Source organism: Lepidochelys olivacea (genome assembly GCF_965140295.1).
Source record: "Lepidochelys olivacea isolate rLepOli2 genome assembly, chromosome: 2".
NCBI lineage: Eukaryota > Metazoa > Chordata > Testudines > Cheloniidae > Lepidochelys > Lepidochelys olivacea.
In genome coordinates this window covers 72,748,766-73,902,198 of record NC_140412.1, presented here as the reverse complement: position 1 = coordinate 73,902,198, position 1,153,433 = coordinate 72,748,766, and the positions used below count along the sequence as shown (strand labels likewise).

General features: G+C 40.8%; 2 protein-coding genes and 1 long non-coding RNA gene across 3 annotated transcripts in view; 2 read left to right on the top strand and 1 right to left on the bottom strand.

Moving 5' to 3' along the window:
* The window catches only part of PPDPFL (pancreatic progenitor cell differentiation and proliferation factor like), a 5,194-nt gene extending 2,020 nt beyond the window's left edge, over positions 1–3,174 (top strand). Inside the window, exons 3-5 of the mRNA XM_084621382.1 lie at positions 437–529; positions 619–721; positions 1,627–3,174. Of these exons, the coding sequence (XP_084477508.1) occupies positions 437–529; positions 619–721; positions 1,627–1,639 (209 nt within the window). The 3' untranslated portion in view covers positions 1,640–3,174. The remainder of the gene's footprint in view (positions 1–436; positions 530–618; positions 722–1,626) is intronic.
* A 546,619-nt stretch (positions 3,175–549,793) lies between these two features.
* Positions 549,794–1,066,687, top strand: SNTG1 (syntrophin gamma 1). Its single transcript, XM_084622009.1, has 18 exons — positions 549,794–550,255; positions 824,656–824,710; positions 837,383–837,517; positions 855,597–855,653; positions 864,365–864,422; positions 868,634–868,677; positions 868,785–868,826; positions 901,781–901,883; positions 903,328–903,410; positions 912,815–912,945; positions 918,380–918,509; positions 961,838–961,876; positions 991,947–992,063; positions 997,846–997,917; positions 1,016,669–1,016,821; positions 1,023,949–1,024,041; positions 1,047,188–1,047,298; positions 1,065,935–1,066,687. The coding sequence occupies exons 2-18, from the start codon at positions 824,684–824,686 to the stop codon at positions 1,066,091–1,066,093; spliced, it is 1,554 nt and encodes a 517-aa protein (XP_084478135.1). The 5' UTR covers positions 549,794–550,255; positions 824,656–824,683; the 3' UTR covers positions 1,066,094–1,066,687.
* Positions 689,379–723,774, bottom strand: LOC311517284. Its single transcript, XR_014710653.1, has 5 exons — positions 723,641–723,774; positions 720,485–720,703; positions 695,642–696,464; positions 693,716–694,139; positions 689,379–689,948 (listed from the first exon to the last, which is right to left on the bottom strand). It is a non-coding gene; the product is annotated as an uncharacterized lncRNA (long non-coding RNA).
* Positions 1,066,688–1,153,433: the final 86,746 nt, after the last annotated feature.

Here is a 1,153,433-nt window from a genome sequence, read left to right as displayed (position 1 = left end):
GTTGGTCCAATAAAAGATCCACCTTTTCTCTCCTATTAGTTATATCAAAGGTCAGTATTCTAGAACTGAATCTCTTGTATTAATAGCAATATATATGCCTGATCCTAAAATACATCTTGTGGCCTTAACTTTCATTTAGCTTCAGTGAAAGTTACACCAGCAGATTACGTGTCAGCATGCCTCTCTGGTGAGGAATAAGTGGTAGCAGTAGGTGAACTCGTAAAATATTTATCCTGCTGTCATGCAATGTCCATAGCGAAATGGGGATATAAAAATACTGGAAAATTAGGTTTACTTACATTTTTTTTTTTTAATCTTTAGCTATACAGTGTCGTCTTTGAGGCATCGGGGGTCTGTAAAGTCTTGAAAAAATCTTTAGTGTGGAATTAATGTGTATTCTGTAATTTGAGACCATTGCTTTGTTTTCTACACTCAGCTCGATTGAATTCTGAATCCAGTGTTTCATCAGGCAGTTCATCATTCTGTTCTGATCCTGTGAACTTCTCAGACCAGGAAAAAGCCCATCATGGTATTGCCTCTTTCTTTCAAACATACGTTTTTCTCATTTTTGGCACTTTGATTAAATGCCAATCACTGCCATTATGTCTCCTTTTGTAGGGTTACCTGAATTATTTGATAAATGCTGGTGGATAAAAAACTTTTTCCACTCTGAAACATCTGCTTCTCCAAATATGAGTGGAAAAACATTATCGACCAGCAGGTAAGTCTTGCTTTTTGAATGATTGAGATAATTTACTTGTTTTATTTTTCTTCTTTACTTTTACTGATTGGAATACCCCTCTCTTTGCGCTGCCCTCCACATCAACTTTAGGAATACAATATCTTGGTATTGATTTAAGTGAAATATAGTGGAAATGCAAGGTCACAGCTGAATGCCTGTGGAAATTTCCAGTTGTTTCTTGTTAGTGAAGTTAGTCAAGTCCATACAAAAGTTTACAGTAAGGAGAGAATAGTGACCTTAACTTTTCTTTACTTAACTTTTCTGATTGCTTGAAGTGATAAAGCAGTGGTTCTCAAACTTTTGTACTGGTGACCCCTTTCACACAGCAAGCCTTTGAGCCCTTATAAATTAAAACCACTTTTTTATATATTTAACACCATTATAAATGCTGGAGGCACAGTGGGGTTTGGGGTGGAGGCTGACAGCACACAAGGCCCCATGTAATAACCTAGCAACCCCCTGAGGAGTCCTGACTCCCAGTTTGAGCCAACTCCCAGTTTGAGAACCCCTGTGATAAAGCAATATTTTGTTTGTTGGTATGTTTGTAAGATAATGCTTGGCTACCTAGCAAGGCTTAGAAAATGTACTGATATAGTGTCTTAGCTAGAGGCCATAGAGTACAGTACAATACATACAAATGTTAAAATCTATTCAGTTCAGTAAAATTAATACAATTTTTAAAAATACAAAAGATAAAAACTTAAGGTCAGCCATTCCCCTGGATCAGTTACACTTTAAAATCACAACCTCTAAAACAGTATACGCTTGGGTACCTAGATATCCATTTCCTCTTCACCCTAACTTAGTTGACTTAAATACATATTTCATAATTTTGTTTACACTGGATATTATCCTGTTAATAACTTGTCTTTATCTGTTTACAGTGTTGCAAGTTGACTTTACCTGCAGTAGTGATACGTATACAGACTACTCCTTTCTCTAAAGCTCAGGGTCTTTCAGATGGCTGCATTCAGCTGTGTGAAGAAAATACGCTGCTTGGAACTTCATTTCCACGCGAGAAATTAGAATTTCACAAAGATTTGTCAGTAGCTTAAAAGGAAATTAAATGGATTTAATATCCTAATGACTAACGCGCATCACTAGAAGAAATGACGGTAAAAAGTAAGATCAGCATAAAGTGGCCAGTGACTATCTAGGTTTTATTTCTGTAAGTTGAAAAGCTTCTGTGGACTGTCCGTGTTAAAATTTTTCAAGGGTGCTGTGACTTAAAACAGACAAGTTTGTGTTTTGAAATGTCTATTCAGTAAGTAGTATTTTTCCATAAGTTTACATTTTACTATATCAACTATGCTGACATCAAATGGATATAAACTAGTTTCAGGCGAACAGATTCCTGTTATATAATGGATCTGGCACATCTTTCCCAAATGCCCAGTATAGCCGTTACATACTGTTAAGAAGGAAGTTTACAGAACAGTTAATAGCTTTAATTGTGGAAAATCCTATTAAACAACAATCATAAGCTCTGTCCCCTTGTTATGGCTGAATATGGATTCTGACCTTAAATACAGGTGTGTAATTCTCATTCACATGCATGCACCTAAGTATTTGAGGGCAGAACATGAGGACTTGGTAAATAGTCTGACTTTCATGGATTTTGACCTTTTGATTTGCAGCCATACTTCACTTTTTTTATGCTACTCTTACTTGTTCTAGTGTTGGTTAAAGAGCCTCTTGTTTTGTATTAAGTGCTCTCTATAAACTAACCTTATTGGTTGTGAACTCTTTGACAGTTCCAACTCCTTAAATAATCACAATTCTGGTATTCACAATCATTTCTGTCCATTAAATATATTTTTACACTAATTATGGTTTCCCTTCTTAACATATCCCAAGCTGCTTAAATGAATTATTAATATAATCACTTAACTCAGTGATGAATTGAAGCCCTCTCTGGTGTGAAGTATGGTAGTTTAACAGTGCACAGTTCTACAACAGCAGTTATGTTTTGTGAGCAAAATTGCTTAGGTGCAGGGGGTATTGCAAATATTTGTCTTGAGCATTTCATATCCATAAGTTTCAGGACTATTTCTCTATGCAACTTTATGATGCATCAGGTCTGTTCAGGTCACTTACTGAATTTATCTGGTACATTTTTAAGCTCTTCAGGTATTAAGTAACAATGTGTTCTTTTAAAGTAAACATGTAAACTTTATCATGACATACAGATAGTGCTATAGATGTCCATGGCACTTGAGAAAATAATGAAGTAGTCCCATCCCCAGAACATTTATAATCTAGCTTGAGACAGTATACACAGGGTAGGTGAGAATAAGGATGAAGACAACTGTTAAAAGAAATAGTGTGTTGGAACTCTATTACATGAAATATAAGAAAAGCAATTTATCAATTTACTTGTTTAAAATGATTGCATGGTTTGATCTTAGGATTATTTTTAAATGTATGTTATAAGCTACTCTATTTTTATACTAAAATTTTATATTAATAAAGTTTAATTATTATGAGGTCTGAAATGTTTCTTCTCTAATACAAAATGGTAGTCACTGTTGCATGTGAATTTGTGGCAAAAATCTACAAAATGACCATGAACAGAAATTAAAGAAGTCATCTTTCAAAGTAATTTTTGAAACAATCATAACAGGAATGTGAGAGGAAAGGAGGAGTTTAAATAAAGAAAGCAAAACCAGGAGGGGAAAATTGCTTTAATGTCTTAGTGAAAACAAAGTAAAAGAATATGGACTTGTAACTACAAGTTTTGAAGATGATCTTCTCCTAATTTGTCTTTTTCTTTTCACAAAATGTGTGCAGGAGTTGGAAGAGGAAGTTTGCCTACAACTGCTAGTAGCAAATATCCCCAATGGCCAGAGATGGGACACTAGGTGGGGAGGGCTCTGGAGTTATTACAGTGAATTCTTTCCCAGGTATCTGGCTGGTGGATCTTGCAGAGATGCTCAGGGCTAGCTGGTCATCATATGTGGGAGTAGGAAGGAATTTTTCCCCAGTTCAGATGAGCCGAGACCACACAGGGGAGAGGGGGTACACCTTCCTCTGCACTATGGGTCACTTGGTCAACATAAGAACGGCGATACTGGGTCAGACCAATGGTCCATCTAGCCCAGTATCCTGTCTTCCAACAGTGGCCCCTGCCAGATGCTTCAGAGGGAATGCACAGAACAGGGTAATTATCAAGTGATCCATCCCCTATTGTCCAGTCCCAGCTTCTGGCAGTCTGAGGCTAGGGACTCCTAGGGCATGGGGTTGCATCCCTGACCATCTTGGTTAGTAGCTATTCATGGAGGATGGGTCCATCTATTTATTTCTTTTTTTGAACCCAGCTATAGTTTTGGCCTTCACAACATCACTGGCTACAAGTTCCACAAGTTGACTGCATTGTGTGAAGAAGTGCTTCCTTTTGTTTCTTTTAAACTAAAGCCTGTTGATTTCATTGGGTGACCCTTGGTGCTTGAGCTAGGTGAAGGTGTAAATAACACTTCCTTATTCAATTACTCCACATCACTCATGATTTTGTTAGACCTCTATCCTATGCGCCCCTGCCTCTCCCCCGAGTCGTCTCTTTTTCCAAGCTGAAAAGTCTCAATTGTCTTAATCTTTTCTCATATGGAAGCTGTTCCATACCCTTAATCATTTTTGTTGGCCTTCTCTGTACCTTTACCATTTCTAATATATTTTTTTTGAGATGGGGAGAACCAGAACTGCACACAGTATTCCAGGTGTTGGCGTACCATGGTTTTATAGAGTGGGATTATATTTTCTGCTTTATTATCTATCCCTTAATGATTCCTAGCACGATTAGCTTTTTTTGACTGCTACTGCACGTGGAATGGATGCTTTAAGAGAACTGTCAACAATGACTCCAAGATCTTTCTTGAGTGGTAACAGCTAATTTAGATCCCATCATTGTGTATGTATAGAGAGGATTATATTTTCCAAGGTGCATTAGTTTGTATTTATCAACATTGAATTTCATCTGCCATTTTGTTGCCCAGTTTTGTGAGATCCCTTTGTAACTCTTCACAGTCTGCTTTGGACATAACTATCTACAGTAATTTTGTATCATCTGCAAACTTTGCCACCTGATTGTTGATCCTTTTTTTCCAAATAATTTATGAATATATTGAACAGCACTGGTCCAAGTACAAATACCAGGGGGACACTGCTCTTTACCTCTCTTTTCTGAAAACTGACCATTAATTCTTACCTGTTGTTTCCTGTCTTTTAAGCAGGTACTGATCCGTGAGAGGACCTTCCCTCTTATCCCATGACTGCTTTGCGTAAGAGCTTTTGGTGGAGGACCTTGTCAAAGCTTTCCAAGTCCAAGTATAATATTTCTGGTTTAAATTAGAGTAAATCGTGGATTCTCTGTAATTTGAGGACTTCAGTACTCAGCCAGAGGTTATTGGTCTATTACAGGCATGGGTAGGTGAGGTTCTGTGGCCTGCAAGGTACAGGAGGTCAGACTACATGATTATGATGCTGTCTTCTGGCCTTAAAATCTGAGTCTAAAGCTGCTTTATGCCACTGGTAAAGCTTCCTACCTTAAGATGAGCCAACTGGGGACAGCTACTTCAGCTTTAGGCCCACTTTATGATGCAATGCAGTGCAGCCCAGGATCAAGTCGAGCATATCTAACTGATGATAATTTGAAGTAATTTGTATACTTTCCCCAAGTATTGATGGAACAGAACACATACCCTTGATCAAATCTGCAAAACACATTTATTGCCACCCACCTAGAAACAGTTAACAAATAGCGGAGAAATTCAATAGGAAATGCAAGTTAAGTCAGCATATTGCTATTAATTTAGATCTTATTCAGAGGACAGGCAGCTTGGCAACTGAAATTAAGATCTTGATTTTCCTCCAGCATTCCAGTATCAATGGTATATAATAATTCCTCCCAAAAGCAATAGCCAAAGCATAGCTGGTTGATCCTTGTAAGGTCCCTTTTTGGCACTGATACTTACAAACATGCTGCTATCACAAAAGTCAGCGGAAAAATACTATTCACTTCAACAGGAGAAGGATCAGGCCCTATTAATGCATTTTAGCTATGGTAGCTCTGAGCAGCTAAATTCATAACCCTGATACGGTTTCCCAGATCGTATATCAACTCCATGCCATTCTCAGCATCGCCCAGGTTAATATTAGGTTACATGACTGACTCCTGCATAATATAAGGGTCTTTCTGCTTGCCTACATTTGAGGGGTTTTTCCCCATCAAAACAAGGGTTGAGGTGCTGTGCATATTAGACCTGGAAATCTGCAGAGATATTAAGTTCTTGTGTGTGAAATATATTACTGGCTGAGTTTTAGCAATTCTACATTATTCTTGGATAAGTAGTGAGTACATTGTTTTAATGCATTTAACTTGAGAAGTGTTAACTCCAGTACTACAGATTGTGGAACATCGTGTAATAATATTGACAGTCACCAGATAGCCCTAAACAAGTTCTAATTAACAGAATGTGTAGACAGCTAGAACTTGGAAGAAACACTGTACTGCTAACAGCATTTTCCCTACAAGATCTAAATGCCTGTTAAACAGAAATTGTAAGAGTATTTGTAATAGCATTGTTGCATATTATGTATAAGAGAATGAGTTTAAAGGGGGGCAGGGAACTACTGCCGTGATATAAGTTTGTGTTTCCTTCTTTGTACAGTTCTCTGCATAAGAGTCTTAAATAAAAAAGATTCTAAAATAGTTTTTATGAAAATGCAATAGAAAACTGCAAAGGGAGCTAGTGTAAGGTGTTTGAAATAAGCATATCCTTTTCTGCACATGTGCAGTCATAAAGACTGTCACAAATAACATTTTACATCAGGACTTATTTGTAGCTTTCCCAGAAGGGCCATGCCACCTATGCCTTCTGGTTAAGGTATAAAGCATCATATACATCAGTATGAATTCTGCATTGTTAATGAGTTACTGTGTCAGTAAACTGCTGAGAATGCACTAACCCCAAAAGAAAAGGAACTATAAAAGCTAGCTAGTTTTGTGGCTCCTTGACACTAAACAAAGAAAGGCTTCAACAAATCTGAAGCCTAGGATAGATTAGCTTTAGGGTGTTGTAATTTATGCAACAGACACTTATGTGGCATCTTACTTTAGTGTTCACTAGCACTGGCAGTTTTATATGGGTGGTGTTTTTTTGAGGATCAATAGTTATTACACTACTGTTCCCATGTATGGATTATTTTTGTACAAGTTACATGAACATATTGCCTATGTCTCCCTCACACCCTTGATGCAAAGCTTCAACAAAATCTTTCTGAATAATGAATTTGCATGACAAAAAGGTGAACATGAGAGAGCAAGTATGTATTTTCTACCATCTGCAGAAAGAATTTCACACTCTCCGTACTGATGTTCATTTTATTGGTCTTTCATACCTTCTTCCAACAACATGGAAAACTCTAATGGATTTTACTAGACCAATATTTTTAATGAGAAACTTTTATTTTTCTATTTGTGATGACACTGCAAAATTATGTTACAAAATAGAAGAATTCCTGCCTTAATTTATGAGATTCCCCCTGTTCAGGGGGAGGGATAGCACAGTGGTTTGAGCATTGGCCTGCTAAACCCAGGGTTGTTAGTTCAATCCTTGAGGGGGCCATTTAGGGATCTGGGGCAAAAATTGGGGATTGGTCCTGCCTTTGAGCAGGGGGTTGGACTAGATGACTTCCTGAGGTCCTTCCAGCCCTTATATATTTTATAACCTTTATAAAAGGACATTCAGGACATAGCTAATTGGGTATTTTCTTTCTGGAGAAGCAAGATGTGTCTAGCATTCTCATAGCTCTGCAAATGAAAATCTGGTTCACTGCTCTTCAGTTTGCAACAGGATTAACATTGTTTGGAAAATGTTTCTCAGATTGTGTTTGGCAGCTGGCCACTGAAAATTCTGACCATGTTAATGCCAAGTGCCCTGCCTTGTCTTTGAGTGTTAGAGGATATCCAATTTCATGTGCTCTGTCATCTTGCCATTTTAGACTGCTCCTGCAGTAGCAGATCTGAAATATGCTGTTCAATAATCACAGGAAGATATGTCTGTGCAATAGGAGGAGGAAGCTATTCACAACAGGGGAGGGAATCCAGTCAGAATATTGGGAAAGGTGGAGGAACAAACTTTTTTATACACCCTTTGTCTCTGACAGTTATTAGGTAAAATACATTTGTTCTCCACCTATTCTGAACGTATGGGTTACATTCTGATCCCAAATGCTGTACATGAATGTAAATCCAGAGTAACTCAAATGGCTTGGACAGCATTACTCCATTTCTACACTTGTATAACTCAGATCAGAATCTCCCCCACCGGCTATGCCTGGGCTGGTCGTGTCAGGTGCGAGGGGATATTCTTTGTCTGCTAGTGTGTAGCACGAGCTGCAGACTCCACAAGGACAGCCTGAAGATTTATAGTCTGTGTGGTAGCAAAAGGAGTGGGTCAGGGCATCCAAGATAGATGTGCAGTAGTTGGAAATATTTTGTGTGGTTACTAAAATTTCCTTTTGTCCTTTGCAGCAACTGAAATCACTAGCATATTAGAATGTATCTGATCCATTTTGCAGTGTGTATGTGGATGATAATTTTTGAACAGTAGTCAAGAGATTAATCAAGAACTTGTGACACAAATAAGAGATTTTTAGAGCCTGATCCAATGGGAGTCTATATTGATTTTTCAATGGGAGCTGTGTTATCCCACTGATTTTCTGACAACAGTAACAGCTATACAGTTAATTGTTGAGCTTACAGATGACAGTGAGGATGCTGCGCTTAGATATGGCATTTATTATTGAGCACATTTTTAAAGCATGTAGGTGTTCTATACAAATCTGTTCTTTACTAACCCTTTTTGCTACTATGTGCTAAAATGAAGAACCAGTTTTTCCAGCGTCTAATCTCTATATTTAACCCGCAGTTTAGATCACTTGGACAGCTGAATGACAAATCAGATATGTACATGGCCAGTGACCTAAGCTGCTGGCAAAAATAATTGCAGGTTGTAATATTGCAACCACAGCCACAAAAATGGAGGACAGACTGAAAGTTGGGCCTTAAAACTATAAATTGTTGCCTGCAGCCTGCTTCACTTAAAGGTAGGATTTAAAAATCTTGCGGCTTCAACTGCACAATAAAATAGTGCTAAGGGCATGTTTGTATGACCATAAAAAAGATGCATCTAAATACATAAATTGTTTTACACCATTGAACCCATTTCATCCCACTTGCCCTTACAACACGAAGGATTCTATGCAGCTCCTTCCAGAGACCTTTCAGTGCTGCTCCCAAAACAATAAGAGCCTCTTCCAAGTGCAATGTTCACTCTGTTCACAAGGGTACATCTACACTGAGGGGGGTGAAGAGTCAGGGTCAAGCCGGAAAGTGTATTAATTCAGGTTAGTGAACCCAAGCTCCCCTCTAGGCTTTAACTTGAATTGCTAACCCAAGTTAAAAACTGAGTTGCTGTGTCTTCACTGCTATTTTTAACCAAAGTTAGCCAAACTCACTGTTCCCACAGGTCTCTTGGCTGGGCTGTTGAGCTGGTTGCCTGATGTAATCAATCTTGTTGAAAACTTTTAAATTATATTACTGTAATTGCAAATGATTCAGTGTTTCATAAAAGCAGAGAAATTAAAGAATATTTTTAATGGCAGAATATCCAATGAAGTAGGTTCCTTTAAAGAGGTATAGTTCCATTACATTTGAATCAGGTTAATTTAATGCTAGCTTGACTCCAGTTCAGATCTGCAGTACGTTTTAAGTGTAGGTGAAATCTAGAATTACTATTTGAATTACAACCACCTGGATTTGTTTGTGAAGGTCTAGTACTTAGCTATGCAATCATAGCAATACAACTGAAGTTTTGAACATACAAAGCAGACTAAATATAAATTATACTTGGCAACTCCTTTGTATTCTATCAAAATAAAATGCCTGCCCACAAAATGTATGATCTATCTTTTAAAAACTCTTTTCTCATTATGTTCTTTTTTTATAAATATTCCTTTTTCCAGGTGAAGCATTGGTTGCTTCATATTTCACACTGAATTTACCTAGTAAAGACCAAGATGAATGGATAAGGTAATATCTTTTATTGGACCAAATTCTGTTGGTGAGAGAGACAAGCTTTTGAGCTTATATAGTAGATTATTGCTTTCTGTCCTTATTTGTTTCAGTTGTCATAATTTTTGTTCATATTCTGTCATTTAATGTATTTGGTGAGGGAGCTATTTGTTCTGTTTATTGCTATATAGTTCATGTAGCATCAGTGGTATTGGAAGGAGACAGCTCTGTGCTTTCTACATCAGGTTTTAAATACCTAGACACCTTGGAATTACAGCTTCAAATCCTAGGAGGGTCAGATCAGACCTTCAGGCTTCTGAGATAAATGTAATTAGACTGTAACTCTGGTGCAGGGACTGTCATTAATTCTGTGTTCTTACAGCACCTACATATAATGGGGATCCTGAGTGCTACGATAACACATAATAATATTGTCATGTATCATACTACTGTGTCGATTTTTTTCTAATTAAACCTTTAAATGGTAGCCCTCTATGTAGGCATTAAAGACTCCATGGCACTTTTAATAAGAGAAGGGTTTTGCCCTAGTGTCCTTGACCAAAATTTCTGTCACCGTGCACAAAATCGTGGGCAATTTGTAATATGGCTATACCCTTACAGTATCTCATAACCTAAATGTATTTATTGTTGTCACTGATTTCTACCATTTATCTTAGTCAGTAAATTAACTTTTAGTTTTCAGTGTTTAAGACTGAGTGCTAATTCAGTTGCTAAATCTCAAGGTCCACTGGAGTAAAGGCTGCTGTTCATAATAGATTGATGAAAATTCTTTGTTTCAGTATAGAAAATGAACATAGCTTATCATGGGCTCAGTGGTTGCTACCCACTCCCTATTACTTAAGGTCTTGAGCCCACAAAAATTAATGGCTTCAACAGAAGACAGTCACAGAAGCTAAATGTGCAGGGTAACTGCACATTTGACTCACTCTGCGGTCTGCTCTAGGAATGCCTGTAATGCTTCTAGCCATCACCTTTCTGTGGGTAGAGACCTGCATCCCTTCTCTCTCCAGACCAGAGTTTCAGACAATATGGTCCCTAAAGGTACTGCATGTGGTTGCAATATCTGCCACAATATCCTCTACCCTTAGACAGCTAATTTATTTTGGATAGGGCTTCCAAGCATATTAAGATGTGGATTCAGTTGGGAGGCAGAGATTGCACCAATGAACTCTTTCTTCCCTGTACATAGTTTTTTGTTTTTTAATTAACCCAAGCACATTCTGGTTGCCGACAGAATATAAATTGGAGTCACTTCAGATCTGCATTAGGGTATCTCCTTAGCTCCTCCATATATAGGTGATACAGAACTACTATTTTTACCTTGCCACATCCTGTCCTCCTCTGCACAGCAAAACTACACAGATTCCTTTGCTTCCTGGGCCTTCTCCACCCATGGAAAGGATCAAGGACTGGAAGTATTCCTCAGAGCTGCAGGATAGGATTAGCACATCTAGAGGACATACATTTCTTCCTGGCTTGTGTTAGAAATAGACCCGACAGTTTCCCAAGGAAGAGTCCAGGCCTACATTTAGAACGCCACATACACTTCACTGAGCACGTCCTAGGTAACCTTTATATTCAGCCAGTTGTCATGGATAAAAATCAGATTCAAAAGACCTATAGTCTGTTTAAAATAATAGTGGGTAGAACTGGATGGAAGATATTCCTCCCCCCCCCCCCAAAGTCCCAAGGCTACAGTATCTCCTAGGAAATGAGATCCAGTTGAGGGTTCATAGACCAGTTGGGGAGTCTGAAGCAAATGAACTACAACTCCCATGGGACAATATCCAAATCAAAATAATTTGGATTTTGGCAGAAATATTTCAGGGTTAGAAAAAACTTTTTTCAGCAAAAGTCAGTTTTCCATGGAAAGTTGACAACTTAATTTTCCATTGAAAAATAGCTTTGATGGGCTTTTTGTTTTGATTATGTCAAACAGTGTGGGCTAATGATGTTGGAGAGAAATGCAGTGTGATGAGTAAGCCTAATATCCTGTTCAATTGCCATGTCAAAGAGGGGAAAAATTTTAATTAGGAGAGTAACGCTAACTTCCGTGGCTATCTGCATATGTGGTTATGTCTACACTGCACGTGGGTAGTGTAGATGGACTCATGCTAGTGGGACGTTAAAAATAGTAGTGTGAATGTTGAGGCTTGGGTGGCAGTTCAGACTTTTCAAGCCCACCAAACCTACTAGGTCTAAGCTTGGGTGTCAACACTGTTGTTTTCAGTGGATTAGCTCAAGCCCCAGTAGCGTGAGTCTTTCTACCTTGGCTGGAAGGCTCGCTTCTATCTGTCATGTAGACATACCCCTGAGCCTGATTCTCCCATTTTTTTTTTTATATGCAGAATTGGTAGCTATGCCTATAATTAAGGTTGCCCCCACACTTTCCATTAAAAGACCCTGTTTTCAGTTCCTTATAACTTTATCATACATTAACAGTTTGGGCTGAAATTTTCCATGCCCATCGTCTCTCTTAGGCTGAATTTATTTTTGGAAAAGCTGTTGCACAGGCAACCCTAAGCCTGGCATTTCCTAACTTTGGATTGCTTTACTTTTCCACCCAAATCCCAGCCCACCAGTCATCCTCATTTCCATTTCGCTTTTGTGTAGAGGAGTGGTCTATAGAGAACATTGCTTATTTTTAGCTTTCTCGGATACAGTCTTTCCAGTTTAGGAGGAGGAGTTAATCACATGTAGTCTTCTATTTCTAAGAAATGAAAGAGCTGTGTAAATATTACATAAGCTAGCCAACATACCTTGGTTAAAATCTCTGCTGTGTAGCTTGCATAACTATATTCTATAATTAGCTGACAGGTAAGTAGAACATTTATTACAAGAACATGAAGGAAAAGCAGATTCATAAATAGATCATGGGGATGCATACATTGTCCAAACCCATTTGTTTATATAGTGGTTTTAAAATATATATTTTTCACTGAAAGCATGGACTTGCACGTTTCTGCTTGCAAGCCAACATATTGCAAGTATTAATTTTTTATTTCAACTACTATGTTTGCAGTTAAAATCTCACATGATCCCTCGTTCTTCATATTTATAGTACTGTACTGTACAGTAATGTTTAAAAGTGCACATTGGAGGGAGGGAGAGAGCCTTGTGTACCTTGATAGAATTATCCACAATCTAGCCTTTGAGATTTGTTGGGGGAAGGCAGGTGGATGGAATTTTAATAACAAAAAGTTATAAGCTGCTGAAACATTGATTCTGAGTACACAATATTTCTTTTAGCAGAAGCTGATTAGGCCCTGTTCTCTTTGTGCCATCATCCGGGGGCTGCTACTGTCAGGCTGCTCCTGGCATAGTTTGTGAGAGGGAGATTGGAAATGTTGCATTGGATCATTCATGCAGAAATTAAAAGGAATAAAAGAAAAACCCTAACCTTCCTTGGTATCTAAACCAAGAGAAAATCATAGGTGGGGCAGGAGGGAATGCAGATCCTATGACTTTTAGTTTTAGTTTTCCAGTTTTTGCTTCATCCTGAAATATTCTGCACATTCTAAAATTGTCAATTAAAAGTAAAGTCTGTCTTTTTCCATTGTTAAGTTATAGCCATTATAATAATTCTGCTGTTTTGCTAACCAGTCTTTGCTGCCACCAGCTAAACAGCACCAGCACACTCCCCCCACCCTTAACCTCAGTGATTTGTGAAATACAAAATCTTAGATCATTTAAATGCTAACATTATTAAGCCCAAACATTTTCTCTAAAATAAAAATAAGATAAATGCAAAAACTACATTCACAAAAGGATAAAGTTACGCAGTTAAACTTTAACAAAATGAAAAAAATAGCACTGCTCCCCGTATACTAGCTTATGCATTTTACACAATCCTCTGTATTTTATGGTGCATATTAAACACAGATATGTATTGAAGTTTGTGTGTGTATGTAATACACACACACACACAAGAAAAAATAGTATTGAAATATTACTTATATACAACATAGTCAGGACATCATCATTGTAGGAATTTGCATTTACTGATAAAATGTTTACTGTTCAATTTTAAAATTGTATTAAGATTTTTTTATTTAAAATGGATACTAATGTGTGTATTTCATAATGCAATCTGTTTAGTCTTCTATATCATGTCAAGTTGCCAAAACCACCACCAATGATACTTTTTCCTAATTAGAGGACTTCAATTAGAACAAGTTTATGTCCAAAAATTGCATTGCAATGGTGTCTGCATTTCTGCAGGGAGAATAGTTTCTGAATACTGTAAGTCATTATAATACACTATTACTATGAAAGATTTTCTTTTTTTCCACAGAGAATTGTCTCAATTTGTGTACCATGTATGTAAAATTTATTTCAGAGGAGACCATTGAGACATTTTTTTTTACATTTTTCATTTTATTATAACTATTTATTTGGAAATAGTTTCTCCTTTTTCTTCTCAGGTATTTGCCTTTCCCTTGGCAAATATCCCTCCCCCCTCCCTCCAGTGTTTCTACTGAACTGTTTAATTTAAATAAAACTTTGGTTTTCATGTGATTGTCCATGTCATATCATCTCTGTCCATACAACAGCATGGTTAATGATGTCACCACAGCTCTGGGAATGGTATTTGTGAGTTAATAACCACTGCAAAGCCAGCAGAGGGAGCACAATAAAAATTTTCATGTTTTCGGTGATGGTGGTAGATTTAAAAATGTATATATTCACAACTGTTGTCTGAGGTTCTAATGATGGGGTGAAGTACTTTGGCCTGTCTTAGGCAAGAGGTCATAATGGTCCCTTCTGGCCTTAGTCTATGAATTTACAAACCTACGAACTAACATATTACACGGCAGGGGCACTGTTTTTTAGTTTTTACAGATGTTTATCCCACTGATTCAGCATGGCTGCACATTCTGAAAGGGATCCTAGCTTCAAAAATGAGGGGATCTCTAAATAAATATGTGGCTATGGGATCCGTCATCAAGTGAAGAGATTTCTGCAGCATGTTAGGTGCAGTGATCAAGTCCAAGCAATGGTGTTCCAATATTCACATCATGGCACTATGCCAAGCCATTGCACAACAAATACTATATTTAAAATCAGCAACCACCATGGCATCATAGGGGGAGTTATTTCAGACACTGCAACAATGCTGTGATTAAATTAGCATCAATGCCAGAAATCTTCTGGCCTAAGTTTTATTCCCTGTCTCTGCTAGTTGGATTTGCAACCTGTTGTTCAGTACCATAAGCATCAATCATTATAGTCAATGCATGTGGCCTGTGTGCATTCCTTTCTAAGGGTCTCATCCTACTTCCATTAAAATCAGCAGCAGGACCATGCGCAGGAATTTAAACTTAACCACGTTTGGAGGAGTATGTTCTGGGTTTCTGCCACAGCCCTGGGGCCAGAGGAGCTTGCTCTCTCCTCCCCAGCCCTGGGGGTGGAGGAGTTCTGCACCCCTGATTATTGCGGGAGCCCATGTCCCTATTCCCCTCCCCCTCACCCACAGTGCATGCCCCGATCAATAGTAAAACTCCAACTAACTTCAGTGGGGCAATCCTATAATAACGGCTATGCAGGAAGGCAAAATCTTTGTAGAGTGAGAATTCATCTCAGCAGATTTTTAACTGGCCTTTCTGTGACTTAATGCAATACACTGATTTAATCTTGAATATATGATTTGCCCTTACATTCGTCATGGGAAAACATTCTTTTTTACATAAGAAGCCATATGTGTATTTAGGGCAATTTGCTAAACATGGCAACTTCATGAGGCTGGAAAGGCTGATGTTCCAGGCACTGAATACAGCTGTAGATCAGTTACTTTGTCTTCTTTTCTGAGCAGGCATAGCACTCAATGGTTGTATCATCAATCATCATCAATAATAATAAATACTGAATATTTATATGGGACCAGATTCTGCTGGGTCTTTATGCTGCTGCTCAGAGGAGAGAAGCATAGCTTGTACAATGACCAGGCAGAACTGCAGTCCCAGCTATATAGTATTTAATAGAATATGCTGTTGTGTAACTATTTTTACTGTAATGGTGCTTCACTACTTTTTAATTTCCTTAGATGTGGACCTTGTCTTTTTCCCAATGGAGTCAATGGGAGCAGGAAGCAGGGCTTTTGCTTATAGAGTCCATGTAATGTTTTTATGTATGGTTTTTTTTTTCCTACAAATGCTTCAGTTGATTTGTCTTTTGGAAAATATGTCACTGAGGACTCCCATGTCCGTTTCAAGCATTCAAGGTGTTCTAAATGGCAGTGGGGAAAGGAGTGAATTTAAATAGAAATAACTTCACGTTTCTATGTCATCTCCAGCCTGAGGGATTCTAAACCACATTCCATACAGGAAAATCTGCAACAGGTTTCTTTTGGGAAGTGTAGTAAAGAATAACTTCTCTAGTTTAAACCAGAGGGGAAATTATAGGTAAGTAGAATATCAATACCCAAATTGGATTTTTTTCCAGTATGTCAGGGTCAGTGCTGCTATTATTACATTCTGTACTATTTATTAAGTGCTGACATTGTCCTCAGAACTGTGCAAAATGCAAGAGACAGCATTTACCGATCCCAAAGTCTTAAAATCAAAACAAGACAGATACAGAGAAGATTGAATGCCCAGGAAAGCCCCAAGCAGAAAATAATTTGAAGTTTTATCTTATTCACCCACTTATTACTCTTATGAAAAATACCCCAGGATCTTTTAATGATGATAATTGTTCTGGGTCTTGATTTTACTTCTTATCTGAAAGATGGCACCTCCTGGAGCACACTGCCCTCTAGTGTCTATGTTAACTCTAGTGTCCAGAGTTTCAAAGTAAGATATGTACAATTTCCCACATACATGCCTAAATTATGCATGAAGCTACCGAATATAAGTGAATTGCACACTCTGCCAGCTACAACCTCGTGCTCTATGTACCTGCACAGATACCTGATTTATACACACACACAGTGTTGGTACTTAGAAGTGAGGCACATACAAATGTATGATGGGAAGTTGCACCTTAGCTTTGAAAATCGGACCCAATGGGTATTACCAAAAGGTAGCTGCAGATGGTAGCACTGGGAGCCATCAAAAAAGGGAAACCCAACAAAAGGGAAAGAAAATATACCTTTAGATTTTGAGCATCTTTGCTCTGGTCAGTTTTAGAGCTGTGGTTCAGCTCAAAGAATTCACTGTCAGACTGAGGAAGGCCTGCTTCAGCCAAAGGAAATAAACAGCTTTATCTCAGGGTACGTCTACAATGCAATAAAACACCCGTGGCTGGCCTGTGTCAGCTGCCTCAGGCTTGTGGGGCTATAACATTTCAGTGTAGATGTTTGGCCTCAGGCTGGAGCCCAGGATCTGGGACCCTGCGAGGGAAAAGGTTCCTAAAGTCCAGGCTCCAGCCTGAGCCTGGATATCTACAATGCAATTTTATAGCCCTGGAGCCTGTGTCAGCTGACATGGGCCAGCCATGGGTTTTTTATTGCAATGTAGAAATACCCTCAGTGTCTCTCGTGCAAGATGTACAGGCTCTGGTGGCAATGATATAGTCAGCATCCCAGGTTCTCCATGCTCTTAGACCAAAGCATTGTCTGGAAATCTCTTGGGTTTCTTTACTTTCCTGAAATTGGAGGCAAAGAAGAATACCCCTTTCGAGTGACTAAGCAATCAGTTTCCCACAAGTTTCATGCCAGCGTATCAGGGCCTGCTCTAGGTTTCTTTTGTGAGTATTGCCTTCCTAGACTGGATGAAAACAGAGGGTGAAATTTTGTCAATAGCAAAATTCCCATTGGCTTCAGAGAGGCCAGGATTTCACCTAGAAATAATTCCTGTCTTCCAAGAACTCTTGGAAGGGAATTAACTTCTTCCCAACCTGATTTAGTGTAGAATATGCACACACAATCCCTTATCCCTTAATTGGAACAAGAGTATAGTTGGAACAACAAATATATGAAATGACTGAACACTGTACCAATCCCATGACTGAAAGATATCACATGAGAAAGGCATAATACGATCCAATGACTGGAAGTTGAAACCAGACAAATTCAGACTGTAAATGAGGTGTACATTTTTAGCAGTGATGGTAATTAACCATTGGAGCAATTTACCAAGGGTTATGCTGGATTCTCCATCACTGGCAGTTTTTAAATTGAGATTGGATGTTTTTCTAAAAGCTATGCTCTGGGAATTATTTTGGGGAGGTTCTGTGGCCTGTGTAATACAGGAGGTGAGACTTGAGATCATCCCTTCTTCCCTTGGAATCCATGACTCTATGACTGAGAGAAAGTTGTAAGTCCATTTCTACAAAATTAACATCTAAAGGGTGATCTGTCATTAAGAATTTAATAACCAATTTTGCAAAAGCCACTAATTAAGGGATAAGCTGTGAAAGTCAAACAGCAATAAAATCACACATCTAAAAAATGTGAAGAATAAAACACCAGATTAGTCAAGGGACATCTGGAGGGGAGAGCTGTGATCATGAATTATTAGTGCTAGCAAAGCAAGAGGTTCAACTTATTAACAACAACAAAAACCATCCCACTGATGCTTGTTCAAGATCATAAGGTAACTCCTGCATTAATTATCATTCAACGCTTCCAAATCAGGTGCAAAGGAATTGAAAGAAGGGCAACTCAGAATGATAGTTTGTTTGCATTTTAACTTTTCAATTATATATATCTTTACTAAGTAATAAATAATGACATTATTAAAACTCCCACCAGGGAACTTAGTTCTTTTGAAGATTGCTCATTATGAGCTATTTTACATTTCTGGTAAATGTGATGAACAAGATTTTCTTGTCATACCAGTTAGTTGTTAGTGTAACTCCATTGATTTAAGTAGAGCTACTCCTGCTTTGCCCCAACATGAGAGACCATACATGTGTTTTTCACTCGGGCTGTGTTTGTATCAAACAGATGAACTTCATAATAAAGGGAGTGGAGGGCAATCAAACCTGGGAAGGGCAGGAAGGGAGGGGGAAATTAGTCTATTTGTTTTATCAACAACTAAAAAAATTAAGGAATTTTTGAATAAAATGAATTGTTTTAAAATGGAAAATACAATTTTTTTGACTAGACCCTAAACATGAGGGGTTTAGCTCATAGGAAAGGCTGTTCTCTACAGTATTATACTCACAAAGGATTTCCCAGCTCAAAATAACACTGACCCCATCATCATTATCTTTCACAGTGATCCCTCTCTGTGAGCCCCTTGAAATAGCACTAAAAGGCAGCTGCTAGCAGCCCCTGAATGGGAGCCTAGCCCTGTGGGTGTTCCAAGGTCTATATACCTCTCCGGACTCTGTGGGTTTATGGGACCAAGCCCCCGGCTGCTCCTAAGGAGATGCAATCTCTACCCACCAGTGGGGTGATTCAGAAGAAACTTTGCAAGGCAGGCCTAGCAGATTTTCCACCAAAATGCACCCCTTTCACAGGTTTTTCCTTAGAAAAGGCTGATAATAGACCTAGCTCATGGGATAAAACTGAATGTTTACACTGTGGATTTCTTTCCAGAATTGGAAAGCTATTCAGCTGTGTACTGTCCTTCCAGTGGAAGTTCCCTCTTCCAAACTTTTGCACACATTTTTGTCAATAACATGGTCTGATGGTCAAACATACTTGTGAAGGGGTGTATGTCCCACAATGACAGTAGAACAGGGAAGATGAGCTGAAAAGCTCAATTAGGGCACCTGCTAGGAAATACAGGGCATGACAGGACCAATTAAGAATAAGACCCAGCTGGGGAGGTAGTGGGTGACTATTTTAAAGGAAGGACCTCATCAAAGGAGGTAGAAAGTCTAGGGGGAAAGTTGGGGAAGTACTGTCTTTATGCTTTCTTGTATGGGGGACCATGCTAAAAAGTCAGGAGAGCTATGGAAAAGCCACTGGAGTGTGGTAAGCCTTGGTTAAAGGGCAATATTTGGATCTTTTGGGAGCTGTTCAGCTGAGGAACAGAACACAGGGGAAATTTAAGAGGGCCTGAAGTTATTGCCTGAGGAGGGCAGAAATGGTTTGTCTATATTTTCATTTGGGATTTTTGGGGGGACTTCAGGTTGGAGCCCCATGTTGGAAGGAAAAGTGTGCCTTGAGGTTGTGGTGCCTGAGAAGAATACAGGTGCACAATAGACCCAGGATGGTGTGTGTGAAAATCTTTCAGGTAGGGTGAGCTGTGATGAGAGATGGTGAGAGTCTGAATAGGCTTCCTTTGCCTGCTTATTACAGGGTTCCTGTGCTGGAACCCAGAGGAGAGGACCGGACTGGATTCTTCTCCAACCTCACTGGGAAAGTTATGTGAAAGTCCTGAGACTAGGTATGGAAGGACTACTGAGTTTGGACTTTGATCAACAATTCAGCATGAGGCTTTTAGACTCTTGTTTGTTGCACTCCATGTTACCCTAAAAAGGGTGGGACAGAATATGATCTAGCCAGAGAGCTGAGCCTTCTGCACAGGCAGACCACAGAGCTGCAGGGAGTGGGTGCCAGAGGAGGAGAATATGTCCCAGCCACAAGGGGTTAAAACAAACAAACCTGTTTTAAAAGCTTCTATTTATTCTTCTACCACTAAATGCTGGGAAACTGATATATGATGATTGAATTCACCTTGAACTGTTAGGAAGAAATTCAGGTCCAGTTGAAATCGATTGGTAATGCTAACTTCAGTGGGGCTGCAATTTCACTCTGGATGCTTGATACTTTAACCACCCCTTTAAAACAGTGTAACTCCGTGGACTTACACCAAGGTGTACAAGAAGAAGATCAGGCTCATGAACATCACCTCCACTTACTGTAGACAGGGAACCAAAACTAAGCAGAATTTATATTTCTGGAGCCTTCCGCCGCATAATAATCCTGAAGCCTAAATGAATAGATTTGTCTTTCGGGGTTATTAAACAGGACTCTTCTTGCTTGTTTGCAGTATTGTTGTAACGGTTGGTCCAAGGATATTGGCACTAAGGTGTATGAAGTAATATATATTTTTTTTTATTGGACCAACTTCTGTTGGTGAAAGATGCTTTTGAGCTACACAGCTCTTCAGGTCTGAGAAAGATACTCTGTATCACAGCTAAATACAAATTGGAACAGATTAAGTATAAAATCTTAACATGTGTTGCAAGAAACCATTCAAGATTAAGTGGGTGATTAACAACTTTGTAATCACAGGACAAAGGAGGGTCTGATGGGTTACAGATTCAGTAGAAATGCTGGTTTTATACCAATCTGATTTTTAGTGCCCAAACAAAGTTAGGAATTTAAGCTCACGGGCTTGTCTTTTGGAGCTGATGTGAATGAGGACTCGGAGGTCAAATGCAAAGAGATTGCTTTGTCAAAAGTGTTCAACCATTGGTGATAGACTGTGTGTGTGTGTGGGGGGGGGGGGGTTCTGTTATTTACTTACTGTATTGCTTTACAGGACTCTATTTCAACCATGTACCCATCTTACGATTTAACTAAATAGCCACAGGACATAAAGACAAGTTCAATGCCACATTGGTCCACAGTATTTATGGAAAGGTGGCATTTTCAGGAGTGAAAATGTGCCGGTAACATTTGGACATGAGTTCCTTACTGCTGCTGGAGTGGAAAAAGCTATTGTGTTGGAAAGTCCACAACAGGTAGAACATGTACTGTGCTCACTTCTTGAGAAATACAGTGAAGGCAACAGAGCTGGTCAATGTAGAGACAGCAGGACCTTGCCATTGAAGAAAGTCTGTCGTGAACTAGCACTTAGTTGTTTCCTCCTATTATACCTGGCAGTTTGAAGGTGATTGTTTTATGGTATGAGGATAGAAGAATACACTGTCCCATCCACCAAAGAATTTACAATCTAAAAAAAGATGGATAGGAGGGGGTAGAAATACAAAAATAAATAGCAATTGTTTTTATTTTTTTTCTACCAATAAAGGCTGCACTTCTTATCCTGGCAACTCAGCTTTACCCATCTCTTCCTGCTAATGTTCATTAATTCACCACTGCTTGCCTTCCCTGCCTTCTTGTCCCTACTGATATTGACTGAAGGCTGAACGACCAGAGAAATTACAGCTAATTCACAACTGTTAAAGGCCCAATTGTCCAAAGGTGCTGCAAGTCTGAGTCCCACAGACTTCTGCCATTCCTCACACCAAACTGGAAGGTGGGGGAAGCTTAGCTTAAGGGTGAGGGAATCCTCCACCTTCCAGCTGCCTTATGCTGGGTGAAAGGGAATGTACAGACTAATGGTGCCGTATCTAGCTGGGGGAGTCTCTACAGTTCCTGTACCAGGGGAACAGCTATAGGGCTCCTCACAGAGACACGCAAGCCCTGGCATAGGAGCCAAGGACAAGACTGGGAGGGGTGTTTTGGAGGGTGAGGCCACAGTGCACAGAATTGTGGAGGTTCAGAGGGCAGCCTGGCAAGGCTGCTGTCACTGGGCTGTCTGTCTGCCTCTTGGGCCCTTGGAGCACCCCAGAATTGGCATGTTTAAAGTCACTCTAGTGCTAGCCTCCCCTCCCCTGGGCTGTGAGTGCTGTGCTTCTTAAGGTACATCTACTCTGCAGTGGGGTGGTGTAATTCCCAGCTTGGGTAGATGTATGTGAGCTAGCTCGGAACGGCTGCCCTAAGATTGGCAGTGTGGCCTCAGTGGCCTGGGTGTCTGTACTTGGGCTGCTAGCCTCAGTAAACCTGTCTGAGGTGCTAGATGCACACTCCAGGCATCGCTATTTTTCACATGTTAGCTCAATCAGAGTCTGATTGTGATTATGAGTCTGTCCGAGCTGTGAATTACACCTCTCAGCTACAATGTAGATGTACCCCCAAAAGTACAGCATAGGCTCTTACAGTGGCTCTCAATATATGGTTTGGGTAGGAGCCTCTATACTGCCTCTCCTGCCCGACAGATCTTAAAAGCAACACTTCCTGCTGCTGTTCCTGAACAGCTGAGACCTAATGTACAGTGGTTACAGGATGGAAATCCCACCTAGGATTTTTATGTGCTGCTCTGCTTTGTCCTTGTCTGAGAAATTAGCAGTTAACTTCCTTTTTCTGTGTGTGTCAAACACAATGTGTCAATCATTTATGATGACAGTTGTGCTTGTCACAACAGCAATAGTTAGAGGGCTAGATTCACTGTATGTAGCACACCAGCCTGTTGTGCTGCATCAGAGATTCACACAGAGGAGCAAGTGGTCCTACCTGCCCTCTCTGAGGATGTCCTCAGTGGGGAGGTGGTGTTTTCTGTCTTCTGAAGTCTCCATGAGAGCTCTACTGGTGGAGGCTGCACTGAATCAGTGCATCTTCAGCCAGAACAGTGACAGCACCCCTTGCTGCCCCATCATCTTTACCCAGAGATTAGATTGTGGTCACTTTGTGCTGCGGTCACCCTTCATTGTGACTTATTAACCACCAGGGGTTTGATGATTGAAGTTATTCTAGGCAGGAATCCTTCATAAAACTCTCAGTGTTAGCAAAATGATTTCCATACTAACTCCATGGTTTCAAATGCTTAACAGTCTGAAAATACTAGTTTTGTCTTGAAATTTTCATGCTTGGTGTCTGCCCAAAGATGAATCACTTTAGAGAGTTTAAGCAATAGATCTCCAGCTGTTCTGGCATAGGCTGAACATGAAAACCACAGTCTAGATGTGTAAATAGGAGTTTGAGGAATACATCTTTTCATACCTGTTTTCTTCCCAAAAGTCAAGTATTATGAATGTGCACCATGAAATTCACTTAAGCTATGAGCTCATCTATTTACCTAGGCATATTTAACACCCAGCATCTGACCTGTCTCCATAGGAGCCAAAAGAAGAATCCTCCTTCCATGACAACAAAGCAGCTGTAGAATAACTCTGCAGAGGTTCCTACAGTCAAACTAGCCTTGCCTTGCCTCCCCTAACGGTGGCAGGATCTGTACATCGGCTGTTTCTGGTCCTCCCTTGGGCATCACATGTCCTGCACCTGCTCCCTCTTGCAGTGAGCTCATGGAGAGCCAGGCTCCACTGCACTGCATGCTCTCTGCATACCCCAATCCCTCTCCTGTTCATCAGCCTCCTGCCACAAAGGAACCACATGGGTTTTTCTGCCATGTGGTCACCTGTGGCTGCAAATTAGAGGGGGCTTCATTTGTCCCTTAAACACTGCTTAATTTGTGCCAGGGCTTGCCAGTTCATAGCCCGGGCACCTCTGGGCTTGCTGCATCAGTTACAAATGTAAAAAATATTGCTTGAGCCCCAGCACCTCTTTTGTTACAAATTAAGCACTGACCTAAAAGATGGATGTAGTGTGGTTAGCTAGGTAACTGCAGCTATTTGTAACTTGTAACCTTCTTTAAAAAAAATTGTAGTAACTCAGAGATGGAGTCTTAAAATCAGATGGCAGAACTGTTTTGGGATTTAGTCCTCTGTTTGCAGTCCCCAGCTCCCTTCCCTCTCCCTTGTATCACAAGAATATATGCCTTTAAAATATTTGCATACAAAACAAGAATGTGGTGATTTATCTGCACAGTTTATTAGTTGTGTGAGATTATGACCTCTGTCTGTGTCTCCATCAAACTGGAAACTCCATTTTGAATGTGCAGCCCTGTGCCTCCTCTCTCCTTTTACTTGTTGGACTGAAACTCCAACAAATAGTGCGACAGGGCTGATAACTGAAAGTTGTTAAAATAGTGTGGTCCGCAATTCAAATACAAACATCCTAGAACAGGGGTTCCCAAACTGGTATGTTTACTCCTGGGGTATGCGGGGCATCACTGGGAATGAGAGAAATTGTGTAATAGTGGATTTTATTTATTGGATTTTCATAATAGGCTACTCAGACAAAGCTTTAAACCTCTGGGAATTTGTTATATTAAAATACAGTAGTTAATTCACTTCAAGCTATATCAGTGAGAACACAGACACGGAGCCCTCACCTCCAATCACCATACAACATGGGGTCAGTTGTCTAGCAACTGTCCTGTCTGAGCTCAGAATTTAGGGTTTTTTCAGTTGTATACATCTCACTATAACTAAATCTGTACATGACAGATGGCTAAAACATTGTGTTCTTAACACTACCTGTCATCGGGGTACGTGGACAACTGGTAGATCTGGAAGTGGGTACACAATAAGAAAAGCTTGGGAACCTTGTCCTAGACTTAGGCTGGCTTCCACCAGAGAACTGGTTTGTCAAAGGAGAGGTCACTTAACAATGAAGTCACCTAGAACAGTGGTTCTCAAAGCTGGTCCTCCGCTTGTTCAGGGAAAGCCTAGCTTGCTGGACTGGTTTGTTTACCTGCTGTGTCCGCGGGTTCGGCCCATCGCGGCTCCCACTGGCCGCAGTTCGCCGCTTCAGGCCAATGGGGGCTGCAGGAAGGGTGGCCAGCATGTCCCTTGGCCCGCACCACTTCCCACAGCTGCCATTGGCCTGGAGCGGTGAACCACAGTCAGTGGAGTTGTGATCGGCCGAACCTGCGGACGCGGCAGGTAAACAAACCGGTCTGGCGTGCCAGGTGCTTTCCCTGAACAAGCGGTGGACTGGCTTTGAGAACCACTGACCTAGAAGGTGGCTAATCTGGGAGGTACCTGACAGAGGGACTAGAATATTATAAAAGGACAGGAACTGGTTTATTCAAGTTCTTTGGCCACTTTCACCAGCTCAAGCAGAAGGAATCTGCTGCAAGAGTCTGATGAGGCAGGGGAACCTTGCCTATGTGAACTGAGATGGTCTCCTAAGAGAAGAGTGAGCTAGAGTGAGGGGCTTTGTTTTCAGTATGATTTGTGCTCCCTATAAAACTATCATGCCACTAAGTAAGGAGCAATGGTTTATAATTCAGTGCAAAGCATGCCTCTGTGTTGGGTATGTACGTGCCCCTTGAAGAGGTACACTTTCGGCCCAGAACACCATCTTGGCTGGAATAGTGGGAGACTGTGGTTAAGCTATGGGGAGATCCTGAGGGGTCCGCACTGGTTGTAGGGGCTAGGCAGTGGGCCACATAGTTGTAGCTCTCAGGAGCGGGTGCTAGGACGGGTCTGTACCTTGAGCCTAGGGACCCCAAGACCCCTGGACTCCATTCAGACTCAGGGGACTTAAAACACACAGGATCTAGCGACTGTGTCCCTCACATTAGTCTGGTGAGCAGCCAAGAGGGGGCACTTGACTGGAGCTGTGGCAGTGCAGTTTTTTCTCTGAATGTTGCCTTTCATTACTCAGCAGTCCTACTGGGTCTTGAGCAGGAAGAACTTTGCCTTTCTCATGAGCTTTGTGGCCCAATTTGCAGTCCTTTTGTTAGGATTTGTTCTTTTTCAAAGTGCCTAATGGATACACATGTACTTGTCATGTAGAGTGAAAAACTAGGCCCATGGCCATCCAGTGATGTCTCAAAGCCTGAAGAGATTACTGTTCAGTAGAATTAACTGTTGGCCTCTTGATCAACTTGCTTCATCTCTTGCTTTGAATCAAACCAGAAGCCTTATTCTTTCCTCCATCTGTAAACTATCTTTTTCTTTTGCCTTTCAAAGTCATAATGAGAGAAGGGACCTGGATGAGCAGAATGGACTCTGAAATTCCCTATTTATCCACTCACTCAATTGTTGCCATCTTGTCTAGAGCTGGCCAGAGGCTGACAATTCCATTCTGCAACAACTTGCAAGGTTTCAAAACTTATCTTTGTTCCACACTGGAATGAAAACAAAACCTTTCAGTGGGTTTTGTGAAATTGAACTGTGTTGAAATATCTACCTGATCTCTTTGATATTGGTCTCTCTCAGAAGTGGCTAGAGAGTCAGTCCACCCTGGACTTCTGAAACATTTCTATTGGAAACTTGATCAAAACTGATACATCTTCAGGAAATTTTTGACTTTGATAAAAACAGATTAAAAAGTACACCCAGTTTGTAACAGCTCATGTTTATAGGGATGTTCTGAAGTGGTCATTTTGTTTGACCCTTTTGATGGTGGTGGTTTCCTTCTGAACATATTCTCTACCACCTTTTTTCATTCAGTGTTTCTGAATGAAGGATTAGCTAATATATTCCACCTTTCAGCTAAACTCAGTTAAGTAGAACCTTTTTAATTGTTTTAAATGGAGTGCTTCAATACACCTATCAATGGGGCAGAAGCTTGGTCCCCCTAAAGCAGTGCATGCATGTACCTCCTACCTCACATATGTCCGGCCTTGGTAACTTCCACAGCAATGTACTGCTCTTGGCCACTTCTACAGCACTGTTCTGCCCTCCCCATGGAGGGCACTCAGCAGGTTCAGGGTCCACAAACAGGAGAGGAGGTGGAGGCTTGGTAGCACAGTAGGAAGAGGAATGGGTGGGGCTAAGGGAAATGCACATCTCTTCCCTTTTATCCCTGTAGAAAAAGTTAGCCAAAGGAGACTCTGTGGTAGGGCAGCTTTAAGATACCTGTTCTGCCAGGTAATAAGTGGAACAGCTGGGCAAGACACAGCTAGCGAGGAGGTAACTGTCCATTTTGGGTTGCCTGGTCTCCCTCAGATCCCTGAGGATCTGCCAGCTTTGGGTGCCAGGCATTGTCCTTTTGTCCTTTTCCACAGGGGAGCATACACCACCTCTGATGAGATGGATCAGATTTCCCCCCCCCCCCCCCCCCGCCATTTTATGGCTTTACCTCTGAGAGAGGAAAAGATAAAGGCATGGATTAAATTCTGCTCTCAAACAGGTGTAGAACTGAAGTAACTATTAAAGTCAATAGTCACTCCAGATTTACACTGGTGTAACTGAACTTAATTCAGACCTACAATTTATAAACTAGAGGATCAGTTAGTGACAGTTTCTGGTGGTAGATTTAATGATATGAGCACTTGTCTGCAAAGAAATCAAGAGAACCATATTTAATTTCCCACTGGACCACAAACAGCTTGCCGATGCTAGTATATATGTTGAAGATGAAGAACAAGTCATCCAAAATAGATTAATCTTATCACTTTAACTGTGACACAACGGCCACAGAACAAGAGATTTGCAACTTGTTGGAATAGTTTCATATTTACTCAAATGACAACTGTGTGTGTGTGTTTTAAACTGGATGAGCACAGGGCAGACTTACCTGAAAATACTTTCTTGCACTGAGCACTCAGCTAGTCTAGATTCAACCACACATCTACTTATTAAAATCATTAATCCCAGGGTTTTTTTCTATTGCCACCTTATTCCTGAAAACATTACTATCACCAGATTAGATTTAGGTGTTTGGCAGCATTGATTTATGTGGGTATCCCACTGAAATAAATGTTTGAAAGCAGAGTAGCAGCAGCTTGAATAAGAGGTTTCTGAAGCAGATTTTTTTGTTTTGAGAAAATGAAAATTTCAGCTTCATAAATATTTATTGTGGAATGCTCTTCTGTTTCACCTAACACAACCATGGTTGATGCAGTGTTCTGAAGTTACACCTTGTTTAGAAGTCTGCATTGCTCAGATTGACTACACCCAGTCACCTGTTAGCTTGACAGACAGCGGTAGCACTGATGAGACACTTATTCTGCAGTGCATTGAGGTTGGCTTTTCTAAAGAACAGACAGCAAGTTATTTAACCTCATCTTTTTGGTCTTGTACACATCATATCTATGGGCATTTCTTAACTCTAATTGTCAGTATCTGCCCAGAGAAGTAGAAGAGTGAAATGTTAATCTGTTTCTTGAATTCAGGTGCAGAGATCCTTCCAAACACTCTCAAATCACAACTTGCCTACTAGCTGATGCAAAATAGTCTGTGGGAAATATTCTGCTAAATGATCTTCTGATGCAGATCCTGTCAGAATGCCTAGGAGAAAAGAAAATCAACATTACACAGAGGTGTCTGCGAAGAGTTAAATGGGTCAGGGTGGTTTGAGACCAGCTGTGATATTAACCGAAGACAGGAATTACATTAGAGCGCTCGGGGACTGTGAACAGACACTACCAGTGCAGAGGTGGTGTGAAGTGCCTCACTAATACCCCCTTTAGGGTTACAGTAGCTGAAGCTATCAAAAGCCAATCAGCCAGAAGTAGTAATTATGATTAATTGAGAACACCCTATCATTGTCACATTACAGTCTGGGAATAACTGGGAGAAAATGGCTTTGCATTTATACTTTAGGCTTCATTAATAAGGGCACCAATCAATTATGGTGAGTTTGAGGATTAGGTTCACATTGGAATGGTTTCTCCAAATATAAAACCAGGATTCACAGAAGTGTTGCCTCCAAAACACTCTTGCAGAATCTTATAACACAATTGTTGTCCTAGGCTCTGATTCAGCAAAGAACTTAAGGACTTGCTTAAACTTAATCATGTCCTTAAATCCTATTGACTTCAATAAGCATGCTGAAAGTTAGGCACATACTGACATACCTTACTGAACTGGAAACTCACTGCTCGCATACTCTTTGAAAGAGAGTTTGGGTACATGTACACAGCCCGAGTAGCAAGCCTCCCAGCCCCGGTCACCAGGCCTTGTACCCGTACTCTAAAAATAGCTGTGCAGATCACACTTTGAGGTTGCGGCTTGGGTTTGGAAACCTAGGGAGGAGGCCGCAACCTGAGTGCAACTTCAAAATGCAATCTACATAGCTATGATTAGATTGTTAGTATGAGCCCTGCCAGCCCAGGTCTGTCCACCAAGCTGGAAAGCTTGGTGCCACAGGCTGTGTGTGGACAAACCCTTAAAGCATCATGACAACACTTGTATCTGAGGGGACGGGGAAACCTTCACATTTTCCTTTTTTCTCTTTATGAAATATTTTGCTTGAATTTCAGAATGGTTTTGGAAAATAGGCACTCTTACTTGAAACATGAGGTATGCTTTATCTTTACCCTCCCAGTAAAAGTGTTGTGGTGTTAGAAACAAACCCCAGGGCCTTAATCTCCACTGCCTTTTACCCTCTGGAGTGTTACACCCATGTAAACTGAACATGCCACTCAGAATGGGGGTGTCTTACACCCGCTAGTCAGGTTTAAATCACCACACAAGTGGTAGAGCACTGAAGGAGTAGGCATATGCTCTTTTTGATTGGAGCATCTGCAAGGAGTTGCCTTGCTGATGATTTGCAGTGTGGACCATATCTTGACATGACAAGAATGATGGTGGCTTTTTGGTAGGTGACCATATTTCCCAAAGGGAAAATGAGACCCTGTGTGGGGCTGGCCTGAGCTGCTCATCCAAGCTCTGCCCGTCCCTGCATGTGGGGCTGGCCCGTTCCTTGCCTCCCCACACGTGCAGGGTTCTTGTCTGAGCCCAGCCTGCTCCTCCCCCACAGCACAAACCCTCCCCCCAACTATGTTACCAGGGTCCCTGCTCATCCCCCTCACATTTCTCCACATCCAGCTAGGTGTGCATGTCCCACTTTTTTTGGCAAAAGTGGACATTTGTCTCATTGGCTCTTGCCAACTGATCAATGCCCACTTATGCCAAAAACGTCAGGATGGCTGGGACAGGCCTTAAAAAAGGGACTGTCCTGGCCAAAATGGGAGGTACAGTCCCCCTAGTTTTTTGTAATTTAAAAGTTGCAGGTTTGAAAAAATGCTAAATATTAACATGTTTTTTCCTTGTTCATGTAAAATTTGTTCTGCTTTGCACTTCTTTGGCACCTTCAGTCCAGCAGTCAGAAAGCCCTTTACAAACATTAATCTGACAGCACTCTTGTTGATCAAGTTGTTTACCACTGAAGTGTATCCATGGCATAGGGGCAAGACTATGACCTGTTTTAACAGTGTACAGCCACATTAAATAACAGGAAGTGAAGAAGAATCCTTTCCCCAATAAAACAGCAGGGCTTGTGACACACAACTTTCAGATCATTAATCCTTAGCAAGCTGGCTAAACCTTAAGCTTCCAACCCTTTAAAGACTAGTCAACTGGGTCACTGCTTGCTGTCCAGCCCTATTCCATTTCTTAGCCTTCCTTTTTCCCTGCATTTAGTTTCTCCTGAAGTCCTTCCATCAATTAGGAAAAATTAAAGTACATCAGCACTAGAAATCAAGGAGAGAACTGGGTCCAATCTTTTTTATTTAGGATTTATAAAAAGACAAACTTAGGAAACCTGGTCACCTTTCACATGATATTAAGTTTTAGTCAGATATGCTAGAAAGACTTCTCTGAGTGTGTTTTACTATGTACCACATAGCCCTAGAGAAGCAAAGTCATTTAATCTACTGGAGATAGGCATTAATGTTTTCCCTGTAGAAGAAAATGATAGTTCTTGAAGTTAAAATTATGAAAGAGGAAAAAATTAACTTGTCAGTTAAATCAAATAATTACAGTAGGAAGTAAAGTGATATAATTCAGCTTTACAGAATGAGAATCCAGGAATTTGGAAATAATAGGAAAGCTATCAGTGGCTTATTAGTTGTTATAGCATCAGGGAGCCCCAGTTATGGGGGTCAGCCCGAGGACCCTGTTGTGCTAGATGAGTAAAAAAACATAGAACAAAACGAACAAGGTGGTGGTGAAAGCAGGCATCTCTACATAAATGTCAGGTGTATCTCTGGACACTTGGAGGCTTATGACAACTTCAGAAGTGCTGTCAGAGAAACAGCAGGGTCTATCATAGAAGATTCTGGTTGGAAGAAACATCAATAAGTCATCTAGTTCAACCCCCTGCTCAAACAGGACCAACCCCAACTAAATCATCCCAGCCAGGGCTTTCTCAAGCTGGGCCTTAAAAATCTCTAAGGGTGGAGATTCCACCACTTCCCTAGGTAACCCATTCCAGTGCTTCACCAACCCCCTAGTAAAATAGTTTTTCCTAATATCCAACCTAGACCTCCCCCCACTGCAACTTGAGACCATTGCTCCTTGTTCTGTCATCTGCCACCACTGAAGACAGTCTAGCTCCATCCTCTTTGGATCCCTCCTTCAGGTAATTGAAAGCTGCTATCAGATCCCCCCTCACTCTTCTCTTCTGCAGACTAAAGAAGCCCAGTTCCCTCAGTTTCTCCTCATAAATCATGTGCCCCAGCCCCTTGACAATTTTTGTTGCCCTCCACTGGACTCTCTCTCCAATTTTTCCACATCCTTTCTGTAGTGGGCCCCCCAAAACTGGACACAAAAAAATACTCCAGATGTGGCCTCACTAGTGCCAAATAAAGGGGAATAATTACTTCCCTCGATCTGCTGGCAGTGCTCCTACTAATGCAGCCCAATATGCTGTTAGCCTTCTTGGCAACAAGGGCACACTGCTGACTCATCCAGTTTCTCATCCACTGTAATCCCCAGGTCCTTTTCTGCGGAACTGCCACTTAGCCAGTCAGTCCCCAGCCTGTAGCAGTGCATGGGATTCTTCCTTCCTAAGCGTAGGACTCTGCACTTGTCTTTGTTGAACCTCATCAGATTTCTTTTGGCCCAGTCCTCCAATTTGTCTAGGTCACTCTGGACTCTATCCCTACCCTCCAGCATAGTGTCATCTGCAAACTGCTGAGGGTGCAATCCATCCCATCATCCAGATCAGGGGTGGCTAACCTGAGCCTGAGAAGGAGCCAGAATTTACCAATGTATGTTACCAAAGAGCCACAGGAATTCATCAGCAGCCCCCGCATCAGTGCCTTCCACCCACCGGCAGCCCCACTGATCAGCTCTTACCCCTCCCTCCCTCCCTCCCCACACCTCCCAATGAGCTGTTTTGTGGCATGCAGGAGGCTCGGGGGGAGGAGTGAGGGCATGGCAGGTTCAGGGAAGGGGTGGGGTGGGGGCAGAGCCAGGGGTTGAGCAGTGAGCACCCCGTGGTACATTGGAAAGTTGGCGTCTGTAGCTCCAGCCCCGGAGTCGGTCCCTGTACAAGGAGCCGCGTATTAACCTCTGAAGAGCCGCATGTGGCTCCGGAGCTACAGGTTGGTCACCCCGATCCAGATCATTAATGAAGATGTTGAACAAAACCGGCCACAGGACAGACCCCTGGTGCACTCCACTTGATACCGGTTGCCATCTAGACATCAAGCCGTTGATCACTACCCACTGAGCCTGATGATCTAGCCAACTTTCTATCCACCTGCTCCATGATTTTTTCCAGGGACTGAGGTGAGGCTGACCAGTCTAGTTCCCTGGATTCTCCTTCTTCCCTTTTTTAAAGATGGGCACTATATTTGCCTTTTTCCAATTGTTCAGGACCTCCCACAATTGCCACAAGTTTCCAAAGATAATGGCCAATGGCTCTGCAATCACATCAGCTAACTCCCTCAGTGCCCTTGGATGCACTAGATCCAGCCCCATGGACTTGTATATGTTCAGTTTTTCTAAATAGTCCTTAACCTGTTCTTTTACCATTGAGGGCTGCTCATCTCCTCCCCATACTGTGCTGCCCAGTGCAGCAGTCTGGGAGCTGACCTTGTCTGTGAAGACAGAGGCAAAAAAAAGCATTGAGTATTTCAGCTTTTTCCACATCATCTGTCACTAGGTTGTCTTCCCCCATTCAGTAAGGGTGCTACAGTATCCCTGACCACTTTTTTTTTTTTTTTTGCCAACATATCCATAGAAACTCTTCTTGTTACCCTTCACATCCCTTGCTAGCTGCAACTCCAATTGTGCTTTGGCCTTCCTGATTGCCCCCGGCATGCCCGAGCAATATTTTTAAACTCCTCCCTAGTCATCTGTCCAAATTTCCACTTCTTGTAAGCTTTCATTTTGTGTTTCAGCTCACTGAAGATTTATCTATTAAGCCAAACTGGTCACCTGTCATATTTGCTATTTTTTTCTACACATCAGGATGTTTTTTTTTCCCCCTGCATGCTCAATAAGGCTTCTTTAAAATACAGCCAGCTCTTCTGGACTCCTTTTCCCCCTCATATTAGCTTCCCAGGGGACCCTGCCCATCAGTTCCCTGAGGGAGTCAGTCTGCTTTTCTGAAGTCTAGGGTCTGTAATTTGCTGCTCTCCTTTCTTCCTTTTGTCTGGATCCTGAACTCTACCATCTCATGGTCACTGCTGCCCAGGTTGCCACCCACTTCTACTTCCCCTACCAATTCTTCCCTTTTTGAGCAGCAGATCAAAAGGAGCATGGCCTCTAGCTGGTTCCTCCAGCACTTGCACCAGGAAGTTGTCCCCAACACTCTCCAAAAATTTCCTGGATTGTCTGTGCACTGCTGTATTGCTCTCCCAGCTGATGTCAGGGTGATGGGAGTCCCCCATGAGAACCAGGGCCTGTGACCTGGAAACTTCTGTTAGTTGTCTGAAGAAAGCCTGGTCATCCTCCTGGTCTATAGCAGACACCCACCATGACATCACCCTTGTTGCTCTCACCTCTAAACTTAATGCAGAGACTCTCAACAGGCTTTTCTCCAGTTTCATACTGAGCGCTGAGCAGTCATACTGCTCTCTTACATATAGTGCAACTCCTCCACCTTTTCTCCCCCTATCCTTCCTGAACAGCTTATACCCATCCATCACAGTGCTCCAGTCAATCATTAAAGACCATTAGAAGACTAACTTCCAGATGCTTTTGAACCACATAAGACCTTATTCTGTTAAGTTTCTTTAAAACAAAATTTAGTTTGAAATTTACTGACTGCTCTGGTGATTAAACTTTCCAGGCAGTGTTATCATTTAATTAGCTATGTTGAGCAGCTTTTCTCCCAGCCCAGGATGCAATCATGAAGAATTCATTTTGTGAAAATTCTCATGATGTACAATTAAAACTGTTTAAGAACTGTCCCCTCAAACTTATGGCAGAATGACACAGCTCAACTGTATTCCATTACAAAAATTATATAAAATAATTGGAATTTATATGCAGTAAGCTTTTAGACCTTTAGGTATCCAGTTTGATAAATTGTTTAATCATAAAAATGTCAGGAACCTAAAATTTGATACAGAAGAGTGATATGACCATCTTGTACACAACAAATTTCAGGTTTCCCATACATTATTTTCTTAGCATGAAAATACAGCTCCAAGAACTGACAAGTCTCTTTATTGAAAGAGGAACATTTTGATTAGCTTTCTTCCATCCTCCTATATTATTTCAAGTGTGTGTTTGAACACAGCAGCATGTTTTGATGTCAATGTATTTAATAACCTATTTGAGGGTACCATCTTGATTTTATTTTGCTGTGTCATCTTAAAGGTGAACCACTTTGTTTTTGGTTTTATTTTTTTACTCAAAGGCCCCAATCAAAACCTGGCTTCAGAGTTAAAATAACTTTGTAATGGCATTTAAGAGTAAACGTAAGCATTGCAAATAAACACATTTTTCAAAGAAAATGTCTCAAATTCAGCTCCTCACCCACCTTCTCAAGGATATCCCAACTGCTGCTGATGTCATGTGATGATCCTAGTGGATGTCGCATGCAGCTGCATGTCCTGCATGGAACCAAGGACTGGCTTTGCTGTCACATGGTGGGCAGTGCTCTGGCCTTATGCTGAACAAGGCCAGTATGGGATCTGTATGCCTTTCAAGTAGGCACCTCCAGTTTCAGGGGAGCTATCCGCAGTGTCTGTATGTTCACACATTAGTGTTTTTGGTTACTCTGCCATAACAATATTTGGGAGTGTGCACCCAGCCATTATGTATGACTATGTAATGGGGTCAAATTTCATAACACATAACTACCCACCTGCACATGTATTTGATCCTTTGCCAAAGAGTCCTGTGGATGCTCTACCAATGGAAGCATGAAGGTATATAGTCAGCTATCCACCATAACATCTCTGCTGTCACATATCTATGTATGTGCATGTCACTGAGGACAACTTAGCATATTGCATTAACAGGTGGCATCTGGGGTAGGAGTTGAGATTGGCTTCCTCACAAGCTGCTTTGTGAGGAGATCAGTTCTTTGTGGTTGCCTGTAATCATCTCCCACCACAAATATCTAAGTTTTTAGCTTCTGTTTTAGCACAGATTCCCGCAAGCACCCTGGCAGGTGTGTCCAGGATACTATCTGAATACAGTGTGCTTTCCTGTGAAAGTAATAGGAACATCTTCTTCCTTTCTGTCTTGCAGCTCCTGATTGTGGATAGACTCTTAAACCAAGATGTGATGATCCATGGGCTCATTTTTAGCTTCTAACTTTGCCAATGACTTCCTCCTTGAACCAGGAAAGCAACTCTGGCATACATTGGCATATTATGACTGTATCTACATATTATTTTAAATACAACTGCCAAATCATAGATGTCTTCCAGTTTACTTCATACTCAATGTAGCTGCATTTTTCTTTGAAATGTCATCTGCAGGGGCTGCCTGTCTACTTTCTCTGTGATACACTGATCTTACTGGATTCTTTAAAAAAATCAAGGCCCTGACCCTGCACTATGTCCAAGCAGAGCTGAGTTTCCATGCTCTGATACAGAGCCACCCAACCCCAGCAAAAGTGAGGCTGCATAAGGGCAACCCTAATTTACACCAGAAAAGGATTTGGAATAGCCAAGCTCCTCTCCACTCTGTCCCCTCTCCTCCCCATCTTGCCCATTCCCTACCCCTGGAATGCTTCCAACATGCTCCCTCCTTCCTCTTACACTGAGACTGGTGAAGGGTGACTGGCTTAGAAGCCGAAAGCTGCCTCTGACAACTTATGCCAGCAGAGGGTTCCAATTCACATGTGGAATTTTCCACTAGTCAACCCTGGCTGTATTAATGCTGCTTTACCCTGGCTGCATTAATGCTGCTTTACCCTGCTTATGTGGTACAAAGTAGCATTAGTGGATTGGAGAATATGGACCTCACTGAGGGCCCACTGTGCAGGCTTTAACTGAAATCAGTGGGAGTTTTGCCTAGTACTGAAAAGCCGTATCCATGCAACAGTTATAGGAAATTCCTTTCCTTTCTTCACACTAATGGATTCTGGCTGCTGCCTAGGTAGAGAGAATATAGAAGCTGATGTGCACATTTACCAAATATAAACAACTTTAAGTGTGCAATTTGTTGATCCTACTGAAGTATAAATCAAATACCATTTGCTTTCTGAGAGTAGTTTAGATAAGGATCAATAAGTCTGGAAGTTCACATTACAGTTAATGTTTTTCTTTTCTTTTTATCTCATCTGCTTCTCATATATTCATATTTTTTTCTTCAGCTGCTGATGGTGAATATTGATTACTTAAAGAAACAATATTAAGGAAAAATTCTTCCTACCAGCCCACACTTTCAAGGTATCCAAGATAAGAGTGTGACACATCACTCTTCTGACATCTGCACTACTTAGAATCACATGGGCCAAATTCTTTCCCTGAGTAGCATGGCATTAAAGTCAGTGGCGTTACATCAGCAATGAATTTGGTCCTTTGTCCCTAGTCTTGTCTTTTGCTTTCCTTCCTTTATCTTACTGAATGTCTCATTTGCATCTGCTATAAGTAACATCTGTGTCCAGACTCTGTTGATGTAATTTATTTCATGCTGTTATACACAGTATTTTGTATATAATGATATATGCATCTTACCATCCTTAATTTTATTCTATTCTAATCTGTGAGCTTCCCAATACTGATAGATATGAATGATAGTTTTAATTTGATTTATGCCATTCAAGCTCTTTCTTCCAAAGAATCCTATCTCTAATGAGGTGAGTTCATCACTATCTCTTTCTTTTCTGATGCTAACACTATTCCATTTTCTTCTATAAGGAAACCTATTTAACTGGAAGCATTTACATGCTTGACAAATGAATAGCTGCTTGTAGTTGAAATAAGAGCTGTGAATTTTCATGTCTCCTTGGATGGGCAATGGAGACCTTGCATCTCATCAGCTAATTCTAACAAAGACCTTTTAAAATACACACTTGAATTTGGTTATTCTGAAAATGAAGGACTAATACTGTAGCATTAAGACCCCAATCCTGCATCAATTAAATTAGTGGAGATATGCCATTCACTTTGATGGATGACTAATCAGGCCCTAGAGGCACAGTGATCTAAATTCTGCTTACATTTTACACCCTCCCAATTTCATTGCCTTCACTGGGGTTGCATCAGTATACATGAGCGCAGACTGTGGTACAGAAAGGATAAGTGCTTTGGAAAAGGAAGCATCGTCTAGTGTAAGCACTGGACAAGGAGTCTGCAGAATTGCATTCTATTCCTTGCTCTGTGACTTTGGGTCAGTCACTTCAGCTCTGAGTGTCTTGGTTTCCCTTCCCATCCTTTTGTCCAGTGTATAGATCTTCTTCTATTCTAAATAGATGGGGAAGGGATGCTTCCTCTGTGTCTTTTACAGTATTTCACACAACAGGGCTCCAATCTAGGTTAAAGCTGTCCTACAGTGACTCTAGAGCACGAATACCAACCTCAGCGCAGACTGTTAAGAAGCAGGGCACAAACCTCAAATTGGTTGTGAATTCTATATTTAGATTTCACCAACCAGTTATAATGTATGAACTCCTCAGGTATAGTAATAGCCTTAACACACTGTCCCCTTGGGTACACAAGCCTATCTTTGTGACAGATGGTCCCTTACACCAAGAATCACAGCAATTTTCAGGTTACCCCCAATTCCAAAGGACCAGTCACTTATTCCAGGTCAATTGCACCTTAGATCTCACATCAAAGACAATGTTTGTAGTTTATTATAGGAATGGCTATCTAAAAATTTAAATAACTCATTTCCTTTCTGATTTACAAGGCTAAAGCAGGTTAACACTTTTTTGTGTATATATATGTTTCAATTTTAAGTTTCAAAAGGTAATATATTAAGCAAGCTCTAGGGCTAACCTAGGCTAAGTAGCTGGCAATCCCTTGCTTATGCCTAAAAACCTTGCCCTCTAGAATTAAAGTGACATAAAGATACAGATCCTTCTTATGAGGGGAATAAAACCCCCTAACCCCAGTTACTCTAAGCTGTGAACTCAGCTGATGGGAGGAATCCACTTGCATGATCCATCTTCATGGAGAGGTAGAAGGAGAACAGACCGAAAGTCTTTTTTCCTCTTTAATGTTCCACAATAGTCAATCTGATATTAATGTGCCTTCCCTGTTGGCCAGGATGTAACCTCTTTAGTTGGAGACCAGCACTTCACACTATTTAGGACAGGTCTAAGCTACAAATGCTGCATGGGTACAGCTGCACTACTGTAGTGCTTTGATGAAGATGCTGTAAGCCAACAGGACAGAGCTCTGTCAGCTTAGTTACTCCACCTCCATGAGAGGTAGTAGCAATGCCAGAGGTAGAAACTCTTCCACCAACATAGCTCTGTCTACACCAGCATTTAGGTCTTTTGCCTGTCTGGTGATCTACACAGTCAGGGGCTTACAATACAAATGTTTAAATATTACATTACAATATGGATACAGATGCTGTAAGTGAGACTATTGAATACTTATGAGTTGCTGCATGCATTATAGTCTAAACACATTCTTATAACCTAATAGGGAGGAGGGTGAGCTTCAGAGCTTGAGCTCCAGTCTCAGCTGCAACTTCAGCTATTTTAGCAAGGTAGTGCAAGCCAAACTTTGTTGACTCCCAGCCCAGGTCTTACTGCTGCAGAGTGTGTAGACATACTGTGGCCTGATCTATAGATTATATATTAACTATATTGATTAGTTAAGAATCCCCAGATATCGCTCTGAGGTTTGACAGGTTTTTGTCGCAAGATCAGGCCCAGTATTATCAAAATTACTGTTTAGTTGGGAGCCCTGATGTGCACAGCTACAACACTCACACTATAGGAATCCTTCTGTATTTACAATAGTTTGCTAATACATTTAGCAAAGCCAAACACTCTAACCTGATAAGATACCTAGAGATACTACAGAAAGTACATCTGAACATCCATATATTCAACCATCCCTTGCAGAGCAACCTGAAATGTTAGCTGTTATCTTTCTCATCACCATCGCCTTCCTCCTCGTCACCAGTGGCCATCATTCTGGCACCTCCCAAGGGCTACTAAATCTCTCCTTCTGTATTCAGGCTGGGGCACAACTTTTATAATATGGTATGCTGATGCCACTATATCTAATGCATATTCAGTAGGGGGTTCTCCCTTCTGACTTATTTCTATTTTCTCAGCCTACTAATGTTAGTGTCCTTCTCTTGTCAGGTTAGTAATATTAATGATCTCAACCTATTATCCTATCTGTCAATTCATTGCTGGCACTCTTCTGGTTAGATATCTGTAGATGTTCTGTCCAGAAGCTGGTGTTAGCTCATGTTCCTGTGGTTGGCTGGTGTCATCATAGGAAAAAAAAATCCCCCTATGCACTCTATTTTCAGTTCCCCAAATGTTATGGGTGACCACTAAGCCATTTATTTGTGCCAAAGTTCACAATCCTCAAGCCTTATGCTAATTGCTGAAGTTAATATTTTGGGTCTCTAGGTTCCTTGCATTACTGCTGAATAAAATAAATACTAAAGCTAGCTCTAAGGACTACAATACCTGAATATCCACTGTAATACAAATAACAAGATCACATCATGTATAAGCTAGGACAGAAGTTGGCCCTTATACAGTATCTCCTTACGAGAGCACCTGAGCTTCTGTGTAATACTTCATTTAAAAATGCATAAGACACAATAAAAATAAGGGCATAGTACAACCACACTTACAAAACTGCAAACAAAGGAGATGTATTTAAAGGAGTCATTCAGATGAAGGGGAAAGGTTCTAGATATTAGGGCAATGACGTGGAAAAAATACAACTGCTCAAAACATTTCTGAATTTTCCTGATGCGGAAAACAGGGACAGCATTTTGGCTAAAATGTTTATGGAAAAAGTCTGTCCCCCCCCACCCTTTTTTTTTTGGGTCATTAAAGACTTAAACTTATTTTAATGTTTTGGAAACAAACCCCAGATCTCTTCTGGTGAAAAATTGTGGCCATGGTTCTCAACACCTGCCCAGGGTACCTTCTGCATTTACTTAAACTGTAAGATGTTTGGAGGCAAGGCTGTTGTCATAAATATAAAGGGAAGGGTAAACCCCTTTGAAATCCCTCCTGGCCAGGGGAAAGCTCCTCTCACCTGTAAAGGGTTAAGAAGCTAAAGGTAACCTCGCTGGCACCTGACCAAAATGACCAATGAGGAGACAAGATACTTTCAAAAGCTGGGAGGAGGGAGAGAAACAAAGGGTCTGTGTTGGTCTGTATGCTGGGTCTTTGCCGGGGATAGACCAGGAATGGAGTCTTGAACTTTTAGTAAGTAATCTAGCTAGGTATGTGTTAGATTATGATTTCTGTAAATGGCTGAGAAAAGAATTGTGCTGAATAGAATAACTATTTCTGTCTGTGTATCTTTTTTGTAACTTAAGGTTTTGCCTAGAGGGGTTCTCTATGTTTTTGAATCTAATTACCCTGTAAGATATCTACCATCCTGATTTTACAGGGGGGATTTCTTTATTTCTATTTACTTCTATTTTTTATTAAGTCTTCTTGTAAAAAACTGAATGAAATGAATGAATGCTTTTTCATTGTTCTCAGATCCAAGGGTTTGGGTCTGTGGTCACCTATGCAAATTGGTGAGGCTTTTTACCAAACCTTGTCCAGGAAGTGGGGTGCAAGGTTTTGGGAAGTATTTTGCGGGGAAGGACGCGTCCAAACAGCTCTTCCCCAGTAACCAGTATTAGTTTGGTGGTGGTAGCGGCCAGTCCAAGGACAACGGGTGGAATATTTTGTACCTTGGGGAAGTTTTGACCTAAGCTGGTAAAGATAAGCTTAGGAGGTTTTTCATGCAGGTCCCCACATCTGTACCCTAGAGTTCAGAGTGGGGGAGGAACCTTGACAGCTGTCTTTCTGTTTTGTGCTTGTAAAGTGCCTAGTGTGGTGGGATCTGTGACTGGGGCTTGTAGGCTGTACTGCAGTACAATAATAAATACTAATAGGAAAATTATTGTGCAGAGCCTCTGTAATAGATCCTCGTTACCCACTTTCTGGCTGTCATTGTACGGGATGTGGCTGGGAAAACAGGAGTGTAAGCAGGCCTTTCTTGCACCCAAAGGACAGAGAACACCCAGCTGATGGAATAAACTTTGGGACCTCTGACAGCTGTCATAAATTAAATCAGCCCTTAGGCTGCTCTATTTTAGGTCAGGGACACAAACTTGCACCAGATAGCCCCAAAATTGGGGCTAGCAAAAAAGTGGGTTAAAGCCACCTTTGTATCCCCCATCTCAAACTGTGCTGAGTGCTCCTTGGTCATACTCCTGCATCTGATCCTGTTAATATTAACCAATAAAGATAGTAGATCTTCAGATTATGTTTTTTGGCAATGCTTGCTGTGCCACAGTGGAATGGTGCCATATTTCATGCTGTTATATAGACTCTTTTGAATGTATATTAGAAAAAAATGTAAGTACATCAGAACCAAGAAGCCCACTAAACAATCAGTGGGGCCACTGGATAATCAAGGTCCTAAAGATGCATTCAAGGAAGATAAGGTAAGTGTGGAGAAACTAAACTATTTTTTTGCAATGGTCTTTACTATGGAACTTTCCCAGATTGAGGTGTCAATTGAGAAGGTTTTGGAACAAATTAAATAATAGTCACTAGGACCAGAGGATATTCACCAGAGTTCTGAAATAACTCAAATATGAAATTACAGAACTATAACCGTGGTATATAACCTATCGCTTAAATCTGCTCTGTACCTGATGACTGGAGGATAGCTAATGTGACAACAATTTTATAAAAAGGCTCCAGAGGCGATCCTGGCAATTGCAGACCAGTAAGTCTAACTTCAGAGCCAGGCAAATTTTTTTGAAACTATAGTAAAGAACAGAATCATCAGACATGTAGATGACTACTATTTGTTGAACAGACAACATGACTTTTGTAAAGGGAAATCATGCCTCCTCAATGTACTAGAATTCTTTGAGGGGGCCAACAAACGTGGACAAGGGTGATCCCATGGATACAGTGTACTTAGACTTTCAGAAAGCCATTGACAAGGTCCCTCCCCGAAGGCTCTAAAGCAAAGGAAGCAGTCATGGGATAAGAGGGAAGGTCTTCTCATGGATCAATAAGTGCTTAAAAGATGGTCAATTCTCAGAAAAGAGTGGTAAATGGCAATGTCCCTAAGGGATTTGTACTGGGACCAGTGCTGTTCAACATGTTCATAAATGATTTGGAAAAAAGGAGTACACAGTGAGGTGGCAAAATTTGCAACTGATACGAAACTACCCAAGATAGTTAAGTCCAAAGCAGACTCTAAGTTAAAAGGAACCTCACAAAACTGGGCGACTGGGCAAGAAAATGGCAGATGAAATTCAGTGTTGATAAATTCAAAGTAATGCACATTGAAAAACATAATACCAACTGTACATATACAATGATGGGGTCTAATTTAGCTGTCACCACTCAGGAAAGTTCATGGAGTCATTGTGGATAGTTCTCTGAAAACATCTGCTGAGGCTGCAACAGTAGTCAAAGTTAACAATGTTAGGAACCAGTAGGAAAGAGATAATAAGACAGTAACTAGAATGACACTATATAAATCCATGGTACACCCACATCTTGAATACAAAAGCAGTTCTTGTCTCCCCATCTAAAAAATGTATATTAGAATTGGAAAAGGCACAGAGAAGGGAACAGAAGACTTAACAGTGTGGAACTGCTTATATATGAGGTGAGATTAAAAAGACTGGGACTTTTCAGCTTGGAAAAGGTACAATTAAGGGGGGGATATGATACAGGTCTATAAAATCATGAATGGTGTGGCAAAAGTGAATAAGGAAGAGTTATTTACCCCTTTACAGAACACACAAAGCAGGGGTCACTCACTGAGATTAATAGGCAGCAGGTTTAAAACTTTTTAAAAAGGAAGTATGTCTTCACACAATGTACAGTCAATCTGTGGAACTCATTGCCAGGAAATGTTGTGAAGGCCAAAAGTTAAACTGGGTTCAAATAAGAATTAGATATGTTCTTAGAGGATAAGTCCATCAACTGCTTTTAGCCAAGATGCTCAGGGTCAGCAACCATGTTCTCTGGGTGTCCTAGCCTCTGATTGCCAGAAGCTGGGACTGGATGTCAAGGGCTGGTTCATTGGATAATTGCCCAGCTCTGTTCATTCCTTCTGAAGCACCTGCCGTTGTATCCTGTCTAACAGTGAGTTTGGCCATTCTAATAGAATAACCAGCTTGAAGGGCATGGTGATGTGTTAGAGATGACTAAATCCTTTACAGACAGACAGAGCATGAAGGATGCAGAGGGATTGTAATGTAGATTTAGTTATAGGAGTAACACGTTCAACTGAAGTTTCCCATAATAGCTTAGTCACCATTCACTGTAATTTTGAGAATTCAGATAGGGAAGGTATTAATTGTTTGAAATACCTCTTTCCACCAAATCCCCCTCTGCTAGAGTTGCCATCAGGGGTTTTCAACCATTGCCTTCAAAATTTTCCTTGATCTACTGTGTGGAAAATAGAAAGCCAAAGATGCATCTCAGAACTGGGGAAATAAACTTCTTCAGGCTTTTGGGCATCCCAGACCATCAACCATTTCAACAATCCCAACAACTCATAGAAAGAATCTTCATCTTATCTTCCACAAGCACTCTGTCAGTGGAGTATCATGAGGTTTAAAAACACAATTATCTATTTTGCAAAGAAAATATAGAATTTAGGGTTCATCTAGGTATGTTAACCTGGACACATTCACACATCAGGGGTTCTAATGCTACAGTATTAGTTGTTACTTATTAATATTTAGCTTAATACATTAATAGGAAAAACAAAAATCTCAACTATTACGTATGTGCCTCTTGCTCATTTTAAGGTACAGTTGGAATCTTTTTGCATTTCCAGATGTTTTAATTTAAATTTGCACGCAACATTGCACTGACATAGCATTTTTATTTTAACTGAATATCCTACTAGCCAAAGGATGCTGTTGTACAGAGGATAGTGAGTTTAATTGCAGAGCTATGCAGACAACAAGGTATTCTGGTAATGGCAAAGTAACCACAAAAACAAGATCGCCATATCACATACTGTCACAATTTTTCTATACTTCTCCTTTGGTTTCATAGGTGAGTATTGTATTCTTAATTCATTCTTTTATTTAGCATGTGCATAATCATCTAGCCAAGTTATAGCATCTTCAGTGGTGTGAAGCAGTTCTGCTAGGCCACCACTGAACCTAGTCAGCAGGCATTCATTGACAATGTGCATTATTGTCTATATTGAACCACAGCTGCACAAAGGGCTGTCACGAAGGCCCCAGCAATATTGGTTGGCTGCACAGAGACCTTGCCCAGTCTGGAAGCTGTTCAACAGGGACCACTGGCAACAGGGCAGGTCAAAACCAGGTGGGCAAATTGTGGGGTCAGCGACAAGGGACTGGTTGGGGATTATAACTGATATCTATTCCTCTCGCCAGAGCGTTTCCGCCCTCTCATCCTGGCATGGCAGATGAGACCATAATGGGCAACGTGACTGCAAACGTGCAGCTGGTGGTTTAAAAAGGTAATTGTGCAGTGGCAGGCTTGGGCTGGAGTGTATTTTCTCTAATAACTTGCCAGTGGCAACCTCTTGTCTGATATGAGGAGGAGCAATATTGCTCTCAACTGGAAGTCATGGGAGTGGAGTTGGACGCAGGGTGCCGGATATGATGCGCATGTGGCATGGGGGCAATGGATCAGCATCCTCCTCACGCCACCCGCCAGTACCTGACAGCAGTCAGGGAAGCTAATGATCCAACAAGCTAGACGAATTCCACAAGCACCAGCTCAACGAATCCTAGCACTGTCATCACCAACAACCCCAATGTGCAGCCTGGTGACTTTTATGTCATTGGTCCAGCTCTGTGCGTGTTACAACTTAACATGGAGGGTTTGTCAGTTGCCAAGCATGATTTACTCGGTGTTCTTAATTCATTGAATCAATGTTATGTTGAATTATGTGCTTTTATAATTAAGGTGAGCAGTAGTTACTGTAAACTTCAAAAGAAACCTCCTTCTGGAAATCTACTGATTACACAGCCATTTCTGAGCAGTAAGAGCTTTTTTCTTTATTTTACACAGTGACGGTATTATATTTAGTTCACATGTCGCATCAAATACCACAGGTGTCTTAGTAAAGTAGTTGACTTGAGTTTATAATACAATTAAGGTGATGTACAAAGGCTTATGGGACTGTCACCCAGTTGTTTCAGAATGTCTGTGGAGGACTTGCGGGGAGGGGAGACAGAGGAAGCAATACAAAACCGATGAGGAAAATCTGCTAAAGTACAGGACCATTCTCTTCAGACCTATGAAACTGGGATTAGTGTGTCATTTTAATTGACTGCTTGGATGTAGCCTTTCACACATTAAAGGGAGTGTGTCACAATGACACTGGCCCTTTAAAAGGGAAGAAGCCATTGCATCTGTGACTGGTCAGCTGACCCCAAATGGGCTTAAAGGGCACCTGGGCCCCATAAAGAATAGAATATGGGAGTTCTCCAGCAGATGGCCTGGAAAGTGGAGCCCTGGAACAAGGGCATAAAGAGTCTAGTTTTCCCTCAGTCCAGCCATAAAAGGAATAGAAAGGCAGATGAGCTTGTTGCGCCATATACTGCTGATGGAAGGCGCTGCAGGAAGGGGTTGCCTTATGACAGTGTTTATGAACAATATTCATGGGGAGGTATTCACAGTTTAAGATGCATGTAGAGAAAGTAAGAGGTTGGCTGCCAAGGAATCTGCTTTCTGGATATTCGATAAAAGGGAGTCACTACAGAGATAATCTCCGATAGTATCTTTGTGTGATCTTTTGGAGAAACAGGACCAGATGCTCTGGTGCCATGTAGCTGCTTTGCACCTCAGCACTAAGATTTTAATCTATATTGGCATAACTAGTCGCTGTGTAAGGGGAATATTCTGATAGCATAGAACTGGCAGAGAAGACCCTAAGCTACTCCCTTCTCTGTCAGGAAGGGAGTGTGGGAAGAAAAAAAGGGTGGGGGATGATTTCCACTGACCATTTTGGCCATTTACAGCTGACCTTGAAGGCACCCACTATACTGCCCTGGCTTATGCCCAGGGAATAGCACTGCACACTGTGGTGAGTTTTTGAGCCATCTTTTTACACCCAAATAGTGCTATGTGCATTGTCGGTATAGCTGAAGGTCTTGGCCTCAGTTTGCAAGTAATGTATGGTACATGCAAGGGTGGCTCTTCTGTTTTACAGAGAGAGACAGCTAGTCATCTAGATATGACATGAAATCCTGGGTATTCCATCCAGTGGAATTTGGGCTTCCTGTGGTTAGCCCTACTTAGCAAAACTCCATATTTCTATAAGAATTTTCCAATTAAAAAAGTACTTAAAGCTTCAGAACAGTCATGGAAGACTTCGACCTCAGTGAGGAGAATCCAGGATGGTTGCTGTCCAAGAGATGCCATAGCTGGCTTAAAAGTTGTAAAAGTGTGTGTTTTTAAGTTTCACTTTCCCTGGAAAACTTTTCAGTTGAGCATTAGTACTCAACTAGGATTGCAACAGTGAAAGTTAAAGGTTTTAAGCTTCAAAAACAGGCATGTGGCTGTTCTCCAGTTCAGAAGCCAATCCAACATGTCCCCTCAGAGTGCAGTGGAGCGCTCTGGGAGACAGTCAAACTATTAAACTGACAACATGCAGGAACAAAATGTTCCTGTATTTGCTTCACACTTCAAAAATGCCTAATAGCGGTGTCCATGGAGAGCGTATATGAGAGCTAGTGAATTATATTTCTCCAAAGGCATTGCAGATCTAAAGTATAGTTTTTCTTTTGCTGGCAAGCTGTGGGGTTTGGGCCTTTTTAATTAAATTTGGAATAATGTGCACTCAGCTGTATGTAGCAAGGCTGTAATTCCATCAAGGAGTTATGCATCAAGTGAAACATGAGAGAAAACACTGTTAATATTAACCCTACTCTAAGGTGGAATAACAATCTTTACACACATTCTTGTTGTATGTAATTACTTTTACATCACATTTCTGTTCTATTTCGATCTCTATAGCACACTCATCACCATAGTATGAGCGCCTTCTAGTTGGACATTAAGTAATATGACTACATATCTGTGAAGTGTGTGTTTGTACTCTCATCCTCTCTCCAGAGGGAGAAGCTTGTGCAGTGGAGTGTCTTGTTTTGGAAGGGTTTTTACTTATTTAAAGAGATACCTCTTGCTATGTCTTTGTATTAGAGAAAGCAAAGTCAAAGAAATGTGCCTTGCACTTGGAGCAGAAAGTGGTGAGGTTTGTGATGGTCTTCAGTTCCTGGGGGTGGGGGAAGTTTATTGTATAGTTTTGGACTACCTCCAGAGAAAGTTCCATCTCCCATACAGACGAGCTTTACTCTTATTGCGGAACATTCTATTGTGCCAGAGGAGCGAAGCTGTCAACAATACTTCATCTCAGAACTTTAGATGTCTTTGAGGTATCCTTGGACCAGGATATGGAGTGCTTTGAAAATAAAGACCAAGGCATTGAACTTGATTAAAAATTCTAAGGCAGTGTAGAGAGTAGCGGATAGGTGTGATGCTCTCATGATAGCCTGTGTTGCTGAGGAGATGCACTTCAGCGGTTTGCACAAGCTCGAGTTGCCTCATGTCGAAGGTTTCATGTCCAGGTATAGTGCATTGCTGTAGTCCCAGTCAAGAGGTGATGAAGGCATGAACAACTGAGGCCAGCTCTTTGTCCACCAGGATGGGATGGAGTCTCCTAGTCAACTGGAGAGGATAGGAAACAGTACCTGTGGCTGCTGTGATGTGAAAGCACAGCATCAGCAAAGGATCGGAGTGTGCACTACACCACCACAACCTGATCTGCCCAGTTGGTTTCTGCTGCCAGGGTTGTCCTCCACCATTTACGTCTGTGTAAGCTGAGGTGACCCACTGGGCAGTTTGGCCTATTGTTTCTAGTATATAACCATTATTTAAGAATTTACAATTGAGACCTTACAGATGGCTATTAACAGCAGTTAGTCATTATTTTCCAGAACATAATTTGCAATGAGATTATTTTTACTTTTATGGTCTGTAAATAACTAAAAAGGACCAGCAAGTAGAGCTGGGCAAAATTTTTTGGCTGAAACTCTCACCAAAAAAATGCAGACTTAGGTTGACTGAAACATTTGCAAATTTGTGTTGGATTTCCCAAATTGTTTCAGTCGGGGAAAACCTCTTAAAAATGTCAAAACATTCAATTTTTGACATTTTTTGAAACAAAACATTTTGCTATGTGATTCAAAATGTATTTTAACTTTTCCATTCAAAATGACTTTTCATTTTGAAACTTCAATTTTATTTTAACTTTCCTTAAAAGGGTCATAGATCAAATGAAATTAACTTGTTTTGGGTTGAAAAAAATATTTTTTTCAACCCAAAAACATTTTTTTAGTTCACCAAACGAATTTAAAAAAAAAACAAAAAAAAAAAACCCACCTTCTTTCAGGTTCATCTAAAACAGTGAAAGTGTCCTATAATTCTCTTTAAATACAGAGGTTTCTGTCTGAGGATTTATTAGTCTCTTCCAGTCCTGCGGAATATCTTACTCATTTCCCTTCAGAAAGAGCAATAACTACTAAAGCTAAGATTGTATGATCTAATTTTTCTTAATCATTAATACAATAAGTTCTCGTTTTATATTTGCATAAAGTTTGAACTGGTGAGGGCCAAATCCATCTCTCATTTATACTAAATATTTCCAATGGCTTGTGATGGATGCTAGATGGGCACAGCTCTGCATTACTTCAGAGAATTCTTGCCCACATGCTCAGGGTCTACCTGATCGCCATATACACAGTTGGGAAGCAATTTTCCCCTGGGTCAGATTGGCAGAGACCCTTAGGGTTTTTTGCCTTCCTCTGAAACATGGGCTGCAGGTTTAAACTAGTATAAATTGGTGGATTCTCTGTAACTTGAAGTCTTTAAATCATGATTTGAGGACTTCAATAACTCAGCCAGAGGTTAGGGATCTATAACAGGAGCAGGTGGGCGAGATTCTACGGCATGCAATGTGCAGGAGGTCAGACTAGATGGTCCCTTTTGGCCTTAAAGTCTATGAGCATAACATAACTCCATTGACTTCATTGGCTGTACTCCTGATTTGCTCCTGTTTAAAAGAAAATGGAATTTGGCTCTAAATATTTAACATGAGGAATCTCTGCTTCCCAGTTATCTATCTAGATTTATTAAATTGTTTTTAAAATAATTTAACAAGAACTCTTATTCCCTGTCCCTTCCCACATCTATTTCCCCATCTATTGGATCACAATGTTGACCAACCCATATCTGATTGCTTATGCACACAGTTCTCCTGGTGCAACTTCAAAACATATGTGGTGGTGCAGAAAACATATAAGAGCTTGTATACCAGATGCTGGTCAGGTCTGTTTATATGCATGAATAAAATCCTGAGCACCTGCAAAATGTCCACAACTCCCACGGAAGTCAATGACTCAAATCCTGAGGTCCTTGCTCAGTTTTCATTCCTTACTCAGGCAAACTTCCCATTTTCAGAAAAACAAAACAGAAATTGGCCAAAATCTGAAGTCATTACTCAATGTATGTTGCAGATGTTCAACACTTCTTGGGATCTGGTGCTGTAATCTTTCAGTTTACATTAATACTATCTCTAATGTAATGCTATGAGCTGTGTCCGCAAGGCCTAGTCCAGTAAGCCTTCATCTTCAAGACCACCCTGAACTATAATTGCTAAATTGAGGGTATCAAAGATCGTAGAAAACACCCCTTCCTGGATACCCATTAGGACTGCAGTGAGGGGAATCCAAGCCCCTGTCTCTCAATTCCCAGGGGTGTGTTAAGCTCCTGGAGCCTGAACGGAGCCCAGATACTGCCCTATCTCAGGGTCTGTAAGCACAATCCCAGGGTGCAGATCTTCTATCTGGCACACACTGCCCCCCGCTCCCCAAACATGGGGTGGAACTTGCTGTCCAGCTGCCTACTCCCTCTGGAAACAGCTTTTGATAAGAATTTTATGAATTTCTGTGTTTTTTCCACAGGTTGCTTTAAGAATTCTTTAAATAGGTGTGCATGACTCAATTTTTTAAGTGTGTGTATTGTCCTGTTAATGTAGTCTAGACTGGCTAGTGTTGAGTTTATCCTTTGGCTGTTTAAAAGGAAACTCTTTTATAGTTGTGTGTAGTGCATGTACATTTTCCCAGTTCCCCATGCGGCTCCTAGGATGTAGTCACTGCTGTCCTATACACAGTGCACAGAAGTGGCCCCCATTTCTCTATTAAATCCTTCCTATCTCAAATTCTTCATAACCATTCCTTCTTTTACAGTCCATTGCCTTGGACACCTCACACATCTAGAAAGCCATTCAATAGATATTAGTACTGGGTTACATCTCAGTCTCAACCTCTGGCTACCTTGCCCATATTAGTTTTGTAGCATTTTCTTAAATTGAATAGATAGATCTGTGTTAAACCACAGTGTTCCTAATCAATAATTCTGGCTCCTGTGTTCTTACAGTTTTAAGATCAACAGGTTCACAGTCGCTCTTAGCAATTATCCTAGAGTCAGTCAACCTAGGAGTATATGAAGAATGAATACAGTGACCACAAACACATTTACAAGTAAAGAATCTTGTTTGCATTATAAATTACTCAATACATACATACAAAACCTGAGAGAGCCCATATGATGGTCAATGTTGTATTCATACTGTGATACAGCATGGCCAGAAGGTGGCAGAAGAGTGATATAGGAGAGATATGCAAGTCCCAGGATGAGGAGAAGCCTTATTCCCTGTAGAGGGAAGAAAGGTTTCTATAGATTAATGAAAAGCACAGAAGCCAATTAGAGCACCTGAAGCTAGTCACCTGATAAAACCCCCTTGCTTCAATCAGCCAGGGGAAGGAGTTGGAGCAGAGTGCAGTTTGAAGGAGTTGAAGTAGAGGAGAATTTGGAGAAGTGCCATGGCTGGCTAGAAGACCAAGACCCTAAGTAAAGAGACACCTAGCTTGTGCAGGGGGGCAGGAAGCCCCACAAGCTGAAGAGCAGGAGAGGGAAGTAGCCCGGAGGAAGGAAGCACTAGTTCAAATGGCTTACCACTATTCCTAGGGCCCCTGGGCTGGGACCTCAAGTAGAGGGCAGGCCCAGGTCTCTCCCTCTCCACTACCCTTCTCTGGGTTACTAGTGGGACAGTAGATACCCTAGTTCAGGGGCAGGAAGAGGAAGCGTGGGACCCATCACAATTGTACCGGCAATTTGCCACAATACTCAAATACCCAAAGATATCAAAGAGTTGGGTGAATCTCTCAACAGGGAGTCAACTATAGAGGGGTCTTCCCTGATGGAGTTTTTTCCTTGGTGGTCTTACCTTATCTATACCAGAGAACCCTTTTTATCCTCTGTTATGACCATGCCTATCGCCTTATGCATATGCCTTATGCATATCTCCTTTTCCTTATCTGTACTTCCACACCCCATAAATGTCAGGGTGCCTTGCTTTTCATAGGCTGCTTTTAATTCTTTGTTCTCATTAGCCTCTTGTTTACATGTTTATTCTCATGGTAACCTTCAGTCAGAGCAAAACTTTCCATGATTTAACAATCAAGTGTCTTGCAGTCAAGATGGGTAAATTGTGGCATATTTTCCTGGACATCACATATTGGCACTTTCTTTACAGTAATTTTGTAACTTTTACTGCACCAGGGCTATTCCTGGGTCACCTACTAACGACAACCCTCCTGATGCCTAAGCAGAAATCTTACAGACTTTAGCTTGTAGGCCTCACATTAGAGCCTTACCTTGCATACATACCTAATACACACTCACCATGCATAATACTTGTCAATCTGGTATTCCTATAATCCTATCTACTTGTATCTATATCAAGCTGTCTGGAGTGGCTCTAGAGTGTGAGTACCAACCTCAGAGCAGACTGTTTAAAAAAAAAAAAAAAGGCACAAACCCCAAGTTGTGAGGCTGATTATGAGTTCTATACTTGGTTTTCTCTAGCCAATCATCAAGCATGAACTCCTCAAGCACTGTAGCACTATAACCGTGAAGTCCCAGACAGTGCCCTTGTGTAGTTGAGTACCCATCTTACCACCTATGCAAACTTGCCTTTGTGCTATATGGTCCCTTACACCAACACAACAATATTCAGGTTAATCCGAGTACCAAAGGACCAGTCATTTACTCCACGTCAATTGCACTTTAGATCTTACATCAAAGACAAGGCTGGTAGCCAATCCTGTAATAAACTAACTGAAGATTTCTTAACTAAGAGAAAGAAGTAAGTTATTTATAAGGTTAAAGCAAGTAAACACACACACACACGAGTCTTGGGTTCCAAAAGGTAATAGAAGATTCTATAATAAGTAAGCTCTATATGTCCTTTAGGGCTAACTCAGACAAAGTATTGTGGATCCTTTTCCTTATGCTTAGTAATTCTTGCCCCTCAGAGTCCAAGCAGCATAAAGATATAATTCCTTCTTGTCATAGATTTTTATTCCCTTCCCCCAGAATTCAAGCTTATGGGAGGAGTCCACATGCATGTCAACTCTTCATGAGTGTCGGGGGAGCAACTAACAAAGTCTTTGTTCTTTGATGTTTCACAATGACTCGCTTGGTTTCAAAGGCCTTCTTGGTGGGCAGGATCAAACATCTTCTGTAGGAAGCCAGCATTTTACATTAGTTAATGCCTCTTTCCTATTTGATGACTTACACAGTTAGAGGTTTACAATGCAAACACTTTAGTACCTTATAACATGAGATACAGATATTATATGAGATTAATGCATGTAGCAATTTAAAAGCATTTCATAACATCTAAGCACATTTTTATAAATCTAATACCTATTTTACCAATACTAACACACAGGTGAGCTAGATGGGCTTCCAGCTATACATTTCAGTGTTCAGTTGAGGCTTGGGGGCCTTGGCATGAATTGGCACCTGGTCTGCCAGCATCACAATCTATACCTTAAACTTTAATGTATTCATCACACATTGATCGCAAAAGAACATGAGTTAGCTATAACAATAGATAACACAATGAAATGATATAAACAACTAATTAGCTACAGTTTCCACCACTGAGATTATGAACTTCAACAATGTATGGCATCTCTGTAATGTCATTTTAATTAATAATTCTGTAAATAAGGTCTTGGTACACTGCTAGGTGCATGCTAGCCATTGTGTGCACAGATTATCCAACAAGTTCTTGGAGTGTATTGGAGGCAATTTTTTATTTCAGAAGATGGAGAAAGCCACTAGGGGAGAGGCTGTTCTAGATTTTATTTTGACAAATAGGGAAGAACTGGTTGAGAATTTCAAAGCAGAAGGCAGTTTGAAAGTGATCATGAAATGATGAGTTCATTATTCTAAGGAATAATAGGTGGGAAAACAGCACAATAAAGAAAATGGATTTCAAGAAGTCAGTCTCTAGCAAACTCAGGGAGTTGGTAGGTAACGTTCCTTAGAAGGCAAGTCTAAGAGGAAAAACAGTTCAAGAGATTTGGCAGTTTTTTCAAAGAGACATTATTAAGGGCACAGGAGCAAACTATCCCACTGCATAGGAAGACAGGAAGTATGGCAAGAGACCACCCTGGCTTAACCAGGGCATTATCAATTATCTGAAACTCAAAAAAGAATCCTACAAAACGTGGTACCTAGGTCAAATTACAAAGGATGAATAGAAACAAATAACAAGTATGTAGGGACAAAATGAGTATAAACTAGTTAGAGACATAAAGGGTAACAAGAAAATTATTCTACAAATACATTAGAAGCAAGAGGAAGACTAAGAACAGGTAGTCCTGTTACTCAAGGGGCGGGGGGGGGGGGGGAGGACAATAACAGAAAATGTGGAAATGGCACAAGTGCTAAATGACTTTTTTGTTTCCGTTTTCACCAAAAAGTTTTAGTAGCAACTGGACACTAACTTAATGAATTACAGTGCAAATGAGGTAGGATCAAAGACTAAAATAGGGAAAGAACAAGTTAGTTAGATGTCTTCAAGTCACCAGGGTCTGATGAAATACATTCTAGAATACTCAAGGAGTTGACTAAGGAGATATCTGAGCCATTAGCAATTATCCTTGAAAAGTCATGGAAGACAGGTGAGATTCCAGAGGACTGGAAAAGGGCAAATATAGTGCCAATCTATAAAAAGGGGAGTAAGGACAGCCAGGGGAATTAGGGACCAGTCAACTTAACTTCAGTACTGGGAAAGATAATGGAGCAAATAATTAAGGAATCAATTTGCAAACATTTAGAAGATAAGAACAAATAAAGTCAAACCAACCTAATATCTTTCTTTGAAAGGGTAACCAGCTTTGTGGATGGTGGGAAAATGGTAGATGCAGTATATCTTAAATTTAGTAAGGCTTTTTGATACTGTCTCACATGACCGTCTCATAAACAAACTAGGGAAATACAACCTAGATGGAGCTACTATAAGGTGGGTGTATAACTGGTTGGAAAATCATTCCCAGAGAGTAGTTATCAGTGGTTCACAGTCGTGCTGGAAGGGCATGTTGAGGTGGGTCCCGCAGGGATCAGTTCTGGTTCCGGTTCTGTTCAATATCTTCATCAATGATTTAGATAATGGCATAGAGAATATATTTATAAAGTTTGTGGATGATCCCAATCTGGGCAGGGTTGCAAGTGCTTTGGAGCATAGGATTAAAATTCAAAATGATCTGGACAAACTGGAGAAATGGTCTGAAGTAAATAGGATGAAATTCAATAAGGACAAATGCAAAGTACTCCACTTAGGAAGGGACAATCAGTTGCACACATAACAAATGAGAAATGACTGCCTAGGAAGGAGTACTGCAGAAAGGGATCTGGGGGTCATAGTGGACCACAAGCTAAATAAGTCAACCATTTAACACTGTTACCAAAAAAAGCAAACATTATACTGGGATGTATTAGCCAGGAGTGTGTTGTAAGGAAGACATAAAAAGTAATTGTTCTACTCTACTCCACATTGATTAGGCCTCACCTGGCATGTGGTGTTCAGTTCTGGGTGCCACATTTAAGGAAAGATGTGGACAAATTGGAGAAAGTCCAAAGAAGAGCAACAAAAATTATTAAAGGTCTAGAAAACATGACCTTTGAGGGAAGATTGAAAAAATTGAGTTTGTTTAGTCTGGAGAAGAAAAGACTGACGGGGGGGACATAACAGTTTTCAAGTATGTAAAAGATTATTACAAGGAGGAGGGAGGAAAATTGTTCTCCTTAACCTCTGAGGATAGGTCAAGAAGCAATGGGCTTAAATTGCAGCAAGAGTGTTTTAGGTTGGACATTAGGAAAAACTTCCTAACTGTCAGGGTGGTTAAGCACTGGAATAAATTGCCTAGGGAGGTTATGGAATCTCCATCATTGGAAATTAAGAACAGGTTATATAAAAACCTGTCAGGGATGATTTAGATAATACTTAGTCCTGCCTTGAGTGAAGGGGAGTTGTACGAGCCTATGATTCTCAAGGAAATGAACAAATGCAGGTGATATTGCTTGGGTTTTGTGCATTGTCATTGTAGTCTCAGCTCCTGCGTGTTTTTTGTGCACATAAAGGTGCAATTAGGCCTACAATAATGGAAGTAATCTAATGAGAACAATTTAATCAACTTTCTTTTTCTCATCTTATTTAAAAGCAAATGGGCTTGCAAATTTAATTTCCAAGTGGTTTCATCTGGGCGGAAACAATCTTTTGATAACAAAGTTGGAGTGATGTTTTAATTAGTGGATCCACTAGGGACTCTGAAGTAAGTACCGGGTCTACAAATGCACCTTCAGTTAATCAGTATAATGTACTGTCATTTTTTTAAAATGAATTTTTTTCTCTAAAACAGTAAGATTTACAAAGGAAGAGTAAGATGAGGGTTTTAATTATACACTTTGTGGAATTTGTTCTTAGACTGTCCCAAGAATGATTGAGGATGCTAAAGTTTGACCCTGAGTTGCCAGGCTCCTTCTTCCAGTGTTGTCTATGGGATTTAAAAGTGCTCATTACCTTGACTGATTTGGCCTTCAATCAATGTCTGTCTAAATCTACTAAAATTACTGGATGATGTAATGTTGGATGATGTGAGTGTATATATATATATATGCTGCATCTTCTAGGACTGCATATATATGTATCTATTTCTTAGTATGGATCTGAGACAGATATGTAGCTATGTGGCTAATTATATGGTTTGATCATACCCAGACTGGTATAACACTCAAGTATTGGGTTAATCATGGAGAAAGTGTGAGGAAACAGGCATACTTGAAGATCCTGAGATGATGGAGATGATACATAATGAGTTCATTTGATACACAATAGTGGAGAAAGTGACTAGTAAAATGGTCTGTGAAGCCGCTAAGTCTGCATTAAAGGGGAAATTTATTAATGTTGTTTACATAAAAAGAAAAGGAGAAATACTAAATCAATAGATGGAGGAGTTAACAGCTTTGGAAACTGAACATAAAAATAAGTCAAAAGAAGGCCGTATATAAAATTGTAAAGGTGAGGTGCAAATTCAATTCTTTTATTATGTAAGACTGAGAATTTCCATGAATGCTTGCCATGGATGCTTTATAAGGGAGAGAATAAAGCAAATAGGATCCTAACTTGAAAACTTAAGGCCAAACAGAAGCATTGGACAAAGATCATAAACGATTTTAACACATGCTTCTACACTAGAAATTAGCAGAGTGTCTGTAGAATTTTATTAAGATTTCTAATCCTCTCCCCTGTAAGGCTTCTGTTGGAAACTAGAAGTCTATTTGTGAGAGTCTAGTTTGAAAACTTTGGCTGAAAAGCAGGCTGGCTGTCAAATCAACTACTGAAATTGAAGTCGTAAATGCAAATGTTGGGGACATCTGGTGCTTATAGATACACTAGTGATGACTTGGATGTGGAAACACACACTTTAAAGCATTTGGCTATATATAATATCTATTTATATTTTAGGCAGGGTATAGTGCAGATAAAGACTCCAAAAACCTTCTCAGAGTCGGGAATCACATTTTCATGAAAATATGGAAAAATGTATCAAATTTCTCTTTCACCTTGTGTTCCTTTTTAGTATTTGGATACTAATATTTTAATCAAAGTTAATGTGGGGATTAAGGATCATCTCCCTAGTCTGATAAATAAAAATAAAAAATAACCCATCCAAATCTTTTCTCCATCTCTGAAATGGAACTAAATTTATTTGCATACTTGATTAACGTGTGTGTTTGCATTTTAATTCTTCACTGGTTGTGTAAGTAGAAGGGATGAATAACTAACTGTAGAGGAAAACACTGTTCCCATGGTATTTATGTCCCAATCAAATTGTAATTCTTTATAAGCCTATCTTTATAATCATTGCCATTTAGGGGCAAATCTTGGGCCAGTTCTGACTATTTGGCATGGGTTGAAGTAGAACGTAGTCTCCACCCTGAGCCGGAGAGAGTATGAAGCCACTCGGGGCCATAATTACTGCCTTTGCTTTGTAGCCTGTTCCCTCTCCATGCCATCTTATCAAACACCTTCTGGAGAGGAACTACACCACAGCTGGATTTGTTCCATGTTACACAATAATGCAAAAAGTTGCCCATATTTTTCATCAAACCACGTTTTTTCCCCCAAGAGAAATATAACAATCCATGGATTATTTTTTCATGGGTTGATTTCTTTTTAGTGCATCCAGTATCAATTTTTTCTGTCTAAAATTATTTTAAGTGTTTTACTTGTTAGAACTGTATTCACTACAATGATGATGCCAATGTTATCATCCCAAAATGGAGAAAACATTTTCTATCAAATCTAGGATTACATACAATTGCACCAGTCAAGAATAGCCCTTAAACCAACTTGCATACTGCTGTTAATAGTGTTTCTTAAAAATACTACTTGTGTATAGAAGAAGGAAAATGTAACAATCTAGGCAAAATTTTGGATTCCATTGCATTTTAGGGCCTAGTTCTCCTTGCTTTTCAGCTGTTGTAAATCAGGAGTAACTCCAGTGGGGAAAAAACAGCGTTACATCAGAACAAAGGATAGAAAACACCTATGAAATCACTAGGCTTATTTTGGATCTGACCTACCCCAGTAGTTCATTATTTTAATTGATTTGAAGTGCTAACAATTTGTGTGGTGCTATTCTGAATATTAGTTTTTGTTTTTTATCTGACCTGTTTCCTAGAAATTTCATATATTTCTATATTTATCTTTCAGCAGAGAAATATTATGGCTCATCCCCAATGAAGTTATTGAACATTTTGTGCCATATTCACAAGAACTGATTAACAACTACTTTAAACCTTCATTGGTACAAATCAATCTTAAACCGCAAGGGTCATGGGTTCCAAAACTCTGTGAATTGAGAGAGGCTGGGGACAAGTATTAATACTTGGTGGCATGGGCGCCTTGGTGAGGGCCTTACATGCTAATTGCACTTCCTCCTCTCTCCACTGTGGAATATCAGAGCTAGTTTTGATTCCATTAGGAGCCTAGTCACAGGCTGCTGAGCTCACTTTGGGGCTAATGGTGCACCAGCACTGAGGCTCCCCTAGTACAAGCTGAATTCACCAAAGAGCTGAACAAATAAATGAGGCTGACTTTTGAAGTGTATATTTCACTGGGGGAAAAACAAAACAAGAAACAAAGAAAAAATATGCAGTCCCATGTCTATCTCAGAAGTAATTTAGTCTCATTGATTCCCAATTTACCATTAATGTTGTACAACAACATTCATGCAGTACATCAACAAACACTTTGAAAAAGCAATGTACAGATGTTAGTAATCCACTACTACAATTTCACTATCTCACTAGACTAAAATTCCTAAACCAGAGTGCCTAAAGTTAGGCACTTAAATATATATTTTGGCACCTAAATAAGTGTCCTGATTTTCAAAGGTGCTGTACAACTCCCATTTAAGTCACATCTGAAAATTAGGCCACGAAATTAGGTGCCTAAATATAGATTTACATGCTTGCCTTGAGGCACCTGGGTGAGATCCTCAAGCCCCTTTATGCCAGGTAAAAGAGCCGGAGCTCTGTAAAAAGTCTCTCCAAGCCCCAGATCTGGCTAGTAGAGGATTCTCTTGGCTCAGAAACTGAGGAAGACAGCCATAAGGATGCCTTCTGTGGACTCTTGAAAGCCATGGTGTGGAGGGCGAACCAGGGGCATGGTGAGGCTGAAACTGCAGCATATGATACTGCAAAGATTCCAGAAGGTGCTGGAGTCCATAGGTAGAAGGGGACAGGCTTTATAACTTAGACAATCTTGTATACCTAAATTCTGCTGTGGACTGTGGAGAAGCCCAAGATCAGGTGAGAACAGAGGTGGCTGAAAACCCCAGGTCAGTACAGTGTCACCCCAACATTTGAAAATATTCACCATTATATCTAATCTGCATGGGAGATTTTTCAAAGGTACAAACAGGAGTTAGGCACCCTTGACTTCCAAAAGGAGCTGGGGTCCTAGCTGTCCATTGTGTCTTTGGTAATTTTCCCCTATGTCCTTTTAGCATTAAGGCAAAATTGTGTATTTAAGCTTGTCAACGTTCCTTCCCCACTCTGAACTCTACAGATGTGGGGACCTGCATGAAAGACCCCCTAAGCTTATTCTTACGAGCTTAGGTTTAAAACTTCCCCAAAGTACAAACTTTGCCTTTTCCTTGAACTGTATGCTGCTACCACCAAGAGTTTTAAACCAAGAACAGGGAAAGAGCCCACTTAGAGATGTCTTCCCCCAAGCCCTACACCCCCTTTCCTGGGGAAGGCTTGATAAGAATCCACCAATTTGTACAGGTGAACACAGACCCAAACCCTTGGATCTTAAGAACAATGAAAAATCAATCAGGTTCTTAAAAGAAGAATCTTAGTTAAAGAAAAGGTAAAAGAATTAATTAAAGTAAATACCTTACTGGGTATTCAGATTCAAAACATAAAGAATCCCTCTAGGCAAAACCTTAAGTTACAAAAGACACACAAACAGGAATATACATTCCATTTAGCACAGCTTATTTTACCAGCCCTTACACAAAAGAAAATCTAACACATTTTCTAGTTAGATTACTTATAGATTACTTACTAACTTTACAGGAGTTGTAAGGCTGCATTCCTGATCTGTTCCCGGCAAAAGCATCACACAGACAGACCAAACCCTTTGTGTCCCCGCCCCTCCAGATTTGAAAGTGGGGGCAAAAGATCTATCTGGCTTTAAGATTAAACTCTATAAGTTTATGGAGGAGATGGTATGATGGGATAAGATGGTTTTGGTAATTTAAATATTCATGGTAAATAGGCCCAATGGCCTGTGATGGGATATCAGATGGGGTGGGATCTGAGTTACCCAGGAAAGAATTTTCTGTAGTATCTGGCTGATGAATCTTGCCCATATGCTCAGGGTTTAGCTGATCGCCATATTTGGGGTAGGAAGGAATTTTCCTCCAGGGCAGATTGGAAGAGGCCCTGGAGGTTTTTCACCTTCCTTTGTAGCATGGGGCACGGGTCACTTGCTGGAGGATTCTCTGCTCCTTGAAGTCTTTAAACCATGATTTGAGGACTTCAATAGCACAGATATAGGTGTGAGGTTTTTTGCAGAAGTGGTGGGTGAAATTCTGTGGCCTGCGTTGTGCAGGAGGTCAGACTAGATGATCATAATGGTCCCTTCTGACCTAAATATCTATGAAAGAATCTTGTCCCCTCATTGGCCATTTTGGGTCAGGTGCCAGTGGGGTTACCTTAGCTTCTTAACCCTTTACAGGTGAAACGGTTTTGCTTCTGGCCAGGAGGAGATTTTATAGCACTGTATACAGAAAGGTGGTTAACCTTTCCTTTATATTTATGACAAAGCTACTGCCTGAATTGGGGAAGAAGGCTGGCAGAAACTATTCCTTAATGTCTTCTCCACCCTTCCCCACCTCCCGTCTAATGCTACCTTCCAAAAATAATGGTGAGGGGACTGTTTAATCTTTTCCTGAAAGATTCATTCTGTGTTGTGTCCACCTTCTTGCTGACTTAACTTTTTTCTCTTTCCTAAATTTGCTATTTTTGTCCCTAGTCACTTAATTGTCCAATTCCCTAACATTCCATTTCTTTCCCTGAGGCCAATTAAAACATTCAGATATATTTTATCTATCACTTTTCGAGGCAATTCACAAATCAGACTATTAGCTAATACCTCATTAACTTGAGATGTCTCTCTTCACTTTGCCATACACCACTTTTTCATATATAATACCCCCAAAATATCAGTTCACCAGAGCACAACACAAGCTAATCCTTACTGATCTGTAAGGATTCCCCGGCTCCACTGCCCGATGTGGAGAGCACTATCAGGTGGAGAGCACATGGAGCCATGCTGTAATGAGGACCGGGAGAGACCTCCTCAAAGATTGTTGTGGCCTCTAATGGATTTCCAAGATTCACAGATTTCAATCCAAAATTTGTTCTTTGGGGATGGGTAAATACTGTCCAGTTGATAGCAAAATTGCAAGGAAATTCTGAAAACAACCTATCCCTTATCATTGTAGACAATGATGATGGCATATGTTTTTATAATTAGTTGTGTAAAGTTTGCTTTAACACACATTTAGTAGGCAGCACGCACTTATTGATGGGTTCTGAATAAACTGTCATGCACTCTTAAATTTACAAGAGGTAACACTGAGAGACACAAAAAGGTAAGGTAACCTCTCTTATTGAAAGAGGTAACATTGGAGTTTGCAATATTGTGTGCAATTTTTCTTTGTATTTGTAATTATTCAGTGGGAGCAAATTAATTCTAAATTATGTTGGGCTTTTTTGCTATGGACTGGGTGTTCTAATCCTGTGTTGAATATTGTAAAATATATGTGCTACCAAACAAACATTGCCTCATTAAAACATTATCTCCATAATCATTCTTGCTAATCTAAATTCAAATGATCACGAACTAGCATTACTTAAGTATCCTACTATAATTGCATACATCTTTTAATTTTAAAATATTAACGTCAAAGCACTTAAGCCCCAATCCTGCCATTTTTGCACATGGCTGGACTGCTGTATCTCACACAGATTCCCATTGACTTCAGTGGCCTGCACACTCAGAATTTCAGGAATAGGACAATATGCAGATACTTTGGGTGAAATTCTGGCCACATTGAAGTCAATGGCAAAACTTCCATTCACTTCATTGGGGTCAGGATTTCACCCTGTATGATTTCCATTGTGAGGTTAGCTCTTGTCATACCCTCAGTAAAATCATTCTTAAATTCCCAGTGCCTTATTAAAAACATTCATTGACTTCTCCTTTTTATTATTAAAGAGAAATGGAGATGATTGTACTTGTTTGGCGTTAATAGGCTAAATTTTGTTACATCAAGGCAGAACTTACCTTTCTTAATCCTATATTCTCTTGTTTTGAGCTCCGTTCTGCAGGACATCGAAAGCTGTTAGATCCATCAGGATAAATAGGAACTGAAGGTTCTCAGTACCTTAACAGGAGGTATTCAGGCTAGGAATACAGGTCTTTTCAGTAAATCATTAGTAATGCTGTTTGCTATGATTTTTTTTTTTCTTGTCAGTGAGGTGCAATTCATCTGGCTTTTGGGTACAATCTGTCTTTAATTTAGTTTAGATTATTTTTGCCTTTTTAAATGTTTCTTTTCTGTCTTTAATTTAAATACTAATTCTTCACCCCAAAAGAATAATAGAAAACATTTATTTTTTTTCCTTTTTCTTTAAAGGAAAATTGCTTAATGCAATTGTCTCAAACTCTGATGAGAACACAATCATTAAAATCTGCTCCCAAATAGTCCAGGGTATTTTTTTGTAAAATCAGTACATAATTTCTGGAGAAGAGTTACAATTGCGTTTTCCTAATAAGTTAAAAGAGAACATTATCTAAGCCAGTATATATTTGATGCTAAACTTCAGATTTAATATCCCATTTTAGGCTGTAAAATTCTTGACTAGAGCATTTAGCTATCTAAATTGTGCTTGGATTTCTAAATTTAGTTAACAATTTCAATCTTTTGTTACAGCAACGACATCCTTCAGTGTCTGCTTTCTATATTTTGATTTATGCAGCTCTAATCAAACTCGGCATGATTGTTGCGGGTTTTTAAATATAAGATCTAATGGTTTTTTACGTTCCTCTTTGCTACAAACATGGTACCAGGTTCATTGTCTCAAATATATGCATTGCTGTTCTACCATGTCAATCTTAATTCTATATCTTCATATCTGGGATCAGCCTACTGGCATATCTACTGGGCCAACACTGAATCTTTTGGTGCTTTCTGAAACCCTCTGGCAAAGTCTGCATTTAAAAAAAAATTCCTAATTTTGCTGTATATTTTTGAACTTTTGTTGCTAGAGAGAATCACAAGCCAAACCCTGGGTCAGAGCATGCCAGACTCTATACATGTTTAGATAAGATAAGGAGAACATAGCCCCCACTATCCAATTTCATTGGTCAAGTCTTTCTCTACCTTATACTCTGCATGGTGCTGTTTTGGCAGTGCTATTTTTTGTGGAGTTTTTTTTGTTTGGGGTTTTTTGGTCTGCAATATACTTCAGCTCCATTGAATGACTAATATATTAATGTATGTATCAGATGTCATCCTGTATATGCAACATCACCCATGGTGCTGAATGGACACCCACCTTCACTGTCCTGTAGAAAAAGTGCCAAATCTTGGCCGTAGTTGATATGGTGGTAAACGGCATGTAAGTTCCATGTGTATCAACTCAGCAATGGGCTGAACAATTCTGAGGATGATTGAGCCTGTTTTGCAAGTGGAAAGAAGGAGACCGCCTGCAGGGCAGTGCAAAGGTACACGAGGAGCCAGGGAATTTATGCTCCCTAACCCAGCTATTCCCTTCGGAGCAGACCCATTCCTGATTGGCTCTCTTCCCTGCTGGGGTTGTGGAGGGGTAATGTGGTATTACTGTAATTAGCTATGGAATAAATCTTTCCACAGTCCTACCAGCCTGCAGAGAAACTGCCTTTCAACATGGCAGAAGGGTTTGTAAGAATCTGTACTTATGCCAGCATCCTGCTAGCATGTGTCTGAATACAGGAAATTGGTAAGTGGCTTACACATTATTTTACAAGTTTTTAATACATGTATATTGGTCAATACAACTAGTGCTCGGCACAATTTTTGTATATAGAAAGCTATGGGATATGTATAAGGGGAGTCTTTGAGACTACATTGGACGTAGACAGGATCCTATAGTTCTGCTTGGCTTTTTAGCTCCCAGACTTTAAAACAAAACAAAAAAACCCTTGTGGTTCCTGGCTTCGACTTAATAGTCAGCCAGCACTGTTGATTACATTATGGTTTTTGTTAAGCCCAGTGCTTAATATTACTTCCTGTGAATAAGAGTTAGAATCATAGTTATGAAGAGAGACTGATACACTCCATAAAGAAATGGAATAGGTCAAGTAAAATTAAATGGATTGTAAATGTCAATATTACGCTCATCAGGTCCTGGAGCCTTCCCCATCCTCAATCTTATTACTACCTTGTAAAATTTGGTTTATGCAATAGCTGTCGTTCATCACTTACCACGAATATTCTTCACACTGTCCTTCTAGGATAAGAATGGAGAATGCATTGCTTACCTTACAATTCCATAGGAAGGTTCTCAGATTTGTTTGCTATTCTCATTAATGTGATGTATACTGAGGTTGTGGCCACATCCCTACAGTCTGGTAGGCATGCTCCCAACACAAATGAAGCCCTTGCTCTGAAGAACTTACAATCAGAATTGCAATCTATTGCTGTGGAAATAGTTCCAAACCCATTACTTTGTTACTGCTGGGTTTTGGTGTGTGTATGATTGGGGTGGGGGTTGGTTAGCACTGGAATATTTGCCATAGTGAGCTGATTAATAATAACTCTGTGTAATTGTTCAACTGGGTTAAAAGAAAAGGAGTACTTGTGGCACCTTAGAGACTAACCAATTTATTTGAGCATGAGCTACAGCTCACTTCATCGGATGCAGTGTTCCAGTTTTCTCAGGGCTAGACTGACTCTAGGCACAGTCCTGGGTATACACCTCTGATAGATGGTTTCAGCAGCAACATGGGCCAGGTTCAAATAGCTAGGGGTCCCTCTTAAAAGTAACAAACACTGCCGGCTCAAGCCCCCAGCCAGAATTTCTGGGATTACTAAGTGTTCTTAATGGGCAATACTTCCCCCATTTGCAAGCACAGAGTCTGTCAGTTTATGAAACAAAAAAACAACTTCATTGGGGGGAAAAGGAAACACAGATCAACTTGGTTGAATGCAGCAACAATCTATATGAATGATAAATAAAACAGTGGTACATTTGTCAGTAGTTTAATTCAGTTCCCCACCTGCTGGTTGGAATCCACTTAGGCAAGTATTCTTTACCACGTCACTTCCCTTACCCATCTGCTAAACCCCACTTGTGGTTTGGTGTCAGTGGCTAACACAGTCCCAGAGTCCTGAGGTCCACAAGGGCAGGCCTGAATCCAGTCCCTTCTCTGGCCCCCTGGGGAAGGCTGCTTGGTCCTGTCTTAAGGCTCAACCACCTAACTCAGTGATAGAGATTTGAGCTTTATTTAGGGGCTGCTGCTGTCCTTGGCAACTTCAGCAAAGAGATTACCCCAACTGTAACCTCAAATGTATAAATTATATAAAAGGTAATAGGTAAATGAAATTAATAGGTAGCTAGTTTAAAACAAACAAAGTATTTCTTCACACAACACACAGTCAACCTGTAGAACTCTTTGCCAGAGGATGTTGTGAAGGCAAAGACTATAAACAGGGTTCAAAAAAGAACTAGGTAAGTTCCTGGAGGATAGGTCCATCAATGGCTATTAGCCAGGAAGGGTGGGAATGCAAAACCATGCTTGGAAGTGTCCCTATGCTCTCTTTGCCACAAGCTGGGTATGGGCATTAGGGGACTGATCACTTGATAATTATGTGTTCTGTTCATTCCCTCTGAAGCACCTGGCATTGGCCACAGTCAGATGATAGGACACTGGACTAGATGGACCATTGACTTGCCCAAGTATGGCGACTCTTATGTCTTTTGCTGGCCTGTTTTGGCTGGGAATGTTCTGACTTGCTGGGAATATCACAGTACATGCAGGGAACTGTGCAGCCTGCAAAAAATTCAGTCAGCATGGAGAGAGATGCAGGTCTGTGCCTAAGAGAGGTGCTGGCTGAGGAGCCAGAAGCCTAGAAAGGGTTGCCTTAAACCCTTTCAGTTCTCACTCTATGAAATCTGTTTGCCACAGTGATGAATTCATGTCCCCCAAATTGATAACCCATGTTCTGGTTTAATGCTACTCAACAAGAGGTTCTTTATAGCCATAAATGTAGCTCTCTTCTTGGACTTAAGAGAAGAACTATGTGAAGTCTTACTCCTAATGAAGGTGATGGCACTAAGGAAAATGGCAACACAAACAAGAATACAGACCAAGCTAGATGCATGCACACACAGTATTCCAATCTATACTTGTGTTGATAGAAAACCAAGTGAAAACTTAGACTTTTTAATGTTTTACCATAAAGAAAATTGCTCTAATGGAGGATGATTATTTTAAATGAAATTAGTATGAAACCATAAGCACAGAAAACTGCTGTGATTGGATATTTTTCAGACCTTGTCATTCTGGAATAGCTCACCACTGGTACTACAGCTGGGAAGAGAAAAATAATTTTTTTTTGTAAAGGATTTTGATATTGCAAAATTTGGTTTTGTTTCAATTGGGGATGAAACCCTCAAAATTTAAAATTATCTGTGAAAGGAAATAGATCCTGTCTTTCTGGTCCGGAGTTAACAACTGGTGCCAAGAGCACAATATCCAGGAATTCCAACCACTCTGGACTCTCTCCAGGCAGGCATAGACAGAGGCTTTCAGCCCAGTACCATTGTACTGCTCTTAGTAGGGTGCTATTCTTAGGATCCTCAGGCTCCCTGAGAGACAATCCACAGGTAGCCAGATTCCTTCCAACAATCTGATTAGGAAGACTGGTGATCAGGCCACTCTTTCCAAAATGGGGCCTTCAACTAACTTTGAGGGTCCTGACAAGTCTTCCCTTGAAGACTTTGACTTCATTCTCAACCTTTTGTCCATTCATTAAGACTTGTTTCTTGAGTAGCTATTGTGTCCAGCAGACACATGTTGGAGCAGATAGCCTTATCTACACAGGATTCTTAATGCATGTTGGACAAGATGGTGTTCATGACACCAGAATATTTTATTCCTAAAGTAAATTCCTCCTGCCATAATTCCCAAGAGGTTATGCTTCCTTTGTTCAGGAAACAAAACATCCAAATGAAAAGGTATGGCACATCTTTGTGTCAAAAGAGCATTGAAAATCTATCTCAAGCATACAGAATTCATTAAAAGATCAGATTCCCTATTCATGTTCTTCCACCTGAAATGCCAGGGACTCAGAACTTCCACATTCTCCTAGGTGAATTAGACTATGTTGTGGAAGCCTACAAATAATCAGAGGTTCCTGTTCCAGAAGGGATCAAGGCACATTCCACAAGATCCTTAGCAATTTCATGAGTGAAACAAGAAAACACATCCACTTTGGAAATTTGTGCAGCAGCCACTTGGAACACCTTTAATAAGGACTACAAGGTGGACCTTTTATCTTCCACAGAGGCCTCCTTTGGCAGGAAGATGCTGCAGGTGAAGATAAGTCACTCCAATAGAACTTTTGTTCACTGGTCATTACTTCCCAGATGTCCAGGTCTGTGGGAGATGCTGGGCTGCAGAACAGAAAATGTCTTACTGATTTTCTTTCTGCTAGCAGTGTGTTCCACAATTCTATCCAACCCCAGATGGCTCATGAGTCGAAGATCAGTTGCTAGGTGGAATCATTATCACATGACTGTCTTCCTTGGTCTAATGCACATAGTTATTTAGTTATCTCTGGAATATTTGTTAATGATGTTTTACATCTTGGGAACCACTCATCCAGCAGCAAGCAGGAGCAGAGCGGGTGTGGCCAGACAATGGCACCAAAACGCTGATCTGCTTCTATGAGCTGTAGAGAGGAAAGCAGCAAGGCATCCAGAACTGTGGGAGGCACTGGCAGCAGAGAGGAAAATATCAGTAAGAAGTCGTCCATTTCTCTGTCAAGGGGGTGGGGGGGAATTGTGTTTTGGATTTTCTCTTTATGATTTGCTATGTTCTGGTAGAATAGTGGCCAAAAAATAGAGACTTTGCACTTGGTACAAAGCAAAGTTTTGAGGTGTTTCTTATTCCCTGTGGGAGTAGATTAGTCCTTGAGAAACTAGTGGGAGCCAGTGTGTGGAGAATAGGTTTGGTATACTTTGCAGTAGCTCTTGTTGCTAAGGAGCCAGGCAGATGCATTCTTTGCCAGTTGCAGTTTTCTTAGGGTTGTAGCTTGCATGCACATCTAGAGTATATCTACATTGCACAAATCTTGTGGCAGCATGCATACACTTCAAGCCCCCCTTATCACAAGTGAGGCACTGCTGAGGTGAGCAGAGTTCAGGCACACTACAACCTTAGAGTACGTACTTTCACAGCTCTCTATGCATCTTCCCTGTCTACATGGCTATTTTTAGCAGTGTAGGGCCCTGTTGCCTCCCCTTTGCAAGAGCCTTTCACTACCATGTATACCTACACACCAAAGCTGGCTTGTCACTTTTTTGTGTTGCTACAAGTATAGTGCCTGTAGCCTACATGCTACCACAGTGTAGTACATTGCTATAGTCCAGCCAGGAGGTAACAAAGGTGTGTATGTGGAGACCAGATCATCATCTTCCAAGTTAGCATGCAGCTTCCTCGCTGATTATAGACTGGAGAACATGTTTCTTGTGGATACTGTGATGTGAAATCTTTGTCAGTGAGGAGTCCAGAAATTTTGAACTGTGGACTGATGTCTTCAGTTGTGAAGATGTGTCTTCAAGTAGGAAATCCCTCACCATGGCTGCAAACTCTTTAGTGTTTTCTTTCTACCAACCATTATAAATTCTTGCTACTTAACCAGCTCTTCAGATCTCTTCATTTTCTTATCCCTGTTCAGAACAAAATCCCAGGAAAATGGACCAGAGAAAGTATCTGTCCCACCTTTATTGGTGATTGCACAGTATAAGGATGGCAATGTAATGTGTTTTTGAAGAATTTTGTCATGATTTCTTTCTCTATTATGTGGTCTGAAATGGAAATTTGAACCAGATTTTAAAATTGAAATAAAATGGGCATGGGCATGTGTAAATATCTATCTGGTAACTTTTTGCCCTCGTAAATCAAATTAAGAGCAGTGGACTGGAGTCGCCTCTCTGAGCGGTGGTAGTTAATATATGTAGAAATCAATGCAGGTTTAGACAAAATCTTTATTCAGCTAATGCAAAATGTTAAAGCAACAAATTAAAATCATGCCTGCTGTTGCTAGCAGCAGCAACATCAGAGGAAAAACAAGGCTTAACAAGCCTTCACTTCTAAACAAGATCTAAAAAGCATCCAGGAGAACACATGAACGTAAAATTCTCTTATAAAACTTATAAAAGTAATAGACTCAGTATAAATCAAATTGCAAGTAAAAACACAGGTACAGTAACTTTATAAGTGCCAGAAAACAATATTAGAGTTAATGTAATAGGAAAAAACAAATTAAAATTATGCCTTTTTGTAGTAGCATATGCTCACCACAAGAGAAGCAACAAACAGGCTTAATTGGGGTTCAGATAGGGAATACATGAACAATCTGATGGACAGGAATGTAACACAGCTGGAGAACCTGCAGTCATGTATTGGGCTACAATTAAATTATGGTCTCTCTTACAAACATTCTGCTTGTGTGTGTTTTACCATTAAATCAAAATTACATCAAAACATACATCAAAATTCATTTCTTCCCTTTCTCCATCCCTAAAAAAGAAACTCTAAAAAATCAGGGGCAAAAAGTACTCTGAAATAAAATAGCTTAATAATAATAATAATAAATCTTGTAACTTACTATCTTTTTTCTTTTTAAAGCTACATTAACATCTTCATATTTCTGTAACATCTCATAATTTAACAAAATAAATACAGAGTTAGTATCTAACTGCAGGCACAGTCCTGAGCAATGGCCGGCATATAACTTATTTTTCTTACGCACAGTTCCTCCCTGAGCTGCCAAGGGGCTGGGTAACATTTCACCAGGCCAATGGCTAACTTAGACTCTTGAGTTTGACTGTAAAATGCTTTGTTTGTTCAGAATTATTTTGCTCAATTTATTACAATAACAGCATTTTTATTGCACCAGGTTTTTCTGTAGCAAGAATTTCACTACAAGCTCTGTTTCTTTTATGATCGTATCCATCTTTCCAAATCTCATATGAGAATAAAGTAAGTAATCTTGTCTGCTTTCTGTGATAGATTTAAGAAGGTGGCTGCTGCCATAGAAAGCAGTGGAAAACAAAGCAATAATTTAAACACTGGTATTCTGAACAAGAGGTACCATGGAATATGAATATATCAACACATGAAAATACTAAATAAGACAGAAGTTCCTTTACCTTGCAGCATCCTAAATGATCCCCTCAGTTCATGACACTTTCTTATCAAATACCAAAATGATGTTAATGCAATATTTATGATTATAATTTTAATCACTTAGAGGTCAATACAAATAAAAGCTAAGGTTCTAAGCAACATTAACTCATCCATATTGCACATATTTGAGGCCCAATTTTGCCCTTAGATACAGGCATACAGCTCCTGCCAAAGTCAGCTGGAGTTCTGCAGATATATCAGAGTACAGGACCAGGCACCTTAAGTATTAAGATATGACTAGTGATAAATTGTGCCTGTTCCTGCATAGGTATAACAGAAGAAGAGGGCACAAGGAGCACTTTTCCCTGTAGTGCACTTGCACAGGACAGTTTAGTTTCTAGTGCTATGGGTGGCCAACAGCAAACCGCTACTGGGTGGGAAAGCACTGTGGCCTTAGGGTATTGGTATGTGACTGCATCACACATAGACTTACCTGAGCAAGCTTTGATCTAGGTAGCATGATTAACTGTAGCACTGAAGCCACAGCAGAGCACACACTAGGTGCTCGGGGTCCCAGGCTGGGCTGCCTCAGTTTCACTGCTGTCATGGCTTGAACGAGCCACATCAAATCTAATTCAGAAATGTCCATGTGTGCTGCAGTCAAACGTCTAATCGCAGTGGCTACACCCTAAGTCCCACCAAACGTTAGACAGTGCGAGGATGGCTGCTCTGGAGAAACCATATACTACATCTTTTTAAAAGTACGTGGTAGCAGGGGCTGTCTCTCACCAGACACCCCTCAGCACCTCTATCCGTGTTGACTCAGATAAATCTTATGATAGAGAAATGTTCTGACTGCTATTTGGAGCCTGCACCATGCAGAACCAAATTCCTTCTTGGCTGCCTAGGTATTCTGAGCCTTCATGTTATGGACTTAAAAACTAGTCAGCACCCATTTATGTAAGACTGACACATGAGATATTATTGCTATTGCTACATGCAAAGTGTGCTTTCCAGTCACACTCAGTCCCTTTTCCAACCGTGTCATCTATCCACAGCCGCCGCCTTTTTCCACTGCCACCAGCATTTTCAATATTGGCAACTTAAACTGCCTCCAAATCCTAGGTCAGCACCTCAGTATCTAATATGGACTTAAGTCCCTAGCTTTAGGCATCCAAGTTTGAAAATTTTGGCCTTAGATTTATACCTCTGATCCATATTCACTGGATATAGCTGAGGCTTGGTTAAATAAATCCAAGAGAGGTCATAATATAGAGATATAGATAAATGATGTTGCCATCTTTTCTATAGCTAATTCTTTCACCTCTAGAGGACTAATAATTTATATAAGCCCCCATAAAATGACTGTTTTTTGAGAGATGAAGCAATCTCTAAAACTGTTAATTGTGAACACCCATTCATCCAAAACCTGTTTCTTTATGAAGCCATACTCCGGCATTTCATTAACTGAGAGTTGTTCTGTGAATTTATTACTCCCTATCCTAATCATAGTTCATCTGCTTGGAGTCCTGGATAAGGACATGAATAAATCTAAGAATTTAGTTAAACTTTCCTTTGATCCTATATATTTCTTAGTTCAGTAATGACTAACTAGTCTTAATTTAAACACTTCCATGAGTTCATCTTTAACTGATTTAATCCTTACAAACTCCTCTACATGTATGTCTGGATGTTTTTTGTCAGAACACAATGTTCACTTAAATACCCTATCTATGTAAAAATCTGACAGAAGTGTCAATAAATTGTTGTTTTAGTTATTTAGGTGTTTCTAAAAGTCCCTGGGAGAATTATGTGGCACTAAATTTTAAATTCCATCAGCTGAAGACTCTTTGAAATGTGTCTTTTCTATGCTGTTGTTTAAAAACATTTTTTAAAGATTGTTGGATGTTTTTGCATTTATGAGTTTTGCAAAGGAGATGACCTACAAAATTAGAAGAGATTTGCTTAATTTCTAAGTATAGCAGAAATAACTGGAAATAATAATTAGAGAAACTGATCTTGTAGTGCTGTGAGTAATTTACAATTTTCTAATCTATTTGCTATTCAAACTGATTTATTTACAAAAATCTAACAAAATTATGAACAGAACTGAGGTCAAGATTGTGTGAAGATTTATTTCTTTACAAGTAAATACCTACCAGGATTCAGGATACTCCTAGTGCACTTTAGAATATTACATCCAGTGAAAATAAACCCACTTCATTTCTTTTGCCTATAATTACTTGCAGCTTGAACTGATGTTGGTTGTCCCTAAGAAGCAACAGATGGTAGAGACTTTTTTAGTATCATGCCAGTCATAGTTGCGTATGAAGATGACGCTTGGAATTCTGATTTGTCTGAAACTAGCTATAAAGGATAACTGTCATCCCTAGAAATACTTTAAAAAAATTATTTGGTACTTGATAGCCCCACCTACAACATGCAAAGCCTCTCCCTTCAAACTGGATCTGAAGGTGGGACAAAAAATTATTCTAATTAAAGGAGCGGTCCAATTTCCTTTGAAGTCAAAGGAATCTTTCCATTGCCTTCAGCGAGCACTGGATCAGGCCCTAAATATTTAATATTAACAAACTCCAAATAAAAAAACTCAATAAGGTTTAGGGCTTGATCCCACAACTCCTATTCATGTGAGTAGCCAGTCTGAGGTCAGTTACTCACCTGAGGAAGGGTCATAGGCCAGGCCTTTAAATATGATGGATTTACCATTTAAAAAAATATTCCCAGTGACAAAAAGCATAATCTCAAACAAAGAGGGTTGAATGGAATGAATAGCAATTTTTAGGGCTGTTCATTAATTGCAGTTACCTCACGTGATTAACTCAAAAACATTAATCGGATTAAAAAATTAATCAAGATTAATCACACTTATAACAGTAGAATACCAATTGAAATGTATTAAATATTTGTGGATGTTTTTCTACATTTTCAATATTGATTTCAATTACAACACAGAATACAAAGTGCACAATGTTCACTTTATATTACTATTTTTGTTTACAAAAATGTGCACTATAAAAATGGTAAAAGAAACAGTATTTTTCAATTCACCTCATACAGTACTCATACAAATACTGTAGTGCAATCTCTTCATCGTGGAAGTGCAATTTACAAATATAGATTCTTTTGTTACATAACTGCACTCAAAACCAAAACAATGTAAACTTTAGAGCCTACAAGTCCACTTAGTCCTACTTCTTGTTCAGCCAATCGCTAAGATAAACAACTTTGTTTACATTTATGGGAAATAATGCCGCCTGTTTCTTATTTGCAATGTCACCTGAAAGTGAGAACAGGCATTCACATGGCACTTTTGAAGCTGGCATTGCAAGGTATTTACATGCCAAATATGCTAAATACTCTTATGTCCCTTCATGCTTCAGCCACCATTCCAGAAGGCATGCTTCCATGCTGATGACGCTTGTTAAAAAATGCATTAATTACATTTGTGACTCAACTCCTTGGGGAGAATTGTATGTCTCCTGTTATGTTTTGCCCGCACCCTGCCATATATTTCATGTAATAGCAGTCTTGGATGATGACCCAGCACATGTTTGTTTTAAGAACATTTTCACTGCAGATCTGACAAAAAGCAAAGAAGGTACCAATGTGAGATTTCTAAAGACAACTAGAGCACGCAACCCAAGGTTTAAGAATCTGCAGTGCCTTCCAAAATCTGAGAAGGACGAGGTTTGGAGCATGCTTTCAGAAGCCTTAAAAGAGCAATGCACCAATGCAGAAACTACAGAACCCAAACCACCGAAAAAGAAAATCAACCTTCTGCTGGTGGCATCTGAATCAGATGATGAAAATGAACATGCATCAGTCCGCACTGCTTTGAATCATTATTGAGCAGAACCCGTCATCAGCATGGCTGTATGTCCTCTGTAATGGAGGTTGAAATATGAAGAGACGTATGAATCTTTAGTGCATCTGGCACATAAATATCTTGAGACGCTGGCTACAACAGTGCCATGTGAACACCCTGTTCTCACTTTCAGGTGACATTGTAAAGAAGAAGCAGGCAGTGTTATCTCCTGCAAATGTATACAAACTTATCTGTCTGAGCAATTGGCTGAACAAGAATTGAGTGGACTTGTAGGTTCTAAAGTTTTACATTTGTTTTATTTTTGAATGCAGGTTTTTTGGTACATAATTCTACATTTGTACATTCAACTTTCATGATAGAGACTGCATAAAGTACTGGTATTAGGTGAACTAAAAAATACTAATCTTTTGTTTTTACAGTGCAAATATTTGTAATAAAAATATAAATTGAGCACTGTACGCTTTGTATTCTGTGTTGTAACTGAAGTCAATATATTTGAAAATGTAGGAAACATCCAAAATATTTAAATAAATGGTATTCTATTAATGTTTAACATTAATTGCATGATTAATCATGATTAATATTTTTAATTGCTTGACAGCCCTAGTAATTTTAAATTTTTTATGCAGCCTATGTTCTTTCTGAGCTTCATAACTCTGTCTCAAGAAAATCACCAGGCTCTGACAAATTTGATGCCGTATTCTTTATTTGCACATACTGTATTTGAAAAAAAAATGTAAATGTCACTTCCATTTGTGAAGCCTTTTAAAGGAAAACTCACTTGTAATATCCAAGAGATTTTAAACACTGCACCTATTAACAAAGTAGAGTAACATTCTGCCATCTGTAAGTAGAGAACTGGTCAGTTCAGCAGTTGGTATCACAGATCCTGGCTTAACCCAAAGAAAGAAAGAATTGGATCCAAAGAATTTGCCACACAGCAGCTTTGAAATGTTCTGATTTCATCTGGCAGCAGCTGTAGGGGAAAGTACACATGGGAAGTAAGGGCCATGGCTGAGTGTGCCACCCTCAGGAGCTCACAGAGCCATTTTGTCTGCACAGGCACAATGGGTTGGGGAATTTCCACTCAGGTGCTACAGTTCCAAATTCTCTTCTCTTCTTGTCATGGGGAAAAGCCAGAATCGGGCAGGACCTCAGACATAGCAAATTACTGTAGACCTAGAACAGTCACATCCAAAATTATGGAAAGCTTAGTTTAATAGAGACTGAATTATTAAAAAGCAATAATCTTTTGAGATAATCAGAGTTTAGAGTTAATGTGGAACTATAGCACCAGTACATTAAATTAACAATATTAATGCTTTTAATAAAACGCTAGCCAGTACAGCCATCTTCTTACATAGCTAAAGAATTAGATACAGGAGCCAATTCTAGTGTACTATATTGACTTAGGCTACGTCTACACTACACACCACTTTCAGTGGCATGTAGTGAACGTGTAGCTATGTGTCTCAGTGAAAAGCACACTGAGTCCACATCATAGTGTGTAGCTGTACATGTCAGTGAAAAGCAGAAGCAAAGGAGAGGCAGGGAGGAAAGGCTTCAGGTGCTCCCCACTGCCAAAGTCTTTCCATGCAGCGGTGAAGGGCTCCAGCAGCAGGGAGCCCTTGCCCCAGTGGAACAATGCCCCACTGCCTCCCTGCTGCCAGAGCCTTTCCATGTGGTGGGGAAAGGCTCCAGCAGTGGGACACTACACTGTTAAAAATGGTAGTGTAGGATTCATACAAGGTTTATGTGCTTGGCAACATTCAGGGCACACCCGGAGTGTTATGCTGGACCTGTGCACACACAGCTCCTTTCAAGGGCATCAACCTTGGAATCTCGCCCAGATGTTGTGAATCGTGGGAAGCCTCCCAGGACTGGGCTCAAGGCCCGAGAGCAAGGAATGCGGTTGATAGAAACTGGTAAATAAGAATGTTAAACAAAGCCAGTGTATTCCTTTTATCTGTTGGAGAATGTAATGCACGGGGGGAGAGAAAGAATAAAGGGGAAGGTGGAAAGCTGACAGGCAGAAGCCTGTTAGCAGACCAGCCGCTTGCTTGCTAAAAGCTCTGTGCTGTCTTGTCATTGAACCGCCACATGGTAGTGTAGATTGGGAAGCATGGCTTGGGCCAGTAGAAAATATGTAGGGTACGTACCTTGAGAACACCCTTCAGGGATGTCTTTGCTCTACATGGCCATTTATACTTGTGTTGGGGGGAAAGAGGGCATGCGTGTATGTATACGACATGCTGACAAAAAGAATCCTGCAGTGTAGACTCACCTTTAAGGAGGCATGGCCCATGTATTCTGGAGATGGCTCACAGGCTATTTGAATCCATATTAACATTAAACTGGATCCTGGAGACTAACTCTTCTGTACTTTGGCACTGTGAGACATGTGTGCTACCCACCTAATCCTCAGCAGTAGGATGTTGGTCCAGCCCTGAGAAGTTTACAATAGCTGAAGAGCAGCAGATCTGCAGTTCTCAAAGCCTGAAATACTTGATCCTCCTTGATCCCACCATTTCTGTAAATAGAAATCTGAATAAATAAAAGTCAAAAATGTCAGCAGTAATTCTTTGCCCAGAGACAGCTGGTTTATGGATCCATTAGCCCATGTGATTGATCACACTGCCAGTGCAGAATCATTTCCTATTTACTAGCATTACTTGCAGTCTAGCTTTATATCTTCAAGCAATTGGCCTGCCACTACTCCTTTGAGTGTTCAATAGGCTAATAGATCATGTCAGGAAGTTTTTCCTGATATTCACTGTGCCAAAGCCAGGCCAGACAGATATCAGAGAGTGGTGGAAGGCAGGTATATCAGCCCTAGAATTATCGAGTCTCTTTTCCCTGTGAGCTGAAAAGAGTGTACCTCAGGTCAGCTAGGGATACCTGATTCCAGTTAAGTGCTGCCTATGACCTTTAAATTCCCTTCTTCTAGTGGGAAAAAAAGGGAGGAGAGATGAGCAACAAGCTGCAACAAGGGTAATGGCAACAGGGAGAAAAGGTATTACTGTTGCCGGCACCCAGTGCCGAGAGGCTGAACAACAGCTTGAGTTGGTTCGTTACCCGGTGTGCTGCACCCAATAATCACAACGGGGTGGAGAAGCAGAAAAGTTTATTTGAAGCTTCAAAAAGGTACAGGGAGATTTGAATCTCAAATCCTGTACAACAGAGCAGGAAGTTACACAGGCTTTTATACATCCCTTTTCCCAGCATACTTATCCAATAGCAAGCTGCTCCAAGTATCCATATAGCCAGCCAATCCAGTTCCCAGCTAGTTCCCTGATTCTCTGTATCATTTGTTAAACTATACATAAAGCTGCTTTATTCAGCATTGTTCTTCCATATCTCCCCTGTTTGGCCTTGCTTAGTTTCAGGCAGTCTGACTCTGCAACATACTGTTGCAGATTCTTAGCATAACTGCTGTGTGTGCCTCCAGGCGGGGGGGCCAAGGACACTTGGGCCTAGCACGCAGAGCTGCTGCGCGTGCCTCCAGGCAGGAGGGGGGGGGCAAGGACACCGGGGCCTAGTGCGAGGGGGCTTCATCGACACTCGTGGTCTTCCATCCCCTCGAGTTACCTAGTGGCCATGCCCCAGTGTTCCCAACATTACCTTTGTGGAAAGTTTCTCTCCTCCCTACAGCAGAAGCAACTAAGCTAGCTGACTGTTTGGGGAAGGACTGGCAATGAGAAGCCAGCATAATAAGGCAATACCCTACAGACTGGGCAGGAAAAGGTATTCCCTTTTTTGTTATGAATGTTTTTCTTTGGCTGAAGAGTATTGCTTGGGCCTTCCCTGAGACCCACCTTGTAAATATTGGAAAATAAACCCAAATGAGGAATAAAAACTCTCCAGACTGATTTACTCCAGGCCCTCCTCCCCCCCCCACTGCCAGAGGGGCAAACGCTGAGCCTGATGAGGTGAAAGAAGTGCCTTGCAACATCACTCATATTTTTCCTTTCTTAATTTCATCTCCACGTTTTGACCCATTTTATCATGCTAAATAATTCATTTCCTTCACAGGTCTTTACTAAAGATTGACAAAATATTTTTTACACACATTTTTTCAGAGAAAAATGTAGATTTGGGTTGACCAAACTATTTTGAGAGTTTGTGCAAGAATTCACAGAATTGTTTTAGCTGGGCGGGAAAAAAAACCTTTAAAGAATCAGAAAAAATCCAAAACATTTCAATCGGACATCTTTGAAACCACAAGTTTTGACTTTTCATTTGAAACAATTTTACATTTAGAAATGTTGCTCAATTTTATTTCCGTTAAAAATATATAAAAATGAGTGGAAATTGAATCTGTTTCAGGTTGACATAAATGTTTTAGTTGATCCACAATGAAATCTTTCAACTTTTTGATTCACCTAAAATTATGAAAAATATTTTTGGGTTCACTGGAAGTTTTTTGTATTTTTAGAATTGCCAGTGAACTGAAAAATCAGCTGTAGCCTTTACAGCCTTCAAAGTGTGTGTGTGTGTGTGTGTGTATGTGTATATATATATATATGTGTGTGTGTGTATATATATAAATAAATTTGCTTATCAGTAAGCCAAGCCATCCATACCAGCATTTAATTATAAAACATTTCCCTCATAAATCAATCTTTTCAACTCACTAATTGTTTTTATTACTTTTCTCTAAACTCTCTCCTGTTTGTCAGTATCTCACTGGTAGTGAGGTACCCAGAGCCAAACTTTGTTTCTAGTCATATCAGTATTAAACTGCACTTTCCTTGTGGCACATTCCCTCACCAGAGCTGTAGCTCAGGACCCGGATGTCTCCATTCTGCCTTATGCACCAGCTGAAAAGGTTCCCTGGCAGGATTACATCTCTAATGATCTAGACTCTCTCTTGATGCACCATGCAAACAAAACATTTCCGATCAGTTCAACAAAACAAACTATTTTGATGAGAGTCTGGCTGACCCAAAACCAAATATTTCAATTTGATTTTTTCCCAATGGAAAATTGAAAACTTCTGTCAAAATTGAAATTTCCCCTTGCACAATTTCCCTGTTGTAGAAACTACATTTTCTGACAGAAAACCATTCAGATGGAAAATTTCCCAACCACCCGAGGCATTGTTTCCTCTTTGATATTTTGCTAGAGACAGAAGTTCGATTTATTGTGGTGGTAGCTTTCAGGTTAACTCTTCCTTCCTATTTTGAAGATTGATGTTATCTTTCTTCTTCTCAGATCTTCCATGTCTTGTCCAGTTTCCATGGTGTTTCAAAAATAATTCTGAGGTTCAGAAAGATCACTTGCTAATTCTCTTAATCCCTAGGATATCTACTAACTGGAATGCCTGATTTTCATATTTTAAAGGAGTCCTCCATATGCATTTTATAAACGGCTATTTTTGAATGGCGTTTCTTATTTCCTAATATCTAAACTCTTTTTTTTCTTGGTGAAGCCAGATTTTAAAAAGTAGTTCAGTAACTTACTATCAACATGAGCTCCCTGCTGGAATATTCTTGTATCTTCCTCGGGCTTAATTAGCAGAAAAAAGAAGAGCCAGTTAGGCATTAATAACAGAATAGAGTTGAATAGCTCACAAGTGACAAATTAGAGGATTGGGCCAAAAGAAATCTGATGAGGTTCAACAAGGAAAAGTGCAGAGTCCTGCACTTAGGACAGAAGAATCCCATGCAGCGCTACAGACTAGGGACCGAATGGCTCGGCAGCAGTTCGGCAGAAAAGGACCTAGGGGTTACAGTGGATGAGAAGCTGAATATGAGTCAACAGTGTGCTCTTGTTGCCAAGAAGGCCAATGGCATTTTGGGATGTATATGTAGGGGCATTGCCAGCAGATCGAGGGACGTGATTGTTCCCCTCTATTTGACATTGTTGAGGCCTCATCTGGAGTACTGTGTCCAGTTTTGGGCCCCACACTACAAGAAGGATGTGGAAAAATTGGAAAGAGTCCAGTGGAGGGCAACAAAAATGATTAGGGGACTGGAACACATGACTTATGAGGAGAGGCTGAGGGAATGGTAGTCTTCAGAAGAGAAGAATGAGGGGGGATTTGATAGCTGCTTTCAACTACCTGAAAGGGGGTTCCAAAGAGGATGGATCTAGACTGTTCTTGGTGGTAGCAGATGACAGAACAAGGAGTAATGGTCTCAAGTTGCAGTGGGGGAGGTTTAGGTTGGATTAGGAAAAACTTTTTCACTAGGAGGGTGGTGAAACACTGGAATGCGTTACCTAGGGAGGTGGTGGAATCTCCTTCCTTAGATGTTTTTAAGGTCAGGCTTGACAAAGCTCTGGCTGGGATGATTTAGTTGGGGATTGGTCCTGCTTTGAGCAGGGGTTGGACTAGATGACCTCCTGAGGTCCCTTCCAACCCTGATATTCTATGATTCTAAGTGAAATGGGAAGAAGACTAAAATATAACATTTTCAACAAAGATATAGGGTCTTATATTAAGATCTGCCTATGAGTTTGCTAGAGAGGCTAAATTAAAACTAAAGCAGTGCAAAATTCTTCCCCATCTTCACTGATTAACAAAAAGATTTAAGCAGCTTAACAGCTATGTTCTACTTGGTGCTGAGCATCTCTTGGTACTGAGTGCCCTCAATCCCAACAAATTGCAGTGTGAACTGAGGGCATTCCCCAGCTCAGAAATACAATGCTGTAGGGATTAAATGTAACTAAGATTACTCTAAAAATATATAGGGCGAAATACCCAGCTGTGATAGGACAGCTTTGTTCTGTTTCCTAAATTTGAGAAGAAACATATTGCATGTTGCCATAGAAGGCCGCCTCTCACTCTCCTCCTCTGCCACAGGTTATGGCAATAGACTGTGGACAAAATACAAGGGAGGTTGTATGTGAACCCTGTTGCCCATTGTGAATGGGTAAACCAGTTAGAAAAAAGGTTAAGGGCTATCTACCTGTCACATGACCCAGCAGAGGATTGAAAGAAAGGTGGTGTCATCCTTCCCTTGGCTGAAAGGCAAGGGCAAAGCCTATGTGGATGGCAGCTCATATTTGGCAAGAATTGCTTTGTTTTGGTGTTACCCATGAGTTTTCTGTTTAACAAACAGAATTTTTGCCCTGAAGCAAGGGTTTGAAACAGACTAGGGTATGGCATTGGTTCTCTACTGGTTTGGTGAGATCTCCCACCTGCTTTTACCCCGTATAACTTGCTTCATTCATTGCCTCCACCTAGTGGTGAAGGCATCTGTGAATGGTGTGAAAGCAAACAGTGTTCTTGGATCTCTGCCTGTTTCAACCAGTCACATACACTGTATGCCATGTTCTCCAAGAGCTTCCTTACCATCAGATGAAACAGGAAATGATAGCATGATGCAATTATGTTGTCCACACCTTCATGAGCAGTATACTGTTATCCAAGACTTCATGCATGTGGTTTCACTTAAGCCCAGGAAGACAGAGGATTGCAGTCTGCACTGTCAGAATGGCCACTAATGATTCAGTAAGCCATCCTTGAAGATTGGGGTTTGTCATTGGAAGGGACAATGACGTTAGGTCATTCTATTGATTTGCCTACTGGAAAAACCCTCCAGGTGAAATCCTGGCCGCATTGAAAACTCCCATTGATTTTAATGGGGTCAGGATTTCACCCACTTTCTCTATGACAAAGCAGTGAAACAAAGAAAACAGACAACACAGGTCTAGTACTAGTGGAAAAAATACTGGATATGTTTGACAAGTAACCACAATCCCAGAGAAATATATGAATGGGGTGTTTTATTGTGGCTATATGTGTTCACTCTGGTTCTAAAAATACCATGTGTTCCTTCCTCTTTTCCGAGGAAGAGAAACAGACAGATGAACAAAATTCTGGAAGGAAAGACTAATTTATCTGGCAGTTGAGTGCATTCATTCAGGCCTTACTGCAAACCCTAGGCAGTCTCATCATTCTTGAAGAGAAGCATAGCAGCAATTCAGAGGGGAGAAGTTCCCTGTAGGATAGATTTGGAGGACTTTGGCTTTGTCAGCCAAAGGAGGATTCAGCTGATGCTAGGACCAGGCTGATGTTAACAGATCTCTTCAAGATACTGTTGTGGTATTGGTGTTTATTATGTGTATTACATAGTGCTTAGGATCCCTTAGTCAGAGACGAGGCTCCTATTGTGCTAGGTGCTGTACAAACACAGAACAAAAAGATGGTCCCTGTCCTAATGAGCTTACATTGTGCTAATACAGACCTTCCATCGTAACGGCAACTCAAGAGGGATCTACAGTTGGCCCTATGTCTTTTTTAGCTCTTCAGTATCTAAAACTCTCCCCCCTCAAGCTTTTATCCTGTGAGTGGCATTTTAGCACAGCAGGTGAGATAATCCCCAATAGATAGAACTGTGTCTCCACTGATAATGTGGAGAGACTGGCCTTCATGAAATGGATAAACAGGTGCTTCCACCCAATTACTGAATGCCACACTATAAGGCTATTAGTAGTTGTTGAGAATAGTGGGACCTAGAGGAAGAAGGTTACATAAGGGACTCTTGAAGCACCAGATGTGGGTAAATATCTTGTGCACATTAAATCTGATATGTTTGCAACCCTTTTCAACTGACTCTTCATGAACATTCATGGGAGCAAAATTTTGTTCATACAAATGTCTGCCTAAATGATTTTCAGGTCCATGGTTGAGATTAATTTCATGATGAAACTTGCATAAATTACCAATGCACTTACGGTGCAGATCCAGTGAACTTGCACTTGACACAGCTTCTTTTTTGGTTCCATGTAATGTTTAATGAGCACTTAGTGCTCCAATCAATGTGATGCCTATTATTAGCTGCATGAGCACTCCACTATCGCTGAGTCTGCCAAGACTTCTGGAAATGTTTATATCCTATTGGTCATGAGTTCCCAATTAATGGTATATTATCTTATGTAGCCACCCCAATATTAGAAACTCGAATACCTCTCTTTATGCTGCCAGTATGCCTCAGCCATGATCAGTAGATGGCAAGTTACAATTCAATAGGAACATAACTATGATGACTCCTCCAGTGTGCACTCACCAGTTTACATTCATTATAACAGTAGGAAGCTGTTGAGAGCTTGCCAGAAGACAGATATTTGGAGGCATCTGTGCAAGACAATTTTTATTTTTAACAGAAATAGCTGTCTAGGAGGTGGACCAGCATTGTAGTAGCTTGCCACTATTTTTTGTTTTCCTAAGAGAAGTTCTCTCTAAGGGCAAACTACTCTATACTGCCCTCATTTTTCATAAATATATGGACCATAATTGAGCACAGTGACTGTATAGCTTACAGGGGGTATTTTAAGGTGAATGTACTACTCCCTGGTTGGCTTCAGAAATAGTACTGTATTCTGTCTGGGTGAAGGAACAGTAAATCTATACAAATAAGATCGTTTTCTCCATAATCCGATTTTGAGGCTCAGAGCCAAGAATAAGGATCATTATTATTTAGCTATGACTTTACAACCTCTAGGACTGTTTACTACAGAACTCTGACATTTATGAAGCCTTTATACTTTTTCTAAGGCTGCTGCAATAGTAAAAAGATAAAAGTATCATTGCTAAATACATCATTTTTTGCTGAAGCCACAGTGCTTGCTTCACTCTGGTAAGTATCTACAGTTCCCCACTCCGGGTTTTTTCATCTAAAAGAAGCAGAGTTTTTGAGGAATGACTTGTGCTGAGATATGACACAATGATGTACTCTTTAGAAAGAAAAAAAGAGAGATTATGGTCCTGAAATGTATATCCGTTCACCTACAGTATTATTTAGAGGTCTTCTTAAATGCGGGAAAGTGCACTTGATGACAATTCAAAGATTTGCCAGTGTAGGAAGCAATTCTTTTATAAAATTGCAAATAAGGTCTGCTGTAACTTCATTGTTAACTTCTATGCACTAGAGAGTTTTCTAAAAATAAAAGCACCATGATCTATATTCTATAGACATTCCTACGGATGTGTTGCTTTCCTGTACCATAAACACAAGGTGAATTACTAGCAACCTGCTCCTACCCATTTGTATGTTGTTTTATTTACATTTCATATTTAACTGTAGGATTGTTAAAAATTATAGACAAAAACTAGAAATGATCATTCTGGGTCTAAAGTGACAATGACACTATTACTCAATAACTCAGTAATCAGTGCAGTTGAGCAAATAATTAGTTTTGTTCCATTTGTTGTGTGTTTGATCCAAAACGAAGGGATTTTCTTTTGTTTTTGTTAAATTTTCCCTTTTCAAAAAGTAAATATAGTTGAATTTTCAAATGACATGTTTCAAAACAAATAATTTGACACATCATTTTGTCTTTTAAAAAAAATCACAGTTTTCAACTAAGCTTATTTACTGAATTCAGACTGAATTTGTCATTAGTTTTGGTGGCCTCAAAAATGCATTTTTTTTTTTTTGGCAAACTTACTATTCACTGAAAAAACGTGCCCAGCTTTCATTACAGGACTCTGGACTTCTGAAACTAAAATAAACGTATTTTAAATCACTAGAGACAAAGTGCTGACATATACAGCAAGGAAATCTGTTCTCTTGATATTTTCTGCAAAGTCAGAGTTAGAAAGTTCTGGGAAATCTTATGACAGGGCTTGTTCTTCTCAGATTTTTCAGTTCAGTTGTGCAGATTCAATAGGTTTAGATAGTTTCTTAAGCTAAGAACATTTGAAAAAATGATCAAATAAATATTAAATTAACATTGACTTCAGTGGGAACAAGCAGGCCTATACTGAATGCTTTTGATAATCCCATCCTTAGGTGCATATCTGAATGGAACCCAAATTTTCAATTTTAGGTTCACCAATATCATTTAGAAGTTTAAAAGCAGGTAAACTGAGATTGTATTAATCTTCCTAGGCAAATTTTCTCTCATATTGTTTCTTTATTGTCTTTAATCTCTTTGCCCTGTAAAACCCATGTCACTGTGTGAGAGAGGATTGGCGTATGCACCATCATCAGAATGGTTGACTAGACTCCAAATACTGAATCATTTTAGCTGGTGGTGATGTATGAGCGAGAAAGAACATAGCTTGATTGTCTTTCAGATCCCAAGTTGAGTCTGCAGTTCTGGCAGTTAAAAAGAACATCCATTCATTTGTAAATTAAATATGTTTGATCTGGAAGTTACCTAAAAGCCACAGAAATGGAATCCCAGATTACCATGTTTTAGAGAGTGAGATTTAGAGAGTCACAAATTGTTCTTTTTTTCTGTCATTTGTATTAAATATTTATCATATCATGATGTTATATAATATATCCTCTTGTCTGCTTTGGGAAAACTTGCCAAAAAATTTCCAGTACTAATATTTATCACACAAATTTATACCCCAGACCTTTTTTAGCCTTCCATTCTTCACATCTTCATTTTGTTGTTTTTTAAAAGCTATTTTTATAGTAATTCTTTTTTCAATACATATGTCTTTAAAGACTGCTCTGGCTAAAAGTCTCTTTTAAGCTATTACCAGCAGGAGAGTGGGGTGGGGGGAGGTATTTTTTCATGCTTTGTGTGTATAAAAAATCTTCTACACTTTCCACAGTATGCATCCGATGAAGTGAGCTGTAGCTCACGAAAGCTTATGCTCAAATAAATTGGTTAGTCTCTAAGGTGCCACAAGTACTCCTTTTCTTTTGAACTAGTCTAGCTGCCTCTGGTGTTCGAAACTGAAACCGCTAAGGATTCACTAAGCTCTTTTTGAAAAGTAAGTTATGCATGGGATCAAGTTCCTGTTTGTTTTGGAGAGAGAGATTCCCCATTTAAATATTTTAGAGTAAGAAATATCACACATCCCCAGAGAGGTCAGCCGTGCTGCATTATGTTTGCCTTAATGGTGATATCAGTAATGTCACAATTCATCATATCACTTCAGTAATTACATTACTATATACAGTACCTGGGAGCCTGTATGATTTGATTTAGCTACCTGCAGTAGCTGTACGGAGTTACCATCCGTGACCCCAAAACTCCTCAGTGCCAACCAGTGAGTGGGTTGCAAGAATAAGCTGATTATCTGGTGTGTGCTTTATGGTTCACCAAAGAATGTCATGTGAGATCCTTAATGAAAGTCAGATCATTTAATATCATTGTGACATGTATGTACAGATAGTATGCAAGGAGTTATGTATGTGTACTGAAAATTTGTTCATAGATTCTGTGTCACAAAAGAGATGCAGAAACAGGTTTGCTGTCAGAGAAAGGATGCTTATTCACTTGTGTCTCTGTCAACATGTAAATTAAGCATTGTAAGCTAATACAATGGAGGCACATTTACATACAAAGTCAACAGAAATATGAGATTAGGAAGAAAGAGCACACAATAGGGGAAGAGAACCTTATCTGAGATTCACTTCAAGGTTTGCTGTAATATATTTGGGGAACAAAGAAGACACCCCAACATCCTGTGTCTAGGAAGTGAATGGGCAGTGTATTCCCATTCATGAAAATGGGATCACAGCTAGCCTTGGGTGATGCTGCTGCAAAAGACTTTGAGAGAGGTAAACTTCATTAGACAGGGGATTAACCTAATAATTAAGATTTGTCTCTAGAAAGCATGTTACAATTTTGCTTTTATATGTAACCCTTTTGTTTCCATTCTTCTTAGTCCCTATTTTTGGAATCTTGAATCTTTGATGATAATCTTATTCTTACTACAAAGATATCTCAGTTCTGTCATATTAAACAAGGGGCTGATCCTGAGTTGAATCATACAAGCTGGGGTGGACACTGTTCCCTTGGAGACCGCACATCTGATGTGTCTGTGAGAGTTCAGTGGAGAAGGTGCTGGACACTATTGGGGAATGCTGCATGGAGACTCTGTGTCTGGGGTACATTAATTGATAACCTGCATGGTAAAGTAAGGGCTGGCATAGCCCAAAGAGTACTTGTGTGGCTGACAGGCAGGCGGTGTCAGGGAGCTGACACCCCGATAAGCACAAGCAAGTCTTCCTCATGCTGGAGGTGGGGGTGGGATGAAGGTGTAACAAGGGGACTCAAAGAGTTGGGTGCCTTGAGAACCATCACACCATCTTCTTCTGGCTTATATACAATTTTTGATGTATGGATCTTTCTGTCAGGTGAAAACCTGAAATTAATTTTATATGCATAGTCTACAAAATTCATCCAACATTCAGGCTTTGTAGTGTGTTTTGTTTTTCATTTACTTCTGACTCTAAATAAGTATTCTCTGAACTGATTTCTTTTAAATGAATATACTTAAATGTATTTTTAAGTTTTTCAGTTAGAGATGCTGTATGCTTCCTTAAAGTAGGTAGTGAAAATCTTGGAAATCATTGCCAAGGCCATAACAAAGAATATGTTCCTCATCTAAGCGCAGTAAAAGACTGACAAATGTTGCCTCCTCCTGAAATGTTTCCCCTCTGTTTGTACTGTGGGAGTGGATTCTTTGTGCATCTAATGGGTAATACCATATGGCACATGCCACTATTCTGGTATATACAACACCACAATTGAACATAGGATCATGATACAATTAATCAATGGCTTAATGTAAATGTTTCTAAACTAAATGAGAAAAACATATCTGTTATCTGTTAAACTGAAGTGCATCCTAAATACATAGGCCAGAACCTTAGCTGATGTAAATGGCCACAGCTGCATTGGATTGATGGTGAAATCCTGGACCCATTGGCTTCAAAGGATTTCACTCGTTTGTGTTACTGTAGCAACAAAGGGCCCCAGCGATGGACCAGGATCCAATTGTGCTAGGTGCAATAGAAACAGAACAAAAAGCTAGAAAACTAAATATAAGATGAGACAACAGATGAATGCAGACTGACCGAATGTGGAGTACAAGAGATTGGGAAAGATTTTAGTTTGGACCTTAATTCTGGTTCTCAAGTTTGACTCTCATCCAGGGTACATAACTGGTTTTGGTAGGATATAAGTGGAAAGATTTAACCCTTGATATGGGATAGGGAACACTTGAGAAGCAGATAAATGAACAAAGTAATGATGACAAAGAACGACAGTAAAGAAAAGGCACAAAGGAAAAAAATCAAACAAGCAGAGAAGAAAGACAGTAGGTTAGAAAATGAAACTTGCAGAGGAATACAATAGGAGGAATATGGAAAAATGGCAAATGATTGATTCTATGGGACTTTTCAAGGGTTGGTTAGTATCATTGTCCTCATTCTGCAAATGGAGAAACTGAGGCATAAATAGGCTGAGAAATTTGACCAAGGTCATATAGCCTATAAGTGGCAGAGCTGGGAATTGAACTCAAGTCTTCTGCCTCCCAGTGTTGTGCCCTGTACACTGGATCATAAATGGATGCCAAGGAGTACAATGAGGATGAAAATGATCAAAAGAACATAACATTGAGTATAATGGGGTATACTGGTCCTTTAAGTTGAGACTACCCTATTTCAGGAATTCCGGTGTAGATGAGGGCCTTAGAAATGGCAGAGACAGGTGCTGGGAGAGATGAAGTGGTTTCAGGATGGGATAGTTAGTGCCTAGGAGAAAAGCAGGTTACTATTTCTTTAAGGGCCCAGGATAGGAGCCTTGTGGTTTAAGGTAGGAAAAGGGTTTCCTTTCTATTTCTCAATCCCTCACTCACCAAACCAACCAAGATATACCACAGAGAGGGAAGAACAGCACAAAGGGCCTCCCTGCTTTCACTAGGTGTGGTAGGGAGAGGAGAGAGAGACCTAGCCCTGGTCTACACTAGGACTTTAGGTCGAATTTAGCAGCGTTAAATCGATGTAAACCTGCACCCGTCCACACAATGAAGCCCTTTATTTCGACTTAAAGGGCTCTTAAAATCAATTTCCTTACTCCACCCCTGACAAGTGGATTAGCGCTTAAATCGGCCTTGCCGGCTCGAATTTGGGGTACTGTAGACACAATTCGATGGTATTGGCCTCCGGGAGCTATCCCAGAGTGCTCCATTATGACCGCTCTGGACAGCACTCTCAACTCAGATGCACTGGCCAGGTAGACAGGAAAAGAACCGCGAACTTTTGCATCTCATTTCCTGTTTGGCCAGCGTGGCAAGATGCAGGTGACCATGCAGAGCTCATCAGCACAGGTGACCATGATGGAGTCCCAGAATTGCAAAAGAGCTCCAGCATGGACCGAACGGGAGGTATGGGATCTGATCGCTGTTCGGGGAGAGGAATCCGTGCTATCAGAACTCCGTTCCAGTTTTCGAAATGCCAAAACCTTTGTGAAAATCTCCCAGGGCATGAAGGACAGAGGCCATAACAGGGACCCGAAGCAGTGCCGCGTGAAACTGAAGGAGCTGAGGCAAGCCTACCAGAAAACCAGAGAGGCGAACAGCCGCTCTGGGTCAGAGCCCCAAACATGCCGCTTCTATGATGAGCTGCATGCCATTTTAGGGGGTTCAGCCACCACTACCCCAGCCGTGTTGTTTGACTCCTTCAATGGAGATGGAGGCAATACGGAAGCAGGTTTTGGGGATGAAGAAGATGATGAGGAGGAGGAGGTTGTAGATAGCTCACAGCAAGCAAGCGGAGAAACTGGTTTTCCCGACAGCCAGGAACTGTTTCTCACCCTAGACCTGGAGCCAGTACCCCCCGAACCCACCCAAGGCTGCCTCCTGGACCCAGCAGGCGGAGAAGGGACCTCTGGTGAGTGTACCTTTTTAAAATACTATACATGGTTTAAAAGCAAGCATGTGAAAGGATTACTTTGCCCTGGCATTCGCGGTTCTCCTAGATGTAGTCCTAAAGCCTCTGCAAAAGGTTTCCGGGGAGGGCAGCCTTATTGCGTCCTTCATGGAAGGACACTTTACCACTCCAGGCCAGTAACACGTACTCGGGAATCATTGTAGGACAAAGCATTGCAGTGTATGTTTGCTGGCATTCAAACAACATCCGTTCTTTATCTCTCTGTGTTATCCTCAGGAGAGTGAGATATAATTCATGGTCACCTGGTTGAAATAGAGTGCTTTTCTTCAGGGGACACTCAGAGGAGCCCATTCCTGCTGGGCTGTTTGCCTGTGGCTAAACAGAAATGTTCCCCGCTGTTAGCCACAGGGAGGGGGGAAGGTTGAGGGGGTAGTCACGCGGTGGGAGGAGGCAAAATGCGACCTTGTAACGAAAGCACATGTGCTATGTATGTAATGTTAACAGCAAGGTTTACCCTGAAAGAGTGTAGCCACTGTTTTATAAAATGTGTCTTTTTAAATACCGCTGTCCCTTTTTTTTTCTCCACCAGCTGCATGTGTTTCAATGATCACAGGATCTTCTCCTTCCCAGAGGCTAGCGAAGATTAGAAAGAAAAAAAGTTCTCCGAGCTCATGCTGTCCTCCCACACTGACAGAGCACAGACGAATGCGTGGAGGCAAATAATGTCAGAGTGCAGGAAAGCACAAAATGACCAGGAGGAGAGATGGCGGGCTGAAGAGAGTAAGTGGCGGGCTGAAGAGAGTAAGTGGCGGGCTGAAGACAGGGCTGAAGCTCAAATGTGGCGGCAGCGTGATGAGAGGAGGCAGGATTCAATGCTGAGGCTGCTGCAGGACCAAACCAGAATGCTCCAGTGTATGGTTGAGCTGCAGCAAAGGCAGCTGGAGCACAGACTGCCACTGCAGCCCCTCTGTAACCAACCGCCCTCCTCCCCAAGTTCCATAGCCTCCACACCCAGATGCCCAAGAACGCGGTGGGGGGGCCTCCAGCCAACCAGCCACTCCACCACAGAGGATTGCCCAAAAAAAAGAAGGCTGTCATTCAATAAATTTTAAAGTTGTAAACTTTTAAAGTGCTGTGCTTAAAGTGCTGTGTGGCATTTTCCTTCCCTCCTCCACCACCCCTCCTGGGCTACCTTGGTAGTCATCCCCCTATTTGTGTGATGAATGAATAAAGAATGCATGAATGTGAAGCAACAATGACTTTATTGCCTCTGCAAGCGGTGATTGAAGGGAGGAGGGAAGGGTGGTTAGCTTACAGGGAAGTAGAGTGAACCAAGGGGCGGGGGGTTTCATCAAGGAGAAACAAACAGAACTTTCACACCGTAGCCTGGCCAGTCATGAAACTGGTTTTCAAAGCTTCTCTGATGTGTACCGCACCCTCCTGTGCTCTTCTAACCGCCCTGGTGTCTGGCTGCGCGTAACCAGCAGCCAGGCGATTTGCCTCAACCTCCCACCCCGCCATAAATGTCTCCCCCTTACTCTCACAGATATTGTGGAGCACACAGCAAGCAGTAATAACAGTGGGAATATTGGTTTCGCTGAGGTCTAAGCGAGTCAGTAAACTGCGCCAGCGCGCCTTTAAATGTCCAAATGCACATTCTACCACCATTCTGCGCTTGCTCAGCCTGTAGTTGAACAGCTCCTGACTACTGTCCAGGCTGCCTGTGTACGGCTTCATGAGCCATGGCATTAAGGGGTAGGCTGGGTCCCCAAGGATACATATAGGCATTTCAACATCCCCAACAGTTATTTTCTGGTCTGGGAATAAAGTCCCTTCCTGCAGCTTTTGAAACAGACCAGAGTTCCTGAAGATGCGAGCATCATGCACCTTTCCCGGCCATCCCACGTTGATGTTGGTGAAACGTCCCTTGTGATCCACCAGAGCTTGCAGCACTATCGAAAAGTACCCCTTGCGGTTTATGTACTCGGCAGCTTGGTGCTCCGGTGCCAAGATAGGGATATGGGTTCCGTCTATAGCCCCACCACAGTTACGGAATCCCATTGCAGCAAAGCCATCCACTATGACCTGCACATTTCCCAGGGTCACTACCCTTGATATCAGCAGATCTTTGATTGCGTGGGCTACTTGCATCACAGCAGCCCCCACAGTAGATTTGCCCACTCCAAATTGATTCCCAACTGACCGGTAGCTGTCTGGCATTGCAAGCTTCCACAGGGCTATCGCCTCGCCACTCGCTTCTCAACTGTGAGGGCTGCTCTCATCTTGGTATTCATGCACCTCAGGGCAGGGGAAAGCAAGTCACAAAGTTCCATGAAAGTGCCCTTACGCATGCGAAAGTTTCGCAGCCACTGGGAATCGTCCCAGACCTGCAACACTATGCGGTCCCACCAGTCTGTGCTTGTTTCCCGAGCCCAGAATCGGCGTTCCACAGCATGAACCTGCCCCATTAGCACCATGATGCATGCATTGGCAGGGCCCATGCTTTCAGAGAAATCTGTGTCCATGTCCTGATCACTCACGTGACCGCGCTGACGTCGCCTCCTCGCCCGGTATCGCTTTGCCAGGTTCTGGTGCTGCATATACTGCTGGATAATGCGTGTGGTGTTTAATGTGCTCCTAATTGCCAAAGTGAGCTGAGCGGCCTCCATGCTTGCCTTGGTATGGCGTCCGCACAGAAAAAAGGCGCGGAACGATTGTCTGCCGTTGCTCTGACGGAGGGAGGGGCGACTGATGACACGGCTTACAGGGTTGGCTTCAGGGAGCTAAAATCAACGAAGGGGGTGCCTGTACATCAAGGAGTATTTCAGGCAGGACTTCACGGAGGGTTCCAATAAGAAATGGTGCACCTAAGTTATCGTTCTTATGGAACAAGGAGGTTAGCCTGGCCTCTGATTGATACATGTCTAGATTTACCTCGCTGCACCTTCTCTGTCAGTGACTGCAGTGTGACCTAGAGGAATGAGTCCCCTAGACAGGGGAGGAGGCAAATGAGTACAAAACAAATCTGGTCTATTTCTTGTTTTGACCCACTCCATCTATCTTTTACATCTTTGGCTGGCAGCAGACGGTGCAGAAGGACTGCATGCCATCCACATCTCATGGCTGCTCGGCAGAAGATGGTACAGTACGACTGCTAGCCATCCTCCTCTCTTGCCTGCCTGGCAGAAGATGGTACAGTACGACTGCTAGCAGTCCGTATCGCCTGCCCGCTCACCATAAGATGGTTCAATAGGACTGACTGCAGGACTAAAGAGAATGACCTGGTCAAGTCACTCCAAATTTAGTCCCTGCGCCCATGTCTGCCCAGGCGCTCCCAGCCGACGTGGCCAGGAGCACCTCAGACACGACGAGGACGACTACCAGTCGTATTGCACCGTCTGCTGCCAGAAGGCAATGGGTTGCTGCTACTGTGCAGCAAAGCCGTACCGCGTCTGCCAGCACCCAGGAGACATAGGGTGACGGTTACCTGAGCGGGCTCCATGCTTGCCGTGGTATGGTGTCTGCACAGGTAACTCAGGAAAAAAGGCGCGAAATGATTGTCTGCCCTTGCTTTCACGGAGGGAGGGAGGGAACGGGGGTCTGACGATATGTACCCAGAACCACCCGCGACAATGTTTTAGCCCCATCAGGCATTGGGATCTCAACCCAGAATTCTAATGGGCAGCGGAGACTGCGGGAACTGTGGGATAGCCACCCACAGTGCAATGCTCCAGAAGTCGACTCTAGCCTCGGTACTGTGGAAGCACTCCACCGAGTTAATGCACTTAATGCACTTAGAGCATTTTCTGTGGAGACACACACATTCGAATATATAAAACCGATTTCTAAAAAAACGATTTCTATAAATTCGACCTTATTCCGTAGTGTAGACATACCCTTAGAGAGTCTGTTGTTTTTTTGCCAGGGGATCTTCATACCCCCAGGAGGAAAAGGGGTGACCCTGATTCTCCTTTCTAGGCTGTGGATGAGGGATGGAACTCCCTCCACCCCAAAAATTACAGGGAGGGACGACTTTGGCGATTAGGTTTTCATGTTTGAGAACTTTATTTTGGAAGATTTTTGTGGTCAGCCCAGGTGGAGCTGGACCTGGGAAACTTAAAGGGCTTGCTGAGAAAGAAAAGTGGCTTGGCATAGTAAGCCTGTAACATCAAGAAATAAGGGGAGAGGGAAGAGAAATACAACTGTATCAATAGAAATGTACTTGTGTGGGCATGTATCAAACACCAACATTTTTTACCTGGGATTCATGTGGATCTTCCAGCAAATCATGAAGCTGGAAGATCCAGGATTTGGGGAAAGACCATGATGTAGATGCCAGGAGAAGAAAAGGGCAGGCCTTCAGGCAACATACAAATATGGTCTTTGGACCCATCCATTTCATATACTGGACCAATAAAAGCTCCTGTTGGATGTAAGCATGAGAAAAGGGAAAAATATGGTGTGGTGGCTGACAGAGAGAAGTGTGTAAAAGGGGAAGTGTTGGTCCTCAAGGGACAGAACATGTAGGGAGAGACAGAAAGGAGGAAGAGAGAGAATAATAAAATGAGGGGGTAAATTACAGAGGTGATGAGTTGGATCACAGAAACACCCTTGGGAACTGCCCACTGATGTGACGAGACTACTTCTGCCCCTGCTTTCCTTGCCTGGCAGCTTGGGACTTCAGTGCCCTGCCTAGTTTGAGGCAGACCCGCTAGCCTGCTGCAAACCCAGACCCAGGTCTGAACCATGTCCCACAAGCTGCAAGCTTAATTAAAGCAGCGTAAGAAGTGTTTCTGTCTTTAACACTCAGGTGCCCAACTCCCAATGGGGTCCAAACCCCAAATAAATTCATTTTACCCTGTAAAAAGGTTATACAGGGTAAACTAATAAATTATTCGCTCTCTATAACACTGATAGAGAGAGATGCACAACTGTTTGCCCTCCCCTCCCCCGGTATTAATACATACTCTGGGTTAATTAATAAGTAAAATGTGATTTTATTAAATACAGAAAGTAGGATTTAAGTGGTTCCAAGTAGTAACAGACAGAACAAAGTGAATTACCAAGTAAAATAAAACAAAACACGCAAGTCTAAGACTAATACAGTAATTGTCATAAATATAAAGGGAAGGGTAACCACCTTTCTGTCCCCAGTGTGATAAAATCTCTCCTGGCCAGAGGCAAAACCCTTTCACCTGTAAAGAAGCTAAGATAACCTCGCTGGCACCTGAACAAAATGACCAGTGAGGAGACAAGATACTTTCCAAGCTGGGGGCGGGGGAGGAGAACAAAGGGTCTGTCTGTCTGTGTGATGCTTTTGCCAGGAACAGATCAGGAATGCAGGTCAGAACTCCTGTAAAAAGTTAGTAAGTAATCTAGCTAGAAATGCGTTAGATTTTGTTTAATGGCTGGTAAAATAGCTGTGCTGAATGGAATGTATATTTCTGTTTTTGTGTCTTTTTGTAACTTAAGGTTTTGCCTAGAAGGAGTCTCTGTTTTGAATCTGATTACCCTGTAAGGTATTTACCATCCTGATTTTACAGAGGTGATTCTTTTACTTTTTCTTTAATTAAAATTCTTCTTTTAAGAACCTGATTGCTTTTTCATTGTTCTTAAGATCCAAGGGTTTGGGTCTGTGTTCACCTGTACAAATTTAGGTGAGGATTTTTATCAAGCCTTCCCCAGGAAAGGGGGTGTAGGGTTTGGGGGGATATTTTGGGGGGAAGACGTCTGTAAGTGGGCTCTTTCCCTGTTCTTTGTTTAAAATTTTTACCTTGAGGAAGTTTTTAACCTAAGCTGGTAAGAATAAGCTTGGGGGTCTTTCATGTAGGTCCCCACATCTGCATCCTAGAGTTCAGACTGGGGAGGGAACCTTGACAGTAATAAAACTGAATACAGATAAAATCTCACCCTCAGAGATGTTTCAATAAGTTTCTTTCACAGACTGGACACCTTTCTAGACTGGGCACAATCCTTTCCCCTGGTACAGCCCTTGTTCCAGCTCAGGTGGTACCTAGGGGATTTCGCATGACTGCAGTCCCCTTTGTTCTGTTCCACCCCCTTATATGGCTTTGGCACAAGGCAGGAATCTTTTGTCTCGCTGGGTTCCCCCCCCACCCCCTTTCTAAATGGAAAAACACCAGGTTTTAAAATGGATTTCAGTACCAGGTGACATGGTCACATTTCCTGTGAGACTCCAAGCCTTCATTCCTCCCAGTCTGACTCAGAGGAAGGCCTGCCTGCAAACAGACCCATCTACAGTCAATTGTCATGGCTGTTGGGAGCCATCAAGATTCCAAACCACCATTAATGGCCCACACTTTGCATAATTACAATAGGCGTTCAGAGTTATATTTCATATTTCTAGTTTCAGATACAAGAGTGATACATTTATGCAAATAGGATGACCACACTCAGTAGATTATAAGCTTTGCAATGATACCTTACAAGAGACTTTTGCATGAAGCACATTCCAGTTACATTATATTCATACTCATTAGCATATTTTCATAAAATCATATAGAGTGCAACATCACAACAGAAAAGTAGTAAATGAATAAAGAAGATAAAGACATGGGAAAGGCAAAACATTCAGCAAGCAACAAAGGGGATTTTTAAAACTATATCAAGGAGAATGCAGGGGAAAGGATAGGTGCTCCTTTTAACTGAACGAGTGTATAAATCAAAATGTGTAAATAAGAATTTTACCAAAATCATATTAAAATTGATTGATTTCATTTGTAGTTTATAAATTGTTTTCCTGGGAAAGTGCACCTCAAATATCTCTAAATAAAACAATCCTCATGCATTGGTTCTCATGACAACCTAGATTTTAAACTCATATGGAAACACCAATAAACTCTGCAAGTAACTCTGCAAAGTAATTTCCAAATGAAAACCTCTTGAATGTAACTTGTAGGGTGGTTTGCTGGTGGAGATACCATAGCTAGTAGTAATGGATGGAAGACACTTTAGGCAGGCCCCTCTTCCAGTATCCTATGCTGAAGACTAACTTTTCATACCTCTTTGTAATGTTTACTGCTGTTTGTATCAAAGCCACTACATCTTTGTACCACTGAAATGTTGCATAGTGTGATATACACTTATCACACAAGCACAGTTTTCACCACCTTAAAAATACCCCAGTTTTGAATCTCATTGTGTGCTCTTTTTTTTTCCTTGGCCACACTAACTCTTATTGAAGAATTAAAAGATTAAGGATCTTTACCCCACACTTTATACAAAAATGAGTTTTACTCATTTTGAGTTTTATTTTTTATTGGTGAATTAGCCACAGGGGAGAGATCAAATTAAACTGATTAAAGGACTGCATCTGCTACATTTTTAACTAACTTTTCTATAGGTCTTTCTTGTTGCCTCTCTGATGATCCTCCACTCTTGTGCATCTTTCCAATGTCAGGGAATTGAGTAATACTCGAGGAGAAAAAGCTTCATAAATCTAGGAGGTTATTGCTAAAAATCTGAGAGAGTGAGCTTAAAACTGGAGACTTAAGTGTAGGGTGTTAGCAGAAGAAGCAGTCATGGAGTACGGTCCTGAGCAACAGAAATAAAGGCACCTGAATCTGGCTCTAAGGGAGTATCTTTAAGGAAGAGGGGAAAGCCTGTCTTTCTGTGAGGCAGGGACAGCTCAGGTTTTCAAAGACTTAGCCCCATGTGCTTAAAATCCTTATGTCAATTTATTTTCCATTGATATTAAGACTCTAAACTAAAAATCTAGATGCTTTTGGGGCATCTGTGGCATCATGACCTTAAAGTTCACCAGCACAGAATCACAATCTTAGAAAATTCTAGAATCCAATTGTATGTTTTCTGTTTGTGATGATCTCTTGAGATCCTGTTCTGAAGCTTTTGTATGTATAACTTTACTGAGCAGTGGTTACAGAGTTCCTGGACCTCCACAAGTTACCAGAGAGGATCAGCCAGTGCTGCAGTTGCACTGGGGAGCATAATAAACTTAGGAACTTCCCAGTCAGGAGTTCTCTAGTTTCTGCTCAAAGCATGGCTCTTTGTGTTTGTCCTCACACTAGATTGACACTTGCTGGGGAATGGTGGTGGGTAAAGTTTATGTGGAACCTACAGAATTGAAATTTTCCCTTCTTCAGAAATCTAATGATTTGTATATTCATCTCATGCTGTTATAAACGTGTTAGATATCTATCTCTTTAGAATCTTAAGTATTCATCCAAAACACAATAAGATACAATAAGAAACACAAGACATAGGTATTTTTTAGGCTCTATGCACATGAACCCCTCATAGGCTATCATTCTCCCTCCCCACCAGTCTTCCATTTCCCCACAACAGGGTTACTCAGACAGGGCCTCTCATTGACTTCAATGAGCATTGACTGAAGCCCCTGTTCTCCAAATATCTCAAAGGCTCCTAGCATTACACAGCTCTCCCATCCTCCTTGGTAGGCTCTGGTACCTCACAATGATCCTTTCCCTTTCTCTGACACACAACCAACAGGCTTCTGGGGATGTCACTCGAGCATTTCCCTACCAGACATTCTGCAGCAACTTCTTAGGATTCAATATTTGTTTTCATTCTGAATGAATGAAACCAAAACCTTTAAAACATTCTTACCAAAACTGATTCATGTTTGAAATGTCAGTTTTAGCTCAAAACATAAGCTTTTCGATTCGGGATTGTTTTTTGAGTCCAGGGCTATCTGATCAGATACAGACACTCTCAGTGACCAGAGAGTGCTAGGCCAAAAACATTGTAAAAACGGAAACATTTCAGCTTCGGAAAATGAAACTTTCTCAACTCTACTCCCTACATTTGAATTTTGTAGCTCCATTTTGACTCTAAATCTTCTTCAGAGAGGCAGCTGAGGAAATCAGGCTAGGAAAGAACAGTTCAGCTAAATAAAGACATTGGGCCAAGTTATCAGCTGGTGTAAATTGGTGCACCTCTATCAAAGACAATGCAGCGACTATAAATTACTTCACCATGGTTAGACCCATAATATCTTTATATGAGAGAGGGGAAAGGAGCACTATCTAGTATTCATTGCACTGGACTGAGTTAAAGTTCTATTCTGATCTCTGTGAACAGGTGTACCTTAGCTTCCCCATATGTAAAATGAAGGTAATGATAATCATCCACCTCACAAGGGGGTTGTTGTTAATGCTCAGAGAGCTTTAATTACCCTTAGATGACAGATGCAATATTAGGGTACTGTTATGTATAAAACAGCCATGTTCAGAAAGGGTTAACTCTTGAACTGGTCAGAAATTTTTTTGTGGAACATTTTCTTTCAGAAAGTGCCATTTTGTTTAAATAGAAATGTTTTGCAGAAATGTGTCCATTTTCAACACAATTTTGTTTTGTTGATAGAAAAACATCAATGTGAGGTATTTAAATAATGAGATTATCAACATTATTAGAATGGAATATTTAGGTTTTTCATTCTGTAGCAACTTTTCAATTCAGTTTTTTATTACTTTCTATTTTTTTAATAAAACTTGAAACAGTGTTTCACATGACCTGAAATTAGATGTGTTACATTTTTATTTTGTGGGAAATTTCTAAAATGTTTTTGGTTTTGTTCTGATTTGGAAGGAAAACCAATTCCAAAGTATTGGAATTTCCTGTGGAATGGAAATTCCAACTTTTGACCAGCTTTAGCTAGCTGTTTAAACTTAAGAATGGACTTTCTTGGATAATTTGGTTTTGCACATAAACCAAACATAAAAGCCCTCAATTAAGGAAGCAGATCAAGTTATCGCTAACTGAGTTTGGTTTAAATGAATAATATGCCTATTTAATAATATGCCTATTCACAGATATGACTGTAACCTAATTTGATTTTTGAAATATTTTGATGTAGACACAAATACATTTTTTTGCTTTAGATAAGTGGCGAGAATTAATCCATAATCTGAGGGGATATTTATAAAAGTGATAAAAGGTATAATAGCTTTGGAATATGAAGATACTTTTCCCACTAAGGTACATAATCGTGTACCTAAATCTGTAAAAATACCTGTATGATATTACACTGGATTATCTAAGAAATGGTATATGATCACTTAATAATATACTTTATCAAATGTGTCTGGCCTATTATTATCTGTATTGCATTAAACTTAAAATGTGAATGTTAGTTTTCCCCCACACAAACAAGACAGGACAATCCAGACTCCAAAGAAATTCCAATGCAAATAGAATAGACAATCAAACAACAAAGTAGCAAAATGGATCAGGTGATGTACATGTCTTGTTAGGGGTACTTTTTGGAGGGGTGAGGGGAAAGTAAGTGGATAATGGGTGAGGTGAGAAGAGACTAAGAATGATGGAATAAGGAAGGAGGGAAAGGATCAAGAAAGAGGTGGGAGGCAGGACAATGTCGAGGGAGGGAAGAGATAGTGGAAAGAGACCATGGAAAGATCAGAGTTTACAGACTTAAAAAAAGTCCAAGAAAAGATTTGTGGCCTAAAGCTGGGAGGCAGGATTGTCTGAAGGTTACTTTTTAATTCAGCTGCTTTAATCATGAATATGAGGTTCTGGGCCTTCTTATAGGCCTGTTGGAAAGCTCCATCCCCTTCAGACTCTGTGGATGGGGTCAAGGTGGCCTGTTGCCCTGCAGCTGTGTCCAGTGTAGGGGATGCGTTGGTTACCCATGACCTCACATTGCCACCCCCCACTGCTTCTGTGGTTGCTGTTGCTGTAGGGCACAGTTAAGGTTGCTCATGCAAACGTAACTTTGGCATTTACTGAATTCTGAGTACTTAAGCATTTACTTAATGTAGCTTTTGTAAGGAATTATAATTCAAACAGACTATTACAATATGTATTTGTTTTTTATAATATTACCAATGTAATGAGATTGAAAAATAACATACAAAGGTCTTGTGCCAGAAGACAACTGAATATGTCCATGAGAAAGACGAGGTTGCAGTAATGGGCACGGTTATATATTCAAATCTTGAATGAGCTCTTGGAGCCTTTCACATAATGCATAAGATTTTAGCAGTAAGAGCAAGCCAACATTTGTTAGGGAAGAAGCTTGTAATGAAACTTTTACCTATTAAATAATGTATTTGCACTCCTCCCAAGAGTGGTGTTTGCATAAACTTGTGGCCTTGCGTCTCACTTTAAATTGCTTTTGATTTTACTAGCTTGATGATCACGAAGGATGATGAGTAATGCAACGATCTTACATTTGTAAATCCCTCAACCTTGAAGTATACAGTTCTGCAGCCTCATGAATGTTGTATCAGCCTGTTTTCAAGTCATGTTTAGCCACTCTAAGATGATCCTTCTAATAGTTTCACTTGCTGAAAACAATTTATCTGCATCCCCTCAGCCCCTAGAGACCAGCATCAATACATAGTTGCTTATTTGGTACCAAATGGGATTTATACAAATGCTTCAGCTGTATTGAAATCTAATGATTTTAGATCTTCAGTATTCCTAATTCTCTTCTTGTGTTCATTATATTACTTACTGAGAAAATAACTGTCTAACCAAGCATGCTTTTCTGCAGGATTGACTCTTTGTCCTTAAATAACAATAATGCCAAAGAGCATGATATTGCAATGTTGCCCATTTCTAAAGTACATTATGAAAGTGTCACTCACCTGAATCACATTGACAAGCAGCTTATTTTGGGAGCTTGTAGCTAGTGTATACTTTTAAAACCTACTTTTTGCACTATTTTTACCACTGACCGTGTCTTCAGGTAGGTAGTGGCTCCCTGACTTCCACCGCTGTTTTTCAGTGCAAGAATCGTTCTTTCTGAAAGCTTTTCTTAATATGGGAGCAGATCCTGAAGTGGTGTAAATCAGTATTTCAGCAGTGCTTAGGAGCCCCAGGCATAGACCAGGACCCCCTTGTGCTAGGCACTGTACATACACAGAGCAAAAAAGATGTCCCCACCCACCCAAAGAGCTTACAATCTAAATAAATGGAGCGGCACTGAAATCAATGGAGCTGTGCTGACTTACAGCAGCCTGGGATCTGGCCTCTGGGATGCTTTTGTTAGCAGTGTATTCTGTGTCTGTATGCGGTACTCATACATACCCTACACAGTACAATGCAGCTTTAATGTGTACAACTTCGGTATCCCAAAAGACTTTACTGTGAAATAATACAGTGAGGGTAATTGCTTTTTAAAATCTGAGAGAGAATTTAAGAGCTATGGAGGATGAAAAGGAAACATTTACAGATGAGATTTGAATACAGAGAGAGCGAGACAAGGAGGCTGCTCCAGATGGAATGTTCTGCACTAATGGCAATGAGACTGTAGGTGGTCTAGAAGTCTATGCCAGGGGAGGCACAATGGACCCATAGCCTGCCTGGAATACGCTTCCTCCCTGCTAACAGAGAGCAGTCAATGCTTCCCTATGGAAGTATTCTCATACCCACCCTGAAACATGCCCCTATTATTAAAAAAAACCAAACCACATGATGTGACATTAACTCCTTGTCAGTAAGGCTTCCACAGCTGCACCTGCTCAGTACTCCTGACACCCTAGCGAGCTAGGTGGGCTGCTGATGGACTGCCCTGCCTGATGGCTCAGGAAGCTAGCAGGCTAGGTCTTAAGCTCAGCAGCAGCAGGTCACTGGCTGCTCAACACACATGGCCCCAGACTCTCTGCCTTCCTGTGCTCATCTCTTGCCAAGCCCTGCTCCTGCTCTGCTCCTTCACAGCTACAGCCCAGATTCTGCCCTGTACCCAGCCACGATCCCAGCCTTGCTCCTGTCTCAGAGCCCTGCTCTTGCGCTCCCTGATGCCTGGTAATCCAGTTCTGACCCTCAGCTCTGAGTTCTGACTCTTCTGACGCTGTCTAGATCCTAGGCTCTGGTGTTCAGACTCTGATTCCAGTTCTGACCTTTGGCCCTGATTCTTGGTTCTGGCCCTGTTTCAACCCCTGGCTCTGGGATTTGGACTCCAACCACTAGGCTTGTCTCCTGCTCCTATGACCTGGTCTCCTGACACTCCCTCACTTATTACCACCCAGTTTCTAATCTCCCAATTCCTCAGCAAAAAGGCAGCAATGAGAGATCCAGCCGACATCTGCTGCTATCTTAGGTTTTTCCTAATAGGCTGTAAATCAGGATATAGCATGGGAAAAGATCTGGTTGTTCCCATGGATGACCTCTGATGGCTCAGTGCAGAGGTACAGCATCTCTGATAAAAATACTTAATGCATTTGCTGCTCTTGACACCTTCGGTTGCTGCTGACTGGCCCGTGAAACCTGGTGAGGGTGGATGGGGCTGTTTTTGTTTGACAGAACCTGGAGAGCACATCAGTGCTGATCAGCTACTTCTGCATCCTGAAGGGCATCTGTGAAGTCCCACCGGGCCCAATTTCATCTCTGCTCTTAATCAACATCCTGGTGAAACCACCATCGAAGACAGTGAGACAAGAACTGTGCAGTGCTAGCAACACGATGATGTTACACAACTGATTCTTTCTCAGCCTGTGCAGACAGGACTATTTCTTAGCTACTCAGTACATGAAGACACGGGAAAGTGAATGAAAGACAAGTGGCTCTTCCTAATCCCAGGAAAGACTAGGAAACTGATTATTCATGGCCTTGAACGTTATACAGCCTTAATGTCTGTGCAAATAGTGCAGGGTGGTTGCGAAATGCTACTATTCTGATTTGCAAAGGGACTAGAGAGGAGCCAATATGTCATGCACATGATTTGATTCATGCAAGTTGAAATTCAGGAAGCTAGTATAGTTGTAATAAATGAACTTTATGTTGGTGACCTGTGTTGTGGTTGTTTGGGTGGGAGGAGTGGCACAAATCCACTTCTCCAGTCTGGGGAATGTGGCTGACCTGAACTAACTAACTTTCTTTTCTTTTCTTTGATGGCTTTATAGTGTCCCTTCTCCTTCTGTGCATTCCACTTCAGGGGTTGTGGTCATTGGATTTACATGACTGTAGATGGAATGGTCTTTCCCCTTCATCCTCCTAGTTTATTTGGAGCTAGCATGAAGCCTACATCCCTGATGTGTAGAAAGCATCATGTCTAGATGTGCTGCCTGCAGCCTGTGTGCTAACAGACAAGCAATACATTGTAAGGCCAGAATGGCTCATTATGTTAATCTCATCTGACTTCCTGTATAACATAAGCCATGGATCTTCTATGGCACATAGAGCCTGACACAGGCTCTCCACAATGCTGTAGATTTCCCCCTCCTCTATTGCCTCATACAATGTTCACTGCGTTCTGTGACTGTATCTATTTCATGTGCATATTTCAAATGTCAGTGCACTTACCGTTTTGTTGAATGGAAAGAGTTGATTAACTTCTAGGTCAAATTGGTCTGTAGATGAACAAACATCTTCCAGGTATCCTTTTGAAACACAGGTTCAAACCGCCACCCCACCCCACCCTGGACTTGCAGTGGTATTGCCTAAACTATTTGATAGGTATACATTTGGAAGACACTCAAGGAGAGGGAGGATGTTCTTATGACTAAAACACAGAACTGGGAATTAGGAAAGATGCGTTATTCGCAGTCCAGTCACCAGCTTCCTGTGTGACCTTGGGCAAGTCACTTTAAATATGGTTCTACTCTGAAAAGTATCTGTCTAAAAACAGCACCTCTGGCAATAGACCAGCTGCCTGTGTATATTCAGACAAATAACTGCTGACTTCAGTGACAAAAATAAGCTTTTCCTGTGTTTTTAAAATTTTATTAGCTCTGAACAGGAATTATGGTATGGGAAGAGGGAGCATGAGTGTATTCCTTCTTGTGCATCATGAATTACTGGCTAGATGGCAGCACTGCTGAAAAGGATCTGAGGCCTATAATGGATCATAAATTGAATATGAGTTAACAATGTAATACAGCTGAGAAGAAGGCTATTGTATGTAAGAAATGTTGTAATCTACAAGAGTGTTGTATGTAAGACATGGGAGGTAATTGTTCTGCTCTACTTGGCGCTGGTGAGGCCTCAGCTGGAGTGCTGGGTCCATTTCTGGCTGCCACTCTTTAGGAAAGATATGGACAAATTGGAGAGAGTCCAGAAGAGAGCAACAAAAGGGATTAAAGTTTAGAAAATCTGAACTATGAGGAAAGGTTAAAAAAAACTGGGCATGTTTAGTCTTGAGAAAAGAAGACTGAGCGGGGATGGGAGGGGGGGAACCTGATAAGTCTTCATATATATTCAGGGTTGTTATAAAGAATTGTTCTCTGTGTCCACTGAAGGTAGGACAAGAAGTAATGGGTTTAACCCGCAGGAAGGGAGATTCAGGTTAGATGTTGGGAAAGATTTTCTAACTATAAGGGTAGTTAAGCAGGTTTCCAAGGGAGACTGTGGAATCCTTGTTACTAGAGGTTTTTAAGAGATTAAGCAAATAACCTGTCTGTCCTGCCTCAGTGCAGGACTAGATGATCTCTCCAGGTCCCTTCCAGCCATACATTTCTATGATTCTATCTATTGAATGTTCGCTACATACCAACTGCAGGGCTGATGTATCTTGAGTTAATCTTAAATTACACCTGTTCCATGTTTCAGGTACACTCACATTCACACCTTACCCCGCCTATAGTGGCATTTTGAGATGGGGCCAAACCAAATGCTCTGGAACTGAATACACTCAAAATCTGGATTTGGTAACCCAGTTTGAATTAGACTGGCAAAAGGGAAGAGTCTCCCAATCAACTTTGGTATTTTCCTTTGTGATTAAACCACCAATATTGCCACTATAGTGATTACAAGCCATTCTGTTTGTGTACAGTATATGTACTCTATATTGTCCCATATTTTATTGTGTCACATTGCTTTGTATTATATTGTAGCTGCTCATGTCCCACTCATTTTAAACATTTCAGGGGCCAGGGTTTTGTTCAGTACATTCTGTATTAAAACATAGTACATTGGCTGGCACTGTATAAATAAAGTTAATGCTTTTCATGGCTATAACCAGGTTGGATCATAACAGACAGTATCTATGAAAGGCAACGAAATGTTACCTTGTTCTAAGCAGATGCTGTACTGTTTCATGCCACTGGACTAACCAGCAGCTAGTCAAAATCAGAAGAGCTCTCCCCACTAACAAAAATGAAAAAAAAAATAAAAACCTGCCTTTAAAACATGACTCCCAGCATATTTATTCCAAGTAGAAATATATAGAGAGCAAGGGGACGAACAAAATATGCAAACTTCAGTACTAAACTTGAGGAAAAGTCTAGAACAATGGAACAAACAGCCAGTCATGCCTTGTACGCAAAGCAGGTATGACATTGATTGATTGATTGATCGATTGATACACCTTTTACAGAATATGCACTCTACCACATAACATGCTTTACAAAGCTTACTGCTTTAAACAGTCCCTTAGAGACAGGGGCACCTGAAAAATCAAATGACTGGAACTGATGGAAGTTTTTCAAGAGAAAAGTTCTCCTGATGAAAATTAACATTTTTCATGGGAAAATCACTGATTTTGATGAAATTGTCTTACAATTTTCTCACTGAAAAATTAACATCTTGTTTTGAAATGATATTTCAAAAGAAAACGTTCTGTTTTGATTGAAAATCTAAAAATAATAGTCTTGATATTTCCAAATAGAATTTTTTTGGAACTCCTTATTCTGTGGGAAAAAAAAATCTATTTCTATTTATCCTGTTTGGGGATCAATTTTTTTCCATAATATCAGAATTTTCCAGAGGATGGAGACTGTATTTTCTGAACAGTTCTAGAAGTGACTATGCAAATTCTAGAAGTGAATCTATAGATTCATTTTGACAGGTTTCAGAGTAGCAGCCGTGTTAGTCTGTATTTGCAATAAATTGGTTAGTCTCTAAGGTGCCACAAGTACTCCTTTTCTTTTTATAGATTCATTATTAGTTTTGACTTTTTAGAATTGATGTTAAGTCATCTAATATTTTACACTGAAGAGTGAGACTTACATAGAGAGCCTATGTTTTTTTTTCTTTATATATACAGAATGGGCTTTTCATTGCTAAATGAGCTTGTCAAGTTATACTGTGAGTTACAGAATGTGAAGTAATTTGGTCGAATGAATTTTTTGTTGTCATTTTTTTCCTTGTGTACTGTGCCCTGTATTTTGATAGTTATTTTTAAATAAATGTTACAATTATTACTAATTCAAATGGTAATCATGAAGATATGGAAAGAGTGATCAGGAAAAAAATACTTGACCATCCAGGCAATGTTTCCAGTTTTGATTACATTTTGGTTTTGGGGAGACATCCAGATGTGGCAGGTGCAGAAAGAAACAATGCCTCAAGGAAAGGAATTCTACTAATTGCATGTTCTATCAGGAAAACTTCAAAGTTGTTTCAAGGAAAAAACTATTGCTCTAAAGCTGAAACCATTGCTCAGGAAAGTCCACAAATAGAGCATGAAATAAAACTTACTTCAAGAAATGGACACAGATTTTCTAGGAGAAAGAAAAAACTCATTTGATGATTAGGACTTAAGGCTCAGCTTTAGCTTTGATATATCCTCCTTTAAATAGATGAGATGTGTGATGGTGCTAAGGGCTTTCAATGTATGGGTACCAATAGGTCCAAATTATGTAAATTTGTGAGGGTGTTAGAGAAAGTGGGGCCAAATTGACTAATATATTGATGTTAATATGCTGTTCCAGAGTTTCAGCACCGATTTTGATGAAAGTTTCTGAGCATTATTAAAAGTTGAATCCTAATTGGCTTGAGCTTTTATTGAATGTCCGGTGTAAAGGCATATGTTACTCATATATTGCCTTTATTTTGTCTACTAAGGAATGAGGGAGACAACTTGTATGTTCCTTCTTGGATGGATAGTTAGTTAAAAAGGACAAGAATACTGCATTTTCAGGATAGAGAACTTTTTCATTTTTCTGCTCTGAGTAGACACTGTTCAGGTGTGAATTTAGTCAGTGTTAAAGAACTAAGAGGAAGATGTTATATAATATATATGGAGTTTGTTGTGTGAGGGGGCTAGAAACATTTGCTGAAGTGAGTACATGTTGCTGTAGTGTTGGAAGTCACCAGATGGATAGGACCCTGGATTTCTGTAAAACATTTTTGGAGGCTGATCAGTAAAGACAAATACAGTTTGGTGAAACACTACAAGTATTTTGAACTTGATATGCAGTTCTACAAGAGGGACATGGTTGAAGTGACAGACGAGATTATTTTGGCAGCAGGCTTTAGAAAGGACTAGAGTGGGACGAGGTTAGAATTTAGTATGTCAGAGCCTTAGGCTCATGGGACCGCAGTAACGAGCAAGTGCTGAGAGAATGAGGAATCGGTCAACGCTACACTCGACTGATGCAGCAACTCATGGTGTTGGATGCCATCAGGTGGTCGAGGGACACGTACATAGAACACATCACTGAACATCGGCAATACCAACAGGGATGGGCTGGAGTGCTGATGAGAAGCGCAGAAAGTAACAAATACTTTTCTCATGGATTGTATTTTCTAAATGGATAACCAATCTAATTCTCAGTTACTGAGGGACAATCTACACTCATTGATATATTTTGCTTTCTATAACCAACTCTTGTATAACTTTTCATGAGTGATGTACCCGAGTATTCGGATTCTAAACTGTATTGTTAAATCTATTCACCTAAATTTGGGTTATTGCTGATTATGTACTGTGATAACCCAAATTTAGATACATTTAACAATACAGTTTAGATATTAGAATCCGAATACTCAGGTACATCACTCATGAAAAGTTATACAAGAGTTGGTTGTAGAAAGCAAATATAGGAATGAGTGTAGATTGTCCCTCAGTAATTGAGAATATAGGATGGGTTGTCCCTTAGTAGATATAAACCATCAGAGAAGTATTTCAGTTACTTTCAGATTTTGCTTCTCATCAGCACTCCAACGCATCTCTTCTGGTATTGCCGATGTCAGGTGATATGTTCTAGATAGATGTCCCTCGACCACCTGATGGCATCCAACACCTTGAGTTGCCGCATCAGCTGAGGATAGTGTTGACCGATTCCGCATTCCTGCAACACTTGCTCATTACTGAGGTCCCATGCACCCAGGGCTCCAACGATCAGCACATGTGTCTGAACCTGGTAACCCTTAGCTCTAAAGGTTTTGGCCAGAGTGGTGTTTTCTCCACCTTTTGAGCTCGGGTGTCATGGAAAGCCAGGATCCTGTTCTCAAAGGGCACTGTGATGTCCACCATTATGATCTTCTTCTGGTCCTCGTTGGTGATGCCTATGGCCCATCGCAGTTGGCTGTCAGTTCTGGGGATGGCAAAGTTCATGGCCACCTTCCCTACAGGTGGCAGGATGGCTCTGACTAGGTGACCTTGGATGGCGTTATGTCACAGCTGCCAGGCTCTGGAATGGGGCTTGCAGCTACACAGGATGTTAGCATAGCTGCACTTCCTGCATCGCCTGTCCCAATTTTCATGATGGATGGCTCTGTTCAGTGGAACGCAGTTGAGCTGGGCCCTGTGGATGAACCTCCAGTAGGCAAATTGGGTGAAGCTGCCCCTGGGGAGGAAGTGGATCTTAATTCTGGAACCTTAATTCAATCTCTGTGGTGTATGAATTAGATACAATTTTTAATTACATGATCACTTACTAGTTATTCCTGGACCCATCTCATTCAGTGCACAGGATGCACAGTGCTCACCTTTTGAGCAGCTGTTCAATAATTTATTTTCTCCTTGTTCAGTGTTTGTCCCTGGGCCCTATTTATTTCACGCTATTCAAACCCTGCTCTGAAGACACAATTATTAATTTCCTCATGGATTTTTCTATCATGCTTATCAATATAGTGATGTCATCCAAGTGCTTCACAATTAATTTATTTTCACAACACTCCTGTGAGATGAAGGGCGGATGGGGAGGGATATTAACCTCATTTTACAATGGGGAACTGAGGCACAGAGAGACTATGGTCAAAAGTATACACCATAAAGCTCATTGCCACAGGAGGTCACTGAGGTCAAGAGCTGCTGTCAGTGAGAAAGGGTTGGTGGGGGGAAGGCAGAGAGGCAGGGAGAGCAGGGACAGTTTATGATGAACCCTGTACTTATCAGCTCAACCTCTACAAATATTGACTCTGGAAAGAGAAAGGTCCTGTGGTGTGTATGTGGAGGGAAGAGGGAGCAACTGCCAGCCAGGGAGGAGGGGGATTCTAGTAGGGTAGGGCAGTGAACTTTTGGGACAAATTAACAAGTGAATAGAGGGTAGGTAAAAGATAAAGCACACGCATTATATATATAAAAGTTGGTCTTAGTTGTTAAGCTAACCAGCTCGGCTTGCTACAATTAATCTAACTGTGAATATAGCATGGATGAATGATATGCAGTAAAATGATCATTCTTTCTATAAAATCAGTTTAGATCATTGCAGTTTGATGCAGCTTGGAAACACAGACTGCACTATCTGACTGGAGCAATTGATAAGAGTGTCTGGGTCTCAGCCTGAGAACAAGCAACAAATTGATGAGCAACAAGCGCAGTAAGGAAGGGAAGAATGAGTACTGAACAAAAGATGTGCCTCAAATGAGCTAGTAAGCCAAAATGGGAACAGGGTCCATCAACATATATTGGAACCAGGTCTTTGCTCATATACCTCTGGTAAACTTTTGATCATTTGTAAACTACAGTACTATTAGCAGACAGTAACAGAGTAGGCGAAGAATGTCATTTAAACATTGAACTTGTATAAATACAAAGCAGCCAAAATGATTTAAGCTTTTAGAATGTGGTTGTTTTTTTAAAAGAGTGTACATGCTGGCTTAGACCTTGTTTGTTTGTTTCAAGTTATTGTAACAGAAGATTATAATGGACAAAGGTGCATTCCATAGCCTGCATTCACTACAGTGGTAATAGGGAATTCTGAGCATTGTTTTCTAGGTCCTAATTTTGCAAATTGATACCTGTGTATGGTCCCGCTCACTTCAGATTACAAGACTGGGATCTGAGATTGTGGCAGTAAAAGGCATAGAGGCAGGGAAAGGCTTAAAAGACCAGTCCCCATACATTAGTAGTTTACCACAGAATTTTTTTGCTTAGTTATACTTTGAAGACTGCTGTGATCAGAGGCAGATTAAGGTTTCCTGGGGCCCTGGGCCAGAGCAAGTGGCCCCCTACCATCTGCAGCCCCACCCCCATTCCACCCCTTCTGCCTATGGCCCTGCCACAGCCCCACCCCTGTCTGCCCCTTCCCCGGGACCTGCCCCTGTTCCACCCAGCTTCCCCCATTCTGCCCACCCCCCCACACTGCAGCCTCCTAACTCTATTTGCTCCTTTCTGCCTCCCCACACTGTGGCCCCAAGACTGGAGAAGCTCGGTCCCCACACCACGGCCCGGGGAGCAGCAGGGAATGAGAGCTGCACCAGTCCCAGGGCTGCAGTGGGGGTCCAGGTGCAGGGGCTTCCCCTGCCACCCCCGCGCTTCTGTGGGAATCCAGGGTCTGGGCGCTGGAGCTTCTCCCGCCTCACCTGCCTGCTGCATCTACTGGAGAGCGGGTCGGGTGCAAGGGCTTGCCCAGCCACTCTGCAGCTTGGGACGGGGATGGTGTCTGCTGGGGTAAGGAGGCTTCCCAGTCCCACGGGGTCGGGTCCCCGGTCTGTTGCAGTCAGGGAATTGCTCATGTCCCTCTGTGATTGCAGGGTTGACGCACTGCTCTGTGCACCCTGGTTTGTTATTGTAGGGCTGATGACTGGTGCAGGGATACTGCAGGCTGGTTGCAATAGCATTGGGCGGTTGTTGCTTATGGGTGCAGGGTTGCTTATGGGGGCCACTGGGGGGGATTCCCCGTTCCACAGCTTCTGCCGAGGATGGGGTCATGGGGCCGCTGGGGAGGGCTTCCCCCGTCCTGCGGCTGCTGCCGGGTATGGTGTTGGGGGGCCGCTGGGGAGGCAGGGCTTCTTCCCCAGTCTCACAGCTTCTACCAGGGATTTTTTCTGCCCCTCCCCCCCCCGGGTTCCTCAAATGCTGTTTTGACTTTCTACTATCCTTTTTGTTGTATTTTTATCTCTGGCGAAGATATGAATAAGATCCTTTGCGTAGCACTGAGAACAAACCAAACCAAGCACTAACCTTAGTTTAAAGTGTAGCCTAAGGTTTTCATTTTATTAATTGTACAGTAGGTGATACTTAGACTGAGGCTTGGGGGTGGTAAGTAGCTCTGTGCTGTGTCTTCTGCGGCTCTTTGCAGAGCATAATATAAAAACACTGTTTTAATTATTAGCCAATCAGGATGCTTTTATTATGTTATTAACCAATTCTAGCTGATAAAATAAGGATACTTGGTCAGTCATTTTGCTGTGAGAATAATATATAATATAAATATGTCCCCATCATACTGTTTAAATATGAATATATACTACTATAGTAAATCATAGAATCATTGGACTGGAGGGGACCTCAAGAGGTCATCTAGTCCAGTCCCCTGCACTCAAGGCAGGACTAAGTATTATCTAGACCATCCCTGACAAGTGTTTGTCCAGCCTGCTCTTAAAAATTCCCAATGATGGAGATTCCACAGCCTCCCTAGGCAATTTATTCCAGTGCTTAACCACTCTGACAGGAAATTTTACCTAATGTCCAACCTAAACCGCCCTTGCTGCAATTTAAGCCCATTGCTTCTTGTCTTGTCCTCCGAGGTTAAGGAGAACAATTTTTCTGCCTCCTCCTTGTAACAACCTTTTATGTACTTGAAAACTGTTATCATGTCCCCACTCAGTCTTCTTTTCTCCAGACTAAACAAACCCAATTTGTTCAATCTTCCCTCATAGGTCATGTTTTCTAGACCTTTAATCATTTTTGTTGCTCTTCTTTGGACTTTCTCCAATTGGTCCACATCTTTCCTGAAATGTGGCACCCAGAACTGGACACAATACTCCAGTTGAGGCCTAATCAGTGTGGAGAAGAGAGGAAGAATTACTTCTCATGTCTTTTTAACCTTTTTACAATACTCCTGCTAATACATCCCAGAATGATGTTTGCTTTTTTTTTTTTTGCAACAGTGTTATACTGTTGACTCATATTTAGCTTGAGATCCACTATGACCCCCAGATCCCTTTCTGCAATACTCCTTCCTAGGCAGTCATTTCCCATTTTGTATGTGTGCAACTAATTGTTCCTTCCTAAGTGGAGTGCTTTGCATTTGTCCTCATTTAATTTCATTCTATTTACTTCAGACCATTTCTCCAGTTTGTCCAGATCATTTTGAATTTTAATCCTATCCTCCAAAGCACTTGCAACCCCTCACAGCTTGGTATCACTCACAAACTTTATAAGTGTACTCTCTATGTCATTATCTAAATCATTTATGAAGATATTGAACAGAAACGGACACAGAACTGATCCCTGCGGGACCCCACTTGTTTTGCCCTTCCAGCATGATTGTGAACCACTGATAACTACTCTCTGGGAACGATTTTCCAACCAGTTATGCACCCACCTTATAGTAGCTCCATTTAGGTTGTATTTCCCTAGTTTGTTTATGAGAAGGTCATGCGAGACTATATCGGAAGCCTTACTAAAGTCAAGATATACCACATCTACTACTTCCCCCATCCACAAGGCTTTTTACCCTGTCAAAGAAAGCTATCAGGTTGGTTTGACACATTTGTTCTTGACAAATCCATGCTGACTGTTGCTTAACACATCATTATCTTCTAGGTGTTTGCAAATTGATTTCTTAATTATTTGCTCCATTATCTTTCCAGGAACAGAAGTAAAGCTGACTGGTCTGTAATTCCCCAAGTTGTCTTTATTTCCCTTTTTATAGATGGGCACTATATTTGCCCTTTTCCAGTCTTCTGGAATGTCTCCCATATTCCATAACTTTTCCATAACAAAGATAATTGTTAATGGCTCAGATATCTCCTCAATCATCTCCTTGTTAATGGCTCAGATATCTCCTCAGTCAGCTCCTTGAGTATTCTAGGTTGCATTTCATCAGGGCCTGGTGATTTGAAGACATCTAGCTTGTCTAAGTAATTTTTGACTTGTTCTTTCCCTATTTTAGACTCTGATCCTACCTCATTTTCACTGGCATTCACTATGTTAGACATCCAATCACCACCAACCTTCTTGGTGAAAACTGAAACAAAGAGGTAATTAAGCACCTCTGCCATTTCCACATTTTCTGTTATTGTCTTTCCCTGCTCATTGACTAATGGGTCTACTCTGTCCTTGATCTTCCTCTTGCTTCTAATATATTTGTAGAATGTTTTCTTGTTACCATTTATGTCCCTAGCTAGTTTGATCTCGTTTTGTGCCTTGGCCTTTCTAATTTTGTCCCTACATACTTGTGTTATTTGTTTATATTCATCCTTTGTAGTTTGACCGAGTTTCCACTTTTTGTAGGACTCTTTTTTTGAGTTTTAGATCATTGAAGATCTCCTGGTTAAGCCAGAGTGGTCTCTTGCCATACTGCACCTGGAGCTGCAGCTAGCAAGAGATGTCAAGAGTAACAAGAAGGGTTTCTTCAGGTATGTTGGCAACAAGAAGAAAGCCAAGGAAAGTGTGGGCCCCTTACTGAATGAGGGAGGCAACCTAGTGACAGAGGATGTGGAAAAAGCTAATGTACTCAATGCTTTTTTTGCCTCTGTTTTCACTAACAAGGTCAGCTCCCAGACTGCTGCGCTGGGCATCACAAAATGGGGAAGAGATGGCCAGCCCTCTGTGGAGATAGAGGTGGTTAGGGACTATTTAGAAAAGCTGGACGTGCACAAGTCCATGGGGCCGGACGAGTTGCATCCGAGAGTGCTAAAGGAATTGGCGGCTGTGATTGCAGAGCCATTGGCCATTATCTTTGAAAACTCGTGGCGAACGGGGAAGTCCCAGATGACTGGAAAAAGGCTAATGCAGTGCCAATCTTAAAAAAGGGAAGAAGGAGGATCCTGGGAACTACAGGCCAGTCAGCCTCACCTCAGTCCCTGGAAAAATCATGGAGCAGGTCCTCAAAGAATCAATCCTGAAGCACTTGCATGAGAGGAAAGTGATCAGGAACAGCCAGCATGGATTCACCAAGGGAAGGTCATGCCTGACTAATCTAATCGCCTTTTATAATGAGATTACTGGTTCTGTGGATGAAGGGAAAGCAGTGAATGTATTGTTTCTTGACTTTAGCAAAGCTTTTGACACGGTCTCCCACAGTATTCTTGTCAGCAAGTTAAGGAAGTATGGGCTGGATGAATGCACTATAAGGTGGGTAGAAAGCTGGCTAGCTTGTCGGGCTCAACGGGTAGTGATCAATGGCTCCATGTCTAGTTGGCAGCCGGTATCAAGTGGAGTGCCCCAAGGGTCGGTCCTGGGGCCGGTTTTGTTCAATATCTTCATAAATGATCTGGAGGATGGTGTGGATTGCACTCTCAGCAAATTTGCGGATGATACTAAACTGGGAGGAGTGGTAGATATGCTGGAGGGGAGGGATAGGATACAGAAGGACCTAGACAAATTGGAGGATTGGGCCAAAAGAAATCTGATGAGGTTCAATAAGGATAAGTGCAGGGTCCTGCACTTAGGATGGAAGAATCCAATGCACCGCTACAGACTAGGGACCGAATGACTAGGCAGCAGTTCTGCGGAAAAGGACCTAGGGGTGACAGTGGACGAGAAGCTGGATGTGAGTCAGCAGTGTGCCCTTGTTGCCAAGAAGGCCAATGGCATTTTGGGATGTATAAGTAGGGGCATAGCGAGCAGTTCGAGGGACGTGATCGTTCCCCTCTATTCGACATTGGTGAGGCCTCATCTGGAGTACTGTGTCCAGTTTTGGGCCCCACACTACAAGAAGGCTGTGGATAAATTGGAGAGAGTCCAGCGAAGGGCAACAAAAATGATTAGGGGTCTAGAACACATGACTTATGAGGAGAGGCTGAGGGAGCTGGGATTGTTTAGCCTGCAGAAGAGAAGAATGAGGGGGGATTTGATAGCTGCTTTCAACTACCTGAAAGGGGGTTCCAAAGAGGATGGCTCTAGACTGTTCTCAATGGTAGCAGATGACAGAACGAGGAGTAATGGTCTCAAGTTGCAGTGGGGGAGGTTTAGATTGGATATTAGGAAAAACTTTTTCACTAAGAGGGTGGTGAAACACTGGAATGCGTTACCTAGGGAGGTGGTAGAATCTCCTTCCTTAGAGGTTTTTAAGGTCAGGCTTGACAAAGCCCTGGCTGGGATGATTTAACCGGGAATTGGTCCTGCTTCGAGCAGGGGGTTGGACTAGATGACCTTCTGGGGTCCCTTCCAACCCTGATATTCTATGATTCTATGATTCCTATCTTTCCTACACAGTGGGATAGTTTGCTCTTGCGCCCTTAATAATGTCTCTTTGAAAAACTGCCAACTGTCTTCAGCTGGTTTTCCCCTTAGACTTGCTTCCCATGGGATTTTACCTACCAACTCCCTGAGTTTGCTAAAGTCTGCCTTTTTGAAATCCATTGTCTTTATTGTGCTGTTCTCCCTCCTACCATTTCTTAGCATCGCGAACTTTACCATTTCATGATCACTTTCACCCAAGTTGCCTTCCACTTTCAAATTCTCAACCAGTTCCTCCCTATTTGTCAAAATCAAAACTAGAACAACCTCCCCACTAGTAGCTTTCTCCACCTTCTGAAATAAAACATTGTCTCCAATACATTCCAAAAATTTGTTGGATAATCTGTGCCCTGCTGTGTTATTTTCCCAACAGATGGCTGGTTAGTTGAAGTACCCCATCACCACCAAGTCCTATGCTTTGGATGATGTTGTTAGTTGTTTAAAAAAAGCCTTGTCCACTTCTTCTTCCCGGTTTGGTGGTCCATAGAAGACCCCTACCATGACATCACCCCTGTTTTTTACCCCTTTTTCCCTTACCCAGAGACTTTCTTATTTCTATCTCAACCTCAATGAAATAATGAATTAATGAATAATAAACCTCAATGAAATAATGAATTCACACAACTGTGGCTCTTTTGGATAATGTTATCGCTAATTTGGCTCCTGAACCACTGAGGTCTGAGTAACGGCTTGTGTAAAGTAAGGATGAAATAAAAAGGATGAAATAAACTGTTGTATGTTAAATACCAATTTATTTGTAAAAATATATTTACTAAGATTTAACCATGCAGGTAATTATCTACCATATTGTTGTTTTCAAAAGCATTAATTTGACAGCCCGGGAAACTTAAACCCTTTATTTAAGTTTATTGGGTAGTGATACTGGTATGCTCAGTTTCATTTATCATGTGAATATTTGCCATGTTTTTTATGCTATTTTGTAAAGCAATCCTTGAGCTATGTGACAGTTATAGTACACATCATGAAAACAGATGTCCGTTACATGTCATATTTTCTTGTACTGAACTGAGCCTACATGAGTTCTGTTCTGGCCTTTATTTCCATGATCCATCCCCATTTGGGATCTGATTAGTACTAGGGTTAGAGGTGCAATGGGAGAATTGGAACCTTTTTCATTATATTTCATGAAAATAAGAACACATGTGGGACCAGATGTTAGGCTCCGCTCCACCCACTTGGTAACACTCCAACCCTACGAAGGAAGATGAGGATTCCCCTGATGTAGCAGTGGTATATAAGTAGCATAGTTGCCCACCCCTTGGTAGCCCTCAACATAAGGCGAGTATGATCCGGAAGAAGGCAAGGTTGGAGTGCTGTTTCATTAGCATGATCTTTGACTTTGTAAGAGCCCCTTGTCACCCATTATGAGCTGGTTTAAATTACAGCTATCAGTAAATTGCTCTAACTTCTGCTGGGGGGCTAAACTGGCTTGCCTCAAGGCCAGGAGTGCATAAAGGTGGTGTAGAGCCACCTTTACTACTGCCTTAGGACCTGTGACAAGTACAGCTTGGCCAGATCTAAGGAGCTGGACTATAATTTCATTATGTCTTCCCTCTTAGTTATCCACAATGTATATATATAATATGGGTCCTGATTCAGCAAGCATACTTAATTTTGAGCTTCAATGGGACAACACATATGCTTAAAGTTAAGCATTCACTTAAGTCCTTTGCTGAATCATGATCATATACAGCAAGCAACTATAAAACATGTGGCTACTATGGAGGTTCAGTGTCAAACTAAGAGCATGAAGCTCAAGTGATCTGCATTTCCCCCCAAATCTAATGTTGAAGTTGCAGCTCCAACTCAGAATTATAGATATTTAATACACACTACAACATAACTGTTCCTGGGGCTTACAAACTCGCATATGGGAGCTCTTGACTGTGAAGAGTGAACAAATTAACCATAAACAGACGTGACATCTACGGGGAAAGAAGAATGCTAGGCAAAGGTTGTCTAATTAAGATAAACCAAACATAACTGGGATTTAACTCAGGTGGTACCCCGATGCAATGGAGATTGGGGCAATGCAAGTGGATGGATTAGAAACTGATTAGAAATTGCTACTTAGAAATTAGAAATTGCTACTTTTAATGTCATTTTTATATGTGAAAAGGTTTTGGATTGCATTTTTATGTGATCCAAAACCAACTCTAGTTATCAAGAAAACATATTTTATGGCTTGATGTCATCAGAATTTATGCCTTTATTTTTGCATTTTCCTGCAAAATTTTGATGCTGATAATTTATAACGATCAGACAGCACTATATGAAGAATTAGGAAAGCCTCTCTGAACTGGCAGGATACTTTCCACATCAAAGAACTTCAGCAAGAAATAGGATTCTTTTAAGTAGTATTGAAATATGAGGGATGGAAGTAGTTTATTATCTAGGATGGGCAGCATCTGTTTGTCTCTGTCGTATTTGAAAGATTACTTTTGTGATGGAATAAGTGCACTGCTTCTTCTCTTGTATGGTGATAGTGAAATAGTGAATGCAACGGCGTGACTATAGTTGGATCTCAAGGTCTCTTATCCAGTCCAAAGCAGAGGGGGTAGCCATGCGAATGGCTGTGACACCTCCAGGAAGAAAAATAGATTGCACAATCATCCGTAATGTGTCTGGCAGGTTGCACGACACACAGTTGCAGTTCGGTGATTCCCTCACTTTCCATCTATGGAGTAAGTATGCCCACCTTCCATGTCAGGTGCGGATGTGGTGTACAGCTGTCCATATGCACTGTGGGGAGGAGAAGCCTGGTACTTGCACAGTTGGGTTGTTGATTAGATTTTTGTTTGGAAAGTCGGCAGTCACTCAGGCTTCAGACCATCTTCTGTGAACATCCTTACCTTCTGCAAGGAGAGCTGTGGTCTGAGGCCAGAAGAGTTTTTTTCTTAATTTTGTTGGTGATAAGGGGTGGGGGGTGCTCTAGGTCATGGTGGAGCAGTAGTGTGGTGTTTGCCATGATCTTTACGTACTCGCTAACTGTTGTGTACCGACATCTAAATACTTGAAATAACTTTGTACATAGGAGTTGCCTTGCTGGATCAGAGCAGCAGTCCAGCTAGTCCACTGTCCTATTTTTGACAGTGGTGAGTACAAGCTGCCTCAGAAGAAGGTGCAAGAAACTCTAAAGCAGGAGTTTATGGGCTAATTGGACCCTCAAAAAAGTTTCTTCCTAATCTCCATAGAGATTGGCTTATGCTCTGAAGCCTGATGGTTTTTATTTTTAATCTTTGCTATTACCATTTTATATATGCTTGATATCCATATAAACATCCTGTGCTTTTATGAATTCTGCTAAGCTGTTGTCCTCAATGATTTCTTGGGGCAATGTGTTTGAATTTCTGTGACCATATCAAAATTTTGGTTTTGGTTTATAAACAGGAAGTTCAGTGTGGAAATAAATATATAGCCACACAAAGACACCTGGAAAAAACACACATGAAATGACCCATTTTAGCCCTGGAAGGATACTAAACAAGCCCAGGTTCTCCATTTGTCACACATTTAAAACTCTTGTTGACATCAATGAAAGATCTGAACACACAGTAAAGTCAATATCCAAAATACTCAAAATAGTCAAACATTGTTATTTTATAGTATGTGTTCTCTCTTCCTCTGATGCCTCAATATGATGGGCATTTCATGTTTGCCAAGCTCCAGTAAGGTAACTACAAGAAAATGGTTTTCTACTAGTAGTATGAGACTCTATAATAGCTCTTGGAACTGTGGGATCCCCTATGTATATTTGTTCCATAGTTCCTAACTTAGTGACACTCATGTTGACCATTATAGGAAATTGGTCATAGTGTTCTCTGAATTTGTCAAGCAAACGGAAATGAGCATTGGAAATTATGACCATACTTCCCCTAAATCCCTGAACACTGACTTCTGCCTAAATTGAAGTACTTTAGAATCACTGGCCACATCTCTAGCACTTTATGATAGAATGGTTATTTGCACTAAAATAACATTCATAGTTGCTTTTTATAGCACAGAAAGCTGGTCACTTTCTACAGTGCAGGCAATGAAGGGGGTGGTGTTTTGTTTTGCTTTTTTTGGTAAGGGATTCATGGTTAAGCTAGATAAATAACTGTAAAAATAGAGCCCTAGAAATCATGCATTTTTAAGAAGTTAACTTAATCAAACCAATAAAATCAAATTAATAACAAAAACCCAAAAAATCCTCCCTCCCCTCAAAAAGCCATAGGCTTATACCCTTCTCAGATACAGCAATTAGCCACAGCATGCATGTGTATGAGCCTGATTGCTCACTTGCACCAGTTTTACACTGGTCTAATTTTATTGACAATGGTTCCCAATTTAAAGAGGTGTAATTGAGAGCAAAACCTGGTCCATATTTCTCGATTGGCATTGTCAGGGCGTGATCTTATGAAATTCCAAGAGCTCTAAATCCCTCCACTCTCACTGACTTTTCACAATCCTTTGGCCTATTCTTCAGAAATGCTTAACATCCCCATCTCCCAGTGTTGGGAGCTGTTGCTGTTCTGGCACCATAAAAAAATTGGCCAAACAGTTACATCACTGGGGATAAAGTTGTCCAGAACCTTTCAAGAGGCTGTGACAGCACCCTCAAGATCAGGCCTGTAGGATCCATATAGTTTTATCTGATAGAATTACTTAGTAAAGTTTGGCCTATTGTATGCCTGAACAACAGAGTGAGAAAAAATGATCTATGGTGTTTTGTAACAGCTAATAGCAATAACCATTTAACCTCTTCTGCTTATGCACTTACACCAATAATGCCAGCATTGTGATGTCTATATGTATAAAACCAGTCCTCAATAAATATGGTACTACTATTAGTAATAATTTTATTCATAAAGCACTCTTCCCTCATTAAGGCACTGTACAATGTAATCAATTAAATTCCTTAAAATTAGAACAGATAAATTCAAACTGGGGTGTGACGGGTTTGGTCACAGAGACCCCCTTGGGACTGTCACCTGATGTGCTGAGACTACCTCTGAGCCTGTTTTCCCTGCCAGTTTGGGCCTCCAGAACCCTGTCTTGTTGAGCTAGAGATGCTAATCTGCTGCAACACAGACGCAGAGTCTGTCTCACGCCCCCAAAGCTGCAGACTTAACTTAAGTGCTTAAGAAGTGCTGCTGTCTCCAGCGCCCAGACACTCAGCTCCCAATGGGATCCAAACCCCAAATAAATCCGTTTTACTCTGTATAAAGCTTATACAAGGTAAACTCATAAATTGTCCACCCTATAACACTGATAGATATGCACAGCTGTTTGTTCCCCCAGGTATTAATTGCGTGCTCTGGGTTAATTAATAAGCAACAGTGATTTTATTAAGTATAAAAAGTAGGATTTAAGTGGTTCCAAGTAATAACAGGCAGAACAAAGTAAGCTACCAAGCGAAATAAAATAAAACACGCAAGTCTAAGCCTAATACAGTAGGAAACTGAACACAGGTAAATCTTACCATCAGAGATGTCCCAATAAGCTTCTTTCACAGACTAAACTACTTCCTAGTCTTGGCCCAATCCTCTTTAGACCAACGTTATGGTTTATGGCCTGGGTCCAGCAATCACTCACACCCCTGTAGTTACAGTCCTTTGTCCCAGTTTCTTTCAGGCATCTCTTTGGCGGGGAGAGGCCATCTCTTGAGCCAGCTGAAGATAAAATGGAGGGGCTTCCATGGCCTTTTATATTCCCTCTCTTGTGGGTGGAAACTCCTTTGTTCTTCTGTGCAAAATCACAGTAACAAGGTGGAGTTTGTAGCCCCCTGGGCAAGTCACATGTTCATGAATGATTCATTGTTTACATGTTAGTTTGAACATTCCCAGGAAAGCTCAGGTGTGGATTGGCATCTCCCAAATCCATATCCCAATATTCCTTTCTCAAGAAGCTGACCAAATGCTTTACTGAGGCTACTTAGAATCAAACAGATTGAGATACAAGTACATAGCCATTATTCATAACTTCAAATACAAAAATGATACACACATACAGGCAGCATAATCATGACCAGCAAATTACAACCTTTCTATAGACACCTAACTTGACCTCTTTTGTACAAGATTTGGTGCAACTATAGGACCCTGGTTGCAACAATAATCTATACAGTCACAGTTCATGTCAATAACGTTACATGGGGGATCCAATTAAAAAAAGAGCTGGAGAGTGATGTGGGAGGTGATATAGTAGATGTACGGCCAAACTGAACATAATTAAAATCACCTTCATGTAGTTTTTCTAAAGTAGGGAGAGCTGGAGAAATATGGATATTAAAAGGGAATATATTTCAAATATAATAGAGACAACAAAATGCAGATAATCAGAATACATTTCAGAATCATCATTTTAACAATGATAATATGGAGAAGTTATCAAACTAAGACAAACTCTATCCTGAGACAATTATGTGTTCTAGTCTCTTGTGTCTTAATCAATACACAAGTTAGTGCATGAAATATCATATTCAAACTGAATATAGCACAAATTGTAATGCATTTAGATCTACAATTAGTTTTTTTCCTCTGGAACTTGACTCAGAGCTTATCTGAATTCAAAACTACTGCTTTGTCAACCTACATCTTAAAATGAATAAATAAAGTTTACATGGTGGGGCAAATCCTGTTCCAATTGACCTCACTGGGTATAGCTGGGCTTTCTCTTGTCTCTTGGTCTGGATGACTCCAGGAAAATAATAACAATAACAACAATAATATAATACAACAACAATAATTAATAATAAATAATTATTAATAAAACAACAATAATGTTTAATAAAAAATAACTTCTTCCTTTGGTCACAGCTAAGAATGATTCGGTAAATGTGTAATGACAATAATTCTTCAAGCAATTATATCCTTCAGGCCTTTCCCTTAAGGTAGCCAGCAGTGGAATAACAATACACAGTAAGCAGGATATTCAGAATGATAAAGAAGAGGATTTACTTCAAAACTACTTCCTCATTAACTCCACAAATCTTGTTTTGTATGATTTGATTCACCCATAGTATGATGTGTTTATACCAAGGCTTATTTTCCTTACTTTGCCTACTAAATAAAGTCCTTACATTTGATTAACTGTCAGAAATTATTATCTAAGGCTGTGACAAATAGTCGAACTCATTCAGGTTTATGATTAATTTCTTTTAACAAGCACAGAAAAGACTTCTGTGGTAAACAGGGATCAGTGTCATCTATTTATGTGTTGCTATGCTAATCTGATTGTTTTGGGTACAATCCTGGTTGCTGATTTTAAGTTTCTGTAATAAATTGATTTAGGGCCAAATCCTGACTTCACTTACACTTTATTCAGGCCTATTGATTTCAATGTGTTTGCATGGTATAAGAGAGCAAAATGTGACCTTTGACATGACCAAACTATAATTTTGTAACCATATGCACCCTGTAAAAATACCAGCATTAATGCAACATTTAGAATGAGAACCCAAACACATGCAAGAGTTGGGAAAGAAACATCTGAAATTCCTAAACAGTCATCCTCAACATCATCCCCTTCTGTATATACTTTAAAACATGACAAAATCATTCTAAATTTATCAATTAATACAGTACATAATAGAAATGGGACTTTCTTATAAAGCCTTATGCAGTCAGAGACCATTGCAGAAAATACATTGTTTTGTAGACATTGTTTGACATTTAAGTCTCAATGAGATCTATAAAACAAGCCAAGTTTGAAGAAAAATAGTTCAGTAGATTTAAAGCAATGAAATATGAACATTGAACACAGTGATTGAACATAATTGTCTGAGAATTGGATGCTTAGCTAAATTTCACTTTAATGATTGGAATTTTGATGAGTGTACAAAACTGCTGGATATAAACTGTTACTGTTGTTTACACTGTTGTATAATGGTATGGATGAATCCAGCACAACCACATTGTAGGGAAGTTTTCCCTATATATATGCCTATTCATGTTTGTGTCTTGGCTTACACTGAATTTACTGTGTTTCATAGTGTTGTGTTTGTAATAATGTAGTTGGTTGTAATATGTTGTGGTTAATGGATTCCATTTTCCAAGATGGTGTCAGGCCTGAAGGAGTGAACAACAACATAGACTCCATCTTTGCTACCCTCCTTCACAGACTTTCACACCCTTTTTCCTTTGGCGGGAAGCAGAAACTGCCTCTGAGGAAACTGGGTCAAACTCGTTGGAATTGGAATTTTCGGGCCACAGAGGCTACAAAAGGACTGTGCACCCTGTCAGTTGGCCTGTCTATCAGAGAGGCAGCCAGTAACTGTCACTTTGCACAGGTGTCGGAGGATTCCTTCACCTGCCACCTGATCCATATTATCAATTGAGACATTTAAACACCTGAGTCTAGGTACTGGTTCCTGGTTCCAGTGACTTGCCTATATCATTGGTTCCAGGTTCCAGCTGTGAAGGTCCTGTGTTCCTCCTGTCCCCAGCAGCCACTGGAAGACAGTTGCAGGTTGAGGATCCAACGCACCCTAGCAGCAAAAGAAAAGACAGTTACTTACCATCAGCAGCTGTGTTCATATCCAGTTAATCCGTTCATCTCGCAAGGGTCCAGAGGAGACTTACAAGTACAGTTTTAGAGTTTTACTTTGTATTTGCCATGGGTCATTCGGGGACCAGGTTTCAGGCCCATTTTGGGACAACCACAAAGTTGTTTTACTGTTTATCTGCTTTTTCACACCCTCCCTTATATTGTTAACATTCCCTCAATAAGCCCCAGTTTTGTTTTCAAAGTACATCATTCTGTCTAGTCTTCTGTTACTTACCTGGTGGGTTGTGGGAGGATTATTGGTTACTTACTCCCTAGGTGATCAAGATACTGGTTTGCCGGTCCAAGAACCTGGCCCTGTTACTGAAGAACATGTAACAGTTGTGGCAACCACGGCAGGACTGGCAGAGGAGTAAGTTCCGGCATTAGCCGAGTATCTGCCAGTCGGCTTGTTTTGATTTTGTCTTTTCTGTACCTTGTTGTCTGCTTTGTGGTTATGTTTGGTCCAACGACTCAGGGAGGGAAACCCGCAGGGTTTGGGATCGGCGGTTGCGGTGAACCGCCAGGTAGTTACCATTCTCCTACTGGATGGGCAATTGGATCTGGTCACCCTTTGAGGTTGCCGGGGGACAGTCCCATCAGCCTTGTTGGCTGACAGGCTTGAATCAGTAGTGGCCGGTGGGCATTGGCCCATTTGGATTTGGAAAGGCTTGGGTCCTAGGGAGCAGGCTTGGCCAGCCTGACTGCCCGTAGGGGCTTGGTGAGCCATGACGCAGGTTGGGTGAGACTCCCACTACAGTGCTGTTGTGAAGTGTTTCAGCCCAGGGCGTCTGAGAGATGCAGACTGCAACCAGGATTCTCAACAGAGCCCGGGGGTTGGCAGTTTATGCCCCAGCTGTAAGCGGCTGGTGGGCTAAGGTAGGCCCACACGTCTGGGAGTTACCTGTTAGTACCTTGTAATGGCTGGTGGTAAGGCGACATCCACATGGAGAAGGTGTTCAGGATCTCGGGATGGACACAGCAGCTTAATAAAACTTCCCTGGAGTATTGTCTCCTTATTTGGGAAAGGACATAACGCATGGGAGGAGGAGTTATTCTCAGTGGAGGATGCCCTCCAAAAGCTTGGACATACCTGGGAGTGGTGTATGATGTACAAGCCACTGCCCAAGAGAAAGGCACAAAAGACAGCATTGTTGTACAGGCTGGCTGTGGTGGGGAAAGAACTTGATAGGCAGTTAAGTTGCAAAAGGAGGCAGCTACCCAAGGAAAATGCCAAGGGCAAGACCAAGCCCAAATAAAGGAAAAAGATCTTGAGCTAGAAAAGCTATCACTTAAGCACAGTGCAGCTGCTGCCCAGGTCACTAACCAGACTCTGCAGCTGACTCAGCTTGAAGAACAGCTGAGGGATTTAAACAAAAGACTGGTAACATCAGAAAGGGAAGGATTTAGCCTCAGTAAAAAACTGGAGGAATCATAGGCCACTGTGCGTCAGCTGGTTAAAGAAGCCAAGCGGTCTGGGGAAGGTATTGTAAATCTTGATGCCTGTTTTAAAAGGCTACAGGAGCTCAAAGATCAGCTTCAAAGGTCACAAGGAGTCATTCATGCAATCGAAGCTAGTCCTCTAGCTAGGTGTACTACTCATGGGTCAGAGTCAGAAGGGGAAGGCTCCGAGGGTGAAAAACTACACTCACCACCTGGCTATTCTCCACACAGCAGTGGTATTGGCTCTATACCATCAGCCCCTGTTAGCCACGAGGAGAGCCAGGAGGGGAGGCAATGCCCCCCATATGCCCCCATCACTACCACTGCAGTGCAATATGGCCCAAATTCGCTGCCTGAGACCACGTAGGAGATCAAAATATTACACCTGAGCAGGCAAGAGCTGTTGGAAAGCAGATGGGCCTCTCAATAGAGAGAACACACTTGACTAGCAGCACTCCTGCGCTTAGCAAGGAAGATATCATTAAAATGGTTAAAGAGGGTACTGGTACAGATGATTTCAATGCATTACCAAATGAAATCCCCATGGGTAATGTGGCAAAAATGGTGGATATCTACATGGGTATCATTAAGCTGTGATGATGTAATGAAAATCTAATGGGGAAGTTGTATTCAGAGCGGCAGAAGCCTTCTGAATGACCAGAAAGATACTTAAGTAGGAAAATACTCCTATATTGGTTAATAGGACTTTCCCCTCTGGTAAACGGGTTTGCCATGCCTGACACACCAGAGTTCAGGGAAATCTATATGCAAGGGCTTTTACCAATCTTAAGACTGTCCATGGGTCCAGTAAACCACTGGTAGTGGGTATTAAAAAACTGGAGGTTATGGCCTGTGCAGCTTATAAACTAAACAAGGAGGCTCATCCTGGGCAAAGTAATAAAAAGAAAATAGCATCCCTTAGTACCCCTGCTGCTAAAATGCCTGACTTCCAGAACAGAAATCTGAATAGCAGCAGCTATAATCTGAACTGCAAAGGGAAAAATCCCTTTGATCAAGGAGGGTTTGCAAATCCAAAAGACATGAAAGTGGATGGTCCTTACCAAGCCACTGCTGATAAGCTAAAGATATTTAGAACTATGCTTTGGAAAAGACTGCTAAAATATAAGTGAAAAGCTCAAATTGATGGCCTACCAAATGAGGAGCTGTTTAAAAGGCTTTCTATACATGAAGGGAATGGAAAGTCAGGGATTGGTGCCCACTTTGATCCAGGGGCACCACCTCAACATGCATTTTGAAATGGCCAAGCTCTCCCTCCCCCTTGATTTGTTGTCCATTAAAGAATGACAATTGGGAAAGGCCAGTAACAACCATCACACTGGCAGAAGGGTTTGGAAAATTACAGCAGGAAATGCTGGTGGATACTGGGGCCTCCATATCCTTGATTTGTACCCGAGCTGCTCCACAAGCAGGAAAGATCCCAGTAAAAGAGATGATAACTCTGGAGAGCTATAACAAAAAGGAGAGCATTATTCCATTTACCATACCATTACAATGTACTGTGGGCTCTCTTATAACACAAGCCTCACTGGGACTGCAGGCTTTAGATGGCTATGGAATTCTTGGAGTTAACATCCTGAAGGATTTAAAAGTAATTGTGCACCTACCCAACAAGATGCTTTGCATAAATCCTAATGAGGAGCATGGACTGAGGGACACAGAGTGAGTGCTCTGAAAGTGCCAACCAAATTGGACATACCTATCTGGGATAATGATGTGATGCTGGTTATCAACAGACACTGGGAAGTGTTTGCAAAGGATAAGATGGACTGCAGGAGAATTGATGCTGCTATTAGAGTGGAAGGTCCAGACCCTAAGCCCTAGCATCAGTACAAATATCTGCTGGAGGCCAAAGAAGGCATCAGATCCACAATAGATAAAGTGAATAAACTGGCCAAAGAGGCAGCTCTATTGGGACCAGGAAGACTTTGGAAAGATGCTGAGAGTGCTATCAGCCAGATCAACCTGGTTGATATCCAAGTACAACTGGACATCAAACAATTACAAATGAAAGACTGAGTTACAAGAGCTTCTGCAGAAGCAGCATTGCAGAACATATGTCATCTTTCAGCACGAAAGAAGCTTGGTAATGGCTAGTAAAAAGGACAGAGAAAATAAGGTACTAGTGTTGGTGATGCCATCCTGTTTGAGGAAAGAGCTGCTAACTTTGGCCCACCAGCAAGGACACTTTGAACCAGAGAAGACGGTCCAACGAGTGCTGACCATTGGATGGTGGCCTAACATTATGAAGGATACTGAGGAGTTCGTAGAAAACTACCTTAGATGTGCAGAGAACAATCTGGACCACCAGGTAAGAAAGGGTCCTGTCCTGCACCAACCACTGGATGGACCCTAGCAGAGGAAACAGGTCGATTATATAGGACCATTGCCCAGAACAGGAAGAGGTCATGTATACTCCCTTGTCATCGTCAACCCCTTTACGAAATGGGTAGAGGCATATCCAACCAAAAATAATACTGCCACAACAACTGCATGTGTGCTCCTTGAGCAATCTTTCACCAGGTTCGGACTGCCACTTGTTATTGACTCGGACTAAGGGCCCCATTTTATTGGTGAATTGATGAAAAACGTATGTGTAGTGCTGGGTATCCGTCAGTATTTTCAAGTTGTAGGTCACCCAGAGTCATCTGGGTTGGTCAAACGGACCAACAGGACCATTAAGACTGCACTACATTAAGTTATTGAGGCATCAGGAAAAGATTGGGATAGAAGGTTACCCTTCGTACTGATGGTTATAAGGTCGCTGTGGGGGCATGAAGTGTTCACCAGAAGACCAGTGAGGACCCCAAAGCTTTGGTGGATCCAAGGAGGGGTGCCACTGGATCAATACAGGTCCAGAGTTAATATGGACCAATATATCAGGAACATGTTGGAAACCATCAGTGAGGTCCAAAGACAAGTTACAGTAAACCTTAAGTGCGATATACGGCAGGTCGACTGTCATCTGAATAACAATCTGCACTTTATTGAATGGGATGTGGGGGACAATCTGCACTTTATTGAATGTTAATGTTACTGTTTTGTCTAATGATTCTGGAACCTGGTATATCACTGGACCATATGGTGTCAGAAAAACCTTTGAGGTCCTGGTAGTTCCTAAGCCATATACCAGTAAAACGGGCCCATTTTGGGGCAACCACAGTTATTTCACTGTTTATCTGCTTTTCCACACCCTCCTTTATATTGTTAACATTCCCTCAATAAATCCTAGTTTTGTTTTCGAAATACATCATTCTGTCTAGTCTTCTGTTACTTACCTGGCAGGCTGTGGGAGGATTACTGGTTACTTACTCCCCTGGTGATAGAGATACTGGTTTGCCAGTCCAAGAATTTGGCCCTGTTACCGAAGATCACATAACAACATAGGGCTGTATGGCTCAACCTGATCAAGGTGACCCTGTACTGGAGCGAGTTTCAGGAAGAACTACACAAGAACCAGTCTGAAAGGAAATGGGAAACCGCAGTCAATTATCTCAAAATAAATAACATAGACTTATTCTACCATACGGTTTTCTATCCATTTCCCATTACTATATAGATATAGTCCCACCCTTGTCTAGATTTGGGCATGTTATTGAAGACAAAAGGAAAGCATTTATGTATAGGCATAGTCTTGTAATATTTACAATAAAAAAAGTTAAAAACAAAGAAGAGTCTTTCTCATGAGAGATCTGGCACTTATGCTTCCTATCCAGCTGGAAATACCATAAGAGCAGCTTTTCTTATGGTAATTCATAAAAGCTAAAGTGTAAGAAAATGGAAAAATGAAGGGAAAAGCATCTGACTGCTTCAGAACCTCCAGTTTGAGTTCAGTTATATTCCCTGGTGAAGGTCTGGGGTGAGGAGTTATTCTCCTTGGAAGCATTTCACCTATCCATACAAGAGCAAGCTTCTTACAAACAAAACCCACAAAAGACAACACAGTGACAGCCATATCTAATGATGCTAAAAACAGAGGGACCAGATCCCCAGCTAGTGTAATGTGACATAACTGCACTGGTTTCAGTGAAGCTGTGCTAACTTACAACAAGCTAAGGATCTGTCTAGAATCTTTAATCATGGGAATTCAGTTATAATTTTAAAGCTGTCCCTGTTCTGTTGCTCCAAAGCACCACTTTCTCACATACCTGTCTGATAATGTTCACTATATTTCATAATGTTGTGAGCCATAACAAAGTGCTTAGTATTGCCCTGGTCTGCAATTGCAATCTCTGTAATTCACTTCCCCTGCAGTTTCAGAATCAGAAAATCTTAAAAGATTATATCTACCAGGATCTATAACTGCCAACTTTTAAAACAGACTGATCTCAGTGCTCAAGGCAACAATTAACCTCTGTCCATTCAACATTCTGGTTAAGCCTTTTCCAAGAAGGATTATCCACAGTTATTTATTTTTCTTTTTTTCAACATTAAAGTCAAATAACTAAAGGGCTGCAAAGGACTTTTCTGAACATTTTAGAAATCACACCAAATCTTTGACTGTCAAAATTGGAGCTGGGCTAGTTATTAAAATTGACTGAGAGGTGAAAGTTACCATTTGCCACACCACAGTGCGTATGGTAGTCATCTTCTCAACATAGGAAGAGCTGGTTATTGCTAGTATTTGGGATGGTGAATGTTGACATTTTAAGGGACTCACTATGAATAGCTATTTCATCCATTCAATTACCTGTTTGTGCAGGTTATAAATTATTGATCTCTGTCACGGTTCCTCCCCCACTCTGAACTCTAGGGTACAGATGTGGGGACCTGCATGAAAAACCTCCTAAGCTTATCTTTACCAGCTTAGGTCAAAACTTCCCCAAGGTACAAAATATTACCCCCGTTATCCTTGGAATGGCCGCTACCACCACCAAACTAATACTGGTTACTGGGGAAGAGCTGTTTGGACGCGTCCTTCCCCCCAAAATACTTCCCAAAACCTTGCACCCCACTTCCTGGACAAGGTTTGGTAAAAAGCCTCACCAATTTGCCTAGGTGACTACAGACCCAGACCCTTGGATCTTAAGAACAATGAACAATCCTCCCAACACTTGCACCCCTCTTTCCTGGGAAATGTTGGATAAAAAGCCTCACCAATTTGCATAGGTGACCACAGACCCAAACCCTTGGATCTGAGAACAATGAAAAAGCATTCAGTGTTTTACAAGAAGACTTTTAATAAAAAATAGAAGTAAATAGAAATAAAGAAATCCCCCCTGTAAAATCAGGATGGTATATATCTTACAGGGTAATTAGATTCAAAAACATAGAGAACCCCTCTAGGCAAAACCTTAAGTTACAAAAAAGATACACAGACAGAAATAGTTATTCTATTCAGCACAATTCTTTTCTCAGCCATTTAAAGAAATCATAATCTAACACATACCTAGCTAGATTACTTACTAAAAGTTCTAAGACTCCATTCCTGTTCTGTCCCCGGCCAAAACGACTACAGACAGACCCTTTGTTCCTCTCCCTCCTCCCAGCTTTTGAAAGTATCTTGTCTCCTCATTGGTCATTTTGGTCAGGTGCCAGCGAGGTTACCTTTAGCTTCTTAACCCTTTACAGGTGAGAGGAGCTTTCCCCTGGCCAGGAGGGATTTCAAAGGGGTTTACCCTTCCCTTTATATTTATGACACGCCCCCCAAATCTCAGCTAGGGTGAAACACTGGCTGGGATTTCTTCCTGGAGCTCTAGGAAAACAGAGTTAATAAGACACATGCATCTCTAAATATACTACCAAGTACATAAAGACTAACAATATTTTCCACATCTCAAGGACGATTTTAACCAGTTGATTCTGGGAAACTTTCACGGGAGAGTGCATCAGCCACTTTGTTAGAAGTTCCTGAGATGTGTTGGATGTCGAAATCAAAATCTTGGAGAGCTAAACTCCACCGAAGAAGTTTTTTGTTAGTTTCTTTGACAGTGTGAAGCCACTTTAGTGCAGCATGGTCAGTTTGCAGGTGGAAACGCCGTCCCCAAACATATGGGCGTAGCTTTTCCAGAGCGTAGACAATGGCATAACATTCTTTTTCAGTGACTGACCAGTTGCTTTCCCTCTCAGACAGTTTTTTGCTGAGAAACACTACAGGGTGGAATTCTTGATCAGGTCCTTTCTGCATTAAAACTGCTCCCACACCACGCTCGGATGCATCTGTGGTTACTAGGAACGGTTTGTCAAAGTCTGGGGCCCTTAGTACAGGGTCAGACATGAGTGTCGCTTTAAGCTTGTTAAAGGCCTTCTGACACTTTCCGGTCCACTGAACAGCATTTGGCTGTTTCTTTTTGGTTAGGTCTGTCAGTGGGGCAGCGATTTGGCTGTAGTGCGGTACAAATCGTCTGTAATAACCGGCCAAGCCTAAGAAGGATTGAACCTGTTTCTTTGACTTTGGGACAGGCCACTTTTGGATAGCATCCACTTTGGCCTGTAGGGGGCTGATAGTTCCTTGACCCACCTGGTGTCCAAGGTAAGTCACTCTGTTTAGGCCTATTTGACACTTCTTAGCCTTAACAGTTAGTCCTGCCTCCCTTATGCGCTCAAGGACTTTTTGTAGATGTTCCAGGTGGTCTGCCCAGGAATCCGAAAATATGGCCACATCGTCAAGGTAGGCGACTGCATATTCTCCTAATCCCGCTAGGAGACCATCTACAAGTCTTTGGAAAGTGGCGGGTGCATTTCGCAGCCCGAAAGGGAGTACATTAAATTCATACAGCCCGAGATGTGTGATGAAGGCTGACCTTTCCTTGGCAGATTCATCTAGCGGTACCTGCCAGTACCCCTTGGTTAAGTCCAAGGTAGAGATGAACTGGGCCCTTCCCAGTTTCTCTAATAGTTCATCTGTGCGTGGCATGGGATAGTTGTCTGGGCGAGTTACAGCATTTAGCTTACGGTAGTCCACGCAAAAACGTATTTCCCCATCTGGTTTGGGAACTAGAACCACTGGAGATGCCCATGCACTTTCAGAGGGGCGGATTACACCCATCTGTAACATATCCTGGATCTCCCGTTCTATAGCAGTTTTAGCTTGAGGAGACACCCGGTAAGGTTGGACCCTAATTGGGTGAGCATTACCTGTGTCAATGGAGTGGTATGCCCGTTCAGTCAGTCCTGGGGTGGCTGAGAACGTTGGCGCGTAGCTAGTGCACAGCTCCTGGATCTGCTGTCGCTGCATACGCCCAAGGGTCATGGAGAGGTTCACCTCTTCCACACCACCAGCACATTTCCCTTCGTAGTAGACACCTTCAGGCCACTCAGCGTCGTCTCCTCCCTGGGCTGTAAACTGACAAACCTTTAATTCTCTGGAATAAAAGGGCTTTAGAGAATTAATATGATACACCTTAGGCTTTCGGTTGGAGGTGGGGAATGCTATGAGATAATTAACAGCTCCCAGGCGCTCCTGGACCACGAATGGCCCTTCCCACGATGCTTCCATTTTATGGGCCTGGAGCGCCTTTAAGACCATGACCTGGTCTCCTACTTTGAAGGAACGCTCTCTGGCATGTTTATCATACCAGGCTTTTTGCTCTTTTTGAGCATCCTGTAAGTTTTCTCTAGCAAGGGCTAAAGAGGTTCGGAGGGTGTTTTGTAGGTTGGTTACAAAGTCCAGAATGTTAGTTCCTGGAGAAGGTGTAAATCCCTCCCATTGCTGCTTCACCAACTGCAATGGCCCCTTAACCTCACGGCCATATACAAGTTCAAATGGGGAAAACCCTAAACTGGGATGTGGTACAGCTCTGTAGGCAAAGAGCAACTGCTGCAATACTAGGTCCCAATCATTGGAGTGCTCATTTACGAATTTACGTATCATGGCCCCCAAAGTTCCATTAAACTTCTCCACCATGCCATTTGTTTGATGATGGTAAGGAGTGGCAACCAAGTGATTTACCCCATGAGCTTCCCAAAGGTTTTTCATAGTTCCTGCCAGGAAATTAGTCCCTGCATCTGTGAGGATGTCGGAGGGCCAACCTACCCTGGCAAAAATGTCTGCTAGTGCCTGGCACACACTTTTAGCCCTGGTGTTGCTTAGAGCTACTGCTTCCGGCCATCGGGTGGCAAAATCCATGAAAGTCAGTATGTACTGCTTTCCTCTGGGTGTCTTTTTCGGAAAAGGACCCAGAATATCCACAGCTACTCGCTGAAATGGAACTTCAATGATGGGGAGTGGCTGGAGAGGAGCTTTGACCTGGTCTTGGGGTTTTCCCACTCTTTGGCACACCTCACAAGACTGGACATAGGTAGAAACATCCTTGCCCATTCCCTCCCAGTGGAATGACCCCCCCAAACGGTCTTTGGTCCTGTTCACCCCAGCATGGCCACTAGGGTGATCATGGGCTAAGCTCAAGAGCTTGGCCCGGTATTTAGTTGGAACTACCAACTGTCTCTGAGGATGCCAGTCTTCCTGGTGTCTCCTAGAAAGAGTTTCCTTGTATAAAAGTCCTCTTTCTACAACAAACCTGGATCGATTAGAAGAGCTGAGAGGCGGTGGGTTGCTCCGTGCCGCCGTCCAAGCTCTCTGGAGGCTTTCATCTGTTTCCTGTTCGGTCTGGAACTGTTCCCTTGATGCTGGAGACATCAGTTCCTCATGGGATTGTGGACCTAGGCTTGGTCCCTCTGGAAGCGATATAGGGGATGGAGCTGTTTCTGTTGACTGTGAACCGCTCTCCGCTGGTGCACTATGTTGGGATTCAGGCTCCGGCTGAGCCTCTTGTGTAGGGTTATCGGCTGCTGCCAGTTCAGGTTCGGTGGGGCCCTCTGGTGTTGAGGTTGCAAGTACTGGATTCAGTGCTGACACGGGGTCTGGTGTTGGTTGTTCGGCTGGTTCCGGTTCTGGGACTGGTTCCGTCTGGGTCTCTGGGACTGGATCCACTACTGCTGTTGCAGACATTGGCCTGGGGTCCAGGTCCATCACCTCTGACTGGGTCCTGATAGAAGTTTCCGGAACAGAGCTAGGCCTCACGGCTTGTTTAGCCTGGTTGCGGGTGACCATTCCCACCCTCTTGGCCTGCTTCACATGATTGGCCAAGTCTTCCCCCAACAGCATGGGGATGGGATAATCATCATAGACTGCAAAAGTCCACATTCCTGACCAGCCCTTGTACTGGACAGGCAACTTGGCTGTAGGCAAATTGAAAGAGTTGGACTTGAAGGGTTGAATCGTCACTTGGATCTCTGGGTTGATTAAATTGGGGTCCACTAAGGAAGCATGGATAGCTGACACTTGTGCTCCGGTGTCCCTCCACGCGGTGACCTTCTTCCCACCCACACTCACAGTTTCCCTCCGCTCCAAGGGTATCTGGGAGGTATCTGGGCCTGTGGACCTCTGGTGTGATTCCGGTGCAATGAACTGTAATCTGTTGGGGTTCTTGGGGCAGTTGGCCTTTACATGCCCCAGCTCGTTACACTTAAAACATCGTCCAGCTGACGGGTCACTGGGGCGAGGAGGGTTGCTGGAGAACGGGGTGGTGGGACGATAAGGGGTCTGGAGGGTTCTTTGGGAGGTAGGTGGGGCTTTGGGCGGCCCCCGGTAATAGGGTGTGGTCTGGGGTGGTCCCTTCTGGTCTCCGCTCCAACTGCGACCAGTTTTCTTCTTCTCTGCCACCTCCACCCATCTGGCTCCAATCTCTCCTGCCTCAATTACAGTTTTGGGTTTCCCATCTACGATGTATCTTTCTATTTCCTCAGGAACACCCTCTAAGAATTGTTCCATTTGCATTAGGAAGGGCAAATTTACTGGAGATTCAACACTTGCTCCTGATATCCAGGCATCCCAATGTTTTACAATGTGGTAGGCATGTCGGGTAAATGACATGTCTGGTTTCCACCTTAGGGCTCTGAACCTCCGACGAGACTGCTCGGGTGTTATCCCCATTCTGACTCTCGCCTTGGATTTAAACAGTTCATACTTGTTCATGTGTTCTTTAGGCATTTCAGCTGCCACCTCAGCTAAGGGTCCACTGAGCTGCGGCCTCAGCTCTACCATGTATTGGTCAGTAGAGATGTTGTACCCAAGGCAGGCCCTTTCGAAGTTTTCTAAGAAGGCCTCAGTATCATCACCTGCCTTGTAGGTGGGGAACTTTCTGGGATGGGAAGTGGTACCTGGAGAAGGATTGCTAGGGTTTGTTGGTATATTCTGCTGGGCCTTTATCCTCTCCATCTCCTCCACATGCTTCCTCTCTTTTTCCTTCTCCTCCTCCTTCAGCCGCATGAGTTCTATCTGTCTTTCATGTTCCCTTTGTTTTTCCTCAGCCTGAAATTTGGCTAATTCCAGCTGTAGTCGAGCTGAGGATTTGCCCATTCTAACCTCTCTGTTTTTAACTAACTTTACACCCGAGGTTCAGAAATAAACAAACAAAACTTGGCTGTAAAATTTTGCTGTGCTGGAATAGAATACCTATTCTCTGATAGTGATTGTCAGCCTACAGAAAAAGACAATTCCCTTGTCTCTGCTCTGGGCCCAAATTAAAGCAAAAAACCTCCAACTACTTGGAAAACTGCTTACCCAGCCCAAAGAAAAAAAAAATTTCTTTTCAACCCTGTGCTCCTTGTAAAACAAAAAAAAAATCAAAATCCTAAAAAAACCCTGCCACTTTTGTCTCCAGGCAAATGGGTAGAGCACACACCCCCTATTTACTTTTAGGAAGAAAAGAAAAAAAAACCTCTGGGTTGGAGGACTGTGAATTTCCCTGCAGGAGTTAAGTACCCTGCCTCTAGGCAAAGAAAACCTGCAATTCACAAGATAATCCCCTTTTGTCTCTGCTTGGCCACAAAGCAGAGAGAAACCAAGCTGCTTTCAGTTTCAAAGCTGCCTTCTGGACTTCCTAAAAATTCCTTTTTAAAATCTGTATTTCTAGTTCAAAAAATCTCAACTGGATCTCAAAATGATTTCAGGTTAATCCCACCACTGTGCCACCATGTCAAGGTTCCTCCCCCACTCTGAACTCTAGGGTACAGATGTGGGGACCTGCATGAAAAACCTCCTAAGCTTATCTTTACCAGCTTAGGTCAAAACTTCCCCAAGGTACAAAATATTACCCCCGTTATCCTTGGAATGGCCGCTACCACCACCAAACTAATACTGGTTACTGGGGAAGAGCTGTTTGGACGCGTCCTTCCCCCCAAAATACTTCCCAAAACCTTGCACCCCACTTCCTGGACAAGGTTTGGTAAAAAGCCTCACCAATTTGCCTAGGTGACTACAGACCCAGACCCTTGGATCTTAAGAACAATGAACAATCCTCCCAACACTTGCACCCCCCTTTCCTGGGAAATGTTGGATAAAAAGCCTCACCAATTTGCATAGGTGACCACAGACCCAAACCCTTGGATCTGAGAACAATGAAAAAGCATTCAGTGTTTTACAAGAAGACTTTTAATAAAAAATAGAAGTAAATAGAAATAAAGAAATCCCCCCTGTAAAATCAGGATGGTATATATCTTACAGGGTAATTAGATTCAAAAACATAGAGAACCCCTCTAGGCAAAACCTTAAGTTACAAAAAAGATACACAGACAGAAATAGTTATTCTATTCAGCACAATTCTTTTCTCAGCCATTTAAAGAAATCATAATCTAACACATACCTAGCTAGATTACTTACTAAAAGTTCTAAGACTCCATTCCTGTTCTGTCCCCGGCCAAAACGACTACAGACAGACCCTTTGTTCCTCTCCCTCCTCCCAGCTTTTGAAAGTATCTTGTCTCCTCATTGGTCATTTTGGTCAGGTGCCAGGGAGGTTACCTTTAGCTTCTTAACCCTTTACAGGTGAGAGGAGCTTTCCCCTGGCCAGGAGGGATTTCAAAGGGGTTTACCCTTCCCTTTATATTTATGACAATCTCTGTGTCCAGAAATATTATTTATGACCAGATTTGGATTTTGTATTGAAGCCGGTTGCAACATGACTTCAGTGAGGTCAGGATTTCACACCTTAGGTTCCCCCCAGGGTTCACCTAAGAGATCCCAAATACCTGTTTGCTGCCTACAGGGAAATAATTGTAATCTAGGAAGAGCTTACTGTCAGAATCTCAGTCCTGGCACAATACTTCCATAGAATTTTATTTTATTTAAAGTGTGTGCTTTTCACAGAGAAGAACCCATATAAAAACTAACCTTGAAATTTCTTATTTTTATCACAATGTATTTGAATTTCTCAATTTTTTATATTGATTCCAAACTCTGCACAGTTTATCTTTCTCCTCACCTTGGATAGCAACACATAGCTACTTGTTATTTTCACTTGAGTTAGAGCCAGCCCAGGACAGATGCTTGGCATTAACTCTGCACTCTGGTATCCATGGAAATCACAAATTCTATTAAACTGAGAATAGTCTACAACTAAGATTAGATATCATCTATTCAGTTGTCTTCTCCGGTTATTTATAACTCGTCAGAGAATGAGCTACTGTACTTACTTGCTGATAGTAGGACTCTTATTTAAACTAAGACCCTGAAGTGGCATAAAGGCTTACTCATCATGTCTTTTTTAACTGCAGTCACTATTTATAGGATCTTTCCTCTTACACTGTTATTACCTATCAATGCCACAGCTTTCCTGATTTTCAGGGCTTTTCTTGTTTTTTCTGTCTCTAGCCATGTCAAGGTTCCTCCCCCACTCTGAACTCTAGGGTACAGATGTGGGGACCTGCATGAAAAACCTCCTAAGCTTATCTTTACCAGCTTAGGTCAAAACTTCCCCAAGGTACAAAATATTCCACCCGTTGTCCTTGGACTGGCCGCTACCACCACCAAACTAATACTGGTTACTGGGGAAGAGCTGTTTGGACGCGTCCTTCCCCCCAAAATACTTCCCAAAACCTTGCACCCCACTTCCTGGACAAGGTTTGGTAAAAAGCCTCACCAATTTGCCTAGGTGACTACAGACCCAGACCCTTGGAACTTAAGAACAATGAACAATCCTCCCAACACTTGCACCCCCCCTTTCCTGGGAAATGTTGGATAAAAAGCCTCACCAATTTGCATAGGTGACCACAGACCCAGACCCTTGGATCTGAGAACAATGAAAAAAGCATTCAGTTTTTTACAAGAAGACTTTTAATAAAAAAATAGAAGTAAATAGAAATAAAGAAATCCCCCCTGTAAAATCAGGATGGTAGATATCTTACAGGGTAATTAGATTAAAAAACATAGAGAACCCCTCTAGGCAAAACCTTAAGTTACAAAAAAGATACACAGACAGAAATAGTTATTCTATTCAGCACAATTCTTTTCTCAGCCATTTAAAGAAATCATAATCTAACACATACCTAGCTAGATTACTTACTAAAAGTTCTAAGACTCCATTCCTGTTCTGTCCCCAGCCAAGACAACTACAGACAGACCCAGACCCTTTGTTTCTCTCCCTCCTCCCAGCTTTTGAAAGTATCTTGTCTCCTCATTGGTCATTTTGGTCAGGTGCCAGCGAGGTTACCTTTAGCTTCTTAACCCTTTACAGGTGAGAGGAGCTTTCCCCTGGCCAGGAGGTATTTCAAAGGGTTTTACCCTTCCCTTTATATTTATGACAAGCCAGCATTATTTTCTATGTGGAGACTTAATAATTCCTTGTGTAGAATTTTATTTTAAGATCTTCCCTTCTATAGCTGCCTGGCTTAGTTTGACTTATTTCCCATAATCTCCATGACCTTCTTCAAATATGATGATGATTCCTTTCAGATTTCCAGTTATTATTGACCTCAATGTGTCATTCATCTTCTGATATGCCTATCCATGAATCAACTTGGCCAATATACATTACCAATGATCTCTACTGTCTTCAGTGTCTGCTTTTTCATTTTATGGGAAAGTATATCTTTTTGATATCATCTGGCTATGATTTTTCTATCCTATGTATTTTTTCTGATCTCACTCAAGCATGTCCTGACAATAAATCACTCCAAATAAAAAGTTATTTTGCAACTAGAAAGTGAAGCAAAAAAGTTCAGTGTAGAGAAAACAAACAAACAAGAACCCTCAAATGCTCTTGAAGTTTGAGAACCTTGAGTTTTAGCCAATAAATCACTCAATAGCTTAGATTTCATGCTGATGTTGAAAGTACACTAAATAGCCTCCAGTCTATTTATTTTATAGCCTTCTTTGCCCATACTACACCTTGTAGATAGAGCAAAAAGCTGGGAATCAGGAAACATGGATGCTCCTCCTGACTTAGCCACTGACCTTGGATAAGTCACTTAAACCTCTCGGTTATCCCATCTGCAAAAAAACAGAAATACTAATGATTACCCGTCTTTGTAAATCACTGTGAGATCTATGTGAGTAGAGTTCTAATTAGGTGCAAAGTAACAATATTATTATGTAGTTGTTTTTGCTGAAGATGCAGGAGAAGATGGATGAAAATAGATATAAGCTATACATAGAGACCTTTGTTTTCTGTTTTTATTTTATTTTTCCTGGGAACTTATTGGTGTTTATTACTACAACAACAAAACAGGCGAAAATTGGTGCAAAATATTAATAATTTTAATTATTTTGGGTCTATTTTGGTGGACAGAAGGATGGAGAGGAAAATTAATTAGATTAATTCTTTGATGAACAGAATTCAATGTAGTTTGCTGCAGAACTAAAACAGAACTCAAAACATAATGCCGACTCTGAGTTTAAGAAAACAATATATCTCTAATCCCCAAATAAAACTTTGATTTCAGATGCACATGAATTTCAGAGCTCGCGTGCGTGCCTGTTTGTTTATTGGGTGTCTTCTAGACTAATACTAATACATAGCCTTACGTCAACAGGCAGCTTTGCATATACACACAGACTAATGTAACATCAAATACATATATCTCATCCAATGTATTTTATTTTCCTAATAAAACAAGTTTTCTTTACATATTTGAATGATAAAAAAAGTAGAGTGAAAATCAGAAAAAAAACCTTTTTGTAAAACCCGCGACTTTTTTTTATAAAAATCAGTTTAAACTGAAAATGAAGGGGCTTACCTGTACAGTAATAATAATAGTATCTATAGTAAAGTGCTTTCTAGCTGTAGATTTCAAGGGAGGTAAGTATCATTATCTGCATTTTACAAATGGGAAAATGGATGCTCATCACTGCTGTATGAGAAGATTGAGTAAAGGGCCAGGATGTTAAAATGCCGAACAAAAGAATTATATTTTTCCAATGGTACAGATCAACCTACTTCCATTTTTGGCACTTATAATGTATAGAAGAACCAGTCATTCTTATTTATTTTTCTACCATTGTCTCCTTGTGTATGCCAGATCCCATCTAGCTAGGATCTAGGCAGGACCACCTATTAGCAATACTGAAATGGCAGGATGGCCATAACACCCAGGTAGATAATCCCTGATCTATCTATCTATCTATCTATCTATCTATCTTAAAAAATGGGTTAATTTCATAAAACTGAAATTATATTTAAATTTTTTAAATATATTTGAATTGTTGACTCTTGGCTAATTAAGAGAGTCCACTCCTATATTTTATAGTTACAGAACTACTCAATTTTGTTTTGAGGTCCTCTTACCCTAAATTTCTGAGAGAGCACAACTATTGCTGGGAGAATTTTTTTTCAGCAAAAACTGTATTTGTTATACCTCTTTTGTCTGTTGATGACACAACATGATTCTTACAGGTATTTTTTCCATGTTCAAAGTGATCTCAGAACTGTATTGTACAAATTTAATTAAGGTGATAGACTGCTCAGAAATTAACAATGAGTATTACATATTCATAGTTCAGAATTTGAGCTATTTCATTGGGCATATAGGTCACACAGGGTGTTTTTGTTACCTGATTAGCAGTATGTAATTCTTAGAATCAGGTTTCCAGTGCAGATACTCATAAAAATGAATTTGAAACCTGTTTCTCCAATATTTGTTTATCCTATCCTATTTCCAAGCACATCTTGCGCCAGAAAATTCCCTGTGCTAGGTCATTTAGAGACACAAAGACTAGAAATCAAATGTATATTTCTCCCATGGGTCAGATTCACATATATTGTATTTTTAAAACAATCACAGTAGTTGTCTTTAACATTAAATGTTTACCATACTGTAGCATATTGTGCTATATATCGCAGTATACCATAGTGTGGTATCCATTCTAATATAAATATAATAAATACCATGGCAAAGTCATTATGTGTGAATAATAAAGGAAAAGGTGTGTGGCTTTTTAAAAATTATTAGAATTACATTAAATACCTGTGTATGTATGTGATGAATGGACTTGGGGACTAAGGCTTCAATGGGAATTACAGAGATGTTTAAAGTAAGGTACATGCTTAAATAATTTATGGAATCAGGATTCAGATGCCTCAGCATTTTTATCCTTATACAGTATAACAGTTGTTTCATATAATTTCCATGAAAAAGCTTTGCAAATTTGTGGATTCACTACTGGTACATCATAATCAAAGGCCTGTTCATTCTATGTGCTGAGGGCCTTCTGCTAGAGTATGCGTACCCTCAACTTCTACTGAATCATCATACCATAAGTTAATGGGAGTTGAGATCACTCAGGACCTTGAGGGCTTTTCATTATGCAGTCCCAGTTAGGGTATCCATAAATTTACATGGCTTTTGTAATGGAAGTTATAGGAAACAACCTTCATGCTTCAAGGATTTTAAAAAATGAGACATCTCGTTCTAAAGTGCCCAGTTCTATTCAACACATTCAACATGCCGTATGTATGATAGCTATACTAATTACAGTATAACATTTTTCTTTAATAAGACATTCAGTTGAACATGTGGTTGCTGAAATGATTCTTCTGGAGCGTAGTTAACAATATCTAACTGAAAATGCTTAAAATGGGGTTACATGTTGCCACTTCCATCTATTTCTATTAATACGGTCTCTTTTTTAAATCTAAGTTATGTGTTGACATTTATGTGCTGTGTAACCTAAATATTTGTTGGTTGTCTTTTGAGATTCAATTTTGTACCAACACTTTTGAAGTATCCATACTTTATCTTTTCATTTGCTACAGGATGTCAAACAAAGCCATTTATGCCATGGTTTACAGTTTTGCCACAAACTAGAAAAGCCAGACCACAACCTTAGTGACATATGATGGGATATTGTTCTTAAAATGTGTAATAACTTAAGATGAAGTGTCACAGTTCAGGGCAACTTCCCGTTTGTGGTCCAGCAAGGGCACATACTCTTTTAAGGGCTTTTGGGTCCCCAGCCATCACCTAAGCAGGCCTGCTCTGCTTCTACTCAGTCTACAAAGGCTATAAACAGTGTAATTGCCACAATTATAACTTAGCACACAGCTCTTTCTAAGCAAGTACTTTTACTTAAGGTAAAAGCATTACAGAGACAACATATATAAACAATATGAGAACCTGCATGTATAAGCTTACCAGAAATGAACCCATCTTCAACAAGGGCTCTGGACTGTAAACAGACCTGTAAACCCTAGCAAGGGGTTTTCTTGTGGTCACAAGTTTATTACTGTTTTGGCTCAGAACAGCTACACCCAGGAATCTGAGAGTCATTCTTTAATTCAGTTAAGGCCTTTTTGATCTTTCCGCATGTAACAGATGATCAGCAGACAAAAAGTCCCCTCCTTCTCACAAATCTTCAAAGGCTGAGTTCTTGCATACCAAGAGGAGTTTATAACTGTATACACCTCCCCCTATAGTCTTCCTGGGAAACTCACTTAACTTTAAAAAACTCATTTTTGTTTCAAATAGTCCTTTGGAGCTCATAACACTTCCCAGGGTTTTACATTATTCAGGTCTCCTCCTTAGAGATGTTACACACATTTGCATTTTTAATATAATGAACTACTAAGATACTTAATTCAATAAAGTTTGTCCAGGATGTTGTAGGAAATTGTCATATCACTAATAGTAATTGCCATGTTTCGTAGAAATAGTTAGCTAATCTAATTAATTGCTTCCATAGGAAAAAAATGATGCATGACACCACCATTGCCACTGCTGTTTGCTGAATGAGTTCCAGAATTCTCATCTCAAAGGAATTATCAGGTTCTTAATTTAGCTGTGTTCAAGAGCCAGCTTGACACAGAAGTATTTAGATAGATAAACTGTTCCTGTGATGAGCTCTTTTAGGCTTCTTAAACTGAGGCAAAGTGTGTTTTTTGTAATGCATGATTTTCTAATATGTAGTGTACAGGACATTCACTTTTTGGGAGGAAATTTTTAGACTTTTTCTTAATACTTTAATACTGAACTATCATGTTGGCAGCTACAAAGTGGTAAAAGCTGCATATATAAATGTTACAAATATTTAATTTTAATTAAAAGTACACTCATGAGATTTTCTCCCTTCAGAGGTACCATTTATGCACATGAATAAACCCAACACCCTCTCCTCCCCCAAAGCCACTATTTTACTGGTCTTTAAATTCCTCCTTAAAGATTCATCTCTGCCATGATACATATAAAACACTTCCAGCTGAAAAGGGCTAGACAACAGGTGAACTAAGACTTCATCTTATTGTACAATAATTTGCCTACTTTAGTGCTTCCTCATTCCCTCCTCAGGCCCTGTTTGTTTCATCCACATATTACATTTTATCATAACTTAGATGGTGAGTATTCTACGAAAGAAACTTGTCTGTACAGCACTTACATTTGGAGGGTCCTAAACCTTTACAGTGCTGTTGTAATACAAATAATAATGATAGATGTGTCATGTATGGGTAGAGAGCAATAGAGTCTTTATCTGTAGGTTGCCAAGTCAATGCCATTTTAGGTTGTTGCTAACCAAAAGTTGCCATGGGACGGCAGTTTAATGTCGCAATTTGGGGACTTTGGTCTGGTTAGCAGTGGCCAAAAACGGCAGACACAGTTTACCAAATTAGATAGTTCATTTTCCATGGTCCAGTTTGCCCTATCGCCTCATGTTTTCAGGTAAAAATTGAAGAAAATAATATGAGTAACCTTGTAACCTCACTGAGAATGCTCCCACCTGTTCTGGGGTTAAATACTGGGTTTTAATCTCTAAGGTTGTCAAGGGGATGCTTCTCATCAGCGTGAGATTCACACACAATCAAAATACCATGCTGCCTTCCTCCATCAGCAGTACCAACAGAAAAAAACATACTCTGGCATTACTCCACTTACTTTTCTTGAGGCTTTGAACTCGCAAAATATCAGTGGTACAAGTTTGTAATTACCTGGTGTGACAAGACTATAAAGTACAGTGTTCTACTTTTAGACCAGCACAGAACTTGTTAGAAAATCTTGATTGTTTTTTTCCCCCCAGAACAACTTTTAATTCTTCTCCTAAGGGGAAAACAGGATGGCATACAGAAGAGTCATTGCAAATCTGAGCTTCCAGTTGCTGCCAGTAAGTACTTTTTCTGCTGTAACAGAGCTACTTTGGAACTGTTTCAAAGAACAGACCTTTATCTCTGCTGTTCCCAGGTAAAACAAACTTGGATTTTAAAGAACCTCTCATTCTTCTGTTATAAATAATTGAACATGTTGGATTATTAATGCACTTTTATGTCACAATGCGCTGACATGCATGACATGACATTGGCTATAGTTTTGCATAACACATAATGTAAATATAATGAAAATTTGCCTAATCTGGGCAGGTATCCTCATGGCAGCAAAGAGCCTTATCCTGAAGACATCCTAGAAACACACAGCTACAGTAAAATATATTATTTAAAAATATAGAGATTTAAGAAGCACTGTTAAAAACTAGGTTTTTACTGTGTAGTACTCCTCATACCTAGATAAAACACCTTTTAATATTATGCCTATTATGAGTGAGAACCAAATAGCCCTGATACTCCCAGAGCTTCAGACCTCAAAATCCAATAGTACTCATGCTACATGATCCACTCTTCTTTCTACCCTAGATAAGGGTTGTCCCACTGAGGTCACCATTATTCTCTGTTTATGTTTTGAGGGTGGTCATCTGGGCCCAGATCCACAAGGAGACTTAGGTGCTGTCTCTGGCCTAATTAATATTTAACAATTTAGTTAAATTGGAATGGATTCAACAAAATAGAATGAGAGAGAAATCCACATCAGAATATCCCATGGTCCAGTGACTAGGGCACTCACCTAAGAGGTGGAGTATCCCTATTCAAATCCTTTCTCTTCATCAGGCAGATGAGGGGGAAGCAAACTGAGGTCTCCCTTGTCCTGGGTGAATACCCAAACCATTGGGCTAAAGTTTATAAGGGAGGCCAACTCTTCTCTCCTCCCCCCCTCATCTCCTTTTGTGTAGAGTTAGGTCTACTCAGATCAGGCCCTGGGTGGGAAGGTAGTCATCGCTCTGCCTATCTTGTGGCCCATGATCAGACTTAGGCATGCAGTAAGTGTCTGGGCACCTGCCTGAGACAGCAATGCATATGCTCAGTACCAGAAACTTAGATGTCTTGGGAGCTGTCACAGCAAAAGCATAGGCACCGAGAGAGTTTAGGTGCCTACAGGGTTTAGTGGCAGCCAAACAGAGGTTTTGTGGATCTCAGTGATTTCTAAAACTGGGCTTTCTGTGCTTCAGCCCCTTTGTGCACCTGGCATCTGAGGCCCCATCACTGGGGACCATGTGAGAGAAAGCTGCTACCAGTTAACATAACTGAGGTGGACACCTTGGAAGAGGAGGTTTCCCCCTTTAAATTGTAATCATAACATAAAAGTATGTAGTTCAAACAACTGAATGGAAAGAAATAGTTGTGACTAGATTGGAGTGAAACAAGGTGAATGAGGAAATTTGATGGAGGGTATGGAATGAGAGTTGCAGTTGCAAGTCTCTGAGGCAAAGGGATAAACTGGAGAGTGTGAAGAAGCATAGAGGGTACGGAATGTTTTAAAACTATTTGGAGAGAACAAATACGGGCTAATATTTTGAAAAAGTGTGAGCTTTACACATAAGGGTTTGGCAACTTGATGAAGTTTGTGGAATAATTAGTGTCATAGGAAACAAGTGTAACGAGTGCTTGGCTCAGAATACTTTCACTGAAGCAAGTAATAATGCTAATTAGCAATTTACCAATCAGAGCCATTAGCCCTATGAAGGGTGAGCATGAATGCGAGCTGAACACCACGCTAGCCCTGGAAATTTACTGTTAATATTTATATCTGTATTATAGCCAGATCTCAGAACCACCCAGCAACCTGAGCACTATTGAAAAATCTGGCCAGTTTAAGTTGGTGCCCAAATAGGAACTGAGCTTTTTTGAAGATCTAACCTCAACTGAGCACTCTGGAAATCTTGCCATTTCATTTACATTATGGGACAGGTTCCAACAGCACAAACTCCTCAGTAGAGAGGTGTCGGTTTTGTTGAAAACCTGTCCCATAATGTCAGTCCTGATCATTATTGTTATGGGCTGAAATATAGCCTGTTAAAAACCAGAAGTAGACAATTTCTACCAAAATCTTAATGATCACATACTGTATCATTGCATCCACTTAAAACTTCAGATCCTGTCTATCGGTATTAAGGAAGTCTTCTCACTTCACTTTGTGCACCTGGTTACATAGCTCTTCCTTTATATACCTGCCCTGGGTTCAGGCATCTATGAATCTCACATTTAAATAAAAGAAAAAAAATAAAAATGTACTTGAAATTAAACTCAAAAACATAAACAAACTGGAAGTAATCTAATTAAAACTTTATTAGGATGAAAGTGCAAAAAACTAACTTGTTGCATTCTTTCTTGTATTCTTAACTCGCTTAATTTAAAACAAAACAAAAACCAACCCTGCAATTTCGCAGATCATTTGTTTAACAGGAGTTAGTATTTTGCTTTGTTTTTATTCTGTATGGTTCGAGATCAGTGTTATAAATACAAGAAGTGCTATTCTGAACAGGTTACTTCCCCTTCCCACACCCCCGCAGTCAAAAATTCAGATGGTTTTCAGTTCTTGAGCTACATGTAAGTAATAGCCAAAGAATTTGCAAGGTCTTAGAAGCCACACAAGCGGTGGCATGATAATGTTTAATAGTGCTAAAGAAGTTGTTACAGGCTTTTGGATCATATCTGATTTGAAACCATCTCTAAACATTAGCAGCACAGTCTCAGCCTGCAAGTTGCTCTATATTCGTACACTTTGTACCCAAGAAGAGCCCACCTGAAGTCACTGGGTTCTAGGGTAGGCAGGTGTCTGCTGATTGGAATAGTTTGCATGATTGGGGCTATGGACGATAGTAGCTGAAAATAAAACTCACATTAAAGTACTAAACTCTTAAAAAAAGAAAGAGAATGAAGACATCAGAGTACTTCAGAGACATGACAGAGCTTTGAATCAAGTTTTAAATGCTAGGAAAAAAATAAATAAAGCTGGCTAAAAATAGCAACTGTTTTTTTCAGAAAATTTAGATTTTTTTCATGAAAAACAACTTTTTGGTTTTCAGGATTTTTTTTTTAACTAAAAAACCTGAAACTTTTAACAAAAAAGTTTCCCAAGACAAATTTCAGTTGAGAAAAAAGCCATTTTTGATATTAAAAAAAAGGTTTGAGAAAAATGTTTTGACCAGGTCTACAAATGAACTTCTGCTTTAGCATGTTGTTCCTTCTAGTTCCCAGGATCCTCCTTCTTCCCTTTTTTAAAGATGGGCACTACATTAGGGTTTTCCAGTCGTCTCCCCCGATCGCCATGAGTTTTCAAAGACAATGGCTCTGCAATCATATCCGCCAACTCCTTTTGCACTCTCGGGTGCAGCGCATCTGGCCCCATGGACTTGTGCTCGTCCAGCTATTCTAAATAGTCCCGAACCACTTCTTTCTCCACAGAGGGCTGGTCACCTCCTCCCCATGCTGTGCTGCTCAGTGCAGTAGTCTGGGAGCTGACCTTGTTCGTGAAGACAGAGGCAAAAAAAGCATTGAGTCATTAGCTTTTTCCACATCCTCTGTCACTAGGTTGCCTCCCTCGTTTAGTAAGGGGCCCACACTTTCCTTGACTTTCTTCTTGTTGCTAACATACCTGAAGAAACCCTTGTTGTTATTCTTAACATCTCTTGCTAGCTGCAACTCCAAGTGTGATTTGGCCTTCCTGATTTCACTCCTGCATGCCTGAGCAATATTTTTATACTCCTCCCTGGTCATTTGTCCAATCTTCCACTTCTTGTAAGCTTCTTTTTTGTGTTTAAGATCAGCAAGGATTTCACTGTTAAGCCAGGCTGGTCGCCTGCCATATTTCCTATTCTTTCTACACATCGGGATGGTTTGTTCCTGTAACCTCAATAAGGATTCTTTAAAATACAGCCAGCTCTCCTGGACTCCTTTCCCCCTCATGAAGTGATTATCTCCTCTCCTGTCCTCATAACAGCTGTGTGATTTCCTATTTTCTTGTTTCTAGCCTAGAGACGGTGCTTTAGAAGTCATTAAAGTTCCAATTTTCAAAGCAGTGCAGGGGATTTAGCCCCACATCTTCCATTAATTCCCATTTCTGCAGATCACATGATGAAAAACAGTGCATGTAAATTATAAGACATATAATGGGGAATTTAAAATATAATTACCAGTGAAATGTTTTTGCCAGATAATAGTTGGCATCACTAAAAGCACATTTCCAATTCTCTCATTAGTAATATTGTTATGGAAACCAAAATCAACTCATCTTCTTTTAAGATTATTTTTTGCAGTCATGAAGTTTGGGTTAAACAGTATTTGCTTATGTGGTAGGAAGAATAATTTACTCCACTGTCGAAACAGCTGGGTAAAAGTCTATGGCCTGTGTTATGGAGGAGGTCAGACTAGATGATTATGATGGTCACTTATGGCCTACAAATCATGTAGTAATTCTGTAGATAGGTAACAGAATCAATGAAAAATAAAATAAAGAATAACATAATCACCATGTTTTCTGTTTTGTGCAGTTCCTCCTCTTTTATTTAAGTCTTATAACTAACGAGTTAGAAAGATACTTTGTCATATAGATAATATGGCAAAGCCCTGACTTTTTTGCCCAGTCCTGCCTTTGCACATGCAGTCTTGCTACCTCTTATGCACAGAGTAGCCTCACAATGTATATTTGTGTAACCCTTCTGCCTGTCAGAGTTGGTAGCAACAAGGGCTGGGTTCAGTATCTAGGGGTTCCATTCCAATAACAGAATGCAAAACCGGCTCGAGCCCCCACCCAGTGACCTGAGACAAATATATACCGCCCCCACTGGGCGCCTCCAAGAGACAATAGTTCCCCTCTCGCAAGCACATAGTCTGAGTGTAGCAAAAAGCCTTTTAATAACAGAGAAAAACAATGTGGCATTATGTTGGGGAAACACCAACAGGATTCATAACACAAGCCATGAGCAAAAAAAAAAAATACCCACCCCAAGCAAATTGGGGCATGTCCTTTCCCTTTGGTTCTTGAGTCCAGCAACCCAAAATCACCCAAAGTCCCAAAAGTCCAACAACCCAAAAGTCTCTATCCCTGGTCAGGGCAGCCCCAGAGTTCAAAAGTTTATCTGCAGAGTCTTACCTCCCAACCTGGGTGGAGATTGGGGCGGGGGGGTGTTAAGGGGCACCTTACATGGTCCAAAACTGATGGCTCCACCTCTCCATGGGGCTCTGCTCTGCTAGCCACCCCCATGAGCTGCTCTGGGCATCCAACAAAACCGCTCTGCTCTACCAGCTGCTCCACTCTGCTCGCCATCCCGCAAACTGCTCCGCTCCAGCAGCCCCTCTGCTTGTCATCCCGCAAACTGCTCCACCATATATCTTCAGGCTCCCCCACTACTTAACAAAACACTCAGTGATTTCAGCTCTTAGTAAGTTTAGCTCTTTTGTGATTTCAGCTTGTAGTAGGGGATCCTCAGTGCTAGTGTACCATTAGCCCAAAATGAATTCAGCTCAGCAGCCTGTAACTAGACTCCTTAATGGAATCAAAATTAGCTCTGATATTCCATAGTGGAGAGAGGAGGAAGTGCAATTAACATGCAAAGCCCTTACCAAGGGGCCCATACTACTAAATATTAACACCTATCCCTAGCCTCTCTCAATTCACAGAGTTTTGGAACCCATGTCCCTTGCCTAGCGAGTGCTACTTCGTTGATGGCGAGTCCCTCCATCATAACAAAAGGCCAAATACAGTTCCACTGTCCTTGATTCCCATAATCAGGGTAATAACAATTTATTTTTCCTGTCCCAATAACAGAGATACTGGGGATCCCACAGCAGCCAAAGTGACCATTTGGGCAGCTATGGCCTCATTCTAGGCGGGGTGGGTGTGCCTATGCAAATGAGATCAGCCCCTGAAGTTCTTTTCCACAACTTGCCACACCTCACCACCAGATGTCAGAGTGGAGCTCATCCTGACTCTGCTTACATTTGACAAGCACCCTCCAAGTACTCCTTCCAAAAAAAAAAATTAAGTTTATCCATTCCATGAAATATTCCAGCTATGACACTCACACACCACATTGTTTATTCTGTTTTCTATTTCACTCCCTCATGCTTTTTGTCTGTATAGTCTTTGGGTCATGGTCTTTGACTCCCCCGCTCCTCCATTTTGGGCACAACTAACCATTGTGTAATGTGTTGTACAGCATGGTGCATTATACATCTCTCTCTACATATTCCCTCTTACAGTGTTCATCAGGATAATTCTGACAGAATGGTGTTCTACTTAGGCTCCTGTCCTGTCACAGTCTACTATAAACTCCTTCTTTATGGTATATATTAATGTGCAACAATCACCTTCCATCTTCCCTGCCCAAAAATACAACAAAAAATTGCAAATGGATAGCTTTGTCTCTTGGGGAAGTGTGGGCTTGAGTTTAAGTATAAGAGAAACATTCCAAGATCTTAATGTCTCCTAAAAATAGCATCTAGAAATGTCATTTTACTGAGCTGTTGTTTTAGACCAAAAGGCAAACTTTTTATTTTAAAAGAAAGTTAACAATCTGGGCACTTGTGATTATAAATAACGTTCCATGTTCTGCTGGCCCTAAAACCTGAATAAACAGGGGCTTTTAAATTTTCAGGGCTGTGATTGAGTATGAATTGCCTGCAGGACTGAAAATGGAATAGTATCGACCCTCTGCATCTTTATTTCAATTTATAAAGACCAAAAATTAAACACACATAGAGCAAGGTATTGTAGATCCTTTGGCTTGTAATTATAATCTCATTCTTTAGACCTCACATAAATTATTGCAATTTCCTAATTTGTTAAGAAGTAGGAGCTAAATTGATTTGTACAGAACTTTTGGGGGGAGCATTTTCAGAAGTTTTAAATGTTTTCTTTTATATAGGCTGCAGAACCTAAGCAAAAGTGTTGGGAGGAGGAAAGTATATGATTGGCTAAATACTAGAGCAGTGATACTCAGACTGAGGCTCATGAGTCACAAGTGGTTCTTTAATGTGTCTCCTGTGGTTCTTTTCAGTACATGATATTAAAACATGGTGTGATTTAATTATTAACCAATCAGGATGCTTTTACCATGATAAAATAATAATATTTGGTCAGTCATTTTGCTGTGAGAATACTATATATAAACTAAATATTTCCCCATCAGACTGTTTAAAGAAGACTATATAGTACTATGGTAAATGAAACAATGAATTGACACAACTGTAGCTCTCTTGGGTAATGTTGATTGCTAATTTGGCTTCTGAACCACTGAGACCTGAGGGCTTGTCTACACTTACATTTTATAGTGCTTTAACTTGCTGGCTCAGGGGAGTGAAAAATCACCCCCCTGAGCGCAGCAAGTCTGAGCGCTTTAAAGCCGGGCTCCCAGCGCTTTGAGCTAATCCCCTCATGGAGGTGGATTACTAGGCGCACTGGGAGAGCTCTCTCCCAGTGCTCGCACGCAACCACATTCACACTTCAAAGCGCAACTGCGGGAGCGCTCCCGGGGCAGTGCTTTGAAGTTTCTAGTGTAGCCATGCCCTTACTATCACTGCACTAGAGCTAAGATGATCAGGCAGATTGGCTCATTCTGTGCATTTACTTTAACGTTGCCCAATCCACTTCATGCTTTATTGAAAGCCAGAGAAATACGCACCTGCCTATTTATGGGGCCCAGTCTTCCTCCTAACTTCAATGGCACTATGATTTCAGTTCCTTCTTCATTTCTATTTTGTTTTTATCTATCAATTTTCCTAATGCCACCTTTCAATCTTATATCTTGCAGTTCCTCATGGGGTATAAGTAGCTGAAAGGAAATGTTACCTCACTGTTTTCCCTGTTTTGTGTGCAGGATTCCTTGGCTGCTGAAGGGGCAGCTGCCATTTTGTGTTTCAATTCAGTTGCAGAATGTTACAGAGTGAGGTACTCTGTACATATTCTCTCCTATCTCATGGTGACTTTGAGTAAGATCCTCACTCCTGCCCCATCCTCTTTATGCTGTGTAAAAATGGCAGAGTGGCATAAAGGGGTCGTGGAAGCCTTGTATCTAACCAGAGGCGGATTCCTCTGGCACAGACACTGTAGAAGACAACTATGCCCTACAAGAAGTCCCTCATAAACCCAGGCATAGTATAGCCCATGATGCTAGTCTGCTAGCTTGCTATATTGCATATCGTGTTTTTTTCATTGGTTTGATTGATTATATTGTTATTTTCTCAGGGTTTAGTTTATATTGAATTCCAGTATATATTACTCATAATAGTTGACTGTAATGCAAGGAACCTACAGGCCTGTATTCTGTATGATTAAGCTAGAGCAAGTTATCATTAAGTGTTTATAACCTTTGGCACAGATAAATGGCCTACCGGTTACCCCCTTGTCTTTGGGGAACTGAATGGCGAACCAAACAGGGAACTGAATGTGTTTACCATGAGTCTGGAACAGACCAGTAACCACAGGGTACACCACAGAACATGGAAGTCATGATTTAGGCCAAAGGTAATGGTTTCGGGGATGAGATAATTGATATTAACACATATGAATATATGTCATAAAACTATTTCACTAGGAGGTTGGTGAAGCACTGGAATGGGTTACCTACAGAGGTGGTGGAATCTCCATCGTTAGAGGTTTTTAAGGCCTGGCTTGACAAAGCCCTGACTGCAATGATTTAGTTGGGGTTGGTCCTGCTTTGAGCAGGGGGTTGGACTAGATGATATCCTTAGTTCACTTCCAACCCTAATCTTCTATGATTTTGTGTTAGCCTGTAGGATAGGTGTATCTGAAAATTTATCTGAGTGAGGAAATAAGATTTGGGCATGGTAGGTTGGGCACTGATATGAATATTCAGGGCATTGCCAGGACCCTATAAAAAGGAAAACCACCATGTAGAGGGGTCGCTCTTTCTATCTTCTGCTAAGCTATCAGCTCAGCTTTGGCAATATAGCTTAGCTATTCAACACTCAAACCTCATCTCTACCAACCAGGTCTCCAGGGAAGGGTGTGAGTAGGATAGCTTAAATAGTCATTTAGAATAGAAATGTTACCACCAGGGACCATAGAATTGTATTACTTCTTTGTGACTCTGTGTTTTATATCTTTGATTATCCTTTCATTCATTTTAAGAAAGATATTGAAATTTTGGTATTGTCCTCAGTATGTGTCCTTGTTACACACCCTGAAAGTCCATCCATGACATAGAACTCTCTGTTTTCCCTAATCCTGTAGCCTAAATTGGGACAAGAACCTAAATATCTTCCGTTCAGATCATTGGCAATCTGTAATGAACTAGCCCCATAAATTCATGGCACAGTATGGGGGCGAGACTGAGGTCAGGACTGAGGCGGAGATTCCAGGCAGTGCTGTGGGTTGGCCATAGGGCACTTTGGAGGGACTGCCCAGGGGGCTCTTCAGCTTCTGAGGCAGCCCAGGGTCAGGGAGTGCAAATTTGGCTTCAGGTCACATTAGCCTTCACTTCCCCTGTGCTGGGAGTTCTATGTTGCACTTTTCAGAGGTACAGAACAGAATCTCATCCTTTTATATTGGTTTGTTCTTTGTTTGGTTGATTTTCTGTGTCTCCCTTCACTGGAAATAAGTCAGGTAGGCTGCGATACCTGTTTTGTTCTTTGTACCAGAGATGGGGAAACATTAGTGCCTTGTGAAATCCCTCTTCAGATTAGTTCCTCTTTTCTTCCAGCTTTCCAAATGACTTAGTCCTCCAGCATCTCTCCTCAATGCGATTAACGTCAAAATTGGATTCTAATTATTCTAAATTCATTAGAACTTTGTACTAACAAAGTTTGCACCCTTGCCACCATATATTCTCCCTTCTGCCTAGGAATTGCTTAGGTGACCAGGCTGGGTAGCACCCTCTATCAACAGCAATAACTTGCTCTTTCTGCCAGAGCACCCCTCCTAACATAGCCACACACACACTGGATGATGCTTCTAAATGTAGCAGTCTGATTTTTAAGCATCTTGAATCTTTGGCTTTAACTTTGTTTTAATGAGACCTAATCTATTCAGGTCTTGACAGAATCAGCAGGAAGAGAGGCAGAGTGGCGGCAGGGGAGCAATCGAACCAGTAATATGCTTTTCTATTTGCTACCTTTTCTCCTTCATTCCGACAGTGTTTTATAGCTCACTCCTCCCTCCCCTCCTCTCAGACATTTGGAGAAAAAAAAAAGTGCACACATTAGCATATCAATTTAGTAAATGCTTTAAAATGAAATGTTGGAACAAATATATTTAATGAAGAAAAGAGTGCGTATATATGCAGCTGATGGTATCCTAAAATGAGCCATCTTCTAAGTGAAGTGCATATGCTACTTGCTGAGCCAGAAAGGGTTTATAGTTCTGTTTTCAGTCCTTCAGGGATAGAGAATGGCTTTGGCAGCAGCCTATGTTAGAGCAGCACTGGGAGTTTAGCTGGCTAAAATTTTCCTGCCCCCCAAAAATTGCATTTTTTTGAAGGAAAATGTCATTTTTAACAAATTATTCGGAATTTTTTCCAATGGAAAATTTCAAAACAAATATACATTTTGGACATTTATTTTGAACTTCATTTTGTTTTTGAAAACCAGATTTAAACACTTGGACTAAAATGAAAACAAAATGAAAATGTTTACTTCATTGTGAAATTTTGCACAAAAAAATCAAAACATCTGAATGCAAATTTTTTATTCTAAGTTTTTTTGACAGCCTGTCTCAGAGATCAATGTGTGACACCTTTTTAAGCATACTCTATTGTCTCCACTACATGTCACGTAGGAGGCAGAGACATGACTCTCCCTACTTCTCCTTGCAATAAGGTGCACATGCAGAGAATATTTCAGTAGCACTCCCCAGCATTCCCTCAAGTCAAAATGAAACTGGCCTTTTCAATAGTCAAACAGGAGAAGGAGGTTTCTTAGTTCCTCCTCATCCCATCCAACTATATAGTCATATAAGGGAGGCCCACAATATAGCCCTGAATGACTGTAGAACCAAAATGCCCCCCCCCACCCCGTACTCATGCTGAGTGGTATCTCATTACATAATCCCATTGAAATGACTGGGACTGTCTGCTTGAATGGTAAGGTTCTATTCAACATGATTATGGGTAGCAGAATCAAGCCTGGTAATTCCTTACATGATCAATAATGTCTTCTAACCATTCCATTCTTCCAAACTAGCTGATCACTAATCAGAAGACAGGAGGAGGTACCTGTTGCCATGTTATGGCTTTTTACCCCTCTTCATCAATCATGAATATGTCCTGAAGAAAGAAAACAATAGTATAAGTTAAATTGTGAGGCATTCAAGTGTAGCTCAGATATAATCAATAGCAAATTCTGAATACTTCTGAAATTTGCTATAAAAGTTCCCAGGTCCTATACACTGCAGAAATCCAGGAAAGTGTACAGTCATACTCATGAATGAGCTGTCTAGGTGAAAAGATGCTCAATAAATAAATTAAAAAGTAAAACTAAACATGTCCTGAGGTTTAAATACATTTGCGGCCTATTTCTAGGTTACTTTGTAATTATTATTTTTGTTCTCCTTTTATATTCAAATTGCAGTTTTGAAATATGGTCCCAGATGTAATTTGTGCTTAGCCTAATGTAGATTATCTCACGTCAGCAATTTTATCAAAGCAACACACAAACATCAAAAAGTGATTTTATTTGACTTTTATAACATATCCCTTCCTTCAGCTTCTCACTGAATGGTGAAATTTTTTTCTGCCATTGCAAAATTCTGTGATTTTACCATGTAATTGAGCGTATTCTAGTTGAGGTTTTTCCATTCTGGGGACCACTTCCTAAGTGAGATCATGTCATAGACTGCTTTCCCCCAGTCACAATCTCACTCCATCCCTGTCCCAAGTATAACACATACTGAATTTCTAGAAGTACAGGTAACGTTAAAATCCAAGCATTTGATCTCATGAATATGGAAAGATACAGGTAATAAACTTTTAAAATCAAATTAGTTCTCTTTCTAAAAATATATTGTGCTCTTTGTTAGAATCATAGAATCATAGAATATCAGGGTTGGAAGGGACCTCAGGAGGTCATCTAGTCCAACCCCCTGCTCAAAGCAAGACCAATCCCCAATTAAATCATCCCAGCCAGGGCTTTCTCAAGCCTGACCTTAAAAACTTCTAAGGAAGGAGATTCTACCACCTCCCTAGGTAACGCATTCCAGTGTTTCACCACCCTCCTAGTGAAAAAGTTTTTCCTAATATCCAACCTAAACCTCCCCCACTGCAACTTGAGACCATTACTCCTTGTCCTGTCATCTCCTACCACTGAGAATAGTCTAGAACTATCCTCTTTGGAACCACCTCTCAGATAGTTGAAAGCAGCTATCAAATCCCCCCTCATTCTTCTCTTCTGCAGACTAAACAATCCCAGTTCCCTCAGCCTCTCCTCATAAGTCATGTGTTCCAGACCCCTAATCATTTTTGTTGCCCTTCGCTGAACTCTCCCCAATTTATCCACATCCTTCTTGTAGTGTGGGGCCCCAAACTGGATACAGTACTCCAGATGAGGCCTCACCAATGTCGAATAGAGGGGAACGATCACGTCCCTCGATCTGCTCGCTATGCCCCTACTTATACATCCCAAAATGCCATTGGCCTTCTTGGCAACAAGGGCATACTGTTGACTCATATCCAGCTTCTCGTCCACTGGGTCACCCCTAGGTCCTTTTCCGCAGAACTGCTGCCTAGCCATTCGGTCCCTAGTCTGTAGTGGTGCATTGGATTCTTCCGTCCTAAGTGCAGGACTCTGCACTTGTCCTTGTTGAACCTCATCAGATTTCTTTTGGCCCAATCCTCCAATTTGTCTAGGTCCCTCTGTATCCTATCCCTACCTGCTACCGTATCTACCACTCCTCCTAGTTTAGTATCATCCGCAAATTTGCTGAGAGTGCAATCCACACCATCCTCTAGATCGTTTATGAAGATATTGAACAAAACCGGCCCCAGGACCGACCCTTGGGGCACTCCACTTGATACCGGCTGCCAACTAGACATGGAGCCATTGATCACTACCCGTTGAGCCCGACAATCTAGGCAACTTTCTACCCACCTTATAGTGCATTCATCCAGCCCATACTTCTTTAACCTGCTGACAAGAATACTGTGGGAGACCGTGTCAAAAGCTTTGCTAAAGTCAAGAAACAATACATCCACTGCTTTCCCTTCATCCACAGAACCAGTAATCTCATCATAGAAGGCGATTGTTCTCTTCATTCAGTGTACCTTGCTTACAGCAATTTTCTGACAAAATAGAGTTTGGTTGGAGAATGCCGATTCATCAAATCTGAGATAATTTCACAGAATCATCACAAGTGTGATGAGATTTTGTCAGATCACAGCCAGGATTCCTGGCAGGTTGCTGGGAAGCCTGGGTTCCAAGGTCTGCAGCTCCAATTTGAAATGAAACTAAATTTCAAAAGATCAGAATTTCCCACAAATCCCAAGTTTTTTGGCCAGCTCTGTCCTCACTTTTTTGTTCTGTTGGTTCCAATTTCCCCTACCCAGCATCTCCTCCTTGTTACAGTCGTGCCTTCCCTGTTCTGCTTTGCAGTGCCTTATTGGGGGTCCATTTGTGCAATCCTTACACAGGGTAAGCATTTATTCATGAAGTTAACATTGAAGTCAATGGAGCTATGTGTACAAGCAAGTGCTCACTGATGCATGTCAGGGTTGCATATCTGGGCCCTGTGGAAGCTCCTGGTTCTGGCCTTATTGATGATTTTTTGGCAGTTTTTCTAATAGTGGCTTTTCATTGCTTCTCCTCTAATGGTTGCAGTAATCCCTAGTGGTGGCTGATAGGCTTTCAGCTCTTTCTTTAAATCTGTTTCTATAGCTAGGTGTGCAAGGATGCCTGCAGGAGTAGCTGTAAAGAAACAAACCCCAACAGCATGTGACCAGCAGACCCCAGACTGAAAGCCATCTGTCTAGTTGTTAGGTCAGAAGGCTGGGAGTCATGAATTCTGTTCCCAGTTCTGAACAATGGCTTGTGTGGCCTGGAATAATGGGTATGATTCTCTGAGCCTAGGTGTAAAATGTGAATAATAATACTTTATCTAACATGGGTGCTGTGAGGCTTTGTATTTATAAATACATTGCACTTCCATCACACTTTCCATTTCAGGCTCTCTCTCACTCTCTCTTTCTCAGAGTTTTGGTTTCCCATAATAATGTCTACAGTCCCACGTTCAACAGTTTCTGTACATCACTGGAATGTCAGTACTCTGATGCATTAGTATGGTATATCATGACAATGAGGCACTCTCAGCCAGTGCCACTTAAAAGATGATCCCGTTCAGCAAGGATACCCAGTAAGTTTGAATATATTTTGGTTATTAAGTGAAGTGGGAAACATAAAATGTGTGAGGATCATTCAAATCGTTTAAACAATACACTTTAATTCTGCAGAGTTAAATCTGCCCATTATTTAAATGTTTTGCATTTTTAAATTTAAATTTAATATTTATCTCTATGTAACGTGCATACACACATGTGCGTATATATGTGTGTATGAATGCATATAAATATAACACAAACAGTAGCAGCTGCAACCACAGTAAAGTTGCGGATGTACTAACTGTTCTGCTAATATGTTTTTTTATTTAACTAAATTATGGCCTACTAAAGTACATTTTCTCTTAATGCACAGTAAATTTTTCAGTTTTCTTCCTAGGCTTTTAAAAGATTCTAGCTCAGTAGGATCACCTCACGCATGCAAAGCTAATTTAGCTACGTAGTAAAAAATGCAGTGAAGCAGCACGGTGATTGAGGTTGGTGCACAGGAGAGAGGCTCCTTATTTCAGACTTCATAGGGTTTGTGGGATAGGGGGGTCTGGTAGTATCTAGCCAAATAGCTTAATATTATAGAATTGATTTGTCTCTTTCAAGAAAACCTAGCAAATAAACAGACTCAAATTTCTGAATGAGATAAAAGCAAGGCCAAAGAATTAGTATAATACTGAGCGATACGGGGCCAGATATACAAAGGTATTTAGAGGTCTCAATATGCAGATGGGTACATAGTGAGATTTACAAAAATAGCTAAGAAGGTTAGGCGCTAACTCCCATTGATTTTCAGTGAAACACCATCATCTCTTTATTATTATTATTTTATTATTATTTTTTCAGAAGTGAAAAACTGAAACGTTTCTGCAGTCGGAATGTTTTGGTGTTTCCAAAATGAAATATGTTTCCTGGGAACTCTGGCTGTGCAGCCGCCTGTCAGGTTAGCTGCTGAGAAGCCAGAAGCTTGAGAACTGGTGTGCTGCAGCGACCTGCCAAGCAAACTGCTAAGGAGCTCAGAAGTTAGGAACTCAGAAGCCCTGGGAGCCCTGGAGTTTGGGAAAAGGCAGGTGAGCTGGCAGGAAACACGAGTTGATTCCACTGGAAGTTTTGTCAAAATTGACAAGTTCCCATGGATCATTTTCATTTGACAAATAGGCATTTTCCAACAGAAAAATGTTCCCTTGGAAAATTTCCCACTAGCTTTACATAAGTATAATAAGATCCACTTCTTCAATCAAATTCCAAAGTACTAAAGTTGTGAGAACTATTTCCAGCAAATACTCTGTTCAACCAACATAACCCCTTTTACTGTTTGCCACTATCCATTCACTTTTTTTCTAGATTTGCTTGGAAATGAAAAAGACTTAAGAAGTAGTTTATGTAACAAGAGCACTAGTTGCAACCTATATTTACCATTTTATTTGAGCATAAGCTTTCGTGAGCTACAGCTCACTGAATGCATCCGATGAAGTGAGCTGTAGCTCACGAAAGCTTATGCTCAAATAATTTGTTAGTCTCTAAGGTGCCACAAGTACTCCTTTTCTTTTTGCGAATACAGACTAACACGGCTGCTACTCTGAAACTTATATTTACCATTGTAATCCACTCTTTGTGTTTGTGCGATTGGTCACCAAAGTTATCTGTTATCGTTTCAGCTTCCTGACTGGATTATTCCAAAGCTCAAAAAGAGCTCCCAAAATGACCATATGAATATTTCCATCACATATTCCCATAAGTAGTTACAATATATTCCTTTTTTCATTAATATCATTCAAAAAAGTGACTAAAAGTGGTTATGAATATTGTTGTCCTAAATTCATGGGTTTTTTTAAAAAACTTGAATGAAATATTTGTGAATACTTACAATATTTGCCAACTTCTAGAAGGCAATGTACAGTGTGTCTTATAATTTGTCAACAATAATTTATGTTCTAATTTATCACATCTATCACCATTGCTAAACGCAGATGCACCCCCCCCCCACACACACACACGTAAAATGATTAAATCATAACTGAACAACATCAACTCAAAGCAAGCTCCCCAGACCACAACAGCATCTCAGCAGAAACACATGTATGCTTCAGACCATGAACCCAGTTGAAATCTGGAATAAATAGATAGGTCTTGCAGTGTTCCTAAAGATCAATTTACTTGGTCTCTGTCATACCAATGCGTAAACTGAATTCCAGAGTCAAGGTGATCTTGGAATGCTTATCTTCCACCAACTTTAGCATCAGTCGGTGGAGAGGGAGGCGGCCAGATTCTTTACTGCATTATGGTCTATGTGCATTGCTCATGCTATCCAAAATTATTGGAATATGGCTACAGATTCCCAGCAGAGAATTCCTCTGTGGAAAGGAAAATCCCTGCTAGCACAAATGTTCCACAGGTAACCCTATGCTTATGTTTCACCTCCCAGGCTATGCCAGTCATCTACTGGTGTAGGGTCACTCTATTATGTACCTTATAACAGTGACACAACTCAGAGTAGCCTAGCTGCTGCTCTAAATTGTGTGAGTCCCTGAAAATTAGGGTGCTATAACTGGTTTCCTGACATTTCACACACACAAAACTGCTCCAGGGCCAAGCAGAGCTCTAGTGCAGGAGAAAAATCAAGACTTTTGAGTGCTGTGAACAGTAAAATACTCTTCAGTGCTGTGAACTTAATTCGCAGCTCAATGTGATCAATCCTGAAAATAGGGTTTATAATGGAAACAGAAAAGTAGCCCTTAATTGTAGATGCAATGCTTCAATACATCTGGATACAAAACGTTATTTGAAGTCGATGGATGCTGAATTGTAATTTACAGTATCAAGAAGTATTATTTTTTCAAATAGCCAAAATATGCATTACCCTAATAAACTGAAGCAATTGTTGATGAATACTAAGATTATGGAGGATCACATATTATTATCTAGGAAAGATATTAACAAACTGTGCAGTACAGTTGAGCTCTGGCTCACTGCATATTTGCTACTGCTTCTATTCTTCAAGAGTAATGAAAATCCTTCTATTGGTGTCAGCTCCTTACTGGCGGTGTTCTCACCACAACAATGCCTCAAAGCCTTTTGATATGCTGAGTGCATTTTCCTTCTGAATAATAATGCCATCTAAGTAGTCCACTCAGTTTTGCGTTTTATTCAATATTTCACAAACTGGAAAGGGCTGTGTGTTCCAGAATAAATTATATTAGGCTCATACCACAGAACCCAAAGGATGTCTGAAATGATTTTATTCTTAAATATGTATTCTGTTCAGTGGTAAATCTAACAGGGAAGCTCACTTAAGGGTATACCTGTTAGCAGAATAAAGAAGTTAAAAGGAAGTACTGTATATCTGTGTTTTTTAAACCCCAAGTTATCTAAAACAATATAGAAACCTCTTGAACATAATATGGTACCAGTTAAAAGACTAAAATATCTGTCTAGCCAAGTTACTTACATTTTGTGTGTGTATGTATGTACATATAGATTCAAGCAAAGATTAATGGTATGATGGAACAGATATTAACTGATTTATATTGTTGCTGACGTGCCCAGTGACACTCAAAACAAGCATACATACCCCCTCTGTACACACCACTGATATGAAATAAGATACCTATTCAAACTGGTAAATCTACTGTCTTTAACAGCTATACAAGGCCTATCGGTTATTCTACCCTGCCTACTTCCCAGAAGTGGAATCCTGGATTGAACCGGTTAGTTATTCAGAAATTGCATTGGGGGATTCTCACACCAGTGCTGAGACTTCCAATGCAGGGGAGGACAGATCCTTCCCCAGATGATCACATATCATTTAGCCTAGGAAAATGCTTAAAGGGACAGCATTGTATAGGCATGAAAACAACAGAGTATTTGTAATACAATACAGAGCCTTTCACTGCCAGCTCATCAGTTCAAATCCATCCCTAGTCAGTAGTTTACTCTTGTGAACTATGAAAAATAAGTTTGTGGTTTTAGTCTATTCCTCATTACATAGGTGTCCATGTCACAAAACCCATAACTAACTACTTTTGTGAATAAAGTCTTGGTCTGTAATTTGTTCACAAGCAACTGATTGGAAGTAATGATAGCCAAAATGTTTTGGTTAGCTTACACTGGACTCATTAGTCAAGTGCTTAGACTCATGTTTCTGGTGCACATACTCACATTCAAGTTTAAATTAATTTCCTGTGAATATTTTCTATTATTCAAATTAAAAGTGCTATTGTCATAAATATTCCTGCCAATAAAAACTCTGTCTCTGGAATTTTCACACTGGTAAACAGAATGCTATTTGTTTTTACTAATGCTAATGGTGTTTGGTTGGTTGATCATACCACAGCACCGCACTAGAAAAATCTGAATTTCAGGTTGATGCTACTCTGTCATCAGAAGTATACATATTCTTCAAGACTGGAGCACTGACATTCTCCCTTGGAAATATTCCTTTTGATTCATTGTATGTAGTTATCAAATTCTATAATAACAGTGAAACATTCTTTTTTCATTAATAGAGCAAAGGCACCAAAAATCCCTTCATACCTATCCACAGAGAAATTTAATAAATTCCTAAGTTTATTGTGTCTCCACAGAGAGCTTTGGTCTGTTACTTGGATTTCTGACAATAAAAATTGTGAGCTCTTAAAAGACATCATATATTTTACTTCAATATAATAAGGTCGGAAATTCACATTGACAAAAGTAGCTTATTTTTCTATAAAACATATGAAGAAGGTATAGAACAATAGCTTGGTCAGAAGCAGCATCAGCAGTAAAGTTGGGTGAAATTTTTTTGACAGAATTTTTCTTCAACTGAAAAATGCAGATGCAGGTTGACCGAAATCTTTTGCAAATTTGTGACGAATTTGCCAAATTCTTTCACTTAGAACAAAAATTCCAAAAAAATTGAAACATTTTTTTCAAGGTTTTCAAAATGAAATGTTTTGATTTTTGATTAAAAATGACATTTTATTTTGAATTTTACTTCAGCTTTTGTTTATTTTTGTTTTCTTAAAAGTAAAAAAAATTCAAACAAAATGACATTTTATTTTGAATTTTACTTCAGCTTTTGTTTATTTTTGTTTTCTTAAAAGTAAAAAAAATTCAAACAAAATGTTTCATTTTGGGTCTAAACAAAATGATTTTTTAAAATCTTTTTGGTTTACCAAAATGTGTGATTTTTTTTTTTTTATTTTGAGTCAGCCGGAAATTATTTCTTTTTCGCTTGGCCACCGAACTGAAAAATTGTTTTTCAGCTATCAAAAAATTTGGCTTGGCAACAGTGGCAAAGAGAGGTCTATTTTTAAAGTAGTTGCTTCATTATCAAGGCTAGTTAAAATACATCACCTTTCCTTCTGTAAATTTAATTTTGTAATATAGTAATATGCATCAAGTTCCATTTTGGGGGTAGAGGGGATGAGTGTAGATAAGAGACACCTCAAAAGACAGAAAGCAGCATATAACCACATTCCTTCTTTAAGCTTAAATGAAATAGGCCCCAATCCTACAAAGAATTACTTCTGAGACTGTAAGTCAGTACACTCATATTGTACTTATCAGTAGTGGCTTCAAGGAAAACAAAGAGCTAACATTGCCACAGATAAACCAGGGTCCCACAGAGTCAGTGGATTATGGTGTGTATATGTGTGTGCATGTTAGGGGGTCTCATATATACAAATGCCAACCATGGACTATGTGAATTTACGCTGGAAAGAATGTAGAATTTCAGGACCATTGGCTTCTGTCAATCTAGAGATTGATTTTTGGAAAAAGTACAAATCCAAATGAAAGAAATTACTTATCTGTTAATTCTACTCTCATCAAAAACTTTAAGAGAATGTTGAGAAAAAATCCTCAAACTGTAGAGGTTTATGTTTTAACTCTGGAAGTCTGGTTCAGTCTCTGTGCATAACCAAAATGGTGGTCATTACAATAGCACTGCTGCAAAGTGTAAAGGATTATTCCTGATTATTTAAAAAACAAAATATCTGATTTACGCTGTATATAACTTCTGTCATCACTCAGGTGGTGGTATACAATCCCCTGGTAGAGCCCTTTCACAGGGATGATTTCCGCATGGCTGCTCCCCTCTTCCATTCTTATCCTTGTGCTTAGAAGAGATGGCCTTCTACCTCTTTTCCCTCTGGTATCTTCCGGGAGATGCTAGCCCCTACTCAGTCTGTCTAGATCAGGGGTGGGCAAACTTTTTGGCCCAAGGGCCACATTTGGGAATAGAAATTGTATGGCAGGCCATGAATACTCACAAAATTGGGGTTTCGGTGTGGGAGAGAGGGAGGGCTCTGGTTGGGGGTGTGGGATCCGGGGTGGGGTCAGAAAGGAGGAGCTCAGGGTGCAGGAGGGGGGCTCCGGGCTGGGGCGTGGGAGTGGGGTGGGGGCTTCAGCTGGGGGTGTGGGCTCTGAGGTGCGGCTGAGGATAAGGAGTTTGGCGGGTATGAGGTGCTCCAAGCTGGGACTGAGGGATTCGGAGGGTACGAGAAGGATCAAGGCCGGGGCAGGAGGTTGGGGTGAAGGAAGGGGTGCAGGTTCTGGCTGGGGGTGCAGGCTCTGGGGTGGGGCTGCAGATGAGGGGTTTGGGGTGCAGAAGAGTGCTCCGGTCTGGGATCAAGGGGTTTGGAGGGTGGGAGGGGGATCAGGGCTGGGGCAGGGGATTGGGGCATGTGGGGAGGCTCAGGGCGGCACTTACCTCAAACGGCTCCCAGCAGCAGTGGCATATCTGTTTTCCGGCTCCTCTGTGGAGGTGCTGCCAGGAGGCTCTGCACACTGCTCCATCTGCAGGACCATCCCTGCAGCTCCTATTGGCCATGGTTCCTGGCCAATGGGAGCTGCAGGGGTGGCCTTTGGGGCAGGGGCAGGGGCAGCATGCAGAACGGAGCCCTCTGGCTGTCCGTACCTGTTGGAGCCAGAGAGGGGCCATGCTGCTGCTTCTGGGAGCTGCATGGAGTGGCCCCCGACCCTACTCCCTGCTGGAGCACTGGAGGGGGGTCATGCCACTACTTCTGGGAGCCACGTGGAGCAGCACCCAAGCCTGCTCCCCGGCTGAAGCTCTGGACTGGGGCAAGCCCCAGACCCTGCTCCTCAGCGGGAGCTCAAGGGCCAGATTAAAATGACTGGTGGGCCAGATTCGGCCCCCGGGCCATAGTTTGTTTACCTCTGGTCTAGATTCATATTTGGCCTCCCTCACCATTGTATGCAAGTACCTGCCATGTTTTAGAAAAGAGTAATGGAATACTTCTCTTTCTTTCCCACTTGTAGGAATAAATGTTATAGTTAGGAGAGGGTTGTTTGTGTGCATGAGAGAGATTGAAATTTCTGCAACTCAAGACTTTGTCTGGACTGGTAGGAAAAAAGAGTAGTGGCTTCTTTAAAGATAGTCCCTCCTTTGGGGATTTGGAGGGGGCTGGCCAGGAAGTGTGGGGAAGGGATCACTTGAGCTCGTGGGCCTGCTAGTAGGGCTTAGGTAAATGTGTGTGTAGGACGGAGGGTATACAAACCCTATCCCCTCTCATTCCTGGATTAGCAGCTCTCACCATCCCACCCCTGGGCTTAGCATATGACTATGTTTTTATCTTGCTGTGGGGGGTTAGGAAGGAATTTTTTCCTCACTGCCAGCCTGGTTTGAGTCATGTTTTTTTTAACTTTCTCCACAGCAGCTCACAGATCCATCAGGCTAGTCCAGTTGGTTAGAATCCAGTTGTCACAATTTAGCAGGTGGCAGGTGTCCAGTTCAGGTACTCGTTCCTGGTTCTCTGATAAACTGGAATTGGAAGTAGACATAAGGGAAGGCATCCCCTAAAGAAGTTGCGGAACAGGGTTTGTGCTCCTAACCTGTATCTGTCTGAAGATCTGGTACAGTGAGGAGACAACCAGCTTTCCTCAGCTCTTAACCCTCATATGCGGGGAAGGTGGTGGGGTCCTGGTGAGGGGCTGGAGACCAGCTGTTGGGGGGTGAGTGACTGCTGGCAGCCCTCCACCAGCTAAAACAATTAAGGAAGGAATCATGACCTGACCTGTATAAGTTATTGGAGAATAGTTGCCAGATGAATTAAAGTTTAATCTTGTCTTTCTTCCCCAGGAAACAATGGGTGTATCTGTCTGAAGATCTTATTAAGGACAAACTTAGTCAAAAAGATGAGTTTTGCTTTATTTCTGAACACACTCAGGGCATGTCTATACTTCAAGCTGGGGGTGCACGAAAGTTAGAATGTAGGCATGTTGCAAGCGGCAGGAAGGGCTAGCTGCCCCAAACATGTGCTTTTCAGAGACAGAAGGTACGTACTTGGTGTGGTAACTTCTCAGACCACAATGGCTACAGCCTAATTTTCTTCTTTGACAGTGTTACTGGCCTAGTGCACAGAAGGGAAGAGGTAGACATGATTTTAGAAAGGCTTTTGACAGTCCCACATGACATTCTCACAAGCAAACTAGGGAAATGTGATCTAGATGAAATTACTATGAAGTGGGTGCAAAACTGGTTTAATGACCATACTCAAAGAGTAGGTATCAATAGTTCACGGTTAAACTGGAAGGATGTATCTAGTGGGGTTCCACAATTGTCAGTCCTGGGTCTGGAACTATTCAGTATTTTTATTAATGACTTGGATAATGGCGTGGAGTAAATATTTATAAAATTTGTGGATGACACCAAGATGGGAGGGATTACAAACATTTTGGAGGACAGGATTAAAATTCAAAATAACCTTAGCAAATTAGAGAATTGGTCTGACATCAACAAAACGAGATTTAATGAAGACAAATGCAAAGTACTACACACAGGAAGGAAAAATCAATGCACAAATACAAAATGGTGAATAACTGACTAGGAAGAAGTATTGCTGAAAAGGATATGGGGGTTATAGTGGATCACAAATTGAACACCAGCCAACAATGTGATGCAGTTCCAAAGGAGGCTAATATAATTTGTGGCTTTATTACAGGACTATTGTATGTAAGACACAGGAGGTAATTGTCCCACTCTACTCGGTTCTGATGGGTCCTCAGCTGGAGTATTGTGTCCAGTTCTGGGTGCCACATTTTAGAAAAGATGGACAAATTGGAGATAGTCAAAAGGAGAGCAACAAAAATAATAAAAGGTTTAGAAAACCTGGCCTATGAGGAAAGTTTAAAAACCTGGGCATGTTTAGTCTTGAGAAAAGAAGAGTGAGGGGGGAACCTAATAAAAGTTTTCAAATATGCTAAAGACTGTTACAAAGAGAATGTTGATCAATTGTTCTCCATGTCCACTGAAGGTAGGGCAAGAAGTAATGGGCTTAGTCTACTGTGAGGGAGATTTAGGTTAGATATTAGGAGGGCAAACTTTCCAACTGTAAGAGTAATTAAACACTGGAATAGTCTTCCAAGGGATACTGTGGAGTCCCCATCATTGAGGTTTTTAAGAGCAGGATGGACAAACACCAGTCAAGGGTGGTCCAGGCTTATTTGGTCCTGCTCCAGTATCCGTGGCTGGACTTGATGATTTCTCAACGTCCTTTCCAGCCCTACATTCCTATGATTCTATAAATTTAGTGAATTAGAGAAATGAAAGCTACAGCGGGTATGTCTTGAGCTGGGAATCACACCCGTAGCTCAAAGAATAAACATACCATCACTCTAGTCGTCATTCTCATCTCTTTTGGGAGTGAGTTCCTCGTGTTGTGAGGTGTTTGTTTTAGCCAGCAGACTGGCTGCTGTATCTCCATCCCTGGGGAATTATCTTCAGGGAGGCAGAAGGCCTCCTCAGCCCCCTGTTCTAAAGTGGAGCTGGCAAACACTACTTCAGGTCCCTCTGCGACAGGCACTTTAAACTGCCTAGGACTATAATCTCCCAGAGAACTCTGCACTAATGGAAAATCTAGCCTAGCCTAAGGGGAAAATATTTGAAACATATCTGAACAATTACTGGTGAGGTAAGACAGTTTACAACTTTCCTTGGAACAGGAGATGGAAGAGATGTCTACAATAATAATCTATCTGAAAGAATGTAAACCAACAAGATGATATAAAGGTAGTAGCTCTGGCTCTAAATTTAAAGGGCACTGTTCCAAACTGTTGATAAAAAGTATGTTGCTGTGGAAAAACATTGAGAGCTGCTAAAAGTCCAATACACTCCTGATAATCTAAATCCTGCCTGGGAATGAGTTGCCTAAAGGGTGATATTTACCACCTTTTGCTCACCCTATTGAATATAAACATTAAAGGTAATATGCTTTGTGCAGGGAAGAACTGTCGAATTCCAAAGAGGAAGCAGGATGTGAAAAACTCGAGGACCATTATTGTTTCATTCTTAGATGCACCAGACTGTGAATGACTTGCTGTCAGGGCCTAACGGCAAAAACAAATTAATCTATGAGAGAGCAAAAGAGTTTTTTCCCCTTGTTCTTAATCCTGCAACACAGGCCTAAAGGAATGACTTTAAAGAAGCTAAGCAAAGTTTCACTGTAGAAGACATGGAGACAGTGCCATTATTCCCTAACTGTAACCTTCCAGTTGTTTGGAACAACAGTCCTTTCCTCAAAAATCCTGAATCCTCTCTTGAGTGGAATCCGGGTGGAAAACACAGAAAGTGAGCATTGGCTGGTGGGGACACCTCAAATGGGGTGGATGACATTTCTTAGAGACTGAGCTTTTTTGATATGTTCATGTTTCAAAATGCTTCTGAGAGCAGTATTTCATATTCAACAATTATAATCAACACTTTAAAATTTGCTTGGCCTAAAAGTTGGGTAGAAAATGAATGGAGTATGTTAGGTTAATACGACTGCAGGAGCAACAGCAGCATGAAGATGAAGAAAACTGGTATGTTGCCATCTTAAAATTATGCTTGATTAACTAATTTCTGTAAAGTGCTTTGGGAATGGAAAATGCTGCGTAAGTGCTCAGTATTTTCTACGATGAAGATTGCTAACTCTTTGATTGATCTGCTTATAAGGAAGAAACATTGTTGAGATTCAGGAGATTATGATGATGTTCCAAAGCAGGACATAACATGTGACGATTTGTCACTCTCCTAACAACACAGACATCCATTTATAGAAAGAGTTGATTGATTTGTTCATTTCAGATTAACCTGTGTTGCTCTGGACATAAAATATGACTGTTGATCTGAAAGATCAATGCTAAAATTGATGCTGTACAAGTGTTACATAATAAGAATGGGAAGGATAATTTAATGGGGAAGCGCCTATATACTGTGACACAAGATCCCTTGATGCCCCAGTGAGGAAAACAGGTATTTGCTTTTTTGTTTTTTTAACAGCACTCCTTTGAATGCACCCAATCTGAGGGGAACCCTCTGGTGCTACGTTAAAGCACTGTTTAAGTGCAGACCAAAGGGGATTGTGATGGGGTGGACTAGGCCCAGAGGCTCCCTGCTGGAGGCCTCAGGGTCCTGCCACAACCATCCCAGGAAAGAAGCAGAGAAGCTAAGTCCTCCAACTGTCCTAGAAAGACTGCAAGAAAGCAGCCAGTCAGGGGGGAGGCTTCAAGGGGCTAACCAATCAGAGAGTTGCAGGCTAGGATAAAAGGAATTGCAGTGCAGACCACGGTTCCTTGTTGGGGGCCAGAGGAGCGCACATGGTGCTTCTGGCTGGTCAAAGGGAATTGAAGCACCATGGACAGCTTAGTGTTGGCAGGGACCTGGGGAGCAAGGACCAGCGGCTTTCTAGCTTCTGGGCCTGAACTTAAAAGAGCCCTGAAGTCAGAGTGAAGCTTTTGTGAAGGCTGGGGCTGTGGGGAAGTGGCCCAGGGAACTGAAAGCAGTTTTGTTAAAGGGACATGGTGGTGTGAGGCTGCTATTCTGAGTGTCCCTGGGCTGGGGCTCGGAGTAGTGGATAGTAGTGAGGATCTAAACTGCTTAGTGGTCCAGCTGGGGCCAGAAGGGCCCAGAGAGGGCAAAAGCATTGCCTCTAGGGGTTCTGGCTGGATACCAGGGCTGGAACTATTTAAAGACTGTAGATGCACTTGACCAGAAGAGAGCACATGCAAGAAGTGGGCGCCATGCTGTTATATGGATGTAGGAGGGACCTTTCCATCTCTTTTATCTGTGTACAGGTCATTAAAACATCCTGATTTTTAGAAGCAGCAAGTGCACACAACAGCCACTGAAGCTAATAAAATCTGCAAGCACTCAGCACCTCTGAAAATCAGGCCACAAGCTTTATTTATTGTAACTTTAAAAATGTGACTGTAATGGGGTGTACTGGCCTATTAAGCTTAAGGGTGTGGGGGGGGAGGGGGGAAAGATCCTGTTTCAAGGATACTGCTGTGAGCACAGATTCAAAAATTGGCTGAAACCAGAAGAGAGGAGGTAGGACCAAGGAGTTGTCAGTGGGATGGAAAGATCTGAATATAGTTGTTTTATGGGCTGAAGATCAGAAGCCCTGTAGTGTAGGGTAGGGCAGAGTGCCCCTCTCTCCAGAAACTGGGAGAAACTTTCAGAAGAAATGTATTATATATCCTTCCTTGCCTTGCAGAGCAGAGAGTGTGTGTGTGCTAGATGGTAAGGTTTTTGCTGAGCAATCTAGGGTCTCTGTGGATGACAGGAGCATTGGAGATGGCATGAACTATGGGATTATTATGATGAACTTTTTGAATTACTTTGGACTACTGACCCAGTTTTGTGGAGAGATGGTGATAGCCCTGAAAACAACTACGTGGTGCTCCCAAGGGATCCTGGAAAGGAGAAGTGGATAGGGAGGGTCCTGAAGAAACACCTCTGGGCACAAGTAAGAGTCTGGTAAATGGTGACTCAGCTACAGTGAGATTTGTTAAATATAGCTTAAATAACACAAGTTTATGCCATGGAAAAACAGTATTAGATCCTACCCAGAAGCAATTTGAATGCTGGAGGATTAATCGCTTGGTAAATGGTTCTTAGCAACTTTCAAACTTGCTTTCCTCCTGAGTCTAATAGATGAATGGCAGTGAGTTTGTGGGCTTTTCCAATAATAGATCTTGGAGGACCTCATTTGCAAGAGTATCAATCTCCATTGAGCAGTTGGCTGCAGATTGACTTCGGTTCATATTCTGGGATCTCAGGAGAGTGAAGAGTGATCGAAAATGCACTGTACCTTTTATCCCATGGCAGAATTTCTGTAGAATAAAATTTGCACAAGGGAATCGCAACCCTCAAGTTAAAATGAGGCTCTTTCCATTCATAGTCTTCCCTCAACCGTAGTTTCATTTTGTGCATGCTGTACGTTGCCTATCATTCCTTTACAGTTATCTACACTCTTCTCAATTTCTTCGCCATTTATGACTTGCTGTAATGATGTAAAGAGTAGACTTTTTATCGTCTCTCTACAACACTGCAATTTGGGATCATGATTTCACCTATGGTTTAGAGACTTATTTGTATCTTTTCCTTTCACAAAATTACTTTTTCTGTCTTTCATTAAAACAAATGTAGTGCTTCTGATAATGAAAGCCCTGGTAAATGAAGTTCTTTGTCCAAAAAAAAAAGATATCATGAGCAGTGGTGATGTAGGCTTCCCATCTCTGGCCTATTATGGGCTTTAACTCTGTCAAAAGGGGCCACCTCTAAGGAACCTCTAAAGATAGTTCAGTGAGACAGTGGAGTGATGCCAATTATAGTGGCATGTTTTGTGATACTGACACCTACATGCTAAGGTATGGCTTGAGATCACCAATGCATTTCATGTAGGAAAATGAACAGACAGCACATGATAATGACTTTTGCTAACAGGCTCGTTTCAAATAATAATCCATCACCCCTCTTGCCTGTTATAATATTTTCTCCCTATTGCTGTCCTGTATGCCAAAGAGTCAGTGGACAAAATAACTGGATCTGTGCCAGCTTATTCAGGCTTGAATTTGGCCCACACCGCATAGTCGAACATGGCGTGGGTCTTACATGGTGTGACTTTTCTCACAAGCTTTGTTGGATAAAGATAAAACTAAGATATAACTCTTTTCAGACAAAAATGTTGTTACATGAGGTTAGTTTGCCCTGTGAATCCTCTTCACTTCCCCTGTTTTCCTCTTTCACAAATGTCTCCACACCCTCTCCTGTGCTGCCCATTATCCCGGAACGTCTTACCTTTTCATATGCACCATACAGCTTCCTCCTCCACTGACTAATATCCTCAAAACCCACCTTTCCTCTGTAATATCTTCAACAAGGATTCTCCCTTCTGTGCTAAACTTCTGAGCAGTTGCTGATTATATAAAGAATTGCTGTGCAAACATAGCAACTTCAAACTTTTTTTTGTTTTCCTTCCCCTTTCTAGATGTCTTTGTGTGTGTGTGTGAAGCCATATCATACCTAACCTAAACCAGTGGTTCCCAACCTTTCATATGCTCCCTGTTACAACAGAGTCTAGACAAAGTTTCAGGAACAAACTCCTATTTAGCCATAAAGAAGTGGAGGGTGGGTGCAGCCCCTCCCACCAGATGTGTTTGCAACACTGCCCTGAGGATCACAACCCCCATGATGACCTTGACTGGAAGCTCCAGCCTGTCTGCATTATATGTGTAAAGCACAATTCACATGATTGGCCCGATATACAAATGTTAAATAATTCATGTATTGACAAACTAGCTGTCCCAGTCAGGCTAACATAAATAGGCTTTGCCAGTGTGGTTTGAAGATGCACATTTTCATTAGTTATCCTCTGCCCTCCCTTGGGAAGTCATGTTTGGAAAATTTTCTCTTTTAAGCCTTTATCTTCTAATTGAATCCATGGTCAGGAGTCCTGCTTGAGCCAATAACAAAAGCTTTTCCATTAACGTTGGTGCAAGTAATGAGCAAAACTTAGCGGGGCATGTGTATATCTCCATTTTCCTGCACCACGTTATCATGGTAACTATACAGGTCTCTTTTTACTTTCACTTTTGGGGCTTGATTCATCTCCAGTGGAAAGGGTGTATAGTTTGCACTCCTCTGCCAGCAAATACAATTGTGCTCCTTGGAGGATTAACCGCAGGAGAGGACAGTTTGCATTTCCATCCTCTGGAGTGTACTGCTAGGGAAAGCATCCTTCTTTATCTTTGTATATGGGGTTCAAAAGGAGGCTTGCTTGTGGAAGCCATCTGGATGTGATGAATCAGCTGTGCAAGGGATACTGTGAAGCTGCCCGCAGTAGCTCTCTGGTATAATGAGGGAGGCAGGTGGATCTATCATTGCTTATGCCCACTGCCATTCTCCTCTCCCCTGGACCTGAGTGCAGTAGGCACAAAATCTGCCAAAGCTACTTCAGCCCAAAGGCTGGAGTAGCAACAACAGAGTGGTGTGTAAGAAAGATGGGGGTATAAAACAAACCTTAGTTAAACAGCCTTTCTTAGGGATCTTTTTATTTTGATTGCTTAACTAAAGAAAAGGACTCAATTTAATTTTAGTTTTATAGAGCTTTATTAAATATCCTTAACAAAAGTAACTAATAGTATAGGATATTAGAAGACAAGTAATATTATTGGACTATGATTTGGCTAACAAATAGAATACTGGCCAATACAGTCATTTGGGTTTTCAGTGACAAATCACAGTAGAAAATAGCATTTATACTCAATCACTGTGTTGGGAAGATTACTTTGTTTAGATTTGTGCCAACTGGTTATCAACTCCAGTGTTGCTAAAACAGAGGAAAAACAATACAAAGATAGATCATAAGACAACTTGGTCAATTACTTACAAGATTCACCAAGGTCTCCTTCACAATGGATCTACAGTAGTCTACCCTTGTTACTTTTGCCAGTGATTGATATTAGCCCCAAGATCTGATTAACACTCCTAACTACCAAAGATAAACTCCTATATTTATGAAACACTATATAGAATGAGTTCAGTTCAAAAGGCTTTGTCTGTTGTATGGGTGCAGACACCTACAACTCGAAAGGCAATGTAAAATCATTAACTATAACAGACCTATGTACAGTGTTCTACAAACTTAGTTAACAGTAACTAGTTCATTATCAAAGCTGCTTTACAACAAATTTGATTGGAACCTGTTACAAAACACGAACACAAATGTAAATCTATGACAATCTTTAAAGCACATACACTTGGTTAGGTACCCAGTTTCAGGAAGTGGTTGGTTGACTTTCTCTTGGGTGATGACCCAAAACAGTCTATGTGATATTTATCACCAGATCTTTCAGCCATCAGCTTTCAGCTTAGTTATCCTTCACAAAAGAAATTGACACTAGAAACGCAGGTGGAGCAAAGGACAGGCATGACTATAGTCTTTTTCCTAGTGTGCTAGTGGGCAACTTGATTTGCTGGAAAATAGACAGTCAACAGTGCCCATCCAAGACAGGTACTAAATGTCGCCATGAAGACTCTCAGGTAATGAGAAACTCCTTTTGAGGTTTATATCATCTTTAGCCTACAACACATTAACTTTAAATCAATTAATTTTTAAGAAAATGTAGCCTTTGTATGTCCTAATTATACATTTTACTGACTGTGTGGTTATCATTTCTCTCCATCAGGAGTGAGATTGATCTCAGTTTCTGAGTATCCCACTTCCATATTATTGTCCTGTTCAGTTAATTTTGAAAGTTATTAGACTTGTCATGTAAGTGAGCAGTGAAGTTGAACAAAGATGCAAGAAGTCTCTGGTAAGTAATTAAGTTTCAAAGATGAAATGCATCCCTTGAAAACTACCAGTATATAAATGCTATAAATACCTTTTATTTTTTTCTTTCCTTTACTGCCATTTAGTGTGGTGTAATGTAGAAAGAGATGCTTTTGAATTTTCTTGGAAGCTATGCAGCATGTACATGTACATTCCATTAAGCTCTTTTGGTTAGGAAGCCTGACAGGTTTCATTAACTATGGCCCTGTTAAAGTACTTTCCAGTAGTTTCAATACAAATTTTGCTTTTCACCTCCAATCTAGTGAAGAGAGGTACTTTTAAGTATTGATTAATAAAATTCACCTAGCTACAGAAGTTTGGTTAGAATGACACCCCAAAATATGTCTGCTTATCAAAAGAATATGAACCTCTTGGAGCTGCAAAATTAGGTTGTAGATCTGTCAAGAAAGGGAATTCTTCCCTACCTGGAAAATGTGTTTCCATGAGAACTAAGTCCAATAATTCATAATAACGGGCTTTCCTCACTACACAGGCATTTGACAGATAGATACTTTAGAAGAAATCAATCTCCCACCACAAGGATTAATTGCTGCCTGTGCACACAGAAACCAGGACACAATTAACACAAACATCAGCACAGAGGTGCTGAGATATTACAATAGCAGCTCTATAAGCAGGGCTCCTACTCTTAATTCTTGATTTTGGGGATAAACTACCACTATAGCTTTGACTGAATGAATTAGGACTAGATATTATAATATTTGAGGCTTGAAATGCAGAAGTACCAAATGAAATGTTTATGATCAGTCTATTGACATGAAGGTGTTTCTCACTTCTTGATCACTGGCTCTTCAAAGATATCTGGTTCATGCGGGTGTTCCATTTGAATAGTCCTACGTCTGTCATTTCAATAGTCCATCTGGCATCTGACTGAACTGTCTGAAGCTGAGCAGATATGATTCAGCAGACCATGGTGTCCTTACGCCACAGAGAGAAGAGCTGGCTGGGAATTGTGGACAATTTTCTGTGTTGTAAAATGCTGATTCGTCAAAAGCGCAGAAATGTATTGCTGTCAGGTTTCACAGAAGGTTTCTGAGGTCCAGAATTTTTGATGTGGGAGATCCAGGTCCAAGTTCCTATTCTGCCTGATTTGGAGCAGGGACTGGAATCTAAAATAGCCTGAGTGCTTCCTGGAGGAACTAGTGATGTGGGGTGTAGTATAAAAACCTATACAGAATGGAACCTGGATCTTCCCCATCCCAGGTAAGTTCCCTAACCACCAAGCTATTGGCTATTCTGGGAAGGGGCTCTCTCTCCCCCTGTAAAATTTTGAAAGGTCTAGGTTTCGTTCTGTTGCAAAAGAATAACAAATGTTAAAACCTCAAATTTTTTGCAAAAGGAGAATTCTTGTTTTCTGGCCAGCCCTAATGGAGAACTTCTCCAAAAAGTGAATGTATTTGTCACACTGCGAAAATAGAGAGTTAAGTAAGGATCTTCTCTGCAGGCAGGATCAAGGCACTAAATCAAATCAGGAAGTTATTTGGCTTAAAATGCCATCCCAGTCACTCGTGAAAAAATGTTCTGAAGATTTTTCTGATTAAAATATTAATAGCTCAGAGCATTGAAGCAAACTCCATCTACTGTACCCTGAGATGATTGCAAAGAACACACTTTTGAAGATTTACAATGAACCCCAGTGACGGAAGACCAGAAATCTCACAAAGAATCAGTAGCTCCAATAAGTCATATTAAAGAGCCCACTTATGAGTGATTGACAAAGCATATGAACAAGTCTAAAGAAAGAAGAGTCTTCCACCATTATGGGGTCACTGCAGTTAGTGCGTAATTCCTGCTCAGCCTCAGAGAGGAGCCTATGGCCATATACAGCTGTCCTTGGAAAAGACTTTTTTCTTCAGAAGATTAAAAAAAATAGTACTTCTGTTCAAAATGGTAGCAATTTTGCAAAAATCTCTTGATATGAATTTTGCTTCACAGGTTTCCAAAAGGAATGTTTTTTTTTCATTTATTCAGAAATGTAATTGAAAATTCTCAGTTTCAAGAGTGTTTATTTCTATTTTTCCATTGTTACTCTTCTCAACTAACCCCCCCCCCCCAGTCTTGAATCCAAAAGGGGCAGATTCCTTGATTGGTCATTCCTTTTTCAGGTTGATCAGAAATAGGGAGTGCAGAGGTGGGTAAAAAAGAAAGAGTTATTTCTCAGATCTGAACACATTTTTTCCAGCCTTCGCAGCGTGCAAAGTGTCCCAAAAGTTATTTTGCACAATTTCTATTTTAAAAACTGTGTTTATTTCACATCAAAAGATGGGTGAATGTTAGAACCAGTTTGTCCATTCCTGTGTTGTTGGGCTGTGATAATAATGCAAATAGGCTGGCAATGACGGTTGGAATATAGTCAAAGTGACAGTACGGTACAGCCAATTGAGAAGGGGGCTGAACATGTGTCCATTTCTGAGGGAGCTGAGAAATCCTCACGGCCATCTTGAAAGCTCAGCCAGAGAAAGGGAAACTTCTCCCTCCGCTTTAAAACCTTGATTTTTCTGTTACAAACATGTCTCCTTGAATGGGCCTTGTAACAAAACTGAAACTTTAAAGCAGCTGGGCTATTCTTTGTTGTTCAGTTATTTAAGTGGTATAAGCAGGACTGATTTAGTGTTGAAATTTGCTAAGAACTGCCAAGGCTGAGTGCTAGGCTCTCTTGTGATGGAAGGTCAGATTAAATGAAAGATGTTTTCTTTCACATCCTCTCCCATTGTTCTGATAACTGAGTTCCAAAGCCTGGTAAATTGTGCCAGAAAACAGCTTGTCCAAGGATTAAGGATTTGGAGAAAACAATGAATATTTGCTGCCACTCTCACACACGTGTTACAAGTCGTTAATCAAATCAAATTCTATGTGAGCCTCAAAGAACTTAGTGATTAGCAGTGTTGGCTTTAGGTTGTACAATTTTACTGATTTGTATTTTTTAAAATTATTTTACTGAAGAGAAAAATGAAGAGACTGTGAGTGCCAGTCAGGACTAGAATAGAAAAGGGGGGAGGGACTAGGGATCCAGAAAGGGACCACAGGTCATAGTGGCTGCCTTATGCTTTTGTGTGTGGCAGCAATATGCATCAAGAGAGAAGAATATAAACATAGGCAGGAGAGAATGAGACCTAAATTGGCAAAAGCTTATTTGTGTGATTTGTTCTAGGGACCCATGGCATTACTAATGCCCATTTTGTCATGAATCAGATGGCCATGACATCTTCAAACAGTGCCTCCCCCTCTTCTACAGCAACAGCAAGGGTTGCAGTAGTCACTGCACCAACACTACATTATCCGGGACCATAGCTATTATATCTATACTACGCACCACCCAATGGCGTGTAGTGTACATGTAGCTACACACCACAATAAAAAGCAGGCTGTATTCACATGGCAATGTGTAGTTATGTGTGTCAGTGAAAGGCTCTGGCAGAGGTGAAGCAGTGGGGAAAGGCTTCAGCAGCAACCCCGTATGAGACCCTTTCCTCACTGTTGGAGCCTTCCTTGTTGTCTCCCCACTGCCAGAGCCTTTCTCTGTGGCGGCAAAAGGCTCCAGAGTGGGGAGCTTCCCAAGCCTCTCTCCCCCGCCTCCCCCATGCCAGAGCCTTTCCCCACTAGGGGAGTCTTTCCTGCAGAGGGTAAAGGCTCCAGCAGTGGGGAGGCAGCAGGACACTACACTGCAAAAAATAGTGTAAATGGGGAGGCAGGCTTGGCCAACCACAGAGTATGTTCTTGAATACATACACACATGCTTCTGGCATGTCTTACTGTTCTTGCCTATGCTGTGCCTCACCAGCTACACTGTTGTTTATACCCATGCTAGGGGGGCTATATGGCTGTGTATTCTACCCACTCCTGAAAAAAGCATGTGTTATAGATGTACCCATAGACAAGAGTGAGAATAGAAAACTAAGGGAAGGACTGCTTTTTGACATTTATCACAGCACGCTCATTTAGTATCAGTGATGATGCATAGAGCTATTTGAAATATAAGCTGCCCTCATGGGCACCACCATGGTGGCATATGTTGCAAGCTATCCTGACTGTCATTCTGTTCAAACAAGTCATCTCATTGTGTGAATGGTACAGCTGATGACAACCACCTGGGCCCAGTAGAAAATTGAGTCTGGCCTGGGAAATGAAAATATTTAAAAGGCTAAATTATGAGAATATACTGGTTTTGACCAATGGTCCTTTAATACAAAGAGGGCTTCTAGGGCTCTGTTGCCAGTATCTGATATTTCAGTATCTGGTAAGAAGGCAAACTACTATTAGTGCACCCAGGCAAATTGTGCAGTGCAAGTGAAGGTCCACTCAGTGATGGATAAGGTATTAACTTACATGGGTTGATTAGAAAGACAATTTCTTTTCAGGTTTCAGAGTAGCAGCCGTGTTAGTCTGTATTCGCAAAAAGAAAAGGAGGACTTGTGGCACCTTAGAGACTAACCAATTTATTTGAGCATAAGCTTTCGTGAGCTACAGCTCACTTCATCGGATGCATAAAGTGGAAAATACAGTGAGGAGATTTATATACACACAGACCATGAAAAATTTCTTTTCAGAAGCTAAAAGGTGGACATTGTCAGCAAGGCCATCTACAAGGCATCTTGTAATACGTCTTTACAATGTTCCAAAGTAGGGGGGGGGGGTTAAATCTCTTCCAGAATCAGACTGACCTTAGTCCCATCTTTAGTTTTAGGTACCAACCACCTCATTTATGGATTTGTTCAGGTGGCAGGGGCAAGTGAAAATATCTTCCGGCTTCTCTTTAATTTGCATAAATACGGGTCTGTAATAGAAGCAGATAACTGTATTTCAACCACGATGACTACATTAATGTGCAAACAGAATGCCAGAGATACATTGTAATACTCGTTTATAGAATCATAAAACTTTATGGGGACACTGCAAGTACCATCGTCAGTACACACAGTTAGGACTGAACTTCATGCTAACTCCCCAAGTCAGATTAACAAGACAACATAAAAGACCACAACTTAACACTAATATAAGGATAGAGCACCATCTACTGGCGGAGGTGCTGTCTACACTAAACATTACAACTCCCCCAACCCCCTCCTGCCCCCTTCCACTTAAATAAGAATTTAAACAGTAACTTCTAGAAATCCAGGTAGTTTGCCATCCATTCAGGTTTTCATGTTTGTCTGCCCACTTGTGTCCTATTTTCAGTCATGGACGTTTTACTTGTAGTTGGATTTAGATTACCAGCAAATGCAAGGTTCATGTCCTCTAAATCAGGCTTATCTGTTGTGAACAGACTGTTGAAGGCTGCAGTGTGTTGAAATCCTGAGACTACCCCAGTAATTCCTCCTCCACAGCTAGTCTCCCATTATGAGCCTCAGGAACCTGCTGGAGTACCTCCAAATCCTCTTCTGCATCCCTCTGGGATAGCTGTTGAGCATCCTCGCTGTTTGCCCTTTCCCTTCTTTCAATAGATCTGTGCATTAATTCTCAATGCACTGCAAAGGGGTGAGTTCTTGCTTTTTGTATTAGCAAGGATATGGTTTTTTTAATCAGTGTGTAAACGCCACTCCAAAAAAAAGGAGCAAGTTTGGGATTTTCCCAGGGTGCTTTTTCCAGTTGCATAGCCACATCTCTCCTTCCTGGGCGGGCACATACGTTTTCTTTTTCCTGGCATCTTGTGGCTGGCATGCTTTTTTCCAGCTCATTTGTCTTCCACATTCAAAAATGCTGTCCTCAGGTCACTCATATCAGACTGCCACATTACCCTCCTGTGTGGATACTGAGGGCCTTGCCAGTTCTTCCTGCCTGACCATCAAGTCACAGGGAAGCATGGGTTTGTGGCTTACAAAAATAATCTCATATGTAAAGTAAAAGATACCTGAGTGATGGCTGGTGATATTTGCAAAGATGAGAAGGTGTCTTCATATCCCAGTCTTGTTGGTTTTCAGTGACTAAGGCTTTAAACATAGAGCCAACTGAACTCCTCCATTAGCCCCAGGGTGAGCAACACTGGTCCTCACCTTTGTTAACCGGAGTTGTCAGCAAACCTCATGTGATAACCATGATTCATTTTTTTCCCTTGATCACTGCATGTGCAGCTTGATGGACTGAACTGCAAACACCATGTGCTCCATCAGTGCATCCATAACTGTCTCCATCCTTCTAGCCTTTAGTGGCTGCACCACCGCATACTTTGAGACAGTGTCAGACACTACCAGCAAACTGGTTTCCATCTGGTGTTTCTGACAGCCAGCCTTTCAAATCAACAAGAATGGCCATACTAGGTCAGACCAGTGGTCCTCTAACCAAATATCCTGTCTTCCAACAGTGGCCAGTGGCAGATGCTTCAGAGGGAATGAACAAAACAGGATAGTTATCGAGTGATCGATCTCCTGTTGTCCAGTCCCAGCTTCTAACGGTCAGAGGCTTAGGGACACTCAGAGCATGGGCTTGTGACCTTGACCATCTTGGCTAATAGCCATTGATGGACCTATCCTCCAGAAACTTATCTAATTCTTTTTTGAACCCATTTATACTTTTGGCCTTTAGCACATTCCCTGGACAGGAGATCCTCAGGCTGACTGTGTGAAGAAGTACTTCCTTATGTTTGTTTTAAACCTACTTCCTATTAATTTCCCTGTTTCTTGTGTTATGCTAAGGGGTAAATAACACTTCCTTATTGACTTTCTCCACACCATTCATGATTTTATAGACCTCTATCATATCCACTCTTAGTCATCTCTTTCTCAAGCTGGACAATCCCAGTCTTTTTAATCTCTCCTTATATAGAAGTTGATCCACTCCGCTAATCATTTTGGTTGCCCTTTTCTGTACATTTTTACAATTCTAATGTGTATATCTAATCTAGTCTAATCTAATCTATCTATCTGTCTATATATATTTTGGATGGGGCAACCAGAACTGCATGCAGTATTCACGCATACCATGGATTTATATAGTGGCATAAAGCCCTTTCCTAATGGAGCCCAGCATTCTGTTTTAGCTTTTTTGAGTGCCACAGCACGCTAAGCAGATGTTTTCAGAAAACAATCTGTATGACCTGCCAGGACTCGCCATGCTGGGGCATTCCCCGAAAGGAGTTCCTGCCTCTTCTTGCCAGTGCTTTTCTCTCTTGACTGGTAAGACAGGAAATTACCCAGTTTTTAGCATCTGTACCCATGCGGAGCTTAAACAAATCTGTTGGATACCTGGCTCAATGTCTTTTCATACCCCAGATGGCCTGCCACTTCATGTTCCATTCTCTGTAAGCTTGCTGGCAAGACAATGCTGTTACCTTCACACAGCAGCAAGCTGGTAGCTGGATCACTGGATAATCATTCTGAATTGCACTGAACCTCACCCATCTGGATCTCATTTGGTATATCTGTTGATGCACTGAACATAACTCAGGGTCTTTAGATTGTTCTTGCCAGATGTCCTCAAAAGACCATGCTGAGTCTATTCTCAGTGCCCTTATCTGGCTGAGATCATTTGCAACCACATTTTGCTTTCCAGGTTTATAGTGTAGTGTGAATATATATTCAGACAGTTTGTGAATGAATCCATCTCCATAGGTGTCCTTGTTGGTTGTGCTTCATAAGGAGCCACACTGCAGGGCACTGTGGTCTGTCTACACTGTGAATTTTGTACCTAGTATAATATGGATGATAGGCCTTGAGGGCCTCCACAATAGTTAGACACTCCAGTTCTGTAGCTGAATACTTTGTTTCCCTCTTATTTAACTTGTGACCTCCAAATGCCACCATTTTGCATCTACTGAGCTGGTCATAGAATCATAGAATATCAGGGTTAGAAGGGGCCTCAGAAGGTCATCTAGTCCAACCCCCTGCTCAAAGCAGGACCAATCCCCAACTAAATCATCCCAGCCAGGGCTTTGTCAAGCCTGACCTTAAAAACCTCAAAGGAAGGAGATTCCATCATCGCCCCAGGTAACCCATTCCAGTGCTTTACCACCCTCCTAGTGAAAATGTTTTTCCGAATATCCAACCTAAACCTCTCCCACTGCGACTTGAGACCATTACCCCTTGTTCTGTCTTCTGCTACCACTGAGAACGGTCTAGATCCATCCTCTTTGGCACCCCCTTTCAGGTACTTGAAAGCAGCTATCATATCCCCCTCATTCTTCTCTTCTGCAGATTAAATAATCCCAGTTCCTTCAGCGTCTCCTCATAAATTATGTGCTCCAGCCCCCTAATCATTTTTGTTGCCCTCTGCTGGACACTTTCCAATTTTTCCACATCCTTCTTGTAATGTGGGGCCCAAAACTGGACACAGTACTCCAGATGAGGCCTCACCAATGCTGAATAGAGGGGAATGATCACGTCCCCCAATCTGCTGGCAATGCTCCTACTTATACAGCCCAAAATACTGTTAGCCTTCTTGGCAACAAGGGCACACTGCTGACTCATATCCAGCTTCTCGTCCACTGTAACCCCTAGGTCCTTTTCTGCAGAACTGCTGCCGAGCCGCTCAGTTCCTAGTCTGTAGCAGTGCATGGGATTCTTCCGTCCTAAGTGCAGGGCTCTGCACTTGTCCTTGCTGAACCTCATCAGATTTCTTTTGGCCCAATCCTCTAATTTGCCTAGGTCCCTCTGTATCCTATCCTTACCCTCCAGCATATCTACCACTCCTCCCACTTTAGTGTCATCTGCAGACTTTCTGAGGGTGCAATCCACACCATCCTCCAGATCATTAATGAAAATATTGAACAAAACCGACCCCAGGACTGACCCTTGGGGCACTCTGCTTGATACTGGCTGGTCAATTAGTTCAAGTGCAAATCTGACAGTAACCTTTGAGGCATCTGTGATGGGTTCTCCCAGGGTGCCACCTGAAACTGGGGTACCACCGAGCTCTCTAACCCACCAGCCTGGGCTCCCTTTTGACTGTACTCCTGTGACAGACCCTCAAGCCTCCACCAGCTCACATACAGGTAGGACACACCCAGCTGCAGCAACACACACAGATGATGAGATCAAAGCTCTGCATGGGCAGCTCAGTTGAGGCACCTCCCAGTTGCTAAGACATGCACCCCACCCTCCCTCTGGAGTGCAAAACCAAAAGTATACCATCTTGCACTGTACAGCGTAAGCTCATAAAATTCATCCCGCCATCAATGTGGAGAGTGATATGCAACAGCTTTCTGCCCCAAGTTATAATTTCCACACAATGGTTTTGACAAAACAAAACCAAGTTTATTAACTACAAAGTACAGATTTTAAGTGATTATAAGTGATAGCAAACAGATCAAAGCAGATTACCTTTGTAAATAAACAAAACCGCAAACTGATCTTAACGCACTAGATAGGTAGGATATGAATTAGCAAATTCTTACCTGAGTGGTAAACAGGCTGGCAGATTCTTAAGGCACAAGCTACGTTGGCTTTGCAGCTTGAGTTTACCAGGTTTTCATACACAGGCTAAAAATCCCTCTAGCCTGGGACCATCACTTCCCACAGTTCAGTCCTTATTGTTCAGGTGTTTCCAGGTGTGTTGTTGTAGGGAGAGTGAGGTACCATCATGATGTCATTGTCCCCCTTTTGTATCTTCTTTCCACTTGCTGAAAAGCCTTTTTGCTGTGATCTGGGTCAAACTGTTCCCATTATGTAGTTCTATCTCTGAGAGGTTTCTATTATTCACAGTTCCTGGGGTAATCCTTGTGCGCATTTCCTCAATACGCCATGAACATTGTTTGGCCTTATTATGGTTGTAGCTGAAAGGCTGCTTGAGGGTGTTTTCAACCTGACAACACATTTTAGTAACACACACATAGCCAAACTTCATTACTTCACAGACAACGGTAGCTCATACAATCCAACGAGATATTAATGTCTAGCAGATCAAGACTTTTAGATTGATACCTCACAATGTATAATTTGTACAAAATATATTCTAATTAAATGATAGTGGTGAATATTGCGGTGCCAGAGTATCACAGCATCACAGCTTACCACGAATGGATTTGATGCATCCAGGAATTTAAGCATAGCATGGCTTAGAAATCCTTCCTTCAGTGACTCAAATGCTTTTGGTGTTCCTCCATCCAAAGTCTCTCTTAGATAGTTGGTATAATGGCAGTACCTGCTCTGCAAATTTTTTAACAAATCTCCTGCAGAGGTCTACACACTATTGTGCCTCCTCCAGGTCTGTAGGAATCTTCCAACCCTTTATAACATTCAGTTTCTGGGGATGGGACTCCAACCAATTCTTGCTGACTATGTGTCCTAGGAAGGTGATGCAATTCCTCACAAACTTACAATTTGTTTCCAGCAAGTTTAAACCCTGAGTCCTTTAAAACACTTTAGAATCCTTTCCACTCCTACCAGATGTTCCTCCCTTCTTTTTTGGAAACAAATGAAGTAATCTAAATACATGAGGATGTCTTCAGTTCTCAAAACTTGGGTTAGATCATTTACTACCCTCTGAAACTTACCTGGTAGATTTGTGAGTCTGAAAGGTGTTCTGTGGAATTGAAACAGTCCATTGGAAGTCACCAGGGCTTTTTTTTTCTTGATCCTCCATTGTCACTTTAATCTGATGGTATTTACATACCAAATCAAAACCAATAAAATATTTTTCTCTTGACATTTTATCCAGTATGTCTGCTATGTGAGAAAGTGGGTGGCTATCTTGAACTATCTGTGAGTTAAGTCTCCTGTAGTCAATGCATATCCTCAAGTTTCTGTTGGGATTTTTCACAATTAGTATTGGGGATGCGAAAGGAGATATCAGTTGCTTAGTCAGGCCATCCTCCAGCATGTGATTCAGCTTCTTTCACTGTGACCTGATACAGTGGGGATTCTGACAAGGAGGCTTCCTCACAGGAACTCCTCTTGGCCTAAGCACAAACTGATGTTGCACCCAATCATATATCTTCCAGACTTTTCATTATTCCAGCCTGGAGAAGACACTATGATATCTTAATCGCACCTGTTCTAATTGCTTCCTTTCATTGCTTGCTATGGCTGCTTCTGTCAAGTCAATCCCTAGCTTTTTTACTGACTGAGCTGCTTCACAGCTCTTGATCACTGCCCCTGAGAGAGGCTTTGGGACACCAGCTACATTGGACACTGTCCCCATAGTCTGGATTTTTTTTTTAACTAGCTGCACTTCCTGGTCTCAGTCACATTAATTGCTCTTACCCAGAACCCTGCCTTTGGCCCAGCTTGCTGGTTCTAAACACCAATCCTGACTAGATCTTGATATCTTCAAACACTCCTACAGGTTCACTGCAGCAGTCTTTTATCCTGAGGGATTTTACTGCATAATGACCAGTCTTCGCCACAACTTTACTCTGAGCCACCACAGGGAGCAGTTTCTCTCTATCACCCTTTAGGCATGGTAGAGCCATCTCTAAGGCCCCTAGAATTGGTCCCCAGGGTCCACATTTCCTCCTACCTACAGCGAGCAGGGATTTCTGGATATTATCTAGGGCAGTGGTTCTCAAACTAGGGCCGCCGCTTGTTCAGGGAAAGCCTCTGGTGGGCCAGGCCAGTTTGTTTACCAGCCGCAGGTTCGGCTGATCACGGCTCCCACTGGCCGCGGTTCGCTGCTCCAAGCCAATGGGGGCTGCGGGAAGCAGCGCAGGCTGAGGGATGTGCTGGCTGCCCTTCCTGCAGTCCCCATTGGCCTGGAGCGGTGAACTGCGGCCAGTGGGAGCCACAATCGGCCCAACCTGTGGACGTGACAGGTAAACAAACCGGCTTGGCCTGCCAGGGGCTTTCCCTGAACAAGCAGCGGCCCTAGTTTGAGAACCACTGATCTAGGGACAAGTGTGTTCTGTTAGCACCCCAGGAGTTCTCATGATGCCCTTTAAGGAAATCCACACTCTGTACAACAACACTAGAAATGCTGGTCACCACAGCAACAGTCCATTTAGTAGGCAAAAATCCCAAGTTCAGAGGGAGGTGGATTTCTGCTGTGGCTGATGATTAATAGCCACCAATTTAACTCCTTTCACACAAATTTTCTTCCTTTTCAGCACAGAGTGTTCACCATGGATCAGACTTATTTCAGATCCTCAGTCCAATAGTATTATGGTTTTCCAGCCGTTGATGTCTTTAGGCACATAGTAACAGTTATCTAGGCAGCTCTGCACACAGGTCATTCTAATAGGTGCTGACTGGTGGGCCAACTGCATCAGCAACTTCCAGTTTCCCTGGTGTCTTCCCTCTGCTTGGGCAATTCATCTCCAATTGACTTTGTCTCCAGGCCACCTGTACGTGTGATCTAGTCTGGGACCCAGTCAGGAACTAGTCTCTCTCTTCTAACCCATGGAATACCTGCAAATAGCTTACACTTGGGCCACCTCCAATTTTATAGCTACTTCACTAGCAATCATTTCTTGAAATGCTGCATCTGGTATAAAGAAGTCACCCTAAGGCTGGGAATTAACAGCTGCTACCTTTAAAAACCCCAGTTTCTGCTTCCACATTTTGAATTCTGCCTATAATCTGGTCCATAAATTTATTCATTATATTATTATTCTTTACCAGCAGAAGATCTGAAGATCCCCTGCTAAACCATTTATAAACGGACTTTTCAAATAGGATTCTCTCATGGCTTGCCACTGGGCACATGCCCCTTTCTGCATTGCCAATTCCAGATTTGGCACAGTGGGTTCTGCTTCAGTTGAGGCATCTCTCAGACAGAGTGGTGCAGGGACAGCCCTATCAAACAATCTCCTTAATGTACACAAATAACCATGCAGGAATTCCCCTTCCTGCCTATGCCTGGCTTGGCATTCCCTCTGGTATTTCAAAAAGGCCAATCTCCCCCCATAGCGATCATGTAAGTGTTTGCATAATGGTCTATAAAACCCACGATTCACAGTGGGAAGCTGCTGGTAAAATGCTTTGGCATCACCATCCAAAATCATTACTAGGTATTATGCCTCTTGTCACTGTGCCTCAGTGGGTCACTGCTGAGGATGCCAAATTTAGGACAGACTGCTGACAAATAGGGCACACTCACCGCAAACTATTATTCGATTATACCAAATCAGTAACCAAACTAAACGTCTGTCTCACCACACTGGCTAACAAAAAGCCAAAAATGCAGTCTCCTTAGGCGTGTCAGTCCTTGGCTCACCATCCAGGCAAATGCCTCTCTGGAATTACCCAAACAAATTGGGAGTCATCAGTCCTTGTTAGAAATCCAGTCCAAAGAAATGAAGCAGGAAATGTAGACAAAATGGAGATCTCTCAGGGGTCCTTTTATATCCTCTGCCATATACATGTAATTTTATTGTCCCAAACAAAGCCCACAGTCCAGCTGCATGGAAAATTACTGGCCCAAGATGAAGTCCAGGGTCACATGAGCATACCACATGTCCATATATACTTTGATGACTCACAGAGGCAGCCATTGCCATATTGTTTCTGAGGCTGCAGCGGGGAGTGAGACCTCCCCCAGTCCTGAGGCCACAGCAGGGTCTGGGCACTGAGACTTCCCCCGCCACCACACGCAATTCTGTAGCGGACGAGGATCAGGATGCTGGGGCTTCTCCTGGCCTGCTACACCCAGCACTTCTGCTGGGGACCAGGGTCGGGGACTGGGGGATGCCCCCGTCCCACCCGGCACTTTTGCGGAGGACTGGGGTCAGGGTGCTTGGGCTTCTCCCAGCCCCACCTGCCCGGCACTTCTGCCAGGGACCAGGGTCAGGGACCGGGGCTTCCCCTGCCATGCTCTGCCCCACCCGGCATTTCTGCAGGGCCTGGGATTGGAGACTGGGAGCTTCCCCCATGCCACCTGGCAGTTCTGCCGGGGACCAGGGTCGGGGGCTCTGCCACCCTGCCCTGCCCAGCGCTTCTGTTGCCCTGTGGTGGATTTCTGCTGGGGGGGAGTACCCATTTTTACAGCCCCCCCCAATTGGCCAGGGCCCCTGGGCACAGAACCTGTTGGCGCATTAGATAATCTCACTGTCTGCGTGGCCAGTAAATTTCTTCTCAGGCAAAAGTGCTTTTTGCCATCTTGGAGCTGCTGCCACCAGTTGTAATACTCACTTACAGAATAATAGAGATTTTGGGGGGCACTGCAAGTATCAACTCCAGTACACACAGGCAGGACTGAACTTCCTGCTAACTCCCCCCCATCAGATCAACAATGTAACATACAAGAAAAAACTGAACACTGAAGATAAAATGAAGATAGAGCACCATCTACTGGTGGAGGCTCTGTCTATGCAAAACATAATGATATCTCTTTTTCTCTAGTATGATAATGGCAGTTCAAATATTTACTTATTATATTTACTGTTCAAGTTAACATAAAGTATTCTGTCCAACATGTTAAGGCACAAATCACCACAAACATCCACATCCCCCCATGCCTCCCCACTAAACACTATTAAGGAATATAGAGCTATATTCTACCCACTGTCTTTACACACACATACTTCCATTGGCAACAGTGGAAGCCACAGGCATAGAAAAAGGAGTGAATGTGTTTATTTTCTTTCTGGCTTATACAGTACTTGCTGAATCAATTTTTAATCAAAATTAAATGCTTTTGGGATTATAAATGCAATAAAATCCACTTATCTAATTACAGAATTATACCAGCACTAAAAATCTTGAAGAAACGGGTAAGAAGACCCGAAAGATAATGCTGAATGACCAAGTGGTTATTTGAGGCAAATCATGCTTGTCTCCTCTTTTATAGCAAGTTAAGTAATATCTCATCAAACGTTATGTTCTTCATAATTTCAGAAACTCTTTTGTAGGGTACTTTGGTGGCAAAAAGACAGAGCTATGTCTTTATATTCAGTTTTACTTTCTTCCCCTCAATGCAGTAACATGAGTCAGTTTGAAATATTTCCAGCAGTATAACTAATGTACTCAGCCATTGCTGAGTACATTAGATTGGATATAGCTGCAGGTCTCTAAAAATCTGACACTAGCTTCCCAAGGCTCTGATTATCAGCCATTTATCTGGTGAAGACTGAATTACCATAACTGCAGTTTTAAAGGTGAAAAGGATAGGTGATCAACTGACTAATGGTGATGAGAGGATGCTATGGGTGCTACTGCTGTAAGTAGCTGCATATTAGCACAAAGCATTTAAATTAATGGATTTAATACATAGATGGAAATTACTTTCTAGGGGAGGAAGAGATTTTGCTTAAGAAATACTTATTTGAAATTGTTCAGGATTATCACAGAGTCCATGATACAAGCAATTGGAAGTGGAATGTTTATTATTATACTAGAAGAGTGACTGTGGGCTTTATTAGGTTAGATAACTCTGTAATCTCTAAAAGGTTTGAGGAAAATATCTCATTTTTCCACAGATGACAAAAAATTGATTATTCATAAGGGGAAAGTGTTAAAAAAAGTTCTGTTAAAACTCTTTTCTCACCTGTAGATTAATTTGATTAACATGATTAACCTGTGGTTAATGACAGAGCTGTGTGAAATGTCTGGGTTTCAATTTAGGAAAATGTCACAAATTATTTATTTATTCAAATTTCTAAAATGCAACTGTAGGTGCCCGCCCAGTACTCTGGGGGCCCATCTCAAAAAACATGCTGTTTTAAAAAAAAATAAAATAAAACTGTTCATAAAATATATCCAGGTCATCTCCCACCTCCCTCAACAGACTGAGAACATAAGAATGGCCATACTCTGGGTCAGACCAAAAGTCCATCCAGCCCGGTATCCTGTCTTTCAACAGTGGCCAATGCCAGGTGCCCCAGAGGGAATGAACAGAAGAGGCAATTATTAAGTGATCCATCCTCTGTCACCCATTCCCAACTTCTGGCAAATAGAGGCTAGGGACACCATCCCTGCCCATCCTGGCTAATAGCCATTGATGGACCTATCCTCCACGAAGTTATCTAGTTCTTTTTTGAACCCTGTTATAGTCTTGTCCTTCACAACATCCTCTGACAAGAAGTAGCACAGGTTGACTGTGCATTGTGTGAAAAAATACTAGCTTTTGTTTGTTTTAAACTTGCTGCCTCTTAATTTTATTTGGTGACCCCTAGTTCTTGTGTTATGAGAAGGAGTACATAACACTTCCTTATTTACTTTCTTCACACCAGTCATGATTTTATAGACCTCTATCATATGCCCCCCCCCATTAGTTGTCTCTTTTCCAAGCTGAAAAGTCCCAGTCTTATTAATCGCTCCTCGTATGGAAGCCGTTCCATACCCCTAATTATTTTTGTTGCCCTTTTTTGAAACTTTTCCAATTCCAATAAGACAGAAGAAAGAACAAAGAAGACAGAACAAAGATGATCCTTGGAGCCTGCTTGGAAGCTTTAATAAATCTGGTCTCTGGTGCAATAAGGTGAGGACCTGGATTCCGAAAACCAAGGGCCCCAGAACACCCTGCCAGCAGCTCCCTCTCAAGTGCCTCTTACTTATGGATTTAACTCACAGGGAGAGTCCTAATCTCTCAAATAGCCAGGTACCAAACAATTTAGAACTGCATAAATTAAAAACAACAGCTTGAGGTCCACCCAGAAGCTTATTGGAAGAAAGTCCAGATCTTGGAAGGCTGATATAATTATGCACCGAAAAAAATTGCCAAAGCTAAAATCTACTGAGTATTGATCTAATTAAATACCCGTGATTTCACTCCAATAAAGTTCAAACTTTCTGTGATCTTCTCATAATTTTGTGCAAACTTTTTTACCAGCAATTTTTTACACATTTTTTTCCATTTAGGGATATTGTCATGGACATTCAGTAGAGCCAGAAATAGGGCAGGAACCAACCCTTTTATAAACATAAGCCATAACATTTGAGAGATGATTCAAAGCCTATTGAAGTTAATGGGAGTCTTTCCACTGACATCACTGTCTTTGAATCAGGTCATTCGGATGTCTTCCCTTTCAACTGTTTTTGAATGATATTCTGTCAGTAAAGGAAAGAGAGAAAATAATGTAATAGGCAGTAGCCAAAAAGAAAACAGAGTAGTTAGACAAAGAAAAGGAAACCCTGGGCCTCCTGCAGAAGCAAAGGACTCACACACCTCCACCAGAATTAGTTTTCAATACTAAAAGCAGAATTATTATTTTTTAAAGGTCATTTTCCCTGTTCAGCTACAGATATCTGAATAATCCAACAAATGCAACTAGTGCACTCGGGTTAGGGTTGCCACCTTTCTAATTGCTGGCAACTGCTCCTCCAAGGCCCTGCCCCCTTCTCCTCAAGGCCCCGCCTCGATCACTCAGTCCTCTCCCTTCCTCCCCCTATTGCTCTCTGGATCATCTCCACTTCTGTCCCCCACCCACAGCTGAGCTCTCTCTGCTCTCAGATTGGGACAAGAGCTGCTGTAGCCTGCCTACAGGTAGGAGGTGGTCCTGACTGAACAGGGACCAGTGCAGGTTAATGACCTGGCAGCTCCTCCCGCCCTGCGCTAACAGACTTTTGGTGTCATGTTGATACATCTGACCGGACACTGCCAGGTATAATTTTTGACCGGACTTCAGTCAAAAACCAGGCATCAGGTAACCCTAACTAGGATGGTGTTTGTATGATAGTTATGTGACCCTTATTCTCATTCTCGTTTTAAAAAAACCTAGAAAATAATGTTAACTTGGTGGTAAACTTTTAAAGTAAATGCAACTTCAGTTACTTACTACTGCAAGATGCACAAAAAATGATGTTAAACAAATAGCTTAATAACTTCAGGCTTACAAAACCAGCAAAACAATGGTTTCTATAGTTGCTGCCATTCCTCATGTATAATCAAAGCAGGAAGTTGGAAGGCTGCACCTGCCATATAATCATAGTGAAAGGAGACAGGAAAATGCTCACCATACCCCTGCTCTATAATCATAGCAGGAGGGGGAGAGAAGTTGCTCTTATTGTAAGTCAGCTGCTGCCATGTTCTCTGCAGAACTGTCTCTGCCCCTTCTGATCCTTCTCCTTTTTTATATAAAGGAGAAAACAACTTGAGCTCTATTTCCTTTACTCCTGTGTAACCCTTGACAGTGTTCTCTGCTGAATCCTGATGCAAATACTTCATTGACATCACAGGCACCTTAGAAGGGAAGCAATGCTGCCTTTTGTTCTATCACTAAGTTCTCAATCACGTATTATGATTAATTGACTGAGTGCTGACAGTGTGATTGCATTGTACAAACAAAAGGAGACAGGATCCCTCCCCCCATGAAGCTTACAATCTACTCTACAGACATAGACTAAACTGTTTGGACACATTATACGGGGTAGTGGTATGATGCCTAACGCTCCCCATGATAGGCCTTTGTTCTAATTGCTAAAGACTTTGCCATAATTGTAAGCATTCACGCTAAAATGTTCCATGCTTTGTCTATTGCCTAAGGTGGCATTTTTGGTAGGTTTAAAAAAATCCCCAAACCCAAAAAACCCCGAAACCAAACCCCAAATCAAATCAAACAAAAACAAATAAAAAACACAGTGCTGGTTAAGGCAGGGGTCCTGTTTATTTTTTTTGATAGAGTATCATTAAAAATCTATATTGTGATGCCTGTGCACAAGGGGGAAGAATTAAGGTTGCACAGAACCATTAATTCTGGGATTTCCCAATTTTCAAAGGCATGGCTTTACTACTTTGAAAATATTCCTTTAACATGTTTTTGGCAGGTAATATAATAAATCAAGATGGAGGAGGCATCTTTCACAGATCACCTTTGAAATGGTGGGAGAAGAACTGTGTTTTGAAGAGGGTTTGGAGGAGAAGAGGAGGGTTTTGGTGTATGAGATGAAAACTGTTGCAAGTGGCACATGCCAAGGGACTTAATGAGCAAAGGATATAAAGATGACGAGCGAGGGAATCTGGAGAAAAGCAGAGGGTGTAGGACAAAATGTGAGCTCTAGCATGTAAGCAAGAGGGGAGCTGTGCAACACCTTGAACAGATGGTATAGATGCGTGAACCTCAGGCAAAGGGAAGCCAATGAAGGGTTTCAAAGAGGGTGGTTGCTTGATTAGAGTGGCAAGATGCAGCAATCACTTTAGCAGCAGAAAATTGGGTGTGGGAGTCTGAGGTGAGATGTCTCAATTTTACAGGAGCAGTACAGATATTCAGGGCTTTATCTTATATAGGCACCTATTATACCCTCCCCCCATCCCAATGCTTTCACACTTGCTATCTGGTCACCCAAGTAGCAGAGGAAGAGGTTGCAGTAATCTAGGTGAGATGTCACCAAGGGTGTTGTCACTGGTGTTCTAGAAATAGGATTGGGGATGAAATGTCACATTTTAAAAATATTGTATATGAAGGACTGAGAGAATGTGGTGAGAATCCTGAGATTCTCAGGGTCTGGTGAGAGGATTGTACAGTTGTCAAAAGAGATGGAGAAGGACAGAACAAGGGGCAGAGGGAGCTGAAAAGAAAGATAGAAACGTATTATTTCTCACTAATCTTCTTGAAGGAGATAGTCTAGTCCATAGTTTTAATTCCAGATGTTTACTGTGATTCCTTTGCTATTCTTCTTCTGTGATGAAAGCATTGTCATGACTCCTAGCCTCTTGTATAACTGCAGAATAAATGGGATGCTAAAATCAGATGGTACAGAAGGTACTTCTGCCCTTGGGCTACAGTGAATTAAGCATCATTCTTTCTGACACATTTTTAAAGTTTTGAGGTTTGAAATATTAAATATGAATATTTTACATGTTAAATTAGGAATGTACTATTTGTGCTTGGCTCCCTGCCCTTTTGCATTCTGTAGCTTTATAACTGAGAAGTCTCATTGCTCAATCATAAAACTGGAAAGTTTATTTGGTTGAAGCGAATACATTTTCCTGCATACAAAACCAGTGTTTGTTAGCATTTAAATGCCATTTTGTAATGAATTCAGCTGTCAGTCTTTGTAATTTTAATAAATATTTTAATGTCTAGGCTCATCCCTTTTGCACTTCACTTTCTAATTTGCTGAAAAACAGAGCCCTGGTCCTCGCACAGTTTGTTAGTGTATTCAGAAAGGGTGGCTGACAGCACCAATGAAATAAGCCAAAACAAGATTTGAAGCCTTTGAATTATAACCTTGTTGACATTCCGAAGTTGATTCAAATGTCAAACAATTGATGAAGGGATTCAGTGACTGTGGAGGAAAAATTATTTCTGTGAGGAACAGATCTCTAAAGCTTAATTTCATGAGCATGTTGCAGGAGTGTGATGGGGTGAACCTGGCCCTTTGAGACTCCCTGCTTGAGGCCCTGAGGTCCTACTACACCCTGCCCGAGGAAGGAACAGCAAAGGTGGGTATTTTTGTGGTAATAGGTAGAAGTTCGAGTCAGGGAGCAGATATTCATTGTACTAGGCACTTGATAATCATAACAAAAAGATGGTCCTCACCTTAAGAACTTAATCTGAGGTCAGGTCTATGCTAGAAACTTTTGAAGATACAATAATACAAGTTAGGCAGTGAGATTTTTTTTAATGACATTTCTGTACCACCAAAAAGTACTTTTGCTGGAGTAGTTTATTTCGTTGGGGGGGGGTGGGTATAAAAGTTATAATGGGGAAAGCACTTTTTTGCCAGAATAAAACAGCTTATTGTCTACGTTATGAAGGTGTCTACACTATGGAAACTTCACTATATCTGCACTAGGAGGGTTGCTGGTACAGTTATATCCAACTTTTCTAGTGTAGGCTAGGCCTGAGTATCCTACTGATCAGATTTAAAATCACCCATCTCACTCCCTACTTTTGATGAGACATTTTTTTCTCACATTAATGTATTGGGTTTTTTTCAATAATTATAAGGTATGCAGTACTTTGTTTCTATTTTGTGTATTTAGGCATTCATTAGAGATGGTCAGGAATTTTATATCAAATGTTTTCTGACAGAAAATGCAGTTTCTGTAGAACAGACATTTTCCACAGGAAAATTTCAATTTTGCTGATAACTTTTTTGACTGAAAATCAAAAGATATCTGATTTATGACTTGTGATACTAAATGAAACTCTTGTGAGTAATCTCAACATTCATCTCTGTTTGCTTGAGCTGCTCCTTTGCCTCACACAGGAGTTGTTGTTTGGGTGCATCATGCATCCATTCTTCTCTATGGGCTGGGCTCCTTGGTGGAACTAAATTTCCTATGATGCACTGCAGCCCCCCTTCGGCTGAACTGCAGTGCATCATGGGAGTACCATGGTCATGATGAATTTTGGGAGATCCTACTTTGTTTCTCACAAAAAAATTGATATTTTGACTGTCTTCCCAACTGAGGACAAAAACAAATGTCAAAAATTGGAATTTTCCCTGGCATGGAAAATTCTGATATTTGATGGCTCTAATGTTCAACTTATTTCAGAGGGTTTGCTTATTCTCCCTGAAATGTTTGAGGGATTTTTTTCTATATCAAGACATGCCTTTTTTTATTTTATATATGCTATATCTCCTGATCTTGGCATTATAATTTGTTTTTTGGAATAATATTTAATTAAAAACAAAACAAAGTAAAATATAATCCTGCTGTCACCTCTAGTGCAAACTCCTCTACTGTATTTCACTCTCTTGGATCTTTAGCAAGTCCTAAGCAAATCTCCGGTTTTAGAAAGGGATACTAAGTGATGAATAACTAATGTACCACTGTGGAGAATCTCCCTTTCGTCAGTCCATAACCACATGCTGTTAAATCTCATGCTAAATGCTCCTATGGCGTTTGTTGTTCTACTGTTGAACCTCATCACCATATGTCTGCGAAGTGAGACCAGACATTCTGCTGCATAGTACATTCTATATTAATTGACCTTCCTTGGGCCAGTCTTTTGTTCCAGAAATTCTAATATACATTAGTTACAAGTGTGCTGTAAAAATGAAACCCATGAACTGCTACTTCATTTTAAAATGGAAGCATATACATACATGTAAAACTGTTAAATGTCATATATAATACTTGTGCAAATAATAGACAACTATATAAGCAGTTTATACAGAACAACACTGAGCGATTTTTAGGTAACAAGGGTTTATTTAAAAATATTCCTGGAGAAATCTTCTCTGATATATTTTTTAAAAATGTAATTACAAGACCAGTTAGAAAAGGGGATTGGACTAGAGCAATCACTGATGTAACCTTTGTCTTCACAAAGTTACACTGAGATGATTTTTTCCTAAATCAGCTAGGTGGGAATCAAAGTTTTTGATATGGTTCCACATATGAACTTAATTGAAGAAACAAGCATTTGTTTGGAAAAGAAAATTGTGGAATCAGTATGTAACCAAATTCCCCAGTATAGTGTTAGGACATGTCTGGGCTCTGCTGGAAGTATTATCTAACAGACATTGTGCAAAAGAGAGATTCTAGCTGCTATGGTGTAGGGGCAACGTTGGGGAAGATTGGCGAGGAGCTAAGTGGAGGACTGAGTACATGACTGGATGTAAGCGGAGGATGCAGGCAATTTCAATGAAATTTGTCCTACAGACCCTGCCAAAAGGTATTGTAGCATAGCTCAGCATATTTTTGCCTATAAACAAGTTAGTTTATGTAATAAGCATAAATCATACATATAAGAATGTAACCAGTTTGACCCCATGTAACCCCGATATAAGCGTGGAGAATATAGCGCCGCAGAGGACTCCCGCCCGGCGGAGTCCTGCCTGGTCAGCTGTCCCGAACAGCCAGAGTCCCCTGCAGCCCCTCCGTGCATCCTAGGGGCTCCCCACGCAGATTGGAGGGTAAGTTCTTCCTTCCTTCCTTCCTTCCTTCCTTCCTTCAATAAAGCATAGTTTACTATTCTTAGGCCTGAGTGTCCTCCCCCCACCCCTTGCAGGCACATATGGTTATTAAAGTCGCATAGCAGTTTTCAAAATTGCAGGAAGGCTGGCCCTACTGCCCTGGTGAAATTTCTCTTTGAGTAATCATATTATGACTGTCTAAAATAAATTTCAATTATATATTTGCTTCCTCTTCTAATCTATAGCATTGTGTTATTGGGTTCTGTTTAATGACTTCATTGTTTCATCCCAGATGTGTTTGCATTTCAGTGGTGAGGGTGAGTGGATGAACTCTTTTATATATGCATATACCTATGCTGATAGTAACTTATTTAGAAAGAGTGGGATTGTGGAGGAAGCTTTTAAAGCACTTTAGGTTCCTCAGGGATGAAAACTGTTACGTAAATGTAAGGTAGTTTAGGGCACTGTAGTGTCTCACAGCGAGTTTGCCTAAGAAGAGCTCTGCATGTGATTTCTATTTAGTAATGTACTTTGGTTGGTTGAAAAAAAAAATTTTTTTGAAACATTTGTGTAGCTTGGAAAATCATGATGGCAAAATATTTCCTCCCTAACTACAAGTTCAGGTCAGATTATGACCTTGAGGAAAAGTCAGGGAGGGCAAAGACTCTGCACCACACTGCTTTCTTCATCACCACTTCCCTAAAATGTTGAAGGAGCAATGCTCCCGCCATCCTTTGTTTTTGCCAATACCACATGGCTCACTTTCCCCATCTTAATTTCCTCTCTCAAACAAGGCGCCAGATCCTCCGCTAGTGTAACTTCTTGTAGCTCATTTGTGACGATGACATGTGTGTTCAGAGGTATCTCCCCCTTCCATAGCTTTAGTCCCCTGTTTTATATTTAAAGTCAAATATGTCTTTTCAGAGTAGAAATCTGGGGTAAATTGAAATCAATAGGCGTTTTGCCCTGACTCCAATGGAGCCAGGATTTCATTACTGATCTTCTCAGGGGGCTGATATTTACTTATGTAAGTGAAATTATAACAACAAATGTTATCAGTTGGGAAAAAATACTACAAACTTTGATGTACAAAGATTTTTAAATGAGTAATCATTTTGTAATCTGTCTATGATTAAAACATTCTGGCTGAGTGGAAAGAACAGACAGAGCGAAGGAAATGGTTATATTAAACTGATATTCAATTATGGAAAATTTAATTCTAACCTGAAGATGTAATATTCACACAGGGGCAAAAATAGTAATTGTTTCTAATTCATAGACATTAATTTCCCTGCTGCCATTAGGAGATGTGAATTGGCACATCAAAGAGAATATGATTTATCTGGGTTGGAATTATCAGTACATAAAGGAGCTTTAAAAATTCTTTTCTTATATTATTAGGTAAATAATCATCTCCTGTTATGTGACCTGTATGTCAGTTATATAAGTAAACAAACTTCAGAGTGCACTCTTTTCAGTCTAGAAGAAAGTACATAGTGGAAAGGTAGGAGTTCTGTATACTTTTCAGACAGTTACTATGGCTTACACATGAATGAATTCTTTAAATTTCGGGAAAGATTCATTTAGAATTCATGACAATAGAAAAATATAGTAAATGAGGAACAGTTTATTGTAAAGTTGAATCTAATAATCAAACTAGAAATGATTAACATAGAACTGATTTTTTCCCTGTAATGTACACAGAGAGTTTTTCATAAACGGTAAACAACTATAGACATTTGTATTTTTTTTTTTACTTCCAGAATGTGTGCTGCAGTGAAATATCTTAGGAGACTGAAAAAAGTTCAGTGCTGGCTGAAAAACAAACATATTTTCAGGAATGATTGTTTCAAACTTGATGTTTCTTCTTCATGTTTCATTAAAATGAATATGCCATATCTGTATCCATTGCTTTTTAAACTTTCATTTGATTACAGTATCAAAGTTAGAGATGGACCTGAAGTAAACCATCCACTCCAAACACCCTCAAAGTTAGAAGGGAAGGGTTGGAACCCAAGCTACGATCTGGTCCCAGATTTTTCTAGTTGTCCTTATCTCTAAAATGGGCTCCACCAAAACCCCAAATCCAAACAATCCGGGGGCGAGCGGGGGGAAGAGAGGGTGTTTTGCAATGTGGATATTAACTTTTGTTACTCAGGCCCCTCTCTAATCAGAACACTGACCTATTAAAACCATGCCATGTGTCATGGTTACAGAATTAGCTGGACCTTTGATTCCAGTCCCATTTCTTTCACGGGGCAGGCATTACACCTTCACACCTCTCATGGTGGAATCTGCACTTCTCCCACTTAGACTGGGTCCCTGGGCTACAGCATCCCTGTTTGCTAACAGTGATAACAGATGCAGCTGGGTGTGGCCCTGCAAGACACTCTTGTTTTCAAGCTGGGACCATTTCGTAAGTGCAGTGACTCAGCTTCTGCAAAAGCAAGTGTTTATTTATTTATTTATCCATAGAAACATGACAATCAGAGAAAGGGTTTAAATAGAAAAGGCCTACATGCATATGACTTATCTAAAGTTCTGTCAAACCCAGTTGCTTATGACAAATCTCATAGAGTCTCTCCCTCTACATCAGTCTGCTGTCCATGACCAATTCCCTCACTGAGGTTCTTCGGTAACCATTTGAAGTGAGTCTTTTTGAATATTGTTCATGTTATGGTAATATTCCCCAGCATACCTCAGTTTTCTAACTTGTTCAGTCTCCATAAATCCGAGCAGTAGAATGGAAATCCTTTGGTTCCCAAACTTGGTCTGCTGCTTGTGCAAGGAAAGCCCCTGTTGGGCCGGTTTGTTTACCTGCTGCGTCCACAGGTTCGGCTGATTGCGGCTCCCAATGGCTGTGGTTCACTGCTCCAGGCCAATGGGAGCAGCTGGAAGCGGCGCAGACTGAGGGAAGTACTGGCCACCGCTTCCAGCAGCTCCCATTGGCCTGGAGTAGCAAACAGCGGCCACTGGGAACCGCAATCGGCCAAACCTGCGGACACGGCAGGTAAACAAACTGGCCTGGCCCGGCAGGGGCTTTCCCTGCACAAGCGGTGGAACAAGTTTGGGAACCACTGGATGATGCCTGGCAAGTAGGGAATTCAACTCTTCTTGCCTAGTCAAGTTCTTATGTTTGATCATCTTAGTTTCCAGAGCACTTCTGACTGTCCTCCATAGGCCTGCTCATCAGGGTACCTGATAAAGTACATGATCAGGATTATTATTATCCTAATTCACATTGTATTCTCTTTTCTTGATTCTGGGCACATGCACAAGTGCTATTTCAGATGTATGCATGTTTCTACAACCAAGATGGAGTGGAGAGTAATACCATGAGAGAGAAGAGAGGATTGCTGATAAGTGCCTGTTTTGCATTAACTGAAAATTACCTGGGTAAAGGCAAGATCTAGGGCTGGTGAAGTGTGGCCACTTCAATCCTATATGCACGAAGGAAAATATCTGCAGGTATTTCAAACTTGATGTTTCTAACTCACATTCCTTTAAAACTATAGCTTCAAATTCTCTCAAACTTTGAGCTAATCAATTAATAGAACTATACTACTTTAATAACGTCTGCTGAACAACCAACAGAAGGATTTTATTGCAAAAAGATAGATACCTATTTAAAATCTACATAATTAGTTACAAAAGAGGCAAATTAAAACAAACTGCTTCATAAAAATTCTGAAAATAATCTAATTAGAAAGAAAATCTGTACAGACAGGGAAAGCAAAAAAGGAAAGGGAAATTATAGACGTAAAGATGCAAATCTAAATGTATTGGGGTGTGAAACATTTTAATTTGCATGCAAATTAAATATAGAATTAAGAAACTTTAAGAAAATTAATGTGTGAGCTACAATAGAAATACGAAGACCAAATCAAGAAAGCTGAGAAATTTTTATGTTTCTTTTCAATTCCCCTTGGCATATATGTTTTGATGGTGATTATTCCCATTTCTGTTAAGGAAGAATAAAAGAGAACAGATTTGACTTGATAATGTCAACCCACTGGCAATGCAAGTATAATCATTAATACTTAGTGACTAATACAGTCTCCTAGATTCAAAACCCAGGAAGATTAAAAAAAAAGAAAAGATTAAGTTTGAAGAGCCTGGTCAGTTAGGGTAAAATCTGTATTTTGAATAAAACATTGAAAGGTTCACTGTATGAAAATATTTATTTTATTTATTTTTGTTTTAAACACACTTGAAAATGGCAATAAATAAATGTTATTGCCATTGGAAATTACGTAATGATAGTTGCTATGGAAAGGAATGTCTGTTAAAGCAATATGACTGATATTACACTTTGCCTGCTTTTACCTGTCTATAATATAAATTTATATCTATTGGCCAAGCCATTATACTTTATGAATTGCTCCTTTATGCAAAAATAAGACAATCTATTACTATAAACTGCAGCATTTTCAGTGCATGTACAAGAATATCTCTGTTAAGTCTATTAGAAGCCTTTGCTTTTGACTATAGAAAAATGATATAGATTGAATATGAAAATTAATAAAACATTTTCAGGGAAGAAAATAATGCACTGTTTAAAATATCCACACAATGGTCTATTCCTCCCCGAGCGTAAGTATGTTAATCCCATTAGTGTCAAGAGGAGACATATTTGTCAAGGAGAAAACAGCCCTGCAATATCATTCATTAGATTAGATTAGATTTTAGGCTTTATTTATTGGGCTTTCAGACTGTGAATGATTTACTATAGATGAATAATATTGCATGTTTTGTTGAAGAAACAAATCAGGATGATTAAATACAGTGATTATTATTTTATTTTCTACCAGATCCAACTACCATTGAGGTTTTCCGTTGGCTTCAGTGGGAATTGGACTGAGCCTTTGTGTTGTATCTATGACTAGAATAGACAGGAACTTATTTTCAATGCATAGAAAAAATACAGGTTGGCATTTATGAATCACCACAGTGGGTTCCGAAATATGAGCAACTGTTATGAATAAAAATAAACACAAACAGCAAAACAGACTGCAGCTGCAAGCCAAATTAATATGTCTTTCACTCTGGGTTGAACGAACAAAGACTATGAAACAAGACTCCAATGATGCAATTAGGTCAGTTTGCCCATTTGACCCCACCACAGCCTCAATGGGTTTATGAGTTTGTAAGATAGGGGCTTAAAGCTCTGGTAGAATGCCCTGCTGTTATTCCTTGAAAAGTTTGATACAAGGAACTGACAGCAAGACCCCAGTCTGAGGAGAAAACTGCTTAATGGTTGACTAGATGTTTAAAAATGCCTTGTATAAAATCATGGATTCATAGTTTCCTAGGTGATCAACTAGTCTCACCTCCTGTATAACACAGGCCATAGAACTTCCCAAAAATAATCACAAGAACAGATCTTTTAGAACAAACATCGACACTTGATTTTAAAATGGTCAGTGATGGAGAATCCAGGATGACCTGTGGTAAGTTGCTCCAAAGGTTAATTACTCTCACCGTTGAATATTTATATCTTATTTCCAGTCTGAATTTGTTTCGCTTCAAATTCCAGCTATTGGATCTGGTTATACCTTTCTCTGCAAGGCTGAAGAAATCATTATTAAATAATTATTAATAATTAAATATTAAATAATATCATTATTAAATATTTCCTATGAGGTACTTATAAACAGTGATCATGTTACCCCTAAACTTTCTCTTTGTTAAAGCTAAATAGACTCAAGGAACTCCATCTATCACTATAAGGCATGTTTTCTAGTCCTTTTATTGTTGCCTTGGCTCTTCTCTGAACCCTCTCCAGTTTATCAACATTCTTCTTCAATTGTGGGCACCAGAATTAGATACAGTATCACACCAGTGTGAAATATAGAGATAAAATAACCTCTCTATTCCTACTTGAGATTTGCCTTTTTATATATCCAAAGACTACATGAGCCCTTTTGGCCACAGTGTTGCACTGGGAACTCATGTTCAGCTGATTATCCACCACAAGAGCCAAATGTTTTTCAGAGCCACTGCTTCCCATACAGTCTCCCATTCTTTAAGCATGGCATACATTCTTTGTTTCTAGATGTATATATTTACAATAAGATGTATTAAAACACAATTTGTTTGTTTGCACCCAGTTTATCAAGAGATTCAGATTCCTCTGAATCAGTGACTTGTCCTCTTCATTATTTACCACTTCCCCAATTTTTGTGATAGCTGCAAACTTTATCACTGATATGTTTTCTTACATGTTAAGTAGCATAGGGCCAGGAACCAATCCTTCAGGAACCCACTAGAAATACACCTGCTTATTGATGATTCCACATTTACAATTACATTTTGAGATCTATCAGTTAGTCAGATTTTAATCCACTGAACGTGTGCCATGTTAATTTTATATCTTTCTCATTTTTTAATTAAAATGTCATGTCAAGTCAAATGCCTTAGAGAAATCTAAATATATTACCTCAACATATTACCATTATCAACCAAACTTGTAATATCATAAAAAAATAACAAGTTAATTTGGCAGGATATATTTTCTATAAACCTATATTGATTGACATTAATTATATTACCCTCCTTCAATTCTTTATTAAACAAGTCTTGTATCATCTGTTCTATTATCTTGCCTGGATCAAGTCAGACTGACAGGCCTATAATTACCCAATTCATTCCAGTTATCCTTTTTAAATATTGGCACAACAGCAGCTTTCCTCCAATCTTCTGGAATTCCCCACTGTGATAAGACTTATTGATAATCAACATTAACGGTTCAGCAAGTTCCTCAGCCAGCTCTTTGAAAACTCTTGAGTGCAGGTTATCCCTTGCTGATCATTTGAGAATGTCTAACTTTTGTAGCTTCTGTTTAGCATCCTCCTGAGATAACATAAGTATGGCCAAATTGGGTCAGACCAAAGGTCCATCTCCAGTATCCTGTCTTCAGACAGTAGCCAATGCCACGTGCTTCAGAGGGAATGAACAGAACAGGTAATCATCAAGAACTCTTTCTATTCCACTGTTATCGTATGATATGACTATAACATCTGTTTTTCCCAAATACAGAACAAATATTAATTGAACACTTCTGCCTTTTCTGCATTATTGCTAATAATTCTGTCATTTCCACCAAGTAATGTACTAATACCATTGTTAGGATTCTTTTTGATCCTAAGTATCAGAAAGACAGACATGTTAGTCTGTATCCACAAAAACAACAACAAGTTTGGCGGCACCTTAAAGACTAACAAGATTTATTTGGGCATAAGCTTTTGTGGGTAAAAAGCCCACTTCTTCGGATGTAAAGAAGTGGGCTTTTTACCCATGAAAGCTTATGCCCAAATAAATCTGTTAGTCTTTAAGGTACCACCCGACTCCTTGTTGTTGTTTTTTATCCTAATATACTTTAAAAGCTCCTTTGTATTGTCCTTAACTCTGTTGGCCTTAAATTTCACCTTGTGTCCCTTTGCTTCCCTTATCAATTTTCCACAAATCCCAACTTCCGATTTATAGTCATTTCTATCAAATTCCCCTTTCTTCCATTTGTGTTATATGTTTATACCTGCCTTCACTTCCCATCTATACCAGGTCAGTTTTTTTAACCAATATGGCCTTCTTTCTCAATTGTGGCCTTTTGGGCATCTAGTAAAATTTTCTTAAATAATTCTCAATTATCATTCACCTCTTTCTGATTAAATTCTTCCTCCTAACTGAGCTGGCTCAATTGTTTTCAGCTTTGTGAAACTGAGCCTTTTAAAGCACTAAATATATATGTAAACTGGTGCGTACTTTATTCTGTTTGCGTGTTATAAATGTGATCGAGTCATGATCATTTGTATGTAAGCTTCCATTAATTTTTAGTTCCGTGATCAGTTCCTCTTTATCTGTCAAGATGGGCTCTAATATAGAATTTCCGGTTGTTGGATGCAACACTTTTTGAATTAGGAATTTGTCATCTATAATGTTTAGAAATTCCAAGGATGTTTTAATTCTGGCAGCATGAAACCTCAAACTCAGATTGAAGTCCCCTATGATAAAACAGGGTGTTTTTTTTTTCCTTTTCTTTCCCTATTATAGATAGGTGCCTAAGAACCTGGTCATTCTGTTCCCTAGTGTGAACTGAAACAGACACCAACTAATGCCCCATCTTGTGCTTTATCTGTTAGGGCATTGATCCATAAGCATTTATGATCACTGAATCACTTGGATTGCTGAAAGCCTAAATTTCTCTCTCTGTACTAGATTTCTAGAATAGTAAATTCAGTAATAATTCTTGTTAATAAGCATGGCATACTATACATAGTTGGATGGGTTATTAGACAATTCCTCATGAGTACTGCACTTTAAACTGTTACTCTAACTTGAAGAACCTGTTTCCCCATGCAGATAATAAAGCTAGCTATTAATATAAATGCATACATAAACAATAAAATATATTATAAATAAAATATTCACATATTGAAAAATATTTCAACAGGGTAGTAGGAATTATGAGGCATATACTATATTGTTTTATGGCCCTAGAGGAAAAAGGTCTCTCATTTTTAAGCATATGGACACTCAGACCTTAGAGCTGTATTTGCTAATAGAATTTTTTCTCCAGTGCCATCCTACAAACACCTATTATCCTTTATAGACGTTAAAATGGAATCTTATAAATAAAATCAGGAGATTCTTTAAAAAACTGCAATTGATCACTCTCTAGCTAATATGGGAAATGTGCCTCGATCTCTACATTTATTTAATTATAATCTGCCTATGGTGGATTATTTAAAATATAATTTTAAATTCATAATAATAAATTCATAAATTTTATATTCATAATCTTTCAGAACAGCATAGATTTGGATTATTTTAGTTTAATTCTTTTTCTTTACAAGAAAATATTTTTTTGTTTTTTTTACAGAAAAGCACCAACTATGATATTATACCACAAACTGAAGATTGTTTTTGGCTGTGTGAAATCATACCCAAAATGTATGCTGTTCTGAAAGATTATGAATATAAAATTATATTTTAAATAATCCTTTAAAATGAAGTTAAATGGAAGAACAGGCCAGTTCACCTGTGACCAACAAATTGGTCAATTCCTTCTCTCTTCAGTTTACTCATTTTGAAATTGTTAAAGCTTTTGGAGTTGCCACAATTTGGTTGGTTGAACAAATTGTAACTTACTTGGTTGCAGATATGCATCAGTTGTCAGTTTGGCACTGAATTACTTGCCACCTCAACGTAATATCACTCCACCAGCTCAACTCAATCAGGATTATTAACTAGCATGTCCCTTTAGCACCATCAGCAAGGTATAACCATCCTGCAATGTCCCACACCTAATACCCAAACTACACTGACCTATGAAAAAGTTTGGGAGTCCAAGATGTCTACTTAACTTAATCCGTTACAAAAATACCAAAACATCATAGACTTAAGCACAGAATGTACTGAATTACCGTCTCATGCTGCTTGTATTTTCCATTGGTGCTCACAAAATGTGTATTATACCACTTCAGTTCCTCTGGTATTTTGGGCCACTCCTTTGAAAGCAATTTTTTTGATACTACCATTGGACTCTTCGTCTCCTTCCACCAAACTTCATCCACTTCATTATCCCTAGAGAAAATGTCAGCTGGAGAGAAAGTTAAAAATCCCTGCTCACTGCCACTGCTTCCACTGGGCATACCTCCACTAATCCCTTCCTTACTAGAGACAATATATCAGAAGGAAAGGGGAATTAAAAAAAAATCCTTTTCTTCTCCTGAAATCTGGTCATCACAGGCCCTGCCCTCTCATTAATGCCAATCATTATGTCAGTGAGTGAGGAGTTGAAGCCCCTTGTCATGGGATGACACTGGCCCTTTAAGAGGAAGCAGGGCCAGGGCACCTGTGATTCATCAGCTTACTCCAACTAGCCTGGAGAGAGTTAGGGACCAAGGAACTCAGCTGTGTCAATCAGGAAAAGGTAGGTGAAAGCACCCAGAGATTGGGGAAGGTCCCAAAAGGAACTGAAGGAAGAAGCCTACCTGGGGGAAGGCTAAAGGCAAGCAGACGGCAAGAGGAGGTTGCTGGGTGACTTCCCCAAGCCAGGGTCACAGGGCTAAAGGCAGGAGAGCGGCGGAGGGGCTTATCTGCTGACATTTCCATGGCAGAGATCAGGTGAGAGGGCTGGAGGGCGGAGTGATGGGTGCTTCTTGCCCAGTTAGAATGTTCTCCCAACAAGGAGGCTTAGAAGGGAGGTGGTTCTCATTGGGAAGAGCAGGGTTGAAACACAGCTGGAAGAGCTGGGGTGGCTGTCCTGGTAGAGGAACAATGAAGAGTGCAGGCATGGTGGAAGACACAGGAGTGTGGTATGTAGTACACTGTGGGATTAGATGTCCTAAGATTTAAAGGACTATATACACTGGAGATGAGAAATGAATTGCATTGGGGCTCATGTTTTAGATTATTTGCGCAATGTTTTGTAAAAACAAACAAAAAAACAGCTCCAAGGAGGCATATTACTGAGGCAAGAGATCCCGATACGAAATTACTGGGGTATTTGAAGCAGGGAAACTGATGCAGGCACACTTTTCATGCCAGGGCCTGTGCAAGGAAGATGTTCTAGGCAGGGTATCCTATCACACGCCTGCTCAGTTCCTGTGTTGCTGTTACATATTTTACTTAGATTGAAATTATGGCATTGTTTGTTCATTTTATTGTAGGAATTATCATTATCTGTGTTTCATTTTATTATTTGTGTGTATTTATAGGAATAAATTCATCAGCCAAGGCTAGCCTATTTAGTTTTTAATCTCCTTCGCGACTATCTGTTTGTTATGTTTGTATATCACTCAATGGGGCTTGGGCTTCTAGGTGCTACCACAATACAGCTAATAACAATTCATAATGTTTTGTGCCTAGGCATTGTAAAATTTCTCTTTTTGTATCATTGCACTCTCACAAGGTTCCTTTCACCTCCTTCTTTTTCCTAAAGAGAACCCCAGAATAAGCTACTGGAATTAAGAAGCGAGGTGTGACTGGCAAATGTTTATCTACATACAGAAATAACTGTGGGAACTGCTGAGATTATTTCTGCCATCATTGCTACAATTTCTGCTCTTTGTAACTACTAAAGAATCTATTCAGTCAGCAGAGAGGATCTTCTTCTGAACAGCCAACTAGAAGAACTATTTTATACGAAATTCAATAATAGCTAGGTACTATAAGTCTCTGATTCTTTTAGATATAAAATAGGTTTTGTTTCCCCTAAAATAATCTTCAACACAGTGAACTGAACAAAAAAAAAAGGCAGATTTTTGATTAAGGATTAAATTTTAGGATACAGGAAATATGAGGTATGGGCAATTTCTGAGCAGGTTTTAATCACAGTGTAGAAATCACAGTGTAGAAAACCCTGACTATGGTTCGTCTAAGACTACTTTTGCAGGAAAGCTACACCCAGTGCCAGTCCCACTGCACCTGTTGCAGATGCCTGTTTTCAGCAGGCAATTTTCTTAGTATAGGCAAAACTTGGATATTTTTAAAAGACTCTGCGTCTGGGTCTGAATGATCTTTCCCTTCTGTCCTCTTTTTCTTAGAGATAGTTAAATAATGGAAACTTTATTTGGAAAAAAAGCTAAAATTTTCAGTGAGTTATTCAACCAGCTCTACTCCCTACAATGTATGAATTGAACTAAATTCATTCATTTTCATCAAATGGAATTATATTTCCTCAAGCTTTGCTGATGCTTCTTTTTTAAAATCATCATAACAAGATTCCAGTTTTTTCTGAATTTCCCAGTCAAAATGACACCCTTTGCTATTCAAGAATCTGCATTTAATTCTTCATTCAAATTTTAGACTCAGACATCTAACTTTCAGTCTACTTTATTGTTTCAGCCATTATATCTCCTATTTGATTTGCGTCCTTCTATTCTCTTATGACCTCCAGAGCCCCATATTTCTCAACTACTGAAATAGACCTTGTTCTGGTCAAGGGAGTCCATTAACTTCAGGGTTCACAGATTCGGACTGCCCAAGTCTTCAACAGCACCTATGATTCCAGATACTGCAATTTCCTTTGGCATTTCAGTCAATGCTTTTATATCAACTTAAGATGGAAGCTTATATTTTTCCTCACTTCTCTTCTTTATCACTTTTTAATGAGGTTCAAATGATTTGGTCTTGATCTTCATTCTCCTCTTTACAATCTTTTAGACCTTATATTTTTGTATCCTGCTGCATCCATTACTGGCATCTCTTTCTCTCTCCATAAATGACTTGTTTTCTAACTCGCAGTGTTTGTTTTCATCATCCAATCCCACAAGGTGCCAATATTAACCTTTAACTTGGTAATCCCTCTTGTGAAGCAACTTGCAGATGGCACCAAAGGGGAAGGATATCTCTGTAAGTTTCTCCTCCTGGAGGTGTCTCCCCAACTGCCCCTTCGGTGTGGGTCCCTTGGGATCTGTATGTTTTCCTCCACAGCAGCAGCAGGAGACAAGGCTATGTCTCATACATCTATGCAGGCTCTGTTTTCCTGACACCTTCCACCCTCACTTCCAGTTCTGGAGATAGTCTAACATTTAAAGTGTGTACTGTGGTTGAGGAGTATGTATGTATACATGGGGGAATCTCAGTTACAGAGAGGGCATCAGAAAGATAATACAGCCTGGGGTCTGTATTATCCTTGGGGTAGAATTTCTTCAGGGCCAATGTTGGAATAATATGCTCCCTGCAACCTTACCTATTCCTTCCCATCCTGTCTTCTCTCCCCATGTGGCTCCCTGGACTCATGAAGAGTACCCTGCAAAATCCAAACAAAGATCAAATGCTGCCTTAAAGCTGGCCACTTTCTTTCATTGGAAGGAGGTGATTTTTCCATGGAGAAGCCCCTCCACACACAGATCTTGGTGGTTTGATCTGGTCCTTCTGTGTTTAATTTGTTTGGTATTGGACTAGCACAGTGGTTTCCAAACTTGTTCCACCATTTGTGCAGGAAGAGCCCCTGCCGGGCCAGGCCGGTTTGTTTACCTGCCGCGTCCATAGGTTCGACCAATCACTGCTCCAGGCCAATGGGAGCTGCTGGAAGCGGTGGCCAATATGTCCCTTGGCCCGCACCGCTTCCAGCAGCTCCCATTGGCCTGGAGCAGCGAACCGTGGCCACTGGGAGCTGCGATTCCCCAAACCTGCGGACGTGGCAGGTAAACAAATTGGCCCAGCCCAGCAGGGACTTTCACTGCACAAGCGGCGGAACAAGTTTGGGAATCACTGACTAGCAAATATTTTGACTTTTTCATGGCTGCCCCACATTCTCAGATTCCCCGTGTTTCAAAAAATTGAGCACTTCCAGGATTTTTCCTTGCTTGGCTACTTATGATGGAAAAATAATAACATGAAATGGTAGAGCATGGAAGTAAATATAGACCGATAATAGTGTCCACTCATAAATGAGCATTCTGTACATGTGTGTGCTGCTTATGCTGTGCAGACAAGTTACATGCATACTGGGGTATGGGGAGCTCCCTCACCAGCCAAAGACATGAGATTTACCTCCCCTATTCTCCAGACGAGAGTGGCTGTTGTATTCATTTAGATGAAATATAAGGGTCAAAGAATCAAACATCTTAATATGACTAAGAAACTGTCCAACATTAGGTTTCAGAGTAGCAGCCACGTTAGTCTGTATCCGTAAAAGGAAAAGGAGTACTTGTGGCACTTTAGAGACTAACACATTTATTAGAGCATAAACTTTTGTGAGCTACAGCTAACTTCATCGGATGCCTATAGTGGAAAATATAGTGGGGAGATTTTATATACACAGAGAACATGAAACAATGGGTGTTACCATACAGACTGTAACAAGAGTGATCAGGAAAGGTGAGCTATTACCAGGAGGAGAACAGGGGTGGGGAGAGACTTTTGTAGTGATAGTCAAGGTGGGCCATTTCTAGCACTTTACAAGAACAGTAGGAGGGGAAATAAACAAAGGGAAATAGTTTTACTTGGTGTAATGACCCATCCACTCCCAGTCTTTATTCAAGCCTAAGTTAATTGTATCCAGTTTGCAAATTAATTCCAATTCAGCAATCTCTCGTTGGAGTCTGTTTTTGAAGTTCTTTTGTTGAAGAATTGCCACTTTTAGGTCTGTAATTGAGTGACCAAAGAGACTGAAGTGTTCTCCGACTGGTTTTTGAATGTTATCATTCTTGATGTCTGATTTGTGTCCATTTATTCTTTTACATAGAGACTGTCCAGTTTGGCCAATGTACATGGCAGTGGGGCATTGCTGGCACATGATAGCATATATCACATTGGTAGATGCGCAGGTGAACGAGCCTCTGATAGTGTGGCTGATCTGATTAGGCCCTATGATGGTGTCCCCTGAATAGATATGTGGACACAGTTGGCAACAGGCTTTTTTGCAAGGATAGGTTCCTGAGTTAGTGGTTTTTTTGTGTGATGTGTGGTTGCTGGTGCGTATTTGCATCAGGTTGGGGGGCTGTCTGTAAGCAAGGACTGGCCTGTCTCCCAAGATCTGTGAGAGAGATGGGTCGTCCTTCAGGATAGGTTGTATATCCTTGATGATTCATTGGGGAGGTTTTAGTTGTGGGCTGAAGGTGATGGCTAGTGGCGTTCTGTTATTTTCTTTGTTGGGCCTGTCCTGTAGTAGGTGACTTCTGGGTACTCTTCTGGCTCTGTCAATCTGTTTCTTCACTTCAGCAGGTGGGTATTGTAGTTGTAAGAATGCTTGATAGAGATCTTGTAGGTGTTTGTCTCTGTCTGAGGGGTTGGAGCAAATGCGGTTGTATTGTAGAGCTTGGCTATAGACAATGGATTGTGTGGTGTGGTCTGGAGATTGTCTGGCTATGTAGACTCCCTCCTCAGGCCCTACGCTACCAGCACTCCCAGCTATCTTCAAGACACCACTACTTCCTGAGGAAACTACAATCCATCGGTGATCTTCCTGGAAACACCATCCTAGCCACTATGGATGTAGAAGCCCTCTACACCAACATTCCACACAAAGATGGACTACAAGCTGTCAGGAACAGTATCCCCGATAATGTCACAGCAAACCTGGTGGCTGAGCTTTCTGACTTTGTCCTCACCCATAACTATTTCACATTTGGGGACAATGTATACCTTCAAATCAGTGGCACTGCTATGGGTACTCGCATGGCCCCACAGTATGCCAACATTTTTATGGCTGACTTAGAACAACTCTTCCTCAGCTCTCATCCCCTAATGCCCCTCCTCTACTTGTGCTACATTGATGACATCTTCATCATCTGGACCCATGGAAAAGAAGCCCTTGAGGCTTTCCATCCCACCATCAACCTCAGCCTGGACCAGTCCACACAAGAGATCCACTTCCTGGACACTACAGTGCTAATAAGTGATGGTCACATAAACACCACCCTATACCAGAAACCTACTGACCGCTATACTTACCTACATGCTTCCAGCTTTCATCCACGATCGATTGTCTACAGCCAACCTCTACGATACAACCGCATTTGCTCCAACCCCTCAGACAGAGACAAACACCTACAAGATCTCTGTCAAGCATTCTTACAACTACAGTACCCACCTACTGAAGTGAAGAAACAGATTAACAGAGCCAGAAGAGTACCCAGAAGTTACATATTACAGGACAGGCCCAACAAAGAACCCCCTAAAGGGAGTGATGGGTGGATAACCCATCCATTCATTATTTTGTTCATCAGTTAGGTTCAATTTTCACTGATTTTAGTTCACTGATTTCTGGTCTCACAAAGTTCTTGTTTAACATTGCCTAGCAATATAATTCAAAGACTATCTTTGTCTCTTTTTTGCTTTTCTCATTAACATCTGTTGTTATAGGTTGTTACATTTTGTGAACTTTCACTCACTTTTAACGGTTGAATTCACAGGGTAAATTTGTAGGCCCAGTTACCACTACATGGCCCAATATTTTAAGTTTAAATAAAGTAACTATTGAGAAAAATTATTAATTGAGTGCTGTCATTAATATTAAATATTACCCATTTTTTGCACACAAGTATATTTTCTTTAAACTATTTGCAGATTATTAAAAATTGAGGTAATAAACATGATAATTGTAATTCATTGTAAACAAATCAAATAACGTTTGAGTTTTGTGATGCTCTTACCCACAGTCAGTTTAAAATCCCACTTTCCTTGTCTCCGGCTTCCCGCAGTCTTATAATCACATTTTTTTTCAGTGTAGCTGCCCACAGCCTCAGTCTCAATCACTCCTTTCCCCCTGCTGGTTGCAATTCCCGTATAGACATTGAAGTTTAAGAATCTGCACCACTCTTATTATTCTCTTTTCTGCTGCCTCACAACAGTCTGCTCCAAATGACCATCTCATCACTCTTGGAATCCTCAGGCCCTCAAGAAAGAGTATCATCAACATTTAAAGAAAACTAAAAGATGTTTCCTTTGTCATTATCAGTAGCCCATGAAGAGTTCCTGAGAAAAGAGAGCAAGAATGAAGAGGACATTACTAAAATAAGAATAGGTTCTTCCCTTGTTTCTTTCTTTTTAATGTACTCCTTCATTGCTGATCCTCCACTTACAAACACTGTGCTTCGGACATTCTATTAATTCAACTGAAATAGGTCCAAGAGCACAGAGGATGCTTTCTACCGGTGTCTAGAATCTTTGGCAGCAGTCAAGTATCTAAGTAATTCTGATGAAGGAAGTGCATGATTTTGCATCTGGAAGGCAGGGTGAAATCTGAAATAAAAATAAGCAGTTTGACAGTTATAGTAACTTTGTAGCCTAACAAATGAGGACACTCCATTCTTTATTTCCACAGTAATCTCACAGAATGCTTTTATATTCCAGTTTGATGCTCAAGCAACTTATCTTTTCAGTTAGTCCTTTTCAGCCTAATTCTCCCTCCTTTTAATGTTTCTATCAGCTAGAAGTTCTTTAGCCTAGTAAATGGCAACCTGTAACTTTTTATATCTTTACATGTTCCACAGGTAGTGATCAACAGCTTGAAGTCTAGTTGGTATCAAGCAGAATGCCCCAGGGGTCGGTTCTGGGGCTGGTTTTCTTCAACATCTTTATTAAGGATCTGGATGATGGGATGGATTGCACCCTCAGCAAGTTCACAGATAACACTAAACTGGGGGCAGGGGGAGAGGTCGATACACTGGAGGGTACGGATAGGGTCCAGAGTGACCTAGACAAATTGGAGGATTGGGCCAAAAGAAATCTGATGAGGTTCAACAAGGACACGTGCAGAATCCTGCACTTAGGATGGAAGAATCCCAGGTACTGCTACAGGCTAGGAACTGACTCGCTAAGCAGCAGTTCTGCAGAAAAGGACCTGGGGATTACAGTGGATGAGAAGTTGGGTGTGAGTCAGCAGTGTGCCCTTGTTGCCAGGAAAGCTAGCAGCATATTGGGCTGCCTTAGTAGGAGCATTGCCAGCAGATCAAGGGAAGTGATTATTCTCCTCTGTTCAGCATTGGTAAGGCCACATCTGGAGTATTCTGTCCAGTTTTGGGCCTCCCACTGCAGAAAGGATGTGGACAAATTGGAGAGAATCCAGCGGAGGGCAACGCAAATGATCCGGGGGCTGGGGCACATGACTTACGAGGAGAGGCTGAGGGAACTCGGCTTGTTTAGTCTGCAGAAGAGAAGATTGAGGGGGGGGAATTGATAGCAGCCTTCAACTACCTGAAGGGGGGTTCCAAAGAGGAGGGAGCTTGGCAGTTCTCAGTGGTGGCAGATGACAGAACAAGGAGCAATGGTCTCAAATTGCAGTGGGGGAGGTGTAGGTTGGATATTAGGAAACACTATTTCACTAGGAGGGTGGTGAAGGATTGAAATGGGTTACCTAGAGAGGTGGTGGAACCTCCATCCTTAGAGGTTTTTACGGCCCAGCTTGACAAAGCCCTGGCTGGGATGATTTAGTTGGTGTTGGTCCTGCTTTGAGCAGGGGGTTGGACTAGATGACCTCCTGAGGTCTCTTCCAACCCTAATCTTCAATGATTCCCTGTTTTATTAATATTCTCTTGTCTATTTATTATTCCACTCCTATTTGTAGAACCCTTGAAGGCATTTCTTTTCATATTTTATGGTTTGCTTTAGTTGCTATTGAGAAATACTAAAGTGAATACTAAAGAGAATACTTTATATTCTGCTCTATATATTTGTGTAGTTGAATCCCTGGTTCATTTCTCAACCTCCAGGATGGCTGTGACTGTGCTGCTTCTGCTGTTTTCCTCCAAAGATACTCGTGAAATTGCACTTTTCAGGCAGAACATTTCACTAGATTTTAATAAAGGCATAGAAATCAGGGATTGTAGAAGCACATTAAATAATTCAAGGAATGTAGTAGATTCTCCATCACTTGAAGTCTTTAAAATCAAGATAAGCTCTAGCTCAACCAGAAGTTAATGTGCTTGCTGACAGAATTACTGGATGAAGCTCTATCTATCTATCTAGTCCCTGTTCTTATACAGAAGGTCTGACTAGATCATAATGGTCCCTTCTGGCCTTAAAATCTTGAAGCTGTTAATTTATTCATCTTCCTAGCAGTGCCAGATTTAGTTTCTTGCAGATCATTTTTAGGGTCAGTATCATTTTCACAGCATCTTGTAATGAATATCTTGACCATCTGTCAACCAGCCAACGTTTGGATTTATCACATCATATAACAGCTATCCGAATCCAGAACTATCTTGATTTAGCCATGGTTTGCGCTGATATTTTGCAAGGTTGTGGGCAGCCTTTGACTGAATGGGCAGCATCCCCAGCCTACTGTTGAAATAGTACAAACATTGAGTTAAAGTTCAGTCTTACCCAGGGGTTTGCCTTTATTGTTAACTTGACAACCAGCCAACGTTTGGATTTATCACATCATATAACAGCTATCCGAATCCAGAACTATCTTGATTTAGCCATGGTTTGCGCTGATATTTTGCAAGGTTGTGGGCAGCCTTTGACTGAATGGGCAGCATCCCCAGCCTACTGTTGAAATAGTACAAACATTGAGTTAAAGGTCAGTCTTACCCAGGGGTTTGCTTTTATTGTTAACTTGACTGACAATAAAATATAAAACCTCAACTTACGCTTTCTTCAGAGATATGCTGTTCCTTGGGTTTCAGCCTTCCGGTCCTGCTGTCCTTGACTTAATTCCTTTCCTTCAGAAAGAATCTCAAAAGCTTTTGTATATCCTCTAAGTTGGAGTTAATATGACTTGTCTGGTCTGCTGAGTCAGCAGAAATAACTCTTCTTTCTAGCCAGGATCTGAGAACCATACAACCTGTCAAACTTTGCTATGCGTGGACAGCCGCTGTCACAGAGCTCTAGAGAAGGCTTTGGAAGCTGGATCAAAATAATAGGTATCTGTCACTAGATGGCACTGTAGAGGAGTTTTATTGTATTTGTGTTAATGGTTTTCATTGCTTGTGTTCTATTCAAACCAAATAATTCAAAGGGTATGTCCACACTACCCGCCGGATCAGCGGGCAGCGATCGATCCAGCAGGGGTTGATTTATTGCGTCTAGTCTAGATGCGATAAATCAAACCCCCGAACACTCTCCCATCGACTCCTGTACTTCAGTGCTGTGAGAAGCGCAGGCAGAGTCAACAGGGGAGTGGCAGCAGTCGACTCAACGCAGTGAAGACACCGTGGTGAGTAGGTCTAAGTACATCTACTTCAGGTACGTTATTCATGTAGCTGAAGTTGCGTAACTTAGATCGACCCCCTCATCCCCCATTGTAGACCAGGCCAAAGTTTTTTTCTCTTAGCAGAATCAAAATAATAGATCTACTAAATGGCATGAATATTGGTGTTATCAATTGAACTGTACAAATGAAGTCCCTCCTGCACTGCATGCCTCTGTGATGGGGTATACGAGACCCTCTGAGGCCCCCGCTGCAGGCCTCATGATCCTGCCTCACCCCATCCCAGAAAAGGACAGTGAAGAGGGTCCTCCAAGCTGCCTGGAATGGCTGTGTGGGACACAGCCAATCAGGGCTCAGCAGGTCAGTATAAGAAGAGCTGCAGGGCCAGTGTAAGTTCAGTTCCTTGCTAGAGCTGGAGGATAGTGTGCCTAGCTGGCTGAGGGAGCTGCAGGACCTTGGACAGGGCAGTACTGCCAGAAGCTGGGGAGAGCAAGAAAGAGCCTTGAGCTGGTTGCTGGGACTCCATCAGGAGAAGGCCCAGAGGTAAGGGTGAAGATGGTGTGGGGCTGTGGGGAAGTGACCCAGGGAATTGTAGCAGTGACACAGTTTATTTAAAGAGACATGGTGGATGGCTGCTATATTTAGGGTCCCTAGACTGGGACCTGACATAGATGGAGGGCCTGGATCCCCACTATGAGCCATGGGGAAAGTGGCCTGGACTTTGATATACACCAGAAGGGGAACTGAACTCCTTTAGTGGCTCAGCTGAAGAGTTGGGGCCAGAAAGGTCAAGAGTCTCCAGCAAGGGAGCCCTGGGGCACATGGCCCCACACCAGGGCCAGGACTGCTTGAAGAGCAGGGACAAATTGAAGGAGCCCAGAAGTGGCTGAGAGATGGTTTGAAGCAGGATACTGTGAGAGGCCCAGCTGGACTGATTGAGGAGTGAGCCCAGAGATAAGGCTGCAGATTGAATGACCTTAGAGAGGGTCCTGCAATAGGCCCCCCTTTTAGACCCCTATGCTGGAAGGGGTTTGATTTTTATCTCCTACAAGCTATGTGACTCAACTGGAGGACTGAGTTGCTGAAGACTTACCACAAACAGAGAGTGTAGGCATGCACATTGAGACAGGGGCATTCACAAGAGCTGAATGCACCCCATTACAGCTGCCTTCCCCTAATTCAGCTAGCCTACATCCTAGAAGCCCTGATATATATTATTACTTACTCCTGCCCATCTGTGTGGAAGAATACCCACCAATGGCTTCTGTCCCTCCAGAAGATGTTGTATTAGGCTTGTATTAGCTAAGAACTCTCTTCAAATTGTGGCCTCTTCTAGCAGACTTAAGACCTCTATTTGGACAATGTATCCTGAAGTCTGTCTTTACCTGGAGCTGTCTTCTGGACAGACAGATCATTGGTTTCCTGGGATTGCCTGCTGCCTCAACAAATCCATGTTGTTAAGGATTCAGACACTCTGGCCTCCCTGCCAGCATGTTAGAAACACTCTTTCAGGTTGTGCTGAAAATAGTCCTATGGTTTTGTTGTAATTATCAATCTCTGGTGTCTAAGTATTGTTCCTCTAATATTGTCTTGATATAAATCACATTATCTTTACAAGGAAATAAGTTTAGCTTTAAAATACCTCTATTGTGTTGTATCCTGATTTGGCTGCTCAGAATTATAAAATAGTCCAAATTAGAGCATAATGGACCAACAGTCTGATCCAGTTTAGCAAACTGGTCTTAAAACTTTTTCTTCTTCTTATGCATCCTGTGTCTCCCACCCCCCTTAATCACTTCTTCTCTAAGAAGAGAGGAGAAATCAGGACTCCTTATTCTGAGGCTGGTTATCTTGCCATCCTGCCCCAGCCAAACATATTGAAAGCCAAACTGATTTAACTGTTCCATTATACATTCCATTGTTCAAACAGAGTGACTTTTGCCCCACATTCCTAAAGTATAACGGACTCTAGTCTCTTAAATTAAAAGAATATAGCTATATTAAGAACTTACACAGTGTATCATGATCTGACTACTGATAACTGGAAATACACTGTAGTGGCTACTTAAAGATGCAAATACAGTATAGTTCTGTGATAGATGGTCAGAACAGCCTGCTGAATTTAAGAAGCCAAGCCTGTGTATTCAGTTCAGCTCTGAGCCAAATACATCTGATGTAGGCCCACTGAAATCAATGGAGTTTCATAAGAGATTAGTTTATACCAATACCTTTTTCATCATTCAAAGGCAGCTAAAAAAAGTATGTAGAGAATAAAGATTTGAAGGATTACCTTTACTGCTCAGAATAAAATCCTTATATATTGGATATATTTGCCAATTCAATTTGTTCCTAGCATCTGTTCTAAAAATCCTTGTTTTGCAGTGTCAAGACTGAGGGCCTGCAGCTATACTTGCCCAGTTGCCAGACAGCCAATGAGTGCAGTTGAGCCACAGCAGAATGACCTGGTGGGCTAAGGTAGTTCAGGTGGCTTGCTCTTAAGTCCAGCAGCAACAGAGGATCAGTGGCTGCTCAAAGTACACACCTGTAGAGCCTCTGCTTCACTCCAAGCCCTGCTCCGGCATAGACCCTGCCCTGCATCTGTCCTTGTTCCAATCCAATCCTGTCCCAGCCTTGCTTCTGTTTCCGCCTTCACTGGCTCCCAGCAATCTGGTTCTGATCTTTGGCTCCAATCCCTGGTTCTGCCTTAACCTTGGACTTTGGCATTTGGACAACAACTAGACCTGACTCCTGACATGTGGTCTGGCTAGCTCTTTAAGGAGAGTTGGGCCCAGCCTGTGACAGATCAACTATTGTCCTAGCTGATCCTGATCAGCTAGAGATCAAATGGCTCTGGTCAGTTATTAGACCAAGCTGGCCAAGGGGTCATGGGAGATGTACAAAAGGGTCTTCTGCCGCTCTTGGGCTGAGCTCTCTCAGCTGGGTCTCTTGCCTTGAGGTCCTCAACTACCTCTTTCTCAGCATTGGTGGATACCGGTCCTTTCCTTCTGCATGATCTCAAAGATCAAGCTGCTCAAGATCCCAGATCTAGCAGCCTGCAGAAGGGATCAAACTGGGATGGTATCACAACCACAGTTGCAGGTTGTCTGGGATCTTTGTGCTCCCTCTGATTAAGAAAGGATGATGGAGCCAAAACGCACTGAAGCCTTTCTTGGCTGTGCAATCTCCACCTTCCCAAGTCAGAGTTTACAGGGATTGCAAGAGTTCCAGCTCCTATTTCTGGAGGTGGCCAAACAGCAAAAGCAGACCCATGCAGCCCATGTGCAACTCCTAGCAGCCCAGCAGATGCAGCAGAAGGCACAGTTAGATCTGTGGAGGTGATTGACAGTGCTTGAGGCGCAGCAGTGTTACCTTCTGGAGATCTTGTAGAAGGGTCAGTGTCAAGAGAGGGATTTGAGGACCAGAAGGCCAGAGCCCCAGCCAAGAGAGTTGAGCCCAGAAGGGGTGGAAGACCCTTTTGTAGACATCCCAGATGTCCCCACTGATTAGGGCTATCTGATCCCTAGCTGATCAGGATCAGCTGGGAGGATAGCCAATTAGTCACAGATGAGGCTGGGTCTGACTGCCCTGAAACAGCCAGCCTGCCTATCATAGTTGGATATTTTATGACCAAAGACAAATTCTCATTCTTCCCATTTCCCTTTCCATCTATTCCTGTTAACACAACTCTGATTACAAAAAACATAAATGTTCCTGTAGGATTGAAAGGGGTGGCTTTTACATTTTTGGATCCAAAGTAATTTCCTTTCAAAATTACTAAACATTTTAGTTTAGAGAAACAAATTGTAGGATAGCTCTTACTAATTTGTCTTCCTGCCAATTCAGAAGCATGACTCCCATTATTTAGTCACAAGAGTTCTTCTACATACCTTAGGGGACTCTATACTCAAGAAAAAAGCAAAATAATCACAATGATTTTTTTCAATAATAAAATAAATCCACAAATAACAGTAAAAATGATAAAACTGGTTACTTTTGTCACAATGTCTTTTGCATGCATTTCTGTGGAGAGCTTTTAAGAGAGATCCTTGAGCGAACCTGCCTTTGATGGGTCACTCTGCCCTTGGTAAGTTAAGACCAAAGTATACTGTCATAAAATTATTGTGAATTCGATTTTAGTATTACATTATTTTGCCACATATAAACAATTTTTTAAGTGCTAGTGATGCCTGTCAAGTTACTAATAACATGAAGAGTTCATAGTTGGCAAAAGTAAACAGTCATCTAAATCCTATGAAATTGAAGACTATATTTAAATTAGTTCTCTTGAAGAAGCCATTTGAGGAGCTGTTTTAAGATAGGCCAGTTAAGAATATTAAGAATCCTAAATCCAATTAAATGCCACTATTTCTCTGTTTACCTAATGTATAGCCCGCATCTCCTCTCCAGGATTACATGATCTAACTTTTTGGTGTTTAACAGGAGCAACTGGAAATTAAGTTACAACAACATTTCAATATTCTAGTAATATCATTGCAAGAGATTTTTAATGCTAATCCCTTGGCAGTGTCTTGTCTTTATCTGACCAATCCATGTTGAAGTCTTGAGGAGGCTTCCTTGGATTGGTTTCTTCTTGGGTCTTATCAATTTTTTTCTTGCTACCCGCTACTGCCTTGAAGGGCTTGAAATCAGCCCTGGGAGAGGGCTGAGGCTGCGAGAGGGCTGCTGCTAGGAAAAGCAGCAAGCCTTGGCTGATTGGGGAACCAGCCACCAGATAAGAGGGCAGTGGGCCAGGAGCAAATAGTAAGTATGCATTTTACAGAAGAGTTTGCCAGTACAACATTTAAGGAAAAAATAAAAGTTTAAAACCTCTCTAGCTACACAGGCTTTTTTTTTTTCTAAAGCTTTTAAGAACATAAACAGGTTTTCTTGCTGGGGTGGGGGTGGGATGTCAGAAGAGCCCACTTCACCTAGTTTTATTACTCTGATAACACAACAGTGCCTTCCTTTCACAATCGGATTTCTCCCTAAAGGTGTTTACATGATTTGACCAAGTGATGTTTGCTTGACCTTGGGAGGTAGAAGCAGAATCTTCTAGAATGTCTGATTAGTTTTAACACTTTGTAGCATAATTAGCTAAATATGCACTGTTATCTCTAAGCATCCTGGCTATAACCTTCTTGCAGCTCTACTTTGATGTTCAGTAAGGTACAAACAAGTTTGTAACAACTTAAATGTTACAATCATTTTATTATTTTTGCATCAGTATTGAGGCCTCTTCCCCAAATTCCCATATAAGAAATTGATAGTAAACCAAGCTTTATTACCTTTTTGTGTTCTCTTGGAAGAAGAGGCAAGGAAAAATAGAGCAGTGATCTTTTGTTTCTAATGCTTTTCTTTAGTTCACAAAGGGGGGGAACCCAGCTACATATTGGAACACTTATTCCTACTATTGGCTCCCCTCTATAGGGTAAGCATAACATTTAGACAGTAGTTTTATATAGATTAGGCAAATACAATACTTACATCATGCACCTTTTACATGATGCAATCCAACTTTGTTGATATGCAATTGTTCACATGCACTGTATTGCAAGTCCTCAATCTTGCAATGTATCGTGTGCTGCAGCTGCATGGAGCCATGGAAATCATTGCATTTTATTCTTTTGCTTCTCAATTTCTCTTTCCCTCTGCTGTTTACCTCTGAAACTCAGAATTGGGTCAGCACCCAATCCTGCAATTTGCATCTAACCGTCAGACTGCTGTGTCTCCACAGAGCCCTATTGAAGCCATGCTGCACATTGCAGAAACAAGGCCGAAAACACTTGAGTTTACTCTGCAAATTAAGAGCAAGTAACTTGGAATGGGAGGTACTTGGTAAGACGTGGCTGATTCCAGCACCTGAAACAAATCTGCTGGTGGAGATTCTGCAGGAACTGTGGTGACCATTTCCTTGCCTCTCTCACAGTAATTGGACAGGACTTCAAATCTTGTTCTCAGTTGGCCCAGTTCAAGCCCCACCATGAGCTCTCTAGTTGTCTTCCCTTTCACTTCAGTTGTCTGTAAACTGTAGTGACCAGTGAGGCCAAAGCCATGAAGAGGATGCCTAGGGGCAGCTCCCTCAAAGGTTGAGGACAAGTGTTTTAACCCATCAGTCTGTTGCAGCCTACGTGGACCATCTTCTCCCACAAAACACTCAAGAACTACTCTGGTTCCATTGGGTTTCTGAGTGGGGACCACCAATACAGGGCCTTTGTCCGGACAGGAAAGTTGAGCCCCAATCTGAAATCAAAGCAGGCAATGATTGCTCCATAACAAGTGAATAATTTCAGCACTTTCCCAACTCCATTCCCATCCCAAGCACTAGACCAAGAGTGTACCTGCTGTATGTTTAAGTTAAAATTGTTGGGAATTTCACAATGGTGCTCTCAGGTGATGGGAGGCACAGAGGGGTAGGCTATTGCCCCAGCAGTGGCATGATTTGCTTAGAGGGACAGACAGCTCAGTGTTAGATGAGCAGAACAAGCAGGAAGGATGATAAATGATCATAAGATAAAGTGGAGTTAGTCTAGGGAGGATATTTTATTTCTAATCAGTGGATACTCAGATTTTCTTACATGATCAGCTGAAGTGATCTGCACCTTTGTGACATTCAGCTTGATAAGCTATAGTTCCAAATAGTTTTAGTGTCATTATAGTAGCATTTGGGGCTTGAAACTCTTGTTCTATTTCTATTCCCAGTTATAAGTAACAAACAACCCTCACCCCCAGACTACCACACAACTTGGTTAAATGTCATATCAACATTTTATCCCAGGGCCAGCTGCTATGGAGTTTCTATCAAACTCTTCTCTGTGACTTCATTTAAAGCAGACTAGCAGATGGTGTGGGAACCATCTCCTAAAGTACACTTAGTCTTCCTTTGTCTATAGGAATTGTTAAAGATTAAGCCTATAGATCACTATGAGCTATCTACTCTGTAAGAACAGAGATGTATGCTGAGTAGAATGATCAATTAATGGTAAAAATCCTGAAGACCTTGCTCACTTTATTGTACTTGATTCCTTACTTGAACAAAATTCTTATTGAAGTAACAAGCATTGCTGGAGTAAGGACTGCCTAAAAAATGGTGTCTAGAGTTCAGAATTTGCCCTAATGAAGATACAATTTTATCAAATCTACCTGCAGCTTGAGCATGGCTTATATGGTAGACTCCTTAAACACTTATTTTCAGAAGTGCCTTTTACCCTGAGAGCCAAGTCCTGGAGTCTTTACTGAAGCAAATCTCCCACTGATTTCAAGGTGAGTTGAAACATTATGCAGTTTGTAAAGGAGTCAAATTCCTAAAATACTTAGGGCTGCTCTATGCTAAGAATTTACATCAGTATAGCTATATCCCTCAGCGGTGTGACCCCCTGCTCTAGACAGTCCTAGGTGGATGGAAGAATTTTTCCTTTGACCTTGCTAATGCCTCCTGGGGGGGAGAGATTACCTAGGCCCTTGACATAAACCACTACAGCTGAACCACTGCAGCTGTGCTGCACTAATGTTTTTTAATTGTAGCCATATCCTTAGTCATTTTAAAAATTGTTACCACTGTCTATTAAGTTCTCACATGCATGTAGTCTGTAAAATGCTGGAATTCTACTGTTTCATAGTTAAACTTGGGCAAATGACTGTTTTCTGTGAATATTTGCTCAAATAAAAATGAATTCGTCATCTGTGTTCACACCTCTTTTCTGTTTACTTTTTGTAAATAGTCTGATGAATGAGGTTAGTTGTAGCAATATTTGCAGAAATAATTAAAATTAAGTGATTATTACAGAATAGTTAGAGTAAGTAAATTCTGACTATTCAGATCCAAGTGTGTTCATTAGGAAAACTGATTCCAAACATTATGTTCACCCAGTCAGGGAACAGTGACAATTTCGTGTCTCTTGTCCAACCAAATCTTAAACAACCCAAATTTTGAATTTGGGATATTGAATAATCAGTTTAAAAGTTGATGAATAATATACAGATAAAGAATTATTTGCAGAGATTATTTTGCCAATTTTGAATAATGAACAAATCCAAGGGAAAGCTGGAAAATGCTAATATACAGTTTGAAAATCAAGAGGCTAAATTTATCAAGTTCTTTGCTATGGATTATTCCATCAGTTTTAATAGGGAACACAGCAAATGAATTTGATTACAATCAGAAGAGTACAGTGCTGGTTCATGACTGGGCCTCTAGGGAACTATGATATAAAAATTAATAAACCTGCTCCAAGCTCAAAATGAAACTTTTTATTTGGGTTTTAAACTTTAACTCTTTTTTAAATTCATTTTTTGCATTTGTTTATTAAGACAAGGATTTAGGAACAGTTCTAGTACAGAGAATCATGTGGCTTTCATATATAGCTGTGATCAGGAAGTCACTCCATAAGTAAGTTATGTAAGCAAGGACATAAAACACTGGCAGAAAAATATTCCAGCACTCTGCAATAGTCTAAATGAGGTTGTGGTACAAGTCTAACATGACCTGTTTTGAGCACTCTATTTAAAAAAGAGAGAAGACCTGGAAGAGTTAGGTGTGGTATTCATGGCACAAATGCAGATAGGTTAGATCTAACCTTCCAGCAAAATTAGTTTTATGTTTTAACAACTCTACTTGATTGCTTAGAATTCAAACGCTAACACACACGAACCCCACACAGACACAAAGCAGGCTGCTCCCTCAGGCAGACAGGAATAACTTACCCACCGTTTTCTAGGCTGGCTCTTTCCTTTCTGACTTTGATCACACACATCACTACACAGTCCCCTAGCCTGCAAGCAGGACAAGGGAAAGTGATAACTTGAAGTCCAATACAGTTCTCAATAAATCACATTAGGAAACATCTTTGAGAGGACATGGAATTAAGTGATGGGGCTTTGATAGTTAATTGTGCGTCAAGGCTAGCTATTTTGGAACTGTGTTTGCTGGAACATGGACAATTGAATCCAGACAAAACTGGAGTGTTCAAAATGTGAGAATAAGATGGTGTATAAATAAAAAAACAAGCACTGGAGAATTTAGGTCCACATTATAAAGTTTGTGGCCATTACTTGAAAATGCAAAACATAAATGATCTGATTCCCTTTGACGTCAATGGCAAAAATCCTATTGACTTCGACAGTGTGAGCCCAGACCCCAAATTAATACATGTAAGACAGGCATTTGAACATGTGCAACCCCTTGTATACTTCATTGGGTGTTTTGCTCAAGCAAACACTCTTCAGACTTTGGGGTTTAGTAGCTAGTGAGATAATGGTTGGATTGAAAAACCTTCTGATCTTCCTTTCATCATAAACAAAATGAAATTCTCTCCCCACTGAAGTTAATGGGAGTTTTGACTTCAATGGGGCCAGGATTTCACTCCCTGGTCCAATTTGTAGCTTAAAATAGAGAAAAATCAAACACTGTGTTCTAAATGGCCATAGGGATGGGTTAGTTTAACTTAAACCATCTTAGATCTTCCTATTAGTAGCTTTTCTTGCTATATCCCTCTCTTCTGAATCCCTCAGTGCCTTAGACTAGTTCAGACTACTTTACACTCCAATTGGGGACTAGATTCAGAGGTGTTATTTAAAGGAGCAGGGCTTTAAACCAGAAGTGGGCGGGGGTGGGGGAGCGGGATGTCTAAGTAATTTATTTGGTCAGTCAAAGGAATCTAAAGGGCTGGTGAGTCAGAAGGTGTAAGTTACACTAACTTGAACTCACTCTAGACTTAAACTAACTTCATAATTTGTCCCTCTTGCATATAGGAAAGAAATTTGCACATGTGAAGACAAATCCCCTTAAAAGGAAAGGTTTTTTTTGATAGCCGAATCCTGTCACTTTACCTCAACAAAACTGATATTGACATGTCACAACTGAGTCAAATGAATGAATACTTTTTCCAAGGTACAGTTTTACTTGTATGTGTTTCCTAGAAACAGTTGTAGCCAATTAGTTCAGGTTATCAATCCTTTATTGTGTGTGGTATGAGTCACTCATACACTGTCATATAATTGTATGCTAAATAGATTTAAGTTGTAGGATCACAGAAGTATAAGAATGGCAAGTATTTAGAAGTGATGAGTGTATTAGGTATCTAAGCAAAGCTGGGCTAAAATGCAAGGCCTAGAGGCAGAGGCTTGTAAGATTTTTAGCTTAGCAATACTAGGCCATAGGATTAAGAAATGCTTGACATAAGTGACAAAAGACTGACCTTATGCCATAGGATCACAAGAACGATGTGCCAGTGGGTGGTGGTATGAAACATAGACTGCAACGCCCTGTTGTAACTGCTCTTTCAACATCTGTCCTGACAGCAGGGTACATGTTGTGCATAGATGCCAATGAGAATAAATATGAAAAACAGGTTCCCCAATATTCTGGGAGGGGGGCACAATACAGATAAGAAAAGAGGGTTGACACCTTTATGCACATGTGATAAGTGTGGTCAGAAACTTATGATAAAAGAGGGCTCCTGGATGGGGTAAAATGGGTTACCTTTGAGGAAAAGTCCAGCAGGAACTATCCCTCTACTAATGATCAATTGGTGAGGCCTCCATCAGGCCCTAAGGATATCTTTGAGGATGTGAGTATGACCATACTTGTAACTTGTGCATGGGTATTTGTAGGATTTATATATTCTTGGATAATTATAACCTTGCTTGTGACCTTAATAAAACATATAAGGCAGACTAGACTTGTAACTGTGGATGTATGTGTATCTTTCCATCGTCTTGTGTTCCTAGATGCTCTAAATTTGAAACAAGTGGCAGAGGTGACTTTCACTCTGAAAACTGTTGAAACTGTAGCAACCAGAGTTGAATCCGTGGTAGTATAACACACTTACAAAATTCACTTTTAAAGGCAAACAATGATATTTCCTCATGCTTAAAATATATCTATTTAAAAGGGCTTTTCCCTTTCTCATGTCAGGCTAGTTTTTCTTACCTTACCCGCTATGTGATTTGTTTTGCCCTTATTTTTGACTTGCCACTCTGCTGCTTGTGCACATTAACTCTCTTCTTGCAATACCAACATCCAACACCAAGGTTCAGAGACCAGAACTTACTGAAGCAAACATTCCCATTATCAACCCTCTATCTTCCAGTGGAAATGGGGGAATGGCTAGGAACTACAGTTTGTGGATATTAGTGTGTGGCTATCAGTATAGTTTCAGAGTAGCAGCCGTGTTAGTCTGTATCTGCAAAAAAGAAAAGGAGTACTTGTGGCACTTTAGAGACTAACACATTTATTTGAGCATAAGCTTTCGTGAGCTACAGCTCACTTCATCGGATGCATACAGTGGAAAATACATGGGGGAGACTTATATACACAGAGAACATTAAACAATGGGTGTTACCATACACACTGTAATGAGAGAGATCAGGTAAGGTGAGCTATTACCAGGAACAGTGTCCCCGATAACACTATCCCCAACAGCAAACCTGGTGGCTGAACTTTGTGACTTTGTCCTCACCCCTAACTATTTCACATTTGGGGACAATGTATACCTTCAAATCAGCAGCACTGCTATGGGTACTCGCATGGCCCCACAGTATGCCAACATTTTTATGGCTGACTTAGAACAACGCTTCCTCAGCTCTCATCCCCTAATGCCCCTCCTCTACTTGCGCTACATTGATGACCTCTCCATTATTTGGACCCATGGAAAAGAAGCCCTTGAGGAATTCCACCATGATTTCAACAATTTCTATCCCACCATCAACCTCAGCCTGGACCAGTCCACAGAAGAGATCCACTTCCTGGACACCACGATGCTAATAAGCGATGGTCACATAAACACCACCCTATACCAGAAACCTACTGACCGCTATTCCTACCTACATACCTCCAGCTTTCACCCTGACCACACGACACGATCCATCGTCTACAGCCAAGCTCTGCGATACAACCGCATTTGCTCCAACCCCTCAGACAGAGACAAACACCTACAAGATCTCTATCAAGCATTCTTACAACTACAATACCCACCTGCTGAAGTGAAGAAACAGATTGACAGAGCCAGAAGAGTACCCAGAAGTCACCTACTACAGGACAGGCCCAACAAAGGAAATAACAGAACGCCACTAGCCATCTCCTTCAGCCCCCCAACTGAAACCTCTTCAACTCATCATCAAGGATATATAACCTATCCTGAAGGATGACCTATTACTCTCACAGATCTTGGGAGACAGGCCAGTCCTTGCTTACAGACAGCTCCTCCCCCCCCCCCAACCTGAAGCAAATACTCACCAGTAACCACACACCAGAACCACTAACCCAGGAACCTATCCTTGCAACAAAGCCCGTTGCCAACTGTGCCTACATATCTAAGGGCTTAATCACATCAGCCACACTATCAGAGTCTTGTTCACTGCACATCTACCACTGTGAGATGCCATCATGTGCCAGCAATGCCCCTCTGCCATGTACATTGGCCAAACTGGACAGTCTCTACGTAAAAGCGTAAATGGACACAAATCAGACGTCAAGAATTATAACCTTCAAAAACCAGTCAGAGAACACTTCAATCTCTCTGGTCACTCGATTACAGACCTAAAAGTGGCAATTCTTCAACAAAAAAACTTCAAAAACAGACCCCAAGAGAGTACCAAATTGGAATTAATTTGCAAACTGGATACAATTAACTTTAGGCTTGAATAAAGACTGGGAGTGGATGGGTCATTACACAAAGTAAAACTATTTCCCCATGTTTATTTCTCTCTCCCCCCCCCCCTTATCCTCAGACGTTCTTGTCAACTGCTGGAAATGGCCCACCTTGATTATCACTACAAAAGGTCAACAACTCCTCCCCCGCTCTTCTGCTGGTAATAGCTCACCTTACCTGATCAATCTCATTACAGTGTGTATAGTAACACCCATTGTTTCATGTTCTCTGTGTATATAAATCTCCACACTGAATGCATCCGATGAAGTGAGCTGTAGCTCATGAAAGCTTATGCTCAAATAAATTTGTTAGTCTCTAAAGTGCCACAAGTACTCTTCTTTTTGAGTATAATTTCGGCATTCTGGAAAGCACTCAGATACCACAGTGATGGGTAAAGTGTAAAACTGAACTGACTCATATAATTATTATTAATTACTTCTATTATTAGAGTGCCTAGGATTCCCAGACACAGACCTCCCTGTGCTAGCTGCTGTACAAACACAGAACAAAGAGTCCCTGCCCCCAAGAGCTTACAGTTGAAGTGTAGAATAGGGACAGATCCCTATAACAGAACTAAGATTTCAGTAGGTAAATTCCATCATGTTTCAAAGGCATTCTGCTGTACTCTCAAATACCCTATTTAGCACGAATTAAAACATTGACCCTCTAAGGTAAAAGTCGTGTGTCTATTTCCTATTTGCCAGAGTGTTAACAATTTTATTAGGAGTAAGGTTCTTGCCCACATTACCATCCTCCAGTATTTCAGGAGGTGCTTATTAATTGGGATTTATACAGATGTTTAAAACTACAGAATATAAATGATGCCTCTACTCCACTAAAACATTGGGTGCTACCCAGGTTTTTATCACCACGCAAATTTACTTTTTTGTAATCATGTGACAGTCAAAATATTCTCTTCACAAGCAGTCGAACAGGCTACACCTGTCAGCCTATGTCAAAGTGGGCAGATTAACCAGATTACACTGCTTGTATTGGGATAGCAAGGTCTCTATCATATCATCATCCGCTAATATAAATAGGCTACTAGAATTAATGAGAAATAAGACATACACAGAATTAATGCTATGGATCTATTCTGAAACATCTCTCTGCCATGTTCAAAAAATAGTAAATACAGTCCCTGGGTTTCATAAGGACTTTTAGAAAAGGTATGAGAATAATTTTAAGGGGAGGCAGTTTTCCTGAGTCCCTCACCCTTCCCTTAGTCTCCTAAATTTCACCCCGTTTCCACCATTCTCTGTCATATAGGAAAATGTACTTTTTTGCTACTGCTGCTAGCCTCAGACACTGAGAGGGTACTAGGGGTCACATAGCACCATCTGACAGCTATCCCTAAAAGTAACTGCTGCTAGGGGCTTAGATTTTGTTTTGTGCTAGTTTTCAGCATGTAAAGGATTCAGAGTGTGGAAGTGGCATCATTACTGCATTTATTCCAGGAAGCGTATTGAAGGGCTGCCTGGCACAAATGAAAGTTACCAACTACCTCAGATAAGGTTCTTTCAGCAAGAGTGATAAATTTCTTCCCAAGGGTATGGTCCTTCTCAGAATTTCTTTGAGCCTTGGCCTTTGATGAATTCCATCCCCATCTTTAGAGCTTAATATATAGGAATTGATGTAATATGTATATACATTTGCCACAGATTCAGGTTGAACTGCACCTTTGACCCTTCCTGCCCTTGGCCTCCTTCAAAGCCACTTAGGGTTTCAGGCTCCCAGCTGTCTCCTCTGAGTGGACACCTGCATATCTCTTCCTTCAGACCATGGTCTAGGCTTGCCATACCTCTGGGGTTGCTTGGCTGAGAAGCCCCTCTGCAGAAGCATCAGCAATGCCAGCATAGGGCTCATGCCGCACAGGACTGGCAGCCACTGAACCTGACTGCTCCTGCTGTGGATGTGCTCTGGAACTGTTCCTATTGCATGGAATTTGCTGATGCTATCCTCTGGCAGAGGTAGCTGCAAGGTGGTGTCATCAGAGCTGCAGGCAAAATTTCTTGTTCCTCTAGCAGAGCAAACTCTCACTTCTCAGCAGGGTGGCTGACATTGGAAACTGCCCCCGCCACAGACCTGCCTCTGCCGCTCTCCCTTTCGGTTTAAAAGCTACAGGAGGCTAAACCCCACTGTGTGAGCCTGGCCAGTGAGGAGCTGTTGGAAAAACCTGGCAATCCTGCTTCCATCTCTGGCTGCAATACTGCAGACTTGCTTGCAGCCAGGCTTTCATGTGGAGTGGGGTTACGAGGGGCCTGCCAGACTGCATGTGCACACATACACACACTGCAAAGTTGTCAATAAATGGCAAACCTGTTGCCAAGAATCTGGAGAGAGTCTTAACCTCCAACTTTATCAGCTATGTCATCTTGTGGAAACAAACTGCATGTGTGTGATTTCTACATTCCCATACCGTTGGATGCTTCTGTTGCAGTAGTGAGCCTCTTTATCAAAGTTTCCTCCCCCCTAAAAACCCAGTGGGCTCTTACACATTGAAAAGCACTTTTTTTTTTCTAGAAAGGGAGGTGCAATTTGAACATGCATTTTCATGCCTACAGTAAAATTGTGGGACCAAATCAGATGTTGTATGTGTATTTTCCAAACTAATTGGAGATTGAGGGGTTCATAAAATTGAACATCTCAATTACAGTTGGTAGATTTCATAAAATGCAGAAATATGCACTTCATTGCTGCTTTCATGTCTTGCAAGAAATTTCCAGTGGAATGCAAAGGCATGCCGATTTGTTCTTCACTGACAACTCTTTCAGGTTTCTTTTCTTTATATATATATTTTGCTGGAGAAAAATGGTTTGGTTTGTATAACTGGTCATTCATCAGTTTGGTGCTCATAAAACTGAGGTGCTACTGTAGTTAAAGTGCATGTTCTCAGATTTACTCCTGCAATACATTTTGTAAGCCCAGAAATAGGGGCACACATTTTGTGGGTGCAATTTGCACCCATAAACAAAGGAACATGAAACAACTGTCACAGATGAAAATAGACACTGATGTCTCCTGTCTCAAACATGGGGCCCCTCTAGCACATAAGGGGAAGAGCTCAAACTTAATTAACATGTAAAAAGTGCTCTGACATACTATTGTGGAGGTTTGCCATAAAAGTTAAAATTATACTAAATAAATTAAGAGAAATTTTACAATATGGACTTCTATACGTTACTTTCAGACCCCTGCTTTTCCTGCACAATAAATAAAAACACACAATTGTTGTTCCCAGAAAAATCTATAGCAATCTTTACAAAATAAAGTATTTTTACATAAATACCTTTGCAAAATATGGGCAAGATAATGGAGTGGCTGATGCAGGACTCATTTAATAAAGAACTATAGGATGATATGGTGATCAATGCAACTCAACACTGGCTTGTGGAAAATAAATCCTATCAAACTAAATCTTTTTTTTTCCTGATAATATTACTAGTTTGGGTGATAAAGCTAATAGTGTTGTGGTATACTTAGACTTCTGTAAAACATTTGACTTGATACTGCAAAACATTTAGATTACAAAATCTAGAATGATATAAAATTAACTTAGCCAGTTTTTAATACATTTAATGCGTGCCAGTTGATAGGTCTCAAAACGTAACTGTAAACAGGGAATCCTTATTTAAAGCAGGTCTATTTCCAGTGGGTTTCCCGAGGGCTCAGTTCTTAGCCCTATATGCTATTTAACATTTTTATCTATGAGCTGTAAGATAATATGAATCAGTGACCTGTCCTCTTCATTATTTACCACTCCCAATTTTTGGGTCATCATCTGCAAACTTTATCACTGATTTTAGAGTGATCTAGAGTTCTTAGTAAGCTGGATGCAAGAAAACAATGTATTTTAATAGGTTTAAATGGATATATCTAGGAATAAAGAAGGTGGACCATACTTACAGGATGAAGGACTCTATCCTGGGAAACAATGACTGAAAAAAATTTAGGTGTCATGGTGGAACTAATGCAATTCTGGGATGCAAAATTAATCTTGAGTTGGAATAGGCTATTTTTATCTCTGTATTTGACATTGGTGCAGCCATTCCTGGAATACTGTGTCCAGTTCTGGTACCCACAATTCAAGAAGGATGTTGATCAATTGGAGAGGGCTCAGAGAAGAGCCAGGAGAATGACTAAATGGTTAGAAAACATGCCTTATAGTGATAGGCTCAAGGAGCTCAATCTATTTAGTTTTAACAAAGAACATTAAGGGGTGACTTTGTTACAGTCTGTAAGTATCTACATAGGTAACAAATATTTAATAATGGTCTCTTCAGCCTAACAGAGAAAGGTATAACATGATTCAGTGACTAGAAGTTGAAGCTAGACAAATCCACACTGTAAATTTTTAACAGTGAGAGTCATTAACCACTGGAACAATTTACCAAGGGTCATGATAAATTCTCCATCACTGACTATTTTAAAATCAGGATTGGATGTTTTCTAAAAGCTATGTTCTAGTAATTATTTTGGGGAAGTTCTATGGCCTTTGTTATACAGGAGGCCAGATTAGATTACAATGGTTCCTTCTGGTTTTAGAATCTCTGAATTTGTCATTTGAACAAATCAACCCTCCTAAAAGAGTTACATTTAGAATTTAATTCTAAGATTAATTTCATCTGTTTATGTTGTAAATTAGATAATTTTCCTTAGTGGAAAATGATCAGTTCAGCAGAAGTCTCTTGAGGGCAAGATGAGGGAATTGCTTTTATGTACTAAATTGTGCTGAAACAATTTTTTATCTAATCCTTCCTTTTACTCCACCATGGAAGAAAGGTGAAAGTATGTCAATTCCAAATACTGGTAAACTTTTTTAACTCTGTCAAAGATTTGCAGAAAGCTAGACAAGTTTGTGAAAATGCAGCATCTTAATCTTGCCTAACAATATTTTTGTCAAGAGTTTAGCATGTAAAACAGTACTTATCTAAGCCAATAAAAACATTACTATATGTTGTCAGAAGGTGATCAGAAGTAAGGGAGGGTCATTTTAGGAGAACTAAATCTGTCAAGTGTTGGCATACTGCAGCGTTATTTTTGCTGATTTATTCACATGTCCAGCCAGATGGGTTCTATTATTCAACTCTGAAATATACTAAGGGATGGGATTATCTCTAAAGCAGTGAGAACTAAGCATCTCCTCAAAGAAAATTCTAGTGATAGCTAGTAGTAAACTGCCTGCTGGGTTTGGCTTTATTTTGTTTTTGTTTTGTCTACCTTGGTAATAAAGGGAAGCCCCAGGAAGCTGGTACATTTGGCCTGTTGTATTAATTTGGATGAAATATATGGGCCCAAATATTCAAAGAAGTTAACATGACCCTGTCACTGCCCAGTATTAAACATTTTTAAATGAGGTCTGACAAACAGAGACTTCACTCTGCTTAGTACCATGGCAAACACCATTCTTTTAAAGCTTTTATTGAAGATACAGAAAAAAGGAAAAACTTTTACAGCATTAGAAATATGAAGTATTAAATAAACCTGTTGCAGTTCAATCCTGTTTCCTAGAAGAGTAACACACAAAGTCGATAGACAAGAACAGCAAAGATAGAAAATGCACTCTGTCTCTGGTGTTGACTGTCACTTGCAGCTTTACTGCTGGAAAAACACAGGCAGGCCACATAGTCTTATTAGCCACTCTGAAACATGACAAACTTGTAGCAGGATCAGACTTTGTCAGCCATTGCTTTTAGTGGCCTTTTTCTGGTCAGAGGCTCAAAGCAATGTTGCAAAATATACAGTCTCAGCCAGGTAAGCCAAACTCATATTTGACCAAAGGCAAAAGAAGAGGAATAGGAAGAAATAAGTGGCGGAGGAAAAGAAAAACAAGGTGTAGGTGTGTGTGTGTGTTCAGAATTTTGCCAAAACAGGTGGAGGTGACCATATCATCTGGGTCCTCTTTTTGGCTTGGTCTGATCTGGATATCTCCAAGATCAGGAGGACAAAGGTCTAACAGTGGTATAATAGATGATGTGTGGGCAGCCATGATGGTAAGGCTTGCTCCTTTCTTGTTCATCTGTCTCCAGCCATCAGTTGTTGTCAGGCAGATGCTTCTTGCACTAGTTTTCCCCAAAAAAGTATTTGCTTTTGAAGAATCCTTAAAAGGAGTTATGGGTTTAATAGCCCATCCCATCGTTATTTTGTTCATCAGTTATGCCTATGCCATATCAATTTAGGTCATTGATATATTTTTATATTCCCTTCCCCCCAGCCCCAGTCCCAGGCTTTTCTTGTGTACCAGGCATGATTTGAACAAGTTATATCAATAGGCCTTTTTGTTTGCACTAATTCAGACTCCCTTTTGCGCTTTTTCTCACCAACATTTGTTAGAAGTTATTGTAACATTTTATGAATTTTAATTCACTTTGTAGTTGAGCTCACAATTGGGGTAAATTTGTAGGCCCAATTATCACATGAGACCTAATAAGGATCTGACTAGTAGAAGTACATTCTGCACAAGCTAGAGTTTCTGCAGTATCTGCCTGGGACAGGCCACTGAACACATCCCCCTTGTGCTCCAGACTTCTTCTGTTGTCAGTTTACTGTCTTCGTCCTGATCTTCAAAGCCATCATCAGCTCCAGACCAGTTGTATCAATGACCATGTCAAGATCCGTGAGTTGAATAGACCATTTTGCTTTCCTTGAATAATGTAAAATATAAAGCTCAGGCTGAAGCACGTTGGAGATAACATATTCTCAGTTGTGGGATTCTGACCATGAAATGATCTTCCAGAGGAGGTCAAACTAATATATAGTCTTTATTGCTTAAAATGGATTAATGTGGTCATAGGTCTGGTGCTAGCCTTCTGCATGAAGTTGAATTTCACCAATAGGGACTAATTCACCAGTCATTTTGAATTTATTTGGGAAGGGCCTATATACAGTGGCAGTGGACTCTACAGAAAACTCTAGGACAGAGGATGAAGTCTATGGAACATACTGTGGTGTCAGTGAGGAGTTCTGCCAAAAAATCAATCGCATGTTGATTGTGGTCCTTAAATTAACGGTGGTGGTAGTATTACGAATAAATTGATGTAGGTGTACATTGCAGATTAAAAACATATAGAAAGACAAGCTCCCTGCTTTGGAGAGCTGTCAGTCTATTTCAGGCAATAAAAGTACATGAGAGAACAGTTCAAATGCAATAACGTATAGAGAAATTGCTATTGAGGAGATAACATTCGTTGAATAATCCATGTAAGACTGTAATATCCACAAAGCTTCCACATACCAGAGTATTGCAATACAGAAGGGCGAAGTTAAAATCTAGTTATCTAATATACATAGTAACTAAGCTAATGAAAATTAAGTCATTTAATTGAGAGTTTCCAAACATTTGACATTCTTTTCACTGATATTTTAAGTAGGGAATAATTTAAAAGCTTTTAACATTAACAAAACTTTTTGTCTATGGATCACAAAATCTTCAGATTGCAAAAACTACTTTATAGACCCTCCCCAAATGGGAACTTGATTCCATTCTTCAATAAACATAGCATATGTAAATAAAATATTAACTCAGCAATACAGCAGGTAGCACTTCAAGGTGAACAGAGGATTAATGAATCAGTAGCCATAACAGGCACAGCATTATTACTGTCTCACAAACGTTTTTACTGAAAAATTGCTTGCTTTTTCCTTTTGTCGGTATGAAATTTTAGTTGTACTTCCTTTGCTAGTGCTTTTTATGTAGCCTGTTGTAAATAGGTAAATATCTAGTTGAGCTGATGTACCCCCTGGAAGAGCTCTGCATACCCCTGGTTGAGAACCACTGCTGTAGATAAACAGGGCAGCAGAATCAGACTTGTGTAGTCCTTAATCCAAAAACTACATGGATTGTGATTGCGTTCAGATCATGCAGAGGTGGAAAAGGAGGGCAGAGGTTTCTTTTTTTATCTGTTTAAATCTAATCTGTACAGAAGCTCTAGACATCTTGATGACTAATTACAGCCACAATCCACCTAGGAATACACAAAACACTCAGCAGCATAACACTTCACCCCAGAAAAATAGTCATTTGATGTGCCAATAAATCGAAATAGCAAAATATACATCATCCCACCTCACCAAAACCCCATTATGTTCTCTTCTCTATCTTGCTTTGTGCACACATGCAGGGCCCCTAGTTTCTGTACAGAGCTATTAAATGCTCAGATTTATAATCCCTTTTTTCAGGAGGTATATGTGAGATACAGGGAGTGATGTACCATGAACCACAGGCAAAGTGTAGAGGATCTTTAGGGTCACTGTAAGTTATGTTTCATACTATAAATAAATAGTGCTCAATGTTCTGCAGTGGAATACTGTATGCCAAGTATTATTCATCAATATCTCTTTTTCTAGCATTCCTGCTATGGTGATTTATAGACTATATTTGTCGATCACATATGGGTTATTCCTTTGGGGCCCATAAGACCGCTCTTGCTGCCGGCCTGATTCATACTTAAAATTTACCTCATTTTTGGAAAACAGTGGGGCAGCACTGAGTAGAATAAGAGGTAGGGGGTTATATCACACCTCTTGGCATCCCACTTCCATAACAAGAACTGCATAGGAAAGCCATGTTGGCGTAATCCCTTTGCAGCATGCTATTTTTAAAAGCAAAAAGCTTGTTCAGTATCAGGTAGAAATCAGGCAAATATGATTGTTTTCTTAGATTAAAGCATACATTTTGTGTGTTGGGAAGATTTATCTTTTGGTAACCAGTGCAAACTTGCATTTAATAGGACTATCCTGCCACAGATGGGAGTTTCACTAGTGGAGTAAATTAAGGTAAAGGGAGAACTGCATATTAAACTATAATTAATAGCTTTATGTAATCTTGAATTGTTTCAGAGAGATGGAGACCACCACAATTCAAGCGCAGCATTAAAAATCCAGCATGCTCTGTGAACAATTTTTTCTAACACATATAAAATATTAAATAGCAGTACATAAGTTGTCAACCAAAAACCTGGCTATTCATATTGACTTTGTTTATATTACCTCTCCAAAAATTCTAACTGTATATCCTTCTGATTTGTGTATGACTAGTTAAAATTGTTAACACAGTGTCTTCTCTCAGTACTGATGATGGAGTCTCTCATTCAGGAAAGCACCCCCTACTCAGGGTAGCATTTGAGCAAATCCAACTAAATGGGATTTAAGTATGCGCTTAAATGCTGTCCGGAATGAGTATGGAATTACACATGTACTTGGGTGCTTTTCTGCCCCAATGCTGGAATTATGAAGCCAGTATTGGTCTACTGAAGAACATAAAGGAGTTTTAAGTGGTTTTTAGTCACAGGACTCGGAGAAGACAGCACACTTAGAATGATGTAGGGAAATGATAATACAGAAATGGCTGCCCTCTGAAGCTGGAGCATATTTAGAATATCTAAAACTGTTTGTTCAGAGAGATGCTATTTCCTCTTACTAACAAAACTTCACCTAGTAGCTCAGTTTCAAAGTGCTCTGATTTATCATGTTTAGACTTGTAAATGGAAACAACTAGCTGCAGTGCAGAGGAAAAAAATCTATGAGAATGGAGAGTCATGTCATAGTATGTGTTTCAGTAGATGTCAGTTGCAACTGTGGACTGCATAATAATTACTAGCATGTTCATCTTGGCCCTGAGTCTTCATGGCTTTTAAACCTTGTGCAGAGTGTATTTAAAATGCTAGAAGATCAGAAGATTAGCATTTTGCGCCCACTTTGCAGAAGTACAACTGAGTACACAGGATACAAGGAAGAGGAGAATCAAACCCTCAGGTCAGCTTTTGTAGTCTGGTCCAGCTATACTCCATTCAGGGCCATAGATGGGAAGGGGTAAAGGTGGCTTAAAGCCTGGGGCAGGTCATGGGCCAGCTTGACCCCTGCATAAATTAGGACACCTTGGAGGCTGCTCTAATTTTACATCAAGCTGCTTATGGCTCCCAGGAATTATTCTGGCAATGGGGAGTAGAATCACTTAGATCTACTCCTTTGCCTCGGTAGATCGGAAAAGGATGATATAGAATGATCCACTATGGCAGCTTTGCCACTCAGGATTCATTTGCACGATCAGTGGACAGATCTGCCAGGTTAATGACTACTTCTTGTCACCAGAGCTAGATCTCAATGGAGAATCTGCAGCCCAATGTCTAGAAGTCCTTAATGCCTGCTTGTCAGGGTGTTTTTCTTTCAATTCTTTAATGTAATGAAGTAGCAGAATGTACTGAAATAATATACATCGATCAAAGGCCGCAGAAGGGGGAAGCAGACATTTTTGCTGCATGTATTGATTTTTCATGTGAAAACTGAAATAAATAGGATTTGTTACACTTGTTTTGAACACTGATTCTTCTAGTTCAGCAGTAGCTAAAATTTGCTTACAGGTGGATTGCAAAAGAAAAGGATGTAGCTATGTGACCTCTTTTGGTGCTTGGAGATGTATACAAATGGTCAGAAAGGTAATAGAGAGGGGGAAGGGTTGTTCGTTTATATTGAGCTTGGATTTTTACTTCAAAAATATCTGGAATGACAATTGTTGTCTCCCTTGTTTTTATTACACAACCCTTAGGGAAATAGATAACAGGAATGGGTGTTTTCTTAGAAGTTGATTCTTCAATAAAGAGAGCCTTTTCCCCAGCTACCTGCAAGGCATTCAAATTAAATAGCAAAAACAAACAAAATCCAGTGTTTTAAAAATAGTCTGTCTACTAATCCTTTCCTCCTCCTATTGTTTCAAATCCTGAATGGTTGAGTTCATATTCCTTCTACTTCCCGTGTGTGTGTGTGTGTGTGTGTGTGTGTGTTTTGGGTTAAGGGTTAAGAATCTGAATTTCTAATATAAAAATAAGTTAACCTCCCCCCCCCCAAAAAAAACAACCCTCAAAACAACCCCTCATTCAGGCATTCCTTATACATCAGAAAGAAACAAAGTCCAACTCCTTTTCCCGCTTTGCTGGTTGGCTACAGCTCAACAGCCTTTACCTTCTGTCTCCCACTGCTATACCTTTGTTTTTCCTGTGCCATACATGGCAACAGGACTCTTTGCCTGTGTCAGGAAGGCAGAATCAGATGTATTATTAGGAATGAAACTTTTTTAAGTGAAAAAAGAGCTGGTATCCAGAACATCTCTAAATTCCTCTCTCTCTTGCTGGTTATTTTAAAACCTGATTCTCTCCCTTCCCCCTCTCCCCCCATGTGTTTCTTGTATGTAGCAGGAAATAACTCAATATTAAGGCCCCAGACTAGCCTAGGACCCTGCACCGATACAGAATTCCATTGAAGACAATGGATGGAGTGTGTCACCTCAATATCAAAGACTTAGATTGAGCATTTAGGGTCAGCCCTGAGCAGCGTGCAACATGTGCTGGCAGCTGCACTGAGCTCGGAGAAACTCCTGGAAGGGATTGTGACTCAGCCACACTTCCTTCCTGATCCCCACTTGCTACAAGTGAGGAAGAGGTTACTTACTGCAGGTCTGAAAAGGCTGCTGCTTGCTTCCCACCTCAAGCCCAGCCAGCAGGAAAGTGCAGAGCCATGGCTCCAGCCACTCTCCATCTCCACCCTGCTTGCTTGATGATGCAGGGAACCCAAGGCCACAATCCCTGTAGCCCTAATACAGCTGCACTGAAGAATTGAGTCTTTACTCCCTTCAACTCTCCTGCATAGCCATGTTAGAGCAAGGCTTTTACACCCATGTAACTCCATTGCCTTCAGCGTGGTTAGTTCTGATGTGACTGAGATCAGGGTGTAGACCATTAATTATTTCTTTAAATCAGCAAAGTGAGCTGCTTGCTGCTATCCACTAATGTTGGATATTGCACATTTCTAGAGGCACCAGTACTTTACCTCCTAATGGCCTATTACAACAGCAGTGGATATCAATGAACATGGATGCTGTGCTATGAGACAATACTATGGGTGACTTGGCATAGAAAAAGGTAGAGCTGTTTAGAAAATGGCCCTTTTTTTTCTGAAGAAAATTTTTGACTTTTTGGTGAGAAGTTTAAATCTTAAGTCTTCAAAAGCAAGACAAAAGAATTGTTTGAGGAATGCCCCTAGAGTACTTCATGGGGTTTGTGGCTCATGTGCCATTCTCCTCCGTGAGCTGGGATACCTGGATGGAATCTATCACTCATGATGCACCACATTCTTTGGTCTTATTGAGACGCCAAGGATACATAAGAGACAAAGTCTGTCTGGGGAACCAGCTTGTAACACTGTGTGCTGACTCAGGAGCTAACTCAGTGCTCTCACTTAAATCCCCACCTGTTTACACTAGTTGAGCTCTGACTGAAAGATAGGCAATTGACTGAGGGTGTCAATTAACAGAGTAGAACTACAACTGAACAACTAATTGAGGGGGAAGCAAGCCCAACAGCTGGGATTATATAAGCAGACAAGAAGGAAGTGTTGTAGGAGGGCAGGCAGCCTGAAGGAAGGTAGAGTGGGCAGGACTGGCTGCTGTTAGTACTGTTCCCTTCACCAGAGGCAAGTGGGGAAGCTAAATACATGTAGATACCAATATAGACCAGTGGTGGGCAACCTGTGGCCCATGAGTGTAATCTGCTGGCAGGCCGCCAGACCGTGTATTTACATTTGCACGGCTGCCTGCAGCTCCTAGGGGCTGTACTTCGCCGTTCCTGGCTAATGGAAGCCGCAGGAAGCAGCAGGCAGCATGTCCCTGAGGCCCGCGCCACTTCCCACAGCTTCCATTGGTCGGGAATAGTGAACTGTGGCCACTGGGAGCTGCAGGCGGTCGTGCAAATGTAAACACTCTGTCTGGTGGCCTGCCAGCAGACTTCCCTGATGGGCCGCAGGTTGCCCACTACTGCTGTAGGCTGTGGGCTGCTGAAAGAGTATACTAAAGCATGGTGGTTGTCAGGAGTGCTAGAACAATTTGCATAGTGGGGGTGCTGAGAGCCATTGAACCAAACCATAAATCCTGTATATGATGCCAAATCCCCTAGTTGAAGGAGTTTTCAGCTCCCCAGCACCTGTGGTGATGGTGAAAGGAAAGCGGGAGTGGTCGTGGTCTGTGATTAAAGCATGAAACGATTCTCAGGGGAACACCCTATGACACCACCCCATTAAGGAGAATGGAGGACTGAGGCTCCTGAACAACATCTCCCATGAGGTACCATGACAATATTTCTAATTGAAATGTTTTGGGTTTTCACTAGATACTTTTGGTTTCTGTTCGAAAACCAAAATCTCTTTGTTTTTCAGCTATGCAGTTTTTTGAGGGAAATGTCAAAATTTTCCATGGTAGGCAGAGATTTCCCCCCCCCCCCCCATGGAAAAATTTTCTTTAATCAAAACCAATTTTCTAGTCAAAACAGTTTTTGACAGAAATTTTTTGACCAACCCTAACATTAGGCCATTATAATACCCTATATTGATATTCCTTTTTCTTGGTAAGCACTACAGACCATTATTTGTGTAATCTTGTGCATTTAATTCAATAGTAAGCAGAAAATGCTGAGTTTTTACTTCGGTTTTATTCAGGGAAACTCATTGTTTTATTGTGAGTCTTGCAATATTTGTAGTTTATTCTTAAAGCCACACCTCCTGTTGTCAGGTGGTTACATGAGAAACTATCTATTTAAAAAAAATAGTTGAGATTCTCATCTTCATGATTACAGAGAAGCTTAAAAACATGATATCTAAAGGCTCAGAGAAAAGCAAATAAAGAACTCCAAACTAATTTTTAATATCTCATGGATTTTGGGAGGTCAGACCTCTGATTTTTGAATACATGGGGCTGGTAACACTGCATTAAAATGTGCAGGACTTTGAATGAATACTAAGTAGTAGGACCAGCAGATTCAGCTCAATATAAGGAGGATATTATTCTACTTAAAACAAATAAAAACACAGCTATCTCTCTGTTATACATTTCTGAAACAGCCTTTTTAAATCAAAATGTCTTACACAAAGTTTTTAAACACCTGACACTTCATTCTGCCTTTTCCTCAGTGGTGACAAAAGGGCAGAACCAATCTTGTTGTTAAGAAGCAGAGAATACATTCAGTGTTAGCAAGTGGAAAGGCATGACATGAATAAGGACTCTGTGTACAAATAATCCCCACATATCCATTCAGCCAACTAAGCTTTAACATTTAACTGTACATGAAGCTGAAAAATAGAATTCTGTTCTTTTAAACTCAATGTTTAGAATAATTCCTTTGAATTTGCCTTCCATTAATAATACACTGAATCACAGCTCCCTTCATGAGCTTCAGACCTTAGTTTACTCAACTCCGAAGTCCATCATGAAAATACATTCATAGTTTTACTTGAAATAGAACTATTATCTAATTATTTTCATTTAGAAATGTTCCCTTATGCTTCATGCAAAATGTTTGCATCTGCTAGTGGGATATAAATGACATTTTATTTAAATATAAATTATACCTGAGACGCTGAGGGAAGCTGGAGCTTGGATAGTAATTATAGTGGTTCTGCAAGTATAAGGATTCACCAGTATATGTTCTGGAGCAAAGGCAAGGGAGGAATGGCAAGGATAGGGTGTAAATGAAAGGTGCACAAACATTTTCATAGTGAGGACCACTTATTAATGGATTGGCTTATGGACCACTTCTTCTGCCATACATTAATGTACCAACCACCTTGTCTCTCATTTCAGATCATATAGCACCCCTCTGACTACTACAGCAAGTGCTTACATGGAAAATTAATATTAGGAAAGAATTAGTGATCACATAGCATTTAGAACATCTACATGTAGAATATATTGGTGGCAGGTTGGAAGACATTTGCTCCCTAGAGCCCTGTGAACTGGAGTTGGAGACTCTCAGCCCCTCACAGGGGGTCAGACTGGACTGGTGCCCTTCCCATTTCCCCAGCAGCCCGCACAAATACTCATCTGGTCATCACCAAGGTACTGGCAATCAGCATCCAACACAATCCAACTCCCCCACCCCTCTCTCAGGCATCCTGCAAATCCTGACACCAGTGCCTCTAGGTTGGTGGGCTTGAGTGCCTGAACCAATCTCATGTATCTGGACTTTGCCCAAGCACACAAGAACCCCACCAAGTGTAAGGACTTCCACAAGTTACTGGAGTTCATAGATGGGTCACTCATTTTCTTGGGACTGGTCACTCACCAGATGGCTCCCATAGATGATATTGGCATTCAAGGCCATCAAGAAATCCTCCTGTTTGGGGTAATTTGTACATTCCATAATCACTACTTCTTAGTATCCCACTGTTCATTGCCTATGACCTGCTCACCTTCTGGCAGTCAGACCTGGTATGTTTTGAGTGCCTGTTTTGCTGGCAATCCTGTTTCCTGGGACCTGACTGGGACCAACAACCAGCACTGACCTGGGACCAGCAACACTTTGGTTTACTCGATCATCCAAAGAATTCAGAAACACAAAGACAGGATCCAAAGTCTACCTTGGCAACCACCAGTCTCCGATGGCTCCAGGGATTCCTGTTAAATATTAACACTATGCCTACATCTTTGACAAAAAAAAAAGCTTACACCCTACCATTCCATTGCAGTTATGACTGCTCCCTCAACTTCCAGCCAGGAACAGATGTTCCCTTTGGGTGCACTTGCTTCCTCACTGAGTCCAAACTACAGGCATTCCAGAGCTACCTGCGGAAGGGGTGTGCTCCTCCACATTACCAGCAGGAAGCACTGCTCTTCTTAATTGCTCCTTCTAGCCTTTGTGTGCGCTACTGAGATCTGAACAAGATGATAATCCAGAACTGGTACCCTTAATGATCTGTTTGAAAAACTCTACTCTGCCAAGCTCTTCAAAGTTAGACCTCTGTGGCGTTTATAAACTAGTAAGGATCTGGGAAGGAGATAAGTGGAAGACTACCTGCTGTGCCATGTATGGCCACTTTGAGTATTTGGTTATGCCATTTGGGTTGTGCAAGGTCCCAGAAACCTTTCAGAATTTTATAAATTACATCTTTAGGGATACTCTGGAAAAATTTATCATTTACCTGGACGACATCCTCATTTTCTCCAAAACTCAAGCTCTACACTCTCATCAAGCGTACATTGTCTTGGAGAGACTGCTGAAACCACCTGTATGCAAGACTCAAAAAATGTGAGTTTGCTATGTTGTCTTGCCCAGGGAACTCACCATTTGACCTGCATCAAGTGGTGTCAATATCTGACTGGCTGCTCCAAGGATGCATGTGAGGTTCAGAGATTCCTGGGGTTTGCCAATTTCTACTGGTAATGTATTAAACTATTCTCTAGTCTAGTTGCACGCATAGTGGTGCTCCTTCAAAAGGGGGGCCCAGTTCAGATGGTCCACAGAGGCTCAGTCAGCCTTTGATTGACTGAAGAGGGCATTCATCTCAGCCCGATGTTCCCTCTAATTTTTTCCATCCATGTGCAAAATAAATTTTGTTATGTGCACTGAGGTAATGTGTGGATGGTGCCACCAGTAGAAACAAAAAAACTGGATATGATATAAAACTTTGAAATGGGAGCTGTGGCTTTAAAGCCCAACATCAGACCAACACATAATCCCAGCAACAGTTTGATGATTGCTCAAAGAATTTGCCCACAGCTGTGATAGCTCCTGTGCCTTCTTATTCCCAATTTTGTTCCGGCCCTGCTCCTGCCTTGTCTAACTCCAGGTTACCTAGCTCTGACCTGTGGCACAGGCAACGTCTATACTAATGGGGTAAATTGACCTAAATTACTCTACTCCAGCTATGTGAATGTAGCTGGAGTTGATGTAGCTTAGGTCGACTTATTGTGATGGCTTCACAGCGCTGCATCAATGAGAGATGATCTCCCATCAATTTACCTTCCTCCTCTTGTGGCAGCGGAGTACCAGAGTGGACTGGAGAGCGTTCTGCGGTTGATTTAGCGGGTGAATTATGGCATCGGTAATGAGTGTTAAAAAATGCCTTTCAAATTACAAATTAAGTACTGGTTACATATTTAATCTGGACAGAGGAAATTTACCACAGCTGTTCAAATCCAAGGCAAGCCCCCAGTTAGGCGAGTACCACCATCTTAGCCAGAAATGGAAATTGAACTAGAAAGTGCTAGAGCTGAAAGCATAAGTCTCTTCTGCTCGAATTAAGGATCCCAGTCTGTAGCTGGGGGCTAAAACAGACTCCTCCTCTACAGATTGAGCACAGAGGGGAGCATAGAACACTGGCAAAGTAGGTTACATTTGTAGTACACTTTAAAATATAATTTCTCCATGTCACATCAGCTAATTATATATGTGCAGAGCTTGTTAAAGCTGCATGTAGCTCCCTGTCTAGAGCTCTGGTCATTGGTTTTGCATAGCTCTAGCTATGAAAGGGTTATTCATATCCCATTCTCTGTATTGTTTAATTATGTGAATGTCGGACCTGTGACCTGAGGTTTCTGGAACAGCACAGAACCTGCTGAGCTGAGAAGTACTGGGTCTCATCCCTTTTACAACAATATTTCATATCTACTTAGTGCTGAGCCTCTTACAACTGGACTGGCATGGTGGAACACCTAGATATCGCAGACCAGAGGCCAACACGAATGCAGGAGCCTGACTCTGGGTAAAGCAAGTGCCCTGGGGAAGGAACCCAGTGTTAGGAATGGAATTTTTTCTGACAATTTTCATAGGATGTAAAAACTGTTTCCTGCCAAGTTCTAAAATGAGTCTAATTACAGTTGAATGAGCCTGATGGCAAAAATAACAATTTTTAGAAGAGAGGGTTAAAGAAGAGAACTGAACTGAGCGCAGACTTTTCTGATTAAAAAGTAGAGCTTCTAAAACCAACTTAGAAATTGAAAAGACACTACTATAAAGAAAACAGAGGAAAAATGAAAGAGGTCAGACTCTGCACATATTCTCAAAGTTTCAGTAAATTTGAGCAAAAACAGATTAAGGTATTTGGGCTGCTGTCGAAATGCTGTTCATCAGCATATCTAAGAACTATTTTTGAATTGCTAACAGGTACATTAACATCCATTATTTTACAGTTTATGATTGAAGTAAATAGATATACTACATTATCTGAAAGTGAATGCATTGATTATAGAGATTTAGGATGAGTACATTTACAAGGTTGTATAAAACATTAAAAGCACAATATTGAATCATTTGTTATTTAGACTAGAACAAAAGATATGTCAGCTTGTGGTTAAAAAATTTGCTTTTTCATGCAAGCTAAGTTCAAATAGATTCTATTTTGAAAGAGAAAAGCCTGAGGAGAAAAGCAATTTTTATTTGTTATTTTTCAGTACATGCTGGGAATTCAGAAGGTCCTCCAGACCTGGAGCTGATGAAATAGCTTTGCATCTGTCTAAAGCAAATTCATGAGTAAAACCCAGATTATTTTTTTCAGATAATTTGTTGGCAACATTGATCACGTTTCATGCATCATGCACATTTCATACAAGAATTGTACAGTTATTTTCCGGAGAGATACACTGAACAGTGCAGGGAAAGTTGAGGAAAGGGGTGCACAGGTCATTGGCAGTGCAAAGTATTGTATTACATTGAAGACATTTTTATTTGTATGAAATATGCAGGCTGGATTATGCCATCTAAATAAATACTGTGTGGCAGATCTGATGATGAAAGTATGTTTCATTGGTTTCCATTTCATTGAGTTATGCATGAGATCACACTGTTATAGGTAAGAAAATTTCAATAGCACTCAAAACCTTTCTTTCTCACAGTTTAATAGCAAAATTTTAGTCCAAGATACAGAGCACAAAGCTCACACCTGACGAGAGTGGCCTATCCTGGAGACTGTGTCAAGCGTGGGGTGGAATAGGAATGGAACTCTCTAACTGTGACTCAGAGAACTGCTCATTAGGACAGAGCATTTATGCAAATAAGGTTCCTTCCAGTTATCCCTCTTCAGGTTTTGGTCTCATTGTTTCCAAAAATGAGACTGCAATAGATCCCATGGAGCAGAACCAAGGAGGATGGGAGGGAGAGGGACCATGACTGATACCTTAATGGGGAGAGCTGGATTTGAATGGATTGTAAGGGAAAAAGGAAGAATGTTCTCACCCTCTTTCCTCATTTCCATATTGTGTGTGTGTTTTTTCTTTTTTTTTGTTTACCCTGATGGGGTCCACGCTTCACTCTCCCGGTTGACAGTCCTCTTCTGGCACTGTCAGCCCAGAGATCACTGTCTTGAGTTGTCACTCATTCAGTCTTTCTTATTATCAATGTGGAGGAAATCTCTCCTGTTAGGAAATGGGAAGATTCTGCATGCACAAACAAGGTGCCTCCTCAACATCATCTCCTCACTGTCAGAGGGAAGAGTTATGAATTCTACTCCACTGCAAGGGATGCGGATAATCATTTACAGCGATTCTACGGCATAGGCAGAAGGGTTTTGTTCTACAGGATGTGTGGGAAGCTCCAGGCAGATATGCTACTTGGAAGAGCCATGGGCTATATTTAGCCCTAAGATAATACCCTAAGGTGATGTGATGTATTTGGCAATCTTTTGCAGAAATTAGTAGGGTACTTTTTCTCCACAAGACATATTGCATATTCAGTATATGGAGTCTTCACTCTAGGTCAGAGACTGCATTAGCAAAAACATCTTCCACTCAAAATATCAGAAGAAATGAGTAAGAAGAAAACTATATTGACAAAATACACATGGAGAGAGATACTAGACACTCATTCTAAACACAAACTAATGAGCCTTTAATTCCATATGACACTACATCCCACCGCGGTGCTGAAAAAAACCAAGCGACACTTTCAAATGACTTACAGTCAATGTTTGGAATTACAACTACTGTATTTTTGATTGTTTAAATAGTAAAGTCTGAAACAAGTGAGTTGCAAACATTTTATTTTATGGTATAAAAAGTATCATGGTCTTATTTGGATTCCGCAGTTTAGGAGAAACTCAGTGAGTGACATGATACATCATTTTGGAATAATAATTCCATCTGTGTCATGAAGATACTCCTGTCCTTTCTGTCTGCTGAAGGAGCCCATTGTATTTTAGCATAAAATTTGACAAGGACATATTGCACAAGTTAATTCAATCACATTTAAATATTCTTCAGTATTGTCAAATTTTGGTTAAATAACTGAACTACCAAAACTCACAATGGTCACAATTTTCTTTCCTAAAGATCCTTTTCACTAATAGTTCTTTCAGGAAGAACAAGTATTTCATTAGGACATCAAAAGCTCAAAAGACTGACAACCTTTCATTGAGGTAAAAGCTTGTCCTGCAGTTCAGGAAAGTTCTTCTGCACTTCTTTACCCATGCTAGTGCATATTATGCATGGCAAACTCATTCGATTTGCTTCATAACATTGCTGTAAATATTCAGATTGTGTCACCACTCCTGTTGTTATAGCAAATGAAAAGTCGCCTGGATCTGTCTTGAATTTGTTGGAAGGTTTATGTCTTGGGAGAGCAGAAAATAGACTCTATTAAGAAGAGAGAGGAAATGTGGATTTTACTAGAGTGGTAGAAGAAAGTGTTATAGGAAACTCAGGAGAATGCTTGCTATTGACAAAGAGGAGAAGACTGTGTGTGTTTTGTTTTCAAAGCTGCAGAGGCAGGCTTCTGAGAAGAAAAAAGTTGAAGAAAGAAGCTATAAAATGGGTGGCAGATATTTGCAAAGAAAGAAGCCTGTGATAAACAAGTATTAAAGGTCTTTGAAAAGATTTTTTTTTGTTAATGTAACCATACAGAGAGCTTGCATAATGAAAAAATGTATTAAATATGCCTACAGGAGAAAAGAACTTGTGTCAAAAAGATGCCAATTTGCAATAAACATCTTCAGTCTTTGCATTGACGTTTACTTTTTCAACTTCCGTAAGATCTTGGAAATATCATACTGACATATGAAGGGACAAATTGCCTTTTAATTTTCTGGCATACAAACAGGATGTTGTAATTTTTGAGTGACTTTCCACTGTGTAGCACTTCAGAAGAGTTGCAGTAGCACAAATAATCTTTTCAGGGTTTTCATTGTGTCATCTTTCAGAGGCACATCCAGGGACAACACCCCTACCCCGGCCTCACCAAAATCTGCTTTAATAACATAATGTGATGAAATGTTGGATACACATGAGAAAGATACATGTGAATAAAAAGGGTAACTTCTCCCTTGCCTTTTAATTTCTCTTCTCTATAAAGAAGAGAGGAAGGATGGTTGTGGTCCAGGCACAGGACTGGGCTCCGATCTTGATTCAATTGGTGGGTCTGTCACAGGCCCTCTCTGACTTTCAGCAAGTGATTTAACTTCTGTGCATTCTGCTGCTCTAAAATTGGGATAATAGCTCTTCTTTTGTTATCTTAAGGTATGTTTACGCTGCAATCAGGTGGTATGATTGCAGCATGTGTAGACATACCCATTAGATCAAAGCTAGCTATTAACAATAGCAACAATAGCAACTTAGCCATGGCAGCAATATGAGTTAGTCTCCCAAGTACATACCTAGGGTCTTGGGAGGGGTTCTACTCAGGAGTTTATCCCATGCCACTCATAGGCATGGGAACTAGGGGTGCAAGGGGTGCTGCAGCACCCCCAGGTTTTACGCAGGGCTCCACTGCCAGCCCCACACTGCTGGCTGCCAGCACCGCACCCGGAGTCCCACACTGAAGCTGGGAGATATGATTCCTAGATCAGCCTGATCTAGCATGCTAAAAAAAAACAGGGAGGATCTTGCGGCACTCAGGTTAGCTGCCCAAGTGCAAGCCCACCCAACTGCCTGGGGCTGCCCAAGCTGGGGCTTCCACCTGCGCCAAAATGCCCACTGTCGTTATTTTGAGTTAGTGTAAGTCTGTCTACCTGTGTGGGAGTCACACCTCATATCCCCAGGGACTTGCCCAATGTCATGCTGACCCCTATCTAGAATCCAGATCTCTTGACTCACAGTCCTGTGCTGTAATTCCCAGAAGAACCAGACACTGATATCCTAGGATTTCCCTTTCGAATTGGTAATATAAGAGGCTAACAAGGTTCTGAGATAAAGGTCTGATGTACTGTTAGAACTATTCCTTCTCTGAGAAACTTTTAGATGAGGACACACTTATTTTGTGAGTTTGTGTTTGGCTTCCCCCTTGCTTGGATCCTCTACAGGGAGATAAAAACATACACGTGGAGAAGTGTTTTGTACTAAGTTCAGGATGTACCTTATGTTGATCACTTCTGTTATCCATTTTGCTATATTTCCCCTCTATTCCCCTAGGAAGAAAAGATCCTCTTCTCTCTTCCCTATTTGAATTTGACAGAAGGGAGCTGGAGGCTATAATTTGTTATTTGATAACACTTCCTCTCCATTGTTAGAGAGAAAAAGAAAAGCTCTCCACAGTATTACCTCCCACGAACTTGCTGATGAGCAATTGCTTAGTGTAATTGCTCTGCTTTTTATGTTAATACTGGTAGCTGAAATTGTCTACACTACATTTGAAGCAATGGCTCTTGCAGAGAACTTGATGGTGTCACGGCATGTATCTGACAAAGACTGCAGCAAGCAAAATCTTCCTTAACACTCATATTACCTTTTTGTTCTTAGTTGACTGGGAGCCTTTAGAATGGGTAAAGGCTGCCTCCACAAAAGATGTAGCAGTGATTGATGGTTGTGTGGCGGCTACTGAGGCTACAAAGATTTTCCTCAATTAACATTTTACTCAATTAACATTTCTATCTGGTCTCCAGCTGAAAAGCAAATGCCTTTGGCAAGTAATGCTAGTGGCTTATCTACCAGGGCTATATGTACTGATGTTTCTCTCCTCTTTTGCAGCTTGTAAAACTGTACTTGCCTGTTGGAGCTTTCAGAACTCACAGGTGTCTCTGTCATTTCAAATGGCCCTTTGTACGGAATTATCAATGGGAAAGAAATGACTGGTGCCAGCAACTTTGTATCTGATGGAGGTGGGACTTCTGAGGCTTCAACAAGAGGTTGATCCTTCCCATGATGGGAGTGCTGAGTGGTAGCTTGTCAGCTGTCCCATGTTAGACTTGGTGATTTTAACTCTACCTGAAGGAAAGCATGGAAAGGTAAGTAAATGTAGTTTTTATAAATTGAGGTGGTTCTGCAATTAAGAGAAAATCATACAAGTTGGTGTTTTAGGCCAATTGTATTATTGGGAGATGTAATATTCCAAAGTAACTTCATTTCTTTTCTTTTTATTAGTTATTGGCCTTTTCCCTTGTACTATAATAAAAACAACAACCTAGTCATCACAGGGGGAAAAGTGCTTCTGTCACAGTGCAAATTTTCAAAACAGAAAAAAACCGCAGCATTGCAATTTGCTACTTAAATGTACAGTCATCAGTAATAAGAGGGGGAATGTGATAAACCTGTAGAGATCGCACTAATTATTCAGAAATAGGGGCTGGGGAAGGTGAACTAGACTAATAGATTTGCAAGAACAAAGGAATGAGGGGGAAATATGAGCGTTATAAATACATAATAACGCAATATTCCTATCATAGCCCAACCAGGATTATTACATTAAATATCTTTGATGTTAGAATATGCTGCAGGTCATGACAGCCTGTGAAATATAGCATCTGTAAGATGAGATCCATGTATAAAAATTGGTTGAGTCATTTGTATTCTTCGTGGAGAAGTAGTCACAACACAAAATCCACCACGGCACTAACTGACTTCCTTGCAGGCAGTGTCAGCAGTGAGGCAAAGGATAGAATGGATGCAGAGACATTACTATCTTGTCATCCCTAAAAAGATCTCTCAAAATCAGGATTATGAAGTCATTCCTCAAAGTCATGTCTGACATTGCCATGTCAAGGTAGGAAAGCTTACAGTGCTGCTGGCCAGTCCCATAATTATTATGTGGAATTCATTTCCAGGACAGCTATTGCTATATCTTCTACAGAAACCAAATTCTCTTCATTTAATGGGAAAGAACTCCTGCAGAACTTAACATGTGAAGCACTGTGAAGGAAGTTCAGATAATTAGAATTACATGAAAGCAGAGGAAAACATTAACACACTAAAGAATAGGCTACATGATGTGAAAAATGAGAAGGAAAAAGCTTTGAATAGATCTGGAAACTCAAACTTTTGCAGTTGCAATTTGAGATCAAGGTCAATAAGATTAACTGTAAAGGCTAAAAAGAAAAGGAGGACTTGTGGCACCTTAGAGACTAACAAATGCATTCAGTGAATGCATCCGATGAAGCGAGCTGTAGCTCACGAAAGCTTATGCGCAAATAAATTTGTTAGTCTCTAAGGTGCCACAAGTCCTCCTTTTCTTTTTGCGAATACAGACTAACACAGCTGCTACTGTGAAACCTGTAAAGGCTAAGCTTTACTGAATGAACACAGCATGGGAAGTGTCTGCACCAGTCATGGTGAAGCAGTAGAACGCCATCTTGGAAATTGTGAAGTGCACTTACAGTTCCACGTAAGGAAAAAGCATGGATATCAGAACAGCTACACTGATGCCTATGGGGTCAAGGGTTTATAAACCTACATGGATTATCAGAGACAAAATAAATCTGAAGACATGAAAAAGTGAAGGTATTTTTTTTTAAAGAAAGAGCAAGAAAAACATGGCTTTATATCATAACAGAGAAATTGCCACAAGGAGGCAAAGCACTTTGGATACAGAAGACCCTGAAAGCTTTGGAGATAATCAGTATCTAGTACTCCTTAATAAACATATCAAAGTTAAAAAACCAAGAGAATATATAACATTGTGCATAGAAATGAGTAATTATTTTATCCTGCTTAGCCAGTTCAAATAAAAATTTCTGAAGTGCAGCGTAAAGGACTAACATATGCTGGCTCCCCAAATGTATGTCATTTGAAATATCCTAGCTAAAAAAACACATGAGCCATGTGCTGCTTCATACAGTGTCTTATTCAGATTTTACACTGGATTCATAATTGGTGCCACAGAAAAACCCATGCTGTAGAAAAGATCAGGGTATAGAACACTGTGAACTAAAAACCAATTTTAAAAAAAAGCATTGATTTGTAGTTGTTGTTAATACCTCATCCTATGAGGGAAGAGGAATTTCTGTTTCATGAGAAATTCCATGATTGCAACATTCATTAAATTCTGAATTGCAACAAAACCAAATAATTTTGAAACTTCGTGAATGAAATGAAATAAAATAAAAAAATGCAATACGTAATTTTAATAAAATATTTCAATTTTGATAACATTTCAATTTTGACATTTGCATATTTTTACATTTTTAATATCAAATTTAAAAATAAATTTTGAAACAAAAAATCATTTCCAAACAAATCAAAATGTTCTGTTCCAAAAAAGTAAGAGTGGAATGTTTTGACCTTGTCAAAAGCCATTTTCATTTTTTTCCTAAATGAACTGTCAACAAAATGAACATTTTCCCACTGCAAGCTATGTTTCAGTGAAACATTTTCTAGTGGAAAAACATTCCCATCAGAAAATTTCTGATCAGCTCTACTATTAACACCAGGTTATCTAAAAGGGACATTGCATTAAATTTCTGTCTTCAAATTGGCAAGATCATGATTGCTTTTCCCTTTGTGAAAAGAATTATTCCATAGTTAGAAATGAGCGCTGCCTGTAGGGTTATGTATGTTCCCACAAAGTTTTTCAGAAATATGGAGTGAAGTCCCAGAAATGACCATTGGCTTCAATGGAAACAGGATTTCACCCAGGATCCATACCCATCAGATCGTGAAGCTATGTGTGTTCTAAAGAGATTTAATGTCCTCTAGTTGAGAACGAGCTAGGCGCTGCTTGGAGTAACATAACGATGATGGGGGATTTTATGTTCTTGAATTTCTAGTTGAAGTGCTTTAAAGATGAGAAAGAAGCCAATCCCTGGTATAAAATAGAGAATTAAGTAGGCTCCCTGGTTCTGGCTCTGGTCTCTCATCAGATGCCTGTCAGGTCTAGTTCTTTCATTATGTTAAATGTGTTTGATCCTCTGCCTTCTGACTACCCAGTGAATAATCTGTCTAAAGAGGAGTATGGCACAGAATTAAAGTCCCAACCCCAAACGAGATTAAAGTTGCATTGGGCAGTGATGAATTTAGACTTCTCATTTTTTAAAAATGCAGGATTTTTATTCACTATGTATTTCAGCCCACAATGAGGAAGAACTCAGTTTTATTACATAGCTATAATATTAAAATAGCTTTCTTTACCATAGACTTTACAAAAGTAGAAGAAAGAAAATAAAGAACTTAAGCCAACAGGGCTTTTGTAGCCATAGTTTCCCTAAAGGAGACTGGTAATAATAAGGCCTACTGTCTAATTTGTGGTGTGCTTTTAAATACTATCCCCAAAAGCTAAAACACAAATTTACCTAAGTAATGGTTCATAATCACCAACTCTCTTTTGGAGATATGCACGTATTTCCTAGCAGTCCTTTTCTAGTGTTGAATTTGCAGATAAGTTTATTCAGTATTTAGAGCTGGATTCAGAACTCATTGAAATCTGTAGAAAGACTGGCATTAGAGCAGGCTTGTTGTTCCAGAAGCAATCACTTATTGGTACATTCAATGTAATATATGTTTAGTAGGAAGAGCTGTCCATGCTCACTTTCTCCTGGTACTCTGTCTAAAAGATCTGACTGAAACCTGGTTGTCTGGAAGGTATATATTCTTATTCATAAAACTATAACTATTGTTGAGTCAGCATGAGAGGAGTAGAACAAGTGTCCTATACAGCAACTTTTAATGGTGGGTTTTTTCCTGTGATTTCTGTGGTGATTTGCAATTTTGCTATGAATGCAATAGAAAATATAGCACTTTCAGATTATTTAACATTTTCCTTTACACTAGGTTATTCAGTTTCCTAACATTTAGAGTGATAAGTTTAGTCTGTCCAATTATCTATTTGAAGTGTGCCCAACAGGGCACTTTTTGACACTCAATATCACTCTCTTCTCTTGCTACTTGAAAGATGGGTCAGTGGGAGTGTGTCTGTCTCTCTAGCTCTTTTCTTCTCAGTTTCTCCCCTTTATTTGCCTTTGCCACTTGCAATGCATGGTGTTACACAAGCTGTTGGAACTCAGAACTTGTCTTGACTACTGGGGTAAGTCAACTTAAGTTACACTACTCCAGCTACATGAATAATGTAGCTGGAGTTGGTGTAGCTTAGGTCGACTTACACTGGTGTCTTCACTGCACTGCGTCGACGGGAGACGCTCTCCGGTCGACTTACCTTACTAAGGGAGCTGGAGTACCGGAGTCGACCGGAGAGTGCTCTGCTGTTGATTTAGCAGGTCTTCACTAGACCCACTAAATCAACACCTGCTGCATCGATTGCAGCAGTGTAGATCTTCCCAGTAGTGAGGACCAGCCCTCCGTGATTTCCACTGAGAGCCTTGATTGTGGAGCTCTCATTATGTTGGGTGCTTTTAACTCTCAGTTGTCAGGGAGCTGACTGTAGGAAGAATATTTACTCTCCGCTCTTGCTCCACTGTGACCAGCTGCCTAAGGTCATCCTATTGCAGAATGAGTTCTTTTTTCCCTGTAGAGGAAAGAAAAGTGCCTGGATTTGTTATGCCTCTATCCTCATACTGCTTGACTTCCTCTGTTCTGGTCTGGAGGGATTTCATTGTGTTTTATTCCATAGGCAATATTTCTTAATCCTTTGTGCTCCCCAGTCACTCCTTGTCTGAAGGAATGAATCTCCACTCGATGCACTTCACCTCTTCGATCATCTCTGTGAGTGCAGTCAGAAAGGCCATACATGTAACTAGAGAGCCTTGCTGTCACCATCACCCCGCTACTCTTGTGTCAGGAGATGTCACCCTTTTCAGAAACTGTTATCGATTTTTTTCCAGCTAGTCACAACTTCAAACAAGAGGGATCACTTCTTGCATGGGAGTGGCTTTATTTTTAGCAAGCTAGAAGGGGGTGATTTTAGACCAACAGTGGCAGGAGTGATTCCCTCGACCAGCTATCTTTTTCAGCTACACACAGCTAAATCTAAAGTAACCTTTTCGAAAGCACCTAAGTGATGTGAACTTCTAAGGGCATCAAGTCATTTTTGAAATTTTACTCTAAGACTATTGAGTCACTTAGCTGCTTTGGAAAATTTTACCCACAGTCATTTAAGAACAGACTCACTCCCTAACTTCCTGATCCTATGTAAAAATGTGCTTGGACATAACGAATTTAATTATTTATTGACCAGTTCATTTTTCTGTATGATATATTAATTTATTATTGGCATGTTCATATTCCTTATGTAAAATTAATTACTTAAATCTTTCTGGAGCTTTTCAGAGGTTAATGATTTGGGGGGGCAGGAAATCATCTTTTTTGCAGGGGAAACAAAACCAATTTTGTCTCATGCTCTACTGTGCTAGCAAGTGCCAAGTTCGCCAGACCTTTCTGGTTCTGGTCCATTTGTTGGAATGTTTTTTGCCCTACGATAGTCAGGTTGCTAGTTACCTCTTTAAAATGTTTTGCCATTCTGGGTGGGGCAGTTTATAGCTGGGCTTCCACATCTATCTGTCAATGTTGTAGCTGCTGATCAGCAAAGTTTGCACTGTTTAGCTGCCTAGATCTGATCTGTGCCATCAGGCAATCTCTCAGTCCTTTCTGAGAAACCTCCAGATCTTGTTTAAGTCCTTCTGAGACGATACCTGATTTCATTGTAGATCCTACTTTAATTCCATCTGGCCCATTTTGATTTATTCCAGTGACTCGATGATTTGTTTCATCACACTTGAACAGGGCAATGACAGCTCACAATTTCTCTCCTTGAAAACCCTATCACATAGATGACAACAGTGTTGCCTCTGCTGAACTTCAGCAAATTTTCAGGGGCTTATAAGTCAGTTTCCCATGTTGGAGCAGAAATTAGTGATCTAGATCCTGGTTAACCTCTCTGCAAAATTTGATTTTCGCATGTATGGAAGGCTTTTTTTTTTTTAAGCCAGGACAGTCGCATATAGTCTACCCCCTTTGGCAGAAACATCAGGCCAGACTCCTCTGCCCAGCCCCAAAAAGCCAGATCGCCTCCTCTGCCTCTTTCCAAGGATCTATACAGCCCATATTGACTCTTAACATACATCATATTTGAAAAAACTGCTTACTGGTAGCTAACCATGTCTTCACTGGAAAAATAATTGTGTACATAAGTAGTTAGGTACTTGGGGTAAATATTTAATGAAGACAAGGCAGTTTGTAGTTTTCACAAAAGTTAATAGGTTGAGTTAAAGACTAGGAGGGTTGCCTAGGTTTCACCTTGTCCTGCTAAATCATGTAAAAACTACAAACCGTCTCAGTTTCACTAGGATTTTATCTCAAGTTAGTTAACTTGAATTTAAAAAAAACTCCTCCCCCTCCCCATGAACACAAGGCCTCAGTCTCCATAATTAGTGTTTGGATGCAGTGATTACATTAACGACCCCTAATGATAACCCACTCCTATGCCCCTTTCTCATCTCTATCCATCATCTGATGGTACCTAGGGCAAATTCACTATAATTTTCATTGGCATCCCCAAGAATGCATGTCACAAACAGAAGAGAATCAAATTAACAAATACAAATGCTAAAAGTTTAACTGTTTTTATATGTACACAGTGGTTTTTGCCTGCCCATGTTGGTCATTCCCCTAATCAATTTACTCCCATCCCAAATCTCTTTGGAGCCTTTCTTTCCCAGATTTTAATCTCAACATATGAGAGAGCAAGACTGTTGTGCTGTATACCCACTCTTTGCCACAATACTGGCCTGATCCGTCTTTAAATCCACTGTAACCAGTTCATCCAGGTAATCCTTCAGTGACATAGAGCCAATCCTGCAGTGACATAGAGGGACGCAGATACCTCTGAAACACACTGCTGCTCATGTATAGGGAAGTGTTGTGGCTGTGCTTCCTCTATGACAGGTACATTTTCAACTCTCTGTGCCCATTAGAGTCTGGCACGAGTTTGAGAAGCCTAAGGGCTGATTTAGCACAGTGCAAGGGATACGGCCATATGCAAAGTATCCTTTCACCGTGGATAGGTCAGTTCAGACTACAATACTGATTGCTATAACTGCACCTCGATTTGACAAATGTAGGGCCTGATTCTCCTCTCATGTATAGTATGCTGACAACACAAAGACTCCATTGCTATAGTGGAGTTACTCCTGAATTACACCAGTCTAAGGAAGAAGAGATTCAGGCTAGAACTGGAATTTTAGGACAAAACTTTTTTTTTTCTTTTGTGGAAACTGAAATGTTGTGTAAACACATATTGGTTTCAATGACACGTTCATTGGGAAGGTTTCTCAGGTCCAGGATGAGATTTCTGGAGAAAGACACCCCAGAATAGGTTAGGGACTGGCCTGGGATATGGGCGACCCCACTTCAAATCCCTACTCTGCCTGATTCAGAGCAGGGACTTGACCCTGTCTCTCCCATGAAAGTATCTTAACCACCAGGCTAAAAGTTGTTCCTCTTGGTATAAATAATTAAATATTCTCTGGACTAGAAAGAGGGAGACTGACTCTACCTTGTAGTTCGGGCACTCACCTGGAATGTAGAAGACACAGGGCCATTCCCTACTTTGCCTTGCCTACTGGGCTATTGGCTATTTGGGAGTGCATGTCTCACTCTCATTTTGTCACCAAAAATTCAAAATATTGTGGTTTTGTTCTCCTAGCTGCGTTGGGTACTCACCCCTACCTGAGGGCTGGAGTCCTAGACTGGTGGTACCCTGGCGTGCTTCAGGGTCAGGATCCCCGGATTATTCACTGCTCTGCCCTGGGGTTGCCAAGTTTCTAATCACACAAAACTGAACACCCTAGTCCTGCCCCTTTGCAAGGTTCCCACTCTGCTCACTCCATCCCTCTTCCTCTGTTGCTCCTTATCCCTTACCCTCGCTCATTTGCACTGGCCTGGGGAGAGTTCCTTTTCGACCAGGTGTTCCTGCCTGAGGGTTTGGGCCCTAGACTGTGCTTGGTACCCTGCCCTGTCTGAGAGCCTGGGTTCCCAGACTATACCTGGCTCTACCCTGCCTGAGGGTTGGGCTTTAGACTGTTGGTGCCCTGCCCTGTCTGAGGGCTTGGGTCCTTGGGCCACTCATTGCTTAACCCTACTGGAGGGATTTAGCCCTGAAACTGCTAACTTTCCCCTTGTTGAAGACAGTTATTCCTGGGGCATGACAGCCAAAAGGCATGGCCTCCCTTGGAGATTGATGATAAGGGAGGGTCACACGCCTATGTGTTTACATCCACTAATGTAACTTTAGTGTTTGTTACATAAAGAACATAGGTACCATCATCACTGGTATCTGTGATATCACAAATGTTCAATCTCTTTTTATATAGAAAAATTACATTTTTTTGGTCTTGAAAGATGTTATAAATCAAAAGAGACAACAGAATAGAACACGCAGCTTTTAGAAAGCAGGGTCTTTGCAGATTCACATCATCTCTGAAATTTATTGCTTGCTAGTTGAATAACAACTAGACATGCACATATCTTGTTAGCAGAGATGAACTGCCATAGAAGGATTTGTGATATGCTGGTGTTACACTGTGGGTAGTTTGTACCTACCTGCAGCATAGCAGATCTTACAAAGAGGTTTTGCACTTAGACCTTGAACCAAAATCCAAAAAAGGAAATGTCTGAAAGTGTGATAATCCTGCTTTATTAGCGTACGCAACATTATGCAATGGGTGAGGGTGGTGATTGCTGAAGGTGAGTAGTGTCAAACCTTTTGACAAAATGTTTCAGAAATTTCGAGTCTTGTGGGGCCCATCATAGCTCCTGGATCTGTAGCCTATACTGAGTTCATAATCTCCAGCTGGCCAGGAAGCTGTGACCATTGCCTTGTAATGTGCATGTTCAGTGGTCATCCACACCTCCATAGGAAATCCCTTGAAACCTCCCTTGGAGGCTTCAGCATTCAACTGCCCCCCTCCTGAGTGGGAGGTGCTACTGTGAATTTATAACACTTGTGCTCAGATCTTTTCACTGGCTCTCTGTTAATTTCCTGGTAATTCAAGGGGCTGAGGTGGTCTTTAAAACTCAGAATGATTTAAGACACAATTATTGTGCCTGAGAGTGTCTCTTGCCCTCATGGAGATTAAAATCAGTGAGGAGGCTCTTGCTGTGTGTTCCTGTGGTTAAAATTCCCTGTCACCGGTCCTGGGGTTTTATCATATGAGGGCACCAGCCTGTGGAACTTGCTCCCTTTTACAATCTACCAGGCCCCAGAGCCAGAGCATGTTACAAGACACTATTCTTTGGTGCATCATCTCTTACTTAGAATTTGTTTGAGTTTTATTGGGTTTTGGTTCTACTTGGATTTATTGCTAAAAAAACGACTTTCATTTTTTAACTCTTTTTAGGTGGTTTATTTTTATTTTTTTTAAAATGTGGAAAGGGATTTAGCTTCTATGGTGAATGGTGTTCTAAAATTTAACACAATGAGCTTGTGGGGAAAATCTGCCCAGTAGTTGTGCTAGTTCAGGAAAAGGACAGACAGTGTCTCCTCCTCCCCAGCCCTGTACCAGACAACAGCACTAGTGCATCCAGATTGTGCTAGGTTGGAGGTCTGAGTAACACCCAATTTACTGCATTGTACCTCCAAGTGAGCATGCCCTGCTGGTCGGACTTAGATCTCCTTGTGTGCCCCCATCTGCTGCAGTTTGCAGCAAGCTCTAGAAAGTTCCTTTTGGTGCTTCTTTAAAAAGTAGCAGCACAGCATACCATGCTACGCCCATTTACTTTCTTTCTTCACTCCCACTACCTTGAGCCAATCTGTCCATCTCCTTTGTGGCCAGATTCCTCTGCTCTGCTGCCCTCCTTCCCTGGTGAGCTACTATAAGCAAGGGTATACTTTAACCCTACATTTAAATCTGCTTTGAAGGGCACTGACAATAGGAAGGTGATAAGGAAATGAAGTCAGAAGTTTTTCATTTTGGGGCAATGATTTTGGTGCTTGGTACTAATATGAGCTATGTTGGGGGCGGGGGGGGGGGGTTTACTATCTGTTTAAGTTGCCTGAATCTGCTATCTCTGTACTGTAGGGATTGATCTGTGGTAGGAGAAAGAAAGAGACTGAAAGCCATTTCTTTGCCCAGAGCAAAGGCCCATGTTTTCCCAGACAGCCCTCAGACCCTGGCCACCACTAGATGGCTCACCCAGAATTACTGGAAGTGAGAGAGTAACAAAACTGACCCCTCCCAGAAGCACTGTCCATATGGATACTGACTGGGGACGATGATGGGCCCTATCAATTGGCCAGACCATTTTTGGCCAGACCACTATTTAAGCCAGAAGGAGGCACAGTAAGTTGTCCTAGCAACTGGGAGACTTCATGACTGGTTGTTGAACTGTACCTAGTTCTTGTCTGATTCCTGGTTTCTGATTTCACAGGGAAGAAAGGTAAGCAACAGGATATGGACCCTGGACTTCAGGAAAGCAGACTTCGACTCCCTCAGGGAACAGATGGGTAGGATCCCCTCGGGGACTAACATGAAGGGGAAAGGAGTCCAGGAGAACTGGCTGTATTTCAAGGAATCCCTGTTGAGGTTACAGGGACAAACCATCCTGATGAGTCGAAAGAACAGTAAATATGGCAGGCGACCAGCTTGGCTTAACGGTGAAATCCTAGTGGATCTTAAATATAAAAAAGAAGCTTACAAGAAGTGGAAGGTTGGACATATGACCAGGGAAGAGTATAAAAATATTGCTCGGGCATGTAGGAATGAAATCAGGAGGGCCAAATCGCACCTGGAGCTGCAGCTAGCAAGAGATGTCAAGATTAACAAGAAGGGTTTCTTCAGGTATGTTGGCAGCAAGAAGAAAGCCAAGGAAAGTGTGGGCACCTTACTGAATGAGGGAGGCAACCTAGTGACAGAGGATGTGGAAAAAGCTAATGTACTCAATGCTTTTTTTGCCTCTGTCTTCACTAACAAGGTCAGCTCCCAGACTGCTGCGCTGGGCATCACAGCATGGGGAGTAGATGGCCAGCCCTCTGTGGAGAAAGAGGTGGTTAGGGATTATTTAGAAAAGCTGGACGTGCACAAGTCCATGGGGCTGGACGAGTTGCATCCGAGAGTGCTAAAGGAATTGGCGGCTGTGATTGCAGACCCATTGGCCATTATCTTTGAAAACTCGTGGTGAATGGGGGAAGTCCCAGATGACTGGAAAAAGGCTAATGTAGTGCCAATCTTTAAAAAAGTGAAGAAGGAGGATCCTGGGAACTACAGGCCAGTCAGCCTCACCTCAGTCCCCGGAAAAATCATGGAGCAGGTCCTCAAAGAATCAATCCTGAAGCACTTACATGAGAGGAAAGTGATCAGGAACAGTCAGCATGGATTCACCAAGGGAAGGTCATGCCTGACTAATCTAATCGCCTTTTATGATGAGATTACTGGTTCTGTGGATGAAGGGAAAGCAGTGGATGTATTGTTTCTTGACTTTAGCAAAGCTTTTGACACGGTCTCCCACAGTATTCTTGTCAGCAAGTTAAAGAAGTATGGGCTGGATGAATGCACTATAAGGTGGGTAGAAAGTTGGCTAGATTGTCGGGCTCAACGGGTAGTGATCAATGGCTCCATGTCTAGTTGGCAGCCGGTGTCAAGTGGAGTGCCCCAGGGGTCAGTCCTGGGGCTGGTTTTGTTCACTATCTTCATAAATGATCTGGAGGATGGTGTGGATTGCACTCTCAGCAAATTTGCGGATGATACTAAACTAGGAGGAGTGGTAGATACGCTGGAGGGCAGGGATAGGATACAGAGGGACCTAGACAAATTGGAGGATTGGGCCAAAAGAAATCTGATGAGGTTCAATAAGGACAAGTGCAGGGTCCTGCACTTAGGACAGAAGAACCCAATGCACCGCTACAGACTAGGGACCGAATGGCTAGGCAGCAGTTCTGCGGAAAAGGACCTAGGGGTGACAGTGGACGAGAAGCTGGATATGAGTCAGCAGTGTGTCCTGGTTGCCAAGAAGGCCAATGACATTTTGGGATGTATAAGTAGGGGCATAGCGAGCAGATAGAGGGACGTGATCGTTCCCCTCTATTCAACATTGGTGAGGCCTCATCTGGAGTACTGTGTCCAGTTTTGGGCCCCACACTACAAGAAGGGTGTCGATAAATTGGAGAGAGTCCAGCGAAGGGGAACAAAAATGATTAGGGGTCTGGAACACATGACTTATGAGGAGAGGCTGAGGGAACTGGGATTGTTTAGTCTGCAGAAGAGAAGAATGAGGGGGGATTTGATAGCTGCTTTCAACTACTTGAGAGGTGGTTCCAGAGAGGATGGTTCTAGACTATTCTCAGTGGTAGACGAGGACAGGACAAGGAGTAATGATCTCAAGTTGCAGTGAAGGAGGTTTAGGTTGGATATTAGGAAAAACTTTTTCACTAGGAGGGTGGTGAAACACTGGAATGCGTTACCTAGGGAGGTGGTAGAATCTCCTTCCTTAGAAGTTTTTAAGGTCAGGCTTGACAAAGCCCTGGTTGGGATGATTTAATTGGGGATTGGTCCTGCTTTGAGCAGGGGGTTGGACTAGATGACCTCCTGAGGTCCCTTCCAACCCTGATATTCTATCATTCTATGATTTCTGGCTCTGACCTCTGGTTCAACTACTATGCCTCACCACCCCTCCTCTGACCACTAGATCAGCTCTCAAATGTCCCAGTTCTGACATCCACTGCCACATCTCCAGTCTGTTTGTGTGAGCATCATCGAAATAGAAAAGGGCATCAGTCACAAGAATAGAACACAGAATGATCTGGAAGCTCCAAAGGGATGTATTAAATTTGTGTGTCACAAATATAACTGTCTAGCATACAGCTGATTGAGGTACCTCTTTATATCGTGCCTATATAAATAAATGCTCTACTCCTGTGGGAATTCTGCACCACTGTGAATGTGCAGAATTCATGCCTCAACAGATTTCTTTGCTTCCCCAAAGAAAAATTACCCCAGAAATCTCCCCTGGCTGCAGGAAGCTCTGCATTATCTCCCCCCCCTCCCTTCCCCCATCGCTCCTCAGCTGGGGGCAGGGGAGGAGGAGTGACTGTATGGGGAGCTGCCCTCCATCTGCCCAACCTCCTTGCATCTGGCCTCTCCACACCCAGAACTCCTGCCAAACCTCACCCCTCCACACCCAGAACCCCCTGCTGAGCCCCAACACCGCTGCACCTTGACCACCCTGATGAACTCTCCACACCTGGACCCTCATCCCACTGAGCCCAACCAGCTGCACACAGACCTCTACCCAACCAAGCCTCACTCCCAGCACCCGGATGTCCCCACTGAGCCCTTCTCCCCTGCATCCAGACTCCCATTCCTGTGTCCAGACCACCCCTTGCTGAGCCTCCCACACTTGAAATCCCCACTTCCCCAGCACCAGCCCCCCTGCCCAGCTCTATCTCCCCTGCACTCAGACCCCCCTGCTGAGCCCCAACCAGCTTCACCTGGACCCCCTGTAGGGTCCCATTCTTCCTATATTCAGAACCCTCTAATGAGCCCCATGCATCCAGATCCCACACAGACCCTCCCCCCCACACACACATGAAGCCTCTCCACACTTGGATCCTGCTGGGCTGAGCCTGCCTGACCCACACCTGGATTGGGGGGCCAGGGGTTAGCATGCGTATGAGACTCTGTCCTGCTTGCTTGCTTGCTATCTTGGCGCACCTGGTGCGGAGGGCAGGGCCCCAGGTTGTTTCTGGGGCAGGCCTGGCCCTTGCTCTGTGTCAGGGTAGGGTGCAGCCTCACTGAGTCCATGTCCTGGGGGTGGAGTGGGGACTGCAAAATGATCTCCCACCTCTGTGCAGCCAGAGGCCTGTGCTCCTGTCAAGGTTCCTACCCCACTCTGAACTCTAGGGTACAGATGTGGGGACCTCCATGAAAAACCTCCTAAGCTTATCTTTACCAGCTTAGGTCAAAACTTCCCCAAGGTACAAAATATTCCACCCGTTGTCCTTGGACTGGCCGCTACCACCACCAAACTAATACTGGTTACTGGGGAAGAGCTGTTTGGACGCATCCTTCCCCCCAAAATACTTCCCAAAACCTTGCACCCCACTTCCTGGACAAGGTTTGGTAAAAAGCCTCACCAATTTGCCTAGGTGACTACAGACCCAGACCCTTGGATCTGAGAACAATGAAAAAGCATTCAGTTTTTTACAAGAAGACTTTTAATAAAAAATAGAAGTAAATAGAAATAAAGAAATCCCCCCTGTAAAATCAGGATGGTAGATATCTTACAGGGTAATTAGATTCAAAACCATAGAGAACCCCTCTAGGCAAAACCTTAAGTTACAAAAAAGATACACAGACAGAAATAGTTATTCTATTCAGCACAATTCTTTTCTCAGCCATTTAAAGAAATCATAATCTAACACATACCTAGCTAGATTACTTACTAAAAGTTCTAAGACTCCATTCCTGGTCTATCCCCAGCCAAGACCCAGTATATAGACAGACACACAGACCCTTTGTTTCTCTCCCTCCTCCCAGCTTTTGAAAGTATCTTGTCTCCTCATTGGTCATTTTGGTCAGGTGCCAGCGAGGTTACCTTTAGCTTCTTAACCCTTTACAGGTGAGAGGAGCTTTCCCCTGGCCAGGAGGGATTTCAAAGGGGTTTACCCTTCCCTTTATATTTATGACAGCTCCCCACTGCCATGTTGGAGCCTTGACATTTGACGTTTTAAAATTTTGCAAAATTCTGAATATTTTATAATATTGTGCACAAAATTTTATACTTTTTTGGTGCAGAGTTCCCTTAGGAGTAATGCTCAATCAGTGTAATCATAACTACATTATAACTTCATGAAATGCTTACAGACATTCTGTGGATTTACAAACTCTGAGCTTGTCTGTGTCAGCATACCATCTCTCACAGCCATACTCTTGTTGACATGACATTTTCTCTTTTCAAATTGAGGTTTGCACTTTTAAATTATTTTTTTTATAATCTCTAGGATAAAAATGACAAGGTTTTAAATCAATAAAATGTTAATCATATACACCTTGGGGAAATGGTTTTTCACTACATTTTCACACAAAGAACAGAAGTGTGAACCTCCTCTTTCCCCGCTCCCTTGCTATTCTTTACTTAGTTCACTCAGGATTTGAAAAGCTTTCTACCATATTTTCTCTCACTTTGGAAACAAGTCTGACTCTACAGAGAGGTTTCTTCTCTACTTGCTAGCACAATGATAGATCCAGAAACAACAACATCAACATATTAGACTAAAAACATATACTAGAAAAAAGGTAACTTTTCTGGGAGAAAATTCCAAGTTTTAAGGGAATGTTGCTGAAAATAACATGATATACTATAAGTAATTCTCTGCAAAAAGCTTTTATGAGGTCCAATGCTTACTGAGAAACTTTGAATGTGAAACATATTTCTGGAGCCCTGATGCTCTTTTGCATTCATTATTCTAAGCTTTCAGAAAGGAAAGATGGCTTTTGATTTACGGGCTGTGACACCTTCTTGTTTCTTCAAGCTTCTATTTACAACTGAAATGCATTGAAAACTAAAAGGGAGGGAGAGAGGATGTTGACAAAAAAATCCCCTTATTTTCCTCAGCAAACACATTTTTCCCCAGGAGCACTTCACTTAGCAGCATTTTGCGCAGTTTGTTTTATCTGTTTGATTGTTGATATAGTACTCCTTGGTAACAGTTTGAAAAATAGAGAACAGTGATGCTAAGGGGCTTATTCTCTGCATTCATTTCACCCCTTTTCTTGAGAATTAAGTATTTTGAATATTATTTGTATTGCCAGAGCGCCTAGGCACTCTAGTCATGGACCAAGACTCCATTGTACTAGAAGCTGTGCAAACACAGAACAAAAAGACAGGTTTCAGAAGTAGCAGCCGTGTTAGTCTGTATCCGCAAAAAGAACAGGAGTACTTGTGGCACCGTACAGACTAGCCAATAAGTAAATTTGTTAGTCTCTGTAGAACAAAAAGAGACAACATAGGGATGTAGCCAGATAAGGGAGTACAATGAAATGAGACCATATTAGTCAGCATAACAGGCAGTGGTCTGAGCACACCAGCAGCCTAATCATTGTCAATATCTTTTGAAGGCATATTGGAAAATGAGAGTTTCAAGGAGAGTTTTGAAGGCGAATAATGTGTTTGTTTTGCAGATGTTTATGGGGGGCTCCTCCCAAGGTGTGAGAGAGAACATGGGAAAAGGCATGGAAATGTAACCCATGGGTGATTGAGGCTGGCATCATTGGCCAATTGGAGGGAGAAGTCTACTTCTCAAAAGTGAAAGAGAGATATTAGGTAGGGTGAGGATAGGCCATGAAGGGCCTTGAGAGAGAAGACTAGTAGATTATGCTTGATCTGATAGAGAAAAGGGAGCCAGTAGTGGGATGCAAAGAGAGGATTATCTGTAGGGTGACCAGACAGCAAGTGTGAAAAATCGGGATGGGGGTGGGGGGTAATAGGCACCTATATAAAACAAAGCCCCAAATATAGGGATTGTCCCTATAAAATTGGGACATCTGGTCACTCTAGTTATCTGTGACCCTAAGAGCATCCCAGTGCCAGAGGGAAAGTGGCTCACTTGTCTCAGATTTCAGCTGGCCTGACCAATTCAGTGTACCCCAAATCACTGTGGTTATAATCTGTATCTAAAATGTAATATGTCATTGGAAAACTAATAACTCACTGATCATTAATATTCTGGGGTTATGTATGTACGGGATATGTATTAAGAGCTATGATAATATGTTAGAATTATGACTACATGTGTTTAAGATTGACACGTTAGGGAGAGTTGGTTAAAAAAAAAAAAGTCTGTGAAACATGGATCCTTCAACCAAGGGGGTTTGGGGTGGAAATCTCTGGGAACTAAATTATATATAGGTAAGCAACCTTCTTAGGCAAAGATCTTTCACCTAGGAAGACAAGGGAAGCCAGCACCTTGTATTTCTATGTAAGGTCTGACTGAGGGAAAGCCAAACATAGTTGGAAAGATGAATGATTTGTGACAGAAATCATCTTGAATAAAGCCTGTGCTTTCCTAGATTAATTTTTAAAATTACATATATATGTTTTCACTTTTATTTGCTTGTAACAATCTCCACTTTTATTTCTTTTATTTGACGTCTTATTTTTACTATAAATCAACTTAAAGCTTTGTTTGAAGGGAAAGGTTTATTTACCCCAGTGAAGTTACGAAGTGGTAATGTGCTTTTTGTCTCTTATTATTTCTCTGAGTGGGCTAGGAGAGGGCTGGACACTTCAGGCCACATGGTCTTGGGACAGTTTGGGACTGGGAGTATGTTGGAGTCACCCTACAAGTATAACACAGGCTGGTGGATGCCAGAGTGGGGCCGTTGTGCTGATGAAGGCAGGCTGGCTATAGGCAGGCTGATGAAGTCAAAATTGCTCATAGATTCATAGACTTTAAGACCAGAAGGGATCATCTCATCTGACTCCTGCACGTTGCAGGCAACAGAACCTCACCCAACTCCTCCTGTAACAGACCCATTACCTCTGTTTGAGTTACTGAAGTCCTCAATTCATGATTTAAAGACTTCAAGTTACAGAAAATCCACCATTTATTCTACGTGAAACCAGCCAAGTGATCCATGCCCCATGCTACAGAGGAAGATGAAAACCCCCAGGGCCTCTGCTGACCAGAGATGTAACCTACACACACACACAGAGCAATGGGCTGGGAAATTTATCTTTGCATCAGCCTTCTTAAGGGATGTGAGAGGAACAAGGTAGAGGAATTGTTTCTTGTAGCAAGGGTACTGGAATCAGAAGAAGTCCGAGCCAAGCTCAGAACAATGTAATGCTTTTAGAGCATTTCAATGGGGATACGTCTCACTAAAGAGAGAAGATATATATTGGCATAGTTCATTTTAACCACTGTATACAGCTGCTGTAATTAGCAAAACTCAATGGCTTAAAACTAGCAGCACATATCTTCAATCACAGTCTTGTAGCTTGAGAGGAAAGTGTGCACATTTTATCAGACACCATATTTAAAACCCTCAAAACAATAATCAGCTAGGTAAAAGTTGTAGTATTTCTGGTCATGTTTAATTGGAAGGGGACAACTCTCAAAAGTCAGCACCTAATTAAGCACATTGGGGTGGTGGTGGTTTAAATATTTAGCACAATAAAATAAAGCTCAGTATTTTGCATTAGAAAAACTACTTATTGTTTTGAAACTTCATGATTCTTCACATCAAACTCCATATGAAAAGAAATCTGAAGTCTTTCTCAAAAGAGAAATCACTCATGTTGTTTACATTAGCAGTATGCAATTGGTCCAGGCTGAGATGCCTGACCGTCATCACTCCACAGCTGAGTGGAAATGCTTATAATCCCAGGAACTTGATCTAGATGATAAAGGCTTGAAGTAACGTTCTTGTTGGGAAAACAGAAATGCATGAATAACAAACCTTGAATGGATGATGGGCTTTTGGATTACTGCCATGGAAAGAAGCAGCAACAAAAGGTCCAGTCCTTTAAAAATTATGAGCAAATTTCTTATAATGGGAAGCTGCTGATGACATATTTAGTGGCTCATATGAATTTTTTTCATATCAAAAGTCTAATGATAGATCTTTCGTATGTGTTCTTAAAACCTTGACTTATGACAGACTCTGAAAACTGAATGAGGGAACCATAGAAATCCCTAAAATGAAGACCACTTACAAATACACATACTTACTCTGGCTATCTTAGAACAACAACATAATGAACACAGTAAATAGTACATCTTGTCTTGACTACAAGGCCCTGATGATTCTTCCTACCAGGGAAGTTTAACTTTACTGTATGAGGTTCATCAAACGCACTTGGTAATTATCCACTCTGGGTATTTCTTTCCATTTTCTTTGTGCACCCAATTCACAGTTTCAGATATTCGGTGTGTGGCTTGATATGTAGTTAGAGGCTGGCAAGCTTTATTGTTAAGGAAAAAGCTCCCTTTCGTGGTATTTTGATGGCTAAATATGTGTATGAATAAGTTCACGAGTTTACATGAGTGCTATAGGACAATGATCCTGAATGGAAGATTATGCTTTCTAAAAGCCCTGTAGATAGTAGTCTTTCTAGACTTTTCACTTCTTGAATCCCAGCTAGGACCTTATTTTTAGCTTTAAATATAGTTGTCTAAATACATAATGCTGAAAACCAGGAAACAAAACTTTTGCAGGATTTCAGGCATTGGACACACATTTAACAGTGTTACGCACCATCCACTTTGGCACCAAGAACTAATCTGCTCTTTGTGCTGCAGTGTTGACAGTAGTCCAGAAAACCAGTGTATTGCCACAGTAAGAGATTTCCTCCATTTGTGGAAGATTCTCCAGCTAGTTTTGGCTTCTATACACTGATCTCCTGAAACGCCCAACATAAGAGATATATATGGAATGCTACTATCCTCCAGCAGTCCTCAGGTGACACCATTCCCTTGGAGGCCACAGTCAGTGGCATGGCTCTGAGGTATTCTGGGGCTCAGACTGGGAAGGATCAACTCTAGAATCAGGGTTTGCAAATAGCTTCTTTGTAATTCACTTCAGCTGCCTCCTGATTGATTAACTGAGAATTGTCAGACCTGGTGCAGAAAGAGGGCAGAAGGGATCTACATCTTCCTGGGAGCTAAGTGTGGGATTGTTCAGTGAGCACTGAGGACTGAGTGAGGTTCTCAGCAACAGCAGAGCATGGGAAAGTCTCAAAAGGCACAGCTGTTTCCAGGAAATAGTCTACATTTGGAGCCTGATGAGAGGGCTGGAGGATTGCCTTTATATGGCCAGAAAATGTACTAAGAGCAACTGAGCAGGAAGTTGGTGACCTGGAGAACACAGTACAGATGAAAGAAGTGTTCTCAGTGATTGGAGAAAAAGCAGGAGGGAATTCAGAGAGCAGTGAGGGATCTGGGGATTACTGGAGTCAGTAGTGGAGAAAGAGACTGGAGCTGGAGAAAGAAAGTGACTTGCTAAGGGAAAGAAATAGTATGCAGAGCATGAGGGGCAGCACCACAAGAAACATTGCCAGCATCAACTGGAAACAGATTACATAGCCAGCATCCAAATAGTTTGATAAGTAGAGGTATAAACTGACATCTAATGTACAGTCTAGATAAATTGTTCCCTGATATAGTGACAGACAGTTGAGATGTTTACTGAAGATATTCAAAAGGAGGTGCACACAAAATGGTGGCGGGGAGGGGAGAGAGACTGAACTGGATATATTGAAATTCTCTTACTGAGCAATAAGATATTTACAGCATAGGTATACATGCACAGATGTCTAATGAGGATTGCCTGGATTATGGTAAATTTTAAACTGCCTTGAACTGCCCCCTGAGGATTATAGAAAGAAATTTCAGGTATCAGAAAATGAGTGATGAGATTTATGTTACATTTGCAAATCCATTAAAAAATACATAAAAGAGGTAGATGGGAGTGCAGTTTCCACAATACAGGGAACTTTAGAATCAGTGCTTATGGGACAATTTTCCAAACAGACTTCATATTTGAGAGCACGAACCAGTGATAACGCCGCCCCCCCCCCCAAAAAAAAAACCGTGGCTCTAAAGTCTTAGATCCTGCAGTGCTTACTCTGACTGCAAGACCAGGGCTCATACTATTAATGCTGGAGATTGCCACCAGAAGCATCTGGAGGACATGTACAAAAGTGTGAATAAACCCTGCTTAAAATTGTCTACCCAAAAATGAATGGTGATGAGAAGAACTCTGAAGCAATATTACAGTTGTAAAGGTATTTTAAAACTTCACATTTTCGTAGCACATATCTACTCCCTGTGTGTATTTTCCTCCCTTTTTTTCCTGAGTCATCATCTTAATGTATTAATGTATACTGCAGCCAGCAATTTCGCAAAGCTATTATAAGAATCTTCTGCTGTTTCAGTCTCTATTCTGCTTCTTGCAGGATCAGCACAATTACCAGCAAAGTCCAGCACCTTTTGTTATTAGTGAAGATAAGAGAATGTTTTTCTCAGCTTGACTTTCAGAGCTCATGATGAATTTGCAATGGAGGTGGTTAAAAATATTTGTTGACTTCCAAATAGAGCACATTTAGGATCGAAGTCATTTGTGAAGAATAAATATGGAACACCAATGTCACTTTCTTACAGTTTCTCATCTGCTTATGACTAGACTTTAAGATAAATTAATACCTTTTTTGGAAATTATGAAATGAAGGTTTTGAACATGACTGATCTAATAAAGAGGCAGCTTCCACAGCACCAAAGGACTTGGAAACGTAGAGATAACCATTGTTTGCCAATGTACTTCTTTATTAACAGTCTTTTAGACATTAAATGGGAATGGTCTTTTGGACATCAGTATACATGGCACACTTTAGGAAGATAATTCTCAAACTACAGCCTAGATAGGGGCAAAGGGGCACAAACCTCCCAATAAAGGAACAGAGAGGGGGCCAATGATTCCCTACATTTGTGCTGCTTTTCTTTGGTGATTGCTCTGCCACATCAACCCCATTGAGAGACCAGTATGGAGCAGAACCACCATTGACAGAGATCAACCTTTCTCATAGAAGGCTAAGCCCTGGTCTACACTAGGACTTTAGGTCGAATTTAGCAACTTTAAATCGATTTAAACCTGCACCCGTCCACACAGTGAAGCCCTTTATTTCGACTTAAAGGGCTCTTAAAATCGATTTCCTTACTCCACCCCTGACAAGTGGATTAGCGCTTAAATCGACGTTCCCAGCTCGAATTTGGGGTACTGTGGACACAATTCGATGGTATTGGCCTCCGGGAGCTATCCCAGAGTGCTCCATTCTGACCGCTCTGGACAGCACTCTCAACTCAGATGCACTGGCCAGGTAGACAGGAAAAGAACCGCAAACTTTTGAATCTCATTTCCTGTTTGGCCAGCGTGGCAAGCTGCAGGTGACCATGCAGAGCTCATCAGCACAGGTGACCATGATGGAGTCCCAGAATCGCAAAAGAGCTCCAGCATGGACCGAACGGGAGGTATGGGATCTGATCGCTGTTTGGGGAGAGGAATCCGTGCTATCAGAACTCCGTTCCAGTTTTCGAAATGCCAAAACCTTTGTCAAAATCTCCCAGGGCATGAAGGACAGAGGCCATAACAGGGACCCGAAGCAGTGCCGCATGAAACTGAAGGAGCTGAGGCAAGCCTACCAGAAAACCAGAGAGGCGAACAGCCGCTCTGGGTCAGAGCCCCAAACATGCCGCTTCTATGATGAGCTGCATGCCATTTTAGGGGGTTCAGCCACCACTACCCCAGCCGTGTTGTTTGACTCCTTCAATGGAGATGGAGGCAATACGGAAGCAGGTTTTGGGGACGAAGAAGATTATGAGGAGGAGGAGGTTGTAGATAGCTCACAGCAAGCAAGCGGAGAAACCGGTTTTCCCGACAGCCAGGAACTGTTTCTCACCCTAGACCTGGAGCCAGTACCCCCCGAACCCACCCAAGGCTGCCTCCTGGACCCAGCAGGCGGAGAAGGGACCTCTGGTGAGTGTACCTTTTAAAATGCTATACATGGTTTAAAAGCAAGCATGTGAAAGGATTACTTTGCCCTGGCATTTGCGGTTCTCCTAGATGTAGTCCTAAAGCCTTTGCAAAAGGTTTCTGGGGAGGGCAGCCTTATTTCGTCCTTCATGGTAGGACACTTTATCACTCCAGGCCAGTAACACATACTCGGGAATCACTGTAGAACAAAGCATTGCAGTGTATGTTTGCTGGCATTCAAACAACATCCGTTCTTTATCTCTGTGTTATCCTCAGGAGAGTGAGATATAATTCATGGTCACCTGGTTGAAATAGAGTGCTTTTCTTCAGGGACACTCAGTATAGCCCATTCCTGCTGGGCTGTTTGCCTGTGGCTGAATAGAAATGTTCGCCGCTGTTACCCACAGGGAGGGGGGAAGGTTGAGGGGGTAGTCACGCGGTGGGAGGAGGCAAAATGCGACCTTGTAACGAAAGCACATGTGCTATGTATGTAATGTTAACAGCAAGGTTTACCCTGAAAGAGTGTAGCGACTGTTTTATAAAATGTGTCTTTTTAAATACCGCTGTCCCTTTTTTTTTCTCCACCAGCTGCATGTGTTTCAATGATCACAGGATCTTCTCCTTCCCAGAGGCTAGTGAAGCTTAGAAAGAAAAAAAAACGCACTCGCGATGAAATGTTCTCCGAGCTCATGCTGTCCTCCCACACTGACAGAGCACAGACGAATGTGTGGAGGCAAATAATGTCAGAGTGCAGGAAAGCACAAAATGACCGGGAGGAGAGGTGGCGGGCTGAAGAGAGTAAGTGGCGGGCTGAAGAGAGTAAGTGGCGGGCTGAAGACAGGGCTGAAGCTCAAATGTGGCGGCAGCGTGATGAGAGGAGGCAGGATTCAATGCTGAGGCTGCTGCAGGACCAAACCAGAATGCTCCAGTGTATGGTTGAGCTGCAGCAAAGGCAGCTGGAGCACAGACTGCCACTGCTGCCCCTCTGTAACCAACCGCCCTCCTCCCCAAGTTCCATAGCCTCCACACCCAGACGCCCAAGAACGCGGTGGGGGGGCCTCCGGCCAACCAGCCACTCCACCACAGAGGATTGCCCAAAAAAAAGAAGGCTGTCATTCAATAAATTTTAAAGTTGTAAACTTTTAAAGTGCTGTGCTTAAAGTGCTGTGTGGCATTTTCCTTCCCTCCTCCACCACCCCTCCTGGGATACCTTGGTAGTCATCTCCCTATTTGTGTGATGAATGAATAACGAATGCATGACTGTGAAGCAGCAATGACTTTATTGCCTCTGCAAGCGGTGATTAAAGGGAGGAGGGGAGGGTGGTTAGCTTACAGGGAAGTAGAGTGAACCAAGGGGCGGGGGGTTTCATCAAGGAGAAACAAACAGAACTTTCACACCGTAGCCTGGCCAGTCATGAAACTGGTTTTCAAAGCTTCTCTGATGCGTACCGCGCCCTCCTGTGCTCTTCTAACCGCCCTGGTGTCTGGCTGCGCGTAACCAGCAGCTAGGCGATTTGCCTCAGCCTCCCACCCCGCCATAAACGTCTCCCCCTTACTCTCACAGATATTGTGGAGCACACAGCAAGCAGTAATAACAGTGGGAATATTGGTTTCACTGAGGTCTAACCAAGTCAGTAAACTGCGCCAGCGCGCCTTTAAACGTCCAAATGCACATTCTACCACCATTCTGCACTTGCTCAGCCTGTAGTTGAACAGCTCCTGACCACTGTCCAGGCTGCCTGTGTACGGCTTCATGAGCCATGGCATTAAGGGGTAGGCTGGGTCCCCAAGGATACATATAGGCATTTCAACATCCCCAACAGTTATTTTCTGGTCTGGGAATAAAGTCCCTTCCTGCAGCTTTTGAAACAGACCAGAGTTCCTGAAGATGCGAGCGTCATGCACCTTTCCCGGCCATCCCACATTGATGTTGGTGAAACGTCCCTTGTGATCCACCAGAGCTTGCAGCACTATCGAAAAGTACCCCTTGCGGTTTATGTACTCGCCGGCTTGGTGCTCTGGTGCCAAGATAGGGATATGGGTTCCGTCTATAGCCCCACCACAGTTAGGGAATCCCATTGCAGCAAAGCCATCCACTATGACCTGCACATTTCCCAGGGTCACTACCCTTGATATCAGCAGATCTTTGATTGCGTGAGCTACTTGCATCACAGCAGCCCCCACAGTAGATTTGCCCACTCCAAATTGATTCCCAATTGACCGGTAGCTGTCTGGCGTTGCAAGCTTCCACAGGGCTATCGCCACTCGCTTCTCAACTGTGAGGGCTGCTCTCATCCTGGTATTCATGCGCTTCAGGGCAGGGGAAAGCAAGTCACAAAGTTCCATGAAAGTGCCCTTACGCATGCGAAAGTTTCGCAGCCACTGGGAATCGTCCCAGACCTGCAACACTATGCGGTCCCACCAGTCTGTGCTTGTTTCCCGAGCCCAGAATCGGCGTTCCACAGCATGAACCTGCCCCATTAGCACCATGATGCATGCATTGGCAGGGCCCATGCTTTCAGAGAAATCTGTGTCCATGTCCTGATCACTCACGGGACCGCGCTGACGTTGCCTCCTCGCCCGGTATCGCGTTGCCATGTTCTGGTGCTGCATATACTGCTGGATAATGCATGTGGTGGTTGATGTGCTCCTAATTGCCAAAATGAGCTCAGCGGCCTCCATGCTTGCCTTGGTATGGTGTCCGCACAGAAAAAAGGCGCGGAACGATTGTCTGCCGTTGCTCTGACGGAGGGAGGGGCGACTGACGACACGGCTTACAGGGTTGGCTTCAGGGAGCTAAAATCAACAAAGGGTGTGCCTGTACATCAAGGAGTATTTCAGGCAGGACTGCACGGAGGGTTCCAATAAGAAATGGTGCACCAAAGTTATCGTTGTTATTGGAACAAGGAGGTTAGCCTGGCCTCTGATTGATACATGGCTAGATTAACCTCGCTGCGCCTTCTCTGTGACTGACTGCAGTGTGATCTAGACAGGGGAGGAGGAAAATGAGTACAAAACAAATCTGGTCTATTTCTTGTTCTGACCCACTCCATCTATCCTTTACATCTTTGGCTGGCAGCAGACGGTGCAGAAGGACTGCATGCCATCCACATCTCATGGCTGCTTGGCAGAAGATGGTACAGTACGACTGCTAGCCATCTTCATCTCTTGCCTGCCTGGCATAAGATGGTACAATACGACTGCTAGCAATCCTCATCTCTTGCCTGCCTGGCAGAAGATGGTACAGTACGACTGCTAGCAGTCCGTATCGCCTGCCCGCTCACCATAAGACGGTTCAATAGGACTGCAGGACTAAAGAGAATGACCTGGTCAAGTCACTCCAAATTTAGTCCCTGCGCCCATGTCTGCCCAGGCGCTCCCAGCCGACGTAGCCAGGAGCACCTCGGACACGACGAGGACGACTACCAGTCGTACTGCACCGTCTGCTGCCAGAAGGCAATGGGTTGCTGCTACTGTGCAGCAAAGCCGTACCGCGTCTGCCAGCACCCAGGAGACATAGGGTGACGGTTACCTGAGCGGGCTCCATGCTTGCCGTGGTATGGCGTCTGCACAGGTAACTCAGGAAAAAAGGCGCGAAATGATTGTCTGCCCTTGCTTTCACGGGGGGAGGGAGGGTGGGAACGGGGTCCTGACGATATGTACCCAGAACCACCCGCGACAATGTTTTAGCCCCATCAGGCATTGGGATATCAACCCAGAATTCCAATGGGCAGCGGAGACTGCGGGAACTGTGGGATAGCTACCCACAGTGCAACGCTCTGGAAGTCGACGCTTGCCTCGGTACTGTGGAAGCGCTCCGCCGAGTTAATGCACTTAATGCACTTAGAGCATTTTCTGTGGGGACACACACACTCGAATATATAAAACCGATTTCAAAAAAACCGACTTCTATAAATTCGACCTAATTTCGTAGTGTAGACATACCCTTAGATCTGTGGGAATGGGATAATTTCCTATGGAAATTGGTCTAGTCACATCCCCATATTCCCTTTCCATCCCCAGTTCTTTTAGAGGTCCAGTGGAGCAGTGCTTTGCCTCCTCTCATGTCGTTGACTGGGCTTCCACTAGTCACCTGACTAGACCCCTTCCATGTGTGTGAAAACCCTAGCAGTGGTGTTACTGCTGCTCAGGTAACGTTTTTTTTAATGAAACTTTTCTTACATGGGATTTACAGTGCACTAGAGAAATTTGACAGAGAATGGCTGTTCAGACTCCCAACTCCTGTCTACTCTTGTCCAACTCTAGGTATGTGGAACTGAGCTCTTGGGCTGCAGTAGCTCAGTGGCCATGCAGTCTGGTGGATGTATGTTTCCATCCACATAACTCCCTTGCTCACAACCCCTTTCCATTATCCTTGATTCTCTTCTTCATTGTGCAGTGGAGAGGGGAGAGGTCCACCAGAGAGCTTATAGAAATTTCTGCTCTTTTTATATAAAGCTGGTGAGTTTTTTGCATGTTCCCTATTTGACACCCCCCTCACGTTCCCCCCCTTGGAATTTGCCAGCTCCTGGAACGGAGTCTTTAGGGGTCCTACCCAATGGAGTGCAACAATAATGACTAGTAGAGTCCTTTGACACCATTTCCCAGCATGCTTGTGTAACCTACATTGAGGGGAGAAAGTCAGTTTCTTTTGTCTGACCTAAATTATTTGCACGGACCATGAGTTCATATACTTGAGAGGGACTACAGCTTGATTTTTCTATAGGTACCCAGTAACCGTCTTTATCATAAGATGCTTGCACACACACACAAGATTACTTTTACTGAATAACACTCCAAAAACAAACTGTTCCAGCACAGCAGTTGCAGTGCACCCTACCTAGACTAACATCACTAACAAGAGATTTGATATTTTCCTTTAAAATGAAAAATAAATATAACACAGGGCCTAAACCTTAATATATATAAACCTCATGAAATAAATACAGGGCCTGGGGCATCTGACAATCAGAGATCTTCTGCTTTCACATAGGATCACCCTTGGTATTATATTGATAATTAGATAAAACATTTGGTTGTAAAACATAACCAGTTGTTTCAGCATCCACAATATTGAGCAAATACACAATTTTAAATAAGAAAAAGCTGACAATTACTGTAGCTGTTAGGCACAGATGGCATCTTTGGTTCAATGATGTAATAACTCATGAAGACATCTGGCCACCAACCTGAGTCCTCCTTTATGGTGTTTTCCTAGTCTCAACCCCACTGACTTCTGTAAAATTACAGGAAAACGTACTGAGATCCAGCCCATAGATTTCCCCCTGCAAGTCCTATCTTCTCCCTGAAGGGCTGGGCTGGTTCTGATCAGTTTTGCAACCCTGATAGAACTCACTATTGATTGGCAAGAGCTTCCAGCTTCTAAGTAAGGGTGTGGGACGTGTGTACATGCAGTCATGTCTGCCCTTAATGAAGCCTTGCACACGAGCTTCAAAACAGCTGCAGAGCATGGTTAACAACCTCCTGCATTCCCTCTAGTGTGCTGAAATAGCAACTGCTTGTGAGCAGTGACTCAAGCCTCTATACTGCCATCTTGTCTGGGAATGTTTCCATATCAATTCAGAGCAAGTAGAAACAGCAGCTGTAATTACAGCAATAAGGTTTTTGGCTGAACACCAGAAAAAAAAAAGACAAGGGGGTTCGATCAGGGTGGGGACAGAATAGACTAGAAACTCCTGCTGAGGAGAATAAGGAGGCTTTTGCATGGGGTGATAGGGACAAGTAATTTGTTGGGCCAATGATGAGCCAGGGCTGCTTAGCTTCTCAATGGGAGGAGACAGACTGACTCAGAATCAGAGATTAATTTTAGTTTCAGTGTTGAGCTTTGAATTTGGGAACTGAATGAGAAGCAGAACAGTCTTTGAATGCATAGGATCTGGTGTGTTGCTCAGGCAGTTCCAGGTCTGAGGAGACCAGTGTCCTGAGTTGCAGAGATTTGACCTGGTGCTGGCTACTGAAAGCCAACTGAGACCGCCCCAGGATTCCAGACCAGGAAGCAAGGAGAGAATGCTTTCCCAACCTGTGGCAAAGACACTGTAAGGGGAGGCCTTTTTTCGTTTAAGCCAGCCAACATTCACACTTCTGCAGTACTCCTCTCCAGACTATCCTCAGTGTTCCACCTGTCTGGGGTGGTTCCAGGAAGGGAGTTAGGAAGAGTTGGGAGTCTTGGGAACTGGGAAATTCTTAATATTTTAGTGCTTATTAGTTAACCTTAACTATTTCCTTCCTCAGACCCTATTTTCTGCTTTCAATAAGGTCTCCATTTGTCTTATTGTTTTGGGGTGAGTCATTTCTTTACCAGGATTTCATGTTGATGTACTTTGTTTCTTGTGTTGTATTCTATACTCCTTGCCAGTAGAGAAATCATTATTCATTTTCCAAAGGGGCAGCACCTGTGTATCTGAGGCACAGTGAGGTGTTACCTTGGGTGGAGACACGAGCCGTCATTAAAAAAAACCCAGACCAAACCCATGCGAGAAGGGAGAAGTTGCTTTAAGTAGGAAGCACTAAAGAGTAGGCTTCAGCCACACCTCAGGGGATGGGCTGCACCTATTCTTAGTCAGCTTCACAAGTCTACACTCTTTAAAACCATGGGCACACAACTATGGGCACCCAAAACCACATTAAGTGGAGGTAAAAAAGCTTTGAATGTACTGTAAATGTATTCAGCCACTCCATCACCACATTCTATTGTTGAACAGGCAGAAGGAGATTCTATGCTGATGGGGTTTTTTTCTGCTTCAAGGACTCTGCGAATCCTCTTACCTCTGGTCTTATTTAGAGCAGTGAACTAGAGAAAGCTGTTATTTTTCATGTGTTTGTACATTCTTCCAAAAGCTTGTCCGAGGTTGCGAGGCATGTCAAAGCAAGCTGACATCCCAGAGTAGTAAGAACACTGATGAAGTTCACTTTAGCTTGGAGACCAGCCCTTGTATGGCCAGCATGAAGGAATCAGGTGGCTGAGAAATCTGAAGCTTGTTCTTCATTTTTCTTTGATGTACTCATCTACAGCAACTACACTGAGGGAAACTGTGAAACCTGCATCATGAGTGAAGTGGAGAGTACCTGAACTATACAGAAAAATCTATCAAACCCCAGGGTTAGCTAAAAGCTTCCTGAACAATTCAGACAACAATAGGTCAGACAGATTTCTGCAGCAAAGCAGGTTTGACTAATGTGAGGTGCTGCTTTTTGTCTTCTACAAAAAGGAAATTGATGTTTTTTGACATGTGAAATAATAGGACAGAGGATGACCTAAGTGAGTTAGAGCATTCAGTACGTGTCTAGGCAAAAAAAGGGAAGAATGCAATCATAAAGGTTCAGCAAGGGAGCATAAGGCATTTTGTCTGATAAAATTTGATGTAGTAGAAATTTGACTTGCTGCCCTGCAAACAAAGAAACAAGTAAATAGATAGTGGCTTGTGTTTAAGTATAGGCAGTGTCTATCAAACTAGCTCAAATACTAATTATAGTATGTCAAAGGCTTTTGATTGATCAGAACCACAAAGGTGATAATACTAATGCCACTATCAAATGCATGGCACCTGGGTGAAATAGGACAGGCTTTCCACAGCAAAGCTAATGGAACTGACTGCAGACAGCAGTGATAATGGCAGTGCAGAGACTGCTATTATTACTGATTTAGCCATTGCTAGCAGGCAGTTGCTGTTTAGGATACAGCTGTTATTTTCTCCAATATAAGAAGTACCAGTGTATGTAATTGTTGCAGAGGAGTACAGTTAATAGTAGCTCATTATTAATATAACAAGTGGTGGAATTTTTGAATGACTGAGCAATCACCCAGTGGCCAAATTATTTTCTAGATGCAAAGGACCTCTTAAAACGTTTGGTAGGAGAGAAGCACAAGAATGGTTGTTTGACTTTATTTTTTGAAAGCTAATAAATATTCCAGATAAATCAAGTGAATGGGATCTGGAATTGAACATAAAGGATAAGATCATACATTTTGTTTGCTCTATCAGGCAAATCTTTGATAGGTAGAAATTCTTATTTTGGAGAGTAAACTGTCATAAAGCAGCAGACTGGCCACCCTTGGGTACAAAATACGCCGTGTAATAATTCAGGCAGGCTTTTAGAGTATTGTTCCAATACTGACATTTATTTAAGTATGCTAATTTAAGTGTGAAGACTGTAACCTCCCCCATCTTACTGCTTAAGAAACGCCACCTGTCACACCTGACAGGATTCTTTTCTGCCACTCTGGACACCTTATGCTTGAAGGAGCAGCATGTGCATGAACACTGTATACAGTGTGAAAAGCTCTTGTTCAAAATCTCTTGGATGATACCTTCCTGTTAACATTGACCATTGCTTAGCATCTGAAATGTACTGCTTTGTTTTTTCTAAAACCTGACAATATTCTTTAAATTGTGGGGATGGTAACATTTTACCAGAGTAGAATGTGACTGAAGGAAAATATACCATCTAAGTAGAGAACCATTTTTGCATACTTCTGAATATAAAAGAGTGACTTGTCCAAATAATCTATGGAGTATTCCCATCTTATAGTACATTTATAGTAAATGTATCATTAAAAAGAGTGCAATAAAGTCAGGATGCTAAAATCTGTTTGGTTATAGAAAGTATGGGTGACTAGGTACCATAGCTAGGCATCAACTTGATATGATCTAACCAGTGTTTCTAAGATATGAAATTATTGTTGGAGACAAATGAATTACAGCCTTCCAAAACCACAAACTACACCCATTCCCTATCTGTCTCAGACCATTCGCTCCCTTGGGGGAGCTTCAGATTTCAGTCCCTACACCCTGCATGGGATCCAAAGCCAAATTTTATGTGACCTTTACATGCCTGTACAAGGGTGGAATTGGGATTTTACCCCTCTTCCTTCCTGGTGTGGCTCTATTGGGGTTAGTTACAATGTAAGCCTAAGAGTCCCAACCCCTTAACTCCAGCTCCCCATTTGAAACTATCGCAAAGCAGCCAGTGTCCTAGCTTCGTCATCCCTATTAGCAGAGATGCAGAAAAACCTTGGACTGTATAAATGTGTTATGGCTATGAAAATGTGCAAGACTTATCACACTGACAAATCTCACAGTGCAGGAAGCACGTGGACAGCAATTTCCTTCTTTTTGTGCAGAATTCAGCTGAATGCAACGGAGTTCTTTAACACTGCATTTGTATTTATTGTCTTGGAGCAAAACTAATTATTACACAATTCTGTATATGACCGTATAGAACTAAAAGAAGGGCAGATATAAAGAGTGTGTGTGTGTGAGAGAGAGAGAGATGCAGTGCAGATTCCTACTGCTCCAGAGGGAGAACTGGAAGGCAGACTGCCTTGTGGAAGAGCAATGCATCTCATTGCTCCCCAGTGCAGAAGGGAGTGTGCACACTGACCCGCTCTTCTGTTGAATCCAGTATACACCCCATATGTCACTCAACTTTTGTGTCGCCTTTAGAATGCGGTGTCCCCCCAGGAGAAAAGTCAGGGAGCAGTCATTGTGCTCAGGGTAGAGCAGGGACTGCAATTCTTCCATTACACAAGCTGAATACAAACCCACACCACAAATGCAGATATGATATTCATGTGATAAGTTGGTGTGTGTTGAACCTTTGACCTCTTCATCTGCCCTGTAAGCCCTACAACATTTCCCTGAGACTTTAAACCCCTTTGAGTGGCTACGGACCATTTTCTTCCTATTCATTTTTCCCACAAATATTGAATTCACCTATGATCCAGACCAGGTAATATTCAGTGTACTACTGATAAGTTTCTATGCGTGTAAATGTCACAGCTTTAAAGCCTGTGTCTCGTAACCCTGTAGAATGTTATACAATTTGAAAAGGGAGTTTCTCAATGATTCTAGTCCAAGCTATTGGACTTTAAATTCATGGCATTCTTAGATATGGAATACAAATTTTAGGCCAGTTTCACAGATTTTTATAGTTTCTGCTAAGCTCTCTAGAGTTGGACTCCTAATAATTATTTGGCTTTACAGATTTAAAAATGAGAGATTGTCCCAATAACTTTTTTTTTAAAATCTCTACACTATTCTTAGTGGGTTTTATTCTGTAATGTATGTGGAATGTATAGAATACATGATGGTAAGGTGTGTAAGGTTTCATCAGCTGTCATTTAAAATGCATGTACAGTTCACGAAGGCACCCTCTGAGTGTGACACAAAAAGGGTCTCTACACTGGCCCTCATAGTGCTATTGCAGAAATACATGGTGGGACAGGCCTGTGTCACAGGATCTGCACTTATATACCTCTGAAACCTAAAGAATGCCATTCTGTGCTGTTCCAGTGATTTAAATGATCCCTCTCAAACAAAATTTTCCCGGGGCTAAAATATTCAAGGAGAGATTTTTTTTTAAAAGAACATTCTCTGAAGAAATCACAAGTTCAGACCTAGCAGCCACCATAATGTTAGCTATTTTTTATTTTATATCCTACCTTATTATTGTATGCCCTGTTGCTTATAGCTTTATACCCCCAAACCCTTCAAGTGTAAATTAGAAAAGGAAGATCTCAGATAACAGTTATGGAGGATACTTTGCGGCAAGTTTCTGAACGTAGAACATGAGAACGACCATACTGGGTCAGACCAATGGTCAATCTAGCACAGTATCCTCTCTTCTGACAGTGGTCAATGCCAGATGCTTCAGCGGAAATGAACAGAACAGGTAATCATCAAGTGATCCATCCCCTGTTGCCCATTCCCAGCTTTTGGCAGAGGCGAGGGACACCATCCTTCCAATCCTGGCTAATAGCCATTGATGGACCTATCCTCCATGAACTTATCTAGTTCTTTTTTGAACCCTGTTTGTTTCTTGGTTTTCATGACATCCTCTGGCAAGGAGTTGCACAGGTTGATTATGTGTTGTGTGAAGAAATACTTCCTTTTGTTTTAAACCTACTACCTATTCATTTCATTGGTGACCCCTAGTTCTTGTGTTAGGAGGAGGAGTAAATAACACTTCCTTATTTACTTTCTCCACACCAGTCATCATTGTATAGACATCATCATATTCCCCTTTAGATATCTCTTTTCGAAGCTGAAAAGTCCCAGTCTTATTAATCTCTCCTCATATGGAAACTGTTCCATAACCCTAATCATTTTTGTTGACCTTTTCTGTACCCCCCTTTTTTTTTTTGAGTTGGGGCAACCACATCTGCAGGCAGTATTCAAGATGTGGGCATACCATGGATTTTATAGAGAGGCAATACAATATTTTCTGTCTTATTATCTATCTCTTTCCTAATGATTCCCAACATTGTTAGCTTTTTTGACTGCTGCTGCCAATTGAGCTGGGCAAAGATAAAAACAAAAAATCTTTGAGTATTGAAATGAATTTGTTTCTGCCATGTTCTGGCTCCTTTAGACAGAAAGTGAATTTTGGTATTCACATTAGAAGTTCTTTTGTATTCATCCAAGTCATATGATTTTATTTACTATCTGACCAATCACAATTAATTAACACAGAATTTAGAATATTGATGACCATACATGTAAAGTTGAAAAATTATTTTAATCAATTGAAATAAATACATCCAAGGAAGTAATACTCACTCGTATTTTCACAAAGAAATTATATTTTGTTATCTTTCACTTCTTCAAGGAATAGTAAAAGTTCCTACATATTCAGCACAAAAGGACAAAATGTATTTATTCTAACAATGTCATTGGGAAGTTGAATCAACAGATGTCATACTTAGAACATTGTACTGACAGTATGCAATTACCAAGGAAACTTGGCATGCGGATTCTAGAAACTCTGGGAGAGAATGGAAAGACTGTCTTGGCTCAGTCTTTGCAGGGATTAGAAACAGAAGTCCTAAATCCCATTAGTGAATAGATGGAAAAGCTCTGTATTGTACCCAGCCTAAAAAAAGCGCAGTTGTCTTACCCAATGTGAAAATCAGGTCAAGCTGGCTGTGAGAGTATATAGGCTACCATGTGGAGGTATCTTCAAACCTGTAGACTAAGAATGGGGATAAAGTAAGGTAAATAATACCCAAATGTAGGTAATTTTATTATTCCTGTATTTTCCCTCAAATATTGGATTTTTAAAATAAGTTATTGCTGCTTGCTCTTGCCAACCCATTCCAAGTTTCCTTGTTCACTTACTTATATGTATCTCATTGTGCCCCTTCTCCTAGCATTAGTGTTCTGTTGTAACAATAGTGTTACTCCTCTGCTGAGCGCAGTACCAGGTGTCCAGGGCATTGGAGGTTAAAATTCCAGTGGAGGAGAAATCAGTGGTGTGGAGTCTGGGTATATTCTTTGTGTAACTTGCTTTAATTTACAAATATACATCAGACCTGAAATAAGATGGTCAAACAGCATGCAGGATAATCTTTTTCCAGTAATAATAACCCAACACCACTGCTCAGCTCCATGGGAGCAACTCCTTGACAAGAATTGATTCTAATCAGAGTCTAAGGCAGAGAGAGAACTATCTTGCTGCTTGCACAGATCCTCTCTTCCAATGCTGCCTCTACACACAGCCCTGCATAACGCAAAACAAGTTAGCATGGCTTCCTAAAAGTCAAAAATTGCATGCACACTAAGAAAAAGACTGCATGTAACATGTAAAAAGACTGCATGTAAAAAGACTCACCATGCAGTTAATAATGTTACAGTCAATAAATGTATCTGTCTGCCATGCACCTCATTTTAAAAACCTATTATTATATGGCACAGAAAGAAAGAGAGAGAGTCTAATATGATTGCCTTTACAGTGGTTTACTTGATAGTCAAAGAGGGACCACGGGAGACTTTTGTTAGTTTTAGAGAATTTAGAACACGTAAAATAAGGGTCAATTTGATGAAAGTGAAAACTTAAATTATTTTAGTTATTAACAAAAAGTTCCATTACACTGTACTGCATGGCCAGCTGATTGTGTAGGGATCAGTAGTCATCAGTTATGGGTGGAACTAATCTTTGATTTCTTGTCTACTAGAAAGCCAGAAGGTCAGGAAGGACACAAGTATGTATCTACTCTAAAACAAAACAAACAAAAAAAAGATTTTATAATGGAAACACCAGGGGACCTTCAACTGTATGTACACTCAAATCATAAGTAACCTCAGACTGGGAACAAGAAGACAATCAACTGTGCCATGAAAGAAATAGAATAATATGAAATACATCTTACCTACAGTATCATTTATTCCTAAAAGCTCTGCTCACCTTTTCAAATAAATGGCCTGCTGTTTAGAGGTAGAATAAGCAGTAACTCGGATTTATAGCTGAAAATGGTTATTGCTTTTGAAAGTTAAACAGTAGTTCCATTTTTCTTCAAAGTTATCTTTATGGCTTCAAAATGAACCACACCATGTTCTGTATATATTTCTGTTAAAATCAGTTATGAGAGATTTTACTTTTAATTAATCAACCACTATCAGATAACAATTTGCAGCAAAACAAACAAAAAACAAACAAACCAGCAATCAGTTTAAGCTAATGGATGCTTTAGTAATCCTTAGTAAGCTTTTTTTCTGTTTCTGGATTTCACTTTCTGTAAGTACAGTCTTTTCAGTAGTTAAAAATAAGTTGCACTGATTTTAACACCTTCTTCCTTGCAGCAGACCCAAGGTGTGCTAGCTACATGTAAACATGCTAGTGACATGTAAACTTTATGGGTAAACCTCCACCTTTTGATGATACTGGTCTTAAATTCTCTCTCTTCCTATGACATTTGTGAGAGCTTTTGTACTAATTATGAACAAGTTGGAACTCAGATAACCCTATGTGAATAGAATTTTGGATTTCACCTTAGTTTGTTTGTCTGTTTTAATAAATATTCCTTGAGTTATATGATTGAATACATGGGCATATTTTTGTGCTTCAATAGTATATTGGTCTGTTGAGGAGCATAGTAGTTTAGAAATAATTTTATAGTTAAGGTGGAGTTATTTCCTTTCCATCTGACATAAATATCACACATATTTCAGTTTACACTGTATTAGAACAGGTCATCCAGCATATAGGTGGCAATATTTTAAAGTTATAATCTGTTGTCAAACTTAATTTTGGAATCAGTCTCTCTGTAAAGATTTTTAATCTTCTGAAAAAATAACTTTTGAAAAAAACAAAAGAATTTTAAAGCAATCTGAATCTGTGATGGTTTTGGTGGTTTGTTTTTTACATAGCGCTGAAAGATCACAAAAAGAGAAGCATTTTTCATCAGGTCTATACTCTCCATTGTACTTGGAAAATAAAAAGGCCCAATCTATTCCCACTTCATTTTTTTGAGCTCATACATCTCATGGTAACACTCATATGGAGTATCAAAATAATTCCTATTAATGGATCGAAGGTCCCCCCCAATTTTTTTTTAAATTTAATTTTAGAGGCAAATCACTCTCATTAAAATGTAGCCAAGGATGAAAATGTATGCAGTATTTTACAGTAATGGCTTGTTGTTTATACATTTAAACATCTTCTCTTGCTTGCTGCCTGTTCCTATACTATAGCTCTCTTGGGGTATGTCTACACTATGAAATTAGGTGGATTTTATAGAAGTCGATTTTTAGAAACTGATTTTATACAGTCGATTTCATATGTCCACACTAACAGCATTAAGTTGGCAGAGTGCGTCCTCACTATCGTGGCTAGCACCAACTTAGAGTGGTGCACTGTGGGTAGCAATCCTACAGTTTCCTCAGTCTCCGCTGCCCATTAGAATTCTGGGTTAAGCTCCCAATGCCTGATGGGACAAAAACATTGTCACGGGCAGTTTTGGGTACGTCTCAGGCCCGTCTCCCTCCCTCCGTGACAGCAATGGCAGACAATTTTTTCACGCCTTTTTTCCTGGGTTACCCATGCAGATGCCATACCATGGAAAGCATGGAGCCCATTCAGCTCACCATCACTGTACGTCTCCTGGGTGCTGCTGGCAGACGCGGTACTGCATTGCTACACAGCAGCAGCTCCTTGCCTTTGCTGCAGATGGTGTAGACATACCCCAAGAGAGCTATAGTATAGGAACAAAACAAAAACCCCACACGCCCTAAAGCCCCTAGGCCAATTGGCAGTGAGGGAAAAAATTCCTTTCAATCCCAAAAGATGTCTAGCATGATGCCCACAGCAAGGCTTAAAATACAGTCATACCCTAAGCCTGAGAGGAGGAGCTTTTCTTCCTAGCACAAAATGGAACCCGGGGAAGTGCTATAGCGATAGAATCTCCATTCCCAACCCACAAAGAGGGGAGGAGAGGAGAGGAGAGGAGACTGGTGAGGGATTGCAAAAAAAATAAAAAAAAGAAAAAAAAGGTCCCCACTGAGGTCATGTGCAGCACCTGAGGTCAATAAAGAAAGAGACAGAAATCAAGGTGGACATAATGGATGTATCGGTGTCTAAACATGAGTTAAACAAAGTAAGTTTTCCTGCCAGTTAACTGCATGAGCCAGTTGCAGTTAGGAAGCAAGGTATAAGTTGAATCCCTTGAGGCATCCATTAAGCAAATGTTTGGAGTGACTCTGGTTTTTTTTGATACTGTAAGTTTGGACTGCTACCAAAACAAAGGAGGTTTAGGCGGATATAAGTCTCTCTCTCTCACACACACATATATGCATGAACCCATAGAATAGTGCTTAAGAAATAATCCTTTTTCTAAAAGAATGAAAATTGAGTGCCCCAGCCATTCATGTCTGACCTCAAATTAGATGAACATTACTGGCTAAATTTCCATAAAGTTAAGCCTGAGTTTCATAGTCAAATTGTCCAACTGTATGTGTGATTGGGCTAACTAATGCACATCTGCACACTTGAATATTTTTAATTTATGAGCACAGAGCTCAGTCCTCAGGGTGTGCAACTGAGCTATCGGGGGATGAAACAGTCCCCAAAGTAATTTTGGCTGCTCTAAATTACACCTATGAGATCACCGTGCTGGTGGAGGATCAAGAGGAATGTCATGCAGTCCACCATGCACTCCCCCACACTGTTTCATCTTCTGCAAAGGGAATCCTCAGCTGTGCCTGTAGGGCAACTTGCTGATCCTTTACAGTGCTGAGGAAGTGAAAAAACAGCTGATGGGGTTAGGGGATTGTACCTACAATGCCTATTTTGTGATTAAATGTATGACTAAATAAGTGGGCCTGGTACCACAGCCTTCCGTTAAGCATGCAGTACATTTTCAAACCCTTTGCTTAGGTTGATGAGGTAAGATGAAGAGTAAAATGTTTTCTACCAAACAAACCTGAGAACCAAATTCAGACTTGTCTTCCTTTTTATTCAAAATGCGTGTGAATAGGTATACTGGTTCTTTGGATTTCAGGGGAGGGATACTTCTGGACCCACACCCCACGATGGCCCTAGGAAAGAAATCTTGCTTTGCCAAACTCTACATCAGCATTTTATCTAGGGTCAGCAGGAGTTAAACAACTGGATTTATTTGGCAGGTGGGCCTTGTTAGCCTTTCATGGAGGAGGTATTTAACCTCCTGATGTTGAGTAGGTAGGCAACTCAGAGAGCTCACAGCAATTTTTTTTAAGCTGTGAGTCTGCTATACCTTAACTTACTGCTGTTATTGTTTGTTAAAGAACCACTGCACCTGGGAGCTCAGGTAAAAGAAGTCAGTAGTGGCCCTTATGTTTTTTGGCTTGTTCTTTTAACAGCCTAAATAAAACCTAGTACCTCAGGAAGTGGGACTATATATCTTTATTAATACGGAGATTCTGGTATCTTTCTTCTGAGGGGGAACCTTGATTCCATTAAGATGCTGTTTTCAGTTGCTTTTAATATTGCTAACCTTAAAACCATTCAGGCTGACGTTTTCCAGGCTGGGTCTCTGCTTCCAGTGGAATCTTCTTGGGAAGACTCAGCAAAACTAGTCCCAGATATTTCTGAGAACTACATTGTGGGAGGTGGGGGAGAATATTGTCTTGGCCAGCCATTTCACTGAGAAGCTGTACAGCTCCATTGTCTAGATCAGGGACTTGATATTTGGCAGCAGGGGTTGTCCTAGTACCAGAAATGTGCCTTAACTGTTCTCACGAAAGACTACACACTTGGCCAAGTAAGACCCTTTTATTTTTTTAAAGTGGACAAGCTCAGAGTTGTTAGTTTGACGGCTAAAATCTCTGAAGATTCCCTCAGTCTGAGTGTGCTCCAGTCTAGGGAAGCAGTGGTTGAGCAGGACTCTCTTGCAATTGCAGTGATGGGCACAAGATCTGGGAACAAGGCCACTCTCTCGTGGGCAAACAGTTCAGCTTTTGCTGGTTCCCAGGCAGATTGGAAGAGAAGGAGGCAGCCTAACTACAACGTGGAGACAGGGGAAAGAGCTGGATGTGGGATGATAAGGTGGGGGTGGGAGGAGAGAGAGTACAGTGTCTTGGTTAAGGCAGTTGGATGCTACTCTGAATAATTGGATTCATCCCTCCGTCTGCCACAGAAATTTTATGTGAGGATAGGCAAGTTTCTTATACCAAAACTTTTCACATGTGGCCACAAATTGTGTGTTCCTCTCTTTCTGGATGCCTTTTTTTAGAGGCATTTACATCCTCTTTTAGAGGTTTACATCCATGGGTCTGATTTTCAGAAGTTCTGGGCACTCGTTACTGCAGCTACAGTCAATAGAAACTGTACTTTTAACATAAGTGCTATATAATGGTACGTATTCTGAAGAATGGGTCATGAAAATCCTCAAATTGGGCACCCAAAACTAGTGGATACTGTGACCTTACTCTTTATTCCTTGTCTATGAAATGGAGATACCACTCCTTCATCTCACAGGATGTCTGAAGAATTCAAATACTCCAGTGATGAGCGACATAGAAAAGTCCATAAGGAAATCACCGATTCTGCCTCCAGAGACAAGTTTGAATAGTCTGCAGTAAATAAGGTATCTGACCACAAGTTGAAGAATAGGGGGGAGGAGGGGAGATGGGGACAGAGGGCTGACAGAATTAGAATAGCAGTTTATTAACGGAGCATTGTCCACTCAGTGCACTGAAAGAGGTAGGGAGCCTGTGGAAAAAGTAGTGTGTGATCATGTAATTAAAACTGTATCAATGTGTATGCTTATAAGAGGGGCAAATTACAGTTGCAGAAGCAACCTTAATTTTGGCATTTCTTAACTCTTGAGTTCTCAGCCTTAATGATCTTTTAATATAGCTTTTGTCTGTAATTGTAGAAATAACCTGAGATGAGGAGCAGCAAATGTGATTTAATGTGTACTTGGATCAAGCTGCTCCCTCACTCATCTATAATTTGTTTCTTCCTCCTGTCTAAATGTGTGAGACAATAGAACATTGTAGTCTACAGCAGGCAACCCTTCTATTGTAATTCTAGCTGTCCAGAGAACTGTGGATTTAAAATCCTATAAATCCTGGATGTAAATGAGATCAGAATCTGGCCTACTGTTTTAGTCCACACAGTGTCATGAATAGTAAATCATCCACAAAATTCTTGAAAACTATAAAAGTCAGTATTCATGTAATGGTTATTTAAAGATATAGCTTTTCAAACAAGGAAACCTTACTTGGTGATAAAACTCAGCTACAGTTTACATTTAGTTACTTGATTTCTAATACCTTATTTAGCATCTTTGGAAAACACTGAATCTATGAATTTCTACATAAGCTAAAATTATCTCCCAAATTCTATTGGGGACAACTATACATCCGTACTGACCATGACTGAAGTATTGTATTTAATCTATCAAAATAATTGGATTGAAAGAATATCACTTTTGTTATAGAACAACAATCTTAAATAAGCATTGTGGTGGTTTCCTCAGTGAACCTCAGATGAGGGTAAATATTCCCAAAGATCAGACTCCTAAAGGCCACATTTTTGAAAGAGCTTTGCTCCTGTTTATTCTTCTAAATGAAATGGCCTGATCGTCAAGTGTGGTGAGCACCCAGCAGCTCCCATTGAGATTCAGCTGTTTTCAGAATCAGGCCACTTATTTGGGTGCGTAAATATGGGTTTGGGATCCAAGTTTTTGACACCTGCTTTTGAAAGTATGAGCTGAACTTTTCATAGGCTAAGGCTTCCTGGATTGGGAGAGAGAGAATGAACTCTGTCTCCCTCCCCCCACCACTAAACCTGGTCATTATGCCAGCAGATAATATCTAATCAGATGCATTTCTTGGGTTAGAAACAACTTGAATTCGTCTCTCCTTTGAGGTAGGAGAAGGGAATGCTGACTCATTACAATATACTGCTTTTTCTAACTGAATTCTAGTAGAGTTTAAATGCCAGACATGACAACTATTAAAATATATAAAACTTCGTACTATCACCAACACGCAAACATGATCACATAACCTTAATTAAGAAAATCACATTGACTTGTGTTTCCTCAAACAGTCAGAGAAGCTTATCCTTGTGTTAGGTATTTCATGTATCTTGCCTGTCTTAGAGGGAGCACTAGTAGATCTTAAACTCAAATTGATCAGCTTATCTTGCTCTTGTGAAGGAGACAACTTCTAATCTTCTGTCTAGTAAACATGCTCACAAGAAGCATTTGGTGTAGCAAGAGCAACACACTCAAATATATTTTTTTCAGAGTAGCAGCCGTGTTAGTCTGTATTCGCAAAAAGAAAAGGAGTAATATATTTTTCGCTCCTTTTAGCTTATAAGACTCAGAGTAGAATCTTGTAGAAGGGGGAATAGCTTGTTAAAGGCATTGCTGATTCATATATCAAACAAATTAATTATGCATTATCTAATTGGGCAAAAAAATGTTAGATTTTTATCTTCATGATATAATCAACATTGTAAAATTAAAACACTTCAAATAAAATTGATTCTGAAAGTGCAGGATTTGTAAGGCCTGCATCCACAAAGGGACAAAAAGAAATTGTGATGTTGAGTGTCACAACACCCAACTTCTAGGCACCTAAACTAAAACTTCCTGTAACACTGTAATCTACAAAACTCCAGTTAGGTGCTTAGGCTCCCTACCCAATGCATTGGAGAGGTAGGCACCATAGAATACAATTAACAAAAGCCAGCATGCTAGGCAGGGATCTGTCAATGAGCAAGCAGGGCTTAGGATACAATATCCCAAGTCCAGGCTGCAGGGAGGCACATGTCTGCTAGTAACCCACAACTGGAATCAGGTGGCTTACTCATCTAAACTGTTTGTTGCAGAACAAACTAGGTGCCTTCTTTACTCTGTGTAAAATAGCAAGAGGAATTGGTGATGGAAGCTGGATACTAACTTGGGATGTGAGAGACACCAGTTCAATTCCCCACCTCTGCCTGAGTGTGACAGGCTTTGAACAGGGGTCTCCTACAATGCCGGGTGCTCTGACCACTGAGCTATGGCATTCTGATAGGGGACTTCCTCATTTACCCCTGTTAAACTTTTTCCCACTGTGCATAACTACTTAATCATCAGACGAGAGAGTGACTCTATTGCCTAGTAGTTAGGGCACCCACCTCACCTACTGTAATTACTCTAATATTACTCCATATTGGAACAGCTTCAACAGACTCAGGAAGACCCACATCAAAATATCTTGTAACTTAGCAGTTAGAGCACATTCCTGGGACAATATGAACAAGGGTCTCCGCCCGCTGCCTGAAGAGAAGAAAGGTATGGGACTTGAACCTGGGTCTCTCACAGTTGAGTGTTCACCTTACAGCTCAGTATCTCCTCCTCCGGCAGTCAGATTCTGAAGAGGATCTGACCTAGCAGGCAACCTCTGAGCATGCCTACCAGACCGGGGCCCCACAGATAATGTAAGTGCTCCTCTGCCTATCTTCCACAGTTCATGGATTGAATGGGGGCTTAGGCAGGAGTTAGATACCTGGGTGGTTTGAGTGAGGCAGTAGCGCACATGCCAGGAAGCAGAAAGTTAGGGACCTTTACTAGCAGAAGCCTAAGCATGGGATGAATTTAGGTGCCTACAGTGAAAGGCCCAACTAAGTGGGGGGGTTGTGGTTTGCAGTGGAGCCTAAAACTGGGACTTGGGTGGATCTGGGCCTAAATCATTCTATTAACATGGGTTTGCTTGCGCTGCAAGGTACAGCTTTGTGTCACTACAGGAGGAGGATGCCTGCTGCTACACCCCTTCATGATGTGTACCCCCCCCCTCACAGGACACCCAGCAAGTTTTGTTGCCTGGTGAATTGAAGGCTGCACCCTTCTGCCTGGTCCCGCTAGGTGTCTTATGCCCTCAGAGTTGTAGAGAGAGCAATAGCGGGGCTTGTATTTGCATTCCTCTGCTGTACAGGCTTGTCATGCTCTCCCAACTACTTGCGTATCTACAGAGCACCAGGGTGCAAACTCTTCATAAAATTAGAAGACTGCCACCTGCTCGAGCAGGTTCTAACGTCATCCAGTGGGGAACAGTTGTACCATTGTAATGTGAATTATTTAAACTATAACTTCCCAAGAACAGGACATTGTTTTATTGTTCCTTGTGAATTACAAGTTACCTCTGTTTTGAGAGGCATCAAATTGCTGTGAGAACCAAGAATCCTCCTTGGGTAGCTAAGTGCTGTCTACCATGTTAAAAGGGAGCAGTAATGGTGAGGACACAAGGAGAAGATAGAACAAGGAGTGGGGGGAGTCTCCCCGCATCTTTCCTGTTCCTGGCTCACTCTGCAGAACTTACAGCCTGTCCTCTGGAAGTAATCTTAGCCATAGTGCGTGGTGCGTTACATCCCACCATCAGCTGAAACAGTTGTAATTTTGTAATACTTTATATTAAACAACTTTTTTCTATCCATTGAGTCTTTTGGAAACCCTTATCCATTCATCTAACTCAACATTCAGTAGTTTCCAATATCCAATTAAAATTATGGCTAATTTAAGACTTAATTCCTATTTATTATCTCTTTATTCAACAGCCCTGGACCTGCAAAAACAAGTAGCTGTTCTTGAATAATTATCTTGTTAACTCTTGACAGATATTCATAAAAGGACATTGAGTCAGTCTCACATCACTTCCATAAATCCTCCACTGCCTTATTGGACTCCCTCTTCGAAGAAAATTTAGGGTTGGTCAGGAATAGAGAGGTTATTTTACCTTTGTTCTTGGCACTGGTGTAACTGCTGCTGGAATGCTGTGTTCAGTTCTGGTGTCCACAATTCAAGAAGCATGTTGACAAATTGGAGAGGGTTCAGAGAAGATCAGCCAAGCAAAAGGCCCTGCCGCTACACCTGCTCAGTCTGACAGCCTAATAAGTACAGCTGAGCTGCATCAACTAGACAGCCTGATGGAATGCTTTGCCTGATTTGGCTAAAGAAGTGATCAGGCTTGCTCTTATACACAACAGTGGTAGTTCACTAGCTGCTCAGAGTATTCACCTGTTGCTGTGTTAGCATCTTATTTCTGCCTTGTTCCAGTCCTTCTCTTGTCTCTGACCTGAGCCAGCTCAGCCTTTCCTCGCCTCACTCCAGGCTACCTGGTTCTGACCCCAAGCTTCAATTCATTGCTGTTGAATCCTGGTTTAAGCATTAGGCATGACTACCCACATCCCAGTTGCCTGACAAGAGCATTGAGAATGATTAAAGGATTAGAAAACATGCCTTATAATGATTGATTGAGCTTCTTGAGTCTATTTAGCTTAAAAAAACAAAGGTTTAGTCTAGAAGTACCTAACTGGGAATAATATTTAATAAGGGGCTCTTCAGTCTAGCAGGGAAAGGTGTAACAAAATCCAATGTCTGAAAGTTGAACCCAGACGCATTCAGACTAGAAATGAGGTGTACATTTTTAACAGTGGGAGTAATTAACACCTGGAACAATTTATCAAGAGTCATGGTGGATTCTACATCAGTGGCAATCTTTAAATCCAGATTGTATTTTTTTGCTTGGAGTTATTACAGTGAAATTCTGTGTCATACAGAAGGCCAGACTCGATGAGTGCAATGGTTCCTTCTGGCCTTGGAATCTGTGAAGTCTGCCTTCTTGACTTCCAGCAGTGTGTGGTTGGTTTATTTGTGTGCCTCCTCCCCCTTACTCCCTGTAGACTCCTAAACATTTGCTGTTGCAATGCTAAGCATCACACCTCCTACGCCCTTTATGAATATGGTTGGCAGGGCTGGGGGAAGGACCCATACCATGTGAGGCATGGGGTGTGGCTGTTCTAAATATTGGCGATACCAAGCACCTGAGAGAGAGAAAAGGGAGGAGGCTTAAGCCACCTTGTGGGGAAGGGGGGAAATACATTTCACATAAGAGCTTAATGTTAACTTCATTTAGGTCTCTGCAGGAGATTCTATTGTGCAGCAGTGATCTCCATACCTCTTTCTGATCTGATAGATACATGAGAGCAAACATTTATATGCAAACTCTAGCATTTCTCAATCAAAGAAGATCCTGGGTTTACATTCTACTGTATGTTAAATAAAAAAAAAACATGTTTACTTTCAGATGCAAATTGATTTTTAGAATCATCTGGTTGTCAATTTATTAAAGACATGATGTAACTCCATAAAATACATGTCCAAGTACCTTTACCCTAACCCCAATACCTTTGGTAAATGGAAGAGAAGGGGTGTATTTCTTCCAACTTTATGTGCCCTAGCTGATTTGTGTGTGTGTGTCAGGAGCTCTTTCTTACAGAAGCAGGCCAAAATTCTGTCTCATACAAAAATGGATACTTAAATTTTTGTGGCATTAAAAAAAACAACCTGAATGGGACACAACTCTACAGATACTACTTAAGGTAAAATTAAAAATGGGCCCCTCTGAATAACAAACTAACTACCTCCAGGAAATATAGCACACTGGGACTAACCTGAGTTAGGGAGGAGTCAGTTACTGTTCTTTACACTTACAGGGGCTGTGAGAAATAGCAGTGAAGCCTTCATCACTTCCGTTGTCTTAGATCTAGCTCCCCCGCTCTCAAATTTTAATGCTGTAGAAAATTTCACTGAGAGATTTTCAGTTTCTTAAATCTTTGTCAGCCCTGAAGAAGAACATCTGTGTTATTGTAACTTATGTTGAATGCTGGTAGCTTTTTAACGAGACTGGCTTTCACAGTGTGTTATGCAAGCAATCAATCCATTGGTTAGCTGAAATCATAAATCCTGTTCAGGCAGTGATGTTCTCCATATGGGACTGCTGGCATGACGAAAGTATGTGTTCTGGCTTCCCTTTCTGCCATGTATCTGAAGAATTGACACTCACTTCTCTCATGGTCTGTCTCTAATCAGGCTCATAATATCAATTGTTGAGCTACTGTATATGAAGTTGGTGCTGTAAAAACAGCACAACTCCTTTTCCATTGTTAGTTAATATGTATCAGAAGCTGCAGGAAAAAATAGTGCTGCGTACAAAATCTTCAAAGAGATGACGGTCAACTTTGCTACTCTGACCATAATTTAAGTAATCAAATAATTCAATACATGGTAACTCTTAGTAGTCGTTGCTCCTATATTGTAGTATTAAAAAGACCTGGGTTGGGGGAGGGTACAAAACAACAGTGTTTAATTTTTGCCACAGTGCCCAAAGGCCAGAAATACATCTCTCTTTTTTTTTTCATTTCTCTGTAGGTTTGAATCTGATCTTGTTTCTCTAGAAAATCTGGATTAAAACGGGCCCCTTCTTGAGGAGACAGATCAGTCTTTTTAGCCAAATTGCTTTCATTGTAAAATCATGTGGTATATGCAGCTTAATATGTCTCAATAAAAATTTGCAAAAGATGAAATTCTAGAGACACACAGGTGAATTGACAGTGAAGAGAACTTCATGGAAAAATTGTGTTTAAATTGTAGAAAGCTTTTATCAAATCCTTAAACAATATTGGTAGGGATCAACTTTGTTTTTTAATAGTCTGATGGGGTACCTAGGATGGCCCACACTCAGAATGCCACACTTTGGGAGACAGCAAGAATTTTGATAGGAGCAAACCACCAGTTTGGGGGGATTATCTATGATTAGATTCACCAAGCCAGTAACAAGTGCTTCTGCAGTAACACACTGGTTAACCAGAAGCCAAACACAATCCCCTGTAGGCCATCCAGCCCTTGGTTCCCATCTAGACAAAGAGGTCTGTTATAGAGAGGGGTGATTGAAAATTGAATTCACCATATGTGTGGAGTTTTTTCCTAATCCCAAAGGATCAGACACTTACTCCAGGTCCATATGCATTACCCAAATATCACACTGTCACCATCCCTTAGTAAACTAACTAAAGATTTATTAATAAATCATAGACATACAAATAATTGCGAAGTCGTTATTTCACTTGTAGCAGTGATGGAATAGACTGCTGGCTTGCAAAAGTCTCTCTGGTAACTTTCAAAAGATTGGAAGGTCCTCAGTTCATAATTCAAGATGCTCCTTTTAGTTGTACATCCACAGTCCAGAAAATTAGAGCAGAAAAGAGGCAAAATGGAGTTGTCTGCTGTATCTCTCTCATAGCCTTTGCCATGTGCATGGAAACTTTCTGTCCCAAACACAGCCCACAGCCGCTGTGTATGGCAAGTTACTGGCCCAAGATGGAGTCCAGTATCACATGGATTCAACAAGGGCAAGTCATGCCTGACCAACCTGATTGCCTTCTATGATATAACTGGTTCTGTGGGTATGGTGAAAGCGGTGGATGTGATATTTCTTGACTTTAGCAAAGCTTTTGACATGGTCTCCCACAGTATTCTTGCCAGCAAGTTAAAGTATGGATTGGATGAATGGACTACATGGTGGATAGAAAACTGGCTAGATCATTGGGATCAACAGGTAGTGATCAATGGCTAGATGTCTAGTTGGCAGCCAGTATCAAGTAGAGTGCCCAGGGGTCAGTCCTGGGGCCAGTTTTGTTCAACATCTTTATTAATGATCTAGATGATGGGATGGATTGCATCCTCAGCAAGTTCGCAGATGACACTAAGATGGGGGGAGAGGTAGATATGCTGGAGGGTAGGGATAGGGTTCAGAGTGACTAGACAAATTGGAGGATTGGGCCAAAAGAAATCTGATGAGGTTCAACAAGGACAAGTGCAGAGTCCTTCACTTAGGACGGAAGAATCCCATGCAGTGCTACAGGCTGGGGACCGACTGGCTAAGCGGCAGTTCTGTAGAAAAGGACGTGGGGATTACAATGGATGAGAAGCTGGATATGAGTCAACAGTGTGCCCTTGTTGCCAAGAAGGCTAATGGCATATTGGGCTGCCTTAGTAGGAGCACTGCCAGCAGATCGAGGGAAGTGATTATTCCCCTCTATTCGTCAATGCTGAGGCTACATTTGGAGTATTGCATCCAGTTTTGGGCCCCCTACTACAGAAAGGATATGGACAAACTTACAAATGTACAATTATGTACAAAAATAACTGCATTCCATAACAAAACAACTTAAAACTTTACAGCCTACAAGTTAACTGAGTCCTACTTCTTGTTCAGCCAATCTCTCAGACAAACAAGTTTACTTACATTTGCAGGAGATAATGCTGCCCACTTCTGGTTTACAGTGTCACCAGAAAGTGACAATAGGTGTTTTGCATGACATTGTTGTAGCTGGCGTCTCACGATATTTACATGCCAGATGCGCTAAAGATTCACATGTTCCTTGATGCTTCAACCACCATGCCAGATGACATGTGTCCACACTGATGATGGGTTCTGCTTGATAACTATCCAAAGCAGTGTGGGCTGGCGTATGTTCATTTTCGTCATCTGAGTCAGATGCCACCAACAGAAGGTTGATTTTCTTTTTCGGTGGTTCGGGTTCTGTAGTTTCCGCATCAGAGTGTTGCTCTTTTAAGACTTCTGAAAGCATGCTCCACACCTCGTCCCTCTCAGATTTTGGATGGCACTTCAGATTCTTAAAGCTTGGGTCAAATGCTTTAGCTATCTTTAGGAATCTCACATTGGTACCTTCTTTGTGTTTTGTCAGATCGGCAGTGAAAGTGTTCTTAAATCAAACAACATGTCATCATCCGAGACTACCATAACACCAAATATATGGCAGAATGTGGGTAAAACCATGGAGCAGGAGACATACAATTCTCCCCCAAGGAGTTCAGTCACAAATTTAATTAACACATTTTTTTTTTAAACAAGCATCATCAGCATGGAATCATTTCCTCTAGAATGGTGGTTGAAGAATGAAGAGGCATACGAATGTTTAGCATATCTGGCACATAAATACCTTGCAATGCTGGCTACAAAAGTGCCATGTGAACACATTCTCACTTTCAGGTGACTCTGTAAATGAGAAGTGGGCAGCATTATCTCCCGTAAATGTAAACAAACTTGTTTATCTGAGCAATTAGCTGAACAAGAACTAGGACTGAATGGACTTGAAGGCTCTAAAGATTTACATTTGTTTTTGTGGGGTTTTCTTGGAGTGCAGTTATGTAACAAAAAAAATTCTAAGTTGCACTTTCACAATAAAGAGATTGCACTAAAATACTTGTATGAAGTGAACTGAAAAATACTATTTCTTTTGTCATTTTTACAGTGCAAATATTTGCAATCAAAAGTAATATAAAGTGAGCATTGTACAGTTTGTATTCTGTGTCGTAATTGAAATCAATATATTTGAAAATGTAGAAAAACATCCAAAAATATTTAATTTCAATTGGTATTCTTTAATTGTGATTTTTTTATCGCGATTAATTTTGAGTTAATTGCATGAGTTAACTGCGATTAATCGACAGCCCTACTAAAGGATATAAGATATATATGATATTTTAAAGGTAGAACTATTGGCTTAACTCAGCTTCCCATTGACTTCAAAGGAAGCAAAGTGATTCTGAAAATCCTACATTCCTTGTTAAATACAAGCAACACTTCTTATGTGGGTGTGGTATAAAATATTCTGAGTGAAACCATCCTGCTGCCTATTGACTTCAATTTCCTTTATTTATTATATATAATACATAGACAAAACACTGTCGGCCAAAGTTTAATACCACTGTGTTAGTTGCTGGTACTCTCCTCCCCAAGGATTGTTTGAACGTAGTAGTTCCCTCGATTTAATTAAGGGTCATATTTGCAGTTACTATTTGAAACACCTGTTTTAATTACCTGTAAAATGAGGGTAGGAGCTCCATTTGTAACCTAGCGATACATCTTTCATAGCAGATGTCTCCCTACACTTGCAGCCAGAGCTATAGCATCCAGTCCCATAGCAAGCTGCCAAGGGTGACCCAGACAGAATTTATTCCTGGTACTCTCAGTATACACAAAAAGAAAAGGAGGACTTGCGGCACCTCATAGACTAACCAGTTTATTTGAGCATAAGCTTTCGTGAGCTACAGCTCACTTCTCACGAAAGCTTATGCTCAAATAAATTGGTTAGTCTCTAAGGTGCCACAAGTACTCCTTTTCTTTTTGCGAATACGGACTAACATGGCTGCTACTCTGAAACCTGCCAGTATACACAGTTACTGCAGAGTGGAGAAGGTAGTAACCACATGGTAATAATAAAGCATGTAGCCAAACATTCTTTGCCCTCTGTGAAACAGGGCAAAAAATAAAAGGCTTAAGTTAGAAGTTATAAATTTTTCTGCATAATTAAATAGATAACACTAAAGAGATGAAACAGATCATCAAGAGAGGGCGACACCAGACTTGACTTCAACTCAGACAGTGAACCGGGGCTGTTCATAGGGGAATATTCCTCCTGTTCTAGAAGAAGAAAGTATTCACTTGTGTGCTTTTCTTTATAATCCTGCCCCCACACCCCCCAAATAAATTATAAATGAATTTCTACTCCTAAAATCTCTCAACAGGCTTACTGGAAGAAATAAAACTCAAAATTGAATCTGAAATCGATATTGAAGGGGTGAGACTTTCTGTGTAGGGCTGGTTGAAAACGTTTCAAACATTTTTTTTTCCAATGGAAAATTAGATTTGTTGACTAAATAAAGTCTTACCTAGAAAGTGTCTGTTTTCTGTGGAAAACTTTAATTGAACTGAAAATAAAACAAAACCAGTCTTCAGCACAATTTTTTGCCTAACAAGTCAATGGAAAAATCTGACCATTTTTCTTTATTATTAAAATGGGGGGGACTTAACTTCTACCCACTGCTATTGGAAAGAAATAACTCAATAAATGCTAAGTCATTATGCAAGGTAACCTATTTCTCCTTGTTTTTTCCTACCCCCCCCCCCCAGACATTCTTGTTAAACCCTGGATTTGTGCTGGAAATGGCCCACCTTGATTATCATACACATTGTAAGGAGAGTGGTCACTTTAGATAAGCTATTACCAGCAGGAGAGTGGGTTTGTGTGGGGGGGAGGGTCGAGGGGGTGAGAAAACCTGGATTTGTGCTGGAAATGGCCCAACTTGATTATCATACACATTGTAAGGAGAGTGATCACTTTAGATAAGCTATTACCAGCAGGAGAGTGGGGTGGGAGGAGGTATTTTTTCATGCTTTATATGTATAAAAAGATCTTCTACACTTTCCATAGTATGCATCTGATGAAGTAAGCTGTAGCTCACGAAAGCGTATACTCAAATAAATTGGTTAGTCTCTAAGGTGCCACAAGTACTCCTTTTCTTTTTGAGAATACAGACTAACAGGGCTGTTACTCTGAAACCTGTCAATAAATGGTGTCATTCTTGTTGCACTTGGTGCTGTAGAAAAATGTGATTCCTATCCCCCTGGGTCAAGCTGTGAGAATAAAGATTTTTCAGTTTGCTGGCAATTCCAGGCGTGGGGTGGGGAATGACCCAGAACAAACCAGTTTGTTTTGATTTTGAGCATACTTTATTTCTATATAAATTAAAAATAAAGGAAACTTCAAAACAGGCATCTTGAATTGAAAAATCAAAATGGCAAACACACACACAAAAAATCTTGACCTCTTTGTGATTTTTAGGGTTGTTTTTTTTTTTAACCAAAACAATCCAGTGTTGGTTTCACTAAGTTGCAAAATATTGTGTTGCCAAATCTGCATTTTTTCCCTCTTTGAACATAATTTTGATAGAAAACCTTCATCCAGCTTACAATCAACTCTGAAATAACTCACTTATGTGAGTAATGGATAATGGGGAAAAATTGGGAAAATGAGGATCACAATATCAAGCTGTTACATAGGTTAGTTATTGTATAATAGCATCTAGACAAGCTTGGTGGCTGTTAATTCTGTTTTTATTGTATCCTAAATAACTTAGGGTCACTTTTTTAAATGTCAACAACAAAAAACTTACCTTACAGGACTAATAATGACTCAGTTGTAAGAACATGCATGATGCAACATTGGACTAAGCAAGCTATCTCAGTGTCTGCTTGGATTCAGGGTATGAATCTGGGTATGCCATTAAGGCCATATCACCAGTTCAGATGTTATCCAAGGCCGTTAAAAAAGGATAAGACCCATATGATATTTAACTTGTAAACATAGTGTTGAGAGAGCACTTTCTTGAACACTTTTATTAAATTCAGCTAATTGTAGATATCTTAAATGTATAAAAGTTTATTAAATAAGTTTATAAAAGTTTGTTATATTTCATAAGATATTTAAATATAACTTATTAAAATAATTACTACAAATGGATAACCCTTATAAATATGTACACTGACTACATCCTTCTGCATGTAAAACTTATTAGAGCCTCTCACAAACTTCTGTGGAAAAACTGTTTTTTGGGGGTGGTGTGGGGTGGGGAGGGTATCAACTCTAAAAACTTAGTGTTCCATCCTCCAAGGCTGGATCCTACACTTCTTGAAATCAGTGGGAGTCAAATCAGGCCCTGGGAGGGCAAATGAACAGAATATTATAATGGGGAGAGGGGGGAACGGGGATGGATGTCACATAATAGCTAAACCCCTAGCACAACTTTCATGTTTTAAAGTTAAGCATGTTCATAAATGTCTGCAGATTTGGGGATTGTGACAGTTTAACAAACAGCTCAATATTAGTCAGAGCTTTTCAATTTCTTGGGTGGGATTCTGATCCCTCTGAAGTCTGCTGGAGTATTGCCATTGTCTTCAGTGAAGTCAGGATTTCACTCTTGTCTCTTCTTGGTTGTCATCGAAAACATCCTGTTAACTGCACAAGATACCAAACTGATAGAAACCTATATTATACAGTTTTATTCATTCTTAATTACATTCAGGTTGACTTGATTATAATATATATAGCACGGCTTTCTCTCATCTCAAACTCACAAATGTGAGTTATAAGCCCTTTTTGACCTCTGGGTTTATTTAATATATCTCCTCTCCTCTCAGTACTCCGGTATCTTTTCACTTGCCAAACCTCTTGAAGGACAGAGGACAAACTATGAAACTAGCAAAGTTTATCTTCTAGCTGTTTTTTAAAGACTCTCTAATGAGAATGGGTAGACATAAGAGCTGGGAAATCTATTCTACCTTAGATGCATGCATATAACTCCCATTAACTTTAATGGGAGTTATGTGCATTTTGAGGGAAGATTACATCCCTGGGGTCCTGTAAGTGAGAGTACTAGTTCAGTGGATGTGGGAAGTTTCAATCTTTTTCACTTGAAGGCATTTGTCTGAATTGCCTGTAATAAAAACAGTCTGTCACTTCTTAAACCTTTCTGTGCACTGTTGCATTATTTAACAATTCCCCCCCCCCCCCGCAATAAATTCTTCATACCTCTTTCATTGAAGCTACAGATTAAAGACAGTAACTTCTATTTTGACTTCACATCTAAATTCCAGTATCAAGCTGTAAGTTGTTCAGTGGCATTAATCTTATTCATATGGTACATGAATGGGGTCCTGAGGTACTTTTTTTAGAGGTCATTCCCCATAATAGTAGTCATAGCACCTGGTTTTGACTGGAAATTCAACTTTTTCACCCCCAGCTTAGTTTTCTAAAGGCAGGCCAATTTGATTTTGACTACTTTGTTTTTAGTGAGCTGTTTCACAATGTGCCGTAACTGAAGATTGCATGTAGTTTGCAAGGAAGCCTAGGAAAAAAAATATTTTATTGGCTCTCTGTGCTTGTCTATGGAAACATATCACGGTTTTATTTTACCTTATGCTTTTTTGGGGTGGAGGGATGACCCACTTACCAGATAGTGTTTATATAGAAAGCATATGAGAAGCATTGCCTTGCAAGTAAACAAGTATTGCTTGCCTTATATACTAGATGGCTACTGGCTCTCATAAATGTTAGTCATAACATTTTAGTGTGTAACACTGCAGTCTGGCAATTCATGCTTCCTATGTAAATGAGATAGGTCATCCAAAGATCTGAACAACCCTCAGGAAGGCAATTGTGGAGAGATGTTCTACAGAATATAGGCTAAAGGAAATTAAAGACCATGATCTGTTCTTCACCTCTCAGGAGATGAAGGAGCACAAAGGTGACTTTAAGATATCCTGTCTCCTCCTGGATTCTAGACTGCTGAAGAGTTTGATGCAGCTCCCAGCATCAATGAGAAGCCCCAGAGCTGCTTTAATTAAAGCAACTTCCTCACAACTGCCCCCGTGCTGCTCCACAAGTCAGAATAGCAGAAGAACAGAACATTTGGCCTGCTCCCTCTTGCGCTGCCCTCTACTGTTCCGGAATGCTGCTCTGCCTGGGGCTGTGAGGTGGCTGGTCTAGGGGTGTTGCTACCTACACCACCGCTGTGCGGGGAGGTAGTCTCTGGAGGCGACTTCCTCTACTGTTTGTCTCTCCACAGCTCTGTAAAGCTTTAATGCGGGGGAGAGCATTTGACCTCAGATCTTCTTTTAGTTGTGATGCCTGGTGCAGAAAGTTGTTCTTGAAAGATTTCAGCCCAGTTTTGCAGCCAGGAGAAGTTTGAATAAACATACAAAATTTTAGTTTCTTAGCCACATTTAATCAAAACCCTGAATCTACCAATGGCCACCAATCGCTGCTTTCTCTTGTGTATTTCATCAAGTGCACTTTTTCTTAAAGTTCGCAGACACCTCTCTCCTACCCCTACAGAGTAATTGGCTTTCCCAGCTGTTGTATGATTACTGCAAGGGACAGAGAATCCAAATTCAGCTGCCAGTATCTTGTGAGGCTCTTCTGTATGAAACAATGCACAGTGAATTATGACAGCAATAGTCCCTTTGGCAATATTTGTTAACAGCTCTTACAGCAGTTTACCTTGGCTTTTTCCCTCCTGGGAGTCAGGCAACAGTAACTAAAAGTAACTAATGCTTTGAGGTCCATATCCATGGAAGCTTAGGGTCAGACCTTCTTAAAATGGATCCATAGTAACTTTATCATGGTATAAACAACAATCACAGGAGCATACTAAAAATAGCACTTCATTTGATAAATTGTATATCTTCCTAACACTGAAGGAATTAACATGTAACACAAGTAGTAACCACTTACACTTCTGTTTCCTGTCGCAAAAGTTCCTCAAAGACTTCCACTCACATTTTGTCCCCAATGTAAAACATCCCTCTAAGGTCATGCATCATAGTGACTTTTTATTTTTCAACTAAGAAGGGCTAGGTAATTTCTCTGGAGCCCAACAAGGCTGCTTAGAGATGAGATGGAGGTGTCAATGAAGTTGCACAAAATTACCTCAGTCCCTTGCAGCTCAGATTGTTTTAATTTTGACCATATGGATTTGACGACATTACTGTACATGTCCAAATGGTGAGACAAAATAGAACTCCCTCTAGTCATAATCTTAAACTTACAGTTCTTTAGAGTCTCTATTGTATTGGCTCACAAGGTCTTAAATGGTCACAATGCCTCAGTCAGCAAAACTCCAAAATGCAGGGAAATGCCATATCTAACCTGATCTTCCTGGGATAAGCAGGCTACTGAAAATACACTAAAAAGCTCTTTTCACTTAAGCCTAGCTGTAGGCAGGCATATGCTATAAAGCATGGAATGTAACTGGAGTCTTGGAGGAGGGGGGGCAGACTCTTTTGTTTCTGAATCAGGACCCTTAGTAACATGCTGTTGCTATAGATTTGGATAGCTAATTGTGCATACACTGAGAGTTGTGGTGTCTTTCCTCCGATAGATTGGATGGATGCTGCGGATGGGCTGAGAGAGGAAACAACCTGATCAACTAATTCGTGAGTTTTAAAGATTCTAAATTGCTAGCTATATCCCTGAACTCAGACAAAATTATATTCCCATGAACTGCTTGAAATGATAGACTAGTGCAGTTTCTCTCTGGGCTCTGTTGAATAAAGCATTTTTTTTATTTTTTTAAGTAGGTGTTCACTGGTCACTGAAAGAACTCTATTGCAATTTATTATCTCAATTTTCTGTGCTCTATAAAATGTCCTATCATTAAAAGGACTTTCCCTTGTATTTTATAAAATGACTTTTCTCCCTAGTGGGATGTGTCAGTTGAACTTCAGGCAATTAACCTCCACACATCATCATCAGAATCCCGGTAAGAACTCATGGCAAACAGCTGTAAGTCTCATCATTCTAATCACAATCTATTGATGGACAAAATGCTGTGACCTAAATATTAAGTGCAGAAGATATGTAGCAATAAAAGGTAGTCTGCCTAAAGAGAAACACTGATATAGGATCAGGCTTTCGAAGAAGGCTGCTCAAAGCTTTTAAAGTGCTCTGTTTTTTCAGTTTCTCCACAAATTGCAGGAGGCAGCTCCATAGATCACCCAGAAATACTGGGTGAGAGTCTCAGATGGGGTAAATGTGCTCCAATCGACACCCAACTAAACCATATGAGAATCTAGCCTATTATTTAAAGGTTGTAGTACAGACTCTACCGCTGTTACAACTCAGTTGTGCCACCTGGATGGCATGAAGTGGTTGTGATCTAGTTACTAACTGCCAGCAGAGAAGTTCCCTGGAATAGAGGGAACTCCCCGTTGATGCATCTATACTTCTGGTAGGCCTTAGTCTGTTGCTAACTGCCTCTGCCCTCCCACTTCTGGCCTAGGGGCTTGGTGGCACTTTGTTTTGCCAAACCTTCACTCATGTAGAGGTAGTTATATGCTGCTACTGGTATAGTATCCTCAGAGATGGCCAGCAGTAGTTCTATGGGGTGCTAAGGCCAGGCCTCTGAACCAGGGAAGCAGAACCAGTACCAGTTCTCTGACTTTTTTTTCCCCATCCAGTCTCTTGTGCTGAGCACAGCTGTGGTACAGGGAGGAATCTGTCCCTACATTATATTTTAACAACAAACTATTAACCTTTCTCTCTAATTTGCCCCTTTTAATTTTAAAGTGGCGTCTCAGACCAGGAGTCTGAAGCAAGCAGCTGTCCCAGAGGAGAAGCTCTGTGCCTGAGGGCCCAAAGACTAAACTGCCCTTGAATTGACAGACTGTTCTCTCCCCCCCCCCCCACCTGTGCTCACAACTTTTCCAATTTAATAAGAAGAGTTTTTTCTGTTGGCAGTAGAATCTCCTACACCAGGCACCAAAGCCACCTTGCATTTCTCTGTCATCCTGCATCAGGAGACAATATGTCAAAAGGATGAACTTGCATCTGATGCTTGGAAATAGCTTAACCGTCTTAAACTTTTGGGGCGGGCGGGGGAGGAGGAATCTCTCTGACATGCCAGATTTCCACAGAAAGGCAAAACTTGGAGAGAGCTTTATATAATCGTCAGTTTGATTTCTTAGGACTTGTCTATACAGCACGTTACTGCATGGCAAGCCAGGTTGTGAATGCACAGTACCATTCTTGCTGCTACAGTGCAATGAAAGTCTGAGTGTTGAGCAAGTTACTGGGCTATAGATTTACACCCTGGATTGCTGTACAGTAACTTGCTGAACAGACAAGCCCATAAATATTCCATTGTAACCAACCTTAACTCTAGGTATTGCTATGTGCACCACCTCTTCTACAGAAATAAACCCCTCTCGCACCCCAAAAAGCCAGTCTTGCCAATGACTTTAGTGGAGCGAGGATTTCACCCAGGGAGGTCAATACAAAAAATACACTAAGGGTACAACGTGAAACACACAGACTACATGTGGTGGTGGTGGTGGTGGTGGTAGGGTTGTGTGGAAGTTGCTGAAACTTGTAATACATTTTATTACGAAATTCTGACCATCTCACCTGCCTTCTGCTCTCTCATGTCTCTCCCGGGGCCTGTTCTAAACTTCTAAATCAGCTGAAGTTTCATTTTATTGCTGCTGTTGCTTTATTGTTTCTGATTCTTAAGTCTGCTTTACTTGTATTTGCCACAAACGGTAGGGGAGGCATCGGCTTCAGAGTTTTCAGAAAGACATTAGCAAAAACTGATGAAAGTTCTACTAGGCTAACAGAGTACAGGAAAGTCCAATATTTAATATGTGTAACTCGCTAATCAATGGGAAAAACTCCCACAGCTGGGCAGAGGAAGGTATTTCATTTCACAGAGTTTAATTATTTTGAAATTTTGGTATCAATCCAATTCAGAAGGAAAAGCAAAAATTTCCAAATGGTCCATGAAAAGTGCAGCCCCAGGGCAACCACATGGTGGGTTATCCTGGAGCTGCAAACCCAGGAAGCCCAGACTCCTCACAACCCACCAGGTAGCTTCTGGGAGAACTTCATCAAAATAGAACCATTTCTGTCAAATGCTTTAATGTTGACCAATTGGAAAACCCTGAAAACACGTTTGTTAGAATTTTTCCAACCAGCTGTACTCATAGGCCATTCAGTCAATCCCTGGCACTGCTAGATTCTCTCCTACTTTAATTTCTAGTTCCTGGTACAGTCTAGTCTGAAACATCCTCACTACTGTGACTTCTATTATGCTATACAGCCCTGGTTGGAAGCTACTCCACAATCAAATGCCTTTCTGTCATGGAGCTTTTCTTGACATTCAGCATTTCTTCCTTTTTAGTTTTACTCCTAGTTATACTTGCATATCTTTAATTCCTTTCCATGGTGTTTTACACACTTCAAATATAAGGATGGCCATTATGTCACAACTTGGTCAATTATGTATAGTGTTACCTCTCAATTATGTATAGTGTTACCACCCAAGCAGTCAGTCAATATTTGGGGCCTTGTGGGCCTCTTTTCATTAAGAGGAAAAACTGATGATGTAGGAGAAAGAGAGAGCCTGAAGTACTGGGCCTGGTGCAAGATCTGAGGCCTGAACCAGAAGCTGTGACCCAAAGTTAAGCCGTATATTAAAGCAGATCTTTACAAGTTCACTATTTGATCTTGGCAAAAGTATTGCTAGCGTGGCTAAAACACAGGCACCCCTAAGAAGCAACAGTTCTTGGGTATGTGTGAGAAGACACTCCAGAAGTTTAGCCCAGGGACATCCTAGCCTAATACCAGATAAGAGGGTCTGCTAGAAGTAATGAATAAGGATTTGTGCCCAAGACACCAAGAGCATGATACAAAGGGAGGTAACAAGCAGATGTCATGAAACATGTAAGATGGTATGAGAGTTGTTTGTCTCAGTCTATAAATATTGGGGTGCCTTCCTTTAAGCCTTTGTGAGGCCCTGGGTACAGCAGAAATTCCCTCTGCTGACTGAGCCATTCCTTGCCACTGGACACTCATGTTAGTGTACCTGTAACCATAGAGCCAGGGTGCTAGTACTGTGTCTTGAGGGCAATAAACCTGGCCGAGTGTCTTTGTCATTGAACCATGCCTCCAAAATCTGTGTCCTCAGGACAAAATTTTAGTTTCTTAGCCACATTTAATCAAAACCCTGAATCTACCAATGGCCACCAATCGCTGCTTTCTCTTGTGTATTTCATCAAGTGCACTTTTTCTTAAAGTTCGCAGACACCTCTCTCCTACCCAGGAACCAGTGGTCCTTCTTTCTGAATAATATTATTGAGGTCTGCTGAACCAACTATCTGCGCAGGGCTTGGACGGCATCTGGAGAGAGCACAGACACACTTAACTGACAACAGATAATAGTCCAGTATTTCTTTGCTGCGATCCTGTTTAATTATAAAGTAGGTGCACAAAGTCTAGTTTCCCTGAATACAGTAAGAAGGTTCCTCATTCATAATTCCAAGCCTGCCTTTCCAGTCAGTAAAAAACCTTCTAGCTTTCTCTCCAGGCTATGCTACTAGTCTTCCTTTTGCTGCATCATATGGACACACATATTTCTACCAATCAGTACTCAGCCACTGCATTTGCTTTCAATCCTCCAGGGAAAAACCACAGATATGGCTCACCTTCTAATTAAGCTTTGCTGTGCAGGTCTGTGACTTGGGTGGTGGCTTCTATAGGTTTCATCTCTTGCTAAACAAAGCAGCATTTAACTGCTTCCTAACTTAGTCTGAGTGAAAGGACTCTATCCTGCCTATTGGCTTCAACAGAACTGTCTCTGCTCATGGATCAAAAGCATAGCTGCTGAGAGCCACCCGACTTCTAGCATAGCATTAATTAGCTTATTTTTTTCTCACATAATTCTATGTGGCCCCTTAATCCTATAGTGCTTCAGTACCTCCTAGTCAATGCATAGTTTACTATGACAAAATACTGTCTACATAGGCATGGATGCATCAATGTGACAGATATAGTATAGGCATGTTGGCCATTTTAGAGCTTTAGCCAATGCTTATTTAAGTCAGTGGAAATACTTCAGATGGCATTGGATCAGGCCCTTTCTGTAGGACCCATTGTTTTTAGAACAGCTAGCAATGGCCAACACTTTTGGCTGGCTAACTCAGGCAATACAGATTAGACTGCTAGCAGTAGCCAACCAATTTTGCCCTCCTTTTTTTTTTTTGGGTGGGGGGTGGGGGGGCTCTTCTGGCAGGTGGCTAGTAGTTCCACTAGCAGCTTTCTCTGAGCTCAGCTGTGCAGGAGATGGTATACGGTATATTGTACCACATAAAAGAATGCCACTAGAACTCACTAAAATGGATCTCTTAACATGGAAAACTGCCTACTACAGTATTCTCTCTTGCTTGAAAAATCACATCATTCAGAGTCTTTCAGCATATGCAAACTCCAGGTTTCAATCTTAATGAGTGACTGTATTTTGGGAACAAGCAGTAGCTTGAATTAAGATTCATATCCCGAATGAAAGCTAGAGACAGAGCTGTGAAACAAAGCTGAACAGGGCTGACATTTGTACTGTGAGCTAAATGTGTTTATAAGAAAAGCAGTGCTGCTAGCACTTTACTATGCATTAATTAATGATTTACAATATTAACAGGGATTTTCCCCCCAATGGAAACAATTAATAGAAAATGACACTTTCGTTAGGCTCTTTTAAAGTGTTCTGCAGGATTAAATAGAAAACAGTATGTTTATGTAATACAGAAATCTGTAGCTAGCTAAATATTCACAGAAAGTATTTTATTTTCTAATTATGATGGGACTGCTCTTCTGAAGTATTCCACCAAGGAATAAACAATTTTATACTTATATATTGCTATGCAACTTCAAAATGTCTACCAACATTGCCGAGTCATCAGCCAAAACAATGGGGTCCTAACTTTAATTGAAAGCCTGGGGGCTGTACTACAATCTATGAAGTCTGAGGGGGTGGGAAGGGAAAGAGATGCAGTCACCACTTTAAAAAACTCTGGGGACCAAATTCCACCAGTGAAAACAATGAGGTTGCATTAGTGTACCGAAAGGAAGAATACAGGTCTGCAAATAGATCTTTCTTAACAACTTGTATTAAGATATCTCCATTTGAAAAGTGGGGACTCCACACAATTGTGGGCAGCAGAATACTGTTTATTTGTTGCTGAGTGAAAGGGACAAAACGGAAAAATAGCTCTAATTGTCAGGTAAGATGGCCAAGTCGTGAAATATTGGCCTCCTTATGCACATACATTATGATAGCCTTCAATTACATGAATACACAGTATCTTTTTCTACCTGCTTCATTGAGTCCACTGCCTCATTCAGTGCTCAGGCTAGCTGGTGCTCATAGAATAGATCACTGTTCAATATTTTTTCATCCTTCAGTGTGTGGCCCTGTGCATTATTTACCACACACCTTCAAACTTTGTATTAGACACAGAACTATTCATTTCCTCTTGGGCTTTTTTATGATGGACTCACCATAGGATCTTTTTGATTTCCTGACCACTCACTAATCTCTCTATTCACAGCACCCCTTTAAGATAAAATGTTATCTCCATTTCTCGGATGAGAAACTGAGGCATAGAGAATATGGCCAAAAATTGAGCACCCAGTGTTAATGGATACAACAATTAAAGATGTTAAGACTTTTAAAGGGTGCTTAGAGTTATATAATATATCAGATGTTCAGAGGTCAATGGGATCTGCGCACAGTAGCTGCTGGGAGTGCTCAGCACTTCTGCAAATCAGACTCCAGCTTCCTCAAATTGGGCACACAAGTGTGGCTCACTTGACTTGCCCAACATCACAGAGGAACTCTGTAGCAGAGGCAGGCATATAATCCAGTTCTTCAGAGAACCCTTCAACTGCCTTAACCAGGAGACTATCCTCTCCCTAATTCATTGACCCCACACCTTTCAACTTCCTCAACAAATGAGGCTGAGCTCCTACAAACAAGTCTACTTCACAGAGCACAGTCTGTCCTGCACATTGACTGAGGCAGGGGTCCTGTGGGGAAAAAATGGATATGGTCATATAATTAAAGATTGTCATACAGCATAAGATTAAGGATGCTGAATTAAGTTTGCACAGACAGCCTCAATTCTGGAACTTCCTAACTTCTAGAGTGGCTTGTCTCTGCAAGCTGAACATTCCTGTAAAAGAGATGGCTTTGGCTTTTCTATGGCTGCTTTAAAAAAACAACTAGGAAAACAAATTCTCTTATGTAGAACCATAATAACCCTTGTCTCTGTCATCTCAAAATCTGGGAGTGTTAGATCCACAAAAGAGCCCAAGAGATAGAGGACTGAAGGAATAACAGGCAGCAGTAGAGGCAGTTGAACTCTATCCACTAGAGGAGAATAAGATGCACGCTTTGCTAGTGGGTTTTGCAGCTATTTGCTAGACTCTGGAGGAGTGTAAATACTCAAGAATCCTGCAGTAAATTCCAAGTTCCAGAAGGGAGTGTATCCAATTAGTTTGGTACCCTTAGGCAACCTTAACTGTAAGCATCGCAACCAGCTCTGTCTCCTCTGATTTTTCTGATAAATGTATGGCTAGTATGGTCATAGCCTTCCAACTCATTTAGTTAAAATAAGGCCTCAGTAACTTAGGGTTTTATGCTGGTGCCCAAGTCCCAAATTCGTGCCCATGAGCTTGGCTTCTCTAACAAACTCAAAAGAACTCCGTGATTGCATAAGAATGCTGATTCTGGACCCTGTGCCTGATGCTTCCCCACCCCTCCTTTCCCTTCCACCTCAGTGTTGGGGGAAGACTGACTGGAGCTTATGCTCAAATAAATTTGTTAGTCTCTAAGGTGCCACAAGTATGCCTTTTCTTTTTGGAGAGGTAGTGTGTGGCAGGCCCACTCCATTTATCCTCCACTGTCTTTATTCCATTAAAGATCCTGTTTCAGTGACAGAAGCAGCTCTAACTCTCACTGGCACTCAGGCTGGCTCGGAGAATCAGGGCAGCAGAATCCACTCTGGTTTCCTCCTCCCATCCTATGCACCAAGCCTAGGAAAATATAGGAATAGGAGCATCAAGGCCAATATATTCTGCGAAGCAACAGAGAACTTGAAGCATCTGTCTTGTTCAGGATCAACAACAAAAATGTCATGTTACCAGGTAACTTGCCCCTTGCCTCTGTTAGCAAACTTAACTGGTGTATTGCCGGAGCTGTATTAACATCATTACTGATGCTGGTGAACTGAATAAAACAAAACTGCCATGTTAAACCCAAACCCAGTTACCTCATTTCTCTAGACTCTTCCTTTTCTTCTTTCAATATTTGTTTTGGAAGTGTTTACCAGTAATATAGTCCAATTGCCCCATGCCACGGAATTTAGAATCATCTAATAGGGAAAACACAGGAGTTCAGCAATGTTGCTTGCAAGCATAGAAATCACTTGAGCTATTCAGAGGGAGCTCTGGTACTCTGGGTGAGATCCTTGCCACTTCAAGCCCTGAGAGAGGGAGATGAGGGAGAGGTGCTGAGGAGTTTCAGGATAGGGTTGCAGCATGCAGTGCTGTACAAATTCCAGGCAGTACTGCAGCTTATGTGGCTTGCAGGGTTCAGCCCCTGGAACAGTGGAGGATCAACAGGGTACAAAGGTGGCTATAAGCAACTTTCCCCAAACCTCTCACTGCCGCAGGTTATGCTTTTTATGCTGTGCCTCGATCAGGTGCAGCACAGAATCTCATCATTCCTGATGGGGGATAAAGGGAGGGAGCTACTATGTATACGAAAAATGAGTGATCTTTGCAGAGAACTTTAGAGTAATACACCTTCCAGGCTGAAGATAACCACATGGAATCTTTAGGCTGGTAATATGGGACTTGGACCACCTCAGGCCTTGATTCAGCAAAGCATTTAAGCATATGCTTTGGTGAAGGGGTGCTTTGAAAATTTCACACTAAGTCTGACTCAACAGAGAATCTCATCATAGACTCTAAAATTGCAGGTGCACATTTTTTCACAAAGACTATCTCTAAGTTTTATAAGCAAATTGCATTTCTACTTACAAAAGAGAGATGCCTAACTACCCACTCTGAATCTACAAAGCCATTTTCTCACTATTCTGAGGTTCTGCACTTTGATTTTTAGAGCCTGCTATTGCAAACTTGGCCAGAAGTGCTCTCTAATTTCAGATTTAACCAGCTAAAATACTTTACATTAATACTGTAGTTGGAAGGCTTTAATGATATATTGTTAGTGCATTTTTAAATCTTTCTCTAGAATAATATAGACTTCAAATGAATCAGTAAAAACAATTCAGCCCCAAACAAATAAACTGTTTATTTCTGTTAAAGCAGTACCTAGAGACAACAACTGATGTCAGGATGGGCCTCATTATGTGAAACATTCTGGGAGACACAACCTGCCTGTAATGAGATATACTGGTCATTTAAGGAGGGGGGTAGAAACACTGTTACAGGAAGCTGAAACAAAGTCCCAGGAAATACCCCTGTAGCTGAAGAGAGAGAACAGTCTCAGGGAATTCACAGTAGGAGAAGGAAACTGTCCCTTTAAAGGCCTGGGGCCAAGAGCCCAGTAGTGTGGGGTGGGGCATGGCTTCCTCTCTTCCAGCCAATCAGGAAGCTCTCTGGAGGGGACTACATATGCTCCATGTGGGGTGGCAGAAGAGCCAAAGATAAGTGAGTTCCTTTGGTTTGCAGTAATGGTGAGGACTACTTGGAACTGTGGGCAATTATCAAACAAGCCCCGATGGAGAGTGGTGATACTCCTCTATTTTAAAAAACAAACAAACCCAAAACTATGGTGTTTATAAGCGCCCTGAAGAGGTAAAACAGAGAGGATGCTGCGGAGAGTATCTGGCCATGAGGGAATGTTCAATAAGCGGCCACCCTGTTACACTGCCCCAAAGAGATTGCAATTTAAATAGACAACACATCTATAGTAGTATCCCTATTTTACAAGTGGGGAACTAGGCCACTGGACCATTGTATATAGTCCTGTCCCTTTAAATGGTTGAATGCAACCCCTACCCCATGCAAAGCTTCATTTTCATCATAGGTGGTGGGTGAAATTCCCCCTGGGGGAGGCTAGCTCCTTACCCTGCCTCTTCTGCCCACGGCCCCATCCACACTCCACCCCTGGTCTTCCTCAGGCCCCACCCCCACTCCCACCTGCTGATGACTTGCAGCTCACCTCTTCACCCCCCGCAAGCTTCCCCCCTCTGCTCACCTCCACACACCCCCGCCTGCCATGCTGCTGGCTTGCCACTCGCCCCCTCACCCTGCCGCTGCCCCCTCCTGCCCCAAGACCCTCCCCACTTCTCACCTTAAAACACTAATAACATTCCCCTAGGGGAACTGAACAGCTATATAACAATTGCCAGATGGATTTTCCTCTGCATATCATGGAGTTTGGTATACATTGTATACAGAGACACGTGGCTTTTCAGGCTACCTGTGCCAAACTGAAGCCTAATCTCTCCTTTTTCAAGTGTTTGTCATTGACAGCCTGCATTAAGGCAGTGGTTTAATAACCTTTCTTACATAGAATTCCCTGCCAGACTCGTTTACTTAAACTGGGTTTGAATAAAACCACTAGATCAGAAATAAACTCGCTGGCTATGTCAGCTCCTCTTTCAGTGAGGTTAGTCAAAATTACTGCTGGGTACAGAGAATAACTCACATAGCATGGAAATTACTGATGGATTGTTTGGAAATTGTTTATAACCCAAATAACACATTTTTCTACAATATAAAAGCCAGCTGAATGTGGCCAAAGGGATCCTGCACATTGGCAACTGCCTGTTAAATTATTGCATTACCACTTTAATGGCTCCTTTAACAGTTTCAGTGATCTGCTGCTAGGTCTCTGGAAGGCTTTTTCACTTGTGTAAAGTTCCTCAGGGATCCCCTTTGCTTGCTTTTTCACACATACATCCTGGCTCCCGGATGGAGAGGGAATGAGGAGAAGGGATGCAGCCAGCTGCAGGGACCTCTGAAGGGAGGAGGTAGAGAGGAGGAAGACTCACCAGGCAGCCGCAGGAGGCAGTGAAGAACCTTGGGGAAGGGTCAGAGCAGGGAGGGGAAGAGGCTGGGCGGGTGGGGAAAGAGCACCACAGCACATGTGTCATGCAACAGGGATGGCTGTGCTAGAGGACGCACAGCCTAGGGTTGCCAACTTTGACTGAAGCTATTCCAGGAGGAGTTGTTCCCCTCCTCCCCCCCACAACATGATATAACGTCATTTTCTTAAAATATCCTATTAAAATCTCCCAGATTGCTTACAATAGTCACTGGGAGATCGATACCGATTTTGGGAGGCTCCAGGCCAATCCTGGAGGGTTGGTAACCCTAGCACAGCTTCCCCTTGCCTATTATACTCGCTGCCCATGATTTTCATGTTTGGTTTCAGTTTTGCAGTCAGAACAGTCGGCTAGCTGCTGTGGAAACCTAAATGAGCTCCCTGTGTTTGTATCACTTCCCCTGCTGCATCCAGATATAACATTTAGCAACAAAGGATTTATGCTAGGGTTGCCAATTTTGGTTGGACATATTTCTGGAAGTTTCATCACATGACAAAGAAAGCTGCAGTGTTGGTGTACAGCCAGAAGAGGCGGATGGAGTACAAATGGTGCACAGTTTTAAAAAAAAAATCCCTGTGGCAGAAAACGGGTCCTGGAGGGTATGAAGTCCAACAGGAGAGCTGAGAAATGGCAACTTTTGTGGGCAATGTTGGTGAATTTGATGACAACGGCAAGTCGTGGGGGGTGTACCTTGAATGTTTTGAGCAACTTGTAACCTTCAATACCATTCCAGATGGCCAATGAATTTCAACCTTGATGACAAATATCAGGGGGTAGCTATGTTAGTCTGTATCCACAAAAACAGCAAGGAGTCCAGTGGCACCTTAAAGACTAACAGATTTATTTGGGCATAAGCTTTCTTGGGTAAAAAAAACAAAACACTTCTTCAGATGCATGGAGTGAAAATTACAGATGTAGGCTTTACATAATGACACATGAAGAGAAGGGAGTTACCGCATAAGTGGAGAACCAGTGTTGACAGGGCCAATTTGATCAGGGTGGCTGTAGTCCACTCCCAATAATAGATGAGGAGGGGTCAATTCAAGGAGAGGCAAAGCTGCTTTTGTAATGAGCCATCCACTCCGAGTCCCTATTCAAGCCCAAATTAATGGTGTTAAATTTGCAAATGAATTTTACTTCTCCACTAAAGTCATTTTGGCATTGAATAGATGAAAGCTATAGTCTGGAGTCAAGTCTGGTGGTCAGGGATTGTGACGGGGTTGGGACTCACCACCACAGCACCTCCCGCTGGCACATCTGGGAATTAGCTCTCTCCTTTGCCGGGCGCCTTTTGCCCCATTTGTTGTCTGCTCCCCCGTTGGTATCCGGACCCACGTTGCTCCCTGCTCAGTGACATCTGCTCTTGTCACTGCCCTCTTACTGTGCTCCTTAGTCCGTCCTCTGACAGTGCCCCTTAGTCTGGGGTTGGTGGGGGGGTTTAACAGCAGTCTTTCCAGTTTGCTCCTGCCGCAGTGACCAACCACAACCCCCAAAGGTCTAGCCCCTCTGCTCAAGGGCCAGCTGTGGTCTATCACTGCCACTCTTCCACGGCCAGGTGCAGTACAAGGGGGAAAGGGGGGAACCCAAGCCTGCCCACCACTCTGGATCCCGACCCAGGGACCCTCTAGTGACAGCCTCTCTGCCCTCCTCCTCTCCCCTCGTCTATCCGTCCTCCCTGGGTCACTTCCCCTCTAGCCCCTTGCACCCTCTAGGCCCTTCTGGTCAGGTCCCAGAGTCTGACAGGTATAGAGCTGCTCTCCCCTGCTCTCCAGAGCCTGCCCAGCACTGTGCTGTCCAAGGTGCTGGTCTCCTTAGCTCAGGAGACTCACTGCTCCTCCCCTGGGCAGCCTTTTTATAGGGCCTAGCCTGTCCCTGATTGGCTTCCCTCGGCTTGGCACTGATTGGCTCCCCCACAGGCCCTCTCTGATTTGACTGCCGTTCCACACAGCCGCTCTGGCCTGTTGTAGCCCAATCTTTCCCGGGGGTGGAGCACCGCCCCACCACAGGGATCAACAAAGATACTGAGAGAAGGTGAGGTGCTGTTCTACTTGTCAGTCAATTCAGCATGATCCTAGCCCAGCTTGTCTACACACTTGAGCATAGCCTGAGTCTCCATGAGTGTGTATTCACATGGACTTTGCCAGATCACTAGAAGGGTATATGTTTTTGGTCAGTCAATGGCCGCTCAAAATGGCCAATGTTCAGAATGACTTCTACTACAGTGACCGAGACCATTGGACATCTTCACACCTGATTTAGCCAATTTTGGTTTACTGTTACAGTTCGAGTGACAATGGACCTCAATTCTGTTTTAAAGAATTTTGGAGATTTCTAGTTTCAAATGGAATTCAGCACATACAATCTGCTCCATAGCATCCTGCTACAAACGGACAAGCTGAATGCTTCATACAGATACCTAGGCAAGCCTTAAAAGCTAACAAGTCTATTTTGAGTCATCTGCAGAAATTGGATAACTTCTTGATTGTCCACTGACACGCACCATATGTTGCTATCCAGGAATCACTTGCAACTCTTTTTCTGAAGCAGTCTTTACATACCTGTTGGGACTTGCTACATCCTGATATTGCCTCATATGTAGCCAAATCCCAAACTATACAAATGGATTATGAGACTTGTCATTGTTCTTTTCAAGTAGGAGACTTAGTCGGGACTCACAACTATGGTTGTGGAATGAAATGCATACCTGAAGAACATGTAAAATACCACAAACTAAACAGGTCCGGTGCAAAACTAGCCGCTGGTATTATGGACACAACATATGGACCAGCTGAAGCCTTGATCAGGACCAGAGTGCCAGGATGTTACCATAGGACTTTCTATTCCTCCTATTGAACTCTCTGTTACAAGTCAGAACTTTGATGACATGTTGGGAGAATCTTTTTATTCCTTACCACAGACTATTCCTGTTGTTGAAGACGCTACAATGCCACTATCACCACATTATCCCAGGAGAGCATTAAAACCAGTTGTGCAGCTGAACTTAGAAATTTAGTTAGTGAGTTGCTATTTCAGGTCAGAATAATCCCTTGCAAGTTGAGTCTGTGGTAGTCCACCTGCAAGTTTTAGGAGTGTGTGTGTGTGTGTGTGTGTGTAGGAATGTGATGTCCTGTCCCTTTATTAATGTTTTGAGGTTCCCCCACCTCCATTCCAAAGCATCACTTTTCGTATGTTCAGCCAGAACAATAAAAGTTTCCCCAGCAGCTAGTTGTGTTTAAATGAGCTCCTCTGTGTCTGTATCTCTTTCTCTGCTGGGTCCAGATATAACACACAGGTTAGTGACTTGCCCAAGGTCACATAGGAAATGTATTGCAGAGACAAGATTTAAATCCATATCCCTTGAAGCCTAAGACAGAGCTTTAACTACAAAACCATCCTTATCCAGTACACAAAAAGAGGCAGTTATAAGTCCATGAACCCTCCAATCTAAAAGTATTGTTCTAATTAAACTTGGCCAAGAGAGTTGGTTCTAAATAATCTATTCCCCAATGTATCTAGGTTCAGTGCTAACCCCCCCTGAACTTCACTATATTGGGCATTCCTTCAGAATTCTGATGCCTTTTGAGCTGCACTCCATTGCACATATCTTTCATTTTTTATTTCCATTTCACTCATTTAACATGATACTGTATAATGTACTGTAAGCAATATGGGTCTGATCCTGCATTATTAACTTGAATGAGAGTTTTGCCACTGTCCTCAATGGGTGGAGGATCAGGCTTTGAATGTGAGCAAAGACTATCTTTTTTTTTCCCCTTCCCCAAAATATTATTTTCACTTTGGTCATAGACATGTATTCACTTTGCCTGCCTTCTCTCATCTCTACTCTTAGCCCTGGAGCTCACTTCAATACCTCCTGCAGCCAAGCCTTCCTCCCTGAAAAAACAGCAGCAATCTCAAAAGGAAACAGAGTGTGGTGTGTAATGGTCTTTATCTAATCTTATCATTGGAGGGTAGAGACAGGGTGAGGCTTTCCAACCCTGGGGAAGTGCCAAAAATAACAGCTTCATTCCCATGGAAGGCCAGCCATTCTGCTGGCTCTCACTCCCTCTTGGAAGAATTGCTTCTGACCCTGATGATTCAGTCTGTTCCTCCCCGCTCAAAAGGGGTGCAGATGATGAGCCTAAATCTTGATGCTATGTAAAGTAGCATTATCTTTGGGGTGGGTATCTCTTCTTCTCTTGAGAGAAGCATAGGGTGGAGCCCCTCATGTGAGATAAATGTTGTGTGAAATCTTAGGGGCAGGAACAAACATGTTTTCAAGGAAGGAGGTGGCTGTAATGTTGAAAACTAGCTAACATCAATCTTAACGGTAAAGAGGTTATCATTGCTCCATAATGATTTTTTCTGTCAGACTAGCTGACACCAAAAATACCTGAGTTGGAGTTTATTATTGGTATTAATAACATCCCAAGGGCTTTACTTTAAAGTAATGACTTCATAAACCATTTATAACAAAGAAACTGTTGTAGAATGGTCATTTACTGTCCTGTTCATAGCTAGTATCACATCATTTAATTTGAGCCATAGACCATTTAAAGTCCATTAGATTTATTGTGGTTGTCTGTAATCTTGTTTACTTTATAAATTAGAGTCAAGTTATAGGTTAAAAGAGTAACTTGGTGTACTTGTGCAATATATATCTACTATATAAAACTACTTTTTAAAAAAAAAAAAAAGCATCTAAAAATCAGACTCTTAAGAGCCATACAGTTCCACCTTGGGACATGATCTTACCACATCCTACGAGGTAAGAGCTAAGCAGCATTAAACCTGACCACTGCTTAGATGGGAAACCTGCTAATAATACCAATCCTGGTAGAGAATCAATGTCACAGCATAAAGGCAAGGGATATTGTTTCCAGGAATGCCTCTCTTCAGATAATATCCAGGCCATTACTGATATTCATGTTTGTTACCCCCTAGCCACTTGTGATAATTGAAGATAAATCTGCACTTTGCAAGAGTTGGGGGTGGAGGGTGTGTGACAGGTTGGATCACAGAACCCCCCTTGGGAACTGCCCACTGATGTGCCAAGACTACTTCTGCCTCTGCTTTCCCTGCCCTCCCAGCTTGGGACTTCAGTGCCCTGCCTGGTTTGAGCCAGACCCGCTAGCCTGCTGCAAACCCAGACCCAGGTCTGAACCACATCCCTTAACAGCTGTAGGCTTAAACTTAAAGCAGCTTAAGAAGTGTTCCTGTCTTTAACACTCAGATGCCCAACTCCCAATGGGGTCCAAACCCCAAATAAATCCGTTTTTACCCTGTATAAACTTATACAGGGTAAACTCATAAATTGTTCACCCTCTATAAGACTGATAAAGAGGCATGTACAGCTGTCCCCCCCAGGTATTAATACGTACTCTGGGTTAATTAATAAGTAAAAAGTGATTTTATTAAATACAGAAAGCAGGATTTAAGTGGTTCCAAGTAGTAACAGACAGAACAAAGTGAATTACCAAGCAAAATAAAATAGAACACGCTAGTCTATGTCTAAGAAAACTGAATACAGATAAAAACCTCACCCTCAGAAGAATTCCAGTAAGCTTCCTTTTAAAGACTAATCTCCTTCTAGTCTGGCTCCAGCAATCACTCACACCCCCTGTACTTACTCTCCTTTTTCCAGTTTCCTCCTTTGTTCCCTTGAGGGTGGAGAGGCTATCTCTTCAGCCAGCTGAAGACAAAATGGAGTGGTCTCCCACAGGCTTAAATAAACTTTCTCTTGTGGGTGGAGACCCCCTCCTCTCTCCTATGCAAAGTCTAGCTCCGAGATGGAGTTTTGGAGTCACCTGGGCAAGTCACATGTCCATGCATGACTCAGTTTTTACAGGCAGCAACCATTGCTCACCTGCTACCTTGAACGTCCTCATGTAGACTTCTTATGTGGATTGGAACCTTCCAAGATCCATTGTGCATTAAGTGCTTCTTGATCGGGCACTTAACTTGCAAATTCCTTTCTAAAGAAGCTGACCAAATGCCTTACTAAGGTTATTTAAAATCAAACAAGTATACAGCCAATATTCACAACTTCAAATATAATAATGACACATGCATACAAATAGGATGAATAGATTCAGTAAATCTTAACCTTTACAGAGATATGTTACATGGCATATGTAGCATAAAACATATTCCAGTTATGTCATATATATCTTCATAAGCATATCTCCATAAAGCCTTATGGGGGGGGGGCACCATCACAGGGTGTTAATCCAACTGTTCTGACCAAGTTCAAATTTAGGAAGCTATAGGGGGCCTACCAAACACTCTCCTGCAGGGATGTACAGGCAGCAGCTGCAACTCACATCCACAGATCAATAATAATTATAGGTGTGGTTAAACAACATACTGCTTACCTAAGAGAAGAAAAAGAGACCAATAAAGAGAACCACTAACTTAATTTTGCAGATACACAACTATGTGAAACTGTTCTGCTGGGGGTTGGCAAACAAAGTACAAAGTTTATGGGTTTTGCCCTTTTGCTGCTAAGCAATCTGTTAGATTTCAGAAATGTAATGCTGTACTGTAAGTGCTGTATCTTTGGAGAACTATCTCAAATCATATACACCATTACATGCTGTCACAATGCTAAATCACCATTTTAGTCTGAGCAAATAACAGGCCTGCAGCACATGGTTCAGGTTATGTGCCCATGTCATGGCACAGATCTGCAGCACATGACTCAATGGGAGTCACATGGCCCAGCCAGACTCAGACACTATCATATGACCTGCCTAAGTAAGTTGCTGAACACCTCACTATTCTAGAAGTCTTATATGCCCCCCTCCCCCCACCTTGCAAATGACTACAAATTCCTGTTCTGGTTAGGTGTGAAGTCTTTGTGCTTTTGTCCCACTTGGTGACTTAGGTTCCATCCAGGCTGAAGAACACTTTCCATTTCCTATCCACCTCTCTGGAAAATCCAACAAAAGATGACAAACTCTGCCAGTCATATCTTTCACTTCCCTTGGCAGCTCTATGGAACTTCCAGAAGTAACTTCTATGGGTCCAGTGTTGGGAAAAGAGAGGGTCAATATAAAAAGGTGACTTACGAAAGTTTCCAACTTGATCCCTAAGCATGATGCATTCCAAATACAGGGAGCTGACCTCTTCCAGCACTACCATCATCTTTTCAAGCCTTCAGGATATGTTAGGTCAATGTCCTGCTGCAGTATATGGCAGGGGAGAGAGCGTGTCCCTTACAGCTTTGTAACCAATGGTCAGGATTTGTTCCTGTCTAACCTAGATTACTATGGCCTCTCCCAGTGTTTTTCAAATGAATTAGCTTACATAATTTTTCTTGCAACAGAACCTTCACTGCCTGTGATTTTTGTCCAACAAAAATCACATTTGAGTTTGTTTTATGGTTGCACTGTTCCTCTCTTGTTTGTATTAAAGAATTTGTTATATTATCAACACTGTCAGCTTATTATGTAGTATTGCTGTTCTGTCAATGTATAGTAAGTTAAATAACCCTTGTCACTATTTAAAACTTCCGGATTCATTCCAAAAGCTTTTCATTGAACAGGATGAAATGAAAGGATATCTTTATTTGTGATACCACAATAAACTCAGTACATGATAAAAAAAAAAGAATACTAAGAAATCCAACTCAGAAACACATTTACAGTTTTGTTTTATTCTTCAAGTCTTAAATCACCCTTCAATTGAATTCAATCGTACTCATACTTCTTAAGCATTTATCATGGCAATCATAATATTGTTATTTTCTGCACAGCATTTTTTCTCATGAATAGGAAATGTCCATATCTACTTCCTATACTGGACGAGACTGTCAGGACTGATTTAAAATTGTAATTGTAACTCTGGTATTATACAGTACAAAACTGAGTTGAAGAAATAGAAATCATTGCTAAAGGGGGAAATGGGAACAGGGAATGGGGGTGGGGAATTTGGAATCATGTTTGGCTAAGGGCAGGAATGGGAACAGGGACACAGGTGTAAGGCTCTGTGGTGTCAGAGCTGGGAAGGGGGACACTAAGGAGGGAAACTGGAATCATGCTTGCTGGAAGTTCACCCCAATAAACATCGAATTGTTTGCACCTTTGGACTTCGGGTATTGTTGCTCTCTGTTCATGCGAGAAGGACCAGGGAAGTAAGTGGATGAAGGAATAAGCCCCCTAACAGCAGGCAAAGCATGTCTATTCACCTATCCTTGTCTCTGATGTAAATTAAGCATTGTAAGCCAAACCCAATGGGAGCTACATTTGCATTCCAAGGCAACATGGGGGGCCATCACAACGGAGAAGAAACAAGAGGGCAATTCAAAGGTTTACTGTACTGTAACTGGGGGACAAGTAAAATATTTTGTTATCCATTCATGGAGGAAACTCCTTGAAGGTCATGGGGTGTTCATGAAAGTTTGGATCCTGGTTATAACTGAAAACGAGCAGCTCTGTCAAAGATTGAATCCTTGGGAGAAAATCTACTTTATTAAATAGGAAAGGTCACTATTAAGTGTAGACCTAGGATTACATTTTATGGTTTGTTTTATATGTGTAACTTCCCCCCCCACACACACACACTTACTTGCCTTACTCACTCTCTAAGTTTCTTATCAAAGATTACATTTTATGATTTTCACCATTTATAAATTCCAGTGCTGTAATATTATGACGGGCTTGGTCATGAGTAGCACCAATCAAGCTATAGGTTCACTGTTCCTTCAGAGAAAGGTAACCTGGCAATTTCTGTGGTTGTCCGATGGTGGGCTGGACTCTACTTGGGGGAACTATAGTGGAACACGGGTAGTGGAGCACATCAAGGATTAACCATCCAGGGAAAGTTAAGGGCTGGTAAAGCCTTCAGGAGATTGTTTGGGTGGCTAGCAGAGTGGTGGTGGTGTGAGGGAGCTGACACCCAGCCTAGCACCAACAAGTCTCTATATTGCTGAGGCAGGGGGATAACACAATGACTCACTGTCGTGGGCACCCTGAGGAAGTGTCACAGGATCACTCTTGTGCTTTCTAAAAACTGTGGGAGATCCCTCTGAGTTACTGACCTCAGAACGATAACAATCAAACCTTTTTGTGTGCCTTCCTTGTAAAGCTATCTGTGAGTAGCTACGAGTCCAAGTGTTGTATGCATGAGAGGCTATTTGCTTGGCTTAAAGTGAGATGAGAGAAGAGGAAATTTAAAAGTTGCCTCTCTTTTTCACCTCATATCTATGGGTGCTAGGGCAGTAGAGGTACTACTGCCATTGCTGTGGCAATGGTGCTGATGAGAGACTAATAAAAACCTGACGAATTAGTTTTGGAATTAACCCTTAACTCACCATATTTTATTTTTTAATATACAGGATGGATCAAGTCATGTTATGTGGGTAGCAGTGAGTGTTTTGGTGTTGGCCGCGGGTATCAAGGCAGCTCAAATCTTTTTTCCCCCTAGCATTTTCTCTTTATTATTTATTTATACTACCATAATGCATAGGAGCTCTAATCAAGGATCAGGACCCTATGGTGCTAGGGATTGTACAAAAAGACTGTCTCTGCCCTAAGGAGCTTATAATTGAAGTATAAGACAAGAGACAACAGATGGAGGCAGATAAGCAGATGGAGTATTGTTTTATTAGCAGCCTTGCTTCTGCAGAGAAGATGGAAGAGGTAGGAGACAGCAAATCAGCTGCCAGACTTTTAAGAAATAAATATTCACAGCTCTTAATTTGTATTCTTTTTCATCCAAAAGAGGTTTTTTGTTTTTTTTTTTTTTTTAAGTTGAGAGAGCTAGAGGCATCTCATTAGTAACCACTGTATTGGAAACATTTCGCAATGCTGAAGTGTCACAGATTTCTAGTCCTGTGCTTTAATACAAAAGTTGAAAGTAGTAGTCCATTCAGGGCTTCTATGTAATGACCTATACTGATAAACCACTTATATTATTACAAATGCTTATTCTTATAGTACAGAATAGAGAAAACGTGCATCATCTTGAAAAATATATGCTGCCAAAGGAAAGGGCCTTGTGTTTTCTCTCTGCCTACCCCATCCACTGTTTACTATATACAAAACCTCATTTGCAAAGACACAGTATATCTGTTACACATACACACATGCACAAAATATGCAGTCTTGTGTAAATAGAATGTCCCCTAGTATTTTTACTGAGTGTGCAATCCTCAAAAGTACTTGCAAGTCAGGGATTTGTCCCACTGTAGTGCAGAAATTTTACTACATACACAGTACCCCGGCTGACCTGCCCACATTGCCTTTTCCTCATGACCCTATGTGAACAGGGCTCACGTCACACAGGGAGGAATGAGCTCAGAGGTTCCTGGGTGTTTACCTCAATCTCTCCATGGGCAACTCTGGGAAGAGACAAGGGTCCCCATATCCCATGATATTCTTGACTTATTACCCTTTCAACCTGTAATCACTCCAGTTCACTTCATAGATTCATAGATATTAAAGTCAGAAGGGACCATTATGATCATCTAGTCTGATCTCCTGCAAAATGCAGGCCACAGAATCTCTCTCACCCACCCATAATTTATTTACACGAAAACTGTTTTTTGGGGGGATTAAAGAACATTTTACAGGGTAAGCATTGTGAGGAAATGGCTAGGGTGAGGTTCAATGCAGCAGTATCTAAAGTGCAATAAACTTTACAGTTACAATCAATGTAGGAGTGTGGTGTTGTCTTCCTGGACCTGGATGTGCTGCAGTGATGCTGCTGCTGCAGCCCTACCCCAGGATAGGTTTGGACTTTATGCAATGGAACCCATTCTCCACCTTTTGGTTCTGGCTGCTGATGTTCCCCTCTGTGTCTGGCTCTTAACGTCCTCTGGAGCTGCTTTGGGAAAGGGACCCATCTCTCCCTAGATCGGTGCACATGACCCTGTGCAAGAGCAGGAGACTCACCCCACCACTATGACTCCAGTACTTTTTGATTCCCACACTGGCCTGCCTGCCCGTCAATCTGGCTGACTTGAAGTGCTAGCCTCTCCTCGTTGGCTCTAGGGTTAGAGCTCTTCTGATTCAGCTTCTCTTTGGCTCTTCCCCTTTCTTCTGATACAAGGACAGGGCCAGCCAAAAAAACCCCAAGTTTCATAAGGGGTCAACAGCTCCCTCACATACCGTGACACACAAAATCAGAGAGACAACATGGTTTAAACCCCATATTTGTTTTTAAAATACAAGCTTGGGTTAAAAAGGGGTGGTATGCCTTTCTCACTGGATGGGGGACTTTGGAGAAAACATTTGCCCAGTCTGTCTCCAGTTGATTTGCTTTTTTTGTTTTTCAAAATTGTTTGGCACATCATAAGGGAAATCCAGAGGAAAAGGCCTTTAAAGACTGTAGTTTGGGGCATTATTTCCATTTCCAGGCTGGTAAAACTGCTTCCTGGCTTGCAGGACCAGTTAACTTAAATTCCATGTAAACAGCATTTTGAAGAGTGGAGGGGGTGTAGAGTTTAAGGAGAGATTATATTCCTCTGTAGCATTGTAACCCCAACTACAGTGGTGCTAGCTAGTATAGGAAACCTACAAAATGAAAGTGATCATACACAAAAGTTAACCGTAATCAGTCTATTTCTTTTAGCCAAACTGGTAGGCATGGCCTACAGAAAGTATACTGCTTAGTCAACGACTAATTATGGTAGAAATTAACTTTTTCAGTTTAAGTATTTTCAGGTTTGAATAACATTTTTTAAATGTATTTTCTTTACAGTGTCCTTTTGAAGGCATATTTGAACACTCATTTTATTACTATAATAAGTTATATAAAAGCAATATAAATTGCCAGGAGAAGATAAACAAGATTTTTGCCAATTAGATGGGCATATAACAGTGCTTGTAATGTTTCAATCACTTTTCTAAATTTCCCATGTGCAAATTGTTGACATTTGTGAAATAATCCATTAAATCTTTCTTTATAGAGCTATTTCTTGGCTACCAACATATAGTTCTACTGCATACTGTCACTCGTTTCTAATGACTTTTTTCCCCAGCACTCTTTATTAGCCCAAATGGGAGTCTTTGTAGACTGCTCCCATTATACTTCAAATTCATAGCCTAGCTATTGTGACACCCAAATTTCAGCATTGTTGGGATGATCTAGCGTCTGTTCAACGAGTTGAGTGCCTTCTAAGGAAAAACAAAGGAAGAAGTAAAAGTGACTTACAATCTTTGAATTTATGACTAAGAAAAATTATACCGTGTCCTGAGATCTCATCTTTCATAAACTATCATCTCTGCTCAGTGCTGTCAGTGTTTTATAAGATGCTTCAGTGTACCATGAGAGCAAGTTTAAAGGCTGCCACAAAACTATATATATTTGTGCATGTGCTGTGTTTTTGCACTGCCAAGATTTAAAGCACGGTATTACAGCTAAATAATAGCTGCTGAAGACAAAATCAGGGGGTGGGATGGGTAGAGACTGAGACAGTCTACCTGACAACTACCTAGCTCAATGCACTTTTTCACATAGGCTATACTGGGTTCAATCCAGATGAGAGGAAGGGTGATCCAATAATTAGGGCACTAGCATAGGTCCTGGGATATGTGGGTTCAAGTCCATGCTCTACCACAGACTTCCTGTGTGACTATTGGAAAATCTTTTAGATTCTCTGGGCCTCAGTTCCTCATCTGTAAAATGGGGTTAATTGCACTTCCCTACCTCACAGGGGGATTGTGAGAATAAATACAGGAAAGGGTGTGAGGCACTCAGATACTATAGGACCCCCATTTCCATAAGTACCATGGATAGGTAACCTCACTTGAGAGCTGACCATCAATTTAACTGTCTACCACCTACTTTAACTTATAATTATGAAGGCTTAAGAGAAGAGGGCAAACACGTATGTTGCCTAGGCTTTAGGAAGTTTAGAAGGACCCTCCTCTTTAAAATTTAAGTGTGGTCTGTCCTGCTGTATGGAACTCTGTAAACACACTGAATGAAAACTTTTTAACCATGTACGTTTTAGTCAGAGATTGTAAGACATAGAATCATAGAAGATTAGAGTTGGAAGAGACCTCAAGAGGTCATCTAGTTCCACTCCCTGATCCAAGCAGGACCAATCACCAACTAAATCATCCCAGCCAGGGCTTTGTCAAGCCAGGCCTTAAAAACCTCTAAGGATGGAGATTTCACACCTCCCTAGGTAACCCACTCCAGTGCTTCACCACCCTCCTAGTGAAACAGTTTTTCCTAATATCCAACCTAGACCTCCCCCACTGCAACTTGAGACCATTGCTTCTTGTTCTGTCATCTGCCACCACTGCGAACAGCCTAGCTCCATCCTCTTTGGAAACCACCTTCAGGTAGTTGAAGACTGCTCTCAAATTCCCCCTCACTTTTCTCTTCTGCAGACTAAATAAGCCCAGTTCCCTCAGCCTCTCCTCGTAAGTCATGTGCCCCAGCCCCCTAATAATTTTTGTTGCCCTCTGCTGGACTTTCTCCAATTTGTCCACATCCTTTTTGTAGTGGGGGGCCCAAAACTGGATGCAATACGCCAGATGTGGCCACACCAGTGTCGAATAGAGGGGAATAATCACTTCCCTCGATCTGTTGTCAATGCTCCTACTAATGCAGCCCAATATGCTGTTAGCCTTCTTGGCAACAAGGTCACACTGTTGACTCATATCTATCTTCTCATCCGTTGTAATCCCCAGGTCCTTTTCTGCAAAACTGTCACTTAGCCAGTCGGTCCCCAGCCTGTAGCAGTGCATGGGATTCTTCCGTCCTAAGTGCAGGACTCTGTATTTGTTCTTGTTGAACCTCCATCCGATTTCTTTTGGCCCAATCCTCCAATTTGTCTAGGTCACTCTGGACCCTATCCCTACCCTCCATCTTATATACCTCTCCACCCAGCTTAGTGTCATCCGCAAACTTGCTGAGGGTGGAATCCATCCCATCATTCAGATCATTAATGAAGATGTTGAACAAAACCAGCCCCACGACCAACCCCTTGGGCACTCCACTTGATACCGGCTACCAACTAGACATGGAGCCATTGATCACAGCCCGTTAAGTCCAACGATCTAGCCAGCTTTCTGTCCACTTTATAATCTATTTATCCAATCCATACTTTTTTTAACTTGCTGGCAAGTTAAAAAACCCATCTCTGAAGACAGGTGAGTGACCTTCTTATTGAGATCAGAGTAGTAACTTAAAAATGCTTTAATTTAAAAAAAACCTTAAATCTGTACTTTGACACAAGTATACAGATTTGGCTCCACTCTAACTTTTTTTCATGGGGTCAGAGGAGCTCCTGGGGAAATAAGGATTCATCCAGTTAAATCTTAATTTGGACCAGAAAGAGGAGCTGGTGCTGGGGAATTTCTGGGTGTCCTGTTCCTCCCCTTTGGAGGAGGAGCAGCACCAGCTCTTGATAAAAAAAGAATTAGCAAAGTTGAGAGTGCCCTATCTACCTCCTATGTCCTCCAACTGCCAATCCTTCCCAGTGCTGAAAGGTGGAGAGCCCACAGCCTCTAGCAATCCTTCCCTTCCAGGGAAATGGGGATACCCTGCCACCAGCTTCTTCCCCCACTTGATAGAATGAGAATCGTCCTGTTAGTTCCCTTTAACACTCAGGAGTGGAGTGGAGTGGAGTGGAGTAGAGTGGAGTGGAGTGGAGTGTGTGTGTGTGGGGGAGGAGAGGTTGGGTACACAAGACACGTTCCCCTATACAACTCCACTCACTGGCTGCCATCCTTCTCCTGCCTCTACTGAATTTTTTCCCAGCACCAAATTTAACACAAATGTATATTTGACGTTTTTGGAAGACTACCCCCCGCACCCCCAAATCCAAACTGATTGAAAAACAAAACCATCAATTTCAATGGAGCATTTTTTAACTCAAGATGTTCCTTATTATTTGTACAGTTTCTCACTTGGAGTTAGTACTGCAGCAATACTTGGTGTTTCAGCAAATTCTGGATCCACCATGTTCCTACAGTAGTTACAAACCCATTGTAGGGAGCGGGGGCAGGAATCTCCTGTAATTAAAATGTGCCAATGAGTCTTAGGAACACACGCATGCAAAAGGAGCTAGCATAGCATATCAGTCAGTTTAGTACCTGATATACATCCCCTTTCTGGGCACTACAGCATGCCCTGAGGAAAGTGGATGCAAACCTGGTGATTTACTATTGGTTCCACCTCTTACTTCTGTGAACCCTGTGATAACGCATGCAAACCCCACTCTGGCCAGGAAAGGATTAATGATCGATGGTGGGCTCAATCAGCCCAGCCCGGCTACACCTGCAGTGGGTGTCAAGCTTAGAGGGAAAGGTTAAAAGGGAGAGCACAGGTTAGTAAGGGAATGACTGGGAAGGGGAGCAAATCTTCAGTTCTTATCTATGGGGGAGGCCTGGCTGGGGCTGCTTAAGAAATGGCTGCCTGTCAGAGCCTCCTGGGGGGAAGGTAGGCCTGATGCGTGATTATCATTCTTCTGATTTGCTACCAGTGACGTGCCTGCAATTACAGAAGCAGGTGATTGCAGAGGGTGCTCCATCTGAAAGTGGCAAGAGCCAAATAATACCACTTTTGTTTCTTTACCCCACCCAAGGACTTAGTAGTAGTGTAGCCCAAGCTCAGGTCACAATTTGCCTTCAAATGCTAAACTTGCTTGAACAGTGCCCAGAACCCTTACCTTTTTAAGGGTTAGAGTGCAACAAGTACTCCCTTGTATTTGTAAATAACCAGAGAACTACACTGAGGTCTCAACAGATCCATCAGTCACTGCTGGACACTGTACTGTCTCCAGATATTGGGCCCCAGGGTTTTCTCATCTGGGGACAGAGGTTTCATGTGGTTCTGTGGGAGTGTCTCCTTCTCCCATTTATTCTTGGGTGGTGCTGATTGGGGAATTTTATGTCACTTCCTTCCCTTCCCCATTCTTTTCTTGCCCCTTACCACCCTCCCTACCCACCCCACCCCCCAAAAGATCCTTAACATCTTCAAGGGAAAAATTCAGTTTTTACCAGAAAAGCTCTAAATCTTTCCCTCAGGGAAAAATAAAGTGAAATATCTCACTTTGTGTTAATTAGAAACAAAACACGCTTTCAGGTCCGTTTGACATTATAGCAAAAGGCCTATGTGGGGATGGGTGTTACGTAGTTGGCTATTTTGGAAAAAGTTTAAGGGTATGTGTACACTGCAGCTGGAAGAATGCTTCCCAGCTGCTGTGGTAACTCATGGACCTTGCACTTGAGGTGCTGCATGCCTCCATTTTTTTCCTCAGAGTCAGGCTTCTGGGCTGGACTACATCAATCTTCCATGATGCACCACAGTGTCCCCTCTTGCTGAGCCACTGTGGTGCATTGTGAGAGATATAGGCCATCTTGGAGCCAAATTGCTGTCGGAGGCAATTTAAACTAGTGGACAGGATTAGGGCTGAAATCCAGCCTGTACTCAAGTGCAAGGCAAAACTTCAGCTGAATTCAGTGGGTTTAGGATTCAGAAAATCTGTGCTAACTTGAATTAGCTTTTCTGTGCTTCAGTTTCGCCATTCTAAAATGTGGATAATAGCATTACCCCATCCCCATGGGAAAGTGCTATGAGATTTATAGATGAAAAGTGCTGTCAGTATACTAAATTACAGCTGGAGTAAATAATTGTTTGAAGTTTTGTCTGCTCTCAGTCTGTAAATTTTGTCTTGCCCTCGATCAAATAAGTCCAGAGTTAACATTCATGTTCTGTGCGTGTTTCTTAGCATAAACCTATTCAATTGAAATTATGACAAATTATAAACAAACTTGGGCATATACATGTTAGGGAAATATATTTGCAGTTCTGTATAAAATACAGTTTTTCACTACACTTATTTACTTAGTGTTGGCAGCTATAATTTAACATGATTCATCTTTGAATAGAGACATTATTTAAAAAATAAGTCACTTTTTTTTTGCTTAATGGTGAAGCACTGACTTAATTTGTTTTTATATAACTTCACTGAATGAAATAAAGTTTGCTGGACATTAATAATGTACCAACTAAAATTAGACAGTAGTCTGGCAACCTTTTATTTGATAGAGGCTAGAGGAGTAAAGACCTAAGTTGTGTGCATGTGTACTGCGCCTGGGAGTGTGCTTCCCAGCACTGGGTAGACAGACATGCTCCAGCTCTGTTTGAACTAGTACACTAAAAACAGCAGTGTAGCTAAGGTTGCACAGGAAGCTGCTCAAGCTAATCACCTGAGTATAAACACACCCAGACCCTGTGCTCTGGTGGGCTAGCCTGAGCTGTTGTGCTACCCCCAGCTACACTGCTGTTTTTAGTGTGCTAACTCAGGAGAGCTAGCACCTACCTACATGGGCTGGGAAGCTCTCTCCCAGCTACAGCAGCATCCACATACCCTTAAGCTTTTTCCAAAATAAGTGATGCTGTAAAATGTAATAACCTTCTCCCCCGCTCCCCAAGACCTTTCGCTGTGGGGTTATTTATTAGCCTTCCTAAATGATAATAGGTGGATTTTAGATCACACCACTCAGTGTATATTTTTCCTGTATAACAGGAACTAAATCTCTAATAACTGACAACATACTTTATATCAGACAAAATGGCATGTCTTCCCCAAACCCATTTTTAGCTGCTAACATAAATATGATTGTTTCCTTTTAAAAAAGAAAATTATTTTTAATAAATTTACAATAAATGACTTAACACCAAGTGAGTCACTTGCCATTTCTGAGGTGACATATTTCCAAAGAGAAAAGTTGTCTGTAAAATGTGATCCTGTGGTTTAAAAACAAACAAACAAACAAACAAAAAACCAGTTGAACCATTTTCTCCTAACTTTCCCCCATTCATCCCCAGACATACCCTCAATCTTTAAGAGCAGCCAATATCATTTTTACAATATATTTTGTAAAGAAAGTAGAATGACTAAGGATTTTGTTACACGCCTATTAAACGGACTTTTTGTTTTGTTAGCAACCTTCCCTAAATTTAGCCTCTTTGAAAACTGTGATCAGATTTTCTAATATGTAACATGGACTCAGCAAGAGTAGCTTGGTTTTCCATTATCCTTTGGGTGCTATACTCTTGTGAAAATTTTAGACCAAATATGTTAGAAAAATAAACCAAATATGGTAAGGTCAGCTTTACTACATGTCCAGTCATCAATCAGATTTAGCATTCTGATTTATTAATATATTTAATATTTCTTGAAAAAAGTATAAAACATGAAAATAAAAGGAACATGGAAAACAATGTATTGTGATTCTTGTTTAAATATTAAATTAATCCTAAATTTGGGAAATACCAAAGTTTCTCTTTTGGTCTCTTAATTTTTGCTTAACTGCACACCTTTCTGGCATTCTTCTGTCTTTTGCCTGCCACCTTTCCTGGTATCTTTTTTAAGACAGAGCCTTACACTGTGTCTGCAAAACCTTTGTGAGCATATATGGATGCATAAATGTATGGTGCATACATGTGCAAAACTCAGACTTGCATTCATAGACTGGGTAACTTTGCATGTCTGTAACCACCTTTTAAAGACTTAAGTCTTACTGAGCAGCATATCTTTTCTAACTTTGGGTAAAATTGTTTGGTTTCGTTTGGATAGCACTGAGCTATAACCTACAGTAGAGACAAAATAATAATATGATGGGACAAACCAGGGAATGTTAACTGCTTAAGTGTTACCCATTCCCACTCCCTGAGGGCACCTGAGGCTATAGCCTAGCAGACATTCATGTCCTTCTCATCTGGTGAGGGCCCATGGTAAATACAGCATCTGGTGGTGGTTGAAGTTAATTTCCCCTATATGGGAGCAGGGTGCCAGCTATAATTAAAGAAGCTATTATAAAATCTCTGCTAAGAATTCAATTCTTGACATTGATGGTCTTGGCAACTATCTCTAATTTGGTATTCTTAGGCTGGTCCTTGAGTGAGTTGAAGCAAGATAATGAGTTGCAGCAAGATGCTTCTGGCATCTCTGCTTTCCTTGACATCTTCCTCTTTCCTCCTCTCAACCCTGAAAATTGTAGATTTGGATGTGGGATAGAAACTGTACTGCTTGCATTGTTGACGATCTCCTAGAAATAGTTGTGGTGGTTTGTTCTTTCAGCTGCCTTCGATACCCTTGATGGCTAAGTTTTATTCATGTCTGTGATTCTTAACAGGTGTGGCTAGAGCAGTCCTTTAGTGACTTTTCTTTCTGAGTGGTCTTGGAGCATAGTTTTAAGTAATTACTGTGCTCCAGTGGGAGAGGTCCCTTGGGTCAGAAGAGAGAGAGAGAGAAAAAAGACCTGGTCCCTCTATGCCACAATAATTTGGTGCTGCCTTCTGGATAAGACTCAAATAATAGGTTGGGGAAATACAGCCAAATGCACAGTTAGAGAAAGAGAGACCACCATAGGACCAGACCAGGGGGTGCCAAATGGGGAAGAGTCTGCTACATTACACACATCCATGAGGGTGTGTTCTATAGTGGTGCATGAATTCTTCTCTGCATACACAAAAGCAAAGCAACCTTTCATAGTTGCATACTTTATAAAATTGGCTCGCTCATAATTAAAAATGTACTTCCTGTGAAGATGCAATGATGAATGGGTCCTCTGCCAAGTGATGCTTACTATTGACTGGAACACTGACTGGCACATTTTTCGAGTGAAGACTATTTCTCTGCAAAAGCTAAACTTTCTGGGTTAGTCTCAGTTTGTCTAAAATTACATAAGGCATCAAAAGAATTACACCAATTGCCTCACTTGTGATTCTGACCCTCTCTCCAGTTATTTTACTACTTGATTTTTGGGGGAAAATCACAAATGTCTGTTCATGCCTGGCACACACTTTTACCCCTTGTGTTGCTTAGAGCAAATGCTTCCGGCCATCGGGTGGCAAAATCCATGAAAGTCAGTATGTACTGCTTTCCTCTGGGTGTCTTTTTCAGAAAAGGACCCAGAATATCCACAGCTACGCGTTGAAATGGAACCTTAATTATGGGGAGTGGCTGGAGAGGGGCTTTGACCTGGTCTTGGGGTTTTCCCACTCTTTGGCATACCTCACAAGACTGATATAGGTAAAAAAGTCCTTGCCCATTCCCTTCCAGTGGAAGGACTTCCCCAAACGGTCTTTGGTCCTGTTCACCCCAGCATGGCCACTAGGATGATTGTGGGCTAAGCTAAAGAGCTTTATCCAGTACTTATTTGGAACTACCAACTGCCTTTGAGGATGCCAATCTTCCTGGTGCCCACCAGAAAGAGTTTCCTTGTATAAAAATCCTCTTTCTACAACAAACCTGGATTGATTAGAAGAGCTCAGGTGGGTTGTTCTGTGCTGCCATCCAAGTTCCCTGGAGGCTTTCATCTGCTTCCTGCTCGGCCTGGAACTGTTCCCTTGATGCTGGAGACATCAGTTCCTCACTGGATTGTGGACTTGGGCTTGGTCCGTCTGAAAGTGATGTAGGTGATGGGGCTGTTTCTGTTGACTGTGAACCACGCTCCGCTGGTGCATGATGTTGTGTTTCAGGCTTCAGTTGAGCCTCTTGCGCAGGTTTAGCTGCTGCTGCCAGTGTGGGCTTGGTGGTGCCCTCTGGTGTTGGAGTTGCCGATGGAGTTGCAAGCGCTGGATTCAGTGCTGGCAATGGTTCTGGTGCTGGTTGCTCCGCCAGTTCCGGTTCTGGGACTGGCTCTGGTTGGGTCTCTGTGACTGGATCCACTACTGCTGTCACAGACGTTGGCATGGGGTCTGGTTCCACCACATCAGTCTGGGTCTCTGGTAACACAGACTTGGCCCTTGTAGAAGGCTCAGGAACAGAGCTAGGTGTGAAAGCTTGCTTAGCCTGGCTGCGGGTGACCATTCCCACCATCTTGGCTAGCTTCACATGGTTGGCCAAGTCTTCCCCCAGCAGCATAGGAATGGGATAATCATCATATACTGCAAAAGTCCACATTTCTGACCAGCCCTTGTACTGCACAGGCAACTTGGCTGTAGGCAAGTCAAAAGAGGTTGACTTAAAGGGTTGAATCATCACTTGGGCCTCTGGGTTGATGAATTTGGGGTCTATGAGGGATTGGTGGATAGCTGACATCTGTGCTCCAGTGTCCCTCCATGTGATAACCTTCTTCCTGCCCACACTCGCAGTTTCCCTTCGCTCTGAGGGTATCTGGGAGGCATCTGGGCCTGAGGACCTTTGGTGTGACCCGGGTGCAATGAAAGTAATCTGTTGGGGTTCTTGGGGCAGTTGGCCTTTACATGCCCCAGCTTGTTACATTTAAAACATTGCCCAGCTGACTGCTCACTGAGGTGAGGTGGGTTGCTGGAGAATGATGTGGTGGGATGATAAGGTGTCTGGGATTTTCCTTGGGGTGTCGGGGGGGCCTTGGGCTGCCCCCGGTGGTATGGGGAGGTCTTGGGGTGCCCCTTCTGGTATCCCCCCCCGCAAACTGCAACCAGGGTTGTTCCTCTCTGCTATCTCCATCCATTTTATTCTGATTTGCCCCATCTCTCTGACGGTCTGGGACTGCTCCTATTGATCAGCATAAGAAGCAAGGCTTTCTGCTGAATCCATTTTCTTTTCCCATAAACACTGTTTTACATCATCATTGGTCATAGTCAGGAACTGCTTCTGGACAACCAAATCACACATTCATTCAAAGCTAGTTACACCCTGGCCTTTGACCCATTTATCTAACAGATTCTTCATCTGGTTTACATAAGTCACATTACTTAGTGACTTAAGGGCTAGGATGACAGAAAGTTCTTCTCGTAGGGGCTCTAAATTTCACTCTGTAAGTTTCAGGTATAATTTCAAATTGCTGCAAAACCAAATCCTTAAATTTACCATAGTCAGAAGCATCCTCAATAGCCATCTTGTTGAATATGTCTAGAGCTCTTCCAGTCAATTTTACTACCAATGTGGTCATCTTGTGATCTTCAGGAATGGCATGGAGGATGCACAGTCTCTCAAAGGTGATGAAATTTTCAGCAATATCACTTGATTCATCATACTGTGGACATAGTTGCTCCCATTTGTGGATTTTTGGGAAGGTGGAGCCAGCTGCTGAAGGGTTCTGTTGTTTCCACTCTATCACCTCCAGTTCATGCTTCCTCTCTTTTTTCTCTCTCCTTTTCAGCATGCTGCCTCTCTTTCCCTCTTCTCCCCAGCAGCTTTTTCTCTGGCCACTTGTGCATCAATCTCCATCTGTTTTAATTCCAGTTGTCTTTTGTGTTCCTTCTTTCTTTCTTCAGCTTCCAGTCTAGCTAAATCTAATTTCTTTTTGACATAACTTTCCATCATCCTAGCCTCCCTGCGCTTAGCCTAGCCTAACCCAAGAGCTAGAAAGAAAAAAAAAAAACCAACAGCCTGTGAATTCCCTTGCTGTAGCTTAACTACTCTGCCCTGAGGCAGAGTAGAAAGGGAAGAAGAAAAAAACGTTCCAGATGCTCTCAGCTTAAAAAAAGTGTCCTTTTAAAAACAACCAACCAAACAAAGAAACAAAAAACAACCCTCCCTGACTTCAAGCAGCCAAAAGAAAAAAATATTTTCTTTTTAAAATCCTAAGGTTTGTGCTTTTGATTCAAAATGATCCCACCACGCTGCCACCATGTCAGGGTTCCCTCCCCACTCTGAACTCTAGGGTAAAGATGTGGGGACCCTCATGAAAGACCCCCTAAGCTTATTTCTACCAGCTTAGGTTAAAAACTTCCCCAAGGAACAAATTCTTCCTGGTTCTTGCACGGTATCGTTGCCACCACCAAGTGAGTTAGACAAAGATTTAGGAAAAGGACCGCTTGGAGTCCTGTTTCCCCAAAATATCCCCCCAAGCTCCTTCACCCACTTTCCTGGGGAGGCTTGAGAGTAAACAAGGTAGGCACAGACCAGATCCTTGGATTTTTAGGACACTAAAAACCCCAATCATATTCTTAAAAACAGAACTTTATTGTAAAGAAAAAAAGTAAAAGAAGCACCTCTGTAAAATCAGGATGGAAGGTAATTTTACAGGGTAATAAGATTTAAAACACAGAGGATTTACTTCTAGGCAAAACTTTAAAGTTACAAAAAACAGGAATACACCTTCCTCTTAGCATAGGGAAAATTCACAAGCTAAAACAAAAGATACTCTAACGCATTTCCTTGCTATTACTTACTATTTCTGTAATTTTAGATTTATCATTCAGTAAGAGCTGGATTACTTGCTTGGTCTCTCTCTTTATCTTGGAAAGAACAACAAAGAGCACAAAACAAAACCTTTCGAAATTTGAAAGTATCTTCTTTCCCCATTGGTCCTTCTGGTCAGGTGTCAACTAGTTCAATGGAACTGATTAACCCCTTACAGGTAAGTGATTCTGTACCTCTGGCCAGGAGGGATTTGATGTTACTGCATACATAAAGGTTTTTATCCTTCCCTTATTTTTATTTTTATGACAGCTTTCTAGTCCGTAACGTGGCAGACATGGCTAAGGGCAGAACAGCATGGAGACACATAATGTGTTCAGTGGTATCTGTGCTAGCAACTGGTAGCATGAGAGCTAACCTAGTGTAGAGAAACATCAATAAATATTCATGAGAATGCTGCATATTTTCTCAAATTACTTGTAGGTCATTTGCATTGGGTTCTTCACATCAGACTTGTGTCTAGAAAAAAAGCAGGCCCTCAAAATCCTAAGAACAACTTGACATGGCTTATGATACTAAACTGTATTGTCTGGGTACAAGACAAAATATTCCAGATTAGACTTGCTGTTATTGGGGTTTGTCATAAATATAAAGGGAAGGGTAAACCCCTTTAAAATCCCTCCTGGCCAGGGGAAAGCTCCTCTCACCTGTAAAGGGTTAAGAAGCTAAAGGTAACCTCGCTGGCACCTGACCAAAATGACCAATGAGGAGACAAGATACTTTCAAAAGCTGGGAGGAGGGAGAGAAACAAAGGGTCTGTGTCTGTCTGTATGCTGGGTCTTTGCCGGGGATAGACCAGGAATGGAGTCTTAGAACTTTTAGTAAGTAATCTAGCTAGGTATGTGTTAGATTATGATTTCTTTAAATGGCTGAGAAAAGAATTGTGCTGAATAGAATAACTATTTCTGTCTGTGTATCTTTTTTGTAACTTAAGGTTTTGCCTCGAGGGGTTCTCTATGTTTTTGAATCTAATTACCCTGTAAGATATCTACCATCCTGATTTTACAGGGGGGATTTCTTTACTTCTATTTACTTCTATTTTTTATTAAAAGACTTCTTGTAAAAAACTGAATGCTTTTTCATTGTTCTCAGATCCAAGGGTTTGGGTCTGTGGTCACCTATGCAAATTGGTGAGGCTTTTTATCCAACATTTCCCAGGAAAGGGGGGGTGCAAGTGTTGGGAGGATTGTTCATTGTTCTTAAGATCCAAGGGTCTGGGTCTGTAGTCACCTAGGCAAATTGGTGAGGCTTTTTACCAAACCTTGTCCAGGAAGTGGGGTGCAAGGTTTTGGGAAGTATTTTGTGGGGAAGGACGCATCCAAACAGCTCTTCCCCAGTAACCAGTATTAGTTTGGTGGTGGTAGCGGCCAGTCCAAGGACAACGGGTGGAATATTTTGTACCTTGGGGAAGTTTTGACCTAAGCTGGTAAAGATAAGCTTAGGAGGTTTTTCATGCAGGTCCCCACATCTGTACCCTAGAGTTCAGAGTGGGGGAGGAACCTTGACAGGGTTGTTTTGTCACTCATCTGTGTAGGGTTGCCACTTGTTGTGATGCTGCAGTCATCCCTTCTCCTAAAGGATGATAGCTTATTTAAGAACATCACAGGCAACATCTAGGGCATTACTGAAGAATGTACCAATATCCAAAATATGTAGGGCTGCTTCATGGGCTTCAATACATACGTTTTTAAAACCATTACACCCGGATCCATGTTGTCGCATCTCAGAGGGGCAGCCGCGTTCATCTGTATCAACAAAAACAACGAGGAGTCCGGTGGCACCTTAAAGACTAACAGATTTATTTGAGCATAAGCTTTTGTGGGTAAAAAACCCACTACTTCAGATGCAAGGAGTCATCTTCAGTCTTCATGCATCTGAAGAAGTGGGTTTTTACCCACAAAAGCTTATGCCCAAATAAATCTGTTAGTCTTTAAGGTGCCACCGGACCACTCGTTGTTTTTGTTGTCACATCTGACATTTGGTTCTGCAGTACTATCTTCAGTTCTGGAGTCTAATCTGAAGCTCACTCCATCTGGGGATACTGCTTTGAAGTCACCTGAAGAGGAGCACCCATAGGACACTATTTAAAGAAGAAGGTTACTCAGTTTGTGCTGTAACTGCATTTCTTTGAGATGTGTGTTCCTCTGGGTGCTCCACTACCCACCCTCCTTCTCTGCTTTGGACTGCTCTTTAGGGAATGTTTGGGTGGAGAAGGAACTGAGGGCAGTTCACCCACATGCCCCTATATAGCCTTGTTATCCAGCCTGAGGAGGCATAGGGCACATGTGGGAGCTGAACAGATGCTGCTAACTGAATTTCCAATCAAGGGCTCGCAGCACATGCACATGTGAGGTGGAGCACCTTCAGGGGACACATCTTAAAGAACTGCAGTTCTTTTTCTATGAAAACTCCCATTCAGACGGGAAAAGGCAGTGTGGTTTAGAGCAGTGATTCTCCACTGGGGGTACGCATACCCCTGGGAGTACACAGAGGTCTTCCAGGGCCTACATCAACTCATCTAGATATTTGCCTAGTTTTACAATAGGCTACATCAGTGCTCTTCACTATTTTTGAAGTGGGGGCAACTTTGGCAAAAATCTTTCAATGTGAGAGCCACATCAACTATGTTGCTTACTAATTATTAATGATGTAATGTTACAGAGCTACTCGTGTAACTAAAACAGTCTACTTGTACAATAAAATGATACTACTTTTATAAAATAATAACAAGTAAAATATATGGAATTAAGAAGGCACTTATGCAAGTAAACTTTTTAAGAGCAGAATAATACAAAACTTACTTTAAAAACTGGATGAGCGAAAGTGTGCTTTCAGTTTTCATCTTCTGAAGCACGTATGGTTTTTTTTGTTTGTTTTGGGTTTTTTTGGCTGGCTTTGGGAGGGGGTTCAGTGCTGGGGCAGGCATTTTGGGTGGAGAAGAGGGTATGGAGGGCTGGCCCCGGGAGGCTGCAGATTGGCTGGTGGAAAAAAAAATGCTGGTCCAGCATAGCTGGGCCTGCTGTTCTCATGCTACTCCTGGTCTTAATGCTGCAGAGCCATTCAGAACCTGCCCATTGAAGAGGGTGGCACTTACTTTGGGCGGCTCCAGCCCCATGCCGCTCCTGGAAGAGGCCAACACTCTAGGGGGCACATGGCTCTGAGTGCTACCCCTCTCTGCAGGCTTTGCCTCCACAACTCCCATTGGCCACAGTTCCCTGTTCCCGGCCAATGGGAACTGCAGGGGTGGTGCTTGCAGGCAGGAGTAATGCGCAGAGTCCTCTGCTCCCCCCATCTGGGGCCACAGGGGCGTACTGGCCACTTCCGGGAATGGCATGGGGCTGGGGCAGGCAAGGAGCCTTAGTAGCAGCCCCGCTTCACCGCTGGGTATCACAATCGACAGGGAGCTGCACGTAGAGTTGATGGGAGCCGCCACTGGCTCGTGGCCTTGCAGTGAAGAACACTGAGTACGTAAAAAGCACTAGTGAAGTAAGTACAAACTAAAATTTCATACAGGCAATGACTTGTTTATACTGATATTGTATTTACATTTCAGTGTGTGTGTGTGTGTGTGTGTGTATACAGTAGTCTGTAAAGGTTGAGAGACACTGGTTTAGAGATGAGGGCCCTGCTTTGGGAATCAGGAGACCTGGATTTGATTCCCGGCACTCTCATTTAACCTGCTGCCTGACCTTGAATTAAGGTCACTTTTAAATTCTCTGTGCCCTTACTTCTCATCCCCAGATCCCTTTGTCTTGTCTATTTACACTACTTTTGTTTGGGATAGGGCACATGTAAACTGCATGACCCATTGGGTTCTGATCTTGGTGAAGACCTTGAAGCACTACCGTAATACTACTGGTAATAATTAGGAGTAAAAGCAACACGGACTTTCCTCTCTTGTGCGGCTTCTGTCACAAGATGAGATACCAAAGATTGTTCTGAACTTGGATAAACAGAATGGCCTACAGGAGATCAGACGAGAGGATCACAACGGTCCCTTTGGGACTTAGAATCTATGAACAATACTCTTACTACTAAAATAAAAAAAAAATCAAAATATTCTTTAAATCCTTGTTTCAGACCATACTAGAATGGTTACCGGCTGCAGTTACCAGAAGGTCCATCTTTGTAATAATTTGTAGTAAAAATGCATTATGCAGATTTCACACCTTTTATATGTGGATCATTGTCAACTGGGTTACAATCAAGATGAACTACATTTCTTCAATTTACCGCTTCATTCTCATTTCCTCTCAGTTACACAGTCCAAACTGAAGCAAATGCATGTAGGCCCAAATCCTGTGCGTGCTTCCATGTGTATATTAGTGCCAAAAGAAACAGGCCCAGCACTTCCACCTCTGAAGCCTCCACTGGGGACTTCCCCCAATGCCCCACTGTATGCTGTGCAACTGAGCTCACAGAGGCTTTCTATGTCAGAACTAAAAAGAAAAGGAGGACTTGTGGCACCTTAGAGACTAACCAATTTATTAGAGCATAAGCTTTCGTGAGCTACAGCTCACTTCCTCAGATGCATATCGTGGAAACTGCAGCAGGCTTTATATATACACAGAGAATATGAAACAATACCTATTCCCACCCCACTGTCCTGATGGGGTGGGAATAGGTATTGTTTCATATTCTCTGTGTATATATAAAGCCTGCTGCAGTTTCCACGATATGCATCTGAGGAAGTGAGCTGTAGCTCACGAAAGCTTATGCTCTAATAAATTGGTTAGTCTCTAAGGTGCCACAAGTCCTCCTTTTCTTTTTGCGAATACAGACTAACATGGCTGTTACTCTGAAATATGTCAGAACTAGTACTTCCTGTACCATCCATTTGTAGTTGCTGCCCCACTGTGTGCTCGCTACTGTAGTCTGGCTCTGCTGATTCAGTTGCTCAGAGCTGTGGTGTTAGACCTGCAATAGAGGTCTCCCTATGGGATGGGGAGCAGGCAGATACTGGACACAGTGTTGATACTTGTGTTTTAATACTTTAAACGCTCTTTATTGATTACAAAACAAACCTTACTTACTCCACATTCACACCCCAAACATATTATACCAGAGTCCAAAAAGAAGTTTTTCTATACCTTTTTTAATTACCATATTTTAATTACCGAATTTTAAATTTTACCTTGAAAGGTGGTGTTTTTTTTTTTAACATCGGTTTTGTTTGGTCCTGTTTTTCCCATTTTGTCCCATGAATAGTTGAATGTATTATTCCCTTTAATTCATATGTTCATTCTAGAGGTGCTTTTATATGTATACTTATGTACTCATAATTTTTAAAAAAATATTAAAACGTAAAAGTCCAAACCCATATTTTACCCTTTTTGAATTATGAGGATTCTTATTATTGAAGCCATTACATAGGAATAATGTCCAATGCTTCTGGCCATATTATTTTAAATACCTACACTATCCTCTTTTATCTTTGCTAAAGGTCCGGTATTATTATTTTTTTTAAAATATAACGCGCACACAAAACAATATTTTTACTAAGCACAAAATGCAAAGCAAAGCATAAGCAATAAACCAAGTGCAAAAATTGTAGCACCATACCCACACTTCAAATCCAAGATCCATACAGGATAATTTCTGGTGTAATTGGGCATTTCTTTTCCTCTGTAAGATAAATTAAAAGAAAAAGAAAGGAACATTATTTAATTTATAGGCCATAACTTCAATTGTGATGTGTGAACCCATTTCCCCCTTCTTTTTCTTGTTAATTTGCACTAAAGTAGGTGAAATTTTATTCATGATGGAAAATGGTCCAACCCATTTTGACTCCAGGACATGATTTTTTTATATTAATTTTAAATACATTACTTGATCTTTGATTTTTTTTTATAATTTACTGTCCTGAGCCACATGAGACTTCACCCTTTTTTAATGGCATTAGTTAGTTTAAATTTCTTTTTTTTTTTAAGTTTTATTAGTAACTCCCTTATCCATTGAGTAACTGATACCTCCTCTTCTTTTTCTTCTTCTTCTGAGTACAAGAGAGGGCTTCACAATCTTATAGGCCTTCCAAAGAGAATTTGGTAAGGCTGCTAGCCAGTACCGAATGGATTACTACTTTGGTTGGCCGCCAACACCACTGGCAATTTATCGTTGCAATTTTTATCAGCTTTTTGCACTGCTTTGCTTAGAGCTTGTTTAAGAGTTGATTTATTTTTGTTACTGTTTCTGATGGTTGAGGAGGATAGGGGATGTGTAGTTGTTGCTTTCTTTTTAAAGCTTTTAGTAAACTTTTACTTTTTAAAAAAAAAATACTGCACATTATCTGAATCAATTACTTTTGGAGTTTTATATTTACTAAACACTACTTGTTACAACTTTTTGGCAGTGGTTTTTGCAGTATGATTTCTGTTGGGAATTGTCTTTACCCATTCAGAAAAGGAATTTACTATTACTAGTAAAAAGAAAAGGAGTACTTGTGGCACCTTAGAGACTAACCAATTTATTTGAGCATAAGCTTTCGTGAGCTACAGCTCACTTCATCCGATGTGAAGCTGTACAGACTAACACGGCTGTTGCTCTGAAACTATTACTAGTAAATACTGATTTTCCCTTTGGATCTCAGGCAATTTATTAATATAATTAATCTGTATTTTAGTTCATGGCCCCACAATTTTTTGGTGTGACAAAGGTTCCAAATTTGGTGGTCTATTTCCATCTGCTGCACACCTTATGCAGTTTTTAACAAAGTCTTTTACGTCCTTTTGCACCTGAGGCCATATTCCAATTAGTTTTACCGTAAAGAGAGTAGTTTTTATTTCTTAGTGGGTCATAAAGTGACACGGGTTAATAATTTTTTCTCTTTGAAGTTTGTCAGGTACCCACTTTCCCTTTCCTGTTTTTTCTTTTTTTGCTTGTTTGTTTTTTAATTTACAGCATAGCCACCTTGTATAGTTTAGTTTCCTCATCTTTCCTTAGGTTTAGCCTCCTGTTTTATGGCTTGAGCTTTAGTAACTACCATAACTTCCAAAGGTTTCTTTGCTGCTAATTTAGCTAAAGGATTTGCTTTATTATTTTAATATTTTTTATTTTCTTTTGGTTACCTTCAATATGTCTTACTCTTAGTTTTCCTGGGTGTTTTTTTTTTTAAACCAATTACAGATTTTCAGTTTTTCTTTTGGATCAAATTTTTCCCCTCAACTATTTCTCAATGATTCTTTTTCAAATCCAATTTCAGTATAACAGTCCTTGTATCACAAAGTCTGAATTCATATAGACATAAAGACAGTCTGCAACATTATTTTTCTGTTTCAGCAGATCACTAAGAGCTCTGACCTCTGCTTCCTGAGCTGAAGTTATACTTATAGGACCAGAAATAGTTTCCCCATTAATTTGTACAGCAACATATCCCGTATATTGCTTAGAGTTCTCATGGTATGAACTACCACCTGTAAACCAAACCTCTTTTTTTTGGATGCTTAACACTTCATCTGCCAAAGGTGCTTCTTCAACTAACTTTGGTTTGGTTTTTGGAAGTGGGCATTCATGCTTCTCTTCTCCGGTTAGGAGGGCATAAGGGAACATCATTGCTTGTTTATTACTTTAATAAGTAACATCTCTGCTAGTTAACATCAAGGTCCATTGGGCCATTCTAGTATTTGATAGTCCTTTCCTCCACAGTTTTTCTGATAAAATATACTTCAGGGGAGAGTGAGGTGTTTGTATTATAATAGGGGCTGTGCCAGTAGTCAAAGCAAAAGCTTTAATGGCCCACACAACAGCTAAACATTTTTTTTTTACAGATCCCAAACTACTGCTCCGTACAGGTTAATCTTTTAGACTCGTATGCTACCAGTATTAACTTTCTGTCAATTTTCTGCATTAATACTGCTGATAAACTCTGTTGGGTTGCTGCCAACTTAATTACAAACAGCTTGTTTATCTTTGTGAATTTCAGTGCTGGAGCTAGCATGAAGGCACATTTTAAATTGCAGAAAGCTTCTTCTTGTTTTGGCTCCCACTCGCATTCTACTTTTTTTTTTTTTTTTTAGTAAACGCCACAAAGGTCCAGGTATAATGGCAAAATTCCAGATGTTTTAAACATTATTACAATAACACCACGGGGTATTTTTCCACCATTTTTTAAAACATATTTCTTACAAATTTTACAAATAAGGAGTCACCCTTATTAGATTTAAATAATGATTCCCCCAACACTGTAAGACCCCATCTCGAAATCCAGCACTCCTTAATATCTCTTCCCCCTCCACATTCTCCACCACATGCTGGATCTGCAATAGAGGTCTCCCCTATGGGATGGGGAGCAAGCAGATACTGGACACAGTGTTGGTATATAATACTCTAAATGCTCTTTACTGATTACAAAACAAACCTTACTCACTCCACATTCACACCCCAAACATACTATACCAGTGTCCAAAGGTCAGAATGATCTCAATGGCCAGTCGAGATTCCTTCCGATCATAAGATGCGGGGAGCCAGCAAAAACCACATCTATATCCACAGAGGACTCTGGATCAATAAATGACTTTGATTTGCAGAAATCATAGGCAACCATTTATAGTCCGTTCCATCGTGTCATCAGTTCTTTGCCTTTGTTCACTAGGCCTTCAACCCACACAATTCCAAACAGACAATCCTGGGCGGGCCGCCATGATCCAAGATGTGCCGTTTCCTCCGATTCTTATACAATTTTATACCAGTCCAGCTGGTGTTTCCTTTTCTGCTAATTTTCTGTATTTTCCTCAGAACATAGCAAGATTGTTTTTGCACAAATAGTTCTAATAGTCCTTGAGCTTAAGTTCTTGCTTCGGTTGCCAAATTGCAATGCATGTATTCATGTCAAGCATGCATCATTCATACCAGGCCTCAATGACCTATAACATATTACACAAATACATGAATCACAATATAATAACAATAATGTGTGTGTGTGAGTGTGTATGTATATGTATGTCTATCCCAACAGTGGCACTCGACTGGATTGGCATTCAGAACAAAGCCTTTTTATTTGGGCTTTGCTGCCATGTTATGTAACTTGGCCCAGAGAAGAAATTCCCTAATTTCATTCTGACCTACTTGTAATACAACCAACAGCTAGCTCTTTGCGTGGGCTTCTTTAATAAAAATCAAAGGATACCCTGCAGCTATTAAGATTTGAACGAACCCTTAAATCTATTTTAATATCATTACTGGAATTGTGGCGCACATGTAGCATTTCTGGAATATTTGGTATAAGAACAAATTGTAACCAGTTGAAACAACCAATATGCATATCATAAATATTAATACAGTAGTAATTCTCCATGGAAGACTATTCACTGAGAACATCAATATAAAATATGTTGTAATCTTTCTTTCAAATGCAAGGTTTTAAAATATGCTTAATTAACATGGATTTTTTTTCCCCTGGTAACCATGACTTTGAGAGTTTTTACAGCACTCTTCTCCTTTATAATCAGGCTGATTAGGTTTTTATCTAATTTCAATTTCAATCTTGTATCTAAGGAAACATAATATGATAATTTGAATGTTGTGTATTGCTTTGGTTTTTGAAAAAAATGTTATTTTTAGATGCTAATGACAGACAAAATGCAAAACTTTTTTTTTTTGCTTTAGCAATATGGAATGCTTCTCTGCATTGTACCAAAGTATATTTCCCCCTGCTAGCCATTTTGTAAAGAAAGTTTGGTCACAAACCCCCAGAAAGAATAAAGGAAAAAAAATTGTATTAATTTGTAGTGTGATGTGAATATATTCTGCACAAATTGCTTTGGTTTCATGTGTGGCTCTGGCATTGATGTGTAGGGCGAGTTGCATGCAGACTGATGGCAAGATGTTTCCTTTAATCAACAGTGTCCCATTACTTGCTCAGTTTTCATATAATGTGTCGTTACAGCTGTTCATTCATATCCATCCTGCCCTCAAACAACAAATTTCCAAAGTTTCAGCATACTTTTTTTCATAAATAACAAGCACAAAAGAAATTTCATTGAAGTCTAGGAACAAAGAATTTAGGCCATACTTGCAGGATGGGGACTAGATCCTGGGAAGCAATGCCTCTGAAAAGTATTAGAGGGTCATGGTGATGACCTATTTTTTGCTACCACATTTGGAACTTCAGTGAACAGTCCATTTCAACTTGCAGCATCAATCTATTTCTAGTATGAAATTAAGTAATTTTCTACTTATACAATAAGTTTTATCTACATCGTTCTTTTGATTTTGATGCATTGCAGCAAAGGCACTGTACATCAGCAGATCCACAGACTTAAAGATTTTTTTTAAAGCATTCAGAAAAAAAATAAAGTCACAGATCATAGCTCAGTTGAACATGAGCTCCCAGGGTGATTCTCTGGCCAGAAGGGCTAATGTGATCTTTGGATATGTAAACAGGGGAATCTGGAGTGGGAGTAGTCAGGTTATTTGACTTCTATATTTGGCACTGGTGTGACTGCTGCTGCAATACTGTGTCCAGTGCTGGTCTCACAATTCAAGAAGGATGTTGATAAACGGGAGAGAAGATTTAGAAAAGGCCACGAGAATAATTAAAGGATAAGGAAACATGTCTTACAGTGATAGAGTCAAGGAGCTCAAGCTATTTGCTTGATAAAAGGTGACTTGACCAGTTTATAAATACCTACATGGTGAACAAATATTTGATAATAGGCTCTAAGGTATGACATGATTCAGCGGTTAGAAGCTGAAGCTTGATAAATTCAAACTGGAAATAAGGTGTAAACTTTTAACAGCAAGGGTAACTAACTATTGGAACAATTTGCCAAGGTTTGTGGTGGATTCTTCATCACAAGCAACTTTTAAATCAAGATTACATTTTTTCTAAAAACTATGCTTTAGGATATGTTTGTTTTAGGGACTTTTATGGCCTGTGTTACAAAGGAGGTCAGACTAGATGATCACGATGGTCCTTTCTGACATTGAAATCTCTGAAGGTCAGAGGAAAGACACAATTTACACTGTCTGAGGATCTGGACCTTGGTAATATGTTCATTTAGTAGCTTTGCCATCCAAGTGTATGTGTACGTGTGTGTATCCATGTCCATCTGTTGGCTCTCATTTTATACTTTGACCTTTTTGTTCTGTTTGTACAGCACCTATCATAATGGGGTCTAGTCCACAACTAGGGCTTCTAAGTGCTATAGGTAGTAATAACATTACTAAATAATATGGTAATTGCTACTTATAGCACCAAACTTATGGCTATTCCATGAATTTCAGTCAGTCAGGAAGGTGCCCAATAGTTTTAAGGCAGGTATGGAAGCAAATCAAAACAAAGTCTAATAATTAAGTCAGACACCACACACATGGATTCAAAAAGGGAGGGATTTGGGGTTCCAAATGACCAAAAAGGTCTGATGATGTATTTCTGATTCTGTGTTTAATGTAATCATTGATATATAGTATTAATCAAAAGGACATAAAACACAGCATACACCTCCTCCTGCATCACCCGGAAATCTAAAATATCCTTTCCAGTAAACATTCCTGTGCTGGAGATGAGAAACTAGATTCTGAATTCCTCTAGACGGGTGTAAATCCAGAATTATCAAGATCTGTATCTGGCCTTGTGTATATAAACTCAAACTTTAACTCAGAATTTCTGGGAGTTACCTCTTATAGAACAATTTTGGATAAAGATAAAATGATGGAGGATATTAGAGGTCACTAAAATTTTCTGCTAAGACCTTTTTTATTGGGTGGTTGCTCAAGTGAAGAAAGTTCTGTTTTAAGGCATTTAAAAAGAAATTGATTGACCTACTGGTATAGCTACAGCAAACCTTTCATAAACGAGAAATTCATCATCTTCAAAGACCTCTGAACAGTTTTAATGAAGTGACACCGAGCAGCATTGTACTGTAAAAATTGAGAGCTCCTTTTCATCAGAGAGATATGGAAAAAGCTACAATGTGAGATACATAAAATGTGTAGCCAATTAGTTCGTTTTGACATTCATTTATCATTGTTACTGGTCAACATGTTATTTCATGTGTAATCAATGTGTGCAAAATAGATTTAAGTTGTAGGTATTGATAGAAGTAAGATAGGATTATAGAAGTATAAGACTGACAAATGTTTAGGAGTGATGAGTGTGTATTAAGTATACAAATAAAGTAAGGTTGTAATGCAAGGCCTATAGGCTGAGGCCTGTAAGATTTCAGCTTAGCCATGGTAGGCTTAAGGAAACTTGACATAAACGGATGACCTAAGAATAACCGTATGCAAGTAGAATCACAAGATTACTGAAAAGAATGTGCCAATGGGTGATGTTCCAGAACTATATTGTAATGTCCCTGTCTAGACCGCAAGACACCTGATTGTAACATCATAGATAGTTCTGTTCTGACAACAGGGTACCGTGGAAATAGGTTGATGCAAATGTTAATAAGATGCCAATAAGAAAAAGGGGAACTGAGAGTCCAACCTATGAAAAGAGGGCACCCCATAATTTATGGGGTGTGGAAGTACAGATAAGGAAAAGGAGGGTTAGAACCCTCATGCATATGCATAAGGTATATTAGGTGTGGTCAGAACAATAAAATAAGAGATTCTCTGATTGGGCTAGAGTGGGAAGACTTCATTGGGAAGGCTCCAGGAGGACCCACCCCTCTATTGATGACCACCTGTTGAGAGATCCACCCAAATCTATGAAATCTTTGGGTATGTGAGTATGGCTATGGCATTGGCCAACGCATGGACTCTCTCAAGTTTTGTATATGTGTAACACATAATACAAACAATATTTTTTACTTGTAACTGTACTTGTGGTTACCTTCCTTTTTCTTCATGTATTCCTACAGCCTCCAAATCTAAGGGTGATTGCCACCCTGTTTATCTGTGAACTGTAGCAGCAGGAGCCAGATTCACTGTAACTTACCATAGAACTATTGATTCATTCAATTTAAGTAAGTGGCTACAATGTCTTGTGTTTTAAACCTTAGGGAACTTCCATTGAACCATGAGTATGTATCCCTGTCTCTTCTTGCTCTGTGTGTGTGTGTGTGTGTGTGTGTTATTACAACTGACTTGAGAATATGGGTCCTATCCATGAATCTAAGTACTGGAATCTAAGTACTGGACCCAAATGAGAAGGACACAAAGATTACTTAATCACCAATATGCTCTCCCCAGTTCAAAGGGAGCTAGGCATGTGGTTTGGCTCTTGGAGTAAATTAGAGCAGTTCAAGGACTGTTCTAACATACATGGGCTGCAATGGGGCAGTAGGAGCTATTCTGCCAGTCCAAGTTGCTTCAACCATACCCTCTTTAGCCCTCAATATGCCTGCTACATTATTGTGGAGGGCTGATGGGATTGCTTAGAGATACACATCTATGGCACCCAAGGATTCCCATATATAAAGGGAATCCACAGCTGTCTTCTTAGGACAGCTGTCTACTGGGTGCAAAGGGGGCTGAGTGTCTGTCCTGTTTTGTGTTAAAAGACTAGGGAAGCAATAAGCTATGTATTTGATGGTGATATCTTCAAAACAATTAAAGGGTGTAATAAGAAGCCGTATTTGCATTAACATGGAATAACGCAAAAGAACTTTTAAATGTCAGCCTTTTTCTAACACATTTATCGTCAAGTTTTGAAAATAATAGACTATCTCCCTATTTATGGTGCATATTTATTGCACCACCTACTCATAAGAGGAAAGACAAAATTTGAGAAGGTTGAGCTTGTCTTTTAAATGTCAATCTAATGCTACCTTGGGGGAGAAGTAACTTGGAACTATCCTTGAAATTACCTTGATAGACCTGAATTGTAACAAGGGAAGGTTACATGAGATAACTGACAGGCGGCTGACCTGCTTAGCTGAAGTAATAGTGATCAGAGAGACTATTTTCACTGGTAAAATTAAGCTTTCTGACAAGTGAGAACTATAGACTGCAAAAGATCAAAGGTCACATTTGGTAAAAGTTCTCTTGGTGCTGGCTATGCACATAGATCCCCTAATAATTTTGGGATTTATTTCTTATCTCCTTGTCACCTGTCTTACATTGGGGAAGTAAATGGAATTACCCTAAAGTCACCCTTGATTTGTATTGATGTGCAACTAGAATTGGGCCCTTTGTCTTAAGTTTTTATCTTCAAAATGGTAAAATATCTGGACCTAAGAATGACTTCTTTTTATAGCCAGAAATGTGCTTGAGGTAGACATTCTATGTGATCTTTAAGAGACATCTAAAATCCCACTATTCGTGAGCATGTATTTCTCTGGACAGATTGCTGATTTTAAAAATGGTGATGATTTTGTCCTGTCCTGAATTAATATTTTGGAAAGGAACACATCCATATGTATATTCTTAATGGTTAAATTGATTTGTTGGAAATACCCATTTGAGATTTCTTTATGTTTAACAGGATTTTTGTAATGGGGTGGGAGGAAGCTTTTTCACTTTCAAAAATGGCCATGTAGAATTCTTCAAATTCTGTTCAAAGTAAGAAGAAATTACACTTTTTCAAATATATGCCCCATTAATTTTATGCCCTTTAGCATAATATATTTGTAATCAACAGTAACAGAAAGTAGCAACTTGATTCAAGCCCCTGAGGCAATAGCATTCTACCATCATTTATCCACATGCTTCTCCACCTTAAAGTTATAGAACCAAATTCATCCCTGGTGTAACTCCACTAAGTTGGTGAATATTTTCCAGAAAAATAATGTACTTTAAAAGATAGGAAATACTTGCCTAAATTCCGATGTTACGCTGATGCAGTACCATTGAAGCCAGTGGGGTTGCACTAGTTCAAAAGAAAGTAGAATTGGCCCAGTATTGATCAAGAAATTTCAAAATCCACTAATCTAAAGCTTCATGAATGCACTTATACAACATTTTTCTTGCTTCCTTTTTTCATATATGCATTTCTCCCTCCTTTCTGTCCATTTCCTTTGTTTTTGGTTTTTTTCCTCCTTTGCACTTTTTTCACAGGCTAGGCCTTGATCCTTCATTGGGCTGCGCCTATGCAGAATACTGCTGCCTTTGTGCAGGATAAGAACCCTAATATATGTGTGTCTTACATGCTTTCTCTTGCTCCTACACTGCCCTACTCCTCTCTCAGCCCTACCTTTTGCTGAGTCCCTAATAGCCCCCTTCTCCAGTGAGGTTGAGAGAGCTCTTCATTTACTGAGAACAAATGCTAAAAGACCTGTATGCTATACCAAGTCTATTTTCCACTTTTCTGCATCTGTTGGCTGAATCACTTTTCAGACAACCAAGAACTGAAGCTGGTTTGGACAACATATAAGACAACTTGCTTATTCCCATAGACATAATTGGAGTTATACAGCATGGTAGAATTTAGAGCAGCATGTATTTCTGCGCTTTTGGAATTTGTGTCTGTCCCTCCCTAATACGTTGTTTCTGGACAAAATCCTTAGCGGTTTTGTGCACCTGCACAAGGTCCAGATACCACAAAAATTAGACACTAAAGGCCAGTAGGAGAACCAAGCTGGGGAGAGCTTGTGCTGGTTTCCATGATGAATCTCCTCACTACCACACAGAGAGCAGAGGGAGCATATGTAGGGCATGGCTAATGGGTTCATGGGCAGTATAAATCCACAAGAGGCTATGTGGGGAGGAGGGCCAGTCTGTGCCACCTGTTACTTCTCCCATGCCCATGCAGTAGCCTCTGTGCCTATTATGTCAATATGAATGCCCTGGAGTGCTTGTTGGATTTTCTTCCTAAGCACCCAATAGGCAACATATTTCCCATGACTAGACAATGAGGAGGATGTCTAGATCTTAGACATCCTGCATGGTTCATGGTGGTGGAGCTGGGGAAGAGAACCAGGAAAACCATGTTTCTCAGCTTCACTTGCCAAAGGCCTCAGCAAAGAAGACTGAGGATCTGTGCTCCCATTCATTACCCAGCGAGCAGTCTCGTGTCCTGCTAGAGAGGGAGGTAGTGAAAAAAATTAACAGGTGAAACAATGGAAGGAGCAGCATTGCCATGGTGGTAATGCATAATCCTGCAGTTTCAGAATGAACACTGTGCAGTGATTATGGATGCAGCTAGTTCACATGAGAGTGCTTTGTAAGTGTGTGCACAGAAGGAGATGAGGAACAGCACACATGCTTTTATGTCTTGAGTTCAGTGTTCCCTTTCCAAAAATGTTGAACCCAATCCTCGTTAGTGCATCTCAGCATCTTGACCCCATTGTGGGGAGTGGGAAGGGGGAGATCATTTTGTTCTTATGTGAATAAGACCTATTTTTTCAAGTCCAAGTTTATCAGTAGCATAATTAATTTTGGTTACTCTTGATAAATTTTCCCCATGTAATGCTGACTCAGTGTCTATATGGTTAGATTTTTACATGACAGTTAAAGGGCTTTTAATAATACCACGTTGACCCTAGCAATAGTTCTTGTTCCTTGGCTATAAAGATGGGCCAATTTCTATTCAGATTTACATCAGCATAAATCTAAAGTTACAGCAGAGAGGAGAATCTGGTCCCACAATCTTTTTCTATGGAAACTTTAATTTCAGGAAAAAATATTGATTTTTTTTTAAAAAAGAAATGCAATATTGTTTCAAATATCTATATTTTCCTTTTCAAAATAAAGGACCTTACTTTCAGTCTTATTTTCTCATCTATTTATAAGATACATATTTACCACAATTCTCAAGTAAAAGTTCATGGTGAGGGGAAAAATCTAAATGTTGTAAAAGCTACAGGGTTTTAGTTCACAGAAAAGTGAAAATCTCTGTCTTGTCTTTGGGTTAAATTCTGGTTTAGATTAGGTTTATATTATTCTGTCTTCCATTGTTTTCCACTCTAGCCAATCTAAATTCTCAGCCTCATGTGACTTGTGATAAATCTCCCTTTTTGCTTCTTCCACTATAGGATCAGATTTAGAGCTGCTGAATCCTAGTCTTAAAACAATTATCTTTGTATTCAAATGTTTTGTACTCAAGTGTTTACAGGTTGTTTCCAATAGGAGGAGAAATTGATGATAGGCATTTCTTTGATATAATCCTGTTTATTTATAAATCATTACAAAGTCCTGTTTCCCTGAATGCAGGAGGAACTGACTGAACAGAAGACCGTTTTCTTGTTCAGTTTGAAACCTCTTTGAGCCAACACTTAACCAAAAAAACTCTTTTTTCCCCTCAGGGTCACACTAGGGCTTCTCTGGCTGTCTGGACATTTTTGTTCTTTTTCTCTGACCTTCTGTGTGCTTCTGCCACTTCTTTGCCTCACACATACACGGATGATTCAACTAATCAGTACCTTAGCCCCATCTGTCACTTTTCATCACCACAGAAAAACCTTGGGTCACATGGTTCAGCTTCTACGCAAGCCTTGTCATTAACCTGTGTTTTGGGAGGCAGTTCTCTGATTCAGCTATCTGGTTCCAGAAAGGAGCTTGATTGTTTCTTACATTTATTCTGAATGAAGGCCATGTCTATACAGAGAGTTAGTGCATGGGAAGCATTACAGCTCTCGAGCATGCCAGGCACTAACTGGCCCTGCACTGAAGGTTTTGTAGTACACTTTGACATACTGCTATTCCAAACAGTGACTTAAATTAAACAGCAAAGGAGTTAGTGCATCCATTCAGTGTGTGGCTTCTACTCTTGAAATACAGTTCTGCTTGTGTGAAAAAGACTGTTACTGTCTGAGATGGATGTGCCTTCATTGAAATAATTATGATGTTGAGAAGACAAAACTAATTTTTTTTTCATTTTGGTGATAGTTCATTATACAGACATAACTTAAATGCTTGATTAAAGTACAGCAGATTTAACACTAGATTTCAAGACACAGAAGACTTATGGCTTTTTTCCCCACAGATATTTTATAGGTGCTATTTAATTGGAATGAGGAAGAATTGGCTGAATATGCATATAATGTATAACAGACACTCAGTAACATTATTCAGCAAATAACAATGCTAAATTACTGTATAAATAACGCCATTAGGTTGGCCAGCACATATCAGGTTCAAAATTAAAATGGAATACTGCTGCTCAGGCTATATACCGAGTCTTAGATATAATTGCCATTCTGATTATTAATGGTCCCTGGATTACTTACTGTTTTGTCATGTTGCACTGAGAGTCTGAGCAGAGCCTCCCCTTTAATATGTAGTGCCTGTTAAGCCACAGATTAGGCAAATGGCTCAATTCTGCCAGTATTATTACATTGCAATATACTGTTAGATAAAAATTCTGTCATTTCTACAAGGTTCATCTGAATTGATGCATTACAAATGGCCTTTCAAACCTTTGTAAACTGCTTTTCTTAGTTCACCTGACATGTCTAGGCACATTAACTCTTTATTTTGTTCTGTTTTTTAATATAGGTCTCTGCAGCTTTTTTTTTGTATGCACGTTATATTTTCTTGAAAAATAAAATAAAGTATAAAACCAAAGTACTATTTATGAGAAATCAACATTTATTACAGGAAGCGTGAGACAAAACATCAGTCTCATAAAACAAGTTTATTTTCCACACATATCCTTCTGTTTCAGTCATTTGTCATCTTATATGCAATTTACATTCCGTTTGTGGAGAAACATACTGAGTGCTCCGTATACCTTATTTCTAATTTTATAAGGAGAAAGCGTAATCATATAAGTAGAAAACCTAAATAATTGCTGACAAAGTTTTAACAGTAAAGATCTGATCATTGCACTAACTTACTATAAAGTATTCCTGGCCTAAATGTAGATCTCTCATACTGTTATGATGGAGAGTGGATACAATGATGTTGAAGCTTGTAGGTATGACAGCTGTCATTCAGTCAGGATAAATGTAAGCAGCAGTTAAGCTCTTAAAAAAATAGCTGAAATCATAGGAGCCATTGTTCAAATCACAGGACTCATACAAAGCCAGTCAGGAACTGAGTTGTGGGTGAAGGGGTTTCACACAGGGTGAATGCAAATGCAGAAGGCTGGGTATTGCTTCGTGGAGCAGTCTCTGTGTGTGAAGCAGCACCCAGAAAAATAGAGAAGCAGCAGGAAGCCAAGGACACAGTGAGAGAAGCACTCGCAGAGTGCGCTGTGAGAAAGCCAAGAGAGACTGCTCTTCTGGCAGAGTGCTGGCTGGAAAGAGGCTTGAAACTGTGAGCAATAAAGATACCTCCTGTTTGATTCCTACTGCGTTCTGTTTCCAAGAAGTTTGGGTACATTCTTTGATGCAGGTATTTCTGTTTATTTGCAAAGAAATAGCTGGTTCCATCATCAGTTACTCTTCCTAATGGAAACAACCAGTAAGACGCTGAATATTGCCCAACTGCTTAGGCCAAAGGGGTTGGCAGTATTTCACACTTTCCCTCTGCATTCCTGTGCAATATTCCAGATAACCTACTTTGGAAAGCCAAAGAAATACAAATATACACTACAAAAGCAATGTTAATATGTGCCCATGTTGTGATTGTCAGCACTCAAGCATGCAGCTCCACCTCTGCATGTGCTGCGGAGCATTGCAAAATGTCTTTCAGGGTACATATAGGCGTAAATGCCAAGTCAGGCCAGCTATAAACAGCAGGCATGCAATGCCACCTAAGCCATAAAGCAAATTGGTGTGGTTCCTGTAATGGAGGTTTGCTGGGCAGCTTCTCTGTGAATGTTGAGATGAGCTAGGAAAGCTCCTTGCTCAGTGAAGGTTTTCTGGTAGAAATATGTGTGCAGTATCAGTAATAACTAATTTGTAACTATTTTGACACCGAGGCATGAGGTTATGTTTGGTGGTGGATATTTTAGATGACTGCAGTACATTTGTGAAGGACTAAGGATTAAGGACTATAGTCTGTCCTTAGTTGGTAGAAAATGAATATGTATCAGAAGCCCAGGTGATTTGTTTTAAATTATATTTTAGGGGTTTGGCAATGCATAGCTAAGCCTGAGTGCAATTAATTATACCTTTTGGCAGGAGGGCTTCAATGGCATGGTCCAGCAGGTAGGGTGCTATCCTGGACTCTGGGAGACCTGCATTCAGTTCCTCACTGTACCAGAAGCTTCCTTTTGGGCTCAAGGCAAGTTACCTAGCCTCTCTGTGCTACTGTAAAATGGCGGGGGGGGGGGGGTAATAGCACTTCACAACATCAGGTGAGGTAGGGAGGATAAATACACTGAAGATTGTATGGGCCTCAGACACTGTAGAGATGGGGACCAGAGATGTGGTTGAGACACTATGATAGGCCCCCTATCAGTGGGGGGACAGGAGCAGACATCAAGAAATGTGTATTCTAACCTAAAGACATAGTAACTTGTTCCCAATCTGGAAAGGCTGTTACCCAGGCCTTACACTAGACATTATTTTATACCACATAATTTGATCTACTGTGATTTCTCTGTTTCTAACTCAAACAACCCTATTTTTAACTTAAGATAAATTTGGAATGATTGGACCAGAAGTTCAGATGTGCCCAAGGAGAAGTGAGGGGCACAAAGGAGCCATTTACACCCTTCATTCTAAGGCTGATCCTAATTTCATAGTAGCAGCCGTGTTGGTCTGTATTCGCAAAAAGAAAAGGAGTACTTGTGGCACCTTAGAGACTAACAACTAACTAACATCGGATGCATCCGATGAAGTGAGCTGTAGCTCACGAAAGCTTATGCTCAGATAAATTGGTTAGTCTCTAAGGTGTCACAAGTACTCCTTTTCTTTTTACTAATTTCATAGTTAGGCATGTTTAGATCAGCGTCAGGGTGCTGTAAACTATGCAGGTTTCTAATGACCCTCTAGGACTTTTCTGGAAGCTCAGGCTCATTGAGATGGCTGGGCTACACCATTGCCCTCCCCCAGGAATCCTCCCTGCATTGGGGAGTGAAATAGGAACTGATAAGGTGGCCCTAAGGAGGTTCCCATTAAACACCTGAACTCCACATTGAAGTCTGACTTGTGATGGGGAGATCAGCACAAAAGGGACTTCTTGGTCTCAGGCCAATTACCTACCTCCCCCACCCTGCCCTTTTTTGTGTGTGTGGCTGCTGACTCCTGAAGAAAAGGCACCTGTTCCAGACAGGTGCTGTTGAAATTTCTGGCTATCATGAGTTGAGAACAGAGCGCCAACATCAGAGCTTGATGAGCAACAGGACTGGGCCAACGTCAGGCTAGATTTTTTTTTTTATTTCCTCCATTTACCCATCTTCAAAGTCAATGGGAAGTTTGCCTACTATCAAATTATTGCTCTAATCTGAATTTATGGACAGTGACCCAGACTCTCAGCTGGAACAGTTTGACATTGACTTTTGTGGATCTTGGCTGATATATACTAGCTGAGGATTTGGCCTCGTAATTTTTTTTCTTTTTTAGAAACACCTAAGACAGAGAAATAACTAGTTAGTTTTTAAAAGTCTAAACAAATGATGCTAATAGTTGTTTTTATTTTTGTCTTTTGTCTCTGATGCTTTTCCCCTCTCCCAAGGTTAAATCAAATAGATTAGTCCATTGCCTGGTTAAATCCTAAACTTGTAGTATCCTCAGATTCCCTCCATGTGCAGCGATGTGTCCTCAGATGCCTTTAAAAACTTGTTCCATAATTCAGTTACTTTCTGTGTGCAGAAATTCTGTCTCAAATTTGCCTAATGGCTAGATTCTTTCTCAGCTTTAGTACATCTTTTGTTTCTTCTTCTTAGTGAATCTTTTATTATAACTCAGACTCCCGCTGTAATTTTGCTGTGCTGCTTTTCTGAGATGAAGGAGGGCTTTGCAGCTTCAGTAGCTAATGAACACCCTGCTGTCCCGCCCTGATGCAGAGGCCTGGTATGAAAATATTTAAAGAATTCATGTCAATATCTGGCTGAAGATTTCTGCAAGGGTTGTGCACAGCCACTTTCAGGAATCTTCATAGTTTTAAGGTCCTTGGAAATTACTGTTCCGTCTAATGGACACTTAAATGATCTAACACAATAAAGAGGTATCTGGATTTTGCACGGCAAAGAATTCAATAAATGTATAATCCTAAACTGGGCTCAACAGTTCTTCTAGAGATCCACTCCTCTCACCCTACGATAAACAGAAACACCTTAGTCATAAGTGACCAAAACAAGGATTTAACAAAAATCACATAGAATGTAATAAATAATTATGCACCATGTATGAGATGCTTTTAAAATACTCTAGCAGAGAATTGAATTCTTTTCTGTAGAATCTACTGGATTTGAATAATTTCTATAGAATCTTGTTCAATTTCTTGTAAGTGTAGTAAATTTTACAGGACTCATATTTCTTACAAAATCATAAGTTATTCCATATTTTTTCTCCAATTATTTTTGTTAATTTTGTTATTTTAAAAAATGAATATGCAGACTATAAAAAGCCAATTTCTGGAGGGCCAAATTTTGAAGTTAGGTATGCAGCACATATGAAAAACCACAGAAACCAGGTATTATATATAACCACAGGCACTTTGTATCAGCTGTTGTATTGATCACAAGAAACACCAGATTTGTACATTTAAGTTTGCTGTGCAAAATATATGGAGTGACTTCTACCTTCCTAACTTTGGACATCTGGACAGCATTGTTTTGTACTATTCTGTTGCACAAAAATTGAGGGGCTATAAATTAACAAACAAACCCTTGTCTCAGAACTGGGCAGAGATGTTAATACTGGTACACACAGTAACACTATGATGTTAGGGTCTGATCCTTTCAACTTCTACTGATGTGAGTAATCCTTTTTCTGGAGTAGTCCCTTGATGATTAACTGGACTACTCATCAGAGTAAGGATTACGGCATGACGAAGGGGTTGAATGATTAGACTCTTAATTTCTAACTCTGAAACACAGTCAAGAAATCATTTTTTGCCAAGTGGGCAAAATAGGAAATAATTTGTATCTAAAATGTAACTATTGAAGGACTTTCAGTTTTTTAAAGTCCCTCTAAATGGGGGGAAATGTTTGGAAATCATGATTCTCAAAGCTTTATTAAAAATAATTTACAGAACTCTCTGGCAGTTAAGTGGGATCCTATTCATTCTCTAGTGGGTATAGATTATTTAGAATCAAAGGAATATTAGGTTGTACTATGTCAGATTGTGAACAGGTTACCAAATGAATCTTACCTCCAGGCACCTATCAAGATGTGAAAAGAGCTGCCTAAGGAATTTAACCAAGGGTTATAGCTCTCCTGGAGACTTGAGCCCAGATCACAATGCCAGTTATACTTGCTTAAATCTGGTGTAACTCTCCTGAAGTTAACTCCCAGCTGATTCCTGTCTCGTTCTGATTCATGTTGTGTGACCTTCACATGAGCATGCAGGGTGGGGAGGAGGTGGAGAGGGACGGTATATGGGGCCATCCGATTGCCTTGCAAAGCTTTAGAGGGGCTAAACACATCAGCATTCCCTTCAAGGACTGCTCCTTCCAAACTCCCCATGGGCACAAGGCCTCCCAAAGAGGGCAGGACCATGCTGTCCCCTCCCTACTCTGCAGTAGTCTATGGAGTGGAACTGAAAAGCAGGAAGATACAAAACTGCACCCCATAAGAATATCACATTGGTGGAAGAGTGAGCCAAAGAACAAGTGAACATGGGGACCCCAATTTTAAAGTTTGTCTCCAGTAGGGCTCCCAGTGCTGTACTGCCATGGCCAAAATGGTACTTTGGCTCTACTAAAATACCTTCTTTAGGCACTTACTGAAATATACAATTGCAGAATTGCATGCTCTAGCTAAAAAATAACCTCTGAATTTTCCCCACAGCATCACTTTCAAATAAGTGGTTGTGCTCAATAATTTTGCTTCAGTCTGAAAAGATCCAGTATTCAATAGCACGTACTACCTTTTTATTTTTTATTACCATCAGTCCTCTGATGTTTAGAAACTCAAGAGGAAGGACATTTCAGACCCCTTAACGAATACTTTGCAGGAGTGCATTTTTCTTTTGCTTTCATTCTCCACTTATCAGGATGTATTGTTGGATTTCTGCATTTTAAATGAGACAAAGTAAGTTTGAAGGATGCTAAACTATAGAATCCATGTCATGCTCAGAAGGAAAAAACACAGTGTAAAATGTAAGAACAAAGATTCACTTTCCACTATGCAAAAACTGAAAAGCAGGAAGATATAAAAGGTGGTTTTCAGAAGAGATGTGACTAGCTACAACATTTGGGTTTAGAGACAAAGTTCAATTCCAGCCCAAAGTCTGAATGAGGGGGATTTTAGATCTATGATTTTTTTCCATCTCCTGAGTTAGGCTCTTTTAAAATGACTCATTCTGTTTTACTCATTTAATCCTGTTGCATTTGAGGTGTGTATATTTTGTTCAGAGTGTGTAGAGTTGACTGTGCCTACAGTTTGCATCAGGAACCCATTTACATGGCAGTTAATCTCAAATATTTCTATTGCCAGCTCTACCATTACATTTTTAGTGCAGAGTAGTAGTGTGGAGCTCCTTTGAAGTAAACTCATTAGTTTTCACACAGCAGCTCTTCCTTGGACATGAAGCCATGCATGTTGAAAAGTATTAACTTCTTCTCCTACCTAATTATGTTATTTTTTAAAATGTGTTTATGATGCTTCTATTCTGATTAGACATACAGTGGCTCATTAGAGCTGAGAGTAATTGTTATCGTCTGGTATTTCCAGTGTTCATAAAAGTGAAGCAATGCTTTTTTCTCATCACTTTTATGCTACTGCTGTTGGTGAAAAGAAAGACACTGCTCCCTTCCCACTAGGGAACAGGGAGGAGGCGGGGAACAGCCCCTTAAGCCTGAGGAAAGCTTGAAAGACCTGATTCAAGCTTTGCTGTTTCATTTCTGTCCTTGTTACTTCTAACAGAAGCAGCACAAGAGGAAAGATGCCATCATTTAAAACAACCTCCCTTCCACACAGACAAGGGGCTCCTTCCATCCCACCATTCTCCCCCAGAAACTCCCTATGCACCACCCTCCCATTGTCCTCTACTTCATGGACTCCCTGAAACCTCTCTACGGCTTCCCTCATGCCAGGAGCTCTGTGAGTCATTCCCCTCCCTCATGCCAGGGTCTCCCATTCTCTTCCTTCCCTTTCAGGGCTCGCTTCGCTTGGCCAGTAACCTTCCTCCACTAGTGAGAAGCACCCAGCTTAGGAACTCCACCCTCCCCTACTCTGGATAGGAGGCAGAGTGAGCCCTCTGTCAGGGACCAGGGCATTTGAACTTCTTGGATTTGGGGGCTTTGAAGCCCTGACTTTAAGAAGCAATGTTATGAGTGTCCTAGAAGAGAGAGAGAGAGAGAGAGCTCTGAATATGTAATTAGTCATTTAATATGGAATGTGCCAATAGACAGTGGTCATACATTTTAAAAAGTGTCTTAGGGCCAGATCCTCAAACATATATAGTCAGGCAAGGAAGGATTAGACTTTTATCGGTAAATATCCATAAATGTCAATTTTGCAGTACACACACATCCATGAAAAAATATTTCCATTGAGATTATTTAAATTTATAAATAGGCAAAGTAAGAAAAATGCTGCTTGAGAGTGTATTGGAGTTTGATTTAAGGATGTTTACTTTCTATATTTTGTTGTTGACAATGTAGTTTTAATGGTTATAAAGTTTTAACTTTTTGAATCTCAAAATCTACTGTAACTAATTGTCTGACCTCGCATAATTTCTTGCATAATTTCTGGGAGAAATTTAAATAAATAAAAATAGAAAAATGTGTAAGCATCAATATGTCAAAATGATAAAAAAAAAACAAATGTTGCCAAGCCTCTAATTGCCATTAAAAGTCAAGGGGACATAGTCACTGAGGCCCAGATCCTCAAAATGACTTAGATTCCTAAGTCCCATTGACTTTCAAGGAGTTCAGTGGGACTGAGGCACATCTGAAATTGTTGCCGAGTATCTGTTGTTTGCAATCCCATTACAAACACTCACCGGCTTTGCTTCTTCTCCAGTCATATCCTTGCTTTTCACCTATAAGAGTTTAGGAGCAGGGGGGAAGAAAGTGGTTGAGAAGACAGCATGCATAAAGGTTTTTTTTTTCCTTTCGCCCTAATGTAATTGTGTTTCCATTTAACATGCCATACAGGTGTAACCTCCATAGGGTTAGTATATTCAATCAAACAGCAGGTGCAGTTACAGCATGTGAAGCACACTGGTGGAACTCTGCTAAAACCTAGCATGGGAACATTCTTATATGTGCATGCATTTTTATTTACTCTTCTATATCAGGGCTTGCTCCCCAAGCCTTATTATTCCAGCACCATCAAACATTCACCAGGCATTTGGCTCTAAATTACAGAGACCCTGTGATAAACTCCTTTGGGTTGGATTTCTATTTCAATGCATTCCACTCAAATTGAGGCGAAGGATTCAAGCAAAGTGTTTATTTAAACATAGTACATTCTTAACCAGGTGTAAGTACAGGTAACCAGAGAAGAGTGCCTGTTGTCTTTTGTCCCCTTATTCCAAACTGCGGAGAGACACAATGGTTTTGTCTAATTTCCAACCCAATATAGATTCCGAAGTTTCACTGCAATTGTATTGTTTGTTCACTCAGGAGAAATGCAAGGGGGAGGAGGGAAAGTTTCCTAGAGACTGCAAAGAGGACAAATACCATAACGCTAATAATTAATAAAAGGATTAAAAGTGAAGCATTCAAAGTGGAAAGGAAACTACAGAGAGTATATGGAAAAAAGTAGTAGAGGGGAGGTAGACAAATTCCAATGAAAAGACTATATTCTGTGGAGATCTCCTAATCATGCAAGCCTAGTATTTAGAAGGGGTTTTAACAGTAGAGAAAAGAATGGCCCTGTGGTTAAGACACTGGATGGGAGTTCAGGAATTCGGAGTGAAATTCTTGGCGCTGCCACAGACTGTGCTTGACCTTAAGCAAGTCCCTTATGGGGCTTCACAATGGGACGTAAGCACTGTGATGCAAAGCATCAAAAAAACAACTTTTAGGTGTCTCAAAAATTGCAAAGCCTGAGTTAAGTGCCTAGGCTCCCTATACAATGAATGAGGTGACAGAGATGCCTTAGATTGCTCCTCACAAAACCCAGCAGGGTAGGTGGGGAGCCACCTAAGCTAGCCAATGGGAGATGCTGATGACTGGGGTATGTGCTAAGTCCTCTCCTTCTCACAGAAGGCGCCATTCTCTGGTAGCAATCCGCAGCCCAGAATCCCTCTCCTGGGGTCACGTGATTTAGGGCTTGTCTACATGGTGAAGTAAAGCATGCTATAATATCTAAAGCACTACATTAAAGCACACTAGGCAATCTTTAGTGCATGCCACCAAGGTCTACATGGGCCAATTAAAGTGCAACACATTAGTGTGCTTTAGAAATCATGTCCCCATAATGGGTATTACCACACTGTACAGACAAGCTCTTAGACCTCTCAGGGTATATCTGCGGGGTGGGGACAAAAAACCATGCAGCAGCAATCTCAGAGCCTGGTTCAACTGACTCCGGCTTGTGGGGCTTGCACTACAGGCTAAAACTAGCAGCGTAGATGTTTGGTCTGGAGCCCAGACTCCAAGACCCCTCCTCCCTTGCTGATTTTCAGATCCTAGGCTTCCAACCCAAGCCAGAACATTTACACTGCTATTTTTAGCCCAATAGCACAAGCCTGAAGTCAGTTGACCTGGGCTCTAAGTCTTGCTGCGATTGGTCTTTTTTGGAGTGAAGAAGTAACCAAAGGTGTTTGTTGTAAGAATGACTTAAGCAGACAACTAACTCCACACAAGTTGGGGTGGATGGACTTAAACTGTAATTAACTGAGAGAGAGAATATGATGCTGTAGTATGGTGGTTAGGACACTCACTTGTGAGGTTAGAGATTAAAAGTCCAGTCCCCCTGCTCTAATCACTCTTTATACACAGTGGAGCAACTTTAACAAGAAGAGACTGTGAGAGACCCACATCAGACTATCTTATAGTTCAGCATTCTCCTGAGAGGTGGAGGATACCTGTTCAAATCCCTTCTTCTTCCTCTGGCTGAGGAGGGAATTGAACCTGGGCCTCCCACAGCCCAAGTGAGTGCTCTAACCATTAGGGTAAAAACTATAACAGGGGCACCTCAGCCTCTTCTGGACAGTTTTGAATGGGACTGGATCCAGTAGGTGTGTTCAGCGGCTATTTACCCAACTGGGCCCTGCATGCAAGGTCGGTAGATGAATCCCTGTCTTTCCTGGTTCATGAATTTCTCTGGGGCTTGGCTTAGGAGACAGGCATGCGCTCACTTAGAGGGAGGCAGAAGTACATGTGCCCAGAGACAGAAATTCAGCTGCCAAGGGGACCTTTTCCTGAAACGTTAGATGCCTACAGGGTTCATGGCAGGCCTGTGAATTGCAGTGGAGCCTAAAACTGGGACTTAGGTGCCTAAACCTGAGGTTTAGGCGCCTATGTATGTGGTGAATCTGGGCCTTAATTTTTCTGTCCCTCCATTCTGCATCAGAAACTGGGGATAAAACTTCTTTTCTCAGTCTTGTCCATTTAGATTGTCCCTGTCCTGAAGAGTTTAGTGTCTTATTATATTTATGTAGAGTACCTAGCACAATGGGATCTTGACTGGGGTTGGGGCCTGTATGTACCACCATAGTATAAACATCACAGGCATCCATTCAGAGTGCACTAAATGAGGGCTTGTTTGGTTAACATTAATTCTGTAGGGTGTGTGGGGAGTAGAGACACAGTTTGCTCTAGGGGAAAAGACTCAGTTGTGTACTGGGCCCCCAAACCTTGTGGATGCAATAAACAAAAATACGGCGACATAAACAAACAAACCATGAGTTTTGCTTGTCCCAAGTCCCAGTTCCAACAGTGCTCTTACAGATATGGTCCTGTTAAATAAGGATCAGAAGTCCATTACATTTCGGCAGCCTGCAGGTACATCAATAACACTATAAGTGGCCTCGCTGCAACTGAATTATATTTCCAGTATTAAAAAGCATTTTCTGCAGGAAATAAACTGGATAAAGTAATGATTGGTAAGAGGGCTGCCATGAACCTACATCCCCACAAAAATGCTGTGTCTCTTCTCCTTTTTGCTCCCCACTTTAAATTCTCTCTTTATTGGCTCCAATCTTTGGCATTCCTGCTTTATACTTTCTTGACTTTCTGATCCATTCAGTATGTGTGAGAGATTACAAACAAGATGAAATTGACTACAGTCCTTATATCTCTCAATTTCAATTTGTTGCTAGTCAACTCCAGACTGAACAGCAGGGGAACAGATGCAGGCAGGTGGAGGTTTACCTGTTTCTGGAAATTTGGGGGCATATATGCTCCTTGTTCCAATTACATGGCAACTCTGTTGGGGTGTATGTGAATCTAAAGAAGGAGCAATATTCTGCTTTCACAAATGCCACTAGATAGCTGGAGCATCTTTTTGCCTTCAGTACACTCGTGTACTAGCAGAATCTGGTCTAAGGTACTGGTAGGCTCTGTAGTCATTGAAGCACATAAAATGGGAGTAAAGTGAGAGCATAACAGAGTTCATTTATTTATGAACTATTTGGCATTCTACAAGAGAATGTTATATCAACCAATCTACTCTGACTTGAGAATAAAACAATGAATGTATGTGAACTGTGAAAGAAGAGCAAATCCAAGACATGGTCTTCGTTCTTCTACTCCCACATTTATAATAGAAGTGACACTGTGTCAGCCTAGCATTTCTGGAAATGACTATTTAATAGGGGGCCCAATTCTCCTCTGGGTTACTCCAGTGTCAGTCAGACACAATTCCATTAAAATGAAAGTTGTAAATCCACTTTAACTGACAAGAGAATCAAGCCCAGGGAATGCAGCTTTGAAAAAGCCTTAACAGCAAGATCTTTTCAATTCAATAGTCTCTAACAGCATTTGTATCCTGATGACTGTCACTGTAGAGGGGCATTTCGGCAACCAGCCAGGTGTCCTACCCACGGCCAATTATTGGGATGGACTATCAATCTTCTGTTTGTTGCATTTATCTATCTAATAGGCTTTTGTAGGAATTTAGCATAACTAAGGCAAGAGGGGTGGACGGGGGAAGCTATCACGTGGAGCGGGCTTGACTCTACGCCCTTTTTGAATATGTAGGGGGAAGCGTCTGTGAAAAACAGAAAGTCTGGATATATTTTAGCACTGCTGTTATGGGGAAATATGACTGCTAGACTAACTGCTTGGAAACTGCTCACTTAGCAATTATTTTTTTTAATTAAATATTTTTGAAACACCCACTTTTTGCCTGGTTACTGATTCTGTTTGGTTAGCCATGTACATTTTTCTTGATTGACATGTCTTTGTAACTTTTCAAGTATAAGAGGGGAACTGTGTGTTTGGTCAAGCAGTTCGCTTCATGAACACATGAATATATCCAGCCACAGACAGAAGACTGGCCACCAGAACTCTGCTGGTTGAGTCACCCGAATACTGGTCCAAAATCCTGAGGGGTAATTATCAATTTGGGGTGTTCTATAATCTATTGCGTGTGTGTTTGCTTGAGACTAAATAAAGCAGTGACTTCGAGTAAAGGTATTCCAATGGGAATGCTGAAGAGTAATAAATTTCTGGCTTTAAGTAAAAGATGTGGTTTTGATTTGTTTGTATCAGCCATATAGCAGATCAAAGTGCTGCATCTCCCTTGGTTTGTCCTGATACCACTTTGCATAAATTGAATTTACTGAGAGCTTTGGATTTGGGGAAAATACTGGTAACAACATTGTTCCCTGGGAATTAAAATATAAGAATGGCCATAATGGGTCAGACGAATGGTCCATCTTGCTTAGTATCCTGTCTTCTGTCAGTGGCCAATGACAGATGCCTCAGATTGGAATGAATGTAACAGGGCAATTACTGAGTGATCTAGTCCCAGCTTCTGGCAGTCAGAGGTTTAGGGACACCGATGCACAAGGTTGTATCCCTGACCATTTTGGCCAATAGCCATTGATGGATCTATCCTCCATGCACTTACCTAATTCTTTGTTTCATCCACTTATTCTTTTGGCCTTCACAGCATACTTTGGTAATGAGTTTTATGGGTAGACTATGTGTTGTGCGGAAAAAATACTTCCTTTTGTATGTTTTAAATGTGATGCCTATTAATTGCATTGGCTGATTCATGGTTCTTGTGTTATGTGAAGGGGTAAATAACACTTCCCAGTCGCTTTCTCCACACCATTCATGATTTTATATACCTATCATATCCCACCTTAGTCATCTATTTTCTAAATTGAACAGTCCCAATCTTTTTAATCTCCCCTCCTATAGAACCTGGTCCATACCTCTAATAATTTTTGTTGCCCATATCTAATTCTAATGTAACCTTTTTGAGATCAGGTGACCAGAATGGCATGCAGTATTCAAGGTGTGGGTCTACCATGGATTTATATAATGGCATTATGATATTTTCTCTTTTATTTCCTCTTTCCTAATGGTTCCAAACAGTTTATTAGCTTTTTTGACTGCTTTGCACACTGAGCAGATGTTTTCAGAGAAGTATTCACAGTGACTCCAAAATATCTTTCTTGAGTGATAACAGCTAATTTAAACTCCATCATTTTGTATGTATATTTGGGATTATGTTTTCCAATGTGCATTACTTTGCATTTATCAACACTGAATTTTATCTGCCATTTTGTTGCCCAATCACCCAGTTTTATGAGACTTTGTGACTCTTCTCAGTCAGTTTTGGCCTTAACTATCTTGAGTACTTTGTATCATTTGCACATTTTGCCACCTCACTGTTCATCCCATGAAGTTTTTGCACTGAAAATACTTATTTCCAGATGATGTTACTGATCCATTTGTATAGAGTGTGTGTGTGTGCTTTATAAATAAATCAGTGCAAAAATGTGAGGTAGTGTTGATTAGACAAAAGTTAGGAAATTAAAAAACAAGGTCTCTCCAACAGCATGAACTCAGCTGCGTGACACACAATATATTTTAGTCCTGTTTTTATGGGTAAATGTGTGCTGTAAGACATGAGGAGCTATGTATGAAATATAGGCTACAGAAAAATTAGGATGTGCACTAGGCACATGTTATAGGAACCTCAACTTTTCACATTTTCTGACTTTAAGAAAATACAAACTCTTCAATCTTAAAGTTTATTTTTTGTAGCTTTTGCATTTAATTTTGTTGAATTTGCTTTTTAAAGGAAAAAAAGAAAAAAAGTAAATAATTTGTGTTTAACATGTGTGGATAGTGTCCATGTAACCATCATGATCTGGGGTACTTATGTAACCCTGAGCACCTTAAAATGTTCTGCTGCTGTAGCTTCCTTGTCTGGGGGCTCCCAGCCAGCATTCATTGAGTGTCTGTGTGATAAACCACCCTGGACCAGTAGCTCTGACTCCAACAGTCTACTTGTTATACTATAGCCATATTCTGGCCCTCGTCAGCTTTGGTTAAACCTGAGAAGATGACCCCAACACCCTCCAGTCCCAGGTTTTCCCAAAAGATGTGTTCTGGAATGTCCAGTCCTTTCCTGGATTAGTCAGAGGAATAATAAGGTTTATTTGCTCCTTGAACAGGACAAAGTGCACAATTTATCATTTTAACTGGAGTTAGCTATCGCTTTAAATCAAACTCAGCACTTAGCTGGTTTTCATTAAAAGTAAAAAAGTTTATTAACAAAAGAAGACGTACTTGAACTCACTTTAAATTCTAAAGATAGTTAGAAATAGTTTGAGGCAAAAAAGCTTTCTAGTGGCTAAAGACTTAACATAACAAGCTACAGCCTTTGTTCAAGGTAGTTTCCTTACCAATCAAACTTCCACCAAGATGGTTAACCAACCCTAGGATCTTTCACAAAGTCCACGGTGCTCACTTCCTTTGTCTTCTTCGGTGAAAGATAACTTGGGGTTCTTTATCCCTCTTTTATAGTCCAGTGAACTTTTGAAATAGATTTTCTGAGGATTACCCTCCAATATAGAGTTTATTCAAGTGATGAGGAAGGAAACATGGATTTTACTAGTGAAGTAATTTCTATGCTGGCTTCTTCCCCTGCTGGTGTTTGCTAAAATGCAAATGCATGGACACGTGACAAGTGTTTGCTAATTGACTCTGGTGACACCTGGCTGGAGGCATCTGCCTGTCCTTTGTCTGGAGAAACCTGTTTAGCCACTTCCCAGACTTGTCTGGTAAACTCATTTTAGTTCCACATTCCTTCACAGTTGTAAAGTCTCTGGGACATTTTACCATACGTACACCACACAAGAATATTAATAATCAGTGTTTTAGCTTTCTATTGATATCTTACATGACACCTTTTTAGACACAGGTTTCGACATTAGTCAATTGGGGTACACTGAATTGGTCGAGCCAGCTGAAACTCACTACTGCATACCAGTGAATCTGCCTCCCCCATATCTGACAGATGCAGGACTCAGAGGAGAAACTATAACAATTGGGGAGAGAGAACAAGAGAGAACACCCGTGAGACAGATTCAGCGAGGAGTAGGGCTAGTGGGTAGCTGCTATTAAAGGACTGCTTAGGCTGCAGTGATAGTGCTTTCCCTTAGAGCTGTTTCTGGCCTTCTTTTCTCCTTGACCCAGCACTGGCCGTGCTCAGAAAAATCCAGTTAAATGTCTTACTGTCATGGAGACAAGAAGTAGAAAAATGGTTTCTCTGAGAAGAAATAACTACTGGTGGTTCTCACTAGTAACATCTGCTCCTTCTGTAGTGGCTACAGCTGCTTTGACTAACCGGCTTCCCTGGAGAAGAAGAGAATTCAACTTTCCCCAGCACTTCTGTACTATGGTGTCAGTAATATAGATGTGAAGATAAAGGGGAAAGAGGGAGAGAGATTTTATGTACTTCTGTGTGTATCTGTCCCTTTGTTTATATATATTATATATATACCAGTATATAAAATAAACAAGACAAAGAAGTGCACACACAACAAAAAAATAGGTATAATTTGTCCTGCAGAATCTTCTTCACTACTGAAGGTGGGTAGGAAGGTAAAACCAAATTTAATTTTCAGATCCCAGGGTCAGATTACAAGGGTGGAAAATTAGGATAAATATATTTTAATTTGTAAAATGAGTATATTTGATCTGTAATCTACTGCAACCCAATGCATATGCAACCCCATGATGTGATTTGAACAGTCACTTTTCAGAGACAAAATGCACTTTGATATCTGCTCTCAGTTTCACCAATATATTGTTCCTCAGACTATGTGAAGTCCAGATATAGATGACAGAAGCTTCTCACCAGCCTCAATTCACCATCAGTCAATAATATTAAATTATATTTCACATTGATATGATGCCTTTCAGCCCCGAATAGTTTACAGATCATAGGCTATACATACACTGCCACTGAAATGCACTTCTGGGACAAAGAGTGCTAGCCAGAGAGGCAATGCACTGCACAAAAATCAGTGAAGATGGACAGTTCTCTTAATTCAAGTGCTTTTTTGTGGTTCCCCAAAATGTATTATTATTTCTTGACAACAAATGCCAAAGGTTGTCCAGGTCCTTTTTCAAACAGCAAGAAAAAACAAGGTCCCCGCTACTGTCTGAGTCCACGATTTGTCAAAGTACTTTGTCACATGCTTAACTTTCAGCAAGTGTAATCAGTGGGACTTAGGGTATGTCTACAGCATCTGGAAACAGTCCCCAGCGCAGACACGCTAGCTTTGCTCCAGCTAGGGCACTGAAAATAGCATGGTGGCTGCATAACACAGGCAGTTACTCGGGCTATGTACTGAGAGACTCGGGTAGATAGCCCATGCCGCTGCAGCCACACTACGATTTTTAACACAGTAACTCAAGTGCAACTAGTGTGAGTCATTTTACCTCTGCTGGGAAGATACACCCGTAAGCACATGCTTAAGTGCTTCACTGACCTGAAGTCTAAAAACCAAGCAAGTAAAGAAGAATGGAATGCAATGAGAGAGACCAGGAAAGTTAAGTGTTCATTTTGTTAGTTCCATGGGGATTTTTTTTATTGATTTTTATACGTAAAATGTTTTCTTGCTTTCTTTGTAAAGTGCCTGACAAATGTTTGGCCCTATAAAACAGCAAAAATAATAGTTTGCAGGCTGCACTGAGTAGCTCTTGAATCAAGTGGATATTGTTACCATCCTTCAACTTTGCACTGTATACTTGCCCTCATTTCAGTTTGGTAGTAAAACTTATTTTAGTCTCTGAAATAGGTAGATCTGTCTCTCAGTACCCTCCCAGAGCAATTTTATTGAGTAAGAAGGTGCCATTTTCAGTCAATTTTCAGAATAGAACTGCACTTTGAGAGGTTTCATCTGAGGAATATATTTTAAAAATGTAAAACTAGCTATGTTTAGTTAATATCAGCTCACTATGCATGATAGCAAATGTATCACAATGATATATTGATGTCCTCAGTTTCATACACACAGTCCCATAATTTTGAAATCCATATGACTGCATGGTGAAACTCAAGGAGGAATCTGATCTACAGTTTGAAGTATACCAGAAAATTTAAAGCATTGTATGTATCATGGCATGTTCTATATATATATATACCTGAATATATACTATTCTATATATATACTACTATAGTATATATACTATATATACCTGAATCTGTAGGCACTTCACTGCCACAGTGATGAGTGGCTTGGATACTTATATGGGCTTTTGCTTTTTCTAGACAAGTAAATTGCCAGTGTGTTCAATTTTTATTACTGTTGTACTTAAAACTACTTTTGTTATGTGGTACACAATCTCTGTAGGCATAAGAACAGAGGAAAATGGTCTATTCTTAATATGCACACACACACAGTATTTAAAAAGAAAAGATTGATAGTGAAGAAAACAGTCTTAACTCATGTCAACATTCTGTTCTTATGTTATGCAAATATTTACCTTGTTGTTCAGTTAGGAAAAAGTACTTTAATGTCTTTGGGACATTCCTTGTTTTGCCAGTGAGCTACTGAAAGTTGCTTTAAAATAAAAGGCTGTCATGTACAGGGAGGAACACTGGGAGCTGAAATGTTTTAAGGAAAGGACATGATTGATTTAAATATTTTTGCTTTTTTAAGCATTACCCTTGCAAAATAAGTTTTACAAAGCAAAATAAAAATGCATGATAAGGAAATAGGGCACTCTGGAAGGAAGGAGAGAAAGAGTGAAGTGAATGAACATGTTGGTTTCTTTATAGAGCTACTATTAACAGTTTCTTTGATGTATGCCCCTGTTAGTGCCTGATCTAAAACATAAACTGAATGGATTTTCATTCTACTGTCACTAACACCAGTTTTACACTGGTGTATTTCCATTGTCTTCAAGATTTATTACCACTTTACACTAGACCAGGGTAACTGAAAGGAGAATCAGGCCGATAGTGATTTTTTTTTTTTATCATATAAACTATGCAGATTGCTCCCCTAAGAAACACACTAGCATGTTGTAGTTTTTAATTCCATGAGAGAGACTAAGGGAAACTGATTGAGATTATATGGAACATTTGAACAAATTAGTGCAGTTAGAGAGGTGAATGCATGCATATGTATATTGCCTGCAGGATTAATCAGTGAGTTGAATGTCTAGTAAACCTTAGCAGACTTTCAGAGATGCATGAGAGCTTAAACAGGGGAAAGAGTTGAGATCATATATATATGTATATGCTTTCATACATCTCTGAAGGTCTGCTATGTTTTTAATTTTAGACATTCACCTTATTAACTAATCCCACCAGCACCACACGCACACATGTGTGTGTGTTTATCTGCACTCGTGTGTATATGTATGTTCGGCATGGACATTTAGCAGATGAATCAAAATGTTTTATAATCTAGTATGTTTTAAACCAGGCCTGTATGTTAACTGCAATATTTGACTGACCTTGTAACAGTCACATACAGGAGATAAAATTGGTTGCCAACACCTGGTAACTTTATTAAATAACTCATTTCTGAAGGTTGGTAATTATCCAGAATCTTCTGAAGTTTGAATTATCACTACCCAGCTGCAATGACTTGAATATATTTTTGTTAGTCTGAAAAGTTTAATGTCAAAGAGGGTTCTTTCTCAGTATTAACAAAAAAGGACTCCTAGTTCTTTAACTTCTCTTCGCTGCAAAGGCTGGTGTTCAAGGTAATCTCAAAAGATCATCGGAGTGTTTGATGCTTGTTTTGACTTGCAAAGTCCTCTGATAGAGTTTTTCAAATGGCATTTAAGTGACAGCTTGGATGTAGATGTTGAGAGCTTCTCAGCAGATTTCCCCCCCGGGAGAAAACTGAAAAATGAAAATAGGTGATGTGAGTCCTAACTAAATATTTTTGAAGTGATATGCAAGCACCTGACCCTGTGAGGTGCTGAACAACCTCAATTCCCTCTGAGCTCAGTGAGAGGGTTGGACACTCAGCACCTTGCAGGTTTGGGATCTAGGAGCATGATATTATTAATGCTGGTCAGTGAAAGACTAGGGAACAGCACTTGGGAGAGGAGATCTATGCTCTCAGCCCTGCGATCCATGCTCTAAATTTTGTGTCTCTAAAGGCAGTGGTAGCTCCTTGAAATTTTACACTATTTCTTCTTAGCCTTGTTTGTTTTGTGTCTTCATTTTGTTAAAATTTATTTTGATTTCTCCAAAGCTTTGCAAATTCAAAAACGGTGAAAACCCTATTCATGTATTTCCCCAGGCTTTAGCAGCTAGTTGAAAGCTGCAAACAAATGTCCCTTTGTTTACATGCACAGGATTTATAGGACATGTGTTTTGGGAGTGAGGGAGAACTGGAGGGTACTGCAATTAGGAAGATTCTAGACACAGAGTCTGATGCAGTTAGGGCCATAATTGCCATAGAGGAAGCTGGAAATTGGAACAGTAGGGGGATGTCGTGTTTTGATGTGGCTTCAGTGGATTCAGTGGATCCATTTCTCTGGTGCTAATAATAATAATAATAATGATGATGATGAAAGGGGGGTCAGTTCCTCAGCTGGTATAAATCCATGTAGCACCACTGATTTCAATTAAAGTCCACCAGTTTAAACCAGCTGTGGATCTAGCCCCACATACATGCCAACCAGTGGAGCATATTATATGAGAGCAAAGGCAAGTGAATTCAAAGGGATCAGGAGTATTTTGATCTGGATTTCTGTAATTTTCAATTATTTACCAATTTGTATATTTATGCTTCATATACAGCATTGCTCACATGGATATTTTGGTTTTAATTTACAGAAGGTACATCGAGCTTACTCCAAAATTAAATCCTGAACCACAAATAGAACCGTGTTCTACACTAGGATACTTGTTAGAGCAAGGCAAGTTGAGTTTGCTTTAAGAGTTAGAAATCCAGCAGAGTTATTAGATCACTTATTTCACACTGCAGAGGTAGTGAACTTGTATGGATATGTGCATCAGTGCTTTAATTGTCACTGACTGTGTGACTGATGATATGGGCTGGCCAAGTGATTGACTTCATGTTTACATGCATTGAAGTCAGGCAATAGATAACTGTGAAGACTGACAGCATATTCAAGGTAATAGGCATAAAATATACAAATGTGGTATTAAAAATGGTAAAAATGTCAGTGTTTTGGGAGGAACAATTTTCTATTTGTCTTATAAACTAAAAGTTCCAAGGTCTGAGTTTCAGTTGTGATTGATGGAGCATTACTAATTTGCATAGCAGCTCTGCTTGTCCTGCCCTCACCATACCACTGTGCTACATGGTTAGTTATGAGAAGCCAGTGGCAGCTACAGATGGCTGGGGCACATAAGTTATGAGGAGAGGCTGAGGGAGCTGGGCTTATTTAGTCTGCAGTAGAGAACAGTGAGGGGGATTTCAACTACCTGAAGAGGAAGGTTCCAAAAAGGATAGAGCTCGGCTGTTCTCAGTGGTGGCAGATGATAGAACAAGGAGTAATGGTCTCAAGTTGCAGTGAGGAAGGTCTAAGTTGGATATTAGGAAAAAAAACTATTTCACTAGGAAGGTGGTGAAGCACTGGAATGGGTTACCTAGAGAGGTGGTGGAACCTACATCCTTGGAGGTTTTTAAGGCCTGACTTGACAAAGCCCTGGCTGGGATGATTTAGTTGGGGTTGGTCCTGCCTTGAACAGGAGGTTGGACTAGATGACTTTCGGAGGTCCCTTACAACCCTGACCTTCTATGATCTACATAGGATTAAAGTAGGCTTAGTGCAAAATTCAGTGTCAGAGTCATCTGTGCTTTTAACACAATTCAGTTTCAAGGTCAAAGGAGATGATGTGATGGTATTGCTCTGGAAGATTCTTCTCCTCTAGTGGAAGAAAGCTTAAAGCAGCTTTTTCTGTAACTGTACAATAGCTCATAAATCTGAAAAATGGATGACATGTCAATAGTAATGCCAGTTGCTCATTGATTTAGGGCAAAAAGAATAGGCCTGTGGCAAGAACTGTGTGGGACCTGAATCAGAATACTTGGGATTCACATGCATTCTTGTGTCTCAGGAAGAACGAAGCTATAAGTTATCATGCGTGCAGCTCAGAAAGCTGGTAATAATAGCAAGATGCTAGCTGCTGATGCCTGAAGTCAGTTATCACATGACAAAGATAGTTACACTGGAGAAGCCTTGCAGAATTGGCACAGTGTGTCTTTTAGCAGACTGTGAATTCCCAATGTCACCAAATATCTTTTAAGAAACAAACTAGGACATACAGTCTTATTTTACTGTTTCTCTCCTATATCTGTCTTGGTTTGCAGGAAAAAAAGAGGCTAAAGACTGATGGATACTTGTGAATACACCTCAGAAATTTAACTTGCTAATGGTTGTATTCAAACTGAGAGAGCTGCCATTTTGTTTAATTGCTCATTTGACAAGTAGTATCTCCAGGCAGGACTTTGAATTGTCCCAATCAATGTCAACTGCTGCTATGACATCATTACAGCTTTCCTCATGGCAGTTCTTCAGTGTCATTATTCAAGCTATTTGGAGGTAGATGAACTTGTCAAAAAATAGGACCTCTCTGAGAATCCTTATATGCCTGAAAAAATGACCGAATAGATTTAGAGAGATGGTGGAGTTCTTGTGAGGAGTCAGGAAATCCAGAAAGAATAACAAAAACAGAATAATTAGGCAGGTGAGATGAATAATAATAGTACCTCAGGGTGCGATCTAGTCAGATCTCACAAGCTAAGCAGGGAGTGACTGAGTACCCTGCAAGAGCTTGTTCTTAGGTGCTGCTGCACATAGTTTTGGTGTAGTAAAGTGGTCATCAAGGGGTTAACTGGGTTAATCAGAATATTATCAGTTAGCCCTCCCTTATTTCCTGTTCAACCAGTGAGTGTTTACCACTCTGTTTGTTGTGTAGGTGAAGGAAGCAGCATGTTCCCAGCCTGCAGTACTGTAAGGACAGGGTGTTTATTGTGCACTGAGTAGGTGGCACTCTTCCGTTGGAGTAAGTTTAGCATGGTAACGATGCCAGGACCATAATGCACCGCTACAGAGGTGCCATTTCTTATAAATGAGACAGAAAACTAAGGGCAGGATTGCTTGGTACTTGATGTAAGAATAAAGAGGGTTTTTTAGTACTGCTATTTTGGGCATATTCTGCCTCCCTAAATGTCTTTGGCTGTTTAATTTTAAAAAATATATATATTTGTTTCTTACTTTCCACTTGGGTAGTGTTGCTGTACACTGTCAAAAATTACCGTAGTTCATTGACGAGGTAGGTACATTCTAGTGGTAGATTGTTCCTGTTAAAGCCCTGTGGTCTGAAACTAGAGAGGATAGGGAACTCTTTGCTCCCATCTGTTGATGAACAGGGGAAGAATGGCTTCACAGTTGCTTCATCTGTATAAGCTATTTACTCAGAACTCCAGTTAGCCAGACCATCCACAGGAGAAGAAGCAATTGGCCCCCATCTATAGGTGAACGGGGGAAGCACAGCTACGGAGAGCTTCATTTGCCTATGATTTCTACCCAGAGTTCCTCCACTGATGTTCCAGGAGTCACCATAGCTGGACACAAACTCAAAATTGGTTGGGTAATGGAATTGAACAGAAAGAAGAGGGCAAAAGGGCTTCTGTGAGAACTGTGCATAAGAGTCTTATGGTAATGGTTCTCCTCTACTTAGGGTCCTGTATTTTGAGAGAACTCTGTAGTGAGATGATGCAGAGGCAGCTCTGTGATGAAGTTGCAGAGAACAGCAGGACTGCCCTAGCGTGCCTCAGGACTCGGACTATGATACCCACTGACACCAAACTGTGAATGGGGTTTATCAGTTGGGGAAGTGATGTGGTGAAGAATACTTGTCAGTGGGTGGGTAACAGAGTTAACAGACTACTACCAAAGGTACTGTGGGGGAGCGTTTTATTTGTCATTTGTATAGATGGTTGCGGTGTTCCCTTTCTCTCTACTATACTTTTTCTTGTTTCATAGACAGACTCTGTGCTTGCAACTGTGAAAGCATTTCTTATTAAGAATGTCTAGGAAGGTAATTAGTGATCTCAGAAATTCTGGGTGGGGACTCAAGCCAGTACTGCTTGTTTTGTTTAAGAGGGACCTCTAACTATTCAAACCTGACTGTTGTTGCTGCTGATAGTCCGGTGGAAGGATTATAACTGTGTATAGTTTTTATGATTTTAAATCTGTGAAGTGCATTGGGATGAAAGATGAATAAAAATAGGAATTCTTACCCAATTAGAAGTGAGAGAGTGAGAACTGAAAAGAAAATTAGGTTTAGCTCTGCCTACTTTAATGTAGCATTATTTAATATCATAGTTAGTTTACTTATGCATTTATATGTCTATATAAATTACTGTATTCAAAGGGTCAGACTTCTTCATATCCTGAGAGAGCTAATTAGGACTTCAGACTCAGATTATGATAGTAATTGTTTGACTGTGTAGGGCTAGAGTGTCTTTTGCTTGGCAAAAAAGTGGAAAATACCATTCACCTTCTTCAGCTGCTGTGCCAAGGAGATACTGTGTTAAGCTGTGAGGAACAGGGGTGGATAGGGCAATAGTGGAAACAGACTTTCTCAGAGATGCTGCAGGAGGGAAGGACATCTTTAAGTCCATGTCATAAGGCAAATAGACTGTTTTCACTACCAGACAATATGGATAAATCTGAACTTCAGAATGAACCACCAGTTTTAGTAGACTGGATGAATGAGATTTAGGAGGGGGAAAATATATGGCATTGTCATACTGTAGGCTGAATGGTGTGTTTAATAGCTTTCTTAACCCAGGCTGCTTGTTCTCTTTGTCCTGTTGCAGAAGTCGTGGGTGACACTTTTTTTTTCCCCCAAGGTTAGCTGAGCTAATAATGCTCCCGTGTAACATTTTTGTACAAACCATGTATTTACTTCTGTTATTAAGGAAACTGGCTAACTGGCATTGCCAAAATTCTCATGTTGTATGTATGTGTTTAATAGTTGTAATGGAATAATATGCTTTCAAGGCTCTTGCTCTGAAATTAATTCTGAATGTTTCACTGTGACTCACTTTACTGTGAATGACTAGTATCTTTGACCAAACATTTCAATTTAGATAGATAGCATAGATTGCAGTTACAAATGTTTACAATTGCACTACAGAAAAGTCAGCATAAAATAGGATTATATTGTTAGGGTGATCTTTCTAACTAGCCTAATTTTCCATTGTAATGTCTAAAAATCCTCAAAAATAGATGCGTTTACTCTCTCTCTCTCTCTCTCTAGGTATTCCAGGGGAAAGAGTGTTTCAAATTCAGCCCAACTGTAAACCTGTGCCATTCAGTTGAAATGAATAGCATTGCTATTAACCCTCTTCCCCCTAGAATTTAGTCCAGTAATCTCTAGTAAATGAGGTTATAACAATCTCTTTGCATATACAACTTCCCTGTTTCACAACAATCTGTTCAGTTCATTGCAATAGAGTTACACCAGGGATAAATCTAACCCAATTACTTTAGTGAATTTTACAGTCTTATTATTCAGGTATGTTATGATGTCTCCAGCCAAACAGTAGAAGCTGAATGAAGAGGGAGTTTTGGGGTTGGGTTTTATTTTTTTTCTCCAGATTTCAAAATCTAACAAAGGCTTTTAGTCCTGCTCTGCTCCATCTCTAGTAAAAGTTTCAGCCTTAACAGTCTGTTCAGAAAAAAAATCCTGCCAGCTCACAAATACGAGCTTGGGGTATAAAGCTCCAATATGTAAAAGCCTGAGCATAATGATGAAGAGCCTCTTCCAAACCTGGCATGGCATATCTCTGCTGTGTCTCTACAGAAGTGAGATAATTTTCTCCATCGGGATAGAATTCCCACCCTTTCTCAAGCTCCTCTTACAAATAACCTGCACTGACACCCACTCCCCTAACTCTGTCTCTTGAAGATCCCTTAAATTAGGCTGAGGACACTGATAAATGTTTGGTTACAGTGAAAACTAGGGCACCTTTACTTGGTACTAGGGATTTTTCAGGGCAAGGCTACCTTTTTGCTTATCTGAATTAGTTCTCTTTCTTCCCTGCTGCAGGTTCCTCTTAGTCTCACAGTCACTTCAGTATTTTTTGTAGATATTTGTTCTTCCTATCTCGTCAGGTTGATGAGTGAGACCTTAATTCCTTCTATCCCCAGGAACACCAACACTGCAGTTTTCAATGGAGCCCAAATTTCAATGGGAATGGGCACCAGACTCCCTTAGGCTCCTTTAAAAATCTCAACCGTAAATGTTTTTTTTTTTCATTACAGAAGTTTGTTTGCCTTAAGAGACTCTTCGGTTTCTCTATGCATTCACATCTGTTTTTTTGGCCTCTGTCATTCATTGCTAAGGCCTGGCTGCCTTGCTGTGGACCTTGCCGGAGATACCTCAACTTTGTTCCGCTGTTAGTCTCTTCTCATTGTTTCACAGCTTGCTCTCTTCATAATTCATTCAAACGTCATAAAAATCAAACCCCAACTAGTTTGTTTGAAAGCAGTTACAAGTTTTGTATTGCAGGTGGATGTTCATGAGAATAAGGGAGCAACAGCAATGGCAGCTAGAGTTAGGCAGTGAAACATCCTTGCTCTTTCAATTCTGCCAATTCATGTTTAAAAGCGTTGTGGACCTCATTCTAAAACAACCACACCAATCTAATTTACACTGTAATCTAAACAGAGGTTATAGTCCTAATCATAGCACAACTTGCATGAAGAGATGCAGCTGTGACTGTAAGCCTTCCTTGTGCTTCCTTTATTTTGAGCAAACTGTATTGTCCCCAAAGCATAAATTAGTGGGCTAAAGGCTGCCAACAACCTTGAATTAGGGAGACAAGGTGGTCGAGGTCATATATTTTATTGGACTAATTTCTGTTGGTGAGAGAGAAGCTTTCGAGCTACACAGAGCTCTTCTTCAGGTCTGGGAAAGATACTCCCAGCTTCACAACTAAGTACAAGGTGGAACAGATTGTTTAGCACAAGAAGTTAACACATTCAAGGTGAAGCGGCCTGTTAACATCCCTCCAGTAATCAGGGGGGAAAGAAAGACATGGGTGGGGAGCAGGGAAGCAGCTGGGGGGAGGAGGTTATTAGTGGATTATAGATTGTTGTAACAAGCCATAAATCCAGTGTATATTCAGCCCATGATTTTTAGCGTCTAGCAGTTATGAATTTAAGTTCCAAGGCTTATTTTTTGAAAGTGTTGTGCAGGTTTCCTTTGAGGCTAAGGACTGATAGGTCAGATATAGAGCGATTGCTTTGTGAAAAGTGTTCACCCACAGGTGACATGGTGTTTTTGTCTTTTATCATTTCCTGTGCTAGTTCATTCCAGAATGTAGTGATTGTCTGGTTTCATGTTAATGGTCTACTTCACCTTGAGTGGTCCCTTGAAATGTTTAACTACTTATACTGTTCCCCTTTGTACTTAGCTGTGACACTCTGAGTATGTTTCCAAGATATGATGAAGAGCTCTGTGTAAATTTGTCTCTTTCACCCACAGAAATTGGTCCAATACCTTGTGTCTCTAATATCCTGGGACCAACAGGGCCACAGCAACACTGCATATAACCACCTCAAATGGCCACTACAACAACTGGGGAGTCCAACCACAGATAAATCCCAGATACACCTTTATGCTGGAACCTGGGTGTCAGAGTGATGTAGGAACCATGCTATGTTGGCCCTCAGGAAGAGAGATCTCTCAGGGCTGGCTTCACTGAGGGCTGTTTTGCACCAGTAGGTTGGTACAAAGTGGCCAGATGCAATCTAGGATTAGGGCCTCTGATTTTAAAAATTGGCATTTTTACCTTGCTGTTTTGTCTATAATAAAGGCACGATCAAAAATAAAAATCATAACAATTTCAAAAATGTTGACTTCAGGGAACGTTTTTCCCTCTGACTCATCTTTTTTTTTCCCCCTGTGACATTAAAAATCATAATGCAGCTAGAGAGCTGAAGAAACCAATAAATGCAAAAGATGTTAAATTCTAGAGTTTATTTAATTAGAAACAGTTTTAACTTTTAAGTGCTGGATAGCTTCATTACTTAGATATCATCTAATTTACATTCTTCCCTTTCTGAGAAAAAAACCTTTGTAAATTTATTTTTTATTTTATTTATAGGAAAATTAGAGCCTTTGGCTGAGCCAAATCCTGTTTTTTCAACACACTCACTTGCATCTGCGATTTTCTCTTTTATAAAGTCTAGATTATTCAAGCATGTAGTCTGCAATGCTGTTATTTACCTGATAATCTGCCTCTGGAACTGAATGCTGTCAATACAGACTATGCTTCCTTTGAATACTTATCTTCACTCATCTATTTTGATGGACATCACAGCTCTTTATAATCTCCTACAGTAAATCCTACACTTATTTTAGATGGTTTTGATTTTCTTCTTGCTGCCTTCGGGCTGAAGGCTCACACTAGACAGCCTAGCAAAGAATGCTATAAAGAGTGTAACTGCATGATTGATATCTTAATATGGATCATAAATAAACTGCCTTTGCATTCTGTTTCATGGAAATCTGTGCAATGGGTTCTTCAGGGTCTGCACACCTAGGGTCAGCCTTTAAACTAGTGTAAATTGTCATCATGCTATTGAGTTCAGTGGCACTACAAGTATTTACACAATCTGAGAATCTGAGCCCTTACGTTTCCCTTTGTCCTGCAGAGGAGCGGCACGGTTTTTTAGTTAATATTGACAGATGGTATTAGGAGCAATATTTTTTATTTATAAAATCTTTTTGGTTGATTAGTAATATTCTCTTTCTGTCAGTCTTCAAGATTTTGGTATTGTACATCAATATTTTATGTCTTATCAGAGTTGGTGAAATTATTCACTGTAAATAAATTATCTGATGAATAAAGAAGCCTTTTTTTCCTGTTTGTAGGTTTGTTAGTAATCTGATCTCGATGTCTGTGAATATATTCATAAATATTTCCTGAGTAGTTTGTATAGACAACTTGCAGCTTCTGGGATGTTTGCAAACTGTTTTACATTGAGTGTTCGCTGTTCACGTTGTTTGTGATGTATAATTGGTCACAGAGGCTTTTTTTTTTTTTTTTTTTACACCCTAACTGGATGATTGAATCTTTTAAAACAGAAGAATAACGGATAACCAATGGCAAATTGAGATGTATTTATGTTATTTTTATTTATGTCTGGGATTTACAAAGGAGCCTAAGGGAATTGAAATTCACTGAAAGTTGGGTACCTAGTTCTCTTTATGCTGCTTTGAAAAGTCCAGTCTCTAGAGTGCTGTCATAATAAGATCTCAATCAGGATCAGGGCCCCGCTATACAAAGACACAGGAAGATGCACTCCTTACCCCAAATTGCTTACAATCTAAGCAAAAACCGGAATGAACAAGACAGCATGACTAACAATAGGAGAGAGGATGTGATTCACAGTTATAGACCTGGGTTGGTAACATAGACTAGCCATATGCACAACCTGAAGGCTCTAAATTCTGTAATAATTTTTTTAAATTATAATTTTAGTGGGCGATTTTCAAGTCCACTGAAGGGAGTTAGGAACCCAAATCCCAGTAAAAGTCAATCTCACGAGCTCCAAAATCCCTCATTCACTTTTTTTCAAAATTTCCCTTGAAGAATGTCCTTCTTACCCAGGACTCCCTGTATTCTGTCAAATTCTTAGAAAAAATGGCCGAAAGTACCATATTTAATATTTAATCTTTTTTTTTGTATTTTCCCCTTCTATACAGGTTGTCTGAAACTGCCCCTGTACCTATTATTAGTTCCTATTTAAAATATAAATTAGCCCACCATTCCCTTAGAGTCAATGGGCCCCCTTTCTCTCCATTAGCTCTTTCCACGATGTCCCAACCTCATCTAGGACTTGGAGGCTTTGATGCTTCTCCATTCTGCTGGTGTTGAATGGGTCCCTACAGCATCAGGTGCAAGAAGACAGAAGGTCCAATAATCAGCTCATCTTACTGCAGACCCTGGGGCTGTGAAGCTGCCACCGGAGCCTCCCCCAAGAGCTCCTTTTCCAGCCCCCATTTTTTTAAAAAAGAGTTCAGAGTCTGGAGCTCCAGACTACAGATAGGCAAATAACTGGTGGTTCTTTTCACTGGCGGTTCCGAAAAATTGAAGAGAAGTTTTGGGTTCTATCAAACCCCCAAATTCTGAAGAAAAAAAATTGGTGAATTAGAAAAAGTTGAACAAAATATTTAGTTTCTGGATATTTCTTAAATAAAAAGCAAAAGGAATAAAGGGCTAGATTCACAAAATTGCCAGTGTTTCCACTGCTCTTATAATCTTTATCCCAATGATTGGAGCACCCTCCTGTGATGTGAGAGACATGGGCTCAATTCCCTCCTCCACTTGAAGTGGAATAGGGACATTGGATCTCCCGCCTCCCAGGTGAGTGCCCTAACCACGAGGACAAAGGTTCTCAAACTGTGGTCCGTGGTCCACCAGTGGTCCACGAGCTCCATTCAGATGGTCTGCGGATAGTTCCCTCTAAGGTGCACGCCTGGGCGGCCGCACACAAAAGAATGAAGGGCCACCCACCTAATTAGTGTAGCCTCATAGGCATGGCTCCACTAACTAGGTGCCTTGACCCTGGAGAAGACACACATGTAAGGTGAGGTGGTGGCCTTGGGGGGAATAGGGTAAGTGGGAGTGGGCAGTGGGGTGAGAAGAGGGAGTGGGGGAAATTGAGATGTGCAGGGCCGTGGTGGCCAGAGAAAGAGGCGACTTTCTCCAGCTCCAGGGCTGCAGCTGCTGGGGACAGATGGCCCTCCTTCCCAGCCTCAGCTCTGTGGCTTCTGTGGCGGGGGAGAGAGGGCTCATCCATCGCATTAGAAAGGTAAGACTACTGATATTAAAATATGTGGTGTGTGCTTTTATTTGTAGAACAAAAAACATTAATTATTAAGTTTTTTAAATATATATAGCGCTTTTATCCAAAGCGTTTTACAATAGTTAGCTAATGGTACAAACAACATTTGGAAAGATCATTAAATGGTCCACCAAGACCCTCAGCAATTTTCAAGTGGCCCGTGAAAAAAAATGTTTGAGAACCACTGCATTAGGCTATATTAGGTAGTCTGGTTTGGGATGTGACTCAGTCTCTCTTGCTGAAGCGATTCCACTTTGTACAAAATATGTGAATAGTAATTGGGCCAGAGAATAAGCAAACGAGAATAGCTTTATACGGGGACTTATCTGGGAGTTGAGAGTCCCTGCTTCAATGACTGTTTAATTATGTATAGTTTTAACAGTTTCAAGAGGAGAGATTGAGACATCTATCACCCTATATCCCAGTGGTTATGGCACTGTACTGCATTGTGGAAGGACCAAATTCAAGTCCCTTCTCCATATCAGGAAGAGGAGGGATTTGAACCTGAGCTCCCCCAATCCTAGGTGAGTGCTGGAACCACTGGGATGAAAGATACAACTGAGTCACTTCCTTCTTTGGCTGGTTTGTGAATAGTGCCTAAATCCTTCTGTGAATCCAGCCTGAAAAAAAAGGTTTGGTCAAAACTACCAGACAAATCTGTGCCAAATTTTCAAACAGTTTTGGGTCTACCAAACTGCATTTTTCAGTGAATAGGTGTGTTGAGCTGGGGAAAAAATGCGGACAGCTCGTGACGGAATCCGGCCTCTGAGGTTCCATTGTAATCCCCATAACCCCAAACAAGTGGAGGAAATAATATACCCAAGCTGACGTACAAACGGTATGAAATAGGCCCATAGATTTCTTAGAATCATAGAATATCAGGGTTGGAAGGGACCTCAGGAGGTCATCTAGTCCAACCCCTGCTCAAAGCAGGACCAATCCCCAATTAAATCATCCCAGCCAGGGCTTTGTCAAGCCTGACCTTAAAAACTTCTAAGGAAGGAGATTCTACCACCTACCTAGGTAACGCATTCCAATGTTTCACCACCCTCCTAGAAAAAGTTTTTCCTAATATCCAACCTAAACCTCCCCCACTGCAACTTGAGACCATTACTCCTTGTCCTGTCCTCTTCTACCACTGAGAATAGTCTAGAACCATCCTCTCTGGAACCACCTCTCAGGTAGTTGAAAGCAGCTATCAAATCCTCCCTCATTCTTCTCTTCTGCAGACTAAACAATCCCAGTTCCCTCAGCCTCTCCTCATAAGTCATGTGTTCCAGACCCCTAATCATTTTTGTTGCCCTTCGCTGGACGCTCTTCAATTTATCCACATCCTTCTTGTAGTGTGGGGCCCAAAACTGAACACAGTACTCCAGATGAGGCCTCACCAATGTCGAATAGAGGGGAACGATCACGTCCCTCGATCTGCTCGCTATGCCCCTACTTATACATCCCAAAATGCCATTGGCCTTCTTGGCAACAAGGGCACACTGCTGACTCATATCCAGCTTCTCGTCCACTGTCACCCCTAGGTCCTTTTCCGCAGAACTGCTGCCTAGCCATTCGGTCCCTAGTCTGTAGCTGTGTATTGAGTTCTTCCGTCCTAAGTGCAGAACCCTGCACTTATCCTTATTGAACCTCATCAGATTTCTTTTGGCCCAATCCTCCAATTTGTCTAGGTCCCTCTGTATCCTATCCCTGCCCTCCAGCATATCTACCACTCCTCCCAGTTTAGTATCATCCGCAAATTTGCTGAGAGTGCAATCCTCATCATCCTCCAGATCATTTATGAAGATATGAACAAAACCGGCCCCAGGACCGACCCCTGGGGCACTCCACTTGACACCGGCCGCCAACTAGACATGGAGCCATTGACCACTACCCGTTGAGCCCGACAATCTAGCCAACTTTCTACCCACCTTATAGTGCATTCATCCAGCCCATACTTCTTTAACTTGCTGACAAGAATACTGTTAGAGACCGTGTCAAAAGCTTTGCTAAAGTCAAGAAACAATACATCCACTGCTTTCCGTTCATCCACAGAACCAGTAATCTCATCATAGAAGGCGATTAGATTAGTCAGGCATGACCTTCCCTTGGTGAATCCATGCTGACTGTTCCTGATCACTTTCCTCTCATGTAAGTGCTTCAGGATTGATTCTTTGAGGACCTGCTCCATGATTTTTCCGGGGACTGAGGTGAGGCTGACTGGCCTGTAGTTCCCAGGATCCTCCTTCTTCCCTTTTTTAAAGATTGGCACTGCATTAGCCTTTTTCCAGTCATCTGGGACTTCCCCCGTTCGCCACGAGTTTTCAAAGATAATGGCCAATGGCTCTGCAATCACAGCCGCCAATTCCTTTAGCACTCTCGGATGCAACTCGTCCAGCCCCATGGACTTGTGCACATCCAGCTTTTCTAAATAGTCCCTAACCACCTCTTTCTCCACAGAGGGCTGGCCATCTACTCCCCATGTTGTGATGCCCAGCGCAGCAGTCTGGGAGCTGTCCTTGTTAGTGAAGACAGAGGCAAAAAAAGCATTGAGTACATTAGCTTTTTCCACATCCTCTGTCACTAGGTTGTCTCCCTCATTCAGTAAGGGGCCCACACTTTCCTTGGCTTTCTTCTTGTTGCCAACATACCTGAAGAAACCCTTCTTGTTACTCTTGACATCTCTTGCTAGCTGCAGCTCCAGGTGCGATTTGCCCTCCTGATTTCATTCCTAGATGCCCGAGCAATGTTTTTATACTCTTCCCTGGTCATATGTCCAATCTTCCACTTCTTGTAAGCTTCTTTTTTATGTTTAAGATCCACTAGGATTTCACTGTTAAGCCAAGCTGGTCGCCTGCCATATTTACTATTCTTTCGACTCATTGGGATGGTTTGTCCCTGTAACCTCAACAGGGATTCCTTGAAATACAGCCAGCTCTCCTGGACTCCTTTCCCCTTCATGTTAGTCCCCCAGGGGATCCTACCCATCCGTTCCCTGAGGGAGTTGAAGTCTGCTTTCCTGAAGTCCAGGGTCCGTATCCTGCTGCTTACCTTTCTTCCATGTGTTAGGATCCTGAACTCAACCAACTCATGGTCACTGCCTCCCAGATTCCCATCCACTTTTGCTTCCCCCACTAATTCTTCCCTGTTTGTGAGCAGCAGGTCAAGAAAAGCTCCCTCCCAGTTGGCTCGTCTAGCACTTGCACCAGGAAATTGTCCCCTACGCTTTCCAAAAACTTCCTGGATTGTCTATGCACCGCTGTATTGCTCTCCCAGCAGACATCAGGAAAATTAAAGTCACCCATTTCTTTGGTTTGTCTGGCTAATTTCTGCTTACTCCTTCAAAAAAATTGCACCCTTTCTACTCTGCCATTATCTGAATTCTGACAGCTCATTCTTCATTGCCTTTCTTTAGTTTCACTGCTAATTATAAGATTTTGGACTCTGTTATTCTGGTTAACCACAATGAAAACTTTGCTGTTTGGCTCCTTTTCAAAAATGAGATGTCGAGCTAAAATTCAATCCCCTTCCTCCAATTCACTTAATTAGGCTGTCCTCCTCTAACTAGATCGCCCTCTCTCGTTTTTGTCTCCTTGATATTCAGACCGTCTCAGAGCATGAAAGTCCCATGATAGCTGATTATTATAACTGAAGCAGAAAAACTCTGAATAAAAGATACATTATCAATTAAGGAGATATCACATGGTTTTTAATAGACTGCCCAAGATCTCTAGTTTGCTTTAATTGCCTGAGGATAAAACAATTCTGCATATTTTTCAGAGCTGGTTGCTACCCGTCTATTTCACCCAGCTAGAGCGCAACAGGAGAGTACTGTTGAAGAGAATTCATCTGGTAATGGTATTAGTTGCAACGCCGTGATATTTAAGACACAGTTCTGCACAGAGGGTCATGCACAGCTGTGCTGAAAACGTCTGTGTTCAGAGTGTCACCCAGGTGTAGATTTTCAGGAAAGCATTCCTATGACACTCTGTACCCCAAAGCAACACCCTGGCACCCCCATATTCACCATGGTGATATAATTATAATGTGTTTTGTACAAAGCATGCCTCGTAAAGTATCATTTTAAATGTCTTTAATATTATTATCCTGTTAGATTGTATATGCTATCATTGTATGGGAAGTTATGAAGTTTTGCTTTGTGTATGTTACTGAAATACATCTTAAAGTTGTAAACACCCACAACCAGCCTTTCAGGTACAACAGTGGAGAAGTCAGACAGTGCTGATGGCCCTTTAAGGGGAATCCACACTACTAAGGACTATCACAGAATCTGTATACAATGAAGGCTTCTCAGAAGGAACATGTAGGCAATGGAGACTGGTCACATGAATAGATGTTTCCAGCAAGCTGGAAGGAACTATAAAAGAGGGGAAGTGACATCATCATTTGGCCTCATTCCCCCCACAACTCAACACCTGGAAACATAGGTGCTGACTCCATGGGTGCTCTCAGGCTGGAGCATTTCCGGAAAAAAATAGTGGGTGCTTAGCACCCACCAGCAGCCCCATAGATCAGCTTCTCCTCCTTCCTCCCAGCACCTCCCACCTGCTCTGATCAGCTACTCAGCAATGTGCAGAAGGTGCTGCGGGGAGGAGGAGGGGGCTGAGCGGGGGCAGGAAGGAGTTCAAGTACCCCCCGGGAACTGGGGAAGTTGGTGCCTTTGCCTGGAAGCACATCTAAAGGGAAAAAACTGAACTGGAAAGGTGGTCCCCGGCAAGAAAGGAGAATCCCAGCCTGTGTATAAAGGAACAATAAGGGTGAGACACTGCTTGATTCAAATCTGTCTAGTTTATAGAACTCAGATTACAGTTTTACTTTTATTTCTTAGGTAATCAGCTTTGATCTGTACACTTACTACTTATAATCACTTAAAATCTATCTTTCTGTAATTATCAAATTTGTTTTATAGTTTATCTAAAACAGTGTGTTGCTTGAAGTGCTTGGGGAATCTGCTCAGTGTACAAAAGCTGGTGCACACCCACTTTCCTTTGTAGAAGTGGTAGACTGGGTAATAAACTTACGCTGGTCAGACTTCTGACTCTACAACTCTAGGGTCCTAGGTTGGGGAGCTGGGGGAATTGCCTGGAGCCTCTCTAGTTTTAGTTCATGAGTGGTTAGGAGAGGCATTCATGTAACTCAGCTGGGTGTGTCCCTGCCTGTGGATGGCTGTGTAAATGCAGGACCTGGAGAGGTTTGCAGCTTATCACAGCATCACAGTGTAAGAGGGAGCCAAGGTTGGTATGACGGAGGGCTCAGTGGTACCCAAATATCCAGGAGAGCCCATCACAATCCCTTTCTAAGGAAACACATCAGCACATGGATAAGTCCCAGTGAAGTTAAAGGGGCTTATGCATGTGCTTGAAGGGATTTCTTGATTAGGGATGAACTTAAACATGTGCTTGAGTGCTTTCCTGTTTCAGGGCTCTGTGTTCCTACTTGTGCCTGGGAGAAGTTAAATCTACTCCAATCCTCTCTGCTCCCATTTTGGAGCCCTATTCCATAGGGGGAATTAACAGTGACCCACTGCCCAGAGTTTTGGGACTGCTGCTCAGCCCGTGTACAAGCACACAACGGGGGGGAGCTTCTTTCTCACTTTTCTGTTGGTGTGTGGTTGTGCAGGGGATACATGCAGTCTAGCACAAGGAATTTATGTAATTGAACAAGATGGATCATGGAGCCAGTGACATATCCTCTTTTCTAGAGCAAATCACTTAATTCTTCCGTGTAAGTTACCTTGCTCTCAGACAACTCAGAGGGTACTAATGAAAAATTATGACTTCATTCAACATTCTTATTTTATTATTGCTGCATCTATTATTTAGATGCTGGGTAATTTAAGGCTAATGTATCAATTGCTTCAGGTATGTCTACAGTACGAAATTATTTTGAAATTATTCTATTTGAATTTTCGGAAGAGATTTTCTACATTTGGTCTTGTGTCCCCCCACTAAAACACATAAATTCGGAAGAGTGCATCCACAGTACCGAGGCTAGCATCAAATGTCGGAGCGGTGCACTGTGGGTAGCTAACCCACAGTTCCTGCAGTCCCCGATGCCCACTGGAATTCTGGGTTAAGCTCCCAGTGCATGGTGGGGGCAAAAACATTCTAGATACCATTAACTTGGGTTTGAATAGAGACTGGGAGTGGCTGGGTCATTACACATATTGAATCTATCTCCCTATGTTAAGTATCCTGACACCTTCTTGTCAACTGTCTAAATGGGCCATCTTGATTATCACTACAGAAGTTTTTATCTCCTGCTGATAATAGCTTATCTGAATTAATTAGCCTCTTACCGTTTGTATGGAAACTTCCACCTTCTCTTTATGTGTGTGTATGTATATATATATATATATATATATATATATATATATATCTTCTTACTATATGTTCCATTCTATGCATCCGATGAAGTGGGTGTAGCCCACAAAAGCTTATGCTCTAATAAATTTGTTAGTCTCTCTAAGGTGCCACAAGTACTCCTGTTCTATTCTTGCGAGTGTTTCTGGGTGTGTGTTGTCAGTCGCTCCTCCCACCGTGAAAGCTATGGCAGACAATCATTTCACACCTTTCTGGCGTTCAGATGCCATACTGCTTTCAGCACATGGTGCAGTACAGTGCACCGCTTCTCTCCTGGTACTAAGAATCTACCTTGCATTTCCTCTCATCTTTCTATGTAATCTCTATAAGTATCTACTCTTTTTCTTCCTCATCGACCACTTCTGCTGCCAACTCTACTCGGCCATCATGAACCGAGCAGCACAGCTTCCGCCGCAACTCTGCTCTCCTGTTCTTGCCGCGTTACAGAGCTTCTCCATGTTGTCTGTCCTGGGCTCCTGCCTCCATGTAAGCTACAGAAGACGACCATTTCTGGCCTTTTTTCAGCTGTCATGAACCGAACAGTACCTCTTCCGCTGCAACTCTGCTCTCCTACGTATCTCACCCTTTATCCAGGATTGCCCATGCAGGCACCATAGCGCAGCAAGCATGGAGCCCACTCAGATCTCCACTGCAGTTTTGACCATTGTAAATACCTCACGCATTATCCAGTACTATGTGCAGTACCTGCAAAACTGGGCGAGGAAGCGACAACAGCGCGATTATGATAGTGATGAGGACTTGGACACAGACATTCCTAGAATCACGGTATGTTGCAACTGGGAGATCACAGTGGCATTGGGCCAGGTTCATGCCATGGAATGCCGATTCTGGTCCCGGGAAACAAGCACAGACTGGTGGAACTGCATAGTGTTGCAGGTATGGGATGATTCCCAGTGTCTGCGAAACTTTCGTATGCATGGGGCCACTTTCATCGAACTTTGTGACTTGCTGTCCCCTGCCCTGAAGTGCAAAGACACCAGAATGAAAGCAGCCCTCACAGTGGAGAAGCGAGTGGCCATAGCCCTGTGGAAGCTTGCAACACAGGACAGCTACCGGTCAGTCAGGAATCAGTTTGGAGTGGGCAAATCTACCGTGGGGGCTGCTGTGCTGCAAGTAGCCAATGCAATCATTGACCAGCTGCTATCAAGCGTAGTGATTCTGGGAAATGTGCAGACCATTGTGGATGGCTTTAATGTGCTGGGGTTTCCTCACTGTGGTGGGGCGACAGACAGAACGCATATCCCTATCTTGGCCCCAGAGCACCGGGGCAGCCAGCATGTAAACTGCAAGGGGTACTTTTCCATGGTGCTGCAAGCATTGCTGGATCACAAGAGACATTTCACCGACATCAACGTTGGATGGCCGGGAAAGGAGCATGACACTCGCATCTTCAGGAACTCTGGTCTGTTTGAACAACTGCAAGAAGGGACTTACTTCCCAGACCAGAAGATTACTGTTGGGGATGTTGAAATGCCTATAGTTATCCTCGGGGACCCAGCCTACCCCTTAATGCCATGGCTCATGAGGCTGTACACAGGCAGCCTGGACAGTAGTAAGGAGCCGTTCAACTATAGGCTGAGCAAGTGTAGAATGAGAATGTGCTTTTGGATGTTTGAAAGTACGCTGGTGCATTTACTGACTCGGTTAGATCTCAGCACAACCGATATTCCAATTGAAATTGCTGCTTGTTGTGTGCTCCACAATATCTGTGAGAGTAAGGGGGAGAGGTTTATGGCAGGGTGGGAGGTTGAGGCACCTCGCCTGGTGGCCAATTTCGCACAGCCAGACAACAGGACAATTAGAAGAGTGCAGCAGTGTGTGCTGCGCATCAGAGAAGCTTTGAAAGCCAGTTCCACGACTGGCCAGGGTATGGTATGACAGTTGTGTTTGTTTCTCTTGAAGTTACCTACCCCCTATATATATGAAAGGAAATAAAGTCACAATTGTTTAAAAAACATTCTTTATTATTTGTTGCACAACACATTGAGAGAAATCAGAAGGTAGACTGGGGGATGGGGGTACTGGGGGAGGGGGGTGGTGGAGGAGGGAAGGACAAGTCCAGAAACCAAATACAAATTTCAGATATGCCAGCTTTCTGCTGCTTGTGCAATCCTCTGGGGTTGAGCGTGTGGGTCCCCGTAGCCTCCCCCTCCCCCATGTTCTTGGGCGTCTGGGTGAGGAGGCTATGGAACTTGGGGAGGAGGGAGAGCAGTTATACTGGGGCTGCAGCGGCAGTCTGTGGTCTTGCTGCCTTTCCCGCATTATATCCACCATACAGCGGAGCATGTCAGTTTCCTCCCCCAGGAGCTTGACCACAGCATCCTGCCTGCTCTCATTGTGTGAGTCCCTCCTCTCGTTGTGTTCATTTAATGCTTTACGGGACTCCACAGTTGCCTCCACGCATTCAGCTGGGCCCTATCAGTGTGGGAGGACTGCATGAGCTTGGCAAACATGTCGTCCCGAGTTTGTTTTTTCCGCCTTCTAATCTGGACCAGCCTCTGGGACAGAGTAGATAGGGGCCACGTTGAAACATTTGCACCTGTGGGAGGAGAAAAAGGGAGGGTAGTATTTTAAAAGATACATTTTAGAGAACAAAGGGCAAACTCTTTCTCAGTGAAACAGGCAATTCATAGTTGACAGCACATGTTCTTGCTCTACAAGGTTGCATTTTGCCTCTTATACTGAAGTACCTGCCACTTTGGTGTGAGTTAGCCATCACATGCAGCCAGGCAACAGAATTCAGCTTGCAGGCAGCCATGGTAAGCCCTAGGGGCATGCGGGGGTTCTGCTTCTTCCACATTCATTTCAATGCTTTCAAACTGCCAGGCCCCCTTCCCCATAGCAAGCAATGCCTGGTGGGTTTGCCATATAAAAGGAAGGTCTGTGGACTCTCTGGGATGATCGCGTCACACAACACTCCTCCTCCCCCTGTACCCACCACGTGGCTCCGATGAGGCTGTGAGCAGGGATGAGCCCTTTAAACTAAACACGAACAGCTCAGCATGGCTGGGTTTCCCCCTACCTCCCACCGAGTAGCTCCGATCAGGCTCTCACTCACCAGAAGTGCCTTCTCCAGGGTCATGGTCCGGGAGCCTGAACTGGGAGTAGGGGGAGGCTATTGGGTCCAGCGTTAAGAATAGTTCCTGGTTAGGGGAGGAAAACGGATTCCCCACTTGCCGTCTGTACACTGTCGTCCTTCTCCTCCTCCTCGTCATCCTCCAATAATGCTTTCTCCTCGCTCCGTGCAACTCCCCCCTGACAGGTGTCCATGGACAGTGGTGGGGTAGTGGTGGCATCACCCTCCATAATTGCATGCAGCTCATGGTAGAAGCAGCATGTATGAGGCTGTGACCCAGAGCGCCTGTTCACCTCCCTGGCTTTTTGGTACATTTGCCTGAGCTCCTTGATTTTTGTACGACACTGCTCTGTGTCCCTGGAGTAGCCTCTTTCCATCATGGCCCTGGAGACTTTAGCGTATGTATATGTGTTTCTTTTTTTGGAACGTAGTTCTGCCATAACAGGTTCGTCTCCCCAACATGCAATGAGATCCAGTACCTCCCGTTCGGACCAGGCTGGAGCTCATCTGTGAATCCGGGACTGTGTGGTCTCTTGTGATGGTGAACTCTGCATGGTCACCTGTGATAGTGGACTGTGCTGATGGTGACCAAACAGGAAATGAAATTCAAAAGTTCCCGGGGCTTTTACTGCCTACCTGGCTAATGCATTGGAGTTGAGAGTGTTGTCCAGAGCAGTCTTAAGGGAGCATTCTGGGATAGCTCCCAGAGGCCAATAACATCCAATTGTGTCCACAGTACCTGTAACTAGGAACTGCAATCTAGATTTTAGCGTTACTTACTTGCTGAGGTGGAGTACAGAAATCAGATTAAAAAGCCCTTTAAATCGAAAAAATGGTTTGGTTGTGTGGACGGAATCAATTTTATTTCGAATTAACTCAGCTAATTCCGAAATAACTGCGTACTGTAGACTAGGCCTTAGATATGTTAGTTATTTATCCTTTTCCTTAATGTTCCACCCCAGAGGTAGCTGCGTTTCATTGATGCACGGATAAAGTGATGTTCTCTACCAGTAACACTGAATAAGTAAGATGCTCTTGTAGTCAAGCAAAGCCTGAATTGGAGAAAATTCATTGAATAGTATAAGACTTATTTGCTTAGCCGGGCTCTTAATTTTGTTTGTTTTTAATAGGGGCTGTTATATTCTGTTAACTCTGTTTTCATTTGTTTATGCGAGGTGCTTCAGTGTCTTGGGGACTGGCACCCACACACATTTCTTAATTAGTTTATTTATAAAGGGTTTTGATTTCTTCTGATGAAAGCTGGTACTACTCCACTAATCATTTTCTGTGTTTCTTCAGCACAAAGAAATTGGCATTTAGGGACTTATCCAAAGCCCACTGAAGTCACTAGACAGGCTTCCATTGACTTCAATGGTCTTGGGATCAGGCCCTAACAGTAAAATGATTTTCAAAAGAAAAGTCTTCCCTGGATCCAAAGGGTTTAATCAGAAAACTATTTGAGAAGTTGCTTTTAGCAAATATTTCGAGTTCCATGGTTGTATTTTCAGGCAAGATGTGGCTTAAAATGTCACATTTCAACCAGAATTTTGATCACAGTGCAACACTGTAGCAGTATTTTGTGGATGACAGATGATTCATCTTCTGTATTTTTGTTAGCACTTATGCATCTATTCTTGAATGCAGCATTTGGCACAACTGATTGCAGCAGATAAGGCTGTTATGTAGCCATTGGAATTATGCCGTGCTATTTTAAAATATATGTTACATTAATTGAAGTTGTCAGGTTTCCAAACCTCTAAAGCAGCTTTTGCATTTTGCTTTTGTTTGTAAGACATACATGACAGATAATAGTATCTGGAAGTTAGGATTTCATGTGGTTAAAGCTTATTGGAACGATAGACATCATTGGGCTGCTGTTCTAAATGATTATGGTTTCAATAATTTTTTAATATTCCTTCGAATACTCTCACACCTGTGAAGCTAGTCTGAAATCAGAGGTTAAATCCTGAAATCCCCTCTGGTTTTACCTAGTTCTTAGGCAAAACTCTAACTGAAGATACTTTTACCCAGACTAAAAACGGATAAAGGACCCCGGGAAAGATCTACTTTTAGTAGCTGTGCAAAGTTATATTAGTACTTGAATTTCTAGAACTAGAGCAGGTTGAAAAATTTTATACTCAGAATAGTTTTCTGCTGGAAAACACAATTTTGTAAAAACTGAAATATTTTGAACTATCAATTTTTTCAACAGGCAAATGTAAAAACGAATCCTTGACATTCTTGTTTCGTTTCACAAGTGTCAACATATTTCATTTGACTATAGTTTTGACTCACTTTTAACTTTAATATTAAAATATTTAATATCCTACACTATAATACATGTGCATGTATGATGTATTATAATTAGAGCAGGCTGGAAAAAGTGACCTTTTTTTTCCCCATTGAAAAATGCTGTTTGGTCCGATCAAAAATGTTTTGCACCAACATACGAAAATGTAATGAAAATTCAGACTCCTCCTAGCATAACCAGTAGCTCGGTGGTTAGGCCACTCACCTGGGAGACCCAGGTTCAAGGTCCTGCTCCAAATCAAAGACAAAACAAAAGGTTTTAAACCTGTCTCCCACATCGCCAGTGAATGCCTTAAACCCCATGCTAACGTCTGTTCTGGGGTGGGTTTCTATCTCAGCCTCTCTCGTGCAGCTTCATGAAAAAAAAAGTTCAAAAGGTTTTGTTTTATTCCAATGTGCAATGAGAAAAATTTCAAAAACTCAGAACTTTTTGTGAAAGTTCCTAAGGCTATAAAGTGAAGTTATCAGCAGATATAGTCTGACTTACTCAGATTCAGTGTCAATATTGATCAGGTCCCCATATAGGAAGACCATAGCATGCAGCTACTAGAAATTGTTCAAAAATGGAAAAGCATTTTCTAATTTGGAAGTTACCACCATTTCACATAGTTTGAAATGGAACAATTTTTCATATTTTTCCTAATAGTTTTGTTAAATAATTTTTTGAAAAAATTCAGGTATTCAAAATTTATTTTCCCTCTAACCCTGCTTTGTTTAGTTTTTGCCAGTAAATGTAACAGAATGAATAATGTCTAGATTATTTTCCAATATTTTATTTTTTGCTTTTGCTTTTGCTTTTGCTTTTCCTTTCCCCCCCCATTGCTATTCTGTATCTTTTCATAACTTCTTTAAATTTTTTAAGGTTACAGAGTGGTAAAAGAGAGTATGGGAAGAAAAGAAAAAAGTGGTGGGAAAATCTCTAGACAACATTTATTCTGTTACATTCAGTGACAAAAAGGGTGGGGTGGAGGGCGGAATAGGACAAAGGGGAAAAACAAATATTCAGAATTTTGAAAATTATTCAGTTTCCAAAAAATGAAAATATCAACTTAAAATAGAATGAATATTTCACTTCAATTCAAAATTTCCCCTAGAAAAAAATGAAGTAAATTGAAAATATTTTTCATAAAACCCCATTTTTGGCAGGAAAATAGCAACATAGGAACTGCCACTGGGTATTAAAGCAGCAGCCTATCTAGTCTCCAACAGCGGTCAGAACCAGATGCTTTAGAAGAAAGTGTAAGAACCCAGCAAAAAATGTCACCAAGTCTACTCAATACAGAGCCCTATGATTTGTTTCTGTTAAATCTTGCACTATAGAGACCACATAGTTTGTGAGATCTGCATATGATATAAAGTCTTAACCCACAGGTCTTTCTGTCTCTTAGGGTACTTTTGCAGATCATTCGTGAGCAATGTGTTGTATTTGATGATCAAAATTCAAGCTGTGAATGGTCACTTAAGTGCCATGGTATGTCTCTGTTCCTTGACTAGATTAATTTAACTGCTAGATTCAGGTGTCTGATCTGAAGGCTCAAATATAAAATGTAACTTTTGGTGCATATTTTCTGATTCACTTAAAATTGGGTGTTTTCTGCAAATGTTCTTGCCAGTAAAGTATTTTGCTAGAACTTCCATAGAAAACACCCACAGAAGGGTCCTGAATAGAGTTGAAGTGAGTTCTATTGTTGTCCATAATGCCAATTCCACTGGCAATAGGGAACAGAAAAGAGGGACTTCTGCGCTAGTGAATTGTACATGAGTCTATACTACACTCTACAGTTGGACCCGGGCTTGTGGAAGCCCATGCTTATCCACACTGCATTGTGGACATGGACTCGAGTCTCACAAGTATGCTAAAGTGTCCATACTGCATTACACAGACCTTCTGACTTAGGTCTGCAGCTTGACTTGCATCCATGGTGCAAAATGTGCAAACAAGGGACTTGGGCTCTGACATATCCCCCAGCAGGGGCCTAGGCCCTGGGTCCTGTGTGCTTCCTGACCGAAGTCAGACTGGTTTTGTGTTTGGACAGAAGGTGCCTAAATACCTTTTTAGGATCTGGATGGACATGTGATTTAAATGGAACTACTCATGAATTTGAAGTTAAGTATGTGCTTATATGCTTGGTTGGATCAGGGTAAGAATGCTGAGCATCTGTAGGATCAAGCCCTGTTTAGCAACTTATATCATTGGTATCTGAGCACTGTACCTATGGTCACTAATAGAAACACAGACCAGGATCGTAGTGGCTATTAATTAAGTCACCAGAAGCCTCTGTGAGACTTCATCAACGTTGTAACAAGCTTTGGGTGCAGTGTTGTGTTGTTACAGCCATCCAACTGTATTTTTAGGCTGGTAGCACAAGCCTGAGATAGTTGATCTGTCTTCTGAGACTCACTGCCGTGGGCTATTTTTTCTTTGTAGATGTACCCTTAGGGGTCTGGTGTTGACAGCACACCCACAAATAGGGTCAAACTAGCATGAATTAGCATCCTTCTCACTTTCACAAAGAGGCCAATAATTGAATAAACTTCAGTTTCCAGTAGTGTCAATCTGTTTATTCTTCACAAGGACCTAATTCTCATTCCTTAAAACACACACACAAAAACCCTGCAAAAAATGAAACGAAATAAAATCTGACCCTCTAGTTTTTGTAAAACACATTATACATGCATGTAGATCGGACAGTGGGTAATTTTTATTGAGTGGATTGTATCATTATAGATCAGCTTGCTCATCATTTCTATTGTAAGCATCCAGTTTCAGATTTTAAGATCTTGGCTACAACAATTTAAACTATGCTAAAAATCAGATGGTTAGTTATAAGACAAGTCATCTATTTAGCATAAATTCTTGCTGTTTGGGGGGAAAATTATTCCAACACCTTCCACAGTTCCAAGTATTTTTTTTAACTTAACTCACTACTTGCTTATTCAATTTAATCAAGTTGCCAGCAAGAAGAATTGGGCCTTAACTCTCAGTATATTGCTGTAACTTTGGAGTCATGCCGCTAAATTTAATGGAGTGGCTCCACATTTACACAGATGTGCTTAGGGTAGAATTTGGCCCTTAGTTTAATGTCTATATTAAAGACAATGCCCCAGCAAAGCACTTGATATGTACTTAATTTTAAGCATATATTTATGTCCCATTGTCTTCCTCTTGACTTCAATGGGTCTTAAGCACATACTTAAAATGCTTTGCTGAACTGAGGTCTTAAACTCCATTGAGTTCACTTTGTCTCTTATTGTTTGGTATTTTGAATTTACAGAATTCAGTGAATGAGCATTTTTATAACTAACTACAAGATGGGTAATTCTATCTTTAGTGGATTTTAGTTCTCTTCCAGCGAAATAATATTTTACATTTATATAGTTCTTTTCATCATGAAGGTTCACAATGTGTTTTTCAAACTAGATATATTTAAATGGAGCTGCATCTGGACAGCAGCCAGGGAGGCAATTAGCACAGTGATCAGGAAGGGGACATATCACTATGTTAAGCAGCTAGGGTCAGCTGATGTGAACAATTCACCTGTCTTCATTCTTAAGTTAAAAAGTCCAAACTTATATTAACAAAGAGGGGAGAAAAAGATCATTGTATTCCCTCTGCAGATCATTCATGAGCAATGTGTTGTATTTGATGTTCAAAATTCAAGCTGCGGTTGGTCACTTAAGTGCCATGATATGACTCTGTCCCTTGACTAGAAGACTCTAACTGCTAGATTCAGGTGTCCGGTCTGAAGACTCAAGGAACCCAAATATAAAATTGAGCTTTTGGTGAATATTTTCTGTTTCACTTAAAATTTGGTATTTTCAGCAAATGTTCTTGCCAATAAAGTATTTTGCTAGAACATCCATAGAAAAAACACACACAATGGTCCTGAACAGAGTTGAAGTGAGTTCTATTGTTGTTCCTGATGCTAATTCCACTGGGAATAGGGAACAGAGAAGAGGGACTTCTGCACTGGTGAATTCTGTGTGAGTCCCCATATCATTCCTGATCAATGTTCTTGCACTCCATGGTAGAGTTGGCCTGTACCTCAACTTTAGAGTATGGACAGCCCAGGATGGTAGGAGACATTAGGACAAGACTGGCAATGTCGGAATCAGAGAGGCAGTCATAAAAGGCTTAGTGTGAATAATCTACCTGGTCCTGACATAAGCTTTTGAGGACAGGTAGTATTGAAAGAGCCATATAGCAGCAAATTCTATGGTCCTTCCCCTTAATCTCCCCCATGTTGTGCAGAAAGCCCCTGTAGATCTGGGCACCATTCTGCATAGGTCCATGTACACACACGCTACAAATCTTCCTGAACTCTGCAACAGAACCTTACTGGTTCTGCTTCCAGGAGCCTTCATCACCTTCCACATAAAATCAAATCAGTAACATTGAGTAAGGCTGCCCAGAGTGTGCAAAGTTAAATATGTGCATAAGTCTTTGCAGGACCAGGGCCCAAGTTTGTATTTTTCACTGTTCATATTTTTCTTTCCTTCTCCTTTCCTCTTTATTTCCCCCCTCCTTTTGCCAGGCACACACACAGTCTCAGTGCCAACATGACATCTTCCTGTAGGCAAGAGTGTGAGGTGGAACTGCTTCAGCACTATTCATAATAGCAGTTACAACACCACATCGAGAAGCAGAAATATGCAACTAAATTTGGTTCTCCCACTTGAGGATCTATACTATCTTTAATTGCTTTTGCCTCAGGATATGCTGCAAGCTATAACCTCTAGGAAGGCCAAATTCAAGAAAACCATCTCCTTCCTAGACATTGTAGACAATGAATCACTGTTTGGATACAAAACACAAGAGTTTCTATAATAGGTCTTAATTACTTTAGTGGAATTAGTATTCTGGAATTAGTTATATAGAATGCTGCTGATTGGTGTTATATTCTTCAATAAAACTGAAGTTGATTCAAATTTTATTATAAAATTTGAGTAAAAATGTTTACTTATAACAAGGTTATAGGCACAGACCAAACAAACAAACTGGCCAATGCCTGAGCTTTTAAAAGTTTTCTTACTCATCCATGTCAAGAAAAGCTGCTAGAAAGTATGGTCTACAGTATTCTGTTTTTTGCTTATTTGTCTTCTAGTTACTTGTGAATGATGATCCATGCCCTTAGCTCACCAGTGGAGTTTTCCAAACTGCTGGAAAGGACATGCCAGAAATATTAAATGTATGTCAAGCATGAAATTTTGGAAATAAAATATTTTGCCTGTTGTTGCAAAATTAATTTGTTGATAGTTTTTTTGAATTGTTTCAGTCTTTACTTAAAAAAGATGACAAATTTACCATTATTTACTGAATAATGTATTTGATGTGTACTACTCAACTAGCTATTAAGATGGTTAAATGGTGCCAAAAGTATGTCAAAAGATTATTCAACAAAAAGAAGTTTAAAATTTTCCTCTAATAATATATGCAACAATTAGTATTCAGCTACCTTTGCTGTTCTTACAAGGTCTGTGTTTTTGAGACTGAAGACATTCTTTGGCTCTATATGATTTTATAAACTGCCCAAAATATGAATGAACCTCTCACTTTCTTTCCAAAAATTAATTGTTGGAATTATGGAAATTGATTTTAGGAAAGGAACTTTTACACTCATTAAATACTCAGATTTCCCTCAGTTTTTTTTTAAATTTATAATAACTTTATGCCAAATTGAAGCATAATTTGCAACCATTTTAATCTGAGTTTAAGGACACTAGTTTAGTACAGTACTGTGTCTGTGTACATGCCACATTGAAAAGTGTTGTGTACTCAGGTGCTTTGTGACACTGCAAAATGCCTATGTAAGAACTGATAGTGGAGTGGGGTTTCACTAGTTACAAAAAAAGTTGCAGTTTTGTATTGTCATGTCGATTAAATCTCAGGAAAAACTTCCTCACTGTAAGAACAGTAGGACAATGGAACAGACTGCCTAGGGAGGTTGTGGAAGCTCTTTCAATGGAGGTTTTCAAGAGGAGGCTGGGTAGGCAGCTGTCTTGGATGGTTTAGACACAACAAATCCTGCAACTTGTTAGGGGGTTAGACTAGATGACCCTTGCAGTCCCTTCTAAGCCTGTGGTTCTATGATTCTGTGAACTGAATAAATAAGATTATCTATCTGTTATGGACAACCTTGTGGGGAAATGCAAACAGTTGTGGATATTTTAGTCAGATTTTCAAATGCAAGTTCAAGCAGATATGTATGACCTGTGGTTGAATCTACATGCATGTGTATTTGTATTGTAGGCACATAATCCAAAACTTCAGTAAAGAGAGAGGAAATCTTGCCATTGACTTCAGTAGGCTTTAAATCAGACCCTAGACTGGCTATTAGGCCCTGATTCAGTAGTTCAGCTATATTCTACAAAGTACCAAACAAACCCTTACATTTTGTCCTCTCACTAATAGTCATGTGCCAATGTGGAGTTTTGTGTGTGTAGATCTTTGAGCACAATTGTTGCACCTACATTACCCTAAACAAGGACAGCAGCATTGCGCCTGATTGTGGCATTAAGCCTCAGCTCCATGTTGGAATAGTATGCAGGTGTACCTCCTTACTGGGAGCTCCCTGAAACATTTTGCCTCACTAATACACAATGCATGCCATGCTCCACAAAGTACACCTTTTACATGGTAAAGCAGCCATTCCCCTTCATCTAGAAGGAGGCAGCTTTTCAGCTAGAGGGAGGCTGAGCAGGTCCATGGCCCTATGTAATATATCCTGTGTGACCTCTGTATCCCTTCTGTAAAATGGGAAGAATAATTCCCTACCTCATAGGAGTGTTGATGTGTAGAAAGAATAGTAAATATGGCAGGCAACCAGCTTGGCTTAACAGTGAAATGCTTGCAGATCTTAAACACAAAAAAGAAGCTTACAAGAAGTGGAAGATTGGACAAATGACCAGGGAGGAGTATAAAAACATTGCTCAGGCATGCAGGAGTGAAATTAAGAAGGCCAAATGCCACTTGGAGTTGCAGCTAGAAAGAGATGTTAAGAATAACAACAAGGGTTTATTCAGGTATGTTAGCAACAAGAAGAAAGTCAAGGAAAGTGTGGGCCCCTTACTGAATGAGGGAGACAACCTAGTGACAGAGGATGTGGAAAAAGCTAATATACTCAATGCTTAATTTGCCTCTGTCTTCACAAAAAAGGACAGCTCCCAGACTACTGCACTGGGCAGCACAGCATGGGCAGGAGGTGACCAGCCCTCTGTGGAGAAAGAAGTGGTTTGGGACTATTTAGAAAAGCTGGATGAGCACAAGTCAATGGGGCTGGATGCGCTGCATCCGAGAGTGCTAAAGGAGTTGGGGGATGTGATTGCAGAGCCACTGGCCATTATCTTTGAAAACTCATGGAGATCAGGGGAGGTCCCAGACGACTGGAAAAAGGCTAATGTAGTGCCTATCTTTAAAAAAGGGAAGGAGGAGGATCCTGGGAACTACAGGCCAGTCAGCCTCACCTCAGTCCCTGGAAAAATCATGGAGCAGGTCCTCAAGGAATCAATTCTGAAGCACTTAGAGGAGAGGAAAGTGATCAGGAACAGTCAGCATGGATTCACCAAGGGAAGGTCATGCCTGACTAATCTAATTGCCTTCTATGATGAGATAACTGGCTCTGTGGATGAGGGGAAAGCAGTGGATGTGTTGTTCCTTGACTTTAGCAAAGCTAAATACACAGTCTCCCACAGTATTTTTGCCTGCAAGTTAAAGAAGTATGGGCTGGATGAATGGACAAGGTGGATAGAAAGCTGGCTTGATCGTCGGGCTCAACGGGAAGTGATCAATGGCTCCATGTCTAGTTGGTAGCTAGTATCAAGTGGAGTGCCCCAAGGGTCAGTCCTAGGGCTGGTTTTGTTCAATATCTTCATTAATGATCTGGAGGATGGCGTGGACTGCACCCTCAACAAGTTTTCAGATGACACTAAACTGGGAAGAGTGGTAGATATGCTGGAGGGCAGGGATAGGATACAGAGGGCCCTAGACAAATTAGAGGATTGGGCCAAAAGAAATCTGATGAGGTTCAACAAGGACAAGTGCAGAGTCCTGCACTTAGGACTGAAGAATTCCATGCACCGCTACAGACGAGGGACCAAATGGCTAGGCAGCAGTTCTGCAGAAAAGGACCTAGGGGTTACAGTGGATGAGAAGCTGGATATGAGTCAACAGTGTGCCCTTCTTGCCGAGAAGGCTAACGGCATTTTGGGCTTTATAAGTAGGGGCATTGCCAGCAGATCGAGGGACGTGATCGTTCCCCTCTATTTGACATTGGTAAGGCCTCATCTGGAGTACTGTGTTCAGTTTTGAGCCCCACACTACAAGAAGGATGTGGAAAAATTGGAAAGTGTCCAGCAGAGGGGAACAAAAATGGTTTGGGGACTGGAACACATGACTTATGAGGAGAGGCTGAGGGAACTGGGATCATTTAGTCTGCAGAGGAGAAGAATGAGGGGGGATTTGATAGCTGCTTTCAACTACCTGAAAGGGGGTTCCAAAGGGGATGGATCTAGACAGTTCTCAGTGGTAGCAGATGACAGAACAAGGAGTAATGGTCTCAAGTTGTAGTGGGGGAAGTTTAGGTTGGATATTAGGAAAAACTTTTTCACTAGGAGGGTGGTGAAGCACTGGAATGCATTACCTAGGGAGGTGGCGGAATCTCCTTCCTTTGAGGTTTTTAAGGTCAGGCTTGACAAAGTCCTAGCTGGGATGATTTATTTGGGGATTGGTCCTGCTTTGAGCAGGGGGTTGGACTAGATGACCTCCTGAAGTCCCTTGCAACCCTGATATTCTATGTTGCGAAGATCAAAACTAAGTGATTGTTAAATGGTTAGTTAGCTCAGGCCCATATACATAAATAGAAGATGAGAACAACTCTTTGCATTTTCAATTGATGCTGTTGTAGGCCTTAGCATAATAGTCCTAAAAAAAGAGGAGGGCAATACTCCACTCCACCCCTGAACAGAAGCACATGGACTGAGAAGAGAGGCCTCTGGCTGGTTGACTAAAATACTAAAGAAACTTTAAGGTGTAAATTTTGATCTCATAGATAGGGTTGGGGTTTTTTTTTTATGCAGTCTGTTTTCTGGGTATTTGGTCATATTTAGTGGCTAATAACAGAACAGTCAAAAGTTGTGGAGTTGGAGAACATTTCATCATTGGTGATGAAAACACTGCTCTGCTGGGCACTGCTTCTGTCCAGTATACATTTCCTCAGCACTACAAAGTCTTATCTTACTCTGTGCTCGCATACAGAGTTGCTCGGAGATGAATCAAAGAAAACATAAGGGTTATGTATCTACTGAATTAAGATTCTTATTGAATCAGAAGGCGGGCTATGCTGATCAAAACTAGTCTTAGCAAGGTTTACTAAAGAAAACTTTATTATATTGGCTCTCCACATACTGCAAGTGGCACACTAGACTTGTGTGCAGCTAAAGAGATTAAGGTGAGAGCACTCTAAGGAAAGCTTAGTGATCTGCAAGAATGCATTAGTTTCCTTTCCTCCTCAATCCATACAGATTAAAGCTCATTGGTAATTTTCAACAAAATGTTTTTCATCAAAAATAGCCCTATGTCAGTACTAAAACATCTTGTGGCAACACATCTGTTTTGATTAAACTTTCATTGGGAAGATTTCACAGCTCCACAGTGGAATTCTAATCAAAATAAATGAGAGAGAAAGACAAAGTAGCCAATAGCTCACTGATTAGGCCACGCTCACCTGGGATGTGGGAGAAGTAGCTTCAAGCCCTTTCTCTACCAGATACAGAGCAGGGACTTGAAACCCAGGTATCCTACATCCCAGATGTGTCCTGACCACTGGGCTAATGGATATTCATGTGGCATGCACATGCATGTGTGTTTTTCATAATGTTTTTTTTTTTTTTTTTTTTTTTAAAGATCTAGTTTTCATTCTGGTGAGTAAGGAAACAAAATTTTGAAACCTCAACATTTTTCATGATACTGAATTATCATTTTCTGGCCAGCCCTAACAGAGATCAAACCTCTAACCCCTAACATGCATAGCTGCCAGTGGGAATGCATGGAGAAGTATTATGCCAAAAATTAAGGCTGTATTTTTTATTACATCTGTCACTGGAGTCATACATTCTGAGAGTGCCATTTTTTTTTTTACAAATATCAGTAATATTTGACATTTTGTATGTGTTTGAGTAGGTGGATTTGATAGCAAGCTGGGGACACTGCTTTGCACTGAGAGCTGCCAAGATAAAACCTGGACCGCATGGGAAGCCAAGAAAGCAGGAATGCTCATAATTAGGGCTAGTGGTTTGTCACGCAGTGAGGAGTCTGCAAAGTGCAGTTGCTCCTGCTGCTCTGAGAGTGGCTGAAGCAAGATGGCAGCTTTGAAAAATATACAGACAGCAATGACCCTCCTGCACTCCTGCTGCTGTGGGGCTGAAATAGCTGGCACAAGGATAGTGATTATAAAGTGGCTTTAAATTATCAAATGTTATTTTTGTTGCAGATGAAGGAACTTCGTGTCCATTGGCATTTCATATTTTGTATTGTGAATGTATGACTTTAGCTGCCTTTTCCATGATCAGTCTGTGTTTGTTTTCCACATAATTTACCATGACAAGCCATTATAACAGACACATTGTTACCAGCATAATTTATGACCCGACCCTCCATTGTGGATACTCAGAGTGTAATATAGGGCTACCACCCCTACTCATCCTCGTGAGTAATCAGGGCATAATGGACCCAGTCGTACCCTTCTGTGGGCTCAGAGCTCCACCCCTCTATGGGCTCATGGCTAACACAAATTCCCAGGGGGTTCAGAGTTCTACGGGTCTGTGAGGCCTTTTCCCAGTGAAAGAGCCTTCATACAGTGAATATCCTTAGACATGTACAAGTATTCATTAACAGTTAGCAATAAAGCAACAGAATACACATGCTAAGCATCTTATGCTCACCACTCCCAATAAAACAAATGGACATCTCCCGATGGCAAGTCAGAGTCATGTCAGCTGAGCTCCGGCTTCTGCATAGTCTGGTCATCCAGGGGTTAAAAAGTCCTCACAACTTTTGGTCTTGACCTATATCCCGGAGTTAAGTTCTGATGAGCTTGTTTTCTGACCCTTGTTATATAGTTAAAATGACGATTTTTCTTCTCTATGGCTTAACCAATTATTTTATTTAAAACATAGCTATACAAAATAAAAAAAAAACACTAACCAATCATTTTCACTATAGAGGGGTTCACATGCCTAAAACTGCCTGATCATTAGCTTTTATATTTTTCAAAGTTAGTAAAAATATCTCAAGGTCCACTTATCTTTATGCTTCCTTTGTGGGATACACTTGCAACAGCAAAACCTCAGACTTTTTTATTATCAGGAAGAAGCTGCAGAAAGTCAAGGTTAGTTTGTCCATTCTCTCCCCATTCTCATGAGTTTGTGAATATATATTTATCCCTGTTAGTAATACTGCAGCTGATACTTTCCTATCTGTCTGCCTATGCCAAGGCCAAATTCCTTTGACTCTATAGTTTTGTTTCCAACTTATGGTGGCTGAGCATACAAGATGGTTGCTGGTTACACTAAGTCCATACACAAGATGGCTATGAGTCATGTCAAGTCCAGGCCTCTTGTAACAACATAAATAGACAAATGGCAAAAAGGGCTTCATTCCCATTTTGTCTCATGAGAGCTCTTTGTGTGTGTGTGTGTGTGTGTGTATGTATGTATTCTTCAAAATTCACAACCAGATGAAATAAGACATTCATTACACCCTTTCACCAGATGCAGATCTAAGGTAATCTACATGGTGTTAATTGTAGCCCTTGTTTTCCCTTCACCTTGTGTGTTATCACTGCTAACGTTATCTGTAAACTTGAGTTCTGATCCTGGAAATAATTCCATATAGGAATGGTTGCCCACCCATGCCATGCTCATTGCAGGACTGGGGCCTTAGATTGAAAATCCTTTGGGTCATGGTCTGTCTCCCATATTCTGTAAAGTGCTTAGCACTTTTTATTTACCACATAAATACATGATTAATAATAAGATGAATTAGTTTCCTTGAAAATGCAAACCAATAGTAAAAGTCTCAGTATATGACAAAAAAGAGTGGGGGGGGGGAGAAAAATCAAACTGACAAAATAAAATAGGCTCCCTGCTCCCCTCTATTTTGCATGTGGAATTGAAGTTGCAACTCATTCCAAAGAGCAGCACCAGTAACTAAACAGTGAGAAGTCATGGTTCTCTGACATTGCTCCCCTCCAAGTGAGCATTTAGTTGGGCTGCTATGAGTTTGGAGGTATGTCAAGACAGGAGTGGAATTGAAGGAAGACCCAGGGGAGCAATGCTATTTACAGCTTGCTCCCCAAGTAACTATTGGATTTCCACTTTGAAATTCACCATGGGAGATGAACATCTGTCAAATGGATGTTCGGGAGTCCAAGTTGATACGCCTTTTGTGAAGAGGAGGCAGAAAAAAAGTGTAAGATAAAATAGCTCCTACCATATTTCTGGTGCTTAAGTAACAACAAATTGGACTCCTTACACATAGAATGTATGTCAAGAGGTTTAACATAGTGTATGTTAGCCCTTCTTACAGTTAGCGTATCTTATGTTACTTGCACATTACTTCTGAATTTGGCCTTCTGACCAATCACACACATGCAATCAGACAAGCTGACAGTATTTGATCACTTACAATTGGTCCTTTTTTCCCCACTACATAATCTACTAGTAGCTATTGTGTTCTCTAGTAAATGAAAATCTGCCACTTACATAATGTCAGGGTTTAGCAACACCCACACGAAGAATGGAGGCAACTCTTATCCATATTTTTGCTAACCTTAGAAGAGGCACCCGCAGCTGAAGAAAATATTTCGAAAGCCAAGAGAAAGGAAAGACAAAGAGCAAAATTAAAGGGAGGGATGTACAAGATTGGCAGAGTGTATATGCCCAGGAGAAGACAAATGTATAGGTCCCATTTTAACAATCACCTTCTTCTGTACCTGTAGATATTCTATATTCTGTCTAGGCTGCTCATGATTGTTTTGTTAAACAATTGCTGACAGGACTGTTAACATGAGCCAAATTCTTTGTACACTCCTACACACGCATGCAGTCCAAATCACAATCTAGCCCTATGCAATTTATAAAACTGTGTTATTAACTGCCAACAGAGTGTTTGTTTTTTGGTATAATGTGCCTGTTACTCTCATTTGAGAAAAAAAACCCAGACATTCAGCACTGTTTTCAGAAAGTCATGTCAACTCTGATTACCATTCTGAGCCAGGCCGTTCAGATGCACTTCCACAATTATAGATGAATATTTATGGTCTCTTAATGGTTCATTCATATAGAAAAGTCACTATCTTAGCATAACAACAACAGTATAATTGGTAAGAATATAAAAATAGGAGTGTATTAAAAACTGAATGAGTTTTTGGTTCATTAGCTATAAAATTGGTATCTCTGAATTTTTCACTAAACATTACATCTATTTACAAAACAATGTTTAAGAGGTAGCATGACTAATATTCATTAGGAGTACATAGGCTTTTTTCTTAATGTGACAATTTATTTGCCTGCATGCTACATTGATTTCAGTATGCTAAGTGGAAGTTAAAAATAGACTGAGAAGGAGGGGTCTATTAGCAATTAAGAAATGCATGGGGACATAGAGCAGCCAGTATGAAAAGGGTATACAAATTCATAGATGCCATTTGCATTAATATTTATGCATGTTACACCACAGAATGAACATGCTCTGAATGAGCATGTTTAGAGGAAAAAATGCCAGGTGAAGTAGCTGGCAATAGTTCTGTTATACATGAATGTACCTGCAGTTGCATGGAGCAGTGAGTGTGACAGACAGAGGTACTTTGCACAGCCTAATGGAGCAAACCATGCTGGGTTAAATAATTAAAAGTAATACCTCACACCTTCCATCTGAAATTTAACTGGATGCAATTCAACAAATATTTTTGCACCTCAGTTAACCAATATGTATTGTTAAAAGAATATAATTGGCCAAACCTAGGGTCCAATGCAATTAGGTTGCCTTCAGCCTCTGAAGTCAGTGATAGTTGACAGAATTCATTATATCTCAGAAGTCATTTGGAAACTCTGTGTCTGGAGTTCTCTTGGGCCTATTGCTTTGAGTATACGCCCTCTATAGCCAAAATAAAATCAGACTAGTTTCCAGCTGTGTGCTTTGGTGATGTTGTATCTGTGTACCTATTCAGAGCCAGCAATTTAGGATATCCCATTTGCTTATTGTGATGTCTTTGTGGTTAAGGCAGTAGAATGTGACTCGAAATTGCCCTGTTCTGTTCATCCTTCTGAAGCATCTGGCACTGGCCGCTATGAGAAACAGGATACTGGGCTAGATGGACCATTGTATGATGGTTCTTCTGGCAAAGTTAGGGTCTCTTCCTGACCCTGCTTAGGCCAAAATTTTCAAAAGTAACACCGTTTGGGGTGCCTCTGCTATTAGATGGAAAGCAATTTAGGCATCTAAAAATGGTGCCAACCAAAATTACTGGCCACTTAACAAAAATACTTTTTAAATTTCTCTGTCTCTATAACTGATGTTTAAGATGGGGGATAATAATACTTTTGCTACCTCTGGAGTTTTAGGAGGGAAAACCTGTTAATGTTCAAGAGATATTCAGATATTATGGTGATGAGCATCAGCCTATAAACATTTTAGCCATGTTTAGACAGCTGGTGAGAAATGATTGCATGCTTGAAAAGTGCACTACTACCATCAGTTCACAGCCCAACATATCTTATTAACACTTACAAGTTGCATGTATTAAAGATTATCTGGAATCAGATGCCTAATACTTTGCTGCTATTTAATAAGCCAAGTAGGTTAATGTTTTATTATTTAAACTGTGGTAGTACCTAAAGGCCCCAATGAAGGATCTGGGTCTCATTGTGCTAGCCAATGTACACACTCAGTAAGACAGTTCGTTCTATATAGAGCTTACAGTCTGAAGAAGAATGTTGAGAGGAGCAAAATGTTGGTCAATACACAGGAGTAGATTTGCCTGATATCACTAAAACTCCATGAGGCCCTAAAAATATCAGAGTCCAAATGACTCCTTGATTTACTTCTCCCATGACCCTCAAACTCTCTTCTATATACATTCTTCCTCCCTGTTTCTTCCCCCATCCATTGGACTTCTTGATCTTCACCTCCCTGTCCCACACAGGCTTTTGATGACAAATTCTGTCCTCATTTACACCTAGGATCTCCATTCAATCAACAGAATTGCATGGGTGTAAATATGGAAAGAACATAACCCTTGATTCCTCCCTGGCTCAGTGCTGTGTTGGGCTCATTCAAAGCACTGATCCTTTATTCCAATGATCTTCTTTCTTAGTAGTTCTGTTGAAGTACTAGGTATATAATTTTAGCACACCACCTACAGAATGCAGCTTTACCGGTATACCACTGACCTGGTTACAAATGAACAAATTAATTTGTTTTAGGATTTGTTAAAACAAAATTTAAAATTGCCCTGAGGCTGAAACTCTGTCTGCTAAGTTTTGTCCTGGAGTGAATTCTATGGCTAACTTATATCCACCTAAAAACAAGGTTGATAATAGAAAGGTGGCAAACCATTGATGTTATTAGCTGTACATAATGTGTAACCAGCATCATTTGTGGAACCATTGCACACAAGTACGTATTACCCTGTTGACACTTTATTATAAGTGGAGTGCATAGCAATACCTATAAGTAATCTTTATCCTAAATTATCTCTTCCAAATACTTGCAAACTGTTACTACCGCAGTCACTAGTCTAGCTCAAAAGAAATATCTTTTTGGATCATCTTCTGTTGGTGAAAGGACAATCTTTTGAGCTCCATAGAACACTTCAGGAAATTTTCCATGTTTGCTCTTAAGCTGAGAATGATTAGGATTTTTGTTTGAAAGTTTGGACAAAAATGGTTTTATTAGTATAAAGACAGCAGAGAAAATAAGGCCCAGATTTTAAAAGATATTTAGGCATTTCTGTGCCCAGCATTTCAATGCCTAAATGACTTAGGGGCCTAAATCTCATTTTCAAAAGGGAGTTAGGCACCAATATCCCATTGACAGTCTGGGATGTAGGTGCTGCAACACCTAAATACCTTTGAAAATCTGGGCCTCAGTAACTAGCTCAAAGAAAACCTGGTGCAACCAGCTAGAGAATCAGGCTCATTATTGTCCTTTACTGACTTCAACGTTAAACAGCAGCTACTGCTTTCTTTTCTGTATACCTTACTGAATAGATAAGATTCATTCATTCACCCTCCCTCTTGATTTCCTGCTTTCTCACATTTCATCCCCTTCTGTTTGGTTTCTTTGTGAAGAGTTGACGTGTACATTATGTTCTGAGATTACTTTTAAACTTCAGTCAGGTCACAAGCTGGACTCTGTCGCATCTTGTACCTTAAGAAAAAGCCCAGATATCTCAACTTTCCTTTGAATCTACTAGCAAGCTTACTCAATGCTCAGGATAGCTTTAGGAAATAGGTTGTATTTATTTCAATGTCAAAAGTGTCTGGTGACAGGGAAAGTTTCAAAGGTTTATAGGTATATGTGTCTCTGTACTCTGCACACTATTGTCTGAAACACTCTAGCAGACTAGTGTCTGAACAAAATAAACCAAATATCCTCTGGTAAAGCTGAGGAGGAGTATTCTGAGTGAAATAATATCAGCTATAAAACTATAGACAAGGCTGTTGAAAGCAAATTAATTTTGAGGTTTGTAAGTATGTTGTTTCTGCTATTGAGAAATTCAAGCACTTGTTTACTTTGAATCAGAGATCTCTCAATACAAATCTTCTGCCCTAAGCAAAATGTCAGTGTTTCATTCCCTTCTTCTGAACCCTAGAATAGAGGCTCTCAACCAGGCTTGGGGCGTGGCAAGCCTTGTAATGGTTCAGTGTTTATGGGAGATGAGGGGGAGTCCAAGTGCCAGGTTGCAGCACCACTCACTTGGATTTGTCCCAGCCACCCTTCTGTCATGACAGAGGGGCGGCTTGGTCAAATTTCAGTGAGTGGTGTTGTGACCTGGCACAGGGGGCCATAGCACTATTTAGGTTTAGCCAGGCCACCTTTAGCAGAATCTGCCACCCTAATTTGCCTATAACTAGAGCAGCCCTGGCTTGACTATACATGCTTTGATTCATATTTTTCTTTTGATCTGTCTGGTATGAAATCTCACATGCATGGAGAATTATCTTCTTTTAATACAACCATTAGTGCTTATTGTGAGGCCTAAAGGATCCTAAATATGCAATGTTGTTTTTTTTACTCAGAATTTATAAAGTAATGGTATAAAGGAATGCATAGCTTGAAAACTGGCCCTGAGCCAACCTAAAGAGTAAAACCACATTTCCATGAACCTTGGCTATTATGGACACTGTCTATTGCCTTTTTCCTCTTTCCTGAGTTACAGATACCTCTATAACCAGGGATTTGATTAGTAACGTTCAGAGAAGAAATATAGTGTGGGAACTTATCCGCTTACACCTCATCATATTTCAGTGTCTGAGGTAAATCCACTCCATCGCCACCACTTTGCTTAAACTCTTACTCTGAAACTATGATACAGAGCTAATATATCAACCTAATTAGACATAAGATTAACTCCATAAAGGTCTCCAATTATTATGTTCAATATTAGATTAACATATTCATCTTATCTTTTGAAATTCACAAAAGAAGGTTATACCTTGTCTTGTGTTAAAGAAGGTCCATATTGGCTGTGAATAGGCAATAAAGGAAATATTACTTGGGAATATGAGGCCATAAATATTAGAGCCTCCTAAATTCATTTTGGAAATAAGTCCAAATTGCTAAACTAAGCCAGATATTAGGGTGTCATTTCTGTAACTTAAATACATCTTAGATTGATGGAAGGAAGTCCATCAACTTAGAAATCTAAATCAAGGTTCCCAGATTTTGACATTAGAATTTTATGCACCAAATGTCTTAGCATTCTGAGAAACAAGGAACTATTGAGACCAAAGTAATTTATGGTCTCTGTTAGTTTCAAGGTGAGAACTTTGAATTCATTTCTGGTAACAAAACCTGAGATTTGAGTATAAAGCTACATTAGTTATAATCATTTATGTTCAATATTTTTACCACTTTAGGAATAATACTTAATACATAAGTTACTTAAGATCATAGAGTCATAGATTCCAAGGCCAGAAGGCACTATTTTGATTATCTAGTCTGACCTCCCGTATAATACGGGCCATAGAACTTCCTCAAAATAATTCCTAGAGCAGATCTTTCAGATACAACTTTGATTTAAGGATTGCCAGTAATGGAGAATTCACCATGACTGTTGGTAAATTGTTCCTATGTTAAAAATATAGGCCTTATTTGCAGTCTGAAAATTTCTAGCTGCAACTTTCTAGCCATTGGACATGTTATACCATTCTCTGCTAGACTGAAGAGCTCATTATCAAATACCTCTCTCCCAGGTAGGTACTTATAGGCCGTAATCATCACCCCTTGACCTTCTCTTTGCTAAACTAAATAGATTGAGCTCTTTGAGTTCATCACTGTAAGTAGGGTCCTACCAAATTCACAGCCATTAAAAACACATCACAGACCATGAAATCTGGTATTGTGTGTGCTTTTACCCTATACTATAATGATTTCATGGCAGAGAACAGCATTTCTCAAACTGGGGGTCCCGACCCACGAGGGACGGTACTGTAGGGGGGTTGCAGTATTGCCACCCTTACTTCTGTGCTACCTTCAGAGCTGCAATACCCCCTACAGTACCGCAACCCCTCTACAATAACCTCGCGACCTCCCCATGACTCCGTTTTGGGTCAGGACTCCTGCAGTTACAACACCATGGAATGTCAGATTTAAATATCTGAAATAATTAAATTTATGATTTTTAAAATCATATGGCCATGAAATTGACCAAAAGGGACCATGAATTTGGTAAGGCCCTAACTATAAGGCATGTTTTCTAATCCTTTAATCAATCTCAGGGCTCTTCTCTGAACACTCTTCATTTTTTCCAACATCCTCCTTGAACGGTGGGCACCAGAACTGGACATAGTCGTCCAGCAGTGGTAACACCAATGCTAAATAGAGGTAAAATAATCTCTTTACTCCTGCTTGAGATTCCCCTGTTAATGCATCCATGGATGATGTTGGCCCTTCTGGTCACAGCATAGCACTGAGAGCTCATGTTCAGTTGATTATCCACCACAACCACAAAATCTTTTTCAGAGTCATTGCTTTCCAGGGCAGAGTCCCCTGTCCTGTAAATATGGTCTACAGTTTTTGATCCTAGGGGTATACATTTACATTTAGCTGTATTAAAACACATATTGTTTGCTTGTGTCCATGTGACAGGCGTCAGTTGGTCCTCCGAGCCCCTAGGGGTGATGGAGAGCAATGGTCTCCGTGGCAGGCCTCGGCCCCACCTCCCGGGCATTGGGGAATTAGTAGGAAGGTGTGCCGGCCCGAGTCAGTAGCGCGCCCCTCGGGCAGGGAAGCGCCAGCCCACCCTACTCCACTGCGTTCCAGCCCAGGGCCCTGACAGTGGCGGGAGGCGAAGGTCCCGCCGCTTGGTCAGCAGGGCAGTCCGCACCTGCTGACCAAACATACCCACTCCATGGTGTAGCTGGGCCCCTGGGCTACTTCCTACCCAGTCTCTCTCAGGCAGGTCGCTCAGGTCCCTCCATCTCCTCCGGGTATTCCGCTGCGGGCAGCTCCGGATCCTCCATCTCCTCCGGGTAATCCGCTGCGGGCAGCTCCGGATCCTCCGGGTATTCCGCTGCTGGCCACCCCTGCTCCACTCAATTAGAAACACAGCTGCTTGATGTTGATTCCCCATTTACAATTACATTCTGAGACCTAGCTCTTAATCTACTTATTGTGTCCCTGTTCACTTTATAATTTCCTAGTTTTTAATCAAAATGACAGGGGTACCAAATCAAATGCCTTACAGATGTCTAAGTATATTACATCAACACTATTACCTTTATCAACCAAACTTGTAATTTCATTTTAAAAAAAAGATAGCTTGACAGCATCTGTTTTCTATAAATCCATGCTGATTGGTATTAATTATATTACCCTCCTTAATTCTTTATTAAGTCCCATTTTATTATTTTGTCCAGGATCAATGTCAGACTGACAGGCCTATAATTACCTGGGTCATCCATTTATCTTTTTAAAATATTGACATATTAGCTTTCTTCCAGTCTTCTGGAACTTCCCCAGTGTTCCAAGACTTATTGAAAATCAAAGAACGCCCCAGCTAGCTCTTTTAAAACTCTTGGATGCAAATTTTCCAGACCTGCTGATTTAGACTATATAACTTTAGTAGCTGCTGATTAACATACTCCTCAGATACTATCGCAATCAAAAGCGTACAATCATATGATATGACTACATCATCTTTTTTCTTCCCAAAAACAGAACAGAAATATTGATTGAAAGCTTCTGACTTTTCTGCATTATTATTGATAATTCTACCATTTCCATTTGGTAATGGACTAATACCATTGTTAAGATTCTTTTTGCTCCTAACATACCTAGAAAAGTAGGGGGGGGGCAGGGATAGCTCAGTGGTTTGAGCATTGGCCTGCTAAACCCAGGGTTGTGAGCTCAATCCTTGAGGGGGCCAATTAGGAATCTGGGGCAAAAATTGGAGATTGGTCCTGCTTTGAGCAAGGGGTTGGACTAGATGACCTCTGGAGGTCCCTTCCAACCCTGATATTCTATGAAAACTTATCCTTAGAACATACCTAGAAAACTTGTCCTTATCTCTGCTGGCCATAGATTTTTTTCCTGTGTCCCTTCACTTCCCTTATCATTTTTTGCTTATGGTTACCACAAATATAAGTAAACTTCTAATCCAGTCTTTCTTTGATAGTGGATATGTAGATGAAAAATGGAGTCCTTTTGCATGCACACATGCACACACACATACCCACACGTATACATTTAAAGTTCATGTTCAGTTATTGAACATTTTGGTTTCTATAGCAACAGGACATATAAAATTAAAAGTGACATTAATTTATTTGAGGCTAAAGCATGTCTAATTAAGATGTAAGCTTCTAAAACTTAGATAAGCATGAGTGAAATTGATATCTGTCACAAAACTCAGAGTGGTAAGTGACCAAGCCTGTCTGATATTAAATACCATGGTTTTTCTTTAATGTCAAATTATTTCAGCTGCCAACACCATCAAGATGCCTAATTTATCAGGTTAGAAAATGTGATTTATATAAGGATCCTTGCATCATTAAATCAAAAAGCAGGAAGAATTCATGTTTGGCTAAGCAAAACCCTCCATGTTTTTTTGCTTTTTGAAGGAAGAATTCTTTTCCCTTGAGGGGAGGACTTAAAAGTTGTTTCCAAATTAGCAGTTTTCTAGGGAAAAGATCCTAGTTTAAAGTCACAGTGATGCTGAAAATTTGGTACAAGTTAAAGACAGGGTGACCATATGTCCCATTTTGGCTAGGGCAGTGTCTTTTTTATGCCCTATCTTTGACAAAGCAACTTTTTTGGTAAAACTGAGTATTTTTCCTATTTGTTCTTGCCAGCTGATCATCAAAAAAACAAATCAAATACCAAAAGAGTGAGGTGTGCCCCCATAGGGGGGCACGGAGGAACTTTAGGGGGGCAAGCTGTGATGTTTGGGGAGAATGTCTCCACACACACCCCCATAGGCAACTAAGGCCTGTGCCCTGCCCCCGCACCAAGAGGAGCCTGTGCAGAAGCCTGGCCGATGTGTCTTCACTATGCCCTGCCCCTCCAATAAGGGAGCAATGGGGTGTCACATGTTCACTCTGAAGCCCAATCAGAGAGCAGCACTGTTGGGCCTCTAATTCAAACTCTTCAGTTTCCATGGAGATGGCGGGGTCAGCCGAGCCATGGAGCTGTGACTTGTAGGGAACCCGGCTGGTAAGTGCCTGACTGGAATTTACAGCATATGCTGGTGCCAGTGCAACAAGCATGGCACGGCCCCACCACCCCTGAGCAGTCGCATGAGATCCCACCCCTTGTCTTTTGGGGCTGGTCCCTGTAGCTGTCTCCAGACCCCCTCCTCCCCTATTGGCCTCTTTCCCTCCCCAGTCCACCCACTTCTGCCACATCCCATCCTCCCCCAACCTCTCCAGGGCTGTTCTCCTTGGTAGGGTTGCCAACTTTCTGACCGATCAAAACTGAACACTCTTGCCCCACCCCTTCTCCGAGGCCCTGCCCCACTCACTCCATCCCCTCTTCCTCCTTTGCTTACCGTCACTCACTCACTCATTTTCACTTGGCTGGGGAGAGGGTCCCTTTTGACCGGGTGTTCGGTTGGACACCTGGCAACCCTACTCCTTGGTCCCTCCCTCTAAACAGAGCCTCCTTTCCGGCCTTCTGCTATCCCAGACTCCAAAGGAGCATCATGTCACTAGCTTGATCGTAATCCAATAGCTTCACCTTCTGCATCCAGGCCCCAAAGTACTCGCATGCTCACACTCTGCTTTGCTGCTCAGATCCCAGCCCATACCCATTTCTTTTCTCCCTACCCCCATGTCTACTAGTTGGTTCACCTGGGGGAGCGGAGGAACATTCTTAGGGAAGTAGTGGTGAGAACAGGAAGCTCAGGCCAGCCCCATGCATCCCATTTTCACTTTAGGGAAATCTGGTCGCCCTCATCAGAGGCCAAATCCTACAGGCCTTAATCAATATTTAGCCAGGCAAAATTACTATTGAAATAAATGGGAATTTTTCCTGAGTAAGGATTGAGGGTCTGAATCTCTTCTTCTTACTTTACGCTAAGGTAGCTCCATTGTCTTCAATGGTATTACATATGAGTTACACTGGAGTGAATGAGAGCAGAATTAGGCCTTAAGTGTGGACTGCAGGATTTAGCCCCTGATAAATAGGCTTCTGTGGCTTGTGTTGAAATTCTATGTCCTGAATTATGGAGGAGGTCAGACTAGAAGATCACAGTGGTCCCTTGTGGCTTTAAAAATCTACAAACCTGCAGATGCATCATTATGCAAATGAAAACAAGTGTACCTTTTTAATTGTATTGAACGTGTTTAGAGTTAGTGTTTGGGTTTGTTATGATATATTTGTGTACACTATAGTATGATTTCCACCTACTTTTTGAAACCAAGATGGCACAAAGACTGGCTGATATGGCAATGAAGAATTGGCCTATCACATTTTATTTTCTCATCTACTCCTGCCATTCTGCCCTTTCCCCAGCCTCCAGAGAAAACCCTAGACAATTTGCTCCAAAGTTCAGCACATCTATACTCTTGCAGTCACACTCTAGAATTAAATTCCTTCCCTTTATTCCTCTTATTGAGGATGCCCAGCTGGCAGCCGTCTTCCATCTAAGCCTGGAATTGGGAGGAAGGTGTGTGGAGGAGGAAGATGTTATCTCTTATTTAAACCCATGACCTTTATCTCAGCTGTTGACTGCTGCATGGGGAGAGAAGCAGAGTCTGAGTCCTCTTCTCAGCATATGTGCAATGTGCCTCAGGTGGCGTGTGACCAGGATTCATCATCAGATTTGGTCCACTGGTAATAAGGGTTTAAACCATTTATTGCTCTATAGGTTAAAAGTAATATCTTGAATTGCATCCAGATGCCAATGGGAGTTTTGGAATTAACTTCAGTGGAGCCAGGATTCCATCCCAAGCTTTGACAGGACCTCCCACAAATCAAACCTGAGTTACAAAATTTAGCCAAACAATGTAAATTAAAGGAGCTGATTATTGCCTCCACAATTTCTTCTGATGTTATTTCCCATTCTAGCACCATTGCCTCCATCTTAACTCAGCCAGCTAGCTTCCACCCAAGTCTTAGTTTCAGCTAGGCACTTGGTGAGCTGATATACCATTCTGTCTGTTCTAATGAAATAGAGATGTAGAGCTGAGTGTCACCTGCATAACCTCCCCAATGTATGACACAGATTTGAGTGGACAAGAAACAAAAACAGACTATTTAAAAGGTTAAAATTGTCCAGCAAACTGCTGTCTCTCAGAGATTCTGCAGGGCAATAAAATTCTGAGGTCCCTTTCTTGAGAGAGAGAGAGAATGAGGCAAACTGAAAATGGCACAGAATTAATTTGTTCTCATGTTTTAATGGAAATGGGAAAGGAAATTAATTTAGCACATTCTTCCTGTAAAGAGAAGATTGTAATCTATGTTCATCCCTGAATGCTGAGCCCATAAAGGCTACAAAATTGAATTAAAGAGGGAAGTACAGTGATTATGCTGCTATTTGCACATCTTACTGGTTCTCTTTGAGTTCCAAAATGAAGTGCATGGTATACCACATAGCACTTGGTAAGGGAAGGTTATATCAAACACGCTTGGTTATTCTTCAAGGCAACTGAACAATTTTATAATATCTGAAATAGTTAGAAAAGGAGGCAATCAGTAACACTTCTATTTCAGAGGGCAAGATTTTGCCACTTCTACTCAGATTGAGTACAACCTTTCTGAGTGTTCACCACTGAGTTCAATAAGACTATTCATGGAATAAGGTACTGATCAATTTACATAAGAGTGAATCTGTCTCATAATTAATTTTATATTGACAGCACAAAGCAAGACTGCATAAGATGGATGTGAATGGTACCATTAATTGGTTCTACTTTCACATTTTACAAGATGAACACTTTTTGATGTCACAAATTGCTGTCAATCATTATTATGCCATTTTTACCTTAAGTGAACTTAATTTTAAAGCTTTTTTAACTTGTTTTTATTAGTATAAAAAAGAAATGGTTTCAATGAGTTTGATACCACCAAAATTAAAAAACGTTTGGAAAAAGATTAGCTTTAAACCGCTTTGATCTCCTAAGGTGAAGCATATTTGTGTGTAAGGTTCTTTCCTCTGCAGCATATTAACAATGATCTGATCTGGAGAAAAAACAGGTGGGTGAGAACGTGAGAGGATGAAGGAAATGAGGGTGTTTATAATGGAAATTAGAATGCTGCTTGTATTCAGGCTGCATTACCAGTCCCTTTCTATGTTTGTTTGAAACATTATGGAAAATTCCGATGTATGAAAATCTCTGAGGAAAGTAACTGCTTAGCTTAGCAGCAGAACAAGACTTTGTATAGAGTGTTCACACAGCGAAGGAAAATGTTTTGGCATAAGACAAATGCTCTTTTAATTGGGTCATTCTCAAGATTACAAGTCAATTAATAGTTAAGGCATATGGAAGGTCCAGTGTTGGATACAATTCCAAATATTTTTCTGTGTAGCAAGTTTGCCTGACAAGTCAAGAAAGGAAATAATTGTCAATTAAATACTAGTTAATGATTCCTCATTATTTGCATTGTGTTAGCACATAGCAGCCCAAACCAAGCAGTAGAGCCCAAGAGCCTAATCTCTGTGTTGTACATACATATAGTTAGGGCCCTACCAATTTTGTGGCCATGAAAAACGTGTCATGGACCATGAAATAAGCCCTTCCCCATTAAATCTGATCTACCCGTTGCTGCTGGGAAGGCTCCTAGCTGGAAGTCCTGGCTGGGCTGTGGAGGGACACAGCTTGTCCTTCCCCTGCACAGCTGCTCTTGCTCTCAGGGGGAGATAAGACCCACCTCAGAGTGCCTCCCCCCTGCTGCAGAAATCTCCCTGCCCAGCACCAGAGATTCCTGCAACTGGAGAAGACTTGTGGAGGTGGGTCCAACCTCACCCTGCTCCTGGGAGCACCCCAGCCAGGCGGCTACTAGTTGCGAGTCCCTGCTGATCTGGGGAGGGACAGGACTTGTCCTTCCTCTGCATGGCAACTTTGGGGGGGGGGAATCAGACCCACTTTTGGGTACCTTTTGGGCTGGGAACGCCATGGTTACAAACACCCTGAAATTTCAAATGTAAACAGCTGAAAACATGAAATTGACCAATTTAAAAACCCTCTGGCCATGAAATTAATCAAAATGTTAGAGCCCTACATATAACACACTCCTGTCCCAAAGAGAGCTTAGGCCCAGATCCTCAAAAGGTATCTAGTCTTTTAATTTCAATTTAAATCAATGGATGTTAGGAGCCCAAATAGATTCGAGGATCGGCACTTTATTAGGTAAATAGGAACTCAAAAGGTGAGGCTCAGCAAAGTGGGGATAACAAGCAGTCAAGCTATCCTATTTGGTAGAGTTAGCAGCACTCACAACATCTCCATTTCATAACCATTGATCAAATGTTTTGTATGCATTACTACATGGGTGAGTTTTGAGGACTGATTGGAAAGAAGACAATGCAGTGGCTTTGCAGATTGTTTGCAGAGATCTTCTCCCAGGGTGGCAGTGCTTTGATAGTTTAATAGAGGAGGAAGGGTTTGAATTTCATATGAAAGTAAAGTTGTGATATGTGACCCTGATGAAAGCCACAAATGGGAGTTAGCCACTTAGTTGCCATTTGTGCCTTTGAAAATATCTCCCTCCATAAATAATTAAATCCATGTCAAAGAACTTTCGAAAGAACGTGTAGAACTATTGAAATAAAATTGCACCAGTAGCAAATTTCGAAGTATAAATTGCTTTTGTTTCAAGCAGGGACGGCTCTACCGGTTTTGCCGCCCCAAGCAGGACATCTGAAGACACAAGCTGCCACTGAGGAAAGAGGCTGCCACCAAAAATTGCCGCTGGTGCGGAAAGACGAGACACCGCCCTGACGGCACACAGACTGCTGCCCCTTTCACAGTGCTGCCCCAGGCACCTGCTTGGAATGCTGGTCCCTGGAGCCGACCCTGGTTTCACTAGTTTTCCCCAGCAAAAACGGTCATATTCTGCAATCCTTACTCTCACTGAGCAGTACTTTACTCTGCAAGTAGCGCTGTTGAAATCAAGGGGGCTACACATGGTATTAAGGTATTATGCAAAGTGAGTTAGGGTGGCAAAATCTGCCCTTAACAGTGGGAGTAGAGTAGATCAGCTATTTTTGTCTCCGGAATTTAACATAAAGGGAGATTGCAGCAGCAGTTTAAGAGCTGTCCCACAGCAAAAAGCAGCTCAACAGGAAAGTTAATGTAGCTTTCTAGCAGTGTTGCCAACTCTTGTGATTTTTATTGTGAGTTTTTGATATCTGGGGCTTTCATAAAGTCCTAGTTCTCAGAAGCATGCGATTGTCTGAGAATTTTAGCTCTCATTTTTTAAAAATGAAAGTTTTTCTCTCTCTCTTTCTCATGGTTGCTTGCAAAACTTGAAAATGTGAAACCCAAAGGCTGCAACACCAGAAGGTAAATAAAAAGCCCTTCAAAGTTATTACATTTTAAAATCTCATGATTTTAAACCAGTCTCCTGATTTTCTTTTACTTATTTATTTATATTTTATTTATTATGGTTTGAGTTAGCAATACTCAAGGGTGTCCATGGTCATATCCTCCCAACTTGTAGATGTGGGGCCCCAGAGAGGGCCCTCTGTAGGGTCCAAGGGAAGAAAGTGAAAGGACCTAGAGATGGATGCCCTTCTCTTCTTTTTGTGTGACCAGGGAGAGAGCCCTCTCTTATGGCAGGAGGAGCAGTAATTGGAAAAGAGGAAACCTTGTAACTTTATCTACCAGTGGCAGATGGGAGGAGGAGAAGTTCTGGTCTTTCCTTAACCCAGAGGGAAATGACTCCTGGCGAAGGAAGTTCCTCTGCTGGCAGGCACTGCTGAGTGTATGCTTCCTGGCAACAAGGCGCTCAGCTGAGATCATGACACCCCAGTTTCCTTAATTAAAAGGAAGTGACATTTGCTTGCAAAGTGAGATCTGAGGAAGTGAGCTGTAGCTCACGAAAGCTTATGCTCTAATAAATTGGTTAGTCTCTAAGGTGCCACAAGTCCTCCTTTTCTTTTTGCGAATACAGACTAACACGGCTGCTACTCTGAAACCTATTAGGATTCAAGTGTTTCTTCTGTTGCTCAGGGGAGAGGAGGCAGGACAGCTGTACCTGATTATCAATAAAGGAAAGTATAAAGACAGTCTCCTAAGGGAGGCACTGTTCTTCATTTCCTGAGAGCTTCAGAGGCCCTGGAGTGAACATTACAAGCCCGATTGATGTATGTCCCCATTTGTTTGTTGTGTGATGAATAAGCTGCCTGGATAGATTGAAGGTCTCTATGAAAGGACTCTGATTTGTGTTGGGACTCTGAAGGGTTCATGTAGCGTTCATGCACCTGGAAACAGTCAGGGCACACCCTGACTGTTGTGTAGGAGCAATGCACACATTGCTCTGTTCTATCCAAGGACATGGACCATGAAAACATGGACCATCTGGGAAGTCAAAATAAGGACATCAGCCGTGGGAAGCTTCCTCGGCCGAAACTCAAGGCCTGAGAATAAAGATTGTAGTAGATAGAGGCTAGTAAATAGGAATATTAATCAAAGTCATATTATTTCCTTTGTTGATGCCTTTTGCGGTCGGTTGGGGTATGTGATGCGCAGGGGGGAGAGAAATAAAAGAGGTGGAAAAGCTGACAGGAAAAATCCCATCAGCAGACCAGCCTGCTTGCTTGCCTAAAGCCGTGTCCTGTCTTGTATTGAACCGCCACAGGACTCAGAACAAATTAACACAGCTTTTTGTGCAAAAAACAGTTGTTATCCTTTTACCTCACAGGGGACTTCTGTTCTCTGAGAAGGACTCTGCAACTGGGACTTGGGTACAGTTGGTAAATTATCCATAAGCACCGAGGGGAATTGGCTGATAGCTTGCTAGCTGTAGGCAGCTGTTCTATCTGGATCACAAGAGCAACGAAGATGTGGGTTTTGAGCTGCGTTTTAGAATAGGGATGGGCAACCAGTAAGATGGAATGAGTTGGGTAGCCTGTTTTGTATAGCTGATGCACAAGTACTAGCACAAGGATCAAACTGTGACAGAACAGATGAAGGAACTAGGGGCGGTAAAGAACCCAGCAGTGGCAGGGCAGAGAGAGAAAGCTTTGTGTTCTCATCTTACTTTTTACCAAAGATAGACTGTGTGAGAAGGGGCATGAGCATGAGGGATCTTTAAATATATGGTTCTGAAAACTTGATGATTTGTCCAGAATAACCATGTCTGAATATTACCCTTTTCTTGGAGGGCCAATAAGAGATGCTTTTAATTTACTGGCAACTAAAATGCATATTTAGCTCCTTTAATCTCAGGCAAATGCTGTAATTTAAAGATGGGAGCCAGGAAATGTACATATCTATTGGGGAAATATTACACTGCTTCCAAGAAGCAGATTTGTTTTGTAATTACCAGAAGAGAGCACTGCCACTTTGCACAGTTGAAGACTTCTTGACAATGTGCTAATCAGCATACTCTGTTGTTCTTTCTGTATCGATGGATGTATCTTCTGCCTCCTACTTGTAGAAAAGAGGTGTCAACAGTGAAACACCTCAAGGACCATTTTATGTGATGTCGGTGCTGGTGTAAATATGAGATTGCTTGAGTTGATTAGAGCCAGGCACTTTCTATTTAAGCTTCCCTACATGGAACAGCTGTTCTGAGGAGCTGGCATTTGAATTTGGATTTAGACAAGAATTAGGCAGAGGTTTGGGTTTCAGGCTGTAGGCCGGGTTTCAGGTCTGGATTTGATGGTGCCAAAATCTTGAGACCGTTCCTTGAAAACCTCCAAAAAACTCATGCCAGACATTTTATATTACTGGATCCTTACACAGCATTTGATGCCATCAGTCTGCTGCTGGTTCCCCTTGGAAACCAAGAAGTAGTCAGTGTCAGCATCTGAGAGAGAGCATAGTAGTGTAAAGAAATGGCACTTCTCTCTCGTAGTTCTATAAGCCCTCACTTTCTTAGCTCACTCTGTTAAAATTTTATGTCAAACCACTGGGGAGATTGCAAGGTACCCTAGACTTAAATGCCAGCTGTACGTGCATGTACACACACACTTACTTAGCTGTACATGTGCTTAATACCAAATGCAAATAGTGCCATTTGCCAGATCTCCCCATGCCTTGCAAGACGTCAGCACCTGGGTGAAGTGCTGTTTGGCTGGAGCACCCAGAGAAGGCCAGGGTGATGCTGGTAGGAAGAGGAAAAATACTTAGAGCTAGCCAAAAATATATTATCATCCTCCATAAAAGGCTTCTGTTTCCATCCTCACTCCTCCTTGTAAAAGAGAATGCAGCCTCTTGTATCCTCTATACACGTATGGCAACAGCTGCAAAAAAGCACCTTTTCCTACCTCTGGCTGTCCAGGAAACTATAGATCATCCTAACAGATTTATATTAGGCCACTCAGATGCTATAGCATCCAGCTTTGATCACTGCAGTGCACTACCATTGTCAATGTTCCTTCCCCACTCTGAACTCTAGGGTACAGATGTGGGGACCTGCATGAAAACCCCCTAAGCTTACTTTTACCAGCTTAGGTTAAAACTTCCCCAAGGTACAAACTATTTTACCTTTGGACTTCCACTGCCACCACCAAACTTTATCTGGGTTCCTGAGAAAACGTAGTTTGGACACGTCTTTCCCCCCAAAATCCTCCCAACCCTTGTACCCCATTTCCTGGGGAAGGTTTGGTAAAAATCCTCACCAATTTGCATAGGTGACCACAGACCCAAACCCTTGGATCTTAGAACAATGAAAAAGCATTCAGTTTCCTTACAAGAAGACTTTTTAATAGAAGTAAAAAAGAATCATCTCTGTAAAATCAGGATGGTAAATACCTTACAGGGTAATTAGATTCAAAACATAGAGAATCCCTCTAGGCAAAACCTTAAGTTACAAAAAAGACACACAGACAGGAATCAGAGTAACAGCCGTGTTAGTCTGTATTCGCAAAAAAAAAAGGAGTACTTGTGGCACCTTAGAGACTAACCAATTTATTTGAGCATGAGCTTTCGTGAGCTACAGCTCACTTCATCGGATGCATACCGTGGAAACTGCAGCAGACTTAATATACACACAGAGAATATGAAACAATACCTCCTCCCACCCCACTGTCCTGCTGGTAATAGCTTATCTAAAGTGATCATCAGGTTGGGCCATTTCCAGCACAAATCCAGGTTTTCTCACCCTCCACCCCCCCACACAAATTCACTCTCCTGCTGGTGATAGCCCATCCAAAGTGACAACTCTTTACACAATGTGCATGATAATCAAGTTGGGCCATTTCCTGCACAAATCCAGGTTCTCTCACCCCCCTCCCAAAAACCACACACACAAACTCACTATCCTGCTGGTAATAGCTCATCCAAAGTGACTACTCTCCCTACAATGTGCATGATAATCAAGGTGGGCCATTTCCAGCACAAATCCAGGTTTTCTCACACCCCCCCACCCCCATACACACACAAACTCACTCTCCTGCTGAGTGAATTTGTGTGGGGGGGTGGAGGGTGAGAAAACCTGGATTTGTGCTGGAAATGGCCCAACCTGATGATCACTTTAGATAAGCTATTACCAGCAGGACAGTGGGATGGGAGGAGGTATTGTTTCATATTCTCTGTGTGTATATTAAGTCTGCTGCAGTTTCCACGGTATGCATCTGATGAAGTGAGCTGTAGCTCATGAAAGCTCATGCTCAAATAAATTGGTTAGTCTCTAAGGTGCCACAAGTACTCCTTTTCTTTTTACAGACAGGAATAGTCATTCTATTCAGCACAGTTCTTTTCTCAGCCATTTAAAGAAATCATAATCTAACACATTCCTAGCTAGATTACTTACTAAATTCTAAGGCTCCATTCCTGTTCTGTCCCCGGCAAAAGCATCATACAGACAGACACAGCCCCCTTTGTTTTTCTCCCTCCTTCCAGCTTTTGAAAGTATCTTGTCTCCTCATTGGTCATTTTGGTCAGGTGCCAGCGAGGTTACCTTTAGCTTCTTAACCCTTTACAGGTGAGAGGATTTTTCCTCTGGCCAGGAGGGATTTTAAAGTGGTTTACCCTTCCCTTTATATTTATGACAACCATGGACGCTATAAAAGCTCTACCTGGTGTAACCTGCTGTCACTGACTTTCTAAGCATATTACTATTGTCCTGTGATCACAATGTAAGGGGACTGTTGCCCCCTTACTAACATTCAGTGGGGTGTTTTGGTTGGCTAGCTCCCAGTACTAAAAGGGGAAGGGTCTATGGGAAACCAGGACCCTGAGACTGATAGTCCCCAGGAACAATGGGGAGAGGCCAATGTTCCAGGTCAGCCTGAATGATAGGGTGGCCAGGCTAGTCAGGAGGCCAGGGAGGTCCCGTCCTCCGTGTGAGCTGGATTTGCCTGGGTCAGACAGAGTGGTGCCAAGCTAAGGAGAAGGCAGGGGCCCAAGCTAAGCTGGGGAGCAGAGCTGTGCCAGATCCAGAGGGACCAGAAAAGCAGCCCAGAGAGAGCAGACCCTGTCCTGGGAGCAGAGCTGCAGCCCCAAAGCCAGAGGCCCAGCCCAGAGAGAGCAGACTTGCCCTGAGAGGAGAGCTGCAGCAACCGGAGCCAGAGGGGCCAGAAAAGCAGCCAACGAAGCAGGTCAGTGCTGGGAGCAGAGTCACAGAAGCAGCCTGCAGAGCAGACCTGTCCTGGGAGCAGAGCTGCAGCAACCAGAGCTAGAGGGGCCAAAGAAGCAGCCCAGGGAGTTGGAGGCAGAGCAGCAGCAGCAGTGCAGAGACAGAGTGGTGGAGCCGGGGCTGGAGCAGTCTGGAGCTGGGTGCGCTGAGCAGCTGGGGAGACCGAGGGGGGACCCTGGGCAGCAGGCCCAGCACAGGGAGATGCCTCAGCCAAGGGGCTCTGCAGGCCAGGCTGGGATCGTAACCCCGACAGGGCGGGGGCTATACTGGGAAGAAGGGTCCTACCACTTAGCGCCTGAGAGCATGAGGCCACCACCATTGCAAGTGACCAACCCGCAGCATCCCTACAGCACAGCCAGGGCCTGAGAAAGGGGCCTGGGACTTACAAGGAACAGACTGTGAACTGCCCTGACATTCCAGAGACACTGTTTGTGATGTTCCCTGCCACCGAATGGGTTAATGTGTTTCCTTTAACCTTTCCCATTTTTCCTTATTCTTTTTAAAATTAATTGTTGATTAAATAACTTGCATTTGCTTTAAATTGTATTTAACGGTCAGTGGGTCAGAGAAGTGCCCAGTGCAGACAGAGTACCCTGGAGTGGGACACCCTAGCCCCTGTCCTAGGTGACCACAGCAGGGTTGGCGGTTGAGCCCCCCAGGAATCCTGGGCCCAGCCTTGTTGAGGTTACGATGACTCTGCCAGACGGGAGAGTGGAAGGGGAGTCCTCAAGGGCAGGGAGGCTACTGGGTAAAAGAAGTGGGAGCGAGGACTCAGATCCTTTCACTAGCCCACTTCACTGGGGTAGTGCAGAAGCCAGGAAAGTTCCCCACAAGAGCGGGACTGTTCCCGCGCTTACAACAACACTAGGTTCCAGCTGAATACTGGATTGCTTAAAGACTGGGTCTTTGTCCCATTATCAGATTTCTGAGTGGATTATCCAGGGCTATGCTGGTGATCACCTCTCCATCCAGGACCTTCCGCAATGACGGCACTCCTCAAGGACAATGGATCTTTCTATGGCAGGAGTTAGACTAATAAGCATGAGAGTCAGAATCTCTTCAGTGACTGATATGTGACTGTAAAACAACTTTCCATGAAAACCAAGTATGACCACTAACTTTGCAGGCATCAAGAGGAAATGCAAGAACCGTCTTCTCACTGCTGCTTTCCTATCAAACATATAATAGTAACTTATTTAAATTATTATATTTTAAAAATATATATTTTTAGGCAGCAGAAAGGGAACCAAAGGGACAATGTGTGTTTAGACTTCATCACAGTCTGTTTGTTTTTGTAGCCAGTTGAGAAAATAGTGGCTGCTTGTGTGCATCTGGGAAGGCAGACTACATTTTGCCTTTTAACATGTATAGGGTTGGAGTTAACAAGAAAGCCCAGTAGACTGTAGGGGGAAGAAACTTGTGCAATCACTGTGGCAAGTTCAGCTATAGTAAAAAATAATTTTAATGGGCCTCAGGTGGGTATTTTTAGTTCTCTTCACTAAATCACTGAGGCAATCCAAAAGGAAAAACACAAGAGGGAAACAAAGCAAGACAGACACATAGAGAGAGGCCCATAAATAATTATATGTTATGGCAAGCTTAACCACAATACAGAAATGATTCTAGTGTATCCCAGTTTTTCTTTATTTCACATAGTTTTACATTTTTTTAAAAAAAATACCCCTTTTCACTCAACACGAGATTTAAATTTACCATGGGAAGTTGTTGAGGCCAACAACTTAACAAGATTTGAACAGGGATTGGATATTTAATGGATTTCCAGAATTAACATAACTAATGACAACCAAAATGTTGTAAGGGCTATTAAACCTTGTGCTTCAGGGTTTAAGCCAATGTCTAACTATTAGAGATTGGGAGGAGACTCAATCAGGGGGCAAATTAACACACACTTGCCTACTGCAGAGTTCTTAAACCTTCTTCTGAAGCATGTGGTGCTGGCCACTCAGAGAGACAGGAAACTGGTTTAGATGGACCTTGGGTTTGACCCAGTATGGCAATTCCTATATTTCCTATGTGAAAAGTAGAGTTGGTTGAAATTTGTTCAGTGATTAAACTATTTGCTGAAAATGCAGTTTTGGTTGACCCCAAACTGTTCCCGTAGAGTTTGCTGAATGGTTTTGACTGAACAGAAAAACGCAATGTTTTGGTAATGCCAAAACAAAAGGGTTTTTTTTCCCCTACCTGTCAAGGTTCCTTCCCCACTCTGAACTCTAGGGTACAGATGTGGGGACCTGCATGAAAAAATCCCTAAGCTTATTTTTACTAGCTTAGGTTAAAACTTCCCCAAGGTACAAACTATTTTACCTTTTGCCCCTGGACTTTATTGCTGCCACCACCAAGCATCTAACAAATATATAACAGGGAAAGAGCCCGCTTGGAAACGTCTTTCCCCCCAAAATCCTCCCAAACCCTACACCCACTTTCCTGGGGAAGGCTTGATAAAAATCCTCACCAATTTGCATAGGTGAACACAGACCCAAACCCTTGGATCTTAAGAACAATGAAAAAGCAATCAGGTTCTTAAAAGAAGAATTTTAATTGAAGTAAAAGAATCACCTCTGTAAAATCAGTATGGTAAATACCTTACAGGGTAATCCGATTCAAAACACAGAGAATCCCTCTAGGCAAAACCTTAAGTTACAAAAAGACACAAAAACAGGAATATACATTCCATGCAGCACAACTTATTTTATCAGCCATTTAAACAAAACAGAATCTAACGCATTTCTAACGAGATTGCTTATTGGCCCTTTACAGGAGTTCTGACCTGCGTTCCTGCTTTGGTCCCAGCAAAAGCAACACTCAGGCAGAGAGAACCCTTTGTTTCTCACCCCCTCTCCCCCCTCCAGCTTTTAAAGTATCTTGTCTCCTCATTGGTCATTTTGGTCCGGTGCCAGCAAGGTTATCTTTAGCTTCTTAACCCTTTACATGTGAAAGGGTTTTTCCTCTGGCCAGGAGGGATTTAAAGATGTTTACTCTTCCCTTTATATTTATGACACTACATGACCCAATATGTGTTTTGTTTTCAGTTTGGGCGTTTTTAGAAGACCAAAGGACTAGATCCACAAAGCATCAGGGTGACAGGTGGGTGAGGAAGACCTGTTTATATGGTGTTTAGTCCTGTGGTTAGGGTACTCTCCTGGGGTGTAGGAGATGCTGGTTTAATTTCCCCTCTGCCTGATGTGGAGAAGGGATTTGAACTTGGGTCTCTCATATAGCAGGAGAATGCCCTAACCCTGGGTTACATTTATTCCTTAGAGGCATTTATTCCTAAGGCGAAAGCATTGCAGAGTAAATATTTTAAAACCATAAAAAAACCTACATGCATGCTAATAATCTTACAAGAGATGGCCCTAACCCTGGTTTACAGGATGTTCTGGTGTGGGTATTTCCTCAGGCTATTTATCCAAAATTCCCTTTTTTTTTGTCTGTTGGTCCTCTAGAGAACCATTTATTCATGTTCTCTGTGAATATATATCTTCCTACTGTATTTTCCACTGCATGTATGCATCTGATGAAGTGGGTTTTAACCCACAAAAGCTTATGCCCAAATAAATTTGTTAGTCTCTAAGGTGCCACAAGTACTGCTGTTCTTTTTGCTGTTACAGACTAACATGGCTACCACTCTGAAACCAGTCCGAATCAGTACATGGGAGCCTCTCAAGGTGGTGGAACCTCCGAGCAGTGTTACAAGAGTGAATTTGCCTAAGAACATCACACTGTTCTTAGTTCCTTACTGTGGGTCAGGGATTGTATGTAATTCTGTGTGGGAGGGGGGGCCACAGCCCTCCAGGAATTAAGAACAGTGTGGTGTTCTTAGGCAAATTCACTCACGTTGTGCTCGTTCAGACGATTCTCTAGAGAACCAACAGACAAAGAAAAAAAGTTTGGATAAATAGCCTGCATGTAAACTCACTGATCCAGGAAACAGATAGTAACTTCCCTCCAAGAGAGGCCCCAGTCCTTCCTAAGAAGTGTTGGAAGGACTTGATCTATTCAGAGGTGTGCTTGTTCTGAGCTAACAGCTGTTATTAGCTTGCAACCACAAGAAAACTGAAGGACTGATCAACTGCCATAGCCATTGTTGGAGTTGGGTGATCTCTGGTAAGATTATTAGCATGCATGTAGGTTCTTTCGTTTTAATACATTTTCCCTGTAATGCCTTCACCTTAGGAATAAATGTTCCTGCTTAGAAAAGGTTGTATTAGTAACTTATGCCCTAGGGCAATTACACTGTTTATAGACTCTCAAGAGAAAGCAAAGCAGGCCTACTTAAGCGGTCTGACTGGAGAACTCACAGCATAGGCAGGGAATTGTGTAGCCTGGGGGGAAAAAATGAGCCAGGAAGGAGATAGATGCACGTCTTTACCCAAGAGAGGTGATGTCTGACAAGCTTGGAGCCTAGAGTAAGTGCCCTTGCTGGACCACAGAGGAAAAAGGCAGGTGCAGTTACCCTGAATGGTGAGAAAAACTGAGGCCAGAGATGCAAACACAGTTGTTCATCTGTACTATGTTTGTAATACTTGTGTTCAATAGCACACTCAAACTGTGTAGCTCTACTATGAGGCAAATGGTCCTATTGATATTTATCGGCGGCATAGTGAAGTGTTAGAATCTTTGGCCTTGTCTACACAACGAAATTACTCCGATTTTACAGAAGTAGATTTTTGGGATATTTATAGACTGTATAAAGTTGAGTGCATGCGTCCACGCTAAGCATATTAATTCGGCGGTGTGCGTCCACAGTACCGTGGCAAGCATCGACATTCCGAGTGGTGCACTGTGCGTAGCTATCCCACAGTTCCCGCAGTCCCCGCTGCCCATTGGAATTCTGGGCTGAGCTCCCAATGCCTGATGGGGCCAAAAATTTGTCACGGGTGGTTCTGGGTAAATGTCGTCAGTCAACCCTCCCTCCCTCCCTCTGTGAAAGCAACGGCAGACAATCATTTTGCACCCATTTTCCTTGGATTGCCTGAGCAGATGCCATAGCATAGCAAGCATGGAGCCCGTTCAGCTCACCACAGCAGTTATGACCATTGTAAACACTTCGCACATTATTGTGCAGTTTATGCAGAACCAGCACCTGAAAAACCAGGCAGGGAGGCGACGGCAGCGCGGTGACGAGAGAGATGAGGACATGGACACAGATTTCTCTAAAACCGCAGTCCCTGGAGATCATGGTGTTAATGGGGCAGGCTCATGCTGTGGAATGCCAATTCTGGGCCCGGGAAACAATCACAGAGTGGTGGGATCGCATAGTGTTGCAGGTTTGGGATGATTCCCAGTGCCTCTGAAATTTTTGCATGCCTAAGGGCACTTTCATGGAACTTTCTGACTTGCTTTCCCCTTCCCTGAAGCGCAAGAATACCAAGATGAGAGCAGCCCTCATGGTTCACAAGCGAGTGGCAATAGCCCTGTGGAAGCTTGCAATGCCAGACAGCTACCGGTTAGTCGGTAATCAATTTGGAGTGGGCAAAGCTACTGTGGGGGTTGCTGTGATGCAAGTAGCCAACGCAATCATTGAGCTGCTGCTATCAAAGGTAGTGACTCTGGGAAATGTGCAGGTCATACCAAATGGCCTTGCTGCAATGGGATTCCCTAACTGTGGTGGGGCTATAGACGGAACGCATATCCCTATCTTGGGACCAGACCACCAGGGCAGCCAGTACATAAACCGCAAAGGGTACTTTTCAATGGTGCTGCAAGCACTGGTGGATCACAAGGGACATTTCACCAACATCAACATGGGATGGCCGGGAAAGGTCCATGACGCTCGTGTCTTCAGTAAATCTGGTCTGTTTAAATGGCTGCAGGAAGGGATTTACTTCCCTGACCAGAAAATAACTGTTAGGGATGTTGAAATGCCTATAGTTATCCTTGGGGATACAGCCTACCCCTTAATGCCCTGGCTCATGAAGCCATACACAGGCACCCTGGACAGTAGTCAGGAGCTGTTCAACTATAGGCTGAGCAAGTGCAGAATGGTGGTAGTGTGCATTTGGACATTTAAAGGGTCGCTAGCGCAGTTTACTGACTCGCTCAGACCTCAGCAAAACCAATATTCTCATTGTTAGTGCTGCTTGCTGTGTGCTCCACAATATCTGTGAGAGTAAGGGGGAGATGTTTATGGCGGGGTGGGAGGTTGAGGCAAATTGCCTGGCCCCTGAATACATGCAGCCAGACACCAGAGCGATTAGAAGAGCACAGCAGGAAGTGCTGCGCATCAGAGAGCTTTGAAAAGCAGTTTCATGACTGGCCAGGGTACTGTGTGACACTTCTGTTTGTTTCTCCTTGATGAAAACCTGCCCCTTGGTTGCCTCTAAATTCTGTGTAAGCCACCCGCCCTCCCCTCTTCGATCACAGCTTGCTTGCAAAGGAAATAAAGTCACTATCATTTAAAAACCATGTATTCTTTATTATTTGATTATAAAAATAGAGAGATAACTCACAAGGTAGCCCGGTTGGGGTGTGGGAGGAGGGTAGGAGGGAAGGAAAAGGCCACTTCAAAACTTGTTGAATGACAGCCTTCTGTTGCTTGGGCTGTCCACTGGGGTGGAGTGGTTGGGTGCCCGGCACCGCCCCCCGTGTTCTTGGGCATCTGGGTGAAAAGGCTATGGAACTTGGGGAGGAGGGAGGGCAGTTAAACAGGGGCTGCAGCAGCAGTCTGTGATCCTGCTGCTGTTCCTAAACCTCCACCAGATGCCAGAGCATGTCCGTTCGATCCTGCAGTAGCCCCAATGTTGCATCCTGCCTCCTCTGATCTTCCTGCCGCCACCTCTCATCTCGATCGTCCCTCCTGTTCTCACGTTCATTGGCCGCTTTCCTGTATTGTGCTACTGTGTCCCTCCACACATTCTGCTGAGCTCTGTCAGTGCCGGACAACTGCATGAGCTCAGAGAACATTTCATTGTGTGTGCGTTTTTTTCACCACCTTATCTGAGATCACCTTTGGGATGGAGGAGAGAGGCTTGAAACATTTGCAGCTGTGGGAGGAAAAAAAGGGAGTGAAGTATTTAAAAAGATACATTTTACAGAAGAATGGCTATACTCTTTCATGGTGAACAACACTATTCACATTACATAGCACATGTGATTTTGGTACAAGGTCACATTTTGCATCTTATATTGAGTGCCTGCAGCTTTGGTGTTAGAGATCACACACGCAGTGCTGGGCAACAGAATTCAGCTTGCTGGGAGCCAGGGTAAGCCATAGTCTTTCGGCTTCTGCAACCTTCATAACAGCAGTGCCCTCCTTTCCCATACCAAGCAAAGCCGGTTGAGTTGGCTGTTTAGTGCTGCGGTTTTCATGTTAACGTGCAGCAGCAGAAACCAAACTAAGCCCCCGCATCCAATTCTCTGGGATGATCGCTTTACCCCTTCCTCCACTGTGTGGCTGGCATCAGGAAAGATTCCTGCTAGCCAAACGTGAACAGCTCAGCATCAATGCCCCCCCCACCACCACCACACATGCACACCGCCGTGGCTAACTGCGGGGAGGATTTCTTTTCAGCCACAGGCAAACAGCCCAGTAGGAATGGCCACCTCTGAATGTCCCCTTAATTAAATTCCTGTATTTCAACCAGGTTACCATGAACGATATCATTCTCCTGAGGATAACAGAGAGATAAAGAACGTATGTTGCTTGAATGCCTGCAAACACCAGGACCATATGTTGTTAGGCTTTGTCATGCAATGATACCATGCATTGCTACTAGCATGGCATGGTTAAGTGTCCTATCATGGAGGACAGAATAAGCCTGCTCTCCCCAGAAACCTTCTGCAAAGACTTTTAGAGTACTTCCAGGAGAGCTTCATGGAGATGTCCCTGGAGGATTTCCACTTCATCCCCAGACACGTTAACAGACTTTTCCAGTAGCTGTACTGGCCACGAATATACCCCAAGTCCTCAGGGCAAATTAATCATTAAAAATGCTTGCTTTTAAAACATGTATTATATTTAAAAAGGTACACTCACCAGAGGTCCCTTCTCCGGCTTGGTTGGGTTGGAAGGCTATTTCAGTCAGGGTGATAAAAAGATCCTGGCTGTCGGGGAGAACGGTGTGCTGTGTGCTCTCCTCAAGCTCGTCCTCCTCCTCATATTCTCCATCCGCAAAATCCTCAGGCATGGCGGAGAGCACCCCATCACCGGAGTCCACGGACAGGAGTGGGGTAGCGGTGGCGCATGCAGCTCAGCATAGAAGCGGCATGTCTGGGGCTCTGTCCTAGGGCGTCCGTTTGATTCTTTGGTTTTCTGGTACGCTTGTCTGAGGTCCTTACGTTTCACACAGCATTGTGTTGTGTCTATGCTGTAGCCTCTGTCCATCATGGCCTTGGAGATTTTTTGAAATGTTTTGGCATTTTGTCTTTTGGAACGTAGTTCTGATAGCACGGATTCGTCTCCCCATACAGCGATCAGATCCAATACCTCCCATTCGGTCCATGCTGGAGCTCTTTTTCGATTCTGGGACTTCATGGTCACCTGTACTGATGAGCTCTGCATGGTCACCTGTGATGATGAGCTCGCCTGGCCAAACAGGAAATGAGATTTAGAAGTTCCAGGGGCTTTTCCCGTACACCTGGCTCGTGCATCTGAGTTCAGAGCGCTGTCCAGAGCAGTCACAATGGTGCACTCTGGGATAGCTCCTGGAGGTCAATATCGTCAAATTGCATCCACACTAACCCTAATTCGAAATGGCAATGTCGATTTCAGTATTAATCCCCTTGTCAGGGAGGAGAACAGAAATAGATTTTAAGAGCCCTTTATGTCGACAAAAATGGCTTCGTTGTGTGGACGGGTGCAGGGTTAATTCGATTTAATACTGCTAAATTTGACATAAACTCATAGTGTAGACCAGGTCTTTGTTTCAGAGCCCCAAAATAATGAGCAGCTTAGGAAAATAAACTCTCATTTTATTTCAACAGGCAAAAAAAAAAGTTATATGACTTTACAGATGGTTTTGTAAAATAACCTGGGTCCTGATCCTGGAATTGGTAGTCTGTAGGCTGACTAGTACACCACTACCAAGTCCAGCTGGTTTCAGTGGGTCTCTAGGCAGGTGTAGCAATCTTCTTGTGCACTGTCATATGCAGGATCAAGATCTTGTATCATAGTTACAAACACAATGAGCCCAGACACAATATATATATATCAAGACCCTAGTCCATAAGCATGTGCAATTGCATACCTAAATCTGTACATGCACCAGAATTTCAGCAGTTTGGGAATTTTTTGCCAAAACACCTTTTTAAATCAGAAAATACTTCTTTATCAAAACTGAAACTTTTCTTGGAGAAGAGTTTGTTTTGACAAAACTTCACTTGGGAAGGCTGCTCAGTTCCAGGATGGAATTTCTGGTGAGAGAGAGACTGACCACCAGGCTATGCGCTATTCTGAGGTGGGTCTTTCTCACTCACTTGTTGGAGCTAATCCACTTTGTAGAAATAACTCTCAGATTCCAAAGCCAGAAGAGACCATTGTGCTAATCTAGTCTGACCTCCAGTATAACACAGGCCATAGAATTTCCACAAAATTATTCCTTGAGCATATCTTTAGGAAAAACATCCAATCTTGATTTAAAAATTACCAGTGATGGAGAATCCACTCTGACTCTTGGTAAGTTGATTTAATCATTACTTCCCTTCACTATTAAAAATGTACACCTTATTTCCAATCTGAATTTGTCTAGCTTCAACTTCCAGCCATTGGATCTTGTTATACTTTTCTCTTCGCTATTGGCTCTTTGACAGAGATACAGGCCTAGTGGGTAGGTGGGAAGCGATAGATGTGATATAGCTTGATTTTTATTAAGGCTTTTGACACAGGTCCACATGACATTCTCATAAGCAAACTGGGGAAAGGTGGACTAGATTAAATTGTAATAAGGTGGGTGCACTACTGGTTGAAAGAGCATATTCAAAGAGTAGTTATCAATGGTTCACTGTCAAACCATGTTGATAAATTGTATAGTCAGTTGCTTGACCACACTTTGGTTCATTATTTTGTTATGAAATATACTCAGTAGACCAAATAACCAGGGTCAGTCAGGTTTATTAATATGGTACAGGAAAATGGTTCTATACAATAGCAGTCTCCAGGGAGCCCTCCCATGCAGTGATGTTGCATTCACCTTATGCAGAAGGTGTGCTCTCCAAGTTACTCATTTCAGCTTGTATTATTTATATTACTTTATAAGTTGCACATTACTAAAATCCAGCCCATCAGTTTGTTCCAATTCCCTAACTTGCTGTTCTGTTTCTTCCTTATCTTTGTTTTGGATACTGGTATTCCAGGTATTGCTCTGGTAAAGGTACTTCCCTAACTTGTAGTAAGACATAGAACAAATGCGTTCTTGATTTTGACAGGTTTCCTATCTTGTCCCTGTCAAGGTTCCTCCCCCACTCTGAACTCTAGGGTACAGATGTGGGGACCTGCATGAAAAACCTCCTAAGCTTATCTTTACCAGCTTAGGTCAAAACTTCCCCAAGGTACAAAATATTACCCCGTTATCCTTGGAATGGCCGCTACCACCACCAAACTAATACTGGTTACTGGGGAAGAGCTGTTTGGACGCGTCCTTCCCCCCAAAATACTTCCCAAAACCTTGCACCCCACTTCCTGGACAAGGTTTGGTAAAAAGCCTCACCAATTTGCCTAGGTGACTACAGACCCAGACCCTTGGATCTTAAGAACAATGAACAATCCTCCCAACACTTGCACCCCCCCCTTTCCTGGGAAATGTTGGATAAAAAGCCTCACCAATTTGCATAGGTGACCACAAACCCAAACCCTTGGATCTGAGAACAATGAAAAAGCATTCAGTGTTTTACAAGAAGACTTTTAATAAAAAATAGAAGTAAATAGAAATAAAGAAATCCCCCCTGTAAAATCAGGATGGTATATATCTTACAGGGTAATTAGATTCAAAAACATAGAGAACCCCTCTAGGCAAAACCTTAAGTTACAAAAAAGATACACAGACAGAAATAGTTATTCTATTCAGCACAATTCTTTTCTCAGCCATTTAAAGAAATCATAATCTAACACATACCTAGCTAGATTACTTACTAAAAGTTCTAAGACTCCATTCCTGTTCTGTCCCCGGCCAAGACGACTACAGACAGACCCAGACCCTTTGTTTCTCTCCCTCCTCCCAGCTTTTGAAAGTATCTTGTCTCCTCATTGGTCATTTTGGTCAGGTGCCAGCGAGGTTACCTTTAGCTTCTTAACCCTTTACAGGTGAGAGGAGCTTTCCCCTGGCCAGGAGGGATTTCAAAGGGGTTTACCCTTCCCTTTATATTTATGACACGCCCCCCAAATCTCAGCTAGGGTGAAACACTGGCTGGGATTTCTTCCTGGAGCTCTAGGAAAACAGAGTTAATAAGACACATGCATCTCTAAATATACTACCAAGTACATAAAGACTAACAATATTTTCCACATCTCAAGGACGATTTTAACCAGTTGATTCTGGGAAACTTTCACGGGAGAGTGCATCAGCCACTTTGTTAGAAGCTCCTGAGATGTGTTGGATGTCGAAATCAAAATCTTGGAGAGCTAAACTCCACCGAAGAAGTTTTTTGTTAGTTTCTTTGACGGTGTGAAGCCACTTTAGTGCAGCATGGTCGGTTTGCAGGTGGAAACGCCGTCCCCAAACATATGGGCGTAGCTTTTCCAGAGCGTAGACAATGGCATAACATTCTTTTTCAGTGACTGACCAGTTGCTTTCCCTCTCAGACAGTTTTTTGCTGAGAAACACTACAGGGTGGAATTCTTGATCAGGTCCTTTCTGCATTAAAACTGCTCCCACACCACGCTCGGATGCATCTGTGGTTACTAGGAACGGTTTGTCAAAGTCTGGGGCCCTTAGTACAGGGTCAGACATGAGTGTCGCTTTAAGCTTGTTAAAGGCCTTCTGACACTTTCCGGTCCACTGAACAGCATTTGGCTGTTTCTTTTTGGTTAGGTCTGTCAGTGGGGCAGCGATTTGGCTGTAGTGCGGTACAAATCGTCTGTAATAACCGGCCAAGCCTAAGAAGGATTGAACCTGTTTCTTTGACTTTGGGACAGGCCACTTTTGGATAGCATCCACTTTGGCCTGTAGGGGGCTGATAGTTCCTTGACCCACCTGGTGTCCAAGGTAAGTCACTCTGTTTAGGCCTATTTGACACTTCTTACCCTTAACAGTTAGTCCTACCTCCCTTATGCGCTCAAGGACTTTTTGTAGATGTTCCAGGTGGTCTGCCCAGGAATCCGAAAATATGGCCACATCGTCAAGGTAGGCGACTGCATATTCTCCTAATCCCGCTAGGAGACCATCTACAAGTCTTTGGAAAGTGGCGGGTGCATTTCGCAGCCCGAAAGGGAGTACATTAAATTCATACAGCCCGAGATGTGTGATGAAGGCTGACCTTTCCTTGGCAGATTCATCTAGCGGTACCTGCCAGTACCCCTTGGTTAAGACCAAGGTAGAGATGAACTGGGCCCGTCCCAGTTTCTCTAATAGTTCATCAGTGCGTGGCATTGGATAGTTGTCTGGGCGAGTTACAGCATTTAGCTTACGGTAGTCCACGCAAAAACGTATTTCCCCATCTGGTTTGGGAACTAGAACCACTGGAGATGCCCATGCACTTTCAGAGGGGCGGATTACACCCATCTGTAACATATCCTGGATCTCCCGTTCTATAGCAGTTTTAGCTTGAGGAGACACCCGGTAAGGGTGGACCCTAATTGGGTGAGCATTACCTGTGTCAATGGAGTGGTATGCCCGTTCAGTCAGTCCTGGGGTGGCGGAGAACGTTGGCGCGTAGCTAGTGCACAGCTCCTGGATCTGCTGTCGCTGCATACGCCCAAGGGTCATGGAGAGGTTCACCTCTTCCACACCACCAGCACATTTCCCTTCGTAATAGACACCTTCAGGCCACTCAGCGTCATCTCCTCCCTGGGCTGTAAACTGACAAACCTTTAATTCTCTGGAATAAAAGGGCTTTAGGGAATTAATATGATACACCTTAGGCTTTCGGTTGGAGGTGGGGAATGCTATGAGATAATTAACAGCTCCCAGGCGCTCCTGGACCACGAATGGCCCTTCCCACGATGCTTCCATTTTATGGGCCTGGAGCGCCTTTAAGACCATGACCTGGTCTCCTACTTTGAAGGAACGCTCTCTGGCATGTTTATCATACCAGGCTTTTTGCTCTTTTTGAGCATCCTGTAAGTTTTCTCTAGCAAGGGCTAAAGAGGTTCGGAGGGTGTTTTGTAGGTTGGTTACAAAGTCCAGAATGTTAGTTCCTGGAGAAGGTGTAAATCCCTCCCATTGCTGCTTCACCAACTGCAATGGCCCCTTAACCTCACGGCCATATACAAGTTCAAATGGGGAAAACCCTAAACTGGGATGTGGTACAGCTCTGTAGGCAAAGAGCAACTGCTGCAATACTAGGTCCCAATCATTGGAGTGCTCATTTACAAATTTACGTATCATGGCCCCCAAAGTTCCATTAAACTTCTCCACCATGCCATTTGTTTGATGATGGTAAGGAGTGGCAACCAAGTGATTTACCCCATGAGCTTCCCAAAGGTTTTTCATAGTTCCTGCCAGGAAATTAGTCCCTGCATCTGTGAGGATGTCGGAGGGCCAACCTACCCTGGCAAAAATGTCTGCTAGTGCCTGGCACACACTTTTAGCCCTGGTGTTGCTTAGAGCTACTGCTTCCGGCCATCGGGTGGCAAAATCCATGAAAGTCAGTATGTACTGCTTTCCTCTGGGTGTCTTTTTCGGAAAAGGACCCAGAATATCCACAGCTACTCGCTGAAATGGAACTTCAATGATGGGGAGTGGCTGGAGAGGAGCTTTGACCTGGTCTTGGGGTTTTCCCACTCTTTGGCACACCTCACAAGACTGGACATAGGTAGAAACATCCTTGCCCATTCCCTCCCAGTGGAATGACCCCCCCAAACGGTCTTTGGTCCTGTTCACCCCAGCATGGCCACTAGGGTGATCATGGGCTAAGCTCAAGAGCTTGGCCCGGTATTTAGTTGGAACTACCAACTGTCTCTGAGGATGCCAGTCTTCCTGGTGTCCCCCAGAAAGAGTTTCCTTGTATAAAAGTCCTCTTTCTACAACAAACCTGGATCGATTAGAAGAGCTGAGAGGCGGTGGGTTGCTCCGTGCCGCCGTCCAAGCTCTCTGGAGGCTTTCATCTGCTTCCTGTTCGGTCTGGAACTGTTCCCTTGATGCTGGAGACATCAGTTCCTCATGGGATTGTGGACCTAGGCTTGGTCCCTCTGGAAGCGATATAGGGGATGGAGCTGTTTCTGTTGACTGTGAACCGCTCTCCGCTGGTGTACTATGTTGGGATTCAGGCTCCGGCTGAGCCTCTTGTGTAGGGTTATCGGCTGCTGCCAGTTCAGGTTCAGTGGGGCCCTCTGGTGTTGAGGTTGCAAGTACTGGATTCAGTGCTGACACGGGGTCTGGTGTTGGTTGTTTGGCTGGTTCCGGTTCTGGGACTGGTTCCGTCTGGGTCTCTGGGACTGGATCCACTACTGCTGTTGCAGACATTGGCCTGGGGTCCGGGTCCATCACCTCTGACCGGGCCCTGATAGAAGTTTCCGGAACAGAGCTAGGCCCCACGGCTTGTTTAGCCTGGCTGCGGGTGACCATTCCCACCCTCTTGGCCTGCTTCACATGATTGGCCAAGTCTTCCCCCAACAGCATGGGGATGGGATAATCATCATAGACTGCAAAAGTCCACATTCCTGACCAGCCCTTGTACTGGACAGGCAACTTGGCTGTAGGCAAATTGAAAGAGTTGGACTTGAAGGGTTGAATCGTCACTTGGATCTCTGGGTTGATTAAATTGGGGTCCACTAAGGAAGCATGGATAGCTGACACTTGTGCTCCGGTGTCCCTCCACGCGGTGACCTTCTTCCCACCCACACTCACAGTTTCCCTCCGCTCCAAGGGTATCTGGGAGGTATCTGGGCCTGTGGACCTCTGGTGTGATTCCGGTGCAATGAACTGTAATCTGTTGGGGTTCTTGGGGCAGTTGGCCTTTACATGCCCCAGCTCGTTACACTTAAAACATCGTCCAGCTGACGGGTCACTGGGGCGAGGAGGGTTGCTGGAGAACGGGGTGGTGGGACGATAAGGGGTCTGGAGGGTTCTTTGGGAGGTAGGTGGGGCTTTGGGCGGCCCCCGGTAATAGGGTGTGGTCTGGGGTGGTCCCTTCTGGTCTCCGCTCCAACTGCGACCAGTTTTCTTCTTCTCTGCCACCTCCACCCATCTGGCTCCAATCTCTCCTGCCTCAATTACAGTTTTGGGTTTCCCATCTAGGATGTATCTTTCTATTTCCTCAGGAACACCCTCTAAGAATTGTTCCATTTGCATTAGGAAGGGCAAATTTACTGGAGATTCAACACTTGCTCCTGATATCCAGGCATCCCAATGTTTTACAATGTGGTAGGCATGTCGGGTAAATGACATGTCTGGTTTCCACCTTAGGCCTCTGAACCTCCGACGAGACTGCTCGGGTGTTATCCCCATTCTGACTCTCGCCTTGGATTTAAACAGTTCATACTTGTTCATGTGTTCTTTAGGCATTTCAGCTGCCACCTCAGCTAAGGGTCCACTGAGCTGCGGCCTCAGCTCTACCATGTATTGGTCAGTAGAGATGTTGTACCCAAGGCAGGCCCTTTCGAAGTTTTCTAAGAAGGCCTCAGTGTCATCACCTGCCTTGTAGGTGGGGAACTTTCTGGGATGGGAAGTGGTACCTGGAGAAGGATTGCTAGGGTTTGTTGGTATATTCTGCTGGGCCTTTATCCTCTCCATCTCCTCCACATGCTTCCTCTCTTTTTCCTTCTCCTCCTCCTTCAGCCGCATGAGTTCTATCTGTCTTTCATGTTCCCTTTGTTTTTCCTCAGCCTGAAATTTGGCTAATTCCAGCTGTAGTCGAGCTGAGGATTTGGCCATTCTAACCTCTCTGTTTTTAACTAACTTTACACCCGAGGTTTAGAAATAAACAAACAAAACTTGGCTGTAAAATTTTGCTGTGCTGGAATAGAATACCTATTCTCTGATAGTGATTGTCAGCCTACAGAAAAAGACAATTCCCTTGTCTCTGCTCTGGGCCCAAATTAAAGCAAAAAACCTCCAACTACTTGGAAAACTGCTTACCCAGCCCAAAGAAAAAAAAATTTCTTTTCAAACCTGTGCTCCTTGTAAAACAAAAAAAAAAAATCAAAATCCTAAAAAAACCCTGCCACTTTTGTCTCCAGGCAAATGGGTAGAGCACACACCCCCTATTTACTTTTAGGAAGAAAAGAAAAAAAAACCTCTGGGTTGGAAGACTGTGAATTTCCCTGCAGGAGTTAAGTACCCTGCCTCCAGGCAAAGAAAACCTGCAATTCACAAGATAATCCCCTTTTGTCTCTGCTTGGCCACAAAGCAGAGAGAAACCAAGCTGCTTTCAGTTTCAAAGCTGCTTCTGGACTTCCTAAAAATTCCTTTTTAAAATCTGTATTTCTAGTTCAAAAAATCTCAACTGGATCTCAAAATGATTTCAGGTTAATCCCACCACTGTGCCACCATGTCAAGGTTCCTCCCCCACTCTGAACCCTAGGGTACAGATGTGGGGACCTGCATGAAAAACCTCCTAAGCTTATCTTTACCAGCTTAGGTCAAAACTTCCCCAAGGTACAAAATATTACCCCCGTTATCCTTGGAATGGCCGCTACCACCACCAAACTAATACTGGTTACTGGGGAAGAGCTGTTTGGACGCGTCCTTCCCCCCAAAATACTTCCCAAAACCTTGCACCCCACTTCCTGGACAAGGTTTGGTAAAAAGCCTCACCAATTTGCCTAGGTGACTACAGACCCAGACCCTTGGATCTTAAGAACAATGAACAATCCTCCCAACACTTGCACCCCCCCCTTTCCTGGGAAATGTTGGATAAAAAGCCTCACCAATTTGCATAGGTGACCACAAACCCAAACCCTTGGATCTGAGAACAATGAAAAAGCATTCAGTGTTTTACAAGAAGACTTTTAATAAAAAATAGAAGTAAATAGAAATAAAGAAATCCCCCCTGTAAAATCAGGATGGTATATATCTTACAGGGTAATTAGATTCAAAAACATAGAGAACCCCTCTAGGCAAAACCTTAAGTTACAAAAAAGATACACAGACAGAAATAGTTATTCTATTCAGCACAATTCTTTTCTCAGCCATTTAAAGAAATCATAATCTAACACATACCTAGGTAGATTTCTTACTAAAAGTTCTAAGACTCCATTCCTGTTCTGTCCCCGGCCAAGACGACTACAGACAGACCCAGACCCTTTGTTTCTCTCCCTCCTCCCAGCTTTTGAAAGTATCTTGTCTCCTCATTGGTCATTTTGGTCAGGTGCCAGCGAGGTTACCTTTAGCTTCTTAACCCTTTACAGGTGAGAGGAGCTTTCCCCTGGCCAGGAGGGATTTCAAAGGGGTTTACCCTTCCCTTTATATTTATGACAGTCCCAAATGTTTGTCCCAAAAGCCTCAGCAAATGCAAGGTATTATGGTATCCTTAGCATAAGGAACAGGATTATTGTATAGGTCAGTTTAGGCTATATCAGTGTTACAATATTAGTGCTTAATATTATTGGTGCTTTATGCATACTAATGGTGTGGATAATACATATTATTAATACAATATGTTTATAAGCTAACGAGCACGTATTAGTAAGCAGGTCCTGCTTCTTGCCTTGATGATAGTTATAGTCAAGGCAACACCTTTCCCAAATTAACATATGAAGGAGTGGTGAGTGACTTTTTATATGTGATTAAAATGTTTTAATAAACTGTGTAAGCAGCAAGACATAATTAACACAGCTAAAATGAATACACCTTGTAACACAAGCAAAGCCCTAACTGAAACTTTTATCCAAGTATTGGAAATTAGTATTTCAATATTCCCATCATGGATAAAGTCATTCGAGGCTTGTTTTGTCTTGTGCATGTCATAGCTAATCTGAATAATGTGTGTCATCTTTGTCTAGTAATGTTTTAAAATTGAAAGTGATTAATATGCACATTAAGACTGGCAGATAAGTTTCAACTTCATCCTGGTATGGGGGCTCATTCTGGATGATAGATTCATTTTGAAAAAGTGGGATAGGCATTATTATAGTGTGTCCCACAGTGCTACATATTTGAGGAGTGAAACAGAAATTTGGAGTAGAAATCATGGTACTGATTCAGTACATATTAAGCAATGTAACAGGACAGTACTTCACAGGAAAATACTGTATTTGGATTAGATGACTGTTATCTGAAAGTGTGGGATCTAAAGTGCAGCCAAGCAGATCAAAGCATGGAGCGGAGGAACTGTTAAAACACTTGCCATTTGAATCATTCTGTGAATTGGTTGGTCAATGAGACTTCCTTTTTATACCAATTTGCCTTCATAACATCAATGGTAGCATTTTTTTTCTGAAACACTCTTTATATAATCTAGAAATGGGAATATAAAATGAAATGTCTAGTGATGTAGTACCAGGCTAACAATGGTTCAAAAACATAGCAAGGTCAGTTGTTGACATCCCCTCCAGCTTGCCAACCTTTTCAGAAGGGGAATGGATTAAGAAGGGTGATGAGTTATGAAAGTCTAAGGGAAAAAACAGCCTTGGGGATATAGTTTGTCACTAGAACCTTATCAGTGAAATTAAACTGGATTCTGCAGGCTGACCCCTTTGCCATTCTGAACTTTGCTTCCTTTCATGGCCAAATAGTGATGCAGACCTTTTGAGGCATTTTTTTTTAACCTATTTAAAATGTCATGCAGAGGTAAAGCAAAAGAGACTTGCCCTCCACCTCTCTTTGCTTCTTTCAAAATGCTATACCTTTGCTGACCCTTCTATTTTATTATAGAATCAATTTGTTAGAGGGAGTATTAAACCTAATCAGGTCCTCAGGAAATCCGTAATGTGTCAATTTCTGGGGTAAGAGAAATCTGCTGCAGATTTCAGAAACATCTGTGACACCAATGTACAAAGATTCTTGGCAGAAGTCACCATATAGTTGCAGAACACCGGGATATATGGTTTCTCATTTCCCTGGCTATGTAGTTGATTACTTCGTGTTCAAAATACTATTTTTTTAAACACCTTTTGATGGTCTCCTACAAGTCTTAGTGGGAAGGGCTGTTCTGTGAGGATTCATGTAATGCCTGTGATGTAAATAATCTGTCAAGTTTTATATTTTTAGTACCTGTTCTTATGAATTTTATTTTGTATTTGTAATATGTGACTTGTGACTGTTTTTTGCATCAGTTGAGAAGGTTCAAACTGGATTTTAGGAGCTTGTGAAAATCCTTTTATACATACACAAATCATAACATATATTTCAATCTTAAAATAGGTGGTTTTTCCAAATAAGCCTAAACGTTACCCAGGTCTTGCAATCCTTACCCCGTGGGGGTCTGATTCTGTTTGAAACCTCTGAGCACTACTTTAAAATAAATAGCAGTGGGCCATGGAATTACTTGCGGAAAAATCCACCCAGTAGGAATACCAGGCAAAACAATCTCTTTCTGCTCCAGACATATTGATAGATGGCAGTATTTTATAGCCAAGTGCTGCATTCTTTCTAATTCAATTATCCTCTGACAGCATGTGTCAATAAATAAACAGGATGGCAGAAAAACACTGAAACTGAAGGAAGTGGAGGGGACTGTCTTTTAGATCATGTTTCGATTTTAACTTTTTAAACCAGTTGTTAAGAGCTTCCCAGATATTTCTCTGGGAGGTAATATGGATGTTCTTTAAAAGGTGTCTGTGACAGGCCTTTGGCCCTGTTAAGTCCAAGATGATCAGCACACCTGTCGCTCCCTAGCTGGTCCTCTTGCTCAGTTGAAGAGAGGCTTTTCCTGCTATTCACAACTGGAGTAGAATCGTTTGCTATATTAAAGAAGGAATAGCAACAACCAGTGCAGTTCAGATTTCATGAGCACGTTCCATCTAGCCCTCTGGTTTCAATTGCTGACGCCTTTCCAAAATGTTTGGCTGTGGGGCTGACATTTGTCAGGCTTTGGGTATCTGCCTGAAGGTGATTGGTTTTGAAGAGAAATGGGGTTGGCAATTCTGAGTACGAAGACAGTGAATATAAGATACTGTTCCTATTATAAAGTAAGTCTTACAACTGTTTTTGAACAGCTCCACAACAAAAAAGTTAATTTTGGGTAAAAAGTTCAATTTTGGCATGAAAATGACCCTCTTTGGGTAGAAATGCCTCTGTGTATTCAGGTGAACATTAGTTTGGATTTAGCCAAGTTAGAACTACTTGAAAATTGCACTCTGTGTCAAACATGGTGCATTGTTCTTTTAAAAAAAATATATTATTGGGGATTTTATTATTATATTCTTCCTTCTACATTCATGAAGTGCAGCTATGGAAGGCTGTACACCAAACACGTGTGGAAACCCAACTACGCACTGACAAGGCCATGGCTCCATAAGATGCTGAGGCCATGGCACCATAAGATGCAAAAGTGTTAGTGGGAACTACAGCCCACTTCGTAGGAGGAATTCCCAGTGTGGGCTCCAAAACCTCCTTCTGAATCCAGCCATATAGTTCCAGGTCTTGGAATTGACACATGATATCAAATTATTGCAAATCTGCTATGATTTAAATTCCTGGGAGTGATGATTCTCTTCTCCCCCACTCCCCTTCCTTTCCACTTGAAACAAACAAAAACAAAGAAAACCCCATCCTAGGTTAAGAGAAGGTAAAGGTCACAAGGATAAACTCTCAAAAAGAAGGAACATTCACATTTAATGCTTCATATACAATCTTTACTGATTCTGTTATGTGTAGGCATTGCTGTATAGTCTTTAATTACACAATCATGTCATACTTCTCAGATAATACAGTACGATGTTTTACAGTTTCTTTCTTGACAACCTTGGATTCAACCTTCTCTCTCTTTTGAAGGAGTTAGTTCATAGCTGGGCAGTGAACATGCTTGAGCTTTTTTTGGGGGGACGTGATTATGCAATGGAACTGTTATTTGTATCACTGTAGTATCTAGGGACCCTGGTCATGGACCAGGACACCAGCTGCTGAACAAAAAGATGGTCTGTGTCCCAAAGAACTTACACTCTAAATATAAGATAAGAGGCAACAGATGATAAAATATAGACAGATGGAGGAGTACAAGGAAAAATGAAATATTGATCAGCATAGCCTCACCACACCAGCAGCCTACCTGTTGTCTAATTTTCTGTAGGAATCAGGGAGAAGAGATCTTTTTGCGGGGTGCTGAAGGATAATGAGGTAGTTCTGTGGACTTTCATGGGGAGCTGCTCACAAGTGTCAAGGGGTAGCATGGGAGAAAGAATGAAGGTGTTTGTTTGAAAATGGAACATGTGGGCAACAGAGGCTGCATCATGGGCTGATCAAAGGCAGTGGTCAACATCTTGATAGTGAATGAGAGGTGATAGATAGGGTGAGGATAGGCTGTGAAAGGGCTTGAAATCAGAGGCCTCATCTATAGTAGGAATTTATATCAGTGTATATATATGTCTTTCAGTTGTGAAAAATCTACACCTTTGAGAGATCGTAGCTATTCCAACCTAACCCCGATGGAAGAATTCTTCTGTCAGTCTAGCTACTGTCTCTTGCAGAGATGGAATACCTACGCTGATGGGAGAATCCCTCCTGTCAGCATAGGTAGTGTGAAAGCACCACAGATTTATAAGTGTAGACAAGCCCAAAGAGAAGTAGCTTATGTTGGATGAGATAGAGAAGGGATCTGTATATGCTTTAAAAAACCCCCACAAAGGGTTAAATCTTCAAACATCACCTCAGTTTGTGTATACAAACAATTTCTGGGTATAAGATCGGTCAGTTGTGTTTCTGTATACCTAATTTGTTGGTTCAATAAGTTAGATATCTAAATTACTTTATCAGAACCCATAAAATTGCAGATGCAAAATTCCACTTCCAGTTATTTGTATTCCCAAAGTGGCAGACACAAAAAGAGAGGTTCTTGAATTTTACAGCCAATACTGAATCCTGCATGACAGTTGCATATTATTACTACCAGTGCCTAGAAGTAGCTTCCTAAATTACGATTCACTCATAATGCTCTTACTCTTACACCAAAAACTGGCACAGAAATAACACAGAAATAGGTGTTCTATGTTCTAGACAGAGAATATTGGGCCAGAATTCCTAGAGCTGTTGAGCTCTTCAATGGAGGAACAAATATGTCTTAGATTTTCAGTTCGTTGTGATCACAATTCACCAATTTAAAATGTGCGTCCATATGAGAAGCAACTGAAAGACCTGTATAGATCCTACCAATCTCATTTTGAACAGCATAGGAAAATACAGCTCAAACGGTACATCTTTACAAACGATATTTTCTTACAAATCAGTTTCGCTTCAGGCCAAGACCATAGTCCCCAGACAACATAGATCAATTTGACTAACAAAACTTTTGTTGAATTTGATAAATGTGAGAAATGTAGCACAATGGCTATAGATTTTTTAAAAAAAGGCTTTTGATACTGTAATCACACCATTCTATCAAATAAACTGTCACTGCAGGGCAGTCATGGGCGTTATTTATGCTGGTTGAGGTCTTATCTGTCTAGCGGGAAACAGACTGTAATATCACACATTCCCGTATCAGGCTATGCAATGGTGAGGAATATCAGAGCACCACTAGCAATGTGACAAATACTCTAAATATAATTTAGGTAGGCAGTGAACTATCCTGGTCTCCATTTGTGTGCTCACAGATTCTATAGGCACCTTTACTGTAACTTCTCCTTCTGGTTTGTTGGCTTTATCTGGCATTAGGTAGATACCATTGATAAGCATTAACATTGGCTCTGTGATCAGAAAACCATGCATCCTTAGAAACATGCCACAATGTGTCATGATGATCTGTTGCTCATGCTGTTGCTCGTTATTGTGTATAGCATCTGAATTAGAATATATATTTTAAAACCGCATTGTTAATACATGCCTTTCATTTTTATGAGTGAATACTGAAGAGCCCTGAGCTGATTAAACAGTTATTGAAAAGATATCTATAGAAATTGGGTAGTGTTGAGCACAGAACAACAAAAATGATCAGTGGCTAGAGGAAATGACAGAGGAGAATATTATAAGGGCTATGTATAACCAGATGAAGCAATGGCTAATGGGGACATAACTGCCTACATCAGAATGCTATAAATACTAAGGCTGAAAAAAAGCTTTAGGCTGCTCTAACTTACACTGGCTACTTGTGGCCCTACGGGCCATTGTGGCAATTGGGCATAGCCAAAATATTATTGTCACACCTCTTCTTCCCTGGCCATATCCCCACTATTTAATGGCTCTTAGCTTTGTCCTTGCTCTGTGTGACCTAGATATGCCCCTTATACAAAGGGAAATCTCCAGGTATTTGGTTACGATGGCTTTGCTAGCAGAGTGGTACAGGGCACTTAGGGGCCAGAAGCTGGTATATCAGCTGACCCAGGATCTGAGGATTACAAAATGGGCTAATCTGCTCTCTAGTGTCCAGCTATGGCACATCCATGCAGTTAAGTGAAGGAATCATAGGGTCATCTGGAAAAGGTGACCATGATCCTGGGAGATGAGGTCTGAATCTAGTGGAAGTGAAATTGGAGGTTTCACTGACAGCGCCAGGGGAGAGGAGAACCAGTGCTGGTGGGCCCCTGCTGGGGCTATAAGTATGACTCCAGCCTGGTCCTGTCTTATTTTTAGCAATACCTTGGAAAAGTGTAGAGGAGCATTCTGGACCACATTAGTAAAAAGGCATCTGTCATGGAACTCAGTCTGTAGCCCTGTAGGAGCAGAACTGCTGACACTTTTAGTTGGACTTTGTCACAAATAGATCTACTTGTGGAAACTCCCACCAGTTCTAGTTGCTGAGTCTGCTATGTCCAGTCCTGCCTGCAGTGATGTTCTTGCGACTAGTCCCTCATTGACTAGGGAAGGGAAAGAGGACCGTATAGTGTTCCCCGGAAGCAGTACTCTGAACTTTTCCATGGAGCCCCATGAATTAAAATCCTACCATCCCAGCAGACCTTGTTGGATAGCAATATGCAGCTGCAAATCCCCTGTCTAATAAATCTTTCTGCCAGCTAAGTCCAGACTTTTAGCACCCTTTGATTTGGGAGTGGCAGCCTGGTGCCCTTGATGCCTCCTGGTGCCTTGACCGTCTCATAAACAAACTAGAGAAATGCAACCTAGATGGATCTACTATAAGGTGGGTGCAAAACTGGGTGGAAAATCGTTCCCAGAGCGTAGTTATCAGTGGCTTACAGTCATGCTGGAAGGGTATAACGAGTGGGGTCCCGCAGGGATCAGTTCTGGGTCTGGTTCTGTTCAATATCTTCATTGATGATTTAGATTATGGCATACAGAGTAAACTTATAAAGTTTGTGGACAGTATGAAACTGGGAGGGATTGCAAGTGCTTTGGAGAACAGGATCAAAATTCAAAATGATCTGGACAAACTGGAGAAATGGTCTGAAGTAAATAGGATGAAATACAATAAGGACAAATGCAAAGTACTCCATTTAGGAAGGAACAATCAGTTGCACACATACAAAATGGGAAATGACTGTCTAGGAAGGAGTACTGCGGAAAGGGATCTTGGAGTCATAGTGGACCATAAGCTAAGTATGAATCAACAGTGTAATACTGTTGCAAAAAAAGCAAACATTCTTCTGGGATGTATTAGCAGGAGTGTTATAAGCAAGACATGAGAAGTAATTCTTCCGATCTACTCCGCACTGATTAGGCCTCCACTGGAGTATAGTGTCCAATTCTGGGCTCCACATTTCAGGAAGGATGTGGAAAAATTGGAGAGAGTGCAGAGAAGAGCAACAAAAATTATTAAAGGATTTAATTTATTAATTATTAAATTATTAAAGGGAAGATTGAAAAAAATGGGTTTGTTTAGTTTGGAAAAGAGAAGACTGAGAGGGGACATGATAAGTTTTCAAGTATGTAAAAGGTTGTTACAAGGAGGAGGAAGAAAAATTGTTCTCCTTAACCTCTGAGGATAGGACAAGAAGCAATGGGCTCAAATTGCAGCATTTAGGACATTCGGAAAAACTTCCTAACTGTCAGGGTGGTTAAGCACCGGAATAAATTGCCTAGAGAGGTTGGGGATTCTCCATCATTGGAGATTTTTAAGAGCAGGTTAGACAAACACCTGTCACGAATGATCTAGATAATACTTAGTCCTGTCATGAGTGCAGGGGACTGGACTAGATGACCTCTCGAGGTCCCTTCCAGTTCTATGATTCTATGCTCTCTACCATTAGCTGCTGTCACAAGTAATGAGCCTGCTGATGAGTGAGTACAGAGATACTGTAAGCCTTGGGAGGGCAAGTGAGTAACTGTGGTACCAGAGGTTGAATCACTGGCAATGGTGATCAGAGCATACCTTGGTAGAAAAACCCCAAAGGGAGAAACAAGACCAAAACCTTTTTTTAGTTCTGGGTTTTTTTTAAACTTACTAACTATCCTAAGAACTAGACTTTTTGTTTGTGTGTATATACACTACGTTACACAAAGGCTGAGAGAAGAACTGCTCTGGTATAAAACTGAGTTCCAACAACAATAGCGGGCGGTCAGAAGGAACTGAGGGGCCTGGGGCAGCTCTGCCTTTATACTTGCGTTCAGAGGCACATGGTAGCGGGCAGCTTAAGCTTCCCAATGGGCATCCCTGAGGGAAAAAGTTTCTGATGGCCATGCACTGGGCACACAGACACCAAGAGTGGACTGTACATGTGCAATCACTCAAGGAACAAACAACATTTCTTCTTTCCTGGCATATAGACTGTCATAAATATAAAGGGAAGGGTAACCACCTTTCTGTATACAGTGCTATAAAATCCCTCTTGGCCAGAGGCAAAACCCTTTCACCTGTAAAGGGTTGAGAAGCTAAGATAACGTCGCTGGCACCTGACCCAAAATGACCAATGAGGGGAGAAGATACTTTCAAATCTGGAGGGGGGAAACAAAGGGTTCTTTCTGTCTGTGTGATGCTTTTGCCGGGAACAGATCAGAAATGCAAGCCTTCCAACTCCTGTTAAGTTAGTAAGTAATCTAACTAGAAAATGCATTAGGTTTTCTTTTGTTTAATGGCTGGTAAAATAAGCTGTGCTGGAGGGAATATATATTCCTGTTTTTTTGTCCTTTTGTAACTTAAGGTTTTGCCTACAGGGATTCTCTATTTTTGAATCTGATTACCCTGTAAGGTATTTACCATCCTGATTTTACAGAGGTGATTCTTTTATCTTTTCTTTAATTAAAATTCTTTTTTTAAGAACCTGATTAATTTTTCACTGTTCTTAAGATCCAAGGGTTTGGGTCTGTGTTCACCTGTACCAATTGGTGAGGATTATTATCAAGCCTTCCCCAGGAAAGGGGGTGTAGAGCTTGGGGAAATATTTTGGGGGAAGAGACGTCTCCAAGTGTTCTCTTTCCCTGGTCTTTGTTTAAAACGCTTGGTGGTGGCAGCATACGGTTCAAGGACAAGGCAAAGTTTTTACCTTGGGGAAGTTTTTAACCTAAGCTGGGGAGAATAAGGTTAGGGGGTCTTTCATGCAGGTCCCCACATCCGTACCCTAGAGTTCAGAGTGGGGAAGGAACCTTGACATAGACTGGTTTCATTTCATTCTTCATAGCGGTCTAATAACACTAGCACAGAGCACAATATTAATTCTGAACAGTTTGCACTAATTGTTTCAAACTTGTGCTGAGATGAACAAGAAGCGTTTATATTTTGCATGAACTGAATCTGCAGGAAGGTGAGTAATTTGTACTACAAACACCTGTATCTAATGAGATGGGTGATTATTGAAATACATTATTTGTGAAAGTGCTTTGTCTCTTTTGTTTACATAATTTTGCTACAATGAATTCCCCAATTGTTTGATGGTTCAATTAATTTATCATAGGCCTAGAATTAGAATAACTGAACTATTGCTACAGGGTTCTCCAGGTAGGGCAACGAATGCAGATCATTTCTATCACACAAACGTGAAATATACAACTTTGTTTTAGGGTTACCATATACAGATGTTCTAACATAGCTACAGTATTTGCATGAGAAACAGATAGTTTTAACATAGTTGGCAGTTATCATATACATTTGTTCTAACATAGCTACAGCATTTGCATGATTAATAGATGATCTTACTTTACAGCACTGATATTCAGCATATCCTTCCTCACGCCTTGACATCATGGACCTGTACACGTTTTCCTTAGAAACCCCAACTCTCTTTAGATTTGCCCAAAATTTTGTCGACATGGTCCACGTTTCAGACAAATTGTACTTACCATATAGCTCCAAAAAGACCATTTTAAGAATCAGGGAGTAGTGGTCCAATACATTCTCCTTTTGATTGTTAGTTGCAGACCCGCACATTAAGATATCTCCCCCTACTGGACAATTGTAGAAATTCATTGGACTTTCTCCCACTACTAGAATAATTTGTATACTAACCTAACCCTTAGATATCAAGTGAAGGGTTTACTTTTAATCATTCTAAATTCATGAGCCAGTTGTCATACAGCATTAGCCACAGTAGTGACTCTTTGTTGTAAATGATTGTTAGTTTGAGTCTGTAAATTCACAAAGAATCACATCATGATGATGATACAATTTGTGTAAGAGTAGTGCTGGGTGATGCACCACATCAGCAGAAGTGGTTACTCCTTCTCTGACAGAAAGAGAGGTATGAACAGTCACAAGTCATTCTTCCCATGCTTACACTGAAATGGGATGGAGTAACAGACACTAGTAAGAACAGAAGGAACACTTAAGAGGATGAAGAGCATCCAGGATGATATATCAATTCACAACATAAATGTCTTAACTCACTTCTCCTGCTTGTAATATTAAAGCCACATGGAAACAGCAGTTGGCTAAGAGAAACAGAGGTACTTCATTGCTGGAAAACTGGCAATTCAGAATGCTGATACATCTTCAAATGTGTCATCAAATCCTGAATGCAAAAGGAGAATAAGAAAAGAAAGAAACTTCCATGAAATCCTCTGTTTTAATACACAGATGTTCACAATAAAACCATCAAATACAAAGACCAGGATCACAAATACCACTTTTTCCAATCAGAGAAATAGAAACTGATGTGATGTACCCACTTCTTCCAAATCCTCTTGAGGTAGATGACAACGCTCTATGTTTCCTGCCATAGGCCTTGCAGGAAAATTTCTTCCTAACTACAAATCTGTGTCCAGATTATGCTTGCATATGATCTCCCCTGCTCTGCAGAGGATGGGGGTCCAGATCAGACACCTTCTCTCAATGATACCCTCCACTCCCTCTGATTCCTGCATCTCTTCCAGGTGGCAGACTGTGGGATTGGCAGCAAGTGCAGGTTGTAGTGTTTCCCCCCACTAGCTCCACATAACTTACCCTCTCTGGAGTAGCCTTACCTTTTATTAGTATCTCCTTTTTTATGGATCTCCTCCGTGTTTGGGGAACCCCTACCCTTTCAGGGAGACATAAGGGGGTAGTCATTGCCATGAGTATCAATTAGACCAAAAGCCCATAGCTTTTGTGGTCCAGGGCACAGATCTTTGGGGGGTCTTCTAGTTCCTCAGGGCAGCTTTTACTTACCACTCACAATATTTGGGAGAGAAATTTCATGAGGAACTGGTCTTGTTGAGTCCCCCACCCCATGCCTCTATACATCTAAGGCTACTTTTCAATAGTTTCTCCACAAGAGGGGATGCTCTGGGCCTCAGAAATCTATACTAAACATTAAGCATACGCAGGCATATTATCAGAAGTTTGCCTATCACGTAAGGAACAACAATTATACGCCCAATTTTGTAGTGGAAAATCATAGCCTTGTCAAGCCTATGCAGACTGGGAAGAAACTCAAAAGTTTGCATCAGTTGTTTCCAGAAATAGATTTTGAAATTCATGAATTTCAAAGGATAGAAAATTATTTGGACACTAACAGTATTTAGTGATAAAAAGGAGGTGATGGCCACAGTTTTCAGAAGAGTTTTCTCTTTGGGGTGGGGAAAGAATGTCTAAGCTTTTGGATGGCTGGTTTGATTCACCCAGTGCCTGACTTCCAGAAGTGCTGATTACTGATAGCTGGAGCAAGGGGGCAGAAAAGCTGAATATTTGAGGCAAGACAAATGTGGGAAGGGATGGAAGGAGTCAAGAGCTGTGTAAAGGACTGTAGGAGGATAATTCCAGCACAATAGAATAAAAATGGTTTAAAACTGATGTAAGAAAAAGGCGAAACCAGGACTAGCTGTGTTAGGATTAACTAGTGAGTATAGTTTTCCATTGCAAATATACAGCTATCCCAATTTAAACTCATGTGCTGCTTCTCTGTAAACCCAGGCTTGCAGAAAATGGGGTTGTAGACCACCAAGAGGAGCAGTGCAGAGATGAGCTCTTATCCACCGCCCCTTCCCCTTTCCTGCCACATTCACATCTGGTCAATTTAAATGCTAACACTACTAAATAGGAAGGTATTGTTTTAAAAGCAATCAAGAATGTAAATACAAAAAACAATGGGCAAAATTGCCTCTCTATCAGTGTCCGCCAACTCCAAGGAATGCCTCTGTGGGGGTGGGCTCTATGGGTGGAGATGGTTCATGGCAATGGAAACAGGTTCTCTTTGTGGCATTCTCCTCCCACCAACCCAAGAGGGGATTTCCTTTGTAATCCACTTCTAACTCCTTTATTCTCTCAGCAACATGAACACGCTGGCGGCAAGGGAGTTCTAGGGGAAGTCACTGGTAGAGTTGTCCATCAATGCACAGAAACAAGGAAAGCCAGGAGGCACTGCAGAGACACAGGACCTTCATGTGATGACTCTGACATGCCCTAAAGTCTGTGTGGATCCAAGCATTCTTTGCTCTAAAGGGCATGTAGGGCAGTAAGTTTTGAATGTATGAAGAAACAATATAGTCTTTGGAACAAGTAATAGACATACTAACTGACCCTGTGCATCAGTTTAAGGGAAGAATGAAGATTTTAATATTGTAATTAAAGAGTCCTGGTATCTGTGCTAAAAAATTTTGTGTAGAGTCTTGCCTTTAATTTATCAAATCAGGCTTAAAAGTAAAAAGAACAGGAAATGTGGATTTTTTTTTTCGAAAGCCATCATTATTTTGTCACCTGGATACGTTGTGAGTCACCAGAAAACCTGGAAACAGGCTCATAGGAGGTAATAGTAATACACTGTTGGCTGCTGAGCATTCTTTCTCAAACACAACTACCTAAAGAGTGAGCTGCAGCTGAAAATAAAATGTGACTGGCTTAATCATCTCACTTGCTAACAGGGATTTAGAGTCTGAATAGCAACAAGACTTTGGTTTTGCCATTCATTTTTTTTTCCACGTGAGTCAGATTGCGAGCCATACGTGCTTTTCCTGAAGTATTCAGTGAGCACAAATAAGGAATATATTCAAAGAAAATCAGGACTGGTTTACTAATGAAAAAGGTGACAGTAGTTTTAATGAATCATAGACACACATAGTTTAAGCAGTTCTATGTATGTGATTTAGCACAGGCTGACTTAGTTATCTACTGTACTATGAAACTAACCATTTGCTTCCTAAACAACGCTGGAGGCTTCAATTCAGTTGCTGCCCAAACTATACTTTGTTCACACAATGTTAATCCCTTTAATCGTTAATAAAGAAAAAGAAGATTCTTGTCCATGATTAAATACGTGCCAAAGTACATTGTCAGACAAGAGCTGTCTCCATGCTACCATACTCTAATGCATTTCTATTGCTAAATACCTTTAAGCCAACACATGCACTCTTGGATAAAATGCCCTGATATTCATAAGCTTTAAAACCATTGAGTAAGGCCCGTAAAGTCAAGGAGATTTTAATATCTTTGATGCCAACAATTTTCCTGCAACCCTGGAGTCCACAGTGTATTTTTATTTCAGACATCCATTTGTAGTCCGAGCACAGAGTGTATGTCAGAGCTGTGCTGCTGCCCTTTTTTTTTGGCTATCCATTGTAAGCCTCAGGCACTGTGAATCCTAAATGCATGTTCTTTTGTGAGGAAAGTGTGACAACAGGCTCTTTTTATTTAAAAAAAAAAATAGAAAAGGATTCTCAGGTAGTTCATACAGGAGAACATATAAACTGACTACAGTTTTAACTAGCATTCTCCAACTGATATCCTAATTCAGAATCTGTGTAAGTTATTATGGGCAGCTCAGTCCATGAACAGCTGTACATTAATAACATTCATAAGTGCAAATCAAAAGTTTTATGCGTTCCAAATTTTATCTCTGACAGATAACATACAGTAGCTCTTCCTGTTTAAGAGAAAATGTTGTGTTCTCAGGAATGGGTATCAAGATGTACATTTTTATTAATTTTACCACAGCTAAATTAATGTGTATGTTAATTTAAAATATCAGTTAAATATCAGTTAAATTCATGTGTATGTTAAGTTAAAATATCAGGCAAATACTTGTGCCATTGAGGCATGAATGTCTTATTCTTTGTGAATTATGACATACTTATGTAAGCAGAGTTGGGTGAGCTCTACCCTGAAGTCTGGTGGTGAGTTGTGGTGGGTTGTGGAAAAGAACTTCAGGGGCTTATCTCATTTGCATAGGCACACCCACCCTGCCTAGATGGTCACTTTGGCTGCTGTAGGAGCCCCAGTTTCTCTGTTATTGGGGTGGGAAGAATAAACTGTTATTATCCTGATTATGTGAATCAAGGACAGTGGAACTGTAATTGGCCTTTTGTTACGATGAGGGACTCACCATCAACTAAGCAGCACTCACTAGGCAAGGGTCATGGGTTCCAAAACCCAGTGAAGAGGGGGAGGGGCAGTATAGGTATTAATGTCTGCTGGTATGGGCCCCTGGTGAGGGTCCTACATGCCAATTGCACCTTCTTCCCTCTCCACTGTAGAATACCAGAGCTAGTTTTGATTCTATTAGGAGTCTAGTTACAGGCTGCTGAGCTGAATTCACTTTGGACCAGTGGTGTACCAGCACTGAGGCTCCCCTGCTGCAAGCTGAAATCACTAAAGAACTAAAATTACTAAGAGCTTAAATCACTGAGTGTTGTGTTAAGTTGGAGGTGGGGGGCTGAAGATATATTGCAGAGCAGTTCGCGGGATGGCTGGAGCGGCTGGTGGAGTGGAGCAGTTATGGGATGAGTGGAGCAGTTCACAGGACAGCTGGAGCAGCTTGGGGGACAGCTGGTGGAGTGGAGCAGTTTGCAGGATGGCTGGAGCGGCTCATGGGATGGCTGGTGGAGCAGAGCAATTCGTGGGACGGCTGATGGAGCGGAGCGGAGCCCCATGGAGAGGTGGGGCAGTCGGCTTCGGACCATGTAAGGTGCCCCTTAACCCCCCCATTTCCACCCAGGTTGAGAGGTAAAACTCTGCAGATAAACTTTCGAACTCTGGGGCTGCCCTGACCAGGGACAGAGACTTTTGGGTTGTTGGACTTTTGGGACTTTGGATGACTTTTGGATTGCTGGACTCAAGAACCAAAGGGAAAGGACATGGCCCAATTTGCTTGAGGTGGGTTTTTGCTCATGGATTGTGTTATGAATTCTGTTGGTGGTGTTTCCCCAACATAATGCCACATTGTTTCTCTCTGTTATTAAAAGGCTTTTGCTACACTCAGACTCTGTGCTTGCGAGAGGGGAAGTATTGCCTCTTAGAGGCACGGGGGGTGTGGTATATATTTGTCTCAGGTCACTGGGTGGGGGCTCAAGCCGGTTTTGCATTCTGTTATTGGAATGGAAGCCCTAGATACTGAACCGGGCCCTTGTTGCTGCCAACTGTGTTGGGCAGAAGGGTTACACTTAGAATTGATGTTTGGATTCGAGGGTATTGATATGGTTTTCAGAAAGAGTATTTATAAGAGGCAGTATGGTGTAAGGAAATGAGCACAGGACAGCTAAATCAGAAACTCCACAAATTCTAATCCTCTCTCTGCCACTAACCCTGCAGTATGATCTTTGATCAATCTTTTAACATCTTGTCATAAATATAAAGGGAAGGGTAAACCCCTTTGAAATCCCTCCTGGCCAGGGGAAAGCTCCTCTCACCTGTAAAGGGTTAAGAAGCTAAAGGTAACCTCGCTGGCACCTGACCAAAATGACCAATGAGGAGACAAGATACTTTCAAAAGCTGGGAGGAGGGAGAGAAACAAAGGGTCTGTGTCTGTCTGTAGTCGTCTTGGCCAGGGACAGAACAGGAATGGAGTCTTAGAACTTTTAGTAAGTAATCTAGCTAGGTATGTGTTAGATTATGATTTCTTTAAATGGCTGAGAAAAGAATTGTGCTGAATAGAATAACTATTTCTGTCTGTGTATCTTTTTTGTAACTTAAGGTTTTGCCTAGAGGGGTTCTCTATGTTTTGAATCTAATTACCCTGTAAGATATCTACCATCCTGATTTTACAGGGGGGATTTCTTTATTTCTATTTACTTCTATTTTTTATTAAAAGTCTTCTTGTAAAACACTGAATGCTTTTTCATTGTTCTCAGATCCAAGGGTTTGGGTCTGTGGTCACCTATGCAAATTGGTGAGGCTTTTTATCCAACATTTCCCAGGAAAGGGGGGGTGCAAGTGTTGGGAGGATTGTTCATTGTTCTTAAGATCCAAGGGTCTGGGTCTGTAGTCACCTAGGCAAATTGGTGAGGCTTTTTACCAAACCTTGTCCAGGAAGTGGGGTGCAAGGTTTTGGGAAGTATTTTGGGGGGAAGGACGCGTCCAAACAGCTCTTCCCCAGTAACCAGTATTAGTTTGGTGGTGGTAGCGGCCAGTCCAAGGACAACGGGGGGAATGTTTTGTACCTTGGGGAAGTTTTGACCTAAGCTGGTAAAGATAAGCTTAGGAGGTTTTTCATGCAGGTCCCCACATCTGTACCCTAGAGTTCAGAGTGGGGGAGGAACCGTGACATGGTGGCACAGTGGTGGGATTAACCTGAAATCATTTTGAGATCCAGTTGAGATTTTTTGAACTAGAAATACAGATTTTAAAAAGGAATTTTTAGGAAGTCCAGAAAGCAGCTTTGAAACTGAAAGCAGCTTGGTTTCTCTCTGCTTTGTGGCCAAGCAGAGACAAAAGGGGATTATCTTGTGAATTGCAGGTTTTCTTTGCCTGGAGGCAGGGTACTTAACTCCTGCAGGGAAATTCACAGTCTTCCAACCCAGAGGTTTTTTTTTTCTTTTCTTCCTAAAAGTAAATAGGGGGTGTGTGCTCTACCCATTTGCCTGGAGACAAAAGTGGCAGGGTTTTTTTTAGGATTTTGATTTTTTTTTTTGTTTTACAAGGAGCACAGGTTTGAAAAGAAATTTTTTTTTCTTTGGGCTGGGTAAGCAGGTTTCCAAGTAGTTGGAGGTTTTTTGCTTTAATTTGGGCCCAGAGCAGAGACAAGGGAATTGTCTTTTTCTGTAGGCTGACAATCACTATCAGAGAATAGGTATTCTATTCCAGCACAGCAAAATTTTACAGCCAAGTTTTGTTTGTTTATTTCTAAACCTCGGGTGTAAAGTTAGTTAAAAACAGAGAGGTTAGAATGGCCAAATCCTCGGCTCGACTACAGCTGGAATTAGCCAAATTTCAGGCTGAGGAAAAACAAAGGGAACATGAAAGACAGATAGAACTCATGCGGCTGGAGAAGGAGGTACAGGAGGCTGCCCACAAGAGGGAAATGGAGGCAAGGAAGCATGTGGAGGAGATGGAGAGGATAAAGGCCCAGCAGAATATACCAACAAACCCTAGCAATCCTTCTCCAGGTACCACTTCCCATCCCAGAAAGTTCCCCACCTACAAGGCAGGTGATGATACTGAGGCCTTCTTAGAAAACTTCGAAAGGGCCTGCCTTGGGTACAACATCTCTACTGACCAATACATGGTAGAGCTGAGGCCGCAGCTCAGTGGACCCTTAGCTGAGGTGGCAGCTGAAATGCCTAAAGAACATATGAACAAGTATGAACTGTTTAAATCCAAGGCGAGAGTCAGAATGGGGATAACACCCGAGCAGTCTCGTCGGAGGTTCCGAGCCCTAAGGTGGAAACCAGACATGTCATTTACCCGACATGCCTACCACATTGTGAAACATTGGGATGCCTGGATATCAGGAGCAAGTGTTGAATCTCCAGTAAATTTGCCCTTCCTAATGCAAATGGAACAATTCTTAGAGGGTGTTCCTGAGGAAATAGAAAGATACATCCTAGATGGGAAACCCAAAACTGTGATCGAGGCAGGAGAGATTGGAGCCAGATGGGTGGAGGTGGCAGAGAAGAAGAAAACTGGTCGCAGTTGGAGCGGAGACCAGAAGGGACCACTCCAGACCACACCCTATTACCGGGGGCCGCCCAAAGCCCCACCTACCTCCCAAAGAACCCTCCAGACCCCTTATCGTCCCACCACCCCGTTCTCCAGCAACCCACCTCACCCCGGTGACCCGTCAGCTGGACGATGTTTTAAATGTAACGAGCTGGGGCATGTAAAGGCCAACTGCCCCAAGAACCCCAACAGATTACAGTTCATTGCACCGGAATCACACCAGAGGTCCACAGGCCCAGATACCTCCCAGATACCCTTGGAGCGGAGGGAAACTGTGAGTGTGGGCGGGAAGAAGGTCACCGCGTGGAGGGACACCGGAGCACAAGTGTCAGCTATCCATGCTTCCTTAGTGGACCCCAATTTAATCAACCCAGAGATCCAAGTGACGATTCAACCCTTCAAGTCCAACTCTTTCAATTTGCCTACAGCCAAGTTGCCTGTCCAGTACAAGGGCTGGTCAGGAATGTGGACTTTTGCAGTCTATAATGATTATCCCATCCCCATGCTGTTGGGGGAAGACTTGGCCAATCACGTGAAGCAGGCCAAGAGGGTGGGAACGGTCACCCGCAGCCAGGCTAAACAAGCCGTGGGGCCTAGCTCTGTTCCGGAAACTTCTATCAGGGCCCGGTCAGAGGTGATGGACCCGGACCCCAGGCCAATGTCTGCAACAGCAGTAGTGGATCCAGTCCCAGAGACCCAGACGGAACCAGTCCCAGAACCGGAACCAGCCAAACAACCAACACCAGACCCCGTGCCAGCACTGAATCCAGTACTTGCAACCTCAACACCAGAGGGCCGCACCGAACCTGAACTGGCAGCAGCCGATAACCCTACACAAGAGGCTCAGCCGGAGCCTGAATCCTAACATAGTGCACCAGCGGAGAGCGGTTCACAGTCAACAGAAACAGCTCCATCCCCTATATCGCTTCCAGAGGGACCAAGCCTATGTCCCCAATCCAATGAGGAACTGATGTCTCCAGCATCAAGGGAACAGTTCCAGACCGAACAGGAAGCAGATGAAAGCCTCCAGAGAGCGTGGACGGCGGCACGGAGCAACCCACCGCCTCTCAGCTCTTCTAATCGATCCAGGTTTGTTGTAGAAAGAGGACTTTTATACAAGGAAACTCTTTCTGGGGGACACCAGGAAGACTGGCATCCTCAGAGACAGTTGGTAGTTCCAACTAAATACCGGGCCAAGCTCTTGAGCTTAGCCCATGATCACCCTAGTGGCCATGCTGGGGTGAACAGGACCAAAGACCGTTTGGGGGGGTCATTCCACTGGGAGGGAATGGGCAAGGATGTTTCTACCTATGTCCAGTCTTGTGAGGTGTGCCAAAGAGTGGGAAAACCCCAAGACCAGGTCAAAGCTCCTCTCCAGCCACTCCCCATCATTGAAGTTCCATTTCAGCGAGTAGCTGTGGATATTCTGGGTCCTTTTCCGAAAAAGACACCCAGAGGAAAGCAGTACATACTGACTTTCATGGATTTTGCCACCCGATGGCCGGAAGCAGTAGCTCTAAGCAACACCAGGGCTAAAAGTGTGTGCCAGGCACTAGCAGACATTTTTGCCAGGGTAGGTTGGCCCTCCGACAACCTCACAGATGCAGGGACTAATTTCCTGGCAGGAACTATGAAAAACCTTTGGGAAGCTCATGGGGTAAATCACTTGGTTGCCACTCCTTACCATCATCAAACAAATGGCATGGTGGAGAAGTTTAATGGAACTTTGGGGGCCATGATACGTAAATTCGTAAATGAGCACTCCAATGATTGGGACCTAGTATTGCAGCAGTTGCTCTTTGCCTACAGAGCTGTACCACATCCCAGTTTAGGGTTTTCCCCATTTGAACTTGTATATGGCCGTGAGGTTAAGGGGCCATTGCAGTTGGTGAAGCAGCAATGGGAGGGATTTACACCTTCTCCAGGAACTAACATTCTGGACTTTGTAACCAACCTACAAAACACCCTCCGAACCTCTTTAGCCCTTACTAGAGAAAACTTACAGGATGCTCAAAAAGAGCAAAAAGCCTGGTATGATAAACATGCCAGAGAGCGTTCCTTCAAAGTAGGAGACCAGGTCATGGTCTTAAAGGCGCTCCAGGCCCATAAAATGGAAGCATCGTGGGAAGGGCCATTCGTGGTCCAGGAGCGCCTGGGAGCTGTTAATTATCTCATAGCATTCCCCACCTCCAACCGAAAGCCTAAGGTGTATCATATTAATTCTCTAAAGCCCTTTTATTCCAGAGAATTAAAGGTTTGTCAGTTTACAGCCCAGGGAGGAGACGACGCTGAGTGGCCTGAAGGTGTCTATTACGAAGGGAAATGTGGTGGCGGTGTGGAAGAGGTGAACCTCTCCATGACCCTTGGGCGTACGCAGCGACAGCAGATCCAGGAGCTGTGCACTAGCTACGCGCCAACGTTCTCAGCCACCCCAGGACTGACTGAACGGGCATACCACTCCATTGACACAGGTAATGCTCACCCAATTAGGGTCCACCCTTACCGGGTGTCTCCTCAAGCTAAAACTGCTATAGAACGGGAGATCCAGGATATGTTACAGATGGGTGTAATCCACCCCTCTGAAAGTGCATGGGCATCTCCAGTGGTTCTAGTTCCCAAACCAGATGGGGAAATACGTTTTTGCGTGGACTACCGTAAGCTAAATGCTGTAACTCGCCCAGACAACTATCCAATGCCACGCACTGATGAACTATTAGAGAAACTGGGACGGGCCCAGTTCATCTCTACCTTGGACTTAACCAAGGGGTACTGGCAGGTACCGCTAGATGAATCTGCCAAGGAAAGGTCAGCCTTCATCACACATCTCGGGCTGTATGAATTTAATGTACTCCCTTTCGGGCTGCGAAATGCACCCGCCACTTTCCAAAGACTTGTAGATGGTCTCCTAGCGGGATTAGGAGAATATGCAGTCGCCTACCTTGACGATGTGGCCATATTTTCGGATTCCTGGGCAGACCACCTGGAACATCTACAAAAAGTCCTTGAGCGCATAAGGGAGGCAGGACTAACTGTTAAGGCTAAGAAGTGTCAAATAGGCCTAAACAGAGTGACTTACCTTGGACACCAGGTGGGTCAAGGAACTATCAGCCCCCTACAGGCCAAAGTGGATGCTATCCAAAAGTGGCCTGTCCCAAAGTCAAAGAAACAGGTTCAATCCTTCTTAGGCTTGGCCGGTTATTACAGACGATTTGTACCGCACTACAGCCAAATCGCTGCCCCACTGACAGACCTAACCAAAAAGAAACAGCCAAATGCTGTTCAGTGGACCGGAAAGTGTCAGAAGGCCTTTAACAAGCTTAAAGCGACACTCATGTCTGACCCTGTACTAAGGGCCCCAGACTTTGACAAACCGTTCCTAGTAACCACAGATGCATCCGAGCGTGGTGTGGGAGCAGTTTTAATGCAGAAAGGACCTGATCAAGAATTCCACCCTGTAGTGTTTCTCAGCAAAAAACTGTCTGAGAGGGAAAGCAACTGGTCAGTCACTGAAAAAGAATGTTATGCCATTGTCTACGCTCTGGAAAAGCTACGCCCATATGTTTGGGGACGGCGTTTCCACCTGCAAACCGACCATGCTGCACTAAAGTGGCTTCACACCCTCAAAGAAACTAACAAAAAACTTCTTCGGTGGAGTTTAGCTCTCCAAGATTTTGATTTCGACATCCAACACATCTCAGGAGCTTCTAACAAAGTGGCTGATGCACTCTCCCGTGAAAGTTTCCCAGAATCAACTGGTTAAAATCGTCCTTGAGATGTGGAAAATATTGTTAGTCTTTATGTACTTGGTAGTATATTTAGAGATGCATATGTCGTATTAACTCTGTTTTCCTAGAGCTCCAGGAAGAAATCCCAGCCAGTGTTTCACCCTAGCTGAGATTTGGGGGGCGTGTCATAAATATAAAGGGAAGGGTAAACCCGTTTGAAATCCCTCCTGGCCAGGGGAAAGCTCCTCTCACCTGTAAAGGGTTAAGAAGCTAAAGGTAACCTCGCTGGCACCTGACCAAAATGACCAATGAGGAGACAAGATACTTTCAAAAGCTGGGAGGAGGGAGAGAAACAAAGGGTCTGTGTCTGTCTGTAGTCGTCTTGGCCAGGGACAGAACAGGAATGGAGTCTTAGAACTTTTAGTAAGTAATCTAGCTAGGTATGTGTTAGATTATGATTTCTTTAAATGGCTGAGAAAAGAATTGTGCTGAATAGAATAACTATTTCTGTCTGTGTATCTTTTTTGTAACTTAAGGTTTTGCCTAGAGGGGTTCTCTATGTTTTGAATCTAATTACCCTGTAAGATATCTACCATCCTGATTTTACAGGGGGGATTTCTTTATTTCTATTTACTTCTATTTTTTATTAAAAGTCTTCTTGTAAAACACTGAATGCTTTTTCATTGTTCTCAGATCCAAGGGTTTGGGTCTGTGGTCACCTATGCAAATTGGTGAGGCTTTTTATCCAACATTTCCCAGGAAAGGGGGGGTGCAAGTGTTGGGAGGATTGTTCATTGTTCTTAAGATCCAAGGGTCTGGGTCTGTAGTCACCTAGGCAAATTGGTGAGGCTTTTTACCAAACCTTGTCCAGGAAGTGGGGTGCAAGGTTTTGGGAAGTATTTTGGGGGGAAGGACGCGTCCAAACAGCTCTTCCCCAGTAACCAGTATTAGTTTGGTGGTGGTAGCGGCCAGTCCAAGGACAACGGGGGGAATGTTTTGTACCTTGGGGAAGTTTTGACCTAAGCTGGTAAAGATAAGCTTAGGAGGTTTTTCATGCAGGTCCCCACATCTGTACCCTAGAGTTCAGAGTGGGGGAGGAACCGTGACATGGTGGCACAGTGGTGGGATTAACCTGAAATCATTTTGAGATCCAGTTGAGATTTTTTGAACTAGAAATACAGATTTTAAAAAGGAATTTTTAGGAAGTCCAGAAAGCAGCTTTGAAACTGAAAGCAGCTTGGTTTCTCTCTGCTTTGTGGCCAAGCAGAGACAAAAGGGGATTATCTTGTGAATTGCAGGTTTTCTTTGCCTGGAGGCAGGGTACTTAACTCCTGCAGGGAAATTCACAGTCTTCCAACCCAGAGGTTTTTTTTTTCTTTTCTTCCTAAAAGTAAATAGGGGGTGTGTGCTCTACCCATTTGCCTGGAGACAAAAGTGGCAGGGTTTTTTTTAGGATTTTGATTTTTTTTTTTGTTTTACAAGGAGCACAGGTTTGAAAAGAAATTTTTTTTTCTTTGGGCTGGGTAAGCAGGTTTCCAAGTAGTTGGAGGTTTTTTGCTTTAATTTGGGCCCAGAGCAGAGACAAGGGAATTGTCTTTTTCTGTAGGCTGACAATCACTATCAGAGAATAGGTATTCTATTCCAGCACAGCAAAATTTTACAGCCAAGTTTTGTTTGTTTTATTTCTAAACCTCGGGTGTAAAGTTAGTTAAAAACAGAGAGGTTAGAATGGCCAAATCCTCGGCTCGACTACAGCTGGAATTAGCCAAATTTCAGGCTGAGGAAAAACAAAGGGAACATGAAAGACAGATAGAACTCATGCGGCTGGAGAAGGAGGTACAGGAGGCTGCCCACAAGAGGGAAATGGAGGCAAGGAAGCATGTGGAGGAGATGGAGAGGATAAAGGCCCAGCAGAATATACCAACAAACCCTAGCAATCCTTCTCCAGGTACCACTTCCCATCCCAGAAAGTTCCCCACCTACAAGGCAGGTGATGATACTGAGGCCTTCTTAGAAAACTTCGAAAGGGCCTGCCTTGGGTACAACATCTCTACTGACCAATACATGGTAGAGCTGAGGCCGCAGCTCAGTGGACCCTTAGCTGAGGTGGCAGCTGAAATGCCTAAAGAACATATGAACAAGTATGAACTGTTTAAATCCAAGGCGAGAGTCAGAATGGGGATAACACCCGAGCAGTCTCGTCGGAGGTTCCGAGCCCTAAGGTGGAAACCAGACATGTCATTTACCCGACATGCCTACCACATTGTGAAACATTGGGATGCCTGGATATCAGGAGCAAGTGTTGAATCTCCAGTAAATTTGCCCTTCCTAATGCAAATGGAACAATTCTTAGAGGGTGTTCCTGAGGAAATAGAAAGATACATCCTAGATGGGAAACCCAAAACTGTGATCGAGGCAGGAGAGATTGGAGCCAGATGGGTGGAGGTGGCAGAGAAGAAGAAAACTGGTCGCAGTTGGAGCGGAGACCAGAAGGGACCACTCCAGACCACACCCTATTACCGGGGGCCGCCCAAAGCCCCACCTACCTCCCAAAGAACCCTCCAGACCCCTTATCGTCCCACCACCCCGTTCTCCAGCAACCCACCTCACCCCGGTGACCCGTCAGCTGGACGATGTTTTAAATGTAACGAGCTGGGGCATGTAAAGGCCAACTGCCCCAAGAACCCCAACAGATTACAGTTCATTGCACCGGAATCACACCAGAGGTCCACAGGCCCAGATACCTCCCAGATACCCTTGGAGCGGAGGGAAACTGTGAGTGTGGGCGGGAAGAAGGTCACCGCGTGGAGGGACACCGGAGCACAAGTGTCAGCTATCCATGCTTCCTTAGTGGACCCCAATTTAATCAACCCAGAGATCCAAGTGACGATTCAACCCTTCAAGTCCAACTCTTTCAATTTGCCTACAGCCAAGTTGCCTGTCCAGTACAAGGGCTGGTCAGGAATGTGGACTTTTGCAGTCTATAATGATTATCCCATCCCCATGCTGTTGGGGGAAGACTTGGCCAATCACGTGAAGCAGGCCAAGAGGGTGGGAACGGTCACCCGCAGCCAGGCTAAACAAGCCGTGGGGCCTAGCTCTGTTCCGGAAACTTCTATCAGGGCCCGGTCAGAGGTGATGGACCCGGACCCCAGGCCAATGTCTGCAACAGCAGTAGTGGATCCAGTCCCAGAGACCCAGACGGAACCAGTCCCAGAACCGGAACCAGCCAAACAACCAACACCAGACCCTGTGCCAGCACTGAATCCAGTACTTGCAACCTCAACACCAGAGGGCCGCACCGAACCTGAACTGGCAGCAGCCGATAACCCTACACAAGAGGCTCAGCCGGAGCCTGAATCCTAACATAGTGCACCAGCGGAGAGCGGTTCACAGTCAACAGAAACAGCTCCATCCCCTATATCGCTTCCAGAGGGACCAAGCCTATGTCCCCAATCCAATGAGGAACTGATGTCTCCAGCATCAAGGGAACAGTTCCAGACCGAACAGGAAGCAGATGAAAGCCTCCAGAGAGCGTGGACGGCGGCACGGAGCAACCCACCGCCTCTCAGCTCTTCTAATCGATCCAGGTTTGTTGTAGAAAGAGGACTTTTATACAAGGAAACTCTTTCTGGGGGACACCAGGAAGACTGGCATCCTCAGAGACAGTTGGTAGTTCCAACTAAATACCGGGCCAAGCTCTTGAGCTTAGCCCATGATCACCCTAGTGGCCATGCTGGGGTGAACAGGACCAAAGACCGTTTGGGGGGGTCATTCCACTGGGAGGGAATGGGCAAGGATGTTTCTACCTATGTCCAGTCTTGTGAGGTGTGCCAAAGAGTGGGAAAACCCCAAGACCAGGTCAAAGCTCCTCTCCAGCCACTCCCCATCATTGAAGTTCCATTTCAGCGAGTAGCTGTGGATATTCTGGGTCCTTTTCCGAAAAAGACACCCAGAGGAAAGCAGTACATACTGACTTTCATGGATTTTGCCACCCGATGGCCGGAAGCAGTAGCTCTAAGCAACACCAGGGCTAAAAGTGTGTGCCAGGCACTAGCAGACATTTTTGCCAGGGTAGGTTGGCCCTCCGACAACCTCACAGATGCAGGGACTAATTTCCTGGCAGGAACTATGAAAAACCTTTGGGAAGCTCATGGGGTAAATCACTTGGTTGCCACTCCTTACCATCATCAAACAAATGGCATGGTGGAGAAGTTTAATGGAACTTTGGGGGCCATGATACGTAAATTCGTAAATGAGCACTCCAATGATTGGGACCTAGTATTGCAGCAGTTGCTCTTTGCCTACAGAGCTGTACCACATCCCAGTTTAGGGTTTTCCCCATTTGAACTTGTATATGGCCGTGAGGTTAAGGGGCCATTGCAGTTGGTGAAGCAGCAATGGGAGGGATTTACACCTTCTCCAGGAACTAACATTCTGGACTTTGTAACCAACCTACAAAACACCCTCCGAACCTCTTTAGCCCTTACTAGAGAAAACTTACAGGATGCTCAAAAAGAGCAAAAAGCCTGGTATGATAAACATGCCAGAGAGCGTTCCTTCAAAGTAGGAGACCAGGTCATGGTCTTAAAGGCGCTCCAGGCCCATAAAATGGAAGCATCGTGGGAAGGGCCATTCGTGGTCCAGGAGCGCCTGGGAGCTGTTAATTATCTCATAGCATTCCCCACCTCCAACCGAAAGCCTAAGGTGTATCATATTAATTCTCTAAAGCCCTTTTATTCCAGAGAATTAAAGGTTTGTCAGTTTACAGCCCAGGGAGGAGACGACGCTGAGTGGCCTGAAGGTGTCTATTACGAAGGGAAATGTGGTGGCGGTGTGGAAGAGGTGAACCTCTCCATGACCCTTGGGCGTACGCAGCGACAGCAGATCCAGGAGCTGTGCACTAGCTACGCGCCAACGTTCTCAGCCACCCCAGGACTGACTGAACGGGCATACCACTCCATTGACACAGGTAATGCTCACCCAATTAGGGTCCACCCTTACCGGGTGTCTCCTCAAGCTAAAACTGCTATAGAACGGGAGATCCAGGATATGTTACAGATGGGTGTAATCCACCCCTCTGAAAGTGCATGGGCATCTCCAGTGGTTCTAGTTCCCAAACCAGATGGGGAAATACGTTTTTGCGTGGACTACCGTAAGCTAAATGCTGTAACTCGCCCAGACAACTATCCAATGCCACGCACTGATGAACTATTAGAGAAACTGGGACGGGCCCAGTTCATCTCTACCTTGGACTTAACCAAGGGGTACTGGCAGGTACCGCTAGATGAATCTGCCAAGGAAAGGTCAGCCTTCATCACACATCTCGGGCTGTATGAATTTAATGTACTCCCTTTCGGGCTGCGAAATGCACCCGCCACTTTCCAAAGACTTGTAGATGGTCTCCTAGCGGGATTAGGAGAATATGCAGTCGCCTACCTTGACGATGTGGCCATATTTTCGGATTCCTGGGCAGACCACCTGGAACATCTACAAAAAGTCCTTGAGCGCATAAGGGAGGCAGGACTAACTGTTAAGGCTAAGAAGTGTCAAATAGGCCTAAACAGAGTGACTTACCTTGGACACCAGGTGGGTCAAGGAACTATCAGCCCCCTACAGGCCAAAGTGGATGCTATCCAAAAGTGGCCTGTCCCAAAGTCAAAGAAACAGGTTCAATCCTTCTTAGGCTTGGCCGGTTATTACAGACGATTTGTACCGCACTACAGCCAAATCGCTGCCCCACTGACAGACCTAACCAAAAAGAAACAGCCAAATGCTGTTCAGTGGACCGGAAAGTGTCAGAAGGCCTTTAACAAGCTTAAAGCGACACTCATGTCTGACCCTGTACTAAGGGCCCCAGACTTTGACAAACCGTTCCTAGTAACCACAGATGCATCCGAGTGTGGTGTGGGAGCAGTTTTAATGCAGAAAGGACCTGATCAAGAATTCCACCCTGTAGTGTTTCTCAGCAAAAAACTGTCTGAGAGGGAAAGCAACTGGTCAGTCACTGAAAAAGAATGTTATGCCATTGTCTACGCTCTGGAAAAGCTACGCCCATATGTTTGGGGACGGCGTTTCCACCTGCAAACCGACCATGCTGCACTAAAGTGGCTTCACACCCTCAAAGAAACTAACAAAAAACTTCTTCGGTGGAGTTTAGCTCTCCAAGATTTTGATTTCGACATCCAACACATCTCAGGAGCTTCTAACAAAGTGGCTGATGCACTCTCCCGTGAAAGTTTCCCAGAATCAACTGGTTAAAATCGTCCTTGAGATGTGGAAAATATTGTTAGTCTTTATGTACTTGGTAGTATATTTAGAGATGCATGTGTCGTATTAACTCTGTTTTCCTAGAGCTCCAGGAAGAAATCCCAGCCAGTGTTTCACCCTAGCTGAGATTTGGGGGGCGTGTCATAAATATAAAGGGAAGGGTAAACCCGTTTGAAATCCCTCCTGGCCAGGGGAAAGCTCCTCTCACCTGTAAAGGGTTAAGAAGCTAAAGGTAACCTCGCTGGCACCTGACCAAAATGACCAATGAGGAGACAAGATACTTTCAAAAGCTGGGAGGAGGGAGAGAAACAAAGGGTCTGTGTCTGTCTGTAGTCGTCTTGGCCAGGGACAGAACAGGAATGGAGTCTTAGAACTTTTAGTAAGTAATCTAGCTAGGTATGTGTTAGATTATGATTTCTTTAAATGGCTGAGAAAAGAATTGTGCTGAATAGAATAACTATTTCTGTCTGTGTATCTTTTTTGTAACTTAAGGTTTTGCCTAGAGGGGTTCTCTATGTTTTGAATCTAATTACCCTGTAAGATATCTACCATCCTGATTTTACAGGGGGGATTTCTTTATTTCTATTTACTTCTATTTTTTATTAAAAGTCTTCTTGTAAAACACTGAATGCTTTTTCATTGTTCTCAGATCCAAGGGTTTGGGTCTGTGGTCACCTATGCAAATTGGTGAGGCTTTTTATCCAACATTTCCCAGGAAAGGGGGGGTGCAAGTGTTGGGAGGATTGTTCATTGTTCTTAAGATCCAAGGGTCTGGGTCTGTAGTCACCTAGGCAAATTGGTGAGGCTTTTTACCAAACCTTGTCCAGGAAGTGGGGTGCAAGGTTTTGGGAAGTATTTTGGGGGGAAGGACGCGTCCAAACAGCTCTTCCCCAGTAACCAGTATTAGTTTGGTGGTGGTAGCGGCCAGTCCAAGGACAACGGGGGGAATGTTTTGTACCTTGGGGAAGTTTTGACCTAAGCTGGTAAAGATAAGCTTAGGAGGTTTTTCATGCAGGTCCCCACATCTGTACCCTAGAGTTCAGAGTGGGGGAGGAACCGTGACACATCTGCTTCTTTCATTCCCCATCTGTAAAATGAGGTTAATACTTACTTTGTGTTGGCCCATGGGGGTTGAGAAAATGAGCAGAGGTTTGTACAGTACTTTGAGGATCAAAACTTCAATGGCTAAGGCTACGTTATGAGCTAGGTGGGAGTCTCAGCTCATGTACACATACTTGCACAAGCTCTCATGGAGCTAGCGTGAGTATAAATAGTAGTGTAGCCAGGGTAGCGTGAGCAGTGGTGGCATGGCGAGTACAAGTCTTGAGCCATTGCTGCTATCACGGCCACACTGCTGTGTATACTCGGGCTTGCTCAATGAGCGAATGTGTGAATGCGAGCTGGGAATCATACCCCAGGCTCGTAGTGTAGACATAGCCTATACGGAGTGCTGGGTAGTAGCAGTATGCTGTGTCAGAATAGAATCCTTTATATTTCCCCTGGAAATTCAGGGTCCAACCCTGCTGTGGCTGAAGTTAATGGGGAAAAAAAAAGTGAAATGCTAAGCCCCCAACTCCTGCTGGTTTCAATAATCTGTAACCCACAGTATTGACTCTCTTACATTTCTCTTTATGGTCTTATTACATGACACCTAGTAAAACAATATAGCCCAGAAACCTTTTCTTCTTAAGATGATGCTGATCCTATCTCTCCAGCAATCTGCTGAAACCTCTGTATAGATTTGGCATGTCTGTAAAGGTTCAACGATCTAAGCGAGCAACAATGTTTGGATCAGGTATGAGAAGGGTAGGAAAAGAAGTACTTTGAGAGGTAACTGACAGCAACGACAGGTTTGGGTCCAAGGAGAACTGTTGTAGTCAGAGGAGGGAAGAAGGAGGGAGGATCTGGGAGAAGTAGATATTTTGTATGAAATATGGCAATTTTGTATTCCAATCGATATTCTTGCATTCAAAAAAAATCACTCATCTAGCTTCACAACTTGATGAGAATGGCCTTCAAAACCTTATAGTTTGGCTATATCTAAAGTTCAAACAGATCAAAGTGATCTAAGAGAACAATGATGCAAACATAAATCTAATAATATAAGATCTGCAATAAAATCCTGGCCCCTTGCTCATCTCTGGAAGCCTTTGGCAACACCCAACTTTCATGCGATGTCAAAGTTGGATGTCATTCTAAAAGTTTGATCATTTTAGCCACTCTGAAAGTCAGTCAAAATTATGAAAATGTACATGAACATCTTCTAGTTAGACATGTTTGAATAGGTGCTATTCTTCTCCTGGCTTTTCATCTATTACATGCTTCATAGACTTCTGCAATGACAGTAGACTAGCAAAATAATCTGTTTCTGCTCTATGCACACAAAAGCAATGATACCTGACCTCTGAGGAGGCTTATGGTTCACTTGTGCCAGAATCTAACTTTCTGTAGAAAGCGAAAGCTTGAAATATTCCTGTTTTATAAGCAACACATAAATAAATACATAAATAAAAAACATAAATAAAAGGAATCTCTAACACTGTTAAGCTAGGGTTTCTCATGAAATTTGCAGTATTGTACAAAATGTCACTAAATCAGAAATAAACTTTCTTTAAAATCTTTCCTACGCTTTTCAGGCTAGATGGTGGCCTCCAGCATGGTCCTTTTGCTCTGCTCTGCTACAGCAGTCAAGCTGGCTTAATTGGGGAAAGCTGATATCTCTTGCTACGCAACCCCCTCCCAGTACCACAGGGGGCATGGTAGGTCATTTTCTTGGGTGGACCCAGTGACTGGCAGGTTCCCAAGCTCTGTATAGTTCACAGGAGATCCAAGTGTTCTGGAGGACTGAGCTACTGGCTTCCTGTACTTAGGGTTAGAGTGGGGAGTAGAAAGGAACCCCAAGCCCCAGCCAGAAAAAAATTCCATGAGCCAGATCCTGGCCTCTTCTGTGGGCTATTTTGCTCCCCTTGAGTGGCACAAAGCAGCCAGCAGACCTGCTCCATTAGGATTCCCTCTAAATTCAGGAATCTTTAGGTATTGTACTATCCCCAAAGTAGCTCAATATACTGCCCCTTTCCTGGTCCCTGCTGAAGGGACATGTCTCGAAGAACAGGGTCATGGCTGGGTGGCTAAGCTAACTACAACTGCCAGAACAGCCTTTAAGGTTGTGGAAGCTGGCCTGAGGTTGCTCAACTCCTTCCCCATGACTGACCTGGTGGCTAGTCTCTGGATGGAGGCCAGGGGGAGATGGGGTGCATAGAATTGTCTGTGTAGCTCAGACACAGCTCAGGATCTGGGCCCATGATTCCAATGTATTAAAATAAGCAATACAGAACAGAATGCTGCTTGGTAAGTGCACAATGCACTTCTTGCCTTGAATCTTATGATTTCTGTGCCAAAGTTAATAAAAATCTATGATTTACTCAGGTCATTGTTGACCTGGGGTCATAGTTTGAAATGCTACAGTAAAAAGCAATGCATTCCCAATCTTACTGTGCCTAGCCTAGATTGCTCCCTTTCCTGAATTACTTTCTTTTATATGTACAAAAGATTGTATTCAGTATTCTAGAGTTTGAATAAAGTTTACAGATTTGATTATATTTTAAACTTTATTTTATCTCACTTACTGGAAAATGCACAGCTTTTTGTTGATAGCTTAAATTAATAATCTTGAAACTTAATGTCCTGTTAGGATGCTTTCTGGGGATATCGAGGCTTGTGAGGCACCTTGCGGCCTCCTGCCCTTGGCATGAGGGAGTTTGTCTGTACCTGCTGGGGGGGTCAGCTCCCCAATTCCACTGGCCATGGGCACATGATTTTAAGCCTCACAGGCCCCACTGTCTCTCTCTCGGTTAGCAATAGGCATACTCTAGCTCTTGAGCCCCATGAGCATCTCCATGGAGTGTCTAGCCACTGGTCCAGCGGACACTGGCAGTATTCACAGATTCGCTGCTTTTAAAGAAACAGTCCACCCCAGCTGACCAGTTCCACCTCAGATCCCCACTCCACTTACCACAGAGCATTTAGATATGTTTACAGTGAAAACAAGTACACATTTATTATAGAAAGCATAGAGATTCAAATAATAGCAAGTAGAAGTATTGGAAACAAATGGTTACATATAAAACAAAATAATAAGATGCATTCTAGAACCTAGACATAATTAACAAGACACTCCCATCTTTTGTAGAATATTATTCTTTCAAAATCCTTAGTGTTTTACAGCCAGGCTGACTGTGATCCTCCTTTTATAAAACAAATGCTGTTAGCTTGCCTTCTTGGTGAAGGATTCTGTGTTTTGCTGTATCTCCCAGATATACCCTAACAATTTGTTGTCTTTCATCATAAACAGGACACCCTCTGCTGTTTGTGTTAGCCTTTGAATTTCCTTTCTTGTAGATTTCACAATCTTTTCTCTTGTCTGTGGCTCATTATGCAAATAGGCCTACACCATGAGACCAACAATACATACATGACCAGACAGAAGATAAGCATCTGTTACGTCTTGCCTGAAAGGAACATGTCTGAGGCACATCACCTCCTGGGGACCTGCCTAAGCTTTAAGACTTTAAGAACATAATTTTCCGTACAGATACATAACTCCTTAAATATTATGTGCACATAGATTCCCCATGATTATGATAACCAGTGGGCTACTGGCGCTCGGTAGAGATCTCATATGCCCTCCTTCGGTAAACCATGAATATAGCTGGGATCCCTGTAAAACCCTGTGCATTCCCAGTGTTACCCTGAAATTTAGGCTTTGGGGCACCCCTAGAATAACCTGCCTATTGCCCTCTTAATCTGCTCCCTGGAGACCCATACCTCAGGAAGTAGTCAAGGAATTGTTTGAAGACACATATATAACCTTCCAATAAAGTGAATGACACAGGCAATATTCTTTCCAAAACAAAGTAACTAATAATCCCTGCTACAATGGAATCTAACGATAGAAATTAGACACAAATTCCTCATTGCAAGTTAAAGAGCATCTAAACTGCAATGGCATACAATTGAAATGATCCCAAGTGGAAGTAGTTTGCTACAGATGGCCAGTCTGCAATGAATTACTGACAGCAGTTCTTAAACTAAAGTATACATTTTACACAGGTAAATATCAATTAACACACACACACACACACACACACACACATTTCAAGCCTATGCATCCTAATACTATACTATATGCTAAACTATAGTTTTAAAAGAACAAACAAGCTTACACTATCTGTTGATTCCGCTGTGTTGTTTACTGTAGCTGCTGATTGCTGCTACTATTACTATAGCTACTTAGTCAGCTATTGCTGCCTCTTGGCTCACCCTCAGCAGCTTCTCTTGCTCTGTACTGTTGCAGCTTTGAATCTGTTCTTTTCTTTTCTCCAGCAGCCACTCTTCTAACTCCTTTCCAGCAGCTCTTCTCACCAGCACCTAACTGACCTGTGCCTGCTGATTGTCTGCCTTTTATACTGTCCTCACTGTCAGGTCTTTATCTGGGAATGTCTGCTGCTGCCAGAAAAAGCAGCCCCACGCTAGCCGAGACTGGAGCTGTTTGTTCTCTTCTTTGCTTCGTGCCAATACCCTTTCACCTAATTTTGTACTGCACATGTTCATTGTCAAGCATTTTTTTTTCTTTCTGCACATGCTCACTAACGTTGTTTATATCAGAGTTATGACCTCGCCCTTCTCTGCTTTTGCCAAGGCTCCATCTTAGAAATCCTTGGCTTTCTGCCGATTAACTGAATTTTTCACCCCCACTTTTTGTACTGGGCATGCTCAGTAATCTCTCGGCTCTGGTCATGCAGCCTTCAATATCCAATGGTAAGTGACCTGCAGCTTTCAGTTAGTGAAGTGACTCTTGTTTATTCAAGAGGGAAGCCAGAGACAGAAAATGGAGTTTGAGGGAGTCCAGGGAATTCTTGGCAGGCACCAAGAGGTCACACAATTATTTGTTTCAAGTTCTCCTAGTTGTGGTTGATTTTTCTTCATAAAGCTACAAAAACTGTTCCTCTAATTTTATGTGGATTAATAGCCACATAAAATTAAATAGTATTTAATCACAGAAGAGAGAGGATGTGGAAAGATTAGCTTTGCCTTGCTTTTGATATTACTGTTTAGCAACACACATTTTTTTTTTGTTGTCATCAGGCTCGTCTTCAACAGCACAGGTTGAAAAATGGGCTACTCGTTATGTAAATCTGAAACTTTCCCCATGATTTCCAAGGCATAATATATCCAGTTTTTTCTCTGATAACCTATTTTCCTCAGATGCTTTGGCTCTTTCAGTTTTTGCTACTATTACTTATTATTTATAATTTTTGACCAAACAAGAATTCCTGGCATGTCTCAGAAATAAGACACTGAGTCATTTTTACAACAAATTTAGCCCTCTCTTTTGTTTGTAAATTATCTGTAAAGTTTGTTTGCTAGTTGCACTTGTTCAGTAGTTTTTACAAACAAATGGTAGCATAAAATGTACTCTGACTACTTGCTGTTCCAGAAATATGGCATTGTCTCCATTTCCTCATTGTGTGACCTAAGCATTATAAACAGAAGGCATCTTCTTTTCTGTTTGCATTATGTTTGCATTGCTGTTAGTTCTGTTATGTTCATAAGACGGCATCAAATGTGCAAATATTAAATGGCTATGAGATCATGTCAACTGAGAATGTTTTTAGAAGTAAAACCAGCTTATATTTAGTGTAATTTTCGTTTCCGTTAATGTTATTGAAGGAGAAGAGCCATACTCACCTCATTGTTCACAAATAAGTGTGTAAGAAGGGATTCAACTATTGGCTAAGTAAGTGAATCAACACGTTTCATTCTCATAAATATCCATGGACACTTTTGCTTGTAATTGCTCAACTTTAGTTAACTAGAATTTTAAAATATTGGATTCCCACCCTTCCTTTGCAAACCTTGAGAAAGCAAACCTCGCTCACATAGCTTTGGTGTGGCTAGGCCACGGAGATGACGACAGTTATTCCTTTAGCTCAAGCAGCGCTTTGTGCTGGAAAACAGAAGATGCAGGTTTCAAACACTGGTTGACAAGCTATGTGGAGGGTCCTGTTGATTAAACACGATTGAACTTTCTTCCAGTTTTTTTTTAAATTTAAAAATGATTTATTTAATTCACATAGTGATCAGATATCCTTAAAAACAAGTTTTATAATTAAAATCATTATAATCTCTCAGTCATGGTGTGACACATCACACAATAGTGGTGTTCCTCATTATGGTCATTTATCACATGTTTTGATTGCTGTATTTCTCATTAGCAAGTTTGAATGTTGAGAGATATGACAGGGCAACGGCATAGAAGCTATTGCTCCATTAACACACACCCTTCTCTGCACAATCAATTCTTTATTGTTTTGCTTATTGCAATGCTCCCCCTGACAGGGACAACTGACAAAGCATGAACATTACTTTGCTTTTGTCTAGGGTGGTGTGTGATCTTTAAATCTTATTCACTTCATTTTTGAAACTACTTGGACAATTGTCCATTGGCATTTTTGAATCTAAAGAGCCATTGTTCTGATGTATGATATATTCTGAGCACAATTTTCTCCATGCAAATAATTGTAAAAAATGTTCAATAGCTTTAATTACCACCCAAAAATGGTGCAATAATTTCTCTTGGCAGAATTCAGATTTTAGTTGTAATATGCCACCATCATTTCCAGGTCTCATTCTTTACACAAAAGTGTTCCCAGTAAGCACTTGCATCTGTGTTTAATATGATAGGGGATTTGAAACAAGAGTGATTCAACAATGGAGTAAAATTAATGTGCAAATGCAAAGTCCCACTCTCGTGACGACTCCATTTTCTTTTAATTTTTTCAGTTGCTTAGGTTTATCTGCAAACTTCTAAATGACTCACATAAGAATGGCCATACTGGGTCAGACCAAAGGTCCATCCAGCCCAGTATCCTGTCTACCGACAGTGGCCAATGCCAGGTACCCCAGAGGGAGTGAACCTAAAGGTAATGATCAAGTGATCTCTCTCCTGCCATCCATCTCCACCCCTGACAAACAGAGGCTAGGGACACCATTCCTTACCCCCATCCTGGCTAATAGCCATTAACCTCCATGAATTTATCCAGTACTCTTTTAAACCCTGTTATAGTCCTAGCCTTCACAACCTCCTCAGGCAAGGAGTTCCACAGGTTGACTGTGTGCTGTGTAAAACAGAACTTCCTTTTATTTGTTTCAAACCTGCTGCACATTAATTTCATTTGGTGGCCCCTAGTTTTTATATTATGGGAACAAGTAAATAACTTTTCCTTATTCACTTTCTCCATGCCACTCACTCAAGGACCTAGGGGTTACAGTGGACGAGAAGCTGGATATGAAGTGTGCCCTTGTTGCCAAGAAGGCCAATGGCATTTTGGGATGTATACGTGGGGGCATTGCCAGCAGATTGAGGGATGTGATTGTTCCCCTCTATTCAACATTGGTGAGGCCTCATCTGGAGTACTGTGTCCAGTTTTGGGCCCCACACTACAAGAAGGATGTGGAAAAATTGGAGAGAGTCCAGCGGAGAGCAACAAAAATGATTAGGGGACTGGAACACATGACTTCTGAGGAGAGGCTGAGGGAACTGGGATTGTTTAGTCTGTGGAAGAGAAGAATGAGGGGGAATTTGATAGCTGCTTTCAACTACCTGAAAGGGGATTCCAAAGAGGATGGATCTAGACTGTTCTCAGTGGTTGCTGATGACAGAACAAGGAGTAATGGTCTCAAGTTGCAGTGGGGGAGGTTTAGGTTGGATATTAGGAAAAACTTTTTCACTAGGAGGGTGGTGAAGCACTGGAATGCGTTACCTAGGGAGGTGGTGGAATCTCGTTCCTTAGATATTTTTAAGGTAAGGGTTGATAAAGCCCTGGCTGGGATGATTTATTTGGGGATTGGTCCTGCTTTGAGCAGGGGGTTGGACTAGATGACCTCCTGAGGTCCCTTTCAACCCTGATATTCTATGATTCTATATATCTCTATCATATCCTCCCCGAGTCTCCTCTTTTCCTAGCTGAAAAGTCCTAGCCTCTTTAATCTTTCCTCATATGGGACCCGTTCCAAACCCCTAATCATTTTAGTTGCCCTTTTCTGAACCTTTTCTAATGGCAGTATATCTTTTTTGAGATGAGGGGACCACAGCTGTATGCAGTATTCAAGATGTGGGCATACCATGGATTTATATAAGGTCAATAAGAGACTCTCCATTTTACTCTCTAATCCTTTTTTAATGTTTCCTAACATCCTGTTTTCTTTTTTGACTGCCGCTGCACACTGCTTGGACGTCTTCAGAGAACTATCCACGATGACTCCAAGGTCTTTTTCCTGATTCATTGTAGCTAAATTAGCCCCCATCATATTGTTTGTATAGTTGGGGTTATTTTTTCCAGTGTGCATTACTCTAAATTTCATTTGCCATTTTGTTGCCCAATTGCTTAGTTTTGTGAAATCTTTTTGAAGTTCTTCACAGTCTGCTTTGGTCTTAACTATCTTGAGCAATTTAGTATTATCTGCAAACTTTGCCATCTCACTGTTTACCCCTTTCTCCAGATCATTTATGAATAAGTTGAATAGGATTGGTTCTAGGACTGACCCTTAGAGAACACCACTAGTTACCCCTCTCCATTCTGAAAATTTACCATTTATTCCTACCCTTTGTTCCCTGTCTTTTAACCAGTTCTCAGTCCATGAAAGGATCTTCCCCCTTATCCCAGGGTAACTTAATTTATAGTAGAGCCTTTGGTGAGGGACCTTGTCAAAGGCTTTCTGGAAATCTAAGTACACTATGACCACTGGATCCCCCATGTCCACATGTTTGTTGACTCCTTCAGAGAACTCTAATAGATTAGAAAGATATGAATTCCCTTTACAGAAACCATGTTGACTTTTTCTTCTATGTGTCTGGCAATTTTATTCTTTACTATTGTTTCAACTAATTTGCCCGCTACTGACGTTAGACTTACCGGTCTGTAATTGCTGAGATCACCTCTAGAGCCCTTTTGAAATATTGGCATTGCATTAGCTATCTTCCAGTCATTGGGTACAGAAGCTGATTTAAAGGACAGGTTAAAACCATAGTTAATAGTTCTGCAATTTCACATTTGAGTTCTTTCAGAACTCTTGGGTGAATGTCATCTGGTCCCGGTGACTTGTTACTGTTAAGTTTCTCAATTAATTCCAAAACTTCATCTAGTGACACTTCAATTTGTGACAATTCCTCAGATTTGTCACCTACAAAAGACAGCTCAGGTTTGGGAATCTCCCTAACATCCTCAGCTGTGAAGACTGAAGCAAAGAATTAATTTAGTTTCTCTGCAATGACTTTATCGTCTTTAAGAGCTCCTTTTGTATCTCGATCGACCAGGGGCCCCATTCGTTGTTCAGCAGGCATCCTTATTCTGAAGTACCTAAAAAAAAACATTTTATTATTACCTTTTGAGTTTTTGGCTAGCTGTTCTTCAAACTCCTTTTTGGCTTTTCTTATTACATTTTTACACTTAATTTGGCCGTGTTTATGCTCCTTTCTATTTACCTCACTAGGATTTGACTTCCACTTTTTAAAAGATGCCTTTTTATCTCTCACTGCTTCTTTTACATGGTTGTTAAGCCACGGTGGCTCTTTTTTAGTTCTTTTACTGTGCTTTTTAATTTGGGGTATACATTTAAGTTGAGCCTCTATTATGGTGTCTTTGAAAAGTGTCCATGCAGCTTGCAGGGATTTCACGCTATTCACTGTACCTTTTAATTTCTGTTTAATTAACCTCATTTTTGCATAGTTCCCCTTTCTGAAATTAAATGCCACAGTGTTGGGCTGTTGAGGTGTTCTTCCCACCACAAGAATGTTATGTGTTATGATATTATGGTCACTATTTCCAAGCGGTCCTGTTATAGTTACCTCTTGGACCAGATCCTGTGCTCCTCTCAGGACTAAATCGAGAGTTGCCTCTCCCCTTGTGAGTTCCTGTACCAGCTGCTCCAAGAAGCAGTCATTTAAAGTATTGAGAAATTTTGTCTCTGCGTTTCGTCCTGAGGTGACATGTACCCAGTCAATATGGGAATAATTGAAATCCCCCACTATTATTGAGTTCTTTATTTTGGTAGCCTCTCTAATCTCCCTTAACATTTCATTGTCACTATCACTGTCCTGGTCAGGTGGTCGATAATAGATCCCTACTGTTATATTCTTATTAGAGCATGGAATTACTATACATAGAGATTCTATGGAACATGTGGATTCATTTAAGATTTTTATTTCATTTGAGTCTACATATTCTTTCACATATAGTGCCACTTCCCCTTCCTGCCCCCCACCCCCACCCCGGCATGACCTTTTGACACATTTTGTACCCCGGAATGATTGTGTCCCATTGATTGGCCTCACTCCACCAGGTTTCTGTGATGCCTATTATATAAATATCCTCCTTTAACATGAGGCACTCTAGTTCACCCATCTTATTATTTAGACTTCTAGCATTTGTGTACAAGCACTTTAAAATCTTGTCACTGATTATTTGTCTGCCCTTTTCTGATGTGTTGGATTCTTTTTTATGTGAATGTTTCTCGTCTGATCTGGCCCATACTTTGTTCTCTTCCATCCTCTCCTCCTGACTAAAACCTAAAGAATCTCTATCAATAGACTCTCCTCTAAGAGAAGTCTCCGTCCGATCCATGTGCTCTTCTGCAGCAATTGACTTTCCCCCATCTCTTAGTTTAAAAACTGCTCTGCAACCTTTTTAATGTTAAGTGCCAGCAGTCTGGCTGCACTTTGGTTTAGGTGGAGCCCATCCTTCCTGTATAGGTTCCCCCTATCCCAAAGTTTCCCCAGTTCCTAATAAATCTAAACCCCTCCTCTCTATATCATCATCTCATCCACGCATTGAGACTCTGAAGCTCTGCCTGCCTACCTGGTCCTGTGCGTGGAACTGGAAGCATTTCTGAGAATGCCACCGTAGAGGTCCTGGATTTCAATCTCTTTCCTAGCAGCCTAAATTTGGCCTCCAGGATGTGTCTCCTACCCTTCCCTATGTCCTTGGTACCCATGTGTACCATGAACACCTTTCAGCACTACACATAAGTCTATCTAGATGCCTTGAGAGATCCGCAACCTTCGCACCAGTCAGGCAAGTCACCCTATGGTTCTCCCGGTCATCACAAACCCAGCTCTCTGTTTCTAATGATCGAATCTCCCATTACTAACACCTGCCTTTTCCTAATGACTGGAGTTCCCTTCCCCGAGGAGGTAACTTCAGTGTGAGAGGGTACCCCAACATCATCTGGAAGGAGGGTCCCAGCTATGGGAAGGTTTCCCTCTGCTCCTGTTGACTCTCATATAATAGAAGAGCCCTAGAAAACTTTATATGAATCTATGATTGTTTGCTTTGTGGGATCAAATAATGGCATAAATGTACTACTTCAGAGCATCCATAATAAGTTCATCCAAAATAATTCAGTGTTCGACTTCCACAAAGGTATGGTTGGCCATAAAGTGACAACACTTCTGTGGTAGAGCTGAAGCAACAGAAAACATCTGGGATTTAGGCAGATGGTTCACCCATCTTGTCTATGGCTGAGGTGCAATGCAATAAGAATTTCATTTGAATTTAGGTATAAAATCTTCAGTCATAAAGTCTTTAATTGACTCAACTTGCTAAGATGACTGATTCTGTGATATCATCCATTACAATGTTTTTCAATAATATCTTCCTAGCTTAAATAGGACTTTGAGAAATAAAATTGGGCTTCATAACTTCTACCACAAAACATTTGGGTGAAATCATAGCCTGCTGAAGTCATTGAGAATTTGGCATTGACTTCACTGGGGGCCAGGATATCCTCTCTAGTGTTTATTTGAACTTTTAACTACTTCATATTTCTTCTGCCTCAAGACTATTTCTGACATTTCAAGCTTTGGATCAGCTGCAAATAATCCTTTTTTTTTTGTTTCTTTTAAAAAATAAATACACACACCCCACCATCTGTGTGTCTGTGTGAGATACTAATACTAATGTGATAAACTAAAGTGCCACATGACACATTAAATTTATAACAGTTTGCCTAAGTGTGCATATTCCCCTCTAGTGACTACTCCACACATGGATTAAAGCCTACTACTGCTGCCAGCTAAAAGGATTTATTACTTTTGCTTATGTAGTAAGGGTCTGCACTTTTGCTGCTGAAGGTTTTGAGTGCTGACAACATGTAGTGGGATCATTCTGCATTTACCATGCACCTTACGTTGCCTCATTTGCAATCTGCTCATCAATCCATCCCTCCCAGGACTATTTTGGATATTCCAAATATCATGAACAGCTTCAAAATAGATGTCAGTAAAAAAAAAAATCTGCTTAAAAATTTTATCTTCTTCCCCTCAAAATCCATCTTCTTCACCACAGTTACACTGGGCTGAGGTACTGCAGAGGAAATATTCATCCTGATTTTTTGACAGGTTTAGGACCCATCAGGACTAGCCCTAGCAGTTTTATAGCATGTGTAAATGATGATTCCTAGATTCCTCCACAAGACATCAAGAAAGCATCACATAATTTTCATATGTTTCTTATTTTATTTCTTTACATTTCCTTTATTTTAGTGTTACATAACATAGGTCTTCTAAAATTCCCTTGAAAATCCATAATCTCCCATAAAAAGAAAAGGAGGACTTGTGGCACCTTAGAGACTAACCAATTTATTAGAGCATAAGCTTTCGTGAGCTACAGCTCACTTCCTCAGATGCATATCGCAAAAAGAAAAGGAGGACTTGTGGCACCTTAGAGACTAACCAATTTATTAGAGCATAAGCTTTCGTGAGCTTATGCTCTAATAAATTGGTTAGTCTCTAAGGTGCCACAAGTCCTCCTTTTCTTTTTGCGATATGCATCTGAGGAAGTGAGCTGTAGCTCACGAAAGCTTATGCTCTAATAAATTGGTTAGTCTCTAAGGTGCCACAAGTCCTCCTTTTCTTTTTGCGAATACAGACTAACACGGCTGCTACTCTGAAACCTATAATCTCCCATAGATACTCTAGTTTTAAAGTCTGTAGTTAAAAATTGATAGAAAGCTTTCCCCTTCAGATTAAGGCCAGACTAAATTTTACCAATTCAAAAAACAATAGTAAAAATTCCTTCGCCTACTTGAAAATAGGATAATTAAGAACGTCATAAAGATACCAAGGAATCCCTTTGTTAAGGTGAGATCAAAACAGATTTAATTCATGATTATGCAATGAGACATTACATTCCCGCCAATGGTATAATAAATGACAAATCATTATTAATGTGTTTGGTATCTATTTAGGGCCTGATTGAAAGTCCATTGAGGTCAACAGGAATCAGATCAGGCCCTGACTGGATTGTTTTCAAAGATACAGACTGAATCTTCAGGTGCTGTTCCTGACATCACAAAATCCAGAAGTGGCACTTATAAATCATTTATGCTAGATAAATGAAGCTTTAACACTTTCAAAGCCCCTTGTAACATGCAGTATCAGATCTTTCTTATTGCTGCACTTGAGTTTCTCTTTGGTGAAAAACACGCTGTAAGTTTTAGAATCAAGGCGTCAACATGAAATGGTTGACAGTGGTGAGTCCGGAAGGTGAAAGGAAAGTTTTTGAAGCTGAAGATTTAAAATGAGAATATATCTTATCTTCTGCCCACTAGGTATGCCTGTGACTGAATTCATATGGGATAGGTCTACACTTACAACTACACATCCAACTAGCAGTGTAGACAGCGAGGCCCTACTTAGTCGAGTAGGATAGAGAGATGTCACAACCGAGGGTATATCCCCTACGTGGCTCTGTATGTGCCGAAGCAATGACTTTCACTGCTATTTTTACCAGTGTAGGATTCTGCTGCTCCCCACTGCTAGAACTTTTTCCTGCTGCCTCCCCCGCCATATCCTGTCACTACATGTTGCAGTGAGCATGGCTGCAGCCTGCCTTTCACCGTGTTATGTAGCTATACATACCCTATACGCCACTACAAGTATAGACAAGTCCATGAAGTAACATGGGATGTTTCCCTCCTTTACTCGCACCCTAGCTGCAGTTCTTCCTTTTCCCACTTTTCAGTTTTAGTTATCGTTTTTCATATCTTTTCCTTAAAACCTTCTCTCTTCTTATCCTTTATTTCTTTTTTAACTAGAATGATTTTCTGAGCTTGACAGATGCCAACAATAGAGTGAATACTGGGAAATGTATTGATCCCATATCAGGGCTACAAGCCCTCATGGACTTGGACTACAAGCCGTTCAGGGGAATGAGAAGGTCTAAGAAAATTCTTTGTACCCTGCAAAGAATATCAGGAGGACTTTGGGTCTGTGAATGCAGGAGGAAGTGCAAACACAGTTCCTGTCTACCAAGCAGGTTGGTGTGGCGTGTGCAGATACTGCCATCCTTCCTGAGTCTGAGTAGAGTAGTGCTTTTTCACGAGAAGTCCTGTGAACTTCAGTAGAGAGTAAAAGTCCTGCTCAACTTAAGGAAGGACAGCAGAATGTCACCTGTAGCAAGGTGGTCTGTGTGGGTCCTACAGAATCTCAATTAAGGCTTCATGCAAAGCCCATTGAAGTCTTTCAACTGACTTCATGAGTTTTGGATTAGGTCTTAGGTCTCTTTGGCTTCATTTTTGAACTGACCCATTTGAGCAGTTAGCATTTTATAAAATCACTGGAGCTGGTCAATGTAGAATAATGCCCTCACCTCCTTTTTTTTTTTTTTTTTTTTAAACCAGGTCTAAAATTGACTTAGTGTATTCAGCTGGCCAACGTTAACCTTTTGGCCTTTATGCTAGCCATTTTCAGAGGGAGATCATTCTATTTAAACTCCTGGTTACCAGTGCAAGGTACTATATGTCTAATTGGTCATGCTATTTCTGAGTATGCAAAGTTTGGTGGAGAATAGGTTCACCTAGTTTCAAAGGCAGTGTCAAATTTTGTACAACCCGAGTCACAAGCCATACCTTCCACCAATTGTGCCAACTCTGTACATACAACTCTGTGCCCTCTTTCTTACTGTACATACATTTTCTGAATGTCTGTTGTTTCACCAGGAAAGGAGATCAATAGATCACCATTAATGTAGATTTCTGAAGACAATTTAAACTGTTCACCTGTTTTCTTAGCATCCCCTTGATGATCATTACAGAGGAGAGAAATCCATCAACTCTCATGCTTCTGCCTCACAATGAGGTTGATCTGAATTACACTGAAGATAATGGGAGTCTTTCAATTCACTGAGTTCTTTTCTCTTCTCACCAGCTTATCTCATGTATATGTCTCTGTGTCCTCTTTGTAAAGAAGTTATGTTCCCCTTTTCTTAAGGTAGGATACCCCATATTTAACAGAGAATGGGAAAATCTGTAGAAAACACATGGGCTTTAGTCTCTGTTGTATTTGCTCTTCTTGTATTCTTTTCTCACTCAAACCCTTACATTAGAGAACAGCATATTAATTATGTAGAAGCAGAATAGATCACAGATGGCATATGTAATAGTATAAGAAAATTATGGGTATTTAAGTGGTCTGTACAACAAGAAATAAAGAAAGACATTTGTCAAGGATTTACTCCAAATGATATTTTTAAAAGCACTTGATCAGCTTTCATATAAAAATGATGAGTACTCCACAGCCAATGTTAGTCAAATTTTGAGCGCATGTACATTTTTTAAATGGGCTAATAGTATAGATATTTTTAGAGCAATTATAAACTTGAGGTCTGAATTTGACTTTGATCAAATTACAGGTCAGATGATTGGCATTCTACATCCCACCCTAGCAGGAAAGTTGGCTCTCTGACCCATTCTAGACCTTTGGAACCTGAACAAGGCCCTTCACTTCAATTTCTTTTATCTGAGCCTGCTGGGCTCTGATTGGCTGCTTCCTTAGGCCCCTCTAGGCAGGCCTGGAGGACCCACCTTCACTGCTCCTTTCCTGACACTTTGTTGGTTTCTAGAGCAGAGAGTTGTTGGACCACGGGGCCTCCTGTATGGCGCCTCAAAGACTAGGGGTACCCCATTACAGGCGGCCAGTCCAAACCTGAGTGGGGCTCTGACCCTTTGTGCCAGGTCACAATGTCTAGACTGGGGAGTTGCCACTGTGAAGTGAGTTCACAATTGGCCTCCAATGCACCTTGGGGGCAGGTCCCAACCCACTCCCTCCATGTGGGTAAAATAGATAATTTATTTTTGAAAATTTTATATTATTTTATTAAAATTAAAAAGAATTTAATGGCCCTCTACTGATAGCCAGAGATCTCATCACACAGCATCTTGGCCAGGTGCTGCACCTCCAGGCATGGTTTGTCAGTTGTTAAAGCACAGGAGACTTTCTGCTCAGTGGCAGTTCAGGATGTCATCTTGAATATTAGGAAACCTTCCCAAAGTCTGCTTAATCTGAGTAAGTGAAAATGTTTGTCCATCTGGGCAGCCTCACATAATGTTACTTACTCAAAGAGTCACTCAACCCTAGACTACCTCTTGTATCTTAAAGAGTCAGGTCTAGCCCTCAGCTCCATTAGAGTGCATCTGACCGCCATCTCATCATGTCGCCTTCAGAATGATGGTTTTCACTTACCCTATCACAATAAGGTTCCTGAAAGGCCGAGATAAATTGTTTAGGCCTATCAGGGATCCAGTGCCAACTTGGGATTTGAATTTGGTGTTGCCATGCTTGTTTATACATCATTTGGTGAAAGGGGCTTTCTTAGTGGCCATCACCTCCAGTAGGAGAGTGGGAGAACTGATTGCACAGGTCAAGATCTGCCTTATACGAATTTTTACAAAGACAAGATTCATTATAATATTGCATGTTTTAATTTAATAACGATTAAAGATTGTCATATACCAGGCTCAAACAGCATGGGCGGCGGGTATAACAGGCCAGGGGAGGTTAAGCCTCCCCAAACCAGGCCCTGATTCTGCCCATGCTCCTCCCTCTTCCCCAAACCAGCGGGAGCTGAGCTCTGGCTGGAGGCCAGCGGGTGTACCCCGTGCTGCAGCTGGCACTGGGGCTGGCAGGCAACCTGGTGCTGGGGCTGGTGGGCAGCCCGACACTGGGGGCGGCTGTTGGGGGACCCGGTGCCCCACTGCTGGAGCTGGCTGGTGGCCTGGGGTGGTTTGCCTGGGGCTCCTCCAGCTGCCTGGGGGGTGCTTGGGGCTCCAGCACATGGGGAGATGTTAGAGGTGGGACTTCAGGAGGAAGGGGCAGGGCCACATGGCTAGCCTCCCTGAAACGAGTCTCACGTACGCCCCCTGTTCAACAGAATTATTTAATAAAAAATTAATAGTCAAAGATTAATACAGCAGTATAAAGAAGGAAGACATACTTTACCACCCTTATAAGTAGTGAAGAGAAGGTAGTTTGGTCCCTTCCTTTGTATGTGGTGAAATGCAGATAGTGTTCGTTCCCAAACTAACTTTCTGATTCTCTTTCCTCTTATAGGGTGTGAAACAAACATTTTTTGGGAAGGAAAAATACTTTCGCATGATTAATTTAACCATGTGTTCTGTTTTCCTGATTACTGATGCAATTTCTTTTATGGTCCTTGGTTTACTTGATTGAGCAAAAAGGAATGTTTAATCCACTCATTATTATAAACAGCTGTGACAACCAACAGTTCTTATAGTGTTAAAACCATCTTTCAATGTCATTATTTCATCAATTACAGAGCCCATCTGTAATAATAAGTACCCCTTATTAATCACCCAGTTATGTTTGTAACCTACTTCTGTAGATATTTTTTATTAAGTTGAGTGCTGTCTACCCTAGACACCTGGATATAATAGAAAAGTCAAGCTAAAAAGCAGAGTAAAAGATTACACACTCCATTACTGAGTTCATTTTCCCTTCTGCTAATTAGGTTCAACTGAAGGATAAAGAACTTTTTAGTTTCAATATATATGTAGAAACATAAATATATAGATACAATACAAAGGCTTTTGGTTGGCATACAAAAGAATTACAAGAATTTAATGTACAGAAATCATAAAAGTTAATATTTACTAAACGGCTATACCCTAAGTTCCTTTCAGAAATGGTGTCTGATTTTCACTTGAATCAGTCTATATACTTATGACTGAAAGAACCCTGTATTCACTATTGAATACACACTATTGAAATAGTCTATTGAAATATGGCTGGCCAATAATATCATGGTGAAATGTATGTGACAACATTACATGTAAAATTATGAATTCCTCCTGTATGATGTTGTTAGCACAAGTTCAAAACCACACAGCCTTGTCCAGGCAAAAATTGTTAAACAGGTCTATCCTAAACAAAGGAATGTGTATTTACGTAAACAAGATCCTTGAAACAGCATGGAGAGGAAATGGAGGAAACAGAACAATTTGAATTTCAGAAAAAAAAAAAAAAGCAGGGGGAAAAAGAGTGTGGAGCTTCCTTCATCATCAGATTTCTTGTTGCCATCTTCATTGCTTGAATAAACTTTACTTGGAGAGCTAACCTTCAGAAGAATTCACTTCAAAGGTGCACTGGACTATAAAAGAAAGGGGCAGAAAATCCCACATTTTCTCTTTCACCTAAGAAAGCAAAACCAGCTGCACCTTTGGGCCTCTGGGAGAGATCCTGACATGGAGAGGGTTAGTCGAACTTGCTGGAAGACTGTAGGTGAGAAAGACCATCTTGAACAAAGCTTTAAACCAACACTTGCGGATTAAGGTTGATATGCACATTTTCACTTTTATTTGCTGGTAAACATTTCTAACTTTAATTCTTATACATGAATTCACTTAAAATCCTATCTTCTTTTGTTAATAAACTTGGTCTTTTTAAATCTAAACCAATCCATTGTTGTAAAGTAGCAATATTGACCGTTTATGGGAGTAATGGATCTTAATATCTGAACTGTTCAGGAGAGGGCTGGACAGTGCAGAACACATGTTTTGGGGAAAATTGGGGATTGGGAGTGTGTTGGGGTCACCCTGCAAGTCGTAACCAAGCCTGGTGGAAGCCAGAGGGTGATCAGTGTGTTGCTGACTGATTGTTGGTGTCAGAGCTACTGAGCCAAGGGTGCAACTATACACAGACAGAGTATGACCGGCATGCTGGTAGGCTGTTGTGAGTGGCCCGGGTTGGGAGCTACAATAGGAAAGAATTGTATGAGACAACCCCTCACTGGTCTGGATTGCATCACAGAATATGACAATATGTATGAGTTTTCTTTCCAAAGCCTCATGCCCCTAAGGATGAGTGAAGGCTTCACACCCTAAATGTTAGTCATGCTTAGGTTTTTTTCCCTGAACAAGGCAAAGTCCTTTTGTGTTTCTTCCCAGCTGTTAATTTCATATGCAGCACATATGAGAGGACAACTATTTACAACCCAGAGACCCTCAAAATGGATCACCACCTGCAACTCTGTGTGCTATGCTGCCAAGTGGGTAATGCCTCTGGACAAGCTGACAGCATGCTCAGCTATAGCACAGTCAGCTTCAGCAGCATCGGTGGCACGTGTTCCTATTGTGAGTGTACAAAGGACAGAGATATGGTCTTCAGTTTCTATATTCACCAGACACTATGCACTGTCTGCTGCATCAAGTGACGATGCAAATGTAGTAAAAACAGTGCTGCAATCTCTCTTCTGATGGTATTCTGAGCCCCACTGCCTGGGAGTCACTTGCAGTATAATGGACATGTGCAAGCACTTCAAGAAGAAAAAATGGTTACCTGGTTATAACGTTATTCAAGATGGGTTGCATATGTCTATTGTATGACCCACCCTCTTTCCCTGACATGCTGAAGTTTGTCATCCGCTTTCCATGCATGAACTGAAGGAGGTGCAGGACAGCTTTGCTCTTTATACAGGGAGTCCTTGGACTTACGACGCCCGATTTATGGCGGATGCCACTTACACTTTCAATTGACTGCCCATTTCGTCCCTACAATGCTTGTTTCGCCCTTACGATGAAAGCCAGCAGGAAGAACAGCACACATCACATGCTGAGCCTCAGCCAATCACTGATTTCACTGTTCAAGCTTTCTGATTGGCTGAGCCCGGGGCTGGGAGCCAAACAAAAACAATCAGCAAGGCTACCCAGCAAGAAGCTACCATGGCCGTGGAAGCCAATCAGACAAGCAACTCAAAGGGGCCCCCTTCCAGCTCCATTCATTGTAAGGCGACCATGGAGTTATTTACAAGAAACTCTGTGAAAAGTTAGCCCAATTCTGCATAGTATGTTGCTGGAATTCTGAGCAGCCACCTGCCTCCCTGTCTGTCTGCCCAGCCTGCCTTTCTGCCCAGCCTGACTTAAGACGCCCAACTGCTGTTCTTTGTGGTTCTTCTTCTTCTTCTTTTTTTTTTAATGGCAGAAAAACGTAAATCTGGTGCAGGTGATGTTTCTTTTTCGAAGAAACGCAGAACAGTTACTATGGAAACAAAATGGACATCATTAAGAGATCTGGAAAAAGGGAGACAGCAACTGAGATCAGCAGAGATTTGGATATCTCCGGAACAACTATCAAGACCATCCTGAAAAACGAGGTTAGAATTCAGGAACATGTCAAGGGCTTGGCTCCTATGCAGTCAACTATGATAACTAAGCAGCATGTTGGGATCATTGCTCAGGTTGCAAAACTGTTAATTGTTTGGCTGGAGGATCAAAATCAATGTCGAGCTCTTGTGAGCTTAGGCATAAGTCAGGAAAAGGTTAGGAGTCTTTATGCAGCCGAGAGTTCGTGGAAGCCCCCAGCCAAGAGCCCTTCAAAAAGTTCTGGAAAGTCAAAGCATATGTGATTTTACATGTTTATTTGAATGATGTTTACCAAATAAATACATTGATGTTGCTACATTAGTCATCTATAATTGATTTAGTACAAAAATCTGGGTTATTGTGGTGAAAATAGTGTATCAAGCCTTGGTTCAGGAATCAATCCTCCCCCTTTATACTATTGGTTCCTATGGAAAAAGCGGTTTCAACTTACAACACAATTCTGAGGGACGAATTGTGCCATAAGTCCGAGGACCTCATTAGGAATGGTATGAGATAGGTAGGGTCACTCCTATGGGCACCATTAGGGAAAACTATCTGACATGGGGTGCATGGGGTGAACATACCTACAGTGTAATGGACATATGCAACACATCTCAAAGAAAAAGAGCTCAGAGAAGGTAACTGTTTTTTTTTTTAACCTGATATTTAATTTGCTTGGACATTGTTTTCTTAGCTCATGGCATGACCCTGTCAGCCAGTATTGGCTATGTCTGATATATCTCTCTGAGTATGGTGAACAGCTGCAGTCCTTAAAAGGTTTGCATATGGGTCAGTGAAGACTGACATAAAGATCTCTAGTGGTTAGGGCAAAATGCGTATCATGTAAGGCAAAAAACATGCTAAATGTGAACATTCCATAGTAATAGAACATGAAACCAATTCCATGTTGGCAAAATCTCTTTAAAAATTATATTAATGTCTCCACATCACTGGGCTAGCATATCCAGCATGGTTATTGGAAGAGAAGAGATTAAGTCATGTTAGTCAGAACTGCATTCCAAATAACCTTTTTAGAAGTGCTCTAAAATCATACTACAAATTGCTTCCAGCAAGTTATGTCTAGGGCCAGGTTATGACTGGTCTTTGAGCAGATGTGCAGGGGTGTACATGCAAGGACCATGTTGTGCACTTTGTGCCAGGACCAGTCACAACTTTAGTCCCTGTATTCAATGGAGTGTATTTAATGTTACTGTCCCCCGGGGCTCACATTGCCTAGGAGGAGGTGGGTCCATGGGTTCCCACTTCCGTAACATCCCACAGAACAAGTCATACTGAAGTAGAAGACTACGCTATATGACCTATGTGCTCCCCACTCACCCTTAGAAATCTCAGAGATGGATCGTTCTTTGCACGGTCCTTACTGAGGCATGGGTTTAAAAGACAATCTGGACCAGAGAGTAGGGAACGGACTGAAAAGAAAGATATACTGTATCTGATTAAACATTCCTAGGCAAAGAATAAAAAAGGCTTTAGAGCAACAACAAAAAAATGTATGAAGCATGAAGGATTATTACTGGAGCCCTACCTTTTGGAAAAACTAAAAGCAGACTTCCCTACTCAAATATTCAGCCATTTCCACATATTCTTCACCCTTCTGGCTTAGATTTCCCATTGGTCTCCTACCAAGCCATCAATAAAAGCTTGTTGATATCAATGGGAGATTGGGGTATGCAGGTAGAGCAGTGCATTGAAATTATGAACCACTGGGCAGAGAAGAGAAGTTTGTCCAAACTCTCTCAAGAATTAAGATGAACTCTGGAAGCTAACTCTTCAAGGCAAAAACAACAAGGAGTCCGGTGGCACTTTAAAGACTAACAGATTTATTTGAGCATAAGCTTTCGTGGGTAAAATATCTGTAACTTTCATTCCATGTATGTGAAGAATTGAGGTTTCTACCCACAAAAGCTTATGCTCAAATAAATCTGTTAGTCTTTAAGGTGCCACGGGACTCCTTGTTGTTTTTGTGGATACAGACTAACACGGCTACCCCCTGATACTGTTCAAGCAAATGTTTACAAATTTATTTCCTGATTATCTTAAGTGAGCCAGTGGAAGTAAAAATAGTCACAGGGTTGCTGTGGCCATTCCTTATGTACATGAAATCCTCCACTTCAATCGGATTGAGTATGTCCATCTTGTATGTGAATCTCAAGATATGACTAAAAAAAATGTATATTGAATACCCCACTACAGCTTGCATTCCCTGGCTGGGTAGACTGAATTGTCTGTGCTGGTGTTGGAATCACTATTGTACTGTGAGACTTCAGAATGACTGTATTTTTAAGTCAACCATAGGATTAGGCCAGGTTTTTTTTGACTCTGTACACTGATTTCAGCATCCTGGTTCAGGAAAACATCCCAATTCAGGACAGTATTTAAATATTTGGGACTTAAATGATGTTTTCCTGAATCATGGTGTAGTTGGGCAAAAATATATACTTTTTATTATAGTCAGAAGAAAAATTCATTTTAATTATGGTATAAACTATAACTTTCATATTAGTTCCTCAGAGTCTGATCCAAAGCCCACTCAAGTAAATAGAAAGACAGCCAATGATTCCAGTGGCCTTTGCATCTTAGGGCTGACTGCTTAATGGGCATTATAGCGCACACACACCAAGGATGACTTAGAGATATGAAAATTCCTCTGGTAAATATTTGTCATCATTCATAAGTCAGTGTAGAACATTCAACCAGTGTAGAACATTCAGTCATTTAAAAATGCATTTATCTTAACGAATACAATGGCATGTCTGAAAATCTGGTAGTAGCTGAAAACTAGGAAAACAGCTCTCAGAAAAATACATTGGAGATGAATATGCTTGTCAAAGTTTTCAATCAAGCATCACTGACTGAATAGCTAGTGGAGATCTTTATTTATCGCTTTAAATCCACCCACATTTGTCCTCAGATTGAAAGCAGCACAAAAACAGACTGCACAGAAAACAAAATTCTCTTATACAAATGCAATCTTTGCTATGAAGTAATGGAGGCAGTTACCACCATAAAAAGATCATTAAGAAAACTCTAATATTCTGATTCTCCTCTACTTCATCACTTTTCAAACCAGCTAAACTATATAACCACTTAACTTCCAAGAAAATTCCCTTCAATTATTTAATTAGACAAAAGGGGCTTATACCATCTCAACTACCCACCATAACCAAGAGACCACAGCTGTTGGAAGTCTAACTTGCTATATACTGTCCACAAACAACATCCTTCCCCTACTTTGTATTGTGCTGCAAGTCATCTTCCCTCTTTATCTTATTTGCTCTTATGATATTGGTGTTAGGTCCAGACATCTATCTCCACAACATCCAGTTTCAAAATACTGGCCACAGAGTAAAGCTGGATGAAATAGTTTAGTTTATTCACTGAAAAATGCAATTTTGGTCAACCAGAAACGACATGCAATTTGACACCAATTCACTGAATAGTTTTAGCAGGAGTTCTGGGGGTGGGAGGAGGTATTTTGGAAGGAGGTAGCGATGCCGTGCTTTCAACTTTTAGGGTTGTGGTTAGGTCTTTGATTCAGACCTGGAAACACCATAAGATATATTTACCTACTGAATCATAAAGAGAATTTTCTTTGAAGTGGACACACAAGAATGTTGGAAGTCTGTTTCATTTTGAAGTTTCACCTGTGTTGCTCATTTCAAGCTGTCATTCAGTGAATTCAGCAGTGTCACCAATGTCTCGTAGTCTTGAATTTTTATAGATGCTTTAGATGTTGCCATAATCAGTTAGTACACTTGAAATATGTCAAGTACGCTTTGAAAAGTTTCCTATGCCTTCATTGAAAGGATTAATTACCCTGATTCACCTGAAGCTTTCAATAATGTATGGGTAAAGGGCTTTGCTGATGCACTTTGACTCAACTTTTAAATTTATTTCATAGAAATCATTTCAAGGTTAAGGCCACATTGTCAATCCAGCCTCTGATTTTGACTGCCTCAGTTTTTGGATACCTAACTTAAGAAGGGTGTAAGAACAAACATTCAGAAGTGCAGAGAACCCACAGCTCTGACTAACTTCAACTGGAGTTGTAGCTTCTCAGTGCTTTGGAAAATCAGGCCAAAGCTATTGTCCATTACACATCCAAAATCAGAAGCAGCCAAAATCTGAAGCCACCCTCGAAAATTTGGGCCTGCGTACGCAAAAGAAAGGGTGGGGGTGGGGATAATGACTAAGGAAAAGTATAAGAGACAAGGCACGTAAGTGGGAATTGATACTATTCTTTAGAAAGCATTGACTTTAAGAAACTTGAACATCAGTCCCATGCTGTGTAGCATAAGGGATGGACTGCAGCACTCACATGGAGCCCATTGACTCAGTAGGTTCAGCAGTCTATCCATGTACTACACAATGCAGGACTGGGGCTCAGATAACATCTAGTGAAAATGGCATACACAGTCTCATTGTGAAAAAAAATATACAAAATTATATCCCCAACATTTCTTATTGTTCTTTTTTTTTCCTCTCACTTCTTTAATAAGACCTAGATTGAACAAGATACATGATGACCTTTTTAGCATGTGAATGGACCTGCTGGAAGTGATGAGACTGAGACATACTTAAAGTTAGGCACAACCTTAAGTACATTGCTGAATGGGGGCCAAAAATGCAGCCATGCACTTTTCTACAGATTTGGTCATTAAGTCCACTGCAGAATTCCTCATGCTGGAGTGAAGAGCACTGATGTGCAGTACGCTATAATGATGCTTGGAATCTGTAACCTTTGAGAGGCAGACCTTCTCCATAGGAAAAGAAAACAACATTTTTAGTTTTGTATTTGATATACTAAATACCTAGAGCGGTGGTTCTCAAACTTATTTGATCACACCGCCCTCCCCTTCTTTGTGTCTGTAGCAGTTTATGTGCCCCCTCTCCCACCACACGTACATATACTGATTAAAAAAAAAATCTCTGATGCTCTCTGGCTGCCCAGCTCTGAAGGCACCACTGTTGTGAGTAGCAGCAAAGAAGTAAGAATGGCACGGTACGGTATTGTCATCCCTAATTCTCTGCTGCTGCTGGCAGTGACGCTGCCTTCAGAGCTGGGTGCCTGGAAGGTGGATGCCCTTTCATCCAGCTGTTGGCCAGCTGCCCAGCTCTGAAGGCAGCGTCGCCGCCAGCAGCAGCAGAGAAGTAAGGGTGGCAATACCATTCCATTCCACCCTTCCTCCTACGCTGGCGGCGGCGCTGCCTTCAGAGCTGGGTGACGGGAGAGCGGCGGCTTCCGAAGGCTGTGCCACCACCAGCAGCGGCACAGAAGAAAGGGTGGTATGGAATATACAACTGTATGAACACATCTGCACAATGTGCTCTGCATGCCCTGACCAACCGGCAAAAAATATGCTATTTCTCTGTGATTTAAGTAGACCCCTATTCAGTGCGGTGGGTAAAATGTGTGCAGTAAGGTATTTTTTTTTCTATAGCACCTCAGGACTTCCTCCTGAATACATTCCATGCCAGTGTGAGGACCTCTGGCCTAGAGGATCAAACAGAGTTCTGTAATTCCCATTAGTATTCCAAATAATATTCAAGTTTACAAAGCAACTGTCCAACAAAGGGCCATACTGTGTCCCATCCTCCACATCTAGTGTAAAGGAGCAGAGGAGGTATAAGGTACCCCTTTACTCATTTGCCCCACTGTGCTGCTTCTCTCATGCAGGTGTCCAGGAGGGCGCAGAGCCTTGACTCTGCCCCACCCTTCGAACGTGCATCAGCATGGCATAGTTCTGCTGGTACATTGGGGTGTTCATGCTGAAACAGGTATAGAACCCAGAGCAGCGGGGAGACTGGGGTTCCTCTGTGGGCTAGGTTGCACGCAGATGATCAAGCCCAAAGTGTTAAACTGCTTTAGTCTTACAGTGTTTCACAATCAGTTGCTGATATAGATTAAAATCTTGCTATGTGGATTCTAAATCAAAGAAACCTTAATTTTAAAATGTTTAAAACAAGTTTTATCTGTTTATTGGGGGGTGGGCGGGTTGTTCTGGATTCTAAGACATTTATAATTCAGATAATCTTTCAGCAACAGCATGATCTGAGACTCTTAATTCTTTCCAAAAGATACTGCAGGGGGTGTTTTGATTTTAGTTTGGCTCCTGTGTTACATACATGTAAGCAGTGATTAAATGTGGCAGAGATTTTCTTCTGTTCAGAAATAGTGTTACGGGGGAGATTTTTAGAGACACAAAGGGTAAGTTAGGCACCCATTGGCTTTCAGAGGGAGTTGAGTACGCAACTGACCTTAGTGCCTTTGAAAATCTCTGTTTACATGCTGCATGGAATATCTAAAAACCTGTCATTTTTCTGGTATTGGTGCTCCTAATTAGAGAGAGTTTAAAAATATCAACATACGGGGAAAATATTTCAATGATTATACATTTGCTTTGCAGCTATGAACGGAAGCTTTCTGTAAGCTCAAAAGGCAAGTGTGTCGCAATTACTAGTCCTCTTGGAAAACGTAGGTCTGATAGCATCCTATTGCATCTGTGTGTTTGTTTTTAATATGTTTAAAGAGTGATACAAAATTATGGCCTCCACTAAGGTTGCCAATGGAAATAGAAGGCTGAGAAATACACTCATACAACGTGCTGGCACCTTCTCACATGCCGCTAGTTCTAATGGTTGGGAGGGCATTTCAAGTAAAGTCCATTTTTTGCTGATTTCGTTAGGCAAGCTGGCATTTTGCAGAATGTTATCGAAAGTCATTTGTTATATTAAATATAAGTGTTAGAGGAAGAGAAACAACTGTATTTTAAAGTATTCCACCACAGCTTTAAGGGCCTAATCCAAAACCCAATGAAGTCAGCGGAAAGACTCCCATTGATTTCAATAGGTTTTGTATCCGGTCTGTATAATATATCCCAGCTATTTACTTTGACTAAATGTTTATTTTTACCTGCACTGTTCTTCCCGCAGCCTCTGACTCAAACTTTTTCTTCTAAGGCTCTATGGAACAGATAATTAGTTGAGAGTAGGGCCACTTACCAGTGTGATGGGGAAGGGGACAGAAGAGGAGGAAAGTTGGCTAAACAGCCAAAGCCTAACCTAGAGATGAGGACTGAAATAAAAGCACCAAGGGAGAAGAAAAATGCAAAGGGGAAGAAAAGACAGGTAGGGGACATAAATGGACAAGGACCCTCAAGAAGCTGGAGTGAGCAAGAGGGGGACTGATAAAAAATTAAGGGAAGAGGTCGCAGGGAGATCATGCTTCTATAAAAAATTCTAGCTGTGGCCCCAATTCAGCAGAGTATTTAATTTTAAATGCTTTTGATATTTTAAGCAAATCTTATGAAATGCTCAATAAACAAGAAAGTTATAGGACCAGGAAAAAGGGTGAACTGGGTGTTCTCTTTCAGTAAAGTATTTAGGCACATATCTAACTTCAAGCACATGCCTGGGATTTGGGAGACCCAGGTTTGAATCCCTATTCCACCACAGATAGACCGTGTGACCTTGGACAAATAACTGAGGGACAATTTTTAAAGGTATTTAGGTGTCTACAGGTGTTTTTGCTAAGCTTATTAGGTTGCTGGCTGCATCTTTAGGTGTCTAAATACCTTTAAATAGCTGTCCTTTAGTCTCTCTTTCCCTCAGTTCCCCCCATCTGCAAAATGGGGATAATAGCACTTCCCTACACATTGGGGTGTTGTGGATAAGTATATTAAAGATGGTGAGATACTCACACGCTATAGTGATGGGGACCAGAGAAGTATCTTAGGTAGATAGATGTGTAATCCCATGGATTCAGAGAAGAGTGGTCCATTTGAAGATATGGTTCATTGCTTACCTACATCTCTGTGACTTCTGTCACAGTGATGTTGAACACTGTGATTCTTTTCATAAAGTTGTGTCGTTTATACTTTAAGAAATAAACAGAAGAATTCCTAATTTGTTTTGCTTTGAAGGGCTGAAAAAAAATTCCTCTCATTTTGTGTAGGCTCACAGGGAAAGAGAACAGATGGCGTTCTCTCAAAATCTGTCACTGTACATTGATGCTTCCTGCTTGTGTGGACAACTGCTATGTGGCATTGACTGTTCATGAATGTCGCTTTTCTGTCCCTGACATTGCCAACAGAATATTACCTTGCATCATACCCTCATCCAGGATATCTCGGCTTCTTGATACAGATGCTTGATATATACAGCATGTTAATTTATAGATTTTTTTTCTTCATCTAACATTCTTCATTTGCTCTTTATCCTCTTTCCTCTCTCTACATACACACAGTCTTTGCTTGTTGCTCTCTTGGTTTCCATGACTTTCCAATAAAGCTAGAGTTAAGATCTATGACTCAATCTCTTGCATATTTGCTAGCCAGCAGGATCCAACTTTTCTAATCAATCTGTCTAACTATTTAAGACTATTTCCAGAAAATCTATTACCTTTGGATCTTTGGATACTGTTGTCTTTTGCAACCGATCATTTTTGAAACCCAACACCCGCTCAAGCCACTCTCATTCAACAGGAATTTCACCGAATTTATACTCTTATCAATACAGATGGCTTCATAAGCAAAAGTGAGATTGGAGGAAGCAGGTGCTCTAACGTGAATTTCACAATTGGAGCCAACAGCTTCACACTAAATGTGTATTATCATCAAAGTATAAAGTTCAAACAGGTGTAGCTAACTACTCTATTATACTTTTTCTAGTCCTGATTGCTAGTTTCTGGGCATGATAGACAAGTTACCTAGAGTTAAACAAATATGTATGGAAGTTCCTTTAGTGTGACAAATTGAGTAAAATTCTCTTTCTCTTTCACAGGCTATTGAATGTGTCCACAGTTGTTGATTGCAGTCTTTTCCTTTCTCTGTAACAATCACAGGACTGTGCTTGCTAATAGTCCAGTATTTCACACACTTCAGTTAATGACTTTATACTGGTATGTGACCATACATGCACTGTCCTTCCGTTTCTGCATGTGCAATTGGGAGATAATATTTACCCACTTCTGTAAAGTGCCTTTGAGTCTATGGATTGAAAGCATAATAACATTGTTAAATATGTTTTTTTATGCTGTTTGTATGTTTTCTGCTTTTAGGTAGAGCACAGGGAAAAGGACGAGGGGACAGCTTCAGGGGTTAACTATCATATTTGAAATACCTATTTTAGACTCTTGGGAAACAGCTCCATAACTTGCAGGAAAAACAATGATCCACCCTTCAGAAAGTGATCAAGTTTCTACATTTAAAACATTGGTTGACACAGCTATGGTGCTCAGGAGTATGAAAAATCTGCATCCCTCAGCACCATAGCTATACTGTCCTACCTCCCAGTGTAGACACAGCTAGGTTGATGAAAGGAATGCTTCCACTGACCTCTAGTTACTGTTACTAGGGAGGTGGAGTTCCTACAGAAATGGAAAAATCCCTTCCATCCCTTCCAACACCAGACTTTGTCCCCACTGTGGGGTTACACCATCAAAGCTATGGTAGCCTAACTATGATGCTGTATCACCCACAGTGTAGACATGGCCTCAGTATGGTGTGATGATGATTGTTTTCAAAGCTAGGGTATGGCTAGCATGCTCACGGTTGAAAATAGTTGGTTGTTATTGCCAAGTAATGCTTAATTACCCAGCCGCAGCACAGCTCTTGAGACACAATATCTCCTACGTTAGTAATGGCTGGATTGTGTCCTTTCTCTCCTCCAGCTTTCAAATTCATTTCTCATTTATCTGGATAACTAATTCCATTGCAATATGCTGGCTATGCATATGAATGGAAATTTAAAAATATGTCCCCCAAGATAGACTGGTAGAAGAAATTATTTTCCGTGCCATAGCCTGTTTTTTGTTTAACATTTCATTGTCAGTACTTCTTGTTTTATCATTTGCCAGAAATCCAAATGAACGATTCAGGGCCAGAGTCACTAACTTCATCAATTATATCTCACCGTGACAGTGAGGAACCCCCATGGGGATTCAACCTACAGAAGATTAGCTGGTTTCTCTTTGTTTCTGCAGGCAGAAGGAGGAAGCAATTTTAGCTGCAAATATGCATGTGTAACACCGACAGACCCTGGTTGGCGGTGGACAGGATCAAACCTGGGACCTCTGGAGCTAAATGCATGAGCCTCTACTGCATGAGCTAAAAGCCATATGGCTGTTAGCTAAGGCTGTAGAGCAGACTCATTAATATCTCTCTAAGTCAGTGGTTCTCAAAGCTGGTCCGCTGCTTGTTCAGGGAAAGCCCCTGGTGGGCCAGGCTGGTTTGTTTACCTGCCGCATCCGCTCCCACTGGCCACGGTTTGCCGCTCCAGACCAATGGGGGTTGTAGGAAGGGGGGCCAGCACATCCCTCAACCCATGCCACTTCCTGCAGCCCCCATTGGCCTGGAGCAACGAACCGTGGCTGGAGGAAGACACGATTGGCCAACCTTGCGGACGTGGCAGGTAAACAAACCAGCCCGGCCCGCCAGGGGCTTTCCCTGAACAAGCGGCGGACTGGCTTTGAAAACCACTGCTCTAAGTGATCTCTGTGCCACTAGATGGGACAGAACACCACACCCAGAAGGTGTGTGGGTTACACATGTGCTTAGCTTTAAGTGTGTGAGCAGTCCAGTTGACATGAGTGCAACCACTTAAAGTCAAGCTTGTGTAAATGTTTGCAGGATTGTGGCCTTTTATTCTTGCTAGAGCTCCATAGGCATGAGACCATACAAGAAGGCACATATGCTGGCTGCTCTGACAACAATTCTTTCCCAGTCAGTGCTGCCCACTTCTTGGACTGGATGGCATTCTATGTCCCTCTCTCACCTTAGTTCAAGGAAACTTACAACTGGTTTTGTCCTCTGCCACCGTCTCCCTATTGGGTGCTCACTGGAGGTGGAAAATCTAGGCTCCTCATCTTAAGGTTACTTAGTTAAAAGGTGTCAGACTGGCTATAATGCATATTGATCCCGAGGTTATTATCAGCCACCAACACATCCTGGTTTTTTGACATATTCTAACTATTGGCAACCTGTTACACAAAACATATTGTTCAGAGTGTTAATGCCACTGGACATCGTTTTCCTAGAGGCAATGGGCTCAAACCAACTCCCTGAAGCAGAATACTTAAAAACTGCGTGCATGTGTAGGGGTTGGAATCTGGATCCAGAACTAAATCTGGTGGCTCAGCCCCATCTCTCGTTTCTAGGATGTCATTTGGGATAACCGAATTACTATAGCTGTACTGTGACAGGTTTCAGAGTGGTAGCCATGTTAGTCTGTGTCATAAATATAAAGGGAAGGCTAACCACCTTTAAATTCCTCCTGGCCAGAGGAAAAACCCTTTCACCTGTAAAGGGTTAAGAAGCTAAGATAACCTTGCTGGCACCTGACCAAAATGACCAATGAGGAGACAAGATACTTTCAAAGCTGGAGGGGGACGACGACAAAGGGTTCTCTCTGTCTGTGTGATGTTTTTGCCAGGACCAGAGCAGGAATGCAGGTCAGAACTCCTGTAAAGAGTGAGTAAGCAATCTAGTTAGATATGTGTTAGATTCTATTTTGTTTAAATGGCTGATAAAATAAGTAGTGCTGAATGGAATGTATATTCCTGTTTTTGTGTCTTTTTGTAACTTAAGGTTTTGCCTAGAGGGATTCTCTATGTTTTGAATCTGATTATCCTGTAAGGTATTTACCATCCTGATTTTACGGAGGTGATTTTTACTTTAATTAAAATACTTCTTTTAAGAACCTGATTGCTTTTTCATTGTTCTTAAGATCCAAGGGTTTGGGTCTGTGTTCACTTATGCAAATTTTTATCAAGCCTTCCCCAGGAAAGGGGGTGTAATGCTTGGGGGGATATTTTTTGTGGAGGGAGACATTTCCAAGTGGGCACTTCCCCTGTTCTTTGTGTAACACTTTGGTGGTGGCAGCTTTTAACCTAAGCTGGTAAGAATAAGTTTAGGGGGTCTTTCATGCAGGTCCCCACATCTGTACCCTAGAGTTCAGAGTGGGGAAGGAACCTTGACAGTATGTATCAGCAAAAATAACGAGGAGTCCTTGTAGCACCTTAGAGATTAATAAATTTGTTAGTCTCTAAGGTGCCACAAGGACTCCTTGTTATCATAGCTGTACTGTATATTTGGAGATTATATATTTTGTTTTTCATGGGTTACACCACTAAAACATAAGTCTCTAAAAATTAGTATTCCCCCATATGTAGGCACAGACTATTGGTATATAATTTAGGCATGATATCTAAGATCATTGGCAGCCCTGTTAATAAGTATTTTAGGCCTGCTGATTGTTACAAAAGCCTTCCCTTATTAAAATAATACATATTTTGCACTTGTGCAGTCCTATGAGAAAACCAGTTAAAACTTTGGTCCACTAAGCTGAGTTGTCACTGGAGAGTTTTTAATCTATTTACTTATATTTATTTCGTTTGGAAGTGTTAAGAGACCAAATCTGAAACAGAAGGATCATTAGAAATAGTTTTTTGATCATTAAGCATAACCCAGCACAGTGTTTTGCTATTAGTAAATGCTAATATATCTGTTATTCAGAATAAAATCTTCTCTGGGTTTATCAATTATTTTTCTTTCTTTTATTAAACAAAGACAAAATAAAGCAACTTTGCAATAGCTTGAGGTACATCAGTTACCATATAGTTAACAAATTACTAATATATAATTGAGTAAATATTCGGCAGTTGTCTGTAAACACTATGGCCTCAACCCTACCATTGGCCCTCTGTGGATAGATCCCTGCACTATTTGGAAGCTCCATTCTAAATTTTTGGTGCTTTCTCTGGCTAAAAGTGACTACTTTTTTTTTTTCTTTTTTTTTGTGTGGAAAGTCTGAAAAAAAATCACTTAACTTGCAGAGCCCAATAACTCCTTATGAAAGTAAAATACTTTTCTCATCTTTGAATAAAAAAATGCCACACTCTTTTTGCACACAACTGAACTTTTAAATTTGATATGGTAATGATTCTCATACAAGAATATACCCATAGCCAAGTTTGAATAGATTTGATCGTACAGTAATAGTCATATAAGTAATAGAGCTTGTTGAAGTTTTCTGTTGAAAAAGTCTGATTCAATGGAATCAAAATATTCCATGGGAGTATGTTGAGTCCATCAAAAATGTAAATGGAAACTGCCTGCCTGGTTTCCTGTCTGGCCAAGTTGCCTGTCTCCCAGGTTGCTTGGGAGCCCGCTAGATGGGCTGTAAAGGACCATGGGACAACAAGGAGCTTAAACTGGAATTTTTTAAAAAAAAAATCCATTTTCATCCTTCCAAAATAGATATTTTTGACAATGTCCATCCTGTAGAAAATTTCACATATTTGATTTTTGTTCTAGCGTGGAACAAAATGTTTAATGGAAATGAAAAATATTCCATGGATGGAAATGCCCACTCTTTCACAGCTCTAATAAAAAAAAAGCCTTTAAGATGGCATCTATACCTGCAATAGAAAATGTCTGAATGTTTGCACTTACATGGTGATGCAGTTTTTGTGTGTACATCTCCCAGGGTTGCCAGCTCTTGTGATTTCATTGCAAGACTTTCTTAAAGCATCAGTTCCTGGAGTGAGTTTCTAGCCTCAGAGTTGAAGATAAAACTTGATACAAGAATACCCTAAATGTTCAAAAAACAGAAGGTAAATTAATAGAACCCAAAATATATTATATACTTAAAATCTCATGGTTTTTAAGCCAATCTCATTAATTTGAAAGGCCTGACTAATATACTTTGCTTGTTGCTGGCAATACTAATTTTTCATAGATGTACACTTATCAAAGATCATTGTTAGTGCTTTTCCTTCTACCACGTCAAGAACATATTAGAGTATTTAAGGTGGGTTCTGAGTCTGATCCAGCAACCACTGACTTCAGTGCACTTCGGAACAAGCCCTGTGTGCAGTTGCTACTTTAAATTCTTATAGCATCTCCATGGAGACTTTCAGCCCTTTGCTTTCTTTAAAGAAAAAACAGGGAAATGTAAATACCAAAAAGTTACTAATACAACAGTCATGTTGTGAAGTTACACTAAAAAACAGGAAAAGTAAAAGTCATCAATGTGTTACTCCAATTCTATTTTGTCACTTCATGTTAACTTAGCCACGTGATGCATACAATCCAGTATGGAGTATTTTTTGTTCCTATGTACCTTGCTAAATTAATAGCAGACAATATTATATATGTACCAGGTTGCTGTAGGCAGCATGATTTTGCAATTACTGACACTTTTTGTTTTATGGTGCTACTTTAACATGGCATATAGATTTTTACATTTAATATATATAAGGAACAAATCTTGTCCGTATCTGAAGGTAACAGCAGTGTAAACATTGTCTAAGAAGAGAAATACTTCCAGAGACCATACATATTTCCTGAAAGCTGAGGGTATATGCATAATCAAAAGAATAACTTTCCACTTGGCATTATATTTTTTTACTACTATTACTTCTGGAAACAGTAAATACTTGTCTTGTTACACCTTTGGATTTTTAATAATCAAAACACTTATCTACAGAGGCTTTATATTAAAATAGATAATTTCCCCATGGACACATGTTGGCGAGCCCAGCCAACATCTTGACTACTTTGTTCTCTGGTTAGACATCATTGGTGACATCAGAGGTAGAATGTTTTCCTTCTTGGAAGGACAATTGCAGAAATATTTAATTTTGGCAACAAAGTACATTTTAACCAAGCAGATTGAAGGAAGAAAATAATTTCTCATCAAGATTCTACAATATATAAAATAATGTTTGTATAATACCGTTTCACAGCACTCAGCATTTATAATACAGTGTATCTGTATTTAAGGATCTTAAAGCACATTACACCATGGGGATTGTCGCAGTTTTACAGATGATGAAATTGAATCACAAAGTTCATTTTCTTGTTTACCATCTCACTGTTGGTGACAAATTCAGAAATAGATGGCTGTTTCCTGCTTTAACCGTTAGACCACATTCCCTCTCTGTATGTGGATAGTTACATACGGTAGATAAATACACATTAGTCACCATTAAAATGTCAACATTTGCCATACTCTTATGTGAGCTATCAGCTAGTCATCCCATTTTAAGTATAGGGAACTACTGCAATATCTCTGATAGCACCATGTGATTTATTAAATTTCAACTTTTTAGGTTTCAGAGTAACAGCCGTGTTAGTCTGTCTTTGCAAAAAGAAAAGGAGGACTTGTGGCACCTTAGAGACTAACCAATTTATTTGAGCATGAGCTTTCGTGAGCTACAGCTCACTTCATCGGATGCATACCATGGAAACTGCAGTAGACATTATATACACACAGAGACCATGAAACAATACCCCCTCCCACCCCACTGTCCTGCTGGTAATAGCTTATCTAAAGTGATCATCAAGTTGGGCCATTTCCAGCACAAATCCAGGTTTTCTCACCCTCTGCCCCCCCACACACACACAAATTCACTCTCCTGCTGGTAATAGCCCATCCAAAGTGACCACTCTCTTCACAATGTGTATGATAATCAAGGTGGGCCATTTCCTGCACAAATAGTTTATGTGTGTATGGGGGTGGGGGGGTGAGAAAACCTGGATTTATGCTGGAAATGGCCCACCTTGATTATCATGCACATTGTAGGGAGAGTGGTCACTTTGGATAAGCTATTACCAGCAGGAGATTGAGTTTGTGTGTGTGGTTTTTGGAGGGGGGTGAGGGGGTGAGAGAACCTGGATTTGTGCAGGAAATGGCGCACCTTGATTATCATACACATTGTGAAGAGAGTGGTCACTTTGGATGGGCTATTACCAGCAGGAGAGTGAGTTTGTGTGTGGGGGGGGGTGAGAAAACCTGGATTTGTGCTGGAAATGGCCCAACTTAATGATCACTTTAGATAAGCTATTACCAGCAGGAGAGTGAGTTTGTGTGTGTATGGGGGTGGGGGGGTGAGAAAACCTGGATTTGTGCTGGAAATGGCCCAACTTAATGATCACTTTAGATAAGCTATTACCAGCAGGAGAGTGAGTTTGTGTGTGTATGGGGGTGGGGGGGTGAGAAAACCTGGATTTGTGCTGGAAATGGCCCACCTTGATTATCATGCACATTGTAGGGAGAGTGGTCACTTTTGATAAGCTATTACCAGCAGGAGAGTGAGTTTGTGGGGGGGGGGGGGGGGCGGAGGGTGAGAAAACCTGGATTTGTGCTGGAAATGGCCCAACTTGATGATCACTTTAGATAAGCTATTACCAGCAGGACAGTGGGGTGGGAAGGGGTATTGTTTCATGGTCTCTGTGTGTATATAATGTCTACTGCAGTTTCCACGGTATGCATCCGATGAAGTGAGCTGTAGCTCACGAAAGCTCATGCTCAAATAAATTGGTTAGTCTCTAAGGTGCCACAAGTACTCCTTAACTTTTTAGGTGTTGATTCCTTTGTGTGTGTGTGTGTGTGTGTATATACGGAAATAAAAATACTGCTTTTAAAATCCTCCTTATAAAAATGTTAGATATTTTCAGTGTTTACTGGCATGGAAGTCAATGTGTTTGTCCAGTAAATTGCACAAACCTTCAGAAGACTTTCATTTGGCAAGGCAATAAAGTCACAGAAATAGAACTATTGACAACTCTGTGGTATTAATGCCTTTATAGTATTACTATGTGTACTGATTACTAACCTGACTGCAGCATATCCAGTATGCTTCCACTAGGAAGGAAAAGCAGTATTGCTTCTATTCACAAGGAATCCCGAACAATAGAAGAAAACCAACTGACTAGATTCTAGTTGGAATATTTTTATTATTATTATTTTTAGCAGATTTTTGACAAATTATAACAAAAAAATGGAGGAGCTGGAATGTGGGTGTTGGAGCTTCTGACAGAGCATTTCTTCCTAGAACCTGCCTGTAAATAGAGCTTTCTGTGAAATATATTTCTCATTCATCACTTACTTTCCCTTTGCATTCTCTTTTCCTGGTGTTCACTGATAGAATATAGCAAAGCTTATTAGTAGAAAAATAATTTTAGCACTAATACTTTTTCTGAATATACCACTTTCAATTCAGCAGTCTGATCTATGTCACTGATTCTAAGGGCTTGTCTACATTAACAGTTAGGTCGACATAAGCTGACTTATGTCGACCTAATTATGTCAGGGTCTACACTACAGCCTTCCTCCCAGCGATGTAAGGCCATGTCTGCACTACAAAGTTACGTCGGTTTTATGTAAGTTGACAGTCAGCCTCTGATTTAACAAAGTGGATCTTGCGTGTCCCCGCTATGCTCATTATGTCAGTGGAGTGCCTCTTCACTAACATGGCTTGCGTTGCCGCATGGAGCCCTGCACTGTGGGTAGCTATCTCACAGTACATATAGCCAAGTAGAATTTTGGGTTGGGCTTGCAATGCCTTATGGGATCAAAACATATGCGTGGGTGGTTATGGGGACATGGCGTTAGCCTCCCAAGATGCACTCACCTCACTCTCTCCGTCCCTCCCTGAAATCAACGCAAACAAATCAAGCCTTTTTTCGCCTTTTTTCATAAGCCTGGGTTACTCGTGCAGATGCCATAGCACGATAAGCATGGACCCCGCTCAGCTATACACTGTTGTGAGCATTACAAACACCTCATGCCTTAACCTGCAGTATTTACACAGCCAAAACAGGAGCTGGCGCGTAGAACAATGTGATGCCAAGCAAGCAGCCATGCTGGAAGCCATGGAGCGGAGCAATTTGCAGTTGCTAGTGACAGTCACACGTCATCTTGACATGGTTGAGCGCCACTTCTGGGCCCAGGAAACAAGCACTGACTGGTGGGACCGTATTGTTATGCAGCTATGAGATGATGAGCAGTGGCTGCAGAACTTTTGAATGCATAAAGCCACTTTCCAGGAAATGTTTGAAGAGCTTTCCCCAGCTCTGAAACGCAGCAATACTAAAATGAGAGTGGCACTGGCAGTGGAGACATTTGCCATACTCTGATAGCTCTGTGGAAGCTTGCAACACCAGACTGCTACCAGTCAGTGGGGAATCAATTTGGAGTGGGTAAATCTACCATGGGATCTGTTGTGATCCAAGTTTGCAGGACCATCAACAGGCTTCTGCTAAGAAGGGTAGTGACTCTGGGCAATGTGCAGGACATAGCGGGTGGATTTTGCTGCGATAGAGTTCCCTAACTGCATCGGGGCTATAGATGGAATACATATCCCTATGTTCACACCAGACCACCTTGTCAAAGAGTACATAAACCAAAAGGGGTACTTCTCAATGGTGTTGCAAGTGCTGGTGGATCACAGAGGCCGTTTCACTGATATCAATGTGGGATGGTCAGGAAAGGTCCATGTCATGCACATTTTTAGGAACACAAGTCTGTTCAGAAAGCTGCAAGCAGGAACTTTCTTTCCAGACTGCAAAATAACCATTGGTGATGTTGAAATGCCAATTTTGATCCTGGGAGACCCAGGCTAGCCCTTGCTCCCATGGCTCATGGAGCCATACACAGGCAGCCTGGACAGCAGTAATGACTGGTTCAACCATAGGCTGAGCAAGTGCAGAATGGTGGTAGAATGTGCCTTTGGGTGTTTAAAAGACTGATGGCATTGTTTTCTTAGTAGATTAGATGTCAGTGAAAGAAATATCTTCATTATTATTGCTGCCTGCTGTGTGCTACATAATATCTGTGAAACAAAGAGAGAAAAGTTTCTGGGGGGGGGGAGGTGTCAAGGCAGATCATCTGGCAGCCAATTTTGAGCAGCTAGACACCCAGGCAATAAGAAGAGCACATTGAGGGGCTCTGCATCTCCGTGAGGCTTTGAAAACCAGTTTCAGCAATGAGCCAGAGTACTGTGACACTTATCTGTGTCGTTCCTTACCAAGCTGTCCCCTTCATTTCATGTATTCCCCTGTAAATTCCACGTCCACTAACCACTGTGTACTGAATGAATAAAGAGCCTTTTCCCCTCAATCTGTTAAGTTTTATTATGCACAGAGAGAGAGAGAGAGAGAGAGCAAAGAAAAGTAAGATAAAAGGGAAAAAGGGGTGATAACACTGGAGCGGGGCGGGGCGGGGGGGGGGGGGAACAAGGACAGCTTGCCTACAGTTGCACTGCAGTAACAATCAAAGGTGTTGGAATGGGCTCCTTCTGGTCCTTGTATCCTCCCCTGGAGCTGAGTTCAAGGGATACTGAATTTCCCCCCCACCCCCGCGTCCTAGGACATTGCGGGAGGAGTATGTGGAACTTGGTGATGATGGCAGCAGGTTCAGCATAGGCTGCGGAGGGACTCTAGCATCCAGCTGCCTTTTTTGAATCTCAGCCAGACGCCTCAACATGTCTGCTTGCTGCTTCATAATCCGCAGCATCTCTTCCTGTGTGGCATGCTCTTGTTCCCTGCATGCTCTCCTGTTCTCCCTGTCCATGTCCAGGTTTTCAGACAGTGTAATCCTCCATATGCTGAGCTCCGTCTTGTCACTCTCGGAGGCATGCATTAACTCATTGAACGTGTCCTCCCGAGTCGTCGTCTTCTTTCTTCTAAACCGGGAAAGTCGCTGTCCCAGTGTGGAGGACGCGCCGACAGACAAGATTTCAGCTGCAAAAAATGCAAAGCACATGGGTAGCATTGACAGTGCATACATTGTTTCTTGTGCAAGGTTAATTCTTTTTATAAAAAAAACCCCACCCCTCAATGCACTTCACTGCAAGCCACAGTGTAATCACAACCGCTGGCTACTGCAAGAGTCAGTTCGCTGCTCCATCCATGGTGTGTAAGGCCATGAGACATGGGCGAGAGGTCTTGTGCTGCAGCTTTTGTGAAGACATCTTTGGGATCACTGGTTGCAACTTCAGAAAATCCCCCCATTTCCCTAGCAATCTGAATGGTGCTTGAAAAGAGGCACCAGTGTAAAACTCCCCAAATACTTTGATTTTTACAAAAGCAGCACTGGGATGGGGGGAAAAGGAGACAACTAGGAAGCCCTCCCCCCTTTTTTAAAATGCTGGTTGCATTACATGGTGATCCCTTCAAACCACAACCATGGCATGCTTGGGAAAGCATGGTTGTGTGACCCAGAATTCACCAAACAGAGGTGGATTATTTGTTGAATTGTTTGCTGTTTCAGGGCTAGCATTCAAAACTTCCCCCATTTCCCCTAGGTGACCCTATGCAATATCACACTCCTTGAGGGTAACAGAGGTGGAAAGGGAGCAGATGCTGCAAGCATCTGGGTACAGACTTGGTCCTTATGCTGCAATGCTGTGTGCCACAATGATGCCAGCAGAGTTAATACTGGAGTGGCAAGGGAAAGTCCTACTGTGGTGGACAAAATAAGGCAGCCCTTCCCAGAAACTTTCTGCAAAGGATTGCAGAGTACCTCCCTGAAAGCTTCCTAGAGATCTCCATGGAGGATTCCTGGGCCATCCCTGTGCACATAAACAGTCTGTTTTGGAGAGCACCCTCTGCATAGCTGGAGTGGCCACCAATACCCACTACACCTACTTTTTTGTTCAGATTCAACATTAAAAATAATAGCATGTAACCCCCTACAGTTTGATTGGAAATGTGCACTAAGCAGAGGTGCTTCCCCGGCATCACGCTCCACCACCAACTGGCCCTGTGAAGGGATGGGCTCCAGGGTTAAAAGACAGTTCTTGGCTGTCGGGGAGAATGGATCCTCCACTTGCCTGCCTCGGATTCTCCTCCTCCTCCTCCTCTTCCTCGTCAACAATGTCCTCCTCGTTGTTGCTTGAGGTCACCCAGGGCTCCTGGGAAGTATCCATGGCGTGTTTTGGGATAGTGGTGGGGTCACCGCCGAGAATCGCATGCAGCTCCTAATAAAAGCAGCATGTCTGTGGGGCAGAACCAGAACAACGGTTCACCTCCCTTGTCTTCTGGTATGCTTTCTGAAGCTCCTTTATTTTCATGCAGCACTGCTGTGTGTCCCTAGTGTAGCCCTTCTCCCCCATGTGATCTTGGCATAGATGTCAGCTTTTGTTCTGCAGGATCGGAGCTCTGCCTCCATAGACTTTTCTCCCCACACAGCAACAAGATACAACTCCTCCTGTGTACTCCATGCTGGAGTGCGTTTGCTGCCTTGTAGCTCCATGATCAGCTGTGCTTACGAGTTCTCCATGCTGATCAAACAGGAAATGAAACTTCAAAATTACCTAGGGCTTTAACAGGGGAGCAGCTGTTCCTGTGTACCCGGCTGACATGCAGTGGAGTTGAAAGTGCTCTCCAGAGTGGTCACAGCGGAGCACTGTGGGACACCTCATGGAGGCCAATTCATTCAAATTACACAACACAGTGTCTACACTATCCCTATGTCGGCCCGTGGATATGGAATCAAGCGCAATGCCTCTCGTGGAGGTGGAGTACAGAAGTCGACTTCACAGACCACTTAAGTTGGCAGAAGGTACTCAGTACACCAGTAGTGTAGACACACGTTAAATTGACCTAACACAGCTTATGTTAACTTAACTTTGTAGTGTAGACCAAGCCTAAGTGCCCTACTATACTGACATAATAACTCCACCTCCACAAGATGCATAAGGCTTATGTTGGTGTAGTTAGGGCAACAGTATCTGTGTAGACACTGGGACCCTTACATCACCTGTCTTGTCAATTTCACAGCAGGAGCCATGAAATTGACAAGAAAGCCCTGGCTCTCCTGGAGAGCTAGGCAGCTGGATTGATCCCTTGGCCTACATCCACAAATGTACTTATGTACCTAAGTCCTATACTTAGGCTCCACTGCAATCCCAAAATTCCTGCTTGGCTGCCACCTAACCATGTAGGCACTTAAATTCACTTGGCACCTTAATTTTCAGAGTAAAAGTTTCCTAGCTGCATACGTTTCTGCACGTGGGCATGCACATTGCTGCCTCACGCTAGGTGTTTGGGTGCCTATCTCCTGCCTAACCCCAGTATGATCCATGAACTGTGGGAAGCTAGATGGGCAAATTCTATTTTACCTGTGGGGCCCAATCCAGGATTAGGTCCCATTCAAAGTCTGGCAGGTGATAGTATCCAACTTATAACTTTTAGCCCAGTGGTTAGAGCTCTTATATGGGATGTGGCAAAAAGAGAGAGAGAATTTGAACAGGGGTCTTCCACTTGTCAGGACAGTAAACTGACCACTGAGCCATGGGATACTGTGATATGCGCCTCCCTCAATCTCTCCGATTGAAGCTGTTTCACTGGAAATAATTAAATGTACATGTTGTTGGGCCAGAGAGAGAGAGAGAGAACAAGCATGAGAATTACTCTATATCCTAGTGGTTAGAGCAGCAATCTGGGATGTAGGAGACCCAGGGGCTATTTCCCCTGCTCTAATGACTAATTATTAATCCACACTAGAACTGCTTCAACAGGAAAGTTTGAGGGAGCTCCACATAATACTACGCCATTACTTGGTGTTTAGAGAGCTCTCCTGAGAGGTGGGAGACCCCTATTCATAAGCCTATCTTCCCCTTAGGCAGAAGGGAGAACTGAACCTGACTTGTAGATTGCAAGCAGACAGACATCCCTGTGCAGCCTGGATTTAGGTGAGAGAGGCGGGGTTTAGCAAGCACCCCTCTGGTTGGCATCTCCAATTGGTTATCTTAAACAGCACTGGCTTTTGTAGTGCCTGTCTCTTCACCTTAATTTCAAAGAGAGCCTAGGTGCTTAACTCAGGCGTTGTGAATCCTATTGTCATTCCTGTGATTTTCTAGGCTCCTATTTACCTTTCTTTCACTATTGCTTCATCGAACTTGGTTTGCTTTTCTTTAAAAGTAATTTATTTCTAATTGGTGAAAACATTGTCTTTCTTAGTGCTGATTTAAGGAACCAATAGCTGTAGAAGACAGTGAAGAGTTTGCCACAGGGTGGGATGCAGTGGGGTGGGAGTGTTCCTTCAGTAGACGTGGTGTCTGTGAAGCATAAGCTATATTTTTGTCATACTATGCAGTGAACATCCAAAGTAAATTGGATTATTGGAAAGGAGTCATTCTCACTTTAGTCATGATACAACATAAATCACTCCTAAGTGATTTCAGTATGTTAAGCTGCATATCACATTCAAAAGTCTTTTTGCATATTTAAGTTCCTTATTCTCAGTCATTTGATGTTTGAAGGTAACTTAATGTGTGAAAAGATTTAGAATGGTTTTTATTTCCTTTATTGAATTAGGTGGCTATTATGTTTCAGAGGTCTTGATCCTTTAGTGAAGTCAGTGGGGCTCTGCACTAATACAAGGTGAGGCCCTGCGTGATTCTCCATGTAGCATTGTTCCTAACAAAGTGGCCATTAAAGCCATATTTCCAACAACTTCTGCTAGATCAGGCCCCTGCATCATAATCTGGTGTTCTCTAATTCTGAACATTTAAGTGGTCTGATTCAAACTCCTCCTAGACTGTTATGCCATGACCTTCAATTTGATTTGAATAATGATTGTCCATAGATTTACAATGATGTATCAGATCTGACCTTGATGTCATAATAATTTGAACATTTTTACAATTCCTCTTTGAGATGGGATTTACATACTGGAAATACAAGGGTGCAGGAACAACTCTGGCCCCTGGAAGACCTGCCTCAGCAGGCCTGCTAGACATGCTCTAGTTGGAGAAGGAGCTTAAGGAGGGCTTGATGGAGGGGGCCCAGCTAGTGGTAAGAGTCTGTGGTGGAAATTCTGCCTAGTGGTAAGAGTCTGTGACAGCAGCCCCACCTAGCAGTAGGGGATGAAGGAACCTGGATCCTTCCATTCCACAAAGTTCTGACCCAACAGCTCTCTTGGGTGCCATAAGGAAGGCACCCACTACCTGAGGTCCAGCTTACACTGTCCTCTAGGTCTCTTCCTACTATTCTTTCCCTCCTCAGGGCATGCTGTAGCTGAGGGCTTCTACAGGTTTAAGAGTCCCAGCTTCATGCAGCACTCCTCCTCCTGGAGATATTTTCCTGGTATAACCCCTCCAGATCAGTGAGCGCTGGTCTGTCTCTCCCCACCCTGATGGCCCATTTCAGACAGTTGACAAGAAGGTGTGAGGATACTTAATATAAGGAAATAGATTCAATTTGTGTAATGACCCAGCCACTCCCAGTCTCTATTCAAGCCCAAGTTAATGGTATCTAGTTTGCAAATTAATTCCAGTTCAGCAGTTTCTCATTGGAGTCTGTTTTTGAAGCTTTTCTGTTGCAAAATTGCCACCTTTAAGTCTGTTACTGAGTGACCAGAAAGTGTTCTCCTACTGGTTTTTGAATGTTATGATTCCTGATGTCAGATTTGTGTCCATTTATTCTTTTGCATAGAGACTGTCCAGTTTGGCCAATGTACATGGCAGCGGGGCATTGCTGACACATGATGGCATATATCACATTTGTAGATGTACAGGTGAACGAGCCCCTGATGGCATGGCTGATGTGATTAGGTCCTATGATGTTTTCACTTGAATAGATATGTGGACAGAGTTGGCATCAGGCTTTGTTGCAAGGATAGGTTCCTGGGTTAGTGTTTTTGTTGTGTGGTTGCTGGTGAGTATTTGCTTCAGGTTGGGGGGCTGTCTGTATGCGAGGACTGGTCTGTATCCCAAGATCTGTGAGAGTGAGAGATCGTCTTTCAGGATAGGTTGTAGATCTTCGATGATGCGTTAGAGAGGTTTTAGTTGGGGGCTGAAGGTGATGGCTAGTGGAGTTCTGTTATTTTCTTTGTTGGGCCTGTTCTGTCGTAGGTGACTTCTGGGTACTGTTCTGGTTCTGTCAATCTGTTTTTTCACTTCAGCAGGTGGGTATTATAGTTTTAAGAATGCTTGATAGAGATCTTGTAGGTGTTTGTCTCTGTCTGAGGGATTGGAGTAAATGCAGTTGTATTTTAGAGCTTGGCTGTAGACAATGGTTCGTGTGGTGTGTCCTGGATGGAAGCTGAAGGCAAGTAGGTAAGTACAGCGATCAGTAGGTTTCCGATATAGGGTGGTGTTTATGTGACCATCATTTATTAGCACAGTAGTGTCCAGGAAATGGACTACTTGTGTGGATTGGTCCAGGCTGAGGTTGATGGTGGGGTGGAAATGGTTGAAATCCTGGTGGAATTCCTCAAGGGTTTCTTTTCCATAATGGAATTCCTCAAGGCCACATATCTATTCAAGTGACCCATGTTAAGTATCCTCACACCTTCTTGTCAACCGTCTGAAATGGGCTATCTTGATTATCACTACAAACATTTTTTTTCTCCTGCTGATAATAGCTCATCTTAATTAATTAGCCTCTTAAAGTTGATATGGCAACTTCCACCTTTTCATGTTGTCTGTATGTATATATACCTTCTTAGTATATGTTCTATTCTATGCGTCTGATGAAGTGTGCTATAGCCCATGAAAGCTTATGCTCAAATAAATTTGTTAGTCTCTAAGGTGCCACAAGTACTCCTGTTCTTTTTGTGGATACAGACTAACACGGCTGCTGCTCTGAAACCTGTCTTTATGAAGGGAGTTACTTTGACTTCTGCACTTGGTACCATGTGCTGGACATCTGGGAAGGGAGAAAACCCTTGAGGGGATTACCACCGGTTCTGTTGGCTGGGCATTTGCAAATGCGGGAGGGAATAATGCATGTCCTACCTGGAGAGTCAGTTGGCAGGATACAAGACCACTCCAAGGGACCCCCTGACAACAATGCCAGTACTAGACTACTCCTTTGAGACAATAGAGTACATACCTTGAGAGAATAAACATGGATTTGATAGGACTGCTAGAGAAGAGCATGAATGGACACCAACACATACTGGTAATCGTGTTTTATTCAATGCAGTACCCCGAGGCTGCTTCTCTTTGCTCAACTAACAGGGCGACCTGAGCAATGGAACTCATGAAGGTCTTTGCAAGGGTGAGGAGCCCCAAGGAAATAATTATAGACATGGGGATTATCTTCATGATGAAGAACTGGTGTGAACTACAGAATATTGAAACTCTGAGGACATCTGCTTACCAACTCAAATGGATTGGCTAGTCAAACACTTCAATGGGAACCTGAAGGGGACGCTGAGAAAGTTCGTGTCTGAAGACTCTCGCCATGGAGATTGCTTGTTAACGCCTCTCCTATTTGCAGTGCATGAGATTCCCCAGACCTCAAAGGGGTTCTCATCCTTTGAGTTGTTATGTAGGAGACAACACTGGGGAATCATAGACCTAGTTCAGGAAATCTTGGAGAAGCAAGAGCCCAAAGGTACTGGAATAATAGAGTATGTTCTCCAGCTACAAAAGAAGCTGAAGACACTAAAGGATTTTGCAAAGGAAAGTCTCTGAAGGGCCTCAGACTGTCAAGAGCAAGCCTATAAGAGGGGCACCAATCCATGTAAATTCCAACCTGGTGACAAGGTATTGCCAAGCTCAGAGTCAAAGTTAATGGCTAGTAGGCAAGGGTCTTTTGTGGTAATACAACAGGTGAGGGCAACAGATTATGAGATATAGCAACTGGGAAAGAAGAGGGAGATCCAGATTCTCCACATAAACCTTCTGTAGGCCTGATGAAACTGTAAGAGCTTATTCATAACATCCTTCCCCCTTCAATCCACAGCTGGGCCCCCCAGGCTCTGTTACCCAAGGACCCAGACACTATTTCCTATAGAGAAGGGTTCCAGCCATCCCAATGGACTCAGATGTTGCACATGGTCCCTTACATGTTCTCATCACAGCCTGGACAAAACAGGCTGATTTGTCACCACATCATGATGGAGCCTGAATGGAAGGTCCAGAAGAGCCTACATCCCCCACTCAGAAAGATGTGGGACGTTGTATATCAGGAACTGCACGTGATGTTGGACCTCAGGGAGGTAGAGGAGTTTCACAGCAGGTGGCAGAGCCCTATTGTGTTAGTGCCCATGGTGGATAGGATCTCTCCGTTTTGAATCAACTTTAGGAAAATGAATGCAATATCTATGTTTGATATGTATCCTATATCATGAGTGGACGAGTTGTTGGAGTGATTAGGTGCTGCAAAGTGTATCTCAAACTTAGATCAGACTGAGGGTTACTAGCAGATCTCCTTAACAAAGGCATCTCAAGGTAAAAAGCAGCCTTTGCAACACCTTTCAACCTGTACCAGTTCAAGACCATGCCCTTCAGCCTTCATGGGGCTGCAGCTGCCTGCAATGGCTGATGAACATGGGCCTGCAACCACACAGCCAGTATGTGACAACCTATATGGGTGATATAGTTATTTACATTTATGATTGGGAGAAACATCGCAAGCATATCTTGGTGGTCCTATGGGCCCTTGAAGAAACCAACCACATGGTGAACCTGGCTAAGTGCTGGTTGGGGTTTCATGAGATAACATAACTTGAATATACCATCAGAAGAGACAAACTTAGGCCTCTAATTGGGAAGGCACCTCAGAGGTCCAAGGCCCAGGCCTCGACTAATTGCCCTATCCTGTCAGTGAAGAAACAAGTTAGATGATGTTTGGGTCTGGCAGGCTACTTTAGATGATTCATACCCAGCTTTGCTACAAAACCCCTCACAGACTTAGTCCAGGTCTACACTATACACTTACTTCGGTTTAACAATGTCGCTCATGAGTATGAAAAATCCACGTCCTGGAGCAACATAGTAATACCAACCTTAACCCCCATGTAAATGCTTTTCCTGCCGACATAGCTACCGCCTCTCACAGAGGTGGAGTTATTAAGGTGATGGGACTGCTCTCTCATGTCGGCTTAGAGCATCTTCACCAGACACACTACAGCTGCAGAGCTGCATCAATGCAGCTGTGCCTATGCAAGTTTGTAGTGTAGGCCTGCCCTGAGTGAAGAACACTAGCTCCAAGAGGGTTGCATTGTCCAAGGTCTGTGACAAAGCCATCAGGACCTGAAAGACCATCTGAGCAAAGAACCAGCCCTCTTCCACCCTGACCTCACATGACAGCTCATACTCCACACAGATGCTTCAGACATAGGGCTAGAGTCCAGGCTGTCCCATGACTTTAATGGGGAAGAGCATCCAGTACTCTGTATCAGCTAGCAATTGTTTCTCCATGGAAGGCCTGCTCAGCTATGGAGGAAGAGGCCCTGGCAGCGAAGTGGGCCATAGAAATATTGCAATATTATCTACTGCAAAATCCTTTCCATTTGATAATTGACCATGTATGCCTCTGCTGGCTAAGTTCCATGAAAGATACCAACCCCAGGATAACGAAGTGGTATTTGGCCTTACAACCCTATGCCTTCTAGGTGGCCCACAGGCAGGGAAACAAATACCAGAATGAAGATTTCTTTTTCCAGGATGGTGGACTGTAAAACTTGAACTCGGGCACCCCAACACCAAATGTAAAGGGCGTGTGTGTGAATAGGTAGATAAACCTCACACTGGAGAGATAGGGATTCAGGAAAAACTCAGGGCCTGCGAAGCCTGATGGACAAGCTCCACTTGGAGGAGGGGATTAAAAAGGAATCTCTTCAGCACAGCAGGGATAGACAGATATGCATTCACTGCCACAGAGGGGTAACAACAGGAGGAGAAATGCGGCATGAAGCTGGGACTCCTCGGCCTGTAGAGTCCTGTGGGCTAGATTACAAGGGAGAACCATGAGCCATGTCATGCACCAAGGAGGGAAGAGCAGTAGGAAGAGATCCAGGGAAGGATATTAGCTGGACCACAGCTAGCAGACACCTTCTTTACAGTGCCAAGAGGGCCCCTGGATCTGAACCTGATGGAGTGGGTGGCCTGGGTTCCCCTACCAGGAGGCAGGACTGCTGTCATAAACTCTAACAGCTAAGTGGGAGCCTCCTTCTGCTTATCCTCTTCTTCAGACAGGTGCCTTCTCTGATAGAAAATAATTTATGCCATATACATTATAAGTAATGTTTTTATATACAGTAGAACCTCAGAGTTACGATCACGTCGGGAATGGAGTTTATCATAACTCTGAAATGTTCCATAACCCTGAACAAAACATTGTAAACTTTTGAAATAACACCCATAACTGAACATTGACTTAATACAGCTTTGACATTTTACTATGCAGAAGGAAAATGCTGCTTTCCCTTTATTTTTTTAGCAGTTTACATTTAACACAGTACTGTACTTTTATTTTATTTGGGGGAGAGGGTAAGGGAGGGACAGTTGGTCTCTGCTGCTGCCTGATTGTGTACTTCTGGTTCCAAATGAGGTATGTGGTTGACTGGTCAGTTTGTAACTCTGGTCTTTATAACTCTGAAGTTCTACTGTATTATGAATCTGTAAATAATATACACACAGAATGAGTGCCATCTAAAAATTCAGTTTTCACTATTCCAGGTTTCTGTGACAACTGTGGTATCTTTCTATATTTAGCATAGGAGATACCACTTTTACCATGGAGCCCTAAATACTGATTTTAATAGCTTCTATTCCATATGTGCATTCAACTCCCTGTGACCCAAACTGTCTGCCATTTAAAAAAAGAAAATTTGCTCATAGACACCAGGCAGAGCTCTCTAAGATACCGCTGTTATTTCCTTCTATTTACATTCAAAAATAACAATGGTATCTCAGATACAATGGGATAGTAAATAAGGATAAAAGGTGACATATTAAAAGTGGAAGGCTGGAGATGTGGAGAGAGCCGGATTAAATATTGCTCCCACACAAGCGGCAGCAGTGAAGAAGAGGCAGCCACTGCAGAGGATCAAGATTTGGAACTGAGCTGCCTGAACCTCTGCCAAGCCATGGACAAAAGGGAATATTTAGGATTCTTGTTCCAGCAGTACCTAGAGAGGAAGCTAGGAGAATGAGAAGAGCATCTGAGCTGCCACTAACTGAGAACAGTGTGCAGGGAGGCCTATGGTCTGGGGCCAGCCCAAACTGTCTGTCTGTCTGCTCTCACAGAGGAGAGAAAAGACTATTGAGACCCAGCTGCTCCAAGGTAGCTACATTCAGGAGACTCAGCCAGGTACTCAGTTTCCCCAGGTTCCAGGATTCTACCCAGAGCAGGCTAAAACTATCAGAGGGGTGGAGCCATGGGGAGTAAAGCTGAGTTTGATGTGTGTATGTGGTGGTGGGAGGGGAGTCCAGAAGGATTTCCCTACAGGGCAACCCCCTAAGAAACCCCACTGTACATCTAAAGTGTCTGAGAGTCAGGTGGGAGCTCCATATTTGTGGAGTAGTTTTCTGTGGACTCTGATGGAGTCCCTCCCAAATGCCTGTCCCATGTCGTCCTGAAGGGCTTTTGATGCTCTGGGGAAGACACAAATTAAAGTGAAGACTACTGGGACTGTTTAAGACTCTAAAATATTAGATAGAGGACAGATGGACAGCTCTGTTTGAGGAGGAAGAAACAACAGATTATATGCTATAGTGGATGCTATTTGACTTTGAGATTTGTAGGTTTCATTTCTTTCCTGGGGCCAACCCATAACAGTCATTTTATCAAATGAAGGTTTTCTACTAGGAGAAGTATATTTCTATTCCTATAGTGGCTTCAGGAGAATGGCCTTTGCTCTCAGTAGTGGGAGGCTCAGGGTACTGATCCGGGCACTTCTGGGAAGTAGAAGTGCAGGTAATGATGGAAAATGTTTTATCCATCAGTAGCTGGGCTTGAATCCTTGTGTCAGCAGCTGCTCATGAGCTCTTCTTTGGCATAGGACACAGTTTGACAGAAAAGTGTAGCTTCTGACAGAGAAGGTTTCATGTGCATCCATCCCCATCAATCCTGGTTGGTCTTAGCCTCCCTCCCCCACCCTCCATCACTACATCCAGCTTACATACTGAGTGCATAAACTTTCAGCCATAATTAGAGCTGGTAAGACATTTTTGGAGGGAATATTTTTTCATTAGAAAATGCTGATTCACTGAAAACAAAACTTTTTGCAGAAGCGTGTCATTTTTGACAAAAAATTGTTTTGAAAGAAAAAATTGAAAAAAATGTTTTGACATTTTTGGAACATACTGTTTTGATTTTCTGTTTCAAAGTGACTTCATTTCAATTTTCAATTTAAATGTTTATATACTATGATATCAGAATAACCTGAGCAATGAATCGCATTGTTTCCTGGGACACATCAAACACATTTGTTTTGCATTCTGTTTTAGAATGGAAAATAATTAGAAATCAGAAACTTTCCTGAAAAACTAAAAATCTGATTTCCATCCAGCTCTAGCTAGAGTGTGAATAACAGCTAAAAATCACCTTAAATCCCACTTTAAAAACATGTACACATTGCATCAGATCTCTTAGGATCCACATCTCTAACAAGTTTTATGTAGATGGACAAGGGTGCTGTTAAGAGCCATTCATTAACAATGAAAAGTAGGCCTGTCATGGAAAAAATTAAACCAGATTGAAAATTCAAAGTCTTCCTACTAAAATAATTATGAAGAGAAACCAATCAAAGCTGAATGGAAAATTGTGATGGGAGTGTACTACCTTTGAAAGGCTGGCCTGGAGCTGCAATCAGAACCACCTGCATATAGTTAATGAGGTTCCCTTCCCCGCCCCCCTCCCGCAAGGGCTGACCTGTTTAAAACTGGAAGAGGTGGCAAGGGAAAATGTAGTATGGAGACTAGAAGATGCATACCTGGTAAGGGATGGTGATAGCTAGCCTAGCTCTTGGAGATTTTTTGTTTGAAACTTTTTTTTGAGTAGCCCAAACCTGGGCTCTCAGGTAAGAGCCTTTAAACTGTTGTGCAAGTGCTCCTTTCAGAGGGCTTATTTAAAGGGAGATATGCTTATGTTAACTAGAATGTTTGTTTGGCTTCTCTTTGCCTCAGCTGTTAAAGTGAATCCATTGCTGCCCCACTGAAGGGAAAACTGAGGCAGGCTTCAGCAGATCCATGTTTTGCCAGACAGTGGTGCTACAAAACAGGCATAAAGACTAAGGGGAAATTTCACAGCAATTGGACACTTACTTTTAAAGAGAGACAAGAATTCATGGTTTATTTTAACCCCATTTTACAATGCAATTCTAATTATGAGAGTTGCTACAAACTGCCTCCATAATGCTATATTTGTTTAGACCGATTTGTACCTAGACTTCTCAAAATCACACCCACTGTGAAAGGAGAGGTGTGTGTGTGTGTGCCCACCCAGAGCCCAAAGCTAATTAACCTTAGAAAACAAAACATGCAGGAACTTTCTATTGACACAGCTATTCAATCAGGAGCATATTTTGTTAAATGTCTGAGGAGTTGGTGTTTTTGTCTATTCTAAGCCACAACTACAAAGAAAAATATCAGGTTGGTAAATGAGATGCATTACCAAAGGAAGAAATAGGTTCAAAGTATGCCGAGGAGTCATTTATCATAATACAGAGCATAAATTAATAAATGTATGCTTCTAAAAAGCAATAAACCTTCTAATTCAATTTTATTTAAATAATAGTTAAATTGTTGCCCCAGTCAACCTCTCGCTGTGATATGTGCAGTCTACTAAGACAAAAAGTCTACAAAAGAGGATAAATAAGTTTTGTTTTCACTAAATATGTATATGCTATTTGTATCAAGAAAAAAGCCTCTTTATTAGTTAATGCATAACCCTTAGTCACAGAGTGAAAAGGTGCAAAGATTTCCATTCAAGTTCAACACAAAGTGGAATGTCTGAAGTCAGCCATGAGCCACCTACAATACAGCATGGAACAGATGTTATTTTTAGAGAAAATGGACTTTTATGTGCATCATACAGTTGTGAGGCTAGATTCAGTGAACCTTTCAGTGGGATTTTTTCCCCACAGAAATACCTACTGATGCCTGTATGCCTTTCCAGATGTCTTGAAATGTCAAGACAATACCCCAAGAGAACACTCCAATTTGTTAAATTGATATTTTTAAAATGGTATCAGTGCTCACTCTGTGTAGTAAGTGCTGTTACATCATGTCCAGAAATGCCCCTTTTAGAGGCTGTACTTCCAAAAAGAGGAAGGATAATGTAAGAAATGGGATAGTATTGTTAAGGTTAAGATTTTTTTCATGGGTATTGTTGGTAAAGTCACGGAACGGTGGCAGGCAATAAACACAAATTAATGGAAGCCTGTGACTTTTACTAAAAATACCCTGGGGGAGCTACCAGTTGGAGCCCTGCCAGTGGCTGACCGCTGGCACCTGCTTCAGCCACGGGGGACGACTCAGCCTGGCCATGATGCCTGCTCCTGCTCTGGCCCTAGGAGCTGCTGCTCGTGCATCGGGGTCTCACCGCCAGCCCCTGTCCCGGGGGCTTCTATCTGCTCAAGCAGCACTGGGGGCTGACCGCTAGCTGCTGCTCTGGCCCTGCCACCGCTCCTGGGTGCGGATTGACAGCTGCTCCAGCCCTGCAGTGGGCTGAGTCAGCCGAAGAAGTCACAGAAGTCTGTTAAAGTCACAGACTCTGTGACAGAATCGGATCCTTAAGTATTGTTAATGGACTTGACTGGGACTCAAAGTTCAATTCTTGGTTCTGCTCCAGACTTCCTGTGTCCCCTTAGGCAAGTCACGGAGCTTCTCTGTATCGCAGTTCTCCATCTGTGTAGTGGGGATAATACTTCCCTACCTCACAGCCAGTGGTGCTGGAATAGTTTTTGGAATGGGTGTGCTGAGCTGCATCCCTCTTACCCTTGTCCATGCTTGCTGGGGCTGGGGCTGGGAGCAGGGCTGTGGCTCCAGTAGTGGGGGAAGCAGAGTAAGGCAGCTGGGACCCTGCATGTGGGGCTGGCAGCTGGGCGGGACCCTGGAACCAGCAGTGGAGCCCCCGAGCATGGAATCTGTGGCCGAGTGAGACCTGCAGACAAGCAGGGTCCCAGGCTGGCGGCCAGGTGGGACCCTGGGACCGGTAGCAGGGGCATGGGATGCCAGGTGCAAAATTTGGGGGTGCTGCAGCACCCCCAACCCCACACCTCTACTTCCCACGCCTTTGCTCACAGGGCTGTTGTAAGGATGAGTATATTAATGATGGTGAGGGACTCAGATGCTACAGTAATAGGGGGCGTTTACGTATCACAGTTCCACGCAACTACACCTGTATTTCCTTCTTGTGGTCCAGCAAGGGTAACCACTCTAGGCTTCCTGGCTAGTATTTCCAGCTGTATGGTTCCCTGCCTATGCTGTGAATTCCACAGTACACAGGCCTTCTTTGCTTTCTCCTCAGAGGCTGTGAAAACTGTCATTGTCTGTACCTGTAAGCTACCAAACAGCCCTTCCTCAGTAAGCATGTTTATTCTTAATGTGTTCTTAAATACATACATAAACTTACCAGAGATCACCCCCAGCTCCAACAAAGGATCTGGTAGGTGCTCAGTCCTTCAAAGCCCACCAAGCGGGATCTCTGTGGTCATAAATTCATAACAGAACAAGCACTGCTTCAAATTGTTCATTCTTTCCTTTGTATGGTTTTGGCTTTTGATCTTGTCCTCATTTAACAAGTAATCAGCAGACTAAGGTCACCTCCTGAAGGTGAAGCTTCAAAAGGCTGAGTTCTTGCATGACAGGAGAGGGTATATTTGCATAGACCTCCCCATAGAGATTTCCTGGGAAATCTCCTTCCCTTTTTTGCCCCGAAAGTTCATTCGTCTCACACTTTGTTTAAAATAGTCATCTGAGGTACATAACATTGGCCATGTCCTTCCCCCACAGAGAAGTTATACAATCCCACAATAATACATAAATTTTGCATTTATAATACAGTGGACTTCAAAGCTATTTACGTTTAATTCAATAAGATTGCCCAAAGATATTGCAGGAAACTGCCATACCTGTCACTATAAGTACCTAAAACAGACAGATCCCTTTGTGACTTTGGAAAAGCCACTTAATTTCTCTGTTCCTCCGGCAAGGTTGGGTTGTGTAAGTGCTTGAGAGGCACTCAGATTATTATTGTGATGGGGGTGATATAAGTAGATAGCATAATACAAACATCATTCTGAAATTATGATGCCACAGACTACAGCTTAAAAAAAAGAACACTTCAAAAATACCATGGCGATGCATTTTCACTTCCCCAAAATGAGCACATATTTATGTGAGTCTTGCTTTTACTGCTAAATTATGAATTTCATGTTTTCTGAATAAATTGCTGTGGGTGGTTTATTATAACTTTAAGCAACCCTAGTTGGAGTTGCATGAGTGCTTTGTTTGCCCTGGAGTCTGTAGCTCTTGGGAAATGTGGAATCAGAGCTAGAGCTTCATCTCAGATATTTCATGTTTTTGTAATGAGTGATAATCTTCTGTTATATACACAGCCCCCCCCCCACGCAAAAAAAACAAACAAACAAAAAAAACCCTTTTCTAGCAGGAATGTTAGATTCCTGCTTATTTCACATAGTTATAGTCCCTCTCTCCCACCCCGCAATGATTCCAGTCACTTATACCGAAGTGGAGAATAGTTCCATATATACAGTCCAGGAAACTGCAACTCCAAGAGGATCCTACACCAGCAGTCTCATGAGAAGGCTCTTGAGTCTGTTGGAACAGCTATCATCCTGTCTCCCTCTTCCCCTCCCCCCCAGGATATCTATACTTTCAGGAGAAGTAGCAGACAATAAAACAGGGTGGAAGGAGGGCAGTATTGTAGAGAGAGGAAGAGTCACCAGGGACTTGCTGGGAGATGAAGCAAGGGCAGAGCCCACCAGGTTTTGGGAGGTGAGAGTGAAAACATAGGGTGGCCAAATTAGGAGGAACTTTTCAGAGGGTGAGAAAATGAATAGGGCATGAGCAAGAGGCAATTCAAAGGTGTATAAGGGGGAGAGGTATTTTGCATGTGTGTTGGGAGTCCATCTGAATATTATGCCACCAGGTTACGAAGGGGGAAAAAAGAGGATACTTTGGGCCAGATTCTTATCTGGTATAAATCTACATAGCTCAATTGACTTCAGTGCAGCTGCGTTGATTTATGCTAGATGGGATCTGACTCAGACTTTATCTGGCTACTTTTTAACTATAAAGTAAAATGTGAGCTTATACATTCACCTGCTCCAGTACTTCTAAGACACAGGGGACTTTCTTAAAAAAATACATCAGATGACATCATGGCTCATATTCTCACCCCCTGTTCCAGCCACTCTGCACTGTTCAGATGGCACACTGGTCAGATGCATATTTCCCTCATGTTTGGGAGAACTGATGAGCTGAGATGTTGCCCAGACTAGGCTGTAATATCCATTTTAGGATTGACTACAGCATTAATTACTGTCCTATTTAAATATGTATATGTGTAGGAGTTCACAGGGCAGTGGATGCTTTCAAACCTTTGGCAAAATTATGTCCTTCCTTACATCCACACAAACCAATTGAAGCGATTCTGTATTTGTAAAGTGCACACTAAAGGTCTACACTTAGATCTGTAATGCCAGGAGCATGGTCATCATTTTACAAGATACAGTTACAGCCACCTGTTTCACAATATGTGTAGTCCATTACACTATTTGCAGATGACATTCTATATTCCATGATCACATCTTTTAACTATCACATTAAAAGTTGATACAGATTGAACTAAGATTTCTCTGCCTTCACAATCCTTTTTTTTTTTTTAGGTCCTTTGTGTAGACAGCCTACTTACTCTTACTTACTACTTACACAGCCTATTTACTCTTACAAGTTAGTTATTTAAAATGACAAATGCCTTCATCAGTTATATGTTAACCAAAATCATAAGGAAATTTTGAAATGTTTAGCGCTTAGGATATTTTTAAAGCCCCAGAAGGCAATTTCATTTTCTTATGATGAAGAAATAGTGATTATGAAAATAATTAGATAGTAAAGATTATTTAGAAAAATTGTGGCTGATAATTTTCTTACTGTTCCACTATTTATACAGTGTGAATTGTTCATTTGCTCTTATTTTTGATAATTAACAATTTATCTCTGTCTTTATTTATTATAAAAAAGCAGATTTTTTCCCCTGAAGCTACTGAATTGTTTTGTTATCGATTAAGAAATTATGCATTAATCAGATTCAAGACAACCATGGATTGGCATAAAGGAAATATAGAAAGGTAGCAATAACAGTCAATTAAGGCAGTGTGCTGGAAGGCACTGAGGGCCTATGGCATTTGGAACCAGGAACTAGGGCTCCAGGTTGAGAACTTGACAATGTTGCTTTCTTAGTGGTTCATGGAACTCTTTCCTTGCAGATTGAACTGGAAGGGTTTACCTAATCCAAATTTAACTCTGAATTTTAGTTTTGAACAAGTGCAAAATTTCCAGGTGAAATTCAGTCAGAACTGATGAGTTCCACCTGCCTTTATGTAAAAATAATTAATTTTACCTCATAATCATGCAAAATTCATCAACTCAGGTTCACACAAAATTGGGTCCACGTTTGGTTATGCACCAGTGTGAGTTTCCAAATGGATTTAAGACGGAGTTCCATGTAGAGCACATTTCAGTAGTGTAATCTCAAAGTAATAGACAGGAATCAGAGTGGCACGGTCTGTCACTGAAAAAAATTGTTGCAATCTCCTGGGCCAAACAGATTCCAAGAGGCTGTTTTGACCACTGTTAATTACCTAACCAAAACTCCAGATTGCAAGCCTTGGTGACAAATGACACACACATTTTATAAAAATGAAAAATAAACTCTTTACCACATATTCTAGCTGCTTTACCCAGCCTACAGGGATTCTTAACCCTTTTTGGTCTAGAAATTGTTCATTTTTATGGAAGACATTCTTGATGGAACCTTGGAATAATGTGAATAGTTCAGAATTTGGGGATACTATCTGCCCTTCTTACATTCAGGATAAACAATACCTGGGACTTCAGACCCATTGACAAAATGGTAAACTGTTTGATATAGGGCATATGTATTCCAATTGCTGTTTAGGGAGATACACTGGCATCCTGCTTACTAAAATAACATTTATCATAATTATTGTCAAAGCTAAACAAATCTTTTCTGATACAGATTGGGGGGGTGGGGAATAAATCAGTGCTCTAGGTTTCATTTCACTTCTCTTGTTGATTACTTAGTTATATTTAACCAATTAAGACAGACTGACATTTTCTAAGAATTAAAAACATATGTATTCTAAGATACCATTAAGATGTTTTATTGCTAAAAGAGAACAGTTATTTGTCAATGAACATCTACCCTGGCTACTTCAGCTATAGCCTGTCATGCTCAAAGCAAGCATTTATTTTTTCCCCCTCAGATTGGAGTACATATGATGCCAGTGGCTGTTTTAAATTGATGACAAGGGCTTCAATCTGTGAAGTCTCCATCAGAGAAAGAATAGGGGACACCCAACAAAAAAGAACCTGACACTTGTGCTTCTTTAAATGGGCCTGATCTGAGGCCTTTTTGAAGTCAATGAAGAGACTCCCCCATTGTTTTCCATGGGCTTTGGGTCAGGACTATTTTTTTCACTTCCTACAGTGGAGTCATCTTGATTCCTGAATGGATTTTGTAATTTCTTCCTAATTTGTTCATCTTGAATGTCCAACACTGCAGATAACTTTTTCTCATATGCTTTTTCTCATACGCATTATCTTTATTCCCCCCCCCCACATACTTTCTGGTTAATAACCCTTATCCTACAGAATATCCAGCTTAGTCTCACACTGGAATATTCAATAAATTTGTGCACAAATGCCAGACAGTGAGATGTCAAAATCACATCCCACATTTGAGATGAACAGCTGTTTAGCTAGAAAGCAGAATGTGTCCTCTGGTAATGGAGGCAGAAAAAAAAATAGGAAATACATGACTATGGAAAGGCAGTCTATATAATTTTATAAAGTGTATCTTGTCATTGATTCTTGAGGTGACATGAGTTCTCAGCAGAGTTTGTGAGCTAATGCTGAATTTTCTTCCTCTTTATTTTCTGTTTCCTATATGTTTACTTCTCATCCTCAGAGCTGTCTTGGAATTTTGTCATCCTGTTGCAGCTGTAGAAACTGCAATACCAGCTAAACTAACAGTGATTTATCTTTTATTCAGTGTCATTAGTTAATGGGAGTGATCTGTTTTTATGCAGGAAAAAATTCCGGTTTATCTAATCTGACTTTAAATAGTGGTATACATGCTTGATAACATTCTGATCTTACCTGTAATGTGATTTCATCCTGTTGCACTTACCATTGCTGAAAGCATAACTTCTTTCTTTAATTTTTAGCCTGGTCATCTTCACATGAAAGAAAAGAGTGACCATTGCTATTGGAATCCCCATGAAAGATTTTTAGATCTTTTTTCAGCAGCTGGGAATAAACACATCAATTTGTTTATATCAAAGTTTGTGAAATGTACAGAGAGGTGGCTTCAAAAAGTCAAACATAGGACAGACCTTGCTGGAATATATCTCTACTACAGAATCCCTGTTCAACCCCCTTTTTATTGGGACAGTCTATAACGAAACATTCCATGTTTCATAGATTCTGATCCACCCTCCAATAAATCTACTTAGTTTAGAAATTGTGCATTTAAAATTAAATTATGGGGTTGTATGCTTCATAGCTTGTATAGGCCAAGCTTATTGTGCATACCAAGGGCCTCTTGCATCTCTCCATTCTCCCCCACAAGATCCCTGGGTGCCATCCTCCCATGCCCCTCTGTTTTAGGGGCTCCCTGCAACAACCTCCCATTTCCCCTGCCAGGGGTTCTGTGTATCCCCCATTACCCCTCTACACATACCAAATTCCCCCATACCAGCAGCTCTGTGTGCACCCCCATTTCCCTTCTCTCCATGACAGGGGCTTTGCATGCACTTCCATTCCCCTTCCACCCTCAGTTCTGGGGTCTCCCAACCTTTGCTAGTGGCTCTATATGCCCCATTCCCCTCTTTTTCCCTCCATGGTGGCTCAGGATCCCCTATTCTCCACACACACACACACACACACACACACACACACACACACACACACACACACACACACACACACACACACACACACACACCCCCCCAACCAGGGATCATGTGTATGACCCCTTTACCCTCTGGTCCAGTTCTTCTCACTACCATTATTCTTTCTGTCTAGGAGATAAGTCATTGAGTGTGTCAACATGTTAAACTGTATTGTGAGGATAGGCAGAGATTAGATAGGAGTATGTTTATGCTGGAAGGCAATAATGGGTTTCCATGAACGAGTTATTTGATCTGGGTAAACAATTGCAGGAATACTTGAAACTATAGCTGTGCTAAAGAACTGGCAGGGACTTCATATGTCTCCCATTTCCCACGTTTTGGCTTTCCATTTTTCTCACAAATCAATATATTTCTGGCCATTGATGGCTAGAACATTCCCTGAAAACTTGGAATTGATCAGATGTGGCATTGAAAAGTAATTGCATTAGCCAGACAAACAAATACAGAAATGCTGTTAAATTGAGCGTAAAGCCTTCAAATGATCATGTCCTTACTGAAAACACTGTGAAAATGATTTGTTTGAGGAAGGGCATTCATTGTCAAACTCATGGGTCTCTTTCCATGTATTGGTTTAGCATATCTGAGCTATAGTTGCAGTGTTGCAATCTCAGCAGATCCATTTAATTCTCAACTCAAAGATACATATATTTAGACTTGGATAGTAACAGATATAATTGATTACTTTTCCAGTACTTGTGTGGAGTTAAAAAAAAACAAACCAACATGACCAGAACTGTCAATTTAAATCATTCAAAATTTTTCAGAGGATGAACAGTGGGACAGATATCTATTTGGCTTGCAGATGCAAATTGCTCAGTTAATATTTCACTATTAAAAAGGGACTTTGTATCTCCAGATCTGAAATACAAATGTGTTCAAGTAGGCATAAAGCCTATCAAACTGCACGTTCTTATGCATTTATCAACTCACCACTTGTTTACTCTTTCTAGAGTAACTATTAGCTTTGCATTTAATCTGCATAAAGTTGCCTTCTTTAATGTTGCTTGATGGCTCACTGCACGTTATTGAAGTTAATATTTATGAAAGTAATAAATAACATGAATAGTGCTTTTGTTTGCATCAGCTCCCAATTTACAGCTGGAGATCTTTCAACAATAAAAATTAGAAATGAAATAATATTGTGTCAAGAACGGTCTAAGTAATAGTATGTGGGGAAAAGTTCAGTAAAATATGAACTAGCATAGGGGTTCTTGCAACAAATTTTTTGGTGGCGTCAGAATGTGGCTACCAACTCTTCCTGGTGGGTGCTGTGACAATTTTTCCAAAAATAATTAATTTTAGGAAAAACAAATGTGCACATTATACATGTCCCAGTCATAATAATGCATTAAAAAAAACCACATACATAAACCGAATAATAAAAATAACATACAGTTGTCTCTACTTCTTTACAGAAAAGAAACACAAATACAATACCATTCAAGCATTGTATGTTTTTGTTGCTGTTTCTTTTGCCTTTGTGGTTGCTATTTCTTTCTTTCTTTCTTTCTTTCTTTCTTTTCTTTTTTAGACTTGCTAGCTAATAAGTCTGCTTCCCTGGAAAGTAATATTTGTACATTTCTTAATATCACTTTTCATAGCAGCAGCTTTGTTAATTAGCTGGCAGGTAGTGAAAAGTGATATTAACAAACATACAAATGTCATATTTCACAACAACAGACTTACTCAGCCCTGGCAAGCCGGGGGACAACTTAAGCCTGGGATGGGGAGGTGGGTAGGGAGGCCTGGGGGGGAGAGGGGGGGACGGAGAGGCAGCCTGGGCCAGGGCACTGAGGGGGACGGAGCCCGTCGCTACACGGCCAGAGCCCGAAGCCCCAGTCGGAGCCTGCCAGTGCGTGGCAAGAGCCTGCTTCCCGACACCCCAGGGCTGAAGCCGGAAGCCTGAGCCCCACTGCTCTGGGGAAGGTGGGGAACTCACCCTGGCTGGCTCCAGGGGTGACAGGGCCCAATCCCTGCTAGTGGCCCTCGCCCCCATCACTGCCCAGGAGGCTGCGGCCCCAAGCAAAGCCGGGTGCCGCCTCTGAGAAACGCGGAACTCGCAAATCATTTTGAATCTGTTCCCAAATAACCTCCACTTCCTTAACTGTGTGGAATTGCCTCTAAAAAGAAAATGGGGGTGGAGGCGGAGTGCCTGAACCTCTCACCTCCCCAAACCCCGGAGCCTGTCGCCCCAAACCCAGCCCGAGAGGGTTAATTTCAGCCTGCTGCTTTAAATTGTTGCCCCTTTAAGAGGCGAGATTTCCCTGGCTGTGGCGGGCCGTGGGCTGGAACGAGGCGTGTAAAGATGCCCTGGTCCCTCAGCGAGCGGGTTCCACGCGGGGAAAGTCGGCACGGGGCTCTCCTCGCTGCTAGCCTAAAATCAGGGGCTCGCTGCCCGGCAGCCCCAGGGCGGGACTAAGTACGGCTGCGATGCCCAGGGTCTGCGTGCCTGTAAACGGCTCCGTTTCCACCTGGTTTACAGGTCGCTGCCCTGCGCGGCGGCGTGCCCGGCGGAATCACCGTTCCGCTGGAAGGCAGCACGGCTCCTGCAGCGCCGTCTTCGCGGGGAGCAAAGGGGCTGAGCGGGACAAACGCGCAGCTCCGGGCCCGACGGCTGGGTAGGTGGCTTCTAACCAGACGCCTTTCCACGGAAGCAGGGGACGGGAGAGCGGGGAGGACCCGCCCCCGCCCCCTCCCCTCCCCCTCATGGGCACCCAGCGGGAAAGTGCGCTTGAACTCCGCGCGCGGGGAAGCGCCCCGGCTGTGTGACAGGGGCGAGCCGCCCGCGATCACCGCGCGGGTTCGCGGCCCAGCCTCCGGCCCCCGCCCCGCCGCGGTGCTGCCGAAAGGGCACAGCAGCCCGCGTGTCTGCGGCCGGGGAGCGCGGGGCTGGGTGGGGGTGGGGAGACTTTACCGAGTGCCAATGTATTCCCCGCACCCGGGTGCGCCGCCGCAGTGCCAGCCCGGGTGTCGTGTGAGCGCCTGGGAGTGCGGCGGCGGCCTCCTTCCCTGAGCACCCTGGCAGAGCGCAGTTAGCCAGTCCCCTGCTACAAGCGCGTCCCGCCGCGTGGGGTGTGTTCACCAGCCCCCCTGACGGTGCGGGCTCGCTCTCTCCTAGCCCCTCCTTGCTGAGCCCGGCACCGGAGCGATTTCCAAGCTCTGAGCTGGGGCAGGAGAGGCGAGCAATCGGCAATGTACAGGGGTCCACCTAGAGCAGCGTCTTTAAAGATGCGACAAGCGTCTCATGCCTTTCCCAGCAGGGACCCGGTTTCAGTCATCACTAAGACCATTGCTTTGTCCAGGGATGTGTGTGCGTCTGCTCCACTCTGCCCCCCACTTCTCCAAGGGTCTGTGCACCTAGCCTCTGTTTGTCAGAGGGTGGAGATGGATGGCAGGAGAGAGATCACTGGATCATTACCTGTTAGGTCCACCCCCTCTGGGGAACCTGGCATTGGCCACTGTGGACAAACAGGACACTGGGCTGGGTGGACCTTTGGTCTGACCCAGTATGGCCATTCTTATGTTCACCTCGATTCCCCTCCTCCCTCTAGAAATGCAGTCTCCTATATCCACAAACTAGAAGGAGAGGAAAAGGCATGTATCCTGGGAAGTGAACAGGTTTGTCACTGATTTATTCTCACTTTTACTGAGCCGTTAAAGGTGCTCTCGGGAAAGGCAGAATTCTACCAGATCCTACCATTTTTGGCTCTCGACCCTCAAATTCCTCTGCATAATTTCTCCTACTTCACACCCACCTAGGCACTCTGAGGCATCCCCCCGGCCACAACAGCCTGCAAAATCCCGGATCCACCACTTGGATCTTGTTAGATCCAGCAAATGTGCCCCCAGCATTTCTACCCCGTTAATATGGAACAAGTGTAGGCACTCTTCCTGTACCAACAATAGTCTCGACAGGGCCGCATCCTGACGCAACAGAGCAGCAAATACCCAGATAGGGCACTTGGGATCCTGCCAGATCATGCCATGTTATGGCCCTCCAATGTGTAAGTTACTCACAGGGAACACGTTTACCTGGTCTTGTTGCACGGAAAGACCTGGGAAGCCAATGCACCACTACATTCAAAACCCGGATCTGGATCTTGCCAAATTTTGGCCAGGAACCCTAAAATACAGAACAAGCTTGATTCTATTATTCTACCATTCTACTATTCCTCCCCCCACTCCCTAAAACAAACGTCCCCTCCCTGTCCCCAACAAATGCTAGTATAGAGCTGCACAAACTCTAATTTGGCACCAGGTTATTTCTTTTTGCACCCCCCTGGTTTTCTTACCTAAATTTTAGTACATGTGCAGCTCCCCTAATCTACAGAATCCAGGCCCAAATGTATCATGATGCACCAACACTGCCCCCTACCCCCCCCCATCATCCCTAACAATTATATAGAAAGCCATAAATAAGTTTAACCAGTGAAACTGCACCAAGTTAGGAATATGTATTTTAAATGTTAATGATAAAAGCTGGAGACAAACCTCAGATCTGCGATGTTCCATAAATGATCAGCCATGCAAATAATGAAATATGGATGTCTGTTTATCTAATTCCTGTCAAGAGTAGTAGTAATCAGGGTGTTATTTCCTTAGCAGATGGAACGACAACAAAATCAAAGTACCAGAGTCCAAATTAGAAAATAGTCAAGGGTTTCTAGACTATGCGATTTAATTGACAAGAAACGGGATGAAGACTATAACGTTTCCTTTAACATTAAAAAAAAAGTCTCTGTAGCTTTAAATGAATCTATTAAAAAAGCCGTACATAACTTTTGCTGAATATAGAACTTGATGTATTATGGCTTTCCATCTGCCAAGGAATAAATACACGACAAGCTATACAATGGGGAAACATTGCATTTCATGACGTATAGTAAGAGTGGAGATGGTAAAACGGCATATACAAGCCTAAATTAGCCATTTCTAGCACTATATATGTGCCCAAATTAAAATATCTGCCCTTACAAGATTTTCTGAAGTCCGGATTTTTGATGGAAAAGTAGAAATAATACCTTTTGCTCTGTTTTCAGGGTACAAGTTCTGAGTGTTTGGTGAAACGTTGGCAAGCTCCAGATGTGGGATCTAAATTTATGTGGTGTCTTGGCTTTCGGACACATCCATGTGGAGTTTTAAGGTACAACAGGAGACGCTAAATGAATTCTCTGTTTAGACAATAGAATGTGGAGGTTCCAGGGCAAAACCACGACCTGCTAATAGTCAGTTGCAAGGTTTTATGGTTGATGTGGGAAGCACTGATGTCCCTGATACAGATTTAGGTAGGGTAGGTAAGGAGTGGGTCGTACAATAGAGAAGCCACATTTATTCTCTATCCCGGTGGCAAACTTTGTACTTATACAATAGTATTTTAGGGGGGTAGAGCCCCCAGATTGGCTGGTTCTCTTAGCATCCAGGTGGAGGTTGCAAATTCTTGTGGCGCTGTTGCACTGGGATAGGTGGGGACCAGGGTTGTTTTGAAATAATAGGAATGCCTGGATTTGGACTCCCTTTAGGCAGTGTAACGTGGGCTTCTGGGGCCCCAAACTGACAGGATTTTGCAGGATCCACTTTCTCCCTCTAGGGACCCAGCTTTGCCTTTTTTCCCTTTTAAAGAGCTCTCCCTAGCAGCATCAACTTCTCCTAATCACGTGTGATTTCCTTTTGGGGGCTGTAAGGGAACTGAGAAGCCGCCTCTCCCAGCCGGGTCTGAATGGAGGACCGCAATCCCTGTCCTCAAGCTGTATTCCACCATTCAGGGTGCTGCTCCCAGGTGATACCCCCACAGGTTCCGGACAGAGCCCTGCTTCCTGTCTCCTAAATCACGCGCTGGACTTTGCAAAGGCGCGGTGTAAGTTTCCTGCTTCACTCATTGAGTCCGCCTAATCGCCATCTCGCTCTCGCTCTCTGATAGGGTCTGATTAGCGAAGGAGGACCTGGCCAGGGACCTGAGCATCGCTGGATTTTCTCCCGAGCTCCACCAGCGGAGAATGCGCTACAGATAAAACCCAGCGAAACCCCGCGCGGCGAATCCTAGCGGGAGCCGACGAAAGGGGGAAGCCACTGAGGCGAGACAAGCAAGAAGCAAGCTGGTGGGTTGGAAGGGAGGTGGGCAGCTCTGGGGGCTGGCAGGGTCTCTCGGTGTCTCTGCTCAACACCAGCAGGGATGGACAGCGCCTCTGGACCCAGCCGGCACTGGGACACAGCGCTGCTGTTGCTGCAGGTGCTTATACACCGGCTTGCCTCTCCCTGCTGCTAAAAGGGCGGCGCTCCCTAATCTCTCGCTCCCCCTCCTCCCCTCTGATTTATTTATTTATTGTTTTGGGTGGACTGCAAGTAACCCCCCTCCATGCAACCGCAAACAGGGACGGTGGCGTCGTTCCGCTCCGGAGTTTGAGATCTCACCAGCGACTTCAACCCGATTTTAATTTTTTTTTAACACAAATCAGAGTGTAACTTTCCGGAGGCTTTGATTTAAATCATGGGCACTGAGTTCGGGGGCCAGGTGAGAGATTTTCTGTATTACGCCAAATAACCGTGGAGATGTGCCCGAGTGGTTTGGAAATACTTTGGACAGAGGTCTGAGAGGAGATCCGAAGAGTACAAGCTCTGCAACGTTTCTGCAACGGAGAGCAGATCGCCTAACGCTAGCATATTGGCAAGTAAGTCAGTCATTGCTTACAATCCTGATTGCCGTTGTTAGTAAACGTATTACCTTAATCTGTTTGCAGCTGTTGGTTTGAAACTCCTTGTCTGGAGGGAGGACGGGCAGTGGAGCCATCTGCAGTTTTAGATTTCGAGGTCTCTTTATTTGAGAGGTTTGTGATAGTGAGAGGGGATCTGTTGCAACCCAGCATTGGTCCAACTCTGTTGAAGTGCATTGTAAACATCCCTTTTACAGCATCTATGTTCCTTAGCTTTGCAAGAACAATCTTAAAGAAATAGGGTGGTGACCACTTGTGCAACAACAGCAAATGGAAATGATGCCTTATATTTTTATTAACATATTAAATGTTTTTTTTTGTCTCTGTGTTCATGTGTAACTAAATATTGAGAGTCTCTTAACAGAGTGCATTTTAGCAACAGCTCTTGTAGGACAGCCCTGTGTGTCTCTCAGGCATGCAAGACAGTGATTGAATTTGATTTGCATACCTTTTAACTTTTAGCCATGTCATTTGGTAATTTTGTTTTTCTCTGACGCTCCTTCTCTGTGTGGGTTTTGCTTTCCTGTCTTTTTTAATGTGTGTACATTTATTGATCTTCTTCTGGTAACTGACATTTGTCACAAAACAAAAGTTGAGTCTGGTATGGTCTCAGTTTAACAGGACATACAGAAAAGGTGTTGTAGGTGAGGTGGCCAGTCCTGCTCCCATGGAAGACCATGGCAAAACTCCACTTAGGAGGCAGCAGGCCCAGGAAGCTGTAATCTCTTCCTAAAAATTCAGTTGAAGATAGTTTACTCAGAACTAATCTGCCACACTGCAAAACGCCAAATCTCCTGTTCACCTTTCTGCATAGCTAGTGCATAAACTAGCCAACCTGCCTCACCATAACTACTTCCCATACATCTCTGAAATTCAGGAGCTAAAGATGTGATTCCACATGAAATTGGCAAACAGCAGACTTCAAAGCATGTTTAATTGTGTTTGTGTTTATTGATTTTCTTAGCCTCTTCTCTGCCAGACTGAAAACCGTAATCTCTTACAGTGACCTTGATGAGCATCCTGCTTTAACATGAAGGTTTCAGGGAGAAAAAACATTTACACAGATTTACAGCCAAACACTGACATTTTGCTTAGAGCATGATCAGTTCCAATGAGCACGTGAATTACAGTAGTGGTAGTGGGGATAGGTAGGGGGCAGGAAGGGGGGAGGAAGGGGGGATGGTGTATTTACTTAGAGGAATGAACTTTCTTTTTTCACCATTACAACATAAATAATACTATGTACCAGTTGCAAGTAACATGGAGGGATTTGCTTTTATAGAAAAGTAAATGGGTATGAATAATTGTTGATTTTTATGTTTTTTTGGTCTCATTTTCTGATCAGAAGTCTCCAGTAAATGGAGATGGATACAAAAAGTCCCAAACCTTTCCAGGTTAATGCACTTTGATTTGTCAGCATTTGTCAACTCTGAGGGTTTAGAAGAGAGATCATTTTATATGGAGCTACCTACACTTTTCGCATATGAGGAACATTAACATAATAGGATAAAAAGGTGGTTATACACTGAACGCATGTCTAAACCCACCAGTTTATAGCAAAAGGATGAAATAAACCTTTCACATGTTGGTGGATGATTTACATACAGTATGTCTGGGATAAATAATCTGAGATGAATGTCAGCTGTTTGAATATACTTTCAGAAGAGCTCTAATATGGTTTCGACTTCTGACATGCCCAAGATACTGTGAAGTGTGCAATAAGACTACTAGAACTATTGTTAGCTACTGTAACTAGCTAGCCTTTCTTTTAATTGAAATAGATTCCACTCTGTGTGTGTGAATCCAATATATTTCTAGTGAAGTATACCTGTGGGTTTACAGTAGTAATTCCCTCCTCTGTTGCAGAGTGGCAGGCTTTCACTAAGCATGTGCCAGAGAAATTGTAAAACACTGAAGTGGGCATTGAGCTGGAATTCGTTTAGGATATATTACTGTGGTCCCTTCCACAGTGAACATAAATGACAGCTAATGGCTGATTATATAAATGAATGATTTTCCAGAAATCACGTCAGCTATGCCACCTTAGATGCAAGCTACACGGTGCTTTGTTTCTCTTCCTTTAAGTCGTGCAATTTAACTTAATGCCTTAAAGTGAATTCATTAACTTCACTTAATCTCTATTTGCCTGGGGAAGAAGAAAAAAACACCATTTAATGATTGGTCATTTGGCTTTTGCAGTATGTTGTTTGATTGCTATGAGATAATCTAATGAGATGTCCTCTTCACTGAATTAAATAAACTGTTACTGTTTATCTCTTCACTTTTTTAGCTATACTATTCAGAAGAATTATTGTACTGCATGGCTTAAAACAAATTTTCACTTAGTATGACAGAGAAAATTATTCAGTTATTTTCTCTGATAAAACTGAAAACTAAGGGGAAAGTTAATATTAGGAGTTGAACTATTTAAGAGTGTAACTAGAGTATTAACCACATACAAGAAATGTATTAAGGAACTGATCAAAAATCTCCTTTACCTTTTCTGCTTGACTTGCTTGATAGTCACTTGAACATCTTTCCATATATATGTAATAAACATTTATAATGTTTAACTATGAAGGCTAAAGTACTGAATGAAAGTCATACACTTTTCCACAAGTTTTATTAGACTGGTACAGTAGCCTAGCTTACTTTATGTCTTTTAAATTACAGGTTTCCAAAATGTAATGCATATTATGCTCAGCTTTAAAGTTAACATTTTTATTTTAATACTTCTTGGATAACACAAGTCTCTTTAATGTAGAAGATGGTGATTTGATTCAGGAAGCCTGAGGCACAAACAAACATTGCAAGTCCTTCCTAACTTTATTATGCTTGTTCGGGAATGCTATTTGCTCATTAGACACTACTTTCATGGATATATATAAACTATAAGTGAAGTTGAACATATTGCCAAGCAAGAAAGGTTCATATAGTTATCCAACTCATAAACTCTGTCACTCTTTTCTGCACATGTTTTGATGAACAAAAGACTACATGTTTATAGATTTGATCTCAGTCTTCCTCAATCATGCAGCACTCAGAATGTACAATTTCCAGAGGCTAATAACTTAGCACTACTCCTAATGTTTCAAGTACTGGGAAAGCCATTCTTCTTTTAATGCCACTTCCTAGCAGTCATGGTTGGGTTTCTTGCCTTCATGCATTTTTAAGAGGAAGAAATGGTAAAGTATATAGTGGAATTCCACATGAGATAAAATTAGTAAATAGGGGTCTTCACTTCAGATTACAGGGTAGAAGAGTAGGAAGATTGAGTCCCAGTTTACAGCATTGACATGCACCGCTCACACTCAGTTCTAGTCACAGCATGGTGACAACATTCATTGTTTAAATGTTCCCTGAGTTTCTCAACATGGGTTGGCAGCAAAATCTGGCATCAGAGCCAGCTATTTTTGCTAACCCCTACCCCATATCAGAAGAGGAAGGGGGAAAGCTATCATTATCTACAATATTTAAAAAAAAATAAACATAGGTTGTAAGCATGTGAACTATCCAAAATGTACAGGAAATACAGTGGAGAGTTCTGGTGGTAACAGCCTATTAATACATTGCATGTGTCTGTGTGTGAAGTGCATATTATATATAATTACTAAAGGGGCAATAATCCAGTGGCAATAGTGCTAAATCAAGTTTGGACTGCCTCCACACTATTCCTTGAGTCCTTCCCAGCTTTTCATCCTCAGTAACAGGGAGGTTAAAGGCCCAGCACCAACTCAACCTAATTATGCATAAACTATACTATAATGTCTGAACAGATCTGCCTCTTTCTTGGTCTTTAGGAAGTCTGCATTTGAGAGGGTAGTTTGTGGCGAACTATATAGGCCCTTGATTGGTCACTTAGCTCTAGCAGGTGTGTCCCCTTCAACAGTCACCAAGAGAAGTGAAAAACACAGTTGCATGTTGAGACTATAGAGACCCCAGGGGTGGGGGTTTTGGGCAGGGCTGGTTTTAAGGGCTTAGGTCCCCCAATCTCATTGGTAAGAGGAAGAGAAGGTAGGACATAGCCCAGAGTCAAGATGATCAGCCTCAATTCCATTGTTGTTGTATTCCATTGTAATTAGTCCTTAATGTGTATGATGGTTTTGGGCAAGAATCTAGTATTCACTGTATGCTGATTAATGCTTGGATGGTAGTTAGTAATAGGTTTACTTTCCTTGACTTGCTCAAAGATGAGAATAACCCAAACCTGGTTGAATGACACTGGTGGACTAGTTTTGCCAATGCTGACTCCAAACAGGTATTCAGGACACCATGGACAGAAGGAGAAATGGATGGGATGTGTATGGCTGCACTGCTGCTTGCATCTAGTATGATATGCCGGAGTTCTTCCACCCCAAAAGTGAATCAAATACAGTATGTCCATTTTATGAAAGTCTTGGGATGGAGCTAAAATGTAACTGGTGTTTAGTATACCAATTGCCCCACTGCATTGTAAAATCCCTACAAGACTATTGACATTCCTTACTGGGATGGTACTATATGGGCAGTGGGGCTGATAGTACTTGATGATTTTTAACATCTGCCTTGATAGCTCAGGATTTCGTGGTTGACTTAATGACCATGGATTGTTGGCTCAGTTTATACTGCTAGTAATACTCGTGATTTAATATTTGGGTCAGGATTAGAGGTGAGGCAACTGAAAATTTTAGCTATGTGGTTTGAGTTGAGGTGCTTGTTTTGATGGTGCCCTTTTCGAAGCTAATGGTCCCTGATCATTTTGGGAGTGCTTTGAGGAGACCTGGGAGGAAGAATATTGGTCCTCGGATAGGCCTGTTGATTGGTTTTTGCTCAGTCACCATCAACATGTTTTGTTTCAGGTAATGGACAATCTAGTTAATCCAAACTGTCTTCATTTTGCAGCTGACCCAAGTTCCTCCCATTTGTAAGGACATTTCCTGTCACATTGTTGATAAAATTAAATCGACTTACGTTGAATTGTATGTAAAGACCACATCAGACAAAAGTTATTGTTATCTTAAGAAATAGGGAGACTGTTCCCTTAATTATTTTTTCCTTCAGATGTTATATTAAACTTATTTAATAATGCATGGCTATCTATAACTGGGACCTAAATGGCTGTATAATGTTTGCTTCCTTTTCCTTTCCACAATCAAAGTGATTCTGTTCAGATGACAGAGTCCAGGCAAGACAGTCGTAATCCCTTGACTCACATTTTTTCCTTCTTTTTGGGGGTCTTGTCCTGTGTCTGTTGAAGTCAATTGCAAAACCTCCAGGGTTTTCAGTTAGAATAATATTGAGTCCTCTGGGATGTTTAAGGTTCATATGTTTTTTGTAAAATTGTTACAACTTTATTTTAAAATAAAACATTGCCATTGTGGCCTTCAACTTAAAATACATAATCAGTTGGTGTTCATTTTCTTCTTTTATATTCTGAAGTAATTAGCACCAAAAAGTTGTGTGCAACAGCATTACATACCTTAGCAATAGTCATGCAAGTCGCACAATATTTTGATGCACTTTTTAGCAGCTGTTAATAATGAATCATATGGTTAAGCTTCAGAGCACAAATGGGCATTGATTTTCTTTGGCTTCTTTTTGAACCTAAAGTAGTCACACAATTAGAATTATGCCCATAAGATAATTCACTTCCAGCTCTTCATATGATTTTGTGTAGTAAAAGAAAGATAGCATTCTCCAGGAACAGCTTTTGAAAGCTGATCTAAGTTAATCAAATGTTCTTCAGGTGAAAGAGGATGGGAAAATATCAATTCTCCAGTGTAGAGGGGCTGTAGATGCAGTTTTCATCAGATACAGTTGTCTTCCTGTGCTCATTCCTAGTTTTATGTTAGAGCTGTATTTACATGAGTAGACTTCTGAACAGCATTGTGGTAACTGGCTATTAGATTTCAACATAAATCTTCACAGTGTTTGACTATAATGCAGATCAGTTGTTGTCCAGCATTAAAACTTACATCAAGCTGTGCAGGGAAATCTCCATTGAAATCTAGAGGTATTTCTTTCTAAAAATCAGTGGCAGGATGTGTCCCTTTAAAATCCTGTAAATCTTGAATACATTTTGGAGTGTCTCTGTAGTCAAAATACTACGGATTCTTTGTTTTATTGTTCTTGTGTGGAATGACTTTGAGAACACTGGGGTGAGTGTGTGTGGGCGGGGAGGGAAAGAGTGTGCACAGACATACATTATAAAGAGACATACTCTTTTCAAATCTACCTTTAGACTTTGCACCATTGAGAAATGGATTTAAAAGCGCACTTGAATCATATGGTTCTTAGGAATCAAAGTGTTGATGTACTAAGAATGTGACGTGTTCAGTTGCCATAGAGGAGACAATCCGTATTCATGCTCCTGCTGGCAAACTAAGGACAGTGTTGGTTGTAGTTGTGAAAATAAATATTCCCTTACCTTTTCAGCAGAAGCAAGGTTTCATTAAATATTGTGTCATTCACAAAATGACCCCAGTGGGGAAAGCTTACTTGAACTATCACCTCTCATTGTCCATCTAATAACTAGGGTTGGAAAGGACCTTATTGAGTTATAACAGTGGTTTCCAAACTTGTTCCGTCGCTTGTGCAGGGAAAGCCCCTGACGGGCCGGGCTGATTTGTTTACCTGCTGCGTCCGCAGGTTCGGCCGATCGCAGCTCAAGTGGCCGCAGTTCACTGCTCCAGGACAATGGGGGCTGCTGGAACTGGAGGCCAGTATGTCCCTTGGCCTGCGTCGCTTCCAGCAGCCCCCATTTGCCTGGAGCAGTGAACTGCGGCCACTGAGAGCCGCGATCGGCCAAACGTGCGGACGCGGCAGGTAAACAAACCGGCCCGGCCAGGCAGGGGCTTTCCCTGCACAAGCGATGAAACAAGTTTGGGAACCACTGAGATATAGAGTTCATACCTCTCCACAAATAAAGGATTGCTTTCTACACCAATGTTTTTAATCTTTTATCTAGTGTGTTCTTAAACATCTGTAGTGATGAGGCTTCAGCTACCTCCCTTGGCAAGTTACCACATTAGTGCAATTGTTAGTTTTTTCTCCTAATGGTTCAATTAAATCTTCTCTTGCATTAATTTTGGGCCACTAATCCTTTTTATGGAATAAATTTCCCTCTTTGCCACTGTAGTGAGGCGTAAGCTGGGCCCTTCTGATTTCTGTTCCTGCTTCCCTCCCAGATCAGTCAGGGCCACCTCAGGTTGATGCAACACCAGTGCTCTTTATTTACAGCTGTTTCCCACCACCGTACTATTCATGTACAGGTTTTTCTCAGCCAAACTTTGCCAGAAACAGACCTGGCCAGCAGTAGACTAGAGGGCCGGGCCGGGCCGGAGTTGGCCCGGCCTGGCCCGGCCTGGCCCTGTCCTGCCCCGCCCTGCCCCGCCCCTCTCTGTGTCTGGCCTTTCTCTTTCCCTCTCCTCCCCTAGCTTCCATCCTCCTTCCCTTTAGAGCCTCTGGCTAATTAGGCTGGCAGCTGTTTCTCCTTGCCAGCAGGCACAGGGCAGTTCAACCAGCCCCACTCCATTCCCCTTGATTGGGCCTGGAGTGGCCGGGGGCTGATTAAGCACTCCTTACTCAGCACCCTGTCACAGCTACATTAAATAATCCCTTCCCATCTTATGTTGCTTTTCATCTCCACATAACCAGTGATCATATTCCCTGTTTGTTGTATTTTTTCCAAGCTCTAAATACTACATTTCTTTAGATTCTCATAATATCTCTCTAATCCTTCTAACATTTTTTGGAGCCTAACTCAGTTATTATTGTCTTTTTTTTTTTTTTTTTTTTGGAATAGCAGAAAGCTCAGCTCTTAGTACTATAAATTTGGTATTCCCATTTTTCTCCCTGTTCCTAAACATCATGCTCTTTCATATACCTCCTACTATAGCTATTTATTTTTTTCCCAGTGACATTGTGTTGTGATCTTTATATCTAATTTACTGCTCACTAACATCACTAAATTCTTTTCTGCATTACTCTTTTCCAAGATAGCCTTTGTATTTCTGCTTAGTGTTATATCTCTCCCTTCATTTGTTGTCTGCATTTACATTAATAAATCATCCCATTGATATCTTTCTCCTATCTGATTCTGCAATGTCTATCATTGCTAATATGATTAATTTATAACACTCTTCCTAGAGTGTGAATTTAGATATTAAATAATACTAAGTCCATTATTGATCTCCTTTGAAACCACACATAATATTTCTCCTCAGTCTGATCGACACTTATAATTACTTTTTGTTTATGGTATGCCATCACATTGTGTAGCCATAGCAATGGCAATTGATTTAGTAACATCCATAGGCTTGTGGGAAGCAGAGAGGCTATTGGAAAATAGGAAGGAATGAAATGAGAGTGAATGGTTTGGGGCAAGTCTGCCCATGAAATGAACAGCAGTCTATCTTGGATGAACTATTCATAAAATGCATGCTGGCTTGTCTTTCTGTTGACTTCCATTGACTTCAATGAATATTGGATCAGGCCCAAAGTGCCCATACTTCCTTGATTTCAATGGAGTTTTGGCCACTTAAATACTCAATTTGTCCTTTAAGTGGTAAAATCATAATTGTGGGGAAAAGGACCTTCCTTACCAATACATAAAGAACACAAATTACTTTACAATTACAAATTACTTTATAATTACAAATAGCTTTCAAGCATGTTGTGCAGCTTAATCTCAACTTGAAAGAAAATACAAAGGTTTCAGTAGTTTGTAGTAGGTGGCTTCTAGTTAAATGTACGTGGCTCATGGACAAGTACCATTAGTCACAAGGGCAAATATGGCAGCTGGCCCTAATCCAGTGCCTATAAATCAGGCCTTCAGGTGGTCCTCCTTACTCATGGACCCAGCATTTTCATGATGAATACAAAAAAATATTCATCTAAAGGAAAATCCCATTAAAATGAGCTATAGGGATTGGTGGCTGGTTGAGAATGGGATTAACACAGAGACTTTTTAATGAAAGATCTGTCTTCACAAAGTGTTCTAAATTGTCACATTATGCAGGTTTACTGTGTCATGGCCTATAATATGGCATAGTACTATACTAGAACTGGGCAAATAAATTATTCACTGATTTAAAAAATATTTTAAAAGTATTGCATGTATATGTGAACACAAATATATGTGTAGAACACACCAAATGGCCCAATTTTATGATTCAGTAGCTTAAAATGTTCTGCAGCAGTACTTTACAATTCATATAACTTTCATTCAAATTCACCAGCTTTGATATTTCAGCCTACTGACTATAAAATTCAATTGTAAGAAACAAAGCAATTCATGAAAGCAGTTAAGCACATGCTTAAGTTCCATTAACTTCAGTGAAACTTAAGTGCATGCTTAACTGCTTTCCTAAATAGAGATGCTTTCCTGAACTGGGGGACAAGGGGACAAATCCTGCATATACTTACTACTGGGGGTAGTGCTTACTGCCATGAAATCTAATGAGTTTCCGTATGGTTCTAAGTGTTATACCTAGTAGTAAGTATTTGCAGGATTGGACCCTAAATTAGCTTTACAGTTACAAAGTCCACAAAACAATAATTTTGTTTAATTTATCTATCAGAAAAAGGAGTACAAGAGAAATTTTGGTAGGCTACAGAAATTAATAAAATTAATACCCAAACAGACCCTTCTGAGGCTGATTTCACCAGTGATGCTATCTTTTTAACAAACTGCTCCTCTAAGGGTCGTACATTACCCTAGATCCACACCAGAATGACTTTTGATGGATGTAAGGTTTCCTTCATGGGTGGTACAATATCCTTTAGACATAAAAGGCCAAATCCCTCCCGCTCCTGCAACTTTGCACCACAGTGGAGAAGATGTCATAGGAAGTCTCTCTTCGAGTAACAGCAGGAAAGGATTGTAACACAGTACTGAATGCATGCTTGGCAAATGTTCCCAAATCTACTGATGCACTGTGATCCCAATGGGGGCAAGTCCTGATGGCTAGGAAACATGGCAAGGCTCTCAATTGGATAGTGCACATACTCCCATCAGCAGCTGTGCCAGTAGAGGAGTGCACGTTGGTGCCATTGCAGAGTAGCAGTTGTGTGAGTCCTGCAATGGGGTACAACTGCCCATGTCATGCCCTCAGAAATGCTCCTGTGACGAGCACGTACTTTGCACATCTCCACTCCTTTGCCACGTTAGCAATTGCAGAGCTCCAGCTCAGCTGTGCATCCTATAGGTAATAGATCACATTATCAAAAGGAGAAAAAGAATTATGAATCCCCACCAAGACCCTCTAGGCTACTGATAACATTTTAAATAAGGAGCCCATTTATAAAAGCTTTCTTTATATTTCGGACATGATTACTAGATGCAGCTACAGCCTTTAATGGTTTATTATAAAGCATGTTATAAAATGCATTAGTAACGAACATTTAACAGGTGACAAGCTGTTAGAAAGTGTTATAAAATATAGATTACTTTGTTAAACCAACATATATTTATGCTTAATGCCTGAATTTCAGTTATCAAATTGAAAGCATGTATAAGGTGTTCTAATGACACAAAGTGATAAGGGATGAATGCTGCTTTGAGATCTGTCCGTTCTTTCATTTACTCTGTCTACTATCAAATAACAGCTTCCCAGCTAATTAGGATTACTTGGAAACATGTAGCTACACAATAAATTCTTCATGGTTCGGTAACAATCACAGGACTCCGAGCCTGGAGCTGCCAATGGGGGATAGGTTGAATCATTTAAGTGGTCTGTGTGGGAGGAGAGGGAGAGTAGAATGAGTTTGCTTTTGTGTTCCTTATGCTGTGACATAGGGAGGGTGTATGAGTATGGTGGAAAGGAAGAGTGAACTGTTGAATTTCTGGGGGAGGTGGATGGAGGACTATTTGAAGGGCAGGAGCCTGCTGTTAAAGAACGCATGGAAGTACTGTTTTTGGGGGGAATATGGAGTATATGTTGTTGTGAGGGCGGGCGGGGAGGATTTTGACTTGTGAACTACTGTTAGTTTAATATTAATTCAGTTCCAGTAAACTTGTTCAAGGAAACTGTATATCAAATGGATATAAATTTTGGCTTTCAGCTTTCTGAGATATTATAAACCATTCTCAAATATTAAATGACCATAGCTGCCAGCATCTTTTTTTAATGAATGCAATGAGCTATAGTTATATGAGCTCATCCAAATGCAGCATCACAATAAAGGGTATTTGGTCAGATTGTACCTTTCTTATGAAATCTCTTCAGGTACGCAACAGGACTGAGGCTTTGTCTACACTAAGAAATTAGGTTGAATTTATAGAAGTCGGTTTTGTAGAAAGCATTTTTATACAGTCGATTGTGTATGTCCCCACACAAATGCTCTAAGTGAATGTAGTCGGCAGAGTGTGTCCACAGTACCGAGGCAACCGTCTACTTCCGGAGCATTGCACTGTGGGTAGCTATCCCACAATTCCCGCAGTCTCCGCTGCCCATTTGAATTCTGGGTAGAAATCCCAATGCCTGATGGGGCTAAAAACTTTGTCGCAGGTGGTTCTGGGTACATATCGTCAGCCCCCCCTTCCCTCCCTCCTTCCATGAAAGCAAGAGCAGACAATCATTTTGTGCCTTTTTTCCTGAGTTACCTGTGCAGACGCCATACCATGGCAAGCATGGTAACCGTTACCGTATGTCTCCTGGGTGCTGGCAGATGCGGTACTGAATTGCAACATAGCAGCAGTTTATTGTGTTTTGGCAGCAGACAGTGCAGTATGACTGGTAGCTGTCGTCGACGTAGTCCAGGGTGCTCTTTTAACCAACTTCAATGAGGTCAAGGGCGCCTGGGCAAACATGGGAGTGACTCAGCCAGGTCATTTCCCTTTTAAGTTTCGTCTCATGGCGATTCAGTCCTACCGGCAGTGCATTGTCTTTCAGTCAGCAGCCAGGAGAAGACAATGGCCAGCAGTCATACTGCACCGTCTTCTGCCGAGCATCCAGGAGATGACGATGGCTAGAGGTCTTACTGCACAGTCTGCTGCCAGCAAGATGTATAAAGATAGATGAAGTGGATCAAAACAAGAAATAGACCAGATATTTTTGTATTCATTTTCTCCTCCCTCCCTCCATGAAATCAATGGCCTGCTAAACCCAGTTTTGAGTTCTATCCTTGAGGTTTTGAGTTTTATCTTTGAGGGGGCCATTCTGTTTCTCGCAAAGCCACCCCTTGTAAGCCATGTTTGCCGTTGCTCTGACAGAGGGAGGGGCGACTGACAACAATTGTTTTGCGCCCTTTTCCCTGGATTGCCCAAGCAGGAGCAGATGCCATAGCACAGCAAACATGGAGCCCGTTCAGCTCACCGCAGCAGTTATGACCACTGTAAACACCTCGCGCATTTTTGTGCAGTGTATGCAGAACTAGCACCTGAAAAACCAGGCGAGGAGGCGACGGCAGCGCAGTGATAAGGACATGAACACGTTATTCTCTAAAATCGCATTCCCCCGCAATTTGGAGATCATGGTGTTAATGGGGCAGGCTCATGCCGTGGAACGCCGATTCTGGGCCCGGGAAACAAGCACAGAGTCTGGGATGATTCCCAGTGGCTCCAAAACTTTCATATGCGTAAGGGCACTTTCATGGAACTTTGTGATTTGCTTTCCCCTGCCCTGAAGTGCAAGAATACCAAGATGAGAGCAGCCCTCACAGTTCAAAAGTGAGCGGCAATAGCCCTGTGGAAGCTTGCAACCCCAGACAGCTACCGGTCGGTCGGTAATCAATTTGGAATGGGCAAATCTACTGTGGGGGTTGCTGTGATGCAAGTAGCCAACGCAATCATTGAGCTGCTGCTATCAAAGGTAGTGACTCTGGGAAATGTGCAGGTCATACTAGATGGCTCTGCTGCAATGGGATTCCCTAACTGTGGTGGGACTATAGACGGAACGCATATCCCTATCTTGGGACCGGACCACCAGGGAAGCCAGTACATAAACCGCAAGGGGTACTTTACAATGGTGCTGCAAGCTCTGGTGGATCACAAGGGATGTTTCACCAACATCAATGTGGCATGGCTGGGAAAGGTTCATGACGCTCGCATCTTCAGGAACTCTGTTCTGTTTACACGGCTGCAGGAAGGGATTTACTTCCCAGACCAGAAAATAACCGCTGGGGATGTTGAAATGCCTATAGTTATCCTTGGGGACACAGCCTACCCCTTAATGCCCTGGCTCATGAAGCTGTACACAGGCACCCTGGACAGTAGTCAGGAGCTGTTCAACTGTAGGCTGAGCAAGTGCAGAATGGTGGTAGAGTGTGCAATTGGACATTTAAAGGGCTGCTGGCGCAGTTTAGTGACTCGCTCAGACCTCAGCAAAACCAATATTCCCATTGTTATTGCTGCTTGCTGTGTGTTCCACAATCTCTATGAGAGTAAGGGGGAGACGTTTATGGCGGGGTGGGAGGTTGATGCAAATTGCCTGGCTGCTGAATATGTGCAGCCAGACACCAGGGCGGTTAGAAGAGCATAGCAGGAAGTGGTGCGCATCAGAGAGGCTTTGAAAACCAGTTTCATGACTGGCCAGGGTACTGTGTGACACTTCTGTTTGTTTCTCCTTGATGAAAACCCGCCCCCTTGGTTGCTTCTAAATTCCCTGTAAGCCACCCACCCTCCCCCCTTTGATCACAACTTGCTTGCAAAGGAAATAAAGTCACTATCATTTAAAAACCGTGTATTCTTTATTAATTGATTATAAAAATAGGGAGATAACGCACAAGGTAGGCCGGGTGGGGTATGGGAGGAGGCTAGCGGGGAAGGAAAAGGCCACTTTAAAACTTGTTGAATTTGCTTTGGCTGTCCACTGAGGTGGAGTGGTTGGGTTCCCTGAGCCTCCCACCCCGCTTTCTTGGATGTCTGGGTCGGGAGGCTATGGAACTTGGGGAGGATGGAGGGCGGTTAAGGAGGAGCTGCAGCAGCAGTCTGTGATCCTGCTGCCGTTCGTGAACCTCCACCAGACTCCGGAGCATGTACATTTAACCTTCAGTAGCCCCAGTGTTTCCTCATGCCTCCTCTGATCTTCCTGCCGCCTCCTCTCCTCACGTTCATTGGCCACTGTCTTCTACTCTGCTATTGTGTCCCTCCACACAGCTCTGTCAGTGCCGGACGACTGCATGAGCTCAGAGAAAATGTCACTGCGCTGCGTTTTTTTCGCCGCCTTATCTGAGATAGCCTTTGGGATGGAGGAGGGAGGCTTGAAACATTTGCAGCTGCTGGAGATAAAAAGGGAGTGAAAGTATTTAAAAAGATACATTTTACAGAAGAATGGCTTTACTCTTTCACGGTGAACAACGCTATTCACATTACATAGCACATGTGATTTTGGTACAAGGTCGTATTTTGTATCTTATATTGAGTGCCTGTGGCTTTGGTGTTAGAGATCACACACGCAGTGCCAGGCAACAGAATTCAGCTTGCAGGCAGCCATGGTAAGCCATAGTCTTTCGGCTTCTGCAACCTTCATAACAGCAGCCCCCTCCTTTCCCATACCAAGCAAAGCACGTTGAGTTGGCCATTTAGTGCTGCAGTTTTCTTGTTAACGTGCAGCAGCAGAAACCAAACTAACCCCCTCCCCCCATCCAATTCTCTGGAATGATCACTTTTCTCCTCCCCCCACCACGTGGCTGGTATCAGGGAAGATCCCTGCTAGCCAAATGCAAACAGCTCAGCGCCAATTCCCCCCCCCCACACACACACCACGTGGCTAACTGCGGGGAGGATTTCTTTTCAGCCACAGGCAAACAGCCCAGTAGGAACGGCCACCTCTTAATGTCCCCTTAATCAAATTCCCCTATTTCAACCAGGTTACCATGAACGATATCACTGTCCTGAGGATAACACAGAGAGATAAAGAATGGATGTTGCTTGAATGCCAGCAAACACCGGGACCATACGCTGCCAGACTTTGTCATGCAATGTTACCAGATTACTTGCTACTAGCATGGCGTGGTAAAGTGTCCTACTGTGGAGGACGGAATAAGGCTGCTCTCCCCAGAAACCTTCTGCAAAGGATTTTAGAGTACCTCCGGGAGAGCTTCATGGAGATGTCCCTGGAGGATTTCTGCTCCATCCCCAGACACGTTAATAGACTTTTCCAGTAGCAGTACTGGCCATGAATGCATCCCAAGTCCTCAGGGCTACTTAATCATTAAAAATGCTTGCTTTTATTACATGTATTATATTTAAAAAGGTACACTCACCAGAGGTCCCTTCTCTGGCTTGGTTGGGTTGGGAGGCTATTTCAGTCAGGGTGATAAAAAGATCCTGGCTGTTGAGGAGAACGGTGTGCTGTGTGCTCTCCCCAAGCTCGTCCTCCTACTCCTCTTCCCAATCTTCCCAATCTGCAAAATCCTCAGCCATGGCGGAGAGTACCCCATCATCAGAGTCTATGGACAGGGGTGGGTTAGTGGTGGCGCCCCCCCCAAGATTGTATGCAGCTCAGCGTAGAAGCGGCATGTCTGGGGCTCTATCCCGGAACGTATGTTTGATTCTTTGGTTTCTGGTACGCTTGTCTGAGCTCCTTAAGTTTCACGTGGCACTGTGTTGTGTCCCTGATGTAGCCTCTGTCTCTCATGAACTCTGAGATTTTTTGAAATATTTTGGTATTTCGTCTTTTGGAAAGTAGTTCTGATAGCGCAGATTCCTCTCCCCATACAGCGATCAGATCCAGTACCTCCCGTTTGGTCCATGCTGAAGCTCTTTTTCGATTCTGGGACTGCATGGTCCCCTGTGCTGATGAGCTCTGCTTGGTCACCTGTGGTCCCCTGGCCAAACAGGAAATGAGATTCAAAAGTTCCCGGGGCTTTTCCTGTATACCTGGCCAGAGCATCTGAGTTCAGAGTGCTGTCCAGAGTGGTCACAGTGGTGCACTGTGGGATAGCTCCCGGAGGCCAATACCTTCAAATTGCGTCCACACGAACCCTAATTTGAAACGGCGATGTTGATTTCAGCGCTAATCCCCTCATTGGGGAGGAGTACAGAAATAGATTTTAAGACCCCTTTATGTCGAAAAAATGGCTTCGTTCTGTGGACGGGTGCAGGGTTAATTAGGATTTAACGCTGCTAAATCCGACATAAACTCATAGTGTAGACCAGGCCTGAGAGAACTTTACAGTGGTGTATATACTGAAACAGGTTGGCTACAATATTTCTAACCGAGTTGTCTAAATAATATACCATACCTACAGAAATGGTGATTTGGGAAATCGTGAACTTCACAGCTGGCTCCCTATTAGCTTTTTTTTTCTTTTTTTTTAAAGCCTCAAAATTTTAGAACTCTTGTTGGTCCCATATTCACTATTTATAGGTTTACATAGGAAAATAAATGGAACAACTTTCTTAGATAACTTTTGTTTGTTTTTTCCATTTGGTCATATACCAGTAGCACAGAGTTTTGTTGTCTTTTCTTTTTTTCCCCTCTCAGGTGTACATAGGCATCTACTGGGCATGGAAATAAGTGCCCTTTCAGTTTTCAGTTGGGTCCAGTTCATCTTTGTACTGGGGTTGCTTACACTGGCTCCACGGCTATAAAGATACCACAGAGATGGTGGATCCAGACTCCAGGGGATTTTACTGACACATGGGACTTCCTTGGTTGGCATATAGCCAGAGTGTTCCAGCCATGCCCCCAAATATCCCTGCTGTGGGGAATCCTGCAGTGATGCTGCTTCTGACTGGCTGTGTAGGGAGTGTAGGCAGCTAGGTATAAGTTAGGGCAGCCAGGTTAGTGGAGATGCAAAGGTTGTATAAAACCACCCCTTCTCCCACACATCTACCTTTCTGACTCTACCCCAAGCTAAGCTTCAGCATAGGGATAAATGAGGCCTGATATGCACACCAGTCTTACAGCATATTCTCTACATTGCTCAGAAAAGTGGGTAGAGCTATGACTCCTGCTATGCAATTCTAATGTTCCTAAACAAATTGTGGAGGTAACTTCCTTTCCAGTTGAAGAGTTTGAATGAAAACAACTCCCTCTAAAATCAACTTAATAAAAATGCATAAATTATGATAGGGATGCTTCTAATTACCTATCTTCACTTCTCAGAGCATGGACTAGGACTCTACTTACATGACTCAAGTACCACACTCACCACAGTTCTAAAGTGATACACAAGAATAGAGTAAGAAATCTTGTTCCTCATTTACAATAGCACAGGAACCTGCTTCAGGTAAATGTATGTTGGAAAAGCTATTCTAGATTTCTGTTTAGGAATTTGAAGTGTCAAACACAAAAAACCCTGTTTTATCTGTAATGGTAAAACTTCTATCATATGTAACCTTAAGCATCAGGATGATCTATCATAACATAACACAGAGATAACATTTTAGGGAGAATTAGTCCTTTATTTGTTTTCCTTTTAAAATATACATCTGGAATAGTAAGTCATGTGTATATTAAATCTTTTTATACATTCAGAGACCTATAGAGTTAACCAAAATATCCATCAGTTTCAGTCGCCAATGTAACCAACTTCATTCATTAAAAATTAAAAGTATTTTAAAATGTCGTGCTTTTATTATAGAATGTTTTCTAAAATCAGCCATACAAAGTAAACTGTCATATTGAGGAACTATATGAAGGCAGACAATTTGAAAACACGTTTTGTAAATACTGCAAAGTAGCTACAGACATCTAAATTATTGTTTTTGTACAAGTTGATTTGCTTTCACATTTTGGGGCTTATTTTGGATACAGATTCAGGGCAATATTTGACCTTAGAGTTTGTGACTTTGCAAACAAATTTTAGCACAATGAGCAGATGCTGCAAGATGCAATATAATTGAGTAATATTCTGTCCTAATGATTTTTATCTAAGCAGCATATGATTTATAGTGAAGGTCCCTATCCAGTCGATAAGTTAGTCTTCTGGAGTGATGGATTGTTTAAAGTTGGCAAAGCAAAGCAAAACACAAATAGTTTTCTGCAGTCAAATATACTGCACGTACAATTTCTTGTTGTAAGCTGCATTGCAATGTAAATAATAACTAGAGTCAAAGTCAGAGGAACATTAGCCCTGCAACAGATAGTCTTTTGGGTCTAGCATTCTGGTCCTATAATAATGGTACTATGTGACATTCCCAGTATTTCCAAGCCCAAACACTCAGAAAGCATTAGTACCTTTTAAAATAATGATTTAAAAAAAAAATGGAAAGCTGAGATTCTCATGTATGTGCAAGACTCCTGGAGCTGAGGCTTTAAGAAAATTGCCAAATATCATGAAACTGTTAATAAAGTTATGAGTTGTGTGCCTTAAATTTAGGCTTGGCAAAAATTTTAGTTATAATTTCAACAGATATCAATGTTTTAAAATAATTTTTAATTTTTTTATCATTTTAAATTTTAGTTTTAAGCATTTTTGTTTTATTATTAAATGTTCACATTTTGGGACATTTTGGGGGGGTGGGGTCAGACAATTAATTATTTAATGACAGTAAACATTGAGATTCAAAAAGTTAAAGCTTTCAAATGATTAAAACACAAAGTGTCAACATAACATGTCAAAATATGCATTGTAGATATCCTTAAATCAAACTAATTTCTCAAGCAGCAGTTTCTTTCTTTGCCTATCTATACTTTCCAATTGTTATTGATACAAATATTTTTGTCAGTTTGTGTGTGTACGGAGTAATTGACATTTACTGATAAAAATCTAATCCTTTCAAACCTACTTATACTAATGTGTTTGTGTTTGTAGATGGAAGGAAAATTGGTTAAGGAATTGCGATTGGTGATAAGAATTTCCACAATCAACAACCCTACCTAAGCCTCCAGTGCTTTTTCAGAACATAACGGGCTTCACTCAGTCATATATGCAACTTTCTGCCTTTCACCAAGACTAGCAGGCTCTTCTTCTGCAGTAAACACAGTTTTCATTAGTCTGGAAAATAAGAGCCCATTAACTTCTTCTAACTAGAGCTCAAACACTAATCTTTAAACAGGGGAATTGTTTCTTTTTCACACTTTCTTCAGAAACAAGTTATTTTATACTATTGCACCTTTTGCCCTGAGCAGGTTGCCAGTATTCGGGGCCTTGCTGGGTTGTTTCAGTTAGGAAGATAAATTGATAGTCAGATATTTCTTTGGTGCAATCCTGTTTATTCACAAAGAAAGTACACAAAGTCCTGTTTCCCTGAACACAGTAGAAAGAAACAACAGGAGGCAGCTTCTTTGCCCAGAAGTATAAGTTTGCCTTTGCAGAGAGTACGGTGTCTAAAAAGTTATTTTGGCTTCCTCCCAGGGCTACTTTCACCATTGCTTCTCTCCCTTTCTGCCGTTCAGTCTCCCTCATTCAATCAATCAATCAATCCCCTAGTTCCTGCATTTGCAATGAGTCCCTGGAAACCCTTCAGTCCACATGGTTTAGCTTCTGATTGGTCATGCTATGCAGTCCATGGGCTTGGGAGGTGGCTTCCTATCGTTTCCAGCTATCACTATATAAAGGGGCATATAATTGCTCCTTCCACTTAGCCTGTAAGAAAGATGGTCTACATACCTATCAGCTGGAATGAGTCTGTAATTGTCCATAGATCACAGACCAGCATGATGGCTGTCATTAACCTTTCTGCATAACAGCATTATAACAGTGATAGTGCAATCCCATAAAATTCTGGAACCAGACAAAAGTTTATAAATTCTTTGGAGCAGGGACAGTAGTTTTTTGGTATATATGTGTGTAGAGCCAAACACATTGGGTTCTTGATCCTAGATTGGGGTACGAGGTGCTACCACAATACAAATAATAATAATACTGCAAATTTACAGAGAGGACCATCAACCCATTAATAAAAAGTTGGGGTTGATGTGACCTTTATTCCCTTCACTCATTGCACCTACATTTTATATGGAGAATAAGTTTCCCTTAAATCCCCATCATGTTGAATTCTTGCTTCTGAGCCCAAGTTTTAATTCAAGGAAAGACAAAATACATTTGTAACTCCAGACCTGTAGGTCCTTATGGCTTTTTTAATGCACGGATTTAATTTTAGCATAAAATTTATGATGCTCTCATTAAACTTTTGTCAGTGTTTCTATTGCAACCTCCTGGCAAAAACATGGTGTGTGTTTTTTATATTCAAGTAATCCACTAGTCTTAATAATAATACACTGTTAGTAACTTAATAGCAGTCTTTATTAGATACATAGTTAACATATATGCAGAGCATTTTAACTCAAGTCAATCTCTTAATCTAACCTAAAATCAACTGAGGTGATGTCTGTCATGTTTTTTTTTTGAAATATTAATTAATGGTTTATGATCTGTTTCTGCCAATACAGATCTACCATATAGAAAAGTGATTTTTTTTTGCATGGAAAAAAAAATGCCAAAGCCTCTTTCTATTTGAACGTACGGACATTCCATTTTTAATATAGCTCTAGATGCATAAGCAACTGGTTTCCCTAGATCACCATATTTTTGTGTAGAACTGCTCCTAGACCTTGTTTGGATGCATCTGAAAACAATTTTGTAAATCTGTTACTATCAAATAATTTTAGTACTGGAGCTGTTTTTATTAGTTGCTTAACCTGCTTAAATTCTTGTTGATGTTGACAGTCCCATGTCCGTTGATTGATTATTTTTACAGAGTAAATCCCTTAAATGTGTTGGGGTTTTTTTCTGCTAAGTTAGCTATGTATTTGCCTACAAAATTAACCATACCCCAAAATTTCTGCAATGTCCTTATCTTTTGGATAAGCAATATTATCAATAGCTTGTATTCCTTGTGGATCTATCTTGTAATCCCTGATGGGTCAGTTTTTCTCCTTAAAGGTTAATTCTTACAATCTAATTTTATATTTATTTTTCATTTAGTTTCAATCCTGCTTCTGTTTTAGTTACTCTTATATCATGCTCTTTTATAGTTATTTCCCATATTATATCATCTATGTATACTTATGTGCCATCTCTATTTTCAACTATCTTTTGTAATGCTCTATGAAATACCTCTGGAGCCAAACATAATCCAAAAGATGATCTTTTAAAACAGTAACATCCAAACAATGTGTCAAATGGGCATAACACTGACATTTTTGCTCAAATGGTATTTGTCAAAATCCATTTGATGCAGCGAAAGAAGAAAATTATTTTGCTCCAGACATTTGTCAAAATATTTCTTCCCTGATAGATATTTTAAAATGTTGCTTTTTAACATACTTAATTTATTCTTTTAGATCTAAACATAAATATAAGGATCCTTCTTTCTTTTTTTCTATTACTAATGAATTCATCCATTCAGTCGTCTCTTCCACTCTTTTCATTATATCTAAATTAATCAACCTTTCCAATTCCTTTTGTACCATACCTCTTAATGCCAAGGGTATCTTTCTAGTTGCATGTATAACTGGTTTCTTCTTTTCATTTAACTCTATTATATACATTGTATCCTATTTACCAATGCCAGTGAATAACTCTATGTAAATTGATGTTCTGTTTCCAGCATTTCATAATCCTTAGTAGTCTATATTCCATCAATTAGATTTACTGCTAAACATGTTTCTAAATCTAAAATAGAAATACCTTATCCCTTAACCACTACAAATCTTATGTTTTCTAAATTATCTTTAACTGTGACCTGTAATTCACAAATACCAATAACAGGACATTTTTCGCCACTAGAAGATTGTAAATTGATCTGTATTTGTTTTCTTACAATAGGTTTTATGTTTAGACGTTTTTTAATGTTAGAAGAAATTAGCTTGTGCACCTGTACCTATTACACTATCGACTAATGGAACATTTTATTTTGTATGTAACTGTCCAACCCTCCCTGTAGTTTAGAGTGACTGTTTCCAAATAGTCAGAAACAAATTTTCTTCATATGTAATGTCAGCTCTGTATTCCTTATTCAGTAACTTCTCTGAGACTTTTGAATTAAATGTATATTTCTAAGTTTTTGCAGACTTCTCTACTTATAGACTGTTGCAAAATGATTCCGTTTCTTGCACATATGACAGATTTGACCATATGCTGGACATTGTCTAGGCTGGTGCCTCCTTCCACATCTAGAGCATTCTTTCATATGCTCATATGTTTTAACTTTAATATTTTCACTCTGTTTCCTTCCATAGACTTGTTTTTTACTTTTTCGTATTAAGTCTATATTCATGTCAGTTTCTTTTCTTTCTAAAATGTGCAGTTGTTGTTGATTAAGTTCAGCAATTTGGTAAATTCTCACTGCTTTTTCTGGATTTACATCTGGCATGTCTAACTGTTGGCTACACTTACCCATCACAATTTGATATTCTATCATTGAATCAGATTCTGAAAATTACACGTCTAATTTCTTACCTTAGATCTGTTAAAAAAGTCTCTTCCTCCATTTTATTTCTTGAGTGTAACTGAAATCTTTCAAATGTTTTATTTCTTTTTGGTAAATGATATTCCTCAAAAGTTTTTTAAGGCAATCTCACAGATAGCTCATCTAACATTAAGTTCAAATGAACTATATAATGAAATTGCTTCAGTATGTGCAATATTGGAGGGGAAAAGGCAATCTAATGCTCATCTTCCTTGTGAGTATATTCTGATGCCCTCAGAAATAAATCAGATTCTTATTTAAATGTTTTCCAATTTTCTGCAGCATTTCTTGACATTTTTAGAAAAGTGGGAACTCTTAATTGATCCATCTTTTTTTATTAAAACTTATTTTTCTCTGCCGAGCAACTTTTACCTCAGCTTGTGGGTTTTTTTGTTTGTTTTGTTTTTTAATTTCTTCCTCTTTTTTTTAACCACTTCATTCACTCCTGGTACCATGTGTTGTTTTATATTCAAGTAATTCACTAGTCTTAATAATAGTTCATTGCTAGTAACTTAACAATAGTCTTTATTAAACACATAGTTAACATACATAGAGCATCTTAACTTGGGTCAATCCATTAGTCTAACCTAAAACCAACTGCCTGATCCCACTGTCAGCTCCCACATCCTAAAGATTCTATTCATTCTCTTAACACCACAGTAACACCACCCATGGCATGCAAAGAACTATCACTGTCAAGTAGGATGTAAAGGAATTTGGAATTTTTTTTTACCAAACCCTCTCTAGCCTTGATACCAGCCATGTTATTCCCTGTCCCCTCAAGTCCATTCAAAACTCTAGTGCTAGCATCATCATTCTGAGCATATCATTCGCCTTTTTGCAGGGCCGGATTAAGACCTTTAGAGGCCCTAAGCACTGAAAAGATTATGGTGCCCCCCGCATGTTTAATTCAAAATAAAAACAATACTATATTTTATTTTTCGAAATGACACAAAATGACACAATTTTATTTTTCGAAATGACACAAAACTTACATGTATGCTGAAATTAAAATAGCTTCTTTCTAGATTTTCTGATTGCAAAATTCTGGATAAGTTCATCGAAGCTGACTCAACGAAGCATGTCCGCTTCCATACACAACAGAGAAAGTGAATCAAATCTGTCCTGACACATTGTTGTTCTCTGAGGGTTTTTTATTCTTTTCAGCTGAGAAAAAGAGCATTCTGCGGAGCAGTTAGTAATCATCAATGTTAGAAAAATACATAGTGTGATCTTTACATTTGGAAATACACATTGTATTCCGTCTTTCAGTATTGTGTCATGAAGATCAATGAGACTGAATTTCATTTTTCCTGTTTCATTACACTTTGCGCGCATATAACAGTGGAACTGCCGTACTTCTCCACAGAGATTCATGTTCAAGTCAACAGGATATGAGTCAACTAGCTTTTGGGAATCTTGTGAATATTGTTCATCAGATAAGTCCATATAGTTTAGAAAAGAAAATCTACTTGTTAGTTCTTTGTACACTTCACCTCTCCTCTTCATATGAGCTTCAATTGTACCAATTATAGCGTAGTAAGTAGATACGCAAAATTTGTCTCTAGGATTCAGTGCTGTTTCTGTTGCACTGTTATCATTTGCTTGTTTTTTTCCTGATTCGCTTGCGGGACTGGGCTTCTTTGTAGTTAGTATCAGGCAAGATATCTTTTGATATGTCTTCAAATCTTTCAAAATCATTTCTCAAAGTGTGTAAGTGATCTGCTAATGATTGACACAGGTCTGCACGTTTTCAAATCCAATTCTTTTTCTTGACTTGTGTGGTAAAAGTGTTGTAAAATTTCATTCCACATGGTCAACATGAATACAAACTCTCGTTCTTGCATCTTGTTTGCAATGTTTTCTGCCTCTCGTAGAGTTTCCCCCTTTTGTGATTGGTCTTCAGCTATACTTTCTAATGCATCCACAGTCTTTGATTAGGACTCCAGAATTGCACTTGTTGCCACTGCAGTGCCTCCCAGCAAGTCTTAGAAAGAGATAGAAAGAGATAACAATTGCACTTGTTGCCACCCTTCAACACATGATCATTGCCCAAATATGTTTCAAGAACTGCCCCGGTGTGTTGAGGCAGAGAAAAATGTATAAAGTAACCGGACTGTTGAGAAAAAAATTACTGCCACCAGACAACAATCAACAGCACTGCGGCCAACAAGATTGACAGAGTGTGCAACACATGGTATGAATATGGCATATTTGTTCTGTTCTAAAAGCTTCTTCTGCATTCTTTGATAATGCCCTGACATGTTGGTAGCATTGTCATAAGACTGACCTCTGCACTTTGAGAAGGACTGTGTAATGGAGTGTAAGGAAGTCTAACAAAGTTCTGATTTTTCCCATGATGACTACTTCTATGCTTTTTTTGAAATATTAAATTTTAAAAAAAAATCTCTTTTTTTTGTGCCCCCTGCTTTGCTGGTGCCCTAAGCACATGCTTAGTCTGCCTATGGGGTAATCCAGCCCTGCATTTTTGTGTCCCTCTGCTGGCTCCCGCTCCTTCATCTTCTGAAACCTCAACTTCTTGTCTGCATTTAGCTCCACCCTATTTATTTGATTTGTGTGTGTATGTGTGTGTGTGTTATGTTATATTGGCTTATTGGGACTTTCCCAGTGCTCTATGAGTGATGACAGCTTTAATTGCTCAGATGTCTGTGTCTCCCTCAAGCCCCTCCATGCTTTACATTTTGCCGTCCCATATGCATGGGAAGACTCCCTATTAAATTTTGCAAAACTGCCGCCTTAACCTTTTTTAAATGCCTCCTGAAGCCTTCCTAGGCCATGATGCCTACCAATCACTACTGCCCAGCATTGATTAAGGAAGGGCAAAGCCCAGACTTCAAATTTTCTGCTAAAGTGTTCATTTTTTTTAACGTTTTCCTCCAACACCCTTCAGCCTGTCTGACAGTTTTGTCTACCTGTCTAATCCTGCCTGAGTCCTAGATTGTAAACTGTCTGGGGCAAGGCTTGTCTGCTTTGTTACTTGTCTATACAGTAGCCCAGTTGGACACTGATCCTTGATTGAGGCTTGTATGCGCCAGCATAATATTAATAAAAAATCAATTGAGTTATTTTAAGTAGTTATGTTAAAACTGGTGTGCAGTGACTTAAGTACTTTAAAAAAAAAACCTGGTTATATAAAATAAATACACGTATGGGCCACAGTCTTGCAACTGGATCTGTGCAGGTGGAGTCACAACAAAGATTGACATACAAGATTCTGCCCAGTCATTAAGGCAGATCCTGACAAAGCTGTAAATCAGAGCATATTTTGGTCTACTGTGTCCTACAGTTCGTCAGCACTTCAGGGAAATAATTAGTGGGATGCTTTGTTATTATACCTATGTATTGGAAAACTATGACTATGAATTTTAACCTTTTGTACTTCAGTATCTGCTGGAAAACAAAGTACAGAAAAGCTGCAGGAAAGGTTCCTGACTGAAGCTAAGTGCTAGAAATTTCAGGCAAAAGCGGATTTCCAGGCAATTCCCCAATCAGAAAGATTGTAGATTAGTGACTTTGGATAACTTTTAACTTTCAGAAACTCAAATAAATCAAATTTAACTTTTGAACTTTTGAGGTACCCACTGTGCTATATTGTTTTCCCTCCTAATTTTTAACCATCTTTCTATGTAATGTAATTGCTTAGAAATAATAGAAATATTTTTTGACCAAATTTTTTTATAACTTAATTAGAGCTCATAGCCTGCTTATACCAGGTCTGATTTTGTCCCTTTGCCATTTTAGAATTTGACATATTTCTCCCCTTTTTACATCAGAATAAAATCTACCTATTCTAAGATGTTGTGTATTAAAAATCCTGTCATGGAGCATGAAATTAAAATTTAACCATTCCAGTGCTATTTAATATACACTTGATTCAGCAAAACCATTACTACCCTTTGTTTTCTGTCTTTTAACCAGCTGATCCGTGAGAGAACCTTCCCTCTTATCCCATTATTGCTTGCTTTGCTTAAGAGCCTTTGGTGTGGGAACTTGTCAAAGGCTTTCTGAAAGTCCAACTATGTTATATCCACTAGATCACCCATGTCCACATGCTTACTGACACCCTCAAAAAATTGTAATAGATTGATGAGGCATGATTTCCCTTTATAAAAGCTGGGTTGAGTCTTCCCCAACATATCGTATTCATGTATGTATCTCATAATTCTGTTCTTTAATATAGTTTCAATCAATTTGTCTTGTACTGAAGTTGGTCTTATTGTCCTGTAACTGCCAGGATCATCCCTGAAGCCTTTTTCTTAAAATAAATAAATAAATAAATAAATAAATCGGTATCACATTAGCTATCTACCAGTCATCTGGTACAGAGGCTAGATTTAAGTGATAGGTTACATACCAGTTAGTATTTATGCAATTTCATATTTGAGTTTCTTCAGAACTCTTGGGTGAATACCATCTGGTCCTGCTGACTTATTACTGTGCAATTTATCAATTTGTTTCCAAACCTCTCCTATTGACACCTAAAAAATGCGTCACCTAAAAAATATGTCTCGGGTGTGGGAATCTCCTTCACATTCTCTTCAGTGAAGACCAATGGAAATAATTGATTTAGCTTCTCTGCAAGGGCTTTGTCTTCCTTCAGTGCTCCTTTAGCACCTTGATCATCCAGTGGCAACTTCCTGCTTCTGATGCAGTTAAAGAATATTTTTCTGTTTTAGTTTTTGTGTCTTTTGCTAGTTGCTCTTCATATTATTTTTTTTCCTGCCTAATTATGCTTTTACACTTCACTTGCCAGAGTTCATGCTCTTTTCTATTTTTCTCAGTAGCATTTGACTTCCAAGTTTAAAAGGAGGCCTTTTTGCCTCTATCTGCCTCTTTTACTCAATTGGTTAGCCATAGTGGCATTTATGGTCATTTTACTCTTTCTTTTATTTGAACCTCTATTATGGTTTTTTAAAATAATTTCCATGCAGCCTGTAGGCATATCACCCTTGTACCTGTTCCTTTTCATTTCCATATAACTAACTTCCTCATTTTTGTGTAGTTCCTATTTTTGAAGTTAAATAGTATGGTGGTGGGTTTCTTTGTATCTGTGCCCCACAAGGACGTTAAATTTAGTTACATTATGGTTGCTATTATTGAGCGGTTCAACTATATTCTCCTCTTGGAACAGATTCTGTGCTGCACTTAGGACTAAATGAAGAACTGCCTCTTCCCTGGTGGGTTCTAGAACTAGCTTCTCCAAGAAGCAGAAATTTTATCTGTGCATTCCATAACGAGGTGACCTATAACCAGTCAATATAGGGGTAGTGGAAATCCCCCATTATTATTGGGTTGTCTGTTTTAATAGCCTCTCTAATCTCCCTGAGCATTTCACAATCACCATCCCTGTCAGCTGGTTGGTAGTATATTTTTACTACTATACTCTGATTATTTGCACATTAAATTTTTATCCATAGAGATTCTGTGGTACAGTTTGACCCATTTAAGATTTTTACTAAGTTTGAGTCTATGCTTTCTTTTACATGTATTTCCACTCCCCCACCAGCACAAACTACTCTGTCATTCTTATATGTTTTTGTGCCTTTGTGATGCCTATTGTATCAATATGCTCATTTCATAACAGTCATTCAGGTTCATCCATCTTAATATTTAGACTTCTTAATATTTAGACATTCAAGTTCACACAGCTTAATATTTAGACTTCTAGCATTTGTGTATACGAACTGATACAATTTGTCAATATTTAATTGTCTGCCCTCATATGAGATACTTGAATGGGACCTTTTTTGTTTGACTGTTTCTTTTCAGTTCCTACATATACCAACTCCTTTTCTATCCTCTTTACTAGAATATAGAGAATGTCCTTTAATAAATCATCCCCTAAGGGATGTGTCTGTACAAATCTTGTGCTCCTCTGTACCTGTCTTCTTTCCCCCTTTTTAATGTTATTTGCCAACAATCTTGTTTCATTTTGATTTAGGTGGAGGCCATCCTTCCTTACAAGCTCCTCCTTTCCTGAAGGGCTCCCCAGTTGCTAATAAACCTAAATCCCTTCTCCCTATGCCCTCATCTCATCTGTGCACTAAGACCCTGTAGTTCTGCCTTTCTAGCTGGCCCTGCCATAGAACTGGGAGCATTTCAGAGACTGCTACCATGGAGCCCCTGGACTTTAATCTCCTACTTAGGAGCCTAATTTTGGCCTCCAGGATCTCTCTCCTCCCTTTTCCTGTGTCATTGGTACCTACATGTACCATGACCACTGGCTCATCCCCAGCACTTCATGTAAGTCTATCTAGATGTGTCAAGAGATCAGCAAGCTTTGCACCTGGCAGGCAGTGCACCATGCAGTTCTCCCAGTCATCACAAACCCAATAATCTATATTTCTAATAATCAAATCCCCCATTACTATTACCTTTCTCTTCCTAATATACTGGTATTGTTATACCCAGAGGGGTATCCTCAGTGTGAGGGAATTCCATGACATCATCTGGAAGGAGGGTCCCAACTGTGGGATCATTTCCTTCTGCTCCATCTTGATGTTCTCTTTCCCTGAGACTTTCATCCTCCTCAGCAGCACAGAGAATGTCAGACTGGGGATGGGACTGCTCTATTGTGTCCCTGAATGTGTCAACTAGTTACTCTCTCTCTCTCTCTCTCTCTCTTTCTTAGCTCCTGTAATTCAGCCACTCTGGTCTCAAGAGCCTGTACATGGTCTCTGAAGGCCATGAGTTGCTTGCACCAAATGCACACATCTGTATATACTGCATTCAGTACAATACACTAGATAGCCCCAACTCTGCTGCTGGACATCTGTGTGAATGGTTTTTTACCTTTGCAGGGTGTTTGTTAGTTAGTTAGTTTGTTCTCTGGCATTTGTGTGTGTGTGTGGGGGGGTATGTTTGTTAGAGTTATCTGCCTCTCACATTCCCTCTCTAAACTCCATTGCAAACCTCTGCTGTTTGCTGCTCCCATTCACTAGCTCCTCTTATCACTTAGGAGCTGGCTTTTTAAACCCCTGTGCTCCCAGTTAACCTTTAGACCTAGTTGTGATCAGTGTGAAGTGTGTAATACAACAGGGGAATATACTTCATGAGTACATCAGGGCAAAATGGATATGCCGTAGTCCATCAATTTGGATGGATGTTCTTTAAAAACTGTTGATGAGACAGAGGGGATTATTTCTGCTATTCAGTAAATGGGCTAAGAAAAGGTATAATCAATGGCACCAGATGTTTTGCCAAAAAAACCCCTCTCTGGTTGCATGAAAGGGTGAAAAAGTTTTTGCCACAAAATTCTGGGCTTCTCAGTTTGTCATTATCCCATCAACGAGATTAAAAGAATTTAGAGCTTAGAACATTTACATCTGAGCTGTCCAACACAATGACCAGAGATGCTAAGGAGTCTTCAAACCTCATTCAAATGCATAGCAATAATATTTCAGAACTTCTACATGTAACTAAACATTTAATATCATTTATACTTTTTGCTTCCCTGTAGTTGACATATGTCCCTCTTCCATGGCAGATTTCCAGTCTTTGTAAAACTTTTAACAGATCTCATATTCATAAACAGTGGTCATACCATTTCATACTGTTTCATTGTCATGCCAGTGATGTACAGGATTATATAGTGAGATGTTTTGCCTTGCTCATTGGAAATATAAAATATCCCCCTCTGAGCTTCACTGTTTTGTTGATACCCAACACACTAGGATTAGCTTTTACTACTCCTATATTTTGGGGGAAAAAAAGAGTTCCTGGCAATACTATATTGGTCTGGAGTCCTCAAATATTTATGTAGTGCTTTTGAAAATTAAACATAGTATTCATACTTTACTTGAATTTTTAAGCCATGCAAAACTGGCCTATTTTGTGGCTTGGCTTCACGTATTGTGGTGGTTCCTGTGAAAATGGAAGGCTGTATATTTTCTGCAGGTGAAAAATTTCCCTTTTGAATTGGGGAGTGTTTGGTACAGAATGGTCAAAATGGTAAAATTCAGAATTATGCTTCTGGCAACATGTTACTACTAGAGCTGGGCAAATAACTGATTGTTTTCAGTTTGCTTACAGTTAAAAAAATGGTTTAGGTGAAACCAAAACCAAATTTTTTCAGAATTATCAGTGACTCAGAAGTCAGAAAAAAAATCATTTTGCATAAAACTGAAGTTTCATTTTTGTTATTTTGAATACAAGCAAAGGAACTGAAGGGCTACATTCACAACAGTGGAGGAGGAAATGGGGCTTTCCTTCTACCCAAGGTTGTGGTGACCAGGGCCCTCACCTGGGAGAATATGGGTTCAAGGTCCTCTATTGGCTATTCTGGGATTGATCTCTCTCTCTCTGTCTCTCATATTGAGGCTCTTCTGCTTTGTCCCCCTGCTCTCAACCACTAAGCTGCATAGTCATTTTCACTACTGTTTTTCTGTTGCCCAATGACTATTTAATTATTTTATACAAAGTGGAGCAGCTTCAATAGGAGAGACTGAGAGACACCCAGCCCTTAATAACCTATAGCAGTGGTGGGCAACCTGCGGCCCGCGGGCCACACGTGCTGGCGTGCTGCAAGACAGTGTTTACATTGACTGTCCGCAGGCACAGCTGCCTGCAGCTCCCAGTGGCTGTGATTCGCCGTTCCTAGCCACTGGAAGCTGCGGGAAGCGGTGCAGGCCACAGAGACATGCTGGCCGCTGCTTCCTGCGGCTCCCATTGGTTGGGAACAGCAAACTGTGGAGACTGGGAGCTGCGGACAGCCGTGCTTGTGGAAGGTCAATGTAAACAAACTATCTCACGGCCTGCCAGTGGATTACCCTGACAGGCTACGTGCGGCCTGACAGGCTACCACTGACCTATAGGCTGCAGAGTAGAGCACTCACCTGTGCAGGGGAGACCTGGATTCAAGTCCTTGTTCAAGAGTGGGGATTTGAACCTGTCTTAAGCACTGGGCTGTTGCGTTTAAGGGGGAGGAGGGTGCCTACAGTGGATTTGTGAATGGTGCCTAAATCCCCTTGCGAGTGTAGCCCAAGAAAACTACATTTCATTTTGATACTGTTGAAAAATGGTTCATTTTGACATTTTTTGAAATATTTTTTGTTGTGACTGAAACAATTTGTAGAAATCAACACACATTCACAAAATGATTCAATCAAACTGAATTTGCATTTTTCAGTGAAAAAAAAGTCTCAAAATTTTTCCCCAGCTCTAGTTACTCCATGTTATATGGACTCCGAAGGAAAAGGACATTTTACCCTGAATCAAAGTTGGGAATTATTAAAAATACTTGCACACACAAATGCCCGTGAAAGAACAAAATACTTTTTCAATCCCTGCTCCACAAACTTTTGCCACACACACAGTATTGCACAGATCGACATTGAGAGCAAAATGGAATCTGGGAGAAACCACACTGCAGAAATATAAAAATTGGTCAAAAGATATTTAGTTATCCTTTGATAACTCAGGTGTTATATATATTGGGGTTTCTCTGAGGCCTCTTCCACTCGGTTCCCCAAGAATTCAGTCCAACTCCAGTCTTGTCATTCAGGTTCCTTTATGTGCCATACAGCAAAGATACGCTGACTCAAGCATAGGGGGTGAGTATAAGGCATACTATGCATCCAGTGTTACATAGCAAACCTCTTTCTTTATAAACATTTATGCACTGCATTTACTGCACATTGCATTACACGTTTTGGGTTTGGCTTGGTCACTTTGTAGGAACAAGTCCCTGTACAGCACACACTACCCATGCATGACTTATTCTTTACTTCATTTTACCTTCCAGGCTTATCTTGTACATTGTTATCTTGTCCATTGAAAATGGTTCCCTGGGTGTTCTGCCTTGTCATGGGTTGTATATATCCCATGCTGGCCTGGCAAAAGAGGTTAATGCAGGAACTGCAGGCCAATGTTGATTGGAGTCTCACAGCACCTGGGAGAATAAAAAAGCTGATAAGCAGGGGGCAGAGTAACTGCCAGAGGAGCAAGCGGGCTGGAAAAGGAAACTCCTACCAGCAGGCTGCTGAGACGCTGCTCAGAGACAACATCCCGAGAAGGGGAACCAAATCTACAGCTTGGAGAAGCTTACAGAACCAAGGGAGGTAGAAAGGAACTCAGAGCATAGCAGGAGTGGCTGCTGAGGCCTGATTCTGCCTCCCTGGTTAAAAGGCCCTGAGCTGAACCCAGTAGAGTGGGTGGGCCTGGGTACCCCTTCCAGCCCCTCTGAGACTTAAGAACTGAAGTGGTTTCCAGACCACGTGAGTACCAGGGCCAGCCTGCAGACCCCAGTGGGACTGAGATTAACATACTTCATAGCCCACAATGGGGCTACCATAGAGAGACAGGTAGACGAGCAGACTGACCGCCCTGCCAACTGAGCAAATGTTGTACAATGTTCAATATGACCAAAGGGGGCGCCATCACATCAGCACACCAGCTCATGCTCTTTATTTTATCTAGTAGAGACACTGTTTTCAGCCTGCCCTAATCTTGTCTCCCAAGAAATGAGGTCTTACCCATGTCAGACTAGGCGTACAGTATGAAGAGAGACTGCTGGCAGGGAGCAGAAAATAAGACTTGAAAGGGTAAATGTGAATAAAGAATTAGTCCTCATGCAATTACTTACACATTAAATGAGTGCAGACTCCAAAGTAAAAGGTTAATGCTCTACAAATAACAGACTAGTCTTGAGCAAATCTCATAAGCACATCAATCTAAATAAGAAATAGGAGCATACTGTTTTCAGGAATGTGGTTATTGTATAAAAACACACACTGTCCATCCATGTATAGTAAGTATCACAATCCTGTGGTGAGGTCTTACCTAATAGAAGGTGACCTAATAGCTTCCTTTCTCATGTTTTCCACCCGCTCCCCCCTTTGCTATCCAATCCCTATGCTTGGCATTCAGCTGGGGAAAAAAGGCAGTTGGCTTTTTTCTGGTGACAATGTCAGCAACTTGCCAGGACAAAATAAACAAATAGATAGGCACTTTTATGTAGTGGCAAAGGATGTTATTCTGTTTATCAGAAGACTCAGCATGCCACCGCTTCCTCTACCACCTGAAGCTTGGGAAACAAAGTCCAGCTCCTAAGTTTAAGTCAGTCCACAAACAACAGTAGTGAATGGAGTAGAGTAAACCCTTAGTTTCTCAGCAACAGACATTGATTAGAACCTGTCAATGCCATTTAGGGGAACATATACTGGTCTGACATCATTCCCAGCACTGGTAATCTATTATGTTGTTATATGAACAAGTGGTTAGAACAATTTCATGTAACACCTATTGCTAGGATCAAATGTAATTATAATTGTATTAGCTGTATTTGAAGTTTTACCCTGTTCTTTTCTCTCCTTCAGTTGTAATGAAATTATTTCTTAAACAAACAACAAAAAATACTAAGTAAACATATTATTTACCTCAGAGGATAATGAATGTTTGGATCTAGTGCATGAGTGTAGATAATTATCTTTTTGGCAGAAATAGATACGTTCAATGATACCTAGCCTAGGGCCGAAAACCAGCGAAGGGCGAATTTCTCATTAAGTAATAATGACATTGATCATATTTAAAATCCACTCTAAAAGAGACTGAGGTCCAAGGTTAATCAAAAGCTGTAATGCCGTTATCTCCTGCACATTTTTTGTTCTCTACTGGAGGAATTTATTAGTATTCACCTTAAACTGAGATCTTGTCTTTGACAGTGTAGCTGTAGGTTGGTGGTTATTGAACAGTAATTGACTGTGAAATGGGGAGCTGACACTTCACAGACAAGGAAGAATTTTGGGCCTGATTCTCTACTGCTTTGCTACCTTGTGCAGTCACTCAGTCACTTAAGGAGTGAGCCTCCCATCTGGTAGATAGCAGTGTGGACGTTGCAGCAAAGAGGAGGCTGGGGCTAGCTACTCAAACTTGGAACCTAGGGTCATGTGGATTTGAAAGCCAAGCTCCTGTGAGTCTGTGTACCTGGGCATGCTCCCAGCTGCAGTGCAAACATACTCTTACACTCGTGCAAAGTGGGTGTGGAAGGTTACTCAACGAAAATGGTAGCATTTTACACCCAATTTGTACATTCTTTTGTAAATAACTACATAAGGAGCAAGGCAGTGGACAGTTAGGCCCTTTGTATTTTAGTATCCAGCAAAATGTGCTTCAGAAGAATGTGAATGCACAAAACCCAAAAAATTCAAACCCCATTTTACTCTTGTTGATTTTCTTCTGGCAGATCAATGTAATCCTTGTTTGCCCCATGGTTAACACATTGACTTTGATTGAACCTTTGCATTTCTTGGCTCCAGCAGGTAATAAGATCTAGTGGTATTTTTATAGTTTAGCTGTTATTTGCATGAAATTTCCAGCACCAATACCGCTGACCCAACAAGTCCAGAAAAGCTGTGTGTGCATCTAGCCAAACTGAATTTTTTGAGGCTCACCCATTGTGCTTCAGATTGGCAGTGGTAGACCTCAGACTGGTCTTCACTCATGATCTTTACTTCCTGAATTTGAACCCTTCCTGAGACCTCGATTAGTTGTGATTAAATTTTGAGGTACTGGAATATTTAGCAGTGTAGTAGACAACATCTGCTAAAAACAGTATTATGCTACTTTATCAATGCTTAAAAATATTTTTATTAGTCTGTGTTGCAATCTTTTCTCTCATGTGATGGTGGTAACTTAACTTGCTAGATTTTCATTTGTGTGTTCTCTTTATTATTTAACTCATCAATCCTTTTCTTGCATTCTTTCCTTATCCTGCTTTATCCTGATTTCTGTTTTTCATATTTTTTTAAAAATTGTGATCCCTCATTTTATATTTTTTTTTAATTTTTTTCCTTTCTCTTAATTTGTTTTATCTCCTTTCTTTTCTTCCTCTGTTTCTCTGCAACTCATCTTTCCACCCTCATCTAGTTACTTGTTTTGAGCATTGGCAATTATTATAAAAATGTTACAGTTAAAAGAAGATCCTTCTGTGTTTATAGAATGATAATATTTCTAGTACTAGTAAAACTTCATTACTGAGTGACAGTCCGAGAACGTTAAACAGATGTCACTATTCATTTGACCTTGTGGTACCAGAGATGAAGAACAGAATCAGTCACCCAATACTAATTTAGATTTAACAAGACAGGTATTTAAAAGAACGAAACAAAAACAATCAGTGATCAATAAGAACTGATGTTAAAATTGTAGATCAAATGTGCTGCTTTACAACCTTGACAATGTCCCTTTACCTTGGTTCCTGTATTTGCTGCTTACTTCTTATGAGCTTCCAATTATCTTTTGGATGTTAGCTAGGATTTCTTTTGGCTTACTGAAAAATGTTGTCAGTCAGAAAATACTTTTTTCTTTTTACAGCTTCAGTAAGCTCATCTGCATGCTTGTCATTACAGAGATTGATTTCTTTTCATTTCATGATTGGTGAGTCTAGCAAGAATGTGCTTTTTTAATACTTCAGCTGGACCACGTTGCTGAGGCAAGGTTACTTGCCATTGTTAGGTCAAAATGGTGTTCTCATAGACGTTATGTTCTTATAGGTCTTTAAGTATCAGTCACTCCACAGGTTCCCTGTAAACCTTGTCTCCTGTTTTTTTTTATTGTATTCCTGTTTTTTATTGCAAGATCTCCCTGTATGAGACTTCAGTTCCTCTTACATGCTGTAATTCCCCCTCTACATTTCACCTCATGGCATACAGCATTTGGGTACAGGTTTGTTAACAATACTTCAATATGGGACAATACAATGGCATCAAAGTAAATATTAATCATAGTAAAAGGCATGAGACTAACAAACTGACATTGGAAAGACAATGTATGTATATTTGTTAGTAATTATTTTCAATGCAACTTGGTTGCATTTCTGCCTCCAGAACCCTGGCTTCAAGGGCAGTAGTCAGTGATAAGGGAGCTCTTGGGATTTGTCTGTTTTTCTATTGTTTGTGCCATCTTTTACTGTGTTTGTGTTCTCTGTATGTATAGCTTATGTTACACATGGTGTTAAAACCATATGATAAATTCTATTTATTATGCACCTTTGTAAACTCTTCTGCATTTTTCCAAATAGTCCATCTCCTGCAGGATATATTCAAATATTCCAAACTTTTCAGGAACTTCAGAGAGCTGCCATTAAATGGTTGAAAAAGCCAAAATTATTGTTAGTTATTATTTCTATTATGAGAGCACCTAGAGTCCCCAGCTGACATTGGGGGAGGGGGAGTGGGGAGAGAAGGAAGGGATCAACTGACATGTACAAAAACAATCCCTTACCTGAAGAGTTTATAGTCTAAAGAGACATGACAGATATAAAGGGTGGAATAGGAAAGTGAGGCACAGAGAGATGAAGTGACTTAATTTAGGTTACACTGCCGATCAGTGGCAGAGCCAAGTATTGAACTTTGGTCTCAATCCATTAGATAACGCTGTCTCTTGTCCCTGAAAAGGGAAAATGTTTCCTTTCTCTCAAACATAGACTTTTTTTTTAACCTCCAAATCACACTAGTCTGATGTGTAGTGTGGGCTGTACCAAATATTTGTAATTATTGTCACACAATTGTTACAGGGCATATAACTTTGAAAAGGGAAAACATTTCTGAAAATAACCTTGTTACAGCAAAAGGCTAGATTGACTGTTGACTAGATTCTTACTGATTACCCCACTAAGCTCTATCCGGACTGATGGTAGTATGATTGTCTGGCTTTAAGGTAGAAGGAATGAAAAATGCTTTCAATAAATATTTTAACACTCTCTACAACATTTTAAAATATGTTTCTATTTTAAACATGTGGTATATGCAAAACACACAATGGTGTTGTATAAAGGCTTTACTGGTACATGTTTGGAATGGCCTCTCATGTCTGTCTGTGGAGGCTACCCTCTTGACTGGCACACACACTGAAAGAGCATCCTCCAGAACTAGAAGCATGAAGCAACTACAGAGCTCAGAATAGATTCACAGCTTCTGTGGGTCAGGCAGAGAACACCCACTGACCAGAGGATTGCATTTGTATTGTAGCAAGTGCATTTCAAAAACACAGTGTGGGGAACCTTGTACAGTTTCCTGCCATAGTCCGGTAAAGTGAGAGGTGTTTTATGGGAGGTGGTGTGGGGAGGAGACATGATCCTTCCAACCTCATGCATGGAGGCAGCCAACGGAAGGGATGACGGCTCTGTATTACTTCTTCAGTCAGTCCTTCTTCCTTACAACATTGTGCTGCTAGGTATGATGACGGTGATTGAGATCCCTGGAGTTGTGCAGCAGCAGCTGCGTAAGGGATGTTGTAGGAGTCAATGCTACTTAAGCACTCCAAACCCTATGGAACCCAAACCCCAGGAAGCTATTATGGATTGTGGACAGTTAGGGACACATTTCTATTCTTCTCTCATCTCTAATCTGTCTAGCTTTCTTTCCTGTAAAGAAGGTGGAGGGGAAGATCTGGTCAAGTATAAAGGCTAAATTCTCATGTATACCCTCTTCAGTTTATTAACTTCAGTAGGTTTGCACTCTGGGTAAGTCAAAGAGTTTACCTTTGCCTCTTTCTATAGTAAGTTAATGTGCTCTGTAACTAACAATGAACACCTCACTTTCCCTTTTAGTGCTCCAATCTTATTCTCTCAGTTCTCTTGGAATTCCATAAGTGGTCATCAGAAAAGCTCTTGTCAGATCTAGTAAAATATATATATTTTATTTATATTTATTATATTTAGTAAGAATTTATATATATATATATATATATATATATAATTCTTACTAGTATCTTTCTGTGTACCACTATGACAGCTTTTTCACCCAAGTAATTTACCAAGCAGGGAAGATGCAATGAAAGTGTGATTCTGTTGTCCATTCATCTTGGAAATTTATGACATCCTACAAAATGTTTATTTTACTCTCCTCATGCACAAAAACATACCCAGGGCCAGACACTGATCTCGGTCACACCAGTGGAAATCTGGACTAACTCCATTTACTTCAGCAGAGTTACTCCAGATTTACACAGGTGTAACTGACAGCAGATTCTAATCCTAGTCAGATTGTATGAGATGAAATTTTAGAAATCCTTACATTCTGAATATGTTATAAAACAGTTAAAACACAGTCTATTCAGCACAAAGTAAGCTGTTGCTAAACCTTGCTGGAAACTTATCTCGAAAAATGGTTTCCACAAAGACATTAAAGTCCCTGTTGTGACAGTAATTTTTCACTGTTATTTTACCCTGTTGATCAGAAAGCTACAAAGTCCAATTTAAATGCTTCATCATTCTTTCAGTTGCAGTGGAAGTTTTGAGGTTGGTTCTCTTTTATCCTAAAGTAACATTGTTTCATAACATGGTTTTGAGAGAGAAATGGACTAATTAAGCTATGGATGTCTTAGATTTCTATATATGTGGTGAAAGTCTTTGTCTCTCTCTACTTAGTTAATAATAGAAGTGCAGTTTATTTTTTGGCACATCTCTCTTGCAGATCTGCAAGACTGCACGAACAGGTTGCTGTTCTGGTAACACAACCTCAGCATTGTTTAGGTCCTATTCATGGTCACCAATTCTTGTTTTTTTACAACTGGAATGTAATGCACCTCAAGTAGTTTCCCCCACTCTTACTTTAATGAGTCATTCAGACATAATTTGTTCGCAAGTTTTGTCTACGCATTGATTTCTGCCGTTATATCGTTATTAGATCTGTAGGTATCCTCATGTGAACCTGGAATCAGCTCTTTTAGTGGCATTTGTGGCAAAGTTAAAGATGAGGAGGCCTGAAACCTGCTCTGCACACATATTTGCACCACTTTAAAGTTGTATTTTAAAACGTATTTGGTTAAACTGGTGCAAAACTGTGTTGCATGATCTTTTATTGGTTTAGTCCTATCTTATAGCAATTTAGCTTGAATCAGTAAATTTACAGGCATGTGCTAAAGTGTTATAACTAGTGTTAAAACAATATAAGAATGTCTACACAGGGATTTACACCAATTTGACTAACTCACTTTTAAAACAAATTTTAGTTAAACTTCATTGTGTAGCGAAGACCTGATTCTTCACTTCCTTGCACTTTTTGTGTTTATATGTACCTGAGTGCAAAGTGGGTGTAAATGCTACCATTCAGAATGCATTCACTTTGCATTGGTGGTGGTGGAACCTGAGGTTCACCTCAGACAACTAACTCATGTTAAAAAGCAACTTACATATTTGCACTAGGGTTTTAAAATGTTCAGGTTAAAAGAGCTTAGCTAACATTAAAAAAAAAAACAAGAACAACCCCACACATCTTTTTTCTAGTGTCCAAAAAATCTTTGTTTGACAGCCTTAAAAATGTCAACATTCTAAGGGTTTAGAGTTCTCTCCAGATGTATCGGAAGGTCAAGGCTCATCTGGTTATAACAGATCAAACTCAAGAGCTGCTTGTTTAATCACGTCACATAGCATGAGTCCAAAATATTACATAAACACACTGGGCCTGAATCCCAATTGCCTTACATCATGTGTAGTCATTTACACCTGTGCAAAGTGAATGCATTCTGAATGGGCATCAGTGATTCTCCTTGGGCAGATAACAAGAGTTAAAATACAACTTTCCCTGTCTACACTAGGATTTTATAATGTGTTGTGTCTAAATCTAGAAAAGGTCAGATTAGGTTGGAGCTACAACCCCTTGGTTAAAACATAGTTGATAAAACTTTAAAATAAAAACAAACAAAACATATTTTTATTTCAGTTATAACAAGGCCCAGAAGAGCTGGGGTTTGAGTCTTGGTCACAGTTTATATCTCCACAGCATGTGGAAGTTTTAACACCAGGCTTGTCTACATGGCACAGCAATGTGCCAGAGGGGTATCATTTGTAAAGTGCACTAATGTGCTGTGCTCTAACTGCCCTGTGTTAGAGCCTGCTGGCAGACTCTAAGCATTATCTAGTTCACATTCTGGGATGTATTAGCAGGAGTGTTGTAAGCAAGACATGAGAAGTAATTACTCCACACTGATTAAGCCTCAACTGGAGAATTCGGTCCAGTTCTGGGTGCCACATTTCAGGAAGGATGTGGACAAATTGGAGACAGTCCAGCAAAGAACAACAAAAATGATTAAAAGTCTAGAAAACATGACCTATGAGGGAAGATTGAAAAAAATGGGTTTGTTTAGTCTGGAGAAGAAAAGACTGAGGGGGGACATGATAACAGTTTTCAGGTACATAAAAGGTTGTTGCAAGAAGGAGGGAGAAAAATTGTTCTTCTTAATCTCTGAGAATTGGACAAGAAGCAATAGGCGTAAATTGCAGCAGAGGTTGTTTAGGTTGGACATTAGGAAAAGCTTCTGGACAGCACTGGAATAAATAGTCTAGGGAGATTGTGGAATCTCCATAATTGGAGATTTTTAAGAGCAGGTTAGACAAACACCTGCCAGGGATGGTCTAGAATAGATAATACTTAGTCCTGTCATGAGTGCAGAGGACAGGACTGGATGACCTCTCAAGGTCTGTTCCAGTCCCATGATTAACATAGAAACCGGACTATGTTAATGCAAACAAGGTACCTTTTGGAGCATGCCAGCAAGGTGTATATGGGGCAGTTAGATTGGAATGCATTAGACCGCTTTACAGATCACATACCTATAATGAGGTTTGCCTGCACTGTGTAGCGAAGCCCCCAGTTAAGATAAGGAATGAGATAAAGACTTGAAATTACTTGTCCCACCTACCTACTTCAGGCTGCTCAAGCGGTTTGCTTTTCAACAGTAACTGCTTCTAGCCCCACTCTTTTTCCTTTGCTTTTTCCTCTCCTTTTTTATCTGTGTGCACTAAAATCCTTTTCCAAGCAAATAATAATTCTGCAGCCCAGCTACCTTTCCTGGTTTCTATCACCAATCCTCTGCACCTTGTCTCATGCTGCCTCCAACACAGGAGCCACCTTCTGATCTTGTGCTCCGTGCAGCTCCATTCTCCTCCTTGATTACCCTTCCAATGCTGAGCTACACACACGTCTGCTTGCTGGATTTTGCTCAAACAATCAATATTATAACTGAAGAAAGACAAACAAAACTACTACTAAAAACTACCTAATCCAGGGTGGGCAAACATTTTGGCCTGAGGGCCACATCTGGGTGGGAAAATTGCATGCAGGGCCATGAATGTAGGGCTGGGGAAAGGGAGTGCGGCGTGTGTGTGGGGGTGCGCTGTGCAGGAAGGGGCTCAGGGCAAAGAGTTGGGGTGCAGGAGGGGTGCAGGGTATATGAGGTGGTTATGGGCAGGGGGCTGGGAGCTCAGGGCAGGGGGTTGGGGTGCAGGAGGGGTTCAGGGTGCATGCTCCAGCCTGGCACTGCTTACCTGGAGCGGCTCCAGAGTGGCAGCAGTGCGCAGTGGGGCTAAGACAGTCTCCCAGGAGCAGCTGGCATCACGTCCCTACAGCCCCTGCGGGAGAGGGAGCAGAGGGCTCCGCACACTGCCCTCACCTGCGGGTGCCTACCCCGAAGCTTCCATTGGCCATGGTTCCCTGTTCCCGGCCAATGGGAGCTGCGGGGGGGGGGGACAACATACAGAGCTCTCTGCCCTCCCCTTCTCCAGGGGCCGCAGGGAGGTGGTGCCGGCCACTTCCAGGAGTGGCGTGGGGCTCATAGCACCACAGGGGTGGCAATCCCACTGGCCGGATCCAAAGCCCTGATGGGCCAGATCAGGCCTGCGGGCCATAGTTTGCCCACTCCTGACCTAACCTATTCCATGATTAAAATGTATACATGCAATTAAGATGTGTATGTAACTAGTGCTCCAGCCCTATATTTCAATGATTCTATAGGTTATGATCTTTTTTTGTGTTAAACCTTGCACTTCCCATAATGCTTTGTCATCCTTGCGTGCCATGAAATTAAGAACTGCTCCTGCCACTGTTGGAGTCAATGCAAACCGATCCTGCAGTGAGCTCTGTACAGGTAAATGCATATACCAGAGGGGAGTCCCGTGGATTTCAGTGGGGCTCTGTTTGGGCTCTCCTGTCCCACCCACACAGAGCTCATAGCACTGGTGTCTTAGCATCATGCATGTGGTATATTGAAAACCAAAAAATGTAGGCTGTCTCTTTCAATTTCAGGTGGTTTTCTTGGTCCAGCTTGCAGGCTAGGGGTTCTGTCGGGAAGTGCATGATACGGGTGTAGCAACAGTCAGTCTTCAGCCAGCGAGGCTAGAGTAAGGTGGGGTGAGTTGTGCTTCTCTGTTACAGGGAGCTGCCTGGTTTGTGTCTCTCTGTTTTGGGATTGCTGTGAATTATCATTCTAAATTCTAAGAAATAGTAGTATTTCATTGCAAACTTCCAGAAAGAGCTTTTATTTTTAAACCTAACTCTCTGTGTTCGCTATGAAGATAACAATGCACACCTGTATATGTTGCGGTTCAGTGATGAGACAGAACACAGCTTTATGCAAGCAAACAAGCTGGTCAGCGGAGATGGGCTGTTCTGCCCCCCCTGCCTTCCACCTTCTCCTTTTATTATATTTCTCCCCCTAAGCATTACACACTGCTACACAAAGGAATGTATAACGTTGATTTATATGCTTAGTTACCATTTTTTATTTACTATAATTCTGGTTTTTAGGCCTTAAGCCCAGGCTAAAAAAACCTCCCACAGTTGCTGTCCAAACAATTAAGTTCTCAGGGTTCATATTTAGCCCTTGTCCTTAAATAGAGCAATGTGTGCATTGCTCCTAGGAAACAGTCAGGGTGTGCCCCGCCTGCTTCCAGGTGAAATAGCTAAACATTAACCCTTCATGTATAAATTATAGGACACCATATATAACTATGCAATAGCTGCATAAACTTTCACCGAATAAGGCACGGCAAATGCTGACAAAATACTTTAGTAAGACATCCTAATGGCATCATGAGGAAAGTGACTTGTAAAGCTTTTGGTCTTTAAGTAATTAAGGCTCAAAAACTGCACTCTAAGTTACAAGAAAATACTTGAAATAAAATTAATAAAGTAACAAATCTCCATCCATTTTTGGTATTTTACCTTCTCTGTGCCCAAATTCCAAGATTTTCCTATTGGGAAAATTAATGGTGTGAAGGTTTAGAACTGAGGTTGCTGAGTTTCATCATAAAATTCATATCCAGTACTCAGTTTATAAACCCAAGAATTAATGTCTCCTGTTTTTGTGCCAATATACATGTTTATGTAGCATACACCAAAACAGTTTTTTATATAAATAGTTACTCAGAAGTTCGTTAGATGAGAGGTCCATGAAGCAAAGCTTAGTGGTTCTGGCACCCAAGTGTCTTGCAAGATGGCATTCCAATAATTGTGAGACAGGTTCTCCAGACACATTAATCATTTGTGTTCAGCAAGAAAATAACTATTAATTTTCAGTTCGAAAAGAGGTCTAAACAACAACATGGCATCCTTATGGTTTCTCTGGCATTTTTAGACACATTGAAGGCATTTGTACACTGACAATAAACACTGAAATAATTATATCTTCATTTCTGATGCTAATAAGATGCCCATGGGAAAAGTGTGGGATGTGATTTATTGTGCCCACATTAGCTCCTTTCAATTCATTTCCTCAACTCTGCTCCTTGGACACAAATGAATAACTCGGGCATACACCGGACAACAATCAAGAGGGAGAGAGAGAGAGAATATTCCTTTATTAATTATGTTGGTGTCCTGGAACTCCTTTCAAAAGCAATTTGAGCAGTTGTTTTTAAAAGAACCCTGTTCACACTAAGCTCTCTAAAACCTATTTATAAATCAAATGGAAATACGTTTTATATGCAGAATCTCAGGATGCCTCCCGAGCAGCTGCTGAAATTTTCTTTAGAAGAGCCAGGTGTTGCATATGTTATATATAACCAAAAGTTATTTATGAAAAACAAGCTGTAAGTTGATAAAAAGAAACGAGAAATGACTAAGCAATAATAGTTTGCCCTCTAGGCTGGCCAAAGATTTCCTTTAATGAAACCCAAACAGCTACATTGTGGGTGAAATCCTGTTCCTACTGAGGTCAGTGGGAGTTGTCACCCTGTATTTTTCACGTTGCATGTTATGACTGCATTGCTTTGACTAATGGAGGCATAATTCACAGTAGTTCAGTTACATGTGAGGTTGGAATAGGTTGTGGCCAACAATTTTTGTCAAAAAAAATTCTCCAAAGAACAGCTTCTACCAAAACAAATTTCCATTGGTGAGGGTCTCCTTATTTTCCCCTGCCTGCATCATGCAAAGAAGTCTAGAATGTTGTGGTTGGCAAGAAAGAGATTGATTTTTTTACCCACAGTTTCTTTGTATTGTCATTTGTCCAGAATGAGGGCTGTATAGGACCATCTTTTCTTTTTGTATTGATGCTTTATATAATACCTGTGTTCACAAGTCCCGTAAGAAAATAGCTGCAAGAGTGGTGACATCTTTACCTCATTGCACCTGATGCTAATTATGTAAGAAAGGGCAAAAAAAGATGTTGTTAGGTTGCAAAGTCAAGCACTCAAATATTAGAAAATATCTATGCAATCTTAATTTAGCCACCATGTGGTATGCATTTTGATACAATCGTATTACATGATTGCATAATATTCTTTTCCAATAGACCCCTGTCTTATTTAATGAACAGGATGGATGCTGATGAGTGAATAAATTAGGATTCTCTAGCTAATGAGGCTGTTTGTTGCATCTAATTTTTCTGCTTTGTAATGAATGAGGCTGCGAACCACAGAAAGAGAATGGATGGATGCTGCAGTTGAATATCCTCCAGGAGAGCTTGGCTCTATCCGTAACTCTGTTCCACTTTGTATGCGATGCTGATAAAGTCCCTTAAACTAAAGTTTTTTAGGAAGTGGCCACTTTCATTTTCCGAGTTTAGTCTAAGATACCTGGCATTCAGAAGTGCTGAGCTCTCAAAACTGCAACAGAAGTCAATAGATACTATGATTGCTCAGCAACTCCAAACAAATCAAGCCCTCTGAATTTTCTCAATGAGTATTCCTATCACTGAGACCCCCCAAATTAGTAGATATGTTAGTGTTTGCAGTGTTGTTATAGCCATGTTGGTCCCAGGATATTAGAGAGACAAGGTGGGTGAGGTAATATCTTTTATTGGGCCAGCTTCTGTTGGTGAGAGAGACAAGTTTTTGAGCAAGCACCCCTAACAGGTATTTAGGAGAAAGCAGAAAGCCTAAAAGGAATGAAAGAGGGGGTAGATCAGCAAGGAAAGCTACTTCTTGGAGGTCAGAAAGTGTAGGGATAAAGTGAGAACTGCCAAAAGCCAAGCAGAGCTGGACCTTGTAAAGGGAATTAAAATCAATAGTAAAAGGTTCTATAGTCATAAAAATAAGAAGGAAAGAAGTGGGACTGGTAAGCATGGAGGATGGGGTGGAGATTAAAGATAATCAAGGCATGGCCTAACACCTAAACAAATACTTTGCCTCAGTTTTTAATAGGACTAATGAAGAGCTTAGAGGTAGTGGCAGGGTGGTTAATGGGAATGAGGATATGGAGTTTGAAATTACCGCATCTAAGATGGAATTCAACTCAAACAGCTTAATGCGACTAGATCAAAAGTCCCAGCTAATCTCCATCCACGAATATTAAAGGAACTGGCACATGAAATTGCAAGCCCATAGCAAGGATCTTTAATGAATCTGTAAACTCAGGGGTCATACCATATGACTGGATAATTGCTAATATATTTCCTATTTTTAGGAAAGGGAAAAAAGCAATCCATGAAACTACAGGCCTGTTAGTTTGACCTCAATTGTATGCAAAGTCTTGGATCAAGTTTTGAAAGAGAAAGCAGTTAAGGACATAAAGCTGAATGGTAATTGGGATAGAATACAGCATGGTTTTATAAAAGGTAGATCATGCCACACCAACCTAATCTCCTTCTTTGAGAAGATAACTGATTTTTTAGACAAAGGAAATGCAGTAGATCTAATCTATTTGGATTTCAATAAGGCATTTGATACAGTTCCACAAGGGAAATTATTAGTTAAATTGGAGAAGATGGGAATTAATACGGGAATTGAAAAGTGAATAAGAAACTGGTTAAGGGGGAAATGTCAGTCTGGAGGAAGCTTACTAGTGGAGTTCCTCAGGGATCGGTCTTGGGACCAATATTATTGAATATTTTTATTACTGACCATGGCCCAAACAGTAGGAGTGTGCTAATAAAATTTGCCAATGACACAAAGTTGGGAGGTATTGCCAATATGGAAAGGACTGTAATATCATACAAGATGATATCGATGACCTTGTAAACTGGAGTAATAGAAATGGGATGAAATGTAATAGTGCAAAGTGCAAGGTCATGCATTTAGGGACTAACAAGAATTTTTGCTATAAGTTGGGGACTTATCAGGGGGAGTGACAGAGGAGGAGAAAGACCTGGGTGTATTGGTTGATCACAGGCTGACTATGAGCTGCCAGTGTGATGAGGCTGTGAAAAAGACTAATGTAGTCCTAGGATGCGTCAGGCCAAGGTATTTCCAGTAGAGACAGGGTAGGGTTAGGACCATTATACAAGGCGCTGGTGAGACCTCAGATGGAATACTGTATGTAACGCTGGTCTCTCATGTTAAAGAAAGATTAATTCAAACTGGACAAGGTACAGAGAAGAGCCTCTGGGATGATCCAAGGAATGGAAAACCGACCTTATGAGAGGAGACTCAAATTGCTTGGTTTGTTTAGCCTAACCAAAAGAAGGCTGAGAGGAGATAGGATTGCTCTCTGTAAATACATCAGCACATCCCTCAGCCCATGCTGCTTCCCGCAGCCCCCATTGGCCTGGAGTGGCGAACCGCGGCTGGTGGGAGCCACAATTGGCCGAACCTGTGGATGCTGCAGGTAAACAAACTGTCCCGGCCTGCCAGCGGCTTTCCCTGATGGGCCACGTGCCAAAGGTTGCCGATCCCTCGACTAGGTGATCACAATGGTCCCTTCTGTCCTTAAAGTCTATGAATCTATGAGTCTCCTTATATATTTTGGCATATTTTGGCCTTCAAACTGTATGTGCCTGAGTTTCTTATTTGTAAAATGGGGATAATAACACTTCCTTGTCTTACAGAGGAGTTGTGAATATGTACTAATCAATGTTTCTCAGCTACTTAGATACTATACAAAATTCATGAGGAAATTGATAATTCTGAATTAAATGTATGGTTTGGATGGTGTGCATTGAATAAGACATTGTGATCACACACTGAATTGGTTAGCATATAAAGAAATATTGAACAGCTGTCTCATTCCCTGAGCAAAGTTCATCCTCTGCACAGAATGAGAGAACCTGTAGTGACAATAACATTTTAATTCTGGCATTTCCTAACTTTCAAGTGCTTGACTTTGCAGCCTTCGTGTTCTTTTAACCTAGTTCTTCTTTTAATGTAACACACACACAGATATAATTTTATTTGGTTTGGTATAAAGCAGAAAATATTGAACTTTCTCTCAATAGCTGGACTGAACTTGGCATTTGTCATCTCTTTGCGTATTATTTTTTGAGAAATTAGGATAATTCAGATGTAGGCTTTCACTTTTAAAAAGAGAGTGAAACTGCCCAGATACATATTTTGATATCCTAAATCTAAAAATACTGCTCATCATATACTTACTTGACTAAAAGCAGTAGCATCCTGTGTTAATCCTTTTTTCAACAGATGGACGATTTTACTAATCTGTCCTCATTTTTGCTGGATCCTGGCCAATTCTTTAGGGTGGGAGGAAAGTGCTCTTTTATGCTGATTTTAAATATTTTTAGAAAATATCCAAGAATGGCTGATAGTGGGAAATTGACTAGAAATGTAATTTAGGGCAAAAGAACCAAAAAATAAATGTTCTGAACATACACACAGTCTCCCAAAATATGAACTATGTGTTACTTGTTACCTTTTGTATACTAAGCCTTCTAATATGTGCAGATGCCTAGAGTACTAAACACTCACGTTCCTGAAGCAGATTTAATGCATATTAAATATAGTTTAAAATGCACATAAATGAAATCAGTATGTTTAATATAGGGAAAAACAAACACTTATCATAAACTGAAACAAAGTTAGGAACTGGAGCAAAGTTTAATGTACTATGAAAACTCCAGTATAGCTTAAGATGCCAATGGGATCTGCTTCAATCTTAGCATGTAGAGATAAGAATTCATATGAACATTTTATGAAAGCAGATAAGGCACTAAAATTGAAACAGAATAACCCACTCAGAGGAATCTTTTATTACTGTGTAACATCAAATTAATTTTATATAAAGGAATTAGATTCAGAAGGCCTTTGGTGGAAGTAGGAAGTGCAGTTTAGTTCTTTAAATGTTTACAACATTTGAACATTAGTTATTGTATTTATTATGCTAAATTGTTCAGTGGGGGAAATTCACCCCTGTGTAGAAGACCAGCGGAGGGATTAAGTAGTGCATAGGCCTCTGTATGGGGATGAATTTCACCCAGAAAAAGAACTCCATAGCTGATAGCTAAGCCTACCCTAAAAACATTTTTGCCAAAGTTCAAATATCCCCACTGTTTCTGAGGTATATTTAAATAAATAATTACAGGGGACCTGGCAGTGACCCCTATATTTAGGTTGCTTAACACTTTCCATTATAAAGGATTCTTGTGGCTCTTTTTTTTTTTTAAGTAAAATTAACACCTTCCATTCAGAGGTGCCAACTTCCCCAGTTCCCGAGGGGAGCTTGCCCCTGGTCTGCCCCAGGTCCCACCCCCACTCCACCCCTTTCCCCAAGCCCCCACCCTGCCCAGCTTCTTCCCACCCCTTCTCAGCCCCCACCCCACCTCTTCCCACCACTGCTCCGCCCCACCCCCAAGCATGCCCTGCCCTCACTCCACCTCCTTCCCCCTCAGCACCTCCTGCATGCTACTGAACAGCTGATTGTGATGGGAGGGATGGAGAGGAGCTGGTCAGTGGGTCCTGCTGGCGGGCAGGAGAAGGAGAAGCTGATCGGTGGGGCTGCCAGTGGGTGTTGAGCACCCACTACTTTTTTTCCATGGGTGCTCCAGCCCTGGAGCACTCACGGAGTAGGCACTTGTGCTCTCATTGTTTGCAGGAGGTCTTTGATATTCCTTGGGCATAAAGCATTGGGGCTAGATCAGTGGTCCCCAAACTGGGGGTGCAGCTTCCTAGGGGGGCATAAGGAACATTTTGGGGGGCACGGTGGGACCCGGGCCAGCCCACACGGGACGGGGAGGAAGTGCCACCCAGCCCTGCTCTGCTCCCAGCTCAGCTGCAGCCCCGGCTCCTGGCCACGGCTCTGCTCCCAACCACAGCTCTGGACCCGTCTCTGACCATAGCCCTGCTTGCGGCCCTGGCTCCCGACCACAGTTCCTGCGGGGTGGGGAATGGATGGAGTAAGGGGGGTGCACAACATAAAATATTTGGGGACCACTGGGCTAGATAAATGCCTTTTCTTTGTTCCATTAAATTCAGATTTAGCTGAGCTGCAAAGTGTTAAAAATCAGCATTTCCCTTCAGGAAAATTTTGGTATCCTGCCAAAAGCAATGAACATTCTAAAAAACCTGGCCAGTGCTGCTGCTGCGTACTGGGAATGCTTGGGAGATGGCGGAGCAGCTGGAACAGGGATGGAGCCAGGTTGGGATTTCCCTGTGAATCCGTCCCCGTTGGTCCCAGCATGTGACCACATTGTTCTATTTCTTCTCCCCAGGGGATAGGTGGCACTGCATGAAGAAGTTGTTAATAAAACAAAACCAAAAAAACCTCAACAATTACATGTAAAAATATCTTATAAATATTATTTAGGGTGCAGAGTCAAACACTTACCAGTTAGAAAATGCCAGCTGGCATTTTCTAACTGGTAAGTGTTTGGCTCTGCACCCTAAATATTTTGCATGTTTGCCCACATTTATTTTGCGTGTTTGCCCATGCAAAAATATTTATTTTCATGTTTGCCCATGCAACCTTAATTTGGCACCCTTCTGGGTATGTATTATAATCTTTAGTTACATTTTCACCCTGTAGTTTTTCTCCAAGACCCCTGACTCAGTCAGTGCACGGTTTGAATGCACAAGAGAGGCTGAATCAAGGTTGCACAGGTAACTGCAAATTTGGCATTTCCTAACTTTCCAGTGTTTGACTTTGCAATCAAAATAACTATTTTAATTTAGTTATTTTTATGGAATAGTAATAATAATAATAATTAATAATTAATAAAAGTTGGAATAGGACTGAGAAGGACTTCAGTCAACTAAGAGGAAAGTCAACAGCAAGAACCTCTTTTTACAGTACAGGTAGCACAAAAACAATACTATATGTTACCAAGGAAAGGCAAAATGCAAGTTTTTAACTTTCTTAACTATGGCAAGGTGATTGCTTTTGGTAGAATGAGATTTGGACTCTCCACTAGGATTGTGTAATCTGCAGGAGAACTAACCCCCAATTCCTCTGATAACATGTTGGTCTGATACTCTGCTCTGGTACACCAGCTTTAGACTTTGTTGACTCAGTTGCCTTTGTCACAGTTCAGGACTGCTTCACCTGTATTCCTTTTCCATTGTTCCTTCAGGGCAGCCTCTTTAGGCTCTCAGCTCCTCAGCCATAACTGCTCTTGGGTAGAGACCTGCATCTCTCTCCCTCCTTATCAGGTTTTGTCCAGGCTGCACAGTCCCCTGCCTACACTGTGATATTTCCAGCAAGCCAGGCCAGGATCTGCCAGGATACAGGCCAGGATCTGCACTTTGCTTTCTCTCCAGAGGCTACAAATAGTGTAATGGACCTCAATTATAAATTACCATGCAGCACTTCCTAGGCAAGCACATTTAATCTCAAGCTGAAAGCTTAATAGAGAAAACATATGAAAAACAATAAAACAACCTACACGAATGCTGAAAAGTTTACCAGAAGTCACCCCAACTCCAGCCTTGGGCTGGGGTAGGTGTCACACCTTCATTACCCACATCTGGGTTTTCCCCGTGGTTACAAGTTAATAACTGTCTCTGATTCAGAACCAGAACAGCCATTTTTACAACCTTTATATAGCTTGGGTCTTTGATCTTGGCCTCATGTAGCAAGTGATCTGCAGCAAATGGCCACTCCTCAGGGTATAGCTTTAAAAGGCTGGGGTTTTGCATAACTGGAGGTGGGGGATTTGCATTTATTTAACACTTGTGTTCCAAAAGTCCATTTTTGTCAGGCCTATTATTCAATATAGTCCTGTGAACCCCCAGCTCTGATGTCTGTCACATGTCCTGCCCTCAAGAAAATGGGTAGAATCGAGGCCCACAATAATACAAAAGCCATTCATTTAGTACAATGGAACCCAAAGATACTTAAACTTAATTCAGTAAAGTCGCCCATGGATATTGCAGGAAATTACCATATCTGTTACAGCCTTTATCAGCAAAAAAACTGGACTTAAAGAGTGAGAATCGGGCCTAGAAATATTTGGATCAATGGTTCCATGCTACCTGTGGATCCCATGTCATGTTCCCCTTCCATACACACACATACACAATCTCATCCAGTCTATCCTGATTCTTCTCACCATCCCTGCACTCCTGGTCAGAATTCTGGCATAGAACTCTGGTCCACAGGATGCAGGGTTGTAGACTTCCCCCTGTGTGGGCTCTTGACTGTAAGGCCCTTTGCATTACATTTTGTCCCATATATAGCTGTTGGGTTGAAGAAAACAGAATTTACCCCAAATGCTTGTTTTCATGCTCATATCTCTCATTTATTTCTGTTTGAATCTTTCTTGTATGTAGTTCCAGGTTAAAACACCACCTATTAACCTATCCATGTCATGTGTTGCTTTAATGCCATATCACACATACTTTTGGTATGCAACTGCAAAGGTTAAACAGATCAAAGGACATATTTGGTAGTAGTTTGACATTCATTTTTCATTGAAAATATTTAGTGTCCTTTCTACATAATTCAATTTGAACTACTGTAACAAAGATCTAAAAACTCTACATAACCCGATAATAAAGTTAAGTTTGGTACAAAAGGTAAAATGATTGTAATGTACTGGCAATATCTATATAGTTGAAGGAATGGGATTGGAAGTGTTATCTAGTAGCTACACTACAGGATGGGCAGCCAGGAATCCTGGATTCTATTCTTGACTGTTACTGATTTGCCATTTGGCTTAATATCTTTAGACTCTCTGCTTCAGTTCCCTCAACTGGGGGACAGGTACACTTCATTAGTCCTGGTGAGACATAATTAATGTCTGCAAAGTATCTTGAGATCCTAATATGAACTGAGCAATATCTTTTTTTGTTCCAACATTTGTTGGTGAAAGAGAGAGACTTTTGAGCCATAAACTCAAGCTTTTGCAATAAGCCATAAATCCAGTGTCTTTATCAAGACCATGATTCTTAGCATCTAGCAAAGTTATAAATTTAAGCTCCCAGGCTCATCATTTGGAGGTGTTGTGCAGGTTTCCTTTGAGGACAAGGACTGAGAGGTCAGATCATTTTGTGAAAAGTGTTTGCCCCCAGGTGATGTGGTGTTTTTGTCTTTTATCATTTTTCTGTGAGAGTTCATTCGAGAGTGTAACGATTGTTGGGGCATTTAGTGCACTGGATGAGGTACCCCACATATTGTGATAGGCATGTGTAGGACACATGGATCCTGAAAGGTGTGTTGTTGGGGTATTGTTTATTGTCTTAACAAAGACAGTGGGTTTATGGCTTATTACAACAATCTGTAACAGGTCCTTTTTTTTGCAGAGGTGTTAACAGGCAACTTCACCTTGAATAGTCCTTTAGAACATGTATTAACTACTTATGCTAAGCAATCTGTACCATCTTATATTTAGCTGTGATCTTCTGAGTACCTTTTCCCAGATCTGAAGAAGAGTTCTGTTTAGCTCGAAAGCTTGTCTCTCTCACCAACAGAAGCTGGTGCAATAAAAGATATTACTTAACCTATCTTGTCTCTCTAATATCCTGGAACCAACATGGCTACAAAAACACTGCAAACAAATATAGATTAGCATGTTTATTAAAATAAATATATATCACCTATATTGTCTTTATTATTTTCCTAGTTTTGTTTAGTTTAAAATATTTTTACAGTTTTGTGTGTTTATAAATACATTTAAGAAACTGCTTTTTAAAAAAAGAACAAAAAATCGAGCAACTGTCTGTAATGAAATGTTTTCTCTATATGTTTCTAAAAAGGAAATATTTCAGTAACTTAGATTTAGTCCAGTATTATAGTTAGTCAGAAAAAACATCAATCCTATATCCATTTGGAAACATCTTGATTTAGGGAGAATGACTGAAGCTGACACTTCAGTTCAATAATGGAAACCAGTACTCTGGGTCAAAGCTGAGTGGAATACTGGATGGTAAAATTCAGTTCAGGAAATAGAAATTCAATCCATATATGAAGTGAAGAATCCCTCCACAGTCATGAATTGATTTTAATGTCAGCTTCAATTCTTTGTCAAATAGTGAATCATTTTCTGACAGACTTTGCCTTATTATCACTGATTTCAGTGATTTATTTTTCCTTCTGGTCTCTTCTTGGCTAACACATCTTGTTCATCTGTTGCGGACATGTTTCCAGCTGTTTTAAAAGGTTTGTGTGTGGGAGGATTCTGGTTGGAAGCTGAGAGAGAACTTGCCCGAGCTCTGAAAGTACTGCTGTTTCTTTGTAAGTTTTGTTGCTGATTATACTGTTTAATCACCTCATTCAAAGCATCTATAAGAGCTATGAGCATATTGTAAATAAAAAGAAAGACTGGGAGTGTTTCTCATTAGGGTTGTGTTTGCTCATTTCACTCCCAACAAAGAATAAACACATTTCAGAAGTCCAGATACTTCTTGACTTCTCAGAAACCAAGACAAATACTTACATTTCTGTTGAGCGTTGGGCAACTGGTATAATTATTGTAATTGGTATTTTCTTAAACATATTTTAACCTGCCCAGATCTTAGTTTAACCTATGGTCCTTGACCTTTGAACCTGCAAATTATGCCCTCCTCCCCCATCCTCTGTAAAGTAATCCCTGGATAGCCTCACTATAGGATTCATAGGCCACTGTGATCAGAACCATGCTAGAACAGCTAAACTTTTAGGAGCTGTATGCCCATTGAGCCACAGACCCGATCCTGCTTCCAGAGAAGGCAACGGCAAAATTAACTTCTGCTTCAATGGCAACAGGAAAGAGCCCTCACCCATTTAAATGATGTTTTACGAGCTCTGTATTTAGTTCATTTCATGCAGCTTCCTGCTCTCTTGCTGCTTCTTTAAAGCCACAAAAAAGTTGGTTTTAGCATAATATAATTTTGCTAAAAATGTTGGTGCTTCGGACTATGAAAACTTTTAAAACAATCTTAAGACATAAAGGTGAATATCAAAAAGCCCAGTGGGGACCTCTTTCATAGCAGGGACTTTCTTCCTCTGTGTTGGGATGGGCTTTGAGCACTTTTGCAATACAAATAACCATCATCAGCTTTGCCAGTCAGGGTTCGATTTAAGCACAGCTCCCTGCTGGAGGGAGAGCAGAGCTGCATCGCCCGTGTGGGAACCCAGGAAGACTTCCTCCCTGGGGCTCTGGGGAAGTGTGCTTGGTGCTATACCCTATCATGGGATGCCACTTACTACCCTTGCGGCACCAGATCGCCCTGGAAGGGGAAAGGTGGAGCTATGTTCATACTTTTCTTTCCTCCTCACCCACTTTGCAGAGCCCCTGGGGAAGTAAAGAGGAAACAGTTCCTGCACTCCTGAGTATGGAGACTGCAGTTCTACCTACTCCTTAAATGATCTGTGATAGTGAGGGGACCACACAACTTTCTCCCCATGAATTCAGATGAAGGCCAGATAGAGTCTAGTCTTGAACTGGCATCTTTGATTTTTCTGTGTGCCAGTGTACGCTATATTATTTCCATTTAAAAGACTCAGCTCCTATAGAGGTTTGATTTTAAAGATATAACAGATATGCTGTTGAATAATTAGGGCATGACTGCAGTATACATAACTCTCCACCCACCCCATTTCCTCCTAAAAATAGCAGGATTATTAAAAGATAAGATAGACATTGCTTTGAAATCTTAGCGTTAGTGCTTTGGCATATAGCTGTGGTGGAAGTATTTTGCACTTCAAAGGAACAAAATTCTATTTTAAATATGCATTGAAAAATAAAGACATGTAATAAAATTAATGTTTCATCCCTATTTAAGGAGCTTTGGAATGCAGTGCTTCACTGCCAGCAAAACATTAAAAGTCTGTTGTGAAGTAGGCAGCCTGAGAAGTCTTCAGGGAGGTGTTTTAACTACAACAGAAGGCAAGTAGCATCCATCAGAGAACAAGATTACAAAGGGGTATTTACATTATTCATCATGTAGCTGGAATACAATTACACTTAGATTCAATGATGATGGAATACTCATGAGGCTATTGATGAGATTATGATATGAAGGAGAGATTCTGTAACACAATCAGTTTCTAACCAGATTATCTCATGAGATCTGATGGCATGTGAATAGGACCCTTTGTAAGAAAGCTGTATGAAGTTCTTATCTTTTCCAAAAGACAGAGATGATGATAATAAACCCATGTTGGTGCAGGCTAAAACTAGATCTTGTTTTCTTTATCATAGAACAGCCAGCTAAATATAGGGTGACCAGATAGCAAGTGTGAAAAATTGGGACGGGGGTGGGTGGTAATAGGAGCCCAATATATAAAAAAAGCCCCAAATATCAGGACTATCCCTATAAAATTGGGACATCTGGTCACCCTAGCTAAATATGATTTTAAAACTGATCTGTGTAAATTTCCTTTAATCTCGGGGGTAGGTTAGGGGAAACTTGCTCCTTATTTATGCATGAAATTCAGTGCTCTGCTAGGACAACATTTGTGATTACTGAGGGATGCTTAGATATGTACAAACATAGATAATGTGGTGTTGGGAGACTATCAGTTTTTACTTGACATGGTAAACATTCACAAATTTAGTCAAGGTCTAATATTCCCCAATTCTCCTGAATTGTTGTTTTGTTTTGTTTTTATTTTGTGGGGAGGAGGGGTAGAGGAGAAGCAAAATTCCACTTGGAAACAAATCACAAATTTTCAGTTGTCTACCACACATGAAAATCCCTTGTTGTCATTTTATTATTTTTGTAGTAAAATTTTCTTTTGGCCTGCAATAATTATTTTTGTTACTGTGGAAGAGCGCAAACGTTTTGAGACAAAAATACTTTTTAATAGATGAAAAGATTACTTTAAAAAAATTAATTCTGCTCATGGAGTGAATTATTTTTCTTGCAGTTTTTAAAGTGAGAATATACATTTGTCTGACAATTCAACCTGTAGTTGGGGATCTGTCTATGATTTCCAATGCCATACCTTACTGATGTTCAGTATCAGAAAATTATTCACCACTTTCTGCAACTTAATCAGCAAAGCGTATAAATCTGTCTAGTTAGTCAATAAAGAAAGAAGTATCCATTGAACATATCTTCTTCAAAGTGTAATCTCAATACCACTGATGTAAGGAAGATTTTGTCACTCAAGGAATTCCCTCTCAAATTAGAATGGTGATACCTTCAATATTATGTAATAAAATTTTTGCATTAAAGTCTACTTAGGCTGAAGAACCCTCCTAGAAACATTTTGCATGTTTAATCAGGTAAAAAGGATATAATTTCATAAACAAATAGAACCTTCAAGGCTGTCCCAAACTTTTATATTGTTAACGATAGGCCCATTTTTGAACATCACTGCCTGAGTTGCTCCAGGAAAATAAATGAACTGGCCTTGTAATGTAGTGAGTAGTTTGCATGTACCACTGCCTTCCGTGATAGAATGGTATTCCTCCATAAGAGTGTGTCATAAGGCCTAATACGCTATAGTTATCTTAATCGCTGGAAGAAGCCAGTGATTTTTGGGCAGAAGGACTCAAAATTCTATCCTTGCTTATATCTGTGAAATCATAGGTTGGTATGGTGTAGTATAAGGAGAACTGGGATGTTACTAGGTGGCCACACACCTGTTATTGTCAAGGTTCCTTCCCCACTCTGAACTCTAGGGTACAGATGTGGGGACCTGCATGAAAGACCCCCTAAGTTTATTTCTACTGGCTTAGGTTAAAACTTCCCCAAGGCACAAAGTCTGTGCCCTTGGATTAGGTAGAACACTGCCACCACCAAGGGTTTTAGACAAAGAACAGGGAAAGGACCACTTGGAGTCCTGTTCCCACAAATTATTTCTCCGAGCCCAACACCCCCTTTCCTGGGGAAAGTTTGATAATAATATCCTCACCAATTGGTACAGGTGAACACAGACCCAAGCCCTTGGATCTTAAGAACAATGAAAAATCAATCAGGTTCTTAAAAGAAGAATTTTATTTAAAGAAAAGGTAAAAGAATCACCTCTGTAAAATCAGGATGGTAAATACTTTACTGGGTAATCAGATTCAAAACATAGAGAATCCCTGTAGACAAACCCTTAAGTTACAAAAAGACACAAAAAGAGGAATACACATTTGTCATAAATATAAAGGGAAGGGTAAACCCCTTTGAAATCCCTCCTGGCCAGGGGAAAGCTCCTCTCACTTGTAAAGGGTTAAGAAGCTAAAGGTAACCTCGCTGGCACCTGACCAAAATGACCAATGAGGAGACAAGATACTTTCAAAAGCTGGGAGGAGGGAGAGAAACAAAGGGTCTGGGTCTGTCTGTAGTCGTCTTGGCCGGGGATAGACCAGGAATGGAGTCTTAGAACTTTTAGTAAGTAATCTAGCTAGGTATGTGTTAGATTATGATTTCTTTAAATGGCTGAGAAAAGAATTGTGCTGAATAGAATAACTATTTCTGTCTGTGTATCTTTTTTGTAACTTAAGGTTTTGCCTAGAGGGGTTCTCTATGTTTTTGAATCTAATTACCCTGTAAGATATCTACCATCCTGATTTTACAGGGGGGATTTCTTTATTTCTATTTACTTCTATTTTTTATTAAAAGTCTTCTTGTAAAACACTGAATGCTTTTTCATTGTTCTCAGATCCAAGGGTTTGGGTCTGTGGTCATCTATGCAAATTGGTGAGGCTTTTTATCCAACATTTCCCAGGAAAGGGGGGGTGCAAGTGTTGGGAGGATTGTTCATTATTCTTAAGATCCAAGGGTCTGGGTCTGTAGTCACCTAGGCAAATTGGTGAGGCTTTTTACCAAACCTTGTCCAGGAAGTGGGGTGCAAGGTTTTGGGAAGTATTTTGGGGGGAAGGACGCGTCCAAACAGCTCTTCCCCAGTAACCAGTATTAGTTTGGTGGTGGTAGCGGCCAGTCCACGGTGTAATATTTTGTACCTTGGGGAAGTTTTGACCTAAGCTGGTAAAGATAAGCTTAGGAGGTTTTTCATGCAGGTCCCCACATCTGTACCCTAGAGTTCAGAGTGGGGGAGGAACCGTGACAACATTCCCTCCAGAACAGCGAATTTACAAGCCAAAACAAAGAAAACCTAATGCATTTTCTAGCTAGATTACTTACTAACTTTACAGGAATTGAAGGGCTTGCATCCTTGATATGTTCCCGGCAAAGGTATCACACAGGCAGACAGACAAAAGCCTTCCCCCCGCCTCCAGATTTGAAAGTATGTTGTCCCCTCATTGGTCATTTTGGGTCAGGTGCCTACCTTAGCTTCTTAACCCTTTACAGGTGAAAGGATTTTGCCTCTGGCCAAGAGGGATTTTATAGCACTGTATACAGAAAGGTGGTTACCCTTCCCTTTATATTTATGACAATGACAATAGGCAAATGGATCGTTACTCATTCAAAATAAATTCCAGATACACGTGGAAACAAGAGTTTTCATGCACAGTTACTAATTTTGCACACACAACCTAATATTTTGCATGCATGCACAATTACTTGTTTGTGCCTGCACTTACACAACTAGCTTTCCAGCTTTGTCTCTGTTGTTTACCAGAGACCACACTCCTCTTAGTACTCTATACAGCACTCATATTCATCTAATGGGTTAATAATACCCTGCCAGTAAACATATCATTAAAATAACAAGTGTATTAAGAGGAAGTTATACACATATGTTGTGTATGCAACCTTAGTCCATTTTGAAAATAAATGTGGGTCTACATGCCGTGTAAGTACCCTTCTACCTGCAGGTTGGTCTGTTATTTATGCACTATCTCTCACTGTTAGTGGTTTGTAGATTCTAAGGCCAGAAGCACCTGGAATCATCTAGTATGATCTTCTGTAGAACACAGGCCATAGAACTTTCCTTAAATAATTCCTGGTTGAACTAGAACATATCTTTTAGAGAGAACATCCAAACTTGATTTAAAAATTGGCAGGGAGGGAAAATCCACCATGACCCTTGCTAAGTTGTTTCAATAGATAATCACTCTTAGATAATTTGATTAATTCTCCTCTGAGGAGGAGGTGAAAGAGTTGTAGTGAATACGTATATTATGATAGTGGTCAGAAGAAGGTATACAATTCTGCCAAAACCAGGAGGGGTATCCAATCTAAAGTTCTTTCCACATCTGAGAATCCACTCTGTCTTTTGTATGCAAAATAACTTTTTGGCTACGTTTGGCAGTCATTTCACTTGTTCTCTAACTATTTGACAAGCAGCATTATTTCTAGGATGCATTTTTGTGGAGTCAAGTGGAAACAAGTAAACAAATCTGGAAAAGCTCAAGACCTGATGTTCTGATAAAAAAGAACTCAAAGACTTTGCAGGTGTTACATCTGTCTATCTAATTGCTGTGTGTGTCTAATGAATCTAATGCAAAGTGAAGAAGTGATAGTGGCTCACAGGCACAGCAGGAAAGGGCAAGCAAAGGTTTGTTCAGTGAATATAATGGAAGGAAGCAGTAACATCATCGGTATCTGAAAGTATCACTACAAGGGCCGAAGAAGACTACAAGGCCCTAAGAAGAAGAAGAAATACTCATGGCAGGAAATGGGATAAAGTGAAATACAAACTTGGCTTTGCTTAAGAAATGGTACACATTGGCTCTGTTGTCTTTATCCAGTTATGATAATCCACAGTGAAAAAGAAATCACAGTTCGACAACTTTTCTTTTAATACACTTGTTATTGTAGTTATATGTTTACTTACAGTGTATTATTAACCAACCAGATGAATTTGTGTCCTATATAGAGTACCAGGCAGGGTGTCATCTCTGGTAAACAACAGAGACAAAGCTGGAATACACTTCAGATGGAAGCTTATTTGTTACCTTGTAGTTTGTAGTTGTGGTTCTATAATAATGCATCCTGTTTCCGGAGTAGTGTGACTCCATGTTCAACATTTTGAGCTAGGCTGAAATAAAGATAAATACTGTTGGTGAAATTACATTACAGGGGACAGATTATCAGCAATGACAAATGACTCAAAAACAATAATGGGGGAACCAGACGACAAGGCTCACAGGGAAGGATGGAGAAATCATCTGTTTTTTCCCCTCATTTGTCTTCAACCCTCCTCATGCTTATTAGCAATTCTAATACTATAAGGCATTGTTTAATACACAGTGTCCACAATAGGTATTTTTTCTTTCTATTTCCCTACCATCAGTACATTTCTTTCAATGATAAAACTGGAGGAAGTACTACTGCAGACAAGGCCACCAGCAGTCAAACCACCATGCTTTGAGCAGGTTTAGATTATATGGTGTAGATCAGCAATACTTAGCACAACCAGCAGCCCAGTGGCTCCACCTGGGTATGTGAGACAGATTGAAAGGAATTACAGAGAACCTGGGGAGAAGAGGACAAATGTACGTTAACGGGACAAGTGCTCAAATATTGGACTAAATCATATCAATCAAAATGCATCAGGCATTGTTCCAGTCTGTCAGTTTCCCCATGGCATGTCAGCAGGAAACATGCCGAGCAATCCACATTTGGGTGAGTCACATCTTGCATCAGCCTTCTGCAAAAGCAACAACTATGATTTTGCTCAAGTTTGAATGATCAACTCCTGCATCTGCTCAGGACAACAGAGTTAACATCATCAGTGAAGTAATACTTGGTAGGTGTGACAGTAGAACCACAGAGTTACGAACTGCCCAGTCAACCACTCACCTCATTTGGAACCAGAAGTACACAATTAGGCAACAGCAGAGGGAAAAAAAAGAGTAGCAAATACAGTACAGTACTGTGTTAAATGTAAACTACTTAAAATAAAGGGAAAGCAGCATCTTTCTTCTGCATAGTAAAGTTTCAAAGCTGTATTAAGTCCACATTCAGCTGTAAACTTTTGAAAGAACCATAATGTTTTGTTCAGAGTTATGAGCATTTCAGAGTTATGAACAACCTTCATTCTGGAGGTGTTCGTAACTCTGAGGTTCTAATGTTCTTACTGCTTGAAGTTTATTTTCAATAGCCTTATGAAGGATCACTTTACTACTAGCAATGAGTTCAGGATGAACTGTGAACTATATCTTTCCTGTAAATGCTACCCTATCTCCAAATTCCACGATCCCCACCAATAATAGTAATAATTCTAACCTAGTTACAGGAGGAAATTAAATTTTAGAAACAGTTTTAAAGACAGAAGGCTAACTTTTTGGACTGCATGTACTTTTTGGACTGCATGTACTAGAAGCATAAATTTGGCCATATTTCTTGCACCCTAGCTCAAGGGCAGAATGAAATATTTTCATCTCCTAGAGCTACAGATTGCTGAAAGGATGTTCTCATAAATAAAATGCTGAAGGACGTGCTACTTGCTTCATTTCCCTTTCATGTTCTGCCTCCAGTCTAGATGACACAGTATCTTTAGAGACATCTGATCATACAAAATGAGGATGTTAAAAAAGTAATAGTACTGATAACAGAAACATTGTGTTAACACACACACTATTTCTAAGTGCTTTGAACTTATGAAGAGCTTGAGCAGATTGGATTACCTAAACAAATCCAGTCTCAATCTCCCGTTCTGTTAATGAAAAGATGTTACTCTGGCAAAGTCCATGAGTGCCCAGTTCTTTTACATGTCTTCATTTGAGAATGAATCACTGATAAGTGCTACCCATTTACAAGAGTCTGATTTATAATGTACCCTCTAATACCTGCCAACTCTCATTCAGTTTTCCATGCTAAAACACAGAGGTTCTCAAATGTTTCATGCTGTTGACAACACTTTGATGCAGACTGTCTTGTGGACCACCTGTCCTCCCATTTGCAAATCTGTAGGAAATAGAGCAATTGATTGCATGGGAAAGTATCTAATGTGTTTTAGTGTGGGTGGGTGGATGACAGGGTGAAAATAATGCAATTTAGCTGCTGGAAATAAGGGGGAGGAGACAGCACAGGATGATGTTAATGCCTCTCTGTGAACCTCAAATGGGTCCACAGATCACAGTTTGGGCACCTTTTATCCTCACATACAATGAAGGTTTGACCTAACCTCAGCATTGGATTCTCCATCACTGACTATTTTTAATTCAAGATTGGATATTTTTCTAAAAAGATATGCTTCAGGAATTATTTTGGGGTAGTTTTATGACCCATGTCTGATGGGAGACTAGAATACATGATCATAACGGTTCCTTCTGGCCTTGGAATCTATGAATTATTGTCATTGCTTAGAACATTCTAATCAGCAAGCACAAGGGAATGGAAGAAAAGCAGAAGAATATGGATTGGGAACCAGTGCTTTTCTCTCTATGCATAGTCCATCTTCTAATGAGCAAAATGATGGGCAGTTTCAGGCAGTGTTAGATGAAAATAATGTCTGTAGTGTAATCAGTGAATTTAGTGCCTCTCTACCTGTCATTCAAAAAGATTACACTGAAAATCTTCTCAAATTATGTATACCCTTCTTATACCTCAGAGGAGAAGCCTGAGAAGGGCCTCTTCTACACTGCAAAGTTAGGTAGACCCATCTTCATTGCTCAAGGGTGTGAAAAGTCCACACCTCTGAGCAGCATAGTTAAGCTGGTCTAACCTCTGGTGTAGACAGAGCTAGGTCAACAGAAGAATTCTTTCATTGATCTAGCCACCGCCTCTCAGAGAGGTGGATTACCTACACTGATGGGAGAACCCCTCAGCGTAGTGTCTAGATTGAAGTGCTACAGCAGTACATGCGCCGCTATAGCCTTTCAAGTGTAGACAAGCCCTTAGTTAAGCCCTGATTGTTAGATACTTAAGCATGTGCTTGGCTTTAAGCATGTGAATACTTCCACTGATTCAATTGCTACCTAGTAGAATCAGGGCATTAATAAAGATAATGTCTTTAAATTGTTGGTTTCAGGGCTCAGCTTGAATGAGTGTAATATACTGACACTTCTCTCATGCTGTCTTTTTGTTTTCCAGAATTTAAGAATTTTAAAAAAAAAAGATTGCTGAGATATACTCAGTTTATGTTTTCAAGTCTAACTGCAGTGACATCTGCCTGCATTTGCAGAACCTAAAACAATATCTTTGAAAAGAAAAGGAGTACTTGTGGCACCTTAGAGACTAACAAATTTATTTGAGCATAAGCTTTCGTGAGCTACATGAAAGCTTATGCTCAAATAAATTTGTTAGTCTTTAAGGTGCCACAAGTACTCCTTTTCTTTTTGCGGATACAGACTAACACTGCTGCTACTCTGAAAAATATCTGTGAAAGGTGTGACCTACCACCTTCACCTCAGGGGTGCTAACACAGATATCCCCCCCACCAACAGATAATACTTTAAAGGTAACTATTGTTGCCTGTTTCAAAACTCATTAAAATATATGTAAAAGGAGAGGAGTGGTTATATTACAAAGATCTGCACAATCCATTGTGAGAGAGGGCTCATTTTTGCACCACAAGGGAGTGGGCTTAGGAGAGGCATTACCACTTTTTTACCTTCAAGTCCAAGAGCCAAGGACAAGGAGCCTAGCAGAGTCCATGAAGTCATGCAAACTTCACCATGGGAGTTCCAAGCCTTAGGAGCCAAGCACAGTTCATTGGTTAATCAGATCCCACTGCGGAGAAGCAAATCTGATGAGCCCAGAGAGGATGCCTGAACATACTTAGTATTCATTATTCTTTTCATTTTCAAACTATACATTGTGATATTTGCATTTTAAAATATATTCCCCAAACACACTCCCTATTTAGTTATAAGCAGTTCATTGTTTTTAATGTTTTTAATTGTTATACGTAGCATTGTTATATTGTTAGCATTCTGTTTTCTTGGTGCTTACTTCATATGAAAGTAAACATCAAACATTCAAAGCTTCATCAAACGTACCAGTTTAAGTCCATTGAGCCTTGATCTTTAAGGAAGTGCACAGAAGCACTATGAAACAATATTCCTGTCAGTTTGACATACTGAATCACACTCTGTTCTTAAATTCAGGTTACATCATTTTGGGCTTTGACCACTTCTTTTAACAGTATAAAGCCAAAGGCATTATTTTGTTTTGTTTTGTTCAGGAATGATGATAGCGCAAAGGGTATTGTATTGGATTTATCAGAACAAGGCTGCAGGTTCCTTCCCTGTCTGTGCAACCATTGGCTTTTTCCAGAACCCTACAAGGTAATTTAGTCCTTTAGGGGATTCAACAGCTCCTTTTGGTCCTTGTAGCGGGTGAGGACTTCCTGGCTCTCCAAGACTCTTGTCCAGGGATCGGCAACCTTTGGCATGTGGCCCACCAGGACAGCACATCCCGCAGTGGCCAGCACATCCCTCGGCCTGCACCGCAGCTCCCATTGGCCTGGAACGGCAAACCGCGGCCAGTGGGAGCTGCGATCAGCCAAACCTGCGGATGCAGCAGGTAAACAAACCAGCCCGACCCTCCAGGGGGCTTACCCTGGCGGGCAGCATGCCAAAGGTTGCCGATTCCTGCTCTTGTCCTTGGGCCCACCATGGAGCACCTCCTAGCACTTTGTGCTCCCTGCAGGGGATCACCTGAATCCTGGCAAGCTTCCTGCTGGCCACCAAACTGACTTTACTGCAGAAGAGCCTTCTGACTCTTTCACTGTGTGAATGTGCATTCCACCTTATGGGAGACATATTTCTGGATTGCTGTTTTATGGCCCTAACAGCATCCCAGTGCAAGAGGGCAAGGGGCTCACTAATATCTGGTATTGAGTTTCAGCTGGCCTGACCGCTTCATTGTACCCCAACTCACCAATGTCATAACCTGTATCTAAAACAGTGTTTTCCAAACTTGGGACGCCACTTGTTCAGGGAAAGCCCCTGGCAGGCCAGGCCGGTTTGTTTATCTGCCGCATCTGCAGGTTTGGCCAATTACAGATCCCACTGGCCGCGGTTAGCTGTTGTAGGCCAATGGGGGCTGTGGGAAGCGGTGGCTGGTATGTCCCTCAGCCCGCGCCTCTTCCTGCAGCCCCCATTGGGCTGCAGCTGTGAACTGCGGCCAGTGGGAGCCGCGATTGGCCGAACCTGTGGACGTGAAAGGTAAACAAACCAGCCTGGCCCACCAGGGGCCTTCCCTGAACAAGCGGTGTCCCAATTTTGGGAAACTCTGATGTAGAATATGCCATGTAAGATATCAATAAAAACCCAATAATATCCTGATTGTTAATATTATTGTGCAGTGTATGGATGGAGGACAAATTCAACATTACAACATATTGGAAATTATGTTATCAATGTGTGTCTGCCAGGCAGGGCTAAAGTTACCCCACCCCAGACAAAGGAATGTGGTTCTACCACCTTGAAAGTGTTTCCAAGGTACATTAAGAGACAGTGGGAATGCAATTTACAGAGAAGACAAACAGGACCATCAAACCAATAAGGGAAGGACATAACCACTCAGCATCACAGCAGAGTGAGGAGATTGCAGGAAATGGACCAATTTGCATTTTAGGAAACACCAGTGGGGGAAGAAACCAGCATGGAGCTTCCTTCACCACCAGAACCCATGTCACTTTCCTCACAGCTGGAGTGCTCTTTGCTTTGGGGAATAACCTTCAGAAGAATCCATTTCAAAGGTGCACAGGGCTATAAAAGAGAGGGGCAAAGAAGTCCATGTTATCTTTCACCTAACCACGTTGGACTTTGTGGAAGATGAGTAGAGGGCTTTGTCAGCCGTTTTACTGGAAGGTAGTGTGGTAAGGAAACTACGTAGAACAAAGGCTGTAGCTTGTTTTGTCTTAGCCTCTAGAAAGCGTTTTTCACTTTTATTTGCCTGTAACCATTTCTAACTGTATACTTGATACCTGAACTCACTTAAAATCCTATCTCCTTTTCTTAACAGATTTGTTTTACTTTTAATCTAAACCAAACCAGTGCTATGTTTGATTTAAAGTCAGGGTTAACACCAGTTTATGTGGCAAACTGCTGGGTATTGCATCTTTAAAGGAACAAACAAACTTTAATATTTCTCTGAATAGTCTGGGTGGGGGCTGGTGTGATGTTATTAACATAAACTGGGACCTTATAGATCATTGTTGCAACTAAGGTCCTATAGTGGCACCAAATCTTGTATAAAGGGGGTCAAATAAGGTGTCTAAGACAAGCTTGGCTGGTTATGATTATGCTATCTGTGTGCATGTATCTTTTTTGTGTTTAAAGTTATAAGTATTGGCTCTATAATGTCTGTAGTTCAAACTTATGCTATGCTTCTGGGTGACACCCCAGACAAGTTGGTGTCAGCTCTGCCTAGCCTGCTTGATGGCCCATTAAGGACCATCAGTTATAAAACTGACCCATTGAGAGAAGGCAGATACACCTTGTGACTCAGCAAGACATGCAGGGACCTGCCTATGGACAGAACTCTGAAGTTTTTCCATGCCATCTGATGGACAGCTTGTCTTTGGGACAAAGAAAGCAGAGACCAGATGGCAAGAGACTATAAAAAGCTGCTGCAGCTCCTCTATCTTGTCTTCAATCCTGATTCTTATCTCTGGAGGGACTTTGCTACATACAGAAGCTCTACACCAGTGGTTCCCAAACTTGTTTTGCCGCTTGTGCAAGGAAAGCCCCTGGCGGGCCGGGCCAGTTTGTTTACCTGCTGCATCTGCAGGTTCGGCTGATCGCGGCTCCCAGTGGCCGGGGTTTGCTGCTCCAGACCAATGGAAGCTGCTGGAAGCAGTACATCCCTTGGCCCGCGACACTTCCAGCAGCTCCCATTGGCCTGAAGCAGTGAAGCGCAGCCAGTGGGAGCCGCGATTGGCTGAACCTGCAGATGTGGCAGGTAAACAAACTGGCCCGGCCCGCCAGGGGCTTTCTTTGCACGAGTGGCAGAACAAGTTTGGGAACCACTGATCTATACAAAGGACTGATGGCCCATCCCAGCTGTGGATATACTCCAGAGACTTGATTTGAATCTGCAGTTTATTCCATTACTGCTACAAGCCTGAACTAAGAACTTTGCCATTACTGTATGTAATTGATTCCATTTAACCAATTCTTGCTCTCATCTATTTCTTTTTCCTTTTATGAATGAACCTTTAGATTTTAGATTCTAAAGGATTGGCAGCAGTGTGATTTGTGGGTAAGATCCGATTTGTATATTGACCTGGGTCTGGGGCTTGGTCCTTTGGGATCGAGAGAACCTCTTTTCTTTTACTGGGGTATTGGTTTTCATAACCATTTGTCCCCATAACGAGTGGCACTGGTGGTGATACTGGGAAACTGGAGTGTCTAAGGGAATTGCTTGTGTGACTTATGGTTAGCCAGTGGGGTAAAAACGAAGTCTTCTCTGTTTGGCTGGTTTGGGGTTTACCTTAGCATAGAAACCCCAGACTTGGGCTGTAAGTGCCCTGCTTTAAGCAATTTGTCCTGAATTGGCACTCTCAGTTAGGTCCCACCAGAACCAGCATCGTTACAGCTGGACATTGCAGAACACACCTTTTGGGGAAATTTTGGGATGGGAGGTGGCTGGGGTGTAACAAGCAGGCTGCTGGAATCAGAATTGCTGTGTCAGAGCTGCTTAACACAGAGATAGTCACTTCAGGCTTGTATGCTGGCTGGGAGTGTCCAGAGAAAGGCATTAGAGCATCAGAGCAATTTAAGGCACCCCAGATTACAGAGAAGGCAGTAACACAACCCCTCACTGGTCTGGACTGCATCCCAGAATGTGACACCCATACACAGGGCAGAGGTTGGGACCTTATCCCCTTGCCCAGATCATGCCCAGATCACCTTGTGACACCACCCATCCTCTACAGCAGTGTTTCCCAAACTTGGGACGCCACTTGTTCCGGGAAAGCCCCTGGTGGGCCAGGCCGGTTTGTTTACTTGCCGCGTCCACAGGTTTGGCCGATCACGGCTCCCACTGGTTGCAGTTCGCCACTTCAGGCCAATGGGGGCTGCGGGAAGGGGCAGCCAGTATGTCCCTCAGCCTGCATCGCTTCCCATAGCCCCCATTGGCCTGCAGCCAGTGGGAGCCACAATCGGCCGAACCTGCGGACGTGGCAGGTAAACAAACCAGCCTGGCCCGCCAGGGGCTTTCCCTGAACAAGCAGCTTCCCAAATTTGGGAAACAGTGCTCTACAGCTAAGTTGCATGTAACAATTCTGCTGGTTGTAATGACTTAGTGGTATGATGGGGACTGTAAACATGTCAAAAGTTTTCATTGGTAGGTTACTTAGCCCAACTGTCTGTCGCTGCTCTTTAAAGTTTCCATTGCTGCATGCTAGCTGGGGAATCAGTGCTTAAAAGCATCCCCATGGCATGGCTGCCTCTGCTCCACTGCACACTGGAGCAGCACTGCTAGGGAAACTGAGGGTGGCGGGGAGGAGTACAACAATATGAAGGGCAACATATGAAAAATGTACCTTTTAAAACTCAGTTTAATTTAATCTGGGACCACAAATGCTAAAATCCTTTAATTGTAATTATATTGACATTTTATGGTGCCGGTACAGGACAGAATTAAGATTGTTTGGGTGCCTTAACTGTTAATTTCCATTCCTTAACATGTTGGATTTCTTTTAAACATAACCTTTACTCTGAATTTACTGGATTTGTACGTGGCATTTGGATAACTAGAATATCCCCCCATCATGGTTTTTTACCCTTATGTTATATTGATAGGTATTTAACTTCATCTTTAACGTAATGTTTTCTGGGAATCAAGAGAAAAATACTTAGCAAAAACTGGTCTAACTTGCCACTAAACCTGCTGGTCACTGGTGCTCTAGAGAAATACTACTTACTTTCCTGGCTGTAAGGAAGGCACGCCTTACAAAAGACCATTTGGCATGCTCTGTTTTTATTTCAGTGCTTTCTTTGATCTTTTATGTTTAAATAGTACACAGGGGTATGACTATGCTGTCAGTTGCATAGTTGTATTTCCCAGTGAAATTCATCCGAGCTACAAGCTTACCTTTTCCATTCTCTAGCATAGGGATAATAGTGCTTCCCTACCAAAGAGGGGTGTGGTGAGGATAAATTCAGTAATGTTTGTGAGGTGTTCAGATATTAGACCATTGGAGGCCATATAAGAATGTATAGAGGTGTAATTTGTAGAATGATTGTACTACTGGAGTTAAATTTGTCAGTCTAAAATTAAGACTTTTTTATTACCTGGACAAACATTCAAATCACTCTGAACCTTCCCAGGCTTCAGAAAACGCAGTTTTCACTAGGTATGGTTGGAGACTTTGCCCAGACATTAATATATAGTCACTTTCATACTAACATGAAGCAGACATTTGCATAGTCACTCCCACATTAGTAACCTTTCCTTACAATCTCTCTCTTAGTCTGTTGGCACTATTGTAAAATGTTAAATGGGTCTATTTTGAATTCTGTAAAACGGAAACAACTTTGCAATTATTTTCCTAGTTTTTAGACAGCTTTAGTCTTTAACCTAGATTTTACCCTTGTTATGGGAGTATGGGTGGGCAGGAATACTTTGAAGTTGTTTCATGGTGATGAGTGGGTTTCATGAATAAATGAGTCACTTAATGGGTTGGAAAAGCATTATGACATAAGAAGTCCTTTTAGCTATTAATCAGTATTCTCTTACCCAAATAATTCTAAAATATTCTACATTAAAGCAAGTTTTTAGTAGTGATAAGACAGTGTATTGGGTTATTATTGTAGTCATTTAGGACCTGATTCAAATGAGTATTTAAGCATATACTTAGCCTTAAACACATAAACTATCCCATCACTATTCAGCAAAGCACCTAAGCAGATTCTTAATTCATACGTGCATTTAAATTTTATTGACTTTTACTACCCTATTTTTGTTTCTATTGGCTTCATATAGAATTTGTATTGATTATCCTACCACTGCAGCAACAAATTGCTTTCTCCTGCTGAAAGAGATTAAGGACAAAGTTATAGCCAGTGTCTGAGAAAATAAACTAAAATGGCTTCTGCTAACTCCTAACTATGCAGAGTAGGTTTCAGAGTAACAGCCGTGTTAGTCTGTATTCACAAAAAGAAAAGGAGTACTTGTGGCACCTTAGAGACTAACCAATTTATTTGAGCATAAGCTTTCGTGAGCTACAGCTCACTTCAGCTCACTTCAGCGGAGAGTAGGTTAACCAATCAGGGAACCCCAACCAATGTCATGTGATGTTTCTGACCAGTAACAACTACCAAAAGCAGCACAATGTAAAAATAAAACTGGAAAACTTTGTAATGCACTTTGCACAATTATTCTAACAACTAAAATATGTATTAATAACAAAATGGAAAATTTCAGAGTTTAGAAAAAAATATTCTATGTCAAGGACTCCATAAAAGGCAACTTTTGACCAGTAAAAATATAAATTATCATTATTTTACCTAGATGTGCATTTTTTATGTAAAATTAAGAATTATTTATGCATGCAGTGCAATAGTATTTGATTTTAGTAGATATATTAAAAGTGAGCTGCATTTGCGATGTGAATATTGGAGTACAAATGGAGCAGTCAAATGGACATAATAGACTGTGGGCCAGTTCCTTACCTGCTGTAAGGTAATTGGAAGCTGTAAATCAGTTCAGCTATGTTGACTTCTGGCTGAGAATCTGGCTCCATAGCTCTAAAAGAGGTATTATAGTATACAAAATAGTCCAGTGATAAGTAAAGGTTTGCAAAACAAAGCAAAATGACATTTTAGAAACTATTTAATTCTCTCTGTTTCAAAATCCACTTTTAAAAAGATTTACACAATATGCAATCTGTGAGTTACAGTTATTCTGTTATTGCAGTTATTCAGTTATTGCAGTTGTTCTCAACCAGGGATCCAGGGCCCTTGCGGGGGGAAGAGGTGCAAGCAGGTTTCAGGGGGTCTGCCAAGCATGGCCAGCGTTAGACTCACTGGGGGCCATGGCAGAAAGCTGAAGAGCTGAAGCCCAGGGCCCTGAGCCCTGCCACCCAGAGCTGAAGACAAAGCCTGAGCAACTTAGCTTTGCAGGGGCTCCTGTGGTATGGGGCCCCAGGCAATTGCACTGCTTGGTACCCCCTAATGCTGACCCTGGCTTTTATATGCAGAAAATTAGTTGTGGCACAGGTAGGTCGTGAAGTTTTTATAGCATGTTTGTGGGAGGGGAGAGGGTCAGAAAGAAAAAGGTTGAGAACCTCTGATCTGTTGAATTAGGCTCTTGAAATCAAATGCTTTTCCAGATATTGAATCAATATATAACTATACTTCCACAATCACCTGGAAGATGCTACCTCATTAGTAAGCATCGCCTTTGCTCATAGAATTCAGATTTGCATTTCATACTTAGCATTTTTAACACTGCAAAAGTTAGGAATTTTTTTGGGGAAAACAAATCTTGTCTTTTGTTACAGAGAAAAATAAATTATTCAAGATTGTTTGTTCTAAAACAAGATGAAGAAACATACTAATGCATACTTACCACAGAGAAATAATATTGGAAAACAAAGGCATGCACAGTTTGACAAACACAATAGCAACTATTAGAAGAGCATAACCAGTGGTGAGCTGGAGCCAGTTTGCACCGGTTTGCGTGAACAAGTTGTTAAATTTTGAAGCTGGTTTAGAACCAGTTGTTAAAGGGGTGGGCAAACTCCGGCCCGCGGGCCACATCCTGTGCGGCTGCCTGAGCTCCCGGCTGGGGAGGCTCCCCTGCCTGAGAATCCCGTTTTAATTTTTACTCACCCAGTGACACTCTGGGTCTTCGGCAGCACTTCAGCGGCAGGTCCTTCACTCGCTCCGGGTCTTCGGCGGCACTTCGGCAGCGGGTCCTTCAATGCCGCCAAAGACCCGGAGCGACTGAAGAAACCGATTCTTCAGATTTTGGCAGCTCATCACTGAGCATAATTTACAAAAAATGGATAGTGAAAGAATTGCTGAAACAATTCCTAATAAGTGATTACTTAGTGGATTATGGACAGCCCAGCAAGTGAAGAGCACTGGAGAAATAGTCTGACTCTGATATAGGGATTTGGTAATAGGTAATAACGTATGTGTAGCAGTAAATGATAATTAGGAAGTTTGTTCAGGAAAAAGAAAACATGGAACATGGTCAAGCACCAGAGAATTCTAACTTTGAGCTATTGCTAGAGTTCTATGTGCTGAATTTTGCCTCTGGCATAAGATCTTGTAAAATATGATGGTTTCACTTTGCAGGAGTTTCACTTCATGCAAAACAGGAGCCATCACTGTGAGGTGAGTGCAGGGTGAGAGAGCTCTCAAAACCACCTTCCCATCCCTCCCCATTTGCTCTCCACAGCTATTTATCTAGCCGAGGGGTGCTTGACCCCCGACTCAGAGCTAGGCCCCGCCCCCACTCCATCCCTTCTCCCAAGTCCCTGCCCCGCCTCTTCCTGTCCCTGCTCCACCCGCGTCCCACTTTTTCCCCGCCTCCTTGCCAGAGCACGCCCTGTCCCTGCGCCTCTCCCTTCCTCCCAGAGCTTCCTGCACACTGTGAAACAGCTGTTCGTAGTGGGCGGGAGGTGCTGGAAGGGAGGGAGTGGAGTTGGTCAGCGGGGCCGCTGGCAGGTGAGAGGTGCTGGGAGGTGGGGGGAGATTGTCTGTCTGCCGGTGGGTGCTGCTGAGCAGCACCTGCTAATTTTTCTCTGTGGGTGGTCCAGCCCTGGCACACCCACAGAGTCGGCGTCTATGGGGGAACCCTTCCCCCAGCCCCAACTCGGCCCTGGACTTGCTGTGGCCGGGGGAGGCATGAACCCAACCCTTTCCTGGACCTGACACAGCCGGGGCACCCCTCCCTTCCCCCAGCCCCAACTCAGCCCCAGTCTGGACCTGCCGCAGCCAGAGGAGGGGCGCCTATCCCATGGCCGCAGCCTCGGAGCTGCTGTGGCAGGGAGAGGCGCCTCTCCGCCCCAGCCCAGGTGCTGCCTTTGGGGAGAGAGAGCTGGGGGAAGTCCTCTCTCCCCGCCATAGCCCTGGAGCACCCTCCTGCACTCTAAACCCCTCATCACCAGCCCCACCCCAGAGCCTGCGCCCCCAGCTGGAGCTCTCACCCTGTGTACCCCAACCCTCTACCCCACCCCTGAGCCTCTCATCCCCGGCCCCACCCCAGAGCCCACACCCCTAGCCAAAGCCCTCATCCTATGCACCCCAACCCTCTGCCACAGTCCTGAGCCCCCCTCACACTCCGAACCCCTGGGCCCCACCCCCACCATATGAATTCTGTTATGTGTTATGTTATTCATAACAAAATTCATTCTGCAGATGTGTGGGAAAAATTAGAGGGAACACTGCTTGTAGTCCTGAAAAAGAGCTCTGTGTAAGCTCGAAAGCTTGTCTCTTTCACTAGGAGAAGCTGGTCTGATAAAAGATGTTACTTCACCCACCTTAACCTTCCTTTGGAATGCACTGAAATGAGACCTTTATGGCTAATCTACATAAAAACAAAGCCACGACTCTGCCAGTTAGGTTTGTGTCCTTTCTGTGATTTTGTTTTTCCTGCACCTCCACCATGAAATTTCCTAAAAATTTCCAAGACAAAATCAGAGCCTTAGTCTTAACTAAAGCGATCTAGCAAATGTTTATATTATAAACCTCTTAGGGAAGAGTCTGTGTCTTATATGATCTAATTCAGTAGTCATAGAGAGATTCAAAATAGACATTCATTAATACCCTGTGTTCACACTTTCATGCAAATATTTACCAGCAAATCCGAAGTGCAGGGCTGGCTCCAGGCAGCAGCTAAGGAAGCACATGCCTGGTGCGGCCCCTGTGAAGGGGTGGCATTTCGGCCAGTCTTGGGGTGGCACTTCGGCGCCTTTCTGGCTGCTTTTTTTTTTTTTTGCTTGGGGCGGCGAAAAAGCTCAAGCCACCCCTGCCTAAGTGGGATATTAGCTACACGCGTGAATTTCTTGCAGTTACATCTTCATTCAGTATTTAGGCCAACATTTTCAAGCTTGGGTGTACACATTTAGGGACCTAAATAAAAGTGACTTGATTTTCTGAAAATTTGAGAATTCAGAATTTTAACTGAAGTCATTGGAAGTAGCAAGTGCGGAACACCTCTGAAAATAAGACCAGAATTTTATTTAGGTGCCTAAATATGGATTTAGGTGTTTGGGTTTAGGAACTCTTTGTTGTAAATGTTGAGCTTAGTCCACTTATTTTTACAATACAGGTGCATTAATAATACTCTAATATGCAATTACATTATGATTTTAACCCTTTGAAAAATGCTCATGAAAGCTTATCCTCAAATAAATTGGTTAGTCTCTAAGGTGCCTCAAGTACTCATTTTCTTTTAGTCTATAGAATACGTCTATGATTCTAAGTCCCATGCCTCTCAATGTAAGATTACATTAAAAAACAAGTAAATAAAAGTATAAATGCAAAGGGGACTTTCAGTTTGTCAGTAACAGGACTATTTTACAGAGACACAGAAAGATGTAGAGGACGTGATTGATATGGATTTGCTAATGTTACCTGTGAATGAGAGGCCACATTAAAAGTCATTACATGTCAAAAAGAAGAAGGGACTATATGTTATATGTGAAGAGTTGTTTCTTGCACTGTTCTACTATGTATGTAGATAAATATACAGGTCCATAAAGAGAAAATGTGCACATATAATGTAAGGACATAACAGAGCTGCATTTTAGCAGTTTAGAATACCCACATAGACTGTATATAAAAATAATATAGTGCTGTATGTATCAAAGTTAAATGACCATCTGTTACAGCAGGAAAAAAACAGAAGAAGTGCATTTAGTACAGTACCCCAGTAGCTTTTAACATGTATATTATAATTATCAAGAGGTCCACATTGTTTGTATCCACATATAATTTGAACAGCTTGCCACATCTCTAAAGAATTTGTTTGTTACCATTGAAACTTTCTAATGTTTATTAATGTATTTTTGGATAATGCTATTTAAGTATGTAAATTACATTCACTTTGGGATAATACATTTGATATTAAATTCCATTTGATCTTTAAAATTCATTTTCATATTCCCTTTTCCTTGTGATAATTAGAGCTAATTCTTTAGCTGCACTTGTAAATCTGGTTTGTAAAGAGGCCTGCATGATACCTTTTACTGGTTTTGTTTTTCCTGCCCCTGAGCTGCAGATGATGATAACACACAAGAACATCTGATTTCTTTTCATACAGGTGTAATATCTATAGAGATAAGAGTTGTTAAAGTATATTGAAATGTAGTGATATGAACTGCAAATCCTATTCCTACTATTGTAAATAGAGTATTTCAAGCACCTGCAGTTTAGATTGTTGACATATGCTTGGTGTCTGTATGTAAAAGGAAACTGAGTGTAAGACTTGCTTTTCACTTTGTGTAGCTATGGACTATATAGGCTTCTTTGGAGCAAAGCAAAGGGGTTTCTTTGTGCAAAAGAGAAAATATTATGCATAGCAAATACCATATTGGATCAAACCATGGGTCAGTCTATCTCAATATGTTGTCTCTGATAGTGTTCGCTACCAAATGTTTCAGACATAAGTGTGAGAAACTCGCTAATAGACCAGTTATGATATAACTTGCCCCGAGGGAAGTTTCTTAACTCCAGGCAGCTAGAAGCTTGCTTATGCACTGAAACATAAAGGTTTGTATGTTGTTTTCTATTGTGTCTAATGTGACTGTGAAAATTCCTATTATCCATATAAGTGTTGAATACTTTTTGGAAACCTACTACACTCATAGTCTCAATAATACATTTCAACAATGAATTACACACATCCTTTCTCTCTCTTTCTTTTTACAAAGTGCATAAAATAATTTCTTTCTATTTTAAATTTCATTTTCCCCCTTTCATTTTCACTGTATGTCCCAATGAACTGTGATGCATTATATTGATGAGTGTCACATACATAGGCTGCTGGCAGGTTTTGTTAACTATGATAGAGTTTAATAATGTTAGTGGTTAGTGGTACTTGAATATATACCCACTTTCCTCCAAAATGGAAAAATAGGAGAATGTGGTTATACTCAGTGCATTAAACCATTTCTTCTCCTTATGCTGTGTTTAGAGTCCTTATGGTCCTATTAAGATTTCTGCTGCAGACCCCACTTTTCAAAGGAGTAATATAACTTGGTCAGAATTTGCTCCATGTTGGAATGTGACCTTATCTGATACTATATTAGAAGAAAGAGACAGATTCTTTACTGTGTCTTGCTTCTACTGGGCACTGTGTTGGGGCAAAGGGCTGTCAGTAAGTTGGTTATGGCTCTTTGATTTTCTACTCCATGGCCCGTAGAGACCATTTACCAGCTGGGGAAAGCCAGAATGACAGTCGTCATCCCTGCTGAAAGGCTGTCCCCCCACCCCCCATTCACTCTCTCTTTCTCTCGCTCTCTCTCTCACACACACACACAGAGCCAAATTCCTAGAACACCCACTCCACAGGGGACTGAAGGATGACATAGGAGCCTGCTCCACTGCTGTGCACCCACTGAGGGAGTATCCTCAGCATCTCAAAGGAAATAGAATGGACAGCTACTAAGGCTAATATATGGGACATAATGTGTGACACAGATGCAAAATGATGGTTGCCCAAAATTACTCAAAAATGCTGTGGGATTCCCTTAGCATAAACATTTTTCTGTACCCCAGTTTTAGGAATTACTGATATAATTTTCGGTAATTCAAGTGAGCTGGCACCGCACGTGTGTGGAACATAGGGAACTTTTGAACTCCAATGAGAGATGTCCAGGTACTTTTGAGAGCAAAATCTTTTTTCAGAGGAGGATCTAGGGAACCTATCTGCTAGAAAATACATTTTCCTTGGACTTTGTCACCAAGCTTAGTGTGCTTTCAAAGTCAACTAAATTTCAAACTTCAAATTTTAAAAACTTAGAGAAGTCAGAAATAAAAAGAAAAGCTGAGAAGCTGAATGGGGTACAATAACAGTAAGGAATATAAACTGTAACAAAATGGCACTGAGGATATTGTGGGCCACCCACGTACCAGCTGCTTGACAATGCTGGCAGGCATGCTAAAAATATGGCATTTCCCTCCCACCAATTGCTACATTTGATATCCCACTGAGGAAAGGTGAGAGAGAAATATTATTGTTTCTTCCAAAGTGCTTTTGTGTGGCAGTCCTGCTGAGCTTTCTTAGATGTCTGCCACAAATAAGTAACCCCCTGTCATACTTCCTGTTCATATCAAGAAATACACTAAATAAATGCAGAATGACTGGCAGTTTTTTCATTTAGCTTTTCTCTCTCTTCTGCATGAATCAGGGTCTCTTTATGTAAACTCCAGCTACTGGAATTGGTGGTATTCTACTACTGAGAGCAGCCTATTGAGAGAAGTACACAAAGTACTATGGGAATGGTTAATATGGGGGAAATGTTGACTGCAAGTTTTGTCCTAATATAGATATTTTATTTAAATACTGGGATAAATTATTTAAAATATTTAAAAAGTAAAAATATATATGTTCAGTATATTGCAATTTATTCATTATTTGTATTACAATGGCGCTGAGATCAGGGTCTCGTGCTAGACACTGTACAAAAATGATGAGTCATCTGAGGTAATTACCTCAGAGTCCTAAGAATCTAGCCAGTCCACAAGCAAGGATTTAACCAAGTTACTCTAAGGCAGGTTCCTAGTTTCTTTAATTCACAGTCTGCCCAACATCACTGCCTTATCAGGGATACTGCTAGCTGCTTGGTGGCTCTGGTCCTGAGGTATGGTCCCTCACCCACAAAGCTTGTAGTCTAAAAAAGGAAGAGAGACAACAGGTGGGAGAAAATAAGATAGTGAGGCAGAAGTGCACAACGATCAAGGGTCAGATTTTCAAATATCCTTAGCATTCAGCAGCTCCCACTGAAACACTCTATCATGAGCATTACAAAGAACTTAGCACACAACATAAGCCCTTTTTAGAATTAGACTTATTTAAGTGCCAAAATGCAAGCTGATTTTAAAAATCTAGCTTATAAGTGATTTACCCAGTGTCATACAGGAAATCTGTGGTGGAGCTACATATTTAACCCAGCGCTCTCATATTCCAGGGTAGTGCCTTAAGCACAAGTCTGTCCATCCCACAATGCTTTCAAAAGGGTGAAACAGAGCATCCCTAACTTCCTTTCCCCAAAATATTTAAAAACTATTTCATAATAGAAAATCCAAACATCACCATATTTAGTTTCAGAGTAACAGCCGCGTTAGTCTGTATTCGCAAAAAGAAAAGGAGGACTTGTGGCACCTTTGAGACTAAGACATTTATTTGAGCATAAGCTTTCGTGAGCTACAGCTCACTGCATCGGATGCACCATATTTAGTGTTGCTCTTGTTTTGGTGCAGAACATGTCTGGTGATAACACATGGAGAGGGGTTACTGAATTAAATACTGAATTTACCTTAAATGTGGTCATACTTTAAGAAGAAAGTTCAATGAGTTCATTCTCTGTAGCGCTTTCTGAAGGAGCTATTGATTTTGAAGGATAGAAAGGAAGGATGAGCCAATAGTCAGGGCACTAGTTTAGGTGTTAGAGACCTGGGTTCAATTCCCTGCTCTGTCCCAGAATTACTAGATCAAGTTACTTAGCCTCTCTATAGCTATGTCTATGTTTACTGCAGTATGTAGAGTACATATATGGCTGTACATAGCAGTGTAGACAGTGAGGTGCTGTTTAGGTGACTAAAGACACACCAGAACCTTAAGGTATGTACCTTACCAGTCTCTCTACATGCCCAAGCAGCACCTCTCATGCCTACACTGTTATTTTTAGCAGTATAGTGTCCCACTGTGTTTCCACTGCCGGAGTCTTTCCCTACCTCAGTGAAAGACTCCAGCAGTGGAGAGAGACTCTGCTAGATCCTTTCACTGCCAAGTGTAGAAGCTACACACTGCAGTGTGGATTCAACCTGCTTTTCACTGAGCTACACACACCTTACACACTGCTGCCAGAGTAGACAAGGCCTGAGGCTCAGCTTCCTTTCTGTACAGATTGGGATAATAGTAGTATTCCCACCTCACAGGGGTGTTGTGATGATATATACATTAAAGATGGTGAGGCTCTCAGATACTATGGTGATGGGGATCTTAAATATATAGCGAGATGTGCTGTGGTGCTGAGAGTCAGAGCAGTTTGCTTTCATGGCGAGTGGGGGCAGGAGACGGACTTCAGGACTGACATGCCAAATCTGTGAAAAAAATGCAGAAATTGGGCTTGTTTTTGGCTTAATTGGCTTGTGAGTTGCTTGTTGGCTAGTTTTTGGCTTGTAGCTTGTTGCTTCTTTTTTTTTTTTATTGGCTTCCGGCAAATAGGGGTGGAGGGGAGCAAACAGGGCTAAGGGGCAAGCAGGGGCAAGGGGGGAGAGAGAGTCAGGGGTGCACAGCGGGCCCACCACAGTCCCAGACTGCACGCCGGGGGGATCTAGTCACATAGTGTGTTGGGGTTCTTAGGGATTGGCTTGTTTGGGCCTTGTTTTGAAATGGGATTAGCTTGATTTTTGGCTTATTGTGAAAGTTGGGTACTTATTTAGCACGTGAAAGTTGGCAACTGTACTTAGGGACCCTTGTAAAATGAACATAATATGTAAGTAAACACTCTTAAATATAACATTCAATATTTCAGCTCTACAAAAGAGTGACCTATTAATTAGCACCTAGTAATGTGTAAGGCCCATCGTATCTTGAACCTAGGCCTGCCAGGCAGCAGATATCTCCATACTGCCACCCAGCAACTTTATATCCCGCTTGTGCTCCACTACCCACAATTCGCTGAGGACACAGCTCACATGAAGTCCCACTTCAAGGGGTTTGGCAGGCAGCAGCCTCATGGCTCTTGGTTGGTCCCTGCCCTATAAAAACCCAAAGGGTGTTCCAGGAACTATCCAGGCAACAGTGTGGCTTTCCTATAGCTGCCATGCCTTTTCCTGGATCCTGAAACCTGATTGGAACTCTGACACCATATTGACCCCAGTCTGGAACTTGACTATGAACTTCTCTGGTACGCTGACCCTTAGGTTTGACCCTGCTCTGACTCTTGGTCATGACTTTCCCAGTAAGAATTCTAACAAATTACAAGTCATGAGCAAGGAAAGTGTTTTCAGTACAAACATTTTTTATAAGTAAAATAAACCATCTTTTTGAGATTATTGACACCTTGGGGTTTCTCCTGTTGCTCTTTGTACTGCTTTTATTCCTTCCCACAAACATTTCACCCCTCCACTTCATTGACATCCCTCTTCTGCTCTCAGGTTAGCAATATCTCAGCATTACCTTATTCATGACCTGAATCTCATCTCTCGGTTTCTGGCCTTTTCTCCTTAAATGTTTTGTTTTTTTCATATTGAGAACATGAAATGAATTGTCCTTTCTGCTGTTGAATTTTGCACATGATACTGAAGTCCTGATCTGCTATGTGATCTTTGGTTTTGTTCTGCATTCACTTAAGGATTCAGGTTAGCAAGGCATTTTTTGGTAATCCTTCCCAAAATCTGTATTAGCAGACCCATTTTTAAATAGGAATCTGATGGTGTCTCCTGTGCTCAGCAGTCAGTCTGACAGTGTTTCAATAGATTTACCATAAATTCAATAAAAATATTTAATAGAGATAAGCAGAGCAGCTGGTAATTTAATGTGTTAACTCCCCACCAGTATTATCCAGTCAAACAGAACAGTTGCAGACACTATAGTCTTTGCATTGCGGGTTGTATTATATTGCAGGTTGCAGTATCTTTGCCTGTCACTTCAGGATTCCAGCTGAACTGAGTTTTCCACCCTTAGAACATATAAGGCTATAGGCAATTGCACTGTCTGTGACCCCCTCTTGGCCCTGGAGAATAAATAACTTCTTCCAATTCCTATGTTTACTTCCCCACATCTACAGGCATAGTGTCACTCTTAGCTGTGTCTCAGCCACCTATCCTTCATCAAAACCCCAGTATCTTTTCTAGCTCTACCTTCGGTAGGAAAATTAGCAGCACTCCCTTTGCTGCAAGGAGTAGTTCTGATAGTATTAAAAAGGTTTGTCTGGTCTCATCCACACTTCTGAAACTCACTCTCTTTTCCCTCCTCACTCACTTTCCACCTCCATAATTCTCTATTGGTATGCTCCTTCTCTTCCCCGGCTTTTCCCAGCACCCCATCAGAGAGAATATTTCAGGCAAATAGTGTAATACTTTGGTTTCTAACCAAAAATGAAAAGTTTAGTCATTGAACAAAATTGGGTTAACAATAAACTGAATTTTATTTACTTTATTGATGTTGGCTAGAGCAGGAATTTTAGAGAGATGAAACAAAAAGGATAGAGATATGTGATTTTCTTTGTGAAATAAAATTCATTGCTTTCCCTTCTCTAGTCCCGCTCTCCTTTTTCCTCCAGTTCCCTTTTTATGGATCTGTATTTCACAGTATTATTTGAGCACCAGTTACATCATTGGTTGCAACTGCTGAATGTATTTTTACCTCCTCTGTTCTTGAATATAAATATTTTTTCATTCTCATACCTTTTTTCATATCTTTGAAATGTGTCACAGTCATTACAAATACTAAGAGGACCAAAAAAATGCCACTATAGTAAACAGAGTAAAAGAGGTGATTAGAGACAAAAAGACATCTTTAAAAATTGGAAGTCAAATCCTAGAGACAAAAATAGAAAGGAGCATAAATTCTGGCAAGTCAAGTGTAAAAGTACAATTAGGCAGGCCAAAAAAGAATTTGAAGAAAAATTAACCAAAGCCTGTGGAACTCATTCCCAAAGGATATTGTGAAGACCAAAAGTATACCTGGATTCAAAAAAGAATTAGATAAATTCAGGGAGGATAGGTCCATCAATAGCTCTTAGCCAATACGGTCAGGCACACAATCCCGTGTTCTGGGTGTTTTCTAAAATTGTGACAGCTATAAGCTGGGACTTGATGACTTGGGATGGATCACTTGATAATTGCCCTGTTCTGTTAATTTTCTCTGAAGCATCTGGCAGAGACAGAGTATGGTCATTCTTATGTTCTTAGTTATGGGATGACCTATTTGTCAGTAGTTTGCAAAATATTTCTGGCCTTTAACTCACTTCTTATTATTGTAGCAGGCGTATTGTACAATAGATGAGTGCGGTGTGCTTCTTTTAAAATGCTCCTCAAAATGGCACCCTCAGACTCAGTCCTACTATCCAGTAGGCTGTCCCACACAGCGGAGTTATACTGCTCATATGATCATACAATCAGCTGGTGCCAGTCCACCACTGAGCTCAGTGGGTTTTGGATCATGCTCTTTACTACTCATGTGTAAGCGTTTGCAATTTCTGACTTCATAAAAGAGATGTCATTCAAAAGGCTGGATTGAATTCTCTGGCCAAAATGTTCAGACTTTTGTTGGGCACCTAATCCTTTTTGGCACCTAAATAAAAGTGGCCAGATTTTCAGAAATGAGGAGTACCTACAACTTCCACTGAATGTAACGGCAGCCGTGGCTGCTGAGCACCTGCAAATCCGTTTGTTTCTATTATGGAGCCTAACTTTATGCACTCAGGGTTGGCACTTTTCATCAGTGTATTTTTATAAAATCAGTCATTTTTCAATGTGAGGTCCTAAACAGATTGTAAGCTTGTTGGAGCAGGGACTATTTGTTTGCATAATGCCTGCCCAGGGGGGCTTACTGCTGAGTAAAGCCTCTAGTAGCTGCCATAATACAAATATTAAATAAAATGGTTTTAGTCCAATTTTTCTTTTTCTTCTTTGCCTGGAAGGCTAAAAAATTATGCAACCAAAATAGTGGTATTAACCTTACCTTAAACCCCCTACGGTTACCAAGTGGCAGTTCTGTTTATGTAGTCATGCAAAAATCAATAAGATCAGGTTGGTTTCAATAAAACAAGTAGATGTGATTATCATGAAGCTTCCCAGTTTACACAGCAGGTGGTCAATTATTACATAACTGTCATTCATTTCAGTGATGGTAACTTCACTCCAGGTTGCTTTTCCAATTTTGTTTGTGTGACACTTCGTTTGCACAGCCAGCATATTTATTTTATGGAGTTTGCTAAATTGCCCGCAATGTTTTTACAATTGAACATTTTTGACAGTTATTTATTATATTGCAGATAGCAGGGTAGTTATGACTGCTGTCCACAGTGTGTAACAGGTTCTTGCTGGGTATAATGGACGGTGGCCTCATTCATTTTACCTCAGGCTTATAAACATAGAAAAGGAATGAAGGGATGACTGAGATCAATTATAGAAAAGAACCCAGATAGGCTTATAACAGTATGGAATTTTAATCTGAGCCACAGGTGATATTCTGAATAAGAGATACATGGTTATTAAAATACTCACTACCTCTGTCTTACAGAGTTTATGTGCACATGCATTCCCTTTTATCTGTATATCCAGCCAGAACATCTTTCCCAGAAATATTACCTCTAACAGGTATTACTTTTGGAAATAAAAGTAATAATTCATGCTTACACAAACTCTAGTACCACACAGTTAATCATTTTACACACATATACAGAATATGAAGGATGTTAAGCCATGGGCTCCATCTCCAAATCATGGGGCAAACTAGCAGAATTTCCCCACTAGCTTATTTTTAGACCTGCTTCCCACTAGCTGTTTTCTCCATCACAGCTCACCAGAAAGTAATAGTAACCATAAATATCATTAGTTACAATAGTGCAGGTTAAAGAATCAGGGCCAGATTCTCAGCCAGTCTAAATCAGTATGACTCATTCAGTGTCAGAGACAGAATACTGGAATAAGTGGTTCATAGGAACAGGACTAGATGAATGGTGCTATGCCAGTTTGAATTATGCTATTTTGAGCCAGCAAAGTATCCACCCTTTATTGTTTCCAGCACTTCTGGGAATGAAGTCCCAGTGTGTCCATGTACAGAAGGTGTTGCTCCCAGATGTAGGTGTTGGTCTGAATTGCAAAAAAAACCAAAACCAAAACAAACAAAAAAAAAAACAAACACTTTATCATGTAACTTAATCAGTAGGCACTGCCATAGTTAGAACCACACAGAGTTTTTGAAGGTATGCAGTGCCTTTGGCAGCCTGCTGAGCTGAACCTTTTATAATGGATACAATCTGCAGAGGTGAAACATAAAGAATGTGGTGCACTTACTCATGATGTCAAGGCCTCATAAACCAAAGGTTGAAACTGAAATTTAATAGACGGTAATAGGTCAAAGGGATAAACAAGTTCAGACCATTATGGCTGTGTAGAGCCTGGGCTGGTGCATGCATTTCCCCGTGTATGATCAGATCCATAGTGAAATGGCCACTGAACACACACACTTATTTATATGCATTTTAGACGAAAGAACATAAATGTCACTGATCCATCTAGACGAATATCCCATCTCTGGCTGTCACAGATATTCAAGAGGAAAGTGCAAGAAACTCCAGGTGTGGTGGAACCTGGGGCGGTGGTGGTGGGGTGGTTAATGGCTCCACAATGGAAATATTGTGGAGGTTCTGCACCTGTGTAAATCCATGGACATGATGAGCAGGGGGAGAGAAGTGTGGAAAGGAGGCGAGAGCAGGACCCAGAAAGGCTGAAGTATCTGCCACAGTGCCCAGGATCAGGCTTGGGAGCAGAGAGTGGGATCTGCATGGGGCTGGAATGGGCCTGGGAGCACATGGGGACCCCTGGAATCCTTCTTCTCAGCCTTGAGCCAGCTGCTCCTTTCCCCTTGATTCACAGTACCTCCCTTTGTTCCCCCTCCTATCCCTCTGCTGCCCATATGCAGGGAGGTCCCTCCCTTCCCCCCACGGATACTCTGTAGTGGACAATTATGGCATAAAAATTCCACTTATGGGCAGGTTATCTTGCTTTTGTCAATTAGAGGTTGGTTTATGCCCTGAAGCAACAAGGATTTAGGTCTCTGCATTATTATTTATTCATTCTATCTGATGTAACTATGGCTCTTGGAAAACTGAAAGTCAACCCTTCAAGACCTTTAATTCCATTCTATTACTTTTCTCTAAATTCCTTCCAATATATCACCGTCTCGCTGGTGTTCTGGTGCCCATTATTGTGGTGATGTAATGGAATTTTATTATCCCTAGATATGTCATGTGATGACTGTGTAAGCAGCCCCAATTGGTGCCATGTTGCACTTTAAAAGCCTGTCTAATTTGATAAACTATTTTTTCTCCCACTGAATGTGTTCTGCATGACCATTCTTTAGATGTATTAGCCTGCATTTTTCTAGGTTGAGGCTATTTTCTTTCTTTCTGTCTTGACATTTTGTCTTAGAATTTAACAAGGTTTAAGATATTTAAAATCTCCCCATGCAGGGAGGCAAGCTATAGAAGTGAAAAAAAAAAATTCAGTCTGAGTATAACCAGCAAAGAGGGAAGATGTGTTAAAATAGTATGATTTGAATCAAGTCCATTTCCCACTCTGACATGGGGTGGGAGGAGATGACTAACATACTTGTCCCTTCTCATCTTTTTATGATGACACTCTTCAGTGGAGAGTGGTGTGATAGAAATTGTCTTCCTAGGCTAAATCAGTTAAAGAAACACATGGTGCTGTGCAAACTCACCTATAGAGACCAAACACATTTTTTAACAAGTAGCAGACATTTAGAGCTATCCTTTGGCCACTTCTAATTACTGTAGGCATCTCTTCACATATTCTTGCTTAATTGGTTCCAAGGCTCACCATTTACCTGGGGTAACAAACCTTAGGGTCTGAGGGACAATAGTAATATAAGACCTAGCTTTTATATAGGGCTTTTCATCAGTAGATCTCAAAGTGCTTTAAAAAAGGAGGTCAGTATCATTGTCCCTAGTTTACACATAGAGAAACTGAGGCATGGAGGGTTGATGTGATTTGCCCAGACATGCAAAAGACCAGTGGTAGAACTGGGAACAGAACCCAGGACTTCTGAGTCCAGTCCAGTGCTCTGCCCACTTGGTTACACTGCCCCTCCAAAGAAGTGTTTCATGTCATTATACAATTGGTTTCAGTGATGTAGCCTTTTGCAGATCTTGCCTTTCAGCAACAGAAATAATTGTCTTGCAGGGATCTGCTGTTGGCCTCAGTTTTCTGATGTTGAATCCAGGATGCACATTAAACCCATGTGAAATTGTCTGGCATGTTCAGCCACAAGATCGCTGCCGGCCATTTTTTGGGGAAATTACTGCATTTTTATCCTGGCTTTTCTGTATTGGGAGTTCTTAGTGGCCAGGAGCTGCTTTTAAACTGTTTCTTTGTGGTAATTTATTTCTACTCTAGTAAGATCTAGGAGGGGTCTCTGTGGTTTGGGGTGCTCTAGGACTATGAACCATAGATGCTGGGAGACCCACAGGACCACACGACAGCTCAGGGTACCTCAAAGGCTAATTGAACATTGCTACTTGGTTTAATTAATAGATGATTATAAGTTTTTGAAATTGTGCATTATGTTAATGCTGATTGTTGACTGTTATTGTTATGTTTGACTTGAGAAGGAAGATGTGGGGAATTGTACTTTTAAGAGAGACTGGCATGCGTCAATTGGAACCCATTCTTATTCTGTGTTATGCAGTGGCTTATGTTATACAAATTCAATACTGATCAGTTACAATTCAGACCCCAAATGAAAAGCAGACCACTGAATGCCACAGGGGACCCAACCAGGAGAAATACCATAGTTATGTAATCTAGAAAATAATCCCCTATAAGCAGAACCACCACCTGAGAAAGATGAATAATACTCACAAGCAGCAAAATTTCAGTCTCTTTTCTTCAGGGCTTGCTTTTATTGATTCACATGCAAAAGATTCCAAACCAAAATAAGCCACCCATCAAAGTGGGTCCCAATTACCAGAGACCTTTCCAGCTTCTTAACTAGTTGAAAGGGGAAAGGAGACACCCTCCCACTTCCCTGCCTCTCAGATAGCTGCCCTCACAGCCACTTCCCCACTGCCAGAGCTGGTCAGACAATGAGCTATTTTTCCAAGGAAAATTTTGACTTTTCATTGGAAAGCTGAATGCACAAGAACTGTTTTTCCCCCACATCGGTAGCAACTGAAAACAAATAAAAGCAAAAATGACCAGAAAAGCAGAAAATTATCAGTAATATTTTCTGGTTTTCAGTTTTCCAATGATCAACCAACATTTTTTCAAGGAAAGTAGATGTTTTATAGGATGGGCAGGAATATGGGTTAATCCCTTATGCAATGGGGCTTCTGAAGTGCCTTTCTACCCTATCACATCCTGCAATCCTCCAATGGCCAGCAACTTGGAGCTCGGGGTAGAATGATACTGAGCAGTGCTCTAACCATCTCTTCTTGACCAGAGGGACTTGATGGGTACGAAGAGGCCAGTTCTGCCTCCCAGCACAGGACAAGCAGTAACCACAGCTAACAAGCTATTCACATAGTTCAGGACAAAGAGCAATCAGCAGAGCCTCAAGGAGCCAGCAGAGTTACTTGGACATGCACCAAGGAACATGCTAGAGTCTACCAGGAGCATGGGAGTTTCATAGCCTCTCTTTGTACCATGCATTGGTCTCCTAGCACACATTCTTCCCCTGCACAGCTATCTTTATTCAGGTTTTGTTCAGGATTTTACCCTATGTACGTGAGAACATAACTACAGAAGGTTGAAAGTTAACTTTTTCCTGTGTTCTGCAGAATAATAAATTAACCTTAATGTGATATTCAATGCTAGTTATTCTGTGCAATTTGTAAAAAGATTTACACAGCTTCACAAATCAAAATAAGTGATGGGAACTTTGGTTTAAATAAAATGGAAGCCATAACTAAACTTTCCTGCTTTTGGCTTTCCAAAATCAAAACCTGACTGAAAATGTTTACAAAAATGGAACACAACCTGGTTTCTATATTAGAGGGCTGGGAAAAAATAGAATTTTTATCTGACCATTTCCCCCTTCCCCTACTCCACCTTCCCTCCAGCTCCCAGCTGTTGAGATGGTTTAGTTAAATAGACCCTGGGATTTTGAGTTTTGAAAACAGAGTTTTTCTTTTTATATATCTGCCTGCTGAAAATGGACATTGCTCAGTTTACCAAGCCCTGAATAAGGGTTCAGAATCCCCATACAATATGACAACACATAATCTAATTGCAGATCAATATGACCCAAGCTACTAATGAAATTTTATGAAATAAAATCCCACTAAAACCTCATTATCACTAAGTTTGACATAAGTAATTTAATATCCTAAGTCACTTTTCTGAGGGTCATACTCTTCTGGTAGGAAAACTAATAGTCTAGCATAGGTAGAAATAGGCATTACTATTTCAGTTTTGAAATGTACATTATGTATACATCAGCTATACTTCCATTGCCCTTTATGATTCATTTAAAATGAACTGAACTGTTTAAAAATAATACAATAACTTCTGGAAATCCCTCATAAGCATACATGTGTCTAGTGGAATATTGCAAAATTGTTTTATGAATCAGTCTTTTTTTTTTTTTATAGCTGCTTACTATGACCTGGTTTAAGGCTATTATTTGTCGCTATATCCCTGGCTACCTATGATGACATCTCAAAACTCTAAATCAGAGTTAGGAAGACAGCTTCCTGACAGCTTTAGGGTTAAACTAGTCCATGAAACATATACAAGAAACACAAAAACCTGAGACCACAGATTATAGGCTTGACAAGCCTTTCAAATCACATTTTGGCAGTGTATGACTCAGTTCTTGGGATCATAATTAAGTTCTTTAAATCTTCAAAAATATTGTGTTCCTTTAGGGGGAAATGCTTCCTGTGTAGAGAGGCCACCTTTGGTTCTCTCTCTATATATAGGGATGAATTCCAGTGTTAGTGAATTGGGATTTTTGAAGATTTTAAAAAGTATTTCAGTTACATGATTAACTACAGATACACCTTTTGGCCAAGTGTTTCTGCCTATTCTATAGTGGATGAAAAATTAAAATTATCTGGATAGTTTAAGCAACCTGCAATATCTTTTGGGAAATGTCTGCTCTTTCCTTGTCCCTTTTTCTCACCTATATTAACAATGTGAATGGTGTACACCTCACAGTCTTTCCTCAGTCTGAGCCCTGCTGGGTTTACAGAAATTTCAAAGAAAATCATCTTTATGCTCTGGCTAGTCTCTGGTTTCTATACCACTTTAACTGTAAAACAGCACAGTTAGTCTTTATGAAGATAAATATGCTTGCTTTGTATCTTTATTATCATACTTCCCTTGGTGTGAATCGCTGTTTTTACTGCAGTGGATGCTCCTCTAGTTTTTGTACATATTAGTTTTTGAAGTTTGGCTAAGATTTATGTAGCTCTCTCCACCACACTTACTAGGTGTTCTATATTCCAGCATGGAGAAACATTAAATTATTGTTACATCTTTGTTGTCACAGGAGGTGCTTTCTGGAAGGAGGAGAGGAAGCATAATTGTCATGTGTCAATAAACAGAAGATCAACTAAATCCACTAAATAAAAAACAAACAAACAAATTCTGTATTCATAGAAAACTTATCAAGTGACTACGATTGAATATAGTCACCTAGGAGAGAGACAGAGTGAAATCTTCACGCTTTTTATATCCTTCCTCTCAAACAACTTTTAGAGTTCATTCAGAGAAGTACTGCTTGCTCGAACATATGCAAGCAAAGCTTTTGATGCAAGGGCTCACTTCAGCTTCATCTTTCAGTAACGCTCATAGGCTATAAAACTCCTATCTTTATTTTGTTATTGTTGTTGTTTTGCTTCTTAGAATATACAATAACTCCAATTCTGCAATTTCAAATCTGCCCCAATTCATTTTCTCTGCTACATTTATCACATTATGCCAAAAGTAAATTTATTAACAAACACTGAATAAAAACAGATACTGCTGTAGCTATCATTTCTGAGCAATGCATTAAATCTGGTTTTATGGTAGTTAACTTTGTGACCAAAATCATCAATTATTATAAGAACTGTCAACTTAAAATGCTTTTTTGCTCACTAGGGATATTAATCCTACTTCTGGGATTCTGTCTGTGGCCCTGGATTTAAATAAAGGTGACACCGAGCAAAAGACAGAGTGATTAGAATTGAAATGCATGGTACCTTAGTATTTGTTCCTACTTCCAAATACCTGAGTATCTCTGAGGATGCAGGACCATCAAACCATATCACCGTCACTCCTGAAAGCACTGACTTTGAAAGCTTCCAAAAATCATGTCAACAGCCCTACAGTTCCATTTTCTTGAGGCTTTTCTTTACAACTGCACCCTTTCCTGTCCTCTCTGTAGGGAATGTTAGAGCATTTGCACTGACAATTCAGTGGTTATTATTAAATAATGCAGTTGACAAGGATATGTTGAAGTGGAATGTATCCCTTCATTTTTACTACCCATATTTGCTGTGATGTATTTCCAGTTTCACAAAAGGGAAAAACAGTTTGCTGAAAATGTCCATTACATAATGACAACAAGCATGATACTTAACTGCCTCTGTGAAAAGTTAATTTTTTTGCCCTGTTCAAAATGGTCAGACGTTTTTGATTTCATTTTGTGTGCAGAATTTTTTTCTGTGCAATCTTTGTATGTTGCAATGCCTCTTTTTCCCCTTCTATATTATAGGTAGCTCACCTTTTCCACAGTTACAAGGTTGGTTTATGCTAACCAGTCATGCCATGCCCATCTTTGGCCTCCACATGTGAATGCTTGCTGACTCAAGGTCTCAGCTGAGAATATTAACCAGAGATATGCTGACCAAATATTATTCATACTGTCGGCGGTTCTTTGCTCATCGCACCTTTGCTTCATGACTATTTGGAGATGGCTATAAAACTTCTTTGCCAACTGAAAATGTGTGTCTCGGAGAGCAGATTCAGAGGTCTTGTCTTAATGTCATAATTCCCATTAATGGTTCTGATAACTGCTCTCATGCAGTACTGAGAGACAGGGCTGGATTGACCCATCACTGGGCCCAAGACAAACATGAACTTGTCTCCCTGCCATGAAGCAGAAGGAAACATTTTCTGTACCAAGTGCCATCTTCTCTCATGGAGAATTATGTGGAATTCTGCACCATGGTAGAGGGGTGGCCGGGCTAAAATTGAGTGGCATTGTGACCCCGTGTGCCAGGTTGCAATGCCTTCACTCGAGTGAAGTTCTTTCAATTAATACACAAATCCGCATTGGTTTAAAAAAATGCCTCCCCTCAGATTTGTTCCCTAGTTTGCCTATGCGTTAATCTGGCCCTGCTGAGAGAAGAATACACCACTTAGTAGGATGACAGCCTTTCAGTATTTGGGCCCAAATCATTAGGACCACTTTTCACTTGTCTATTGGAGGAGTACCTCAGCGTAGAGGATCCTCCCATACTCCACAGCCATTGCAGTTGCTCTTACACCACTCCACCTCCCTGTGATGGTACAGAGCTGGAGGGTGTTGGGTGTGGCTGGGATTCCTCTGAACAAGACAGAGCAGTCTGGTGCACAGAGAGTCCAAGATCAGGGGACTGGAAAGGTGACTTAAAGCTACCTCTGCACCCCTCCTTGCACCACCTCCTTGTCCATATTGTGCACATCTTTGCTTCCACTAAGAATCATGGCCTTTGAGTCTATACCTGAACTGTGCACTAAGCTATGTAGAATAAAGAGAGAAAACAACCTTTTTCCCTACGGATATGTTTATAGAAAGGATACACCTAAAAGGAGCTGTGGAAAATTTGTTCTGTATAGAGGGACAAATGCTGCTCAGCTTGTTTGCAAAATAGTCCCACTGTGCTACAGTGTTTTATAGGTCAAATCCTCCCCTCCAAATATTTGCTAGGTACTTTAGGCATAGTTGCCAACTGGTGAAATCATTGTCAACACAGCTTATAAAAAATAGTCCTAAAGATATAGAGAAAATATTTGTTTATCCCTTGGTGCTAGGTAGCCTCTGTCCAATAGACAGAATACTTTAAGTATATTGTATACATGTTAATGCAACTGATTACATGAATAAGTCATGCAAGATTTGCACTATGAAATATTCTGGGGAAAAATACAGCTTGTAAATGCACGTGCAAAGCTTCTGTTGACTTCATTGGGAGCAGTATACCTTCAGTGGCCCAGTCTGGCTCTGGGCAAATAATCCAAGTCAATGATACTAGTGCAGTCAGTATTATTATTTGGTTAGCAGCTACCCATAGATATAAAGGTAAGCAAACAATTGTCTTACACTGCATATGTAACATACAGAAGCCAACCTTTGGACCTGTAATTTCTTATGAGTGAGATTGCCAATATTTTCATCACTCTGCAACCACTCCCATCCCTAAAGTGCTTATTACACATTTGGCACTATATAACCAGTAAATACATTTAATCTTTTTAATTAATCGTATTATTGATGCTATATATTGCCTTCAAAATGTTTTCCTAAATTATTCATTGTACACAACTGAGGACTCTACTCATTTCGGCTATGTGCAAGAAGTAATTCATGTTTAATCTAGGGAGAGTAAAAAAACTTGTAAAGCCCTTTTACCGGGTCCATGTGGTTTGCAATCAGTTAAATTTTCTATTCACAAAATACATATGAATCAGTTTTGCCTCCAGACAGCAGCCATTTAAAATAACAACTCATCATATGGGCTTCACATGATGTATTTACTTTATTGCAGAGGGGAAATTCACAATGTGAATATTCAGTACAAAATCACACACATTGTGGTAATGTAATCCAGTGTTTGGTGTAAGTTCATCTTTTTCTAGTGGCTGAGCCACAGAGAATCTATAGAGAATGAGCATATTACATTTAGGTACTAAAGTTGCTACTTCTTATCTAATATGATAGAAGGTCGTGCTTTTAGTGCTGAAGGTCCCAGGTTCTATCTGTAGTGATGACTAGAGCTGACAGAAAAATGGAATTTCCATACTATAGGAAACACCAAGATTTCAAATTTTGGTTTTGAAATCTCAGATTTTTTCACAAAATGAAATATTTTGAAATATTTTGTTTGTCTTAGAGATTTTTCATTTCATCTTTATCATTTCAACTTTTATATTTTATATTATATCATAATTTATAACATTAATATATAATAGCCAAAATGATAAAGCAAAAGTAAAACGTTTCAACCTTATCAAAACTGTTTTGCTAATTTCTCATTGCAAATTTTGACAAAATCAATACATTCCCATGCAACATTTTAATTTGGTTGAATCAGCATTTGCAGCCAGAAAACTGTTCCATTGGAAAAATGTCTACCAGCTCTAGTGACAACCCAGTGTGTCAGCTATTACAAATAGTGGCTTACCTGGGATTTGAATGGCTGTGGACCTCAGACACTCAGGCCAGCCTTACTCTCACCAGGGGAAGTATGTAATTTGCTGGTCAGTGTTGCTATGAATACCTCATAAGAATGGTCATACTGGGTTGGACCATGGCTGGGCAATAGATGTTGTGAGTCTACTATGCTGGCAACCAATGGAGTGACTCCTTTAGCTCAGGTAGTAATGGTTCATTCTTCTGGCACTGAAAGTCACAGATTCAGTCCCCCATGAGAACTCACTGTGGTACTTATACTAGTCCCGGATGCACATTTTGCTTTGCTACTTCAGAGACAGAAAGTACCCTATTAGGGAAGGTTGACTCATGTTATATGCTTTGGGTCCAGGTAAAAATATGTATTTTGAATGAAGTGGACTCGCTTCAGGTTTCCTTAGACCAATAAGCAGCACTTTCCTAGAATGTATATGTGGGGGAAATTATTTCATTTTAAAGAAATACCCTGTCACTAGTTCCCTTGTGAGTATTCATCTAGAAAATCTGCTGTACTTGTTTATGAAAAAATGAACTATTTATATTTGACAGTTCCTTTTATCCAGTTATACTTTGCTGTAATTTCTAAGGCTGGGGAACTGTGCCAAAACATAAATAAATCTGAGCCTACTTTAGTATGCATTTAAGGCTGTCAAAGTGAACTTGAAACGTACCCTTCAACATGTAAGTTTTGAACAGATGCAGCATAATTTTCCACCAGATTCCTGGGCTTCACTATAGTCTGTAGTGCAGGCCCTAATATAAATATGTGCTCTTCCTCTGGGCTCTTCAATGCTCCATGTGAAGGCTAGGGACACAGGGAGTACTTGATTAGACCCCAGCTGTTGGACACAGATGGCTCTTGATATGTCTTCAATGGATAAATTTGACACTATCAATTTGATCCTTGTCAGGATCATCCAACACAGAATCAATGACTGTTAGAGCTGATCTGGAGCAACACAAAACCTTGGACTTTGAACCCATCCCTAATTTCTGTTAGACTAATAGCAACTAGTGGATAAAGTAGTCGGGTCTTGAAAGGAGCTACAGATATGGGTTTTATGTAGGTCTTCCAAGTTCTAGGTCAGTACTTTTCCATTCAGAGAATGGGTAAACACTAAGATTGGTATGTATGTTACACTCTTTTTTAACTGCCTGTGAGTTCTACTTTGGATTCTAAAACTCCCCCTCCCCGACCTTCCCGCCCAAACTCTTGGCTAAAAATAGTAGCATTGTAAAAGTTTAGTTACAAAACCAGGAATGTCCTATAGTCTGTTACAAAGTAAAACTCAGCAAAGGTTTGCAAACTTGCTACTATAATAAACTTGCATGTGGTTCTAAGGCAAAGTCAGGAGAAATTCAACAATTTTGACTGAATTTTGCTTTGAGGTTTGAATGCCAAAATGCAGTTAAATTTAGCCTTTATGAACCAAGATAAATTAAACCCCAAAAAACCATTGAGAATCAGAATTGCTGCGCTTTGTACAGCTCTGTCAGTGGGAACCTCATAAGGTTAAATTTTGCTTTATAAAATAACTTCCCATTTCAGTACATTTTGTATAAAGGACTGTACCAGCCTAAACTCTGTTGTGTCATACTGGCCATGTAGCTGTACAAGCCTATTATAAAACTTTCTTTCCCTTTATGATTCAACATAAAAATGACATCCTAACTACAGCATAAGCTAAATAATTGGAAAGAATCCCTACTTTTTATATTATGCTACTTCTTGATTTTTTCCACATTAGTAAACTTTATTTACATAAAACACAATTTAAGAAAACACAGAATAATCTCATTATTTTAAATATGTAATTATATTTCAGTAAATAAAGGGCCCAGATTCTGTTAGAACCTGACTAAATTGAATGATATTATTCACATTAGTAAAGTTATTCATATGTTTAAATGCTTGTAGGTTTGGATCATAATTATCAGATACAGTAGTGCTAGTATGAAATTATTTGTTGCTCAGAGACCAGATTTTCAGCTACATTCCCTTTGAGCAATCATATTGCAGATACAAACAGAAGTAGTTACATATCTATCTGTTTCAGAGTAACAGCCTCGTTAGTCTGTATCTATCTGTGTGAGTCTATTGAAAACAAGTGGATGTCTAAATGCTCCTACCTGTGCTTGCAATTTATTGTTGGAGCAAAAATGTGGATGGAACTATTTCCAGCCTCAAGACAAGGTATCAAAAATTAGACCAGCGCCAAAAGTCTGACCCATATAACATTATTCTACCCCACACTTGACTCTGTTTAGCTTCAATGGGAGGTTCATTTATGGAACAGCTGGTGTCTGTTAGTCTGAAAAACTGAAGTGGGAAGAATAGGCTCAGAAAAATATAACTGTCTGGTTTTTTACTTGGCTTAATTTAAACTATTTCGGTTTTATTCACAGGAATAAAGTTACACATGCACTTAATTATTTATAGGTGGGGGGGGGGGCTAGGTTTGTAAGATACTAATTAATATAAGGAATTTCCATTAAATTATCCTAGATTTTAAGGCAAGAAAGGACCAACCAGGGTGATGATCCAGTTTGACCTCCTGCATTACACAAGCCAGAGAATTTCACTCACTCACTCCTGCGTCAAGCCCAGAACTTCTGGCTGAACAAGAGCATGTCTTGTAGAAGAGACCTAATCTTGACTGAAAGATGTAAAGTGATAGAGAATCCAACCTGAGTGGGTTTTCCCTCCAGCCCTGGAAACCCTGGCTGATAAGGACTCCTGGTGATTAAACAGCACACATACTCCACTGGGTACCTTCATCAAGTGCCTTTATTATTATTTCTTGCCTTATGCTCCAGAGACAATGCATTGCAAGTAGAAGGGGCGTGATCTCTGGCTTAGCCTTTTATACTGCTTGCTTTCTTTTCCCAGCTATCCAGCTGCTGAGCTAATTACCTCATTAGGCTCCCTAGAGGTGCAAGTGATCCGCACTAAACTTCCAAACCGAGGTTACCTAATTCCCTCCTACCCTAAGTACCCATTTCCCTGCATGTTGTAAGGATATGTCTACACTGCAGTTAGATAGCCATGGCTGGCCCATGTCATTTGATTTAGACTCATGGGGTTCAGGCTAAGGGGCTGATTAATTGCAGTGTAGACTCCAGGCTTGGACTAGAGCCCACCCTCTGAGACCCTGCAAGGTCTCTAGCCCAAGTCCGAACATCTTCACTACAATAAAACATCCCCTTAGCCTGAGTCAGCTGCCATGGGCCAGCAGCAGGTCTTTAATTGCAGTATAGACACACCCTAAGTGACCAGAGTGCTGCATCCCCAAAGGGGGTCTATTTATAGCTGCTAACAGCACCCTGTCACACCCTCATAGTTAAAATGTGCAACCTTATTTTCAGTTGAACTCATCTAGCTCCAACTTCCAGCCATTGGATCTTGTTATACCTCTACTAGCTATCAGGTGTGATATTTTATATTTAAAAAGGAATACTCTTCTACATAAATCTGAATACAAGTAATACTATCCCTGGACGGTTCAGCATTACTATATGAGCTCAAACTTAGTATCCATGAATGAAAATTCTGTAGTTTCTGTAGTGGTCTCAGAATGTACACATTGTGTGACATCTATCTAAGAACAGCTGTTTGTAACCAATTCAATTTATACTGAGAGAAAAATATTACAAAAAAATAGCTGGTTATCACATTATTAGGGATGATGTCTAAAAGATGCTGCAATTAAAATAAGTATCTAATTGTTTGGTTTCCAGTGACATAAATGTTGCAGGGGTTTTAAAGATTAGTCTAGGCCAAAATCCCTAGAATCACTATTAACATAAAAAAAATCAGTAAGAAATATACATAGTTTAGTTTTCTAATAAAAGAGAACTCATTTTAGCCATTATTGTAAAATCCAACTTTGCTTCTCCTGAATTCCTGGTCCAGCCCCCACATCAGGTTAAAGCTCACTGTTTCTGTGTACTCAGAGTTATTGAAATGCAATTGTGCTATCTCCTTACCCCGTTGCAGAAGACAATTAATTTACTATTTGCCATACACTTCTGAGAGTGGAGGGAACCTGTTTCCTTTCCAGTGCCATAGATTTTCAGTGTAGCTAAGAAGCAAGCCACCTCTTAAAACTGATCTTTTACACTGGGAAAAATCCTGGCTGCCCCTGCCTGCGTGAGCTGAGGAGGGAGAAGGTGAAATGAAAGTGGTTTCCTCTCTGGTTACAGATGATGCATAAATGAGACAGATTGTTCCCTTGAGTGCTAGGCAGTGAGGCCAGCCAGTGGGCCTTAAGCATGCCACAAGCTATGGGAGTACAACCAACTGAGTTGGAGGCCAGCCCAAGCCCTGACCCATGTACATATGCATGCTGTGTCTGGCAAGCAGGATGATAGTTATTCAGCTCTATCCATGCAAGGTTTGGGTATTCTCACCAGCTGTCACTGAAGTAATCTGGGGTTCTAATGTATTAGGTATAACCTTCCCCTGACTGATGGGTATCTGTAAAGAGGAACCTGCTGTAACTGAACCTCAAGTCTCCACAGACAGATATTGCCTTTGAACACAGGAGAAGCTGTATGTGTATTGAGCTGAGTAGGAATAAGAATACAGATCCCTTGCATATGAACACGGGACCCCACTTCAACCACAGCAATGCTGAAAAGTGCTAAAATGGGGTAATTTCATGGTTATTCTGAATTCCATTTAAGGATTCTTCTTACCAGAATCATTGCTAGGCTGGAAAGGGAGAGAAAAAAGGACAAAAACCCCTCGCTGGGAAGCCTCCAGCTGTTTTGTATGGAGGCACAATATGAGCCATAGAAAGTTCCAGTAAGGATTCAGCTTGATTAAATTCAGATCAGGGCTGCTCACATGGACAAGATAAAATTACAGGTAAGGAAATTAATTTTATTACATCAGACTACTTTTCCTTGAATTATCAAAAATCGGTCCTCTCCGAAGTCTCGCATTCTGAGGGATGAGCACTAGGTGACCATGCACTGCTTAGCTATCATTGGAGCCTCTTCGCTGCTGTTAAGTCAGTCAGTCAGAGTTGGAAATTGGTAGATGCCGGAGCAGCAAACAGGCAAAGAACAACTTCATTTGAAAACATCAGAAGTGCTGACAGTTGGGTTTTGCTGAAATGCTCAGGGTCCAACTGACTGCCATATCTGGGGTCAGATTGGCAGGGACCCTGGTGGGGGGTTGGGGTTGCTTTCTTCTGCAGCGTGGGGTCTGGATCACTAAACTAAAGTAAATAGTGGATTCTCTGTAACGTAAAGTCTTTACATCAGGATTTGAGGACTTCAGTAACACAGCCAGAGGTTATGGGTCTATTGCAGGAGTGGCTGGGTTAGATTCTGTGGCTTGCAATGTGTAGGAAGTCAGACTAGATGATCATGAATGGTCTCTTCTGGCATTAAAATCTATTAGTGGAAGATGTATATCTCACCCAAAATAGAGACTCCTGGACAGCAGTACTGAACTGGAGGTGTAGACCGACAAAAGGCATGAGCAGGAGTTCAAAAGAGTCTCTCATGTAAAGCTGCACATGGGCTCTATTGCCTACAACAAACATACTTTTAAAGAAGTATGTTTTAAAGAAGTGGAATAGGTAATAGAATTGAACAGCGGTGACAGCAGGCCAAATACTACTATGATACAACTTCCTGATTCTCAGATGGGACAGCCAGTAAGAGTACAACCAACACTTAACTACAGAAACTAGGACAGGTTTATGTATATAAAGAGTAGCACCAAGATCATGGATGGTAGAATTACAAGGACACCTCTAATGCTGTATCCAGCATTTTCTAAGTACCAGCCAAGGAACAATTGTCCTCAGGTAAGACCCAAATGAATCACAAAGGTCTAGCTTCATTATATTTGATTCTTAAATCTTAATACTCTATTGTGATGGATATGGAGATGCTTTGTGACAACCTAAGAATACTGATATATAGCCTAGCTATTCAGAGAGACTGTATAACTTATACGGTGGGGGGGGGGGGTAGTGAAATATTTATTATATGTCTAGAATGCTTGAATTCATTGGGCATTATGCAGGAAGGCAACACAATGGCTCCCCTGGTAAGAACAACATTGCTCACACTTGAAGGATAATGGGAGGAAGCTATTGAGTTTGATTCTATGTCCAGTCTCCTCCGAAGATGCAATCCTTCCTTTTGCCAGTTTGGGTGCTCAGAGAGCAAAAAATTCTGAACAGTTAAAAGTCCTCTGAGGAGAGGGCAGCCTTTTCTATTGCCAGGGAGTGTCTAGGGAGTAATCATTGAGCTCTGAAATGGACAAGCTGACACAGAGGCAGGCTCTTCAGAGGAGTCTATAGGAAGTTGGACTTATCAGGATCCCCATGTGGAAGATGGTAAAACACCTGGTAAGCTAGACAAGCGTGCAGTCTGTTTATTGTTTTAAAATCGGTTTTCTCTTAAATGCATACATCATCTAAGTAAATAATACTTTGCTTTAAGGAGGCTGTTTGATCACTGATTACCAGTGTCATTGTTTCCATGGGGAACAGTCACTGTGGATGCATAAAAACACATCAGAAAGGAACAAGAAACTGTTAGGGACAATGTCCTCAGCTGGTGTAAATTGTGAATTCCCAAAATTTTGCAGTGGTATTTTGGAACTGCAGTGTGAGTCAGGCACAGGTAGAAGCAGCACGGGTCTGTGATGGAGGGCCGGCATAGCAGGTTATAATGAGTCTGAATGCTTAACTGGAGTTCATCTACCACTCAGCTGCAATGATTCATTTGTTCAATACAGTAGTATTGAAGGACTTTCCATTAATAAGCTGCCAACATCATCAACATTTGTGTTAGTATTTAAGCTCCTTTTATATCCTTTTTTATATCCCCACTAGCTCTGATTTCTCATTCAGTATGAGCTACTGGTTTGCTTCACTCCTTTTTGCCCTGTGATTATCAGTTAGTTAATGACCCAGATCCTCAGATGTGGTTGGGGAAAGCTTGCGGGTCCTGGGGCCACAGGCACAAGGCAGAGTAGCCTAACAGTCCAACTTGCACCTGTTTCCTATGTGTAAGGGGCTATTAGAAGCTGTGTGACAAGTTTGCTGCTTAGTTTCATCATTGCTTTACTTCCCTGGCTGACCTGGGATTTTTCTGTGATATACTAGGAATTTAGATTCTGTTTTTAAACCCAGTAAACGGTATATTCCATGTTTTCCTCTTAGCTAACAGTAGGGTGACCAGACAGCAAGTGTGAAAAATCGGGACAGGGGGTGGGGTGTAATAGGCGCCTATATAAGAAAAAGCCCTGAATATCAGGACTGTCCCTATAAAATCGGGACATCTAGTCACCCTTGCTAACTATTGCCTAAAAGTCTGTAATGTCTGACACAAGGTTTGGGTAGCTGTCATTGACATACACTAACTGAAGGGATATAAACATTCTGGTAACTGGCAACTCATTAGCTAGACCCAGGACTGAAATATTGAAATTGGTCAGAATCCTGAGTCTGCTTAATATCTGCTCTATCTAGTTCAAACTTGTCTCGAGAGCTGGTTGAAACTTGAAATGTCCATTCCTCAGGAAATTCTGATGTTTAAAAAAAAATTCTGAATTGCAACAAAAATTTGCGATTTTGAAATTTCCTCAGAAACAATTTTTGTGTGTGTGTGTGTGTGGGGGGGGGGGAATTGTTGTGGGTCAATCAACATGTTTTGATTTGGATTTCATTTTTTAATTAAGCTTATGTTTTCATTTTATTTGATATTATTTTTATTGTATTTTATATTTTAAAAGGAGGGTTTATTTCAACATGAAAAAACAAAATATATGTTTTTATAATTCTTTATTCATTATTGTTTGTTTTTATACCTGCTTTGGGCTCGTGTGAAAAAGGACTGCTGGTTCCTGAAATGTGACTTTCTCCGATCCTATTAATGTCTCCGTGGGGTATCTGAGAAGATAAGCCCTTGTTCAGATCCCACACCAGTGTTCAAGATAGTAAGAGGGCACTGTTGGTAATGGCAAACCCAGTTAAGGTCTTAGGCCATGTTTACACAACACTTATATCAGCAAAACTTTGTCGCTCCGGTGTGTGGAAAAACCCACACCCCTGAGAAACATAAGGTTTGCCATCATAAGTGCTTATATGCACAACACTATTTCAGCAGAGACACTCTCCTGCTAACATAGCTACTGCCGCTCACTGAGCTGGTTTTATCATGTCAGTGGGATAGCTCTCTCCCATCGGCATAACATGGTTACACGGGCATTCTTTCAGCGGCACAGCTGTATTGGTACAGTTGTGCCCCTGTAAGCTTCTAAGTATAGACATGGCCTTAGATGGTGAATGGGGAACTCTGTAAAAAACAGCTACTTGATAGTCAAAGGCAGCGGCCTCTAGGTAGGGAGAGCTCCACACCTATTTACAGTTCAAAATTAAATATCCTTAGGTTTTTAACTTGGCTACTTCATCCTCATCCACAAGGTGTCTCTTTGTTATGTGTCAGGGGAAAAACTGACAAAGAAAAATAATTTTTAAAAAAGTCAGCCAGAAAATGAAATCAAGGGACTATAAGATATCTGCAGCTGGTGTCCCAAAAATGGAGGCATCAAAAAATCACTGGTCATTCTTCAAAATTTGGGCCAAGGAAATAATATATTTTAAGTGATGCTGGAAAAGGGCAAATGTCAGGAGCTCAAGAACTGTGTTCTTTACAGACTGCCTATTTGGGACCAACCCTCTCCTCCTCCTCTCTTCTATTCAGTATCATTTTGACAATTGCAGGTCTGCAAGGCCTGACATTCTGGAAAAGGCCTGAGAATTTCACTAAAGTTGAAGTCCCTTGTTAAAAGCCTGAGGTAGTAACCCAAACTGGATTTATTTTACAGTTATAAAACAAATCTTATTTCTAAACAACATACTCTGAAACCTCCAGAGCAAGATGTTGAAGAAGTCCTGACTGAAACACTTTGTTTTTATTTTTGTGGTTGAACTGCCACCAACTGTGTGTCACTTAATGAAATTAAAATGACTATCCACTGTGACGGAGTCAGACCAGAAGGATATAAGAGAGTGGTGGAAGGCAGGTATATCAGCCTGAGGATGAGCAGGTCCCTGGATAGCCCAACAAAGGCTACTCCAGGCCAATCAAGACACTTGAGGCCAGTTAACCAGTTATGGTCATTAGGCTAATGGAGACAGGTGGATCCAACCAAGGTCTCACTCAGACTGTTTAAAAGCTCTCCTTTCCAGTTCCCTAGGGAGACCCCAGGTGAAAGGAGCTGGAGGAGGAAGAAGCATTGCTGTATCCTGAGGTAAGGGTGATGCTAGGAAGAGGGGACCACAGGGGAAGTGGCCCAAGGAATCAAAGCAGCATCTAGCGGTGAAGGGAAAACCACCAACAGCTGCTTCCATTAGGGTCTCTGGGCTGGAACCTGGAGTAGAGGGTGGGCCTGGGTCTCCCCCCCACCCCTGCATCCTCTACAGAGATCCCCTTGAGAGGGGAAGTAAGACTTATTCCCTTCAGGAGGGCAAACTGTGCCTACTGAGCTCTACAGAGCAACAAAGACTGTGGGGTATTTCCCCTTTCCATCTTCCATACTGGCCTGTGATGAAAGTAACTCAATAGGTTGTGACTCTTGTCACTACACAGTGAAAGGAAGGTCACATGGGGGCCTTAGTGAGTTTCAGAGGCACCTGGATCTGCCAGGAAGTGTGGGACCCACAATTACAGGCTTGGAACTTAGTCACACCACATTTACACTGGTCTGTTTTCTAATCTGTTAGTTAGCTATTTGTTTTTTATTAGTCATTCTTTTTCATTGTGTTTTGGCTCCTCTGCTTTCAAATGTCAGGGGGAGGGAGAGATAGGTTATATCCAGTTTTAGTCAGGGTTGTATATTCTCTTCTTAATCTTCTGTCTGTCAAAGGATTTGACACTGACCCCCATCACCACAGTACATGGGCACCTTCCATTTCAATTATATTTGGAAAACATTGTCCCTAGTGACTTCATGAATCTTCTACTCTGCTCTTCTCTCTTCCTTGATTTTGAGGGTGCTGCTTGGAGTATATGTTTGGATTATTTTTTATTTTTTTAACCTTCTCTAATGATGCTGCATCTGGTGGGACACAACTGAGAGTATCAATTCAGGACAAATTGCTTAAAAGAGGGCAGTTACAGCCCAAGGCTAAGGTCCTTTGCACACCAAACCAGCCAAAGAGAGAGGACTTCTGGTTATCCAAAGGGGTAAAACCGAAGTCATACAAGCAATTCCCTTTGATACTCCAGCTTCCCAATATCCCCACCAGCACCACTTAGGATGAATGGTTATGAAAACCAATACTCCATTAAAAGAAAAAAGGTTCTCCCGATCCCAAAGGACCAAGTCCCAGACCTAGGTCAATATACAAGTTGGATCTTACCCACAAATCACACTGTTGCCAATCCTTTAGAATCTAAAAATTTATTCATAAAAAGAGAAATAGAGGAGAGCTAAAACTAGTTGAATGGAATCAATTACATACAGTAATAGCAAAGTTCTTGGTTCAGGCTTGTAGCAGTGATGGAATAAACTGCAGGTTCAAATCAAGTCTCTGGAGTACATCAACAGCTGGGATGGGCTGTTCAGTCCTTTGTTCAGTGCTTCAGTTTGTAGCAAGGTTCCTCCAGAAGTAAGAAGCAGGATTGAAGACAAGATGGAGGAACTGCAGAAGCCTTTTATAGTCTCTTGCCATGTTGCCTCTTTCTATGTTCCAGAGACAAGCTATCCAGCACGTCACATGAAAAACCGTAGAGTTCTGTCCATAGGCATGTCCCTGAATGCCTTGCTGAGTCACAATGTGTATCTGCCTTCTTTCAGTGGGTCAGTTGTATAGCTGATGGTCCTTAATGGGCCATCAAGCAGGCTAGGCAGTGCTGATGCCAAATTGTCTGGGGTGCCACCCAGAAGCATAGCACAAGTTTGGAATACAGACAGTATAGAGCCAATACTTAAAGATCAGCAATGTTTGGCCTGCATCCCGGACTGGTTTGTTTACCTGATGCGTCCATAGTTCAGGCGATTGCAGCTCCCACTGGCTGCGGTTCGCCGCTACAGCCAAAGGGGGCTGTGGGAAGTGGCGCAGGCCAAGGGATGTGCGGACCACGGCTTCCTGCAGCCTCCATTGACCTGGAGCGGTGAACTGCGGCCAGTGGGTGCTGCAATTAGCTGAACCTGTGGATGCGCCAAGTAAACAAACTGGCCCGGCCCGCCGGGGGGCTTACCCTGGTGGGCTGTGTGCCAAATGTCGCTGATCCCGGACTTAACTTTATATACAAAAATGATACATGTATACAGATAGCATAATCATAACAAGCTAACCATAACCTTGTTGTAGGCACCTTATTTGACCTCCTTTATACAAGATTTGGTGTCACTACAGAACCTTGGTTGCAACAGTGATCTACAACAGTCCCAGTTCATGTCAATAACATCACACCTTCTCAGTTTGTTCTTTGCTCCAAATTAGGGTGACCAGATAGCAAGTGTGAAAAATTGGGACAGGAGGTGGGGATAATAGGTGCCTACATAAGACAAAGCCCTGAATATTGGGACTGTCCCAATACAGTCAGGACCTCTGGTCACCCTACTCCAAGTCCAAGCCTAGCTTATTCCTCTTGAGGCTCTTGCCAAGGAGAGAAAATACGTTCCGTTTTTATAGGGCTGTCCTAGTGGTTTTCCCCAAAAGAATCAGAATGTTACTGAGACCCACACTTAATCTGTTTGTTTGCCTCTCTGCTCTCCTGAAGGCTATTAATTTTTGAGGCATTACCATGTTTGTCATCTTAATATAAGAAGCAGAATATCCAAGTTTGTTTTTCAAACATTTTATTGCATCGGTTCTGTATATGGGATGTGTGTGTTTTTATTTTGGCTGTCAGCTTTACAATTCCTCATTGAATTTAATTTAGCATTGGCCTTGAGCAATACAATAGCTGAATGAAGTGAATTGTATTATGAAATGTGTGAGATGTGTACTGTTAAAATTTAGCAAAACATAAAAAGATTTTGGCAAAACATAAATCTGAAATTGTCTTGATATGAATTACGTCGATAATATTTCACCTCTAAGAATCCCCCTCCCCCGCCGCCCATTTTATCATTTAACAAAAATGGATGATTTAAAGGTCCTGCAAATGAAGGACAGACAACACAAGGCAAATCCTGATATAGCACTAGGAAGTGTTGTGTAAGCTTCCATACCTGGTTGCCCATGTACCTCAATTCTTGTCATTCCCAGGGACAATTCATAGTTCTTCGTGATGACAATGAGTAGTCATTTGGACAGGGAAAAAGATTGAGAGAATCTATTGCTTAGTAGTTAGTTTACTCACCTAGGGTATAGGAAACCCATGTTAAAGTCCCAGCTCCAATGACTATTTAAGTATTTATATACAGTGGAATAGCTTCAACAGAAAAGGTTGAGGAAAAAATGACAATATCCTACAGTCCAGTGGTTAGGATAATCTGCTGCAATGTGAAAGACCTATGTTCTAATCCAGTGGTGGGCATCCTGTGGCCCATAGGCTGCACATGGCCCATCAGGGTTATCCACTGGTGGGCTGCAAGACAGTGTTTACATAGACTGTCCAGAGGCATGGACGTCCACAGCTCCCAGTGGCCATGGTTCACCATTCCTGGCCAATGGGAGCTGCGGGAAGTGGTCGCCAGCACATCCCTGTGGCCTGCACAGCTTCCCGCAGCTGCCATTGGCTGGGAATGGTGAACCAAGGCCCTGGGAGCTGCAGGCAGCCGGGCCTGTGGATGGTCAATGTAAACAGTATCTCACTGACAATTTTTAAACCAAGATTGGATGTTTTTTTCCAAAAGATCTGCTCTAGGAATTATTCTGTGGAAGTTTTATTGCCTGTTATAAAGGTGGTCAGACTAGATGATCACAATTGTTCCTTCTGGCCTTGGAATCTTCACGTTTATTAAACCAATTACCCCTCCGCTTTCTCCACAAAAGAGGTACTGCACCAGCAGCTAGTATTCAAGTTACCTTCTAATGCATCTCAGCTCTAGCCTAAAAAGATACTCCTCTCTGTGTGAGAAGAGAGTACAGCTGGTCAAAAATGTTCATGTGGAAAACTTCCATTTTGACCTAAAAAAATTCCTTCAGAAACTTTTGAAATACATTATTTTGGTTTTAAATTATTTAACACGTTTTGTTTCAGTATCCAAAAACTGAAATATTTTGCTTCATTTCATAATTTCATGTGGAAAATGGAAAAAATCATTGGGAATTTTTTCCATGAAATCTTTCTTGGGAAACGTTTTGGTTTTCTGACCTGCTCTACAGGATAACAGCTGTCTTTCTCTGTCTGAACAATCACTGGTATTTTACAGAGCCTGCCAAGAACAGTGTTTAGTGCTGGTTGTGCTGATTTTGAGATGCATGCTTGTGCCCCTAGACACTGGACCATGATCACAGCTCATTTCTTGTAGATCAACAAAAAACCAGCAGAGATTAAGGACTTTCTGTCTCTACTGAATCTGAGTGGGATTTTCATGAACATCCTAGTGATGAAAAGCTTCATATACCACTACCAATCCCCTGAGCCATTCCGCCTGCAAACTCAATTGAAAATTCACTTCACTACACTTCACTGGAAGCAAATTATGACTTTACCTTCACACAAATTAGGAAGTTCTGATTTTGCTGCATGTCCTTGATCTTCAGATGTAGTTCAAACTGCAAGGTTCCTCTTTATGTATAGTTGCTATCTAGTCTTGAGTTCTCTCTCTGGCCCCTTCTATTGCCATTAGTAGTGTCCCTTTATCTATTTAAATAGGGCAGCGAAACCTTTCATTTGGATTGGATTATGAAATTACTAGTAAATATCTTTTAAAATGATCCATTGATAAAGGCTTCCCAGGTGAAATAAGACTGTCTTTTCTTCATAATTATATACAGTATAATTGAAGTTCATATAATTATGTGCAACATAAATTAATGATCTCACTCAGTCCTGTGCATGTATTAAAGTTCTTACTATGCTGAAGGGCTCATGAGCATTATTTGTTACTGAAGTCCTTTATAAGGTGGTAAGAATCCAGAGGTCTTTGATTTTTTTTTAATCAAGCATATGAAAAAGACAAATCTTGAAACAAAGATTGCATTTAAGCTAAATGAACAAGTAATATATCTATCACACATACAGCAAGCCTGCTTTTAACCCACATTTTGAATTTCATTATCCAAGTGTTCATTTTCTTAGTGGTGGCTTTCCATGAAAATATATAACATATTGCTTTTTTATAAGTTTTATCATCAAAGTACAAACTGTCAACTTAAAAAGTACAGGAGCCACATTTCATTTTTCATCTTGACAAACTTGTTATCAAACAGCTGCATGAGCTGTGAGGAAAATATACACTTTTTTGCTTTAATAAAAAGGATAAAAAGGTTGCAAGCTTATGTCTTCTTAGACATGTACATGAAAAGTTTGCTGTTTTGATACTAAATATTCTATTTTGAAAATCTAGAGTAGGAAGAACTAATTGAGATTTTGCAATTGATTGTTTACAATTTATTGCTCTTAAGACAGTAAAATGTTACACTGATATCATGTGGACTTATTCTTCTGGTTATGACTTCTCACAATTATAACAAAGGGGCAATTTTTCAGGATTTATTACAGTGGTTGGGATATTAATAAAGAAGGAAAACTTATTTCTTGAATTGTTCATGTTTGATTATCTTATATGGTCCTCATCACTAATACCTGAGCACCTCACAATCAAAAAATGTACTCTCCCCTCCCTGCATTACACTCCAATGAGGAACTGACATACTATTATCCCCATTTTACAGATGTGGAACTGAGGCTTAGAGAAGCTAAGTGACTTACCCAGTGGCACGTAGGAAGTTGGCAGTAGAATAATCTTCATAATTATAAATGTCTTTTAACAGAATCATAGTCCTTTGAGTTCATCCATGGCTCAGCATGCTTGTTGCAGAGACATAGCCTGAGTTTAAGGCCAGAGTTTTGTGTTCTAGTTGCCAGAATGAGCATAGTACTGAGGAGTCAGGTGACTGCCTGCAGGGACTGCATAAGAAATAGTGGGAGCTCAATATGGGAAAGACCAAAGTTGGGGAAGGATTGTGACTGTAGCCCAATTCTTTAGTGGTTGATAATTTTTTATTTCCAACTATTACTGACTAACAGAGTTGGGGGTGGTAGGGTTCTAGTCCCAGAATCCAGCACAACAAAAATCAAGATTATCGAGGTCAATATCTGGTTGGGAACCCTGGTGTGCACAATGAAGGCACTTACACTGGGGACAAAGCAAAGCTTTAGCCATTTTATTGGCACAATTAGTAAAGACAGAGAAGCTCCAAACCACAATATTAACTTTTTATTACTGTTATATATTTCTTTTGTACTATCCCTTGCATTTACTAATATACTCCCACCCTTCTGTGGAGATCTGGTAGTGAAATACAAAGAACTTGCTCTATCCCTGGCATGCCAAACAAGTCAGATGATCCAGACCAAAGTAGAGATTGACCAACCCTATTTACATGATGGTCTGGCTTATTATAGGGTCTATGGCCTGTCATGAATAGTCATTCAAACTGATTAATAATTTTAGCTTATTACCATATACATTAACTTGTTGCCAAGGCAAGTTCATGTTTAAGCATCAGCCAACAATTCTATCCTAAATTATCCATGCTTAGTATGAGTTCAATCTTCCTGTGGTTATTTGGTTTTGTTATGTACAAACTTCCCCCTTAAGCATGCTATTCCTGTTCCCCAAAACTCAGATGGGGAAAATGGTTGGGCCATTTATCTATGCCAGAGTTCAGAGGCTCACGCCTAATGCTATCTGCTTAAGCTAATATCTTACAGGATTCTGTACGTTCCTTACATTACCGTGAAGTAAAATAAAATGCTAAAGCTAGCTCTATGGGCTACAGTGACTGAGGCTGTCCCTTAGTCAAATTTGCTGCTTAGTTTTACTTCCCTTGTTGACTTGGGATTTTTCTGTGATATGCTAGGAATATGAAATCTTTTTAAACCTAGTAAGTGGTATATGCCATGTTTTTCTTTTAGCTAACAGTTGCCTTGAAGTCTGTAATGTCTGACACAAGGTTTGGGTAGCTGGGATTGACCTACACTGACAATCTGTTACCTAGACCCAGGACTAAATATTGAAATTGGTTATCATCTTGAGTCTGCTTAGTAGCTGTTCCATCTAGTTTATAACTTGTCTTTAGAGCTGGTTGAAACTTGAAATGTCCATTCCGCAGGAAATTCTGGTATTTTTTAAAAAAATTCTGAATTTGAACAAAGTTGAAAGTTTGAAATTTCCTCAAACAAAATTTCTGTGGGGGAGGGGGTGGTTTCCTCAAACAAAATATTTTGATTTGGATTTCATTTTTTAAAACTATTTGTTTTCATTCTCTTTGATATTTTATTGTATTTTACATTTTAAAATGAGGGTTTATTTCAACATGAAACAATTTTTTTTATAATTTATTATTGTTTGTTGCTATACCTGTTTTGGGTTCATGTAAAAAGACTGCTGGTTCCTCAAATGTGACTTTCTCCTATTCCATTAATCTCTCCGTGGGGTATCTGAGAGGATAAATCCTTGTTCAGGTCCCAGACCAGTGTTCAAGATAATAAGAGGGCAGGGTGCAGAACTGCAAACCCAATTAGGATCTTCGGTCATGTTTACACAACACTTATGTCGGTTACTACACTATCAGGGGAAGACAACAGGTTAGCTGGAGAACTAATCTATCAAGGGGAAACTGAGACACTACATGCAGGAAAATGGTAAATTACTGTTACATTTATTTTTATGACTCTTAAGTTCACTCACCTGAATTGTCAGTGAAGGTCCGTCTGAGTAAACAGTTGTCACTACCTTCACTAGTAAGTTGACTACAGGATTCTAGGTGAACTATAATATTTACAAACTGCCTTTAGACTAACACAGTCAAACTTTTATTAAGAGAGAAACTTATTCATTTTAGATCTATTGTCTACAATAGAATATAGCCAGGTTAATTTACTATAAGTGTATGCATCAACTTGTTACCATGCTAGGTGCTTTCAAGAAAAGGTAAATCAAGTACGTGCTTCTAAATGCATGATTTGGGTATATATATATATATAGTGACAAGATGGCCAATGTTTGTATGGTGGGTCCTGCGCTTTTCTTTGGGGGGAGGGGGGGCACAGCTAAGACAACACCCTTTGCCCCTGTTCTTCAGTGCCAAAGGTCCCACCAGTGGCCCAGGAAGGTGGTAGAGGAGGGAAGCGGGCTGCGTTTGCTCCATGCTCTGAGTCCCAGCCCCTCTCAACCCTTGTGAATTTCTTACCTTCTTCCCCCTTGGGTGGGGTTACCCCGGTCCTTAGATGCTGTGGGAGGGAGTCTCCCTGCCCTGCCAGGGCAGGCTCTCCCTTACTTTGGTTCTCTGGTCTTTCAGCTCTCACAACACATCTCTAAGCTCCCATCCTTTCTCCTTCCTCCTCTTCCCCTGACTGCCTGAAGCAGGGGGGTTTATTAGGTTCCTGACAGGGCTTAATTGACTACAGGTGCTCCAATTAACCTGTAGCAACCCTCCCTAGTCTACAGGGAACCATGCCTTAATTAGCCTAGGGCTTATATATTTCCCCTCTACCACTGCTTCCTGGCCCTCCTGTATCACATATCCTCGCTCTCCTGCTCAACACCACAGGGTTGGGCTACTTGGGATGAGACAGTGTTGTTGTGACATGCTGTCCACATTGCCGTGTTGGCTTCCAGCTCTATGCTGTATTGGAAGTGGAAAGGTTGTAGGGATAGAAACCATCTAGTCACTCATGCATTCCTCTCCTTGTTTGTGTGCATCCATTGGAGTGGGGCGTGGTTTGTCACAAGGGTGAACTGCTGGCCAAGCAGGTAGTACCGTAGTATCTCCATGGCCCATTTAACTTCTAGGCATTCTTTATCTACTATGGCGTACCATTGCTCCCTGGGCAGGAGCTTTCTCCTAAGGTAAAGGATTGGGTGCTCCTCATCCCTCACCGTCTGTGAAAGGATGGCCCCAAGTCCTACGTCTGAGGTGTCTGTTTGTAGGAAACTCCTTTTTGAAATCTGGAGCTATGAGCACTGGATGGCTGCAAAGGGCCGTCCTTAGGTCTGTGAAAGCTTCTTCTGCCGCTTCAGTCCACTTAAGTGTCTCCGGGCCCCAAGCTCTTATCAGGTCCATCAGAGGCGCTGCCCTTGTGGTGAAGTGAGGGATGAACTGGCAATAGTTCCTCACTATCCCTAAGAATGCTCTGACTTGCTTCTTGCAGATCGGGCAAGGCCATTCCTGTATTGCCTTCAACTTTGTTCCATTCAGCCTTCACCAGGCCCCTTTCAACTACATACCCAAGGTATCTGGCCTTGGCTAACCCTATTGTATATTTGGATGGGTTAGTGGTAAGGCCAGCCTGTCTAAGAGTATCTAGTACCACTTCCACTTTCCCCACATGCATCTCCCAGTCAGGGCTATGGATTACCACATCATCTAAATAGGAGGCAGCATACTTGGCGTGGGGTCGAAGTAATCTGTCCATCAATCGTCGGAAAGTCGCGGGGGCCCCATGGAGCCCAAAAGGGAGGATGGTATATTGGAAAAGCCCATGGGGTGTAGAGAGCATTTTTTTCCTTGACCAGTAGCCTTTTGTCAAGTCCAAGGTGGTCAAGTATCGGGCCTTGCCTAACTGATCCACCAGCTCATCAATATGTGGTATTGGATAGGCATCGAATTGGGATACCTCATTTAACTTCCGGAAGTCATTAGAAAACCTCAGGCTGCCATCAAGCTTGGGGACCAAGAAGATAGGGCTAGACCACTGGCTGTGTGATTCCTCAATCGCCCCAAGTTCCAGCTTCTTCTTTACTTCTGCCCTAATTTCTTCTCTTTTTGTCTCTGGTATGCAACATGGTTTTATCGTCACCCTTGCTCTGGGACAGGTGATGATATGGTGTTGGATCAGCATCATACAGCCTGGTTTTGTGGAGAACACGTCTTGGTTCCGCTGGATCATTTCAATGACCTCTTTTCGTTGTTCCGGGGCTAATTTGGGGGATATCTTTACCTGCCCTTGTGGGCCATCTGCCTGGGATGGAGCCAGCAGGACGACCAGGTACATCTCCCGAAAGAGCCAGGGTTTCAGTAAGTTGACATGGTATATGTGCTTTGGCCTTTGGCAGTCTGGCTGCTTCACCTTATAATTCACCTCCGCAACGGCTTCCATGATCTCATAGGGTCCACGTTCCTTCCGCCAGAGGCCCCGCCCCTTCCGGGAGCCAGAGCCACCCCGGACCCCTACCAGTAAGTGTCCTCAAGTTACTTTCACCCCTGCTGTCAGGTAGCCAAATCTACCCTCCATGACTGCATGAAGTGGTAGAAACTCCATGGCCTCATATCTCCTGGCTTCCCCCCTTGCCCATGGAGGGGTTTGTAAGTGCCTATCTTCCATCTGTGTATGCTTCTTATCTCTTGTCTTGATGTTGCGGAGTGATATAGGAGCCAGGAAACAGCTGCCAGGTGTTTCCTGATGCTGTGTGGGGTCCAGGGGAGTGAAAAAGGGAGCTCAGTTAGTCCTCCTCCCAGATTCCAGGTATTCCAGAATGGAAGGGTGTATGAGCCACAGATGCTTAAACAGGCTTATTTTGTATATACATATTTATTATTCAGTGCAAAACATAAATGTAAGTACAAACAAATGGACTGGTAATGAATGTGTTACATTTAGTAGAATCTTCTACTTGAAAAAAGCATTCTAGAACATCTTCCAGAATGGAATGCATTTTTCAGTTAGGGAGAATTAATATGAACACTTATATACTGTTTCACTGTGTATCTTCTAGTATTCCAGTGACTACAGTAGCCTGATATGCTGCATGCTCTTCTATATAAAATGGATAGATAGCATAGGAATTTTAAATTTAAGGCACAGGCCTTCCATCAGAGAGATATTTAGGGCATCACAGTACAATTTGGCTTTTCATGAATATTGGTTTTGTGAGCTTTTTTTTAGGCAAAGCTTCTGAAGCTTCTGAAATTTAACATTTTACCTCCCTCAGAAAGAATCCAGACACTTCCATATACTAATGACAAAAGAGGGATCTCCAAGATACTAGTGGAAACACCTACTTGAACATTAATAAATAAAAGGCCATATAGGTAATTTGTTACTACTAATGCAGTCAAATTACTAGGGAATATATTTTTGAGACCTCCTTTTTGTAAGCTGAAGTACTAAAAGTATATGGCAAAAAGATAATCAATGTAACAAATAACAGATTTCTCTGCAGGACAATGTTCCCTCTAATTTTTGACAGGCCGTAGGTACAAAAAAATTCTTCTGTGCAAATTATTGTGCTTTTGTGCAAATTTTTGTGCACACTGTGTTTCGCTATGTGTACAGGTTTTAGGATCTGTGTACGCACATACACGCACACAGCTTAGAGGGAACAGTGCAGGACATGCTGTTTTGAATATAAATCTATGTTAATGCAGTAAATCTGTATGAATACAGTAAGTTTCACCAGCTTCATTGAACAGAAGATAAAAGTAGATTCAAAAAACCCCTCTGAAACTGGGTCAAATGGAACCTTATGAAGCTAAGAAAGGAACAATGGTACAGAACTAAACTGTCTCAATTATTGTGTTAGACTCTGGTATTTGAAACAGATTTTTAAATTCACATTTTAATTTGAGTACCTGGCCTAGTTGGAGTGAGAAGATGCCAAGACATTTTGCCTTTTTTGAAAGGGGGAGGGTTTTCTTGTAAACACTAGACTTTCCTGAAAATCAGATAATGCAATTTTGATCATAATTCTCCATTATCTTGGCAAGATTGAGTTTGTTAGCTGTGTTTATCCTTTTACAAATCAGTGGTCACATTGTGGTTCTGCGAGCTTCAACAATGCTGGAAAAGGAGAAGTAACTTGAGTGGTCCACCAATGCTGGAGAAAAACATCATGGGAGAGAGTTAGACACAGACATAAGGTTCCTCTCCTCCAGAATATGCCTGGTGCAGGGGGCCCTCCCTATCATTTTGGAGCTGAGGAATTTTCTGTTCCTCCCATGTTTTTGACTCCTTGGGTAACAGTTAGGAATATAGAAACCTCCAGCCCCACTCACTCACTTTTCCCTCCCTTGGGGGTCTCTTCCCCATCACTTTACCTCCTCCTTTCTCTGTGCCCTCCTCTCTCTCCCTCCCCCCATGAAAAAGCTCTCATCCTTCTGTCTTCATTCTACATGCTCTTCTTCCATATTCCTTACATATCCTCAGTTCACCTCTGTCCATTTGCTGCCTGTTTGCTCCTGTTACATGTCCCTCCCTCTCAATTTCACCTTCAGGATCACTTGTTCTTTGCTTATCCCTCTTCAATGTCTCCATGCACTGTTACTACTGAAAGCAAAAGCAAAACTTCAGCTTTGTGAAAATCCATGTGATGTAGGGTGCAGGTAGGACCTGCTGCTTTAGGAAAGGGGTTGGCCAGAAACCTGTCCCTCCACCCCACCACATATGTGCCTCCCTAATTGGCAACCTAGTGTATCTATGATAAGTGTTGCCATGGTTTTTATACAGAAATGAAATGAAATGAGAACAAAGTATCAGGGAAAGAAGAAACTAAAAACAAGAGGAAGGTTGGTCATTTGCACTGCATCCATATCCGTTACGTAGTGACCTATTTTTTTTCATTGGAATTATCTCAATCTAGAGCATAGTCGGACCTTAAATAGGTCAATACTTTGCTGACTTCTGGAGAAATATTAATGGCTGCATTTTTAAGAGTTTTATAAATTCCCTTTATATGACTATATAATATATACCCATGTCTCTTTGGAATCACCACTACCATTTTTACATGGAACCTCAAAATACCTTACACAGATGAGCTTGAAACCATCGTTTTGAAATGGTGGCATGGGGGGAACTGACTTTCTACCCTTTTATATTTGAGGCTTAGCAATAATGTCACAGATCAGAAAGTGAAATTAATTTGAAACTAATTCAGCTCTAAGAAGATTGACTTTGTGTGGAAACCCAGCATGTGTAAAATGGTTAGCAACCTTTTCTGGCCTGGGATGTTTTCAGGATTGGGGTAGCAGGGTATATTGCATGGCAAAACTGAGTTTCATTAGCAGATCTACATAGGGAAGCTTACACTGTGGCTCCTCATACTGTAGCATACCTTTTCTCTACCCAGTGACATCCATTTTTCACTTTAGTGGTCAATAAAATTCATGCCATTTGTATTTGCAAAATATCTCAAATATATTGAATAATAATCTGATCGTTAGAGTAAATTCAGTATTAGTTATTATATGTTCACCTATTTTTCTCTTCCATTAGAGGCCAGCAGATGTTTTGTGCATTTGGCCCTCAGCATTTTTTAATATAATTGTTTCATTTTTGTTTTTTCTTAAATTATTTTTTCCTATTCTATAAATATATATTGGTGTTTATAGACATTTTGACTTTCTGCTTATTGTTCCATGTTATATTTCCAGACACTCAGAGCCATAAATAAATTATGCTTTGTTTTACTCTTAAAGAAAGACAAATTGCATTTTAAGAATTTTATAATGTTGCTTGTATACATAATATGTGGCTCTCAACTTGTATAAAGTTATTATAACAAACTGATCACAAGACTAGAAAGACCCATAACATTTATGTTGTGCTGCAAATAAATGGAGATAAATTGTATTGGATTATGTTGCACATTAGCATTTCTAATGAGCTTTTCCAGTGTATTAGCTCTGTGATAGAGGATTACCAATAATGGACACAGAAGCAGTAAAGGCTATTTTTTCCTCATAATTCAATTTTATGCTTAAATGCTGAAACCTTGGGGCTACTTGGTAGGTTTCACTGATGCCACATCAGGTTTAATTTCTAACCTTAGTCTCCAATTCCCTTAAGTTTTCAGTGGTGTGGAACAATGGTGAGGTATCCAAGTAACAGCCCGTGTTAGTCTGTATTCGCAAAAAGAAAAGGAGTACTTGTGGCACCTTAGAGACTAACCAATTTATTTGAGCATGAGCTTTCGTGAGCTACTGCATTTGCTCCATCGCAGAGCTTGGCTGTAGACGATGGATCGTGTGGTGTGGTCAGGGTGAAAGCTGGAGGCATGCAGGTAGGAATAGCGGTCAGTAGGTTTCCGGTATAGGGTGGTGTTTATGTGACCATTGTTTATTAGCACTGTAGTGTCCAGGAAGTGGATCTCTTGTGTGGACTGGACCAGGCTGAGGTTGATGGTGGGATGGAAATTGTTGAAATCATGGTGGAATTCCTCAAGGGCTTCTTTTCCATGGGTCCAGATGATGAAGATGTCATCAATATAGCGCAAGCCCCTACTCTACACATATGTATCTACACATGTGATACACATATCCACATCTAGGATCCACATCTAGGATCCCACATCTAGGATACACATATCCACATCTAGGATATGAATAGATATGTGCTGCCCACATATCTATTCAGGGGACACCATCACAGGGCCTAATAACATCAGCCACACTATCAGAGGCTCGTATACCTGCACATCCACCAATGTGATATATGCCATCATGTGCCAGCAATGCCCCTCTGCCATGTACATTGGTCAAACTGGACAATCTCTACGTAAAAGAATAAATGGACACAAATCAGATGTCAAGAATTATAACATTCATAAACCAGTCGGAGAACACTTCAATCTCTCTGGTCACGCAATCACAGACATGAAGGTCGCTATCTTAAAACAAAAAAACTTCAAATCCAGACTCCAGCGAGAAACTGCTGAATTGGAATTCATTTGCAAATTGGATACTATTAATTTAGGCTTAAATAGAGACTGGGAGTGGCTAAGTCATTATGCAAGGTAGCCTATTTCCTCTTGTTTTTTCCTACCCCCCCCCCCCAGATGTTCTGGTTTAACTTGGATTTAAACTTGGAGAGTGGTCAGTTTGGATGAGCTATTACCAGCAGGAGAGTGAGTTTGTGTGTGTATGGGGGTGGGGGGGATGTGAGAACCTGGATTTGTGCTGGAAATGGCCCACCTTAATTATGCACATTGTAGGGAGAATGGTCACTTTGGATGAGCTATTACCAGCAGGATAGTGAGTTTGTGTGTGTGGTTTTTGGGAGGGGGGTGAGGGGGTGAGAGAACCTGGATTTGTGCAGGAAATGGCCCAACTTGATTATCATGCACATTGTGTAAAGAGTTGTCACTTTGGATGGGCTATCACCAGCAGGAGAGTGAATTTGTGTGGGGGGGTGGAGGGTGAGAAAACCTGGATTTGTGCTGGAAATGGCCCACCTGATGATCACTTTAGATAAGCTATTACCAGCTGGACAATGGGGTGGGAGGAGGTATTTTTTCATATTCTCTGTGTATATATAAAGTCTGCTGCAGTTTCCACGGCATGCATCTGATGAAGTGAGCTGTAGCTCACGAAAGCTCATGCTCAAATAAATTGGTTAGTCTCTAAGGTGCCACAAGTACTCCTTTTCTTAATGGTGAGGTAGTATACGTTCATAGCCTGTAAGAATTAGAGGAATCATTATGATCATATAGTTTGACCACTGGAAGAACACAGGCCATAGAATTTCAAACAAGGATTCTTTCATTTAGTCCATTCCTTTTCTGGGTCATATAAAGAGTACTCTAGGGAGCCATCAAGTAATGGATGAAATTATTTCTACAACCAATCAATAATACTTTTTCATTGGCTAGAAAGATCATTATGGAATAGTGCACTGCATTGTATTGTCCAAAATTTCCAAACTTTGCTAATTAAAGTTATATTGGTATTTAGACAATAAAATAAAAATAACTGTAATTTGAGAACCACACACTTCATTGAGTACAATGGGAGCTTCAGGTGATGGGAGTTCCATCCATCCATTTCTTTTTGGAGTTCTTACAAGAATCCTCAAAATTAGGGGGAATTAAAGAAGTGAAAAATGAGGGAGGACTCATTGGGATATAGAAATACCACCATTGAGTCAGGGGGAACATCTAAAAGAACAATTTATTTCCAACAGCTCATATTGTAAATGCTTTGGCCTTTGAAAGTCTATTAGGAGGCAGTAAATATTTTCATAAATGCTTCTCTTGAGATTACAATATTTACAATGCTTGAGAAAGTCGGCTTGAAGACAGTATCCTGATACTGCAGTGCTGTTCAAAATTTTATAATGGCTTTGGATGTATAGGCCTGAGTCTTATAAAAATGATTTTTGCATTTTCAAGCTACAATACCTATATATTTTTTCATACTTGTTGCCACGATTGAATGTTGACATTGAAGTAACAACTTGCAATGCCAGCTATGGTTTGCAAAATATCTAATTTAACAATAAACCTCATTTACAGGTTGTCACAATTAATCAGATAAAATTAGGTGTAATAATGTCCAAGTAGCCCCTATGCAAAGCTATAGCTCATTATATTATAGATTTAAACCAGTGAGTGGATTATTAAAGTAGATGGATTTTTCTTCTTCTCTTTCTGTTCGTTGCCAAGGTAATGTTTTTTACTAAATGTAGCTGAGAGCTGGAGGCTTGTAATCATTGTTGCTAAAAAAAAAATAGAACTGCGGCAGTCAACATTAACGTGGCATCATAAATATTAACCCACTGCTTCACACTGTTCCGACCCTTTTCCCAATTACTTAGCACCAGTGTTATTCAAAGAAAGAGTAAAGACCGTGATAATTCATACAATAAAAAGTTTAGCAAACAAAAGCTTACCCATAAACAGTGCACCATACCAACATTTGATATTAAAAAAAAAAAATCAAAACTGTGACTTCACCAAAAGGACAGACAAATTCACTAGGGTGTAACGAGCTATTCTAATTAAGAGGCCCAGACATGCCTTACCCTTATGTTTTGGCACTTCAGACCTGCAACTCCATAAATAACAAGTCACTTCCAGTGAGGGATATTCGTGACTTAAAAAGAATTTTGGCTGTATTTGGGGACTATTTAGCATTAAGTGTTTTAAAGTTCTTAACTAATCTCTTTCTCAGAAATCTGTAATCTCACATGCATATTTTTAGGAAATGTAAAATACTATCTGAAGAGCTGTAATTTTTCAAGCGATCATCCATATCTTGAAATCCTTCCAGTATAAATTCTTATGCAAATGGGGAAAAATTCAGGTTTGTTTCCTCCCTAAGCTTAGGTGGCCTGTCTAGAGAATAATGCAGCTTTTTAGCAGAGCTGCGTGAATAACTGATTTTTCATTTGGTTGCCAAACAGAACATTAAAATAGCCACTTATGTTTGGTTTCAATGAAGCGGAGAGAGAAATCTCAACTTATTCTGATTTTTTTTTTAAAGCAAAGTTATGCAAAGCCATACAGATGGGCCAAATGCTGAATTCCTTAATCAGCTTTTACCTAATCCTTGTCCAGGCAAACTTCCCATTTAGCGTCATACTCTACCAAGCAGTAGATAATACATGTCAGTAAGACCGCTAACTCTAAAACACTTTTCAGGATTATTAGGAGCCTACAGACAATGAAAGTGTGTGTAAATAATATTCTCATTAACCAAATCTGTTTCCTATATGCAAGCATATTTCCCCTTGATTTCCTAATGATATATCAATGTGCTAGAGAACACAAATTTGCGGATGATACTAAACTGGGAGGAGTGGTAGATACGCTGGAGGGGAGGGATAGGATACAGAAAGACCTAGACAAATTGGAGGATTGGGCCAAAAGAAATCTGATGAGGTTCAATAAGGATAAGTGCAGGGTCCTGCACTTAGGACGGAAGAACCCAATGCACAGCTACAGACTAGGGACCGAATGGCTAGGCAGCAGTTCTGCGGAAAAGGACCTAGGTGTGACAGTGGACGAGAAGCTGGATATGAGTCAGCAGTGTGCCCTTGTTGCCAAGAAGGCCAATGGCATTTTGGGATGTATAAGTAGGGGCATAGCGAGCAGATTGAGGGACGTGATCGTTCCCCTCTATTCGACATTGGTGAGGCCTCATCTGGAGTACTGTGTCCAGTTTTGGGCCCCACACTTCAAGAAGGATGTGGATAAATTGGAGAGAGTCCAGTGAAGGGCAACAAAAATGATTAGGGGACTGGAACACATGAGTTATGAGGAGAGGCTGAGGGAGCTGGGATTGTTTAGCCTGCAGAAGAGAAGAATGAGGGGGGATTTGATAGCTGCTTTCAACTACCTGAAAGGGGGTTCCAAAGAGGATCGCTCTAGACTGTTCTCAATGGTAGCAGATGACAGAACGAGGAGTAATGGTCTCAAGTTGCAGTGGGGCAGGTTTAGATTGGATATTAGGAAAAACTTTTTCACTAAGAGGGTGGTGAAACACTGGAATGCGTTACCTAGGGAGGTGGTAGAATCTCCTTCCTTAGAGGTTTTTAAGGTCAGGCTTGACAAAGCCCTGGCTGGGATGATTTAACTGGGAATTGGTCCTGCTTTGAGCAGGGGGTTGGACTAGATGACCTTCTGGGGTCCCTTCCAACCCTGATATTCTATGATTCTATGATAAGCAAGGACAGCAGTGGGGTTAGTGGAGAACCGTCTCTGCCACCGTTGCACTCACGCCTATAGTAGGAGAAAAACATCTAACTTTGGTTGACTGGAAGAACACAACCCAAGGTTATTCATTTAGATTCTGATTATGCTCTCAAGTACATACATGGGGCTGTCACTGAATTATCCTTCACTATTGTTTGCCTCCAACCTCACTATCTAGCAGTAGAAAATGGTAGTGTCTTTTGAAGTGTAATCTTTCTTTAGAAGGCTGGTACTTCAGAGCAGAGATAACTGGAACCGGAGGATAGTGCTAGAGGTGCTTTTGGTACCCAACATACTGCTCTGTTAAACTTAACCATAGCTTCTGGTCAGAGATTTAAAAAAAAACTTCACTATTGTCACTCTTAAAATTGTTTTTGTTTTGTTTTTATATTCACTGAATCGTGAAACTGAATGCAAGAGAGACATTTTGATGTGCTGTAAGAATAGGTCTCTTTTCCTGGCTACACAGATATTTTCACATCAATTTATGTAAACAGGTAGACATAGAATATCAGTAATTTATCTTACCTATCCACTTCCCAAATTACCCCTGATCTTAGAACTGAAGCCTCCAGCCTGCTTAAAAAAAATCACACGAAATTAGCCTCAAGATACCAATTTAATGATGTACTTTTAAAAAATTAACAAGCCATTGGAAAAGACATGACATGACTCATTAGAGAGCACTACAGCACAGACTGTGGTTGATCTCTTATTGTGTTCTGAGGACTGCCTTTTTCATTTAAACAGAAAGAGGACACATTCCTTCCTATATCAGAGTGGAATTAACCAAACCAGTTGTAGAATGATGCTAGTTCTTGAGGAAATAACTTAATTATTTTTATGCTTGTCATATCTAACTGAGACACTCTAGTGGATTGCAGTGCACCCAGATTAAATTAACTTGCTCAGGTTTAATAGAGATGAAATAAATGTCTGGTTTTTGTCTGTTTTAGGGAGGATTCATATGAATTTTTAATGATTGGCGAACCTCAAAACTCAAGGGTTTAGTGTGATTTTTAAATACTTTCAGCTCCCTTTTGGGATCGTAGGTAAACTTATCTGAATCCGTTTGGTCTATAAAAAAATAATAAAAAAGAAAGTTGTTGGATTGACTGAAAGTATGGAATGCATGAGGAAAGGGGAAAATATGACTCAGATCAGAATTGGGTAGGAGAAGAGAAAGGGTTCTAAGTGAATCTATCTTCATCTATAGCTACCACAACTCTAAAGACACCAACAACAGAGGCAGTCACAGTTGTCTGCTATACCTCGTATTAAAAAGGCAATGAATTGACTTGGTAAATAAAATGGAAGGTGACGAGCCTGCTTGATGACCCAGAATGGCATTGTATATAGAAAGAGAGCGGGAGGACTAATTTGTTTCTGGTTTGATAGTCCCAGACAGAGCTGTGCTTAGTTATAAAAAAAGAAGGTAACTGTGTCCTTGTGATGGGGTGTGTACCTCACACAGGCAATGAACAGGTTAATGTGGACCTGACAGGCCGGATATCACACCTGGTAGCAGCTATGAGAGAAAGAAAGCCAGGCTTAATTGATGAAGTCCACCTAGGGAGGGGCTGGGTGGTGATTATAAAACCAGAAAGTTTGTAGCAGAAAGAGGGCTCTGAAAATACTGCCAACCCTTACAACAGTATATGTGGAAAAGATGAGCTACCAATGGAGTGGAAATATACAGTTTAGTCCCAGTGTGGAAACCAGGAAAGCTGTGAAGGACACCTGATGCATACAGGACAATTGCTCTTACATCATGTGTGGATAAAGTCATAAAAAGAATGGTGACTGAAAGATTAACTATCTAGAGAGAAATGGATTTATGGACAATCTGCAAAGTGAGTTCAGGAGGGGAAGGAATACAGTTGAGCATATAGTAGACAGAAACACTCACACACAAAATGAGAAAAAACTTATGAGTAGCTTTCCTTGATATTGAAAATGCATCTGATACATTATGGAAAGAGGGCTTATTGAATTCATAACATCCATGGGCATAAGAGGAAGAATGTATAGGTGGATAAAGGATTTGTCAAGTAAAAACTATGTAGGTCAGAATTGGGAAAGCTTACTGTAACATATACACATGGTACTCCACAGAGGAGTGTCATCTGCCCTACCTTATTCAATATAATGATAAATGATCTCCCAAAAAGGATGAGTGCAAGAATAGGCACTTCCTCATTTACAGATGACTCTGCCATATGGTCTAAAAACAGGAACCAGAAAATAGCTGAGAAGTGAATTAACAAAGCAGTTAGGAAAAGTGTGGAATGGGAAAAGTAGGCCTTTAATTGTTCAAATATCAAAACTAAAGGAATGATTGTCATTAAAAAGAAAATTTTAAGCGTGTAAACACTCTGGACAGCAATTTTTGGTCAACACACTTTTAAAAGAGTGTAAACTCTATGTGGACAACAAATAGATATAGTTAAGAGCTACAATTCCTGGGTGTGACATTTGTGATAGCCAGCTAACATGGAAGGATCACATAGATTTTACCTTTACATTTATCTACAATATTTTCTATCTACTTAGAAGTATTTCTGGAACCACCTGGGACATGGATAAGAAAGCAATGGTAATATTTTATAGAGCATGAATAAGATCAATCCATTGAGTACAGATGCCAACATTTAGTTCAGCATCAAAAACAAACCTAAAGAAGCTAAAAGAAAAGGAGTACTTGTGGCACCTTAGAGACTAACAAATTTATTTGAGCATAAGCTTTCGTGAGCTACAGCTCACTAAGAAGCTAGACTCAATTCTAGCCCAGGCATTACACATTGCATGTGGTGCCTTCATCACGACTCCTTTGTGTGTAATGCAGATAGCTGCTAGTGAAATGCCTGTAGCATTAAGAATGAAATTATTGGTTTTAACCATTTGGGCAAAAGTCAGAGGAAACAGTGGTGATGGAAACACTAACAAATATATAAAGAACATGGGGAATTTAGTGGACAGCATGACATGGGGAAACCAAAAATGCCTAATGTTAATAAGATTAAAATATAGACAAAGGAACAAAGAAAATAAATTAGCATATATAGTGAAGGGAAAATGCATTATAGGTGGAAAATGCATTGTCCATAAGTCCATAATATAAATGTGGAACTATACAATGATATGACAAGGGGAAGGAGCGCTAAATACTGAAATATAGCAAATTGCTATATATATGGTAAATGGAACAAGTTTTGCCAAATATTTATGGATGGGTCGAATGGTGAGAGAACTGGGAGAGCAGGGAGAGCATTCTGTGTCCCAATGCCTGGACTAAAGAAATCCATTAGATGATTCAATTTTGTAGCTTTTATGACTGTCAAACTAGCAGGAATAATGTTGGTGTTATATTGGATAGTGAATCTGACAAGATGACAATGGAGACAGGTCTCATATTCAGTATCAGGAATACACAGGAGTAAACATTGAAATAGCATGGATACTAGTGCATGTTGGGATAGCAGGAAACGAGGTGGCAGATAAAGTAGCAAAAATGCTGTAACAACAACAAAAATTGACAAAGAGGTCCCTCTAAGTGAACAGATGTTTATAAATTTAATTAAAAATGAAGAGAATAAAAGAGGAGTGGCAGGAACTATGGACAAAGGAAATAAGGTGGAAAAGTTTTCATTAAATATGCCCCAGAATCAAAAATGCTGATCTACTGCAAGAACCTGAGAGAGAGTGAGATAGCTCTACTACACATACTTACTGTTTAAGCCACAGTGTTCGGTAACTTCTCCTTAAATAATAAATACAAAGCCAGGCTGTGTGAGACATGCAAAGTCAAAGAAGGTTGATCACATCCTCAGAGTCTAAAGAGTGTAACATTGATAGGGAGATTTTGTATGACAAACTCAGGCACCTAAAAATTACAAAGTTTACACTAAAATACCCAGTAAGAGCATCAGGAAAATGGGGCAACACTAAAAGCAACCTTACAATTTAAAAAAAAATATTGAGGAAAAAAGAGACTAACTATATTTCATGAAAACCAGCACCTGATGGCTATGGCCTCAGAATGTGAGTTTATGTCATTAAATACAAGAAGAAGTAGAAGAAAGGGGGCTGTAGGGAGAGAATCTGCAGTCATTGTTTGGAGGATAGAAGAGATAGAAGTGCTCCGGGTAGGCAACAAGGAGTCTGAGGGAGTAGACCTTGACTGCCAGCTATGGTATCTCTGGCTGGAGCCTAGGGAAAGCTTGGGTTCTCCTATCGCTCACTGGGGAAGGTGGGATGACTCCATCTGAGGTAAGGAGTGTAAGGACCACAGAGCCCAGGGATAGATGGAAGACCTGCTATAAGGTCATTAGACTGTAGCTTGGTTGGATTCTGTTACCCCAGAAGAGGTGGACTAACCCTGGCTGGAGGGCTAAGCTGTGGGAAGGGAGACAACTGCGGTGATGGTGTAACCACTGACAGGCAACACCATATGAGGAGATAGCTACTATGCCGGGCCTGACCATAGGAGGTGCTCCTGCAGTGAGTGAACCCTTTTACAGTCCCTCAGGTATATTTTACTATATCACAAAAATCTTGGGTAGATCCAGAAGTCTGGGTCTAGTGTAATGCATTCAACCTTAAAGAGAAGTAGAAAGTTAAATCACAATACCACTTACAATGTTGAGAGATTGATCCTGTGAAATTCCTGGATGCATGTGTAGTTTACCAGATCTTGCTGTACTATGAAGTTACTTCCTGAGAGGCTTCAAAATTGACAGCTGAGTTTGTTTTTTTTTTTTTTTTTTTTTTTTTTAAACTTATATCCCAGAGCTGCCAGCATGATATTCTTCACCCTTGATGAGAGACACACTCTGGGAGGTGAAATAACAGAGAACTAACCTTAAAAAATAAAAACCAAGAAAGTTAAGTGACTCAAGAACAGAGATCTATCTGCCTTCTGGGATTTTTATGTGAGTCTAAACAAATTAGGCACCCAACTATGACTGAATTTCAATGGGATCTGTGCACCCAACTAAAGCTGGGTGGGAAATGGTTTTCCCATCCCATGAAAATTTCAGAAAAAAAATCAAATTCCGCATCGGAATGAAACTGAGACCTTTCAAAATTGTTCATGAAAAATCAAAGTGAGGCCCATCTCAGAGGCCAATAACCTAATGATTAGGGCACTCTCATGGACTGTGAGACCCAGGTTCAAGTCCTTGCTCTGCCTGACTCAGACCAAGGGTGTGAACCTAGCTCTCACATCCCAGGTAAGTGCCTTAAGCACCAAGCTGTTGGTTATTCTGGGGTCAGTCTTTCTGTGGCTTCGATCAGAAGTTCTATCTTGGATCTGAGAAACCTTCCCTATAAAAGGTTCACTGAAACCGACCCTTTCCCACATAATGTTTGTTTCAATGAATTAGCATTGTTCACTGAAAATCTGTTTAGTTGAAATATTTCCAACCAGTGCTACATCTGCTCCCTGTGGGTGCCTCTAAAAATCCCAGCTGCAGTGTCATACTTTTTTGAAAAATGTTGCTGACCCAAAAGGAAGGTTTCAGATATCTTTGTTTCCTAATAGCTGCATTTCAGAGCAGATTACGCTCCATGAGAACTTTAGGCTTTTTATTAATGGAAGGGCCAAAAATCTGCAAACAAATTACAAATACTGCTTCCATAGTGCCAGTGTTAGATGCTTGCAACCAGGCTAGTTACATTTTAAAAGCTGTAAAGAGGAAACTTCACCCTAGCTTTTTCATCAGGCTGTGAAAAGGCTTGCTGTAAAGAGAGGGGTAAATTATCCTTCACTAACTGGGAGCAGAGGCAGTTTCAAATAATCCTAGTCTATAATTAAATTTTTTTGCTTGTCCATTACCTTCAACGAAATTCTGAAAACCTTGATAAATAGATGTTTGTAAAGTGCTGCAAAACTGACACTCCCTTTGAAATACTAAATAACTAATAGCTGTACTCAGAGGGTGGCTGTCAAACCTGGTGTTCAACCCAGACCATTGAGAGGTTTTATCACCACTTGTCTTATAACCCTGAGTGCATTATAATGCTCTGCTGGTGTAGCTCCCAGTCAGCATTCAGCAGCCCTGGTTCAGCAACTCTGACTCCAGCAGCCCGCTTGTTACAGTAGAGCCACACACTGGTGACCACCAACCTTGGTTACTATTAGCAAAGTGATCCCAACACCCTCTCTTCCACACACAACCCCGCCCCCCCCCCCATTCCTGAATTTCTCCAAAACCATCTGTCCTGAAAGGTCCAGCCCTTTCGTGGAACATTCAGAGAAGTAATAAGGTCTGTTGCTCCTTTAAAAAGACAAAAACACAGGAGCTTGTTCTGGTTCCTGTTCCTCCCCCACTGATGCTTGCTAGTGTGCAGATTATCTCTTCCTGCTGCAATGACCAATACAAATGAATAACGCATTGAATTTGGGTCATACCTACTTTGAGGTGTTGGCTTCTTTCCTGTGTCTGGAGAAAATCTGTTTATCAACCCCCTCTGACAAACCTGGTTTAAACACCCTTTTGTGAGAAACTTTAAAGCAGTGGTTCCCAAACTTGTTCCGCTGCTTGTGCAGGGAAAGTCCCTGGCAGGCCGGGCCGGTTTGTTTACCTGCCGTGTCCGTAGGTTCGGCCGATTGCATGTCCCAATGGCCGTGGTTTGCTGCTCCAGGCCAATGGGAGCTCCTGGAAGTGGCGCAGGCCGAGGGATGTACTGGCCGCCACTTCCCGCAGCTCCCATTGGCCTGCAGCGGTGAACCGCGGCCAGTGGGAGCTGCAATCGGCTAAACCTGTGGATGCGGCAGGTAAACAAACTGGCCCGGCCCGCCAGGGTCTTTCCCCGCGGAAGCAGCAGAACAAGTTTGAGAACCACTGCTTTTAAAGCATAATATTAGGGAGAATCCAAAATATCCCAAGATAATTCATTAAAGTTTGATGTTATTGCTATTTCCTTCTAGTACACAGTACATCTGCCTCCATCAACATTGTTACATATATTTTACAATGATATTATTGACCAGTGTGATATTAGCTTTCAAATGATACCTCACATGGAATATTTTTGTGTAAAAACCATTGCAGTATACTGCATGGTGTGACTGCAGGGGTGCTTAGCCTCACGGTGGCATGCTTTTGCAAAATAAATACATGAACTGCCATAGTTTATGGTGCTAGCATTCAATTATGTTAACCCATAATTGCTAGTGTTTGTAGCAAATCCATGTGATGGCACTAGAATTTGTCAAGGAAATCTGATGTCCAGCATTTGGTGTGTGTGTAGGGGGGGGCTTAACTCTGGGTGAATTATCCAGTTATAAGAATATTTTTGTTTTCTTTTTTAAAAATGTTCTCCCTTGTGTCTCACTGCTTGGAATTTCCTACTTTCCACCTATGCAAGCAATATACAGTTGAATGTTGGCTTAAGAACCGTGGTATCTATCAGTGGTACTGTTGCATAGAGCTTTTTGGACAGAGCTGAACTAGGCCAGCACATACTGGGCATTTCTCTATGCTGATGTGTTGAGAAATGGCATACATTTTTTACCATGTTAAAATATATTTTCCTCGATACGTTTGTCTTAAATGTTAATAGTAATAATTATTCACTTAGATGTGATAAATATTTATGGACAGTATTTAGGATACGAAGATTTATTGCTCAATATTCACGGTCTTCAAGTCTTAGGCCCAGACTACAAGTGGCATCTTGTGAAGCCATTCAGAGATGAGGAGGTAATTTTTTTCTCTCCTTTGCTTAGGGTCTGAAGTTTCACAGCACTGTGAGCCTTCTGTGAGATCTGCTGAGTGAACTTGTGTGTGTCTTCTCTACTGTAATCTTTGAAGATTTGGCCTTAAGAAGTGTTCTCTTTGAAGATGTTTTATTTACAATTTAACATATTTCAGTGGGTTGGTCATATAAATATCACTTACTGCCTCGTGCATTCAAATTACACAGCTATCAAGACTGAGTCTTGTATAAATACATAATTAGTGAATCTTATGTAGTTACTTTACATGTTCCAACTGATATTTTTTTAAAAAAACCAACCAAAAAGCTATTCTCCATCCTGTAAACACTTAGGACCAGACTGGCTTTTAAATCAAAGACCCATAAGTAGTGCAGTGGAGCGATGAAGCCCTAGGAAGAGTGTTGTGCCTCAGATTGGGTTCCTTTTCCACTCTAGAGAAGGCAGATGCAAAACATTGCGCTGAGATGAGAGAATATATATACATACACACACACTTAGGACTCTTGCTCTTTCCCCCAACTTTAAATTCTGCATTTGGCTCTCTACCATGGATTTTATATCACGAAGCTGGTGGTTACTGGTGCTGCCATCCACCTTTAAATACTTTGGAGTTGACTCATTGTGTGTCTCAAACCTTAAAAATCAAAGGAAATATTTCAGTTTAATTTTCAAAATTAGGTTAAACAAAATGAACTAGATCTATCCTATTGATCTTGTATAATTGTGTATTCCATCGTGGCATGATCATATGAAAAAACTCATAACGCATGATAGTGTCCAAAACTAACCCCAACAAGAAATGTTTTGCACACTTCAGAGAACATCTAATTCTACATTTTCAGCAGGGAATAGCTATTTGTGAGAATTGCAATTTCCTGCTGTTGACAAGCTTGAATGATAAACGTGATGGCAAATCTCAACATACAAGTGTTTGTCATCTCAACTGTTATCAATCCCTTCAAAGTAATGGGTTTTTATTAACCACCAGCAGAATTAAATTGAGCTTTTGGTTCCCCCTCCCAAGAGATTACAAATACTTCTTAATTAAAATATAATAGAGCATCAAAAGCTAATTCGTTAAAGTTTGATGTTATTGCTATTTCCTTCTAGTACACAGTACATCTGCCTCCATCAACAGTCTTTTTAATTGGCCATGACTTGTGGCAGCAACTCTACAATGAACCTGGTTTAGGGATTTCAGTGTACTATGAGAGAGATCAAAGCTTTGGCCCTTCTGTTCCTTAAAGTTTCTCAATTCCTGGAACCTCCCTTGTGCCATTTATTTTATTTGAACAGGTGTCCTTTTCTCTTTATTTTACAGCCAGGCAAAGCAAAATAATAGCTTGGATTATGTTAGTGAAAGAGAACTACTTATTGTGGAGGTGTCAGTAGTAACTATGTAGTTTGAGGTGAGCCCAGTCTAAGTCTTGGTTTGGAATAATCTTTGTTTGCATGTAAGTATGAGAAGAAATCTTTCTGAAAATATGGAAAGTGCCAGTGTGACATCCTGCTTGGGGACACTCAGAGCTGTGAACCTCTGTGTTACCCCTCAGCAATTGGGAGTGTTGCTGTTGCTAGGCTATATGTCAGCTGTGTGATACACTAGCTCATCAGCAGACTCTTCAGGACTCTGCCAATCCCAAAGTAGGGACAATAGGTAACAATCAGTGAACCCCAATTCCTGAATTCCCCCGAGATGTCTCTCTGTAGTGTCCAGTCCCTCTCTCTGGACACTCACACAAACTATTAAGCTTGGTGCTTCCAAAGAGAGAGAACACCCACCAGCCTGTTAGATTATCTGCAGACTTACACTTCACTGTAATACACAGCACTGAGAGAGTTTTGTAATAAAACAAGAATAGTTGATTAACAAGAAACAGAGTGATCAGTAAGAATAAAAGACAGAAGTTATGCTTACAAGTAAACAAACAAAAAAAAACATGCTTTCTAGTGACTAAAACTTAATTTCAGCAGTTTGTGATCTTTGTCTAAGCAGGTTTCTCACCTATAGTCAGTTTCCAACTACTCTTATCCAGCTTTCATAGGCTGAGAAGGCACTGAACCCTAAGTCCCCTCAGTAATGAATAACCAGATTGGCTCTTTGCCTGTCTTTATATTCCCCAAATAGCATTGTCTGTCTCAAGATACAGGAAAGCTCCCTGGAATGCAAATCCCCTCCCCCCCAGCTTCATGATCATTAAACAATCTTCTCCCTGATTGTTAGCTTAATGCTTTGTTTTCCTTATATGTAGGGGTCTACTTACAGATCCATGAAATTTGCTATTTATTCCAAGACCAACTCACAAAAAATGTGTGATTTCTCTGCAGCATTTCTCAACATGAGTCCTGACACAAAAGGGAATCACAAGCCTATTGTAGAGGGTCGCAGTATTACCACCCTTTCTTCTGCACTGTTGCTGCCTGACGCTGGGCAGCAGGAGATTGGTGGCTGCTAGCCAGGTACCCAGCTCTGAAAGCAGCATCATTGCCAGAAGCAGCACAGGAGAAAGGGTGGCAATACTGTACCGTGCCACCTGTACTTCTCCACTGCTGCTGCCTTCACAGCTGGCTGGCCAGAGACCAGATTTCACGGTCTGTGATGCGATTTTTCGGGGCTGTGAATTTGGTACACCGCCTACTTATGTGTAAATGTACATCATTGTCCTCTGCCGGTGGTCAGGCTGGTCAGATATGTAAATATACATTCCTTTGCCTGAGGAGGCTGGGCTTACTTGCTGCCTGCCAAACACATTTTAAGAATATATTTCCAGGACACATCTATAGACCTTTGTATATACCCTGAACATATATCACACAATGATTTTTGGGACCAGCATGTTACCAGTGTTCATAGGATATCTTACATGAAACCTTTTACATACAGATTGTGACAATGGTGTACTGGGGCAGTGGGTTTGTCAGGCCTGATGTGAATTATTGTATGGTGTTTCCTCTGCTAGTTGGTATTGAGGGGCTCCCAAACTCACAGCCGGATCAAAGATGTAAAGTTTTGGTTCAGTAGAAAATAATGCGTGCTTAACATTTTTCCCATCAGTTTTGTGCCTTTGGTCTCCATGATCTTGGTAGAGAGAGAGAGAGTATCATAGAGCAAACTCCAGACACAGGTGCAGTTCCTTAGGTCATTTTCCCATCATGGTGCATTTTTCAGGGCAGAATTATTTAAGAATCTTAATTGTTATGAACAGAATCAAAAAATCCTTTATTCTCATTTATACTAAGTCCCCTTTGTACTACCAGAGTGGTGTCAGGGGGCCTTAGTGTACATGAGAATCACGCTCTCTGTCTTAAAAATATGTAGTTCATGCAATGCTGTTCATGATACAATGATGAAGCAACTTGATCAACAACTTTATTTACTAAAAGAGCTGTAAATGACTTAATATTTGAAAAATATTATTCATTTAAAGACAAACTTGATAGATTATCTTCTTCCCAGTGACTGACATACATTCACTGCCAAATTATCTGCTTAGAATCATTAGTTTTCTGTTTACAATTGTGTCTGTTAAGAGAAGACAGAGAGATTGTGTGTGTGTACATACCAAAAAGCATTTTTCAGCCTCCTGATCAATGCAAAGTGTGGGTGAGGACTTTGTGGAGTACCATCCTGAGAATATTACCCACAAACTACCTCTTTGCCATACAATATAGACAGAATCTGAAAACTGGTCCCAGATGTTGTTTATGCCACTTACATGTAAGAAAGGCAACCTTAACTTTCAACTCACATTTGAAGATTGTTTCCTTCATTCTTCAGCTAGAATAATTGAATCTGTCACTTTGGTCAGAGCAAGTTATTGGCTGGACTAGAAACTTGAGAATTGGATACAAGAGGAAGCACTGACAGATGATAGCCATTTATTGAACAATACCATAATATCATACTAAACAGCACTTCAGCAAAGTTTTTTAGTGTTCTGAATCTCTACTTTTAGTACAAAAAGAAATTCAGTTTACAGACTGAAGCTGGTTTAGTTATGCACAAATGGCCAGAGCCTGGATTTGCATTTATTCTAGACTGTTCCAGAGGTTTAAAGTATCAGAAAATCCATTTAAGTGGCCAGCTGGAGATACCCCAGGTATGCTGAATCCCCAGGTGACACAGAGCTAGCATAGCCTACTCTACGCTGTCCCACCCAGCATAGAGGATGTGTGTAAGGGCCATGGCTGGAGCACTGTTAATCTAGCAAATTCTAGCTGGCAGAACAGGCCATTGGGGCCTAGTGCTGCTGGTTGCTCTAAATCATTCCTTGGAATTAATACCTAACACCCAAAGATCAGAAAGCTACAAAGGTGGCTTCGAGCTACCTTTACATCAGCCTCCCACTCTTGAGCTGTGGTAGCTCCAAAAGAGCTGGTCCCCAGGTTCCAGCCCACACTGTGTATTATAAATCAAGGAATACCTAATTGTGATTCAGATTAAACCACGAGATGTAACTATAAAAACTTTAGAATGTTGCCTTGTTGTGTTGTGGTATTGCCTGCGTTTAATAGGGTCATAGCCCTTCTAATTTCTGGGTTTATTTCTCACATATTCTGATACAATTTAAATTACTCTCTTTCTCAGATGCACACATGCCTTAATTTTATCAAGTCTACTTTCTTCGTTGTTACAAATAAGATAAATAAAGACTAACAGAAAGCTCTTGTAAGATTATGTATGCAAAGGAAGACATTATTGCAGTTGTGAGAAATAATTCACCTCCTGATAGCAACAAATTGTATTTTCTATCTACAGCTGTTGTACAGATACATACTGCTTGATTCCTCTTGTGATTAGTCAGGTGCAATTATTTGTTTCATGGCATACATATTAAATATTGGTGAAATACCTGATACTTTGTAAATTAAATCAGTTATTTTTGCTACAGTGGCTGCAGACTTACATGTCTCAGATATAAACTATGATGCCAATGGGAGCTGCTGAGTACTCAGCACTTCTGAAAACACAGTCACTTATTTAGGTGCCTAACTATGGAGTTAGAAACCTACATTTTGAATTAGAAAAATCTTGGCCCCCCACTATAACTGTCTGCTTTCCATGTTCTGCTGTGTCATTTGCAATCAATTGCTTTTAGAAAGTGTTATTAACTAGCCTATCTATTGAGGTTCTAGGAAGAAAGTACTATTGTGAACCTTTTGGTTTGTATTTTATAGGTATTGCATGCAAATTATTATCCTAGCTCTTTCATGATCCTGTAGACATAATGCTAACAATGTGCTTCAATTGTGATTGTGTTGCAAGAAACTTTCTTTTGTAAATCAACAACAACATATAATCCTATACCTCTCTTATTTGAAACCACTGTATTTCGGGAAGTGGAGAAAATATACTCTGTTAACTCACACAGGATGTTTGTGTATGTTGCAATATTAATGAAACTGAACAAAGCATTTTGATTATTATTGTTATGTAAATGTTCTATTGTATTCAGATATCTTTAGTAGACATGGGGCCCACACATAACCTTTGATCTAAACACTTTCTGGACAAGATCCTCAGCTGGAGCTAGGCTGACTTACACTAGCCAAGAATCTACCTCACTCTAGCAGTACCACTTGGTCAGTAATGTCTTGTCTGAGCCTGCCATGGCTGTAGTCCTGGTCTGCTATTTTATTGTTGCATTATTGTTAATTGACTCTGTTATATATTGCCATTAAGAATCCATGACGAACATAAATTCCAACTCTGGTTATTTAACGTTGTGTTTTTTTTTTTTAAAGGAACTATGACATCTCTGTTTTAACCTTGGTCTTTCAGTCTTTCCTGGTCATGTTTTCAAACCAGGGAGTAATGGTGTGCCAGTATTAACTTACATTTGTGCAAACTGCTAGGAATGTATTCATGCAAATTAGCTAATTGTGGGCTTTTATCTGATTTTTTTTTCCAGTCAGTTTCTAGTTGTACCTGTTGTGCCCATGCAGATGTCCAGTTCACATGTGTACATGCTTATTTAGCTATCTCTAGCCATGTGTGACTGGTTCCCCTCGGGGCGCCACCTGGAACTGGGGTACCACTGAGCCCTCTGACCCACCAGACTGGGCTTCCTCTCACAGTGTGGTGCTGTGAGAAGTTGCAAAGCCCTCCCAACTTTCACTTTCACCAGCATTCATACAGGTAGGGACACACCCAGCTGCAGTTACACGCAGGCTCTCTGACCACCAGCTTCCCAGCCTGGGACCCCAGAGCAGTACTGTCCTGCCCTGGTCAAATCTGGCCTAGATATGGGTTTAACAACCAGTCTGCCTCTCCTTCAATGTGAAGAGGACCATGCACACTTGTAGTAACCAAGCTGAGATTTCCCCAAACACCTTAGTCAAATGCACACTAGTTTGGATTAAAATATAAAATGTTTGTTGACTACAAAAGAATAGATCTTAAGTGATAGTAAACAGATCAAAGAAGATTACCTAGTAAATAAACAAAACTACAAACTGAGTTTAACATACTAGATAGGTAGGATATGAATTAGCAAATTCTCACTCTGAGTGATAAACAGGTTGGCAGATTCTTAAGGCATAAGGTGCATTGGCTTTGCAGCTTGGGTGTCCCAGGTTTTCATACACAGGCTAGCAATCCCTTAGCCTGGGACCATCAATTCCCCCTTGTTCAATCTTTATTCCTCAGCTGTTTCCAGGTGTGTTGTAGGGAGAATGAGGTACCTAGATAATGTCATTTTTCCCCTTTTATATTGTCTTCCCAGTTGCTGGGAAGCTCTTTTGCTGTGACCTGGGTCAAACAGTTCCCATTGGGTAGTGCTATATCTGAGAGGTTTCTACACAGTTTCTGGGGTAATCCGTGTGCTTGTGTGCTTTTCCTCAATAAGCCATTAACATTGTTTGGTCTTTTTACAGCCTGAAAGGCTGCTTGTGGGTGTTTTCAACCTCACAACATGTTTCAGTAACACATACATAGCCTAACTTTACAAACAACGATAGCACATCCAATGAGATATTAATGTCTAGCAGATCAAAAGTTTTAGAATGATACCCCACAAGGCATACTTTTTACGAAATATATCCTAATTACATGACAGTAGTGAATACTGGGGTGCCAAGGTGTCACACCATGTGTGAGCAAATCCAGCAGTAACAGTTTAAATACAATCCAAGAAATGTATAAATGAACAGTCATAGTAGGAGTTAACATTGTGTGGTCAGACATGCTTCAGCACAGCGTCTGGCGGGGAGCCAGGAGCCCTCCCCCCCAGGGTGGACAGGGCAAGGAAGTATGTGAACAGGGAGATACCTAAATTCCTTTGGACCATTGGAGGGGCAGTAATTTCACATCCTGGCATAGTATATAGGGCAGTAGAGTTGTTTTGGGAAGATGGGGTTCACCTGTCCAACTTAGGTGCTGTCATGTTTTTAACTGATATAAAAGATGCACATCATTTGGAGATGTTTGGGAACCCAACTGGGTTTTGGGGGGAAGGCAGCCAAGCTAATTGCTGGAGCCTCCTTGTGGCAGATGTCCAGTGCAGGTACTCCATAGGAAAGAAATACAGTGATTGGATAAATGACTTGGAAAAGCACTTAAAAAGAGGTGTTCATTAAAGGAATGAATGGGGTGCAATTGGGGACTCCTATGATTGGTAGGGCAGGGAGCCAACCCCCCATTCTTATTTAACGTTGTGGTTTTTTTTTTTAAAGGAACTATGACATCTCTGTTTTAACCTTGGTCTTTCAATCTTTCCTGGTCATGTTTTCAAACCAGGGAGTAATGGTGTGCCAATATCAACTTATATTTGTGTAAACTGAAAGCATGCTTCCATCTGCCTAGTCACTGCCACTCAAGCAGGTAGATTTACTGCTTTGACAGAAACCCCCCTTCCTTCACTGCAGTAAGGATCTACTCTTCAGTTCTAGAGAGGCACAGCTCCAGCTGTGCTACTGCCGTGTTTGTAGCGTAGACATACCCGTTGTTTAAGAAAGCTCTCAGACTATTTAGAAATCACCTATCACTTTCAACAAGCACCCTTTGCCACTTTGTAAGCGTTAACTTTTCCCGTTTGGTCTCTTAGGTATACTGTAGAATCTCAGCTGTTTCAATATTTACAAATATATGACAAGTGAACATATGCAGGACTAATGGATAATGAAGAATATACTTCATTGACTTACGTATTTGAAAGGAATTTTAGTTACTTAATTAACTCCCTTTTACAGATGACAAAACTGAAGCACAGCAAAGCTAAATGATTTACCCACTCCAACATACAATGCTGAAAAGTGACTGCAGTTTACTTCACTGTCAAACACACCAGGGTTGCTTTCTTCGTTTGCTGCACAATATGTTTAACACAGTGAGAGATGCTGGCTCCATTCAAGTTAATGGGAATTTTGCCACGGAGTGACTTCGGTGGAGCCAAGATTTCACCCAGCATGACGTGGCATGATGTAAAACAACCCTTAAACAAAATTGTTATGAAACATTTTAAATTTAAACTCTCCCACACACAATAAACTGAAGATGTTTCAAACCAATTTTATATAATGTATACATATGCTGTTGAAAAATGGGAAAACTTGTCAAGGTTTTTTTATTTTTATTTTTTGCAAAGAACTGTCCATTTGTTGCAATGTGTTTGAAAATTTAACCAACTCTAATTGTTTTTATATGTAATATGCATCATTTCACATTTTTGTCCATAAAAAAGGACATTTTCAAAAAAGTCTCCCGTTTTGGCCCGCTCATATTTTGCATGCATGAACACAAACTAGGTAGTGGTGCAACGTGATTCTTTGAAAGGTACAGGAATCTCTACCTCTTCAACTACATTTCTGCCTCCCACTGTTAAGTCTCCTCTATCTACTTCTGGATCAGGTGTTGCCGAAAGCATTGGATTAAGAGAGCTAGAAACAGCATTCTCTGGCAGGGGTTTCCAGTCTCAGCTTGTAGCATGCTGTGAAATAGGCAGCAGGCAGAAATAGTAAAAATGTTCTATAATCTATGTCTTTAGCATATTAGAGCTGGTGTTTTATAAAATCAACCTGTAACTGAAAGGTTTCCAGTCACCTGCTCAAATGTTCATCTGCACTGTTAGCAAGCAGGGACCGATAGCCAAGCAGGGACCAACATAAGCAATATCTTCAGCTTCTGGTTATTTTCACCAGTGCAGCTTCTATCCAGAAATTATTGGTAGGATTTCCATCTCTCAGCTGTTTTTAAACTGGTGGGTGTGGTGTTTGCAGATCAGGTGCCAGCTCATGTCCAGACCTCACTTAACCCTTACAGATGCATAGCTGGTAACCAGTCTTGTCTACCTGTGTGTTAGCATCATCAACATAGATATTAGATGGTATGTTGATATGAATGTGTTTAGTGATTAGACTTTTTGCTTGTAGGATGCTGCATGTATTGATCCCACTTATCTCTATAGCCCATGGAATAAAGTTGACTGTTTGCATTGTAAACCCCTCTAATTGTGTAACTCAACAAACAGGAAAAGAAGCCATTTACTAAGGTAAAGTGCACACCCTGCATACAAGAATGGCCCATTGAAAGCAACTGACATGTTGTATAGCATCAAAGGACAGACTTTATTGACTGCATTCCTAACTCCCTCCAGGAAGGAGAGACCCCAGGGTCCTGGACCTAGGGATTCTGGGGGTGTGGAAGCACCCTGGCTTGAAGTGCTTACCATCATATAGAGGGTTTACAGTTTTGTTCAATGGCTCGCAGCGCTACGCTCCCAATACAAAAATTGTTCCAGCGCCACTAGAGAGACCTACACATGAACTCATCCATCAGTTTTGGACTCTGGAGAGGAGGGGATGATAAATCCCAGACAAGGAGAAACTGAATCTCTTTTATGCTGTCTGGACTCTGAGGGGGCAAGGATTCCTAAACATAAGCATGCAGTAAGACGAGGTTCTGAAACATAAGTCCTTGTATCAGAGGCCCAGTATGAGGCCTAAGACCAGAGCTAAATGGTCTTAATTTAGTCAAGATTTTGACTAAATTAATGGTCAAGACTTTGCTGATATAAAACAAAGTTAAGCTGTGAGCAAGAGGCAGGCCCTGCTCACAAAATCTGGCATGAAGAGGGCTGATGCTCCAAAAACACACATACCTAAAAGGTACTGGGAACAAGTGGTGTAAACACGGGCCAGGATGGTACCAGAACACTCCAGCACTAGCACGTTCCACAGAGATCACAGGAACATGCTGACCCAGGGTTAAAAGGATGATAGGATGGATAGAGTTGTTTTGCTCAAACCAAAATGTACTTGGTAAAGGTGGCACCTTGACATGTAGAGGGGTTGCACCTCAATACGTCAGGAGTGATGTGTAACTTGTTATCTGTGTATAAAAGTGTACCCCTGATGGGCTGTCTTTGTTTGGCCTAGGGGGCAGTGATAAATCCCACCACTGACTGAGCCGGTCTATTGTCAGGGGGCACACGTTCGTAGTATGTCCTGTAGAGTCTGGGGGAAATTATTCCTGTGCTTCATTTGACAATACACCTGGCCAGGTGCCTTCGTACCTTATCGGAGTCTGTGGTCATTGGGGGTTCTCTTGGGGTCTGCTGTGCCAGCGATCTACAGAGCCGGGGCAGCACACAGAGGGAACACACGCATGCAGCCAACTGTCATCATCATTGAACAGAGCAGAGCACCACACCGGTGACGTCTGATGACAAAGCATGGAGATTCCTATGTTGCTTGGCCCTGAAAAAAGGGTTTGCCATGAAAAAAGACATTTTAATTTGACCACTACAACTCTGTCACTCTTAGGATTTAGACTGAAACTCATTTGTCTTATATGCTTGTTTCTTTAACATATAAATAACTTTTATTTCTTTTCCCTAGTTAAGGAGTACTTGTGGCACCTTAGAGACTAACCAATTTATTTGAGCATGAGCTTTTGTGAGCTACAGCTCACTTCATCGGATGCATGCCGTGGAAACTGCAGCAGACTTTATACACAGAGAATATGAAAAAACACCTCCTCCCACCCCACTGTCCTGCTGGTAATAGCTTATCTAAAGTGATCATCAGGTGGGCCATTTCCAGCACAAATCCAGGTTTTCTCACCCTCCACCCCCCCACACAAATTCACTCTCCTGCTGGTGATAGCCCATCCAAAGTGACAACTCTTTACACAATGTGCATGATAATCAAGTTGGGCCATTTCCTGCACAAATCCAGGTTCCCTCACCCCCCTCCCAAAAACCACACACACAAACTCACTATCCTGCTGGTAATAGCTCATCCAAAGTGACCATTCTCCCTACAATGTGCATAATTAAGGTGGGCCATTTCCACCACAAATCCAGGTTTTCTCACATCCCCCCCACCCCCATACACACACAAACTCACTCTCCTGCTGGTAATAGCTCATCCAAACTGACCACTCTCCAAGTTTAAATCCAAGTTAAACCAGAACATCTGGGGGGGGGGTAGGAAAAAACAAGAGGAAATAGGCTACCTTGCATAATGACTTAGTCACTCCCAGTCTCTATTTAAGCCTAAATTAATAGTATCCAATTTGCAAATGAATTCCAATTCAGCAGTTTCTCGCTGGAGTCTGGATTTGAAGTTTTTTTGTTTTAAGATAGCGACCTTCATGTCTGTGATTGCGTGACCAGAGAGATTGAAGTGTTCTCCGACTGGTTTATGAATGTTATAATTCTTGACATCTGATTTGTGTCCATTTATTCTTTTACGTAGAGACTGTCCAGTTTGACCAATGTACATGGCAGAGGGGCATTGCTGGCACATGATGGCATATATCACATTGGTGGATGTGCAGGTATACGAGCCTGTGATAGTGTGGCTGATGTTAAATAAAGTCTGCTGCAGTTTCCACGGCATGCATCTGATGAAGTGAGCTGTAGCTCACGAAAGCTCATGCTCAAATAAATTGGTTAGTCTCTAAGGTGCCACAAGTACTCCTTTTCTTTTTGCGAATACAGACTAACACGGCTGTTACTCTGAAACCTTTCCCTAGTTAGTAAACTAACAAAAGGTTTATTGCAGAATTGACTGTAGGCCTTGTCTTTGGCATGAGCTAAAATACCAGTTTATCTAGGGTAAGTGACTGCTCTCTTGGGCCTGGAAGCAACCTGAATATGTTGTGTTTTTTGTTTGTTTGTTTGTTTGTAAGTAACCATTTTTCATTAAGTCCAGTTTGCCTGGGTGGACAGATAAACTGGGGAGCCTAAAGTGACTGTCTGTGATTCTATTCTAAGACTGATGCAGTGATCCATTTGTTTTCTGGTTTGTTGAATTCTAATTATAGAACATACCACCAGTTTGTGGTGTCTTCCCTGCTTTTGCCACTCTGCTGTGAGGGAGGCACTCATGGACATGAGCCACTCCAGGCAGCAGAACAGTATACTCCATTGATTTCAGTGGATTAACTCAGGTGTAAACAAATCCACAATCTGTTTAATTAGGCACACTGGGATGCAGAATCTCATATTTGAGTCCTGGGTGACAAAAGAAAAGTATACAAATACTGCCTCCCTATATACATGAATATAATGGTAAATGTTTTAAACAGAGTTGGTATACAAAGTATTAGTCAGTCATTTAAAAGTAAACACATGCTTTTGAAATGACCCTACAGTTGTAGCTTAAGTGCTGCAAAAAAAAAATAAAAAAAGTTCATCTACCTAGTTTTCACCTTACATTTTACAGTTTTATAAAACAAGGATATTTATGAGCAGTGTGACTCATTTGACGGCAATGATCTAGGTATGCATAATCCTGCCTCTGAGTTGGGTGGGGGTGGACTATGTGACCTCTTGGGGGTCCCTTCTGATCCTATGATTCTAAGTCTCACACTGCAACCAGAGACTACTCACTCCACTGTATTTTAAAGGATGCTAGACTTCCATGGTCCTAACCTGAACATCTCTGCAATTGTTCTTATATTTACATGATGCCTCTCTCCTCTCCTCCTAGGGGCCACTTAATGGCCTTCCCATCTTCTTTATTCCTAACTCAATGGGATTGAGACTAAAAGATTAAGTGACTTGCCCAAAATCACACAGTAAATCTGTGCCAGAGCCAGGATCTGACTCGAGATCACTGAATAGAGCTGCTCAGGAGATGTTTTGTCCCCATAAAAAACCTTGATGAGGTTGTGGGGTTTTTTGTTCATTTATTTGTTTGTTTTTTTTTACTTTTGTCTACATTTTATTAAAGTTGTTTTTGTTTTGTTTTTTTAAATCTGGAAGATGATTTTTTTAAGAACATGACAAATTAACACTCTGCCCGAAGTGTTAGTTTGGGATTTTGAGCTGAAAATGGTCAGTCGCTGAAAACTCAAGTTATCAGTTTTCTGAAGGAAAGCCAAAAGAGTGGTAGAAAATGTCATGTCCCATGGAAATTTTCCATTTTGATGAAGCTATTTTTCATTGACAATACATTTTGAATGAAAAATTTACATTCAGCTCTACTCCTAAGTTCTAGTCCTGTCCTTTAATGACAAACCCCATCTCCCCTCTCTTGATGGAGCTCTTGGAAGAGCTGCTGAGACAACCTGTGCGGAAGCCAGTACATGGGAAATGCCCAGCATGCCTTTGAGTAAAAATTAATAAATAAATAGCACCATCTCCTTGCTTTCTGGTTCCTGGTCCAAAATTAGCACCTACATGAATAACAGCTGGTTAAACTGCACCCATGCAAAACTCAGAAACAGATAATTAATATTGGAACATCTTGTACAAATACTTTATATTCTAATATTTATCTAGGGAGGTTGTTGCATGTGAAATATAGGTTAGATTCAGCTATGGTGATGGGGTTATAGGCAGTAAAAGTCTGAGTTTTAAAATAAAAAGAAAATATGTACTTAATTTTAGGACCCATAGGAACTGTTATCTTAAGTTACAGAAATTCCTGTAGCATCTTCAAAATGTTATAGCTGCCAGCTAAACTGAAACCTTCCTGAGTTGGAACAAGCCTTTGTCCAGGCTAAATGAGATGTGTCAGGACTACTGCACCTCTCTGCAAGGCCTCCAGGCTGCACTCAGGCTTCCAGAGCTCCCAGGAAAATTGTTTCCTTAACTCCATCCATATTAAACCCAGTCAATGAGCAATCGCTCTCAGTGCCACACCTCTCCTCCGTAACAGGATATTAAAATACTACTAAAGACTTTTAAAGCTGCTGCATGTTTCATTCAGCAAATGAATGCAGTTTAGGTTGAACAAGTGGAACTTTATTAGACCCTCTGCACTGCTCTGTCCATGTGGCTGGGTTGCTTCCAGCCTAGCACCCCACATTCCCTGCACCACTGGTGTCCTATCTACAACAATCCGTGCAGGCAACATTGGCCTTCTGACTCCAGTCCCACTGATCTAGATACATCTTCCCTATTTTACAAATATTAATATAAACATTAAAAAAACAATGTCCAGGCCCCCATCCACCCTGCCCCTTTGGCCAGAGATTGCTACATATAGCTGAGTTGGAGTCTCATATTTACCACAGGTGCAGTTGGTTACATAGTCTGGTCTCCTCCACAGGCAGCCAGACTGGGAGTGCGCTCTCTCGCGCTCTCTCTCTCTCTCTGACTCCAAGTCTAGCAAACTATAGTTCTGTGGAGTCTTCTCCTCTTCTTGTGGGGTGGGCCTCCAGATGGTTCTCTGTGTCTCTGTTCTCTGATTATCTCAGTAGACTATCTGGGGGTTGTGTCTGCTGGCTTATAAGTATCTCCTTGTCCTTCATGCACAGCCACCTTGTATGACCTGGGTGCCACTGCACCCCTCAGAACACCTTTAGTCCGCCCCTTCTGGTGTCTCTCTCATGGCTGGATCCTCACAGGAGTGCCTGTTTCCATGGCTGGTAGGTCCTTGGCTGACCTGCTGAATTCTTCTGCCTGGTTTCTCTGGTTGTTGGCTATCCCCTCTCTCCGAAGTTGAGCCAAAGACAAGAAAAAGGTGCAAATTAAAATCAGTTTAGTTTATTTAATTTGTTACCAACCTTAGTTAAATTTACCTTAGTCACTTTTATTCCAAAAAGGTGTTCACATGTAGAATGTTAATGAAATACCATTCAAAAACTCAATCAGTTTTAAAAGGCTGAGGTAGTTATATGGTGCAAGTTTGTGTGTAGACCGGTCCTCACAGGAGCTCATTTTTTACTTAATGAGACTTCACTATTTTACTAATCCTGTACACTTTAGTACAAAGAGACCAAGTAGTCTTCCAGGAGCTGGGTAGTGTAGTTCAAATGAATGTGAAACATAATAGGACTGGGATGGGCAAACTTTTTGGCCCGAGGGCCACATCTGGGAATAGAAATTATATGGCGGGCCATGAATACTCAGAAAATTTGGGTTGGAGTGCAGGAGGGGATGAGGGCTCTGTCTGGGGGTGCAGGTTCTGGGGTGGGGCCAGAAATGAGGAGTTCAAGGTGTGGGAGGAAGCTCTGGGCTGGGGTGGGGGAGTGGGGTGCGGGAGTGAGGACTTCGGCTAGGGGTGCGGGCTCTGGGGCGGGGCTAGGGATGAGGAGTTTGAGGTGCAGGAGGATGCTCCGAGCTGGGATCAAGGGGTTCGGAGGACAGGAAGGGGATCAGGGCTGGGGCAGGGGGTTGGGGCATGGGGAGAGGCTCAGGGATACAGGCTCCAGGTGGCACTTACCTCAAGCGACTCCTGGAAGCAGTGGCAAGTCCCTTCCCTGGCTCCTATGCAGAGGTGCAGCCAAGCGGCTCTGCAGGCTGCCCCGTCTGCAGACACCATCCCTGCACCCCTGCAGCTCCCACTGGGGCACTGAAAGTGGGGCCATGCCATGGCTTCTGGGAGCCACGTGGAGCGGCCCTCGACCCCACACCCCAGCTGGAGCCCCAGAGTAGGGCCATGCGGCTGCTTCCAGGAGCTGTGTGGAGCAGCCCCTGACCTGCTCCCCAGCTGGAGCACTGGAACAGGGCAAGCCTCAGACCCTGCTCCCCTGCGGGAGCTTGAGGACTGACTTAAAATGGCTGGTGGGCCAGATCCAGCCCGTGGGCTGTAGTTAGCCCACCCCTGTGATAGGAAGAAAGAACAAAGCAGTAGAGTTCTTCTGAGGGAAAAAAAGTTTAGATGGAACAGGGTTGCCTGATGATACTGCTTTGCACTTCCGTGGCCAGAACCATTTAATCACTGTAAATGAATTGTTGTTTTCATCCTCATCAGTTTTGAAAAGCTTCCTGTTTGTATAGAAGTGCTGCACAATAGATGTAAAGTAAACTGTAGTTTTCCTAACATCTTACTTAATTCAGTGAAGTTGCCTGTTTGCACCAGTGTAAAAAAAAAAAAAAAAAAAAAAAAGTGGTGCGTTGTTTTTTGTGTCTGTGGAAACACTAGTTTATAAAGCTCTTTTGTATGTTTGACATACAAGTTAGGGTAGGAAAAATACAGATATAGTTTTAGACCTGTGCCTTAATCTTGGACTTTCCAACCATGTCTCTAGGGTAGATCAGTGATATAGGTTGATGATGTTTCATAATTCCCATTGCAGCTGATAAATGCTGGTATTCAGATCAGAAGTGGAACATCTTCACATAAATAAAACCTGTGAGTAAAGTTTAAGATATTATTTTACTCATATTTGTGTATGTGCCTATCCCCATACCGTATGGGAGATGAGACAACCCAGTACAGCTCTCAGATCAGAAAAGACAGTAACTAGAATGGAGCTAGGAGTTTTGCCACTGGGTGAAATATCTGTTGACACCAATGAGGCCAGGATTCCCCCTCTCCATGTATCTGATCAACCCCATTCAGCAAAGAATTGGCATGAAAGTTAAATCTTGCACTGAGATCTTGATTCAGAACTCCATCCCTTGTTGAGGTATTTATGTAGATACTTCAACTTAGATACTTTTTACATGCTTAAAGTTAAACATATACTGAAGTTACTTTGATTAGGGATGGAGCTAGGAATAGGCTTACATGCTATACTGAACTGATACCCACCCTCTAAAATCTAATACTTAGCCACTGATGAATTGCCAGAGGTAGCAAGTTATGCAGTCGAGGACCCTCTGTCATGATCAGCTTTACTCTGGTTCCTTTGAGTACACAATTAGAGGTGTCCACATGTTCTTGCGTAACAGTAGCAGAACAGTGTTGGGGACAAAAGGTTTGGTAACCACCCAAGTTTTGGTATCCAGCTATGTGAATTTCTCTTGCACAGATGAACTTCTCTTAACTTTAGAAGTAACTTTCAGTCTTGAGATCCAGAAGCAGTGGTAGCTGAAAGGCAAGGAACTTGAGTTAATAGAATAACACTTCGTAAATAAATAAAAACGGCATAATATACATGCAGTTAACATCCCTTTAATGTTGTATTTATAAGGTATGGCTGTGTGACCATGTGCTCTTCAGTATCCAAGAAAAAAACACTGGACAGACTCAAGTGGGGTGAAAAAAGGCTAAAGTTTGAGGGAGTTTCCTTGCACCCCTCCTGGGTAGGGGTTCCCTGCAACAGTCTTAGTATGTCCCTCCAGCCTCTGCCACACAGCCAAGCCTAGGACCGAAGTCTTTTTATTATCAAGGACAGAAAAAATAGTCAAACTTACTAGTCCTGTGTCAGACCCAACTTCCTCCACCAGGGCTCTGGCCATTCAGTCACTACAGAAGTCCAAGGCTGTCTCTTCCAGGAAAGGAAGGAGGGAGGGGGGCAAAGGATGAAAGTTCTCTACTCCTTCCTTGTCAGTCAACAACTGAGCTGTTGTCTTCAGTTTTTAACTGCTCCTTAATTACCTGATGATGAGTGGGGGGTGGAGGGGGTAGGACAGGGCACAAAAACCAGCCCATTAACTCTGGCTCACTGTGGGGTTGGTATACCCGATCCCAGGCTGATTTTAAAATAATCTAGCAAGTACAGGAAACTTGATGATTGTTTAAGTTAAGCAAGTTATATTATCTTCCAACAGACTAACTATTAAAAAAAAATCTAAAATGATGTGTTGCCCCTTGGGAACAACATTACAGAGAGTGCAAATCCCCCAGTCTGGTCTTCCTCTTCCCACAGAGCACAAACCAACAAGTAGTACCTAGGGAGATTTTTCCACATGTTAGGGAATTATGTGACAGACACTGTCATGGAGGTTACAGTCCCATATTTTGTGCCTCCCACACCAGATCTGCTACATCCAGGGGTGAAAGCAACTTAAAGGACTTACCGGTACGCTGGAGTCCTGAGCGGGGGCATGGCCTCAACCGGAAGAGGCGGGGCCTCAACCGGAAGAGGCGGGCCTTCACATCAAGATTTAAAGACTCTGGGGCTCCAGGCTGTGGCTTGGAGCCCCAGGGCCTTTAAATCACCCCAGAGTTACAATCCGCAGAGGCGGCTGGGAGCCCCAGGGCTCAGGGACAAATTAAAAGGCCTGGGGCTCCGGCCGCTGCTACCGCAGTGGAGCTCCGGGCCCTTTAAATCGCCAACAGAGCCCTGCTGCCGCTACCCAGGGGCTCTGGCAGTGGGCTCAGGTGGTGCTTTAAAGGGTCTGAAACTCCCCGCAGTGGCTGGAGCCCTGAACCCTTTAAATCACCGCCGGGGAAGCTGGTCCAGTACGCTGGACCGGACCGGACCGGCTTACTTTCACCTCTGGCTACGTCTGAGTCTTCTCCACTTATGTCCTATCTAAAGTGAAGGAACTCTTGGAAATTGCATTTAACACTTTTGCAGAATGTATAGGATCACATATACATAAGCAGCAGGCCAGCCTGTGCCACTAATGACCGAATAATAAGCTCTTGTAAGGGTACAAGTGGTATGCAATATATTTAGGTGCACAGTGGGTCCACATTATATTTGGAAGGACATTAGCAAACAATTGTGAATGTAACTTAAAATATGTATTGCTAAGCTCATGAATTCCACAATGCTGACATAACTGTATTCTACTTCAGCTCAACAGTAACATTTGAAAACACATACTGAGTTGTCTTGTACACTGTTGGGTGATATAAAACCCATTAGCCCTTCCTGTTCACTACCATTATCATTCATTATCTACGACATTAGACTTCTTTTCTATGTCTTAATGGATCAGATAGGATGCTCAATCATGACACCATGCTGCCTTTCACTCAGTAGTTGAGTATTGTCAGCACAGTAAGCTGAACACAACTGCAGCAGAGAAAACGATTTACAGAGAAAATACTTTCTTTTACTCCCAAATGGTCCTTCAGAAGGGGGGGGGAAGCTTTGGTTCCCTCCAATTCCCCTTTACTTATCTAGGAGATGAAGCCTTAAAATATGCTTTTAAGAATTCAGTGTTTGAGAATCCAATTAGTTGTGTGCTTTTTTTTTAAAGTGCTTCAATGCAAGGTTGGTCTTTTTATCGCTAATCAGACTGAATGATTTGAGAGGGAAACTTGCCAGGACTGGGTGAGTAAAGTGCTATTTTCCAGGTTCATGTATTGTGATGTGATTTAGCTACTTAAAATTCAGCTAGCTCTAAAACACTTTTTAATTCATTTTTACCTCAGATGAAGAGTCCTCTCTGTAAAGGTGTCTAGTGTGACTCATGACTGTGTGCCAACCCTAGGGCAGACTGTTACAAACCAAGGCACAAACCCCAAAGTAGTTGTGTGGTCTAAACTTGGATTTCACCAACCAAGTATCAAGTGTGAACTCCTCAAGCACTATAACAACCTTAACAAGGAGTCACAGACAGAGTGGAGTGCCCAAGGGGACTATCTTGCCACCTAGGCAAGCTTGCCTTTGTGATAGATGGTCCCTTACACCAAAAATCACAATATTCAGGTTACTCCCAGTCCCCATTAACCAGTCACTTACCCTGGGTCAGTAGTACCTCAGATCTCAGACCAAAGGTAACCCTTGTAGCCAATTCTATAATACTAACTAAAGATTATTAACTAAGACAAAGGAGTTATTTACAAAGTGAAAGCAGGTAAACATAGACCTACTCATTTGTGTGTGTGAAGTTCCAAAAGATAATAGAAGCTGCTGTAATATGCAACCTTAATGTCCTTTAGGGGTAACCTTGGCTAAGCAGCTTGGGGATCTCTTGTTTAAGATTAGAAATATTGCCATCTCCAAATTCCAGGCAGCATAGTGATACAATTCCTTTTGGGAAGGCATTTTTCTTCCCTTCCCCCAGAGTTCAAACTGATGGAATACTTATCCATGCCTCTCCATGAAGGTGTACAGGTGTGTGTGTGGGGGGGCAATCAACACAATCTTTATCCTTTGTTTCAATGGCTCATTTGGTTTCATGGGCCTTCTTATGTGCAGGACCAGCACACTGTATTAATTAATGCTTCTTTCCTGTTTGAATTATACAATTACAGAAATTTACAATGCAAACACTCAACATAATTCAACATAACTTTATACCATGGGCTACAGATGCTACAAGTGAGAGCAATACATGCAGAACCCTACAAGCATTTCATCAAGTCTAAACACGTGCTTATCAACTTAACATTTAATTTAATGATGCTAACACACAGGTGAACCAGACTGGACTCCAGCTATGTGTTTGCCAGTGATGGCCTTATCATTAGCTGGCACCTGGTCTGGCAGAGTCACAATTCCTTATGCTGCCAAACTCCAATCATGACTAACACCCTATTCTCAGCAGGGAGATCTTTGTTGCTACTGTGTGTATGGGATGAAAGATAGAGAAATTGCCCACCAGAAGCACCTATTCCCACAACACTGACTAATTCTGATGTAATCAAAATTGATAGAATTTTGAAATTCAGGATGTGAACATTTCAGAAGAACATACTGGGTCAGACCAATGCTACATCTAGACCAGTAGCTTGTCTTCTGACACTGACCACTGTCAGATGCTTAACAGGGAATGAAAGAACAGGGCAATTTTGAGTGATTTATCCCTGTCATCCAGTCCCAGCTTTTGGCAGTCAGAGGTTTAGGAACACCCAGAGCATGGGGTTGCATCCCTGATCATCTTGGCTAATAGCTATTGATGGACCTATTTTACAGGAACTTATCTCATTCTTTTAAAAACCACATTATAGTTTTGGCTTTTACAACATCTCCAGGCAATGTATTTCACAGGTTGACTGTGCATTGTGCAAAATACGTCCATTTCTTTGTTTAAAACCTGCTGCCTATTAATTTCATCAGGTGACTCCTGGTCCTTGTGTTATGTGAAAGGGTAAATAACATTTCCCTATTCACTTTCTCCTCACCATTCATGATTTTACACATCTCTATCAGATAGACCCCTTTAGTCATCTCTTTTCCAAGATGAATAGTCCCACTCATTTACTCTTTCCTCCTATGGAGGTTGTTGCATATCCCTAATAATTTTTGTTGCCATTCTCTGGACTTTTTCCAACTCTAATATATCTTTTTGATGGGGAGACCAGACCTGCATGCAGTATAAACATGCACTATGGATTCATATAGTGGTATAATGATATTTTCTGTTTTACCTATCCATTTCCTAATGCTTCCTAACACTGTTAGCTTTTTTGACTGTGGCTGCTGACAGAGTAGATGTTTTCATAGAACTGTCCACAGTGACTCCAAGATCTTTCCTAAGAAGTATCAGCTAATTTAGATCCCATCATTTTGTATGAATAGTTGGGATTATTTTACCACCATGTTCATTAGTTAGCATTTACCAACATTGAATTTCATCTGCCATTTTGTTGCCCAGTCACCTAGTTTACTGAGATCCCTTTGTAGTTAAATCCATAATTGAGTTCAGTCTTGAGTAATTTTGTATCATCTGCAAATTTTACTACTTCACTGTTTCCCACCCCTTTTCCAGATCATTTATAAATAGGTTGAACAGGAACAAGTCCTCCTACAGATCATTGGGGGATCCCCTATTTACCTCTCTCCACTGTGAAAATAATAATTTTATTCCTCCACTTTGTTTCCTGACTTTTAATCAGTTATTGATCCATGAGAGGACCTTCCCTTTCCTCCTATAACTGCTGACTTTGCTTAAGAGCCTTTGGTGTGGTACCTTGTCAAAGGTTTTCTTAAAGTCCAAGTACACTATATGCACTGGATTAGCCTTATCCACATGTTTGTTGACCTCCTCTAAGAATTCTAGTAGATTGGTGAGGCATCATTTTCCTTTACAAAAGCTGTGTTGAATCATAGTCATCTATGTGTCTGATAATTCTATTCTTTACTATAGTTTCAAACAATTTGTCTTGAACTGAAGTTCGGCTTACTGGCCTGTAATTGCTAAGATTGCCTTTGGAACCTTTTTTTTTTTTAATGGTTTACATTAGCTGTCGTCCAGTCATCTGGTACAGAGGCTGATTTAAGTTAGTAGTTTCGCAATTTCATATTTGAGTTCCTTCAAAACTCTCTGGTGAATACCATCTGGTTCTCATGACTTATTACTATTATCAATTTGTTCCAAAACCACCTCTATTGACACCTGACTCTGGGACAATTCCTCAGATTTGTCACAAAAAGGAATGGCTCAGATGTGGGAATTTCCCTCACATTTTCTGCAGTGAAGACTGAAGAAAAGAATTCCTTTAACTTCTCCACAGTGGCCTTGTCGTCCTTGAGTGCTCCTTTAGTATCTTGATCATCCAATAGCCCCACTGATTGTTTGGCAGGCTTTCTTCTCCTAAAGTATTTAAAATATTTTCGTATCTTTTGCGAGTTGCTCTTCAATTTCTTTTTTGGCCTGCTTAATTATACTCACACTTGACTTGCCAGAGTTTATGCTCATGGCTATTTTCCTCCATAGGATTTGACTTCCAATTTTTAAAGGGTGCCTTTTTGCCTCAGAATGCCTCTTTTACTCTGCTGTTTAGCCATGCTATCATTTTTTTGTCCTCTCACTAGTTTTTTTTCTTTGGGGTATACATTTAGTTTTCATACTTTTTCCGCTTGTGACTGTTCCTTTTATTTTCCATTTAACTTGTTTCCTAATTTTTGTGTAGTTTCCCTTTTTGAAGTAAATGCTACTCTGGTGGATTTCTTTGGTATCTCCCCTCCCACACACCCCTCCCCGACACCCACACACCAGGGTGTTAAATGTAATTGCATTATGGTCATTATTACTGAATGGTTCAGCTATATTCACCTCTTTCACCAGATCCTGTGCTCTATTTAGGACTAAATCTAGAATTGCCTCTCCCTTTGTGGGTTCCAGAACTAGCTGCTCCAAGAAGCAGTCAGTGGTGTCTATTTCCAATTTCATTCTGAAGTGACATGAACTCAGTCAATATGTAGATAGCTGAAATCTTATTACTGTTGGGTTTTCTGTTTTAGTAGCATCTCTAATCCCCTTGATCATTTCACAGTCACCATCACTATCCTAGTCAAGTGGTCAGCAGTATATTCCTACTGCTATACTCTTATTATTCAAGCATGGAATTTCTATCCCTAGAGAGTTTATGGCACAGTTTTATTCACTTGAAGATTTTGACTATATTTGACTTTTTTTCACATAATGCCACTCCTCTGACAAGTGACCTACTGTCATTCCTTTACATTTTTTCCCCTAGTGTTACTGTGTCCCATTGATCATCATCAATCCACCAAGTTTCTGCGATACCTGTTGTATCAATAGCCTAATTTAATGCCAGGCACTCAAGTTCACCCATTTTAGTATTTAGACTTGTAGCATTTTTATACAAGCACTTATAACATTTTTCAATATTTAGTTGTCTGCCTCCATATGATGTAACTGAATGAGACTTTTTCATTAGACTGTTTCTCTTCAGTTCCTATCTGTCCTTTTTACCAGAATATAGAGTATCCTTTATTTAATAAAATCTCCCCTAAGGAATGTGTGTCCAAACAGTGTACTTCTCTGAGCCTGTTGGCTCTCTCCCCACTCCCCCAAGGGTTCTTAGAGTAAGAACTGCTCTGCCCTTTTCAAGGGCAGACAGCCACAAAATAGTTCCACTCTTCCATAGCCCTTACCACAATATCACTAGATTGTTTGCATCACATACTCAGCACTGGATCATCTATCAGTACTGTGCTTCAGTGTTTTTAATCTCCATTCCTGTTTGAGAAGGAACGAAGAGACTGAGGCCCCAATCCTGGACATTTTTACATATGTACTTAATTTATAGGCCTGCCTGTAATTCCATGGACCTGTCTGGGACTATTCACATGCTAAAAACTAAGCATGTATATAAGTAAATGTTAGTAGTATGAGATCCTTGGAAAAGGAAAATAGTGGTGAGGCCAAACAGAGGAGCAAAACCCAGGGATGATGCAATTCTTGTATTACTCCTGGCCACAGAAATGTTGATGGGTTAGTTCATGTGCTTCCTGAAAGTTCCTTGATTATATTAAACGGCATAATGGGATACTATAAATCAGGAAGTAATAAACTACTTAGGCTGTTTGCCATTTATAAATGTCTTTTTTGCATTTACTGTGAAAATCATAGATTACGACTCAGGGCACAAGAGGAATTAATGGCATAAAAACTTCTACTTATTATGAAATCTTGATATCAAATTCCTTGTGTCAGTTCTGCTTACTGCTGTGTACTGTATGCATTTTCTCAGCAGGTAGAAAGAAAGAATTTTCTCTACTAGTAACAGTGTTAATGAACAGATGGAATTTTAGGTAAGCATGTAGGCAGGGAAGGCTTAGAAATTCAAGCAATCAGCTATCTGTCTGAAACTGTCATACTGAAAAGAAGATGGACTCTTGCCGGATGATTAAGTGCATGAGGAGCTGCAATTTAAATATAATGTTTTTTCTCTTCCCAAAGCTAGAAAATAAGCAGCAATATTGAAATGAGTTCAATGAAAGTGCTGAAGAAACTACACAAAAGTGACTTTACAAACAACTCGAGTCTTATGAATTTTTTTAATGAATCTGGGAACACAGCGTAACTCAAACATGATTTCATTCTGTTTTTATGAAGTTGTTGCTATTGTGTTTTTTTGTTTCTCCCCCTTTCCTTATGTAACACCTCAATTCCCACAGTCAAGCATTTAGGTATTAGTTGTTTTGCACCCTTTGCTTTGGAAAAGGCCTTATAAGCGAACATCTGAGGTATATTTCTTCACCTCATATAAACAAAGTATCTCTTGCTACAGTAACCCTTGAGAAAAGAAGGGAAAAGGATTATGGCCTCTACCTCTTTATAATATGTATAACTTGTGGGGGATAGGGAGAGTAGTTTGAGGCACTAGTTGGGCTGTAGTTAGTTGTATTATTCCTCCTTCCCAGCATGATCTTTAATGAAGCACAGGGAAATGAGGAATGTGTGTAATGACACAGACCAAAACAAGGAACTGCTATAGGGGAAGACAAGACAATTGAATTGTGGAGGAAAAATGCTGATTTAATGTGTTTAATTAAAACAAAAATAAATAAAAAAGCAACACTCTGTTTGTTTGTATTGGTAAAAACTATTGTTAAAATGCTCTTATAAACCCTTTCCTCTCTTCTTTCATCTGTCTCTTTATAATGTAAGATTTTTGGGTTAAGGACTACCTTCTCTTGGGTTTAGAAAGTGCCTAGTGCATCTTGGGTATTAACACACTCTGAATGGTTTGGTTATCAGACTGAACGTGTTGGTTTAAACTAAGCTGATTGTATTCTTTTTCATTGACAAACTGAGTTAGAAACCCTGGAAAACCTTCATGTAGATTATTGTCATCATGAAAATGTGTGCTTGACAGATAAACCGAAGTCAAATAGCTGAATACTGTAAAATGTTATAAATGGTCTGAAGTATTATGTATATTAGTAAATAGTAGACAAAGTTTACCAATCCACGATGGGTAAAAAGAAACCTTCACATTTGAGATCCAAGGAATCTGCATCCATGTAGTACAAGAATGTTACTCAAAATGTTTTCCAGCATATTTTATTGTTTCACACTTTTAATTTGATTGTGTGTCATTCCTTAGTTGTATGCTGTGTTCATTTTGCCCAGATTCTTTTTGTTCATTTTTTTTCATTCTTCTTTATGGATGTAGAAACCAACCAACCAACCAAACCAAAACAAACAAACAAAAAAACTAGTGTGAACATTTGTCTTGAATTATTGAGAAGCATGAAATTGTGTTGTTCATTTTCTTACGAGTCAAGCATAGAAGGCTCACACAGGCTCATGTGTCTAACCAGATTGTAGTTCAGTGAAAACAGAAAATTAAACATCAACATCTATGCACAGGCTTATGCCTTTTTTAGCTCTTGTTTTTACATAGTTTCAGTACGGATCCTCCATCTCTTAGTGGCTCTGGTTAGCGTATCACTTTCCTCCTGAGTGTCATTAATATACATGGTGGTGTTGTCATGGTATAAGAGGTGTAAGATGCAACAATTGTCTGACATTCTGAACGCAGTTCAGCAGATCCAGTACAAGGCGTAGCCTGCATTATACACATCAAATACTAAGCATGTCGCCTCTGCAGGAGCCCTCAGGTCACTTGAAAATGACAGCCAAATTTGACCAGCTAAAGTTTACCTTTTAAACATAAGAAATGTCGTGCCTTTACTGAACAAGAAATATCTGAGACACAGTTTGAGGCACTTCCAGCACTTCACTTGTCATAACAGACAATACACATATGAAAGCACTATCCTATTATAGGGCTCTAGAGTACAAGAAATTATTGTTACCAATGTGTTATGCCATCAAATTTGGACATTTAAGATTTTTTTCTAAAGGACACTACACATGAAAAAAATCAGACATTTCTCATTCCTGGAAATCATTTCTTGGTGCTGCATGGAGATTTTACAAATCAATAGCAAGCATATGAGGCCACTGCAGTAGCAGTTTAGTCAGACATTCCCATTCCTGTATGAGTCCACTACATTTGATGAAAAAGTAATAACAATTGATAGAAAAGACAGTTAATCCCCTGATGTGTTTCTAATACATGAAGGGTGTTTCCATTGACTTCTGTGAGCTTTGGTTTGTGTTCTTACATATGACAATTGACCTGGCATACAGGTGTTCCTTAACAAATGTTGAAGCTCAAGGTAAAGAGAATTTATTTTTACTATGTATTTCATTGGTCCATTTTTGTGTATTTTGGTTAAAAAAAAAAATGGGTAGCCAGAAATGTGTAGCTTAATTTGCCCAAAGAGTGGCAGCACAAGTCCAGTTCAGTTTAATGGAAGAGGCTGCACGTGTCACTGAAGTGACAGGTGACTACCTGAGAGCGGGAGCTATTAACATAGTGGTAGAATAACTGAGGAGGTAGCCGCATGTGTGTGTGTGTGTGACGACTGAAGGAAAGGAAACAATCTATAATGCAAGAAAAGGAATAAAAAGCTATCATTTGTAAATGGGGCTGAAACAATACTAGAACTGTACAGTCAGATGCTTATTTCAGTAACTAGAAATACTGTGCTATAAAAATTCCTGTGAATATTTCTTGTATTCCTTATTTTCTTTTCTTAGGTGTGATATGTCACAATACAAGCTTTTTGGTTTTATTGACCTTCTTCAAGAGAGTCTGAGAATGTATCTTGCTATACTTTTGGCTGCGAAAAATGAATGTCCCCTTGGCAAAGCTGAAGGATATCATTTTCCCCTTTAAAATTGTCACAAGCCTCGTAGTCTTTCCTTCTCATTCAGCTAAGTGATGTAGTTTAAAACTTGTTCTTTAGGTAAAGACATTAGCTTATCTTTTTTTAAAAGCTTGCCATATGTTTATTTTACTGTTCCAGGATAATGGAAGGCATGGATAGTATAGAGGGAATAAGTCACACACTACATACACACTTCCAAGTATTACAGCTAGATCATGGGGGGAAAAAAAGCATGAGAAAGAATTGGTGTAGTATTCCATAGGAGTCTGTGGTATGAACTTGAATCAGCTGGGCATATCTTTTAGCATTCTGTGACTACAATCATTTTAGCATTACAATATTATGGAAAGATCTGTATTTACTCTTCAAATGTTTTGTTAATCTTCATTAAATCATCTAGAACACTCCTGTATTTGATATAGGATTACGATGAAAATCTACTTTTCTTGCTATGAATCCAATAACAAAACCATTGTCCGATATAGTCTGTTTTGTAGCTATGATTGTTGGCAGATATCCCTGGTGTATGTCTAACTACTCATCTGTGATTTTCCGCTGTGTTTTCTTCTTTCTGATTCAGTTACATACTGTGTAATCTGACTAACTTGCATATTCACTGGATAATTCATGGCAAACTACATGTTTTCCCTTTCTCATTATCAGCCTCGTTATCTATATTTTACCTTGAGTTCCTGTGACAAGGAGACATGTCCTTGCATGGGATTAAGGTGATCAGGACTGGGTGCTTACACAGTACAGGACATTGAATTTTATGACAGGGTTGATGACCATGTGGCATTTAAAATGAACTGCTGTTATAAAATTGGATTTGGCTCATTTCTAATTTTAATATTATTGGTTATGAATAATATGTGAAGAAATGCAATATAGTCCTATAGCTGCTTTTGACAGAGTGAAGAGCCATTTCAAACCTTCCTGGGCAAACCCTGCTACTAGCCTGAAATATGGCACACACTCATCGTAGTGCAATTGATTTAGGAATTCTAAAGCAGAGTGGACTAGATAATAAAACACTTAGCATCTTCATTGGGAGCAGCAAGTGTTCCAGAGGCTAAATATGCCCGTTGGGGCCTTCCGTGCCTGGATTTCTATGCAGATATTCATGGTACCTTAGAGGTCTAGTGGGCCTACAGGCAGGGGTGGCAGGTTTGTAGAAATTTTGGTGGTGCCCAGAACCTGCCCCCACCCCCCCAAACTCCGCCCCCCAAACTCCACCCCCCCCGCCTAAGGCTCTGGGAGGTAGTTTGGGTAGGGGGAGGAGGTCGGGGGGTGTAGGCCCTGGGCTGGGGTTTGGGGTGCAGGCTCTGGGAGGGAGTTTGGGTGCTGGGTGCAGGCTCCGGACTGGGGCAGGGGTGCAGGAGGGGGTAAGGGGTGCAGGCTCTGGGAGGGAGGTTGGAGGGGATGCAGGCTCTGGGAGGAAGTTGGAAGTGGGAAGGGGTGCGGAGGGAAGGGGTGCAGGGGTGAGGAGTTTGCGGTGGGGCTGGGGATGAGGGGTTTGGAAGTGGGCTCAGGGCTAGGGTAGAGGATTGGAGTGAGGGCTGTGGGGTGCATGATGCAGGAGGGGGCTCAGGGCTGGGGCACAGGGTTAGGGTGCCGAGGGATGAGGGCTTTGGCTGGGGCCAGGGATGAAAGGTTTGGGGTTTGGAGAGGCTCAGGGCTAAGGTAGAGGGTATGGGTGCGGGGGGGAGGGGGGAGGGCTTTGTCTGGGGCTGGGGATGAGGGGTTTGTGGTGTTGGAGAGGCTCAGGATTAGGGAAGAGGGTTGGGGTGGGGGGGTAAGGGCTCTGGCTGGGTATGCAGGCTCTGGGGTGGGGCAGGGCTGGGGATGAGGAGTTTGGGGTACAGGCAGGCTGCCCCAGGGCTGGGGCCAGAGAGGAGGACTCCCCCCCACAGCCTTCTCTCCACCAGCAGCAGTGAGATTTGGGGGAGGGGTCACCCTCTCCCCCTGGGAGCATGCTCACCCCGCACCACTGTCACCATACATGCTCCTAGGCACCCTCTAAGATCCAGGAAGCCCCCTTGCCTCCCCTGTGGTGGGTGCTGGGGTGGGGGGGTCTGCCATCACATGTGCGCCGCCTTCCCTGCTGCTGCCCCTCACTGTAGCCTAACTGGGGGTGACAGATGGGGCTGCCCCTTGCCCAGCATGGGGCAGGAGCAGTAACTGCGGGTGGGGGGGGGCCCTGTGCTGGTGGAGGGTCCTGCTGGAAAATGTAAGGGTTTGAGGTAGAAAGGGAGGGTAAGGGCAGCCTGCCCTGCCACTGGTGGATGGGGGGCGCTAGGACCCTGGAGCAGCAGTTGATGCCAGGAGCCGGCAGAGTGGACACAGGATGCATCTGCAGGGGAGAGGCAGGGAGCCGGGGCCCCAGGGTGGGCGTGTGGGGGCAGCAAGTGGGGGCCGGGGGACACTTGGGGGAGGTGTGTGGCGATGGCAGGCGGGGCCGGGGGAGAGACTCAGCCCCAAACATTGGTGGAGCTGGGCCCCCGGACTCTGAATATTGCTGGAGCCTGGGCACCATAAAACTTGCTGCCCCTGCCCACAAGGCTAGTGGGCTTTCTTTGGGTCTTCCTTCAGAGCACCTATTTATTCTAGCTACAGTTACTTGTATTCCACTCGCAGATGTATATGAAGAGTCTGGGTTCTCTGGTTAAGATGGTAACAACAGTTATCTCTTTTATAGCGACTTGATAGGATGTAGCCAATCACTTGTTGATGGTATTGGACAATGCCGCGAGGTGTCATGAGGAGATCTACACAATCGAGGGTCAATCTACCTTCAGTATTAACTCTACTATGTATATTTTATACAGTATTCTGAAGAGTTAATTAAATAGTTAGGAAATACTCCCACCAATAAAAAAACTTTTTTTAAAAATCCAGTTAAGGTAACTTAACTTGATCACTTCCTTGCTTTTAAGAAACCTGCTTTAACATGCACATGGTGCAATACATCAATCAGACACTGCCTCTCCACAAGGAACTCTCATTCCCAACAAATAAAGAAGCTCACTACATACACCATATTAGTTTCATTAGCACTTTGAGGCATCCTTTAATTCCAGCCTCACCAACCTTACCATACTTACAGGAGACTTATGGGCACCAGTTAAGTGCATAAGTTATTTTTCATTTGTGGGGTAAATCAGTTGCCTTAATTGCCAGGAGTCCAAATGTGCAGGCTTTGGAATCTCAGAAAAAAACAGTATTAAATAATCCTCTAAAGGTAATCTATTGGTTTTTTTATAAATTACGGTTCACACTTGGGATCTGATTTCTTGTGGGTTGTCAGAGCTATAAACAAATTATTTAAACTATACAGCTGCAAAGGAGGCATTCCCACCTTTTCACTGACATAGGGCAGGCATTTCTAGACTAGAGTTCTCCAGTTATATGACACTTACTTGGCGATAGGTCCATACTGAAGTGTGTCTGTCTTGGGTGTTAGACAGGAGTAATCTTGGGGGGCAAACACAACATATGGGAAGACAGAAGAAAACATGGCTTGTGGGAGGTTCTTTTTATAAAACAGCTTTTGTGAAAGCTGCCCAGAAATTTAGAAGGTTGGAAGTCAGAAATAGATTAACAAGCAGAATAAAAATGGGATGATAAAGCTGTATTATCATGTGATTGGAACAATAAAGGAACATAGCACTGGATGTCATCACCTGTAAATGGTATATATTTGTTTAGAACATAACTGTGTGTAGTAGTACCTGAAGTTGAGGGCATGCTATATAGTTTTAACTGCCATTTGGGATGACTGCCTTGCTTACCAATGGGAACGGAGTTTACTTTCCATGACTATTCATTCCTTGCCTATTCTGCTTAGAACTAAAACCATTGTGTCAGATGTCATGATGATTTTTATTATGTGTAGAACTGTCCCCTGGGTACTGTACTGGGATCACTAACTTGTTTAACACAGGACCCCAAATGTAACCATCTTTTGGTAACTGCTAGTCATTTCTGATTTAAATCAGATTTGAACTAGTAACCTAGAGATGAAAGGTTCTGTAGCCCATTACCAATACCCTTGTACTATCCAGCCTTCCAAGATTTACAGGATGAAATTCTGGCTGTATTGAAATCAGTGTTAAGACTCCCCTTGATTTCTGTAGGTCCAAGTGAAAGTGCTCAATACATTGCTGTATTCATGGACTTCCTGCAATCAAACAGACCTCCATTTTTAAGTCACATTTTGTAATGTGTATTTCTTTTTTTTAAGGAAGTGGATGAGCTCTGCAAAAAGAAAAATAAAGCAAGATTTTAATTGACTACCAATTTTAATTTGTAGTGCATTAAACAGAACTGGAAAAGTGATGAAAGTACAATCATTTTGTAAAGAGCTTTTTATTTTGTGTAAGTAATTGTAGAACTAGAAGACTTTAGAGTAATTTCAAGGGACTATATGGTTAGTCACTTAAGTTTGTTCAAATCAAGAGACTTACTTGCATAGTAGAATTACAGAATACTGAATAAATATGTATAGAGGAGTATCCCATGTTTTTAATAAGGACAAGCAGGACTTGGATTAGCTCAGCCCAACTGGGAAGTGGGCAGAGAAGCCAAGAGAAGACAAAAAATTATGGCTCCTCTAGACTTCAAGTACAAAGACGTAACTACCTGATAAAAGTAGGAATGGAAAAGAACACATTATTTGTAAAGAGAAAAATGACCACATAAACCTTTTCTATCATAAAAAGAAGCCAAATATTTGTATGATTGTAATAAGAATGTTGGGATATGATTGAATGCATAGGAGTTTGGGAACATAGCAGCCCTGTTAATTATTCATGCCACTGAAATTATTTCAAAGGTTTATCATTCTGCTATACACATCCTTTCAGCTTTTAATTTAATAACGTATTAGAGACCAAGTGCTCAGTTCAGGAACAGCAGTTTTGAAGGTACCCAGGTTTGCATCCTATGGTATTTGCACACAAAAATGTGTCATGAACCTGTAAGAATCTCACTTATTTTTGTAGCCCAAGTGAAGAGAGAGGTTTCCAAAATGTGGTGACTGTGAGCTAGTGGATAACAGCCAGCGTGTACACAAACATTTATTATCAGGAAAAAAACAAAGTTAACATGGACTATATGTATATCCCAGCTAAGACTTTTTTCTACCCCAAATAAACTATAGGCCTCTGTGACAGAAGCCATTTAAGTAACAAATAGTATCCAGGCTGCCTCAGTTCTTGCTAAATGAATCTTACTCACCTGTGACTCCTTAAATTAGCCATATCTAGGCTGGTCAGAAACCAATAACCACCACAACTATCAGGAAGTAGTTAAGGGATTCAGTGTCTTCCTTGCTCAAGCTAAGAAAAACAAACAAACCCTAAATACAACCCTATCACGTGCTCTTCTCTGCAATAAGAACGTCTACTTCTTTGAGCCAGGGAAAAAGGAAAAACTAGACAGAAAATCCCTCCCACCGTAAGTAATACGGGGTTCTTGTCATGTTAGCTGAGCCACCCGCAACATCCCCCAGAGAACATTTAATCCTTTAAATAGGGAAAGAACAATTTTTCCTTTCTGCTAAGAAGGAGGGTTGGAAAAGTTAGCCACCTGCTGCTCTAAAGAGAAGGAAAGGGGCATAAATCTTTTCTGTATCCTTCTGCATTACCTTCACTTGCTGAACTTCCACAAGAGCAAGGACTTTCTATGCAGAGAAGGAGCTACAAATTAAATAAAGAGCCATCCTCAAGCTAACATGGAGGGAAAAGAATAGAGCTGCCACCACATCAGGAGCTCTGGGGTTATTTAACCAAAACAAACTAACACAGTTTCAAGAGCTCCTCTCCCCTGGAAATCCCCGAGTTCTAAATTCCAAATAAGTAAAAAGGAATGTTAAGAATTTCTAAAGCAGCGCACCCAGTCATGTTCTTCCCAAGGGCAAAATTTGGCCTTTTCCATTTCTGTATGACAAGTTTCACAGCAAAATAGTAAAACTCTTCCTTTGTCAGTTGTTTCCCAGTAAACAACTTAAATGATATGCAAGCCTTGTCCTAAGTTCTAGGAAATGAAAAATAAATCCTGCATCCTGGACCTTACCTAGGGACCCAGATATTCTCTTGAAGCTGATAGATGTCTATAGTGGTTATGACAGCTTCTGGGAGGCCACTTAGGACCATGTCTAATAAAAGTTAGCGTTAAGTATGTATGCATTGTTATTAATACTGAGTGTATACGTGGTTGAGAGGAAGAGGTATGAAACAGTCAACGGACCTTTCTTAGTAGGTAGGAGGAGAATGAAGGCAGGGAATTGATTGGTTTTGCACAATGATGGGAAGGAGAAAATAGATGGATCTGATGTTTCACTACCACCACTGATCTCCAGAGGAATATGTAATCTCTAAATGAACAGAAAAGTATGCATGTGTAGTTTAGCTCCAGAAATCAAGAAATAGCAAAGTTGAGGTTTCTTGAAGAACATTTTCTCTGTCCTGTGTGCAGGTTTTGCAAAAGTCTTTCATTATATGATCACTTAATTTTTCTCCAGTTATCCAACGTACACTCATGCATTTTTTCTTACATGTCAGATACACATGTGGTATACTTTGTTAATATACATGTGGTTAATGTGGTATACTTTGTTGTTCTTTTATACTTATATATTTGCCAAGTTTGTATTTGATGTTTTCTCTTGGAGGAATGTTGTTTTCCATTTACTATCAGAGAACTCTATAGGAAGAGATGTGCATAGTCTGAGGATTGCAGCAGACAGGTTGACTTGAAATGAACAAATTGAAAGATATGGCACAATTAATGAACAGCCATAGGAATATTAATACCTTAAGATTGAAAGATAAACTAGTAGATCTGTTTGCAAAAAGAGAAAATCTCTGAAGATGGGGAAAATAATTATCTCTAGGTATTTCAGCTGCCTGGGTACTGAGAAGGAAAAAACTGTGGAAACACTCTGGCAGGGGAAATCTTACTGAATTCAGTAATCTCCTTACTAAAACCATGTACAAAACTAAACTGTGGTATCTAGACGATATGGTGGTTTTCTTTCCTGACCATCCTAAACTGTTAAGTGCTGTTATTTTCTGTTAAATAACTTTCTTCTACCCAAGAAGTGGGTTTATTAGTGGTGGAGAAACTATTCATGTAACTAGGTAGGCTTAGATCATCCCCTCTGGAGGAAAAACCCACAAGAAAGGATTTGGGGAGGAAATCTCAGTAAGAATCCCCAAACAGCCTTCCTTCAGCACTGTTTGGACAGGGCCATTGGTGTTTGCCCACAGTCCTCTCTATGAAATATGCAGCAGGAACTACCTCTCAAACCTGGCAGAGTCCCAGGATCTACAAAATACCCAGGTTATCCACATGCAGCCCTTGTGTCTCCACACATGGTCTGGCCCCAGGTCCAATCATACTCTTTCTGGCTGTAGTTGCCCCAGGAGCCTTTTGGAGGTATGGCTTAGTGGAATACGGACAGAACATCCCCAGACTATCATCTTTCAGGCTTAAGCTTCACGGAGATGGAGTGGGAAAAATTAGTTTCTCTATCATCCACTCAGTCTCTGACTCCTTCAGACCCACAGTATGCCCTCTACAGGTTTAGAGCTCCATGAAGGTGGCTGACCTCCAAAATACGCCTCCCCCAGTAAATGAGAGATCTGTGTGCAGAGTCCAAACATAGTTCTGGCAAAAGCAGTGTGCTCCAGACCATCATTATTTGGGACCGCTGAAGATGAAATCAGCTATATAAATGTAATCATCTCATTGTCAAATAAGTGAAACTCAGCTCTTGGAAAGAATTCATACTGTCCTGAAAATGTTAATTGGAAATGAATATTTGTATGAAATAAAATCCCTTATAGAAGAGAAATGTAGATATTAGATAAAGGAAAAATTATTAATAAGCCACTAAAATCAAAGACCAAGAATAACAGAAGAAATAAAAGGAACAAAGAATACGAGGGAAAAAAATCAAAGCATAAAAATTAGGGCTGTCAAGCAATTAAAAAAATTAATTGTGATTAATCGCGCTGTTAAACAACAGTAGAATACCATTTATTTTAGATATTTTTGGATGTTTACTACATTTTCAAATATATTAATTTCAATTACAACACAGAATATAAAGTGTATGGTGCTCACTTTATATTTTTATTACAAATATTTGCACTGTAAAAAACAAAAAAAATGTTTTTCAATTCACCTCATACAAGTACTGTAGTACAGTCTCTTTATCATGAAAGTTGAACTTACAAATGTAGAATTATGTACAAAACAAACTGCATTCAAAAATAAAACAATGTAAAACTTTAAAGCCTACAAGTCCACTCAGTCCTACTTCTTGCTCAGCCAATCACTCAGACAAACAAGGTTGGTTACAATTTGAAGGAGATAATACTGTCTGCTTCTGGTTTACAATGTCACCTGAAAGTGAGAACAGACGTTCGCATGGCACTGTTGTAGCTGGCGTTGCAAGATATTTACGTGCCAGATGTGCTAAAGATTCATATGTCCCTTCATGCTTCAGCCACCATTCCAGAGGACATGCTTCCATGCTGATGATGGGATCCTCTTGATAACAATCCAAAGCAGTGCGGGCTGACGCATGTTCATTTTCATCATCTGAGTCTGATACCACCAGCAGAAGGTTGATTTTCTTTTTTTGGTGGTTTGTAGTGTAGTTTCCACATCAGAGTGTTGGTCTTTTAAGATTTCTGAAAGCATGCTCCACACCTCATCCCTCTCAGATTTTGGAAAGTACTTCAGATTCTTAAACCTTGGGTTGAGTGATGTAGCTATTTTTAGAAATCTCAGATCGGTACCTTCTTTGCGTTTTGTCAAATCTGCTGTGAAAGTGTTCTTAAAATGAACATGTGCTAGGTCATCATCCGAGACTGCTATAACATGAAATATATTCAGAATGTGGGTAAAACAGAGCAGGAGACATACAGAATTGTACCCAAGAAGTACAGTCACAATTTCAATTAACACATTATTTTTTTAACAAGTATCATCATCATGGAAGCATGTCCTCTGGAATGATGGCTGAAGCATGCAGAGGCATGGGAATGTTTAGCATATCTGGCATATAAATAGCTTGTAATGCCGGCTACAAAAGTGCCATGTGAATGCCTGTTCTCACTTTCAGGTGACACTGTAAATAAGAAGCAGGCAGCAGTATCTCCCATCAATGTAAACAAAGTTGTTTCTCTTAGCGATTGGCAGAATAAGAAGTAGGACTGAGTGGACTTGTAGGCTCTAAAGTTTTACACTGTTTTGTTTTTGAGTGCAGTTATGTAACCAAAAAAAATCTGCATTTGTAAATTACACTTTCACGATAAAGAGATTGCATTTCAATACTTGTATGAGGTGAATTGAAAAATACCATTTCTTTTGTTTATCATTTTTATAGTGCATATATTTGTAATCAAAAATAATAATATAAAGCGAGCACTGTGCACTTTGTTTTCTGTGTTGTAACAGAAATCAATGTCAAAAATGTAGAAAAATATCCAAAACTATGTAATAAATTTCAGTTGGTATTCTATAGTCATAAGTGCGATTAATCACGATTAATTTTTTTTAACCACGATTAATTTTTTTCAGTTAATCGCCTGAGTTAACTGCAATTAATTGACAACCCTAATAAAAATGCGAAGAATATTGTAACTGAGGAAATTGTCAGAATTGTCAAACACACCTAGTGTTAAAGGAAGGATAGCCCCATTTAAGAATTACTTGTGGGATTTAACAAAAGACCAAAGCTAAAGTACTAGTTACTGAATAAGGAGACTAGTAGGGAACACCTTTCGGCTCTTGTCCTGGAGCCCTAAAGAGGAAGTGCTGTTAGGATGAAGAAGCAGAGAGTAAGAAAGCTACCAATGACTCCTGTGGTTTCACAGTTGCTGCAATCTGGTGACCTGCCTGTTTTGTGTATCTTAATAGCTTCACTCTTGAGAGAGCAGTAAGTTATCGTGAAACCTGGACCAACCCTGACATTTGCAGAAAGGCTATATAAACTGCCTCCTAACTCCAGTATTTGGTGGCCTGGAGGCTACGCCATCCTTCCTACCTTGTCAATCAAGAGAAAAAAAATCACTGGAGCCAGCAGAGCAGTCTAGGAAATAGTAATCTATTTTCAAACACAGGGAAGGAGAAATAAAGAATAGGGGGAAAAAAGGTTGTATGAGGGGATGGAAAAAGGGTGGTGTTTTCCCTACAATAAAACACTAAGCTTGAAAAAGAAAAAAGAAAAAAAACAGGCTCACAAGAATGGGTAGTGACTAGAGAATTTTAAATCCTTGAGCCAGTCACATTCCTGATAGCCAGAGCAGCACGCTGGGAGGAGCATCCTTAAGATACGATTATATTTTTTCCCTCCAGTTTGGGCAGTGCATCTTGCTGAGCACTTTCTATTGGGATATTTGGGTTTAGTATTGACAAAGGGAGAGGCATCCACATTTAAAAATGTACTTCTAAAACAGATAAAGTATTTATTACATTAATTTAATAGCCTTGAATAATATTCCGATATAATCTACAACCCATGTGGATCCCAGCCTCTTTGGGTAGCATCAAGTGCTACACACATCTTTGAATTCCCATCTCTCATTCAGTGCTGGTCCAAAAGCTGTCTTAGCTGCCAATCGGCTGTCACCCATAGCCCTTTTCTTTGACAGCTGTTACAGGGCAAACAGTATATGTCACTGGTAACTTATTCACTGTTAAGTGAGGTTGTAATAGGCTACATAACAAAAAAACTTTAGACTGTAACACATCATACAGGGCAGCAGCTTTTCTTTAAGTAGGCTCCCTTCTCAACAGCCACACTCCTCCTTTCTGTAGTCACCACAAAGTGTGTGGCATTACAGCCTGGAGGTGATTGTGGATGGTAGACACTGTGATGGCCCAAGTACTGGGGTGGAACTCACAAGACTTGGATTCTATTTCCAGCTCTGCCTGTTGGGTGATCCTGAGCAACTCACTTTATCTCTCTCTCTGCCAGTTCCCCCTGGAGCCCCACTATTCCTGTAATATCTGGATAGTGACACTGACCTCCCTTTAGATCTACTGATGAAAAGTGCTATATCAGAGCTAGGTGTTGTAATTCCCCTCTGTGCTGTCTCTTGGCTTGGTCTGCATGCACTTACCACCCATTTGCTCTCTTCTACCGGCCATGTAATAAAGGAGAATATTGAGCTCGTTATATGGGAAATCTTAACAGTTGGCTGAGGTATGGACCTCTATTAAGTGTAAACTGGCAGTTTTCTGAAGCAAAACATAAACCAAATGACTTTAAAAAGTTAGGTAAGATGATTCAAAATGCAGATACAACCTGGTTTGAGCTGTAGATATGTGTACAAATGGCATTGAGGCAAAAAGAACTAATATTTTGAAGAAGATATCCAGAAATCCTATCTGGTGTCTGACAGATATGAAATGTACAACAATGCTTTTCTCTGCTAGTGCCAGGTGAATCTGTAATTTGTATACAGAGAGAAAATGTTCAGTTATCTCAAAGGTTCAGGGCAGTAAATTGGGCATTTATGATCAACGACGTTGAATTGGGGATAAAGATTAATTGTGTAGGACACATGCTCTGGAGCTGATTAACCAACAAGATTAGCTAGACTGATGGAATTTTGGTTGCCATTAAAAGGTAACCAAGGTAACAACTGACATAAAACTCAAATAATTTGTTCACACACACACATACACACACACACTCAGAGTTTGACTTTCCACTTTTCATGTGCTAAGATAATGTGGTTGGCTTGAGTTCACAACATTGTAGAGGTATGTTTAACATTATAAAGGCGGGCTTTTCATTTTCATGCAAAAAAACCCAACAACAACCTACTACACTTGCTAAATGAACCTTTTTTAAAGTGGGGAAAATATGTGCGAGTCTAAAGGTAGACAGTGTCCCTTTTATATATTTTTATGAGTGCTTCAGAGGAATCCACAAACTGTGTGCTGGGTGAAATACTGGCAGGAGAAAGTACAGATCTGAATGGTAGTAAAAGCGATAGCCGAGGAAGAACAAAACAAACAAGGAATTAAATGCAACACTACAGCCTGTCCTCAGCAATAATTACGAATGGGAGTTCATCCCATGTAAGGAGGGAATGATACATCCTAATCAAAGGTTTAGGTCTGTCTTACTTTTTAGATCTGTTGGTCTTATCAAGCAAAATTCTATTGGCTCTTCAGTGGAAGTTTTGACAGATTAAGCAAGTCAGGATTTTGCCCTTAAATTCAAAAACAATAGAGAAGCATTGGGATGAATTAAGCGATTCCACTATAATAATTGATAATCTGAACCTTCCTCCTCCCCCCCACTTTTCTAAACATTTAAAAGTTCTAAATATTCTGCCTTTTTTAAAGAATACATTCTACATTTTTAAAAAAAAGAAAAGTACTTGTGGCACCTTAGAGACTAACCAATTTATTTGAGCACGAGCTTTCGTGAGCTACAGCTCACTTCATCGGATGCATACCGTGGAAACTGCAGCAGACTTTATATACACACAGAGAATATGAAACAATACCTCCTCCCACCCCACTGTCCTGCTGGTAATAGCTTATCTAAAGTGATCATCAGGTTGGGCCATTTCCAGCACAAAGGGGGGGTGGAGGGTGAGAAAACCTGGATTTGTGCTGGAAATGGCCCAACCTGATGATCACTTTAGATAAGCTATTACCAGCAGGACAGTGGGGTGGGAGGAGGTATTGTTTCATATTCTCTGTGTGTATATAAAGTCTGCTGCAGTTTCCACGGTATGCATCCGATGAAGTGAGCTGTAGCTCACGAAAGCTCGTGCTCAAATAAATTGGTTAGTCTCTAAGGTGCCACAAGTACTCCTTTTCTTTTTGCGAATACAGACTAACACGGCTGTTACTCTGAAACCTACATTTTTAAAAATTCTGTCTAAGTGCATACGTGGCTTGACTGAAAACACTTTAGCAACCCTTTGGCCAGGAGATTACTAGTCTGCTTTTTTCAGGCCTAACGAGTTCAAGGAGCATTTAACTTTTGGCTGAATAACTAAACCTTTTCCACATAAAACTGGTATAAATCAGGCTTACCGGAAGTCATTAAACTGATCGTGACAGTAATATATTGTACTGTTTCACTCAAACACAAATTAATATGTTCATATGTGTAAAAGAAAGAAGTTTGTCTGAAAACAAAACAAGTACTTTTGATTAAACAAAAGTACAAATAAATAAATAAAAGTTACAAATAAATGCAGTTTCACAAATAGGATTCCATGTAGGTACGGGGGGGTCATTCTACACAAAGCAGCTTGCAGGATTGTAGCCAAAGCTTGGTAAGATCAGTAACCCCTCCCATAATTTAACTTCAAGCCATTACAGAAACTAAATGAAAAAAGGTCCGGGGGAGGGAGGGAGAAGGTGGAGAGAAGAAGAGGTAGGTTGAAAGACAAAAACAAACAAAACTCCACAGCAACACACAGATGGGCGAAGCTAACATTTCAGCAGAAGACTTACAGCTTCAGGAGAGCAATTGCACTTGTACTCCTCCAGCCTTCAACCCAATAGACTAAAAGGACATCATGCTTCCCAGCAGACATCAAGTCAATTAAGCAGGAAAAAAATGTAAATAAGATTACAAGATGCTAATGAAAATAAAGCACAAAAAAGGTAACAAATGCAATTTATAACTAACTCAACATTTTACAATTTCTAATTAAAATAAAATATCTTATGCTATAATATGTACCTTCTCAAAAGATTTTACAGCACAATAAGAACTCACGTTAAATTTGTCTCTCCAGTCCATATAGTTGCTTAGGATTTTTCCATTCTTCTGTCTTTAATGAAGCCTTCAGTTAAGTGACTGGGGATGATATCCTGCCCCCACCTAAGTCTATGGCAAAACTTCCATTGACTTCAATGGTAACTAAGCAATGGATCATCTGGTCGGAGATTTTGATCACTTGATGAGGATGATCAGGGAATCACCTGACAAAGGAGTCTGGAGGTTATAAAAGAAAGGGTCTTACATTGGCAATTTTAGAGAGAGAGAGAGGAAGAAGAAACCCGAGAAAGTCCATGATTTGTAGGAGAAGCTATATGTTGGAGAGTAGGGGGAGAGGGAGGATTTTAACCTAAGCCCAAAGATTACTCAAGAGTGGTGAGGAAACTGAGGCAGAGAATTATGTACAGGTATGTGTATTATTTTGTACAGAGCTGTTTATGTCCTGTACTATCTAAAGCAAAAGTGGTGTGGGTTTTTTGGGGGTTTTTTTTGGAGGGAATCCTTAGAGTGTCTCTTTGCTTTATTGTCATGTGTCCTTGAAGAAGTAACTATAAACCCAGTGTGGCCACCAGCCTGGAGATCTGGGAAGGGCTGTGATTAAGCTGCTGTGGGGTTGTTGCGATTAGGACTGGTCCTGGGGGCCAACGGCAGCTGGACTGTGAGGGCCCCATTCCTGTTAAGGGGTGATGGACAGTGTTAGTGCCCAGGAAATGTGCTAAAGAAGAGATAGTATGACAGCCTACTACTGAAGTGCAAAGAAGTTTAAGAGCACATGGGCCTAGTGTATGAGGCCCAAATGCAGCGGCCTAGTGAGTGTCCAGCCAAGGGGAGTTCTACTTGGCCTGCCTGTGACAAGTACCACGCTAAAATCTTGAGGACAGGATCAGTATGTTGTTATCTTGAGTTACCCAAATTAATATGCAGGTTAATAAAAGATGCACATTTCTGGAGGGAGTACTAAAACTGTTGTAATGCTAAATGTTTTTTGGACCTAACAAGAAAATAAGAGGCTTTTAACATGAATCCTAAGAAGGAAGTGTAGCAAAAGAAATGAGGATAAAGAAACTGAAGAAAATCTAGTGATTGCAATATGTGACTTGAGATGGTCCCAAGGTACAAAATATTTGAAGCTATGCAAGAAGTCCTCACAATTTCAGTGCAATTTTTGGGCCAAACTCTGACCATTGAAAACGGAAGTAAATCCTTTACACTGGCACATATTATGATGTTTTTTTAATCACGTCTCTGTGCCCAAATACAAGCTGCAGAAGCCAGGATAGCTCCCCCTTGCTTGACACACAACCTGTACCATTTTTGATAAATGCTTCTATAAAATTGTAGTTTTGTGTGTATATTCAAGGTAGAGTGAATTTAGCCACCTGATTGGAAGTACAGTGCAGAAAAGAACTCACTGTACACACCTTTACATTTGTTCTTAGTTCTAACATCAGCATTGCTTAAAATAGCTGTGAGATGGAAGTACATTTTACTATTGATATGCAAATAAGCTCACCAAACATCCCACTTGCTTCCACAGTCTGTATGTCCTCTTCTAGCCACACAAGTAGCTTTTTACACTGGAGCTGCAGTATTCACAGTGCGTAATCCTCTTTAGCAAGACAGGTCTGAGCTAAATGTGCTAGTTTTCAACTGCACTCAGAGCTTCTTTAGATCTTTGAAATCCAGCCTCGCTTTACACTAATTAATAGATTATAAACTTTATGAGATGAATCTCACACTGCCACAGTTTTAAATGGCCTCTACTCTGCTTAGCTGCTTGAATGCCAATAATTTATTCAGTGGGAGAATACAGCAAGCCATAGATAAATAATTAAAGCTGCAGAAGAGCTTGCAATATGTCGCTACCAAATTTTAATTTCAGTGTGTGGATTATCTGCTACTTGTGTCTTCTAAATACATATTCTGTTTAGCATTTGCATCATTTAACTCTAGTATATATTATACTGCATTAGCTTCAAGTTTAGTTATTTTTCCTAAAATTTTTGTTTGCTGTGTTAAAATAAAATCCTAATATCTCATCACTCATCTATACTAATTATCACACTGTCTGGTGTGGCACATGACCATGAGTAGCAGCCTCAGGGCAGACATCCCAGATTTGTGGTATGTTCTGTGATTAGATTTCACCAACCCAGTAACAAATGTAAACTCCTAAAGCCCTCCACCCCAGAGTCCAAACTGATGGCATGAGTTCATGCATAGGGGTCTCCTTCCGGGAGGGAGTTAAGAATGCAATCAACCGGGCCTCTGTCCTTTGATAGTACACAATGCCTCATTTGCCTTCAGTGGGCCATCTTGTATGAAGGATGAGCACTTTACATTATGATTAGATTCTTTTCCTGATTGAGTTACACAATTACAGAGGTTTACAAATCAAACACTCACCAATGGCTATAGAGGTTGTAAGTGAGATCAATACATGCAGCATTTTACAAGCATTTCATAAAGTCTAAATTCTTTCTTATCAACTTAACATCTAATATCTATTTTGCTAATGCTGATACACAGAGAAGCAGGACTGGTTTCCAGCCATGCCTTTTTAAATGTTCAGTGAGGCCTGGGGCCTTGGCGTGAGCTGGCACCTGGTGTGCCATCATCACACTAATTAATTAATGTTTGGCTCTGGTCAGTAGCATACACTGATGGTACTTGCTGATGTACTTCCACAATTGGCATTATCTTACAGTTGGAGAGCTAAATAGTGCAATTGTGGTTTCTTCATTAGCTCCCTTTGTCACCTCTTCCTAGTCTTGTAGCCCATTCACGCTGCCCCCCCCCCCATGTTTACAATAGTTTCCCATTTCCCATCTGCTAAGTTACTACTTCTTTCCCCAAACCCTCTTTAAAGCTACTTTAAAACCACTACTTCTAGGAATTCTTCCTAACTTGTTCCCCTGACAATTCTGTCTCTCCATATACCTCACTGAACCCTTGTCCCAGGTCTTGTCTTGTCTGTCTCTAGTGCAGGACATTTTGAAGAGCTTGCAGGTGATGTTTGTAAAATGCCATATACATTTACAATGCTGTATTAATGATTAATATGCTCAAAATTAATGTCATTTCTCACAAATTTATGAATCCTTATAAGATACTTATGCTTTTTGTTTGCCATCTCATCATGTTGGCTCTCACCTTGTAATGTACTTTCCAGTTTGCTGAAAGCATGATAATGAGGCATGCGTAATTGAAATGAAAATCTCTTTAGAGCTCCTTCTGATTGACTATACTGTGAAGCATAATCAAGGACTTCTGAAATTACACAAAAGTACACATGATGATGCACAGCAAAAATCGGTGGCTCTGCATGAGTTGCTTAGTGGTTGACACACTGTCCTTACAATTGCTTTAATTATGAAAAAAATAGCAGGGATACACAACTGGGCACTGAAACCAAATCAGTAATCTTGCATATGCACCAGAAAGGAACTTTGTGAATGAAATAAAATGAAAGTGCTAGATGTTGGAAGCCTTTTGTTCTGGAAATGGTCTCCAAATGAGCAGTTTAAAACCTGCAAGAACAAAGAAATTTTCACATTCTAGTTATACCTACTGCAAACAGAAGTGCTATCCCTGCTGATATCAATATTTATGCACTTATCTTGCAGATTGAAGATATTCTCCCCTAACTTTTGAGAGAGTGATTTCTGGACATTAAAGTAATTACTTTCTGACTATATGCATAATTCCATAAACATCTATGATGTCCTTTCCAAGGGCAAATTTCCTTTGTTTATTAGAGCACAGTTGAACATAGTATACTTTACCCCTCAAAATTATGTAATCTTATAGACTGTATTACAGAGACATATACTAAAAATGGACAATTATTAACAAATATTTCATCCCCAAAGCTGTGTTAAAAGAATGGGAAGATTGCAAAGTCAAGCTCTGATGAATTAAATGCCAGCATTTGGGTTGCCTGAACAACCTTAATTTGGCACCTTTGTGTATGTGCATTATGATCACATACTATTTGTTCCACAGGACACCTGTCTCTTTCAACGGAATAGGACAGAGAGTGCTCACCGAATGTGTGGTTATTTAAATGCTTCCTTTTATCTTCATCATTCATTGTGCCTCCCCGCCCCCCAATGTCTTATTTACTGCACACCACTGAAACCTTGGACTACAATATTAATTTCCTTATGGGCTTTTCTATGCTGCTGTCATCATAATATCTGGTTGCTTCAAAAGCATGAATGGGTTTATCTTCACAACACATCTGTGAGGTGAGGTGCTATTTATTATCCTTTTTTTCCACAGGCAGAACTGAGGCATAGAGAGATTAAGGCCAAATTTGTCAAATGTCACCTAATTTTGGAGGCTCCGTTTGAGAAGGCTATGGCCTGACTTTTTTCCCCGGAGTATTGTATAGCATTTCACATGTTCAGAGCAGAACTCCCATTGACTTCTGCAAATCTTTGACTTTCCTGGGTATCTGGCAGTTGAATCTTGCCCATATGGTCAGGGTTCAGCTGATTGCCATATTTGGGGTTGGGAAGGAATTTTCCTCCAGGGTAGATTGGAAGAGGCCCTGGAGGTTTTTCGCCTTCCTCTGTAGCATGGGGCACAGGTCACTTGCTGGAGGATTCTCTGCTCCTTGAAGTCTTTAAACCACGATTTGAAGACTTCAATAGCTCAGACATAGGTGAGAGGTTTTTCGCAGGAGTGGGTGCGTGAGATTCTGTGGCCTGCATTGTGCAGGAGGTCAGACTAGATGATCATAATGGTCCCTTCTGACCTTAATATCTATGAATCTATGAAATCAGTGCTCAGCACTTCTGCGAATCAGACCCCAGGTGTCTCAATTTGGGTAATCAGTATGAGGATCACATAGTAGCCACAGGTGAAAAGGTTAGTTTAAGTGATTTATCCAGCATCGTATGGGAATTCTGTGACAGAGGCAGGGATGGAATCCAATTTTCTAGCATAGCACTCAACTGCCTTTAGCACAAGACCATCCCAACTGCTGCAACTGAGGAGAGGCCCTACAGATAACAGGCTCATTCACTTCACAACTCTGGTTGGTCCCCAGGGCACAGACTGTCTTGTGGACTGAATCAGGCAGAGGTCCTGTGGAAAGAATAGTGTGATCATGTAATTACAGACTGTATCATAATGCCTACACACAAGGGAGATGAATTAAAGTTGCATGGGCAACCTTAATACTGACTTATTCTAACTTGTGGGGTTTTTTCCCCAATATTAGCATTCTTTTTAAATGGTTTTATTCTGGGATGTAACTTCCGGGGTTTTTTAATGCAAACTGAAAAACCAGAAATCCACCACATGAAACCATGCTGCTCCCCACCTTGGGTTATCAGCAGAGTTGAGATGTCTAGATCCACAGTACAATCCTCTGTTGCTTGAGCTAGCGGAGTAACTGTTAGCAATAGAAATTTATCTTCTGTGTGGACCGGCTGAAAAAGGAGTAGAGACACACACTTTGCCTATTGGGTTTTACAGCTATTTGGTGGCCAGCATAGAAATACCAAGACCCTGGAATCCTAGGTTCAATTTCAGGTCTATAGAGGAATGTTACAAACCATTCTGCTACCAACCCCACTTTCCCTGTCCCATTCTGTCCCTGTCATTCCCCTCTCCAACTCCTGTCTCCTCCCCCCCGCCTTCTTCTATCCTTCCACTCCTTCCTTTCTCTGCCCCCTGCCCGTTTTCCTCAGGTCAGCTCCTATCCTCTCCTCCCTGTCTGTTGTGGCTCTCTTCCCCACTCCATGTGCTCCTTCTTCTAACCTCCCTTCCCTAGACTCCTATCCTCCCCCCCAACCTCGTATATTCCATCTTACTCCATTTAGTCTTTGCCTGTCTGCATTCCAATCAGGTTGCCTCCTCTTTCTCCTCGAAGCTACATAGGCACCTGAATGGGGGTAGAGGGGAGGGAAGAAGAGAGGGGAAAGAACTGAGTACAGTAGAAATGGCATGAGAATAGCCCCCTGCAACTGAAAGGAGCAATTTCCGGAAAAGTGCTGCTCAACCCCAGCAGCTGGGAGATGATGGAGTGTGCTCTGTGCAGGTGGAACCTTCTGAGAATTTAGATGCCAAACTCTAACAAGCCTCTACTAAATACGTGCCAACTGATATTTTTTTCAGAGGTTCATAACTTGGTCAGCTTTGGTCAAATCTTCATGTGGATGGCAAAAGACTAATCCTTGACACAAAGGCACCTCCTTGCTTAATTTAAGTCCCTGCTCCAAAGCTTTGAGGGGATAGAGGTTCTCAACTAAATTCTTATAAAACATAATTAACATGGACAAAGCAACGTATTATTCTTTAACCTGTTCTCGGAAATGGCTGAACCACTGTCGGTGTAACTTTAAAAAAAAATCACCTGGAGGCAAGCAACTGGCATGGTAAATTCCAGCTAGAACAGTTTACACAACTGAAAACAGGGTCTCAAGTGGAAAGTGTTGAGCAACATTAAATATAGGTGCTGCTACCTTAAACATTTTCTGCTCGCTCTACACTGAGCAATAGAGTTTTGTAAGTTTACCTCATCCCTGAAGGTTTTCAAATATTAGGTATTTCTGGGTTGAATTTTGTCCCCTGTATTGTTAAATACATGTAATTCTTGTGTGAAAGGTTGGGAGGCAAGGGCTGTAACCAGTCTGAAGATGGCATATAGCTTTAACTTTAATTGAATATAGATCTGTCTGTTAGAGACACTAGTTGAAAGCTTCAGATATGGACATCTTCAAAGCTTTACAACGAGTTATAAATTTCGGTTCTAAACTTTGCATCTCAGTCCTACCTCTAGCTCTTCTGCTGCCTCAGTGCCTTCAGGAGCTTTGGCAATGGCTAGGAACATATTGGGTAAGATTTCATCCACACAAGGCTGAAGAAATGCACTGGGGTATAAAATTATCTGGAGGAATAGAGGAAGATTGTGCCTGGCCCTTCATTCGAGGGTGTTGTGCTGTCTTTTTCCGGCAAGGTTCAGAGTATCAGGGTCCTACTATTTCTGTATGGTTTCATGATATGCATTTGGCAGAGGTGGCCTCTCATTCCTTTTTTCCATTTGAGACCAGCCATAATACAACAACCTTTCTCCCAGGTGCAGACATTGCACTGTGACCATGCTTTTGTCATCTCCATGTTACTTTTTGTAGCTACTATAGTAATGCATCTGGCGCAGAATATAATATCCCACTGACATACTGTACCCCATGTTCATCATTTTCATGACTGATATATTCTGTACAAAGTATGCCTCATGAGGTATCATTTGAAATAACATAATCTGCTGAACATCATTGTCTTGTTAAAATGTGTGTACAGCTATGAGATTTTACGATGTTTATAACTGAAATATATTGTAATTCTGTGAAACGCCAATAGACTAGCTCCTCAGACACAACAAGGGACTGACCACAGGTGTTAGAAAACTGTTAACTGCTGAAACAATCATTTGCCAGCAGGACAGACTGAAAAAAAATTTACTTGTCATGCCTGGTCTCAGCCAGGATGCACCCATTCCGCTTGGAGCCTGGCTTCCCCAGACTCCCCTCCAAGCACAGCTGCTGCCCAGAGGCTCCCGGTGCCCTGCTACACCTCTGACTCCCCAGTACTTCTGGCAGGCCCCCTCCACCTCGGTACTGCCGGGAAGCTCTCAGATTCAGTACTGCCCCCCTGACTGCCTGGTTCCCTGCTGCCAGGAGCCTGGCTGCTCTCCCCCTCCCACCCCGGTCTCTTGGTTTGGCTTGCCACCACATCCAGGCTCCTGGTTGCAAGCTCCATGCCCAGAGTCTGGGTGGCTCCCAGGTTCCTGGCACCACCGATAATAGGAGGGTAGTGTGGACATGACCCACCACAGTAATTATTATTGTGGCTGTAAGTCGCCCCAACATAGGTCAACTTCAGATTCTAAAGTAGACATGCCCTAAGAATGGAGAGCTCACAACACACAAATTAACTCCCCCTCAATCTCTGCTCACAGTAGCTACAATGTTTGAAAGAACAAAGGAAGCTTTTAGAACCAGAGGTTCTACCTGGAAGCCTTTTCAGCTAGTATATACTGCTGTAAGCTTTTGGATGAGGGGAAAAAATGTTTTGTTTTGTTTTCAAGGTCACTTAGCTTGGTAAAATTGAGGAATTAGCTTGCCTGTTTATCCTTTTATTTTTTTAACCAATTTTGACCTTTATTCCTCACCACTTATAATCACTTCAAATCTATCTTAAACTTCTTTGACTGTTTTTTCTCAACCAGTGTGTTTTGACTGAAGTGTTTCAGAAATCTCTACTCAGGTCAACCAGGCTAGTGCATATTCATTTCCAGTTGTTGCAATGATGGATTATGTATGAGCTTGTGCCAACCGGTGGGCTGCTGAAAAGTACAATTTGCACATTTCTGGGGGTAAAGACTGGGACTGAGGAGTATGCGGGTGTTACCATGTATCTATTCATGAAAAGCTGGGTATAGCATTTATGTATTCAGCTGGGAGTGACTTTGCATGTTGGTGGCTGTGAGTTCACTAGCAAGCAATGTAAAAGGTATCCCAGGCTGGAGAGGTAAGGTACACAGCAGTTCAAGTTGCACACTGGAGAATGTCTCACCCACCTCCTGAGTGGGGTGGGCTAAAGTGGATACAAAATACATGTGCCATGCTCGCAAGAGGCTATGCAGTTGCATTTACAAATTGCTTGTGATAATTTTTTTTAAAAATCCCACAATGTCTGGGTAATCCAGTTTTCTAAGAGATTACCTTTCTCCCTGGGCCCACTGTGGCAGCTGAGGTTCACTATGCTGTCCTGGACAGCACAACCTGGGGCAGCAGAGCATTATCAGTTCCATCCCCCTGCCTTTGAATTTACAAATCATGCTGATTTGAGTTACAAATCATGCTGCAAGGATTTCTCATTCAGTCAGGCTTTACAATGAATATTCCTCTGACTGCATGGCTTGAATTAGGCAATTTTATATAGAAGGATGTGACATTGTGAGTCATCTAATGCCATATTAAAGTATATCATCTTTTGTGTTAGGAGCTAAATAAGATAATTGTTTCTTAATGGGTACTAAGTCATAAACTGGATTCAAAAAGCATAATAGCCATAAAAGCGAAATGTGCAGTGGCTTTGCGCCAAATCTGATGTTTTTCTAAAAGATCTGATGGAAATCCTGCAGCATCTTCTACGTCCAAAGGCAGATGTGTACCTCTTGATAAAGGCTAGAAACTTCAGAGCAGTCAATGCATAAAGTATTTGATATTACAAATAAAAGTGTGAAAGCACACCATGCTACTTGTAAAATGGTGGTAATGTTCAAACAGCTTAAGGACTAAACTCTACATTTGTTAATAATGCATAGCCCCATGTAATTCAGTTCCAGTAACTGCTGGTTATAGTGTCCAGATAAGTGACCTGATCTTACGGGACCTTTACAGACAGAATTTTTGCTTTCAGAATCCTGGAGAGTTTACAAGATGGAGCTCATGATTTTGATCTGTTGTGGTGAGTGAGTGGATTGCCTTCAAGGCTCAATCGTCCAAGATGATGAGCACTTTTGTAGCTGTCATTGCAAGGTATTTACATGCCAGATAGGCTAAACATTTGTATGCCCCTTCACGGGTCGACCATCATTCCAGAGGGCATACTTCCATGCTGATGATGCTTGTTAAAAAATAATGTGTTAATTAAATTTGTGACTGAACTCCTTGGGGGAGAATTGTATGTCTCCTGCTCTGTTTTACCCACATTCTGCCTTATATTTCATGTTATGGCAGTCTCGGATGATGACTGAACACATGTTGTTCATTTTAAGAACGCTTTCACTGCAGATTTGACAAAACACAAAGAAGGTACCAACATGAGATTTCTAAAAATAGCTGCAGCACTCGACCCAAGGTTTAAGAATTTGAAGTACCTTCCAAAACCTGAGAGGGACGAGGTGTGGAGCATGCTTTCAGAAATCTTAAAAGACCAACACTGTGATGTGGAAACTACAGGACCCAAATCACCAAAAAAGAAAATCAACTTTCTGTTGGTGGTATCTGACTCAGATGATGAAAATGAACATGCGTCGGATCATTATTGAGCAGAACCCATCATCAGCATGGACACGTTCTCTGGAATGGTGGTTAAACATGAAGGAACATATGAATCTTTAGTGCATCTGATATGTAAATATCTTGCAATGCTAGCTACAACAGTGCCATGTGAACGTCTGTTCTCACTTTCAGGTGACTTTGTAAACAAGAAGCAGGCAGCATTATCTCCTGCAAATTGTAACCAACCTTGTTTGTCTGAGTGATTGGCTGAGCAAGAAGTAGGACTGAGTGGACTTGTAGGCTCTAAAGTTTTACATTGTTTTGTTTTTCAGTACAGTCATTTTTGTACATAGTTCTACATTTGTAAGTTCAACTTTCATGACAAAGAGATTGCACTACAGTACTTGTAATGGGGGCATTGAAAAATACTATTTTCTTTGTTTTTTACAGTGTAAATATATGTAGTCAAAATAAGTATAAAGTGAGCACTGTACCCTTTGTATTCTGTGTTGTAATTGAAATCAATATATTTGAAAATATAGAAAACATCCAAAATATTTAAATAAATGATATTCTATTGTTTAGCAGAACAATTAATCACAATTATTTTTTAATCATTTGATTAATCATGATTAATTTGACAACCCTAATTCTATTATTTATCATGAGTGTATATATACCACTTATCACAAAGGTCAATAGCTACTTTAATCTACTGCTAAAAACAGTTAGGTTGCATACATGCTGAAGGTGCTCAGCACTTTGCAGTATCTTTAAATGGTGAAGTCACTACTCCAAAGCCTTTAAACTAAGGTACTGGTCCTGCAAGCTGATGCATGCAGGCAGATAATTTCTCAAAGTTTTGCATGTACTCAAGTACTGACCACCTTTGAGATTTATTGATGAAAAGTGCTGGTATAAGAGCTAGGTAGCTTGGCGAGATTGGGACCTAAATTTTAGACAAGATGTGATAAAGTGGCAATGCAGAATGAATGAGGAAGGAGAATAAGGGTAAAAAAAATAGTAGGCTGTCACTTTAGGCCGCTATGTGCACTTTAGCATTAAAAGTTTGTTGGTACAGGCATTTAATTTACTTATTTCAATTATTTATTTGCTTTTGTATTAAAAATTCAGGGACATAACTTCAGGGTGCCAGAGGCAACATTAAAGATCTAAGAAGAGCTGCTGGTTCTAGGTACTGGAGGAATTGGGTTTGCATTTTCTAGCCAAATCCTTGACTTGCCCAGGGTCAGTGTCAGATGCTACTTTCCTGTCAAAGACAGTGTGCATGTGTGATGGTTCTTTGACTCTAGGGAACTGCAAAGGCCTTCAGTGTCTGACTGCCAGGACCTTAAATTGGCCATATATGTCAATGAAATAATGGGAAATGTTGAAATAATAATGTTGCACCATTCTATAGGCCTACAGAGGGAAGGAGAAAGAAAGGGTGTGTGTATCTGTTTGATGCCAAAGCCTAGCAAATGTCAGCTGTATTAAGGTAAGGAACAACTGAGGTCTTCTGAAAACAGGATGTTACTTTGGTTTAATAATTGTTTCCTCCCATGTGCTCTATGCAGGCAGTGCTTTTCCCTGGTTTCCAAACTCAAAGAGCTTTCATGATGACTGTTCAAACTCTTCTGGGGAGATACTCATGCAAATATAAAATTGCATGGGTATTCACAACATTTTCTCGATACACACATTCTGCAAGCAAATGTACATTCATATTAATACTTGAAAAGAAGCTGGGTATAGGGCTGTGAATATAAAGCAAATTCACACGAATGAATTATGTTTATGAATATGTTTTTGTTTTGTTTGAAATTTTGCCTACTTGGCATATAAGCAGATTCCTTAATATAGAAAGAAACAGTGCTATGATCATATACCATAATTCCCATTAATAGTAATGGAAGTTCAATTAATTATGGTAAGAGTGAATCCTAAAAAAAAATTGTTTCCTCAATATTTTGTACCACACTGTGTTTTCAGAAAATTATTGACACTATTAAAATACAGTATTCAAAATTGTCTATAGAAGTTCTAATTTGATGCTGAAAAAGCAATAAGCTGATGGTTTGGCATTCAACAATATTCTATAATTTGTTTCTATTGTGCACCCATAGAGCACTTTAAAATGCTTCACTGAAAGCCTTAATAGAAGCTAAATAAAACAGAAGGTCTCTGGATAGATAGACAGAGAAGAGATGACTCTGAAGGGGAACAATAGAGGAGCGGCGCAAGAGCTAACAGTCTTCAACTGTGAAGAATCACAGGGAAAAGGCAGAGGTAAAGACTGGAGAAGTGAATTGAATAAGTGAAGTTAGAGAGGTAGGATAAAATAAGTTCTAACATTTTTAGATTGCTAGGACTACAACTTTGAATTGGATTTTGGCATGGACAGGTGTTTACTAATGTAATACACATACTGCTCAATAGCCACAACCAAAATATCAGACACAATCTGGAAACAAGACAAACTATAAAACCAGTACTTCAGGATCTGTAAAATGAGTTGTGATGCTGTTCTATTTTCATTTTCCATTGCTATAGTAGGATACTTAAATGGTACTGTGCTAGCCTCAATTACATGATTCGGCACATTTAATAGTACTCTGGCACGTCTCAAACCTGTCATAATGCGGAGTAGTTGAGAATATACTATGGTCCCATTTTTCTGGAATGATAGTGTGGCCTACTTTCCATGTTCTAGACCCCAAGATTAGGAAATCAGGATTCAGGACTCCCATAACAAAGTTAATGGCAGCAAAAAAGACAAGAATGAATTTAAAGCATGACTACGAATTCCAGCAGAGGTAAGATTAAAAATAAGAGCAAACTCTGACAATATTTAAGACTTGAACAGGAGAGATGTAATAATGGGAAAGGATGATCTGAGTTAAGAAGAATGTTGGCAAATTCAGACACTTTTATTGAAAACACCTTGTGTGGCTCTTTCTGCTTGTTATGGTTTTCACCAAAAAAAAATTAATCCTGGTGCCGAAATTAAAGTAATTAATCAGAGGTTAATTATGTATCATCAGATTGTCTGTTAATTTGTATAATGTCATTGTTCTGCATGAGTTCATTCCAAAGCTCTGGCAGTTAGCATATTTTTCCTATTTCATATAATGACATAGCTGCAAAAGTGGAGCTTATTTATAGAGTTGGTATCCTCCACTCTTAATGTGTTTGTTTTGCTTTTAAGAACTAGATATATTAACTCTATTAAATGCACTTAGAGGTGAAAATCAGTGTGCATCCAATAACAATATTTAGTTTTAGTCTGTTAAAGAGTAGAAAAAAACAATGTTTAGTCTTTTGTACATATATTTTTACCTATTTTATACAATCTTATATCTGCTGAGTGTTTCTTTATTATTTACCACCTGGTTTTGAGTCTTTACAGTTCAGTTAAAGAACCTGTATATTTCATTAATAGTCTATGAGATGTTTTTATATGTACACTCGTGAATTTTTATCTTCAGTTATTACAGGTGGGGCTGGTAGTTTTGCCTCTTAAGGTTAGTTGACACTTCCCATTATAAGGCTCTGGTTTTGGTTGCATATATCTTTGCCAAACTTTAACTGTTCACTCTGAAATTTTCCATGCTGGGTGTCAGCATTACGCTCAACTTTTTTTCTGAATTTTCCTCCAAAATCATTCAGCCGTTTCTGAGAACAAGGCTAGGGAAAACATCACTGCTTTGCCAATATGAAAAAGATTCTAGTAACCTTTTCTTTGCACAGGTCTATGCCCCCTATGCTTTGAAGCAGAGACTTGAAATTTGGCAAGGTCTCTCACCAAAAGCTCTTAAGCAAATTAAGCAGTCTGGGATAAGAGGGAAGGTACATTCATTGATCTGTATCTGGTTAAGACAGGAAACTAAAGGATAGAGATAAATGGTCAGTTTTCAGAATGGAGAGAGGTAAATAGTGGTGTTCTCCAGGGATCTATACTGGGATCTGTGCTATTCAACATACTCATAAATGATCTGGAAAAAAAGGGTAAACTGAGGTAGCAAAGTATGCAGATAATACAAAATTACTCAAGAAAGTTAAGTAATCTGATGAGGTTCAAAAAGGATAAGTGCAGGGTCCTGAACTTAGGACGGAAGAATCCAATGCACCGCTACAGACTAGGGACCGAATGGCTAGGCAGCAGTTCGGCGGAAAAGGACCTAGGGGTGACAGTGGACGAGAAGCTGGATATGAGTCAACAGTGTGCCCTTGTTGCCAAGAAGGCCAATGGCATTTTGGGCTGTATAAGTAGGGGCATAGCCAGCAGATCGAGGGACGTGATCGTTCTCCTCTATTCGACATTGGTGAGGCCTCATCTGGAGTACTGTGTCCAGTTTTGGGCCCCACACTACAAGAAGGATGTGGAAAAATTGGAGAGAGTCCAGCGAAGGGCAACAAAAATTATTAGGGGTCTGGAACACATGATTTATGAGGAGAGGCTGAGGGAACTGGGATTGTTTAGTCTGCAGAAGAGAAGAATGAGGGGGGATTTGATAGCAGCTTTCAACTACCTGAGAGGTGGTTCCAAAGAGGATGGTTCTAGACTGTTCTCAGTGGTAGAAGATGACAGGACAAGCAGTAATGGTCTCAAGTTGCAGTGGGGAAGGTTTAGGTTGGATATTAGGAAAAACTTTTTCACTAGGAGGGTGGTGAAACACTGGAATGCGTTACCTAGGGAGGTGGTAGAATCTCCTTCCTTAGAGGTTTTTAAGGTCAGGCTTGACAAAGCCCTGGCTGGGATGATTTAATTGGGGATCGGTCCTGCTTTGAGCAGGGGGTTGGACTAGATGACCTCCTGAGGTCCCTTCCAACCCTGATATTCTATGATTCTAAGTCCAAAGCTGACTGCAAAGAGTTACAAAGGGATCTCACAAAACTGGGTGACTGGCAACAAAATGGCAGATGAAATTCAATGTTGATAAATACAAACTAACGGCATGTTGGAAAACATAATCCCAAGTATAGATACAAAATGATGGGATCTAAATTAGCTGGTACGACTCAGGAAAGATCTTGGAGTCATTGCGGATAGTTCTCTGCAAACATCCGCACATTGTGCAACAGCAGTCAAAAAAAAAAAGAAAAAAAGAAAGCTATATTAGGAACAATTAGAATATAGGTAATAAAACAGAAAATATCATAATGCTACTATATAAATCCATGGTACGTCCATGCCTTGAATACTGCATGCAGATCTGGTCGCCCATCTCAAGAAAGATATATTAAAAATGTAAGAGGTACAGAGAAGGGGAAGAAAACTTATTCAGGGTACAGAACAACTTCCATATGATAAAAAAAAAAGACTGGACCACTCAGCTTGGAAAAGAGACAACTAAGGGGGGATATCATAGAGGTCAATAAAAACATGCATGCTGTGGAGAAAGTGAATAAGGAAGTGTTACTTACCCTTAGCATAACACATGAACAAAGAGTCACCCAATGAAATCAACAGGCAGCAGGTTTAAAACAAGCAAAAGAAGTACTTCTTCACTTCTTCTTCGTCAGCCTGTGGAACTTATTGCCAGAGGATGTTGTGAAGGCCAAAACTATATCTGGGTTCAAAAAAGAATTAGATAAATTAATGGAGGATAGGTCCATCAATGTATATCAGCCACTATGATCAGGGATGCAACTCCATGCTCTGGGTGTCCCTGCCTCTGACTGCCAGGTGCTGGGACTGGATGGCAGGGAATGGATCACTTCATGATTGCCCTGTTCTGTTCATTCCCTTTGAGTCATCTGGCATTGTCCAGAGTTAGAAGACAGGATACTGGACTAGATGAACTCCTGGTGATTGGTGTTGACCATTATGTTCCCAGTAATAGATGCAGCCAACTGCTTTGGGATGGGCTATGGTTGAGAGCACCAGAGCTGAAAGCTTGGATCATGTCTCTGTTGTAATGACTTCCCCTCCCCACACAGGCACTCGGCCTGGCTGGTCGAAGTCTGATGGTGGGGGAAGAAAGGTTGTTGCTGAAGCTGGGTGGGGATGGGAGGCTGGGACTTGTTGGGCAAGGAGATTAGGACTGGGAGAAAGGGAGGAGACACTGATTGGGCCCAGGAGTTGGTGAGGGAAATGAGGGGGTGGGTGCTGGCACAGGGACTAGGTGTCAGTTGATGGAGGATGAGAGGGGAAGGACACTGAGATAGGATGAGGAGCTGGGGGGAGGGAGAGTGAGACTGTCTGAATAAAGAGATTGGGATGAGGGAAACAGGGCAGGAGGAGACAAAACAGATATGGCTGTCAAGGAGTTAGTGTGCCAGGGAGAACTGGGACTGGCTGGACAGAGACTGAGATGCAGAACTAGGGAGAGAGTGTTGGTAGAGCTGAGCCAAGAACAATAACTGTTTCCTGGAGGATTTTGAATTTTGAAAATTTTTGTTCTAATTTGGAATGAAAAAAATTCCAAAATTCTTTATGAAACAGAAATCCAGATTTTTTTTTAATTGTAACAATTTATTTTGTTAGATTCAAAACAAACTTCTGTCTGGTATGGCTATGGGTAGCCAGGAAGCCCAGAGAGCCAGACTCCCTGATTCCTGGGCCATGGCTTCCCTATTGCCTGATTCATGGAAGTGGGGCAGCCTAGGGAGGATGGTTCCCAGGGAATAAATGTGCGTGTGTGAACTTAGGGGAAAAAAATGTGCTAGTTTCTGTTTCCCCACTGTCATTCTTTCATGGTAGGTTAGATGATCCCATGCTTCATACTGTAATCATATTACATAAAAACTTCTCACCATTTAATTAATGAACCCTTATGTAAATACATTAGATGGGTGTGAAAACCAAATGAAGATTGTATTCATATTGCCAATGAATACTGAGTTCCAGATGATGAACACATCAGTATGCTCTAAATGTTCATAGTGGTCTGGTCTAGCAGGCATGCTACAGATTTACTATCTTTGACATTTTTTTCCTATGATGTTAAATGACATTTCAGTTTTTTCCAATAGACTTGTCAATATTTCTGCTTGAAACTAAAATACCAACATCAGGTACTGCCACTGAGTGCCACTTAAAAATACATTGTTGTATATATTAACATTTTGTCTTCATTTACGGTCTAGATCATGTACTGGAAAATGCTTTGTATTCAGGTGCTTCATGTTTTACCGTCTACTGTATCCTCTCCATTTGATACAGTGATAAGAGGTAATTACATTACCAATATGCCATTTCAACTCATTTGTAACAAATAAGAAAAAAGGTATTAAGCAGCAACAAGAGATCATCCTGAGAGATGGCCTTTAAGAAGGTTAATTTGCTATCTACAAAGCCCTACATTAAAATTAATGGGAGTCTTTCCATTGACTTCAGTGGGTTTTGGATGAGGCCCTAAATGTTTTAACTTCAGAGTTTTGCATGACTGAAATAAAGCACACCAAATGCCTAAGTAGACTGGTATTCAACAGCATAAGCACTGGGACCTGAGTTGTACTGAACTGTCAGGATAGCTGAATGGAGTGCACTCTGGACATCTCAAAAAGGAGCATTGTGTTTTCCCCTCTAGCATGTGTTGCTGACCTTAAAAAGTGTTAAGGGCCTACCCAGGCTCCCAGGCATTATAGGTTAGGGAATTTTCAGTATGTTTGTTATTTATAACGTATTTTTTGTGGGCCTCTTGAATTATCTCAGACAAGGTGGGTGAGGTAATATCTTTTATTGAACCAACTTCTGTTAGTGAAAGAGACAAGTTTTCGAGATACACAGAGTTCTTCAGGTTTTAAATGACAGTAAGAATCGATTATAAGAATGGTGACAATACTAGCATGCTACATCAATGTATGTCCCAACCTTAGTAAGAAAAATGTCATATAATATTGTTTCTTTGGAGAAGGTTCAATGTGAAGGCCAATTGTGAGTGCCTCTTACTCTAAGGTTGCATAGGGCAGGGATCAACAAGTAAGACTTGTTCAGCCTCTAGGAAAAGCAATGAAAGAGGAGCATGGCTTCACCCTCCCCCCATCCTCAATGAGGGTGAGTAGGATTCCAAAAAGGATTAGACATTTAAATGGATAACAAGAGTATCCAGAGTTTATAATAATTAGAGTTTTGGAAGGGATATAAATACTGATGATTCGGGGTGAGAGGAAGATCTAGTGATTAGGGTGCTAACTTGGGACACCTAGGTTCAAATTTCCAGTGTGACTTGAGGTAAGTCGCTTAGTACCACTGTGCCTCCCTTCTCAATCTGTAAAATGGGGATAATACTTCCTTGGTGGCGTGTGAATACATACATTAAAGTATGAGTCTAAGACACTGTGATAATGTGGGTAGGGGACATATAAGTAGCATAGATAAGGGGGATATCTTCTTTACCCCTACAGTTAGGCAGTTAGGGGATTTTTTGCTTGTGGGAGGGGAAGTTGCATCTTCCTCTGAAGCATCTTGTACTCATTGCTATCAGGGACAGAATATTGGACTAGTTGGATCACTGATCAGAAACTGTATGGCAATTCCTATTCCAAGCTGTTGCCTATCTCCGCAGCCATAAGATTCTGTGGAAAGGGTGATTAGTCAGGGAGAAAGCATAATTCATGGAAAAAATAGTGTCATTATTAGTTTATCTCCACACCTCCCAACTAGCTTTTTTCCTGAGTCAGTTCATCGGGGTAAACTGAACTCTTAACTGAGTGGATAAGTTAAGGAAAGGACCACACTTGAATGTGTCAGAGCCTTCTGTTGCAATAAATACAAAGTTAAAATCCAAACCAAAATTCCTTCTGACAAAAGCTGCAGCCTGTGTCAGGAGTGAAAGTTAAATAAAAGATGGATGTCTGAAACCAAAATGGCATTTCAGCCTCTCGGACACAATGTCATTTTTGCTGTGTGGTCTGTAAGTAAAAGCACAGACATCCCTGCCCCAGAGAAAATGTCTGTTCTTCAAGAACACACTTTTTTCAAATTGTACAAAAGACTTAGGTAAGGTCAGGAAAAAGTCACAATCACAAAACCTTATTGTGAAGACCCTGATTGGGCATAATGTTTCCTGCTTTGAATTCCCTCAGTGACAGCATAGATTAATACAAAGAAAACATGCCAATGGGGAAAATAGATTACTATTATTGTAAGGAAATAAGATTTTTAAAAAGTAAACAAATAGAGTTGAAAGGCTATATTCATTTGATATGGGCTACTATACTAGCACTGGATGGAACCCCAAAGATAAAATAAGAACATACTTAACCTGTTGGCTAAAACTGAAAATGAATCTTCTTATTTGGGTTTCAGAATAGCAGCCGTGTTAGTCTGTATTCGCAAAAAGAAAAGGAGTACTTGTGGCACCTTAGAGACTAACTAATTTATTTGAGCATAAGTTTCGTGAGCTACAGCTCACTTCATCGGATGCATTCAGTGGAAAATACAGTGAGGAGATTTATATACACTCAGAACATGAAAAAATGAGTGTTATCATAGACACTGTAAGGAGAGTGATCACTTAAGATGAGCTATTACCAGCAGGAGAGTGGGGGGTGGGGAGGAGAAAACCTTTTGTAGTGATAATCAAAGTGGGCCATTTCCAGCAGTTAACAGGAACATCTGAGGAACAATGGGGTGTGTGTGTGGGGGGGTGGAATAAACATGGGGAAATAGTTTTACTTTGTGTAATGACACATCCACTCCCAGTCTCTATTCAAGCCTAAGTTAATTGTATCCAGTTTGCAAATTAATTCCAATTCAGCAGTCTCTCCTTGGAGTCTGTTTTTGAAGTCTTTTTGTTGTAATAGCTCATCTTAAGTGATCACTCTCCTTACAGTGTGTATGATAACACCCATTTTTTCATGCTGTGTGTGTATATAAATCTCCTCACTGTATTTTCCACTGAATGTATCCGATAAAGTGAGCCGTAGCTCACGAAAGCTTATGCTCAAATAAATTGGTTAGTCTCTAAGATGCCACTAGTACTCCTTTTCTTCTTAGTTGGGTTTCTTTGTTTTGGAGAACTGGGAAACAGGCATTTTTTTTCCTTATATTTATACCTGTCCTTGTTCTTTTGAGGATTAGAAGAAGAAATGCCTAAATAAAACAAGGCCTGTTCTCATATGTAATTCCATTTTAACTGGAAATATTAAATAATCTCACAGAATAAACGATTCTTATGTCATTTCCAGTCCAATGCTGCAGACTCAAGAACTCTGGATAGTTTGGAGAATTTCAGCTGCTCTTCACACCTAGAGGTTTCCTATCACTATTCCTGCACACACATCCACCAGTACAAACACTATCACTGACCACTACACAAACAGCTATTATGTCTACATTTATGTATTCATCCCACAATTCTGATTCATGAAATGCATAAAGAACTCTCATACTCTGCTTTTATTCATACAAATACTGTACAAAGCTTGGATGCTGGTATAACAAACCATCCAAAAACCAAAGCTACTGTAACAATTCCAGACTAAACACCATGCACACGGAACAATCTTTTTTCCCCTGAGCAAAATCATTCCGTACAAGCCTTTTAAGATAAATCTCATTAGACACAAAGCTCGCTTATGAAAAATCCTAAATCTTATGCAAGATAATAAAACTGTCCCGTATGTGAGAACGTCAATTGTTGTTGTAACAAACCATTACAGTTAGTAATACAGAGCACATGTGTATCTAAACCCACTTATACAAGCAATGCTCTGTGTAAATCATAGTTTCAATTCTCCATATGTTATATAGAGTAGTGATTACAGATAGAACAAGGCATGTACAACACTAACAAAGCCACAGCGACAGTGTTAAAATTGCTATGCCCGTGGTCAGCAAGAAACTGTTTAATTGGTGGTGGTGGGGAGGGGACATGTGTGTGAGTGAAGAACTGGGTGTTAAGGTTGATGTGACTTATATAACTCTAGCTTTCCCTTTCTTCACTTCCTACACTTAACTTTAACATAGATTTTATTGGAGGAGGGAAGTGGAGATGTAGAGGATGAATACCCTCCATTTTAAAAGGGATCCAGTGTTAACCTTTTCAAACATCACAATGGTAGTTTGGATCTGGGCATACAGGGGAAAGTACCAGGAGGGAGTCCAGGGGTGTGAAACTGTCTTGGAGCCATGCTCTCCAGTCTCAGTTTACATGTCTGATGGGATTTCCAAAAGCTCTCAGCATTGGTCTAACTCTTTTCCCAGTGAAGTCAGCTGGCCAAACTTTTTGAAAACCCATCCTTCAAGTTTTTGCATAACAGTAGTGCTGTACGTTCTGACTTCTCTCATGCCATCCTATCACCCCACACCTTTCCTGTATCTCACCATGTTTCCTAAACCTCTTCTACGCCTACTTTTAGACTGCTGTTCTGGGAGCACTGTTCTCCAGTCCAGGTTTATATGTAAATATTTTATGTACATAAAATATGCCACATAAACCTTGAAAACAGTGCTCCCTGGCCCCAACACGTCCTAAACCCTTCGCTGCCGTTCCTTTATACTCCACCAACCTCCTTTCTTCCCCTTTCCAAGCATCCCTTTTTCTTGCCAATCCAGAATACCTCCATTATGAGAATGAGAATATATCTTCCATACTGGATTCATGACTGCACCATCCCACACAGTCTCCTCTCTTCCCATGACTCTTTCCAATGACTCAGTCCATCAGCTGCTGTGGCACAATTTGGCACCAGGTCAGTGTATCGTATAAATGTATTCTGGTTTACATGCAAAAAACACCTCTTCAGAACTTTGTATTCTACACCTAATCTGTCACCTGATTTACTAGTAACATTTCTCCCTGTCTTAGGAACAAAACTATTCTGGAATTTATAGCTCAAGCCATTTTGAACATATAAGGTGTGAATTAAGTTAGAAAAATCTTTAAATTAAAGGAGAGGGAAACTTTGAAAACACATTGGTCCAGTGTGTAGGCTAGTGTATTTTGCCATAGTCCCATTCATGGAGCTATGCCTTGTTTGCATCAGCTGAGAGCTAGTCCTCCATCTTAAAAACTCCTTGTGGGGCACTTCTGTGACATTTTGAAGAAAAAATTCTAAACTGGGATGCAATATAATGTGAAATTTTGAGGAGAATTTCTTACATTTCTCTTTGGGGGGTGGCTGGGGGGCGCAGTGGTAGATAGCATGGGGACAGTTGAAAATCAGACTTTAATTGAACTATTATCTAATTATAGAGAGCCTGAGTCCCCTCTACAATGCTGTTGAGCTCACTAATTACACATAGTGTGTTGAGCTGTTTTCTTAATCCCGCCACTATTTTTATTTTGCAAAGATGAGCTATTCCTTTTTTTATGTAAACTGAATGATTCTCCCACTCTGGATGAATCATCCAAAACAAATACTTTCTACTACAGTTCTTCTCAAATGTGTGCAGTCATCGTGTTACAGTAACTTGTGTTTTAATTTATAAAATAACTATCTGCAGACAAGTCCAAGAATATAACAGGTGGATTTAATTCTCAGATGCTTGGATATAGGGTTGTGCAGACCCTACAAGCTCAGTTTTGAGATTTTCACAATGGACCAGTCACATCTGCTGAGCAAGAGGGTGGATTCAAACTGAATTGTTTGCCAAGATGTGCTGCAAACTGAGTTCAAACCCAGGCTCATAAAAATTATTTTTCATTGCAAATGTTCATGCAACCCTTGTTAGTAGTCTTCTGCAAGATGGAACAGATTAGGTCAGATGCTCAGCTGGTATAAATTGACAGCTCCATTGGCTTCACATCAGCTGAGGTTTGGTCCTGGGTGGTGTTAGTTCTAGTTGCACTGATGCTGATGGCCCAGTGGCTAGGGCACTAGTTTAGCACTTGGGAAGCCTTGGTTCAAGACTGTATCTTGCCAGTCTTCCTATATGACCTTGGGCAAGTCACTTGATCTCTGTGCCCTATCTATAAAATGGGGATAATAGTACCTCATAGGGGTGTTGTAAGGGATAAATGCTTAACATGATTGTCAGGCACTCAGGTAAGGATGGGGGGTATATAAGTACCTAAAAGAGACCAATATAGCATCTCTCAACTTAAAGGATCCTAACAGCGGACTGCAAACTTCAGTTCTGAATAAAAATCACTTCATCATTGAGCAGTACCTACTACTGAGGTGGAGGATGTTATATACAGCACTACATAATATCAGATAGTGGAAACTTGGCCAAGGAGACTGGGGCTAATCACATCTTGGGTTTTTTTGCTTTAAGTCATGGGATCATTACTGCCCATTTGTCACCTTGCAGTCTCATCTGAAAGGCACAGTAAACCTAGAGTTGGTGCGGGAAAATGTTGACAGAATTTTATAAATAATTCTAGAAACTTTTCATTGATGATAAACATTTGGACACTTATGTTTAATTCTAAGTGTTTTATTTGGATTTACTGTCAGACACATGAAGGGTGCCCTGCTAAAAAGGGATGCAGTAGCACCACCTGACTCGAAGTAAGAATACCAGCCAAATGCCTCCAGGCTTTGTTCAGTGGCTTTCAGTGCCTCCACTAAAAAATTATTCCAGTACCCCTTCCTGCTGGGATTTAAAATGGTAATTATTGCTGTTTAGATTGTTAGTGCCAAAAATGTGCTCCGCATGCTTTCATATGTTCAAGAAAACATATTCCCAAAGAGTTTATAATCTACAATAATGGCATTTAATAATATTTCTCTTTTCTGAAGTTTTATGACCCTTGATGGTTCTGGAGGCCTTAATGATATGCCTAAAATAAATTAAACTAGATGCTCAGAAATAGACTTTAATCTTTGGAGAAGTTAAATATTGAAAGGCTTTTGTCAAAGCTCAGGATATATATATTATAAGCCAGTACTGTCTTTAATATTTTATTAATGTTTGTATTGTTAGGCAAAAAGATTATTTTCCCCAAGAATCAGGCAAGCCCAGACAATACTGAAGAGGGGAGGAGTGGTAGATACGCTGGAGGGGAGGGATAGGATACAGAAGGACCTAGACAAATTGGAGGATTGGGCCAAAAGAAATCTGATGAGGTTCAATAAGGATAAGTGCAGGGTCCTGCACTTAGGACGGAAGAACCCAATGCACAGCTACAGACTAGGGACCGAATGGCTAGGCAGCAGTTCTGCGGAAAAGGACCTAGGGGTGACAGTGGACGAGAAGCTGGATATGAGTCAGCAGTGTGCCCTTGTTGCCAAGAAGGCCAATGGCATTTTGGGATGTATAAGTAGGGGCATAGCGAGCAGATCGACGGACGTGATCGTTCCCCTCTATTCGACATTGGTGAGGCCTCATCTGGAGTACTGTGTCCAGTTTTGGGCCCCACACTTCAAGAAGGATGTGGATAAATTGGAGAGAGTCCAGCGAAGGGCAACAAAAATGATTAGGGGACTGGAACACATGAGTTATGAGGAGAGGCTGAGGGAGCTGGGATTGTTTAGACTGCAGAAGAGAAGAATGAGGGGGGATTTGATAGCTGCTTTCAACTACCTGAAAGGGGGTTCCAAAGAGGATGGCTCTAGACTGTTCTCAATGGTAGCAGATGACAGAACGAGGAGTAATGGTCTCAAGTTGCAGTGGGGGAGGTTTAGATTGGATATTAGGAAAAACTTTTTCACTAAGAGGGTGGTGAAACACTGGAATGCGTTACCTAGGGAGGTGGTAGAATCTCCTTCCTTAGAGGTTTTTAAGGTCAGGCTTGACAAAGCCCTGGCTGGGATGATTTAACTGGGAATTGGTCCTGCTTTGAGCAGGGGGTTGGACTAGATGACCTTCTGGGGTCCCTTCCAACCCTGATATTCTATGATTCTATGATTCTATGATAGGGGTTACTCACGGTACCGGGAAGACCTACAAGCATCTTCAAAGATATGGTGCCAAAGTGACCAGTTATACACATTCTCTTATCAATTCATTTGCATTTATCTGTACATACAGAGACAGACATTGTTACAAGTCAAGAGAGAACCCTAAACAAAGATAAAAATAAGAACAGCACGTATGAATAGAGGTGAACCTATTGCATCAAGCATCTATGGCTACCTTGCGGGAGAAGGAGGTCGGGGGGTGGGATGAGTGCTTACAGACATCCAGTGGGTTGTGAAGGGAGGGTTAGCATTGTTCTAAGAACTGCGTTACTGGGTGGGCATTGACCATATAAGCTGAGCTAAGTTATCAGGTATTGACAGAAACTATGTCCTTGCTTCTCAGCAGTTTCTGGCTTTTCTGATGGCTGAATTTTAACTCCTTCCTGACAGTATGAAGAAAAGAAAATCTACAGGTTGTGGCAAATGACCTTAACATTGTGTTTTGCAGTCTTTTATTACCTTTACTTAATATTCACAGGTTATGACTTATGATAGCTAATGTTCTCATGGTATTTATTTGTCATGGGATGTTATTAAGTCTGGATTTAAATGATGCACGGGCATTCATTGCTTTGATCTTTATTCATATGCCCTCCGTTTAGACATAATGAACATAAAAAACCCTCAAGCTTTTTGGTACTGGAGGAGGGGTTTGATAGAAATTGTCATCTGTACTTTCCACAATTCTTTATCTCCCTCATAAAACAATGTTAGCAAGATTAAAGTTGTCCCTGAGAAGGGATAAGGATATGTGGTCTCTTCTTCAATCACTTATATGCTCTACACGGGATCACAGATTTTCATGTAATCTAAAATATGCCATGAAGTACAGTAGGACCTCAAAAAGAAAAGGAGGACTTGTGGCACCTTAGAGACTAACCAATTTATTAGAGCATAAGCTTTCGTGAGCTACAGCGAATTACTCACACCAGAGTTACGAACGGACTGGTCTACCACACACCTCATTTGGAACTGGAAGTATGCAATCAGGCAGCGGGGGTGGGGGGAGCAAATATAGTTCAGTTCTGTGTTAAATGTAAACTACTAAATAAAAAGGAATTTTTTTAAAAAATTGACAAGGAAATTGACTCTGTGCTTGGTTCATTTAAATTAAGATGGTTAAAAGCAGCATTTTTCTTGTGCATAGTAAAGTTTCAAAGCTGTCTTAAGTCAATGTTCAGTTGTAAACTTTTGAAAGAACCATAACATTTTGCTCAGAGTCATGAACAACTTCCATTCCCGAGGTGTTTGAAACTCTGAGGTTCTAAAAGTGGGTCCCGTGTCTACCTCTACCCCTCAAAAGCTACCTGCCTGCTGAATGTTAACTACTTCAAGTTATCTTCCAGATTAATTGTATCAAACTCTTTAGGTCATTTGTTACAGACAACTTTTTGTTGGTTTTTTAATTTAATTAATACAGCAAAATCGTTATCTAGGATCAAACTTTCTCTCCATGTCTATTAGACTACTCATGGACTTTCAGTGCACATTGAAGTATCAAAATATGGTTTGCTAATATTAGACCCAGTCCTAAAATCTTTATGTGGGTAAATAATATGCAAAACTGCATCTGTGTGGGTTCAAACAGATTTAGTGCATAAGCTTAAAACTACAACTCTTCCAATTTATACAAGCATTTTTAAATGTATTGTGAGAAAACCAATTGTTTTCCCTTCATTATTAGTCAAGCTTTTGATTATTAAAATTAAGATTCTAAACATCCAATTTTCTTCTTGATGTTTTTGCTGTTTAGTTTTTTTGTCCTCATTTTAGAGAGGAAAATCAGTGGAGTCAGTGGAGTTTCCCAGTCAGGCTGATTTCCCTCCCCCTCCACCCCAAAGGGCCACACGTTGGGCATCTAGCTTCTTTGTTCCTCAAAAATCTGTCTGACATTCAATGTTTGGATCACCACAGAAATATTCATTTGTTTAGAATACTAATTTCGTTAGACTTCTCATTTTAATTCATGGAAACAATTTAACCGCCTTTAATTTAATCACCATTAGTTCTTCAAAACGCAAGTTTTGTCAAGTTGCATTCCTCTTAGCCTTGTTTCACTCCAAATTAACTACCTCTCTTCCCATTCTTTAAGTGGAAAGGATTCCTGTAATTCAATTTATAACAAAATACCAATTGAACCACATCTTCCTCCTACTACTTACTAGGAACTGGGTATAGTCATCAATCATTCTTTGCAGTCATTTTTCAGCATTGCATTTCAATACCAGTTGAGAAAATGTTTAAACAGATGTATCTACTGTAGTGACAGGCAAACCTCAAATGACTTGGAATTTACATTCAGGTAAGTTCCAAAAGTCTGCATGTTTGTTTGAACTATTTGGACCTCTTTAGTCTGTAAAGCTGAGTAAAGGAAAACTATGGGAAGGTTTTCTTATGATGTTTTGAAACTTAAGCAGCTAACAAGAGCCAGAAAGTATGGAAGTGTTTGAGAAGCTCATTTTTTAAAGTTCCAAGTTTGGTTAAATTTTCGATCAGACTAAGGATTATTTCACCCTTTCCTAGTCCTAGGTGTGTTACCATCATTTTAGAACCCAGTGTAGTAGTAATTTAACTGTTTTTTTAGGCGGTGTCAGGAATAAATTAATGGGGACAAAGCTTTTTTTGTCTGATAAAAGCACTCTGGTTTGTATCAATCATTTACCTAAAACTACATTTTTTATTAGTTTTTAAGCACATAGACATATATGCTGTAAGATTACAGCACTCCAAATATAGTTACCCAAAGTCTGAGATGGTTTTGAATGATCACCAGCTGGGCTTCCGGGGCTCTTTTTCTGCTAGCTGATGAGGAGATTAGGAGATAGCTCCTTGCCCAAAAAAAAGCTTTTTTTGGGCTGCTTTAAGGTATATATTTTTATTTAATATTTTTATAGTTAGCTTTTTATAAAATATATAATTTATAGTAATTTTAGTGGGTTATAATTTTTAGCTTCAATAAATTGCTTATTTTATTAGCAAATCATTTTTAGTATTTTTAGTTATTATAACAATAACATTTGTTAGGGGTATTTAGAAATAAGTTTGCTATTTACTTTTTTTATTTTTATGGTTTGTTAATTTTTTTATTTTGATTTGCAAAGCTGTAACCACAGCAATTTGGCCTTCCGTAGGAGAGCCTTAACAATTATTTTTAGCTATGTGGTGTTTTGCTTTTAATTAATGGTGGCTCTTAATACCCCAAATGGCTGTGGATTAGTTTGGTCAAATTTTGGGGTTACACTCCCCTCCTTGTGATGATCATATTTTGTTTTTACTATTAGAACCTTCATTCATACACAATGAGTTTAATTGGTTGCTAGTGAAAGGCCCCAGCATAGGCTCAAGGGTTTCAACCAAGACCAAGCAATAATTTTCTCACTGGCACTTTCTTTTCACCCCTTATTTTGCCTTATTAGAGATCAGACATTCTTTATTTGTTTTTGAGGCGTACTCAGGGTCTGCAGAAATACTGGTTTTTCAACCAGTTGATCTTTCTCCTTATCCAGCATGCCAGTGCTAGGAATAAAGCCACCAATGCCACATGAAACATCAGAATCACTACAATTGTATGTAAGGCTAAATTAAAGTTTCCTGTTGCTGTGCGGGACACGCCCAACAATGTCTCCCACCATTTGTGTTTTGAAATTCTGCTAACCTTTTTAATTACTTTTAAAATTTATTGGCAGAATAATGCACAGTGACCATGATCCTGCATGCTTCCTGCTTACTGACATATAAATAATTCCATAACTGGGGGTGCTTAAATAATATTTTTACTACAATTAAATTTATTGTAAAGGTACAGTCATTATATAAGAGTATGATGTATATTTTATTGTTAATTGATTTGTATTTTAATTTAGGCATTTAAAATTACATTTCATAGATACAATATGGCAAAACACTATTTTGAGGGGATTATAAATTATATTGTACACATAATTATGAGCACAGGGCACCAACTTTTAAGACATACACAGCTGTTATCCACATAAACAACAACAGATTTATTTGCAAAAGGATTAAAGGCAAAAGGTTTTTGGTTTTTTTGGTTACTTTAAAATATATAGTTTGTGACTCTGAACTATTTTTGTTACAAATATTCAATTTTTGATTTTTTAAGCAGGCTTTTATTTATTTATTTATTTATTTATGTATTACCACTGGGCCTTTTTTATAGTCCATACTTTGTGGTTTCTGGGTTTTATTACTGCATGCCAGAGCCAAGGAAACATTGTCCTAGAGCACGTCAACAGTCAGCAAGAGGCAGAAGTGATCCTTTCCTTGGGATTGCTTCCATTTTTTCAAGACTTGTGTTGCCGGCACCCAGTGCCGAGAGGCTGAACAACAGCTTGAGTTGGTTCGTTACCCGGTGTGCTGCACCCAATAATCACAACGGGGTGGAGAAGCAGAAAAGTTTATTTGAAGCTTCAAAAAGGTACAGGGAGATTTGAATCTCAAATCCTGTACAACAGAGCAGGAAGTTACACAGGCTTTTATACATCCTTTTTCCCAGCATACTTATCCAATAGCAAGCTGCCCCAAGTATCCATATAGCCAGCCAATCCAGTTCCCAGCTAGTTCCCTGATTCTCTGTATCATTTGTTAAACTATACATAAAGCTGCTTTATTCAGCATTGTTCTTCCATATCTCCCCTGTTTGGCCTTGCTTAGTTTCAGGCAGTCTGACTCTGTTGCAGATTCTCAGCATAACTGCTGTGTGTGCCTCCAGGCGGGGGGGCCAAGGACACTTGGGCCTAGCACACAGAGCTGCTGCGAGTGCCTCCAGGCAGGAGGGGGAGGGGCAAGGACACAGGGGCCTAGTGCGAGGGGGCTTCATCGACACTCGTGGTCTTCCATCCCCTCGAGTTACCTAGTGGCCATGCCCCAGTGTTCCCAACAACTCCCCCCTTTGAGAACACTCAACAGCCTTGGCTCTGAGTTTTCTCACTTGGGCTACTTATTTCTTTACAATAGGACTTTGCATAAGCACTTTGTGATAGCCCTGAAGAGAATGACTTATTAACTTTTGCAAAAGGGCCCTGACACATGATACTGCACAGCATAATACCAGTAATACAAGCAGTACAGGAAAGAGAAGTTTCAATAGCAGGCTAAATAAACCACCAAGCCAAGACGACAAACCCCAGCCCGCTATTTGTGTCTTTTAAACGGTAGCTTTAGCCCGAGATCGCCACTAGATGAGGAGTCAGCAGGTTGGACGGTCCACTGTTCTGCTGATGAGGGGGCAGGTACTGCCTTCAGACGAGAGTGATGGATCCAGTTCTTGTGTCCCTCGATTTTTGCCGCTGTATGGGAGATCAGCAGGACGGTATAGGGTCCTTTCCACTTTTCCTGGAGAGGCTCGTCTTTCCAGGTGCGAACAAGCACAGAGTCACCGGGCTGTAAGGAGTGAACAGGAGAGTCCAAGGGGAGAGGCTGGGAATCCTTGGTATACCTGTGAAGAGACAAGAGAACAGCAGACAGGGAACACATATACTGTGACAAAAAAACATTACCCAACTCCCATTCCCCTGACAGAACCGGGGTGCCATTCATGGGCCATGCCCTTCCAAACATAATTTCAAAGGGACTGAGCCCTAATCTACCCATTGGGAGAACGCGGGTACGGAGTAGGACGAGGGGCAAAGCATCAGGCCATCGCAGTGAGGCTTTTTGGCACACTTTTGAGAGATGCCATTTAAGGGTCTGATTGGTACGCTCCACTACACCACTGGCTTGCGGTCTCCAGGGCGTATGGAGTTTCCAGGGGATTTGTAAGGCATGTGAGATGCTTTGAATGATTTTTGACGTGAAGTGTGTCCCGTTGTCAGATTCCATCCACAGGGGGAGTCCAAAGCGAGGAATGATCTCCTTAACAAACTTGAGGGCCACTGTCCTGGCAGTGCAGTTACGGCATGGGAAGGCTTCTGGCCATCTGCTGAACCGATCCACTATAACAAGGAGATATTTGAACCCTTGGGTCCGGGGAAACTCAGTAAAGTCTATTTGCCACACTTGTCCGGGGCCCGGAGTGGGTTCTAGGGCAGCTGGTGGCACAGGATGTCCCGGTCGGGGGTTATTCTTTTGGCAGACTAAGCAGTCCGCTTGTACCTGGGCAGCCAGGGGTCGGAGTCCGGAAGTGATAAAGTATTTTCCCATTAGCTGGATAAGTGCTTCCCTGCCAGCATGAGTGGTTTGATGTAGTTTCTGCAGCACTGGCCGGATTAGGCCCTTTGGTAAGAGGACCTTCCCTTCTGGGGAATGGAGCCATCCCTCCTTTTCCCGGAGACTGAGTTTGTCAGTTAGCTGTCTCTCCTCCCCAGAGTACTGAGGGGTTGGAAGCTCCCCTACTGATGGGATAGGGGCATGCATATGGGCATTCTCAGTCTGAGGGGATGGCAGGGTGGCAGCATGCTTAGCCTCTCTATCTGCCCGGGCGTTACCTCTGGCCACATCTTGATCCTCCCTTTGATGGGCTTTACAGTGTACCACTGCCACTTCCGAGGGGAGTTGTACGGCTTCTAGGAGCCGGAGGATTTGGGGCCCGTACTTGACTGGGGAGCCTTGGGCTGTCAGCATTCCCCTTTGCTTCCATAGGCCAGCATGAGCATGCAGCACACCAAAAGCATACTTTGAATCAGTAAAAATGTTGACCCGCTTTCCTTTTGACAGTTCAAGTGCACGGGTCAGGGCTATTAGTTCGGCAAGCTGGGCAGAGGTCCCAGCAGGCAAACCTTCGGCTTCCACAGTGTCATGGAGGGTCACAACAGCATAACCCGCCCTCCTTTGCCCATCTATTACAGTACTGCTACCATCAGTGTACCACTCATAATCTGCATTTGGGAGGGGTGCATTCTTTAAATCCGGACGGCTGGAGTACTGGACATCTATGATCTCTAAACAGTCATGTTTCTGTTCCTCTGTTTCTGGCAAGAGAGTGGCTGGGTTAAGGGAGGGGCAAGGTTGTAGGGTGACTTCAGAGTTCTCTAACAGCTTAGCCTGGTACCCAGCAATCCGAGCCTGGGTGAGCCAAAGCCCTCCCTTTGCATCCAATAAGGCTCGGACCATATGGGGAGTATAGATTTGCATAACCCCTCCCAATGTTAGCTTCTCGGCTTCCTCAAGCAATAGGGCAGTAGCTGTGACCGCCCGTAAACATGCCGGCCAACCCTTTGCAACCTGATCTAATTGCTTAGAAAAATAAGCCACAGGACGCTTCCATGCTCCTAACAGCTGTGTAAGCACGCCTAGCGCCACCCCCCTTCGTTCATGTACATACAACTGAAACGGCTTAGAGAGATCTGGCAGGCCCAGAGCCGGGACTTCCATCAATTTTCTTTTCAGGATTTTAAATGCCCTGTCAGCCTCTGGGGTCCAATAGAAGGGGTCATGATCTGCTCCTTTTACACAGTCGTACAAGGGTTTAGCCCACAGTCCAAACTCTGGGATCCATATCCTGCAAAAGCCTGCCATACCCAGAAATGCCCTGAGCCGCTTACGGTTACTTGGGGTAGGAACTTGACAGATAGCTTTCTTTCTTTCGCTTGAAAGCTGACGCTCCCCTTGCCGTATGTGAAACCCGAGGTACCGTACCTCTGGGAGGGCAATTTGAGCCTTACTCCGTGCTACACGATATCCCCGAAGTCCAATAAAATTCAGGAGGCTCACGGTGGCTTTAAGACAGGGTTTTTGGCCCACAGTGGCAATTAACAAATCATCTACATACTGCAGAAGGAGAGCCTCCTCATTATCCCACTCCTGTAGGTCCCTGGCCAGAGCCTGGCCAAAAAGGGTGGGAGAGTTTTTAAATCCCTGGGCCAACACTGTCCAGCAAAGTTGCTTTTTAACCCTTTTTCGGTCCTCCCACTCGAAGGAGAAGATCTCCTGTGATGGGGTGGCAACTGGGATGGTAAAGAAAGCATCTTTCAGATCAAGGACTGAAAAATGGGTATACTGTCCCCCTATAGAAGCCAATAAGGTGTACGGGTTAGGGACAAGAGGGTGCAGAGTCTTAACCCGTTCATTGACTGCCCTTAGGTCCTGTGCCAGCCGATACGTGCCATCAGGCTTCTGTATGGGTAGAATGGGAGTGTTCCGGGCTGACTGACATTCCCGGAGAATACCATACATTAGGAATCGATCTATAGTTTCCTGTAAACCTTCTCTGGCTTCCCTCTTGATTGGATACTGTTTTACTTGCACTGGGCCTTTCCCTGGTATGAGCTGAATAGTAATAGGGGTCTGGTGGGTGGCCTTTCCTGGAATCCCTGATGCCCACACGAGGGGGTACACCTGGTCTTTCCACGGGCTCCATTCTGGGGCTTGCATGGCTGAGGGCTCAACTGCAAGGGTCATGATCCAGGCATTCTCAGGGGGTAAGGTAAGGGTTATTTCGTCCTCAGTAAAATGCAGGGTGGCACCGAGGCGACAAAGTAGATCCCGTCCCAGCAGAGGGGTTGGACACTCAGGGAGGTATACCAGCTTGTGGGATATAGTCCTGTCTCCCAAAGCACATTCCGCTGGGGCATACACTGGGCACTTGGTGTCCCTGCCTGTGGCTCCCACCACAGTAAGGGAATCTGCTACTGGCAACTGAAGAGGCTGATTTACGGCAGTTCGGGCCGCTCCAGAGTCCACTAAAAAATCTATTTCTGAGCTTCCCACCCGCATCTTTACTCGGGGTTCTGGGGGTAGGGTGGTCCGTCTCCCCTGACACCCCTATTCCTGCTCCACCATCGCCATCATAGGGGCACCCCCCTTTTCTTTCCTCTTTGGGCACTCATTTTTCCAGTGTCCCTCCTGTCGACACAGGGCACACTGGTTGCGACCCAGTCGTCTCTCCTGCAGGCCCGGACGGTCGCGTCCACGGCCCCTTCCTCCCCGGCCACTTCTCTTAGTGCCGGCCTGTACCGCTGTTACCATCAATCTCACTTGCTTTCTCTCCTTCTCTGTCTCTCTCAGATATAAGCTCGGTTTGCAGTCTCTAAAATTTGTGCCATGGTCATACCCATTAAATCCTCCTTTTTCTGTAACTTTCTCTTAATATCAGGGGCTGCTCTGCTCATAAAAATTCCCTTAATAATTGACCCAGTTGCCTGATCATCGGGGTCTGCATTAGTGTTCTGTCGAATGGTGTCCCGAATACGCTGTAGAAAGGCCCCTGGGCTTTCTTTTAAATCCTGCATTACTTCATATGGCTTTGCCCAATTATTATGTCGGACAGCCGAGTGACGGAGTCCATGCAAAAGCAACTCCTTATAGGAGGTAAGGCGGGTCATATCCCCATGATCATTTGGATCCCACCTGGGGTCTGCTCGGGGGACTTGTGCATCCGGGTCAGGGACATTAATACGATCCCGGTCGTACCGTCTCTGTGCCGCCTCTCTTGCCTTGGACGCAACCTGTTGTCTTTCAACCTCAGACAATAGGGTTCGCAGGAGGACGTTACAATCATCCCAGTCCGGCTTGTGACTGCTGAGGCACCCCTTAAAGACTGATATAAACCTGCTTGGGTTGGTGGAAAACTCTCCTGCCTGTGCTTTGAAAGCAGCCAAATCCACAGGATTAAAGGGCACATGAGTATAAACCTGCATAGTTGTGGCAGGACGCCTGTCCGATCCAGACCGGGCGACTTTAGTTTCGGTGATTAAGGGGTATAGGCCAACCATTGGGGACTTACAAGGTGTGGGTGTAGGGGCCGAAGGGGACACCGGCTCTGCCATTACAGTGGGGGTGGGGGTCTGGGGACTAACATTAGCTGCTACCAAACCAGTTGGAGTCAGATTACAGCGCTGTAAAATATCTGGTCGAGTACATAAAGTCAGAAACAAATGCGCATACATATGTTCATTCCATTTCCTTGTTCTCTGACAGAACAGGAGTAACTGAAGGATCGTGTTGTAATTAATTGACCCTCCTGGTGGCCACCACTCCTGGTCCTCGAGTTGATATTGAGGCCAGTCAACTGTACAGAATCGTTTTAATTGGCTCTTAGTCATCGGATCCGCACCAAATACCTTCCAGTTTGCTAGAATGCACTCTAGGGGCGTACACCGTGCCCTAACCTCTGAGCTCTGTCCCTGTCCCATACCTACAGGGTAACTCTGGGCGTCCCCAGGTTCCAACAGAGCATATAATCCGGATTTTAAAGGATCCTACCTTATCCAAGGAACCGGTTCTTCACCGTGGCCTGCAGCTGCTCCTCCCCCACGTCTAAGGGACCGGTTTTTCACCGTAGTCCACAACAGCTTCTCCACTATATGAGTGCGTTGCACCGTTGTGCCCTCTGGGGTCGATCAAATCGCGTATCCTCCGAGGCCCCCGATGAACTCACCGGTGCGTGCTGGGCGTCGGTTCTCGCCGCAATCCTCGACCTCCAGGAGGGGTCCGGGCAAGGCTAAATTGCAGCCTCGAGCCCACCCAGGGACGCCAAAAGCTGTTGCCGGCACCCAGTGCCGAGAGGCTGAACAACAGCTTGAGTTGGTTCGTTACCCGGTGTGCTGCACCCAATAATCACAACGGGGTGGAGAAGCAGAAAAGTTTATTTGAAGCTTCAAAAAGGTACAGGGAGATTTGAATCTCAAATCCTGTACAACAGAGCAGGAAGTTACACAGGCTTTTATACATCCTTTTTCCCAGCATACTTATCCAATAGCAAGCTGCCCCAAGTATCCATATAGCCAGCCAATCCAGTTCCCAGCTAGTTCCCTGATTCTCTGTATCATTTGTTAAACTATACATAAAGCTGCTTTATTCAGCATTGTTCTTCCATATCTCCCCTGTTTGGCCTTGCTTAGTTTCAGGCAGTCTGACTCTGTTGCAGATTCTCAGCATAACTGCTGTGTGTGCCTCCAGGCGGGGGGGCCAAGGACACTTGGGCCTAGCACACAGAGCTGCTGCGAGTGCCTCCAGGCAGGAGGGGGAGGGGCAAGGACACAGGGGCCTAGTGCGAGGGGGCTTCATCGACACTCGTGGTCTTCCATCCCCTCGAGTTACCTAGTGGCCATGCCCCAGTGTTCCCAACACTTGTGCCACTTTGTCTTGTATGGAGCTTAACTGATTAAGGCAGTTGTGGGCAACCTGTGGCCCATCAGGGTAATCTGTCTGCAGGCTGTGAGACATTTTGCTGACGCTGACCGCAGGCACCGTCCCCCGCAGCTGCCAGTAGCCGGGAACAGAGAATTGTGGCCACTGAGAGCTGCGGGGGGCAGTGCCTGGGGACAGTCAACATCAGCAAAATGTTTCGCAGCCCACAATCAGATTACCCTGATGGGCCGCATATGGCCTGCAGGCCCCAGGTTGCCCACCACTGCCAATATTATGGGGTATTGCCAATATTTGTATGTGGTGCTCTACTGTGCTTATTGTATTTGCAATTATTTTTATTTATATTAAGATCTTTTATTTTTGTGCTAATTGCTACGTATATATAATAAAGCAATTAGCACAAAAATAAAAGTTCTTAATATGAATAAAAATAATTACAAATACAATACATTTGAATTTTGTGCAACTTGGAGACATTATGAAGATATATTTAATTTTTTTTAGCTCTTATATAATTTTTGGATAAACTTTCTGCAGTGGGATTTTAGGACCAAAATGTTTGCTAAAGTGAGATTTAAAATTACTTTTTTTTTAGGGTGTGGGGTGGTTGAATTACCTATTGCTTTTTTATATTGGTTTGAACTACATATACCCAGACTAAATTGGTTACAGGGGGCTTTAAAATTAATATTTTTATGCCTATTATTTTATGGATTTTTGAAGGAGCCAGTTTTTGTTATATTGGGCTACATATTAATTTTATTAAGGCATTAATTGTTTTATTTATATATTTTTATTTTTGTTGTACTTTTTTTTGAGGACCTAGGACATTTGAAGTTCAGGGCAGAATAACCTCCCATTTTCCTTCTGGTAGTGTTATTTGTAGACTCTCCTCACCCTGACTTTATTGCCCAATGTTTGGGGGTAAAAGGGATTGTTTCAGTCTAAAATGAATTGACTTTTTCCCCAGTATTGTCTGCTTGGAGATGTCAGTCCATTAATTACTTTGGGCTTACTACAATTAAATAACACCTTGTCAGTTTTTACTCGGAGACAACCGTACCCAGCTGGATACCATCCAATTTGCCCCCATTAACAAATTTGCCCCCCTCCCCACTAGCCCTTATGCATATATGAGGATGGTGGTATTGCCACCAAAATGGTAGGGATTCTGTACTTGCCAGCATAGACCATTTGCAACCCAAACCATAACACATTGCTAGTTTCGCTCATTTCCATGCTAATATTTACATTGTCCAAATTGAAGCCTTTCAATTTTACTGCAGTGGAATTATATTCATTCAAGGGGCCTAAAAAAGTGATTTTTCTCCTGGGATGTTGGGGTGAGTGATGTTAGGGGTATTGTTTACTTACATTTTGCTGTTATTTAAGGGAAGTTTCCCCATGCCTTGAACATAACAGGTTCCGCATTTACACCACTAAATAAGCAGGTTTGCAATCCAAATGCCAGCAAAAGCAGCACACAAGAGTGCACAGGTTCCAAGGTCTTTCAGCATTCACACAGTTAACAATTTAACACACAAATCAAAACAAACTTTTCCCTCTCCCTATATAGTGGGAGGTACTGCTAGACATTTAAGCTAAAATTCCTAACTTTACTTACTAATTACTACTAAATGTGTCTGAGTAACTCCTCCCCCACCTTATTTTTTGGAGAGGTTTTTTTTTTAAAAAAAATATTTTTTAACTGTGCTTTGAGCACCCACATGGGGCTCAGCAAATTCATCAGCCCTGATTTACTTATGGCTTGCTAGGGCTGTATATATAACCATTGTTAATTTTGCCAGTGAGCACATATTTTACTGGAGAGTGGGCAGTTTTCAGTAACATGGTACAATTCCACCAGATATTCCCAAGGGTAAGGGAATTCCCAATGCTTTTGACTGGGACAGTTCCTTTTTTAAGCCCTCTCCTGGCCATCCCTACTTTTTTTTGCAAAAATGGGCATTTTTTTTTTACTAAAAAAGTGGGATGTAGAGTAATATGTGTGAGTGTGAGGCCTGGAGTGGCGATGTCAGCCCGGTGCTAGCCCCAGCCTCATGTGGGGAGGAGGAACAGGCTTGGGCAAGGAACTTGGGCCAGCTCCATGTGGGTTGGGGGGGCTTGGATGAACAGCTCGGGCCAGTCCAACAGGGAAAGCGGGGGCTTGAGCTAGCCCCACACAATGTCCCATTTTTCCTTTGGGAAATATGGTCACCCTAGCAATGCTGCAAAGCCCAAACTAGTGCCAAAAATCTCCTTTTAAAGAGATTAGGAGGTTAGGAGGCATATCCCACAGGGCAGAGCCCTGTACCATGTTTTGATATAGTACAGCTCCCATCCCTCTCTTAGTAGTTGCCAGTTGCAGCAAAAACAGCTGTCCTACCCCAGGATATGCTAGGGCTGGAGCCTGAGTTAAAGCTTGTTTTAACTGGACCGTGGCTTCCTGCTGTTGAGAGCAACAATCCCACTCCACTCCCTCTAACAATTCATGCAGCGGCGCTGCCTTTTCTGAAAACCCCTTCATAACATTTTGGAAGAAATTAACCATTCTTAAAAAGTATTTAAGAGCTGATACATTTGTGGCAATCGAAGTTTAAGAATCACCTCCACTCTCTGTTGGTCAGGGGAATGTTCCTCCCGTCCCAGAGTCACCCCAAGGTAGTTTACTTGTTGGGAGCACAACTGGGCATTTTGGGGGCTTACCTTGAACCCTGTTTCCTGAATTTTATTCACTATACACACACACTAACACACACACACACAATCTCTTTCAGACATCCCATCCCACATCTTGAGCACATGTGCATGACAAAATGGTCATTATTCCAGGCTATGGGCACCCTCACAAAACACTCTTCTCTTTTTTTCCCTTTGGCCCTCACCTTCCTGTAGGGTCTATTTTGGGAGGTCTGTTGCTTTAATTGGGGTTGCTTCATGCAGAACCACATATCCCCTTATGGCCATGAAAATAAACAGCAATTCGTGAGCCCAGGTGGTTTTTTTTTTTTTTTTTTTGGTATGCTATAGGTTAAAACACTTCAAACATAATTACCCAAAGTCTGAGATGGTTTTGAGTGAACACCAGCTGGTTTTCCAGGGGTCTTTTTTCCATCCAGCTTATGGGGAGTTTAGGTATCAGCTCCTTGCCTGAAGAAAAGCTCTCTGACTGCTTTGGGGCATTTGCTTTTACTTATTTTTTTATAACTAATTGTTTATAAAATACATAATTTATAGTAATTTTTACTGGGTTATTTTTAGCTAAAATAAATCATTTATTTTTATTAGCAAATCATTTTTAGTATTTTTAGTAAATAATAAAATTTATTCATTGGGGTAATTAGAACCAAGGTAGTACTATTCACTTTTATTTTTATGGTTTAATTTATTTTAATGTATTTCAATTAGCAAAGCTGCACCTGCAGCAATTTGGCCTTCCCTGTTAGAGCCCTGATTATTTTTATTTGTGTGGCATTTTGCTTTTAATTAATGGTGGCTAAATGCACCCAAAATGGCTATAGTTTAGTTTGGTCAGACTTTAGGGTTACAGGTGAACTGAGTCACTACTGTAGCTGAACTTCAGGTTGTAAATTAAAATTACATATTGGAGGGTGGCCAACATTTTCCAACTTAAGTCTCCTGGCCTGTGGACAGTACATGTTTTTGTCAGATGTCATAAATTGATAAAGAGGGGCCTGTTTATAATGGGAAATTTATCCTTATTTTCCTTTTTAGAAGCCCATTTTGTTTTGAAAACATTACATTTTTTTATCATGATATGAACTGCAAGCCACACACAGAGAGGACTGCATCTCCTCAAAATGTTATCATGATAGGAAGTGTCATTGCCAGACATAATTACACACATTCAAACTGAATAATTTTATCCATATATTAATAGGCATCCCAAACTTTACCAGGTTTGAGCTCAGTAGCAACATGCAAGTTTGTGGGTGACATTTTAATCCAGTCTTTCAACACTCACTACCCGCCCCCTCTTTCCCCTCCCCCCCCCCACACACATTTGTATCTGTAAATATGTGCTTGGGATCAAAGACATTTTTCTTAATTGGAACTTCCCGTCCTGATTATTGGGACACTAATGGCCACCCAGCCATATCTAGTCTAGTTCAAGAGGTTTAGTCTTCACGGTCAATCTCTCAGAAAAGTAGATCTCTTCTTTCAAGCCCTCCTAGTTCTCTCAGGAGGAATGAACTATTGTAGGCAAATTCTGTTCCCTCTGATTTCAATAGTGAAAAGTTCAATATTGACTTCACTGAGAGCAGGATTGGGCCAATCTGACATTTCTATAGAGTTGGTCAAAAAATTCATCTCAATCCAGAGATAGTCTCATGGAACTATTCTTGTATTCCCCTTCTTGTTTCTATTCTGTTTGGGTTCCTACACTATTTTCATCAGAAGGAATATCCAAACCCCTTCCAAAAGCGTATGAGTGAATGAATCAGCTCGGGCCATTTAAAAAAAATTCTCTTCTGAAAAGGAAAACTGTTCTTAATAAATCATATGTACTCTCTGCTAAAAATTTATAGTAGCAAAGGCAAGGCCAACAAAGTGTATCTTTCATTTAAAATGAAAAGTGCTGAGGGTGTGTGTGTGTGTGTAATCCCATGTACTCCTTTCCCTCCAATTCACGATTGCATAATATCCCTGTGGTAGCTACGACAATTGTTTACATGGAAAAGCAATAGGAAAATACACTCTGTAATTTTTAGTGTACTTCATGTCAGAGAATGGCTGAAAACAAGGAGAGCCAACCAGCAATATTGAGACCAGCAAGCTCTCCACACAGTGGTGACTGGTTGCCAAAATAAATGGTCTGGCGGCAGGTGGAGTGAAGGGTGCCCTTTGATACATCTTTCTATTCTCCTCTTCAGGAGGACCGTATTTCAAACCAGCAAAATTAGGATATTATGGCTGGGTATTACAGGGTAATGTGTAGAAGGGGGATAAAGCAGGCTTGTGAGAAAGCCAAAAGAAAAGGACTCTCCCTTCTTGTATCTACCGATTATTCCTCTCCCAAGCTTGGAACCCATTACAATGGAAGGAAGGGTTATACTATTGATCCCTCTTCCTCCCTTGTAGTTCTACCTGATCATCCCCCCCCCACACACACATTACCACTATTTGACTCAGTTCTCCCTGTACTCAACCTGTCCCCTTCCTGATTCAGAACCTCTTCAAGCCCACACACCCCAGCTCCCGCCAAACTTCTCTTCCCAGCATATTCCAACACTCTCAGGATGAGAGCCACTTTAGTTCTTACTTAGCTCACCCAAGATCAGAACCACACCCTTCACCTGTAAAGCCTCTCCCACAGGACACCCCCATAATCAGAATACCATCCTCTGACACATACAACCCTCTAGACTCAGAAAACTCTTTTCCAGGCTCAAAATCCTTCCTTATTCTTCCTGACAACAAGCATCCGCACCACCAGGCACAGATCCTTCCTCCCCCACCCCCCGCTCCTTATCATAATCCCTTTTGTGTCCCTGTCAAGGTTCCTTCCCCACTCTGAACTCTAGGGTACAGATGTGGGGACCTGCATGAAAGACCCCCTAAGCTTATTCTTACCAGCTTAGGTTAAACACTGCCATCACTAAAGTGTTACACAAAGAACAGGGGAAGTGCCCACTTGGAAACGTCTACCCCCCCAAAATAACCCCCCAAGCACTACACCCCCTTTCCTGGGGAAGGCTTGATAAAAATCCTCACCTATTTGCATAGGTGAACACAGACCCAAACCCTTGGATCTTAAGAACAATGAAAAAGCAATCAGGTTCTTAAAAGAAGGTTTCAGAGTAACAGCCGTGTTAGTCTGTATTCGCAAAAAGAAAAGGAGTACTTGTGGCACCTTAGAGACTAACCAATTTATTTGAGCATGAGCTTTCGTGAGCTACAGCTCACTTCATCGGATGCATACCGTGGAAACTGCAGCAGACTTTATATATACACAGAGAATATGAAACAATTTTGTTTCATATTCTCTGTGTATATATAAAGTCTGCTGCAGTTTCCACGGTATGCATCCGATGAAGTGAGCTGTAGCTCACGAAAGCTCATGCTCAAATAAATTGGTTAGTCTCTAAGGTGCCACAAGTACTCCTTTTCTTTTTGTTCTTAAAAGAAGAATTTTAATTAAAGAAAAAGTAAAAGAATCACCTCTGTAAAATCAGGATGGTAAATACCTTACAAGGTAATCAGATTCAAAACATAAAAAAATCCCTCTAGGCAAAACCTTAAGTTACAAAAAGATACAAAAACAGGAATATACATTCCATTCAGCACAACTTATTTTATCAGCCATTTAAACGAAACTGAATCTAATGCATTTCTAACTAGATTGCTTACTAACTCTTTACAGGAGTTCTGACCTGCATTCCTGCTCTGGTCCCAGCAAAAACATCACAGAGTCAGAGAGACTCTTTGTTTCCCCACCCCTCCAGCTTTGAAAGTAACTTGTCTCCTCATTGGTCATTTTGGTCAGGTGCCAGCGAGGTTATCTTAGCTTCTTAACCCTTTACAGGTGAAAGGGTTTTTCCTGTGGCCAGGAGGGATTTAAAGGTGTTTACCCTTCCCTTTATATTTATGACAGCCCCTCTCCCCCTCAGTTATTTGCCACTGATCCTAAAGAAGAAGGAGCGGAGGCAGCAGGGAACATGTACAGAGTTGAATAATTCCATATTGTGGATTAGACTCACAGGCCTTTATTTGCTTCTGTTTCCTTCCTCTGCTGTTTTGCCCATGCTCCCTGCAGTCTGCAGCTCATGAAGTTCTTATAGCACAGCGGCATCAAACAGATATATATATATGTTTTTCAGATCTCTGATAGCTCCACAGAAACTATATTCTGAACTCCATTTCTTTTCCCAATGGTTGCTGCAGTCAATGGGCTCCATGTACAAAGGATTCCTTCAGTGGCAGCCAAATGTAATGCAGAATCTGCTCCAAACCAACCAGGATTCTCCAGGTAGCATCAGGCAGTACTGCATTAGCCACCTTGCACATTGTCTGGAGGTGACTGACAGCTGTGACCTTGATGGGATTTAGCCACATGAATCCCTAATGAGCAGCCAAACACTTCTGTCTCTACAAACGCCTCTAGCAAGAGTTCCAAAGACCATTTTCGAACCCCTGCTCCAAGCCTCCTATCCCTCTTCTGCATTTCCTTTTTAAAATTCCCATATACTGTTCATCATTAGTCTGGGCATCACTGTTTCCTGTGCTTTTTTGCTTTAGTAATTTAATTCTGCTTTTCTTCTCAGAAGCAGCTTATATAAGTAAGAGAAATACTTCCTGCCAGGCTTTGTGTACTACCATAGGTCAGATTCTAGTAGCCTTGCTTATTTGAGTAAAACCAACTCCATGAGTAGACCCACTGAAATCAATGGGACTTGTCAGAGAATAAGGTTTGTTGAAAATACGTATGTAAACCATGCATGCAAATTGTTTTGCTGGATCTCAGAAAACTTATATGAACTTTATTTGGAAATAGTCAGACATACTCAGTTCTTAAGATTTATTTTTCATGATTGTTTTTAACCAAGTCTTCTAATGATCAGACAGTGTGGGAGGGCTTTCTTCTGTTCCTCTTTGAACCTGCAGTGATGTAATGCTGCTAGATGAATTGTCCTTTGCTTGGTAATATATTATGATGAAATAAGGGCCAAAGTACGATATCACTTCAAGTTGGAGAAATAGAAACTTAACTGCATGGGGAAACCTTCACTTATGTTTTAATATCTTCATTAATAGCCAAGAGAAATGGAAGTCAGTGTGCTGGCCAATTACACTTAATTTGGATTGAGCATTCTTTTATTATTCCTCTGTGTGCTGCAGGCTGAAAGTTCACCTTTAGCCACTTCTGACAAAATGTACGAGGTCTATGATATCCACCTTACTTCCAGCCCTGGATGATGTGCCTGCCTACAAATGATACTCCATCTGCTCTGTGCAGTGAACATTTACAGCATCATACCTTTCTAAAAAACTAACTCTTAAATTTTGAGTATGAAAGTCTACTCATTTCTGGATTTCAAACTATGCCTGTCATATAGTGTATGTGTGCTTGACTCCCGAGACTATAGTTTGGATGTGGCAATTAGAATACTCCGATTTAAAGAAATTTTAAAAAAAGTTGCACTTCCATTAAAAAAAATGTTTTCTGGATTTATAAATGAAATTGCTACTTTCCAAAGGTTCAGTTTAATACTAATGTATTTTCTAGATTCTATCCAACTGTATGCCACTGATTGTAGTGACAGGATTCCATCAAAAACTTGTTTCTACTTTCCTAATATCCTAGTTTTGTTCTATTTCAACAATGTGACATTTTTGTATTGGTCTCTGACAACCTCTAACAAAAAGAATCATGATTTAGTACAAAAGTAATAAGTCATGTGGTAGCAAATAATGTTCTGTAGTAGGATTTGAGAATGGTGGTGGTTTTATACACAGATTCTGTAGCACAAAGAGGCATTTTATTGAACACAGTGATATGGTCCAGAGAGATAAGAGCTTCACTATTGAACTAGTGCTGAAAATACAGTGGCAGTACATGATTAAATAGATTTAATTTAGATTTATATAAAAGCATAGGCACTTTAAAGATTCACAGTGCATGTATCCAGTCATTGATTTTACCAGACTTTCTGAATCTTTTAAATTAATAATCAGTCTACCATGAGTTTCTTCATTGGTCTGAAATATAACTTGGCATTGCTTTACATCGAAATGTTGGCCAAAAATAATTGGCTTCCTGTGTTGTTTTGTATCTTCTTTACGTAGTATAGCTTGCATTTGCATTATCCTTTGGGAAAGACTTCTGTTGCCCTGAGGTCAGGCCCTAAAATCTTTTTTGGCATAGTATTCATATGGCTCAAAAAGCTCAGTGTTTGAAAGAGGCTTGTTCAGAAACCAGTGGTCTCAGTGGGTCTTGACCCTCCACTGCCAAATGTGGTGAACATGGAAGTGGCACCTCTGACTCCTGCCCCTCTAGGCAGTCTTGGACAGTTACTCCTCCCTGGAAGTGTTTGCACTTTGGGATGGAAAAATGGTTGCATAGCTTATATTTATTTATTCTGACCATTTTATTTAATCATTATAAATTATAGCAGATCTTCTCTAAAGAGTAAAACGAGATAAATGTGCTCTCCCTCCATCTTTAAAGGAAGTTAGAGCTATACACTGGGCTGGGAGAAGGGCTGCTGGATGCCATCTCCCAGTTATTCTAATGGACATGTAGCAGGGCACGTTAAATCTGAAACCCTTGTCTTGCAAGGTTGGTAGGGAAGCAATCTTAACATGGTGCTCACAGAAGTTATAAATGCTATAGATTTTCCATCTGTGTTTCTTTAGCCCATAACTTTCCCTGCTTCCCTGGTCAAAGAAGCACCATGAATATGGGGCCAGATGTTACCATATATCCTACCTCTGGGATTGGTGTGTAAAGATGCTGCCATCTGCCCTCCTGCCTCCTCCCCCCACCATCTACATGGTGTTGTATGTATACCACCATATATAACATTGCATGTCCTTTGCAGTTGTGGATGAGATTGAATGCTGGAGGAGAAATATTGAAGAAATTGTCCCTTGCTGCCTAAGGGGGATGAGGGAACCTGGTTTAGATGAAGTTGCTATGGGTAGGAAGCTGTGCACTTCAAAATCAGTGGACTTGAGGTATCAGCCTCACCTTCCATCTCTAGGATTCACATTTCCCAAAGTCTCCTCCTCACTACCTCACTGCAAAAATCATCCATGGCTATTGCTGCAAGGAAGGGGACCAGACACTGTACTTTTTTTTAAAACAGTAGAAGCTTAGGTAAGGTAAAGTTCTCAACCATTATAGGGCTTCACACTGACTTGGGAGACCTCATAACATTCAACCTTTAGAATGTAAGAAAATATTAATAAAATTGATCCTATTGATGAATTCCTAGAGACTAGCTAGGCAAGCATATTTTGAACACTTACAGAGAATACTGTTTTTGTTAGGACAGGACAAAAAGTAATGAGAAAAATGCATGGAATAGTGAAAAAAACAACAATTTTTTCCCCGAAATTATATTGTATAATTCAAGGAGCATATTGGATTTTAGTTCTAATTTTCCTCTGTGTTGGATATATTGTGCTTAGTATCTAGGTACCAGGAAAAGGAGATTGATAGAAATGTATGAGTGAGAAATTTCAGGATAAAAGAAGTGTACTTTGGTTTTAACATTGTAAAGTTAGAAAGTCCTCGAATCGTGGTTTAAAGACTTCAAGGTGCAGAGAATCCTCTAGCAAGTGACCCATACCCCACACTGCAGAAGAAGGCAAAAAACCCTCAGGGCCTCTGCCAATCTGCCCTGGGAGAAAATTCCTTCCCGACCCCAAATATGGTGATCAGCTAAACCCTGAGCATGTCGGCAAGACTCACCAGCCAGACACCCAGGAAAGAATTCTCTGTAGTAACTCAGATCCCACCTCATTTATCATCCCATCACAGGCCATTGGGCATATCTACCACTAATAGTTGAAGATCAATTAATTGCCAAAATTAGGCTATCCTGTCATATCATCTCCTCCATAAACTTATTGAGCTTAGTCTTGAAGCCAGATACGTCTTTTGCCCCCATTGCTTCCCTTGGAAGGCTGTTCCAGAACTTCACTCCTCTGATGGTTAGAAACCTTCGTCTAATTCCAAGTCTAAACTTCCTGATGGCCAGTTTATATCCATTTGTTCTTGTGTCCACATTGGTACTGAGCTTCAATAATTCTTCTCCCTCTGTGGTATTTATCCCTTTGATATATTTATAGATAGCAATCATATCTCCTCTCAGCCTTCTTTTGGTTAGGCTAAACAAGCCAAGGGCTTTGAGTCTCTTTTCATAAGACAGGTTTTCCATTCTTCGGATCATCCTAGTAGCCCTTCTCTGTACCTATTCCAATTTAAATTCATCCTTCTTAAACATGGGAGACTAAAACTGCACACAGTATTCCAGGTGAGGTCTCACCAGTACCTTGAATAACGGTACTAACACCTCCTTATCTCTACTGGAAATACCTCGCCTGGTGTATCCCAAGACCGCATTAGCTTTTTTCACGGCCATATCACATTGGCGGCTCATAGTCATCCTGTGATCAACCAATACTCCAAGGTCCTTCTCCTCCTCTGTTACTTCCAAGTGATGCGTCCCTAGTTTATAACAGAAATTCTTGTTATTAATCCCCAAATGCATGACCTTGCACTTTTCACTATTAAATTTCATTCTGTTACTATTACTCCAGTTTACAAGGTCATACAGATTTTCCTGTATGATATCCCGGTCCTTCTCAGTATTGGCAATACCTCCCAGCTTTGAGTCATCCAGAAACTTTATTAGCACATCCCTGCTTTTTGTGCCAAGGTCAGTAATAAAACGATTAAATAAGATTGGTCCCAAAACTGATCCCTGAGGAGCTCTACTAGTAACCTCCTTCCAGCCTGACAGTTCACCTTTCAGTGTGACCCACTGTAGTCTCCCCTTTAACCAGTTCCTTATCCAGTGTCATAAATATAAAGGGAAGGGTAAACCCCTTTAAAATCCCTCCTGGCCAGAGGAAAAATCCTCTCACCTGTAAAGGATTAAGAAGCTAAAGGTAACCTCGCTGGCACCTGACCAAAATGACCAATGAGGAGACAAGATACTTTCAAAAGCTGGGAGGAGGGAGAGAAACAAAGGGTCTGTGTCTGTCTGTATGCTGCTTTTGCCGGGGATAGAACAGGAATGGAGTCTTAGAACTTTTAGTAAGTAATCTAACTAGGTCTGTGTTAGATTATGATTTCTTTAAATGGCTGAGAAAAGAACTGTGCTGAATAGAATGACTATTCCTGTCTGTGTGTCTTTTTTGTACTTTTAAGGTTTTGCCTAGAGGGATTCTCTATGTTTTGAATCTAATTACCTTGTAAGGTATCTACCATCCTGATTTTACAGAGGTGATTCCTTTACTTCTATTAAAAGTCTTCTTGTAAGAAAACTGAATGCTTTTTCATTGTTCTAAGATCCAAGGGTTTGGGTCCGTGGTCACCTATGCAAATTGGTGAGGATTTTTACCAAACCTTCCCAAGGAAGTGGGGTGCAAGGGTTGGGAGGATTTTGGGGGGAAAGACGTGTCCAAAGTATGTTTCCCAGTAAACCCAGTTAAAGTTTGGTGGTGGCAGTGGAAATCCAGGGGCAAAGGATAAAATTAATTTGTACCTTGGGGAAGTTTTAACCTAAGCTGGTGAAAGTAAGCTTAGGAGGTTTTCATGCAGGTCCCCACATCTGTACCGTAGAGTTCAGAGTGGGGAAGGAACCTTGACATCCACCTTCCAATTTTCATATTGATCCCCTTCTTTTCCAATTTAGCTAATAATTCTCCATGTGGAACTGTATCAAATGCCTAACTGAAATCAAGGTAAATTAGATCCACTGTATTCCCTTTGTCTAAAAAATCTGTTACCTTCTCAAAGAAGGAGATCAGGTTGGTTTGACACGATCTACCTTTTGTGAAGCCATGTTGTATTTTGTCCCAATTATCATTGACCTTAATGTCCTTAACTACTTTCTCCTTCAAAATTTTTTCCAAGACCTTGCATACTACAGATGTCAAACTAACAGGCCTGTAGTTACCCGGATCAATTTTTTACCTTTCTTAAAAATAGGAACTGTGTTAGCAGTTCTCCAGTCATATGGTACAACCCCTGAGTTTACAGATTGATTAAAAATTCTTGCTAATGGATGTGCAATTTCATATGCCAGTTCCTTTAATATTCTTGGATGAAGCTTATCCGGGGCCCCTGATTTAGTCCCATTAAACTGTTCGAGTAAGAGGTAACGATGGGATTTTAACAGAATCTGATTTCAAGCTTATTCTCATTTATACTAATTCTACTTCATACCCCTCAGGGATGAAATTTGGGATTAGGCCTGTAAAATCACTACCACAACATTCTAATTTTCTACTAATAGGGGGGTTGAAGCACCTAGTTTTCTCCATTGGATTCTAAGAAAGAGAGTCTACTGTGCACTTAAACAACTTTTTATTCATGAAAATTTCCAGGATAAGGACTGTACCTCTGTGTATACCTGCCTGGTATTGTGTGTGGGGCGTGTGTGTCATTTGAATCTGAACACATGGACCATATTTTTAGCTATCTTCACAATATTTCCAAGACCAGGGTTGTAGCATATCCTCTTCTCTCTCTTGTTTGGCTTGCATTATCTTTTGTTTCTAGATATATTGCAACATGCTATTTATTACCTGTCTGTGGCCTTCTCCTCTTCTAGAAACTTCACAAACACTTTGTTAACATTTTTAAAATGCCAGTATTTAAAAAAAGAAAAGTATTCTAGGCCGTTTTTCCATACTCTTAACTCATATAACATTTTTGGATATTTGTTTTACTTTTCTGGTCAAGAAGGTGTAACATAGCATAAGTAGTGTTGTATTCTATCACTTATGAGGTGCTGGGTATTTATTTACTGTACTACATAAATTCTTGATGATAAAAAGGTAATGAATCTCAGAGAGGACAAAGTGTCCCTCTGTGCTGATAGATTTAGAACGGGGAAGCAAAGCACTATAGATTTAGAACGGGGAAACAAAGAAGCAACAAACTAAGATCTCAGTTTGGAAATACTTAAAAATGCTTCACTTTTAAATGCGAGTGGTTCCATTAAATTCAACAGGAGTATGTGCATTCTTAATGTGAAGTACTTGCCTAAATTGGCAGATTCAGTCCATACATCTGAGGAAGATTCTCAGTTTCTTGAGTCAGTGTGGATATGTGGCATCTGCTTGCTGCAGGGTCCTTCCCTCATAAACTAGTTAGGTTTCTTTCTGCCAACTTTGAAACAAAAGAAATGCCTTTTCATACATAAAAGGCAGGTGATGGGGTAGGAGGGATGGCTTAAATAATCTCCAGGTCTAGAAGTCTTCTATAGCAGATTTAAGTCATCTCTCGCAAGCTAATACTCTGAAGCAGTCTGCGAAACATTTTGAAAATCTACTCCAAAGAAATATGGGTTATTTGTGAGTTTATCCAATCTTAAATCTCACGTGAAATAGGAATCACATACTTGGTGCTTTTATGCGTCTCAACAGACATGGCTATCTTTTTCTTAAAAGTCAACTGTGATACTTTATAAATAAAATGGCACCCTGGGCCAAATACATCCATGGTGTAACACAATCTCCAGTGAAGTAAAAGAAGGTTTCTAACTAGTCACATATATTTAGTGACTTTTTAAAAATCTATTTGTGTATTGTCTTTCTAAATGTTGATATTACGGTGCTGCCATCTTTGCTTAGACGCTCAGAGAGAAAAGCTTTTAAATTCCAATTGAACTAAAGCCAGCACATTTCCCTTCTTGCTAACAGTGGAGTAGGTGTCAGAGGCAACTACATAACATTGTAAATAATATACTTTGACCATCACCACCACCACCCCTAAAAAAAAATCTGTGGCACAGCACATAGACATATGGCTTGGATCATAGAGCTTCAATTAGCATCATTAGGTGAGGGTATGAGGTGGGTGGTACAGAGCACATTTTTAAAGGTCAACTGTACAATTTATACAATAGGGATGTGTCCCTATTCTGTCTCTTCTTTGAGCCAACTGGCTTGTTTGTGGGGTGCCCTTCACTCCTTTCCACGTGATTCAGTCCACAGCTAGCTAACCCCACAAGAGCTGCAGGAATACGCATGTGCGTATTTTGTGTAAATACAAGGAGAAATAGGAAGTAGATTTCTTTTCCCCTACTTGGCCTTTTGACACTGCTGCTACTCATGCTGAAGGTCTTCTGATCCTTTTGAGAAGTCTGCTTCCACATCCACAGCGGTTGGGACTTTTGCTAACGTTAAACCAAACCCTACATGCTGCTGTGTGCAGATGGACAGCTGGGCCTACCTGGAGTCCCATAGGCTTCGTGGAAGTCACCCCCACAGAGCAGCTCTGGATTGGGATGATTAACTTGGAATCTCATACTTTGTTAGAAGCAAACTTTATTAATGTCTGTGAAAATTATTTAAAATTGGTTGGCTACCTCAACATCATTTGGTGAAAGCTTTTAATTTTCCCTGTCCCCATCATTTAATTTGCACCATCTATGCATTTTTTTCACTTGGCCTGAATATCTCCTTTCTTTGGAGCATTACAGTATTGAGAGGATATGATTCTCTTGTGCTTGTAAGTTTCCATCATTAATCAGCCTGAACTTTATGCATCCAATGAAGTGAGCTGTAGCTCATGAAAGCTTATGCTCAAATAAATTGGTTAGTCTCCAAGGTGCCACAAGTACTCCTTTTCTTTTAGTTTTACAGTAATCTTTCGTTGGGCTGTTAATATAGTACGGATGGGGAAACCAGTACGGCAGATGAACAGAAAATAACATACACCTTAGTGCACTCTTAATGCTTAGCTCCCCTTTATGGCTGGTCTAGGAAGACTTGGAATCCCTCCTCCCTCTCTCTTCCCAGAAGAAAAGGGTAGCCGAGACTAAGCTCAGAAGTTGCTGCATCCCACCTCCCACTTGTTGTTGCCTTCTCTAGAAAAAGGAAGAAGGCCTCCCCCTCCTAACCCTGCCACCTGGAAGATGGAAATGGGTGGCCCATCTAGGATTTACTTAAAGAGGAAAGGAATGGGCTGATTGTCTGACTCCCGCAGATCAACTTTCACTAGGACCCTTTAACATCAAATGTGTGGTTTGACATGAGTAGACTATCGAAGGAGAGGATTATTTAAAAGGTTTAGATAACAATCTGAATGATCAGAGACTAATACTAATTCTTTAAATTCACCCAGCACTATTTATCATTACCATTCACTTCACAGGCTGATGGAATCCTACCTATATTTCTTTAGTATTTGCCCTTTTTTAATCCGAAGTCCTGACTCTCTGTTCTTGTATTTATCACAACTCACACAGTGTTGTAGCAATCCTCACTTCATTATGTTCATGTTGGTAAGTTCTCTTCTTCCTGTAGAGAATACACTGAATTTTTCTCTAATCATTTTCAGTAACTCTCTATTAATCTAGCTGTTATCTCCTATACACATTCCAATTTTATAATATACTTAAAAAAAGAATTGCTTTTTCAGATGTGACCTCACTAGTCCCTGTTAAAGTGTTAGAATATTTTCCTTGACTTGAAGTAGAATCATAGAATCATAGAATATCAGAGTTGGAAGGGACCCCAGAAGGTCATCTAGTCCAACCCCCTGCTTGAAGCAGGACCAATTCCCAGTTAAATCATCCCAGCCAGGGCTTTGTCAAGCCTGACCTTAAAAACCTCTAAGGAAGGAGATTCTACCACCTCCCTAGGTAACGCATTCCAGTGTTTCACCACCCTCTTAGTGAAAAAGCTTTTCCTAATATCCAATCTAAACCTCCCCCACTGCAACTTGAGACCATTACTCCTCTTTCTGTCATCTGCTACCATTGAGAACAGTCTAGAGCCATCCTCTTTGGAACCCCCTTTCAGGTAGTTGAAAGCAGCTATCAAATCCCCCCTCATTCTTCTCTTCTGCCGACTAAACAATCCCAGCTCCCTCAGCCTCTCCTCATAAGTCATGTGTTCTAGACCCCTAATCATTTTTGTTGCCCTTCACTGGACTCTCTCCAATTTATCCACATCCTTCTTGTAGTGTGGGGCCCAAAACTGGACACAGTACTCCAGATGAGGCCTCACCAATGTCGAATAGAGGGGAACGATCATGTCCCTCGATCTGCTTGCTATGCCCCTACTTATACATCCCAAAATGCCATTGGCCTTCTTGGCAACAAGGGCACACTGCTGACTCATATCCAGCTTCTCATCCACTGTCACCCCTAGGTCCTTTTCCGCAGAACTGCTGCCTAGCCATTCGGTCCCTAGTCTGTAGCGGTGCATTGGATTCTTCCGTCCTAAGTGCAGGAACCTGCACTTATCCTTATTGAACCTCATCAGATTTCTTTTGGCCCAATCCTCCAATTTGTCTAGGTCCTTCTGTATCCTATCCCTCCCCTCCAGCGTATCTACCACTCCTCCCAGTTCAGTATCATGCGCAAATTTGCTGAGAGTGCAATCTACACCATCCTCCAGATCATTTATGAAGATATTGAACAAAACTGGCCCCAGGACCGACTCCTGGGGCACTCCACTTGACACCGGCTGCCAACTAGACATGGAGCCATTGATCACTACCTGTTGAGCCCGACAATCTAGCCAGCTTTCTACCCACCTTATAGTGCATTCATCCAGCCCATACTTCCTTAACTTGCTGACAAGAATACTGTGGGAGACCGTGTCAAAAGCTTTGCTAAAGTCAAGAAACAATACATCCACTGCTTTTGCTTCATCCACAGAACCAGTTATCTCATCATAAAAGGCGATTAGATTAGTCAGGCATGACCTTCCCTTGGTGAATCCATGCTGGCTGTTCCTGATCACTTTCCTCTCATGCAAGTGCTTCAGGATTGATTCTTTGAGGACCTGCTCCATGATTTTTCCAGGGACTGAGGTGAGGCTGACTGGCCTGTAGTTCCCAGAATCCTCCTTCTTCCCTTTTTTAAAGATTGGCACTACATTAGCCTTTTTCCAGTCATCTGGGACTTCCCCCATTCGCCACGAGTTTTCAAAGATAATGGCCAATGGCTCTGCAATCACAGCCGCCAATTCCTTCAGCACTCTCGGATGCAACTCGTCCGGCCCCATGGACTTGTGCACGTCCAGCTTTTCTAAATAGTCCCTAACCACCTCTATCTCCACAGAGGGCTGGCCATCTCTTCCCCATTTTGTGATGCCCAGCGCAGCAGTCTGGGAGCTGTCCTTGTTAGTGAAGACAGAGGCAAAAAAAGCATTGAGTACATTAGCTTTTTCCACATCCTCTGTCACTAGGTTGCCTCCCTCATTCAGTAAGGGGCCCACACTTTCCTTGGCTTTCTTCTTGTTGCCAACATACCTGAAGAAACCCTTCTTGTTACTCTTGACATCTCTTGCTAGCTGCAGCTCCAGGTGCAATTTGGCCCTCCTGATATCATTCCTACATGCCTGAGCAATATTTTTATACTCTTCCCTGGTCATATGTCCAACCTTCCACTTCTTGTAAGCTTCTTTTTTATGTTTAAGATCCGCTAGGATTTCACCATTAAGCCAAGCTGGTCGCCAGCCATATTTACTATTCTTTCAACTCATCGGGATGTTTTTTCCCTGTAACCTCAACAGGGATTCCTTGTACTTTCCTTGTACATTCAGTACTTCTATTTCTACAGAACAGAATTATTTTACTTAAGTTCCACCTACTGCCGATATTTGCATCCACAACGATTTCCAGATCCTTCTCCAGCTCAGTACTTTTGTAGTACATGGCTGCTGTGTATTTATTCTATTTTTAAGAATGGTATCCATATTAGAGTTAATATAGTATACATCTCACTATCTTACATTGTAAGTAGCAACTTATCTGCCTCCGGAAAGGTTTTTTTTTTTATTTTGCTTCCCATCCATTTTGCCTTGTTTGTTATCAAGTAATTTTGTCATTCCCTTCATGCTGCTGCTGCTAAGATATTTATACATTAAAAGCCCAGTGCCATTGACTTAAATTGGAGCAGAAGAGGGATCAAAGGAAGGAAAATAATTCACTGACAAGTTGCCCAGCCTAGCTTCCTGATTGACATCATAGGCCCAGTGTTAGATAATTCTGGCCTCATAGCCTATTTGGTTCCCAATAGACATAGCCCCTGACTACTGCAAACATACTAGTACCAAAGCAAGGATGTTGCCATAAATCATGGTACTACAAATCCTTACCTGCACAAATAGAACACTGGAATTATTTGTATGCAAGGATTACTCATGTAACAGAGGATTCATTGTAACAGGCTTACATTCTATAACTTTTTTTCCCCAGTCACACTAAATGCAGCTTTACACATCTGTATTCTTCACACACTTTTTTCTAGATCCATAACCAACTAAATGACATTGATTTATTTAGCTGATGTGTCCCTTTTGTCAATAAATACTTGTGTTCTGTTATAGTCCTCTTCAATATTCTCTTGTTTTGTGTTTAGAAAATATACCTCTGATGTTTGTATTACGCATGTTATCTCTTGGGCAGTCTTCATTCTTCATCTTTACTTCATGCTTTTTAACACTTAGTTTTATTTTCTAATCTCTCCTGTCCCCCGTTTCCACCGAATGTTATTGTAAGGCTACTACATACATTTAGTTATTACTGGTGTTTCTTTGGCAATCAACCTTGCTCATTATACCAAGAGTTGGTTGCTAGTTTATCTGTGTAAACATCAGGCATACATTAATTTAGTTTTAAACGTTTCCAAGGTCTCCTTGGTGTCCCACCCCTCCCTTGTTTCTTTCCATTCCATGGATCCTTTATGCTTCTTCCCAGAATGTATTAGGATGTAGTTTAACATCATTTGTCCTGCACTTTTTGTTAAACCTCCATTTACTTCTGTTTTCACATGTACCGGTGTAATTATTTTATGGTAATTGATTTTGTAAATCTCCTTCTCTGCCCCAAATTTTTTTAATTAAAATAAATTACATACAAACATAAGAATGGCCCTACTGGGTCAGACCAAAGGTCCATCTAGCCCAGTATCCTGTCTTCCGATAGTGGCCAGTGCTAGGTGCCCCAGAGGGAATGAACAGAACGGGTAATCATGAAGTGATCCATCCCCTGTTGCTCATTCCCAGATTCTGGCAAACAGAGGCTAGGGACACCATTCCTGTCCAATTCACGGTTTTCCCTTTCTATTCCCTTTATTAATATCTTATGTTATTTAAGGAGGCATCTACCATCTTTTTTTTACAATCTTGACTTTACATTCTATCTGGTTTAGATCCAAATAGATTTTAATTATTCTTTTTATAACAGATTTTATTTTGGTTATTTACCCATTATTTCAGTCCTTTGGAATATTTTATAATAAATTTCTAATATCAAATTACTTTCTTGATTTATTTTCAAGCCAAAATTATTCTACATCAATGGATTTCTTTCAAGTTCAACCACCTCAGTTGTTTTCAGTCTGGTTTTTCAGTATATAAAAAAGACTTTCTTCTCCTATCTTGTTCTTCCTGATTGTTCTAAATGGTCTATATCCTTCAGTATTGAAACCCCATATTAACATTTCCCACTTGTTTGCATCAAGCTGCCATGGCGCTGAAAATCCCTTGTATTTCCCTCTTAGCTCTTTTCATGCTTTTTATCTTCCTCTAGTCTTAAATTTGACTACATAACTATATATTCTACTGGTCCACAGGTTTATTTTAGCCAATTTCCCCTTCCTTTTCTCTGACACCTATATATTCTCCTCATATCATTATTTTCCTCCACAACAATTTTAAACTCTTCTAACAGTATTCTGCAGCACAGAGTAAATTGGAGCTTTTGTGGTTTAGCTGTGGTCCACTCTATCCATTATAATAATTAATTCCCAATAAACTAAGTATAAATGTTGCATACTTTCCTTACCAAAAATCTTTGAAAATTGGAATTGGCATGAAAATTAACCACTGGGTTTGACATGGCAATGGCTTTTTTTCCCATAAAAAAAAAGGCAGCTTCCAACATTCTAATATATACTTTGTTTCCCAGCTGGGGAAAATTGGATGGAGGACTCTCTCACAAGGGCTGATCTTCTAAAGTGTGGACCGCCATCTGCTAGGTGCCGAGTGTCTTTAACACTGCCCTGGCAAGATTGGACCCAAATCTGTTAATGCCATTACATTATATGCCTTGGGTTGCTGCTGTTGAATGATATGAGAAATTCTTTTTTTCCTGCCCCGCACTGGTGTTACTCATTTTATATCAGCATAACTAAGAAAGGAATTTATTCTTCACATTTTATTAATGAAGCACAACTGAAGCTGGGAGTCATGTAAATATAAAAGGTAGCTACTCTATATAATAATAGTAATAAAAATCGCAAGTTGGATATGTTTGAAGATTTGGGCATATTTGGTTTCATAATAACTTAGGGGTTTTTTTGCATATTGTATGTACAGCAGAATTCTTTCTCTTCCCTAGTCAGTCTCACTGTGCGAGAGAGGCCCAGTGACAGCATGGGAGTCAGCAAGGAGAGCAGTGAGAACAGAAGAGGAATTGTCTACATGTTCAGCAGCCCAAACAGCCCCTAATATTCTATTCACAAGAAGGAACTTTAGAAGAAACTTTTCTTGCTCCCTGCAGCCCTGCTTATGAGTGATAGAGCAATAGCAGAGGCAGATACGTGGCTGTCACCTCAGATGAAGTACTTGGCAGTCATGACATTGCTCTGTCTCATGCTTCTGAGGTGCTATTTAAATCAAAGTAGTGAGACTCATCATTAGAGATAGACAAACTGTAACTCTGTGCTTCACTGATCATGTCTGCGTTGTAAAAGTATTCGGCCAGCTCAGACTCAAATTTCACCATGCAGTGGGCTCGTTGTAAACATCAGATGAGTTATCTTGCTCATTCAAAGTCCTAATAAAGGAATCTTGGGGCGGTAACAAAGCAGTGAAACAGAATAAGAATAACTTGAAACGAAAAGACTTGTAAAGCTTTGCTTTCAGAGAAGTTCCTGTTCATCCCTTCTGTGCCCTATGAATTCAAGCAGTGTGTGTTAGGGACTCCCTTGCAAACTTCTATATACATTCTCATTTTCTATTGCAGTTTGTCATGATGTAGTAAACTGTCTACTTCTGCAATGCCTCCACTTCACCAAACATGCCAACACTTCAATCTCTTTTCTAACCCATTTCTTGGTCTACAACAATTTTTCTCCACACCAGTATGTCCACACTTGGTAGGTGAGGCCCCATTTTTCTGGCTCTGCTGAGTAAGATGTGTTTGACTCAGGAAAAGTAGCCAGAATTTCTATTTTTTTATGAAGGAGAGGGAAAGGGACTTTATGCTTTAATAGTTGCTTAAAGATATTTCTTGAATTTGTTCTGTGAGGATGTTATGGTGAGCTTATCAGTGAATATGACTGGAAGTGGTGTTGGACCCCTATACCGGTGATTCCAATTATTAAAAATTTAAATACTGAAATCTTTAAGCCTGTCATTTTATTTATAATGTAGCATGACAAACACTTGACGTTGTGGAAATCTGGCTAGAATACTGATTTTAATCCAGTTTCTTCCTTAGCTTGTGGACCCTATATCTGTGACCATGACAAGCTTAACATGCAGATAGCTCATTATTTTTTACTGTACACAAATAGTTTTCACCCTGCTTAGTCAGAGATCTGTTACTGCTTTCATAGAATTTGAATGCTCAGGAAAGACTTGAACATTCTTTTTATTGCTACTCCTGTCCTGATGTGACAGCCAGGTCTGCTCCGATGGAGCTGTCAGAAGAGAACATAAATTTAGAAATACGTTACATTCCCTCGTGGCAATTCTAGGTATTAGTTAGTTTGTACTGAATGAGAAAGTAAGAAAACACAACACACACTTAGTCTATCAGTGAAATAACCGGTTGGCTTACCTGGAAAGCTCATCCTAAAGGGGTTTGGACGAATTAAGAAGAAATGGGCTTTGGATTCAGAGTTGAGCTTCTTATTAGTAAATGGAGTCTCATTTTCAAGTCACAATTCTATTGGCTTCTTTTGGTAGCTATCCAAAACTCCTACCATCTGATGACCGTTCTGTGGCATATGCATAATAAAATGGTGGAATCACTCCAGTTCCTACTCGACATGTGTTCATGTCATAAAAACAACCACTATACAGTATGTATAAATTGGCATTCTTTGTGGCACTCTCAGCAAAGAAGGCAAGAATTCAAAGAGCATGAAGAGTGAACCAACTTCTCACCACCAGCGAGTGATCCATTCAGCTTGCAAGTCAGGTATGGTGGTGGAGTGTAAAGAAGCTTAGACTACCTGTTCTCAGATTGTATCTTTTCTGTGGTTCATTTCAGGTAGACAACCCAGTGCTTTGTACATATACTCCATCAATTAAAACTCAAGTTTGCATCTTATTGTCAGTCTGTTAAGGTACCTAACTATACTCTCAAGGGTTTCTGTCTCCCTCAGGAGGCCACAGATCAATAGTTTTAATCTTGCAAGCTGTTGCCTAACGTGAAATCAATGGGCTACTGATAACAGCTTTTTCAGTCTTTGTTTGGAAACAAAGTTGTCATACCAGATCGCTATCACAAGCACTGATAAAAGTAAGTGGACACTTATGTGATACACCCCAGCTTTTATGGCTGTCAAGTTTCAGTGCCAAAAGTATCATTTTAATGGGAAGCTTGGGGATCACATGCTGTTCTGAGTTCCACCAGAGCCGGTGATAGGCATAAGCAGACTAAGCAATTGTTTAGAGCTCCGAGTAGTTCAAGGGAGGTCCCCTATATACTTTTAATTATGTGTTGGGGGGGGCAAATATATTCCCGCTTAGGGCCCCCAGTGGGCTAGCACTGCCTTACACCCACCTTCTCGCTCCCTTTTCAGAGTTGTGGATTGCATGGGCATCTGTTTCTTATCTGAGCCTGGAGGCTGCCTTGTGCAAACGGTCAGCACTTCCAATGGCTATAGCCTTGAAATACTCCAGGTTTGCTAGGTCAAAGAAATGTGGTGATGCTTGGCATTTGAGTATTGAAAAATGGGTGGATCAGTTACTGCTTAGAGTAGCTGTTGCTTTCCACTGCTTGCCCCTCCCCCCCAAACAAACAAACAAAAAAAACAAAAAAAAAACTTTTCCCAGTTAAGATGAAAGTTTGTCTTCAGGAGATATGAAACCTTTTACTTAAAATAAAGCTGTAACCATTTGGCTGAAAGTTTGTAATTCTTGTCTCTCTCCTCACTTTCCCTCTACCATTCACAAAAAGAACTTTATGTTTAAATGGAGCAAGTATGTAGCTTGTCATGACCTTTATTCATGTCTGGTACAATTTTAGAAGACAGAATGGCTGGAAATAATCTGAGATGCCAGATTTATAGGTTAAACAGCTTTATAAAATGATCATAATTAGGGACTCCTGGATTTTAGGTTGTTTTTGGTTTTTTGTTGTTGTTGTTGTTTTTTGTTGGTGGGTTTTTTTTTTTTTTTGGTTTGGGCTGCTGTTTCTACTTGGCTTCTTAGAACTTTTTGGACCTCCTAGAGAAATCAGGTTTTGAACTGAATTGAGATTTGTATAAAGTGAGCAAAAATCTGCTGCTTCATCACTAGCAATGAAACAAAAACAAAGGCTCAAACTTAAAAAAAAGAAAATGCATTAAGCCTGGCTCTCTTAATTTCTCACCTGATGTATATTTGTTTCCCCTCAGTAACTTCCTTGCTGAGCAGTGAATGGTTGCCAGCCTATAAACACATCAGTGGCTTCAATAATGGAATTTACTGAGTCACATTAGGAATTGCCTCAGGTGATATTCACCCATCTGGTGCAGACAGCCAGGACCATATCTCTGCCCCACTAAAGCCCTAGTTCAAAGGGAATTTTGCCTTTAATTAGCACATATGTCATGCAAACAGCAGAGTTATCCGCACTTTAATTCTGTTGTATATTTATTTGAATAATGCCACGAACATGTCATGGAAAAACAACATGATTTTTGAATTACCAGCTGCTAAATGTACATTTTGTAATGCCATTGAACAAAACACATGGGTCTTACATTTTAAACTCTGGCATAACTTGGTTTATGACTTTAAATGAAGCTGCCAGAGCTGGTTCATGCATTTCTGGTGTTTTGTCAATAGTTTAAAATGAATAGTCTTTTACTTGTTCCTTAAGAGACACTGCCAACTTGAAATCATAGAGCAGATCATATGAACAGGAATTAAATTAAGTTTGGATCTCTTCCATTTCAAGCTCTCCAGTGCTGTCATCTTAGCTGCACAGAACAGGGAGGGTAGTAGTAAGTAGCTTAGGAAACATTCTGCAAGTGCTCAACCCCCTCTTCCCCTCCCCCCTCCCCCAAAACAAACAAACAAAAACATGCCTCTGAATAGCCATACTGGTCAATGTATCCTTGCAGTGTAGTTTACAGTAGCCCTCATGAACAGGATGTGCAATGTTTTTCCAAGATCCTTTTTCCAAAAACCATGTCACTTCCTAGGTGTTATTTTTACCCCTTCTGATTTGTTTTAAAAACAATGCTTGGAAATGTTACAATTACATGTTTCCTTTGTTTTTGGTTTAATTTAAAACTGGAATCCATAACCAAAATATGGTGTATTTATAGGGAATATATCTATATCAAATAATTAACCAGTTAACAAATAACCTAGCACTGCATGTAGTGACCAGATGGTGTGAATATGGTAAAAGATGGACTACTTGCTATTACAAATAATAAAGGTGTGGATGAGAGTCATATGTAGTAAAGCCCCAAAAGAACTTGTGAGCAATCCAATCTGATTTTCCCACTGCCCCTCACCCTGGCATGTTGCAGAATGACTCATTGCATCTTTACTACCAATGCCTTTTATCTATTTTTATTATGGAATATCTGCAGTGTTGGTATCTTGAACTCCTCCCTTAGCAGTATGTTCCACTTTCATTCTACTTTTGCACCAGTAACTTAATATGTAGTCTACATTTGTTCTTTTAGCTATTTGCTCCATGTCCTGCAATCCTCTGAGAACATTAATACATATTTTTCTTCTGTTATGTTGATACCTCAATGATATAAATAAACCCTTCCAAGTTATCTTTTGTACACTGTAAACATTTGGCTTTGTTATTTTCTTCTTGTTTCTTGAACTCCAAGCTACAGCTGGAAACAAAACCTTTTTTCTATTTTGTCAAAATTTTCCTTCAACAAAAATCTTCCAGTTAACTTCCCTCCAAAAATGTGCATCTGTGCTGCCTTTCTTTTGCATGGTTTTTCAGTTTTGCTACAGTATATCCTTCATAAACTGAACTGCACGCAGTATTTTAAATATGGTTGCCCGAGGGATTTGTAAAGTAGCATTCCCTATCTTATATGCAATCACCTATATCTGTGTCCAAGAACAGAACTGGGCTTCATTACATTTTATTTAATTTGCTTTGCTTCATTTTTACAACAGTGGCACAATGCAAGATCTTGCTCTTTATCAGTCCTCTTTCTTTCTTTCTTGGGCTTGCAACTTTTCAGCTAGTTTCCCCTTAATTTTTATTGATGCTATTTGTCTCTTTTCAATCACATCTCATTACATGCAACCCATGGCTCTATTATTCTGAAGTGGCGTGGCAGTTTGGTTCTCTTCTGAGTTTTCTACACCTCTGATTTTGGGAGTGTTGAAAAAGTTGATCTTTGTCAACTTTCAGCTAAATAATTAATAAAACAAGGTAACTAGGAATCTTGGTGATGAATCTTGAACTATTCCATATGATACTGCTCAACTACTCCATATGATACTGCTCAACCTGTTGAACTCTTTGCCAGAGGATGTTGTGAAGGCCAAGACTATAATAGGCTTAAAAAAAGAACTAGATAAATTCATGGAGGATAGGTCCATCAATGGCTATTAGCTAGGATGGGCAGGGATGGTGTCCCTAGCTTCTGTTTGCCAGAAACTGGGAAGGAGCAATGGGGAATGGATCACTTCAGGATTACCCGTTCTGTTCATTCCCTCTGGGGCACCTGGCATTGGCCACTGTTGGAAGACAGGCTACTGGGCTAGATGGACCTTTGGTCTGACCCAGTATAGCCGTTCTTATGTTCTTATGTTTATATTCACAGTAAGCAGTACATTAAAAGCTAATATAGGGCCAGATTCACCCACATAATCCAGCTCCTATGATGCAAATCTGTTATCTTTTTTTACTAGCTGATTTAATTGGGGTTATGGCTGCTTTATGCAGCAGAAATGGTAAAAATAAGCCATTATGTATCAAGTCTTCTCATTTCTGTTAGTGTTAGGTTTCACTGCTACATCTCAGATTATGTCCTGTGTAATATAATGAGACATGACTTCATGTAGTGTAACCTGGCATGGCATGAAACAATGAAAAAAGATAGCGAAACATTTTTATCTAGCAATAATCTACTTCTCTAGATGTATCCAACTCAAAAGTAATGGGTATAACGTCTTACTAAGAAGTGCACATGGCAAAGCCTAGAATATGGTTGTGACTCAAACTGCCATCTCTGTGCACTTTATAATGGTTCGCCATATTCCATCAAGTATACTTTCTCCACTTAAATAATGAAATTGCCAACATTATGTTCTAAACCAAAGACAAAAAATACAGGTTCTGTGTTTGAAGTTCTTTCTTGCTCTGTTTCCTTGCTATGGAACTCTAAATGATCAACGCTAACCTGAAGGAACAGTCAGCAGATTTAAAAAAAATTATCTGGTTCATAAAATGTATAATGTTGAGGCAGTATAAATTTCCTGATGTTATGACAGGTTTATGTTAATCTCTGCTAAATGGGCATGACATTTGAAGCATGTTTGTTTTTCTTACGTCTGTTGCTCCAATACTTCTTTCTGACTTCTCTGTTTTTCTCTCTAAAAATGTGTTGGTTTTGAGCTGCTGTTTCTTTAACCTTTCTTAAAAACTTTACGTGTAAGATGTGCAGTTAACATTTGCTTCACATTCTAGTACCACACACACTACAGAATTCTTCAAGCGTACATTAATAATACAACACTGGGCCACCACTGTGGGATTGGGGGTGGGAGAGAATCTTGAAACCATCAGGCACCTTTGCTGTTTTCTGCTAGTGTTAGCCCAGCTTCAATATGTTCTGTTTGGGCCTGTTTAAGGATGCTTTCTGAAATATCCAGTCTATTCAAAGATATCTTTCTGAGATTTCAACTTGCTTAATCTTCTCCTACTTAGATAGGTTTTCTATTTGACTCCTCTACTCTGTTTATGTACCACCTATTCTGGATGCAAAGTTAGCTGGTTTAAAGAGGATGTAGTAATACTGCTACATCAAACAGTGTCATTTAGCTCAACTGGTACAGTGTTTGCTCTTTGGAGCTGAAACTTCTAAGTCTATCCTTGCAAGATTTTTAGGTGGTGTCTAGCATGTGTGCAGCCAAAGCATTTGTCATGTCTCCAAACTTGTGTGATTCTTTCCTTACTCCATCTTGCAATAATGCAAACGTACCAGCTTGTAGGTCTGTATCATACCTGATTTTTAAGATCTGTAGTAAGTATGTTTTTACTTTAACATCTAATTTTTACTTGAGGTCTTGTGACTCACAACACAAAGTTGGATATTACATGAAAGTTTCAAGCTATCTACCACTAAGAATTTATGTTTGAGTCCTCTTGACTGGCCCACTAATGCAGCCTTCTGTTTCTGAATTGAAAACTTTACTAGCAATTCATATTGAGGCTCATTACAATAGATTGTACAGTAGAACCTCAGAGTTATGAACACTAGAGTTACGAACTAACTAGTCAACCACACACCCCATTTGGAAATGGAAGTACACAATCAGGCAGCAGCAGAGAACCACCTTCCCCCCACAAAAAAGAAGAAAAAACAGTACAGTACTGAGTTAAATGTAAACTACTAAAAAAAAAAAAAAGGGGAAAGCAACATTTTTTTTCTGCATAGTAAAGTTTCAAAGCTGTACTAATTCAATGCTCAGTTGTAAACTTTTGACAACAACCATAATGTCAGAAATATGAATATTTCAGAATTACGAACAACCTACATTCCCAAGGTGTTCGTAATTCTGAGATTCTATTGTATTCCCATCTCTGGAAAAAAGAGGAACTATGAAGTAGCTAGAATTAATGTCACAGATATTTGAGGTTTACAGTGTACTAAATGATTACAATGTCAAAGAAAAAATGCCAGCAGTACAGCACTATGCAGATGGAACAGCTGTCTTCCTGTGAAGTATGGTTAGTTTGTCCTCACCTAGTGTATAATTCTTTTTTGAACACAGTTAGTCTTGGTCTTCACAACGTCTTCTGGCAAAGAGTTCCACAGGTTGACTGTGCATTACGTGAAGAAATACTTCTTTTTGTTTGTTTTAAACCTGCTGCCTACTAATGTCATTTGGTGACCCCTAGTTCTTGTGTTATGAGAAGTAGTAAATAAAACTTCCTTATTTACTTTTTCCATGAGTCATGATTTTATAGACCTCTATCATATCCCCCCTTAGTTGTCTCTTTTCTAAGCTGAAAAGTCCCAGTCTTATTAATCTCTCCTTATGTGGAAGCTGTTCCATATCCCTAATAATTTTTGTTGCCTTTTTCTGTGCCTTTTCCAATTTATTTCAACGTGTATATACATTTGAGATAGGGTGACCAGATCTGCACCCCATATTAAACATGTGGGCGTACCATGGGTTTATATAGAGGCAATATGATATTTTTTGTCTTATTATCTATCCCTTTCTAACGATTCCCAACATTTGTTCACTTTTTTGACTGCTGCTGCATATTGAGTAGATGTTTTCAGAGAACTATCCACAATGACTCCAAGATCTCTTTCTTGAGCGGTAACAGCTAATTTAGACCCCATCATTTTATATGTATAGTAGGGATTATATTTTCCAATGTGCATTACTTTGCTTTCATCAACATTGAATTTCATCTGCCATTTTGTTGCCCAGTCACCCACTTTTGTGAGATCTCTTTGTAGCTCTTAGTTAAGTCCAAAGCAGACTGCAATCTTGAGTAGTTTTGTATCACCTACACATTTTGCCACCTCACTGTTTACTCCCTTTTCCAGATCATTTATAAATATGTTGAATAGTACTGGTCCCAGTACAGATCCCTGGGGGACACCACTATTTATCCCTCTCCATTCTGAAAACTGACCATTTATTCCTACTTTTTGTTTCCTATCTTTTAACCAGTTATAGATGCATGAGAGGACCTCCCCTCTTATCCCATGACAGATTATTTTGCTTGAGAGCCTTTGGTGAGGGACCTTGTCAAAGACTTTCTGAAAATCTAAATACACTAAATCCAATAGATCCCCCTTGTCCACATGCTTGTTGACCCCTCAAAGAATTCTAGTAGATTGGTGAGGCATGATTTCCCTTTACAAAAAACATGTTGACTCTTCCCCAACAAATTGTTTACCTATGCATCTGACAATTCTGTTCTTTACTATAGTTTCAACCAATTTTCTGGGTACTGAAATTAGGCTTACCAGACGATAATTGTCGGGATCACCTCTGGAGCCTTTTTAAAAAATTGGTGTCACATTAGCTATCCTCCAGTCATTTGGTACAGAATCTGATTTAAACAATAGGTTACAGACTACAGTACAATTTCACATTTGAGTTCCTTCAGAACTCATGGGTGAATACCATCTGGTCCTGGTGACTGATTACTGTTTAATTTATCAATTTGTTCCAAAATCTCCTCTAATGACATCTCAATCTGGGACAATTCCTCAGATTTGTCACCTAAAAAGAATGGCTCAGGTTGGGGAGTCTCCCTCACATCCTCAGCTGTGAAGACCGATGCAAAGAATTAATTTATTTTCTCCCCAATGGCCTTATCTTCCTTGAGGGCTCCTTTAGTATCTTGATTATCCTGTGCCCCCACTGGTTGTTTAACAGGCTTCCTGCTTGAATATATATATAAATGCTGTTACTTTTTGAGTCTTTGGCTAGCTGTTCTTCACATTCTTTTTTCGCCTTCCTAATAATTTTTTTACACTTCACAAGCCAAAGTTCATGCTCCCTTCTATTTTCCTCAGTAAGATTTAACTTCCACTTTTTTAAAGGTTACCTTTTTTTTTTTGCCTCTAACTGCTTCTAATACTTTGTTGTTTAGTCCCAGTGGCACTGTTTTGGTCCTCTGTTTTTTTAATTTAGGGTATATATTAAAGTTGAGCCTCTATTATGGTGTCTTTAAAAAGTTTCCATACAGCTTGCATGGATTTCACTTTTGGCACTGTACCTTTTAATTTCTGTTTAACTTCCTCATTTTTGTGTAGTTCTCCTTTCTGAAATTCAGTGCTACCATGGTGGGCTGCTTTTATGTCTCTCCCCTTCACCCCGCACAGGAATGTTACATTTTATTATGTTATGGTCACTATTACCAAGAGGTTCAGCTATATTCACCCCTTGGACTATATGCTGTGATCCATTTAGGACTAAATCAAGAATTGCCTCTCCTCTTGTGGGTTCCAGGACTAGCTGCTCCAAGAAGCAGTCATTTAAGGTGTCAAACTTTATCTCTGCATCCCTTCCTGAGGTGACGTACCCAATCAATATAGGGATAGTTGAAATACCCCATTATTATTGGGTTGTCTTTTTGAATAGCCTCTCTAATCTCCCTGCGCAGTTCACAGTCACTATCACCATCCCGGTCAGGTGGTCAGTAGTATATCCTTACTGATACATTTTTATTATTCAAGCATGGAATTCCTATATAGAGCTTCTGTGGTACAGTTTGGTTCATTTAAGATTTTTACTTCATTTGATTCTGTTTTCTTTCACATATAGTGTCACTCCCCCACCAGTACGACCTATTCTGTCCTTCCAGTATATTTTGTACTTTGATATTACTGTGTCCCATTGATTATTCTCATTCCATCATGTGATGTGATGCTGCTTATATCAATATCCTCATTTAGTATGCATCCAATGAAGTGAGCTGTAGCTCACAAAAGCTTATGCTCAGATAAATTGGTTAGTCTCTAAAGTGCCACAAGTACTCCTTTTCTTTTTGCAAATACAGACTAACACGGCTGTTATTCTGAAACCTCTCATTTAATATAAAGCACTCAAGTTCACTCATCTTAGTATTTAAACTTCTAGCATTTATATATAAGCACTTAAAAATTAGTTGTTTGCCATTATGTGATGTAATAGAACTGGACTCCTTTTCATTTGACTTTCTCATCAGATTCTAACCATATTTTATCATCTTCCATCCTCTCCTCCTTATTGAATATAGAGAATCTCCATTAATAGATCATTCCCTAAAGGATGTCTCAGTCTGAACCATGTGCTCCTCCATACCTGTCGGCTTTCCCCCAGCCCTTTTCTTAAAAATTGCTCTACGACCTTTTGAATTTTACATGCCAGCAATCCGGTTCTATTTTGGTTTAGGTGGAGCCCATCCTTCCTGTATAGGCTCCCCCTTTCTCCAAACATTCCCCTGTTCCTAATAAATCTAAACTCCTCCCTACACCACCATCTCATCCACACACTGAGACCCTGCAGTTCTGCCTTTCTGTCTTTTAATTTTCCTCCACAATTGAATGGACAGTTTGATCAATGGCTATTCCCGAATGATCAATGTGCTATTTCAGTAGCATTAAAAATAAAAATAACCTTTCTCCTGGAACCTCAACATTTTTTCCTGACCCTCTGTCTCTTCTGTTAGATGTATAAAATCTGCAATGTTTAGCTGCCAGTGAGAGCATTATTGAGAACAGAGTATAGTCATGAAGAAGCTGCACTTTCTAGTGTTAAAGTTGTGATTTTAAATATATTTCTCCAGCTATGGTTTTTGGAAGCCACAACCTGTAGCATTTGGCTACTCTGTTAAGGAACCTTCTCAATTCCACTTTGCACAGAAAGCTTTCCCATCAAGTGCGGTTTGCGTATGAATTGTGAACTGTACTTCTGCAAATTGTGTGTGTTCATGTAACCTAATTTTCTTCTTTGGCAGGGTTAATAGCCTAGCAGACAAGGGAGAAGCAGTTCATGACATATCTTGATTGTTAGTAAGGCTTTTGACCAGTGGCAGGCAACCTGCAGCCTGCGGGCCACACACAACCCATCAGGGGAATCCACTGGCGAGCCGTGAGACAGTGTTTACATTGACCATCCACAGACACAGCTGCCTGCAGTCCCAGTGGCCACGGTTCACCGTTCTCAGCAAATGGGAGCTGCAGGAAGTGGCACGGGCCACAGGGATGTCCTGGCTGCCGCTTCCCGCAGCTCCCATTGGCTGGGAATGGCAGACCATGGCCACTGGGAGCTGCGGGCGGCCGTGCCTGCAGACGGTCAATGTAAACACTGTCTCGTGGCTCTCCAGCGGACTACCCTGACGGGCCGCGTGTGACCCACGGGCAGCAGATTGCCCACCACTGCTTTTGACAGTTCCACAAGACATTCTCAAAAGCAAACTAGGGAAGTATGGTCCAGATGAAATTGCATTGAAAATGGGTAAACATCTGGTTGGAAGACTCTACTCAAAAGTACTTTATCAATGATTTGCTGTCAAACAGAGATGGCGCATATAGTGGGGTCTCCCAGGTGTCAATCCTTGGTCCAGTACTATTGAATATATTCATTAATGTCTTAGATAATACAATGCAGAGTATTCTTATAAAATTTGCAGATGACACCAAGTTGGGAGGCGTTGCGAGCTCTCTGGGGGACAGAATTGCAATTCAAAACCTTGACAAATTGGAGAATTGGTCTGAATTCAGCAAGATGAAATTCAGTAACGAGAAGTGCAAAGAAGAATCTTACAGACTACTTGTATGAGATCTTTCCCCCTTTTCAGCTGTGTACAAACTGTTTGAAAATTTGGTGAATATGAGAGGCCCTTCAGGAAAGGGACAGCTAGAAATGGGCTAGATTGAAGGAAAAGGTTGTTTAGAAGCGACACCAGCCCATTGTTGTCTTGGGATTACAAGTTTGTTGCTTCTTGAGTTTGCTATTTGAGAAGCACATGTTCTTTAAACCTCCTACTGCAGCCTAGTAGACCTCTGCTAATGGGGCAAGCTCACATTCCATCTCTCCACTCTGTTATTGTTTAAGTTGATTCTCTTTTATGTCCGACCCATGGTTATCACTGAAAGGGAGAGATTCTATCACGAGTAAAACATGGAAAAATCTCAAATATTTGGTTCAAAAAAGCACCCATATGTTTATCAGAATCTTATTCAAACTATTCTAACTGGTTGGGTCTGCTAAACTGAGTTGGAGAAACATCTAGGAGGAGTTTTTTGTTCTTGTGGTCAAGATAGACCTATTGCGAGGAGTGCATGTTTGTGTGTCTGTGAGAGAGACAGAACACTTTATACACCTGCTTCTGGTCTCGTAAGAACCAGGCAGTACAAAAACAGATGATAGAAAAACAGATGATAACGACAACCCAAACTTTTTCAAATTTCAGTTTCAGGTTTGATTTGGTTTGAGACTAGTGAAAAATAATGCCTTTCCTTGTTTATCAAATTGGTTTGCCCATGGATAGTTCTGATGGGATTAGTGAAAACAAGGCTTTCTTCTGAAAAGGTCTTGGGAGTTCTGGAGGTGGGGTTCTCCACTTGATTGCGAAATGCCTGTTTGAAAACTTTCTACAAACACTAATTAAGCCTTTTAAAGTATGTGAATTGAGGCAGCAACTAAAGTGAATTGCTCAAGGTTGCTGAGCAACTTAGTGACAGAGATGGAATGAGAGTTCAGGTGTCGGCCCCATCCCCCCTAGTTTTAATCTCTGGGACACATTGGCTCAATTCTGATTCAATTTCACTGATGTAAATCAGGAGGAAATCCATTGAAATAAATGGATTAAACCATCATCAGTGAGATTGAATTTGGCTCTGTGCCTCTCAAAACTAAACATGAAACTGCTTTCCAAAAAGAAGCAAATGCCAGAATTGATAATCCTAGAAACACACAGACACTGTAACCTTTTCATTAAGCTTGGTATTAATTGTTAGGATATAGATATTCAGGCCTGTCTGTAAAGGCCTATACTCTAAGAATTTAGGTGTATTCTTATCACTTGGCTAATTATAGAGGTATAAAAGAATCAAAATCACTGTCTGCTGGTGTAAGGGCCTTCTCATATTGTGACAGTCTGAGGCCCTGTTCTTAGGCTAAGGCCTTTGGCTAAGCAGCAGAGGCAGCCATAAGCTGGGAAGCGAACGGTCACATCCTCACATTCCAAACTAGTCACATTGACAGAAGGTGCTATTGGGCTGTTAGGCACGATCAGGACAGGATTGTATTCCTATCACCTCCAGAGAAAGGGAAGTGCCTAGAAAATGTAAAAGGAAACTTAGTTTGATAGCATCCTGTCTGGCAAGAACTCACTTAGCAATAGCTGGGATGTGAAATCCTCACTTCTGTGTTGTCTTGTCATTGTAGTTCCCACTTTGCTATTGTTTGTCTGTATAATCTCTGTCTGGTTCTGTGATTGTTCCTGTCTGCTGTATAATTAATTTTGCTGGGTGTAAACTAATTAAGGTGGTGGGATATAATTGGTTACATAATCATGTTACAATATGTTACGATTGGTTAGTTAAATTTCAGGAAAATGATTGGTTAAGGTATAGCTAAGCAGAACTCAAGTTTTACTATATAATCTGTAGTCAATGAGGAAGGGGATGGGTGTGGGTGGGGGTGGCCATGGGCATGTGGGTAAGGGAGATGGGAACAGGGAATGGGGGTAAGAAAATTGGAATCATGTTTTGCTAAAGGGGGAAATGGGAACAGGGAATGGGAGTAAGGAAGTTAGAATCATGTTTGGCTAAAGGTAGGAATGGGAACAGGGACACAGGCGTAAGGCTCTGTGGTGTCAGAGCTGGGAAGGAGGATACTAAGAAAGGAAACTGGAATCATGCTTGCTGGAAGTTCACCCCAATAAACATCAAATTGTTTGCACCTTTGGACTTCGGGTATTGTTGCTCTCTGTTCATGCGAGAAGGACCAGGGAAGTAAGTGGGTGAAGGAATAAGCCCCCTAACATTAATCATTAGTTGTAATAAAGGGACTTTTACAACCAGTATTAAATGTTACATGCTCTTTGGGGTAGGATGATCTCTTTAGATGTTCAGTCAACAATTTGTCATTTATAGTCATTAATCTGTAATTATAATCAATAAGTAGCATTTCATCTAAAAAAACAAGTAACATAAAATTATTCAGTTTTAACAAAATTAAATGTGCTTATTTGAGTGATGTTTCAAATTGAAAATAAGCACTAATAGAGCTAATCTCACACAAACATATAGGTGTTAACTAAATTCTTTATGAAGTGTCTCCAAATCAAACATTTTAAATAACTGTCCAGGCAAATAGTGTAGACATAGCCTTAGAGGACAGATTCTCCTCTGTTACACGGATGTAAATCCAGAGTAATGCCGCCCAAGTGGCTGAAAGTTTTTTTCCTATGTTTTAAATTACGGTATCAAAATATTCTAGATTTGTTTGAATTGGAACTGTAATATTTCAATACTAGAATTAAGGCTTGTTTTTATGGATTTTATTATACACCTAACTTGTCCAGACACTAAATATAATTTTGTAAAGCATAGGTATTTCTTTGATTAGAATTTTTTATCTATTGGAGCATGGACCAAAAAAAATCTGAGAATTTTAGAGATGTTGCTAAAATTTCAGAATTTCAGAGATGTTACTAAACATACTTACATGTGTTTATTTCATGTAAAAAACTCCTTCTTAAACAACTTTTCATCCAATCACTTTTTGTAATGATTTTCAACAATTTTTAACCTATTTGAGTAAGACATTAACTTCCTCTCCTAAATTGTTGCGTAGCACTGTGATCCAAATGGGAGTTGTTCCTCACCTCACATGTGAATGTATTCCAGTGGAATTTGAAGGGAGGAAGGAAGGTGGGAGGAAAAAGATTTACATGCAGCTGTAAATCATTGTGGTTGTACTTTTCTTTAAAAAATATATATAGTTAACACTTATATGATGAGGCTCCATTGGTTTTGGCCACTGGACAAACATATAGTTCCTGACAGTCCCTGCTCCAAAGCGTTTACAGAATCAAAATAATTTTAATTTGTAATATGATAGCTTTAGTTAACCTTTACAATGGAGTCTCCTTTTATCTGAAGTGATCAGAGCATTGTGAAAGAGAAAATAATTCTGTTAGTTGTTCCGTTTAGATCTGTGACCTCAATCAGGTCTGCCCACAAGCAGCCAGCTGCACAATTTGGGCCACTGAGTAGTCTCTTACTCTTCAAGTAGCCCAATGATGGTACTACTCATGAAGTAAATGACTACTCAGTGAATAAGGGTGCCTTACTCTGGACCTCAGAATTGTGCTGGCATTGTAAGGATTAATTATCCTTACAATGTCTTTCAGCATTCAGTTGTCACAACGTTGCCCAGTCCCATCTCTTTGGTGAGACACCCTGTCTGATGAGTGGACCCAACTTCTGGGTCTGGGTAGACCCACCTCACAGTTTGTAGTTCTGGGCCTCCAAAGAACACTCCCAGGAACAGACCCTTTGTCCGCCACCCTTTCTTTGTGCACAGAGCACATCAGCCCAGCCACCTTGGACCCTAAAACCATTACTTAGCCCTCCCAAGACACTGGTTGATTATACACATTTCCTTAGAATGCATCTCACTGTGGATGCTCTGAGCATCTCAATTAACCCCTTCAGGGACAATGTGGCAGGCAAGCAAGGAACGCAACTTTAGCAAAGGAATTTCTTAACCAAAGTCACTTGTACTCTTAAGAAAGCACGACTACAGAGTTACAAATCTTTGCAAAATAACAGTGCTGTGTTCACTTACCCCTCCTCTTCCCCCTTCTCCTTAGTCCAATCTCACCCCTTTTATGAGTCTGTCTGGTTAGCATTTTATGCACAGGCAGAGTCTGTTCAGTCTCTCTAGCCTAGTCTTTTGGCATGTGGATGCCCTCCTGGGTCAGAGAAGCGCTCCTTAAATACAATCTGCCCTTTTTTCTCCCCATGCTCCAGCTATGACATTCTAGCCCTCCCCCTTCTCTCTGGTCAGGCTTCTGTGTAGGGTCCATTTTCCTAGGATAATGGTCTGGTACTTGAGACACAAAGTAGTTAATGGCACTCAAAAGCATTATGATGGTTTCAGTCATAGTCATTCAACCAGATGCCAAGTGCCTTTTAGAAAATGGATGTTCTAATCCAAAATGGAGATTACACTATGAAATGAAGATCGCTCCAACCCAAGATGCAGGTTACAATGCAAAATGGAAATGACAATTTGATAGACATCCCACTTTGTCACATCAATGACCAGCAAAAATATGTTTAAACTCTAGCTATGCTGTATATACTCACTTGGCCAATTTCTTCTTTCAGCTATGCTGCTGTAAATCCGGGGTAACACTGTTTTGTCCAATGGAGTTGGTCTTGACTTTGCTGTGAATGAGACCAGAATTCAGCCCAGAAGTTTTTTTAAAGTATTTTGTTCTGTTTGTAAGACTGAAACCCACTGAATGGTTTGACATTCCCTGAGTATGTTATGCCATACTTAATTTTCAGTCAAAATCCCATATTAACATTCTCATTGTAATGCTTGAAAAGGAAATATCCTATTATCTTAACTGGAAAGTAGGCCATTTCAGAGACTTAATCCATTTTTCCCTATCTAGAGTCTGTATTGGAGGTTTCCTAAGTGAACTTAAGCTATGCTACAATTTCCATGTAAGATTGTGACAGTGTAACTTTGTTGTTCCTGCTAAACTCCAACTAGAATCACAATCTCCCGATTATTGTAGCAAACATATTTATAGTAAATTATATAAATTAATTATGCAGAACAGTTCCCCTTTTAACCTCACTTTCATGTACTTGTAAGTTTGAAACATTCACCCCCGGGCCTGAATTTTTCTATGCTTGGGTTATTCACGAAGATTAAATTAGTTGGCAAGTTTGAGCAAAATCCTATGATTGATTTTTAATGTAAGGGGGAAATTACACATTCTCATTTAAAAACAAACAAACAAACACACATTCTTTTGAATTGTCCTGCATCAAAACAGCCTTTCTGAAATCTGAATGATGAAACTTGGCACATCATAGTAGTCATTGAAGATTAGTGTCTGGTTTGAAAAAAGTTGGTTTTAATGTACCGAAGTTAGGAGCAATCAAAAATTTCATACTGAAAACATAAAAAAGAATTCAGGGGCGGGGGGAAAACTTGGCAGGTGCATGCAGCAATTGAAGTGTGCTGTCTTATTTCTCCTGTCTCTTGGCCTGAACTCCAGGCCCTTTTGAAACTTCCCCCTATGAATTGTGTGGGGAGAGGGAGAGGAAAATGTGCAATGTGACTTGCAGTTTTAAACCAGTCTCCAACCTTAAACCAAAAGATCAGTATAACTTGCCTGAGTTGTATAAAGGCTGAGAATTTTCTAAGTCGTGAAAAACATTCTACCAAATCTCATATTCCTTGTCTTATGGTTTTTTTTTAGAAATATACAGTTTATAAATGCTCATGTATGCCATTTATAATTAGAGCCACATTCTGTCCTCAGTTACTTTTACAACCCAGCTGAATTAGTGAGCATTACAGAGGTGCAAGAGAGCTGAATGTGACCTTGGGTCTGTAGTGCTTACTTTTGATGACCTCTTGTTAACTGGGCTCCGCTGCATCTTCAGGTTCATAGCTTATGATCAACCTTGAATGGCAGTTGGTCACTTGTGCCTATTAGTAGGGCCTCACCAAATTCACAGTGTGACGGGATCCCTGGGGTATAACCTGGAACTGGGGTACTGCTGTGCCCTCTTAAGTCTCCAGCCTGGGCTGTCTCTCACACTGCTTTGCTAGTGACAAGCAGCAACCCCCTCCAGGTGCTGTTAGCACTCAGTACAACAGCATGTGGTGCCCCATACCCAGCTAGATTGCAAGAATGCTCCCTGAGCCACTCACAAATCACGCAGAGAAAAGCACCAGCAAATCTCCCAAACCCCCAGCATGGCAACCCAGAACTGTACTGTCTTGCCCTGGTCAGAAACCTGACTAGTGAAAGTTCATTACCCAGTCCACTCCTCCCTAGATGTGGAGAGGACACACACTAGCCTTTGTAAACTGAGCTGAGATTTCCCACACACTTTAATAAAAACACACTGTTTTAGGTAAAATATAAAACAGATTTATTAACTACAGACAGAGAGATTGTAAGTGATTATAAGTGGCAGGCAGAAAAGGTCAGAGATAATTACCAAAGAAAATAAAAGGTAGGCATGCAGCAGTGAGGGTGGCAATACCATACCACACCACCCTTTCTTCCGTGCTTCTGCCTTCAGAGCTGGACATCCAGAGAGTGGTGGCTGCTGGCCGAGGGCCCAACTCTGAAGGCAGCATTGCTACCAGCAGCAGTGCAGAGGTAAGGGTGGCAACAGAACCACCCTCCCCACATTAGTTTTGAGACTCCCCCTACAATCCCCTTTTGGGTCAGACCCCCACTGTCAAATTTCAGATTTTAAATATCTGAAACTATGAAATTCATAATTTTTAAAATCCTTTGACTGTGAAATTGACCAAAATGGACCACAAATTTGGTAGGGACCTACCTATTATTTGTAGAATTGATGTCTTTTCACTTTTTGTTGTACTTATATATGCAAATGTAACATGGTCACCAGAGGATTACAAGTCCCTCTCTGTGCTGATCTGTTTAGGAAATTGGCCAAACTGGACCACAGATTTGGTAGGGCCCTACCTATTAGTTATAGAATTAATATCTTTTCATTTTTTGTTGTACTTTGTCATAAATATAAAGGGAAGGGTAACAACCTTCCTGTATACAGTACTATAAAATCCCTCCTGGCCAGAGGCACAAAATCATTTTACCTGTAAAGGGTTAAGAAGTTCAGGCTGGCACCTGACCAAAAGGACCAATAAGGGGACAAGATACTTTCAAATCTGGGGGAGGAGGGGAAAAGGTTTTGGTCTCTCTGTTGTGTGCGCTTGCCGGACACAGATCAAGGAAGCAAGCATTCCAACACCATTAGAATTAGTAAGTACGAGCAAGGGAATGTGATAGCTTATTTTTGTTTTGGCTTGTGATTTTCTCTGTGCTGAGAGGAAGATGTATTTCTGGTTTTATTTTTGTAACCTTAAAGTTTGGCCCAGAGGGAAATCCTCTGTGTTTTTTAATCTGATTGCCCTGTAAGATTATCTTCCATTCTAATTTTATAAAGGTGCTTCTTTTACCTTTTTTCTTTCTAATAAAGTTCTGTTTCTTTTAGAATCTGATTGGATTTTTTTGTGTGTCCTAAAAAAACCAAGGTTGGTCTGTGCTCATCTTGTTTATTCTCAAGCCTCCCCAGGAAAGGGGGTCCGGGGGCTTGGGGGGATATTAGGGGGGAGTAGGAATGCCAAGTGGTCCTTTCCGTGACTTTGTCTAAATCACTTGGTGGTGGCAGTGTTACCTAATCCAAGGTACAAGGGAAAATTTGTGCCTTGGGGAGTTTTTAACCTAAGCTGGTAGAAATAAGCTTAGAGGGTCTTTCATGTGGCCCCCCACATCTGTACCCTAGAGTTCAGAGTGGGGAGGGAGCCCTGACTTTCATATGCAAATGTAACACGGTCGCCAGAGGGTTACAAGTCCCCCTCTGTGCTGATCCGTTTAGGATATAAGTTGGTACTGCTTTCTTTATGGAGCTTTAGCTCAAGCGGTGGCAGTTTATCCTTTAGCTGTGGAGGTCCCTGTTATGGCAGCCATCACACAAACACTGAAGTTCCAAAACCAACATTAACTTAGCCCCATTGTATATGTGTAGTTGTTTATATCTGCTTTAACTGTTAGAACACTATACTGTGCAGAATATACAATGTGGCAAAGTAACATTGAGTTAGTTTTGCAGCTCTCTTTCTTGACTCTTTTTGTTTGAATTTGTTAGCCTACTCTTGCATTAATGTAGGGTTTCACATTTTATTGATTTGAGCGGTTTTAGGAGGAAAATATGTGGTGAGGAGAAGGAATGCAATTTTCTATAGAAATTTGTCAGTGGTTAGACATTCTCAGTCATTGAACCCCTGCAGAAACTGTATTAATTAACAAAATAGTATATTAATTTGTGAGCCAACATAGATAAATTACCTCTTTCCCTACATAACAGTCCCGCTAACTGGTATTACTACCAAGAGAGTTCTTATAAACTCTTTGCAGTATCTGTCTAGGCAAAAAGCCTATGCTTTTCATTAATTAGAACTGACTGTACTTAGCTGAATTCATATGCCAGCCATACCGTTGACAGCTTCTGTCCCTGGGCTTGCAGCATTTAATTTCAACCTGGGTCACTATGGTAAAAGCATAGTGAGTACACTCCAACCATATGCTATTGACATCAGTTGTCCTTTGTGCCTGAGGATCAGGGAAAACCATTTCGGTCCCTAGACCGTTTCCAGTCTTAGTACAGAACAGTAGCAAAATGTGGCGCTCTAACAACCTAATATGTTTAATATTTTTGTGATTAGGCTCTTCTCAATAGAATGCAAAACCTGCTTCGAGTGAATGGACTTGATGTAGTTCTGAGAAGTCTGAAAAAAAGGAGATGGTAGAATTTAATGGGCTGCATAGCTTTAATCTGAAAGTGGAACATGTGTTTTAAGATGCTTTGTTCCATATTTTAGAACCGTACCTATGAAGGCTTCTACCATGGGATTACTGTGCTCTGTAGTGTGTAGGGAGAGTGGAGGGTGGGGGGCAGCAGGGGTGGAGCTTCTGCTTATTCCTGAAATAACAAAAATTATAAGAGCAACAGCAGACACGCAGCACCGTTTAAAACAAAATCATCTCTGCCTCATGGGATCAGAATATAAATACCCTCCCTCCACCACATTCCCATGAACTACTGGCCCACTTGAGACACTTCTGGTCCGTCCCTGGTTCGTGTGACCCACATCCCCTTAACCCAAATGAGCGGGGGACCCTTAAAAGAGTCATGGCCTCCTTTTCTTCCTCCTGGTCAGACAAAGTCCACATGAAACCCTCCCCCGCACATACATACAAAGTTTTGGGGAGAACATTGTCAGTGAATGAGAATTTGCAGCTGTGTAACCAAATTAATTATGTATTATTTTTAAATAAAGGCTACTGTGGAGTAAAAAGTGAAGAATTTGGCCCAGCGCCTAAATTCAAACTGCACTTTTATTTAACTTATGATGTCACAGTTAAGTTAAAGTTAAGGTTTATGTGCAATAGGTACCCTCCTGAACACAGCCCATCCATTGGATGTTTTTATATTAGGGAAACTAGTCCTTTGAATGACTTGAGACAGTGCTGTGAATCACATCAAGCATTAGCTTATTTTGTTTTTCCCTATTCAGGAGCAAGAACAGCGTGACTTTTGGGTTAGGTGTTTTCCAAATTTCTGCCTGCTGGTCTGGTCAGATCAAGATTAAATTGTTTTCCAAAATAATGCCTCTTCTGTTTCTGAACAACCATCTGTTTTTGAGAGATGATACCTAATGGCATCTTTGTATGTGTGAGATAAAAATTCTTGCTTTTTCAAGCAATTCTTAGAGCACAATAGAGTAAACGACATGATCCGCAATCTTCCCATAGTTGGGGAATGTGATGTACTCCCTCTTCTGAATTAAAAAATGAATTAGCTCTCACTAAAAAAGGAAAATTGCAGTTCTCGGTACTAATCCTGGAGAATAATCATTCAATTCCAGCTTTGGGGTTTTTATTGATCACCAAAGACTGTGTGGTCATGGTATGATCTAGGAAAGGCTGTTTAAAACCTAGTTTAGCAGCACCACTGAGCTTTTTTGATATAAACTAGGGCGAGGTCATAGGAATTTGGGGCCTATGAAAACTTCATCTGAGACAGGTCTGAACAGAAGGAGAACTACTATAGAAAAGTAACAAACAGGCAAAATGGATTTTGGAGGAATGACGGAGGGATGACTAAAAGAGAAATTGATCATGGAGTAGATAAAGACAAAAGTAAAGAAGGTTGGAAGATAGCAAGAGAAGCAGGTGTTTTGGTTTTATTTATTAATTATTATTTGTTGATATTGCTGACAGGTTGGGACAGTGCTGGCAACACTAAGAAAAGGGATGGTTATTGCCCCAAGGATCTCCAGTCTACATTTAACATAGGACATATTTCAGGTGCATGCTGTATACAGATCAGAGGTTTAACATCACTCTGGTCCAGGTATTATTAGTGAACATAATTAAACAGATTTATGTAAGAAGCTAGTCTTTTGAAGGAGGGGTTTCTGTTGAGAAAAGAAGTCCATTCGGAGTGGGGTGGGAGAAGAAGGTGATCATGAAGTGCGTTTTCCTTGAATAACTTCCACACACATCCAAAGGAATTATATATGTGCTGCACATCCAGAATTGCCACCTACCACAAGGTGATTGGCCCCAATAAAATGGAGCCACCCTGCCTGTGCCATAATTAGTTGCCCCCCAATCTGAGTGGGTTGGACTAATGTGGTTAGGTCATAGCCTGATGAACATAAAAATGGCTGTGAGAATTCAGAGTGGAACTATAGGAAGAAGGTTCTTGTAGAAGGCAGGGAACTCTGCTGAGTAGCAGACTGAGTGGGACTCAGGGAAAGCAACCTGGTAATCACCACTCTTTAACAGATAAGACAAGGGAAAGAATTGAAGGTAGCCCAAAAGGTGGGCTGAAGAGGATAGAAGAATCTTTTGCTTGTATGTCTGAACTTCTGTTACCCTGGAAGGTGTTATATTTTAATGATGTGGCTGGAGGGCCAAGTAACATCACTGACCCAGTGTGGAGGCTGAAGGTACCTACTAACTATACTTAGGGTTGGCAATATTGAATAAAGAAAATTCTTCCTTTCTTTTTCATCAGTGTGGGAGAAAAGTCAGGAAAAAACCTCAGTTCTGGCCTGTCCACTAACCTCAAAAAGATAATCAGATGTAATGTTATAACCCAGGGCTAGTTTAAACACTTGTCATATCACTTCTTAATCATCTCTGAGGATTGACCAATCCCAGTCTAATACTAATATCTCCTTCTACTACCATTCCATCATTTTACATACCATATTTAGTTTTATGCTATGCTACATCTAACTAAATGCTGACTTTTTTCAATATGGTGACCCAAAATACAAAAGAGCATAAGAATGGCCATACTGGGTCAGACCAACAATCCATATAGCCCAGTATTCTGTCTCTGACAGTGGCTTTGCCAGACATGGTAGAGGGAATGAATGGATTAGGGCAATTTCAAGTGATCATCCCCTCTTGATCAAGTGATCATCCAGTCTCGACTTCTGGAAGTCAGAGGTTTCGGGACACCGGGAGTATGCGGTTTCATCCCCGACCATCTTGGCTAATAACCACTGATGGACCTAACCTCCATGAACTTACCTAATTCTTTTTTTAAAATCAAGTTATAATTTTGGCCTTCACAACATCCACGTGGCAACAAATTTCACAAGCTGTGCTTCCTATTGTTTGTTTTAAACCTGCTGCTTATTAACTTCATAGGGTGACCACAGCTCTTGTGTTATATAAAGGGGATAAATAACATTTCCTTATTCACTTTCTCCTCACCATTCAAGATTTTATAGACCTCTATCATATTCCCCCTTATTCATCTCTTTTCCAAGCTCAATGGTCCCAGTCTTTTTATGCTCTCCTCATATAGAAGCTGTGCCATACCTCTAATTATCTTTGTTGCCCTTCTCTGCACCTTTTCCACTTTTAATGTATCTTTTTTTTTTTTAAGATAGGGCAGCTGGAACTGCATGCAAAATTCAAGGTGTGGGCAAACCATGGATTTATATAGTGGCTTTATGATATTTTCTGTCTTATTGTCTATCCCTTTCCTAATGGTTCCTAACATTCTGTTAGCTTTTTTTGAGTGTCGCTGCACATTAAAGGGATGTTTTCAGAGAACTATCCACAATGACTCCAAGTTGTCTTTCCTGAGTAGTAACAGCAGCTAGACCCCATCACTTTGTACATATAGTTGGGGTCACTTTGCATTTATCAATGTTGAATTTCATTTGCTATTTTGTTACATATCACACAGTTTGGTGAGATCCTTTTGTAACTCTTTGCAGTCAGCTTTGGACTTAACTATCTCAAGTAATTTTTGTATTGTCTGCAAACTTTGCCACCTCACTGTTTTATCCCTTTTTTCCAGACCACTTAGGGCAGGGGTAGGCAATCTATGGCATATGTGCCAAAGGCGGCACGCAAGCTGATTTTCCATGGCACACATACTGCCCGGGTCCTTATTTACTTTACATACAACAATAGTTTAGTTACATATTAAAGACTTATAGAGTGAATAAATGAAGACTCGGCACACCACTTCTGAAAGGTTGCCAACCCTTGACTTAGGGAATATGTTGACCATCACTGGTCTCGGTACAGATCCTTGAGGGATCCCTTTATTTATGTGTCTGTACTGGGAAAACTGACCATTTATTCCAACTCCTTGTTTCCTATTTTTTAACTAGCTACAGATCCATGAGGACTTTCCCTTTTATCCTATGACTACTTACTTTGCATAAGAGCCTTGAGTGTAGGACCTTGTCAAAGGCTTTTTGAAAGTCTAAGTACACTATATCCACTGGATCACCCTTGTCCACATGTTTGATCCCCCCTCAAAATATTCTAATAGATTGGTGAGGCAGGATTTTACTTTATAAAAGCTATGTTGCCTCTTCCACAACATATCATGTTCATATATGTGTTTGAAAATTCTGTTATTTACTGCAGTTTTCAGCAAATTTGCCTAGTATTGAAATTAGGTTTACCAGCCTATAATTGCCTCTTTTAAAAATTGGTGTCATATTAGCTACCTTCCAGTCATCTGGTAAGAGGCTGATTTAAGTGATAGGCTACATATCACAGTTAGTAGTTTTGCAATTTCATATTTCAGTTCTTTCAGAACTCTTGGGTGAATACCACATTGTCCTAGTGACTTATTACTGTTTAATTTATCAATTTATTCCAAAACCTCCTTTATTGACACCTCAATTTGTGACAGTTTTCAGATTTGTCACCTAAAAAGAATGGCCCAAGTATGGGAATCTCCCTCACATCTCCTGTAGTGAAAACTGGTGCAAAAATTCATTTAGCTTCTCTGCAATGGCCTTATCTTTCTTAAATGCTCCTTTAGCACCTTGAACATCCAGAGGACCCCCCCCCCCGGAATGTTTGACAGGCTTCCTGCTTCTGATGTACTTCAAAAAAACTGCTGTTAGTTTTTTTGTCTTTAGTTAGTTGCTTTTCAAGTACTTTCTTGGCCTGCCTTATTATACTTTTACTCTTGACTTGCCAGAATTTATGCTTCTTTCTATTTTCCTCATTAGGATTTAACTTCCAACTTTTAAAGAATGTCCTTTTTCCTCTGCTATTTAGCCAGGGTGGCATTTTTTGATCTTCTTACTCTCTTTACTGTGTTTATTTACCTACTGTGTGTTTTATTAGGGGTATACATTTAGTTTGAGCCTGTATTATGATATTAAATAATCTCCATGCAGTTTGCAGGCAATTCATCCTTGTGACTGCTCCTTTTAATTTCTGTCTAACTAGCTTTGTCATTTTTGGTATAGTTCCCCATTTTGAAGTTAAATGCATCTGTGCTGGGTTTCTTCGGCATTTTCCCCCCATACCAGGATATTAAATTTAATTACATTATGTTCACTATTAATGAGCAGTTCAGCTATGTTCACCTCTTGGACCAGAGCCTGTGCTCAATTTAAGATTAGATCAACACGTGCTTCTCTCTTGTGGGTTCCAGGAAAAGCTGCTCCAAGAAGCAGTCATTAATGATGTATATCTCTGTATCCCTTTCTTAGGTGACACATACCCAGTCAACATGGAGATAACTGAAATCCCGCATTATTTCATTTTTTGCCTTTGTAGCCTCTCTAATTTCCTTGAGCATTTCACAGTCACTGTTACCATCCTGGTTAGGTGCTTGGTAGTATATTCTACTGGTCCACTCTTATTGTTCCATCATGGGATTTCTATTCATAGGGCTTCTATGGTGCAGTTTGATTTATTTAAGATTTTTATTATATTTTACTCTGTTTTCTTTCACATATAGTGCCACTCCCCGCCACCAGCATGACCTACTCTCATTCCTATCTATTTTGAACCCTGGTATTAGTCTTACATCTATTATCCCTAAGGCTGTAAGTCTGTCACAGAAGTCACGGATTCTGTGTCTTTCCGGACTTCCATAACTTGGTGTGGCTGACCCCAGGGCTGCTCAAGCAGCTGGCCCTGGGGGCAGTCGGCCACTTGAGGGCTGCCCCAGTGGCCATCGGATCAGTGGTCCCTGGGGGCCTCGGAGCAGCGGGTGGTGGGAGGCAGTCAGCCCCCACCACCAGATCAGGTGTTAGCTGTCTGCCCACGGGGCCCCCAGAGCAATGGTGCCCCACGGACCCAGGAGCTGCTAAGTTTTAGTCAGGGGTAGTTATAGTAAAAGTCATGGACAGGTAGCGGGCTGTGAAGTTTTGTTTATTGCCCATAACCTGTCCATGGCTTTTACTAAAAATACCCATGACTAAATCTTAGCCTTCAGTTTTTATTGTTGCTTATTCTTTAGTATCGTTACTGAAAGGGGAGCGAGGGAAATCATAAAAAATAAATACAAAAACAATGAGAGAAAAAGCATCCGTGTAGATATACTACCTTTTTTATTAACAGCCTTAAAAATGTCATATTTTGAACTTGAGTTCCTTTTGAGTCTCCATCAAACATGGACCCCTTGAGCCACAGCTAAAGCAATTACGGTGTTATTTATAAATTTGTCAGATTTTTTTTACTCAGAAGGCATGCTGTAGAACAAAATTCTGTAAATATAAATGTTTCCTCCCTGAGAATCTCTAGAGTAATCATGTTAACCAGTGTGTGTTGGGGATTTTACATAATTTATTTATCTGGGTTACTCCCAAGTACACAAGTTCCAAAAATTCAGATGTTGGCGTTCTTCAAAGATGAAATGTTGATAGTTTTGACCCTAACCGCACTTAGGAAAAATCTTTTTATCCTATACCCAAAACTGTAATTCAAATATGACCAGACCAGTAAGTCTTAGGTTATGGTGGCATGTAGAGTACATATACTGCATGCCCCCTTAGCAAGGGTATACATAGCAGTGTACAGGGCGCGGCACTGCTTAGGCGAGCAGAGAAAAGATATGCCAGAACCTTAGGGTGCATACCCTACATGGCTCCCAAGCAGTGCCTCCCCATCTACACTGCTATTTTTAGCAGTGTCCCACTCCCCTCTGCCAGATCTTTTCCCCAGTATAGGGAAAGATTCTGGCGGTGGGGAAAGGCAGCTCCCTCCCTCACATTTCTCCTCTCCCTGGAGGGAGACTCAGGAGTAACTCCATTGTAACCAGTGCAAAAATGTGATGATGTTAGTAAATGTTAACGTTTTAGTCCTCTTTTTCCTGCATATTAGCTAATCCTGTATATTAGATCGATTTGCATATTAGCTATTCCCCTCATCATTTACAATATTAGCAAAGAGTGTCTGTCTCCTCGACCTGGTCTGAGCAACATGGTGGTCATAGCCACCTGGAGCTTCCAGGGCAGTGCCTCCCTGCCCAGCTCCTCTGCCCCTCATCAGGCATGGCAGAACAACCACACAAGCACTGGGTAAAACCAAAAAGGTGGCCTATATATGAGAGAGCTTTCTCACACTTGGCAGAGGCTCCGAGGCAACCGACTCTAATTCTGTCAGCTACAGGCCCTACCACACTTCTCTTTCATCTAGTTCCCTGTCTCCACTGATCCCACTAAGAGCAAACTGATTCAGAGTGAAGGAGCCATATGACTTCCTTCAAAGAAAAGTTCTCAGGGTTGTAGTCATCTTCTTCATCATTTGGAAGTGCATGGGGGAAGTCAGAGTCATTCTGGATCATAAAAGGCTCTAAAAGTGAATGAAGAAAACAAAATTCTGGATGGAGTTTCTAGTGCCATGCTGTGTCAAGGGGGTCTGACAATCTCAGTGGAACTGGCAGACTCATATCTCCACATACCCATCTGCCTGTTCCGTTCTTCTGTCCTGAAGAAGAGCTCTGTGTGAAGCTCAAAAGCTTGTCTCTTACCAACAGAAGCTGGGATAATAAAAGATATTACTTCACCCTCCTTGTCTCTCTAATATATCCTGGGACCAACATGACTACCCCAACACTGCATAGGGAAATTATTCAGGATCTGGAGAGAGCCACATAATGGACGTACTGCTTGCCAATTTTTTCTTACCCGAGATATTTGGACAACTTCTAAAACAAAGACATGTGTAAGCTGAAAGTTTAATCAGCATAATTAGATCTTGCATTTGAGTTCTTACTTGGTTGTAACAGAACACTTGTATTTATTTATGAACTCTATAAACTAGGAATTTGTGAGAGGTCTATTATGATATCATGCAGTTGAGTTTATTTATTGGGAAGTAGCTTTTGTGGTGACACACTGTCAAAACGCATAGAGAATGTCAAATATGCAGATCACACAAGGAAAATGTAGAGCTTAAAATAATATAAATATTAAACAAAAGGAAGGGGGGGAAACCAGCAAGAAATGTAAAATAATCAAATGATCTATTCTCTGAGGCAGTGTTTCCCAAACATGGGATGCCGCTTGTTCAGGAAAAGCCCCTGGCTGGCCGAGCCAGTTTGTTTACCTGCCACATCCACAGGTTCAGCCGATCGCAGCTCCCACTGGTCGCGGTTCACCGCTGCAGGCCAATGGGGGCTGCGGGAAGCGGCGTGGGCCAAGGGACGTACTGGCCACAGCTTCCTGCAGCCCCCATTGGCCTGGAGCGGTGAACCACAGCCACTGGGATCCACGATCAGTCAAACCTGCGGACATGGCAGGTAAAGAAACCTGCCCGGCCCACCAGGGGCTTTCCCTAAACAAGCAGAGTCCCAAGTTTGAGAAACAGTGCTCTGAGGAATAAAACTTCCTGCATCAACACCCCTCCTCATCTTATTTCTTTTATTGCTTCCCTAGAGTCCTGTTATCCAATATTGTTTTGACATGCTCTTGTGTTCTTGATCTAATTTAGACTGCAATCTGAAAAGCAGTGGGAACTTGCTTGTATCTGTTTGTAGACTTCTGTGCTCATCTATAATGCTATGTAAATGTTATAGGCAGGCCTGGTAGGTATTAAGGTTGCCCAACACTTCCCACCACAAGACTGTATACTCAGCTGCTTATAACATTTCCCAAACTTTAACCATTTGGGCTTTGATTTTTTTTTTATTATGGTATTTTTTCCCATTTAAATATTTGGTCTGTCTTTCTTTTGAAAAGCTCTAGCATCCTCATGCTTTGGAGCAGGGACTTCAAATTTGACAGGAGATTGATCTCTATAGGTATGTATACACTGCAAGTAGACACCTGCGGCTGGCTTATGCCTGCTGACTCTGGCTCGCAGGGCTCAGGCTAAGGGGCTGTTTAATTGTGGTGTAGACAGTCAGTCTTTGGCTGGAACCTGGGCTCTAGGACCCTCTCACATCATAGGGTCCTGGAGCCCAGGCCTGAGACCAAATGTCTACATTACAATTAAACAGCCCCTTAACCTGAGCCAGCTGGCCCAGGCCAGCTACAGGTGTCTAATTGCAGTGTGGACATACCCTGAGTCAGGGATGTACCTTTTACTCTTCCTGTGAAAATCATCCCAAAGTGGACCAAGTTATAAACCTTGGAAAAATCACATTTTGCACATGCTCCATCGAGACTTGGTAGAGCTTAACTACAAAAATTTCCAAAGATTCCATCCTCCATGAGCCTCTCTCAGCTCCTAGTGCTGACCAGACTGTGCACGTGCCATCCCACAAAGCAAGTGAGCATGCTCCTGTGTGTGACACATGTAATGCATGTAGAGAAGGCAATATGCTATGTATTATAGAGTTAAATCCTTGGTAGAAAGAGTGACAAAAATCTCTAAAGGAACACGTTTAGTAATTCATTATACATGCTACTTATGAAGAAGGTCAGTTTAGAGTCTCCTGCTGCCTCCACATGCCTGCAGGGGGCAGGAATGAGGTGTAAATTCCATCCACATGTTGTGTACCTTCCTCAAGCCTTTGAGGTTGGAAAGAAGTTCCTGTGGGACTGATACCAAAGTCTATTGTTAGTATGTCTGAGTCTACATTACATCATTTACAGTAGTGCAGCTAAATCAGCTCATTAAGCCAATAGAAGAGAGCTCTTTTGTTGGCTTAATAACTTCTGCCTCCATGAGCTATTTCGGTAGGAGAAGCTCTCCCGTCAACATGGTGTTGTCTACCCCAGCGCTCAGGTTGGTATAACTTATGTCACTCAGGGTGTGAATTACTCACACCCCTGATCAACATAGGTTATACTAAAATAATGTATAGTGTAGATAAAGGCTAACAGGAGTGTTTGAATGACTGAGTCTAAAGAGAAACTATGCAGTGTTGTAGCCCTGTTGGTCCCAGGCTATTAGAGAAACAAGGTGCGTGAGGTGACATATTTTACTGGACCAACTTCTGTTGGTGAGAGAAACGAGCTTTTGAGCTAAGGTGCTCTTCAGATCTGGAAAAGCTACTGAGAGTGTCACAGCTACATACAAGATTGAACTGATAGATTGTCACAAGTAATTAGTACATATTCTAGTCTCTAAGGTGCCACAAGTACTCCTCGGTTTTGTTTTGTTTTTTGCATTCAAGGTGAAGTGGCCCATTAACACCCTGTAGTCATAGTACAGAAAAAAGGGGGAGCGGGAGGGTAGTGGGTTAGATAGTTGTAATAATTCATAAGTCTAGCGTCTTTAAGGCCATATTTTTTAGTGTCAATTTAAATTTATAACTTTGGTAATCAGGCTCATCTTTTGAAGGTGTTGGGCAAGGGGAAAGAGTGGGAGATATTGAGCATAAGGAACAAGAAAGAGAGAAAGTGAACAAATGTGTAGGAAGGAGGAAGAGAACAAAACAAAAATAGAGATGTAAGAAGGCAGAGGAGTACAAAGTAGATCAAATTGTAATAAGAGGAAACATACTGAGAAAGAGACACCACAGAAAGAAATGAAAACAAACACACACACACACAAAGAGTGTAAGGAACAGAAAAGGAGACAGTTAGCAAGGGAGACAGAGAAAGCCTTTTAAAATGTGTTTAATATCAAGGTGTTACAATAAATAAGAAGGTACAAGTTTGATAAGTATGTAGCCATATGGCTTATAAAATTTCCACAAACTTCCCTCTCACTTTATCAGACTCTTTATCTATCATATGTCTCTGTATATTAAAGTAAGTCAGAAAACTGAATTTTTTTCCTGAAAAAAAAAAAAGCAGCCTGCTTGAATTTTTTGTCTAAATATTAGGTTTCCTCCAGGAAAATTCAAAATGATTGAAATGAAAACTGGAAACAATTTGAAAATAGTAAGTGTGAGAAAGTGAGGAAAAACAAACTGCAAAAATAAGGTTCTCTCCCCCACACGCATGCACACACTTTCTGACCTCTCCTCTCCTTTCCTTTCCCTTTTCCCCAGTTCTGTCACTTGAGCTAACAGAGTAACTGATAGAGGGAATAGGTTGATATCCCCTATGGAACAGCAGCACTAGAGGCAAATTAGAGATATACTCTGCCTGTGGATTTCACTGATATTGCCAGTGAGGAGGGAAGAAAGAGGGGGAGTAAAATGGAAAATAAACAAGAAGAAGGAAATCAACTGAACCTACAATGGGAAGCCAAACTATTTGTTAAAAAAAACCAATAAAATATTTTGAATTTTGCCTATTGGAAACCACATTTTCTTCTGGGATTTTTTTAAAAAAATATTATTCATGTGCATACACATGGCTTTGGTGAACAGAGGGGGAATTTTTTTGAGCAACACTAAAGACACTAGCTGCATCATTTCTGCACACCCATATGGCCTCTGGAGGAGAGAAACTGTAGAACAATGGATCAAGGTGTGGGATAGGGACTGCAACATCAGGTGTAGGCACAGCAAGAAAGCCTTGGGGAGGGATGGGGGCAAGGAGTGGAGGCACTGGTAGAGAGTAAATTACAATATCATTGGTCAAATATCATCAGGGCATTTTCTACCTGGCAGCTTGGCATGTGCATATTATGGTGTACTAAAAAGCCTTAACTTTCATGTAATGCATTTTTGTTGCACACCGTTCATTTTCTTAGACATAAAATGCAGTTTGTAAGTACACTGTAGGAAAGCTACTGCTTCTCCCAAGGGCTTCTAATTCTTCCCTGTAGCTGAATTTGCTTCATCAGCCATGAGATGATGATGATGCCACATTTTCAATAGGGGTTCTTGTCACAAGATTGCTTGAACTATCAAAATTCACTGCTTCTACTATGACTGATGTAAACGAACAGGTCATTGAAGTGAAGTTTTTGGATACTTTGTGAATTTCTGTTGCTTGAAAGGAGTAGTTGTCACATCTTTAACTTAGCTATTTCTGTAAGGAGAGCATACTTCCTACGGAAAGCCAGTGACATATTGAATTAGAACAAGTAAAGTGAATATCCCTCAAATGATAACAGTATATGCTGAGGCAGGAAACATGAAACATTCAGGTAACAGGCACTGAGCCCCCTCTTCCCCCACCCCAATTAAACTCAAGTTCCAAATATCAAAACAAACCTCAGATAAAGGAACAGAATGTGTGTTTTGTGGATGTGTATGGGGCACATTTATGAGAAGTATTAATGTCTTGGATTTGGCAAACCTGTCACAAAAGGAATGATTAAGGCAGTAAGCTCAGCTTCAGAAAGATCATGCAGCAGAACAAAGGACAAGACTATTTTTGGAACTGTTGACGTCTGTGAAGCCCAGGCAAAGGGTTGGCTGCATGCTTTCACTGTAAGTGACAGCAATGGCATTGGGGAGAGCTGGAAGGACTTGTTGGAAGTAAATGGCAGGGATGTCATATTCAAGTCTGACACAGGAGCACAATGTGACATGGTGGCCTAGCAGATGTTCTATAAATTGAATGACAAGGATGCAGTTTCTCAAAAGTCTCAAAACATAGGCCATTGCCTTGCACAGGTAAACAAACTGTTGTCTGTGTTGTATGCAAGTCACTTATGCAAAGCCCTCCTCTCAAACAGTAATATGAACTTAAACCAACATTGAAAGTATGCCAAAAATTCAACTTGCAACTGAAGCTCACAAGTGTTAAGTTGTAACAAACTATGAAAGTACGTCAGGCAATATTTTATCTTATCCAGTACATTCCATGTATTTCCCAAACTTCTGGGAGCTGAAAAATGAAATCAATGATAATGGCAGTCACTCAGAGTAGATTGTGCAGATCTTCATAAGATACTTCCTCTTCTTTCTTACATTCTTTGAGCAGTGCAGTAGTTTACAGTGTTGACATTTAAATTGTCATTTGACATCTGAATGAGAATCAATTAGGACAAGTCAAACCTCTGAGGTATAGTTTCAGGCTCTCTGCAACTTGAGGCAGACATAAGAGCTTTGGCATTTGAAAGCTTATCTTTCACCAGCAGAAGTTGGTACAGTGAAAGATATTACCTCACCCACCTTGTATCTCATATCTCGGGACCAACACTGCTCCAACAACAATTACTGCATCGGTTACATCTGGGTCACATTTTCAAGGTTTTCTTTGCAACTGTAATAGCAAGAAATTTCCTTTCTTAAAAAAAACAAAACAAAACCCTAGAGTAGAAGTGAGAGGCCTATCTCTGTGACCACAGATAATCTTACCGGTTCCACAGATAGATGTTAGGAAACCCTTCTTTTCTTGAATAGTTAGAATTCTTTTGCAAGCTTCTGTCAGGGTTCCTTCCCCACTCTGAACTCTGGGGTACAGATGTGGGGACCTGCATGAAAGACTCCGTAAGCTTATTCTTACCAGCTTAGGTTAAAACTTCCCCAAGGCACAGATTCCTTTCTTGCCTGGGGATCGCTGCCACCACCAAGTGATTTAACAAACAACCAGGGAAAGGACCACTTGGAGTCCTGTTCCCACAAAATATTCCCCCAAGCCTACACCCCCTTTCCTGGGGAAGGCTTGAGCATATACCCTCACCAATTGGTTACAAAGTGACTACAGACCCAAACCCCTGGGTCTTAGAACAATGGAAAAACCATTCAGGTTCTTTGAAAAAAAAAAGGATTTTATTTAAAGAGAAAAAGGTACAAGAATCACCTGTGTAAACTTAGGCTGGTAGTTATCCTTACAGAGTAGCAGAAAATTCAAAGAGCACAGAGGAACCCCCTCTAGCCTTAGTCTCAAAGTTACAACAAAACAGTGATAAACCTCCCTCTAGCAAAGGGAAAATTCACAAGTTGAGAAAACAAAGATAAACTAATATGCTATGCCTTGCCTGGCTGTTACTTACAAGTTTGAAATATGAGAGACTTGTTTAGAAAGGTTTGGAGAACATGGATTGATGTCCGGTCCCTCTTAGTCCCAAGAGCGAATGGCCACAGAAACAAAGAACCCAAAACAAAATGTCTCCCCCCGCACCAGAGTTGAAAGTATCTTTTGTCCTCATTGGTTCCTTTGATCAGGTGCCAACCAGGTTACTTGAGCTTCTTAACCCCTTACAGGTAAAGAGAAATATAGGCTTCCCCTATGGTTATGACAGCTTCTGATACACGATCTGCTGGAAGCATTAGATATTTACAGATGCTGGTATTTGTTCAAAGTTTTGTGTTTGTGGGGTTTCTACTAAAAAAGAGAGTTTGGACAAGGAAGTTAAGATGTAACAAATTTAAAGCTGGATTTCCTTCATCTACAGGTTTTGGATTCCTGTACAGCTACTCATTCTTCAGCCATCAGTTATCAAAATCTTAAACAAAAGTCAACCTACAAGCTTGTGATGGGGGGGGGGGGTAACCAGTGGTGATGCATAGTGATTAGGTCACTGGTTCCAAGCTCTCTCCCTTGCCAGCAATCACTCTGATGATCTAATGGTCCTCCATCCAGTACGTAGCAACTTGATCCTCCAGCCAGGTTACCAGTTGAGTTCACCCCCTTACACAATAACAGAGTCTAACAAAATATATATGTATTCTAATATCCCCAGAAAAAAGGTCTTCAGCTTGGCCCCTGTGGATGGCAAAACCTTGACTCAGGTATTACGTCTATGCCCCCCCCCCCTTATCTTGAAGGTGGGGGGAAGGAGTATGTTCCCCCTTCAAGAAAGTGTGGTTGGTAGGGGAGCCTGGGGTCTCCCTCTCTACCAGGCTCCAGCCCTGAGCCCTAAAAGAGGCAGCAGTAGGAAACACCCTGGATGGCTTTGTGGCTGCCTCCCTGGGCCATTTCCTACCACTTCTTTTCCCAGTCCAAGGTGTGGTCAAAACCTCACAAAAGATCTACCAGAAGTTAGAGTGAAGGGCCTGGGGTAGCTGCCATTTGCAGACCTTTCCCTGCAGCAGTACTCCTGCTGTACCCTTACTCAGGAGCTCCCAAGACAGGTCTTCTCCTCCTCCTCCTCTGTCTGGCTTCCATCTGAGGTGTCTGGTCCTCATTTAGCTCTTTCTCCAGCTGGAGTGTGCTTGGCTGGTGCTGCGGGAGAGGATCATCTGGGCCCAGACCTGCTCCTTAACCTCTTGTGTCCCAGTGTGGCATTTACACACCCCAACACAAAGCTATTCTGAAGAATTAGAAGTACTGTCATGACAATTGGTAACCTACTGCTTGAATGTGAAGGAGACTTGGTAAAGATGAAGTGAGATGAGAACTGGTAGCCATCCCCACAGGTTCTGTGAAAAATATAGGGGAGAAAACTCGCTGCATAAACTTTGGTTTCTTTTGAGATGGCAAGTTAATATTTCAGAAATTATAAAAGCCTTAGTGTAGCTACCCAACAGTGTCTTCCACAATCCGCTATATGCTTCCAAATGAGATGTATTAAGAAATCTATTGACAAGCAATCAAGTTCTGTAACCAAATGATAGTAACAGTTGAAAAAACAATGTATATATCGAGAGCCTTTGCCTCACTGAATTTTGTTCACAAATGCAGTGATCTTTTGGACAGGTTAACATTTTCTGAACTGAGTCATATTATGATTTATTGAATACATTTTGTAGTGATCTGTGTTTAACTTATGAACATTTTCATTTGTCATCTATGGGAATGAGGAGTGTTGAAGCAAAACAAAATGTCCAAACTGTCTGCATCAACCCTCCCCCACCCTCATGGACAAAAGAAATGGGATGGGACCTAAGCGAACACCACTGTTTGCTTCCATTCAGGAAGATCTGTCAGCAAGCAGGAGAAGGAACATAGCCAGCATAAGCTGTGCTGCAGCTTTAAACTATCTTCAGAAGTTGCAAAGAGGAGAGCAGCCCATGTGTAGTACTGGGAGATGTTGGGCTGCAGAAACATCTTTTATTTATATATAATATTATACACATTCCAGTGGAAGTGGCGGTAAATCAAAATACACCAAGGACCTGTTAGTGCCTGTCAGCAGGGACACACAGACACCTAGTGTGTGGCAGGTACTGTGAGGTAGGTTTACATCCCAGCTTGCCCTGAACTAAGTGTTCATGTAAACAGGCCCTAACTTACACCAGCTAAGGATCTGGTTCAGTATCTATATAAAATACATGCATAAGGTGTGGTACAGTGTAAATGTTTTATCAGTATGAGTTGGAGATAATGCGGGATTGAACCCTAAAGTCATCATTGAAATGAATGGGATGTTTGTGATTGAATTGTATGAGAGCAGGATCAGACCCTTAGCGAGTTAAAAGTTAGCCCACACACACACACACACACACATCAGTGTTCTGCATATGTTAGTTTATTCTGCGAAATATATATTTTAGGAATATTTTAGTGTGTATTTAATTTTTTATTGGTAATACTTTTCCCATCCCTCCAACTGGAAGCCAGTCTGCCTTATTTTCCATCAGTCTTACTGTCTTGGCCATGAAGGGATAGAAAACCTTAGATTTCCTAAAACAGCTTTTCCATCCATCCTCCTGAAATTCAAAAGTGTAGTACTCTAGAGGTTCAAGGTTTAAATGCATGTGCTATGTGTTTCATTAGAAAGCTGGATTCTCCTCTTTCTAGCTCCTGTTTCTCATCAGGTTGAACCAGACATATAGACAGTAAATCTGCCAACAAACAGTATAATCTCCTCTTTTGGACCTTAGTCCAGAGTAGTTTTAAAGAGAAAGATCTGTATTTGGGAAAGAAATAGGAGCAAAGGCTCCTATATTTGTAAGATTTACTTAAGCAACTCCCAAGAGCCTTATATATGAAAAACTAAAAGTGCTTTACAAATACTATTTTATTCTCCCAAATCCCTTGTGAGATATTTAGGGAAACCAAAACACTCCAGAGTGAGATTTTTACCCTCACCCCACCCTCTTACACCAGATATAAGGGACAGAGTGGCATGAAGGGGGTCTAACAGCCTGGATCCATCTGTGTATGTGTATGTTTTGTGGGCAGGGATGGAGAGGAGGATTCTCCTGGTACAGGAACTGAGGAAGATGGTCACAAGCTGTTTTCCAAGGACTCCCTTGTATACCCAGGAGGACAGGAGGTCTGGGTGTAGGACAGAGGAAGGGCGGATGTAACAGGTGGCCAGATCAGCAAATGCCAGCGGGGCCCCAGGTAATGTAAATGGTGTTGGGGGGCACACTCAAAGAGCACTACAACCCTTTCATTAAATCAAGGCCTAGCTGAACAACTCTGCAGTTGCTTTGGGTGGGGCCTCTCCTCCTTTCCACCTTGCTGGCCTACTGGCTTTTTTATTGGCCAGCCCCACATTCTCCGCCCTCCAACTTCTCAGACAGCATTCTTCCCCCACCTCATGCTCTCCAGTCTGCTTCCACCCCACTGCTTTTGGTTTCCAGATACATGCTCCTTCTACTTTCCACATTCCAGGGCAGCCTTCCTAAGCAACATGCCATATGTGCCCTACCAATGTCCATCCTCTCAAGTCACTCTAATTTTTAAACTGCTTGTGAGAAAGAGTTTGGAATATATGTGTGTAACCCTTCTGCCCGTCAGAGTTGGCAGCAACAAGGGCCGGGTTCAATATCTAGGGGTTCCATTCCAATAACACAATGCAAACCGGCTCGAGCCCCCACCCAGTGACCTGGGAAAAATATATACCACCCCCGCTGGGCGCCACCAAGAGGCAATACTTCCCCTCTCGCAAGCACATAGTCTGAGTGTAGCAAAAGTCTTTTAATAACAGAGAGAAACAATGTGGCATTATGTTGGGGAAACACCACCAACAGGATTCATAACACAACCCATGAGCAAAAACAAACCCACCCCAGGCAAATTGGGGCATGCCCTTTTCCCTTTGGTTCTTGAGTCCAGCAACCCCAAATCACCCAAAGTCCCAAAAGTCCAATGCCCCAAAAGTCTCTGTCCCTGGTCAGGGCAGCCCCAGAGTTCGAAAGTTTATCGGCGGAGCTTTACCTCCCAACCTGGGTGGAAATGGGACGGGGGTAAGAGGCACCTTACGTGATCTGAAGCTGACCACCCCATAGCTCCATAGCGGCGCTCCGCTCCGCCAGCCGCCCCACGAACTCCTTCGCTCAGCTGCGCTCCGCTCCGCCAGCCGCCCCACGAACTCCTTCGCTCAGCTGCGCTCCGCTCCGCCAGCTGCCCCACGAACTCCTTCGCTCAGCTGCGCTCCGCTCCGCCAGCTGCCCCACGAACTCCTTCACTCAGCTCCACGGCCCACAAGCAGCTCCTGCCATCCACACACTGCTCCGCGTCGAACTGCTTCACCAGCCGTCCCGCAAACGGCTCCACAATATATCTTCAGGCTCCCCCACTACTTAACACAACACTCAGTGATTTCAGCTCTTAGGTGAATTCAGCTTATAGTAGGGGAGCCCCAGTGCTGGTGCACTGTCAGCCCAAAGTGAGCTCAGCAGCCTATAACTAGACTTCTAATGAAATCAAAATTAGCTCTGATATTCCACAGTGGAGAGAGGAGGAAGTGCAATCAGCATGTAAGGCCCTCACCAAGGGGCCCATGCCACCAAGTACTACTACTTGTCCCCAGCCTCTCTCCATTCACGCAGTTTTGGAACCCATGACCCTTGCCTAGCGAGTGCTACTTAGTTGATGGTGAATCCCTCCATCATAACAAAAGGCCACGTACAGTTCCAAGCACAGTTCCCATAATCAGGGTAATAACAATTTATTCTTCCTGCCCCAATAACAGAGACACTGGGGATCCCACAGCAGCCAAAGTGACCATTTGGACAGCTATGGTCTCATTCTAGGCGTGGTGGGTGTGCCTATGCAAATGAGATCGGCCCCTGAAGTTCTTTTCCACAACTTGCCACACCTCACCACCAGATGTCAGGGTGGAGCTCATCCTGACACTGCTTACATGTGTGATAGTGTCTTCCGGGGGAGGGGGCAGAGGGGGCAAAGGATTATCTTAATTTGACAGAGTGAATTTAATTATATAATAAAAATTTGCACTAAGTTAATTATCCTAGGTCAGAGAAGAATTAGAACAGAGTTCTATGCCCCAGAGATCTCCTGGCCGGGCTGGCCCCCATCCGGTGCCATGATCATAAGACAAACTTACCTGCGTAAAGTTGCCTCGTCATGGCTCATAGATTCATTACTAGTGAATTTTGCTGTTCTAGATTGTTCTCAAATCCAGATTTTTTAAATCTGGATTTAGGTTTTAATTATTATTACTTATTGGTTTGATTTTACCCAAGTTTGACAAGCCAAAGAAAGTTTGAACTCCAGAATAAATCAATTTGTGAATGTTGAATAACCAGTCCTAACCAGGAGCCCAGCATAATAGCTACTGCAACATGTATTAAGTCTTTCAATATTGCCTTGTGCCTCCTTGATTCTTACCTGACAAACTTTATGTTTGTACAGTGAATTCTTAATTGGGCCTGCTGATTAAGAACACTTGCAATTAAAATAATAAATTATGACAAGTAAATGTTCTTCTTCTTTTAGCCAATTTAAAATGAATTAAACACTTGAAAAGCTTGTTAGCGACTAATTGCCAACTTTGGTTCTTTTGAAGCATGAACTTCTCTAAGAGCTGGACATTTCATGAAAAAGCTTTATCAGTTGATTACAGTACTTTCTTCATCACTAGAAGAAGAGCTCACAGCATTGGTGAGTTTGCAGAGTTCATCTAAATTCCAGCACTATAACCAGAGACCTTAAAGTACATAAAGCTTGATAGCCTCAAACTTTGAGGGCTTGTCTCTATGGCTATTTAATGCATGACAAGCCTGGATATAAATCTACAGTGGCTTAGCCTGATGCGGATGCCTGTGTGGATCCTGCTGCCATGCGTTAACAGTTCTGTAGCACACCAGTATGTCAAAGTGCATCATGGAACTTCTAGTTCAGGATCCATATGGTCAGTTAGTGCATGGCAGGCGAGTGTGCTGCAGATTTACATCCTGGCTTGCTGCACGCTAAATCGCCGTGGAAACAAGCCTTGGGTATTTCGGGCTGTGTGTGGGTGCAGTGATCTGTCTATATAAGTCTTTGTGGGACTGGAGTCTAAATCTTGAAGTAAGTCAGAGCAATAGATTGTGCTTAAAATGATCTTAATGATAGTAAATGGCTTTGATAATTAAACGTAAAGGTTACATATTTAAAAAAACACAAAAGATATGGTACCTGTAATAACGAGACCTGGTTGAAAAATAATGTTTAGATATGTAAATATGGATTTGGAATTTCATGTTAGGCTTCCAGATTTGAGAAAACCATGGCCTTAACCTGGTTCTTTGGGAGGACCGTGGTGTACGCATGCTCCTGCAAAGTATTCTAGCACCAATCCCTTGTGCTGTTAGGGCAAATTGGACATTGTGGAGAGAACTTCATTACAATTTCAATTAAAAATGCTCAGAAACTCCTGCCAATCTCCCTCAGTATTTTATAATTTAGATTATTTTTCCTGCCAAAACCTAAAAGAGGGTTTATTTTTCAAGAAGTACCAATTATATGTAATGTTTGAAGGGTATTTTTTTCCCTGCTTGGAGTAGTTTTTGAATTACTGTGGAGCAAGAAAGTTAGCAGAGTTCAAAAAAGGCAGTTTTGTTTGTTTTCACTCCCTAACAATTAAAAATTGGATGAAGGGATTTCCCTTCCTCCCCCCGCCCCCAAAGTCAAAGATTCCAACCAAGGCCCTGAGGGACCACTGTGATCTTCTAATCTGACTTCCTGTATGACACTGGCCAAGTCATTCATAGAGCATAGCTTTTAGAAAAACACCTAATCTTGAGTTAAGACCAAGGGGGATGCTGACAAAGGCATAAGTGCCAGTGAGTCAAATCTTTGAAAATCTCATCAAGACACCTACCCTGAAATGAGTTCTATCTGAGAAGAGAACCTAGTGACTTAATGGGGAGTGTGTGTGTGTCTGGAGATGTGTGTGTGTGGGGGGGGGGGGCATACCTGGTCGAAAGAGGTCTGTGTCTGCCTGTGAAGAAGTCATTGCTTGATCGGGTCCCAAATGTGGAACATTTCCAAAGGAGACTTTTGCAGTAGTTTGTGGTTCTGGGCATGTGAAGGCAGTGGAGGTTATATTGAAAATTCAAACATAACCTGAACGAGAGCTTTCACAATGACAATAAGCATGGCTGACCAAGTGCCAGGAAAATTCTACCAGCTGAGTCAAAGCAGTTGTTTCCCCATTCAGGAGAATAATGTGGGAGAAAATGTAATGGTATTTTACTCATCCCACTCCCAAAAAAGAATTACTATTCCCAGGGCAAGTGTATTATTCCCAGAGTAATGTAAGCTGTAGTTATCATCTAAACTTCATTTATCAATATATCACTCTATGTACACGTACTTGTGCAAATAAAATTGTATTCTGATTGTGTGATTGTAACCAAGAGAAAGATACTTGGCTAATGGCATGTTCAAAATTTTACATGTTTATTACTGCTACTGAAAATGCATGACATAATCTTTTGTCACCTATCAGTTTACTAAATTGTATTAAAATACCCTATCATGAAACTACTTTGTGAAATTATATCTTCTGCAACACTGAAATACGACCTGATTTATTAAAGGAAGATCAGAATAACTCAGTTACTTAGTGCATTATCCTAAATGAAGCAGAATTGCTTTGTCTACAGGGGCTGCCATAGCCTTCAACTACACTATTATGTTTTTAGTCATGATTTCCCTTTAGAACAAGAATGCTTGAATAAGGCAGTTCAGAATTTAATAAATGCTTGTTCTGCCAAGGGGTGCAGGGGCGTGTACAGAAATTTAACTTTTATCCCTTTAGGGGGGGCATGCTCTGTGCCCCCGCCTACGCACCGCAACAGGAGATCGCTCTTCCCTCCCCTTCTTCCCCCCCCCCCCCGTGGCCATGGTGCTGGGAGGAGCTCTTCTGGTCCATCCTTCCCACCCCCCACTACTGCACCCCTGGGGCCAGAGGAGTTCTGTGCCCCCGATGATTATTGGGGGGCCCCATTCCCCTGCTTGCCCCCCCTTGTGCATGCCCCTGAGGGAGCGTCAAAGTCAGTTCCAGTATCTGTCATTTGTTATATCGTTTGCATATATCAGCAGAGATGGCCTGAACAAGTCTGGTAATTTAGAAGTATTTAAGTACCTGCAAGACACAAGACAACTAGACAGGAAAGAGAAAAATTTACTAACTTTTCAAAGTCTCTGTTTATTTATATATCTCTTCTACAGTTTCCCACTCTTACTTTCCCTGGTTTTTTTTTTTTTTTTTTTGTACATTTAGAAGCTCAGATGTTCCCTTAAGCCACTATTTAAAAAATAAATATTCAAAAATAAGTACATACTGTAGTATAACAAATGTGCTAGTTCATCATGGATTGCATGTATTTAGTACAGACAACTTATTCCCCAATAAATGTTTACATTTTCTGATGTCAAGAGCTCTTTAGCCAATTTATGTGACTTGTTAAGAGAGATTCCTATTCTCAAACTAGGATGTATAACATTGTTGTCTATAGCTCTATTCAGGAAGCACTTAAGCATCTGTTATGTCTATCCCTGTTCAAGGCAGCACTTAAGCACATTCTTAATGGCCAGTGCTGTCCTTAATAGAGAAACTTTCTAGAATTTAACTTCATTTTTGTGTTGTTGTGACTTGTGTGTTCTATGGTGAAGACAGCTAGCTTTATTCATAATGACTGTTCTGTCTCTTGAATGCATGTTAGTTACGGGGCTCAGAATCAATAACATGGAGTTATATCCCATGTACTAGTATGAAGAAAATGTTCAAATCTTCCCTATGGACCACATCTTGACCCTTTCACCCTTCACCTTTAAGATGGGCACAAGTAGTCCTAAATACTTCCATAGCTCATGCACTGACAATCATAGGACCTGAGTATGAAAATCATTGTACAACTTGTGTGGCAGTTAAAGGGACATAAGCCTATAGATTTTGGAGCACAAGCCTCAACAAGCAAGATTAGGTTTCAAAACACTTTTCTAAGGTGTGGTGGGTTGCATACCCACTTCAGCTTGCATAACATTTGGAAAGGAGTACAGTAAATGAGTCAAGAGAACCTGTTCCACTGTATCTCTAACCCTTCAGTGAAGAAAGTCTTTAGGATTATAATAGCAATGGTGCTTTTACTGAGTACTGTGAGAACAAAACTATAAATGTATATGTCTATTGGCTCGTGGTGAGCTTGAAAAAAAGATGAGGAGGGAGTAATGATGTGTCTCTTTCAGTCCCCTGCATCATAACCTGAGAAGCCTAATAATGCTGGAAATTAATTTAGAGCACAAGTTGCGAGATCACAAAACAAACTGAGCACCATAAATAGAGAACATTAGCCCTATACCTGCATGTGTTTATTTCCAACATACATCACATCTTCTACCCTTTACTTAGGGGAGTAGAAACTTGTACATATTACCAGCTGGAGAGAATGCAGGACTCCATGTGGGGATTTGCCTGGAACACAAACAGTCCTGTCCCTTGCAAAAACAAATAATGCTACTAACAGGCAAAAGTATAAAACCCCTGGACAGAAGAAACAAAATACATCAACACAAACCAAAGCAAAAAGAATGATGTACCCAGAAATAACAGTATAATAAGGGGGTACTTTACTGGGAGCAGGAAAACGGGATCCGAGGAACAAAAAGGTTAGGGTTGGGCTCTGGGCTGGGAGTGCGGGCTCTGGGGATGAGGGGTTTGGGGTGCAGGAGGGTGCTCCAGGTTGGGGGGAGGGCTCAAGGCTGGGGTAGGTGGTTGGGGCTTGGGACTGGGGCATGGGCTTATCTCGGGGGGCTCCTGTTCAATGGCGCTAAGGCACAAGGTGGGCTTCCTCCCTGGAAGTGGCCAGGAGATCCAGCCCTAGGTGGTGCTGGGGGGGCGGGGCAGGAGGCTCCGCATGCAGCTCTGACACTCAGGCACAGGCACCAACCCCCCAGTTCCCATTGGCTGCAGTTCTCAGCCAGTGGGAATGTGGAGCCGGTATTTGGGGCGGGGACAGAGTGTGGAGTCCCATGGCCTCCCCACCTAGGAGCCGGACCTGCTGGCAGCTTCTGGGGCACAGCGCGGTGCCAGGACAGGTAGGGTCTAGCCTGCCTTAGACCCACAGCCCCACCACCTGGACTTTTAAAGGCCAGGTTGGCAATGCTGATCAGAGCCACCAGGGTCTCTTTTTGACTGGGCGTTCCAGTCAAAAACCGGACACCTGGCAATCCTAGTGTGGAGATGAGTGCTGTGAACACTGGCTGGCTTACATAATAAAGGTGTCTGGACTGTGTCTTCACCCCTGGCTGGGGCATAGTCCTCTTATAGGTCCCTGGGCTGGAGACCTTTGTAAGTCATGGCTTTCTCCCAGTAGCTGCCACTGGTTTTTATCTCTGCCACTCTGGACACTGGTCTCTGCAGGACTGGAACTGCCTGACTCATGCACTAGATTCAGCAGCAGTTCCAAGACTCCCTTTGTTGGGAGGAGGAGTTAATCAGAGACTCCCTGAGCTGTTCTGCTTTTCTCTCCGCTCTCACAAGTTAAAGTTCAAAACTGAAAATAAAACTAGTCATCTTGTTTCTGAGTTGGGCTGTCCCCTCCCACTGAGGGTCTGAGCAAACCTGGTTCATTTTTGGGCCAGCAAACTACCTGCCCATATCCCCCCCGTGCAGAAGCTGATCTGTACAGACTTATGCATGTGCTTAACTTTGTACCTCATGAATCAAGGGCACCACACATACAGCGGGGAAAGACAAACATTGTTGCATGATTGTGGTCTTAGATTTTACACCATTTGGGGCAACAACTATATTTTATTATATGTTTAGACTTGGAAGGGTTAGAATGTTGTTGGTAAATGTCAGTAAATGACTTGACTGCACAAATCAGTGAAACAATATTTCCAACACTAAAAATTGAAATTTATAGCTAGACAAAGTGAAAAAAACAAACAAAGAAGGTACTTGAAAATATATTGGAATTTGATTTAAGGATGTTTACTTTGTATATTTTGACATGTCATATTGACTATTTGTGTTATAACCATTATTATAAAGCTTTAACTTTTTGAACCTCAGTGCCTACTGTCATTAAATAATTACTGATTCCCACAGTAATTTCCCACAGTTGTGAAAACTTAAATTGATTAAAAAATGAAAAAGCTTAAATGCATGATTTTGCACAACTGTGAAAATTTAAAAAGATACATAAAAAAAGCTTAAAAATAAACATTGATATTATCTATCAAAACTATAAATATAATTTGAATTTTGTCAAGCCTATATATGTTTGACAAAGCCTAGCACAAAGAAGCTGCAGTCTTGGTTGGGGCTTCTAGCACTACTGTAATAAAAATCATAAAAAAGAACTTCTTAAATGATTGAATTGCATGAGTCAGTCAGAATAATAGTATTTCTAGACTTGAAAATAAATGTCTGTTTTGACTAGAAAATAATTTTCTATAAATGCCTCTTTCTTTTGCATCAGTATTTATATTGCAGCAGGACACTATTATCCTCTAATAACTACTTATTCCATAAACATTATCTCATAAGTAAAAATGACTAAATGCATGCCAGGTGTGTATTGGGATGAATGTATTGTGGGTGCAGACCCATCATACCAATAATTTGAGTATCTGGTGTGCTGTGACATTTTACATATTCCTGATTTCTGTAACATTCAGTCCTTCAGTACTTAAATGTTTCACTAAATTCACTTCTCTGATAATTGAAGTTAGCTTTCTTGCAGAGATAATGTTCGGGAATACAATTTTGTGAGTCCAATGGAACAAAATGTATTCATGCATAAAGCTTTTTAATTAGGAGGAGAAAAATCAACTTTTTATAGAAGGGAACCTTATGAAAAGCAAAACTTAATTGTTTCTTTCTGAAAGATTTCTTTTCAAGTATTCTTACTTTCAAAGATAAGTGGGGGTGGGGGTGGGGACAACATTTCAGACAAAAGGTCCGTAATACAGAAGAGTACATTTGGATGGCTAGTGCAATGGAGAGGCTAATAGGAACATCAGCTCTCCCTTAATCACACTGAATAAAATCAGTAGGTGGACTTCATAAAATCCAGAAACAATTTCTACCAGCTCCGTATGCATCCTTACCCTCCTGCTGACTTAATCATTCCTGCTTTTAAGCAATGACTATAAACAAAGCTCACACAGAGGAATGCAGTGTCTTCCCACTTAATTTAGATAATTACCTTTTATGTTTTGCAATCTGTTTGTTCTAGTTTGTAGTACTGAGTTCTAATAAAATCTTTCTGTCTATTTTAGACAAATATTACTTGCTGTGCCATAGCACATGGATTTCAGGACCTCCTGTGAAGAGGTAGGATCAGAATGTTTTATTTTCAAAGAAGTGATATGAACATTAATATACTTTTTAGTCTTCTGTTCTCAATCTTTTATTTCTGAAGTGCAAGGAATTAGAACTGAGTCCGTAAACATGACTAGATAATCCCTATATGCTGGTGGCATGCTTTTCTAGTGGATTATGTGCCTGTTTACTTATCAGTGTTCAAATGAGGTAATTATGAGTACTGAGAAAATAAGACTGAGTTGGAACCTGATAATAGCCTTCAAATGTGTTAAGGGCTATTATAAAGAGAATGGTATGATCAACTGTTCTCCATGTCTATTGAAGGTAGACCAAGAAGGAATCAGTCTTCAATAAGGAAGATTTAGGTTAGATGTTAGGAAAAACATCTAATTATACCTTAGATTATACTATACTGTATTACACTAGTCCAGCTATAAGGATAATTAAGCACTGGAATAGGCTTCGAAGGCAGGTTGTGGAGTCCCTGTCACTGGAGGTTTTTAAGACCAGGTTAGATAATATCTGTCAGGGATGGTCTAGTTTTACATGGTCCTGTCTCGACATGGGGTGACTTCTCGAGGTCCCTTCCAGCTCTACAGTTCTATTATTCTATAATTAAAGCCCCTGATCCAGCAATGAGTTCTGTGTGGAAACACTCCTGTAGACCTCATTTGGGTTCCACACATGTGCAGGGTCTGCCTGCATTCACCTTGTGGCAGGATCAGGTCCCAGATGAGTGTTTATTGCTTGAAACCTATGAGGATTGGTAGCACTGGAGAAACAGGAATATGCTGGCAACATAACATGCTATCAAAATCAAAGGAGAATCCTTGGGGGTTTGGGGAGTGTTTTGGTTTTGGTCAACTAAAAAAAACTGAAAACTTGTTTTCATTTCTTAATTCCCATCTCCCACACCACCCCAGTAATACCAGATATTTTGTGCCAAAATGAAATGGTAGTTTTGATGCAAAATACACGCATTTTCAAAATTTCAATGCAAGCCAAAATAATCTCAACCAACCAAGATTTACAATTTTCCAAGGACAAAAACATGTTACTTTTTTTTTTCTTGCAAAATGGCAGAAGTTCTTCCAGAAATAAATTTGCAAATGCTTGTGCAGATATCCAGTTTCTCCTTTGAATATACATGATGTAAAAAAAAAAAAAAAGTACATTCTCACAACTGTAGTGATTCATGAGCCTCTGTGTTTAGTTATTAGGAGTGGGCCAGTTACATCAACCTGGAATAGCCTCATAAATACATTATTATAGCAAAAATCAGAAGGGGAAACTGCAGTTTACAGGCTGAAAAGAACAAACAAAAGGCTGAATAGAAGGTGATAACTGGGAACACTGTTTATGATCACAATGCATCATAATGTTGAAAACTCCTGCATTGTACACCTGAAAATACGAGGCTCTGATTAGTTTTTGTTTTCAGTATATATTAAATAAAAGGTACACATTTCGGCTCTGTTCATGGGACACATATTTTGTGATTAAAATTATAGGACAGCAGATGTTTCATATGAATTCACTTTATTTCAATCATGCTTGACAGCAAGTAAAGAGACTGTCATTTGGAAATTAGCCTCTATTGTTAGCAAAAATAAAATGGACACAATGATTAAGCTAGAATATTGCTAACCCGTCAATCCAAAGTAAAATTATTGGTAGCTTTAAATGTTTGTCATTCTTCTCCTTCTCACACACGACAGACAGGAAGGACCAGAAATCTCATGAGACAATCCACTCTTGCGGAACCATACTTGAACTTTTTGTTCCTCTTCCACTAACTGTAGCTAAAGACAGGTTTCAGGGTGGTAGCTGTGCTAGTCTGTATCAGCAAAAACAACGAGGAGTACTTGTGGCACCTTCATTACACAAGCTAAAAACTAATGTTCCCATGCTAATTTTCCCCCCTCCTGTTACTCACACCTTCTTGTCAACCGTTTGAAATGGGCCACCCTTATTACCACTACAAAAGTGATTTTTCCTCCTGCTGATAATAGCCCACTTTAATTGAATTGTCTCGTTAGAATTGGTAAGGCACCCCCCATCTTTTCATGGACTATGTCTATATATACTTCTACTCCACGCATCTGATGAAGTGGGTTTTAGCCCATGAAAGCTTATGCTTAAATAAACGTGTTAGTCTCTAAGGTGCCACAAGTACTCCTCATTGTTTTTGTAGCTAAAGAGACACCATATCAACACTGGGTGAACACTTTTCAGAAAATGATCACTTCATATGTGACCTCTCATTCCTCATCCTCAAAGGAAACTTGCACAACACCTTCAAAAGATAAACTTCAGAGCTTAAATTCATAACATTTTTAGACACTAAAGACATTGGATTTATGGTTTATTACAACAATCTACAACCCACTAACCCTCCTTTGTCCTACAACTGCAGAAATGTTAACTCCCCACTTCACCTTAAATGGTCTCTTACAACATGTTAACTCCTTAAACTAAACAACCTGTTTCACATTGTGTTCAGCTGTGACATTCTGACAATATTTCTCAGACCTGAAGAAGAGCTCTGTGTAAGCTCAAAAGCTTGTCTCTCTCACCAATAGAAGTTGGTCCAATAAAAGATATCTCTCTAATATCCTCGGACCAACGCAGCTACTGCAACACTGCAAACAGTTGTGTATCTAGTTATGAATATGTTTATTTTGTCTCAAAGGTCAATCCAAGGACTTCTGAGATAATTTCACTCTTATAAGGTAGAGGGGAGAGTCAACTGATGATAACAGCCACTGTCTTGTGGCTGTACCCACTGAGCTTCTTCAGTTTAGATTCTTCCATAGCACTTAGACTCAAAAATGTATTCTTATGTTAACCTAGTCTTCATTACCAACAGAGCTCAGTAAATAACTTGTTAAGCACTTGAAATAGAAACTGTCAATTAAAACACACATTATCAGAGATCAATCATATTGAGTAATTAATGCTCCTATCCCTCTGGGAGATGGTTCTTATCCTGGTGGACAGTCTTATCATATGGTGTGAGCCAGCTGCTGCTTCTCTGCTTGACCAAGCAGCTGAAGGAGATGGAGCCATCTCTGAGAACTGCAGACCTGAAGTGCAGGATTTTTATACTTCCTGGTCTGCCTGTTTGGGAGGGAGTTCGAGGGTCGAACTGACATCAATTTCTGCTGAACGGTTTTCAGCACTGGTGTCCCAGCATGGAAGGAGTGGAGGAACCAATTGTCTGAGAAACATGCAGAGTGTGGGAGCTCTTTCCATCTGGGATGTCAAGAAATGAGACTACAAACCAGACCACCTGCTTCACAATGGCAAAGTCAGGAGAATCCCCCATTGTTACAACCACAGTAGGAGTGAGTGGGGTCTCAGTTCCTGAAGGATGACTCTTCTGTGAAGAAACACATTGAGTAGAGCCACTAGAGGAATTTTTTCTAGAATGAAAAGGTCACTGTCTGGTGATTGACCTGTGAAGGTGATATGTGGTAGCGGAATCCCATTGATGCAGCATTTGCTAAATTCATGTATAACAAATATATACACAATAAGCTTCAATGATTTCTCATCAGCAGTTTTAATCTCTTGATTGCCACTGTGATGAAATAATCCAGTTTGAATGTCTTAAACAGACTTCAGAGATCACACTCATCTGGGCTAGATTGCCAGGACGGGAAGAGTTTTTATCTAAGGAAGTGCCTTAGTTCAGTAAGAACCTCCTATGAGTTTCTTATTATTTATTTATTTATTAGTAGTAGTAAGAAAATCCTCTACCCTTAATATGAAAGAATACTTCCCCAATCTATGTCTCATTTCAATATAGAGTTTATCTGACTGAAATAAATGTGCAAAATGTATACATTGTAAACAGTTCCTGGAGTAAACAAAGGTTCAGAAAATGCCAGAGCTTTTATAGGTCTGAACATTAGGTTACAAGTGGAGAATGAGCAAAGAGGAAGAAGAGTAAGCCAGAAATCTAATGTTTTCCTAAGGTAGTTTTAGGTTGCAGTGTAGAAGAGGTGAATTAGGAAAGACTTTCTATCCTTTGTGGTTTGAAAATTCCAGTACATACAAGGATGATTAACAAGAGCAGGCTTTTAGCAGATCTTTTACAAACTGAGCACTGACACACTGAGCACATTCATGAGCCTGTGGGCTGAATCCAAATCTTCCTTGAAACTAAAGTGCTGTCCACTTAGGCAGACTGACAACATCCCAGCGGCATAAGTAGCTGGACCATTTGAAAAATATTCTTCACGTGTCATTGACATCTAGCGATGGCACCGAGCCTGCCTCCTGTACCCCATTCCTACTACCTCCTCATACGTCTGAGTCCATTTTCTATCTCATAATTACACTATACATTGTATAATGGGCATATCTGCAAATGTGAAGAAGTGTAAATATTTGTCAGATGCATACTATGCAGTTTTTTGGATTGGTTCCTGCAATCTTCTCTCCATACAAAATCTCCATCCCCTCACTGGTCCCAGCTTCTGACTATTGAAAATTGTATTTCATGGGCGTTACAGAAGTTTATTCTACAAGTATATGTAAGAGACATTTTGACCCAGACAAAAGCAGAAACTCGCCAGTTTCTTTTCTCTTTGGGGGATGGCTGGAGAAATCGTTTTGGGGTTGGCTGGCAAGTTCCCTTTCTCTCTTTTTTTGTTGGTTCTCCTTGTTCTCTACTTTATTGAGTTGTCTGTTTTGTGGCTGCTGGAGAGACATCAGAGCATTACTGGTGTGAAATAGGAAGAGGAAAAAAAAACTATTTTATTCTTTTCAGAGGAAGAAATAGAGAAAATAAGAGAAACTTATATTGACGTCACAGATAAAAACCCATGGCACAGCACACTGAATAAATCTCCCACGGTCAACACATGTAAAGAATTCAATCACTGTGATTCTTGTTTAACATCGATGACAGGGGAAAATACAAAACAAAAACAAACAAACAAAATCCCTCTTGCAAAAAGAATGATGTCTTCCTAGCATATACCAAATTAAGGGGGGGGGAAACACTTGAAAACCTGTTCAAAATTAGTTTTGAACCCAATAATCATGTCTAAATCATCTCTCAAACACTAAAGATCTTTGCACTTGTTTCATAGCAGACCATGCTTTCAGTGATCACTTGCTCTATTTAGTGTAAATATTTTATTTTAATTATTGCTTTTTATTTCCTCAGATTATTTCTTAAACACTTTGAAGGCCTAAAATGTTACATCAAAATGTTATCTTTAAGTATTTATAATAAATATTATTTAAAAGTTATTAGGGCCAGATCTTTGCATATGGTTAAAATGCACATGTTGGAAATCAGAGGTGGTGTGCAAAGATGGTTTAAAGCTCTTCTTTGCACTCTCTTAGTGCTGATAATGCTCTGTGCGTGGCTGTGCCCCCTGTGCCTTTAGAGCAGCTGGAGGGCTCTTCTAACCGTGCCAGTCTTTAGTGAGAAACCCAGCACCATTTGGTGTGGAGAAGTATCCCAGCTTCGCCTCCTCTTTTCCCACTAAACCAACTGAGGGAGGGCGAGTAGTTTACAAGCCCCGCCCCCTATGTAGGCTCTAAGACACTGCAGCATCAGTATTCCTCCATGGTCAAATTAATGGATTTATAATCCGATTAAGGAGGTGATGGTGTGCAAAGCAAAGGCACTAACTTTATTGCTCGAGGCACAGCTACAGATTTGTTCGCCCATGCACCCGGCTATTTGTTGGCCTACCATACACATGAACCATTCAATTCCCCTCCTCTACACAAACCCAGTCAGTCATCACTCACTGTTTTCTCCACATGCATCCAGCCAGTCTATCCCAGGCACTTCACAAACACGTACATCCAGCCACTCACTGCTCCCTCCCCGAGTACATGTGTAACTAGGAATAATGGAAAGTATTAATTTAGGCTGAATATTGGGAAACAGTTTCTGACAATTAAATAGATTGGAACATAGATGTCTGGCAAGGGAAGCAGTGGAACATCTTTTAGTGGGTTTTTAAAATTAGGATTTAAAAATATCTTGAATATGGATGAAACAATTCTGTACTGGTGGGGAGATAGAGAGCAATTAGGCCAGGCAGTCCAACTGCTAGGGTTCAACCAGGATCATACTGGGGGGAAAAGTATTGATTTTTTTCCATTCTAATTCTACCTTAAATCAAGTATCTGGGTCATCCTCCATTGGTTCAGAGACTGACTAAAAATGTGAGAGTTCAAATGTTTTTTTCAAATCATATCCAAATTATCTGATCCCCTGCTAAAAATTTCCCAAGTAGTTCTTGTTCTTGTACGGTTTTGCTGCTTCCATTTCTAGAGCCTGCTGGCAGTGCAGGGGTGGACAAAAATGAGGAAAAATTAAATGACATTTTTGTGTTCTCAAGGGCTTGGTTTGAATTTATTTGCTCCATTACTAATTAAATCCTTAGTTGCCTCTCTGAGAATCTGCCATCTTTCAGTGCTCTGGTCTTTCCCTTTTACATATCTATTAACTCTGCTCACAGGTAGGAAAGGAAGGGTGACAGTGTAACAGAGGATTTAATTTGGAGCTGTATTGCAGACCAGCTTTCATGACTAGCTACTTGTGCTTCATTACCTTTTAGAGTGTTCTGTTGTAAATTAGAGCTGTGAGCATGTGTGATCAGTCTTCCAAAGGACCAAAATGTTTTGCTGTTCCCACAGTGGGCTTCCTTGTTCGGACTGAATAAACTCTGCCCGCATGCCTCTAGCTACTGACTTTTAATTTGATTGCAATGCCTAATTGTGTCTGCTACGGTTATGTGCCACTTAATTCACGCAAAGAAGCCCCTCTGTTTTGTGCAGGAATTTTCTCTAGAGATTTTTATCAGGTAATTGACCAAGTCAGAAATGTGCAGTCAAGTAAAGCACAACTTCTAAAAACAATGTATTAGAGGTAGAATTTACCCCATTGCCAGCCATAGATCTCCTACAGGCTGTGGGTACTTGTCCCACTGATATGTGCAGGTAATTTAGGGGCTGTGGGTACTTACGACTGGCCTTCCTTGGCCAACAGTAGTTATTCCTAATCTTCTGTGTTGAGCATTCAGAGCCACTTCCTGCTGCCATAAGAGATCCCCTAACAGGAAGCAACCCAGGGATCTGCCTGTGACATACACGTCAGGAAGAGATTTCTTCCAACAAGGAAGTAAGTCATAGGGAGAATATTTGAAGAGATTTAATTATCCCTTTAGTATAGACATTATCATATTCTGCAGGAAAGAGTTTCTCAGTGGAAGTTGGGGGCACCTAACTGCCTTGTTGTCTTTGAAAAATCTCCCCCTGTATATGTATTAGGCCACGTTTAGCCATTCCATTTAATCCATTCTGTGGATATTCCTTTTTTAAAAAAGAGAAGTAAATGTTTGCACAACCACATAGTGAATCTGCTCTCTGAAGGGCTCTCGAGGTGAAGCTCCCATTAAGTTCACTGGGAGTTCTTGATGTTGAGCACTTACAAAATGGTGATCTTTAATATTTCCTCTTGGCACTTTACTCCTGGGGGAATTCTGTGCCACTGTGCGTGCACAGAATTCTTGTCCCCTGCAAATTTCTTTGCTTCCCTGCAGAATAATGACTTTCTGACAGGGAAACAAAGGGAAGCTGCAAGAGCACATGCACCACTCTCTAGCAGCATAGGTACATCATTTCAGGCACCCAGAGCAGCTGGCAGAGAGATAAATCACCACAGGGTTGTGGACACCCCAACCCAGTGGCTCCTACCCTGAGCCAGGATCATCTGCTAGTCTTGGCTGGGCTGGAGGCAGGAAAGGATGGGACTTCCTCTTCCCCTGCAAGGAATGGCTGGGGCTGTGTCAAACCGACCCCCAGAAACCTCCCCCAGCTTCAGGAATCTCAGCATCCTCCCCTGCTTCCTCCTCCCATTGCTCCTCAGCTGTGGGGGGAGGGGTCACTGTATGGGGAGCTGCTCCCCCATCCACTCAACCCCCCTGCATCCAGACCTCCCACACCCAGACACCCCTGCCATGCCTCACACGGTACATCCAGAACCCCCCTAGCGCTCCATAACCAAACACCACCCCACTGAACCCCAACCCCTGCATCTGGAGCCCCCCTGCATCTGGAGTCCCCCTGCCTCTGGCCCTCACCCCTGCACCCAGACCACCTCCCACTGAGCTCAAATGCCCACCCTGATACTCCATCTCCTGTACCACTGTGAGCCCCCAAATCCAGACCCCCACGCCACTGATCCCCAAATAGCTGCACTCAGACCCTCACCCCACCAAGTCCCACTCTCCCAGCATGCAGACCCCTCCACTGAGCCCCGACCGCCTTCACCTAGAAGCCCTGCAGAGTCTTGTTGCACCTGCACCTGGAACCCCCCAATGATCCTCTGTGCATCCAGATCCCCCCACACCTAGACCCACCCACTGAGATGTCTGCACCCAGATTGTCCCACACAGAATCCTCTCACCCCACACCTGGATCACTCCACACTGAGCCTCTTCACACTTGGATCCTGCCTGATTGAGCCTGACTGCCCCACACCTGGTGTAGAGAGGCAGGGCCCCACGGTGTTTCTGGGGCAGGCCCAGGCCTTGTGCTGTTTCAGGGTCGGGTGCAGCCTCACCGCTGAGTCCATGTCCTGGAGGGCAGGAGGGGGGCTGCAGGATGAGCTCCCACCTTCGTGGAGCCAGTGGCCTGTGCTTCCCACTGCCATGCTGGAGCCTCTGCGTTTATTTATTGACAAATAAAATGTGCAGAATTTTAAAATATTTTGTGCAGAATTTTTAATTTGTTGATGAAGAATGCCCTCAGGAATATCACTTGTACAAAACAAATGATGTTACGAGCTCAAATAATAATATTGTAGATTTGGTGGGGTTTAGAGCTCATTTTAACTTACTTGGTGGCCAGATTACTTGGTGGCCAGCTGGTCAAAGTTTTTAAGCAGACTTTTTTCCCTAAAAGGCCATTTTTTATGAAATGTTGACATTACAAGTGTTTTTATATCTTTTCAAAAACTGTCATGTTTTAATACATAGTTTTATCAAAAGAGATATTGAAAAGATCATTCCTTTTTTCATTTAAGAAAACAGCTTTCAGTAAACCAAATATGTCTATAGCCTATTCAATAATACTATAGAAAAAATTATGAAAGCCTTTGAAATAACAAAAAGGTGGGCCATTTGGAATGCTTCAAATACGAAAACAATGTATTACCCTCTCCCCCCACCAAAATAGAAAATGAAAGAAGAAAATGAAAAGCTTTGCCCTTTCGCCCCATCCTTCAAACATTCAAGGGCTTCCTAGCTGCTATTCTCAAATGACAGTAGCCATCTGTTCCAGGAGGCCTTGTCCTCTTGATAAGAGAAGGTGAGGTCAAGCACCAGCATCTCTGTATGTTTGATAACAGGAACTTGGTGTGAACTTACATATTTGGTTTTCCTCAATATTATGGAGGAGTTGGCTGGGTTGTGACAAAATTAGATCTATCATGGTCAATTATAGGTGTACTGCTCCTGTTCTGCCTCACCCATCAGTACTTGACATGATGCACTGCACAATAGTTAGGGGCTCCCTTCCACCTGAGCCAGGCTGCTGCTTAGCCTGGTTTTGTCTGAATATGGGCCTTGTTGTGGCTCACTGTGGATGTGATACCCCACTTGGAGGTAGGTTTGCCAATTTTGGTTGGACCTACTGTATTCCCGGAAGTTTATCTCATGACATCATCTTTAATTAAAGATTAATCTTTAATTCCTGGAGACTCCAGGAGAATCCTGGAGGGTTGGCAACTCTATGTGGGGGTTGAGGCCACATTTAACTGTCTCCCAGTGTAAGAGGGCAAGTTGTATAGGTTTGATTGCTGGTGTCCACAGGAAATCCATGATTGTGTCCTTTGTACTGCAGCAGTAACAGAACAGAGTACGTGTCAGTGTGGAGCAGCATAGAGACCACTCTGCATCTCCAGAATCCCTTCTGGGCCTTGCAGTATGTAGAGCAACCAAATTCATCTCTCTTCTCCCGTCCTCTTCACTCAACTGTATACACACACACGTACTTTCTGCACATTCTTGAAGTAAGGCTTCATCAATTTATTATTGGGAGCTCCTCCTTAAAACCCCTTAGTACTCCTTGTCTGCGAAGGAGCAGCTACAGTTCCCCTCATCAGATTCAACGAACATCTCAGTTTAGCCATCTCCTTGTCAGAGCATCTCATAGTGAGCTCTAACATTTCCCTGACTTTCACCCCTCCCGAGATTGAGGAAAAGAAACCTTTTTTATATCCAGCAGGTAGAATCCTGCACCTTTTGAAATCAATGGGCATTTTACCATTGATGTTAATTAGGCTAGGATTTCACCTGGCATGTTTTATTAGCAGTGTATAATTCTCATGGTTTCTGGACTTTTGGAATTTCCCAGAATGATTCTGATTTTCAGAGCGAACTTGTTGCAGAAGTGAGCTGAACTCTGAACCTTCATAAAGATCCAAGCTCACCTTTTGATGCTATCCTAGGTCGTTACAAAAGGTGGGCTCCAGTAGCGAGTGAAGAGTTGCTTATTTACGCCCTAGAATAAGGACAATTTCATTCTGTAACACTTTCTCTCTCATACACACATGCCCCACCCCTACTGATTGATTTTAAGCAAGAACTGACACCTCAGAATGTGGTTACCTGCCTCTTGCCAGTTGCTGGGGTTGTACAAACATATTTGCTAAAAAAAAGAGAAAAGTAATAGAAAAAAAAGAATATTTGTTTGCCTCCCAGAGGATTTTTATAAAGGTTTTTTTTCTTTTAATTTTGTAAAATGATCTTGATAGTGTCCTTTTAATATCAGCTTATGAACAATTTCCTCACACCAAAAACCCTATGCACACAAAAGTCCCGGGTTCCTGTCATTCTGGCTGTGGGCTTTGCATGAAGTCTTGTACAGAGAGATTTTTGCTGTGTGTTTTCAACACAGACTCTGACGTAAAGATTAATAAGTACTGTATGCATACACTCCTTCAGCCACTTGACTTCCCAGACCTTTCATGTATAGTCTACAGGTAAAAGTGGTATAAGAGACAAGTCCACAATGCCACTGTGCATTACGTTAAAAGCATGTTGATGGAAGTTGAATGGCCCTACAGATTTTCTGATTTGTAACACTGTTTTTTAAAACATAAAAAGTAAAAGCCATAGTATGAAGCAGAATACCAGACAAAGCTAGGTTCTATGATCAGTTTTTCCCTGTCTGTTTAACTGCAGTCTGCCTTGTTTAAAAAGTATGACAAAAGCACAGGGTGGATTAATTTAAATAATTGATTTTAATCATGATTTAAATCAGCAATCAGGAAACCTTGATTTAAATATTTGATTTTAATCTTGTTTTGCATTTGTATTTGTTAGTTATTTTGCAAAAGAAAGGTTGATTCTTCTAATTGGTTGGTAATCACTGAGACATGTTGATTTGCCATTTACTATAGCCTTTACACTAAAGTTAGTACTTCTTTTTGATAATCCAAAGATACATTATGTCTATACACATTGATTTAAGCAATTATTTAGCTTGATGTACATTATTCAGATGTATAATTTTTATTTTTTGTTTGAAAATGGTGAATAATGCATTTATTCTCATGATGATGATGATGAATATTTTACTTCTGTTTTCTGTCAAGATACATTTGGAGAGAAATTAAAATGTATAAAACAGTATTTTAAAATTGTATATATTATATAAAAATACTTTAAACATGTGGATACACAAGGAAAAAAAGGAATTTTATCAAAACATTTTGCATTTCAAACTAATTGATTTATTAAACAAAGGAAGTGTTTATTTGTAGTTGGAGCTGAGCTGATTGTTCCTCCTCACCATGTCCTTCAAGATTTTAGAACTAGTAGAACTCATCATCTTACACTGAATTTGTATTCATAAATTGGAGGAGGAAAATACACTTTCCTGCTTTTTCAATTCCCAATCATTTTCTCAACTTTGAATGAACTAATCATTGAATTGAAATAGTTAAATAAATTGAAATGAACAGAAGAAGATACAACAATATCAAAACTGGTCTAGCACTTCAAACTCTGGTTCCAGGTACTTAGCCAGTCATTTCCACCAGTTCAGTGAGGTTTAATTTTCTTTCAAACTTCATCAGCAAATATGTAGTGCTCAAATATTATTTTTGTTAGTGTAAATGATTTTTATCCACTCTGCAAAAGCATGAGTGAAGTACACTTTGTACAAACTAGATATTGTACATGACAGTAAAATATTGGCTTTTGTGAATTACTCTTTTTATTTATGTACAAATATTTTGGAGATGTTAAACTCAGTTTCCTTCCTTTGGTTGGATATACTAGTAGATGGCTATTCTTATCTCATGAGCAGATGGATTAAGTATCCAGCAGTTAATTATCTGCCACCAAAGTATATGCTCTCATTGAAGCTAACGGCAAAAGTTTTCTTAACTCGTAACTCATGAGCAGGGTCAGGCTCACAGCATTTTAAAAAGTCAACGTTTGCCAACTGTTACAAATAATTGTGATAATTGCATATCCTCTTTGTGATAACTGTTGGAAATATTGAGTTAAGTTATGGTGACTCCATTACTAATAACCCATCTAAGAAATATCAATTAATTTGCTTTATAATGTGGGCGTTGCTGATAATACAATCTGGAAACTAAGCAAACTTTTCTCTCTGTTCCTTCCTTTGAAGACAAAGACAGGGATTTGTTTGCTGCAGGATGGTAATCAGGAGCCTTTCAAAGTGCGACTGCACTTAGCCAAAGATATTTTGATGATCCAGGAGCAGGATGTGATCTGTGTGTCTGGTGAGCCTTTCTATTCTGGTGTAAGTAGTCTTTTATTCCTGCTATTAAGGATTATTTTATAAATGAAATAACAGTGTATATATTTTATAATTCACCCAACTTGGTCTTCCCTTTGATGGAGCTATGTCTAAATATATGCAAATATACTACAGTTAATACTTACCAGTACTGGTCTAGGAAGTAGCTGTAAGGTGTGCCCTTCACTACTCAGTCATGGGGTATTGTTTGAATGCTGAGACCGTCGTATTTTGGATAACATATAAATGATATAGCTAATGTTTTTCCATGTGATACTATATGATCCAGATCCTTGAGAGCAATTGCATATGAGAGTAGCTGCTTTAAAGTCAATGGACTAATCACATTCTAAAAGTTATGCATGTTGTTAGATGCTTTGATGGATCAGGCTCTATGAATGGTGCTCTCTGCTGCTATTGGTTCCATAATATATTACCATGACTCTGGACTTTATTTAGGTTCAGTGTCCATGCAGGTTTCAGAGTAAAAAGAAAAGGAGTACTTGTGGCACCTTAGAGACTAACCAATTTATTTGAGCATGAGCTTTCGTGAGCTACAGGTCCATGCAGTGGCTATCACTTTGAGTTCAACTAGAACAGTGTATTATTTTAGGAGTCATTAACTCCCCTTCAATACTGTAACCACTGAGTCATCCATGTATGATGTATTACCATAGTTTTAGTTATGACAGTTTGTTGTTAGGCGATAGAAGTGCCAGAAGTAGTCTCACTTAAAAGTACAGAAGTACTCTCATTTAAATGACATATTGACTTTAATAGGCATGAAGTAATGTGGTTCTATAGTTTAATGATATGCTATAGAAATTACTTTAGAGACCTATAGAATTTGTTAGTTCAAAAACCTAGAGTAAGGATATTATTCTATAACTGACAAACTTCTATACCTGGGATATATATTTTTATTACATTTTAGAAGATGGTTCCAAAACTCATGAAACCCAGTTACTATTCATTTCTATTGACTTTTCCAAACAGACTATAATTATATTTTAAGAGATTTTTTTAGGTTTACTCCCAACAATTATAAATGCTTTCTTCTCCCATTCCGCTAAGTGAAGCTATCACAAGGTTTCATGTAACATCTTGTGAGAGAGAACTACACAGTGTCTGTATCTGTCAATTTTCTAGGACTGTTGTATGTATTAATTAATAATCATTGCTGTTGTTCCCCTATATTTTATAGCATCTCTAAATAAAATTGTAATAACTGTCACATTCTGGGGTTCAATCCAGACTAGCAAGGGGTTGTGTTACCACCTTCCCCGTAACCTTGTGTGCCCTACAGTGCCTTGCTGTTGTGGTTCCCAACCTGGGCTGCTCCCAACCCACCTACCAGCATGCAGGTCACACCCTGAGTGTCTGTGTGCTGGACAGCCCTAGTTTAGCAGTTCTGACTCTAGCAGCCTGTCTACAGTCCATAGTTCCACTCTGGTTTCCATTAGCCTTAGTTACTACTTGCAGGGTGACCTCAACACACTTCCAGCCCCCAATTTTCCCAAAAATCTGTATTCTGCAATGAGTAGCCCTCTCCTGGACCGTTCAGATATTAAGGCTCATTGCCCCTTTAAGGAGTAAATATGCAACAGTTTATTACATAAACTGGAGTTACCAAACAGTTCAGTTTAAACACAGTGCTAGATTGACCTAGATTAAAAATAAAACAAGTTTATTACCAAAAGAAGATAGGATTTAACATGAATTCAACTATAAGAGAGAAGGTTAGAAATGGTAGCAGCAAATAAAAATTCATTTAACAGTCGAAAACTTCATCTAACAAGTTTTGGTTTAAGGCTTTGTTGAAGATGGCCTTTCTCCCCACAGCCTTCCAGCAAGATGGTGACTGGATCTCTCCCAAAGGCTCAAAGGTGCAGCTGTCTTTTCCAGCCTTATTCATCTCTCCTCATATGGAAGCTGTTCCATACCCCTAATCTTTTTGTTGCCCTTTCCTGTAACTTTTCCAATATATCTTTTTTGAGATGTAGCAACCAGATTTGCACACAGTATTCAAGAGGTGGGTGTGCCATAAATGTATATAGAGGCAATAAAATATTTTCTGTCTTGTGTAGGGTGCTTTGAGTCAGACCTCCTCCATTACAAAGCTGCAGGAAGGTTAGCCACTGGCTGACCCGGAGACAGTAGGTTAGAGCCCTCTTCCCCAGACAGGGAATTTGCCAACATATTTTATTTTCCCTTTTACATGTACAATTTCCATATCATATGTTTAGAGTATGATGCTCCACCATAGTAGCTTAGAATTGGAGCTTTTAGTTTTGTGTATCCTGACTACTGGAGAATGGTCAGTTAGTACCCTGAATTTTCTGTTAAAAAGATAGGGCTGTGACTGTTTGACTGACCACACAATGACATAACATTCTTTCCCTATGACAGAATAATTCAGCTCAGTGGGTGTCAGTTTCTTCCTTCAGGAAACAATGGGGCATTTCTTCTTGTTCTCCCCAAGTGCATTAGTACCGTCCCTAAACCAGTGTCTGATGCAGCCGTACACAGCGCAAACATTTTGTCAAAGTCAGAACAGGCTTTTCAGACAAGAAGACATTCAAGGTTTGACCTGCATGCTGGTAGGCTGGTTGTGAGTGGCCCATATTCAGAGCTACAACAACCAAACATTGTGAGGCATCTGCAGTTACAGGGCCGGTGGTGACACAGTCCCTAACTGGTCTGGATTGGAGCCCACCTTCCTGAACCGTGACACCTTGTCACAAAACAATATAAAAAGCACATACCAAAAATCAGCCAACAAAATGTCATCAGTACTAAAATAACTCCCCATGATCTCTCCACAAAGTAAATTACTCTCCTCTCTATACCCACCCTCTGAGAAAAAAAAAGTCTTTGGTTGAACTATTGAGAGGCGTATGGGAAACAGATTAAAGGGAACAGGGGTGACTAAATCACCTTCACTTCTTTAAAGATCTCAAAATGAGTAAATAAATAGGCTTCCCTATATGCAGTGAAAGGATATGGACACAATCTCTATGAACAGCTTGGTTATTTGCATGTGTGGTGTGATTTCAGCTTTTGGCTGTTCAGTCCTGTATGAATGAAATGTGTACATCACTGTTTGCTGATGTTGGTTTGTGTACTGTATGAGGAGTGTGGCTGTCACTTTTATCAACCATGGAGTGCTGTATAAAATCTGTGGCTGTGCCTTCCATTTCATAGACTACCCTCAGCAGCACATTGAGCCTCCATGAACCCAGGCAGAAGGGAGCATAAGTTCAAACTCAGGCTTTGGTTGTTCCCTTAATAGCACCACACTGCAGCACTGCCCCTTCACCAGGACAGTTCTGGGTGTATTTATTAAAAGATTTTATCACTTCCAAAATGACTTTCATTAATATGCTGTGACATCTATTACTTATGCTGAACTTGGCATTTTAAATAACTTCATGACATGCATATTTAATATTTTTCATTAAACATGAAGGCTCTCCCTTACAATTGTTGTCTTCTGTCTTTTCAGAAGATTATTGTAAAAGTTAGCAAATGATTTGCTTAATTGATTATCCTGCCCCAGATTAATTGCATAGTTTATATCAATATGCATATGCTATATATCAATGTGGTGATGAGGATTTTCTATTCTCTTGGCAGTGCCACTGTGGGGCTAGACACTTTTGAGCCCTTTACCCTGATTTCGTCTGGGATTAAGACAAGGTACTAAATCAATAGGTTCATTCTAACTAAGGATGATAGACATTTCACAGATTGTTAACTATCCTTTTGTCATAGGCCATTTAAATCATCTTGAATCATGCGCTCTAGTTGTCTAAGCTGATTAAACTGGTCCAGTGGGGCTCCTCTTCTTTTACTTGTCAGATTTTGTTTTGTTTTGTTTAGTTCTTGATGAGTGTTGGGTATTCTTTGCATGTCATTCTAGTTAATATGAATGATCTAAGCCTTTTTAAAAACATGGGTACTATAAATGGATGTGTTCTGGTCTGTTTCCAACACTGAATCATTTATAAAATGTACTATAAAGGAAAAAAATATTTATTGTATGTGAAGAACAATAATACAATTAAACTTTTCAAACCAGTAGACATAGTAGCTTGTGATCCTTTATAAGTACATATTTAAAATTAAATTTAAAATGCATGTTAGGATCAGATTATGCTACCCTTACAAATGGAATAATACCTTCCTTTGGTCCCAACTCAGCAACTTTCTTATTTAGGAAGTCAGTGTAAGCACATTCTTAACTTTAAAGTGAAGAATATGTTTACATGTCTTCCTGTATAGTGACAAACTTCAGCAGGTCTTTAAGTGATTTCCTGAACTTGATCCTCCAGGAACAGTACCATAGAAATCAATGGGACTAGCTGTGCATTGAGTTACTACCTCATATGAGTGAGTGGCTATTAGAAAGTAGGCCTTAATTAAGTCCGTTTAATGTTTATTGCAGAAGAGGTTTTAATTTCAAAGTGCTAGGGAGATATGAAGGAACCCTGTACCTTCTCTTGTTGTGTAAGGTTTCGAATATGTGGCTAAAACAAAATTTATTTTTAAAAATCAACTGAATGGGAATAAAGTAGCACTAATCTTTCAAGAGAAGTTTTCCTGTCCTCTAGCACCCTGTACTAAATGTATTAGTGTTAGGTAAGAAAGTTTTGTGAAACTCAAAGGGCAGAGGGTGGTAGCTTCACTAACCTAACTGACTCTCCTAGCCAATAGTTTTTTCTAGTGGTACTCATGGTTACCTGGGGTGAGAAAAATATAAAACTACGATTGATGATTATTAGGTAAGCTACATCCAGAAAAAAAAATGCTTTTCACAGTACTGGACTATCACAAAATGTCAGTTTATGATGTGGAACAGCATTGCAATCTTAAAAATAAGGAGAAGTACTTGCAGTTGGTAGAAACTTCCATGACTGCTGAAGACCGTGTCTGAGTAATAATCAGGATAATTACTCCTTTTTATTAAAAAACCCAACCAAATAAAAACTAAACAATATAAAACAAACAAACCCTCAGTTATGTCATACTATTTATATAAGCATAAGAGTCATTCTTTGCTAGCAGATTGCTAGAATGGCAATGAACTTAAACTTGCAAGAGACTGTCTACTTGCTGTTCAAAGAAAAAGAAAAAAAAAAGAAAAGGCAAAATATTGCACCGATGGTACAAGACCCAGGCCTCTTAAGATCAGCTCTTAAGTCCAAAGTCCAATCTATTCAGGCATGCAGATGGATAACCTGCTTTAAGATAAATTGTAATAAATTGTTCTCCTTAACCACTGAGTATAGGACCAGAAGTAATGGGCTTAAACTGCAACAAAGGAGATTTAGGTTGGACATTAGAAATAACTTCCTAACTGTAACAGTAATTAAGCACTGAAAGAAATTACCTAGGGAAGTTGTGCAATCTCCATCACTGGAGGTTTTCAAGAATAGGTTACACTAATGCCTCTCAGGAATGGTCTAGATAATACTTCTAATACCCCTCATTGTGGGGGACTGGACTAGATAACTGTAGTGAGGCAGAGTGGTCTCTCTTTGGACTCTCCATGGTACATGGAGCCAAACTCACCTCACCTCACCCCCTCGCCGGAAGTACCAAAGTATAGAGGAAGGGCCCTGCAGCTCAGTTGAGGTTTCACCAGAGGAGGAGGCAGATGTCTCTTATAGGGAGCCGAGCCTTCTATGGGACTCTGAACCAGCAGCTGAGCAGATAGTGCCCTACTAAGTGAAGAGACAAAGGACCCCCAGAAGTGGCAGCCAACCAGCTCAACATGGTGAGACAGAGCCCCAGCTTGACAGAGCAACTCCAGCTAAGTGGGGTAGAAAGCAACTTGTGCTGCTGGAAAGCTAGGCAGCAGATTTCGGTTTCCCCACCAATCCAGTGGTGGAACCCCCTGCCACTAACAAGAACCTGGGCTGGGACCCAGTGGAGTAGGGTGGGCCCAGGTTCCCCCTACTCCCTTTTCCATTTCCCCACATCTGGGGATAGGCAACACACTCACTCTAGGCCTGAAGACCTGTGCCTTGATTGTTGTTTGCCCCACCCAGGACTCTGTGGGCTTTAGACTGTTGATTGCTGTCTGACTTAGCCAGCAGGCTCTAGGCTAAAGACTGCTTATTGCTCTACCCTGCCTGGGGGCCAGAACTCCAGACTGTTAAATGTTGTTTGCCACAGCCAGGAGGCTGCTAGGTATAGACTGCTTGTTGCTTGACCCAGCCAACAGGGCCCGAGCCCACCTACTGTTGCCTGATGCAGTGAGATAAAGTGCTTTTCCTCCCAACTTGAGAGTGAGGGACTACTATAGTAACCTATCAAGATCCCTTCCAGTTCTACATTTCTATGATTCTATAAGATGGCTGTACTGAGAGTGGATACATTGAGGGCCAAGGGAGAAAATAAGAAAAAAAGTAAAACCCCTTGATACAGTTTGTATTTGTTATAAATCATGGCTGTGCATCCATAGAATTATGATTTAGGTTTTATGAATTTTAGAATTCCAAGACCAACATTGTTAAGTTAAGCAAATGAAAATTCATAACATCCCAACACTTCAGTAGCACATCTGAAATTACAATAAAAGAGCTATAAAGCATAATTGTAACCGGAGTGGTCTGTTCTCATTAAGGATGGTAGAGCCAAGGGGCTAGCCAACCCTTAGTTCATGGCATGGTCCTTTAAGGTTTGGGGAGTTCTGATGTATGCAAAGGCCTAGGAAATGACAGAGGCAGATACTGGTAAAGAGGAAGTAGTCTTGGAAAATATTTAGTGTTTGAGGGAGAAATCCTGTTACTGTCCCTTTAGGGCCCAGGATTAGCACAGGATGGGGCAAGGCTCCCCTCTCTCCCAGTCAACTGTGACGAGCCCTGAGAAGGAGGACAAGATAAATGTGGGAAACTGAGCCAACATGTGGAGAAGCTAGCTGAGATCTGTAGCTGGCCTGAAGTACAACCCAGCTCCTGGAGAAGGCCTGGAGACTCCTGAAAGTCAGGTTGGAATCCTACCTGAACCGTTATACACACCCCATAAGAGCTTGGACTTCAAGGGCTAAAGAGGGGCTAAAGTTTGTATTCTAAAAGAGTTAACAAATCTTATACCCCACAAAAGGGGTATCTGTTTGAGGTGTTCAGGTCTGAATAAATGATTGAAAGAACCAAGAGGGAGTAGAGGACAACACATTTCCTGGGCCACAAGAAGGTGTGCTTGATGGTGGCATCCTACAACAACAGTACTTTATGAAAAACACTAATTCACCAAGATGAGGAGCCACCAAGTTCTGTAGCATCGTTCTTGTTGTTTCTGTAATAGATGTTGTTGAATTACTAATTCTTACCGTGAAGGAGTTTTTTGCTGAAGTGCATCCCCATGCCAGTCCAGAAAATCAACAATATGAAAACCGAGTACTCTAAAACAATGGATGTTTTAAAGTATTTCTTCTTTTTTGGTAAGACTGCTATGAAAACAGTGTGTTCAGGCTGACAAAGTATTGCTATAATTCCGCAATACGAGACATTGATTACTGGTATTCTGTAGTGCTTTTCTGAAGTTCTGGGGTTCACTGAAAAGTCCTAGGGTAGTCTGAAATGGTAGTTCTTGGACTTATCCTAATTGTTAAATTATCACAGTAAGTATTACTGGTGGCTGTTAGTGATTTTCTTAGATTTAGTGGCAGAGTTACTGCTTTAAAATCCAAAGGGCATCTGTTCAAATACCACCAGAGTTCAAATTCTTTCCACAATTATAAAGCACAGGTGACTGGTTCAGTCTGACTGGTCTGATTCTGTGTTGTTGCATAGTAAGCTATAATTAAATATCGGTAGGTACATTTTTGCAGCATTCTGTGAATTTTAATTTTGTTTTCCATGAGTATTTGAGTGTGGAAGCTTAAAAATTATGTATGTATCAATTATGTACATATGTATGTAGCCCAGTGAGCTAGTTTGCCTTTGCATTATATTCTGCTTTGCATTATATTCAGCAGTAATGCAAGAAACCTACAGGCCTGTATCCTATAATATGTTAGCTTCAGCAAGTTAGCATGAGGCTTGAGGCCTATGAACTTTGAACAGATAAACTTTGCACAGATAAATGGCCCAACAGAAAACCCCAAGTATTTGGGGAGCTGAAAATAGAGTTTAAGGGGAAGTTCTGACCACAGCTACATGAGTCCTGGCAACAAACTGATGTACATACCAGGTACATGAGATGCATCTAAGGCTACCTTGCTTGCTTGCCTAAATATCTTTTCTTATACATTTATTATTTTCTTATGGGTTTGTTTATTTGTTTTATTATAATAGGTTTATAGGTTTATATTAGAATATATTTTGGCTGTAACACAAGGGACCTGTTGGCCACATCCTGTATGTTGAGGTAAGGCAAAATTAGCATACATATGTTTGGGAGCTTTCACCTGGATAGATAGTGATGAGCTAAAGCATAAGGTCCATATATGGCTGCAACCTTTAACATAGAGGATGCATTAAAGCAGGTTGGCATAGGGGCTTTCCTAAGTTAATACCCTTTTAAACTGAACAGATACACCACAACTTGGAGATTGCAAAGAACCAAAATAACCAGTTAGGACAGAAATAACAAATGTGATACCTGACCACAAAAGAGCCCTGGTAATGAACAGACGTATATGATAATAAGTTGAGATCACTGACCTATAGGAAAAAGACACTCCAACATTAGTAAGGTGAGGAAATACAAATAAGGAAACAGAGGAAAAATCCCCTACTGAATATGCATCAAACATAGAGGCATCAGTGTATTATAAAAGTGGCATCACAGCCTGGGGGCAGTAGGAGAGTGAGATGTAGTCCTTGGGAGGTACCAGAATGATGGTCATTGGTGATGATGGGGAAGGTGATGGTGATGAGGAAGATAATGGCTAACACTTCAGGTTGTTCTACAGGGGATGATGTGATTATATGGATGTGTAGATGTACATTCTGTAGTATCTCAATTTACCTTACTGAGTTGGGGTGTTTGTGACTATGCTAAATGTATGAATAAGCTATATTTGTAAATATAAAATAGTTCCTATTTTGTGAGTGTTGCAACTGTCCACACTGGGGTTCCCAACTATATAATAATTTGAATAATACTGGACCTGATTGTGGGACAAGAACATGTCGACCATCAAAGTGATAACTGGGGATTCTTAAATAATCAATATAATGAATACATAATCTAAAGATTGAGCACCAGATATTTAAATTTAAGTCAAATTCAGTTACAAGAATGGTAAAAAGGAAACATTAGAGAAAGGTAAACACAAGTGAAGCAAATTTGTTCAAATTTTTTAACATATTTTTTTCTTAATATTAGCTTAGTTCTGAAGAATAATACAGCTTAGTGCCAGTGAAAGCTGCCTTAACCCTGAACAAAAAGGTAGTTCATCTTTGTTTTCTCGACTGAAACTGACAACAAAGATGCCAGTTGTGATGGTGATTTTTGTAATGTGGATACCTGTCAACTAGGAAGAGGACTGAGACTTCCAACTCTTTTCACAAAAGCCACCAAAAAGCCATCAGATAGTGGTAACTTTGGTTCACTTCCAGCTTGGACAGCTTTTAATGAATGACACAGAACTGACTGATCTAAACAACTATTATCTAGAGACAGTCCAATCCCCTCTATTTTTTTGCATCTATTGAAAAATGTGACTCATTATAACAGTGTATTGGAACTGCTATTTAGTAGGCCAAATCTGAGAGATCAAAATACCCTGCCTGTTCTCATAGAGATTGGGTCTTTTCTTTTATCAGACAGTCTAATGACAAAAAGCAACACAAAACTTCTCAAAAGCCAAAGCATCATTAATTAGTATAGTGTGTGAAAAGTTTTCTCAGTGAGCATCTGGTATTGAGGGGCAGAGTGACTTTGTGTTTTTTCTTTCCTTTGTTTGTTTTGTTTTTAAAAAACTAAGTACTGTTTGTGAAAGAAACTGGATTGACAGTTTCAGCATTTTGGGATGTATACGTAGGAGGATTGCCAGCAGATCAAGGGACGTGATCATTCCCCTCTATTCAGCATTGGTAAGGCCTCATCTGGAGTACTGTGTCCAGTTTTGGGCCCCACACAACAAGAAGGATGTGGAAAAATTGGAAAGAGTCCAGTGGAGGGAAACAAAAATGATTAGGGGGCTGGAGCACATGATTTATGAGGAGAGGCTGAGGGAACTGGGATTATTTAGTCTGCAGAAGAGAAGAATGAGGGGGGATTTGATAGCCGCTTTCAACTACCTGAAAAGGGGTTCCAAAGAGGATGGATCTAGACTGTTCTCTGTGGTAGCAGATGACAGAACAAGGAGTAATGGTCTCAAGTTGCAGTGGAGGAAGTTTAGGTTGGATATTAGGAAAAACTTTTTCTCTAGGAGGGTGGTGAAGCACTGGAATGCGTTACCTAGGGAGGTGGTGGAATCTCCTTCCTTAGTGGTTTTTAAGGTCAGGCTTGACAAAGCCCTGGCTGGGATGATTTAGTTGGGGATTGGTCCAGCTTTGAGCAGGGGGTTGGAGTAGATGACCTCCTGAGGTCCCTTCCAACCCTGATATTCTGTGATTCTGTGACAGCACTGGAGCGATGTGTGCCTTTTTAAAGGAACTCTGAAAAACTGAGATGAGCAATTCTAGCTAAGGGCCTATGCTGTAGTAATGGCAATTATTTTTTGATGTGAGAACAAGCAGAGGGCTGAATGATCAGGTCCACGCTGGCCAATTTGCACTAATTATACAGCACATTAAGTAGTCTAGCCAATCACTCTCCTTACTCAATGTAAGTGTGGAGGAGCTGGAAGCTCCACTATGCCCAAGCCTCCACTGGTATAACAGGGGCCATCTGTCCCACAGAGTCCACTCTCAGACCCTTGCCGCTTAACCTGCCTCCATGTTGTGTGAGTTGAGCAGAGATGATGAGACAAACTGGCAGCATCACAAAATGGAAGTAGCTGGCAGATCTGAGCACTGCTTTTGGTCATAATCCAATGGTATAACTATGTATTTAATTTTAAAATATCACAAGTGACTTGTGCCCAAGATGTTCTCAGAGTAATTGTGAAGTTTAGAGTTTATGGGGACAGTGATTCTTCAGGTCGAGGAATCCAAATACATGCAAGCAAAAACAGGACAAAAATTCAAAATGAGAACATTTAAAAATGTTCCTTTTGAAGCATCTAGTAAATATTTCACTAAACAGACAACATGAACATTCAATTCTTGTGTAAAATTGTAGTGCTAGTAATGATAGGCAATAAATCCACTGAAGTATGAACACAGAGGATTTTAACTTCAAATGCCAATTCAGCTTTGGCTCTGCTGCTGTTGTCAACAGGTCCATTATATTTGTTTTGTTGTATTCTTACAGTATGTGTGATATACTTTTTCTTCTTTTTAGTTATCTTTTTCTGTATTATTGCCATGAACCCATTTTTTTCTTCTTCAAATCCATTATCTTTTCCCCACATTCTTGTTTTTTCCTTCTCTTCCATGCACTCTTATTCACCACCCTTCCACGTCTATACACATTCACTATGAAGCTAACCCTCGTCTTCATTGTGAACATAAGGGAAATAACACTTAAGGGTGTGTATTGTATTCAATCATGTAGGGAGAATAACATTTCCACCATAATCACCAGTGTCCCAATTTGAAAGCATCATTCTTGTATCTTAACATGAAAGATATGAGAATTGGAGAATCAGTTATATAAAGAGCTCTGGAATATTGTGGTTCTTCAGTCCAAGTGAAATTCAAACAGTACCTTATAGGCAAATTAACAGAACACACTAGATTTACTGGCTCACCCTTGCAGGAGTTTAATACCCAGAAAATGTTACTGTGACAAAATTCCTGCTGTACCTTGGTGGCTCTTGCGCTTATTGGCGGATTTGCTCAACTTGGAGCTTCACGGCAGCCCTCAGCTTGGCCGTTTTTCTGAACCCACAGTCCAGGTCGACTCCTCCTGTGTCTGACCAGGAGTTGGGAGCATTTGGGGGAAACCTGGGCCCACCCTCTACTCCGGGTTCCAGCCCAGGGCCCTGAGGAATGCAGCTGTCTAGAGTGCCTCCTGGAACAGCTGTGAGACAGCTACAACTCCCCGGGCTACTTTCCCCATGGCCTCCTCCCAACACCTTCTTTATCCTCATCATAGGACCTTCCTCCTGGTGTGTGATAATGCTTATACACCTCAGTCCTCCAACAGTCCACGTTCTCACTCTCAGCTCCTAGTGCCTCTTGCTCCCAGCTCCTCATACGCACACCAGAAACTGAAGTGAGCGCCTTTTTAAAACCCAGGTGCCCTGATTATCCTGCCTTAATTGATTCTAGCAGCTTCTTGATTGGCTGCAGGTGTTCTAATCAGCCTGTCTTAATTGTCTCCAGAAGGTTCCTGATTGTTCTGGAACCTTCCCTGTTACCTTATCCAGGGAAAAGGGACCTACTTAGCCTGGGGCTAATATATCTGCCTTCTATTACTCTCCTATAGCCATCTGGCCCGACTGTGTCACAGTTACTAATTAATAATTACTATTGAGAACCAGCTAACTGCTGTCTTAATTCTTTTCCCAGAGTTTGTTCCCCACATCAGTTACAGATTCATGTGAATTCTCTTATATCAAGTACATACATAATTATTAATATTAGAGAACAAGAGAAGATTTGATAATTTATTTTATTAACTAATAGTAAATGTAATCATTAGTATAGGAATATATTTCATTTCAATGTTTGAATATTCCACACTTCAGTTACCCAATATTCAATTTGTTTAACATCCGTAAGTTGCCAACTGAGACTGTCTGCCATGCAAAATATAATCTTTTTTTACTTACCTGGTGCGCTCATTTCACTTTCCACTCTGGCTTGTCTATTTTATTCATGTGTTGCATCTTTTCATAACCCTAGACTATAGGTACTCTTGTTTGTACAATACCTAGCAGACTGGGTCCCTGGTCCTAATTAGAGCCCTTAAATACTACTCTAATAAAATAATAATTCAGTTTCAATAAGCTATGTGGGCAATATTTTCAAAAGTGACTGATAATGTGGTGTTGGTGCCTCAATTTTTGGCTGCCCATCGTGAGACACCTCTAAAGGGAATTAAGTTTTTAGAGGGTTGGTGGTCAGTACTTTCTGAACATCAGGCTCCATTAAAGTGTCTCAGTCTGGGTACCCAAAATCACTAATCATTTTTGAAAATCTTGAGTTGCTAGGACTGCTTCACAGGCAGACATTTAAACAACATGTGAATCTCTTATGCTTGTTGTGACGGAGTCTCCTTTCCATGGGTAAACTCAGTTCTACAAGTTTACAAAGAGTATTGTTCAAATATCAGACTTAGCTCTCATAGGTTTTCTTAGACCTGTGAAACTTTCATGACACATTAATCTGTGATGAATAACTAAAAATTATAATGTTTCTTGCTTCAACATTATATGTTTCTAGTATAGGTGTCTGTCTGACTTATGGATAAACATGAGCTCCTTTCTTGTGGTTTCTGCAATCTTCATCTTGCCCACAAATTCACCTTGTTGCCTTGGATACTGCATTCTGGCTGTTCTTCACTAAATGATACCTATCTGAGAGAGGTAGGCAGGGTATAATATAGAACAGCCTCCAGATGTAGAACTAGCCTGAGAATGGGGAAGCCAGAAGCCACTGCTTTGCAGCCTCCCAACTCTGTTGTGCCCAGCAATTACTGCATGTAGCACACAGTGTAGACCATTATACGCATTCACTCTAAGTTACTTGTAAATAGCATTGGTTTAATTTGGGGTGGGGGGGGCTGAATTTCTACTACAATTTCCTCTTTCTCGTTCTGCACTTACTTACATTTTACTGTGGGCCTACATACTCCTTTGATACTTTTGCTTTCTCCCGTAGGACTAGAATCACTTCTATGAAGCTACTCCTGTTTATGCTACTGGAGGATCTGGCCCTTAATTGTTAGCTTGTCAGCCTTACTGTCATCCCTAAGAGGCATCCACAAAATACATCTATACTTTTAAATTCATATGCATAACTTAAGGCTTTAGTAGCTCAGTAACCACATGTTATGATAATCTTCTATTTTGGAAACCTTAGTGTGCAGGACAAATTGCAAGTTAGAACCAGAAAGAAAACTAAACAGAATTACACCAACCAAAGAAATAAAAACAAATGCAAAAAACAGCCTCTTTTGGGTTACTCTGTGTTTTATACTACTCAGTCCATGAAAAACTACTAGCTATTCATACCAGTCCTTCCAAAATTTTCCATTAATTCTCCTGATTTAAATAACTTTCAGTTTGCAAACAACTCAACCTTAATTTCACTCAAAACATATCTCCCTTAACAACCAAATTTATGAAGTGTCGTAGCTGTGTTGGTCCCAGGATATTAGAAAGAAGGTGGGTGAGGCAATATCTTTTATTAGTCCAATATTTTATTATTTATTGGACCAATAAAAGATATTATCTCACCCATCTTGTCTCTCTGAGCAGTCCACGCCCAGATCTTGAAACAAAAGTTCATTCAAGAATCCCGCATGCATCGGGTTCTTCTTAACATGACCCCAGTTACATGATTTTAGTTTTTTTTCCCCAAAGTTTAGCGTTCTAGTCCATTGGTCTTAAATCTGTAACAGTCAGTTTCAGAGGTAGGCAAACTCACTTGGTCTGATTGGTATAACAGGGCCTTTTGCCCTAGACAATACTGGAAAAAAACACAAGACACTGGGAATATGGTTTAACTAGGCTGTAACTTTATTAAGTAGCTTATCGGGGAACTATCCACCAATTACTCATCCAGTATAGGTCATCCTTTCTTTGCAATCCATGCTATCTGGTGGGGCCTGCCATCAACCCCCTGATCCTCATGCTACATCTGGTCCCTGCGCTATTTCAGTGCAGCGTATTAGCCTCATTTGGGTGCAGTGGATCCAATAAGCTTAGGCTGTACTTTCTCTCCAACCCATCAGCCACAGAGCCCATCTCCTCCCCTTTTCAAGACACAAAGAGGGGTGGGGATTTACAGTCCTTAAAGGGCCAAGACACAAAGAGGGGTGGGGATTTACAGTCCTTAAAGGGCCAGAATTTTTCTTTCCCCTACTGGTCTACACACACCTCTAAAGCTCAGGAGGGTTGTGGGAAGCATTTGCAAAAGATATCCATCCCAATTTTGCAGTCTGAAGAGGTTTGGCTAGGTTTCTGATAAAAACCATTCAAATATTCAGATTCTTGGTCAAATCAAATCAGCTTGAAATCTTTTGATATTTGCCTGCCCCTAATCTTAAATTTGTTTTTTGTATAGATCTTGCTTTCGCTTCCATTTATTTATTTTTACAGAATTTTGTCTATCTATGTTGGAAAAAAAGGTGTTTTTAAAGTGTTCTTCTCCTGATAAACATTAAGGACTGTCTTCAGAAGAAAATATGTCCAGTTTCCTATCAGATGCCTGTTTGAGGTCAAACAAGTCCCCAAATACTGTTTTGTTTTTCCTGTTTTGGTTTGGTTTGGGTTTTTTTGTGGCTTTAGTGACCCTGCACAAGCTTATATAATGAGGAAGCCAGAAAGAGCTTTCAATGATTTTAACACTAAGAAGGTGGACAAAACGAGTCACAAATATTTTGGAGAACAGTTTTTCTATTAGGCTTCTTAAAGGTGTAGTAGAGTTCATTTAAAATAATACAAAATACTGCCTTTTAAGAATTTATTCTGCATAGAACCACCATTTACCTTAGACCACTAGTTCACTAAGAACAAACTTCCTACAACAGAAAAGATTTCTGATGGGTGAACATTGCAAATTAGCAGTTTTAGGAGGTAGATTTGTTGATTTCCTCAGTTATACGTACTCCATCCTCCATTTATTATAAGCAAATAATCTCTTATTTGCCATTTCCATTTATGAATGGCAGTTTTATGGGCTGGAGTTTTTATTTTAACTTTGAGGAGTGGAACCAAGTGGTGTGAATTTGTTTGTAATATATATATATATTAATTTTGTAACGTAATTTAGGCTTTGTACACTTTTATATAAAAACATTTAGAAGAGATTTTCAACCAGGCCTCTGTGCATGTGACAACTGCATAGTTACAAAAACTAGAAACAGACTGTGTTCTTTAACATCTGCTGACTCTGGTGATTGATAGGAAAGGAAGTGGGGGACAACAGAGATACCACAATTGATACAACCTGATATACATGTGAGTAATCTCACTGGATGAGCAGTAATGCCCAACAGATCACACAAATGGAAAAGCTAAAGATGAGGAGTTCTGGCCCAGATTAGTTTTTGTTTCTATGTTATCCTTATCAGGTATCACTATAATATCTTGGTGTCCAAAGGCTTTTTGTGAGAGCAGTTTGCTGGCCTAAATGAAGTAAGTTTGTGGTCTCAGCCCAGTTCCTAGTGTACGTGTATTGGCATCATAAAAATTACATCCTAGTGAGAACTAATTGACACCCAAGAAGGCAAACTGGGTAGAGAGGCCAAAGAATTAATGGGTTTGGATAGCGAATTATTCCTTCATCCCTAGAGTTGCTACCTAACCAGGAGAAAGTCACAATTATAGGGCAGGGTAGGCAAGTGTGTTTATGCTGTACCTGGTTGTGACTAAATACAGGGGTATAGTCTTCAGGCTTGCAATCCAGCATATATCACCGGAACATTTTAAAAAGTGTAAACAAAATTAAATAGCCTTTACCCAGAGATGACAAAGCCCTGGCTGGGATGATTTCGCTGCGGTTGGTCCTGCTTTGAGCAGGGGTTTGGACTAGATGACCTCCTGAGGTCTCTTCCAACCCTAATCTTCTGTGATTCTATGATTTTATGATTAACTGATGTTAACACGTTGGAAATGAGAACTTACTGTGTCAAGTATTAGAAAGACGAGGTGAGTGAGGTAATATCTTTTTGTTGAATTATATGTGAAGTATTAACATGCAGGATTCAATCCATCCCTGCTGTCTCCCCATCCAATACAATGGATTTGCTCATGACTGTTCTTTCTATACTTACATCATTCACTTTGATCACAAATAGAGAATGTACGTGGCATATGTATTTTCCCCGACACCCTAAATTCAGTAAGTCCAAATTCTCAATGATTTCAGTGTGTTGACCTTACCTCACACATCATTCCCTGCCTTCATCTGTCCACCTGTGGGGAAGGAAGAAAAGCAGAGGCTCTACAGAAGGCTCTACAGAAGGCTCATGAAGCGTTGCCCTATGTCTCTTTACACCCTTGCATGGGCACAGAAACAAGCCTGTAGTTTGGCTCTTTATTTAGGCTATTGCCAGATTATTTGTTCTACAGATTAGGCAGAAAGCTAATAGGAGACCTATTCACTTTGCAGTGTATGTGTCCTAATTTTATATTATATTTATATCAAATAGACACACACACACATAAATACAATAAAATCATAAATACACATATAGATATATACACGCACACATACACAGGAGTATGTGCATGTGTGTACCCCTGTGTGTGTTTATAATTAGATGTGGCTTTTGAGCTGTGAATTTTATACACTCATAGATGTAAAGGCATCAAAAGTTGTGTGTACATATATATATGCATCTCTGTGAATGGTATATGTGTACAAGTGAAATATAATGGTCAAAATTATGTAAAGTAGCTAATATTAAATGTTATCCCAGAATGAAGATGGGCAGACGAGCCTATAAAATATTTCGTACTTGTCTTTTTGTAAATATACATAAGCAAGACTAATGTATAAGTCTGCAGTATATAAGCTCTATACATTGAGTTTTAAGAAAGCAGAATGCAGGGAAAATGTTGATGTTATGTTATAAATATTGATTCACCTGTTACTCAGGCAAGATTATTTCAGTCATTGCTGTTCATTCAACAGTATCATAAAAATGAACAAATGAGTTTTAGATTGGGACAAGAACTCCATATTTTCTCTTCTTGTTTCACCTGCAGCATGAGTTTCTTGGGATTTGACAGTTTATTATGACAAGACAGGATGATGTGGGGGATGTAAACTATTCATAGAAGAATTAATGTAGATATTGTGGCAGGAAATATTAAAACTAACTGAACTTGATTTAACTTTTTCAGGAAAGAACGGTAACAATTAGAAGACAAACTGTAGGAGGATTTGGATTAAGTATAAAGGTAGTATGCTTTTTTTGTTTGTTTTATTTTTCCACAGGTTGCACAAAACATGTTTTTGTCTTCTAGTTAATGTATTTTAATGAAGGCAAACTGTATTTCACAGTACATGAAACAATAGCACAAACAAATTCTAAAAGGGTTAGTTAAAATATATATTTACTATCACAATAGGCAATCAGTGGAAACATTGCCTGGTGGAATGGAATGGATGGAGGTCACATCCCCTTAAGATTGAGGATGCGGGTCTCTCTAATAAGATTTTACATGAAAATGAAACAGGGTATGCAACTGCACCAGACTGTTCTTTTGTTCAAAAATACTCTAATTCAAGTGCTTGTTAATGAATGCTAAATTACAGTGGCAGGCACAGGGAACCGCTAATGAGTTCATCATCAATTCTGTTACAAATAATATCACATTAATTCACTTTTAGTCATTAATAAGACTGGAAGTGTTATTGTTTCTTCATATTGTTTATTTTGCTGTAGATGAGACAACAGCAGCAATTTATCGGGCAACTTTATTTTCTTCATTCCTTAGGAAGATTTAAGGGACATTAAAGGCCTGTGTGGGCTCTTTCTTAAAAGAGAGGGAAAGAGTTAAGCATTTTGAATACCTTACTTCAACCTTGAATCACAGTGTAGGTAATATGTCATTAATTTTATCTTTATTCTAAACACAGCACTCTTCAGCTTTAAGATAGCAGTGGAGAAAATCAAATATACTATGTATGAGTGCAAAAGAGCCTTAAGTTATGCATATGAATTTAAGAATATAGACTTATTTTGTGCATGTGTCTTAGGGCTGACATTATGTCCCAGAGAAAGAGAGGAATGTGCCCTTCCTTGTATTGTCATTGATAATAAAATTGCTGAATAGAAATATTAGTTCTTAAAATGTGTCTTGATGCTTTGCTTTTATCTTATTGACCCCGAAGGACCCCCACACACACATGGAAAACTAATTGCTATTTTGGGCCCAAAACTGCTTATGAACTAAGTCAATGGCAAGCAAGTTGTTCTCCTGAAATGTTGTTATGTGTTGTTGTTTACTCAATAATCATAAAGTACGGCATGTCATTGTCAGGTTACTAATAGGATGAGTGAAATTGTGTTGCTAGTATAAGAAAAAAAACAGTACCTGGGCCTAGAAGTCAGGATTTTTGAGATTTGGAAGGTGAACTTTGTATGAAAACTCACGAAAACAGGTTTTTGTTTTTTTTTTAAGTATACAGTACTATGAAGTCACTTGTAGAATGCAAAATTTGGGGGTGGATAGGTTGCAATAATCTTATTATTTAAGTAACAGGCAAATAGTAACAAATAAAATAACATTACTGAACATAAGTGAAAGAGTCCTTGGGAAGTACATTATCTCCACTGAAATATGTACATTGCTCTCAAGGAGTTTTCCTGGAGAGTACATGACCATTCTAAACTACTAAATGAAAAGGTTCTACTTTAGAATATCTGGAAAGTTTTGATCTCTAAGCTTGTAAACTCTTTTGGGCAGGGACCATATTGTTGTTGTGTTTGTAAAGTGCTTACCCCCAGTGTGTCCCAAGCCCCTGATTAAGGCCTCAAATTGCTAGTGCAATACAAATAATAAATAAAAATCATATGCCAAGGGAGTTGGAACAAATTGTAGTAAAGTTGCTGAATCATGCATTTAAAATACAAGATTTTTTTTTCAGATTATATAACGTATTATGTTTTATTTGTATCACACAGAGAATGTCAATCAGAATTGACTCTAATACAGGGGTGGGCAAACTTTTTGGCCTGAGGGCAACATCTGGGCGGGGAAATTGCATGCAGGGCCATGAATGTAGGGCTGGGGCAGGGGGGTTGGGTGTGCGGGAGGGAGTGTGGGCTGCAGGGAGGAGTGTTGGGTGCAGGAGGGGGCTCAGGGCAGGGGGTTGGGGTGCAGGAGTGGTGCAGCAGGGGGCTCAGGGCAGGGGATTGGGGCACTTACCTTGCAGCAGCTCTGGTGTGGCAGCGGTATGCAACGGGGCTAAGGCAGGCTCCCTTCCAGCCCTAGGCCTGCACCACTCCCGGAAGTGGCCAGCACCATGTCCCTTTGGCCCCTGGAGTGGGAGGGGGGCACAGGGCTCTGCACGCTGCCCTCGCCTGTGGGTACCTCCCCGAAGTTCCCACTGGCCACAGATTGCCATTCCCAGCCAATGGAAGCTGTGGGGGGCAGTGCCTACTGGTGAGGGCACCACATGGAGCCATCTGCCCCCCCCACCCCCCCGCTCCCGGGGCCACAGGGACGTGGTGCTGGCCACTTCTGGGAGTGGTGAGGGGCCCACAGTGACACGGGGGTGGCAATCCCACAGACCGGATCCAAAGCCCTGACAGGCCGGATACAGCCAGTGTGCCGCAGGTTGCCCACCCCAGCTTTAATATCTGCTAGCTGATGGTCCATAATTTCAGACTAGAAATAGGACCTGTATTTTTAAGATAGGGACATTAACCACTGGAACAATTTACAAAGGAATATAGTGGATTCTTCTTCACTTGAAGTCTTTAGATAAAGATTGCATGGCTGTGTGTTTAAAAAGCTTTTGCTCAACCACAAGAGATGGTCTTGATGCAGAAACTCCAAGGCTGAAGTCTGTATTATGCAGGATATCAGAGTAAGTGACCATAATGGTCCCTTCTGACTTTAAAATCTGTGAACTGCGGCTCTATTATATAACGTAGTTTATAAACATATAGGAAGACAGAGAGTCATAAGATTCTTAGATTAAGAAGACAAGGGTTGTAGAGAGGGTTGGGATAGGGATACAGTCAAATATTATATGCACACATAGCGAGATAATATATATTTTATCTATGTTTGATAATGAATCAAATATCTCCAGGACTATACCAAAATGTTTCTCAACTTGATCTGGGATATTGGTATTCCATACAAAGGTTGCTATCTATCTAGTTATTCTTCTTCCTGTTGGTGGACAATAGTGTTTTTCCATGACTCCCACACTTTTATTAGCCAACAGGTGAGAGTAGGTAGGATTCTTAACTCTTTTTTTTTAAATGTGTGCTTTAGCTCTTCCTGAAATACAGATAGAAATATTGACAACATATCCAAAAATCTTCTATTCGGACCCAACTAAAAGGAAGAAACTTTGGAAATCGTATGAGATCATGTTCTATCCTGTGATTTCCAGGCCTATCCTTGAGCCTTGGACAGCTACTGACCATTTGTGTTTCCCTTCATCTGTGGTACAACACAAAGATCCTTCTAACCACATTGATTCATAGATTTTAATATTTTAAGGCCAATAGGGACAAGAATGATTATCTCGTCTATGGGAATAACACAGCCCACAGAATATCAAACAGTAATTTCTTCATCGAGCCCATAACTTCTGTTTGAAGTATAGTATATCTTTTAGAATAATGGTTAGTCTTAAATTTAAGACTTCAGGTGATGGAGAATCCACCACATCCCTAAGTAAGTTGTTTCAAGGTTAATTACCCTAATGGTAAAAAATTTGCACCTTATTTCTAATCTGAAATTGTCTAGCTTCAACTCCCAACCACTGGATTTCATTATACTTTTTGCTGCCAATTTTTTTTAAAGTGCTATATACTATGAAAAATCTTTTCTCCGTATCCGTAATGGTAGAGCATGACCAATTCATCTCTGAATCTTCTCTTGGATAAACTAAATGGAGCTTCTTAAGTCTTTTACTATATGGCATATTTTCCTGGCCTCCAGACAGACCTTTTTCTTATGAGCAGAAGGAAGATAGGTTATAATCCCCTTGGAATTCAGTGCTCCTTGCCTAGCTGTTGGTTAGTAGTCTTTGGGGAAAATCTCCCCCATTGCATTACCACTGGTGCAGCTCCATCAACAATTGCAATAGAGGGAGAATTAGTTTAGCTCAGTGGGGGACTGCATGAATGACTAAGTACTTCTCAGTGTAATAGCATAAGAATGAAGATTTTTTTTCATATTTTTATTGTCTACTTCTTTAGTTTTGACATCACTTTGAGATCAATTGTTTTATGTGTGACTAAAGGAAAGTTGATGTGTTTCTTTGCAGGAATGCAGACCCAATTTCTCCTTAGACCTTAGACCTGATCATGATGTCAGTGAAGTCAACAGCAAAACTTGAATTGACTTCACTTGGACTCCTTATGTAGTCTCTGAGGTCAATTATGTGAAACAAACTTCAGTCAGTAGTTCAGATGGATTTATTGTCTAAAACTTCTACATCTCCTTCCAAACACCCATTAATGAATAGTTGTGATAAAGGATGAGCCCGGAGTGAGATTTAGAGATTGATGAATGAACTGTAGTAGGTCAGTCATGTTTTCATATCTTACTGAGAAGATTAAATTGCACAGATTCGGAGAGATATGTTGCGAGGTGTATAACTTTTGAAAGGACATTGTGCTTCTCAGTAATCTGACAGAGTGTAGCATTATCACTGAAGGAGGCAATAAAATTGATAGTTCATTAAAGACATTAAGCCTTACAGTTATAATATTACTCCTGGCTCTCAGAGACCTGTACAATATTCTTTCCTCCCTTGTTTTGATTATTCTTTTTTACCAAACATTCTGCATAAGAAGGCAGCTGAGTATGAGTTTGTTAACTAAGGGAGGTGTTTGGGGAAGAAAATGCACATCACAACAGACTAGAGACCAGTTATTAGAATGATTTTGAGGGTTCAATTGTGCCTGGCTCCAGGCCAGTGGTACTAGATTGCACAAAGCTAGCAGAGCTTTGTTCCAGTCAGAAGATCCAGCCTCATGTTTCACAGAGCAGGGAGAGAAGTTCATGCTGAACCTTGTCAAAGAGCATATTAACAGCCATGCTCCTCACTGCTCTGAGGCATTATGCCCCAGGCATAATAACCCCAGTAGCTTCCATGGGTTGTTACTTATAAGTAGAATTTAAACCTATATGTGTGTGTTGATCTACTAGGGAAGTTTTGGGGAGAATCAGGGTTAGTATTGCAACAGCGTCTAGCAAGATGCCACATGGAACATCTGCAGATTTCCAAAATCACTTACAGTATAATCTGATGCACAATATTATATATGAGAGGCTGGCCATTTCCCGTCTCCTTTGAGATTCTTGTCTCTCATACTATGGGGCTATACCTCCTTTGACTAACCTTTAGGCTGGTGTCCTCTGGTGCCTGTGCCATGACTAAGACACAGAGAGGGATGTTAATTGTTAAAGGTTGGGATAAAATTTGTTGAAGCAAGTGGGTGTAACTGTTGCCTTCATTGAAAATCATAGAAACAGGTTTATGAATAATATCAGTCTGGAAGTATTTGAATAGGTGTGTATGCGGGGAGACAGCAGAGAAGCATACAGAAACAGATAGAGAAGGAATCTGCAGACAACCTAGACAAGCATTGTGTGTGGCTCTGGGAGAAGCCGAGAGAGGTTCTGGGTCAGGTACAGGTTGAAAGAGGCTTATAAGAATGAGAAAGGAAACTGTCTCCTGTTGTTTGATTCCTCCTATGTTCAGGGAAACAGCATTTTGTAAATAAATAAATCAAAATTGCATCAGAGAAATACTAACTCCATCACCAATTTCTCCTTCCAGTTGGAACAACTTACAAGGCCTAACATGTTTGGCCTGCTGCTCAGGCCAAAAGGAGTAATATTATTTTACTCTCTGAAGTATTGCTTTATACTCCTTTAAGCACCTATTTATATAGTGTTAAACAAGTTGTAGGATAGGCCTGCAAGGCCAGAGGCAGCCTCCCTCCTCCCTGTGGACCAGTGCTTGAGGGAGGGAGGCAGGCAGGCAGGTCAGGCTGCTGTGAAGGAGGAACTGATGAAATATCTGTGGCAAAGGAAAACCAAAGTCCTAAGCACTGTGCCTCAGCCCTAAGATGCACTGGGCGCAAGGGCGTGACTGATTTTCTGTGTACTCGTTTTGTCGAGGTTCCTTCCCCACTCTGAACTCTAGGGTACAGATGTGGGGACCTGCATGAAAACCCCCCTAAGCTTATTCTCCACAGCTTAGGTTAAAACTTCCCCAGGGTACAAACTATTTTACCTTTTGCCCCTGGACTGTATTGCTGCCACCAAGTGTCTAACAAATATATAACAGGGAAAGAGCCCACTTGGAATCGTCTTTCCCTCCAAAATCCCCACAAATCCTACACCCCCTTTCCTGGGGAAGGCTTGATAAAAATCCTCACCAATTTGCACAGGGGAACACAGACCCAAACCCTTGGATCTTAAGAACAATGAAAAAGCAATCAGGTTCTTAAAAGAAGAATTTTAATTGAAGAAAAAGTAAAAGAATCACCTCTGTAAAATCAGGATGGTAAATACCTTACAGGGTAATCAGATTCAAACATAGAGAATCCCTCTAGGCAAAACCTTAAGTTACAAAAAGACACAAAAACTGGAATATACATTCCATTCAGCACAACTTTTTTTATCAGCCATTTAAACAAAACAGAATCTAATGCATATCTAACTAGATTGCTTATTAGCCCTTTACAGGAGTTCTGACCTGCATTCCTGCTCTGGTCCTAACAAAAGCAACACAGACAGAGAGAATCCTTTGTCGTCCGTTCGTCGTTCCCTTCAGCCCCCCCCCCCCCCCCCCGCAGCTTTGAAAGTATCTTGTCTCCTCATTGGTCATTTTGGTCAGGTGCCAACGAGATTATCCTAGCTTCTTAACCCTTTACAGGTGAAAGGGTTTTTCCTCTGGCCAGGAGGGATTTAAATGTGTTTACCCTTCCCTTTATATTTATGACACATGTAAAGGAGGAATATGGGCTGGGGGAGTTGCAAAGGCATTGGTAGTGAGTGATTTTTGTTTTGAGGTTGTGGAGAAAATTATGTGTGCATGTAAGTGGCAGTATTTGAATGTGAGACCTGTAAAGTTAGCTGACTTGAGCTGGGTTTTCTTAGCCAAAGAAAGCTCTATTACTTTTGTTGATGATGATGATGGATGAGAAAAACCAAAAAGGATATTTAAAACATAAAGGTGTACATTTATTTAGCAGTTTTGAACAGTTCAACTGAATCCCTGAACATATGTGAAATCGAGGGGGGGTTAGGTTCTCTATTTACTTACTGAACAATCAGCTCACACATATGGCAGTTTATGCATTGTGCATACCTGTAGTAGCTTCCCCCATTCACTGGCAGTAGAAAGCATGGGGATTCCCTCCTTGCATCCAGTTGCTAGGGAATGTCTATGGGTTCTCTAGCTTACAGTCAAATCCTGAAGAAATATTTGTGTTCTCAACCACTGCCAGAAGCCTTAATCCTCTTCTACTGCTCCAAGAAAATTTCAGGCCACTTCCCATCATTGTCACAATGACACATTTGCATTTTTGAGAATGGAGATGATAGTGTCTCTTACCTGGCAGCTCCTATTCTTGTCTCCACCTCCAAGGAAGCTACAGATATGAAGAGAGACCATCTGGCTATTCTGAGAGATGGAAGTCAACAAGACCCAAGAGGGCTTGGAAGAGGAGAGGGACACAGTAAAAATTTTTCAAGGGACATTGCCCCAAATAAGTTGGATAACCACGAGGAAGGGCCAGTGGACTTAGAATGCAACATCTGGTTCTCATTTCCATGCTTAGGCCACTGGACCATGTTATTCACATAAGAGATCAAAGTAACTGCTCAGTAGAGGAGACCACTCATCTACAGGCATACATAGCATCCCTAGGCCATCAAGAGTCGCCCAGGTGGTAATGCTGTGCCCTATAGCTGTGAATTAGTCTGGGGTGATCCTCAAACTTGAGGGACCCAATGCAGTGGGTGTCATGGGTCCCTTGGTGTTGTTAAGGGCAAAGTGATGACAAAGTCTTTAGGCAAAAATGACAGTGACAAACTGTCAGTTTTAGTGATTTGCGTTGCTATCGGTATTAATCAGATTTACGTTTTTAGGGTGACCTCCACAAAGAAAAGAGCAAGAAGGTTATGATTAGCCTTGACCTTTGTAAAAAACTTCCAAAATTGGCCAGGGTAGGACTTGCAGTTTTGGGGTTGGAAGCCCCCAAATTTCATCTCTGCCTACACTTGCCTACTCTTCGTTCCTTTACTGTATCTCTTTTTTTTTTATTTTACCTTTATTTTTAATGTTAGTCAAAGCACCATACAGGTCTATAAACCCAACAGGAAACACTGAGTGAAACAGTAAAGCTGAATGCTTCTTTATACTAGATGGTCCAGTTTGTTTTCTTTAGTGAATACCTGCTGCTCCATTACATAGAGCCCCCTTTTTTGTTCCTTGTACTTATTCTACTGCGGGCTTACTTTTTGTGTGCAGTGACAGACATAAAAAAACAAAATCTGGTGTCCAAACCTCTTGCTTTTTTGCATTTTGTTTGTCTGTTTCTTGCCAGCATGAAAATAAAAATTATCACAGCATGGTTGCCATTACAGCATTATGCCCATTTCCCCTTGTATAACATGGATTTGATATACTAATTTGTAGAAAATTTGGAGAAACCTACAGTGAGTTTTATTTTACCTTTATAGACTATGGTCTATCATTCAGTTAACAACCTGCTCAACTGATTTTCTGTAAGGCAATAAGTAACTGATTGCCATCCTATTAGAAAAACAGAAAGAAAGCTATTACACAGAGTCAGTGCATTTTATTTGTGTCTGGAAAATGCACAAGATGCATTAGGGGTTATAAACATATTTATGAATGAAAATAATTTCAGTGAGATATAATTGTTTTCTAATTCTAGGGTGGAGCAGAACATAATATTCCAGTGGTCATTTCCAAAATTTCCAAAGAACAAAGAGGTAGGTGCCTAATAACAGGTGCAGTTTTATGGCTTCAACCCATTACTTAAAGCAGTGGAGTCTTAATTTTTTTTTTTGGGGGGTAGTGTTGACTGTTTTGAGATATCATACTGCAAATTGTTCATAACTCTGCTTTGATGTGTCATTTGTGTATGTGTGACATAATGAACTTTCTCTAAATTAAGGTTGCCCAGTAAAGTGCAGAATGGGGGCCAATTTTTTATGAGTGAAGATATCTTTTCACAATGAAAACATGCAAAAAAATCATACTTCTGCCATTTCTCCTAATATGAAAATTATCTTTTTTTTTATTTTGCTAAAAGATGATGATCCAGATTGTGGTTCTTTTTGCATCCGTTATCCCTCTGGAACGGATACCCACAGTGTGGGCAGTGGCATGGGGTTGGGGAAATAGCCTACACAGAGCTGTTGTTGGTTTCCCTGTGCTGGTTGGCTTGGGAGTGGGCAGTCAGGGATGGGAAAGGGCAGAGCCTTAATTCTGTCCCCTGCAAAATTGGCAGGCACCATAGGCAGCACCATGTTTGGTGCTGACACAAATTATGCATAGAAAAGCTGTCACTGGTTCAGGACTTGATGTTGGCCCCTGGATCTTGGAGAGGTGTAATTTTGTGGTTAAATTCCATTTTTTGAGGTTAAAAGAGACAATGTTCTCTGCTACACTGTTTGTTTTTCATAAAGTGGCAGTGGTGCAAAGCTGGTGGAGTGAGTCCCACAGAGACAGATTAGTTGGTGGAGGGCAGATGATGTGATCAAAAATATATGATAAAGTAATTGATAATTGTGTGTGTGTGTATGTTGTTTCTTTGTATCTTATATACATTTGTGTGTGGAGGGGGGGGAGATGTATAAATAATAATATGGTGTTAGGCTACCTACACCTATCTACTAAAATGTCATCAACCACAACAGGGAAAATACAATACTCTGGATTTAAGTTTAACCTAGTATGTTAAGGAGGAAAACATTTCCTATTCTTTTTCAACTAATGTTTCTTGAACTGCATTTGCCTAAACATATGCAGTGTTAGTGGTATGGCAACTTGAATATTTTTTAAGCCTTAGGAAACTAGCTAATTTCCAGGATATCTTTCCTAGGGAATATCTGTTCTTACCAAGGTGTCCACTTGGGGGTGCCCTGCCCTGGATGGGTGATGTGAGGCTGAGTTGGGGTTCTAGGGTGGAGGAAAACCTTTTTCATCCACCTGAAACCCATGACTCTTATGCTTTGCAAACCTTGTCCATCCCTACAGTTCCTTTCCAATCCCTCTCCGAGGCCAATGAACAGGAAGATAATGGTGGGTCTCATCAAGTGCTGCAGAGGCCAGAGAAGATCCAAAGTGACACTGAGAGAGGAACTCTGGGGGAAAAAAAAACAGGTTTAGTGCATGAGGCCACTAGCCCATGTGTTTTCAGGAAGGAAAGGCCCTCATTTTCTTTGAGGAAAAGGTGATTCTATTGGTAGAATTAAACATCTGAGATACTGAAAATTAGGGACAGGGCTATTGTTTAAAACTTTTCAGTTAAGCTTTAAGCCCCATGGCCTGGATCCACAAAAGGGAGAATTGCAAGGCCTATCTTTTAGACACATAGAAGAACCACAGCAATACAACTGTCATCCACAAAGCCTGAGTTAGAAACCTAGGCTCTCTATAGAATGAATGGGGCAGATGCCTAAGAATGTGATCCACAAAAGCCAGCAGGGAACTACCTAAGCTAGCCAATGTGAGATGCTAAGGAAATGGGTGTGTCCTAAACCCGCCCCTCTCATGGAGATAGGTACCTAAGTCCAGGTTGCAGAAGGATGACTATCGTTGCATGTGATTTACCACCAGGAACCTTTCTGCTGAAGTCAGAGGCCTTAGGCTTCTTAGTCATTTCTTGTGAGAATGAATTAGACACCTGTCTCACTGCACACCAAATGACCAGAAGAGGATACACCACCCACCATCTAATTTTTAGCCAAGTGGTTGGAGCTCTCACCTGAGATATGGGAGTCTCAGGTTCAATTCCTCTTTCTGGTTGGTGGGGTGGGGCGGAGAAAGGAGTTGAATAGGGGCAAGCTTGGCTTATAGCGCTGGTATTCTAGTCAGTCAGGTAAAAACTACAGTATCTTTATTGATTCTGCCCTTCCCCATTTTGAAAGGAAAAGGACAGAACAATAAATCATCAAGAGACATGCCAGAGGTTGTCAGCATTAATAATCTCACTCTCAAATCCTAGACAGTAACTGGCCCTACCTCCTTACTGGCTTTGTCCTTTCCTTTATCCCATTTATAATTCTATCCTGTTGCCTTAATGGGCTAACCCGCTGCAGCTGCTGCAGTCATTCGTGGTCCTTAATAACACAAACTGGTTCCCAGGTGTGTGTATTTGGGTTACAATCACTCAGACCTATAAACTAAACTCAGAGGGAAAAGAGAGAACAAAACCCAGGCAGCTTCTTAAGGTATGTAATTACTTTCACACAGGTGTCCAATTTGGGATCATAAAAGGGTCCTGACTTTTCAGGAATGCTGAACATCCACCCTTTGAGTTCAATTCACATATGTGAAGCTCATCCCATGTATGAGAAACAGTAGGCTCAGACCCTGAAACAGAAAAATTGAGGGGAAACTCCCAGTTCCATTGAAATCAATGACAGTTTAGCTGTTATCTTCAATGAAGTCAGGATCTTGCTCTTGGTGACTTGTTTTAAGCCTTTCTATGCTATGTCTAATCTGGTGATCAATTCTGCAAACATACAGTGGAGTAGCATTATTTATATTAATAATGTTGCCAGCAGTGGCACTATTCATGTGAGTAAAAATACTTCTATACATACATATTTGCAGGATTAACCCTTGGGTTGCAAACTCTTCTAGGTAGGGATTTTCTTTTATTTCTCTATAACGTGCCATACAAACAGATGGCATTGTATTATCATTCATTCCTTCTAAAGGTATGGACTAGTAAGTGGTTTGGGTTAATTATTAAATACAGGAAAAATAAAGTATCTACAATGTATTTCTATTATATAATGTATTTACAGTCCGGCTCTGGTCTGGGATTTAAAAAAAAACTAATCCTGTGCATTCTAGTACATGCTTACCAGTAGTTCATACCCTTTGGCATTAGAATTAAGAATACACATATTTGGTGATTTTGTTCTCTCTCCTTCTGTGTGTTTGTTTATTCAGGAGAGAAGGTTTAGAAAACAGTAATAATTATGGAAGTAATGAAGCAGTCTCTGACTGCCCTGAGTACAAGCTACTAAAACATTACATTGGGATTAGGCAGACAACCCTTTGTCTAGAACAGAGTGTACAAGGTGTACACTGAAAAGATGTTTTCATCTTTGTATGGCTAAAAGAGTAAGACATTTCTTTCTAGTGTGACCTGGCTACCATTTGCCACCTCAAGTCCAGACCACAAATAGTAATACACTCTACATGCATGTTAAACTGGGCATCATAGAGGGAGCTGGGATCAAGAAAATCCTTCTGTGACCTACTTGGAACCCAGAGGCATTGGTTTATGATATGTTTCTAGATGTCATTTGCAGTGCTTATTTTTACCATAAAAAGTGCTAAGTGGCTTGGGTCCCCATTACCTGAAGGCCCTCCTCTCCCAATATATAGATGCAGCTGAGATTGACAGAAATGCAAGACCTGGAGTTTGCTTGATTATATGCAAAGGGAAAGTAAAGTGTTTGAAAGTGATTTCTATAAGGATTGGTCTTTCCCTTCATGGTTCCTTGGAGCTTGGATATGTTAATCTTCCCCATTGCAAAGTCCGTCTTTTCTCAGTCATTGAGGGACCAATGCAACAGTTTATCTAGATTCAGCAAAACACTTAAACATCTGCTGAACTTAGGCTCTAAGGGAGGTTGGAGACCAAGAGATGGTCTGCTGGGAGTCTCCTGATAAGACTGTACAGAACATCTTTCTCTCCCTCTCCCCTCCACTTTTTGGTAAACTCTATACATTGGTATTTGTAGTTAGAAATATTGGTGCAGTAAGAAATCTGAATCAAAACCATGTATTGATATATTTTAGGGTTTTTTAAATTTTCATTATTCATTTTACATTTTCAGAGCTGACCCAAGCTGGGCATATACACTAGATAAATTGATAAAGTGTGTGTGTATGTCTTTTCAATATGCTGTATTGGACAAAATATCTAAGTGAAAAATATGCTCTCTGTTGTTTACAGCTGAACTCTCAGGTTTGCTCTTTATAGGAGATGGAATTCTACAGGTATGTAAAACTGTTAATGTTTGTTTAGAATTTTTTTCCAGAAAAGTAAATTACAATCTGTATTTATGATATACAGAGTCAGTCTTGTCTTTCTTTCCCCTTAACAGATTAATGGAATTAATGTAAGAAAATGCAGGCATGAAGAAGTGGTGAGCTTGGATTCATTTTCTTAATCATTGGGGTTGTTAAGAACATTGACATTCAGTGTACCATCATTGCGTTAAAGAGTCCTGTGGCACCTTATAAACTAACAGACGTATAAGGTGCCACAAGTCTCTTTGCCGCTTTTAGAGATCCAGACTAACACGGCTACCTCTCTGATACTTGACATCATTGTGTTGTTCATCATTACTCTTTCTTCACAGATCGGACTATGCCTCCTAGGTTGCCAAATGGCCCTGCCCTTAATACAATTCTTTCTCCATAGATTTTCTTTACTGCCCTCAAATCTGTTCTCCTCGAGTAGAGTTGGGCACTTTATTACTGGAAGTTTGGATGAACTTATTCCAAGCTTGCTCTGTCTGGCTGTCTCTATTAAACTTCATCAGTACTGTTGCTTTCTAGCTTTTCATTTCAGTTTGAAAAGCTTTGTCAATCACTCCAGATTGGCGGGAAGTTCCAAGGAAGGTCATTCTTCTGTCTTTCCTCCTATGGATATCAGCTTTCAAAGAAGCCATCCTTCTATTAAACCAATAGCTCTGTGGAAAAGCAGGACATTAAGGAGAAAAGACAGGCATAGTGTGTATTTGAGAGACATACAATGTCCTCTCTCATATCAAGACTGCCTTATAAAGTCTCCTATATTTTAGCTCCTAATCTATTTGCCAGTCCCCTTTGACCTCCACTTTCAACTATAATGTAAGGAGTTTGGCTCCTCTAAGTCCTTTTAGAATGGGGAAATCTGTATTGTAGAGGGGAGACAAATATGATTATAAAAGAGTATACCTAAATTCAATTTAGATCCAGGGAATTTATAGGCAAAGTTTTACAGTGTTGTTGTAATAAGGACATGTACAGAAGTTTAGTCTCTATCACAAATACAAAGAAGCATAAGTGCTGGAACTAGGGGTGCTAGGGGTTCTGCTGCACCCCCAGGCTTGAAGTGGTTTCCGTCATATACAGGGTTTACAGTTTGGTTCAATGGCTCTCAGCACCCCCACTATACAAATTATTCCAGCACCTCTGCAAAGAAGATCTATACTCATTTAACAGCCTGGTACATTTTAAAACTATTGTGTTGTGGTGTATGGTAGGCTGTTGAAGATTTGCCATTGAAATGCAGACAGCATGGCAACAGACAAATTGAGATGAAGTTTTGATGAAACAGATTAGTGCCGTGTGAAAGATTAAACCATTCTACTAATGCCACTTGTCAGAGTGCACATTCACTTTTGGATTTGTGCTTGGGATTTGGGATGGAAATGATTCACCATCCTTCAGTATATAGCTTCCTCTAAGAAAGGCTTAATCATAACCGCTTTTGTGTGCATAGGCCCTTATTTACTGTATTTTCCAGCTTCGGCCTTCCAATAGTGATCAGATTTTCATCTTTTCACGCGCTTTACTGTAATCATCATTTAAATTAATGTGGTAAATCCCTCAAGGGGATTGAAATGTATTATTGGAATTTCAAGAATGGAAAACAAGGGACTAGTAAAGGTGAGAACACTCACACATCCACACACAAAGAAACATTCAAACCTGTGGTGATGTGCTGCCAGTCATTTCTGTTCTGAGACTGTGATCCAGGTAGAGCTGCAGTTTAAGGAACATCTGATTATGTAAGTAGGATATAAAATGAAAGTTAAGCTGTGTTGGCTCCTGTTAGCTTAACAACACTATCCCAGATTGATCTTTATTTCTCTCTCTCTTAGTAAACCTATATGTTTGGCCTTCACAGTATTTCTTTCCTGGAAAGTGTGTAAATATAACTTGTAAACAAATAACTGACATCTGAGCATTTTTAGTGTGTTAAGAGATTACTTTATATGTCTGTTTTCAAACTTTTTACTACTTTGATAGCATATACAAATGAAAGAACCATGAAATAGTCTTCCATGCAAATAATCATATCCATAGCAATAGATGGTAGATAAACCTAGCTTAAGACCCATAAGATAAAGGAGGCATTTTGTCTTAGATACAGCTTGAAGGCAACATTGCTCCCGCATTCCTCTTTTGCAATGGGGAAGGAGATACTACAGCTCTTTGCGGGGTGCAAAATGTTCCCCACTTGTATCCTACCAGCTCTGCTGGCTGGGGAATAGAGGGAGTGGAGTCACTTGCTCATGAGGAAAAGTAGTAATGGAACCTGAACCACTTTTGTGCCCCCTCGAGCCCAGTCACAGCAACAGGGGTGGCGTGAGTAGGCCTACACTGTACAAGTTTGGTGGAGCTGAGGGCTTGCCGCTCTCTAACTGCCTGTGCAGCAGTGTAAGACCTCGCCACAAGCTAATGGTATGACAATATGGTAATTTTTATTTCTATGTCTTAGTAGCCGTTAAAATACTTTTTTAAAAAATAAACCAATATAATGATTATTCTGTGATGCTTCCAAGTGAAGCCAAACTTGAAAGATTCAAATATGTGTAAATAACAGCAAACAGCATTCTATATGTTTTCATTCATGTCATTTCTCCTTCCCTCTTTTTATTCATGAAAAGTTTCAGGCCTACCAAATCTTTTTGCAGGATGCTGATATGTTTTAAACAAGGGTCTCATCTACATATTTGAGCAGTGAATGAGCCTGTGCAGCACAGGGCGACAGGGGATGGTTCACTTGATGATTACCTGCTCTGTTCATTCCCTCTGAAGCACCTAGTGTTGGCCATGTCAGAAGAGAAGGTACTGGGCTAGATGGACCTGTGGTCTGACCCAGTATGGCCATTCTTATGTTATGTTCTTATATTGTGTTACATCAATGATAAATTGTCCCTGGAATGTCACTGTGCTTTACTGACAACTGTACTAGGCAAATAAAAAAATGATTTAACATGAACATGTTTATTAAACTGTTTAACCAAGTGAGTGCTGCCTTATGTAGTAGGTATAGATCTATTCATACTTTCTTAATAAACTTAGCTGGTCTCAGAGCCTTGGAGACAGAGGTCCTCTTTTGAGGAACAGACTGGTACAGCATGCAGTAGGGCAAAGTTCATTCTGCCCCACCAATGTGCCATAGCCTGAGCCTGGAGGGATCAACAGTAGAGGGGAGAGGTAAGGCTGTCCGGTGGTTAGACCACCAGCCTATGACTTGGTAGACCTGGGTTCAATTCCCTGCTTTTCCACACACTTCCTGTGTGATCTTGGGCAAGTCACTGAGGTCCAGATTTTGGAAGGAGTTTAGATGTTGTACAACTTGGCCTTGCAATGCCTAACTGACTAAATCTCTGTTAAAAAATGAGATTTGGGCTCCTAAATTAGTTGGGCATTGCAATGCTGAGCTGCACTGCTTAAATACTTTTAAAAATCTGGACCTACGTTTCTGTGTGCCTTCAGCTCCCCATCTGTTAAATGAAGATAATAGCACTTTCTTACCTCACGAGGGTGCTGTGGGGGGTTCAAGTGGGGTGACGATGGATATTGATGCCTAAGATAGGTGTGAGAGGATGGTTCAGTCTTAATGATCTTTGAGGGTAAATATATATCCCATTGTGGAGGTTATGTATGACTTAAGCCAAAGACCTTTGGGTTTTAAGTGCATGGAAACTTTGGCATGTTCTCTGCACTGTGATGAATACATCTTTAGGAATCTCCTCCTGCTCGCATTGGTCCATATCAACATGGGAGGAGACTTATGGGAAGGAAATCTGTATGTAGAACACCTCATAGAGATCCCCCACATCATCTCTTCAGTTTGCCTCCTCACCTGCAGTAGCACCTGGTGCACTGTAGGAATTTTCTAAGATCATGGTGATCTTTCTACCCCTGACCTCCCCATTACTCCTTTTACCATCCACTTCTATATCCCTTTGCTTAGTCTGGACTCTTTCAGGGCTGAAATTAGGGGTCATCAACATTGGCAGCCATCTAGGGTGCTGTGACACTCTCTGAGGTGCCCAGAAACAGCAGCCACTGTGTAACCTCTCTGCCTCAGCAGGAGAAAGCTTTGCTGGAGCTTAAACTGTGTGTCAGCTCCCTCCCATGCCAGTATGTCCAGCTCACCAGCAAACTCCTCAACACTCTGCCAGTGAGTGTTCAGTGAACCCCAGTTCCATAGTTCCCTGTAGTGGTCCAGTCCCTCTCACTGGACACTCACAGAAATTATTAAGTCCACTGTCCAAAGAGACAGTACAAATGCACGAGCCTATTAACCCAACTGAGGATACACTATTTACCTTGATACACAGCACTGGGACAGTTTACAGTAAAACTAAGCATGAGTTTGGTAATAAAGAATAGAGATTTAAGTGATATTGAGCAGAGATAATAGAAACAGAAATGGTGATGAATAAAAACTAAATAAAACACGCTTTCTAGTGTCTAAAATTTAACAGATTACAATTCTTGTATCAGGTAATTTCTCAGCTATAGTCAGTTCTCCACGTCCTCAAGCCACATAGTTGAGAGATCCACCCTTTCAGATTCCAAGAGTGCGGGTCCCATTTGTGCCTTACATGATGGATAACTCTGAGGTTCTCCTCCCACCTTATTATAGTCCAGTAAATCTTTGAAATGTATATGTTTGAAGTTTATCCTCAGAATTTTTTTTTTCTTCCCTGGTGCCTATGCTCCAGGAAGTAGATGCCATCCTCTCTTCCTCACTCTCCTCTCAATTATCTTTTCCTGTGGACTGAGAGCTTGTCTACACTTAAAACACTATAGACATGCAGCTGCAGCTCTGCCATTGTGGCGCTTCAGTGTAGACACCACCTACACCAACAGGAGGGATTCACCCATTTGTGTAATTAATCCACCTCCCCAAGAGGTGGTAACTAGGTTGACAGAAGAATTCTTGTATCGACGTATCACTGTCTACATGGGGACTTAAGTCAGCTTAACTAAGGGGATTTTTCCACACCCCTGACTGCCGTAGTTAAACTGACCTAATTTTCTAGTGTAGACCAGACCTCAAATGCAAATGAACTTCCATTGTCTCTGGCATCACTTTACTCAATTTACAATGGAGACACAGGCAAACAGGCAGAACAAATTTCCTTTGTCTATGACAAACTTGTTCATCAAACGCCTCCATCATGCATTTTAAGAACATATTATCAGTATTCGTACATAACTCTTCGTACACATCACACAATGATATTGATAACGAATAGGTCACAGTTTTTATACAATATCTGACCAGACACTGTTTGGCTAAATATTCTGATAATAGCATGTTGGGTGTGCCCGTTGCCAGCTTGCATAAAGGGTCAGTTAGGATCACAAAGGTGCCTAACTTTTAGGGGTAGCTCCTGGCTGGATGTCTCTTTCCTCCAACACACTACCAGCTGGAACACTGCTGGTGCATATGCTTGTCCTTTTAAGGGCCCCATACTGTACCACTGGGGCAGCAGCGGCCATGATTGGGAGCCACAAATGGAGTTCTGGATACTCCATCCAAGATAGCTGCAGACAGTTTTCCTTTGAGAGTACTGCAAATGTAGCACTGGCAGCCAGAGGTGTAAACAGCCATCCCAGCATGACTCTAGCCTGGCCCACTCACCCAATCCCCACTAGTCAAGACAGATTTGGGAAGAGGGGGTTCTGTCCTGCACTCCTCCCCTGGAACCATCAGGTAGTAGTGACATACGGTCCTGAAGTGGTTAGTGCCAGCTATGCCCCATACCTTGCAGAGAGTCCGCTGCTGGATCTGCTTTGCAGGAGGTAGGTTGGGATTGCAGTGGCATGGGGCTAACTGAGCCCGTTTCATGTGGAAAGAGGAGTCCAGATGGGACAATATGGGTCATTGAAGTCCACAGCAAGACTCCTCTTGACTTCGGCAACAACAAGATTGGACCGTTAATCCTTGGCCTCTGTGTTGACACTATAAATAAAAGGAAAAGGAGGACTTGTGGCACCTTAGAGACTAACAAATTTATTTGAGCATAAGCTTTCATGAGCTACAGCTCACTTCATCAAAAGCTTGTGCCACAAGTACTCCTTTTCTTTTTGCGATTACACACTAACACAGCTGCTACTCTGAAACTATAAATAAAGGGTATTAATGATCGCCAACAGTGATGGTGGTTTCTGTGATGTGGCTACGCTGGAAATGGATTAGGACAATCCATTTGTTTCCATAAACAGCCATTATTCTGCTTTCTAACAAACCCATTTCTTTCCTTTGAAACTTTTGACATACTTTCTATATTTGTATTAGAATACTGCCAATGAGCCCCAGTCACAGATCAGCACCCCATTGTGCTAGGTGCTGTACAAACATAGAACCAAAAGGTGGTTCCTGCTCCAATGAGCTTACTTTATATTAGATTGTGTGTGCTTTGCTTTGACTTTCTAAGAGTCAAATCCTGTTTGAGGCTGAGCATTTCGCAATTCTCATAGCAGTTAATAGGAGTTTCCAAGTGTTTATCTCCTCTAGGGATTTGGTCATAATTTAGGAGGGTTTTTTTCCCTAGGAGAGACAAATGGCTTATTGTTCCTCCTCACATACTATATTCACTATTGGAAATTACAGCTGGAACTGGCTTGTATTGAAATACAACAAACATCCTTCAGTCTCATTTAGAGGTAAGCAAGTGAGCAGAATTTTGTTTCAGGTACTATTTTTCATTTTCCCTCTTGTCCAAATTCCATCTTGAATTTTTGTTATGCCAGAATCTAAAATATATAAGAACTATAAGTTATTAATAAATTCTAGAGTCTTGTCTACACTGCGAGCTACTGCACAGCAAGCCAGGGTTTGAATCTACAGCACACTAATTTGCCGTGCACCAGCTCACCATGTGGACACTGCTACAACATAGTGAACATCCTGAGCTTCTTGTAACAGTGATCATATAGGACGTTAGTGGACAGCATGTTGTGCACTGTAGATTCACAACCTGGCTTGCTGCACACTAAATCCCTGTATTGACAAGCCCTAAAATAAGTTACACAACTGTCTGTGATTTTTTTTTATTTGCAGATATCAATCTGAATCCCCAAATGACCTCTCGTTCTGTGAGTCCATGTAGTACAGTACCATAAGATTGGCATTTATGCAGAAGTTCAGGGGGGGGGGATAGCTTCATGCCCTTAATTGACCCCAGACAAAAACTTTTTATGTGAACATTAAAATGATCATCATTCAGTCCAGATTTGATTGGAACAGTATACATAAAAGAGAATGTGCAAATGCTGAATGCACCAGATGTGCTTAAGGATAAGTGACAGCGACATAAAACTATTTTGTTTAGGATGTTGCTTTTTGTATTTTCTGAAGCTTGTTGTGAGATGAAATCTCTGCCTAATATGCCAAAAAGGCAGAAAAATAATAATAAAATGTACCATAATAGAATTAGAATTTTCTCCTTTTTCTTTTTTTTTTGGTATTATTGTTATGTGTTGGGAAGGAAAAGTTCAATTCCTACCCAGAATAAAGAGAGTTCTGTGTAACTTCTAGAGGGGAAGGTGGTGATATGTTGCAATTAGGACTGCAGTTTGATGTGCTATTTTAGTGCCTAGGCACTACAGGAACAATTGCTGGAAACATTTTAATGATACATGGATAATTCAAAAATATGACCATGCATGTAAAAAGAGATGGTCAACATCCACTTTCCCAAAAAACAAAACAAAGAAAAAGAAACATGAATGCAAATTTGTACACATGGATACTTTGCATGCACAATTACATATTTGCATATTGATCTGCAGTCATGTGAATAGGGTGTGTATGTTTACTTATTTTTACACTTGGCCCTCATCCTCTTTTATTATCTCTGTTAAAAATGCAGTTAGAAAATCCTTCTAAACCAATTTGACCAGTAGACAAAAACAAATCTTCTTAGACATTCCTATTCCTATTCCTTCTTAGACATTCCTGTTCCTTAGACATTCTGTTCCCCCCTCACCACTGCCAGTCCTATAGCATGTGTAATAGCATTTGCTATTATCCTTTCTCTGTTGTTCAATGCTGGAGTGCAGTCAGTGCCATTACATCACTAGCACAAATGGGACATACAGGATCCATGACATGCATCTTGAACCTGGTTTGTAATGCATGTGACGACTAAAACATTGCTATGTTAATCTTTTAAAATTGTCACTCTGTATATATCACTGCTCCCCAAGACATCTAGATGTCTTGACTCAAAGGAGACCATAATGTAGGCGGTTAGGGCAAGGACCTAGTATTCAAGCCTCTGGAGTCCTAATCCTGACTGCCACTTGACTCTCTCACTGTGTTACTTTGGACTAGTCACTCAACCCCTCTTTGTCTTCCACATGAAAAAGGGAGTAATATTTCCTTACCTGATGGAGGTGTTATGATCAATAATTAAAGTCTGTAAAGATCTTAGAGCCTGGATAAAAGTGTAAACTATTATTATTCAAAGGAGAGATTTGGAAGGTGGTAGGACAATTCAGTATGCTTGTACATCTAATGCAAATCTAGACAAGACCGTGTTCAGACACACTAGCTTCCGCTGCCATTGTGCCAAGTACTGTATCAATTAAAACGAGAGTTCCACATGTCAATATAGGTGTTTTGACTTCATAGCCTGTAGTGGTTCCAAGGTTGCAAGGCAATTGTTGTCTATTGTTAGAATCATTCTTATTTTGTGTGTTGTTGGTTACAAAGTAGCAAATACAGGTTTTGAAATGAAGCCCATAGGTTGAAAGTTCTTATCTGATTTTGTTTTGTTTGTTTTTTTAAAAACAATGAGTTAGTCTGTGCTGTTTAAATAAACAAAATGTAATTCTTCCTCTGTCTCGGTAACCGCTTTCCACAACCATTATTTGGAGAACAATTGTCATGTAGTGGTTAAGGCGCAGGACTGGGAGTCCAGAGATCTGGATTCCATTCCCAGATTTGACTTGTTGAGTGATTTGTCTTAGCCATATCCTATTTCCTTTCTGTCTTCATTTTGTTGTCTGCAAAGTGGAGATAATACTGACCTTATGGGACTGTTGTGAAGCTTCATTAGTATTGTTTGTAAAGTGTTTCGAGATCATCTAATGGAAAAGGTCTCTGTGAATCACCTATGATTCATGTGTTATATGACCATGGTGATGACAACACTTTTTAAGTACACCATCTTTCACTATTATGGTGTTGATCTCTATGCTATATTGCATAGGTTGTATCATATAATGATATATTTCCCTTTTCCCAATTTGATAAAATTAGACATGAATTCTAAGACCTCTTGTATGTCGGTATTCTGTACTCAGAACATTAATAAGCCCCAAATTTATAATTGAAAATAAAAGTACTTCTAAGTTATACTCCAAAAGATATGTATTCACAAGTAGCTAAATAACTCCTCCCCACCCCCCAGCTCTTCTTTTCTATGCTGCCACCACCTCAACTTATTGGCATGACCAATATATTTACAATGTATTTAGTACATGGTATTTGAAATTAATCATAATCTGCTAAATGTTTCATAATTATCTGAAATGAGTGTATGTAGACTGGCAAGGATACAAACTGTTGTAAATAATTTGCCATATTATTCTATGTTGTATACATTGTTTTTAGACAATCATTCATACTGGGATGATTCATTCTGCAGCTGTAATCTTGCATGTGTGTCTTTGACTCTTTTTTTTTTATAAAAATCCAAATCTACCTATGGTGTGTAAATTGTCATTTTAACTAATCTTGTGCCAATCTCAGGTAAAGTCTGATATTCATTCATTGCTTTCATTGATTCTGTAGAGTTAAAATACATTAATCAGCATTACATGTTTTCATAATTTATATTTATTTTATTCCCCCCCCCCTCAAAATATTTGTAGTTAAACAAGAGTTGTGTTACTGAGAATCCATCTGTTTCACTACTTGGCAGTCCATTTAACAACCTCTAATATAAGAAACTTCTTCATCGTGAATTGGATTGAGTGAAACAGAAGCAATGAGACATACACTAGAAATAGCCTTCCAAGGGAAGCAGTGGAGGCAAAAGACCTATCTGGCTTTAAGATTAAATTCAATAAGTTTATGGAGGAGGAGGAGATAGTATGATGGGATAACGTGATTTTTGTAATTAATTGATCTTTAAATATTCATGGTAAATAGGCCCAATGGCCTGTGATGGGATGTTAGATGGGGTGGGATCTGAGTTACTACAGAAAATTCTTTTCTGGGTATCTGGCTGGTGAATCTTGCCCATATGCTCAGGGTTCAGCTGATCACCATATTTGGGGTCGGAAAGGAATTTTCCTCCAGGGCAGATTGGAAGAGGCCCTGGAGGTTTTTCCCCTTCCTCTGTAGCATGGGGCCTGGGTCACTTGCTGGAGGATTCTCTGCTCCTAGAAGTCTTTAAACCACGATTTGAGGACTTCAGTAGCTCAGACATAGGTGAGAGGTTTTTCGCAGGAGTGGGTGGGTGCGATTCTGTGGCCTGCATTGTGCAGGAGGTCAGACTAGATGATCATAATGGTCCCTTCTGACCTTAATATCTATGAATCTACTAATAAAATTGTTTCTTCATTGATTAGCTCGGAAAATATCTTCAAGGATTAAAATGATTGTTTGCATTTAATGCTCAGAAAAGTGAGGATCAGAGAGTAGGAGCTAAAGTGAAGCCTGATGTGAGCAGGTAGCATACTGTATTATTCAAGAAGTTTTGTCATTGCTCTCCGGCCCCATTTTAATATACAACTTCATTACTCTGGAGTCTGGTGGCACCTTAAAGACTAACAGATTTATTTAGGCATAAGCTTTCAGGTAAAAACCCCACTTCTTGAGATCTGAAGTGGGTTTTTTACCCATGAAAGCTTATGCCCAAATAAATCTGTTGGTCTTTAAGGTGCCACCAGACTCCTCATTGTTTTTGTGGATACAGACTAACACAGCTACCCCTCTGATACTCCATTACTTTATTACTGTTCAACTTTATTACTGAGCTTCTCTTGAGCAGACTGATCACTGATTGGTTTGTTGGTTTTGTAGTGTAGCCTGCCTTATCTACACTGCAAGTGTAGACCACTTTGCTTGTGACCTGGTTTACATTGATATACTATTTTCTCTACAGTTTCCTTTTGTTCCCGCAAGAAATCAATACGAGTAGTTTTTCCAAAACATTTTTGCAAGACATCACTTTGTAAATACAGAGCTGTATTTGATTTGACTTTGGGCTAGAGACTCTATGTTTATTTGCTTTGAAAAGTGCTATGCATAACTGTAGTGCCATACAAGTAAAAATAAGAATATGCATAAAGAGCACCAAACCTCAGTTAACCTAAAACTGCAAATGTGTGGCTTATATTTGAGAATACACAGCCACCTCTGTGTTGTTAACTTGAAATAAATACAGCATAATAACCCATTGGAACTGGACACATGGACACAAACAAGCATTATCAGCATTTGGCACCACGTCCAGTGAACAGAAAGAAGAACAAATCAAGGTATAAAAGCATTTTGCAGATTGAAATGAAAACAAGTGTGGGAAGGGGAAAAATCTTTTAATGATCCCTTAGAAACCATGTCTACGTGAAGCAATTTACATGTACGCTGGTCACCAGCAAAAAGTTAACATTTACAAATACTCACCACACAGCAGTATCTGAGATACAATGACTGTTGTTCCTCTAACTGGAAACTGTGTGGCATACTATACTTCTGATGGTGATTGTTAGTAAATGGGCAATTGTTCTGGCCACAATTAATTCAGAAGGGCACAGGGAGGGAGTACTTACACCTGAAAGTTCTTTAGGTCTTTTTTTTTCTCTACAATGGGTCTTTGTCTTTTGACAGTTTTGTTCGGTGGAGGAGGAAGAGGAAAGGAGAATGGACCCTATGTATTTTTCAATAGTATCCAGTGTTGGACTGTTCCAGACAGATACATGGAGGTTTCCAGAAGGCCCACCCCATACTTCTCAACCACTAGTATGGTATAGTATGGTACTGGTGTATTGGTATCAGTATGTCAGCACTGGTCTCTTAGTACCTATTTTCCAGATGTGTACCCTTCTTCCACTCTAACCCTGATAGCACTGGTGTTTCTTTATACAAGTTTAAAAGCTAGCACTTGCTGTTCTACATGAGGTGTTTGTTTTTCAAGGAAGGGACCAGTGGAACTGGATGCAGTAGTAAAAGATTCATGGATAGTAGGTGAAATGCTGGTAGAAACAGGATGGTCCTCTCATTTACTGTTTACTAATGATGCCCATTTTGTAAAACTTCTGGTACAGAGTCCTGCAGCAGTTGCTGTGACCATTGCCTATTCATATTGTTACTGTTTTTCTCTGATAAATATTTGAGACTAATAGCCTATGGAAATAGGCTAGAGAGAGAAGATTTTAATGAGAAAACACTACCCCCAAAACAACAAAACATGTTGTTTAGTAAACTACAGTCCTATATTACTTTATATGCCCCGGCTGAGTCAACAAAGACATTGATACATAAGACAACAACAGTCGTCATCAGATAGACACCAGAAAGCAAATACCTAAATGATAAATTTCCATAAATAACAGCATACTGGTGTGTGTTGGAAAACAATATGCACACTTTGGGAATCATTGCAAAATGTTGTTCTGAATTTAAACACCTTTTACATAATTAATCTCAATATAGTACATTCGTATACTGCAAGCTTCTACAGACACTTTGAGTAAAAAATACGCTTACCACATCTCTCTTACCTACTCAAGTTCTTGTACAAATATTTACATAAATAAATATCTAATATCAAATTTGCTGTGTTCATTAAATTACTTCTGCATTATCACTATCTGAGAGAGAGAGTTATAGAATAAAGCATGTGTACAGAACCTTTCTTCCTGAAGCATCCAAAAATTTTACAAAGTCATAGAATATCAGGGTTGGAAGGGACCTCAGGAGGTCATCTAGTCCAACCCCCTGCTCAAAGCAGGACCAATCCCCAAGTTTTGCCCCAGATCCCTAAATGGCCCCCTCTAGGATTGAATTCACAATCCTGGGTTTAGCAGGCCAGCACTCAAACCACTGAGCTATCCCTCCCCTATGGAGGCATCACTCCATCTGTCATTGAATGCAGGCATCTCTGAGGTAAAATGGATCAACGATTTACCATTCCAAGAAACATCATAAAAGATTTAGGACAGGGAGGTCATACCTTTCCCAAATGAAATGGGTGGGGGGCAAGATGAAGAGGGCTTTAAAATTTGTCCAGGATGTGGTAAAATCCTACTTTTACAAATGCTAAGGACATTAATGACACAGCAGTCAAATCTTGGGTTTGCATCTCATCCAAAATATGGTGCCTTCAATAATATAGTTCATCTTGGAGTCATGAATTAGTTCAATAATGACTCAAAAGGAAAAGTCAGTTTCCTGAATTGCCAGCAGCAATTGCCTAATATCTAGGTGTCCTTTGGAGCTCTCATATCAAGTAGCATCTCAACCTGACCTTGCTTAGCTTGTCAGATCTCACAAGGTATGTCAATACAAGGTGATCTGGGATCTCAGATTCAGCAAAGCAGTTAAGTACGTGCTTAAAGTTATGCATTTGAAGTACTTTGCTGAATTGGGGTCTTTTAGTGCTTTGGACATTTTGTTCTTTTTACATATTTGCAATCTACTTCAACTAGATGCAGCGCAATTATTCATCTGTGCCTCAAATGCTGCCATCATACAGAATGGCAGTAAAGGGTATTTACATGGCTTTCAGGTGACAATATAGTTCTTTTGTCATTTGACCACATCTAACTGCAGAACTAAAAATGCTTTTCTCAACAGAGATTAGAGCTTGGGCATCTTAAATAAGTGGAGGTAGTTCCAAGTATTGATCTAAAGCAGGGTTTCCCAAACTTGGTTCACAACTTTTTCAGGGTAAGCCCCTGGTGGGCCGTGAAATGCTTTGTTTACCTGAGCGTCTGCAGGCAAGGCTGCTCGCAGCTCCCAGTGGCCACGGTTCACCATTCCCAGCCAACGGGAACTGTGGGAAGTGGTGGTGCTCAGGTTAAAAAAGCGTCTTGTGGCCTGCCAGGGGTTTACCCTTAACAAGTCGCAAACCAAGTTTGGGAATCCCTGATCTAAAGTATTGCTTCAAACACAAGATTGTCAAAAGATTGTGCTTTATGTAAGGTGAAGTTCCAATAACATTTAGAGCTGAGCAATAGTAAAAGACTTGTCTGTACATTTTGATTCAAATTTGAAAATGGATTTTGATTTCAACCTCTTTAATAATCTTATATTCACTTTCCATAAATATGTATGTCTGGGTTTCTCAAACTGGGGGTCGGGACCCCTCAGGCGGTCGCAAGGTTATTACATGAGGGGTCACAAGTTGTCAGCCTCCACCCTAAACCCTGCTTTGACTCCAGCATTTATAATGGTGTTAAATATATTTTAAAATGTTTTTCATTTATAAGGGGGGTCGCACTCAGAGGCTTCATATGTGAAAGGGGTCACCAGTACAATAGTTTGAGAACTACTGATGTATGTGCTCATACTTAATTAGTGCAAACTCTCATGAAAAGTAAATGTTGAGCTCATATTTCCCAAAAGCAATTTTCACATTGGAGGCTTTACATTTTAATATTCAATATGCTCTGTATGTGACCCCAGTCCTACAATGGGAGTTTAGCATGGGCAAGCCCTTATGTCTTCATGGATCTTTTTTAGTATCAGGGTGTTGGCTTAGTTCCACAAATCATTCAGACAAAATTTCAGGAAAGTCCTCAAGCATGTTCTGAAGTTCCTTCCTATTCAAACAGCACTTAGGAGCATGTTAGTTTCCTAATTCAGAGCTTCAAATAGGAACAGAAATAATGTCATGTGGTTCATGTAACAAACCAATACGTGCACATTTTGAATATTCCTTATGACTTCCTCAGAAACCATGTGCAGAACAAAAATTATTCACTTAATAGATTTGCTGAATAATTTCAAATAGAACTCCAGTCCCAAAAGGTGCTGTGCATTAGCCCTGATCAGGCAAAACACATAATTGTACACATAATCTGAAGCATGTGAGTAGTCCTGTTGATTTTATGGGACTACTCACAGTTTTAAATTAAATGGGTGCTTAAGTACTTTGCTGAGTTAGCGTTAGAGAGCTCAGACCTTGCAAGGTCAAGCCCATAGTGAATAAACTAGAATTTAGTCATCTCTAATTTAGTTATTATTATTATTTATTATTTATTGTTTGTTGCAAATTATTAATCAAATGCAATGTTTGATTTGAATTATTTCCTCATTATAGCTGTCCCACATGTTATCTGGAGCACTTGCCCTTTTAGAAATTTTAGTCCTACTTCAATGACTGCTAGTTATCCTTAGTCACTATTAGAAAATGGTTTATTTTTCCCCATGGAAAATTTTGACTTTTTGTTGAAAACTTTAAAACTTTTAGCCAAAAACTGAAAAATGATTGGTATTCAGTATAAAATTATATTTTTTCAGTTTGTCATTTAATTGAAAACACACATTTCTGTTAGAAGAGGGTTCTGATGGTAAAATTTTCAATCAGCTCTAGTCACTACCCATTTCTATCATGCCATTAATTGGTGCTACAGAAATCCTACAGCCATATATGGTACGACTACTATGGAGATTCTGTGGAGAGGTAGCTGGAATATATACATGATGAGCAGCAGTACCACAACTTAACTAGCCTACTTATGGGTTTAGTCTTTTCTTTCCTCTGAGTCTTGTATGGTACCCTTTCTCTGGCATAACCACTTATGTCTCTATGATCATTTCCCCATATTTCCTGACAGATAGTTGAAAAAAACAAAAGTTAAGAACTACAATGGCTTTTGAAGAGACATGCCATCACATTTCCCCCAATCCAAGCACTTTTCAGACTCTCTGCTCCTCATAAAAGATTCTAACAATGTAATTAATATTGTCTCTTTTAAATTTCTCAGTCACTGCCAACTTTTCATCACTGGTCATATGACCAAGTAAGTTCAGGGTATGGCTAAGACCTAACTCATTATTTAGCTTTCACTCATTTTCTTCACCTAATACTTTAATAGCTTGCTGAGTGAGATAACTGAGCCTAATGATACTTTCAATACTGACTATTTTAGTGGCAGCTAGAGGGTTTCAAGATCAGCATACTGTATTATTTTGCTTTTGGTTACACCTTTGTAGTCAAGAACATATTTAACCATGCAATAGGAAAGTTCCTTTTGGTATGTATGAACATATATCCTAAATTCATTGGATTTTGGATCTTTTGCTGGATTCAGGAAAGTGTCTCAAGTTTTCTGTTAGTGGCCTATAAATGAGTGCAAGTCTTGCTGACATTCCCAACAGGGTTGTCACCTGCATTCACTGTCAAGAAAATGTGTATGATTGAACTAAGATAGGTTCTCAAACTGTGATCTGTTGACCATTGGCAATCTGCTGAGCAGTTGCCAGTGGTCTGTGAAGAGCTGGCAAGTCATGTGGTGCTAGCTTCTTCTAATTGTTTCAGGGGCTAAACTGCATTAAAAGGTAGATAAAATACATGAATATCTTTCCTAATATTACTATTCTACATAAGCAGTTGTAGTTGCCATAGGGATGTTATGCAGTTGTGTGTGTGAGAGTAGCTGTCACAGGCAATCTGTGTATGAAAATATGGTCCAGATTTTGAAAATGTAGAGAACTCTTAAATTCAAATAGTAGATTAAGTGGCGGATATTTTGAGGTGAGAATCCTTAAGTATGTTTTGTTATATAGCTATCATTGTCTGCGTGAACAAGACATGTGCAAGGCCCAGGAAAGTGACCTAAACTTTCTCCAGATATTTCAGCTTCTTTGTATGTTCTCAGCAATGTCTGTTTGAGAAAAATGTACAACTTTCAGCACTTTCTCATTAGCAATGTATGCTGTTGCTGATGCCTCTGATGGGTGGACAGAGTCATAGACTTGCTTATGAATGGTCTCAGAAATTGTGCCTAAAATAAGAAATCTCTCTTTGCAGGCTAGTGGAAGATAGCCAGTTGTGTACCTACATTATCATAATGCTGGTAAAATTCATGAATTTTCACTTTACTTATAACAAAGCTTTCCTGACTTTGTAGTACAACTCTCTATATAAACAATACTTTCTGTTTTAGTTTAGTTCAGTTTAAAGGTTTTAGTATCTATCACCATAATATCTGGTGGGATACATTAGGAAATATCTAGCTGCCTTTTCTAGATCTGTGTAAACTAAATTATATTCACCTATTCCATCTTGTTAAGCACTTTTCTCGTGCTGTGCAAAAAGTTGATGGTTGTACTGGAGATTGTGCAGAACTTGTAAGAAGACCACTGGAACTCAGAGAGGAATATCTCCTCTAGTTTTTTCAATTTCATTAAATGTTTTTTTTTCTCTACTGCCATTCAGTGATAAGTATAGCACACATTTTCCAAAGAAGCTTTGAACATAAGAACGGCCATAGTGGGTCAGACCAATGGTCCATCTAACCCAGTATCCTGTCTTCCGTCCCTGGCCAATACCAGGTGCTTCAAAGATAATGAACTGAAGAGGGCAATTATCAAGTGATCCATTCCCTGTTTTCCAGTCCCAGCATCTGGCAGTCAGAGGCTTAGGGACACCCAGAGCAAGGGGTTTCATACCTGACCATCTTGGCTAATAGTGATTGATGGTCCTATCCTCCATGAATTTATCTAATTCTTTTTTAATCCAGTCATAGTTTTGGCCCTTCAGAGCATCCTCTGGTAATGAGTTCCACAGGTTGACTATGTGTTGTGTTAAGAAGTCCTTCCTTTTTTTGTTTTAAACCTGTTGCCTATTGGTGACCCCTGGCTCATGTGTTATGTGACGGGGAAAAGAACAGTTCCCTATTCACTTTCTGCACACCAGTCATGATTTTTTAGACTTCTATGATATTTCCCCCTGGCCCCTTAGTTTCCTCTTTTCCATGCCTATTAGTCCTGGTCTTTTTAATGTCTCCTCATATGGAAGATGTTCCATACCATTAATAATTTTTGTTGCACTTCTCTGTACATTTTCCATTTCTAATATATCTGTTTGAGATTGGATGACTAGAACTGCATGCAGTATTCAAGGTGTGGAAGTACCATGGATTTATATAGAGGCAATATGATATTTTCTGATTATTATCTATCCTTTTTCTAATGGGTCCAACATTCTGTTAGCTTTTTTGACTGCTGCTGCACATTTAGCAGATGTGTTCAGAGAACTATTCATGTTGACTCCAAGGTCTCTTTCTTGAGTGGTAACAGCTAATTTAGATCCCATCATTTTGTATGTATAGTACAGATTATATTTTCCAAAGTGCATTACTTTGCATTTATCAACAGTGCATTTCATCTGCCATTTTGTAGCCCAGTAATCCAGTTTGTAGTCTTTGGACTTAACTATCTTGAGTAGTTTTGTATCATCTGCATACTTTCATAGAATATCAGCATAGGAAGGGACCTCAGGAGGTCATCTAGTCCAGCCCCCTGCTCAAAGCAGGACCAATCCCCAACTAAATCATCCCAGCCAGAGCTTTGTCAAGCCTGACCTTAAAAACTTCTAAGGAAGGAGATTCCACCACCTCCCTAGGTAACGCATTCCAGTGTTTCACCACCCTCCGAGTGACAAAGTTTTTCCTAATATCCAACCTAAACCTCCCCCACTGCAACTTGAGACCATTACTCCTTGTTCTGTCATCTGCTACCATGGAGAACAGTCTAGATCCATCCTCTTTGGAACCCCCTTTCAGATAGTTGAAAGCAGCTATCAAATCCCCCCTCACTCTTCTCGTCCACAGACTAAACAATCCCAGTTCCCTCAGCCTCTCCTCAGAAGTCATGTGTTCCAGTCCCCTAATCATTTTTCTTGCCCTCCGCTGGACTCTTTCCAATTTTTTCACATCTTTTTGTTGTGTGGGGCCCAAAACTGGACACAGTACTCCAGATGAGGCCTCACCAATGTCGAATAGAGGGGAACGATCACATCCCTCAATCTCCTGGCAATACCCCTACTTATACAGCCCAAAATGCCATTGGCCTTCTCGGCAAAAAGGGCACACTGTTGACTCATATCCAGCTTCTCATCCACTGTAACCTCTAGGTCCTTTTCTGCAGAACTGCTGCCTAGCCATTCGGTCCCTAGTCTGTAGCGGTCCATGGAATTCTTCCGTCCTAAGTGCAGGACTCTGCACTTGTCCTTGTTGAACCTCATCAGATTTCTTTTGGCCCAATCCTCTAATTTGTCTAGGGCCCTCTGTAGCCTATCCCTACCCTCCAGTGTATCTACCTCTCCTCCCAGTTTAGTATCATCTGCAAATTTTCTGAGGGTGCAATCCACACCATCCTCCAGATCATTTATGAAGATATTGAACAAAACCGGCCCAAGGACCGACCCTTGGGGCACTCCACTTGATACCGGCTGCCAACTAGACATGGAACCATTGATCACTACCCATTGAGCCTGACAATCTAGCCAACTTTCTATCCACTTTATAGTCCATTCATACAGCCCATACTTCTTTAACTTGCTGGCAAGAATACTGTGGGAGACCGTGTCAAAAGCTTTGCTAAAGTCAAGGAACAACACGTCCACTGCTTTCCTCTCATCCGCAGAGCCAGTTATCTCATCATAGAAGGCAATTAGATTAGTCAGGCATGACTTGTCCTTGGTGAATCCATGCTGACTGTTCCTGATCACTTTCCTCTCCTCTAAGTGCTTCAGAATTGATTCCTTGAGGACCTGCTCCATGATTTTTCCAGGGACTGAGGTGAGGCTGACTGGCCTGTAGTTCCCAGGATCCTCCTTCTTCCCTTTTTTAAAGATGGGCACTACATTAGCCTTTTTCCAGTCATCCGGGACTTCCCCCGATCGCCATGAGTTTTCAAAGATAATGGCCAATGGCTTGTGCTCGTCCAGCTTTTCTAAATAGTCCCGAACCACTTCTTTCTCCACAGAGGGCTGGTCTCCTCCTCCCCATGCTGTGCTGCCCCGTGCAGTAGTCTGGGAGCTGACCTTGTTTGTGAAGACAGAGGCAAAAAAAGCATTGTGTACATTAGCTTTTTCCACATTCTCTGTAACTAGGTTGCCTCCCTCATTCAGTAAGGGGCCCACACTTTCCTTGACTTACTTCTTGTTGCTAACATACCTGAAGAAACCCTTCTTGTTACTCTTAACATTTCTTGCTAGCTGGAACTCCAGGTGTGATTTGGCCTTCCTGATTTCACTTCTGCATGCCCAAGCAATATTTTTATACTCTTCCCTGGTCATTTGTCCAATCTTCCACTTCTTGTAAGCTTCTTCTTTGTGTTTAAGATCAGCAAGGATTTCACTGTTAAGCCATGCTGGTTGCCTGCCATATTTACTGTTCTTTCTACACATCGGGATGGTTTGTCCCTGTAACCTCAATGAGGATTCTTTAAAATACAGCCAGCTCTCCTGGACTCCTTTCCCCCTCATGTTATTCTCCCAAAGGATCCTACCCATCAGTTCCCTGAGGGAGTCAAAGTCTGCTTTTCTGAAGTGCAGGGTCTGTATTCTGCTCCTCTCCTTTCTTCCCTGTGTCAGGATCCTGAACTTGACCATCTCATGGTCACTGCCTCCCAGGTTCCCATCCACTTTTGCGTCCCGTACTAATTCTTCCTGGTTTGTGAGCAGCAGGTCAAGAAGAGCTCTGCCCCTAGTTGGTTCCTCCAGCACTTGCACCTGGAAATTGTCCCCTACACTTTCCAAAAACTTCCTGGATTGTCTTTGCTACGTAATTGTTTACCACATTTTCCAGATTATTCTTGAATATGTTGAACAGTACTGGTCCCAATACAGACTCCTGGGGAGCACTGCTATTAACCTCTTTCTGTTCTGAAAACTGACCATTTATTGCTACTCATTGTTTCCTATCTTTTAACCAGTTACTGATCTAGGAGAGGATCTTCCCTCTTATCCCATGATTGCTTACTTTGCTGAATAGCCTTAGGCTTATTGGCCAGTAGTTGCCAGGATCCCCTCTGGAGCCTTTTAAAAAAATTGGTGTGACATTTAGCTATCCTTTTGTTATCTGGTATAGAATTTGATTTAAATGATAGATTATATACCATAAGTAATTCTGCAATTTCATATTTGAGTTCCTTTAGAACTGAATTATCGCCTGGTCCTGGTGACTATTATACATAAGATGCATTCATTTGTTCCAAAACCTCCTCTATTGACACCTCAACCAGGGACAGTTCCTCAGATTTGTCACCTGGTCAATATTTGAATTGGAAGTGACGTAGTAGCACTGTCTTAGTTCTTAGTCCTAAATGGAAGAAAAGCTCACATTTCTATAGAATTTTGATATCTGGATTTGGATGTTTAGAAACTGTGATATTCTACATTTTATATTGGGCCCACATAAGGCCTATTGGACCCCATGTCAGTTGCAGAACATTGGTATTATCACCACATACTTTTCACCTCTCCTGGGACAGTACTTTTATGATGTTTAAGTATACACTATTGGTAGAAAGTGTATCTATTATAAATACCAACTTAACCAAGGCTAGAACTTTGATTTAAAAAATGTTGATCGCTGTTGAGACTGACTAGTTTAATTTTTTTGTGAACCAGTGGATTTCAGAAATTTATATTTTTATGCTAATTTGGGAAAAATTATGGTGAGAAAAATAATTTACAGCTGAGTTTCAACCACACCAAGGACCTTGTTATCTGATTTTCTTAAGCATTCTCAATACTTTTTTGAGTCACTTACTGGATTCTTCTTAGTATCAATTTTAGAACTGAATGACTAGCAGGTTACCAGTTATGAGTGTTATTTGTCTATGTCTCTTGAGAGGAAGTTCAGTCTAATTGTTAAAGTGGGGAATCAGGCTTGGAAGGCAGAGGATCTGAGTTTCATTCTTTGTTCTGTCAGTCTTGCTGTGTGATATGTGGCAATTGGTTAACCTTTCTGTATGTGTTTCCTGTTTGTACAATGATGTATAAAGATCTACTACTATTATTACTTTTAAATCCAAGAGCCTGCGGATATAATACTTAGCTACAGCATCTCACAGGGGTACTGTGAGGCTTAATAGGTAACACTCACCTATGCAGAGGACCAACACAAGGGTTATGTCAATGCTCAAATGAGGGCTACAGGAAGACTTCAGAAGCACAAAGACCTTGTGCAGGATTTCTACATGAGTTTGAGTTTCACCCTAATGTTTAGTGCCTTAGAAGCCTTTGAAAAGAATCTGTATGGAAGAGACAAGTGTTTATTTCTTCTGTGATTATTCTTAGTTAATCAGCAAAATAATGAGGACACATTAAATCAGGGATTAGCAACTTCTGGCACGTGGCCCATCAAGGAAATCCGCTGGCGAGCCGGGATGGTTTGTTTACTTGCAGCATCAGCAGGTTTGATCAATTGCAGCTCCCACTGGCCGCGGTTCACTGTTCCAGGCCAATGGGGGCTGTGGGAAGTGGCAGCCAGCACATCCCTCAGCCCATGCCACTTCCCGCAGCCCCCATTGGCCTGGAGTGGCAAACCGGGGACAGTGGAAGCTGCAGTTGTCCGAATCAGTGGCTTTCACTGATGAGCTGCGTACCAAAGGTTGCCGATCCCTGCTTTAAATGTTCTTAGGGTTCTACTGTGGCACCCATTCATAAGCTGTGCAGGAGGTAATATTGGAAGCAGATATGGAGCAGGAGAGGGTAAAATAAATTAGATGCCATCCTAAAAATTTGTTTCATATCTGGCATAGATCCAGTAACTGGGTACATTCTTCTTAATTTCTTAATTTTTCATTAAAATTTTGGGCACTGGAAATTCTCATACTCAAATTCTTATTAAACTCCATGAAAATGGGCAAAGAATTATTTGTGTTTTTCTCCTGGTGACACCTATATTTGTCATAGGAGCAATCTGAGAGAATCCCCTTTTACGGATATATGCACATCTATTTTGAACAGTGAAATGTGTAGTCTTTACATGCCTAGTAAGTATTTAATTCTTGACAGTTAGCCTTTCACTAGAAAGCATAAAATAAGATAATTAGTTAAAATATATCAGTCTCAGCACTGTATATTATCCTTGTCCTACACAGCACACCATACAGTATTATACATTAGATTTGATTACATGTTGGTAACTAGCTGGCTATCAAGCTCGATGGTCACTGTACATGTGTGTGTATTCAGGATTTTTGAAATAAATTTGATTCAGTGGGAACAGTCACCAAAACTGTAAATATTAAAAAATATTGCAGAAATTCACAGTAAATGAATTTTAAATTCTTAATTTCAAGTATTCATACAAGAAATCTGATTAGAAGAGCTTTGTCTATCCAGTCATGGAACAGATTTTGAGTGTTCAAGCAAAATGGTACACATTTTTAATCATGAATATCAAATACCCATTGCCATACATGAAGCGAAGAGTCGGTGAGCATTCCAGAAGCTGAAATATATTCACATAAAACCTTTGAACAGAAAATACATTTGTAAATTGTGCTCTGTTGATGGACAAAGAATGAACATACAGAGAAAACTAAATTCAGTGAATAACTTCTTTGTTGTGAAAAGTGAGCCAAACACTACTTGTTTTGTTTTCATTTTGTTTTTAACGCAAGGCTCAAATTCTGGCCTTGGAACTGTGCTGTGTGCATATACCAAGAGAAGGAAAGTCCACATCTGGCCAGAAAATATTTGATAAATTTAGCGGATAGTTTAGCACATTCATGAAAAAATGAATAACTACTCTAGCCCAATGTTTGGGAGAAACTGGAACATGGACTAGAATTGGCAGGCTGAAACGCCAGTCCAGATCGATGTTGGAAGCAACTAAAAGTATGGTAAGACTGATGATCCCCAGCCCCTTTTGTTGAGGGTGTTTGCCCACCCTTTGTTACTCCAGTGCAGAATCTGGACACTGTGCTGGATCCTCATCTATTATAAGATCATAATTTTGCATCAATAGCCAAGAGTATTTCTCTATCTGCAGCTGGCCTGGCGATTACACCCGTTTCTTTCAGATGTGGACCTTGCTACTACTGTTCATGCCTTTGTCACTTCAAGTCTGGATTATTGCAGTACAGCCTACGTGTGGCTTCACTTTAAATCAATCTGGAAACAAACGGTTTCAGAATGTAGTAGCAGGTTTATTAAACAGGATCTTGCAGTGGCAATATGCATTACCAGGGTTCTGTGATCTGTGCTGGCTGCCTGACTGTTCGAGTGGAGTATAAGGCGTTGGTTATGACCTATAGAACTTTAAATGTCTCAAGTCCTGCCTCTTTCCCCATGTCAAACTGCCTGCCACAGCAGAAGCTCATTTGAACCCCAGCCCCCTCATTATAAAAGAAAGGGGCTGCTGACAAACTGTTCTCTATAAGGACCTCTTTCCTTTGAAATGGTTTCTATCTGGTTCTGCAGCCCCCGCCAGGGTCATCCAAAATCACCTGATATTTTTGACCTTCTGGACAAGGTGCAAAACATGTCAGTCTGACTGGATATTGGTAAAGAGCTGAAGCCGTTGGGAGTGGGATTTATGTTTGCTGGGAAAGTGTGGTGAGGGGTTTAAGGAGTTGTTAAGTTTACATGATGAAATGGTGTGTGCTGGGGAGGGAGGAAGGAGAAGTGCTGCTGTTTTGGGTGACTTTTGTTTTGTAACTGCCAGGTTCTTATTGCGTTTAAACATATGGTTCAATTGTATGCCAAGGGTGTTTTGGATAGGTGCCCTTTGGGGTGGAGTTTCTTGCAGGCCAGAATCTAAATACATAACTTTTAAACTCCTTGGTTTTCATAATCTCCATATGGAGCTGATGGCCTGTATATGGTTTGAAATACTATGGAGGTCAGTGAATACAGTATTTAGCAACTCAGAGCTAGTATTTAGAGTACATGATGTGGGAATGTGTTATCTGATTACAGCGATGTTCTTTGGGATGACATTTATTAATGGTATCAAGCATTAGTAAGAGAGAAGCATGGAAAAATGATGTCACAGCATTTTTTCATGCTTCTGTTTTACAAAACTTTTATTCTCATTTGCGGGCATTGTTCTTTTTTGCTGACACATCTCTAACTTAATGTTGAGAGCATAAACATGTAGCTAATCAGTAATCACAGTTCTATTGCTATTATGATTTGAAATATTACTGTACTTTGTAATGCTGATTGAGGTGTATAATACTACTTAATTGAAAGGGTTGAGCTGTCTGAAAGATTTATCTCAATAAATACTTCACTAAGTTTTGCAGGCTGTTCATTGGTGAGTTTAGAAATAGTTGCTCCTTTAGAAAAAACTAGCATATATAATATATACCCAACTTCATTTGCTGGAATTTTTAATTGTCTTTTGGAATGGGTGTACCTAAAAAGTGGTTGTATATTTCTTTGTGGACTTCTGTTGTATATGATATTTGCATTCAATCATTGTTAAATATTAATAAACTGTCCTCCTTCCACTGAATGTACTCACTCATTCATCTCAACATGCCATTACTGTGATGATACCTTATAAGCAAACCTGCAGTCTTATTATCCATCAACTCCATGACCTGATTTGCATGGAGGTCATGTGGGTCTCTTTAAATGTGACCTAAATAGAATTGGATTTGCAAGTACAAACTAGGTAATTAAGTAGACTTAGCTGGCTGCCCATTCGCTATCCGAACAACAGATTGGTTGTCACACCAGAAACAAAACTTTTATTCATGAATGTCATTTTGGAAGGCTTGAGAATAGTCCCACTACTCTCTTCACTGTAACCTCTGCTCAAATATTGTCTGCACTACAGGCTCAAATCCTTTAACAGATCTGATATCCTCAGCCCAAATATGACAACTTGCTCCTTTCTATGGAATTTGGAAATCAGCTGAAAATCCATTTAATAAATAAGCTGTGTCCATCCTTTTAGAATAGTCTATAATGCTTGTGATTTCACTGGGGAAAGGAGGCCTTTTCCCATAAGTGCTACATCCCCCCATTGCCTCTGCTGAAATATTGCACCCTTCTTGACTTCCTTTCTTACCACCTTATGGAGCCTTTCCCTTGCCTCTATAGCAAAGGAAGGCACCATGCTGACCCCAACACTTCCTACAGTGGTGTTGAACAAAAACACTTCCCACCATTAAATGCAAAAGAAACTATCTTAGTGCCTGTGGTTTTGGCACTGACAACCCACTGTCTGTAGAAGCCAGCTAGACACAATGATAAGGAGCAATATACTCCAGCCAGAGGTCCTGGTCTTTTAATTCCATGGTAATTCTGGCTCCTCTTTCATCTTCTGTCAAAATTCTTTATCATATCTTGACCAGGTTATACCCCTGTATGAAACATGAGCCTTTGCTATTAAGTCCTCATGCTTGAACAAGCTAACACTTCTCTCAGGGTTTCTCTCACAAATTATGCTTGTATATATGCAAAATGTCACAGCCCAGTTTCCAAGGATCAGAGTTAACTTAGGTCTGAAGGGTTTGTCATCATCTTTCTTTTCCCTTTAAAGTGTTCTCTGCCTGAACCTCACCAAAAAATAGGGTGAATACATCCATAAATTCTCCTTTCCATATTTTTTTATTTTCTACCTATTTTGCTAAATGCATCCCAAGAGGTCGATCAGTCCTCACAAAAGATCTTGGAGCATTGGCTCCCATGTCTCCTGCTTGTGTGTCATCAGAGATAGGTACAGTGTATCAGGCCCCAGAGGGTGTGCTGGTAACTGGAGATGAGTGTGTCTCCTGCCCTGATTGCTCCATGGCCTGCTGAGACATGGGCTCCACCCCAAGCCTGTGATAGTGTTGTCTATCTGACTGGGGGTGGGGGGAAACTTTTTCTGGCAGGCTGCCTAGTCTTTGGGCAACCAGGGCCAATGGTTTAGCCAATTTACCCCACATCCCTTGTTGGGCAGGGGATGTTAGTCATCACAGCCAAGGTGGAAGGACCTGTGTAGCTACCCTGGCATAATGGAACGAGACATTCATCAGATCCCTTCCCTCCTGTGGGCCACAGGTGAACCCCATCCTTGGGACCCTGGGGCCTACACTGGACTAGTAGCAGGCTAAGGGCTAGGGGCCCAGGGACACTCTCTCCATCCTCCAGTTCAAACTCAATTAGGCTGGAGTCTTACTGTCCCCAGACTCCAATTCTGAGTCTTACCTGTGTGCTTCTTGTATAAGGGAGAAGGGGATGTGCCTTTCTGACTCACCAGCAGCTGCAAAGTGAATGGTCCCAGCTGGGATCTGAGTTTCTGTCCATCGAGATCTCCCTATCATACTCTGCTCTTCCATCTGGGATGAAGGGCATGTCCTCCTTCTCCCCTCCTCCTACAACTCTTCATCCACAGTGGAGCATTGATGAGGTGGGCCTCATCTGCTTCAAATCATGGAAATTGAGACTCTCACACCCATGGAGCAGTGATCCAAGACCCATGTTCTCCAGCAAAGCTGCACAAAGAAATGCTCACATACCTCAGAGGCAATGACTCTTAATGCATCCAGAAGGGTCAGACTGAGCCATCCCAGGGTATGAGAGGAAAGACTATCTCTACAACCCTGGAACTCAGCAAAAAGAGGCCCCAAGTGGACCAGGTTAAGGTTTACATTAATAAAAAGTGAGGATGAGGGTCCAGTTATCTCCTGTCCTCTCCAAGCTTGCCAGTGACTGGCTAGAGATGCTGAAGGAGTGGGACACTCCTGCATTCCCTCAGTGTGTGCTCCTCCCCTGTTTAACTAGGACCGTGCCAATTGTTGTTGGCTCCAATATGTTTCCCTATTGAAGCTGGGGGAGGCAATCTCTAGGGACTTGGAATAACCCCTAACCTTACCCCAACAGGTCCATATAGGTCCTCCACAGTTCTAGGGAAGTTATTTACCTTACACCAACTGAGGGTTTTTGAGTTCGTGTATCTACTACTTTTTGATTCTGGTTCTGGTGGGTTTATTGAGGTGAGTCTGTTCATCATACAGGCTGTTGTATAAGCTGCTTGAGGCATTGTGGCATACTGGGGCACAATTCCTTACGTTACCTGGCTGAAGTGGCTCCCATGTGGGGCGCTCACAAACAACCTTCCAGCATGCAAACCACACCCTGAGTGTCTGTGTGTAACTGCAGCCCGCCAGCCACATTTGGGTTACACTTTGGCTATCACCAGCCTCGGTTATATCGCAGAGTGATGCCAACACACACCCCATTCCCAGATTTTCCCCCAGAAATGTATGTTCTGTACTGCACAGCCCTCTCCTGGACAGGACAAATATATTAAGTCTTTTATTCCTTTAAGGGAATAATATGCCAGTTTATTACCTTAAATGGAGTTACCCAGACACTTAACTTAAACACATTGGATTAGAGGAAACATTGAAACAAGTTTATTAACTACAAAGAAATAGATTTAAGTGAATACAAGTAATTAGGCATAAAATTCAGAAATGATTATGAGAAAAATGAATATAAAATGCTTACTATTGTATAATTTAACAAACTATATTAGAGTCAAGTGAAATTTCTCACCACATACTTCCAGAAAGGTCACTGTCCAAACTCTTCAGGTCAGAACCCTCCACGCCAGAGTCCAATGGCTGTTTTCCTTTGTTGTCTTGGGTGCGATGCCAGAGATAGACAGGGAGAGAGAGAGAGATGCATATCTTGTTTGCCCAGTGGTTCTCAAACTAGGGCACCGCTTGTTCAGGGAAAGCCCCGGCCAACTGGGCCGGTTTGTTTACGTGCCGCGTCTGCAGGTTCGGCCGATCGCGGCTCCCACTGGCTGCTGTTCACCGCTCCAGGCCAATGGGGCTGCAGAAAGCGGTGCAGGCCGAGGGATGGGCTGGTTAACATTCAGACTAACATTTGAACTGGTTCTTATAAGAACCTTTTTGTCTCTCCATAGAATATACTACAGATGGATGACCCACCAAGGGTTCAGGTTAATTTCTGGTAAATGCCCAATACTTTAGATACTTAGCTACATGATCCAAATGTTTTGAGGAGACACCCAAGTTATCCAAATCTGCTGTTTCATTTTCTGGAAACAGGTTGTCATCTTGCTACCCACTTTAGTATTCGGTCTTTTGAAAAAATTTGTGGAAATAATAATGCGTAATATTTGCCATATTTTAACTCATTTGATGTTAAAAGGAGAAGGAACTTAAATTACTTACTTTGCTAGCCACAGAATCATGGACTGAATAGAATTGACTGGAGCACCAATGAATTCTGAGCCAGCAGATGGTTGCTTGGGCACAACTGAGCCTAGGTTAGAACAGCCATGGCTGAAGATGAATGAGACAGAGAATTGGGGAGCTGTAACCAGCTCCTTTACAGTGCAACTCTCCCATTCCTGCATCAAGCATATGCTGGTGCATCAGTTTGGCTTTTTGTCTGCTGCAAACTGACAGCATTTTTAGTTTGGTTAAGGATGCATAACCACATTGTGCACTGATAAAAATATAGAACCTTAAACTGGGTTAACTACATTTTCTAGCTGACTCTGTTGAAAGAAGTAATTTATTTTGTTGAACAGGTTTTGTGTGGCTTTAAAAATAAACAAAACCCCAAACCTTGCTGCCTTAGTCTTATGTTTTATGTTATAGAGAATGGGCCAAATTCAGGGCATACTCTGTGTTATAGTAGGTGAACTGTGACTAACACTAACAAAAATAGTGCATTTCTTGTGTGATCTGTACTTTAACCTGATTAAACTCCCATGCAGAGCCCACTATGCCGTACAAGTTATTCTAAGTAACCTGAATTGGTGTTAGCATGACCAAATCAAAGAGTGTATTTACTACTGTGGCCTGATCATACACAGGACAATAGGCTTTGCCCTAGAACCACATCTCTGGTTACTGCACAGGTGGAATGAGAAACAGTGTGGTAGCATGCAACTAGTGCACCCAACTTGGAAACCTCTTTTCCAAATGAGAATTAAGGTGATCTGAATTTGGCTCAAGGAATTATATGAAATACTTACAATTCAGATTATCTGCAGAACTTGGCGTCTTTAGTAGTTCACCTGTTCAGTTATTATGGAGTGGTGTTTCTTAAAATAGCCACTTTCTGTTTTAAATTAAGGTAATTCGTTATGGACTAGATAGCCCTTCATCAGTTAAACTGCTGGTTGTGCTTTAACAAGACACAGAAAATGAGCATTTCATTAATGTATTCTGTCAACTGTTGGAGTAGTTTTACTAAGAAAGATCAATGGACTGTTGGTATAAAGGAGTGGAGGAGAAGTATAGAATTTAGCAGGCTACTGGAAAATTTATCCACATACCTCTACTCACCCTTTTAAGTGTTTTAAACTTCCATTTAGAGTTATGGTTTAGTCCTACATTTTAAAAGATCTATATAGAGAGATGCAGTGTTGTTGTAGCCATGTTGATCCCAGGATATTAGAGAGATATCTTGCATTGGACCAGCTTCTGTTGGTGAGAGAGACAAGCTTTCGAACTAACACAAAGAGGAAGGTGAAGGTCACCGAAAGAAGAGCTCTATGTTAGCTTGAAAGCTCCTCTCTCTCACCAACAGAAATTGGTCCAATACACGGTATTACCTCACCCACCTTGTCTCTCCAATACATAGAGAGAATATTATTAAGCAATAGAGCTCTCAGAACTAAGTAAGTAGTAATATACACATTTTACAAGTGACCAGATAGGTTAAGTGACTTGCCCAGCATCACATAACAAACCAGTTGTATGGCCTGGGGTAAAGCCCTGGAGATGCCATATCCCATGGATGATGAGGTCCACCTATTGTTTTTAAGCAATAGCAAAATCAAGTCAGCTGCACTGTAAGCTATTTTCTTCTACACAATCATAGTTTTAAAAACTAGTTTTGTTTTCCCTTTATGATTTTATTTTGAAAAGTAAAGCAATTACCATTGGAAGAGAAAGAAACTAATGGCCAGCAGGTAGTAGTCTAGTAAATATTTACTAAACAATATTTGAAGACCAAGAAATATAATTTATAGTATGTAAAAATCCTAGAAAATCCATTGGTCTCCCTTTCCCCACCTTTTTCTTCCTATATGAAGCAAAATGTTCATTAATGCCATTTTTATTTATGTTAACTTAATATTGCTATATTCAGCCTTTCATTTTCATGCTTTTAGGCAATCACAACTCCCTCTATTTATTAGAAATGCATTCCATACTGAAACAATGTTTTATAGCACTTAATTTAAATTATTTTCACATGTATTGCACATTTCACCCACGGATTTCAAATAACTTTTCAAATACTAATAAATAGTTTACATTACTCTTCTGAGGTGAGTAATTATCATCCCCATTTTACATGTGTGGAAAGGCACAAAGAGGTTAAAGTATTTGTTCCTGGTTGTAGTTATTGCAAAGCCAGTAAGAAAACCCTGAAATCCCAATTCTGAGGGCCAAACTCACCCCTTGTAAGTCACTGCCGGTTCCCAGTTGAGCTGTACCTTACTGCACAAAGCAGCATACAACTCCTAGTTCTGTGCTCCCCACTCATTACTATGCTACAATTAATGCACCGTAGGTACTGGCAATGGTTCAGCAGAATTTGTTACTGTGATAATACCAAAGTGCTCTAAGATGGCCTGAGAAATCAGTTAATATTCTCTTACTGTGCAAAAGATATCCTCTTATCTTACATTTCAAAGCAAACTTGAAACACTTCCTAACTTATCACTGCAATAGATATAACTGACAAATCCACTGAAAGAAACTTGATACGTGTGGTAAGTCCCCATTTTCTTCATTATGATGGTTGGATGGCAGAAAAGATAAAATGCTTATCAATGACTTTATCACTGACAGCTGGATTCTCCTTCACTGTGTTCATATATATGAATAAAAAATATCCTGGGCCTAATCCAGTAACTTATTTTTTCATCGGTACAAACACTCCTTTTCCCAAATACATACTTACATAAATAGAAATGTTAAAGGTTCAAGCTCATCATAAGAACATAACGACCATACTGGGTCAGACCAATGGCCCATCCAGTCCAGTGTCCTGTCCTCCATCAGTGATCAATGCCAGATGCTTCAGAGGGAATGAACAGAACAGGTAATCATCAAGTGATCAATCCCCTGTCACCCATTCCCAGCTTCTGGCAAACAGAGGCTAGAGACTCCACCCCTGCCCATCCTGACTAACAACCATTGATGGACCTATCCTCCATGAATGTATCTAGTTCTTTTTTGAACCCTGTTATGGTCATCCCTTCCTGCTCCGATGAGATGGCCCAGCATGCACAACAGTATGACATCATACTTATCCCAGAACTTCACGGAGCTAGGAATAGACATTTAGGGAGTTGAAAGAGGAAAAAATAATATGCATTTTCCCCTTATATAATGTGCTCACGTCCCTCATAGACTAGCTGTTGTGGGAATTCAGCTCCTATTGGTAAATGCCTAGACCAGGGATCGGCAAACTTTGGCATGCAGCCCATCAGGGAAATCCGTTGGTGGGCTGGGACGATTTGTTTACCTGCAGCATCCGCAGGTTCGGCCGATCGCAGCCCCCACTAGCCGCACTTCTCCGTTCCAGGCCAATGGAGGCTGCGGGAAGAGGCGCGGGCTACACCACCCCGCACAGAGAGTGTGCCAGGATCAAGACACTGCTTTCTGGGAATCCCTAGCTAGCAGAAAGGCCTCTTGAGGGTCATAGCCAAAAAGGCTTAGTTTAGAGCAGCCACAGTCTAAACTGTGCCAAGAGATATGGGGGAACAATGACAGCACAGCACAATTGCAAAGTCAGTTTTAGATACTGCATCTAATGTGTTGTGATCCTATCATCATTGCTTCTGTATACCCAGTGCCCCAGGATGGGATTTACACACAATTCCTGTAGATTTATGAGGAGCTCATGGAAGCTACAAATATAAAATCTCTGTGCATTGATGGGAAAGGTTTACAAAATAACACTTGATAAAAACAAAGTTGTTTAAGGACACTGGAGAATAGACTGTGGTAGGCTTCATGATTTTGTTTCTTTTTTTATGTGTCTTGTAGTAAGTCAGAGAGCAAATATGAGCTGTGAGAGATAACTTGGGTTTTGTTTACAACTGTTACTGTCTTTTTTAAAAAAATGTATTGATGCCTTCTCTATTGAATCTTCAGGTTCAGGTTCTTCGGAATGCTGGAGAAGAAGTGACCCTAACAGTGTCCTTTCTGAAAAGGGCGCCTGCTTTTCTCAAATTGCCTTTGAATGAAGATTGTGCCTGTAAGCATTTGTGATTAGCCACAAGAAAATTCTATTCATTGTTCACGTGAACCTCTACCGTTAGTTTCCAAATTTCCTGTGGATGGTCAGTAATTGGCAGGAACTGTTGCAGCCACTTTTGTGGCCTGACTATGAACTTTTAATATCACCAGGTGCTGTGTTGACATTCATTGCAAGCTAATGCTATCTTTGCTGGAGAAACAGGAGGCAATACTCTCAACTGGTGTGAATCAGCATAGCATTACTGAAATCAGTAGGGCTACACCAGTTTACACGAGCTAAGGTTTGGGCCCAAAGTATTTAAAGATCCTTCTTTCAAACATACAATGGCATTAAAATTGGAACAGTTTATATATTCTAAATGTAAAACTGAGATTGCACATTTATATTTTAAGGTCTTATCTTCTCAATTTAAATTTCATTCAGGGGCTTTAGTGGTGATATACCTTCAACTCTGAGCTCAATAGTATTTTGTTTTAGTGCAACAGAAGTTTAGTTGACTAGCCCCAATGGGCATCTGAAAGATGTGTATGGAAGCAGCTGCCTGCTTCTAATTATAATACATTATAATTGTTGGTACACCTTTGTAGATAGCTACAGTATATCAGTGCCGGTCTATATGTGTGAGTATGTCTTTATTCACCTCTGCTTTCTTTCAACTTCCTTTTTTCTGAAAGTGTGAAGATAACGTTTAGTTTTTAATTATGAGAACAAAAAATAGTTTTTAGGTCTAAAACCTATTTAGTGTGTGTGTGTGTGTGTGTGTGTGTGTGTGTGTGTGTGTATATATATATTATGTGTGGGTGTATGAAATCTGTTCTAAAATATTTTAATTTATTTGCATAGATTCATGATCAATTCCTTATTTCTCACAAACTTCGTACAGGCAATGTTTTTGTTCGCAAACAGAACTAATCAAAATATTTTTGAAACTTTTCCATTGAAAAACAGTTGTCTTGTCAAAACCAAAATGTTCTGTGATACATTTCCTTTTCAGTGATTGTTTTGCAAGAAGGTTTCTCAGGTCTAGGAAGAACTCTCTTGCCTGCTTATAGGCGCTGTCTGGAATGTACAGTGAAGCAGAGTGGGGACTTGAACCCTCAGATCCTAATCCACTTCCTTACCACTGGGCTATCCAGTGAGAGTCTCTCTCTGTACTAATCAGAGTGTGAATGATTAAAAGCTAATGCTCACAGTAATACTTTGTGAAAAATCCATAGGCTTACTATTTGTGTCAGTATTCATTGGCTAATTTTGAATAACAAACACATAAAAATCAGTCTGTGGATATTTCACAAGTAAGAAGAGAAACAAACAAACTGTTGTCTGTGAATAGCTTAGTTGTACCCATGACAGTGCTTAGGACAAAAATGTAACTGTATGAATACAAATTCTAACATCCTGTAATATGGGACAATGTTATATGCATGACTATTTTTATTAGGTGTCCCTAGTGACCAAAGCAGTGGCACATCATCTCCCCTCTGTGACAGTGGTTTGCATCTCAACTACCATCCCAACAATACGGTAAGAGATTGTTTTACCTTTCAGTGCTAACTCATTAATGAGGTGATGGATAATATCCCAGAAAAGGCATGGGAAAAGATGGGGGTCACCTAAATAACACTGGATTTAGTTGGTGAATAAGAGTTTCCCTTTAGTCTTGGATATACCTATAACATTTTTGACTCATCCTGTTCTGAGGCATCCTATATTGATTTTCAGTTAAACTTGTCTAAATGTATAAACCGGTGAGCTAGAGACTATTTTTTTTTTTGGCCCTTTTTGAAGAGTAACTGCCAAAGAAACAACATGCAGCATGGTATAATTACCATGAGACACACACAGAATATAAAGGAACGTCAGTGTTATATATTTAGAGAAGTGGATCTGGCAGCTCTTCCACTGCTGCCTTAATTAGCTACTAGTGAGAAAACAGATATTTTGAAATTAGAGAGCATTCATATTGAATATTTGTATAATCAATTAATTTGTGCCCCTTGCATTTCAAATGCTTCTTAAAAAGTAAGGGTAAGAAAACTTTCAAAGTCACTCCGGATGTTGCTGAACTATAAAATAGTTACAGCTGGTTGTGAATTTGTCAATTAAATGGTTTTCACCAGAAAATGCTGATTTGTCAATATTGAATCTTTTTGAAGGAAAAGGTTCGTTGTGACAATTTTTTTGGTTTTGAAAAAAAAATGAAAAAAGTTTGAAACTGTCAAAACATCCCATTTTGACCTTGTTGAAACACAAACATTCTGATTGGGGGTCAAAATTACTTTTCATTTCAAAATGTATAGGCAAAATATAAAAATTGAAATTCAACTTTTTGAAATTATTGAAATGTGTCATTGACACAATCCAATTTTTTTCCAGATTACCCTCCCAGTTCCCCACAATCATTTTTGAAAATTTCCATGGCATGGGAAAACAGTTTACAAGTTCTAAAAATAATCCCACAAAACATACATAGCGTATACAAAACAAAACATTTTCAGTATTTACTTTGTATTTATATTTTAACACACAAAAATAGAGCCTATACCTTGAAAATAATTAAAAATACTACTGAATTCTGCCCCCCCCACACACACACACGCCAAGAAAGCAAACCAACTACTTTATTCCTGAGAAAAGAAATGTCTCCCAAAACAAAATTTCCCCATCTCATCTCTCTTGCTAAGCATGAAACATAGATATCTGTCTCTTGTCCCCCTACACTGAGCTAAGTGATGTGGCAGAGAGCTGCTGAGCCAAGGAGAAACCACTAATTACAGAAGGCAGTTAAGTAAAATCTTCTCCGTTCTACAGAAACCTCTTTGTGACTCACCAGTGCAGAAAATGGGACATGGACAGGAATGGTGGAGATAATGAGGCAAATTCTCAATTGGAGATGAATGAAGCTATGACAATTTATACCAGCTGAGTGTCTGGCCCTATGTACCTTAAAAATTCTATGCAGAGATTGAGAATAGAATTTGTTATGCTACTTAATGAATTTAAACTATACCCCTTTTAAGAAACACGCAAAAAGGTACACTTAAATATTCCACTTTATGAAAGAAAATCTTCTTTTGATTGTACCAGAAAATGAGTTTTTAGAAGTGACAACGAAAGCATGGTTTGAGTTCAGCTGAAGGTTTGGGAGATGGTCCAGAAGAGTTCTTATTTTATTTGAAGAAGGCTGCCTAGCTCTAATTACTAAGGTCACCAAATATAAGCTCAGTTGACTTGGCTACACAGTTAGTGCACAGCAAGCCAAGGTGTGAATGTACAGCACTCTAGCCTGCCGCACATGCTGTGTGGACCCTGCTACTGCACACTAAAAGTTCTATAGTGTAGTCTGACATACTGCTATTTCAAACTGAAGTAAATCAAGGCATGCTAGAGAATGATTGGTGTACAGTACCAAGGTCCACATGTCTTGTCAGTGAACAACAGGCTACAACACTGTACATTCACACCCTGGCTTGCCGTGTGTAGCCAAGTCAACTGAGCTTATATTTGGTGACCTTAGTAATTAGAGCTAGGCAGCCTTCTAAACCTCTACATATGCAATAAAATATCAGAGTTTGAATTGGAAAGATAAGTGCTTATGTATATTCCATCCTCAAGCCACAGTCAGCTGGATTCTGACTTCACTGGGTCTCTGCACTGACAAAAAAGGCTGCCTCCATGAATTATTTTTGAGTACAATTATGTAACCAAAAAAAAAAATCTACATTTAGTTTCACTTTCATAATAAAGAGATTGCTCTACACCAGTGGTTCCCAAACTTGTTCCGTTGCTTGTGCAGGAAAAGCCCCTGGCGGGCTGCGCCGGTTTGTTTACCTGCCGCGTCTGCAGGTTCGGCTTATCGCGGCTCCCAGTGGCCGCGGTTTGCTGCTCCAGGACAATGGGAGCTGCTAGAAGCGGCAGCCAGTACGTCCCTAGTCCCGCGCTTATACATTATTTTCTGCAAATAACCCCGGGGTTATTGGAGCATTGGGCACACTGGATGAGATACACTACATATTGTAATAGGCATGTGTAGGACCCATGTATCTTACAAAGTGTGTTGTGGTGGTATTGATCATTGTAGCAGTGAAGATATGTCTCTGATTTTTCATCTGTTCTGGTGGGGTTTGATGCTGCTTTAAGTTGGTGTCTCCTGGCCTGTGAGGAGTTTGCTTGTGATGATGAGTTTGGAGATTGGGGAGTAGTTTTGAAGGCCAGAAGAGGGGGTTCAAGAAAGATTTCTTTCAGGCTAGGGTACACATTGAGTATGGGTTATAGTTGTTTGATGATACCCTGTATAGGTTCCAGTTTGGGGTGATAGTGACAAGTAGGGGTGTGGGGTCAGAGAATTTTATTTCAGTATTAAAGCAGGTTCTCTCGGGGTAGTTGGGTGGCCTGTTCAAGGATATAATCTACTTCTTTGGCGGAGTGTCCTTGTTTGGTGAAGGCAATTTTGAGTGTTAATGTGCATATCCTGGACTTTTTCCTCAAAGCATATTCTGTGGTGTCTGAGTGCCTGGCTATAGATAACACATTTCTTGGTGTATTTGGGGTGGTATTTGGGGTGGTTGCTGAATCTCTGAAGGAAGGTGTGGTGATCCAGAGGTTCTTGTATATAGTTGTCTGTAGGGTTCCATTGTTGCAGCTGATAGCGGTGTCCAGGAAGTTGATGTTAGTGTGGAAGTGTTTCAGAGAGAGTTTAATGAACAGGTGATGGTTCTTGAAGTTGTGGTGGAAATCTATGTTGAGAACAAAATTTATTACAGAACCAAAGGATATGAAGAGAAGAAATTCTTTAATAGGCTTCACACCAGTGCTAAGATCCTGGGTAACAAATGAGGAATTAGAATTAGAAATTCTCTCTAATTGGTATTACTGAAACCTGCTGGGATGATTCACATTACTGGAATATTAAAATCAATGGTTGCAACCTATTTAGGAAGGATCAAATGGTTAAAAGAGGATGGGGAGTGGCACTCTATGTAAAAATGGTATTACCTGTTCCCAAGTCACTCATAATTCAGAAGAAAATTATTTTTAATGCTTATGGATCAATATTCTAATAGGTAAAGCACATGAGGAGGGTATAAGTTTTTGTCTGCTACAGATTACCAAACTTCACTAGAGAACAGGATGACCACTTCTTAATACACCTATCTGGAATTTGTAGAGAAAAACAAAGCTGCATGATCATGGGTTACTTCAGTTTGAGTGACGTATGTAGGAGGTTTCATGCTACCAGTACTAAAAGATCCTTGTAATTTTTAAACATTATACATGACAATTTCCTAACTCAAGAAGTGTTACAACCAACTCAGAGGAATTCTTTATTAGTCTTTGTCTCAACAGATAAAGAGAAACTGATCACAGAACTGAAAGATTAATGATTGCTTAGGTTCATGTGATCATGACTTGAACACATTTATAGTGTGCAAACAATATATATAAAATACTTTGTGCTTTAATAGGCCCAATTTCACAAAACTGAAAACAATTATGAGCCAAATCATCTGAGAGAGATAACTTAATCACAAAAATTTGTATGATAATTGGGAATCATTTAAGAACACCTTAGGAGATGCATATAAAGCAACAACCCCAAAATCGAGGAAGAAGGCTACACTGGTTAAAAAACTGACCTAGTTTAAAGGGCAGGGCATATTGTGACAGGGTCGGGCCAGATGGCTACAGGAGAGTGATAGAAGACAGATATATTAGTCCCAAGTTAAACAGGTCCCTTTTCCCTGGGTAAGGTAACAGGGGCAGTTCTGGAACAATCAGGAACATGCTGGAACCAATGAAGTCAGACAGGCTAATTAGGACACCTGGAGCCAATTAAGAAGCTGCTAGAATCAATTAAGACAGGCAGGCTAATCAGGGCACCTGGTTTAAAAAGGACCTCACTTTAGTCAGTGAGGGGTGCACAAGGAGCTGAGAGTGAGAAGGCATGCTGCTGGCGGACTGAGGAGTACAAATGCTATCTGGCATCAGGAGGAAGGTCCTGTGGTGAGGATACAGAAGGTGTTGGGAGGAGGCCATGGAGAAGCAGCCCAGGGAGTTATAGCTGTCACACAGGTGTTACACGAAACTCTGTAGACAGCTGTGGGCTGGAATCCAGAGTAGAGTGCGGGCCCGGGTTCCCCGCATCCCCCCAACTCCCTATTGGATACAGGAGGAGTTGACCTGGACTTGGCATCCCACCTAAGGGGAAGGTCCCTGGCCGGCCCCCCACCCACTAAGTGAACCAGCAGAGACTGTGGGGATTGTTCTCCTTCCTTTTCCTCATGCTGGCCAGTGATGAGGTTAGCTGAGTGAATGGCAGGTTTGAGCCGCTAGCAAAAGTGGCCAAACTGAGGGCCGCTGTGAATCTCTGAGGGACGGACATTGATGCAAGCCATGGCTGCCCAGCAGGAGGCTACCCGTGTCCAGGCAGCCGTTCAACAGGAGGCAGTGAGGCTGTAGCAAGAGACTAATCACCTACTGATGGACCAGGCTGCTCAAGACCGGGCTATGTTGCGGGAACTGGTAAACTGCCCTTACAGAGCTGAACCGTGGCTGTGATGTGACGCAGATGATTTGGGCCAGCAACTGGCTGCAGAAAATGACATGAAATGATGATGTAGAGGCGTACCTCCTGGCCTTTGAGAGAACAGCCCTGCGGGAGGCTTGGCCCCAAGAACAGTGGTCTGGCATCCTCGCTCCATTCCTGTGTGGGGAGGCCCAGAAGGCCTACTATGATTTGCCTGAAGAGTCTGTGGCAGACTACCTCCAGCTGAAAGCAAAGATCGTGGCCAGATCTGGGGTAACAACCGCAGTGCGGGCCCAGTGATATCATGAGTGGAGGTACCAGGAGAACAAAACCCCGCAGTCCCAATTATATGACCTCATCCATCTTTCACGAAAGTGGTTACGAACTGAGTCCCTGAGTCCAGAGGAGATACTAGAGCAGGGGTCGGCAGCCTCTCAGAAGTGGTGTGATGAGTCTTCATTTATTCACTTTAATTTAAGGTTTCACGTGCCAGTAATACATTTTAACGTTTTTTAGAAGGCCTCTCTCTATAAGTCTATATATTATATAAGTACACTATTGTCGTACGTAAAGTAAACAAGGTTTTTAAAATGTTTAAGAAGCTTCATTTAAAATTAAATTAAAATGTTGATCTTACACCGCCGGCCCGCTCAGCCTGCTGCCAGCCTGGAGTTCTGTTCACCTAGGCCTGTGTGCGAGTTACGCACACAGAATGGGGCATTGATGCACCTGGTATTACATTCTGTGGCCCTATGCCATGGTATGAATTATATCTGGACAGTCTCTATGTAAAAGAGTAAATGGACACAAATCAGACGTCAAGAATTCTAACATTCAAAAACCAGTCGGAAAACACTTCAATCTCTTTGGTCACTCGATTACAGACCTAAAAGTGGCAATTCTTCAACAAAAAAACTTAACAAACAGACTCCAAGGAGAGAGTGCTGAATTGGAATTAATTTTCAAACTGGATACAATTAACTTAGGCTTGAATAAAGACTGGGAGTGGATGGGTCATTACACAAAGTAAAACTATTTCCCCATGTTTATTCCCCACCCCACCCCCCAGCTGTTCCTCAGATGTTTTTGTCAACTGCTGGAAATGGCCCACCTTGATTATCACTACAAAAGGTTTTTTGCCCCGCTCTCCTGCTGGTAATAGCTCACCTTACCTGATCACTATCCTTACAGTGTGTATGGATAGTTTCATGTTCTCTGTGTATATAAATCTCCCCACTGTATTTTTCACTGAATGCATCCGATGAAGTGAGCTGTAGCTCACGAAAGCTTATGCTCAAATAAATTTGTTAGTCTCTAAGGTGCCACAAGTACTCCTTTTCTTTTTGCAGATACAGACTAACACGGCTGCTACTCTGAAACCTGTCATTAGGAAGGAGGTGACAGAAATTGATGGGGTCCCTGTGGAAGGGAAAACCCAGGGACCAGGACCCTACTTCATAATGAAAAAGCATCTCTTGGTCTGCTGTGGTCTGATAAAAATATTTTTGACTTGGCTACATTTTTAAAACACAAGTTTCTGCCTGCATGGAATATGCATAATGATAGGGGTTCTTTCAGAAATGAACTCCCTCCATTCTATTGGCACTATACATGCGTACACAACACAGACCTCTATTTTTCCATGCGAGTTACACACACAGAATGGGGCATTGATGCACCTGGTATTACATTCTGTGGCCCTATGCCATGGTATGAATTATATCTCATTCATAATTACCAGAGTGTAACTCTCTAGAGTAATACAATGAAAATGTTATATTTAATAAGAGCATATTGAAAACAATATAAAGCAGAAGTAGATTCATTACACATTCATTATGCAATTAGCAATTAAAAGGCTGTTTTCCCTGAGTAAATTATACATAGGTATAACTTAAAGCATATTGGGTTCTTGGTAGACAGAACGGACAGTGATTTCCTCAGTGATATGTGGGGTAACAAGGCCCCCTGCGTCATTCAGGCACAGGTTAAACATAGTATGTGATTATGTGATACAGTATAGCTTTAGGACGTGATCGCTGTTGTTAATCTTGTCTGTGTATTTCCATTATAACCCCTTTTTCATTCATAACTTTCTGAAATGTTCACCAGGTCTGGGGTGAAATCCTGGCCCCTCTGAACTAAATAAGAATTTTGCCATTGACTTCATTGGGGTCTGAATTTCACCTCTCTCAGCTTTAATGGTGTTGTAGTTTTTGTTCATTTGTTTGTTTTCTGTAAGTAGTTCTGCCTTTTTTGACTAAGAAGGGAGTGGGGAATAATATGTGTCTCCCATTTATAATGTTAATATAATTAAGTTATTAATTATTATTATTATTATTATTATTATTATTCGTGGTAGTAATAATATCACAGTGGCACCTAAAAATCTCAAATCAGGGATTTATGTCCCATTGTGCTAGGCACAGCACAAGCACTAATTAAAAAGACAATGCATGCCCCAAAACTATTCTTCAGCATTTTGGAAACAACTGAAGAACAGAGAGTAGAAACCTAAAATTTGACAGTAAAATTACTGTTGTAGAAAATTGCCTTGGGGTGTTCTAGTAAAATGTGTTGTATTCTGCAGGTCAAGGGAGCATATGCAAAACACATGTACACATGTGCATGCACACACATTGCAAACTGTGAAGATATTCTCTTTGCTTTCTTTTAATGTCATTTTAATTATGTCCATACGATCCTAGAAATATAGGTCTGCAAGGGACCTTGAGAAGTCAACAAATCCAGCCCCCTGCACTGGGGCAGGACCAAGTATACTTAGACCATACCTGACATGTATTTGTCCAACCTGTTCTTAAAAACCTCCAATAATGGGGATTGAAGGAACAGAAATGGACACCATGTAGAGTCAAGCACAGGAGTTTATTACGCACAGCGCTGGAGGAGTGTCACTTTGCTTATTTGGCTCAGAGACACTGCAAAACAATTGATTACAATAGATTATATAGAATGCTCATTGGGCGGAGAGAAGTGATGGGGTGGGAGTCCCCAAGCCCCTGAATAGGTTCTAGCAGCAAGACAAGATAAGCACAATAAGACAATGGTCTAAAAGATTGCATAATGGCTCCACCCATGGTTTAGATTAACATATTGCTGATACACAGGTGATTACCCTCAAACTATCTCTATTAAAGTATATAGGTTAAATCCTAATTTTGGGGTCCAGGGGAATGAGGTAGCAGCTCTCACGGTTGATCAACAGGTACATTCCTGGAGATTTAAAGCAAAACAGCAGTAATTAGTATTTAAAAATAACAATTGTTTATAATTTTACCCTTGCATTTCTATGGACTAGGATTGGCATACATCTGTGAGGGGAGGGTGTCATTACTAATGTCAATCATGTTAGGCCTCTTCCCAAACTCTGTTCTGGTGTCTGAGGGGTATTGTACCACTATCTTCTTCCTGCACCAGGGAGTTAACTTTAAGACCCTTCTCAGCGCTTTGTGTGTTTGTAACTCGCGATAAGGACACCCAATTACGGCTCACCCTCTGGAGTCATGCTGACTCTGCTCATCGACTTGAAACACACAAGGTTGTCTGTCTACCCCAGCTTTCTCTTAGCCATGTATTGTTCTTTGTTAGCTAGCCCTCATGCCCCAGGCCAAGTTGTGGACTTCGGACCTATATTAAAAGTTCTGAACAGAAACTGTGGTAAAGATTTTTCATCCACAGCAATGGATTTTGGCCCTTCAGGGATTCTATGCATTCCTTTGGAAGCCTATTACAGAGCTTAACTGCCCTTATAATTAAAATGTTTTTTCCTCTAATATCTAATGTATATGTTCCTGGCTGCATATTAATATAACACATGATAAGTGGGAGGAATATGGTGACCCCTTGAAATATAAGACATTTTACAATTTGGTACTAAAGCAATTGCAGGTTGTCAAACATGAGAATTTCAAAATATTTATGAAATATCGTATGATAAGCCTAAATTGTGGCATTTTGAATAGCTACTTTTATATTCAACACTTCAAAATATTGTCCTTTACCTTTGAATTCTGAACACCTTCCTTGGCTATTCATTGCAATAACATGATTCAGTAACATTTGATTCTGTTCTTTTGTTTTCCCCAGGCTTGTAATATTCATTTCTATAGTTTACAATATAGAGCATTGGTTGAGGGGATGGCAGTTGTTCGCAGTTCCTACAACCATACTTGTTTCAGTTTTTGTTTTGCAATCAAAAGTGAAAAAAAAGAAGCGTGGGATCACTCCACAGCTTACTAAACCTGATCAAATAGAATTTTCAGGAAAGATTTTATTACATAAAACAAGGCACCAAATACTTGAAGGAAAAAAGTCTGTCTCTCTCTATGGTAGATGATTATGATGAAGGCCAAAAATCAGAAGTGTTTAAAATTTCTTCCAGGATACGCTATCATGTTCCTCATGGCCAACATCACCAGGGCATAGGTGGGAGAAGAGATGGTGTGATCTCCGATTAATCCCGCTCCTTCATTCCCGTTTTTCCCAGTACCTCCCAGGATCAGACTTGTGCAGGTAAATAAGTATGTATGCTTGAAATTTGTCTTGCTTGTGGATAGATATAATCTTAATGGTAACTTAGTAAATCAGCACTTCAGTTGAAAAGATAAATATAGATTTCCCCATAGTCATGGGCCATAGAGCTGCTTGATTGTTCAGTCCTCTGACTACTTGTCTCGGTTTAGTTTAATAATCATTCTACTGTTGATCATGGCTCTCAAGCCAATTTTAATAGACATCAGCAAGGAAGTTAAAAAAATAATAGTTATACTTGAAAATCTTCCCAAATATTTTGCATTCAAGTTGATTTTTGTTCAGGAATCTTATAAAGCAAGCTTAATAAGCTCATCATTTTAATGGTCTGAACACCTAGATATCATTGCTTTCAATTCTGCCAGCAACATACAGCAATAGACATTTTCTAATAGGTGTCAGTATGAGTTTTACTCAAGTAACTAAGAGGCAGCTGTGTACATGCACACTTGCCCAGTACATGTCCATACTTCAGTCTGCCACCTGTGCCTCCAACCAACTAAGACAAAATTGTTCTTAAGCATTTAGGAATCACAGGAATTAAAATACAAAACTCTGATGGAAAAAGTAACAAATCAGTTACCATGTAGATTTCATGATTGGCTGGTATTCCTGACTAGAACTGAGCAAAAATATTTTTTTTGGTTCATTGGCTAAACCAAAAAAATGTGAAAAAAAAGGTTGTTTTGGGTCAAACAAAATATTTTCCTGTGTTTTCAGGTGGTTTTATTTTTTATTTATTTATTTTGTGTTAAATGTAGGCACATTTTTAAACAAAACATCATTTCAAAATGAAAAATCGAAATGTGTTGTTTTGAAATGTCAAAATGTTTTGACTCTCTTGGAAATTTTTTCCCCATTGCTTTTTCTTTTTTCCTTTTTTGCTTGCTTTTGGCTGAAACAATTTGCCAAATTTTAACTGAATTTGCCAACAGTTTCAGTTGACCCAACTGTTTGATTTCACCTCCTCTGTTCCTGACATCAGCTTCATTTACTGTTCTTTGGCTTGGTGTAGGAAGAATGAGGACTACATCATACCCTGACTACTCATTACTAGGTAGTGATGGATGTTGAGAGAGAAAGAGAGAATTTTAAAAATGGGAATAAAATGGGGACAGGAAACTTCTCTGGGGAAATGGAAGGCATGTCATTACTTCGGTCAAATTTGAACACTGTTTTGCTGTAAACTCAACTTAAGGTATGGTCTTCACTACCCGCTGGATCGGTGGGCAGTGATGGATCCAGCAGGGATCGATTTATCGCATCTAACGTAGACACAATAAATTGACCCCTGAGCACTCTTCCGTCGACTCCTGTACTCCAGCGCCACGAGAGGCGCAGGCAGAGTCGATGGGGGACCGGCAGCAGTTGACTCACCGCTGAAGTTGTGTAACTTAGATCGATCCCCTCCCCTCCCAAGGTAGACCAGGGCTAAGCAATTGACTTCAGTGAGGACTACTCACATGGTTAAAGTTAAGCACGCATGTAACTAGTTGTTGGATCTGGGGCCTTAAAGTTTAATTTTGAACACTGACAAAATACAATTATATTCTATTTGTTTTGGTTCTAACATGCATAGACTTATGGAGTTCATACTTAGGTATAGCAGTTTCTTTTAAGAAAGTAACCATATATCTGAGATTTAAATCCAGCCCATGATTTCCAGAAAAGAAATTTATGAGTATGTCTAGGTCAAAGTAAAATAATGTTATGTGTTTTCATCCTAGAATAATTGCACAATCTCCTGTATCCGCCTATATTAACTATGTAATATGAACAATTAACTATGTAACATGAACAATTAACCCAACACAATTTATATGGAAGAAAGTTGAGCTGGCAATGAGAAAAAATTATGTTTTGGTGGACAATTGTTTAAAAACAACTTTTAGTTGTGTTGGGTAAGCCAGATTCTGGCCCTTCTGATTACTGAAAATTACTCTGGAATACAATAGTGTCTCAAAAGTGTTATCAGAAGAATGCAGATAAATTCATAATGATGATTGAAAACACTGAAGCTATTGAAAGCAATATTAATGAGAGGATATTGAAAACAATATTGAGTAAAAATAGATTCATTGCACATTATTTAATTAGTAATTAAAAGCCTGTTTTCACTAAACAAATTGTATTACATGATGCCTTTTTATGTCTCAATTAGTTCATATTTGTGTTTTGAAAATATAGAATGATATATAAGTATTAACTAAGTATCATTATTGTATTCATTATCATCATCATCATCACTTATCTACTTGTAATGGACCACTTTATGCACAGTATTGGAGAGGAACCTTCTAGTAATTTGAAGGTTAATTCAGGACAGTGTTCAAAAAGACTTTGATATGCTTTCAATTGTTTGGTTTTTTTACACCACCTTTTAAAAATGTTATTGTACAGAAATATTCTGTTTCATACACATGCTCACATTTATGATTACCCAAATTCTTGCACACAGCCTTGATAACATGGATTAAAGTATAAGCTAATCAAAGAGCAACATTTGCAACATACTAATACTTTAACCTTAAAATAAAGCCACATGCTGCCAGATTTATGCTTTTTGACTTATTGATTTAAAACCTTCCATGAATTTCATGCTGCAGAAGCCCAGGAACTCAAATTCTACTCAGGCAACTAATTCAGCAAGAAATCAACTGGCAGACAGAACCAATGTTCTTAAATATTTTCTGTACCATAGAATAGAAAAACATGGTGCAAACCAAAGGGTATTTCAAATCAGGTTTTTTCTTCTATATATCACAAACCCTGAGTTTGATTTATTTGTGTCTACGTGATCATGTATATGAACAGCAAAGGGATTCCAACTTTTCACTGGGGTTAAAGAAGAGATTGTTATCATCTCAACATCCCCAGGCCTGGAGGAGAGTCCTTTATCTGATGCTCATTAAGCTTCAGCCAGTAGAAGGCCTTGGGTTTTTTTGTTTTTGTTTTTGGGGGGGTTTTTGGCTTAGGAAAAGCTGCATTTACTCCCTGATGATAAGAAAGGGGTCAGAACTGGCTTCCCTGAAACCAGGTGGTCAACCTTTTTATGCGTGTGTATGCATGTGTTTGTGAGTGAGTGTGTGTATCCCAATATCATGCTGAAAAGGGACTTTTTCCCCTTGTCAAGAAGGAATTTCCGATTATTTTTTCCATGCCTAAAAGAGAGACAGAACTTCTCTTTGACTCTGTTGGATGAAAAATCCTTTGCCTTTTCCCTCCTTGCAAAGAAGAAATAGGAAAATTCTATTTTCACCTTGCTAAGAAGGGACTCGGACTGTCTGCTTGCCAGGAGTCCTGAAGAAAACATTTTCTGCTCTAAACAGAGAATCAGTCTGTTTTCCTGAACATGGTCTCTGTTGAGTTTATGTGAAGTAAGGGCCTGACTTTCACAAGGGGTATTTACAGGGAAAACAGATGTGTCTTTGACCAGAACAATCCAATCATGGGAAGGGGGCTCAGGCTGGAGGAACAGGGCTTATATACACTCCCCTGGATGCACAGGAGCCAGTAGTTTACCCTAATCCCCACCTTTTCCAACCTAAATGGAAGAGGAGAGAACCTTCAAGGAACTGCTATCCTTTTTTTTTTCTGGATGGTTCAGAAAGACTCCATGCCTTTGAGGTTATGATTGGGGCATTTAAAGGGAAAACAGGCATGTCTTTGACTGGCTCTGCTCTTAGATGTGGATGAAGGCAACAGTCACCCTGAATATGGGAGTTACTAACTCACTAAAACAAAGAACCCTCGTGTACTAGATATACAGCAGCTGGACATTCCACAGAACTATAATGCAGTTTTAAGAAGTAGAAAGAATCTTTACAAAATATTTTATGATGTCAGCAACTGATTTCATTACGTGAGACCCAATCTTCCTCTTAAGGATGACTGATTGTGGATGAGCTACTCTCACAGTACCTGACTGACACATGCCTAATTTTGAACTATGAATTTAGTGCTGAAGGATGGAGTTCTCACAGAATGCCAAGTTTGGGATGCAATAGTCTCCATGTGCTTTGCAATTTCTTGTTCTGGGAGATGAAATGAGGCTCGGCCTCGGTGGCTGTTAAACCAGAGACCCAGGAGCCTCCTATAGGCTGCATTCCAGAAAGGCTCTTTACTGAAGAAATTAAGTCCCTTTGTACTTAGTATACAAATGTTCTTTCTTGCTTTGTAATTGCCTGGCATTCAACTGCAGTAAATCAGTCTGTAATGCATGACAACACATTATATAACTGGCCAGATTAGGCTACTTGGAAGGCTTCCACTTATGTCAATAAAAAGGAGGACTTGTGGCACCTTAGAGACTAACCAATTTATTTGAGCATAAGCTTTCGTGAGCTACATCGGTTGCATCCGATGAAGTGAACTGTAGCTCACGAAAGCTTATGCTCAAATAAATTGGTTAGTCTCTAAGGTGCCACAAGTCCTCCTTTTCTTGTTGAGAATACAGACTAACACGGCTGTTACTCTGAAACCTGTCACTTATGTCAATGAGTATCTCATAGACTTCCATTGTATTTAGTTTATGCTCAAATATTGCAGAAAGGTAATATGAAAAAAATCATTGTGGATCAATTTTGAATTCTCCAATCCTTTCATAAGTAGTTTAGAACAGGATAATTTTAAAACAAAAACTCTATCACTTATAGGAACCAGCATAGAACAATTTAGACACTAAGCTAACTTCATTTAAAGAATGGCTTTAAAATCAAAACTTTTAGGGATGAAATTTTTATTATATGACATTTCAGGAAACCTTGCTTTCAATGTTTGATAATGAATTTCTTACACTTTTACTTTTTCACTTCATATAACAGTTGTTAAACTTCCAAATAATCCCAAATACAGTTGTATAAATATTGAATTGTTTTTAAAAATGCACCAGATATTCTCATTTATTTAGCTTCTGAGGCTATTCAGGTAAGTATTTTGAGGAGACTCTATGAACTGGAATTTTGAGGGGAAAACATTGTTCTATAACTGATGTAGAGGCATCATAAAATTTCCCAGAACTGAGCGATCATTCAGTCTAAGGGCCAACACTTTCAAACCTGGGTGTCTAAAGTTAGGCTTCTAAATCCATATTAAGAACTTAAATCAACTGCTTAAATACAGATTTAGGAATTTAACTTTAAATAGTCAGGTTTGAAAATGTTGGTCAAGATTTCCAAGCAACCATTCTTATCTTTGTAGCTCTGCCATCTATAAAAGTTAAATATAATCTCGATTGACCTGTTATTATATTCATTTTAATTAAAGTTAGATATATATAAAATGAGATAACTAAGATGAGAGTTCAGCAGTGGACCATTGTGGTTGAAAGAAAAGCTTTTCTACATGTGGTGTTAAGATGATATGTTAGAACAGATGACTTTTTCTGCTGACCTGATCTGTTATGAAATGTCTATAGGCAAAATGCATTCCAAATAATTGCTGTGGATGGAGTTTGCAGTGGAATAATTCAGTCTCTCTCTGCTGAAGACTGTATGGACTGGCTACAAGCAATAGCAACTAACATTTCCAACCTCACAAAGCACAATGTAAGTATAGATCAAAGTGGTTCAGTGGATTTCCAAATCATATTTGACCATCGCTATTGTAAAATGTCTTATAGGTTTAAGCATAGAATTATCTGTTCATAAACAATGCTTGAGATTTCCTCAGGGAAGTCAGCTCAGTCTATCATAAAATCAGACTTTTTGAAAACTCTTTGAAAGGGAAATGATTTTCTCCCCAGCTATACTGTCCACTTCTTCACTATCAGGATTATTTGCTTTTTAGTAGTACCTACGAGATTTAGAGAAACAGAGCTTGAAATTTAGGAAGATCAGGTGACTTGGTTATGCATGTCTGCAAGTAAAAAGTAAATGTTATTTTTATACATTTTGAAAAACAGAAATACATTTTTCCTTGTAAGTCCATTAGAGCAGGGATCATGCCTACCTTTGTGTTTGCACATCATCCTAACACACAGGTGTCCTGATCCAGGCCTCTGGATGCTTCCATCATATCAACACATAACATTAATAATGCATTTGTGCTTCATGCTCTTTACTTTATTCATGGTTTATTCTTATGTGAGAGATGTTTCATATTCTACTGAGGATACATTTAATGCAAAAGCTTTTCCAAACTACCTTACTGATAAAATGGCAGGGTATTTGTTAGATTAGATAGCATTTGTGTATCAACTTTTGCATTGTATGTTTTTCTTTACTCAAGGGGGGCAAATACACATGGGGCTAAACTTATCCATATTATAAGCCATGTAACTCACCAATGAACAATTCAGCCCATTGGGTTTTAATTTAGGTCCCATAAGATTTCCTTCCATCTGAATTACCTTCCCCTACCTGCTTCAAAATTTGTTTTTATTTCAAATGCTGGGAACACATTGAAGGTGATTTATATTCTAGTTGCAAAACTATGTTCCAGCTGGCAGCAATATGTAAAAGTCAGTGCATTGGAAAAAACATGATAGACATGAATTCATCCACCATCTGTAAGCTTCCATGCGATACAAGCCAAATTTCTTGGCTATTTATTCATCCCTGTAATGTTGTTGCTGCATAAGACTGCTAGTCTCACCAGGATCCTGACAAATGAGGATGCTCTTTCTTTCTGTTACGAACTTTAGATCATACTGTAAACTATTTTTGCTATTTACAATAGAGCATTTGTTTTCTCATAATAATGCGTTGTTGCACACAACCATCTGGCATCGCTTTAAATGGCTCTGATTATGCTGTAATCACAGCTACCTAAAGTAACTTCATTTTGCTAAAACATTGTGGTTACATGACAAGTCTTATTTCAATATTTTAAAATGAGCACAGTATATAATTCCACAGTAGATTCCATAAAACACTCGGAACAAATGTAGGCAACACTCTACAGTAAGAGGTAAATGGATAATTATTCCTTTATTGTGCAAATCTTAGGATGTTGTTTTAGCACCGCGGCTCACAGTGGAATGGCTTTAATTGAGGGTCTGTCAGGGTTTATAATCCCTCTGCGTAATAATTGTCTATATGTATATCTTGAAGTCCAGCCTGCCCATGGCCAGGCTGAACTCATGGGAAGTGATAAGGACTCTGTTATTTATAATGCGGTCATACTGTTCTTTAAAAAATATCAATTATCAGTAAGAATTACAGTTGACATCATACAGCGATGTGTGAACATACGATCATTTGGAGACACAGATATGAGGAAAGTAACTGCATTGCTCTGCACAAGGATCAGATGAGATGAGAGGTTCTTCTGATTCATCTCCATACAGAATGGATATTGACATTCACATACTGTTGCTGTTAACGATGTTTTTGCCTGAGAAAGATAAGACATTTAGTTGCGGTCACAACTGATTCTATTCTAACTTGACATGCAAGGCTACAAATGACAAAAAGGTTACAGGCCTTCCTATAAACGAGAAGACAAACAAATAGATATTTACTCTGCTGATTTTTTGGTTTGAATTACATTCATACTTACTCCTAGTGGTTGTGTCAATGTATTTACCCTTTACTTTGAGGCACAGCACTGAGCAAATGTAAGTAATAAGGGTCAGAAAAGTCTTAATAACTCCTGACAGCCTCTTCCATAGAAACTGTGCGTGGCTGAAGCTCTGTTGGTTAGTGTTTGGGTACAGGTAAGGAACAGCGGGTCAGTGTAGCATGCTGTAGAATAATGGTCTGGCAGAAGTTAATACTTTTCTCAGCCAATAGAACTCAGCTGGAGAACTTTTAATTTATGACCCACAAAATGGCAGAAAGACCATTTGGTGACTCAAATCCCATAAACCTTTGCATGGGGGAGGATAAGGCTTTCCCCTCTCCTCCCTGCTTGCACAATGCTTAGTTTGGAGATGTCAGAAGCAGTGATCTGCGGCTCCAAAACACCTGGAAGCAGCCCTCTGGTCTCTTCTAACTGAGACCTGTGTGGGTGGAAGGAGGATGGGAAGCTGCCAGTTTGGATGCTGGGCAGGAGGGTGAATGTAAAGCTGGAAGTAGCAGGAGCATGAGGAACAAGCAAGCTGATCCTTCCTTCCTTTACCCAGGTTCCCACTGGGACTTTCCAACAGGAGATTTTGCTGTTCTCAGCAAGTGGGGTGTGAGCCACAAGTTTCTTCAGAACTATAGCTGAGCAAGCAATTGATATTTTCATTTAGTAGCAGAACTAAAAAAATCCAAAAAAACCCCAAGTTGTTGAACCAAAGCTGAATTTTGTTTTTTCTTTCAGCAAGAAATGGAAAAAAAATAATTGGCATTGAATGATGTTTCAAATGTCATTTTGATTGCTTTTTAAAATTGAAACTGTTTCAATATTTTTGAAATTGTTTTCCTTATTTTTTTTATTCAGCTGAAACTATCTGCCTAATTTGACGCGAATTTGTGAATAGCTTTAGTTGCTCTAGAACTGGATTTTTGACTGAAAAATTTCACCCAGTTATACTCCTCACCTGGTTCTTGGTTGCCCTGTGCTGTTTGAGTAGTTCTGCTCAAAGAAATGTTAACTTCTGCTCATTTACTTCTGCTGAATATCTACTCCTGTGGAGGGGAAGTTGTGTAGTTGTGTGAAGGTGGCAGCAAATAGCACCTTGGCTTTTAAGGGAACTGTGCTGTAAGGAGCCAAGGGACTGACTCAGGGGTCATGCTCTTTATGAGGACCTTTTGTGTCCACCACTTGCCAGGGCCTCAATCATCAGTACAGTATATTCTCGAGGGATTCAATCATTTCAGAATTCTGAATGACTTCAATGGGGACAGAATTTCAACAAAGATCATTATCAAGCTCAGCTCAGTTCAAAATAATTCTGTGGCACAATGAGCTATATGAGTGCTGCAACCACAAAAAAAAGACAGAAGCTTTTAATCTTTGTTACAGGTAAATACAGTGCATCAGGTATCTGCCTAGAGTAGGGCTGAACAGTATGTTTGGTGGGTTATCCTCTGTGTCCATTTGTCACTCTTGCCCGTTCCTCTTTCTGTGAAATATTTCTACATAGTGTGATAGTATCTCTGCCATGTCTTTCCTTTCCCCTTTCATCATTTCCTTGAAACTCTTCAGCAAAGTAATAGTTTTGCTTATGACTGTTACCTTAGAGCTAGTACTTTACGATAAAATATTTTGTCAAACATTAACTCCAGAAAGACAGCTAAACCTGCGTACGTCATCCAAGAGATAAAGTGGTGACAAAAAGTAATTGTAAATGTACGACAGAAACGTGTATAAGATCTTGTGAGATTTACTACAGTATCTCAGTTTATTCAATGGGTAAAAACGGTGATATTGCACACTTTCCAGGTAAATCTTACAAGATGTCACATATCTGTGAAATTACTATGTCACAGCCATACTGCCCTGCAGAGGAAGAATGGCCTTGTGGTTAAGGCACTGGACTAGGATTCAGCAGATCCTGAGTGACCTTTGGCAAGTTATTTGCCTGTGTTTAAAATTCAATTGAATTCAATGGGACTTGAGCATGTTCTTGAAGTTAAACACAAGCTTAAGTGCTTTCCTGACTCAGCGACCTCATCTCTTTACCTCCATTCTTCTTTTGTAAATTGGGTATAGTTAGGGCAGCCAACCCTCCAGGATTGTCCTGGAGTCTCCAGGAATTAAAGAGTAATCTTTAATTAAAGATTACGTAATGTTATGAAACCTCCAACCACAACTGGCAGCCCTAGGTATAGTAATACTTTCCTGCCTCCCAGATGTATCTGAATCAGGCAGAGCAGGGACTTGAACCTGGCTCTCCCACAGCCTAGGTGAGCTTCCTAACCAATAGGTTATTGTCTATTCTGTGGGTCTTTCTCCTTCCTCTGGCCTCCTCTGCTCCCCCTACACCCAGAATCCATCCTGGACTTGGGAAAATCCTGACAAAAAGTGTGTCAGGAAACATATATATTTCCACAAAACATTTTGGTTTCAGTGAAAAAAATGCTTTCTAGAAAAGTTTTCAACCAGTTCTAGTTGACAGCCTGTAAGGAAGAAATGGAAACCTAAAGATGAATGTGGCCGGTCTGGAAGTGGGAGAAATGTTATGTACTGAATGATCCTAAACTTGTTATCTGGCATTTTCTACCAAGGCAAAAAGTCTGCACATTTCATGTAAAACAGGCTCTATTTAGTTTAAAGTGTTTCCAGCTGTCCCCCAAACGACATACATCTTTGTGACTCCAAAGACCTTGCGACCTCTTTCCCATCACCCTGTCTGTAATGGGAAGAAGATCCTGAAGGCCCTCTTTCCCATACTGTTTGCCCATTCCTGTTATGTTCCTTCTGGAAACATTTACCTCATCTGAGAGCTCAAAATTGAACACACTCGCAGTACAAAGATTGGATGTACACTTTTGTTTTCATAGTTTCTTGAGACACGATGACCTGACTGAAAGTTTTCATGCATGCAAAACACTCAAAATTATTTTAATCAGCTCCTCCTCCTCCTCCTGTTCTTCCACTTCTTGTAAATGCTGGGTCATGCTCAATCTGCCATTTGAAGACTCATGTTTTTGTGTCATTGATGTGTTCCTATGGTTTGCTTTTATTTGTTAGGTATTCACTTACATTTTCTGTAATTTGCTTTGAACTATGGTGTAATTTACACCATTTGGGATGTAGTTCTGACTGGTTGATCCAGATTTACATTATGTGCAGCCGCAGAGCAAAGGCATGAAATTCAAAAATTTCTTGATAAAATTACAGTATGTTTCACTAGCTTACCCAGAAGCCCTTTAATTTGGGCAAATAATACTACCAAGTGGGAAGAGTGTGCTTCTCACAATGGTGGTGCCAGGGAACAGCTTCAGAAAATGAAATGTAAGTGGCTATGCTTCTGCATCCATAACACTGTAAACTAGCTTTAACATTGTCTGGGATTAATGCGAACTCGCAGTAGGTCCAAGTGCTTTCATGAGTACTGCAGTTGTTATGTGTTCTAATCACAGTGACAGTGCAAGATGACAGGTCTTGGATTTGGAATACAGCTTTGATTTAGTCACTGTAGGCATTCAGGCAGCTCATGAAGCCCCATTTTTACCAGAGTTCGCAGATAGTATGCTTTTCATTTGCCCCTAAATGTTCAAATTATTTTTTCACAATATGTCCGTTTTTATTATGAACTAAAAGGAAAGAACCACTCTGCAGTAATGTTACTTATTAGTCTCACAGCTATTACAGTGTCACCTGATGTAAAATATTATCATTCATGCTTCCATATATTACTACAGCCCCAAACTACAAGCAGTATGAGAGCAAAACACATCCGTAGAGAGGATAAACTGAAAAAGCCTTGGGTTTTATTAAATATATCTTCAAACAGTAGAGCCATAATCTACCTCTAGAATGTTGTAAGCTTTAAAAAAAAATACATTCCATTGCCAAACCAGCTGCATTACACTGATGCAGAGGGAATACCTTTTGTGTTTGTTTTGTGAGTGTTATTTCAATTGTGCTGGTTCAGAGGTAGGAATAGCTGCTCCTTCGCTAGTATGTAGTCAAATGATAAATGGTAGTATTATGTGCACATTGAGCTAAAAAGAAAAAAGTGAGAATACTTTTTCTTTGGCCCCTATGTGGGATTTGAAGTATAGCGGTAAGGCTATTTTCCCTCCATTGTCTAAGTTGAATTAAAGTTTGTCTGCAGTTACTGATAGTCCAAATGCATATTCTGATTGGTTGCTAAGTCCTTTTAGATAATGCTCTTCCCACACAGCAACCCCCAGTGGAGCAGAGCTGGGACCTTATCACTGAAAAACAAAACCATAATCTCTAAACTCATTATATTAAATACTAAAGGGAGAGTTAATGGGGAGAGGGACAAAAATGTTAGTACCAGCCTGGGAGGGAATGAGGAAAGGCAGCTGGGATTTTACAGAGAGGGAGTGAAGAGAGGGGGGAAAGTGATAATTTTAAATTACTCTTTCCTGCCAAATGGTCAAATTGACCTTTCAACAGTAGAGTGGGGACTTCTAGACAAAAAGAAAAGGAGTACTAGTGGCACCTTAGAGACTAACCAATTTATTTGAGCATAAGCTTTCGTGAGCTACAGCTCACTCCATCGGATGCATCCGATGGAGTGAGCTGTAGCTCACGAAAGCTTATGCTCAAATAAATTGGTTAGTCTCTAAGGTGCTACTAGTACTCCTTTTCTTTTTTTGCGAATACAGACTAACACGGCTGCTACTCTGACTTCTAGACACTCACCCCAGTTTCAGTTGTATTGGGAACTGTTTGGTACTCCAAATTGAGTTTCTTGTAATAGACAGTGTTGAAGGTGACTGAATCACTAACTGCTGTTGATATAGTATCCAGGCTTCTAGGACTAGACGGAGAGAGAATAACAAAAATGCCTAGTTGTTATGTAGCACTCTTCATATGTAGGTCTCAAGACAAATCAGATTATACCTATTTTTTTCAGGTAGGGAAACTGACTACATAGAAGTTAAATGACTTTTAGTCCCTCTTTTCTCTTATTCCTCCAGGAAATATATCTCCTAGTGATAGATACATTGGAAGTCTCATCCTTCTCCTCACTAACAATTTTAGAAAAAAAAAAGATTTTTTAAAGGATAAATTAATGAGAAATGTAGCAATAAGCCACATCAGGGTATGAATCATTAGTAGGCTATTATTAGACTTCTTGGAGTTGAAAGTACTCTTTGCTTGGTCACCTACTACACACGGGCTATAGATACCCACCATCGGTCTAGAAATTCAGGTGCTGTGGTGGCTTATTATTATTGTCAGATGGGCACAATGGGCAGATTCTCAGCTGGTGCATATCGACATAATTCTGTTTCACTGGAGTTAGACCAATTTACAACAGCTGGATATCTGCCCAATCACTAAAACTAATTTTAGACAACACAGAGCTGGAAGTGATAAACTGCATTTAATCTATAAAGGGTCCAATCTATAAAGAGCTATTGAATAGTTACTCATGTCAGCATGTCCCGCTAATATTTGCAGATTTACAAAAACTTCCTATGATGGGGCTGTCAAAGTTCCTTCCCCACTCTGAACTCTAGGGTACAGATGTGGAGACCCCCTAAGCTTATTTTTACCAGCTTAGATTAAAAACTTCCTCAAGGTACAAACTTTGCCTTGTCCTTGAATCCTACGCTGCCACCACCAAGCGTGTTAAACAAAGAACAGGGAAAGAGCCCACTTGGAGACGTCTTCCCCCCAAAAGATGCCCCTGAAACCCTATACCCCCTTTCCTGGGGAAGGCTTGATAAAAATCCTCACCAATTTGCTTTGGTGAACCCAGACCCAAACCCTTGGATCTTAAGAACAATGAAAAAGCAATCAGGATCTTAAAAGAATAATTTTAATTAAAGAAAAAGTAAAAGAATCACCTCCGTAAAATCAGGATGGTAAATACCTTACAGTGTAATCAGATTCAAAACATAGAGAATCCCTCTAGGCAAAAGCTTAAGTTACAAAAAGACACAAAGAACAGGAATATACATTCCATTCAGCACAGCTTATTTACCAGCCATTTAAACATTCCTGTTCTGTTCCCAGCAAAAGCATCACACAGACAGACAGACCCTTTGTCCCCCCCCCCCTCCTTCCAGCTTTGGAAGTATCTTGTCTCCTCATTGGTCATTGTAACCTTAAGTTACAAAAAGATACAAAAACAGGAATATATATTCCATTCAGCACAATTTATTTTATCAGCCATTTAAACAAAACAGAATCTAACTCACATATAACTAGATTGCTTACTGACTTTTTACAGGAGTTCTGACCTGCATTCCTTCTCTGGTCCTGGAAAAAGCATCACACAGACAGAGAGAACCCTTTGTTTTCCTCCCACTCCAGCTTTGAAAGTATCTTGTCTCCTCACTGGTCATTTTGGTCAGGTTCCAGCTAGGTTATCTTAGCTTCTTAACCCTTTGCAGGTGAAAGGGTTTTGCCTCTGGCCAGGAGGGATTTTATAGTTCTGTATACAGAAAGGTGGTTACCCTTCCCTTTATAATTATGACAGGGGCGGATAAGCCCCACACTGGCAATGAGAGGGTTAAGAAGAGCCTGTGGAGCCAGCTGGCTCTGCCCCACAATACCTGCAGCAAATGTCAGGCATGGAGAGGGGGGTTAAAAGGAGAGGACTACACCAGTTCAGGGCTGACCAGGAAGGAGAGCAGAACTCTCCTTCTCTTGGTGAGAGAGAAGCCTGGTTGTAGGTCAGACACTGAGCCAGCTTGTCAGCCAGAGGAGCCACTGCTAGAAAGGAGAGCCAGACCTGGAGGGATCAAGAGAAGTATGGACTGTTTGGAGACAAGCCCTGAAAAGACCAATGCACACTTCAGTCCTACCCATTTTGGGGTGTTAAGGTCCAGAAAAAAATCCAGAACAAAAAAACACTACAACACAAAACAGGGTCAACCAATAAACCTTGTGTCATAAATATAAAGGGAAGGGTAAACCCCTTTAAAATCCCTCCTGGCCAGAGGAAAACTCCTCTCACCTGTAAAGGGTTAAGAAGCTAAAGGTAACCTCGCTGGCACCTGACCAAAATGACCAATGAGGAGACAAGATACTTTCAAAAGTTGGGAGGAGGGAGAGAAACAAAGGGTCTCTGTCTGTCTATATGCTGCTTTTGCCGGGGATAGACCAGGAATGGAGTCTTAGAACTTTTAGTAAGTAATCTCGCTAGGTATGTGTTAGATTATGATTTCTTTAAATGGCTGAGAAAAGAACTGTGCTGAACAGAATAACTATTTCTGTCTGTGTATCTTTTTTGTAACTTAAGGTTTTGCCTAGAGGGATTCTCTATGTTTTGAATCTAATTACCCTGTAAGGTATCTACCATCCTGATTTTACAGAGGGGATTTCTTTACTTCTATTTACTCCTGTTTCTATTAAAAGTCTTCTTGTAAGAAAACTGAATGCTTTTTCATTGTTCTCAGATCCAAGGGTTTGGGTCTGTGGTCACCTATGCAAATTGGTGAGGCTTTTTATCCAACATTTCCCAGGAAAGGGGGGGGGTGCAAGTGTTGGGAGGATTGTTCATTGTTCTTAAGATCCAAGGGTCTGGGTCTGTAGTCACCTAGGCAAATTGGTGAGGCTTTTTACCAAACCTTGTCCAGGAAGTGGGGTGCAAGGTTTTGGGAAGTATTTTGGGGGGAAAGACGTTTCCAAACAGCTCTTCCCCAGTAACCAGTATTTGTTTGGTGGTGGTAGCGGCCAATCCAAGGACAACGGGTGAAATACTTTGTACCTTCGGGAAGTTTTTGACCTAAGCTGGTAAAGATAAGCTTAGGAGGTTTTCATGCAGGTCCCCATATCTATACCCTAGCGTTCAGAGTGAGGGAGGAACCTTGACACCTTGGGAGGAATCTTGATGTGCTATAAAGGGGTACCATAGAGGCAACCTGCTCACAGTTCCTTTGTAATGATTGCCATGCCAACACAAACTCAATGGGACTACATATGTGTTTGTGAGGCTGGGTTTTAGAATTTAATGATTTATTACAAATATGTTTATTTTAGTTATGTGAGAACTGTTATACCCAACTAACTCTGTTACTGTACCTAGGATAAACATAATCTGAGACATTATGGGTCAGGTCTTCAGCTGGCTGCATAGCTCCACTGGCTTCTGTAGGGATACACTGACTTTCTCCAGATGAGGGCTTGGCCCTGTGTGACAAATACAGGGGTGCCCAGTGATGAATCTGTATCTAAATCTAAAATATGGTGTGTATATATAGGATTTCAGAGATTGTGCAGACAATTTTAGCACACTCCCACACTTGGGAGACTTGTAATGGTAAGCCATTAAGACTGTGAACAAGTCTAACTGTCAAACAATGGAACAATTACAGGGGCATTTTCCTAGATGTCCTGACTGGCCCACTGGCAGAAAGCAGCAGAAGGCAAATGGAAGACTTCATGCCTAGGCCCTGTAACAAAAGCCACTTGGCAATATGTCAGTTGGGCTCAGGAAGGGGCTTTGAGAAAAGAGATTTCGTTTTCCTGATGGGGTAGGATAGGCTGGGGGTGAGGGGAGAGATGTGTGGAAGGAAAACTGACACCAGGCTGGGTCTCAAGAGTTCCTAGGCTTCCATCTCATTCTTTTTTGAACTCAGTTATACTTTTGACCTTCACAACATGCCCTGGCAATGGGTTCCACAGGTTGACTGTGTGTTGTGTGAAGAAGTACTTCCATTTGTTTCTTTTAAATCTGTTGCCTATTAATTTAATTGGGTGACCCCTGGTTCTTGTATTATGTGAAGGGATAAATAATACTTTCCCTTTCACTTTCTCTACACCATTCATGATTTTATAGACCTCTATCATACCTTCTGTCCTTCTTAGTTCTCTCTTGTCTAAGCTGAACGGTCCCAGTCTTTTTAATCTCTCCTCTTATGGAAGCTGTTCATAGAATCATAGAAGTTTAGGGTTGGAAGAGACCTCAGTAGGTCATCTAGTCCAACCCCCTGCTCAACTTAGTACCAACACCAACTAAATCATCCCAGCCAGGGCTTTGTCAAGCCAGGCCTTAAAAACCTCTAAGGATGGAGATTTCCCCCCCCCCCCACGTCCCAGATAACCCATTCCAGTGCTTCTCCACTCTCTTAGTTAAATAGTGTTTCCTAATATTCAACCTAGACCTCCCCCACTGCAACTTGAGACCACTGCTCCTTATTCTGTCATCTGCCACCACTGAGAACAGCTGAGCTCCATCCATTTTGGAAACCCCCTTCAGGTAGTTGAAGGTTGCTATCAAATCCCCTCTCACTCTTCTCTTCTGCAGACTAAACAAGACCAGTTCCCTCAGCCTCTCCTTGTAAGTTATGTGCTCCAGCCCACTGATAATTTTTGTTACCCTATGCTGGACTCTCTTCCATTTGTCCACATCCTTTCTGTAGTGGGAGGCCCAAAACTGGACACAGTGCCGAATAGAAGGGAATAATCGCTTCCCTCAGTCCACTGGCAGTGCTTTTACTAATGCAGCCCAATATGCTGTTAGTCTTCTTGACAACAAGGGCACACTGCTGACTCATATCCAGCTTCTTATCCACTGTAATCCCCAGGTCCTTTTTCTGCAGAACTGCAGTTTAGCCAGTCGGTCCCCAGCCTGTAGCGGTGCATGGGATTCTTCTTTCCTAAGTGCAGGACTCTGCACTTGTCCTTGTTGAACCTCATCAGAATCCTCCAATTTGTCTAGGTCACTCTGGACCCTATCCCTACCCTCCAGCATATCTACCTCTCCCCTTAGCTTAGTGTCATCCATGAATTTGCTGAAGGTGCAATCTATCCCATCATCTAGATCATTAACAAAGTTATTGAACAAAACCAGCCCCAGGACTGACCCCTGGGGCACTGTGCTTGATACCAGCTGCCAACTAGACATCAAGCCATTGATCACTACCCATTGTGCCCGACAATCTAGCCAGGTTTCTATCCACCTTATAGTCCATTCATCCAATCCATACCTTTTTTAACTTGCTGGCAAGAATACTGTGGGAGACCATATCAAAAGCTTTGCTAAAGTCAAGATGTATCACGTCCACTGAATTCCCCATATCCACAGAGCCAGTTATCTCATCATAGAAGGCAATCAGATTGGTCAGGAATGACTTGCCCTTGGTGAATCCATGTTGACTGTTCCTGATCACCTTCCTCTCCTCCAAGTGCTTCAAAATGGTTTCCTTGAGGACCTGCTCCATGATTTTTCCAGGGACTCAGGTGAGGCTCACTGGTCTGTAGTTCCCCAGGTTCTCCTTCTTCCCTTTTTTAAAGATTGGCACCATATTTGCCTTTTTCTAATCATCTCGGACCTCCCCCAGTCACCACAAGTTTTCAGAGATAATGGCCAATGGCTTTGCAATAACAGCAGCCAATTCCTTCAGAATTCCTGGGTGCACACCATCTGCTCTTGGTGACATATTACTGTTTAATTTATCAATTTATTCCAAAACCTCCTCTATTGGCACCTCAGTCTAAAACAACTCTTCAGATTTGTCACCCAAAATGAGTTGCTCAGGTATGAGAATCTCCCTCACTGAAGAGGATGTGAAGACCAACGCAAAGAATTCATTTAGCTTCTCTGCAAGAGTCTTGTCTGTCTTGAGTGCTTTTTTAGCACCTTGATCATCCAGTGGCCCTACTGATTGGTTGGCAGGCTCCCTGCTTCTGATATACTTAAAAAAACCCAACACCCCTGCTGCTAATTTTTGTGTCTTTTACTAGTTGCTCTTTACATTCTTTTTTCGCCTTTTTACACGCCCCCAACAGCATGACCTACTCAAACATTTCTGTATATTTTGTACTCTGGTATTACCGTGATCCATTGATTATGTGGCCTAATACCTGAGGGGGGTGCACTCAGAGAGATGAAAAAGGAGACAGAGGTCCTAGTAGCCTTGTTACCATGACACCCTGTGTACTTAGTGGAATATTCTCTCAATGGCTGCTTCTACCCTGGAAGCTAGGGGTGTGGTTCCCAGCCTGTGTAGACATACTCACAGTAGCTCTCATCAAGCTGGCATGTAAATAGCCATGCTAGCATTGGCTGAAAAGACTGGCAGCATGGTTTATCCGCTTTTTCCTATATTTTGTGTGCAAACTTGCCTGAACCCTATGCATTCATACTCAGAGTGGCTTGCCCGGGATTCCACTTGCCCCAGCATGCTGTCAGGGCTACTGCACTATTCTTAGCATGCTTGCTCAATGAGAGCTAGCACAAATAAGTCTACCCAAACTGAGAATCAGACCTCTACCTCCAGTTGTAAATGCAGCCTCTATTTCTATTGCAACCTAAGATGAGTTTTGTCTTCTCTCAAAAGTATTTATTTTCTATTTAACCAGATATGAGATCAGATTAAAAAGGCGAATCTGGATTCAGGGTAAGATTCCAAATCAATCCAAAATTTGCTAGGATTGTGGTTCAGGTTTACTTATATTACAGAATTTAAAAAAAAAAATTCTGAAGTGTATATGTAGCACATATTAGCTCTGAGAAACTGAGATAGTGAACAATATTTTGGTTCATAAAATGTTATTAATACAATTTTTTTTAAATTTTATCCAGCTTTTTAACCTAGTTTTCTGGCAAACAGAAAATTAGAAAACCCAGTAAAAAGGGATGCATGTCTGTAATGGAGCTGAATGCCCATCACCTGCAAGGCAAGGAAAATATGACACTTCACACAGATACCCAGGGTTGTGAGGCACCTTGCTACCATCTGCTCTTAGCCTGAGGAAGTCTTGTCTGTTCTCGCTGTGAATGAGCTCCCTGACTCCACCAGCCTCTGGCAACACCTCCACAGTCCTGGCTCTCTCTGGATAGGGAACAGCCACACACCACTGAGTCCTCTGTGCGTCACTCTCGAGTTCCCAAACCCTGTTCCATTGAACGCTCATAGAATTCTCAGATTCATGACTCCCCAAAAAATAGTACACACCAGTTTACAGGGTTCAAGTCAGGATCATCACTAGACACACAGCATTTAGATATACTTATAGGGAAAACAAGAATACATTTATCATCAAAGGACAAAGCTTCAAATGATAGAAAGCAAGAATATTGGAAACGGATGGTTACATATCACACAAAATCATAATATGCTTTCTAGACGCAAGACTGTCCCCAATTTCTATAGGGTAGCTTACCCCAAGACTTTTTCCCTAGCATTTTCAGCCAGAGATCCTCATTTCACAAAACCAAGCCTGCTGGGGGTTTGATCTCCCAGATAGAAGAATGTCTCTCTGCACCTTCAGATGTACCAGACCAGACCTTTGATCTTCACCTAAAAATACGGTCTCTTTCATCCCCTGCTGTTTACTTTGTTCTTTTAATTTCCTTCTGAAGTCTCTGCAAGCTCTTCATTAGCATTTGACTCAGTATGCCAATAAACTTCTATTGTAAAACACACAATAAACAATAATCCACCAGGGCGATAAGTATCTTCTACCTTCTGTCTGGAGAAGTTTGTTTCAAGATATGTCACCTTTGAGTGACCCGCCTTTAACTAAAAAGTCTAGAGAACATAATTTTCAGCATATATACATAAATCTTCATATTTTACATACAGACATCCAGCAATGATTATGATGACGAAGGTGACACAGGCTTTCATTAGAGCCCTTCCATGGTACTCTTTTGGTGAACCCAGGGCATCTATGTATTGCTGTACCCTCTGCCATTTAACATCCAGAGATCCTTGGGTCACAGAAAAGAACTCCAGTTAGTCATGCTCCGCACCTGCAGTGACAGAGAGATTAACTCATTGCTTCCTGGCCAGATGAGGTGGAACTAGGCCTTATAAGTAAACGGAGGGATCTCAGTTGGGGAGAGCTTGCAAAAGAGACAGGTCTCTCTGGCAGAGAAAAGCACTGGGATAGGGTTTAACAGGCAGGATACAACAGAGGAAGAAACAACCAGTGCAGGTTAGGTGCCTGCAAAGGAAGCCCTGTGGTAGGGCAAATGAGGGAACTACAGTGAAACCTGAGAGGGGCGGAAGGTCTGTTAGTTTGAAGATCCATTTGGACTTTCATTTGGACTTGCCTGTGCTGCCCTGGAAAGGGATTAGACTTTTATGTGACTTGGCTGGAGAGCCAAGCCACAGAGCACCCAGAGAGGAGTCTGAAGAGACAGGCTGATAAAGGCTATTGCATGTCCAGCAGAGAGCCTAATAGGGGCACCAGAGACAAGGACCCCATGTCACACGATGAGCAGAGACAAAGGGGTGCCCATGAAGTGAGGATGCTCAGCTACAACTTCCCAGGGATAGTTTTCAAAAATGTTGTGGGGCAGGGAGGGTCATATGTTAAGTAATCCCAGGCTTCTAGGTGTTATGGTAATACAAATAATAATAATGTAGGGAAGTTGAGCATGCTGAGTTTTTGGCACGGTTAATAAAACATGGAATATATATGTTTATATATAGAGAGACAGAGCGTCAGGGCTGGTAGCAGCACCATCTAATATCACTTGGGCTGAAATTTTCATGCCATGTGTCTGTCTCAGGCTTTTTATTTAAATGTCAACCAAAACAATTCAGCCGTTTCTTAGAACAAAGCTAGAGGGAAAAATGCTGGTAACCTCTTACCTGAGAACCCCATGCTTGGGAGCAGGAACTCAAAAGGCACTCAGAAGTTAAGAAATGAGTCAGGGTTTCATAATGAAGGAAATAGTTGGAACAGACTAGGTCCTACACACATTTGTTGCAGAAGTTAGGTTGTAGTGAATGAAGCAGAGCATGGCAGGAAGGGAAGGGATGGTCTCTTGGTTGAGGCAGTTCAAAAACTGCCCTCAAAAACTAGATTCTATCCTTGCCTTTGCTCCAGATCATCCTGTGTGATGCTAAACAATTCACTCAAACCAGTTATTACATAGGTGGTCAGTAATTGTGTCTCATTTTTGGTTGCCTGATTTTAGACCCTGGGAGTCTGATTTGCAGAAGCTCCCATCAGTCATAGCTCACTGCTTTGAACATATGAGTGCTTTGAACATATAATGTGCTATATAATGCTGTTTGCTGCTAAAAGTCCTAACTGCCTCAAATTAAGCACCAAAAATTAATGGCGACTTTTTGCCTTAATCTTTGTGCCTCTGTAAAATGTATAGATTTTTTTTAAAGCATATGGATACTATATTGATGAACACCCAAGAAAAGTCCATGAGGAAGTTAGTAATTCTGTCTTCAGAGCAGGGTTTGAATAATGTGCAGTAAATAAGACCTGGGGCCACACACTGCATCATGAGGAGTAAACAAAATATTGAATAGCTGCTCCTTCAGTGAGCACTGTCCACCTCGTACACTGAACGAGGCAAGGGTCCTATAGAAAAAATAGTGTCATGATGATGTAATAAAAGACAGTTTCAAAATGCATACACACAAGGTAGCTGAACTGAGGTTGTACAGGCAACTTTAATTCTGGCATTTCCTAATTTTTGATTCCTGGACTTTACAACCTTAATAATGTTCTTTTAATGTAGGGGTTTTATGTGTGTAGTAAATATAAAATGTGTTATATGCAAACCTGCTTGCCTTTATTTTCTTCATGAATTCAAACTGTGTGTTGCTTTGCTAAATAAATACTTCAGGGTTTAATCCAGAAAGCATATTAATCTGATGTATTTGGTTAATATCAAAGTAATTGTTAATTTTTATTTGGCTCAGATAATGGACAATTTTAGGATCCATCATATGCAATAAATTTGGCAAATTTTAAAGTAAAACTATAATTGAGAATAGATGTTGATCAAGATTGATCTTTCAAAGTCATCAAATTTACGAATTTAATCAATAACCAAGCTTTAAAAGAGAGAACAATAAAGAGAACGTGAATATATTACAATGACCTAGAAATGAGTTTTTTTTTTTTACTTCACTAAAACAATGCAATAAGCTAACCAGCATAAAACAGAATACAGAAACAAAGCTAAAATACTAAGAGAGTATTTTAATTACACTTTGTAGTCTGGTTTGCTCTGTTGAAAAGGAACAACAGACACTATATGTCCCCCTGAAGAGTGCATTAGGTTTTGTATCTTTACTTGTGGGATTTTCAAGTCAGAAATCTTTCTTTTTCTTCCAAACTACGACTTGAAATGTGTTCTTTATAAACCAAACCCTTGGGATGTTTTACTGAACAAAAGCTTCATACACAACCACACATTTTATCATTTCTATTTATGCTTCTTTCTACTTCAAACTTCCATGACCTCCTAACTTTGTAACATAATTAATTCATAGCTTTCCAACTCTCTATATGTAGACTTTCTTGTTTTGAATACAAACTGGTGTGTCTGGATTGGATATTAAAAAGCATCACTGTGAGTGAAGAAAACAGTAATAAAAAAAACAGTCCACAAAGCCCATGTAGGTACCACAGTATCTCTTTGTGTGGAATATGCTTGAATGGGCAAAGAATGAGTTTAAATGTTAGAAGGGCTAAGTATGTTAAAATAGTTTGTTAAATTCTCACAAAAGGAGAGACAAATCACAGACATATTTAAATGGCTGAATCTGGCAATCCGTAGCAAATAGGTATTGCAAAAAGGTGACCACTGGGCTGTGGTTGATAGCAGAGAGGATAGAGGAATCTGTTCCAGAATGGAAATCCCAGATTTTGGTTGATAAAATTTGTGACCAAAATTTGGATTTTATCAGTAATGGAGGCTGATAAAATGAATTCATAGACTATGTATGGAAGGGACTTTGTGCATGTCTCCTCCACTTGTCCTCTTCCACAGCAGCATTCCCAAATCTGTATATTAGACTCTCCAGGGATCCTCGAGTTGGCAGAAGAAGGTCGTAGGGAGCATGCATCATCTTCTACCAGCTTCATGGAGCCCAGGAAGCAAATGTGATATGGCTAGCGATTGTATTCTGTTTCTCTTGGTGCTCCTTCACCTTTAAGCAGCAGTGGGAGGGTTCTCAAGGAATGACACTGGCTTCATGCGCCCTCTCAGCATGGTTCTGTTAAAGTCACGCTGTCCCGGGTCTGTGTCAGGAGCATTGGAGAGCCAGGATCAGTACAAAGTGACAAGGTTCAGTGGAGTGCGCTGGTAGCTTCTGTGGCTTACATAAGATCTGAATTTGCCCCACAGTTCTTAATTAATACTTCTTTGAGGTAATTTTACTAGCAAGAAGTTAAAAGGGGAGCAGATCATTCTAGGCTGGAGATTCATATTATAGGGTTGACATAAAATTAAAAAAATAATAATGTGGCTTTTATTTACCTACGACTGAAAAACAGCAGTTTTTATTTTATTTTTATTTTTCTATTTTAATGTCTATTTATTGCATTTTTAATATCTAACTATTGCAATTTTATGAATTTACATTAATTCAATATATGTATTACTTTATAGAAACTATACCCAAAATAAATAGAACATAAATACCATAATAACTGGAGCCACAACCAGTATTGCCAAATTAGTGACATCAGTTCTTCGTTTTTCCCAGTATGCTAGTTTCTTTACAAAATCATTATCTCTGAAGACCTCTGCTTCAGGGAAAGGTATTTGAAATACTTCGAAGAAAGAGGCTGCATTTCCAAGTGTTATACAGTAATCATTCACTAATTATTGGAAATATTTAAATAGATTAGTTATTATGCGTGTTCGTATACTTTTTAAAATTTTTATCTTTACATCTTTAAAAATTAATTTTGTAAAAAGTGTCACTGAAATAGCAAAAAACAAACCACAGACTATAGGCTTTGAGCACTACAGTACTGAAGTTTTTCGTGGTGGTTTGATGAAAAATAAATTGATACAAAAAGAAGAATTAAAATATTATCCCCTTTGGTGATTATTCACTAGATTATTCACTGGGCTGCTTTTCTTTTTAACACTTGTGTAAGAAATCTAACGTTCTCTGGGACCCGGCCTTTGTCCACATTGTTACTCCTCGTGTGCCAATTCCTCGAATATTGGTTATGCATGGGCAGTGTTTGTCTACAGAGCATTTCATAACTTTTTGTCCATAACAGAAAATGTGTGCCAAACTGAAATCAAAGGATTTTAATTTGATGACAGATCTGCTGTGCTGTGAGTACTGTCACTCATGTCTGGAGCAGAGAGACTGAGAGATTCAGCAAATGTCCAACTGGCCTAGGGGAAAGTTGCCTGAGCTGGGAAAGAGGCAACTGACCAGTCAGATCTCATCTCTTCTAACTGTTTGAATTCCCATGCAATTCACCAAGATTATGAGCCCCAACAGAGAAGGCAGTTCGGAACTGCTAATGAAACCTATTCCCTTCCCCCTACTTCTGTTTTTAATTCATTATCAGAGAGCTGATAGGTCAGTGAAAGCACAGAACACAGTCTCTCATATGAGAAACCCCAATCTGCCTTTCTGAGTGACTAAACCTGTTTGAGTTATGATATCTCTAGCCACTATAGTCCTCTGCTGAAGAGTAACTAGTTGTGTAACACACTGGGAAAGTGTGTGCCATGACCTCCTCCAGGTACTATTCAAAGGGGCTAGCACTTAAATCTAACATAGGGATCTGAAAGTCAAGGAGGTCAAACACTGCTGCTGATTCAGGGGGCCTGGCGTTGGTGTATGTGATGTACTCGGTGTACTCTCGAATACACATTTTCTATGAAAAAACTGTGATAATCTGCAAACTATAGTGTGAAAAAGCAGAACACACAAGATTCACATTTCAGTCATTTGCAACGCATTTGACTGTGTAACCTACTGTTCAGTGTGCTATGTGTTCCACTCTCCCAGTACCCATGCTCATGCCCCCAGTACCCAGTCCACAAAGGATAGGAGTCTGTTATTTTCCTTTTCCTGTTTGAGATTTTGGCTTTTTAGGACAACCTACAAAGACTTATGATTTTAACTTTGGAGGTCATTTATTCAGCTCCCAATGTTGGCCAGCCTGACAGCTCTCATATTTGAAGGTGTCCCACACTGGCATTTTTGTACATTGAGAAAGATTTGTCATACTGTCAGGCATAGAGGCCCAGAGGAAAGGGATCGCAATGCACACTGCATGCCTTCTGGTACAATGCAGCACACATCCTGCTTCTGCGGCTGTGTCTAGTTTCCAAAAAATTGTGAGAGGCTACAGAGCGTCTAGGGAAGAGAAGGATGTCACAGTCTCCTTCATGTAGGTTCCCTCCAGCTTAGAGGTTACATCATCACTGTTGACCATGGAGGGTTGCTCTGGTATCTATGCATCAGCATAAAATGTTTACTGAGGCACGTTACAGCCTCCCCCTCCCGTCAAAAGGGTCAAAATCTTCAGGAGCAGCTTCAACAGTGCAGTTTTTCTCTCTGATTACCAGGCAGGTGCCGTTCTCCTACTTCATGACACTGGGAATCTATGGACTGAGGTACACCAAATCTGCATTAAAAAAAACCCCTAGGAAACTAGCTAATGAAAACTGTTTTGTGGCTGTTGAGGTTGTGGTAGGACATGCACCACTCACCCAAAACCTTAAAATAATAGAAATAAGACCTGAAAAGGAAAGACTTTTCCATCTTTGTATAGCCTACTGTGATACAGGAGAGCCAGGGAGCAGTGGTAGAGTGTTAGAGGGGAAATATATAATCCCAAGGCTAATTAAGGTGTGGTTCCCTGTAGACTAGGGAGGGTGGCTACAGGTTAATTGTAGCACCTGCAGTCAATTAAGGCCCTGTCAGGAACCTAATAACCCCCCCCTGCTTCAGACAGTCAGGAGGAAGGAGAGATGACTGGAGCTTGGAGGTGTGCTGTGCCCATTTCCCTCCTCTACCACCTTCTCGGGCCACTAGCAGGGACCTCAGTGGCCCAAGAACAGGGGCAAGGGGTGGCGTCTTAGCTGCCCTGCCAAGAAAAGTGCAGGATGCACTATACTAACATCGGCCATCTTGACACACTTACAAAGTTACTGATAACGCATTCCAGTGTTCCAAAGGGCTGTCACTCCATCTTCAGTAGACATGAAAAGGAAATGTGCACCCTAACTTCATCAAACTTGTACTCAAACACAAAAGCTTAACAGTGACCTCAGCAACTTCCTGAATGCTTGGAATAGATGACATTCAGTGTGTTGATCTGTTGACACAATACATATAAAAGCATAAGAAGTTACTGTGAAGGGTTTTTAGTGTGTGCAGTTTTGATGAAGTTGGGGTACATTGTTTTTGCTATTGGTTGTAGATGGATGCAGAAAGTTCATGGAGTTGCATCATGAATAATATTGTAGGTAATATGAAGGTGGAAAGGAATGCACAAGTCTTTCTCCTTAGCTTCTTGTTTGCATTCTTTTAAGGTTTTTGGTAAATGGAGCGTGTCCTTTCACAACTTCAGCTTCTACTAAATGTAGTTTACGTGTGTATATATAACATTTCTGTGTGTTAGCATATGGCCAAATTCTTGCTGATGCCACCAAAGCCGGACAAGTCGGCCCCATAAAGCTGTTTTCAACTGAGCAGCTGAGGATTGCCAAAGGGTAGAGAAATTTATGGCTGATATCGTAAGTTACAACTGCTCTTTCTCACCTGCTGCTATTCTCTAACAATCCATAGATGGCTGAATGGCCCCTTGAGGCTGCTCTAACTTTACACAAGAGACTGAACTGGAGCCCAACAGCTTCATGGGGTTATGGGAATTCAAAGGAAACGTATGGCCACCAAGTATGGCTTGGCCAGACCTGAGTATTGAAGCCCACTGAGTTTGAATTTGTGGCCCACTGAGTTTGTGAATTAAGTATCCTATAGCTCATATAGTGTTCTCAGTTTCTTTTCATTCAGTGTTTTACTAGTGGAAATTCCTCAGGGTAGGCAAAGCCAATCCAGTATTTTCCATTTGTTTGAAAGCAGTGGCATCAGCCACATAATGAAGTAGAGAAGGACAAAAAAGGAAAGCAACTGTTATTTTCCTTTTCCTGTTTCTCCATTCATCCATCCATTGTAGTTGTTGCTTTTCTCACCTTCTGAGTGTCTCTGCAAGTGAGCAGATGCTTTGCACATTGGGATTTCCCAGCAGAAAGGTTTGAAGCATGCACTAGCTTTGTCTTCCACAATAGTGCTGACCTCCAGTTGCTCAGGAAAGAACTCTTCGTCTCTCTCTCTCTGCTGTTCAGTTGATTATGACCCTGAAAGAGAAGGAGGAGATAACAAGGGACAGAGTGAGAGAGAGGATGGTAGTACAGAGAGAGGAATAAACACACCCTTGCTTGAACATTAGAAGAAGTATCACAGACATGACTGGCACCTGGACATGGCACATGATTAGCACCTGGACAGTGAGCTTAATGATTCTTACTTCTGTGTCATTCTATGTTCCTAGTTTTCTAGAAAGGATCCTTGAGCCCCTAAGTTTAAAGCATGTAGAACTGATCAGAAAAAGGGTGTTTTTCCTGTGAAAATTTTGACCAAAGAAAGGGGGGAAATGTCAAAATTTTCCACTGAAAAGTTCAACTTTTGAGTGAAAAATCAAAACCAAAATGTCTCAGTTCAGAAAGTCTGCCATTGTGCCTGATGAGAGTTGTAGTGTGGTTGCCTTGTGCTCCCATTCTCTTCTACAGGCTGGGCTCCCTGGTTGGACTATATCTTCCATGATGCACCAGTTCTCTCTTCCCATGGTAAGGGGAGGCAGTTGCATCATGGAAGATGTAGTCTGGCTGGGGAGCCCAGCCTATAAAGGAGAAACATACAACTCCTAAAAGTAAACATGGCAGTATATTCAAATTGAAATAGTTCAGAATTCTCCATGGAAAGAAAATAATTCATTGTATCTCTCTCTCTCTCTCTCACTCACTCACGCCAAACCCCATTTTCCATCAAAAGCAGTTTTGATGAAAACCTTTTGACTAGCCAGTCAGAATATCTGCCACATGCAACTAACAAATTCTGGCCTTGGTCCATTTCAGTAGACTATACTGAAAATCAAAACATTTGTTAATCTGCCAGATCACTCCCTTGTTCCAGCCAGTTTAATTTGGTTCCCCACATTCCTTCCTTCCATCCTTCCTAAAAATATCAGCTGTAATGAGTATGGTCTTTTTTAACTGAGTTGTAGAATATAGATTTACTTAGTTGTAAGACTCTGAGTAAATCTATATTCTATTGTGTAATATCCTCAAGAAAATAGTAAGGCCAGGTCTACACTACTGACCTATATCAGTATTACTGTGTCATTCGGGGTGGAAATAATCCACACCACTGAGCAACGTAGTTATTCCGACCTAACCCCCCACATAGACAGTGCTGTGTCGATGAGTGAGCTCCTTCTTTTGACATAGCTACTGCCTCTCATGGAGATGGATTAGTTACGCTGATGGGAAAAGCTTTCCCATTAGCATAGTAGTATCTTCACTGTAGCGCTGTACGTGAAGATGAGTACTAGAGATGGAGATGAAAGTGATACAAAGAGATAAGCAGGGAGGCAAAATTCTTTACTGTTAGAACAGCAGTTTGGGTGTCAGGAACCCTGTTGCTAATGATACTGCCATTTCATATATGTGGGTGTCTCTACCCCCCCCAAAAAAAAAAACCCGAGTAGGTCTTTATTTCTGACTCTACTAGTAGCTCGACGGGTGGTCTTAGAAAATCATTTAAAGCTAGATTCTGATACCTTTACCCTCACTGAATAATGCTTATTCATGGAGTAATTTATCTGTCTGCCTCAGTTCTTCTATTTTTAAAATGGGGATAAAGTTGCTTAACCACTTTTGTAAAGTACTTAGAGATACATAGATGAAAGGTGTTATATGAGTGCATGATATTATTTTTGATAACTATCCTCATGATTTTTTCTGGGTTTTCACCAATAAATAATGCCAACACCTAGAGCTGGTCAAGGAAATAGTTTTCCCATCCCATGAACATTTGAAAGACTTTGGAAGATTTTTCTATTCTAAATGAGGAGAAAAAAATTGAAATTTCAATAATTTCTTGGTTAAAAAAAATATCAAAACCAACCTTTTCCCATGAAAAGTTTCAGTTTTGATTAATCTGCATTTTTGATGATAAAATCTTGAGTCAAGAAATTCCTGATTAGTTCTACTAATGTAGCTTCTACATTCTGATACAGGATACCCTTCTTGAAGGGAGTGAGCAATATGGATGCAGCATTCTTTAATTTTCAGTGTCATAAATTTGCATATATAACACATGAATATGCCTGCGTACAGTGGAATCCAATACTCAATCAGTCACATAATAAATAATCTTCCACCACTCAGTTAATTCTCTCGTGTTAAATACACAGGTTACTCATTAAACCAGATGGTTTTGCTTATTTTTATGGAATTTGCATTCTATTAAAATATTTATGCTTCATTGTCTTACAATAACAGTACTTTTCTAATGGTATGTTTTCCTGAAATCATAAACAATGGACTTCAAACAGTAGCACAGAAATGTGCTTAGGCTAACATAACCCCCCACTGTATGGTGAAACTAAATGTTTTGTTAATATTTTCTTTAAATAATTGATATACCATAGTCTGTAGTGTTTCTCTTTGATATTAGAAGTCTCTCCCAGTACAGCAGCTGAACATAAATGGCTCTCGGGGTTTTCTTCTAAATGTAATCTATGTGTACTCAAGCAAAATTACTACCATAAAATTATAACAGTTACTTTTCTTTGATAAACAAGTTCTAAAACAGTATAGTATCTGTACTCCCTACAGCCATCTGAAAATTGGAAGAAAAGTTTCATTAAGTTTCAATACAGAGAGTAAGGAAATAACTCTAAATAATATTCACCTGCAACTTTCCAAGGTTAGCATGAGGCCAGAAATGTGGGCATGTTTTAAGTCTGAGTGAAATAGCCCAAATATTTTTGAGATATAGATATATGAAAGTTTATGGGTATAGTTTTCAGGAGTCCTCTGTCTTGGCCTAGTACAGCTCCATTGAATTCCATGAGAGTATTACTTTTGACTTCAGTGGGAGTGGTGTTAGAACAGCACTAAGCCCTTTTGAAAGTCCCACCTGAATGTTTTAGAAATTGATCCAAAGTTTACTGAAATCAACTTAAAGATTCTCATTGACTTTAACAGGCTTTGATTTAGTCCCCTAAACATTTTAAAAGACTAACACTTTATGGGAAGTTTATAACTCAACTGGATCCATTTTAATACTTGAAATTAGAATGCTAATACAATCAAAATAGTGAATAGCATAATTTTGGGAAAAATGGTATTTAAATTATGCAATTATACAAGTTTTCTTGTGACCAGAGACTTGTTTGCACTCCAGATGCTCACTGAAAATAGTATAAGAGAAATATTTTTTCACAAGCGAAGTTCTGTAAGTGGGAGGATTTTTGTATGGTAAAGAAGGGACTGGTTTTCTGAGTTTAATTTTGCTTTATTATTAGAGTTTAGAAACTTGCATGTAGCATATTGTAGAATAAAATGAATGGCTAAACAATAGTGATGACAAATCTTTATGAAAGAGTCTGATTCTAAGACATGATTGTTGACTGAGAATTATTTTAATGGCAGCTGAATAATATTGGTGAAAAAAATGAGGCTGAAATTAATCACCAACATTAAGAATTAGGAGATGAAATATTGTAAAATTCAAAATTGGCATTAATGTGGGTCCAAAGAAGAATTGTAGATGAAAATGGACTTAAAATGGAGCAGCGTGGGGATCAATGGGTGAATGATATATGGGGACAGTGGCAGATGCTCATTAGTAGACAAATATAAAATGAGGGTATGGAGGAGGGTAGCTAGCCCTGACGGAAAGGCGAATGGCAGTGGATGAGCTGGGGAATTATTTTGAAGTGAACTATTGTCTGTCCCCATTAATGTAGAATTATTTACTTGGTAAACAATTTTCTGTGGAAATTGATTTAGTCTTTGAGCCTTTTCTATGTGGTTTTAAACATAGAAGTTTTACTTTTATTTCAAGGGAATAAAAATGTCTCTTATGACAGTGACCTGACACTGAATCATAGAAAGGTAGGGCTGGAAGGGACTTGAGGTCATCTAGTCCATTCATCCACACTCAGACAAGAATAAGTGTACCTAGACCATCCCTGACAGATGTTTGTCTATCCTGTTCCCTTGCTTAACTATCCCTATAGTTAGAATTTTTCCCTAATATCTAACTGAATTCTCCCTTGCTGCAAACTAAACTAAATGCTTCCTGAACTATTATATGAATGCAACGTACTTTGGCATTCCAATGGGTAAATTTTTCAGTTACTGGAACATTTTCGATCCAATAATAAAGTGCAGTGAACCTAATTTTGATACTTTCTTCCCTAACCCTTGCACAGCCTCATGTACTCGCCTCTCGTTGCACCCTCCATCTCCTCTTCCTTCCCCACAGGTTCCCAAAATACCAAGTATATCCTTCTGCTAGGTCCTATCACATCATGTGCTTTCTTCACTAGTTTCTCCTTCATATCCTAGACAATACCCAATATCTCTAGGTGAGACCTAGATGGGTAAGGATTGTATTTTTGGAAAACTGTTGACCAGGATAATCTTGAATACATTTCACATTACATTTTGAAAGTTAGTAAATATTCCTTGTAAATTGACTAGTTAATCAACAATGTTTGAAGCAATAGTATACCTAGTTATAATCAATTTGTTGATTAACTACCTCGATGTCAGCAGCATTGACACCTAAGTATCATTGTCAGCTTGAATTATAATGTGCCAAAAAATCTGTTCAGATTTCAGCTGGTTTTACGTGAAATGCAAAATGCAGTTAAAATCAGCAGAAGAGAATGGACCTCCTGGTTGGATGGAGTACCTACAGGAACTGTCAGGGGAGCATTAAAAGTTTGTAGCAGGTCCTGCCAGTAAAATAGGATACATTTTTAGAAACTGGAGATCTTGTAGGGCAAAACCTAGTCCCAAAGGAGACATAAGCCTTTGTCGTCTTCCTTTCTTTTATAAATGAGATGCACTTCCAGTTACATTAATAACTGTGGAGGTGGAATCCACCTTTAGAACAACATTTCCGACACTGCTGGCTCAACACCATTAAGTCTTTGTGTTTTAGTGACTTGGAAGTTTCTTTGCAGCTTTATCAAGTCCTCATAGAAGTGCTATGGAGAAAATTGCCCTTGCATCATATTAATGATCCATAAAAAGTCCCTGAATTTGGTCCTTTTATCTGATCAGAAACTTTGCAGTCTAAGAAGTCTGTCTCTGCTGAGATTTGAACAGAAGAGAAAACCCTCTGATCCTAAAGCATTTCATCCCTCTCACTTCAGCTAAAAGGCTTTAATATCTGAGCATTATCATGCCTAACCTCTAGGCACCTAGAAAATCACTGAGATTCACATAGTCTGAGTTAAGCACCTAGGCTGAAAGATATGAGGGAGGTCCTCCTTTGCTCTGCTCCCTCCCAACCTCTCATGGGCCATTTTATGTAATCTCGTCTATAGGGACCCAGACCGGCAGGTGAGCTCTGAAGGTATTTACGGGAGTGAGCCCCACAGGAGAATTAGGCACAGGATCACTTATCTTCCCCCAGTTCATGCACTGCTCTGGGGCTTTAGACGCCTGAATGCCTGGTGTGGGGCGTAGTGCACATGCCCAGTTACAAATAGGAACCTCGGAATCTTTGACTGCAAAAGGCAGGTGCCAAGTGAGCGTACACATCTCAGTGTTTAGTGGTAGCTGAGTGGGGGCTTTGAGAATCCTAGTGGGACCTGACTCTGGGACTTAGGCAACTAACTGCCACTTAGGTGTCTAAGTTCTTCTTAGTTATTCAGAAACTGATAGATGGTGATATCTCGCAGTATGAGATACCTGCACGATTACCCATCCTGCTCAACCTGTATTATATGCTTCTCTAAAAATACTGTGTCAGCCATGGCTGCAGCCCAGCTAACACAAAAGCCAAGGGGCAGCCCCAGAATTTTCTGAAAAAGTGCATGCATGGGCAGCATTAGCGGGTACGTGAACTGCAAACTGAGAAGACACCCCTGCATTCAGAATCCCAGTTCCCTCACAGAACATGGGCAGCTTCAAAGACCTGAAGCCTGGTGGCCTTGAAAAACATGTTCTTTCAGACCCAGTGTAATGTCTAATGGCAGGGATACTACCCCTACGACTACAAGACCATTTGAAGTAGTAACAGTTTAACAGGAATAATTTTTAATAGTGTAAATTCTTTATAATTGAATCTAGTACAAAGAGAAAAGAAATACTCTAGAAATCAGTAGACATGTGGAAACCATTTCCTGATTACACTAGTCATAAGGTGTAAAAGGTTGCATCCCTGCTCCAAATTCATTTGCTGCGTATAGAAATTTGCAAGGTCAAACAAAATGGTACTATGAGACATCCTAGCCTTTGTATATGGGTGGATGTGGTTTCTGCAATATAAACTCTTTTCATTTTGTTATGACTGCATTTAATTACTTGTTCATGCAGTTATTAACAGCTCAAATGGAAAATCCTTTACTAATTGCATCGCATGCACAAATGCCTAATTGCTGCTAGATAAGTCATTACTCAGACTGGGAGAATAAAAGTGCTGGCACTGTGTCCTCTTCTGCCTTTACATACAAACTTCTGGTCCTCATTGAGCTCTGACTATTTTCTTTCCCACCCCTGAATAAACACTGGGCTCTCTTCTTCCCATCAGCTCCCACATATGGCCACATTTCAGCAAAGCACCAGAGCACATGCTTTGCTGAATAGGGATGGGATTACTCAGGTGTTCAATTGGTTTGCTCAAGAGAGGCCTCTGTTCTGGAAATACAACACAAATCTAGTTATAAAAAAACCCACCTTTTTAAAAATAACGTTAAGGCTGCCTAGGTAAAAACTCAAACATTAGGACACACTAGAACAAAGGTTACACTGTGGTATAGTTTACCTACATGCCATTTCTCAAAGAACATATAATTTTTTTCCTGCAATGTTAGACACACAATTATTTTATAATTCTTGTATTCTTACACTGCTTTCATTGTTGTGGTCCAGTATATCTTTACTGACACTTTATTATATAATTTCTCTCAGAGGTATTGTATTGTAGTAATGTCCACAGCATGCATGTACTGTGTGCTTTCTTTTTCAGTATGAGGTAGTATTCTGTGCTTAACTACAGAAACTTCATTAGCACAATGAGAAAGAAAGCATTATATAAAATATTGCTATGGAGCACTGGATTCATTGTACATTCATTCCTTCAAAATATATAGTTGTCTAATAAACTGGCTGCATAATCCAAGACAATATTACTTGATTTTGTGATTCATGGTTTACTAAGTTGTTATGAAGAAATGAGGAAGATGAGTTGGTTTACACATTATGATATCCTGAAACGATAGCCTGCATATGTTTATTAACTTATGAGACTTTTTCTTCTGGAAGACAATAAGAGACTATTGCTTCCTACTGAAATCAAAATCTTTACTTTTGTCTAAACAATCTTTTTATTATATTATTATGAAAAAATTAGATAACGAGTTTCTGCTCTAAAAACATATTGAGACAAATGGACATATGGTGAAAGGGCTTAAACTTTTTTTCAGGTTTCTGACAGCCCTCTCTCCTGAGGAGGTGCATCCTTTTACTAAAATGCTTTTTTACAATTGTTTTTCCTATAAATAAATTGTTCTCAGTAGAGAGGATTTTAAGGAGCTGACATTGTGCCTGGTGTAATGCAGTGAAATGTAACCATTAGTATATTGCTTTATCATAGTTAAGTCTGAAATGTGCAATAAAGCAGAACTCTTCTTTAAACTTCTCTTCTAAGATGGCCGCATTCATTTAGGACCTGAAGAAAGTGGCAGAACCCATGAAGTTTTAGGCCCTGATTTTGCAGTTCTTAAGCAAAACTGTTCCTGAGTAAGGATTGCAAGAACAGGTCCTTAAGTGGAGAAAAAGTAAACTGATATATGTCTCTCTGACTAAGATAGAGAGAGAGATTCACTCAGCTAAATTTACTGGCAGTTCATGCCAGCATACAAAGTAACCAAATTGCCTGGAGACAGAGATATCACCAGAGGACCCATCTCTGGATGCGTAAAACAGTCACAACTCCACTTGTTTGAACGAAAGGGCAGAGGTTCCCTAACTCTGTGCCAACATCTGAAAATGGGATGTGGCCAAGGTAGTCAGAGAGTGAACTGATGCAGTGGATTTCTAAAGTAGGTCCAGTTGCCAGAGTTCCAACGGGGTGCTGACACAGCTTTCCTCTTCCCTATGCCAGTTCTGCTGTATTTAGCTCCTCAAATGCAAGTGATTATTTATACGTAAATCCACATCATCTTTTTTCTGAAACTTACATTACTCTGCGTTTTACAGTGCAATAGTATTCATCCCCTCTCACTGCCAAGTACTTTGACAAATTAAAGATTTGTAATATAAAATTAATACACAAAAGCACAACCTCATGTAATTTAAGGTTGCTCTCTCTATAACATACCTAACACAAAATGACAAAAGCAAGAAATGAACATTTAAAGCATCTAACATGGCATGATGTTTACTCCTCCGCCCAGCGGGAGATGTCTCACTGCTCAAACAGCCAACAAAGAACACAGCACAACCTTCTCTGTGCCCCAGCCTTTCTCCCTATGATCTGTTCTGTACAGCTCTGGAAAATCACTCATGATTGAGAAAACAAAGATCTGTGTACAGTTGTACAGAACTCCTGATCCAACAGCTACTGCATTTCAACAGACCCTATTAATCACAAAGCATGGTAACTGTTTTGGGGTTTTTTTGTTTGTTAAAATAATAATTACATAACACCAGAGACCTCAACCCATCTTAAATTAGAGGGGCTAAACAAATCATGACACTCAGAATGTGAACATTTTTAGAGTGGGGCAATTTTGTTATTGATTATAACTTGGGAACTAACATTTTCTTGAAACTCCTCAAAATTCAGATTTACTCAGAGATGAAAATAGGGGGAAGATACACTGCGTTTTTCATATACAACAAAGACCTTGAACTTTGGGTTTAGTGGCAGAACCAAGTACAATCCTAACTATGATGGCACAACACGGACCCTACAATATATGTAACAAAAATAATATGGTAAGTAATATATAGTCAGATTCTGCTACACTTTCTTCCACTGAGTAATAATTTAAAGAACAATAGCTGCCATTTAATGGACCACTACAGTAAAGATGGTATAGGTAAAAGGAACATGATTTCAGTAGGACTGCTCACAGAACAATGTGTGTAAGAGTGACAGAATCTGGCCTTGTATTAATCTGTATATTTCATTACAATTTGTGGAACAATTGGCAGTGATAGGCGAGGTGTACTGCAGCACAATAAAGGACAAATTTCTTCTAGCTATCTTCAAATTTCTCTTAGGAGACACTGTAAACAGACAATTTCTATATTGAGCATCTGAATGTCAATTTAAAGGTTTTTTTTCTTTTTAGTGCTGATCAAAATTTCAACAGTATTGTTTACTTCATCATGTGGAAGTTGTATCCAAACCTTTGCATATATCACTTAAAATGTACGTGGAATGTTCAAAATTATTTGAAAGAAAAAATAATTAAACATGCCAAAAGAGACAATGAGTAAAAGCATATAAAAAGAATTCAATAAAAATTAAACACATGCTACTAACCAATAATTACCTCCTTAACATTTTTTCCTAGCCATTAATGAGGGCCAGAGGAGTTGAACCTGGTCATTACTTGTAAGAGCATGCTTGATCTGGATTGTTGTAACATTTGTAAATATAAAAATTATCTATTGCTGAGCTGAAAAGTTCAGCTCCAAATTGATATAGGAATATAAGGAGACAAAGCACTCTAGTGGTAAGTGCAGGAGACTTGGAGCTGAGATTTTGTTTTCATTCTTTGTTCTACCACTGACAATCTGTGTGACCTTGCACAAGTCACATAACCCTTGTTGCTCTAGTTTCCATCATGGGTATAATATTCTTTACCACTAGATCTGTGCATAGAAGAGTAATCCATTTCATGGAGAATTTCAATATTATGGCATTTGGTTTAATTCTGATTCAGAATGAAAACCAGATTCCAAAATTCCCCACAAAAGGGTATGGAGCCCTATCTTTGGGGCAGTCCACCTGGCAGGTTGTCATGGAGCTAGGCACCTTGCATCTTTGAAACCCTAGAAATCCAGGATGCAAAGGAACTGTGAGACTGGGGGGTAGACTCCCAAGGCTTCTGGGCTCTCTGCACCATATCTGCCTGGATTGTTGAGGAGCTGGGAGGGTGGATAGACACATTGGGTAGACAAGCTTTCATCAGAACTTTAAAATCTACCCCTCTCTGAAACATTGCAATTGCAACAAACTGGCAAATTTCTACAACAACAACAAGTTTCATTGGAATTTTCCCAATTAGCATTTCCACATTTGCAAAGGACTTTGTTACTCTTAGAAGTAAAATATATTATACAGTGCAACAAAACACTTAATCAGATGCTTAACTTTAGCTATCTACTTATGTCCATGACTATCTGGCAAAGTACTTAAGGACATGGATAAGTCTCTCGAAGTCAGTGGGAATTCATTCCATTTTTAATTCCATTACCTGCTTAAATGCTTTGCAGAATGAGGGCCCCAGAGAATAAAGTTGTAGAGACCACTATAGGTAAGGCTACATAAGCACATTCATTCTAATGCCCTGTTTTAAATCACTTATAACTTTCCAACATTTGTCTAGTGAGCTGAAAAATTTCATTCTTTCTCTATGCATGAAGCTGAACTTTGAGAAGTTTGAACCAAACAATTTTGCCATATTTGAATAAAAAGGAGAGTGGAAAGATATTCTCCTGATTTTTTTTTAAAAAAGTTTGCAACTTTTTAAAATCCCTATAGGCAATCATTTCGTACAGCATCTGACTCTGAACTCCTTTTCTGAAATACCTTCTCTTTACCCATCCTAAATTGGGAGCTTATCATGGGGTGTGTATGCCCCTTCTGCCATGGTCACTAGGAGGCTAGCCGGTAAGCTAGCTAGATGAGAGGAGAGGTACAGCTGCCAGAAAGGACACTAAACCTTTAAGGAGGGAACTAGATTCAAGGCATCTGAAGCTAAGAGTTTAGTAACTTTTCTTTATTTAAAAAACAAGCCAACTAAGGGGAATCACAGTCTCTTCTCATTAAGGTAGTGCAAAGATTTCCTTCTTAGGAAGAATTCTCCTCTGAAATGACACTCTCATGGCTGGATAAGGAAGCAAAAGGTGGCTGTGATTCACTCAAATGCCAAATGCAGCAAGCCCAGATGGGATTTCTTATGTTACCACTCACGCCTACAGAAAAACTCTTTAACCTTGTTGCCTCAGATACAGACATTTGTCTATGCCAATGGCAATTGCCAAATGTATTGGAGTTTAGCAGCAGAATCTCTTGTACACCCAGGCACCTCTGCATAAGTGTTACATATATTTTAAAAATCACCAGCCGAATTCCTACAGAGTATCAAGTTCAGTCAGGAAGTGGAGTTTCATTGGCCTATATTTTATATTATTGTGTAAAATACTTCTCTTTTTTAATGTATTTCCTTCTATTGCCTTCTGTCTTATAAAACATTGATGCCAAACTGTCAAATGTCATTGATTTACCAAAATGAAAACTCCTGAACTTGCAAACCTGAACACACTGAATATAAAGCTGGTCAATGTCATAGTCCAAACCTGTATGCTTAAATGTCTGCTACTGCATTTTTAAAAGAATTTGAAGTAAGGTCATTTTACTCAGTTTACTAAAGACATTTGGCCAAAGCTTGTACTCAGTTTACCATGGATTCTGTAATAGCAAACAAGCCCCTGAAAGCAAATAAAGGTGTGTGGGTATAAGCAAGAGAATGTGAGCCGGCTGTTAGTTTTTTATTTAATTCCATGCAGTCATGAAAGCATCAATTATTCTAAACAGAATGCAGGAGGGATACCCATAAGATCCTAATCCCTTAGATGTTTTCAATTGCCAACTTCTCTCCCCAAAATCCTGCATCAGACCAACCTTGTATGTGGGGGACATTCAAATATAGAAGTGACTTTTGCAGCATGACCCTCCACCCATCTTTAGTCTGGAGCTACAAACTCATGAAGAAAGTGCATAATATAGAAGATAATTTTCAAGACACAGTCCTCCAGCTCTCATATGTGTCTATGTAAATATCTGTTGCTACCCTTTAAACCCGTTTATATTAAAAGCAAAAGTACTATAACAGATTAAATAGTAATCTGTACCACAAAGTAATTGTAAAAATGTGGCATATATATTTACATTTTTTAAAAAAATATTGGCCCCAGCTTCAAAGACGACTAAAACAAATTTGATCAGTGACATTTCTTAATCCTAACATAATCATTAAATAAGAAGAAGAATATTTGGCATTTTCATAGCATTTTTCATCCTTGGGAGCTTTCATATCCATTACAAAGGTGGGTAAGTTATTATTGTCATTTTACAAATGAGGAAAATGAAACAGAGTGATTAAATGACTTGATTAAGGTTACACAGTTAATCAGTGGCAAACTGGGGAACAGACCTACAGACTCCCAGTGTCAAATCTTTTTGCTCTAACCTCTAGACAAGCTGCATCATATTCTTACTATGAGAGTTTAGAACTGTTAGATGTTCTAAACTGAACTTGGGTCATGGACTTTCATTCCAATAATAGAAGAGTATAACAACCAACTAGGTAAAATATCATGCCATTGAATATAAGGTCAAATTTTGATGGGAATTTTTCCTTACATTTTTAGACACAATATTGAGCTTTTGGAATTCAAATAAAAAAATAACAAAGTATTTATGAGGGGCCTCTTACTGCCTCCAGAAACTAGTTTCTCTAGAGAATGGTGCTGCAGCTCCTGTGTAGGTTAATGAAAGTATCCATGGATAGTGTAGTGTACATAATTTGAACATATGTAAAGCAGAATCCTATTTCAAATAAGAGGCCCTCACGCATGAAGTGAAGCTGATTGGATTGGAAGTTGCTGTGTGTACTGCATCTTGACTCAAGGGTCTATATAATTTTCTTCATCAAAAGCTAAAAGGAATGTAGCTCATCTACAAATCATTTACATAAATTTTCATTGTATACTGGTTTTTTTAGGCATGTAGTAAAACCACTTTAAATTACAAGTTTGGATACTCGAGGAATATATTACACACACTGTGAGGTGATGTTTTGCTGTGTTGCCTTTGCCTGCTTCTTTCCAGTCAAAATGATTGATACCTTTAGTAACTAAGCTACCAGCATTATGATATAAACTACAATTATTCCATTTCATCTGTCCAAGGTATTGTCTTGACACTAACTGTACTTCTTTCCAAGGTTAATCTAGTATTTTTTTTCATTTGTTTGCAACTCATAGCATTGGCTGTCCTCTTAGCACATCTTCTGAGTGAATCAAACATAACGTGTTTGTCACTTCCAGAAACAGTCAGGGTAGCTTTCTGATATGGTACATTCAATAATGTGGATGCTATCGGGTGTAACTGCTGGTATTTCCGTTTATGTCAAGTATAGAAAGTCAGGCATCCTGACATACAGTGGTACTTACAGTACAAACACGTTTATTATGATTAAGGCTATGATTATGTCACGGAGATCACAGAATCTGTGACTTCCATGAACCTCCATGACATTTTCTGCCCTGGGGCTGGAGCTCCCAGCCTTCCCCCCATCACTCAGCTTTCAGCTACCATGGGGATGAGGCAACCCCACAGCAGCCCAGCCCCCATGGGTACCAAAGATAAAAATATCTCTCTACTCAACCTCAATTGTACCAGTACCTGCCTCTGGTACTATAACATCTATGGCTGTTCCTCTTTCTACACCTCAGGGCTCTTCTCCACTGGAAGAGTTTTATTCATCTTCATTCTCTACTCTGCATGGTAGTAGGCACCCTTCTTTGAGAAGGTCTCCCCCCCCCCAGACTGATTTCTGGGAGTGCCCATGGATAAAGTCCCTCTTTCCACAGATCCCATGGTCCAGAGTGATCACACAGTTCTTGGTTCCCACCTTTGTGACACCATGTGCCCTTCCCTTATGGGGCACAGGCCTGGCCCTAATAGTTTCCATGAAACCTCAGCCTATGTCATCTGCTCCATATCTGACAACTTCAGAATAAGGTCATTTCCTCCTGCATTAAGGTCATTTCCTCCTTCCTGATAGGAAGTCCCAATCATCCCTTCAGGAGCTACTTCAGTCTGATGAACAAGAACCTCTTAGCGAGGAGGAAGACCTCATGGAGGAATATGAGGATCAGCCTATTCCTCATGCCATATAATCATCAACTGACAAGGCCATGATTACATCTAACACACCCATGATAGATTATTTCAGGGCCTTCCAGCATCTCTTTACAAGAATAACAGACATTTTGGAAAAAGAAAAGGAGTACTTGTGGCACCTTAGAGACTAACCAATTTATTTGAGCATAAGCTTTCGTGAGCTACAGCTCACTTCATCGGATGCATACTGTGGAAAATGTAGAAGATCTTTTTATACACACAAAGCATGAAAAAATACCTCCCCGCTCCCCACTCTCCTGCTGGTAATAGCTTATCTAAAGTGATCACTCTCCTTACAATGTGTATGATAATCAAGTTGGGCCATTTCCAGCACAAATCCAGGGTTTAACAAGAACTTCGGGGGCGCGGGGGTAGGAAAAAACAAGGGGAAATAGGTTACCTTGCATAATGACTTAGCCACTCCCAGTCTCTATTCAAGCCTAAGTTAATTGTATCCAATTTGCAAATGAATTCCAATTCAACAGTTTCTCGCTGGAGTCTGGATTTGAAGTTTTTTTGTTGTAATATCGCAACTTTCATGTCTGTAATTGCGTGACCGAGAGATTGAAGTGTTCTCCGACTGGTTTATGAATGTTATAATTCTTGACATCTGATTTGTGTCCATTTATTCTTTTACGTAGAGACTGTCCAGTTTGACCAATGTACATGGCAGAGGGGCATTGCTGGCACATGATGGCATATATCACATTGGTAGATGTGCAGGTGAACGAGCCTCTGATAGTGTGGCTGATGTTATTAGACCCTGTGATGGTCAAACGTGCAAACGTGGGGGGGGGTGAGAAAACCTGGATTTGTGCTGGAAATGGCCCAACTTGATTATCATACACATTGTAAGGAGAGTGATCACTTTAGATAAGCTATTACCAGCAGGAGAGTGGGGTGGGGGGAGATATTTTTTTCATGCTTTGTGTGTATAAAAAGATCTTCTACACTTTCCACTGAATGTATCTGATGAAGTGAGCTGTAGCTCACGAAAGCTTATGCTCAAATAAATTGGTTAGTCTCTAAGATGCCACAAGTACTCCTTTTCTTTTTGCGAATACAGACTAACACGGCTGTTACTCTGAAACCAGACATTTTGGAGATCTCCTGGAGGTCATTCAGGAGAGGTCTCCTAAATTATTTGACATTTTACACCTGGTGTCCCAAGGTCATCTAGCCAGACCCAGCCAAAGATCCCTGTCTATTTGAGCCACATCTAAGAGGTCTGATTGCAGGTACCAAGTTCTGTCTAAGGGATTAGAATAGTCATTTTAGATATCTAGCACCTGGGTCTTCGATTATAACAGCCACTCATGAAAAATCTAAGTTTCCCAGGCCCCCTAGAGCTACACCCAGATATAAGGAGCCCACAGTGATGAATCTTCTGGGGGGAAAAGTTTATTCATCTGCCAGTTTGCACATTTGAATAGCCAATTACCAATCTTTACTGGCTAAGTATGACTTTTCTGCAAAGTGTTAACAGTAGTCTGAGAGACCAGAAATGTATTGAAAGCAGTGGTTACAGAAGGCTAATTGATGGCAAAGACAGCTCCACATGTTTTGTTGGATACATCTGATGCTGAACCATCATAGAGGAGACATGGGGGGTATTCAGGGTTCATATGTAGCCCCAACAGACACAGCTGGTTACGGGAATCTGGGCTCATGTACATGAAGATGTGTGTGGACAAAAAAATCTTGAAAAACTCAAGTTACTGTAAAGTAAGTAAGCACTCTTTACATCCTCCATAATTTGCAATATTACAATGCATTTATTAGAGAGTATCAAATTATGAAGAGTAAGTAGAACAATTAATTATAATGGAAAGAAAATATTTGTTATTACCCAGAGTAAAATAATTCAGGCAATGTGTGTCTGGAAAATGTAGAACTTGGTAATTACAGCAAAACTTCTTTAATAGGAAAATATTTGTTACACACACAAAATAAAATCTAGTTAAACTTGTCTGTGCATTTACCAATGCAGGAACTTTAATTAAAGTAGTTCACATTTGCAGTAAGCGGTTTCTTATTTAACTGGAATATTTTCAAAGTCACTGTCACGGTTCCTCCCCCACTCTGAACTCTAGGGTACAGATGTGGGGACCTGCATGAAAAACCTCCTAAGCTTATCTTTACCAGCTTAGGTCAAAACTTCCCCAAGGTACAAAATATTACCCCCGTTATCCTTGGACTGGCCGCTACCACCACCAAACTAATACTGGTTACTGGGGAAGAGCTGTTTGGACGCGTCCTTCCCCCCAAAATACTTCCCAAAACCTTGCACCCCACTTCCTGGACAAGGTTTGGTAAAAAGCCTCACCAATTTGCATAGGTGACCACAGACCCAAACCCTTGGATCTGAAAACAATGAAAAAGCATTCAGTGTTTTACAAGAAGACTTTTAATAAAAAATAGAAGTAAATAGAAATAAAGAAATCCCCCCTGTAAAATCAGGATGGTAGATATCTTACAGGGTAATTAGATTCAAAAACATAGAGAACCCCTCTAGGCAAAACCTTAAGTTACAAAAAAGATACACAGACAGAAATAGTTATTCTATTCAGCACAATTCTTTTCTCAGCCATTTAAAGAAATCATAATCTAACACATACCTAGCTAGATTACTTACTAAAAGTTCTAAGACTCCATTCCTGTTCTGTCCCCGGCCAAGACGACTACAGACAGACGCAGACCCTTTGTTTCTCTCCCTCCTCCCAGCTTTTGAAAGTATCTTGTCTCCTCATTGGTCATTTTGGTCAGGTGCCAGCGAGGTTACCTTTAGCTTCTTAACCCTTTACAGGTGAGAGGAGCTTTCCCCTGGCCAGGAGGGATTTCAAAGGGGTTTACCCTTCCCTTTATTTTTATGACAGCACCCCATTGGGGATTTAGGTACCCACTTCCTGTTGACTTTCAATGGAAGTTAGATGCCTAAATTCCCTTTGTGCCTCTGAAAATCTCTCCAAATTACTCCAGATCAATAAATTACTTGGCCACGTTTGCTTTGTTCATGTGTTTGTTACGTTCATCAAGGAGTTAAGATCAAATTAGTGTAAAGTTTTTGGTAGGTTGTTTATCTTTTTTACATTTTCTTCCAGGCTAATGGTAAACATTTTCAAAAATGTCTAAGTCCCAGGATTTAAGAGCCTAAGGTTCAGATTTTTTTAAAGCAGTTTAGGCACATTAGCAGGCAGATGTTTTCAAAGACTCAGCTCAGGCACCCCTGGTTCCCATGCCTGTGGTGAGTTCTTGCATGAGGAAGGTCAGATGCAGACCACTGATAGGGAGGGGCAGCACAGCACACACACAAGACAGCCAGGGGCAAAGGGAAACAGAATGAGTGTGAGAGAGAAAGAAAAGTAATTTTGGCTGCTATGACATGGGCTAATTAAAGTGTCTGACCTGGCTCAGGGGCCTAAATCCCAGAAGGTGTTCATGGCTGAGGAAAGGGAGGCATCTCTCTCTGTCCTGTCAGCCACGTGCACCTAATCAGCAACAGTTGGCTAGCTTAGATGGTTCCCAACTCAGCTCACCAGGTTCTGAAAATCCCTTTCTTAGGTGCTTAACTATCCTCACATACTCTATAGGGAGGCTAAATTTGGGGCTGAAAACTTCTTGATGAAGAGGGCGATCTAGGGGTTAGGCATAGCTCAGCTGAGCAATGCCTAAATCCTTTAAAAAATCTGGCCTGAAGCACGTAAGGATATGTCTACACCAGAATAAAAGCATGGGCATGGCAGGCCCAGGTTAGCTGATTTGGGCTTATGGGGCTTGGGCTTTGGGACTAACATTGCTGTGTAGATATTTGGGCTTGGGCTGGAGCCTGGGCTCTGGGACCCGCCCACTTCTCAGGGTCCCACAACTCGGGCTCCAGTCTGAGCCCAAACATTTACACAGAAATTTTACAGGCCTGCAGCCAAAAAGGAGTTGTGGGGGTCACCACATTATTGGATGGGGAGTTGCAGTACTGCTATCCTTACTTCTGCGCTGCTGGTGGTGGTGGCGTTACCTTCAGAGGTGGGCAGCTGGAGAGTGGCAGTTGGTGGCTGGGAGCCCAGCTCTAGAGGCAGAGCCACTGCCAACAGCCACGCAGAAGGATGGCATGGGATGTTATTGTCACCCTTCCTTCCGTGCTGCTGCTGGCAGCCAACAGCTGCCGTTCTCCAGCTCTGAAGGCAACACAGAAGTGAGGGTGGCCCCATAAAATACCATGGCCTCCCTAAAACAACCTTGCAACTTCCTTTTGGGTCAGAACCCCCAATTTGAAAAACGCTGGTCTCCCCTGTCAAATCTGTACAGTCTAGGGTAAAAGCACACAAAATATCAGATTTCGCAGAGGGAGACCAGATTTCACAGTCCGTGACTTGTTTTTCATGGCCGTGAATTTGGTAGGGCCCTAATTATGGCAAGACTTTAATGGTACCTACAGGTAATGACGAACACTGTTATTGTGGGTGTCAAGTTTCCCTTCCCACTCTGAACTCTAGGGTACAGATGTGGGGACCTGCATGAAAGACCCCCTAAGCTTATTCTTACCAGCTTAGGTTAAAAGCTGCCACCACCAAAGTGTTACACAAAGAACAGGGAAAGAGCCCACTTGGAAACGTCTTCCCCCAAAATATCCCCCCAACCACTACACCCCCTTTCCTGGGGAAGGCTTGATAAAAATCCTCACCAATTTGCATAGGTGAACACAGACCCAAACCCTTGGATCTTAAGAACAATGAAAAAGCAATCAGGTTCTTAAAAGAAGAATTTTAATTGAAGAAAAAAAGTAAAATAATCACCTCTGTAAAATCAGGATGGTAAATACCTTACAGGGTAATCAGATTCAAAACATAGAGAATCCCTCTAGGCAAAACCTTAAGTTACAAAAAGATACAAAAACAGGAATATACATTCCGTTCAGCACAACTTATTTTAACAGCCATTTAAACAAAGCAGAATCTAATGCACATCTAACTAGATTGCTTACTAATTCTTTACAGGAGTTTTGCATTCCTGCTCTGGTCCCAGCAAAAGCATCACACAGACAGAGAGAACCCTTTGTTTTTCCCCCACTCCAGCTTTGAAAGTATCTTGTCTCCCCATTGGTCATTTTGGTCAGGTGCCAGCTAAGTTATCTTAGCTTCTTAACCCTTTACAGGTGAAAGGGTTTTTCCTCTGGCCAGGAGGGATTTAAATGTGTTTACCCTTCCCTTTATATTTATGACAGGGGTTACTCTATAGAAGTTGAATTTAGGAACAAAACCCATAGGGATCAAAATCTTTGTACATCATCTGTTATATGGCTATGACTACACATACAGTGGCATGTAGAGTACAGACACTATATGTGTAGCTACATGCCACAGTGAAAAGCTCTAGTAGGGGGAAGGCAGGGGGGAAAAGCTCTGGTTGTTGCTTGCACCTTTCATCACTGCCTCCCCCTGCTAGAACTTTCCTCCACTGCGTCCCCCCTTCCCCACAACCTTTCCCCACTGCTGGAACCTTTCACTGTGGTATGTAAAGTCTCTGACATCAGGGATGCAGCAGGACACCACACTGCTAAAAACAGCAGTGTAGATGTGGGAGGCACTGCTAGGGCATGTAGGAGCCGTGTAGGGTATGCACCCTGTGGGTTCAGGTGTGTAGGGCACTCTCTTCTACTCACCTAAGCCATGTCTGACCATCTACACTGCTATTTATATCCATGCTAACTGGGGATCTAGGGTCTGTACTCTACTCACTGCAGTAAGTGTAGATGTAGCTTATGTTTAATATACCCGCTCTTGTTAAAAGTGCTTTAAGATAGATAAGTGTCCAATAATTGTATTGAATATTTTGGAACAGCTGGAATATTCCTCTTCCAACTCTCTTTCCCTGAATAAGGATGAACCCAGAAGACAGAGGATACCAAAACTTTTGTGGGGAGCCTTTGCTTTGAGACTCATGACATTTTGGAGTCAGGGTGAACCAAAAATAAACTGAGCAGCTGCTGGCAAATTTTTGACAGTGTTAAATATGCTTTGATAACAAAGCTGTGGGAACTGCCTGTTCAAGACTTGCAGAGTGTTTAATATCTGCTTGATAAACTGGTGAGGGGGTTGATACTGTGGTAAAGTACTTTTTTCTTTTTTAAGTTTATCCACTGAAGTGCTTCTTTCAGCTTTATGTGTGGATGTTTATTTAGATGAGATTATAAACTTTGGCGGAAACACGTTCTCTAGTGATTCATCTTATGTTCCCATAAAATGTCATGCATTACATTGGAGTAGTGTAAATGTTATGTTCTGGTTTGGGGACCTGGCTGGCTTTGCCGTTGATGTCTAGTTGACAATATGGTTTATCCTTTAATGTTTGAATTGCATTTTTCTCATTTCCTCTAAGACACAGAGGCAATTGGCAGTAAGATGGTTTAGGAGAGAGAAAAATAAACTCTAAAATCAATTCTAAAGTTTCATCTAAGAATGCAGATGGTAGAGTTGCAAGATTTGCTCCCTTTAAGCTTGTTCTGAAATTCTGTGTGTGTGTGTGTGTGTATACACACACACGAATGGATGGATTTACTCTTCTTTACAGGAACAGCTAAGTCTCTTGCGCATTCAGATTCTCCCATAGTTGGAAGTGTTGTGCTTTGGGCTTTTGGTGCTACTAAAATAGAAATAGCAGCTAGCCATGACATCTAAATTCCCCATGATTCCATGGGCTTAGTGTGCGCTTATCTCTACTTTTTAACGTGCGTTTTTAGGAGGGGTAGGTATTTGCTATTTATTAGATCAATGTAGCTTGAATGACTTCAAGGACTGAGAACTGTTCTCATGTTGTTAGACATTTTGATGCTTCCCAAAAGTTATTTTTACCCAAATATAAATATTACACAAAGGTTACACTTAAAATTAAGGTTTGTGAATTTCTAAAAATAGAGATTGTTTTCCATTGATTCTGTAAAGTTCAGAAAGAAAGTTGCATGTATTGTAATTTCTATAAGCTTGGACAATTGTTTCACTCAATCCAATATACTGAGTTAAGGAATTCTCCTTTCATTCACAACAGTTAGACACTGGTATCACTCCATTAACTTCAGTGGAGTTGCTCCTGATTTACACCAGTGTAATCTGGAGGACAATATCTCACAAGTGTTTCACATGTCATCCACAATGCCTTTTATTGTTGCATTTATTTAGTATATTTATTAATCAATTATTTATTCATTTTTATAGATAAAAAAAATCAACAGGAATTTTCCCGTAAACCAGCAGGTAAGAAAGAGAAACATTTGGAAAATTAATAATTTGCATAGCATCTGTGTTGGAATTGTTTTGTTGCTCTGTTTTGTTTTGTTTTTTTTCAGAGAAGATAGGGATGCTAGCTCTTAATCGGCTTCCTTTACACTAGATCATTGAAATGAAGGGATGTTGAGGTGTTCAAGAAAAGAAGGATTTTGTCCATTGTTTCCAAAATGCATCTACGTTTGTTTCTACTTTTATAATGAAAAGAGGAGTGGGATTATTATATTCTATATACTAATATATTGTGTCTTGAGAATGAAGACATTCTGAAAAATTCTCCTCTTTGGTGACACTTTAATTTTTAAAGCTGACCTGGATTTTTAAAAGAATTTTCCCTCCCTCTCACTCTTCCTAAAAGATTGTTAATCATCCACAGAAGTAGAGAATGCATTTGCACCATAAGTATCTATAAGAAATCTGTTTGCACTGAAGATGTCAATTCACCCTGAGCTTCTTCAAGAACAGCTACTGTAAAATCACTTAGTATTCAGTAGCATAAAGGCTGCTGCTGACTGATCTGAAAATAAGGAAAGACAAAATTGCTTAGTAAACAAAAGATAACTAGCAAGTTAAGGTTTTAATGATCGGGATTTTTTTTTCTGAATTCATCACTCAACTTTAATTACCAATCAACAAAAATAATACAAATATAAATAATAAATATAATGGTTCAGCAAGCTAGTACATACGTATGCAATGCTTTCTGCTATTCTGGACCTCCTGGCACCAGTGATTAGAATGGCATTTGGTTCCTCTTCATTAGAGTTTCATTGGCTTAAAAATAACTTTCTTGACTTGAGTAGCTTGTTGGGCATGCTATCTATAAAGGAGTCTGCAATTAATTCATTCTTCCCTCAGGACTTACTATAGAGAATTTCAGGGAAGACAGCCAAAATATCAATTTGAAAGGAGGTAGACAGATTAGAGAATTTCATATATAGAAAGAAAATAATTTACTGATCTATGAGGATGCAGGAATTTGGGAGATCAGTGATTTCAAAATCAGATGTCCTTCCTGGCTTGATTTGAACTGAAGATAAATATTGTGTGGTCTTAATTGAATAGTGTATATCTGTTTGGTGAGGAAAAGATTCCAGTAACACACAGATTTAGGGCTAATTTCTGTCTTCTAATATATAGCTGGCACCAGCATGAACTTCAGAGAAGGATCAAGCCATTTTGTTGTTCCATTAACCGCACGTTATTTATCTGCTAATTAAATTACAGTCTTGTGTACCTTTGTCATTGCCACATTTATTTTAGTAAAATGAGTTATTGTCTATCTGAAGTTGACTATGGGGATACAGGAACTAACTGGTTTGTTTTATGAAAGTACATTATTAATGTGCCCATGTAATAAGAAACCTTGAACTCTGAAATTGTTCTGACTGGGAAATTAGTTTGGGGGATTTTCTTAACAATATCATATTTTAGCTATAGTGATTAGCTCAAACTTTGTATATTTGTATTTGTTTAGTATGCAAACACTTTCAGGGAAATAGCTTCCTCATTTTTTATGTCCAATTAAAAACCCATGAACACGTAAGGTGCTATATAGTAAACAATAACAGAAACTAGGATAGGGCTCTAAACGGCTTACTTTAATACATGTGAACAGCTTTACACACATGAAGTCCCAATGAAGCAAATAGGTCTACTCAGGTGAGTAAAATTACACATGCTTGCCCTGAGCCCATATTGATCAGCTATTCTAATTTAAACATCTTTATCTGACTTCTATTGCAAATAAACCGGCTGACAAACAAGTTATGGAGAATATTCTATTTTACTATTACAAATAAGGAATGGCTTGTATGAGTATTTGGCTATCAAAATCAGTTGCAAAATTCAAAAATATTTGGCTGAATATATAAAGATTGTTTGAATGAGATTCAAAAAGATATTGCTGGTTTTTCCATACGGAGGCATTTACTTTCTCATCAATATCCTCCTTTGCTAAAATTTCAGCTACTAAAATAACTGACTTTATTAATTTTAGACATTATTAATGCTTCAGATGTGCATACATTAGTTGGCTTTTTCATCTATGTTGATCTGGGTGTATAGAAGCTTCATACAGAATTTTCCCTTGGCAGTGAAATTTGCAAATGTATTAGGTGTTTGTTTTTTCATAGTGCAAAAATATGGACCAAAATGTGCACTTTTTTTAAATATAGACTCTGAATCTCATCTAAAGAGACTGAGTTGATGCCACAACTTTACTTTGTAAAAACTAGAAGGGGGAGAGGGGATTGAACAGGTCATTGTCACTGAAAGTGATTAAATATATTTATATTAGACTATCATTTTATAAAAGCTATAGCTAAAATAGCATTAGCCCTTTTTGAGCTAAACAGCTAGCCAAAAATTTGGGGTCTCTTAGGTTGTTCCAGTTAGGCAGAGAAATTGGTGCAATTCTTTGATGCTGTTCTGTTTATTTACAAAGAATGTGCAAAGTCCACAGACGGAATCAAACAGCAAAAAACTTGCTTTTATCGCAGCACCAGAAACACTCTTTTCAGCTTGCCCCTCTGACCCCAAAACCTCACCTTCTACGGTCAGACATTATGTTTTCAGCAGGTCCTTCAGCCTGTCTGTCTCTCTCTTTTTCATTCTCTGTATTCTGCTCAGGTTAAAAAAACTTAACTGTCAGGGTAGTTAAGCACTGGAACAAAATGGTGACAGGCGTTGTGGAATCTCCATCACTGGAGGTTTTGAAAACATATTAGACAAACACCTCTCAGGAATGGTCTAGTTATTATTTATTCCTGCCTGCTGAGGTCCTACTGAGGTCCCTTCCAGTCCTACACTTCTATGATTCTATGATGGAAAAGGGTCAAAGGAATAGGATGTGTCCTTAAGGGGCTGGGTGTTAGGAAGGTTCTGCGAAATGGGGAGAATAAAGTTAGGGGAGGCTGAGGAAGGAGAATATAAGAGTAGTGTGGTGATGGCTGTAAAGAAAATACCACTGTAAAATAAGCACAATCTTAGAACCGAATGATATATTTTTATTTTCTCGGAACCCTAACCATTCTCCATATCTAATGCTATCTAATAAAATAAATACAAGTAATTGAAGAAAAACCTAGATTTAAATTACAGTTTCATACATTTTGTGCGGAAATCCCTTCAATGGAAAGAGGATCAGGCCCTTTATCAGATAGGCAGGAACATTAGAATATCTCAGGGTGATAGCCAAGGGCTTCTATATTTGACCTGATCCTCCTTGGCAGGAAACACAGATGTCACCTTTTCTTGGAGCTCATCACTGTTTTGCAGCTGTTGTATGAAGCACTGACAATGTCAGCTCCTGAGAGAGATAGGAGGCTAGAGTGAGTTCAAAAAAGTAACACTGACTTCTTTGTTGACCCTTACAACACTGCAGACTAATATACTTTTTTTTCCTCGGTAAAAGGACATGTAGTGTATATCCATTTGCGGGTCCTGATCTCATACACTACCCCTTCATGAGTACCCCAACCCTCCTGTATGTTGTTCATCCTAATAAGTCTGTAACTTCTTGCCAATGGACAAATCTCAATCTGAAATCTACCTCACAGCCTGCCAGAGACCTCCTGGATTAGAGATCTGAAACAGACCTTCCTACCAACCTCCCTTCTTGGCAAGGGGAGCCAAATTCACCTGCCTCCCAGCTGCTGGAGATCTTGCTGCTAATTCTGGGTATGTTCCCTCACCAGCTATTGGGACTCTCAGTTTTCATTTGTGATCCACATGGAACGTGCATCATGATTGGAGAGTTAACAGGGTGTTGAGATATTGTTCAGATGAGAATTAGTTTTAAAATGGAATTAGGGTTTAGATTTAAGGCTGAATCATAGCTAGCGGCTGAGTTTGGATTCAATGGTAACATATTCAGTGTTGCCAAGTGAAATTTTTGACTGAAAATTTCAGAGACCTGGCACCTTCTTAAAGAGTGAAACTTTCAAAATCCTTTGTTCTCATGAATTTTCAGCTGCACCCAAACTTTTCTAGTTTTGTATCCATCCTAGATCCATTCTAATACCAGTGAGAGAGGGCTTGCATTCATGGTTTTGAATCTAATCATCCTTGAAAATTATAAAGGGCTGGATTCAAAGTTAGTTTTGCCCCATATTGGATTAAAATCTAGCAGTTTCTCCCCCAATTTTAAATGTATACTACATTTTTTTTATATCTCATGCGTTAAAATTACTCTGGATTATTTACATGATGCTAAAACACAGGCAGTACCATGTTAATCATGAAACAGGTGTCCCTTCTTCTGCCCATTTGTAAATACTCTCCAATTGGTAATTCAAGGATTCATCACGCTTTTCTGAAGATAGTAACCTGATCAGTATTCCCTTCTTTTTTTGAGGATCATATTTATAGATGAGCTAAGGGAACATTTCAGTAGCTTTCTGAGCACAGTTATTACATTATTGTAAAGTACTTTGGAGGATCACTTTGAGTGTTAAAAGTGCTATGCACGTAAAATCATGTCTTAATCTATTTTATATCTACCTACCGGACAGTTTGCAAAGAAATACCTGAACTAATCTGCATTGCTGCAATTTTTTTATGATCTCAGTTTTTAAACTTATTTTCTCTTAATTACAAAAAAATATTGTACAACTCCTCAAAGATCAAGAGACTTAAGCACAGGTAAGAAGAAAATGCTTGTGTCTTTAAAGGACAGCCCTGTGCTGTGGATGGTAGAGAACTGTGCAGGCTCCAAGGGAAGACTGGGGAGAAATTTAGTCTCCGGTACAGAATTTCCCATTTTCTTGGAGCAGGAAAGCATCCCTCCTTGTGCTCTGTGGAGCACATGGGGTTACACAGGCTGTACCACACTAAAATGGGGCACATTTGCTCACCCCAGTATGTCCAACCTCTTTGATGGTGCAGTGCAACCTTTGAGGTGTGCAAGGGAAGAGTCTGCGCTCAGGAGAGTGCAGAGGCTGTGCTGTGCAAGGAGATGGTGACTCCTTGGGTTCCCCTTACTGCACTCCCACACAGAGAAGTAGCTATAATATTTGGTTAGGTTTGTACAATATTTGGTTATATTCTGCTGTGGATTTCCTTTACATACCCTCAGACTTGTGTGCCTTCACCCCCCCGCGTAACCTTGGGGGTAAATTCAATATCAGGGAGTATATTATAATCAGCTGAGTAATTTTCTATGTTATTGATTTACTTCTACATTAAATTTCACTCTCACCAGTACATTATGATCATCACCCTTCTGTGCTATAGAGGCAAAGCACAAATTGCAATTACATGGTATTAGTGATGAGCTGACCCACTTAAAAAGAAAACGATATGTACATGAGACGCTGCTATTGAGTGATATAATTGATACTCTGTTTAGAGGAAATAGCCAAGATTAACCTTTTATAAGAAAAACAGATAACTGCTCTTTAAGTAATTATACTGAAGAAAATAGCACTGCAATATACTGTTCAATATTTGCACATTGTGCTTACACACTACATGAATGTTTCTTTCTGTTTTAAGAGGCAAATTTCTGTAGCAGGTGAAAATTTATCCAGTCATCCAAAAACTGCTGGAGCTTTACCATTCTTTCTGCTATATTGCCATTCCATTAGCCATTTCATTAGCCACCAAAAATGCCAGCTTCAGGAAGAAATAAAGGGACCTTTACACCAGTCATAAAGGTGAATGTCATTACTTGGGCAGGTTGATAGGTTAACATCTGTTTGAGTGATAGTCATCTGTGCTGAAACATACAAATGTTTTGCTTGTGGGATTATAACCTCCCAAAAGACATCACTTTTATAATATTTTAAAAAGTGAAATGATGGAACAGGATGTTCTGCTAAAAAGTGAGATGTTACTCAAATAAAATACCCTTAATATGGTTCTAGCAGCACATGGGAGACCGTGTTTATTTTCTGCCTCATTTGGGGTTTTCGACTTTGCAGGTCTATTGAGTTAATTATTTTTCAATACATCATAATTGTTGCTCCTCAGAATTGCCACTCTGAATCTCATGACTGACAGTTAATGAACTTTCAGGTCCTATGGTACATCTGTACTATCACCATCTGTTGTCACAGTGAAGTTTTTGATCGGGTTTATTTGAGGGGGAAGAGTCTGTAATGAAGCTCCTATTGTCAAGTGTTTATTAAAACTCTGAGGGGAAGCTGAATTCGTGCTGTTGAATTAAGCAGAAATGCACAATACGGTGTAAATTCTGCGGTGATCATTGCCTTCTATTACATTGTCAGCCTTACATGCAACTAGGCATAGATTACTCCATGACTTAAGGCCTAGAAATTCTTATATTGATTAAGTATTTACATTTCACTTGAACAAAAAGGGAAATATACATATATTTAAAACTTACACCCCTCTTTCTCTCCATGGAGGAGATGGGCTGTAAAGTAGAAGAAAAGATGTCTTTATTAGAGTAGGTTTGTAAACACCAACAAATGTTATTTGTCGGTATGTCTTTTAAAGAAAAAAGTATTAGATGTTGTATATTGGCGTTGTTAAGTCTTCAATGAAGTTGGATGCTTTCATTGGAAGTGTAAATAGTACAATGACAGGCCCATTACAAATGACTAAGACAAATAAAGGATTTCTATTTTTTTCTAAAAAGTGATATTTGGAAGATGTTTGAGCCAACAGTTGATAGTGTGAGCAGCATTTGGTAAAGCAACAAATGTTCACTTATGATTTTAATAGTTTTACGTTTGCATTCTGGTCACTTACATTTTATTGTTAGATTTTGTTTTTTTAACTCCCATCAAAACAGGCACTGAAGCAGGCCTGTTTCACAAAGAAATAACGTTGTGCAAGCAGAGCATTTGTCTACAAACAGATGTCCTAAATGATGGCCATGTGGTGGACCTCTCTGTCCTCACACAAGGTGCCGAAAAGAGGTGACTAATCCAAAACATGAACTTGTCACAATAACACTTCAACTTAAAAGGCAGGTTTCTCCATTATATCTAGGCATATTTAGAAAGGCCAAATATGGGGACAACACCCAACTCTCTGTAAAGCTCAACTTAATAAACTCAGCTTAGAGCGTATTTACCAGATGTGGATTTGTTCTTTATGATCATTTTCGAATTTTCAGCTGAAGATGATGTTAGAACTAAAGTCACTGTAACCACTTATTGTGATGCCTTCTTTACTGCATGGAGCGAGAGTCTAAAAGTTCCCAAGGATAATATTATTTTTATTAGACAAGAATGAAAATCTTCAATAAGTCTACACAAATATTATTTCTTGGGGAATTGTGTCAATTAAATAAACTAATTGGAACCAATGAAGCAGATACTTTAACTAGTAGTATCTGCTCTTGAAGAAACACATGGGACTCCAAGAACCTTTTGAAGTTATTTTTAATTACAATTTACCGGGGGGGGGGAGTGGGAGGGAATGTCTACAATGGCATCTTATTTTTTTCATTCCCTGTCTTATATGTGCTCAGATAGTTGGATTGCACCTTCTATAATATTGCGGCGTCTATGAAAACCTAATCTGTCACTTCCCTTCCTAACGCCTAAAAATATAGCACTGCACAGCTTTACCTATCACAGTCAACTATTGATGTTCCTCTTTTCTTTAACAAGTGGGACAAGAAATACAATTGTGAGAGATTTGTGTAATTGTAGGCAGTGCACCCCATTGGATAGGGCACTGGATTGGGACTAAGGTGACCTGGGTTGTACTCCCAGCTCGGTCATTGGGCTGCTTGGTGAATTAGGGCAAGTGATTTCACCTATTTTTGCCTTAATTTCCACAATGGTAAAAGGAAAATAATGCTACCTACCTCCTTTGGTAAAGTGCAAGGAGATCCACAGATTAAATGCTATCAAAAAGTTAATATTATTCTTTTCAGAGTAACAGCCGTGTTAGTCTGTATTCGCAAAAAGAAAAGGAGTACTTGTGGCACCTTAGAGACTAACCAATTTATTAGAGCATAAGCTTTCGTGAGCTACAGCTCACTTCCTCAGATGCATCTGAGCTTATGCTCTAATAAATTGGTTAGTCTCTAAGGTGCCACAAGTACTCCTTTTCTTTTTGCGAATATTATTCTTATCATTATTTTAATACCAGGAGCAGAAACTCAGTAGACACTAGACATTTTATTGGTGTATCCTTTTCACACTGTGGCATATTTAAACTTCATCATCTAATTGAGATAAAATATTTATTCCATTTTTCATTTTCTTAATATCTTTTATAGAATATTTGGCATCATTTTATTGTATCATCATATTAAAATATTGATCATCTGAATTAAATCTCTTCAGTCTGGTGCCTAGAACGTACAAATATACAGCTGCCTACAAATAATAGTGTTGTTTTTCCTGGGAGGCCAGGGAAGAAAATCTATTAAGGCCCTATATCAATGCACTTTTAAAGTCCTAGTTATTGATCTCTTAATGAAATACTGCATTTACAATCCTAACTATAGTTTTATCTAGCTAAACAATGTCTTTCTCCTTCTGCGTATGTATGTTTTACATAGCACAGAAATTAGAAACTTCTCAGTAGACAAGAAAAAAAACAGTTTGTGTAGTCTGTATATGTGTATAAAAACGACACATTGTCAAGCTTACACAGTTAGGCAGGCCAAAGGCAGAAAAAGTTAAAGTTCAGGCTGAAGGCAGTCTTAACCCTGCATGAGTGTAGGGGTTTTTTGGGGTGGAGGCATTGCCACCCCCCCTCCCACAACAGGGCTGGCCTTATGCAGGGGTGCTATGGTCGGGGGATGCCGTGGTCAGGGGGGCAAGGCTCAGTGCTGCAGCAGCCCCCCCCTCCCCCCGACTTCCTCCTCCTCCCCCCACAGCCGCTCGGGGTGCTGGCTGGATTGGCGGTGGCCGGTGGAGCCCACGTTGCTGTGTGTGTCCGTGTGGTGAGGGAAAGCGGGAGCCTGGCATGCAGCATCCCCTTGGCAGCAGCAATAGCCCCAGCAGGAAGGCAGCAGCACTGAGTGACACCATCAAGTCCAGCTGTGGCAGCCTGTGCCAGAGTGGCTGCAGCTCCTGGGCTTAGGTCTATGCAGCAGCGGCGGTTGGGGCTCCTGTCCCCCACCCAGCACTAGCCCCCCTCCAGATATAACAGTCAAGCTATGCCTATGAGTATATGATTCCTAAAGTAATATGGTAGGCAGTAGAAATACTTATTGTAATGTTGGTTTATGGAGTAACTGCAGAACAAAACAAAGCTGAGAGGCAATAATTAGTAAAGATATCCCAAGTGGAACTGACATTAAAAATAATAGACTAGCTAAACAAATACTATGTAAAAGATTTTTTTTTAAAAGTCACTCTCAATTCATAATGTGCTACATAAAACTTTTTGTCCCTTTTAAGCAGTTACTGCTAGTAACAGAGACTGTAACAGGAATGTCATTTACCGAGCAATAAATATGTTGTATAGGTTTAGCACACAGAAGAACATTTGGTTTATATATTCTTGGGCAAAGATTTATGAAGCCCATGCTATTTTACAACACATAGAATACCAAATTTTCAAACCCCCAGTCCTCAAAAGATTGAGGCATTTATTTTTAAATCCTATTGCCAGACTGTCTCCTAGTGACATGCATTTAGAACATAAAAATCAGACTAGGAAATCCAAATTGTGGTTATAATGATGAAACCCTGTGCATTTTTCAAAAAAATCTGATTAGATATGATTGCAATGGACTCTGATGCTGTTAAGGATAATTTTTGTCTCATGCTCAAGGCAAAGCTGAGGTTTTTAATGAAAATAAATATAACAAATTCAAGGTGGGACTTCAAAGGCAGTGGAGAACAGTCAGAGAGATTTGAAAAAGTTCAACGCAAGGATGCCTTCAGCATTTCCCCCATTCGTGATGGAGAAGCAATGGTGGGATCAGTCCTTCATGTTCCAGAGCTTGCATATGTGGAGGCTCAGACTGGTGGTGGCATTCCTGTCACTCATATCCCTAAAATACTTCAGCTGGTAGTGGTACGTAGGAAGAGCTCCTCAGAGTATCTTCCACAATGGAAGTCTGAAAGAGAAGAGTTGACCTACTGAACAATTTCAAATAAATTGGTTGTGATTCTTAAATTACCTAGATTATTTTAAGAAATCTGACTTTCTGGGTTTGGTGATATAAGTGTCATAGAAAAATAGATTTATAATATAATCATCAACAGTACCATATTTGGTTAATAAGCTATAATAAGTTTAAGATACATGACAGACATTGCGGTGTTTTTAACCACCAAAGAAATGTTTTAGGCTCCAACTCAGTAAGGCAGACATTACTGAATAACATTCCTTCCTTGCAGTTGGTGAGATACATTTTTAGTTTCATTTTCTGCAAGTACAGTTGACAAATATGTTTAATTTATTTTTATAGAACTGGATTCATTGTATTTCTCCAAGCTATTGTCATATAACGAAAATGCTCAGCTCAAAGTCCTAAAAAGAATGGCTAATAATAGTTTCTCCGTTTAATTGCAATGGGAGCTGAATATTCTATGGGGCAATATTGTTAATAAGCCATAATAGTTTTTCTCTCTTCACCCTGACTAATTTTTTAAAAGAAGGTCTTCACAGCCTGTGATAGCAAGCCTCTGTAGCTTATGAAATACTTCAATAGGGTGAGAAACTATCTGTGGGGCAGGTTAAGGAGTATGAAAGAAACCTAAATATAGACAGTAGGATTCATTGAAACATATTGATTATTTCATAAGCTTGAATAGCAGTGTTTTCTTCTAATCTTATTTGTTTTGTGATATCCCGTAGCATGTGGCAGTCCACCTCCGGCACCAGGCACTCCTGCACCAGGAACTAGAAGTACTCAGTGTTTCTATAATTTGCAAACTTTATTGTAAGCTGCTTGAATGGAAATTCAGGACAATGCCACCCACCTGCATCAACATGTGGGGGAAGTTGCTGGGATCAGCGGTGAAAGAGGGATAGTCCCAGTGGCAAGAAAGGGAGACACTCATGCTGGGACGATAGTAGCTCCCCCCACCCCGGGAGTCTCTGACGCCCACGGGCCGCATAGGGGAGAAGGGTGCTGACTGGCCAGCATTCCCCAGCTCCTAGAATTTAGCCCAGGGCAGGGGCCATGTGGAGCCTCCCTTGGCTCTGTTTCATCAGCCCATACTACTCATCCAAACTAAGAATGGGAACCTGGCCGAACAGATGCTGCGGGTGTAGCTGGCCACCCAGTACTTAATTTGTACCAGGGCTTGCCAGGGCTAAGCTCTGGCACCTCTAGGCTTGGCCGTTCATAGCCCCAGCACCCCTGGGATCACCACGTCAGTCATGAATGTAAAAAAAAAAAAGTTGCTTGAGCCCCAGCCCCTCTTTCACTAGAATTAGGCACCTGGTTTGTGGATCAGGAAGGATCCCCCCCCCCCGCCTCCATGGGCCAATTAGCCGATGCATTTTTTGGCTTCTTGGCAGCACCTTCAAGCCAAAGTGGGTTGTGTAGGACCATGTTTAGTACCTACCTGAGGTACTTGAGTGATAGTGTTTGTTAGCTGCAATGTCTGGCTGGTTTCCATCACAGTTAAAAGAATGAAATGAACAGCTCCCAGAGGTAAAAGTCCTAGGATTTTGCTGGTGGGCCTTGGGCTCATGTGATAGATTGAGACCTGGTGGTGCTGGAGGTTCCCACCCTCCTGCATCCTGTATCCCCCTCATGGTGGGGAAGATGCTAGGACTCAGGGAATGCTGAGTCCTGCAGGGGCAGGCTGAGCTGAGCCTACCCCACATTATGGGTGATATGGTAAGGAACCCTGTAACCTCCACAGTGGAACCAGTTAAATGCCTGGTGTAGGAAAGTAGGGTGATGGGCGGGTAGCTCCCCTCCTTTGTGTTAAAGTTGTGGCCTGCCACTTAATTCCATGCATGTGTCTGTCCTCATTTTGCTGCTGTGTCCATATCAATAGATTTCATATACTATATCTGCATTCTGAGGATTCCATACCTTTACCTGCAGTATTTATGCATTGCTTCATATTCAGTGGATTACAAGTGGCTAACCAATAGATCTTAATGAAACTGTAAATGGGGAATCATGACCGATGCTGTGTGGTATGTTTCCAGTGGGGTCCTGCAGGGTTTGGTTCTTGCCCCTATGCTGTTTAACATTTTTATCAGTCACCGATAAAACAAAATCATCACTGGTAAAGTTTGTAGATGACACAAAAATTGAGTGAATGGTAAATAATGAAGAGAACAGGTCACTGATTCAGAGCAATCTGGATCACTTGGCAAATTGGGTGCAAGAAAGCAATATGTGTTTTTAATATGGCTAAATGTATATATCTAGGAACAAAGAATGTTCTTACAGGAGCGGGGGACTCTATCCTGGGAAGCAGTGACTCTGAAAAAGTTTTAGGAGTTGTGGAGGACAGCTGAACATGAGCTCCCAATATGATGATGTGGACAAAAGATCTGATACAATTCTGGGATGCATAAACAGAGGAATTTCAAGTAGGATTAGAGAACACTGTACCTTTGTATTTGGCATTTTTTCAACCACTATTAGAATATTTTGTCCATTTCTGGTGTCCACAATTCAGGAGGATAGTGATAAATTGAAAAGGGTTCAGAGAAGAGTAACCAGAATGATTAACGGATTAGAAAACATGTCTTATAGAGATAATTTCAAATATCTCAGTCTAGTTGGTTTAGCAAAAAGAAGGTTAAAGGGGTGATTTGATCAGACCATCAGTATCTACATGGGGAACAAATATTTAATAATAGGCTCTTCGATCTAGAAGAGAAAGGTATAACACAATCCAATGGCTAGAAGTTGCAGCTAGACAAGTTCAGAGTGGAAAGAAAGCATACATTTTAATAGTGAGAGTAACTGACCACTGGAACTATTTACCAAGCACTTAGCATTTTTAAATCAAGATTGGATGTTTTTTCTAAAAGATAAACTCTAGGTTTTTATTTTGGGAAAGTTCTATGGCCTGTGTTATAGAGGAGATCAGACTAGATGATCATAATGGCTTTGGAATTATGAATCTTCTTGTACACTGAGAGCTCTCCCATTTAAATAGCAATAGTAGAGGGTCCTGAAATTATATCTTTGATAATATTCTCCCGTAATTAGAGATTATGTGTGTGTGACCAAGAACGAAGTATGCTATGATTATAATAGTGTGTATTTTCATTAGTTATGAGATTTTTTTATCTGTTAAATTCAGTGTCTGTTACAAGCATGGGATAAGAGCATTATATAGCTTTTCAGGCCTATTAAAGTTTTATATTTGTCTCTCTAATATCTTTCCTTCCAGATGTTTGGGTGAGGTTATACTATTGCCTTCTTTGATTGTTTTCTTCCAACATAGTTCACTTTCACAAAAGGTGAACAATTGAAAGCTGTGACCTCTGTTTCACCTAATCTGCATTATACAGTGGACACCAATAATAGTAATCATTAGTAATGCCAAACTGTGGCATTTAGTCACTGCTTTGTGATTTTTTTTAATACTATACACTTTTCTCTCATTTCATCAAATTCACTTTCCATTATCAAATGCACTTGCTTGCTTTTTAAAATTTTGTCCAAAGCTACAACTTCTTCATTTAGATCAAAATTGAGCACTGGAAGAAGACGGCTCTGCTGATGTGTTTGAGGTTAGTGAGCTCTCGCCAGGAATTGCTGCCACCGCATCCTGCTTCCCAGTGCAGTAATGTCTTCTGTCCCTCTTGCTGATGAGAATTTATTCCCAGAAGTCTTTGAAATGTACTTTGACTCAAAAGAATATTGGCTAAGTGTTCGGCATGCCTCGGGGTGGATAATGAAGCTGCGACAGATCAGCAACTCCTGGATATGGAAGTAATAGATTTGGTTGTAATGTGTAATTACTGTTAAGTGAAACACACTACGAATTTTTAAGATCAAGAAAGGTACATTGTATTTCCTAGTTAGCAATCATGCTTAAGTAGAGTACCATAAATTATTTTTAAAACTGAATACCTCAGTACAGTAATGTGTGACTGTTTTGGCTATTACATTTTTATCTTGCCAGTTTATGATAATGCCATATTTTTATTGTGGCATCAGTGATGGTAGTGGAATGAGAGCATACTGTAGAGAATTTAGAGATGCAAAGAATATCTTCACATCTGCTAAGCTTTTTATAGTTTATGGGTAATACTTTGTGGCTGCAAACTGTTACTGCAGTAATTCATCAATAGGACCTAACCTCTTCAATATGTCACTCTCTTAGCAAACCTGTCTGGAAGATGGTTATATGCACTTGGTGGAAGGAATTGATGCCTGTAAAATTTAACTTCAATGAGATAATTCTATAGAGATTTCCATTATACTTTGTATAGCAAGAGAACTGCTGACTTTAGTCTCTAAGGTGCCACAAGTACTCCTTTTCTTTTTGCGAATACAGACTAACACGGCTGTTACTCTGAAACCTTACACCCAGATGTAGTCCAGTGTTAATATGGCCCAGATTTTAAAAGGTAATTAGGCATTACTCCACTCAGTCTTGCAATGCCTAACTGATTGAGGAGTCTAAATCTCATTTTCAAAAGTGGGTTAGGCACTTAGGACCCAGATCCTCACATGTATGTACGGATTTGGGTCCTAAGTGCCTTCTATGATGAGATTACTGGTTCTGTGGATGAAGGGAAAGCAGTGGATGTATTGTATCTTGACTTTAGCAGAGCTTTTGACACGATCTCCCACAGTATTCTTGTCAGCAAGTTAAAGAAGTACGGGCTGGATGAATGCACTATAAGGTGGGTAGAAAGTTGGCTAGATTGTCGGGCTCAACAGGTAGTGATCAATGGCTCCATGTCTAGTTGGCAGCCGGTGTCAAGTGGAGTGCCCCAAGGGTCGGTCCTGGGGCCAGTTTTGTTCAATATCTTCATAAATGATCTGGAGGATGGTGTGGATTGCACTCTCAGCAAATTTGCGGATGATACTGAACTGGGAGGAGTGGTAGATACGCTGGAGGGCAGAGATAGGATACAGAGGGACCTAGACAAATTGGAGGATTGGGCCAAAAAAATCTGATGAGGTTCAATAAGGATAAGTGCAGGGTCCTGCACTTAGGACGGAAGAACCCCATACACAGATACAGACTAGGGACCGAATGGCTAGGCAGCAGTTCTGCGGAAAAGGACCTAGGGGTGACAGTGGACGAGAAGCTGGATATGAGTCAGCAGTGTGCCATTGTTGCCAAGAAGGCCAATGGCATTTTGGTATGTATATGTAGGGGCATAGCGAGCGGATCAAGGGACGTGATCGTCCCCCTCTATTCGACGTTGGTGAGGCCTCATCTGGAGTACTGTGTCCAGTTTTGGGCCCCACACTACAAGAAGGATGTGGATAAATTGGAAAGAGTCCAGCGAAGGGCAACAAAAATGATTAGGGGTCTGGAACACATGACTTATAAGGAGAGGCTGAGGGAACTGGGATTGTTTAGTCTGCGGAAGAGAAGAATGAGGGGGGATTTGATAGCTGCTTTCAATTACCTGAGAGGTGGTTCCAGAGAGGGTGGTTTTAGACTATTCTCAGTGGTAGAAGAGGACAGGACAAGGAGTAATGGTCTCAAGTTGCAGTGGGGGAGGTTTAGGTTGGATATTAGGAAAAACTTTTTCACTAGAAGGGTGGTGAAACATTGGAGTGCGTTGCCTAGGGAGGTGGTGGAATCTCCTTCCTTAGAAGTTTTTAAGGTCAGGCTTGACAAAGCCCTGGCTGGGATGATTTAATTGGGGATGGGTCCTGCTTTTGAGCAGGGGGTTGGACTAGATGACCTCCTGATGTCCCTTCCAACCCTGACATTCTATGATTCTATGATTATTTCAGCAGGAAGGCTCCCAAGTCAGTTAGGCCTTGCAAAGATGAGCAGAGCAACACCAAAATTCCTTTAAACATCTGGCTCTGTGTTCTTGATTCTAGAAGAGGTTTGTATTATAGTGATTTGTGGTTTGTTTTAACAAATTATTTATTGGTAAATTGTCTCTGGAAGCCATTGTACTGTCTGGGTAACTATGAAATGGATTCATTCAAACTATATTTGATTCATTATACACACTTTTGAGAATGAACCTCTTCCTCAAAGGGCCTTTTTACCTGATACAATAATGTGTAATATTTCCTTTCTTAGATATTTGTGTGGTTTAAAAAGCTTATGGTTTAAGAAATTAATTCCTGTCCAGTAGGCCTGTATCATATTCATTGTATAGCTTTCTTTCTTCTAACCACCGAATGGTCTTGTCGGTCCTCCCTTCCCAGCTGTGGTTTTCTGACAAGTACTGCTCTCTGGCACCTTTTTGTGTTTTCTGTGCAAAGGAGTATGTAGGACCTATCCATGCCTACTGAAGAGTCTATAGAACTCTTCCCATTCACTTCAGTGAGCAGTGAATCAAGCCCACATGACTTTACCCCAGTTATATATCATTTGCATTTCGGAAGGGGCTCAGCAACCTTAGCCAAGAATTTTTAGCTCCTAAAAGCTTCTCAGAGTGTAAAAAACCATTTTGACCTTTAGCCTTCCAAATAATTTGTGGGTCAGAAAAAAGTACCAGTAATACAAGTTGTATTTAAAGTGACATTGCCAAGTACATGTTTTATAGTGTTCAGTTTTTTCTTTTATTATTCATGGTTTGTACTTCCCTCTGATAGGCTTGAAAGTGAAATTTCATTCCTTGATTACTTTGTCCTCATTCATTTACAAACATTGATTTCTCTTTCAAAAGATGAATCAGCCTCAGCACTGCAATGTAATACTATGGGTAATTTTGTTTTATATTTATACATTCCAAAGCTCAAAAAATGGTGAATTTGAGCTCTTATTGTCTTAAAAATTAAAACTCGTTGAGCTTACAGAGTCTTATGTGTCTATGCACAGGCTGCTACAATGGATGTCCCAACTATGGCAATATGCCACAGCAGAGTGTGTATTAATAAGTCATTTCCCTTATTCCTAAACATCATAAAAATGGCAACCTCTTTAACAGCTTTGCAGCTAAAATGCCTGAGGTTTAAAAGTCAAAATTTGGCTTGCCAATGGTCTTCACTCAGGAGCAGTTTATGGTATTATTCCAGAGAAATTTGATTTTGGTTTCACCAGAGTATGGACATTTGAATATTGGGTTCTGAAAATGAACAGTTATATACACTCAGGAATTGCTAATCGCATCAGTGCCCTGATCGTGCAAACATTTAAGCACATGTATAACTTTACTTATGTGAAGTCACTGAAGTCTATGGAATTGCTCATGAACAGAGTTACCCAGGTGCTTAAGTGTGTCCAGGGTCAGTGCCTAAATTGGGACCCAAGGAAAGGATGTGCAGCTTGTGCATGCTCAGATCGGTTAGCTTTGGAGCGACGAGGCATCCACTTATAAACACACTGTTGTGGCTTGTTGTTGTTATGGTTATTTTTATTTTTTTAAATACAGCAAGTAAATCATGTTACAATAAACTTTTTGAAGGAGACAAAGTCATGGATAAATGCGGACAACTCTTCACTAAATATATAAGTAAGAATTCTGCAGTGTGTACATGTCGGGGGAAAGACTTGTGAATGCTTTGAGGTTGGATAGTACTAAACATGATCAAAACAATTTCTGAAGTTAAGGGGGAGTACCTTTATACTACTCAGATACAGATTTTTCTGTCTATTTTATCTTTTATCTTTTTTGAGGTGTAGTCATAGGGCAGCCCCTCCTGGAGCATGCTCCACAGCACAACTGGCACACCTGTCTCAGTTTATCTCCTTCTGAGTCCCCAGTAACTCAATCCCAGGCTCTTTTGCCATAATAATACTCTACCTGAGCTGCTATGTTACAGACACACTACAAATGTAACACCGACAGACCCCGGTCGTCGACGGGCGAGGTTGAACCTGAGCTCTCTGGAGCTAAATGCATGAGCCTCTACTGCATGAGCTAAAAGCCATATGCCTGTTAGCTAAGGCTGTAGAGCAGACTCTTTTCTTTCTCTCTCTCTCTTGCTCTCCCTCTTCCTGCCACTAGATGGGACATAGCACCACACCCAGGAGGTGTGTGGGTTACACACATATTATAAAATATAAGTCCCCACAAATAGACTATTTGTCATCCCCTGTGCATATAGTCCCTAAAATCCCAAGACTTGTAGTCCCTTGATGGTCCACATACCACACGGTGTCTTCCACCATACCTGTTTTTTTGTCAGGTCTTTCCTCTCTGTGTGTCAGGACAGCCACGCAGGCCCTTCCAGGTGCTGTACAACCCTGTTCTTCCCAACAGGAACCCCACAGCCACTTTGCAGGGAGACCATCCTCACCCAAAGAGCATTCATCACTCCCCCTGGACCATGAGCCCACTCCATTCCTCTGACCCAGCTGTCCAATGTGGAGAGATGAACGAGTAAGCCTCTTCACCAGTCCTCTGCCTTCAGCCCTCTCTGGCCCTCTGCTTCAGTTCTCCAGCTTAGAGGCATCAACAGGCAATTCTCTCTGCTGCTCTCTGGCCTGTCTCTGGGTAGGTCAGTTGGCAAACCCCTCTTGCTGCTTTCCTACTTTCAGCCTTTCCCAGGAATCTCTTCCAGTCTTAGTCTCTGGCAGTTCTCACCTACCCTTTTCCTGACTGACTTCTCTGAGTCACCGGGTCTCCCTATTTCTGATTCTCCCTGATGTCCCATCCTCTTAACTGGCCAAACTGGGAACACCTGTTCTGGCTCAGAGGGACTGGACCTGCTTAATTTATAGTGGCCAGCCACCCTGTGACAGGCCACAAGAAAATCACAAAGCTTGTTCTACATTAAATATCAAGAACCCTGTCACCTTCTCACAACCATACTTAACTCCATTAATAAGTTCAGTAGATGAGAAATGGGCATGCAGTCAGTTCAAAATCTGTCCTTATTTTACAGAGATAATTTTTTTCAGTAGAAAATACTTTACCATGGCTGCAGTTGTGCAGCAGCAATGAGAGAGGATGATGACACTATGATATACAGTAAGTTTTTGTAGCCAGAATGTATGGGGATCCTCTCATTATCAAAATGTTGACAGCTGCTCTGTTGAGAATGACAAAGAATGTCTTGGAGTCTTCAAGTTGGCTGTAAAATTCTTTTGAAGGCAGAAGGATGGGATCCCTTCAATGATAAAACTAGCAGCCTAATTAACCTGATCAAGGGTGTATTAAACTGCTATGAAGATGATGTATGTGACAAGTAAACAAGAAAAATCTCCACAAGAAGAAAGGAAGTTTATGGAAGTGAAGAAGCCAGATCACTCTAGAGAAATCAAAAAGTATATTAACTTCACCAATTGGCTCTTTAACTATTAACTAGGCAAGTGTTGCATTCTAATTTCATTTTGACCAGACACAGAGAGAATTTTAAGTAACTCATGCTGTGTTAAGACACATTCAGCACATTTGTGCATAAGATAACTGCCCACTCTAGTTGGTGTATTTAAAAATGATTCAGTCATTAATCCTTAAGGCATAACTAGACCAAATCTTTTTTTTACTGCCATCTCCTATTACTTTGAGAAAAAGTGGCAGTATAAATCAGTGTCCAAGCCTGCTGCTTGCATCAAAATTTGGCTCTGCAAAGAAAGTTCCATTCGAGTTTTCTGATGTGTATCAGGAATGGTAAGTATTTTTTTTCCCCTTTGGAAGAATCCTTACCATTGGGAGCCATGCTTCCTCAACGCTAATCTGTCCTGTATTAACAACAACACATTCATACTGTAATGAATTTTAACTACATGAAATTGGTCATTGACCTGAATAATCCTTAGGGGGAAAACAAGTTCTTGTTTCAATTCTGTCATTTTGACAAATGCATGTGGTTATCCAATTAGTCTTCAAATTGGCTTTGTCATCACAGGAAGCTGTTGCAATGAGTGAGCACTTTAAAAACTTAAATGAGGGGGAAAAAGACTCTTTTGAAAATACATTCTACCTACTAACCTGCAGCCACGGTGAGGGATTGAGGTATCTTCATCTCCTTGATTAATAAAGACAGGGAGTGAAAGCACTATGGGACGGATAGGCAGGCAAATTCTGTAGCCAGTAGCCTCTTTAAGCACCCAGCTTGTAGAAGACACTACTCCAACTACTTGATGGATGTGAAAGGAATGGCTAACCGTACTTGATGTGAAAAGTAGGAAGGTGCAAAGAGGGCCACCCAGAATTTTAGTGAGGGAAGTACAAGTCATTTGGACTTGTTAGGGGATGGCAGAAGGCCAAGGGGCATGGGAAACAACCTGAGTTTATGCTTGTGACCCTTTCACAAATGTGGGTTTCAATTAGCAAACACAATGAGCTTTGAACTAAGGTTACATCTGAAGTTGCTAGAAATGCACTGCAGGAGTGTCACAGAGCTCAGCTATGAAACATAGTACAATAATAAACTGCAGATATCATTCTGGCTGGTTACTCTGTGTTGTACTACCTGTGGTTCTCCGTGTAGTAATTCTTGCCTGCTTAAAATGTTTACTCCCTCTGTGATTATATTCTTCTGTGTTCAAGTGAGCAAATATTATGATTCAATTTTTTCATATTATGATAAGTCTATTTTTCAGTTACATGGAGAAGAATGGGAAGATCCTCCTAATTTAATGTGCAAATAGCTGAAAATTATTTTCTAGTTTTAGTTTAAATCCCCATCATATTTTTCAAAAGTTTACTTTATGCTTAAAAATGACCCCTATTTTCAAGCTACCTATGATAATAGGGTGAAGAGGAAATTAAATTCTTACCAGCAAGGAAATTCAAGTACATTAAATACATTAATTTATTTAATCCTTTGATCCCCTTGTAATGGGAATAATGAGTTCATTTAAAATTAAATAATCTAGCAGTAAGCAGCTCATGTATGAGGGGGCTACTCTTCCATGGAGGGTTCCAAAACATAAGGTGTTGAGATGGGTATTAGGCTAGGAGAAAACAGTAGGGAGGGGAGAAGGATAACCCCTCATAATGTCAGTAATTACTTTTAGTGCTAGTGTCTTAGTTATAGCCAAAGAAAGGGCTCAGTGGTTTGAGCAATGGTCTGCTAAACCCAGGGTTGTGAGTTCAATCCTTGAGGGGGCCATTTAGGGATCTGGGGCAAAAAAAAAAAAAAATGGGAATTGTGCCTGCTTTGAGCAGGGGGTTGGACTAGGTGATCTCCTGAGGTCCCTTCCAACTCTGATAGTCTGTGATTCTGTGATTTTTCATATTTCTTTTTCTTTATTGTATTCCAGGGTTTCACAACATTTTTTGAATCACGCCCCATGTTAGCCTTGGGTTTTTTTTCTTTTTTTCTCTGATCTCACCCCGCCTTACAATAGCGAGGATACTGCCACCTAGTGTTGCTAATGCATTGGATCAGGCGATATCAGTCAAATTACTTAAATCAAAATGCAAGTCGAGTGGTACTATAACAGTACCTCTTACCTTTACACGTGAGCGGTGCTGTGACCTCGTATGCCAGGTGCCAATGCTGCTTACTCAGATTTGGTTTGGTCCCCGCTCTGTCTTGCCAGCATGGAAGGAGGTCTGCCCTTACACCATCCAGCTTGTCAGGGGCCAAGGCGGAGGGGCACATCCCCTCCTCATTGTTCCCCTGTCAAATTCAAGTTCTCAAAAGTGTGTGTGGGGGGCATAATTCCCCTGTTTAAAAAGGAGGAGGGGTATGGTCCTTTACCCTCCCCCACACCTCTGGTATCTGTAGCCATGCCTCCCTTGAAAGTTTGACGCAGTCCCCTCACTTGAGAACCTATGTTCTATGCCACTGACCACACACATAAGTATCTGCTGTACCTCATTGCAATGCAAAGTGAGTGCAAAGGAGTGAGAGACTCTAAAGTGCACTAAATCTGTGCTACCATACAAAGCAGTTCCTACATCAAGTCAGATTTTTAATGTCAATAAAGCAGGCTGTAATACTTCCCATTAAGTTTAAAATGGCACCATGCAAGATTAAAGATACAGCTCAATTTGTTCACTGTATTTACGTTTTTACCAGGTTGTCCCATATACGGATTGTTTTAAGAATCATATAGTGAGAGTACTGTAGAAGCCTAAATGTTTATCTGATTTGAGTACTTGTCTGCAGAGTTTAATAAGCCAAATCATTGTTAGGTCAAGGACTGGGGGAAAGAATTCTCCTTTGCTTTGTCAGGAAAACACAACAATCTCAATCATAATAAATTACTGACCTAGTATATTGCTTAGAACTGAAGACAAAATTGTCCAGTAAACAATTGCTTTTGATAAAATATATGGGGGAGGTGTTAAATACATACAAATATTCCCTGGGACTATAATGAAGACCATCACAAAATACATATAAAAAACCTTGCATGACGAATACTAATGGAACCTGACACATTCCTGTCAGTGGATTACTTGAGAAAAGAATACACCTGTGTTGAGCAGTGAAGGATGAAGATTGCCAGCTCTATTTGAAGCATCATCTTAAAAACAAACAAACACACACACACACCACATGCAGTAAACCCTTGTCTATTGTGGAATGTCTCTGTTTTCTGCGAAACATTCTAAACAAATGTTGAAAGGAGAAAAAGCTTACTTAAACAAGGGATTTACACCAATGAATATACATTTTCAAAGCAACGAGCTCTGGAGACTTAGCTGCACAATTCCCAATGTATTTATTTGGAATTGTGAAGTTAATGCTATGAAAATATAGACATATGAGTCTCTATTATGTGAAAAAAAGGCCTCATCCGATGAAGTGAGCTGTAGCTCACAAAAGCTTATGATCAAATAAATTGGTTAGTCTCTAAGGTGCCACAAGTACTCCTTTTCTTTTTGCGAATACAGACTAACACGGCTGTTACTCTGAAACCTGTTATTATGTGAAGGATTCTTATCATAGCTACTGCAAGAATCAGTCCTATTATATAAGAATGAGGCTTAAAATTCTCTGGGGTGAGGGGAAATGAAAGAATAATTCTCTAAAATGAAATAAAGCAACAACTTTGTGAAAGTAATTCCCCTCCACACACATGAACAAAATGGCAATTCTTTTTTATTAAAATAAGTATTTTACCCCTCTGTGAGCTTTGTCATATCCACGTTGAGACTCAATCAGCTGTGTTATATGCACCATGCAATGCAGAATTTTAGCACTGAGATGGAATAACAATGATCATATAGGACAGTAAGATAGATCATCTGAGTATCTGCAGATTGAGGATACATCAAGGCATGCTGCCTTATCTATTCTCCTAGTGACTTTGCATACACATTGCTGCTGTTGTTCAATATGATCCCTGAAGGACTCCATATGAGGGGGCATTTGGAGTTGGTGATTAGTTATTTAACAACAAAGATGGGAATCTGCCCAAAAGAAATTAACAGAATCCCTATAAAGCAATTGTATTCACTTCACTTAGTCTCATAGATCGGGTGGACCTTACCTTGTGACCGATTCAGCAAAGCACTTACCTGTTTTGCTGGAAAAAATCCTGACCAGCTCTAATTATTAGCCATTACAAAAATTAATGATGTAATTGAGGCCATAAGCCCACTTAAACCAGAGTGTAAAACATTTAAAAATCTCATCCTTTCCTGATTTTCTCCAATGTGTTGCTCAATCAGCATCCCCCTTAAAAGGTAGGCCTCAGACTGGATTACAAGCAAACAGATCTTCAATATCAAGTAGTTTGAGAGGTAATTAAATCTCCTTATAGTTTAGCCTTATTTGCACCCCACATTCCATAGCAGAAAAAGTAAGAATAGAATGCATAAGAATCACTGAGAAAGGATCATGGAGATGGATGTGTGGCCTTTCTCTTTTATATATTGGTAAACCTGGCCTTCTGTTCCTGGTGCAGAGAACCTGTCTTTAATAATCCTGTTTGCTTAGTGAGGAAGACAGAAAATCATTTACAGATATAAAATGGCAAGACTGCTTCAAGGAACAGATTTTCTGAATGAGCCAGACTTCAGAACCCTGGCCAGCTCTGCTAGGCATTTGTTTTTCCATGTCTACATGTGAGCAAAATATTTTTCTTCATATTTATTATTGATCTTTTATTCACTCACATACAGACACAATGGAATCTTTTGATATCTTTAAAAACAGTTATTCACTTGTGGGGGAACCCTGACCCTATTGAAGTCAATGCTGCTTTTGCCACTGACTGTAGCTGAACCAGGCTCCAATCTTCTTCCCAGCTGTTTTGTTTGAGTGAATTTTCTGTTTAACCATAAACCATGATAAACTCTGGGAGTACTAAGCTGGGACAAGAATGTCGGTAGCAGTGGGGCGACAGTTATCAAAGCTCTTCACCAAGCCATCAAGATCTACCTTCCTGCTGTATAACATGTTCATTTGTCCTCTGGCTGTATCTTTGTCCTGTTGCCCCACTCCACTGCTGCGCATAATATTTTGTTAGTCTGAGAACTCCCAGGGAAAGTGGCAGTAATTCTGTCCTGATCTTTGAATTGCTTTATTTTCAATTATCAAGTTCACCTTTATTTAGCATTATTTTGTCATAATTTTCTTGAGTTTAATATCTTTTCATTCTTTATAAAGTAAAATTAAACATTCACGTTAAAACTGTGAAAATGATACATTAGACAGAGAGACTCTTTTTAGACTATGTAAGTAAATAATTTTAACAACATATTGGGAAGATATGAAATGTGGATTTAATAAATACATGTTATCAGGTTATGAATTATTGTCCTGCTCAGCTACAGCATCTGCATCCTGTAAATACATTTTGAATTGGGTGTATATGGATTTTTGACTGAAAGGAGGGTTCTGGTTCATTTATCATGTAGCTATAGAGACTTTTTCAAGTGTCCATGGTTCATCTGAGAAGCCGTAATAATATATTGAGTCCTTAATGCAGAATCAACTTGCACTTAATTAATAAATTTTGCATCACTTATTGCCTTTGGAAATTACAACAGCTGCAAAAATTGCTTTGTGGTTGGAAGTTTATCAGAAATAAGACTTGTTCTCTTTTTTCCATGTGACAGGTCTGAGCAGGTTGGCAGTCCTCAGACAAAGCTGCTGCTTCTTGAAGATGAAAATGCTATTCAAATGTCTAAATGTCCATAGCATTTGGTCATGCCTTATTCCTTTAGGGCCTCCACTCCTTTTCTCTGGGTGTGCAGTATCCATACCACTTACGACACATGAAGTTGCCTGATGTGCCACTCAGTTCCCTTTACTGGCTGAATTAGAAGTGATACTCCTTCAGCTCAGTGGATAGATATTTAAATTATATTCTACATATATATGATTGGATATATGATGAGTTCAGTGTTTGTATGTATGCAGCCAAGGATCTTTAGGTCCTAGTTCTGCAAAGGGACTCAGAATCATTGTTCTTTCTTTCCATGTGGAATCCAATTAAATTGAATGAGATTTTGTGATGGAGTCCATGCTTGCAGATCCTTGTGCAGGATCAGAAGGACCTGCCGTGGTACATAATTCCTTGGTTTATCTTTTGTGTTTTAAAGTTTTTCTTTATATTTATCACACTTCATAAATGAGCCATCGATCTCCAGAATTAAAAACTGTCCATTTTAAATTAATGAGCTTCTCATTGTTGTTCAAGATTTTGTTTTTGAATCAAAGTGAGCATGTTTATCAAAATCTAAAATATCACAAGGCTATGGATTCCATTTTATCTCCTGAAAGACAGGATATTTATCCCTTTCCCATCATCTTAATGCATGCAGCACCTATGCTTTCTCCAGTTTCACATGTCTAATTTATTCATAAGAACTTGAGGCCACTGTGTTAGAAAATAATTTAAAAAAATAAAACACACATATATTGGGCCAACCTTTCTATTCTTTAGAATCAGTATTGCTATGTTTCATTCATTTAAATCACAGTAAAGTATTATAATTATACTTACTGATAATCTGATAGTGTTTTGATTAATAGTTCCTCTGTAGGTTTGATGGTGGTATTTTAGCTTGAAAGAGAAAAGGCCTTTTTTGTTAATAAATCCTCAATAAAGGATATTGTCTGCAAAATCAGTTTAACTTCTTCTCTTCTCTTAAGATATAGAGTCAAGAGGAAAATATCTCATGGCTGCTTTAGTATCGAAGTAATCAAATTTAAAATATCAATACATCCACATAGCACGGGTGACTTTATCCTGTTAGGCTGATGAATAGTAGAAGTACAAACTTTATAAAATGTAATCAGAGTTGTGGGAAAAAGAAACTATCAGCTGAACACAAATTACTTACCATACTACAAAAATATTAAATATCTTCAAGCCAGGTGGTTGTCACATTTTGGGGTGGAATCCATAACAGTGAGTGACTATGTCACTACCTGCCCTGTAAACTTGTATGCCTCACGGTGGGTGCATTGCTGATGTAGCTCCCAACTTGGGCAGCTCATAAACAGCCTGACAGCGTGCATATCACAACCTGAGTGTCTGTGTGCTAAACAGCCCTGATTCAGCAGCTCTGACCTGAGCAGCTGGTCTACAACCCTACTCTGGCTCCCACCAGCCTCAGTTACTACTTCCAGGATAACCTCAACACACACCCAGTCCCAAATTTCTCCAGAAAAATGTGTTCTGCAATGTTCAGCCCTCTCCTGGTCAGTTCAGAGAAATATTAAGGTTTGTTGCCCCTTTAAGGAGTCAGTATTCAACAGTTTTTCTTTCTTTCTTTTTTTTACTTTAACTGAAGTTATCAATCCGATCAGTTTAAACACAACACTGGATTAGTTTTGATTAAAAATAAAACAAGTTTATTACCAAAAGAAGATAGGATTTTAAGTGAATTCAAGCATAAGAGATAACATTAGAAATGATTACCAGCAAATAAAAATGAAAACACTCATCTAAGAGTCAAAAACTTAATCTAGCAAATTTTGGTTCATGGTTTTATTCAAGATGGCCTCTCTTCTCACAGCCTCCCAAAGGCACAGCTGCATTTGTCTTCTTGGGTGAAAGAGAGAACTTGGGGGTTTCTGCCCCTTTATTTTCTTCTGAAGGTTACCACTCCAAGTAATGTTTATTCAAGCAGTGAGGAAGGTGACACGGAGTCTGGTGATGAAGGAAGCTCCACACCCTTTCTCTCACTTACGTGTGCTGAAATGAAAATTGTTCTGTTTACTCCATTTCCTTTCCCTGCTGTCTTAAGGACCCTGTTTACTACTTATATGTAAATTGAGTAAAACACACATTCCTTTGTTTCGGATAGACTTGCTTAACAGGTCTTTTGCCTGTCTAGTGGTATCTCACTGTGTATCCAATTCCAATGAAACCAATCAAAAGCTAGAACCTACTAAATTCAGTTTAATTCCTTCCAACTGTATCAATCTCCAGAAATCAACAATCATTTTGCCATTTATCTGACACCAGCAAGAATATTTTGCTAACTCTTGTCACAACCTTATACAAAGTCTTATATGTGTGAATAATTTTACTCACTTGAGTAGTGGCATTTAAGTCAGTTGCCTCCTCAGGTTCCTGAGAAATCTCAGACACATACATTCTGATTTTTCTGGCACTGTGAATGACATCCCAAGTACCATTAATAAAGGGAAATAAATTAGGGTTTTCAGTGGAATAGTTCTTTAAACCTTGCCTCACTGTACTTCCGATCGTCTCTCTCACTTCTTAGGAAAAATGTGTAATATAACTTTTCCCTTGGAATCTTACAAAAAAGGATTAGGCTTTATGCTTAATTTTGCTCATTGGAGGGGACCCATTGAGTTAATGGATTTTAAGGCCAGAAGGGACCATAATGATAATTTAGTCTGATGTCTGACAGAACACTGGCAACAAGAAAATGAAGCAGAAACACATTTAAACCCTATAGGATATGTCTACATTGCCCGTGTCATCTGACTCAGACTTGTGGGGTTCAGGCTAAGGGGCAATTGCTGTTTAGACATTCAGACTTGGGCTGGAGTCCAGGCTCTGGGACCCGATGATGGGGGAGTGTCCAAGAGCTCGGGCTCCAGCCTGAGCTTGAATGGCTACTATAAATAAACAGCCCCTTAGCCTGAGACCCAGGAGCCCAAGTCAGCTGACACAGGCTAGCCATGGGTGTTTAACTGCGGAGTAGACATACCCCTAGAGCTGGTATTAATATATAGACCCATTAATTTTGGAGCAATAAACTTGTGTATGTTGTTTCTGCTCTTAAAAAACAATGGAACATTCTCCATCCAGGATCCTGAAATAGCATAGGTTGAGTCATGCCCAAACTGTGCAAACAGGAAGGTGAGTCATTTTACTCACATTAGTAATTTTGCTGTACTTAGGTAGTCCTATTGACGACTAATGTGTATAAAATTACTCATGCGTTAGCATTGGCCAGACTGGGGCCTTTGTATCTCCCTACTCAATCTGCAATACATCAGAACCCTGAACAGAGAAAAGTCCATGCTTTATTACGGTAGAAACAAGTTATACAATCTTATTGCTCTAAAATTAACAGTTCTATTTCGTTAACAGTTCTATATGAAATACATATTGGTTTGTCTATTTTCTGTGGTATCTTACTTTCTACACTGGAAATTAGTTTATCAGGTGTTCATGGATGTCCCTGTGCATGGTTTCTCCACAGCTATGGATACCAGTACCCTGGAAATACTCTGGTTCTTCTACTTTTGGTCTTGAGTCATTCACATACCATAGATGGGTGTATAGTTACATTCTAATTTAATGAATCAATTTCCAAAGAGGAGATAGTGGTTTTAAGGAATCCCCAGCTCTCTAAATACAGTGTAAATATAAGCTAAAATTTTCAAAAAGTGCCTCAAGGCAGACTCCTAAATCCATGTTAGGCACCTAAATAAGGGGTCTGAGTTTCAAAAGGGTTGATCCACTCAGTAACTCCCATTGAATAAATACAGTAACCAAAGGTTGTCATTAGACAATCACAAAATTGTATCTGGTTCGTGTAGCTGTAATTATACCATGAAATAACAGTGTTACTCCAGTGTTCCTTCTTTTTCCTTGCTCTGCCTTTGGTGATGGTGAAAGGGGAGTTGGCCTATTTTTTTTGTTTGGCAGAGAGGCCATTGGGTCTATCTCTGTTTTTCATAGTTGTTACAGTTCTTAGAAAATGTTCAAATATATTATGTAGGAGGAAATAATATTATCTAAGCAAAAACTAACAACAAAAAGAAAAACCCTGAAACAAAGTAAAAATTAGGTAGCATTCCTTTCTTAACCCAATTATTTAAAATTATAATTATACTTTCCAAGTTTCAGATGGGCATGTTGCTTCTAACTTAAGACTTTTGAACTGGAGTACATAGTTAAAGTAGATAGTATACTAACAACATGAATAATTCTATGCTGCATTCAGTTGATGAGGTGTATACAATATTTCAATTTTAATATGTATACATTATATTTGGGTGGTTTAGCTTGTATTTTTTCATTCATACTATAGTGGAAATCTGTTTTATAGCGATAAGTGAAGTATACTGCTACTGTGTTTTAATTTACAACTCTGTCAGTTACAGGCTGTGTAGTTTGGGGTAAATCATGGAAGTTTGCTGACCCTTAGTTTAGCTGTATGTCAGATTGGTAAAATAATATCAACCAAATACCATGATATTTGATTAATGTCTGATAATTATGTTAAGGTCCTTGGATGAAGTTATAAAATTGTGAAATACAAATAGCATGCCTTTTCTCTCATACCGAATCCCTTCTTTCCACAGAAGGTGACAGACCACCACCCAGGATTACACAAATAAGAGCTTTTAACCGCTACTTGATATTTACTCTAGCTTTACGGTTACTTAGTTTCTTACACTTCAGTTTCATTAAGGTCCTTTCATTTGAATTTTCAGCATATTTAGAATGACTCCAGCAATTTTTTTATGGGATGATAAACCTCTGATATCTGCTGAATATATATCTGCCTTTTACTTTTGTTTGTACAATGAAAGTTTGTTCTGGCAGTTTCCCATTTGAATAGGCTTTCTTTACGTGATTATGTAATTATAAATGAATTAAAAATATGTAATTTTGAGTCACCTGTTCAGGATCTTTAGTTAAATAGGATTTGAAGGGCATCAGCATAATGTGTATGATGAACATGTAATGTATGTGGAATTCATCAAGACTACTGATTTTTCCGTCAGATAGTCTATATGGGCTGGACAGAAGAACGGGAACAAGATTCCCTTCAGGACCGAATGTACACACCAAAGTTTCTAGCTCTGAGGGGTTCCTCTCTTTACAAATTTATAGCACCTCCAGTAAGTATATTTCTCATATTTTAAATACACTTTTCCCCGCTAAATATGCATACAAGTGTTTTACACAGTGATAGGTGGATCTTTCCTCTGTGTACCAGGATGTCTTCTATAATAGTGAAAAATTATGGGGAATAAAATGTTAAAGTTCTGTAAAATAATTATCAAAGGTATGAAGTGCAGCTACTAAGCACCTTTCTGCCCACTTACCTGGAGCACTTGGCAAAGTTGGAAGGGAAACACATTGTTTGCTGCTAACTATGGAAAGGTCAACCAGCCTGAAGCAAACTGGTTAGATTTGTGCTGAATGATAGCCAGCCTTCCAGATTCAGACAGCTGAAGGCATTGGGACTACCAGAGCCTTTTGCATGCTGAGGAAATGAATTTTCAGAACATCTCTGTCTCCAGATTTTATCCTGAATGTTACTTTTTTATACTGTGTGTGAGCAGCAGAGGGGAAGGGGAAGGGAAAAGTGGACTGAGTAATATCGTTGATGTAATTTAAATTTAACCAGCAAAAGGTTTAGAGCCAATTTTTACTACTCTTACTCATGCTGAGTAGTGCCTCACTTGAGCCCTAACTCAACAAAGCATTTAAGCAGTTTTTTTTTAATCTCTGTTCAGCAAAACATTTAAGCAGTCCTGAGGTCCCATTACAGTAAAACACACAGTTAAGGGTTTTATTGGATAGGAATAGATTTAAGCATGTGCTTAAGATAAGCACATCAATTGTCACACACATTGGGAGTGGCAAGGGGAATTAAAAATTCAAAAGACAGACCGAAAACACAAGAGGATCTCATGATTTTTGAACTTTTGGAATTAGCTATACTGCCTATGCTTAGGTGCTTTGATGAATCAGGACCTGAGCAAGAAGTCTCAATTATTTCAGTGGAGCTGCTCACAGGCCTTTGGTTCTGAGATGAGGTGGAGAAAAATTAAAGCTTAGAACCGGAGGAAAAAAATGTCTTTTCTCTATGAGCTGGGAGGGAAAGAGAAGTACATTTCTATGTCCTGTAGAGCAGATTGAAAGTTACCACTCACTGTGAATAAGCGTGACTGAATCTGACCCCGAGACAGCACAATCATTCACTTGTTAGTTTTGGAGGGAACTTTTTCAATGAGATCTGATTTTTTTAAAATGTTTTTCATTCAGGACCAGATTCTGAGGTTCTTACTGGTGCGGAGAAGCACCTTATTCAAGAAGTAGTCCTACTGAGTTCAATGGAATGACTTATGAAGTTTTTTTTTTCATAAAAATATTATACTGTTCTGCAGGAGGTGGGGCAGTGGGGAAGACAGCCAATCGGAAGGGGTCTCTCCCCCAGGAAAAGCTGGCATTTGCAAGAGGGCTGGAGATTCTCACATCCCTGACTGCCTCCAGCCCTGGGCCAAACTCACATAGAAATCATGAGGGTTTACATTGGATGAGAGTTTCATTGCTAGTCTGGCCCTTTCACACTGGGTAAAAGGCTCAAGAAGCATAAAGTGGCTCTAAAGGCTCTGGATCTAGCCATGGAAGGATTCTCTTGGCACAGACACTTGTAGAAGATGGCCATAACCCTTCCTCCTCACCCCATCCCCGACACACACACACAAACACACACACAAAGCGGATATGCTAGGGGCAGGAGGGACCACAGCACTCAGTATTGCAGAGATTCCAGGCAGTCGTGCTGCACTTAGGGCAGCCCCAAAAGGCTGATGTAACTTGGACAGTTCCCAGGGCTTAAAGCCACTTTACCCCTCTTTTCTCCTGGACTGCAAGTTCTGTGCAGCAAAGTATCCCACCCAGTAAGAGTATCAGAGGGTATCAGACTCTGGCCCTTGTTTCTAAGACAGGCAAAGCAAAATTAGAGTTTAGAACCAGAGAAAAAAAGGTCTTTTCTCCATGAGCTAGGAAGGAAACCGAAGTAAAATTGTATGTCCTATAGAGCACATTGAAAGAGAATGACACTAAGAGTGTGTTAAAAAAAAACAACTTTGGGTGAGTCATTTTCACCAGACAGTAAGTGCAATGCATGCATGTTTGGGGGTATTGGACAAAATTGCTTTATTTTCAAAGATTGCAATAGTTATAAAAATGTCACGTTTTATAACCACAACACATTTGTTCACAATGTTATGTCTGCAATCAGACAGCTGTGTATGTTCTTTTTTTTCTTTTAATTTTCAAAGATTAGTATCAAACTGTTTCAAAACTACAATTTTTCAGCTTCTAATTATGGGTTACTTAAAAGGGAGTCATAAAAGGACTATAGTTTTTTGTAGCGTAAGCTCCCTGAATCAAGTTGCTTTCTAACCAGGGATGTGCTGCCAATATTTTTACAAGCAGCTCTCACAGAAAGTTTCTTTTTTGGCCTGTGTTAAACTATGTAATACCAGGAGTGCATGTGCTGGCACAGAGTGAGTTATCTGCTCTTTTTTCCCCCTTCCCATTTGAAAAATAACACTTTCTCCTAAAAAGCAGCCATGGCACTTTTTATCTTCTTTGATTTTTTTTTTCAGTTCTAAAAGGTAGGTAGTTTTGCCTCTTTAACTTATTTCCTTGCTGCTTTTTATATTTTAGAACGATCAAGTGTGTCCGGTCTCCTTGATTTTACTGTTGAACTGTTGGAGGTCTCAGATATAGATTTTTAGCTGTAAGTGAAGAGAGGTGTGTTAAGGCTTTAACAAAGATATCATTTCTCCTAATTGATTTATTTGAGCATAAGCTTTCATGAGCTACAGCTCACTTCATCAGATGCATACTGTGGAAACTGCAGAAGACCGATGAAGCTCACGAAAAGCTTATGCTCAAATAAATTGGTTAGTCTCTAAGGTGCCACAAGTACTCCTTTTCTTTTTGCGAATACAGACTAACACGGCTGTTACTCTGAAACATTTCTCCTAATTGTTACTCAGGCAATTGTGTTAAATAGATATTAACAAAACAGGAAAACAACAGTTTTCCAAAGCTCTTGGAACTATTTGAATTTACAGTTACCTTTTGCTTTGAATACACATTGTTCAGAATAAACTCTGCACCTTAAAAGAAGTCTCTCACTAGGAAAAAGGCCATCTTCTTCTCCAAACCAATCTTCATTATAAGACTGGCCTTTTAGACTGAGCCCTGGATGGCCACCCCAGGAGCAAGTGCAGAAAGGCGTTGTGTCTCAGACACTCTCTGAATTCACAGTTCTTCCTCTGCTCCTGAGAAAGTATTCTTGCATTTAGGCAACTATGCTGGACAGTGTTTGGGAGGAGGTGAAGCCAGGGCTCTACCTATTCTCCCTCTTCTTGCTCAGAGGGTAAAGTGTCCTATATGCCATCCCCATGCGCAGAGCTGGGGTCTGAGTAGATTCTGTATGGGCAGTGTGTGCTTCGCCTGTCCTTATTCCTCTGTGTAGCCAAGTAAGATTCAAATACAAAGTGATTATATATTTTCACATAATTCCCTATTTCTCAGTAGTAGCACTCTATCAAATATGGTTTGTCAACTAACAGCATCTAACTGTCCTCATGTACGTGTACATATGTTGACGTATTTATAACATATTTGCAGTACATTTTATCAAACATAAAACGTATGGACCTGACACTATGAGAATTTTTATTCATATGAGTAGTCCCATTTACTTTATTATGATTACTCATGTGAGGTAGGGGACTATTTGTATGAATAAAGGTTTGCACGATGGTAACTCATACTAAGGAAAGCTTCCTTTGTTGGGCTTCCTGTATGGGCTTCGCTGATTGCCACCCATAAACCAAGACTTTAATAGGCTACAGACCAGATAAGAAATTAATTATACTCTATGCAGTGCTAACACCCTTGTTCCCTACTAAATGTAATTAAGGATATAAAAGAGAGGTTTAGAGAAAACAAATAAGGGCCAAATCCTGCACTGTTTACACAAGCAAAAGTCCCTTCCACAGAAATGGGGTTTTTGATTGAGTAAAGACTGCAGGATTTGGATGTATATGATTGAATCTAAATATCCTTTTTATCGTTTGTTGTAATAGAAACGGGGGGGAGGGGGAACCATGTAATGTACAGGACTGCAGATAATTAGAACTCTATAAAAAGAGCAAATATAACACTTTAATCTTTTTGATCTTTTCATTACTGAATTTTATTTTAGTAAAATAAAGTGATTGGCTAGTGCTTCTCTTGTGTCAGTTTCAATTATTTTAATCAATATGCTCAACAAGATTTAGTACTATTAGCACATTTGTCATGCAACTCCATAATCAAATTAACCATAAAGACACGGTGTTATCCTTTAGCAGGTCTCATTTATGTAGAAAACAGATGAACAATAGAAATGTATATGATACCAGCAAACATCTTGGTGTTTTAATAGTTATCTTGAAGTAATCATTATAAAATAGTTAAGCAAATTGTGCATGATACAACATAAAAAGTGGGGAAACACTTTATAAAGTCCCGGATTGCTATATTACCCAAGCCTTCCCACAATAGCACCTCAACAATCTAACAAACCTTTCTCATGCATGCCTGTTGTTTCACTTAGGTAAAGGGTTAAGTTCTCTCAGACATTTTAAAGGATATTTTTATTTTCAAGTCTTGGAGACCAAATACATTTGCTCTGTCATTTGTCCTGTTTGAATATCAATAGCAATTATGTCTCAACCATTTTCATAGGGTTCTGTTCTACTGTCCAATTTCTTTTACAGTTAAGAACTTTTTTTCAAATATAAAACCTCAACTTTTCAGACCATTGTTCCTTGTTCCTCTGTCTTCTGAGACTATGAATAGTTCCTTTCTTTCCTTCTCTCAGTTTCCTTGAATGTATTTGTAGAGTGTGATCATATCTTTCTTGATTCTTCTCTACACTGTATAAAGTTAGCTGTCTCTTTCTGTCCTTTCTAAATCCTATTCATTAACCCTTATATCATTTTATTGGCTCTTTATTATAATCTGTAATGTTTCTGTGTAATACAATTATTTTAAAATTAATACTTGTAATAATAAGTTTTATATCCTGGGATAAACTTTTAGGTAGGCCAGAAGTATTTTTCAGAGCTTCAGGTGTGAAGGGGTGCAAGAGTAGACACTTGTTAGCACAAATACGATTCTCCATGTGTTATCTGTCGTCTTTATCTTAAATTCTGGATTGTAAAAACTTTGGGGACTGTCTTTTGTTAGGTGTTTGTACACCGCTTAGCACAGTAGTGTCCTTGTGTATATTGGGGGGCCTCACCACAATATAAATAATAAAAATAACACTACATAGGGGCAGTGTGCAACAGGCCTTTACATGTCTGCTCAGTGAGGGGAAACACAAAAATAATTCCCTTTTTACAAGTCCTGTGCAAAGGTCTATTAGGAGAGCTCAGGGACTGCTCAGGGACTGCATCAGCAGCAGCCAACAACACTCCAAAGGCAGCAAAAAGAAAATGGAGGCTTGGCCCCACCCCACTCTCTATCAGCCAACAGACTGATCCTACAGAAAAGCTGGTTGCACCACCGTAAAGGATGACACTGCCTGAATAAAGTCCCACTGTGCTTCAGGATACTCAGGGAGGGACAGTGCTTCGCTGAGGTACAATGTCTCTTTGGGCTCCCTGTGGGGTAGTGTGCCTTCTCAGCACTGCCTACCTGAGGGCTAAATGTGTCAATATGGCTGGTAACAGTTCTCTAAGGCAATTTCTGTATCTCTTCTGTGCATACACAGTGTATCAATGAAAGAAGATCTTTGGGACAGGATGAAATGGTCTATGAACTGTATCAATAAGAAAAAATACATTGTTTACTGTATTTTTGTTTGGTTTTTCCAAGGTCACCACGTGGGATTGGACACGAGCTGAAAAAACATTTTCAGTTTATGAGATCATGTGCAAAATTCTCAAGGTATGAGGAGCAAATGTAAAAAGTTATGGAGGTGGCAGCTGAAAGGCAAGGGGGAAAACATCATAGCTAGATAAATTGCAGAGCATGCTGTCAAGAAGAGCTTGAACCTTCTCCCTTTGGAGTCAATGGTGAAACTCCTATTGACATGAGTGGGTACATGATGAGCAAAGTTTCTCCAAAGTGCTGCAGGATTGGATGTAAAATGAGTTTAACTGGGTTACTGTCCACATGGGAAAGTGTTTTTTCACCATGATCTAGTATGTATTTTTACATTGGCAAATCATTTTATACTTCACAACCAATATAGCAAATATAAATAATTTAAACTGAGCAACTACAAAAATTGGCATTGATTATGCCCTCAGATACATGAATGCAATTTTCATTGACTGCCACAGAAGGTTGCACCCATGTACCTGTGGCCTGGATAGAGCTCTGAAAATGTATACATAGGTGTTCTTAAAAACTTGTCATTTACCACTTTTACTATAATTTACTCCATTTGCTGTATTCTCAATACATAGAATGAGCAACTAAATAATGTTTAAACAGTTATCTCTGCAAATGGCAAGGTTTTAAGGGGATCACATGTTGCATGTAACAGTATTGCATATTATATATTTAATGTCATTTCAGGCTTATTATATATTGACATTCTATGTTTTAAACATCACGGAAATTGAACATTCTCTAGGGGTGTAATAATTTTCATTTTTTTATTAAATGCAATGTAAAAATTGGAGAAAACAAAACAGAGATTATGGAAATGTTTCCTTTCCATACATTTGAAACGATACTTTCCCTTATTTTTTTTCTCCCTGATACATGTGGAAGGGAATTTGATCATTTCTCAACTTTTTAACATGGCCTCTATTGGAGGTCATTTATCATTTGTCAGCACTGTGATAGGACAACAATTGTGATATTTCCATGGCGTGGCAACTTATCTGAAATGTTGACTTTTTAATAGCAACCTTTGTAAATACTGTGTTAGAAAAAGTTCCCAGTTACATTATATTAAAATGTTAGTTTGGTGGAAGTATCAAGAATTCTGTCAAATGCAAATATTTGCAGTAATGTTAAGGACATGAGTAATTTTTCTCATACAAATAGTGCTCATGAAGTCAGTACCAAGACAATGTCCCATCCAAACATTTATTATACAAGTTTAATTAAAAACAACAAATACAAATATTACATAGATCCTTTTAGAATTTTTAAACTTATTCCTCCATTCCCTTCTTTGCTAACTTGCTCCCTCCCTCACTTGCTTACTCTTTTCATCCTTTTCCCCATTAACCATCTCTCCTTTTCCCCTATCTTCCTCTGTTCCCTAGGAGGTCATCCTTGAACATCTTTCCAAATGATACAGATTTCTTCACCCCTTCTCTCCCATGAATAGCAGAAGCTAGGCTTCCATAAAGAGAAAATTCAGTCCTGTTAAGTCACCTTTCTTCTTGCCTGGCTGCTGAGGCTGGCTGGGGTTTAAAACAGCTCTCTGCCCATGTTAGAATAGCTCTGCACCCACTCTAATGTATGCCAACTGGAACAGTCCTTTAGGAATCATTTGGCTGGCTAAGGAGCAACAGACTGCAGGCTTATCTGGCCATACCCCTCTCACTTCCCGGCCTGCCTGACAACACCATCTATGTGCAGGGGGAAGGAGTAGATGGTATAATATGTGCCATACTGGCTGTGTATCACTAGAGGATTCACCTAAGAGAGAGAGTTTCTCTAAGGGCAACTTTTAACTTTTCTTTATGCCACTGAAACAATGCCAAGGGAACTTAATTTGGGCTGATGGCCTTACCCAGTTATTGCCTAAGATTTTTTCAACTACTCCATAATAATACAATTAGAGCTAAAATAAAATGGGTGGGTGGGTGGGTGGTGGAGAAGAAAAGAGGGAGAGAAAATCTTCAGTATATATTTGCTACTTAATTAATATTTAATTATTTCTGTGTTATCTGCAAGCCTGGGCTAGCTATTGAAGTCTGAAACTGAGCCAGAGTGGATTCTTTAGGTGAAATATTTGTGGGGGAAAAAATAACAGTAAAAATCACCTTACTCTTCCATTAATCCACTTTTTCCCAGTCCTGCAGTCTGTACCATGGATTTTGCCTCTGTTATGTCTAAATATAAAAGCATTAAAAATATGCAGTTTCAGCTTCACATTACCAATGGCGCAGAAGGTCTCTGTAGAGATTGGAGGTTATTCAGGATTTCTGTCAGCATCATAAATCTTGCTTGATTTTAGCAGTGCATGCTTCTAGACACACTCCATGGATATAACTGAAATAGATGCAGCTAAGAAAAATGACTTAGTTACATTGTCTATTCTCACATCCAAACTCCTTCCCTAGTACATTGTGTACTTTTGTTGTGAATTTGTTTTCCTTAAGGAATGAGTTTGGGTGAGGGGGCAGGAATGTCAGATGTGAATGCAATGCCTTAGCCTAAGTTGTTTTGCTTAGCTTTCAACATAGAGAAAAATCTCCTTCCTTCTGTGACAGCCACTCTCTCAGCACTATATACCATCCTTCCATAAACTGCAAAGGCCTCTTCATGTCATCTGGCTTCTGTGTCAAGAGAGGGGTTGGAAACTGGGTGGACCAAAGAGAGAAATGGATGGCCTATGAGAAAAAAAAAACCCTCCAACCCCACAGTCTCTTACCTGTACCACAGACCACTCCCCCACCCTGCACCTTCTTGTGGTTACAGAAGCAGCTGAATCCAGGGGGTTCTAACACAACTATTCTTCTCAGGAGCCAAGGAAAGTTACCCTGGTCTTCTGTAGATCCCTGGGGATTGGTCAAGTTTATGAGCAAGCTGTGGACCTTTCCATAGGGAAGCAAGCCTTGTCATTTGATGGGATGATATGCAGAAATTTCCACAAACATATTTTTCCCCCTTTGGATGGAAAACAAAAATCTTACCTACTCCATAATTTACACATTGAAATGGGGTGTAGGCCTTTTCATTCATTTAATATGAGAGGTGAGTCCCTTCATCTTGATATCCATAAAGAACTGCAAAATGGAGGGTTAGTTAGATATATATTGGAATGATCATGAAAGTTAATCAGCACAAACCATGTGAAGGGAAAACCTAAAGGAATTCTAAGATTTGAACAAGATGCAAGATGAGAGAAGAAGGAAGTTTCCATAGAGCAGTGCTCTATTAAAGGGGGGAAAAGAGAGTAGATTACTTGTCATGATCAAATATAATAATCAGTGTCATTATCTTTCTATACACCTATGCCCTTATATTGGTATAGAGAATCATAGAAATGTAGGGCTGGCAGGGACCTCAAGATGTCATCTATTCCATCCCTTGTGTGTTGAGGGGGGACCAAAGTATACTTAGACTATCCCTGACAGATGTTTGTCTAACCTATTCTTAAAAACCTCCATGACAAGGATTCCACAACCTCCCTTGGTAACCTATTCCAATGTTTAACTATCCTTATAGTTAGAAAGTTTTTCTTAATATCTAAACTAAATCTCCCTTGTTGCAGATTAAGCCAATCACTACTTCTACTACTTTCAGTGAACATGGAGAACAATTGACTGTGATCCTCTTTAAATAGCCCTTAACATATTTGAAGAGTTATCAAATCCCTCCTCATTCTACTTTTCTCAAGACTAAATGTGCTTAGTTTTTTAACCTTTCCTCATTGGTCATGTTTTCTAAACGTTTTATCATGTTTGTTGCTCTCCTCTGGACTGTCTCCAATTTGTTCACATCTTTCCTAAAATGTGGCACCCAGATGGAGCTATTATAGGGTGGGTGCATAACTGGTTGGAAAACCATTCCCAGAGAGTAGTCATCAGTGGTTCATAGTCAAGTTGAAAGGGCATAGTGAATGGGGTCCTGCAGGAATCAGTTCTGGGTCCAGATCTGTTCAATATCTGGATCAGTAATTGAGATAATGGCACAGAGAGTACATTTACAATGTTTGTGTATGATACCAAGCTGGGAGGGTGTCATGGTGTGGCGACTCATGACTGCAGTACCTCCTGCTGGTCATCCAGGGAATAACCATTCCAGCCTCCGGAAAGCCCTCTTCAGGCCAGTGTCCCACTTGCCGCTGGCCCCCCGTATCCCTCCCAGACCCTGGTGCCCCTTTTACCCAGGGTGCTGCTCCCTGGCAGTACCCCCACAGTCTCTGGGTCTCCCCTCCCCGGGGAACCCACACCCACTATCCCCTCCTCACCTCAGTCTTTGTCTACTGCCAATCACCAATGAACCCCCACGCACTGGAGCAGACTGCAAGGTATAAGCCAATCATCACAGGCAAGGAGGGTTTGGACCTGCTGTCTCTGCCTACCCATGGGCTGTCCTGTTGCAAACCTAGTACCCTGTCTTAGGCCGTCTGCCAGGCCTGCAGCCTGGGGCTTTTCCAGTCTGGAGCCTCCCAGCTCCTCTGGCCTTCCCCAAACCTGCTTCACCTCAGGTACCCTGGTACACTCCCCAGCAGCCAGGCCCATCTCCCTCCACAGCTAGAGGAGACTCTCTCTGCTCCTGGCCCACTGCCCTTTTATAAGGGCAAGCTGAGCCCTGATTGGGTCATGGCCACAGCGGAGCCTGTTTCCCACAGTCAGCCTGGGAACTGCTTGCTCCAAGCCACAGCCCTCTCCTTTAAGGCCACAGCGGGTGATCACCCCACTACAGAGGGTTGCAAGTGCTTTGAAAGATAGGATCAAAATTCAAAATGATCTGGACAAACTGGAGAAATGGTCTGAAGAAAACAGGATGAAATTCAATAAGGACAAATGCAAAGTACTCCACTTAAGAAAGAACAATCAGTTGAACATATACAAAATGGGAAATGACTACATAGGAAGCAGTACTGCAGAAAGGGAGCAGTGGGTCATACTGGATCAAAAGTTAAATATGAGTGAACAGTGTAACACTGTTGCCAAAAAAAGCAAACGTCATTCTGAGATGTATTAGCAGGAATGTTGTAAGCAAGACATGAGAAGTAATTCTTCCACTGTACTCCATGCTGAGTAGGCCTCATCTGGAGTATTTTTTCCAGTTCTGTGTGCCACATTTCAGGAAAAAGGTGGGCAAACTGGAGAAAGTCCAGAGAAGAGCAACAAAAATGATTAAAGGCCTAGAAAACATGACCTATGAGGGAAGATTAAAAAAAGATGGGCTTGTTTAGTCTGGAGAAGAAAAGACTGAGAGGGGACATGATAACAGTTTTTAAGTACATAAAAGGTTGTTACAAGGAAGAAGGAAAAATAGTTCTCAATCTCTGAGGATAGGACAAGAAGCAATGGGCTTAAATTGCAGCAAGGGTGGTTTAGGTTGGACATTAGGAATAACTTCCTAACTGACAGGGTAGTTAAGCACTGGGATAAATTGCCTAGGAAGGTTGTGGAATATCCATCATTGGAGGTCTTTAAGAGCAGGTTAGACAAACACCTGTCAGGAATGGTCCAGATCAGTGGTTCCCAAACTTGTTCCGCCGCTTGTGCAGGGAAAGCCCCTGGCAGGCCGGGCCAGTTTGTTTACCTGCCGCGTCCGCAGGTTCAGCCGATTGTGGTTCCCAGTGGCCGCAGTTCGCTGCTCCAAGCCAATGGGAGCTGCTGGAAGTGGTGCGGGCTGAGGGACGTAAAGCAGCTCCCATTGGCCAGAAGCAGCAAACTGCGGCCACTGGGAACTGCGATCAGCTGAACCTGCGGATGCAGCAGGTAAACAAACCGGCCCGGCCCACCAGGGGCTTTCCCTACACAAGCAGCCGAAGAAATTTAGGAACCACTGGTCTAGATAATACTTAGTCCTGCCATAAGTGCAGGGGAGTAGACTAGATGACCTGTCAAGGTCCCTTCCACTCCTACAATTCTATGATTCTGTGATTCTATGTCTACTACTTCCTCCTATCCACTAGGCTGGTAACCCTATAAAAGAAGGAAATTAGGTTATCCTCAATGAGTTCCTGAAAATAATTGCTAATGCTTCTGAGATTGTTTCAGCTAGTTCCTTAAGTACCCTAGGGCAAATTTCATTAGACCCTGCTGACTTTAATACATTTAATTTATCTGAATGTTCTTTAACCTTGTCTTTGCCTAATCTGTCTTGTGTTCCTTCTCTGTTGTTGTTAATATTATGTTTATAGCCACTCTAAATATTTAAACCAACCATATTTTTCTAAATACATTCTATGGATTTTGAAAGTCGTGACAATTTTTAGGAAAAAGTTCCCTAACTGTCACAGACTTGTTTTATTATTTTCTCCAGGCCATTTAATATCTTTGACCTTCAGATTTCTCATAGGTGGCACTATGCCTATTTTAACCAATCTTACAGCAATGTTGAGAGATTTAATCAAATTATGTTTATAAAGCAGTTTTAATACCACAAAGGGAAGTACTGCAGAACTATAAATACCACTGATTTACACAAATATGTAAACCTTATTTTTTCATGAACTGTGTCCCACTCAGGAGTTGTCGTAGGAGAACAAATCATTTATCAAATAGGTTGAATCTGAATCAGGTTATTTTATTCTTCAGAGGAGGCACAACAAAAATCTTTTAAACCATGATTCGTTAAAAGCACTTGCTCATGCTTAACTTTATGCACAAGCTTAAGTTCATTCCTATTAAGAACATGCATGGTGCTTTGCTCAATAGAGATGGAGGATTATTAAGTACTCTTCCAACAGGAATCTTGATGCATATAGCAAATTGTACATCGATAAGGAATGGAGGTTTGTCTTGTAGGTTTTCTGAGAGAAAATCATGGAATATATATGCTAAAATGTCAGATGTATTTTGGAATTGCCAAATTGTCTTTTATTCACATGGCTTTCCAAATTATAGAAAATGTTCCGTTTATCTCAGGGATGGGACAACTTTTATGCTTTGGGAATTAGAGCTGCTAGAGCCCAGTGCTTTGATTCCTTGCGTCTCTACCAGTTGTTTCTGAACTCATGTTTTCTATTACCATGGAGTTCAGGGTGCAGCTTTGCAGTCCTAAGGAATTTTGTTTTGCTGTAAGTAAAATCCATCCTCCCACTCATTTGCACACAAAAGTCCCAAAATCTCAAAAGCAATGAATAACTTCTGAAAATCTGTAAATGTCTTGACTCTCATGACAGCTGTGACAAAAATCCAACTTTATTCATTTGGATAGTAATTTGACAGATGGATAGTAATCTGACAGTCTTTCCTCCCCAGTGCTGAGGATTTATTTATTTGCCAGTATTACCAAAATCATGTATTTGGAAAGGCACATTTAAAGCCTCCCACTTTAACTTATTTGACTGATATTTTTATAGCAGGCAATTCAACATCTTAGTGATCATATCAGACTCACCTAGCTAAGTCTCTCTTAGAATGAGTTATCCCTTAAAAATGTTTTCAGTGTGTTAGGCTAAAAAACTTCGGTCACCAGCATATACATAATTTTTAACTTTGAGTGCTATACTAGCATTTTTCTCCTGATATATGCTGGCAACTTTCCCCACTAAATATCCCTCCTATAATTCCAAGGCATACCAATGACACAATGGGAGAACCTGTTTCAGACTTGTCCCAGGTCATCTTTAGTTCTCCCCTCATTTTTCCCAACTCTGACTACAGCTCTAATGAGGCAGCAGCAAACTAGTTGTGATTAGAGACATCCACCACAAGTTTCTCTTTTAGGCCAGAACACTGATTTTCCTCATGTGGGAAAGTTTAGTTTCTTCCTTATCACATACAAACATATAGAGTGGTATAAGTGGTTGAGGATGAACTACCTGATCCTACAAAATATACACCGCTATTACAATACTTAATATTAGAGGAGAATATTGAATAATATATTCAAAGTACTATATAAACTTCAACTAACTAATCCTTATAATACCAAGAGGTATGTAGTTATTATAATCCTCTTTTTTCTGTGTAGAAAATATACCTAATTAAGTTAGACGACTATTAAATGCAGCTTCCATTGACTTTCAATTAAAATATGTGGCCCATTAATTCTAATTCCAAGTTTTTAGAATAAAATAATTATTTCAAAAGCTGATGTGAATATTTCATCAAGGCAATAATATACATCAAAATAAATATGAACTCTGTGCTAAGTCTTCTAAATACCCTGAAAAAATCTGCATTACTTTATAAAGACTATTCATATTAAAGAATTTCAATTTGGCATATTAGACTTTACCATGTAATACAGATGTTGCATAGTAGGTCCAAACTGCATCATTTATCAAACAAATTCCAGTTAAATTAGAATGAGTTGTTCATTATGAAATATGTAGAAGAGTAATATTGAGCCCCATTAAAAGGATATTAAGTCAATATAAATATATGCGGCTCCAAAAATTATTCAAGGACTGGGGAAAAAAAGCCATACAGTGAAAGATGTAACTGTTCAATCTGCTTAGTTTATCAAAAAGAAGATCTAGAAGTGTCTTGATTATGATATATACGTACCTTAGGAAGAAAATACCAGGTACCAAAGGGCTGTTTAGTGAAAAGCATAATGGGAAACAATAGCTGGAAGTAAAAGCAAGACTGATTCCAATTAGAAATAAGATACACATTTTCAAAAGTGAGGGGATTAACTGGATTCTCCATCTCTTGAAGTCTTCAGATTAAGACCAGATGCCTTTCTGGAAAATATGGTTTACTCAAACACAAGTTATTGGACCCAATATAGGAGTGACTGGATTAAATTCTATGACCTGTACTATATAGGAAGTCAGACTAGATGATCTACTGTTTGCTTCTGGTGTTAAAATGTGTGAATATTATTTTCCCAAACATAGGTCTAGACTTTCCCAACTACTACACTCAGGCAGGTTTGCCTTGCACTTGTGGTTTTGTCCAAGATAAAGATGCAGCATTTAGAGTGTCTCAAAATCTGAGAAAGACAAAGAATGGAAGTAGGTAGGATGGGATGTTTTCAATGATGGAAGCAAGAAGAAACTTATTTTAACAGATTCTGTCTTTTCTGTGTAGTGCTCTGCCAACTACCATCCAATTCTGGCTTTCTTTACACGCAGCAGGATTGACCAAGAGAAACCCTTAGACCAGGGATCAGCAACCTTTGGCACGCGGCCCACTAGGATAAGCCCCCTGGAGAGACGGAACAGTTTGTTTACCTGCCGCGTCCGCAGGTTCGGCCGATCGCAGCTCCCACTGGCCGTGGTTCGCCGTCCCAGGCCAATGGTGGCTGCAGGAAGCAGTGCAGACCGAAGGATGTGCAGTCTGCCGCTTCCCGCAGCCCCCATTGGCCTGGAGCGGTGAACCGTGGCCAGTGGGAGCTGCGATCGGCTGAACCTGCGGCCACAGCAGGTAAACAAACCGTCCCGCCCCGCCAGAGGGCTTACCCTGGCAGGCTGTGTGCCAAAGGTCTCCGATCCCTGCCTTAGACCAAGATAGGAGTTGCTACAGCACCACTATAGAGGTAGGCCCATATTTTCAGCCCAGACCTACAATGTGGATCCAACTAAAATGGTGGGTGCCCTTAGGGAATGTGTTGTAAATATTAGCCTGTGTAAATATAATATGCTTTGAGGTTCTGAGATAAAAGGCACTACATAATTAAACATTTTGTTATGTAGACCATTTTTTAAAATTTTTAATCCAGTGTGGTATAATCTTTTAGGCAGGTTATGCAAATTAGATTAAAATATTATATCCAGGACAGTCAAAATTGCCTTTATTTCCTAAAGTTAATTTTTACCACCATAGAAGTCTTCACTTTCAATCAAGAGTAAATCCCTTCGTAGTCTGATCACCTCCTCTCTAGTTCCTGGGTGTCAAATCACAGATATTTTGAGACCTACAGTAAAAATGCTATTTTATTTGGCATGGAGCAGTAGTTGTAGTCTGATGGCAAATTAGCTCTGAAATGAAATAGAGGACGATTATGTCCACACAGGCAAGGTGTCAGGATGGTGAACAGCTGGAGTTTATGCACGGTATTATTCATATCAGTGCAGTTATTTCCTTACTATCTTCCTAATCAGCTCCAACCTGAAGGCACAGAAGGCTCATGTCATATTTCAAACTCTCACTTCCCAACTATCCCTGTGTGCATGACTCACTAAATGTGTTTCTTTTCATTTTTATCTTGAGTGCTCTAATGATGCATTCTTTACTCAAATTAAACTCCTAGTTAGAACAGCAGCCTCTGACCTTAATTTTTTCAGCACAGAATAATTACTCTTGGTGGTAAAAATAACTCATTTTACTCCTTCAGTATATTTTTATTATATAAATAGATATGATGAGAAAAAGGGAGAAATACAGGACACAGCTGTGCATTTAGCTAACATGACACACCAGTGCAAACAAAAATACATGACAGATAGATATAATCTATAGATATAAGACTGGATTCTTCGCATACTATTTGACAATCAGCATAGCTTGCTGTGGACCAATTTGGTCTCAAGAAATAACTTTAAACAGCTTCAAGGCTGCTTAAAATACTACCACCTATGAATACTGCCAAAGGGATATTCAGGCAGGGAGGAATCATTTGCCACAGCTCTGATGCCGAGGGATGAAAAAGCAAGGATGAAGAGCTGGCTATACAAGTTGTGTACATTTGAAAGAGTCCCTGATGCAAAGAAAATTCTCAGCTAGGCACTTCAGCTGCCTTTAGTCTGTTTTTATGCTGCCAGAGCAATGTAGACAACCTAAGGATCCAACCCTAGGAGGCTCTATTAATTGATAGCTCCAGTAACAGAGACCAAAGCCTTGTTTACTTTAGTTAATTTTCATGTTCTGTAGGGCAATGTTCTCTTCACTTCTGCTCCTGCCTGCCTCAGCCTCTCTTCTCCCTACCTCCTCAGCTCCTGCTCTCGTCCCTTCCCCTGCTGCTATCCTCATGGACTCTTGTGTCACTTCCCTGGGCTCCCCCTACTTAGTCTGCCATGTTTCCTTTCTCCATAGTTCCTCCCTTAACCCTAGTTATCTCCTATCCTCCCCTTTCCCTCTACTCCCTCCTATATTCCCCCTGACAGACCCAAACAGTTATTTGTCCCCTTCTCTTCCTGCCCCTATCCCTACTCCAACCTTCTGGCTCCTGCTGCTAACTCCCATGTACACTGAACTCTTGCTTCTCTTCCCCAGCACATGCCCTGCATCTCTTCACCTCCAACCCCATTCCCCAGCACTTTGCATTCAAAACAGACTGCCTCATCCTTCTTTCCATGTTATCTGGGGTTCATCAAGGAGATCACTGAGATAACAGGAGAAACATTCTCCTCATTCTCAGTACCTGGCTATACAGCAGCCCCCAGAAGGCAGGAGGAGTAATGGCAGGGAAAGTTCTGCTTGTCAACTGCAACCCTGCGATGGAGCAAACTCAGTTGCCCTATGGGGAGTGAAGAGCATGCTCAGTGTGCACTCTCTGGAGAATTTAGCTGTCAAGTCTCTACTGATCGCGTGTGAACTACCATTTTGAAAATGTATGCATCCGATGAAGTGAACTGTAGCTCATGAAAGCTTATGCTCAAAGAAGTTTGTTAGTCTCTAAGATGCCACAAGTACTCCTTTTTATTTTGAAAAAGCAATTAACGTGACAAAATTATGACAGATTTTAATGGGTATGGCAAAAGGCACATCCCTGACATCAGTGCCACCATCACCACCCACCATCTCTGAATTTGAAGTTCATGCTGCAAAGCATGGAAACGAGAGCTTGTCAACAACACAGTTGTACAAAGTTCTTTAGTATGGGCAAAACAACATAGTTTTTGTAACCTCGTTCTCAGAATTGGATAAACTGTTTTAGCTGACACTTAATAAGAACATTCCAGCCTGAAGCAGATACCTTTCATGGAAAATATCAGCTCAAACAGTTAAAGACTGGCAAAGTTATAAGCAACTGAAAATAGGGTCTTATAAAGGAAAGCATCAGGCAACCTTAATGTTGGATGTCACTACTTTCTCCACCTATACTAATATGTAATATTCAAGGGCCTGATCCTGCAGCATGCTGCCCTTCATTGGGAGCTCAGCACCTCCGAGGTAATGTTCAGCATGTTGCATCTCACTGCACCAATCATCTGTACCAAGGCTTTTCTCAGATTTCCATTTGGTGAAAACCGCCATGAATGCTTCTTTGCAATGTTAGAAGAATTATATAATCTCAGCGTATTCAAACACACACAAGCACGCACACACACTTCAGCATGTTTCTCAGCAAATAAATACCAGGAGCTATTTTCACCAAACAGAAATCTGAGAAAAGTATCTGTACAGGCAGCAGATCCTGGGTGCATATATATGTGCGTGTGTGTGTGTACACACACTCATTATGTTATGCCTTCTCTTCCCTATTATTTATTAATAAGAATGTTTCATGAAACAATATCTTTGTTACTCTGAAGTGAATCTGCTCTTGCTGCTTGTAAGTGCTATCAAAATCATCTCCATAGCAACTAATTGTGATGCCAAGGAGATTGTTCTTAAAAAGAGGAATACAAAAGGAAGCATGTGAACCACTTAGAAAATGGAGTTCTTTATTCATGCAGATATACCCAGCAGCTAAATGTGAGGGAAGATTAATATCTAAAATAATAGTAAACCAGGGCAGAGAGTGTGAAGAACTAATTAATATTCAGTGACTAAATAAATGATGACTAGAGGTGGAAAATTCCTGCTAAATGGTTTTTTTAACTTCTCTTTACACCTAATGTGCTCTAGAATTAATGCTTACATTTGTATAGTGCTTTTTATCTTTAAAGAACCTAGACAAGTATTGGGCCCAATTACTGTGTCTGGTAAGCCCCTTTTGCATTTCTACTGTGATGCAAAGAGGTCATTGAGCTGGCTTCACCAGTCAGCAGAGGAACTTATCAACTTTTTCCCATCTACGTAGTATAAAATTTGATATAAGAAAATCATTTCCATTAATGTGAAGGTGGTAGCTGAACTAAATATCTATTTTAAAAAATGAAATTAAAGTCACCTGATACCAAAGAGTCTGTTTTGCCCAATAACTCTCATTGGGACAGACTGTGAACCCCTTACTCATGCTGGTGAGTGTTGCCATCAGTGGGACTGCAAAAATGGCTCACCAGCATGAGGAAGGGATTCCGTCTAGCCCAATATGATCCATGTGAGTGAGGCATACTTTGGTCACCCAGTCTTGGAAGCTGTTGCTGAGTAGGTACTGTTAGGTTCTGAATACCTTCAGCTCCCACTGACTGTCGTGGAAGCTCAGGCCATTCACATATTGGACGACTGGCCCAAAGAAGAGGTTACCTACTAGTGTTTACCAGCTACATTTTAAGTAAAATAAAAAGTAGGGAGTATTTCAAAAAAGGAACAGTGTTTATCTGGAGAGCATGGAGTTTTTAAAGAAAATAGACTTTCTGGAGAAATATGAAGATAATGCCACTATCCAATGATTGTGAAGTATTCCACTTTCACTTGATCTTTTAAAGTTAATGAACCATGCTAGTTTCCCTGGGAGAAATGTATTGCTCTTACTTAATATGTACATCATTATTAATTGGGCAAACAGGAGTCACCCCTCCTGACAGCAGGGATGCTGGATTACACAGCATGTGGACATGAGCCAAAGACCTTCCTGACAATCAGTTCTGCTGCAAGGCTGTTTCTTTGGACTTTCTGTTATAAATAAATAAATGGGTAGATAAAATGACCTTTTTGGAGTGGAGAGTCAGGAGACTGGTACAACTTTCCCTTCTTGTGACAATTCTTTCCCAGAGAATTTGTTTTTAATTGTGCTCCCAGGCAAATACTACAATTAAATCATTATTAGTCTCATACAGCACATATGAAGTCATCACAAAGTTCAATAAAAGCCGCCACAGACTAATAAGTGATAATAAAAGAACAAGATTATGATAATCACTAGGCGAGTGTCTGAATGCATTATAGTTGTACTGAAGTGAAACATCTTATCAACAAAACAGCTTCCATGAGATGAAAAGTTAGTTAATAAGAATGGCTTCTTAGTCCAACTCAGTGTACAAGACTCCAGACATTGTTATCTCATATTTACAGCATCCGTTAGAGAATTTCTCATGCTTTCTGGGGGAGGGCATACTACCCTGAACTAATATCTTATATGGGACAAGCACATAGCACTTTTGTTCAAAGAATTTATACACACACTGGTCAGTCCATTGACCTGCTTATCCATTATTTAACAGAAAGTACAATTAGATACATAGGTACAGGTCTGGAGTGTTGCACACCTATGCACAGGTGAAAAAGTAATAAAAAGGGCAGGGAGTGTAAGGGAACTCAGGGAGTGTAAGGGAACTCAATCCTGCATTGAGGAGTGCTGCTCAGCTACCGGATAATTTTTGCCTAGCAGAAGGAAAATGGCCAAAGGAATAGCTATAGCTCAGAGTCTTGTTAGCATGGTGAGGCTCACTCTTTGGAAAACTGCATATTTACATGTTTATTTTGTCATGCCCCTTGCTGAACAGATCCATTGACTTATCTGAGTGTGGCCATGAAACCCTGATGAGTTAAATCCAACCTTGTGAAGACAGGCACTACTCTCCTGTCCCTGTGTATGCTATTCAGTGCTTAATTTGTGGGGGAGCTTGCCTGGGCTCAGTCCCGGCACTGCTAGGCTTGGAACTTCATAGCCCTGGCACATCTGTGCTTGTCATGTCAGTTATGAAAGTTTTGAAAATCTCTCCTTTTTGCTCTGAAATATGTTTTTTTTTTAAATTCTCAACACAGTTGTATCCATCAGGGCCATTACCAGGGTGGAGTGAGTGGGGCAGCCACCCATGGTGCAAAGCTGGGGGAGTGGGGGGTGTAAAAATAGGATGAACAAATAAAATGGCAGGGGGTCCCATGGGTCCCATTAGCATACCATGCCATTCTTACTTCTGCACTGCTGTTGCCAGCAGCGCTGCCTTCAGAGCTGGGTGCCCGGCCAGCAATCACCACTCTCCATCCACCCAGCTCTGAAGGCAGCACTGCCATGAGAAGCAGCGCAAAAGTAAGGGTGGCAGGTATGGGACCCGTGAATCCCTGTTCCACTGCAGGGCTCTGCCTCCTACTGTTTCTTTTTTCATCCATCCCATTTTTCTGCCTCCCTCCCCTGGCTTTGCGCCCTGGGTGGCTGCCCCACTCACCCTGCCGTGGTTGCTGCCCTGGTATAATATGTGGTGTGAACCTCTAACACTAATACACTTTCAAATAAACTTATGACTGAACGTGCAGCGGTATTACTGACATTGCTAATGACCACCACACATTCAAAGTCATAACCAGTTTAAAATCTGAAATTAAATCATTGCTTGAGCCCTGGGACAGGAGTTGCAGACTGTGCTAAATGGGTGTCTAGCACTTTTACGCATCAGCCCCTTACTGATGGTGATTGCATCATTTCCGGTGCTTGAGTTCACATTGGCTGAGAGTCGTGTGTTGCTATGGCAAATGGACACTCCTTGGGATAAAAACCTGCAGCAATGTAACTGTAGCTTTGAGGGTGAATGCCAAATTCAGGATGTATGTGGTTGACAGTCCTCAGAAATCATCTTCAGTTGCTCACCAAATATGAATATAGAGCCATTATTATCTGTTTTCTATAGACTTCATAGTGCTGTGTGAGACATGCCAGAAACACCCAGAAGCTTTAGCATTAGCACAGGGCACTTCATTGGACAAGAGTTACAAGAGTGTTTTCAATAAGCAATATGTTATTATTCATTAGTAAGACTACGATTTAGTCACAGGGGTCACGGTAGTCACGGATTCCATGACTTTACCGGGCCACTGTGACTTCTTCAGCTTCAGCTGTCCGCAGCTGAACCCGGGGCTGGAGCCATGGCTGGGGCTGGAACTGTGGCTATGCTCCCCACATAGCTCTGTGATGTGGGGCGCAGCCGGGGCCGTGTGCTCCTGCCCCGTGATGGGGGCGGCTCCAACCACAGGGCTTGTGGCAGGGGCCGCAGCTGGGGCCGTGCACTCCTGCCACACAGCGGGGGGCTGCAGCCAGGGCTGCGCACCTCTGCCACGCAGCTTGTATGGTTATCTTTAGTAAAAGTCACGGACAGGTCACGGACTCCGTGAATTTTTGTATGTTGCCCGTGACCTGTCCGTGACTTTTACTAAAAATACCTGTGACAAAATCTTAGCCTTATTTATCAGTGTTCTAAATATGATGGTGATAGATTCAATTCCAGGTACCTTCTAAGTTGTTAGTAATATGTGCACATTATGGGATAATGTTTATTTTTAGTTCTTTGCTACCGTCCAAATATAAAAGTGTTATGCTTTGCCCTTCTCACCTAGGGGTGTCCAACCTGAGGACTGGGGGACACTTATGGCCCTTGGGCTCTAACTTCTGGCCTTTACGGTGGCTGTTAAGAAAATTTGTATTTGATTATTATTGAAAAATGAGATTGCTAAGTGGTGCTCTACACATTTTTAAATTGGAATGTTTTCACTATGGGGAGAAGCATAAGGGTTGTCACCTCGCCGGTTGTCTCCCACTACTTCCCTGCAGTTCTAGGAGCAGTTCTAGTGTGAGCTTAGGGCGGTCTTGAGCAGCTGCTGTCCCTTCCCTGGTTCAGCTCTTGTGCATCTTGCCTGGTGTCTGACTGGTCCATCAAAGGGAAAGGAGGGAAGTAGTTCAGGCAGCTCCCATTGCCTGCTTACCTACCCATCAGTGAGAGCCCCAGAGTCAGCAGGATAGTTCAACTGGCTCTGTGAGCCTGGCTAAGGATAACATCCTTCCCTCCCTCCCTCAGCCATCTAGAGCAACACAGTACAGCAGAAAAAGAGACACTGAGGACCAACAAACAGATTCTCTCCCTCAGCCCCAGTGCAGGCTAGAACACTATAGGGTGCTGCCCTAACTTGTCTCTGTTGGCTGTGGTCCCTGAAGGATCAGGCCAGAGTGCCGAGCATTGCAGCCAATCCCCTTCCCTCACCCTCAATACACCCCCTGTACCAGAGACTAGACGAAGCCAGCTATGTCAGCTCTACACCCTTTTGGGAGACCCTTTATGCCAGGGGACATCCCACAAAGGGACTGATTGGTGGGCTTCACACTTTTTACACTGCCTGAATGGTGCAAAATCAAAGGAACGGGACAGTGATTCTGTCCCAAAGTAATAATTGATTTTTTTTTCAAATGTTGTGTTCAGTTCTCAGGCTCTAACCATATATTACCATGATAGTTTGGGTAGATAATCAATCTTACAAGTCCTACATAAATACGTCAATTCAGGCAATTGTTATTTTGTGAGAAGTTTGAAACATCCTAAATAGTCGAGTATGTGGAAGATCTATGTATAGTTTGTAAATGTGCATGCACAAATGTTGTATTTTGTACATTGTATTTTCACACTGTGCTCTCTCACATGGAGAGAACCAGATCCTAGGCTGATGTAAGTCATCATGACTCCATTGTCTTTTAAAGATCTATGCTGATTTACACCAGTTGAGGATCTGAGCCTCCAAGAATGTATGCAGTTCACAACTGCCATCACATTTCCATGGTATCTGAGTACCTACTCCCTGTGTTATTGTGGTTCAAATGGCTGTGATTATGTGCCTGATCCATTGCTATCTGATGTAAATGGAAAGATTCCTTGTGGCTTCAGTAGGTTTTGAATCACATACTAAGTCACTCTCTAATATCTGGCCTACAGTGCGTGCAGATGCTAATAAACTATAGCTAACTGAGACTTCCCTTTAACTCAGCTGGTAGAGGAAGAGCTCTGTGTAAGCTTGAAAGCTTGTCTCCCACCAACCGAAGTTGGTCCGAGATAAGATATGACCTTACCCACCTTGAGAGCCAAAGGCATTTCTTTTTATTCCTGATGCCATATGTGCTCAGTTTAAGTGGTGACCTTGTTGCCTGTCATTTGTGACAATGAATTTATTGCACTGTGATCCTTTGGGGTGCTTCTTTTCTTGTTTTCACAAGTGTGTTTGTGTGAACTGTGTGCCAGAATTTTAACCACGATGTTCCTGTTTTTCAAAGTGCTTTTTAAAAAATTAATTGATACATTTTTTTAATGGTGGATTTCATTGCAAATTTCTCAATTATAAATCCTGTCAACTATTCAATGCTATATTTTTTTACTGTCTGATATCAAATGTCTTTCTTGGTAGTATATGTAATCTCCTCTCACTGGATCTTAAATTATGGACAAACAATTCTAAAAAGAGCAACTCTACTATTGGGATGAACAAAAATCTCTTCTGGCTGGCTGTAACAATGTATACCTTTTAATACTGGATTTAGTAAACTAGCACAAATATGGACTCTTTCCTGGTGGTCTCAGTAGAGAGGCCAAGGACAGAATTACTATTTATGCTGAAGTATTCTGTCACTCCATTGGTGGGGTACAATGGGGTACATTGGTGAGGTTGGCAGTTTAAAGAATCTCTCATTTTACTCTGTGCTTGACCTCTTCTGTGGATAAATAGAAGACATATTTTATAGACGCTTCATTACTTTAAAAATAAACACCCAGCCTTTATGAGAAATGGCTTGTTAAGATGTTGAAAGTTATGCTTGTGGTTTTCTGTAAACCCTAGTACAGTATGTTGTTAAAATGCACAGCTCTCAACATAACGTCTTGTTTCAAATTCCTTCAGATGTCAACATTTAGACCCAAGCCTTCCTTCGCAATTCCTGAACTTTCACCTACTAATGCAGTATGTACAAAGTTAGCAATGCTCAACTATAATGTTAGATTTGAGGCATAGATATTTACAGTAAGAAATATAAATGATGTATGCCAGATTATATAACTTCAAGCTTTCATCAGGACAGTGATCTGTTGGATCGTCGGAAACACTGCTTCGGTGTCCAATCTGAATCTGGAGAGGACCTCTACTTTTCCGTGGAGTTAGAGTGTGACCTAACCCTATGGGAAAAAGCCTTCCAAACAGCAACTTTTTTAGAAGTTGAACGAATTCAGGTGAGATAGCTGCCATAATGCCTGTGTTTTGGAGACTTAAGTGATGGTCAGTGATGAAAATGAATAAGAAAAAAGCCAAAGTGAGATGGAATCATCTAACCGTCTAATGGATTACTCACATTATTATTATTGTAACTATACAGTGTCCTAGTTGTTCCTGGTGTTTTGATTATATGTCTGTCTAGCATTTCTCTATATTGCTCAGCTCTAAGTACAAGAAGATACTGTCACCTTTCCCATGGAGTTTGTAATCAAAGGCTCTTAGGACATCCTTACCCATCTCAAATTTCTGCCTTTAATTACCATGGATAGGTAACTCAATAAATAATGACAAAAGGCAATAGGCAAAGTAGGGACAGAAGGAAAACAGGAGAGAGAGTCTTTAAACAATGGGGAGGTAACACAGCTGTTTGGACAGCATTGTTGTACAATCAGATGATATAAAGGACCCAATTCTGACCTCACAAGGATTAAACTCTCATTGCAGTTAATAGGTGCTGCACCAATATGAGGGCAAAACTGAGCCTAACACTTTTGTTTTGTTTTTTCCATACATTTCTTGTTTGTTGCCATTTCTTTTTAATTATCAGATGCCAGAGTGAGGAGTAGGTGATACCAGAGTAGAGATTAGTAGTGGACTATTCTATAGCTATAATTATAGAGCAAGCTGGGTAATATTAGTTGCCCAGTCAGCATTTTACTGTGAAATTAAGGTGACCAACAGTGAATGATAGTTTATGTTAAAATATAAAAAGAAGTTCCCAGTTCTTTCTGATTCACCCATTCCTAGCTGTAATGTTGATATAGCAATCAGAAAAATATCTTTTTGGATACATCTGCAAAGATGTTGTCATGATTAGTCTTCCAGCTGAACACATAAAAAATCATATTTGCATATCAGTAGAATATTTGTGCATCTAAGTGTTAGATGCTGCCCCTATTTGGTATATGTAAATGCTGGTTTGTGCTCAAAGACAAGTTTCTATGCATACATCTTTTTTGTGCCCTCATTTGAACATCGGGCGCTTATTGTTTAAGCAAAATGTTAAATGTTTATATATGGCAATACCCTCCTGATCTCAAAACCATCAGAGCTGAGATGAAATATGTTTAGTTTATAAAACTGGTTCCCATATGGCAGAATTACACATGCTGTCACTTTTCATGCATATAGCTAATTCCGTTAATCTCAGAAATGCCAATTTTTAACTTAAAAATGTTACTCTCTGTTACATTTTAAAGGAATAGTTTTAACTTTTATTACTGTGCTGGAAAATGTAGACGCAGTTACTATTTAAAACAAAACAAAACAAAAACAAATAATCTCCTAATTCAGAAACATCAAGATACCTCTTACTTCTCATATCATTACCTGAGGCAATGTTTGTAACTGCACTACAGGGCATTCCACAAAAGAAAATATAACAAAACATCTATAATAACCATCAGCACTCAAGTTACTTCAATTTTGTCTCTTCTTATAGGGGTACCTGCTGTTCCACTTCTGATTTTTGGCTCTACCTCTTAGATTTTATACTTCAAATGTATTTAATGTGCTTCAGTGTCCCCAGTAATACCTCTTCTAACAGTCTTATTCCCACGTCTCCCCACTGTGATCTTGTCTTTATTGAGCTGAAAGTATTTTTTTACGTGCCAAAGTTACATTTTGGCTATAGCACATGTGAGAAACTGAACTATCAACAGTAAAATATTTTATCATTTGTGAAATTGACAGAAAGCCAAAATTCACAGAATCAGTTTCATCTTTTGTGTGTACACTTTTAGTGTTGTATGTGAACTTCTTCCTACATCCCAATGAGGGGGGAAAGGGGATGGGCAAGATGCCCATTCCATTACCTGAATTACTTTTAGTTTGCTCTAATTTTCTTTCAATAGTTTGTGACTTAATCCTTCTTCCCACAGTTTTGTTGCACATTTATCATCAAACACATAATAGATTTTCAGTGGTAGTTGAGAAGTGGCATGATTGGCCTCTACAAAGTGCCAATGAGTCTCATCATTCTGTGACAAGGAAAGAGCCAGGTTAAAATCAGAATGGGGTCTCATGGATGGATGATCAGAAAAATATAAACGGGCACTCTCAAATAATAATTATATTGATATTTAAAATCAAGTCTCTATGAAGTCACATCACAAGCAAATGGGTAACTGCATTCAGTGTCTTATTTGCATATACAATTCACTTTCAATGCAAACCCACGTATATGCAGATATTTCTGCATATAAGCCATCCATATTTTTTACATTTTAATTAAATATGGGATTTTGTTAATTTTTCATTTTAAAAAGATCATCCAAATGTAGGCTGGACTCTACTATAGTCACACTTATTGGCAAAATTTCTCTACTGGTATAAATTAACATATCTCCATAGAAGTCAATGGAACTATGCCAATTTACAACAGCAAAGAATACAGTCCATAGAGTTTATTACAAATATAGTTATTTAAAAATAAACCTGGTTAAGACCACAATTCAGCAAGATACTTAAGCACTTGCCGCACTTCTAGCATGTGAGAAATACCACTGAAGTCAAAGTCAATGAAGTCAGATAGATACCTTGCTGACTTGGGACCCAAGTTCATAGCTTCTGCAGCTTCTAACACACAAGTAAAGAGCAAACTTCCCTTAGGAAAAAATAAGATTTCAGGAAGACAAATAAACAATAAAGCTGATAGCACTTTGACATTAACATGTCATGCAATTTATAATAATGTAGAGGTGCCATTGTAGAGTTATGTTATACCTATGTTATAGTTAATTAGTTTTCTATAGAGCAATAAGGAACATCCATGCGTATAATTAGATATTTAAAGAAAAAACAGAAGTCACATAGATAGTGGGGGAAAAAATCCTTTTCCCTGTTGTCTTATAGCATTTTTTTTAAAGTGTGAGAAGAACCCAAGACATCTGCAGCATTTATAGTAGTGTTCAAATTAACTGAAGTCAACTGAATGCGGCTGACAGTCTTTCTTGAAGTCCCTACTATTTTATGTTGAATGTTGCATTCCTTGCTTTATGGGCTTCCTTTATGTACTTTCTTACTATTGTTCTTGTTTTTATGTTAGCTGTTCACTCCAGAAGATGAGCATTATTGTGTAGCCTGTCTTGTGATTACATTGTAAAGTTTGCCCCCATGGAAGTTCTGTGCTTGAAAAGTTGAGTTTTAAAGTCTGAATTGATTCTTGAACCTATAACCCAAGTGTTTTCAGGTTCTCCAAGCTTCAGAAATAGCTTACAATATGCTCATAGCACATCACGCCTTCCATAATTTAAACACCTCCTTGGAACTGTAGTGTGAACTGAGGGCGTAGGATCTGAGGAACATAGTACTTTGGGCTGTCATCTTCTGGAGCTGAGCTCCTGAATTATTCATGATCCCAGTTTAAGATTCCATACTGTGGGAGTGCACTGGGACTGAGAGAGGAAATATTTTGTGGCTGTTTTTTTGGGACACATTTTTTACAAGGTTTCATGTTTTTGTGTAGGAAGCCAATAATCAATGTGAAATCATTCCATGGTTTGTTATGGTTTTTAGTACACCTTTAAGGGTTTTCCTTAAAGCTGTAATAACTTTGGCATTATCCATGCACCTGGGTAGTATTCTTCATTTTATTCTCTCCAAGTTCATGAAGGAGGAGCTGAATTAAAGATTGCAGAATAATTCAATATGAAGAGACACCCAGAATAAATAGAGTTAACTAGGTTTACCTTTATCCTATAGTGCATATTCCAAACTTACTGCAACAATTTAATAATAATGAATTATTACTTAGGATTATTATTTGTATTACCACTGTCCCTGTGAGCCCTAATTATCCTGGATCAGGACCACATTGTGCTCGCTGCTGTACAAACACAGAAGAAAAGATGGCCCCCGTCCCAAAGACCTCAAAGTCTCATTTGGTCAAAGGCCATTATAAATTTTACCTGTTTTTATGTTTGTTTGTTTTTACTCTGCTAATTGTGTTTTAGATACCTCTGCAAGATTTCTAGGAGTTAAAAAGATGAGCGGAAACCTTAGGCTGAAGTGATAGATTGAGACTGATCTTCCATATGGGTGGAGTTGATGATTATGCTGTTGGAATAGGAGGTCAGCTCCGTTAGAGCAGACTGTTATTCCCAGTCTGAGATATTGTCTTTTTGACAAATTTTAGGCCTCAGTGTAGTGTTCGTGTTTACTTAATGTAGCTGGAGCAATGTAAATAAAGCAGCTGTTGTTTTATACATGTTGTAGTGAGTTAATAATAGCACTCTGCCGCTACCAGTTTTTGCTTTGCATGTTAAAAACCTGAGAGATTTTCAATATTTGGGAATTCATAAATCTGATCGAGTGTGACATGTGCTACTTTACAAATGTGAACCCATTTTTCCTTCAATGGGATGAAATGTTGCCAAAGCCAAAATCATCTCCTCCCCCGCCCCTTGCCCCCCATATTTGACCCATGGGAAAAAGATTTAATATTTATAATATAATAGCATTTTTACAATACATTTGCAGTGAAAACTGCCTCTCACTTCTGAAAACACAACAACAAATAAAATATGAAGGTAAACCTACAAAATGAAACCCTGATTTTTGAATAAAAGTGGGAGTTTTCTTAACATAGCATTAGTTAACTTTTTTAATGAATGGGACCACATCAAAATAAATTGCATTTCACATGTTGCATGGTCAAATGGTTGAAGTGTGTGTGTACAACTTCTCCCTACAGGAAGGAACTAGAACTGCTCTCTCATTTCTCACTCTCTCTAGTGACTGGCAGAAAAATTTCATATCTGCCCTAATGACAACTAATGGAGATTTTACTTTAGTTTAGGTGCTAGAAGTCTGCATATTTGAAGCTGAAAGCCTTGAATTATGTGATGTGCTTGTACAGTTTATCTAACAACTATGGTATGTGTCTTGATGCAGCCATCACCATATTCTATCCTGGAGAGAAAGGTAGTGCACCTGTATATCAGCCAGCATATTAACTGAACAAGATGCAATTATTTCAGTTCCACAAAGTGTACTTAGCTTAAAGTTTTCAAAATGTCTGTGTTCAAATCCGAGAATAATATATCAAGTAATAAATGTTTCTTGCAATTTAAGAAGCAGGTGTACATGGTTCATCTTTTTAGCGCAGAAGAACCTTTCCACAAAGAAGATGTAGTTTGTGGTCCTTGTCTTCAGGGGGCTGCCCATTTAAGTGTGCTTCAAAAAGTAAAGCCATTCTGTTCATAGCTGTAAATAAATAAGTGTGTGTGTGTATGTGTGTGTGTGTGTGTTTATTTAGGGTGCCCCTTATGTGGTACAATGTTAATGTCGAAATAGTACTTCATTCATGTGAATCAATGGCATTTACAGTAATAAAAATGTCAAAAAGATGTGATATGAATATCTGCAATGCATATTTTCCACAACCATCAAATACCCTAGCTCTTGACTTTATTGTGTTTGTACTATGAAAATTACTCTGTGTTTGTCATTGTCAGGTTTCCTGCTATATAACATATTTCAATGAAAATTGTTTAAAGATGCAATAATACACCAGGACACATATAACTACTAAAATATTAAAGGTAAGATTTTCAAAAATACTCAGCGTCAGCCTAACTCTGCTCCTCCTGAAGTAAATGATAAAACTCCCATTGTCGTCAGAGTTAGGCCAACACTGATCACTTTTGAAAATTCTATCCTAAGTTTCTTTATTTAAGGAGACAATAAGGTCAACATTTCCAAACAAGGATTTCTCAAAGTAAACCCCTAAATCCATATTCAGGCACCTAACTAAATATGGCCTTGCTTTTGGAAGCTCTGAACACCCACAACTCCTATGCTTTTACGTTTTGGGGAAAAAGTCTTAGAATTGTTAAAAAAACTCATGAAACAATAATAAAGATGTTCCAATTAACTTTAGTGGGCCCAGGAATTTACCTATGGTGTCCACACCTGGGGTAGCTCTGAAGCCAGCACCATGAGAAAAATAAGATAGTGTTTTGGTGGAGTGTTTCTTGGTAAAGAGAAATTTTAATAAATGCTATTTATTTTAGATTCATTGATAGTCACAGTTCCATAGAAATAAGTGTCTTCATAAAAACAGTACAACAATAACCGATTTACGTCAATATTAATAATTAATATTCAGTCCTGTGACACAGTGTGCACATTGTATTAACATCCATGAACTGGATGAAAATGAAAAATCCTTCAATCTGTGCTCTTGCTTAGGGTCTTCAGGGTTGAAGATTTTGGGGAATTTAATTGTCTCTGACTTTAATCTGAAAAGTAAAATTCCCATAAATATTTCCCTTGTGATGCAGCTGTGTGAAATATGGTCTTTTAAAGCACTTTGGTGCATCAGATTTTGACATAATTAAATATTTTTGACAAGGGAAATCAGAATTTGTGTTGAACATTGCAAGATTGCCATTACGAACCTGAAGCCGGCTTTGAAGTAGAGAGCTCAGTTTGATCAAGAAAATGTCACTAATTGATTTCTCATGTCGTATATCAAAATGCCATGTTCTTAAAAAAAGAAACCAAAGAACGAATGCCATTTAAAATGTCAAGGTTTTCTCATAAAAGCTTATGGTTAGAGCTACATATTGTGTGCTAGTCGACAATGAAAGTTCTCTTTTGATTGCATAAATTCTTTTTCACCATATTGTACCACTGAGGTTGAGCAGATAACAAAGAAGCAAACAGCATCTCAAACAGATTTTCTTTGCAAACACAGTTATTTATTCTAAATCTGGATATAAGAAGGTTTAGTGATGGTACTCTGTTTTATCTTCTAAAATCATTGAAAAATCTGGCTATAAAATGAGACTTTCTTTTTATCAGTTGCTACAGTAATCCGTTAAAATTACTGTTGAATTATGTTTTTGTTTTTTCAAAATAAAATTAAAGACTCTTTCTAAAGGCACAATTTCCTCTCTGGTGTAAATCCACTAGTTTGAGCTACAACTGGGATGAAATTGACCTAATACATATACGCAATCCTTTCTCTGACAATAATTTTGAGATGTGTGCATTGGAGCAAACAAAAAGAATTTACTGGAGCTAACAGACAAAGTGCAGTGCTACTTAGTATAGTAACTGTGTTTTCTGATTTTTGCAGTGCAAGACATATGCCTGTGTTTTGGAGAGTCATCTTATGGGGCTTACTATTGACTTCGGCATGGGTTTTGTCTGTTTTGATGCTGCCACAAAGGTAAAGATCTGAGACCTGCATCCAATACGGTATTAATATTCTTCTTCCAAGTATTATGTTTTGAGATGGAGAGTTAAGCCATCCTTGAAATGTGTTCTTTCAGTATTTTGGTAGGCCATCATATGTCAAATCCCTTGTACTTTTTTTGTAATCCTGCGGGGTTGTTTCTGAATGATATGGGATGTTGCAATCTGTAATGCAGTTGTTACAGAGAAGCCAGTGTCAACCCTGACCAAGTGTCAAATCCTCATACTATAATTTAACAGGATATGGATACAGGTTGATGTCATTCTCCTGGTGTTGCCTGGTTTTCATCAAATTTTAAAGCAAAATCATCCTGTAGGAATCCATAGTGGCACAGGAATTCCTCAAAGAGAACCCATCATGCCCCATCTCCCATTGCACTAGTAGAAAGTATGATTATTATTGCAATTTCATATCTGTATTATTTCATATTTATATGTGTAGTGTTTGTAATTTTATAATACAAAAAGTCATCACACAAATATCTTGATCAAAGTGTACCTCTTCTGGCTTTCCCATCAGGATAACACAGGTACATCAGCCACCTAAAAAGGAGCAGACAGCAGCCACTGGATTCAGCCTCTGTCTGTATGCCTTGTAATATTTCCACCCAGCCTTAAAAAAAATCTACTCACTCAGTCACCTGAGGCGAGTAATTTGTTTTGACAGACAAGTTGTTTCATTATCATCAGTTTTCACATTATGATTATTATTGGCCTGATCCAAAGCCCACTGAAGTCAGATGGAGTCTTTTGACTGACTTCAGTGCACTTTGGATCTAGTTCTCATAGAGCTGCACCAAATATTATGAGTATCTTTCCTTGACTATTTGCTTGAATTAAGGAATTAATGTACTTTGGTCTATCCAAGTGTCCCTTTTGTATTCACTTTCCATGCACATCAGATCAGTTGAGTTTTGCTTAACAAACATTTTAAGACTTTGAGATAGTGAGTTTTAAATGTGCTTTGTATGAGCATTTGTACATTTTGTTTGTAATTGCTTTGTGAGTTTGGGAGTGTCAGGGGAGGAGGTAGGAGAGAGGAGGTAAGAGGAGAAGGGAGAGAATCAGAGAGGGATAATGAGCCCAAAAACAATAGCCCTAGCAACAGTATGAGGCTGAATGAGGCAAAGAGTGATCCTGCAAGAGTAGCCACAGCTATCTGCTGTCATTAGCGTTTCCTGTTTTGACAGGAATCTGAGACTATGGTTTGGTGGGGAATTTTAAAGCCAAGCACAAGTCCATATCCAAGTGTGGCACAGTAAATTATATGTGAACCTGTGTACCTCCCACCCCATCGGGCCACGTGCAAAGGAAGAAAGGAAAGCACTAGGAAGTAAGAGTCACCAAGCAAAGGGGTAACTCCCCACAGTAATGTCTGGGAATGGGGGCAGAAGTAGCAAAGGAAGAATGAGGGCTCAAAGTAGGAAGGTGATGGGTAGGATCTTCCTGCTATCTATAAGTGTGGCCAAGGTGAACTGATTTGCTTATCTCTGAATGGCAGTTGTCAGAGCGCCTGAGCCAGATGGTGGAAAAAATAGGCCCAGAAAAAAGGCCAGCAGACCTTGACAGATGTTGACAGATGGAACTGCCACACAACCTTCTTGATTTTATAACCTTGACTGAAGCTGGGATATATATGGCTGCAGGTTCACTTGCTAGCCCTGCTGTTACTCAGAGTTCTGCAGCTTATACAGTCCCAAAGCTGCAGTGCTAGGGCCCAAGCCCGCATCTGGACCATAAAGCATATAAGACTGCTAGGTGCAGCCAAAAGAGAGGGTGCCGCTACCTTTGCTGCTACAACAATGAACACACACACACACACACACACACATTTTGTAACAATGACTGGGGGAGAATGACAGAAAATTGCCAGCTAGTAAATGTAGTGCTCTTGGTATATTGGGTCTGGATGGAACACTGCTTAACACCACAAGGAGACCAGTATCCTAAGAGATTTTCCACGCCCTGGCATGTGACCTAGGCAGTTAAATGATTAGACAATAATCTGACAGTACCTTTCACAACTAGAACCGCACATATACAGAAAATGTCTTTACGTGAATATAGTGAGAAAATACTTGCTGTAACCTCTGCACCCAGTACATACATTTTACAGGAGCCAAATTATTCTAGGAAGAATCCCTTGAAAAAGGCCTGAGTGGATGAGAGAGTGAAATTTCTGAAATTCCATAATTCTATGTATCTGCACCTTCTCCCGAAATTATTGAGAGATTTAGAGCTCCAGAACTTCCACCTGATAAGAGAGATGTTCATCCAATCAGAGAACAAAAAGAATATCATGTAGCTTGTGTGACCCATCTCCAGGTAACTGACACAAGCTCAGATACACCAAGTGAACTGTTTGCAATATATCCATAGGATTAAAGATGATGTTGAATCTCATTAAAAATGTGTCAGGTGAATTTGAATAATGAATAAATTTAAGGAAATCTCAATCTATTCACAGACATTCTGCACGCAGAAAAGTGGCAAAATTTCATGAGTTGAATTTGCTCAGCCTTGCTCAGCCTTTAATTATTAAGGTGAGAGCAGGTGACTCAGTTTTGAGCTAGTGTTTATAATTTTTCAGGATAATTTTGCAAAGATGATTTAAGTTAAACTATTATATCTCTGCCTAGTGATCAAATTCATTTTGCTGGAGGGTTCAAATGAGCTTTGGCTAGGCAGGAAGGATGCAGATGGAAACAAATCAAAGCAGAGATTAGTATGCAGGGCAGCAATGTGAATGAAACTAAACTAAAAAAAACTTGTCTTATAAAAATGTAAACTGTAATTTTTTTTAAATTAGGATTTTTACAAAATTCCTTGTACTGCTCCAACTGCCACTAGGTATGTTCACTAATGAACACTGCACTGAGGAAAAATACTTTTCCAATATATTTTTATTTTATTTTGGCACAAGGATATTAATAATTTAAAGAATACTTGACTTTTGTTGGTTTTTAATTAAAAGACTTTTTCAAAAAATTAAACTCAGCTTCGGACAAGAGTTCTGAGAACCTTTCACAAGAGAACCTATCGCAGACACTTGAGTTCATTTGTGTGTTTCACTACCAGCAAAAATGCAGATAGGACCCTATATATGAACCTATATATATATATGCACCTGCTTGCATGTGCTTGTCCCAGTTTTGCTTCCACTAACACATACAAGTCATTTGATTCTGTTTCCACCAAGCAGACCCAGGCTCACATCCCTTTGCCATTTTCATTTTCAATCTCCTTCTCCCTCCCAGATATTTCATCTTCTTGGATGTGGATTGGCATGCAAACCCCTTTCATATATTCATAGACTTTAAGACCAGAAGGGACCATTAAAACATCTAGTCATAGGCCATTACATTTCATCATTTTAGCACTGTACTGAGCCCACTTCTTTTGGGGCAGCTGCCAATCCTCCTCCTCCTTTCAGAGTATTTCATGGGTGGGTACCTGGATAGCCCACTCTTCTATCTGCCACATCTTCAGAGGAGATGGCTGCCTCCATCCCTCCCTAGGTTGCAGCATCAGAACCCAGAGGAGCTCCAAGAGACAGCCTGCTTCAGCTCCCCTAGTTAAAATTCCAGCACTTTCCACTAGAATATTTCATCTGATCTTCTTTGGTTTCTACTAATCCCTTGTGGTTTCCACTGCAGAATCAATAGGACTACTGTTGTGTTCTGAAACTTAATGCTTGGAAACAATAAAAAGCAGTCAGAAATTTGAACTGAGTGCCCCCAAATGCTCTGATCTACAGGAGAAATACAGCTCCCTGAATTTGAAACACATCATACTCCAATTAACTGAAACCCCAAAGAAAATCTTTCTCAAACTTTTGTGGTTTGCTACCACTGAGAATTTCTCAGTTCCACTATTGACTTTTTTTCTGATAGGGCCTTATTAGGCTGTTACAGCTCCAGGATTCTATAGGACATTTTCATGCTAGGATGAGCCTTGATACTATTATAAAATGTATTTTCTTCAGTGTCTATGCTGAGCATATTTTAGTACCAATTTCATATTTGTATTCTTTGCTTATTAAGGCAGGTTTTCATTAAACTGAGATCCCTTTTGCCTATATCTGATAATTCTCTGGATATAAAGTTAAAGGTGCTATGATGTTTTCTCCAAAAGATTAATAACAAGAAACTCAGAGTTCCTTATTCCATTTTTACTTGGACTCTAGTCAGACAAACATCCATTTAAGTCAGTGGGTGTTTGCCTGAACAGGAAATGAGCTTTTTTTTAAAAAAAAGCAACACTTAAACTTGGATATTAGAATAACTCAGGAGTTGGCCTGGCTCTTAAATGCATAATGGCTGTTATGTGTGCCCGAACAGAGCATCCATCTAGTCTAATAGGCTGTTTGAGATGACTGATTCCTTCTTGCATCAAGATTTGTACTATGCATCAAGACCAAAGCGATAGATAGATCATAGAATATCAGGGTTGGAAGGGACCTCAGGAGGTCATCTAGTCCAACCTCCTGCTTGAAGCAGGACCAATCCCCAATTTTTGCCCCAGATCCCTAAATGGCCCCCTCAAGGATTGAACTCACAACCTTGGGTTTATCAGGCCAATGCTCAAACCACTGAGCGATCCCTTCCCCCTAGATAGATAACTGGTGAATTTCAATGCACATCTGTGCTTATGAATTTCCTACCCATTTGCAATTTTGCCAATGGTAAAATTTGACAGTTAAGTTATTTAAACAAGGTATCAGCATTTTAATTGTTTTGTTTCCTTACAACCTTAATCCCAAATTATCACACTTCCCATTGTTAAATTACTTGATTTTTTTGTGGATTAATAAATTTTATTCAATATGATGGGCAAATAATGGGCTAAATTTCACAAATGTGACAAAGAAGAAAGTCACTAGCAATACTTATGTGTGTGTTTACATGTAAGCAAGTCTCTGTGTAAATTAGGACTTCCAAGACAAAAAAGCATAAAAAATCTCCATGGATTGCTACATTGTCTAGTATCATTTAATGAGCAGTAATGTTTCAATTGTAGCCCTAACTCAGTGATATAGATTTTCATCTGTATCAACCCTATTTAAACTGGATCATGTCATATTTCAATAAAAATATCTAGAAAACATTTTTCTGAATCGGTGCAAAAACTTACATAAATATGGAACCTATTTAAACTGTGTTATTTAAAATAAATCCATAGTGTGAAGTGATTAAACAGTGTTGATATAAATCATATCATTTCTCTCTCTTAAATCTCTCCTGCTTTCTCTCATTCATTCCCTAGCTGACAGCTGAAAAACAGAGCCAACAGCAGTTTGTCTTTTTGACAGTTTATGTTGCTCTACAAACAAGCTATTTTGATTTGAATGAACAGACTTGCTAGTTAAATCTGATTCTTCCAACCTTACAGGAAAATATCAATTACCTACCAAAACAGTTTTGTAAACCACCAAGTAGCATTATGATGGCCCTACAAGATAAATAAGGAAGGATATAATTCTCTTGCCCCTTTGATATAGGAAAGTTATAACTCAAAGAAGTGTTTGTTCTTCTAAAGCAGTCTCTAGATCTAAAGTTCAAGAGCCAGAGATTTTTTTTTTTATCATTCAAGATTTACAATGTAATGGAGCCCTACAATATATAGCTTAGTAATGATCTTAGCAAGTGTTTGATTAGGGTTAAATTCTACCACATGCTCACTTGTTCACAGTAATGACATAGCTGTGGTGAAAAGGCAACCTGCTTAGTGGTTTATGTGGACAAATTCACAAGAAGTGCCAACTGAAATAGTCAGTATGCATATTGTGTAAAAATGTTTATTGTGCTAGTGGCATATATGTGAAGCTAATTCAGATGGTTCATAACTGTACTCACAGCATATCTGCCATTAGCAGCTTCACCGAGGAAAGTTTGAAAGCTTTATTAAGCTACTTCATTAACATTATTTAAGATGTATGATGTCACACAGAATGCTGTTACTGAACTTTTTCTTTCTTTCTTTCTTTCTTTCTTTCTTTCTTTCTTTCTTTCTTTCTTTCTTTCTTTCTTTCTTTCTTTCTTTCTTTCTTTCTTTTTCTATTAAAATGAAGTTAAACAGAGCTCAAAAGACCAGTGCAGGACTCCTTCCTCTTGGTTGTCCAGGCACGTCTGTCAGACTACCAGCCAGTTGACATCTCCGCTTTTGCTACAGGTCTTCTTATTCTCAGGCATCTAATTTAGATGGACCACTGAAGTCCCAGAGGCTCCTTTTCCTTTCTGTAGGCTCTTAGGATATGTCTAGTATACAATTAAAATCCCGTACCTGGCCTGTGCCAGCTGACTTGGGGTCGCAGGGCTTGGACTAAGGAGCTGTTTAATTGTTGTTTAGACGTTCAGGCTTGGGCTGGGTCCTGCGAGGTGGGAGGATCCCAGAGCTCACGCTGCAGCCCAAGCCCAAATGTCTACACCACAATTAAACAGCCCCTTAGCCTTAGCTGTCTAATTGTGGTGTGGATAGACATACATCAAAGTTCAAGAGTGTAAGGCAAATGTTTTACTTTCTGTTTCAGTTTCCCAGCTGCTGCTGCCAGAATGTGTTTGTGGGAGATGTTTCCCTTGGTTCTGCAAAATTGCAAAAGGTTACATCAAGTTCTACATCTCTTTAATGTAATCCCAACTGAACATTTTGCTCATCACATCTTGGGTTCTTGATGTACAGTAAATGATCTGGATACACTTCTACATCCTTTCAGTGTAGCTCATTTTTAGCACCGTGAATCTTTCTAAATAGGATTGCCAACTTTCTAATCACATAAAACTGAACACCCTTACCCCACCGTTCCTTGCCCCTTACCCAGGGCTCTGCCTCTGCTCACTCCATCCTTCCTTTTGTCATTCACTTTCCCCTACCCTCACTCATTTTCGCCAGGCTGGGGCATGGGGTTCGGGTGCAGAAGGGGGTTTGGGCTCTGTCTAGGGGTGCATGTTCTGGGGTGGGGCCAGAAGTGAGGGTTTCAAGGTGCAGGAGGGAGCTCTGGCTGTGAGTGCGGGTTCTGGGGTGGGGCTGGGGATGAGGGTTTTGGGGTGCAGACAGGGGCTCCCGGCTGTGGCTGAGGGGTTCAGAGTGTGGGAGGGGGCTCAGGGCTGGGGCAGGGGGTTGGAGTGAGGGCTCTCTGAGGGAGTTAGCATATGGGAGGGGATGCTGACCTGGGCCGGGGGTTCAGGGTGCAGGCTCTGGCCAGGCAGCGCTTACCTCAGATGGTTCCCAGAAGCGACCAGCATGTCCAGCTCCTAGGTGGAGGGGACAAGGGCTCTGTGTAATGCCTGAGTCCACTGGTGTCACCCCAGCAACTCCCACTGGCTATGGGTCCGACCAATGAGAGCTGCAGTGTCAGTGCTGGCACTCGGGGCAGGGGCAGAGCACGGAGCCTCCTGGCCCCCCAGCTAAGAGCCAGACATGCCAGCCACTTCCGGGAGCAACACGGAGCCAGCATAGGCAAGGAGCCTGCCTTAGCCCTGCTGTTCTACAACCAGACTTTTAGCAGCCTGGTCAGCAATGCTGACCAGAGCTGCCAGGGTCCCTTTTCGACCAGGCGTTCAAGTTAAAAACCAGACTCCTGGCAACCTTATTTATAAATGATTAACTTCAAAATTGCTTAAATATTCAGATGGGTTTCATTTATAATTTATAATTAACTTTTTTCAGGTTTATTTTCCTAATGACAAGCGTGGCCCATCAGAGATGAGTGGATTCAGAGTTCAGCTCATCCCCCTCAGTTTCATACCCATGTTACAAAAGGGAACAAAATAGATTTTTTTCCATTCTAAAGTGACTAACGCACCAACCCTATTCTCTATGAATTACAAAGTGCATGTTTACCTGACCTGTTTCCCATAATCTCCAAAACACCATCTCCAAGACAGAGCAGAAGACCTTTTCAACAATGCAATATTACTGACATATAATTTTACAGTGCATCAGATTCCATTTTGTTTAAAGTAATGTAAAGTGTCTTCGCCTTTTCCTAAGTTTAAATATGACAAAGGTCAGCAGTATATCCCTAAGACCTAAAGCTTCATTCTTAGACTCCTTGGACTTTATCCTGAGCTGTGGTTGAACTAAGTTCAGCATAGTTTGGGGGTGGGGTGGGGGTGGAAGAGTATTTATGCTCATACTCTTTGGTTATCTGGGAGTCAGTGCAGGCCCTGACTTAAGTTACAGCAGAGTCATCGCCACTCTAGCTTACACTCAACTGTTCACATCCCCAGGGGACTGGCACAAGAGAATAGGAATGCCCTGGTCATACCCCCTGTACTGGAGTTCAAGAAGTGGGGTGTCATAGGACCCATACCAGTGGCTCTTCACTCCTAAGGATTCCCCTATGCTGAAGTTGGTTAGTGCTGACTTAAGAGCAGTTTGGCAACATGGGCAAAGCAGACAGAGTACAGGGGAGGAACTGACCCCTACGTTCTCATTAGTAAATTTGTTAGGTACTCAGATACCAAAGTAATGGGCACAAAAACTAATGTTGTATGTGTGTTTACACCTATCACCTTGGTATGCGACCATATCACTGCTGCACAATATACACATACACACACACACATACATCGTATTCCCCTTATCCCATCATCTGGGGTTGGGTCGTCATGCAAGTATCTTCCACCTTCATCTGTCCGAAGCGGCACTAAGGTCCACTTGCTTACCATCGTCTTTGATGCAATCCATCCATCACTTCCACAGCTTTGCCTGGGTATCTGTTTCCTACAGACTCTCTCCTGCCATGCAGTCTTGACCAGGTCCTCTTCATTTATCCTCTGTATGTGGCTGAACCAGTGAAGTGGTGCATCTTGGATTTTGTCAGCCACATCACATACTTTGACTTTATTAATTTAAAAATCAGTCTCTTCATGTAACTCTTTTAATAGAGCAAAGACATCTTGTCTCAAACACCTGTAGGCATTGAACCTGTCTCTTTAGGACCCATGCTTCTGCACCATTGAGCATTGCAGAGTGTCTTATTGTTCTGTACATCTGGACTTTCAGTCTTGGTGGCATACATAAGACTTGAATGTTACTCCACACAGTTCCAGCACTCCCCCGCACTGGATTGTGTTTCACATTCAAGCTTGCTGTCTTCCATTACTCCAGCTGCCAAGGTACTTGATTGGCCAGTATGGTCTAGTCTCACTCCATAAATCTCTGTCCAGTTTCCCCATGGCACTGCTGCTGACCCACATGACCTCAGTCTTAGACATGTTCATTTTCATTCTTTGCCAGTTTAGTTGGTCATACCACCAGTTTACTGTTTCCCCATAGGCTATTTTTGAGGATGCTTTTATTGCTATGTCATCTGCATATAGTAGTTTCTCATTTTTTTCCATTGGGATCTTCCTGCTGACATGGTCCATCAACATGATAAACAGTGGCAGGACAAGGGCTGACCCATGATGAGGTCTGAATTTCACTTCAAAAGGGCATGTCATTCCAAAACATGTTCACATCACTGTTTCACATGATCTATCAAGTGTATTCACCATATTTATTAAATCTTCACACATATTTCCTCAGCACTGGTGTGAGCATCCTTTTCTCCTCTGTATTGTATACCTTTTCTAGGTCTATCAAAGTTCAGAAGCTAGCCTGTTGATACTCTAGCCACTTCTTTATCACTTCCTGAATTACAAACATAGCATCTGTGGTTCCTCATAATTTCCTAACGCCGAACTCTTCTTAGAGGACGGGCTAGTCTCCTATTCCTCATATCCCAGATGTGCTCCACTATCTTCATCCCATGCAACAGTAACTTTATCTCTCAGTGGATACTTCCTTTCTTATGTATTGGAAGCAAGATAGGGGTGCGCCAATCTTGTAGAATTCTCTTGTCTCAACATACAGTTTTAACTATTCTGCTGATCCATTTTATGCTTCTCTTGCCCAAGACTTTCACCAGGTCTGCTGTCACTTCTTTGGGTCCTATTTCCCGACTGTTCTTCATTACCTGGACTGCATTTCTCTTCTGCTCTTCTTGTATATCAGACTCAGACACAACATTAAGATCACATGTTAGCAACTCCACCCAAAAGGGAGTTGCATCATTCAAGAGACTCTCAAAGTATTGTTTCCTCTTCTCCTTCACGTGTTTGGGTGTTATTATAAGTTTCCTCTGGTCATCATTTACAAATGGTGTTGCAGTACCATCCTCCTTTGTGGAGCCTTTTAGTCTATTTAATGTTAATTATACTGCAGTGGGTTCAGTTCTGGCAGCTACACTCTAAAGTTCAACAGTTTGTTCTGGATCTGAAGTCCATAGGAAGACATGAAACCATAGGCAAATAACATACAATTACAAGGACATCTACTTTTAGCAGTTTTATTAAGATTACCAAAAAAGTTATAAATGTCACAGCATATACAATTCCTAAAGATAAGTACCATGTACCAGTTATACCTACAGACATACTCTCATCCTCCTAGATGGTATTAGAGGCTCTCTAATGTATTGATCATCAATATGGGAGTGGTTCCTGCTGGAGTTTCCCATAGGAAGCTCAATTTTCCTACTCTGGGCACCCTTTTTATCCTGTGATTCTGTCTATACCTACATTCTGCGCATGTACATGAAAGTGTCAACCCTCTATTTCTTATTGGTCTGTGTCCCCTACAAACACAAGGGACCCCACATTCTATAGGCTGTGTAGGTTCTCATTAACATTGACATACCACTTTTATTTTGTGGTTAAGGCATATGTTGGAGACAATATTTACCGTTGCAGCATTTTATCATTTAAATTTAATTTTTCCAACTATACTTTCACAATATTACCAGTTGGTACCTCTTTTCCCATAATCTTTTGGATTATTTCTCAGTCATTGATTTATGCCATCATTTCTTGTCTCCAAGGCCCAAAAAAGCTAATCTAAAGGCTTGCAGCCTACCTCAACCTACAGGTTCTTGTGTAGCTTGTCTTACTCATGTCTAATACTTGATTCCTCTAAATACTGATCAATCTTATACTTTTATAATCCTACAAATTAACTCTAATAACATACAATGAATATATATATATATATATATATATATATATATATATATATATATATATATATATACATATTGATTGATCATAACATCACACTATAAATAGGAATTAAACTAAAATAATTGACTACATTCCCTTTGTGTCTAGTTTTGCAATGCTATAGATCTTTTTGTCAGCCAGCTGTGGGTAGTTTTGATGCTTTGATTTTTTTGTATTTGCTTTCATTTGCACTCGATTTATTTCTTTTACATGTTTATTTTATTGTTTTAGATTCCTACCTGCACTTCACAGGTCTGCTACCACTCCTTTCTCTCTCTGGGTTTTCCCCATCTGCATTGTCCACAAACCTCTGCTGATGCCACAATCCATGTTCTTCTGGGGTAGTTCCCTCCTTTTCAGTTGATGGTTATTCTTCCATAAGATATACCAAACCAGTAACAAAAGTAAATTTCTGTCTCACCACACTAGCTAACAAAAAGTCAGAAATGCAGCCTCCTTGGGTATTCCAGGCCTGGATTCAACACCCAGACACTGGACTTAATGATGAGGGGTTATTTAAAACCAGTTTCATCAAACAAAGGGTTCTTCTGTTCCCAAAGGACCAGCCACATACCCAGGTCAATATATAACTTAGATCTTACCTAATAATTGCCAATCCTTTAGCATGTTGGGAGCTGCGGGCAGCCATGCAAATACAAACAAACTGTCTGGCAGCCCGCCAGTGGATTACCCTGATGTGCTGCATGCAGCCTGCGAGCTGCAGATTGCCCACCGCTGAGTTAGAGCATGCACAGGAAGGTCCATCAGGCAGGGATAAAAAACTGATCACCATATTTGGGGTCAGGAAGGAATTTTTCCCCAAGTCAGGTTGGCAGAGATCCTGGGGGGTTTTCACCTGCCTCTGCAGCAGGAGCATGGGTCACTTGCAGATTTAAATTAGGGTAAATGGCAGAGTTTCTGTAACTTGAAGTCTTTAAATCATGATTTGAGGACTTCAGTAATTCAGGTAGAGGTTAGGGATCTATTACAGGAGAGGGTGGGTGAGGTTCTGTGGCCTGCAATGTGCAAGAGGTCAGACTAGAAGGTCATGACCTCAAAGTCTAGGAGTCTATGTCATGTCTGTTTCCTGGTACTTATCCTGTACTGCTTCTGCAAACTTCTCTGCTGCATTTCCCCTTAACTTCCCATACTTTAATCTTGTGTCTTCCCCTTCTTGTCCGAAGCTTTATTTGCAATCTTTCTTGTGAAAAGCTTGTGATACCATCTAACTAGGTATCACTTTGCAGTCCATAACTTGATTCAACTGAAATTTCCTCAGGAATAACATGTCAATCTAGCTTTGGTATGCACCACTGATGACCAAATGACTCTTTCTTTTGGAACCATGTATTGGCTACCATCCATTGATTGGTAATACACATATCTAGAGAGTGCAGAGAGAGAGAGAGAGAGTCCAGAGAAGAGTGACAAAAATGATTAAAGGTACTATAAAACATGACTTGTGAGGGAATCTTGAAAAAAATTGGGTTTGTTTAGTCTGGAAAAGAGAAGAATGAGAGGGGTCATGATAACAGTTTTCAAGTACATAAAAGGTTGTTACAGGGAGGAGGAAGAAAAATTGTTTTTCTTAACCTTTGAGGATAGGACAAGAAGCAGCGGGCTTAAATTGCAGCAAGGGAGGTTTAGGCTGAACATTAGGAAAAATTTACTAACTGTCAGGGTAGTTAAGCACTGGAATACATTTCCTAGGGAGGTTGTGGAGTCTCCATCATTGGAGATTTTTAAGCGCAGGTTGAACAAACACCTGTCAGGAATGGTCTAGATAATATTTAGTCTTGCCACGAGTGCAGAGGACTGGACTAGATGACCTCTCGAGATCCCCTCCAGTACAATGATTCTATATCTAGTAACACTTTCCCTTTTCATTCATTGTGCCTAGACTGATATTTCCTAAGCACATTTCATACTCCCTTTGGTTTTTGCCTCTCTGTGCACTCATATCTCCACATACCAATATCAGCTCTTCTGGTGTTGCTGTGTCTGCTAGTGTCTGTTAGCATTGTTGGAAACTTTCTCTTCTTCATTGCCTCCTTGTTGAGGTGCATACCCTGATATCACAAACAGAGCACATTTTTTAACTTGGACTCATTCAGCTTTCAGCCTGTCATTTACTCTAAAAATTTCAGTCACCATCTTCCTCATCTGCTCCTCTTACTACCACCCATTGCATTACACCCATTTTTCACCTGTGTGGAAGAGTTCACAATCTAAGCTCAAATCCTTCACTGTGTTCTCCATCCACCATATTTCCTATAGGCACAGAACATCAATACCTCTCCTTACATCATATCAACTACTTCTACCCCTTGACTAGCCAAAAGGGATATATTCAGTGTTGGTCCTTTTATAATATGGGTGTGCAGGTCACTGCTTTTCATCTGACTTTTCATCCTGGACTCTAGAGGACAGCTTTGATGCTGGCTACCAGATATCCTGTTGGCCTCGGACTGCCAGGCTGGAGGGAGGCAAACTTCTGGCATAGGTCTGAGACACCCTCCCACCAGCCCCTGGCGGAGAAACATATAAGCCAGTGTCACCTCTCTTTATATGTACTACTGACCTTTGATAACTTGATAACTTGCCAAAAATACAAAACTGCACCTACATAGTCACTTGTGCTAAAAAAAAACTACATTGTATGGCTGGCATCCTTGGTATACACGGGAGTCAGAGGGTCTTTCCCCAATTGAACTCCACTCTCTTCCCACGTTGTTACTGTAGACCTGGTGGACTGCTAACAGGTGGAAATGGGGTGTGTGGATGTGTATGCAGAGCATTATGCATCTAATTGTACATCTGTTCATTTGTGTGTGTTTATTTGCACACATTCACATACAGAAGAATATGTTATACACATACACATGTGTGCATATACACATTTACAGTTACTCATATACATGTGTGCATGTTGTGTATATAATGCAATATATCTTCCTGCACAAAAGTGCTGTGTTTGCACTCTAGAGCATTTACTGGTCTTTAAAATGGCTGTAAAAAATGTCCATTTGTCAGAAGAAGAATTCATTCCTATAGAAAATGATAATAAATTGTAAATGCTGTAAATTATACAATGCTGCTGGAACAAAGTAAGAAAAGGCTCCATAATGGCCCATTAGGTGTATATCAACAAAACACATTGTGGTGGTCATCTGTTATTTTACAAACACATTGCTTCATCAAAAGAGACTACATTATGAGTAATAAGTAGCATGGTAAATACTTTTATGTTTTTTGTGCCAAATGGATACTTAGCCACATAGTACAGGACTTCTATTGTTCCTGAAATAATAAACTCTGTCTATGTTAAGGTTACTCATGATGAGACATACAAAAGAAGCCTACCATTTCTTTCATTTGTACTGACTTAATGTGCACTCTGGATATCCAAATGAATTGATCCAGTATGTATTAAAGTTCTCCTCATCACCAATATGACAATTACTATTAACAGCACAGATACCAAACAGGAACTTCACTTGGTTCACAGATGGGAAATTTAAAATATCAATTCTGTGTAACAATAATAATTCATTATGTGGCTAAATCATTAAAGTTGAATAGTGGTGGCTACAACTCTAGTTCAAAGAACCAGGCACTGTTGGTGTAGCCATATAGTCCAGCAAATAAACAAAAGGCAAGATCTTGTAGTTCATCACTCAACACTAAGAAAATAGACTGTACTCTGTAAACAGTGCATAGGATATTAGAGTTTGCCAAGATTGGTTATTTTATTAGTAGGGATTTTTCCTCTCTTTGTTCCTTTGTACCCCTTTGTTTTTCACTCTCCATGTCCTCTTCTGGTTTTCCCATTGTACTTATAAAGCCCTACCTGTTGACAAAGGTAATTGACTCAGATCATAATTATTTACAGTAAGGCATTCCTGTGAGATTGGTAGCAGTGTGAAATTGAGTAGGAACCAAATTTTGATCCTAGTCAGTTCCAGACTACTGCTAGTAATATGGATAGAGTGTCACTTCACAGGAATGCAATCTCTCAATTCCATATGGGAAGAAGCAATGTGTTGCCAAATTAATGCACATCCCAGGTGCCCAAGCTATCAATTACTTTTATCCTTGACAGGAAGGACCCACAGGACAGATGTATCTAGCACTGATTAGGTTTAAGTTGTAGCAGCACCACTTATGGTACTGAACAGACAAATAACATTAGCTTAAAAGGAATCTTAACTGCAACTGAGAAGAATTCTATATTTTATTTTGTCTTCAAAAGCTGTTCAAAAGTATGATTTAATAACTCAAAGTACTGAATGAGACTAAATGTGATTAAAAAGTACAGCTAAGTCTTTTGAAGGTATATTGTATAAAACAAAAAATAGAACTTATTTATTGAGACTAATATTTAAAAATATAGCGTCCAATTTTGCATCCTTAAATAATAAGCATGTTCTATAGCATTTGTACGCACAGTCTGGAAATTAGTTGTCTAATCATTGTAAAATCCTGACATACACCTTTAATTGTTTCCATGTACAGAATTGGAGGCCAAATGAGGCCCATTGTCATTATGTGTTGCATTCATGAAAGGGAGTGTTGGAATTGCTGTTCTGGGTGTATTTTCGTTTATATGCCTACAGTAGAACACTTCATAATATAGGGCCAAAATATGAAGTGTGTACACCTATGATTCATTTCCAGAAATTTTGTTTACCCCTGGAAACTGGTATTTGCATTCTTCGATTAGGTAGTTACTTACTTCAGCACATGCCGTTACTATACCTGATTTACCTGTGCAAATTCTACTTTACAGGCTCAGTTAGGGCACATTTTTTTTCAGATACAGCTCAGGGTTCTTGTAAGGTCTAATGTGACAGAGAAGAGGGAGGACTGCTGTAATGAATATGAAGTTAGCCCTTTCTGAAAACTACTGGACAGTTTAGAATTTTCTCTCACTCTCTAAGCTCCCAGCCTGACTAAGCATAGCTTTTGCTTCCTTGCATCATTAGGGAGGTCTTCTCTGAGTCCTCGCCTGGATCAAACAGTCATGGAAGGAGCTACTGATTACTTTATACTCTCATGTTGTATAATCTGGCTAGGAGTATGTTAAGTAAATGAAACACAAACAGACCTGATTATTCTGAGTTCTTTGGAGAATTCATATTTCTCTGGATAAAAAAAAACCTGAATAGTCATGAAACCATGATGGATTACTTATTATTTTCTGATATGTCAGGCAGAACAAACTAGTTTTAACTGTACCATTGTAAGAATGTAGTACCTCCTCAGAAGCTCACATTTTGTAGTACAAGAATGTGAAACGACTGTAATAAGTAACAAAACGCAGTACGACTCAGATATAACTGAGAACATTTTCTACGCATTGTTGAAGAACATGTCTTCTAGAATTAGAAAGAGAAAAGGAATGTAGCATTCATCAATTTGTGTGCTTGTGAGGAACCATGCCAAAATACCACAGAGGCTGGAGGCAGTAGCTTCTCTTGGTGCTTTGATACTGTACCTATAAAACAAATACACAACCAGTGAAAAGAGGTGGGTGAATTATAACAATGTTACACTGGCAGGACATAATAGGCAACACTGTTACAAAGAATATAAGGACACGCCACCAGAAAAGTAGATTTCATCATGAATCGGACCTCCCAAATATGCTAGGAGAACCTGCTTCAATACAAGGAAAAAAATATCATTGCACATTCCTAGTGGTCACTTGCCACAACACACTAGAGCTTATATGGGGTATCAAACAATTACAACCTATACTTACGGGGACCACATCCTGAAGAAATGTTTCCTGAAGCCCTCTTCTGAACTTCACACAATCCCCCAGGCTTGCCTAGCTCATCGTCAAAAGCAAGTTCCCCACAGACCAGGACACACCAACTCATGGTGGCACCAGACCCTGCCAAAACAACAGATGCAAAACCTGCACGCATATCACCATTGCTGTGATGATCAATATCCCTTGCAACACACCTTTCAAGAATCATGGGTCCTACATATGCCTATCACAACATGTGATGTACCTTATCTAGTGCATCAAATGCCCCAGCAACAACTACATGGGTGAAACCAGACAATCACTATGCTCTCAAATAAACTAATTGAAAAATGATAAAAGACAAACACACCCTATAACCCATGGACAAACCCTTTTCACAAAACAATTACCAATTGTCCTCAAAGGAAACCTGCACAGCACTTTCAAAAGACAAAACTGAGCACTTAAATTCATAACTCTGCTGGACACTAAAAACCATGGACTTAATGGAGACATTGGTTTCATTGTCCTTTTAATCAATTTGCAACACCCTGCTGCCTATTCCATTGCCCTATGACTGCAGAAGTGTTTGCGAAGTTTTCCCACAGTGGCTCAAGAGCGTGAGCACCAACCTCAAAGGAGACTGTTAAGAACGAGGGTAGAAACCCCAAATTGGTTGTGAGTTTCATACTTAGATTTCACCAACCAAGTATCAAGGGTAAACTCCTTAAGCACTATACGAGCCCTAACATGGAGTCACAGACAGTCCCCTAGGGTACTGTGAGCGATCTTGTCTCCCAGGTAAGCTTGCTTTTGTGATAAATGGTTCCTTATGCCAAGAATCACAACAATATTCAAGTTACTCCCAGTCCCAATGGATCAGTCACTTACCCTAGGTCAATTGCACCTTAGATCTCACACCAAAGACAATGCTTGTGTAATAAACTATCTAAAGGTTTATTAACTAGAAATATAAAATAAAAATTATTTACAAGGTTAAAGCGTGTAAACATATGTACACACAAATAAGTTCCAATGTTAAGTTTCAAAAAGCAATAGTATATAGTTAGTCTATAATAAACAAGCTTTATATGTCCTTTACTGCTACCCCAGGCCAAGCGCCAGGTGGGAGGGGGTTTGCTTATGCTTAGTAACCCTGGCCCCTGGGAGTCAAGCAACATAAAAGATTCAGTTTCTCCTTGTTATGGCTTTTTATTCCTTTCCTTCTTTGGCTTAAGTTGCAAATTCAGTTTTTGAGAAGAATTCACTTGCAGGGCTCCTTTTTGTGGGTAAGGGAGCAAACAATAGTCTCTTGTTCTCTGATGTTCCACAATAGCATAGTGGGCCTTCTTTTGGAAACTAGTATTTCACGCTTGTAAATGCTTCTCTCCTGTCTTACAGTTAACAGGGCAAACACTTAAATAATATCTTATAACAAGGGATACAGATATTATAAGTGAGATTAGTGCATGCAACAACTTACAAGCATTTCATAAAGTCTAAACACAGTCTTATAATTCTAATTCCTATTTTAACAATACCAACACACAGATGAGCCAGACTTGCTCATATATTTGTCAGCAGTCAGCCTTGGCATGAGCTGGCACCCGGTCTGCCAGCGTCACAGTGTTAATTGCCCACTTTATTTTGAGTCATCTCCTACAATGCTCAAAATCTTGTCTCTTCCACCAACAGAATATAAGACACACAAATGCTAAATGGTAAATTATAATGAACTCTTTCTTAATTAAAGTGTTGGGGTGAAATCCTGTTCCAATTGAAATCAATGGCAAAATTCCTATCCTATAGGATTTCATTTTGGGGCATTTCCAAACTGCCAGAATGTATCACCATTTCAGGGTATGTCTTCTATCTAGTTTGCCAGGTGCCTGTTTTTTTTTTTACTTGCTTGGATTATGTTCCAGCATTTATTGATGCTAAAGGTCTGAAATGATGTTATACCATTAGTGATAAAGTTCTAGGGATATTTGAATAATACATGGAAAAGGAGTTGCAGCATTTGTTTAATATGTTAAATCTAATATCAGATTTGTTTGTTCAGTGGAATTGTCTGCCATACTATACATTTCTATAAGAACTGGTTAACTTTGTCAGGTTTTCTGAACATCCAGAGTTTTGTGAATGTGGCCAGAACATTCATCTCAGAGTGGGAAGATATTTTACGTTTGGGTTGTTGATTATAGAAAAGTATTTAAAATACTTTGTCAAATCAAGTCTGTTAGAGTGAAACATGCTATACTGTTCCTAAAATATGTACTTACTTACGCTTATACAGTTTTTGTAGATTCATACAAAGGCATAGCCTTTTTTAATTTCTTGTTAAATAAAGGACCCCCCACACACACCAGAATTGACCATAGAGTACCTAGTAAAATAATACCCCAACTTGCCTGAGGTTTGTAGTCACTGCTATTGTACTTATAAGTAATAACAATAGAGTTGGGAATAGTTTATACAACAGATTTAGCCTCTCTTTCTATTTGTGAACAGACTTCAATTTTACAAACGTATTTATTATTCAAAATTTGACTAATGGCTCATGCAGACATATTTCAGCCTATGTTTCACTCATGAACAATGGTTGAATAAACTGTATACTTGATTTCCTATTCAATATGTGTCACATGGTCACCTAAGTCACATGGTATTATTTGTTTCCTTACCAAATGACTTCTAAATCCAAAAATAAAAGGAGTACTTGTGGCACCTTAGAGACTAACCAATTTATTTGAGCATAAGCTTTCGTGAGCTACAGCTCACTTCATCGGATGCATTCAGTGGAAAATACAGTGAGGAGATTTATATACATTTATATATATCTTAAGTGATCACTTTCCTTACAGTGTGTATGATAACACCCATTGTTCATGTTCTGTGTGTATATAAATCTTCCCACTGTATTTTCCACTGAATGCATCTGATGAAGTGAGCTGTAGCTCACGAAAGCTTATGCTCAAATAAATTGGTTAGTCTCTAAGGTGCCACAAGTACTCCTTTTTTTTTTGCGAATACAGACTAACATGGCTGCTACTCTGAAACTTTCTAAATACAAAAAAGCTTTCAAGATGATCATGGGGCACATTTTTGATGTGAATCCTCGTTTAGAATTTGTACAAGTATTTATGTACCAATATATAGCCAGATGAATGTTCACATTTTCACAAACATTTTGCAAACATAACTTGCTTCATGTGAATGTCTGTGAAAAATGAATAAAATGTGAGAACAGCCATCAAAAGCAAATTGATTGCTTTGTGTTCGTGAATCCTTTTTTGCAATATTTGTGAAGATTCTATCCCTTACTACACAGGATGAGTAAGATATGGTTGCCTCTATTCAATGGGTTTTTTGAACTTTCAGTTCTAGGAATTATATTAAAAATCCTGATAGAAGAACAAGTGAAATCTCATTCTGACCACATTGTTCGGCTATGCCAGAAGACAGAAGGCACTGGATGTGGTTTTAAATGGGCTGAAACTTTATTCTTAAATATGTGGAAGTACCCTGCAGATAAATTTGTACAATACAGGTGATTCCATATATACTTCCATATTCCAGGGGAGCGGCTGTCAGCCTTTCCCCTTTCCAGTCCTAGTTCCATATCTCCTGCTGCTGAGACCCCACCATCCCTTCTTGTATAAGGGTTAAGGGGAACTAGAAAACGTGGGGTGGACTTCATCCCATACCAAGTATAGGAGCCCTGAACCCCCTTTCTCCTCCCCTTTAAAGGATGCCTCATTTAAATTCTTTACCAATTAATTTTATCTGATCACTATATCCATTGCATACAGAGTACCTGCACTAGACATCTGCCACAAACTTACATAATGTGTTGCATCATTGTAGCCTAACTCCCTTCCCCCATCCATACCCCACCAGGTCCATAACTCACTCTAGGGAAGGCAAGATGCCAACCTCGCCTCGACCAATGTGGCAGAGAGGGAAAATTCCTTCCCAAAGCCCCAAGAAAAGGGGCAACGAGTGTCATGTCTGTGGTGTATAATGACAAAAGCTGGTAATTTTACTATGCTGGTGGGTGTGAGGGTGGGTGCTGCTAGTCTGGTCTGGGTTAAATAGGGCTTTCCTGGAACTGTCCTGGGTATAATCCCACCCTGTATCTGGTCAGCTGGGGAGGAAAGGGACAGTGTCCCTGTCCCCGGCCCCTGCAACCTATTCTAGCTGTACGGCTTTCTGTCTCTTTACCTGGAATCCAGCAATCCTCTCTGGGTGGGCAGAGGCCTTAAAGGGGGCAATGACCCCCTTCCTAGCAGCCTGCTGGACAAGCCCCATCCCTGCAGTTAAAAGGGGGAACTCACTTTCTCTATCCAGCTAGCCCAAGGGCCCCATGGCTTAATGTGCTGTGAGAACATTCCGGCTACTAGAAGTCTTTTGTCCCTTCATTGCTATGGACCCTAGTACAGAAAAGTACATAAGCAGATGCCTGACTTGAAGTATGACCACCCACATGCTTAAATCAAGTGTGTGTTTAAGTACTTTTCTGAATTAGGGTATGATTTGGTATGACCTGCATTCTCTGTTCAGATAAGTGCAAGGACTGGACTAGTAGGAGTGATGCAGGTAGAGAGCGAGGCAAATTGACAGAGCTGTGTTGGGAAGCTTCTGAATACCACAATGCTATTGATCCTTCACTTTCATTAACACCAATTTCACCCAATTTTTAAAGTTAAAAATACTATTTTTAACAATTGCAAGGTAAAATTTTTGCTTAGCAATGTAAAGTCAATTTGAAATTAAAGTGCTTACCTATTTATCCAGAAGTCTGTGCTTCATGCTGGCTGTTGCTCATTAGATATGTATACTATTGTTAGGGGAAGTAAGGCCCGCGCAAAAAGGAAAAAAAAAGTTTACAAAATTCTGAGCTATCAAAAGGTTAACATTTATTTCTGTAGCAATTGGCAGCAAACAATAAGGATCTAAATGAATATTGAGATAAAATTTTCACCACTTTTCTGTATTTCTCCCTACAGCATAGAGGCATTCTGTTTAAGAAAATTATTCAGTTTGAGATTCTGATGGAAACAGTACAGTGCTAATGAAGGCAAAAGCAGAGGGAAAAAAGGAAGATGAATCTGATGCAGACACTACTGTGAATGTAAACAAATTTGGTAGATATGCAGATTTTTTAGTGCAGCAATGAGAAAGAATTCAGCCAATAGCAGCCAGTAGTAGTGTGAAGTCATATGTACAAGATGCACAGTGATTGTTCCGTAATGTTCTGTAATAGTTCTGCTCATCATTTACATTTCACTAAGACACATTCTTGTCCATCTTACTTACACGTGAAATGTGAAATTGACTGTAGACTGAATATTGATTTCAGGCTGATGGGTATGATGCTCTGTAACATTACTAGTTACTGAAATGCAACAGACTTTAGGAACAATATTCCTGTATATTCTTCAGGAAGGTACTGCATCATACCAAGAAGATACATTTCTATTTATCTGTAACATTGAATATTTACTGCTTTTCTGTTTAGTTGATAACCTTATTACAAAATTTATAGTGGAGTGGGAAACTTTGTCATATATTGTCATCTTTTAATATTTGGATCTGCTAACACATTAAAGGTTCAATCCTGTAAGGGGCTGAGCATTTTGGTCCCAGTTCAGCAAGGTACTTCAACACATGGTTAATGTTCAGCAATTATCAAACACATTGACTCTTAACTACTTACGTGCTTAAACTGAAGCATGTGCATTAAGTGCTCATTTGGACCAAAGACAATCACTTTCCGTGAGTAAGTGCTAAACTGTACAGTGTCATTTTTATCTCTATTGTTTTGTTTATTTTTACTTTTAAAAATACATGCTTTATTTTGTAGTTCATATAAATACAGACTCACATACACGACTGGATACCTTCTTCTATGGAAATAAGTAAATCAATAAACAAAACAAAACAAAATAAAATAAAGTAATTCCATGACAAGTTAGCACTTAAGAGATGGAGTCTGACTTATCCTCAAGGGAAAAGGCTTTTATTTTTTGACATCACAGTGAATTAAGTGACCCTTTCTTCATTAACTAGGGTTGAATAAAGCTAAAGGGGTTTCAAAGAACATTTCACAAATGCAGTCTGACTGATCTGAATCAGACACTGCCAAAGTATAATACATCCACATAATCAAAGGGACTTCAGGCTAGATGGCACTACATTGGTTTAATTATGTACCATAGGCAGGTTAAAAAACTACCTAGGAAGAAGATCCTCTGTTTCTAATACACTTCTGTACATTAACTGTGTTGACCTTTCTGTGTATGTTTTGTTTCCTTTAGGCTGTGCTTTGGAGGTACAAGTTTTCCCAGCTTAAAGGGTCTTCAGATGATGGCAAGAGCAAAATTAAATTTTTGTTTCAAAATCCAGATACTAAGCAGATTGAAGCAAAGGTAAAAAAAAAAACATTGTGTTATAAAGCCAGAAGTATGTTAAAACTGGTTGACAGCAGAACAACCAGGGAATGAGAGAATTAAGTTCAGTCTAATTTACTGATGCTGAGAGGATGTTCAGATTAATGTGGTATGTGAAATAAGTGAAAACACAGTAGATACTAAGCAGAGGTGTGTGAATAGGTGCACAGTGCAATTGATTAGTTAGGAATTTTAGTATGTTAAAAGAGGGGGTTTTAATCTTTTATTTAAATTAAATCAATATGTATGTTTTGTGCATGATAGTCAGCTTACTTTTTTATCACAGAAAGAGAGAAAGCCAAGACGCATGTCTCGTCATCTTGAACTGGTGTGTTCTCCACGTTACCGTATCTTCATGCTTCTCTCCATGAGCAGCAGCAATAATGTGTATTATGTTCCAAAGTACATGTGGACCAAAGTACATGTGAACTTTCTCAGGAGTGAAAGATATAGGGTAGCTTCTAATCGCCATATAAAAGCTTGTCATTACAGTTCTGGTTCCATGTCAGATTCAAAATTCAGAGATGTTTGCTTTCCAGTTCTGGTTTTGATTCAAAGAAAATGCATAGAAATAGTAATAGCTGTGAGACTTCTGCATAGGTTGGTGAATGCCTTGTGAGAATAAATGATAACACAAGATTTCTACCATCCCAAATAGTCTAACCCTTGTAGGATGAGCTGATCTCACAAGAATTCTATTAGTTAGAATTGCCTTTGAATCTGAAACCTCACTGTGATTTGAATGAGAATCTCCAAACCTAATGTCTATCTAATTGTATCCAAACAGCACAGAATTAAACTTCTCCAGGCAGACACGATGCTGCAGTGCGGCACCACTAAAGCCAATGGAGTTTCATCCTGCTTTGCTGGAGGTGAATTGGCAAAATGAGTTTAAATAAGAACAGTACTCTGAATAATAATACGAGATCTGAAAGGAAACAAAACACATTTAAATTACTGTATCAAAGACTTATGACATGATAAATTATGTTAGGAAAAAGACACTGTTTGGGTTAGTTGTGAAATTCAAGAAAAAAACCTTGAGGTACAGTAGTCACAGTAAAAATCTAATCTTTTTCCCTACACTTTTCTTTCTTTTAGTAATGTGTATATTACATGATTATTGATACTATGAGTTACACCTATCTGTTCAATACCAAATCTTGTCCTCAGTTGGTCCGTGAAAGCTCCCAGTGAAATCATCAACAGTAAAGGGTGTCAGAATTCGTCCCTGAGTACATTAGGGTTTTAATGTATTTTAAAGGGAGACATTTTCCTAATTATTATTTCCTTCAAATAATGTAGTAATAGGTAGAATTTGTTCTCTTAGCTAATAGGAAAGCACAGCCCACCAACCCAATGCCATATGATATTTTTCCTTTCAGCAAATAATTAGGAACTTTTATCATACTTCTAAGTAGCTACAGTGCAAAATTAACCACTCACTTTTTGTTCTTATCTGTCTCTTACTGCTGTTCTAGTACCATAGGCTCTTCTTTTATAACTACTTAAATTAATGATGCAGTATTTCTTCAGGAATTTCTAGGAATGCAAAGATGGTTCTTGCTTTCAGATGAACTAAAAATAACCATGTTATGGATAAAATTTAACAAAATATTTATTACAAAATGTGCATTTTGAAGGAATACCACAGTTGGGCACTGAATATTTCTGTATGCCTACATTAAGATCATAGGGCCAGCTTTTTAAAGGCAACTAAATCCCCCTGAAATCAGTGGTGCCTAAATACCTTTAAAAACTGGCCCATAATGCTTACCTACCTTTGTGATGGCCTCACAAAAATGCTACATGAGTGCTAAGTATTCCCAAAAGCTAGATTCTGCCATTCTTACACATATTGATATAGCTTCTCCTCCAAGTGACTCAAGCCAATGTTTGTGGCTCAAACATTCTCCCTGCTGCTTGCTACTTGGAGTGCTTTCTTCCTTGTCCTCAAGTGAGTCCTGGCTTTTTTTGTGTGTGTGTGGTGCCTCCACCCAAGACAACTCATCACTGTGCACAGGACACAAAAGGTCCTCTCCTGTCTCCCTGTTCTGGTGTCTGTGAAGGTCTCAGCTGGCTCTTGGTAGCCAGTGGTGGGTTGGATCTCTGCCACTCTGGATGTTGGTCTCTGAAGGGCTGGAACTGCCTGACCCATGCTCAGCAGTTCAACGACTCCCTTTGTGGGGAAAGGCAGTTAATCAGAGACTCCCTGGGCTGTTCTGCCTCACTCAGCTCCCAAACACAAAGATGAAGCAAAAAACTAGTCAGGCTGTCCCCTCCCACTGAGGTTCTGAGCCACTCCGGCTCATCATTGGCCCAGCAAACTGCTTGTCCATATTGTGCAATGCAGAAGTCTCGCTATTGGCTTCAGCAGGAGTTTCTAGTCCATTCTTCCCTAACCCCTGACTCTAAGCATACTGGGATATTAGAGAGCTCTGGTAGCCATTATTGTGTTTTTCATTGAGTAGGAAACCTAGAGGTTCAGTCCATAGTTCCAGGAGCTGGGAAACTCCAAGTGGAGTTTACACTGAACGGTGCGTTTCTCTGTAATAAGTTCCACTGAAATAGTGGGACTTCTCACAGTGTAAGATGTTACTCATTTGAATGAGGGTGACAGAATCCAGCCATAATTTATTATCATCATCATTATATGTTATTAAATCCCTTGTTGCTTCATAATGTTTTCACTTTATCATGTCTGCACATTCTCAATGCAGCAAAATGGAAGAACATGTCTGCTAGTTTTATTGTATTTATTTTCTCCTAATGATCAAAGCATAACACAGATCATAGCATGAAGTTTATATTAAAGAATAAATAACCTTGCACTTTAAATTTTTGCAGTATAGCCTGATGTGTCCAGCAATTCTCCAATATTTTGGTGGACTATGTAGCACTATCACTTTTAGTGTTAGAAAAAGCTACAAAAACAATTTGCTGCCAGAAGATGTAGAACAGCACCCATTCATCAAAGTTAGCCTTTTTTTTTTTAACTGAATCATCCCGGAGTTTATATTCCCGCATGATAATGGAAAGCCCTTCAGTGACACTGATACCTAATATTTTTATAGTGCTGCTAGACTGTGTTTTTTATAGTGTATTTCATGCCTGACTTAACAAAATGCAAAATAGCATGCTCTGACGTCATGCACATCACCGTGTGCTATAGATTTAGTTACAGCTTTAGCAGAGGTATTTCTTTTCACCTGGAAAAATCATTTAACGTACATTTTAACATTTACATTACTCTGCACAAATATGCAAATATGGCTTACTTTTATTTAGTGTCTCTGTACTGTAGCTTTTTCTTGGCCAGTTTGTTAGTTGTTTCTTGATAGTTTGTTTCTTGATAGTCCTTAGCAATTTTACTCTGACTAATCAATCCATTAATAGGGCAAATACTGGAGTGTTCATGGAGCCTTGCCTAGAAGAAACCACCTGCCCTTGATGGGCTGCAAGGCAAAGCCTAAGTTTCTCCTGATGAGAAAATCACTCAAGGGCAACATTAATCACAGATACCCTCCAGGGGCTCTGATTCCTAGTGGCTATTTCCCAGCTGTCACTCAGCTGGAGAGACTGCACAGATCCAAGCAGCCAAACAGGATTTTCCTGAATAAGAGCTACAAAATAGAGCTGTCAGCTTGAGAAATTATGAAGCACAGGATTCTCTTTACTTTCTCCATTCCCTGAGAATCAGGAGATGAAATGAGGAAGAGAAACAAGGGCAGAGCTTACTCCTCCCTCTAAATTACAAATTTGTGGGTGTGCATGCCTGGGTGGCTCCTTAGTGTCCCTCTTCTCCATTGCAAGAGCTTCCGGGGTGTTAATGCAGTCGCCGGGCTGCAGTAACCTCAAAAGGCACTGCATTTCTCAGTTTAATTCAGTTCTGTAAAGAAATGATGAACTAATACAATGGAGACAATTCTGATATTGTTTTATGACAAAAACAAAGTATTTAAAATAATATGAGACTCTGTTTTATTAGAGGTATGTCCAAAAAACACAGTACCATTTGCCCTCCAAACTGAGACACTGACATTATGAGATTCTTTCCTCACCACACATCATTTCCATTTGAGGTTAGTAAGCAAAGAAACATAAAGATTTCATAAACTACCACTCTGTGTGCCCTGATAGAATTAAATGGGATTGCACAGTTTGTAAATTAGAATAGATTTTGGACCTATATGATTCAGAGGTTTACTTTTAACACATACTGAGTAAATAATATGTACCTTACATTTGTGCACTGTAAAGTAAAAGCACAAATTTATAATGTTAGTACAAAACTTCACATCATTCAACATTCAGATGGGGAATATACCCATTGAAATGCCTGCCATACTGGTGGGGATAAAAAAAAAGCTATACTATACTATACTATAGACTATCTTGGGGTTTTTGTTTGTATTCTGTCATTTGCCTTTGTTGCCACTATTATCCAAGCCTAGATTTTTACAATTATATTATACTTGTGAGTATAGTTAGCAGAGGAGATAATCTACAATTAATGCCACTTCTTCTGCATAGTTTGTAAAACAGAGACTGAGTAATATAACTTGGAAATTTTATTTTTCCTTTGTTTTGTTTTAACACCAATATTGTAGATGTGCAAGTAAGAACACCTCAATGGCCCAAATTACTAATGGTGTACATGGTGGAAAGAGTTGCATCCAAACTTGCCAGTGACGAGTTTGGCCCTCTTTTTCAACATCCCTGTTATAAAACTCTGTGACAGGGAAAAGACCACTACCTAGGCCTGACCCTAATGATTTAATGCCACAGCCAGTCATAGGTGCCAACTTTTCCTGGCACCTGTGGGTGCTGAGCCTCCGCCCAGCCCTGCCCCGACTCCACCCCTGCCCTGCCCCTGCCCTGCCCCCATTCGAACACCTTCCCCAAAATCCCAGCCCCAACTCCATCCCTCCCTGCCCCTATTGTACTCCTTTCTCAAATCCCCGCCCCGGCCCCGCCTCTTCCCCAAGCGCGCCGTGTTCCCCTTCCTCCCCCCTCCCTCCGAGCGTTTGCCGTATGAAACAGCTGTCTCGCGGCGCAAGCACTGGAAGCCAGGGGAAAAAGTGGAGACGCAGCAAGCTCAGGGGAGGAGGCAGAGGCAGAGACGGAGCGGAGGCAGAGGCAGAGGCGAGCTGGGGCGGGAGCTGCCGGTGGGTGCAGAGCACCCACCAATTTTTCCCTGTGAGTGCTCCAGCCTTGGAGTACCCACAGAGTCAGCACCTATGCAGCCAATTACTTCTGATCTATTAGCGGGAGCAGTGGAAACATAAAGGGCTGTCTAGGAGGTAGCAGGGAGGGGTCCAGCTGCAGCTATGCCCACAGGTCTGTATGATGAGACTCTTCGTTGTCGTGCTATCTTTGTTTTGCTACTGTTATTTTTTGTTTGTACTCCTTATAAGTCCTCATAAAGGTGGCCCTAGAAAGAAGGGACTGCGATAATTAGGGTCCAGATACCTTGGGAGAGAATAGGGAGCCTGAACACCAAAGAATAAGCAATTGAAGAATAAGTAACTGGTTGTATACGATATTACTGTGTTATAAAAGTGTCTCAAATAAGGTATTTTATGAACGTTGGTGATGCACTGGTGATTAATATCATTGTGAAATATTATGTAATATCACTATATGAGGAATCATGCCTAGTCATTGATATTATGCTTTAAAGTCTGTGACCAAACAAAGAGAGAAACAGGTTTTCTTCCAGACAGGAGTGAAGGTAGCTATCTACCTGTCTCCAATGTAAATTTAGCATTATGGAAGCAAAACAATGGAAGGCCCATTTATAGACAAATCTTCAGGGGGATGGGAAGTCAATAGGAAGGGAAGAACTGGGGGACCATCCTGACTCTGGCAACAAAACTATAAGTCTGGAATGGGGAACACAGCTGCTCAGATGGTAGGGGCAAGTAATATTAGTAATACTGAGAGCATAATATAGTAAAATCTAATTCCATGAGCAAGTTATAGATAGAAAGAAAAGAGAGGTGTCATTTGATTTGCAAAAATCTACAAATAATAATTCCAGTGGTGTCACCCTCTGTGGCATGGCAATGGGGACTCACTGCTCCCCCCAGGTCCTTGGCAGAAATTTTGATAATACTATTTTGTCAGAAATGGATCAAGTTGGGTATCATTCAAAAGCTCTTTCTCCATGAACACAATGGTACCAAACATGACAAACGTGGAACTATCATATGAAAATTGTTTAAGAAACAAACAATTGTTTGTTTTAAAATATTTGAGTTCTGGGGTTGTAAGAAATAACAGAGAGAGAGGATTTGGATATTGTGTTGTGCCCACCAAAACCCCAGCAATTTTCATTTATCTTTTTTTAGGTTCTAGGACTTTGTCAAAACCAAGTGCACAGAATGGAACTGGTAACCTTTTAACAACCCAATATCCTTTCTGAAATTCCTCCAGTATTTCCTTTCTACAGACTTTTCTACACCTCTTATGCCAGTGAATTACGAGGCAATCATTGCAGAATAGCTGGTTACATCTAAAGCAAAAAAGTATTTCTTAAAACCTTCCAGTGCTGTGAGGTTCAAATCCCAATTAGCAGTCCCGACAGATCTCCTGAAATGGTTATTCTATGTCCTGGGTGTCTACATCATTTTCAGATATGTCATGCCTCTCTTCAGCTGAAGCCATGCTCAAGGCCTTTCTTGCAGCTGGTCTATATCACACTTTTGCACAATAACCAGCTGAGGTCAAGGCTAGTGAATGTAGAAAGATCTACTATAGTCTATTTGACTGCTGCTTCATTGAAAACTGGATTTCTTGGCTTCAGAATTTTCAGACCTTTGTGGGAAAGTAAGTGAGTCTTGAAGTCAGGAAGCTTCTTCAAGGTATAGTTCCTTGCTGGTCCAGACAGCACTTGAGGATCGGACTGGTCCCCTTTAGGATGCTCCTGATAGCTGACCATAACAGTAGCATGAGGGGTACCTTTGCCATCTGCTGTATCTTCTACGATATCTAAGTTAGCAGCAGCACAAAATGACAAGGTATACCATTGACAAGGTCTGGGGGAATGTACAACCCTTCATGCAGTGCCACGTAGTGAAGAACCTTTTTTGTAATTTCAGTCTCTAGGCAGAGTACTTTGTCATCATAGTCAATGGAGAAGCCAGTGCTGTGCATCAGCTGCATGAGGAATTTGCTTCAGGTTTTGGAATGAATTGTTAAGCTAACAGCCACTCAGAGAGAAAGAAATTCCACATACAGTGCACATTTGTCGTGTATGTGTTGGAAACCTGCCTTTCACTCAAGCACTCATATATGAGGCTTTGTGATAACATGGGATCCTTGTGCTCCCCTTCCTTTCCATCATACTTGCCTGTGCTGAGGTCACTGCAATCACCAGTACACCACTTAGAGAAGAAGTACAGGTCCTTTTCAGGTTTGGCATTAGCTATGGAACCCTGAAACGCCCATATACTGCAGGACAAAATGCTTTTCCATAAAAATGTAACAGCTGCAAACAGTCTTCATACTACTGTTGACATCAGCATGTTCTGCTTTTGATGGTGATATATCTTTTTCAGTTTTTAAGGATATGTGCTATGATTGATTTCTGCAAATAGGATTGCTAAAAAGTATGTCTCTATCCCACAGTTCATCTTCAATAAGTGCTTTAAGAGCCTTTCTGTAGCGACCGGAGCATGGGCAGTCAAGCCTAATAGTTAGAGTCAGGTGCCTGGAACCAGAGTCAGGGTTAGGGCTGGGGTCAGAGTCAAGTGCCAAGCTGAAGGTCAAAGCCAGAGTCAGTGGTACAGCGTAGGAGCAGGGGCTTGGAGTGAGGCAGGAAAGTAGAAACAAGGAACAGATTGGGGTCTGGAATAAGGAGGACAGGAACCAAGAACAGGCATGGCTCAGGAGTCAGGCAGGGTCTGTAGTAACAGCCAGCCAAGGATTCATTGCCTGGGCAACTTCCTGAGCCTCTTTCTGGTTTAAGTAGAGTATCCCAGCGAATTGGTGGAGCTGGACTTTCCCTGCCAGTCAGGAGCTTTGGGGCCAGGGAGCCTTTGCAAGCTAGAGCTTCACTGGCCCCCTATTGCACTAGTTCAGGTGAACTGCTCGAAGGCAGCTGTGGTCTGAGCCTGGCCTGGGTTTGAGGTCCATGATCCCTCACATTTTGTTCCTCTTCAATTCCATTCAAAGAAGCTATTTCTCTGTACTTAGCCTCTATATCAACCAATGCCACTGCTTTCCCATCCATTAGCGCTGTGACTCCAGCTGAGTCACACAGTTTGCAGTAGTAAAATCAGTATTCGTTTCTGTTCCTTTTACCTTTTCATGCAAAGCATTTAACACAGTCTTGATCTAGCACTTGATGTGATATGCAGTGTCATATGTGTGGGCATCTTTTGGGTCAATACACGCACTTAATTTTACATTTCTTGCAACATTCTCATTAAGAGCGACTGCTTCCTACAGTTTCTCACCTGTCTTGAAACTGTGCTTAATTGATGCCATTGCGCTTCTGGTGGAAGAAGCAGGTATTCCTCTTGAAACACATGCCATGGGACCTAGTATAAGGTGAAACATGCCCACAGCTGACACTTGTCCTGGAATCTTCAACTTTTTACTGGTGCTTGACATAATTCCTCTCCAACCTTGCCAGATGAGTTTATGGGTGCACTTCTTATAGCATGTAAGGTGCCATTGAGCATAGTATTTAACCAGATCCTCCACAGTGGTATTCTCCAAAAATTTGGCTACTAGTCAGTGCTGTTCATCTCCCCATTGATGCCTAAAAAATCATCAAATTCAAAGTAAAACCAAGGATTTTGTTCTAAATTACTTTGGGATTGTAATGTATTATGTTATGTAATGTATGTTATGTAACTATGTGCTTACTGATTGCAGATAGATTCCAGTAATTTTTTGCTGTATGCTGACATGTTAACAAGTGCCTCACTACAACACTATTGGCATCATAAACAAAGCTGATAACCAGTACTACTGAACCACTTCCTTTTTGCCAATGATGGCAAATCAACTTAAAGTACTCCTTCCATTTATAGTAACCTGTAACATGGAAAAAATTAATCAGGCAGCATGTTCTGAGCACTAATTGATAACTCGGTAGTGTTGGGATATGTTAGGGTTAAGTGCAACAATAAGCTGCTAATGTGCTGACATGCTATTAGGGGACAAAGGCATATGTAGGCAATATTTTTGTGTCTAATACATAAGTTACAGATTCTTTAGTATTACTTTGTCTAATACATAATTTACAAATTCTTCAGTATTTCCTTGTCTAAAATATAAGTTGATAGATTATTCCCTTCTCTGTTGCTTATAAAGATGGATAAGGATGCAGCTGAAAAGGAGACTTCAGGAATCATAGAATCATAGAATATCAGGGTTGGAAGGGACCTCAGGAGGTCATCTAGTCCAATCCCTTGCTCAAAGCAGGACCAATCCCCAATTAAATCATCCCAGCCAGGGCTTTGTCAAGCCTGACCTTAAAAACTTCTAAGGAAGGAGATTCTACCACCTCCCTAGGTAACGCATTCCAGTGTTTCACCACCCTCCTAGTGAAAAAGTTTTTCCTAATATCCAACCTAAACCTCCCCCACTGCTCTTGTGTAAAATGCTCTTTGTGTAAAAGAAGGTAAAAGGAATGTTATCGTCCCCTTCCTCCCTTTCCCAGCTACATAAACAAGCCCTGGCTTAGGGCCCTTTCCCCACCCTCCCCTGAGAACTGTTCACAGGCCCTCCCTCCCTCCCCTGAGAATTGCTGATGAGGGAGATTTATGGCAACAAATTGTTGCAAAGAAATGTATCTTCGAGGTAAAAGTAATGTGTAATCCCCTGAATAGATATGTGGACACAGTTGGCAACGGGCTTTGTTGCAAGGATAGATTCCTGGGTTAGTGGTTCTGTTGTATGGTATGTGGTTGCTGGTGAGTATTTGCTTTAGGTTGGGGGGGGGGGTGTCTGTAGGCAAGGACAGGCCTGTCTCCCAAGATTTGTGAGGGTGTTGGGTCATCCTTCAGGATAGGTTGTAGATCCTTAATAATGCGTTGGAGGGGTTTTAGTTGGGGGCTGAAGGTGACGGTTAGTGGCGTTCTGTTATTTTCTTTGTTAGGCCTGTCCTGTGCCCACATATCTATTCAGGGGACACCACCACAGGGCCTAATAACATCAGCCACACTATCAGAGGCTCGTTCACCTGCACATCCACCAATGTGATATATGCCATCATGTGCCAGCAATGCCCCTCTGCCATGTACATTGGTCAAACTGGACAGTCTCTACATAATAGAATAAATGGACACAAATCAGATGTCAAGAATTATAACATTCATAAACCAGTCGGAGAACACTTCAATCTCTCTGGTCACGCGATTACAGACATGAAAGTTGCGGTATTACAACAAAAAAACTTCAAAACCAGACTCCAGCGAGAGACTGCTGAATTGGAATTCATTTGCAAATTGGATACAATTAACTTAGGCTTGAATAGAGACTGGGAGTGGCTAAGTCATTATCCAAGGTAACCTATTTCCCCTTGTTTTTTCCTACCCCTCCCCCCCTTCAGACGTTCTTGTTAAACCCTGGATTTGTGCTGGAAATGGCCCACCTTGATTATCATACACATTGTAAGGAGAGTGATCACTTTAGATAAGCTATTACCAACAGGAGAGTGGTTTTTTTGGGGGGGAAGGTGTTGGGGGGGGGAAACCTGGATTTGTGCTGGAAATGGCCCACCTTGATTATCATACACATTGTAAGGAGAGTGATCACTTTAGATAAGCTATTACCAGCTGGAGAGTGGGGTGGGAGGAGGTATTGTTTCATGCTTTGTGTGTATAAAAAGATCTTCTACACTTTCCACAGTATGCATCCGATGAAGTGAGCTGTAGCTCACGAAAGCTTATGCTCAGATAAATTGGTTAGTCTCTAAGGTGCCACAAGTAGTATCAGGCAAGGGCCACAATTTAACTTCGCAAGGGCTGCACGTTTGACATTCCTGTATTAAAATAAACATAAAAAACATTTTCTTGAATATATATGTGCACAATTGTTCTAGTTTGCCATGTTTGGTACCATTGTGTTTGTGGGAGAAAAGGGCTTTTGAATGATATCCAGCTCAACCCACTTCTGATCACAATGTATTATCAAAATTTTCACTAACCAGAGGTCCTGGAGCATGCCATAGAGGGTGATTTCAAGCTGCTCCAAGATATCGTCAGAGAATTTTGCTAGCATGGCAGTATCTTCAGCTGGAATCTATTCTTCTTGTCCTTCCAGTATAGGAGGTGCTCATTGTAGAGGCTGGGAGATGGGATATTATGTATCACGGCTTCAGGCAGATAGCCAATGTGCAGTGAGCTCAGGTGATCCAAGCCATCAAAACAAAATCTTAGAGCTATTATCTGCTGACACAAGTTAGAGACAAGAGCTTGGTGAATTTTTCAGATCAATAGTTTATTCAGTTTGGTCCTGGGGGAAAAAAAAAAAAAAATCACGCTGGAGTAAAGAGGTGGTCCGACCCAATAACTTTTAGTCCAGTTAGGGCACTCAGCTGGGATGTGGAAGACCCAGATTTGAATTTCCAATCTGGAGCAGGAATTTGAATCCACATCTCCCCACTCCCACATAGGTGCTCTAACCACCACCAGAGGCTATACTCTCTCATGTCTCCTTTTGAGTATATTTCATTTTTCATAAAATAATTGAATAATCATTGGGCCAGAAGGATTAAGAGAGACTCTATGGGTGGTAATGGCACTCCCCTGGGACACAGGAGACTCAAGTTCAAGTCCCTGCTCTGATGTTTCTTGAAGTATTTTATACAAAGTGGAACAGTTCCAATGGGAGAAATAGAGATTCATTTAAAGTGTTCTTTAAGTCATCTACCAAAAATAACCTAAAATAAAACAGGTGAAATGAGGTGCTGCTGTTCAAGTGTGAATACTTTGCTTGTATATAGTATTTCAGATATTTTTGTGATGCACTCACCTTTTCTTCATACCCTATCTCTGCTTTTCTTTCCCCTATCTCAACCATCTTCTGTGTCCTCCAAATTATAACTCTCACTGAATGACAGCCTTGAATTTTTCTGTGATTTTCAAAGCAATCTTCAGGTGAGGAATAACCAATTCTAAATGGGTTGTAATTGTATAGACTTGGGATTTGTACAGCCTAATAACTCAAATTCTGATGGCTAGATTCCTAGCTCAAAGTACTAAAGTAGCTGTATACATTATATGACCAGCACTGTTAACCTCATCACATGGACCATATTTTTAGATCTGTGGTGTCATTCTCTTTATATAATGCCAGTTTTTATAGAGACTGAAATCAGATTTTAGAAAACAACAAATCAACCTACACAAGTCCTCTTTCTCTGTGTTTGAAAGAAGAGAAGATGTTTATTGCCCATGTCATTCATACTCAGATGCTTGAGTCCACAAATATACATTTACACACTTGAGACGTGTTGTCTTCTCTTTTACTTGGTCCTGTCAGTGTATATTTACTCTGAGAGTTATCCCAATTACTGTACACAGAACTTGCACAACAAACTTAATTTCTGCTCTGCTTTCACTCTTTTGCACACACCTTGTTACCAAATTAGATTTTCCCCTTCCATAGAACTGATGGATGTTTGGTGTAGTATTTGGTTGTGTTGGGAGAAGGTCATTTAGTAGAGGGATAGACAGAAGGCTGGCATCCATAGGAGGGCAAAGTTAAGGTTGAGGTGCTCAGTCTGTGTTGAGCAGTAGTTGTGGTAACAGTAAGGTGTGTAATTGTGGATGGACAAGTACTGTTGGGTGACTTTTATCTGGCAGCAGCTGCATATCAACCCTTCTCTCTTATAGGATAGGATCAGTCAGAAAAATGTAGCTCCTGATGGAGAAGCTTTTATGTGTTCCTGTTTCCATCAGTGAAGCTTGCATGAATCTGTGCCTCTCACTAGTCACATTTGTGTGCCTTCAGCACCGATCAATCAGGTTTGTGTGCATAATGCATAAATCTTCAATTATAATGTGAACAATAGATAAAGATGACCCTAACCTTTAAACAAACAAAAACTACCCATTGTACTAGATCTGTTCAAAATCCACATCTTTACCAAGTTTTGTGTAGATAGACAAACTTTTAAAGAGCTTTTAGTTACCAATGAAAAGTAAAACTGTCAAGCAACAAATTCATCCAGAGTCCAAATTCAAAGACTTCTTATTCATATGTTATTAAGAGAAACCAAACAAACACTACGTAGGACATAAAAACTAACCCCGTATGACATTTCACACCAAGTGGCGACCTCCTTTTAAAGAAACACAAGAATTTTGTCCCCTTTTAAGCACATTTTAGAATGCAACCCTAACTAGGAAATCACTGCCAGGTAGCTGCATGTTGATATGTTCATCATATACGTTTTTCTTTTTCCTTCAGTGGTTTAGATGTGGAGTTTTCATTGGCCCTTAATTGAATTATGGGCACAAGTCCCATAGAAAGTCAATGGGAGTTGTGCTCCTAAGTCACTTGTGTTGTTTTGAAAACCCTTTAGGTCTTCATCCATTCATTTTCTCTTTGTGTCTCTACAAATGCTGTGGTAGATCGTCATAACACGATACTTTCTCTCCTTTCTTATATGTTGTGATAAGCAGAGAAACCATTAACAATGTTTACCTTCTAAACTATTGTTCTTTATATCTGAGTTAGTACTCATTGATATGAATGGTGCAGTTTATACCTCAAAGCTATGTATAGGGGACTTGCTTCTGAAAGCATAAAATGGTACATTATTAAAGATACTTGGATCTTTTAAAAAAAATTAGCATTCTTATGCTTTTGGTGACTGAGCTATACATACTTTATTCACAAAACATTTCTAATTAGATTATCTATTTACATATATGTTGTGTTTTCTAACTCGATTTTTATTAAATATATAAATGTTTTAATAGATTACTATCAACCATTGTAGAACCACTTATATCTTTTGAGTGCATTATGCAGGATTCTGTATTGTAACTTGTTCTGAGGTGTATTTCTAAAATCACAGCAGCGCCTTACATGAAAAGAAGTGTAAGAAATGAGAAAAATCCATCTGGTCCCCTCTATAATTGAACATTTTTCATTGCTTTCAAAATCACCTTCCAGTTCTTTACTATACTCCCCAATTCTCTCCCTCCCCAGAAACCAGAGTACCAGTAGGTGGCTCTTGAACTGTGCTTTAGTTGCCTTCCCTGTAGATTTTTCCACATTATTCTTGTTCAACAGTTCAGCCCAGGTTCTGTAGTTTTCTCATTTTAGTCTCCCTTTTACTATTGGGTGAACGCTTCCTCATTGGGAAAAAATTACCTGTCACTTTTACCAATCCCTTTTATAATCTAAAAAGCTTTTCCTGGATTACCACAAAATATCTTTTTAAGTAAGAACAAGCCTCAAGTCCTAGCCTTTCCACATATTTAGTTTTTTTGAAAGCAAGTGTTAGTGTTTTATTGTATTCTGCCCAGTAATTCTGCCTTCCTCTCCACAGTAATGCAAGGTAACTGCTATTAGCTTTCATATGTTGTGATCTGTGAATTAGTAACAGATTAAAATTAGTCAATAGAGTAACTCAGATCTAGTTACATTTTATTTAAAGGGATAGTAATTATTATATCCTATTGGGCATTCTTAGGGCAATACTCATCAAGGTTAGTCTATGTGATCAATATAAGTATCTAGTGATCTTTCAAGTAAAGTTGCAAATGCACTTACCTGGCAATTAGTCACTGATTCTTAGGGTATGTCTACACTTGCAGAGTTTTTGGGCTGTAAGTTTCACAGGTGAGAGGGAACTAGTGAAAGTAAAGCACTAGTTTGTGTGCTCGCTGAATTCCTTAGGCGTCAGAGAGTTTTTACGTTAGCAGCACTTTCACCGAGGAGAGGAGCACTCTAGGGCAGCTATCCCCCAGTGCAGCTCTCTCCAGTTTGACGGGTAGGGGAAAGGGGTGTGTGTGATCATGGGGCATCCTGGGTCCCTGCCCAACCTCCTCTCCCCAAACACTGACAAGCTCCAGTAGCTCAGCATTGCTCCAAGCAGAGGATCTTTTGCTCCCTGGGGCAGGCATTGTCACCTGGCCAGATAAGTGAGCACTTGTCAAGAAAACAGGAAGGGGAGTTTCAAAGTTCCCGGGGCTTTACAGGGGGATGGGTGGATGTCTGTTTACCTGGCAACAGAGCTTCTGGCCAGAGTGGTCACCTAGGCACCATGGGATAGCCTCCAGAGGCTAAAAGTCTGTTTAAACAGGAAGAACGTGTCTTCACTTGCACATCACCACAAAAGCATCACCTGTAAGAGCTGTACGCCTTTCGTGGAGGTGGTTTTCTTTTTGCGGTGAAATTTCTGAGTTTCACTGCAAAAAGTCATTGGCAAGTGTAGATGCTCCCATGGCTTTTGCACAAAAAAGGGACTTTTTTCGCTTTAAATAGCAAGTGTAGACATGCCCTTAGAGTTAACAGTTTGGGAAAGACGCGAACAGTACAATTTAGAAGTAGAACTGGCAAAACCAAGAATAAATCAGTGTTTTCCCTAGTTCACAAATAATGAAAACGTTTGTGTGTTCAAACTAATTTTTATTGCACATTGACAGTGTTTATGCAGGTGAAAAGTATCATTCATGTTGTTGATGGTGGCAGGAAAGACTATAAGTAAGATTGGCCCTGATAAAAATCATTTTCTCCCTGATTGGTGATCAGGGACCATCTTCTGTTGATCCCTGGGTGGTGATCTGCTGACAGAAATCCCTCTGGGTCTTCTATTTATTTTGGGATACATGAATTCAGGTAAGCTCTTTGTGTGCCCCATGACATCCTTCCTGCTATCCATCCATGAGCAAAATTACAGTGTAATGTAGTATAATTCTCAGCAGCACTTAAATTCAATTAATGCTTTTTAAAATGCCTGCACATAAATCTGAATCAGTTTTTAATGATGCACAAACCAAGATTATCAGTTGTCCCCCTTTCCTCTAAGCAAATGATTGAATCCAAGGCTGTCTCACTGCCATTAATTATTATTATTATTATTATTACAAATATACAAGAACTTTGACACAAATCGTTTAGTTCTGTGGCATCAACATAACTTATATGTCTTTTGCACCCTGATCCTGTCTATTCATTCCTGCTTAGCACTTTGGAAAATGCTGTTGTAGACCATCATAACATGATACTTTCTCTCCTTTCTTACATGCTTTGATGATCAGTGAAACAGTTAACAATGTTTACCTTTTAAACTATTGTTCTTTATATCTGAGTTAGTACCCATTGATATGAATGATGCAGTTTATACCTCAAAGCTATAGCTTCAGGCTCTTTGCAAACTCAAGTAGACATCTTTGCACCTGTTGATCTCAGATAATATTTAGAAGGCTTTCTTCACAACCATAGCAATTCAAGATTTTGTTTTTAAAGAATAGAGATGAAAGAAAAGCTGAGTTTCTCGAGAAGAACTGAGTCTGTCCACACCTCGATCATTAACTATTTTGGGGGGGAGGGATATTCCACAACTCATATGACGCTGCTTTAAAGCATTGTTGTCTTCACATTTTCTTAAGTTATTATATATCAGAAAATTTAACAAGGTTGTTTGACTGCTCTCATTTGCTGCATGGAGTTTGGAAACTCTGATTTGCTGGCAAATGGTGTGAAAACAGAAAGAACTGGGACTTCCTGAACGTTGGTTGGAATCTTTAGTTAAACCTCTCATATGCATTATGATACATTCCTTTATTACATGATCACATACTATTTTTTCCACAGAATCCCTGCCTAATTTAGTGTACAGGGTGGATATACAAGGGGATAGAATTAAGGTTACACAAACAACCATAAATCTGGCATTTCCTAACTTTTAAGTGCTTTACTTTGTAACCTAAATAACTTTCTTTTAATGTAATATTTATGAATAATAATAACAGCAGAATCTTTACAAGGTCTTAATGAACCTCACAGATACCTGTTTGAGGCCCATGAACAATGAATCTTTTCAGGGTTACAATTACCGAAACACATGTGCTAACTGATAATATTTATGCTAATGCACTGAAAATGTAATGTCCAGTAATGATAATTATGAAGCATATAGGAACATTCAGCTAGTAAGATTACTGAATTGACTTGAAAAATTCTCAGACTATAATATAATAATTCTCAGACTATAATAATAATTACATATTAAATTAAATTAAATCTTAGTCTGTTGAGAAAAAAAACAGGGAAAACTATATGCTTTGTACTCATAATACCTAGTATCAATATAATAAATATTTCAGTGTTCCAGTGTAGTATTGGTTTCTGCTCTTGAGTTTTAGGTATAATTTAATTGTACTTGCAGAAGTAGGGGTAGAAAAGGAAATGGAACACTACTTTATTATAGGTTTCAGAGTAACAGCCGTGTTAGTCTGTATTCGCAAAAAGAAAAGGAGTACTTGTGGCACCTTAGAGACTAACCAATTTATTTGAGCATGAGCTTTCGTGAGCTACAGCACGAAAGCTCATGCTCAAATAAATTGGTTAGTCTCTAAGGTGCCACAAGTACTCCTTTTCTTTTTACTTTATTATAGTGAGTGTTGGTTCATGTTGCAAAGCAGCTTCTATGACAACACCCTGTTTTCTCATGCTCAAAGCTTTCTGAATTTCCATTCTTGGCTTCCATCTGAAAATAATTTTTTGTTGGAAAATTGGAGTAAAATCCCTCGCAGAGTGGTGACAATTCACTTCTCCCAATGTTTAAAAACAAAAAAACACTCTAAACAGATTTTTTTTAAAAAATAAAGCACAGATGGCAGATGTGTGAAACTTGGCATAAACTTAGTCATTTTAGTTGAGAATTAGTGATTTGGGGAGTTGAGAAAGAACTCTGGAGCAATTAAAAATTCACTTCTGAGCATGGCCAGATTTTATCTGCTCAGATTTTAACAGAGATTAATGAAGACCCACCCATTTATTACATCACTGCACAATCCCCCGAGCTGGGGTTTCTACTTTCAGGCTGTTTCAGCATTTGGCACAAGGTTGTAAATGTTTCATTGAATTACACAAGGCAAAATTATCTAGATAAGTTATCTATCCCTCAACGTCATGGACAGGAGAAAATGACAGTCTTAAAAATATGAGAGATACAGTCACTTTGGGGGGATCTGGCAATTTTTGTTGACTCTACAATATTCTCAGCATTCTTAAAAAAAATCTATTCTAGACACCCTAGAAATACCGTCCAGAGTGATCAAATAAACAGTCTGTAAACGGACCCTATATATTGCTTGGCAATGTGGAAAAAAGAAGAAGCCATCAAAGTGTTCTCTTTTTCTCCTTTAATTTACACTGAACTAGATGGACTTTTACATTTCAGTGGGAATTTTGAATGTATTCAACTCAGAAATTCAACCATATTTGCCACAATGCACAATTCTTTATGCATGGAGCAAGTTCAGTGTTCAACTTCCCACCATGAAAAAGAAAGCCAGCCATGTTAGTAACCTTCTGTCATACAATTAAGACCACTTATGTAAGCTCAGTAACGGGGGTGCCTTTGTGATATATTGTTTTGTTTCTTATATTTAATCTCTTTGCTTTCACTTTCAGGAGTTGGAATTTTCCAATCTGTTTGCAGTCCTTCACTGCATCCACTCATTCTTCGCTGCCAAAGTGGCTTGTTTGGACCCATTGTATGTAGGCAGTCAAGCTGCCACATCTGCTGTTGCCACGACTTCTGGTACTGGCAAATTAAAGTATACTACTTGACATCTTGCATTTCGGCACTGCCACTTACCAACAGAACATAACAATGTATAAATATTAATCAAATTTAGACCTTTGGGGACCTGCGAACATGGAAACCAATCCAAAAGGCAAGCCATGCCTCAGTTTCAGCAGAAAAATGGTCACATGGGATCATACATTCATCTCTGTTCTGCAACTCCAGTAAATAATCCTAGCTGAAACCCTGGAATAGGATGGATATGCTTTTAGTATGATCTGTTTGTACTTACATAGTGCTTTAAGCAACACTGGAGGCAAAAGGGGAAAAATGATACAGTGAAGCACTTAAGTATTAAATAAAATTTTCAGCTGTCTGTAATAATACACAACTAGAATTGTCATTTACTTGTTTTCAGATGTTTTTATATGACAACATACATAGCTCTGAGTATGAACGTAGGGCAATATCATAATAGTATAAATGACACAACAGCAAGCAAGAGGCATATTGTTTGTGACAACAAGGAGATAAGCATGAAAGGGCATTTGTGTAAGTATCTCCGCAAAGAAGAAAGCACTTTAAACACTCTTGTAAATTCATACTGTTTTTCTATTTGGAAACCTGCTATTGTTGTTTATTTTGTTGTCATTCTGTTCTAATAGTAATGATAAAGTTATAGCCATATTGGTCGAGCACATAAAGACAAATATAATGGAGAAACTTTTACAGACACAGGACCCTCTTCAAGTCAAAATAGGTGGGATATGATTTTGATTTCAATTATAAATTAAGTACAAGTTAGAGATAGATCTGGTACAACAGTTGCTTTGTTCATTCTCCTGTTTTAAAGGGAAGGAGGTCTTGTCAGCTAACGGTATTTGTACACAAAACCTAAGTATTGAATTTTGTTTCAGATATACATCTAGCGGATTGTTTCAGTATGTAATGTTGATTTCATATCATAAGCAAGGAGGCAAGAACTCTGTTCCACTCAGGCTCTTAATAAAACAGGCACTAGCAGTAACACTAGAAATATGATTCCACACCTTGAATTCTTATCAATTAAATGGCATTATTCCTTTCTATTTATGTATTTATTTAGTTTAAGATAGGAACAAATTAAATAAACTGCAAAGCTAGAATAATTGACATAATACACAATAGCTTGCTATATTTAAAATATGACGTAATCCAGGACTACATATTATATATATTATTCGAAGAGCCTCACTTCATGATGAATGTAAAACTCAAAGAGTAAATTTGGAACTACTCTCCACGCATCCAAAGATACATTACTTGAATACCCATTTTTTGGAAATGACTTTAATTTTGAACTAGCAGATATATCTCTGAATATGATCAAATGTTGGGAATACGAGTGTGATGTAGCTGAAACCTAGTAAATTGAGGGTCTTTTTTTAAAAAACATGACCCCATAACGCAAAAGAATCAAATATTTATACACCTACAGTAACACACACAAATTTTATTGCAAAAAAAAAAAAATATATATATATATATATATATATAGCCTGCTGCAGCTGTAGCTTATGTACAATGTTTTAAATACTAATCATTATTCTGTTGTTTTTTGTTATTTCTGGACTATGTTGGGGTGGCAGTTAGGGGGAGGAAAAGAAAAGTTCCCAAGTTTGGAAAAGGATTCAGCCGTTTAAAAACAAAAAACTTGAATACTTGAGTATGAATGTAAAGTAACAATTCTACATTTAGGTCCCAGTCCTTCCATTTAGAATGTATGGGCAGACCCTTGCACATATGCTGGGATCCATCTCTGTGTCATAAATTGCAGGATCGGTCTAACTCCTCCATGCGTTCTATCAGCTAGAAATGTACATATCAGGTGAGAGTTATGGACACACTTTTTAAAGCTCTGCCTTATGTGCCAGACAGGTTAAATCCATCAGTGTTCCAGGTAATGTATATTATTTTATCTTCGTACATACATTTAGAGGAACTTTTTTTTTTCAGAAGGGGCACAATTCAAAATGAATTTTTGGGACATACCTGATTGCTTGTTTCTCTATGTGTGTGTGATTTTTATCACCAACACTTGGCTTTACCCACATAAGAGGGAGCCCACCTTTTTGAAAGTCTGCCCATTATACTCACAGTAGGGCCTGACTCACAGAACATTAAGTACAGTTACGTTGATTGCCCCATTAAAAAAACTGCCAGCACATTTTACCTAGTTAGCATGGTTATTTCTCATACTAACTACCATACTGTGGTATCTCAGCTACTTGTTGGCAAAAAATGATTTTTTAATAACTATTGTGTGTGTATATATTCTCAATACATTGAAGAACAAATTCTGTCCTTGTTGAAACCTATGAACAATTCTTATGAACTTCAGTGGGACCCAGGATTTGGCCCTTAGATAACATGAACTCCAGATGTTTTGAATCTGAAACTGTCACCATCTCAGGGGTTAAGCATAGTAATTGGGCTTCTTTTCCTGTCAAGAAAGCATCAAGTGGAAACATTATAATGCAACAATGAAAATTTTAAAAACAGGAGACAAGTTTTGTTTTAAGAATAGTTTTACTGCCCCCCCCCTTTTAAAAATCATTATTATGGCTCTCAGCTATTGCAGTAGTGGTGTAAATAAATACCTAGATAAATAGATTGCTAGTGGTACCAGAACTAAAAACCAATCAACATATATAGAGCTAAAGTCTGTCCTCAGTTTACACCAGTACACATTATACACAGGATTCTACTACTGGAATTGAGAGCAGACTTTGGCTCAACTCAATTTACGAGGTTTTCTTTAAATTCATATAAAACTCTGAATATAGTACCATATATGAAACATAACGGATAGCATTCCATGTGAAAGCACTAAGATTTGAAGAGTTTCATATGACAGAATGTGATTTGAAATCAAACACATTCTACATAGTGCTGAAGAGGATCAGTGAAATGTTTGAGCCAAAATCCCCCCTTCCAAGCTACACTGGAGATTTGTTACATAATCTGTATATAGAACTGCCATTATCACCAGAGGGAGTTTTGCACATGTAACAAGTATAGAATATTTAACAGATGCTGCAGTGAAAATTGGAAAGCAGAATTTTTCCTTGGTTTGGAAGATCTAAATGGACTTATGGGATTCATCAGTATTTTTTATTTCAAAAAGCTGAAGTCATAACATTAGCACTGACTGCATTTCTGTCTTGGTATACAAATACAAGAATGCTTGCATACTAATGACACAAGGTGAATGGGGTAATATCTTTTATTGGGAGAAGTTGGTCCAATGACAGAGATATCCTCGTCTTTCTTGTGTCCTGGGACTGGCATGTATTACCCCACCATTATATACTAGTGTCACAGAAATAAATCTTTTCCCAATTTATTCAGCGATGGATATGCCTGCCAGGTTGTTCATCCTAGAGAGGGGTAACTGGTAATTGGAAAGTCAACATTGGGACCAAGGGAGGCAAATTTCAAAGTATATATTACACAGCCTATAAAAGTCATGAGAAATGTGAAATGCGTTATAAAAATGTTTAAGGGCCATTAACTTCTCTTGGATACATTTATGAGTCTCCCATTTTAATCACTTCATGGACATGTGTTCAACCCCAAAATGTATGTATAGTAGTATTAACACAGGAAATATTACAGTCAAACAATTGGATGCATTAAAAAGTTTATAATTCTGTGCATCCAAGCAACTATAAAAACTGTATACAAGTAATGAAACTATCATTTTCTGGGAAAAGGCTGTGTTACAATTGATACCAACCTTTCTGTTACCAAAACAAACAAAAAAACAAACTCTTGGAATAATATGTGTGTTGTACTATCTCTGGCATTGAGCCTGGAATTAGTTGGATCAAAATATTTCTTTACACAAAATGTACCTTGTCTATCTTATAAGATATACAACTGTTAATTGTAGGTTAAAATACTTGATTTGAGTCATGATGGAAAATTTTAGATTGACCTGAACTTCACAGAGTTAACCATAGGCTGGTATGTTTCATGGGTATAATATAGATGTAATTCTGTTATAAAAGTATTGTAGATTCTGATGATACAATGTTCTGTATTTGACCAGTGAAGAAATTATATGTTTCACTTTCCTAAATCTATTTACAAATCTAGGACCAGATTTTTGAAAGAATTTAGTACTCAGCTGACTGAGATCTTTTGAAAATAGGGCCCCAACTATGGGCACTCAGCACTTTGAAAACCCAGCCCCTAGCTTTCAGTTTGGACTACTCAAACCAGAATTCTTAGGAATACGGTGAGCCTCATTCCTTAAAATTATAATATACTGTATCTATAGCATTTAGAGTTAGACACCAAAACACTTTCTCACCAAATTAGGCCCTGACTTACACATGCTTAACTTGACTTCAGTAGGACTTCTCACAGTGCATAAAGTTAAACATATGAGTAAGCCTTTGCAGGATTGGGGTCTTAATGCCTGATTCTGCTCCCAATGAAGTAAATGTCAAAATCCCTTTGGCTTCACTGTGATTGGAACAAAAGTGTCAGCTCCCTTAACTAAGGGTATGTCTGCCTTGCAATCAGATGGTATAATGGTGGCATGAGTAGCCATACCCGAGCTGGCTTTGATCTAGCTAGATCTAGCTGGATCAAAGCTAGCTTGAATAACAATAGCAGTGAAGCCAAAGCACCATGGGAGGCTGCATGGCCTACCCCCACCCACCCAGAACCCTGGGAATGTACTCAAGCAGGTACCACCATGCAGTCATACTACCTCCTGTGTAGCTAGAGCAAAGCTGGCTCGGGTATGTCTATACATGCTGCCTTCACACCACCTAATTGCACTGTCGACATACCCTGGCCATCCACAGCATATTGTTTTAAACAAATGATGTTAATTCCTTCAATGCCTTAAGATGTATCTTGTGTCCAATAAACTGACAAAGAGGCATAAGATCATGCGAATGTACAGTGGATGCCATTATAAAGGCAGCATCCAACACTTACATACAGTGGTATCTACGATACCATAACTTTTCCTGAGTTTAAAAATATGAATTAATTCGGGCAAGTGTGTGCTGACTCCATGGAATCATTTGGCAAATGCTGATGAATTAATAGTGATCACGGTACATTATATTGTACATTTCACTGGCTTCGAGTTGCAGAGTGATGGTGGAATCCCAATACAGCCAATGTTTGAGCCTAATATGGGCCCCTTTCCCTTTACACAAGGTGCAAAACCTGAGGAGCAATGAGTAATGCTGCTCTACCCAGCCATTGCCCTGCTATAAACATACCCCACCCAGAAGCACTGCATGCCTGCAGAGCCCCTGTGCAGCCTTCTAAGCTCCTATCCCTGTCATGCGGAAGAGCTATACTGCTTCAGCTACACATAGAACTCGCTGTACCTATGGAAGAGGGGACAGTACGTGTCCTTAATAAGGAGTATGGTCCTGATTTAGAAAAGCATCCCTGTTCTGGGAGGGTGCTTACGCCTGTGATTAACTTTAAGATCAAAGTGATTAAAGCTAAGCATGTGCATAAGTGCTTTCCTGATTAGGAATGGTCTTAAGCATGCTATTCAGTGCATTTCTGAATCAAGGCCTATAATTTCAACTAAATTTTGTGTACAAGTTTCCGTTAAAAAGTCACCATTTTCTAGCAGTGGTATCTGAGATGTGGCAGTTGTCTTCTGTTGTGAGCACTGGAAAATACTGTGCTATCTGCATTATAGTGCTGTAATTGGTGGCAAATGCTAGCAACCACTCAACTCATGTTAGTTATCACCTTTTACTCAAGGGAATAAAAATATTTTCTATTTGGATTCTGTATATTATAACAGAACTTCCCTGTATCATAGTCTAGATAAAAATAGACTGGGCCAAGGTATAATCTAACCATTCTCCTTCAGATAATATAATCAGTTGTCACTTCTGAGAAATATGTATGACCTCCAGCTTCAACACCTTCCAAATAAAAATCCCAGCCAGTGTAATATATATTAAGAAAAAATATATCCATTGGGCACAACTTACCAAAGCAAGCATGAAGGCATAAAATATTATCTTTTAAACACTTCACGTGCTAAGAATATACATTTAAAGTAATAATATGTATATTAGTTCAAGAAATGACTATTGTTGAAAAAGGTGCACAATCTGGATATGGAATAAATAAATTGATTTTCATTAGCAATCTCATTTTCCCACACCTCCAAAAATGCTATTTTTGAATTATTCTTATCCCTTTGCACATTTGCAGTATATCTCATGAGTTTTAATTTCTTATGGAAAGAAATGACTGAACAAATGTAACAGAAATTGCTATATATTTCTAAATATTAAAGATTTAAAAATGAAGATGAAACCATTCAAATTATGTATTTCATTTTAATTATGTTTTTGTGGCTGTTTGTGATTATGTATGTGTGACAAACATAAGTCACATAGTTGTTTAAGATCATTAATGTACCACTAATAAAATTTTATCTCTGTTTTGTTTTGGGTTTTTGTTGTTTGTTTTCTTTTTGTAAAGGAACATACCAGAAAAAATAGAAAATAAATACTTTTTAAATTATTTTTTTGTGTTCAGTTGTTCAGTGTGTGTTGTATTGTTCTAAGCAAGTCTGAGAGACCATCAGACTATCTAACCATTTTGGGATAATAAACTATTTCTGAAAGCCTAATACTATCAACTGGAAGAGGTAACTTGATGGAAGTATTCAGAGTAGCAGCCGTGTTAGTCTGTATCTGCAAAAAGAAAAGGAGCTGTAGCTCACGAGAGCTTATGCTCAAATAAATTTGTTAGTCTCTAAGGTGCCACAAGTCCTCCTTTTCTTTTTGATGGAAGTAGTCATCCAACACTCAGATCATCATACCCACTGTCCTACATGATCATATATCGTTTCATTACTGTTGATGGCTGATCATCATGGTGGTGTGGTTTTGAATTACTTTATTAAGTACATGTATATATATTTTTGCCCAGTTTTTCAGGGTTTTTTTTTTTTCATAAGAGAAATTCCCATAGATTTTGATAAGAGTTAAAGGCATGCAAATACTGAAGGAGGGTGGTGCTTCTCTGTGGCTTTGTGCATGCAGGCACACTCTGCCAGATGTGGTACAGGGATTCTCTGCATATTCAATAGCTATTAACTATACCACAGGGTTGCCAAAAAATCTCGAAATCCAATTCATAGAATCACAGGGTCTGATCCTGCACCATTCAAATCAAGGAGATGTATAACACTGAGTTCAGTGAGAGCAGTTTACTTAATAATACAAGCCGTTCATGACAGGGTGCTGTGAGCAGCTATAAAATGAGCCCATTGAAAGCCAGCACCATGCTCATTTAGAGCACTCGGGGCACCTGATGTAGTTAGAGTAGGAGGGCCGTAGGGAGTCTGGGTTTAGAAAGGTAAAAGGGATCACTTGTACCTATAGGTTTCAGAGTAGCAGCCATGTTAGTCTGTATCCGCAAAAAGAAAAGGAGGACTGTGGCACCTTAGAGACTAACAAATTCATTTGAGCATTAGCTTTCATGACGTACAGCTCACTTCATCGGACGCATTCAGTGGAAAATACAGTGGGGAGCTTTATATACATAGAGAACATGAAACAATGGGTTTTACTCTACAACAAAAGTGGCGGATAGGCATTGTTTCACTTATGTAATAATTTATTCTAGCTTTATGTAACATAAAGTATAAGCTAACTGTTAGTTTATTTGAGCAATAAAATAGAGACAGTATGTATTCCTATCTCACCATTGAGTCACCTGTAAACTTCCCCAGTGTTTCAAGATTGTATTATTATTTTTTCAGTTATTTAATACTAATTCCTATTCCAGTGACTTAGGAAAAATAAGCAAGTTATTTATAAACTTTTTATTTTCCAAAAGCATTTCTCTTTATGGTGCAACCTGTATTAGGTACAGCTGGAGAGCTAAACCATTTAATTTCCTTATTGAAAAAGATAAATTCACTCTCTGCTTTCTATGTGCCTGTGTGGTGTGTGTATGAGAGAAAACAGAGCCACATTATCTGATGACTATAAGTCAGAGGGAGGGTGCGTGTGGTGACCTAGTGTAGGGGCAGAAGGGGCTTGGACCTGATGAAAGGGGTAAAAGGGCACCTGTCACTCTCAAGCTAGAGCTGCCAGCTTTTTTGGTGGAAGGTAGAAGTGGGGAGCAGAGCAGATGGGGGCATTTCCAGAAGGGATGCTGTTGTGGGTACAGCATGCTCTTTTTGTGAGGTGGGAAGAGCCCCAAGAGGGTTGATTAGCTGGCTGGCCAATTTTATTTAGCCAAAACACTCTTTTTTTCCCACTGGAAAGCAGGTGGGCGGATCTATATGTGAGCACCAGTCCCACATTGCTTTTTGGTCCCCAGCCACCACTGGGTGGAAGAAAATAAAATGGTCTGTAAAGAGCAAAGGAGCAAGGAAAGACGGGTCACAGGAAAGCTTCTCTAGAGGTAATAAATCTCAAGCATTTACCAAAATGTGCTCTAGCTTTACCCTCAGACAGTTTAACTTTGAATGATTAATCTTTTTTGTTTTAAGAAAAGGAGTACTTGTGGCACCTTAGAGACTAACCAATTTATTTGAGCATAAGCTTTCGTGAGCTACAGCTCACTTCATCGGATGCATACTGTGGAAAGTGTAGAAGATCTTTTTATACACATAAAGCATGAAAAAATACCTCCCCCCACCCCACTCTCCAGCTGGTAATAGCTTATCTAAAGTGACCACTCTCCTTACAATGTGTATGATAATCAAGGTGGGCCATTTCCAGCACAAATCCAGGGTTTAACAAGAACTTCGGGGGCGGGTAGGTAGGAAAAAACAAGGGGAAATAGGTTACCTTGCATAATGACTTAGCCACTCCCAGTCTCTATTCAAGCCTAAGTTAATTGTATCCAATTTGCAAATGAATTCCAATTAAGCAGTCTCTCGCTGGAGTCTGGATGTGAAGTTTTTTTGTTGTAATATTGCAACTTTCATGTCTGTAATCATGTGACCAGAGAGATTGAAGTGTTCTCCGACTGGTTTATGAATGTTATAATTCTTGACATCTGATTTGTGTCCATTTATTCTTTTATGTAGAGACTGTCCAGTTTGACCAATGTATATGGCAGAGGGGCATTGCTGGCACATGATGGCATATATCACATTGGTGGATGTGCAGGTGAACGAGCCTCTGATAGTGTGGCTGATGTTATTAGGCCCTGTGATGGGTGTCCCCTGAATAGATATGTGGGCACAGTTGGAAACGGGCTTTGTTGCAAGGATAGGTTCCTGGGTTAGTGGTTCTGTTGTGTAGTTTGTGGTTGCTGGTGAGTATTTGCTTCAGGTTGAGGGGCCGTCTGTAGGCAAGGACTGGCCTGTCTCCCAAGATTTGTGAGAGTGTTGGGTCATCCTTCAGGATAGGTTGTAGATCCTTAATAATGCGTTGGAGGGTTTTAGTTGGGGGCTGAAGGTGACGACTAGTGGCATTCTGTTATTTTCTTTGTTAGGCCTGTCCTGTAGTAAGTGACTTCTGGGAACTCTTCTGGCTCTATCAATCTGTTTCTTCACTTCCACAGGTGGATACTGTAGTTGTAAGAATGCTTGATAGAGATCTCATAGGTGTTTGTCTCTGTCTGAGGGGTTGGAGCAAATGCGGTCGTATCGCAGAGCTTGGCTGTAGACGATGGATCATGTGGTGTGGTCAGGGTGAAAGCTGGAGGCATGTAGGTAGGAATAGCGGTCAGTAGGTTTCCGGTATAGGGTGGTGTTTATGTGACCATTGTTTATTAGCACTGTAGTGTCCAGGAAGTGGATCTCTTGTGTGGACTGGACCAGGCTGAGGTTGATGGTGGGATGGAAATTGTTGAAATCATGGTGGAATTCCTCAAGGGCTTCTTTTCCATGGGTCCAGATGATGAAGATGTCATCAATATAGCGCAAGTAGAGTAGGGGCATTAGGGGACGAGAGCTGAGGAAGCGTTGTTCTAAGTCAGCCATAAAAATGTTAGCATACTGTGGGGCCATGCGGGTACCCATAGCAGTGCCGCTGATCTGAAGGTATACATTGTCCCCAAATGTAAAATAGTTATGGGTAAGGACAAAGTCACAAAGTTCAGCCACCAGGTTAGCCGTGATATTATTGGGGATAGTGTTCTTGACGGCTTGTAGTTCATCTTTGTGTGGAATGTTGGTGTAGAGGGCTTCTACATCCATAGTGGCCAGGATGGTGTTATCAGGAAGATCACCGATGGTTTCCTCAGGAAGTCAGTGATGTCTCGAAGGTAGCTGGGAGTGCTGGTAGCGTAGGGCCTGAGGAGGGAGTCTACATAGCCAGACAATCCTGCTGTCAGGGTGCCAATGCCTGAGATGATGGGGCGCCCAGGATTTCCAGGTTTATGGATCTTGGGTAGTAGATAGAATATCGCAGGTCGGGGTTCCAGGAGTGTGTCTGTGCGGATTTGATCCTGTGCTTTTTCAGGGAGTTTCTTGTGCAAATGCTGTAGTTTCTTTTGGTAACTCTCAGTGGGATCAGAGGGTAATGGCTTGTAGAAAGTGGTATTGGAGAGCTGCCGAGCAGCCTCTTGTTCATATTCCGACCTATTCATGATGACAACAGCACCTCCTTTGTCAGCCTTTTTGATTATGATGTCAGAGTTGTTTCTGAGGCTGTGGGTGGCATTGTGTTCCGCACGGCTGAGGTTATGGGGCAAGTGGTGCTGCTTTTCCACAATTTCAGCCCGTGCATGTCGGCGGAAGCACTCTATGTAGAAGTCCAGTCTGCTGTTTCGACCTTCAGGAGGAGTCCACCTAGAATCCTTCTTTTTGTAGTATTGGTAGGGAGGTCTCTGTGGATTAGTATGTTGTTCAGAGGTATGTTGGAAATATTCCTTGAGTCGGAGACGTCGAAAATAGGATTCTAGGTCACCACAGAACTGTACCATGTTCATGGGGCTGGAGGGGCAGAAGGAGAGGCCCCGAGATAGGACAGCTGCTTCTGCTGGGCTGAGAGTATAGTTGGATAGGTTAACAATATTGCTGGGTGGGTTGAGGGAACCATTGTTGTGGCCCCTTGTGGCATGTAATAGTAGTTTTGAAAGTTTAGTGTCCTTTTTCTTTTGTAGAGAAGCAAAGTGTGTGTTGCAAATGGCTTGTCTAGTTTTAGTAAAATCCAGCCATGAGGAAGTTTGTGTGGAAAGTTGTTTTTTTATGAGAGTATCCATTTTTGAGAGCTCATTCTTAATCTTTCCCTGTTTGCTGCAGAGGATGTTGATCAGGTGGTTCCACAGTTTCTTTGAGAGCGTGTGGCACAAGCTGTCAGCATAGTCTGTGTGGTATGTCGATTGTAATGGATTTTTTACCTTCAGTCCTTTTGGTACAATGTCCATTTGTTTGCATTTGGAAAGGAAGATGATGTCTGTCTGTATCTGTGTAAGTTTTTTCATGCAGTTGATAGATTTCCACTCCATACGGCTAAATGCAGTGCCTTGCATAATGACAGGTTTCAGAGTAACAGCCGTGTTAGTCTGTATTCGCAAAAAGAAAAGGAGTACTTGTGGCACCTTAGAGACTGACCAATTTATTTGAGCATGAGCTTTCGTGAGCTACAGCTCACTTCATGGGATGCATACTGTGGAAAGTGTAGAAGATCTTTTATACACACAAAGCATGAAAAAATACCTCCTCCCACCCCACTCTCCTGCTGGTAATAGCTTATCTAAAGTGATCACTCTCCTTACAATGTGTATGATAATCAAGTTGGGCCCTTGGAATTCATTTGCAAATTGGATACAATTAACTTAGGCTTGAATAGAGAGTGGGAGTGGCTAAGTCATTAAGCAAGGTAACCTATTTCCCCTTGTTTTTTCCTACCCCTAGCCCCCCCAGACGTTCTTGTTAAACCCTGGATTTGTGCTGGAAATGGCCCACCTTGATTATCATACACATTGTAAGGAGAGTGGTCACTTTAGATAAGCTATTACCAGCAGGAGAGTGGGTTTGTGTGAGGGGGGGACGGGGGGTGAGAAAACCTGGATTTGTGCTGGAAATGGCCCAACTTGATTATCATACACATTGTAAGGAGAAAAGTAGTACTTGTGGCACCTTAGAGACTAACTAATTTATTAGAGCATAAGCTTTTGTGAGCTACAGCTCACTTCCTCAGATGCATATCGTGGAAACTGCAGCAGGCTTTATATATACACAGAGAATATGAAACAATACCTCCTCCCACCCCACTGTCCTGCTGGTAATAGCTTATCTAATGTGATCATCAGGTGGGCCATTTCCAGCACAAATCCAGGTTTTCTCACCCTCCACCCCCCCACACAAATTCACTCTCCTGCTGGTGATAGCCCATCCAAAGTGACAACTCTTTACACAATGTGCATGACAATCAAGTTGGGCTATTTCCTGCACAAATCCAGGTTTTCTCACATCCCCCCCACCCCCATACACACACAAACTCACTCTCCTGCTGGTAATAGCTCATCCAAACTGACCACTCTTCAAGTTTAAATCCAAGTTAAACCAGAACATCTGGCGGGGGGGGGGGGTAGGAAAAAACAAGAGGAAACAGGCTACCTTGCATAATGACTTAGCCATTCCCAGTCTCTATTTAAGCCTAAATTAATAGTATCCAATTTGCAAATGAATTCCAATTCAGCAGTTTCTCGCTGGAGTCTGGATTTGAAGTTTTTTTGTTTTAAGGTAGCGACCTTCATGTCTGTGATTGCGTGACCAGAGAGATTGAAGTGTTCTCCGACTGGTTGTAAGGAGAGTGATCACTTTAGATAAGCTATTACCAGCAGGAGAGTGGGGTGGGAGGAGGTATTTTTTCATGCTTTGTGTGTATATAATAAGATCTTCTACACTTTCCACAGTATGCATCTGATGAAGTGAGCTGTAGCTCACGAAAGCTTATGCTCAAATAAATTGGTTAGTCTCTAAGGTGCCACAAGTATTCCTTTTCTTTTTGCGAATACAGACTAACACGGCTTTAACACGCAAAAACACGCAAAAAAAACCTTTTTTGTTTTCTATTTTTTGCTGCAGTAGGAGTATAGCCATCCAACACTGGCTGGGCAAAACCGTAAATATGTGTGAAAAGGCAGGCCTGATGCTTAAATTGCACAACTTTTGTTTTCTCATGAGCACAAACCAAACTACTGTGTATCCATGGATTATAACAGCTATTTTAGCTGAATCAAGGCTTTTAAAAAAGAATTAAAAAAACAGCCATAGGTCTCAAGAATATCCACAGCTGGGAGACTGAGAAATCTGCCTGAGGCTATTACTAGAGCAAGTATTTGAAATACATTTTATTTGAAACATCAGTTTTAAATTAATCGTAGAAATAGATCCAGACAACTGTCTACATACAAGGCAGCTTTAGTGTCATGGTGTATTCCTATGCAAGAAAATAACTTCTTTATCCTTCTGAGTCATAAGACATTGGAATGTCTCATGGCAAAGACACAAATGGTAAGCAGTAACAGGCGAATGATATTCCTTGTTTCCTGCATTCCTTTACAGCCAAAGGCAAAAGCAAGATAGAAAAAAAAATGTTCCCTTTATTAAAACAACAAAATTATATCCCCTCGTTTAGTTTATTAAATATAGTCAGTGGCCATCACCATTAATAACTTACCTTTCACCAACAGTTACCACAGCCTTTCCCTTTATACAGAATAAGAACTAAATATCGTAACTACAAGCTAACTGGGTGTTAGCTGTTAGCAAATGTTGACTCTAATGTGGCCCACTGTTTATTTTTTTAATAAATGTTTTAAATGTATTATAAGATTTAATTTCAGCTGTGATTATTTTTAAATCTAAGTTTCATTTTCTTTTTCAGTTCAATTAATTTAAATGTGGTGTTTACATATTAATATCTTATCAACTTCACGTACTTGTGCACTTTAATCTGTGCACTGTGCACCGCCTTGTACTCATATTGTGTCAGAGAACAATTTATAAACAACACATTTTTAAGATAGACTGTGAAATAGTTGTAATCTGGGTCAAGTCATAGAACAACACAGAAAACACTGGGCCAAATTCTGCCTTCAGTTACACCAGTGTGCATCTGGCGTGACTACATGGACTGAGTTGAAAGGATGAAAACTATTAGTGAATGATCTTGAGTAGCTAAAGAAGGAATAGTTAGGAATTGTACTGTCCTGGGACTTATTGGCCAAAAGTTTCTCCCCTCATCTTCCATCAAACAGGGAAATACTTGAGCTGACTTTTCAAGAAGTTTCTGAAAAGTACATATCCATATAGATACATGGCCCATCTGGAAGATGCACACTAGAAGTAAGTTAATAATAATAATTACACAAACACATTTAATATATATACTATATTGAGCCATCAAGGCATGCACATATCAAAACCGAACAACCGTATGAGTTTGTTGCTTTAAATCTATCCTTTTTCATCTCATATCCTCCCTTGTATTTGGTAGCTTCAGTCCTCATGTTATATTTAACATTAGGCCCTGGTCCTGCAATGATATTCACCCAGCTAGACAGCTATGCCCAGTGTAGGCTCCCCTCGAATGCATTGGGTACACAAGGGTCTCATTGCAGAATTGGGGCTTAAATTGTAACCTCCTCAGCATAGGGTTTCCATACAGCTGTTGCATTCCTAAGTGACGCCTAATAATTCTTAACTATTTTCACTTTTGCTCCGCATTGCATAAATTAATGATTTGACCAGTATGTCACCACTTTCTGTATTAAATTTCATTATGGTTTGGAATATGGTGAAGCACTTCTGCTCTGGCCATTTTATGGCTTTATCACCCAGAAACTTCTCGTGGAGACCTGAATTTTGCCATTATTTTTTCCTTTTATTTGGGTCAAAATATCAACTTCTGACCCCCTTTCATGAGACAATGGAAAAGAATCAGACAAAGAGTTGCTTTCCTCGGATAGCAAATCAAGAGTTTAGCAGGAATCAGGAAAATAGACTTATTCTAAAGCTGCATAAGCTTGGTATTTTTAAGGTGGCGGTGGAGAATGAGGATGATGGAGATGAATTGCTTCTCTGAAAACTCTTAGAAGAAATGTCAAGTATCAGAGGGGTAGCCGTGTTAGTCTGGATCTGTAAAAGCAGCAAAGAGTCCTGTGGCACCTTATAGACTAACTGACGTATTGGAGCATAAGCTTTCGTGGGTAAATACCCACGCATCTGAAGAAGTGGGTATTCACCCCTGAAAGCTTATGAAGAAATGGTACATTTACATAGTTTAAGTACCTTAGAAGCAATGGTACATTTACATAGTTTAAGTAAGTGGACATCATAGCCTGTTTTGCTGGTTTAGTTTCTCATAGGATGCAGAAAAAGCAAAGTCATTATAAGTGCCTGAGTGTATTTTTTCTTGTTTTTCCTCTCAGATATTTAAATTGGTCCTCTCACCAGCTCAGCTACTCGTTATTGATTGTGAACAATTTTTTGATGATTACTCTTTACTTTGCAGTTTTCTCTCATGCTTTTGTCCCAGCTGGATGGGATGTCTCTGTCTGTATATCTAACCTAGGATTCTCTTCTGCATACCTGTTATATGTTTAATATTAATTAAACACTGCCTCTGCCTTCTCAGCTACAGAAGATCGCTTCCCGCCAAACCAGTCTGGTGCTCTTGTGAAATAATGGCTATTAAGGTCCTAAAATAAAAGCACCCCTCAGAATGCAATGAGCAAGATTACTAACAAGTTTAAAATATACATATTTTATATGTATAGTTGTGTATATAGTTTTATATGTATATTATGTATAGTTTACATACATAATGCTGGATTTTGAATTGAAATGTCCCTAAAAACCCATCTTTAAAAAGAGAAAGAAATATTGACCCCTTGATGTCAAGGCACTTTCTAATACCCCCAAATAAAGGTCATGATAATATGCTTGTGTGTGTCTATACAGTGTGTAAATATACTGATTTACAATATTAAAAGAAAGAAATTAAAATTGCTGATTGATAAGATTAAAAGGTTTGTTAGTTATTATTCGCTAATTTATAATTATGGATAGTAAATGAAGTAATACTTGGATCAAGGCCCAGGCTAATGTTGCCTGGCCTGAGTATTGTCTTTCCAGTTCTTCTCCTCTTACATAGATTTGCTGATTTGCTTAAATAATGTCACTGCAGACAGAAAAAAGTTGCTATGTTGTGTTGGAAGATTTTAGGTAAAAGGAAAAGTTAATTAGTAAAACAAATACACAAACTTTAATGCTCAAAGTCCCTTTACTGGGAAAACAAGACTAAAGTAACTTGGAAAAGACAAGACCACTAAGGTGACATGGGACCATCATGATATGAAAATTGTCTGAACAGCAGAAGTTGTGCAAAATAAGACAAATGCTTAATCCTGATTGGAGAAAAGTTGATGAATATGTAATGTGGACATGCATAAGAATTCGTGTGAAGGAGGGGCCCGAATTGTAGAAATACTGGACCAGAAACTGAAGGAATAGAACGGACGGATCAGACCAGGAATCATAGGTGGCAATGATGATCATGAAGTACGGAATAGTTTCTTGGTACCCTGGAATTGGGAAATTTGGGTCCCTACCTTTTCCTTCTTATGTGTGTATTATCTGGCATAAATGTGTGTTCAGACACTATGTGACAATAATTCTGATGGAAAATAAAGGTTAAATGAAGCCTAAATTGGGTGGATTTGTGCTCAGTTTCCCATCTTATATTCCCAATAATTCTACTTGGCATGAAGGAGGGACATTTAGAGGTGCATGAACTGCCCAGAGCTGCATAACAGTTTCCTATAAGCTGGCAAGGAGGTGTAAGCAAGGGGAGATTATGGGAGGAACAGAACTAGAAGATCTGTCTCTATGCAGATCTTTCTGTGTTCTGTCCTACAGGAAGGCTGCATAAGTGGCTGATATGAACAGAGTGTAACCATTGGACTGACAGAGTCTGTTCAAAGTGGCTCTGTGGTCACAGGGGGAAAGTTCTCCTCCTCCATTTCCATGTGCCTCTGCTTAGCACCTTTCCTACCTATTTAACTTCCACTGTGAATATGCATGTGTTTCAAGATAGGTTTGTCTGGTATCACATTATACTAAGATGTTCTGGATCCAGCCAGAACAGTACTGGTGTAGATTAAAGGCACATTAAACAATATAACTTCAGATATGCAAATTACTGTATTAACCTTGACAATGGAAAAGAATTTTTCCTAATATAAAGTAAAGTTTCATATATATGAATGGGTCTCACGCACCACAATTTCAATTCACATTTAATTTAAAGGGAGAAAAGTACTCAGTGTACCAAAAATGAATTGTGTGGGTGCCATGCGTTAGGTCAGAAAAATCCATGAAAAAAGGAGAAAATATTCTTTTTCTTATTTTCCCTTGGCTTGTTTGAATTCTTCCCTAGGAAAGACGAAAGTTTCCCCAGGGAGGTCAGGCTTCCAGTTTGATTTAATTCTAATGCAGCATTTCTCACTGTAAGGCAGAATGGTAGATCAGAAGACATTCCCTTCAAGAGTGTAAGATCCTCTCTCTGGTAACAATGTATGATATATTCCTTTGAATTATCAGCAGGATCTCACAGCACTTCTACATTTCTCCCCACAGCAAATTTCACTTGTCTTTGGATTCCACTATTGCTCATCAAATCACATGTAAAAATTAAGATTAAACTGAGTCTGAACAGTATGCTTTAAGATTGTATTTGACTTCCTCAAAAACAACACATAGTCCAGTGGACAGGGCAATGGACTAAGACTTGGGTAACTGAGGTTTTAGTTCTAAGTATTTAATTGTCTTGCTGTGTGATGACTTTTTCTCCAGCTGTAAAATTATAATTATACCTTTTTTGTAAAGTGTTTTGAGATCTGTGGATGAAAAGTGTTATATAAGTGCTAGACATTTATATTTAGTGTTGAAATGCCTTCGGATCTGCTTTTCCACCACTTACACTAGTGTGAAAATCAAGAGTAACTTCATTAAGGTCAACGGAATTACACTGGTGTACATGAGAGGAGAATCTGCCAAATGTGTTTTTGTTTTCTCTTTCATTTAAAAATTTGAAAAATTAAGTTCCAGGGAAGGGAGATAAAAAAAAACAAGAACATGATAGCAGGAAAATTTAGAACAGCAGTGATTTGACATTTGTATTAAAAAACATAGTTTTTCTCATTTTTTAAGTTTTTTACGACTGTGGTTTGGATGGCGGACTGTGTGACGTCTCATTACAAAATATATACTATAAATACAAAAAGAAAAGGAGTACTTGTGGCACCTTAGAGACTAACCAATTTATTTGAGCATAAGCTTTCGTGAGCTACAGCTCACTTCATCCGATGCATACTGTGGAAAGTGTAGAAGATCTTTTTATATACACACAAAGCATGAAAAAATACCTCCTCCCACCCCACTCTCCTGCTGGTAATAGCTTATCTAAAGTGATCACTCTCCTTACAATGTGTATGATAATCAAGGTGGGCCATTTCCAGCACAAATCCAGGTTTTCTCACCCCCTCCCCCACCATACACACACACAAACCCACTCTCCTGCTGGTAATAGCTTATCTAAAGTGATATCTTTATCTAGAGAGTGGGTTTGTGTGTGTGGCAGGGGGGGTGGGGTGAGAAAACCTGGATTTGTGCTGGAAATGGCCCACCTTGATTATCATACACATTGTAAGGAGAGTGATCACTTTAGATAAGCTATTACCAGCAGGAGAGTGGGGTGGGGGGAGGTATTTTTTCATGCTTTGTGTGTATATAAAAAGATCTTCTACACTTTCCACAGTATGCATCCGATGAAGTGAGCTGTAGGTCACGAAAGCTTATGCTCAAATAAATTGGTTAGTCTCTAAAGTGCCACAAGTACTCCTTTTCTTTTTGCGAATACAGACTAACACGGCTGTTACTCTGAAACCTGTCACTATAAATACAGTTGTGCCTGCATGTGAAATGTTTCACTAGTTGAAAATGATCAGCAGCTCACAGGCATGGGTCTTTCAAGCACTCCAGTTAAAGAGGGACAGTTTCCCAAGTTATTTGCCATGCATTTTACAAGCAAGAGAAAAAAATGATATTGGTCTATCATTTTTGGTCCTCTAAAAAATCAGTTTGTAATAACGAATAACTAAAAGCCCCAACCAAATTTGGTCTCCATTATAACGTTTATAAATCTTAGCAAGAAATATCATTCCACTGAAAGTAAAGGTTTGAAATATTCCACTGAATAATATTGGTGTGGAAATGAGCAGCACTTTTAACAGAATTTAATCAATGAATTGATGTAAAAAGGTTTTGTCGGAATGCCATTATAAATTAAATTGAGAAAGTTTATATGAAAATAATTACAGTCTATTGTGTTTTTTAACTTGTTCTGGGCCAAATTCTGCTCTCAGTTACATTTCTAAATCTGGTGTAACACCAATTAAAGTCAAATGTTAATAACCATAAAGTGAAACCTATATAGTCACAACATAATTAGGACAAGAATTTGCAGCATTGCCTGTGGCAGCTGTCAAATGAAAAAAATAAAAATACAATGAAAAGCAATGAACCTTAAAAGGAGTTAAAATTCTTTCACAATATATTTTACAATTCAGCATTGACAAATGTTTTCAGCAGATCACCACATTTCCCAGCTAATGTCACAGTTTCTGGCTCGTTTTTGGCATACAACATAGGATGTATGTGCATATAGTCAAAGCTGTCAGCTAATCTAAATTCATAATTAGGATAATAAAATAGAAATAAATAATACTCAGGGCAATTGATACAATAATTTGGCTTAAAGCTGAGCTCTGAAGGAGTTTCTAAAGCCATGTAATTAAATTCCATGTGAAGCTTTGGGGATGAAGTGAGGCAACAGAGAAGACCTGAATAAAATCAGTTCCTCAGCTATTTCCAGAGCAAAAGCAGCTCTCAAGCTGTTATAGGTCTATAGTTGCCCTCCCCAGTTGCCTCTGTCCTGTGACCTTGATGCCATGTGAAAGATTCTGTCACAAACCACTGCCACTTTATTGTTGAGGAAGTATACTCCCCTCCCCCAACAATTATTCCCTGTTTGAATCAAAAGTGATGCACAGATTTGTCAAAGTTTTAATTAAACCCACATGCAAAACCAGTACTGTGTTGCCAGCTCTCACAATTTTATTACAAGTATTGGGTTCTGGGCCAGACTGAAGAAGTTAAATGTCCTCGGCACATTGTGACATAGCGATCCCACCTGGATTTGCCCTTGGGGTTCTGTACTGCACCACCCCTTCTTAGAGTACCAGGGTCTTATTCTCCCCAGGAGAAGCAGAAAGCATAAAGGGAGTGATATGAGGGCAAATAAATGGAGGGGATAAGTGCAGGACTGGCAACTGTGAGGGAACATTCAGGTGGAATGAGAGCATGATGACTGGTCATCCTGTCCAGCTAGGGAGTGGAGAAGAGAGGGATAAAATGGTAGCTCTCTACACCCATTGAGATAGAAGAGTATGTTGAATCCCCTGCATTTTTGTGTGTAATTAAGGTGGAGTTTTGACCTGAGATGACCACACACAAGTTGAAAAAAAAAATCAAAAGGAAAATGAAAAACACTGGTGTTTTCTTTTTTCTTTTAATGCCATGACTTTTCTGTGTGGGAGGGACTGATTCATGATTTTTGAACGTTGCAAGTTGACAATACAGCAAATACATACTAGAATATCAAATATAAACTATTAGCCTACAGGCTTTTCAGGCTTCAATGATAGCTATGGGTGTGTAAGACTACAGGATCAGGGCCATAAATGTCAAATGCATGACAAATATAGGCCTGATGTTGCAGATGACATGAAGTACGTACCCCACTTAATGCACTAAGTGCATGTTTGTCCTGTTTCTGGTTTCCCTGAGTATACTCAGCTCACATCTTTGACCTCTTTCACATGATAAAATCGTGGAGTCTTCTGTATACCTCAATTACGTAATCTCCTTTGAGGTCCAACTGGATTTCAAGCGCACACGTTTTCTCTTTGCAGGAACTTGTGACCAGGTATACTGACTGTCACGGTTCCTCCCCCACTCTGAACTCTAGGGTACAGATGTGGGGACCTGCATGAAAAACCTCCTAAGCTTATCTTTACCAGCTTAGGTCAAAACTTCCCCAAGGTACAAAATATTACCCCCGTTATCCTTGGACTGGCCGCTACCACCACCAAACTAATACTGGTTACTGGGGAAGAGCTGTTTGGACGCGTCCTTCCCCCCAAAATACTTCCCAAAACCTTGCACCCCACTTCCTGGACAAGGTTTGGTAAAAAGCCTCACCAATTTGCATAGGTGACCACAGACCCAAACCCTTGGATCTGAAAACAATGAAAAAGCATTCAGTGTTTTACAAGAAGACTTTTAATAAAAAATAGAAGTAAATAGAAATAAAGAAATCCCCCCTGTAAAATCAGAATGGTAGATATCTTACAGGGTAATTAGATTCAAAACCATAGAGAACCCCTCTAGGCAAAACCTTAAGTTACAAAAAAGATACACAGACAGAAATAGTTATTCTATTCAGCACAATTCTTTTCTCAGCCATTTAAAGAAATCATAATCTAACACATACCTAGCTAGATTACTTACTAAAAGTTCTAAGACTCCATTCCTGTTCTGTCCCCGGCCAAGACGACTACAGACAGACACAGACCCTTTGTTTCTCTCCCTCCTCCCAGCTTTTGAAAGTATCTTGTCTCCTCATTGGTCATTTTGGTCAGGTGCCAGCGAGGTTACCTTTAGCTTCTTAACCCTTTACAAGTGAGAGGAGCTTTACCCTGGCCAGGAGGGATTTCAAAGGGGTTTACCCTTCCCTTTATATTTATGACACTGACTAACAGCTTTCTTAAAACCAAGTGCTTTTCTTTAGACCCCTGCCCCCAGCATGCTGTAAAAGCTCCACGGCCCACAAATGCCACAACTGTTTTCTGCATATAAAAGCCAGGGCCAGTATTAGAGGGTAGCAAGCAGGGCAACTGCCTGGGGCCCAACCACAGGGGGCCTCACAAAACTAAGTTGCTCAGGCTTCGGCTTCAGCCCCAGGTAGTAGGGCTCAGGGCTCCAAGCTTCAGCCCTGCCCAGTGGGGCTTCGGCTTTCTGCCCTGGGCCCCAGTGAGTCTAACAGTGGCCCTGCATGGTGGACCCCCTGAAACCAGCTTGCAGCCCACCCAGGGGGCTCCGAACTTCTGGTTGAGAACCTTTGCTTTAGACAAATCATTAGGAAAAGAAGAAAAAAAGACTGTAAAACAAAAGAATGGTCTACAAAGGTATTCTTACCTAAAGTCCTAGAGGCCCATACTGGTGACCTAGGAAGGCCTAGTTTCGCTAGACAAGCTCATGGGTTCCTGTTGCTGAATGATTTTTTTTTCAATATGGTTTCCTGTTCGTATCCCCAAGATTGTTCTTTTAAATCCTGGAAGGGTTCTTTGTTTCTCGGTGGTGGCAGGCTTTTACCCTCACCTGGTCAAACTACTTCCACAGGTTGAGAAAAGACTGAGCCAGAAGCCAGAGTTAATAGTCTGGTATTGTCCCTCAGTGACTCTTAAGTGGACACTGATGGTAACCATCTTGAGACGTCCTCACTTCGCTGCCTAACCCATCTCAGACAGACCTCTAGCGAGAGGCACTTAAATGAAAATATTTGAACAGAAAACAGTAGGCCAGAGTCAGGCCAACATACAGTATTAACAGATTATTACAAAACAGCTCCATAGGCAACACAATAGGACTTCTATATCTGGGAGGAACCCGACTGATGTTAATGGGACGCTATGTGAGCATAATGGTGTGTCCAAATGGTGTCAATTGCAGGTCCAGGGCCATTTTTAGGATATTAGTATAATTATATTTCCATAATGAATCCCCACTCAGTATTGAGTTCTGTGTTTGGAAAGTCATGTCCTGTACAAAAACCCATTCCTGCAGGCCTTACCTCTGCATAACTCTCATAGAGGCCAGTGGGAGTGGAACATGGTTCAGGACTGCAGGAGAAGACCCTAAGTGTTTTTTTAGGATCAAATCCTGCTCCTGCTTCCCTAGCCGTGGCGTGTTCCCTTGCAAAGGAAGGGGCTAGGTGGCTCCTATTTAACTTCTACAAGGCACCAAAGAGAGGGTGAGTGAAAGCTACTGAAGCCTCAAAGCTACAGTAACAGCTGTGGAACTGGTCCAAAGCCACTTCTCTGCCAAGGGGGAAGACACCCTTCTCCTAAGTGCCATGGAGTAGACAGTAGTGTAATGTGCGGTACTCAGGCTTAATTAACTCAAATTAATTATTTCAACTACTTTGAGCTCTGTCTTCCTCACTCTTAAGGTTCTAATGTTCCTTAGCATTAAGGTGGTTTTCTTGACCAGAACCCTTTTGTGGCTGACCCCAAGCTCCATGTGACTAACCGAATAGCTCATTGTGTTTCATATTGAGTTTGGAATGGTACAGTTGCATTTCCATAACGGTGTTACATAACAGAACAATGAAGCACTCTTAAGTCATGTAATTCAGCAAGAGTGGTTACCATTAAAATAGTATTCATCAAGTTTCTATGTTCTAGCATCTGAGATTATCACAGTTTTCTATTTATTTATACTAGGGCATCTTTGTAGTAACAGTGTGGAAATGACTGGTCAATGCTGAATTTTAATAAGGGCGTCTACTGTATATGCCACATAAGTTAAATAAGCAGCAAAATGTCTTCAGAGTAAGATCCTGTAGCTTTTACTCAGGAAAACATTGAAGCCCCAGGTTAAGGCCCTAAGAGTAAAAAGTGATGGAGCCATTATGATAGCTTCACTTATTTTAAAGTTACTTGTGTTTGTTTTTAAACTGAATATCAGCAGATAATAAATAACAAAAGTTTGTGGCCAAGTCTGGCAAAATCATTCATGTTTTATCTAAACTTTTGCAAGAAAACCAAGAGTTTGATGTGAATCTGTACAATGTCACATCAGTATTACAAAGGCACCAAACACTATCAGTCATCCAAGCTAGCTCATACCTCTAAGGAACAATATATAATCAAAACCAAATCACAGAATTGAATCTCCGTGCTTTATTACAGCTGAAGCAAGCAGGACATTTTGAATGCTTCAAGTTAATAGAAATGCCCAAGACTTCAGTACTTCTGCTTTTTTGCCTCCATCCTGAAGTGATGTTGAAAATACACATCCAGTACAGAAGTCAATGTAATCTGCCAATTATATTTTTGTTGGAAAAACTACATAGCTGGATTTCTCAGAATTCACCAATCTCCCACACTGATATGGTTAACTTTCAGTAAGAAAGGGATTGCTTCTTTTAAATCCAGATGTACATTGAATTCTATTTTAAGGGTTCTATTAACAAACATGTAGTACTGTTCACTAGTTTGCAATGACTCTCAGGGGCTAGAGATCTCCAGAATGGGCTTAATCCAAGGCCCAGTAAAATCAAAGGGAGTCTTTTGTTTGTAGTCAGTGGGCTGTGGATCATGGGCAATATATTTATTTTTATTTATTATGTTTATTTAGGCATAATTGTTTCTATCACATATTCAAGTAACTTAGAATACTTTTCCTGTGCATTAACACAAAATCACACTCAGAAATCAAAGTCCTAATTAGAACTGAAACAATTGTATAATATAGATGTTACAAAAGAAGTGTCAATGTGTTTGTATTGTAAGCTTATAGACATACATATTTGAAAGCTCATTGTTTTTTACATAAACTAGTGACTGTTACCATGATAATCATTATTGCTGGAGCTTAAGTCTCCCGGGTCCCTCACATTGATGGAGGCATTGTGACAGGCCTTTGCAGGGGGAAGGGAAGCAGACAAAGAACCTCCCTTGGAGGGCCTGTTCCAGTTGCAGTCCTTATAATCAGGGGAACAGAGGGATTGCTCCTTCGGTGCATCTCAGAGGCACACAGTCTCAAAGAGGGCAGGAAGGAGGCAACACCATGGCTTTCTTGTTACAGGACTACAGCCTGGGTCAGCTGCAACAGAGGGAGAAGGCTGCTTCATGCTGAAAGTGGGGCAACCTGCATTGTCCGCTTATGCATTGGGCTGCTGAGGCAGGCAGTGTGTTTCCGTTCCTCAGCTCTCCGGGGGGCAGTACAACTCTGCAACACCCTCTATGGTACCAGAAGCTAAATGACAGTTGGTCTTGAAGATTTAACTTGCCAAGTACTGGGTGAGAACCCGATATACAGTAGTAATGCAGTTACTGTTGAATGTTGGATGCTAAGTTGCTCATGACTGCCTTTGTATTTTTATCTAAGCATGTACATGGCCAGAGAGATAAGAATATATACCAGAGCTGTTAAACAAAACTCAGGCTTAAATTTTTGAATATAAGATGACCTCACATCATATGTAGTAGAATTAGTACCATTACCATGAACTGTACTGTAACCTTCCATTAGTTAAGAAAGGTAAATGAACAGACCAATATAACAGCTCTCCCTGAGACACCTAATGAGGACAAGCGAAGCAGCAGAAGTGAATGGTGGTCTAATGCTGCAGTGAGATTTAAGCAAGAAAACTCTCTCCACCTAATGATAAGGCTGTTAACTTTTTTAATGAAGCAGTCACAGTTACAGTGTTGCGAGCCATATCCTTTCTCAAACATTTTAAATGCATCATTCTGAGACAAAAACTGAGACTTTTACAGGCAGAAAGACACCAGCTCTGGTCATGATAAAAAATATTTTAGGGAATTCCGATTATCAGCCTTATTCCATATACAGCATGTGAACTATGCTTTAGTTTTGTAATGTAATAATCACAGTGTTTTGCAATTCCATTGCTGCTTATACCCAGTTATCTACAGCAATTTATAAACAGGAATGCATTTACATTCATAACATCTTTGTGTTTCTACTTAAGGAATACTGCAGCACATGGGAAGCCTGAAACAGAATTAGAACCCAGCTCTCCTGAGTCATGGTTCTGGGCTTTGCCACAAGACATTTTAAATTGGTTTACCCAGATGAAGAAAACTTCTTCAGTTGCATCACACAAAGTACTAGGTTACTTTAATATATAAAGCCTTCTTGAAATCTGAATGGCAAGTCATAAACATCCAAGCTGCTGCTCTGTCCTTAACCCCAGCACGGCTGCTTGCCTCTCTGCTGTGGATTGAAATGGAGCAGTGAGTCAAATGAACGGAAAGCCAGGTTGCACAATGAAAAATGTAGATAATGATGCTGCTGAAAAAGAAAACTAAAACAGTGTGCGTTATGAATGGAAAGCATATTAGGAATTCAGCCTTCACTCTCAATTTCTTGTTTTTTGTATATTTCAGTTACTTTAAAGTGGTCTTTTGTGGTTTAGCTTTTGGGGAAAGGTGTATGGTAGCTTAGAGAACCCCATAAACATGAAAAATAAAAATAAAACCAATGGGCTAGGGAAATTAGGTTTTTATGGATGGATGGGTTTTAAATGTGTATAATTTTCACAATAATTTTCAATACTTTCCAAGTCATCAAGAGCAGTCCCTGGTGGCAGCAACAGCAGAAGCTTTAGAAATTCCAATGGCTGCTGTCAGTGACAGTACTCTGAAAAACTCCTTCTCCACAGCAAAGTGGTGGGGTATGCTGGCAGGCAGATTGAGAGAGACAAAATTTGAAATGCTACAGTGCTGCATTAGCATGGCGCACAAGCTCAGCCGTCTTGACGGGTGATACCTGTTGTAGCAACCAGGCTAGGTACTAACAAACTTCAACAGGACTTTATTTTTAAAGTGGAAACCTCTTTACCAAGCTGCTACTGCAACCTCTGTAGTTCTCACTCTGCCTCCTCAACTTCCCCACCCCTCCTTCCTGTTTCCTGTCCTTTCAGACTCCCAACAGCCAGTGCTCCCAGTTCTAATAATTACAAGCAGCATCTAAACACCACAGTACCCTAATTCTTTATAAGGTTGGTTTAGCTTTTTCACAACATAGATGGGGAGCTACAAGTCTCCCTTAACAGACGTTTCTCCACTAGTACCTCACATTGTCTCCTTGTCTTATTCCTTTCTCAGCTCCTTGCTGTGGACTTTAACATGCTCTCAGGAGTCATAGCATAGCAACTTGGGGCAGGTGGGGAATCAGACACACTGAATCTTGATTGGGCCTTGTAGATTAGAGGGAGAGCCTCAGGCAAAGAGTTACGCTTGAATCTAAACTGCCTGCAGTATACCCTCAGAAACCCACCTTTAGGCTATAATAGCAGTGCTATTATATCATGTATCTGTGTCTCTCCTGAGTGCCATAGCGTGCACACTGTGTCTTTGAAAGGTACGTTGGCAGTTCCGTTAGCTAGGTTTTTAAGCTGATAATTCCAGTGTGTTTAATGGTATTTATGGGTGTACTGTTAATGGAAAACTTTTGAACTCCTCCCTAGATTAAAAGATGTGCAGGATGACTCTGATAAAATTTTGGCTTTTTTAATGTAGCTGCTTTATGTGCTGTACAATAACTTGATGTTATTAGTGTCACCACGTATGCGCAGTTAAATAGCACCTGCTTTCCTCTATTGATAGGCGCTGCTTAGACAACAAGAAACTGAACGGTGCTGAATCTTTATAAACCTGAGAAATGTCAGTATAATTGCACCTGACTAGAGCCGACTGATACATAGGTCTGAGCGCTAAAGTGAGGATCCCAAAGAAAACTTTTCCATTATTAAAGGATTGGCCAATCCAATTATTTGGCTGGCTTAATATAGAAATAGAGACCAGCTGCGAAGTTCAGCTTCAGACCAAAACTATCCGATATAAAGAGAATAAGAAGAGTTCAAAAAGCATCCCTTTTGGTGACTTTTTCCACTGGTTGGCTCCTTTTTCTTTGTACTCCTTTTGCAAGAAATTGAAACCCTCTGGGACCTGTCGTTTGGCCACGTTGTGGCTCCTCATGTGCTAAATACTTAAATATCAGTTCTACAGTTTTTGTCTACAGAGCATTTTACAATTTTTAAGCCACAACTGCTAATTTGTGTGGCAGGATGAGCCTGCTGAAGTAGATGACAAGACTGTTGCAATGTGAATATTGCCATGCACTTCTATGGGCAACAAAAAAGGAAAGCGAGAGAAGGAGCAATAATTTTCTTACCAAGTTCTTGTGTAACCTAGGAAGAAGCTTCCTGAGAAGGGAAAAAAGAAGCCAGAAGTTCAATTACAAAGAGCCTAAACCATTTGGGTTACCCTATCTCTATTCACTATATACAGAATTCTACTCCCACAGCCAGGGTTGGAATCCAGGATTCCTGATAACTAATATTGTGCTGCTGACTAGTAAATAGTTGTGTAACTCACTGGGAAAGACCTGTTCCAGTGACTGGTCTGTAATGGAGCTGATAATTATTCCTGTAGCTCAAACAGTAAGGATCAAAACTAAGTTCTTGGAAGTCCAAAAGGTACTGTTGCTCTATATGAATGGGATACATATGACTCACAACAAAAATACCTCTTTCAAAACAGATTTTCTACTTAAAAATGGTTATAACCTGTAAATTATGGTTACAGTAATTATGGTTACAGTAACCTGTAAATTATGGTTATAATCACCAAAATATACATTTATTATTTCAGTAATTTATCAGACTTTGCCCCACTCAATCCACCGAGGATGTGAGTCAGTAACAGCTATTAGCTTAAGGTCTGGGATCTTAGCACAAACTGTGAAAATGTGTGCTTTTAGCTTTGGAGATCACTGGTTCAATCCCTTAGCATGGGCCAACCCAGTATCTGCCTCACTTGTTGATGTCCAACAGGGGCACAGTTGAAGGGTATGCTTCATATTGGAAAGGCTGGGGAAACTAGAAGTAGAATGCAATAGCCAGACCTGCTGGCACATGCATGCTGCAGCTGCTCCTGGATATAGTCAGTCGCCAGAAGTTCATGAGAGGCAATGGAGTGTCTTGGGAAATGAGTGATGACACAGGCTTTTCCACAGAAGTTCCCTGCAGCTTACAGGTTATGCCATATATAGAGGGTTGCTCTTGGTGTGTTTATGTCTGGTAACTTTAAATGGGCATAAAGTATTTTAGACAAAGGGCCAGATTCACAAAAGGAGTTAGGCCACTAAATGCCACTTTAGGCACCTAAGTCTAACACTTAGGCATCACTGACATTCAGAGAACCCCTGTTCAGCTGCCATCTAACCCTGGCAGCACTTACAGTCCTGTAAGAGCCAGACTTACTTTCAGCAGCTATGCATACAGACAGCCACCTCAGTCCTGACCCCGCCCAGCAACTTGGTGCCTAAGCCCCAGCAGGAGTCACCAACTAGGTGTTACCCCACCTCTCTTGCTTTTGGGGGCCTGATCCAGTGAACATTCCAGAAAGGACTAGCAATAGTGTGAGAATGACAATAGCCCAGTTTTAGGATACTCATCTGGAAGGAGGGAAACACAGTGTCTGCATATTTAATTTTTGAGATTGAAAAATAGCTGCTCTAGAATATCATATAACCCACTAAGTAGGGCAAGAGGTAGAAGACCCAAATTCAAATCCCAAGTGCCTCCAACAAGTAGATAGGGGAAATGAACCTAGCTTTCCAACATCCTGGCTGAGTGCTATAATCAGTTGACTAAAGATTATAAGGGAGGCTTTATCCATCTCAACATAGTTGCTACTGTAGGAGAGGATTCATGGCTGTGAATCTCAAGTGGATATATCCAGCACTATCTGCTAGGACTTTGCATCCCTTGAGTCCCTAACATGTTTACTCAGGGGCACTTGAGTAGCCACAAAATCATTCCCTGGGCTTTACAGAACTGAATAATGGGATTGGAGACAAGATAATTGAAGGAAGGTTGGTCTCTCCCTCTCTCTCATTTAGGGGAAAACCTTGAGAACCACTGCTTTGAGTAACCCCTGGGACAGTCCAGTATGTAGGGCTAAGCTGAGTGCCAGCTGAAGTCTGAGCTGTGCTCCCATTTTGTCCTCTAACCTTTTAGGATGTCTTGACCAGATACAGTCTGCCTGAGTCAAACCACCACTAAAATCCCACTGCACTCACCTCCTGACCTTTCCTCTCAGGAGGGAATGCCTTTCAACCCTTGTGGGGCCCTTGATGATTCTTCCTCTTTTCTGACCATGGGTCAGGGACAAGACATGCCAGAGGGTTTTTGGGTCAAGATGACTCCTTGGACTTAAAGACTTAGGGAATGGAATGGGAACAAAGCTCAGCCTTTAAATGGCGCTCACCTTCAGTAGCATCTTTCAGTTTCATTAAATGTGCCCTTGTGTTTGTCTTATGAGGAACCATTGAAGAGCACAGATACCATGGTGAGGAATGAGGCACGGATGGATGTATAGCTCAAGTGCATACAATGGCACGTAAATGGACTTGTACTCCAGTGATTTTCATAGTAAATGAACTGTTTTAAATACATAATAAAATACATCCTGCCAAGGGACTGCTGGCTAAGTGTCGGGGACTCTGCAACCCATTCCCCTCAAGACACATGTGAGTAGGGGGAAGGGAGAAGATGACCTTTTCAGTGCAAAGGGAAAAATATGCCTCTCTTGTGGTGGGGCAGAAAGGCTTTTCTGTGATGCTTCTCTGGGGTTGTGGTGCTGTAATGACCTGCATCTCTTTCTAACTACTTAAAAACCACCTTTGTTCCAATAGAGAACAGAAAAAACAGCAGAAACACGAGATTGGATGGATGGATGGCTACAAGGGTATGTACGGTAGATGATAAATAGAAGGATATGAATAGTACAGTGATAGATACAGGAAAACCATAACACTAAACTATTTTTCACTCAGGATGAAATCACACGCCTTACAGAACTATTAATGAAGTGGGCAGGGGAGTTGCAGTTTGCCTTCTGCAAGTACCTGGGAGATTGAGGAGTGAGGAGGGATAGATATAGCCCTCTCAGTGCAGAGGTTGGAGGTGGGGGTAGGAAAGACAAACCAGCAATTACAAACTCTGCTTATTCCAGGGCTTGTTTGAGGGCTGGGGCTGTAGTTCTGTGGTGATTCTAGTCTCTTGAACTCATCTTTATTTTTTATAGAGTTCAAGAAGGAGAGAAAAAAATAAACAGGTGACTGTCTATAGGTTCTGAGCAAATATATACAGAAAAGAGGGTTGCCAGTGCTGACTGACAGATGTTTAATCATCAAAGTAACAATTTTAATATAAACTATTTGAATTCAGGGCCTAGTCAAGCTGTTCAAGAGGTAGTTCTCCAAGTATGAGTTGGACCCACAGGCTGTCCTCTCCAGGTGTGTTGAGGGAGGAGATCTTGCAGGTGTGGGGGAAAGGAGGTCCACTAACATCGTTACTCATTCTAGAGTTCCCCTCAGTGGGTAAGGGAAATCCTGTGATGATCCTGCTTTGTTTCTTCCACAAAGCCCAGGAGAGAGAGAAGAACCACCTAGTGAGTTACTACATGCTCAAAGCACTGAGGGAAGGAAACCAGGACTATGTGGGCAGATGTGGACTACACTGGCCTGAGGGATAGGAGCACTGCCTGGGACAGAGCAAGAGGAGGCCACCACCATCCCAAGGCTCTGCTCTTCAGCCACATGGGAACTGAATGGGATGTCAGCTTCCTCCCTGTTCCTCCAACAACCAGCAGTTCAGCCTTTCTACAAATGCCCCTTCCCACCCATTGTCCCAGTTCAGGAGCTGTGGAGCTTATTTAGTGACACTTCTGCACTATGCCATCGAATCAGCACAGCGCTTCCATGTGCATCAGCTCCTTACTGCAGGAGGCAGGTCTCATGGTACAAAAGAAATTGACTCTCATGCTTTGTCACAGGAAAAAAAATAGGTCTGGATCAAGGAACATTTAGTTTGCAGCAAACAGGGGAGTGAATCTAGCCTGAACTAACCCCGACAGTCTGTTTATGTGCATCCCACTGATGTACATTAATAGTCCGCAAATGCACTTTGATCTCATCCTGTTTCAAAGAGGAGTAGATCAAAGCTTTCTAATGAACTGTTATGGGGTGTCAGCAAGGTGCACACAAATAGTTAGACTGTGGCAGACTAGTGATGCCACTGTCCAATTGTTTGTGTACACTAAGTACAAATGAACAGGCTTCAGTGCAAGAGGGGCAACTGCTGTGCCCTGTTTTTCTCTCTGTCGGCCATTTATTTCCTCCCACATCCAGGACTGTTGTCATTAGGAGTGCCTCTTGTCTCACAGCCTGCAGTCCCTCCTAGTCCCATCTTTCTAGATCCCTGTGAAGCCCTGTTCTATCCCCCGTGCATGTTTGCTGCCCTCTTTGGTTTTTGGGTCATCACAGATTTGCTCATGGTGACTTCACACCAAAGAAACACGTGGTAAGGACACACAGCTGCCATGGTTTGAGGAGTTTTTAGCTCAGCTGGTAAGCCTAAGAAGGACTTGATCTGTGTTGCAACCAATTAGAGGGTGTGGCTATCTTTGTGATAGAGGCTTCACCTTTAAGTCAGAAGCAGGTGTCCAGATCTCAGTCTGTTACCACCTCCTCCTAATGCCTATACCCATAGCAAGGCCTTGGCTAAGGCAAATTCCACCCCGAACTGAGAGTTTACACAAATACAACTTTTTTGCAAGGACTATGAGCCACTGAGAAGATTCTAGTAGATTCATCTTTATATTCCAACATGGATAGGTAAGGGAATTTAACTGTTATTGATTATATAGATAAATGCAGAAACTCAAGAACTTAAAAGTCACCTGGAGGGATTTCACAATGCTGTCCTTAGCAGGCATGTCCAGGGTGAAGTATAAAAATATTGCTCGGGCATGCAGGAGTGAAATCAGGAAGGCCAAATCACACCTGGAGTTGCAGCTAGCAAGAGATGTTAAGAGTAACAAGAAGGGTTTCTTCAGGTATGTTAGCAACAAGAAGAAAGTCAGGGAAAGTGTGGGCCCCTTACTGAATGAGGAAGGCAACCTAGTGACAGAGGATGTGGAAAAAGCTAATGTACTCAATGCTTTTTTTGCCTCTGTCTTCACAAACAAGGTCAGCTCCCAGACTACTGCACTGGGCAGCACAGCATGGGGAGGAGGTGACCAGCCCTCTGTGGAGAAAGAAGTGGTTCGGGACTATTTAGAAAAGCTGGATGAGCACAAGTCCATGGGGCCGGATGCGCTGCATCTGAGAGTGCTAAAGGAGTTGGTGGATGTGATTGCAGAGCCATTGGTCATTATCTTTGAAAACTCATGGTGATCGGGGGAAGTCTTGGACGACTGGAAAAAGGCTAATTTAGTGCGCATCTTTAAAAAAGGGAAGAAGGAGGATTCTGGGAACTACAGGCCAGTCAGCCTCACCTCAGTCCCTGGAAAAATCATGGAGCAGGTCCTCAAGGAATCAATTCTGAAGCACTTAGAGGAGAGGAAAGTGATCAGGAACAGTCAGCATGGATTCACCAAGGGCAAATTATGCTTGACTAATCTAATTGCCTTCTATGATGAGATAACTGGCTCTGTGGATGAGGGGAAAGCAGTGGACATTTTGTTCCTTGACTTTAGCAAAGCTTTTGACACAGTCTTGCACAGTATTCTTGCCAGCAAGTTAAAGAAGTATGGGCTGGATGAATGGACTATAAGGTGGATAGAAAGTTGGCTAGATTGTCAGGCTCAACAGGTAGTGATCAATGGCTCCATGTCTAGTTGGCAGCCGGTATCAAGTGGAGTGCCCAAGGGTCAGTCCTGGGGCCGGTTTTGTTCAATATCTTCATAAATGATCTGGAGGATGGTGTGGTTTGCACCCTCAGCAGGTTTGCAGATGACACTAAACTGGGAGGAGAGGTAGATACGCTGGAGGGTAGGGTTAGGCTATAGAGGGCCCTAGACAAATTAGAGGATTGGGCCAAAAGAAATCTGATGAGCTTCAACAAGGACAAGTGCAGAGTTCTGCACTTAGGACGGAAGAATCCCATGCACCGCTACAAACTAGGGACCGAATGGCTAGGCAGCAGTTCTGCGGAAAAGGACCTAGGGGTTACAGTGGACGAGAATCTGGATATGAGTCAACAGTGTGCCCTTTTTGCCGAGAAGGCCAATGGCATTTTGGGCTGTATAAGTAGGGACATTGCCAGCAGATTGAGGGATGTGATCGTTCCCCTCTATTCGACATTGGTGAGGCCTCATCTGGAGTACTGTGTCCAGTCCCACACTACAAGAAGGATGTGAAAAAATTGGAAAGAGTCCAGCGGAGAGCAACAAAAATGATTAGGGGACTGGAACACATGACTTATGAGGAGAGGCTGAGGGAACTGGGATTGTTTAGTCTGTGGAAGAGAAGAATGAGGGGGGATTTGATAGCTGCTTTCAACTACCTGAAAGGGGGTTCCAAAGAGGATGGATCTAGACTGTTCTCAGTGGTAGCGGATGACAGAACAAGGAGTAATGGTCTCAAATTGCAGTGGGGGAGGTTTAGGTTGGATATTAGGAAAAACTTTTTCACTAGGAGGTTGGTGAAAGACTGGAATGCGTTTCCTAGGGAGGTGGTGGAATCTCCTTCCTTAGAAGTTTTTAAGGTTAGGGTTGACAAAGCCCTGGCTGGGATGATTTAGTTGGGGATTGGTCCTGCTTTGAGCAGGGGGTTGGACTAGATGACCTCCTGAGGTCCCTTATAACCCTGATATTCTCTGATTCTATGGGGCAGAGGATCACCCCCTCAGTTCATTGAAGATATTTATGAACATCTTTTTTTAGATTGGTTGGGTGAAGCCCAAAGAGGTGCTAAACCAGAACTGTAGACTCCAAATCTAGGGATCATCTCCTTCACTGCAGGTTAAATATAGGGAAATGGCTATTCTCTTCTCCTTGAAGATTGGCTCCAACAACCTGGGCATAGGGTAGAACTGCCATCCAAGAGGTGAAGAGCCTCACTCTCCAGCCCCTGGAGCTAGCCAGCTCCCAGTTTGTATGCATGTTCATTATTTTGTTACAAGTCATGCCCCCCTGTTTGCCACCACTTGTTGTACTCATTCAGTCTCTCCTGCCCTCTCTTATAGGCTATAGAGTGAAGTGAATCAGAATACTGCTCTCTGGAAGGCACAGAAGGAGGGTAAAGGTCAGTTAGGTGAGACCATGTTAGGAGTGCTGGTAATGTTAATGTAGGATTGAGGCCTGAATATTCACCAGAGAGAGAATTTTGGGTCTTGTTTGCCCATTTGATTTTTTGATACTCTTATATCCTTACTAATATGTGTGAACAAAGAACAAAGACACTGTGTGTTGCTTCTGCCCAGCAAGATGGGTTTGTTAGTATAATGAGAAAAAAATAAGAACAGAGCTAAAGGATTTCTGGGTATGGTGGGAGTATAATATACACACATACACTTGAAGGACAGTTCTACCTCAAACTCCTCTCCCGAGATAAGGTCAGGCAACCAGTAGGGAGGGGGGGAAGGTAGAAGAAACACTAAAAGGCTAAAGAAATACCTGTCCCTGAGTGAAACATAACCTCACTCCTTACCCCTCCGATAGGATACAAAAGAGGTGGTCTGTAGCCCCGAGACTCACAATCCCCCAAAACGGAACATGACCATGAATTGTAAGAGGTGGGACCAAGAGTGTGCACTAAGGTATAATTATGCTTGCTAAGGAGGGGAGAAGCGGGAACACTGGGAAAAGGCTCTGCAGCATCAGTGCTATGGATATGCTTGCTTGTCACTAACCCCAATAAACATTGCACTGCCTGCACTTCGGACTTCTGCTTTCTGTCTGAATCAGGGGAGGGGTGAATGGAAAGCCCTTAACAAAGACTCAGAGTGAAACCTCATAGCATGGAGTGATTCAGTAGAAGTTGCTCTATACACTGAGTCAATACTGATCTCAATGCCCTAGCACAGTGATATAGGATGTTCTGTTGCAGGAAGAGGTGTGGGTGACTCTCTTTAGGATATTCTTCCCTCTGAGATGTTCTTGAATTGATTTCCTAGTATAGTGTTATTTGGTATTGTGAGGCATAAACTGAGGCTCTAACCATTGGTCTTTAGCGCTCCCGTGGCAATTTCCCCAAGATTTTAGCTCCTACATCTGGGCAAAATTACAACTTGGGTGAAGACATGTTGACTAATTAAGTGGAAGACATGTTGCCTAATTAAGTTTCCTTCCTGATCTAGACTCCTGTCTAGCATTATTGTGTGCTAAAAAGCTTTCACACTTTGAATGGCAGAGCTTGATCATCCTTCCCCTGTCGGCCTGGAGGCCCATTCTCCCCAGAGTTTGGCCTGTAAAACTGTGGGTTGGTATGTCAGAAACTCCACATGCTTGGGGAAAATATGGGTGATTCTATCTGTCTCTGGCCCAAGATTTGCATGAAGAGGGAGGTGCAGGAGGCTAGTCTGGTGTTAAAAGAGGACTAGAGTCTTTCAGCTACACCTTGAAAATGCTCAATAAATAAGTGAGCACCAAGTTGGGTGAAGTAATATCTTTTGTTGGACCAACTTCTGGTGAGAGAAGAGCTCTGTGTGAACTCAAAAGTTTGCCTTCTCACCAACAGAAGCTGGTCCAATAAAAGATATTACCTCACCCATCTTGGCTCTCTAATTTTTTGGGACCAACACAGCAACAGCAACACTGCATACAATAAATATGTGCCCATTTATCTTTATGGTACTTTTTCAGATTAAGAGATTTTATAATGGCTACTACTTGTCATTTCTGTTGACATCACTAACATGTTCTTTACCTCTCTCAGCCCAAAGCTATCATAATACGCCACAAATTTCAAATAATTTACGTATCTACTGACTATTCCAGGCAGCATCCTCATTTTAGCCCATATGCAGAACCATGCTACATATACCAGGAGATAGATTTTCATCATGGATTCTGAAACTGGCAGTTTTCAAGACAGGAAGAGTAAAATAGTTAAGAAATTGCCTGTTCCCTGAAACTTTGAAAACTGCAGTTCTCAATCACTGAAGCTGAGATAGAAAAGAAAAACCAAATGGAGATGATATTCTACAACAATTTCTCTCTTCACTGAATTCTTTCAATGACCAAAGCAAAGACATCAGATGATGTGTTCCATTGATGCAGCTGGTTCTCATTGACAAGTCCTTTCTACATCCCTTACATACTGGGGATACTTACAGCTATTGTTGGATCTGCCACCTCCATGTTTTAATTCAATCAGATGCATCTTCCATTCCATGTATTAATCAGGGTAAAATCCTTTTTTCATTTTCACAATAAAAGAAAGAAAGAAAGAAAGAAAGTTATCAATGAAAACAATACCAATAGATTTTAAAAAATCTTAATTAGTTATGGTGGCTAAGGGACAACACTGTACTTATCATGTCAGTTACACAACCCAGGTGCTTTAAAGAAAGAAAATGACTGGTTAAAGACATCACTGAGCATACCTTATTCATATAATAAGCATCAATATATTATTCCAATTGAAGATGAAGGAATACATTACAATGCAACAGCCATAATGGTGACTTTTTTTTAACCTGTTATTTAGTTTTATTGACTTTATTGTCTATAATATTAAAGCTGTATTCTTCATGAGCTCTTCATTTGCTGGTGCTTATGGAAAATTACACTATATCCATTTATTGTGTATACAAGTTCTAGTTATAATCAGGACATTCACTGAAACACTGTTGCCAATGAGAAGTCATCTTTATCTTTCAAAGAGGTAAGATTAGTGGGTACCGGACACCATAACAACTGGTCCCACCTTGAACTGTTGTTCAAGGTGGGATTACTCATCAGTTTGAGATCAACTGGGGTTCAATGCTCGCAATGGACTTTGAGGGTACAGTTACTTATTCCAGGCTATAGATGTAAAAGTACCTTCAGAGCCTTTTACCTGTTTGTTTCATCTAACAATCATCTTTAAGAACACATTGTAAATAATTTCTGTGTGAGGCTGCAAATGTATTAAATCACTGGTAAAAAAAAAGGCGCTAAAAACACATGAATGGTTTTATGCGTGGCGATAACCTAGAAATAATGCACAATGGGTAAAAATAGAAACAAAGACTCAAGAAAAGTGATCGCAATGAGTACTTTAAAATTCATGGGGGTGAATACTGGTAAATGCCAGTATTTTCATGGTACTACTACAAAGAAGCAGGTAGCCAGCATTTCCCATTTCCCCAATTACAATTTTCTCTTTATGTATATAGCACTAACGCATTACTACCACAGAGTTTATTTTGTCTGTCTTGTTACTGTGTCTATTGCTTCTTCTAAACATGTATTTCAAAGTTCCTTGTCTCTGTGGCACAAAAAGAAACCAGTGTATTATTTAAACTGTTTCTCCAATATCTGATTCCCCTCAGAGCCTGGTAAAATGTTCTACTCACACCATTGTTGTTTAATTCCATTCATTTCATTTCTTTCTGGATTCAGTTATAGTATAGTCTCATTATCTCAATGGGCTTCTTGGAGAAAAATTGTTTTACTGATCTCAAGTGACTTACCTGCAAACATTGAAGGGTTAAAAGATCACTTGTCAGCATGGGAAACTCCTTTTGGAAACTAAAGAAGGGATTTTCAAAGGAGCCCAATAGAACTGGGTATCCTGGGATCCTTTGACAAATACCATCCTGAGTTGGATTTCATCCAGCTACAAGTGGACTTCACCAGTTTGGATTCAGAAACTTTAACACGAATAAAAAAGGTAACAAAGGACCATATGAGATTTTTTTTTTGTTTTGGGGTTTTTTTCTTTGTTCTTTGTTGGGTAGATTTACAACAGATTTAGGTGCATAAATCCTATATCAGGTCCCACTGGGATTCACAAAATCCCCACTCTGCTGCCGCCACCAAACTCTGTAGGCACCTAAGCTCATTTGGCACCTAAATTTTTGCAGTAAAGTTTTTTGAGACCTATGTTTCTGCTTCTGACCATGTACACTGCAGCTCCAATGACGGGCTTCTGGACACCTTAGCCCTACTGCAGTATACAAACTGGAGGAAGGTAGGTGTTCCTCTGCCTAACTGACATGTGGGGCCCAATCTGCTACTCAGAGCTCATCTACTGGATCAGGCCCTGTATGCAAAATAGGGAGGGGGGGGTGGTTGTAACTTTTAGCCTGGTGGTTAGGGTACTCACCTAGTATGTGGGTGACCCCAGTTCAAGTCCCCCCTCCACTTCAGGGGGAGAAGAGATTTGAACAGGGATCTGCCACCTCTCAGGTGTGTGCTCTAACTATTGAGCTACTGGATATTCTAATGGGGTGGAGCACTTCCTCAGTCTCTCCTGTTGAAGCTGTTCCACTGTGGATAAATAATCAGAGAGAGGGAGCAAGAGCATGCACAATCAAGAAAAATGATTCTGTAGTATGATGGTTAGAGCAATAACATAGAAGAACCACGATCGTGTCCTCTTGCTTCTATGACTTTTTTTGGTCTATACAAAAACATATTGGTGAGACAGCATGATCTAGTGGACAGTGGACTGAAGTGGGACACAGACATGTGTGCTCCATTCCTGGCTCTACTATTACCAGCTGTGTGACTTTAGGTAAATCACTTCCCCTCTCTGTGCCCGTGTTTCTCCTCCCACCCTTCATCTGCCTCTTTGGGGTAGGGACTGTTTCTCACTCTATATTTATGAAATGCTGAAGCGCAATAGCTTGATAGCTGCTTTCAACTACCTGAAAGGGGGTTCCAAAGAGGATGGCTCTAGACTGTTCTCAATGGTAGCAGATGACAGAACGAGGAGTAATGGTCTCAAGTTGCAGTGGGGAAGGTTTAGATTGGATATTAGGAAAAACTTTTTCACTAAGAGGGTGGTGAAACACTGGAATGCGTTACCTAGGGAGGTGGTAGAATCTCCTTCCTTAGAGGTTTTTAAGGTCAGGCTTGACAAAGCCCTGGCTGGGATGATTTAACTGGGAATTGGTCCTGCTTTGAGCAGGGGGTTGGACTAGATGACCTTCTGGGGTCCCTTCCAACCCTGATATTCTATGATTCTATGATTCTAATAGGTGCTAATCTATGCTGGGAGCGCTAGATGCTGCTGGAACGCAAATAAGTACTAATCTCTCTCCAACCAGAGCAGTGTTTTGAGAGAGGCATAGTGCCGGCACAGGACTGGGAACCAGGAATACTTGAATGTTAATCCTGACTCTGACATTCTGTTTTTGGGCAAATCACCTAAAGACTGTTCTCCATTTCTTATAAAATGTGACGAATAATAATTATTTATTCACAGTACTTCATGGTGGGTGGAGGGACGTGAGGATTACTTAGTTAATGCTTTTACAGTGCTTTTACATGGAACTTAATTTTCAGCCCAGCTTTAAGGGCCCAGTCCTGGAAATGCTTATGCACATAGAGTAGAACCATGGAGGCGAATGGGACTACTCATGGTAATGAAGTTACTTATGCATGTACATGTTTGCCATATCTTATCCTGAATGTATTAACTACTAAGTATTAATTTACACTGATTTTTCCCCTTTAATCATGCATAATATTTTGTATATATTTAAGGCCATAATTTTGGAGTTGCATGTATCCATCTGAGGACCTTTATAATTTAGCAGGTGACATAAAATACTCCTTTTTTCCTTTCGTTTCATATGTTGTAACCTATTTATTTTGCCTTCATTATAACTATTGACATCCTTATTTTATAGAGGAGGGAACAGCGACATAGTAAAAATAACAGAGGGAGTGACTGTCAGAGCTGTGATTAGAACTCATGTGTCCCTAGCAGCCAGTCCTGTCCTCACACCTTTAGTCAAACCTATAAAAGCACTTTTGGCTTTAGGCTGCTGATCTCTGGAGTCCAACATTTCCAGTAGCTTTATAATTCCAAGGAGGCAAATTGCTCATTTTAAAAAAAATGTTACATGCTTTGAGCTATTCAAAGTGTCTTTCAGACCTGTGCACCATAAATTGAACATTTAAATAGCTGTGGTTTTTTTTAACATTGTGATTGATGATATAGGAGAGAAGGTCTATTGGAGCGGGAAAGTGTGGGGAGTATTAAAATAGTTGGTTCCCATTTATCTGAACAGCCTGGGGGACTCTGAAACTTTTGGATAAAGGGGCACTCATATAAATGGAATTACTATTTTGAATTGCAGATTCACTGGTATAGAAATACATGGAAAGAAGGGAGTAATGCTGATGTTTGCTTACTAGTTTGTACTTTAAAAAAGGGAAAAAATTTGAGTTTATTAAAACACCAAAATTGAATGGACATAAACTGCTGTGGCCATTGAAATGGAATTAGGTTTGAGAAATTGGTTAAAAAACACTATAGAAATAAAAAGTTGTTGATTAGTCCCAGCAGGCACTATGAGGCTAATTGGAAAGTTACAAGTGGGTGATTAAGTAACATAAGGCTAGGGTGGAATGAGATAGCTAGGATAAAGCAATAAATCAGATAAAGAAAATTCAGACACCTGGAAGTATACTTCATGTCTGTGTTATTAAAAGGTGATAAATCACAGACAGCTCATTGCTTTGTGTTTACCCTGTAGATATTTTTTATAGCCAGTCTCATAAACTTACACCTTTTGATCAGCATTTGCAAAAATCTTAATAGCACTTATTGATTGACAGTGAGTAGAGTAATTACATTAATGTAGCCTATGTTATGTCATCATAGATTCATAGATACTAAGGTCAGAAGGGACCATTATGATCATCTCGTCCGACCTCCTGCACAACGCAGGCCACAGACTCTCACCCACCCACTCCTGCGGAAAACCTCTCACCTATGTCTGAGCTATTGAAGTCCTCAAATCATGTTTTAAAGACTTCAAGGAGCAGAGAATGTGATGTATATGTCTACATTGCAGTGAACTCCATATTTCTGATCTACAGTTAATCACTGGATTAAGTCTCCAAATCTGGCACAAGAACTCATCATAGTACAAGTGAATTTTCAATCTAATTTTAAATGCAATATTTTTCATCGCTTCCAGGATAAATATTTTATAATGTTTCCTTTGCGACATGTTCCCTGTTTTCCTCGGATTTCTAGCTAAAGAACTGAAGTCACCAAAGTCTTGAAAAACTCCAAAATTCTCTCTCTCTCTCTCGCACACGCACACACACAAACAAAAAAAAATCTAAAATACTGCTTTTTGCCATCCCTTTCTTGCATCCTTTTCTTCGGGATGACCTAATTGAATGTCAAGCACCATCAGCTGCTTCATTTTCTGATGCTGTCAGCCTACCTCTCTGAGCTACCAGCTCTACTCAGTATAGACCCTGGGGAGACAGAGAGGCTTCATGGACAGCATATGTATGGTGTGTGGGGGGGAATCTAGGGAGCATGGAGGGATGGGGGGGTCAAGTTGATGATGCTCTTGTGAGGGTATAGGGAACAATGGGGCTCAAATGGGTAAGGTAGACAGATGGGACTCTGAGCAGTCAATGAAAGAATGGGGATGTGAAGGTGAACACTAACATGCAGGGGCTGGTGTTGGCTGCTGCCTCACAGGCAGACTGGATTCCCTATGGTACACCAGAAAGTATTACCTCATGTTTCTGCAGAGACAAGGCAGAGGTAATCATTCATCAGAGCAATTCACAGTTGGAGGGAGATAGCAGGGAGAGCTGTGGATTTGGTTTCCCTAATAATGCTCCTCTCTATGCCTCCTTTTACATACCTGCATTCATACTTCCCTTTCAGTATTCCCATAAAATATCTAAGAGGTCTTTGCTCTTCACCCTTCCAAGTTGTAGTCCCAAAGTGGTGGATCTCCTCAAGCCTGTCAGAGCTTGTCTCCGCACCAGTAAACAACAGGAAGATTACAAGAGGGAGAAGCTGCCTCATGAGTAGAGTTTGTAGCTGCACTCTGGAGGCAGCTTCAGCAGGAAATCTCCCTCTCCCATCATAAAAAGAGGCATGGGATTGGGAGGCAGGGAGGGAAATACTTGACACTGAAATAGCTTCAGGACAGAAACTATGAGCTTCACTCAGAAGGCAACTCTTTTCTATGCTGAACCTCCTGTAATTCACCACAGGGCAGACCTGATTTAACTGACCTGAGAAGGCCCAATACTCTGGGACTACAAGGAGAGCAGATGAAGAGCTCTCCCAATCCCTGTAGATGGGAGGACATCTATCATTCCTGTTCACAGCACAGCTAGTTCCCCCACATGGCTGTTCACCCCCTCATACTACCCTATGGTTCTGTTAACCTCTCCCAAGCCTCACCAACAGGGCTATGTACCCTGAGGAGCATGACGGTGAGGGGGGGGGAATCAGGGTTGTCTGTGCTAATGTCCTGGCACTTGAAGGACTCCTCCTGCATAGCTTTATCAGCTCCATGTCACCTCAAATTCCCTAACCTTTAAGGCTTCCTATCACTGAAAAGTATGAGAATGACTGACAGCCAGAGTACTAAATGGGAGAAACAAGGCTCTGTGGACAATCTGGCATGAGGAGGAACTGCATGTTTCTGTGCTGTGGAAAGTGCTTGATTTGCTAATGCCAGAGCACTGCTGCCTTGGCGTACGGGGGCAGAGACAAGGGGGCAGAGACTTCTCTGTGTAGAAGTAAGTGGTTGTGTTTTGTTTGTTCAATAGCTTTGTGCTTGGAGTGCAAGGTACTCTGATATCTTTCATGCAAGTGGAGGGAGGAGCAATGTGTGTTATGGGAAGGGAAAAGTGGCAAAGGTTAAATCTCAGTTCAAGGAGTTAAGTTAGGACTTAACTAGTATTTCAAGACATTATTTTTGGTCCAATATGCACTTGAGAAACCTTAACTTTTTTTTAATGATTGTTTTGATTAGAGCAATATATATTAAGTACAGATGGCCAAAAATGATATTCACCTGTGGTTTTATACCTTATCTATGTTTCTCTTTTGTCATTACAAGAAATCATATGCAGCCAAGTGCCATAATCTGGTATTTCACTGCCCCCATTTTTTAGGACTGCAAAATAACTCTGTGTTAAGGGGAAGCAAGAAAAAAAAACATAGAAAAGATAGTATTTAAATGGAGGTGTGCTATTATTATCAATTCCGCTACTTGACTATAAACATGGAGAATATATTCTCTTATACAGCATTTTACTCTCCTCTCACCTAATTTCAGGAACACTTTCTATTCGAGAATTCCCTTCTCAGTGTGCATAATCATATCATAGATTCACATATATAATTCCCCCTAACTCCCTTGTGAATTACAAAAGTAATGTATGTACAGACTAGCGAAAATAAAGCCTTCTTCCCCAGATAGAGCTATAGAGACATTTCCTTGAGGCTTTGTCTTAAGGAAATGTCTTTCTGAAGTCCAGATATTTAAACTATGAATTGCTGTGGGACAATAAATGTCCCAGAAAATGTTTTTATATTACCAGTCACCAACTTTCTCAGATCTATCCTACCCAATCTGGAAGTATTTTCACTTTCCTTTTTTTTCTTGGTCCATCCTTGTCACACATTCTCTGACAAGGATGGATTGAAAAATATTAAACTCAGTAGGCCAAATCTGGTTCTCAGATAAGTGGACATAATTCTGCTGAAGACAATGAAGTCACACCTGCTCACACCAGCGATGGATTTGGGCCCTCTATATGCTTATGAGAGTAGCGTCTGTGGCTAATATTTTCAAAAGCACTTAAGTAACATAACAGAAGAATAGGGAAAAATTGTTTTCAGTGAAAAATGTAGATTTGGCACCACTGGAATATTTTATATTTTCTGAATTCATGTTAGTTTCACCTTTTTTTTTCTTTTTTTTTGTAAAATAAAACCTAAAAATTCTGAAAAAAAATTTTGTTCTAACATTTTCAAAAAGAAGTGTTTCAATTTTTTGGCTTAAAACAACCATTTCTTTAAAAAGCTCCTTTAATTTTATTTTACAAAATTAATCAAACATATTTTAAAATGTTGGAAATCAAAACAAAACATTTAAATTTGCCAAAAAATTAAATTAGTTTTACCCTAATTTTTTTCAGTTTTTCAGAATTGCCAATGAACTGAAAAATCCCTTATTTTCACAGTTATACATAAGAGCTTGACTCATTTTAAAAAGTTATTTCGGCACTTGGCAGTCTAAGTCTCACTTAAAGTCAGTGGGACATCAGGCTTTTAAATGCCTAAGTCACTTCTGAAAATTTTACTTATGTCTGAGATAGTATCAAAATCTGTATGTAGAGTTTGGAGTTTGTGGGGACTATGGTTGTTTACTCAAACAACTATTAAAATAAAAATGAAAATTTCAGGTGAAATCTTCAAAAAAAGAATAATTAAACTTTTTCTTTTGAAAAATATTAGTAAATATTACAGCACCCTCCTCCTCCCAGGAATGTTTGAGAGGCCTCTGTGAAATATAGAGGTTTTTTATCCTGCTTTAACAACAAATCAACACAACCTTCACTATGAAGTCTCTAATAATGCCTGCATAATAACAGTATGCATAATTGTTTTTCATGAATTCTGTTTCTATTTCTTCCCCCCACCTCCAGTTTTATAAATGAGCTCTTTCCATTTGAGGCACTTTCTTTTAAAAATTTCATTGATGTCATAAAATTATGCTTCGTTGGAATGAATAATGAATATACCTAAATGATACACCTAAAACATCACACGCCAAAACCACACAGTATCAAAAACTGAATGGCTGTCATTGAATAATTGTAAAAATGACAGAGGGAAAAGAGTATATATTTTTATCACACTTACATTTTGTTTTGTTACTTACTACAACTACTGAAGGCTAACACCACACACAATTCATCAACTGTTATTTAAAAAAGCAAATATTTAATGAAAATATCACCTCTGGCAAATCTGTATATGCTTTGAGATAGCCACAACTGAATATCAATATTAAGCTAATAACATTCTCATCAACCCAGTCACTGTGGAACAGAGAGAGAAACAAATGATGTTAACATGCTATATTTAATGTCTTGTTTTCAGAGACTTTGTATGCAAAGAGGTGAGGATTTTAGAAAGAATAAAGTAATTTAAAAGTATACTATAAAGTCTGAGTCATCTTTGGTTTATTAGTTTTATAGATGTCCATCAGTGTCCATAAACAATATCTAGGCACGGTTTATTCCTATATAACCCCCAGATAGTTATTTGGATTCAGGCATTTTGTGGACAATTTGAAGAGAAAGCATCCCCACTAAGGATATTTAGACTTTCAACCTGGCTAGCTAGCCTCAGTGGCTTCTGGCACTGACCAAGCTGTTTATGTTGCAAAAAGAGCTAGCACCATGGAGAGTGCTCACCATAAGTAAACTGGTTTCAGAGTAGCAGCAGTGTTAGTCTGTATTCGCAAAAAGAAAAGGAGGACTCGTGGCACTTTAGAGACTAACAAATTTATTTGAGCATAAGCTTTCATAGAATCATAGAATATCAGGGTTGGAAGGGACCCCAGAAGGTCATCTAGTCCAACCCCCTGCTCAAAGCAGGACCAATTCCCAGTTAAATCATCGAAGCCAGGGCTTTGTCAAGCCTGACCTTAAAAACCTCCAAGGAAGGAGATTCTACCACCTCCCTAGGTAACGCATTCCAGTGTTTCACCACCCTCTTAGTGAAAAAGTTTTTCCTAATATCCAATCTAAACCTCCCCCACTGCAACTTGAGACCATTACTCCTCGTTCTGTCATCTGCTACCATTGAGAACAGTCTAGAGCCATCCTCTTTGGAACCCCCTTTCAGGTAGTTGAAAGCAGCTATCAAATCCCCCCTCATTCTTCTCTTCTGCAGGCTAAACAATCCCAGCTCCCTCAGCCTCTCCTCATAACTCATGTGTTCCAGTCCCCTAATCATTTTTGTTGCCCTTCGCTGGACTCTCTCCAATTTATCCACATCCTTCTTGAAGTGTGGGGCCCAAAACTGGACACAGTACTCCAGATGAGGCCTCACCAATGTCGAATAGAGGGGAACGATCACGTCCCTCGATCTGCTCGCTATGCCCCTACTTATACATCCCAAAATGCCATTGGCCTTCCTGGCAACAAGGGCACACTGCTGACTCATATCCAGCTTCTCGTCCACTGTCACCCCTAGGTCCTTTTCCGCAGCACTGCTGCCTAGCCATTCGGTCCCTAGTCTGTAGCTGTGCATTGGGTTCTTCCGTCCTAAGTGCAGGACCCTGCACTTATCCTTATTGAACCTCATCAGATTTCTTTTGGCCCAATCCTCCAATTTGTCTAGGTCTTTCTGTAACCTATCCCTTCCCTCCAGCGTATCTACCACTCCTCCCAGTTTAGTATCATCCGCAAATTTTCTGAGAGTGCAAACCACACCATCCTCCAGATCATTTATGAAGATATTGAACAAAACCGACCCCAGGACCGACCCTTGGGGTACTCCACTTGATACCGGCTGCCAACTACATATGGAGCCATTGATCACTACCCGTTGAGCCCGACAATCTAGCCAGCTTTCTACCCACCTTGTAGTGCATTCATCCAGCCCATACTTCCTTAACTTGCTGACAAGAATACTGTGGGAGACCGTGTCAAAAGCTTTGCTAAAGTCAAGAAACAATACATCCACTGCTTTCCCTTCATCCACAGAACCAGTAATCTCATCATAAAAGGCGATTAGATTAGTCAGGCATGACCTTCCCTTGGTGAATCCATGCTGGCTGTTCCTGATCACTTTCCTCTCATGCAAGTGCTTCAGGATTGATTCTTTGAGGACCTGCTCCATGATTTTTCCAGGGACTGAAGTGAGGCTGACTGGCCTGTAGTTCCCAGGATCCTCCTTCTTCCCTTTTTTAAAGATTGGCACTACATTAGCCTTTTTCCAGCCATCCGGGACTTCCCCGGTTCGCCACGAGTTTTCAAAGATAATGGCCAATGGCTCTGCAATCACAGCCGCCAATTCCTTCAGCACTCTCGGATGCAACTCGTCCGGCCCCATGGACTTGTGCACGTCCAGCTTTTCTAAATAGTCCCTAACCACCTCTATCTCCACAGAGGGCTGGCCATCTCTTCCCCATTTTGTGATGCCCAGCGCAGCAGTCTGGGAGCTGACCTTGTTTGTGAAAACAGAGGCAAAAAAAGCATTGAGTACATTAGCTTTTTCCACATCCTCTGTCACTAGGTTGCCTCCCTCATTCATTAAGGGGCCCACACATTCCTTGGCTTTCTTCTTGTTGCCAACATACCTGAAGAAACCCTTCTTGTTACTCTTGACATCTCTGGCTAGCTGCAGCTCCAGGTGCGATTTGGCCCTCCTGATTTCATTCCTACATGCCCGAGCAATATTTTTATACTCTTCCCTGGTCATATGTCCAACCTTCCACTTCTTGTAAGCTTCTTTTTTATGTTTAAGATCCGCTAGGATTTCACCATTAAGCCAAGCTGGTCGCCTGCCATATTTACTATTCTTTCGACTTTCATGAGCTACAGCTCACTTCATCGGATGCATTCAGTGGAAAATACAGTGGGGAGATTTATATACATCGAGAACATGAAACAATGGGTGTTACCGTACACACTGTAACAAGAGAGTGATCACTTAAGGTGAGCTATTACCAGCAGGAGAGCGGGGGTGGGGGGCGGGGGGTGGAACCTTTTGTAGTGATAATCAAGGTGGGCCATTTCCAGCAATTGACAAGAACGTCTGAGGAACAGTGGGGGGTGGGAGGGGGATAAACATGGGGAAATAGTAAACTGTTTGTACTGGATTTTCAATGTACCCATGCCTCTGACTGGCAATTGCTTGCCTAATTACATAAACCATTGCAATTGTATGCAGGTAGGGCCTGATCCAAAGGCTACTTAAATGTTCTGATGTAAGGACTTCAGATCAAGCCCATAAACCAGGGGTGGCCAACCTGTGGCTCCAGAGCTGCATGCGGCTCTTCAGAGGTTAATATGTGGCTCCTTACCTAGGCACTGATGCCGGGGCTGTAGCTATAGATGCTAACTTTTCGTTGTGCTGGGGGGGTGCTCACTGCTCAACCCCCTATTCTGCCCCAAGCCTTGCCCCCACTCCACCCCTTCCCCCAAGGCCCCTGAGTCTTGCATGCCCTTGCTCCTCCCCCCTCCCGCCCCATAGCCTCCTGCTCATGTGAAACCGCTAATTGCCGTGGGCGGGGGGGGAGGGGGAAGTAGGCACTGATTGGTGGGGGTTGCCAGCAGGCGGGAGGCACTGGGGGCTGGGGAGGGAATGGGTGGGCTGCTGACGTATTACTGTAGCTCTTTGGCAGTGTACATTGGTAAATTCTGGCTCCTTTTCAGGCTCAGGCTGGCCACCCTTGCCATAAACATTTTCAGCAAGCTGTGCTTTGGAATCTAAAAACTTCCATTTAAGGAAGAACAAATGGGCAGTTCTGTGATTATGGCCATCAGTTCAATGGTCATGGGTGCACAGAATAGGTACCTAGTTGTGCAGCTGAACTTTGGTGACATATTATGGGAAAAGCTGCAAAATTCAACAGACAAAGAAAGCACTGTGCATTATAGATTTTGCTTTACTAAGCTTATGTGTACAGCAATAAAACTGACATGTAAAGTCTACAGAATTATTTGTTTTTTCCCCCATAAATGGAACCAATTCAGCCAGTTTTTTAATTTTCTATTCTGACCTTATTAAATGTAGAGAACTTTCAGCTTTTATCTCTCAAGTGGTAATATACTGCCTGTATCTTACATAAGGTATTTGGTGCCAGTCCCATTACAACTAGATGCCAATTAGTCTTCCTCAGATAAAGTCAACAGTAAAGGAGAGCACAGTATCAGTGGTCATTCAATATAAACTAAATTATAAGTACAATAATAATTTATTCCATACAAAAAAACTACATTAAAAGAACATTATCAGGGTTGCAAAGCCAAGCACTCAAAAGTGAGGGAATGCCAGTATTAAGGTTGCTGTGCAACCTTAATTCACCCCATTTGTGCATACTCATTATGATAACTGTGTTATAGACTACTTTTTTTCTACAGGGCACTTGCCTCTTTCAGAGCGCAGAATGGGTGGTGTTTACTCAATGAGCAGCTCTTCAATATTTCTAATCATTGTTCAATGTGTGGCCCCATGACTTCTTTACTGCACCCTATTGAAAATCTGCTCTGAAGACAGAATTATTAATTTCCTCTTGGACTTCTTTATGGTGCTCACCACTAGAGTATCTGTGTGCTTCACAAACGTTAGTGAATTCATTGCACAACCCTGTGAGGTACGTGGGTGGTATTATGCCCATTTTACAAATTTGGAACTGAGGCACAGAGCGCTTCAAATAAAAAATATCCGCTAATTTTGGGTGCCCAATTGGAGATACCTGTGACCCAATTTTCGGAGTATCTAGTGTTACATTGCACTGCATGTATTCAAAGCACAGCTTTGAGAGAGGCACTGGGTGTCTGAGGTGCCTGAGTGGCCACAGCTCCTGTGCTCAGGTCACTGCAGCGGCTCCCTCTCCTCTCCTGTTAAGCTGTCCCCCACCACAGCACCAGCACCCCAGGTACCCCTCCAGCCCGAGGGAGAGAGCCAATGAGCCAGGGGAACTGGCTTCAGCACACACACACACACACACACACGCTGCCCCCTCCTCCAAATCCCCCAAACTATGTTTTTGGAGGGGATGCAACTGCCCCTGTGGGCCCACCTCAGCTATCACTGCCCTTTAGGCAGTGTTTAAATCCTCAGCTCATCCATGCCCCATCACAGCAGACTGTGATGCCCCTGCCATGTGCAGAGGCCACCTGACAGCTTGTTCCACAGCGCCACTGGAGGGGGGGTTTTTCCCGGGTATCGGCGCTGGGCGACGCTGGGGCTGCAGCATTTCGGGCTCTTTGCCCTGCAGCAGCTGGGACGGGATTTTGCAACTTTTGTTCACAGATTGCGGAAGCTATAGTGCTGAGTGCAGGGGCTGGAGTGTGTGAGATCTGGCATCCTCTGCCCCACCTCTCCCTGTGCCCGCCCTGCACAGTGCACCACTCCACAGAGCCCGGTATCCCCTGGGACACCCACCCCAAGCCTGGGATCCCCTCACCCCAAGGGACACCTTCACTACAGCCTGGGTTCACCCACCCCAGAGGATACATTCTCTACAAACAGGGATCTCCTGGACACACACACTGGACTCTGGAGAGAAGATGGACATAGAGAGGGGTCCAGACATGCTTTGCTTCTTGCATGCAGTTTAAACTGGAATAGGGAAATGTCCTTGGAAGGGAGAAGGGCCAAGAGCGTGGGGGGGGGCCTCTGGGTGTGTCCTCAGGAGACGGCAGTATCCTGGATTGGCAGGGAGATAGACCAAGATGGGATGATCACAGAGGGCTTTTTCTCGGCTAATTCCAGCCCACTATTCTGGGAGTACAAATCATTGTACTAAAGACCTGGTGCCTGGCTCCCATTGCACTTGGATTGTGAATTAGAGCCCTGTCATGCAATTCTTACTGGGTCAGTCATGTAGATCAGCGATTCTTGAACTTCATTACACCACGACCCTCCCCCGCACCCCTTCTGATAGCAAAAATTACCAGGCAGGGTGGCTTCAGCCCCAGGTGTGTGTTGGGGGTTGGGCGCTGTAACCTAAGCCCCATTGTCCAGGGCTGAAGCCCTAGGGCTTCGGCTTCAGCCCTGGGCAGTTGGACTCAGGCGTCGGCTTCAGCCCCAGGCCCTAGCAACCTTAACACGAATCCTGGTGACCCCATTAAAACAGGGTCGTGACACACTGTGGGGGCCCAACCCACAGTTTCAGACCCCTGGTATAGATCCTGCTGTTAGCAGGTGCTGTTGTCTTTATCTCAACCCTTACACTTGGGATTGAGTGCATCCCCATGATATTGTAAGCATGTGTTCTGACACTGCTAGCCTGCGGTGTGGATCCCAGTGTGTTTGTACTGTGAATTTTTGACACTCACACCCTATTACCACAGCCTGAGAGGAAGAACAGGGGGCAGGGCCCCATGGCGAGGTGGAGTAGCGGGGTCCCCAAAAGTGCTTTGTGCCCAGGATCCCAATACATCTTAATCCGTCTCTGAGCAAACTGAAAAACAGAAATTCTATCATTTGCCATCGTATTGACACCCACATGGTTCAACAGCAGGGTTTGAGCCTTTAGATCCAATGCTAAGACCCCTGATGTTTGAGGTAATGGAGTAACTGATAGCAGTAGTAGATTGGTATCTTCTATGTGGGCCAGCACTAGAAGAAGACAGGACCCTTTGCCAGTAGAGGAATGGTCAGACTCAGGAATCTTGGCTTCCATTCCAGGCTCTAGTAGACATGGATTCTTCTGCCCATTCCTCCCCAGCCACCAAGCTTGACCCACCCTTTATTCCCCATCCACTCCAATCGTTCCCTGTCCAACTCTGTCACTATTCTACTGCTGGTTCCTCATCCCAATCCCATTTTCCTCATCTAGTCACTCCCAGTCTCCACTCCTCAGGTTTCTGATCCCAGCTCCGATCTTCTGGCCCCATAAATCTTACTCTTAGCTTTCCAGTCACCCTGTTCCAGTCTCCCTCTCTCTCAATCTCCTTGCCCATCCAATCCCAGTTCTCTCCTCTACTCCTGATCTGTCTCTCTCTCTTTCCCTTTCTGTCCTCCAATCACCCTTGCCCATGTTCCCCATCCCCTCTGCCTCCCAGTCCCAGTGTTCCTCCCCAGACTTCACAACAGATTTCTGTGTCCTTGCCTCCCCTAGCTTCTTGTCCCAGTCTCTTTGACAAACTGGTTACAGTTCTTTTCCTGCACCCCGGCGCCTTATTAGATTTGTCTCCCCTTCCTCTTGCCCCACTGGTTTCAAGACCTAGTTTCCTTGCCTAGGCAGTCCCCACTCTACTCCCTGGCTCCCAGTCCCAGTCTCCATGTCCCACAAGCCTCTGCCCCTGTTTCGACCCCTCAGGCTCCTTGTCCTAATTTACTCTCCCAGCCTTCCCCTGCAAAGCCCTAGATCCAGCTCTTGTCCTTTCTGCATTTGAATCACAAAGCTTCCTTCTCCACACTGTCTGGGTACCAGCGGGAGTGGCGGTAGAGGAAGCATGTCACTGAGAGCACAGGAGAGACAGGCCGAGCAGCTAGGAGAATCCACTGTAGTGAAAGGTCTTCACCCCTGTAGCTATGGGTGGAGGAAACAGGCTTAGGTTCTCCATGGGGAAGTTGTTTGTGAAGTCTGGTCAGCAGGGAGAAACTTGAGCATGCTTCATCTTCTGAGATTTTTAGCTGTTATGATCTAATAAGTCTCCACAGTTAATGTGCAAACTATGATTTTTCAAAGGCGTATAACATGGCCACATTTAGGTGGATTCACAGAGATGGCAAAAAGGCTCATCCCTAACACAAAGGCCACCCCTCTTTGCTAAGGTTCAAACTCCTGCTCCAATGCCTGGGGCACTAGAGCATTCCAAAGTAGAGGTCCCCAGATTTTTTTTAACATTGAACAACACTGCATTTTTCTATAGGCTCATTCTCATCGAGTTTAAGACCAGAAGGGACCACAAGATCATCTAGTCTGGCCTCCTGTATATTGCAAGGCCACCAACACCAGCAAGCACCTGCACACTGAACCCAACAACTGAAATGAGACCAAAGTACCAAAGCTGAGCCATTTGGGCTGCAAGTTCCAAAAAATTCATCATGGAACGGATTCCTAGAATGGAAAATTTCAGCCCAAACAGTTACAGTCTGGCAAAAATATAAGCAATTGAAAACAGTGTTTTATAATTGGACATGTTGGGCAGCCTTAGTAATAGGCAGTACTACTTGTCCCACCAATAATATTGGCAAAGTAACCATTAAACTGATCGCTATTAGACTTTGCTGATTAGATTAATTTGTATACATGGATCTCTTTCTTGTACTAAGTTGTACAGATATGGCTGTGTTTCTGCAGTTTCATTTCTCCCAGTTCCTTGTTTAATAGAACGTTACCCACATGTCGTCTTCCTATGCTTTATTGTCTTGCTTGATATTGCATTTAATCATGTTGGTTCATAAAGTTAACATCTCTTTAAATAACACAGCATGTATTAGAGGACTAATTAGTTAACTGCTTCCTTGTGAGCATTTATTAGACATTTCCAAAACTCCTGTTGCATTGCTATCATACTCAACTAATCTCAGTTAGTTTTACTGAGAAAAGAGGAGGTTCAATACACTGGAAATGGCTGTGCTCAGTGGATGGGTGTTTTCCCTGGGGATATTGTGGTGTTTAGATGCTGCTTGTAATTATTAGAATTGGGAGCACTGGCTGTTGGGAGTCTGAAAGGACGGGGGTAGAAGTTGAGAGGCTGGGAGAAAGCTACAAAGGGTGCAGCAGCAGCTTGGTAAAGAGGTTTCCACTTTGAAAATAAAGTCCTGTTGAAGCTTGTTAGTACCTTGCCTGGTTGATACAACATTTTGGTGACGAGGATAGAGCTTCTGCCTCTGAACCCACCTGCACCCTTTCTGCAAAGCCCAGGTAAGCCTCCAATTGCGTTTACTACCTGGAGCCATATATTTGAGACTTATCTGCTTGCAATCCGTGCTACAGAGATTTCTGAAGTCAGAAAGTGTGCGCTGCTAATCCACTGTCTTGGAGAAGAAGGGCAGGATATATTTTACACTTTTCCCCTTGCAGATCATAAATATGAGACTGCACTCACTTCATTAAAAAAAAATTTTTGTGCCAAAAGTGAATGTAGTAGCTAATCGCTACAGATTTCACCAGTGTGAGCAGAAACTAGGGGAAACTATAATGCAGTATATTGCTTCCCTGAGGAGTCTGATTTTAATTTGTGACTTTGGGAATACAACAGATGAGATGATTAGAGACCAGCTCATTGAGAAAACAACCATGCTTCATGTAGGAGAACGCTTACTTCTAGAACCACAACTTACACTAGAAAAAGCAATAACCACTGCTACTCAGATTGAGTCAGCTACAGCTGAAGCCAAAATAATGAGCATGAATACAGGAGGCACAGTCCAGGCTGTGACTCCTTTGCAGAAAAGTTTACTACCGCTGCAGACACACAATTGCAAGAGGAAAACTAATGAAAAAACACTGAATCAGCAAATTCAAAATACAGTAAAAGCGTGTTTCTGCTATGGATCCCCACAACACCTTGCAAGCCACACAGTAGGTCCAGCAAAAGTAGCTCAGTGCAATCATTGCAAAAAGATTGGACATTTTCCTAAAGTATGTCGCAGCAGCCAGTTCAATCAACAGGTGCATGCAGTTACAATACCAGATGTTACTGTGCTGAGTGTGGACAAAATCACTACTGCACATATTCCAGAACAGATGAAGTGCACTGTAAACGTTTCTGCCATACCCTCAGGAAAATCACACTCTATTCAGCTAATGTTGGACACTGGCTCAGCCGTATCTATACTACCTGATTCCACCTATCTGCATTACTTTAAAGCTGTGCCTATTACTGAACCCAAACTTCACTTGGTATGCTATTTGAAAAACCAGTAATAGTTACTTTTGGTGATTGCTGTGTAACTGCAGAGTTCTACATTGTCCACAAAGGCACTCCCATCCTTGGCAGACATTTATTGGCTGCTTTAAATCTCAGGGTAGTTAATGGACCCTCCTCAGCAAAGCACTCTTGCGGTACACACACCAGTTTCAGCTGGGACCCAGCACCAAGTTGAGGAGAAACTCGGCTGTGCTTATGGGTTTCTGCATAAAGTTAAAATGCAGAATAATGTGATGCCAGTACGACAGAAGTTACGACGCTTACCATTTTCAGTCAGGGAAGCTGTTTCAGAGGAACTTAGAAATCTTGTTCAAAAGGACATTATTGAAGAGACTCCTCGGAATGGGTTTCACCTATAGAAGTGACGCAGAAGAAGGGTGGAGGCATTCGCCTTTGTGTGGAAACCAAAATATGGTCACTGATTGCCTTTCTTGCCTGCCTCTGCCTTCACCAGATGGTCCAGCGAAGGATGAGGATGTAGTGGTTGTGCTTATTATAAGCACGCTCACTGCAGTTACAAGAGAACATTTTCAAGCTGCTTGTTCAGCGTGTCCAATTCAACAAAACTACGGGAATATCTGACAAAGAGATAGCCCAGTCACCCTAAAAACCTTGACCCAATTTTGCTGCCTTTTTTAGATTTTGGGATGAACTTTCTTTGTTTGATAGCAGTGTGCTATGAGGTACACACCGGATCCTTGTGTCAGAAGAATTACAGTCAAAACTCATACACCTGGCACACAATACTCATCAAGGATTTGTCCGAACCAAACAATGACTATGGGATCTGTACTGGTGGCCAGAGATGGACTCTCAAACTGAGGCACTCATAAAAACCTGTGTCACTTGCCAAATGCATGGTAAGACAGCAGTGACATGTACCCCTCCATTACAGCCTGTTCCTCTTCCTTAATCTGCATGGGAAAAAGTGGTGATTGACATTGTAGGACCCTTTGATACTGCTCCAGTTGACTGTTGTTATGCCATCACTTCAATAGACTATTTCAGTAAATGGCCTGAGGTAGTGTTTACATCGCAAATCTCTTCTGCCACAGTAATTAAGTTCCTCTCTTCAGTTTTTAGCAGGGAAGGTAACCCCAAAGAACTGGTTTTAGATAATGGTAGTCAATTTACTTCCCTGGAGCTTGAAACTTTTCTAGCACAGAGGAACATTTTACACAGAAGGTCATCTCTATATTACCCTCAAGCCAATGGGGATATTGAACAGTTTAACAGAAGTTTGAAAGAGCATGTGCAAATGGCTAAACTGGAAGGGTATTTGTAGATACCCTTCACTACTGATTTCTTGCAAGCATACCAGGCTACACAACATGACACAACGCAAAGATCACCCACAGAGTTACTGCATGGGAAACAGATGAATACTAAACTGAACATTGCTGGATTGTTAAAGGCACGACTTGATGCCCCAAATGAGGATGATGTGAGAAAAACAGTTGAACAGAACCAAGCAAAGTCTAAGGCTTTTACAGACAAGCAGTGGGGTGCTAAGGAACCAAAGTTTGAGTGTGGTTCCTTCGTTCGAATACAAAAACCTGGAATTTTACACAAAGGGGACCATTAATTCACAGCTCTTCTTTAAATAATAGAGAAGAAGGGATGTTACACCTATTGACTTTCTGATGGATGGGTATGGAATGCTTCTTATCTTGCACCTGCCTATGCACCAAGAGGAGATTATGCCAACACCCAGTCTGCATTGGATGACTTCACCATAGTACCAATACAACAAGACTTAGCCCTGGAACCGGGGCTTTAGAGACCCCAAACGACCACCTGTCTGGACTAGAGACTCTGTCATGTGGTATCTTCAGTGTTTTCAGTGTAATATTTCTGCCAACAGTATCTTGTCTTGTTTCATATTTGTTTCTGTGGTTAGAACAATAATGTTTATTTTAATTGGGAGAGTTTCTTAAGAGAGGAGGGAATGTGGTGTATAGATGCTGCTTGTAATTATTAGAATTAGGAGCACTGGCTGTTGGGAGTCTGAAGGGACAGGAAACAGGAAGGAGTGGGGAGGAGTTGAGAGGCTGGGAGAAAGCTACAGAGGGTGCAGCAGCAGCTTGGTAAAGAGGTTTCCACTTTAAAAATAAAGTCCTGTTGAAGCTTGTTAGTATCTTGCCTGGTTGTTACAACAGGTATGTCCATACTGCAATTAAAAAAAAACCTGTGGCACTGAGTCTCAGAGCCCAGGTCAGTTGACAGGGGCTTGCAGGGCTCAGGCTGCAGGGCTAAAAACTGCAGTGTAGCTGTCCAGGCTCAGTCTGGAGCCTGGGCTCTGAGACACAAACCCTCATGGGATTTCAGAGCCCAGGCTCCAACCTGAGCCCAAATGTCTACATGGCTGTTTTTAGCTCCTCGAACCTGAGTCTGCTGATCCAGGCCAGCTGTGGTCTTTTAGCCCAGGGTCTTTTATTGCCATGTAGATGTATCATCAGTGTCTCTATAATGGCTGCTGCTATGTTTTTCCTTCACAGGGAGCAAACATAGTTATGGTCTAGATTACTTTCCTTTGAGATTAATTGAGACAATAGAAGCTGGTCCAGTAAAAGATATTACTTCATTGACCTTGTCTCTGTGAAGAAGAAGGAACAAAGTTGCAAAGCTCTGTGCTCTCACTGGGGTGTGGTGCTTCTGTACCATCCCTTGCTATAGGCTACAAACACAGCTTACAGTGACAAATAATTTGATAGAAACTTTAAATTGCAAACATTTTTTAAAAGAGTGAGTTTAATATTTATTCCAAATTCAACACATAGCACTAACTTATTTTGGAGAGGGGACGGGCATGGGAGATATGTTAAGGATGCTTGAGAATCACATTTTGCTTTTTACGAAGTAGGCCTACCCCAGGAGATGGTCTACAGATTCAGTCTCTTAGAGGCTAAGATTTAAGAGTTGGTTTATCTAAAAGGAAACCCCAATCTTAAGCCAAGCCCTTAAAAGTAAAATATGGAAACCAAAAGGTATGTTTTCCCAGAGTATTCCCCCTGGAAAATATATAGATATAGAGGTGGTTGGTTTTTTTCTTGTTTGCAAGAATTCATCAAATGACTGGGTAAATGATCAATCCAATGAAATAAGCTATGATGCTTTGTTGCCTCTTTGGTTAATCATATTCACTGCACAGTGCTGCACTGAAAGTGGCCCATGGGGCTGCATTGAAAAGGCTGTTCTAATCATCTAAAGAGACAGAGGAATGGGCTTTTCTCCAGAAGAAACAAACAAAGGAGAAAACTGTATCCTGCAGAGTTGTCAGTAAGCAACAAGCAATATCCACTCTCACTCATAAGTGCTTTTAAGGTAAGGTAAGTAATTTTGTTCATAATGTTTGAACTGGCATGTTTATTTAAAACATCAAAATAATCCACCACTACAAAAAAATAAAACTATCTTTTTCCATTCATTGTTAAAGCTTATCCAGTGAACATCAAGCAGATTTTTAGAACAGGCAATTCCTGGATCAACAAGCACATATTGTTTCTCAACATGGTACTCATTGGCATACGCCCACCCGAACCTGGCTAAAGGCACTGGTCATGGCAAGACACAAAGCAAACTACATTTAAACACAGCTTAATGCAGTGCATGAAGTACTTAGGTTTTCTGAGTCTGCTGCTGGCTTTTCATTTGGCTAACAAAATAAGTGCAGCTATAAAAAGGAATTTGAACATTGCTAAGTAAGTCTGAAATCTACCATTATCAAATGCATGTATTAATGGGAACTTAATGCCTCAGGGGTTGGATACTGACGTCTACAGCTTTTTATCTCTGTCACCAGTTGAAATCCGGCCCAGAGTGGTAGCAACTGAAAGTTGCTTCCAACTCATAGCTGTTTGGTTGACCTTATGAAATGACATTGATGATCTTAGTCCAGTTCCAAATGAGCACATGTACCGCCATCCAACTCAGGTGGGCTATCTCAACAAAGAGACCAAGGAAATGAACCAGAATAGTCTTGTCTCATTGTCCAAAAAGTGCAACAGTGAAAAGTTGTCTGAATTTTAAAATGATTGTGGCATTAACAATCTAAAGCGGCATTAGTATACATGTATTTCTTAAGGTAGGAGTTCAAACCTGACTGTGTCCCTTTACATTAAAGGAGTTAAAATAAAAAAATGAACAGAACAGCCACAAGCTGCACAGTTATAATAAAAGCGTTGGGATCTACTGCCCCTTGATTTGCTGGTGTAGGGGAGGAGAGTGGTGTTACTCTAAAGCAATGGTTCTTAACCTTTACTGCAGTCTGCACCCTTTTGGTTCTCAAAATATGTTCTTGCACCCCTTATCAAAAATTGTTGAAGTAGGTCAGTTCTTTAAACCTAGATTTATCATAACTATAGAATGAAAGAGATAGAATTATATATTTATTTTAATTTGCGTCAAGAAATAGCCCACAACATGGCAGTACGCTGTATTTTGTAGCGAGATAATTTCACTACAATTAGCTTAAAAACTTGAAAAATCTTTTTTTATATTACCTTAATCGTTAAAAAATGTATAATGTTAATAAATACATAGGTTTGATGAAACAAAGTAGTTGTACTTATGTGCCTGTGCTTAATTTGTGTTTTTGATGATTTACCTTCTAAAAAAATCTGGCATGCCTCACACCACCAGAAAGAGCATCTCGCACCCACAGGGGGTGCGTGTACCCCAGGTTAAGAACTACTGCTCTAAAGTAATGCACAAGTGCTAAGTAACATTAATAATACCTAATCTAGTCATAATTTAATTAGTCATTCATATTATTATAATCAGTCATTAACAATTAGTCATTTTAATAGCTCCATAAATGTGAATGTTATTTTACAGACATACAGGAAAACACATTATCTTCCCTGAAAAACGGACAGACAAGAAAAACAAAGTCACAGAAAAATATAAGTGAAGGAAGGTATGAAAACATTATTTTACTTATTTCTTCAGCTTTAAATAATAATGAGCAGACACACACAACTCTAGGCACCATATAATAATGTCCATACCAGCATTAGTGGAGAAGAGAACAAGGTCATTGTAACCTATACATTATTTCAACATATATGTTATATTCATATAATGGATGAGTCACCTAAGAACCCAATAGCCAATTATTGAAAGATGCAGAATAGGTTTCATTGTTATACAACATATAGATTGTATGTTACATATGATGTTACATGCAACTGATTCGTTGTTAAACACCCTTGCCCAACAATTAGCTATTAATATTGTCCTCCTCCACATGACAGAAGGCTTTGTTGTTTGGTGGTTTTCTTATTGCTTCATTAGCAACGCTTTTAATTAAACAATACTGAGGGAGATGCAAAGGCAGATGCATTTCTTAGGGACTAGTGATTGGCTGGAAGGAATTTATAACCAAACAGCTTCGCCAAGGACCATTAACCACAGCTAATCATTAATTCTTAGGGAGTGCTCTGCAGTTGGTTCGTTATTATTGTTACAAAATTAACATTGATGACACACACACACGATGTGAGGGGTTTTGTAACTGGTGATGCAGTTTCATCTAGCATGTGCAAGGTGCTTTAATACAATTAATGCCCCGTACAGAAGCCAATCAGATTTCTTGAAACATCTTTCATTTTATTCATCTTTGTAAAAGTGATAGACATTCGTATACTTCGAATTTTCTTTTCCTTTTAGTGGTTTGGCTAATATTTTAAAGTGTTTGAGCAGTTTTTATTCAGGCGAAGCTCCCACTGAAATCAATGGGAGTGTTGCCATGAGGAAAGCCATAGTAAAAACTAGAGTGTGTCAAAAAAGAAGAGAAAACTTCATGAAAAGTTTTGACATTTCCAACCTGTTTATAGTTTGCAGGGTTCAAAAAACAGACCCATGATTTCTTTCTTTAAAATTTGGTGTGAAAAAATTAACAGAAAAGTAAGGATCAAAAACTTCACATAAATTATTATCAGAATGGTTAGTCAATGTGACCTTTATTAAAAACCATGTTACTGGTAAATGATTTACCAACCCCTTCTCCAACACTTATTTTCAGTAAATGAAGAATGTTATTTGTAATAAATATAGCTAAAAAAGTTCATGAAAAATACAATATTTCAAAGAAGTCAGCAGGGTTTTATTTCAAAATATTGAAAAAAAGGCTTTTTAGGAAAACATTTCTCATTTGAAAATAAAACTCCCTCAGTAAAAACTTAGTTAACAATGTCCACTTTAATCCTTTATATATGGGAAGCTACAGATGTGGCCAGTACCGATGTTTCAAAGAAAGGCACAAAAAAAAAAAAAAGACCACCACAGAATACAACTGGCCAATTGTGTATGGGCAAAAAACAAAATCCTCCTGAACTCTGCAGGTGACCATGTGAAGCCCTGAAGCATGAGATTTGATTATAGTCATTGTCTTTTTGTAGAGCTATAAGTGTTATTATGAACATATTATGAACAATGCAGAGCTTCCTGTTCTCTCTCCATGGCCCATGAAGGGAGGGAATAATAAGCAAGGGGGATTTCCAGATTCCAAGGTCAGAAGGGATCCCCCCCTCCCCCAACTCACACACACACAACCATCCAGCCCTCTCCCGCCACAGGCTATGGAGTTTCTCCCAGAACTGGATTAAAGTATTTTATTAAAATGTCTAATCATAATTTGCTAGTGCGTAAACAACCCTTTGATCTTTGATGGAGTCCATTAAGGCAGTGCTATTCATTTTTCCCTTTTCTAATTTCCCTCTTCTGTGCAGGTCATCTGTATTTTGAAAATAACAAGGTTGCAACCATTTGTTAATGGCAGCCGCCTGCGGCTCTGGATAAAATTTTTTTCGGTCTGTATGGAAACTAATGAGAAAATAAATGGATGTGTATTTTCAAACAGATGTTATTAGACCCTGGTAATGCTGTTTTTTTATGCCCTTGTGTATACTTATTGCAGACTGCATTACAACTAATCCAGACATTAGTTTCAATGTAGAGTCTATTCATCTGGTGCTTGTCTTGGAGCCCATTTAACCAATCTGCCTTTTGAAGACATATAGAATTTGACACTGTGAGATGCTGAGCACCCTTTACACTGATTCAGGTCCGTGGGAAATGAGAGCATGCAGGATTGAGTTCATCAAACTTTTTTATGTCATGGACTTAATTTTACATTGAATTATGACAATTTCACCGCAGGCAAATTAACTGATTATTCTCAGAGCATTGTGAAATCAAGTTGGCTTGGTTAAACTTTATGATGATAATGGAACTGACATCACAAGGACCCTAATTGTTTGGGAGTTGTGGTAATTATACAGTATTCTGAAATACTGAGACTAATGAATCATTTCCAACTCTTTATCTGTAGTCTTGGAAAGATTCATGCTTCAACATTCCTTTCTTCTTCCTTGTACAATAAAATGTCATCCATGCTCTTGTGTGGTGGTTTGTGTTATTGTGATTGCACTATATTTCTATTTCTCTTCATTTGTAAAAGTGACCTTGTCAAGAGCAGATTAGAGCTACTCAAAGAATCTTCTTATATCATTTATTTCCTCTCAACTTATTTGCAATTGACACTTCATCTTGTTTGGTTTGTTTTAAACATATTTCCCTTGCTACATAGCACAAGAATATTCTGTAAAATGATCCAAACTACCTGTTTTAGGTTTCTTGGTTTTCAATCCATGCTGTGCCTAAAAAGCTGACTATATTAAATTCAGGTATTAGGAAAACATTGCAGCCAAATTGCCAGTTCATGCACTGCATCATAACAAAATGTGATCTAAAATGATTCAGTTACAAAGGTCCCTAACCAGCAGAGAGTGAAGTCCTGGATCTATTGACTTCACTAGGGCCAAGATTTTCATCCAGAGGTTTAACTTTCAGAAGGGACTACTGATTTTCTCTGTGCAACTTGTAACACCCAAAAGTGATTTTTCAAAAGGAGCTATATATCCACCCTCTGAAAATCAGGCTAAAAATGGGGCACCACAAATCATTAGTCACTTTTGAAAATTTAGGGCAAAGCTTACAGCAGAAGGTGCAGTTGACCCATATATATCTGGCATATATATGCCATATATATGACCCATCATATACATGGCATCTCAATATAATGAGGTCTAGGAGGGACACAATGCATTGACACAGACCCAAAATTAAAGGCACATGAAAATGAATAAAGAGGAAACATTATGGCATTGATAACTTTTGAGTTAATACACAATTAACCTCAGATCCTATAATTGAGTTTTTTTCTGATGTCATTAACTTTGCTATCAAAAACAGATTCCACAAAGATAGGGATAGCAATCCCATGAGATGATGGGTAAAACGTAACACAGCTCATTCACTTGGATGGCAAACAATCTTTCTTTTAAAAGGGAAGTCTTTATTTCTGACTTTCAGGGGTTTCATTCACTCACTGGTTCAGCACAACAACTGTAAAACACACCTTGCTATCTGGCTGTACCAAAAGAAGCACAGGAGACACTTGATATGGTTTTAATCGGGCCGAAACTTTATTATTAGATGTCTGGAACTACCTGGAAAATAGAAGTGTACACTGTAGGTAACCCCATGTTTATTCTTTAATTATCTGGGGGGGGGCCTTCTGCCAACTCATTGCTGGGACTTTACCATCCATCCCACCCCTGTATTAGGAGGGTTAAGGTGGGCTATGAGAAAAAGGGGGTTGGCTTCCTCCCATACCATTCATAGGGGTTCCGAATGGCCTCCCCTCATTGCATTCCTTTAACCAATACCTCATTTTGAAGTCCTTTACCAAGCCATTTAGCCGATCAATGTGTACCTTCCCTATCGAGTACCTGCACTGGACATCTGACACAACGTGTCAAGGTTCTTCTCCACTCTGAACTCTAGGATACAGATGTGGGGACCTGCATGAAAGACCCCCTAAGCTTATTCTTACCAGCTTAAGTTAAAAACTTCCTCAAGGTACAAACTTTGCCTTGTCCTTGAACAGTATGCTGCTGCCATCAAGCGTTTTAAACAAAGAACAGGGAAAGAGACCACTTGGAGATGTCTTCCACCCAAATATCCCCCCAGCCCTTACATCCCCTTTCCTGGGGAAGGCTTAATAAGACTCCTCACCAATTGGTACAGGTGAACACAGACCCAAACCCTTGGATCTTAAGAACAATGAAAAATCAATCAGGTTCTTAAAAGAAGAAATTTATTTAAATAAAAGGTAAAAGAATCACCTCTGTAAAATCAGGAGGGTCAATACTTTACAGGCTAATCAGATTCAAAACAGAGAATCCCTCTAGGCAAACCTTAAGTTACAAAAAGACACAAAAACAGGAATATACATTCCCTCCAGCACAGCTTATTTTACAAGTCATTAAACAAAAGAAAATCTAAAGCATTTTCTAGACAGATTACTTACTAACTTTACAGGAGCTGTAAGGCTGCATTCCTGATCTGTTCCCGGCAAAAGCATCACACAGACCGCCCAAACCCTTTGTTCCCATCCCATCCAGATTTGAAAGAATCTTGTCCCCTCGTTGGCCATTTTGGGTCAGGTGCGAGCGGGGTTACCTTAGCTTCTTAACCCTTTACAGGTGAAAGGATTTTGCCTTTGGCCAGGAGAGATTTTATAGCACTGTATACAGAAAGGTGGTTTGCCTTCCCTTTATATTTATGACACAAGAGGAACCAGCAATTAGTTTGGCTGCCTCCTCACCAAACCCAGCTGGTTCCCAGACATCTCCCAGTGCCATCTTTTATATCAGTCAAAAATGTGTTGGAACCTAAATCTGACAAGTGAACTCCCATCTCCCACTGCCCCCCTTTATATCGGCGAACAACGTATCTTCACCCCAAGTTCGACAGGTGAACACCATCCACCAAAATAACTCCACTGCCTCAACTGCCACGCGAAGATCATTGAGGACACTAGTTGCCAGGTGGCCAACGACACCATATACTGCAGCACACGTTCCTCTGTAATGGGCCATATTGGTGATCAGTGTTCCAGATCCTGAAATTGCAAGAAATCATTGCGCCACTAACATCATCATACACCAAGGCTCCATAGTGCTAGCGGCATCTGCTCATGTTCCTTGCTGGCTCCTGGTGCAAGCTTCTGCAATCTGTCAAACTGAAAATGAGACAAGGCATCTGCTATGCCATTATCAAACCCCGTGCACATACTTGGAAGAAAAACAGATGTTAAGGCTTAAACACTGTAGCCCAAATGTCCTCACTAACCTCATAATCCTGTGTGATCTGGAAGTTTGGTGATTGATAACATGTGCCACTGCCATGTTGTTGCTTCAGAAGCACAGGCTTTATTATCCAGCTCTGGTCCCCAAATAACCACAGCAAGCAATGTGGAGAAAAATTCCAGGAAAGTCATGTCATGCACTATCCCATTTTGCATCAGAGGGTAGGCCATTTCTGGGCACACCACCTGCCCTGGTAAAATACCCCAAACCCCATACCCCCGAAACATCCGAATGAATTTTCAAACCACCTCAAACCACCTATTCCTCTCTCCATAAATATACCCCATTAAATTGGCTTAAAAACTGTTCCCACACATTCAAGTCTTCCTTCATTGCTCTAGTAACTCATATGAAATGTATCAGAGTAACAGCCGTGTTAGTCTGTATTCGTAAAAAGAAAAGGAGTACTTGTGGCACCTTAGAGACTAACCAATTTATTAGAGCATAAGCTTTCGTGAGCTACAGCTCACTTCCTCAGATGCATATTGTGGAAACTGCAGCAGGCTTTATATATACACAGAGAATATGAAACAATACCTACTCCCACCCCACTGTCCTGCTGGTAATAGCTTATCTAAAGTGATCATCAGGTGGGCCATTTCTAGCACAAATCCAGGTTTTCTCACCCTCCACCCCCCCACACAAATTCACTCTCCTGCTGGTGATAGCCCATGGGAGAGTGAATTTGTGTGGGGGGGTGGAGGGTGAGGGTGAGAAAACCTGGATTTGTGCTAGAAATGGCCCACCTGATGATCACTTTAGATAAGCTATTACCAGCAGGACAGTGGGGTGGGAGTAGGTATTGTTTCATATTCTCTGTGTATATATAAAGCCTGCTGCAGTTTCCACGATATGCATCTGAGGAAGTGAGCTGTAGCTCACGAAAGCTTATGCTCTAATAAATTGGTTAGTCTCTAAGGTGCCACAAGTACTCCTTTTCTTTATATGAAATGTAGTGGCCTTGCTACGCATGTTGTGGCCAATGCCTGTCCTGGGGCAACAACCCTGCAGGCAAAGTTACAGTGCCCCATAATAGATTCCAGCTCTCAGATTGTAATTTTTTTGGCTCGTATAGCTCTCTGAAACAAATGGAATAGCTCCTGAACCTTATCCTGAGGGCACTGTGATATGCCCGCCCTTGTGTCTAGCTCAATCTCCAGGTAAGTTAATGTAGTGGAAGGGCCTTCTCTTTTTTCCTCTGCTAGTGGTACCCCCATCTGTTTAGTCAGGGCCTGAAATGTGTCCAACAGGTGAACAAAGTCATCCAACCCTGCCTGGCCTAAAAACAAAAAATCATCTAAATAATGCATTATTTGGCATAGACCAGCTGCTTGCATCACTGCCTAGTGCAACATTATACTATTTTTTTTCAAATTCTGAACAGGATATTGCACAGCCCATGGGCATAACCTTGTCAAAATAAAATTGTCCCTCAAAAGAAACCCCCACAAAAAGATTGAAGTCCAATGGATGCACCAGCAGCAGTTGAAAAGCAGGCTTGATCTCACACTTAGCCATGAGCATGTCCAGGTCACACAATCTAATTATGCACACAACTTCATCAGTGAAAGAATAGCAAATGGAACACAGAACTGGGTCTATTCCATTGTTAATGGACCTGCCTCATGGGTATGAAAGGTGATAAATTAATCGATAATTCTTCCAGAGCCTTCTTTAGGACCTAGTTCAGGGGGGAAACCTGCAAGTTCTCTATAGGTAATTGCTTGAATGGCCTTGCTACCCTATCCTCATTTAACTCCTGTATACTCTTTTTCTGCACAGTATGGCCCATCACCACCACTCATTTCAATTATTTTGACATCACATATATCCTAGTCCCTGTAAACAGGATCCAAAATCTCACAGTAAACCCGTCCCACAAATATGCCCCATCTGCTTTGTTGAGGTAATCCCACAGGAGAAATCTTCACATCTCTGGCTTAACTGGCGATGGTACCCTTGCCCATCTCACTGCTTTCAGCCCATCCTTCTCCTCTGCTTGTGTTCTGTCCTCACTGTCCCGCTCCAGTTGATACTTGATCCATATCCTGTAGCTGGCACTGGACCCATATCCAATCCTGTTTCCGCCCTGCGACCTTTCCCTACCTCTATGGCAAGAATGGGCTGAATGGACCCAAGAACATATTTTGCAAGCATGCCTGAATTTACAGATGCTGTGAAAACAACTGCTGTCATTAAATGCCCAGTAAATATCGTGATGCAACGCAGGGCCTTGCCAGTCTTGCTGTGGAATGAACAGGCCACTATCCTGGTCTCCAGTGAAACACTGGAATGCGTTACCTAGGAAGGTGGTAGAATCTCCTTCCTTAGAAGTTTTTAAGGTCAGGCTTGACAAAGCCCTGGATGGGATGATTTAATTGGGGATTGATCCTGCTTTGAGCAGGGGGTTGGACTAGATGACCTCCTGAGGTCCCTTCCAACCCTGATATTCTATGATTCTATGATTCTCTGCGGTGTCATGCACTCCAACCACAGTGTATAGGGTGCTGTCCCACCGGATCCCAGTTTGTTTTGCCACCGTCAATCTAAACTGCTCCTTATAATTAAACCAAGACAAGAAAAGACAGGAGATCTTCAATGATCAGAAACTCAAAAAAGAGTCCTACAAAAAAGTGGAAACTAGGACAAGTTACAAAAGAAGAGTACAAGCAAATAGAACAAGTATGCAGGACAAAATTAGAAAGGCCAAGGAACAAAATGAGATAAAACTAGCTAGAAACATAAAAGATAATAAGAAAACATTATACAGATATATTAGAAGCAAGAGGAAGACTAAGGGCAGGGTAGGCCCATTGTTCAATAAGGGAGAAGCGGGGGACAATAACAGAAAATGTGGAAATGGCAGAAGTGCTAAAATGACATTTTTGTTTTGGTTTTCACCAACATGTTTAGTAGCAATTGGCCATCTAATAGAGTGAATGTAAGTGAAAATGAGGTAGGAGCAAAGGCTAAAATAGGAAAAGAACAAGTTAAAAATTACTTAGACAAGTTAAATGTCGTCAAGTCACGAGGGTCTGATGGCCTACTTACTGGTAGGTTCCAGCTACACTATACATCCTACTGTGATGGGGACACAGTTGCAACATGGTATTTTGTGGTCATGGTTCATTGCCATTATTTAAATGGGTCTGACCTGTGTGTTACTGAAGACAGTATCCTGTTATATAGTAAACTGCTGCCTGTCAAAATGAACAACAGCAAGAAATGGACAAAGGGGATAATATGTCAAAAAGCATGTAAAACCTTATTTTGGACAAATTATACCTACTCTTTAGTGAAGTGTTTAGAGCTTGGCATGCCAACAAAGTGTCTTGAATGAAATCGTGCTTACAAATCATGCTCCAGCCTTAGGCTTTAGCAGGGCTGATGGAGGTTTCAGGACCATAGTTATAACATGGGTTAATTCTGTTTATGTTGACATGGTGTTATGGTGTTGAGGAATATCACTCACTGTGGCCATAATCCTCAGCATGGTAGAAGTTGCAGTGTACATAGATTGGACCTTAGAACTACAAATGATATTTCTGAACCAAAATAAGGTCTGCTGTTGGAGCCAATGATGATTACCCATCCTATGGTGATTTTCAAATCGATACATTGAAGCAGCAAACCATAAATGGCTGAACTCTGACTTCTAAGCCACTGCCCTAGGTGGCTTCACAGCAATATCCATTCAAAAATATGACCCCCAACCAACATCGCCCTACAACTGAGAGAATACAATAAGTCTAGAGGCTTCTATTGATGTTTATTCAGATAATAATCTAATCGACCCAAAGTTATAAATACCAGCTCTAGAAAATTCAGATCCAGAGCCACATTCTGAATAGCAGACACATATCCATCCCAAATTTCTGGGTGTTCAAATGTTATGCTCTCAGTACAGTCTCCTGTAAAAATAGGGGCAAATTACAAATTTCAGAGCTAGATGTAAATTCTGATAAATATGCTGGTGTTTGGGATTTGGAGTTTTCATTTGAATCTGCTCTAACTGTGGCTATTTATACCTATATATTTTAAAATTAAACAAGATACTTGCAGCTTTACAAGTAATATATTTTGGACTCCTCTGGGTTGGCATAATAAAGAAAAACAGATTTCAGCTCATCCTTTAACTTGTATATTGAGTGAGCATATAAAACCGAATTTATAGAAGAGTCGGTGTGCTAATCCCTGAAATTATATGGCAAGTAGACAAGGTGAAGAAAGCCAATTATAACTGTTTTAAGCACTGAAAAAAACACAAGACTAGAGGTGATAAGAGGGCTGATGATCTTCCATGGACATTTTATAATTCTTTTGTAGTTTCAAGACTTTTTCAGCTATAGACAGCTAAAATGGTGTTCAGTGTGTTCTGGTATAAAATTGCTCCTCTATTGATAAAATATACCAAACCCACACCCACTAAAACTGGCTTATCTGTGGTTTATATTCCCAGAAGATGAAAGTCTATGGAGGAGAGATATGAATACTAATGGGAGAGAGATAATTAGTTTTAATTAATGTATTATCTTGTAACAAAAGTAAAACTCACCATCAGACATTAAGAAAGCAGCATTGTCCCTATGTATCTGAGAGGAGGAAAGAAATATTATAATGTAATCCATGGAAATTAGTGCTTTTGAAGGGAGCAATGAATCAGTGTTCTCGTCACACCCTCCATGAGTATCTGGGTCATACTAGTGAAAGTGATGATCCAACCAGCGGACTGCATTCAAAGTCCTTTCTAAGGTGAAGCTCGATCACTTGCCAGCCAACATTCCTGTTGCAGTTCCACCCTGCAACATTCGAGCCATCAGGCTAGCCCAGAGAATACTGTAGATTAGTGTTGAGGGATTGACAGCAGCCAAAAGCAGCAGTGCTTCTGAAGCATCTTGGTCAGTGCAATACATTTTGGCATCTTTCAAACAAAAGGTGAGATTGTTATTAATTCTATCAGCTGTAGGCACTAGTTGTGTTATGAAGCAGCAATTCTAGTCAAAGATACAGACAAGTCATATGTTTTAGTAGTTCATAATGTGGAAAAATAACATCACCACGTTACCCACCTAGTTTTGCCCAAAGTCCATCCACTTTACAGTCATGATGTATTGTCAGTAATACTTGCCATGCGGTGGCTCCCAGGTAATACAGGTCTGTATGTACACACATCACATGAAGAGCGTGCTTTTAGTTTACAGTAAATTGTTTCTTTGGGACATGTTTGCAAATTGATTCAAGCAGTGAATCTATTAGCTAATAGATGTGAAGGTGGCTTTGCAAGTACTGGTTGACTGATTATTTGACAGTTCATTTGAGCTTTTAAATATGGAATATGTAGTATAATTTAACTATCTGATTTTATAAATGCCAATTTAGAGGTGAAGGGTGAAGATAGACATGAAGATGTGGATGTTTTAAAAATGTATTGAAATAATTTGCTTTGCTAATGTCATAGTCACAAATTGAGGTGTTTTGTTCCGGTTTCAAATATTTGTTACTCAGGCAACATGCCCATGAAGTTGCCCAACAAAGAAATGCATAAAAGCTTGCCTCAGGTGGTGGTCCTATATAAGTTTAAAAGATTCAGCACTCTATTTGCAACTGAAAAAAAAAATCCATGGAGTTTAGAATGTATGGGTCTGATTCTCATGTACACTAAGGCCCCTTTACATTTCTCTGGTAGGTATTTATGTAATGCAGGGATAAGTTTAAGACCGAGTCTAAATTACATACACAGCAATTTTAAGGCCCTTTTATACTACCAGCATTCCGTAAAGGGGCCCTAATGTAAATAATAATTAGGCTCTATAAACTGAATAGACAAAGGCTCTGAAAAAAAAATTGATATGAAAAGTTCAGAGGGGAGGATGCGTTAAGATCTTATTTAGTTAGGAACAGCTTTTATTTTTGTGCATACCAAGTAGTTATTTCTGCACAGAGGATATATTCTGCCTTCAGTTGCACTCATGCAACACCATTGATTTTAGTAGGAAATAAATGACTGAAACTGAGGGTGAATTTTGATTTTTTTTCCCTTTAGTGGCAGTTCTAGTTCTTAATACAGGAAACTACTTCTTGCTCTGTACTGCCCAGAGTCCTTGACAAGAAGTTTGTTGTGTCTGTTTTTGGAGCATGAGAATACAGAAAGGTAGATCCACTCCACAAGCTCTGTCTCCCCTAGTAAAACAAAATGCAAATACCTATTTTATAGAGGTGCTTGAAAACTAGCCCTCTAGGAGTTACATCTTGTCCCAACCCATCAGAATCTTTCAGTGTGCTATGTGTCATTTTTGAAACATTTTATGTAGATTGTCCTTTTGAGAATGCTGAGAAAAGAGTAAGGTGGCACATTCCCCTTTTGAAAAGCTAGAGGACAAAACAACACCAAGACTACTTATAGGTCTTCAAAAATGGTACTCTGTATTTGATGAACCAGGTTGGCTTATCTTTATTAAAAAAAATATGACACTAATATTTTTCTCATGCTGCTATAGGCAACAATTTGTGTCTTCCTATCACTTTCACTGGGTAATCAAAGTGGAAAAATGGTAGCTGCCTGAGGTTCAGGATAAAATAATGTATGGGGGTTTCACTCTCCCACCGTGCTTGTTAAATATTAACCACATTCATTATGATATATGAAACTAAAACTCTATTTTCTGCACCAAGTACATGGTGCTATTTGAATAATGGATTATTGTTAAAGCCAACATTGTCTGCCTTTCTAATATACTCCACATTGACACCGAATGTCAGTCTCTGCATAAGTAGCAGGTGCAAATATATTGTTTTCAGTTGCTTGGTTGTAAGGTGATTATCAATAGAGTACCAAATATATTAGCTGTAACACAAATGGTACAACTCCAGCAGCTCATAAAGCGATATACTATTATCTTTTTGTGCTCAAAATCTCTCGAATATATGAACACGTAAAAAGTTAGCTGCAATAAGTCAGAGAACCAGCTCTTCTCTCTTTAATTAAAAAAAAATCGGTATGCAGATGGGAAACATTTCCATTTGTTATTATAATAAAGGGGTAGCTAGAATAAACATGGAAAAGTGCCCATATTGTGATCAGTTGCTTTAAATGGGATGTGGAAGTGAGTTTACAATACCCATTATTTAATCAGTATCAACCAAATTCATCCCCTGGTGTAATTCCATTGACTTCAAGGGAGTTACACCAGATCTGAATTTGGCATTTTCTGTTTTATGAAACTGTAATATAAATGCACTCAGTCTTTACATTGCTATAACGTATGTTTAAGATGGTCTGTATATAAGGTTTGTCTGTGGTCCCTCCTTGATTTCTCAGTTTCCTCTGCCTTCTCTTTTTTCCCTAGTTTCTCTCTCAGACCCTGCCAAATTCAGCAAAACAATTAAAAATGTCTAAGGATGGAAGGGATAAAAAGAGCCATCATTGTGGGGAGGGGCACTCCGATCAGCTAGCGTTATAAACTATGTCCAGAAGTTCTGATATGAAATGTAGCCATCTGCAGGATGTTAAAGATTAGTTCTGTGGAGCACCAGGAAAAAACATAAAGTTTCAGAATCAATGCACCAAGCAGTGGGCATATCATTGTTCATGACACCACTAGGAGCAAATGAGATTCCATGTTATGGTTCAGAGATTACCATGTTCTAGTTTGTTTCATCTCTCAATTGTATTGGTGGCTAAGGATTTTGCACTTTAAGCATAAACAGGTTGTACTAACACCAGTCGCTACTACTCCAATTCTTAGTTGGAATGGGTCTAGCTGTAGTGTTTATAGCTCAATACAGTCAATTAGACAAAGTGATGATTGTCAGAATCTTAGGAATGATTACCTGCCCATCCCTATGTCTGTCCCCAGGTCCCCACAGAGCAGCCAGAAGGCAAAAATTATTTAAGAGTTTCTATTATGGATCCAGTTTTGGGGTGGTAAAATAGGTAAAATAAAAACCATTGCTTCTTGAAGTGCTGATGTAGCATGGCAGGGAGGAGCATACTAAAAACACTGCAAAACAATGTTATGGTTCATCATGGTGGGGTAGACAAATACTTCTGCCCAAATTAGAGTTCAAAGAAAAACAGAGACAAAGACTGGCAAGAGGACCGTTTACCATGTAAGTGACAGTTGACTGCCTGTCCTATTATGTCATCTGTTCTTCCTAGGTCCTGGCTCCACAGCTCTTCAGGATCTTTAATGGCAGCTGGATTGGGAGAATGGCTATATGAGTATTAAGTGACTATTCAATACTGTAGAAGCATTCTGGGATGTATGCAGAGTACACTAGAATAGTGAAACTGATGGCCGATGAAGAAATTATGTTATTATTTTCATTTTAGTTTACAGAATATCTTTCAGTTAAGTGCAGACATATTACAGTCACTTTCACATGAAGATATACAAAAATATGACAGGCTAAGTTATCAAGAAGTAACTCGTGACTTGGGTGCCTCCATTTTGGGATGCTCCATTGGAAACTATTTTAAAGAGGTCCAATCTGCAAGAACTGCTGAGCACCATTGAAAATCAGGCCCCTAACAAATGGGCTCTCAATTTAGGCATCAACAAAGAAAAAAAATCACTAAAATAATGAGTCTGTGCCCTCATTAAGGAAAAGCTATTAAATGTTATCTCTGTTAGCAGGGACTTTTAAACACAGTTGAGATCCTGATAAGTTAGAATCAAAGTCCATTTTTAAAGTGTATTTAGACTGGAAGAAAGCAATGAACTACACTCTAAATTTCTTCAAACTTCCTGCAGTTGAAATCAAGTCATGGAACCGATTCTTCTGAAAGCTCAGAGGTCCATGAATACACCTATAAGATGAGGCTTTGATATCAACAAATTGGAATAAGTCTCCAAATGAAAGTCTGTTAGCCTTCAAGTCCCTTCTATTTCATGTATTTTTATAAAAGGCTTCAAGTGTGCCAGGTATTTCAGATACATTAAAGACTGAGGATGTTCTATAATTTAAAAATCTTTGAGTAAAGAAATATTCATCCTAAATCTTTTTCTTTCCTGGCCTTCATAAAGTGGTTTAATTGTGATGAAGGAGTTGGGAACTGGCCTGGACTGACTGTGGAATGGATACTAGTCTGCTGGATATATATAACTGAGTCTCATTATCATAATAATTTTGTGAACGCAATTAAATCTCAATCAGTTGCAACCACTGAGCACTGCAGAACAACTAACTCTGCTGCTATTAATTTAGACTAGTGCTGCTGGCTCCACAATTAATGACTGTGATGAGCTGGTAGTTTCTGAATGACCTTGCTCTCACCACATTTCTGATCATGCGTCCAGAGGATGTTCTTATCCCATAGTTGTTATTGCTGTTCCTCAACTATAGGTAAATTTAAGATGGCCAATTGGTACCTAAACCCTACAGCAAACCTAAGTCAATTAATTTTTATGTTTACTTAAAAAGCCAGTGGACAAAACCACACAAAAATAGAACACAAACATACATGATGTTTGCAGCCCTACAAGTTCCTCAGGTGTTTGTTTTGGAGAGGCCCACTCAAATGCCTTTTTCTACATTCAACTGTGTTCACATATCTATTCAGGGGACACCATCATAGGGCCTAATCACATCAGCCACACTATCAGAGGCTCGTTCACCTGCACATCCACCAATGTGATATATGCCATCATGTGCCAGCAATGACCCCCTGCCATGTACATTGGTCAAACTGGACAGTCTCTACGTAAAAGAATAAATGGACACAAATCAGATGTCAAGAATTATAACATTCATAAAACAGTCGGAGAACACTTCAATCTCTCTGGTCACGCGATTTCTGACCTAAAAGTGGATATTCTTCGACAAAAAAACTTCAAAAAGAGACTCCGATGAGAGACTGCTTAATTGGAATTAATTTGCAAATTGGACACAATTCACTTAGGCTGAATAGAGACTGGGAGTGGTTGAGTCATTACACAAAGTAAAACTATTTCTCCTTGTTTATTCCCCCTCCCCCCCAACTGTTCCTCAGACGTTCTTGTTAACTACTGGAAATGGCCCACCTTGATTATCACTACAAAAGGTTTTCTCCCCCCCTCCCCCCGCCACTCTCCTGCTGGTAATAGCTCATCTTAAGTGATCACTCTCCTTACAGTGTGCATGATAAACACGCATTTTTTCATGTTCTGTGTGTATATAAATCTCCTCACTGTATTTTCTACTGAATGCATCCGATGAAGTGAGCTGTAGCTCACGAAAGCTTATGTTCAAATAAATTGGTTAGTCTCTAAGGTGCCACAAGTACTCCTTTTTTTTTTTGTGAATACAGACTAACACGGCTGCTACTCTGAAACTTTTTCTACATTCTCCTTGCTATGAGTCTACATGCATCTGATCAGAAGAATTTATCATTTGATCTTTTCCTTTCCTCCATGCTGTGATGCAAGTGTTTCATTCTTGCAAAGCAAAAACTGCTTAGATGGCAAAAAATAAAATAAAAAAATCTGTATTTCTCTTTGGGGTGGAATGTGAAATTTGTATACAAAAAGCATAATTTTTATCTTTCATATCAAATCTGTTTCTTGCCCACCTTCCTTTTTATATGTGATTGCTTCACTCACACAATGATCTTAGCATAATAGACCGGACATTTGGGTGAAGGATCTGACCTTCACGGTCTTTCAGCCACTGTGTGAATTTAATCCATAAGAGGTTGTTCACTAATAATAAAACCATCCTTTTTTCTCTTATCTTTCTTAAGAGATACAATGTGTCATGTAAAATGGGAAAACATCTTTGATCTTTGGTACATTTATCTCAAGTTTTATTTTGTTTAAAATATCTGCTGCTAACTGTGCTGAAAATGAAGCTGGTTTGAAAGCAAGATGTTTTGAAGTATGAAAAATGTATTGCCTGACTGAAAAAGTTCAAAAGAATGCCTTCTCTTCAATTATACACACTGTATGTGGGAATGCAAATATTCTTTCTGCATACTCTGGCTCAACAACAGTGAACAGAAGCGGTTCATCATCCTTTCAGAAGCAGGGCAGCTAATCATTCTGTCACCTGCAGCTTGGGACTTATTTCCATAAAGTTTACTTCCACTAAGCACTATTGTAAATCTTTGATTTCTTTTTTAACTAGCACACATATTCAACTAAGGGGTAGTAATTAAGACTTTTTGATTTAAATGTAGTAGACAAGACAAGAGAACCTGGCATAGCAAAGTGGAATACACAGACTGGATTGTTAGTCTTTGATATTTAGTATTATATGTCAAAGAAAAACTATTAAAGTTCTATCTCCATATTGCAAGGCACACATTGATCTTGTTTTGGGCAGGCATACACACTTCAGGAACTGATAGCACCATCATTTGTTTGCCACCATTTTCGAAACAAACTTGACACATGAACCACTGTGCCTGGTACCTCAGTGGGCATTCTTTTGGTCACAGCATCACATAGTGATAAATGTCTCTACACACAAACAGGAAACCTTTGCAGGACTATAGTGTCAGGACAGACTAACCCAGAATGCCTGGACGTATCTTTGTTGCTACTGTCATTCTGCTGTGGATAGAATAAGGCTAAGATGAGAACAACTATATGTGCTGGTTAGCAGTAACAAAGAATTAAAAGCTACAGAGTCTTGATCAGAGGATAAAGCCATTGCAGATGTGCCTTTAACATGGTGTTCTTTAATCAGCAGAGGAACATAAAGAGAAAGCAAGGATATTGGACGTTATTGATGAAAGAGCAGTGCAAATGCTATGAGCCACTCTGCCTCAGCAAGAGTAAGCTTTGCTGGAGATTAGACTGTGTCTCATCTCCCTTCCACACCAGGCCATCTTCCTCACCAGCAAACCCCTCTAGGCTTTCCCAGCTCAAAATTTGCCTAGAAAGTAACTGTCAATCAGTGAGCTCCATCCCCCAAGCTCCTCAAAGCTCCCCACATGCGCAGCCCCTACCATCGTGCATTCACAGAAGATGGTAAGTTTGCTGCTTTTCTTATAGAGTCAGTACATAACAGCTTATCAACTTAACTGAGGTAAGCACACCCTGCCATTCAAACACAGCACTGAGTTGGTTTATAGAACAAATAGTTTATTTACAAAAGGACATAGCTTAAGTGATACCAAGTAGAAGGAATAAAGATGGAAATGGTTACAAAAAAAGAAAAGTAAAAATACACTTTCCAAAAGCAAAGACCTAACTTAACAAGTTACAGTTTTTGTTCAAGGTAGTTTCTGCACCAAACCTCCTTTCCCAGCAATAGCTGGCTAACTCTTAGCCAGGATCCACACAGAATCCAAAGCACTGGTTTTCCTTGTCTCCTCAGGTAATCCAAACTCTGTGTGTCCTTTATATCTTAAAATCTGCCTTTGTTTCAAGGGTCAAATTGATTCTCTGGGGTTCAGTCTCCTGTCTCCTCTGGGGGGCCGACTCCATCTTGATTAAAGTGTTACGTGGTGTTTTTCCTAGTGATGTTTCCTGTTGATATTTTACAATGTAAATGTTATCTTCCTGCAACTCCTGATACAAATGAATAACCCACTGAATTTGGCCACACTTGGTTTGAGGTGATGGCCTCTTTCCTTTCTTTCAGAAAAAATCTGTTTATGACCCCCCTTCCCCCAACATGCCTGTTAGTCACAGACTTTAAAACATAGTATCAGTGAGTATCGAAAATTCCACATACAGCATTGCCCCAATGATATTATTGACCAGCGTTAATGATTTTCAAATGATGCCTTACAAGAAATAGTATGTACAAATAACATTGCAGCAGTGGGTAGAATGGGATGCCTAGGACCACAGTGGTGTTCACTGGACACCAGAAGAACATAAAGAGAAAGCAAGCATGTTGGGCATTGTTGATGAAATAACAGGGCAAATGATGAGTGCTGTAATAAAAACAGGAACCTTACTTATATGTGTTGCAGTCATAGTGAGGATACCTGTAGAAGTCATTGCTACTTGTGTAAGAATTTTTCTTAAAGAATACATTATATCTAAAATCCTTTACTATGCTTTTAAGAGTATATAGAGTTCTTTGATATTATCTCAGCGACTAAAAACGGTGCACAAAATGATAAATCTATGAATTTTCCTTAAAATCAAAAATGTGTGTCTTACTCTCTCCCACATACACACTTGTCCTCCCCCTCCCTTATACCATACACACTCTAGATACCTGGGCCTTTAATGTGCGCATATACTCCAAATCTTTGGATCTGGTTTTGTTTTTTTGGTTAATAATGAAGTGGGTTTTAGCCCATGAAAGCTTATGCCCAAATAAATTTGTTCATCTCTGAGGTGCCACAAGGACTCCTCCTTGTTTTTGTGGATACAGACTAACACGGCTACCACTCTGAAAAATGGACTAACAGTCTCTCTGCTGGCTGATTTATACCTAAAGAAACTGGAAATGGCAACTAATGTCTTTACAGAAATAAAGCTCAAAGGTAAAGCTGAGCCTGCTGTGACATGAGAAGTATAAAGAGACAAGTGTGGATAAAGGTTAATTTGGCCCGAATTTTATTTATATTTATATATATATTTTACACACACATACACACACACAGATATTTAAGCACAATTTGAACTTTTTGGATCCAATTCTCTATTTCCTTACACCTGGCATAGTTCTTTACCCCTATGCAAATTGAATGCAACAGGATTTTATGTCCCACCATTCAGACTTCATAAAGTTTTACATTCTCTTTGGACTCATCATTTGTTCCTATGTAAATGAACACACAAGGAGAAAAACAGTGGGGAGTCAGCGCTGTGCTGTTAGATTTGGTTAATGAAGGGTCAGGGGACGAGAAACCAGTTGGAAGCTCACACAAAAATGGGGAAAAAAGGAATAAGAAGCTCAACAGAAAACAGTAAAAACAGGAGGCAAGCCAGAATATATACACCAACTTGTAGCAGCAGCAGTCTGCCTGAAAGGAGAAAGATCAGTTCATGGAATTCTCAAGTTCCCAGTCAGAAGCTGCATGAAAAGAAGACCCTTTTCACTGGTGTGGGATACTTTCTTTACACATCAAATGACAAGCTGTAAATAAGGTGTTTTGCACCCAAAGCACTCAGACAGGAATCTTTTTAAAGATGAAAATATGACTGATGTAGTACATTATTCAATGTTTGCAACAGGATGAAAGAAGATGTCTGCACCAGTATTGCATAGGTTCAGATGAATACAGTTGTTAAACTCAGTAAATCTGGATCTAAAACAACCAGCTTCTACAGTAAAATATCTCTGGAATTGTCCTACCTTGTGCACCATAAGTTATTAAGATGAATAAGTAATATTGAATATATTATATTCTGATGCCAAACAAAGCAGAAATAAGCATTGTTTTTTTTTTCCATTTCTCATGCTGTTGAATTATACAAAGGGAGAGAAAAATATTTATGAATATAATGGTTTGGTTAGTTGTGTTCTGAGATGCAAAATATATAACTGCTACTCATTTACCCCCTTTAAGTGGAGGAGGAAATTTTTTTTTCCCCATGCTTGGTGGGAACATGTGCTATTTCCTTAAAACAGGCCAACCTGAACAGTTGACTATATCTGAACTATTAGTGAAGAAAATTCTACAGCATGATGCCATCTCCACCGGCGGTCTCACTGTCAAGGTTCCTTCCCCACTCTGAATTCTGGGGTACAGATGTGGGGACCTGCATAAAAACCTACTAAGCTTACTTTACCAGCTTAGGTTAAAACTTCCCCAAGATACAAACTATTTTACCTTTTGCCCTTCGACTTTCGCTGCCACCACCAAACGTCTAACTGGTATGTTACTAGGAAAGAGTCCATTTGGAAACGTCTTTCCCCCCAAAATCCTCCCAAATGTTACACCCCCTTTCCTGGGGAAGGTTTGATAAAAATCCTCACCAATTTGCATAGGTGACCACAGACTCAAACCCTTGGAGCTTAAGAACAATGAAAAGGCATTCAGTTTCTTAAAAGAAGAATTTTAATAGAAGAAAAAGTAAAAAGAATCACCTCTGTAAAATCAGGATGGTAAATATTGGTAATGAGATTCAAAACATACCGAATCCCTCTAGGCAAAACCTTAAGTTACAAAAAGACACAAAAACAGGAATATCCATTCCATTCAGCACAGCTTATTTTCTCAGCCATTTAAAGGAATCAGAATTTAATGCATATCTAGCTAGATTACTTACAAAGTTCTAAGACTCCATTCCTGTTCTGTTCCCGGCAAAAGCATCACACAGACAGAGAGAGAGGCTTTGTTTCTCCCTCCCCTCAGCTTTTGGAAGTATCTTGTCTCCTCATTAGTCATTTTGGTCAGGTGCCAGCGAGGTTATCCTAGCTTCTTAACCCTTTAGAGGTGAAAGGGTTTTTCCTCTGGCCAGGAGGAATTTTAAAGTGTTTACACTTCCCTTTATATTTATGACACTCACTAATACCTCTGACTACTGCCTTTATTTCATTAACTTGTTCTCAATCAAATACTGTAATACAGGACTTCTGGGTTGCATCATTTCTGTGAGATTTAAATTCAGTTTAAATTTAGATTTTTTTAAAAAAATTATTGTTCTCAGTTCTCAAACATGGTGCTTAAAAAGCTTGAAATTATATTTTGTGTGTGCACATTGTGACAAAGTTCCTGCGCTACCTTGGTGGGTATTGCGCTGACTGGCGGATTTGCTCGCCTTGAAGCTTCATGACAGCCCTCAGCTTGGCCATTTTTCTGAATTCACAGTCCAGGTTGACTCCTCCTGTGTCTGACCAGGAATTGGGAGGATTTGGGCGGAACCCGGGCCCGCCCTCTACTCTGGGTTACAGCCCAGTGCCCTGTGGAATGTAGCTGTCTAGAGTGCCTCCTGGAACAGCTGTGCGACAGCTACAACTCCCTGGGCTACTTTCCCATGGTTTCCTCCCAACATCTTCTTTATCCTCACCATAGGACCTTCCTCCTGGTGTCTGATAATGCTTGTACACCTCAGTCCTCCAACAGTCCACATTCTCACTCTCAGCTCCTAGTGCCTCTTGCTCCCAGCTCCTCACACGCACACCACAAACTGAAGTGAGTTCCTTTTTAAAACCCAGGTGCCCTGATTAGCCTGCCTTAATTGATTCTAGCAGCTTCTTGATTGGCTGCAGGTATTCTAATCAGCCTGTCTGTTTTAATTGTCTCCAGAAGGTTCCTGATTGCTCTGGAACCTTCCCTGTTACCTTTCCCAGGGAAAAGGGACCTACTTAGCCTGGGGCTAATATATCTGCCTTCTATTACTCTCTGATAGCCATCTGGCCCGACCCTTTCACAGCGTATAAAACTAGATAAATGTAAATTAACATTTGAGTTCATTTAAAAATAAAGACACTGAATTAGGTGCTGATCCTGCAACTGCATCTGTGCATGATTCTCCATTGATTTCAATTGGGATTTGTGTAAGTGCATAGGTCCATCCAGATTGAAGTGTCCGCTATTCCCTCACCTCAGTAAGTACTATTTGAGGTTTGCTGGCCAAGCACCATGGCTGCCGTGGAAAGAATCAATATTAGTCAAGCATTACAGAAGAGGTCTCTAAAATACAAGAACCCTACCTAATTTTGAGTCATTCCAGTTGCCTAACGTTATACACTCCTGCGCAACAAATATCCTATTTTACAAAATGGGGGGAAAAGGAACACTGTATTCAGGAAGATTTTTAATCACTGCTTCTTGCATAAATTCATCCACTTGTACTATCTCCACCTCTGGTATAGCCTAGGGTATTTTTAGGCCGCAAGCAATAGTTTTGGGTGATATAAAAAAAATTCTGCAGTAGTTTCTCAGTAGCAATGAAATAGCAAAACACGCTATTTACTAATGAAAAGGGTTCCGTATTAAATCACTTGCATTGCTGTTTCATTTCACAGATACTCATTAGCCTCAATCTCATTGGAGCTAATCTGCATTCTTTGTCTACCCAAAGTGCCTGCAGAAGTCAATGGTAGCTGTGGGTGCTCAAAGAATGAAAAATAGGGCCAGTATTTATGTTTGTGTGCATTAAACCAAAATTTCCACTCAGTGACTTGGAGATCCATTTTGCTTTAAGTCTTGTTTCATTATTCAAGATTTGCATTTATTGATTTTCACTTTGATCATTTATCTTAGCCACTCTTCCCTTCTACAAATCATGTACATATGGCATTTTGGAAAGGGGAAAAAAGAAAACATTAATTGTTGGTGCATGTTCTGCAAACCGAAAAGATCTATTCTTAGAAACAGTGACAATAGAGAATGAAGTTAGTAGTTATATTTGGTTTCTGAAAGTTTGTTCAGAAATGACCAAAGAAGGGAAAATGTCTTCCAGTGTGCTATGTATGTAGCATAGTCTATCTTCTCTACTGCATTGTAGTTACCACGGATTAGTGCCCTATAGGTACCTAATATAGTCAGTCATCCTATAACAAACAGCTTGTCCTCCTCTAAAATCATGTTTTACAAGGCTGATTTTAGGCTTGGATCATCAATAAAATTCTCAAATTCATTGATCTTCCTGGGAACATCAAGCTGTCTCTTCAGATCTGCTGTTCAATCTCTTAGCACCATAACTGACCATGCTCATTTAAAAAAAAAAAAAAACACCTGTGCTTTCACCACCTCAAATTTTAGATCTCTTTATTACATATATTACAGTGATCATGGTCTGTCTTCATATTTTTGATTAAGGTTTTTATTATTTTTACTCCTCAATTTAAACATCCCAATACAAAAAATGAAAATGATAAAACTTAAAAATTGCCATCTGTTGAATACAGCACAGTACTAACGTACACATGCAAAAATCATTTTAACCACCTTAGTATTAAGTGAGAAAATAAAATCAATACTTTACGAGATGGGGTGGGGTGAGGGCGGACATCAGGGATAAATAAGGGAGGGGAAGTGTGGAAGTGGGGGAGACAGGAAGGTGTCATAGGTTTGAGAAAAGGGAGGGAAGTCGGGACTGGCCACTGAACATTGGGTGTTCCTTAGTCAAATGTTATTAAAAATGGAGCCTGGGTTTCTTCAAACTCATATTATTGATCCCTGTGGCTGCTAGGTCAGAGGAGTCAAAATACCATTGATTCCCTTTTCTACCTCTATAAAACCACACACTTCATGATCATGTCAGGAACTAAGAATGTTGACTGATGAGAGGCCCGAATACATGGTTAAATGTAGTTCTCAATGGATGTCTGATTGCTAAAGCCCCAAACCATTTCAATTCTAATGTCAGCTTCTTTCCACAAATGTTTTACTGCAGGCCACTCCCACAGTGTGCACAAAAAGTGCACCCTTAACTTGGCAGCATTCATCCAATGGAAGATCTGTCATCTTATGTAGTCTTGTGGTGTCCAATATAGTCTAAATAATTTGGTTTTACTTTTTTTATTTAAAACAAACTGTAGCTAAACTAAATATATGTTTGGTGGGAGACAATAAATGCTTCTTAAATGGTAGTTTGAGAATAAAGCCTCAGCCCATTTTCTGTCTCGGAAATAATCTCTTTGACCAAGCTAAGGCATCACTTTCTTCTTTGTTTTCCAACAAATCCTTTCAAGTAGCTGAATAAAGCACGGTGAACTTCCATCTGTATTATTCTGGAGTAGTATATGCCAAGCAAGCTACCTTAGGATGCCTCACTGAGCAGCTATAACTAGACTGGTGTAAAGTCAAGCAGGAACCAACGGAGATCAGGCAGCTCCTCTCTTGCTCCGTACTTTCCACAGAGGGCCTCTCCATGGAGAAAGGGTCAACAATGCAGTTCCCTCCAATCCGGTACTGCTGGGGCAAGGAGGGTTCTCTTGATGGGGAAGCCAGCGCCAGAGCAGCAGAATACTTTTTAGATAGCCAAGTATAAGGGGATCCCTAGAGTTTACAAAAACGTCAAGTGAAAAGCTTGATTTTAGAAACAAAGCCTGTTTTAGTTTTCCACACAGACATTGTGAGAGAAAATACTACATTTGTTAGAGGACATTAGAGGAGTTATTGGGCCATATCCTTGACCTCTCTTAAATTCCCTTTGCACCTCTTTAGCAGCAGAAAGGAGTTTAAAGAAGCCTTAAGGTAACTGCTGACGATTTATTTGGTAGAGAGCTGGCATAGCTGAGCTGATACTCCACTGTGTACCTCTTTTCATTATTATTATACATATATGTATACATATATGCATCCATGTGTATATATATATATATATATATGCATATATTCTTTACTCAAAGGATTAAAATGTGTGTTTGTGTGTATAATCCTTTGAGAAAAGAATTAAAATATATGAATGTGGATGTGGGGGAATTGGCTAATTCAGCCCTCCTTTTCCCTTTCCATTGGTGACTTAATATTCAGTCTCTCTCTCTCTCTCATTTCATATTTATGGGTAAATGATAGGGGGAGAAACTTAATGCAAACTTGACATTCCCTGTTCTTTAAAAAAAAGATACGGCTTAATGTTAAATAAGGGAAAGTTCCAATGTAATGCACTAAGTCAGTGGTTCCCAAACTTGTTCCACCGCTTGTGCAGGGAAAGCCCCTGCCAGGCCGGGCTGCTTTGTTTACCTGCCGTGTCCTCAGGTTCAGCTGATCACGGCTCCCAGTGGCCGCGGTTTGCTGCTCCAGGCCAGTGGGAGCTGCTGGAAGCAGCGCGGGCCGAGGGATGTAATAATTCCATATATTTCATTGCAAATTGTTCTACAAAAAATAATAACAAAAACAAATATAATTTCAAACAAAATTTGTCCAAAATTTTTCAGTCATGGGGTAATGCTCCCCCACCCCAACCACTCTATATAATAAAATACTGCAGGTCAAGTTATGCCTTCAATTACAACTGAGAAACCTTTTTGCCATATTATGCCCTCAATTACAAGTGCAATGTCATTAACTTTCACTGCTAATTAGTAACCCTTGATGCAGAAATTATTGGATGAGGTTCTATGGACTGTAGACTGCAGGAGGTCAGACTAGATCATAAGGACTGTTAAGATGATCATAATTTAAAAATGTATGAATCTATTACTCTAGGAGTAATGCAGCCATCTTAAACTCATGCTAACAAAACCTTTAGACCACACGACACTGCACTGTGAACATTATATAATTAAACACAAGCTCTTAAAAAAAAAAGCTAATGCCATCACGGTATACACACGCAAGCAAAATGAAGAGATGGTATGCTATAGCATAAGTCCTCCAGGAAAAGCAGAGATGCCAAACTTCCTGTACACTTTGGATTCAGTCTTTGGTTTCCTGACACACACTTCCTGCTGAGGGAGAAACAAAAGAAAAAAAATCTCAGGATATGGCAGTCACAGGCTGAGGAAGTTTTGTTACATAGTTTCTGTTCATAACAAAATGTTTATTTTGACACTGGCTTGCTCATCAGTAAGATACTAAATGTTAGCACAAGTGGAAGGTAACGCATGCTGGAAGACCCAGCTGTTACAAAGCCTGTGCATCTGCAGGTAACTTCCCCACCAGTCCTGAGAATCAGGGGAAATGCTCAATGTGCCTTGAGAAGGTTCAAACAGAAATTTGAGCTGTATTGGAGGCCACAGGGGCAAGTAATCATTTCTCTGCTATTAATAGTGACAGGCAAAAAAGTACAGTGTACTCCATATTGATGGTGATGGGGAGAAAGAGAAAAGCTTTGCAGAAATATTGAAAATGTTTGATGATCATTGTGGCCCTAGAATAAGTGTTTCATATGAGAGAGACATATTTTGTGAGAGCACAGAAAGAAGGGGAAACAATAGAGGATTCTGTCACAGATTTAAAACTGCAAATATTCCTGTGAGTATGGAACCTTAAAAGACTTTTGCATTGAAGACCAGATTGCCCTGGGTTGTAACAATGAAAAAAAATCTGCAAACAGTTACTCCTGCAGATGGAACTATTACCTCACATGTCTTACATATAATGCTGCTCTTAATGCATCCCAGAATGATATTATCCTTTTTCACAACTGCATCATACTGTTGACTTATATTCAGTTTATTATCCACTATAAACTCTAAAATCCTTTTCAGCAGTTTATTTCTTTGCCAGTTATTCCCCATTTTGTAGTTGTGCATTTGACTTTTCCTCCCTCACTGTAGTACTTTGCACTTGTCTTTACTGGCTTTCACGATGTTGATTTCAGACCAACATCAATTCTCCAATTTGACAAGGTTGTTTTGAATTCTAAACCTGTCCTCCAAAGTGCCTGCAACTCCTCCCAGCCATCTTTTCCATGATGAATCAGTATTTCATTCCTGTTCATCAAAAATCACATGACTATTATCAGAATTTGTATGCGATATTGGACATTTCCAGGGGAGGGCAACTATGTAATGTAATCAGTATCTGTCAGGTCTACAAAAGAGAGATCCTGTTAAATACTTCTTGATTTGCATATTGTGCAAAATGAAAACAGGGAGTGCGGACGGGGAGAGGAAGAAAAGTATGTTTACAGCCATGACAGCTGATTCTCCATATTGGAAATTTGTTACAATACTATTCATATTAAAATATATATTTTAATATTTAAAGAAAAATGAGCCTCTTCCTAGACTTGTGGGAATTCAGATTTTCATTTTATAACATCTTTTCTGTTGTGCAGAGACTCTCTCATAGAAACAGCATATAAGCTATCTCAGAGACGCTATAGGGTACCCAGCTGTATTTCCCTATCTTATAATATACCCCAAATCAGCTGATTCTTTGGTCTTTTTCCAGTACCTGAAATACTGCCACCATCTGACAGCCATAAGTAAAAACTGACACAACAAGCTGTCATACTATACATAGGGGAGCTGTTAATTATCATTAATGAAATTCTGCCTGCCAGTTCTGCTCTTCAGGCTCCCTTAACGCTAGCCTTCAGGACTCTTTATGCACAATTCTAAGGAGGCACCCATTTTCTTGGCACTTAAAAACTCTTTAGGAATGACAATTAAGACTGTA

Excerpts from the sequence above, each read along its gene's own strand:
- SNTG1 (XM_084622009.1), top strand. The coding sequence starts at position 824,684 with ATGGATTTCAGGACCTCCTGTGAAGAG. Across the intron at positions 912,946-918,379 it reads CCAGGATCAGACTTGTGCAG|GCAAAATGCATTCCAAATAA; the intron begins GTAAATAAGTAT and ends AAATGTCTATAG. Across the intron at positions 1,016,822-1,023,948 it reads TAGAAGTTGAACGAATTCAG|TGCAAGACATATGCCTGTGT; the intron begins GTGAGATAGCTG and ends TGATTTTTGCAG.